Genomic DNA, 1,023,987 nt, shown 5'->3' with positions numbered 1-1,023,987 from the left:
CCCTCCCAGCATTAGGGTCTTTTCCAATGAGTCAACTCTTCACATCAGGTGGCCAAAGTATTGGAGTTTCAGCTTCAGCATCAGTCCTTCCAATGAACACCCAGGACTGATCTCCTTTAGGATGGACTGGCTGGATCTCCTTGCAGTCCAAGGGACTCTCAAGAGTCTTCTCCAACACCACAGTTCAAAAGCATCAATTTTTCGGTGCTCAGCTTTCTTCACAGTCCAACTGTCACATCCATACATGACCACTGGAGAAACCATAGCCTTGACTAGACAGACCTTTGTTGGCAAAGTAATGTCTCTGCTTTTTAATATGCTATCTAGGTTGGTCATAACTTTCCTTCCAAGGAGTAAGCATCTTTTAATTTCATGGCTGCAGTCACCATCTGCAGTGATTTTGGAGCCCAAAAAAATAAAGTCTGCCACTGTTTCCACTGTTTCCCCATCTATTTCCCATGAAGTGAAGTGATGGGACCAGATTGCCATGATCTTAGTTTTCTGAATGTTGAGCTTTAAGCCAACTTTTTCACTCTCCTCCTTCACTTTCATCAAGAGGCTTTTTAGTTCCTCTTCACTTTCTGGACTGGATTAACCACGTTTTTATATCTTTTATATTCTGGTGCTTTGACACCTGGGGCCTTTCGGACCGGGACTGCCCCCCGCCCCACCAGGGTTAGCCAGTTCTCAAAGACAATAAACAATGTGTCCCCACGCATCCTTTTCAAATACAACTCAACCAGCGCAGGGCTCACCCTCTACCACCTCCCTGGTTCTCCTGTCCCTATCCCCCCCACCGCCACCCCAACCAGGGCCACCAAGACACCTGGGGGCAACCCCTCTGCCTCCGAGCCCACTGCAGTTACTGAGATTAGCCAGTCCTGTGCCCAGGTATCCATCCCCATGGAAACTGCAATCAAGTCTCCTGCCCGCATCTCCTTCCCCCTCCCACCTCCTGACCAACCCTGGTGCTCCCCCATGTGGTGTGGCCCTTCTCTTGGGAACTGTAATAAACGATCTGTTCGCTGGTCTAAAGATCTCTCTTCTCATCTGTTGGCCTTGCATGCGTGTGTGCTAAGTCGCTTCAGTCGTGTCAAGCTCTTTGCAACCCTATGGGCTATATAGCCAGCCAGACTCCTCTGTCCATGGGATTTTTCCAGGCAAGAATACTGGAGTGGGTGCCATTTCCTTCTCCAGGGGATCTTCCCAACCCAGGGATCAAACCTGGGTCTCCTTCACTGCAGGCAGATTCTTAACTGCTGAGTCACCGGAGAAGCCCTCTGTTGGCCTTACTAGACCTCAAATATTAAACCCCATATTTTAAAACAAGGACTCTGTGAGCATCCTCTGAGGATAAGCATTGGCTCCACTTTTCTGCAGTTTGAGCCAGTGCACAGTGCAGCTGGGATGAACCTCAGGAGGGGTGGGGACACCATCCCACCGTGGTAGTCTAGAAGGGCGCTTCACATTCCAGCAGATGACTGCTGTCTAAGGTGGGATGTTGTCTGCACCATGAGTGAAGCCCACTGTGGTGCTGGAGGGGACCTGGCAGGGCCACCCAGTGAGGGTGGACATCACAAAAGGAGGAGGCAGGCTGGGTCTTTGGGGATGGTCAGGTTTCAACACAGCGGGTCAGGCCAAGGGAGGCATAGGACAGCTGACCCACCCTCACCCTGCCCTTTGAGATGGACAGCTCACCTGACCTATGTAAGCACAGCACAAGACCTCACACACACACCCCTCACCTCGGGCAGATGGCTGTCCCCAAGCCTCCTCCACATAGACGATCAGGAGCCGCCACTGGGTCAAAAGGGAAGTTGAAGAAAGGCTGGGGTGCAGGAAAGTGCATGCGCCGTGGAGGGACAGTGATTGGTCCCGGGGGGAGGGCCCCATGCTTTCACGACTGGAGGGAGGCAGGGCTGGAGGAGCTGGGAGGCAAATCGGGAGGACCTCGGCTTCCAGATCTAGGGTTCTGAACTTCCCTGGACAGGCTGTGAGGGGCCATGGAGCAGCAGGTGAGAAGGTGAGGTCCCAGCGAGACATTACGTGTGTGCCTGCTGTCACTTCAGTCGTGTCCGACTCTTTGTGGCCCCATGGACTGCAGCCTGCCAGGCTCCTCTGTCCATGGGATTCTCCAGGCAAGAATACTGGACTGGGTTGCCATGCCCTCCTCCAGGGGATCCTCCCAACCCAGGGATCGAACCCAAGTCCCCTGCATCTCCTGCATTGCAGGTGGATTTTTCACCTGCTGAGCCATGGGGAAGTCCCAGAGAGATACTGGGAAGTTACTTTGTCCTGGAAAGGGATGCAGTACACTGGAGGAGTCCACGGTGACACCCCAGACGTAGGGCTTCAGGTCCAGGCTGCTCCACCGAGCAAGAGGAACCATTCCTTAACCAAAATTGGCTGCAGTTTGCTCAGGTGGGAAGTGAATGCATGCGCACCTCTCGGAATGGGGTAGGACTCAGCAAGATGATAGCAGCAGGCTTCTCCGCTCTGAAGGGATCTTGTTAAAATGCGGATTCTGACTCTAGCATCCACAGTGGGGCCTGGATTCTGTGGGTCTGGGAACCTTAACATCGCTAACGAGCTTGGGTGACACCCCTGCCCCTGGGTGGTCCTACTGAGTGCACAGGGCAAAGCCTCAGAGCCAGAAGTCGTCTGGAGAAGGAATACCTTAAATGGCTCCTTCTATCATTACGATTGTTTTATTTGCAAATGAGAATCTGAGTGAACCTGCCGGCCTGACACAAACTATTCTTCAAGCTCCCCTCTCCATCTCATCCTCCTCCGAGAACACTTTGGTTGTATTTCTGAAATGTACTAAATTTTAAATATGTTTTGGAGTCCCGCCACAAAGTAGAACTCTTTTAAAACTGTACCATATAGCTTTCAGGACTGTAGTTCCCTGACCAGGGTTTGAACCTGCACCCTCAGCAATGAATCCATGGAGTCCTAAACCACTGAACTGACAGGGAATTCCCCATATTGACTTCACATTTCTAAAACTCTGACAAATAATGACCAATTATTACATTTCAAAAACATACATCCCCCAAATTACTGCTTAAAAACAACATGATTCTCACAGTGAACCTCAGACACCTCCCAGTAACTGCCTGAAATTCCTCCACTGCTAAAGAATTCATTTTCATTATTTCATCCCCAAGAATTTTATTGGACAGCAAGCAAGGAAATCAAACCAGTCAGTCTTAAAGGAAATCAACCCTGAATATTCATTGGAAGGACTGATGCTGAAGCTGAAGCTCCAATACTTTGGCCACCTGATGCAAAGAGCTGACTCATTGGAAAAGACCCTGATGCTGGGAAAGACTGAAGGCAGGAGGAGAAGGGGGCGACAGAGGATGAGATGGTTGGATGGCATCACCAACTCAATGAACATGAGTTTGAGCAAACTCCAGGAGACAGTGAAGGACAGGGAAGCCTGGTGTGCTGCAGTCCATGGGGTTGCAAAGGGATAGACTCAACTGAGCAACTGACCAACAGCAAAGCAAAAACTAAAATAACTGAAAAGTTTGTGATAGTGATGACTGGGTCTAGTCCTGGCCTGTGCTCCACGTGGGAGGAAGTTCCAAAATGAAGGAGACTTGCATAATTCCACATAGATAAGAGAAAGAAAAGAGGGGAGGAGAAGGACAAGACTAAGAGAAGGAAGAGAGGAAGGAGGGAAAGAGAAAAGATATTGGGGGAGAGAAGTAAGTTAGCTGAGAAACATCTGAAACTACCTTCTGCTTTAAAGCTAGAATTATCTTAGCTGACTTCTTTTCCAGGGGAAAAAAACATACCCTGGTATTTCTTTTATTAAAGAGTAAAAATGTTTTCCATTCTTAAACAGTTCACATAGAACATCATTACTTTTCTCTCTGAGTATATTACATAAACTCAATTCCATAAGACCTAAACTTTCTTTAATTTTAAATGTAGTGTTTAATGACGCATTCACATGGTTCAAAATTCAGAAGGTAATAAAAGAGCAGATGCTCTTTCCACTAAAAAGGAAAAAGATAGCAGAGGAATATTTTCCCTCCAACTTTTTTATCTCTGGCTATACAACTGCCATCTGACCACAGACAGTCACCCTGGTTCTAGTGACTCCAGATGTGCTAAAAAGGATTCCTGATTTATGGCCATGAGTGTATGGGACAAAAATGGTGGTAGGTTTGGGGGTTATCTTAATCATCAGATGGGATGGAATTCATTGATAGTTTTTCAGACTTTAATTCCTGCTAGCAATTTCCTTAAGGAAAAAATAAAATAACTGTGAAAAACTTTGTAGCAGAGGTGAAAATACAAAATGCACACATGAGGTTCTCCGCCAACGATGGTCCTGAGAAGATTCAGCATGAGTCACAGACAGCCCACAGGCAGGCCGGGCACAGACAGGGCACCGTGCGATGTGCCCTCTGCCTAAAACTCTGAACACAGCCGTGGGTTCCTCTTTCTAGTGTGCTCAAAATCCATCTAATGTTAAGTTACATAATAAGCATCAATTCCGCGTGTTTTGAAGAAAATCAAAATGACTCTTTAAGGAGCATTTGCAGATCCCAGTAACTGTATATAAGCGCCACAGTTGCCATCTTCAAAATAAACCTTGTTTTCATGTTGATAGGGCAGGCTGTTGAACTTTGGCAAAGGACACTTAACCCTCTACAAAAACAGTGTAAAATACAGGCTTGGAGAATGAGCCGGTCTGCTCCAGTGACCGGTCCTGAGGGCGGATGTCTGAGAGAGCTTAATCACTGCAATTGTGGATGTTATTAGCTTGCCAAGTGCTTTTCATCTCTTAAGGGCTGCCCAAGGACCAAGTGATAAACCCGGAATATTGCATCTTTTATTCCATTATTTCAAGAATAAATTATTCCTTAGTCAAATTTTCTATGTGCATTTTGGATATTCATAAGTCCCAAAGTTTCAACTAGGATCAATACTGCATCTTATTTTTGGCTTTCAGTAGGCATTTCAAACCCCTGGGCTTGTCTTGAAATTGTCAGCATCTTTCTATTTTAAAACAAAAATTAATCTCATTACATTGCTAAAATAAGCCTAAGGTCAGTTTCTAGGGTCCAGCGGAAGGATTCCAGTCTTGAAACTTATTTTGATGAAGTCCTGCAGGTGGCGCCATAAGCAAACGGTCTTACCCTGCCCACCCACCGGCTCTCCCCAGAATTAAAAAGAGAAGAAAACAAGATTTTGACTCACAGGATAAAGGGGAGGAGGGTATAGGAAAACTATAGAATCGTGACATATCATATAGAATTGTGCTGCTATAATTTTTAAAAATCGTAATTAAAATATTGATTATGGCGTTGCCTACTTCCTTTGTATTAAATATGCACATTTTATAGGCAATGTGTTTCTAAATAAATATAATTTTAAGTTGACTCTTTTATGATGCCATAATGACAGCCCAATCCTCATTTGTGTGTTCAACGTGTCCTTTAACCAAATTATACATTCACCACTGCGATGTAACTAGCTGGGTTTTCAGCCTTCATCTCATCTTCCAGAATGGTATTTCTTCCATCCTAACACTCTGCTTAATCACTCCAATAAAAAGAGTAGATTTCTTTGTAATGCAATTTGTAAGCAATAAACATGATTGAGAATGCAGTATTCGCTGTCGACTATGTTTAATGCAGGGTTTTAATTCGGTGTGTAATTATTCATTCAGTAGGCACTTTTCCCATTCACATATCTTTTCCCGGATCTGGAAAAAGTTGGTTAAGTTGGGAAAACATCGGGGCAACAGGACTTCCTCCCACTTTGGGCAAGCAGGAGTTTGATACAGATGTTACAAGAAAAAGACATTTTTCTTTTATCTGCTAAAAACAGGAGGTCACATTAACTCCTCGTACAGACATAAAAATGTGATTATGGGTTCTAAACAGAACGCAGTGGGCTCCTAGTTAACACAATGAGATTTCTAGGAAGTGATGCATAAATTCTTCAAAAATGACACATTTCCACGTTTCATTCCAATTAAATTACTGAGGCAGCTAACAGCGATGAGCACAGAGAACGGGGGTAAAATGAAGGTTTTCTTCTTGTAACTGTATCTCTGTGAAAGTATATTTTTATGAGAAGCAGTTAATATTAAGCTATTATTTTTCAGCTGCGCTGGAAGGGATATCTCGACTCTTTCTTGTCGAGCTCTCCCTGGAAGAGGCTGCTCCTTTGTTTCTTGGGTTTGTTAATAAGAAGAGAGAATTGCTTCGCTGGCTTCGCCACCCCACCCCACCCCCCCCCTCACCCAGGTCTCTGGAGCGAAAGGGCCCAGCCCGAAAGGAGTCCCGGGTGTCCGTCCCCAGGGTCCCAGGGTTGGGCCCGATACTGCCCACAGGCCTGCGGCCGCGTGACTCCAATATGCCCGGAGCTCCACTTGGAACCGCGACGCGGGGCCGGGGGTGAAGGGTGCCCGGGACCCCCCCCGCGCCCACCCGCGATCCGCGAACACGCGGGGCCGGTCCCCCCCTCCCCCACGCTCGGTGATCCACGTCTCCGGATGATCAGTGTCCTGGGACCGGCCGCGCGGGGGCTTCTTAGCCTAGCGGTGCGGGCAGGCGTGTCTGGACGCGGGGGAGACCTGTCTGGGCCGCTCGGAGTGCCCCCCACCACCCAGCCCCGCCAGGAAAGCCTGGGTGCGTGGGGCCCCCGCCCCGGGACTTCTGGGTTCCGGGCTGCTCCCCCGCAAGCGAGGCCGGAGGAGGGAGGCGGGAGGGGGCGTCGGAAGACAAAAGGCTGTGAAGCTTTAAATTCAAAAAAAGATGTTTTCGAAAGCCTCGTCCTGGGGTTTGAAAGGCGCTCCGAGGACAGCGGCAGAGCGATCCCAATCAGAAATGCGATTTGAAGTCCTAATGAACTTGATTGCGTGAACATTTATAATCCCCCATGGCCCTAAATGAAATCAGATATAATCAGAAGATACAGGGAAGGGAGTGTTTACAGCCGACGCCGGGCGGCTGCGGGACGGGGAGACGCGGCCCCGGTATTGATGTCGAAAATGATGGATAACGCGGGAATGGCAAATATACTATTTGTCTAATGGCTCGGCAATTAAATTCCCCTGTAAATGACCCATGCCTCATTTCATCCTAATCTATGGAATTTTGATTGAATTCGTCAGCTCTAATTGAAAAATACTGCACTTTAATGTCTGCATTGCAGTTTCAGGACGAGAGTGGTTTTAATGAGACAGTGCCCCCCTGACCCGGGAATATTTGAGACTTTTATTCGGAATTTAAGGCCAGAAGATTGCTCAGCTGAGCGCTGCGATATCCGCCACGGTATCCACGTCCATCGATCTCCAGATGCGATTTAATAACCACACTTGGGGATAAATGCGGCCCCGACCCTCGCACCCATGTGGCCACCAAGGGCGGCCCATCCTGAGATAAGAGCGGAGGGGCCTTTAAGGTGATGCCGTGGCGCGCAAGCGGAGGGGGGCTTCCAGGGAGGGGCCTGTTCCCGTCCTGGCCCCCGTGCCCAGTCGCTCTCCACCCCCCACCCCCCAAGCCCCGGGCCCCATCACTGACCACGGCCTGCAAGACTTCCCTGGCCAAACCCAGGCGTCCCTCCGGGAGGAGGTGGCCCAGCTGGCTGCGACCCCCGCGCACCAGGAAATGAGGGCGGCCTCCGACGCGCTTTATATGCAAATGACGAAGCGAAGCCATCCCTAAGAAATTAGCTACTTGCCGGAGCATATTTACTAGATTGAAATGAATTAAAGAGAAACACTTTAAGTCGTGCAAACGAGATAATTGGGCCACATTAAAACTGGAGATGTTTGCTCCTTTCTCCACACTCTCCCCCCAAAAAAATCAAGTTGGGGGGGGCGGTAAAAATCGCCCCCTACACACACACACCTGAAACGAGACGATCAGGCTCCCACTGCTCAGAGAACGGACGTCTGGAAGTGCGAGGGGCTGGTCCCCGTGCGGACCTGACGGGGCAGCCCGGCTCCCCGGCTCCAAGGGGCCGATCCCGACCTCGGCCCGCAGGGCGCGCGCTAGAGCCAGGTTCCTGCGGCGAGAGCCGACGCAGGGCGCCGGTCTGCCCTCGGGCCTCGGCGGGCGGCTGCGTCCCGCCCCCCAGCTTCGTCCACCTCGGTGTCCCTACCGGTGGGATCAGGATGGGACCCTGGGGAGAGGCGTTTGGATGGAAGTAAGAGGCTAGAATACTCGGCTCGCCTCTGTGTTAGTGGCTCAGTCGTGACTCTTTTGCGGCCCCATGGACTGTAGCCCTCCAGGCTCCTCTGTCCATGGAATTCTCCAGGCGAGAAGACTGGAGTGGGTAGCCAGGCTTTCTTCCAGATTTTCCCGACCCAGGGATCGAACCTGAGTCTCCCGCAGGTTGCCGTCCCCCTCCCCCAAAGAGGAATGTGTTTGAGCTTTGTTCGTTTAGCTCACAGAGTTTACAGATCTTTCATCTAAAATGAAATAATCTGAAACGACGAGAACTCGTCTCCCTGGGAAGGCGGTGCCCAGCGCGCCCTCCTAACGCCGAACTTGGTGATGAGCGCGCCCTGCAGAGGGACCCTCCGAGACCCGGGGCTGTCGGCGCCTGCGCCTCCGCCTCCCCCCCGCGTCGACAAAGAGTAGAACGGCCTGCCGACCCAGGGGCGGCGCTTCGGCACCTCTCTCCACCCCGGGCTGGCGTCCTGCGTCCTTAAATACAGTCCTGCGTCCTGACCCATCGGTCAGAGACTGCCCCAAGTTGAGACTGTCACTCTGGGCGCACAGCCTTGCGCCCCTGGACGCCCCGCGTACACCCAACACCTACATCACTCCGGAGGCTGGGGGGCCGTGCTTGAAATTTACAGACACCCCCACCCCCACCCCCCAACCATCCTCTGCGGGCCAAGGCGCCCTGCCACCATGTGCTACCCGATCTACTTGGGTCCCTACGACTACCCGTGACAAAAGCAATCTATTAATTATCTGCGCTTTAGGGATGCAGTCAGACCGTTGGTGAGACAGAGCAGGCGTTCCCGCCCATTACGCAGATGGAAAAACAGAGGCCGGAGTGGGCTCAGAGGTGCATCCAGACCCTATAGGCCCAGATGTCAGAGGGTCTCTTGTCCTTTCGGTTTCTAGGCCCTGCTCAGGGTGAGTCAAAGAATCAGGAGAACTTTACATGGACTTTATAGAGAGTCGACGTGGGTTTTCTGTGATCACGTCCAAAATCTGATCATATTTTTGAATGCCTTGTGTAATCACGGAGGTCTGATTTTTACCCCTCTCATTTGTGACAAAGCTTTCTCTTGTAGCCTAGACGTCTAAAATGGAAAGAAATTGAGACTTTTTCTTGTGCAACTGAAGCCATGAAAAATACAGATTTCTCAGACCTTCTAATCCTGCAAAAGGGGAGCCGCCTTCAATTTCCTTGGAATCTCAGAGCCCAAACAAGCCCTAAAGCAGATGTCATTATCCGCATGGCCCATAGGCGGCGCTCTAGATCCCTGAGTGCTCTGCACACTCGAGGTGTTTTGCAGACTAATAAGTTTGAAGTTTTGAAGCCTTAAGTAAAACTGGTTCCTGCCTTTTCCTTGTGGATTTATTAAATATATGGTACTTCTTTGACTTCTGTTTGCAGATATGAAATAACCTTGTTAGGTTATTAAAATTAAATTGTCAATGCAAATTTTGCTTCCACAATAAATTACTCACTTCTTTACATGTTAAAGCATAAATTTCCAAACAGCTTACAATATGCTGAACGATTGAATTTTAAGGGCTTGGGGGTTAGAAAGAACGTTAAGAACATTAAGAAGTCTCCCCTCTCCTAAGTTTTCTGGGGTTTTCTTGTTTCATTTTGGTTGCAGTTTAAGTGGGTAGGAGAGAAATTTGAGGACAGGGAAAATAACAACCAAGAGATAAGGCAGCCCCAAGTGTCCAGGAGGAGAGTTGAGGGGCAGATGACTGGAAGGGGGCCCACCCGCCCAGCCTGCACCTCTGCCGGGCTGTGGGGTCTGTGACTGTCCTCCATGGCTGCTCCGCTGTGGCCTGGTTGGAACAGGCAAGGGACACGGATGGAAGCCCCCAGATGCAGCCTTCGAATCCCCTGCAAGGGGCAGTAGCCTCAGCATGGCCCTGCTCAGTACCTGGGTGTGAAGGAGCTACAAGAATAAATTACCCCCAAGGGGGGGTTGTTGTGCAGGATAAATACAACATAGTGAGGTATGAACAGCCTGTCTTTAACACCCTATTCATCATTCAAAAACAAAACACTCTTTCAACAAAGCCACATATGCAAGGAGCAATACACCCCAGGAAAAATACTTTCATTTCCTGCAAAACGCAGAAATGTATCCTAGGGAAGCGTGGGGGACAGCTGTCTGAAGTTTCCTGGGTTTTCCCCACTGGGTCTCAAAGAACCGCACGCCTCTCCCCGTTTTCCTGTCTGGTGTTCCCCCGAAATGGAAACCCAGGCTGGGGTGGGTGTGGGCACGCGGGTGGGGCATGGGTCCGCTCTCTACCCTGCCTCTTTGTTCCTCCTCTCTCTGGAGCTGGGCAACTACAGACTGCACCCCGAAGGAGAACATAATTGCTGATAGTGAACTTATGCAAACTGAGCACTCTGTAGGTTTTCAGAAGATCAATGGAGGAAACTCAAAGAGATGCTTCTGTTTCAGAGGCCGGGAGATCAGCATTTGCAGTTCTCTCTCTTCGATCCCCACCCAGGAGGGGCTGCATATTGGGGGGATGTGAGGTGGCAGGTAGTAGAGATTTGTTTAGAGACCTGCAAACAAGGATTGCCTTCTTCCAGTACCACGCCAGCCTTCTCAGGCAGTGGCTCCAGGCGTTGAAGACAGTGTGTGTGTGTGTGTGTGTGTGTGTGTGTGTGTGTGTACCATGAGGAGTGTGTGTGTGTGTATGATGAGGACAGTGTGTGTGTGTGTGTGTGTGTGTATTTGAACCAGGAAACAGTGTAGGCTTGTGTGTGTGTGTGTATGATGAGGACAGTGTGTGTGTGTGTGTGTGTGTGTGTTTGAACCAGGAAACAGTGTAGGCTTGTGTGTGTGTGCGTGTGTGTACCATGAGGAGTGTGTGTGTGTGTATGATGAGGACAGTGTGTGTGTGTGTGTGTGTATTTGAACCAGGAAACAGTGTAGGCTTGTGTGTGTGTGTGTGTATGATGAGGACAGTGTGTGTGTGTGTGTGTGTGTGTGTGTGTGTTTGTTTGAACCAGGAAACAGTGTAGGCTTGTGTGTGTGTGTGTATGATGAGGACAGTGTGTGTGTGTGTGTGTGTGTGTGTGTGTGTGTTTTGTGTTTGTGAAACAGTGTAGGCTTGTGTGTGTGTGTGTGTATGATGAGGACAGTGTGTGTGTGTGTGTGTGTGTGTGTGTGTGTGTGTGTGTGTTTGAACCAGGAAACAGTGTAGGCTTGTGTGTGTGTGTGTATGATGAGGACAGTGTGTGTGTGTGTGTGTGTGTGTTTGAACCAGGAAACAGTGTAGGCTTGTGTGTGTGTGTGTGTGTGTGTGTGTGTGTGTGTGTGTGTTTGAACCAGGAAACAGTGCAGGCGTGTCCCAGCCTGCCAAACACAGATGACCAGGAAACTGGCTCACCCTCTTGGGGCCCATGACTTACCCTCCGGTGGATGAGCAAAGGAGCCCAGGAAGGCGAGGATTCAGAGTCTTGGGGGTGGGGGTGGGCCGGGGTGGGCTGGGAGCTAGGGTTGAGGCCTGTGGCCCGCCTCCATGCACTGCCCTTCTCATGGGCTCTGGTTCTTGGTGGCTTCCAAGTGCCCCCCTCACAGGTGAGTCCAAGATCTACACTGGGCTTCTCCAGTGTGGAAAGGATCCACCCCAGCGATGCGAGGCTAAGCCCTCTCACTTCCTGGCCCTGTAAGCCGGATGCCCTACGGTTAGTGAGGTGTTCCTCTTTAACTTTTCAGAGGGCCTCCGCATCTACTGCGTTATCTCCATTTAATGGTTGATTATAATCAAACAGCTCTCTCCCCCCCTCAGCCCACACCCTCTCCTGTCCTCCAGGAGGAAACGCCTGTCATTTAAGACAGACCTTGGAGAGTCAGAGCTGTCCTTCGGGAAAACCTCAGTGGAGCTGGGTGGGTCAGTTACAGACGTACCTACCCTTGAGGTTGCAAGATGAGCTTATTGAGAAGCAGACTTTTTACAACGACCTTCCCCCCCAGAAATCAGGGGAGGGATTCACCAGGAGGGGCAGAGGCCGTGCTAAGTCTCCCTCCCCGTTAGGCCAACATCCCTCCCCTGTTTACAGCCATTGCCCTGCCCTGTCCTGTGACATCCTTTCTGGGTCACAGTTCCTTAATCGAAGGGGGCGGCAAGCAGAGGAAACGCAGCCCTGCTTTGCAAATATCTCCGCAGAAGAGGAGAGACGAGTTCCGCCTGGTTTTCCTTCCGTCTCTGTAGAAGCTGAACTCAGAGCGGCCCCCTTGATGTGGTTGGCGGTTGATCCAAACGCTCCCTTGCTCCTTGCAATGCGGTTTCCAAAGGGTTAAATGGATGAACTCTAGGTAAACCTCGTCCCCTTTAAAAGACAACACCCCTGCAGGGGGTCGGGGCCCTCCAGGGGTGGCAGCTGAGGCCCTGGTTTGGGAGCCCCGAGAGGCCCAGAGACTCCAGTCTGGAGTCCCTGGACTGGGTCTCCCGGGACACAAGGTCCCCTCCGGAACGCTGGAAGCGGAGGACACGCTGGCCATCGGTGGCTTCCCACTTGAGCATCAAATGGACGCTGGCTGCGGCCGGCCCAGGCCCGTCACTGTGGTTCCTCCGCCTGCCAGGACAAGGCGGCAGGGATGGGAGGGGATGGGACGGAGGCGGACAGCAGCTGACCCCGGCGTTCCGGGAGGGGTGCCCGTCCGGCGGTTCCCAGCCCAGGCTGGCGCACCTTCTCACCCCTCGGTGCCCTCTGCCCGCCTCCCCGGGCCGCTGCTTCTGCGACCGAGGGATTAGCATCTTTGTGAAGTCCCCGCAAACAATGCCCCCCCTGTGCGGGGAGATGAAAAGTCCGGCGCCGGGTGGCGGGGCACGTTTGAAGTCCCCGAAAGGTGGGGCCGCGGGGATCCGAGGGGGCGACTGCGTGGAGATGAAGGCAGGTGAAAAGTGCCACGCGGCCTGCGCCCGCCTTCGCAGCGATCCCAGTCCTGGGGTTCAGGACTGCCGTGGCGGGAGCCAGCCCCCGGGGAACCCAAGCGCGCTCTACTCCCCGCGCCCCAGGCCCCTGCCCCGCAACTACCGCCCTCCGGCCGGCTCCCGGGTCGGCCTCCGCCCGATGCTTCGTCCTCAGAGCTTGGAACCCCAGGACGGCCGGGCTCAGTGCCCGCCGAGGAGCCCCTTTGCGCCGGCCTGGGTGCTTCCACCGAGATGCGCCAGCCCGGGGCTTCCAGGGACAGCGTGGCAGGCAATCCGTTACCCACTCGGCGGTCATGAGACTCCCTCTCCAACCTTCAGGGCTCTTCCGAAAAGGAACCAGGACCCCTGCCTGCGCCCTTAGACGCCGAGACCCTGGCTCAGGAGCCTGCGCCGGAGGTGCGCCGTCGGCGCCTCTGCGCCGGGAGCCCCGGAGCTCCCGGGCGGCGCAGGAGCCCCCAACCCACCCAACCCTGGTCCCCAGATCCCACAGGGGCTCGGCTCGAGGGCCACGCGGCCGTGGCTCCAAGCGTTTCTCCGCTCTGGGGTGGAGAGGGCGGCGCAGGTGTGAGGGTCAGGTCCCCCCCCCCCCCACCCGGCAGGGCCACGGGGAACAATTTCCAACTCTTCCAAGGATATGCAAAAAAAGAAAAAGAAAAAGAAAATGTCTTCACGTTTCTGGTCGGCGGTTTTGTTTGTGCAGTTTTGAAGGTGGGGACACAAAGCAAAACTTTCTACCTAAGAATGCCGCTGCACACATGGTCCTGTAAAGTGTTTCTTCTTCAGGGCGCTTTAGGAAGAAAAAAAAAAAAAAAAAACCCGTCCTGCTTTCTGCAGGGCCAAGGAGCAGAATAATGAAACCAAAGACTTTTATTTTATAAACCACTTGATCTTTGCTTGGGAAACTCTATTAATTGAATGGGTTTGCCTTTTTTGCCAGTCCCCTTTATCATTATTTATGGGCTTTAAATTGTTTAAAGTTCCCTTGACGTTCAATTTACAAGTTTGGGGACTTTTTTTGTTCTGCCTTTTGTCCTGGAGAAAGACATCGTGTTGGAAGTGCTTTGAAAAGCCAAACATGAGAGGTTGGCAATGAAAGGGAAGCGGGCGAGATCCCTTTTAATTCCGTCCTGTTGGTGAATGGCTCTTTTACATAATTGCAGGAGCTATTTCAAAGCCAGCCAAGGGCTGACTTCACTTAGAACCACATGGAGTCTATTTTGGGCTTTCAGATTTAAAAAAAAAAAAAAAAAAAAAGGCTGAATAAAATAGTTAAAAAAGATGAGGCTTCAATGCTTTCTGCTACTTGCAAATTGGTGTGTCTGATGGGGAATTTTACACAAGCACCCCTTTGTAAGTTCGTCTTGGGCTTGGGAGGGACTGTTCTGGGTTAGCTGGGTGTGAATCCCAATTGCCCTTCCATAAATAAAACCCATCCCAAGCTATTTCCCAACTATTGCCAGGAGCAAGGGCTGCGGCAATGACCGAACGATCAGGCCACTCAAAGTCCCTATAAATAAAAACAACGTGGTTGCCCGAGAAACCGGCCTGAAGCCTGGGACTGGGCGCCGGGCGGGAGCGCCCTGCCCGCCAGGCCCGCGGGCTTCTCCGCTCCCTCGAAGACCCGGGACTCCCACTGCCTTCTCTCCACGACCACCCGCGACCTCGACCCTGGCAGCATCGTGACAGCGCGGCGGTTCGCGGTGCTTCCTCCTCCGGGCTGGACTCGGCAGACCACCGCAAGTCAGCGGCATGAATATTCATTGACTTGTGCACTGAGCATTTTATACTCAGGCTCCATCCATACACCTGCGTGCAGAAGCTGACTGGGCCAGCCCCGAAGCGTGGCGACAACTTAATCACCATCACACTTACTGACGTCTGATGTTTTAAGTGGCCTAATACGGTCTTGACACCAGCTTGGCACCGGCCGAGGAAAGTGTCCACGGGCTGGGCCAACTTCATCCCGTCGGGAGGTTCCCCTGGAAAAGAAGTTCGCCGAAGTTAACTGGAGTTGGAGGACTCGGATCGCCCTACGGCAGCATCTTTCGGTCTTCCTCACCCGAGAAAGTGGGGCGGGGGTGGGGGCGGAGGAGGGACTCTTACAGGAAAGTTGCAAAGATGTGTGCCGGACGGTTTTCCCGCGCAGCCTGGGCCGCTGAATTACCGAGGGCGCTGCAGTTTGAGGCAGTTGCCAGCTAGGCAGGTCGGAATCCGAAGGATGGCTAAGCCATGTACCTGTCTCTCGCTGCCCATAAATCTCTCCACGAAGCGGAGGAAAAATTCTAAAGGCTTTTATTATCCACTCTCCCCACGCTCTGAACGCTTTGCAGGTTGCTGAGGTGCCCCGAATGAATCTTGTTAATCACGGTGAAACACAGGGATCCTTTTATGACGCCAACAGTCGTTTTCTAAGCAGTTAAGCATTAGATGAGAAAATATGACTGCATTGCATTCCAGAAAAAGCACACTAGTAAATAAAAATTCATATCGATGAGACTTCTCTGAACTCACTAATAAAAGGAGATTAGTATTATAACCTCTATAGTCAATACTTTCCACGGCAATTTATGGAGGCAAATAATATACCATCAAATTGTTTCAAGTGGACTTATAACTCAACAGACCTAAATCTTCTTGCTGAAGTTTAAAGGCAGAATGATCACCAAAATAATCAAAGGCACCTCTGTTTCTCAGAGGGTAATCAAAAGACGGAAGTCCATAGAACAACGTATTTATGCCAAAAGAGGAAAGTGGATGGCAAATTTGTTAAAATGAGCAACAGCTTATACAGACATGCCAGTGTCAAGCAGCGAAGGGACCCGGCTGTATCACCGTAAAACAAGCAAGGAGTCCGCGCGTTTTTTCCCCTTAGTATTCAAAAAACAAGGTAACCGTTCCCAAGACAGTATGTCTGTTAAGTATCTCATAATGAGAGGCAGTATTTATTATGCTCATAAAGAAATCAGCCTTTTGCCCTGGGCTTCGATTTTTTCTTTTTTTCTTTCCTTCTGGTTCTTTTGCAGGAGTGAAGAAAGGACGTGCTTACAGAGCCTACACATGCCTCCTTCCCCATGCCTCCATCCCAACAGGAATTCATTTTCCCTCGCTCCGCCTAAGCCACCTCGGGGTCTGGGCGTGAAGGGAGTGGAGGCAATACAGGCAGCGTCCTAATGAATTCCTTTCAAGCCGCCTGCTGCCGGAGCCATCTATTACTGCGGCCTGGAGTGGGGAAACGCGCCGGAGACGTCTTTGTCCGGGTGGTGGTGGGGCGGGGGGCGGGGGCGAAGAAAAGGGCGGCAGGCACAGGGGCCGGCGAGTTTTCTCAGCACTCCGGGGCGCTGAGGAGGCACCCTCCCCTCGTTCCTTCAGGGCCCGTTGGGTGGGCAGCGGGTCCCCGACCAGACTCCCGGCTGAGATGGTGGTCCGGAATTAAGACGTCCCCCCGAGGGGCCTTCAGGTTAAAGCCGGAGAAAGAAGAGCGAGAAAGAAGAGCGTCAAAGAATCGGGTCGATAAATTCATAAAGATCGATTTATCTTTATCTCCCAATTAAATGTGCTTGTAAGTGATACATAACACACGTCCAACACGGGCCAACTCCCCAACCACTAGCTCCTTGGCGTGAGCTGATTTTTAATGACCGGCATAACAATGCCCTCTCTCCTCTCCTCCCGAGGTCCGGGGCATGTCGGCCGTTTCGGGCAAACGTTTAGACCCGGGAAGTAGGAGCTGAGGCCCTGGAGGCGCGTGGAAGCCCCGCGCGCGCTGGCGCACTTTGCACCGTCTACCCTTGCCACAAAACGATTACATTTTAAAACGGAACACAAGAGCTGAAAGTTTGTGTTTTTACTATGCTCAAGGGGATAAGAACTTTCCTGGCACCCGCTCCCTCTCCGCCAATTCCCCTACTCCCAAATTCTGGGTTTTGGGTTTGTTTTTTGGGTGTTTTTTTGTTGTTGTTTGTTTTGTTTTTTTTTTTTTTACCGTTGTCGAGACAGGGAAACTATCCTGAGGGAACGGGCTCCATCCTGCAGTAGGCAGAGGGGAACCGCGCGCCCTCGAGTCCTCGCGCTGGAAACCCGGCGGTGGCGCCGGGGTGAGCGCTCCCTCCGTTTTCAACGTGCTTAATTAGCGCCTATTTACAAAACGCAGCTTTTATTTGAGCAAACATCATAAAGCTTTCATCAGGATAATCTCACGTTATACAATCCGGCGGCGCAGCAACTCCCCCCTTCCTCCCCGAGGATGGAGCAGATAAAGGACTCGCTTTATTATCATAATTATCGTGGCTGTTATTTTGGTGCGCGCCGGCAAAGTGTGTAAATAGGTGCGATGATTAAGAATGTCATGAAAAATGAGAAGGGATCGCTCGCGGGCGGGCCTGGCTTGGGATGGGGGAACCGGGCACCTCCCCGCGCCGCTGGGGACGCCGGGGCGCCGTGAGGAACCTGGAGAGTTCCCCGCAGCGGACAAGGGGTTTCCAGCTCCGGCCAGGCGCCCTAGGGGGCGGATCTGAAAGGGCAAGCGCCTCGCCCCCAACCCAGGGAACCTCGCCCGAACCCCGGGCGCAGCAGCAGCAGCAGCAGCACCCAGCAGGTTTCCTTCCCATGCATGTATAAAAGAAAGAAAATAACCCGCGGTTTAGCCCCGAATGCTACCCTCGGAGGCCTCCCCGCCTGAGATGATGTCGCCGAGACCCGAGTTTCGAGCCTCGGAGGTGCCAACCGCCCCTTTCAAGTTTGCGCGGAGCGGGCCGGGCGCACACGCTCCGGCTCGCGGGCCCGCGGGCTGCGCTGGCAGCACCCACAGCCAGCTCGCGGCCAGTCGCGGTGGAAGGGGCGGAGTCCCGAATTCGCCCCGCCCACTCTTGGTGGTAGCCAATCGGCGGCGGCTCCAGGCCCCACGTGAGCGGAGCCGGGCCCGGCAGCAGGCAAAATGTGAATGAGAAAGAAGAGCGCGATTTAAAGGTGCTGGCGGCGCCCGCGGAGGACAAGTGCGCCGGCTTCGCGCGCGCTCCCCCAGCGGCTCGCCGGAGGCGACCGACAGCCGGCCAGACAGACGGACGCGCCGACGGCTGAGGGCCCGGGCCGAGGGCCGTAGGAGCGACACGCCAGGGCTCCGGACGTGGGGCCCACGGCGGGCAGCAGCTCCGGAGAAGCCCTCGCGGGGAGGGCCCGGGCGCCCGCTCCACTCCAGGGCTCACGGCCTCACCGCCCGCACCCGCGCCTGCCAGCGGCATGCAGCGAGCCCAGGACTGACGGGGGAGGGGGGCACCTGCTTTCCGGGTCCCGCTCGGCCCCTGCCCGTGACTCCAAGCTGCGCTCCCGGCGCCCGGGGGGCTTCCAGGCGGCGGCGCGGCGCGGGGACGTTTCGCCTCTCGCGGGCCTCTACAGAGCGCGTCTATGAGCGCAGCGTTCCCGCCGTCGCTGATGATGATGCAGCGCCCGCTGGGGAGTAGCACCGCCTTTAGCATAGACTCGCTGATCGGCAGCCCGCCGCAGCCCAGCCCCGGCCATTTCGTCTACACCGGCTACCCCATGTTCATGCCCTACCGGCCGGTGGTGCTGCCGCCGCCGCCGCCGCCGCCGCCCGCGCTCCCCCAGGCCGCGCTGCAGCCGGCGCTGCCGCCCGCGCATCCGCACCACCAGATCCCCAGCCTGCCCACAGGCTTCTGCTCCAGCTTGGCCCAGGGCATGGCGCTCACCTCCACGCTCATGGCCACGCTGCCCGGCGGCTTCTCGGCGTCCCCTCAGCACCAGGAGGCGGCCGCTGCCCGGAAGTTCGCGCCGCAGCAGCTGCCCGGCGGCGGCGGCAACTTCGACAAGGCGGAGGCGCTGCAAGCCGACGCGGAGGACGGCAAAGGCTTCTTGGCCAAGGAGGGCTCGCTGCTGGCCTTCTCCGCGGCCGAGGCTGTGCAGGCGTCGCTCGGTGAGTCGGCGGCGCGCGCGACCCGGGCGCGGGGGCGCGCCAGCTCCGGGTTCCCTCGGGGGAACGGAGGCCATGCCCCCGTGGGACCCCCGCCCCCTGCTCCCCCGGCCAGAGGAGCGGGAAGATGGGGCCGAGCTGCGCCAGCGAGGCCTGGGCGGGGGCGGGGACGGGGGCGGGGGGCGTCTTTTAGAGCCACGCAATAAGTGGGGGGTGGGGGGTAAGAGGGGCGTGCATTTAGCGCCCCGGGGCCAGCTGCTGCGCGGAGCCGCAAATCTCTCCGCCGGCGAGGTTGACGGAGTCTTGCACGCCGCCCAGCCCCCGGAGCTGTGACCTGGGGTCCCGGGTAGGTTTCAGCCTCGAGGACAAGAGGGTTGGGCTGCGCATCTCTGCAGTGCGTGTGCCTGAGGGCGCCCAGACCTATTAACCCCCTTTACCGGGCTTGTAGCTTGCCTGGGGGAACGGCGTGAGTGTGCTGGGGTGTCTGGTGGGAACTTCTCCTAAGGCTGCGAAACTTCCCTTTGACCAAAAGCCGACACTGTCTGAGGTCTGCACGCCCTCTGCGCCCCCACTCCCCGGCTCTGGGTGCGGAGAAATTGAAGTTCACCGAATTTTCAGGCTGGGTGGGGGGTGGGTGGAGAGGGGGGAGGCAGGATGAATGGTGAACTCCCCCTCAGCCCTCACCCAGCCCCCTCCCCGGCGACAAAGAGGACGCTCTCTCGGGCCTCGCGCCGCCTGCTAACTTCTGCCTTAAGCTGCGGGAGACTGGGAGGGTGCGGAGGAGGCCCGGCGGCCCCTTGAGTGATGGTTCTGGGCAAAGGGCCGTCGCCTGTACTGTCGCCTCCTCTCCCCTGAGCTTTCTCACGCCTCCCCTCCCCTCTCTACCCCTCAAAGGCCAGGAAATCACAATGTGTTAATGTCATAGAAAGACAATCCGCTAAGGGGGGTGGGTGGGGGGAAAATGCCCGAGTGACGGTGGGAACGGGGAAGGAAGGCCAGTGTGCGAAATGTAATAAAACGCCGTTTGGTTTTGCTTTCAGTCGGGGCTGTCAGAGGGCAAGGGAAAGACGAGTCAAAGGTGGAAGACGACCCGAAGGGCAAGGAGGAGAGCTTCTCGCTGGAGAGCGATCTGGACTACAGCTCGGATGACAATCTGACTGGCCAGGCGACTCACAAGGAAGAGGACCCCGGCCACGCGCTGGAGGAGACCCCGCCGAGCGGCGGCGCCGCGGGCAGCACCACGTCCACGGGCAAGAACCGGCGGCGGCGGACTGCCTTCACCAGCGAGCAGCTCCTGGAGCTGGAGAAGGAGTTCCACTGCAAAAAGTACCTCTCGCTGACCGAGCGCTCGCAGATCGCGCACGCCCTCAAACTCAGCGAGGTGCAGGTGAAAATCTGGTTCCAGAACCGCCGGGCCAAGTGGAAACGGGTGAAGGCCGGCAATGCCAATTCCAAGACAGGGGAGCCCTCCAGGAACCCCAAGATCGTCGTCCCCATACCCGTCCACGTCAGCAGGTTCGCCATCAGAAGTCAGCATCAGCAGCTGGAGCAGGCCCGGCCCTGAGGGCCCAGGGCGGACCACGGCCTGGACCACCGTGGAGAAGCCACAGCTGCGGGGAGGGAACCCATGGTGGGCTGCACCATGTCTGAAGCAAAACGCAGAGTCACCCCCCAACTTTGGACATCCCAAGCAAATTGAGAGTATATCCATTAACGAGCTCGAAAGACTGCTTTTGAAGGAGCTACAGCTACACCTGGAAGACACACTAAAATATTTATTATTCTATCCTACTTTGTACATAGATATCTATATAGATTGGATCTCAGCTGCCATATTTTGAAAGTTATAGGACCAAACTGCCCAGTAACCTCCTCCACCTACATTCCCTGAAGAAAACAAAGCCTCCGCTGCAACTTGCCACGCACAGCAGCCTCCTTTCCACACTTTTCCAAAGGTAAACATCACGTGCAAGGACAAACACTGGGGTCACCACTTATTTTTGTTTCTGTTCTGGCTTTTTTAGTTGACTGAGAAGCAGACGTTTTAGGGGGCAGCCTGGAAATTCGCTTTGCTTTGGTTTTGTCTGGCTTTCTTTCCTGGGTTGCATATCCTATGAGCCCTGTCTGAAGCACGTCTCCATTGTGTTTAATTTATTTCAATGTAGTTTATTTTTCCTATAAGTTATGACATTAAAACAATCTCAGTCTTGTGAATAATAAAAAGAAAAGGAGCGAGAAAGAGAGAAAAAAAGACCAATTCTTGGGTCTCATAAGTATGTCTAGATTTGACTGTTTAGAGGCACCCTCCTGCCTGCCCTGGCCGAGCAGCTGGTCTGAGACCAGCACCGCATGAACACCCCCTGTCCAGGGCCTCCTCAAGCTGGAGGGACCAGAGCCATCCAGCAGCTCACCAGGTTTTAAATAGAGCAATAGCTCCAATTGGGTTACCAATTCGAGAAAACCTAATTTCCACCTTAGACATCTAACCTCTTCCCTTCTGTTCAGCCTAACCAATATCTGGGAAGCTGGCCAACTTTGGCCAGAGGAGGAGGTGGGCTCCGGAGGAGGGTCAGTGAGTGCGGGTATGGGTGGCTTTGCATAAAGTCTTCATTCCCTAAATCGACGACCGCCTGGGTAGGGGACGCGTTTCCCTCCAAGCATCCCCCGACCTGAAAAGAAGCGGTGCCCGCTCGCGGCGCAGTGCCCAGCGCCGAGAGATCGGGTTCGGGGTGCGATCTTCCCGACTGGGGCAGAAACCCAGCTAGCGGAGCCGGCTTCCGGGCAGCGCGGGACTGGGAGGCGGAGGCTGGCTGCGGGCGCCCGCGGGCCGGCACCTCCCTCTCCGGGCGGGGTCGTAGGGGGGCGGGACCCGACCACCGCCCCACCCCGAGGAACGCCAGCCAGTTGCGGGGGGTCGGCTCGCGGTGCGGGGTGAGCCCTGGGCACCTCCCCACCTCGGGGGTGGGCTGCAGCCCGCCGGGCCCCGGAGGGACGGGCGGGAACCCCGGGCCCACTCCAGCACCGCGGACCGCGCCCTCGAGCGCGGCCCTTTTTCCGACCCGAAGCACCCGCCCGGACGCGAGCGGCCGGGACCCTCCGGAGAAGGCCGCGGACAGGCCAGGGGTGACCCAGGGGCGCGGAGCGGGCGAGCGCGGTCACGGAGCCCTCGCGGCAGCCAAACCAGCCGCCGGGGAAGCAAAGAGAAGCCGTGGCTTCGCCAGCCTCAGGCTCCCCGGTGGAGGCCGGGGAGCGGGTTTGAGAAGCCGCCGGGCGCGGCGTTCACCGCGGTTCTCAGCCCAAGAGGCGAAACGCATCGCCGTGGATCAATACGAATATTGACTTAATTTTTACGGCCTTCAACCCGTCACCTTTCCGCGGCGGAGGGGCACTGGGGACCCCGGTGTCAGCCCGAACTTAAGGCGCAGGGCGAGACCCCGATTCCCGCCGCGTCCCCAAGCTTTCCAGGGACAGAAAATGGCCCCAGCCTGGTTTTTGAGCGCAGTGATGTGGAGTGGCCATTCTCCGAGGGCCTCATTCCGCTCTTGGCGGCGCGCAGAGCCGTGGGGGCGCCTGGCTGGCCCCTAGCCAGCGCCCTGGGCCTGTGGTGGAGGGGTGCGCCCCGGCCGCTCCCCGCCCGGCGCGGCGTCCGCCAGGCCCGGCCTCTCTCGCCGGTCGCCCGCCAGTGAGCGCGCCCGCCCGGTAGGCCCGTTGGCGTCATCTCCTCGGGGAGGCCCTCCAGGCCCCAGGCCGCTGCCGCTGCAGGGGAGGCCTCTAGAGACACGCCGTCCCCACCCCGCGCACCGGGGCCGCTCCGTTCCCGGGCCGCATAGGTGCCAGGGCCCCTGGCACAACTGTGGCCGGTGGCCTGGATTCCCGGGCCTGCGGGCCAGGGCAGCTGCCGCCTTCCGGCGGGGCGGCGATACCTCCACCCGGCACTCTAGCCCTGGGGAAGGAGCCCTGGGTGTTGAGAGCAGGGCACGCCCCTCCATACACCTTTCCACCAAAACAGGTGTGACACCCCTGTCTACCTTTTCCAAAAGCTCATGGTGGGGATGAGAGACACATCGGGGAGGGACCCACTGGCCTTGGCTTCACACACCTGAGGGGGAAGTGAAGCTCCCCGGGAGTTGGGGGGGGCACCTTCAGGGAGCCCTACATACGAAGGGGCTCAAGCCCCCAGGCCCACCCCCAGCTGTGCTGGCCCTCTGCCTCTGGAAGCTGCAGGAGTGGAGGGCCCGGGGGTACCCCAGCTTTGCAGACACCACACCACTGCCGGGTTGGCCCCTGCCCTCTCTGGGCTCGGTGCCCCCTCCTCCCTGACCCCAGGACGCTGGGCGCCCCCTGAGAGCCCAGCCAGAGGAGGCCCAGGCCCCAGAGACAGGCCGAGGGGAGGAAGATAAACAAGCGGCGCTTGATGGCCGCTGTCATCATGGCCGTCATCATGGCTTTCATTTGGCTGCCTAATGAGTCACATCACAGGCAGAGAGAAAAATTGTCAATCGCCCGGGCCCTAATGAATTTTTTTGCAAATTGTAATCAAGCCAGGCCGTCTCAGCTGGCTGATTAATGAGACCCACGAGGCTCGGCCAGCACCTCCGCTTTTTATTCCATCCCGTCCTCCCTGCACTAAATTAACAGCAACTTGTCTGAGCTTCAAATTAACTCCCAATGATTAATTCTGATGGGGGGGCCTGAAGAATAGCTTGTTCTAATAGGCTCTGGCCTGAGATGCTGTTGGAAATTAATACACTTCCCCTTTGGCTGCCGGCTTTAATCCAAGGTTGGGTTTTGACATCACTATATTTGTTGTTACAATAAATTCCACTTACATCTGCAGATCAAATAATTACGCTTGGGAGCGCCACGGACCTGCGCCCCCCCCCTCCCTGCGCTAGGGCTCCTGGGGGCTGTCTGCACCCTGGGTCCACCAGCCGGGTCAGGGGTCTGAAGTGAGGGGGGGCTGCAGGAAGAGACACCAAATGGGATGAACCCCAGCCCTAGCCCCTCAGAGAACTGGGTACCCCTGGCCTTTGTAGAACCAAGGGTGCTTTGAAAACCTGAAGTCACATCTCCACTTTCGGGGGCAGGGCCCTCTTAGATTGGTCTCGGGGCTCAAATAACCTCCTCCCCTGTGTTCCCCACAGGGCCTGGGAGTACCCCTCAAGTCAGCGTCTTGGGCCACCAGCGCTTGGATTTTCCCAACCCCAGCCCTTGCTGGAATTTTGGAGACTCAGCACAGGCTTCTGTGCCATTTTACCCTCCAGTCCTCAGGCCCAGGGTGATTATTTGGCAGGGTCTTTTCAGCTAAAGGGGGTGAACTGGAGTGGGGTGGGGTGGGGAGGCCTCCCAGGCCTCTGGAGACCACGTTTGCCTGGCTGGACCATCCAGATGCCATGATTCTCCACGTGCTGGCCCGGCCACACTAGGTGTGTAGCTGCCGCAAGTACCTGCCTTGCAAGATGCCCTTTCTCTTGGGGTCAGCGCCTGCTCCTTCTTGCATCTGTTTGTTGGAGCTTAATTGACTTAATCATTTCAACTGTGTCTGGCAAGCCTAGCACGGGCTTCTGCGGCTGCTCCCTCTGTCCCCAGGCCTGTCCCACGCGGAGACACTCTCTGTCCCCCCTTGGCAGAGGACTCTGGTGAATAAGAAGCCAGCAGGGACACTCTGGCAGCCTTAGTATCTGATCACCACCTGATTCTCACCTCAGGGCCTTCTCAGCTCCGTGTAGAAATCCTGAGTGGAGGGTGGGGTGAGGTCCTGAGTGGTTGGAGCACCGTGCATTTCATGGCCTTGGTGGAAGTGTCAATCTCGGGTGACCCACACAGCCTAATGGCCTGCTAGCACCCAGCCATGGCCTCCCTGGAGAGGATGCTCTTATGTACGCACCCTTATTTCTGTCCCGGGAGACCCCAGGCCTCTGCTCAGACACTCATGACTGGAGCAGGCGGTCTGCTTGGATGCTCTGATGTGCCAACCTTTCCCAGATAGGCAGGGTGCAGCGGGGCCTCATCTTGCCAAAGCTGAATGCCAGGCTCTGGGGTCTAGCCGGGAGCCGAGGTCTGGGGTCTACCAGGAAGGAGGTGCCTGGGCAAAGGGAGGTGGCATTAATCTTCATTTCAGGCCCTTATGGTGTAAACAGGAGAAATATGATCTTGGTAACCGAACGTGAATGCAAATCATACCGTCAGAGTAATAAAGCGCTTGAAACTCCGACACACAAAAGCAACACCATATGTATGAAGACAACCTGCATAAATTATAAATCACATCATAAAAATTGATTGCCTATTTGAACAGTTCAGAAGTGAAAGACCTAAGCTGACTTCCGCCCTCTCTGGCTTTGGGGCAAGGTCAGGGAGCACATGTTTGATGGGCTTTGGACCAGGGTACCCGGGCCCACTGTGGACGCAGGGCGTGCACGGCTGGCTCTGCGCCACCAGGAGGGCACAGGCCCAAAACTCTGGAAGCCCTCCGGGACTCGGTGCCCACAGGGATCAAGGCCTGGTCTGGCCGCTCCACCAGACCAAGGAATGATGCCCTTCCAGCCGGCATACGGTGCTGCCCGCTCAGATTGCCAACTCGGATGCAGAGGTCCCTGCTGAGGGCCGCCCTCCCCATGGAGTTAGCAGCGTGATGGATAGGGTGTGCGTGCAGGCAGCTGTGCGCATGGAAGAGTGTTAGTATGTGTGCAGGTGTGCGGTTTCCCTCTCAAGTCTAACCCCGCCTGGCCGGGTCTGTTGGTTTTCCTGGATCGCGGGTATCCAAGAGCCGGACACCCCGGAGGAGCCGTTCCCAGGCGCCTGGCACACAGCATCTTCCACCTGGAGAAGCCGGGCCTGCGTCCCTGAACCCTGCCGGGCTCCTGTCCCACCGCGCGGAGGTCCCCGGAGCTGGTCTGGGTTCCCCACTTCCCACCCTCCAGCGCTCTCCCGCCAACCTCCAGGGTGCGGTGTCCCCCTTTCTGGTCTCCGCCAGTCACCCTTCCCCACCCCAACTCCGCCTCTGGGGTCTCCCCCGGGGTCTTGACTCTGGGCTGCTCCCCTCCCCACCCCGAGGTCCACCCTCGCCCCGACCGCCAGGAGCTCCCCCCAATACAAGTTTGGGGCCTGGCCTGCTCGCCTTCCACTGCCTGGGGCAACCCCTCCCCGGAGCCGGGCCTCCCACTGCGCCAGGCGGAGGCCCACTGAGCCAGGCCCGGGCCGCTAAGGGAGACGCTGCCAGACCGCGAGGAGGCCCTGGGCCTCGAGGGAGAGAGGAAGGAGGCCGGGATCAACCCGAGGAGGCAGGGAGGCGGTCGGGGGGTAGAGGATGCCGTCACCCCCACCCCCGGAGACTTTGGCGGGGACGCTGTCCCGGGTCCGGAGCTCGAAATTGGAGGAGTGCCCCTCGCCCAAATCGTGGCCGCGGCTGGAGAGCGGCCTAGGGCCCCGGGCTAAAGCCCGGGGCAGGGTCCGGTCTGGGAGGCAGATGTCTCGCTGGGCGCCCCCGGCACACCCCCCCCCCACCCCCCGCATCTATTTCCCGCCACTGGACCCGCGCCTTTGTCAGGCCTGTCCGGCTCTGGTGTGGCCGCGCGCCCTCTTAAAGGGCCCGGCCCCCCGGCTCGGGCTCCAAGGCCGCCCGAATGACAAAGGCCGAAATGGGATTACACCGACCTGATCCCCTGAAGCCCGCCCCCCGCCCCCGGCCCGCGCTCCGGCGGCCTCATCCCCGCACGTTCCCCTCTGCCCCTCCCCAGCCCGACTTCCGCCGGCGCACCTGGCTCGGCGGGGACCCTGAAGCCCCCTGAGCGCCCTGGGGGTTTGGAAGTGGCCGCCTGATCTCAGGGAGGGAGCGCGGCCCGGCTCTGAATGACAAAGCGCGGCCCGGCCACCCCGCGGAAGGAAACCAAGAGGGGCTGCCCCGGCCCAGCTTGGAGGGGCCTCCCAGCGGCCCGGTGGGGGCGGGGATGCGCAGCCTGGCTGTCAGAAACCACGGCCTGGTGGTCTGGAGGGAAGTTGCCCCGAGCATCTCTCCCAGGGGGCCAGCAGGGTAGCTGGGGCCTAGGGTGCACGTGGGAACAGGAAGGACTCACCCCTGCATCCAGGGCTTCACCCGCCCACTCCTCACACCCTCTGGGGGACCACAGCCACACTAGGGAAGTGGACCCCGTCAGGGAGACACTTGCAGTGGGGCCTGGATCACTCAAAAACCTCATCTCTCTCTCCAAAAGCTTTGGGCCCTGAGGCCAGGGCCACTGGCTCACACACCCAGCCTCCTGGGTCAGGGGTCAGAGGCCAGGGAACAAGGACTGGCCTTTTGGGGAAGGCTGGTGATGGGCAACTGTCGGGGAGACAGAGCTTCCCCCAGTCTTGTTGGTGGACAAGGGGTGATTGGGGGTGGGGCAGGGCTGGAGATACCTGACCCCTTTTTTCGAGTTTTCCTGTTTTGTTCAAGTAGAGAGTCCATCATCTGACAAGGATGAAGCTGAGTAGGTCTTGCAGAGAGGGGGTACAGAGCAGCACAGAGAACGCTGTAGGGGAGTCAGATCTTAATGGTAACCCCCTTAGCTAACCTTGGGCTTCCCTGTGGCTCAGTGGGTAAAGCATCCGCCTGCAGTGCAGGAGACCCAGGTTTGACTCCTGGGTCAGGAAGATTCCCCTAGAGAAGGGAAAGGTCTACCCACTCCAGTATTCTGGCCTGGGGAATTCTATGGACTTAGTCCATGGGGTCTCAAAGAGTCTGACATGACTGAGCAACTTTTGCTTTCTTTCACTAGCTAACCTTGACCAAACCAGCGCACCCCACCTCCCTCCCCTCGTCGCTCCCACCCCCCTACTCCCCCCATCCCCCACTCCTCCCACCACCCCCCACGCCCCCCTCTACCCCCACATCTGAACCTTTGTGTCTTCTCCTGATGGCCTGGCACAAGGTCCCAGACTTCAGGACGCCTTGGTTTCTGAGGAGGTTAGCGATAAAGCACAGTTGATGTGCGTGGCAACATCAGGGCTGCCGCAGCAGCCTGCCTGGGGCCTCAGTGCACAGCTTTGAACTCAGACCACCTGGGTTCCCACCCTTGGGGGTTTAACTCTCTGACCTCAGTTTCCCCGTCAGCATCAGCAGGGCTGATCCAAGGGCCTGATGTGGGCTCAGGGCACTGGGCAGCACGGGGCACACGGTTGGCATCATGAGTCACTGTTTCCATTTTTATTGGAACAGAAGCAGGCTCCCCAGCTGAAGGCCAGGCAGAACCAAGGGCTGCGTGGACACGTCTGCCTCTGCAGCTGCCCCTCTGCGGGGTGACCTCAAGCGCCTCAGTGAGCCCCCTTCCACCTGTCCAACCCGGGTTAGTCCCACCACGGCCAAGGCCGTTCACTGTTCAATCCTGTCCTTTGTGGAGATGGCTTGGAATCAGCGGCTCTGTCTTCACTCACTTGACAAAACAGGTGTAGGTCCTGCACAGGTGCCTTCTGCCCTCAAGGAGCCCAAAGTCTGTGAGGGGAGAGAGCTGCCTGGGCTGGGACCACCCAGGGCAGGCGGGACCGCTTCAGCCACGAAGACCGTCTCAACTCAGACTTCTTCCATGAAACCAAATGGCTTCAGTGATCCACATGTGCTAGCTGATGGGATCTGCTGTGATGGCAGCTAAGTGACAACTTAGACCCAAAGTCGGGGGTCCCTGGGGTGGGCCTGAGGGGAGGCAGGAGTCCAGCTCTAGTTGTTCTGCACAAAGCCTGACATCGGCGGTCTCAGCAGCTGTCAATTACGAATAATGATGTGACGTCTTGTTTCAGAAGGGGTTTCATCATGCCTCGTATTTGTACAATTTCTCCTCGGCACAGACACTCATCTTCCTCCAGAGGGGCCTGGTGGGATGATTAAGAAAGCTTCCAGGAGCCCTAGCCCTGTAAAAGCTAAGATAAGCTTTTAAATGCATTGTTGTTGCCATCTTTAATCAGAAAATCTCCGAGTTGGGTGAAATCCAGCCACACTCAACATTTGATTTTGTACTAACTTGGGACACTCGGCCACCCACATGCAGAAATAGCATAGACCTTCATGTGATCATTCAGAATATTTGTGTTACCAAAGCTGTCATTTTCACATACATGTATGTGATGATTACTTTTGGGCTTTAGACTATGGATCATTGAAAAGTGTTTATCAGTAGTTTTAAAGTGGATTTCCATTTTCCATGACCATGGCTGGAATTTTTTCCCCCAATAATTTTCATACTTCAGGATTTTGAGAGCTATAAATTGGGAGAAAAGAATGATAATTGCCCATCTCTAAGTGAGAGATTGTTAATTTGGGATTTACAAAGGACTTTCCTTCATGAATAATGGTGAAGACAAATTTGTCTTCCTGCCTCATTTTGCAAAGTCACATTTGTAAAGTCAGGAGGTTTCCATTCTTCCCTCTAATTACACTTTCCCTCCAGAAGGCAGTTCTGCAGTCCAGTGGCGGCCACCCAGGATCGACATGAGTGGACCAGAGTGGTACCCTGAGTTCCCAAGAGCATCTTGGACCTCTGCCATCTCCTTACCCCAGCACCATCTGCAGTCCACAGCGTCTCTACCCAGGGTTTTGGCATCGCTACCAGGTAGTTCTTTGTGGTATGGACTGTCCCACGAATGTCAGAGATGGGACCCAGTTAAATGACAGCCAAAACTGCCCTCCAGGAGACTGGAGCTGTCCCTAGTTAGGAACACTTCTCCTGGGCAGGGGACCTGACAGACCCCTGGGTGAAACACCCGCCCTTGGGCACTCAGTGCCAAAGGGGAAGACAGCTTGTCCCAGTGTGGGGAGACCGGTGTGCCCTGATGTTCGTGGCAAGACCCTCATCCCCAGCCGGTATGGGCAAGAAAGGAACGCAGGACAGAGGACCTGGGCGGAGGCTGCCCCATGAGCAGACATTGACCAGAGCCTGCCGTGGAGCTGCTGCCAGCCCCCAGGACTGCCGGCCAGCTCAGTGCTGCTCACATCACCAACTGCCTACAGCTCAGCGCCCTGAGGGCTCACCTGGTTCCTCCGCTGCTCTGGTGCCCTCTGGGCTCCAGGATCTGCTTCTGCATCTGTGAGAGTGATGCTGGTCACTTGCACGCAGCAGTCACAGCCAACCGCAGCTGGGGACAGCCACACAGGACCTCAGAGCTCCAGGCACCCGGGCTGAGTGCTGACAATGAACGTGGGCAGTTTCACCCCCGGGAGTTCTCTCTTCCCAAGTCACCTTCCTTCTGCAGAGCTTGCCCGGCACTTCCGTGGTTCCGCACCCCATCCCTTGAGCTCTGTGTATCTTGGGGGCACAAGACCTTCACGGGGGTCCACCCTGGCAGCCCAGAGCTCTTGAGGGGTCTCTGCCGACCTTACTCCCCTCTTGGGCTTCTCCAGTGCTTCCTCAAAATGAATGAATGAATGATAACAGTAATTATTAATAATCATTCTTTTCCCCTGATACTACCCAGTCACCAAAGAAATGGAGGGGTTTGCAGACAAACTTGGAGATGTTTAGCGAAGTCCTTGGTGAGACCAGAGACCACACCAGCGTGTCATTCAGTCCTTGAAGCCCAGCATCCACCAGCACCCTAGCGCTGCCATTGCTTCAGCTGAAGGAATTCAGTGGTCCTTCCAGTAATGTTCTCATTGACACTGTCTCTTCTTGGCTGGACCGTCTTGGTCTTGAAATGATGATTTAGTCAGATGAGCACATGTCCCCTCCAGCCCCCTGGTCAGACCCTCCAGCCCAGATGGGGAGAGTTCCAACTCCTCCCTCTCCTCTCCCTATAACCCTGCTGAGAGACATCAGAGGGGACTGGAGTCCCTGGGAGGCCAGTGCGTGGCTGGCGAGAGGACAGGGATGCTAAAGATGTCCGTGTTTTCCAAATTAACTGCTCACGTCAAGGTAATCCCAATCAGAATCCCAGCAGGATGATCTGAAAAGTTACTAAATGATTCTAGAGCACCTCTGGAAGACGGATAAACGGATGTGGTTGGGGACTTACTTTTGGTCATTTTATTTATTTATTATATAGAAATAAACTGCAACTTAGTCAGAACTTATTGCCTGAATGTGTATTAATGTATTAACTGCATTTTTTAAGGTAAAGTTGCTATGGCATGTAGCGTATGTATAGAAAGTGAGAAGAAATGAAGATGCAGCAGATTAGATAGAATTTAGCATCAGGTTAGCTTTGAAAAACCATGTTGTCATATATGGATTTTAGCACATGCCACCCTTTAAAACCTCTTCTGGAGGAGATCAAATAGCTGTAACCTGGTTAATTTCAGGCAATGGATATTTTGGACTAATATGGACAACATAAATATGTTTTAGGGCTAGTGGATATACGGCATAAGGATTGATGAGAAAAATGAAAACCTGAGCTTTATAGTTTACAATCCATAAACCATTTTATAATGTTCAAAGGTAAGATTCCATTATTGATAACATTAAATACAGTCACCCTGAACATTGATGGGTCAAAACATTTCACTCGATTATGGAATGTTAACACAGGACTTTTTGATTCTTGGATGGACATAATAATGCCAACTAACTTTATTTGCTTTCTTGTTTACGTGTGGGGGGTTTTGTTTTTAAAGTTATTTTGCTTAAAAAAGCCTCAATAAAGATTTATTGCTGTTAATAAATAAGGAAATATATGTAGTTGATTATAATATTGCATTAGCGGCACAGCAGTGATGCAGTTACATATGTGAGCTTCTTTCCCATCATAGGTAATTACCAGGTGCTGACTATAGCTCCCCGTGCCGTGCGGCAGGACCGTGTTGTTCATCTGTTTTGTATACAGTGATGTGTGTCTATCAACCCCCGGCTCCTAATTTATCCCCCACTGTTCCCTTTGGTAACTGTAAATTTGTCTCCTATGTCTGTGAGTCAGTTTATTTTTTTGTAAATAAATTAATTTGTATTATTTTTTATATTCCACATGTGCATGATATCATGTAATATTTGTTTTTATCTGATTTTACTTCACTTAATATGATAATCTGTAAGTCCATCCAAGTTGCTGCAAATGGCAATATTTCAGTCCTTTTTTATGGCTGCGTAATAGTCCATTGTGCACTGTTGTTTAGTTGCTAAGTTGTGTCTGACTCTTTGCAACCCCATGGACTGGAGCCTACCAGGCTCCTCTGTCCATGGAATTCTCCGAGCAAGAATACTGGAGTGGGTAGCCATTTCTTACATATGTGTGTATATATAAATACACATGTACATATATATATAGTGTATATATATATATATATATACATACATTTTATATATACATTATACACATACACACACATACCACATCTTCTTTAACCATTCATCTGTCAATGGACATTTAGCTTGCTTCTATGTCTTGGCTATTGTAAACAGTGCTGCAATGAACATTGTGATGCATGTGTCTTTTCAAATTAGAGTTTTTATCTTCTCCAGATATATGCCCAGGAATGGGATTGCTGGATCATATGGCAGCTCTATTTTTAGTTTTTTAAAGAGCCTCCATACTGTTAAGCCTTTCTGACCAGAGCGAGGTGATACCTCATTGTAGTTCTGATTTGCATTTCTCTAATAATTAGCAATGTTGAGCATCTTTTCATGTGCTTGTTGGCACACGTGTGTCATCTTTGGAGAAATGTCTATGGAGGGCCTCTGTAGCTGGGGAATTTTTAAAGAGAAGCATAACGAGGAGAACACTTTGATAAAACACACATCTAATGTCCGTGAAGGATGGGCCCTCTTCTGAGCCCTTACATTTGTCAATTAATTGAATCTTTACAACAGCCCTCTGAGCTATGTGTTGCATTTAACCAGAGGAAACTGCTGGTGCTTGCTAGAATTTTTTTATCTGCAAAGTGGCAATTTTGTATCATTGTCATCCACACTTTGCAGATTAAAAAAACCAGGGCACAGAGAGGTTAAGTACCGTGCTTAGGTCACACAGCTAGCAACTGGTAGATCCAGAATTTACCTCCAGACAAGCTGGCTTCAGGGCTATTGCTCATAAAATGGTATGATGTAGCTGACAGATTACTCAGAATTAGACTCTAGAATATATGAAAATGTGATCTATGATAAAGAAAGCTCCACAAGTTTGTAGAAAAGGAAGAATAGCTGCATCGTGGTATTTGGAAAAACTGGCCAATTAGGGGAAGAGACATCTTTACCGCACCTTTACCGCAGATCAATTACAGATGGATTAAAGAGTTCAGTGCATAAAAGGAAACCTCCAAGACCTAGAAAAGAGGATTAGGTGAATAATTATCTGCTGAGTGGGGAGGACACCAGGAAAGAATAGCAAAGCCATCTACATAAAAACACTGGAGTTCTTGTTCATTAAAAAGATCATAAATCAATTGAAAGTATAAGGAACAACTGGGAAAATCACTTGTCAGAAACTTGACAAGATGGATTAACACGTTTCCATGTGAAGAACTAGAATATAAGGGAAAGGAAGTTGGGGGAGAGCGTAGAAGGACAATTCGTGGAAAGGAAAAAGCAAACTGATTGATTCCACAAACATCTGTGGAGCACCTATTTCTTACGAGACCCTCTTTTGGTCTTGAGAAGGAACTTGCCTTCTATGGAGTGAGACTGATGTGAAACAGACCAATAAATGAATGTGACCTAATGCCAGGTGTCGTGAAAACAGGTATGTGGCAGGAAGGAGTATAAGGCAGAGTAAGGAGATGGGGAGTGGGAGATGCCATTTCAGATGGAGGGTCAGGGACCAGCTTGCTGATAAGGTGACTCTTGGGTACCTCCCAGGAAGAAGGGAAGGAACATGAAACGCACAAGTCTGAGGGCACAGCATCCCGGGCAGAGGGACAGCGATGGGACTCACGCTTCTGGAGCAGACTGCCAAGGAGGAGGGCCTTGGGAGCATGGGGCCACAGAGGTAGCCAGACACTCAACCGTGGGAAGCTTTAGAGGCTCTGCGAAGGACTTGGATTGTATTTCAACTGATACAGGAAGACATTGGAGGGGATAGAGTACAAGAGTGCATACTTTTTCTCTAATTGCTAATAAACATATAAAACTGTCCAGAGATAAAAATTAAAAACCAAAGTGAAGTAGAAAGGTAATTCTTCAAATTAGCAAAGTTTATAACATAAAAATGACATAAGAATCTATATTATTCCTCTAGCGCCACCTGGGAAGCCCCTAAGAATTTAGAATGTAAGACAATTTGTAAAACCAGACACTGATATGGTGTAGGGAGGTGGATACTCATTCATGGCTTGTGGAAGTACATCCATTCAATAAATAGCACTTGAAAAGCCACCATGCTTCCAAAATGAAAAGACAACCTACAGAATGGGAGAAAATATTTGCAAATGATGTAACAAACAAAAGGATTAATTTCCAGAAATACAAACAACTCATGTAGCTCAACATATGAAAACCTAAACAATCTAATAAAAAATGGGCAGAAGATCTAATTAGACACTCTCCAAAGAAGACATACAGATGGCCAACAGGCATATGAAAAGATACTTAACATCACTAATTATTAGAGAAATGCAAATCAAAACCACAATGAGGTATTACCTCACTCTGGTCAGAATGTCTGTCATCAAAAAGTCTCAGTTCGGTTCAGTCACTCAGTCATGTCCGACCCTTTGAGACCCCCATGGACTGCAACATGCCAGGCTTCCCTGTCTATCACCAACTCCCAGAGCTTGCTCAAACTCATGTCCATTGAGTCGGTGATGCCATCCAACCATCTCATCCTCTGTCACCCCCTTTTCCTCCTGCCTTCAATCTTTCCCAGCATCAGGGTCTTTTCAAATGAGTCAGTTCTTCGCATTAGGTGGCCAAAGTATTGGAGTTTCAGCTTCAGCATCAGTCCTTCCAATGAATATTCAGGACTGATTTCCTTTAGGATTGACTGGTTGGATCTCCTTGCAGTCCAAGAGACTCTCAAGAGTCTTCTCCAACACCATAGTTCAAAAGCATCAATTTTTTGGCACTCAGTCTTCTTTATGGTCCAACTCTCATGTCCATAAATGACTACTAGAAAAACCAAAGCTTTGACAAGACGGACCTTTGTTGGCAAATAATGTCTCTGCTTTTTAACATGCCATCCAGGTTTGTCATAGCTTTTCTTCCAAGGAGCAAGCGTCTTTTAAGTTCATGGGTGCAGTGATTTTGGAGCCCCCCCAAAATAGTCTGTCACTGTTTCCATTGTTTCCCCATCTATATGCCATGAAGTGATGGGACCGGATGCCATGATCTTAGTTTTCTGAATGTTGAGCTTTAAGCCAACTTTTTCACTCTCCTCTTTCACTTTCATCAAGAGGCTCTTTAGTTCTTTGCTTTCTGCCATAAGGGTGGTGTCATCTGCATATCTGAGGTTATTGATATTTCTCCCAGCAATCTTGATTCTAGCTTGTGCTTCATCCAGCCCAGCATTTCTCATGATGTACTCTACATATAAGTTAAATAAGCAGGGTGACAATATACAGCCTTGACATATTCCTTTCCCTATTTGGAACCAGTCTTGTTCCATGTCCAGTTCTAACTGTTGCTTCTTGACTTGCATGCAGATTTCTCAGGAGGCAGGTCAGGTGGTCTGGTATTCCCATCTCTTTAAGAATTTTCCACAGTTTGTTGTGATCCACACAGTCAAAGGCTTTGGCGTAGTCAATAAAGCAGAAGTAGATGTTTTTCTGGAACTCTTGCTTTTTCAATGATCCAACGGATGTTGGCAATTTGATCTCTGGTTCCTCTGCTTTTCTAAATCCAACTTGAACATCTGGAAGTTCACAGTTCACATACTGTTGAAGCCTGGTTTAGAGAATTTTGAGCATTACTTTGCTAGCATGTGAGATGAATGCAATTGTGCAGTAGTTTGAACATTCTTTGGCATTTCCTTTCTTTGGGATTGGAATGAAAACTGATCTTTTCCAGTCCTGTGGCCACTGCTGAGTTTTCCAAATTTGCTGGCATATTGAATGCAGCACTTTCACAGCATCATCTTTTAGGATTTGAAATAGCTCAACTGGAATTCCATCACCTCCACTAGCTTTGTTCATAGTGATGCTTCCTAAGGCCCACTTGACTTTGCATTCCAGGATGTCTGGCTCTAGGTGGGTGATCACACCATCGTGGTTATCTGGGTCATGAAGATCTTTTTGTACCTTTCTTCTGTGTATTCTTGCCACCTCTTCTTAGTAATTTCTTCTTCTGTTAGGCCCATACCATTTCTGTCCTTTTTCGTGCCTATCTTTGCATGAAATATTCCCTTGGTAGCTCTAATTTTCTTGAAGAAATCTCTAGTCTTTCCCATTCTATTGTTTTCCTCTATTTCTTTTCATTGATCACTGAGGAAGGCTTTCTTATCTCTCCTTGCTATTCTTTGGAACTCTACATTCAAATGGGTATATCTTTCCTTTTCTCCTTTGCCTTTCATTTCTCTTCTTTTCAATCAGTTATTTGTAAGACCTCCTCAGACAACCATTTTGCCTTTTTGCATTTCTTTTTCTTGGGGATGGTCTTGATCACTGCCTCCTATACAATGTCATGAACCTCTGTCCATAGTTCTTCAGACACTCTATCAGATCTAATCCCTTGCATCTGTCTGTCACTTCCACCATATAATTTGTAAGGAATTTGATTTAAGTCATACCTGAATAGTCTCATGGTTTTCCCTACTTTCTTCCATTTAAGTCTGTATTTGGCAATAAGTTCATGATCTGAGCCACAGTCAGCTCCCAGTCTTCTTTTTGCTGACTATATAGAGCATTTCCATCTTCAGCTACCAAGAACATAATCAGAACATAATCTGACTTCAGTATTGACCATCTCGTGATATCCATGTGTAGAGTCTTCTCTTGTGTTGCTGGAGGAAGTTGTTTGCTGTGACCAGTGCGTTCTCTAGGCCAAACTCTATTAGCCTTTGCCCTGTTTCATTCAGTACTCCACAGCAAAATTTGCCTGTTACTCCGGGTGTCTCTTGACTTCCTACTTTTGCCTTCTAGTCCCCTATAATGAAAAGGACATCTTTTGGGGGCGTTAGTTCTAGAAGGTCTGTAGGTCTTCATAGAACTGTTCAACTTCAGCTTCTTCAGCATTACTGGTTGGGGCATAGACTTGGATTACTGTGATATTGAATGGTTTGCCTTGGAAATGAACAGAGATCATTCTGTTGTTTTTGAGATTGCATCCAAGTACTGCATTTCAGACTCTTTTGTTGACTGTGAGGGCTACTCCATTTCTTCTAAGGGATTCTTGCCCACAGTAGTAGATGTAATGGTCATCTGAGTTAAATTCACCCATTCCGGCCCATTTTAGTTCACTGATTCCTAAAATGCCATTGTTCACTCTTGCCATCTGTTTGACCACTTCCAATTTGCCTTGATTCATGGACCTAACATTCCAGGTTCCTATGCAATATTGTTCTTTACAGCATCAGACTTTACTTCCATCACCAGTCACATCCACAACTGGGTGTTGTTTTTGCTTTGGCTCCATCCCTTCATTCTTTCTGGAGTTATTTCTCCACTGATCTCCAGTAGCATATTGGGCACCTACTGACCTGGGGAGTTCATCTTTCAGTGTCCTATCTTTTTGTCTTTTCATACTGTTCATGGGGTTCTCAAGGCAAGAATGCTGAAGTGGTTTGCCATTCCCTTCTCCAGTGGATCATGTTTTGTCAGAACTCTCCACCATGACCCGTCTGTCTTGGGTGGCCCTACATGACATGGCTCATAGTTTCATTGAGTTAGACAAGGCTGTGGTCCATGTGATCAGTTTGATTAGTTTTCTGTGATTGTGGATTTCATTCTATCTTCCCTCTGAGGGATAAGGATAAGAGGCTTATGGAAGCTTTCTGATGGGAGAGACTGACTGTGGGGGAAACTGGGTCTTGTTCTGATGGGCGGGGCCATGCTCAGTAAATCTTTAATCCAATTTTCTGTTGATGAGGTGGGGCTGTGTTCCCTCCCTGTTGTTTGACCTGAGGCCAAACTATGGTGGAGGTGATGAAGATAATGGCGACCTCCTTCAAAAGGTCCCATGCATGCACTGCTGCACTCAGTGCCCCTGACCCTGCAGCAGGCCACCGCTGACCCACGCCTCCACCAGAGACTCCTGGACACTCCCAGGCAAGTCTGGGTCAGTCTCTTTTGGGGTCACTGCTCCTTTCTCCTGGGTCCTGGTGCACAAGTTTTGTTTGTGCCCTCCAAGAGTCTGTTTCCCCAGTCTTGTGTAAGTTCTGGCAGCTCTATGGTGGGGTTAATGGTGACCTCCTCCAAGAGGGCTTATGCCATACCCAGTCTGCTGCACCCAGAGCCCCTGCCCCTGTGGCAGTCCACTGCTGACCCATACCTCCACAGGAGACACTCAAACACTCAAAGGCAGGTCTGGCTCAGTCTCTGTGGGGTCTCCTGGTGTGCACAAGGTTTTGTTTGAGCCCTCCAAGCATCTCTGGTGGGTATGGGGTTTGATTCTAAATGCAGTTTCGCCCCTCCTACCATCTTGCTGGGGCTTCTTCTTTGCCCATGGACATGGGGTACCTTCTTTTGGTGGGAGCCAACATTCTCCTGTTGATGGCTGTTCAGCAGAAAGTTGTAATTTTGGAGTTCTTGCAGAAGAAGATCAGTGCACGTCCTTCTACTCCACCATCTTGTGCGTCTGCCACGCCCTGGCTATTGTAAATAGTGCTGCAATGAACACTGGGGTGCATGTGTCTTTTTGAATTATGTTTTCTCTGGGTATATGCCCAGTAGTGGGATTGCTGGGTCATGTGGTAGCTCTATTTTTAGGTCTCTCTCTCTCTTTTTAAGTATTTATTTGTTTCCCTACACCAGGTCTTAGTTGCATCATGCAGGATCTTTCATTGCCCACACGGTCTCTCTAGTTGTAGCACTTGGACTTAGCTGCCCCAAAGCATGTGGGATCTTCCTGACCAGGGGTGGAAACTACATTCCCTGCATTGCAAGGTGGATTCTTAACTTCTGGACCACCAGGGAAGTCCCTATTTTCAGTTTCTTAAGGAACCTCCAGGGCTTCCCTTGTGGCTCGGCTGGTAAAGAGTCTGCCTGCAATGTGGGAGACTGAGGTTCGATCCCTGGATTGGGAAGATCCCATGGAGAAGGGAACTGCTACTCACTCCAGTATTCTGGCCTGGAGAATTCCATGGACTGTACGCATGGGGTCACGAAGAGTCAGACACAATTGAGTGACTTTCACTTCACTTCATTTCAAGGAAACTCCAGAGTGTTCTGCATAGTGGCTGTATCAATTTACACTCCCACCAAGAGTAGAAGAGGGTTCCCTCTCCTCCTCACCTCTCCAGCATTTATCGTTTGCAGGTTTTGTGTGGCTGGCACAGCTGTCTTCTGGACTCGAGTGTCCATCTGTACCCACTCCAGGCTGCTCTCTCCTGAGGTCTCACCAGGAGACCAGGTGCAGGCTGGCAGGGCATCCCCTGTTCTCACCCTACCCCACCCTGGCAGGGGCAGACAGTGCCTTTCGGTGGTTTTTGTTTGGACTCAGTGAAGAACTGACTCATTGGAAAAGACCCTGATGCTGGGAAAGATTGAAGGTGGGAGGAGAAGGGGACGACAGAGGATGAGATGGTTGGATGGCATTACTGACTCAATGGACAGGAGTTTGAGCAAGCTCTGGGAGCTGGTGATGGACAGGGAAGACCTGGCATGCTGCAGTCCATGGGGTCACAAAGAGTGGGACACAACTGAGCAACTGAACTGAGCTGAGCTGAGCTGACTAGGTGGTTGGGGTGGTGGGTAGAAGCCCCAAACCTCAGGGCTGAGCTGGTTTGCCACTCTTACTGTGGGGTCTGGGCCTGATATCAGGGCTCTTATATGACTGTCTCTATCAGCTCTGGGGTACCAGGGCAGACCTGTGGCCTAGACAGGCCCAGATGCTCTGAGGGTGCCAGCCAAGGCCACATCCCAGAAGCCAGCTCCCTGGGGATCCTCAGGGAATAAATTCTTGAGAGCAAGGAGACCCCGTCAGGAGGCCAAGGTCCCAATGCCTGGGGCTGCTGAGTGGGAGAGTCAGGGGAGGAGGGGCTCGGTGGGTGCTTTCAGCAGGGCTTGGGGTCTGGTGAGGAGGACTTCACGTGCAAGCACCGCTGGTGTGCAGAGAAGGAGATGGGGGAAGGCAAGAGAGAAAGGAAAGGTCTAGGGTGTTCTTTCTTCACGCCCCGCGAGGGCTCTGCATGTCACTGAATGAATGGGCCAACCCTAGTTCTGAATGGACCTTCCACTGAATGGACTGATGGGCTGACCCATGTTCCTCTCCGGACCTTGGGCGCTGGGCTGTGGCTGCCAGGAAGGACATCTGTGTGAGTGAGACCATAACCGCCCCCAGTAATACACGTTCTGCTGGGACAATGCCAACCAGAGTGGAAACGACACCCCCTCCTCGCTTGCTATGGGACATGGCCACATGACTTGGTTCTGGACAGATCGCGAGCTGGAAGCCTTCCAGGAAAGTGCCCTTCCTGCCTCTGGGTCTCTTCTCCTGTCTGCAGCCTGGCTCACAGCCGCTGCCTGGGGCCATAAGAAGGAGGGTCGCCCTACTGAGGGTCGAGTGCTGAGTTCGCTGAAGTCCACATTCCCCAAGGATTCCATCCACCTTGGCAGGGCTTGAGAATTTTTACTTGATCCCTGATGGAACTTGAGTCTAAACTTTCTGTCTTGTGGGGCTTTCCATTTCTGGCACCATCTGAAATCTACCCAACACAGTGTGTCCATGAAGGCCTCCCCACCCCACCCTGGTTCTCACTTCCATCCTGTATTAGTTCGGGACTGTGGGTGGTGCCCGGGGCCCACCAACAACCATGAAATTGGAATCTTCAGGGATGAGGCCAGGGTCCATATTCTCTAAAAGCTCCAGGTAATTCCAGTGAACAGCTGTAAGAGTTATAAGGGAACAGCTATAAGGGAACGAGTGATCTACATAAATAGAGGGAAAATGGAGTGTATTTGTTCTTCCTCCAGCCATTATGACGTCAGGCACTGGGGGCCCATCTCGCTGCCCATCTGGGCAACTGCGTGTGGCGAGCTACAGGCAGTGAATAAATTTCCTAAGCAATGTGGAGAGGTCAAATGTATTTATTCAATACATTTATAAGCACTTATTCTATGCAAAGAGGAAAGTGAAAAAGTCGGCTTAAAACTCAACATTCAGAAAACTAAGATCATGGCATCTGGTCCCATCACTTCATGGCAAATAGATGGGGAAACAATGGAAATGGTGACAGACTTTATTTTCTTGGGCTCCAAAATCATTGCAGATGGTGACTGCAGCCATGAAATTAAAAGATACTTGCTCCTTGGAAGAAAAGCTATGACCAACCTAGACAGCATATTAAAAAGCAGAGACATTACTTTGCCAACAAAGGTCCATCTAGTCAAAGCTATGGTTTTTCCAGTAGCCATGTATGGATGTGAGAGTTGGACCATAAAGAAAGCTGAGCACTGAAGAACTGATGTTTTTGAACTGTGGTGTTGGAGAAGACTCTTGAGAGTTCCTTGGACTGCAAGGAGATCCAACCAGTTCATCCTAAAGGAAATCAGTCCTGAACATTCGTTAGAAGGACTGATGCTGAAGCTGAAACTCCAATACTTTGGCCACCTGATGTGAAACACTGACTCATTTGAAAAGACCCTGATGCTGGGAAAGACTGAAGGCAGGAGGAGAAGGGGACAACAGAGGATGAGATGGTTGGATGGCATCACCGACTCAATGGACATGAGTCTGAGTAAGCTCCAGGAGTTGGTGATGGACAGGGAAGCCTGGTGTGCTGCAGCCCATGGGGTGGCAAAGGATTGGGCATGACTTAATGACTGAACTACAATGATCTGGCTTCCTGGTAGACATTAAAGAAAAGGAGCAGCAGAAGAAGCAGGGAAGGCAGCCTGGTATCGGAAGTGTCCAATGCTTGGATCTGGGTGCAGTGTTGGAGGGAGTGTTACGTGGCCAGCTCTGGGAGGTATTTTTGGAGAGGACAGGTGATAAGAAGTCATGGCCAATGTCTGTACATTTGGACAAGCATCTGGCAAGGGTGAGCTGATGTTTACTAATGTGGGGCTTATTGGGGAGGGAAAAATTAATTTCTGCTTTGAAAACAATGCACTTGAGATGACAATTAGATTTCAAAAGCACTGTTAATTGGCTACCCCGAAACCTATTCCCAGCCTTCTTTTCTGCTTCTCCACCCACAGAACAGAGGCCAGAAAGGATAAATATTTGTTTTATATGACTAAGTCCTGCCCAATGAGACAGTTGTAAAGGGAAAATTTGCTGGAGGATAGTGGGAAATCTGGGAATGCTTTTGCTTTCTTGATTAAAAAAAAAGATAGATGTGGCTAGTTCCATCACTTTATCCCATGGACATGAACACAATGTCTGGAGCCATGGCAATTGTCTTTTGACTGTGAGGTAGCTTGTGAAGGTAGTGAAACAGCATGAAAGAAATTGAATTAAAAAAATAAACCAAAATACTGCTGAGCCACAGCACCAGGCCTGGACTATCTGCTTCCAAATACTTTGTTATGTGATATGATTAAATATCTTTCATGCTTAAGCCTCTCTTATTTGAGTATTCCATTGTCTATAACCAAATGCATTCACAACTATACAACATCCAAATACCTACTCAGCCACGGATATAAGAATCTAGAACTCAGGGCAAAGACAGGGTAAGAAATATAAATTTGGAAGTCAAGGGCAAATATTGAAAGCCCTGGGCCCTGATGAGATTGTGAGAAAGAAGACAGTAGGTCAAAGATCAAGTCCTGAGACATCTGGCATTTGGGAATCTAAAAAGGAGGGAGCACCCAGCAGAGGAGACCAGGAGGGACCATAGTGTATGGTGGGTGTGTGTGCATCTGTGTATACACACACACACACAAGTAAGACCTTTGGTTTGGGGGTCATGTGTTACATGTCTATGCACTGCGCTGCAATCTGACTATTAAAATTTTATTTTATTTTATTTATTTTTGGCTATCATGGGTCTTCATTGCTGGGTGTGGGCTTTCTCTAGTTGCAGTGCACGGGGTTCTAATTTCGGTGGCTTCTCTTGTTGCGGGGCATGGGCTCTAGGGTGCCAGGGCTTCGGTAGTTGTGGCACATGGGCTAACTGGCCCTGCAGCATGTCCTGGAATCTTCCTGGACCAGGGATCAAACCCGTGTTCCCTGCATTGGCATGAGGATTCTTAACCACTGGACACCAGCGAAGTCCTGCAACTTGACTTCTTATTAGCAGTGTATCACAGTCACCTTCTTACTTCACTACATATGAAGTGAGAGTGTCAGTTGCTCAGTCGTGTCCAACTCTTTGCAACCCAATGGACTGTAGCCTACCAGGCTTCTCTGTCCATGGAATTCTCCAGGCAAGAATACTGAAGTGGGTTGCCATTCCCTTCTCCAGGGGCATCTTCCCAGATGCCAGGGATTGAACCCAGCTCTCCTGCATTGCAAGCAGATTCTTTAGCATCTGAGTCACCAGGGTCTCAGGTCTCAGAATATAGGTCTACTTTTTTTCTTTTTAATGGCTACTGTTATTCTATTATATGGCTATTCCATAATTTAGGTGTCATATGTTAAAAAATCTTCCATCCTATTGTTTTATACATGGAATTGGTATGATTAGCTAGCCATTTGGAAAAGATAAAATTTTCACAAATGGAAGATGAATGAAAAGCTTAAATGTAATAAAATACTGTTAGATGAAAAAAGTGTACCACAGGAGAAATTGAGTTTTGCATAACTGGAGTGAGGAAGGATTTTCTATGCATCACACTAAGGGTGAGAACCATAAAAGTAAAGACTGAGTTGAAGACATACGCGTTAAAATTCTGTGCATTAAAGAAATCATAATATTGGAAAAGAAATGAAACAATGAAAAAAAATTGTAAGCGTGCTATGTAAAGGACTAATGTCCTCTAAGTTTACATATCATTAAGAAAAAGGTAAATAAGCCAAAAGAAAAGTGAGTGAAGTATATGCAAGAGTGTGTTATTGTTGTTTAGTCACTGAGTTGTGTCTGACTCTTTGTGACCCCATGGACTGTAGCCTGCCAGGCTCCTCTGTCCTTGGGATTTCCCAGGCAAGAATACTGGAATGAGTTGCCATTTCCTTCTCCAGGGGATCTTCCCAACCCAGGAATCAAACTTGTGTCTCCTTCATTGGCAGGCAGATTCTTTATCACTGAGCCACCAGGGAAACCCATATGCTAGGGTAAACAAAAACAAAATGCAATTTGTTATTACGCATTAAAAATGTCAACCCCAATACTGTTAAAATGCAGGCAAAGAGATCGTATTTTTTGCCTTTCAAATTGGAAAAAAAACAAATGTTAGCACTAAATCAGTGACGTGCTGGGAACCAGAGAGCCTCATTCCTGAGTGAGTGTTTAAATCATATGAGCTTTTTCTTTTACATGAAAAGTTGTTCATGCTCATTTAAGTTTAAAGAAGTAGGTTATCATGACAATTAAGGACTCCGTATGATTATTGATTGAATCTTGGATGAGAAGAAAATCAGCTATAAAAGACATTATTGGGACAATTGAGGAGATTTGAATATGGACTGCATATTATATCATATCAATGGTAACCGTCTTGGGAGTGATAATGGTCTTGTAGTTACGACAGAGAAAGTCCTTGTGCTTATTTATTTAAGGGTGAAAAAATCATGATGTTGGTAATTTACTTTCAAATGGTTCAGCATCATGTGTGTGTGTGTACATTGTCTATCTACTGTCTATGTATCTATTATCTATCATCTAATCATCTATCATCTATACAGAAATCAATGGGTTAAAATGTTAACAATTGGTGAACACAAATGAGGCATCTCTGAATGTTCACTGGAATATTTTCTTCTTCAGCTTTTTTGTAGATTTGAAAATTTTCAAAGCAACATCTAAGGGAAGAGTAGGCTGCCAGCAGTTTGAAGGTATATATATTTTTAAAAGAAAAGTACACCTGGGACTTCCCCAGCTGTCCAGTGTTTAAAACTTCACCTCCCAATGTAGACAGTGTGGATTTCATCATCAGGGAAATAAGATCCCGCCTGCCACAGGGTGTGACCTGTGAAATAAAAATTTTTTTAAATAAGTAAATAAATAAATCTTTTTTTTTTTTTAAAGAGAAGTACACCTGTAGTTTTTAGAAGCCTGCAAGGACACACATTCAAATGCTATGGGTTCCCATATCTGGTGTTGGCAGTTGTTATTTCACTTTCTTTCCTTATTTTAAAAATACTTACAGTAGTAATAAATGTTCAGGTGAATCAGAAAATCCGAATAAACAGGGAATAAGTTAAAATCGTGAATAATCTCAGAGAGAATCCCTGCTAACATTGGCTGCATGATCTTCTGGAGTGTTTCTATGCATATATACATGTGCTGTGCTAAGTCGCTTCAGTCGTGTCCAACTATGCGACCCCGTGGACTGTAGCCTGCCAGGCTCCTCTGTCCATGCGATTCTCCAGGCAAGAACACTGGAGTGGGTTGCCATACCCTTCTCCAATATGTACATGTGCAAATATGTAATTCTGTGTATTTTTTTCCAGCCAAAATAGAGAATTCATGGTATGCACACTGTTCGATAACTGGCTTTTTTTGCAAACTCTAACTCTGCGTTACAAACAAATTCCTATCTCCTGTAAGATGTTCACTGCTTGCATATAGATTAGGGGGGGATTTTAATATTTTGTGTGGTATTGCTTACTTTTTTAAAATGTTAATTCATTAATTTGGCTGTGCTAGGTCCTAACTGGGACATGTGGGACCTAATGTCCTGACCAGGGATTGAACTGGTGCCCCTTGCATTGCAAGGAAGATTCTTAACCATCGGATTACCAGGGAAGTCCCCGGTGTTGCTTACTTTGATGTTTCAGATTTTCTGTGATAATAATGCTGGTGTGAATTTTTAATACTGTGCGCTCATTAAGCACTGTTCTAAGTACTTTCTATGTATTAACTGATTTAACCTCACAGCCTTCCAGTGTATTACCATTACACCCATTTTACAGAGGAACACTCAGAGAGTAATAGGAAAGAAATAGGAAAGAAACTTTGCATTCTACTATAAGGTTTTTAATTTCTGGCCGTGCCACTAAGCTTTAGGGATTTTAGTTCCCAGAGCAGGGATTGAACCCCGGGCGCAAGCAGTGGAAGGACCGAGTCCCAACCACTAGACCTCCAGGAAATTCCCTCTATTACAGGTTCATCACGATAGGGATGCTGCCTAGGAGCCTAAATTATACACAATGAGCCAAGTCTGGGAACCTTGCCTCCCAGGCGGTGGTCACTGAGCTGAAATGCCATGGTCTAGCTCATAGCAAACAGCCTGACCAAGCCCACCAGGAACGACATCAGGGAGGGAGAAAGGAATGCACGCCCTGTGGAGGCTGCGGGCACCAGACAGCATCCGACTTTACTGCCTCCCCTTTTATTAACAATATTAAGGGAGCCTGAATTCTAACTCAGGCAAGATGGCTCTTTGGAACACGAGTCCACCATCGTCCCAGTCTAACGGCTTTCTGAATGAAGTCACTTTCTTTGCCCCAACAACTCATCTCTCCTTCATGGGCCTGTCTTGCGGTGAGCAGTAAGAGCCTGGACTCGGTAACAAGAGGGTCTAGAAGGCCCAGGCTCTCTGGGTGCACAATCCATGTCTAAACCCAATACTGCTTTGGCAATGAGCTTGCCATTTTGTTGCTAAAAGGCAATATTCCATGTTCACACCAAACAACTCGGGTGCTACGAGAAGCTGCATCCTAGCCCTCCAAGAACTTGGCATCCAGGCCAGCACTTTGTGCTCATTTTCCTGAGTGTGGATTGGCACAGCCAAGGTGAATGGGATGGGGTAATGTGACCAATTGCCCTGTGTTTCAAAAGGGCACAGGTCTCTGCACACATATGGTCACTGGATCCTCAGCCAGGAGCAGTGTAGGGGTGCACGTGGTACTTGAGTGTGTGATGTATATGTGTGTGGGGTGTGGGTGATGTGTGGGGTGTGTGTGATGTGTATGGTATGTAGTGTATGGTTTCTATGTGGTGTGTTAGTGTGTGTGGTGTGTATGTATGTGTGATATGTGTATAAAGTGTGTGTGTGATATGTGGTGTGTGGTATGTAGTGGATGGTTTGTGTGTGGTATGTGTGCTGTGTAGTGTCTGTACTGTGTGTGTGGTATGTAGTGTGTGCGTGGTTTTGTGTAGTGTGTGTGTAGTATGTGTATAGTGTTTGGTATGTGTGTAGTGTTCGTGCGATAAGAGTGTGTGTATGCGTGTCGTGGTGCGTGTGGAGTGGAGTTGTGCAGTGTGTGTGTGGTGTGTGTGTGCAGTGGAGTTGTGTATGCGTGTCGTCGTGTGTGTGTGTGTGTGTGTGTGGAGTTGTGCAGTGTGTGTGTGGTGTGTGTGTGGAGTGGTGTTGTGTATGCGTGTCGTGGTGCGTGTGGAGTGGAGTTGTGCAGTGTGTGTGTGGTGTGTGTGTGCAGTGGAGTTGTGTATGCGTGTCGTCGTGTGTGTGTGTGTGTGTGTGGAGTTGTGCAGTGTGTGTGTGGTGTGTGTGTGTGTGCAGTGGAGTTGTGTATGCGTGTCGTGGTGCGTGTGGAGTGGAGTTGTGCAGTGTGTGTGTGGTGTGTGTGTGTGTGCAGTGGAGTTGTGTATGCGTGTCGTCGTGTGTGTGTGTGTGTGGAGTTGTGCAGTGTGTGTGTGGTGTGTGTGTGGAGTGGTGTTGTGTATGCGTGTCGTGGTGCGTGTGGAGTTGTGCAGTGTGTGTGCGGTGTGTGTGTGTGGAGTGGAGTTGTGTATGCGTGTCGTCGTGTGTGTGTGTGTGTGTGTGTGGAGTTGTGCAGTGTGTGTGTGGTGTGTGTGTGGAGTGGTGTTGTGCATGCGTGTCGTCGTGTGTGTGGAGTGGAGTTGTGCAGTGTGTGTGCGGTGTGTGTGTGTGGAGTGGAGTTGTGTATGCGTGTCGTCGTGTGTGTGTGTGTGTGGAGTTGTGCAGTGTGTGTGTGGTGTGTGTGTGGAGTGGTGTTGTGTATGCGTGTCGTGGTGCGTGTGGAGTTGTGCAGTGTGTGTGCGGTGTGTGTGTGTGGAGTGGAGTTGTGTATGCGTGTCGTCGTGTGTGTGTGTGTGTGTGTGTGGAGTTGTGCAGTGTGTGTGTGGTGTGTGTGTGGAGTGGTGTTGTGCATGCGTGTCGTCGTGTGTGTGGAGTGGAGTTGTGCAGTGTGTGTGTGGTGTGTGTGTGCAGTGGAGTTGTGTATGCGTGTCGTCGTGTGTGTGTGTGTGTGTGGAGTGGAGTTGTGCAGTGTGTGTGCGGTGTGTGTGTGTGGAGTGGAGTTGTGCATGCGTGTCGTCGTGTGTGTGGAGTGGAGTTGTGCAGTGTGTGTGTGGTGTGTGTGTGCAGTGGAGTTGTGTATGCGTGTCGTCGTGTGTGTGTGTGTGTGTGTGGAGTTGTGCAGTGTGTGTGTGGTGTGTGTGTGTGTGCAGTGGAGTTGTGTATGCGTGTCGTGGTGCGTGTGGAGTGGAGTTGTGCAGTGTGTGTGCGGTGTGTGTGTGGAGTGGAGTTGTGTATGCGTGTCGTCGTGTGTGTGTGTGTGTGTGTGTGTGTGGAGTTGTGCAGTGTGTGTGCGGTGTGTGTGTGTGTGCAGTGGAGTTGTGTATGCGTGTCGTCGTGTGTGTGGAGTGGAGTTGTGCAGTGTGTGTGCGGTGTGTGTGTGTGTGCAGTGGAGTTGTGTATGCGTGTCGTGGTGCGTGTGGAGTGGAGTTGTGCAGTGTGTGTGTGGTGTGTGTGTGGAGTGGTGTTGTGCATGCGTGTCGTCGTGTGTGTGGAGTGGAGTTGTGCAGTGTGTGTGTGGTGTGTGTGTGCAGTGGAGTTGTGTATGCGTGTCGTCGTGTGTGTGTGTGTGTGTGTGGAGTTGTGCAGTGTGTGTGCGGTGTGTGTGTGTGTGCAGTGGAGTTGTGTATGCGTGTCGTGGTGCGTGTGGAGTGGAGTTGTGCAGTGTGTGTGCGGTGTGTGTGTGGAGTGGAGTTGTGTATGCGTGTCGTCGTGTGTGTGTGTGTGTGTGTGTGTGTGGAGTTGTGCAGTGTGTGTGCGGTGTGTGTGTGTGTGCAGTGGAGTTGTGTATGCGTGTCGTGGTGCGTGTGGAGTGGAGTTGTGCAGTGTGTGTGCGGTGTGTGTGTGGAGTGGAGTTGTGTATGCGTGTCGTCGTGTGTGTGGAGTGGAGTTGTGCAGTGTGTGTGCGGTGTGTGTGTGTGGAGTGGAGTTGTGTATGCGTGTCGTCGTGTGTGTGTGTGGAGTTGTGCAGTGTGTGTGCGGTGTGTGTGTGTGGAGTGGAGTTGTGTATGCGTGTCGTCGTGTGTGTGGAGTGGAGTTGTGCAGTGTGTGTGCGGTGTGTGTGTGGAGTGGAGTTGTGTATGCGTGTCGTCGTGTGTGTGTGTGTGTGTGTGTGTGTGGAGTTGTGCAGTGTGTGTGCGGTGTGTGTGTGTGGAGTGGAGTTGTGTATGCGTGTCGTGGTGCGTGTGGAGTGGAGTTGTGCAGTGTGTGTGCGGTGTGTGTGTGGAGTGGAGTTGTGTATGCGTGTCGTCGTGTGTGTGGAGTGGAGTTGTGCAGTGTGTGTGCGGTGTGTGTGTGGAGTGGAGTTGTGTATGCGTGTCGTCGTGTGTGTGTGTGTGTGTGTGTGTGTGGAGTTGTGCAGTGTGTGTGCGGTGTGTGTGTGTGGAGTGGAGTTGTGTATGCGTGTCGTGGTGCGTGTGGAGTGGAGTTGTGCAGTGTGTGTGCGGTGTGTGTGTGGAGTGGAGTTGTGTATGCGTGTCGTCGTGTGTGTGTGTGTGTGTGGAGTGGAGTTGTGCAGTGTGTGTGCGGTGTGTGTGTGTGGAGTGGAGTTGTGTATGCGTGTCGTGGTGCGTGTGGAGTGGAGTTGTGCAGTGTGTGTGCGGTGTGTGTGTGGAGTGGAGTTGTGTATGCGTGTCGTCGTGTGTGTGGAGTGGAGTTGTGCAGTGTGTGTGCGGTGTGTGTGTGCAGTGGAGTTGTGTATGCGTGTCGTGGTGCGTGTGGAGTGGAGTTGTGCAGTGTGTGTGCGGTGTGTGTGTGCAGTGGAGTTGTGTATGCGTGTCGTCGTGTGTGTGTGTGTGTGTGTGTGGAGTTGTGCAGTGTGTGTGCGGTGTGTGTGTGCAGTGGAGTTGTGTATGCGTGTCGTGGTGCGTGTGGAGTGGAGTTGTGCAGTGTGTGTGCGGTGTGTGTGTGCAGTGGAGTTGTGTATGCGTGTCGTCGTGTGTGTGTGTGTGTGGAGTGGAGTTGTGCAGTGTGTGTGCGGTGTGTGTGTGCAGTGGAGTTGTGTATGCGTGTCGTGGTGCGTGTGGAGTGGAGTTGTGCAGTGTGTGTGCGGTGTGTGTGTGGAGTGGAGTTGTGTATGCGTGTCGTCGTGTGTGTGGAGTGGAGTTGTGCAGTGTGTGTGCGGTGTGTGTGTGGAGTGGAGTTGTGTATGCGTGTCGTCGTGTGTGTGGAGTGGAGTTGTGCAGTGTATGTGTGGTGTGTGTGTGCAGTGGAGTTGTGTATGCGTGTCGTCGTGTGTGTGGAGTGGTGTTGTGTATGCGTGTCGTCGTGTGTGTGGAGTGGAGTTGTGCAGTGTGTGTGTGCAGTGGAGTTGTGTATGCGTGTCGTGGTGCGTGTGGAGTGTGTTGTGCGGTGTGTGTGTGCAGGTGTGTGTAGTGTGTCCTCTGCAGTGTAGTGAACCAGTCCTGTCCCTCCAGCCTGGAGCGCAGACAGACCTTGAGGCGGGAGCCGAGCGTGGTCAATACCACGTGCAAATAAATAAGTGCTAATTGCCTGCAGTGTCTTTGGGTGTCAGGTGCGGTTATCGGACCACATTTATGGGCCAATTAGGCTCCTCACTGGACTCGCCGGTGATAAATCGTGGCTTAGTGGCTCTGCGAACGTGCTGGGGCCAGGGGGCCTGCCGGCTGTCCCTGCTCCGAGGAGCTGGGGCCTGCGGGTGGGGGCTCGTGGAGCCCGACTGGATGCTGGCCTGGGGCCGGGGACAGGGCTGAGGTCCTGCTGCGGTGGCTGGGGACAGCTGGGGGACCTGACTGCCCATGGAAGGGGTAGATGCTGAGCTGGGCCCCTCCCTACAACCTTTCCCCTTCAGCCCCTTCAGTCACATGAGGTCCAGTTTTCTCAACAGCAGAACCACCCAAGAAAATGGTGTGTGTGTGTGTGTGTGTGTGTGTGTGTGAACTGGAAATATGGGATTAGCAGGTGCACACCAGTATGCATAAAATGATCAATAAGAATCTACTACGCAGTGCAGGGAACGACATTCAATATCTTAAAATAACCTATAATGCAAAAGAGTCAAAAAGTATATGGATAGACGTATTATAGGCTATATATAGGATATATATGGGCTTTTCTGGTGGCTCAGACAGTAAAGAATTCTGCCTGCAATGCAGGAGACCTGGGTTCGATCCCTGGGTCGGGAAGATCCCCTGGAGAAGGGCATGGCAACCCACTCCAGTATTCTTGCCTGGAGAATTCCATGGACAGAGGAGCCTGGTGGGCTACAGTCCATGGGGTTGCAAAGAGTCGGACACGACTGAGCTGAGCATGCATGCACAGCATATGTGAATCGCTTTGCTATACACCAGAAACTGACACATATTGTAAATCAACTATACTTCAATGTAAATCAATAAATATTAAAGGAAAAAGAGAAGACGGTGCCACCGGGACCGCTGGGTGGGCCGTCCGCACCCCAGAGCCCAGGGCAGGGCTGTCTCTGCCTCCTGAGCCCTTGTTCAGGCGATATTTGAGCGCAGCCCAGGCAGTCTGGGTGCCACCAGACGGACGTGGAGTTGCGGATCCCAAGTGAGCCGCAGGAGTGGGCGAACGCAAGGGGGTGCCCCGTGATGGTCAAGGGGAGCCTAATGCAAGGGCGGGGGCCGGGCGGAGGGGGCCCTCAGCGTGGGGGAGACCTCCTTGTGGAAGGGGCAGTTCCTGGGAGACCCCAAAGATGAGGAGGAGCTGGCGGGCTTTGGGGGGGCGGTGGTCTTCCCATAGAAAAGAAAAGATGGACAGAGGTCTAGAGCAGGAGACAGGCCCGAGTGCTAGGGTGAGGGGCCCTGGGGCAAGAGGTGGGGCTGAGAGAGGTGGGGGGCAGAGCAGGAAACCCCGAGGGGGTCCCCTTTAGGATGGTGGGCTTTCCCGTGGGAGCTTGAAGAAATTTCGAGCAGGGACGTGGTGAGGTCAGGTCCCCAGGAGGACGGGTGGTCGTGGGGAGGAGGGCTTGGAGGGGTCTCCAGTGGGCAGGAGACGAGCCGTGGTCTGGTGGGAGGGGGCTGGCAGGCAGGGACGGAGGGAGGGGAAGGAGGCGAGGGAGCCCTGGTGAGCCTGGCCTTCTGGATGATTCCCAACTCTGTGTGCTGAGACTGTGGTGAGGGGTCTGTTTGAACTTTGTTCCTTCAGATTCTCAATCTCACAGTTTGCTCTCAGCCTGAAAGCTTCCTAATTTTTAATCGACTTGTTTCCATACTTTATACAATCAGTTAAGGAATCACTTCACCAGTTTTGTTGTTCTGTCGCTAAGTCGTGTCTGACTCTTTGTGACCCCAAGGACTGCAGCACGCCAGGCTTCTTCTGTCCTCCACTATCTCCCAGTTTGCTCACGTTCATGTCCATGAATCGGTGATGCCATCCAACCATCTCATCCTCTGTCGTCCCCTTCTCCTCCTGCCCTCAATCTTTCCCAGCATCAGGGTCTTTTCCAATGAGTCGGCTCTTCGCATCAAGTGGCCAAAGTATTGGAGCTTCAGCTTCAGCATCAGTCCTTCCAATGAATATTCAGGGTTGATTTCCTTTAGGATTGACTGGTTTGATCTCCTTGCAGTCCAAGGGACTCTCAAGAGTCTTAGTATGAGTAAAACATACATTAATAAAAAAACCTAACCACTTTCTTCAAAGTCAGTGGCAAACCGTGAGCTTTTGTACTTCAAAATAACTTTTAAAAAATGCTTACTTATGGGGAACAGGTGGACAGTATAAAGAAGAAAAGAAAAACCACTCAGAACTCCTGATAGAGAGATGCCATTGCTAACATTTTGGATATTTTTTTCTGGATACAAGGATGTCTTTATTTACATTGAAAAAGTCTCTTAATAGAAACAACAGTAAAAAAGAAAAAAAAAAGAATGTCTTTAATAGATTAGTCTTAAATACACTGTTTCCTAATTTTTAAACGTATATTGTATCATTTCCCCAGGTGATAAACACAACCTGAAATGACTTATCTTCCCTTATATATGCATACACATACATACATACATATATATATATATATATATATATATATGTATACCTGAATCACTTTGTTGTACACTTGAAACCAACATAATATTATTAATCAACTATACTTCAGTAAAAATGTAACTATCCCCCTACTGTTAGACTTTGTGATGATTCCCCATATTTTGCTATTACAAAAACTGTAGCCATGAACATCTTTCACAAAAACGTCTAATTAATCACCTTACTCCTTGGCCACATTCCTAGACATTGAATTTGCTCATGTAATTAACACATATTTATGGAGCTCCCACTGTGATGAAGGCTTGTCTGGAGCCTGGATTCCTGGGCCAGAGGAGAGGTTTTTTCAGAGCCCCTGCACACAATTCCACGTCGCTGTGCGGAAGTGCTATTGTACCTGGTCTCCATCAGCAGCATGTTGGGGGCAGCTCCACTGCAGGCTGACCAGCACTGTATGCGTTCGCTTAAAAAAAAAATGTGGCTGTAAACTCTAGGCGCTCATTCCCGACTTTGTTACCTTACTGACGTGGCAGAACGTTCCTCAGGCCGGCAAGGTGCGGGATTCAGCTGCCCACCCCTGGGACTGGAGTAGATGTGACCTTTCAGGGGGCAGAAGGGATGCTATGAGGTTGACGCAAGAGCACCGGAGGGAAGGTGGGAGCGGTCAGGAAGCGGCGGACCAGGACGGACCAGGAGCCGCCGAGCGACAGGGAGCCCAGGCCAACCTGCCCCCTGGACAGCTCCCTGGGAGGGTTCTGGGCGTCGACAGACGGGTGTGTTTGGATGTTGGGGAACCTAAAGGTGGAGGGGCAGAGAGCCAGGGCTGCCCACTCAACAGCTGTTCCCCCTTCCTTATCACCAAATATTTAATAATAGCATCGTGCTAGAATGGGTTTTTTTCCTAGACACTGTGGACACCTTATCACATATCTAGCACAGTGCAGTCCAATGCAAAGAAATCTCAACAGAACTAAACACTAGTATGTTCTGCGATCATGTGGTCCTGTCTTTACTGACATGGAAGACTTTGGGGGGGCAGGAGAGAAGCCATCCTTCTGTCTGTAGAAAGAAGCATCTGGAAGGTGCTCAACTGACTAATAGTGGTGACGTTCTTGTGGTGGCATTTGGGGTGAGTAACCTTCTTTATGCTTTTCTGATTTGGGTGGTAAAGATAGGATGTATTGTGCATGAGAAATTTATATATATATATATTTTGGATGCTGGAGACAAACATCTCTATTAAAGTTACCAGCAAAATTTTGGCAAATATTTAATAATAGCATCATGCTAGAATGGGTTTTTTTTCCTAGACACTGCAGACACCTTATCACATATCTAGCACAGTACAGTCCAATGCAAAGATAACATCCAAAACATATGATGTATCAGAGCTTCCGGGACCTGCTGATTCCTGGCTGGAGGAACCAGGGCCTCTTGGAATTTCTTGTAAATAAAAAAAGTCAGAAGAGCTGCTCCTTGTTTTTTATCTCTTGCCGTGACTACAGCCCCTGGGCCAATTTCCTCAGGCAAGAGGCTGCCTGACCCTAAGAGAATCCCTTTGGTAATCGAGTCCAATTAATCATGACAAATAACCCCTCCCCCTCCACCGCTGCCCCACCCCCAAAACCCAAGGAAAACCTCCAAAGAAGTGATGTAGACATATTTCCATTTCTTTATTAGAAAGAGGCCTCTACTCTATAGCCACCTCTCTCCATTACTTTACACATTTTTCTTTTTTCTTTTTTTCCCCCCTTAGAATACTGTACAGCTGACACAAAAAATCCCAAGGCAAGAAAATACAAACTGGCATATTTAATCAAAACAAGCTCATATGAAATAACAAGCAAAGTGAAATGTCTGTCAATGGTTTTAATTACAGTACAAACAATATAAATAAAGCATCATTGAGTCATTGTGAAACATAAACTTGCTGAATGAGGTAATATAAAAACAACCGAAAGAAACAACACCAAAAAAACCCATCTCTGGATAAACCCCAGGCTACTCTTCCATCTTCTATACACGGCTATTTACAGAAAGAGAGAAATGCGCTAGAATGCGCCACGTCCAGGCCTTCCCTGTGACCTCCCCAAAATGCTTCTTGGTTGTCACCTCTGACCTGCTCAGGCTTCCTTCTCGGTAACACACCCAGCCGCAAGATGGGAACCCTGTTCCAAGTCAGGGGCAGGAGAGCGGGGGTCTGTCTGGGGCAGGAAGCTGCCCCCTGGGACCCATGTGGTGGTGCCAGCGGCTGGCAGGTCCCAACACCAGCCCTCCCGGGGCCGCCAGCCCGCACGCCTTTGATCAAGGGCGCACGGCATTGCCAGTATTCGGGCGCTAAGCCAGGGCGAGGGTAGGAGCCTCAAGAATTTGCTGTATTTTAGATGCAAAAACCCGCTTGTAGGAGAGAAACTGTGCTGCTTTTCAACATTTGGAGGAGGCGTTATTTCTAAGACCAAGATGCGTGAACGGCCATAAAGCAGTTTCTAAGGGTACCCTCTGCATAGCCACTTGAGTCCATCAGCGCGCCTGTAATAGTCCTGGAGAGGAAGGGGCCGGGACCCTGGGGTGGGCCTGGGAGGGGCGCGACGTGCTCACATGGCCAGTGACAGTGGCCTCCCCAGCTCCGGGCTCCAGCGTCCGTCCTCCCAGAGAGACGTGCCTGTTCCCCAGGTGGCTCAACGCATGGTCAGGTGCACCCCCAAGTACGCTGGGCTGCCCACCAAGGTCTCTGCATGAAGCTGGGCCCTCAGGGCTTCTAACACAGGCGTCCATGAGGGCTGGGGAGACCCAGGATGTCCTTCGTCCAGCCCCCGACACCCCTTTTAACTTCCACAAGCCAGTGCTGAGTGTGAGCCTCCAGGGGTTGGGCACTCTCTCCGTTTTACAAGAGTATTTGAACCCACTCAGACATTAGCTTCCAGGCTGGTGTGGATGCTGCCTGGCAGCAGGGAGACGGGGGCATGGTCCGATTTGGGGGCAACTGTGCCCAATAGAGACTGCGTGTGCCCATGGGGTCTGCTGCACTCCAAAGACCCCCCAGCCCTCCCGCATCTCATTTGGCTCCTTTCTTTTATCTGCATCTCAAGACGAAGGTCACGTAATGCTCAGACTCTGAAATCTGGATCACTCCTAAGTGCTCGAGGATGGGCAAGGCTCTCCCCTACTTCCTGACCAAGATCCTCAGGGGGTCCTTCTGGACAGACGCCAGTCAGATCCAATAGAAGACAAGCCTCAAGCCCACCTCTCACTCACACGGGCACCCTGCCTCACCTTGCACACGGGCAGCACCTGCGTGGGGCTGGGTGTCCCGGGGCTGGGGACAGCCTTCAGGACCACCATGCATCTCTGCTGGGCACGCCTGCTCCAACCCTACTCTCTCTTTGGCACCGAAGGCCTTTTTTATTTTTGGATGGGATGTAGGCCTCAGATAAGGACATTTTAACCAAAGAGGCGAAAACCCCCAAACCAAATGCTGTCAACAAAAAAACAACACACTCTAAGTGAAACATGGTGAGGAGAGGTTTTAAGTTCACGGTCACGGCTGCCTTGCTTTGGGAAGGGTGCCTACTACACAGGTGAAACAGAAATATGTCTAAAACATGGGCTGCAAAAAAAAAAAAAAAAAAAAAAAATCAGAGATTAAAAACAGACTTTCTTGTTTTACAGAAACCCCTGCTGATGAAACGTCCTCTAATTTCAACTCAGACTGAGACCACAACAGCCAAACTGGAAAAGAGGGTTTGCTCTATGTTTAAAATCAGCAGACACCCAAAATGAGACAGGGAATTTACTCATATTAAAAAAAAGATCTATTTCAGGACAGCGTTTGTTTTCTAACGGGAAGAAAATCTGTGGTTTGGAGATAATAACGTCTTAGGTGGCTGAGACAGACAGGACTGCAAACCCAGAGTGGCAAAGTTGGTCCCTTGGACGTCACAGCATCTTGGGGTCCTGGAACGGCTTCCGGCACTGACGGGATTCAAAGTGCATCTACCCTAAGTGACCAATCCCCTCCCCTCCCCGCTTCTCTCATCTGCATAACCGGAAGGAATCTGAGGTCTTGACTGATGGGCCACCTGATTTAGAAACCAGAACCGCAAAGGAGCTGTCGGCGCTGGGCAGAGCAGGGGGCAGGCCACGCCCTTCTCAGCCAGCCGGTGCGTATCCGGGACCCCGCCCACACCTGAGGGCCCACCAACCACCAGGCTTCCCGGGGCAGTCACTGCGGGGGCGGGGGCTGGTCCAAAGAAGCACGCTGGCTAACGGCTGAGAGAGGAAAAGGCGAGTCTCGTGCCAAAGGCCCTTATGTAGCTTTTTTGGTGAAGGATGAGGGTGAAAATGACTCCGAGACACGACTTCACAATGTGAGACCCACGTGTGAGGAGGCGGTTAGAAATAAATTATATTTCCTGGGGAAGAAAGATGTGTCTCTCCAGCACGTTTCTTTCTGTCTGAATTCCTTCCTTCCTGACGGCTTTCTCAATTCGTGCGCTTGAAGGACATAAATACAATCCAGGGGAGTTCTGGGAAAGTCGCGATGACCTTGGGGGGCGCTGGAGGGGCGCAAACAGCGGGTTGTGGGGGAGGGGCCGCCTCGCCTTCCCACCGTCTGTGATTTCTGAGCAGCTTCCGAGACCCGGCCCGGCTTGCTCACAGAGGCCCTCCAGTGCGACACGGCTTCCGTGCCAACCCAGGCGGAAGGCAGCGCGCCCCCTCTTGCTTCCAGAACATTCTACATGCAAGGAGAAAGGACTGGCAGGGCTGGAGCCACAGGGGCCCGCGTCACCCCCGGGAGCACAGCTCGGGCTGGGGCTTGGTCGGGCAGGAAGCGGGGCCCACTCTGAAGGGGAAGGAGGTGACCACACGGACAGGCGTGGGATGAGGCGAGTGGCACCCCTGAGAAGGAAGCGAGCTCCCGCAGGGCGGGTGCTCACCTACCAAGCACACAGGGAGGGTCAGAGGAGAGAGAGAAAGGGAGAAGGCGGCTTTGGAGGGGGTGGATAGAAGGAGGGAGGCAGACAGTGGAGCCTGAGGCCGTATCTTGCCAGCCCAGGGTGCCCTGTAAGAAGCTCTAAAGGGAAGCGGGGCAAAGACTTGGATGCTGGGCAGGATCGAAGGCGGGAGGAGAAGGGGACGACAGAGGACCAGATGGTTGGATGGCATCGCCGACTTGATGCACATGAGTTTAAAGCAAGTTTCCCAGGAGTTGGGGATGGACGGGGGGCCTGGTGTGCTGCACTCCATGGGGTCACAGAGTTGGACATGACTGAGCGACTGGACTGGACTGAGGGCAAAGACTGAACAGGGTCTGAACATGAGAGCGTCCAGCCGCCTCTGGGTGCCAGATGAGGTGTCTGCAGGGGGAGGCCTGTGGCATCAACAATGTGGCGGAGAGTGGGGGGAGAGAGAGGGGTGGTCACGGCCTGAAGCAGCGGGAGTGAATGGCGTGAGGGAGACCCTCAGCTGTCCTTCCCTAGAAATGTGAACTCAGAGGAAGAAGTGGAGGGTGCGCTTCAGTGGGTGGGCTCAGGGTGCGGGGCAGGGTGGGCTCACTCCTGGGGGGGCGGCCCTCAGAGCCCAGCTCCCTCCCCTGCTGCATGAATGGAAAGGGGCACTGATGGGTTCTGCAGGGACGGGGGCGCTGGACGAGAGGGTCCGGCCGACTCCTGGGGACGCTGGCTCGTGGCCATGCGGCCAGCTGGTGGGGGGGTGGGGGGGGATTTCCTGTCCCGTCTGCGTCCTGTTCTTGATAAACACCCATGTGTCCTAAGCAGCCAGCCCCTGGCCCGGCGTCGGGCTGGCACTCATCACATGGGACCCACACCCTGCAAGGCCACTGTGTTTCACCGCTGCTGAAGGACCCGGGGAAGCTGGAAGCTGCCCAGGGCAGGGTGGCGAGGCCAGGTGAACCCAGGTCTGCTCAGCCCTGGGGCTGACTTTCTCATCAGACTGCTCCCTAATGAAGCGGTGACAGCTCCTTTGAAAGCATGGGGCATGACTCTGGACGTGTGGGGGTGGCACACAAGTGGGAGGCCCCCAGGTGATGTTGGAGGCCGAGGCTGGCTGCCAGCAGACCACATCAAGCTGCACAGAACCTCAGGGGAGGAGCCAGCTAGGGTCACAGCCGCAGCCCAGGGCCCTGCAGGAAAGCGGCTGATGGAAGGATCGCAAGCCCGAGGAACGTAGGAAGAGCTACTCTCTCCTGCACCCGAGGGCTCCACGGTCAGCAAGCACCCACTGCCCTCACCTGCTTTCTGGGTGATTCCACACTGCGGGGAGGCTTCCTGGGGGGACAGGGGGCTGCATCTGCTTCTGGGATCAAAGACTCATGACCGTGACGCTCACCATTCATCTCCTGGGGAAGACAGGGGACGAGAGGGGGGACCTGGGACCCTGTCCTGGGGAACCATCCACCTGTCTACCCTAGTATTGAAGGTGCACCCGCGCACCAGCAGAAATCAAGGCTCCTTTCTCTGCAGGCTTCCCTGGCCACCGGAGGAATCCAGAAAAGTCTGTGACACACCCAGGGGCCCTCGTGAGTGGCCACTTGACCACATGCCTTCCACGGCCAGTGGGTTTCTGGTCAAGGAAAAATTTTAAATTCTGAATAGAAAAGGTTACATGGATTCTACAGCGGTAACTCCCTGGGTCACTGTCATGTCCCTGAACTTACATGAAAATAAGCTATGAAAATGCGACTCCCTTCCCAAACTGGTTATGTCTACTGCAGACCCTGAGTCCTTGCTTCTCTGGCCTTGGTGTCAATAAGGCTTTAAGATGGGAATGAGAACACTGTTGGCAGAGAAAGGGTTTCTAGTTTGACACTGAAACACAGATGATCCATCTTTCTTTTAAAAGAAAACCCTTGAAACCCACTACCACCTTCTCTCTGTTGCCAAAACTTGGGCTCAAAATTTGGCAGGCTGTCTCCTGGAGCACATCACCATCACTAAAAATAGCAGGAAAGAGGTCGCCTTTTCCAGGGAGGAATCAACTAAGCCCCAGCGCTAGAGGGAGGGAAGGGAAGAAACCAGCGTAGCATACCGGTTGTGAAAGGCTAAGTGAAAAAAGAAGTCATCTGGGAAAATATTATATTATAAACACATCTAATAATCTGTACACACTCATATACATCCCAAAGAGAAGCCTTACAAGGAATTTCATTTCTTTTCAAAAGAAGGCTTCACTATGATAAGCATTCCTATGATGGGAAGTAACTACAATGAAATAATTTAATAATTTTGTTTGTATTCTATCTGCGTTCACTACATAATAACGTCTATGCTAAGGTGGGGGGGCAATGGGTGTGGCTGGATTAGAACAGTAATGTGTTCTTCAAAAATAGGAAGGACTCCCCCCCCCCATTCACATTTAAAATAACCACACAGTGATGAAACACAGAATTAAAAACCGGGCGGAGGGATTATGGCCCTGTCCTCAAGGTTCCCAGGCCGGAGGCTTGTGCACATGTTTATCCTGGGAAATGGCCGGATTCCACTGAGCTGCGTGCAGGTGAGAGATGCCCGTGAAACACTGACCCACGTAGAAACTGTGTAAAGCTTTATTTTCTACCCCCACCTACTTTTAATTTTTTTTTTTTTGTTTTTTAAAAAGTCAAAGAAGAGGAAAAACTCTTACAAAATAGAAGGTTTTGTATATGAGAGCAAGGGACTTCCCCGGGGGCAGCCGGGGGAGTGTGGTCCTCTGTTTTGGTGCTGCCAATCCTGTGCTATCCTTCAAGGGGACACCCCGCGTCCCCATCCTACCACCAAGGGGCTCAAGGCACAGTTGGCCCCTTCTGTAACCTACAGTGTTGCCATCTGGTTATGTCTGGCCACCATGCTGGAGGTGGCCGAAGTCTGAAGCAGCCAGAAACCACGACGACGGCAAATCGGGTGATGTACTGAAATGATGGGCCTGGCCACCAGGTTTAAAAAAAGACAAAAAAAGTCTTAGGGAGTCTCATGAGTCAGTCTGTGCCCCCACATTGTCAGCGGTGGTCAGGGTGGACCTTTGCAAAGCACTAGGGTCTGGGGTTTGGAGAGTCCCCCGTGTCTGAACACAGTGCTTCCTCGCAGTTAGCAAAAGCAGCGTTGGATAGCAATCATGCTTTCAGTAATGAGCAATCACGGGCCTCTTCCCCCTAATATGCTTGTTTTTTTTTTCTTTCTCCCCTTTCTTGATTTTAATAAGCAAATGGTACCACCATCTTATTCTGATGTGCTCCTTTTTAAAAGCTGTATATCACATTAATGGAAGTGTTTACTGCTGGGAATATTTCCCATGTACAATGATCTGTAACCCTCTTGTCTCAACTAGTTGCATATTATTAGTTCACATCCAGTTCAATTTATAAATTAACAGAGGTGCCATTTGTCTGTACAAAAATCAATGCATATTTATGAACTTCTTTTATTCAAATAGATTTTCAACACATCTCGTCTAAAGACAGAATACAGAGGCCTGCGTGACTTGGGCCGCGTGGGCCCCGGAGTGACTGAGACCCGAGACACCCACCTTGGCAGAAGGACACAAAATCTCTCTCTGGTTTGGGCCAAAAAAAAAAAAAAAAAAAAAAAAAGCCTTTTACACATTTACTGAGTTTACTAAAATGTGCTTGAAATGTCATGGTTAGTGGAATTCGTGGTTTCCTTTTGAAATTCCAAGTCACTCTTATTTATTTTTTTCCATTTTGTTTTGCACCAAGGAGACCGCAGTCAAATAATACTCAGCAACTGATTTCCTCTCTTTGGACTGAAAAATTAAACAGATACTAAATTATGACAGTGAATTTAGAAAGGAGGGCTCCAAGGGCTTGGGAGAACATGTCTGGGATAATACGCGGCTTCTCAGAGTATTGCGATCACATCGTGGCAATCACCCGAGCGTGCTGCGTAACTACCTCCGCCGCTAATACGCTTTCTTCCCGGTGATGAGTAATCATGTTCTATTAAGCAGCGGTAATGCTGGAAGAACTCAACTACACGAGCGTAATGAAGCCAGTATCCTCCCTGGACAGATTAGCTACAACTGATTTGACACATACCATCATAGGGGCTTCAAACCTGACAAACTCTGCTTGCTTCTGATTTATGCCGTCAAGCTCCTCGGAGAAGAGATGAAATCCAAGTGTTCCGTTTGGTAGAGGTGAAATGTACTGATGTGCTTAACTGCCAGTTAAGGAGAGTCGGCCCCTTCCTGCTGGCTGCGTCGCCCTCCCCCCCACCCCCGCGCCCCCACCGCCCCTTGTGCCCTGCCCGTCTTCTCCGCTGCCGGATGGACCAGAGGTCCCCGCGCGGGTGTGCTACCATCAGGAACCCAGGCCCTCCGGCCGCCCCTGTGTTGTTGATGAGGGGGAGTCTATGCAAAGGGATCGACGCCGCAGCCTCTTCGCGCCCCTCGAGGGCCGTCTGGGTTTTGTGGTTTCTCTGGGGGTGAGGTGGGGGGAGGGGGGTGGGGGTGCGTGGCCGGGGACCACCAGGAGAAGTGAGGGGGACCCGACGGGACTCACGTGGGTGACTCCCCAGGGCGCGCACGGGAGGCTGCGGGCACACCGCGGTCCTCAGATGACGGTGGGCACCCTCCCGCCGCTGTTGTTGCGGTTAGTGTTCTTCCGGGACAGGTTGGGGGTGGCCATGAGCGCGAAGCGCTCGTCGGGGCAGCCGTATTGCAGAAGGACCTCGGTGCACTCCTGGCTGGAGGCCTGCCGCGCGTAGGCCAGCGCCGTGTTCCCGTGCGCGTCGCGGGCCATCACGTCCACGCCGTACTGCGGAGGCAACAGAGCTGCGTTAGAGTCGCTGGAAGGCGGGGACCCGGCGGTGGGTAGGTGGGTGGGGTCCACCCCGCGTGCGCGTGCGCACAGGTGGGCGGATACAACACCGGAGATGCGGACATGCGCTCCAGGAGGGCTGGGGAGACCAGTGCCCAGTGTCGCTGGCACAGCTTGGCAGTCCGCGCTCCCCGCTCAGGTGTGTGCTTTTAAGGAAACAAGGTGCTTTCTGCGTCTGAAGCAGACCAAGGATAATTCTAGTTCTGCTATTTTTGTTTTGACTTTCCCATTGTAAACACAAGAAGATCACTCTTAGGATCTCAGAGGCAGTTCATTTCTATTGTAGGAAATATGTAAGGAGTACCTAAGAGCACAAGAAGGAAAAAAATCACTTATAATCCCGCTATTCAGAGATAATCTTGGTTAATAGCTCAGTGATTTCCTTCTAATGGTTTTCCTTTCAATCTAAATGCATATATGGGTAACTGAGATTAAACTGGCACAAATTATCTTTTTTTTTTTTTAAACTGAACACTGCACTCTGGTCATTTTCTTAGGTCATTAAAAATTACTCATATGCGTGCTCCTAAGAGGCACACAGTATTCCTTCCCCTGAGCATAATTCAGTTCCTCTGTCCTCCGTGGTCACACATTTTGTGGTCAAGTCGCCACTGGTGTAAACAGTGCTGTGATATATGCCCTCATGTTGACTCTATCTCAGGATCTCTGACGGTCAAGAGTGATGACTAGAAGGGGAAACACGAGATTAAATTACGCCAATGTTTTTAAGCTTCTGGGTCTTGAGAAAGGGTGGACTGATGATCACTGCTTCTACCACAATGGATGAGAGTCTCATCTCTTGTCTTCAGGAAGCATCAGCATGAAAGGAACTCTTGGCCAATGTGAGGGGGAAAGATGGCCTGCGATTTGTTAATGGAACTAACTGTCTTTTTCCCCCTCAACTTTTTATGTTGAAGTCTTAACCCCTAGTACTTCAGAATGTGCCTGTGGTTGGAAATGGCGTTTTTAAAGAGATAATTAAGGTTAACTGAGGTCATATGGGTAATGCTCTAATCCAATATGACCGATGTCCTTATACGAAGAGAAAGGGATACCAGGGATGCTCACACACAGAGGAAAGGGCCTGCAAGGACACGGTGAGAAGAAAGCTGTCTGCAAGCCAAGGGAGAGGCCTCAAGGAAAAAAGGTCCTGCTGTCACCCTGACCTTGGACTTCTGTCCTCGAGAAACATGAGAAAATAAATTTCTGCTGTTTGAGCCCCCTCGTCTGTGGTATTTTGTCAGGGCAGCCCCGGCAGATTCATATGCAATTGCTTTTATAACAGGAAGCTGAACACTGAGTGATTCTGATACCTCTGTGTCTAATTCTCCCATCACACCCCTCCCAAGAGTCAGGGAGAATATGTAGAATGTAGCATCCTTCTTGGCTATGTTGGACAGACCATGCCCTACCCTGGGGGTGGGAGGAGAAGAGCCCCCCCACTTCTGGACAGTGTCCCACTACTGTGAGCACACACCTCCCCTTCCTGCCCAGGGACCCTCTCAGTCCAGCTGCCATCCTTGGAACAGGGGACCTCCCCTGGCCGAGGACCCCAAAGGCTTGCAGGTAGCTGCCGTGCAGGGTGAGTGGGCTTCTCGGAAGCAGCTCCTGGCTGGCACCATCATGTTCTCCCTTTTTCCTCCCCATTCCAGCGGCATGGCAAATGCCTCAATAGAAATGTAAAATGACAAACTTTTCGTAGTAGAAATTAATCAGAAGGAGCCCTCTGACAAACTCCTACCACATCAAATCTCAAGGTGTAGGGCCCGACAGTTCTGCGTTAGGTGAATGAAAAACCCAAAGGGGTGGTAATGGGAAAACCACACCGACCATTGTGTTCATATCCACCCTCTCCACCCCCCCACCGTCAAAAATGATGTGAGTTTTCCGTAAAAGGAACAACAGGGTCATCACCAACTAAGTCTGACTTGAGGGAGTCACTGCAAAGATGAACTTGACAGAAACCGCAGCAAGTGCTATGCAGAGTGGAGCACTCTGCCTGCACAGGGGGCACACACCCCCCCGAGTTCATCCCTCCCTTTCAAATTGGTGGTTTTGCGTGGTCCCTCACAAAGGTGGGCTGAAAGGCAGGGGGCCCACCCCACACCTAAACCCTCACTGCCCGACTCCTAGTATTTCGCACTTTTCAGGTGGATGGACACGGCCTTCCCCCAGAAGGATGCCCTGGCGGGCGCTGGGCCACCTACCCAGATGAGCAGCTGGGCCAGGACCACGCTGCCCTTCCGGCAGGCCAGGTGTAGCGCCGTGCGGCCGTCTGCGTCCCCGCAGGTTTCGTTCACCTCGTCCCGGGAGCCGTGCGCCAGCAGCAGGATGACCGTCCGCAGGTCCTCGTCGGCCGTGGCCCGCAGCAGGTGCTGGCCCAGGGACAGCTCCGTGCAGGGCAGCGGGGCCAGGAAGAGTTTCTGCTCGTACTTGGCCCGGATCCACCGCTCCTTCTCCTCCCTGCAAGAGTCAGCAGAGGGGCGTGGTCACAATCCCGGGGTGGGGGACGGTGGTGACCCCTCTGCCCCGCCGCCAGCCTGTGTGGTGTGTGCCCAGGAGGCCGCCAGGGGAGAGGGCAAGGCAGAGACAAGTGTGCTAACCAGCACCAGGAAGCCCCCCAGGAAAGCCTGCCCTGCAGCGTATAAAGTGGGTCCCCACCTGGAGCACTGCCTGGAGCACCGCCTGGAGCACCGCCTGGGATGCAGACTGTCGGGCCCTATCCCGGCCCCGCCCCCAGCAGAACCCCTGGAGGGAAGCGTTTCACCAGCCCTGCAGGGGATTCTGACACCCTATGGTGTGAGAGCCAGGGATCGGCCTTGATTTCTTTTGCTTTCCAGGTTCACGCCATGCAGGGCGGACGCCACAGGCCAGAGGCCCGAGCCTCACGGTTAAGCAGCCACGGTCAGAGCCAGGACCCCAGAGCACACGTCTGGAGTCCTCCGGGCAGGGTGGCCGGCTGACTCCCCCACCTGACGTGACCTTTGAGGGCTTAGCTCTCCATGCATCTGCTCAGGAGGGGGTGTGTATTGAACTCAGGAGTCCAGACACTGCACATTCCCGGGGAAGAAAATGTGGCTGCAGACCACATGTGAAAGAGCAGCGACTCCAGTGGGGGGTTTGGGAAAGGATACAAGCAAAGTTCCTGTGCCTGCTGACTTTTCGATCTCTCCAGACATCTGGGGGAAACCCAGTGCGGGGGTGAACACTTCCTTCACACGCATGCATTCATCATGTATGATATTTGTGTTTCCCTTTTTGACTTACTCTGAGCTGTATGACAGTCTCTGGGTCCATCAACGTCTCTACAAAATGACTCAGTTTTGTCCCTTTTTAGGGCAGGAATAGAGACGCGGATGCGGAGAATGGACCCGTGGACATGGCGGGGTGGGGGTCAGGGATGCTTGGGGGGCACAAACTGGGGGTGTCACTGACACATGCACTACCACGTGTAACACAGACAGCGAGCGTGAAGCTGCTGTACATAACGCAGGGAGCTCAGCTCGGAGCTCTATGGGGGTCTCGATGAGCTCTCAAGACGGAGGGGATACATGTACACACGTAGCTGACTCCCTTCATGGTACAGCAGAAACGCACGCAACATGGGAAAGCAATTATACTCCAATAAAAATAAAAAGTTCTCAAGCAAGTAAAAAAGACTGGAAATAAAAAAAAACACCCCAAGTCCTTCCCGCCAAATAGCAGCTGGGTTTCTGAGGTCAAGTGTGGTGGGGCCCAGTCTACAGGCAGGCGGGCGGCCCCCTGAAGCTGAGCGGGGGTGCAGGAGGACATCTGGGAAGGAGGGAGTGGGGGTCTCAGGGGGGAGGGGCTTGAGAATGGCAGCTGCCCCTCCCCCAAAGCACCACCCTGGCTGGGCCGGTGTGGCCACAGGCCCCCCCTTCTCCCGGCTCCAAAGAGGCCAGCAAGCAGCTGGACACACTGGATGGGGGGCTGGGAGGAGACGGGGGAGGGCAGGATGGGAGGAAGAGCTGGAGAAAGAGAAAAAGAAGCCGACAGCAAGGTGTGTTTATATGGACCGGAAGGAAGGGGCCCCGGCTGTCCACTCCTGCCCTCTGGCCGCTACTGGTGGATTTCAGTTCTGGTTCCTCAAATGAGGGGTGAAAACCACTGAGAACAACTCAGCGATCCTCAAGATCACAGCGCTGCTAGGGAGGGGGGAAAGGGGGGCAGAAAAATGCCAAAGACGGAAGTGAGACTTCGCAAGGAGCTCTTGAAATGAGAGAGTCCGGGGCACAGAATGAGGCGGGGGCAGGGGTGCTGGGGTGGGGAGGGGGCAGCTCAGGCCCGTCAGATGCTTTCTGCTGAGGCTGAGGAGAGAAGCAGCAGAAGCCTGCAGATGAGAAGGGACTTGATCACCCGTGGAGGCTTACACATGCAGGGGCCCACAGCTGCCCTCCCCTAAAACTCAGCCTTTTCTTTTGGGGGTGTCAGCAGGGTACACAGCTAACAAACCGCTCAGAGGAATCACCTGGGGCCTCCGCCAGGCCCGAGAAAGAAAACTCGTTACCGTGACATTTTTTTCTTCCAGGGAAAAAAAAGACCCTGTTTACACCTTTTACCCGTGTTTACATTGCCCCTAGTGATCCAGTGTCGGGTTAGCCCTAATCTGTTTTTAAATACTTAGGCAAACAAATTCTTCCAGGAGTAAATCTGGATTAGTTTTGCTTCACTTCCCGGTCCATACGAGTGACCCCAGAGCGACCCCCGACCCTTTCATTCGGAGATTTCCAGGAGGAACACGTGGCCGCAGCTGAGAACTCACACCCGCATCCCAGAGCTTGGAGGCCCGCTGCACACCACCCCTTGCCTGGGCCAGAAGACAGGCACAAAAGCGCCGGTAACATCTTGGAAAATAGTGGAGGAGGTGAAAGACAAAAAACTCAGGACCGGCCGTGTTTTTCATGTTATTTAAAAACCTTATTTAAAATGTATTAAACATATGTTGATGCATTTCATAAATCGCCAAAGAGCAAAACGTGAATTAAATGAAAAGGGACAGTGCAGGAGGGGGGAGCATACATCCAGATTTTCAAGTTCCAATCTGCTAGTTCTCATTTTTTTGGTTGGCATTAAAATCAGACGCCTTTTATTCTGCTCCGGTTGATTTTAATACTCGTTGCCAAATCATTCAGGGGTGAACCAGAGGACGGGACGCAGGAGCTGCCGTGCTAACTGCAATCAGCCCATTTCCTTTTTCATATGCGAATACCCCAGCCAAAGAACGAGGTCAGACCCACAGCTTCTGGCTGCTCTCCTGTGGTCAGTCCCACCCTCCCCACCCCAGCCTCCCAGGCTCACCTGAATTCACTGAACTCACAGGCATCTGAATCATGAGTGCGTTTAAGCGGTCCTTTGCTTTTAAAAACCAGTGTTGTTCCCAATACATAACAAAGGCGGGTCCAGGTTTTGTGGGGCTAAAAGCACAGATAATTTAGGGAGTCTTCTTTTTTTTACATTGGTATGTTGCATTTTCATTTTTATTCAGTTCAAGGCATTTTCTTTTTCTTTCTTTCTTTTTTTGGGCCACAAGGCATGTGAGATATTAGTTCCCTGACCAGGGATCAAACTCTCGCCCTCTGTGTGGAAGTGGGGAGTCTTAACCACTGGGCCACCAGGGAAGTCCCTTGGGGAACCTTCTTTAAGAGGAAGATTCAGGGACTTCCCTGATATTCCAGTGGTTGAGAATCTGCCCTCCAATGCAGGGGACACAGGTTCAATTTCTGGTTGGGGACCTAAGATCCCATATGCCATGGGACAACTAGGCCCTGGTACAGCACTTAATACTATTTCCAGGTCATGTCCTGTGATTTCTGCCCATGCTAACACACGGGGAGGAAAGCTGAATGCTGTGTGCTTCCTGCAGTGGCCAGAGGGAGGCAAAAGAGAATCGACTCCAAGATAAAAGGCTGCGGTTTTTCGGTGTTGGAGAGGCCGGGGTTTGGGTGCTCAGACCTTTGCAAGGTCAGAAACTTCAGGGCCTTTGTTTCCTCACCTGTAAAATGGGCACAGTGACATATCCGCAGGCAAGGCGGCTTTGGGACTCAAAGTCTCATGTTTGGATGCTGCTCTGCCTGACCAACGTGCTCACCCGGCAAAGCAGCAGCCGTGGGTGTTGGGATGACTGAAGAGACCAGCATCTCACGATTCTCGCCACGATCGTGCACACGAGACCTCACTGTGGGGGAGCTGTGGGTGACACGGTGGTGTCGGTGGCAGGAGCGGGGGGCCTGAAATGCCCACTGGGTACTTTAAGCTGACTGTAGGCAAGAGCTTCTCTTGGGCAACGTGCTCAGCAGGGTGGGGTGGGGTCCCTGGACAGAGGCCTTGACAAACCCAGGGGGGGACCTGTGGGCCTCCCACTCCTGGGTGCAGGTGGGCCAGAGAGACTGGGGTGACGAGTGCTCAGCGAATTCAAATGACCCGAGAGCTGTCAGGGCCTCTGGGGCCAAGTCTGGTGGGCCTCTGCCCACGGCCTTGAGATATCTAAAGTCTGCCTGGATGCTACTGGACTCAATTATATCCGTCCCTCCCCTCCCTGCCAATCCATGTGTTGAAGCCCTACCTCCCAGTGTGACCGTATTTGGAGACAGAACTTCGAGGATGGAATTAAGGTTGGATGAGGTCATGATCCTCATATAAGAACAGGAAGCTTTCCTGGCGTGCCCAGAGCTAAGGCCACGTGGGGACAGAGTCAGCAGGGGTGTCTGCCGGCCAGGGGGAGGCCTCCACAGAAACCAGTCCTGCCCACACCCTGACCTTGGACTCTCAGCCTCCAGAACTGGGTGAGGCTGGCCTCATCTCCAGAAGATAGATTTCTGGTATTGAATGCTCCCCCACCCCCTCGCCCCCCAATTCGTGATATTTTGTTACAGGTGTCATTACAGCAGCTGGTCTGACCAACGCTGGACAGCCACGTGGCCCATTGTCTCTGTGTGGCTTCAGTGCCAACAGTTAACACGCGAAGGACAGATACTCTGACAGCGAAAGGTGCCTGTGAGCTTTCTTTGTGCACCTGTGGCTGATTCATGTCGGCGTGTGGCAAAAACCACCCCAATATTGTAAAGTAATTATCTTCCAATTAAAATAAATGAATTAATTTTAAAGAGACAAAAAAAAAATCATTCTGTTTATTTACTCATTTGGCTGTGTTGGGTCCTAGCTGTGGCTCATGGGATCTTTGCTGCATCATCTGGGATCTCTAGCTGGGGCACGCGGGCTTTAGTTGCTCTGTGGCACGTGGAGGGGGGGATCTGAGCTCCCCGACGAGGGATCGAACCCACATGCCCAGCACTGGAAGGCAGATTCTGCACCACTGGACCACCAGGGAAGTCCCTAGAATAGCCTGTCTAAAACCAACTGCCCCGAGAAACCACAGTGCCAAAGCACAGGTGTCCCAGGGGTGACTCTGGGATCCCCGGCGTGTCTCAGCCCAGCCTCTCATTTTCCCCAAGGAAGGCCAGTTCAAGAGCAGCGTAGCCAGCAGTAGATCACCTCACCTCATTCCAGTCCCCTGGAGGCCTGCTGCTCACAGCCTCCGTTAGCTAATGAGCTAAAAAATGAATTATTGGCACGGCCGGCCGTCAGCAGAGAGGAAGAGGCCCGGCTGCTCCTCATTTGAGCCCCATGCTGACACACCTTTAAATAAATCAACCGCAAGGGAGCAGGGAAAATGAGAGAACGGGCCACTGATCAGAAGAAAGACACTGGCCCAGTCCCCCCAAAGAGAAGGCAAAACGCGACTGGAGGCACGATGGTAAATATTCTCCTCTCCTTCTTGCCTAAGGGGAAGCCCTTTCCAGGTGACCTGCCGGGCCCCTCTGGGCCCCAGAAGCTGCCTGGTATGTGAGCTCAGAATCCGAGGTCCCGGAGGCCGCGAGTCCAGAGTCCTGTGGGGTCTGGTGAGCCTGCAGCCTGACAGATGAGGCTCTGCCACACGCTTGACCTTGAGGGGTGCAGACTTGGCCGAGGCGCCACCAGAGGCAGTCCTGGGGGCACGCCCCACCTGCAACCCGCTGACTGAGTGCCTGCCAGATGGAATCCAGTGTGAGCACCAGCTCAGGAGGCGCGGACTCCCAGACGTGGGAGCGCGCTTCCCGTGACGGTGCTGATGGTGACGGTGATGCCGGTGACGACAGTACCTGGCTTTGTTAACGATGCCTGACCCCCGGAGCACCCACCACGTTTTTATAAGTGACCTGCATGTCCCTGGTGGCTCAGTTGGTAAAGAATCCGCCTGCAGTGCGGAAGACCTGGGTTTGATCCCTGGGTTGGGAAGATCCCTTGGAGAAGGGAAAGGTTACCCACTCCAGTATTCTGACCTGGAGAATCCCATGGACTGTATAGTCCTTGGGGTCGCAGAGAGTCGGACACGACCGAGCGGCTTTCACTTTCACGTGTCAGAAGCTGGATATCATGCGTGTGTGACAGCGGAGGTGTGGCCCTACGTGAGGAAGTCCTGACATTAAGGAAAGCCTTCAGGACAAACGAGATGGGGCATTTCTGTGCCAGGCTTCAGGCAGTGGGGGAAAGGGTGGATTCCGTAACTGACGGACGTGGCTTTTCCTTTTGTGAGCTGGGGCGGCCAGAGGTAAAGGCCTGGGGAAACCCGTACCATCCAGGTTTGACAGGGCAGACGGAGGTGGCCCTGGCTGGGGAGCTGGAATGAGGTTCCGAGACCTCGCTGGCTGTCAAGACTGGCCTGCGGAGGAGGAAGCCCTCCGGCTGGTGGGGACTTGCTGGGAAGGGCAGGGGGGCTTTCTAGCCCATGTGGGCCTGAGCGTGGACGAGCGCTGGCTCTGGGCCCCTCCTGTCCATGGTGGTGTGAGTGTAACTCCTGGGGCCTATTAAATACACCAGGGGACCCCCACATGGCAAGGATGGCCAACTCAGACCATCACAGGGTGAGGGTTAGAGTCGAGAGGAGATGATGACAGGGGAGATCTGAGGCAGACACGAGCCTTTGCGTTTTGCAGAAGAAAATGTGTAAGGTCAGGGCTGTGGGGAAGGAGCGCTTTCCTCCAATTTCTGCAGCAGTGACCCATGTGTGGGCTGCGCCAGGTCCCCCTGTGGGTCCCGGGGGCTGGTTCCACAGGGGTGAGGCCTGCTGGGCTGGGCTCTGGAAGGCCACTGCGGAGCTCAGCTCTGGGGGCATATGGGGTCACTGGCGAGCCAGGTGAGGTCTGCAGGCATCCAGAAGCCAAGGATGGCACCTGGGCAAGACCAGCCAGGCGACGGCAGTGTCCGTGATCACAGTGATGACAAGGACAGCGTCCACGGCGAGGGCTCACCTGCCCTCACGTAACCGAAGGGGTGTCAGGGAAGGCTGGCTATCCTCGCATTTCAGCCCCCGATACGGGGGCCAGGGCCGCCTTATCCCAGGGAGCAGAAACACTGCAGCGCGATGCCTTGCCCATGTGACAATGTTCGCTGGGGTTTTTGTGTGTAATGTTTTCTTTCTTCTTTCCTTTTTTTTAAAAAAAATTTTATTGGAGTAGAGTTGATTTACAATGCTGTGTTAGTTTCAGGTGTATAGCAAAGTGTATCCATTACACATGTACATACACCCATGCTCTTTTAGATTCTTATCCCACATAGGTCATCACAGAGTGCTGAGTAGAGTTTCTTATGCTATATGGTGAGTCCTCATTCGTTATCTATTTTATATATAGCGGCGTGTGTATGTCACGGGTTTCCCAGGGGTAAAGAATGTGGCTCAGTGGTAAAGAATCTGCCTGCAATACAGGAGATGCGGGTTTGATCCCTGGGTCAGGAAGATTCCCCTGGAGGACAGGGCATGGCAACCCACTCCAGTATTCTTGCCTGGAGAGTCCCATGGACAGAGGAGCCTGGCGGGCTGCCAGGGTTGCAAAGAGCTGGACACGACTGAAGTGACGGAGCAGGCATGCGTGTGTGTCCATCTCTGCCTGTGTTTTACAGTAAACCTTGGCCGTCCTCATCCTTTCTCAAGCTTTATTTCTAATTCAGCCTGGGCCAAGCAATGGGCTTCTGGGGATCGATCCACAGACAGGTCACTGCTAAATAGCTGGACTCTGTTCTATACACTAGGAAAATTCCCAGTAGCTTCAGAGTTAATGTTTACTAAGTATTGCTGACGTGTTAGCTGTTGGGCTGAGCAACTATCTGGTTTCACCCTGACAACACCTGGTGGGGTAGGTCCTACCACCGTCCCCCTTATTTTACTTATTTTTGGCTGTGCTAGGTCCTCATTGCTGTGTGCGCTTTCTGTAGCTTCAACAAGCAGAGGCTACTCTCGAGTTGCAGCTTCCACGCTCTGAAGCACCGGCTCAGTAGCTGGGGCTCCCGGGCTGGGTTGCCCCACAGCATGTGGGATCTGCCCAGCCCATGGATCGAATCCACATCTGCACTGGCAGGCGGATTCTTTACCCCTGAGCCACCAGAGAAGCTGCCTTCTGTTGTTTTAGGAGGTAAAGAAAATCTCGCTGGGTCCCTGACCCGTGATGGCTACGCGGCTGCTCCCGGTGGTCGCGGCCTGAGCTCTTCCTCTGGGCTCTGCTGCCTCCCAGGTAAGGACACTTGTCCCCGTCCAGAAGGGCATCCCCTGGGTTGTGGGATTCCAGCTCTGTCCCCAATACCCTGCCTGCCTGCTCTCTTCAGCCATCTCAACACCTGGTGGAGGGTCGGGCGTGAGTGGCTTTGCAGAATCTCGAGCTGTACCACCCAGGGTGGAGTCAGCACAAGCCACAGACAGGTGTTTAAATTACACAGAAGAAGTCCAGCCCCTCCAGACACATCTCCCAGGCCGAGTGCTCAGTGGTGATCGGGAACATCTCTATCACTGGGTCTAGAACACGTTCATCTTTGTAGAGGAAAAGCGCTGATCTCGACAATCTGGCTGGGTCAGGAAGATCCTCTGGAGGAGGGCATGGCAACCCTGCTCCAGTATTCTTGCCTGGAGAATCCCATGGTCAGAGGAGCCTGGTGGGCTGCAGTCCATGGGCTCGCAAAGAGTTGGACACGACTGAGGCAACTGAGCATGCATCAGACAATCTGGTCATTTTTCCCTCTCATTTTTTTTTCCCCTTACCAAAAATTATTTGGTAATGAAGAGAAAGGAAATCACCAGTGCATGTGTGTGTGTCTGCGGGGTGGGGTGGGCATGAGGTGGTGGTGGAGGGGCTGAGCGAACGGAAGGCAATGCAGATGCCAGCACTCAGGACAGAAGCTGGGTTCCTGGGGGACCTGTCAGTGTGGGTGCAATGACGTAACCTGAGCACTGCAAACGCAGGCCGTCGGTGAGCAGCGAAGGGCAGGGCGGGTCTCAAAGACCCTTCGGGAACCTCGGGGCTGAGTGAGAGGCGCCCCGACTGGACCTGGGCCACCATCCTTAAGGAAACCCTTCTTGCTGCGGTGGGTCCCTCATGCACTGGGGGGCAGGGGGGGCTACAGGATGCAGACGCAGTCCACTGCCACCAGCTGCATTTGGGGTCTGGCAGGGACGGTCCAGCGGACTGCCAAGGGGGTGATGAAGTTAATGGGTTGGATTCCCAGAAAACACAGCTTTAGTAAATAACCAGGACGCTTCTGACTGGCTTTCAGCTCCGTTGTGTGGTCACCAGGGGCAGATGCGGAGCCGTGACCGGACGCCCCCCAGGTCCTTGCCCGTCATTGAGGCAGGCAGGACGGACGATATTCTGGAAGGATGTCAGGAGTGGTCCTGTGGTGATTCTCGCCTTGGCCTTCCAGTCTCCACAATCACAGCTCTCTCTGGATAAGATACCGGCGGGGAACAGCTTTTCCCAAAAGCCCGTGCAGTGTCAAATCTCATGTGTTCATTTTTACAGGAAACCCACCCCCCAAATGTTAAAGGGCCAAGAACTTTCTGAGTGCTCGCCACCCTGCTCCTTTCAGAAACATCTATTTTCTCCCCGCCCCGCCGCTCGCGGAGTGGGGAAGAATTTTTTTCAATGGCGATTTTAAAGCAGATTTCTGTAGCCGAGTATACTGGAGGGGAGGAGCGTCCTCAGGGAGGACACGGGGAAATTGGAGGAGGCCCGCACGGCTTTAACGGTGACCCAAGAGGACAGGAAGAGGGAGGAAAAGTGCTAGCTAGCAGCAAGGAATTTCCCAAGTGTCTTTTGGCCTCAAGCAAAACAGGAACTGGGAGGGGAGGCATGGTAGAGGGGGCTGGAACAATATGTTAGGAAAACAGAGGGGCTTCCTCTCTCGGCAGGGGGAGACCCCGGCCGGCTGCGAGCCCCGCACGCATGCCTTCTCCCCCGGCCGCGTTGCCAAGGGGGCCGGGCTCGGGATGGACGGAGGAGGAGGAGGACCAACAAAGACCGATGGCTATTTATTCCTTAATTACGAAAGCTTTTAAGAAACTGGCCACTGTAAATTCCACACGCGGAGGAGAGCAGGAGGGGACGGACAAGGATTTATGCTCACGGGGCAAAGACAAAATAAATATCCTGCCTGACTTTGGATCGATATTATGAGTGTTTTTGCCAACCTGCGGGGTGCTTTATGAGCTCGGAGGAACAGAAGAGAATCATTATTAATTAAATAAAGTCAACTGTATTAGGCTTATTACACTCAAGTGTGCCAGGCGGCAGGTGTTGGGAGCGGCTGGGTGTGGGGCCAGGGGCCGGCCTGGGGAAGCCCAGGAGTGCCATCCCTTGCTCAGCGGCAGGCCCAGGGCACGCAGGCTCAGCCCTGCGTCATCCTGGAAGGCTGGGGTCCATGGGCCAGACTCCCCCTGCATCTCAGGCCGAGGTCCAGGTAGAGGCCTGGGGCCCTCGCGGCTTTGCGGTCACAAGCACTTGGAGCCTCCCAGCCCCTTCCTGTTTGGAACTCGACCAGGCTGAGTGGGAAAGCATCCCTGGATCCAAGCAGGGATGCAGATACATCATCCCTCTAAACCTTGAGGGCAACCTAGGGGGCTACTGCTTTGGAACCTCCAAGCAGGAATAAAGGAGAAGTCAGGCTGGGTGACCAGCTTGCGCCGGCCTGGGAGTGGGAAGGCATTTGGTGAATTCATGAACAAACACTGGCTCAACTCCACAACTTGTCAGGAGTCTGCAATGTGTTGGTGGTCTCAGGTGAGAAGAGACCCGGCCTCTCGGGGACGCCGATTTCCTCCTCGAAAGGAAGCTCAAGGCCCCCAGGGGCATCCGCTCTGGAGGTAAATGATGGAAGGCAGGTCCTCACTGTCGCCTGCAGACTGGGTGAGCCCTACACCGTCACTCCAGACATCTCCCCTCTCATCGGATCTATGCAAAGGAACACCTCCCCTGAGCTGTCTGTTTGGACAAATACTTCTGTACATCAAGTGGCACCCAGGGCAGCCACCCACTCATAGCTTTCAACCACCTCGCTGACGCCCAGAGATGTGGCCAGGATGCAACTGATGGGCCTCTCCGGCATACAGATGCAGTCCTGCCGCTACCAGACCTAGACCCACAGAGGGGGAATCACCGAGCCCTTCCTTGGGCAGCCCCCCGAGGGTCTTACCCGCTGGCCTGCTGTGAGCGACCTGCACTGTTTTTTCAGGCTCCATTCATGGGAAAAATTCATCCCAGAAGGAAAGAAAATGGCCAATGTTTACCTGCTGGTTCCTGGATGCAGCCCACCTGTCTCAAATCTGTCACTGACCATTCAGGAGGTCACCAGGTTAGAAAAGGTGGGTGGGTGGGGGGCTGTCTTCCGGACGCAATGGACAGAGCTGGGGGGGTTAGTGAGGGGCCCAGAGGCCAGGTTCAGGGGGCAGGTGGACATGGTGAGGAGGCAGAGTGGGGCGGCTGAGAGCAATTTAGAGAAAGTTTAACTCTTAAGGCAATCACTTTTGAAAGCACGTGATCCTAGCAGAAAAAGGTCAAATATCAGATTCGTTCCAGAAGCAGATGAAATATTTTCAACATTGTTTTTCAAATTTTTAAGTTCTCAGAACTTTTATTGAAAATATTTTTTTAAGTTTTCAACCTTTCCCCCTGTTTTCTAACCTATTGAGAAATAAGGCCACAAAACACAGGGAGCGAAAAGGACACCTCACTGTATCGCCCCGCCTCCACTCACCCCCTCTCTTCCGGTCTCTGTGCTTCCTCCGTGTCATTTCCACTCGCAGACATATTTCATCTCGCTGGGATTTTAGTACAGACACCTCTGTTATTCTGCGCAAAGCTAGTCTGACAAATTAAGTTTGTGAGTTAATTTGCAAATTGAGTGTGTGTTTTCACACAGTCACCCTAGCCGAGCTGCAGAAGCCACGCACGCCCTGGATGTTTCTGCAGTCCCACATTAGGAAAAATGCGGACAACCATTCAAAAGCATAAATCCCGATAAGTCTGTGCCAAGCGAGAGGGAGCCCGAGCCAGTGAAGTGAGGCGGTCCTAGATTCTGCGTAATGTGGCATGAAACGGGATGCACCGCGGTGGTACTCGCGTCAGCCCTGGTGCCTGGACCCCCATCACAGCGAATTAAGTTCACCATAACGTGGCTGATGGGACCGGCTTTGGAACATATCACATCATAAACAGATGAGGGAAGAGAAATGGCCCTTTTCCTCCGCTCGGAATACTGTAAAATGGATATAAGCCTTTGCCGGGTGTGCACCAGTGCCCCTTAAACACCAGGGAGCCAAAGCTCCACGGCTCTTAAAGGAGAAACTGAGGGGCAGAATGGAGTGAGGCAGAGGGCCAGGCATGACCCAGCGACTGCTGGCTAACTGGTCAGTACGCAGAGCGAGACAGAGTTGCAGGTTACAGAGTGCAAACACATTTGGAAAGTGATGGAGAGGTCTGAGCAGGTTTCTAGGGAAAACTGCCAAGTGGTTTTAAGAACTACAGTTCTTGGTAATATTATTATTTTTTTTTAAGACCCAAGACAAATGACTCTGAACAGCAAAGAATCTTAATTTTCCTTTTAGTTTTTTTCTGGGGGCTGGAGGAAGGGGACTGGAAGAAGAATCATATGGTTCCTTAATGGGGAAACAAACAAAACAATAATAACAATAACAAAACAGATTTTAAAAGAGGAAAAGCATTCCAGAAAGTCTGCAAATGGATGGAGGCATTTAAAACATACGTGCATGTTATTTTTTCCCTCAAACTATGAAAACATAGAAGCATGCTGAGATACTAACACGATTGGAGGGCCAGCTTAATCCACACTCACACTCCTTACAGTAGGGGTGACCTGCCAGTAGCTCCTCACACCAGGCAAGATGAATTCCATTCCAGTGTAATGACAAGTGAAATTTTACTAAAGACTAGATACCCCTCTTAGAGAAGATCCAACAAATGAATAATGCTGGTTTTTCATTCTCAACTAATCTTAAATGTTCAGAACATCAGACCCCAATCTACACATCTATTAGGTAGTTGTTTTTTTTTTTCTTCTAAATTTGGTTGTGACGGGGTGGAGTTGATCACAAGAATGATGCATCGGAAGTGATGTGAATTTGTGAATTCTCCAGAGTAAGGAAAGCATTATTATTACATAAGATAAACCCTTTCCTTAAACTCACCAAGCCTCTGTCTAATGGGATCAGGGCGCAGAAACAGGACAGATGGTTTATTTTTCACAACTGACACAGAATTACACTTGCCCAGTGGCGTTGTCTTTGATATGAAGACAGTAAGACTTGAAAACACTGGTGACATAGGATTCTGTCTGCTCAGCTTTTTCCTGGACAGGGAATCTTAGAACAGTGGCATAAAGAAGACCTCAAGGACTCACTAGCCCAGGGCTGGTTCCACGTGGGTGCAGGCTCTACAGCTGAACCTTGCGCTCAGAAGGGGCCTGTGCTTACTTTAATGGTCTGTGGTTGCTGCATTGAGACTCTTGATAATTACTGGACAGGGGCCCCAGAGTTTCATTCTGCACTGAGCCCCACAAATTCTCTAGCTGGCCTGGGATGGGCCAGTTGCTTTCAAGTATTGCTGGTGGCAAAGCTATCACCAATCCACTGGAGTGAGGTTTCCATAAATCTAGATTTTTCAAAGTTTTTAAGGCAGTCTTCTGATGCTACATTCTTTCTGCCTTCTGGATGCTAACATTTCCTTTCACAGAATCACTGTTATAGTAAATGATTTATGTAATTTCCTAACTTGGTCAAGCGAAGAATCAGCTACTACTCCACATCTATCCCCCCAATACATTTTAAAACCCGACTGAGCTGGGAAACTCCATCTGCCCAACCCTTTCCTGTGGATGGTTTTGTCCAGGGCAGGACCACTTGCTGAGGCAGCTGGGGAACCAGGGCAAGTCTCTGCTCCCAAGACCATGCTCTTCCAATCTGTCCTCCTGCATTACGATGTTTGAGAGACTTTTTAAAAAGGCTTTTAGAAAAAAAAAAGGATTTCATCAAGACAGTCAACACTCTAGTTTAAATATGTCAAAAATCCAGACTCTGGGAAAATCCTATGGAGGATCCTCAAAAAATTAAAAAGCATTACCACAGGGTCCAGTATGCCGCTCAAGAAGCAACAGTTAGAACCAGACATAGAACAAGACTGGTTCAAAACTGGGAGAGGAGTAAGACAAGGCTGTATATTGCCATCCTGCTTATTTAACTTATACGCAGAGTACATCATGCAAAATGCTGGGCTGGATAAAGCACAAGCTAGAATCAAGATTGCCAGGAGAAAAATCAACAACCTCACATATGCAGCTGGTGGTGGCGGTTTTGTCACTAAGTCATGTCTGACTCTTGGGACCCTATGGACTGACTGTAGCCTGCCAGGCTCCTCTGTCCATGGGATTCTCCAGCAAGAATACTGAATGGGTTGCCATTTCCTCTTTCAGAGGATCTTCCTGACTCTGGGATCGAACTGTGGTCTCCTGCATTGCAGTCTGACTCTTTACCGACCGAGCTATGAGGGAAGCCCCACTAAAGAGATATCTCCCAAGTGAAGATGCCAGGGACTGAACCAGGGGCCTCGTGGATGCTAAGCATGCGCTCCACCACTGAGCTACAGCCCCGACGTGATATGCAGATGGCACCACTCTAAAGGCAGAAAGTGAAGAGAAACTAAAGAGCCTCTTGATGAGGGTAAAAAGAAGAGTGAAAAAGTTGGCTTAAAACTCAACATACAAAAAACTAAGATCATGGCATCCAGTTCCATCACTTCATGGCAAATAGAAGGGGAAAAGTGGAAGCAGTGACAGATTTTCTTTCCTTGGGCTCCAAATCACTGTGGACAGTGACTGTAGCCATGAAATTAAAAGACGCTTGCTCCTTGGAAGGAAAGTTATGACCAACCTAGACAGCATATTAAAAAGCAGAGATATTACTTTGCTGACAAAGGTCCATCTAGTCAAAGCTATGGTTTTTCCAGTAGTCATATATGGATGTGAGAGCTGGACCATAAAGAAGGCTGAATGCCGAAGAATTGATGCTTTTGAACTGTGGTGTGGGAGAAGACTCTTGAGAGTCCCTTGGACTGCAAGGAGATCAAACCAGTCAATCCTAAAGGAAATCAACCCTGAATATTCATTGGAAGGACTGATGCTGAAGCTGAAACTCCAATACTTTGGCCACCTGATGCAAAGAGCCAACTTACTGGAAAAGAATTTGGTGCTGGGAAAGATTGAAGACGAAAGGAGAAAGGGGGCAACAGAGGATGAGATGGTTAGGTAGCATCACCAACTCAATGGACATGAGTTTGAGCAAACTCCAGGAGACAGTGGAGGACAGAGGAGCCTAGCATGCTGCAGTCCATGGGGTCGAAAAGAGTCAGACATAACTCAGTGACTGAACAACAACCAGCAACTCCAATTCTGGGTTTATAGCCAGAAGTGTTGAAGGGATATTTGTACTCCTGTGTTGATAGCAGCATTACTCACAATAGCCAAAGATGCAACTAAAAATGTCATCGACAGCGGAACAAAATGTAGTCTATCTATGCAGTGAGTATTAAGCAGCCTTGAAAATGAAGGGAATTCTGATATAGACTGCAACATTTATGAACCCTGAGGGCATGAGGCTAAGTAAAATAAGCCAGTCACAAACAGATATTGTATGATTCCTCTTACATGAGGTCCCGAGAGCAGCCAAATTCATAGAGACAGAAGATAGAAGGGTGGCTGTCAAGGGCTGGTGGGGAGGGGGTGGGATTTGGTGTTTCATGGGGACAGAGTTTTGGTTTGGGAAGATGGAAAAGTTTTGGAAAGAATGGTGGTGATGGCTGCAAGACAATGTGAATGTACTTACTGCCACTGGACTGTACACTTAATGCTGGTTAAAATAGTCAATTTTATGTTATATGAATTTTGCCACAATTAAAGATAAAATCCAGAATCTGAATGCTCTCTTATTCCCTCACATGGACACCACTGTGTGAGTCTCTGATGTTTCGTGCCTGCATTTTGATGGCTTATATTATTATACCCCAGGAATTTAAAATTAACATAATATTATTACTGATACTAATCAGTGTGGTCCATATTTGGTTTTCCTGTGACTCAGATGATAAAGAATCTGCCTGCAATGCAGGGGACACAGGTTTGATCCCTGGGTCAGGAAGATGCCCTGGAGGAGGGCATGGCAACCCACTTCAGTATTCTTGCCTGGAGAATTCCATGGACAGAGGAGCCTGGCAGGCTACAGTCTGTGGGGTCACAAAGAGTCAGACATGACTGAACAACTAACACTTTCACTTTAAAATGATCCCCAAATGTCCTCCAGAGTTGAATTTTTCTTCCAATTTCTAAGTCAGTCAATGAGGAGGTAATGCGCTTGGTCACCCCATTTCTTTCATCTCTAAGCTAACAACGGTCCCCTCCAAATGCTCTCCCCAACTTTGGCCTTGCATTACATTGATTGTTTCAAGCACTCCAAGTTATTTCTACTGTAGAAGGCCCCCCATCCTGTTTTGTCTGATTCTTCAGGTCATGTATTTTCCTCGAGAACACTACAAAGGTTCGAGGTGCATCCCCATCACATCAGGGGGTGCAGCACGGGGGTGGTCCCCAATGCTGAGCCTGAGCACAGGGCTAAAGCAGGAGCCCCAGTTCTGTCCTCTGTCTGGAACCTTCTTCCCCTGAAAGCCGACAAGTGATCTGGAGGCAGAGACCTCGAGCTGGTGAGTCTCCTGTTCCCCTAGACCTTCCCCCAGGTGTTGCGGCATCACTTGGTGATCCCTGATCAATGATTACCTTCTCAAGGGGCAAGACAGAGCCTTCTCCCATTCTCTCATTCTTTCCGTTAATTAATCGGCATTTTCTGTAAAGAGGCAGCCCCTCCTCCTGCCTGCCTTTCTGGAGTATCACTGTAGACTCTTAAAGACTTTAAAAAATGAAGTGAGTCACATACACTACCATCGACATTAGGCTGTTTGATTCTTAAATTGTTCTGGGTTTGGCCAGCGGGAGCCCCTGTGTGCAGCCCACTGTCCTATGTGACACGTCAGCTTTCAGCCCTGTCGGTCTCCTGCTTCCTGGCACAGCAGGTCCATCCGACTTTCTCGGGTCTGGCGTGGGACATTTCCTTAAGGATTCCTGATTCCTTTCCAGAGAGGTCGCCATTCATTTTGCTTTGCTTTTGTAACTTAAAATTGGAGACAGTTGTAGAGTCACATGTAGTGGTGCTGGTTTAGTTGCTCCGTCTGATCTTTTTGACCCCATGGACTATAGCCTGCCAGGCTTCTCTGTCCATGGAATTCTCCAGGCAAGAATACTGGAGTGGGTTGTCATTTCCTTCTCCAGGGGATCTTCCAGACCCAGGGATCAAACCTGGGTCTCCTGCACTGCAGGTGGATTCTTTACCACTGAGCTACTGGGGATTCACATGTAGTTAGAAGCAATACAGAGATTCCACACACCCCTTACCTAGTGTCTCCCAAGGGGAGCACCTTGAACACAGCACAGTATATTAATCCAGATGGCTTCCTAGTGATACAATCCGGCCATCGTGTTCAGATCTCTCATTTTGCCTGCGGTTGTTTGTATTTGTGTGTATGGACTTAGTTCTACGCAATGTCCTTCCAGGTAAGTGTATCTACCTCCACATCAGGACATGGCGCGTTTCACTTACAAGGTTCCCTCTTGTCCCTCTTTTATAACCCAACCCACCTCTCCGCTGCCCATTCTCTGCATCCCTAACCCCCTCCACTTTTCTGTTCTGTTTCTACAATTATGCCATTTCAGGAATGTTCTATCAATGGAATCGTGTGATATGCACTCTCTAGGAACAGGCTTTGTTTACTGAAAGCAGTTCTCTGATGACCCATCTAAGCTGTGGCGTGTCTCGCAGCTCACTCCTTTGCACTGCTGAGTACTATTCCACAGCATGGATGTATCCCAGCTTGTTCAACCCGATCACCCACTGGAGGATGTCTCCTCTTTTGGGCTGTTACAAATAAAGCTGGGTGGATACTACTGGAAAAGATCTTTGTGTGAACATTAAGTCTTCTTTCTCTGGGATAAATTTCATGGACAGCAGCTGCTGGGTCACGTGGGACTTGTGCGTTTAGTTCTATAAGAAAAGAAGTTTCTTTAGCCGCAACACATGCCACATGGGATCTTTAATTCCCAGGGGGCGGCCCTGTGGCCCCTGCAGCCCCTGGAGTAGAAGCTGGACGGCCAGGGAAGCCCCAGCTCTACTGGGAAATGCCCAGCTGTTTTCCAGAGTAGAAGAAATCAGAATTTCAAAACAATAGTTGATGAAAACTGAATTTTATCATGAAAAAGGCACTGACTGGGAGGGCCTTCTGAGTTAGAGGAACGCAACACCCCTGTGTGTGAACAAGAACACGGTGCCCTGGGGGCGGGGGCCAGGCTCTGTCTTCATCCCCCAGCCCCCTGACACTCCTGGGCAGAAGGAGAGGCACAGGTTAGTTTCAGAAAGTAGATGGAGCATAAAAACGAGCAGACACGCAAATGTGTGTGTGGAAAGCATGGCTGAAGAGACAGGACACAGGGAAGAAAGAGTGGGTTCACGGGGACTTGCCTGGTGGTCCAGTGGCTGAGAATCAGCTTTGCCATGCAGGGGACCCAGGTTTGATCCCTGGTCATGGAACTGAGACCCTACGTGCCGAGGGGAAACTGAGCCCGTGAGCTAGTACTGAAGCCCGTGCACTCTGGAGCCTGCAAGCCACAGCTAGAGAGTCTGTGTGCTGCAGTGAAGACGCCACGTGCTGCAAGTAAGACCAGACACAGCCAAAGAAATAAATACATATATGTCTTTTTTTTAAAGTGGGAGGACTTCTCTGGTGGCTCAGTGGCAGAGAATCTGCCTGCCAACGCGGAAGACCCAAGTTCGGTCCCTGACCCGGGAAGATCCCACATGCCTCAAAGCAACTACAGCCTGTGCACCACATCTGTTGAACCTGTGCTCTAGAGCCTGGGAGCCGCAGTTCAGCCTGAGCGCCCCAGAGCCAGTGCTTCGCAGCAAGAGAAGACACCGCAGTGAGAGCAGCCCCGGCGCCACGCAACTAGAGAAAAGCCTGAGCGGCAACAAAGAGCTAGCACAGCCAGAAATAAATAAATAAAAGTGGGTTCATGCGTACACCACGGGCTTCCCTGATAGCTCAGCTGGTAAAGAATCCGCCTGCAATGCAGGAGACCCTGGTTCAATTCCTGGGTTGGGAAGATCCGCTGGAGAAGGGATAGGCTACCCACTCCAGTATTCTTGGGCTTCCCTGGTGGCTCAGCTGGTAAAGAATCCGCCTGCAATGTGGGAGACCTGGGTTCCATCCCTGGGTTGGGAAGATCCCCTGGAGAAGGGAAAGGCTACCCACTCCAGTGTTCTGGCCTGGAGAATTCCATGGACTGTATAGTCCATGGGGTCGCAAAGAGTCAGACACGACTGAGCGACTTTCACTACATATACTCACAAGTGAGGACTGAGTTTACAAGGGGGTCAGAAAATGTGTAGCCCCACCTCTGCTGGTTTCCAGTAGAATAAAGTGATAGAAATAACACAGATCTGAACACTGGAAGGTGCACGGCAGACATGCTGGCTGCTCAGCACCATCCAGGGTCTTGGCCCAAACGGGGCCCCTGGGTCTCCTGGCAAAGCCATGTCTTCATTTCCACACCGCCTCCCCGCCCCTCCCGAGTCTCTCCAGGGCACATTTGGAAATTATTTAAAAAGATAAAATGCCTCTAATCTGTTACCCATTAGAAGACACATGTGAATATTATTTTCTAATTTGTGACTCTTGAGTGTGTGCCTCAAACACCAGAGAGACATAATTGAAATAATTATGTCTCCTCCTGAATATTTCTATCATGCTCCCGAAATAAGAGGGTGGATGTGTCCTCCTTGCATGATATGCCCGGGGGTTGAATGGATCCTTGAGAACATCAAAGTGCTGGATGAGAACAACCACAACACTGCAATTTCCAGCCCGCCCGGCGTTGGCCTGAGCAGCCGGGGCCCCAGGGCGGACAACGGCTGAGCCGAGAAGTAGGGAACAGTGGGTTTCCCGGTAAATCTGGAGTCTTCCCTGTAACCCGCTGGCCCCAAACTCCCCGACCCAAGTGACTCATTTGCAGCGGGAGCGCTGCAGTGTGAGGCATAAGCCTGATTTACAACATGAGCGGCGTGGATTTTTTTTTTGGTTAAATCCAGTTATAGTGCGACTTGAGTGACTAACTCCTGAAAATTGGTAATTTCTTGGTGGTTAGCAGTAGAAGGTCCACCAATGAGAGGCAAGGCGTGCTAATAAATTTATAGGGCATTATATGCCAATTAGACCTCATCAGCCATTCAAAAGGCAGGGCCACCAATCAGGCTATCATTCCACAAACGCACCCTTTATCATGGACACTCTTGCAATTCAATCCCTCTTAATGTGTTTGAAAAGCAGCATATTAATGCTGACTGTACAGGAATCTAGTTTTCAGAGCCCCTTCCTGGTTAAAGCACCTCCTCTTTCTTCTCTGCAAACACCTCTTTGTCCTCCGTGGGAAACCGGGACTTGACATGATGAAATCTACAAGGAACAGGATTCCTTCCAGACTCTGGGTTTCTCCACCAGACATAAGCCCTCAGGGAGCTGCAGGGTGGCTGGAATCACAGTGTTATTCAGTCAGGCCCCACTCAGGCGTATGCTGGTACCCGAGGCCTCGTGGGCACCCACGTTCCATCTCATGACCACTGGACAGTACATCTGGTGGAACACAGTCCAGGCAACCGGGGGACCGGGAGGCACTGAGGTCAATCCATCCTTTTCGGAACAGTGAGGAAACAACCTAGGTTTGCTCAGGGAAACAGCATGGACGCTTGCTCTTTGCATTAAAGCAGCTGACTGGACTGACTTAGAGTTTGTATGTTTTCTTTGAAGGAAAAAAAAATTCACAGAAGAAGTGTATGCTCTTTGAGAAAAGAGCCAGTCTGTAGAGAAGTACCAAGTGGGGCTTCCCCGGTGGTCCAGCGGTTAAGAATCTGCCCTGCCAACGCAGGGGACACTGGCTCAGTGCCTGGTCCGGGAAGACTCTATGTGACTCGGGGCAAGTAAACCGTGTGCTGCCACTGCTTGGCCTACACTCCGAACAAGAGAAGTGGCTGCAACGGGGAGCCCGTGCAATGCAAGGAAGAGCCAGTAAATAAACTAATAAAATAAAAATAACTGAAGCAAGAGTTTAAAAACACATACAAAGCGGGCTTGGCCACTGTCAGCCAGGTCAGTGGTCGGGCTTGCCCCCTTCCCGCCTGGACATTTCCCGCTCTACACAGCACCAAAAGCACACTCTGCACCCGTTCTTTTGCAATTCCCTGAAGTGACTGATGTCAACTCCCTTCCGACTCTGTACTTTGAAACACAGAATCCACCCCCCGAAGTGAGTTCTTTGAATGTGATTTGATTATACCATCATCTAATGGCCTGTGAAGCATTTATTCTTTCAAGAAATAGCAACTGAGTGCTCACTAGGAGTGAGGCACTGCACTGAATCAGGTTCTGGCTACAGGCTGAGTAGAGACAGACAGACAAACAATACCTCACAATGGGAAAAGACCTACATCTGTGGTGTTGACTGTGGAAAAGCAGTTCACAGAAGCCACACATGCTGAATATGAGAGAATCTGTGTGTTCTTGGTTTTCAACTCTGGGGACAGGCCTGGATTTAGTTTACAAAGTTTAAAATGTAGCTAAAACCAGATGAGAAAGGAACACTACTTCCTAGAGCTTAAGAACAGAAATGTATCAGTAAATCTTAGAGCATCTACAACTTGTGATTTGGGCTTCTCTTCATAAGAAACGCTGGGCTGGAAGAAGCACAAGCTGGAATCAAGACTGCCGGGAGAAATATCGATAACCTCAGATGTGCAGATGACACCACCCTTATGGCAGAAAGTGAAGAAAAAGAACTAAAAAGCCTCTTGATGAAAGTGAAGGAGGAGAGTGAAAAAGTTGGCTTAAAGCTCAACATTCAGAAAACTAAGATCATGGCATCTGGTCCCATCACCTCATGGGAAATAGATGGGAAGACAGTGGAAACAGTGTCAGACTTTATTTTTTGGGGCTCCAAAATCACTGCAGATGGTGACTGCAGCCATGAAATTAAAAGACACTCCTTGGAAGGAAAATTATGACCAACATAGACAGCATATTAAAAAGCAGAGACATTACTTTGTCAGCAAAGGTCCATCTAGTCAAGGCTATGGTTTTTCCAGTAGTCATGTATGGATGTGAGAACTGGACTGTGAAGAAAGCTGAGCGCCGAAAAAGTGATGCTTTTGAACTGTGGTGTTGGAGAAGACTCTTGAGCGTCCCTTCGACTGCAAGGAGATCCAACCAGTCCATCCTAAAGGACAAAAGTCCTGGGTGTTCATTGGAAGGACTGATGCTGAAGCTGAAACTCCAATACTTTGGCCACCTCATGCGAAGAGCTGACTCATTGGAAAAGACCCTAATGCTGGGAGGGATTGGGGGGCAGGAGGAGAAAGGGATGACAGATGAGATGGTTGGATGGCATCACCGACTTGATGGACATGAGTTTGGGTAAACTCCGGGAGTTGGTGATGGACAGGGAGGCCTGGCGTTCTGCGATCGCAAAGAGTCAGACACGACTGAGTGACTGAACTGAACTGAACTGTAGCTCAAATGGTAAAGATTGTACCTGCAGTGAGGGAGACTCAGGTTTGATCCCTGGGTTGGGAAGATCCCCTAGAGGAGGGCATGGCAACCCACTCCAGTATTCTTGCCTGGAGAATCCCATGGATAGAAGAGCCTGGAGGGCTACAGTCCATGGGGTTGCAAAGAGTTGGACACAACTGAGCGACTGACACATGTGCGCGCGTGCACACACACACACACTACTAGTCGGCAGCCTGTGAATCTCTTAAACAAATGTTTTAAGTTCATGGAGGCAATCACCTCAATCATCTACCATCCACTAACCCAAGAGTAAAGGCAACCTCTCTGGAAATGCTGGCTCACTGACACAGGTATCAGAAGCAGCTGCCGTTTCTGGATGGTGTCGGAGTGGCGCCTCCAGGGTGGGAAACCACACGTGCTCCTTGCTGAGTGGTCCTGCGGTTTCCCAGCACAGCTGGGGCCGTCTGACCACTGGAGTCACAGAAGCCTGCACAGCACTGTTCAGAGACCCCGTTCCTTGCACAGGAGATTGGAATATACCTCTCAGGCAGAAGGATGCTTCTGAACTGAAGATATTTAGAAATCAACAAATGCAGGAGAAGGCTTTCTCTGAATGACCTGTATCTGCCTACAAGCAGGTCCTCCATAAACAAGAACTTCATGGCTGTGAATCCCCTCCCTAGGAGTTCCCAACCAAGGAAGAGGGACTCTGACCCAAAGAGAGATGAGGAGTTGGCACCACACCCACACAAACTTTGTCACAAGCTTTCATGGCTCTCATCTGGTCTCCTAGGGACCCATTTATCTTTCCTAAAAGTTGTTTGTTCTGTAAGCAGTATTTCTTTGCTTCCCTTTCCATCATGAAGATGACTGGTGTATAAAGCTCTCAAATCTCACCATCCTTTTTGTATTCACATCTTTCCCAAATGCCCGATGTATGCAAAAGTAAAAATGAATATACTTATATGCCTTTTCTCCTGTTAATCTGTCTGTTGTCAGTTTAATTCACAGGCCCCCACAGACTGTACCTAAGAGTGTAGAGGAAATGTGTTGTTCCGCTACCCCACACCCTCCCCATTGCTTGTGGAGGGGTGCTGAGACCTGGCAAGGCTGGGACGAAGGAGAGGGTGACCAGCATGAGTGAGGTCCAAAATGAAGGGACACTAGAGAAGCTCCCTGCCTTTCTGGAGTGGCTATCGCGGAGGCCGAGCCACTCTCTTGCTCCAGTGGGGAATCTGCCCGATCAGCAAGTCAACAGACTGGACAACCAGGCCTTTGTGACCGGTCCCTCGGGCTGGGGGACCCTGAGCATGTCTCACATACCTTCCCGAACCCTGGTGCGGGCTTGGTGCTGACGCTTTATCTGACTTGCCACGTCCCGTCACTTGCCTTCTGTGAAGGTTGACCAGCCCTTAAGGCCTCTGCACACCTTCCAGCAGAAGGCAGGAGGGTCTCCACCGCGCAGGACGCCTGTAACACGCCCTTCTCCACAAGGATGACGGGCCTCCCTCCCACCTCTGGCTAGATCCTTCTAGAGTCCTGGGTAATGATTAATCAGTCTGGGCTAACTGAAGCCCACCTCCCCCGGCTTGGTCCTTCACGGACAAAGAGGATGGCTATGTCTCTTGTTGTCACCTAACAGTCGCCTCTCTGCACCTCGCACGGAACGCAGAAGAGGGCCTTTACGGAGGCTGGTGATCAGGTGATCATGTCTGGGAGGATCCCTGCCTAGAACCTCAAATGGTCCTGTCCCCACCCCCCACCCCCACTTCAGCAGGAACCTCCCAGCAGGTAAAAGGCAGATGCTCTGAAGGACAGTGCAGTCTTTCCGGGAGGGGGCGTGGGGGGCGCTCCCCTCTCCCGATGCACACAGCCTGACCACCCCCCAACCTGGGCCCCCTCTCACTCCCACTTCGCCCTTAAACGCCACTGAATGCCCATCCCCTGATGGGCTCCGTAATGAGAAGCGCTGTCAATCACAGCTCCATTAGCCGGGACAGACTTTCACTTCCTGAAACAATTTATTGGATTCCCAGAAGCAAATGGGCCTTCTTGCTTTTCAGCCCGGTTTTTAGGGAGCTATTCAGAGGGAGTGTGTGTCCCTGCGGCTCCTGCTGGGCGGCTTTGTCTCCTCCATTTACTCATGAAGACAGTTTCCTGAATTTACCTACCACCTCCGCCCCGCTTTGCCCCCACAGCACCCCCCCCCCACAGTATTTGCCAAAACTTTTCTCCCCCCACTGGCTCACTGGCTGCACAATACCCGCCAGCTGTTTCCAGCTACTGAACCAGGGAGGGAGCCGGACTCTTATTTGCAGATTTTTGGAGCGGAGGCAGGGCAGGGTGTGGGGGAGGGGACAGGGAGGCACACTTGAAGAAATTAAAACTCAGCCCGAGAAATAAAGGAGCCAGGCTGAAGAATGCGATGGGTCTGAGCTGGAATGGTGGGGTCCTTGGCTTCCCCAACTCCCTTATTTCTGACCAAGAATTCTATACAGCATAAAGATGCCTGAACTCAGATTGTTATCGTAGAAGATTTCCAAATTCGGGGACTGTATGCACACTTCCAAGATTTACATTATGAGTGGCACAGCCTGTGATACGATTTCCAACTGCTTAAAAAAAACCCACAAGACCTACAAGATAAGCACTGCTCGAAGGGTTTCAAAGGTCGGCGCCCCTCCCAGTGATGAGTAGAAAGAGAGGATTTGAAATTACATAAAATAACGTTTTTCTTCTCCTGCTCTTCTTAAGGAATAATATACACCTTGCAACCACACTTGAGCTGGGAGGCCCTACCCTCGAAGCATAAATCAGTTTAACTTTTAACCTGGGAAAACAGGCTGAAGGAGGCAGAGTTATGTTGTGCCTTCTGAGAGTCACATGTCAATAGTAAATCGGGAGTTAGGCTGTGTGTGTGGGGGGTGCGCGTGAACGCCGCTGAGATCCGATCAGGGCAGAATTATGCAGCCACGTAAGAAGTTATATCTATTAGGCTAATTTAATCACTGAATACTTTACAGATGAATTAGGATTTAGAATCCAATTATTTCCGACATTCCGACTGTCAGAGCCGGTTTCTGAGCAGGAGGGAGAGATAAGGGAGGCAGAGAAGGGCAGATTTTAAAGCTACAGTGAACGAACCACATGGACCCTCTTCTGCTCCCAGGCTGCCGGAAGAGTGGACACGTGACAACTGCCATCAGGCTTTTTTTGGCCATCACCCCTCCCCACCGAGCCCAATGAACCCAAGGCCGGTACACGGGATCTGCTACCTCTGATGGACAAGCCATTGTCCCCGGTGGGAGCCCTCCTCCCAGGCTGGCACGCCTTCTCAAAGGAAGCTGGCCCAGCCACATCCTGGGGTGGCCCAAGGAGCAGGACCGCTCCCCAGGCCTGGAAAACCACAGGGTGCCCTCGGGGGCCATGGCAGGGGCCTGCCTACCCCTCTCGCGGGAGCATCCTCCCACCCCCGGCTCTCTTTAGAGCAGGGTTTTTTTCATAATGGTCAGGGCCTGGGGCAGACAGAAGTGAGGAAAAGGGAGCAGTCGTGAATGAGTGCTGGGGAACCACCCCCCGCCCCCGCCACTTGCTGGGCTCCGGGGTCTACAGTGAGCCAAGACTGCTGGGGACACGGTCAGTGGTTCCAGGTGTGGGGACACGGGGATGGGTGGAAACTGAGGCTCGGCTGTGAGGTCAGCACAAGAGACCTGGCAGGAGCAATGCAAGCGAGTAAACAAAACATTCTTGCAACTGAAATGGGACTGATGAATAGATTTGTCTCAGAGTTCAGAGTCTGCAATTACTTAAATCCAAACAGACGCTTCCCTGGAGGAAAATGACTGGAAAAATAGATCTGCAACTCTTTTTTTTTTTTTTTTAGGACAGAAATACATAGGAGGCTTTTGCATCATGGCTGTTTTGCAATTCTCAAAAAGGTTCTATATCCTCATAACAGAGTGGGAATGTTCGGGGGTGGGGGGGTGGAAACCTCCACTTAGAATTCATTCCAGAATGATCCTTACAGCGTGAAATGAATGAATGAACCCAGCATTTAAATTTTAATATGCCGGTGGGTCACGGGGCTGGCCGTCAAGACTGAATACACTTGTTTAAGTTTATGGCCACCATGCAGACCCCTCCTCTTCAGAAAGGCACAACTAAAGCAGGTTACAGCCCCTCTCCGCGGGGGCCTCCCAGCCCTACCATCAATGGGAGGGAAGTTGGGGTTTACAGACCATGGGCTTTTATGATGGGGGTGCTTCCTGACTGTCTCGACAGACAGGTCCACCCCACAGATGTGGCGGGTCCAGCATGCTTTCTTCCGCCTGGTACATAATGCGTCCTTATTATCCTTCTAATTACTGAGCTGGACGCCCCCTGCTCCCTCGCCACTAGAACCTTTGCGTGTGTGTGTGTGTCTGTGTGTGCACACACACTTCTATCCCTTAGATTTGTTTAATGGGCACAAGGCATTACAGAGGATCTCAGAAGAGGCCTTCCTTGTTCTAGGATGATTTATTACAGCTCTTGAAAACACCTGTTCATCAATTTATCCTTTTGTAAAAAGATCAGACTTAATATTCAGTTTCTTTAAAGCACTTATAAAAATTTCCTATGGAATATATTAAGTTAAAAAAACCCCACATAATTATAAGAAACTCTACTTCTCTATTTAAGAGTAATTATAAAAAGCTTCTCAAATTAGAGTGATTATTTCTCTCTGTGTATGCATGTACATACACACACACGATTATGTGGAATCCCAGTGATACATTCTTAGTAACAGGGGGTGAGGTATTCTCTACATAGCAAAGGTGAGCTGCTAACTGCTTGAAAATAGTCTCTTCAAAGCAAGGCAACAGGAGAACCACTTGAAACGTGCAGGCCTCCTTTGATGAGTGCAGACCAAAAAAAGTCACTTCTTTATGACCAAACAAAAACTATCCTTTAAACTTTCCCTTAGGAAAAAAGTCAGCCTCCAAAGTCATAATATTGATACGATAGGACTGTATAGGAACCAACCCTGACATGCGACAAACCCAGCTCCCCACACTGATGGCTGCATTACGGGGAACACACAGGACGAGGGAAGGGCTTCCCTTGTGGCTTAGCTGGTAAAGAACCCGCCAGCAGTGTGGGAGACCTGGCCCGATCCCTGGGTTGGGAAGATCCCCTGCAGAAGGGAAAGGCTACCCACTCCAGTATTCTGGCCTGGAGAATTCCATGAACTGTATAGTCCATGGGTACAAAGAGTCGGACACGACTGAGAGACTTTCACTTCACATAGGACAATGGAAAACCCAAGACCAATCCTCTGTCAATCACGGATTCACCTGTAAATTCACTGAGTCAGCCAGTCTAGAAGGTGAGGCCTCCTTGCTCTTCCTTTGTTCTTAAAATTTTATTTTATATTGGAGTACGACTGATGAACAATGTTGTATTAATTTCAGGTGCACAACAAAGTGATTCAGTTCTACATATACATTTATATATTCTTTTCCAAGTTCTTTTCCCATTTAGGCTATCAAAGAGTGTTGAGTAGAGTTCCGTTTGTTATACAGTAGGTCTTTGTATGTTAAGATAACCAACAATCCCCTTTGTTGGTCATCCATGTTAAACAAAGCCGTGTGTACACATTGAACTCAATTTCCTATCCCTTCCCTACTGGTAACCATAAGTTTGTTCTCTGTGAGTCTGTCTCTGGTTTGTAAATACGCTCATCTGTATCATTTATTTTAGACTCTGCACATCATACGATATTTGTCTTTCTCTGTCTGACTTACTTCACTTAGTATGATAATTTCCAGGTCCGTCCATCCTCTCTTCTTTAAACTTGGTGAGATTCATAATCCAATCGCCACCGCAGGTGAGCTGTTTGCCCCTGACCCGCCTCTTGGGGATCATCTTCCTTTCTGTGGAGGGGGGTGGAGTGACGCTTCCCTAGCCCTCAGCTGCCTGGATGCCTGGGAAAAGCTCTCCCTCCCTGGGAGATCAAATGGGCAGCGGCCTCGAAGCAGGACCTGGTCCGTGAGCCACCGCCACATGCCTAATTAATGACCCTGCTGGTCGCAGCTGGAAGAGCTGAGCTGGGGGTGATTAATTAAATTAGCTGGCAGAGGAAATTACAGTGGAAAAGCCAAAGTTTGATTGCTCCATAATTAACCGCAGTGCAAATAATATCTGCATCTATAACTTCCAGCGATGAGATCAGAAGCCAATTGAATTTGGCACTGATTGAAGCTGTAAATATCCTGTGGTGAAAAATGATAGGTTTGTTCTAGAGGGAAAACTTACAGAAATGGACATCTAGCGAATGTGATCGGGGAAAGGGCACCAGGGGAAACCGCAGGAAGGAAGCCTTACCTTTCAAGCTGCCTTTTTACAACATTAAAACAACTCCATTTTTTTAATATTTCTTTTGGATTAGTGATGAGGCGTGATAGCCCATATACCCTGTCTCTACGTTTCAGATTTGACTTCCCAGGCCTGGAACCTACGTGAGGGTTCCGTTTCCCTTTCTCGTTCCAGGGATTAAAACGCAATCCTCAAATAATTTCATAGGCTGATACGAGGGGATCGCTTTCATCTCCCCCAGAAAAGGAATATTCTATTTAGACCATCAAATGCAGGAGCTATTGCTGCTTTTCTGGATAATGACATTTTTTTTCTTTGTAACAATTTCATGTTCAAAATATGGTTTCATTAGCAATAGGATTCTGCTTAAAAGAAAAAAAGTATTTTATACAGATAATTGCCCGGCACAAAACTGCAGAACTTTCAGCAGACGGAAACATTATATGTTCCACCATCCACAAACGTTCACTAGTAAGTCATTTCAAAGCAGAAGTCATGCATTTCTACAGGAAGAGCTCTCGCTAATGACTTGGTGACTTCTTATCAAGAGGAGTGGCATCTGCCTGACAACTGGTCAACATTTTATCCCCATCTTGACACACAGAGAAGCTCTTGGTCAAACGGAAGGGACACGAGATTAAAAAAGGGACATACAGGGAGTCAGGGATCAGCCGATGCAGCTGACACAGAGCATCATATATGGAATGGATTAGCAACAAGGTTGTACAGTGTAGCACAGGGAACTATGTTCAACATCCGGTAATAAACCATAATGGAAAGAATATGAAAATATATGTATAACTGCATCACTGTGCTGTACAACTGAAACTAAAACATTGTTTGTGTGTGAGTGCTAAGGTGCTTCAGTTGTGCCCGATTCTTTCCGACCCCGTGGACTGCAGCCTGCCAGGCTCCTCTGTGCATGAGACTCTTCAGGCAAGAATACTGGGGAGGGTTGCCTTGCCCTCCTCCAGGGGATCTACTGAGCCCAGGGATCGAACTCGCGTCTCTTATGTCTCCTGCACTAGCAGGTGGATTATGACTAGCGCCACCTGGGAAGCCCCCAAAATACACTCCAATAAAATAAATCTTGAAAATGTGACAGACCGTGGCAACATCTTTTTCAATTGGAGTGTAATTGCTTTACAATGCTGTGCTAGTTTCTGCGGTATGACGAAGTGAATCAGCTATATGTATACATATAGCCCCTCCGTCGTGAGCCTCCCCCGACCATCCCACCCCTCTGGGTCGTCACAGAGCGTCGAGCTGAGCTCCCTCTGTCACACAGCAGCTTCCCACTAGCCATGTGTTTTACACACGGTGATGCACATATGTGATTGTTGGAGAGTGGCAACCTTAAACTCGTACATGGTTCAGAAGCGCACGCCCCGGAATTTCTCATGAGCTTCACAATAGTCTACTGGGTAGGCCAGGCACGTGTTGCTATTCTCAGCTTTTCTTTAGTGAGGAGGTTGGGGCTCTGGGTGGTCACTGATAGGGCAGAGTCTGACCCAGCCTCCCTGGTCCCAGCCCTCATTCTAGCCTGGGGCTCCCCCCTCCCCCGTTTCTAACTTTACATGGTCTTCCTTCCAAGAGACAGCTCCATCCTCAGCCCAGGCTGGGACGTGCCCACAAGCTCGACCTCTGGATGGAGAGAAACACGCGGGCAGGGCTGCGACTGGGGGGTTGGATGGTGGGGCCACAATAACTGAAGAGAAAAGGATGGTGTGGTGGACAGATTAAGACTCTCTGGACCTGTGCACGCGTGCTAATGCTTAGTACATGTGACCACACTGCTGGGGCGGGGGGCCTGGAGCCAGAGGGCCTGTGGGGACAGGCACATGGGTCAGCAAAGCAGAGCCAGGGGCTGGCGTAAGCGGGCGCCTTGCCTTGGAGAAGGCCAGCAGGTGGCTCTAGAAGGAACGCAGACTCCTCGATCCACTTTGGACTACTGACACCCAGAACTGAGAGACGAGGAATGTGTGTGACTTTAAGGCATGGAGTTTGCGGTCGTTTGTTACCGAAGCGGTAGACATCTAAATCCACACCATCAGGAAGACGATTGAGTGAAACACGTCGGGGAGCGCCCTGGACGTCGGACAGCCCCCGCCCCTTGTGGACGCGGGGTCTCCACGGAACCTTCTGTGCCTTTGGCCTGAGGACTCCATAGGCCCCCACACTGCAAACTGCCCTCCGGATCTCCCCCCCAGCTGCCCCTCCAAGCCCCCAAGTCAGGAGGGTTCTGGACTCTCCAGAACTGAGGCTGGAGACTTGAGGAAAGAGGCCATCTGTCCTACCTTCCTTCCTCTTCTTGGCGAACCATCCTTCACTGGCCAGTTGGATTTGCACGATCTTCCAGCAGAGGCTTAAGTGTCTTCGCGTCTGATTACCTTTCCCGGAGCGCCTGCAGAGGGGACAGCCCCCACCAGACGGGCTGCAGCGGGAAAGAGCTTTCTGCCCATCTCTGACGGCTTCTCCAAGCACAGCGCTCCTCTCCCGTCGTGCTGTGTGTGTGGATGCCGTCTGGCCCCACGGGGAACTGCGGGGCACCACAGGGAAGAGCTTTTCTTTCTTGATTTTCATTTTCCGGCTGTGCTGGGTCTCCGTTACTGAGCATGGGCAGAGTCTGGCTTCTCGTTGGGGCGGCTCCTCTTGTTGCAGAGCACAGGCTCTGGTCCACGGGCTCAGGACTTCTGTTTCACGCGCTTCGCTGCTCTGTGGCCTGGGGGATCTTCCCAGACCAGGGATGGAATCTGTGCCTCCTGCATCGGCAGGTGGACTCTTCAGTCATTGGACCACCGGGAAAGTTAGGGCTTTTTTTTGTTTCTGACCCAGGAGTCACATCCTGAACCAGCTCCATGGAGCCGTGGTAGGCTCACTTGCTGTTCAGAAGGACCTCAGACCCATCACGATTTCCGACTGCGCCGGCCGCGGATGTTGGTCGTCAGCATCAGTGAGACACCTGTTAACGTGTCTGGCCACTTCCTGCCTGGGGTTTCTTTCTCTCCTGGATGAAGCCTCCCTGGGATTCCCCCCTCCCCTCCTCCCGCTGCAGTTTTGCATGTGCCACCTTCTCAAGCCTTTCCTAAGCAGGTCTGTCTCCTCCCCTGGCAGCGAGACCCCCGAGGGTGGGCCTGGTGTCCCCAGGCCCAGGTGTGGGCTGGAGCTCTGTGTAGTGTTGCCCCTTGTGAGGACAGGACTGGAACCTCACCGCTTGAGCTCCGAGGTCACTGCGTGGGGCCACACCTCCTGGGACGAAGGCAGAGCTGGTGGCGAGGAGAGGCAGGCAGTGGGGTGGTTACCCATCTGATCACACGGGATGAGGGCTGCTCCGGGTGGAAAGGAAGGTGTGACCAAGGTCAACGACTTGGCCCAGGGCGGGAGCCTTTGGAGAGTGAGCAGTCTGGCTCAAGGACAGGACTGCTCTAACCCAGAGGGCAGACGGGGTTCAGGGTGTGAGAGCATCAAGTTACAGGAGCCAGGTAAGGACCAAAAATGTGAGGATGTCAGGAGATACCAAAGTTGCTCAAGAGGCACTTGGTAGTAATATTTATCCAGGGAGATTATCCCTTACAAGGCAAAAGGACCCAATAAAATGAACCCTCCTCCCTCCAGTAACTTCTCCTGGGATGCATTCTCCTGGCCATCAGAACCCAGGCGGCGATGATGCTCAACTCCGCCTCTCCACTTGTCCAGACTGTGGGGCCTAGCGATTTCACCAAACACATGTCTAGGTGTTACTGTGAATGGTTAACATCATCGACAGTCAGCTGCTTTTAAGTGAAGATCATTCTCAACCAAGTGGGTGGGTCACACCCAATCAGTTGGAGGCCTTCGGAGGAGGAGAAACCTGGAGGTTTCCTGGAGGATTTTAGCCTCAAGATTGTGGCACTAACTTCCATCTGAGTACCCAGCCTCTGGCCTGCCGTACAGATTTCAAATTTACCAGTCTTCACTATCACATAAGCCCGTTCTTAAAATACACTTTTCTCCTTGTACATGCATATGTGCATGTGTGTGTGCATTCCTGTACACACACACACACACACACACACACACACACACAGAGTTGGTTCTGCTGCTTAGGAGAAGCCTGGCTGACAGAGCAGGTGTCTGGGGAGAGAAGTGACCCGATCAAAGCAGTGACGTCCAATCGTGACCCTGCAGGGGACACGTGGACCAGCTCCAAGAGGCCGAGGAGCACGTGGTGAAGGGTGGAGACAAGGGCAGCATGCTTGGCGGGGGCTGCAGGGCAGAGGGTACCACCTTTGGGGAGAAAACTGACACCATTTAAATTCTTCAAAAAATCCACCACCTTTGGTCTAGTAATGCTCCTTCTAGGAACTCTTTCCTTAGAAAGAAACGATTGTAAGCCCCTCAAAGAAGGACACACAGATATGCTCACTGTAACCTTCTTTCAGCATTTCAGTACAAATGTTCCCAAAGTTCAAAGGTGAAGGACCGAAATCAGATGAACTACTGTGACTTCATTAAAAATCAGGCTCTAAAAGAAATATGCAATGAAAGAAAGCGGATCATGATATAATACTAGTGATGGCTTAAAAAAAAGGCTATAAAATAGTTTTTAAAGCACTGTTTCTTTTCCAAAACTTTGCATTGTTGTTGTTCAGTTGCTAAGTCGTGTCCAACTCTTTGTGACCCCATGGACTGCAGCATACCAGACTTCCCTGTTCTTCATTAATCTCCCAAAGTTTGCTCAGATTCATGTCCACTAAGTTGGTGATAGAATCTAATCATCTCATCCTCTGTCATCCCCTTCTCCTTTTGCCTTCAGTCTTTCTCAGCATCAGGGTCTTTTCCATTGAGTCAGCAATTTGCATCAGGTGGCCAAAGTATTGGAGCTTCAGCATCCATATATGTAGGAAGACTGTATGTAATACATCCTATGCTGACTGGTGGTGACATCACAGATACATGTGTGTAGATGCACAAACAGTATAGTATATGCAGACATATATGTATATAATTTCAGCTCTCCATGGGAGAGCTTCCCAAAATGTGGACCTTGACGTTCAGAAGGTATTTCTTTGGGAAGGTTCTGTTAAGTAAGCCTGGGAAGCACTGTCTTGCTCGGAGCACAGAGTCCACACCCCTTACTGGCAAAAGCCACTGTATGTTTACTTTGGTTCTCAAACACACCTCTGTTTCCAGAAACACCTGTTACCACTCGCTGGAATTAAAATGCACAGGAGTACGTTCTGGATTTGACACAGTCTCCTGGTTCCTATGCTGAAGAAGGTCTGGCTGGTTTACAGCCCATGTTTAATTTAAGATGTTCAGGAAAGAGATGTTCTCAAGACTCCAAAAACCACGTAACAGTCTCCTGATGGTGAAAACAGCCTTATGTCCATCACCAGATCATACTGGGACCTGCGTGTGAAGGAGGCCCACGACGGGGCGGGAGGGTCCAGGTGGAGCTTGGAATCTCCTTCTGGCTTCTGGAGGTTCCTGTGTGACGAGCCAGCCCCGTCTGTGACAACCCGCTTCCATCAGGCCTCCTCTGCAACCCCAGCCTCCGGAAATCTGTCCTCATGGAGGCTTCCCCTGAACGGGCTTCTTCTCCAAATACTGGGTTGGCCAACAAGTTCGTCTGGGTTTTCCCTAAGATGTTACAGGAAACCCCAAACTTTTTGGCCAACCTGATACATTTTGGACCCTGAGCCACCTGCCCTGATCCAGGATTTAAAATCTAGCCCCACTGGCAGCATCTCTACAGCTCGCCGGGTTGTTCACACATCTGTTCTCATGGTCAGAGGCCCCTCTCAGAGCTGGGGATATGATAGACTGTATTGGAGTCTTAGGAGGAGGGAGTCTCAGGCTACTTCAAGTACCTGGGAGCCCCGGCAGGTCCCCTATTTACTTGAAGGTCTTTGGAAACCTAAGTCTAGGGCTTCCCTGATAACTCAGTTGGTAAAGAATCCGCCTGCAATGCAGGAGACCCCGGTTTGATTCCTGGGTTGGGAAGATCTGCTGGAGAAGGGATAGGCTACCCACTCCAGTATTCTTGGGCTTCCCTGGTAGCTCAGCTGGTAAAGAATCTGTCTGTAATGCAGGAGATCCTGGTTCGATCCCTGGGTTTGGAAGATCCCCTGGAGAAGGTAAAGGCTACCCACTCCAGTATTCTGGCCTGGAGAATTCCAAGGGCTGCATAATCCATGGGGTCACAAACAGTCGGACATGACTGAGTGACTTTCACTTTGGAAACCAAGGACTAGAGATGGTCCAGAGTCCCCGGCCCTCGTCCCAGGCCGGAATACTGTTCCCTCTGACGACTGCGGCAGGAGACCTGTGGTGGTTTTGGGGGCCCCAGTGATGTGGCCTTTTCTTGTTCTATGTTTTCTCTAGTTTTCTTAATAAACTTAATAAAGCTCCGCCTCTCCCCCAGGGCAGGGGAGGGCAGTACTAAACCTTTTTTTCCCCCGAACAGCTTTATTGAGGTGTAACTTATATACAATTCCCCTATTTAAGTTTATATGCACTTCAACAATTCTGAGGACATTTACAGAGCTGTGCAGCCATCACCACAATTCACCGTTGCAGCCTTTGTGTCACTGGCCGGGGCTCCCCCACATGCATCTGTGCTCAGCCCCCACTGCCTCACCCAGGCCATCACCCACCTGCTTCCCTGCTCTATGTGCATGTGTGTGCGGGCTCCGTCATGCAGTCGTGGCCTACGCTACTGCGACCCACGGACTATAGCCCATCAGGCTCCTCTGTCTACCGGATTTCCCAGACAAGAACACTGGAGCGGGTTGCCATTTCCTTCTCCAGAGGGTATTCCTGAACCAGGGACTGAACCTGTGCCTCCTGCATTGCAGGTGAATTCTTCACCACTGACGAACCAGGGAAGGCCCTTCTCTCTTGATGGATTTGCCTTTTCTGCCTGGCTCCTTTCACTGAGGACTCCAGCCCTATAACTTCCATTGACAGCTGTTAACTAAATGAAAACAGGACTTGCAAAAAAAAAAAACCAAAAAACACACACATCTGAGGGAGGGCTTTGCATTGAAGAAATATTTGGCCTAATGTTCAACCAATTCAATGAATTTTTCATACCATTTCCACATGTTTGTTTTGCCTCAGAAATACCTACCATATTTAGGTACTAGGTTTTATGTAGACTGTGAGTGAGTATAAATAGACTCTTCTGACATTTAAAATGAACTTGAAATTGCTGAGTTTAAAATCTGAAAAGTAAGAACAGCCTGTGCCATGGCGGATAAAACCTGATCGCTAACTTCCCGGAGTACATGATGCGGATTAACCCTCAGTATCTTTAGACATCAACTGGTGATGAAGTTGTCCATTCTGAAGAGACTGTTAGGGTAACTAACTCGAGGATCGGAGAAGTCTCTTTATACGGTTTCTTTATCTACACTCAGCCTAACTCACACCAAAGACATGTCGAAACCTTTTGTAGTGGATCATAAATGGGGGAAAAGAGGAGACTCGAAGACGGGGCTCCTTGGCAGAGTTCTGCTCAGCGTCTGATGGACACTGATGTTAGGAGAAGTGACCCGTGCTGACACACGGCTCACACAGGTCAAGAACCTGCAGTTTCTACCAGGTCAGGCCGCTCACTCTCACAGTCGGGCGGTGTGGAAACTCCAGTCTGGAAAGGACTAATGTATTACCAAGGACATCGGGACAAACCTCTAATGAAAACTGTCATTGGACCTTTAATGAGAAGGAGGGCTTGCCACTCTAAAGGACTGTCTGGAAGGCAAAAATGACGGGCTCTTTGTTCCTGGGAAGCCCACAGCCTCCAACCTCCTGCTCTCATTGACGGTGGCCCCGAGTTGCTTCTGGAAGCTGGTGGTTCTGATTTGTCTGGAAATGAGCCTGCAGGTACATGCCACCCCCTGCCCCCAGCCAGCCCTGGCTCTTGGACCAGGTCAGAGTTTGAGGAAAGGGCTAGGGGATGGGATGACGCTGATGGTTCTCAGGGGCAGGCTGGCTGAGGGAGGAAGGCTCTGCCAGGCAGGAGAGCTGAGGCCAGATAACTTCAAATCCAGGCAGGGGGCCGCGACATACAAGGTCTCATTTTAGCCTGAGAGGCAGACGATACTCAGGCTTGGGAACAGGAAATTCACGTCTGAGGATCCAGCTGCAGGGTCCAGGGAACCAGTCCAGGTTCGGGGGCCGAGGGAGGACCCCAGGGCTTGGGAAAATGATCAAAGTATAAGACATTCTGCCAAACAGGGACGAGGCGGGAATTCAGGGTGATCTGGGCACACCAAGGTGATAACATGTGTACCATTTACTGACCAGGGAGCCTTGGGGGCGCTTTACACACTTCTAGAGCTCGAGACGTTACAGGAGGCCGAGCCCCGGAGAATCGATGCTTTCCAACTGCGGTGCTGGAGAAGACTCTTGAGAGTACCCTTGGACAGCAAGGAGATCAAACCAGTCCATCCTAAAGGAAATCAACCCTGAATATTCATTGGAAAGACTGATGCTGAAGCTGAAACTCCAATACTTTGGCCACCTGATGTGAAGAACTGACTCATTTGAAAAGACCCTGATGCTGGGAAAGACTGAAGGCAGGAGGAGAAGGGGACGACAGAGGATGAGACAGTTGGATGGCATCACTGACTCAATGGACATGAGTTTGAGCAAGCTCTGGGAGATAGTGAAGGACACAGAAGCCTGGTGTGCTCTAGTCCATGAGGCTACAAAAGTTGGACACGACTGAGCAACTGAACAGCAACAAAGGTATGGAAGCAATCTAAGCGCCCACTGGTGAATGAATGGATATAGAGGATGTCATAAACACACACACACACACACAGTGTACTGCTACTTAGCCATAAAAAGATGAAGTTTTGCCATTTGCAACAACATGAATGGACCTTGAGGGTATTATGCCAAGTGAAATAAGCAAGATTGAGAAAGACAAATACCATATGGTTTTACTCATATGCAGAACATTAAAAAAAAAAGAACAAATCGAACCAAACATGTTAATGGTTACCAGAGGGGAAGATGGAGAAGGTGAAATGGTAGAGGGGTTTAACTTTACGGTGACTGATGGAACCTTTCAGTGGTAAGCACACTATAGTGTACAGAGAATTCAAAATACAATGCTGGATAAATTAGGGGTTTGGGATTAACAAATACACACTAATACATATAAAACAGATAAACAGCAAAGACCTATGGCCTACTGTATCACACAGGTGTCTACATTCAATATCATGTAGAAAGCTGATAATGGCAAAGGATCTGAAAAATACAGATATACATGAAAAAGTGAAAGTGTTGGTCGCTTAGTCGTGTCCAACTCTTTGCGACCTCATAGACTGACTGCAGCCCACCAGGCTCCTCTGTCCATGGGATTCTCCAGGCAAGAATACTGGAGTGGGTTGCCATTCCCTTCTCCATGGGGATCTTCCCAACCCAGGGATCAAACCTGTGTCTCTTGTGTCTCCTGCACTGGCAGGCAGGTTCTTTACCACTAGCACCACCTGGGAAGCCCAATGTTATAAGCCAGTGTTACCTGAATTTTAAAAAAAAGATGTCCTTACAAAGACTGTTTACACTTAATGGAAGGTTTTCCCAACTTTTACTCTTACAGCAGTGTTAGCAGGGGGAGGGAGGGGTTGAGGGCGCATTTCCACAGAGGATGACCATTTTCAGAAACATAACTATCTTTTTTTCCCCTGTCAGATGTCACCCACTGATGTGCAGCTATATAATTATTTGATTTCAGGAAGAGCCACTCCATGTTATAGGAACATACAGGGCATGCCCTTCTCTTTGCCAGACCATCTAGGCGGAGACCGAGGGCCGACCCTGAAAGTCCAGTGACTGGGACTTGGAATGCAGCGCAACACACCGCAGGGACGGTCGCCGCTCTTCGGCGTCTGTGATCACACATGAAAATGACTCCTGAGTACCACCTCATAGGTACTGAGCATGAAAGTTACAAGGGATGCCAAAGACGTCTACAAGATGAGTCTGCTTCCCCAGAATCAAAGAAGAAATATCATTTCATTCTGTCCTGCAGAGTCGTGCCACTCACCCGGCCACAGAATGGACCCCATAGGAACATACATTATTTTACACTACATCATAAGAAAATAATTGCGTTGTCTTTCCAGAAACATCGTTCTAGTTTGTCCCAAAGGGCTGGCTCAGTACCAGTATTACTGCAGAGACTGATGATGTTCTCTGATCATTCACTTGATTAAAGGACACTGAAGCCAATACGATGTGTGCACACAATAGTTTTCACATGAGCTTGTTGAACCTGACTCCACAGTACATGAACCTGGAGAAAATTCTGACCCTTTAAATGCTTGGTGATTTTTTTCCTTCAAAAACAACAGATGACATTTACCTAGAATTCAGGCCTTTATTTAGAAGCTTAGGTATCTGTCATGGTGCTGCATATCCTGCTCATTTAATCCTCAAAATTATGATACAAGGCAGGCACTATAATTATCCCCATGACGCTGACAGGGTGACTCAGGTCAAACACACAGAGGTCAAACAGCCCAGGATACATGACAAGTCAGTGACAAACTAAGATTTGACCCTGGTCAGCTGAACTTGAGCCTGAACTTGAACCTCAGCTTCAGAACCAGAACCATCTGGACATGTACCAAGCTTGACCCATGCATCTAACGTGTACCATGCGTCAAGGTCTTAGTGGCTAAAAAATTAAAAACAGCCACTGATGAGAAACTGTATTTCAGACATTCCTTTGAAAGAATAAGTATGCACACAAAAATACCATTGACAGAAGCAGAAACCTTTTCAAGTAATTTTTTGAGGAATAGATGTCAGCCACAAAAACAGTACATATGCTGCAATGCTATTTATATAAATACTTTGGTCACCTGATGCAAACAGTGGAGTTATTGGAAAAGACCCTGATGCTGGGAAAGCTTGAAGGCAAAAGCAGAAGAGGGTGGCAAGAGGATGAGATGGCTGGATGGCATCACTGATTCAATGGGCATGAACTTGGGCAAATTCTGAGAGATGGTGAGGGACAGGGAGGCCTGGTGTGCTGCAGTCCATGGGGGTTGCAAAGAGTCGGTCACGACTTTGTGACTGAACAACATCTTGTCCTGACAGAGAGCAAACCCATGAGCACTGTTTAACAGAGATCAGCTGGAAGGGTCCGAGGCCACTTCTTGGGGAGACAGAAATGTAACCACAGGAAAGAAGGTGACACATGTGTATGTGGTTGTCGGAACTTCTGGAACTCCTGGCTCCCTCAGATGCACGCAAGACACTGTTTCCAGAATATGTGTGCCTGCTCAGTCGTGTCTGACTCTTTGCAACCTTATGAACTGCAGCCCACCAGGCTCCTCTGTCCATAGGATTTCCCAGGCAAGAATACTGGAGTGGTTTGCCATTTTCTCCTCCAGGGGATCCTTCCTAACCCAGGGATGGAACCCACATCTCCCGCCTTGCAGGCAGACTACTGCTGAGCCACCCAGGGAAGCCCAGGCAGAACATACCTTGATACAAATGTTTAAAAATTGCCCTTCCCACCTCACTAAATAATCCAGTAATTGCAAGATTTCAGGATGTATCACACCGATCTCACAAGGACATTTTGAGTGAGTTTTTTTGTTTACATTCGGACTGAGAATAAAGTATTGAAGGGACTGGCATGGGTCTTGCACACTCAGGGCGGCCTGTGAGCGAAAGCCTCCTGCAGTCCGGGCTTTAGTAAATAGATCTGCAGAGTGAGTGGGCTTTGCTGAGCTTGGGGAGGGAGGAGGCCTTGTGATGATGAAGGGGAGAGAGAGTGAACGGGAGTAGTTAGGCCAGGGGAGCAGGGTTTTGCAGGCGGCACGGCCAAGCCACACTGGGGAGCATGGTTATCAAGGTCAAGGGTGGTGCCGATGACACCAATAGACACACGCGGATGTGGGGCCTTCCGGGCCACAAGATAAACCACTCCATCGGATCTCGGCAGAAGCGCTCCAGGGAGAAGCCACGGAGACCTGCAAGCTCATCTTCAGGGGCGAAAAGGGTGCCTCAGCCGATGTGTTTGATGGGCAGCACTAGGGTTTGGGAAGGGCACACCAGAGCCGGTGTCTAGAATGTCAGTCCTGGGTCCCTCATTAAACCAGAGCCCAGGTGGCCATCGCAGGACACAAGACCACTGTCCAAGAAGCCCCCTTTCGAAAAGCGCCGCGAGACGGGCTATTGTAGCAACAATCAGACTCCACTCCCTCACCTCGGGAAACAGGTTTGCACTGTAAATATACACATCCTCCGTGCTCTGGGTCCCCGTGTGGCTCCCCCTTTGGATAATCACCCAAGTGTCTGCGGGCTGGCCAAACACTGGGGCTGCTCTGCAGAGAGCCCGAAGGAGGGTTAGCAACGGGACAGCAAAGCTTGCCAGGCTGCCTGCGAACACATGGGTCAGGGGACCGCCTTTGATGGCGGCTTCACGGCCAGATGAAACCCAGCCTCGGCGGGGGTGGGGTAGGTGGGGAGCGCGTTTCAGAAATCAAGCGCGACAGGCAGGTGCAGAGGACCCGGCGGGCACAACAACGGGGTGAGCGGTGCAGAGGCAGCCGCGGACTCCTATCTCAAAGCCAGCGGCCGCGTTCCCTGCCCTTGAATAAGTGATTCAGCCTCGCCTGGCCCCTTGATTTCCAAATCAGGTGGGCAAACGTGAGGAACAGAGTCCTCTTCAACCTTGTGCTGAGACCAGCGAGTTCTCAGGAAGCCGTGCTGAAGTCGGAAGGCTCGCTTCCATCTCAGCAGAGCACCCCCTCCTCCAGGAGACAGGCTGTAGAAAACCACACGACGGAGAGGCTGCTGCCAGTCTGCCCTTCCTGCCTCTGCCTGCGTCTCTCCCCACCTCCCGCGAGCCTCTCTCTGCCCTCTGCTGCTTCCTGCATCCTGATCTCTGCTCGCTGTGAAGGCTGAGCTGGGATGAAGGTGGCTGGCTTTATCTGGCCTCCTGGGGTCTGAGGAGAGGGGAGCGGTCAGGGTCTAGAGGGACCTCGGTTGGGCTGAAGAGCCGCCTGTGAGCATTTACAGAGGAGGGTAGGCGAGGCCTGGAGGTCAGGTCCCAGGCCAGCAAAGCGGCAGGGCAGCCCAGTGGCCGCAGACCAGACGCCGTGGTACCCGGGCGGGGGCAAGCTCAGGGATCGTCCTGGCAGCCCCCAGCCAGCAGCCACCTCATGGGCAGGGGCCACACTCCCACGGCCGAGGCTGCCCTTTCCGGAGCACTTGGCTGGGGGCGTCCCTGGTGGCTCAGTTGGTAAAGGATCCGCCTGCAATGCAGGAGGCCCTGGCTTGATTCGAGAAGGGACAGGCCACACACTCCAGTATTCTTGGGCTTCCCTTGTGGCTGAGCTAGTAAAGAATCCGCCTGCAATGTGGGAGACCTGGGTTCGATCCCTGGGTTGAGGAAGATCCCCTGGAGAAGGGAAAGGCTATCCACTCCAGTATTCTGGCCTGGAGAATTCCATGGACTGTATAGTCCATGGGGTCACAAAGAGTCAGACATGACTGAGTGACTTTCACTTTCAGTTGGCAGCCGCCTAGAGCATGCCTGTCTCCCTGCAGAGTCCAGGGAGAAAGGCAGGTGCTAGTCCTGAGTGACCTGCAGACCTCCAGACCCTCAGCTCTCAGCAAAGGTGGCGCATTTGACAACATGGCTGCGGGTTAAGGAGGGCAGAACATGTGTCTGGGGCGAGGCTTGGCCTTCACCGTGTCCCAGGAGAACTCCATTCCACCCGCTCTATCCACACCTGGGGACTCCGGACTTCCCTGGAGCTCGGCCAATGACCGAGCTCCGCCACCTCCCCATCCTGCTTCCGCTCTCCCACACTGGGCACTGCCAGTCGGTGGGAGGGCCCCACCGGCTCCCCGGTCCCACCTGCTGAGGTCTCCACCCTACCTGGGGTGTGGGGATATCGGGTCCGAGAACACTCTGGATAAAGAGATGGACCAAACTCATGCCCGGGGTGGGAGGGGGCAGGACACACTTTCCACCCTTGAGCTGACCATGTCAGAGGCTGGAGTCAGGACCAAGGCATGCAGAGAAGCTGGGCTGGAAGGACATGGAGGGCGCCGGGCCGGCCCCGCTCTCGGCCTCTGCCCTCTCTGCAGCCTGAGATGAGCCTCTGCGGGCGGCCAGCAGCATCTTCCCACCTGACCTGTGCAAGCGCCTCAGGAGACAGGCATGGCTGCTCCCACTATACAGATGACAAGACTGAAGCCTGGGCATGCTCTGCCAACTTACACCAAGGGGCAGAGGGAGGACCAGAACCAGGGTGGGCCGTTCCCGTAGCTACTACCTTTGTCCTCTCCGGAGAGCTGTTGCCTAAGCCTCCGCAGAAAAGCCATTATGCTTGTTACCAGAGAATAAACTCCCTGAAGTGCCCTTTCGGACTCCCAGGTATGGGAGTGGGTGCTCCTTACGAGACAGCGCTGGCCGGGGCCTGGGGTTCACTCCTCACCCGGCAGGAGCCTCTCGGGCACCAGTGCCCGCCTCCAGGCTTCCTGCCCTCCAGTCTCCCCATCGGTGTCAAGCAGGCTGGCTCCCTGCGTCTCCTGCTCACCAAGAGATCTCGCCAACGAAGGAACCCGCCATCACGGAGAAAACCTCCCACTCCCGGTTACTCCAAGTCTACGCAAGATCGGTATTTCTAATAAGCACCCCTAAGTGCCCTGGTTTCTTCCCTTTTCTCATACAAAGCGCTCAAAGGACCTCCAGCCCTTCCCCAGAGCAGACACACAGTCCCAGCCCCAGGCAGCCTGTACTCCTGACAAAGGCTGACCAGTGTCTCGTCCCCTGAGGAGGCAGGCGGGTGTGACCAGCACATGTCTGGGGAAAAAAGAACTCAGTGCCTCAGGATGGACGTGCAGGAGACTGACTGGTCATTCCTCGGTGCATGCTAAGCCCAAACAAGAAACTAAAAACACTGGCCATCACGTTCTCTGGCCGCCCATCTCCACCGTGCTCACAGGGCATCGTGGTCCTCAAGCGTCAGAAAGAAGACCACATGCCACACGGCAGGGGGTGGGCATGGGTGAGGGTGAGGCCCCCGCCCCAGGCTGCCCGCTGGGTGCGGCAGGAGGTGGGGGGGACAGGCCCAGACACGCTGCCATCTGGCCATTCTGCGTCCTGCTGAGCCTTGAGGGCGGCTGTGCTGTGTCTCATGGCTGTCTGGTGCCACAGGCAGTGCCCTCTGGCCACTGACCCCCCAACAGCCCCGCGGCAAAGCACGGAGGCTCAGAGTGTGGGTTCTGGAGCTGGGTTCCTGGGGACAGACTCTCTGTCACCAACTACCTGCCGTGTGACCTCTGGGGGGTTCTGGGAAATGTCAAGTATCAGGATGCCAAGGGCTGGCAAGGCAGGACGGTGTGTGGGGGGGCTGGCCCGCCCGCCCGGGTGCTGTCAGAAGTGGGCAGGCATGCGAGAGCCGGCACACTCGGTCTTCACATCGCTGATGGGCCACAAGGATCCACCCTGGAGGTTGTGCGTTGCAGGGAGGACGGCAAATGACCGCCTTCTCAGTCTGCCAAGGACTCGCTCGCCACCACCCCCAGCCTTTGGGGCTCAGCTCACCTCTGGCCTTGACGGCTTCAGGGTGCCGGGTGTCAAGGGCCAAGGTCACCTTGCTTTGGGCCACAGGCTCTTCGGTTGCAAAGGTCTTTCACAAGCCGTGTGCCCACGTGAGAGGCAGCGGTCTGGTTTGGGATGGTCCCCTCGACGGTATTCGTAGACGGGTGGGCTTATTTCAGGATGTTTGATTCTATGCCATTGATCTATATGTCTGTTCTTATGGCAGCATCATGATCTTGGATTATTATAATTCTGTAGTAAGTTTTGAAATTAGGGTATATAGTTCTTCCAACTTTGTTATTCCTTTACAAAATTGTTTTGTCTATCTGAAGGCCTCGTGAGTTTCCATACAACGTATGGCATCAGCTTGTCCATTGCTGCAAAAGAGGGCATTTTTAACTCTGAAAGAGATTGTGTTGAATCTGTACATTATTTTGGGGAGTCCTGCTATCATAGAAATATTGTCTTTGAATTCATGAACATGGATGTCTTGTCAGTTATTTGTTCTTGTTGTTGAGTCACTGTGTCACGTCCAACTCTGTGACCCCACAGCCTGCAGCACACCAGGCTTCCCACTGCAGCACACTATCTCCCAGAGTCTGCTCAAATTCACATCCATTGAGTCGGTGGTGCTATCTAACAGTCTCATCCTCTGTCGCCCCCTTCACCTTTTGCCTTCAGTCTTTCCTAACATCAAGGTCTTTTCAAATGAGTCAGGTCTTCGCATCAGGTGGCCAAAGTATTGGAGCTTCAGCATCAGTCCTTCCAATGAATATTCAGTGTTGATTTCCTTTAGGATTGACTGGTTTGATCTCCTTGCAGTCCAAGGGACTCTCAAGAGTCTTCTCCAGCGACCACAATTTGAAAGCACCAGTTCTTTAGTGCTGGGCCTTCTTTATGGTCCAATTCTCACATCCATACATGAAACTGGAAAAACCATAGCTTTGACTATATGGACTTTTGTTGGCAAAGTGATGTCTCTGCTTTTTAATATACTATCTAGGTTTGTCATAGCTTTCCTTCCAAGGAGCAAGCATCTTTAATTTTACGGCTGTGGTCACCATCCACAATGATTTTTGAGCCCAAGAAAAAAACCTGTCACTGTTGTTATTGTTTAGTCACTAAGTTGTGTCTGACTCTTTGTGAACCCATGGACTGCAGCCCGCTAGGCTCCTCTGTCCATGGGATTTCCCAGGCAAGAACACTGGAGTGGGTTGCCATTTCCTTCTCCAGGGGTCTTCCTGACCCAAGGATTGAACCTGAGACATCTGCGTTGGCAGGCAGATTCTCTACCACTGAGCCACCAGGGAAGCCAAAAAATCTGTCACTGTTTCCACTCTTACCCCTTCTATTTGCCGAAGTGATGAAACCAGATGCCATGATCTCAGCTTTTTGAATTTGAGTTTCAGACCAGCTTTGTCACTCTCCTCTTTCACCCTCATCAAGAGGCTCTTTAGTTCCTCTTCACTTTCTGCCATTAGAGTGGTATCATCTGCATGTCTGAGGTTGTTGATATTTCTCTCAGCAATCTTGATTCCAGCTTGTGCTTCTTCCAGTTGGGCATTTCCCATAATGTACTCGCATACAATTTAAATAAGCAGGGTGACAATATACAGCCTTGTTGTACCCCTTCCTAATGTTGAACCAGCCAGTTGTTAGTCTTCTTTAATTTCTCTCAAAGATGCTTTGTAGCTTTCAGTATACAGGTTAAATTTATTCTTCAGTATATTATTGTTTCTGATGCTTTTGTAAATGGAATGGTACCCTTAATTTTTATTTTGGATTGTCCATTTCTTGTGTATAGAGCTACAACTGAATTTCATGTATTACTGAGGTCCTTTATTAGTGCTAATATTGCACTGTGAATTCCTTTAGATTTTCCATATACAAGATTATGTCATCTGCAAATAGAGACAGTTTTACTTCTTCCTTTCTAATCTGAATGCCTTTGGTTTCTTTTCCTTGCCTAATTCCCTGGCTTGAATTTACAGTACAAAGTTGAAGAGGAGTGGAGATAGTGGACTTGTCTTGTTCCTGATTTAAGGGTGGAAGCTTCCAGTACTTTACCATTAAGTTTGATGTTAGCTGTGGGTTTTTCATACATGTCCTTTATTAGACTGGGGAAGTTTCTTTTTATTTCCACTTTGCTGAGTGTTTGTATCATGAAGGGGTACTGAATTCTGTCAAATGTATTTTCTGCATCTTTTGAGATGACTAGTATTTGCCCTTTAGTCTATCAATGTGGTGTATTATTACATTGCCTCACTTTTGACTGAACCAACCTTGAATTCCTGGGGAAAATGACATTTGATCACAGTATATAATCCTTTTGTAGTAGGGCAGACATAGAGATATAGCATCTTTGGGATGGCATACTGGATATGCCAGGCCCAATTAGAGTCTGGTAAAGAAAGGACTGATAACCTGGGTCTTCAGAAATGAGGAATAAAGTCCAGGGACTTGGGCTAAGACTGGGAGAGAGACTCCACACAGGCTGCAGGCATTTGTTTACACTGCCTGGTGTAGACCAGGGCTTCTCAAATTTTAATGTGCCTAAGAATCACCTAGAGAGCTAAAACTCATCACTGGGCCCCACCACAGGGACAATGGGGCCCAAGAATGTGCACTGCTGATGCTGCAATAAACCACTCTACAGATACAAAGCAAAATAAACACGGACCACATCCTCTACATCAGCACCCGAGAGGGCAAGGTCACCTGCCTCTCTCACCATTAGCACGCAGGACCCAGGCACAAAGCCGACCAGGTTTTCCAGACAAAAAGAGCCCAGGAAACTTCCTAAATACGATTCCCTTTCAGCATTAAATCCGCACGATTAAGTGGGTGGATTAATGACTAGTTTCATCTTACAAACGAGAAAATGCCCTGGTTTTTTAAAAATCACTATCATAGAAGATGCTGCCTGTGGAACCAGAACTATTCTCTGGCCCAGCTTCACATTTCATCATGCAGATAATAAAAAATATCAGTGTGAGGCTTTTGGGAAAACAAGCTGAATGTTTTCAACAGACACTGTTGGGTCAGGGATTCAGGCAGGAGAAGGATGTGATTATGGGAAAATCTGGGGCTTGAACCCTTTGACTACACTGGCTCATTCATCTGTTTAGGTATCAGCACTCTTTTTTAAAAAAATTTTTAATTCAGCACTGTTTTCCACAGAAGCTCTAAGGATTAGCACTGACGTCGGAAAATTAAGACTTCAGAATCATGACTGAGTAACTTAAAAAATCAGGTCTGCCATATGAATGCAAACTAAAATGAATGATGCTTTATTATCCTCAAGTTACCATGAATGAGGCTGCAAGCTTTTATACATGGAAAGATATTACAGTTACATTATTATACATAATAAATTTACAGTAATAATATCTAAATGCAGACACAGGCTGGTAGGAGTACGAGCTGGGGCCAAGGGGAGGAGAGGGAATGGATAGACGTAAATGCGGTGGTACCTCTAGATGCCACAACTGGCCATCGGATGTGGCCATGTGATGCTGAATAGGAAAAGGACAAGAGCAGCTGGAGGACCAGAGATGGGTGTCAGAAGTTAGTTCCTGAGTTCAAATGACCTGTCCCTTAGTCCTGGGTGACACCAGGTAAATGGCTCCAGGACCCTGACCTCACAATCTCTCCACCTGGGAAACGGGGGGGGGGGGGGGGGTGTGTGTCATCCAATGTTGCAGGATGGCCCTGTGCTCAGAAAAAGTGCCCCATACCCTGTGAGCTGGGCTTCCCAGGTGGCACTAGTGGTAAAGAACCCGCCTGCCAATGCAGGAGACATAAGAGACACAGGTTCGACCCCTGGGTTGGGAAGATATTCCCCTGGAGGAGGGCATGGCAACCCACTCCAGTATTCTTGCCTGGAGAATGCTATGGACAGAGAAGCCTGGTGGACTATGGTCCACGGGATCACAGAGTCGGATGGGACAGAAGTGACTTAGCAAAGCACACTGTGAGCTCTGGGCCCAGGTTTATTTGCTTCAGCCTCTTCCTCATTATGAGGAAGAAGAAAGCAGAACCTCGCTCAGAAGAAACAAAGTTTCTGGTGTAAAATGATCCAAACCTCACTGAGAGGAAGGACCCTCTGGAAAATTCTCCGTTGTGGAGGAATCAAAACACAGGCAGTTGTTTTAGAGTATTTCTAGGCACCTGCTTAGAACGTCTCTCATGACATAATTCAAGCCTAAGGGTTCACCTCGATATCACATTGCTCCGTCTACGATCACAAGTGGATGTGGGCTCAGAAGTGGTCAGGGCGCCTGCAAGAAACAGATGCTGGCCGATGACTGCATTTTCAGCTTTACATGATAGTAAAAATCCTTACACACAAAAAAATTCCTGATTGTCTCCATGGCTACATTTCAGAAAGTAAATGAGAGAGATTTTCAACTCAAGACGGCTCCCTGGTCGCAAAGCTGGCTCCCCCACACTCGGTTTCCTGCAGGATCAAATAAAAGACGGGTTCGTGTGTGGCAGGCAGACGTGATGAACCAACAGCACTATTTCGTCCACCTGTTTCAAAGGCAGATGACGGGAGAGTTATGCTGCAAAATGTGGATCCCACTTTACTTAACCTAATGGAGAACCTTGTTAGATCCGCCTTTCTTATAATTAGGGCTGGTCTATCCCGAGAGTTTAATCAGAGAGTGCTGCCAATGCGTGGATTCCCTCCACACTCCCTGCCTGCAGTTTACTGGAGGAACGGCTCTGTTTGTTGTCAACTGTAATCTTCAGGTATTATTTTTAAGGCAGTGTTAATGCACTTCTCATTTGTACATTTCCCTAAATGGATTAATGCTTATAGTGGAATACTTCTGATCTGGGTGCAGAGCTCAGGGAAACCCTAGCTTATTTAGCAACGTGCTAATGAGGACCATCCAGTTAAGGAGAGTCTCTGAGTTACAGCTCTGGGGTCTGATTCCAAGCTGCCCTGCTCCAAGAAGTCACTAAAATATCTGAAGTCAAAGACTAGGTCCCCCGAGCAGCTGCTAGGTTTGCAGAGCCACGGACATGTAAACTTCACAGGCAGTAAATGTCACTCCTGCGCGGGGGATGGCGTGCCTGCAAACCCAAGGCTCCTTGAAGCCGGCCAGTTGTCCCCACATGCTCAGGACGCTGTCCCCGCCTGGACCCGAGGCTGGGAGGGCAGGCCCCCCCACTCCGCAGGCTGGGGCCAGGGCATGCCCGCTGACAGGCGCGCCGTGATGACAGAAATGCACCCGGAGTTGCAATTAGTGGCACTGTCATTTTCGGGGGCTCCTGCCAATTAATTAAGGCTGTCAAACAGAAAAACCACGGCGCTCACATGATAATTTATATTGGAAGAGACCAGCCTGCCGGAGCACAGTGGCTCCCTCTGCAAACGGAATTCTTCCCTCCGAGCGCGGAAACACATAAGAGAAAATAAATAAAATAAAACAACAACATGAAAGGGCGGGTGGGGTGGGGTGGGGGCTTGGTCCTGCATGGGGAAGAAGAAAGTGAGGCTGTCCTTGGGGTAATTGCTAACTCTGATCGCCAGAGCCGAAGACGGGCTGATTAAAACTCCCGAGGAGCCCCAGCTCTCCGAGCCCTCTGCGTCCGTCTGGGATGACGGAACCAGAGGAGTTTGTTCATACCATTAAGCCCCAGAGAACTTAATTGAAAGAAGAGCACAGCCCGGACCTTGACAAGCGGGAGGTCACAGTAATTGCTGCCGGACATATTTAACATTAAGATAATCAGGCCATTAATTACCCTTTGGATCATTAAATCAGCCAGTTGCAAAATGAAATTTCTGCCTCTATTACTCACTTGAGAGACCACAGGGGTGGCCTTTAATTTATCAGTGAGCTTGAGATACAAAGGCTGGGCTGGGGGGAGGGCAGGCGGGGAGGGGGGAGGGGGCAGCCCCCCCCCAGCACCCCCCTACTCCCCCCGCACGCAGTGGCTCGGGCGGCAGAGGCAAGGCATCAATCCGCCATGCTCGGTGATCGTGGCAAATTAACTAGGTAAGATAACCTCCGCTTCCAAAGGCAGAGGCTGGGGGTATGTAAATAGATGAGGGCAGACAGGGAGATCAGAGTCTGCACACCACTTAGCAGGATAATAAAGGAAATCATCCTTGATTATCAGTGCTAATTTGGACACTGCCGGTAGCTTGTTATGCGTGTTCTGAGTAGCATTTAATTAATTCAATTGCTTGTTAATGAGGGAAGTGACATGTGGGGAGCAGATGTCACCCAACTGCAGATGGGTTCTGGTCATCACAGCAAAGTCCTTTTTTTATCCCCCCCCCCATGTTTCTCTCCCTGCCCATTTTTCTTTTTTCTTTTTTTTTTTAAGGAAAGAAAATAGGAAAAGGTGTCAAGCATAGAGGAACACTCAAAAGAGACAAAACACCGACCTCAGCGGGGCCAAGAACTGTTGAAAAATAATAAGATGAGACAATCCTGGGGCCGCGTGGGTCCACACGTTCCCCGAGGCCGCATTTGGATCAGTGCATCTTTATGCCAGAAATTTGAGCCTGAGATTACGATATTGTGATCTTAACGATCAAACCTAACGAGACAGAGACGTGGCCAAGTGGGGCTGCTTTTAATATCTCGGAGGGAGCGGTGGGGATCCAATTATTTTCAGTTTGGATACATTTCCCCTTTATCAATATCTCCATGTGCATAAATAAGATGAAAGTGGCGTTCAGAAATCAAAACGACACGGAACTCGGATCACCGGGTGGACCCGCTCGGCCTGCGAGTATGCAGTCTCTCCCACGCAGATTCCTGACGTCCGGCCCCACGTCCTCTTCCCGGACTGACAGCCTTTTAGAGGTTAAAGACAAGAGGGGCGCCTAGGGGCCCAGGTGAACCGACAAATGACGGAACCCAGAGAAAGGATGCTCAGAGGGAAGGGAATGCACACCCATCGGCAAGCTGGGTTCCCTTCCGAGTGGGATCAAAGAGATGGCGGATGATTTCAGTTGGGCTCAGAGCTTTTCCCGAGGGCTCTTTCATGGAATTGAAAACGCAAGCTCTCCACTTCCAGGTTCCTTTGATTTCCTAGACCAAACCGGCAGGCCCCCAAAGCACCTTGTAAACAGGCTACCTGCCGTGAAATGCAAACAGCAACTGGTCCCTGCACACCCTCCCGGGCTTTGGCCGAAGCCCGCCACCTGCAGACACAAAGATGGGAGATGAAGAGAGAGAGCCGCTGAGCCCAGCAGAGTTCAGCTGCTGCCAAGCGGAATGTGGCTCCGGAGGGCTCTGATCGGCCATGGTAGGACATTCTTTTCCCTGCAAGTCAATCAAAAAAGCTTCTAAAGTGCAAGGGGGATGGGAACGAGAAGAAGGACCTGCTTTCAGTGATGCAGACCAACCCCAGAGAACACCTGCGCGGGGCTGAGAGTGAGAGGACGCACACAGAGGCTTGTTGAGACAGTTTCATTGTGTGCTGGGAATCTTGCTCACAAACCCACGATGGGCTCCGAGCCTGCAAGACCCTCTGACGTGTATTCCAAGCTAGGCAGTTTTCTGTCTCACTCATCCACTCCAGAAAGATGCACGTGACTGTTTTAGTATCTTTACCTCCGAATCGTGTCCTGACACGGGTACTGGAGCCTTGCCTGGTTGCTCCAGGCCCCGCGGGTGTCCACAAGACAACGTACCGTCAGGGGCAACCACACACTCAGGCGCTGACCGGCCTGCACACAGCAGACCGCCCCTCCATAAGCCCCTAACGCTAGTTCTCTCTGTTCCCACCTCGCCTCTACCTCTGCAGTCCCATTTACAATCAATATTTTAAGTGTGTGCTTAAATGGTATCAATAGCAATTAGAGGGGAATTCTGATTCCACCCCAGATGTAGTTAATTGTTACCACATCGATCTCTAACCAGCTCCTTTCTCCAAATTAAACCTCCATCACAGTGGGATGAAGGGCACCCTCTCCCCTCCCACGACAATAAATTTAATATCGAATGCACCGGGAAAAAAAAAAATGGCAGTTGTTGCAGAATCCATCCAAAAAAAGATTTTTTTTTCTTCCTGGGAGTAATTAAAAGATGCTTTTCTTGACTAATGATCCCCCGGTTTAGGAATGGGAAGTCAATACGCCTTTGCCGCCGTCAGCTTCGATTGATCTCCGTGCTGTTCAAGTTTGAACGGCAGTTCTCGGGGCAGCTGAGAATCGCTGGAACCAATTATGAGCAGCCCGAAGCTGCCCTAATCAGGGTGCAGGGGACAGACGGCTGGTCAGAGGACCCCGCTTCCCTGCGTCCTGTGTCACCTGCAGGCCTGGGCGACACCGTGAGAGGTGGCTTCAGGTCTTTTTCTTGGAGAAGGGTCTGCCATGTTCTACTTCCCCATGGTTCTGAGTCAGTGTGTGTGTGAAGGATCTGCCGTGTTCTACTTCCCCACTGTCCTGAGTGTATGTGTGTGTGTGTGTGTGTGTGTGTGTGTGTGTGTGTAGGATCTGCTGTGTTCTACTCGCCTATGCTCCTGAGCGTGTGTGTGTGTGTCTGCGCGCGCGTGCACGCGTGCGTGCTGGGGGAGGAAGAACACATTTCTAATTATATGCCACTGTCAGAATGAATCTTCTGAACAAGACAGAATGGACGGAGCTTCTCGGGAAAACAGCTGGGCCCCTTTTCAAAGAATTAGACTGGATATATTGCACTTGGCTTTTCCTCAGATGGAGATAAAAATTTATTAAAATATTTCTTTTTAGTATTACCTTAGGGCCACATTAGCGAGCCCTCCAGCTGTTTGTGCTAGCAAGCACCGCTTTTGCGGAGACAGCGAGGTGGGACGGGTGGGGGGCGTATCTCTCCTGGTCTTGGGGAGGCAGGGACCAGGCCAGGCATTGCTTCTCACATCGTAGATGAAATTCCACGCGGAGATTCCAGGCCAAACTTTTTCATTTTCCTTTCTGTTTGAGGAGAATGCAGGAGGTAGCGGAGGAGGTGGGGGTCTGGGTTTTCATGATGCGATTATGTTGAGTGGTTTCTGAGTGTATCTGAGGCTCTCCCTCTGTCCCACCAGGACCACCACCTTCAGACGGGCCTCCTTGCCTGTCTCCACCTCTTCCTACGATGCTGCTGGCTGCCTCTGGTCCTCCGGGGAACAGGTGGGACATCCACGAACACATGAACAGCCCCAACAGCCCACCCTCTGCCCACCCCCAGTGAAAGTGAAAGCCGCTCAGTCATGTCCGACTCTTTGCGACCCCATGGACTATACAGTCCATGGAATTCTCCAGGCCAGAATAGTGGAGTGGGTAGCCTTTCCCTTCCTCCAGGGGAATCTTCCCAACCCAGGGATCGAACCCAGGTCTACTGCCTTGCAGGTGGATTCTTTACCAGCTGAGCCACCAGGGAAGCCCAGCCACCCCCAGAGTTGCTGTCAAAGCACTGCCCCTGGCTCACGAGGTCTTTTCTCCATGGCCTTGCCCTTCCCCATCCCTCACTATATCCATGGCTCCACCTCCCCAGGGGGCCCCAGGCTTCCTTTGGCATTCCTGTCTTTGCCTAAGCCTCCACCACATGCTCCCCACACCACTACGCCTGGAGAATCACCCCATGGTTCCAAGCCCAGCTCAGAAGACATTTTTCCTGAACTTCCCTGAGACCATAGACCCCTCCTGTCTATGAATGCCGCTGGGTCCTGGCATCCTTGGCTGGCTCTGAGCCCATAAACCAATCACTGCAGACCTAAGGTCATCACCTGGCGACCACTTCTGTTCTATGAGAAAGCGCTCGATGAGTCTTTGCTGAGTTTAATTAAAACTACAACTCCAATTACCAAAGGCACAGTCAATTCTCAAACATGCTTTATCTTCTTAAGAGTTGAACAGAATTTAGAAACTCCGAAGTTACGCTGGGCAAGACCACATAACCATACCATCCTCACCATAGGAAGTTCATGACAACGACTCCACTTATGAGAAGGGAAGACTCAAATGTCCGTAAGCTGTAAAGATACAATACGTATAATCTTGCACAGAAGGGGAAGTCATACACTCAGGAACTTAACTAAAACACTCAAGACAGAATAAAATACTCTTACATACAGTCTTCATTTATGAAGACGAAACTATTAAGAAATATTTCCCAGTTAAAAACTTAACCTACATCTTTGTTTCTAATCATTCCAAGCAGTTTCTAGTTATGACAGATGGAAAGACGAACTCTTCTAATTCATGGTATTAAAAATAGTGCATATGCTCCTTTCACACACAAACAGTAAGATGTATAAAGTTAATCTTTTCCCAATTTACTTCAACATTTTCTGCATTCACACATTAAGCTCAATCCAATTTTCAATCATTTTTCTTTTTCGGATCTAATATACCCTCTAGGGAAACTACATGTATGAAAAAATACATATTAAAACATGAACTAATCTTTGAAGAGTGCCCCTAGTGGATGAACCAGTAGATTTCCATATTAGCATTATATCAAAGTCTAAAAACTATAAAGTGTATCACTTCTTCAGTTTGTAGGACAGTTGCCCACAGGGCATATTACACGACATAACTTATGTAGGAGCTCACAGCACTGAGCTGAGAGGTTTTAAACAGAGAGATGTCATGCACCTTTCAAGGACCCCTACCCGCTCTCCACAGAGCATCTAATATGAAGAGTAGGGTTAATGACACCGGCTTCATTCTCTCAAGTGAACCAAAGGGGGCACCCCAAATTCATTTTTCAGCATTGATGAAGCCCACCAACCTGCCACATCATCACTGCTTATCGGTAGAGACCGACTTCTTACCCTTGTGTGCAGCCCACCCACAGACGGACACCCAGGTTTCCTTGTCTGATCACCGGCAAAACACATGAGCACTGGTGCTGGGAGACCCAGCGTCCCCCTTCACCGTGCACACACCTGAGACATGAAGGCTGTGCCCGCCCACCACACTTCTGCTTCCGATGCCGGAACACGCCCGCTCAGAACAGCCTCGGAGATGGGACAGTCCACCCTGCCTCCGTGAAAGAGGCTTTCTCAGAAGACACGTCATTTTATCACCTCTTAGGTACATTAAATATGCATGTATACTCAAAAACGGCTTATAATTGCTGCAAATGAAAAATGAGAGACAGAATGGCCTCAAAATAAATGCGTTTTTTTACACTGGGTAACAATTAACACTAATGAGGAGCCACCGCATGTTACGTGTGCTGTGCTTGGTTGATTAAATGTGTTAGGGATATAGTTTAGAAAATAAAATGTTTGGTTACTATCAACTCACTTCGTGAGAGGTCAGAGGGGAGTGGAGCCAATGGAATAGATGCTTCTTAAAGACATAAGAATAACAAAATCCAAAGAATCCCAAATTCCGTAATTAGTGTTAACAGCACAGCTTATGCCTATTAGAAATGTATTAATTAAAGTGATATATTCATCAGGTTAGAAGCTTAATACGTCTCTAAGAGAGGGAGAGGAATCCCCAAAGTGTAAAAATAAACGTAAAAAATTAAGGAGCTTGAATTATCTGTGCCTGCGGAAGACCGATTTTAAACACAGACATTTCGGGTTGGGTTATCGGCCTTCCCACGGGTGGCCGGGGCAGTTCTCGTGGTGGCTGTCGCTAAGGTCACTCCCGGTTCTGTTGAGCAGTAAGCCGCGTGAGCACCCGCCTCCCTGCACCCCTACCTTGTGGAGTCCAGCGAGGGCTTCGTCCGCCCCTGGGTGCTCTCCTCCCAGACGCTGTTGGCCAGCTCGTTCCCGATGGACGACATCACCTTGATGAGCTCAATGGGCCAGTCGTCAAGGTCCAGAGACCGGACTCGAGAGAGGTGGGTGCCGAGATTCCGGTGGATCCCTGAGCACTCGATACACATGAGGGCTCCCAAGTTCAGACTGGCCCAGTTGGGATCTGCGGGCGGAGAAAGGGGATGCCAGATGTGATCGGACTGGCATCACTCACTCCCAAGGCCCTTGGATCTCAAGAGCGAAATGGCTAACCAGACTTCCCACTTCAGCAGTCCCTCCTCGGAGTCAGGGCCTTAAACATGCTCCCTTGGACACCACCTGCAACTATCTTAGGCATCTCAGGAGGTCTGATGTGATGGCGGCAACTTTTAAACATCTAAGGCTCTGGCCAAAGCCTTAGAATTTCCCACACGATATACAACTGAAAGCATTGGTTTGGAGAGAAAAATGCACGTTTGGGTACTTCCACAGGCTTTCCTGGTGGCTCAGATGGTAAAGAATCTGCCTGCAGTGCAGGAGACCCAGGTTCAATCCCTGGGTCGGGAGGATCCCCTGGAGAAGGAAATGGCAACCCACTCCAGTATCCTTGCCTGGAGAATCCCATGGACAGAGGAGCCTGGTGGGCTACAGTCCAGGGGTCGCAGAGCGTCAGACACGACTCAACGACTAACACACCCAGTGGGCAAACCCCTTGAGCAAGCAGACGCACAGGGAAACGAAATGAGGCATGACCTGGTGTCTCTTGTGGGATGGCTGCTGATGCAGGGAAAGAGAAGGAAAGAGAGGGATAGCTGGTCATTCCCAAAGCTACAATGCCCCCTGCACCCTCCTGCATCAGGGGCACATCAATGTTCTTAGTGACACGGTGGGCATGCTTGCAAATTTCAAAGATGAAAGCGAGGCACACCACAATGAGAAAGTCTGACTCTCAGTGATCTTATCTAGGGATAACCAGCCAAGCAGTTCCCATTTCTCCATCCTTCACTGCTGGCAAGATGGTTAGGTTTCGGCTCAGCACAGTCAACCCCAACTTGCAGAACAAATCGGAACAGGCTTTGGGCTGTGACACTGCACACAGACATCACATAAGTCCAGGGAACAGCCCTGGGGAGCCTGGTATGGAACCGCTGACCTGGTCAGAAGCCTGAGGACTCAGGCTTAGGGCCGGCTTCATGCTAGAATCACTAGCTGATTTCCAAAGAGGGGGCTGACCTTGACTGTCAACGGCTTTCACCACTGACAGAAGCAAATAAGGCTTAAATCATCCAGGAATAATCAATACCTTACTCCAGGTAGACTTGAAGAGTCAACAAAAAAATCAGGTAACTGACATCATATTTATTTGGAATCATTCTATAAATGGCAAATGACCAGGAGTGACTTCACGCTAATTCAACAGAAATCAGCCAGCCATTTGTTTAACATTTAACATAGCAAGGCAGGAAGCAGGTGGAGGAGATCATGGGGTGGCAGGAGAAGGGGGGGACACATGAGAAGAGGGGTCTGTGACCTCAGAGATGGTCTTGGTTGGGGAAAAAGAAACGAATGCCTGCAAATATAATAATAATGATAACACATAAAAAGCCAAATGGCTTTGCCACTGTGTCATCTCTCATGCCCTTGACCTCAGTCCTTCTGTCTTCCCCGTGTCTTCTGAGAAAACACAGCGCGGTCTTAGATTAAATCCTGCTCCGTGACTGGCTCTTTTGGTGACCTGGGATGTCTAACTTGACCCTTCAGACTGTTCATGTCCCTCTAGGAGTGGGACCCACTGCAGTGCCAACAATTAGTCACAAGAATTAAGAGAGACCGTGCCTGGAATGACTGGACACAGACCTGAGAGATAACGTCATTTTAGAAATGGAAGCTTAGGATCGCTCTTCTCTCCACATTTGTCAAACGTGGTCTCACTCTAAACAAACGGGCCCCGGAGCCTCCCCTGAACCAGTCTCCTCTTCCCACTCACCCTCCCCAGACTGGGCACTCGCCCGCCCGGCCCACTCCCAGAAAACTCTCTCGTCCTCCAACTGGCCACACACCGTGAAGCCGGTGAGCTATGGAATATTCCCTTTAAAGGGGGTCTTCCAGATGGTGGTGGAAACCATCACGGACATGTCTCCCCATGGAGGTTCTGAGAATACTCAGATAAGAACACACTCCACGTGATGACTTCTCTTCTAACTTCATGGCATGACGTGGCTTGAAAGTAAAATTTAAAATTTTAAACAAAAGAAGGTGCTTTAAAGAAGTCCTTCCAGGAACGTGCAGAAGAGATCTCTTCTGTCTCAAGGAGGCCACAGACTTGGCCTCACCATCCTGGTCTTAGCTGCCCCACCAGCTGGGGTGGTCTCTCTCCCAGGCGGGCTCCCCCCTTCTCTTTGATGTGTGACAGTCCTCAGTTCTTTCTGTTAAGTCACCCCAATCCCATCTGAGCAGCAGTTGGCCTCTCCCTGAACAAACCAGAGCCACCCAGCCGTGCGTCCTGCTGCCGCCCTGACTCCCAGCGCCTCCCTCCCCACCTCCGGTCTGGCCCGCTTTCTGTACCAAGTCTGCACGGGGTGTCCCCTGGGTGTTGGATACGGCACAGAATGTGGGCAGCTGATAGAAGCCCTAGCACTGGTGGTGTGCTGTGACTGTAGCTCATGCGGTTTCCAAGAGGCATCAGCAGGACTGGTGATAAGCCAGAATGGAAAAGAACATGCAGAAGCATACACACAGGGACAACTGAGTCACTCTGTAGAAATTAACACAACACTGTAAATCAACTACACTTCATGTAATCAAAGAAAAAAAGAGAGAGAGAGAGAAAAATACTTATGGTGCCATCAGAGAGGCTTCTGTGAGAAGGGCACTGTGTTAAAGTCCAAACATTTCAAGGCCTTCCACGCCATTAAATCACATAATGCACCTCATACACCGGATGACAGACATGGGTCTGCAGCAGCGTGGGCTGCGTGCGACCACCCCACCCCACTCTGTCCAGGGCGAAGCCTCCCGTCCTTGCGCATACTCACTCTGGGTCTCGCAGTCCACGCAGTGGGAGTTCCCACGGATGTTCCGTATCGACTGCAAGGCCATGGCCTCACTCTGGCTGGTCAGCCGGGACTGGGCACAGAGGGAGACATATAAACGGAAGCCGTGAGAACCCCGAGGTAAGTGTGCATGACTGCTAGTAACACCCGGGAACCATCGATGGATCGTGAGCAGACATGACACAAGGTTAGGTTCAAAAACGGGACTCCTCTCTAGATGTCTTTGGGCTCCCAGGTGGGGCTGGAGGGAAAGAACCTGCTTGCCGATGCAGGAGATGTAAGAGATGCGGGGGTTCGACCCCTGGGTCAGGAAGATCCCCTCGAGGGGGAAGGGGCAGCCCACTCCAGGATTGCTGCCTGGGAGGTTCATGGACAGAGGAGCCTGGCGGGCTACAGTCCACAGGGCTGCAAAGAGTCGGACACGACTGAGCGGCTGAGCCCGGCACACTGGCTGTCTCTGGGATGGGGCCCCGCTGATGAAAACGCGTCAGCAGCATGTGGTGAGATGCCTCAGATGAGAGACTCGGTGCCCAAGACAGGTCTGGTGGCTCATCGTCAGGAGACCACAGCCCCATCACACTGCGCCTTGGAGACTCACTTCCCACTTCCGGTTCGGCCAGTTGTCACAGCAACAAGGCCACCGTGCAGTGGGGGGTGGAGGGGGTGGGGGGGGTGGAAAGGACTGCGCGGGTGGCTGGGGGCATTTATACTTCAACACATACTTAACCGTCCTTTCTGAGAAAGTCAGAAAATACAAAGGGGGAAAAAGAACAACATAAAAATGAGAAACTATCAGAGTTAAGTTTTATTAGTAATTTGATATCTATTCTTCCAGCCTTCCTTTGAAAAAAGTACACATATATAGAGAGAAGTGCTTTAAAAAAAAAACCCAGCACAGTATATGTTACTTTGGAACCTGTCTAATGACATAGCATCATCTCTCAATGGCATCACATAACCTCTAGCATCATTTTAATTCATTTATTTATTGATGTGATGGGTATTCAAAAGTTTTATTTTTTATATTTTAAAATTTGATTTTGGATGTTACTGATTTTCAGTCTTTCGGTACGAAGACTTCTTAGAGAAAGTGTCATAATAACTCTGGCATCATTTTAAATGACTGCATAATATTCCACTTATGATGACTTATTTATGAAGCTTTCTTTGAGGGGCATTCAGGCTGTTTACAGCTTTCCTCTACTATCAAGAGCGCTGTGAAGGGTATGTTTACTGCTGAAACTTTACACGCACTCACGATTATTTACTAAGGATGAATTTTTCAAAATGGAGGTGGCCAGTAAAAGGGTGTACCTTGTAAGGATTTTAAGGCTTATGATGGACACCTTTAATATAATGGTCAAAGCCAAATAAATCCCAGAGGACACTTGGAATAAGCTTGATGTTTGTGTAAAAGTTATTCATAAATTGAAGCATCATTATGTCAAATTGTTTGCTGTTAAATAATTGATACCTGACCACTTAATCACTAACTACAATTTATTAAGTGCTACCATTAGAGTAGCATAATACATCATTAGGGTTTTATTCCCTTTGCTTAGATGCCCAAATATTCAAAGTGTGTTGAACAATTCCTGTTGGCATCTGGAGTGAGTGAGTGTGTGTGTGTGTGTGTGCGCACGCACACACATGTGACTGCCTCTGTTTACCTTTATAACCTCTTGGATTGCCACAAACTGGTTATCCACGGGCAGCTAGAATACCTCACAGCCCATTCTTTTCCCTCCAGCTGTTCCTTGTGGGTATTATTTCCATGTCGTGCACCTGCATACCTGGTAGGCAAATGCCCAAGGTGAACAGGTACGGGTCTGCCTTCCTCTGTGCCCAGCGAGCCCTCCTTCCAGGAGCGGTGCCTGCCTGAGAAGGCACACCTCCAGGGAGAGAGGAAGGGCAGCATCTCAAGGCTGGTGTGTGCATCAGGCCCAAAGGTGATGCTGGCCATGTTCACAGAGCAGGGAGCTGGGAGGAGACTGGCAAGGGTGTGAACCAGAAGAGGCCAGCGCTGTCCTCCACCTTCCTGAGTCCGATCACCTGGTGTGGGTTCAGAATCTGACTTGAGCTACTGTGATTTTTATGCAAAATTTGGAGATGCATTTTGTCTGTTCAGCCAATTCCTGTTCTGAAACCGGGTTCCTGAGCTTTATGGGTGACATGTATCTTTGGTCCCCACTGACAGGAGACTCAGAAGCATCCTGAGTTTGCTTCAGAAGCCACATCTGTGGCCAGGACTTAGTAAAGCCAAGGTGCTCAGAAATGAAAGGCCCTGACTCTCCCCACTGTGGGTATAAAACTTCTCTTAAAAAGAGAGGCAAATTACATTATAATAATAATGACTGTGGTCTGGTTTACCCTGGTTAAAGAGGGTAATAAAAATAGACACTCCATCTTTCTGAAAGACAGACTCCCTTCTTAATGACAAAACTGAACATAAGTCATTGGCAGAAATTTCTTTAAATGGTTACAAATGAAATTGCAGGTTGAGAGGCCATGCTCTTTCTACTGGTTTGTAGTTGTTCTCAGTCTAAAAAATAAAAATGCTCCCTAAGACGTTAGTGTCCCAGAGAAGGGGTTTAAAATATCCAAGCATAAAAATTATGATTTTTGAAGGAATATTCTGATTGGAAAAAGAAAATGAGAAAAACGACCTTTGTATAAGGACTATTATGGGGCAGTAATTCAGAAAATGCAGGTTAAAATCTATTTCTCCTGGCTAAACAAATGCAAAGGAATTAACGCTAATTGAATAAAGATACATATCGGGCTTCATCAACGGAATTTAGAAAACAGACTTTTACCTTCCCTGAACTCTCTGCACACTCATATACATGCATATACTTTTTATTGAAGCCAGTACCAAGGGACAGTTTCCTAACCTGAGATGGATTTGAACTGGGCGGGGGACATTTGTGAGAATGGAACAGGGCTTCTTTTTAAACCAGCGCTTCTTTTCCTGAGGGTATTATGCCTAAAAACAACAAAAACGGATGTGGACATATAAGCCACAAGGATCCAAAATATTCCATCCTCTACAATCAAAGGTCAATACTTTACATTTGGGATGACTCTGGGAGAGAAAAGACTTAAAACAGGATACTCTGCCATCCGGTTGACCTAAGATACTAATATATGATAAAGGATACGCATCAACAATGCTTTATTATCTTCGTGATCATTTCCCTTTCTGCTTGGAAAAAGTGAATGTTCTGTGGCCATCTCACAGCCTCACAGGATGCACCGCCCCCGCCTGTTTCCTTTCAGGGTCAGTGGCTCCTGATTTGGGGGCTGGGGGCCTGGGGGAGGCTGCTCCGGGTCTTACCTTGTTCTTGCTGCTCTCGCATGACTGCAGGCTGGCGAGGATTTGGCTCTCAATGGCCTGGACCCACGCGTCTCGCTCCTCGTATGTGGTGGCTTCAAAGTGCCACGTCTGGCCAGTGAGGGACACAATGATAAACTCAAAGTTTTCTTCTTGCTCTGAAACACAGCAGAGTGGTGGGGATGAAGAGTTTAGCTTTCATGAGACCGAGGCCCCTCTGCCAAGTCCCCGGTCATGAAAGGGCCTTTGGGTTCAATCGCGCCTGCATGGGGCCGCAGGCACACACAGGACCGGCCGCCCCGCCGTGGAGATCTGAACCCGCACACCTCCAAACACTCCGGATTCGGTTCCTAAAGCCAGCGTGGCTTAGCTGGGTTTCAATCAATGCTCAGGGGAGGAGGAAAAAGGAAAGCCAGCGTGTGATGTCAGCACCTCTGTGCTGGGCACAGATGAAGCGACTCAGGGATATTGTATTGTAACTCGTGTTCTTGCTATTGTAAGTCGGTGCCGGGCTCTGAAATTGACAGCGGGCTGAAAATCAAGTGAACCCTGCTCATCTCAGGGTGCAATTTAATTTCCTTATAAGCCCCTGGCCCCGATCCACAGATAACACCAGAGCAAAGACGGAGGCCTCGAGGGTGTCTGTCATTTCAGGGCAGAAGACCAGGTACGGTGGGGAGACTCAGTGTGACAAGCGAGCCAAATACCAGGTGATCTGAGGGGCACCTTGTGGACCAGGAAGAGGGGCCCCGATGTTCAAAATCCTGCCCCACCAGCTGACACACCGGAGCCTGGACGAGTTCTCATCCATCCTAGGCTCATTTCCTCACCTTACGGGGGCAATCCACCTTCTTTAGTGCGTTTTCCACCAGCTAAATGATGTGCACAGCTCAGGCCCACAAGGGTCTGGGCCAGGAGACAACCCCCACGGCCGCCGGTGCACGCTGCTCTCATCTACCCTCCTGCCTCGGACACAAAACAAAAGGCAGAGGAGGTGCTGGGCGGAGACGGCGGAGCCAGCTGCGGGGAACCGTGAAGACGTCTGCGCGTGGAGTTCCAGGCGCCACGTCTCAGACAATCGGTGGTTGCCCGTCACTGGCTGCTGGACGGCGCGGGGTCACCATCTCCCGGGCGAGCGATCGTTATCAATAATGCAAATGACCCAGCGCCCACCTGGCGGACTGCTGCTCTAGTCTCTTGCCTCCGTCACCCACACGTGACCATTCTTTCTGCTCATATCTGACAAACCTGTCTGCCACGCTCCTGGCCCCTTCAGCCTGTGTCCCAGGCACCCCTCATGGCCTCTGACCTCTGAGGGACCCGCACTGCCCGGGCTGGCCCCGCCCCTCCTCAGGACCCCGCCCCTTCTCAAGGCCCCACCCATTCTCAAGGTCCCACCCCTTCTCAAGGCCCCACCCCTTCTCAGGACCCCGCCCCTTCTCAAGGCCCCGCCTCACTGGGAGCCCTTCAGCCTCTGAGACAAGGATGCTCCCTGGGCCTCGGAAGCACCTGCAACCACCTGCAGGCCCCTCACCACCTCCCCTTTGGTCTCAGAAGAGAAGCAGCTCTTACTCCTGTGACTGAGAGACCCTCTCATCCGACCTCACTGATCCCGGGCAGGTGGGGACCAAACGCCTGTGTCTCTGTCCTGGGGCCAGGGGACCGCTCCCCTAAACAAACACCGACTGCCACGGAAACAGGCCCGCGCCACCTTTTCACGGAGTCGTTATGTATTCTGAGGACAACAGTATCACGTTCTACGCAACATCAGCATCGCTGCTCTTTCAGAGTTTAACCTGCTGGTGGGGGAGGCCTGAGTCCACGGATCCTGCTCTGAGCAGCTGGTGAAGGCGGGTCAGGGCTTCTCCCACCAGCATACCAGCCTCATTGGGTCACGTTTCTCCGACAAGAGGGCCCACGACTCCTACCAGCTTCTCACACGTCTGTGACCTTCCCTCCTGGCAACTGTTCAGAGCTCCTGTGATAAGGGTGCTTTGTGGGGGTATAGAAAAGCGCTGGGGGGAAAGGAGCAGGTTGCAGGCCCACCCCATGAAAGGGGCCAAACTGGGCATCATATGGAGCAGACTCAGGACAGCTCAGTGAATGGGCTGAACGAGAGGGTCCAGAAGTGGGAGGGGAAGGGCGGCTGGGATGCCACTGGACATCCAGAGCCAGGTGAACTCTCTTCCAAGAGCCAGAGTGGAATAAAAATATTTTCATATAAAAACTGAAAGAGCCAATGACCAAGCACCCTTCCCTAACGGAACTGTAGAATCTGGAAGATTCTACAAAGAAAGTTTGAGCCAGATGGGTTGGTGAGCAAAGGAATAGATATGTATGTAGATACATCTAAACAAAAACTATACTAAATGCTGATTCTCTTATCATGTATAATTTGGGGAAAGTACCCAGTTTTAGAGAAATTAAAGTGGAGATGGGGACCCAGGAGTGAAAACGCCCTAGGATTTTTTGCACTGTTGCCCAGGAGAGTTAAGGACTAACTTTAGACCTCGGTAAATTATGTACACGTGAGAAAATACCAGGGTTCACCTCTATGAGAAAAGAAATATGTATGACTTCATGACATGAAGCATGTATGACTCCCTAACAAAGATGACAGAAATTTAAAATATGGTTAAATTCTTTTATCAAACTAGGAATAGAAGAGAATCCTCTGTCCGTGGACAAAGAGTAGCTATGCAAACCCAAAGAACATTATTCTTAAGGATGAAATGTTAGAAGCAATCATTTCACATCAGTTAAAGGAAACCCCAAAGAATCTACAAATGGTGAGAAATAATACTCACAGTTAGTAAATGGGCAAGATAGACGACCAATATAATGAAACGTTCATTGCATTTCTGTATACAAGGATTTAACAGAAATCACATTTAGATGTACCTGTTTATTAATTCATTTCTTTTCATCTGGGAGGGAGGGAAGGAGAGATACAAAGAAATGTGAATGAGCCAAACAGTTCCCTAAAAGCCACAATACAGAGGGTGACTTGGAACTTGTAGTCAGTGTTAGCTGGTGGGAAAGAGAGAACCTCACACCGCATTAAGGTGATAAATTGACTCAAGAGCGTGCGTGGCCAGAGAGGTTTCACTCGTCTTTGGAAGATGAAAGCCTGGGTGGTCCACTAATGATAATGCAACACCAGAAAGGCTCAAAAGAGCAAATGGAAGCAGGGCGTCCCCTGCCCCCAGCCTGGTTGACAGCAGTTCATGAGAAAAGGCTGGGATTGGAAAGGTGAGCCGCGGGAACACGCCTGGATGACTCTGGAAAGCAAAACCATGTTTCACGTCCTAATTGAGAACCCACTGTGCAAACACCCCAAACTCGATTCATCTGACACAGTGTCCTTTTGAGAGGGGGAGTCCAGCAGGGTGACTGTCAAGCCAGAAAGGCACACAATTAATTATATGAACAATGAATATGGGAATCAGAACCCACAGTCCCAATACTTCAGTGATTGAGAGAGCCGCAGCCATCAGCGGTAGTGGCTGTGACCGTCCGTGAGTGTGTTGTGTTTCTAGGGTATGAAGCACATACTCAGGCCCCTCTCAGCCATGGGCAGGTATGTGTCGGGACTTGTGGTCAAGGCATTTCAACCCATAGTAGCTCACTTTGGTAGTGAAACGCTGACCAAACGTTCTTATGTGAATTTTTTCTTGTTTTAACCAAATGGCTTGGCCTCGCCCTGGAGAGGCAAGGGGACGCTCCTTTAAGTTTTGTCTACGGAGGATCAGGCCACAGCTCTGGAACAAAGAAGCCTCAGGTGGTGCCTCTCTTGTTGGGCTGGCCTCTCCCCAGCAGACCACACTCAGAGACTCCTTGCTGAGCTGTGGATGTGGACATCTGGGCTACCTGGAGGACGGGGCCCAACTCAGCGCTGGGAAGGCGGGGAGGAGGATGGGATGGACCACCCCCATGCTATCTCAGTGCAGCGGCAGCCCACGGCGGGGCTACTCCCAGCCTTCTTTTGGATTTCAGGCCCTGGCAAAGATGTCTTTATACAGAGTCGGTCAGCTAGGTGACCTCACTTCCTGAGGAAGGGGTTAAATCTGTGCATGGAGTTTAGTTGCAATCACTCTACAGCAGCAGCATCCATGGACCCCAGCTTCTGCTGATGGCTTCGTGTGTTTCCCTGGATACTGCTGGCATGCAGCTGTTTTTCTTTTTGAGGGAGGTTAATATGTTGAAAGTTGCTCAGTCGTGCCCAACTCTTTGCGACCCCATGGACTGTAGCCCACTAGGCTCCTCTGTCCATGGATTTCTCCAGGCCAAAATACTGGAGTGGGTAGCCATTGCCTTCTCCAGGGGATCTTCCTGCCCTAGAAATCAAACTGGGGTCTCTAGCATTGCAGGTGAATTCTTTACCAGCTGAGCTACCACAGAAGCCCAATATGTTAACTCCACTGATGGAGCAATAGTAAAGAATCCACTGGCCAATGCAGGAGATGTGGGTTCAATCCCTGGGTGGGGAAGATCCCCTGGAGAAGGAAATGGCAACCCACTCCAGTATTTTTGCCTGGGAAATCCCATGGACAGAGGAGCCTGGCAGGCTACAGTCCATGGGGTCGAAAAAGAGTCAGACACGACTTAGCAACTAAACAACAATAATATGTTAACACAGATACAGTTAAGAGTTTTCAGAACTGAATTAGATCTGCATTATGACTTTCTTTTTTCTCCCAAGATTAAAAAAAAAGTAAGAAAAAGGATTATAGAACAGTTACATTTTAAATCATGCTACATATGACTTCCATGAAGGAATACTTGTTTCTTTGTAATGCATCTACTGCATGGAATAATAAATATGAAAACAATACTATTGGGCTCCAAGTTTGTGTCAGGAAAAATGCTAGGACTTTCTTGGCATCATCTCATTTACTCTGATCACTTTCTTCTCTCAAGGTGGCCAGCACTGCTTTGTTTCTTAAGAATGAACAAGCATTAAAAAAATTTCTCCTAGGGTGTCCAGTGGGAGGTGGAGGGGGTCTCCCCACTTCCAAGTGAATTTTTCTGTTATTCTTCCCTCACTCCTGACGGCAGAACATGGTAATGAGCTCTTTTAAAGGTAATTTTCCCAGAAACTCCTGGTTACTAGGTGCCATATTTCTTTTTTGTATTTTAAAATTGTTATTATATTTAAAACTTTTTGACTGCACTGCTTGGCATGCGGGGTCCCAGTTCTCCCCTACCCACGCCAGGATCAAACCTGTGTCCTTGTCTTGGAAGGCTGAAATCTCAACCACTGGACCACCAGGGAATTCCCAGTGTCATATTTCTTTTTAACTCATCACATCTGGAGAATGCCGGGGACACACGGCTGTGGATCAGGCAGTCATCAGTCGGGGACGTTCCAGCTGCCATCTTCCTGCATATCCCACTCCGCAGCCAGGGATCCGTCCACACGGGGAGTAGGGACACGCCCACGGACACCAGGACAGTCAGAGCCGGGGATGCTCGTGGCTGCTCTGGTCTGTCCTAGTGGGGGACACATCAGCCAACTGCTCTTATCCAAGTCGGGGCCGAAGAACTCCTTCCGTCTCATCTGGGACCTCACCAGACACAGCTCACTGGTTATCCACAGGCAGGAAACCCTCTGCCATCGGGGCCACTACCTGTGGACAGGTGAGAACGCTGCTGACCAGCAGAGGGAAGCAGGGGTGGGATGGACCCAATGCCTGCCAGGTCCCTGAGTCCCTGCAGCCAGCTCCAGCCACCCTGTCCTGCTATTGGTTTGGACAAGCTAATCCATTCTCCTCCCTCCCTTTTTTTTTCTTCTGCCTAAATCCATTTAAATTTCCATCACTTCCAAACAAGTCTTGATGAATCTAGTGGAGAAAAGATCTGTTCCTAATGGGAGCCTCTGAGCTGCTGCCTGGTCATCATCTTCTTAGGTCAACACATGGTAAACCTCTAGATTTGGTCCTGGCTTGTATTTCCATACCATGGAGCTAACACTCATTAGGTAAATGGCAGATCTGGGGACCTAAATACTAAATATTACTCCTTCATCTGTGTGGACAGGACATTCACAAGCTCCTCCCCACGTTCAAACAGGACTTCTATCAGGTGACACAGCCCTATTCCAACCACCAGTGGACCAGAAGGACACCCTCACATCCGACTCTGGGATGCTGCTTTAGTATTTGCAACCAGATAAAAAAATAAAAATAAAAATAAAAATAATTGGCAGTGAGAGGCCAGTGAGTCAGAAAGACAGAGCGTTCCTCTCCAACGTCACCCTCATTTAGAAGGTGAGGAATGAGAAGGCTGAAGTTCTCACTGGCTGTGTTTCAAGTGTTTTCGTTTCACTACTACAAACCGGCTCTTCATGACCATTACAGCGGCTTATATTTAATTCATTTTGTAAATATAGAATTCAGCCTGCAGAAATTCCTGACGACATCTAAGGGACAGGCTGTTTCTCAGCCTTAGATACACAGGTGATCATGAAAATTCAACCCCCTGGTCCCCTGGTCGTGAAAAAAAAATCAGCCCGCCACACCCAGAGCCCGAAAAGAAAGACGGGTGTTGTCTCACAGTGTGACATTCCAGGGCTTAGCGCTTTCATAAAGTTCTGTGATTAGGCTCATAGGGATTTAAACAGTTTTCCGTGTTTAACGGCTAGCTGTGGAAAGTCCACTATAATAGTATTTTAGCACCATGAACCTGTCGAAACCGACCTGCCCAATTATGCCAAACGACATTAATAACACCGGATATTACACTAATTGCGTCCAGTTTCTATGCGGACGAGGCCCCGTGGGGCTCATTTCGCCTCCTTAGGGGCGAGCAACTCAGCCATCAGACTGATTTCACAAGAAATCCCTCCTCATTACACAAGTCCGGGCTGTCAAACTTTTTTTTTTTTAAAGGTTAATGGGCCAATCAGTCATCAATTATTTTTGCGGAATCTTAGCAGGCAAAGGGTTAAAGGGCTGATGGCAGCTGCAACTGATTTCCACTTGGAGGTTGTTTTCAACAGGGCACGCCTGACAAGGATGCCTTTTGGGGAGCGGTTGGAAGGCGAGACGGACAGAGGCGCGCCTCCAGTCTTGAGGGGCGGGAGGTCCATCTTGGGCTGCCCACCAGGAGAACGAGGGCCCCGTGCTTCTGCGGAGGCTGAGAGGGTCCGGACCCTCCTGCTGGTCAGATGCACAGAAGGGCCTGCCAGATGCAGGTGTACTGTGTATGGTGATGCCGAATAGATGTTTCTCTCCTGCACTTGCAAGAACTCAAGGTGTCTGCAGACATCACTCATTCCACGTTCTTCATTGGCCAGATGAGGAGTCTGGTCCGTGTTCCCCAGTTCCCCTACAAAGCTGGAACCTAGACCCTGATGTCCACTTCTATGAGTGAAGCTAAGCGTCCTTCTGGATATAGTTAAAGACAAATACACGATGAAAGCCTGTTACTTTAATGGTGCAGAGACGACAGAGTCCAGGATGGATGGGCCACGTGCCCATGGGCAGAGGTGGTCAGAGTCGAGGCGCCACCAACTCCAGGCTTTTCCACGGTTACCCTTTCAAAGTGCCCCGACCGTCGCATAGCCAAGGCTCGTGGGAAACGCCCGTCCTCTGCGCTCGTGACATCTGTTGTCAGAACTGGGACTTTTGTGTTAGGGTTCAGCACAGGACCCTGATGACTGTGCTAACAGCAACTCAAACCATTGGTCACACACTTTTCCTCCCGAGCAGAGTTTGCAATGGGCTTCTCCCTGCTCCTTTTTCCTCCTTCTAACTTTCTGGTTTATGTTGGGGGTAGAGCCGATTAACAATGTTGTGATAGTTTCAGGTGCACGGCAAAGGGACTCAGCCATACACATCTCCCTGTTTCTGCCTGAACCTCCGCATTGTCTTTTCTTTGCATCCTTCAGGTCTTGGGCTCCCACTTTTGGGGTCCTCTCTCCCACAGTGCCCTTCTCCCTTCCTGCCCTGCCATGTCCTAACTAGGAACCTTGAGCTGCCCACTTCGCCCGGCTGGTCTCAGCTCAGTAGTCCAAGAAGGAGTGGGACGGACTATGATGACAAAGGTGTGCTGTGCCTTCCTTTCTTTTGCCAGGAAAAGACCTTCGTCACTAACCCCAAACAGCCTGATGGAGCCTCAGAATCCTTCCCAGTCCAGTTCTCCAGGCTGTTGTTCAGTCGCTCAGTTGTGTCCGACTCTTTGTGACCCCAAGGACTGCAGTGCACCAGGCTTCCCTGTGCTTCACTACCTGCCAGAGCTTGGTCAAACTTGTGTCCATCGAGTCAGTGATGCCATTCAACCATCTCATCCTCTGTCATCCCCTTCTCCTCCTGTCTTCAATCTTTCCCAGCATCAGGGTCTTTTTCAATGAGTCAGCTCTTTGCATCAGGTGGCCAAAGTACTTGGAGCTTCAGCTTCAGCATCAGTCCTTCCAATGAATACTCAGGGTTGATTTTCTTTAGGATGGACTGGTTGGATCTCCTTGCTGTCCAAGGGACTCTCAAGAGTCTTCTCCAGCACCACAATTCAAAAATATCAATTCTTCTGTGCTCAGCCTTCTTTATGGCCTAACTCTCATATCCCTACGTGACTACTGGAAAAGCTGTAGCTTTGACTATATGGACCTTTGTCAGCAAAGTTCTCCAGGTAGAACTTTTCCAACTTATTCATCTAAGTTGGAAACCAAGATGGAATGCATTTGCTAGTCTGCCCCTTTCCTAGCTATGCCAGGCTTGGTCAAACACAGCCTCAGGCTTTTATGCTAATTTTGAGGAGCCCTACAATTTATAAAATAGTTCAATATTTCTGCTTTCAAAGAGTATATTCAATAAGCATGTGGTCTAGATATTTTACCCAATTATGATGAAAATGACCCATGTTTAAGATTTCAGCCCAAACCCACCATAACATTGAAAGTCAGTTTCTATTTATTTTCAGTTTTTTGTAAGAAAAGATAAATGTGAAGAATACAGTGTCTGGGATTGTGCAGACCCAAGACATATAGCAAAAAAGAATTAGTTAAAAAAATGCCCTCTTGCACTTGAGAAGCTGTTCATTTTAAACAAAAAGAAAAAAAAATCACTCTTTATAGACACACGCGGGTCATGGTTCTCAGGTAAATATTTTTGCAAGCTCTCAGCTTGGTAAATGTATTTGTTTAGCCCAGAGTCCGACTGAAGTGTTGTACTGTGGCTTAATTTAGGACAACAGCAGAATTCATGTCGTGAAAGAGCTAGACCCCAGAGGGAGGTCACAGAGTTAGGACTGTTTACTGCTCTGCGTTATCACAGGAAGATCCTCATGAAACACAGAGAAGGTTTTGCTTTTCCCAACACATTAGGCAGAGGTGTGAGGGCAGCCGGAGAGCCAGGCCACAAGACAGCTGTTGCTCCCAGAACCGTGGGGGCCCACGCGCGACTTCTAAATTACGGCGAGTGATTGGATCCCTAAATGAAACCATCTCAGGAGGCAGAAGGTGGCTGTGCCTGGCACCCGCTCGGGCCCAGGCACCCCGGGAATACTCAAGGCCCCAGCTTTCAGTTTAGAAAGAGAGAACCTAGAGACCCCTGTTGTCATTTACCTGGTCACTAAGCGATGCTCCATATGCTGTTACTAAGTGATTCTCTATACGCTTCCCATTTGCTACTCATTCTAACTTACGTTCATCACTTTTCAGAGGTCCCCTGCTCTCTGAATCTACTGGGACATGGGGCCCAGGACCCTTCCTCTGCCCCCACCTCCAGCTCTCCTCTCCCAGCTGCAGCTCAGCAAAGGGGTGCTGACCTATCTCATCTTCCTTTGAAATGCTGAGGGCTGGAAAAAGCTGGCAGTCTTGCTTCTCTCCCCAGAAAGCCAAATCCTGGAGCAAGCGCCCACGAAAGGGTTTCCTAAATCTGGATTTATCTGTATGAGATCTTGGCTGTTCGTGGTTGAAGAGGGCTGGCTTTGGCCGATCCTGCCCTGTACGGACACATTCCACGGGCCTAAAATGTCTGTGCTTTGTGCGGTGTGTTCCCAGAGATGGTTTGCCATGACATAAGCCTTTATGACAGTTTCACAGCAACCAGCGTGTACCCAGTTCAACAGTCAGGGCTTCATCTGCCTCTCTCAATTTCCTCTTCAGCTGTGCTTTGACGCAGGTTTTATGGTCTCCATCTTGGAGAAAGAAATCTACGCAGGGGAGGACAGACCCAGCAAGGCCAGGAGTTCATGAAGCGGGGACATGGCAGAGCTGGGATCGGACGCAGGTATATTGGACTCAAAAGCCCAGTTTCTACGTCTGATGGGTCTTTGGAGGATGAGGGTACAGTGGAACTGGGAGAGGTAGTGAAAAACGTCTGGGAAAAGGAAGTTTGACTTTTAAAATCCCCTCTTACACTTTCAGGGGCAATACTTCCTGCTGAATCTCAGCTCCTTGCTATGTAAACGATACTCAACCTTCTAAATTTTCTTTGAGAGCGTCCATGGCATTTCTGACACTAGGAGCAGTGGAAGTGGTGAGTGCGGGCGCCGTGTTACCTGTCTCTGGACACATGACCTCACCGACTGTCCCCACTTTACAGATGGGGAAACTGAGGTGCAGAGAGGACGTGGGGATGGCCCCAGCTTTGAGCTAAGAAGTGGGGATGCGAGAACCAGACCAGGACTATTTGCTTAAGATAGTCTTATGGTTTCTGATCAGGAACCAGGCTTTGACTACAAGTGTGTGAATGACTTATGGTGAAGAACAGTCTGGCTGTAGCGTGGAAGGCAGCCTCAGACGGTGGCCCCGCACAGGTCAGCAGGCACACAGGGCTTGGGGAAGGCCGCTGGGGTGGGGGTGGTTGCAGGACAGGATGCCAGGAAATTTGAGCCCTCAGCCCTGGGACCCATCAGGGCTCCGGACCCCCGAATCCAATGTGGCCTCAGTCTCCTCTCGACCTCCAGGCCACCAGAGCCTGGTTGGAAATTCTCCTTTCTCACCCTGCCTCAGGATCTCTGTCTGACCCTCCCTGGGCTGACTGTCAGCCTGTCCCCTCCATCTGCCTGGGGTCCGGCTCTGGGCACCTGCATCGTGGCAGGAACCCGGGACCTTGACAGGTGGGAGCATGTGAACATCACCTGTAACTGAACAGGACGTGGATGAGGTGGGCGTCTCAGATCTATGCCTGCGGGCTCCAGAGGGTGGAGAGGACAGCGCAGAGTAGGCCGGCCACAAACTGGCCTGCTTGTGTCCGCTCCTAGAAGAGGGACACTCTTGGCCGTCCACTGGAGGAAGGGGGTGTGAGCGTGACCGGGGCCCGAGAGACCAACCAGAATGAAACCTGTGCTTCTCCACAGTGGGGCCTGGGTGGAACCACAGTGCCTGGCACCTCCGAGTTCCCCCATCTGGCCTTTGTGCGGTGGCCAAGGACCCCAGACAGGCAGCACACGCCTGCCTCTGGGGTGAGTTCCAGATCCACAGACACGGAGCCTACACCAGGGCTAAGCCGGCACTTCGGGCTGTACTGAGCCCAGCTGGTACTCGACTGACATGTCCCATGCATACGATGTGGGTGGGCCTGACACCCCCGGAAATGCTCCTTGTTCCCCGATACATCTCTTCTTTGCCCATTTACGCTTTTCCATGTGCCTTCTGTAGGAGCAGGGAGAGCTGAAAACTCCCAGAAGAGTCCATGGTTGGCCCACCGCACAGTGGGTGATGGTCCGACCCACCCCAATGGTTCAGGGAACATGAGGACCGAGGACACGCACACGGATCCCGCGTCATTCTGCCAGGGTGATGCTGTTCACAGACCATGCAGCCGGCTGCCTGGCCGTGCGTCCTGCTATACAGTGTCCGCTTCTGCTCAGGTCTCTCTGTTTCCAGAAACATGTTTCCCTTGGAGTTGAACATCCCCAAGTCCAGTCTCACCCACCGGACTTCAGATACGATTTCCCCTTGGCTTAACAGGCAGCTATGAAGTGAAGAACCACATCACAAACTTTCCATCCCACCTTGCACGCAGGCTTCTGAGATGGAAGAAATAAAGTTACATTTTTGTTGAAGGAATTTAAATGTTACCAACTTGAGGAAAGAACTGAGTTTTTATAAAGTAAACGGAGGTTTAAAATTTAGGGCAATATAATACATACAAATGAGGCTTCCAGTTTGGTTTCAGAGATAATTAGCCCCAGCGGACAGAAAAAAAGGTGGAAGAGAACATATTTTTGTTTGTTTTCTACTCCTGTCCATGTGTGTCCCTAATTAGTTGTTTATTTTCATCCACTCCTGATATTCATCCTTGACTCTTTCCATGAGAACCCAGGAGAAGGGTCACGGAGCTGAGAGATCCGGGCATGTGGCCTGTCTCTGGAAGATGCCAGCTCCCGGTCCTGCAGAAAACCGTCTGACTTGTTTAAACTCCCACCTGTAACGAAGTACCTACCTGGCAGTGAAGATTCAATGAGGAGATGTGGCCCTGGGGCCAGGAGAATGAATATGAACGAGAAAGGGCTTTGGAGTGAGACCGTCAGGCTCATTTCTTGGTCTTGCCCGTCTGTCACCAGCCTGAGTCCTACCATGTCTAAGCTGTTCTCTCTGGGGTTGCATGGAGGGGTGTGGACAAGCTCCCTGGACAGGGCCTGCCCACCACCCCTGAAACTCAAGTTCTAACTCCCTCTACAGGAGACTCTGGTGTCAACAGTATTTTATGGGTACCTCTGAACAAATTACTCAAGCGAACCAGTTTAAAAAAACATTCCATTTGGGAATGGGTATCTTTAGGGGAACACTCAAGGACTCAGGTTACAACAAAAGTTAGAATGTTTGAAACATGACTTCTCATGAAGGGTCAATTTATAGACAGAAAATAGGCAGTGATACCATATAGCAAAAGATGAGAAATCAGAAAGGCATGCTGATATTTTCATATAGTCACATGGATCCAGTACTATCATCTTAAAAGCTGTATGACATGAGACTTGGTACATACAGATAACAGTCTTGAAAGAAACCCAAAGTAAATGAAGACTGGTCATGTCACTTAACTGAAGATTCATAAATGTAATCACGTGCTGAACAGAAATGAAGGAAGGTGAGACAGAGAACTGGCCACTGTGGACTTCAGCATCTTCAGGACCACCCAGAGTCCTGGCAGTTGACGGGACCCTGAGTGCACGGCAGTGTTGCCGTATTTAGATTTCAGAGAGCAGAGAGCATCATGGTCCCGCCCCACCCAGGAGTGCTGGGCAGGGCGGACTCTGCAGGTTACCTGGTTGGTCACGGCTGAGAAGTTCCCACTTCTGCACATCGTCACACCTGTTGTGAGACACTTCCCTGCCAGTGTCCCCAGGAAGACCCCGTCAGCAAGTCTCAGGGGTGCCTCCTCCCCCCACCCCAGTTTGGTATAGAACCACAGGTAAAGCCAGACCTCACAAATATTGCTTAAAGGCTGGAAGTCAATCAACAAATCTGTTGTGACAAATGCACACACACAAGAAAAACATATCTCCTAGGGACAGAGGGAAGAGAAATGATTATGAACCCTAAATTGAAAAACTAACATTAAAACATAGTGAATGAGGACACTTAAACCCCTTTAAAAGACAGCAAAAATGATACTGCCGGTGACTGTTTCTAAGCTTCTATTATTTTTCTCTCTCATTTTTGTCTCTCTTGAGTGAATGCTTTGAAAGAAAATACCAAGATGGGGGTGGAGGTCAAGCTCCACTGGTACCTTAACAGACGGACAGTTTCCCCTTGAGGAATGAAAAAAAAGATTATGATTAAAACAATAGGTCTTTTACAAGCCATCATGAAAATGTAATTTTGTTTTTCAGATTCCTATTTTTTTTTTTTTCTGGCAGAGAGCTGGGCTTTTGGTGGCGAGACAGGAGTAATTGTGAAAGGAAGGAAAAAAGGATGGTGATATAAATCAGCAAAGGTTAATGATCGGGATGTGAAGAGGGGGACTTGTTTACAGAAATAGCATGCAATTTAAAATTTACAAGAGATTTAATGCCACTGCTTGGCAATCACTAAAATCAACAGCCCAGAAAACAGTGACATTAAGAAAAATATTACAGTTATAATCATCCCCAAATAAGTCAATTAGTGTTAGGGCACGAGCTTGCGATTACTTGACCCATTTGGCTTGCACTTAAGTGAAAAAAAAAATGTCCCCCTATTATACCGAGATCGCTGGATTGTGACCTATTTTGCATCGCACATATTATACGGCAGCCTCCATTACAAGGGCTGGGGCTGATGGCGGTGGTTTTCTTTTGCCTGGCATCAAAATAATTCTGACCCTTGACATTTGTAATCATAAAAAAAAGGGCAATTTATAATTGTGTTGTTTCAAATGAAGGTGGGGAGGGGGGGAATTCAATCTGCTATTATACAAAAGCAATGACGGCTGTCTTCGGTGAAAAAAGCAACGCAAGTCAATTTGTGAACTTTGGCACCAGACGACCTTTAGAAACACAACAATATACTGAATTTACAAGCGATAGCAGCCCATGCAAATGACGCGGGCCTGGCTGCTTCTGGATTAGAGCTGCAGAGAGCATTACAGAGAATGTTTCCACAAAACAAATTAAGACTGTTACTTAAATGTCACGGCACACTATTGTATTCGGCTACAGATCATTACACCTGATACTAACACTTTTAAAAACTGTAATAACTTGGGAAATATTACACTGAGTGCCCACACGTAGAAAGGGAAAAGAAAAAAAAGAGGAGAAAATAGGTTTCTGAAGTAATTTAAACATCACCAGTCCAGGACGGCAAGGGAAAGGTCAAAATTTAAGTAAGCTGAAAGGAACATGAATGGTAAAAAAAAAAAAAAATCAAACACACAAACAAAAAGACGAAAAGACCACAAGAATGACTCTGCAAACACAATCGGGGTGCATGCGGCTTTGGGCGAATCGCATTTCCATTTCTGCACCAGGAGGGAAGGAAGGCGGGAAGGACAGGGTGAGGGGTGCGGAGGGCGTGGGGGCCGGGAGGGGGGCGGCGTTACCTTCGGTGTTGGTGCTGCTGCTGTAAATATTTCGCAGGCTACCAACACGGTTTAGTTTCCATGCTTTGCGTTTGGCTGCATCCCGAGAGCAGAGAGGGGAGAGGGGGAGAAAGAGAGAAAACAAAAAGGAAAAGAAACAAATGAAAAGGGGAGAAAAGAAATGTCAAAGGAGCACGTGACATCACCTCCGACGTGCAGTTCCCGGGAGGCAGGTGGGCGCCAGGAGCGGGGGTTCGTCTCCCAGCCGGGCCTTGCCAGGCCCGAAGCGCAGAGGGACTCGGGCAGGGCAGAGGGAGGCCAGCCAGCATCCTTAGCTTTGCACAGAATCCAGCAAAAGCCCAGACAAGGAAGTTCATGCACCCACCTCGTCCTGCTGGTTCTACACGCGCCTACTGACAACAGAGCAAAGCGGGCCTTGTCCCTGGGGGCTGGTGCATGTGTGCGTGCTAAGTCACTTCACTCGTGTCCGACTCTGTGTGATCCCATGGACTGCAGCCCGCCAGGCTCCCCTGTCCATGGGATTCTCCAGGCAAGAAGACTGGAGTGGGTTGCCATTCCCTTCTCCAGGGGATCTTCCCGACCCAGGGATTGAACCGAGTCTCTGCGTCTCCCAGGCTGGCAGGCGGGTTCTTTATTGCTCGTGCGTCTTTTGGAGGAGCTACCGAGGCCAGTAGGCATAAGCCCTTGGATCTGGCACAACACTGGGTGAGCGTCAAATCAAGCAGCTCCTGCATGTGCTGCAGACCACAGGTCTGTAACTCCCAGAGCCGTTAAAAAAAAAATGAAGTGTTTTCTCCCCAGACATATTGTGATCTGGACAGGAACCTGGACCAGCTAAACTCAACTCAACACGCTGCGGTTGACGGTGGTTCCATTTTCCTTCCTACAGGAGGAGGCTCGGGGGCTCTGAACCGAGGCACCCAAAGAGCACAGGCCCCCTTGAGCTCTCCATGCACTGAAGGAAGCATCCAAGAGAAAAAGACAAACAGCAAGAGATCCACGGGGCAGCCCTGGGTTCAGCAGTGAAGCGCAGGACGAGACCCCACGGGCGAGGCATGCCCACCGCTCACACTGCGTGTGGTGACGAGCTGGAACGCTAAGTCCCGCTCCCCACCTCCCCGGACACTCTTCTGCTCACGCAGGTCCTCACCTCATCAGCCCCAACCCTCCCACCCCCCGACTCAGGAACTAGACACCTGGGGTAAACAGGTTGCCTCCCATCAGCCCTTCAGAGGAGATATACCGAGAAGAACAAACAGTTAGACAAGGTGGTTCTTGAGAAACAAGTCTTCAGGCTAACGTGGCTGAAGATCCAGCCAGAGACCCAGTGTGGACAGACGTCACCCACGCTCCTGAAGACAGGGCATGATCGCATCACCCATCTCTTTGGACTTCCACAGCCGGGAAGAGAAACTTGTCAAGCCTTGCATGAAGCTTTCGCTGGATAGTGAGTGAGTGAAAGCCGCTCAGTCGTGTCCCACTTTCTGCGACCCCATGGACCATACAGTCCAGGGAATTCTCCAGGCCAGAATACTAGAGAGGGTAGCCTTTCCCTTCTCCAGGGGATCTTCCCAACTCAGGAATTGAACTGGGGTCTCCTGAATTGCAGATGGGTTCTTTACCAGCTGAGCCAGAAGGGAAGCCCACAAATACTGAGTGGGTAGCCTATCCCTTCTCCAGCGGATCTTCCTGACTCAGGAATCGAACTGGGGTCTCCTGCATTGCAGGCGGGTTCTTTACCAGCTGAGCCGTCAGGGAGAAGCACTTGTCTAGTGCAGGTATGAAGGGCCAACCCGGGGAGGCAGGTGTGTCTGAGGCTCACTGCAGGAAGCCAGGCTGACACGCAGATGGACCACAAGGCGAGGCGTGCACTGGTCAGGGGCCAGCTGGCTCACCCCAACGCATCCCTGGCATGGGATGGGCTGGCTGGTCTTGCCTGCGGTAGCTTAGGGCCACACGGCTCACCCTTAGGCAGTGCAGTGCAGGCTGTCCAGGGTCAAGTTCTGGGGGCCACAGAACAAACAGGGAGAAGACCAGGTCTCCACAGGGACTTCTGCTGCTGACGCGAATGCCAAGCACTTTGGTGCACACTGGACTTGCTTGGCGCGACAGTATAAGATATATTTGAGAAACAGTACTCTATAATTAGGATGCACATTTTATGTTAATGAGAGTAAAAACTAGCTGTGAGTTAGTTCTCACCTGATTCGAAAGGAGAAAAAGTGAAGCTGTAACTAAATGACTAAGAAGGACTCTGTGGCTTGAAAACCCAAATTAATAAGAAAAGTCTTGGGAGTCTGGGGTTTAGTAGATGCAAACTGTTGTATATAGAAGAGTTAAATAATAACGTCCTTCTATATACAGGGAACTCTACCCAAGATCCTGTAATAAACCACAATGGAAAAGAATATGAAAAGTAATATACATATATGTTGCTGAATCACTTTGCTGTACAACTATTAACACAATATTGTTGTTCAGTTGCTCAGTCATGACCGACTCTTTGCAACTCCATGGACTGCAGCATGCCAGGCTTCCCTGTCCTTCACCAACTCCCGGAGCTTGCTCAAACTCATGTCCATTGAGTCAGTGATGCCATCCAACCATCTCATCCTCTGTCGTCCCCTTCTCCTCCTGCCTTCAATCTTTCCCAGCATCAGGGTCTTTTCTAATGAGTCAGCTCTTCCCATCAGGTGGCCAAAGTACTGGAGCTTCAGCTTCAGCATCAGTCCTTCCAATGAATATTCAGGATTGATTTCCTTTAAGATTGACTGGTTTGATCTCTGTGCAGTTCAAGGGACTCTCAAGACTCCTTACAGAATATTGTAAGTCAACTATATTTCAGTAAAATAAATTTTAAAAAGACAAAAAAAGAAATGTCATCTCTAACCTAGTAAGGTTGGTGAACGAGTCCCTTCTACACAGGTCCAAGTTTAATTTTCCATCAGTACAGAAGCTTCCCTAATCTCTACACCCTCAAGGTGTCTTATCTATAAGGTATTGTCCCAGGTAACACCATACCTGGCAACAGGGGCTTGAAGTACAACCAGTATTACAAAGATCATTTGAGGCAAAGGAAACCAGTCATAGTTTTCAAGAGTTTCCTTGGGAAATGTTCAGTGGATAAATACCAGGTTCCTCAGGTACACGGGGCTTCCCAAATGGCACAGTGGTTAAAAAAAAAATCACCTGCCAATGCAGAAGACGCAAGAGATGCAGGTTCCATCCCTGGGTTGGGATGGTTCCCTGCAGTAGGAAATGGCAACCCGCTCCAGTATTCTTGCGTGGGGAAATCCCATGGACAGAGGAGCCTGGTGGGCTACAGTCCATGGGGTCCCAAAGAGTCAGACACGACTGAGCACACATTCATTCAGACACATTCAGGTGCAAGTCACATGTTCACAGAATTAAGCATGTACTCAATAATCTCAACAGCCTAAGCTCTGGCATCTTGGCCCGTGTTTCAAAAGTTCCAGCAAGTCACAGCCACAGAAACCGCACTCCTCAGTGGAAAAACTTACCTCTTTCTAAAGCATTTACATATAAATAGGCAGAATCGGGGCTGGGCACCCCTCTGCAAGGAAGCAGAGCTGGTGCAGAAAACCTCTTTCCTGCCTGCTTTCCAGCTGGCATTTTTCAAACCCCAGCCTCCCATTACTGTGTGGATGGATAAGCAGGAAGTGAACTCAAAGCCTGGTTTTCTATTAACCTATTGATGAAATAATCAATTTTAATGTGTAAAATGTCATGCCTTCTTCTTCCTCCTAAACAAATGGACATTTTCTGGCTGATACAGAGGTCCTGAGACATGCATTTGTCTCCCGGGGCATTGATTGCTCTAAATCTACTTGTTTAGAAGCTTCTCAATGAGAAAATACAATCATATTATCATCAATAAAATCTCAGGTTATGTGCAGCGCTGCTGCGTGGATTCACCTTCTAAGGAAACGAGGATGCTGTACCCAACAGACCCAGCGGTAAGGCAACCTGATGCTGCTGGCTAGATGCTGGCTCCATGGACCAGCACATACCAAGGCCATCATGCTGGCAGCATCCTTTGACCTCAGGCCTTTGGATTAGTCAGTGATTCTTGAGGACTTCATGTGGAACTAGCTCAAATGACTAAATTTCCTGGGTAATCTTTATTTTAATTAAATATTCAGTTCTTAGTAGAGTTCTTTGTCTATTCTTGCCTCCTTTGTCATAGATTAGGTGACCATAGGTGCATGGGTTTATCTCTGGGCTTTCTCTCCTGCTCCATTGATCTGTATTTCTGTTTTTGTGCCAGTACCATACTGTCTTGATTACTCAGTGCTCTGTGCTGACCTAAATGGGCAGGAAATCCAGAGAGGGGACATATGTCTATGCATAGCAGAAACTAACACAGCACTGTAAATCAACTATACTTCAATACATTTTTTTTAAAAAAAATTTATCTTTTAAAAATCTTTCAGGAATATAGTTTCATCTTTTTAAACAAAAGGCTAACTTACTTTGATTTTCTCACTCATTTCACATAAAACAATGATTTTAACATGAGAATCTCCTGTTATGGGACAAAAAGACAGCAGGGTGTGAGCGTTCCATCAGTATTTCCCATTCTACTCTTCTGCTAATTGGATAAACAACAGTCTCTTCTGTGAGCAGTTTCCAGGATGCCCTATGTGCTGCGTGCATGCTAAGCCGCTTAGTCATGTCCAGCTCTTTGCAACCAGATGGACTGTAGCCCACCGAGCTCCTCTGTCCATGGGATTCACCAGGTAAGAATATTGGAGTGAGTTGCCAGGCCCTCCTCCAGGGGATCTTCTGGATCAAGGAATCAAACCTTCACCTCTTACATCTTGTGCATTGGCAGGCGGGTTCTTTACCACTAGCGCCACCCGGGAAGCTCAGAATGCCTTATTTAACTATTGAAAAGGCACAGTGCTTCAACACCACTGTCTCCAGTGTTTGAGAACACACATGCATGTTTTAATGGACACAGACTCAACCCCAAGACATAAAAGTCCAGATCTAGTGCAAACTAATTGTCAGTCCCAACGTAGACAGTCATATCTTTGGCCACTCGACGCAAAAGAGCTGACTTGTTAGAAAAGACCCTGATGCTGGGAAAGACTGAGGGCAGGAGGAGAATGAGGTGACAGAGGATGAGACGGCTGGATGGCATCACCGACTCAAAGGACGTGAGTTTAAGCAAGCTCTGGGATATGATGAAGGATAGAGAAGACAGGTGTGCTGCAGTCCATGGGGTCGCAAACAGTCAGAACAACAACAAATATAGACAGTGAGATGGGCCACATGTCATTGCAGCCTGCAAATCATTATTTTTCAAAAATTTATTAATGAATTTGTTTTTTATTTTCTTGCCACATGGCATGTGGGATCTTAGTTTCATGAATCCATGCCTTACACTGGAAGCACTCTTAACCACTGACCCACCAGGGGAAGTCCCCAGCCTGCAAATTAAGTGGATCTTTCTGAATCCCAGTCTTGGTCAGCAGAAACGTCAGGGGGCCTGGGAAAGGAATGCATTAGCTGGACACTGTAGCATTCTCCCCATAATGGCGAGAAAATATGAACCATGGACTTGGGTGAAATACCAGGCAGCTGCTGGACTATCACAACAAGAGGTGGTGCACGGGGCAGACAGCTGAAGGTCAAGAAGAAACAGCAGAGGGGGCGGTGAAACTCAACAGGAGTCTGGTTGGAAGATATTTTCTAAGGATTAAAATTGTGGAAAAGGCAGGTTAAGACAGTACAGAGACTCATGCTCCAAATTATAAGAAAACAAAAAGTTTACTGCCTTCTGATAACAAGGGTATTGTCACTTCCCCTTAAAATTAACAAACAGCCCTCTTGCTTATGAACACTGACGGTATTATGAAAACCAACTTTAAAAGGTGATCTTTGAATTACAAAGAGAGGAAAAGAGAGGTGACTTGGTGCAAAGGTTGATAAGTATCGGGGCATGGGCACTGGGGGTGTCACGTGACCCTACCCCTCCAGAGCACAGACCTGCTGATGTCCACATCCTCACCTGACCGATTTTCTGGGGGAGTGGGCTGCCAGGCTGAGGGGTGGGTGGCCACGACCCAGCTCGCCCAGGTCCCAATGACTGCCAGCCGTACATCTAAAGAAGGAAAGCTGGCATAAAGTCTAATTCATGGAACATCCCTCTGAGGTGTCTGAGAGCTACACATGACGAGTTTTGTGCACTGCACACTCAACTCCTTATAATTACTAACAGGCAGTCACCACCTTTTCAGAGGAAACAGAGAGAAAGGGAAAACGTGCAAATGATGGCTTTCGACTAAATCAGAGGAGCTGGAATCACTTAGAGTTAACGACTCCCAGTTATTACACACCTCTTTACATTTGGACACTACAGCTTTTCATCCAAGTTCCCCGTGATGATCATAAGGACTTAAAATTTTCTTTTAAAAGAAAACTCATTTTGTTTCTCTAAAAAAAACCCCAAAACTTTATTTTTTAAACTACAGCATATGAATGCCTGAGAACTAATCACATAGCAAAATTCCAACACAAGAAACCCTTTGAGTAGCTCTCTAAGCAGAATAAACATATTCCATAGTCTGTTGGCATACTCAAACGAGCAGGGTTTTATCCTAAACTCTTCCTCTGTCATTGCACCAGGAGACCACAGACTTATATTAATGTCACCACTGGTCTCCTCCTGACAGCACTCTTTGTTGATTAGATAAATATTCCTCAGATAGCTGATTAAAAAATGAGGCAGCCAGGAGCGGTGTGTCCGAGCCCTGCCAGCCATGTTGGATGCTCAAGTGTGCGTGAGTTACATCCCTGGCGTGAACGGCGCAGAGCTGAGGAAACGCAGGCTGCAGCCCTCAGAATCAATTATGAGAACTAATAGGATCTCTTTAGCCCGGCGCAGGAAGGGGCTGGGTTGACGAGGGTGTGCCACTCATCTCTAAAGACTGCCTTGTCTCAGCACGAGACAAATAACCCTCTCCCTTCCTACCGGGGAGCAGAAACTTGTACCTCTTGGAGAAGCCAAATGATAACCGTGCTCGATAGCACGGCTCCCTGTCTTCCTTGGATGGTATTTATTTACTTGGAGCGATGCCACCGGTATAAATGCCACCGGGGCCAGGGAACTGCCTAGGCTCCGCGGAGCGCTGCAGCCGGACCGCGGCACCAGGATGCTGGATAGAGACGGTCCCCCAGGAACCCCTGCAGGCGGGGTCAGACGCCGCTGCGGCTTTGTGTCTCTCCCACTTTAGTGCGCCCCGTGTTCTGTGGTCTTCTGTCGGAGCAATTTCATTGTGAGGTTAGAGATTGGAGATTCCTTTTGTGTCGGCCATCTGAACATTCATGTGCTCAACAAGACTGGGTGAATGTTCTGTTCTTTTGTAAAAAAAAGAAAAAAAAAAAAAAAGCAGTGGGCTTTTTTTTTTTTCCTCCCATAAGATGCAACCCCGAAGATTCTTCCACTATGTGAACTTACTACTTTAGCTGTGAAGGGGCTTGACATAATGGTCGTTTCCTAGAGGCTACCACACAGAGAAGTAGTCGTGTTGAAACGTCCATTAAAAGGGTCTTTGAGAGGATTAAACAAAACCAGAGGCCAAGTAAAATAGGACAAATGCGGAGACAGCAAAATAACTTCGTCCTTCCCCTAAGACGAGTGTTCTGTTTTGTAATCTGAAGCCATAGAACACAAGACAAAATACCTAACGAAACAGAACTCTGAAATAAGGAATTGATCCTTAATTATACAATTTTAATTCCATTTCCAATAACTCATAACGACTTTCCTAACAGCAAATACAATTTCAACATTGGCGGCTTCTTTAAAGCTCTTACGATTTGAAAACTGCCGAGGGCTTCCACATAGTGGGCTGATGTAGACAAGCATGGAAAACACCATTAACCCCGGAAAACACTGAAAATAAAAACGAAGCGAAAACGCCAGGATACGCCATAAAACCAGAAGTTCCAATTAGGTGGAGCGTCGGTTTCCCTTTCGGCCTAGAAACACTGACTCGCAGAGCAAGGGTTCAAGTGTACCCACAATTAATTGGGTATTTCAGTTTGACACCGAGAGTGTAACTTTTAATAGGGACTGAAATAAAAAAGTGAGCTGAAGTAGAAATATCCCCACTCTATGTTTGGCACATTCTCAGATGGAGATGAGAAATACATCACTAAATAACAGAAGCGTCTTTCTGTGTCTTCAAGGAGCAGCTATTCATTTTGAGAAGGGAAGGCTATTGGGGGGTGGCTTGTTAGGACATTGAAATTGGGGCTTCTTGGCCTCTGGGTGTCACTCTCTTTTGGGATGCCACGAGAGTATGAGAACAGAAGCCACTTTTGGGTGTTGGGTTCTCAGCATCACAAAGAACATTCTGCTTTCTTTTTTAAAGCCTAGTTTTTCAGTGAACAGGGCTGGTTATATGTACTCCGATGATTCTGTAGTATAAGGACTGAATACCTGACCCTCAAAACAGAAACAAAAAGCGGGGACCTGCCTGGTGGTCCCTTGTTTAAGAATCCACCATGCAATGCAGGGGACTTGGGTTCCATCCCTCGTCAGGGAACTAAGGTCCCATCAGCTGGTAAAGAATCCGCCTGCGATGCAGGAGACCTGGCTTCAGTCCCTGGGTTGGGAAGATCCCCTGGAGAAGGGAAAGGCTACCCACCCAGTATTCTGGCCTGGAAAATTCCATATAGTCCACGGGGTCGCAAAGAGTCAGACACAACTGAGCGACTTTCACTTTCACGCTGTGAGGGAACCAAGTCTATGCTCAGCAACTCCTGAGCCTGTGTGCCCCAATTAGAGAGTCTGCGCAAAGAAAGATGCCCCATGACGCAAGAAAGCTCCCGCATGCCTCGTCTAAGACCCAGAGCAGCCAAATACAAATAAATAAGTCAATGTTAAAAGAAAGAAATAAAAAGGAAACCAAATTCTCACTTAAAGAAGTGAGGTTTGAATCACTCTTTTCAAGCTGGATGGTGAGGGTGAAGCTCATCTTTTGTGAGCCGTGCCCAGCTGTGCTCACACACGCAGGCAGGAGCAGGGTCTGGGAGTGGGTTCAGGTCTTCTGACCTGCCCCGTCTCATGTCCCCTCCCTGGGGGCCAGCTGCTCTGAGAAGCGGGCGGTGGGCATAGGGGGACCACCTTAGGCTTTCTGAGACCACCAAAATGACCGATAATGGGAAACACTCTTCTTTTCTTTTTTCCTTTTCTTCCCTCTTTTTCTTCTTCTCAATCTCCCCCAATAAAATACACAGCAAACCTTTTTTCGATTTTTTTTTTAAAAACACAACATCTTTTTCAGCAGTTCCAGAAAAAAGTTTAATAAAACTTCAAATTGTGCTATCGTATTTCAAAGGCAATGACCAGTTAGAGCAACTAATCAAAGACATAATGATTTAATGACTGCTGCTCGTGCTCCCTGGAAGGGCTGTAATTGAGGGGCTGTGATCACTGGACCACCAGCCTCAACAACGGCAGACGTTGCATTTGATCTGCAATCTTTGCAGCTGACTTCCTGCAACCGCGGAGTTAAATGATACACTTTGGGGTTATTCAGTCTATCACATTCCCCCCTGTGGCCAGCTGAACCTGAGAAGACTGGGGAAAATATCTGCTAGAAAACCTTTTTAACATTTTGCATTTAAGAAGGACTTCACCGGAAATTCTCAAGAGCATTCTGATTTGTGGCTTGAGAAATCCTGGAAGCCGTAAGATCTGTGGTACTTACCGAGTCAATCAAGTACAAAGATCAGAGTGGGAAACAAAAGAAGAATGCTAAACTCCTGATTCTTCTTGCTCTTATGGAAATACATTCCTTTAAACACTAACAGATTTCTTCCCCCTAAAACTGCTTCGACTATAACTTCACAACTTCTTAGCATGGTCCTTGGCTAATGTGATTGATTAAACAATGTCATTATTATCATAGGAGAAGCCAATACTGTAGCAACAAAATAAAAAATGTCTCATTTCTTTCATATGAAAATAATTTAAATACATCAACTTTTTTCAGCTTCAAGTAAGAACATATTAGAAGATTCTTAAATATTACTGTAGAAGCAAAACTAATTTCATTGTAGTTTAATATTGAGAATAAACTATGACCACTCTAACCATCCACTCCATTTTCCTTCTGAAGTTCTCATCCACCTACACCTGTAATGATCAGACTTACAAGTAGAGCTCTGATAGACTTGTACTAATTTTGTTTGTAAGGTGTCACAGTTACCAGGGTTTTCAAAACTGTCCCTTTTAACAGCTGCATTGTGGGATTAACATATATCATAGTTGTAGACATTTGGACTGTAGCTTGCCAGGCTCCTCTGTCCCTGGAATTCTCCAGGCAAGAATAATTCAGGCAAGTGGGCGCCATTCCTTCTCCAGGGGATCTTCCCGACTCAGGGATCAAACCTGGGTCTCCTGCATTACAGGCAGATTCTTTACCATCTGAGCCACCAAGAAAGCCCCAGACATTCCTCACTGTTAAACGTTTAGTGATCTCTAATTTTATGCTATAGATACTATATAGGTACAAATAATTGCATACAGAAATATTTATAGATATGCAAATATACATGCTAGAATATAAACTGTATTTCTTTATTTTGCTAAATCTGCTGAGAGGACCAAGAAGAAATAACATTCCAGTAGCAACAAGCATACCTAAACCCCAGATCTCGGTTTCTAACACCATTCCCCAATAAACAGAACTAGGACACTTTCGGAGAAATGGTTAATTCTAGGACTGAGAGAGGAAAAACACAAGATGAGCCTGAAGCATCTTGTACTTCTAGGAAGTAAAGAACTGCTAAAACAAACAGGTAAACAAAACCCACCTTAACGGGGGTGATGACAAAAAGGCACAGAAGCCAAATGAAAGAGCTCCCAATGGCTGAAGGCTGCAACAATGCGAGCACGAAGAAAAACAGAGCAGTGCTGGATCATAACCTCAGGTGTAAAATAAACAGCCCACCCTGATATAAGTGATCAAATAAATTAATACATGGGGAGGAGAGGCAAATATTCCAGGCCGAAAGAATTTCAAGTTATTTACGCTGGTACCCCTCCTAAAGGAGGGGGTGCGTAACTCTCCACTCCACCTTGCTGACAGCACGTAGCCTCGACGTGATGTGATGAAAATGGCACTTTTTCTCTGTGGTCTTCCTCCCCCAAACCTGTAACTCCAGACTAACCCTGGGAAAAACACCAGACAAAGCCCAACTGAGGGGCCTCCTGCACTATGCCTGACCAGTCCTCCTCAGAATCGTCAGGTCATCAAAGACGAGGGAAGTCTGAGAAAATGCCCCAGCCAAGAGCCGCCAAAGCAGACGAGAGGATGACGTGTCGCGGGGCAGCCAGGGTGGGGTAAGGAGGGGACCGAGAGGCGTTAGGTAAAAACTAAGGAAACCTGAATAAAATACAGCTTTTAGTTAGTCCTAATGTACTGATATCAGTTCATCAATAGCAAGAAACATACCATACTAATAAAAGACGAAAGTAACAGGGAAAACTGGATGTGTATGTGTGTGGCATAGGGAGCTAGCTATCTGTGCTCCTTCCTCAATTTTTCTGTCTTACATTTTTCTAGAAAATAAAGTCTATTAAAAAAATACCATGTGACATGGGTGGACATAGAGACTACCGTGCAGAGTGAAGAAAGAAAAAAATATATTAACACATATATATGGAATCTAGAAAAATGGTACAGATGAACCTATTTGTAGGGCAGGAATAGAGATGCAGACACAGAGAATGGATGTGTGGACACCAGGGGGCGGGGGCACAGGAAAGTGAAAGTGAAAGTTGCTCAGTCGTGTCCGACTCTTTGCGACCCCATGGACTATACAGTCCATGGAATTCTCCAGGCCAGAATACTGGAGTGGGTAGCCTTTCCCTTCTCCAGGGGATCTTCCCAACCCAGGAATTGAACCCAGGTCTCCTGCATTGCAGGCAGATTCTTTACCAGCTGAGTCACAAGGACACGGGATGAACTGGGAGAACTGAACTGACATATACACACTAGTTTTCCAATGACTTGGCTGTTCACGTCAGGTGGCCAAGGTATTGGCAAAGATCCCGATGCTGGGAAAGATGGAAGGGAGAAGGAGAAAGAGGGTGACAGAAGATGAGATGGTTGTATGGCATCACCGACTCAAAGGACATGAACTTGGGCAAACCCCAGGAGATGGTGATGGACAGGGAAACCTGAGTGCTGCAGTCCATGGGTTCTTGAAGAGTCGGACACGACTTGGCAAACGAACAACTATATACACTACTGTGTGTAAAACAGACAGCTAGTGGGCATCTGCTGCATAGCACAGGAAGCTTCTCTCGGGGCTCCGTGACGACCTAGACGAGTGGGATGGGGCAGGAGGTGGGAGGGAGGCTGAAGAGGGAGGGGGCACACATATACAGGGGCTTCCCAGGTGGCTCAGGGCCAAAGAATCCACCTGCCAAGCAGGAGACAGGTTCAATCCCTGGGTTGGGAAGATCCCCCGGAGAAGGGAATGGCAACCCACTCCAGTATTCTTGCCTGGAAAATTCCACGGATGGAGGAGCCTGGTGGGCTACAGTCCACGGGGCCGCAAAGAGTCAGACACGACTGAGCTACTAAACTGCAGTAACAGCAACACGGCTGATTCACTTCCTTGTACGTCGGAAACTAACCCAACACTGTAAATGATGCCATAATCAGCGTCCCTGGGCAGGAGTGCTTATGCCTCCCAATTATTTTGTTTCTGTAGAATAAAATGCCAGGAGAAACATTTAACTAAACAAAGGGAAAATCTTGTAACTTGTAATATATACAGAGAGAACTATCTCATCACAGTGTATCATTGATTCTACTCACTAAACCCACTTTTACAAACTAAAGACCATCTGAATCTTCGGGTGGCATCGATATTACGTGTAACGTGCACCACTGAAATTCCTAACATCTTGAACGCCCACCCCACCCAGTTGTGTGAAAAGATGTGTATTTATTATTGTGAAGGTGGGCTTCAGTGTATGCTTGTTAACTAATCTTCTTTAGAAGCAATAATCTACCGATGCTGGTGCTTTGGGTTGCTGTTCTGTTCCCTTGCATTTCATTTAGAATTGCTGACCTTTAAATGATTTTTCCCTTTTAGTGATTTACAATGCATATTTCATAAAAATGCACCATGCCTGGAAAATCCCATGGACAGGGGAGCCTGGTGGGCTACAGTCCGTGGGGTCACAAAAATGTCAGAAAGAACTTTGTGACTGAGTGCAGACAAACATGTTTGAACAAGTTTCCAGCTAACTTTCAGGGTTAGCTGTTAATGACTAAAAAATAAGCTTTGATCCACTGAGAAAAAAGCTTGCTCTTGATAAATTTAGATCTCAGCTTCTAATTAGCACACAAAATCATCCTTTTAATAAAAGTGACAGAGTTTAATGAAGTTAAAGAGGTGAGCCATGCTAAGCTGGCTTCCTGAGATTCCCTGGTACGTATGCCTGCTTATCTACTCCAAGAAGGTCTGAGCTCTGGAACGGCCTCAAGACTGGTCAGGAGACAAAATCAGTGTCTTAAACAGGGATGAACTGTGATAATTACATATGAAAAACAAGTTTGTAATCACCAGTACATCCAGAAAATACTGTCTGACATAGATATGTTTTATCAGGACACATGATGTGAGGTGTTCTTCTGATCCATTTTGTATACAAAATCCTCAAATAAACAGCAAGGAAAAGAAACTAAACCAACTTAATCCAAAGAAGTACTGACGTCATGGCCTGATGGTTTTAAGACCCGAGGTGGTCATCCATCACTTTCATGAATGGATAGGGAACATATAAATCTGTACTCCATATGCATTATTTGGGTTTTAAAAAAACATATTATTTAAGCTTCTAATTCTGTGGGAGAGAAAGTGATGTTTTAGAGAGTGGGCAGGACCTGCAAACTGCCCAGAAAAGAGCATCAGGCTGCCTTCAGGGAGGAGACTGGCTGCAGGGTGTGTGTCTGGGCTCAGTGGGTGAACCACTGAATTGGATCAGTGGTGTCTACACTGCCTTCCTCCCAAATGCCAGGTGTGACAAAGAACAGGTGAGGAAGGGGGTGGGTGGGGAAATGGGTGCTCAGGACTCTTGCCGCCCCACCCAGCAGCAGTGCAGGGTGACCGAGGGGCGACTCGGGGCTCTGCGCGCCAAGTTCCCATGTCATCACCTCCATCAGGGACCTCCAGCACCTCCAGGGATGCCTCGAGGGCTAAGGGAGACAACACACCAAGAGGGGCAGAAAGTCTGGGAGGTCAAGACCACCCAGAGTATGCAGACCCTGGGAAAGAAAGTCTCCGACAGCTTGAAGGACACGTGGGTTGAACTCGTAACTTGTATGACCTTCTAATGAACTTCTGCATGAGTTCTATGGACGCTCCATGCTCCTTTTTATTTTTTTCAGTGAGCAAAGTAAAAGCAGTGCTGGAAGTATAGCAGGTGTCTTGAGGACAGGCTTCAAATCTGGCCCCTCCTGTTTAAACAGATTTCATTCTTAGAAAGCATGGTTCAGTTCAGTTTGGTTCAGTCGCTCAGTCGTGTCCGACTCTTTGCAACCCCATGGACTGCAGCAGGCCAGAAAGCACAGTCATTAAAAAAACAATCTGAGAACATACTGAACTCAAGACAAGAATAGTATAAATGGAATGAAATGTGTTACTGAAATAGCTTCCTGTAACTTTTGGTACACTTCAATAATTTTATGAAGGCCAGACTGTTCAACATGACTCTTACGGCATCATCCGTCTATATGTCCCTCCTTTTTAATGTTTAAACGTCCCATCCGGGAAGGACGGAGGATGCAATGAGTTCGACCCTAAAAGGCCAAGAACCTCCAGCAAAGAGAAACAGATGAAAGGCTTTCTTACCAAAACACTCTGCAACAACGGCTGATGACTACATCATGCGGAGTGGGGGTGACACTATTTGTGGACAATTTTTTTCCACATCCTTTTAGTCATAAAATTTGAGCCTGGAAGCAGTTTATGAAACATATAGTAACTCTCTCTCACACATAGGAGGGTTGAAGAGAGGAATTCCAAAAGAAGACTCTGCTAGAATTTAAAGGGGAAGACCCGAACTGTCCATTTGACTGGACTTTGAATTTTTCAGATAGCAGGAAGACAAATTTTTATTACATATCCTGGAGACTGCATTGGAGCAGCTTAGAAGGTTGCAAAATTACATCTTCTGAAACAATAAACCGAACATTTTGACAGAGATCAACATATAATCAACCACTAACCATATAGTATCCTGGCTGCAGTATCTGACATAAATACTCCAGGAACTGAAGGCACAAGAAACATCCATAACCTTCAAAAAAATGTACGATCAAGGGGAAAAAATGCAGATGATGAATCTTAAGAAAGTATGGAGGGATCTCTGACAACTGTGGAAATGCAGTTCAGAATGGTTTCAGGAACTATTATTTTTTATGATTCCCTCATTAAAGGCATCATGCATATACATACGTATACATGCACACAGAGATGTACAGACACACCCACACTTCTCCACTCCTGGCCACACAGCGCTCCAGCAGAATCATCAAATGAGGTCCCAACGATAAACTCAGTGATGTCTCTCTTCTGCTTTTAGCTAATAGCAGAAATGTATTTTCTAATAAGTTCAACTTGGGTGAAAATGTAAAACCAAATTAGCAAAAATCAACCTCTCTTACTGGTTCCCAATTTTTAAAAACCATGCATGCCCTTTTGGATGGCTCTGATTCAGCAGCATTCTAAAGTGACTTTATTACTTCCTTGTCAATCACGAAGTCAGTACATGCTCACTTGTGACTCGACAGAGGAGCCCTTGTCTCAAGACCCCCGGCACCTCTGGAGGTCTGTTACCTGTAGGCTGGGAGTTCCCCTCATTCTTTCCTGCCTCCAGACCAACTGGGCTTGATGATCAACACAAAGTCCCAAACGGGCAGCCCGAGGGTCAGCAGGGCTGCCACCAGTGACTTACCGCATGGAGGAATAATACGACGTCTCTAATCGAGATGATGTGTTACTGTCACTTAGTCACTTGGTTTTATCCAACTCTTTTGCAACCCCATGGGCTGCAGCCCACGAGGCTTCTCTGTTTGTGAGATTCTCCAGGGCAAGAATACTGGAGTGGGTTGCCACTTTCTTCTCCAGGGGATCTTCCTGACCTAGGGATCAAACCTGGGTCTCCTGCATTGCAGGTGGATTCTTTACTGCTGAGCCACCAGGGAAGCCCTCTAATCAGGATGGTGGGCATCTAAATTTAAAGGTAAAAATGTTTAAATAAAAGGCTAGGTGGGAGGTCAGAGAAAAAGCCCATCCAATGACTAGACACCATGTCAAACGTGTGTGTGTGAGCTCAGTCATGTCTGACCCTGCAACCACATGGACTGTAACCGCCAGCCTCCTCTGTCCATGGGATTTCCCAGGCAAGAATACTGGAGTGGGTTGCCATGTATTAAGTCCAATACTGGACTTAAGTGCCCTTAAGTCACTGGGTTGCCTCCTCCAAAGGATCTTCTCAACCCAGGGATCAAACCCATGTCTCCTGCATTGGCAGGTGGATCCTTTAACATAAACGCCATCAAAAAAAAAAAAAACTAGCAGATGGACCTTTTACCCTCTCCCACTGTCAAGGTGCCGTGACTGGCAGGTCCAGCTTCCTTCCCACTGTGGGAGGGCTGAGCGTCAAGGTGTCTTCACCTCCCGCTCGGGCGGCGGGAGCTCTGAGTGGTTAAGTACGGATGAGTACACGACAATGGCTGCTACTAATCGTTTATTGAATAATGAAACTGACACACCTGATAAAAGGTTTCAATCTTGAGAAAAATGATGGATCATTCTTCAGTTTACTGGCACTGCCATTTGTGTGACAAACGGTGGGAGAGCCCCAGTTAATCTCCGCAGACCTCCAGCCCGAAGAGGCAGCTCCCAGGCGGAGCAGCCAGGTAATCACCAAGAGCTAATGCCATGGCTGCACGCAGCCAGCAAGGGCTAGCGACCAGCGCTTTATCAAGGCTGATCTCCGAATCAATTTGCACAATGGATTTTTTTTTTGGTGATGGGCGAGGGCGAGAAGAGATGGAGAAAGGAAAGAGCCACAACAAGAAAGAAAGATAAGGCCCGGCCAGAGAGCGCACGGTCCTAACGTGGAGAAATGGAATTGTCAGTGGGATCAAAGCATAAATGACTTCCGATCGGCTCGGGGTGGCAGACAGATTTTCTCGGTGGTAAAGTCTGATCTGTGGCATCAGAGTGCCCTACCGAGGTTGTTTGTCACCCGAGCAGTGCTGCTGGGCAGGGAATCTGCCTTCCACCCGCAATGAACACAAGATGTTCATTCTTTTAGTAGATTTTTTTTTTTTCTGTTATTCTATGGGAGAGTAGGGGGCAGGGAGTGTGGCTTTAAGGACATTAAATATACAACACTCAAAATAGCACACTTATTTCTATGGTATTATGTATTGTGTCTTATCTTAATTTTGGTACAAATCCAATCAATTCAACAGGCGCGTCTTCTTCCGAGAGACTGACATAATGTGAAAACCAGAACTTGGTGTTCTGGGCCCTCTGCCTCTCCTTCGTGCCTGTATCACCAGATTGGGGGGGAGGAAGTAATTAAAGAAGCTAACGCACAGGGTGCAATTAGTATAGAGCTGGCAGAGAAGAAATAGCCAACATCAGCTGTGACGACAACAATCAACGTTCAAATCAGAAAGGAACAAGCCTCTACTAACATTACTATCACTGCCCACTGGCAAGTTCAAGACACACATAAGGACAGGCAGGGCAAGATTTCAGTTATATGAACAGAAACGAGTATGAGGTGCCCCTGATCAATTACATCATCCCCATTGACTATTCTTCAGCATCAAACAGTCAGGGAACACGTCTAAACGTAACCAGGAATTTCAGGCAGGAAAAAAGTGTCAAATGCAGTAGACTTTTAAGGATGGACATTCTCTAAGATGACGATGTTTGCAGAGATGAGAGAAAGAAACTACACAGTTATTAATTAGGACACACGTGGAAAGTGTGTTATGTAACTTTAAGTGATTAAATCAAAGGTTCTTTAACCCAAGCATGAGTGCTGGAGGCATTAAGAGCCTGGGGATCCATGTCTAGTTGGGGACCCTGGGGAAGGTGTCTATGAGAAGCACCACCTTGAAAGCCATCATAACCTTCCTTCCAAGGTTAAGTAAGTTAAGGGGGGCAGGGGGAGTTTCTCTTCTGTTTTCAAGTGTAGAACTTCTCACATAGTCTTTAAGTTGCTATGTGCTCAGTTGTGTCCGACTCTTTGCAACCCCATGGACTGTAGCCTGCCAGGCTCCTCTGCCCATGGGATTTCCCAGGCAAGAATACTGGAGTGGGTTGCCATTTCCTTCTCCAGGGGATCTTCCCAACTCAGCGATCAAACCCAGGTTTCCTGCACTGGCAGCAGATTCCACCGAGCCACCAGGGAAGTCCTTTGGTTCATTAAAGGACTGCAGAGAGTCAGACAGGACCTAGCGACTGAGCACTCACGCATATACCCTCTCCTTTCAGCCAAAGTGCGTCTAGAACTCCAAGACGGGGCTGGACTAAACAACACTGAAAACTTCTGTCTTTAAGAGCATCTTGTTGGATTCACGTTTGATAACACAAAGTTTGGAGAACACACTGGTTTATATCACCTAAAACCACCCTTGTCCAAAAGAAACACTTTGGAACCCAATCAGTAGCTCGTGGCTTCTTCCTTCTTGACCTGGGGACACCAGAAAGCGGGAATGTGGCAGCTCCTGCCTTCTCCAGCTTTCCATCTAGGTGAGCGGGCAGAGCCGGCCCACGAGAAATGTTTCAAAGTCACGTACACAAAACAGCGCTGTCGCTTGGCAGAAAGTGACTGTCAACTGAACTGCATAGATCAACACGAGTTGAGGAAAAGATCACTGGGTCCCCCAGCAAAGGGCCAGCCTGTTAGGGTACAGCCATCAGCTGTGGGCATTCTACACACCCAGCTGTCAGCGCCCAGGGAAAGGGTTCCATGTAGGAACCACTGAGTCCAAGATGCAGAGTCTTTAACAAAAGCTTCAGTTTCAGCTCATACACGGGCAACTCCAGGCTTTACGATGAAGTGGTTTTTCTTCACCTTTAATGGTAACTTCTGCCACTACTTTAGTAGGGACCTTCTGTAACCTTGTCATGACATTGGTTGTGACGGTACAGACATCTCTAAGTTGGCCTCTGTGGGGGGACGGGGGCTGGAGGAAGACAGTGAATGGGTCACCCTGGAGATCCACCAGAAGAGGCTGGGAGAGCCCAAGGAACAGGGCCCACTTCTGCGTGGAAGCAGCTCTTATCCATCCCAAAGTGCACCGGGAGTGTCCACTGACCCCCGGGTGGGTAGAGCATTAACGGGCGTGGTACTCTGGGTGAGGAGAAGGTTTCATCCACACCACTTACTGGATCAACTCTGGGGGTTACCGTCCGAAAGTGGAAAAGTCGCTCAGCTGTGTCCAACTCTTTGCGACCCCATGGACTATACAGTCCATGGAATTCTCCAGGCCAGAATACTGGAGTGGGTAGTCTTTCCTTTCTCCAGGGGATCTTCCTGACCCACAGGTTGAACCGGGGTCTGCTGCATTGCAGGCGGATTCTTTACGAGCTGAGCCACAAGGGAAGCCTGGTCACCGTCCACCACCCTTGAAAAACACGGTTTAACTAGAGATCCCTTGAGTAGGAAAACAGTGTCCCTGGGCCTGTGTGAGGTGAGCCAGTATAATCTACAAATGTACTGCAAGTGATTTGAGTCCTAAGAGTATTATTTTATTTTAATTATGATTTGTAACTTATTTAGTTAATTGATTTATATTTGGCTGCGCGGGGTCTTCAGTGCTGCGCTCGGGATACTCCCTGCTTGGGATGCGCAGGCTCATCCCTGCAGTGGCTTCTCGTGCTGCGGAGCGCAGGCTCGAGGCGCACAGGCTTCGTGGCCCTGCGGCATGTGGAATCTTCCCGGACCAGGGATCGAACCCGTGTCCCCTGCACTGGCAGGCAGATTCTTATCCACTGCACCACCAGGGAGCCCCAAGAGTATGATGCTAATGCATGCAACCTGAATCCCAAGAAAGGAATTAGGCGCTCTGTCCTACACACATGAATTGCAGAACTCATGGCATCCTGACAGCAGTTCTAAGAGGTGTTATCCTTCCCTCTTATAGCTGGGGGCTCAGGGCAGGAGACACAACAAACTGGCCCAGGCCATCCCATCAGGAAGAGGTGGAAACCAGCCCATGATGGCCTGAGCTCCTGACCTTCCCCCCAGCTGCCCCGGGTCACTGCTTTTGCTGTCAGGACTCCTGATGCTGTTCGGCCACCTGCCTGCCTGGACTGGATTGGCCATACACCGCGGGAAGAAACACCAGGACAGCAGAGTCTTGCTGGTCAATGAGGAAGAACAGGACATCCGGGCGCCTGCAGTGCTGGCTGTGTCGCCTTCATGGACAGTGAGATTCTAAGCATTTCATAAAAATTTGAATCTGTGAAGAATCTTTATACTTTTGATCATCCCCCCCCCCCCCCGCCCCCGACACTGACTCACAATTCAAGAAGATACTAGAGGAGACAAGTAGAGAAACACTTTCTAAAGTTGGAGCAATGAGTAGAAATAAAACCCTCCAAAGAAATATTTCAGCAAAAAGAGAAATTTCTTCTTCTTCATTAGAATAAGGAATTGCAGAGTGAAATGCCTTAATTACCCATGAAGCGAGATGGTCTTACGTGATTGCCTTTGCTTTAAAACCACTAGAAAGAATACCCCGTAGTAAATGCTCCTGTCTTTTTCCAGTTGTAGGAAAATTCTCCATCCCATTCAGCAACCTCTGAAAGTAATCCCACACAGAATAAAACTATTTGAAAACTTTTAAATATTTAATCTACTTTATTTTCAGCTGGTAAAGGGATGCATGTAAAAAGGCATTCGTTTTTCTTCGGCATCCCATTTCGCGCAGCAGTTCTGTAGACCACTCTTTTAAAATCTCCACTGCTGCGCGAGCTTTTTCTCTAATTCCAGCGAGTGGGGCTCCTCTCTAGTTGGGGTGCAGGCTTCTCACTACGCTGGTTTCTCTTGTCTTAGAGCACAGGCCCTGGGCGCATGGGTTTCAGCAGTGGCGGCATGTGGGCTCAGGAGGGGCAGTTCCTGGGCTCCAGATCACAGGTTCAACAGCTGCAGCGCATGGACCTAGCTGCCCCACAGCAAGTGGGATCTCCTGGACCAGGGACCTAACTTGCGTCTCCTGCACTGGCGGGCAGCTTCTTTACCACTGAGCCACCAGGAAAGTCCTTTCGACCTCTTTTAAAAATGGTCTGGGGACTTCCCTAGTGGTCCAGTGGCTAAGACTCTGTGCTCCCAGGGCAGGCAGCCTGAGATCAACCCCTGGTCAGGGAACTATTAATAGATCCCGTATGCCACACCTAAGACCCAGCACAGCCAAATAAATAAATAATAATAATAAAAGGTATGGTTTTCTGATTCAATGCACTGTTTGGAAAGAATAAATCCTGAAAACACAGGAATATAATTGCATGTGGGGAATAAGCTAGACGATACTGAAATATCTTTCTACTGGCTCTTCTCCTAAAGATTGGAGAGAGAAGAAATATACGGTGGTGGCGGCTTGGTTGCTCAGTTGTAGTTGTATCCAACTTTTCAACCCCATGGACTGTGGCCCACCAGACTCCTCTGTCCATGGGATTCTCCAGACAAGAATACTGGAGTGGGTTGCCATTCCCTTCTCCAGGGGATCTTCCCACCCAGGGATTGAACCTGGGTCTCCTGCATTGCAGGCAGATTCTTTACAGTCTGAGCCACTAGGGAAAATAGACTGTTTCTCCAGGTATTTTACCAGCGATTTATAACAGTGAGGTCAAAGTAAAAGTCAGCTTGTTTGAAACAGTATAGCACCACATAAACTTGCATGTAGATCATGACATTGATGAGGGACAACTGTTGCATTTAATGAGGCCCCCGTAACTGCAAGAAGAACACAATTCCTTCCCTGGGGACATGCGGACCCCACAGGGCCACCACCCACCAGCCTCGCCTCTGCGGGCTCTCTGCTCTGAGTCTCCTCGCGATCTTTCTTGGCCCCTGTCCCTCCAGCAAATAACCTGATGGACTCAAATCTTCTTCCTCTGTTTCACCCCATGTCACTGCGTTGATCACAACCTGCCGTATCATACGATGACTCTCTGTGACTCATTTTCCATAGGCAACAGCAACACTGGGGGTTCACATGCTTGCCTAGAATCTCGCCACATTCCGGTAGGAGGTAGAGTCTATTTCTGCTGCTTGGAACCAGGACTTGGTTTTCTCCATAGATCACAGTGGAGTGGACGCTGCGTATCCTCCAAGTCTAGACACAGAAGGAAACGGGGCTCCGTCCTGTGTCTCCCCCTTGACGCTTGCCCTGTGCAGTGGGAGGAGGGCTGGCCACGTGGGAACGGGGGTGCGGGAGGGTACTGTGTAGGTGCCTTGGCCCACAGCCAAGGTCCCAAGAAGCATCACCAAGAGTCAGACACGTGAGGGACCCGGACTGCAGATGCTTCCAGCCCCGGCATTTACAACCTTCTGGGTGAGGCCCTGGACACTGAGGAGCAGAGAAAAGGCTTCTCAGCTGTTTCTGTCCTAATTCCCGATCCACTGAGGGCAGGGATGCGTCCAGGGGAGCGCTGTGCTCGGCGGCTGGATGCTCCTTCTATTAGTCTATGTGACCAGCTACAGTGGCAGGGCGAGTGGAAAGGGGCAGGTTCTTTTTATTTATTTGCTTAGCTGTGCTGGTTCTTCATTTCGGTGAACAGATTCTTTAGTCATTTCAGTCATGTCTGACTCTGGGTTGCTGTGCCCCCTTCCAGAGGATCTTCCGGACCTAGGGATTGAACCTGCGACTCCCCCATCTCCGGCATCAGCAGGCAGGTTCTTTCCCACGAGCGCCACCTGGGAAGCCCCCGTAGCTGTGGTATGCGGGCTTATTTGCTCTGCGGCGTGTGGCACCTTAGTTCCTCGACCAGGGATGGAAGCCCTGTTCCTTGCATTGCAACGTGGGTTCTTAACCACTGGACCACCAGGCAAGTCTGGCAGGTACTTTTTGAGGGGCAAGACTGCCTTGAAAACAACAGCTATGACGCAAATACAAATTCTGGCGTATGCAACAAAACAGTTAACAAAATTTGAGCTTTTATATGTTTGAAATTTGATTTAAACCAATAGAACTAGGAAAAACACAACATCAATACAACAGAGGAGGGACTCCAATGGTCTGCACCCGGGGCACAGTAATGAGGTCCAGTGCTAAGAGTGTCCTCGGGGGCCGCCACGTCCTGGCGGGTGACCCACGCTCGGATGTGTCTGGACCTTGGTGGTGTGCGTCCTTGACACCGTCCTAGCTGACCTTCACCTGAAGCACTGGTTCTCAGCCCTGATGAGTTGGAATCAGCGGGCGTCTAGGCTCCCCAGAGGCCAGCTGGACACAAATCTCGGTTTTAAATCACTGATTTTAGAATTGTCCAGGGAGCTGGCTGGCTGGCCCCTCTCTTGTGCCTGCTTCCACTGGCCCAGAGCAGTCACGTCGTACACCTGCCCCCAGAGTCACCCCTTGTGATCTGACCCTCCCATTCTTACAGGCCTCTCCTGGAGGCGCTGCCTGGCCTGCCAATCTTCAGTCCTTCTTCCCCATGACTGGGGTCCGCTGGCCACCCCATCTTCATTGTTTTCTCCACTCCCTCCTGCCTCCAACCACAACTCAAGGTTGGCAGAAAAAAAAGAAAGGATAGTCTCAGGTCTTTAAGATTCTATTTACTCACTGGGCAGCTCATTACTGGGAAGTGATATAAAAATGCAAGTATCCCAGAGAAGATGGAAAAGCTGACCTCTGCCAGCAAACTGAAACGGGAAGAGACGCCCGCGTGCCTTGACTACGCAACTGCTGCTGCTCGGGTAGAGAAGCCGGGCTCTCCGGAAAACACCTATCCTCATGTTTACAGACCAGTTCTTGATGGGGAAGAGTATGGGCTGATGGGAAATTCCAGAGTACCTAAGGGAGGCTGTGACTGACCCGGGGAGGCAGGGAAGGGGATCAACCGTCACTCACGTACCAGTGGAAGGAAGTCTTCACTAAAGATATTTAGGATTTTCTAAAACGGAAAATAGAAAGATTTCAAACCACATTAAACTTGTATATTTCTGTAATTAAGAGGCAGCCAAAAAAATGGATTCATTCAACTATAGGAGAGCTTCCATTTCCTGCTTTAGATGAGGAAAAAAAAGGAAAGTCACAGGAGCAAAAGAAAAGAGGGCATCTGGTAGTTATTCAAAAAGCTACACATACTCCAAAGGCCCAGGGCTTCTCTGGTGGCTCAGCAGTAAAGAATCTTCCTGCAATGCCGGAGATGCAGGGTTTGATCCCTGGGTTGGGAAGATCTGGCTTCCCTGGTAGCTCAGTTGGTAAAGAATCCATCTACAGTGCAGGAGACCCCGGCTTGATTCCTGGTTCGGGAAGATCCGCTGGGGAAGGGACAGGCCACCTACTCCGGTATTCTTAGACTTCCCTTGTGGCTCAGCTGGTAAAGAATCTGCCTGCAATGCGGGAGACCTGGGTTCTATCCCTGGGTTGGGAAGATCCCCTGGAGAAGGGAAAGGCTACCCACTCCAGTATTCTGGCCTGGAGAATTCCATGGACTGTATAGTCCATGGGGTTGCAAAGAGTCGGACACGACTGAGCAACTTTCACTTCTTTCACTTTTGGGAAGACCCCCTGGAAGAGGAAATGGCTACCCACTCCAGTATTCTTGCTTGGTAAATGCAAGAGGAGCCTGGTAGGCTACAGCCCATGGGGTCACAAAACAGCTGGGTCAACTTGTCGACTAAAGGACAACAAGCAAAGGCCCCAGACCACCCGCCACAGTGGTGGTTCTTCATGCGGGCACATCATCAGGGCACTGCAGGCAGGTGAGTCTCCCCCTGTCCCCTCCAAATGGGGTCACTGTGGGCTGGCGAGTCCTCCCCTCCCTCTTACCTCCTGCTGTAGGAGTCAGATCCCACAGTGAGGAAAAAAAAACTAATGTTTCAGGGGGTGGGATTTAAAAAAGTAGTTGACTTAAACTGTTCACATTGTTTAAGTATTCGGCCTTTTCAGGGTAATTACATGTTAATTACAGGAGGTATTCTGCACCCGGTGATGATGAAACTGTATTTTCAAGTTATTGGCTCTTTCTCTTTCAATGTGAGCATTGGATTCACTTGTTCAGGTAAAATCACCAGGCTGTAAACAGGTCATCATCATGTATGCCAGTTTCTAAAACTCCTACCTTAAACCTTAAACCATTTGCTAATTCTGAATTTGCTATTTTCCAACTGCTGTAAAAATACATTTTTATCAGTTCAGTTCAGTCACTCAGTCGTGTCCGACTCTTTGCGACCCCATGAATTGCAGCACACCAGGCCTCCTTGTCCATCACCAACTCCCGGAGTTTACTCAAACTCATGCCCATCGAGTTGGTGATGGGGTGAAATGACAGAAGTTTTTAATGGCTTGAATATTAACTTGTTATAATTAAGAAATATTCTTTTGAGCCTATTGTATTCAATACAAGTCTTTGTTTCATATGAATTTGTCTTAGGGAAAGTCCTAGATAAGCCAAGATTTGTAGGAGGGAAGACCACTGAAAAGACACACGACCTTCCAAAGGGAGGGGCGGTCACCATGGAGACTCAAGTGGGAGGCTCCTTTGAAGGTCAGGAGGGGACACCCGTGGAGGGTTTAATCGCAGGGCTGATGGGTAGCAAGGGGTCAATAAGTGGGTGCAGGGATTACTGCCAATGCGATTAACCTAGATTTCCTGTTTTGTGATTTTCTCTTTTAAAGATACATCACTAACTCTAAATTTTGATAAAAGTTATTTTCTTTTCATGACAGTGAGAAATAATAAGTCCTTTGCATGTGTGTGTGTGTGTGTGTGAGAGCATATGTGTGTATGTGTGTGAGAGCATGTGTGTGTATGTGTGTGTGTGAGTGCATATGTGTGTGTGTTTGAGAGCACATGTGTGTATGTGTGACAGCATGTGTGTGTGAGAGCACATGTGTGTGAGTGCACGTGTGTGCGAGAGAGCATGTGTGTGTGTGTGTGAGTGCACCTGTGTGTGTGAGTGCACATGTGTGTGAGAGAGCACATGTGTGTGTGAGAGCATGTGTGTGTGAGAGCACGTGTGTGTGTGAGAACACGTGTGTGTGTGAGTGCATCTGTGTGTGTGTGAGTGCACATGTGTGTGAGAGAGCACATGTGTGTGTGAGAGCACATGTGTGTGTGAGAGCACATGTGTGTGTGAAAGCACGTGTGTGAGAGCACGTGTGTGTGAGAGCACGTGTGTGTGAGAGCACGTGTGTGTGTGAGAACACGTGTGTGTGTGAGTGCATCTCTGTGTGTGTGAGTGCACATGTGTGTGTGAGAGCACATGTGTGTGTGAGAGCACATGTGTGTGAGAGCACATGTGTGTGTGAGCACATGTGTGTGTGAAAGCACATGTGTGTGAGAGCACGTGTGTGTGAGAGCACGTGTGTGTGAGAGCACATGTGTGTGTGAGAACACGTGTGTGTGTGTGAGTGCATCTGTGTGTGTGTGAGTGCACATGTGTGTGAGAGAGCACATGTGTGTGTGAGAGCACATGTGTGTGTGAGAGCACATGTGTGTGTGAGAACATGTGTGTGTGTGTGTGAGAGAGCACACAGAGCGTGCCGCTAAGGACTCCGGTAGTTGCTCAGGGCTGCTGAGTGGCCATGCCTACCATACACCTTGATCCTGCAGAGTCAACTGAGGAGGAAAACCATTCCCGCCGCAGAAAGAAGACCAGTCCAAATGAAAACCAAGTCAAAGAACGAGGCTATAACACCTACTCTGCGATTACGAAGACTCAAATCAGGCTATCGAGGTGCCCAGTGTGCAACTCAGGATCCCACCTTCTACAGCTCCCATACGGGGTGCAACAAGCCCTTGGGAATTTCCTAAGGTAAATCTACCCTGAATATTCATTGGAAGGACTGATGCTGAAGTTCCAATACTTTGGCCACCTGATGTGAAGAGCCAACTCACTGGAAAAGACCCTGATGCTGGGAAAGACTGAGGGCAGAAGGAGAAGGGGGCAACAGAGGATGAGATGGTTGGATGGCATCACTGACTCAATGGACATTCTACATGCCAAGAATCTGAATTTGGAGGAAGCAAAAAATCTTGATTTACTACAGTTTTTTCTCAAACGTACTAACATGTGCTTAACCAGTACTTTCATAATAGGCAGCATCAAGCAATCATTCTGGGAGGAAAAAAATCCCATCCTTTCAAATCTCACTATGTTTGGAGACTGACTGGAGGAGGAAATGGCCACCCACTCCAGAATCCTTGCCTGGATAATCCCATGGACAGAGGACCCTGGTCAGCTACAGTCTGGAAACAGTCAGACACGAATGAGCAACTGATGACGCCTGGAGACCGATATCGGGAGGTACACAGCTGGAGCGAGGACGAGGGGACAGGGGACAGTCCTCTGGGCACCAGCAGCAGAGATCACCACACCCAGGCACATGGACGCACTCCCCACAATGACTAAAGGTGGGTCAGTGGATGGCAGGAAGAACTCATTACTTCTTTTCCTACAGATGAAAATATCGCTAACTAATTAAAGCTCTTGGCTGAGATGGACACTAACCGACAAGAGATATATCTCCCCAAGCTTGAGACGGTACCTGGATTAATTCAGGAACCCAAACCACCGAGGTCCCATCACTGTGCTCCTCCCCACACTACACGTGCGCTCGGCGGCCTGCGCCGTGAAACACCTTCAGCATTCTCCAAAAAGCTCTCATTAAACAGAAATTAGACGGAGACAAGGGAAGCCTAAAAAATTGACTAGGAGTTCGGACGCTCTCAACGGCTAATGTGTCCGTTTTTCACCTGAAGTCTTCTCCAAATGCAGTTTTGCTATTAGGCAAAACTCAAAGAAAGGTAATCAATTCCAACGAAAAAAGCACTTATCCTGGGAGGACAGTATGCGCGGCGCTTCAAACCCCCTGGCCGCCTGCCAGAACCCAGACAACAGCCATCAATGTCTCTGACTAGGCGAGGAGCACAGGGGCCATGCATAATTGACTAGAAGATGGGCTAGAACGGTGGCCAATCAGCGGGTGATCAGAAACGCGTGGAATATTCAGCACCACTTGATTACATGGAGGCTTGTCCTTTCGCTCTCCTCACGAAATCTCTTCAAGGTCCAGAGTACTGTAATAAGATCATTACTGTCAAGCGGTACGGATCGCAGGCAATGAGTCTTCGGATAGGAACTCATACTTCACAAGCTCCCCCGGTCTGTCTGTCTCTCTCTCTTTTTGTATTTTACTGCATGCAGAGGCGGCAAGGCGACGAGGTGGCAGATAATGATCACATCACCACACGGCAACTAGAAAGGCACTTTTAAGAAGAAGCAGGGAGACATCAGCTGAAGAGAAACTAAAACATTTCCCCTCGGCCTTTTTTTTTCCCCTCCTTTAAAAAAAATTAAATGGAATTAAACTGTGTGCGGCAGTCGCTTTCATGAACTCGCAGATAATGTCATTGAATTTAACCATTTGAGAATTGCTCTTGTGGCAGCAAAGCCCATTACCCCACAGACAAATGGCCAATTTTCTCCATGTCCCGAGTACAAAAGGAGGCTTGTTAGGTTGTGTGTGCATCTCAGGGGCGACGACTGAAGTTTTTTGCCGTATCTTCTTCTTTCATTGGCGGTTAACATCCTGGGCTTAATACCTGCGGCCCCGTTGTGTGTCTGAGATGAGAAAGGGGGTGGAGTTGAAAGGCAGGGGCGCATTAGCAAAGATTCCTAAATAAACACACCGAGTTCATCTCAAGCCACACCCGCTCGAGGGCGAGTGCGTGGAGATCAGACCCGCCAGCAAGATGAGACGGACATCTGATCAGACTTAGATCAGCCCAAGGCAGGGTTCCAATGAATGACGGGGAGCAAGATCAAAAGCCCCCTCCTCCCTCCAACTGTCCTTAAACACGATCACTCCCCAACTCCAAAAGCCCACAAAGAACATCGTCCTCATAATGAACTTAAAAGCTGGGCTGACTGCCTCTGAGTCAAACATCCTTAAGTCCAAAAAAAGTTACGTCATGTCCCCTGGACGTTCTGATTGTCTGCAAAGTAGCTGAAGCAGTGATCCTACCCCCTGCCGCAGACATGCGCAACAAGAGCCATGTTGTTTGTAAAGGAGCCGTGTTGTAACGGGGGTCCTGAGGAGAGAGGCTGGGGTCAAAACTAGCAAAGGAATCGCTGCTTCCACGTTCTTACGGGCCATGCTGGGGGTGGCGGGCACCCGGCTGCGATGGGGAGAAGCCTCTCCAGGAGCCTCAGGGCTGAGCCATGCCTGCAGGATCCTCGTCACGCCCGAGCCACAGAGGGCCCGGCCAGGTGGACAAGGGCACGGAGGGTCATGCAGACCTCTGAGCCCAGAGGCCCGAGGCGGCCCCCCAATTCACACTCATCTGCCCGCCTCCGGCAAACCACTCAACGTCACCCAGCTGCAGGCCTCACCTGAGAAAACAGCAGACCACGCCACCTCCTCGTCTGACACTGTGGGTTGCACGAAGGATGCAATGAGGTAACGCCTGTTTGACAGCAGTCACTGAACCATGGCTTCCTCCCTGGGGGCTTGAAGACCTATTCCAACAAGGGACCCAGGATGCGGCGGAGGGAGGGCTCAGTGAACACCACAAGTGGCGATTTGCAGAGTGACCGGGTCCATGAATCCCACAAACAGGAAGAGAAGGTCACAGGTCTTATGATCTGAGTGTCTGCGTCCTCCCAAAGTTCGTCTGCTGTTCATCACCCCCAATGTGATGACATCTGAAGACGATGGTGGGGCCCCTAGGATACGGTTAGTGCCTTTCCAAGAAGGGGAGAGAGCGCTTTCTGTGCATTGAACAAAGGCCGCAGTGAGAAAGCTGGCCCTGCAGGCCAGGAACCCAGCGGGCCTGCACCTTGATCTTGAATGACGCAGCCTCCAGAATGGAAAGGAGTCACTTTCTGCTGTTTAAGCCACCTGGTCTGCAGTTCTGTTATGGCAGCTAAACCAGACTGAGACCCAAAGTGTATGGTTTTTATTTGATATTTCCCATTTGCCGAGTTGCTTTTACACAGACTGCATTTTGCATGTCGTCACCATCCTTTTTGTTGGTTTGTTTTACATCTTCAGGAAGAGGAACGAAGTCTCCTCTACACATGAGATAAAACACGGCCCCGTTTCGTTACTGCTGGGGCCGGGGGCACAGACGCAGCGTACTCAGCTAGAACATCTGAGTACGCACCTCCTGGGCGCCTTTATCTCCTCAAGTTGCCCGGACGATTTGTAGAGCATCTGCGGGTCTGGGGGCTGCATGAGACAGACGCAAGAGATGCAGACACACCATCATGTCTATCTTCTGAGCATGACAGCTTCCGTTTGCGTGCTTGGACCCTTTGTGATAAAATATACGCAGCAAGGCGAAAGGAGAAAAAGGACACAAGAACACACTGGGTGGACACTGCTCTGCCTGCCCTTCCTGGATGTCGGTCTGAGCAGATCACATCACACCCCTGACTTCATGGCTAACGGAGTGCCCGCCAAAGACTCTGACAGCTCTACCACTTTTTTGAGAAAGTCAAGAAGATGAGAAATTATCTGAGAATCCCCTAAAAGTCAGTTTGACTTGGGAGGTCTCTCCACCCAGGCAGAATTCAAGTCCAGGGTTCCTGAAGAACAGTGCCCATCCTGACTTCTGCTGCTGGACACTGGAGGCTGTGAGAGGTTGTGCAGAAAAAGGACTCCGAGTGTTAGGGCCAGTAAAAGGGGGGCTCTGCAGATCTGTACACGTAGAAAGCAAGCTTGAGAACAGTCTGCATTTTCCAAAGGCGAGTCTACTCGTCTGTACGGCAGGGAGTGGGGTGTGTCCTACTGCACCAGGAGTGTTGGTGGCTGGAGCTCCAAGCCACCTTGGGTGTGTATGTCTCAGCTGCTTCAGTCGTGTCTGACCCTTTGTGACCCCACGGAAGCTATAGCCCCACCAGGCTCCTCTCTCCGTGGGATTCTCTGGGCAAGATTACCAAAGTGGGTTGCCATACCCTCCTCCAGGGGATCTTCCCAACGCAGGGATCAAACCCACGTCTCTCACATCTCCTGCATTGGCAGGCTGGTTCTTTACCACTAGCGCCACCTGGGATGCCCCCAAGACATCTCATACCAAAATTTCTCATGTGCTCACTTTTTGTCCTTTCCCCCCTTTCTCTGGAATAGCAGATTTTTCACACTGGTGCCTCCAGGCCCCAAGGTGCTAGGTTGGGGTCCTTTGGGCTCCCTGCACAGGCTGCCCTGATGGCCACAGTTTGTTTAGAGATCTGCTTTCTCCACTGGAGAGTGGGCATTCTGAAGGCAGGGGCCACCCCAGTCACTCTTCCATCCAGTCCGAGGCATAGCTCTTGGCCTGCACTAGGTGATTAATGCACTTTCATGGAACTCAATCTAACGCTTTCGTTTGCGTGTACTTAAAAAAAAAAGGACCAAAAAATCCTTCTCTTGTTGTCGGCTCATCATGATGGGAATCGTCTGATCTGGCTTCTCCTGCTGTGATCAACTCATCTTTGTTTATTTCTGACCCGCAGACTTCCACAAAGGATCTGTGAGCACCGTCAGCTTGTGTGTGTTTGTGTTGGAAGGACTGAACCCTGCAGGGTGGCTTTTGAGTCAACTGCGCCCCACCTAGGATGTCAATGTCTAGAGTAAACCCACATCTACTCAATTTTAGCAAGTTCATTCTTGTGGAAGCCAGAGTTACCACCTGAGAACTCTCTCAGGAAAAATGATCTGGTTTGTGGGGAGTAGGCAAGTCCATCAAGATATCCAGTGTTTCCTAACACGCCCGCCTCAAGGGCAAAGAACCCGGCCAACCTGGCCCCCCTCATCAAAGGTCCTGCATTGTGGGGAAATCGTCTAGGAAGATGTTAACAGTCTCGGGCTTTCACATTTGCTCTAATTAACTACTCAGTTCAACGATTCAGAGGCACTAAGCTACTAGTTTACTAAGAAGGAGGTTCAGTGGAGGAGTCTTTATTGCTAGAAGGAAATCTGGTTGATCATGGAATTTTGATGGAGTGGATGATGGATGGTTGATCATGGAATTTTGATGGAGTGGATGATGGAGGCCTCTGACTGTCTTTCCTTTCACGGAAGGCAGCTGCAAAGATTATAACAAGTAGACACACTGCTGCAGTGTTTACAAAGTAGGAGATCCAAGAGTGACCCATGATGGTAACACCTGACAGCTTTCCCAGTCTTCTCTGACTTTCCTCACTAACCACTTCCAAATAACACAAAATCCCACGAGAAAGGCCCCATGCTGGCAGCTTCTTGGTCATCATTATGTTTCCTGGCAGTCACGTGTCCTCCATTGCACGTAACATGGAGCAACCAGCGTGTTAACTGTGCCCACAGAGGGAAGGTGAGAGCATCAAAGTGAAAAGACGCTTAAATAACAAAAGAAATAAACTACCCTGCCAAATCACCAGATTAACCAGCGATGCTCCCAACTGCCTGACACTCAGCATCACCCAATGATCACAGATGAACCTGAGGCCCCATGTACCTGTGGGCTGCTGCCTTTATGTAAAAATGAGTATGTAGGGAAAAAAAGTTGTACAATGCTCCTGCAGAATTCTTCATTTCCTCTCCAAGTGTCTTCCAAAATATCAACTAATTAAAGAAACTTTCTTCCTAAGATGAAAAGACACTGATCAATTACAGCAACATCTGTTTTCTTGAGAGCAGGAGGAGAAGGGGACGACAGAGGATGAGATGGTTGGATGGCATCACCGACTCAATGGACATGAGTTTGAGTAAATTCCGGGAGTTGGTGATGGACAGGAAGGCCTGGTGTGCTGCAATCCATTGGGTCACAAAGAGTTGGACATGACTGAGCGACTGAACTGAGCTGACTGAAGTGAAAACGAAACTGTTTTGTGACTAATTCAACCACTACCACTGGGGTTTTAGGCTTCTATAAATAACGACATTTAATGAAAGAGTGATGCCTTTTGTGGCATTTTATTAACGAAGATAACCATTGTGTATTAAATTTGCAGAATCTAACATGAAGTTCTCCATGTTAGCTTTCCCTGATTTTTATAACCCATTGTTGGTTTATCTTTCTTCTGGACCACCCACGCCTTTCTTACATAGTCTGCCTGAAATCACAGGTACAGTCCCCGGGGCATACTTTTTTGAAGAATGTATTTGTTTTCTTTTGTTGTGATGCACGTCAAGCACATGGGCTCAGCAGCTGCAGTGACTGGGCCTAGTACCTCCTTGGCATGTGGGACTCTGGTTCCTGGCTTCCTGACCAGGGATTGAATCACATCCTCTGCTTTGGAAGGCGAACTCTCAACCACTGGACCACGAGGGAAGTCCCCCTGATGTGTGGCTTATTCCCACATTAAGACACTGAGGGCCTTGGGGTGAGAGAGGAACTGAGTTTTATTTGTCTTGTTTCCCACTGAGCCAAACACACAGTGATTCCTCTGTGCTTGTTGTTGATGTTTGATGAAAGAATGATTCACAACTTCAGGCTGTCCTCTGAAAGAACGGAAGAAGACTAAGTCTCATCTGACCTCTGCAAACTGGAGTGAATGAACTTTGTAACCATGCTGGAGGCCTCACTTCAGATGGCTTAGAGGGTGCAGGTGTGATTGGCAATTCATTGTGATGTTTCCTCTACCGAGTAATATTTCAGTATTTATCCACGATCAACCATACAATGGGTCTAAAAAAACCCAGAATGATCAACCAAGGGATAGAGATGAGAAGGATAAAATAAATTCCCTTCTGAGACCTTTAGAACAAAGCACCAAGAACCCACGGGGACAAAAAAATAAGTAAAAAAAAAAAAAATAAATCAAACAAAAAGAAAACAATAACAAAATGCCAAGAAACAAACAAAATCCCCAACAACAACAAGATTTCTGAATCCTCTGTTGTATGATAAGATTGAGTAAATCCAGACTGGTCCTGCATTTTTAAAGAAACATCTTTGCTCTACCACCTCTGAATTTGATGATCCATATAAAAGTCAGGGTCTTTACATGGAATCTGAGAAATATCAAGGAAGTCACTCTGCCTGCCCCACTCCTAGATTTAAAAGCTGCTCCACATACCTCAAAGACTTGCTTTTTGCCTGGTGGAAAGAGCTTGAGGCAGAGAATCAAGAGACTGTTCTGTCACCTACCAGCATCCTGACCCTGGACAAGAAAGCCACTTAACCTCTCTCCACTTCGCCTTGTCACTGGGGAAACAGGGAAATTAGCACTTGATGCAAACTTGCATGAATGTTATAAAACTAACGAGAACTACCCGATTTCGGGACCACGGAACCGGGACTGCAGAGACGACGGGCACAGTTGCAGCCATGATAGCCTCTTTCCTGGACCCTGGATCAGAATACCCAGAATGGATGGCAATTCATAGGCAACGGCAAAAGATGGCAAGTCATTAGTGATCTGCAAAATCCCCACTGCCCAGGGGATGTCCAGGCACACGCCCTTCAACTTGACTCTGGCCATGAGCCCCCAGCCCCTGGGGTTCACATTCTTCCAGAACCTCGGTTCCCCTACGGTGGCCCACCCAGTGCTGGACGTGCCGTAGGGGACCTGGAACCTTGCCTCTCAGGCAGCCCCGGCTCTGACAAAGTATTCCTTTTAATACCTGAGCCAAAATCTGCTTGCTTGAAGGTTCCACCCGCTAGTCCCAATGAACTCCGTCAGGGCCACTCAGGACGCGCTGGGACTGTCTCTCCAAGGCTTGAACACAGTTAGGACGCCCTGACGCCTCTCGTGCTGGGTCACCATCCTCCTTCTCCATATCTGAATTTACTTTTCTTTTTTAAAAAAACTTTTAATTTTATATTGGGGTACAGCCAATTCACAGCGTTGTGGTGGTTTCAGATGGACGGCAGAGCAGCTCAGCCACACATCAGACCACACACGTATCCATTCTCCCCCAGGCTCCTCTCCCATCCAGGCTGCCACGTAACATGGAGCAGGGCTCCCTACACTAACAGTAGGTCCCGGTAGTTACCGTCTTAAATAAAGCAGTGCGTACAAGTCCATCCCAAACCCCCTAACTATGAGTTCACTTTGGTTGGTCTGTAACCACCGTAGAGTTTAGCCTCCAGATCTGAACCTACCCATTTTCTTAAATATAACAATTCTGAGCAAATCAATTTAAAACCAAGAGTATCACTGATACTTTAACCCCATTGTTCCCAATGGCCTACTAAATAAGAATACAAGTAGTATTCATGATACAGAAGATTTTTTTTTTTTTAAAGCTACATGCCGCCTTCACATTTTTCATGGGAAGCCTGGAAGATGCTGGTTTCTAAGAAGCTTACCCTCAAAGTTATACTCAACAGTGAAGTGCCCCATTGCTGACATTCTTCATGAATGGTCTAGTTTTCCCAGGTAAAAACATCACAAAGGTGTTTTTTATCATTACAAATGGGGCCACAGAACTGGAAAATGCTCACGTATTTTTAGAGAATGCATATATGGAAAGAACAGACCTACACCTGCAGAAGACTCTGGGTAGGTGGGTAGGGGGCCTGATGCCCAGAGATGCAGAGGGCGCTGGAGACACGTACTAGGTCCTCGCATGGTTAGCACCATGGCAGTCAGCCCCTCGCCTGCCAAGGACACAGCTCAGCTCTCAGCGCTGGGAACACCTAGACACACACCCATCTTTCCAAGGCACTTCTGGCTTAGACGAGAGTTGGACTATAAAGAAAGCTGAGCGCAGAAGAATTGATGCTTTTGAACTGTGGTGTTGGAGAAGACTCTTGAGAGTCCCTTGGACTGCAAAGAGATCCAACCAGTCCATCCTAAAGGAGACCAGTCCTGGGTGTTCATTGGAAGGACTGATGTTGAAGCTGAAACTCCAATACTTTGGCCACCTGATGTGAAGAGCTGACTCATTTGAAAAGACCCTGATGCTGGGAGGGATTGGGGACAGGAGGAGAAGGGGACGACAGAGGATGAGATGGTTGGATGGCATCACCGACTCGATGGACATGGGTTTGGGTGGACTCTGGGAGTTGGTGATGGACAGGGAGGCCTGGCGTGCTGCGGTTCATGGCGGTCGCAAAGAGTTGGACACAACTGAGCGACTGAACTGAATTGAATGTCACCCACACTAGCTTATACCTCGCAGTTCTTCCAACTCAGAACCCCCAACCCCGGAGGGGGCTGGAATACTCTATGATATTGACTCTCTCTATGGGCTTCCCAGGTGGTGCAGTGGGAAAGAATCCACCTGCAGATGCCAGCAATGCGGGTTCAATCTCTGGGTCGGCAGGATCCCCTGGAGGAGGGCATGGCAACCCACTCCAGTATTCTAGACAGGAGAATTCCACGGCGCCTGGCAGGCTGCGGTCCGTGGGGTCACAATGAGTCAGACACCACTGAGAGACTAAGCACATATGAGGGCTGGGTGATATGTGAACCCAGTGACCATGTCGGAACTCAAAATATTCATGAAGGAACTCTTTGGTCACAGTTGCTACTCCCATAATTTACGCGACTCAATCCATTCATTTTAAATTGTAAATATAGGAAGATGACAACCGTTCTAGTTAATTCAACTATCCTGTGTAGACCTGTCCTTCTGCAGAAAAGAACCTCTGTAATCGAGTCTGATGAGGGCCAGGGCAGCGAGGAAGTCAGGGAAGCAAGATCCTTATGGCACCAAGGGCCCCCACGTGGACAGAGTGTTTCTGGATTTTCAGGCAACATAGATATTTGATGACGGCACACTTTTTAGTCTTTACCTTCTGAACAAAGACACTGCAAAGGTAAGAAATACCCAGTGACAGAAACTTGGTGCTCAGCTGAGAGCCTGGGAAGAGAGTGGGGCTCCTTTATGGGCTTCGGGGGGACAGTTCAGACGTTCACACGTGGAGCTCCAACCCCTCCCTCAGCAGGGCTCAGGCCAGGCCCTTGGGGGGCCACGGGGGACAGAGACTTCTGGTCTACTGCACTGATGTTAGATCAGGGGCCAGATGTGCCCAGGGGTGTGCAAGAGGCACTGGGAAAGGCATGAGCAACTCACAGCTTCTGCTAGCAGCTCCCCGCCAGCCCTCCAAAGCCCTTGGAGGCAGGCCTGGGTGGTGGTGTCAGTAGCTCTGATGTCTTTGGTGTCTTATCGGGTTTGGCCGAGGAGGTGGCGGCAGGGGACCAGAGGCAAGGGGGACAGGGAGGCCAGGGGCTTCTCCTGGGCTCCTCACCCTCTGGGTCACCAGATGGCACATGTCCTTCTGTTGAAGGACATATTCCCGGATGGAGGTCTTCCCCAGATGCCTCCCTCTGGGTCTTATAACCAGTCCCTCCTTTCCCTGTTACCCCCCGGGGCCCCACACCACCCTGCCCACGCCTCCACTGACAGTCCCTATGGAAAATTCCCACCAATGACCCAGCTGAGGGTGCCATATTTTCCCTGGAACCCAGAGTGAAATAGCTGACTCTCAGTGGGAACTGCATTTTTCTCATACTCTATAGAGATTTGAGTCTAGTCATCTGATCCAACGGGGTGTCTCAAAAACTACACGATTCACCCACTGTATGGACATCATCTAGAGAACTTGTTATATTTACGATTGCAATTTTTCGGCATGAAGTCAAGCCAAAGAGAATACACTGGCAATAACAAGTCACAGTGCTTTGCAGGAAACAGAAATAGAAATATTTTTAATAATTAAAATTAAACAATCCGCTAAAAATATACAACTAGGTTTCACTTTAAGAAGGCTTAGCTTTGATGGTTCTCACAATACACTTTGATTAATAGTTATTAAGAAAATTTTAAAAATTGAGCATCATTGTGAATCTAAAATTATCTCAATTGAATGATGTGTTCTGACTTCAAAGATGTTAAAATGTGGGGGAAAAAAATAAAGAACAATATGCCTTGGATATAGCCTGTCTCCCCAAAATGACTCATTTATAGTTGGGAAGGTAACATTTCCTAGGGAAAAATGATCCGTATTCTTTTTACAGAGAATTTGTCTTATTTTCTAGTGGAAAGATGTCATGGATATGGCATCATAGGGATGGTCCTCTTAACTACAAAGTGAGGCACAGTCCTTTCTAGTCATTAGCACTGAACTTCTGAACACACATCAACCGACACCCATCAAACATGCCCGAGATGCTGTTTTGATTTCTAATTTGGGTGCTTCTGAATCTGTCTTTCTGTTTGCATCACCACCTCGGCAGGAAGGCCCCTAATGAAAGGGCCCGTGGCAGGCTTGGGGCTGAGGATCTGACTCAGCCTCGTCACAGGCTATCGCTCAGAGCCCACGGTACCACCGCAATAATGCAGGAAGTGGAAGATGGAAACATTTCAGGCATCCAACAAGCCTACTGTCACTTCTCGAACTTTCTGCGAACCCACTGGATGAGGAGGATGCTGATTTGAACCGGCAGCCCAATTAAACGCGCAACCACTACTAATTTACTTTCAGGCTGGATCTTATTCACACAGTTTTCACTATGCCAGGAGGTGGGTGGAATGAATAGAAAGGATGAAATGTGTGTAATGAAGTGATAGGAAGACTTTATAATTAGTTTCTACCAAGTGGTACCTTTTAAAAAAAAAGTCATTAGTTGGAAACACACGACAAACACAGTAAGATGTTTATCTGTGAAATGGGCCTGAGACCTTTCCCTGAGGCAAATCTTACTCTTCCCCTGGGCCTGTGGGGCACCTGCTCCCCACCTGGCCAGTGGCCATGCATCTTCCTGACTTTACCCCAGTCCTCTCGTAAGAGGGGGTGTGTGGCCACCCATCCGTGGCTGGGGGCTTTTTGCTGAAGTTTTTGGAAGGCGTTGCATCAATGCTCAGCATCTGTGGGCGATTTATTTTCCAATGGGAAGGCCAGCGGTGTCTGAGTGGGTGCTTTGATCCACAATCATTATTTTTCACCACTGCTGATATAACAGAATCATCCTCATTTATCATAACAGGAGAAAATCGGTTTTTATGGGCTAAACTTGTTAGCAGGAAGCTATGGGAGGCAAAATGGTAAGACAGGCACTGAAAAAGGGCTTCGAGACTCTTTCCAGCCACCATGAGAGAGCCCCAACAAGCTCCCTGACACTCTGAACCTTGGTCTCCTCATTATAAATGAAAATGCCACGAACTCACAGAATTACAGTAAACGACATAGCGCGTGTACCGTAAAATCTGCTCCTGCCTTGCTAACAAAGGCATTGTGGGTTTATCTCATTTAAGCTTATCTTCAGATATTAGGAAGGAACAGGCACTTTCTTTCACACTCAAACTTGCAATCTGAACAGTCAAAAGAGTATTTCAGAAAAAGTGCAGCAGAAATAGAGAAAGAAAAGGATGTAAGCTATAAAGGTTGTTTCCAGCATACATGGAATCCTTGTTGAAACCAGACTGTTTTACTCTCACTGGTCTCACCAATCATTATTCATGTTACACAACAATGTTTTGACATTTGAACTTTCCTTTGAAGTATTTCTTTAACTTGTTTATTACAACGCATTAACTTCACCTCCCACCATGCCTGGGTACCTGTGTGCATGTCCACCTCCACTGGCACACCAAGGAATAAAAAATGTAAGTCCATCAGAAGGAGCCGCTTCTGAGAGATCACGTGGGCCCAGCCCTGAGCATCAAACCTGACTTCAACAAGTCAGAGGAGAATCAAGACAGACGGTGCCCACAGAAACACTAATGCAGCTCACAAAACAACAAGAGTGATGGGCATTAATAGAGGGGGCGGTTATCATCAGACGAAGCTGAAAGCCAGGATCAGAGTGGCTGTCTTAACGTGAAATTAAGTCGAGCAGGTATCAAGGAAGATTGCTACCTCAGGAGGCTGGTCTTTTTTGGAGGGCGACACCGTGGCACAGCTCGGCTGGAGCGGACACCCGAACCCAGCTTGCCGAGGTCGGGCAAGACCAAACAACCTGCCCAGATGGATGGGGGGCTGGGACGCCAGTGTTAGCATGGACCCAGCGACACCTGTCAGGAGGTAAGACAGCCGACAGCTCAGGGATGCAGGTCACTGCGTGTGCCTTGGCACACGCAGTGACCTGCATCCCCAAGTGCTTGTGGTTCAGGGTAAACGATGCTACAAATGAGAGGAGTGAGAATTACTTTTCAGAAACGCGAGCTCTGCCCCTGAAAGTCCTTGGAAGGTGGGGTGGGGGGGGGCGCCTTACCGTCAGCGGTGCCGGAGAGGCCGTCGGCTTTGAAGTTGCTGGTGCTTTTCTTCCTCCGATGCTTCTTTCTGTTGGCGTGAGGGGAGGGGGGCGGGTCGAGCTTGGGGCTGGCGGTGCTGGAAATGCTGGGGCTTGAGCACAGGGGGTCACCCAGCCCCGTGTCTGCCGCCGGACCGGAAAAGGAAAAGAGCGCAGAGGTCAGCACGGAGAAACCAGACTCTGCCAAGGACCACAGCAACGTTCCTCCAGTTACTAAGCCCCGGGAACAGTCTCCGAACCGCGGGCTCAGAGCAAACCTTGTGTTAAAAGGTCAGGGCTCCCCATGCCCGAACACGCCGCCTGCCATTCCAGAGCAGGAGCTCCTCTCGGCATCTTCTTTCTGCTCAGGAGAATTTAAAGTCCTCCTGTTTTTTTTTTTTTTTAAGACCAGTGCTTTTCCAACTTTATTACTTTAAAAAATTTTTTATGGGAATAGAGTTGATTTGAAATGCTGCTGTAGTTCCAGGTGTACCCCAAAGTGCATCAGTGATACATATACACATACCCACTCCTTTTTAGATTCTTTTCCCATATGGTCATTATAGAGTATAGAGTAGAGTTTCCTGTGTGACACAGTAGGTTCTTCTAAGTTATTCATTTTACACACAGTCATCTGTATATGTCAACCCCAATCCCTTCTCCTTTCCCCCCGGTCACCATAAGCTTGTTTTCTACATCTGTGATTCCACTTCTACTTTGTAGTTAAGTTCGTTTGAACCCTTTTTTTTTTTTTTTAAGATTCCATATATAAATGATATCATATCATGTTTGTCTTTATCTGATTTATAAAGTTCTCCGTTTTGCATGTTTGGAGTTCTGGAAAAGGAAAGTTGGCCGGGGCGGGAGGTTTTTACTTGTTTATTTTTCTCTTCCCACAAATAATTTGATATATTAGGAACAAAAGAAATACTCAGGAATACATAGGAGAGTGTCATCTTAAATGGGGTTGACTCGTGTGTGTGCTCACACACAAGATACAGGTATTTCTGATCGTCTGTCTCCTTCCCTCAACATTCTGTAGGACCAGACATCAGTTGATTACTAGTGAGATGCCACAGGCCACCGCCCTGTCTCACCAATGTCTAGCAACAGTCCTTAGAAGTCCGCAGTAGACCAGGCAATTTTTGATTCACTGAACCCTCTCACCAAAATGTTAAAATCAGTGCACAAATGTATCATTCACTGGAACTGAAACTCTCAACTTATGATGTCTAACTTTATCAGAGAGAAGAACACAACACCCTTAAAAGACATGAAATGAACATGCAATTCAGCAGAATGAACAAGTTCACTGAGAAAGGGATGAAGGAACACCACCCAGATACCTCCAAGCTCCTAAGAATTCATCATTTCATGACAGAGCGTCTTTGTTAACTCAAAAGACAGAACTTTCTGTGCAACGAACGAATAAACGTTCATTCATTCAACAAACGTTCTTTTGAGCACTTACTGTGAGCCAGTCACTTTTCTAGATGTCTGGGATCCACTGCTGAGAATAACAAAGGTCCCTGTCTGAGTGGCATTTAGACAGCTGAGGGGTCACAACCCAGACTTCGTCACAAGGTGGTGAGAGGGGAAAGGAGCCCGTGGAGGGTGGACATCACAGAGGTGGTGGAGGGGTGGGGGGACAGAGAGGGTCTTGATGAGAAGGCAACACGTGGGTCAATGCTTAAGATGGTGAAGACATGAGAACTCAGGCGCATACCTCGGGGAGGAGGAAATCACCAGAACCTGACCCTAAGGTCAGGTGTGCATGCTGGCAGTGTCCCAGAACCACAGAGGGGAGGACAGGAGACTCAGAGAGGAAGAGGGGCTCGGACACTGTCTAGGACCGGCTTTTACTCTGGGGAGCCGCTGCAGGCTTTTGAACAGAAGGATGACCTGATTTTGAATATAAAGATACTTGAGGGCTTCCCTGGTGCCTCAGTGGTAAAGAATCCTTCTGCCAATGCAGGAGAGATGGGCTCGATTCCTGATGTGGGACAATCCCACCTGCCGCAGGGACAACGAAGCCCGTGGGCCATGACCGATGAGCCTGTGCTCTAGGTCCCGGGAGCCACAGCTACTGAAGCCCGCACGCTGAGAGCATGTGCTTCACAAGAGAAGCTACTTCAGTGCGAAACCTAAGCGTGGCGACTAGAGCCGAGCCCCCGCTCGCCACAACCAGAGAAAAGCCTCCGCAGCAACGAAGACCCAGCACAGCCGAAAATAAATAAGCAAACAACACTTTTATAAAAAGATACTGGAAATCTGAATTGAAAATACTTCTATTTTCTGAACATTTTAGCATGTATTAAGAAATATTAAAAAAAAAAAAAAAAAAGCTTAGTTTCTTTTAAGCTCTACACCTGGCTCCAGGAATGCCCTAGGAAGCAACTTGCTGACATCCTAAGACCAGCAATGCCTTTCCCATCCCTGCATGGTCAGGAGGGTCAACCTTCTTCCCATCCCCTGCCGAGTCAAGGCCTCTGGGAGCCTGTCCTGGGAGGGGTGGAAGAGTCAGCCCACAGCTCCTTCCTGCAGGAGAACCTGCCTCCAGGAGACTGGGACTCTAGGTTGAATCTTTATCCACGTGGTCATTTCTTCTTCACTCTCTCTCCAACTTGCCGCCTACTCTCCACCAAAGGCACACCCACCCCGGCTCTGGCTCCCCCCTTTAGACCCTCCTCCCCCTCCAGGTCCAGGGAGCATGGCTAACTGCAGGAGGGTTCACTCTCTTGCTAGCTTTTCACCTTTTAAATGGTCCCGGTCTTCTGCAATACAAATCTTTTAAAAATAGCATTTCTTATACACATATTTTTTAATTTTTAAAATACTAGATCCCACTGTATATAATATACCCCATTGTATATAAGACTGTATGTAGACATCAAGGGAAAAAAAAGGTTAGTCTAGTTGATGTTGTTGTTGTTTAGTCACTAAGTCGTGTCTGACTCTTTGTGACCCCATGGACTGTAGCCCGCCAGGCTCCTCTGTCCATGGGATTTCCCGGGCAAGAATACTGGAGTGGGTTGCCATTTCCTCCTCCAGGGGATCTTCCTGACCCAGGGACTAACCCTCATCTCCTGCATTGGCAGGTGGATTTTTTACCACTGAGTCACCTGGGAAGCCCCCAGTCTAGTTAATACTTGTGGACAATTTCAGAGAGTTCAGAAGCTGCCAGATACTGCTGAGGCGTCCAGGGCCCCCAGGATCACTGGCTGATCCTAAAGCAAACGCTTTTACATGTTAGTCAGTGCTCAAGCCTTACGATGAATATGTTTGTTATTTATTTTCTGCCCAGGTTTCAAAAACCTTCATGCTCCAACGGTATCCTCTCTGACTCTGCAGTGTTAGGAACGCACCGGTGCCAGGCTGGGTGACAGGCCGTGGGGAAACTGGTCCCAGTGACCATCCCCATCCTCTAATCACGGAGGCTGATGGGGGTGCAGGCCAAGACAGCTGCCCTCTGCTGCAGCAGGACTGGTGTTTTGCTCTTTTCCGCTGTCCCCTGGCACCACAGTTCGAAAGCATCAACTCTTTGGTGCTCAGCCTTCTTTACGGTCCAACTCTCACATCCGTGCATGACTGGACTAGAGGGTGAAAACCCCTGTCCCCATGGAGTTGACGTCTAATGACTGAGAGGATGCCTGTCTGGTCTCTTGCTTGATACCTCCAGGAAAGACTAGATCTCTTGGGCAATCTGAGTTTGAAGAGGGGGAATCAGATCTATGGCAGAAACACTGAGATCCCGTGGAGAAGGAAATGGCAACCCACTCCAGTACTCTTGCCTAGAAAATTCCATGGATGGAGGAGCCTGGTGGGCTACAGTCCATAGGGTCGCAAAGAGTGGACACGACTGAGCGACTTCACTCACTTTTAATCCTATGTAAACAGAAGTGCCAGCTACACACAGAGAGAAGTAAGGTGGGGAACCATCCACACGCCCACGGGCACCGAGGCAAGCTGGCTCCGTGGCCTCCCTAGAGAAACACGAATGTGGCTCCAGGAGGAGCCACCAGGACCCAGAGTGTGAGTGACAGAGACAAAGGAACCACGGAGTCCGGGAAAGCGCCAGCAGTGAGCTGGCGTGGGGAGGGCGGAGGGCAGAACAAAAAGACACGGGTCCTGATCTGGGCCCCGAAGGCAGCAAGGGAGGCGGGAGGTGAGCTTGCAGAATAACTCAGGGCTCTCATCTAGAAAAAGAAACAGTGATCCCAGGGACGAAACCAGAAAGCAGGACCAGCTGTTTGTGAGCCCCAGGAATCCCGTCTCAGACAAGGAGGGGCATGAATAAAGGAGGTGATATGTACCCGTTGCTTGGAAACCAAGAAGCATTTCCAGTCCACGGTCTGGCCTGCTACTCACAGGACCAAGGTCTGCCTAAGAGCACCATCACTGAAGTCTAGAGACGGCAGGTGAAGCTGGAGCCCCATCTCTTCTCCCCGCCCGGGTCAGTGCTCCAATGCTGGCCGCCCAAGCCCTGCACACGTGACCCCAAGTATCTCACTGGAGGAAAGACAGATAACCACGATGTGGTCGGGTGTCCACAGGGGGTGGGCGAAGCGGGAGTCAGGCATAGAAGTCCCTGGGAAAATCAGGTGCCCCAGGGTGGGGTTCATAGGGGCAGGCACAGCTCAGGGGTGGACAGCTAGGCACAGACAGGCAGTTGCCCAGGAATGAAGGGTCCTGCCAGGAACAGAAGGCTGTGTGTCGGGGCCAGGGGCCTGACTGCAGCAGCAGGAGCACCCACGATGCAAGTGGCCAGCGTCTGTGGTCCCGAGGACGGGGCTGGGGTGGTGAGTCACGACGGAGGCGAAGCAGGGGCAGGCCGGGTCGTGGTCAGGGAGGCCTGGGGCAGAGAGGGTCCCCGGCAGCCCTGGCTGTTCTCCAGGCTAGGTGTCACGTCAAGGATGCTCTGGTTTCTAGTGACCTGGGTTCCGCGTCTGGGTGCTGGTATCTGAATGCCTGGCTCCTAGATCCTGAGAACTCCCTTTCAACAGGAGGTGTTTAAACAATCCCCTGGTTTAAAATACGACCAATCAAAACACACTGGGCTTCCGTACTGTGCTTTTCCATCTCCGATGACGCCTCCTGCCTGACAAGGTATCCCTCGGCCTGAACAGCCTCTGACAGCCCGGCCCCGGAGCCTGAAAAAGCACCTGCAGAACACCAGCCGTTCCTCCTGAGAACAAATAACGCATCTTGTTTTCTATCAGTTAGTGGACACTGGACAGACGGCCCCGTCAACGACCTTAAACACGAGAGGGGGCAATGCAGAGGGCAGAAGAGGGGAGACGGGGAGAGAAGAAAGCCACAGCAGATGAGAAAGGGGAGCGCCTCATTACGCCCCCTCTCACCCGGCTTTGATGGAGGGACCGGGAGTCCCCGAGACGCGGCACTGAGCCGGGATGGGCCAGTCCTCCGCCATCCCGCGCGCTCAATGCCGGCCATTAGTTCTTCCCAATCGGGCATCAATGTTCAACCCACACCCCAAAAAATACATAATACGAGCAATAATGATAACAATCTGCAGGCTCTCGAGCTTCGGGACGTGACGTATGAGTAAAAGAAGCAGTTTCACTTTTCACTCGGAGAGCTGACAAGCATGACTACAGGGGGAATAAAATAACATTCCGTCCGCATAAATATCAAGCAGCCCGCTCGAGACTGATGGGCCAGGAATGTATTCTTAGCCATCATTCCGGCAGACAGGCCCAAGGACACTCATAACTTATTTTACAATCATTTAGTTTCAGCTCAAGTGGAAAACGTGACAACTTATCTCTGCTGACAAGATGCCATATCGAACCTTACAATTAACTCTCCTCCGATTATCTGCCCAGCCGATCATTAGCTGGGCCATTTTCGATGAACTGTTGCAGGGAGTGTGTCTTGGTGATGGCCGTTGATGCCAGGTGTGAGGATGGGTTTTTGACATCCCCGGCCGCTATTCAAATAGGCCGGGCTCCGTGCCCCCGACTCCCAAGGCCCTGCTTCTCCCAAGGGTCTCCCGGTGTGTGTGCGAGGCAGGGTGGGGCGGGGGGGGAGTCCGTCCGCACCGTCTACATGGGAGCTGAGCATCCCCATGACTATTAGCACCGCAACAAAATCGGCATCACTACGGCCAGTGCTCCTCCAGCGGACACGTGCTCCTCGCCCCCCAGAGTCTATTTCAGGAAGCCTGGGGCTCTGGAGGGACGCCTCCCACCACTCTTCGTTACTGAGCTTGACCTGCAGAGGGGACACCAAGAATTCCCTGCAGGACTCCCCGAAACTCCCCACATGCATGCTGTCTGGAGGGGCTGCTGATGGTCCCGAGGGCAGGCTGACTGTTAATTTCCTACATGTTGAAGAAAGAGGGCTTCCCCGGTGGCTCAGCGGTAAAGACGCCACCTGCTAATGCAGGAGATGCGGGTTCCATCCCTAGATGGGGGAAGATCCCCCGGAGAAGGAAATGGCTACCCGCTCCAGTATTTATTCTTGCCTGGAGAAATCCAGCGGATGGAGGAGCCTGGCAGGCTACAGTCCATGGGGTTGCAAAGAGTCGGACACGACCGAACGATGGAACAACGGGGAATGCTTTAAAAGGCATGCTCACAAGAAGCCTGGAGGGCTTCCCTGGTGGCTCAGCGGTAAAGAATCTGCCTGCCAGTGCAAGAGACACAGGTTCAATCCCTGGGCCAGAAAGATTCCACGCGTTGAGGTGAAGGGAAGTCACGATACCAGGGCTCCAGAGCCCAGGAGCCACAATGACTGAGCCCATCTGCGACAGCTACTGAATCCTGAGTACTCTAGAGCCCGTGTTCCACCAGAGAAGCCGCTGCAGTGAGCCCAAGCATCACAATTACGGAGTAGCCCCTTGCTGCAACTAGAGAGAAGCCCAGGCAGCAATGAAGGCCCAGCACAGCCAAAAAATCATAAATAAATAAAATTATAAAGCAGAAGCCTGAATGTCTATTAAAAAAAAAAAAGGGAAAGGATCGTGAATGCATATTAGCTCTTCTTTCTCACTCTCACATAGACCCCACCTTGCTCATTTGGCAGGATTAGGAACCACATAGAACTAAAAAAAAATCTTCGTGTTGTGGTATTAGGAGAATTCAAAAATGATCAAAGACAGAGCTATTTGTAGGGGACGGGTGGTGGTGGTGGGGAAGATCACTGGAGAGCTAAAACCTTTCAAACACTCAAGATGAAGTCATCGCAGGAGCCGGTCCATTAAAACCCATTTCCTTCAAGACAAAAGCCGACGGTATAAAGCCAATTTGGACCTTCACGAAGGGCTCTGCTCTCCCTGGAGCTCAGAGAGACGTGTGGGCCGGTAAATAAAGAACCAGGCCACCTCTGCCATCCAAGGAAATCACAACATCCCGGGCCTCTGTTAAAAGGTTGAGTGTGAAGTGAAGTTCAAAACCTCGCCCCTTCTCACAGTCCTTTTGACAGGAGCTTTCAACAGGAGGAGGTTTACTTGAATCCCCATCTCTGAAGATGTTTCAGAGCCCGGCACATTGTCCGGCTCCCTTTGCGGCTGGCGGCGCGCGCTCAGAGGGTACGCGGTGTCAGAAGAAGGGGCAGCGGGGACACGGTGGGGGGCCCGGGAAGATGACAGCTGCTGGGGAAACGGGAGCGACAACACAGCGTCAGACGGACTCACAGAAGTGGGAGGAAAGGAAGACAATAGGAGGGGCCAGGGTGAAGGCAGAAGACGGGGAGAAGGGTGTCCTACCCGGCTGACTTCCGTTCCACCTTGAGGTCTCGGTCGAGGAAGCGGGACGGGTCGGGATGGGTCTTCATTTACCCGAAGCCCTTCCTTACTGACATATGTTTCCAGAACAGCCTTCAAAATCCCCCAGAAATCCTGATCGCTAATTAGGGCACAGGGTTTCGTTCCGAGGCAATGAAGATGTTCTAGGCCTGTGCGACGGTTGCCCCTAAAAGTACTGAACTGTTGGCGATAAACGGGTGAATTATATGTGCTCTGAGTGTTAATTTCAATAAAGCTATTTTCAAGTAAAAGGGAAAAAAAAAAGGCAGTGGGTGGTGGTGGGGGTGTCATTGTATTAAATGGGCTTCCCTGGTGGCTCAGTGGTAAAGAACCTGCCTGCCAGTGCAGGAGACGTGGGTTCAATCCCTGGGTCGGGAAGATCCCCTGGAGGAGGAAATGGCAAGCTGCTCCAGTATTCTTGCCTGGGAAATCCCATGGACAGAGGAGCCTGAAGGGCTACAGTCTGTGGGGTCACAAAAGAGTAGGACATGACTGAGCAACTAAATAGCAACACTGTATTCAAAGCCACGAAATGAGGGAGATAAAAGAAGGTGGTGGGACGGGCTAGAAAGTCTGCAGGTTCGGGGTCAAAGCAGGTGGTCCCAGGGGGACTGGGGACATTCAGGAACCTAAGCTAAGCCGTTCCCAAGACTCAGGCCACACCATCGAGCTCGGGGACTTAAGTGGCTGCCTGTGTCTCCAGCCACCCACCAGGACCCGGTTCGAGGTCCCAGATAGAGGGTGGACCCCGTGATGGTCACGCTTTTGAGGGAGCTGCCCCACTTCCCCCTTGTCTTACAGAGGACAGCACGTGCCGCTGGGGGGAGCCGTGCTCTTCGCAAGCTCCCTCGCGTCCACCCCCTCTCTGAGCCACACCTCCTCCTCTCCGACCTCCTGGGACACACGCTGCCCTGCACTCTTCACCACCTTGCCACCTGCCCCTTCCTGCCCATGATGGCAGGCTCTGTAAGCATCCCCTTGGGTCCCTTTAGGTTTCTTCCTGCTGGGTGCTCAGCATGTCCTGATACCATCGCCCGATCTGAGGGAACGCGAGCCAGGATTTTATATTTAGGGGTCAAAAATTAAATTGCTCTTTAGTTGATTTTTAGCCGAATCAAGCTGCACAAGTTTAAATTAATCTGGTGTGCTCCCGAAAAATGCAAAAAGGTGCTCTGAGCAGTACCGTTAGGTGGAAATGAAATCATTTCAAGAGACTCCCACCTCTTGGCAGCCTCATCTCTTTTTACATAATCAGCCACAACCCATTTCTTAAGTTGGGCGCTGATGGTCGCTAAATGACAAAGAGATTCTCTTGCACGTGGGAGGCTCCACTGGCTGAGCAGGCTGGGGAAAGGCTGAGACAAGAAAACTCAGTTAAATAGAGAAGTTAATTAAATGCACGACCCTACTTTGATAACATAAATTTCCCGTCTTTAGAAACTTAGCTGTTTCTATGAAAAGTCACTTGGAATCAAATTCCCAACTCCTGCACAAGAATCGGTCCTGACGGAGGTAGGAAGGCAGGCTACAGTTCCGCAGGTCCCCAGAGGGCTCTGTCCAGGGTCCTGAATGTGCTCAGTTGGTTCATTCTGAGCAAGACACAGAAATACACGAAGACAAGGCTGTTCCTTCACGGCACATCCCTGCTCTTCATCTACTGACATCATGTGGTTTGAAAAAGTAGAGCAATGGTGCTCCCAGCTTTAAGAAAACCTGATACACAGAAGCCCAGACTAAAACAGGAGGTAATTTGGTTGTGACAGATCCTTCCATTGCTCCAGGGTCACAGTGCCAAAAAGGAAAATAAACAGTAGAGTGTGCTTGAGCATGCTTAACTATTTCCCTACTGCTTAGATGGGCTGCAAATTTTTTTTTACCATAAATCAATACTTTTCATATATTTGTAAATATTCATAATTATTGCATGAGGGCAGTTTACAAGGGAAGGGCCCAAGAAAAGGAGCTCTGAGCTCCCCCCTGCCCGCGGCAGTGTGTAAGGGGTAGCGCTTGCTGGCTGACTCCCATTTCAGCTCTTATTCTGCATGCGTCCTGATGAGGAAGTTCACGGTCCTCAGAACGGCCGACATCAAGTGGCCGACGAGGAAGGCAGATGGGGCAGGGAAAGAACCACAGCAGGAGTTCCATGAGAAGAAACTAGCCCGGCTGTGGGATCAGAAAAGCAGCTCAAAATCCCACCTGGCTATGTGGCTGGGCACCTCATCTCCCTTGGGTCTCAGCATCTCCACCACACTGGGCGAAACGGCACCCTGAGCACCTGGCCCTGGCCGGCCACACCCCAACCTGCCCCTTCTCCTTCTCGGGCGACAGCAGCTCCGCCCTCTGGGAGTGCAGGTCAGCAGCTCGGTCCAGCCTGACTCGACTCTCCCTCTCACACCCCTCAGCAATCCGGGAGGACACAATGCCACACGGCGCCTAGACCTGTGCTCAGGGCAGTGCTGACCACCTGCCAGGTGGGTGGACAGACAGACCCGCTTGCCCCGGGCAGGCTGTCTTCTAGAGGTGTGCCAGCCAAACTACACACAGCTCCTGTCCTGGAGAATTTACATCCCAGCGACGAGGTGGTGTCAATAAACACGGCGGACACAGACACACACACTCACACAGAACACAGGCGATGATCACGCTGAGTGGAAAGGCAATCCAGGTGGGCGTGGGGGTCACTGGCCTGCTCCTCGCCTAATCCTCAAAACCAGTTAAACGTGGCCACAAAGGGCAATCAAATCTTCTTTTTTTTTTTTTTTAACAGTAATCATTCACAAATACCAAAAGTTGGCGGGGATGTGGAGAAAAGGGAACCTCGTTCACTGTTGGTAGGAATGTAAATTGGTGCAGCCACTATAGGAAAACAGTATGGAGGTTCTCAAAAAACTAAAAATAGAACTACCATATGACCAGCAATTCTATTCCTGCGTTATTTATTTGAGAAAAAAAAAAACCAACAACAAACCACTAATTTGAAAAGATACATGCATCCCAATGTTCACAGCAGCATCATTTGCAGTTGTCAAGATACGGGAGCAACCCAAGTGTCCATCAACAGCTGAATGCGTAAAGAAGATGCGAGATATCTACTTATCTACTGAGCTAGCTAGCTAGACATCCATAGACACATACAATAGAATGCCACTCAGCCAGATAAGAATGAAAAGGTGCCACTTGCCACAACACGGAGGGACCTGGAGGGTATTCAGTGAAACAAGCCAGAGAGAAACAAACACTGGTGTCACTTATATGTGGAGTCTCAGAAACTAGCTAGTGAATCGGATAAAAAAAGAAACCGACTCACAGATACAGAGAACAAACGAGTGGTTACCAGCGGGGACAGGGGAGAGTGGGGGTTGCAAGACGGGGGTGGGGAATAAGAGGTACAAACTACTCTGCATAGAATAAATGACAAGGACGCTCTGTTCAGCACAGGTCACACAGCCAATGGTTTATAATAACTATACACAGAATACAACTTTCAAAATTGTGAGCCACTATGCTGTATGCCCAAATTGAATGTAACACTGGACACCAACTATGCCTTCACTAAAGAAAAAACACCAATCATCCAATAAGTTGACACTGAGGACTCTCAACACAGAACTGCAATACCAGAAACATACATTACTGATCCCCAAAGAAGATTATTTGGATGGCATCACCGACTCAATGGACATGAGTTTGAGTAAACTCCAGGAGCTGGAGATGGACAGGGAGGACTGGCGTGCTGCAGTCCATGGAGTCGCAAAGAGTCAGGCAAGACAGAGTGACTGAACTGAACTGAAAGAAGATTATAAATTTAGGGGGCAAAGTTCTGATAGCTATTAGAGAGGGGCTGGGAGCCCAGGACCAGATGACCCTTTCCGTGACATCCTCCCTGCCCCTCTTCCCAGCTCCCACGCAACACTGCACCCCTACCACCACCTTCAAAGTGCTGTGATCTGATTCTGGGGGATGTCTCCCTTCCGTGGCGGTGTCCCTCTGAGCTTTAACTTCTTTATGAGTGTCTAGCAGCAAGTAGACACCAAACACCAAATATAAGCGCTCAGTAAAGTCTTCAAAAAAAAAAAAAAAAAAGCCAAGACACAAACATGCAGCACAAAAAACCCTACATATTTAAGGAAAGTCTCTGAATGCCGGAAGAAACAAAAAATCCAATATATCTATCATTGTATATTCATGACCTAGAGGATTTAAATATTATTTAAATGCTGGCTGAAAAATCTGTATTAAATATCCTTTCAGTTTTGAGCCCTTTGGAAAATAAATGATTACCCTATGAAGAAGATGATAAATTGTACCTTCTTTTTAAAAAGATCTCAATTTTCCCTTGGGCATCATCACATGTAACATTACGTTTGAACTCAACAGTGGCTTTTTTTTTGGATGAAATCAAATGGTAATTTGCAAAGTCACAGAAATAATATCTTCTCAACATTTAAAATGATACTTGAAAAACTTCTTGTTCTACATCATCTCACTACTGTCTCCGAAGCCGTGGGACAGGAGGCTTGATTGTGATTCCCAAGCCTTTGTTGATGGTGGGTGGCAGGCCAGTAAGTGATGGTATCAGGTGCTTCAAACGTCCGGCCGCTTGAAAGGGAGGCCCCGCAGGTCTCAGAAACTTCATTCCTTTCCGCACACCTGGGCCCTAACAATTGCCCCACTCAAGGGGTTGGAGGATAGGAAGCAGGACCCCCTCCTGCCTTAAGCCCCTCAGCCCACAGGAGGAAGGGCACAGGGCTGGTTTGAAGGGTGGGCTCCGTTGGTAATCCCATCTCAGTGGTTCTGCACAGAGCCCTGGAGCTGGAGAAGGGCAACAGGCAATCCCTGGGGACCACAGGTGACAAAGCCCCCGCTCAGACGAGCATGGTCTGACTACAGATGTGCACAAGACACCAGTCTGCAAGTAACTACCCAGCACCTACTTTGTGAGAAGCACTGTTTTCAGCCCTGGGGAAACAGCAGGAAGACACTATGTGCTTGCACCCGTGTGTACTAAGTCACTTCAGTCATGTCTGACTTTTTAGGTTCTGACTTTCAGGTTCTCATGTCTGAGAACCTAAGGACAGTAGCCTGCCAGGCTCCTCTGTCCATGGGATTCTCCAGGCAAGAATACTAGAGTGGGTTGCCATGCCCTCCTCCAGGAGATCTTCCCAACCCAGGGATTGAACCCAAGTCTCTCAAATTGGCAGGCGGGCTCTTTACCACTAGCACCACCTGGGAAGTCCATGTGTTTAAAAAAACAGATACAATTAGTGCAAAACCAAACAGACCAACTCAAATGTAATTCGATACTGGACTTGAGGAAGCAACATGTACACAGAATAAATTTATTTAAAATTGCATCATGAGCTGCTGTGGGCACCTGTCTCATACCTGTATACTCTTTCAACAAATAAACATTTTTGATAAAAATATGGATCAACTCTATATTTAAATGTGAGGATTTGTCTTAACGAATTTTTTTTTGAAAAGTGTGAGATGATTTCTGTGACTGCCACTGAAAAGAGAATATTTCTCTTTCCTGCTGTTTTAGAATTTTGCTAACCTGCTGCTAATGACTAATGACTGTGCTACATATTTTATGTAGATTCCAAGGCTGGGGTTAATCTCTAACTTCCTCTGCCTGAACACTAGATGCTATCAACTCACTCATGTCTCTAACCAGAGGCAGGTGAGGGTTGGTACTGCATTCATTTGAATAAAGAACTTGGTCTTTATTATTATTTATCGAACCCTGGTCTCCAACATTGCAGGCAGATGCTTTAACCTCTGAGCCACCAGGGAAGCCCATGACATTGACCAGGTCACAAATATGTATTAGGGAGGATAACAGAGGGCCTCTTAGGTGGCGCTAGTCATTAAGATACTGCCTGCCAATGCAGGAGATGTAAGAGACATGGGTTCGATCCCTGGGTTGGGAAGATCCCCTGGAGGAGGGCATGGCAACCCACTCAGTATTCTTGCCTAGAGAATCCCATGGACAGAGGAGCCTGGTGAGCTACAGTCCATAGGGTTGCAAAGAATCAGGCATGACTGAAGTGACTTAGCACGCAGGATAACAGAAACTTCCCCAAACCAGATGGCAAATGAGTAGATCAGAGTGGGCTGTTTTGTCTCTACCCAAATCTGGTAGCTAAGATTTCTTCTTTGGAAGGAGCCTTGTAGCTTTCTACATTTGGCAAGCCCTACATTCCGATGATACAAAAACTGCCCAGTGCATGTGGGGACTGGCAGGCTGGCGTGGTACAATGCATCGGAAGCCCAAGATTCTGACCACTTAGGATACAAGCATACCACTGACTCTGGGCTGGAATAAAATAAGTAACTCCCACGGATTGTGCCCACGAGGAACAAAGGCTGTACCAAAGGGTACAAACCAGTCCATCCTAAAGGAAATCAACCCTGAATATTCACTGTAAGGACCTTTGCGGAAGCTGAAGCTCCAATACTTTGGCCACCTGATGCGAAGAGCTGACTCATTGGAAAGAGCTGAGCCTGATGCTGGGAAAGACTGAAGGTGGGAGAAGAAGGGGACAACAGAGGATGAGATGGTTGGATGGCATCACCGACTCAATGGACATGAGTGTCTGAGCAAACTCTGGGAGTTGGTGACGGACAGGGAGGCCTGGTGTGCTGCAGTCCATGGGGTCGCAAAGAGTCGGACACGACTGAGCGACTGAACAACAACAAAAAGGTACTCAGATGAGCCAGCTCGACTAGGGTGACAACACCCTGCTTCTTCTGGAACAATCCCAGGTTATGTCTGTTTTGCAGCATAATTAGTCACATATGGTCACCACAACCTCAATCTCATTCTGCCATCATTTCTGAAAATGACAAAAAGAACAAAGCTAAAAAGGAAATCTAATAATTATGACTATTACGTTTTGGGCAAGTAAGAGGTTTCATGAAGGCTGAAAAGCCCGTCTGAAAACCTGCCCTAAATTTCTGTGTTCTATGCTATTGGATCTCATGACCATTTCACGTCAATCTCAAATCGAAAAGCACATCTGGGACATATAAAGTTTGTAACGTGACACATAATTTTAACTTGCCTGAAAATCTGTCAAAGATTATATTTAGGATGGCTGCCTCTTCCAGTAACCCCGTGGATGAAGACACCATGAATAATATCTCCATTCAAAACCGCAGACCAAAGACCATTTCATTTCTGAAGTGCTGTTTAAAGTATAGCCTTCTTCAGTAGTTTAATAATATTGGCCAAATGAGTGACTCTTATTTTGTCTTTTTCACAAAAATGAGAAATCAGAGTGTAACATCTAAAATTAATGGTGGTGTTTAAAAACTAATATTAAATTACTTCTGACAAAAAAGCAGTTAATAATTCAGCCTTCAGTCCAGAACACTCTTTAAAAAAGAAAAAAAAGAACCAACTTCCTTCATACTACTCTAGTTTTATCATTTTATTTTCAGTATGGCCTTGGAATTTGGGCTTTGTCCTGGCAAAAGTAAAATAAAATGCAATAGAACACAATAAAGAAGAAAGTGTTTGGAGATCTTGACTTGGATTTGCGGGGAGTTCAAAGCATTTTCTTTATCACGGCTAAAATTTTGTCAATATGGTTCCATCAGATACTATGGTGGATCTTTGGGGAAATTGCTGTAAAATAAAATGAAAGATAAGATTGTGCTCCCAAACATAATAACTGACATTTTTCTCTTTTTCCTTGAGCAGGAGCCCAGCCCCGTGTGGCTGACGGAGGGTCAGTGAAGGATGCGGTGGCCCCGGCCGGGAAGTAGAATCTGCTGCCCGCTATTCACCCGGGGATCGCTCATTCCCATTCTCCCCACGCCGCCTCTGATCTCCGGGGGTGAGGTTAAAAGAAGCGAGCCCCCACAGCCTCCCCAAGCAGGATGCGACCTCCTCGCCTTGGCCAGCCCCCAGTCCTCAGGAAGACGAGTCCTCCCCTCTTCTCCCCGCCCCTCCTCCCTGCAGAAGGTTCTGGCCATCTGTGATGCTCTCTTACATACACTCTCGCCAACTGTCCCTGCCCACACCCTGTGATGTCCAAGCAGCAGTTACCAGCACTCTCTGGCAACCAAGATTGGTTTCGTGGAAGACAGTTTTTCCACAGATGGGGGCGGGGTAGGTTTCTGGATGATCCAAGTGCCCCTTTTTTCTCTTTTGTGGCCATCTCAGGATATCCTGCCTTGACTTCAAGGTTAGGGTTCGTGTTCCGACGTGAATCTGAAGCCACTGCTGATCTGGCAGGGGGTGGTGCTCTGGCGGTCATGCCAGTGATGGGGAGACACAGGTGAAGCTTCACCCACTCACTGGGTGCTCAGCTCCCACTGCGCAGTGTGGTTTCCAACAGTCCCTGGACCGCTGGGGACCCCTGTCCCACAGCATGGGGCGGCTGGGACTGGCCAGCTGTCTCCTGCTCATCACTGGGGTTCTGTCACTTTTGGGGGCAGAGGAGACTCTGGGCCCCAAGGTGGGGGGGCTTTTAGGGTTTCCTGCAAGGTTTCCCACCCCAGGTTCCTCTAGGTCCGGGGGGCTCTCACCCAGGTTAGACCCCACAGTCTCAGACCCTCCATTTCCTGGCAGCCAAGGGCTCTTGGGAGCAGCTGCTATTTTTAGTGCCCTCTCTGGTTCCCTGGCTCTGGCTCAGAAAAGGAAGAAATCAGGGTATGTATTTTCTTCCTTCTTCCATGAAATTCAAGTTCATCTTCTAATTCTAGATATCTCAGGACACTTTTTCCCAGGTGAAGGTGTCTCTTCTGTCCTTTTCAGAGACTGACCTTTGGAACTACAGGTGACTGAGTTCTAAAAACATCCTGGGGGTAGGAGGGCAGCAGAAGGTGCTGGGCTTGCTTGTCTGCCGGGGTGTTTATGTAGCTGGGGCAACTCAATGGGTTTCTGCCCTTATTTCATGAGGGTGAGTGGGAATGGGGGGGAAAAAAAAGAAGATACTGGTATTTGTGAAGAGAGCTGGGGACTTACAAGCTTAATATGCAAAATGGGCACAAGAATGGGATTTGGTAGGCACTCAAAGTGGCGAATCTACACGACCTTGGCTACTTAGGAATTTAACCAGATCTGTTTTGATTGTAAAGAAAGAGATCAAAACCATGATATGGAGACAGAGTGCAGAGAAACAGGCTGAGCTGAGGCATAATTTGGAATTGCACAGTATTTTCTAGCTCTCGGAAAAAGCACAGCCTAACACCACTCTCTTATGAGGCGCTACAGCCACTATACTTAGAAATTCAACATTTTTTTTTTTTTTGGCCGTGCTGAGAGGCTGGCAGGACCTTAGATCTAGACGGGGGATCGAATCTGTGTCCCTTACAATGGAAGTGCAGAGTACTAACCACTGGACTTCCAGGGCATTCCCACAAATACAACTTTAATACGTGAAAAAAATCAGTAACAAAATGATATCGCTAAGTACCTGGCTGTATCTGACTCCACGTCAGGAGAGTCTCCGGGGGAAGCCTGTTTGCTCAAGCCGTGCTCATGTGGGCAAGGAGAAGGGGTGGGCAAGACCAGCATCCAGAGCCTTGTTCTGGGTTCCGGCTGATGAGAACGTGCACTGACTATTGAACACTGCAGTTTGCTCAACGCCATGAGACTCTTTAAGCTATGGTTCATCCCATTGTGGACACGTCACGTGTGTGAGCAATTCCAGTTACTCCTGGGGTGATGGCTGCTTCCCAGGAGACGGGACGGGCTCTGTGGCTTCCCCTGACTTGGCCCGGTGGCTCTGAGTTGAATTGGGTCTCCTGCTGTCTCAGTCATGTTCTGCCCTGGGTGGCAACGGGCAGGATGGGGGCAGGGAGCCTGGTGGTGTCCTGACTCTGGTCTGTTTGCCCACCAGGTCCCAGCTCCCCTACTGCCCACCCCCTCCCCCCGCCCCAAAGCTTCAAATCCCCACCCCACCCCCCACCGCCTTGCTCAGCTCCTCCTCGCTCTACCAACACCAGTCAAGGACCACACTTTCCTGACCACTTCAAGTTGCAAGCTGAACACAGCTCCTAACGAAGAGCAAGTGGAAATTCTCAAATGCTCACCTCTTCACTTGTGCATTTCCTAACTACAGAATTCACATATCAGTTCAGTTCGCAGACGGTAAAGAGTCTGCCTGCAATGTGGGAGATCCCTGGGTGGGGAAGATCCCCTGGAGAAGGAAATGGCAACCCACTCCAGTACTCTTGCCTGGAGAATCCCATGGATGGAGGAGCCTGGTGGGCTACAGTCCACAGGGTCGCAAAGAGTTGGACATGACTGAGCGACTTCACTTTCTTTCTTTTTTTCGGTTCAGTTCAATGGCTCAGTTGTGTCCGACTCTGTGACCCCATGGACTGCAGCACACCAGGCTTCCCTGTCCATCACCATCTCCCAGAGCTTGCTCAAACTCATGTCCATCGAGTCAGTGATGCCATCCAACCATCTCATCCTCTGTCGTCCCCTTCTCCTCCTGCCCTCAATCTTTCCCAGCATCAGGGTCTTTTTCCAGTGAGTTGGCTCTTTGCATCAGGTGGCCAAAGTATTGGAGTTTCAGCTTCAGCATAAGTCCTTTCAATGAAAATTCAGGATATTTGGGATATTTTACATAAAATATTTGTAAAGTATTTTATGTAAAATAAAATATCTGGGATAACTTTATGTAAAACATTTTACATAAGTAGTAGGTATTCATTTCTGAATGCTGGAGTGAGAACAAGGGGAAACAGTTGGATCTTGTATGACTCCCCCACCCCACACTCTTTCCACTCAGGTGCACACACACCCAGCCCATGCACACACACGAGATCCTGCCAGCTGCGTGACCCTGGCCAGTTATTCAGACTCTCTAAGACTCAGAGCTGTAACAGATTCAGTGAGCAATGTGTCTAAAGCACTGACCGTGGGACTACACAGGGCGGATGGCTCTGGTACCTTATGGAAGCCTTTGGGGAGGCTCCCTGGGCGGACCCTGGTGGAGACACACCCCATCCTCCATCCATGGCATCTCCCAGGCAAGAATACCTGAGTGGGTTGCCATTTCCTTCTCTAGGAGATCGTCCCGGACCAGGGGTCAAACCCGAGTCTCCCGCACTGGCAGGTGGGTTCTTTCCCATCTGAGCCACCCAGTCCTCACGCCTAAGATGCTTCATTCAGTTCTAGTGGGGAAGACAACAGATGATAAAATCAATGGGTGACTCACAAAGGTTGGAAGACGGCACGTGGAGGGAAAAGAGCAGGGAGCGGGGCTGAGAGCGATTTTAAACTGGGGGTCACAGAGGCCTCCTGGACAAGTGGTATCTGACGGGACATGAGGGTGGGGAGGCCACGTGGGTGGGGAAGAGGTTCCCCAGCTCAGCAGGGACGAGGCCAGGAGCGGGTGGGACCACACGAGGGTCCTGCTGATGCCGGTTCAGAGCATGAGGACACCTAAGCGTCTGTAACATCTTCCCCAGTCATTGCACGGAAAGCAGCGTTGTCAGGGCGATGCGGCATCCCAATAAGGGCTTTACTGTGACTTACCTAACCACTCCTCTATTGCTAGTCACAGAGAGTACAGAACCTTAACACATCTATGAAGAAAGCCAGTCATGCCATAATCCAAGTTTTGGAAATAAGCAGGAACACAGGCACTGGAAGGGTACACATCCCCCAGTCTAAAAGTTTTCTGTAGGAGTTTTTCATTTGTTTAACAGCAAAAAGCTTCTCTGCATTTAAAATTTTTCTAAACTGTAATGCTTTATAATTAGGGAAAACAGAAAGTTATTATCGTCAAAATTAGTGAAGGGATAAGTGAGTTAACCCACTTGCTAGAAGAAAGAAGGCAGACGTCCCAGAGCAGGCTGAAACATACATGACTGACACCCATGTGATACGGTGTTCTAGCCACATGATACATAGATGTCACACCCATTGGTGGCACTTTCACACCAGCATATCTATTATTAAGGCTTCTAGAAATCAAAGAATTTTAAAAATGAAAAAGAGCATAATAAACACTATGGGAAAAAAGTGAATATTGTTTGAAAGGACAAATAGTTTCTTTAAAAAAAAAATAAACTGCCCAGGAATTTGTATTCATGTGATTTGATGGCTAACACTTTGGTTTATAGTTTTGCCAGGGCCCTGGAAGGCAGACGTGTATAAAAACCAGGGGCTGGTTCAGGCAATAACCCCAACCTTGACTGCTTTAGATGGTATCACAGGATGATAATTTTTCCAGAATGGGTGGCCCGGATGCATGCTGCCAGCTTACAAATCTCATCTGGGGGCCTGACCCGCGTGTCTTGCTGGCTCTGCTCTGCCTTCTGATTGATGGCGGCCTGACGTGCCCCCAGCCTTCAATTTCCCTCTGCACCCCCACCATAAAGGCGTCTCTCCTGGAGACGGTGGGGTGGTGCTCCTGGACACCGGCTTCCGGGGACATTTTGATGTCAAAGGAAAACAGCACTCAGACAGGAGATTTCTGACGGCAGTTTTGGGCAGTAGAGATGGTTATTTCACCTTCTGTATCATTGCAAAGCTTGAGATGAAAGGAACCAAGGAGCCAACAGCTGGTTGCAAGCTGAGTTTCCGGATCTTGTGAAATTAAGTTGAAAATTTTGCAGTACATTTTTCTGTTTTGTAATTATATAATACATTGAAGCATTTCTAAAGGAGCAATGCTTCCCTCAGATCTAACTTCAGAGCCCCGATAAGGACTGCATATCTATAAACACCATGAAAAACAGAAAGCCCATGTAAAAAGGTAACTGGTATGGTTGTGATCTTGGCTAAATGTTACAGAGAGATTTCCTGTTGGAGATGAAATCCTGAACTGCAGCCAGGGAAAGTTCAGGTGTGGGAGTTGTATAATGTATTTATCAATAATATCATGCTCTTGGATACTGTATTTTAAATGTAATTATAATAATTTTCTTGTAAATAAGAACACATTTTAAGAGACTCTAAAATATATAGAGAAACATTCCCTTGCTAATGCAATGAGATTTTAAAAATCCCACTGCAGAAATAATGTAGCAATTAAAATAGCATTTATAACTAAATATGTTTAAAATGTTTCTTCCTATAAAAGAGCAAAATTTTAAGCCATTTAAAATAACCATCTGTTTCCTTGTGATATAAAATTTTTAGTATCCTTGTGTAATTAATATTAATATCGCTTTCTGTTAATAACCTTATCTGTCAGAGAGTAAAGCAAAGATGTAAGGGAAGATATATTCACTGAAAGAAGTTCAAGAATGCAAAACCAACGTAATGTACAAACACTAAAGGAGTAAACACACAGAGAGCCTGAGGATAAGCCTGATCTGCACACAGCTAGCTCTCTCTCGACAATCTATCAGCTGCCTATCAATCTATCACCTATCACTCTACCTACCCACCTACCTACCTACCTTTCTCAGCCAGCCAGCCGGCCAGCCAGCCAGCCACCCCAACCTGTCTATCTCTGCTTAATGATCTATCAACCACCCTACCTACCTATCTAATCTCATCTGCCCCTTGGTCCACCCATCCATCCCCTCACCCACTCCCAATTATATCTCTATTGCCATCTGTCATCTATCTACCTACCTACCTACCTGCTGCTGTTGCTAAGTCACTTCAGTCGTGTCCGAACTCTGTGTGACCCCATAGACTGCAGCCCGCCAGGCTCCTCTGTCCACGGGATTCTCCAGGCAAGAACACTGGAGTGGGTTGCCATTTCCTTCTCCAATGTGTGCATGCATGCTAAGTCACTTCAGTCGTGTCTGACTCTGTGCGACCCCATGGACAGCAGCCCACCAGGCTCCTCTGTCCCTGGGATTCTCCAGGCAAGAACACTGGAGTGGGTTGCCATTTCCTTCTCCAATGCATGCATGCATGCTAAGTCGCTTCAGTCGTGTCTGACTCTGTGCGACCCCATGGACAGCAGCCCACCAGGCTCCTCTGTCCATGGGATTCTCCAGGCAAGAACACTGGAGTGGGTTGCCATTTCCCTCTCCACCTACCTACCTACCTATCTCCTTTTAACCATCTTACAACTACATGTATTTTTACAACCACTCCTCTCTACCACCACTCTCACTCCTTTCTTTCTATTGGATTTACAAAAATTTTAAGCCCTTGAAGCACGTATTTATAAATTCTACAACAGGAAGCAAGGTAGGGCTGGAAGAAGATCTGATCAAATTTTATTCTAAGAATAGAAAAAGTCGTCAGGGAGACAGTATAACTAAAGTTCCTTAAGCTATCTGATTCCTAGGTTGAGAACCTGAGGAAAGTAAAGGAATACAGAATGAGTATTTTTCTGTCATAAGAGTGGTATAAAGCCATGAGAAAATGCCCTATATTGCTTAAAAATACACAATGCTATAAAATTATATGTTTTAATGTTGCAAAACCTCACTGAAAGTTTTATTTCATTTCTTGGAGAAATGACACATATACATTTGATCAGTCTTTTCACACTACTCTACCTATATGTCGCTGGATGTCGGGGGAGTAAATGAAGCTTTCTCTTTCTCTCTCTCTCTTTTTTTAAATTACCCTAAAATTCAAAGTTTGCAACTAAAACTGCTGGGACCAAACAAACACAAGAAACTAACTGTACAATTTAGTTTTTAGAGTAAAACTAAAACTGTAAAACTGACTGCGAAACTTCTAGACTTCCAGGAGAATAAGGGGTTGAGGCACCTGGACCCTCTGACTCCCCCCTAACCCACCTCTACCTCGTTGTTCTATACTGATGATCACCCCTGTGGACACAGGAGCTAGCTTGTAAACTCAGTTACTCCTCACTGAGAATTTGAGGTCACTAGACTGCCCAGATTCAAGCCCAAACCTTTCGGGGATCCTTTTTCTAACCACCCCTCCTACCTGGGGGCCTCCGCTCCAGCTAAGTCCCTTCGTCATCCACCCCACAAAGCCCCCACACACCACACCTTTCCCAGCCTGGGACACACACCCTTCCCTCCACCCGGGAGGCCCACATGCCCTCCTAACAGCATTTCAGGCCAAGTAACACATCTGTCTTCTCCAGGGCCATTTCCAAGCACACCCCGGGGAACCACCACACATAGTAAAGGGCACGATGTGTTTGCCGAATGAATGAGTGAATGGATAAACCACTTTTATAGTCTCAGTAGGAACAGGGCTTAGTAATTCACATATTCACTCGGAACCCCACTTCTGAACACAAACATGCATATCACAGCTACCCCTTACGACTCTCACTTTACTTCTTACCACTTCACCAAGTACCCTTCAGTCTGTTTATTGATTATCTTTTTCCCTTTTCTCCTCCAGAGACCCAGGAATTCCTTCTCGATCCCTGGGTCCACTGCCAGGCTCAGGGCAGTGGCTGACACACCATAAGCGGTCAACAAATATTTGTGGAATAACTGAGGTTAAATATAATATTAACTAAATGCCATGAAATGCATTTTCACAACCTAATCTAGATTATCCCTGCTTACTTGAGCACTGACCTTACTTATGATTCTGAAGTGTGTTGAGATCACTGAAGGTAGAAACTCAGTTTTAATCTCTGACCATCAACTAGTTAAAACATTTGTGCAAGGGACTTCCCAGGTCGTCCAGTGGTTAAGAATCCACCTTGCAATGCAGGGGATCCGAGTTTCAATCCCTGGTTGGGGAACTAAGATCCCACAGGCTGTGGGGCAACTAAGCCCGTGCAATGACTGAAGCGCACCAAACAACTAGAGCGTCCGCACGGCGAAATGAAAAATACTGCACGACATAACGAAGATCCTGCCTGCCACAACTAAGACCTGATGCAGCCCGAGAAATAAATGTATACTTAAAGAATCGTGCACAAGGTGCTCGCAGGGTCCACTGTGAATGTTTCAGGCCAGAAGCTGAAACACTGTTTCCATCTTCTCTGTTCCAGTAAGGGGCACTGGCTTTGTTAGGAAACAAGTTTCTAGAGGAGCAGGCAAAGCAGTTCTGTTTTAAATATTAAAAGCTCAAAGAATTTTTAGCACAGGAAATTGGCAGGGGGGCCTGGGAGCTCACTTGGCAAGCCTACCACACCACCCCTGTCATCACGGGGTCCGCCCCTCTTTGGGGATGACCCAGCGATGATCCATGTGGACTCGGGTGTGAGGTCAGTGCATTTAATGAGTGATGAAGATGCTGTGACAATGTGCAGGCTGTGGTTTTAGGAGTCTGGGTAGACAAGAGGCTTGGGGAGGAGGCAAACGAGAAAGCCAGATGGGATGAGTCTGGACATGGTCATGGGATGGGAAGGGGCAGGGACCTGCTTGACAGACAGGAGACAAACAGACGAGCAGGTGCAGGGACAGCCACGTCACAGTCAAGCTCAGAAGAAAGGACGTCTGGGGGAAGGTGGCTGGGCCACTGAGGCCACGTGGACACTGAACCCTGAGTGGCCATGGTGACTCGCCCAGATCCGAGCAGAGCGCAGGCTGAGCCGCGGAGAGGGAGCCGGGGAGGGCGTGGGAGAGCGGACAGAGAGACGTCGGGGCCCAGCCCAGTTGTGTTGCTGCGGCTAAGCCGCTTCAGTCGTGTCCGACTCTGTGCGACCCCACAGACGGCAGCCCACCAGGCTCTCCCGTCCCTGGGATTCTCCAGGCAAGAACATTTTGCCTGAACGCCATTTCCTTCTCCAGTGCATGAAAGTGAAAAGGGAAAGTGAAGTTGCTCAGTCGTGGCCGACTCTTAGCGATCCCACGGACTGCAGCCTACCAGGCTCTTCTGTCCATGGAATTTTCCAGGCAAGAGTACTGGAGTGGGGTGCCATTGCCTTCAGCCAGAAACAAAACATCAGGAAGACACGCCACGTGCAGCGGGAAGACACGGGGTGTCACATGCAGGCACTGGCAATGGGGGTTCATGTTTCTTTTCAAGACGTGTTTGGAAGACTTTAGGGAAACAAGAAAAGAAAAAGGCAGGAGATGAGACAGGATGGATGAGACAGGGCCGCAGGGCGGGGGGCCAGTGGGTGAGTGGCCGGCACGCACCCCAGGAAGTCAAGTCCATAGAACTCACCACAGGAACTGGTCCTTCAGGATCAGGCTAAGGGAAGACTCATGTGTGAGCGGCCCTGCGTCTGCGGCTCGAGCCACTGGGAAGATGAGATGCTGGGGAGGTGGGTGAGAACACAGATTTCTAGGACACGTGGTTCTGCTTTGAATTTAACGAGCCTGAGTGAACTGACCAACGGCCGTGCAAGAAGGTCACCGGTCACGTGTGTGCAATGGAGGAGGGGGCGTCAGGCTGGCTGTGACCTTGGTGGTCTTCCCTGTTCAGAGAGCTGGCTGGGCCCACTGGAGCAGGGCGTGGGGTGAGGAGAGAGGCTGAGTCCTGAGCAACATCACCGATGTCAACCCTGCGGGCTGAGGACGCAGACCTCTGGGCGTGGTAGCAGAACCCAGAGAAGGCAGTATCAGAGGAGCCACGATGGGAGAGCGTGTCCAGCACGACAGAGCCGGCAGCGGGCTCGCCGTCCCAGAGAAGCGGATGGCAAAGGGCCATGGAGCGCCTGGACACTGGACAAGAGCGGGTCCGGCCGTGGGGGGAGAGCGCAAGACGGGGATGGGCCAGAGAGAAGGCCCTCGGTGAGTAACTGGAGACAGCAGGTGTAGACAGGGCTTCTGGGAGGGTGTGAGGAGGAGCGCTGGGAAGGAGCTGGAAGGTCACAGGGCCGTGGAGCAGGGATGGGAGACGCCCGAGTGGGCCTGCTTGCTGGGAAGGACCCAAGACCCAGGAGGATGTTCTACAGGAAGCAGACGGGGTAACTGCAGGGGCAGAGCCCTTTGAGAGTGAGAGGTGATGGGTCCAAAGGTGGGGGGGGGGGCGACACTTTACAATGGATGCCCCATCCTCCGTGAAGGCTGTGGCTCCAGCTGCGGGGGGGCGGTGTGGGATTAGTGAAGCTTAAACAGGGTCCGCAGGGGAGGGTGAAAGTGAAAGATTCGAGAGCACGATGCTTGAAACGGTATGCCGAAAAGTTACACCGTATCATATTTACACTACTCTGTGTCAAAAAGAATGGCAGAAAGTGAAGAAGAACTAAAAAGCCTCTTGATGAAAGTGAAAGAGGAGAGTGAAAAAGTTGGCTTAAAGCTCAACATTCAGAAAACTAAGACCATGGCATCCGGTCCCATCACTTCATGGCAAACAGATGGGGAAACAGTGGCTGACTTTATTTTTTTGGGCTCCAAAAATCACTGCAGATGGTGACTGCAGCCATGAAATTAAGACACTTACTCCTTGGAAGGAAACTTATGACCAACCTAGATAGCATATTAAAAAGCAGAGACATTACTTTGTCAACAAAGGTCCGTCTAGTCAAGGCTATAGTTTTTCCAGTAGTCATATATAGATGTGAGAGTTGGACTATAAAGAAAGCTGAGTGCTGAAGAACTGATGCTTTTGAACTGTGGTGTTGGAGAAGACTCTTGAGAGTCCCTTGGACTGCAAGGAGATCCAACCAGTTCATCCTAAAGGAAATCAGTCCTGAATATTCACTGGAAGGACTGATGCTGAAGCTGAAACTCCAATATTTTGGCCACCTGATACGAAGAGCTGACTCATTTGAAAATACCCTGATGCTGGGAAAGATCGGGGGCAGGAGGAGAAGGGGACGACAAAGGATGAGATGACTGGATGGCATCACCGACTCAATGCACATGAGTTTGGGTGGACTCCGGGAGTTGGTGATGGACAGGGAGGCCTGGCGTGCTGCGGTTCACGGGGTCTCGAAGAGTCAAGACACCACTGAGCGACTGAACTGAACTGTGTCGAAACTGTCACAATTCCTGTGCTATACAGTAGGTCCTTATTAGTCACCTATTTCATACATAGCAAAGTGTGTCTTTTCAATACTCCGTAATGGCCTCTATGGGAAAAGAATTAAAAAGGAGTGGCTGTGACTACACGTGTAACTGAATCACTCTGCTGTACATCTGAAACTAACACAGCTTTGTAAATCAACTCTACTCCAATACAAACTTAAAACAAAAAAAAGTCACAAATCTTTCCTGCAACTTGGACCTGCTGTTCCGAGTTTGGTTCTCCGGATGTGCCTTAAACACAGTAAAGTTCCTGCTTGTTACTTTGACCACTGTTTGCATGTGCTGTTCACTCCCCCACCCTCCAGCTCCAGAGGAGTGGATCTTGACCCCAGCTGCACCTGAGAAGCCCCCTGGGGACACCCAGGCTCAAATCAGCCCCCCTCCCTGGCCCCAGAGGCAGTACTTTGGAAAAGCACCCTCCAGAGCAGGACCAAGGACCCCTCCCCCGGCCCCAGAGCCCCTCCCGCCTCCCAATCCCTCCATCCCTCTTTCTCTGATGGGGGTTCCAGAGCCTTTTCCAAATACCCCTATCCACTGCTGTGGACACTTCCCCATTTGCCAGTGATCTTCTGGAAACATGGCCCCATGGAAGGGGCCTCTCATCTCCTAGGGAAGAGTGAAAGTGAAAGTGCTAATCGCTCAGTCGTGTCTCATTCTTTGCGACCCCATGAACTGCAGCCCGCCAGGCTCCTCTGTTCGTGGCATTCTCCAGCAAGAATACTGGAGTGGGTTGCCATTCTCTTCTCCAGGGGATCTTTCTGACCCAGGGATTGAACCCATGTCTCCTGCAGGGCAGATTCTCTACTGTGAGCCAGCAGGGAAGCAGAGGAAGTCTCAGCATCTCAGGAGACAAGCTACGCCCGGGTCTGTCTGCAGACGCCGGGTTCCCAGTCAGCATGCGCACAGCTGGTGTGCTGAGCCTGGATGCCGAACCTCTTTCCCTCAGCTGCGCTTTGTGGCCTGACCCACCTCGTGGCCTCTGAGTAGCGAGGACACTGAGATGACGCCTGCCAACGTGTGTCAGCCACGTGTTCTCAACACAGGCCCGCAGACAGCCCGGGCCACCCTGGGTCTCCTTCAGGCAGCGTTCCTGGGGGCGGGTGGTTCACAGAAAAGCACAGTGGGTGGAGCTGAAGGCACGGCCTGAGATGGATCCAGCCTCCTGCTATTTCTGTTTTCTCACCAAAGTGGGGATGGCGCTAGCCCTCCGCCCCTGCCCACCCCGGGGTCCTCGTGCCTGGCAGGCAGGGGGCGTTGGACGGATGCCACATGATGGCATCACTGGCGGTGGTGGCAGGACCACTGTAGGGGCCAGCCACATGCCCTGCCTTCGGCCTCGAGGGGTGGTCTGGGAAGCGGACTCGAAAGTCTCGCTGTGGACAAGGCACTGCCATGAGGTTGGATGCAGTCACTCTCTCAAGAAAGGAAACAGCCTACCTTGCCTTTGGGAAGCATTAGCTGGTGGCTGGGAGGACCCAGGGAGCCCAAGTCTCCACAGTCAGGTCCAGGGTTTCTTGCCCTCGGTGGTTCTCTGTCTTGGGGGAGCTGCCCCATGTTCACCAGCTTCTCTGCCTTCTACCCCCGTGGATTCCAGAGGCAAACCCCTCCAACCCCCTCAGCCGCGACAACCTAAGCTGTCTCTAGACACTGCCAAATATCCCCAGGGGAAGGACACACAAAAATCACCCTTGGTTGAGAACCTCCGGTCTAGATGAAGATACTGAGGGCCAGAGGGGCCCAAAGATTGGGACCAGGCACCATGGTGACTGGCAAGAGCATTCTTCTCGGCCATCTGTTTAAAATGATTTTCAGACGTTTGCCAGGCAACTCGAGAATTGCTGGCCTGCAGGTTCGGAGTCTTCTGCTGTGTCTGATACTGGGGGCAGCGTTTCCCCGGGGCCAGCACCTGCTGCTAGAAATAGCTGTTAGGAAAGAACTGAGCAGGCTAAGTACAAAGTAACAATGTTCTGATTGGGAGGAAAAAAAATACACCTTTCCCCCCTGTGGCCAGATACCCTAGGAAGCTTCTGCTTTCTCCTCGGTCCCACGCAGAGAAAGGGAAGCGGGCTCCCCGTGCAGAAGGGAACTGGGGTCATTCCTTTAATTAGGCCGACCAGCCTGGTGGGGGGAATAGACTGCGGCGGCTCAGCCCGGGACTGCCCAACTCCGAGATGAGAGCCCGCGGGCCCTTTAATACTGAGCGGAGCGGAGGGTTGATGACAACCCCCAGGGGATGGCTTCTGAATGCCAGCCAAGATTTGGGAGAAATGATGAGAAAGGCAAAGTTCAGGATCAGTGAGAGAGGGAAAATGTCTGCGTGTCTTCCCTTAGAACTAGCAAGCCTATGAAAAGATAAACAATTTTTATGATACTTTGTTTCAATACAAAGAATTCACTTCTCCTTTAAGCAAATAGCAGAGAGCAAAACTATAAGCTTTGGAATCGGAAAGCCCTGGGTTTGAATTCTGGCTATTAAACCAGTGCGGTCTTAAGTTTCCAGGCCCTTTCGAACCTCACTTATCAAATAGCAATAATGACTCTCAGGAAATGGGCACTAGATGGCAGGCACCAGATGCAGAGGGGCTGCTGTGCCAACTCAGACTCCAGGTAAGATGGCCCACAGGCACACGGAAGATGCTCAACAGTGCTGACGTCAAGAGAAGCACAAATTAAAACAACAATGATGTATCCTTTCACACAGGTCAGAATGGCCAATATCAAAAAGTCTACAAATGATAAACGCTGGAGAGGGTGTTGAAATAAGGGAACCCTCCTACACCGCTGGGGGCATGTGAGTTGGTACAGTCACTATTGAAGAACAGGGCTTCCCTGATGGCTCAGCTGGTAAAGAATCCACCTGCATTTCAGAAGACCCCCGGTTTGATCCCTGGGTTGGGAAGATCCCCTGGAGAAGGGAAAGGCTACCCACTCCAGTATTCTGGCCTGGAGAATTCCATGGACTGTGTAGTCCATGGGGTCACAAAGAGTTGGACACAACTGAGCGACTTTCAAATTCACTATGAAGAACATTATGGAGGTTCCTTAAAAATTAAAAATACAGCTAACATAGGATCCTGCAATCCCACTCCTAGGAGAATATATCTGGAGAAAACTCTAATTTGAAAAGATAAATGCACTATAGTGTTCATAGCAGCACTATTCACAATAGCCAAGACATGGAAGCAACCTAAATGTCCATTGACAGACGAATGGTCAAAGATGTGGTATGTTTATGGAATACTACTCAGCCATAAAAAGAATGAAATAATACCATTTGCAGCAACATGGATGGACCTGGAAATTATCATACTAAGTGAAGTCAGACAGAGAAAGACAAATATCATAGGATATCACTTACATGTGAAATCTGAAAAAAAAAAATGATACAAGTGAACTAATTAACAAAACAGAGACAGGCTCACAGAAGAAGAAAATAAACTTAGAGTTAATAAAGGGGAAAGGGAAGAGTATAAATTAGGAATTTGGGATTAACAGATACATACTAGATATAGAATAAACAAAAAGGGACTATTGTATAGCCCAGGGAACTATATTCGCTGTCTTGTAATAACCTATAACGGAAAGGAATCTGGACAAGAATGGATGTATATGTATAACTGTGCTAAAGACCTGAAACTAACACAACATTGTAAATCAACCATTGTGCCCTGGCTCCGCTGCTGTCCTGTCCGACTCCGAATTCCACGGACCGTAGCCTGCCAGGCTCCTCTGTCCACGGGGATTCTCCAGGCAAGAATACTGCAGTGGGTCGCCATTTCCTCCTCCAGGGGATCTTTCTGACCCAGGGTTAGAAACCCCACCCCAGCACCCCCAGCCCCAGCCCCAGCCCCATCTCCTGCACTGGCATAGGGATTCTTTACTGCTGAGCAACCCGGGAAGCCAACTGTAGTTCCATAGACTACAGATGAGAGCAATACTGTCATTCACTACCGCCCCCTGCTGGTCACACACTAAAATTGCCAGCGCAGAAGACAAGGAGAGTAAAAAAGTGCTCACACTGTGGAAACTGAAGTCAATGAAGGGACAGAGCACATCCCCAGAACCCACGTTTATGGCATGCTCTCTGTAATCGCAAATTCAGGGCTGCCTGTCCCTCCTGGAGCTGGCTCTGTGGGGAGGGAGAGACCAAAGGGAGTGCAGGACACATGGGCCAGAGCGGAAATGTGTGTTTCTCACGGTGCGTGCGTGCTTAGTCATGTCTGACTCTTTGCGACTCCATGGACTGTAGCCCACCAGGCTCCTCTGTCCATGGGAATTTTCCAGGCAAGAATACTGGAGTGGGTTGCCATTTCCTTCCCCAGGGGATCTTCCCAACCCAGGGATCAAACCCACATCGCTGGCAGGAGCTGCTGGCAGGCCTGCGGGCTTGCCAACGAGACATGCAGGGACACTTGCAAGTGGTGCACGGGGCTCAAGGCATTGGCTCGGGCCGTCAGCACAGGTGGGACGCCACTCTAAGTGCATTTTGCCTCGGAGCAAGGTAAGACCACCAAGTATACTACAGACGACCCCCTGAGGGTCCCCGGCTACCCACAGTCATGCTAACTCTTGGCTAACACTTCTGGAGAAAATGACCTATAGAGAAAATGATTAATCCAAAAAAAAAAAAAAAAAATTCCAGGCTTCCAACAAGATTCCAGAGACTCCTCAGCCAATAGTTGTTGCAGAGATAATTGCTCTGAATCTATCAATAAAGCCAAGCTGCCCCTTCATTGACTGCGAGCACCAATTTCTTTCACCGGCATTATAAGTTGGTGTTCACGGGCTCACTCCTGCCATTACGGTGATAAACAGTTTAAACCACAACAGGGTCTGACATGTAGATCAATTCTGGGTCCATAAAGAATCTACACAACAGGTTCTAGGACAGGAATTTACAGCCGCCAGTTTTTATTCTCTCTTGCTGCAAAAATTACTTCTGTCAAACACTTAGGAGAGTGAGGAAAAATGTAAAAAAATTAATTTTTCATGTACTACCAGAGCAGCCTTTCTCAACGCCGAAGCTCAAGATGAATATGTTTCTGCATTTAAAAAATTACTTGGAGCTGCATGCGGTGCTGAGTGGGAGCGGGTCCCAACCCTCCGCGCTGACTGTGAGCTGGCAGACAGCAATTTGAAACCCTGAGCCGAGCTGTCTGCATTTCCTCTCGGGGCAGCTGTGGGTCTCACGTTAGCAACGCCAAATTATATTAGACATTTAATTTTAAACCTCAGGTACTTAAATGTAAAACCTTACCACAGTAATAGTCATTAAGCAGTGGGGCATTCCATCTCACAGAATGGGTTCTTCTTGCTCCTCCCCCCACCCCACTTAATTTAACCAGGACCTCCTGTTTTGTGGTTTTGCACACCACAAAGTCACCTAGGTAATTAGGAGTTTGCTCACAGCTGCTTGAAAGGCAGAAAACCCCAGGGTACCTGTGGGTCCAGAGGGGAAGACTTGACAAAGTTCTCTGGAGCCAAAGTCTTAATTTAGAGTGGACGATGGGGTAGAGGAAAATGGAACCCCCACGCTACGTATTATTATGTACAATAAAAACGTGGGATAATAAGAAGGCATATTCACCAACACACAGGCACTCGGATTCAAAAGCGGCTGTCGTCCCCCTGCTCCCATTCCTGCGGCTACCACTGGGTAAGCTTTTCTATGACTCTGACATCCAAACCAGGGAAACGGGGGGAAAAGATGATTAATTTTTAAAAAAAGGGTGGTGTTTGTATTTCACTGTGACTTAGAGAAAAAGCATGACAGAGAGCTCTTAATCACTGTTTCTTTTGTGGTTAGTTTCCAAGCATGGCAGGGAATGCGGATGCCAAGTTGAGGTCCTGAAATCCATTCATAACTGTGTTTTCTTGAAGTCAGCCGTCGGATCCTGTGCCCTGGTTTTTATTAACAATTGCTCGGGGTATGGCAGGACGGTACCATTGAGAGGGAAGCTGGGATGTTACTCTGGATGCAAGTGGGCCCCAGTCGCCTAGAGTTCTTGACAACATGTGCTCCGAACCAGGAAGTCTAGCTGGAGCCTGGGACTCTGCGATTCTAGCCAACTTCCAGGGGCTCTCAGATACCACTAAGTCCGTGGACCACACTTTGAGAAGCAAGGATTTCGACCGATGGTTCTCAGACTTCAGCCCACAGCACCATTCCATGGGGAGTCTGTTAGCACAGAGGCTGCTGGGCGCCACCCCTGAGTTTTAGATTCGGTGGGTTGGGAAGATCCCCTGGAGGAGGAAATGGCAACCCTACTCCAGTACCCTTGCCTGGAGAATCCCTGGGACAGAGGAGCCTGGTGGGCTGCAGTCCACAGCATCTCAAAGAATTGGACATGACTGAAGTGACTTAGCACCCATGCATGGGACTGGGATGGGACTTAAGAATCTGTATTTCTAACCAGTTTCCAGGGGATGTTGCCGTCACGAGTCTGGGCAGCCTGTCTAAGAAATGCTGATGCAGAGAGTCTGAGGCCTGGAATCAGGCCACCTGGGTTCACACGGCAGCTTCACCAGGAGGTGACTTTGCATAAGTGATACTGAGCTCCTCCTGTACCAGAGCCTCCCCGCCTGGAAATGGAGCCAAGAGCAGCACCCACTCCACGGCGAGCAGACGTGACGGTCCACACGAGGGCCTCAATAACATCAGCTCTTTCTATCATGACTGCTGTTTCTCTTCAATCATATCATATCACAGCCACCCGTCCTTAGGAAATACAGATGTGAAGGAAAACCCCTGTGACACTGCAGGACCCTTACTTCTGTGAAACATTCTGTTGTCTCTCTGGATCTTTGCTACTTGAAATGTCAGCTCTAAGTTTTAAGCAAAATGCTAATTAACTCTGCAATTTAAAAAATGTATTTATTTATTTGTCTGGGCTGGGTCCTTTTCTCCCTGCGGTGGGCCTTCTCTCCTTGTGGTGAGGGGGCTACTCCCTGGTTGCGGTTCAAGGGCTTCTCAATGCAGTGGCTCTCGGTTGTGGAGTACAGACTCCAGGCACTCAGGCTCAGCAGCTGCGGCTCCAGGCTCAGTTGCTCCCCAGCACGTGAACTCTTTCCAGACCAGGGATGAAACCTGTGTCCCCGGTATTGGCAGGTGGATTCTTAACCACCGGGCCACCAGGGAAGTCCTAGTGTTGCAATTTTGACCCCTTATCATTCATCTCAAATAGATGGGGAAACAATGGAAACAGTGACAGACTTTATTTTTTGGGGACTCCAAAATCACTGCAGATGGTGACTGCAGCCGTGAAATTAAAAGATGCTTACCCCTTGGAAGGAAAGTTATGACCAACCTAGACAGCATATTAAAAAGCAGAGACACTACTTTGCCAACAAGGTCTGTAGTCAAAGCTATGGTTTTTCCAGTGGTCATGTATGGATGTGAGAGTTGGACTATAAAGAAAGCTGAGTGCCAAAGAATTGATGCTTTTGAACTGTGGTATTGGAGAAGACTCTTGAGAGTCCCTTGGACTGCAAGGAGATCCAACCAGTCCATCCTAAAGGAGATCAGTCCTGGGTGTTCATTGGAAGGACTGATGTTGAAGCTGAAACTCCAATACTTTGGCCACTTGATGCAAAGAACTGACTCATTGGAAAAGACCCTGATGCTGGGAAAGACTGAAGGCAGGAGGAGAAGGGGATGACAGGATGAGATGGTTGGATGGCATCACTGACTCAATGGACATGAGTTTGAGTAAACTCTGGGAGTTGGTGATGGACAGGGAGGCCTGGCGTGCTGTGGTTCATGGGGTCGCAAAGAGTCGGACACGACTGAGCGACTGAACTGAACTGATCACTCATCCCTCCTCTTCCTGCCTGTCCTCATTTTGCTGCATTCCAACTAACACCTGGTTCTTGAAACGCTGCTCACGTTTGCACTTCCGTGTGGCCCCTCAGCTGTTCCATGCTCCCCTTTCCTCCTCTCCAAGTCTTGGTCCAAACTGCCTTCATGTTTAGAACCTCCCTCTGCAGTTTTGCACACACAGGGAATCCATGTGGTTCCTGAAATGCTGCTCAAGTTTGATTCTCTTTGGGAAGTTTTCTGAGATTAACTGTCTCATCCGTAAACCACTTGCGCGGTTTCAGCCGTGCTCTCCCCACCCATACCCTGCTGCGGGCTCACACTGCTCTCTCACTTCCTATGTCCGTGCTCCATGCGCTGGGGCAGCAGGAGGCCTCACTAGTCTTTCACAGACACGCTATATGAAAGAACAATGGGCAGCCGGGCATTAGCGTGTGAGAAATCACTTGGTAAATTTATAAACAGCATTCATCTAGAGGTGACCTCAGTCATACAGGTACTTTATAAAGATGCCTGTACAGACGATGAGATGGTTGGATGGCATCACCGACTCAATGGAGATGAGTTTGAGTAGACTCCAGGAGTTGGTGATGGACAGGGAGGCCTGGAGTGCTGTGGTCCATGGGGTCGTGAAGAGTCGGACACGACTGAGCGACTGAACTGAACTGCACTGAACTGTACAGACCAAGGCAATCACCTTTCGTGGGAAGAGGCTTCCAACCAAATCAAGCGTCTAGAAATCGGGGAGTCTCTGATGAGACAGAAGGTGTGGGGGTGCTTTGGCTCACACCTGTGACCAGGGGCAAAGAACTACTGGGTAGAGGGAGAGTTAGCTAGTAAGGCGTTTTTTTTTTTGGTGGGGGGTGGACTGCACTTGGCAGTAAGTGGGATCTTAGTTCTCTGACCAGAGATCGAACCCGTGCCTCCTGCACTGGAAGGACAGAGTCTTAAGCACTGGAGCTCCAGGGAAGCTCCCTAGCGAGTCTCTGTGCGAATGGAAAATTTGTAAAGAATGGATTTTAGGTTCATATGCTGCTTCCAATGCTTTTCCTAAAAAAATATTATTCTGAGCGTGTGGGAGGCCAACACTTGGGGTTAAACTTGTTCTTCTATATTATTACATAGTTATACTCCCCAAACATAACTCTTATGGCACATAAAGAGCCAAGCCCAAAGGCTGCTGCCCTAATCAGGCTGTGCTGGGTGCTCAACGGACAAGGAAAGCTCTGGCTGGGGGCAGCTGCTGGGCAAGGCAGGGCCATGGCGGTGTGTGCACCGGGCCGAGGAGGCCCAGGTCAGCTCCTCCTACCCTCAAACACGAGTGTGCCTTCTCAGAAAGAGGGCGACGGCATAAACCTGCTCGGACAGCAAGACAATGCTAACTGAAAAATGGACACACTGCAGAGTACTGGGCAATGCAATTAAGTGTGCGATGGAGAAGGAAAGGGCAACCCACGCCAGTATTCTGGCCTGGCAAACCCCATGGACAGAGGAGCCTGGTGGGATATAGTCCATGGGGTTGCAGAGAGTCAGACACGACTTAGCGATTAAAACAACGAGTAGGTGGACTACTTGCCCCTCCAAAAAAAAAGTGACCGTGGCAATAACAGCACATCTTCAGGGACAGAAGCCACAGGCATTTGAAGCCCTGCACACCTAAGGACCACACAAGGGCGGGAAGAGCACACCCATTTGAAGATAAGATCACGGAGGTCGCCCGCCAAGGCCGTCCGGTCAGCAGGTGGAGCGGGGAGGGTCTCTGCTGGAAACACAGCCCCGTCTGCTGAGACGCTGGGCCTTCTGGGGCCCCGATGACCGTGAACGCACACGTGTCACCTTATAAGGGAATAAACTGCAGGCGGCTAATGTATAACGATTTCAACCCCATCACTGCATTTCTGGAGGTACTGTCATGATACCAGACGACAGGTGAAACGCCCAGCCCCTGAAGAGGCTGGAGGCAGAGGTTTGCTCTCCACGGAAGCATCTCGTTTTGTCTGAGGAAGGAGCGGGGAGTGGGGTGCTGGGCTCTGGGTGAGGCCGTGTGTACACCCCAGGCCCGCGAGATCACAGCATCCTTTGGCGCTGCCTTCCCAGACCCCGCTTCCCCTCCTGGGACTGGAGATGCCACTCCTTAAGGCCTCTGCTTGGCGGCGGCTGACGGAGGAGCGTGGGGTAACTGGCGACAAGGAAGCTGTTTACCCAAAGTACACGTCCTGCGGCAGCAGCTGCTGGGTCTACAGGGAAGACCTGATGCTGAATCTTTTAATTAGAACAAATTATGCTAAAATTACTCTAAAACCCTGTCTGATAGATGACACACTACAGTGGGAATTCCTTTAAATACCGGTGAACAGGCCATAGACAAAAATGCCACAGGCAAAGCATGTTGCGGTAAGCGGGGCCTCGATGCTGCATAATTCATGCACTCACACATATGTCAAGATGGTTTCCCGGGAACACATTTGCTTCCCAAGAAGATGTCCACACTTGAAAAAAAGAAAAAAAAAAAGCAAGGGGGAAGACTCTCCCAAACTTAACAGGATATACCAGGAACCTGGACCAATGGCTAAGGAGGAAGAATTATGTGTATTGATTTGATGCCAAAAAAGTGAAGCCTAACCACCTACAGTGGTTCCACACTAATGCTGGAACATGAAGGCCACCTCGTGGAGGGATGTGTGAGCACGGGCACAGCCTCTCCTAAAGCCTCAGTTTCCCAATCTGTCAAGTGGGGCGAACCTCCACCGCGTCCCTCCACTGGAGCGGGACACGGGATGACGTGGGTGAGGCTGCCGATTGAGGACACAACTGCTCCACAGGTGGACGGCGGGCTGCACGCCGTCGGCAGGGCGGCCGCGCTCACAGCAGAGCGCCGCGTCCAGCCCCTGGTTTACAACCGAGGACCGCGAGGCGGCCGCGGGTGCGCGGGGCCGTGCCTCTCTCTTACCACTGCTGACGGCTGAATTTGCAATGACCGTAGCCTCGCTCCACTGGTCGGCACTGGAGACAGAGTAGGACCGCTGCTGCATGCCGTCCGCTCGGCTGTTGAAGGAGCCCAGGCTGACGCCGCTCGCCATCTGAGACCCAGGCGCACTAGTGACATTCCCTAGGAATAAACAAGTCAGGTGAGCACCAGTGCGCACCGCACGCCCGAAGCCGGCAAGAGTCAGTCTGGGGGCTAGGCGCCTGCGCGCCACGGACCTGACGCCGCGCACCTGACGCCGCGCGCACCTGGCCTCCGGATTCACGGAGAGGAGAGGCAACGCCGGAAGCAACAATGCTCCGGAGGAAAGCCGGGTGAAGCAAGCCTCACGGTGCTCGACAAAGGAAGCCAAGGCCTCAGGTGGCTGCAACCACCGCGAGCCAAGACAAAGACGTGCACTGCCATCTCTAGACGGAGCAGCGGTGAAGACAGGAGGCCCACTTTTGGGGAAAAAAAGAAAAAAACTACTCCCGGCGGGGCCTCCCTGGGGCCGCAAGGGTAAAGAATCCACCTGCCAATGCAGAAGCCTCAGACCGATCCCTGGGTCGGGAAGATTCCCTGGGAGAAGGAACCCACTCCAGTATCTTGCCTGGAGAATTCCACGGACAGAGGAGCCTGGCGGGCTACAATCCAAGGGGTCGCAAGGAGCTGGACACAGCTGAGCGACTAAACAACGATATTCCAGCAGGCCAGGGAGACAAGGCGGATCCTGGAGGAGTCCTGCTGCGTCGACGTATTGGTGCAAGCAAAACCATCGCTAATAGGATTCCACTGTCTGCTGCCAGAGTTATTCTCATGGGACAGCCATACTTTATTATCAACACAAATCAGAGTTCCTAGATGCGACATGGGTGGCAGAGTCAGGCTCTTAAACCAGGTAAGTTTACTCTTCACCTTGAAAAGAGACTACACGGAGGGAAAATAATCTTGGCACCTTCACAGCATGCAGCGTGGTGAAAAATGGGTCCATTTTATACCTAATGATTTGAATCAGTTGCTCAACATCAGAGTGAATTATTGTCACCACAATTTCAGACCCAAAAATATAATTAAGCACCTTTCTCTAAAGCTCAGCCAATCACACCTTGCTGCTAGGGAGTTCGCTGGATCTATAAGGAGATCTTTGAGGGCATTAAACGGTTTTTTTTTTTTTTTTTTAACATTCCTCCCATTTTGTTTTTGTTTTTTTTAGTTTAGAACCAATTAAGTTCTAAATTGTTTCCATAAAAGGTTTTCATAGCCCATGATTTTAAATACATAGAGCATACTTCTGCTGCTGCTAAGTCGCTTCAGTTGTGTCCGATTCTGTGCGACCCCATAGACGGCAGCCTACCAGGCTTCCCCGTCCCTGGGATTCTCCAGGCAAGAACACTGGAGTGGGTTGCTATTTCCTTCTCCAGTGCATGAAAGTGAAAAGTGAAGTCATGAAAAGCTTAGTGAAAAGCTTAGTCATGTCCAACTCTTAGTGACCCCATGGACTGCAGCCTACCAGGCTCCTCCATCCATGGGATTTTCCAGGCAAGAGTACTGGAGTGGGGTGCCATTTCTTTCTCCGATAGAGCATACTAGTAGTCCCCAAATCTGGCCAATTACCCATGGAGCTATTTTAAAAATAGCAGCTGCAAAAAAAAAAAAATTTCAAATTTTGATTCCAGCGGTCTGGGGGGTAGAGCTCGAGGGAACACACATTTTTCAGAAGGACTTTGGTGGTCCTGGTGAGCAGCAAGAGGTGGAAACCAGGGCCCAGCCACAAACAAGGCCCTCACCGTCATTGCACGAAGCGATTAAAGAAGCGGAAAGATTCCGCTCTTAAAAATCTATTTCTACCTTAAAAAACGATGCCAACTATATGCTGCTGTGCAAAGTGGGTGCATCTCGAATATTGCAAAGGAAATAAAAACTACAGCGGAAGCTCTTCAGCACCAAGGACCACCGAGATCAGAGATGCTCTTGAGAAGTGCACCTGCCCTGGCTCCTCGGCCGAGCTTCGGGAGTCCTCAGTCAGCCAGCTCCCCGTCTCCCTCCTGGCTCCGATGTTCTGATTCTAGGACTTGCTTGAGCCCCAAGAACATGGAAAGTCTCACGTCCTGAATGGTAGCGTCAAAACCAGCGCTGGCACCCGCTCCAGGGGCAGCAGGGGGCCAGGTGTGCGGCATCTCACGAGGATGGGGCGCGCAGGCTCAGCGAGGCGCCGCAGAGAGCCACCGCACACACTCCTCGGGGTCTTCTCCACCTGCCATCGCTTAGGGAGCTGTCCTCGGGTGCACTTTGGCCAGATCCCTGCACGACGGGGCACTGTAACAGCAGGACGAGCATGCCCTGGAGCTGAGCGGGTGCTCCCCTCGGGCAGCTCGGCAGGGTCTCCCCTGCGCTGACACCCGAGTCTCCCACCGCCTTCTGTTCGCACCTTCTCCCCTCTTGGGGAGGACACCCACCGGGCAGCATCCATCAGCTCGGGTACCTCTGGCTCCCTGCTCGGCTGGACCAGGTGGGAATACTGGAGTGTGAAGTGGGGGTGCACATGTCTGGGCTCCCTCCCTGAGTGGGTGCCGGGGGTCCCTGTGCTGGAGGCTCGCTGGGGGTCACCCCCCTCCTCTCCCTTTAGGTCCGGGATGGTCCTGGTGCTACCAGCACTACGCCCTGGCGTCCCTCTGCCCACAGCTCCATCCCTTTGTAAAGAAACCCTTCTGACCGAAAAGGTGTGGTCCTCAGCCTTCTCTTCCCTGTGGGGACGCCCATCCCACGCACCCACCATTTAAGAGGGGCTCACAACCTCTCCCGAGACGCTGAGGCCTTTTCTGGTTTCATCAGCAGAACTCAGAAAAACACTAACAGTTTTGGGACTTCCCTGGGGGGTCCAGTGGTAAAGACTCCAAGCTTCCAATGCAGGCGGGTTGCAGGTTGGACTCCCTGGTTGGGGAACCAAGATCCCCACATGCTGAGCATGTGGCCAAGAAAAAAAATGCTAACATTTTTATGGTGGATGGAAGGAAAAGCAAGCAAGCAGGAGGAAAAGCACAGGGATAAGATGCATGTGGGCTGGGACCCCACTCTGAGCCAGGACCCCCCACCCCAGGCTGGGCTGCCCACAGGGATGCCTGCTGTTTGCTGAGAATGTTAAGGCGATGCTCCCATCCTCCCTTCAGTGCCCACCTGTACCTCTGACAAGTCCTTATCAAGGGTGGGCCTGTGTGTACTCAGTCATGTCCAACTCCTTGTGACCCCATGGACCCACAGGAGCCCACCAAGCTTCTGTGTCCATGGAATTCTCCAGGCAAGAATACTAGAGTGGGTTGCTATCTCCTTCTCCCGGGGATCTTCCTGACCCAGGGATGGAATGCAGGTCTCCTGCATTGCAGGTGGATTCACTACCGTGTGAGACACCAGGGAAGCCCACCAAGTGTGGGATTTATCCACAAAATCTCATTTCACACTACCTTCAGGCACACAAGGCCAAAACACCTGAAAAGCCAAGACTGAGTTCACCATCTATCTGTCTTTGGGCTGATGAATCGATCAGGTGACTTTTCCTTTGTTCATTCTGTCTGGGGTGTGGCTCCGAGGACAACCAGCCGCAAACCCTCCTGACGCATTTGCTTCCATCAAAAGGTGGATGGGATGATCTAAGTGTGTCTATCCCTGACTACTCGGTACCAGACTCCAGGAATAAGCGTCCACACACACTCAGATGCCAAGGTCAACCTCAACTCCAGATCAGGGACACAGGAAATGTTCAAATGGAGACATTCAATAAAGGACTAATCTTAGGATGATAAGCTCTTCGTCTTAAGGTCAAACATCAACCATAGGAAAGTGAAGGGGTGGATTTATTACAAATGTACACGCTAATGAAAAACTATGTGATGATGCTGATTGTACAAGTGGTTTTTCAACTTCCAGCTGCTTGTTGAATGACATTTTTAGCACATTATACTGCTGGTGGATCTGCTCTAGGGTTCAGATCCTGAGGGGGCCCCCAAGGAACCAAACTGGGGTCTCTGGAGTGAAGAAATTCCCATAAGGCTGTGTGGTCCTGGTGTCTGCAGAATCTGTATGAGACCCAAAACAGCTGTGTGGAATCCTTAGGCAAGCCCACGCCAAGGGCCTGCCAGCTGGTGAGGATCTTCTTATCCCTACATGCTCAGTCATGTCTGACTCTTTGCGACCCCATGGGTTGTAGCCTGCCAGGCTCCTCATGGGGATTCTCCAGGCAAAAATACTGGAGTGGGTTGCCACTCCCTTCTCCAAGGGATCTTCCTGACCCGGGGATCTAACCTGCATCTCCTGCAAAGGAAGTGGGTTCTTTACCACTAGTGCCACCTGGGAGTTTCTTCACTCCAGAGACTTCAGTTTGGTTCCTTGGGGGCCCCCTAAGGAGCTGAACCCCAGAGTAAATCCTCCTGTGAGGCGCTAGTGGTAAAGAACCCACCTGCCAAGGCAGGAGATGCAAGAGATGCAGGTTCGATCCCTGGGTTGGGAAGATCTCCTGGAAGAGGAAATGGCAACCCACTCCAGTATTCTTGCTTGGAAAATTCCATGGACAGACGGAGCCTGGCGGGCTACAGTCCATGGGGTCACAAAGAGTCAGACACGACTGAAGTGACAGGCATACGAAAGAATGAAATTCTGCCATTTGCAGCAAGATGGATGGACTTGGAGGGCATTAGGCTGAGTAAGATAAGCCAGACAGAGAAAGACAAATACTGCATGATATCATGCACACGTGGCACCTAAAAGCCACAACAAAGTGAGTATAACAAAGCAGCAGACACATGGGCAACCAAGGAGCTGTTACCAGTGGGGAGAGGGAAGGGGTAGGGACAAAAACTATTAGGTATAAAATAAGCTTGTACAACATGGGGAATATAGCCAATAGTTTATCATTCTAAATGGAGTATAACCTTTAAAATTGTGACTCACTATACCTGTAACTTGCATAATAACATTGTACTCCAATAAAAAATTTTAAACACATTTAGAAGGATAAAAAAATCATACAGACATGCACCAACAATCCACCAGAACAACTTGTATAAGAATGTACATGGCAGAATTATTCAGAATAGTTCCACACTAGAAACGGCTGAAATGTCCATCCATCCACCACGGGGATCTCGTGGGAGATCCTCACCTGTAAGATGGAGTGGACCGTGACGTGGGCCACCTCAGGACAGACATCAGACAGGATGTGGGCCCACAGCAGACAAAGCCCAGGGCGCCACCAGTCCTGGTCCTCACACAACCATGCAACGGGGCAAACCCAACTGTGGAGCAGGAAATGAGACGAGGTCCCCCTTCGTGTGTGAGTAGGGGGAGGTGCGGGCAGTGGAGGGATGGGACCCAGGGGGCTTCCTGGGCTGCCGGCCACCTGCTGCAACTTGACCTCCACGCCCGTCACCCACATTGTTGTTTAGTCGCTCAGTCGTGTCTGACTCTGTGACCCTCGAGGACAGTAGCCCACCAGGCTCCTCTGTCCATGGGGTTTCCCAGGCAAGAATACTGGAGTGGGTTGCCACTTCCTTCTCCAGGGGATCTTCCCGACCCAGGGATGGAACCCACATCTCTTGCACTGCAGGTGGATTCCTTACTGCTGAGCCACAAGGGAAGCCCCATACACTTAGCTGGAACTCAGGAGTTTGCGCTTTCTGAGTGTATATTCTGGAGAAGGAAATGGCAGCCCACTCCAGTACCCTTGCCTGGAGAATCCCATGGATGGAGGAGCCTGGTGGGCTGCAGTCCATGGGATCGCAAAGAGTCGGACACGACTGAGTGACTTCACTGGATATTAAATCAATATAATTTAGTCCCCCCACCCCCATCAAAAAAAAACTCTTAAAAAAAGAAAAGAAAAAACTCATTTGAATGGTGTGTGAATGCAGAGGTCAGATCAGGAAGCATGAGGAAAATCATCAAGGGGCAAGGAGACAGTTTCAGCAGCGCTAAGTCCCAAAGAGTGGTCCAGCCCTACGAAGTACGGGATGCCGGCGTCCAGAGGAAGGGAGGCACAAAGGGACCGCTTTGGTACCGTCTCAGTGTTCCCCGCCAGGGTCTGCGTTATCACGACAGACATGGTCGACTTCCTGGTCCACTCTGAACTCAGAAGCCTGCTTCCTCAAAGACCCCTTCTCTGGATCATCTGGCCGCTGGCCTTGATGGGCAGGGGTGGCTGCATTACGATGCTAATCCACGGAGCCTCACGCCAGCCCCTTGATATGGAGATGTGTGTGCCCACTGGGCCGGCTGATTAGTGCAAGCTTCCATGTGTCAAAGGCGCCAGATTCTTCCCCAAGAATAATTTTAGCTTTACTTACATCCCTAAAGTGTGAGAGTTGATTTGAAAAGGTACTTACCTCCACCATATGCTATTTTTCTTTAAACAATTTGCATTTCAAAGTGAATATGGCATTTATAGCTGAATGAATATCAGTATGTTGCCTGATCTCACACAAGCATGAAAAAGATGCTGGTTTTCTATTGAACAAGAATGTTTTCATTCGCCAAATGACATCAAAGACAGAATTCCTCTTTTAAGCTATAGGCTTATTACATTAAAATAGCCTGTCCTGATTTAAAAAAAAAAATACCCTGAAATAAGGCTTTTCATAGCATTCAAATAGAGATTCATCAACAATCTTTTTTCTTTAATACAGAATTCTGCTCACTGCATGTCCTGATTTTGGTTTGTCTTCAATAATGAGATTTGATCTTCCTACCAATGCTTCAACTGGGAAAACAATACTTGGCATTTGGCTTACTGGTGAATCAGCCTGGAAAAGGGCAGAAACTCTTGGTGATGGTGATAATGAAGTTTCATGCAGTCTGAGAGTGGAGAAGAAAAACCCAAAGAGGATTCTTGTGAGTGCGTGAGTATGAAACAGACCTTTATTTCCGTTGTAGGACTTTGTAATTTTTTAAAATAATCATAATTATAGGAAAAAGATTGATAGGCACTCACTCTTTCCCTCGGAGGTCTCACCCTTTGAAATACAGACTGCTCTTGGAGGCCTTTTTTTCATTCCTATGTGGCTTCAAATCTTACTAAAAAAACTCAAGAGTTCAAGGTTACCATGTAAACCTATGGCTACACCCCAGCCCGCTCTGAGCATGGGAGGGAAAATCAGGTTGGCTGGAATCAGGTTGGGACAGTGGAGGCCTTCCTAACGGCTACATCACTTCAAACTAGGCCTTGGCCATCTGTTCTGTCCTCTAATTATAAACCCAAAAATAATATAATTCACAACACTACCATAAAAAGTGAGATACAAATGATTTAAGTGCCTGTGAGGAGGGCCCATTCGCCTCACTATTTGCATTGGAAATCTGCCCTCCTTTTGGCAACAGGATTTCAGGCTAAGAGGATTTTTTTTTTTTCCCCAAGGACACCTTCAGTAGTTTTTCTTAAAGATGCAGGCGTTCAGGACTCAGCACTATGTGACAGTTGTTTTGTAAAAGAGCACAGTTCAACACATTTACCACTGAGATAGGAATCTTGTGTTTCTCAGAATGCTATGCATTTTGTTTATTTTTTGGTTATATATCTTCTGCAGTATGCTTACTGGATAAAAAAGAATGTACAGAGTCCAGACTCAGGGGTAATGACAAATCTAATTACTACTAAATAAAATATTGTGGCCATGCCCAGAATTGAAAATCCTGGAATTAAGACAGTCCATGGTTATTTGGAAATAGCTTATGTTATTCCAATGTCTCCCGGTTCTAAAGATGATGCCAAGGGGAAAAAAAATGGGAGTATGCTTTGCTGTAGGAATTACTTATAATTATTTTGCAAGGTTACACAGATATGCAGATAATGTAAATTAGAAGTCTACCAGAATCGCATCCAGTAGATCAACTCATTGTTGGACATGCACATATTTTTCTTAGTTATGACCACAGAAAAGATGTAATATTCTATTACACTTCTTTAATATAACTTCCCATCCATTTCTCCTTATTGTTCCAAAACCTTCATAATAATTTTAGATCTATAACATCTTACGATTTAATGGAGATACTTGCCATTAATGGAGATAACCTGCCATTAATGGAGATAACCTGCCATTAATGGAGATAACCTGCCATTTTCTTACCTCTGCATTGTTTTGACTGTTTGAAATTCCTCATTACTAAAAACAATATTGCAAGGGATATCTACTTTTAGACAATTCCTTAGGCTGATATCCTAGAAGAGTTATATTAATGATTGGGTCAAATAGCAGTAACATCCTTCTGACTCATGATATATGCTATGAATTAATTTTCTTAATGACCAGTGTGGTGTTGGAGAAGACTCTTGAGAGTCCCTTGGACTGCAAGGAGATCCAACCAGGCCATTCTAAAGATCAGTCCTGGGTGTTCATTGGAAGGACTGATGCTGAAGCTGAAACTCCAATACTTTGGCCACCTCATGCGAAGAGTTGACTCATTTGAAAAGACCCTGATGCTGGGAGGGATTGGAGGCAGGAGGAGAAGGGGACAACAGAGGATGAGATGGCTGGATGGCATCACCAACTCGATGGACATGAGTTTGAGTAAACTCTGGGAGTTGGTGATGGACAGGGAGGCCTGGCGTGCTGCAATTCATGGGGTCGCGAAGAGTCGGACACGACTGAGCAACTGAACTGAACTGAACTGAGTAGGCTAAAAGAAGATGGAACCTGAACAAACAAGTCAGGTCATAATTCGTAAAATGAACACAACAGTAATAATACAAGGACCAAATTACATAAAGCACTTTGTCAACTGCTAAGCTTTTGAAGATGGTAGTTGTTATTAATTTTGCCAATGGTGAGTTTTCCTTTTCCCTACAGTTTAATTTTTTTCAGCAAAAATGGTGATACTGCTCATTCTGTGTTTAAAATCTAAAAAGTCTGGATATTCTACTGTTTCTTGTGTGGTGGCGTCCTGGTGTGTGTAAGCTGTCCGACTGTTTGCCTCGTATCTGTGTTTCACTGTTCTAGTGAACACTTCCCATGAGCCCAAGCACTCACTCACTGGATGGTGTTTCTTGAACCCCTGTTCCTGCATACGGACCAGTAGCAGTGTTTAGCCTTGGGACAACCTGACGACACTCTTCCCACTCTGAGTTTCCCAGCAGAGGTAATGCCGAAGTCATCAGAAGTAGAGCAGATAAAGTGAAAGAGAAAGAGAAGAAATCACATGCTCGGGGCTAACGCAAGCAAAGGATGAAAGAGAGGACCTCACGGTGAGGACAGGCGAGCTGGAGTGTCCATGGCCCATCCCACCTACATCCCATCGCTGGGACACCGTACCACCTTGGGGACGGATAGAATTTGATGTCTGCTACGATTTAGGATGACACCCTTAAGCCCATCAGAAGGTAAGTTGTAATAACTGGAAATGGCTTTAAGTATTTACTCCAAAGACAAAGCTTGTGTCTTCCAGATGAGTGGTGTGGCACTCATTCTTGCCAATGACACTTGCAGTCCTCATCCTGCCTGTTTATATGTGAGTGATGAACACTTGGCAACTACGCATTCTGAAGATGCTGACGGAGAGCAACCACCACTTGTGCTTATTTACATGATGCTTCCTTAGCCACAAGCCACTTCTCGATACAAGTTCTATGAACAAGTTTATATGCAGTGGTTATAATGAGGTATGACATTACACAAAAGGAGGTTAACACTAAGGATTTTCTTTTAAGTGATAAAACATGAATTTAACACCTACACAGTCAGTTCAGTTGCTCAGTTGTGTCCGACTCTTTGCGACCCCATGGACTGCAGCACGCCAGGCTTCCCTGTCCATCACCAACTCCCAGAGTTTGCTCAAACTCATGTCCATCAAGTTGCTGATGTCACCCAACCATCTCATCCATCCCCTTCTCCTGCCATCTTCAATCTTTCCCAGCATCAGGGTCTTTTCCAGTGACTCAGTTCAATAATGTTTTATAAAACACAAAGTCCAAGATTCTCATATCTTGTCTTCTAGTTCCTTATTTGGCTCTATGCCCTCAAGAACTTAGTTTTAATTGTTCAGTCCCTTCTCTAACATGTTCTTCCTCCTCCATCTGATATGACACATAGGTATGTTTTGCACAAAATTCCCTGTGACTGAGCAGCGCACTGTTTGAGGGCAGGTGTCTCTGGCTCTCACTGCATCTTATAAGCCCTTTCAAGGAGGCGGCCGTGATGCCCACAGCACGGCCCCACACGCAGGCCTCCTGGACTTCCTCCTCTCCTCTCCAGGCCTCACAGAATCGTCTCTTAGGACTGAATGGAGACCCTGTCTGTGAGCAGCGAGGACGCCGAGGGATTCCATGTTTGCAACTGTGAGGATGTGAGGGGGCTACTTGCTTGTGAGTCAGGACGTTTGGGGGTTGCCTCCTCACTAGGAATATTCCAGAGAGAGGCAAGGTCTCTGCAGGCGTGGTTACTTGAAATGCCAGGCCACAAGGTTCAGAGCTGGTAAAACATCAGGACGACTAGGTTCTCCTCTGCCAATGTGGGAATGGTTACGTAGCAAGTAGGCCAACCATGGACTTGACTCTGGCACAGAAAGGCCCCAACCTGAGGCCCTGGTCCCAGCCAAGGCCCTGGCCAGCCTTCCTGAAGACCGTGGGTCATGTACTGACGTCTGTCTCAGAGCTCTGCCTCCCCTAGCCCTTCTCCTGTAGCCCTTCCATGCTGACTATTTTGCTGATCATGAAAGCATCGTATCAACAGCTGAAATCCTATTCTCCACTGAACACACACATTTTTGAGAGGGGAGAAAGTCTCTACAGCAACTTTTATTTACTTATTGGAATATCTGTTCCCATAGAGATGTACAACTCAGTATAGCCAACATCCCTCGTGTGTTTATAACGAAAATCATCAAGAATTAACTTGCTTTTGTCAGTTCTTGCAGAAAGGAACACTCCATTTGGAGTTTAAATGACTTGAAGATGGTTTCCTTAAACTGGAAGGTGTGGCTTTGATTTCTACGTGAACTGTACCCCAGTGGTCTGAACCACAGGATGCTGCAACGGAGGAACCGTTACCTGAAAGCCGACATAGTTACCCTCAATATTTATCACTTACGTCTCACATGACGGGTGATATCCAAGAATATTTACTTCATGCAAAAATAATTGCCAGGTCACGACATTAGGAGAGGAAAACAAAGGAAGAGAAACAGTGGTCTACATCTCAGAGTTTACAGTTTAATGCCGCAAACCATATAACACACATTTGCCTAAGCCTCGGTGGGAAAACCGTATAAACAGAGAAACGACTGACAGTAAGAAGGCATTTCTCCTAAGAGCAGAAGAGGCCGAATTAAATAATAGCTTGAGTCATTTCACTTCAGATGTCACCAACTTTCTCAAATTCTAGTCTTAGAGAAACCCCACGAGACATTTTTAACCTAAAAATAATGAATTAGTACTCAGCCACCAAAACCTAGCCCGCTGAAACCTGGCTTATGCAAGCAGACCTCACCATGTGATGCTGACTTGGGGGAGTATTCTCGAGCAAATTAATTCTCAACCAAGAAGGCAAGCGTCTGCAAGCGTTCCGCCAAGTTACAGGAGTTTAGCCGACGCGTCCAATTTATGTACCGGCAGGTTCATGCTGTAAACAGAACCCAGGGTGTGGGCGATAATCGGGTGACCAAGGCAGGGATGGGGTGAGAAGCCAGGCTCTGAAGTCCTAACAAGCCCGAGACGTGACCGCCGGGAGGGGATCGCTCATCCGGCTCACGGAACAGGCTCTGGAGTTATTACCATGTCTCCTAGACCATCTGAAACTAAACAAAGAAAAACTTTTGTTTCTACGAGACAACCGCGGATCCAGTTTTGATGCTGCGTGATTTTTTTTTTTTAATAGCTGTTACCACTAGCAGCAGCTTAGCGACTCGGCGTCTGCAGTGTGAGCAGTTTTGATAAACAGCCTCTGCGGGCCACACAACGGGGATAATGTATCCTTAAGTACCGCCAATGAGCTGCCATTCTGCACAGCCAATTACTTCTGTGCGTCTGTCACTCAAAGGAAAAATGACTGAGCCCATTAGATCAAACCTTTGTCACTGTTCCTAATGCACTCTTAGGCCTCATTAATCTCCGGGAGCAGCAACAGAGCCGCCGGTGTCTCATTGCCTCCCCCGATCAGGCCCACGTGAAGCCTCTCATCTCTCCCCCAAGTGCTCCGCGTTAATCAAGCTCTCCTTATTACCCCAGTCCCTGTCACGGCGGAGAGCGCGCTCCCTCTTAAATGCTCTCATTATGACCCATCTTTAGAGCCGGCTAAGTGGAAAAAAAAAAAAAAAAAGAGAGAGGAGAGGGAGAGAGGGAGAAAGAGGACGGGAGAGAAAGAGGAGAGGAAAAAGCAAGTCCGATCACATTAATATTCATGACAATAATTAGTATTCTAGGTCACTGAATATTCATGCTATTAGTTTGGTTTTTTATGGGTTTGCTGGATGTCCTGATTACTGGAGTGTGGAGGAAAACATCATGGTTGAGACTTTCGATGTCAACGGCGGTTCAGTCCGCAAAACGCGTTGAGATCCTTGCCTCCCCCCCCCACCCCAGAAAAAGAATCAGCTCGACCCTCGGGGATGGCTATTTCGAAACCGCTGGGGGCCTGCGTGGCGGGGAGGTGGAGGAGAAGGGAGGGGAAAGGTCTCCCCCCTTTCACAGAGGTCCCAGCGTCAGTCTGGTGAGGATGAAAACACACCCACAAATACCAACAAAAGACGCACTCTGGGGACCACAAGAGAGCTGTCATCTCGAGATGGAACGCCGCAGTCAGGAGCTGGGGAGAACGGGAATAGAGAGGGTGGACACACAGAACCAGAGCAGGGTGCCCCGCGGAGACTCGGGGACGTCCTGATGGGGACATCTCCTGCTGCCATCGCGGGCGGAGCTGGGGGGTGGGGGGCGGGGGTTTAGTAGGTCTAAGCCACTAAGTCTACCCAACGGCTAAATAAACACTTCATGGCACCTGCAAAATTAATTCCAAGACCTAATTTCTCACCTCTCTTCCTTCACTGGTGCTGGGCAGGACTATCATGATGGATTCCTGACACAGTGCTGAGGAGTCAGGCTTTGGGAAGGCACAGGCTGTGTTATCTTTAAAGGGATGGAGGTAGGCACTGTTCTCCCGCTTTTGAGATGAGGAAGCTGGGGCTTTAGAGACACCTGCACAAGGTCCTAAGATGGGGGAGGCAGCATTCAGTTTAGTGACTCCAAAGCCTGCACTGTTGGCCCTTATGTTTTCCTGCTTTCTATTGAAATGTCAAAATAACTGTCAAAGCTGACATAATTCTGTATTCTGTCATATGTGGATACAGTTCTACCAACCTGGCCCAAAACTCATGTCAGAAAGTATTTCTGGACATTTGACCACCTTCTCTGGAAAAGTTCTTTTCAGAAAGTTTAGTCGCTCAGTCGTGTCCGACTCTTTGCAACCTCATGGACTGTAGCTTAAAAGGCTCCTCCGTCTATGGGAGGAGTACTGGAGTGGGTTGCCATTTCTTTCTCCAGAGGATCTTCCCGACCCAGGGATTGAACCTGGGTCTCCCACGTTGTAGGCAGATGCTTTACCCTCTGAGCCACCATGGAAGTGGAAGTCCTTCCACCTTCTCTGGAAGCATCCATGAAATGACAGGTATTCTCTAAAATGTGACTTCTGATGGGTTCCCTTAGAAGGGCAATGTAGGACTTCCCTGGTGGTGCAGTGGATAGGAATCCACTGCCAGTGCAGAGGACATGGGTTCGATCCCTGGTCCAGGAATATCCCACATGCTGCGGAGCAACTAAGCCCGTGAGCCACAATTACTGAGCCAGTGCTCTAGAGCCCACCAGTCGCAACTACCGAGCCCGTAAGCTGCAACTACTGAAGCCCGCATGACTAGAGCCTGTGCTCCACAACAAGAGAAGCTACAGCCACGAGGAGCCTGCGCACTGCAACAGAGAGTACCCCCAGCTTGCTGCAACCAGAGGAGGCCCACACAAACCATCAAAGATCCAGCACAGCTAAGACTGAAAACAAATAGATAAAAAGAATGGAAAAGGCAGATGCTGCCCTGGGCATCCTGAGAAAGTCATCTTGGAGGAAGGGAACGATGTGATGGGGAAGGGGGAATTTAATCAGGTCTGAATCAATAAATATCTTCTGGGTTCTCCTCCTTCTTGTTGGAGTAGATGCTGAAGTAATTTTTTCAAAAATCCATTGAGAGGGAAATGTTCTATATCCATGTATGTTATCCAAAAATGCTTTCTTTCTGCCTTCACACTTGATTGATAATAGTTTGACTCTACATAAGCTTCTAAATTAAAAATGATTTGTCCATGTAACAAATACAAGGTATTGCTCTTGAGAAGGCCAAGGTCTATAAGAGTTTTCTTCCTTGATAGGTTAACCTCAGTCTTTCCTTAACTTGGATGCTTTCGGGAACTTGTCCGTGTTGACAGAGCTTACTCTCCCATCCAATTTGATACTTGACTCTTCAATTGAGAAGACACTGGCATTTTCTTGGTCCGCTCCAGCATCCTTTCTTCTGTTATATCTTTGATTGCCAGCAGTATCTTCAGCCATGTTCTTTATAATTTGTAATCCATTTACTGAAATTTTTATTTTTGCAATTTCCCCCCTTAATTTCTCCTCAGAGCTCTTTCTCCTCAGGTTTTTCATATACTCTTTTGTTTGCTTCATTTTGTGAATACAAGAAGCAACCTCTTAAATCTTTCTGATGATAGTAATTGTTGCTGCTTAGTCACTCAGTCGTGTCTGACTCTTTTGTGACTGCAGCCTGCCAGGCTCCTCTGTCCATGAGATTTCCTAGGCAAGAATACTGGAGTGGGTTGCCATTTCCTTCTCCAGGAGATCTTCCTGACCCAGGAATTGAACCTGTGTCTCCTGCTAGGCAGGCAGATTCTTTATCACAGAGCTACCTGGGAAGCCCTGATAGTAAGTTGTGATTTCCTCTTGCAGTGGAGTCGGGAGCCTCCCCATCTTCACTGCAGCCCTTCTGCTCTGGTTAACTCGCAAGTCCCAAAATGAGACCCAGGCTGGGTCCGCAGTATGCAGGTATGACAATGTGTTTTTTCTCCTCCTTCCCAACCCCCTGGCAAAACGTGACGTTAATATCATCAGATTTCCAGCATTTCAATGTCTGAGATGTAGTCAGCATTACAATACTGGCAAACCACTCCCCAATACTAGGAATAGCATAAGACTCACCCTCCCCCCAAGTAATTTTCTATCCCATTGCCCCTTTTAGACCCACCAGCTTCAGTGGTCTTATTTGTGTGTTTACCCCCACTGTACAGCCCTTGGAGGCAGGGTCTTGTTCCCCACCCCCGGAACTCCAGAGCACTAATCAGGGCTGGGCAGGCAGCAGGCTCAGTAAGGATGGTAGGATGGTACAGGAGGTAGAGCAGTGCACTACCCAAATCATCACACTTGTTGAGACAATCTACAAGTCAACATCCACATAGTTAGGCATCATGAGACTTGAAACGTGGCATGCATCATGACCACACACTAGAAAACCAAGAGAAACATCTGGATAATTATTTCAACTAAGAAAGAGTTAAGGTGGCTGGATATAAAAAATACAAAATTTCAGAGCTTTCTTATTTCTTACCAATTAGATGATATAATAGACACCCCCCCTCCCAAATATGACTTTCACATTTCACCAAAAATTATAAAGTAATAGAATGGATTAACAGTAATCTGGTCTATCCTAACAGTAATAGAATAAATTAACATACAGAGGGATATATAATAAGTTTGAATAAATGGGAAAGAAGTGTGTTAGAATAAGAAACTCAATATAGCTAAGATGTCAGTTCCTCTACTACTAATTCATAGATTAACAGCATGACAATTAGAGTCACAATGAGATTATTTTTAGGGGGAAGAGAAGGTTTCAAGTTATTCTGAAGTTTATTGGAAAAAAAATAAATGGGTGGCAATAACCGAGAAAAACTATAAAATCAAAGCGTAATAAGAAACTATGTTATAGGTTATATTACCAGGTATAAATCGAGCCATGAATCTAAGACAGTGGAGGAAATCCACACAATGTGGAGAAAGTAGGTCAATGGAATAAATTTTTAAGCCCAGAAACATAACTAATTTGATTAAATGAGTTAGTTGCACAAGAAAGGAGACAAACAGAGTCAATAGCAAAAGGAAATAACAAAAAGAAGAATTAGTTATGTATTTGAATAAAAAGTTTAACTAGGTTTCCTATTACATATAATAGACTCAAACAAATTAGAGGTTAAATATAAAAAAGGGAAAAGGAACAACAATAAAATTATAAAGCTCTGAAATATATATGTGTGATTTATAATCTTATTTCAGGATTATTAAAGGCTTTCTAAATACCTAAAATAGAAACTATAGGAGTACACGTCTTATGATTTTATTATATACCAAAGGGGGAGAACCTCTATATGTAAATAAGACCATAAAATCAAAAAAGCAAATAGTAAACTGGGGAAGTATCTGCAAAATATATCACAGAGTGTTAATATTCTTAATATACAAAGAGATCTTACATGTCAATAAGCAAAAGACAAGTGCCTAGTGCAGCAACGGGCAAAGGAGACATCTAAACGATACAAGATAAGAAACACAGGTGGCCGAAAGACACAGAGATGTTCAACCTCAGCACGAACCGAAGTAATCCAAATAAGCGAGGCATGAAATATTTTTTATTGCTTGTGAGATTAGCATAGGCTCTAAAAATGTGTAAAAGTGAAATGAGCACTCACTTTACAGACAGAAGTTTATTTTATATAAAACCTCTTTAGAAATGAATTTGGAAATATGTAACAAGAATCTTGTAAATGTTTATATCTGTTTACTGAGTCACTTCAACTACAGGCTTTTATTCTAAGACATTAGTAAGTTATGCATAAAGATTTCAGAATAAGTGTATATCAGGTCAGGCCTATGTGAATGTAAAAGTTACTAGAAGGGAAGGCACAAAACATTGATCTGATTCAATAACATGAAGATAGAAAATGAATAGAAACAAACAAACAAAAAAGCTAAAAAGAAACATCAGTTAATCCAGGGTTCTAGACCAAAATGGCAGAATTCTAATAAGCTGACAGTGAAAGATGAGGTTAAGTAGTGTGGCAAGTTCTTTGTCAAGTTGCTCTAAAATAACTAATGCCTATATTTCAGCTAAAAAAAAAAAAAATCCATCACTTAAAAGCAGCAATGATTTACTTTGAATTAAGTTTGCTGGGTTGGAATTCCTCCTATGAGACAGTTCTATGAACAACAGGGCAGAAATCAGTCTTGCTGGACCCCCGTTGATGACACTGTCCCGGGCTTAGCTGAGGGCACCACACAGCCGGGAGCCCTGTGACCAGGAGGGGCCTCCTTCCCCTAAGTGGTGCTGGGCTCTGGTGGATGTCATATTCCCACTTCTGAGTCTCTACTTGTTTTCTGTTTTAATTAATTTATTTTAATTGGAGGATAATGACAACACCGTGACAGTTTTGGCCGTACATCAAGACGAGTCGACCACGGGTGGATGCGGGTCCCCCCTGCCCCCAATCTCGAGTCCCCTCCTGCCCCCTCCCCACCCTGTCCCTCTGGGTTGTCCGGAGAGCTGGCTCTGGGTGCCCGGCTTCATGCACTGAACTCGCACTGTTCGAGTCCCTACCTGTGTTCCAAGGAGGATGGAAACTCTACCAGGCTCCCTGAATGGCAGCGCGCCCGGTGTAGGCTGATTACCCGGTTGTAATAAACCGAGGGTGCGACCGTGGAAAAAGGATTTCGTTTGTGCCTCCCATTCACCCAACAGCAAGACTCTTAAAGGGAAGGCAACTGGACATTGCGAACTCAATCCCTTGGCTGAGGCCCACGACATAACATCTCCTGGGGATGTGATAAGGTTTATATGGCATTGGTGTGTTTTCTGTTTGTTAACGAACAGGACATTTTCCTTAGGACAGGAAGTGGCGGGTAAGTTCCAAAGAGTACAAATCACAAGATGACGTTCAAACCCCAAATCTCACATAGCCCACACGGCTTCAAATTGTCAGGACTCTTTCCTCATCCTACTTGCCTGGCAAGTTCCCACCCTTTCTTCCCACACCCACGGACATTCCCTGGAAGCCTTGTCCCACCTCCTGGGGTGCAGCCAAGTGCATCACCTTGGGCCTTCACACCCCCTCACCTGCCCCGACTATGGGACTTCACTGATTCATCTACACATCTCTCCCACCACCCAGAGGCTGAGATTCCGGAAGGCAGGGATAACACCTCATATTTCTGCTCCCCCGGAGTGCAGGACAGTGACCAGCACACATTAGAAACTTCACACATGCTTGTTGATTTGAATAAATAAATGGAGAGACGTGGCATGATGGTTAGAAGGGGAAGTGGGAAGTTGGTGAAAGGGTGACTGCCTTGCATAGAAGTTCTGGAGGTCAGGAACTTGGGATTCACACAATGCACAATCCCTGGCATGGGACAGATACTCAGTAAGTACTTTTTGAACAACAATAACAAAATAGATTAATGATGACATCAGCTTTCTATTCACTATAGAAAAAAAATTTTTTCTTGGGCACTCTTCTCTCTTCCCATAAAGTTAGCACACCGTCCTGAAAGGGAAAATTCACACATCTCTTGGAAGGAAGGTCAGTAGGCCATGAGAGCCCATAGGGTAACCTTATCTGCTTCCTGGAGTGAACTAATGTCTCTGTTACGAGAAAGCCCAGTTTTACTTTGATTAGTAACAACAGCTGACATTTGTGTGGTGTTTATGAGTTTCCGCAGTACCTGCCATCACACCTCCGTAATGGAGGCAGGCCAGGCCAGATCAGCCTCATGGAAAGCGCGGTCAGTTACCTACCCAGCACCTTGCAGCACGCGGCGGTAGAACACAGGCTGGTGGACCCCAAATTCTATCTCCTTTTTATTAGCCTCCTTTTGCCAACAATGTCATTCACACCCTGGAACGATGGGGTCAGCATCATTCCTCTTTAAAAGCATTTAGCATTTCAGAAAGGAAAAAAGGCAGCGTGTTTAAGAGGCAGGGACACATGTTAGGAATGACTACAGCACAGAAATCTATTCTGAGAAAATCGGATGTAAGCTGGAGACAAGAAAGGAAACAACTGAAATCTGTGAAGGGATTCCATTTGTTGGAGGAGTCTGAGTCTGCGGGTGGGAAGACTTTAAGTTCTTCTCACCACCTTTCCTCTGATAAGAAATCACAGAAGGCAAATGCCAGAGCTTGGTTTGCTAAGACTCTTAAACAACAATGAACCACAATACTCTGAAGGGCTTGTATTGCACCCCGAGGCTGGGAATTTCTCAATACATCTATTTCGAGAAACACTGATTTTCTCTGATGAAGAACCAAAGACAAATCCTCCTTTAAAAGAGAATGCAAAAAACCAAAGCTGTGTCGAAGACGTAACAGTGACAATACAAAACCAAGAGAGTCTGAAATTTTGCAGGTCCAATGGTTTCCTTTAAATCTTGCTCCAAACTGGTATTTCCATTTTTCTATACACATTTACGACAAATTAGGACTAATCCTTGATACTCTAACAGTGAATTGATGTTTTTCAGAGGGCCCTTAAATCCTCCATCACGTGTAAGATGCAACTTTCAACCGCCCAGCCCCGGAAAAGCCTAGTGGTCCATGCATCTGTGACTCAAAGAGCCACAGTTTGCTTGTGGGCAGTCCTGGGACCCAAGGGTGTAGGGGGAACAAGCACCCACAGAAGACATGAGAGTGTGTCCCTTAGCCTACAGTCTAATGGGCAAAGCCTCCACTTAACCCCAGAAGCTCAGCACTGTCTCCCACATCGGGGCCACCCATCACTGGAGTCGGGCCGGATCTCTTCAGCAGGCCGGCTGTGAGCTTACCTGAATTTGGTGAAATGTGCAAGCTGCTCATGTCCTTGGACAGGCCATTGGTTTTCGGGCTGGAGATGGGTGCGCAGGCCGACGTGGCTCGGGGGGGCCTCTTCCCTGGGACTTTCACAGTGGTTCTCAGAAGATCAATCTCTTTACCGTGAACATTCTGCATGTAATCCTGTTCAAAACGTTAAACATCCAAGAGAGATTAAAAGGGAGACCTTCTACAATCTAGGACAAGAGGTTCTATGAGACATCGTGAGTCGTCATCCTATGACCCTTCCTTGGTGGTGAGCGCTTTAAAAAATAAGGAGGCTTTGATCTGGCTTGTCCTGGTGGCGTCATCATTACACTGAAATCAGCTCTGCCTCTGTGTCCTGAACTAGCCCAGGCCCTGGAGATACAGGAGACGCAGTAGATGCTTCTATGCAGGAGGATAAAGAAAATAAATACAGACATGAAATCCTACTCTGTGAGTTGATACCTATCAGATGGCACATGAGGAGCCTGGGCTCTTCCTGTGAGTTTCAGGGAAAATTCCATGGAGTAGGAACTATTTTGTAATAACCTTTTTGTCTCTGATGGCGACACCCCAGAATGCCTAGCTAAGACTGAAGTTGTCTGCTGGGAACTCAGGTAAACACTCTTAAGAGGCCAAGTGTTTTGTTCAGGAAGATATCTGAGGGGTCAGTGGTAGGGTGCTGAAAAAACATGGAGGTCCCTGATGGATGTACAAGAGCTGGATGTTCAAACAGAAAGCACATCATTTACATTCAGTATGAGGTTTCTTCAAGGGATTCACTGTACTCAGAAGCAGTGTCTTGCTGCTGTCTGTGTCTTGGAGGCGAATGACTAGCAGTTATCATGAAACTAAAGAGAAGTCTAGGTACACAGTGAGTTCTCTGGGCCGTCATCCAATTCCATGTGGAGGAAAGCAACACTTAGGAGTCAGCTGATGGATAGGGAGAGAGGAGATGGCGACTGAGAGTCAGAGTGAGGGGTCTCTTGGTGCATTAGGACTTACTGATCTTTTCATGCATTTTTATGGGCAATAAGCCCCCTTATCTCTGCAGACATATCATTAAACCAACATCGCACACTGAGAAATGACGCAGTCTATCTAAATCACTGTTGGGTAAATAATATTTCAAGTGTTTTAAGACTAATCAGGGAAGGAAATGAACAGATTCCTTCCTTGGCAGAATCCTTTGTGTGTGTTTGCTAAGTCGCGTCAGTCGTATCCGACTCTGTGCGACCCCATGGACTGTAGCTCTGTCCATGGGATTCTCCAGGCCAGAATACTGGAGTAGGGTTGCCACTTCCTCTTAAAAGGGATCTTCCTGACCCAGGGATCGAACCCATGTCTCTTATGTCTCCTGCATTGGCAGGCGGGTTCTTTACCACTAGTGCCACCTGGGAAGTCTGGCAGAGAATCCTGGGGGCATTCGTTTTATGATGTCAAAGAAAAACCAATACATGTGTATTTAGTATAAGCAATCAAGTTCAAGTCAATCTAATTTTAGAAGAACTACCAAAGGAGCCAGTATGTGGGCTGCAAGGGACGCAGGGAGACGGGAGCAGCGAGCTGTTTCCTTATAGCTGCCCGTCAACAGGGTCAGTAGATGCAGGGAGAGAAGGTGATGGTCTAGCAGCAAACTGCACAGTCAGAGGGACCAGGAAAGCCGGCCAAGGTGTGTGACGGACGCTCAAGAGGAGACACAACGTACTAGGGAAGCCAAGAGAAGGACCCCACTGGCTTCTTTTAATTGCAAGACAAGGTCAATATTTCAGGAGGTGAAGCGGCTGAGAAGCAGGGACTGGTCTATCCAAAAGCAGGAAGTTTTCTGATAGAAATTATGGCCCAAGAAAGAATCCAAAGTCCAAGTTTCCAACACAGGGCAAGAACCCAAACTGAGTTGTCAGGACAGACAGAGCCATCCTCTCTCGGCCATATGCAGAAGAGAGGACCAGCTAAGCGTCACACCTCCCCCTGGAATTATGCAGCTGAAAGTCATGGCCACGTGGGGGTTACCCCAAACTCAGGAAAGGGGCTGGGAGAATTCTCAACAGAGGAGGAGGAAGTGCTGGAAGAGAAACTCCATCACACGAGGGGAGCCTGTGATGAGAATACAGAACCCCAGAAGGTTTGGCGAGCACCAGCCCAGCAAGAGAAGATGCAACGGGGTCACAGGCGACCGCCCAAGGACAGACCTCATACGGCCAATTCTTAGCATAGAACAGAAGCTCCAAAAGCCACGGCTGGACTCAGGAGGAACATGGGACTGTAGACAGATAAAGGATCAGGGGCTGCACCACAGCAGGGGCGAACTCAGACCAGCTCCTCCAGGGAGGGACGAGGCTGGGCCTTCCTCAGTGATGATAAACCATCCAGATGGAAGCGCCTGCACCAGCTCGTACGCTGTCAGTCGAGGAAGCCGGGGGCATAGGCGCTGATGCACCCGGGGCTGGACCAACTGGGCATGTCATCTCCCATCTCTTGGTGGGGGGGGGGGACATCTGCCAGGGTTGGCCATGGGCATATTGGAAGGAGAGTCATCGCGGGTTTCAGGAAGGGAGATGCTGTGTCCAACTGGGAACAAACTAACGACTCCATTTGAAAGTTAAGATGCTTAGAAACTGCTAGAACCTGCCCCCCCAACCCCCGACATCCACCACAAATATTATTTACTATGAAAAAACTGTGACTTCAAAAGGATGAGGACAAAGGATAGAAAGAAAGTCGTTATCCTTAAATTAGGCTGAAGGGTAAGGCGGACGGGAGGAAACACCAAGGTCTCATGACGCAGCTCATCAAGAGGATGGCGAACAAAAAACACACGGAAGAAGTGACCTTCAGTCAGCACAGGACCAAGGGTCAAGGGCATTGTGAAAAAAAGGTTGTTCTCAAGCAGTTTGCATTTACTTCCCTTGATACCTACTGAAAAGGGGCAAACCTCAAGTTTCAAAACCAAAGTTAGGACTTGTAAATAATGAATTCCTTCTTGCATAGTTACTCCTTTAAAAATATCAACTTGCTATAACTTTCTTCTTTAATGCCAATTCTTAACAAATTAAAATACAATAACAGGAGTGTAATTGAGCATTTATGGCTTATGGGCTCTGAAATGAGCCTAATCAGAGAGTGACTAAACCTCAGCATGGACTCCTTTTTAATAGGCGTGTTTTAACATACAATAACCAGGATATTTTATTTAAAATTATTATAGAAATGTACCAAGTGCCAGCTCTCCAGATCTGAACGCAGCGAAGGGACCCATTTATCTTTGGCTCAGCACGGGCTGAGGGAATCTGTTTTTCCTGCCTGGGTTAGGCACTTCAAAGCACAGAAGAATTAGTTCCTAAGAAATTCAGAGGGTAAGTTTGGCAGTTCCTAAATGTCAAGCCTCTAACATTGCTAAAACCTTTACAAGATGCATTTCCTAGTCCACACAAGTCTTTCAGCTTGGTGTTTTCAGAAACAGGTGGATACCTGAATCAGTGGCTTCTAGCTTCTCCCAAGAGAAACCACACGGGAGTTTTCTGATTTTGAAAGAATTACCCTTTTCATCTGGCCCCAGCTTGGGACTTGAGGAATTGAAGCTACAACCTCTAAATAATGTCACCTCTTTAGAAGTGGGACGTGGGGCACAGTGGTCCAAAGTAGGGACCTCGCAGGGCGAAATAAAGCCTGCGAGCTTGATTTTGATATGCAAATGTTCCAGATACATCCCTTCCCCATGTTCCTGGTAGAAAAATGCTGATCGAGGATAAAAGGGGAAAAAACCCTTTAACAAGGCATGAGGGTAATTCAAAGCCAAGTACTTTTAAACAGCACTTAACAAGTCCCTGGGGCCCACTCAAGAGCCCAGGCCCCCAGAGGTGCCATCTCCTGCCCCTCAACAGCTTGAAAAAGTAGTAATTGCAAACCTATTTGCATTTTTCTTCTCAAGTTGTCCGCGCTCGTCGCCTGGATTATTTTTTGCAAGCAGGCGCCGGAGCGGAGGGACCCATCCCCGACCGGGTGGATGGAGCTCGGTAACCGCGCCTGGCGCCCCCCTGCCACCCGGCTCCCGCACCTTTGCCATCCCGTGTTTTTTACATTTTCTCCTAATTATGTTGCATCTATTGCCGTACACTTAATTAGCTGCATTAATGTGATTTCTTTTCACATAGTCAAGCAATTAAGAGCTATGATTGAGTTTCATTCAATTAGCCTCAACAAACATGCTAATTGATGTCCCAGATGCAAATGAGGTACAGTTAGGGAACCTGCTAGCAACTGAGAGCGTGTCAGGGACCCGCAGCTTCCAGCTTGCTGACGGCAGCGTGGCTCCACGTGGCTCCCACCTTCCTCGGGCCGCCTCTGGAGACGGCGCGGAGCCCTGAGCACCGCGGTGGGTGTACCAGATCCCTCCTGACTGGAGCGTTAATGAATGCGCCGCGGTAACGGTTTTGTCCTAAAATCTCACGGTTACAACTTACCAGGCCAGGAGACTGGTATCAAGTCCTTATCAAAAAAAAAAAAAAACCTTCCAGGAGTTCTCCCCATGCAGCCAAGGGAACAATGTGTGAATCTCGTCTTGGCCATCCCAGAGCCCCTCTGTGTGTGTGACGGCCTACAGTTCTCAGTAAATGGTGAGTTCATCTTAGTCAGCTTGGGGGCATTTGGCCCTTGAAGTTAAGCTCAAAATACAGCAATCCATCAATAGTCCCTAAAAATACTCTTACTATATTGATTCTCACTGCTTCCCATCCCTTTGTTACCTTTGGCTGTCTGGTGAAAGATGGTCTGCTTCATGTATTCATAGGGTACCAAAAAGCAGTTTAACAAGATCTCAGAGCGAAACCCAAATGCATCCATGATGTGATTGGCATCTCAAAGTTAGATCATCAGAATAAAACACATAGCTCTGAAATGCAATCAACATCACTCCAATTTCACATATACTTTTTAAAGGTATTAAGACTATTCGTTTCCATGATTACATGATGGAAAAAATTACAGGAATCTGTGTTCCAATTAGGTTTTCTCAGTAAGTTCTGGTTCCTAACTGTACATAAAATGTTGAGAAATTTGCAATTTTCTATTACTCTCTAATATGTTGTCTAAGTGAGATAACTGTTAGGACAGACCAATGCTTTGCTTTGGTCTTTGTGTCATGGCTAATCTAATCAAGCATTTTCTCCTTGCATAATCTAAGTTCAGCAATCCTCCAAGTGTGGTCTTCAACACCCTATCAGGGGATTCACAAGTTCAATGCTATTTTCAAAACAACCCCAAGACATCATTTGCTTTTTCCCTGTGTTGAAATTTGCTTTGATGGTGCAAAAGCGGTGTGAGTAATAAATACTGATGACTTCTCAGCATGGAGCAAGACCATGGTAACCAGGTTGTGCTTTGCACATTGTCTTTATTTTACTGATTCCTATGCTTTCAAAATAAAAACAAAAATCAGTTTCATCCAAGGATGTTCTTAATAAACCAAAACCTACCGATTAAAAGCAACCGTAACCTCTGAGCCTTTAAATTTCTCGGGTGGTGCCACGGCAAGGACACTCCAGGGTTGCTGCTGCACTCTGAAAGCAGGAATGCTCTTCCCGAAGTGTTTGATTCACAAGCTGAACTTGTCACTTGTTTGCTGGGGCAACACTTCTATTTGAAAGAAGGACTATGTCAGACACTAACTGTGGTGGTTCAGTCTTGGGTGCTTGGCAGATATTTTCTTGAAAATGAACAAAGTAAGCACTGCAAGGAAAGCAGCTGACAGTATTTGTGGCCAGTGATAGAATTTGAGCTTTCTAGTGATGATGTGAAGTTTGAAAACTTGTAACTCTCACCATGAGATTGATACCTTCCAAATACCCAGAGACTTTTTTCTGACAAGACTGGTGGTGATATTAATGAATGTGATTTGGGTGGTATTAAAAGACCCTGATTTAGAAAAAGCAGAGGGACTAGAGACCAAATTGCCAACATCCATGGATCATCAAAAAAGCAAGAGAGTTGCAGAAAAACATTTACTTCTGATTCACTGACTACATTAAAGCCTTTGACTGTGGATCACAAGAAACTGTGAAAAATTATTAAACAGATGGAAATACCAGACCACCTGACCTGCTTCCTGAGAAACCTGTATGCAGGTCAAGAAGCAACAGTTAGAACCGGACATGAAACAACAGTACTGGTTCAAAATTGGGAAAGGAGTACATCAAGGTTGTATATTGTCACCCTGCTTATTTAACTTATATGCAGAATACATCATGTGAAGTGCCAGGCTGGATGAATCACAAGCTGGAATCAAGACTGTCAGGAGAAATATCAACAATCTCAAATATGCAGATGACACCACCCTATGGCAGAAAATGGAGAGGAATTAAAGAGCCTCTTGAAGGTGAAAGAAGAGGGTGAAAAAGTTGGCTTAAAACTCAACACTCAAAAAATTAAGATCATGGCATCCAGTCCCATCACTTCAAGGCAAGTAGATGGGCAGAAATGGAAACTGGTTGAATTAAAAGACGCTTGCTCCTTGGAAGAAAAGCTAGGAGAAACCTAGACAGCGTATTAAAAGGCAGAGACATCACTTTGCTGACAAAGGTCTGTATAGTCAAAGCTATAGTTTTTCCAGTAGTCATGTACAGATATGAGAGTTGGATCATAAAGAAGGCTGAGTGCTGAAGAAATTGATGCTTTCGAACTGTGGTGCTGGAGAAGACTCTTGAGAGTCCCTTGGACCACAAGGAGATCAAACCAGTCAATCCTAAAGGAAATCAACCCTGAATATTCATTGGAAGGACTGATGCTGAAGCTGAAGCTCCAATACTTTGGCCACCTGATGTGAAGAACCGATTCATTGGAAAATACCCTAATGACAAAGATTGAAGGCAGGAGGAGAAGGGGTGACAGAGGATGAGATGGTTGGATGGCATCACTGACTCAATGGACATGAGTTTGAGCAAGCTCTGGGAGATAGTGAAGGACAGGGAAGCCTGGTGTGCTGCAGTCCATGGGGCTGCAAAGAGTCAGACATGACTTAGCAACTGAACAACAACTTGATGAAAAGCATTGCCATTTGGAAATCTGTGTACCTCAGTTAAACAAGCTTTCTGAAATGACTGGTGCTGAATGTCACATGCATGGATACAAGTTCATTCAAAGTGCAAGACAGGTCATTGAATTTTAAATCAGCAAGGAAGGAAAAATTCATTGAATTCCTAAGCTTTAAGAAACTGTCACATGTTGAGTTTTGGTGGAGTATCTGAGAAGACCCACAATCTGAAATGGCTATTAAAGTGCTCCTCCCTCAACCCTCCTACACTGTTGGTGGGAATATAAATTGGTGCAGCAGTATGGAAAAGAACAGAGGTTCCTCAGAAAGCTAGAGTTGCTATGTGCTCCAACAATCCCACTCCTAGTCACTCGATCATGTCTGACTCTTTGTGATCCCATGGACTGTAGCCTGTGAGGCTCCTCTGATCCCATGGACTGTAGCCTGCGAGGATCCTCTGTCCATGGAATTTCTCAGGAAAGAATAGTGAAGTGGGCTGCTAATTCCTACTCCAGGGGATCCTCCTGGCCCAAGGATCAAACTCCATCTCTTGTATCTCCTGCATTGGCAGGCAGGTTCTTTATGACTGTGCCACCAAATATCCAGACAAAATTATAATTCAAAAAGACAAATGCACCCCAGTGTTCACTGTAGCACTACTGATAACAGCCAAGACATGGAAACAACGTAAAAGTGCATTGACAGATGAATGGATAAAGAAGTGGTACACACAGACGAAAGACTGTTACTCAGCCACAGGAAAGAATGAAATAATGCCACTAGCAGCGACATGGATGAACCTAGAGATTACCATACTGAGTGAAGTAAGCCAGACAGAGAAAGACAAATATCACATGATGTCATTTATATATAGAAATCTGAAACATGACACGAATGACCTCATCTAGGAAACAGACTCACAGCCATAGAGCACAGGTTTGAGGTGGCCAGGGGTGGGAGGGGGCGGGAGAAGGAGGGACTGGGAGTTTGGGGTTAGCGGATTCAAACTGTTATACACAGGAGGGATATGCAACAAGATGCTACTCCACAGCACAGGGACCTATATTCAATATCATATAATAAGCAATATGGAAAAGAATATGAAAAAGAATGTATACATGAATCACTGAATCACTGTGCTACAGAGGAGAAATTAGGCGAGGGTGGGATGTTTCAAGAGAATAGCATCGAAATATGTATATTATCTAGGGTGAAACAGATCACCAGCCCAGGTTGGGTGCATGAGACAAGTGCTCGGGCCTGGTGCACTGGGAAGACCCAGAGGGATCGGGTGGAGAGGGAGGTGGGAGGGGGGGACCGGGATGGGGAATACATGTAAATCCATGGCTAATTCATTTCAATGTATGACAAAAACCACTGCAATGATGTAAAGTAATTAGCCTCCAACTAATAAAAATAAATGGGAAAAAAAAAAACCACACCACTGTAAATCAACTATGCTTCAAAAAAAGAAAATTTTAAAAGCACACAACATTTAAAAAAAACGAACTCCTCCCTCTTCCAACTAAATATCTTTATAAGAGTTTTTTTTTCACATACTTTAAAAGTGCTTTGAAAAAAGGAAAACAATACTGCTCTGCTCACAATTTCCTTTTGTTTTGGAAAATATCTTTTTCCTAAACAATGTTTGTGGGATAGTATGTGATGGGTGGGTTATTATTATTTTAAATGAATTCTAGAATGTCAAATTTTTTCCTGTTCTAATTTCTCCCATGACAAACATCAATAGATATAATCCACAGAAACAAAAACTCATTCAGATTCCGCGATTTTTAAGAAAGTATAAGGGCCCTAGAACCATGAGTCCAGCTTAATGTTCACAAACCAGCCAAGGCCTGGGTGTGTGTGATTTTATGCACCCAACTGGGGGACGAGCAGGTACTAGACATGGTCAGCAACCTGTGTGTCTTCTCCTGGAGGAGAGGAGTAACTCAGTCTTCCCCATTTTCACAACAGTTCACGCATGTCCAGTTTCAAGAGGAACAGAAGTCTGTATAAATCTTATTTTTAAAAACCTTTACTTCTGGGCTCAAAAAAAAAGTATGTAAGAGAAGCCACTGTCAGATGCCCTTCCATTCCCAAACTCTGCTTAATGCTATTTTCTAAGGAAATTCCTCTATAAAGACACACATAATACCATCCCTTCAAAGAGAGCAGCAAACGCTCAAGTCCGACACGTGTGAATGGTAAACAATAGCCTCATAGACAGTCACTGGCACAGAGGAGAGTGACACCCTGAAGATGCCATGAAGATATTGGAATACTTCGAGAAATCTTCCGGCCACGTCCATTCAGCTCACACACCTCAAAGAGGACAATTTCTCCTTATCTCCACAGGACCACAGTTATAATAGCAAGGTAGGAGGCAGCTTCAAAGAGAAAAGCCTTGGGAGAATCAATTTGGTTTCCTAAGACGGCCAAGAGAATTCCAGAGTCTCACTTCTGGAGCTGCTTCGGAACGACCACTTGACCAGTGCGTAACCATGTGAACTCTGGCTGTTGCAGGGAGAAGGCAGCCAGCAAACTGGATGTCTAACAGTGACTGAGGCAAAGGCAAAGCTGACAACGCCTGACTCTGAACAAAGGCTTCACTGCGCCCGGGTCATTAACCTAAGACGCATCAGCAGAGAAGGCTGGTGAAGCGTCACGCGAGTGGTGGCACCCTTCCTGTATCAAGGGGAGCTCAACACCCTGGGGTAAACCTCTCCGGAGCACAGGCTGTCAGCACTCAAGTCCATGCTGGGCTCAAGTCCAACATAAGCTCGGGTCGCAGGTTAATACGCATGCATGCTCAGTTGCACAGCTGTGTCTGAATCTTTGTGACCCCATGGACTGTGGCCTGCCAGGCTTCTCTGTCCATAGTATTTCCCAGGCAAGAATACTAGAGAGGGTTGCCATTTCCTTCTCCAGGGGATCTTCCTGACCCAGGGATTGAACCCACGTCTCTGCGTCTCCTGTATTGGCAGGTGGATTCTTTACCACTGAGTCACCTGGGAAACATAGGTTAATATAATATACTAAATCAGAGTAGAAAACTTCCACAATGAATTATGAATATAATCTTTGTGCTTCTTGATTGTCTCTGTCTTGATTGACCTTGTATATTGAGCTTTACACTGCAAGACAGATTTTTCTCATTTTAAGTTAAATTGAATATTACCCAGTTGTAACACATGCATGCTCAAACCTAGCCTTACAAAATGAACGTGTTGGATATGCAGGTCTCTTCCAGAGGCAAGCATGAGTGAAAGCTCACTGCAGTGAACTTCAAGGAGCCAGCGCCATTCCTGGCTCTATGAGTATTTTTATAATTAAATATGGCTTGAAACAACTGGACCCGTACTTAGATCTGACAAAGTCTGAGTTATGTAGGAATATTCACCATAATGATAATTAGATCTATCTGAACCTTTTTAAAACTCCGGATTCCTTGGGATGCATTTGCTAGAATGTGAAGCAGTTAAAGAAACAGATTTTTTAAAGACAGAAAAAGCACACACAGTTATCTTCCAAGGACACTAATGATAGCTATCTTCTTCTACCGTTTTAACCCAACAAGGACTGAAAAATTCCCACTTCAGTTTTTGCCCAACAGAAAATTCCTTCTAATTTCAAAACTTTGACTAGGCCTATCTAGAAAAAAAATGCTTTTTTGCCTCCCTGACACAGTTCTTGGAGTGATTCTGTTTTCCTAATGCTATTTACTGCCCACCAAGGTGGTTTACAGTAATATAATCAGATTCATTTCAAATGAAGAGTGGTCAATTCACTGACGAATATAGTTCTCTGGTTTTCTAAATTAAGACTAGCTGCAGAAGACAGAGCTTCTCCAGGCCAGAGGATGGCCTCAGAGTAAGAGTGCCTCTGTCTGTCAGGGCTTGTGGACTGTTTCATCATCCCGGGTTCTGACTTCTCATCTTTAAAAATAAGGATAATAATAATTCTTGCTTCAAGCAATTGTTGTCATGATTAACTGAGATAATACATAAATAGCGTGAAAGAATCCCAAAGCCCTTAATAAATGTCGGCTCATACTGCTCATGTCTAATCAAAATACTGAAATATTTGCCCTGTGATTTTATGTGGGCATTTCCAGAAGTATAGGTGTTATCCCCACTGGAGGTAGCCATTCCAACTTGATAAGCCATTGGCGGTGACTTGCAATGCTATTTTTCACTTAGCAGGATAGGGGAAAGAAACTGTCCTCTGCAAATGCATGACATTTTCTACTTTTTCTTCCCTTTCTCCTTTTCTTTCTTTTTTTGGTGTGGGGGGGGGAGTCGTGGGGGTGGGGGAGACATGTAGAGGGTAGTCAGACATTTTTATTGCAAAACGCCGTCTGGAAAAGATGCAAAACAAAATTGCTAAAAATGCAAGGGAGAAAAATACGGGAGAAAAACAAAAGGCCCCCTTCCCCTTGCTTATTGAGTTCAAAGGCATAACAGGCAAGCGCCCTGCAGCCAATGGGAAGCTACACTAATTTTAAAGCCATAAAACGCTATCAAGTGCCCTGCGGGGCAGGGCTACACTGAGGCTCGTGGCACCTAAATAAGATGCGGTTCATTTACTTCGCAGCTTAGCCTAATGTAATCATCAGCGGATTCTTAGCCTAGAGTTGTAACAGGCAAATAGCCGCTGCGGCAGAGGCGGCACTCCCAGCCATCGACGGGGACGCCGCTAGATTGCTGTTGATTAGAAAATTTTTCAGTTTTGACAAGCACTTAATGAACATAAATCGCACCTTGATTGGTTTCCATTTGGGGCCACGGGCACACCTGAGAAGAAGCCATCCTCTGAGTCTGCATCGCTCCCTTCCTCCCAACACCTTAGCAACCGGCCAGCAACCGGGTTAGAGCCGGAGCAGCACACATTTATAAAGTCTAATGACGAAACCCCATCTCTCGGCAGCGGGGGAAGAACATTCCCGCGCTGTCCCTCACGTCCGAGCTCTCCCACTGAGAGTTCTCCACAGCGACTTGCTGCCAGTGAAGAAAATGGATGCATTTGATTTATCTACCTTTGGTAAGGATTTCCAGCCACAATTAGTAACCCTCCCAGGGCCCCAGTGGAAAACAGAGTGAGCTGTTGCTGCTGTTGTTTTACTTGCTAAGATGTATCCAGCTCTTTTGCAAGCCTGCTGACTGTAGCCCGCCAGGCTCCTCTGTCCATGGGATTCTCCAGGCAAGAATACTGGAGTGGGCTGCCATTTCCTCCTCCAGGGGATCTTCCCGACCCAGGGATGAACCCGCATCTCCTGCATTAGCAGGCAGATTCTTTACCACTGAGCCACCTGGGAAACCCTGCAGATTGGGTAGAAGGATGAAATACGCTGTGTACTGATAAGGCAATGTCCTATGAATTCCTCTAGAAGCTTTACTCAAACTCACAAGCTATAATAAAAACATATATATACTTTTTTTTTTTTTAAAGCAAGAAGGCAGAAGAGTTTTTCGATATTAAAAAAAAACATGTTAGGCAGGATCTACCCTATCTGATAGCTTAATTTCTATAGAGACAGGAAGGCTTTCTCTGATCTTGGGCTACTTATGGTCACTCTGTTCTCAACATTAAGACAATGTGTACCATGGTAAGCCAGCTTTTTGGCCATTTTTTTCCCCTGTAAATCTAAATACTTTCAAACCCTGACCCTGAGGGCTATATAAATGAACGAGGAATTCCTTAGAGCACACTTTGATAAAGAATCTAACATTTTTGTGTAAGTATAAAAGGTATGAGTTTTTCAGTGGTCAATCTTGCCAACAATAGTTGTAGATATTCCTTGAAAATATTTATTCTACTGTGATGGTGTCATTCCATGGGTCTGAAAGCCTTGATACACAGGAGAAATGATTTCTCATACTATCTGAAACTCGAATGAATGCCAGAAGTATTTCCCAGACTACCCAAAGAACAGAGAGAGGCAGCTTCCCTCACCTTCGGAGGGCACTCGGCAAACAGAGAGCCCACGCGGGCAGGGCTGGGTGGGTGTTTTCACACCACATGGGTTCCAGGCCATCATGCAGGCTATTAGGCCTCCAGAACCCCGCCTTGTTCATGAAGGGCCCAGCCAGTTTCTCTGTGGTATTTCTCAACCAGGGCCTTGGTTAATGTCCGGCATCTTTAAATTCAGCTATTCTCAACAGTTCTCCCACCTTGCAGTTTTTAACATTAAAACTTCAAGCTCCAGAGGTATCTGTACATCCAGTACTTTGGCTACCTGATGTGAAGAGTGGACGCACTGGAGAAGACCCTGATGCTGGGAAAGGCTGAAGGCAAAAGGCGGAAGTGGTGGCAGAGGATGAGATGGGGAGAGAGCATCCCAGACTCACTGGACATGCGTTTGAGCAAACTCCCAGGGGACAGTGAACCACAGGGAAGCCTGGCGTGCCTGAAGTGCACGGGGGTCACAAAGAGCCAGACACGACTCAGCAACTGAACAACAACAACATTCACAGGAGCCAAGGAGGGAAGGAGGCCAAGTGTCGGCCCACAAATGAATGGACCCACAGAATGTGCTGTGCATACTGGGGACTGGTTCCAGGACTCCCAATAACAAAATCCACAGATGCTCAAGGCCCTTAAATAAAACGGCAGAGTATCTGCATATAACTTACACAGATTGCTGTGCTTAGTCACGCTGTCTTGTCCAACTGCTTGCGGCCCTATGGGCTGCAGCCACCAGGCTCCTCTGTCCATGGGATTCTCCAGGCAAGAATACTGGAGTGGGCTGCCATGCCCTCCTCCAGGGGATCTTCCCAACCCAGGGATCAAACCCAGGTCTCCTGCATTGCAGGTGGATTCTTTATCATCTGAGCCACCAGGGAAGCCCCTGTAACCTTTATCTTCCTGTAAATCATCTCTAGCTTATTCCTAATACCTAATATGATACAAATGCTATGTAAATAGTTGCTAGCGTGTGAGAAATTCAAGTTTTTGCATTTTGGAACTCTGGATTTTTTTTTTCCCCAACTATTTTTGATCTGCAGTTGGTTGAGTTGTGGGCTGTACATACCCAATGGTATTTTATGTATATACAGTGGATTATTACTCAGCCTTAAAAAGGAGAGAAATGCTACAACACAGATGAACCTTGAAGGCAGGAGACTAAGTGAAAGCCCAGCCACAAAAAGACAAACACTACGTGACTCTACTGATACGAGGTACTCAGGATAGTCAAATTCATAGAATCAAAAAAACAGAAGGTGGCTGCCAGGGGCCAGGGGAGCGAGAATTCAGAGTTAGTGTTCAATAGGGGCAGAATGTCAGTTTTACAAGATGAAAACATCCCAGAGATGGATGGAGGTGACTGTTGTACAGCATGACGAATAGCCTTCTCACTCCTGAACTATATGCTTAAAAAGGCAAAGAAGGTAAATTTTATGTTATGTGTGTAAGTGAAGTGAAAGTTACTCCCTCAGTCATGTCCAACTCTTTGTGACCCCATGGACTGCAGCCCACCAGGCTCCTCTGTCCATGGGATTCTCCAGACAAGAATACTGGAGTGGGTTGCCATGCTCTCCTCCAGGGATCAAACCTGAGTCTCTGCCGTCTCGTGCACTGGCAGGCAGGTTCTTTCCCACTAGGGCCACCTGGGGGTTCCAGTACCGGGCTAAGATTCTGTGGCATCCGTATCACGTCCCTGTGTGTGGGTTCTCTCCCGACCCTGACATAAAGCTAATCTACCTTTTGGTGAGGGGGGCGTCTAAGCTGTGTAATGTGGGTGGTTTCCTCCGTTCCAATCTCACCAGGATTTTTAAGGCAGAGCCAGGATTACCAAGCATGGGTTTGGAACCCAGGCCATCTAGGAGCAAAAGCTCGACGTGAAGCCCCGGTGTGGCCCTGTGCGCGGCAACAAGACCCCTCTGCGGCGGCGGCCTGCGTGCTGAGCCCACAGGAGCCCTAGGCAGACGGGGCACAGGGCACAGTCCTCAGGAGGAGCCAGGGAGCACCTCCCGTGGAGGACGGGCAGGAAGGTCCACCAGCACGATGGACATCAGGCTGGAATGAAGCCAGACTGGAGAGGCGTGTACAGACCCAGGGCAGCTTCTGGCACCACGGCTTATTCAGGGGCAGCAGGACCCCGTAAGCGTCCATCGCAGGATGAAGCGGGCGGAATGCTACAGTGCCATACGGCCAGGACACGCCAACATCGTCTTCCCAGGAAGAAAGGGAGGCCTGCCTTCTTGGGGTTAGCAGGCCTCCATGACTCAGAGTTTCTACCTCTGGAAATCCGGGCGTGGATTCTGTCTGTCCAGACTTGCAGTCCGGCTTCTGCAACATTCTGGGGGGACCAAGGCAGAGTTCTTCCAGTGTAGCTCGATTCTCCACCTCAAGAGACGGGGGTCCACCTTCATGGGCGTGCAGCTGGCCAAAGGGATTCTCTGTGAATCCTCAATCATCCAGTAAAATCTCTGATTTTATGCAAAGATGGGTCATTTTATTTACTTTATTTTTGGCCATGCCATGTGGCTTGTAGATCTTCGTTCCCCAGCCAGAGATCGAACCCGGGTCCTCAGCAGTGGAAGTGTGAAGTCCTAACCACAGGACTGCCAGAGAATTCCAAGGATTGTGTTATTTTAAATGACAGTTACCAGCAGGGGGTACGGACAAGAGTTGCTCCTCTTACAACAAAAGGTTATCTTCCTTTTTACCTTGAAATATTTCTTTTGAGAAGAATGCGTGCTCTGGAAAGCATCTCACATCTTTTTGTTACTTTGGCATCCATGAAAAAAAAAAAAGTAGATGTTCCCCCCCATGATTTTGAAACTAGAAACTTGTTGAAATCAGCATTCTGATGATAATTAAGAGTCTGAGTCCGTTGAGGGGGACAAAACAAAGAAATGTCAACGGCATACAGAAGCTAAGGCTGCGTGGAAATGGAATGTCTAAGCCACTTGATTAAGAAGGAAGGTGCTATGAGAAGGAAGCGTCCGGTTCTGCAGGGCAGGGGCAAGTGACTACATCCCAGTGGCTTCTCACTCGGGCAGCATATAGAACGAGAAGGAAATCCAGGAAGGAGGATTTCAAATCTGTGAGCACCTCAAGTACGCGTCGGTCAGCTGTGTCAGCCAGCCACCTGCGCTCAGCGGGAAGCCGGGAGAACCTTCCGGGTCAGGGCCCCGTCGAGTCCTTGGCTCGACCTGCAGCCCCGAGTGAACTCTGGCGGGTCCACTTAGGGATGCCCGCGCACACAGCTTTGTCCGCAGTCATTTCAGCCGCGCCCTCGACGGCAGCTCCCTCGACAGGGAAGATGAATGGGTGGCCATGCTGAACTGTGCGGCCCCGAGGGTCCAAGTTCTTTCTCATTATCCCCTCCACTTTTCCATCAAGGTCTCCCTACGGGCTCACGTTCAAGTCCACAGAGAGCGAATCCAAGGCTCTCAGAACCGGCTGCCCTTCACCCACCCAGACCACAAACCAGCCGAGTGTCAGGAAACCTTGGGATGCTCAGACCTGTCTCCTCCAAGAAGGTCAAGCACTTAGGGCTTTTTAAAGGCCTTATAGTTACATAGGTCTTCAGAGGATCAAAAAAAAATACATGGTTTGAGAGAATAGCATTGATACATATACATTACCACATGTAAAATGGATGACCAGTACAAGTTTTATGCTTGAAGCAAAGCACCCAAGGCCAGTGAGTGCTCTGGGACAACCCAGAGGGAGAGAGTGGGGAGGGAGACGGCGGGGGTTCAGGACGGGGGACACATGTGTGCCCATGGTGGATTTATGTTGATGTGTGGCAAAAATCATCACAGTATTGTAAAGTAATTATCCTCAAATTAAAATAATTTTTTAAGAAAGAAAAAAATTATTTGCCTTTTTTCCTTTCTGTATCTGAATTTTCATCTTTAACAATAAATACATAATAATGAAATCATGAAAAAAACAATACAGACCATGGGGCCACAGCAGAAGTCAATAGCTTGCTACTATTTCAGTCTTATTTATGTATTTAGGGTTGTCTGTGCAAAATGCCACGTGTAGATGAAGGAGCAGTGAAGCTGGTCAGTCCTGAAGGGCAGGTGACCAACCTGTCCGAGTTCCCTGGGGCTTCCTGCGTTTTGGCACCGAACGTCCCGCATCTTAGGGAAAACCAGGGCAGTCGGACAATCGACTCCAAGTGCCTACAAAGCCAAAGCAGCTTCGTTACCTTGGCTGAGTTCCCCACGTGATATCTAAACTGTGTTCTAGGTTCCATTTAATAACAGCATCATTCTAGGTTCTATTTAATAACAGCACTCTTGAGAAAGAAAGAGGAATCAAATCAACTGTTTTGTTTTCTGAACCCAGTTTTTTATCTCACCATGAGACTCATCCCACCCACCAGCATCAATCTTGGGGTGGGGGGCTCCGACTGACTCCAGGAGCCTCCATTTGCTAAGAGTTCTTGGTGGCATTTTTGGACACACACACTCTGAAGAGACTCAAGTGATCTTAAGAAGACGATACCACCACACACCCCCTGGAGCGAACGGACTCTCTCTCTGGGTTTCCCGAGCAGATGCCGTCTGGCCAGTTTCTCAGGGTCTACCTTAAAAGGCGTGCTGAGAAGCAGCAGAGCCTGACCCCGTGCAGAAGGGGAAGGACGCGGGAGCTGATGCTTCACGAGAGGTTCCGCCACAGGCCAGGGGCACGCGCAGTCAGTTATGGAGGCAATGCCATGGGCGTGCGGGCTCCCACAGCTCTCCCCACCCTGCCCCTGTCCCCGCCCCAGAAGCAACCACCCCGCAGTGCAGGAACAACCGATCTTTAGGAAGCCCTAGGACGAAATCCACCATTCCCTCTCCCGCCTGTGTTCACATCTCCCCCTCTCTACCTACGCTGCAGGATGGAGGTGGACCCCGGCAGGCCAAGCTAGCCACTGCCGACAGCTCCCGAGCCTCTGGGGAAGGGCAGAGCAGGCCAGGGGGTGTCGCAGTGGGCGAAGGGCAGGGTTGAGACTCCCCGGAGCACAGAGTGAACAAATCTGGGGTCCAGAGGTATCGCTGGTATCAACTTGTAGGGAATGGTTTCCATCCGGGTAGGATCATGTTTGGTCAGTTTTCCCTCTAATTCCCAGACGATCACTCCTATGACCTGGCCACGTGTTGGCGATGCTATTCCACTGCTCTGAAAGGGTCTCTTCTCCCTAGGAGGACTGTTTTGGGTTTTCAACAACAGGAAACATGCCCAGAGTAAAAAGGCTTCCTTCAACGATGTCTAGCTGAGGTCAGGGAAGGTTCAGGGACGCCTGTGCTGAATAAGTTACAGAATAAGGCCGAGCTGTGTGTCAGAGGGACCAAGGATTTGGGGCTCTTAAATTATCTGTTGTAGGATACGTCTTGGGGTGAGACACAGAAAGACAAGTCTCGGCAGACTTCTTGGGAAGAAGACGTGGTTGGGAGAGGATCTGACAGAGGAAGGGGAAACTGAAGCCACGGTGATTGGTTGGGGGTGATGTCACGGGGCCACCACCCGAGGCCCCGAGCTATTCATCTCGGGTACGCGAGTTATGACAGGGCCCGGCCATCCAGGGAGGCCATGGGCAGGAGCTTCCCTGGCAGCTGACCCATCCCAAGCACTCGGTAGGCTGGTCGGCCTCACCCCAAACCCACTGCCTGCTGCAAAGCTGAGGATCCCCGGTTTCACGGCTGGCGGCCTGTTTCTGAAGCCACGGTTTCCAAGAGCATGTTGCTCTGCTAGGCTTCCACAAGTGGGTGCACAGCTGGGGTCAGGCACCCACTGCTTGTTTCGTCCAAGGCTGGGTTTGTTCTCTACCCCACCAACCTGTGAGAGTCCCCTGGATTGCAAGGAGATCAAACCAGTCGGTCCTAAAGGAAATTAACTCTGTTCATTGCAAGGACTGATGCTGAAACTGCAGCTCCAATACTTTGGCCACCTGATGCGAAGAACTGACTCATTAGATTAAGACCCTGATGCTGGGAAAGATTGAGGGCAAAAGAAGGGGGCAGCAGAGGATGAGATGGTTGGATGGCATCACCGACTCAATGGACATGCATTTGAGCAAACTCCGGGAGTTGGTGATGGACAGGGAAGCCTGGAGTGCTGCGATTCACGGGGTCGCAAAGAGTTGGACACAACTGAACAGCAGCAACAATAAACCTGTGTGAGACACCTGCTGGGACTGAAACTTGTCCAAAGGATGATCTTTTCATAAATGCTTCCACGGACACCTGTGAAATAAGGAAACCATATCCGTTTCCCTCGAGGATACAAATGACCTCTTCTGGGAGATTTTTTTCTTTTTTTTTTTAAGGGCATCCAATGAAGACATTTTAAAAATACAAGAGCTGTGTGGATTTTTTTTTTTTCTTTTTTTAGCAAATTTAGGAAATGGTCAGCTTCCTGCTTCCAGAGCACCCAAAGTCAGCTAAAGGTAGAATCGAATGCTGCTGGAGCATCTTGTCCAAGCAGATGTCTGAGCAAACCACCATCTCCGGCAGCCGGGGGAGCCGATGGGAGGGCAATACGGCAAGGCGGGGGCAGGAAGGGCGTGTGGGCTGGCCCTGTCCAGCAGTACTGGTCATTGTGGTCATCTGGGGCTTCATTTGTTTTTAAAAATTTTATTTATTTATTTTTATTTTTGCCTGTCCTGGGTCTTCGCTGCTCTGCTTGGGCTTTTTCCAATTGAGGCGAGCAGAAACTACTCTCTAGCTGTGGTGCTCAGGCTTCTCAATGCGGTGACATCTCTTGCTGTGGAGCACTGTGACTTTAAACTGGCTAACACAGGAGCTGCCTAGATCAGCTCAGATCAGATCAGGGGGCATCTGGCCTTGCAGACCACGCTCTCTGAGGCAGGCCACACCCTGCAGGTGATGCATTTGACTGCAGTATGACAATCTAGCATGCCGGTCATTTTCCATATGACTAGATTCAGTCCTTTATGCTTGCCCTCATCTTCCTCGCATGCAAAGGGCCCCAGATTCTTGGGTTTAACAGGGCATCACGTCCGAGGTGACCCATGGTGGAGTCAGAGTCCAGGCTGGTGGAGCCCTGAGCAATGCATGTGTGCACAGGAAATAAAATGTCCCAGCAGGAAGAGAGCGCCAGGGCAACAGGAAAATGCTGATTTTGAGGGGCTGCTGGGGCTGCTGCAGGCCCGCCTATCAACTGTTTGAATCCTGCGTTTCATGCATCTTAAGCCTAATTGCTCTCGACCCCCAACCTCCCTATTATCGGAGTATTAATTACCTGATTAAAATTCTGCCCTCATAAAAGCATGCCAGCTTCCTTTCTGATATATAAACCATCTCATCATCAAAAGTTAGGAGGGTACAGGGTACCTGGCACGGGTAGTCCATCGAGGACGACCAAAACCTCTGTAGAAAACTCTGTCTGAAAATGTACTGTTAAGCCAGGTTCTTTCCTGTGACTCCCAGCACAGTAACGGGTTGTAGGATCTGCTGTTTGAGAGCAATGTAGGCCCCCTGCTCTGTGACCAGTAAGAGGTGGATGATGGGCAGTATGGAAATCGGAAGCTACCAACTTGGGCAAGAGTTCCCCTATACTGAACCACTTAGGCATTCAGCACAAATGGCCGATGAACTTAGTGGTCTTTCTGCCATAATACATCTTACCTTAGAAGCCAGTGTTACAGTGTGACTGGTATCTGAGATCATTCGGTTCTATCCCCTTTTGAGGTTTTCCAAACTCGAATAACTGGGCCATTCTCCACGATGTAGACCTTTGGGACCTAAATTAGCGCTACATCTGAATGTTCCCGAATTTCCTATTAAGGGAAGTCAGGATTCTGCCCTTGGACATACCCTTGGTACATCTTCCCATCTGGGATCAAAGAACGCACAGGACTAACTCAGCCACTGGGCATCTGTTGTGTGGGTTCAGTCGCTCAGTCATGTCCTGACTCTTTGTGACCCCATGGACTGCAGCCCACCAGGCTCCTCTGTCCATGGGATTCTCCAGGCAAGAATACTGGAGTGGGTTGCCATGCCCTCCTCCAGGGGATCTTTCTGACCCAGGGATTGAAACCTATGTTTCCTGCATCTCCTACCCTGCAGGCGGATTCTTTGCTACTGAGCCCCTGGGGAAGTCATACTGGGCATCTGTATGCCCAACACCTTAGACTAGAACATTCCAGGTACCTGCCAAGAAATATACCTGAAACTCACAGCCCTCTAAATGTCCAGCCAAAGTTTGGTTGTGAAAACAGACTCCACGAAGGATTACAATGAAAGTCATGACATCTCTGTGTGGTCTAGTAATTCAAAGTCACCACTAGATTAAGCCACTTCCTTAGGGAACTGTCTACCTGCATCAATAACTGCAGCTCCCAGGAGACCCGCATTAACCGAATTGCACATTAATATGATGATGGCTCTTGCCTGCCATACAATTATAAAGCCCCACTCTGCTCCTTTACTCTATTCCAATAATATCCATGCATACATAGGAAAAAAGAAAACAGGGCACTGAGGACCATCACGAGAAGCAGCCTGTGCGGAAGAACTTCTGAAGAACAGATGGCGACCGTATCATCAAGAGGTAGAGATGAAAAGTAAGGGAGTATCAGCCCTCCCACAGGAACATTCCAGAACCATCTCCTGTTGCCACCATCCTTCCCCCTTGGCAAGAAGCAGCCAAGGCCCCTCTGAGGGGCTCAGCAGGAGACTGGATGTGACTGGAGAGGCGTCACCCATCAGAACTCACTTTCTACAGGTCAGGGAGGCCAGCAAGGAGACTGTGACTGCACGTCTCCCTCCAAGGAACAGAGCAAACGGGTCCATAATTAGGTTCTGTTCTCTGATGGGGTTTTAAGGAAGAACTATGCCCAGGAAAGGGCACCTCCCTGTTGATGGAGCAGCTTTGGAGAAAGAACCCCAAAGACCCAGATGGGGGCATGATAGTCACAGGCAGGCCTCGCGGGATAGTGTTAAGTCTCTGGTTTAGGCCACTGGGGAAGCAGCCTGACTCTATGTCCCAAATAACCCCAATAAATCAGCACAAGGAGTCTCAGTCCAAGAAGAAGTGTATATCTCAAAAGCCTACCTACTAGTGAAGCGTGAAAAGCTTCCCCACCAACAGAAGGAACATGCAGAGAGGCCTAAAGACACACTTGCTTTTGAGCCCAGTTCAGAAAGGGGAAGCCCCTGCTGGAAGACCAGAGGAAAACCAAAGGATAGTTCACCCCAGCCAACAAATGACATGGTGAGGATACCATCTGTTACCGGTCCTACTGCAAAGGCTTTCCAAAAGGTAATTCCTCTTCCTGTTTGGAACCAAAGAATGTTGGGCTAACTCAGCCGCCGGGGATCAGTAGCTCCTGACAACTTAGGACTAGAACACAGCCACTCCAGGTACCTGCAAGGACTATGAAAGTCAAAGTGAAAGTCACTCAGTTGTGTCGACTCTTTGCAACCCCATGGACCATACAGTCCATGGAATTCTCCAGGCCAGAATACTGGAGTAGGTAGCCTTTCCCTTCTCCAGGGGATCTTCCCAACCCAGGGATCAAACCCAGGTCTCCCACATTGTGGGCAGATTCTTTACCAGCTGAGCCACCAGGGAAGCCCTGGAAGCAAATTCACTCCAGCCAGCAAGTCACACAGCGAGGATACCATTTGCTATTTATCCTATTGGAAAGGTGTTTTCTTTTTAAAAAAGGTAAATGTTCCTGAGAGTACAGCAGGGGAAAAAGCCAAAGGAGATGAACTGATACAGTCTTTCCTGGAATCTGGTATTCCATACCCAGAGCCCATAGAAGCATACCCTCTTCAACTCAGGAAGGCTATAGCTGGGAATATGTCTGCAGGACACAGATGTGGGCACGGAGATGTCAAATGAGGAAGCTGATCAGAGTGACTCACAATGGTAAACACCACTGAGAAAGTAAGTCGGCTCGCCAAATGTCGTTTCAGTCCACTGGGGGACATGTGCAGGAGGAATGTTATGTAACTACTAAGATGGTGGCATACAGGCATGCTTGCTGATATGGGCAGGGGCCTGAGATCTGGCATCGTCTAGCAGAGCAGGGAACATGCCGTGTGCACTGCAGGCCAGTGGAAGGAAAAGGCATAGACTGTAGACACAGCTAGGAGGATACACCTCAAAATGTCAGCACTCACGTTTCTTAAGAGGGTATCTGGGAGAAGTACATTTTCTTTAACTCCTCATTAATCACAGCGCAATTTTCAAAAAGTACTTAAAATTAAAAGCTTAACGTTGTTGTGCTTAACAGTGATATAGTCAAATGACCACCTAATACTATATATATTCTAATCTACACATATACCTACGTGAAGGCAGATCAGCGTCACACAGGGTTCATGGAATGTGTTGTCTGGGAGAGCCGTGACGACTGTCTTCAGGTTTTACCAAAGCTTTCCTAAAGAGCTCCCCATGGGTAGGATGTCTACATTTCTCCCAATAATGAAATCACGTGTCTTTTCCTCTACCTTATATAAATCACCAGGATAAGAGATGTCACTACACAGAGGAAACGAACCTGCCTTACAAGCTGGCGTGCGTTCTTAGTGGACAATAAAAACTGATTCTGACGCACGAGTTGCGTTCAACTCTTGGTTTTGTTGTTCTCAGCGGCTCAGGCTGACCCTGGGTTTCAATGCGCAGTGGGTTCCCTACAAAAGAACCCTCCAGTTTCGGACTTTCTAAGATGCGACTGGGTGTTCACATGTCCAGTCACGTTCCTTACTCACGTGTCTGGTGTCCGTTGTCACACGCATGCGTCCCCTACAAGTAGTTGCGCTTCTGTGTACCTTACTGAGCGGTACCATGGAGAGGACAGGGGCGCAGCACCTTTATTTCCAGCCCAGGACGTCTGGGAGCAAGCGTGAAAGCAGCCTGATGTGGCTGGTACTATGAAAAGTGCCAGCTGAGGTTCTGTGTTACTGTGCTTGCCAAGGCACTGCACTGGAGGGTTAGAAATGCTTTTCCTATTGTGTTTTTTATGCATTGTTTGGAGAAAAGTATCATAAGCCTATGGTGCTCAGTCGTGTCCGACTCTTTGTGACCCCATGGCCTGCAGCCTGCCAGGTTCCTCTGCCCATGGAATTTCCCAGGCAAGAATACTGGAGTGGGTTGCCATTTCCTATTCCATGGGATCTGCCCAACCTAAACTGAACAAGCATCTCTTGCGTCTCCTGCATCGGCCGGCAGATTCTTTACCACCAGAACCACCTGGGAAGCCCATAAACTTATTAGAGTACAGTACTGTAAGTCGATGGTGTCAGCTGGGTACCTGAGCTAACTCTGTTGGACTCACAGACAACCTGGGCTTGTGATTTCACTCTCAGAATGGAGCTTGTTCGTATGTAGACTTGCTGTAGTTATTTCTTTTTAGTCTAGATTTTCAGATAGATTTATTTTTTTCTCTTTTCTCTTTGACTACTTGCTCCTGTCTTTTACTCTCATTTAAAATACTACTTTACTTGAAAAAAAAAAAAAAAAGAACTACTATAAGAACACCATATAGACGGAAAATAAAGGGCTATTCTGTTTAAAAAAAATTAGCTAAAAGAACACTGACATATAATATCAAAATAGAATTTAAGGCGAAATCTTTACTTTGGGAAAGAGGAAGACCTACATACTATTAAAGGAATGCTCTATTAAGAAAGTAACTTTCATTCTGTTAGTATTATAATGAGATGTAAGATTAATAATATTATATAATACTCATTTTGGTTTAAAAATGAATTTTACTAATTAAAAAAAGGAATAATTTAAAATAAAATAAAACACTACTCTAGCTTCCAACAGAGCTGAAAGGCTTGACTGTGCATGGGCCCCTCTGTGTCCCCACAGCCCAATACCTGTGAACTTCTCCAAGGGAGCAATACTCACATGTAAACTCGGGTGGTAGGTCAGCACACCGTTGTCACACAGGGTGACATACTTCTTCTTCCACTCCTTGTTTAATGATTTGCCACTGCGCTTCAGCAGCATGCCCTGCAGGTTGAAAGAGAGGCGAGGCGGGAATTAACATAAATCATCAAGTCCTGTGTACCTCGATAAAAAAGAGCAGGCACACAGGTAACTTTTAAATTGTTAAACTTCCATTTTCCCTTTGCCATCTTAAAATGGAAACGACACTTATTTTCGGCTTGGTCATTCAGTTTTCCCCTTTTCCAAAAAATATATATACATTCAACCAATTTCCTTTTGTGTATGTGAGTGCAGAACTTAATATTGTGACATTAACAAGTGCTAAGATGCGCCACTGGTTCAACCAATATAATACAAACCATTGTGATGTGATATATCATACCTTTTCCTATAACTAAGCTGTAAGCACATGGAGCTCCTAAAGGTATTAAAAAGGATTGTAAATTTCCTTTTCTAAAAATAAGACACTAACCATATTCTTCCTTCACGATATTTACAAATAAGAACATTTTATTTTACAGTTTTTCACTTCAGATCTTAATTTATTAAAAATGAAATTCCATTTGCAAACTTAGCAATGGCATTTAACAGATGAACTGTGTATAATTTACTTTAATCCATTTTTAATGAAATCATATTAGAGCTTCTTAAAAACCATTCAACACTTGAAACCGACACACAAGTATATTTAATCCAGTCTTCCTTAGATGACTGATGAGAATTTGCTCTTGTTTTCACTACCAATTCCCAGCAAACCTTCTGTCTCATTTCTAGGCTTTCTTGAGTGAAGAAAACCGGAGGCAGCCTGAGCTCTGCCAGGCCCAGCACCTGAGTCTGCACTTTCTCTTTCCCTGTTGGGGCTTCAGGCCCTCCTGCACACATGCATTCTGAGCTGCTTCAGCCATGTCTGACTGTGTGTGACCACGGACTGTGGCCCGCCGGGTTCCTCTGCCCATGGGATTCTCCAGGCAAGAATACTGGAGTGGGTTGCTCTTCTCTTCTCCAGAGGATCTTCCTGACCCAGGAAACGAACCCAGGTCTCCTGCATTGCAGGCAGATTCTTTACTTTCTGAGCCGCCAGGGAAGCCCCACGCCCTCCTAGTCAAGTCAATTTTAAACTTGCACATCTGGATTCGTCTAACTCCCGTCCACGGAAACGAAGGGAAACAGGAGAACCTCCCTCCTTGCTCTTCCTCTTGCTGCTCACTTATTAATGTGATCAGGGCTTCCCTGGGGTCTGGTGGTTAAGAATCCACCTTGCAAAGCAGGGACGCGGGTTTGATCCCTGGTGGGGGAACTAAGATTCCACACGCCTTGGAGCAACTGAGCCCATGTGCACCAGAACCAGAGAAGTCAGCACGTTGGAGCTGCTGAGCCGGCGCGCTCTGGAGCCTGTGCCCCACAGTGAGAGAAGCCTGACTGTGTGCCGCGATGACAGCCAGCACAGCCAAGACAAGGAGGAGTCCGAGATCATCAGTATGGACGAGAAAGACTAAGACTAACGCGGGTTAATTCACCCAGATGGAGGCAGAGAGAAAACGGTCAGTCTGAGACACAGTCTGACACCCTAAGGAGGTGAGGCCTCTCGAGAGCTTTTATCAGCCCCCATCCATCTCCTAATTCTATCAACCAGGAACCAAAGTTCGAGAAACAACCAAGAAGGCCTTTTTTTTTTTTTTGCATGGACTGCAAAAGCCTATTGCATTTGTGATCCCATGGACTGCAGCACACCAGGCTTCCCCATCTTTCACCATCTCCTGGAGTTTACTCAAACTCATGCCCATTGAGTCAGTTTCCCAGTATTATGACATTGCTTTTTTATGGCCAAATTTTACAAATATAATGGATTAAGGAAAGCTGAGCACTGAAGAATTGATGCTTTTGAACTGTGGTGTTGGAGAAGACTCTTGAGAGTCCCGTGGACTGCAAGGAGATCCAACCAGTCCATCCTAAAGGAAATCAGCCCTGAATGTTCATTGGAAGGACTGATGGTAAAGCTGAAATGGCAATACCTTGGCCACCTGATGCAAAGAACTGACTCATTGGAAAAGACCCCGATGCTGGGAAAGATTGAAGGCAAGAGGAAAAGTGGACGACAGAGAATGAGATGGTTGGATGGCATCACCGACCCAATGAACATGAGTTTGAGTAAACTCTGGAAGTTGATGATGGACAGGGAGGCCTGGCATGCTGCAGTCTGTGGGGCTGCAGAGAGTCAGACACGACTGAGCAACTGAACTGAACTGAACTGAGCCACCTGGGGACTCTGACCACAATGTTTATTGTTTCTGAGGGAAAACATTTCAGAGTTTGAGGCAACTAACAAGTAAACGTTGGGAAGATCATTTCTTTGCAAGTTCTTATTTAAACAAGCACATGACATAAAGATGCAGACCTGGATTTCCTGGAATCTAATCCGATATAAACCAAACAGGGCACTGAGACCAACAAAGCAAACGAGCTCCACAGAAAAATGTTACAGGTTTCAGGGCACAGTAAGAACTAGTGTGTGTGTGGCGATGAAAAAGCAACCACTTAACATCATTAAAAGTCCCTCCCCAGTGGCATTTCTAAGATTTTAAAACTTAGCCTAACAAAATCTGACATAGGGACTTCCCTGGTGGTGCGGTGGTTAAGAACCCACCTGCCAATGCAGGGGACACAGGTTCGACCCCTGGTCTGGGAAGCTCCCACGTGCCATGGAGAAACCAAGCCTGTGCACCGAGTTACTGAGCCCACACTCTAGATGCCACGCCACAGGTACTGAAGCCCGTGTGCCCCAGACTAACCCCTGATCCGAAACCAGAGAAGCCACCGCCTCCATGAGGAGCCTGCCCACTGCAAATAGAGAAAGCCCGTGAGTAGCAGCAAGACCCACCACAGCCAAATAAATAAATAAATAAAATTATACACATTTTTAAAAAGCCAAATAAAATTATACACACACACACATTTTATACACACACACACACACACACACACACACACACACACACACACATAAACAAGTTCTTCTGTAGGCTCACATTTTCCCACCTTCCATTTCAGATGGAATTCCAGCAATACCAGGGGCCAGGGTTACTGTGTGTTATCATTGGCTAAGAGCTGTCCTGGTATTTCAGAAAGCCTTTTCTTTTTAAAGATATTTTACTATTTTTCTTCATTTATTTGGCTGTGCTGGGTCTCAGCTGCAGCATGTGGGCTCTAGTTCCCTGACCAGGGATCGAACCTGTGCCCCCCACAATGGGAGTGCAGAGTCAGCCACTGGACCACCAAGGAGGTCCTCCTCAGAAAGCTTTTCCTTTCTTCCTCAAATGAAAGACAGGCCAAAGGTCCCACTCCGGGGCTCCGTGAAGAGGGACACACAGCAGTCCTCAGGCCGTCTTCGGGGCACTTTCAGGAGCAAGTCCTGCACGGCCCGGTGAGGGGAATGAAGACTCCTTTCTTGAGGGAATAAAGGGACAATTCACCAGGAGGCCAAGTGAAGAGGGGACATCACAGTTTTCTGGGGACTTAAATTAGGCAATTTGTTGGGTGCTAGGAAAACAATATCTTGCTAAAAAAAAAAAAAAAATCCAAATCTTTACAATCTTAAATAAACCCCGTGGTTCACCTCAGAGGATTATCTCTGATTACCTGCACTATTCAAACACTGCAGAATTCAGTAGGCCTGAAGACCACTCTGGTGTGCTCCGAGTCTCATTTCTGTCCTTCAGTCTTGGCCCCAGCTGGGTTTATCATTCCCCCTGTCAGACACCAGGTGGGGACTGACCGAGTGGCTGCCTGGCTCCTTGCTTCACACGTACACACACGTTGGGGCTGCCCAGATGCCAGTCTGGGCAGAGGTGGACCAGGTAAGGCGCACATTTCTTTAAGCAGCCTGAGCACATGCCGACGCGTTTCTCAGCATCGTTCTCTCGCTCACTCGTCCCCCGCCAGCAGCAAGGCAGGGGCTGCTGCTATTACTGCTCCCTCGGTTCGGATGTGAACTCTGACCACAGAGGTGAGGGCACTCATTAGCTGATGGGAAGTGATGGGATCAGCCACCCTGCCCTCTCCACTCCTGCTGTTAGCACTGCGGGCTGCTAAGTTCAGACCTGGAAATGACGACCGTGGTCGAGCCTACCAGTGTCCTCGCCATGGCTCAGCCCAAAGCCTTCAGTCCCAAACCACGAGCTCCTTCTCTCCTGGCACAAATCCCCAACCCAAGAGCAGCGGGTCATCCGGGATCCTCAGGTCACTCAGGTCCGATTCCTCTGCTGAGGGGCGGTGGCCGATTGGTACTGGTATTTCATATTCACACAGTGAAAGAAATGACAAGCACCCTTCTAACAGGAACAGAATCAAATGTGCCCCCTAAAATCTACTGCACGTGGACTCAGAGGAAGAGGTTTCTGTTTGCTGAATCTTAAGAGTACCCTGAGAATGTCCTAAACACTGAGTGTCCTTGAGAGAGGGGAGACCGTGATGAGAAATTTATGGAAGCACATCTCAAGGCTACTAAAAAATTCCAGGAAGGGGTTGTTGAAAGTGGAGAAGGTCAGATCTCCTGATGGAGGCTCACTGAGGCCCAGTGAGGCCACCCTTGAAGGAACAGCCTCCCTGAACTGTGCAGGGAATGCAAAGTTTGTGTCTACGTTTCCAGATCTCCTGATGAGTCAAGAGAGAGAGAAAAACTGGAGCTTTAGGGACAGCTCCTTATTGTAGAATGTCAGCAATGGATTATACACTATCTGCGTGTAATTCAGGCCAAGCCCAACACATGCGCAGGTCAGACGCAGGCCCCTCTGTGTTTGTGACCTCGTGCCAAGAATCAGCAGAAGGTAGTAGCAGTCTGGACCAAGGTGCTGGACTCACAGCGGGCCATGTGGGACCTCCATCCTATCACCCAGACAACGGTCATCCACAGCTTTTCACTTCCTGGAAGGGGAGTCCTGGATTAATGCCCACAGCTCTAGACGTCAGGGTCCACCACATATCCATGTGAACCTTCAGTAAAGGTCAGCCACGACACCAGGAGAAACTAGCATGTTCAGTGGTCTCTCCATAAATAATAAAGAGAGCCCCATCCTGAAAAACATGATGGGAGGCGAGCTCTTTGATGAATTATGGTAGGAAGCTATGGCTTCGGAGGCAGCAGGCAGGACGAACTCGTGTAATCAGAGGTTCAACTGGACTTCAAATGAGGAGACTCAGGAAACAGCTTCAGTGGATTCAATACGTGTTTCCTGTTGCTTCTATTTCTCTTCTGAACACTGATTTTTTAAACAGTAATTTGTATCAAGCGGGAATCACAGAATAGCAGAATCTCAAGAGGCTCTGAAAGTTGAAACATTCAGTCCCGAATCTGCTAGATGAGCTTTTGTGCAGGATCCCTGCCTGGGGCCACCCTGCTTGAGCATCCCTGTGGACAGTGAGCCCATTGGTTTAGATCCCTTGAGCTGCCCGAGCAGGAGTCCATGGGTGAGCAGAGACGGCGTGGAAGGGCGGGGGGGTTGTTCTGTAAGTCTGGAGCAGAGCCTGTCCCAGCACACCCTGACTTCAAGGGACCAAGGCTAGTTGCTACAAAGGTCCAGTAAGATATCACAGCTACACAGCCAAGCCTGGTCTTAGCCCCCAACTCCTCTGGAAGCAAAAGGTTCCGGTGCTCTGACAGGGTTTGTCTCTCCTCTGAACACAGTCAGGATCCCCCAAAGTGCCAAAGGGGGAGAACCCATCGCCTCCCTTTAGGACAAACTTCTACCAGTGAACCACAATGCTCAAACGTGCCAGGAAGCCCTTCACTGCATCTGGCTGAGCCCCTAGACTGGATCCCCCTGTGCTTCTGCCTTCCCGAACTCACACACTCTCTACTCTAAGCGCCAAGGAAAAGGAAAACCCTAAAAATAGTTCATTTTAAACTTTTGAAGGACATGAAGCCGTGATCCCACCAGCTAGAAGATGACAGAGGCCGGAAGGCGCTCTGCCGGAGACATGCGGGCGGGCAGACCCCTCAGCGAGCGTAGACGGTCCTGCTGATCCTAAGTCCCTTTGATCCTGCGTGACCCAGGGCAAAACCGCACGGCAGAATGTCAAAATGTATCCTCGGTCTATCTTTCAGATGCCACTTTTGTACATGTAAAAACGATTTCCTGCTTCAGACTGTTTCTCACTGACCATCGACCCCCGTGTAGATGTCAATTATGGTTAATGTTTTATTTGACTCCTGTATGGCTTATGTGTCTGTTTTAAAAAAAATTTTATTTCAAAACAATATTGGGCTCATTGTGAGCCAGATGCTGCTTTAAGAGCCTCACAAGTTAAGAATTAACCACCCCCCCCCAAAGCTTATGACCACCTGCTGGTAATTACTCTGATTATCCCCATTTTACAGACGAGGCCACTGAGGCACACAGAGGGTATGTAGCTTACCCAGGGCACACAGCCAGCTTGGTAGCTGATCTCAAGATAACCCCTATTTGCACCAGGCTTCGCGTTATTCCTGCCCCTGTGTGAATTATCCCACACTGCCTGGGGGACGCCTGAAACTCAACTTATCCAGAAGCAGTGAAGTGATGCTCCCTACATTGGGTTTAAATCTAAAGAAACTCTGACAGCTTCTGCTTTGGGGAGCTCCAACCAAGAAGCCACACTGTGCTCTGTCCATAGCCCTGAACCACAGAATTATGAGAAATAATGACAGTTTTTCTTCAGATCATTAAGTTTTGGGCTTCCCTGGTGGCTCAGATGATAAGGAATCTGCCTGCAATGCCAGAGACCTGGATTCGATCCCTGGGTTGGAGAATATTCCCTGGAGGAGGAAATGGCTACCCACTCCAGTATTCGTGCCTGGAGAATTCCATGGATAGAAGAGCCTGGCGAGTTACATTCCATGGGGTCACAAAGAGCCGGACACGACTGAGCCACTAACAGACACAAGTCTTGGAGGAGAGTACTATGCACATGAAGAAGTGAAGTTGCTCAGTCATGTCTGACTCTGTGACCCCATGGACTGTAGCCTACCAGGCTCCTCTGTCCATGGAATTTTCCAGGCAAGAGTACTGGAGTGGGTTGCCATTTCCTTCTCCAGGGGATCTTCCCAACCCAGGGATCAAACCCAGGTCTCCAGCATTGCAGGCAGACGCTTTACCGTCTGAGCTACCAGGGAAGCCCTATGCACAAACAGATTAGAAAAACAGAAGTAACATCTGGCACTTCAGTAACAAAAGTCAAAAACACGTAGCACTGGCTTGGAAGCAGGCAGCAGATCGAGGCTGGTGGGACAAAGTAGCTGGGAGGACCGTGAGGAAGATGCTCCCTGAGGCTGGAGAAAGGGGGCCGACGTGGGCACTGGCGGGATGGGCAGTTAGCAGACCTGCTCCCTGCGGGAAGGTGCAGCATAGCCAGGGCGCCCAGTGAACCCCTGGATGGACCTGACTAAGAGCAGAATGCCAAACACACTACCTGCTCAGCTGAGTTTGGGAGGAGGAAGAGGAATTCAAGGTAGTTTTCAAGCAGACTTAGAAAAAATATTTCTGATTTCAAAACCTTGCTGGTCCAGACCCTGAGAAAAATGGTCTTCTCAGCCCCAGCTTCTTCTCTAGCAGAAACCTCTGAGAATAAGAAGTGGCCTCAGATCAAAGATTGAATCCAGAGAATGCTAGGAGTGGAAACTGAAATTGTTAATTGCTAATTCGTGTCCTTCTCTTTGCAACCCCATGGACTGTAGCCCGCCAGGTTCCTCTGTCCATGGGATTCTCCAGGCCAGAATACTGGAGTGGGTTGCCATTCCCTTCTCCAGGGGATCTTCTGACCCAGGGATCGAACCAGAGTCTCCCACATGGCAGGTAGATGCTTTACCATCTGAGCCACCAGGGAAGCCCTGAATGCCAGGAGATGTGATTTTAAAATATAGACACCACCAAGGTGTGTCATTCAGACCCCTTTCTCGAGAACTCAGAAAGATTTAAGGTAGGCCCTTCATGTTAGAGAAGACCTGTGGATCAGAGACAGGGATGTGTAGATTGGCCTTTGTCTAATGGATGGAATTTGTAATTTGATACAAAAGACACCCATGAGGTTTTTTTTAAGGAATTACACCACTTTGGACTAAAAAGCACAGAGAAGGTTCAAAATGAAAAGATGTTTTGGGCTTCCAACCCAAGTATAGCAGGAAGCAGGCTGAGGAAGCTATGTAGCTATGAACACAGGCCACTAGTTATGAAGGAGGAAGGTTGACTCAGACAGAGACCAGGACCCAGGAGGATGCCCCTGGGAGCATAACATCCCCTTGCCCAGAGCAAGGTGGACTGGGTGCCCGGCTGGGTTCAGAACTGCTGGGGACCAGAAACAGCTACAGGTGTCCGGTCCCTCTCCTTCTGGGAATAAGGCATCAGCTGCGGTTCTCCTGTGTATCAGCACTGTGTGAGCGTGCATGTGTGGAACATTACTTATCTCTTGAGTACCTGGTCCTCAGATGGAAAGGATTCTACCCCAGGAGCCTCATCTATATACCTGATGTGGGTGACAGTCTTGGAAGGAAGCCTGATGCCATATGGAATGAGACCCTGTGAATCAGGGTGAGGGTGTTTTGCAGCTGCAAGGGCAGACTGAAGCAGTCAGTCTCCAAAGATGACTCTCAAAAACCCAGCTCACTGTGTTGTCCCGGGACCCCAGACTAAATTTAACCAATAGAATGTGCTGGAAGTGATGCTATTATTCTGGCCAAAGCCTGAAGGAGGCTCCTGTTTTTATGCCCTTGGGAGCCCCAGCATATCCTTAAAAGAAACTGGACCATATTGCTAGGAAGACAGAGACACAGAGAGGCAGAGACCCTGAGACCACACAGGGGAGAATGTGGGTCTCATGTATGGGACAGTTGTCACTGACCAGTAGGCATTAACACCCTGCCAACAGGAGCCACGTCTGCTGATGCACCGGATACAAGTGAAGGAATCACCATGGGCATCCCAGCCCTAGACGGCATTTTGTGGGCAGAGATGAGCTGTCTCCAACATCCCAGGTCCAGATTTCTGACCCACAGAATCAGGAGCAATAAGAAAATGGCTACTGCTTTAAACCACTCTGATGTGAGTTAATCCCTGGCAGCAGATAACCACTGCGGCACAAGAGCCAGAAGCAGTAGTCTGTGCTCAAAATCAGACGCAATGCCGCCTCCCTGTCAATCATTTCACCCTCCAGACCAACTGCAAAGCTTTCAACATCTTTGGCCTGTTTGCATAGTAAGAAATTGATGGGCTTCCTCCCATTTCAGATTCCCCTTCTCTTACTTGGAAATGGCAAATGCTGGTCTAATTGTTACCATTTTGTTCTTTGATGCCCCAGAAAGGCTGATTTTTTTTTAATGATCTACAACCACAACATCAGACTCCAGGCAGGCATTTCTTGCTTTCTTGGCCCAAGGACTACTTTCTACAGTGGAGCAACGAGTAGAATTGTCTTTTCGGCTGCAATCTCTTTATTAGCCGTGTGTAGTCTCTGCCTGGTCCCAAGAGGTCACTGAAAGCCAAAAGCAATGTTAAGTGTACAAGCTTTAAATAACTTACAAAGTTAATGTAATGAATGTAAGTGGCGTCTGAAATCCATCACTCAGTGCCCGTTGCAGCCCCAAGCTGTGATAAAACACCACTCATAAATTTATATTAAAACTCTGCTCGATAGCAATTATTTACCAACAAAGATTTACTGACTGCGTTCGAGGCTGGGGGTCTTAAGCAGGCAAATCAGTCTTTGTTTTGAGTTGCGGGGACCAGTGGCCTTGGCGCCCGCCAGCCCAGAGAGCATCACGACACCAGGAGAACATTTAACGGCCAGGGTCCTACGAGGCAAGGGAGGACCCGCCCGCCGCAGGCTGAGCCACAGAAAGATCAGACCATCAGCAGACACATCCATGAAGCGCTGATCTTCGCTCAGAGGCAGCATTTCTCATCTGCTTTAACAGCCACTGGAGGCCACACACACATTTGACTGAAAGCAAAGGAGAGTCTGTGTGTGATTCAGCAGTCATATAAATTGAATTATCCCACTGCACTGGAGGGTGTACGACAGCTCCCTAATTATCAAGTTTAAAAAGATGGTAGTTTTTCCAGGGTTTGAATCCATTCACACAAGTTCAGAAATGTTTCATATTGTTGCTTCCAAAAAAAGAAGTGCTGTTTGCATCCTTCTTTGGTTCTGTAAGGGACACTGTTAAGGGTGCCTCAGTGTCATGACGATTCCCATTCTTAGTACTTTTGAGTAGATTCTCTTGATAGCAGTTCAAGGTTTCTATGAATTTCTAAAATATCACAGAGGAAAGCTGGCATCTTTACAAGAGTCAAAGAGTATCATCTCCAATCACTTAAGTTTCACATTTGCATTCAGTACTTTTACTCTCATCAAGATTTTCCCATAAAATGTATTAAACTTATCTATTTGTGCCTAAGACAGCAGGAGATCAAACCAATCAATCCTAAAGGAAACCACTGGAAGAACTGATGTTGAAGCTGAAGCTCCAATCCTTTGGCCACCTGATGTGAAGAGCTGACTCACTGGAAAAGACCCTGATGCTGGGAAAGATTGAGGGCAGGAGGAGAAGGGGATGACAGAGGATGAGACGGTTGGATGGCATCACTGACTCAATGGACATGAGTCTGAGCAAGCTCCGGGAGATAGTGAAGGACAGGGAAGCCTGGCGTGCTGCAGTCCACGGGGTCGCAGAGCTGGACACGGCTGAGTGACTGAGCAACAACAAATACTTGTGCTTCGCTGACTTAAAAATAAACTAGAAAAGCACATTTGGTTGAGAGATACATTTCATCACTAGAAACTGGGGAAGCAGAGGGTTCAGATGATCATATGAGGGACAGGGACATTCTTCTCCCTGGTCAGGGGCTCCTGCAGAAGCCCCCCCCGATCTGGTGTCACTCCTCGCTTGTCTCCCCAGTAGCCTGCTTTTCCAGAACAGAACTTCACTCTCTATCCAGGCTGCTCCTGCTCTCTCATTATGCCAAGCTGTCGCTTGCAGATAACAAATACACACTTTAGAGGAACATACACATTCCTGAACCCAAAGGAGTGGAAATTCATGCACGGAAGTGTCTGTTGCAGGGCTGGGGTCTGCATCCTCCTCCGCTCGCATCCCTGCATCACTTACACACTGGACTGAGCTGACACTGCGAACTCCCCGTCTGGAGAGTTGGATGTAAAAACCTGAGCCTCGGGCTCATTCTTGTTTCAACAGGAATCTCAAGGCCAGTGCACTCTACAGAGACTGTTCGCACTGGGAATCCTGTAGGACTGGGGCTGGCAAAGTCTGTCCTGTGAGCCAAATCTACCTTCCGCCTCTTTTCTGTAAATAAAGTTTCATCAGAAAGTGGTCATGTCCGTCCTTACATATGGCTGCTTAACATGGCACAGTACAGTTCAGGAGTTGCAGGAAAGATGATGTGACTTGCAAAGCCTAAACACTTACTCTCTGGCCCTGGAACCACACAGAAGCCATCAGCAGCCACTGACTTAATTTAAAATTGGCACATCCTGCTTTTCCCCCCCTAGTTCCCATTTTGCATCCTCCCCTTACTCCTTGCCATTCCTGGGGAAGACCCCGTTACACTTGTGGAAACTGGGCTCTGGGCTTCCATAACCTCTACTGAAACAAGCATCACCTGGTCCCTTAGACAGTGGCTTTCTGGGCTGAATTACAGCCTCCCTGATTCTGATGCTGAAGTCCTAAGCCCAGTGCCTCTAACGTGACTGCATTGGGTGACAAGGCCTTTAAAGAGCCTGTGGTTAATGAGGCCTTTAGGATGGGCCCTAACCCCACGTGACAGGTGTCCTTACGGGAGGAGATTCAGACACGGGCACACACAGAGTGAAACTGGTGTGAAGACACGGGGAGAGACGACCATCCCCTCTCTCCCCCAGGGAGAGAGGCCTCGGAAGGAAGTCATCACCGTGACCTTGGACTTCCAGGCTTCAGGACTGTGAGAAAATGAATGACTCTTTTTAAGCCCCCTAGTCCATGGGACTGGAACCAAGCAGGACCCATTGGGGCCTCCCCAGGACGATGCCCCACGCACTGATCAACCCCCTCCCCCCCACCTACCACATGTCCTCTGCCTGCCCCGTGTCTGTAGAAGAACCTTAATAAAAGTTTTAAATACACTTAATCAGAGAAGGGAAAACCAATGCAGAAAGAAAGCTATCAAGCAAGACAAAATAACAAATTCTTTAGCCATTAAACGAAGTCCAGGAGCTTCAGTTCCTCCTCAGGGGTGACAGGTAACAGCATTCTGCACTATGTCCTCTCAGCTGTTTGGTGGATAATGAAACCCCGACCAGGTGGGAAAAGTTAACTGGACGCTGCCCACAGCATGGAGACCACAGACCTGTTGCAGCCAGAAGGCTAAGGACGCCGAGTCCCGATTACCTCATTACCAACCAATCAGAAGGCTGTCCACGAGTCGATCACACCCCACACACCCCCTCCCCGACCCTGGTTTTAAAAGCCTGTCCCTGAAGGCCATCAGTGAATTTGGGTCTTCTGAGCACTAGCTGCCTGGACTCCTTGCTTAGCTCCCGCAGGAAACCTTACTTTCCTTCACCACGGCCCTGTGTCCCTAGATTGGCTTCACTGCGGAAGAGCGGACCCAAGTTCGGTTCTGCAACAGTACTTGGTGACAGCAGCCCTGCAACGCTAGTGCAGTGGTGGGCAGACAGGTTGCGAGTTGCCGTAGCAAAGAGAAGTGGTCGGGTCCACCAGTGCCAAGCACAGCAGGTGGTACAGCCTGGGCTCACCACGCATGCCCTGCAGGTCCCCACGACAGACAGCATCTTCAGCCCTCAAATCCCAGCTCACTGGAGCCTCACTTTTCACTCCCAGCAGGCCGTGTTCTCTGGGTGTCTGTGAGGCACCTCAGATCCAGCATACCCCAACAGACTGGGAATGCTGGGGAACCAGGTCTCTCTGAGCTTGCACAGGCTAGCCCTACATAATCACCCCAATTTATAGATGTTCCTAGTTATATAACAGCTCCAAAACCCAGAATGTTTCCATATATCAAAGTAATTCATCAAAAAATCCGAAACCAAAAATAAAAAGGCGGGGAGGGTGTAAAACCCCACCACTCAATTAAAACGCCCTCCAGTCAAATCAGGATGAGTGACCCACATATGAGAGGTTTAACAAGGAGAAAGCAAGTGTGACAAAAATGACAAGACTACATGTACTGCGGATCAAAACAGCCTGTGGCTCTAGGTGTAGAAAATACTCTTTAGTGCAAGAGGAAAACCAGTAACAACAGTTCATTCTATGCAAGAAAATAACCTCAATTAACTGGCTTTCCCAGACCCACCTCAAATGGAAAAAGATTCTAGCAAACTCATACACGTGAGGCTTGGATGTCAGTGTTGGTAAAAGGAGACGGGCTGACTTGACCAGGCAGCTGCGAGCTTTGCCCCAACTCCTCCAACTTTCCATCCAGTTTAGAGTGTTTCCATAGAAACAGCAGGAAGCCCATCTTAGCTGAGCTCATTTTTTGGAATAGCGATATCTGCCTCCAAGCTCCCCATCTAGAGGCTCTACTAAACCACAAACGGGGGAGGCTCCGCTCCAGCCTGTGGAGGGAGGTGGGGGAGGGGGCCAAGGGACCAGGCGAGGATTGGGGATCTCTAACCAGTGCCCCCCGTCTCGTGATGCCCTCCCCTTTCTGGTTAGTAATATTTCTGTCATTCTGCCAGGTTGTAGGGTACAAAGGGTCCCACTTTAATTGAGCTGTCAGCATCTCCGGCAATCCTATAAAGCCCCGATTATGCACGGCGGGGTTAGTGACATACTTGTTATTGTGGATGCCCTATTTGCGAAACCCAAGCCCGCACCACGCGCGGGTCAGCTCACCCGCACGACCTTCCTGTCATTAGCCGCCGATTCCTACCTCACCGCTGAGAAAATCACACGGCGCGGCTTCAAAGCGCCGGCCGGGACTGGATTCGACCAGGAGCTAATCACCCACAAATCCAGCTCAAATGGCAATAATTGGCTAAACTGCTCCCCTCTCCAGAGCTCAGCAGTAATTTGGGATAATAAAGAAAAGAATTATTCAGCCAACTGCCCCGGAATGGATGCCTTGTGACCGACACACTTCACATTTTAATAATGATGGACACAGAATCCAATTTAATTCCATGTTAACTGAATAACAAGATGGAGAACAATGATAGAGAAGGGAAAAAAGTTTGCTGGGTTTTTTTCACCCCACTTTTTAAAAAACCACGTTGACCTGAGGAATGCTGAAGAGATGTGTATTCAGGTGAATGATGGCTGAATTATAGCTGAATTATGGCTGAATATGAAGTCCCAGCAAGAACCAAATGAATTCTTCTAACAGGGTCAGGGAAAAAATAACAACACTGAGCCTATTATATACTGGGATAATTTAAAACAAGAACCAAAAACAGTTCTCGCATTGAAAGAAAAGACAGGAAGAAAAAACCTATTCCCGCCAGGATGGACAGACCCTTCTTGATTTTTCCAGTTAACGTTATCTCTTGATCGCCTTGTTTTCCTTCCCTCTCACCCTGCCTCTGTCTGACGCCGGCGTTTCGGCAGCTGTGATGAGAGCTTCAGCCAGGGGACACCTCTGCGGCCGCCCCTTGACACTGACTGCTGTCCGGGGGCCCTGAGGGTGCATGACCAAGCAGGACTGCTCCATCACCACGCTCCATCCTGGGCTGGTCCCGACCTCCCACCCAGACCACCCCTGGAGGCGAGAACCACAAACAAAACCACAGGCTGGAGATGGACTCCGCGAGCTCCGAGTAGGTGAGGTGTTTTGTTTTTTTTTTCACTCAAGAAAATCAAATTGAATTCAGTCTCCTGACTTGAAAGGCAGGACAACCCAGTGTCCAGACCGGTGACATGAGGCCAGGGGTGGAGGGACCCCTCCTTGCGACAGACAGTGGGCACTGCCCAAAACACTATACAGAGATGGACATGGCAAGGGGAATTCTGTACTAGAAATAGAAAAACCTGTGGCTGCTTCTTTATCCAAGCAAAGGATCCCTAAACCCAGTCACCAGCACAGATACTATCGACCCCAGGGGATCTGTTTGTTAGTGTGCATGGGATTGGGGTGTGTGGGGGCATGGAAATCAAGTGTGCAACATCAGGTGAGCTATGAGTAGATTTCTTATCTACATTAACTATGTGTAGCCAAAGCTATGGTTTTTCCAGTAGCGTATGGATGTGAGAGTTGGACCAGAAAGAAGGCTAAGTGCTGAAGAATTGATGCTTTCCAATTGTGGTGCTGGAGAAGACTCTTGAGAGCTCCTTGGACAGCAAGGAGATCAAACCAGTCAATCCTAAAGGAAATCAACCCTGAATATTCACTGGAAGGACTGATGTTGAAGCTGAAGCTCCAGTCCTTTGGCCACCTGATGCAAAGAGCCGAATCCCTGGAAAAACCCTGATGCTGGGAAAGATGAAGGCAAGAGAAGGGGGTGACAGAGGATGAGATGGTTGGATGGCATCACCAACTCAATGGACATGAATCTGAGCAAACTCCAGGAGACAGTGAAGGACAGAGGAACCTGGCATGCTGCAGTCCACGGGGTCTCAGAGAGTCAGACACGACTTCGTGGCTGAACAACCATGTATTAGTCTTCTGCAGGGAAGATGGGTCTTTTCTCTCCAGACAAACACTTCTAAATGTCTTCTCCTGGGACACACTCTGTTCTTGCTTCTGTCTAATCTCTCCTGTGTGTGTGTGTGTGAAGTCACTCAGTTGTGTCCGACTCTGCGACCCCATGGACTGTAGCCTACCAGGCTCCTCCATCCATGGGATTTTCCCGTCTACTGATTTCTCGCCCACCTGACTCGGACACCACCCCAGATCAGAGCTGGTTTCTCTCCAAGCTTTCCCCTGGAAGGCCTCACCCACGGCTGTGCACAGCTCTCTCCGGGGTCCCCGGGAGACTCTATTCCTACCATATTCAGGCCAGAGCTCCTCATCACACCTACACTAGGCTTCCTCCAGCAGCGCTGCCAAACCGGTGAGAGCTGTCGCCAAGCAAGGCTCCCCCACCCCTGCAGAGCCATCGGCAGGAGACACCCCTCCTCACGCTGCCTCCTCCCCCGCTCAGCTTAAGCACCCTCGGCTCTGCACCTGCTCTGCCCAGCCGGGCCACCGTGAGCCCCGAGTGACAAGCGCGGACCCCGCCTGTGGTCAGTTCTCACATCTGCTGTAGATGTAAACCACACGCCAGGTTCTGAGAGCTCAGCAGTAAACGAGGAGAACTCTTTATACAGGTTATCTGCGACAGGCTCGGTCAAACAAAACATATTATTAAGTTTAACTTCACTTTTTTTTTAACTCTTCGTAATGTGAGTACCAAAAGCAGGGTGTGACTACGTAGCTCGCGTTTATCTGATCGTGCTGCCTGCCCAGACCATACCTGATCCTCCCTGTGGGGCTCCGGCTTCACCGGGGGAGGCACCGTTCTCCTCTGCTCACTGCTGTTTCCTATAACCTGGCACACAGCAATCTTTCAAGAAATGCTTGTTGAACAAATGAACACATAACCGTAGGATACACCATCACCACGGATGGTAAAACGTTTCATGGAGGTTAAATAACTGAGTAAGGTCATATGACAATCCGCCTACAATGCGGGAGACCTGGGTTTGATCCCTGGATTGGGAAGATTCTCTGGAGAGAAAGGCTACTCACTCCAGTATTCTGGCCTGGAGAATTCCATGGACTGTATAGTCCATGGGGTCACAAGAGTCGGACTGAGCGACTTTCACTTTCTTTCATAGGACCAGTGAGGAGTAAAGCCCAGACCTGCATTCACTTGTTTGCAGGGCTCCAGTCCTATCACGGTAACTGTGCCTGCACTGCACTGCAAAGTTGATTAGAAATATTGTTGCTGTTCAGTTGCTCAGTCCTGTCTGACTCTTTTTGACCCCATGGACTGCAGCACGCCAGGCTTCCCTGTCCTTCACCATCTCCCAGAGCTTGTTCAAACTCATATCCATTGAGTTGACGATGCCATTCAACCATCTCATCTCCTGTCATTCCCTTGTTCTCCTGCCTTCCATCTTCCCCAGCATTAGGGTCTTTTCCAAAGAGTCAGTTCTTTGCATCAGGTGACCAAAGGATTGGAGCTTCAGCTTCAGCTCTTCCTATTCAGGTTGATTTCCTTTGGGATTGACTAGTTTGATCTCCTTGTTGTCCAAGGGACTCTCAAGACTTTTCTCCAGCACCATAGTTCAAAAGCATCAATTCTTTGGTGCTCAGACTTCGTTATGGTCCAACTCTCACATCCATATGTGAACACTGGAAAAACCATAGATTTGACTATATAGACTGACTAGAAATGGCAGGCTCATAAAGGGTCCCGTCAGACAGCAAGTCGGTACACACAGTCTTACTATACAGACGGTAAGTGTGAACTGCTACTCTGGATACAAGGAGGTATAGAGAGAAACAGCCCTCATGGCCTGCCCCTCTGCATTCTTCTATCTAACTCAGTAATTAAGAGGCAGGCACAGGCAGAGGAAGGCAATTCGAACATGGACATGAGTTTCTATCGGAGAAATCAAAAGAGGGAGGGATCACTCACTTGGTTTCTAGTTAAGAAAAGAAGAAAGCTTGTGCAAATAGCCATGTTTCGATTTTAAGCCAAGACTTAAACCAGGGCAGCACCCACGTGGCGGGCGGGCTCCCACCGAGCCTCCAGCTCTCTGCAGTGGTGCTTCAGGCAGCCTCACCGTGGGTGAGAACCAGCACAGCACGGGAATCCACGGCCAGCCAGTCCCTGGTACTGCTGAGTCCCGGTCTCCAGAAACACTCCACGGGCAGTCTTTTTATGAGCAGCACACATATTTCCTTTCATGACTATCTACCATCCCAGTGATAATGGTGATGATTAGAAACTGTAACTAGTACTACTTAATTTCTTGGAAGGGCTTCCCAGGTGGCTCAGTGGTAAAGAATTCGCCTGCAAGGCAGGAGACCCTGGTTCGATTCCTGGGTCAGGAAGATCCGCTGGAGAAGAGATAGGCTACCCACTCCAGTATTCTTGGGCTTCCCTGGTGGCTCAGCTGGTAAAGAATCTGCCTGCAATGCGGAGACCTGGGTTCAATCCCTGGGTTGGGAAGATCCCCTGGAGAAGGGAATGGCTATCCACTCCAGTATTCTGGCCTGGAGAATCCCATGGACTGTATAGTCCACGGGGTTGCAAAGAGTTGGACACGACTGAGTGACTTTCCCTTTCCCTGTTCTTGCCTGGAGAGTCTCATGGACAGAGGAACCTGGTGGGTTACAGTCCATGGGGTCACAAGAGTTGGACATGACTTTCACTTTTCACTTTTACTTAGTGACTAAACAACAACAACTTACAGGACACTGAACCACATGGTGAACTGAACAGACAGTAAGAGAGACAGAGACAGACAGACCACGTTTCTAGAAAAATGAATCCAGTCATCGCTACATCCTGGGGCCGGGTGTGCGCTCAATGTTACCACTAAACACCCAGGACGGCAGGGTCCCTGGTGGTCTAAAGAAGCTTGTGCTGAGTTTTCACTCCCAACGGTCAACTGCCAGTGCTCCTTACAAGGTGTCTGGCTGAAGGGGGCACCCCTGCTCTCAGTCTTTGTCTAAACGAGTGAGTTCAAGAAAAGATACCCAGAACACCCCAGACCCCCTGGGGACAAGGTGCAAAATGGTTCTCCTCCTCCCACGTGGGCCCGTGGCCTCACATCTAGGGTGTCAGGTGTGACTTTTCTACAGATTCCAGTGTCTTCCCCTCAGTTTCAGCGGAGGAAAGGTCAAGTTGCTGAAAATTGTGATCAAATGGTTACATGTGCTTACAAATGTGAATACGCATAAGGAAAGTCAAGGGTCATCCCCAGGATCACTGCCTTGGGGAGCAGGAACTAGCGTGCCCACCAGGGTCACCAGTGGGTCTTTGCACAGACAGCAGGCGGTTCATCTGTCTGAACGTACCTGGAGCTAAGGAGAGGGAAGAGCGTCGCCAGCATGCGCACCCCCAGATGGCGAGCAGGGGCCACTCTGCTGAATACACAGTGCGTGGTGGTGTCAGAGCTGAGCGTGAGGGTGGGGTGGCTTGCATGTGCTTCTTTTTTACCAAGCATCCTCTACCGATGACTCTTCTGCTCCAACTTAGTGGGTATAACAGAGATGGAGAGATGTGCACCCCAAATATGGAGTAAAATCAGTGACGTCCACCGCACCTTACTAATACACAAATTCTGGATAATAGTCTCAGCAGCTGTCCAAAAATGTGCTTCAGGAAATGTCCACGTTAAAAAAAAAAAATGATTGTCCCTGGGAGTCCAGCAGTTAAGACTCCCCTTGCAACACAGGGGATTCGGGTTCGATCCCTGGTCAGGGAACTAAGATCCCACAGGCTACAGAGCAACTATGCCCGAGAGCCACACCCACAGAGTAGTGAGCTGCAGAGATCCCGCAGGACACAACTAAGATTCAACCAGCCAACAAACAGACAAATTAAAAAAAAGCTTGCTGACCCAATGACAAGAACAGAGACCAGGTGCTTGAATAATGTATCCTATCAGAAAAGACTGTACCTTGTTTCACTCCCAAGTCCTCAAATATCAACATTTAAGGTACAAAGGAGGACAAAATGATGTTCAACCAATCCTCTGAGGCATCACATTAGGAAAAAAATGACTCCAAGGGTTTCACTTTAGCAGTTGATTGTTAATCAGGACAATTTAATGATGAAACACTGCAAATATTGTGTCAGCAAGTTAAAAATGGTCTTGTTGTTTCAATACAAGAATCACTTAGTCTATACTATATACAAAGTATTGTATTTCATGCCCCATTTACTGTAACATATTAGTGGGTTCAGTCATCAAGTAACAACTGTTTCTTTGCTGGGCTCAGATACTGGGGAGGGGGCCCTACACCGTGGGAAGAACCCACTGGGGCTCAGAGGGCTGTGCACGCATACAAAGACCTGGTCCTGTTCCTTTACAGGCCCTTCAACAATATTAAATACCTGCACACTTAGATTTTAGCTTATCAGTGCTTTTTTTAAAATGCCAACTAACTGAAACACTATTTGACATGTTGCTCTTCATTTAATTATTTAAGATTACTCAGAGAGAAGACTGGAGAGCAGAGCCTTCTTGCAATGATCTGACTGATTCACTTCACTATTACAATGTCAGAAATATTTATTAGAAAAAATAGGCTGCAACAATTCTCTGCAAAGCAAAAAGCCATACAATCTTTAATTATGAATTGCTTGCAATCTCTGGTCACTTCTTATGTTAAGAAAAAAAAATCCAAAGTTGAGACTAAGACAGGATATTTCCTGTATTAGCTTCTCTTTGGTTAAATACTATCCTAGCTACTGTTCATACTTATCTATGATGTGAAAGTAGAAGGTAGGATGAGACAGTGGTGACTGTAAACCTAAGTGGTTAGAAAAAACGCATTCATATATTGAATCCATAAACTGCCCCTTGAGAAAACAAGAGACCCAAAATGATTTCAGGTTGGTTAAGGGGTTTGCAGTAAATGACCGGTGATCACGTAATAACTCCCCACAGAGCAGAGTACTGTATTCTCCTTTTTGCCTCGACTGCCAGGATGCTCAGAGATAAATTTTTCCAAGTAGGTTTTCTGATAAATGTCTTTCCCTTAGGTGCCTTTTATTGTTTTCACAAGTGTCTGGGTTTCTTTCCATGTAAAATTGAGTTGAAAGAAGAAAAAGAAGAAAAACAATGGAGAAGGTTTAGCCCCAAACTAAGGAAAGGAACATAGGAACATAGGAAAGCAGTTAAGGGATTGTTTTGGGAGGGGCAGGAGCCCTGTGGCTGGTGATCTCAGCCTGACTCCCCTCGAGGGGCACTCACTGCGCCTACTCGGCCTTTGCTGGGGGTGGATGCAGAGGTCCCCGGCAGGACCTGAGCTGCCCTGGATCTCAAGCTGTTTGTCACCTCTTGCTGCGGAAAGAGGCTCAGAGCCCAGGCTGAGGCATTTTGGTCTTTTAACTGCTGTGAGGGGCACACAGCAGACCTCCAGACAATAGTTCAGAACTTGCTCAGCAAAGCTTTTTTTTTTTTCTTCCTTCAAAGGTTGAAATTTGTTCTACAGATAAAAGTAATGCCTTCAGGGAAAATAACTCTAAGGCATTCCTGGCGAATTCAAGTCCCTCTGAGCATCAAGCTACCATTGTGCCGAGGTACAGTCAACTGGGAATGACAAGTTAGAAAGGGAAAGCCAGAACTTAAAAAACAAAAACAAACAAAACAAAAAACTGCTCAGGAAAAATGAGGAAGTTGAAGGCCTGATGCTCCTTGGTCGTTTCTATCTGAAAGCTGGAAGGCAGGGGAACACACACACTTATGGAGATAAAACACGATCTCCTGTTGCTTAAAGGGAAGGGACAAAATAAATAGATGCTTGTAGGTTTTAGGAAGCTGACTCTAGCACGCAAGTAACAGCCATTTTCCCCTAAGGACACCAGAACGGTTCTCTGGCCTTGGCAAATATCTCCTCCCATCTAAGTTCTTTGAAAACTTCTCACGGATGGAGAGGGAGTTAATAAAAGAAACAATATGTATAAGAAAATGCAAGGTGCCCAGAGTACGGGCTAATGGAATCTGAGGCTGGCTTTAATTTTAATGAAGAAAGTTGCCAGTAGCAACAAAACTGTCAGCCGCCGCTGAGGACCATTAATAAAGACGGGGACGACATTAGTGCCGGGCATCAGTACAAAAGGTTCCCCTCGCTTCATGCTGTGCTAAATTGGCTGCCCAATTTTTCTTAAGTGTCCATTCTATTTAGAAGACAATTTATTAATTTTTGCCATTTATTGTCAGTTGACAGGCCATCATTTTGTAGCCCGAATTTTAGATGAAAACTAATTGAAAAGACTGGCAGTATTTATGAGGGGTATTATTTGTCAATTACAGCAGCAAAGACTCCTTGCTACCATCGATGTTGATGCCCCAGCTCTTTGGGGGTGAGGACTGGTACGGCTGGCATTAAAATATGAGGGAGTCTCTCCCCGCTCATCAGCTCATCAATTTCACAGGCATGGAGGGAAGCCACCTTCACATTACAGGGACCTTTCATGGTAGACGGATACGTTATAACTTTTGACAAAGGGGATGTACACAGCAAGTAAGGAGTACAGATCACGGTGCACACAAAATATAATTCACAGTGAAATAATTCATATTCATTACTTTTTATCATCTCTGGCTAAGAGTCATCCTAACTACTTAAGCCATCTGCCTTCTTAATTTTATACAGTTTAAAAATAATTCCCTCTAAATTGCTACATTTTAAACAAATTCAAGTAGATATATATGTTCTGACTGTCAAGTTTTCCAACTTGAAGGTTCAATGTCTTAAAAAAAAACAAACCCAAACACTAAGCCTTATCTTTTAAAAGGAGGAATGATTTTAATCACTAAAAAGCCCTCCAGAATCTTGCAGCTAAGAAGTTTGATAAACATATTTCTCTAAAGATGTTGTGTTTATATGCTACAGTGTTATTTTTCCTGTTTTAACTAATGCTTCCAAAACCTTGGATAAAATGTGATGGAGTAATGAATATTAATTTATCAACTAAAGAAAAATTAAATTATGTATAATGTTATATGCCCAGCCTCAGTTTCCTTTCTGTAGTTATGGTGATGGTGGGATTTGAAGATTGCTATATCGTCAGAATTATGTCCCATTTGAATTTATTGAAGGTTTTCACAATTAAGATAAGCATTTCCCCCAAATGGCAATACTAAATTAAATGATGTACCATCATGGCGTCTTGTCATTTACCCAGTACTCTGCCAGAAAAAAACAAACATTCCCTGAGATCACCCAGGCCGCCGTGTGGAAAGTAGCCATGCTCATCTAGAAGCACTTAAAACAAAAAACACGGCACAGATCAAAAGGGATATTTCAGGATGAACTTCAGTGGGCCTCTGGCTCCTTCAGTGCTTTCTGTACCCAGCCAATTCCCAAGTGACTTTACACTGAATTCCTGGACATACACAGAACATGCTTCTATCAGTCTTTCCTTACCAGCGACTGGCCGTGTCCTTGCTGTCATCCCAAAGCTGGCCTGCTGGCTCAGAGGGGCTCCTCTGTCACGCACACAGGCGACACACATGGAGAGATGAACCACATGGGTCTGACAAGCAAGCCATGTTTTCATGGGCATCCACTTTTGCAGTTTCTATCTTAAAAGTAATGGCCGCAACCAAGGTGGTGTGGCCCTCAACGGCCGTGTTTCGAGCAGACCAGGAGGGTCAGGGACAGGAGAGGGGCGGGACCACGTCTGGGGTCCCCATGTGACGCCCAAGAGCAGCAACCCAGGGACAAGCTGAGCCTTTCCCCCGAGCTACAGGCTGCTGGGGCGGTACCCGGGTGGGCTCCAACATGCAAGTCCACACGGAACGCTTGTTCCCACACAACAACTCTGGGACCAGTAACTAGGGTGGGGTCAGGTTGCACATCTTTACACGTGTCTACAGCGGAGTCCTGAACACACCACAGGAACCAAGTGGCTCAGACACCAGCCGGCATGAGCTGACCCTTACTTAGAAGAGGTCTTTGGGCTTTAGCCTCAAGTGGCCAGTGCTGTCTGCAGTAACTTTTCTTCTGGTTTTACTGAGAAATAACTGACACTCATCACTGTATAGGTTTAAGGCATATAGGACTATGGTTAATTTACAAATGCTGTGAAATGATTCCCACCAAAGGTTCACCTAACATTCACTTTCTCATAAACATACAGTAAAAAGAAAAGGAAGAGGAAAAGAGAGAAAGGGGTGGGGAGCTTTTCTTTGTGACGAGCGCTCTCAGGACTCACTCTCTTAACAACGTGCCTACACACCATAGAGCAGTGCTGACCACAGTCATCACGCTGTCCGTCACATCCCTAGTACTTACGTAACTGGAGAAAATGGCTTTACAGTGACGTGTGGGCTCCTGCTGTACAACAACTCGTATCAGTCATAACCATACATGCGTCCCCTTCCTCTCGCGCCTCCCGCCCCTGCTAGCCCCTCACCCCACCCCTCCAGGTCACCAGAGCGCCAGGATGGGTTCTGTGTTATACGGCAGCTTCCCACCTCTGTTTTACACTTGACGGTGCGTATCTGTCAATGCTACTTTCTCAGTTCGTCCCACCCTCTCCTTCCCTAGCTCTGCTCACAAGTCTGTTCTCCATGTCTGTGTCTCCACTCCTTCTTTGCATATAGGTTCATTGTTACTATTTCTAGAGCTATTCAATGAATTTAGTAAAGTTGCAAGATGCAAAATTAATACACAGAAATCCCTTGCATTCCTATAAACTAACGAGGAGAAGTCAGAAAGAGAAATTAAAGAAGTAATCCCATTCACCATTGAAACAAAAAGAATAAAATACCCAGGAATAAACCTACCTAGAGAGACAAAAGACCTGTATGCAGAAAAGTATGAGATACTGATGAAAGAAATCAAAGACGACACAGATGGAGCGATGTATCATGTTCCTGGATTGGAAGAAGCGATATTGTGAAAATGACTGTACTACCAAATGCAATCTGTAGATTCAATGCAATCCCCATCAAGGTACCAGTGGCATTTTCCCCAGAACAAATTTTTTTTTTTTACAATTTGTACGGAAACACACAAGACTCTGACATAAAGCAACCTTGAGAAAGAAAATCAGAGTTAGAGGAATCAAACTTTCTGATTGCAGACTATATCACAAAGTTACAGGCATCAAGACAGCATGGTACTGTCACTTACTTATCTTCTTAACTGGAAGTTTGTACCTTTTGACCACCTTCTCCAACTCCCTGCCCCCCTTCCTCTGGAAACCACAAATCTGATTTCCTTTTGTGGGAGTCTCATTTTTTGCTTTCTTTAGAATCCACATGTAAGAGAAGTGCTGAAATCTAATGACAACCCTGGCAGGGACATTTATTGGTGGTTCTCCTGGATTAGTCCCCATTTTCATTCCAGCCTGTGTACACAGGGACAACACGTGGCCCTGGGTCAAGGTCACTGCCTTGTCAGTGCACACTGTGTCCCCAGACCATGCGGGCAGGGTCAGAATTGGACCGAAAGGTGGCCCATGTGAGCACCATCTGGGGGCCTTCTGCTAAGGCTACTGCTGGCTTAGATGTGGAGACAAGACCTGGGCTTCAGCACATGGAGCATGAGAACACACAGAGCCTGAACTCAAAGAGGGCATAGCCAGATGCCTCCTGATGCCACAGTTTGGGGCTGCCCCCTTGCCGGCACCAGGCAAGCTGCACTTTTTCATATACACCTTCCCCAGAGCATTTCAGGTGAGCCACCAAGGATGAGGACAAACCTCAGGGAAGGAGCCATAGCCCCAGGGATGCTAGGTTAATATGCACATTAGAAATAATGTCAGTACTTCTGAGACAAGACTGGCCTTCCAGGAATGCAGCAGCCTCTGTGCCTCCAGAGATATCCCCTACTCTCCCCACCAAGGGAAAGAAGCCCATGTCTCTGCAGCATGATCAAGGACGCCTCCTCCCTCCCCAGGTGTCTAGTTCTTCAGGTACCAACAGGACTCCTGGTTTCCCAGCATCATGTGGTCAAGATAAAGAGGTCTGAGTCAATGTGTATGGACAGCAGCCAGGTGGCTCAGTGGTAAAGAAATCCACCTGCCAATGCCAGAGACTCAGGTCCAATCCCTGGGTCAGGAAGATCCTCCAGAGAAGGAAATGACAACCCACTGGAGAATTCCATGGACAGAGGAGCCTGGCAGGCTATGGTCCACGGGCTCGTAGAAAGCCAGACACAATTTGGTGATTAAGTACTACAAAAACCCAAAATTCAGGAATGTCTAAAGGGAAAGAAGACACTCTATTTATGGAATCACTTCATTTTTAATTCAGTGTAACTCAGCTTTTAAAACTAAGATAAAATAAGGCTGGAATTAGGTTTGAACTCAATCTGTAACTGACTTAATAACCAAGTCAAGAAAATACTGATGATGTTTAAATCAGTTCAGTCCAGTCGCTCAGTCGGGTCCCACTCTTTGTGTCCCCGTGGACTGCAGCACGCCAGGCTTCCCTGTCTATCACCAACTCCTGGAGCTTGCTCAAACTCATGTCCATCGAGTCAGTGATGCCATCCAACCATCTCATCCTCTGTCATCCCCTTCTCCTTCCGCCTTCAATCTTTCCCAGCATCAGGGTCTTTTCCAATGAGTCAGTTCTTTGCATCAGGTGGCCAAAGTACTGGAGCTTCAGCTTCAGCATCAGTCCTTTCAATGAATATTCAGGACTGATTTCCTTTAGGATTGACTGGTTTGATCTCCTTGCTGTCCAAGGGACTCTCAAGAGTCTTCTCCAACACCACAGCTTCAAAAGAATCAATTCCTTGGTGCTGAGCTTTATGGTCCAAATCTCACATCCATACATGTCTACTGGAAAAACCATAGCTTTGACTATATAAACCTTTGTTGGCAAAGTAATGTCTGCTTTTTAATATGCTATCTAGGTTGGTCATGGCTTTTCTTCCAAGGAGCAAGCATCTTTTAACTTCATGGCTGCAGTCACCATCTGCAGTGATTTTGGAGCCCAAGAAAACAGTCTCTCACTGTTTCCCCATCTACTGGTCATGAAGTGGTGGGACTGGATGCCATGATCTTTGTTTTTTGAATGTTGAGTTTTAAGCCAGCTTTTTCACTCTCCTCTTTCACTTTCATCAAGAGGCTCTTTAGTTCCTCTTCACTTTCTGCCATAAGGGTGGTATCATCTGCATATCTGAGGTTATTGATATTTTTCCTGGCAATCTTGATTCCAGCTTGTGCTTCATCCAGCCTGGCATTTCACATGATGTACTTTGTATATAAGTTAAATAAGCAGGGTGACAATATACAACCTTCACATACTCCTTTCCCAATTTGGAACTAGTCTATTGTTCCACGTCTGGTTCTAACTGCTTCTTGACCTGTGTACAGATTTCTCAGGAGTCAGGTAAGGTGGTCTGGTATTGCCAATTCTTCAAGAATTTTCCATAGTTCATTGTGATCCATACTGTCAAAGGCTTTGATGTAATCAATAAAGCAGTAGTAGAAGTTTTTCTGGAACTCTCTTAGTTTTTTGATGACCCAACGAATGTTGACAATTTGATCTTGAGGCTTGAGAACCCCATGAACAGTATGAAAAGAAGTTTAAAGAGAGGACAGTAAAGAGAATTTAGGATTTTAGGTGACATTTCCTTTTAATAAATATACTAATTAGTCTGAAATGCCTGCCACACTACCACGAATCCCCTGGTCCAGCCACATCATCATTTCCCATCACCCGCTAACTAGGCCTTCCCTTCCCTTGCATCCCAAGCGTGACACATGCAACAGCAGCTCATGCACCAGCAAGGCCAGGATCTACGTGGGCCGCCTGAGAATAGTGTCTAGCTGAACATCACAAAGGCAGGCCTTCATCTTGTCTTCCTTTAAACCTTTTCTGCTTTGCTTTTCTTTCACAAAACCAGGCAAGGATCCATTAGTCACCCCACTTTAAAATAAATGATGTTGAGGTTTTAGAAGTAACAAAGAGAGAAAAACTGAAAGCTCCCCCTCTGAAGCATCCGCTTGGGATGCAGGTCACACCGCAAGAGCCAGCCCACGTCCCAGGCTCCAGCTGCAGAAGTGAACTAAACTTGCAGGGACCGAAACTTCCCAGGACACTGGCTCCAAAACCAAGGAAGACTAAAGAACTCTCTCTCATAACTTGCTCCATTAACTTCTACACTTAAAAAAAAAAAAAAAAAAAAAGGTGGGGGCGGAGTGTGGCGGTGTGAAGAGAGGGGGATTAACCTTTTTTTAAATTGCATTTTATCCTAAAAGTCACTAAATTTTTAATTTTTGGTTGCGCTGGGTCTTCGTTGTTTTTGCTTGAGCTTTCTCTAGTTGCTGGGAGTGGGGGCTACTCTTCATTGAGCTGAGCGGGCTCCTCACTGCAGTGTTTTCTCTTGTTGCGGAGGACAGGCTCTAGGCCAGTAGTTGGGCGCCAGTAGTTGCAGCTCACTCTAGAGCAAGTGCTCAGTAATCGCGGCACATGTGCTTAGCTGCTCGGAGACATGTGGGATCTTCCTGGACCAGGGATTGAACCCACCATGTCCTCTGCACTGGCAGACACAGTCTTACCACTGTGCTAACAGGGAAGTAAGTCCTAGCCATTTTTGAAACTTCACGCAGGGTGACAGCCACAGCTCCACAGATGATGCAAGTAAAGCTTATGCTAAGAAAACTCCCCAAACCATGGCACTGATGGGTAGAAGTAGAGGCACCAGGCACCGGGCTGGCTTGGACTCACAGCCTTTTGTTCCCACATTTCTAGGCCCTGAGCTGACTCCCCACCATGGAGTTTGTCTGTGGCTCGACTGACCGCATCTCAATCAGTGGTCGGAGAGTCAGCTGATAATCCACAGCTGCAGTGCAGTTCCAGAGGAACCGGTTGGCTCCGCCTCTCTGAAGAAGGGCATAATAGCCACCTGGGAAATAAAACTGTGACAGGGTGGCCTGGCTGATGCCACTTAAGGGAGCGACCTCAGGTCCTACCCAAGAGGATGGGAAAAAAAGAGGAAGATGCATTGTCTGTGCCCTGGGCCACGTGGTTTGCCGACCATGATGCACGGTTCAGTTGGAAGCACAGAAGAAACATGGTCTTTTCTGTGCAATATTTTATATCTGTTGACCTTGATCAAGTACTGGACCTAAACTAGTTCAGCTGTGACAGAAGTTGCCAAAGCTTGATCATAGGATCACAGGGGTTTTCGTGGGTTTTGTTCTGGGTGTTGGACGTGACCCCAGGAAGTCTGGAAGGTAAGGGGAGGCTGGGTGGGTGGAGCGTCTGCTCCACAGGGTGGATCCACTTTTGTCAGCTGTGTAATTCGGATTTCACATCTTGGTCTTAATCATCCTATGAATCTACACATCTAATTCCTTTTCCTTCCCTCAAAGAAAGCCCAGAACTGGCATATTTACCATACTTGCTTCATTAAAAAAAACAAAACAAAACAAAACTGGAATCATTAGGTGCAGCCCAATGACAGCATCTGGTATTTCTGTACTGGAAGGTGATGAAGATCATGGGCCTTTACTTTGGCATTTTTGCTACTAACATTGTTTCCCAACTTAACTCTAAGAGCAGTTGACATTTCTAGCAGAACCCAAAACAAACAACCATCCTACTCTCCCATCTCAATACATCAGCCTATGGGTTTCTCACTTTGCTCCCCACAAAAATGAACTCATTTGTTCTACAAATTTCAGCACTTGTAAACGCACTTATCATATTTTACTCCCTAAATGAGGTTGAATAATATATTCGGTCTGATTAAATTTTCATTAACATTCAAAATCATGGTTCAGTCTCACGGTCTGGAAAAACATTCTGGCTTTTTGAGTCCTCAAATAATTACCAGAGGGTCTTGGGAAGCGATACCTACTCTGGCGAACAAAGAAAAACAAAATCTTGTCCCAGACTGTCTACAATAGGCAGCAACTGGAGATGGAAAAGAATGAAAATCCTTAGATGGGCCACATCCCTGGGGGACTGAGAGGTTTATCTGTACCTGCCTTGGGGTTAATGAGAAACAACTAACACCACAAAGAAGTTGACATTGCAAGTCCAGGGTTTTTCTGATTCAGTATGGAAGCAGTAAGAAAGGCACAACCTTGGGCCTTAAAAAATTCCTCCCTTAATGCGCCTCTATCAAAAGATTTCTATGCTTGAAATAGAGAAGGGGAAGCCCCCCGCTGCCATACAGTCTGTAAAGAAAGACAGATTCCTTGACACACTCTTGGATTCTAATGCCTACATGTGTACTATTTATTGCTTGTCCTCTGAACATATAGAGAGCTCCAGTAAATGGAGAGAGAAATGAAGAAGGTCCTCAAGGAAATGCTCATTGATTTCCCTCCTTGTGGAGTGAACTGCCCAGCTGTTGAAATTAAGGGGTCTTTTGTAAGTTGCCCAACTTTTCGGAGGCACGATCCATCTCCCCACCTCTACCTTCGCAACCTCTTTGTTGGAATAGATGTCAAGGGTCTATCAGAGACAACGCTGAAGCCGGGACACACAGAAGCGGCCTGGGAGCTATCGGGCTGATCTGGGGTCCACCTCTGTGTTCACTCCCACCGCTAATTCATCATGGCCCGGACAGCTGGACTGATTGCCGGCCTCCCAGCACAAAGCGGGGCCGGCTGACCACCCCTGGGCCCCCGCCGGGGAGGGGTGGAGGGCTGCCCGCACGGGCTGCAGCAGCCCCGAGATAAGTGCTGGCTGTCAGTGCAAGGACAAAGAAGGGCAGGCCCTGGGGAGAGAAAGGAGATAAAAAAAAAAAAATTCCTCACAACTGCTTTATCTGATGAGGGTTATGGCTAATTAATTATAAACTCAATTACCTAACCCTTACTTCAGCAGTCTCTATTCATTAAGAGATAAAACTTGACTGACGGCTAACTTTCTCTCACACACAGACACACACGGGCGGGCTTGCTTGCACTCATACTTGCTAACACCCCATTGCCTGGAAAGATCTCCGAAGGCACCCTGACCCGTGGCAAGCTGGCCTGATTCCGGTCCCCCTACCCACCGCCCCCCTTTCCAGCCCCGGCCCCCTCTGCCGCACCATCTCCATGCTGAGACCCACACTAAGAGGTGACACCCCAGACAACAGAAGAGATGTACACGCGCCCCCCGTCTCTGCTGCATGTTAAGTGGATCCTTTGATTTGGGTATAAAACTGGGAAATTAAGCAGGGCGGTGTTTCCTCTTTCCCAGAGCAAACCTCCCCAGTCAGGAAGAGGGAGGAGAGGGCCAGGCAGGAGCTTCGTATTTTTACATGTCAGTTCCCACCCCCGCCCCCCTAAATTCTGGACAGGCTTGACCTTCTTTTCAGAGGCTCGCACCTCGTCTCAGAGCCCGCAGCCGCTCACAGGCCCGCTTCATCAATAGGCTCTATTCAGCGAAGGTTGTTAATCTCTTTCACCCTCTCCGCTTTGCCCACTTTAATGTATTTTCATGTCTATAAGTTCTTTTAATAAGCTGGGAGGGTCTGGAAGAGAAATACTTCAGGTTTCCTTACTGCTCGTCGCCAAAATTACCTCTGGCGCGCCGCCGACGAGATGGGGCTTCGTGCATCCCAACAGTGGGCCCCCCTCTCTTTCCTTCCCAGGAGGCGACCAGAACCCCCAGCTTTCAGATCGACGAGCCTCAGGACGAGCTTCCCACCCCCCTCTTCCGGGTCCACAGGCTTCCGCGCTGGGACCTCCCGGCGGCCTTCTGGGCGTTCAAGGAGGACCAGGGCGGACATCCGGGCACAGAACCCTGTGCCTTGCCCCCATCAGCCTGGCCTCAGCTGCTAATGCTCCAAAGTGCGGAGACCGAGGGGTACGGCTGGTGAAGTGACACCCAAGGCAGACAGCACACCCAGCCGGAAAACCCCCAAACCACTCTGGCCCTCTCACAGACTCCACAGCTCCTCCTGGTGCATCATGGGAGCATCCAGTTTAAGAAGACGGGGCGGGGCTTCCTCTGCCCGCCCTTAGCCCTCACCTGGTGCATCATGGGAGCATCTGGTTTAAGGAGAGGGGGGAGTAGCTTCCTCTGCCCCGCCCTTAGCCCCTGCCTGGTGCATCATGGGAGCATCCTGTTTAAGAGGAGAGAATGGAGCTTTCTCTGCCCGCCCCCCAGCCCCAACCTGGTGCATCATGGGAGCATCTGGCTTAAGAAGAGTGGGGTGGAGCTTCCTCTGCCCTGCCCTTAGCCCCCCCACACCTGGTGCATCATGGGAGCATCCGGTTTAAGGGGAGGGGGCGGAGCGCCTTCTGCCCCACCCTTGAGTTGGCCCTGACTCGGGTGTTCACTTCTGCACGTCCTCCAAGCCCAGACCGCCGCGTCTAGGCCACCTCGCTTCCTCTCACTGCAAGAGAAGGGCCTTTCCTGTGGATGCTCACAGTCAGGACCGACATTCTGCCGGGCACTCGGCACCACGGGCACCAGCGTTCCAGACCATGCTGGTGCTCAGAGAGCCCAGAGAAGCTGGCCGGTGGGCCCAAGGCTGACCAGCCTGGAGGACACCCGGAGACCAGGTCTCCGGGACGTGAGAGAGCCCCGTGAATGCCATCGCAGTCCACACCCTGCCTGGGAGCCGCCCCCATCAGTTGTGGGCAGTGAGGGGACACGGCATGGTGACACAGGTTGTGCCCAGGGCAAGACCCTGAGTCAGGGACCAGCACTGCCACTGACCCAACATCCCAGGGGAGGACCCCTACCCGCAACAGGCGACGGTCCCCACAGATGGACACAGACCTGCAAGACCACAGATCCCCTGGGATGGCCTTGGTGTGAGTGCACTGTGGGGTGAGACCATGGAGCTCCCCAACCTTGCTGTCCAGTCTTCATCTCTCTGAGTCCCCGATAGCACAACACCTGTCTCCTGGAGACAGGGAGAACAAGAAGGTTGATCATGAACTTGAATACTCTTTGCAAACACACAGCAGCTATCCCAAATGGTTCTAAAGTGTTTCTGGTCAAAGGCTGCCCGCCCAGCAACCACAAGTGAGGAAGAGATGCATCACCATCACATTTCATTGTGGCCTCTGAATAAAAGCTGCCAGGGTAACGTCACCACAGTGAGTGAGTATGCATCTGGGATGTGGAGCCCACGACACAGGTGTTGTGGCCCAAGGAAGCCAGGTGATCGTTTTGAGAATTTGAGGAATGTCACTAATTTTTAAAGTAAGATTAGGAAGAAGGGTAGCAGTTAATAACTGTGGCTACTGCTGTTTCTCCTGTATTTAAATAAAACAGAACTTCTCATGACTGTATTTGAACTGCTGTCTCTACAGGGTAGAGGGGTTTCCCAGGTGGTGCACTGGCAGAATCCACCTGCTAACGCAGAAGAAGCAGGAGACGAGTGTTCCATCCCTGGCTCAGGAAGATCCCCTGGAAGAGGAAAGGGCGACCTATGCCAGCATTCTTGCCTGGAAGATCCCACGGAGAGGGGAGCCTGGGGGGCTGCAGTCCATGGGGTTGCAGAGTCGGTCATGACTGAGCATGCACACACAGGGCAGAACGTGTGATTCTTCCTCCAGGAGTGTCTGTCTCATGGGTCCCTGTGCAGCGTAATGTTTTCTTCTCGACCACGCTCTAACCCACTCAGGCTCGCTGCAGTGTCTGCATCGCAAAGAGAAGCTGCTGATGGCAGTGGCCCAGGCACACAGATGTGGGCAGGAGGGGAGTTGGGTGTGTGGGCCCCTCGGGGGACGGCTGGGACGTGGAGAAGCCTGGGTCTTCTTGGATCATTAATACATCTTGCTTCCTCTCCATTCTATATTCTCCACTAATGAGGATGAGTAGCGAAGGAGAGCAAGGTAGAGAAGCCAAAGATGGAAGGTAGGACAGGTGAGCCTAGAGAGGCAGAAGGACTGTGGCTCAGGGAGAGACATGACCTGTGTAGCACTGCAACAGGAAGACAGTCACACTGGGTGCCAAGAACACATTTTCTTCCCACCCAGGGGTGGCGGGGGACTTGAAGCAAGAAGCATGGAAAAACCCTGTGTCCTGGAGAAGGGCAGGGCAAGGAACCGGGTGAGGGAGGAAACTCCAGGCCCTACAGGTAAGCACCTGCAGTGGGCAGCTGCCCCAGGTATCCTTGGGCCAGGAGGGTGTCATCACGGCGTCCATGGGAACCCTCTCCAGCCACACGCTGTGAACCTGCTGCAGATCCATGCCATGGACCAGCACGGAGGAAAGACCACCGGTGGGAAACGCGACGTCAGCTTGTTTACATCACCACCACCACTACGATAGAAGGATTGCTTTTAAATTTGATTGGAAATGATGAATACTTGGAGAGACATTCAGAAAAAACGGTTAATTACAGTCATATGTGTAGTCATAATTGGGCCTTGTTGGCCAATAGAAGGAAGACATTTGCAACTTTCCCCAGGAAATTATATTCGAAATCCTTCACGAGGTGGACCTCGTCCTTTTTTTCTGAGAAAACTTGATGGCGGTCTTTAGTATTCACTGGCATAATTAGGACTGCAGTTAATTTCATTAAATTCTCTTGCTGCTAAATGAAGCGGATTACGAGACATCTTTTATTGCAAGGCGTGAAATTACAGCCTGTCAGCTGCCAATGGTGGGGTGAAACTAATGAATTACAGGGTAAATAACACCAGAATTAACCAGCCAATTTAACAGAGCGCCACTGAGCAAAGTCATTTTACTTAGAGCTTTAAGGAGTAACATGGCCAGGACACCTCTGAAGCACACATACGACCAGGGGGCCCTTGCTCCTTCGGGCCCCAGACACTGAGACGACGGCAAGAAGTGAAGAGAAAATAGCCATGGATATGACTCTCAAACAGTGGGAAAGCATTAAGAGCCCAAATGAGAGAAACTGTCCCAAGTATTTACAAGCTAAGGAAGAAGTTAGAGGGAAAAAATGATCAAGGTGCAACTGTGTGTTTCTCACTCGGTTTGTGGAGAGGGTCAGGAAAAATGGATCTGTGTGCTCTGTTCAATGGCTATGTTTGGACACACCAAATACACAAGGACTTTGAAAATGGCAGCTGACAGGTGAATTACACAATCAGTCTCATAAGTAGTGATCTCACTATGAACATCACAATCAATGGATATTTTCAGCATGAATTATTCCTCCTTTTTGCTAAATCCAAAAATTTGTTGAGATGGCAGTTCTTTTTTTTTTTTTTAAGGTCTGAAAATGCAATATAACCAGCTCCCAATATTAGAAGAAAGCTGTCTGCCTACAAGTATGGCTTTATTCACTTTATTCAGAATCTCACCAATTGCAGACTCTCACCCAGGGGCTGTGCTGGGTGTCCGGGGGGAGTAATATAACGACAGATCATTCCCTGAAGAGGCTTAACACTGCTGGGCAACTCTGATAGGTGAATAGACATGTGCAGGTCTTATAGGAATGACCAGAAATTGATATTAAAGGTTATTTTTTATTATTTATTTAGCTGCTCCGGGTCTTAGTTGCAGCATGTAGGATCAGGTTCCCCAACCAGGCAGCTGAACCAGGGCCCCTATGCTGGGAGCGAGGAGTCTTAGCCCCTGGACCACTAGGGAAGTCGAGATATTAAAGACTTTAACTCCTCCCACCCTCACATACTGACTGGACTGTGAAACTGTAGGATCTTATAATTCTCAGGTAGGAAGTAACTTTAAAGTTCATCTAGTAAAGTCCAGTTTCTCATTCTGATGATGTGAAATGTGTGCCAGGAACAGGATAACTTCATGGGGATTTTGTCCTCCTTGGGAGAAGAAATAGTGGAGCACTGGGGAGGCAGGGTTCAGGCTGAGACACAGCTCAGGCGCAGGGGTGTCTGAGGGTCCCTGTCTCGGCAAAGGAACTCAGAAAGGCACGTGCCAGGGTCTCGGAACCTAACAGGAAGGGTAGAGATCATCTCTTTACGAGTGCTGGCTGCACTAAAGTCACGACTATTCAAAACTAGTGAAAAGATCTGTTTGATAGAATGACAGATTAAATGAATATGGTTAAAACAGCTGGACTCATTCAAACCATGTCCTGTCTTTTCAAAAATGTAAATTTCTATGCAGAATGAACTTTGGGCTAAATAAGAAGAGGTTCATATTACTTATGAATTTAATAAAGAGTATATACATCAAACAACAACATTTTCACTGCAGATCATTTTACTTTTGGAGAAAGTCAAAAGAGAGAGTCAAGTGAACAGAAATAGGATACTGAGTCTGAGGAAGGTGTAAAGGCCAGAATGGCCACACTCCAGAGTGGGGAAAAAAAGAAAAAGAGAATTGATGATCCAGGATTTTTCAGTGACGGTTTCCTTTCTAATGGAGTGCTTTTTTTTCTTTTTTCTTTAATGGAATTATCTTTTCTTCCTCAGTTTCTGATTCTGTTAACAGATCCACAATCCTTACAAGGACCTTATTCTTAAAACCTAGAGTTTCCCAAGAGGCTCCGGCCCTCTCTAGATTGGAGACATGCTGGGCTCGGGGCCCCGGTCGGCCTGTGTGCCTCTCCCACCGACTCCGGATCAGCTGTCGACCTTCTTGTTCAACGTGGTCAACATGGGATATGACAACCACTCTGCAGTTTTTAACTTCGTGGGGCAAGGGGAGAGGAAGGCCACAGCCCTTCAGAGAACCAGGGCATCTCCTTTAAGAAGGTGTTCTGACAAGCTTTTCCATCCTGTGGGGTTTCCAGGGGTCTGCACATCACCAATGGCTTCCTTCAAAACCTTTCTCCTCTGAGTCCCAGATCCAAACCTCCACTCCAGTGCACTGTTGAACAAGATGCCTCTTAAACTCGCCAGCGTCTGTACAGAAACATACCTAACTAAACACACAGCCTCAGTCTAATGTGGCGAGGGTGATGGGAAGTAGGATTGAGCATATAGTGAAATGGAAGGAAAGAGGAGATGGAATTTGCCAGACTCAGTGTACCAGGGGTCCTGGTGGAAGACCCACAAGAGTAGGCATGTGGTTGTGGTCACAGCTGTGACTCTTATAGCAAAAAAGATCCAGATTGCAATCAAGAGAGGGAAAAGGCACCCGGGGTGGAGTCCAGGGGAGATGGGCCTACAAGGGGCCCCTCCTGGTGAACCCACACAGCGCACACATAGTTCCTTCCTCCAGGCGTTGAGACAACTTGTGGAAAGTGCTAGCCACCAGGGACCCTCAACAGACGCAGCACTCAGGGCTGGTTCCATGCACCCTCTGCCTGGCATGGACCCAAATTCCAGGCTCCCTGGAGAAGAGCAATTGCTCGGCACAAACCACCCTGGTTCTACAAACAGTAGGTACAGTGAGCTGCGCTGGTCAGGGATTGGGGGACCCTCCCCACGAAATCCAAGTCCCCAGACATTAGCCAAGAACCACCCCACAGACAGGCTACTACAGGTCAGCAGTCAGGCCTACGTGGGAAGTCTCCTGAATAGCTGGTCAGGAGAAGAGCAGCTGGGCAGGCAAGGTGTTCCACCAGGCAGAAGGCCGGGGCACAGGGGCACCAGGGCTGAGCCAGGGCCATGGGGCGGGCCTCCTGAGGGCACAGGCTGGACAAGCAGCAAGACCACGAAGAGTCCCAGGCTCCTGGCTTGAGTGAGTCTACACGTGTCACTGAGATAGACACAGGGACGCAGGTGCTCAGGAAAGAGAAGATCCTTTGTAGATAAGCAGGGCGGGGGGCCGTGAGCAGGGCCTGACAAACTTGTGGGCCAAGTCTGCCCCCCACGCTGCTCTTCTGGGCTTCCCAGGTGGCGCTACTGGTTAAAAAAAAACCCACCTGCCAATGCAGGAGACACAAGAGACGTAGGTTTGATCCCTGGGTCAGGAAGATCCCCTGGAGGAGGAAATGGCAACCCACTCCAGTATTCTTGCCTGGAGAATCCATGGACAGAGGAGCCTGGCAGACTGTGGTCCACAGGGCCACAGAGAGTCAGATATGACTGAAACAACTTAGCACGTGTACACACTGTTCTAGTAAACAGTGTTCAGTACAGCGGGTGTATCTGTGTCCCTAGCTGTAACTACTTGCATTCACCTTATTTGGCTCTGGAGCCTCTGAAATCACCATAAACAGGATTTGACTCAGGAGGTGGCTGGGGGTTGGGGTTGCCTTGCACCCCCGTGACCCTTCTCAGATGCCAGGATGCCCAGCTGTGGGCTGCCCCTGAGGCTCCTGGACAGGACTTTGGTCCAGGACACGGTTCTGTTTCTGCTTAGACGGCCCACCTGGCCTAACACAGGACCTGTGGCCTGGAAGCTGCTTTTTCAGCTGTTCACCAACAGAGCCCAGCAGCCAGGCTGCATCCTCTCCAGGTCCTGGGGACACGTCCTATGGGAAGCTGAACTGCTGCCTATGATGAGAATCACTGGGGGCGGGGTGGGGGTGGATAAGATAACCCATCGTCAGCACCCAGGGTGCCAAGCACCAGGACAATCCTGTGCGGAGGCCGTGGGAAGAAAGCCAGGAAGGCTTCCGAGGGGAGGCAGGGCTGACGGCAGACTTGGGCAGCGGGCCAGGCTAGGTGGGGGTGTGACGGAGGATAAATGCTGCCTGCAAAGGCACAGGGATGAGGCCATACCCATGCCCGGGGACGTGAGTGGTGGGCACGCCTGCGACGAGGCTGGGGCAGAAGCTGGAAGAGGAGGAAGAGACAGGGATGTCTCTCATACACCACGGCGGTACCTCGCACAAGGTCGGAAGGCATCATGGTGCAGTGGGGACCACAGCTTTCTTTTAAATACGGAGACATCTCCTAAATCTGTGCCTTATGTTTTTAACTCCCTGGTGAGTGTAGGTTGTTCAGTTTTTGTTGTGTGCGACTCTTTGTGACCCCATGGACTGCAGCATGCCAGGCCTCCTGTCCATCACCAACTCCCGGAATTTACTCAAACTCATGTCCATCGAGTTGGAGATGCCATCCAACCATCTCATCCTCTGTCGCCCCCCCTTCTCCTCCTGCCTTCAGTCTTTCCCAGCATCAGGGTCTTTTCCAGTGAGTGGCTCTTCCCATCAGGTGGCCAAAGTACTGGAGCTTCAGCTTTAGCATCAGTCCTTTCAGTGAATATTCAGGACTGATTTCCTTTAGGATGGACTGGTTGGATCTCCTTGCAGTCCAAGGGACTCTCAAGAGTCTTCTCCAACACCACAGTTCAAAAGCATCAATTCTTCGGTGCTCAGCTTTCTTTATGGTCCAACTCTCACATCCATATACAACTACCAGAAAAACCACAGCTTTGGCCATATGGACATCTGTTGGCAAAGTGATGTCTCTGCTTTTCAATATGCTGTCTAAGTTTGTCATAGCTTTCTTTCCAAGGAGCAAGCCCCTAGGTTGAGGCTCCCCAAAGAATAACGGAAGAGGCACTGAACACTCTTGAGGAAGGAGCAAATGGTGGGCACACAAGTGAGCAAACAGGAAATTGTGGGGAAATGACAGCAGGATGAGGCTGTGAGGAGGGATGCGTGCTTGAAGTAATTGATTCTTTCAGCAACAGCAGAAGAGAACAGACTCTGAGAACCACCTGGAATTGGCTGTCAGGAAAGTCAACACATTCATATCATAACGCCAAGCCACATCACAACGCCTGGCACATGGCAAGTGCTGGATAAACACTGGGAATTGTTTATAAGTTGCCAAGTGATAAGTAACTATATTTAAAATGAATGTGTGTCTATTCAAAAGTTTCCTAAGGAGTGAGACTGTTGGTAAATTCTGGGTAGGCACTCACTGAGATGCATTACTGCACTGTTTATTATTACATATGAATCAGTTTAGTTGCTCTGTCACGTCCAACTCTTTGTGACCCCATGGACTGCAGCATGCCAGGCTTCCCTGTCCTTCACCAACTCATACATATCAATCAGTAACTTCTAGACCTAGTTTTCTCTTTTCCATCACAGTCAGGCTTCCTGAAGTCCTGTCTACACTCTGTCCCCTCTTGCTCATTCTTCACCACCGGCCTGTAATCTGTCTTCCTCCTTGTCCCCTCACTGATATCATCAATGACCTCACTGTCCTCCAAACCAGTGGGTACTTTGCTTTTCCTATTTGTTCTCCTTTTAAAAGCTGCACCCTCTTTTCCCTATGATGGCACAGTCTCTCAGTTCTTCTTCCGTTGCTCTGGTCATGTTTCTCATTTCCCCATGGGCTCTTTTTCACTTGCCCATTCTTATAACATTCATCTTTCTAAGATGACATCCCAGACCCACAGTCCCATTCTGTGCAATTCTTTGATCTCATGCACTCTTATTGTTCTTCAGTTGCCATTTCTGTATTAAATGACCCCCAAGTATACATCTTCATCCCAGGTTTCCCTGATCTAGAAAAACATCCACCAGTTGGCTTGCTTTGGGTACTCAGGGCGTATAAGCTATACTTGCTGTCTTCTGGGGTCCATCCTCCTGTTCTGCTTCTCACCTTGGGACTGGACCAACTTCTAAGAAGCAGACCAAACCAAAAATCTCAGCATCATTCCTTCTTCCTCTATCTCCCTCATCCTCCACATCTAACCAAGCCATCAGTACTGTCCATTCCACTCCCATAACATCTCCCAGACACATCCTCTTCCTCTGATTCCCACAGCCACAACCTCCTCAAGCCCAGGAGGCTCTTGCTTAGAAGCACATGTCTGAATGTCAAACCTGGACCAGTGGATGTGGAGTTTAGACCCGTCACAGGACAAGGATTCCCAAGGGAGGGATTAGGAAGAAAGACCGGAAAAGAAGGGATGGTTCTGTTTCTGGGCGCAGGTGAAAATATGGCAGAGAGCACAGGGTCTGCTCCCTCGACAAATGTCACAGTGCTGTCTCTAAGCTGCTGCTTTCCTAAATAGCATCACGACAGCTGAGGCCATCAACTAGAAAGCGGCTGAGTCTCCTCAGAGACTGGCCATCAACAGGTGTGTCTCCTCTGTGTCTGCGTGGTACTCACCCCACAGGAAGTCTAGGAGCAGAGAAACTGCAGCCCTGGATTGCAAGGAGATGGTGAGTCCCCCGAAGATCGCAGTATGATCTGATTACAAACATCCCTCTCACACATTTTGAATAAACAGCTAATATACTCTTAGCTGGAAAATTATTTTGCTCATAAATTATTTCAGATTTTAATTTTCCCCTTTTCTGGTTATACTGCCTCCCTTCATTGACTTTCTCATTTTAAAAAGAAGTTCATAATTCTTTCTAAGTTTCTCTCATCCTGTGCTGGTGACATCTATTTCTGAGCGGAAATCAAGCTACAAAAATTTCTTTCAAATGATGATCATCTGCAAATAAGGAACCGTTTCAGTGTGAAAGCACAGACACCCCCCTTTCCAAGGGCTCCCGGAGAGGAGGCGGCAGCAGCCTCCTCCATCTTTGCCTTGCGTTTCCCTAGAGTAGTGGTTCTTAATGTGGTGGAAGTGAAATTGCTGGGAAGACTGGTTTGGAACCAACTTCCTCTCCCCAGGAGCCCGTTCGCAAAGCCTGGGGTCTGGATCCTCTGACGCCGTGCTCCGCCGGGTTTGTAAGCCTTCCAGGTGACTCTGATGAAGAGTCTTGAGAAGCACCTAGAGAATATCACCAGACTCAGCCCAGACCAAATGAATCTCGATCTCCGTGGAAGGAGCGTTCCTGAGCATCTATGTGTATGCAGAGATGGAACAGATGTATCTCTGAAAACCATTGGTGCGGAGGTTTTCTCAGAGCCCCTCGTGCCATATTTAAGTGGAAAAGAACACTCTGTGTTTTCACTTTGACTCCCTCCTGTTGTTTACGAGCTTTTCCCACAAAAGATTGCTTAATACTAGATGCAGACAAAGTCCCTGGTGAGAGAAATACCATGTGTGCGTCTTCTGACGTCTAGACCTTGGTCACACAGAACATCCAACGTGGTTAATCTGCTAAATACTGACATGTCAACAACATTCAAACCAATAAATGCCTCATTCACTGGAGGTAGCTTAAAGAAGGGCTTTACATCTGAAATTCCTGAATGGTAAAATTAAACCGAAAAGTCTTAGAAGCTGGATTTTCACTGCAAGTCCAAAACCATTGGGTTCACTTCTAATTTATGCTTTCAAGAAAAGTCTTTGGTCAATGAGATTCCAAAAGAGAAGTCATCCTGTTGACTAAATGTCATCTGTGGGAACCCAGATGAGGATGGAGGATGTGAAATGGTCTCTTCTGGCCCCTGGGCCCTTAGTGCTGGAGTCTGTACACCCTGGAGCTACACAGATAAGCCTTGCTTCCTGCTGGTCTGCAAGTCCCTAGTCTGTAGACTCTCTCATTCAAACCAGGTTTTTTCCTTTTTAAAACTAATGATGGTGGCCAGCACATACATGGGTCAGCAAGGGCCACCTGAAATGATATGCAGCCAATCTGTTGTTGTTCAGTCACTCAGTTGTGTCTGACTCTTTGTGACCCCATGGACTGTAGCACGCCAGGCTTCCCTGTCCTTCACCATCTCCCAGAATTTGCTCAAACTCATGTCCACTGATTCAATCTGATGACTGCCTAATATTCTGGAGCAAACTATATTGAATTCATTAAGTTTTCTAAACATTTATCCATGGGCAAAACTGCAAGAAGGAATGAATACTTCAGAAAGCACAGTGCCTATTCCTCCTGCTACTATATGAAGAGTTAGAACAAATAATTTTTTTTTAATGCAAATAATGTTTTTGGCTTTTAATGAAATTATTTTGAAGGCAAACACTCATCAATGGCAGGCTGCTCACCGCCAGCAGTGCTACTGAAGCATTGGTCATGTGGCTCAGCTATCAGTTACAAGCGTGCAAAACAAACATTACAGGTTTGTGATATAACGGTCACTCCACCCTAAACACTTCTTGAACTCTCTACTTACAACGTTCATGCTCACTTAAAGAGTCTCCCTTTATCTGAAAGAGCAATAAACTTATTGATGAGAAAGGAGAATCTTCCTCCCAAATGTAATTACCATGAGCTCCTAAAGCTCAATGGGCTTCCCTGGTGGCCTAGTGGTTAAGAGTCCACTTGCCAGCGCAGGAGAAGGGGGTCCAATCCCTGGGCCGGGACGATCTCACACGCCGTGGAGCGACTAAGCCCGTCTGCCACAACTACTGAGCCTGTGCTCCGGAGCCTGGGAGCCACAGCTATTGAGCTCACTGCCCTAGAGTTCGTGCTCCAAAACGAGAGAAGCCACCACAAGGAGAAGCCCCAGCACCACAGTGAAGCGTAGTCCCTGCTTGCTACAACCAGACAGAAGTCCGTGCAGCAACCAAGACCCAGCAGAGCCAAAAATAAGTAGCTGTTAAAAAAAAAAAGAAAAAAAGAATCTGCCTGCAATGCAGCAGATTCGGATTAGATCCCTGGGTGGGGAAGATGCCCTGGAGAAGGAAATGGCAACCCACTCCAGTACTCTTGCCTGGGAAATCTCATGGACAGAGGACCCTGGTGGGCTATGTAGTCTATGGGGCCGCAAGGAGGTAGACACGACCGAGCAACTAAATAACAATGACGATACTGTTTTATTGTTGATGATGCCTCTCCACATACATTTACTTCCGTGCGAATGCAGACACGATGATGACAGTACTGCATTTCCTGAGCTGTGATAAGGCGCCACCTACTTTACAGAGGCTTTCTAGTAACTTCTTAAATCCACCCAACAACTCTGGAAGAGAGCTGTTCTATCAATCCTATTCTACAAGTGAGCTACCTAGGGTCCACAGGAAGGGTGGGGGTTTACCTGAAGTGCACAGCTGGTAAGTTGGGTTTCATTCTGAAGCTTGGATCTCTACACCTTGCCAAAGGTCCTGATCCTGAACATCTGTGTCAAAGCTTGTGCCAGTGCTGAGTGTCATGATCCTTTATGTTAAATGTTCCATCTCAGTAAATGCTTACTGGTACTTTTTAAATGTAAGGCTCTTGCTGGAGAAGACTCTTAAGAGTCCCTTGGACTGCAAGGAGATCCAACCAGTCCATCCTAAAGGAAATCAACTCTGAATATTCATTGGAAGGACTGATGCTGAAACTGAAGCTCCAATACTTTGGCCACCTGATGTGAAGAGTGACTCACTGGAAAAGACCCTGATGCTGGGAAAGATTGAAGGCAGGAGGAGAAGGGGACGACAGAGGATGAGATGGTTGGATGGCATCACTGACTCGATGGATGTGAGTTTGAGCAAGCTCTGGGAGTTGGTGATGGACAGGGAGGCCTGGTGTGCTGCAGCTCAGTTCAGTTCAGTCGCTCAGTCGTGTCCGACTCTTTGCAACCCCATGGATTGCAGCACACCAGGCCTCCCTGTCCATCACCAACTCCCGGAGCTCGCTCAAACTCACGTCCATCAAGTAGGTGATATCATCCAACCGTCTCATCCTCTGTCGTCCCCTTCTCCTCCTGCCTTCAATCTTTCCCAGCATGGGGAGGCAGAGCTGGACATGACTTAGCAACTGAACAACGAGGCTCTTTCGATATTTAACCCCAGTGATTCTCAAAACCCTTGAACACATTACCCCTCTGCCTGCCCCACCCACGACCTTCAGTTTACACTGGCATCTGAGATCTGGGGAGAGGAAACCACGAGAACCAATGCTTACTGTTGCAGCTCATCTCTCCCCTCCTTTCTGTGCTCACATCGCTCTTGCCTTGGCTGTTTCTCTGCCCCTTAGCTCCTACCAGGAGGCCCCTTTAGAGAAACTCCCAAGGGAGCTGTTGGGATGCAAACAGGCCCGTCTTATCAGCGAAGCAGGGGGCTGCCTTCATCATCTCCCTGCAAAATCAATGAGCCCTGAGCTTCTGGAATCGCCCATTTCAACTCGTTACTTTTAAATGCGTGCTCTTAAGAACATGATGTGCATCAGCACAGTTTGAGATCTGAGGCTCCCAGGGGAGGACCAGTGTGATGGACAGACCCCAGGTTCACATCTCTGGTCAAGGCCTTGCTGCACGCTGGCTGGAGGCGAAGCCTCACCCGAAGGCCAGAGTTCAGTAGCAGCCCGGGTATTCCCACAGGGATGGGACGTGGTCCCCGGAGGACCACTTCTGTGGCTTTTCTCCCCAGTCAGGTCCCTCACAGATGCCCTGGGTCACCGCCACAGCGCTCTGGGCCGCCTGCTGCGGGGTGCTAATTCGACTGTTACTCACTGGATGTGGCTTTTGAGCACCCCACCTTTACTAAGGAATTAAGGTAACGGGGAAATTTATGGCGATATTTATAGCCTCAAAAGTTTGCTTCATTCAGAAACCAGGCTGAAGGGTTTTAGCGGCTTGCTGTTCAGTTTACTCTTTTGATTGCTTTGCTACTATGTAAATCAATTTGTTAATGTTCCTTACAAAATGCATGAGCCAGTGATACTGACAAACACACAAAGCTCATTCGTAATTAGCAGTTAATTAGTAAGAAGGAACAGATGCTGTTCGAGTTTCAGCAGGCGAACAGGTTCTGTAAACAATGCTTATAAATCTAAATGAATTTATTAACCACAATACAACTGTCAAGATTTTGTTGGCAACCATACAAAATATGGCGGAATCCCCAAAATGTCTCTGCGATGTATTAATAATCGCCGTGACAGCCAGGGCCTTTCCAGCACTGGCTGGCTGCCCTCAGCCGCTTTCTTTGTCTTCCTGAGGAGCCGTGGCTTAGTCGTTCCTTCTCACCTTAAGTTCAAGACGGACTGATTAGCAACAGCGTTTAATGTGATGCAAACTTTGTACAACTGAGACGTGACCTTGTCTCAAAGCTTCCAGCAGGGCTAGAAGTCAAGGACCCACAGTCCTCCAGGAACTCGAGGACCATCAGGAGAGCCAGACAGGCACCTTCTCCCCACCCCCTGCCCAAGCCAAAGTTCATGTAATGTGCCATGCACCTTAGCGATGGGCCACGGGGTGGGGAGAGGCGGGACCTAGGCCTGGGATAAAGACGGAAGGTTTCAAAGGCAGGGGCTGCAGGGGCAGCATCTTAAGGATGAGAAGTCTGAAAGAACAGACGGTAGATGGAGGCGGAAACAGGCCGTGGAATGTGAGGTGTCAGGCACACAGCCCACTGGGAAACCCCAGACGCCTTGTGGGGCGGCAGGAACTCTGGGGGAGGCTGCAGGAGGCCAGATCCCGGCCGGGCGGTGGAGGAGCCCCCCTGCACGCCCCCCGCCACGGGCTTTGGCACATGGGCAGTGGGGAGCCTTGGAAGATTCTAGGCTAAGCACTGACGGAATCTAATTGGCATTTTCTGAAGGCAGCCTTTGGCTTCAGTGTGGGTCAGGGCTGGAGGGGGAACTGGCTGGGGTGAGGGGCTGTCACGCAGTCCCGGAGAGGAGGGGCGTGAGGGCACAGAGCGGAGTGGACGTGGGAGGCAGCAAGCAGGTGACAGCCAGGCTTTAAGCTAGTTTCTTTCCTACCTACTTCCTGAAAGTCGTTACCACTCACCACTATTAAGGAATTCAGTGTTCCCTCGAGGTTATGCAAATGAAGCTGGAAGGGTGGAGACTTAGTCTGACTGATGGGAGCCATCCTTTAGGGGCTCCCCCCGCCCCACTGTGGTCCTTGCAGCCAACCCTTCACATCCTGCCCAGGTCCCCAGGATGGAGGCTCCCCTCTCCCAGCCTTCTAGCCAGCTCCTCCTCGGGTGACCTTTTATTTCAATGACATGTTCCTGTCCTTTCGGGGGACCTCCTTCAAACAGTCTGCTAGATAAGTAACTGGCAAGAACGAAGGGGACCTCCAGCGGACCAGGCCCTCCTAGACTGACATTCTGGGTGAAATATTTTCTCAAGGCAGCCACAGAATGCATGGATGAAGAGCTGGAACGACGGGTCTGGGCTCGGAGAGACGGGAAACTCTGCCCTCCGGTCGCTGGTGGACTTGGCACTGGTGGGTGAGGTCAGCTCTGTCCTCAGCTAATCGGCAGCTGTTCCAATGGGGTCGATGCTACCAGGATGGTGTTTTTAAAGTGTGTGCGGAGCCAGGTGGTGCTAGTGGTAAAGAACCCACCTGCCAGAGATGTGTGTTCGATCCCTGGGTCAGGAAGATCCCCTGAAGGGCATGGCAACCCACTCCAGTATTCTTGCCTGGAGAATCCCATGGACAGAGGAGCCTGGTGCGCCACAGTCCATAGGACCACAAAGAGCCAGACATGACTGAAGCAATTTAGCCTGCATGCAGCCATGCCAAGCAGCAGGTCAGGGAATCACTGTAGTGGGTTGCAACCAGCAATTTAAAAAAAAAGGGGGGTGGGGAGGGACAGAAAAGAATAGGCTGGAATGCAGTGCACTTAGTAAGTATGATGTCACAGACCTCTGATATCAGTGAGGCATATATGTGCGTGCATACACACACACAAACACTGCATCCCAACATGAGATGCATTTCCTACTGTGTGATGTGACCAGTGAATTCTTAAATATGTCAAAACAGCTGGTAAAAGATCTGTGGTGACTTCTGCACCAATCACACCATATAAATGTGGCCAAAGTGACCTTACATACTCCCTAGCTCTAATGATACCCTGGAGTGTTAAAGGCACACGAGAGAGTAACGAGAGGAGGGCGTGTCACTGAGGCCTTGGACAGGAACTCACGTGAAAAAGCAAAGGGATGAGTTTAAAAACCAGCCCCCGCGAAGCCTGAGTCTGTGGGCTTCAGCGAGGCCTCCCTACCGTTGCCCCTGGGCTGGGCCTTCCCGGGACTCACAGGGCACAGACTGCTGTCCCCGAGACAAGGCCGCTCTCTACTCTGCTCTGGGATGACCCCAGAGCTCAGTCACCTGGAGAGCAGGATTTCAGGGTCTCCACCCAAACAAGGTCATTACAGCCGAACTTTAGAGATCCCACCCCGGAAGACCACAGACAACAGGGACGAGGTCCCGGCCATGACCCAGAATGACCAGGAGACCCTATGGTCAGACCACACCCCAATTTCACACATCCCCATCCTCCTGGCCACTCCCACAGTGTGAGCTGGCCAGGCTGGCCCCCGGACACCCTGGGACAGTGCTTGTGAGCCTGTGACACCTCCTCTGTGCAGACCCCTTGGGTTTCTCCCCAAAGCAGGACTCTGCGAAGACCATACAACAGTCTAAGTAAATTGGCCACATCACCTGGCCCATGGCAAGCTTGCCACAACTATTGGCTGTTAATGTTATTTTACAGTCTTACATTCTCCATAGAACATTCTCCTAAGTTCAGTCCACAGAAAATCAAAAAACTTTCTTTTTTCCTTCCTTTGTGTGTGTGTGTGTGTGTGTGTATACTGTATGATACTATCTATGTCAAGCTCAACAACAGGCAAAACTAGTCGATGGGAACAGAAATCAGAACAGCGGCTCCACCTTGCTCCGTCGTGTCTGCCCCTTTGGGACCCTGTGGACTGTAGCCCACCAGGCTCCTCTGTCCATGGGATTTCCCAGGCAAGAATACTGGAGTGAGTTGCCATTTCCTTCTCCAGGGGATCTTCCCAACCCAGGGATCGAACCCACATCTCCTGCAAGTCTCCTGCATTGGCGGGCGGGCTCTTTACCAGCGGTGCCACCTGGGAGCCCCGGCTCCGCCTGGGGAAGGGACAGAGGAAAAACTCGGGGAAAGTCTCCAGGGAGACGGTGATGCTTGGTGTTCACTGCCCCGACAGCCTTTCCTGATAGCTGGCGTCTCCCACGCGTTCCTTAGGGACAGAAGGAAGCTTCACTCCCCAGAGACGCGTGCAAAGCGCTCCTCTCCACCCTCTGGAAAGGCCTCTCCTCTGAAGGCGCCCTCCTGCCTGATCTCCAAGTTCACTTGGAAACCTGATGGGCACAGCACAGAGATTCCATCCTGAGACCCTGACGTTTACCCGGCACACTAACAGTGCTGCTCAGATCAGCAGACAGCAGACAGACTCATCAGTCAGCAAAAGAGCTTAGCTGCCCAAAAGAACCAAAGAGCGAAAGAGTGAAAGGATGAAGTTAGCGGAGGGCTGGGGAGGAGAGAAGACGTCTAAAGGTAATTAACAAAGGAGGCAACACAAAATGAATCGCCAGTCCAAGCTCGATGCATGAAACAGGGCACTCAAAACTGGTGCACTGGGACAACCCAGAGGGATGGGGGACACATGTACACCCGTGGCTGATTCATGTCAGTGTATGGCAAAAACCACCACAGTATTGTAAAGTGATTAGCTTCCAATTAAAATAATTAAAAAAGATTCTAATCTCAATGTCCAAAATTATTGCAAATAAGGCTGAAGTAAAAAAATAGATAAGGAACGTACATAATGTAACATACATAAAGGCAAAGGCTCATTGGAAAAGACTCTGATGCTGGGAAAGACTGAAGACAGGAGGAGAAGGGGGTGACAGAGAATGAGGTGGTTGGATGGCATCACCGATTCAATGGACATGAGTTTGAGCAAGCTCCGGGAGAGAGTGAAGGACAGGGAAGCCTGGTGTGCTGCAGTCCATGGGGTCTCAAGGAGTCTGACATGACCGAGTGACTGAGCAACAGCATGAAAGCGAAGAGTTAACACGCTTGATAAATAAAGAGGATTAACAGGACAGTGACGGAGGTACTAGTAGAGAAATGAGCTAACACTGAAACAGGTACTCCACACAAAACCACCCAAGGAGGAGCCAATAAACATGCTTTTAAAAACTGGAAATAAACAGTCTGTTTTTAAAACAGTAGAATGCAATTCTAACATATAAAAATTAAGATTAAAAAACAAATGTATGTGTACACACACACAATACTCAAATGCAGATGAAAATATGTAGAAATATCACTTGTGAAAGAGTGAACTGGTGCATTTTTTCTACAGAAAAAAATGGAAATATTTATTTAAAGCCTTAAAAGTCTTATGCCCTTTGACTAAGCAAACCTGTCAGTAACATATGCTAGGGAAATCGGGACGAATCAACATAAAAAGATGTGGCTCCCTGGGTGTCGCTGCAACCCTTCTGCCCTCCAGTAATAGCAACCAGGGGTTCGGATGGATCCAGGTAAAGGACGCCTCAAAGACGCCTTTGGGGTTCAAAGGCTGGAAAGCAGAAGCAGGTTCCAAACACCCTCCCTATACAGAGCGATGGAAATTCAAAGACGCACCGTTACTGCTTCATTCATTCATTCATTCGTGAAACATTTACGGACTGCCTGTTATGCTACTAACTGCTACGAAGAGTCACGATTTCTTCTGGGAGGGGGCCCAGAGCAGGTGAGACCAACTAAGTCATGATTTCTTCTGGGAGGGGGGCCCAGAGCAGGTGAGACCAACCAAGTCACAATTTCTTCTGGGAGGGAGCCCAGAGCAGGTGAGACCAACCAAGTCATGATTTCTTCTGGGAGGGGGCCCAGAGCAGGTGAGACCAACCAAGCAACGATTTCTTCTGGGAGGGGGCCCAGAGCAGGTGAGACCAACTAAGTCATGATTTCTTCTGGGAGGGGGCCCAGAGCAGGTGAGACCAACCAAGTCACGATTTCTTCTGGGAGGGGGCCCAGAGCAGGTGAGACCAACCAAGCAACGATTTCTTCTGGGGGGGGGGCCCAGAGCAGGTGAGACCAACAGGTGACAGAGGTGCTCCAGGAGGGACCAGGGTGACAGAGATGGGGAGCAAGGGTTCCAGACACAGTGAACCCGGACAGAAGCCTGAAAAAATGTGGGTGATCGCTGCGAGCTTGGAGGCGCGACACCACGGGTGACTTCTCTTTCTGTCCTTGTATATGCTCTCTAGTTTTACGACAATGAGGCTACATTCCTTTGCTTTTTCCCTGTGGTTTACAAAACAATTGCACCCGGGCACCATCCCACCCTGCCCCACCTGCCTGGTCCCTTGTGGCTCCTGCCCCTCCACAGGCCTGCGGGCTTCCTTCCAGCTCCAGTTCTGCCAGGCAACTACCCAGGCCCCAGTGTCCCCTGCCTGGCTTCTCTCTGCCCTTTAAGCCTAACACAGTGCTCCTGATGACTGCCCCCTGCCCTGGCCCAGGCTGCTGGCTGTGGGTCCCCCTGAAGCAGGGCCCTGGCTCCAATCCACAACCCCTGTACCCAGAGCCCACTTGCTGACCGCCCCGGGATCTGCAGCAAGCCGTCCCGCCTCCCTCCAGAGACACCTGCTGTCTGTTCCAGATTCTCTTCTGCTGCCTCCCACAGGCTGCCAGCCCTTCCAGCCTCACTTCCTTGTGGCCAAGTCTACGCCTCAGGAGTCACATGTGATGTCTCATCGCAGAAGAAACCCTGCCTTGTGGGGGGTTTACCCCCTTTACCCACAAAGGGGGTGGGAAAGCCACTTTCTCCCTGGTAACTGATCAGTGCCTTGTGCTGCCTGCCGACCCTCTCATCCAGGGGTACGTACCCTCCCCCAAGGCTCAGCAGGGCTTGGTCCACACCCAGGCATTCCAGGCAATAAATACAGAAGCAGGCAGGCAGATGAGTGCTCCCCCCGCTGTTAATCACAGATGTTGACACCAACACAGGACGGGGAGAATCATTATCCATGAGAACTTTCACACCGCCCTGAATGCTCGTTACTCTTATTAACTGGAATTAAGTTTAGAATGTCTACACTACATAAACTACAAAACGTCTCACCCATTCTAAATTTAATACAACGTATAAAGTACTTGTAAAGATTATATACGCTTCTGAGCAATTATGTAATCAGGAGTTGATGATTTTGAGGATGCATTTACATACAGGTTGAAAAGTAAGCAATAATTCTACTAAACTGTAAAGAAGATGCTCATGAAACACTGCAGGCAAACCAAACAAGTTCAAGATGAAAACGGAAAGGCACATCAATAATGACGGCAGGGAACACCAGAGGATAATTAGTAGAAGTGGAAGGAGGGAGGATCAAGAGAAAGAGAAAGCAAGCCACAGCCTGATACAGGCTGTTCCTGATACAGGAATGTTGTCCAAAACTACCAAGAACTCTTTTTAAAAATCAACAAGAAAAAAACAAATGACCCAACTGAAAAATGAAGAGGTCTGAACAGAAAACTCACCAAAGAAGGTATACAAATGGCCAATAAAGCATGTAAAAAGATGCTCAGCATCACAAGTCATTGTGGAATTGCACATTAAAACCATGCGGTACCACAAACACATCTACTGGAATAGACAGCACCAGAAAGACTGACATCGCCAAGGGCTGGCAAGGGTGTGAAGCAACAGGAACTCCAATTCTCTGCCGGCGGGAATGCAAATGGCACAGCTGCCTTCAGTTTGCCTGTTTCTCATGAAGCTAAAAACATTCTTATCAACAGCCTCAGAGTCTTACCACACAATCCAGCAATCCCACTCCATTGTACTTAACACAAGTGAGCTGAAACTTGTGTCCATGCCAAAATCTACACACAAATGTTTGAAGCAGCTTTATTCAAAATGCCAAAACTTGGCAGTAACCCCAGATATCCTTCAATAGATGAAAAGACAAACTGTTATGTCCAGACACTGCAATATCATTCGGCACTAAAAAGAAATGAGTTAACCAGGAATGAAAAGACATTGTGAAATCTTAAACGCATATTATTAAGTGAAAGAAGCAAGTCTTAAAAGACTAGATACTCCATGATTTCAATGATACGACATTCTGAAAAAGGCAAAAGTATGGAGACAAAAAAAAAAAAAAATCAGTGGTTGCCAGCGGTGGGGGGAAGGAACCAGTGCTCCATGAACAGGTGGATTTTTTGGAAGGTGAATCTATATGATGTAATGTTGCAATGATGGATACATGTCAGTGAAGTTTTGTCTAGACCCAGAGGATGGACACAAGATAAACTCTGGACTCCGGGTGATAACGGTGTATCAGTGCAGGTGTATCAGTTGTAACTGATACTGTGTGGTCCTGGCTGTTGATGGTGAAGGACTCTGTGCATGTGTGGGGAGAGATTATGCTAGAACTGCCTGTACTTTCAGCTTAGTTTTGCTGGGAATTGGAAACCTCTAAAAAATCAAATCTACTAATGAAGAAGAGGAAGAGGAGGAGGGAGAAAAGAAGAGTGAAATGCTGGTGTGTGCCTATGTGCTGTGCTGAGTCATGTCCGACTCTTTGTGACCCCATGGACTGTAGCCCGCCAGGCTCCTCTGTCCATGGGGTTCTCCAAGCAAGAATACTGGAGTGGGTTGCTATTTCCTTCTCCAGGGGATCTTCCCCGCCCAGGGATGGAACCCACATCTCCTGCCTTGGCAGGTGGCTTCTTTACCACTGTGCTACCCAACCAAATTAAAGCCCCAGGGGTAAATCACCGACAGCTCTGACCTCCAGGGACAGCACCCAGGAGGTGTCAGCATAGCTGTGAGTGCCGTGGGCCACACCCCTGGGCCCCCTGTTGCCCAGTTGCTAAGTCATATCTGGGCATCCTGTAAATGCGCAAAAGATCAGCTACCCAGAACTGACCCTATGGGGACACAGTTTCCATGAGCATCTCAGCAAAAGAGCCCTCCACTTTGACTTAGAGTGGACAACTGGTGACTGAGCTTTTGTGAGTTAACTGCTGGACTCACTGAGGGGTGTATCTGAGATGACTGTGACTGAATAGCATCCAGTGTAAGATAAGTGATTTTAAGAATTCCAAGGAAGAAGCATTTTGTAAACACCTTTTCCAACATGCTGTCAGGCAAGTTATCTGGGAGCAGCTTGTTACTGCTGCTGCTTTGTACACGTGGGAGCAGCAGACCTGGGCTGGCTTGGGCACCCCACTTCCTTACAGCACAGTTTCTCTCCCAAAATGAACCCTGAGTCCCTCTGACCTCCAAGGTATCTCAAGAAAAACATCCAGCATGCAACCGCTCCCCTGAGGAAAGGACACTTTCTTTTTTTTTTTTTTTAAATTGAAGTATAGTTGCTTTACATGTTATGCTAATTTCAGGTGTAGAGCAAATGGATTCATATATATGTATATCCCTTATCAGATTCTCTTCCCTTATAGATTATTGGGCTGGGTGCTGTGTGCTCAGTCATGTCTGACTCTTTTGTGACCCCATGGGCTGTAGCCCGCCAGGCTCCTCTGTCCATGGGATTCTTCAGGTAAGAATACTGGAGTGGGTTGCCATTTCCTAGCACAGGATAGTGAATATAGCTCCCTATGCCATACAGTAGGACCTTGCTCGTTATCTATTTTATATTTAATAGTGTGTATATGTTAATCTTTACCGGTGGATCTCTGAATTATCGAAGGCTTGCTGAAATGGACACTGAGAGAGGAACAAGGAGGGGATCTGACCACTTTGATGCCCTCAGATCAGAACCCTCCTGGGCTTCCTTGCACTGGAGGGAAGGTGATGCGTACTGGTGATGGATAGTGCATCTTTCCTCACAGAGATTTCCAAAGTGCAAAAAAAAAAAAAAAAAACAAAATCTACTAAATAATTAAATAACTTGGTTCTTGTTGTTCAGCTGTTAAGTCCTGTCCAACTCTTTGTGACTCCATGGACTGCAGCACACCAGACTTCCCTGTCCTTTGCTATCTCCTAGAGCTTGCTCGAACTTATGTCCATTGAGTTACTGATGCCATCCAACCATCTCATGCTCTGTCATCCCCTTCTCCTTTGGCCTTCAATCTTTCCCAGCATCAGGGTCTTTTCCAATGAGTCGGCTCTCCGCATCAGGTGGCCAAAATATCTGCTTCAGCATCAGTTCTTCCAGTGAACATTCAGGGTTGATTTCCTTTAGAACTGACTGGTCTGATCTCCTCAAAGTTCAAGGGACTCTCAAGAGTCTTCTCCAGCACAATTCGAAACCATCAAATGCAACTAATTTAAAAAGCACCCCGATCCTCCCTGGCCACCAAGAAGGCCGACTCCAGTCCCCTCTCCTGGTGTCTTCAAGAAACGCCCAGAGCCCAGTCTCTCCTCGTCCACACCTTCCCGGGGCCCCTGCTCTGGCCTCGTCCTCCTCCTGGGTCGGATCACAATGGCCTTGCACTGGTAACTACTCCTCGGGCCCCTGCCTCTGTGGTTCAAGAAGCGAAGTATCCTGCCTGCACCGGGGGAGCTCTGCTGTCCATGGTCCTGCCCCAGGCTCCTTTCTGTTCTCAGAGAAAGTGTCCACATAGAAAATGTCAACAGAGACTCCTTGTCTTTTCCTGAAGCGCCTCCATGGCACGTGTTCCCTCTGCCTTCCCCACGTCCTGCAGGGGCATGTGGTCACCTCACACATGACTCGGGAAGCCCCAGAAAAGCAAAATTCAGGATCACTACCTATGCTTACCTTTCTCTGGGGTGTGTACATGCGTGCTAAGTCACTTAGTCGTGTCTGACTCTTTGTGACTCCATGGACTGTAGCCCGCCAGGCTCCTCTGTCCATGGGATTCTCCAGGCAAGAATACTGGAGTGGGTTGCCATGCCCTCCTCCAGGGGATCTTCCCAACCCAGGGATCAAACCCACATCTCTTATCTCCTGCATTGGCAGGTGGGTTCTTTACCACTAACACCACCTGGGAAGCCCTTCTTTGGGGGTTCTTGTCCTAATTCAGTCAAACACATCACCTTCCTGTGTAAATACAGCCTTGGGTCACCAGTACCCAAGGTGGCCTGGGTAAGCTTTGGGGACTGCGAGGCCACCTGCCCCCAGGAGGAATCCTCCCAACCTCTGGCATTTTTGATTCCTGGAAGGTTCTATAGAGGGAGGGCCTCCCCCAGCAGATATTGGCAACCCCTGACCTGGCCCTCTGCATTGGCGTGGGACACAGCCACCCTGCCATCTGCGAGGCTTATGCTTCTCAAATCCTCTGACAGATCGTTGAGTGCAAGCAAATGATTTCTCAAGGAAAATACTCCATGAAAATCTTGGAAGCACAATCCAACTCCTCTGACATGATTTAGTGATGAGTCTTATTCTTAAGAGGGGTAGCCGGCCAGGCACCCACTTCCCAGCTCACAGGCAGCACAGGAAGGAGTCAGCACTCCAGCCGCTCCTTTGGGGGCCAAGGAAAAGTATCCTGGCAGACCAAAGAACTTTTCAAAGTCATTGATAAGGCTCATTAATGTATCAAAATGTCACCCACTCAATGTGAACCATTAAAAATTATTAGCACAAGCATTAGTAGAAATAGTCATTAAAGTGCAGAAATATCACGGAGAAATATTTGTCACCTTGGAGCTTCAGGACCAGCACTGACTTCCCGCTCCAAAACCCTCAGCTTGGGGTGGCAAGAGATATGCCCTGTGGTCTCAACCCAAGATGCTCAGGTCCGAGCCCTCCTACAGCCTGTGGTTTGCAAAGTCCTCACCTTCACTCGAAACCACGGTACAAGCAAGGTCAGCCCTGGTGGACCAAATTTCATTCAAACGTTTGGAGACATAAAATCTATAATTTAAGTGATAAATCATAGAAAACATTTATAAAATTGATAATAAGAACCTGTCGTATTGCCCAGGAACTCGACTCAGTACTTTATAATGACCTGTGTGGGAAAAGAATCTTGAAAAAAAAAGAGGTGTATGTGTATACCATTGATTCAGTTTGCTGTATGCCTGAGACTAACACAACATTGTAAGTCAGCTATACTTTAACACACACAGACACACACACACATTAAAAAAGCAAACATTCAAACGTAAGACATGCTTATGCATTAGAAGACAAAGTTCAGTTCAGTTGCTCAGTCGTGTCCGACTCTGTGATCCCATGGACTGTGGCACGCCAGGCCTCCCTGTCCATCACCAACTCCTGGAGTTGACCCAAACTCATGTCACATACATTTTCAGATAAAAATGTTTACAGTGGTGTTCTTCTAATAATCTCTCAAGGGGACGTATTTTCTCTTCTCTGCAACTTGAGGAGAAAGAAACACAAACCCAGACTTCAGGCCAGCCCAGGGTTGTGAGACACCCCCTACCCATCCCCCACCCTAGGGTCCATGGTGGGATTCCTGCTGACCTCTCCAAGGGGACCACCATCGGGTCCTCTGCAAAGGGAAGGCAGGTGGATCCAACTCAGTTGAGGTTAGTGGTATGGAGGGAGCCTCTGTGTGTCTGTGTGTTCAGTGGTGTCCGACTCTGCGACCCTGAGGTCTATAGCCAGCCAGGCTCCTCAGTCCATGGGATTTTCTGGGCAAGCATACTGCAGTGGGTTTGGGAAAACCACTGTTTCTGGGGTTATGAAGCTCAACGTTGGTGTGTTTGAATCAATCTGTAGAGAAAAAGGAAGGGCCCCCTGCATAGAAGCTTTCATGAAGTAACTTCCAGGAGAGCTAGTTCCATGAGAAAACACTTCAGGGATGAGAAGTAGAGAGATGGAGTCAGGAACAATATGACCCAAGTGCATGATGATGAGGCTGGACTTTGTGGGTCCCTGATAAACCAGATCATGAGAAAAATGCCAGCAATCCCAGCTGGGGGTAGCTAGAAGGAGTCTGTCTGAGTGAAGAGCAGAGTGTTCCTTCTGTCCACTGGAGCCAAGAACTAGCCAAGCAACCGTTTCACCTGTGGGGTGGGTACCACGTGAGCCTAATAACTTAGCCTGTGAGTCTCTCCTACTCCTGGTGCATGCACAGTCACGATGGCTTCTAAACGTTGGAGTAGTCCTTCCCAGGTGGCGCTAGTGGTAAAGAATTCACTTGGCCAAGTGAAAGTACCTTAGTCATGTCCAACTCTTTGCAATGCCATGGACTATACAGTCTGTGGAATTCTCCAGGCCAGAATACTGGAGTGGGTAGCCTTTCCCTTCTCCAGGGGATCTTCCCAACCCAGGGATCAAACCCAGGTCTCCCGCATTGCAGGTGGATTCTTTACCAGCTGAGCCACAAGGGAAGCCCAAGAAATACTGGAGTGGGTAGCCTATCCCTTCTCCAGCGGATCTTCCCGACCCAGGAATTGAACTGGGGTCTCCTGCATTGCAGGCAGATTCTTTACCAACTGAGCTATCAGGGAAGCCCAAAAGGGAGACCTGAAAGTCAGAGTAAACATTACTATTTACTGTATATACTGACAAACACGCAAACATACTTAACTTGGTAAGTGAGCAATTGTGCCAAATTTATAAAGAATTAGATGCAATGCTAAATGCAAACATCTTTTGCTTTTCCTAACTGAAAACAAAATATTACCATCAACTTTTCAGAGCAGACATTGAAATAAACACCAACTGCCCTAAGCTGAGCAAACTATTAAGACATTTATATGTGCAGGTGATCATGGAGGAGAGAAGGGCAGGGCAACAGAAGAAAATAACAAATGGACCTAAAATTAATACACTGATTTGTATTTTTTTTAGAAAGTCATTTATGGTACTTTTCAGGCCATAAGCACAACCAACAAGATGTTAAAAATGAGTTCTCAAGCAGATACATTTTAATGCAATTGTGTATATAAACGACTTTGCTTTTTCTTCCCCCACATCTCACACACAGTCATTTTAATTATCATTTTTGGAGGCTGAATAATGTTTTGTCATGTTGATGTACCATAATTTACTAAACCAAATCACTGGATCAAAAAAAAAAAATATGTTCTTTGCAACGAGGCCAAGGCCACCATGCTGACAGCTGTCCAAAGGGCAGTCAGTGCTTCTTTCAAAAATCCAGAAGGATAACAGCGCCTGCCCCCTTCGCAGAAGCAGCAGAAATATGTGCATCCACCCCAGAGCCGTTCCCCATCTGTCAACAAGCAGGCAGGGAGGGGGCGGCCACGACATGGGAGGCCTGGCCCCAGAGGCTCCCCCTGCCAACCTAGAGCTCACGGAGCTCTTCTCGGAGACACGCTCAATTTCAATGCAGAGAAACAGGTCTCATTTTCTTTTCATATCATTTCTAGGAGCAATCTGCACCCGTCTACAAATGGTGTTTTGTACGGTTTTTCTTGCTGAATTGCAAACAATAAGAAAAGACTTTCATAAATCAACTCTGTGGACTCTCTCCCTCTGTTGATAATAAAAAGAGGGTTTCCATTAGGAAACAAACAACAAAAACCAGGAGAGCCTCCCTCCGACACGGGACATAGAAACATGCTTCCGTTTTGCTGAGATGATCCAGTCCCGGGAACACATGGGTTACCGTGATACCGTGATGAGTACACATCAAACAACAATCAGCCTGATGTGATGGAGGCAGATTTTTTTGGGGGGGGTTCTGCAAATATGAATGTGGGCAGTCTGATGTGCGGACGTATCTGATCTAAGTGAGAAAAATATTTTTATTGCTCTGGGAATAGTCACTGTTAACTGAATGCAACAACAGAAAGAGGGGGGAAAAAAGAGCATGCAGACCCGAGGGAATTACCAAATCAATTAACAAGTAATTCAGGAACTAATTTCTATATTGCCTCTTAGCACAAAATTGTATCTTTAATTTCTCCTGCAATAAGCATCTCTACAATGATCCTAGCACACAGTGCCGCGGTAAATGAGTTTACAAGGATCTCTTTTTGATTGGCTCGACAACATTATTTCTTCACAGTTCAGTGCTACTGTAGCCAAGTGCTCTGAAATATTTAATTATACTGGTAGCTACCAGTTACCAATTTGCAAGACCCACAGTGAGGACTGTACATTTTAAAGAACTAGTAATCAACTAATTAAAACCACAGTGAATTCCAGATACTCCAATTACAAACAACTGCTGTGGAATACACTCAGAGGATGCAAGAGGAGACCTTGCAGAAGGGCTGGCTGCACCGTGGAGTGTGGGCGCCCCCCACCAAAGACCTCGCAGCGCTGGTGCTGTTTTGAAAACGCATCTGCACGCGCCCCTGGGTGCTGTCCTGGGCCTGGATTTTTCGTATATGTGGGAAGCCCAGGGGTAGACGAGGCCATGCAGTGTGAAGACCACAGGTTTCGGAAAGAAGCAGATTTGGGTTTGAACTTTGCCTCTCACTGGCTTCATGAACCCATGTAAAGCTGAGTCTCAGCTTTCTCATCTATAAAATGTGAAGAGTAACAGCATGCAGCCCCCTGGGGTGCTGGACAAGCAGGGAGGCTGCTGAATAAACGCACACACACACACACAAACCCCCCCAAATGGTTCTTACTGAGAACCACGTCCCTTTAAATGCAATGATTTTTATTTCTTCTCTTGCTCCTTTTTAAAAGAGTCAGATGAAACAGTATGAAACTGAAAGATCCAACGTAGAAAAACATGGCCAGTCACAATACAATCAGAGTATCTGCAAACATTATTAGTTATTTCCTTTTTTTCCTTTACAAAAAAAAAGCTCCAAGAAGAAGAAAATGCCCAAGATGTTACTGTTAACAGTGGAAAGGACACTGGAGTGAGCTTCGTGCCACGTATTAAAGTGTAGCCTTAGGTAAGTCACTCAACCTTCTCAGGACTCAGTCTCCTATCTGTAAAATGGAGATGGCTTCTAGTTTATTAAAAAAACAAAACAAAACAGCATATATGTTGTGCTAAGACACTGTAATTCCAGGACCCACCCAAGAAGAGCATCTGGTTATCTGGGCAAAAATGGGATGACCACAGCAAAAAGTAACTCTTACGGCTAACATACATACTTAATATGCTAATATATAAACATATATATGCATCAATACATATATAAATATACATACTTAGATTCTTCATTCTCTGAGATAAATTGGTGGTTTGGTGATTTAGTTGCTCAGTTGTGTCCAACTCTTGCAACCCCATGGACTATAGCCTGCCAGGCTCCTTTGTCCATGGGATTATCCAGGCAAGAGTACCAGAACTGGCCATGTGCCCGCCTCCCAAGCCTCTGGTCAGCCTTGGGTCTGGAAGCTGCCCCCACCCTCAGATCTCTCTCGCCAGGTCCACTCACACTCCAAACCCCACGGCCCCTCCTCTCCCAGTCCTCTCCAGCTCCTCCTCAAAGGTCCAGTTCAGTTCAGCCACTCAGTCGTGTCTGACTCTTTGTGATCCCATGGACTGCAGCACACCAGGCCTTCCTGTCCATCACCAACTCCCAGAGCTTACTCAAACTCATGTCCATCAAGTTGGTGATGCCATCCAACCATCTCATCCTCTGTTGTCCCCTTCTCCTCCCACCTTCAATCTTTCCCAGCATTAGGGTCTTTCCCAATAAGGGTCCAGCAAATTTCAGCTGAAATTTCAGCTCAAAGGTCCAGCAAATTTCAAACTATCCCCTTTTGCCCCTTCCCCCCAACACATGAGGGGCTAAACAAGCATCTAATTGGTTCTCAGATGGTAAATCAATGGAGGACAAAAAAGAGAAGAGGAAGAAGAAGAAAAAAAATCACACCAGGACAAACTTAGCTGTCCTTTCTTGCAGGCTATGAAATATTTTTGAGTTGTACATATTATGACGTCAAAAGGGTCAATACCAGGCTTCGCCTGGTGCCTCAGTGGTAAAGAATCCACCTGCCCATGCAGGAGACATGGTTCGATCCCTGGTCCTGGAAGATGCCACCTGCCACACAGCAACTAAGCCCAGGCACTACAACTACTGAGCTTGTGTTCTAGACTCCGAGAGCCGCGACCAACAAGCCCACGGGCCGCATCTACTGAAGCCCGTGTGCCCTAGAGCCTGTGCTCGGAAACAAGGGGAGCCACCGCAATGAGCAGCCCTCACACCGCAGCAAGGAGTAGCCCCCGCTCACCACAACTAGAGACAAGACGCCCACACAGCAGTGAAGACCCGGCACAGCCAGAAGTAAGTAAAGAATTTTTAAAAAGCGTGAGTCACTCAGTGTGGCCAACTCTTTGCTACCCCACGGCTCCTCTGTCCAGGGGATTCTCCAGGCAAGAACACTGGCGTGGGTTGCCATGCCCTGCTCCAGGGGATCTTCCCGACCCAGGGACTAAACCCGTGTCTTCCTGTGTCTCCTGCATTGCAGGTAGATTCTTTACCCACTGAGCCACCAAGATAGGGTCGAGTAAACTGTTCAATTAGGGGAGTCAGGTGCAGTGTGTGTGGGAACTCACTGGATGATTTTTTACAGCTTTCCCACATGTCTAAAATTATTTCTCAATAAAAAGTTAAAAATTATAAAGTTCTCTTTTAATCCTGCACCGCATTTACCTGTGTTCCTATTCATCCAATTTTAAGCCAAGTGGACATAAACTCTCCTGTGCTAATTATGATAAATACAGTTCCACGCTTCCACTTAGTATTTTCTACACACTGTTCACACTTTAAAGAGCCTTGAAACTGACCATTTTAGAGTCTGTATATCCTACTACTGTTTAGTCAGTACTGTTTACTACTGACAGTCACTAATTGAACTCCTTGATTGTTGAGTATTTTTAGTTCCCAGGGTCTTAATATTATAAATAAACCTGCTATGAACATTTTTGTACACTTAAAGTTTTTTTTTCCCCCTTGCTCCTAGTGAATTATCCTCTTGGGATAAATTTCTAGAAGAGCAATTACAGGGACAAAGTGAATACAATTTTTTTGTCCTTTATATACTGCTAGTTTATACTCCAAGAGGGCTGGGCCAATTTTCAGTAACACAGCAGTGCATTTCTAAAATTCTGTTTTTTCCTAATTTTTGCTAAGACCAGGGTTTTACTACATGTTCTTAACTATAAACCTAAGTACAAAATGATTTCTCATTGTTTTAAATTTCTAATACTTCAGGTATGAGCAGAGAAAGGCCGCATGCCCATCCATATTTATTTCCTTCTTGTGGATCTTCATTTCCAAATCATCCGCTGTATGTTACTCACATCCGCAGTGGTATGTTGGCACAGGTGGTACATGTTTCCAGAAAATTCTTTGTTTTGCATATTAAAAACAATGCAAATTATTTTTCTACAGAAGAATTCTTGGGGATAAACATATTCTTGTTTGGGGGGACGAATTACTATCACAAAGGCTGTGGTTGATGTAGACTGAATAATGGGGCAAAAATCTGGTAAATATGAAGACAGTCTAGTTAAAATTTGTGGGTTTGAACGGAAACAATTTTTATAAACAAAATTACATAATGAAGACATTTATTTAGATGACCTTTCTCCTGCAGTGAAAAAGTTTTAGAAGAAGCCAGCTTTCTAAAGTCATCTTGATCACTGACAAAGCTCTCACTCTTTGAAGATTAAAAGGTGTACCTCTTGTGCCTCAGCTAAATAGAGTAGCCTATGTACAAGAGTCAGAGTTAAATTTAGAGAAAGACAGATTAAAATGTATTCTGTATCTTAAACTCTAACAAGGTAGAGTATGACCTCTCCGATGTAACACATTCTTTAAAAGAAACATGATACTGTTTCAGGGAAAGAAAAATACCTTACACACCACTGACCTACTCCATCTCCTTTATATATATTTGTTGACCGACTGGCCCTGCCCTGTGGACCCCCAGGAAAGACCACCGAGGGCACCCCTCCACCCCACCCCTCCTGGCGCCCAAGTATGTGGGAGCAGAGAGCATGAACAGTGCACGTGTCCACGAGGCAGGGAAGACAGAGGCAAAGTCCCAAGACCTAATGAGGTATCAGGGCAGCGAGGAGAGAGGACACTGCATCTGCTGCAACAGAACGCACGTGAAATGGGCCCTGAGAACAGGAAGGCTGTTCTCAGAAGCCTTCTGAGCTCAGAAGCACAAACTGAGGGGCCAACCAAAGCTGGGAGCTCAATGTGAACGAGGAGGGAAGGGAAGGAGCCCCGAGGGACCCCTGATGCCTGGCCATCTGTTGCTGCTGGCATCTCTCGTGAGCTGGTCCCTCTCTGGCCCTGCGGGTGATCTTGATACAGCTGCAGCCCAAGGACCACGGTTGGTCCAGGTGCCAGACAGCACGTGCTTTAGAGGACAGCCCCCCATAAACACCCTGCCCTGCTGGAACCCCACAAGGAGGATACCACTGACGTGACCTTTAGCCTGGTTTAGAAAAGATGGTCGGTGTAGGCACAGACTCAGTCAGGGGCAGATGGCAAAGGCTCCTGTAGCAACACGTGCTAGACGGTTCCTGGGTGTGACCGCCCACCTCTGCCCTCACATTCAGTAACCTCGGCGGGGTGACCTGACCTCCCTCAGCCCGGGACGCCTCATCGATCATTGGCAGCAAGTTGTGTCTGAGGTTGGGAAAGAATTAAGTGAGGTCACGTGACTGAAGCATCTAATATAGTAACTGATACAGAATAAGCACCCAGGAGGACTGCCAGCGTTCTTACCATAAATCTAACAACAATGATCTGGCCAATTGTGATGACTTTCTAAGCAGACAGAAACATTAGTGAACAAGCAGAGCAGGGTACGGGTCTGACTGAATTGGGGAAGACTAGCTTTGGGATGGCACTAAGATTTAATAGTGTTTTCTTTATTTGAAATACAGTCCATTTACAGTGTGTTAGTTTCGGGTGTGCAACACAGGGATTCACACACACGCACGCACACACACACACACACATATACATATTCCTGTTTAGATTCTTTTACTCTACAGGGTCATTCCAAAATTCTGAGTATAATTCCCTGCGCTGTACTGTAGGTCCTGGGTGATCTAGTTGAGATACAGTAGTGTGTATCTGGGCTTGTAGCTCAGCTGGTGAAGAATCCGCCTGCAATGCAGGTTCGATTCCTGGGTCTGGAAGATCCCCTGGAGAAGGGATAGGCTCCAGTACTCCAGTATTCTTGGGTTTCCCTGGTGGCTCAGCTGGTAAAAGAATCCACCTGCAATGTGGGAGACCTGGGTTCAATCCCTGGGTTGGGAAGATCCCCTGGAGGAGGGCATGGCAACCCACTCCAGTGTTCTTGCCTGGAGAATCCCCATGGACAGAGGAGCCTGGTGGGCTGCAGTCCATGGGGTCACAGAGAGTCGGACACGACTGAGCGACTAAGCAGAGCACAGCAGTGTGTGTCCCTTAATCCTAAATTCCTAATTTATCCATCTCTCCCACTTTCCCCTTGGATACTCACAGGATTGTTTTCTGTGACTGTGAGTCTACTTCTGTTTTGTAAGTAAGTTCACTTGTACTATGTTTTTAGATTTTACATACAGGTGGTATCATATGGTATTCATCCTCTGTTTGCCTTACTTCACTTAGTGTGGTCATCTGTAGGTCCATCCACGTTGCTGCAAATGGCATTATTCCATTCCTTTTATGCCTGAGTACCATTCCATTGAATACATGCACATCTTTTTTAACCATTCGCCTGTTGATGGACACAAATCATGACATTTTGACAGCCAGTGTGATTCTTCCTGCCAGAAAGCAAGGTGCTCACTTGTTTCAGACTTTCTGTTCACAAAGGACGAAATCCAAGCTGGCCTTGAGTGTGCAGTCACTTCAGTTGCGTCCCCCTCTTTGCAACCCTGTGGACCATAGCTCGCCAGGCTCCTCTGCCCAAGGGGTTCTGCAGGCAAGAACGCTGGGGTGGCTTGCCATGCCCTCCTCCAGCGATCTTCCCGACCCAGGGATCAAACCCGCGTCTCTTATGACTCCTGCATTGGCAGGCGCATTCTCTACCACTAGTGTCACCTGGGAAGTTGGCCTTAACAGCCCTAAGATGCACTGTTGAGACAGGGAGCTACAGGCTGAGCAAAAGGAAACATTTCTGTCCTGTGGGCTGAGGGCCTCTCTCACTGCGGGGGTCCCTCTCGTTGCAGAGTACAGGCTCCAGGGTGCATGGGCTTCAGTAGCTGCAGCTCACGGGCTCTAGAGCACTGGCCCAATAGTTGTGGGTCACAGGCTTAGCTGCTGCAAGGCAGGTCGGATCTTCCCAGACTAGGGGTTGAACCTGTGACCCGCGCATGGGCAGATGGATTTGTTCCCATGAGACCACCAGAGAAGAACCCCCCTCCAACCCTTAACAGTGTATAAAGCGCTTCATCTGCATCACCTGGTATCACCCTCCTGCAGCCCTCTGGCCAAGGGAAGGGTTAGGTTAAACTGCTCCGCAGACTTTTACACATAAACCCTGGGTCTTGTATTTTGTGGTGCATGTCATTTCTTGCAGCACCTTGAGCATTTTCTACAGACTGCGCCACCACCTACCCACACGGGCCAAAGTGTCAGGAGGCTGTGGAGGGTCTGCCCACTCATGGGAGATGGACAGAGGGAAGTTCCCACCGAGGCATCCAGACCTTCCAGAGTGTTCTGCCAATGACGCTGTGATGGCTGATGAGCCAGATGAAAAGCATGTGATGCCCCCACCTGACCCATTAAATTAATCATTGTAATTGGCGACGTCTGCCGGGATCCAGGCTGGATGCGGTCCTCCCCGGGCGCTGTGCACCCAAGTGAGGTAAATTAGGTTTCAGGGCGCCAGGTCGGCATCAGCAAATTACCTGCTTCTGGCGAGTGGACTGGGCCCCGGTGGGTGCAGGCAAAGCTGATTTGCCACATGGGTGAGCAACGTCTTCTCAGGGTGCTGGTGCCCAGGGGCCCCGCTGTGGTCAGGGGCAAGCAGGAGCCCCATGGACATGGCCCCGCAAGTCCTGGGAGAAGGGCAGGGGACCTCTGAGGTCAGGGGTGAACAGGATCCCTGTGGACATGGCGCCGGGCGTCCTGGGAGAAGGGCAGGGGACCTTTGAGGTCAGGGGTGAACTGGATCCCTGTGGACATGGCGCCGGGTGTCCTGGGAGAAGGGCAGGGGACCTCTGAGGTCAGGGGTGAACAGGATCCCTGTGGACACGGCCCTGCGTGTCCTGGGAGAAGGGCAGGGGCCCCGCTGTGGTCAGGGGCAAGCAGGATCCCTCTGGACATGGGTGAGCAACGTCTTCTCAGGGCACTGGTGCCCAGGGGCCCTGCTGTGGTCAGGGGCAAGCAGGAGCCCCATGGACACGGCCCCACGTGTCCGGGGAGAAGGGCAGGGGACCTCTGAGGTCAGGGGCAAGCAGGATCCCCGTGGACATGGCCCCACGTGTCCGGGGAGAAGGGCATGACTGCCCCTTTGCTTCCCTTCCAGTCTCTCTCTAGTTTCATCTTGGTCACCAATCTTGCTCCCTCTGTGAAAGCAGATGATGGCTGGATGGCTGACCAACTGGCTGTGAATGGTGTCAGACTTTTTGGGAACATGGAAAGTGAGTGGCGTCGGTGGCTTTTATTCTGCAGACGTCACACGATCCAGCCCCTCATGCCTGTTCCAGGTACTAGACCACGCAGGTCAGAGGCCTAGCGGCAGGTTGGCCAGGGGATTAACTCGAGGTTCCTTTCACTGAATTGATAACTGCCGCTTTCTACCCAACTGAGAATCAAACACACGCACGGCTTCACAGCGGCTCGCAGTGATGGCCGGGCGCTGGGGAAGGCCACCACCCAGGCCTCTCTGCCTCTATGTCCTGGGAAGGGCCTCCCCACGGCTTCAGCGGCTACAGGAAAGGCTCTGCTCTCACTGGTGGCTCTCTGCCCCAGAGGGGGCCAAAGTTCCATCAGGGTTCAGGGCCAAAATTCAGAATTTTTTTAAAAGTCACATGAAACCACAAAGGATCTACCGTATAGCACAAGGAATTCTACTCAACATTTGTGATAACCTATAAGAGAATAGACTCTAAAACAGATTGAATATATACCTATATTGAATATATACCTATAACAAGGGGTTGCCCCGCTGGCACTAGTGCTAAAGAATCCTCCTGCTAATGCAGGAGACATAAGAGACGTGGGTTCAATCCTTGGGTTGGGAAGATCCCCTGGAGGAGGGCATGGCAACCCACTCCAGTATTCTTGCCTGGAAAATCCCCATGGACAGAGGAGCCTGGTGGGCTACAGTCCATGGGGTCGCAAAAGAGTCTGACACAACTGAGATGACTTGGTACTCACGTGTGCATACATACAACTGAATCACTTGGCTGTACACTGAAACTAATACAACACCGTAAGTCAGCTCTACTCCAATAAAATTTAAAAAATGAAATAAAATGCTCCCAACTTAGGTTAATAAAACAAAGAAAAGAGAAGAAAAGAAAGTCACATGAAGACACTTAGTGTTTGGCGTGTCCACGGATCCCAGAATTAAGCAGCTGACCTGTGTCTCCAGCAGCACCTCAGACCCAGGTTCCGAGAAAGTGCACCTGGGTCGGACTAGGCAGAGCTAGACCACACAGAGCAGGTGGTTCCCGGGCCCGCCACAGCCTAGATCCCCACACACCGCTCTGCCTGCATCTGTTCAAGGTCAATAGGGCCTTCATTCTTTCAAAATATCAACCGGTGGATGAAATTAAAAAAAAAAAATTCCGAAAGCTGGAAGCAAGCAGATGCGGTGTTTTGCCTGTTAATCTCCAAAAGCTCTCTGAGCCTTGCCAGCACTTAAATCTCCAACAAGCAAGCCACCAGGCCAGGGGCACCCAGCCTCGCTCAGACAGGCCTGTGGGGCCCTGGTGAGGGGTCCTCGCTGCAGCCGGATTTACAGGGGGGCATTTACAGTGCTCCTCTGGAAATCTGCCCTCCCAATTAACCTGGGGAAGCCCACCCCTTAGGCCTCACCGGTCAAGGGGGGCTGGGGGTTGGGAGGGATCTTGACCAGATAAACACCACTGGTCCGTCTGCAGGGGGTGGGGAAGGACAGACAGACAGAGGTGTGATAAAGCAGATAGTATTCTTCACTTTTGCATTCTCTGAAACCCCACGAGACAACACTTAGTGAGGCGTTCACTTGCTTCCTCTTTTGTCCTCACATACAAAAGATACATACAGGTATTTTCAATGGAGTGAGCAGGATCAACTGACCAAGGATTCTGTTGTTCAGCTGCTCCGTCATGTCTCACTCTTTGCGACCCCATGGACTGCAGCATGCCAGGCTTCCTGGTCCTTCACTGTCTCCTGGAGTTTTCAGATTCATGTGCATTGAGTCGGTGACAATATCTAACCCTCACATCCAAGATTCTACAAATTCAAATGTTCACCCTCTAGTCTGTGTTACTGGGTGCGAGGTGAGGCCCTGAGGTCTGTGTTTTCAGGGTGATCAGAGGCAGGAGGAGTCGGGAAGGGAAACAGGACAGGCTGAGTATGTGGACCATCATACAGAGATGAAAAAACTCCGGAGAGAGGGAAAAAAAAAGAGCACACAGCTGCCGTCCCCCAAACAGACCTCCCATCTGCCACCCACGATTTGCATGTCACCTTCTCCGGGCTCATTTGTACTTCATTAACTGCCATTGACTTAACAAGATTTATGCAAATGACACCATAGGAGCTCCCTAACTCCCACTGCAATCAAGTGATTATGTATGTACAACTCTCCACAGCAATGAAAAATTAATACGTGACAAGCCCACTCGCCGCTGAGCCGGGCCTCTGGCTTTTTCTTTTCCTTGCTTTTTGCTTTTACATTTCTATCTGAAGAGACCTGATCGCCATCACTTAGGAGAAGGAGGAGACAGGGAAGAGGAGGAAGACGGAGGAGGAGGAGGAAGGAAAGGCAGACGGAGGAGAAGCAGATCTCTCTGAACCAAATCTCCACTGAGACTTCAGAAAGGACAAAGAATGCAGAGGTGGGCCCAGGTCCTCAAAAAATGGAAGTTATTTTGCAGAAGATAAGTCACATTCTCGATGAGAAAGCTTTCACGGGGGAAGGGGGGGAGACAGGATCACTGCCCACCGTCCGCGGGCAGCTCCTCCCACGCTGGGCCGAGGAGAGCCTCCGTCTCACAGCCAACAGGCGAGCTGTAAAACGTGAGCCGGACGCGGTTAAAATAACCCACTGGAACACGCTCCGTCTGCAAAGACATGCGTCAGGCTGCCGAGCGTGTTGGAGAGACGGCCTCGCCTGTGTCCTGAAGCGCCCCCGACAAGACTCCTGTGCGTCGGGAGCGGGGGGAGACAGAGCCTGTGACCATCAAACATACTGGCCCGTTCCAAAGCTCCCCCCTCCCCGGCCCAGCCCCACGGAGGACCAGGATGAGGTTCAGGATGAGGACTCCTCTGCAAAGGGCCTGTGAGCTGGGGTTCGGGGCCCCAACACGCAGACCCAGTCCCGAACAGGGGCTGAGAGTGGAGGCAGGGGCTCAGATGCTGGTGGGAAGGGCAGGCAATGGAGAAGGGATGCAGGGACCCTGGGCAACCCCGCACGGAGGCGCGAGGACCTGTGTCCCTGCAGACGTGTGATGCTGCAGGCATATCTCAAAAGATTCCTCTCCTCGGGCACAAGGTATTTGTCTGAGATTGGGGGGCACACGTTTAAACCAAAGCATCTAACTCTGCTTCCTAAGCATTTTTTTTTCCTTGGCCGTGCTGTGTCACTTGTGGGATCTTAGTTCCTCGACCGAGGATTGAACGCCCACGGCAGTGAAAACGCAGAGCCCTTACCACTGGACTGCCAGGAATCCGCTTCCTAAGCTTTCTGAAGGCTTCTGGCCAACGGGCAGCATAGGGTGCACAGGCCACGGGCCAGGCTCGAATCCCGGCCCCTCGGCTTCCCACAGGGCCTGGTCTGGAAAGTTTGTACCACACAGATTTAATTAAAAATGAAGACAACATAGTTATGTCAACTGTGGCCATGTTGAGGGTTCAAAGAGATATTACGTGAATGCTTAACAAATACTAAGCAATCACTTAATCGTTCAGGCCTGCAGTGTCTAGAACATTCCGGCAGATGCTGCTCTAACTGGGCCCCATCCTCCACAATCCTCTTGCTTCATTTCTACTAGCTGATGTCATCCCTGGCAGGCTGAGGAGTCCAAACTACCTCTAAGGGTCTCCGTTCCTTTATAAAAATACAAATAAATCTGTACATCTGTGTGCAAACCCACATCAGCCTGTGCGATCCACAGCAAGGCTCCTATGAAAGTGTCCTGAGCACGACGAATCTGAAAATCCGGCTTTGCCAGAATCTAAAAATCCTCGCTGGCATCTCTTCATCTCAGCGTCCCAAGGGACTCAGTATTATCCGGAGCCCAATTCCCAGATGGGGATTCTGAGGCCGGGCATGTTCTGCCTCAAGGGGACTCTGACCCGCCAGGTGTGGTCTCCAGGACTTGGGTTCCCCATGTCTGTACGTAGAGGCAGCTACAAGAGACGGGAGCTGGCTGGGCTACCTATGTCGGGATGCCCCAGGAAACCAGACCACGACTGAGGGGTAAACTGGATTATTTTGAACATCGACAGCTGAAAGCCTTCCCAGGACAGGATAACTCTTGACTGTCAGCCTCCAGCAGCACACAGACCAAGAGCCTGGCCTGTGCAGAGGAGCAGGGCGCAGACCGAGGGAAGGGAGGCCCCACCCACACGGGGCGGCAGCCAGCACGCCCACCCGAGCCCACAGGGGACGCCATCCAGTGTTGAGTTCCAGCAGCCCAGAAAGGAAATGTCCCAGGAGGGATATTTTAAATGACAGGAAAAGAGTTCAATGATTTTCCCAACTCTCTAGTTGACACAGCATCAACAGAATGAAAATTACACATTAAAATTGCTGTATGTGGAGAGTTAAGTTTATATCAATAAGTAAAGGCACAAAGAACAAGCAACCGTGCCTGCATCTCTATAGGAGAGAAAACCTCTAGGAACAATCAAAACCAGATTCACAGACGCAGAGGACAGACGTGCCGAGGGGGAGACGGGAGGGGGTGCAGGTGAAGGTTGGGGGTGTGGGGTTAGCAGATACAGATTACTACCCACGGGACGGATAAACAACAGGGCCCTGCTATAGAGCGCAGGGAACTGGGCTCAGTATCCTGTGAGAAGCCAAGGTGGAAAAGAATACAGACAAATATATGTATATGTATATGTGTGTGTCGGGGTGTATTTATGGGGCTTCCCAGGGGGCGCGAGTGGTAAAGAACCTACCTGCCAATGTAGGAGACATAAGAGAACTTGGGTTCGATCCCTGGGTTGGGAAGATCCCCTGGAGGAGGGAATGGCAACCTACTCCAGTATTCTTGCCTGGAGAACTGCACAGACAAAGGAGGGATTCCATGGACAGGGGGCACACTATAGCATGTGCTCAGTCACTTCAGTCGTGTCCAGCTCTGTGCGACCCCATGGACTGTAGCCCAGCAGGCTCCTCTGGCTATGGAATTCTCCGAGCAAGAACTTTGGAACGGGTTGCCATTTCCGACCCAGGGATCGAACCTGAGTTTCTTATTCTCCTGCATTGGCAGATGGGTTCTTTACCACTAGCACCACCTGGGGAGCCCTATAAATACACAGTCCATAAATACATGTGAATGTGTGTGTATGTGTACATACAGACATATATATATACATATATATATATGTATAACTAAGTCACTTTGCTGCACAGCAGAAATTAAACACAGCATTGTAAATCAACTATACTTCAATTTAAAAAAAAAGCGAGCACAGCAAAGAGGAGGGAAGGAGATTGCTCTTAGGGGTTCTCCACGCCAGCCCACACATCAGTTCCCCAGTCTCTGGAGGCACCTTGTGAAACCCTGTGGACTTCTGCCTCTGTCTCACCCGTGATGCTGGGGCCCGCCCACACCTGCAGGCAGAAACTGCCGGGTCCCCACGTGAAGCCACAGGCTACCTGTCTCAAGCGGAAAGATTCTAGCCCTCCTGAAGGGCGGCCAGTGCCAACACGAGCTCCTGCAGGATTCGTGTCCAGCGACAACTGCGGGGCAGAGGTGTCATCCTGTCCACTGACTCCTCTTCCCCTGAAGCAGAAAACACTCGAAACCAACCGGCCTTCTTCAGCAAAGTGAAAGACGGCATTTCCAGAAGCCACGCTGCCAGGCTGAACACTTTCATTTCATTTCCCTGGGAACTATCACAGCCAAATAGGTCTTGTGAATTCCCCTTTTCCTTGAGACATAAAGTCATTTGGTACCCGGCTTCTGGGCTAATGAAAACCGATTCCAGGCTAGCGACATAGGCCAAAACAAATGCCTGCGTTCGAGTCCTGTTGTGTAATGAGGAAGTTTAATTAAGGCCCCACATTACAGCTGTAAATGTTCCTTTATATAATAAGGTCTAAATGAAACTGAACCTAATCAAAGTTACAATTCCTTCATTAGCAAATTACAAACAAGAGCGCACAGCTGACACACCAGCTATGATTATCACAACTAATTGCCTCGTTGTTACAAACCAGCCTGCAACCGTGTTCAGATGTCCGTCTGCGAGAGCAAATTAGGGCCACGTCGGGCTATTCCTGTGATCACAAGGGGCTCTTGTACGGGGATCTGATTTACCCCTGTTGCCTGGCGGCCAGCGGCCCAATCAAAGCCGCGTTACAAAGGCAGCCTTTGAAGCCAGCGCAGTCTCGAAACGCACTCCATATGCAGGCGGGCAGACTGCACTTCATTAGGTCTGTTGTCACATTTCCCCTCTTCTTATTCTAATGATCCTATTTTAATACACACAGGAACCTCTTCTAATTGATGTCAAGTGAGTGACTTCTACATTCATCAGCGGAGCACATCAAACAAACCTTGGCGTGCGAGCCAGCCTCACTGCGAGGAGAGACCCAGGGTGTGTCTCCGGCTACAGGGCCGGGCGGGGTGGGGGGAAGAAGCCGCGTTACCTGTTTAATTGGGATGGCTCGACCGCTCCCGATGCTGTCCGCTCGACTCTCCAGGCCTTTCTTCTCTTTGTCTGGGTCACTCCCTTTCCGAGACTGAAAAGCAAAAATAAAGTTAGCCTTTGGGGAAGGGCTGCAGTTCACAGATTGCGGAGGTGAAACCCACCTGCGCAGCTTCTGCGAAATACACACCTGAAGAAGCCCTGCATGAGCTGTGCATGTACCCCCGTGTACCAGCTGTGCGTGCCCCCACGTGTGCCAGCTGTGCGTGTGCCCACATGGGTGAGCTGTGCGTGCACCCCCGTGTGCCAGCTGTGCGTGTGCCCACATGGGTGAACTGTGCGTGTACCCCCATGTGCCAGCTGTGCGTGTGCCCACATGGGTGAACTGTGTGTGCACCCACGTGTGCCAGCTGTGCGTGTGCCCACATGGGTGAACTGTGCGTGTACCAGCTGTGCGTGCCCCCATGTGTGCCAGCTGTGCGTGTGCCCACATGGGTGAGCTGTGCGTGCACCCCCGTGTGCCAGCTGTGCGTGTGCCCACATGGGTGAACTGTGCGTGTAACCCCGTGTGCCAGCTGTGCGTGTGCCCACATGGGTGAACTGTGCGTGTGCCCACATGGGTGAGCTGTGCGTGTACCCACATGTGCCAGCTGTGCGTGTACCCACATGGGTGAGCTGTGCGTGTACCCCCGTGTGCCAGCTGTGCATATGCACACATGGGTGAGCTGTGCGTGTACCCCCGTGTACGAGCTGTGTGTGCCAGCTGTGTGTGTGCCCACATGGGTGAACTGTGTGTGCACCCACGTGTGCCAGCTGTGCGTGTGCCCACATGGGTGAGCTGTGCGTGTACCCCCGTGTACCAGCTGTGCGTGCCCCCATGTGTGCCAGCTGTGCGTGTGCCCACATGGGTGAGCTGTGCGTGTACCCCCGTGTACGAGCTGTGCGTGCCCCCACGTGTACCAGCTGTGCGTGCCCCCACATGTACCAGCTGTGCGTGTGCCCACATGGGTGAACTGTGCGTGTACCGCCGTGTACAAGCTGTGCGTGCCCCCACGTGTACCAGCTGTGCGTGTGCCCACATGGGTGAACTGTGCGTGTACCCCCGTGTACGAGCTGTGCGTGCCCCCACGTGTACCAGCTGTGTGTGCCCCCACATGTACCAGCTGTGCGTGTGCCCACATGGGTGAACTGTGCGTGCACCCATGTGTACGAGCTGTGCGTGTACCCACATGGGTGAGCTGTGTGTGTACCCCCGTGTGCCAGCTGTGCGTGTGCCCACATGGGTGAGCTGTGCATGTGCCCACATGGGTGAGCTGTGCGTGCACCCACGTGTACGAGCTGTGCGTGTGCCCACATGGGTGAACTGTGCGTGTACCCCCGTGTGCCAGCTGTGTGTGTGCCCACATGGGTGAGCTGTGCGTGCACCCACGTGTACGAGCTGTGCGTGTGCCCACATGGGTGAACTGTGCATGTACCCCCGTGTGCCAGCTGTGCGTGTGCCCACATGGGTGAGCTGTGCGTGCACCCACGTGTACGAGCTGTGCGTGTGCCCACATGGGTGAGCTGTGCGTATACCCATGTGTACGAGCTGTGCGTGTGCCCACATGGGTGAGCTGTGCGTGTACCCCCGTGTGCCAGCTGTGCGTGTACCCACATGGGTGAGCTGTGCGTGTACCCCCGTGTACGAGCTGTGCGTGCCCCCACGTGTACCAGCTGTGTGTGCCCCCACATGTACCAGCTGTGCGTGTGCCCACATGGGTGAACTGTGCGTGCACCCATGTGTACGAGCTGTGCGTGTGCCCACATGGGTGAGCTGTGCGTGTACCCCCGTGTGCCAGCTGTGCATGTGCCCACATGGGTGAGCTGTGCGTGCACCCACGTGTACGAGCTGTGCGTGTGCCCACATGGGTGAACTGTGCATGTACCCCCGTGTGCCAGCTGTGCGTGTGCCCACATGGGTGAGCTGTGCGTGCACCCACGTGTACGAGCTGTGCGTGTACCCACATGGGTGAGCTGTGCGTATACCCATGTGTACGAGCTGTGCGTGTGCCCACATGGGTGAACTGTGCATGTACCCCCGTGTGCCAGCTGTGCGTGTGCCCACATGGGTGAGCTGTGCGTGCACCCACGTGTACGAGCTGTGCGTGTGCCCACATGGGTGAGCTGTGCGTGCACCCATGTGTACGAGCTGTGCATGTGCCCACATGGGTGAGCTGTGCGTGTACCCCCGTGTGCCAGCTGTGCGTGTACCCACATGGGTGAGCTGTGCGTGCACCCATGTGTACGAGCTGTGCGTGTACCCACATGGGTGAGCTGTGCGTGTACCCCCGTGTGCCAGCTGTGCGTGTGCCCACATGGGTGAGCTGTGCGTGCACCCACGTGTACGAGCTGTGCGTGTACCCACATGGGTGAGCTGTGCGTGTACCCCCGTGTGCCAGCTGTGCGTGTGCCCACATGGGTGAGCTGTGCGTGCACCCACGTGTACGAGCTGTGCGTGTGCCCACATGGGTGAGCTGTGCATGTGCCCACATGGGTGAGCTGTGCGTGCACCCACGTGTACGAGCTGTGCGTGTGCCCACATGGGTGAACTGTGCGTGTACCCCCGTGTGCCAGCTGTGTGTGTGCCCACATGGGTGAGCTGTGCGTGCACCCACGTGTACGAGCTGTGCGTGTGCCCACATGGGTGAACTGTGCATGTACCCCCGTGTGCCAGCTGTGCGTGTGCCCACATGGGTGAGCTGTGCGTGCACCCACGTGTACGAGCTGTGCGTGTACCCACATGGGTGAGCTGTGCGTATACCCATGTGTATGAGCTGTGCGTGTGCCCACATGGGTGAGCTGTGCGTGTACCCCCGTTTGCCAGCTGTGCGTGTGCCCACATGGGTGAGCTGTGCGTGCACCCACATGTACGAGCTGTGCGTGTACCCACATGGGTGAGCTGTGCGTGTACCCCCGTGTACGAGCCGTGCGTGTACCCACGTGTATGAGCTATGCGTGTACCCATGTGTACCAATGGTGCGTGTACCCACATGGATAAGCTGTGTGCATACCCCTGTGCATGCACACATATCCCAGGAACAGACTGCTGGGCGTCCATCACCACCAAGCCATCACATTAAAGGGAATTTTCTAAACTTTCCTTCCCACTTTTCCACTGCAAAATCATCTTTTAATTCTTTTGTAAAGAAGTTCAAAATTCAATTACGAGAAACCAATGGACCATACAGGAAAGTAACGCCCAACAGGAAAACACATTCCGAAGCTGCAGTTAAATCCAGCCGAGGAGAAAAGGACTCCTCGCTGCTTGTTTGGGAAACCTGTGACATAAATGTATATATTTAATTAACATCTGAAGGATCTTAAAAATTCTATTAACGTCTCAGCTGTGCAATTCAACGGGATACTCCTAATTCATATTGAGCTGCCATTAATGTTCCTTTTTATTGCTTCTGGATAGTTAGAAAAGAGCAAATTCAAAGTTAAACTGGTGATAAGATACCAAAGAAAATAACCAAGGGGAAATAAAGTTGAAGATATCTTTGGGGGTAAAATATCAGTACTTTGGGGGAAAATGAGTGGCTTTGTTTGCCGAGTTCCTGACAGTTTTCTTGGCAATGACGTGCGTGCTCACCCAGGAGGAGGGCGGCTAGCAAGGAGGGTGTCAACGGGGGCCCCAGGGAAGCCACCCCAGGACACAGTGACTTGGGGACACTGAAGGAGCAACCACAGCTAAGTCTCCATCGCTTGGTGGCATGAGAAACTGTGAGCACAATGATTTTCTGACAGATTTATTTTATTATGAGAGAAAGATCTGAGACTCGTCCTCCTTAATAACTGTGCTGACAAGTGACAACTCCACTCCATTACTTTTCAATGGGAACATTACTCACGCAATATTGAAAATGGAGAAACATTTTCATGTGCTTTTCAAATCTGAGATGATATATGAAAGGAGCAGACTTTGCGGTGTCCAGTGCGGCAATGAGAAGCTAATGAAATCCAGTTTTAAAGGGTGTGAGATGGAGCTGCTGAGATATATATATATATATTTTAAATATTAAAGGCAGTGATGTCATGGGGTATAAGGAGAAAAGTTCCCACGACGTAAACCTGGATCAGGGACTGTGATGAGCCCACAGGCTCCACAGAAGACAGGCTGCTTTGATGATGCTCAGAAGCTGACATTATTTACTGAGCACCTACTAAGTGCCAGGCACTGTGCACCTATGTTTCTTTAGAATGCTAGAAGCTTGCAGTGATGTACCAGGAAACGGAACAAGCAACAAACAGAAAGTTGCGGGAGAACATAAAACATGATGTTTAACCTTTGGGCTCAGCAGGAAATAAATAAGAGGTTTATCAATTCCTTGTCATGAACTTTAGTTAAAGAGTTAGGGGCTCACTTTTCTCTTTAATTAATTAACTGTTTATTTAATAACTTGTGTTAGAGCTGTATAACAGCTCTTATAGAAGTTCTGTTTTCCCTATGTCTCAGTTCATGAGAAAGCTGGAATTTGAGGTTACTATTTGTAAATGAGATTTAAATCTCACAGCGATGACATATAAAATTGTTTCAAATCAACAGAGACCACTAATGGTACTTTTGGAATTTTAAGAATTCTGGATTTCTAAATCTGGAAATCCATCTTCATTATTCTCTATTAACCAGAATAATTAACAAAACAAACATTAAAAAAATTAACATCTTCCTCAAGGCAGCACATCTGTCTCCAGAACCATTCCGTTGTCAGAGAATTCCAGATTCCACAGGAAGGAGGATCAGGAATTAAACTCCACGTCTGGTTGCATATCCTGAGATGAATGAGGTGGAAACTGAGGGAAAACTTCCCCACCAAAATGCAACAGAAATTCCCAGTGACTCTCACACTTGGGTGGAGAGAACTGTAAAACTAAAACTTCATGGACAGAGTGGTGGTAATTTGTTAGGCAAAAGGATTTACTGTCTCTCCATCCTATAGTGACTTTCAGCACAGCAGTCTGTGATATATATCATAAACCGGAAATCCAACAGCTAAACTAAAACAAACCCGTTGGACATAAGACACCACAGCACGTATAGATTCCCAGTAAGGTCTCCTGATATTTCTGCCAGCCCTGAGACTGCATCACCCACAGCACAGCCTCACAACGCCACTCAAATGGCTCCTTGAAAGCATCAGATCCAAAGCTGCCCTGGGTACCGCTGCCGGGGGGTCAGGAGTGAGTGTGCAAGGCACCCACCTGACACACAGCCAGAACCCTAACAGGAGGGTATCACACCCATCAGAGAAAGTCACGGGGAGCCGGAGGAGTGACCGCAGAGCCTCTGCAAACAGTGAACGCAGCAGAAAGAAAGGCTAGGATAAACCTAATTACCATCTCCTTCGTCAGAGACACGTTCAGCTGCCCCTCAGGTGATAAAGGAAGCTGTGACGGGCACGCCACCAGCGGCCTGCTCCCGAGAACAAGGGGCATCACAGCCAAGCACCCTCACTATCACACAGAGACCCGCCTTCCCCTCTCCAACCGGTGAGGAAGTCCAAGACTGCAGGAACACACTGTCATGGGATCCACGCTCCCTTCCCTACAGAAGACAAAATACCATTCAAACAGCTCTATTTACACTACCAATTCTACTGCCTTATTTTTTTACAGAGTCTCTGTGAGCTGGGCAATGGCTTTTCACAATCTTTGGTTGCTGGGTACACTTGACTCTGTTCTGAGGTGTCGGCATTATATGGCAAGCTTTGAGAAATAACCACGTAAGTGACATCGGGATCATAAAGCTTGAAGGCAGGCAGAGCAAGGCACCAGACAATTTGTGGACACGTAGAGGAGTGAGTTTAAGATGTGGACACAGATAACAGACACTGCATCCAAAGGAATGCCAATCCCCTGATGGGGGGGGCGGTGGGGAGGGGGGATGGATATTCTGCACTCTTTATCTATGACGGGCTTATTTCTAGAAGTAGTAGCAGCAGCAGTGGCAGAAAAATGCTCGCAGTCTATGAGCTGCAGGGTGAGTATATGCATGTGTTTTTAAATTCCTATATGTTTGAAAATACATCCTAATAAAACATTTGAACCACATGTTAATAAATCATGGCTATAAAACTACTCATCCTAAGAGTATATATTACAGGACCGGGAATTCGATGGATATAGCCTTTAAATATTTCTTTTTTCAAAATAATTTTTTTTCAAAGAAATAAGCAAGATATGATATCAATTCAGCTTTTTTATTAGTGACTGATGGTTCCTACTGCCTACAGAACACAAAACTTGCTACTATGAGAGAGATCTGCAAGTTTGTAGTCTTTTGTAAAAGGTGTGTGTTTGATTTATTTTTTGCTCAGACTTTTGCTTATTTTTGCATGTGTGTATATACAAACAGAAACATCTGGGCCTGAAGAACGTTAGCCCAGGGCGGCACACTGCAGTCACTTTATAAAATTTATAAGTACGGTGTTTGCAGACTGGTCTGTGTACTACTTAATTAACACTGGCCTCTTTAGGAGGATCTTCATAAATGAGGAAGCCAAAGCTCCTTCATCTGGGCATTACCGTCCCAGCCTGAGTGGGTTTTTATTCACTAAGATTGGTTGATGTAGGGCACTTCCATCCTCCTAGTACACATTTTTCAATAAATATGCTTTTCACTAATTGAAGTCAGTGATTACTAACAATTGCCAGGGATGAGGAGGTTATGACATTTTACATATTTAAGAATAGGAGCAAACCGGTAACAAGGAGAATCTAGTTTCTTAATTGGCCATGATTTCAAGATCAATTTGCCTCTTGTCATTCCCTGGGTGACACTGACATCTAGTGGAGTTATCACTTCTGAGATCTTCAGCATGCAACACCCACCCGTCACCATCACCATCAGCGCCGTCGCTTTGTTCAGTGTCAAAACTGGCAGTGATGAAGATAGAGGTTTCCAGTCTTTTCTTTCAATGCCATGATGCAAAACCGCTGTGAAGGTAGCTTCTTCATGACCCCGGTTCAGGGTCATGTTCCCAATAGTAACAACAGTGCAATGGATTCAGCTTCTGAAAGGATTTACTCTCAGACCACTTTCCAACACGTAGAGATCAAGCCTCGATCCTGCCCTGGTTCACAGGCAGGCCCTCGCATCCACCACCAGCTGCATTAATTATGACATGATCCATGGGAATTTCCAGTCACCACAAGGACGGGGCTGCCCTGGTTCTGGCACTCCCCCACCCGGCCTGGACAGCTGGCCGCGGTCTGGGTGCCTGGACTCGGTGTATACACGTGTGCACGGCTCTAACTGTGCGGAGGCGGGGGTCCCATCGCTCTGCTCTCCTCTGGGCAGGCAGAACCCTCATCCCAGTCGACCTCCTCTTGAACCTGGGCTGACTGTGAAAACACCCACGCCTGATGGAAAACAAATCCGGCCGTGCAGACAGCAGCGGGGAAGGGCAGGCTTATCACCCGAGTTGCTGTTCATCTGCTTCTTCCTGCCTTAAACATGTCTCCTTTGGCAGGTACCCAGGACACTACTCTCCAGCACCTTCAGACCCCAGAGGTGCCCATATAGGTGTGGGATGGCACGTGCCTGAGCAGCCCCATTTCAGAGAGACTTCCCAGCTTCTCTCCTCTTGCCTTGAAGACGGACCAAAGCCAATGACCAAGAAAGGTGACCCTGAGAAGCTGTCACGAGCCTGGGTGTCCCTTCCTCCCGCCATGCCCTAGAAGAAGCGGCAAACACACAGAAGATGCTCTGGTCCACGTTCCAGGGCCCCCCCTCCCCGCTACGCTGAGTGTCCCGCTCACGGCCCACCCGCCCTCTCTGCGGGCTCCTCCTCAGGTCCATGGAGCCCTGGGTTGATCCACAGCCTGTTCTCCGAGGTGACTCTGCCTCACCTGGAAGCCCCCACCTGGGTGTGCACACGTGTGCCAGGCGGATGGATAAGCCACCAGTGCTGTTTAGGTGACTACTGCTAGTCTCAGTGTGCTGAAGAAATTCCACAGTACAGCATCTTGTAGTGGACGTCTTTAAGGATATCAGGTATGTACCTGTATTTTGCACACACCTAAGCACCTCCCTCCCGATTAACTGCTACTTCTGCTAATGCACTAATATAAGTTACTCTGTAACAGCGGGATGGTGAGATAAAAATGAAAGGACTCTTCGTCCCTACAGGGAATCTTTCCAGCAACCTCACTGCAACTACTGCTGTTTCCAGTTCAGAGAGGTTGAGTTCCTTGCCCAAGGTCACAGCCCCAGGCAGCAGAGGTCAGAGGCTGAGCCTGTCTGATCCTCTGGCCCTCCAACAGCAGCGCCTGCCAGAGCTCACACGGCACGGGGCAAGGACCCGAGGAAGGGAATAGTTGTGAGCAGGGAGTGTGCGCTGTTGCCAACAGACCTTGGCAATAAAGACCATCTGATTGGACAACTGCCGTGGACATGGTGGGAGAGGGCCAGAGAATCTGCTGTACCTGGCACCCTCCTTCACTGTGGAGAACGCCATCTCCAGGGACTTCTGTAGCAGTCCAGTAATTACGATTCTCTACTTTCAATACAGGGGGAGTGGGTTCGATCCCTGGCCGGGGAACTAAGATCCCATGTGCTGTGCCAAACAAACAAACAAAAAAAACCCTGCCATCTCCAAATCAGGGCAGTGGATCAGATAACAGACTCGTGGCCACCCCTGTAGAAGCCTCCTTTAGCTCGAGCCAGGAAATACTGAACTTCTTTGCACCGAAGTCAGTAATAATCAATCAAGAAAAAGTGTCAGTCACTCACTCAGTCATGTCCGACTCTTCAAGACCCCACGGATGGTAGCCCGCCAGGCTCCTCTGTCCATGGGAATCTTCCCAAACCAGGGACCAACCAAGAGGAGAAATCATACGGCTGGAAACAGGGCACCCTGATGCTGGACGCTAGAGTTGAGCAACTTTCTAAGAGAAGTCAAATTTCCCTTTCTAAGACAAGGCACTGGGACGCTGGAGACATCCTCGTTGTGAGGCTGGCCTGTGCGCTGTGGGATGTGGAACGCCTCCATGGCTGGTACCCACACTAGAGCCCCGCAGGACCATGCCCAGCCCCACCCCCCAGCTGAGGCAACGCAGACCTTCTCCAGAAACTGCCGAATTTCTGGCACATCAAAAGCACCTGGATGAGAACCCCTGGTTTGAAAGCCTGTACTTATAATGCACAGACCCAGTCCTAGGACGGAAAGTGTTCTCAAGTCAAATGACTCCAGCCACATGGCAGTAGCTCTGCCTGGGGTGCTGTGTCTGGAGTTCTGGGCTCAACTGCAAAACCTTCTCCACCATTGATTGGCAATGTCTGCTGTGTGCAAGGGAAAGGACAGGGTGGCCGCGCTTTTGTGTCCTCTTGTTGTTAAGGGGACATCCCAACTGCTCAGGGAGCTTTTAAAAAACTACACACGCCTGGGTCCCCTGCACAGATTCTGAGCTCAAAAACCTGAGCCCCGAGAGCTGATGTACACCAGTGCTCTGCAATCGGTTCTGAAGAAAAGTCCAAGTGGACAGGTTCATGTCCGTGAGCTTCTACAGACTCCGAGGAAGTCCTCAGCACTCCAGCCTAAGGAGCAGGGCGTTTGTCTATCTATAGGGTTTACACATCTCATCTCGAAGGTTGGATGCGCACGTGTGGGGAATCCTGGCAGAGTCTGTCACCTGCATGTATCTAACAGGACAAGTCGTTAGCTGGAGACCAAGGGAGTAGCAGGACCAGGAACACCTTTATCCAAACCTCTGGCTCTTCATTTCTGACCCATCAGGACTCCCTGCAACTGAGCAAGTCCCAGCTTGCTCAGCACCTGCATCTCGGCATCCTGCAACATTCTCAGAGTCCACGAACTCACTGCCCTTCCTGTTCATTGGGATCGGACACTACACCCGTCCCTGACCACCCAGCGGCCAGAGGACCACTCAGTGACCGTCTCGGGACCCACACTCTGAGCCCTGGGGGACACTCACAGTGAAGAGGTTGGACCGGCGCTTGGACTGCTTGCGGACAGGCGTGGGCGTGTTGGCCGCAGGCGGCACGTCGATGCGGAGCTCCTTCTGGCTGGTGCTCGGCGTGGACGGCACGGAGGAGGAATAGTCGCTCAGGCTCCCGCCCCCGTTACTCGTCTGCAACGGTCAGAGGCCAAGGCTGTGTTAGGGACACGCTCTGGGAGCCTCACTCACCGCCTGCATGGACCGTAACCCACGGGCAGACAAATCGCACACAGCGGGTGCAGCCGACGGGTGGGCCGGCCTCTCCCACTGGCTGGTGGAATCAGCATGAAGGACGCTTGGTTTCCTTCTAGAAGAGAGCGATCTGCTCAGCGTCATTTCAGTTAAGAAAAGGGACTAAAGGCAGGAAAGTCTCTTTTCGTTTAATTTTTCCTGAGAGTGAAAATGTAATTATTTTCTATTTCCTCTGAAAGAGGAAGGGACTGGCTGAACTAAGTGGCTTCCGTGGTCCCTTCACTGCACTAGATTAGAGGCAGAAAGAGCACAATTGTGCCCCAGAGGACCAGAATCCACATTTTGAAAATGACCTCTTAGCAGGATAAATTGGGGGACTGTGATTGACATATACACACCACTACATATAAAAAAGATGACTAATAAGGACCTGCAGAGCACAAGGAATTCTACTCAATGCTCTGTCAGGGCCGATATGGAAAAAGAATCGGAGAGAGAAGGGACATGTGTATTAATACATGTATAAATGACACTCTGCTACACAGCAGAAACTAACGCAACACTGTAAATCAATTATATTAAAAAAAATAAGTTTTAAAAAAAGAAAATGGCCTCTTGGACACATGGATGCATCTGGAAGACATTTCAAGATTCAGGGAGAGTTACAGATGCCAGTGGTGGGGACGCTAACAGCCTCGACAGTACCTTCACGGTACCTTTGCAGGGCCCCACTGTAAACGCATTTCCCTTCTCCTCAAGCAACCAAACACAGGATGCCTAACCTTCTCACTAAATCTGTTTAAAAAGTGTCAACATAACACCTGTCTGAGAAATGTGAACCGAAGAGAGGAGAGCAGGCAAAAATAAGCCAACAGTTCCCCTCTGGGATTTTGGTTAGGTTCTTCAAAGTGACTTTTATTATTTGCTTCCAAATAAACAGTAAAATGTTGCAATAGAAAGACACTAGTGGGACTTCTCTGGAGGTCCAGAGGTTAAGACTTCACCTTCCAGTGCAGGGGTGCAGGTTCGATCCTTCTTTAAGAAGCTAAATTCCAACATGTCACACACATGGCCAAAAAGACCCCACAAAATGTAAAACAGGGGAAGCACTATTGTAACAGTCAATAAAGACTTTAAAAAAAAGTTCCTAGTTTCCACAGAGCATAAGGGAAAAGGGGACTCTAACCCAGAACTGCTACCATATTGAAGCATATTGGGGGATGAGCCAATGAGATTTAACCACAGCTGCTCAGCCTACAAGCAGATGAGAACGAGGACCAACTCGGGGTCATTTAAATCAACAGCAGAGACAGCATGGAGACAGGAGCATTAAAGACTGATTCCCATAAAAACACTGGGCCACAGCAGCTTCCGAAGATGTTACATCAGTTATGGACACGCTGTTATTTGCATGTTGAAAGAGAAATCCTTTGGAGCTGGCTGAGCACCCTCTTTGGCAGGCATGTCCTCCTGGGCTTGCGCCTGCCTTCCCGCCCAGCCTCTCGGGGGACCGACGTACCTGGCTGATGTGCACGGCGGACACCTGGGCGGAGCAGACCGACGAGTGGCTGGGTGAGTTAGGGAGGGACTTGCAGGGACCTATGGACAGCTGCTGCTTCTTCCTCGTGGCGACAATCTTCTGGGCAACTGCGGGCAAGGAGACAGAGGAGGTCTCTGTGAGGCTGTTCTCCAAACCCAGGGCACGTGGCGGGGGCCCAGGACCATCTCAGTCATCCACCGTCCCCTTGCTCCACGGTAACAGAATTTCTGACTTTCAGTGGGGCACAGGACATTCCCTGGGCTTCCCCTGGTCCATCCCCCTGCCCCCCCCAGCTAAACGTGGCCACTCGAGCACGTTCTGGCCAATAGGATGTCGGCAGGAGGGTCATGTGGCAGCATCCCAGAAGCACCCTCAAGAGAGATGCCTTGGCCCATTTCTCCCTCATGGCGTTTTCCTTCTGGCTGCCTAAAAGGCACATATGTTGGCTGTAGCCCTGGCAGTGACCTTGGGGGGTGGAAGCCACACTTGGTGGGACATGAGCCCCTTCTAGGAACTGAGTCTCTGGTTTGACAACCCTGTGCGGACTGTCTCAGAAGCTTCATGGGTAAACCACAAAAAATACAGGTCTATCTTGTTTAAATCATTCTAATGATTTTTTTCCCCCAATTACTTGCAGCAAAAATCATCCTAAATAAGACAAGGGAATTTAAACCAAATCCTTTTGGAAATAAAAAAATCTATTTTATTCATCTATTCTTTTTTTCCACATAGCCTAAAGAATTACTCTCAACTCTACAAGCAACTGCATAGAATTATATTCAAGGACATGTAATTATCTCAAAAGACTTTTTTAAAATTTAAATATACGGCTATACACATTGAGAGTTTATCTTAATCAATACAAATCTAAATTCCACCAGTCATAACTTCTCCTGGCAAATAGGCTGGCTGATAAAGCATACTGGATTTAATTGGAAAGGAAGTCAAGGATTAGAAAACTCTTCCTACACCAATAGGTGTCACTCCAGGAGAATAACCACAGCTTTTATTTGAATAGATGTGTGTCTTTGGGGACAAGCTGTAATTAAGTTCAATAATATTCAATCCTTGTCTTTGCCCAGGGAGTGGCTATTTTTAAAGACATCCATGCAAAGGAACACACACTGTCCCCAGCAGTGGGTTATGACACAGAAGGAGCACGCACAGTGGCCGCGGATCATTTCTTGTCCAAATGAATACAGAGTTAATAAGGAGCTGATTTGTCCACAGCTTATGGCTTTCATGTAAATGAATGATAGTATAAATATGATTAAGTGAAAATGCAATATATAAAAAATGGCTCACAGAGATGAAACAGCAGCCTCATTAGTTACATCCCACCTCCAATAGGCCTCTTATCATCCTGAAAGGATGATATCAATTAATTTATCTTTCCATAGTGTATTGATCATAACCTTCATCAGCTAATCATGTTTAAATTACAGAGGAATATCGCAACACTCTGTCATTTCAAAGCCATTGGCGTATTGATCTGGGGTCTTTGAAGATGCACATTAGAATATTTCAAAAATCATTATGTGAACTCGAAACTAAAACCCAGGAACAGATTCCAACACCTGCAAAACATGTGTTGTATAGGTGAGCTGAAATTCCAAGACCAAAAGTTAAATAACTTACAATCACGATCGTCAGGGTGACAGCCAATTTACTTCCATTAAAAAACAAAAATAAAGAACTTTTTTGATGATCAACTCTAATGCATTTTTATTCTCCTCCTGACCTCAGAGCTACTATTCAGATGGATGACCATATAGGATTTCATCTTAAATCTCACAGAAAAAGCATAAACATCAGAATTAAACAGGACAAAACTATTTGGACAACTCTATAGACATTCTTGACTTCCCTGGTGGCTCAGATGGTAAAGCATCTGCCTACAGTGCGGGAGACCCGGGTTCGATCCCTGGGTTGGGAAGATCCCCTGGAGAAAGAAATGGCAACCCACTCCAGTATTCTTGCCTGGAAAATCCCATGGACAGAGGAGCCTGGTAGGCTACAGTCCATGGGGTGGCAAAGAGTCGGACACGACTGAGCGACTTCACTTTTCTTTTTTTCTATAGACAATCTTGGTAAGTGTTTTATACTCTAAGGGGGAGTTGAGAAACTTTCCAAAACAAGTCAAATACATTATTAAAATCCTCATTTTATGACACTCCAAATGGAAAAGAACTTTCTCTCCTCCCCACAGGGAGGCTAGAAAGAGTAAGTCCATGGGCAGAGAGAACCTTTACCCATTAAGACTCCTACAAGGGGACCGAAAGGGCCGCGAAAAGCATCAACGACACATGAAGTACTAAGGTTCTTCTGTCCATGGAATTACTGCTTTGCCACATTTATAACAAAATATGAAGTCACAGCCTCTAATAACTCATAGCATTCTTTTAAGCCTAACTAGAACTTTTAAGCCTATTTGTTTTATTTCACCATTATTTTTATGTCTACCCACAAATGGAAGTGAGGAAATGAGTTCCAAATATTTTGTGCTAAAATACATAGACTGCTTCAGAAATACAGGGTAACCCATAAAAGTGGGGGACTCTTCACAGGGGGACAATGGAAGTATCTGACTCAAGAAGGAAGGGAAGACACAGTGACTGGTTTGTAAGGCTGAGCCACCTTCTTTTCCACAGTGAAAAGCCTCCTGCCCACGGTGGGCACAGAGCTAGGCCGGGCCACACGCGTGGATGAGACCCCCCCGACCCCAGTGACAGCTCAAGGGAAATGGGGTCCCAGAGCAGGGAGGCTCAGTTCTCCTGCAACGACAGTCGTCAGCTGCTCCTGGTATCTGTTCTCCTGTAACTATAGTTTTCAACTGCACTTGACATCCAGAACATTTAAGGTCAGTCGGCTTAAAACATGAATCTTACTTACCCCCCAGATTACACTGGCTGGGCGATCTTTATGATCAGAGATTTTGTCTTCATTTAATCACTCCACAGGTGAATGTTACACATTTTATACAAATACATGAGATGAATGAATAAAACAGAAACACAACACTCGAGCTCGCTTAAGAGGCTCTGGAGCCTTTATCATCAAGCTGTGATGTTACCCGTTTGGGTGGCATGCGCTTGTATAAAGCGGCCACAGGAGCTCAGCCCAAGTCCGAAACGCTGTCGGGGGCAGACCCGGAAAACGTTTGCTCGTTTCCCAGGTGGTGGTGGTGTTCAGTCGCTGAGTCGTGTCTGACTCTCTGCGACTGCGTGAACGGCAGCACGTCGCCAGACGCTAACCAGTTTCATTAACCTGGTATTTCAATAGTACTTGGTGCTGCCTTAAGTCACTTCCTAGGGACTAAGGTACAACATGAGAACCATAATTAACACTGCTCCTGTTACAGATGAAAGCTATTAAGAGAGTAAATTCTAGGAGCTCTCATCAAAGGAAGATATGCTTTCCTTTGTTTTTTATCTATATGAGACGGTGGATGTTCACTAAACTTACTGTGATATCATTTCATGATGCAAGTTGAATCACTGCACTGTGCATCTTACATGGTGTGTCAGTTTTAGCTTAATAAAATCCAAACGGAAAAAAATATTAAACATGGTCAAATATAAACAAATGAGTGAATAAGCAAGTGTCACTCCCTCCACAATTTTGAAGTTTTATTTGGGTGATAAATACCCTTTAACTTTATCCATAATCTCACTGTAGAAACTTCAAATATAGGGAAGCAACTTCCAGGGCCTGGAAAAGGCCTGAGTGGCTCCTGGGGGATGGCAGTGGCCCCTTCTCTACCGGCATGATGACTTTGAGATCTCTATTTTTCAGCTGTGCCCTTGAGTATACTTTCATAAATATATTTCCCTTCTTCAATTAAAAAGAAGTTGATTCAAGAACTGAAGCAACCAGAAAAAGCGAGTTATACATTTACCTTCTCCACAGATTTTGAATTTTCTATTGGAGAGATGATAAATGACACCCTTTAATTAGTGTGTAAAAATAAGACTCTCAGATAGCTCCCAAATAAGACCTCATTAAAACCTGGCCTAATGCCCAATTTCTGTTTCTCCTGGTTCTCAAATCATTCGCACTGAAGGAGGAGCAGAAAGAATGAGTCTGGTCCCCTCAAGGGAGTCAGGTCCACCTCTCACCAGGATCTGGGGGGCATCCTGCTCCCCCGCCACCTTTGACCCTGACATCTGCACAATGGGCCAGCAGGTCGAGCATCCTGTCTGCTGCTGTTTAGTCCCTGTCTCTGACTCTTTGCAGCCCCGTGGACTGTGGCCCGCCAGGCCCCTCTGTCCCTGGGATTCTCCAGGCAAGAATACTGCAGTGGGTTGCCATTTCCTTTCTCCAGGGGATCCTCCTGACCCAAGGATCGAACCCAGGTCTCCTGCATCGGCAGGAGGACTCTTTACCACTGGGTCAGCGGTAAAGAGCATCCCGTCTACTAACCCGTTTAATCCTCACAGTCCCATTTTGCAGATGAGGAAAACGAGGCAAGCGGAGCCCTCGGCACAGCAGGGGTTCAGACGCAGTCCATCTGCCTCCGGGAGTGCTCACAACTCCGCCCCGCCAGACCCTGGCGCGCCCAGGACGGGCCTGTGCACCCTTCCGCCCCGTGCGCGCAGAGACTCTCTCTGACGACCCTCCCCGGTCGTGCTGACCGCCGCACCCGGCTTCCGCCCCGTGCCCGCAGAGACTCTCTCTGACGACCCTCCCCGGTCGTGCTGACCGCCGCACCCGGCTTCCGCCCCGTGCCCGCAGAGACTCTCTCTGACGACCCTCCCCGGTCGTGCTGACCGCCGCAACCCGGCTTCCGCCCCGTGTGCACAGAGGCTCTCTCTGACGACCCTCCCCGGTCGTGCTGACCGCCGCACCCGGCTTCCGCCCCGTGCGCGCAGAGACTCTCTCTGACGACCCTCCCCGGTCGTGCTGACCGCCGCAACCCGGCTTCCACCCCGTGCGCGCAGAGACTCTCTCTGACGACCCTCCCCGGTCGTGCTGACCGCCGCACCCGGCTTCCGCCTCTGTGTCCTCGGTTGAGACCTGCCATTTCCAAGGCTGCTGGTGACCAGCTGGAGGCCCGGTCACCTCCTGCTCGACGTCTGGGCAGCCCTGGGCACCACTGTCAGTTCCTCCTCCCCTGACACCAACTCTCCAGGGCTCCTCTCTGGCAGAACCTCTTTCTCGGCCTCCTTCGACGGACATTGGGTGCTGAGGCTTCCTGCTTCAGCCATTTCCCCTTCCGGCCAGGGGCTCCCAAATCCATGCAGCCTTGCTCCGCGTCCTTCCCACTTCTGGGACGTGGATCCAACGACTGACTCCACACCCTGCTGAATGCACCTTGACATCCACGTGGCCCAGCCTGGGTCTCACGCCGTCTCCCAGCTCTAACTGTACCATCCCCTTCGACACCAGGGCAGGGACAGAGGAGCTGGAAGAGATGGATTCTTCCACCGGAATTTCTCGTAAATTCATCTTCACGACCACTGCTTGGATCCTAACTCCATCAGCCCGTGGTCGGCTCCTGAAGCAGCCTCTGAGGTCATCCCCCCATCACTGCCATCTCCAGCATCACTGCCGCCTGCAGAACACGCTGCAGGCAGCCTTGTGAGGGCAGCTCTCCCCAACCTGGTTCTACTAACAGTCCTGAGACTGAAACGTCACCACACCGTCGTCAGCTGAAAGTTCTCAGCAAAACAGGTCTCTTCCACGTGTAGGAGGGGTGGGTTCTCCACTCCCGTTATTACTTCCCACGGAGCCAGGGACCCACGGCCCCAACTCTTCTGACCTCTTCCCAAGCCCTCCTATGAAGGCCTGACCTACTTAAGTGACTGAAGTGGCCGCCAGCTTGGCACAGGCTGTCCCTTCTCCACCCCTGCAATCGGGAGCCATGTGCCCGGAGCTTGGAGGCAAGGCGTGGGCTCCCCCGCTGCCTGGAACCAAGGCAGTCTGGTTCTGGTTTCCACAGAAGAAAACCCAGACGAGCGTTATTGCTCAGTACAGCGATACCCGTAACAAGGAATCATCTGACCCTCTGGGATCTTATCTCTTAATTGGATCAGAACCCCAGCAGGGACAGGAGGCAATCCCAACTCTATGCAACCACCCTCTGGTCGAGTGCCGGCCCCCTGGGCTCCCTGCCCACTGCCACGCCAGAGACAGCCCACCACACCTCCCACGACACATAGCACTCTCTGAATCCCACTACACAAGCTGCCACCACGGCCCAGACCTCAGGTCAGATCCTTCTCAGAATCTGTACCGCGAGCATCACCTCTCCTAGGTGAGCTGTCCTCTCTAACCATGAGGTTCCCCAGGCCTCGACTGAGCATCACTGCATGTTTACACACACACACACACACACACACACACAGCACGCACGTCAGGGCCGTGCTGAAGGCTGCAATTCTGCTTCTCAGCCCTGAATCCCTGGTGCCAGGAACTGCTCCTCCCCAGCCCAACACGCGATCACTCACACCAGGTCCTGGCCTCCAGCTCTCTACTTACGGGACGAGGCCCCTGGACAGCGGTGTCTCTAACACTCCCTTTGCATGGTACCACCTGATGTCTGCAACATCCATAATTAAGCACCGAATTCAGTTCAGTTGTTCAGTTGTGTCTGACTCTTTGCAACCACATGGACTGCAGCATGCCAGGCCTCCCTGTCCAACACCAACTCCCGGAGTTTACCCAAACTCATGTCCGTGGAGTCGATGATGCCATCCAACCATCTCACCCTCTGTCATCCCCTTCTCCTGCCTTCAATCATTCCCAGCATCAGGGTCTTTTCAAATGAGTCAGTTCTTCGCATCAGGTGGCCAAAGTATTAGAGTTTCAGCTTCAACATCAGTCCTTCCAATGAACACTCAGGACTGATCTCCTTTAGGATGGACTGGTTGGATCTCCTTGCAGTCCAAGAGACTCTCAAGAGTCTTCTCCAACACCACAGTTAAGCACTTAAGCTTTTTAAAATTTCATTAGCCATGACGACATTTTTGGCATAGTCCAGTGAGTGTTAGCAAATGTAATCCGCAAGATATCTTCTCTCCTCTGAACGATTTACCGGAATCAGTCAATTAACAGGAATGTTGGAAGCGCCACCCAAGGGCCCAGAGAAGGAATGGAAGGCAGGCGACGGGGTGTGTGACCTGGTCTCTCATCTCTCGGAGCCCCAAGCCAGGAGCAATGTCCTCGGCTCCTCATAACCAGAGCTCCAAGGTTCTAGCAGAGACAGGACCACCGAGAACCGCTCAAACACTGGGCTGGGCAGTCCCTCTTGCCCCTTCCGTTCTTCACTCTTTATTTACCGAGATCCTACAACCCCACCGGCTCCCTGTCCCGGCCCCAGGGGAGCAGGGGCTTCTCCATCAGGCCGAGGACTGGCAACCCTCTCACCCGCCTTTCCCCAGTTCCCCGAGCATACAGGAGACTTAACTCATCAAGCAGGTGTGTAAGGACCTGCTCTCGGATGTCCCGCACCACGACCCCATGAGCAACGTCAGCGTCTGCTGTGTGAACACTGTTGTAGGAGCAGCGTGGCCCCACGTTCTCAGGCTGCACTGGGGAGCGGGCGAGTCCGGGCCCGGAGAAGCCAGGGGCCGCGGCTCAGCACAGCACTGCGGAAGCAGGCACGGCTGACCGACATCCCGGAGCCACCATCGCCAACTGGAGACTGAGTGTGAACCAGGCCAAGCCTGAGCAACGGGGTGGTCTTCGGCTCCCGGGAAAAGCTGGATGCAGGCTGCCGAGACCAGGAAGGGTGAGAGCTCTGAGTGAACAACGTTAGGTGGGACTCGAAGTATGAATTATAGGTCTATTATAGGACTGTTTCAATGTTTGTAACAGGCACACTTATAAAAACCAACTAGCGTGAGATTATCCCTCAATTAAAAAAATTTAAAAAAAAATCAACTAGTGTGAGATTCTAATTTTTACTCCGCAAAAATATTTCAAAGGCACAATTTGAGGTTGGGGGTTCATTGCTGTTGTTTTTCAGTAACTGTCATGTCTGACTCTCTGCGACCCCATGGACTGCAGCACACCAGGCCTCCCTGTCCTTCACTATTCCTCAGAGTTTGCTCAGACTCTTGTCCCTTGAGTCGGTGATGCCATCCAACCATCTCATCCTCTGCCTTCCCCTTCTCCTCCTGCCCTCAGTCTTTCCCAGCATCAGGGCCTTTTCCAGTGAGTCAGCTCTTTGCATCAGGTGGCCAAAGTATTCGAAGCTTCAGCATCAGTCCTTCCAATGAATATCGAGGTTGATTTTCTTTAGGATGGACTGGTTTGATCTCCTTACTGTCCAAGGGACTCTCAAGAGTCTTCTCTAGCATCACAGTTCAAAAAAGCATCAATTCTTTGGTCCTGCTTACAGGGAGAGAAAATACTCCCCAGACTTCATAATAACAGGCCAGACTTCTGTGAGTTTGGGGGCTGATTTTGTCTCACTTTTGTGGTCCAGAAGTTAGTTTGAACCACAGTAGTTAGTTTGAAGTGGACCTTCATGCAAGAGTCAGACTGAAGTGAGTACAAATACCTCTGGAAGAGGCGCTCTCAACCCAGGCCTCAGCGAGTTCCCTGAGACAAAGACCACTGATCATGAACTCACGACCAAAATAAACTCAGAAGAGACGTCACAGGATACGTGAGCAGACAAAGCATGAGGAATGCTGAGTGAGTGCAGACAGCAAACAGCAAATCCAAACCTGCTGCCACAGTGATGGACTCGTTGGGCAGAAACAAGAAAACAGGGATGCAGCCCTTTGGCTGCTTTGCATCTAGGATCTTCATTACCACCTGTCTAAATTCCATATATGTGCTAATATACAGAACTGGTGTTTCTCTTTCTGATTTACTTCACTCTGTATAACAGGCTCCAGTTTCATGCACCTCATTAGAACTGACTCAAATGCATTCCTTTTCTATAGCTGAGTAATATTCCACTGTGTATATGTACCACAATTTCCTTATCCACTAGTCTCCTGATGGGGGGACATATGTGCACCCGTGGCAGATTCATTCTTCAGTGCTCAGCCTCCTTCATGGAACAACTCTCACACCCGTACATAAACACTGGAAAAACCACAGCTTTGACTAGATGGACCTTTGTCAGCAAAGTGATGTCTCTGCTTTTTAATATGCTGTCTAGGTTTGTCATAGCTTTCCTTCCAAGGAGCAAGTGTCTTTTAATTTCATGGTGGTAGTTCATGCCATTGTCTTATTTCTATCTTTGGTGCTACCACCCAGAGGTAACACTGCCTTTGCATTGAAAGGCTCTTCTGTTAGAACCTTGGAGGGCTTACCAGGCAAATCCTCAACAAATAATGAAAACCACCAGGGGTTGTAAATTTTCCAGTAACAAATAAAAGGTCCCCTAATGTCTCCACTCAGTTTTAAATTACAGTTTGAGGGATCATTAAATGATCCTGTTAATTAAGTAGAAATTAATTACCAAATTATCTGTGTAGTTCTGAATTTGTGACTTAGGAATTAAAAAAAAGTTTGAAGTGAAATTTTTCTCAACTCTCAAAGTTAATGAACATTAAAGGGGGGTATTCTGTGTTGTTGGTAATCCTATCCCCATCCCCTAGATGTGTTTTCATCTTATCTAAGTTTTGAGTATAGAGGAAGCTATGCCAGAAAAACTAGCACAAGGAAAAAGAGAGAGGGATGTGGGGAGTGCAGAAGGAGCTATCTTGAAGGCTTCTTAGGCTCTGTGATGCTTGGTGACAACTAGTGAACCACAGGGACCCACAGCCTTGCCTGGCCCACACTCCTCTGGAAATCCTACTATACTTGCTGCCAGCTGGAAAATACAGTCAGCTCACCTCCTAAGACGATGGCCCCGTCTCATGGGCCTCTGGATGCCTCTGGAAACTCTAGAGAGGATGCTCCATTTACTTTCCAAGGTCAACGTGTACCTGACCTTCAACCAGCACTCCCCAACTGGGTCAAGAAACGAAGAGATTGCTCACCAGAGGGGACACAGTGAGGACGTCAAGAGGTGGGAGGTGGAGAAGCAGCTTAGAATGGGAGATGGAAACACAGGGGTAAGAATCCCGTAAGCAAAGAAGAGTGACGAGTGCAGACTGTATCCTTCAGACCACAGGAGCCACCGAAACTATTCGTGGGCAAGTGACCAGGGCCATGCTTCGAAGGGACACCTGGTCCATGTGGTTTAGAAGATGCGGGTGACCTCCACCTGGACAGTGGAGACAGGAGGCGTGTGGGGCTGTGTGTGGACAAGAGGGGGGGGTAGGGGAGGGGGCTGTGACCGAGCTGCCACAGTCTCCACTCAGGATCCCGGCTCTGAGACATTCTGTTTTGATATCTACCCTTGGTGCATAGTCGTTCGGTCCTGTCTGACTCTTTGGGACCCCATGGACTGTAGCCCGCCAGGCTGCTCTGTCCATGGGATTTCCCAGGCAAGAATACTGGAGTGGGTTGCCATTTCCTTCTCCAGGGGATCTTCCCAACCCAGGGACTGAGTCTGCATCTCCTGCACTGTCAGGTGGGTCCCTTACCACTGATCCACCAGAGCAGCCGATTTACCCTTAACAAAGATTAATATTTTCAACGAGGGTGGAATTCTAGGCTGATTACACATTATTTGATGACGCAAAGTGACCTAAAGGTGTTCTTCTAAGGGGATATGAGCTCAGGGATGTAACGTTAGCTAAACCCCCAGAGTTTAAAAACTTTCAGAGCAGGTTTGGACATTTAACCTCTTCTAAGGTTTAGTTCCTAAATCTGAGCTTGCCGATCTTCCTTAGGGAGACCAGCGCTCTTGTTCTTGGCTGTGCGTCAGATCTTCCTGTCGGCACAGCGACCCACCAGGAGAAAGTCATCATCCTTGTTCTAGCAGAGCTTTCAGCTTTTGTGCCACTACTTGAAGACCCCCCAACCGCTGTCTGAAGCCAGCCTGACCCCTTCCAAGCCATCCTTCGTAGTGACGCGTGGCGTGTGTGCTCAATCACAGTTGCGTCTGACTCTGCCACCCTGTGGACCATAGCCCGCCCGGCTCCTCTGTCCATGGGCTTCTCCAGGCCAGAACACTGGAGTGGGCTGCCATTTCCTCCTCCAACAGATACATTATCACTCTAAAAGCAAGCCTGGTCTGATCACATCCATGTTTCAACAGAACAAACTATAAAGCATCAGAATAGTTTTCTAATTATAACAAGTATTATTAAGGAAGGAAATGTTTCCTGTGACTAAACAGATCATAAAATGAATACAGGGGTGTATGGGAAACAAACAAAAAAATGCTCTCCTATGCATTTTCTTTTTGGTTCCCTGTCAGTGAAAACCTAATAAGAAGCTCTGCCAAGAGCCCCTGCGCTCCAAGCTAGTCTTCAAGAGAAAGAGTTTGGTGGTGGACCTCCTTTGATGACTTACCCTGTGGATCTCAGCACAAAATATGTCATTGCTATTACACTTTATTAAAAACCCTTTTAGACCAGATACTTTCTTTAAAAAAAAAAAACAAACAATCGTTTAGACGAAGACATGCTGTAGTAAAAAAAAAAAAAAAAAGTCAAACTTGCTTTAATTTCTTCTGGTGAAGCTCTCAAGTTTCCCATGAAGTAATGAAGTCTGAATTCTTAATCTGAGATTCTGTTCTTGTCTGTATTCTTTTTATCTCATTGTATTAAAACAAATTTATCTTCATTTATGTCGCAATTACCTATTAGGGTTGTTAATTTGCTGGAAATGAAGCTATTGTTTAATTGCTCCTATTAATCGGGGGATTTAAATGCCGACTGTAATAAACAGTTACCTTCAGGACGGAGCAAAGTCATGGCTCCTGACATTAATTTCACAATTTCACAACGAGGGGAAATTTCTACTCTGTTCCCTGCAGCTGGATTTCCCGTCCTCACAGAGATCATGAAAGAACATAACATTTTCAGAAACTCCAACTGAAATAAATATGGTCTAAGAAGTGTGTTTTATACGTGTATCCAAGTCTGATGTAAAGTTATTATTTGTGACAAGGGGACATCAAGTCATCCTTTTGGAAACCACATCCCACTTTTTTGCGTTTCTTCAGAGCACACTGTCCCTTAAAGCCAAGCCCCAGAGTGGAGCTGCCAACAGCAGGCTTTGGGACCCAGGTGCTGGTCTGGGGGGCAGCGGGCACCAGGACGCTGACTGCCTGCTGGGATTCTAGGCTCCGAAGGACACAGGGTCCCCGTGTCCACACCAGGAGGACTACAAACACTCACTTCTCTATAGAAAATGTTTCATCACACCCCAACACCATGCTGCCAAACGTCCTGCAGCTGGTTTTGCCCGCGGCCAGTCTGCCCGGGGCTGGAATCAGCATTTCTCCGCTAGAAAGAAGGAAGGCATGCCACACAGCCCCGCCTGGACTCCCCCCAGCTTTGCAGCACTGCCTCCAGCGGCCCCGTGTGCCGTCAGGATGCCCAGCAGACGGTCAGTTCGGGACATGCTGACGTCCTCTGCCGATACCGAGTCCTCCAGCCCCTCGGCCCACCCTCCCTCCCTCGGGACCGTGAGCTGGGATTCCAGGCTCCGAAGGACACAAGGTCCTTCTCCAGCCGCTGACCCCCAGCGCCCTCCTCCAAGTCCTTCACCACGTCACCCCTCCGTCACTGTGCGGACTCCGGATTCCCCCGTCCAGGTGTAGAAAGGACCCAAGCCCACCCCGCATCTGGCACAAATCTGACGCCTGGAGGACACCTGGAGACCCAGGGCCCCTCCTGGGGACGGACTTAGGCTCCTGCTGAGTCTGAGGCAGCCAGCAGACACACAAGCCACTCCAGTTTCCAGGGGGTCAAAAGGAAACGGGCACCACAGTGCTGAGGGTGACTTGGCAGGAACACGGGGCTCGCCCCTGCCCCCCGCCACGCCCCAGGCACAGAGGCGGCCGGGACGACGCCTGCCAGGCCCACCCGGTGCAGCGTCCACGCCGGCGACCCGTGCGGTCCCAGGGACACACTCGGCCCTGCCACGGCTCTGCCCGGGAGCCGGCTTTTCCCTTCCACGAGTCGGAGGCGGCGACTTCCCTCTGCTCTCTGGCCTGCCTCGCTCCCGATCTGCTCTCTCATCGCATCTTGGAGCAGCGAGACGTGGCAGGCCACCTGCCGGATGGGGAGATGTGCGCCGGTCGCCCCGCTGAAGAAGTGGACGGCCCTGCCGTGAGGGCGCCCTTCGGAAGAGACGGTCACACGGCCTCCGTGACCAAGTTCATGAAGGTCTCCCCGGAAGAAGGGCTCGCCAGTCTCGGCCGAGTTCCTGCCAACCTCTCTCCTCCAGCTCGCCGTTTCAGATGGAGCGCCTGCCTGCTTCCTATGTGTCAGACACGGATCCGCCGCTGGGGGGTAACAGTGCCCTGAAAAGAGGCGTGTGCTTGTGACAAAGCGGGGATAGTTCCCAAGAGGGAAATGCTGACGGATCAGGAATGTACTACACAGACACGGAGGAATCATCAAGAGCAGGGACAATTTAGGGGAACAAGGGGCTGGGGAGGAAAATAAATTAGGAGTCTGGGATTAACAGATACACATAACTATTTATAAAATAAATAATCCACAAGGAACTACTGTATAGCACAGGGAGCTCTACTGATGAAGTTTTGTAATAATCTGTAAGGGAAGAGAATCTGAAGACTATACACACACTGAATTGCTATCTGTATGCCTGAAACTAACACAATGTTGTAAATCAGCTATGTGCGTGCGGGCTCAGCTGCTCGTCCTATCCAAATCTGCAACCTCAGGGACCGCAGTCCGCCAGGCCCCTCTGTCCACGGGCCTGCCCGGGCAAGAATACTGGAGTGGGTTGCATTTCCTCCTCCAGGGGATCTTCCCGACCCAGGGATGGAACCCACGACTCCCATGTCTACTGCAATGGCAGGTGGATTCTCTACTGCTGAGCCATAAATCAACTATACTTCCACTTAAAAAATTAAAAATTTAAAAAGGCAGGAAAAATCAGGAAAGCATGACCGCAATGATTACAGGAGCACAGAATGTATCAAAGTGTCCTGCCTGAAAAATCAGCGACAATCACCACCAAATGAGGGCAGGTCCTGATGAAAAGGAAGTATGTGTGTGGGTGTGTGTGCGTGCGCGCATGCGTGAGTGCGTGTGTGTGTGTGTGTGTGTCCCCCTAGAAGCTGCAGCAAAGGGCACGGGGGTGCCTAGCGGCTCATGCCTGAGGAAGAAGAAGATGAGCAGTCTTCTCAGACTCACAGAAGCCAGGAGCAGGCGGCTGCTGCTGGCTGTGGATTCCGAGCATCACCAGAGATTCCAGGGGTGGGAGCTGGTCGTCCCGACAGGAAAGGAGACCTCAGCAAGGGTTGGAACACTGCTGGCCTCCCAGACCTATGGGAAAAGGACTTCTCCTGCGTAACCTCGCCAGCTCGGAAGGAAGAAAACTCTACCCTGATCTGCCGCACACAGCTACAAGGCTGAATACCATCCACTCAGCGCTCACTGGGCATTCATTACTATGATGCTGCTTAATGAATAAAGAACTATGAATACACAACAGCAGAGTTTAAAAGCAGCTGGTGGAGCGTAGGTTAATCGCAAATATAGAAGGATTTGCCTAAAGTGTAAATTAAAGAGCTTGCTTTCTTTTTTTTAAAAATAAGATTTTAATTTTAGAATAGTTTAAGGTTTACAAAAAGTTTGCAAAGATAGTACAGAGAGTTCCCATATACTCCACACCCAGTTTTTCCTATTAATAATGTTTTACATCTGTCACAATTAATGAACCAATAATTATACATTCTTATTCAAGTCCACACTTTATTCAGATTAACACAGAAAAAAGGACATGAACTAAATTTAAATTTACTAAAGAGCTTTCAAAGAGCCAAGCTTTCTGGACCGGGGCTCAGGGGTATTCTCGCCAAGACCCTGGCAAACAGGGACTTTCACCCAAATTCGGATCAGGCAACAATGACACCACGTGTGGATCTGTTCAAGAGGCTAAGAGATGATTAACTTTCTCTCTCCTTTATGCTCAAGTTGGATGCAAATCAGCGTCTTTCAAGACAAGGCAAGTGAAGATCCCAACAAACTGGCAATACAATTTAGATGGCAGACAAGTATCTAAAAGATAAATGGCTTAAACAAAGAGGGGGAAAAATGAACCTGTCACTTCTTCTCAACTCATCAAGCTGTCTTGCGGACAGAGTGGATGATTCTGGAGCAGAGAAGCTTCTGACACCCCCTGAAGGGGAAGGCTCCTCTTGGATGCTTTCCACGGAAGCTCCTTGCCATTGTTCCTGCACCGGGAAGGCTCACCCTTTAGATTTTTTTTTAAAGGCCAAATTACAGGTCACAAAATAGACTAACAACACAGTTATGAGTCAGATGAAAGAAACACCCAGGATACAGGCAAATAAAAGTAGCAATATCAGAAGAATACAATTTACGACAAAGGCAGAGGTGATGCAGGAAAAAGGTGACTGCAATGAGGATTTTAAAACATGGAAAAACAGAAGAGACTACAAAGAAACGGTAAAGCCACAGACACAATTATTCAAGCGAAAGGAATTGCACAAAAATGCAAGGGAAGGTGAGGCACCTGTGCTAAGTTGCTTCAGTCATGTCCGACTAACTGCAGCCCGCCAGGCTCCTCTGTCCGTGGGGTTCTCCAGGCAAGAATACTGGAGTGGGTGGCCATTTCCTTCTCCAGGGGATCTTCCCGACCCAGGGATCAAACCCACGTCTCTTACGTTTCCTGCATTGGCAGGCAGGTTCTTTACCACTAACGCCACCTGGGAAGCCCCGGGAAGCCCAAAGGAATATGAGAAGATGAAGATAAATGAGGAACAGGAGGTGAAAGAGGCCTGAAATAAGAAAATACACGAGATGTAAAGGCCATAAGCAGATTTTTTAAATCGGGAGCCTTGAGACAAATACAGTTAAGCACAGCACTGGTTTCTCTTTTGAAAATTAATATGGCTCGGTTAACACTGGCCTGACCAAATTTGGGAGGTCCAACTGGCTTTCTGTGGAGACATGTGCTCACAGAAAAAAAGGGAGTTTTAGAAACTTCTTTAATCCCCTCATTTGTCATAAACAGATTCTCCTAGAGATACCATCTAACTTTCAAGAAAAATGGACTTATTTATCACAACTGAAGCTGTTTTCCTATTTCTGGGAACAGTTATCCTTACAACAATCTCCATAAAAAAGACATTTTCTTCCTAAAGTGGGGGAGAAGACGTCTTGGTTGGAACCTGGGAAGATGACTCCTCGCTTCCCGGCTCTGTTAATAACAAGCCAGCAGCACTGCTCCTTGCGTGAGACGCCTTGGAGGAAGTGACAGTGACACGCAGGTTGAATTATACAATGTATTGTGATGCAATTAGGAAGAAGGATGAGATGACAAAACAGATTTCCACTCGGTCTTCAGCAGGGCTGTGTGCATTAAGTCATTGTGAGGCTCTTCCCACCACCCATCAATTATTATTATTTAACCAGCACCACCACACAGAGCCCTGCCCTCTCCAGGAGGCGCATGATTCCTTCGGGTAAGTTTTGCCTTTTGCGATATTTAATGCGATACTAGGCATTTAAGTTGGGCTTTCCTTTGGCTCAGCTGGTAAAGAATCCGCCTGCAGTGTGGGAGACCTGGGTTTGATCCCTGGGTTGGGAAGATCCCCTGGAGAAGGGAAAGCTATCCACTCCAGTATCCTGGCCTGGAGAATTCCATGGACTGTATAGTCCATGGGGTCAGGAAAGAGTCAGACATGACTGAGCGACTTACACTTTACTTTTTCAGGCATTTAAGTTACACAAATTCAAGGACACAAGTAAAGAAACAATACAATCCCATAGATTTAATATAGCATCCTAAATATATAACTAATAACTAATATATAACTAATAGTATATAACTATACTATTGTATAGTACGGGCTTCCCCGGTGGCTCAGTGGTAAAAAAAAAAATCAGCCTGCCAATGAACGAGACACGGGTTCAATCCCTGATCCTGGAAGATGCCCTGGAGAAGGAAATGGCAACCCACTCCAGCGTTCTTGCCTGGGAAATCCCATGGACAGCGGAGCCTGGTGGGCTACAGTCCATGGGGACGAAAGAGAGTCAGATACGACAGTGACTAAACAACAAGTGTATAGCACCAGGAATTCTACTCAGTCACTGCAATGTCCTATAAGCGAAAAGAGCGGATGTGTGTATGCGCATATACGGCAGAAACTAACATGGGCTTCCCAGGTGGCTCAGTGGGAAAAAGAACCCACCTGCCAAGGCAAGAGACACAGGAAACAGAGGTTCAAGTCCTGGGTTGGGAGGATCCACTGGAGAAGGAACTGGCAACCACCCCAGAAACTAGCACAACACTCTAAGTCAGTCATTCTCCAAAAAAAATTAGAAGCAAAATAAATCAGCATCCTTGATCAATCTTTTCCATACATCACGGTTACTGAAGAGTTAAGTACACAGCTTAGAGAAACTTTGAGAAAGTTTTTTTCCTTCAACAAGAAATTGAGTGTATCAATTGCCATTGTAATTACTCACAGCACCGCAGGTAATTAAAAGGGATCTAAATCTAATTTTATTTACATTTAGAATACCTGAGGTCATTGCCATCAAGATTTCACGTTTGTGACTAATCGTGTTTAAGTGTTAATTAGAGTTCAGCAGAGAATATTGATTGATTTCTAAATCTGCAATCTGCTGTGATTCAGTCACTAGGAGGAAGCCAAACTATCCTTACATACTACTATCCATTTCTACGAATAACTGAAATCCTTCAAAGAATCCTGCAAGCATTTAATTCTGGAAAGTTTCATTTAAAAAAAAAACAAAATCACAGAGCTCATAATACTGCACATCCTCCCTGTAAGAAAGCACTTCACATTAAATTCAGTGCATCTGGACCCACCTTGGGCTTCTGTTGGAGCTCAGTTGGTAAAGAATTTGCCTGCAATTCAGGAGACCTGGGTTAGACCCTGGGTTGGGAAGATCCCCTGGAGAAGGAAATGGCAACGCATTCCAGTATTCTTGCCTGGAGAATCCCATGGATGAAGAAGCCTGGCGGGCTACAGTCCATGGGGTTGGGGTTGTAAGAGTCGGACACGACTTAGCGGACTATACCACCACCAGACTCACCTTAACACAAAATACCTACAACAATATTTTAAATGGAACAACAACAGTTTCTCTTTTCCCTTATATTTCGTAATGCAAATTTATAACCCTGCACCAAAAAATGGCAAGAACTGTCATGTGCACACCCATGTCCATACCACCTAGGTTTTATAACTGCCCCGTGTTGCTCTACTTGGCTTATAACATGCCCACCATCCATCCATTTTATTTTTGACAATTTCAAATATGAGGCAGGCACCGGCGCTCTTCTGCCCAACACACTTCAGCGTGTGCACACTTAACGCATTCATTAAGCGCTAAGGTTCCTTTTCCTGTGTTTAAATGTACACCCTGTGAAATGCAAACATCTCAGTTGTACCACTCCATGAAGTGACAAATGTCACGTAACTCAAATCACTATGAAGACAGAGAAGGCTTGCACCCTCTTAGCGAGCAGTATTGTTTCCCCTCCCGGCCTGCGTCACCCCAAACCCTCTCTACCATCCCGCCTCACTCTCTTGCAACCACTCCCCTGATTTTTTTTAACAGCAGATGACTTTGCCTGTTGTATTACTAGAACCTCATATAAATGGAATCATTCATTTAGTATGAATGCCTGCTTTCACTCACCATCACGTCTTGTGAATACATCCATAATAACAAGTTTTCAGACACACATCAGCCCCGGCACACCGAGCTACCAGAATCATGGTTACAAAGCCTTTTTCTCTTCCCAGTGAAACACAGTAGGTCCCTAGAGAAGACGGGGAGCTTCTCTACAAGTAACACCTAATTATCATAAACTTAAAAAAAATTTTTTTTATTGGAGTGGAGTTGCTTTACAATGTTGTGTCTACCATACAGCAAAGTGAATCAGCTATAGGTACACACAGATCCCCTCTTTTTTGGATTTCCTTCCCAAAAAGGAAAGGTCCCCCTTCATGGATCAAAGCCTTGTCATGGCAAAGGGGCTTATGTAACTCAATGAAGCTATGAGCCATGATCCGTGCAGGGCCACCCAAGACAGACAGGTCATAGTGAAGAGTTCTGACAAGTCCACTGGAGAAGGCAGACTCCAGCATCCTTGCCACGAGGACCCCATGAGCACTATGAAGAGGCAAGAAGGTAGGACACCAGAAGACGAACCCCAGGCCAGAAGGTGTCCAATATGCTACCGGGGAAGAGTGGAGGGCAATTACTGCTATCTCCAGACATAATGAAGCCGCGGGGCCAAAGTGGAAATGACGCAGTAAACTCCAAATGCTGTAAAGAACAAGACTGCCTAGGAACCTGGAATGTTAGGTCCATGAATCAAGGTAAGTTGGAAGGACATGGTCAAGCAGGAGATGGCAAGAGTAACACTGACATCTTAGGAATCAGTGAACTAAAATGGACAGGAATGGGCAAATTTAATTCAGATGACATTATATCTACTACTGTAGGCAAGAATCCCTTAGAAGAACTGGAGCAGCCCTCAGAGTCAACAAAAAAGTCTGAAATTCAGGGTGCAACCTCAAAAATGACAGAATGATCTTTGTTTGTTTCCAAGGCAAATCTCTCAATGTTGCAGTAATTCAAGTCTATGCCCCAACCAGTAATACTGAAGAAGCTGAAGCTGAATGGTTCTATGAAGACCTACAAGACCTTCTAGAACTAACACCAAAAAAAAGATATCCTTTTCATCATAGGGGATTGGAATGCAAAAGTAGAAAGTCAAGAGATACCTGGAATAACAGGCAAATTTGGCCTTGGAGTACAAAATGAAACAGGGCAAAGGCTAATAGAGTTCTGTCAGGAGAACATGCTGATCACAGCAAACACCCTTTTCCAAGAACCCAAGAGAAGACTCTACACATGGACAATAACAGATAGTCAATACTGAAATCTGATTGATTATATTCTTTGCAGCCAAAGATGGAGAAGCTATATAGTTAGTGAAAACAAGACTGTGAGCTGACTGCGGCTCAGATCATGAACTACTAATTGCAAAATTCAGGCTTAAATTGAAGTAGGGAAAACCACTAGGTCATTCAGGTATGACCTAAATCAAATCCCTTATGATTATACAGTGGAGGTAATGAATAGATTCAAGGGATTAGATCTGGTAGAGAGAGTGCCTGAAGAACTATGGATGGAAGTTTGTAACATTGTATAGGAGGCAGTAACCAAAACCATCCCCCCAAAAAAGAGACACAAGAAGGCAAAGTGGTTATCTGAGGAGGCTTTACAAATAGCTGAGGAAAGAAGAGAAGTGAAAGGCAAGGGAGAAAGGAAAGATATACCCAACTGAATGCAGAGTTCCAGAGAATAGCAAGGAGAGATAAGAAGGCCTTCTTAAATGAACAATGCAAAGAAACAGAGGAAAACAATCGAATGAGAAAGACTAGAGATTTCTTCAAGAAAACTGGAGATATCAAGGGAAATTTTCATGCAAGGATGGGCATGATAAAGGACAGAAATGGTATGGACCTAACAGAAGCAGAAGATATTAAGAAGTGGCAAGAATACACAGAAGAACTGAACAAAAAAGGTCTTAATGACCCAGATAACCACGGTGGTGTGATCACTCACCTAGAGCTGGACATCCTGGAATGTGAAGTCAAGTGAGCCTTAGGAAGCATCACTATGAACAAAGCTAGTGGAGGTGATGGAATTCCAGCTGAGCTATTCAAAATCCTAAAGGATGATGCTGTTAAAATGCTGACTCAACATGTCAGCAAATACAGAAAACTCAGTAGGGGCCATAGGACTGGAAAAGATCATTTTTCGATCCAACCCCAAAGAAGGGCAATGCCAAAGATTGTTCAAGCTACCCTACAACTGCCCTCATCTCACATGCCAGCAAGGTTATGCTCAAAATCCTTTAAGCTAGGCTTCAGCAGTACATGAACTGAGAACTTCCAGATGTACAAGCTGGGTTTAGAAAAGGCAGAGGAGCCAGAGATCAAATTGCCAACATTCATTGGATCATGGAGAAAGCAAGGGAATTCCAGAAAAACATCTACTTCTGCTTCATTGACTACACTAAAGCCTTTGACTGTGTGGATCACAACAAACTGGAAAATTCTTAAAGAGATGGGAATACCAGACCACCTTACCTGCCTCCTGAGAAACTTAGACTGAGTCTAGAGCTGAAGCTTCAATACTTTGGCCACCTGATGGGAAGAACTGACTCATCTGAAAAGACCTGATGCTGGGAAGATTGAAGGCAGGAGGAGAAGGGGATGACAGAGGATGAGATGGTTGGACGGCATCACTGACTCAATGGATGTGAATCTGAGCAAACTCCAGGAGTTGTGAAGGACAGGGGAGTCTGGTGTGCTGCATTCCGTGGGGTCAAAAAGAGTCGGACACAACTTAGCTACCGAACAACAACAACAATCCCATTTAGGTCACCACAGAGCATCGAGTAGACTTCCCTGCTCCATACAGTAGTGTGTGTGTGTGTGTGTGTGTGTGTGTGTGTGTATCAATCTCCATCTCCCTTGTGTGTGTGTGTCTGTGTGTGTGTGTGTATCGATCTCCATCTCCCCATTCACATCACAGACTTCTCTGGTCCTGCCAAGGGTTTAAAAGGAACATAGTGCCCATTTTTAAAGAACATTACACCTTTTTCTAAATGATAACTGACCTGGGGTATATGTGCTAGCAGTAGATAAGAGGATATAACGACTCTTTAAACCATAGTTCAAAACTCTTTCTACACATGGGAGTCTTCCTCTAATCCACCCTACAAAAACATCCTTCATTAACAAAAACTGAGGAACGTTGCCCTTGGTGACATCATGATTCAGACTCACTGAGAAAAATGGCATTAAAAAAAAATCCACGGTGGACACTATGAAAACAAGTCATAGAATTTCTCACACCTCAACTTACACACATGGCAGCAGGTCACAAAAAGTTATCATCTGTATCTCAACAATGTAAAATGTTGAAAACTCAGCAGCGACATGAAACACACAATTCCTAGCATTTACGGCTGAAGACAGCAAGCTCCTGTTGTTCAGTTGCCAAGTTGTGTCCGACTCTTTGCGACCCCATGGACTGCAGCACGCCAGGCCTCCCTGTCCCTCACCATCTCCCAGAGTTTGCCCAAGTTCATCCATTGAATTGGTGATGCCATCCAACCATCTCATCCTCTGTCACCCCCTTCTCCTCCTGCCTTCAATCTTTCCCAGCATCAGGGTCTTTTCCAGTGAGTCAGGCTCTTCACATCAGGTGGCCAAAGTATTGGAGCTTCAGCTTCAGCATCAGTCCTTCCAATGAATATTCAGGGTTGATTTTCTTTAGGATGGACTGGTTGGATCTCCTTGCAGTCCAAGGGACTCTCAAGAGTCTTCTCCAACACCACAGTTCAAAAGCATCAATTCTTTGGCACTCAGCCTTCTTTATGGTCCAACTCTCACATCTGTACATGACCACTGGAAAAACCATAGCCTTGACTATATGGACCTTTGTTGGCAAAGTGATATCTTTGCTTTTTAATACACTGTCTAGGTTTGTCATAGCTTTCCTTCCAAGAAGCAATCATCTTCTAATTTCATGGCTGCGGTCAGTACCCACAATGATTTTAGAGCCCAAGAATAGAAGTAGGCTCCTACCCGACGCCTAGTCTATGGCTGCAGGATGATCAGTGACGCTTAAGAACATGGGCAAAAATCACACTGCAATTTCAACACATTATCTTAATGTCGAAAAGTGTGAAAATTAAACACACAATCCCGCTGCTTTAACACCCTTCGAGGTGATACTTACAATGAAAAAAGCAAGTGACTGTGAATTTTATCAAGCTATTCAGTGAAGGAAGCTTATTGTTTGTGGTTCTTCCACTGATACTGCTACATGTGACACTGCATCTAGTAACGATGTGAATGTTATCGCATAAGCTTTTCTGATGAAGCTTTGGGGGAATTCATTTTGAGAGAAACGATACCAACGTGAATAGAGAAAAAAGACTGAAATGTCTGCTAGTTAATAACCCAAGCCATTAGCATCTATCACAAGAATTAGAGAAAACAATTTGAGAGGAACACTCTTCATTGCTGACATCCCAAATCCATCGCTGGCTCAGACACAGGGGTAAAAGGCAATTACAGCCTAAAAACTCAATGTTAAAGAAGGGCATGGTCAGAGACAGTCTAGAAAATCCAGAGACTTTTTTCCTTCTTCCAAAAAAAAAAAATTTGTAAGGATAGATGAGAAAGATATTTAACACAGATTTCTCTTTTGATGGGCAAAAATACAAAAAATGAGGGAGATAAAGTGTACAATAGCTAAAGTGAAAGTGTTAGTCACTCAGTCGTGTCCGACTCTTTGCGACCCCATGGACTATAGCCCACCAGGCTCCTCTGTCCAAGGAATTCTCCAGGCAAGAATACTGGAGTGGGTTGCCATTCCCTTCTCCAGGGGATGTTAGCGACCCAGGAATTGAACTCACGTCCCTGATAGCTCAGTTGGTAAAGAATCTGCCTGCAATGCAGGAGACCCCGGTTCAATCCCTGGGTTGGGAAGATCCCCTGGAGAAGGGAAAGGCTACCCACTCCAGTATTCTGGCCTGGAGAATTCCATGGACTGTAGTCCATGGGGTCACAAAGAGTCAGACATGACTGAGAGACTTTGTGCTTTCACTTTCCCTCCAGTGCAGGCAGATTCTTTACTGTCTGAGCTGCCAGGGAAGCCCCACAGTAGCTGAAGCCATCCTTTCAATGTATTACCAAACCCCACGCATCCCACGCATCCCCCCACAACACACAATAGCTGGGCCTCCAGGCCTGTGAAGCTAACGGCCATGCTTTCGCCTTGAGCTGGTGGCACCCTGCGAAGCTCCATCCGTGCTCCTGGGCTGAGGCTGGCCCCTCAAAGGAGAGCCAGTCCTGCCATCCCGTCAGAAGCCTTAAAACAAGCCCACAAACACCAGTAGCCCCACCATGGACAGAGGAATGCTGCTGTGTCCTGGGTCTGCAGAAGGAGTCTGTCACAGCAGTCACGGCCTCAAGCCTCCTGGGTCCCACAGAAGGAACCTGGCATCTCCTTACAAAGCAGAGGCGTTCCGTCCAAGAAAAGGACGCCTGATGAGAAGGCTCCTTTAAGGACACATCTCCAAAAGCAAACTGGTGTCTGGAAGACCGACATATGGATTTTCCCAGCAGCTTCCCCTGGCTGTGAAATGGCTCAAAGGAGGGCTTGGGTCCTCCCTGGCCTCTGACAGCTCCTAGGCACCTGGAGACAGGAATGTACAAGCATCCTCTGAAAAGACACCTGCGCTCTGAAAGCCTGATTTACTCTCTAATAGAGACTTGACCCTTCGTTTGTGACTTCCTGCCCTTTATCTGCATTGAACTGCTGTTAATATCTCTAGTTCAGCATACAAGAGGCATCACAGGACGTTTATTATAAATCTTGCAAAACACAGAAGGCCCCTTTGCACTTTAATCATGTGCTAACAGTTACAATAAGATTGTATTAAAGATTTAAACTGCTCTACTTAAGCCATTTACCTTCAAACGTCCATTTCCAGGGAATGAATCTGAGGGGTATGAATGTCGAACCCGTGCTCAGATTTATGGCACTGGAGAAAATTCCTCCTGATATAACTCTGATGACTGAAGTCTAATGACTGTAGTTTTATTACTTTTTAAGCACTTAATGGGAAAATTTAGACATTTTCACAAGACCGAGCTCCAACAAGAATGGTGCATTTAAAAAGTGACAGGCTAGGGAAGGTCTCAGAGATGACTTTAGAAAATACCGGGACGAAACACCATTGGTGGGAATTTTAAGGTATCCCTAATAGCATAGGTTCGCCTCTGACATTATTAGTTCGTTTTTTTTTCTCCCCCCCCAACATCTTTAATAGTCCAGAGAATATTTAGCAAAGAGTAACCATAGAGAATTTTATTATTCTCCATGTAAAATTTTAAAGCCATTTTAAAAACTCCACAGTCTTTAATTTTTTTCCCCACACTTATAACCACCTACCATAGGGAGGTTACAGAACAAATACCGTAATTATCACCATGTAATTACCCAAGCCTTGGCAAGGAACAACTGTTTCTATCACCAACCAGACTGTCAGCGGGAAAATTATCTTTCAAATGTTCAGAAGCAAATCTGAAAGTTTCCCTTTCACTTGAAGTAAACCCCCCCACCCCCACCAACTTGAGCCCACAGCTGTGATCCCTCAGGTTTCAATTAATGCCGAGGCAGTAATCCTATCAATCACCGAGGACTATAAATTTCTTATCTTTCTCATTAGCTACACCGTTGCACAGCTTAAATATAAACATACCTTGCCACCAGGCTGTAAATCACCCAGCACCAGGCACTCTGCCCACCGTCAGAAGGGGCACGATGAATTCTGCAAACGCGTCGTGTGCCAGGGACAAGAAAACTGATTTACACGTCTCAAAAAAAAAAAAAAAAAAAAAAAAGCCAACCCAGGAAGCTACCGAGGTTCACACTGACAGCAGACCTCTTTGAGTTTGCTTATTTGGCTTAAAACTTGGCAATGACCTGTCTTTATTAGTATTACTAAGTTTTATGTGCAAAATCCAATTTTCTGTGGAAATGAATTTTTTGCTGCGTAGGCCAATGATTATCTGATGCTGGTTACCTGTAGCTATTCATTTTTCTAGACCTACATTCTTCAACTTATTTTTTTGAAGCTGTAAAAAAGAAAAAGGAAGAGAATCAGCTCTCGTCTGGAAATAAAGCGGGCCCATCTGTATCAGGAGAGACGGCAGACCCGGTGTCAGGGGAAGGGGGAGCCCCTCCAGGGGACTTGCCACCTTCTGTTCCAGACAACTTTATGAGTTGACACCGATACCAATATCCTGAGGCTCGCGCGCTTTGCCACATGTTCTTCTAACGCAACTATGCAGTCCGACCCTTTAACAAGAGTTCAGGCTGCGGAAGTATTTCCCCATCGGGTGCAAACCTGTGTGTCCGTCCACTCAGAGGAGCCGGAGGGGGCGTTGCCCAAAGCAGCGCCGGGGCTCGGAACCGGGGTCCCGCTGTTTCGGGAGCTGACCGTGCCTCTGCCGTGAGCTTCCGGCTCCCCATCGCATCCCCTTTCTGCCTGATTTAACTCATTGTATCTTTCAAATGAAAATGGATGTGGAGCATCACCTCGCCACCTTCAGGCTGCAAAGCGCCGAGTTGATTATCTCACCTGCAGGGAAGACCAGACCAGACCAGGCGGCTCTGGTCTGCCTGAGGCAGGACTGCCATCTAGTGGCCGCCTCTGCCATCGACCTTCCAGAGAGGCTCGGGCTCCGGGGCTGAAATCTTTCTGAGCATTGAGAACTGTCTGGCATGTTCTCAGTTCAGATCAGTTCAGTCGCTCAGTTGTGTCCACCTCTTCGCGACCCTAAGGGTCACAGCACTCCAGGCCTCCCTGTCGATCCACCAACCCCTATTCTAGGGCAGCCAAATAGGCTATTTAAAGAGCTTCTGGATAAACTGTGATGAGAAATACTTACTTGGTAGGGTATGGAAAACAGATGATATTAATCACAAATTGCTCTCAGATTACAAACATCCATGACTTGCAGCCAAAAGCCCAAATCTCAAAATAAAAAATAAACAGGTAACTTTTTTTGATGGCATTGAACTGGATCTCAGAAAGATGTGGATTCCATCCCTGAGTCAGTCAATAAGATCTCTTGGGGTAGGAAATGGCAATCCGTTCCAGGTCTCTTGCCTGGAAAATTCCACGGACAGAGGAGCCTGGCGGGCTACAGTCCATGGGGCCACAAAAAGTTGGATGAGACTGAGCACTCACTCACTCACAAACTGTTATTTAAAAAAAAAAAACAACTCAGTAATGTTTCTATTAAGATTTCCTTTCCTAAGTGCTCTAGTGAGGGTTCCTCAAGTTCCTGAGGATTCTTTGCTGATGACTCCATTGAGATTTTTGGCAAATGTTTATCAGTCAAATTAGTTTGTCCAACCAGTTCAACCTAAAGGAAATCAGTACCGAATACTCATTGGAAGGATTGATGCTGAAGCTGAAACTCCAACGTGTTGGCCACCTGATGCGAAGAGCTGACTCACTGGAAAAGACCCTAATGCTGGGAAAGATTGAAGACGAGAGGAGAAGGGACAACAGAGGATGACATGGTTGGATGACATCACCGACTCGATGGACATGAGTTTGAGTAAACTCCAGGAGCTGGTGATGGACAGGGAGGCCTGGGGTTCTGTGGTCCATGGGGTCGCAGAGTTGGACACGACTGAGCAACTGAACTGAAATGAACTGATTAGTTTGTCATAAAGAGAGATTAAGTCAGAAAGAAAAAAAAATACCATATATTAACATAATTATGGAATCCAGAAAAGTGGTACAGATCTATTTCCAAGGCTTGAATAGAAACCAGTCGTAGAGAGCGTGTGGACACGTGGCGAGAGGTGCGGGGACCAGCTGGGAGAGGAGCGCTGATGCGCCTACACTACCGTGTGTAAAGCAGACAGCTAGTGGGAAGCTGCCTGCAGCGCAGGGACCTCAGCTCGGCGCTCCGTGATGACCTGGCGGGGTGGGATGGGGGGGCAGGAGGGCACAGCATGTGTACACGCAGCCAATTCGCTTCACTGTACAGCAGAAAACTAATGCAACGCTGTAAACAATTATATTCCAACTTTTTAAAAAACTGATTTGTTCTTAAAAGTATTTACAAGGCAGTCAGTGCAACAGAGAAGCGCACGGTGCCCGTCTCAGCTCTGCAGTGGTGACCCAGATTCAGGGCCTGGCTCCACCTCCGCATATGCCTCGCAGGCGAGGGGGAGTTCCAGGAGTAAGTCACGTGGTGAGAGAGAGCACGTGTGTGCAGAGGGAACACAGGCGCGGGGATGACGGCGATGAAGACGGGGCGTGGAAGGGCTGACTGCGGTCTGGATGCGGCACCTGCTCTCCCGGAGTTTCAGTCCAGGTGGGGAGCAGGGCCCCTGGATGGACCCTCACCACGAAGCCCGTGGAGTCCTTACTCTTTATTAGGACCAGCTCTGATCTTTGTACCACGACCGACTCACGGCAGGTGCCCTCTGGTCACCTGTTACCTGCGGGACCCGGAGCCTCGCCCCGGGCACAGGGGCAGCAGAGAGGCAGGCTTCAGGGTTCAGATCCCAGTCTGCACTCTGGAGAAGAGAGGGGCTTCAGGGACCAGAGGCGAGGAGGGCAGGGGGGAAGTGGGAGGAGCCTGGAGCAGGGAGGAGGGTGGATGCGGAGAGGCGCAGGAGCCAGGAGCCTCCCAGGACTCTCAGATGGGGGTCTCCACCCCAAAACAGTGGGGAGTCTCATAAGGACAACAGGAGGTGTGCAGTCTGATTAGACCTGCAGTTTAAAAGCACAGCAGAAAGGGACTTCCCTGGCAGCTGAGCGGTTAAGACGCTGCACTGCAGGGGCTGTGGGTTCAACCCCTGGTCAGAGAACTAAGATCCTGCATGCTGAGTGGTACAGCCGAAAAAAAAAAAAAAGCATGGCAGAAGGACTAGAGGGGGAGGGGGAGACATCCACAAAATGGGAAGTGCAGAGAGGAGCCTGGGGGGGCAGGGCAGCGGCCCAGGCCAGGGCACTGGGGGTGGTGGTCACATGGAGTCAGTGACCAGAGAGCTGGGCAGCTAAACCAACAGAACTCGGTGAAGGGCACACAGGAAGGAAGGCAGAGAGAGGGGGAGAATGGCCCCAGCTGTCCAGCCTGAGTGAAGGGGGAGATGCGCTGGGACCCCCAGGATCAGAGGGGCAGGTGCAGGGCCGTCCTTAGACGAGCTCTCAGAGCAGAACTCTCGGCTGAGCACGCAGATGTCTTAGTTCAGCGGGAACAGCGTGAGGAGGGAAAGGCCAGGACGGAGCCAGGAGGGTCCCGGACGGCGCCCCCCAGCCCCAATCCACAGCAAAAACAACTCCCGGCTCCTCCCCAAATCTGCTCTATGAAGAACATTTTTATGTGGAAGCCTAAGTGAAAAATGTACCGCATAGTGCAGTAAACACCTTGCAAACCCACCGCCTCCCGGCAACAAATGCAAACATTTCGCCCTATTTGTCTTACTGCTGTATTTATTAGCTGCATCAAGTAAGTAGATTATCGTTTCCCTTCAGCCCTAAATATTTAAAACACATCCTTTCTTGGAGCAGGGACTTTTCCCCAACAGCCACAATGCCATCGGTCACTCATGGGTGGGGGGAGGGGGGGGTGTCTGCGTCCATGTGCAGGAGTGGAAGTGGAAAGCTGAGACGACTTGAACAACATCCATCCCCAGGGTCAGGTTCTGAGATGCTGATGGAGGTGGAGGCAGGCTTGGCAGTGGGAAAGTAGCCTTTTGTGCCAACAGCAGGCGAAGAGCTCAGCCAGCCAGGCCGCCGAGGAGGCTGGAGGTGGAGACAGAGGGGGGCTTCTCTTTGTCCCCAGGGCCCACAGAAAAAAAGCCAGGGTCCCTGCTGACCACAGGATGGCGTGTGTAGAGCGCTACTCCATCGCAGTTTGCCTGTGTTGGTGCCATTTCTGCACTTTTCATCCCCACGGCTCAGGAAGAGCCCGGGGCATCACGTCTTGACACCCTCGTTTCTCTGCAAAATCCAGCCCGTCCTCCCCAGAAAGAAGACACAGTAAAGGCCCTCCCAGCGCCCCCATCCTGGAACCACAGAGGAAATGCAGAACAGCAAGGCACAGGCGGCGAGCTGGATGTGCACCAGCACGCCGGGGGAGCCCTCGTCTCGGGGGAGGAAGGACCGTGGCGCTTCTCAGCCTTGCGGGGGTAAGCGCTGACCTCCCGGCCGTCGGAGAACCAGGCTGCTGCCCGAGGAAGCTCGGTCTACGAACCTTCCGTGGAGGCTCGTCCTGGAGATGCTGCTCGTCTTTGCTGGCACGTCCAGGACAGGAGAACGGCTCTGATTCATCTCCGAGTGAAACCCTACAGCCTCGAGGGGGTAAGCGCTGACCTCCCGGCCATCGGAGAACCAGGCTGCTGCCCGAGGAAGCACGATCTACGAAGCTTCCGTGGAGGCTCGTCCTGGAGATGCTGCTCGTCTTTGCCAGCACGTCCAGGACAGGAGAACGGCTTTGATTCATCTCCGAGTGAAACCCTACTACCTCTGCTGGTTTAAAATGCTCTCACGGCAGTTATACCCGTCACTGGGGCTCAAATGAAGGCAACATCAATGCTAATCTTCTCCCATCAAGGGTGGCCCTTCCCGAAACTCAGCGCCCGGTGTTACACTTCCTCTCCGTCATCTCTGGCCCTCGGGTGGACACCGGGCAGGGCCGGAGGCTCCAACATGGAGCTCTGTACTTCCCTCCTTTGCGTCACGAGGCTGCCGCCGACGTCCAGTCCAGCGCTGCATTCTGAAATTGAACTGAAAGTCACTCGGTCTTGCCCGACTCTTGTGACCCCATGGACTGCAGCCCGCCAGGCTCCTCTGTCCATGGGATTCTCCAGGCAGGAAGACTGGAGCTGCGTTCGACCCACCATCTTATTTTTATCACGACACCTTGAACTCCCCCTCAACCATTCCCAGAATTTACAGTGGGGAGCTCCTTTCCATGAAAAATCAAATTCGAATCTCAAAGATCTGAGTTTCCATGAGCGGCACGTACATGTGAAATGTGGCCTCACGAGGTGCAGGCAGTCTCGTTTTCATGGTCAGGGAGAAACTCTCACCTCCCTGGGGGACGAGAGTGAACGGACCAGCCCAGATTCAGAGCATCTCCTTAGGGTTTTTTCCCCACTGCCATGCGTCTCTCTCATCTTAATTCTCTTCCACAGGAAGAAAAAGGGTGAGTAATTACTTTAAAACCATCTGCTTTTGACTCTGAGACTTCGCCGAAAATACCAAAATAAAATCATTTGAAAGCTCTGATTGGAAACCAAGCACCGACCATAAAGATAAAGGCGGTCTGCCGGAGCGAAGGTAATTAGGAGCCGCCTGATAACTATTTTAATTACTGCATTTACACCCAGCTCCACTTCCAGCCCCAGCGCCATTTCCATTTTAAAGGCTGCATTTCCTAGTTGCTGCTTTGCTTTGCTATCAGCAATGTTTAGGATACACACTCCAAGGCTGCGATCTTTGATTTGTGCTTTTCCATCACTTACGCGTCCTGCCCGAATCCCCGTGGAGCAGAGCACAGGGCCCTGCAGGTACCGTCCCTTACAAAAACTGGAGACACGGGCACCCACGTCTCAGCCGAACCACTTACCCTGTGGTTACAGGCCCTCTGTCCACAGCGCCTCTGCCCCCTCATCCAGAAACAGAGGTGACAGTGCTGAGGATTCTTCAAACGGCCGTGGATGTGGTGCTTGCTTTGTGAATTTTCCAGCCATGGGTTCTTAATTAGATGTATGCCATATTCAGGGGTCGGGGTAGAGGAAGAGAACTGTGTAACATTCTGAGAAAAGGCATCTATTAATTGAATTCCTGTTTCAAAACTTAATACAAAGCAGCTCATAGGTCTGGATGTTTCACTGCAGAATAGATCAGTGTGGCAAAGACTACGAAATTTAGCTTTTATTCAAGTAGTAGCTAGAGACTACATACTCTCTCTCCATGCTGTTTACTTTTTGCTAAGGATTCTAGGAAAAGAGGCCAGTGGAAATGATCAACAGGTGAGATGAAGAGATATTCATCTTAACCAAGAAGGAAAAAAGACTTCTTCAATGAATTTTTGGTACATTTATAAGAAGGTATAAACTTCATTTTTCTTTAGGCATGAAGAAAAGAAACACAACCAGGAAACTCAGTTAATTAATAGTAGATACACTGCGGCTGGGCCTTCCCTGCTGGCTCAGTGGTAAAGAATCCACCTGCAATTCAGGAGCCACAGAGACCTGGGTTCAATCCCTGGGTCGGGAAGATCCCCTGGAGGAGGGCATAGCAACCCACTCCAATATTCTTGCCTGGAGAATCCCACAGACAGAGGAGTCTGACGGGCTACAGTCCATGGGGTTGCAAAGAGTCGGATATGACTGAAGTGACTGAACACACACATAGACAGACAGACGGACACACACACACTGTGGTTACCCAGAGACACTCCCTCCCCCCTGGCCAACTCACCCCTGTAACAGAGGAGAGTGTGACTTATCAGTCAACTCAACAGGTCCTCTAGAATCAGTTTTAATGAACAAGTAGGTGTGACTGAAAAGAATCAAAATTTATGGTGAGTTGGTCTGCATCGAGAACACAAGGGGGAAACCAGATAGAGAAGACTCAGGGCATTTTGTCCTACATCCAGGGAGAACTGGACAGGTAAGGAGCGGGCGAAGAGGTCCAGGACCTCCCGGAGGGCAACGGGACCAGCTCCCATCTCTGAAAGCCCAGCTCCCAAGGCTGTCTGCTACTTCCAGGATAGTCAGGTATTCTCTTCCAAAGTCCTCCAAGCAAACCCCAGATGCCTTACAGTTATCCTGGGCATCCCTAGGGAGAAGTAACAATGGGCAGCGGTCCCCACCCCACAGCTGGGTATGCTGAGGACGTGACGGGCTGAATCGTGATGGGCTGAATCATCAGGATGAAGATGGAGCACAGTGTTCTGTGGTCCAGCCCAGCATCCATCCCCAGGCCACACGGAGGCGATGCTTTCTTAGTAAGGGACTCAGCACCATCTGAGATGATGACTCAATACCTATTGAATTCACGAGCCCTTGCACTGGTAGAGATTCGGTAACAGCTGTCTTTGTGGGATTAAGCAGGAAGTTCATCAAGAGAAACTGAAGTTCCTCGGCATCTCGTGCCATTAGCAACAGCTTAGCTTGTCTTGTCGTTAGCAAAGTTGTAAGAAACATCTGGGTTTTGAGACGTTCCATTTACTTCAACCATCGTCTGACTAAAATAGTTAAGTAATTCCACCTGAGTTCTGTGGCTTGTTTTTCGAAACCCTGGATGAATCTGCTTTCAATTCCCATACCACTTATCTTGAAACAGGTGGAAGGGTTAATGATAAAATGCAAAACGTAATAGAACTAAAACGGGAAAACGTTCTGAACCCTGGCTGCAACCGCTCACTCGCTCAGTCGTGTCCGACTCTCTGCAACCCCCTGGACTGTAGCCCGCCAGGTTCCTCTGTCCATGGGGATTCTCCTGGCCACAATGGAATGGGCTGCCATTTCCTCCTCCAGGGGATCTTTCCGCAACCCAGGGATTGAACCCAGGTCTCCCGCATTGCAGGCGGATTCTTTACTGACTGAGCCACCAGGGAAGCCCAAGAATACTGGAGTGGGTAGCCTATCCCTTCTCCAGGGGACCTTCCCAACCCAGGAATCAAACCAGGGTCTCCCTACATTAAGGTGGACTCTTTACCAGTTGAGCTACTAAGGGAAGCCCCTCTGAACCCTGGACTCAAATGCTTTCCCAATCGTCTACAGACTTTCCCAAACCAGCTGCACAATTTTTGGCATGTCTCTTCCTGTTCTGAAAAAGCTAGATGGGGCAGATAACAGCTGCTAGGTTCTGCAAAGGTTGAACGCGCACGTTCTGGCCGGTACCACTGTGGCTGGCCAGCATCACGTGGACCCGCGATCACCGTGGTACCTCTGCGTGGCGGGCAAAAACCTGGTGTCCTGTAGCCAGCATGCTAAGGTACACACACGGCACTCAGTAAATGCAATGGAGGTCAACTCGGGCCAATACCAATCGTGGGGCTCTGCACCACTTTTTCTAGCTGCTTTGCAAAAGCACCTAATGCAATTTCTTGTGCATGAAATCCATCCACTGAATCAACAAAACGGATCTGCCACTGAGATGACCAAAGAGAGAAGACACAGGGGCCCAGGGCAGGGCCTCAGTAAATTCCACCGTCAAGAGGGAGGCTGGGCAGGGGAGAAACCCACAGACGAGGAGGACAGGCAGCTGCTCCCGGAGGGGGTGGCAGGTGTCACGGAGGGTGACAGGTGAGGGCAGGACCAGCATGGAGAGTGGCCACTGGACCAGGGCCAGACAGTCACGGGCGAGCTGGTGAGAGCTGGAAGGCCGTAGTGGGAGGCCGTAGTGGGGAAGGGAGTGCAAAGCGGGAAAAATTAAGACAAAGAGCCCCCCAATCGCACAAGGTGTCTCGAGCCCCGACTTCATGGAACTGCTGAGAAATGGCCAGCAGTCTGACCACCCTGCCCAGCGAGGGCCTGCGTCGGCCCCTGCAGGTTGGGTCACCCTTCTGGGAAGACCCCTCGGACACAGCATCACCGGGCTTGGCATCTCCACAGCAGGCACGGTTTCCTCCTGCCTTCCCGCGGCAGCCGGCCCCTTTCTGTCTGCAGAAGCTTATCCAGGCCGCCCTAACAAATCCCCACAGTACTGGTGGCTTGCAATCAGCTGAAGTCTTTATTCTTTCCCAGCTCTGGACACTGAGAGCCTAACATCTGGGGCTGAGGTCGGGGTGCTGGTAGCGCTGGGCTTGCCAGAGGCTCCAGGGAGAACCCATTTCTTGCTTCTCTGGCATCTGCTGGCTTATGGCTCCATCACAGCGGCCTTGGAATCCCCCCGCCCCACCCTCCTGTGGTCCTCCACTATGTGTGCACTTGGATCCGCGCTGCTGCCTCCTTAAGAGGGTAAAGGCAGCTCCTTCCAGGCCCCAACCGGGATGGTCCACGATCCATTATCTGAGGATGCTTAACCACCCTTCAAACCCCTTCCTGCCTCTTAAGGTAGATCCACACTGCCAAAGAACTGATGCTTTTGGACTGTGGTGTTGGAGAAGACTCTCGCGAGTCCCTTGGACTGCAAGGAGTTCCAACCAGTCCATCTTCGAGGAAATTGATCCTAAATATTCATTGGAAGGACTGATGCTGAAGCTGAAACTCCAATACTTTGGCCACGTGATGTGAAGAACTGACTTGTTGGAAAAGACCCTGATGCTGGGAAAGGTTGAAGGCAGGAGGAGAAAGGGACGACAGAGGATGAGATGGTTGGATGGCATCACCGACTCAATGGACATGGGTTTGGGTGGACTCTGGGAGTTGGTGATGGACAGGGAGGCCTGGCGTGCTGCAGTCCATGGGGTCGCAAAGAGTCGGACATGACTGAGTAACTGAACTGACTGACAGGCCAGGGATTCAGACGTGCACACTTTGGGGACTGGGGCCGGGGGGAGGCACATCTCTTGCCCGCCAGACCATCTCAGGCCGCAGCTCTGCAGTCTGTCATTTCAAGACTAATTTTCCTAGCACTGATGGGGGGAGAGCCCACCAAAGGCATACTCCCTCCCCCCGCCACCCAGCAGCTTTTCTGATTAGTTTGAATAAAATTCTGAAATGACTGTTTTAAGACTTGTCTCTCAATTTAGGCTTTTTTTTTTTTTTAAAGAAGGCTTTGTATTTGGGAAAATGGATACATGATATTTAGGAATGAATCTTTATAAAGTGAGGCTTACTTTTGCTAATCTGCCAGAAAAGAAAAGGGGATCCATAGAAGGAGCCCATACGGCAACCCTTTGTGATTTTGTCAAAAGTATCTAATGGTATCAATTCCTTTATTTCCAAAGAGAAATCAAAGCACCAAGGAGATAGACTTGCTTCTTCCAGTCTACCGACCTGCAGGCCAATCTGTAACCACAGCTCCCTGGTGATCAGAGATGCAGGAAGGGGCCTGCTGACAGGTTAAGGATGTCGTGTGCACACGAGCAGTAGGAGGTGTACCCAGGCCTCCTGGACTTCATCCTGCACACACACCACTCCCAGGCAGGCCCAGGGACATCACAGCTGACATTCCTGGTCTAAGTGGTCAGAACCGGAGATGCTGTGGGCAGAGGGGCACTCAGATATTTAGGGAAGAGATCTTAACAAGGGGGGGAAGGTCTCAAGACTAGCCTCCTGTCTCCAGGGTTAGTGAACCCAGGCTGGCAGATGCTGGGAGAGAAAGGAGTGCTGAGAAGTCATAAAGACACTGAGGAAAGTGAACCATGCAGAAACTTTACCCAGGTCTTTTTAAAGCAGGTTACTAACAAGGATACAGAATAAAGTGCCAACTTTGCTTCTGAAGTATTAAATGCCTAGTCTGACTAGATGGGCATAGAATGCTTACCACGAGGTAGTGGGATCACAGGTGATTTTAACTGGTTTCCTTCACACTTTTCTGTATTTTTACAAACAAATGTTATCCTAGTCAGGAACAACATGAACATTTAAATATATGTAAACAGATGATACATGAAATATTCATGTGTATTTGCATGGAAATGGATGTGAACCGGGACTCTGAAAAGGAAGAAAGTTTCTCAGTTGTATCCGACCCTGTGTGATCCCATGGACTGTAGCCCACCAGGCTCCTCTGTCCATGGGATTCTCCAGGCAAGAATACTGGAGTGGGTTGCCCTTTCCTCCTCCAGGGGATCTTCCCGACCCAGGGATCAAACTGGAGTCTCCTGCATTGCAGGTGGATTCTTTACCAGCTGAGCCACCAGGTAAGCCCCTCTGAAAAGCAAAACCCCACAGAAAGGGTAACAGTTTAGCAGCCGAAGGTTATGTGCCCCCAGCCGCCCCCACAGTGCAGGGCTCACTCATGTAGCCTGGGCTGTGTGCAACCTGACGGGGAGCAAAGCTACAGAACAAGGAGCCCCGCTTCCCTATTGTTACCTGGCCAGGTGGGCGGGGGCACACGCACCTGAGTCCTACTCCTGAGATTGGCTCTTTTCCACGCTCCCTCCTTACCTGGACCATCGTGTTTATAGCACGCGAGTTAGTGACGTATCCCCTGGAAGGATTTCCTTGGTCCCTCATCTTATATCCTCAACATCCCAGCAGTTCCTGCAGCACGGAACAGTGCGACCCGCACGTCTAACTGCGTTTCTCTGGGAACCACGTGGGGACGAAGGGCAGGAGACACAGGAAGGACGTGGCCCTTGCAGAACGAGGCAGAGATACCTGCAAAGGGCCCCCCGGAGGGGGACACCCTGGGGAAAGGCAAGGTCTCCAGGAGAAGAGCCCCTGCTCACAGTTTCCAATCGATTTTATGGGCATTTCACCCCTGTTTATTCAGAATTTCCTGATTCACCAGGATATTCGCTGAGGATATTTCATCCCCAGGGATGTGCTTATGCGATCACTGTTCTTCCACGTGTCCTCCAGCAGCAGACTTTCCTTCTTTCGGAAAAACTTCATCAGGCAACACCAACACGGAAAGATGCAGCTGACTGCTCTGGCTGAGTTGGAGTCCAGCCCCCTGGAGCCCTCACTCAGAATACGAGGGATCCCGGGACCGTGTCCATGCCCACGGACCCTCAAGGATGTGTGTGTTGCCAGCCTCACTATGGAGCCAGGCTCACTTTCTGCCAGGCCTGTGGACCCACCTCGGTGCCTTTGAGAGTGGTTTCATGCAGGAAATGTGTATTGAACTCAATGGAAATACCTGCAAACTTGGGCCCCGCCTCACCCCCACACACCCCACCCCCACACACTCCAGCTCTGGTCTCTCATAGGCAGGGGCTGGTAAACAGTCTCTGGTTCTGAAAGCCCGTTCTGTGAAAGCTGTCCTCCAAGGGGATCTCATATCTCATTCGGGTGAATGTACCCACTCTACCAACTCCTCTTCTTGCTCAAAATATTCTGCCCCATTCCAACTCTCCTGAGGACTGAAAATCGTGGGACCCTCCAAATTCTCTCATCAATTCTGAACACTCCATTTGTAAGTAACCCAATAAAAGAATACCTGTACAGAAAAGCCTGTGGCTTGATATGTTTCTTATTGGAGGCACCCAATGTGTAACTAATCCCATTTTCCAAATAAACTGAAAATTTTCTGAGCTGAGATGCTACCATGTCTAATGGGAATTATGCAGTGGGAGAAAATAAAAAGGTGAAAGCAAAACATAAATAAGTGGAAAGTAAGAGGGTGAAGTTATCAACCTTAGGAGGGGAAATGAACTAACGGAACAGGACAAAATAAAGCAAAATAACAAAACCGCACCATGTCAAGAAACTCAAAGACTGGCCCAAGGTAAGTGCATCATTTTCTACCAGAGACTCTCCTGTCCGCATCCCCCAGCCCACTGCTGATCCGCAGAGGAGGCAGCAACTGCCTGTTCTCCGGAAAGGACCCCAACACCGCAGGGGCCTACAGACCACCTCAGTGAAGCTGCTCACCTGTGCAGCGAAGACCACCGAGGTTTCCCCAAACTGATCAACTCCCTCCCTCCTGCCCGGGAACGTCAGCCGGACTGTCTCTTCTCTAACTGCCAGGCTGCGTGAAGAGCCCACGGCTCCCCCAGACCGGGAAGCTGATGGCCGGGGCTGCACCCCAATCCTACAGAGACACCTGCCCTGCCTGGGTGCCGGTGAGCAGCCAGCGTGCCATCTGCCTTCAGATCCAGGGTGCAGACCCCACAGTGCGGCGCCTGGGCCGGCAGACCTCTTGGCTTCTGTCAAATGGGAATGATGGACCAAGGAAATCCATTTACTATACTAGTTTATTCTAAGTGCTATTATAATAAATCCATGTATAAAAATAAGTGTATCTTTGGCCGAGACTTTCTTTGCTTCTTCTGTAAAGTGAGATGCGAGACAAGGCTAGGAAAAAAGGGATTTGGGTCCCTTTAACCACAGACTACATGATCTCATCTTTGAAAATTTTATTCTTCCCCATTCCAATAAGCGGATGAAACTTCTTTTACTTCTGCCTTCGTGCACTGCTGATCCAGTAACTTCACATGCTTTATGGAGTGGATCTTATTACAGGGCTCTAAATCGCCTCTTAAACCAGTGTGTTAGTTTTACGATGTCTGTATTCTGCACGGAGATGGCAAAAGGTACAATTATGCGAGAATCATCCTTATGAGCGCTTCGGATGCCTCCTAGTGGCAGCTCACTAAATTGTAAAACCGAGTACTTGCCTTTTGTTGTTATTTTCATTGAATCTCAGAGATCCTGTCACAGACCTAGTTCTATTGCCCACATATCCTATCATATAAAGAAAATGGTCTGTGTGAATGTGTTTTTGTTAGGTAGCATATCAGAAATAATTCATGATTTATAATTCAAAATTATAGCACTGCATTTAAGCCAAGATTCCTCACAGGTGAAATGGCTTTTATTAAAAAATAATCCTAAAGGAAATCAGTCCTGAATATTCATTGGAAGGACTGATGCTGAAGATGAAACTCCAATACTCTGGCCACCTGATGCGAAGAACTGACTTGTTGGAAAAAGATCCTGATGCTGGGAAAGATCAAAGGTGGGAGGAGAAGGGGACGACAGAGAATGAGATGGTTGGATGGCATCACCGACTCAATGGACATGAGTTTGAGTAAACTCTGGGAGTTGGTGATGGACAGGGAGGCCTGGCGTGCTGCAGTCCATGGGGTCTCAAAGAGTTGGACATGACTGAGCAACTGAACTGAACTGAATGATCACTTACTGAAGCACTTTTGTTCACTATCGGGTTTAAAAATATAAGAATTACATTTTCAGGACAAAGGTGAAACTTGTGCTGCCAATAGATACAGACCTCATTTCCAGTTTCTGCTTTGCTACTAAGGGGGCTTCCTGCCTGGACTGGCCCCATGAGTCCTGCTGGCTTGTTTATAAAGCTAGGGGTGAACAGACAGGGCCTCAGGTCCTTCCCGATGTGAAATCCTACAAGCCTGCAGGTCAGGCAAGAAAAGAACTTAAATGCAGAAGACACCCTGGTATTTCATGTAAGGTGCAATCTTGGTGCTGGCAGGGGAGTATTCCCTGGCATCCAGACGACTACACCGGTGCTCAGTACTTTTTCATTCGGCTTATGGACAACGTTACACATGGGGAGTTTCCTGAAATCCCAACGTTCACATGAAAAAAGCCTCCTTGAACTATGGCTGCACTGGGAGCAGGGCAGGGTCAGGCCACAGGGTGCCCTGTAGACAGAGATGCACACGGGACAGAGAGACACACAGCCCCGGGCATCCAGCCAGGGGCGTGGAAATGAGAGTGGGTCCAGACGCAAGGGCCTGGGCCCTCCCTGCTTCCCTCAGAAGGCACCCAGGAGGCCTGTCTCCACAGTAACACGGTGACACCGGCAGGCTGGCGAGAAAGGTCTGAGGACACCCAGCCGCCGAGGTCACAGCTCTGCCCGGGGCTGGGGGCGCTGGTGCTCAGAGAACCTGCCTGGTCCCCTGAGAGGGCGAGGGCCTCTGCAGGAGCAGCAAGGGAAAGATTATCAAAAAATAATAATAGTTTTATCCCTCCCAGGAGACTGGCTGCCACCTCCTCAAAAGTCAGCTGACTGCAGGAAATGCGCTTATCTCTTATATTAAGGGACAGATCTGTTGGAAGCTAATATCTGAACAAAACACTAGAAGGTATGGTTATTTTCTGTCTATAAACAATAAGCGCTTTTCAAATGAAAATATCCAGGGTGGCCAGCGGGCAGAAAAGACATCTGCTGGAGGAAACCTGAGTTGCTTCAGACTCCCTGGAAGGCCGAGGTTTTAAAGCAAGTCGCTGACCAGTAGTCTGACCTCCAGAGGTGTGTCCCAAAGAAATGATGAAGGATGGAGATGAAGCTTTAGGCAGAGTCGCCACTGAAGCATTACTTCTAAAAACAATAAATAAATGCCGGGGGCGGGGGGCGGGTAGGGGCACATGACCACGAAATGTCTAATAGAGGACTGGGCCAAAAAGCTGTTATAGTGACTCAGTGGAATGCAGTATAAAAATTAGAAATTACTTTGTAGAAAAAGTGTTTTTGTGAAAAAGCAGATTGTAAAACATTACAAAGCTCAAGACTCTGTCTATTCAAACACATGGGCACCCATGCGCATACACCACACCAGGCTTTAACAAAAACAGTCACTGCATGGTGATCTGACCAGTGGTATTTACTTCCATATTTCCCATCCTTTACAAACTATTTCTGCTTTCTTTGGCAAGTCTCATGAAACCCAAAACTTACTCATCAAGGTTTTTACACCTTTGTCTATGGTAAGACAAATCTACAATCCATTTTCCACAGTTTACTTTTCCTGAAATCAGGGAAGACCACGGATCAAGGTATTAATGCATTGCTCCCCTCTTCACCAAGTTCCCAGCGCTCTGCACTGAATACACAAACTAACCGCAGACTCCACAGCCTGGTCTCTGGGGACCCCTAGCATCTGCTCCAAGCCTGGCTCCCCGACTCACTCCTGGAGCCAGGGTCTGCCAGGCTCCCCCAGTACATAGCATGTGAAAAAACACCCAAGTCCACGGGGACAAGGCACCATGTCCCGCATCAGAGCATCTCACAACGTAAAAGTCAGCCCCCTTTGAGGACTAACTCCACCTTTCACGGAGTGAACCGACTTGGCACTGCTAACCTGACGGGTACTGAGCGGTTCCTCAGTGAGAAAAGGTTGCCCAAATCTGGCCATGTCAGAAAACAGACCTGTGGCTGTGAAGCGGGAGGGGGCTGGGGGATGGATGGAGTGGAAGTGGGTTAGCAGATGTCACTATTATATACAGAACGGATGAAAAACAGCAAGGTCTTACTGTACAGCACAGGGCCCTATATTCAATATCCTCTGATAAACCATAATGGAAAAGAATGTATACACACACACACACACATATATATACACTCATATATACATGCATATAACTGGATCACTTTGCTGTACACCAGAAATGAACACAACATTGTAAATCAAAGGTACTTCCATTTAAAAATATCTGGCTAAAGTCCATGCTCTATAAGTGAAAAAATGTTATAAAACACAGAAGACTTCAAAAGAACTTGGAAACATCAGCCCGAGATGGTAACAACTTCTGGCTACCCTAGGGAAGTCACATCTTCATGTCCTTTTGATCAGACACTGTTGGAGGGTTAAATAGGTCAAAAAGTACATCACCGTTTAATCATCTCAAAAACATTAGAAAGAGCAGAATGCTGTGGCATTATGAACAGATTATGAACAAAAATAAAAGCCATTTGTATGCTTTAATGATACATCAAGCTAATTCAAGCTGGCTAAAGTCATTAGGAGGACTCCTGGGGCAAAACACGGCTCTGATGCCACACTGCAGCAAAGTAGTCAAAGAACCATTTTCAACGGCATTGATAAAATTAATTCTATGAGCAAAAGATAGGCTCTGAACAAGAGTATCTAAACAGAGCGCATCTACTAATAGTGTGTTTAATGACCTCGAGTTGGCAGTGTGGGAGTTAATTCAGGCATTTCTGTGCACACATAAGCATCGGGGCCCACTCGACGCTCCCAAGGGAAGCAGCACAGCATGAAAAAGCCCCAGACTTAGGGAACCAAACTGCCAGAAAAGATCAAAGCCTCCAGCAACACAACAGTCCGGGACACCGTGAGGTTAAGAGATGGCTTCCTGTCTCAGGCTGTTTATAACATCATCAATTTTAACCAAGATTTTAAGATGACGCCTATGCTATGTTTTCAAGAACTGAGAGGCCTCTCCTTGAGATGGTTCCTTCTACATGTATTAGAAACTAGTTTAAGGACTATCAAGGTTCACACCTGATTGGGTATGGCGACGGCCAGTGGCTACAACCTGTGGAGTATGAACCGCGCTGATAATCTAGACATTCCCCTCTACCTAACAACTGTCATTGTGGATAAGTGATTTTTTAAAAAAAGTTTTATAGGACTCTAGTTGCTTTACAATGTGGTGTTTGATTCTACTGTCCAGCCAAGTGAATCACTACATCTATACATATATCCCCTCTTTTTTGGATTTCCTTTCCATTTAGGTCACCACAGAGCATTGAGTGGAGTTTCCTGAGCTATACAGTAGGTTCTCATTAGTCATCTATTTTATACGTAGCAGCGTGCATATGAGCTTCCCTGGTGGCTCAGTGGTAAAGAATCTACCTGCCAATGCAGGAGACGCAGGTTCAATCCCTGCCTGGCTTGGGAAGATTCCCTGGAGGAGGAAATGGCAACCCATTCCAATATTCTTGCCTGGAACATCCCATGGACAGAGGAGCCTGGTGGGCTACAGTCCACGGGGTCACAAAGAGTCAGACACATATAAACAACAAGTGTATAAATGTCAGTCCCAATTTTTTAAGCAAATCCATCGATAGTAAAGAGGTAACTCCTCTTTAAAAGTCAGTCCTCTGGGCCCTCTGAACATAATGTGAGATAAACTCTTCTAGACAAAGAGACTTCAGATAAGGGACAAGCTGATTACATACCGGTGACAAATTAATAATCGTATTTTAAGACACTTGGGTTATTCAAGGTTCATCACCTCTTAGCCCCACATTAGCGGGTGCGGACCGGCTATTGGTCCCACCTTGACACATTCCCCACCTGTTCACTGTGTTTGGAAGATCTGGTTACAAATCACGTGCCAGACACCCGGCTCGCCTGTAACATGTGGGTTTAAAACTTCCCACCCCTAAGAACTTGAACTCAATTTTTTTTTTTCCTGAAGAGTAACTCAAAAGTTTTTCTTTAGTTTTTGTTATCTCTGAGAATTCAGTTTACTACACAAAATGCTGCTGTTTTAGTTATGGCATTCATGCATTATTTCAATTTGTTAGTTTCTTGCTTAAGAAATCAACTGAATTTGAAAACGCATATACAAGTGGTACTGACAATGTCATGCTTTATAAAAATAGTTACTATAAATCATGAACACACTTTCTCATTCAAACATAAACAAGGGCTACAATACCAACAGGGGGACCACCCTCCCCAAATCTACACCCCCACCCCCCACTATACACATACACACACACACCCTCCACCCATAGGTTCAATCAAACGTCTACTCCATATCAGGGATCTTTGAAATTTGGTGAGAAATTATCAAGGATGGAAGAATGTGGCCCTTTTGGGGGCAACTTGCAGATTCTAATTTCCAGTGGATCAGGCCACGTAAAGAGCTACCAGGTAGTGACAGCTGATGACACCCATGGTTAAACCAGGGTCCCAGCACCTTCTTAGACTCAAACAGCTAACTTAGATGAACCTGATAACCGTTTTCCTTTTCTACCTACCCCTGCTCCACTGATCATCACCCCAGGTGGGTAACCGTTTTCATATCTTCCTTGTTCTTTTGAGAATTTTAAACTAGTCAGTTCAGCAGCTCAGTTGTGTCTGACTCTTTGTGACCCCATGAACCGCAGCACGCCAGGCCTCCCTGTCCATCACCAACTCCCGGAGTCCACCCAAACCCATGTCCATCGAGTCAGTGATGCCATCCAACCATCTCATTCCTCTGTTGTCCCCTTCTCCTCCTGCCCTCAATCTTTCCCAGCAAACTAGTAAACTCCCTTAAAAAGTGTAACTCAAGCAGCTGAACCTTTCTCACCCCACCCTAACAGGCACTAACCACCCATTTGGCCCAGGAAATTCTGCATATCCAGCTTTTGCTGTAGAGAGGGCTGTGGGTGTGGGGCAGGGGAGGGGGTGAGGGGACATGACCCTGATGGGCACAGAGGTACCGTGAAGACAAAAAAGGATACACTGGCCGGGCACCAGCAATATGATGTGACTTCAGGAAGCCAACCCTTCAATGAATACAAGTTTCCAGGCCTCCTAAGATCTAACATCATAAGCCCTTAAACTGTGATATAAATATCAGTCACTATTACAAATGATAAAAAGGACGTATTAACAGATGGCAACTCACTAGTTCACCTTGTCAATATATATTAAATATGTTTATATGTGTGGACACACATGGCTTGCTTTTGAACATGAAAAATCTTTGAGAGTACCCCTTTGGAAAAGAAAATATATTTATACATTGGAGCCACTTTATTATTTCATCTATGGCTTTTTCAGTAGTCATATACGGATGTGTAAGTTGGACTGTAAAGAAGGCTGAGTGCAGAAGAATTGATGCTTTTGAACTGTGGTGCTGGAGAAGACTCTTGAGGGTCCCTTGGACAGCAAGGAGATCAAACCAGTCCATCCTAAAGGAAATCAACCCTGAATATTCATTGGAAGGACTGATGTTGAAGTTGAAGCTCCAATACTTTGGCTACTTGATGCGAAGAGCCAACTCATTGGAAAAGACCCTGATCCTGGGAAAGACTGAAGGCAGGAGAAGGGGGAACAGAGGATGAGATGGTTGGATGGCATCACCAACTCAATGGACATGAGTTTGAGCAAACTCCAGGAGATAACCAAGGAGAGGGAAACCTGGTGGGCTGTGTAGTCCATGAGGTCACAAAGAGTTGGACACAACTTAGCGACTGAACAATAACAACAATATATACATAGATATATAGACCCTGGTTCGATTCCTGGGTCGGGAAGATCCCCTGGAGAAGGGATAGGCTACCCACTCCAGTATTCTTGGGCTTTCCTGGTGGCTCAGATGATAAAGAATCCACCTGCAATGCGGGAGACCCAGGTTTGATCCTTGGGTCAGGAAGATCCCCTGGAGGAGGGCATGGCAACCCACTCCAGTGTTCCTGTCTGGAGAATCCCCATGGCCAGAGGAGCCTGGCAGGTTACAGTCTGTGGGGTTGCAGAGAGATGGACACAACTGAGCGACTAAGCTCATATATATAAGTACAGCATATATATGTTTATATATATAATGTATATATAAATCTTTTCTGTGTTGTGTTAGTCCCTAAGCATAGCATATATATATATATAAATAAACAATAAATTGGTTCCAATGTAACCTCTCTGAAACTAAAGAAAGGAGAAAAACAACAGCAATGATACCAATAAAAAAACAGGTCACCTCACAGTTGAAAATTAAGCTGGTTCCAGGCAAGAATGGGAGAGACCTGATTGACGCATCCCTCACCAGAGAACAGGAGACTGCGGGGGTCGGGGACAGGACAGTGTGAGACGATGCCTGCCCAGGAGAGGAGCCCGGAAGCTGCTCACACGTCATGACGCCCTCACATCTGCAATCAGGTTGCACAGACCGGGCTCACTAACACAGAGGCTGCCCTGGTTCCTGACCCCGCTGTAATTCGGGCTGTGGACATCCGATGTGAAACAGGACTCTCGGGGCCCCAGCACGTCCATCCTTGGCAGGAAGGGCTGGGAAGGAAACTGAGGCTTGTTGAGGGCACACACAACCTGGGGCACGGCTGTGACCCCTCGGGGCTCAGGCCTCCATGCAGGGGAGCCACACTCAGGGACCGTCCCCAGCAGGGGTGAAACCCAGATGGAACGGTCTGCAGGAGTGCTTTCCAGAACGCGGACTGCAGTGCATGTATAAGGAGGTGGGAGATGAGGCCTAAAGACTGACGCCAACCTTCCTACGACAGGGGCGGCTCTGGATCAATGCCCACCCCCAGGACCACACTAGGAGGAGCCCCAGCCAGCGGATGGTCTGGCGATAAGCAGACACAGGGCTTCAAATGCAGTCACCCAGCTTTTCTACCTGGCTACCTAAAACGAAGTTGTTTCTTTTAATACAAGTAACGCGGATCCAGCCTAGAACAGAAGGTCTCCCACATGAGATCACTCAACTGCCCTTGACGTACAACCTGGTGACAAAATCCAGCAGTCTTGGTGAGAAGGAAGCGGATGGATGGCAATCCGCCGTGTACCTGCGTCTCAGGCGCTATGGTCTTGAGCTGCTCTAACGATTATCGTCAGGGCAGACTTCTGCACAGAGGTTTCCTATTGTTCTATGAACACAAGCTTAAGAAGTCCAACCTTCAGTGGGGAGTAGGCCTTAAATGCATGTAATAGGATGTTCTGAGGATTAACAAACGACCACAGTTTTAGAATACATGTGCAAGAATACTAAATCCTGCATACAACTGATGCTGGGAGGAATAATAGAACAGCATATATATAAAACAAAACTGTTTACAACTCACACACATCTATACCAACTCATTCCAGTGAGTGAGGTGGCGGGTGGGGGGGGAGGGCAAAACAGAGCTCGGATAAGGGGAAATTAAAATGGGTTTCTGTCCCACCAGCTGGTTCCACTTTTCATTCTGTATGAGGCCACTCCTTTTAGGCATCAGGGATCTTTAAAATACACAAGCCAGATGCCATAGTTTTAGGTGGCTCAGTGGTAAAGAATCCGCCTGCCAACGCAGGAGACACAAGAGACGGGTTCGATCCCTGGGTCAGGAAGATCCCCTGGAGAAGGAAATGGCAACCTGCTCCAGTATCCTTGCCTGGAGAATCCCATGGACAGAGGAGCCTGGAGGGTTACAGTCTGTGAGGTTGCAAAGAGCCGAACACAACTGACCACAGCACAGCACAAAAATGGTGACATACACCACCAAAATCTTAGAGGCCCGCTCACTCTTTTTCATAAACGCCAAAACAAACAAAAAACGGATCCTCCCCTGTCCCTAGGCAAAGATACCCATTCTGTGACAGAAGCCCTACTTGCGCTCACCCCACGTCCATCACACACCACTGCCACTCATGGCAAAACCAGCCACAAACAAACACGGACGCTGGGTGTAAGGTGGGGGGATTTAAAGCTGTTCAAAGAACGACTGAAATCCGCACTTTCCAAAACCCAACCCCAGGAAGCTAAAAACCATGGCTGGTCCATCATGAAGACCTTCCTCCTCCCAAGATGGTTCGGGTAACCTTCCACGGGGCACTTTCACCACCCACACCAATGTCTCCTTTCTCCCTTTAAGCCCTGCGTGGTCTTCGAAGGGTAGAATTTGCTTCTGTTGTTAAGTGGTCTTTGTTTTAGGTTATCACCAACGTCTAGGCTGGAAACTCCCACCACCGCCACCACCACCTTCCCTTACCGGCCCAGAGGCTGAACTAAAACGCCGCGAAAGGTGTGCTCAGCAAGGCCTTCTGCCACTCACATCTCGTGAGAAGTGAAACTTCTCTTTAAAAAAAAAAAAATCAGGGCACCAGAACAATCATACCTGTCAAGAGTGAACTTGACTTCCTGCAATCCTGTTTCTTCCTGTATTCAGGCCCTAATCTGGACAGATGACCAGGGACTTTCAAAAAATTTAATGCCAACCACACGCAGAAATCACCATCTTAGCAGTAACACTAGGGCCACCTACACTTCCTCTCCCAGACATGGCCAGGACAAATACAGGGCACAGAATGCCCTGGGCAGCCAGCAGCGGGCGCAGAATGCTCCCAAGAGACACGGGTAGCTGGGTCCTGAGTCAGAGTCGCCCACCCAGCTCAAGTATGAGCAGGGAGTGTGTCACTTCTCAGAGCGAAGGGAAAGTCGCTCAGTCGTGTCTGACTCTTTGTGACCCCATGGACTGAATTCTCCAGGCCAGGATACTGGAGTGGGTAGCCTTTCCCTTCTCCAGGGGATCATCCCAACCCAGGGATCGAACCCAGGTCTCCCAAATCACAGGCGGATTCTTTACTACCAAGCCACCAGGGAAGCCCCTGGTGCATTGTTTTAACAACATGCTTAAGGCTCTTGGCTCCCAGACTGGGGCTCAGGGAAGGCGAGTGCCTTTAGTGGAGCTACGGGAGTCTTCTTGAGTTCTTTAGCGACAGAACTTCCCAGTTGTTTCTTTTTTTCTCTTGAAGATTAAAGTGGATGGCTGTTAATTATTTCTAAGTACAGAGAATATTCCCCAGTTGGCTGACACCTACTTTTACCAACTAACAATGATCATTAAGAGCCAATGATCAACAAATTAAAATACGTGTCATCTAATTATTGTATAAAATAGACGGTTTCCCTGGTGGCTCAGACAGTAAAGCATCTGCCTGCAATGCAGGAGACCTGGTTCGATCTCTGGGTCAGGAAGATCCCCTGGAGAAGGAAATGGCAACCCACTCCAGTATTCTTGCCTGGAAAATTCCATGGACAGAGAAGCCTGGTAGGCTACAGCCTACGGGATCGCAAAGAGTCAGACATGACTGAGCAACTTCACCAAAAAAAAAAACCCACAAAAACCAATTTTACTTTAAAAATAATTTTCATATAAATAAAAATATTTTAAGAATAAAAATCACAATAGAGATGGAAGTTGCAGTAGTGCGGATGTTATTTCCTTTGCAGACTCTGTATGATTCAAATACTTAATGGCAATTTCTAGAATAATAACAAAATAGATGGGAAATCCAAGCCTGTGCAAGCTCACACTTTGAGTTGAACATGCTTCACCAGTGGAATCACTGAGCAGTTGTCACAGTGAGGACACAATGTGGGCTTCTACCAGATGATTTCTGGAAAGATCCCTCATCCTGCTCCCCTTGCCCGGCGTCCACCGTGAGGGTGAGAGGCGTGCCCCAGCACACAGGGGGCCTGCCCACTTCCTGGGACGTCCTGGAAGCCCGGTGGGGAAGCTTCGTCACTCATCATCCCTGATGTTAATTAATTAGTTTATTACATATAGGATGATTCATTTATTCATGGAGAGTTAACATTTGCAAACCTCAATGTACAACTAAAGTCGTCACGTGGAAAAGACACTCATCCATACAACTAAATTCCGATCCTCTCTGTCGGAACTGTGGTGTTAGAGATGACTCAAGAGTCCTGTGGACTGCAAGTAGATCCAACCAGTCCATCCCAAAGGAAATCAGTCCTGAATGTTCATTGGAAGGACTGATGCTGAAGCTGAAACTCCAATACTCTGGCCACCTGATGCAAAGAGCTGACTCATTGGAAAAGACCCTGATGCTGGGAAAGATTGAAGGGAGGAGAAGGGGACGACAGAGGATGAGATGGTTGGATGGCATCACCGACTCAATGGACATGAGTTTGAGTAAACTCCAGGAGTTGGTGATGGACAGGGAGGCCTGGTGTGCTGCAGTCCATGGGGTCACAAAGAGTCGGACATGACTGAGTGACTGAATTGAACCGATGCTGAGGATGGGCAGAAATTCTACGAAAGACCACGGAGCAAGACTCCGGGACACGGGCAGCGAAGGAACCTCTCATGAGAACTCACCCAGCTGGCCTGCTCGGCCCCCCAACACGTATCAGCACCAGAGCTGGGGATGTGAAGCTCCATCTAACCCAAATTGACCCAGAAGAGGTGGTGGCCAAGGATTCGCTTCCCGCCCCACCCATCAGAAATAGGACCCTTTGCCAGGAGCATCCTTATCCCAGGCCTGGGATGCTAACCCACCCCAGATCCTCTAGCCCTGACCTGGGGGGGTCGGGGAGATTGCCCCCTCCCTGGTGCCTCCCCACCCCCCCGCTCCTCTCCACCTGCACTACCCCCCTCGCCCCCAGCCTCTCATCTGCCATCAGGAGCCTGTCCATGACTATTTATCCCTCGGGCAACCTTCGGCTTCTTCAGGAGAATTTCTCACCTGAGGCACGGCCGTCCTGGAGGTGAGAGATCAAGACTGAGGTGACAACAAGAAGTAACTTCCAAACGCTGGCGCTGGCTCCCGCCACCAGGCCAAAGGTGCTGTTACTTTTGGACAGACCCGACTCTGTTCTTTCCGTTTCCTGTCTTCCTAACATGAAACCCTTCAGTTCAGTTCAGTCACTCAGTCGTGTCCAACTACTTGCAACCCCATGAACTGCAGCACACTAGGCCTCCCTGTCCATCACCAACTCCCGGAGTTTACTCAAAGCCATGTCATTGAGTCGGTGATGCCATCCAACCATCTCATCTCATCCTCTGTCATCCCCTTCTCCTCCTGCCCTCAATTTTTCCCAGCATCAGGGTCTTTTTCAATGAGTCAGTTCTTTGCACCAGGTGGCCAAAGTATCAGAGTTTCAGCTTCAGCATCAGTCCTTCCAATGAACACCCAGGACTGATCTCCTTTAGGATGGACTGGTTGGATCTCCTTGCAGTCCAAGGGAACTCTCAAGAGTCTTCTCCAACACCACAGTTCAAAAGCATCAATTCTTCAGTGCTCAGCTTTCTTTATAGTCCAACTCTCACATCCATACATGACCACTGGAAAAACCATAGCCTTGACTAGACGGACAAAATGATGTCTCTGCTTTTTAATATGCTGTCTAGGTTGGTCATAACTTTCCTGCCAAGGAATAAGCATCTTTTAATTTCATGGCTGCAGTGATTCTGGAGCCCCCAAAATGAAGTCTGCCACTGTTTCCCCATCTATTTGCCATGAATTGATGGGACCAGATGCCATGATGGTAGTTTTCTGAATGTTGAGCTTTAAGCAAACTTTTTCACTCTCCTCTTTCACTTTTATCAAGAGGCTCTTTAGTTCTTCACTTGCTGCCATTTAAACCTTTTTTTTTTTTTTAAAGGGGGACGAATGAAGAGTGAGCGTCTACAGTGAAGCAGAAACGATGCGTGTGTCCTGCACGTTCTGTGCATAAAGAACGTCCCACGATAATGGTCTACCTGTGCACAAAGACGTCGCCGACGGCACACACGAACTGGCTGCTGGCCTATCTCAGGGCGGATGCTCGCTGGCCCCGAGTGCGGCCTGCGCTGAGGGGCCCCCCCGGCAGGCAGGGCCCAGGCTCCCGCCCCCGCGCATCCCCCGCACGCACGGCGCGTACGTACCGTCCTGGAAGACGCGCTCCACGTTCAGCCCGTAGGTGGCGCACGTCTCGTAGTACGTGCACCTCTTGAGGTCGCTGGAGAGCTTCCGCGCCCGGGCGTCGTCGATGACCCGCGGGTTGGTGGAGCTGATGGCGTCTGCAACAGACGGGCAAGAAGAGGCGACACGGTGACCCCGAGCGGCCTGAGGACGCCCTGCTCCCCGCGGCCCCGAGGAGCTCAAAGCCCGCCCCTCGCCCAGCAGGGAGGGGCTTCTTCTCAGGACCTGGAGTGATCAAAGCATCGTTTATGCCCACTCAGCCCAGACGTCAGATGGCCAGCTGTCCCAGAGGCCCTGCTCCTGGATATGAAATCACAGCATGTCCGCAAAGACCGGGAGGGGAGGGGGAAATGCAACAATGTCAGTCGCTCAGTCGTGTCTGACTCTTCGCGACCCCATGGACTGTAGCCCGCCAGGCTCCTCTGTCCATGGGATTCTCCAGGCCAGAATACTGGAGTGGGTTGCCATTGCCCTTCTCCAGGGGATCTTCCAAACCCAGGGATCGAACCTGGGTCTCCCGCATTGCGGGCGGATTCTTTACCATCTGAGCCACCGGGGAGGGAAGGGTAAGAGTTAAATAAACGTGGTTCCTGAAGAAAACACGGTCACTACATGCAGTGGCCATCTATCCACAGGCGCCCATGAAACACACCCTGCCCACCAGTACCAGCCCCTCCAGGCGCCCTCTGCCCGCTGGACACACGCTCGCGGAGCCCCCGCAGGTGCCTGTCCCGTTCCGGCACAGGGAAACCGCAGCGAACCAGAGGGACAGAAGCCTGTGCTCTCCCGGAGGTCAGCCGGGAGGGGGCGAAAGTGAGACAGAGCCAAGGAAGGACCAGGGGTGTAGGTGGAGCTCAGGGCAGGAGACGGGTTGGGAGGGCAGGGGTCGGGAGGGCAGGGGTAGGGAAGCGCGCCCGCAGGAGATGGCGTGGAGTGACAGGGGTCCGGGGGGGAGGGGGCGCCAGCGTCTTGGGTTTAAGGGCGATCCAAGGCTGAGAGCAGGAGTGGGAGGTGACCTGGGGCGCTGGAGGGGGCCACAGACGAGTGTGAGCGCCACACTGGGTCTGAACAGATGGCTTCAGTGGGTGGGTGGGCGAGCAGGGGACCCCCCAACCTCCCACATTGGGTCTGAACAGATGGCTTCAGTGGGTGGGTGGGCGAGCAGGGGACCCCCCAACCTCCTGCAGGATCTGTGTACAGATGGGGAGATATGGGCAGCAAAACAGACATCGGGCACCAGCCACTGGTCTCCCGATAAAATGAATCCTGCATCCCTGCTATTTTTTCTTTAGCTTGGCCTGCGCGAGCGAGCCCTGTTTCCATTCATTCCATGACTCCCGAGTTACAGGAAGGGGGATGCGGTCAGGAGGCAGCCACGAGCCCTGCACACAGGACCAGAGGAGGGGCCGAGATGCTCCATCCACGGTGCTACCCTGAGAGGAAACACGCTTTTCAGGGACTGTTCCGGACGTGGCATTTTTCCCGCAGGGGTTGAAGGCTCCTGAGTTACAGGAAACACCCAAGAGCTCTTTAAAGAACAGCCCCCCAACGGGAGTCTTCTCCGCTGGTCCAGGAAACAGCAGCAAAGACATGAACAACCTCTTAGACGTTTGCTGCTGCAGAGGAAATGTACAGGCGCTCAGCGTTCTCAGTGTTAAACCAGAGCCGCATCTCCAGGGACTGATACATTGATTTTGTTTTCACTTTCTCTTTCTCCTTATTTCCTGTTTGCTTCTCCTAGCCCCATGGAACAGGTTTAACTGACAGTTCTGAATGACCCCCAGAAAAACTATGACTCAGATCCCTGGCAGGGCCTGTCAGAGGGATTAATTCAAACAGTATCTCATCCTGTCTCACCCTCAGATTAATAAACCTGACTTGGATTTCATAACACCTAAGGAAAAGAAGTATTTTTTTTTAAGGTGTAAACATCTTTTAAGAAAATGGTAGAAAAACAGTTAGAAACCCAGGATTTTCAAACACTGTGGTGTATGTAAACTAGAAAATAAATGCATAGAGCATTAATCCAGCTTAGAACTTATCCTGACTGGGGTTCCCCACAACCCCCCAGGTCTCTTTCCCTGCTGGGTGCCCACCCCATTTCTGTCCCACCCCGGCTTCCACGACACGGCGTCACATATCAGAAACAGACCCTACACTGGAGTACTCTTTTTGTCTCATGTTTCACTCCTGCAACTCTACACCTTTTATCTTTTTTTACACAGCTCAGGTTTCACCCCTCAAATCAATGCGATCCGCCCGTCTCTAAAACAGGCCATGTTTAACAAACACCCTCCCTGATGAAGATCCTCCAGCTCCCAGACGGGACCCGGGAGAGAGAACGTCCACCCACCACTGGGTGAGGCCCCGCACCCAACATGTCCTGGAACAAAGAACTTGATTCTCCTTCATCTGCTCCACCCCAGAACCTCCGACGGGGCCACAGGCCCCCAGCACCGCGGGCGGGGGGTGAGGGGGATCTGAGCTGCCCTCACCGCTGTCTCTGGTGCCCCATGCAGTCTGCACAGCAGCAGGATCTGTGTGCAGAGTTCACAGAATGCGAATCCACAAGGAGCTGATGGTCCCCGAGGGTCGAACCTTCCAGAAGCCCACACTCACTCCACCTTCCCGCCATGGGGGCTTCTAGGGTGCTCTGGGAATCAGAAGTCTGGGTAATGACCCCTCAGGTGAAGACTGTCCCTCCTGAAAACACTCAGGTCCTGCTCCTTTGGGGCGTGGCTTTGCTGAAGTCGGAACAGGTTTGAGACAAGCTCTCCAACCACAGAGGCTTATAAAACTGAAGGAATGAAAGGGGGCTGGTTCCTGCCCTCAGGGCCCCTGGCAGGACTTCCCCAGCCTATGGAGCCGTCTCCGGGGCACCCCGAGACATGGATCATCCTGGCGGGAGACGAGCACGGACTCCCCTTCAGCTGGGGCGGGACACACAGAGGCGACTTGCACCTCCAAGGTCAGCGGCCGGCAAACACAGGCGCCAAGCACCCCAGCAGGACCTCAGGGGGTGGGCCACGTGTGGGACAGAAGAGAGGGAACCAGCCATGGGCTGGACACTGCTGTGCCCACGGATGCCCCCAGGGCCCCAGGAGACTTCCTCCCTCCAAGGCCTGGTAGCGCCAAGGTCAATGGTGGCCCAGGGGCAGTGAGGCCAGGTCTGCGTGGCCTCCAGACTCACCACTCTCTACACCCAAACACACGGCTACAGGAGAGAGCAAACTGGTCAAGGCGGCTTTCTGGCTTGGACTGGATGCCTGTCTTTCCTTTACTCCAAGGACCCTACTGCACAAAGGCATTCTGCGTCCTGAGCGCAGACCCCCGAACCCAGGGAGCCAGTGAGAAGACGCCCACACAGACTGCGCTGCGGCTCAGAAATGCCCCGGGCAGGCCTGCAGGGAGAGGTGGCTTGCTGAAAATTAACTGCCTCCATCTCCAGGCAGCTTGGAAAAGCGAGATCCGATTTTAGACGAGCGCCCACTGTAAAACGTTTCATCTCAAGAAGTTTTAGTCCCTTCACTGTACACCCAAAAGTATCACAACATTGTCTCTTAATCAGCTATAACCCAACACAAAATAAAAAGTTAAAAAAATTTTTTTCTTTAGGAAGTCAAACACCCAATTCTGCACACAGCCGACCGAACACAAACCAAGGGCTCGTGCGGGTGCGCCTTGTCTCGCAGTGACCACTAGAGGGCGCGCTAGGCATTAAAAATCTCTCACGTCAGCTGAGTGCAGAATTGATGCTTTTGAGCTGTGGTGTTGAAGACTCTTTGAGACTCCCTTGGACTGCAAGGAGATCAAACCGGTCCGTCCTAAAGAGATGAGTCCTGAGTGTTCATTGGAAGGTCTGATGTTGAAGCTGAAACTCCAATACTTTGGCCATCTAATGCAAAGAACTGACTCATTGGAAGAGACCCTGATGCTGGGAAAGATTGAAGGCAGGAGGAGAAGGGGATGACAGAGGATGAGATGGTTGGATGGCATTACCAACTCAATGGACATGAGTTTGAGTAGATTCTGGGAGTTGGTGATGGACAGGGAGGCCTGACGTGCTGCCGTCCGTGGATTCACAAAGAGTCGGACACGACTGAGCGACTGAATGGACTGAACTAAACTGATGTCCCAAGTTGGTCTAAACCCACCTCTGCTCTGAAGGCTTCAGTTGTGAGACCACTGGTCATGACACATATGCTTCGGGGCGGGGAGGGGGGCAGGTCCTCTCCATGAAACCCCAACTCACATTTTACATCCAGCACCCTGAGAAGATGCCTTTAGTTTACTGCACACTTTTTTTCCTCCCAGCACACTTCCCCACTCCATGATCCTGGATCCTGCCAAGGCGTGGATTACCCTGCTCTAAGTTCCATTAGGCCTGGTGCCCTGCATATAGCTAACTGGTCCTGCTGCTCAGACGCAGAGAGTTTCTTATCTGGAGAAATCTCACATCAGGGCATGCAAGGGCAGACCGGATGTACTCATTCCAAAGGAATTAACAAAAACAGAACCTACACCAAGAAATGAAGGGCTAAACCCAGGGCTTCTTGGATGTGACTAAGTTCCTCATTCTTCTGACAAAGCGGTTTTACAGTTAACCTTCATCTGGCTTCCCTGGTGGCTCAGCTGGTAAAGACTCCGCCTGCAGTGCGGGAGACCTGGGTTCGATCCCTGGGTTGGGAAGATCCCCTGGAGAAGGGAATGGTTACCCACCCCAGTATTTCAGCCTGGAGAATTCCATGGACTGTACAGTTTATGGGGTCGCAAAGAGTCAGACACGACTGAGGGACTTTCACTTTCATCTGACTTTCTAAAACAATCCCTGTGACCCCTTAGTTAAGTCCCCAGCAGATACCAGCAAGTCAATGAATTTATGATCAAGAGTGTCCTAGGTGATGTCACTTTACTAAGAGATCAAGTTTTTATGTGGCCTAGAAAAAAAAAAAAAGTACCCATGCAGTAAGATTCTGTGCTCCCTGAGGGATCTGCTAAAAATGAGATTTGGATCATAAGACATTAAGAAATACAGCAGAATAAACGAAACTCAGCAATGTATCCAAAAAATCAGTATTAAAGGTGCAAACATTAACAGAAGTAACTTTTTAGGTTGCTTACAAATTACATTACTCTATGACAGAGAGAATTAAGATGTCCTAATACAGAAACTAGACTTCCTTTCTTTCTGAAGCCCTTGGGGGTGTAGCAGTGTGTTTTGTTTTGAAGTTGCCAAGTGATTTCCCCACCGAACCAAATGAGGAGACGGGCTGATTTCCGTTTCAGGGATTCTCCCTGTAAAAAGGAAGACTTGAGCAGGAAATTATTTCTTCTTTAAACCGCCTGCAAACCGCCCCCGTCTCTGAAAATACAGGCCAGGAAGCCACTGGCGGCTCAGCGGCCCGAGCCCCGAGAGCCCAGCGGCCCGACGCCACTCACCCTGCGTCCCCACCAGGACCAGCGGGATCTCGCTTGTGTTGCGGTAGTTGGCCATGCGGCTGTAGTAGTGGTAGACAGTCTGGAAGCTGATCTCATCCTCCAAGCTGAAGACAAATATGACGGCGTCCACCCACATGGCGAACTGGGGAGAAAGAGGGCAGGTGAGCAGGGGGCGCGGAGCGAGGGGACAGAGGGAAGGAGCGGCATCGGGTCACTTTCGCGAGCGCAGGGCGGGCGGGGGCGGCCACACGTGGCGTCCGGCTCCTACTGAAACCCGCATCTGAAGCGTCGCTAACGCCCTTCTCATCCTTAGCACAACACACCTGGCTAGGGCCCGCACCCGCTTCCCACCCAGGCCACTGTGTCTCCAAAGTCAAGCCAGACCTTCTTCCCCAGAGGAACGTCCACCCCCGTCCAGACTCAGCTGATGGAAAGCAAACCCAGCGCGCACAGAGACGACCTGGGGACCGATACACGGGGGGACCCTGCAGCTTCCTGTTGCACCCTAAAGTCCCCCCAGAGGCCCCCCAGGAAGCCACACTGGGACTCCTGACATGGGGCTCCTCCTCTGGGCACCCACAGCTCAGAAGTCCTCCACCCCCAGGACCAACGACTCTGTCAACAGAAGAGGTCTTCATATTGTCAAGATCTGCCGTGGATGAATTACAGTACCCTTCGAGGGAATTAGGACCCACTGCCAGAGACATTAACCAAACCAGTGAACAAAATGAGCAAAAAGGACGGGGAGAAAAAGAAAACCCCACAGTGGCCCAGCTCTCTATCATTTTATTCTTGTTGTACCTGCATCCAGCTGAACTCATATCAGACTCTCTTTCTGGTAAATCAGCCGGAGGCACACGTTAGCTCATGTGATACCCACAGTCACCTTGGAAAGCTGGAGCCAAAAGCAAAGCACCCCGGGACTCAGAGCTCCCCAGGGTCACACACACGGCACCAGGCACCGTCTGGAGCCAGACACCCTTCTCTTTAATGAAAGACCCAAGTGAAAATGGGGGGAAAAATCCCAAGTGTTTTCTCTAAAAGAAGCTGCAACTAAGACACAAGTTCTGACGGTCAAGGCATCAGCTCTGACACATTCAGGGAAAGTTTCCATTGGGTAAGCTGGCGTGCTAAGTCGCTTCAGTCCTGTCCAACTCTTTGCGACCCCATGGACCGCAGCCCTCCAGGCTCCTCTGTCCATGGGATTCTCCGGGCAAGAATACTGGAGTGGGTTGCCATGCCCTCCTCCAGGGGATCTTCCTGACCCAGGGATCAAACCCACATCTCTTATGTCTCCTGCGTTGGCAGGTGGGTTCTTTACCTCTAGCGCCACCTGGGAAGCCCAAGCTCTGACTTCTACATAGAAATAAGAAGGGGATTCAGTCACCCGTGGAGATTTTATGTGACAGGACAGAATTAAATCTGAAGTTCAGATGATAACGACTAAACAACAAGTTAGTTTTAGAAAAGGCAGGGGAACCAGAGATCAAATTGCCAACATCCGCTGGATCATCGAAAAAGCAAGAGAGTTCCAGAAAAACATCTATTTCTGCTTTATTGACTATGCCAAAGCCTTCGACTGTGTGGATCACAATAAACTGTGGAAAATTCTTCAAGAGATGGGAATACCAGACCACCTGACCTGCCTCTTGAGAAATCTATATGCAGGTCAGGAAGCAACAGTTAGAACTGGACATGGAACAACAGACTGGTTCCAAATAGGAAAAGGAGTACATCAAAGCTATATATTGTCACCCTGCTTATTTAACTTATATGCAGAGTACATCATGAGAAACGCTGGGCTGGAGGAAAGCACAAGCTGGAATCAAGATTGCAGGGAGAAATACAATAACCTCAGATATGCAGATGACACCACACTTATGGCAGAAAGTGAAGAGGAACTAAAAAGCCTCTTGATGAAAGTGAAAGAGGAGAGTGAAAAAGTTGGCTTAAAGCTCAACATTCAGAAAACTAAGATCATGGCATCTGGTCCCATCACCTCATGAGAAATAGATGGGGAGACAGTGGAAACAGTGTCAGACTTTATTTTTTGGGCTCCAAAATCACTGCAGATGGTGACTGCAGCCATGAAATTAAAAGACGCTTAGGCCTTGGGAGGAAAGTTATGACCAACCTAGATAGCATATTAAAAAGCAGAGACATTACTTTGCCAACAAAGGTCTGTCTAGTCAAGGCTATGGTTTTTCCAGTGGTCATGTATGGATGTGAGAGTTGGACTGTGAAGAAAGCTGAGCACCGAAGAATTGATGCTTTTGAACTGTGGTGTTGGAGAAGACTCTTGAGAGTCCCTTGGACTGCAAGGAGATCCAACCAGTCCATCCTGAAGGAGATGAGTCCTGGGTGTTCATTGGAAGGACTGATGTTGAAGCTGAAACTCCAGTACTTTGGCCACCTCATGCGAAGGGTTGACTCATTGGAAAAGACCCTGATGCTTGAAGGGATTGAGGGCAGGAGGAGAAGGGGACAACAGAGGATGAGATGGCATCAGCAACTCGATGGGCATGAGTTTGAGTAAACTCCAGGAGTCTGTGATGGACAGGGAGGCCTGGCATGCTGCAATTCATGGGGTCGCAAAGAGTCGGACACGACTGAGCGACAGAACTGAACTGAACTGAACCAACAATAACAATAGCAATCACAACTGATGAAACCTTCAGGGTGGGTGGTGCTCTGAGCGCCCAATTCCTCGAGCTGGAGTTCCCTCTCCAGGGCGGACCTGGAGCCCTTGGGGACAGGTCTCATCACTGTCTAACTCTGGTCCAGGGCGGCCGGCTCGCTGGTCTACCACTTGAGTCAGGGAAAAAAGCATCATGTCGGTGCACCTGTGGACCCACCAGTGTCCATCTCGGGGCAGCGACCCTGGACAGCAGCGGCCCTGAAGCCACTCAACCAGCTCCAAAATGCATTTCTGCACATCTCTCAACTTTCTTCTTAGACTCTTAACAGTCGGAGCAGCGGTGTGCTGAGTGTGAAATTACCCCTGCACACTTCAAAACGTGTATGAGCTGGAATGGCAGAAAATCACCCCGGTGTCTCCCACACTTCACCGACTTCATTCACCTGTTCCCAGCACCGCTGAGGGAGCCGTCGTGACAGCAGGACAGATGTCCCATGGGCGAAGGTCAACTAAGACAGACTCACTGAGCTTAACTGCCCTCACAATCCTTCCAGGGCAGTCAGACATCAGGCCCTGTCCCGCTCAGAGTAACTGACATGCACTGACCACGAGCTCTCACAGCTTCATAACCTGCTTTTTTCCATGTTTAACCAGTCTTTAATGTTTCCTTACTACTATCACTGACTGCTGTTTCATCAAAGCTAAAGAAATCTTTTCCATACTTTCACATCTTTGCTATCAGAACGTACCTTAAAGCCTGCTTTGTTTTAGGACTCGACAGTATTTTTCTTTTAAATACTGGCATAGCTTATAATCAGTGACACTTTAGACTCACTGGAACATGGTAACTCCGCACCATTTTTCTGTCGAGCCACACAGCCCTCAGTGTATGGAGTGCCAGAACTTTAACCACCCCCATATTCAACATCGTTCACTTAAACCACTCAATTTAAGTGCACTGTCACAGACGGGTAAGTTCAAGAATGAACACCAGGGATGTTTTTAATGCTAAGTTTGCATTAATCAGTCTTGACTATTACCAGCCCTTAACTCCTTTAAAGTGTTTAGCTGGTAAGTTATTATAGAAATAATGTCATAAACTAGGGAGTGAGTAAACCAAAGAAAGAAATTTTTCACACTCAGGCTGGTGTTTTTTTTTTTCTCCACAATGCCCATTTTTCAAGGAACTCTCAAAGAGGTCACATCATGCTGCAGCCGCTGGTTTTCAGAGAATGACCTGGGCTGTGAATTCTGGTGGGCAGCCTGGTGGTGGTGTTCAGATTTCCAAATTCCATCCAGCTTTCTAAGTGACTGCACTGCTCCAGAGGAAATGGCAACCCACTCACTCTAGTATTCTCGCCTGGAGAATCTCTTGGACAGAGGAGCCTGGCAGGCTACTGTCCATGGGGGTCACAAAGGGTCAGACACGGCTGCAGCGACTTAGCATGCTCTCGAGATGAAACACTTATAAGAAAAGGGTGGGAAGCTATAGAAACTTCCAGATACCAATGCCACTGAGTTGACAAATCAGTGCAAAATCTGCTCTTCCTTCCTGAGAAACACAAAGGGACAATCAGCCACACAGACCAAACTGCCCCTCCAGGTTTCTGTCTGCAGGAAAACAGGATTAGCCTCTCCCCAAAACTAGACAGCATATTAAAGCGCAGAGATATTACTCTGCCAACAAAGGTCCGTCTAGTCAAGGCTATGGTTTTTCCAATAGTCATGTACAGATGTGAGAGCTGGACTATAAAGAAAGCTGAGCGCTTTCTTTAGAACTGTGGTGTTGGAGAAGACTCTTGAGAGTCCCTTGGACTGCAAGGAGATCCAACCAGTCCATCCTAAAGGAAATCAGTCCTGACTATTCATTGGAAGGACTGATGTTGAAGCTGAAACTCCAATACTTTGGCCACCTGATGCGAAGAGCTGACTCATTTGAAAAGACCCTGATGCTGGGAGGGATTGGGGGCAGGAGGAGAAGGGGACGACAGAGGATGAGATGGTTGGATGGCATCACCGACTCAATGGGCATGAGTTTGAGTAAACTCCGAGAGTTGGTGATGGACAGGGAGGCCTGGCGTGCTGCAGTCCATGGGGTCGCAGAGCCGGACATGACTGAGCGACTGAACTGAACTGAAAAGCCTCAGTCACAGGAAACATGTTCAGGGTCCCCTCTCTCAGCTCTGTGCACACACCTGTGGAGCCGGAACTTGGAAGAGGGAGAGGAGCACGCGGCCCCGGTGTGCACCAGCACTCACCTGGGCCTCTGGGGGGCCGCCTTCATCTCGGATCAGCAGCAGATAGCTTTGTCCGTCGACGACGATCTCTTTCTTGAACCTGCCACCTGCCACACACACACAAAACACTGTGTTACCCAGGAAAGACAGAGCGTGGGGAGGGCGAACAGACGTGGGCTTCGCTTGTGGGAAAATACGCCTAGACTGCGGCCCTGGAGGCAGCGCTGAGTGTTTGAGGAGTAGCTTCAGATCTGTCTCCAGCAGCCACTGGGCTTTGGAAGGACTACTGCCACTCCAGATTCCAATAGCCATCTTTAAGAACCAGGATCGTCTGGGGGCAGAGCACGCAGGCTCCACACAAGGCCAGGATCGCTGGTGGCTCAGGAGGGGGAGTGCTCCTGCGGGCTTTGTGTGTGGGTTCGGGATGTCTCCCTCGCCCTGGGAACCCGGCTGACACAGAGTCCAGAAACAGAGAGCACAGAAATTCAGCATTCTCTCCTTGGGTTCGCGAGACCGAAACCAAATTTTCATGAGCTGTGAACAGGGGGGGCGGCCTGGTCTCCACCACGTGGGCGAATCCCAGGGCTGAGAGTCTCTGTATTCTCCTCAAGGGAAACCCAGTTCTTGAAACGAACACACAGAACAGCATGGGGATGGCGTGTCCGGGTTCACAGGGTACAAGGGGACGGGCTGCTACCACACACGGTTAGACAGAAACTACGGACGACACCTGCGCGAGACAGAGGGGGCAGCTGGCGACAGACAGCGTTAGAGACCACGCTGGGTTAGGAGCAGGGAGCCCCCGGGTCCCCTCGGAACGCCGGTGGGGACGGAGGATGGCCACGTGGACGGGGCAGGCGCTGACCCCTCCAGCACCTCCCCTTGGCGTCCGGGGTCGGACTGCCAGCCCTTCCCCTGGACAGCGGGAAATACACACACCGCTGGGCTCCTCTGCCACCCCAGAGCCAGACCACCTCTCCACCTCTGCGCGCTGCGCCCACCCCAGTCAGCCCTATCCCCGGGCTTGGGAATTCGCGGTCTCAAAGAGAGGAACGCGGTTCATTTCAGCTTCCCGGCCACAGGGGCCTTCCAGAAATACCAGCGGACTGAAAACTCCCAGTAACTGGACGCCTCCCGAGAACCACGCTGCCAGAACATCCTCTCCGGCCCCAGAGGCTGTGGGTTGGGTCCCTTGCTAGCCCGAGTCACATCTGGTTCGGCGCCACAGTGACCCCTGGACCATGCCGGCCTTCCCTCCCAGAGTTCCGGGGTTTGGGCCACCCCGAAGGATCGGAGGCCTGCAGGTGGGCTGAGGCCTCGTGAGGCTGGGGTGGGGGGCTGGATGGGAGGTCACAGGGGTAAATGAGCACGTACACAGGCCATGCCCACTTGGGCCCCCTGTAACGGGCAAGACACGCTTGCTTACACAGCAAAACTCAAACACCGAAGAAAGCCTGCCAGCGTGAAGACGGATAAACCCTCACTTTGGTCCCCCTCACTTGGTACGGGAAAAAAAAGAGGGCGCACTCCGTGGAGAAGCGCTGGAAGGACACAGAGGTGATGGCGCTGTGATAGCGCGTGCACGCAGGACCAGAGGCCTGCGCGTGCGCTTCCGGCTGTGGGTACACCCACAGTGGGGTCCCTGCGCCCCCGCAGCTCTGCAAAAAGAAGGCACCATGACCCTGGCATCTTAGCACACGCGGAGGCCGGCCGCTGCCTGGTGAACACAGGTTCCACCTCCACGAGGCCGCCCAGCCGCCCCGGGCATGCTGGCCTCACGTGGCCAATTCCTCACCGATCTGTGTGGTCTCTAGGGCAGGAGGGGGAGTTCCTGCAGGACCAACACCCCTCCGCTGCCAGCCGCCACCCCCACTTCCCTGGGGAGCTAGCACCCGGCTCCCCAGGAGTGACGCCTGCTGTTGGCCCTGCCCCTCCCCTGGTCTCTGCGCACTCTGTCTTACAGGGTAAGCACTCAATGGATTTCACATCTCCTGCTTCATTCACCTTCTTTGATATGTTTTTGTAGAGTTACCTTTACAAGTATGTATCCAGATGATTAGATCACAATATTAACATTAAGCAAGGTTTGCTCGGAGTTCTTTCTGCTCCTTTGTAACCACAAGCAAAGGCCTTGGGATCTAATTTGCATCAGCTCTAAAAGGGCGGGGCGATTGTCTTCTCCATCCCTAAGGACACTTCCCGTTCTAAAAATCACTATATATTATTCCCCTCTAAAATATGTAGTTAGTATGTCTCTTCAATATTTCACAATTGCAAATATTAGACACTTGCAGTGGACTTGTGTGTGTTTTCTGGGGTTGTATGTACATCAGGAAACAAATGAAACACTCAAATGCATTTGCCATGAACCCAAAGGTTTGATAATTAGGTAAGAATCAGCCAGGTGTTTAAGCACCCAGATTGCGAGAAAGAATATGATTAATAAGGTTATATGTAAACATAAGCTCCTACTGCTGGTAGACTGTCAGGCTCAATGGGAACACAGATCACCGAGTGCTGCAGAAACAAGCCCAGCAGGTAAATAAAAGAAGGCTTTAAAAGCCATTTTCTATAGTTTACTTTAGAGACAGAAAGGGAAAAAGCCTTGGGATGAAGGCGTGGGTGGCAGCAAGCTGGTTTACATTCATCAGGGGCCACTGCCCTTGTTTTGTGAAATTCAAACCCACCACCTGATCCTAGCCATTGGATCTTTTCCTACTGTAATGTTAGAACACACCACCGAACTCTACGTCCAATTTCATGTTTAATGTAGATTTATAAATGCCTATTTTCTAATCTGATTTTCAATAAAGTCATCCCTCGGAATCCACAGGGGGCTGCTTCCAAAATTCCCTACATAAAAGGGTGAAGAATTTTCACATTACCTACGCACATCCTCTTGTATACTTTAAGTCATCTACAGATTACTTATAATATGTAATACAGTCTAAATACCATGTAAAGAGCTTTAAGTACAACATAAATGCTATATAAATAGTTGCCAGCATGAGACGAATTCAAGTTTTGCTTTTTTGAAAATTTCCTGTAATTTTTTTTACCCCCACATGTTTCGGATCCATGGTTGACTGAATCTGTGGATACAGAACTATCTACACAGAGAAATGGTTATGTCTCCCTGCGGGTCTGTTTGACCCAACTTTGCAACCATGGCTCCACCCTATAAACTTGTTACATGAACAACTGTCAGCCTTCTCTGACTGCCAAATACTATTACATAACCTTAAATCTCCCAAGGGGTCATTTTATTTTTAGAAAGTGCGCCCAAACCTGACCCCCGTACTGGGAGCCACCGACATGCACTTGGCTCAGCCCACCTGTGCACAGGTGTGCAGGGCCGCCTGCACCGCTGTTTACCCACCGAGTCCCCGGGGAAGGCAGGGCTCTCTGTACCCGTGATGACAACTCCATGAGAAGGGAAAACAGAGAGCACTCCTGCCATTTGGTCGATTCCTTCCAAAGATGGCTTGTAATCAGCCGAGGCAGACAGCACCACGTTCACACAGGTACAGATGGGCGAGCAGAATCAAGTTCGTCTCTGCGCTTTGGTTTTCTTGAGTTTCGCTGAGCACCAAGATCGCTTGCATCTCACGGGCACACAGAAAGGGGACGTTCTTCCTGCCTAAATTCAACCTCATGCCTGTGCTTGCTCAGCTGTGTTCAACTCTCTTGCAAACCCATGGACTGTAGCCTTCCAGGCACCTCTGTCCATGGGATACTCGGGGCAAGAATACTGGAGCGGGTTGACCATTTCCTCCTCCAGGGGAATGTTCCCAACCCAGGGATCTAACCTGCATCTCTTGCGTTGGCAGGTGGGTGATTTACCATTGAGCCACCTGGGAAGCCCCACGTGCAGTTTTTTAAATTTCAGGTTCATTCAAAGGTTAGTTCTCAATTTCCACCCAGAAAACTGCCCTGGGAGCCTCTGCTACCCTTCAGCTTGAATTCTTAGGCGGGTCAAGGTGAAAGGCAGACCTGAATGTACCGAACAGCAGCAGGGATGCTGACATGGATGTGTTATGAAAAACCTACCGGAGAGAAAAGATAATTTTTTTAAAGGAGTCTGTTACAATCCATTGTGCTGTGCTTAGCCAGTCAGTCCTGTCCGACTCTGTGACCTTTTGGACTCTTTGGAGCCCACAAGGCTCCTCTGTCCATGGGATTTTCCAGGCAAGAATTCTGGCATGGGTTGCCATCCCCATCTCCCGGGTATAATCCACTGGCGACCAATTACTTTAAAGATTTCAAGGTTACTCCTGCGTCCTGGACTCATGCTGGGGGAACCAATTTTGAATCTGGGATGCTGGTGCAGGTCAAAACAGCTGAGTTCCCTCTACTCTTTAAAGTTGAGCTAAGCAGGATGGATCTACAATGGAATCTTATTAAATATAGGGGTGGTCTACATCGAGAGAGGTATAACCGTCTCACTTGGGTTGGCATTTCTGCTTTAACAAGGGAAAAAAGAAAACCGAATTTTCCTATTACCAAGAAAAAAAAAAAAGTTTTGTTGGCAGTAAACACTCCCAACAGATGTTTGACATTTCTATTCTTTTGGCTAATTGGACTAAAAATTATTAACATATCATTAACAGGTCCCCAAGAAACAGCGAGCCTTATACTTTATAGTTTACAAAGCACTTCTCTTCCCACTTCATCTCATCCTCCTCACAGCATCTTATGGTGCAAATACCACCAGAACATCCACATCTAACTGGGTGGATGTTCAGACATTGACCAATCTGCCCCCCGCCCCCCCAGACAGGAGGGGGAGAGACCCAAACCCATGCACACCACCTGGTTCTCACGTCTTCTCTGTGTGGACTTCTGCTGAGACAGTTCATGGCACACACTATCTGCAAAAGAGCCTGGAAGCCTTCATGTAACTCCCTACACCCACAGGGCAACACCAAGGATGTGGGTGGTGGGGTGTGTCTTTTCGTCGATCCACTCACCACCATGGAAGGGAGCTGTCTTCAGCTGCAAATGACAGTCAGCCCTGTGCCTGCTCGCTGAGTCACTTAGTGTCTGACTTTGCGACCCCATGGACTGGAGCCCACCAGGCTCCCTCTGTCCGTGGGGATTCTCCAGGCAAGAACAGTGGCGTGGTTTGCCATGCCCTCCTCCGGGGAATCTTCCCGACCCAGGGATGGAACCTTCTTCTGTCTCCTGCATTGGCAGGCAGGTTCTTTACCATTAGCGCCACCTGGGAACCCTTAGGAGACTTAGTGCTTAGGAGACTAAAAAGAAACAGGCCTGCCCAACACTTTTTGTGATAGGGAAAACACCTTTGTATTCTGTTACAAGTTCATTACGAAAGGGATATTGCCTAAAAGATTAAATTATACATAATGGCCCATCTCTGGGAACCCTGCCTCCCAGGTAATGAGCATTAAGCTAAAATACCTTTGTTTAGCTCACAGGAAACATCCTGACCAGGCCCACCTGTGAATGACTGCAGGGAGGAAGAAATTAACACAGCCCCCGACAGAGGCTGATCCTTGCTGTTGTTCAGTTGCTAAATACTGGCCTTCAGTCTTGACACCCTCTCGGGGCCCCAGGTCAGGAGCACCTGATTTTCCCAGAGGAACGGTTTCGAGATTCTTGTTGTTTCTGACATCTGCCCAAAACATTCTTCTTACTTAGCCTAGTAATACAATAGAACATCTGCGAAAGGGGTCATCTCCTAATTATTTAGGACTGGTGAGATGAGAGGAATACACTGGAGACAACAATGAATCTTTTCATTTCTCCCTGGGAGAACATAAAAAATTTAATCATGTGCCAAAAATTTCTTAAAATGCATTTTGCTCTTTGATAAAAATATTGAAGCCCGGTACCTATTGCTGAGATTTTGGGGAAGTTTTGTATCATGACTTTTAAAAGAATTTTGGATCATATATTTACACTGGGAAAGAAGTTTTATTGGTAACATATTCAGTTACAAAATTTAACCAAATCAGACTTCGTTTCCTCTGCCAATTTTTTTAAAAAAACTTATATTGTTTTTAAAAAAAAAAGCGAGGGGGGGGAGGACGACTATAAAAATGTACTAAGAATAATGATCCAATTAATGTGTGGTGATTGGTAAGTTAGTTCACAGGTGAAACGCTGGCAGTTATGACTTGAGGTGAAATGGAATTTAACACAAAGGCTATGGTCTTCTTCAACAACTTCATTCCATCTAGACCTGAGTACAGCAAAGACAAAAGATCAGGAAAGAAGTCAAAGTTCCAGGGTAAGAAGAAAAATTCAAATTTTGCTGTAACGGAATTTTCCTTTCTCCCATTTCCAATAAAAGGGGGGGCGGTGTGAGGTAGTTAAAAACCAGGAAAAAAAATTCATCCATCCATCAAGAAAAGATGAAAAGTGTCACATAAGCAACCTTGAAATCACTGGCCTTAAGAATAAAAAGGAGCGGGGGGTGGGTAAAAAGGAGGGGACTTCCCTGGTGGTCCAGTGGTTAAGAATCCGCCTGCTAATGCGGTAGACACGGGTTCCATCCCTGGTCCCAGAAGATCCCACATGCCGCAAAGCAACTAAGCTCTTGAGCCGCAAATACTGAAGCTGGCTCACCCGAGAGCCTGTGCTCTGCAATGAGAAGCCCGCACACAACAGGAGAGCAACCCGCAAGCAGGACGGCAGAGCCGGTGGGGAGGGGCTCCTGGTCCCCGAGGGAGGAGGGATGCTATGCCGGGAGCAGAGGGTCTTCCTGTCCCGGCCCGACCGTGCGGAGGCTCCGAGATGAGCAAAGTGCCTGCAACACCCAGACAGCATGTACGGGCCCCAGGAGGAACAGCACCCACACCTTCCCACCCCCCACGGCGGCGGGCGCCCGGCAGGTTCCTGGAGAGCAGGGGCCTGCCTGTAACAGCAGCTCACCTTGGTCTGGAGGGGACGCCCTCAGAGGACAAAGGGACTCATGATATACTGAGATTCTCAGGGAAGGGAGCACCTAGCCTCAGCCCCGTGTCCAGCACTGCCCGGCAGGGGGCAGGGGGTGGATATCGGAGGCCCGGGGAAACGAGAGCAGACAGAGTGGGCCAGCCCTCTGGTCCAGAGAGGTCTCCTCTAGCCTGTGTCCTGTTTCCCCAGGAAACCTGATGGCGGTGGGGGGCCTTCCCGGACCTCACCAGGGATGAGTGCTAGCTACGAAGCCCTCAGGCGGCCGCAGCCAGCGTGAACCGCCTGAGAAGAGCACGCGTCCTTGCACTGGACTGCTGTCGGGACCGAGCCGATCTAGGAAAAGGAAGAAAAGAAGGAAGAAACGGGCAGGGGACTGTGGGAGTTTCCTGGTTGCCTAGTGGTTAGGATTGTGAGCTTTCAACTGCTGTGGCCAGGCTGGTACAATCCTTGCCCAGGCAACCAAGATCCTGCAAGCTGCGTGGCATGGCCAAAAAATTTTTTTAAAGGGTCAGTGGGGGAGAGTTGCAAAGGAGCCTGCAAAACCCAAAGGGCAGATGGAAGAGAAAATAAAACTCAAAAAGCAGAAGGAAATCCCTTCCAGTCGCTTCCCTCCCTGATGCCACTTATTAACAGGCAGCTTAACAAGACAAGAGCTCCAGGAGAAGAATCTGAAACAGCGTGAGAAGAGATGGAAGCCTCTAGAACGGAGGACCAAACCGGCATTTTGGAACAAATGAATAAAATGTGGAAAAGGGAGAGAAGAAGACACCGCTCCAAGCTGAAATTCTGACAAGGAGGAACAGCAGGAATTAAACTCCATCAAGGAGACGAAAAGCCGGAAGTTAACTGACAGGAAGACAAAGGAAACTAAGGAAAGGAGAAGTGCTGCCTCTGACAACAAATGCCCAACTAGAGAACTCGGGGGTGAAGGACAGAGGGACTGTCCTGAAATGCAGGAAGACACGAACCTGCAGATCGAAAGAGCATGCGATCTTCCAGGAGAAGACGACGGAGACTCTCTAAGGATGGAGCCTCGGAGGCCCTGCTGAGGAGCTGTCAGGCCGGTCAAGGTGAGATCCTGCAGCAGAGTTCAAGGTGTGCCCCCAGGAACACTCTCCAGAGCCTCTGCAGGGGGCTGGAAAATGGCCAGTGTAGTGTTTTCAAAGAAATGTACAACTGGTGCTGAACCTGTGACAGTAACAAGCAACTTGCACTGGCAAGTATGTTACACTGCAACCCACAGACCAAGATAGTGGCCCTGGCTGCATCAGGTAACCTCTCTGCAAAGGCAGAACCCACTGCTGGGGTGTTGGGAGGGTTGCACCATCACCCCAGCCTTCTAAAAACCAGCAACCTGCTTTGGGACATGTCCCATCTTCTTGGGAGGGACAAGCCCGGTACATATGCAGTGAGTTGTTTGTGAGATGCAAGTCAGTTAAGCAGCAACAATCAAATAGTTACCAGCTGACTCCTGGGGATGTCACTGTGCATTTAGTGAGCACCGTGGTCCATGGGGGCCCTGCCTGAACAGCTCTAGGGAATGAGGCTGGCTGATTTTTATTAACTCAACCTGGAATTCCAAGAATCTCACTGTTCCTACTGCTTCAACACTTCTGGATCTACGTCATGGAAGAGTAACCTTGAAATGGCAGATGAAGTGAATATATCTTTAAAGTGTCAGTTGTGTAGTTCAGGTTTTCTTGACATCAAGTACATACAAGCCAAAATTAACTGGATGAAAAGGCAGATGTAAAACGGAAACAGGAGACCCTAAAGCCCTATTTTGTGTTTATAAAAACAGCTTCATTGCCATCCTTGACAAGCAGTGAATCAGATTTATAAACTAGAACTTGTACAAGTTTTATTAATGGAACAGCACAAGGTATCAGAGGGCTACTTAAAGCGTTTTGTGAAAGTGGTACTGCTGCTCAAAAAGAAACTGGAAATTAATGTTTAAGGAAGTCGCTTGTTGCTCAATAGTTACACTGAACTTCCTTATATCTAAACTTCAAGAGCTTTGAGGAAAACATAAATGGGCAGCTTAACATGTGAAACCGTTAAGAGCTCTCCCCCGCCAAATACCACCTTTTCAAGACCACAGTAAACATGGAAGCCCTAGGCACGTGTCGGCTGGCTGATCATTATCAACTAAGGACAGACTTCCACCTTCATTAAGTTTTATTAGCTTTTCCTCTGTGGGGAAAAAAAAAAAGGTGGGGGGGTGGGCTTCCCTAGTGGTTCAATGGTGAAGAACCTGCCTGCCAATGCAGGAGACTTGGGTTCCATCCCTGGGTCAGGAAGATCCCTTGGAGGAGGGCATGGCAACCCACTCCAGTATTCTTGCCTGTAGAATTCCATGGACAGAGGAGCCTGGCGGGCTATAGTCCATGGGGTCGCAAAGGGCTGGACACAACTAGAGACTAAACAACAATGACAAAACCACCACCTGCAAAAACCCCACTAAGACTGCGGTAAGATAGCATGATCACAACAAAACATGTCTCTGTAATCACAGCTGCAGAATCTGAGATTCTGCAGAGAGTAAACCACGCCCTGCAGCGTCAGTGACCCCAGAAGGCAGGCAGGTCCCGGAGCCCGAAGCATCTTTTCTCTCGTGACGGTGTCCAAGGCCTCTATGGTGGAAAGGGGACACTCGCTGCACAGACACGCCTGGACGCTGCCGTCCTCAGCTCACACTCTAGGTGTGATGCCAACGCCTGGGCCTGTAGCCTGTTCCCTTGGGCTCGGGGCCCCGGACCCACTCAGGCTGCCCTGGCTCCACATGCTGGGACTCTCCTGCAAAACTGTTTTGGGAAGCTAGAGCCTGCCCCCTACCCCCAAAGTTCATACACTATCCTCCCCTGAACTGGGTGCTTCTCCCAGTAACTGAGCAGCTGTTCCAAAATGGAGAGGCAGCCTGCACTGTCCAAACCTCAGGAGACTTGGGGTGACCAGGGGTCTCACTGAGGCCCCTGAATCTGGCAGCTGAGCCACTGAGCTTGGCTCTCAGGACAGGCACACGCTCTGCTGTCCTGAGTGATTTACAGAGAAGCCTGGCGGACTACAGCCTGTGAGGCCACTAAGAGTCAGACTGAGCAATTAACACACATGTGCTGTGTTCCTAACCTTAGCTGGGGACTTCCACATCAGCAAGTGATGCTGGGAACACAGTGAACAAGACAGGACTTTTTTTTTTTTTTTTAATATATATTTTCTTGGCCACATTGCACTGTTTGTGGGATCTTAGTTCCTGACCAGGAATGGAACCCACACCCCTGGAGTCAACCACTGGACCGCCAGGGAAGTCCCCAGGATTTCTGACTGTCAAGGCCAGTAGGAGAAAAAGGAAAAGGATGAGGAGAGCCGGCTGGGTGGGGAATGGGAGGGGACCGGGCCCTAGGAACAGACACAGTCCGTGTCCCCCAGAATGTACTGGGAACCCCCGAAGCAGATGAGGCAGGGGGGCGTCTGGTTTTGAATCAGCTCTCAGAAAGAGAAAATAGCCATTTCTCCAAAATGATGGGCACCTCTATATATTAATAGAATCTAATATTCAGGCACTCCTCAGAGTGATTGTGGGTTCAGCTCCAGACCACCACAATAAAACATTGCAATAAAGTGAGTCACAGAACCTGAAAGGTTCCCAGTGCATGTAAGTTATGTACTATACTGTCATAGTCTTTTATGCATTCAACCGCATTATGTTTAAAAAAGCCAACATAAGTACCTTAATTTTAAACAACTGCTAAAAAAAGGCTGACCAAATCACCTAACCCATCAGCCAGCCACAACCTTTTTGCTAGAGAAGAGTTTGAAATATTGCAAGAACTATTAAAATATAGCACAGAGACATGAAGGGAACAAATGCTGCTGGGAAAAACAGTGCTAACAGCTCACTCGATGCAAGGTAGCTGCAAAACTTCAATTTGTTCTTTTTTTAAAAAAAAAAAAATCGCGGTATCTGAGAAGCATCAGTAAAACGAGGGATGGCTGGGAGACCGAAGATGAAGGCTGTTGGCTGGACACCCAGTGCCCACCGCCAGGGCTGTACGTGAACCTTCCAGCATCGACTCCTGTCTCTGAAATAGTCTGGTGGTAAATGGAATATATTTAGTGGTGCACATCTGTTTCCTTGGGCGAAAACGTACTTAGGGTTATTTATTTTTAGTGTCCTGCACATTTATTTTAAGCATCAAAAAGGACAAATTACACAAAGGCGTGCAGCTGCAGGACAGAGAGCCGAGCTCCTCACCTGGCGGCTTAAACGAGGCCAGATCCCCCCGGCCGGGGCCCGAGACGTGTCCAGGGCCAGGCGCCTCCGCAAGGCGGGCGTGGGCGTGCGCTGGGCTGGCCTGCGCCCACCCGAGGCCGACAGACGTGACCGCTCTCAACTAGTGTTTCCTGGTGTGAGCTTATTTAAAAGAAATTATTAGTGTCACGTGAACTCTATTTTTGAACACGCGATTTAAAAATAAACACAGAACTGTCGGTTCACACACGGTCCTCTGAATGTAACTCAGGTGTTTGTTTTGAGAAGACTAAAACAGGCTGGTGGCTGTGAGGTGGGACCCTGTGGGCAAGCCCAGAGTCCTCTGCGGGTCAACCCTCGACACGTGAACACACAGAAAGGCAGGGGTTGCAGACTGTCTCCGGGAAGGGTCGCCGGACAGTCAATACTCCAGGCCTTGTGGGCAGTAGCCTTGTTTGCGTGGGGCATTTTGTTTTTGTTTATTCTTACAAGCATTTAGAAATGCAACAATGCCCTCCCCCAAAGGTCTGGGGCCAGCGGCCCGGGAAGCTGGCACCTCCCCCTTCAGGCTTGCTCCCCTGAGAGAGAGACTGCACAGCGATGGTCCCGTTCTTGCCTTAAACTGGAGAGAGGAATCCAGGGTTTGCACTTAGCAAAAGACTTTAAAACTTAAAAAAAAAAAAGAAAAGTGCATGACCTATCACTTTGTATAAAAACAGCAAAAAGGATTAGTTTATTAAATTTTTTCTTTACCTCCTAGGAGTAAAAAGACATAATAAACTACTGTGTGTCAAAAGCCCGTATATATGTAACGTGGTTGTTTCGTAAATACACGTTTGTGCAGACTGCAAAAAAAAAGAAATGCACCAGTCCTTCGACAGCATGGACTGGGGGTTCCTGCTGGGGATGAGGCCCTGAGCGTTGGGACTGTCACCTCCCATTTCCGGGGGTGGGGCTGGAACACTCTCAGGAACCGTCTCATTCCCCTGGAAACAGTGTCAGGACTCAGCGGAGGGCGTCCAGCCGGTGCATCTTAGGACGAACAGGCTGGCGGGCAGGAGGGGCGGTGTGCACAGGATGGCGTCAGCTCAGACAGACCCAACTGTTGTCTAACGTGCATTTAAGTCCCGCTCTGACTGGTAGCTCAGTCGGTCAAGAACCTACCTTTAATGCAGGAGGCCAGGTTCAACCCCTGGGTCGGGAAGGTCCCCTGAGAAAGGAATGGCAACCCACTCCAGTATCCTTGCCTGGAGAATCCCATGGACAGAGGAGCCTGGTGGGCTACAGGCCATGGGGTCGAACAAGTTGGACACGACTTAGCGACGAAACTACCACTTGAAGATCCCAAAAAAAAAGAAAAAACCAAACCATCTTGGGACTTAACATCTCTCTAGAGAAAATGATCTGTCATTTTGAAGGTGAAACTTTCAAGACCCCAGTCTCGTTTTTCCTATGAAGGAAGTGGTTTTGCCTGTCATCTTTGAAGTCAGGAGGTGTCTCAGGGAAGCCCCAGCTGTGTGCCCCAGCACGCAGGCTACTATTGCGGGGCTCGGGGGGTTAAATGACACGACGGAGCGTGTGGAGACTGCCCAGGGACGCTTCCCGGGCGAAGCCAGCGTGCAAGCTGCTCAGCCAACCAGGTCTGAATGCCACCTGGAACTGAAGCCATCCGTCCTGAAGCCCCGTCTCCTCTCTGGAGCGCCCGCCCCGACTGCAGGCGCTTTGCCCAGCTCTCAGCGGGCCCTCGGTTTCCCCCCGAATTAATTATAACAATACAGGACGGTGTGTTCAGAGTTCCAAACAACCGGCTCAGAGACACATTTTGTCCTGCCAACTCTGTCCATGCCAAAAACATAATCTCCTTACTCTTAATTTTATGGCCTTCTTTTTCTTGTTAAAAATGAAGCAGAACCTGCTTTCTCTTTATTTCTTTGAAGTGCTAGCGATCATTTTAGCCTTCTTCGCCTATTTTAAAGGCAACATCTGATCCTCAATATGGCTTACGTGCGAGGGGACAGAGTTATTTAGCAGGCTGTTTACACAGATCAGGACGATGACAAGGGTCAATGATAATGCCTATGGTTAGAGACCGAGTTAGCATCTCAAAGAATTAGGGAAGGTGGCTGAACTGACTGACCGCTGCTTTACCTACTAAGCCAACCTACCAGCAAGCTCTTCATAAGGTTTCAGATACTCCTCATTAAAAAATTATCATGTACTTTTAATCACTTGGTTGCAAGTAACATGGTAAAATTATGTGGAAACACTGAACTGGCTAGATTTCAAAACTCCTCAAATTTTATTAGCGTTTACAGATTTCGTTCATTGGAACATTAAGCAGCACCCAAGAATGCATTCAGAAATAGGCCTAACATCTGCTTAGCAGTGGTAGCTGACAAAAAAAATTTTTTAAGTTTATTTGATTTGGAAAGGATTTTTGGAGCTGACAGTTTAAATGCATTTCATATGTCCCAGAAAATAAGGCCGGTATTTACCACATGGCTTGTTTCTAAGAAACTAAGTAAACATTCATTCTAAACAATTCATTTTTTTAAAAAAATGATTTAAGATACACAGGCTCCTGAGAAGGCTTTTATTGCCCTGATGATACGTGCATCTGTCGGGGAACAATTACAGGGTGTCCTCCAGGGACGCGGGGATTAACAGAGAGACGTCCAGCTCAAGGTGACCTGACCGCAGCAGACCCCTGCTTCCAGAGGAAGTGACCACAGCCAGCACGTGACATCCCACCTAGGAATCGGTGGGGCACGGTGGCAAGCCCAGGGCCAGTGACCTTCGCGGGGCACCGTCTGGCTAGACACACCGGGGAGGAGAGGGCAAAGTGGGGGGCTCCTCACCCCCCCAGGCACTGAGGCCGTGTGCAACCAGAGAAGCTCCCGACCTTCCCCGCAGCCCAGATAGCAACCCCACCTGGTGGCGGGGGGGAGGCAAGAAAGAGAACCCACTGAATCAGGCCCAATCCGCACCACCGGGACGTGGTCAACTCACTAATTTTGTTTTTACTACATTTATTTTTTTATTTGGCTGTGCTGGGTCTCAGCTGGAGCATGAGGGGTCTTTGCTTGCAGCATGAGAACTCTCAGTTGCAGTATGTGGGATCCAGCTGCCTGACTGGGGGGGGCGGGCGGGCGGGGGTCAAACCCGGACCCCCCTGCATTGGGAGCACGGAGTCTTAGCCACTGGACCACCAGGGAGGGCCCCAGCCCACTTTAAATTCTCTTCTTTCCTCTCGTTTCCATATGACCACGATGTAGGCCCCAGGCATCTCATACAGAGCTCCACCGGCCTGACCTGAGCTGCACCTAAAGCTGTTGCAATAACTTGGCTGGTCATGGAAGCCTGGTCAAGGAACAGGCTGCCTGGGGCAGGAGCGGGGGGGGGGGGGGGGGTGTCACGATCTTGCTCCTGGTGGACGCGAGGTCCTGAAGTCACACCCATGAGAAGAGCTGAGGAGGAAGGCTGTTTACTTGGAGCAGAAGACGCAGCCCCAAAGCAGCAGAGCCCGTATGGACCAGCTGTGCACCCCTGGGCCCCAGCCAGCTCTGCGCCAGCGCCAAGCAGAGTCGTCCACGTGTTTACCCTCTCAGTCCCCGCAAATGACTCTTGGAGCAGAGGGAGCAAGACCACATTCAGGCGGCTGGCTAACCCACCCTGGGCCTCAAGGACCAAGATTTTAAGTGGCTGAGGCTTCAACCACAGGCATGTAAGTCGCGGGCCCTGGCATGGAGGCTCAGGGCTTCCAGGAGGGTGGTCCCATCCCTGGGGACACTCAGGCATCCAGGCTGTAGTGTCGGGGGGAGGCGGCCCCCCACCCCAGCCATGAGACCCCCCACCCCAGCCGTGAGACCCCACGTCCCTGGATGCTCTGGGGCTCCCGGGTCACCAGCTCGCCTCCGACCTGTCGCGGTCCTGCGCCATCCTTGAAATCACTCAGCCCTCCTCCCCCACCACACACCACGTGGGCCCGCAGGCACTGAAGGCAGGGCTGGGCATGTACAGGTCCCTCTTCTGGGAAGGCGAGCCAATTCCCTTCTTCCCCTGAAACCTCTTAAGTCTTTATCAAACTCTGAACATCCGTACAAACAAGAGAAACAGCTGCAGGCTCCTTTCAGCAGGGTTTTTAAGAGTCAAGACACACCCCAGGGCATAATTCAAAAGCACGTCCCACATTCTATGACTTAGGTTCAGAAAGCCTGATTTCTCACCTTGACATGTACAGATCACCTAAAGTTTTCCTTGACTAGCCGTTATCTTGTCCTACACCTTTCCTTACTTCAGTGAGACATTCAGGTTTCTTCCGTCCCCCTCTTCCATTTCAGACCTTCCTCTTTATGCGGAAGACAGCCCCTCTCCTCCTCCTCCCTGGGAAGGACAAGGGCTTCCCACCCCACCTCGAGCACGTCCCTGCGGGAAAACCCACCTTTCATTCTCTGCCTACACTCTTCGGACAATCCTAGTCTGTTCTGCTTGTCAAAGGAAGGGTGTAGAGCCCAGATTCCTACATCCAAGTCCATGTTTTCTGTTTTGGGGTGGGAGGGGGGCTGCCGCACGTGTGGGCTGGAGGGACCTGAGAGCAGAGATTGATGGAGGCATCGCCCCCCGGCACCATCACAGCCCACCACCTTTAACATCTACCACTCCATCTGCTGGACAGTTTGATCCGTCTCAGAGCTGATGAGTCCCTTCCCCACCCCCGCGCCCCACCACCGGGAGGACAGCTGCTGGGTACCAGCCTATCCAGGCCCCAGATCCTCTGTGTGGGCCATGGCAGGAGATACGAGGGAGGAACACAGAGATAGATGCCTGATGCTCAAAGCCCTCGGGGAAACCACGGTCTCCCAGCTGCAAGGGGATGCATCTCAGGCTACCCACATTCTCCATCAAATCCCCACATAATACAGGGCAGCCTGAGTTTCCTTCCTTTCTCATCTTGAAGGGAGTTAAAAACAGTGGCAGACATGTGGGGTCTGTGGCGGGGAGGTGGGGGTGCACGGGGGACATCGAGCTCACAAACACAGGACCTGGAAACTCTAATTACACGCCCAGATCCTCCTTCACTGGCCTCATTAGCAGCCATCAGCAGGGCAAGGATGGCAGAGGAGTAATTTCCATCCAGTTCTTTTCATCGGAAGTGAGTGACAGCTGTGAAATTCCATCATCGGTGTGAAGGGCATATGTAAGCTGACCGATTCTTTGTGATATTCCACGAGACCAGCACGTGCCGGCCACTGAAGCCTGGGGCAGCTCCAAGTTCTTTGTGTCACTAAGAAATGATGGGGCAACTTCAACACCAGGGTGCTTCAACGCCCAGGGTGTATTATACACATGCTGCTGTGGGTTAACTTTCCCTAAAAATGTGATCCATTCCAAACCCTCGGTACCTGTGGGCCAAACTCCAGAGCCGGCTGTCTTCATGACATGAGGGAAACGTGGACTCAGACACGGGGAGGAGCCCCTGGACAACAAGGCAGAGACTGCAGACGCGTCCGCAGGCCCAGGACCGCCCGGGGCTGGCAGGAACCAGGACCTGGACTCTCCCGAGTTCCCTCCAGAAACAGCCAGCCTGTCAATGCCTTGCTCGCAGACTCTCGGCCTCTGGAGCCCTGAGAATACAGCTCTGGTTTCAAGCCACCCAGACTGTGGTCATTTGTCAAGGCAGCCCTAAGGACTTGGATACACACATGTTGCCTCACACACACACGATTAAAAAGGTTATGTGCATGCCCCAAAATTTTACTCTTTGGATTATTAATACTTTCGTGGACTTACAGGTTCCCGACTGAGTTACCTACTTTTGCATTGCAGAAAGTGTTAGTCGCTTAAGTCGTGTCCAGCTCTTGTGATCCCATGGACTGTAGCCCGCCAGGCTCCACTGTCCATGGGATTTTCCAAGCAAGAATACTGGAGTGGATTGCCATTTCCTATTCCATGCAGATCTTCCTGACCCGGGATCGAACCTGGGTCTCCCTCATTGCAAGCAGATACTTTACTGTCTGAGCCACCAGGTAAGCCCTGTGCATTGCTGATTCACTAATTATAAAAACACACATAATATTTAAATTCATTCTCTCACTTCAAACTGTATCTTTAAAATAATCTAAAGTGGATGTGTCAGCTATCTTTGCCACAAGAATAAAGTATCAACCAAAATGAATCACACAATGAACACACGACAGATGTCATTCTCTGAAAGTGGATGAAACCTGCACTCGGGAGAAGGTTGGGGATGTGAAAACAGAAGGCCCTGACCACCTTCTCCTTCTCAGCCATCTAAAGATCCCCACTGCCAAGGGTCAGAGTAACACTAAGGGATCATTGTTGTTGCTCAGTCGTGTCCAACCTTTGCGACTCCATGGACTGCAGCACGCCAGGCTTCCCTGTCCTTCACCATCTCCCGGAGTTTGCTCAAACTCATGTCCATTGAGTCAGTGATGCCATCCAACCATCTCATCCTCTGTTGCCCCCTTCTCCTCCTGCCCTCAATCTTTCCCAGCATCAGGGTCTTTTCTATGAGTCTTTTTGCATTAGGTGACCAAAGTATTGGAGCTTCAGCTTAAGCATCAGTCCCTTCTGATGAATATTCAGGGTTGAATACACTAAAGAATTTTTACATACTAATTAAAGCAAAAGGACAGCCCTGTGCAGACAGTAGAAGCGCAGGGAAGCCCCAGTGAGCTGTGTGCACAAACAGAGCCCAAAGCAACACGCCTCCCACGGAAAGCTGCTCCCCAACGTGGAGATGGCAGTGCTTCAGTCCAGTCGCCGTGTAAGAGGCAAGGGGGACAAATCGGTAATCTTCCCTGGTGACTCCATGGTGAAGAATCCTCCTGCAACGCAGGAGACCCAGGTTCGATCCTGGGTTGGGAAGATCTCCTGGAGAAGGGACAGGCTACCCACCCCAGTATTCTCGCCTGGAGAATCCCTTGGGCAGAGGGGCTGGAGGGCTGCCATCCACGGGGTCCCAGAAGAGTCAGACACGACTGAGCGCCTAACCTTGTCACGCTTTCGATAACAACGGCGAGGAAATGGGAGGGTCTCACAACGCACCCAGAGTCCAGACCCCTCAGCCCGGCACCCACCACGTTACACCAGCAGCTGTGCCCCAACCTGACCCTTTGCTACAAAAGGAGCCGCAGATGCAGCTGAGCTGTAATGGTGTCACTGACTTCCGGCGCCCCCCTGGGGAGGATCCCACTGTTTCCACCTTCTCCATAAACCTGGGTGGCGACATGGTACCTGAAAGCTCCAGAACATTCTGTTAAGCTTCTCAAGGAACCAAGCATGGGTAATTGGTGGATGTTAAGGCGTCTGGCAAGGATTGAAAACACTTTGCAATTACAGGTTCCCGGACCAGGAGCAAGGACTCTTTATCTGCCAAGGCTTTTCTCATGCACTTCTTTTCAGAAACAGCAAATTCTAGGCCCCTCCTGCCACCACGCAGGACTTGCCCCAGCACATGGATGTCAGTTTGCTGGTCTGAGAAGCGATGCAAAGATGCACCCACCCAGCCCGGTCCCAGGGTGGCGGCCCCTCAGAAACAGGGGTTCATGGGGGGGAGGAGGGGGCTAAAGACTTCCAGGCACCAGGGGGCATCTGCTCACGGTTCTTCCAGGACACAGAGGCCCTGATGCATGTCCACGGCGGGCACCCCTCTAGGCTGCTGGCAACGCCAAGAATAATCCCTTGACCTGGAATCAAACGGGGAGAGGACAGGTGGCCAGGCGGCAGGGCCAGGCCCTGAAGGTGAGAGCAAAGCTCATGGACACTCTCTCCCTGGACCTGGGAGCCCCTGGCACCAGCCCTGCTGAGGGGTGAGACACCTCCACCCTGCAGATGGAAGAAAGGACGTCCCGAGAGTGAACTCGAGATGCCTCCCCCTTTACAACAGAGGTATTCTGAAAATCACAGGACACGATGAAATTCACATGTTAAGAAGTACTGCCTGAAAAGTGGAGGAAGTGGGGCTCCTAGGGGTCACGTTTAGGTCCCCCCCCCCCCCCACTGGGGACAGTTTTACTTTTGACGCGCAAGCACGCAAGAGAAAGGCTTCCGAGTTCATCAAAATCTAAGGGTCCGCCACAAAGAAAGCACAGTGAAGCCCAAACGTGGTGGCAGACACTGAAACGGCAAAAGTCAGCATGATGACAGAACACACCACGGACAGGGGAGGGGAAGCCGGCCCCGGCGGGAGAGCTGGGGACCCCCACCAGCCACACCACACGCCACATCAGGCAGAGGCCAGTGTGCGGCCGTGAACCTGGGGCCCAGACGGCGTAACCTCCAGGGCCCCGACCCCCAAGCGAAACCCGGCGTATCCCAGGGCCCACAGGCAGACTGGCTTGAAGGCAGGGTCATCAACCTGCACAGCCTGCCCCGAGGAATAAGTAGAAACCCAAGAAAAATAATCTCTTAAAAGACTCTTGGGTGTAATCCAGGTGACCACGGCTAAAACCCACACTCAGACGCAAAGGCACATGTACACCAGCACACCCTGAGTACAGAGGCCAGGAGAGGAGGAAGGGGGCCACCTTCATCGCCTCTCTAAAGCACGCAACTGTCTAGCACCTGTATCCATTTTTCCGTGTCTCGGTATGCTTTTCCTCCTGACTCCCCCATCCAAGCCTTCACCCCTAATCTCCCTGAAATCGTGTCGACATGGATAACAAAAACGTGGCTTTTTCCCTCACGTGTCCACCGAGACCTCTGCAAAATCAAGGCAGAGCCCCAAACAAAGGTGGCCAGAGAATTCCACCTTCCACACACTTCTGAACAATTACGAGGCACCCAGCAACAAGAGTTAAATACTAGAACAGGTGTTACGGGGAACATGGGAAGCTACTGAGAACTACTGCTAAAAAGACATCTAAGGGACAAAACAGGGTGAAATGTTTAACTTAAAAAAAAAAAAAAGAAAAAAGGATAAGATGAAAACAAAATAGGATGGATAACACAGAACGAGGAGGCAAGGGAGGGCTACAGTACAGAGTTGAGTCTCTCCTCGCTCTTCAAACAAGACAAGCGCTGCCATGAAGGAAATGTATAGTTACCTGCATCCATATCTGCAAAGAATGGAACAGCCAGTAAGAAAAAGAAGGAACCAGAAATTCAGTGTCTCAGAGTTGGATTTTTAAAAGGTTACACGGAGAGAAAATATAATTTAGAAAACGGTGTGTGTACACTCTAGCTGGATTTTGGGGACATGGAAGCTACCTGGTTTCCTAGCCTTACTACCATCGTTTTATTTAAAGCGAAAAACAAAATGTGGATATGTTAAACTGAAGAAGTAAAAGCCTTATGGCAAAAGAAATAGCTTATTCTCATGCAAAAATGATTATTCAATGTTTAGAATATAATATAAAAGGGCAAAACATACTCAAATGTATGGTGGTGGTCATCTGAAATACTCGGGTCTACGACTATGGAACAGTCCATACAAGTTATATTATAAACTCAACATCCAAAATGAAGACATGTCCAAGCAGTAATATTTAAAGGCATGACACTGGACTCATATGTGAAGGGACAGAACCACCAGGTAAGAGGCATATTTAACAGTATTCATGGTTTCACTCTATTGCTCCCAATGCCAAGATGAAGTTAACGTAACTGGTTGGCTGACAATACTACCGAAAAGCAACATAGCTATGGATTCCTATGGCTTTGTATTTTATTCTTTTTCTTGACATGGGATATGTGACAGTCATGATTTAGAATATGCTAACGAAAACCTTGGCCAACTAAACTCTCCTGAGCTGGAGACTGTCTGCCAAAAGAGCATACCTTCGGGAGACTCCTCCTGGACATACGTGCCGGTCAGATAGCGGTGCACCAGGGCCGACTTGCCGCTGGCCAAGTTACCCACAATGCCCTGCAACACAGAAACGGACAGTCACTAAAGAGCAATGTGCCACGCACTCAGAGCCTGCAAACTCAGAGGGCTGGGACGCACAGCGATCCGAAACACCATCTCATTAAATTCTTCTCTGGGAGAAAAAGGGATTCCAGTGCCCTCAATTAATATCCACATCTCTATCAGTCTCCACAGCCTGAAGAGTCAACACGGTTTTGGACACACGTTGGTTGTGGCATTTTTCTAGATCCCATGAGCGCTGGTCACACAGGGAAGGTGCACAGTGAGTCAGCCCACCAATGTGTATCGGGGACCCTCAAAACTCTCAACAAGGCACAAACGAGGTTAAAGAGGACAGAGCGGCAGTACTGGGTCATAAAGAGAGGAGGGGACATCCCGATACACCCCGTCACGACCTCGGGGCAGGATCAGGAGTCCAGGAGGAGCAGTGTCCAGGAGGGACTGGAGGGGAGAAAGCCGCACCAAGGCAGGGCGGAGGTGGAGGGCTGGCCTGGTCTCTGGACACGGCGTCCCACACTGCAGGGCTGAGACGAGGCCACACCAGGGGCCCGCGGTTAAGGCGGCCGAGGCGTTCATCCTCAATGAGACGGGCTCAAGAGAGATGTGAGGATCCACATCCCAGCAGGTAGGAACGCACCATCTCCAGGGGGCAAGGCTGGCTTTATCGCACCTTCCACCAGAGGCAGCTCCCCCGTGAACACAGCTGACATACCTGGACGCAGGGACCACCCCTCGGGACTCCCTCCCCCCTCTTGGGAGCTCCCCCTCCCCTCTGGGTCCTCCCCCCCCCCCCGGGGCTCCCCCCCCTCTCGGGAGCTCCCCCTCCCTCTCGGGACTCCCCCTCCCTCTTGGGAGGTCACCCTCCCCTCTCGGGACTGCCCTGCACACTGTCTCCTCCCAGGAAGAGTCTGCCTCTCTCTCCCGCCAGCCAGGCCTCTGGGGTACACCTGTTCCCTCCCTGCTCACCCTGACACCTCCCCCCCCAAAGTTTTTGACCCTATGGCTTCAAAGACACTGCTCAAGGTCACCGACAACTTTGGTTTCTGAAACCCCCCACCTTCCCCTTGCCCTGACCCAGCCCTTCACAGGAAGCTGTAGACGAGGTTCTCTTTCTGCAAACTTCTGCCCTGGGCTTCCTCTTGGAATTCCGTCTCAGCCACATGGGCTCCTTCCCTAGATTCCCTGGATTCTGGATTCTAAAGCCCACCCGAGGGAGCCAAGGCCACATCCCACCTCCTCGTAAGAAGCTTTGGATTCCCACAGTCATGCTTCAGCCCTGCCCCCATTCAGGTAAACACACACACACCCAAGGCTCTGCATGGACACACCTGACTATTCTCTCTCCAATTTGTTCAGCATCTTCTGTGACCACATCCTCACCCCGCCTCACAAACCAGACACCTGGAAGTCGTGTCCGATTCCCAACCCGCCCGGAGGACAGTTTGTGAGCATCTCCACCGCCCCACGGGGAAGGCAAGGCGGTGCAGTCTGTCCACTGAAGCCTCCATCCACTGGAGCTCGCAACAGCCTTTAGCTTGTCACCCTGCCTGGGAGCTCCCGCTCCTCACCCCGAGAATACCATAGACTCATTACAATCAATGCTGCAAAAATGCGACACCCTCATTTCACAACTCTTGGGAAGCCTCCCACTCTGGCTGCAGGCTGGAGTTCAAGAATTTCATGAAAAGATAACAAAGTGTCCCCTCTGCATCCTTACAACCAATCTTGCTGGAGGCACCCTGGCCAGACGGGAAACACACCCACGCTTCACCCACCTGGGCCCTCCTGCTCTTCTTCACCCAAGAGTTTAGGATGGTCTCCGTGCGTCTCTGCACACCCGGCACACTTCACCCTGCTGGTGTTCCTGGATCTACCTCCCACCACATCAGGGGCCCCAAGACCAAGAACTGGATCTTGGATACTTCTCTGCATCCCTACACTCAGTCGTTTCTGGTCCCAAGAAAGTGCTGGGAAATATGGGATGCGTGGGTGAGTGGGTGGGTAGGTGAGTGGGTGGGTAGATGGGTGGATGGGGTGGGCGGGTGAGTGGTGAGTGGACAGATGAGTGGGCAGGAGGGAGGAAGGAGAAAGATATGTTGGCTGGTTGGATAAATGGATGATGGAGCCAGTAACTAGGAGAACAAATATATCCATAAAACAGAACACATATGACATTGTTAAAATTTGACCTAAAACCCTGAACCCATCCTGTCCTCACCAGTCAGGGTCCTTCCGTCCTCAGCTTCCCCTTCCCTGCTTCACGGTCAGCGTGCCAGTGACCAAACCCCATGCTCAGCCTCACCGACTCTGTACACCTAGACCTCCCCCATCAATCACTGCCCGAAACAAACTCTTAGGCATGCATCAGCAAGCAGTTCAGATGTCACCTCCTCTGAGAAGCCTTCTTAATGCCACAGCCTCAAACAACGCCTCTTCCCAAAGGCCCCTTACCACCCTCCTCGCTTCACCGCCTGGTCTCTTACCTCTCTTTGCCCAAAGTCATACACTGTGGGTCTGACTCTCTCAAGTGTGTCTGGTTCTCTAGCTCCCAGCACGGCCCAAGGCAGACGCCTGCCGCCCCCACCCTGCCCCCACAACACTGGGCAGATAAATGAATGACTGACTTGACACCAATGAGTAGAAATGAGATGCTTTATCACTACGGCTCCAAGCTCCAGAGATGTGGACAGAACCTAAATAAAGCTGTTTCCTTCCTGATTGGACTCCTGTCTTCCCTCTGCCGTTGGGCCTCTATAATCTGAGAATTTTCACCTATTAATTATTCTTTTGCTCAAGGGCACCTGCTGTTTGTCAGCTTCACGCTGAGAAAATCCTAAACAGTATGCCACAGAATTGAATTTTTAATTAAGATTAGGCTGCTTCTTTCCCGAGGAGGAAAGTGCTCGAAATCAAACAATACTCAGTCCGTGTTTTCTATGTGTGAAAACACTCTCTCCTTCTGACACGTCAACGATTTGCAAAGAATTAACTCACCCCTTGCAAGGATCAAATCACTCGATCCCCCAACACAGGGCGAGGAGGGAAGGTGTTTTATTTGAACTGAATGGTCACCTCAGACACCTTATGTGTGCACACCATCGGCTTTATTTTAATTTGAAACACTGGCAGAAACTAACAGCCAGCTGTGAGGAAGAAATAAAACAGGGGATGAAAATGCTCTTTAAGCTGCAAAGCTGTGCTGGGATCTGTGAACGGCTCCTGGATACAAACCAGAGAAGATGGAATCGAGCCAGTCTGGGTCTCCAGGCTCGAGGAGAAGCAAGGTAACATGGGTAAAAGCGCCCTGAAATTTACAAAACCATGTGTTCTGGTGGCGACACGTGACCACCGTGGGCCTGGGCATCCTCGGGGCAGAACTGTCAACTGTCACTCCGCACGAGGCATCTTTCTAAATTGATTTCTCTACTGCCCACACTCCACTGCTTACCTGCTAAACATGGAGTTGGCTGAAAAGAAAATTGAGGCTTTTGGTTTAAAATCCCAGTTGGGAATTCAACGAAGACACACAAATAGGATGTGACAAGCTGCGGACTGATGCCCTCCTCTACGAGGCCAGCGATCTCACGAGTCCTTTCCTTCCTGCGGTCAGTACGTGCTGCCTATAGACGTCCACAGGGCCCCAAGGCTGGCTCTACGGCAGGGAGCCTCAGTGCAACCGGCCATTCCTCATCTCCCCACCATCTACCCCACCTCGGGAAGCAGACAGCCTGGTGCTGCCCCTCCGGAAAAGGAAGCCAACACTAGGGAATCCCCTGGCAGTTGGGTGGTTAGGACTCGGTACTTTCACTGCCGAGGGCCCAGGTTCAGTCCCTGGTCAGGGAGCTAGGGTCCTGTAAGCTGGACAATGGAGCCAGAAAGCAAGCAAGCAAACATTGACATTTTCCTCTCTGACAGGTTCCAGAAGATTTATGGTCAAACACGATATAAAGAGTCCATTTGAGGCTTGCTATTACATCACAGACCTGCTGCATTTCTGAAATGGAGTAAGGGTTCTGAGGGGCGCTGACCTAAGGGGCCACCTGTCCTGGGTGCCGTCCCCAGCAGGACACAATCACGGCCCTGTGAGCACACACAGAGGTTGCCCTTGAACAAAGGAGCGTTTCTTCAGATGCTGGGAATGCCTTAGCACAGAAGGGGTCTCCCGAGGAGGCTGGGCTGCCCACTGCTCCTCCCCGCAGCAGGAGGACGCCAGCGGGGGTCCTGGCCCACTCCACACAGCTGGGGGTTGGGGGGTGGCGCGGGGATAACCTTCCCCAGAAGAACTCCAGAATCCTTTGCATTTACTTGTCCATGAGATGCAGTCCACCCCTCCTGTGGATTCCAGCCAGCTTTACGAGAGAGCTCTGTTTCAGGATCGTAAATCCACCTGTTAACACGGCCACCCCACCCTTCCAGGCATTGATTCCAGAACACTGCACGCTTCGGAAATACCAGCAGAGAACAGGTCTGGGTGGGAGGCACCCTCAGTTATCATGAGCTGGTGTGTGGCTCTGGCAGAACCATCAACACCTTCAGTTCCCCAAACTGGGTCTAAACCAGAGGGTCTGATCCTCAGATGACACCTCACTCAGCTCCCCGACTCCACCAGCCACACTTCAAAGGCTTCATAGCCACATGGGGCCCACGGCTTCCACCTCGGGCAGCGAAGAAAGAGAACCTTTCCACGCTGCAGAAAGTTCTGCCTGCAGCGCTGATCAGACAAACAAACTCCGGGTTCAAATCCAGCTCCACCTCGTACTAAAGTGACATTCGCTCAGTCATGTCTGACTCTTTGAGACCCCATGGACTACACAGTCCATGGAATTCTCCAGGCTAGAATACTGGAGTGGGTAGCCGTTCCCTTCTCCAGGAGATCTTCCCAACCCAGGGATCGAACCCACATCTCCTGTATTGCAGGCAGATTCTTACCAGCTGAGCTACCAGGGAAGCCCACCATGTACAAACTGGAGCTCTTTGGGCACCTTCTTTATTCAACTTTTTAATATTTATTTCTTTATTTTGGCTGCATTGGATCTTCACGGTGGTGCACAGGCTTATTTACTCCATGGAACACGGGGTCTTAGTTCCCGGATGAGGGATGAACCCGTGTCCCCTGCACCGCAAGGCAGATTCTTAACCACTGGGCCACAGGGGCCGTCCTCTTGGGTGCGTCTTAACGTCTGAGGCTCAGTCATCCGCTCTGCGAAGCGGGGACAACTCTAGACCCACTCAGGACTAAAGGCGGTGGCTCCCCCAGGCAGGTGCCCCGCGCCCCACACAGAGAGAGCACCTTCCTCATCTCAGCGCTGTTCCTCCTGTTTCACTCTGCCGGCAGAACCTCACCCCATTCGGCTGGCTCAGGAGGGCCCATCTGAAACTGGGTAACCTTCCTGGAAATCTCTTGAGTAGCATCTCTGGCTGCTGGCCCGAGACTGCTGACATCATTTCCTGACCGGGGCCCACAGGATTAGTCCTCTGCTGGGGACGTGTCTCAGAGCGCATGGGGCAGAGCGGTGCTGTCCCGCGGCTGGGCTTGTGGAACCCACACTTCTGCAGCGCTCTGGGACGGCGGGCCACGTGGTCTCCCCCAAGGAAGGCGTCACTGTGGAGGGTCAGACCTGGAAGGAGCTCACCTGCCGTCACCACGGTCAGTCTGTCTCATGAGATGTTTCAAACACAAACACACACACAAACACATATACATACATACACACCAAAAAAAAAAAAACAACCACATATACATACACACATACACAAACACACACACACAAACACATATACATACACACACACAAACACATATACACACACATACACATATACACACATACACACACAAAACACACATATACATACACACAAAAAACACATATACACACACAAACACATATACACACACATACACACACGTACATACACACACAAAACACACATACACACACAAACACATATACACACACACACATCCTCCAAATGCTACTTATCACACAGCAACGCGGTCATTTAATAGTTCTACTGGTCCTTGCTTCCACCTTAACATGACGGGTGCAAAGTGCAGAGGGGCTCAGAGGTATGACTGCAACAGACTCAAGATATTTTTTATGTCAGTCTATTCCTAAGCTTTAAATCTCCAGGAGATAGTGGAGGACAGAGGGGCCTGGCGGGCGACAGTCCACAGGGTCGCCAAGAGTCGGATACAACTTAGCAACTGCACAGCAGACAAAGGTTTGAGTAGCCTCGCTGAATTATTAAAGTTCATAATGAGACCAAAGCTTTTAATTTCTCACTACTCCTTCGTTAACAGTACATAGTCACATTTTCTTACTAATGAATTACAATTATGACTTGATGGCTAGCACAGAGACTTCCCATGATGTCCTGCAAAGGACTAGTAAAGCTGTGGGTGGGTGGGTGTGTGAGAGACAAGCCGATGAGTGTCTCTCTCTCTCACACACACACACACACACACACACACACGACAGAATGGCAGGGGGGCACCCAGCCCTGCACACAGGCCATCTGCCCGGCCATCCATCATGACCATCACAGGCACCCTTGGGGCTCCAGCCCCAACCTCAGCCTCACCTGCAGCCCCTCCACTCCGCAGGACACACCAGACACACCCCTGGGCCCCAGGGGAGGAGACGGTCCTGGGATGAAGACTTGGGGTGCTCACAGGTCACACCGTGCCTCTTCCTGAGCCCACTCCCAGCCCCCCTCCTGCAGCTGGAGAAACAACCACGCTCAAGGCCAGAGTGACCACTCACCACTTTGAGCTCCGGGACAGATCGACTCAACGTCCATTCCTGGCTGTTCACGAAGGCATCTGTAAAACAGGAGGGTGAACGCAAGTCAGACGCCGTGACTTAACAGGAGGGCAGGGTCAGTACACCCCCAAGGTGCCACTTTTCAAACCGGAAGGACACAGAAGACAGTCCAGTCCCCAGCCTGGGATCACGTCCCCTGAGCTGCTGAGATCTGCCTGCCACACGCGGCTGTTCTGATGCCAATTCGTCATTGTAAACCTCATCACCCACCCTGACCCAAGACCACCAAGTCCTGCCCCAGCCCTTTAGGACCCACACTGTCCTGGAAGTTCAGACCCTCCTGACCCTAAGTGTGGGCCATTGGAAGGACAATAGAGGCTCTGGCCTTTCTGGAACGGACCCTGATGCCACCCAACTTTGGGTCTCTGGGTTTTCCCTAAAATAACAGTAACTTGTGTGAAATTCCACCAACAAAGTTACAGTAGCTCATGACTGGATTTTGAAAATCCAAGTGTTTACAGCATGTTATGGTTTAGAAGACCTATGTGCTGGACTTCTGATCCTCAACGACACAACAGACACTGAAGATCCAGTCAGGACACTTCGGAATGATGTGTGATGTGTCGGAAACACCAGGGGTGCCCAGCCGCTCTGGGGCCCTCTGCAGGGCCCAGCCCCCCAGTCAGCACTCTCGGGGCAGCCTCCCCTGACCGTCTTGGCCTCTCACCCCCACGTGCATGGGTGGAGGTGACCGCCCCACAGGGAGGACCCCGACGACCTGATTCCCCATGTCCCCCGCCTGCCATTTCCCTTCATGGCACCCCACCCTGCCACCCCATCTGTGTACTTAGGGACGGACAGACGGAGCTGGTAATGAACACGGCAGCTACCCCGGAGACCACTGAGTAGGGGGCGAACATCTCTCCCTCCAAAGGGCCCTCGCTCTCTATGCCTTTTCTGAAAATTCCCCAATTCCCTCATGCTACATGATGACCAAATCACAAACGGCCTAAAAGTCAAGTAACGCCAGGGTTTCAAACAAAAGCCCGACTTTCTAACCCAACGGATGCAAGAACGGGGCGTCGACATACCCCGTTCAGCTCCACTGGGGGCGCCGCAGAGAAGGAACAGAAAACCCTTGGAGAAGACAGACAGTGACGCAAAAAACTAGACGCCACCAGCCCCGCCAAGACAGAGGCTGAGGTCTGCCGGCTCAGAGGTCTTCCTCACATCAGAGGAGGACTTCTGGGCAGAGAAGGATGGGATGGGAGGCGCCAGGAAGCTGGAAAGGGCCTCCGAGGCTCAGTTGAGAGCTGGCGGGGACAGGTGTCCGAGAGCAGAGATGCTGGACTCTGGGGACTCGAATGCCCAGGCAACTGGCAGAGAGTGAGCAGGCCCCCTGGAAAGGAGCTCAGAAGGAAAGATGCTCATTCAAGAAAGGGAAGGGCAAGGGCCACTGCTCCCTCCACGGAAGTGAGCCAGCTGGGGGCCACACATTAATTTGGTACCTGCACACCCACTCTTTGGCCGGCGGGCACCACCCTAACGTGTCCCAGACAAGCTGTCCCTGCAGACAAGTTAGCCGTGGGTGCTCTAGTACAAGGCCTGCCTGAGCCCTCGTGTGCACTCAGCAAACAGTAACCAACGTCACACCCTCCCAGCAGTGAACAGTGTGATCAAAGAGGTCACCACTCACTCACTCTCTGTCATCAGATGATGTCTCAGGAAAATAGTAATGCGGATTATAGGATTGGGGGTGGGGTGACTCCAGTGGTCCAAGGAAGTAGATGCCAGTTATTCCATCAACATGAAATACCCGTGCCAAGAATATCCCCCAAAGCCGGGCTGTTGCCATGCTTCTAACAACCCAGGGCTGGTTATGTGCATGTGGATACATTCCTGTGTTCATTCAGTCACGTCCAACTCTCTGCGACCCAATGGACTATAACTGGCCAGGATCCTCTGTCCATGGGATTCTCCGGGCAAGAACACTGGGGTGGGTTGCCATTTCCTTCTCCGGGATACATTCCTGTAAGGAAGGCTAAGTCGCCAACAAAGGCCTCAGTGCACCAAAGTGCAACCATCCCAAAGCCACAGTGATGCGTGTGTGTATGTGTAACACAACACAGCCTTGTCCATGCTGAGAACACCTTCAGAAGCATAAAAACCTCATAGTTGCTGATCTAGGGTTAAGGAACCAGCTTGGGGACAAGGTAATGAGACTTTCTTGTCATTGCCACCTTTCAGTACCCCTCAAATTTTACACCATCTGGCATATAAAAAAAAATTCAATAACACAGCTTTTAATACTCTTAATACAAAAACAAAGAAGGTAACATGGGAATTAAAATGAGCTTCACTCACGAATGCTCGGCGGATTTTTAAGCACATGTCACCAAAAGATTATGTTTATCACAACAAATATTACATATTCATAATAACTTAAGCAGGGCTCCATTAAATAAAAATGTGTAATTATATAAACACTGGAACAACGTGTGCGGTGCCTTAAATAAATCTTCCCTTGAGCAGAATACATTTGCCTGTGAGAACTAGATTAATAAAATTAATGCTTAATTTAACTGACCAGAAAAACGCATCATCCATTTTGAAAGATGTACTTTGAAAATGTTTATCGCCTCCATCATTGTCCGATCAGGACAGAATGCCGTTTCCAAAAAGGTTAAACAAAAAACGACAAAGATGCAGCAAAAGCGGCGCACGCCAAAGACTTCTATGTGCTCCTCCCCTATGGATGGGGGCCTTCGCAGGGCTGCGCTCGCTAAGCGGGGATGACAGAGTTGACAGCACATCACGGGGTGAGCTGGGTGGGGGCCGTGGGGCCCAGACCAGCTGGCTGCCCTGTTTAATGTCATGATCTGGGCGTGGCTTGGAAAAATTTCCAGACATGAGACAGAATGAGAGGGAAATAAAGTTTATTAGAGTGGGAGACGCTGTTAGAACAGTGGGCCAGCTCAAGGGAGAACCAACGTTGAACAGGGGTCCTTAGTCCACTTTTATACCCAGGGTACAAGGAGTGGGATAGGGGTCTTGCAGGTCATTTGCTGATTGGATGAGGCATGTATACTGGGTGGGGGAAGAGTAAGGCAAATACCTTCTCCCTTGTGGCTCAGACTGGTAAAGATTCCGCCTGCAATGCAGGAGACCTGGGTTCGATCCCTGGGTTGGGAAGAACCCCTGGAGAAGGGAAAGGCTACCCACTCCAGTATTGTGGTCTAGAAAATCCCATGGACTGTACAGTCCATGGGGTCGCAAAGAGTAGGACACGATTGAACGACCTTCACTACGGGTAGGAGGGGAGGTGGGTTATGCTGCTCAGGAGGACCTGAAACCCGTGAGTAGTTAACAACAGGGAGGGAAGGACGATAAGGGTCTGGTTTTTCCATTCCTGCATTCCAAGACCCTCCTTGGTTTTATCTGCTCTTTAGTCCCTGGTCACCACATTTAAGTTCCATGGTGCAGCATCCCTTGAAGGATAAACACATACGCTTCTGGGGCACATACCCTGGAAGCCTGTGTGTGTGCCTGCAAACATGCGTGCAACGTGCACGCGTGCTCGCAGGGCAGTTAGAATCCCAAGCCACAGAAGATGTGCCATTTCAGAAGGGGCCACTCTGAGCTTCACTCAACTGCCCCACTTACAGTAGAATAATATTAAGAAAACGCATTCCCGCACGCTGATGGACGTGCAGCTAATGTTGTTCAGTCACTCAGCCGCGTCTCTTTGTGACCCCATGGACCATAGCCTGCCAGGCTCCTCCGTCTGTGGGATCTCCCAGGCAAGGATACTGGGGTGGGTTGCTATTTCCTTCTCCAGGCGATCTTCCGAACCCAAGGATCAAACCCATGTCTCCTGTACTCGCAGGCAGATTCTTTACCACTGGCCACTTTGAAAGCCCCTGGACGGGAATTTAAAATCCAACAGGGCTGGTGACCACTGATTGACTGCACTTAACCTGTGCCACCACGGCCTCTTTAGATGATGCCACGGGGGGCTGGCAGGGGCCCAGGCTGCAGTGGACCCTCGGTAACTGCCCAGCAGAGTTTAGGAAAGGAAGGTAGTTTGTCATTCCTTATCATTAACACGGCTCCACTTCAGATTCCTTGTTACCTTTTCAATTTAAATCATTAACAGTGAAAAGAAACGCTCAAAGAACACCAAGATTAGGGAACTTAAAGTAACAGGGAACTTTTACCAGGAAGGAGAAGCCCGAACTGTCAGCGTCTTCAGAACAGAAACCTGGAGGCAGTCGGAGAAAGAAAGCGGCCTCCCCGCAGGTGGTGGTCAAAGCGACGCACAGCACACAGAGGTGGTTACACGGAGGGAAGGGAAATCAACATGACTCAGCATGGGATGGGGGGAACGGCACGAACATCAAGCAGAAACGCTCAGCCCGGTTCTTCTAATATGCATGCATGCTCAGTAGCTCGGTCGTGTCTGACTCTTCGCAACCCCATAGAGCCCACCAGGCTCCTCTGTCCATGGGGTTCTCTAGGCAAGAACACTGGAGTGGGTTGCCATTTCCTCCTCCAAAGGAATCTTCCTGACCCAGGGATCAAACCAGCATCTCCTGCAGCTCCTGCGTAGGCAGGCGGGTTCTTTACCACTGAGAAATGACCAAAATATCTGAAGTTGAAGGAAAAGACACCAGCTCCCCGCTGTCACCCTGGTATGCCCACGGGTCACACGCACGGCATGTTATTATTTTAGGACTTGAGAAAGGCAGTCCCTGCATAGCTAAACAGGGACAGCGGTAGAATTCCTGACCAGCTTAACTCTGTATTAAGACAAAGTCCAGTGAAGGTCGGATTGGGGAAGTGCACTGTGACCACACAATTCACACTGGCGATATGATGCCGGGCAAACAGGAAGCTGCCAAATCTGCACTTTCCAAGGAAAAGGTGCTTGGGGCTGGGACGATCAGTGCTGAGCCCCAAGAAACGTGAAATTCTCACTGTCTGGGTCATCCACGTACAGAGTCCTCAGCAGTTTCCTTGTTTTTTTTACATCCAACTTTCATTCATTTTAAGTCTTTTAAAATATACAACAGTGAGCCCTAAAGGTGAAATACAGATCTGGGGAGACTGTGATGTGTCAGTGTAGGTTCTGCCCTGGTAAAAGATGTACTGTTCTGGGGATGTTGATGATGGGAAGGTGGGGGTGGGGATGCAGAGGGGTAAGGGAAAGCTCTGTTCTTCTCTCTCAATTTTGTTGTAAACCTAAAACTACTCTGAAAAGATAAAGTCTTAAAAGATGTTTTTACAAAGCACACACACACATGCGCGCACACACACACAAAGTAAGGGGTGCCAAGGCTGGACCCGGAAGGCAGCGGACGCAGATGTACTGACACCACCACACTGTATTCGCTCCTGTTTTGGTCCTGACACTGCTGACCACGTGGGTCACCGAGGAACACGCGTTTACACACACAGCACGTAAGAGAAGATGCTGCCGGGAGCCAGCTCCTGGTGCCGCCAGGCCCGGGGCAGCCTCGAGGGCATCGGGCGGGGTTCCTGCCAGTCCAACCAGCCTCCACCCAGCAGGCGCCTTAACAAAAGGACCCCGTGTGCACAGCTGGACCCCAGGGCCCCGGACCACCTCGGGGAGGTCGGCTCCCCTTAGCTCCCCGAGACTCTGCATTTATTTCCGAGGGAGGTGGGCCTTGAGGCCTTCTCAGGCAATCTGAATGCCTGATGCAGGAGGAACGTCGTCATTATATAAACACTGGAGAAAACCCTTTCCTCTGGGCTGGGTTCCTTCTCCTCCAAGCGGGCCTCCGTCCTCCTCCCCGTGGACTGCTGTTTTCCCACACTCACAGGAACCTGCATCATTGTGGTTAGTCCTCCTGCAGAACAGGGTCTGCCTGGCTCTGCCTGCTGACCTGTGAGGCGAGGGCAAGCAGACAGCCTTCCACGCAGGGGCCCAGACAACCTACGGCTGGAAGTAAAAGCCGCCACCATCCACCTGGCAGAGGAAGGACTTGGACCCTGCGGGGGGCCCCCCACTGCACCCTGTCCCCCAAAATGCTCATGTGCACCCTGTCTCTGAAACAGCCTGTGCCCCCTCCAGAGGACACGCACAGATCAACCTCGAGGGGTTCAGGAAGGCATCTTAAGCGTGCATCCCGCAGACACCCCAAAGCCCCCTCCCTGTTCTTCTTCGGGAGACACAGCCACAAAGGACTCAGGCTTACTTCAGAGAAAAGCCTCTGTCCACGGCAGCAAAGCAGCTTTTCTGGGCTGCTGGACAAAAGCAGAAGACGGAGGGGGCTTTCCTTCCGGCAGCTCCCCTTCAGGGCCACCTCCAGCCCCGTCCCGGCTCCTCCTTCAGAAGGGACAAGACTCTGGACCCCACGGAAGGCTGCTGACACCCACAGAGGGGGCAGACCTAAGAGGATTGGGGGCAGGGAGCAGAAACAGACACAAGTCAGATCCAGTAACAAAGCTGCTCAGCTGTTTGTTGTCGCTCCCAGGAGAACTGCTGTTTCCCTTGCCCGGGACATTCTTAAAATTCATCCTGACTCCAAACTCCTTTCAATCCCTGCTTGCTAATAGCACTTAAGTGAGGGACTCAGCCCTGGTCTGTTTTCCAGATGATTCATATGCAGAAAGGCACGTTTAACCAGGAAACGTAAGGCTCTCATTATACCACACACGCAATAGGCACTCAAGCCCTAAAGTCCCCCACTTTCAATCCCCCTGGACCAAAGAGAACACAGCGGGTGTGGGTGGGCAGGGACAAGGATGGATCCCCAATTCACAACTTGCAGCCCATTAGGGATCGTGACCTCATCACCTAATTTCTAAGTGCTAAGAACACAGGTGAGAAATCGTCCAGCAAATATTAACCTCCCACTGGGCAGAAAGCCCCCGGCGCCCCGTTTTCCCCCGGTGCTACCGGACTATTTGGTATTACTACAGCACCAACTCTTCCACTCTCTTTACTTGACTTGGTGGATCAAAAGTCAAGTCTTAAAACCAGTTGGATTTTGCAAAGTCACTAAAAAAAAAAAGTGCTTCCTGTCCTTCAGCAATTTCTTCCAATATCTTGGGAGTTTATTTAATTGCAGGGGATAAAGATGGCTGCAGACTGTATTAACCTCTGGGCTCCACCAATAACTAGGAGCGCTGACTTAAGATCTTCCAGGAAGATTACCCCTTCATTACGTCCATTTCCGCTGAGCCTGGACTCTGACATCACACTTTGACATTCAGAAGAGAAGCATCAAAGCTGTGGCTGGACTTCCTTCTTGTGCATTTCATGCTAAAAATGAGCACCATGTAAGAACAAACATAACAACTGCCTGGCATAATACACACCTTGGGGAAAATGATTAATTAGGAGGGACAATCTTAGTAGCCTATCTGGTAGGGGGACTAAAACCATAATAAAAACTTCAGTCCCTCAGTTGCGTCCAACTCTTTGTGAGCCCATGGACTGCAGCATGCCAGGCTTCCCTACCCTTTATTATCTCCTGGAGTTTGCTCAAACTCATGTCCATCCAACCATCTCATCCTCTCCTTTCCCCACAATCCCGTTTGGATCTGGTGACCGCAGAGGTTCCAGCCAAATCTGAAGTTATATTCAGGGGTTAAAAGAAAAAAGAAAAACTCTGAAAGCACAGATGACTTTTAAAAAACAACCTATTATCTCCAGGACTGAGATGTTTGTCTGAAACATCAAATTTCCAAGAATTTTTTTTTTTTACTCTTCTTTTTAGGAACAGAAAAGTGAGGGAGCATATATTTTTAGCTTAAAGCATTCAGAATCCCAAAATATAAAGGGAAACAACAGGGGGGAAGAGAAAGCACAGCTCCAGAGAACAGGAGCGCTGGCAGGCACCAGGGCTCCACTCAGCCTCCTTTCTGAGCCGAGAGAGGAAATGCGTGTCCCTAATAAAATGAGAAATCCATTTGAGTGCAGCAGGAAAGAGCCACACTGCAGGCTGGCTAATACATTAATACGCTGATGACTCTCCAATGGAGGATTTAACAGAAGCTCCCTGGCAACAGGTTTCCAAGGGATGATGCGACTTCTTATTTGAAAATCCTTGCATCTCTATAATAAATGGGATAGACCATAAATCTCTGAGATACCAGATCTGTTCTGGGATTCCCTGGAAGTTCAAGTTGCTTTCCAGGGGCCTCAAAGACCCTCAGAGTGTTAGGGGAAACACACTGCCTGAAACGGCCCACCCTGGCCAGACACTGCAGTGAGTTATTTTATTTTTAGGTGAGTTACTTTACAAACAGGAGGTCCTGGTAAGGCACGCAGAACTAACAAGTCACCACCAGCCAGCCGGATGAATTTGAGGAAGTCAGGAGGAGACGCCGTGTGTCCCACCACCTCCCAGAATCCTTCTTGCTGACATCCACCTTGACTGAGCAACAGGCACACCCCCAGGAAGGGCTCTGAGTAAGAAAGTTTGGCCAAAGGCAGCCAGGAAGCTAATCCCATCACCATAAAACCTGAGACCATGGGCCACTCGGCACAGCAGGTCTCCTGGGCTCCCTCACCCTCCTACTCTCCGCCTGGGTGCCCCTGCCCAGTAAAGTCTCTTGCTTTGTCAGCAAGCGTGTCTCCTCGGACAATTCAATTCCAAGCATTAGACAAGAGCCCCCTTTCTGGTTCTGGAAGAAGCACCCCCCTTCCTGCAATAGAAACAGACAATGTCCTACTCCCACTCCAAAGGCCCCCTCAGTGCAGGGTGACCCATGCCAGGCTACCCAGAAACAACTCCAATTCCACCATCGTGGACAGGACTGAGGGTCCGCAGTCCCAGAGCATCTTCTCTCCCCTGAGTCCTGATGTGTCTCAAAATCCTTCTCCACATGACCAGCCTTTGATGGGACCCTTTCCCTTCTCCCTAAGGAGCCCCCAAGGCAAATGCTGCCTGCCCAGATGAGCTCCAGGGGGGTGTGCAAGCTTCTCACTTCCCAGAGGAAAGCTGATTCCCTTCCCTACCATAAAAAAGGCTAAGCGTCAAATGGATGCTTTCGAACTGTGGTCTTGGAGAAGACTCTCGGGAGTCCCTTGGACTGAAAGGAGACCCAACCAGCCCATCCTAAAGGAAATCAGTTCTGAATATTCATTGGAAGGACTGACGCTGAAGCTGAAGGTCCAATACTTTGGCCACCTGATGCGAAGAACTGACTCACTGGAAAAGACCCTCATGCTGGGAAAGACTGAAGGAGGGAGGAGAAGAGGATGACAGAGGATGAGATGGTTGGATGGCATCACTGACTCAATGGGCATGAGTTTGAGTAGATTCCGGGAGTTGGTGATGGACAGGGAAGCCTGGTATGCTGTAGTCCATGGCGTCGCAAAGAGTTGGACACGACTGAGCGACTGAACTGAACCCTTAAGGTGGCAGATCACAATGTGGCCGTGACTGTTCACTCTTTGGAGGCTTATTTCACGGCTCTAGGAGTGCATTTCAGCCACTAAATGCCCCACGGATTTTCAGAAAGAAGAGTCACCAAGTGTGTGGAGGTCCCATTTCACCAGCATTGAAAAGGGTCACAAAACTTTGGAAAGCAGGAGAGTACACTCTACTTTAAATAGGTATTAGGGTCGCAAGCTACCATGTTATGAAAGGTCAGCTCCCATTCTTCCTGTTGAGCCAACCGCTGCCACCTGAAACCTTCCTATTTTATATTTCAGTTTTGCACACTAAGGCGATCGCGGACCAAAGACACTGCTGGCATCTGCAGGGGGCTTCCCGGGGCTCCGATCGCTTGGCTCAGCCCCGATGTCCCCAGGCCTTGGCAGTGACACCAGACCCTCACCCCACCAAGGGAAGGAAAGATGCTGAGGCGGGGAGGTGCAGGTCTGAGTCTGGGGGCTTGGACACCTCGCCTAGGCTAACCTTTTCCACCTCTCCTTCCCAAACGAGCCTGGGCTCCGGGGCTTTATCAGATGCCCACCGCGGTCCAGGCCGCCAACACCTCCTGCCTGGCCCACAAGCCAGCCCTGGGCTCAGGCCACCTTCAGGCTCCTCTCTGTCTCCGGAGCACTGCCAGCGGGAGCTGGATAAAGACCCACCCAGGGTCTTAGCACAGAGGAGATGGTCAACCTGAACTGCACGGAGACTTACAGCTGAGCCTGGGGTAACCGCTTCTGGAAGTGGGAAGATTAACAAGAATTTTCAAACGATGGTTGGTGTGATGAGTAACAGAAACCGTAACACTGGCTGCCACACTTGGGTCCTGAGACAAGGGCCCTAGGAACACAGAGACCCGGTCCCACCACTAAAACACCAGCTCAAGGCCAAGGACACACAGCCTCTTGCCACTGGCTCCTGGCACTCCTAAGCAGCTGTTGTCTGTTCTCCTTATTAAAGTCTGAGTCGACATATATATTAAAAAGTAACTTCTACTGTGAAGCTCAGATGCTGCTGGTGGGAACATTCAGTTTCTTCGTGAAAGAAAGTTAAGTTGAAACAAGAAAATTTTCCTGGTTAAAATAAATCCTGGGAAAAAAGAGACAGCTTGTGTGCATGCTAAGTCACTCAGTCGTGTCCGACTCTTTTGAGACCTTATGGACTGTAGCCTGCCTCTGTCCATGGGATTCTCCAGGCAAGAATACTAGAGTGGACTGCCATTTCCTCCTCCAGGGTTTCTTCCCAGGAATGGCTTAGATGTTTTCAATTCATAAGCTGCATTTCAGTCCATCCTGTGCTGGATATAATTGAGCCTGACAGTTTTAATTTCATAAAGAATTGTAAAGAGTCAGGAATATTTTTTAATTCATGGTGCAATTAATGTTTATAATAAGGGGAGGCTTGCTAACAGATCCAATCCAAACCAGAAGATGACTACAGAATGAGCAAGCAGAAATAACTCTTTTCCTGCGTGCGTACTCAGTTGTATCCAACTCTTTGCCACCCATGGACTGTAGCCTGCCAGGCTCCTCTGTCCATGGGATTCTTCAGGCAAGAATACTGCAGTGGGTTGCCATTTCCTTCTCCAGGGGATCTTCCCGACCCAGGGATCGAACCTGAGTTTCCTGCATCTTTTGCATTTGCAAGCAGGTTCTTTACCAATGAGCCACAGGGAGCCCATGAATTCTGTCCCCCCAAAAACTGTAAGGTCAGCAGGAGTGGAGGCCATGTGGCCGGTGGGATCCAGGACTGCACACCCCCAAGAGCAGGGGCAAAATGTACAGAGCCCACTGTGTGCCTCTTGCCTGTGCTGTCCATCGCCAGCACAGAGTCAGCTCCCACCTGGGCCTGCAGGGGACACAGGTGAGCGGGCGTGGATGTGGTCAACCACTTCTGAGCTGCTCCAGGAGGTTGAGCATCTGAAGCAGGAGACAGTAACCAGTGGTGCCCAGCTGAAGGTGGGAATTCCTGCTTCCAGGAAGCATGGCATTTGGCCTCTTGGGGCCCCATCCCTTAGCCTGGAAGACAAGAAGCCTGCACCTGGTCCCTTTAGCCTCAATCCTAGAATCTTCCCTTCAAGGAACTCCATTCCTTACAGACCCTCAGTGCCCTGGTGCGTGAAGCAGGCAAAGCCTCTCCCAACTTAATGGGCTTGCGCTGACAAAAAGGGAGGTTTCACAGACTGGGTTCCTTGTGATGGGTTCAGAATGGCCTATGGCTACCATAACCCCTGACTTACCATAGATAAAAAGCAAATTGAAACAAAAAGAGTTGGGACAGTTCTCTTTACAGGGTGGGAACGGGGCTCACCTGGAGTTAGCGTGCATGACTTTCTCCCACAAGTAAGCCTGCCGCCCTTGCACAGGGAAACAGGTAGTGATTTCAAGCTGCCCCTACCAATTCCAGTGGCTGCTTTATAAGACTAAAACAAATACTGCCCATGAGGCTGTAATGTCCAGCAAATCTAATCACATTCTTGCAGAAGTTCTGTTGAGTCAGCTGACAGCCATGGATCTGGGCTTCCTCCCTGCAGGCTTGGCCCAGGGCCTCCTATCCAAGAGATGAGGATGCAACCACCCAGTGCAGAGATGAAGGCCTGCTCTGTCGTCACACCTGGGTGTCCACCGAGCGCTCCAGGGCCTGCGTGACCCCTGGACCCCTCTGTCACTGCCTTCCAGGGTCGGTGCGGGTCACGCGCAATGGATGAAAAATTGGAAGATAAAACAAGTGTGCCAAGTCCCTCTCCACTGGTCATCCCCACACTGCCGGCCCTGGTACCGCTCTCCCACGTCCCCGCGCATGCACCATCTTGGCCTCCTCTCCTCTTTCTCAGTACAAAAGAACAGCCAGTGGTTACAGCGAGGAATGAAACCCTGAAGCTCACGACCGAGGGCTGGCAAGGGTCACAACATCATGTGTACCCCCAGCATGCCCGCAGGACTCCACCTCGGTCCCCTTCAAGGGGCATCCTGGGAAGACAGCCCCACCCTGCTCCGATCCTCTGCTGCAGGCTGGGTGCCCAGCGATCCTGCACACACGTGTGCACCCACTTCCTATCTCTTGCCCCGGCAAGGTGCCCCCCACTGCACCCCCGCCTGTTCCCACAGCACAGACGCGGCCGTGACCGCACGGCAGCTTGGGTGCAGACTGCGCCCCCGCAAAACGCGACCTGGGCGCCGGAGAGCCCCAGCCAGCTGCCGTGCAGCACACCGAAATGGGGCCACGGGATGGGTGCCCTCGGCCCGCGCCTGGGCACCAGGTGATGCGTGAGTGAGCTGATAAACTGCAGCACAGAAACCACGGCAAGGAAGGTGGTCCGCAATGACGGCCACCGCGGTGAGGCTAGCTGGGCGATGCCTCCGAGGAGGAAGAGGCAGGGGGACGCGTCTACTGGTTTGGGTCCTGTTTTCCTTCTTTACCCTGGGCATGGGGGTTATTTTTGCAGTAAGGAAAGGTAATAAAAAAGATGCTTCCTTCGTAAAGGAGTGGTTCCTTGTTATGCCTCTAAGAACCACAGGAGCACGAGATGACTCACCCACACGGTCACCACGGTAGCAAAGGAGCAAGGCTCTGAAGGTCGGCCTCAGGGTCTGAGCATCGAACTAGGGAGGAAACACAGGAGACGGTCCCCACTGTTTCTGGACGTCTTAGTCCTCAAACTCTGACTGTCAGAGATCCGTTCAGACAGTCGTGAAGTGACCAGGTCCATTGAGGGAGTAAAAGAACAGATGTGAAATTTTACATGTTCCCTGGTGGCTCAGTCAGGAAAGAATCTGCCTGCGAGGCAGGAGACCTGTGTTTGATGCCCTGGAAAAGGAAATGGCAACCCACCCCAGCCTTCTTGCCTGGAGAATCCCTTGGATGGAGGAGCCTGGCAGGCTGCAGTCCATGGGGTGGCAGACAGTTGGACACGACTGACCAACGGCAGCAGGGCATATATTTGGTCCCCAGCCCTGGGGGGGCTGCCCATCATTCCCCCCCCTCCCCACATCACCAACGCCCAGCCAACCACAGTTCAAAGCCACTGCAGGAACCAGGCTACACAGGGAGGTTCCGTGTCAACGTCTTGCTGGTTAAACCGGGAGGAGGAAATCTGAGTCCCCACATGTCCTGCCGCTGACTTACTCCTGGCATTTGTCCTCTAGGTCTAAGCTGTGTTTGCTTTCTAATAACGCACGGCCACTCCAGAGGGAAGGAATCCCGTGTAGACACAAACAAGGAGGTGTGCAACTGGACAGCTCCCGGAAGGGCTGGAGGAGATGCCGAGCAAGACAGACAGGAGCAAATGCCCCTGGGGACGCAGGAGATGCACAGCGGGGTGCTCCCTGACCCTTTTCATTCCTTTTCCTTTTCGTCACTAAACTTACACCCAAGTGGACGGTCGCCTTCTCGAACCAGACATGATTTCTGTCACTTGCTATAAAACACTGATGCTTCTGTAAAATCGTCAGGCATCCAAACTGCATCGTTTTCCAAATGGAGAGGCCATGACCTCCCACCTGCTAGGGAGCCGCTCACAGGACCTGCTTCTAACTTCACAGGAATGGAGACCATTTCTGGCAGAAAGAGGATTTTCTGCAGGCAAGGAAAAGCTAATTTAAGATCAGTTCTCAGGGAACTCCTCTATTTAATCTCTGTGTCCTCCTACACGATACCGAATACAACTCGGATGCCCTTTTCACAAGCATTTCCGACTGCACCTTCACATGACCGTGGAGGGCGGGTCTGGCCCTCCCTCCAGCCCTGGGGTCTGGGTGTGGGGTGTGCTGGTGGCGGACCACATCCTGATCCCGAAGCGATGGCCAGAGAGTGGCCTAGCTCAAGGACTTGATCCTTGGACAGCTGACCATGGACGGGTAACAGGCTTAGAAAAGCCTGGCCCCTCTGCCTAACCTGGACAACTCTAAGAACGTCCCCGGCTCCAACGTCCCCAACCTCCCCACCTCCTTGGGGTGCCTGAACCCCGTGTGGGGCCCGCTCGGGAGCCTGCGGCCACCATCGTCCCATCTGCAGCCCACCCTCCTCCACCAAAGGGGAGCCAAGCGCCCACAGCCCCAGGGGCCGGGCTGCCTGCCTTCCAGAGCCTGCAGGTGAGGAGCTGATCTCCCCTGAGGGCTGGAGAGCAGGGCACAGCCCCACCAGGAAGCCCCCGACACCACCGGGCCAGACCTGGGGAGCATTTTCTGACACCCCACGTTGGGTCACGGGTAACCGTGCCCCTGGGCCCACAGCACCCTGCCAGTCCCTCACCCAGCCGCCCACACCTGTTCACTTATCTCAGGAGCCGGCAGGGCGCCAAGGAGCACGCAGGACCAACTCCAAACCAGCCCCCCCTCGCGAAGCAGCCTTCTAGGGCAGAAGACCAATGAGCACGCAGCTCTGTAAGCACAGCTCGTGACGCTGTCAGGGCAGGAGCTGTGGGGACCAGGGGAAGGGAGCGGGAGAGGCTGCCCCGGGGCAGACAGTCAGCAAGGGGCCCAGAGGCGCTGGCATTTAAGCCTGGGACCTGAGTCTTCGCAGGTGGTAGAGCATCTCCCCAGTGGCAAAGGATCCACCGGCCAATGCGGGAGACACAGGAGATGCGGGTTTGATGCCTGGGTCTGGAAGACTGCCCTGGGGGAGGAAATGGCAACCCACTCTAGTATTCTTGCCTGGAGAATCCCATGGGCGGAGAGGCCTGGCGGGCTACAGTCCATGGGGCCACAAAGAGCTGGACGTGACCAAGCATGCACACCTGAGGATGGGGGCCGGCAGGAAGGGTGCAGGTGTGCAGCTGAGGGCGCGGGGGGAAGGGGACAGGATGGAGAGCAGGGCGCAGGGCTTCTCACAGGGGGGATGCCACCTGGCCTCTAAGCGCGAGAGAATGACGCGAGTCCAGCTTTCGGGCTGGTGTATGAGACGCGCCATAAAGTGCCAGCCGCAAGCCCCTCCTGCCCCCCGTGGGCCCAGGCCCTGGAGGTGTGGAAGGAGAAAAGCAGAGATAGAGAGGCTCTCCCCGGACCTCTGAGGCACCAGGTTCAGGAGGGGCAGGCCAGGTGTCTGGCTGGAGGTGCCAGGTGGAAGGTGGGTGCGAGGTTCTAACACAGGGAAGGGGCCAGAGGCCAAGGTGGGGTCAGGGACGCACGTAGGTGGAGGTGTCCACACCTGCTGGGCACAAAGGGGCCACCGCTGGGGGGTGCCTGCCAGGAAGCCCCCTCAGGGCTGGGCTGTACATACATAAAACTTCTCCAACAAAAGCCTCTTCAAAGGACATGCGAGATCAAACTCACAATGAACTTTTGGGGTCTGAGCTTACTCTGTTTAGTTACATCCTCTGGAGATACCATCACGATTTTTGGCAACTTGCTCTACCTTAAGTGAAGTGAAGTCGCTCAGTCGTGTCCAACTCTTTGCGACCCCATGGACTATAGCCTACCAGGCTCCTCCATCCATGGGATTTTCCAGGCAAGGGTACTGGAGTGGGTTGCCATTTCCTTCTCCAGGGGATCCTCCCAACCCAGGGATCAAACCCGGGTCTCCCGCATTGTGGGCATGCTCTACTTTGCCACTGGCTAACTCGCTAGCTGTTACGATGGTGCTCACCCCTTGGAAAGTTTTCACAACATAACTGCCTGTCTATTTCTAGGAAATTTAATTCTGCATCCCTGCCCTGCCTCCCAGGGACCCAGGAGTCATTGGCCACGTTCCCATGCTTGGCCAGGGCTGCAGCCCCTGGGGGCACGGCCCACATGATGGGGGCCACATTGAGGTCAGAGGAGAAGGAAGGAAGGGAGAGGCAGGTCCCCAGGGCAAGAAGTGCCCCATCCCCATCTCTCCGTCCTTGGGGTTCCTGCTGATGTGAACCCTCGACGGCCGGTAAACTTCACTGAAGGTTCTCCCGGAGATTGCTGTGCAGCACTTGCTGACACGTGACTTCCCTGCGGTCACACCCAAAAGGGACGATGGTGACCTGATCATCTCACACCCAGTGTTGCCCTGTGGAGGGGACAGAGGGGACCGAGATGAGCCAAAGCCAGTCACAGACGCACAAGCCCCACCTGGATGTTGGCACATCTCCGATGATGAACCTGAGGCCATAAGCAGACTTTGAAGCTGTGCTAAATTTACTTTTGCTTATCGCAATGGAAATGGGTAAAACTTCCCACCCCTGGGTGAACGTCACTGGCGAGCGCAGGCTTTAAAAAGGCCCACCTCTCCCCACCCCCTTGACGAGTGCCGGCCACCTGCAGACACGGCCCGGCTCACAGGCAGAAGACACCCGGCACCTAGCACCCAGGTCCTCAGAGAGAGGCTCTCGAGGGGAGAGAATCAGACTCTTCCAGTCAACAGCCCCCACCCCAGGGCTCGGGTGCTCTCACTGGAGAGCGCTGAGACCCCGGCTCACAACACAATCAGAAAACACCCGGCAGTGGGCGGCTTCCAAGAAGGCTCCCGACATATTTAAAATAGCCACGAAGCCCTGCCAAACCCCAGGCCCAGACTCCCAAGTGTTTATACGGCTGGATTTAGAACTCTGAAAATAAAACCATTGATTTGGACTTCTCAAAACCAATACTCACACTGGACTGGATGGGGCAAAAAAACCATGAGCAGAAGGAAAGAAACACAGTGACCTCACCCAAAGATACAGCGAGAGCACAGCACCCACCCTGAGCTGATGGGTCCAGCGCACAGGGAGGCCTTGTCTGTCAGAGCCGCCCCCACACCGTGCCCCCAAGCACGACTCCTGGGCCAGCAGGGTCACGTCAGCCTCATGTCTGCCTGCAAAGACTGCAGTGTTCATCCTGCCCATCCAGGGGCTAAGAATAAACTGCGGCCTGGGACTTCCCTGGTGGTGACAGCTCTGAGCTTCCGCTGCAGGAGGCGTGAGTTTGATCCCTGGTTGGGGAACAGGGATCCCACAAGCTGTGTCGTGCAGCCAAAAAAATTAAAAATAAAAAAGATAAGACTAAACTGTGTCACTTCCTGGTTATCATTTTTTTCTTTTAAACTAAAATGTGCTGAAAAGTCTCAAATGCAAAGCATTGAATGTTCGGATTGGAGCTCTGAAATTAAATGTAACCTACAGAGCCAGGCCTGCAGGGGGAGTGGGGGGTGGGGGGAAGGAGTGCCGTGCCTGTGGCCACCACAGTCTCAGAAGCCCACCTGGGCCAGACCTTTAAAAAGAATGTTCAGTTCAGTTGCTCAGTCATGTCCGACTCTTTGCGACCCCATGGACTGCAGCACGCCAGGCTTCCCTGTCCATCACCAACTCCCGGAGCTTGCTCAAACTCATGTCCATCAAGTCGGTGATGCCATCCAACCATCTCATCCTCTGTCATCCCCTTCTCCTCCTGCCTTTCCCAGCATTAGGGTCTTTTCCAATGAGTCAGTTCTTCACATCAGGTGGCCAAAGTATTGGAGTTTCAGCTTCAGCATCAGTCCTTCCAATGAATATTCAGGACTGATTTCCTTTAGGATGGACTGGTTGGATCTCCTTGCAGTCCAAGGAACTCTCAAGTCTTCTCCAACACCACAGTTCAAAAGCATCAATTCTTTGGTGCTCAGCTTTCTATTTTATAGTCCAACTCTCACATTTTACATGACTACTGAGAAAACCATTGCTTTGACTAGACTTTTTTTTAACTGAAAAAGGTGTTTTCACCTTTAAAAGGTGTGGGGTGGGGCAGGGGTCAAAGTCCCTGTAGCTCTAACTTTGCAGGGTTCTTTGTTTCAGAAATCAGTATTTAAGCCCTCTGAGCAGTAAAAGTGAAGCCAGTGCGTTGACCCCAGGCACCCACACATTTATTATTGTCTCACTTTCATTATTAAAAAGCAGAGACATCCCTTTGCCAACAAAAGTCCATATAGTGAAAGCTACAGTTTTTCCAGTAGTCATTTACACATTCGAGAGCTGGACCATAAAGAAGGCTGAGCATCAAAGAATTGATGCTTTCAAACTGTGGTGCTAGAGAAGACTCTTGAGAGTCCCTTGGATGACAAAGAAATCAAACTAGTCAATCCTAAAGGAAATCAACCCTGAATATTCACTGGAAGGACTGATGCTGAAGCTCCAGTATTTTGGCCACCTGATGCCAAGAACTGACTCATTGGAAAAGATCCTGATGCTGGGAAAGATTGAAGGCAGGAGGAGAAGAGGACGAGAGGATGAGATGGTTGGATGGCATCATTGACTCAATTGATCAAACTCTGGGAGATGGTGATGGACAGAGAAGCCTGGTGTGCAGCAGTCCATGGGATCACAAAGAGTCAGACACGACTTAGTGGCTGAACAACACTTTTATCAAACATACGCAGCTGTTGGATAAATTTACTATGAGATAAATTCAGTCCAGGGAAAAAATAGTAAATAGAAGAAATATTTTTAAAACCACTGCCAACACCCCAAAACATCCCCAAATGTTTCATACAGCCTGGAAGGCAAACCAGCCAGCCCGAGCGCGCCGGCAGCCTGGGGCTCAAAACCCAGCTCACTGCCCGCCTGCCTGGACAGCATCGGCCTCAGTCCTGCCGACCCAGACTCCACAGGTGTGAACACACACATGCACGGCACACACACTCGCGCGCCGATCTACCACCATCCCAGCTCCGAAAGCCGGAAATCACAGGGGAATCCAGGAAAACAGCCTTGACCTTTTCATGACGGGTTTTGGTTCAGGAAGATGCCCCAGAGAAGGCATGGCAACCCACTCCAGTATTCTCTCCTGGAGAATCCCATGGACAGAGGAGCCTGGCGGGCTGAAGTCCATGGGATCACAAAGAGTTGGACAAGACTAAGTTGGGTATGACTAAGCAATTAACACTTTCAACTCTGAGGTGCCGGAGGCAAGGTAGGGAACATCCCTGTTAAGGGACTGACAGCTTGAGGCCCATGAGAAATTACACTTTCGAAATAAATGACAATAGAAAGGGGGGTGGGCAGTAGAACAAAGACCTGAGACCGGAATCTACCCCAGCTAGAGACCACTGCCCCACACCATCCCATCCCTGCGGCTCACAGACCCACATGTGCTCTCCCTGACCCTCTCTGTGTGGTCCCCAAGTGTGGGTTCCCGGGGCTGCGAGGAGACACTGCCGTTGCTAAACCCTGCCTGTTCATGAAGATGCCCAATGCTGCATCAGGGTCCAAGAGCCTAAGAAGACGAGAACCTCTGGCCCTGCCACCCGAGGGGCAGCCTGTCTTCCCACCACTCGCCTTCTAGTCCCCAAGCCCCCGGACCACCTCCACGCAGCAGGGAAGGTCATCGGAGCAGCAGCTAAGCTGGAGGCTGGGTGCCCCGACTGATGGGGGCTCGGCACCCTTCTCAATCTCCCCGTCCGTCGCCACAGACCTCTCTCCACTGATAACCCATCGGTCCTGTTGACCTGAGGTTGCAGGAATCAATGAATCAACAAAAGCAGAGTGCTCCCAACAGCCCAATCTGGAAAACATCACGCAGGTGTGTGGTGGCTGCTAACTGCCTTACCGTGACACAGCAAAAACAGCTCAAAAATAAGCATCATCGGCCTGGTCCTCAAACAGCAGAGTTTAGTGGCAGGAGCTCCCCGGGCAGGCAGGGGATGGAGGATGGCCTCATGGCCCCCTTGGAGGTCCTTTCACTGCAGGATGCTGGGCAGCCCCGCCCCTTGAAATAAACCACAGTTTCTATTTCAGCCGCGGTGACCCCAGTCCGGGCCGTAACAGGCACAAGCCATAGGGCACAAGCAGGACAAAATTCTGTTTCACCAGAAACGACACACAGACTCTCGAAGGGCCCGGGGTGTGAGTGGCGGGAGCCAATCTTTCTTCTGAAGGTGGTCTGCACCTGCAGGGCACACTGAGGACCCAGGGAGAGATGGAAAGTTCCAGAAGCATGTTAGAAGGCAGAGGGGCTGGCACTACGAAAGGCAACTACGCTGCAGGGCCCTCCCTGACCCTGAGAGCCGGGGCACGAAGGGACACAGCTGGGGCAGGCAAAACGCGCCCCCCACACCCAGGACCCCCAAAGGCATGCTGAGATCTGACACCTCACTCGTGGACACCTCGACAGGCCACAGGCCCCAAAGATGGGGCGCAGTCCGGATCTGACCGTCCCAGGGCAGAGACCAGAGGAGAAATCCAGGGAACAGCCATCTATGACAGAGCCTAAACTCCCGGGCATGGGCGCTTCCCCTCAAGAGAGATGCTTGGGGCTGAAATCCTGCCCTCCCTCAAGTCTGCCCAGATAAATCTCCGGCTGTGTCCTGTGAAGCAAGAGGGCATTCCTGTTTATTTTGGAAATGGAAGAATCGAAAAGCTGACAGGTCATCTAAACAAACAAGCTGCCTTTCAAAGGCTGGTCACCAGGATAAAGAGCTTTTATCTGCAAGTTTTATCAAGTTGCAACGGACATGCACGAGGAACATCTAAGTCTGGAAATTCACCTGAAACGGATTGTCAGCCGGTATCCAAGGTGAAGGACCCTTCCAGGATTTACCGGGCATTATACGCACAAATCACATTATCACCCCAAAGGCAGACCTGCTACAAATAAAAGTCAGCCTTCAGGGGCGGCTGGAGGTAATTTCTGGACATAAAAGGTATTGGTTAACACCTGCCACCCAGGAAGCTTATACGGAAAGCCTGACTTGACCTGATGGAACCTGAGGGCTTAATCTCCTTCCCAGAGATCGAAAACACTCTAAAGACTCAGAAGAAAAGGAAAATGCCACAAAAATTTCCTGCAGTGTGGAAAACTCATGCCTCAGGAATGCAGATCTGCTCAATACCAACTACGTGGGCTTCCCAGGTACCACAGTGGTAAAGATTCTGCCTGCCAATGCAGGAGACGTACATAAGAGACACAGGTTTCATCCCTGGGCCGGGAAGATCCCCTGGAGGAGGAAGTGGCAACCCACTCCAGCATCCTTGCCCAGAGAATGCCATGGACAGAGGAGCCTGGCGGGCTACAGTCCAGGGGGTCTCAGAGAGTCGGACACGACTGAGTGGCTGAGAGCACACACACCCCTGGATCCTTCAGCTGAGAATGGCGCACACTTTCAGGGCTGAGCTCCGACACTTTCAGAGCTGGGGTCCACCTGCTCCTGGCTTCCCTGGGCAGAGGCTGCTACAGCCCCCACCCAGCTAGCCTTTAACCTGCAGGTCTGAGAAGCAACCCCATGTGTAATAATGTCATGGGACTCATCAGGATGGAGCGGATGGGGAATTGGGGAAGGAGAGTATGCAAAAACCTTTCCTCTGAACCACGAATTTGGAAGTGGCCTTTGAATCTGCAGGTCAGTGGCTGTGTCCAAGCCTCCCAGGTGGTGTAGGGAGGCAAGTACCCTTTGCGGGGGGAAGAAAGTGAGCTGCAAGGCTCAGCACGTGTAACTCAATCCCAGCTTCCTGGCCTACCGAGTAAGGTACTCATGAATTTAAAATTTTTAACTAACTTAAATACTAAGTATCAAATGTATTATTTTATGAGTTATAAAATGTTATATATGTGTATAATGTATGAATTGTAAATAAAGTAAATATTAAATACTAACCAAAATTTAAACGTGTATTTCAGAGCAAAAAAAAGGGGCAAGTACACTAGGAAGAGAAAAAAAAAAGTCAGTGGAACCCAAATTGTAACTTCTTTCCAAGGGGGTCATTATTTTTACCCATTTCACCTTAAACAAAGAAATGACTCTTTCACTGTAAAAGAAAGTAAGACTTCTCGCATACACAGCTCCCCACTCGCCCTGCTTACCGGCCAGGGTATCAGCGGCTCCCACGAGGCGGGGATGGGGGACACATTCTTGGCGTCCCTGCTTCTCTGAGCCAGAGGTTAGCACACACGCTCCGTCACGCCCACCTCTTAGCCTCACTTCCAGCCTGGAGCTGCCATCAGCCCCTATGTTCCAGGAACACAGGAAACCGAGGCACAGAGAGGCTACAGGACGTGCCTGAGGACGCACATCCAGAGACACAGCGATGCCAGGCACCTGGTACCAGGAGCCCTGGCCCCAGCCGACAGGCCGCACGGGCCCGCGACCAGCCTGAAAGGGCTTCACGATGTGCCTGCTGACACTCCAAGAGAACACAGGGGACCAAACACAGCGGAGCAGCGTCACAGGGTGAAACGTGCTCACCACCGAGCCTCCGCCAGACACGATGTGACGTGTCGTGGGTGGGACCCAACACATCTCCCGGAGAATCTCAGGCTGATTCATCTGTGAATGATCTACTCTGAAAGCTTAGTAATACCCCACCGGAGTCCTCGGATCGTGGAAGGCAGGGTGAGGACGCAGCGCTCAGAACAGCTCTTAGAAATAAACACGTTTGGCTCCTATCAGGAATGACATGAATCCATGTGCTGCAGATGGAGCTAACTTTTCCATTTATACAAATGAAGGGGGGGCGGGGGTGGGGTGGGGAGAAGAAACCAGAGAAGAAAAAAAGACCACTCTGCCCTCCCCACTTATAAACTGAAGGTACAACAGTCAACAAGTTAAAAAGAAGCAGTTAAAATGAAGATCATCAAAAAGCACAGGATAAAGCAGCAGAAACAAAATACAAGGTTAATTCATACTCGCAGTTTTGAGAACGCATTTGCCTCACTTGGGCAAAGTTACATGTCAGAGCAACCACAAATCCAAGCACATCCACATATGTGATGTGTTCTATTTTGGGGTCTTTTGCTAAGAAAAAAAAAACATTACAAGCAATTATTCTAAAGCAAAGCTGCTGGGCCACATAGCTTAGGACCTTTTTTTCATACTCATTCTGATCCTCCTGAGAAGGAGAAGGGGATGACAGAGGATGAGATGGTTGGATGGCATCACTGACTTGATGGACATGAGTTTGAGCAAGCTCTGGGAGATGGTGAAGGACAGGGAAGCCTGGCATGCTGCAGTCCATGGGGTCACAAAGAGTCAGACACGACTAAGCAACTGAACAATGACAACAACTGGCCTTCCTGAGAATCAGTCACAGGGACTCTAACACCTACTTAAATCAACAAGGCAGCTGGACCTCAGGGCAGTGAAATGACTTCTCAGGGCGCCTTGAGCCTAAGTTTGCAGCCAAGACCAAACGGATTCCACTGACTCCAGAAGCTGCACCCTCTCCACGCGGCAACGTCTCCCATGATAAACAGAACATTCCTTCCTGCCACCATCATTGTGTAACTCACATACCTGAAATCAGTTCAAGGCAAGAATGCTGAGAGAAAGCAAAGAAAGAAAGGAGCACGGGCTCTAGGAAAATCAGATTAAGGTGAGGCTGGGACAGCACCCACCACCTTGAAGCCAGAAGGACAAAGGACATCAGGATCATGGGGTGCTCGGTGGCCCAACAGGAGCCCAGGAAGCAAAGTCAACCCACTGGGGCAGCTGCCACCTGTGGGACTGGCCTTGGGGGCGCGGAGGGTGGGCCCAGACTTCCTTCGAGGTCTGAGGTTGCCGCTGCCGTGCTGCGCTTGGTCGTGCCGACTCTTTGTGACGCTGTGGACTGCAGTCCTCCGGGCTTCTCTGCCCATGGGATTTCCCAGGCAAGAATACTGGAGTGGGTTGCCGTGCCCTCCCCCAGGGGATCTTCCCTACCCAGGGATCAAACCCAGGTCTCCCACATTGCAGGCAGATTTTTTACCATCTGAGCCACCAGGGAAGCCCAAGACCACCAATGCCAGGCCCCCAGACAACGAACACGGCCCCGTTTCAACATCCCCTGACTCTGCTGTGCGTGGAAGCCTCCGGGGACTGGGAGCAAGCCGTGTAAAGAAGCAGCCAACTCCAAGTGTGAGGGCTGGCTTGTGAGAAGTGCCTTCCGAGACCTGAGTCAACCTTTCCCTAACGCATCTCACTCACCAGTGACTCCTGGGTCCATCTTGTGTCTGCTTCTCAAAAACTGGGAGACAAGTCTCCAGGCTCCCGGGTTTCCCTTCCAAACTAAAAATCCCCTAGTGTCTTTGAATGAATTGGGGCTTCCTCGGTCTTCCGTGAACCAGATCAGGAAAGCAGATTAGGCATCTCCTTTTAAATGCAGGACAGGTCAGATTCAAGGATGGTTGGGACTCTAGTCTGGGACCTAAAATAACTGGAAGGACAAGATATCTGAGTATCTAGGAGCTATGGCTGAGCTGTGGGCACCCCCAAACAGAGCCTGCCTTGCTGGGTCCACCACTCCACCAGTGACCTGGCCAGGAAAGCAGGTTACAAGTATAAAATCCTGTCACACCTATCTCACAGACTGACTTTTCCGTTGTTTTAAAGTCCTTGCCAATTGGAACAGGAAGGTCCCAGATGGATAAACACCCACCACCCCCCACGTCCATCCACTGACCAAGTGGCGTCTGGGTAACTCTCGTCTGAGGACAAGAGGGCAGGAACTGCATCAGAGGCTGGTGGCATTGTTTGCGGGGTCAGTCCTCAAGTGTCAGCCCTCACAATGACAGGCACAGACGGCGACAGGGAACACAAGATGCCCTTTGACAAGCATCTCAAACAGATGAACGTCCACGCGCATGAATGTGAATCCCAATGGCACCCAAATGCAGCCCATGGAATAAAGGGAGGGGCCCTACAAGTCAATCAAACAACTAAGTCAGGCAAAACCTTGCACCTGATGATCACACCAGAAACAAATTCGATACTCCCGAACAATTCTCAACAAAGGATGGGAAGAAAGGGACCCTCTTTTTCCCTTTCCCTCCCACCAGCTGAAGTGTGCCTCTTTAAATTATCTTCACTGGTCAGATAAGGAGAAGCCAAATAATTGCTTCCCAAGCCTCTGGCTGGTACACCCTTGTACTGAAGGAGTGATTGGGACTCCCATCCTCCAATTGCACAAAGGTCACTTCTTTCATACGCTTTCTGAACCTTCAGATCCAGGAGGGATGTCAGAATTGCAAAACCAATGCAAAAAAAGAAAAGGGAAAAGAAATCAACGAGAAGACATGAGAAAACAAAAGGTCAGGACACATCTTTGAATTACAGCCAGGCAAGCGAACAGATGTGTGCTAACACTTTTTAAACTCTACAAGCATATACAGTTTTGTCTCAAGCAAAGTATTAGCAACAAGAGAAAAGAGAACAAATGGGAAAGCCAAGATCAGTGGAAATGGATGAGAAAGAAAATGTCTCAGACGGTAACCTACAAACAAGTAAGTATCATTGCCACACTACACTCTAATGTGAGCTGAACAAAACCTAGACCGAAACAATGTTGGGCAGATGGCACTTTCTCTCAAAATGATGCAAAGACAATAATCGCCCTTCTTTGTGCTAATCTGTTGACCTTAATACCAATTCTGTTCATCACCTGGGGATATAACTGCAGCTGCACATACTTTATCTCAATTGATGCCCTAAATAAATAAAACCTCTTTTTCATTATTTTACTCACTGTGTCACCATTTTAAATGAATATAATTTTTCACATAATTACAGAAAAATAACAATAGCCTAAAAGCAATTTCCCATCATAAACAAAAAACTCATGCCAAAAAGGGAAAAAAGGATAAATAAACCTCCTGGAAACAAAAACATTCTTTTTAATACCTGACAATGACATTAATCATATAGATTGGGGAAAGAGGAATCTTTTTTTTTTTTAAGGAATTAATTACAGAAATCTCAACCAACTTACTGATCGAGAATCTCCTCTTTTCTACCTGGTAAACTCCTACTGATCCTGCAAGACCCAAATCATTTAATCCCTCTGGGAGGCCTTCATTCACTCCATCCCCTCTTTATGGCCATTTACTTCCCTTTTTAGTGTCCTCTGGTCATTTCATTAGTTCTTCCCACAAACACTTATTACAAGTCTATGTGCCAAGTCCAGTCCTCTTCATTCTGCAAAAGGAAGAGGAATGGACACCCAGAAGGGGCTTACTAGCATTAGACCTGGAAGGACATCAGACCTTCTGACACAGTGGGATTAGTGTTAGACAGTAAAGAATCTGCCTGCAATGCAGGAAACCAGGGTTCAATCCCTGGGGTGGAAAGATCCCCTGGAGGAGAGAATGGCAACCCACTCCAGTATTCTTGCCTGGAGAATCCCATGGACAGGGGAGCCTGGTGGGCTACCGTCCACGGGGTCGCAAAGAGTTGGACACGACTGACTAACACTTTTTCACACTTTTCGATAAAGTGCTCCAATGCTCCAAAGGAGGTCTGCTGTGCAGAGAAATACAGTCATAACTTCCCCAAAGTACCCATGAAGCTGTGGTTCATAGGATTCACCATCTTTCCCAACAAGCTACGGACCTTGGAAGTCAGAAACTGTGCCCTAGTAAGCCCTGGCTTTCTGCAGAGCACACGATAGAAACTCAAATGCCTCTTAATGCAACAGAACAAGAAAACAACCAAAAATACAAAGTGGAACCAGTGCTTTATAGTTGGGTCTTATACTTACAAACATTTTTAACTGTATAACCAACCAGATGGCTGCACTGGGCCCATGTAAAAACTGGAGGATACTTCAGCAGAGGCCCTGTCGAACATTCCTCTGGGGACAGGATATTTCAAGCCCAGGTTGAGATCAAGAAAGACACTGACAGGTGATTAGGCTGAAACGTGGGCTCCAACTAAAGAACATTAACATGGCAAGACACAGCCCAAACCTCTGGTGCACACAGAGCCTCCTTGGCTGCCCAGCGAGGCTCTGCCCGCGTCCCAGGTGGGCCGTTCCGTCTCCAGGAAAACGAGTCATCAACCTCATAACTAAAATGATGGGGATTTTCCTAAATGGCTACCTGGAATCATTAACCTTTTTTTTTTTTAAGTGAATTCCAAAACGTTGAGTATGTAATTAGTTCAAAATGTCTCAAACGAGAAACTTCAAGTGACACTCTTTCTTTAAAGCCCTAAATGTCCTTCTCAGCAACGAATCAAGTTTCAAAGTGTAGCATGGAAACATATACATCACCATATTGAAACAGATAGCCAGTGGGAATTTTACTGTCTGACGCAGGTAGCTCAAATCAGGTGCTCTGTAACAACCCAGAGGGGGAGGATGGGGAGGAAGGGTAGGAGGGAGGCTCAAGAGGGAGGCAACAGGTGTATACCTATGGCTGACTCATGTTGATGCATGGCAGAAACCAACACAATACTGTAAAGCAATTATCCTCCAATTAAAAATAAATTTTAAAAAGGTACCCCAAAAAATGTATCAAGTTATTTTAGTCGTTTCATTTCATTGTCACTTTACCTCGCTACTGAAGGTTTTTAAAAAACAAACTATAAAACAGTCTCTTTGCCTACACAAACTGAATGATGCCAATCAAGAGAATCAAAAATTAAACAGCAAAGCCACTCATCAAAACGTGTTGTCAAAAATCAGTTGTAAATGACCGATTTAAAGAGCTAATCTCAGTCCGGGCTATCAAAGAATCACTTTATTGTTGTAATCAATCCTCCAAGACAGCAACTTAACACGCCGAAAACACGTGTGGCCCTGGCCTGGCACTGCCTGCAGCTGGTCCCAAAGAGTATCTGCAGGCTGGCCAGGCCAGCGCCAGCGAATGACACCCTACAGCCTAATGAATCATTCATCATTTGATCTTCCTTTGTATTAAATTATACTGATGTCAATAGACTCTGCCCCGTTACATGCATATCAAGTAACAGGAAACTGCCCTTGATCTGACACAAGGCCTCTCTGAAACATTCTTCCTTGTTGTTGTCAGTGTTCAGTCCTCAGTCATCTCTGATTCTCTGCAACCCCATGGGCTGTAGCCCGCCAGGCTCCTCTGTCTATGGGATTCTCCAGGCAAGAATACCGGAGTGAGCTGTCACCTCTCCCTCCAGGGGATCTTCCCGACCCAGGTGTCGAACCCTCATCTCCCGTGGTTCCTGCACTGGCGGGCAGGCTCTTTACTACTGAGCCACCAGGAGAGGCCCTGACACATTCCAGGGCTTCCTAAGAGGAATCTGAGGACAACAGCCCTGGAGCCCTGGGAGGCGATGGATACACATCACCGGGAGAAAGGGGAAGAGCCTTCTCAATGGACAACACCAGTAGGGTATGAGAAATCATCCCATAATAGTAGGAGCTTTTCATCTTTAACCCTCAGTTCAGTTCAGTCGTTCAGTCGTGTCTGACTCTTTGTGACCCCAGGGACTGCAGCACGCCAGGCTTCCCTGTCCATCACCAATTCTGGAGCTTGCTCAAACTCAAAAATCTTTAACCCTAAAGCCTTGAATTAAGGTTATAAGAAATCCATAGCAATGTGATGTGTGAACCTGTGTGCATTCTTAAAATCTGACTCTAACCATCTTACAAAGGTACCTGGTCCAAGACTAAGCAAATTAACTCTAAGAGGCCACTTATATAATAATCAGGTAATCTTTTAAAGTTCCTTTCCAACAGTCAATTCAAAAATTTAACAGCTGAGGGATTTCCTAGGCAATCCAGGGGTTAAGACTCTGCACTCCTGATGCAGGGAGCAGGGGTCTGATCCCTGGTCAGAAATGCCATGGCCAAATTAAAAAAAGTTAACAGCTGAAAGAGTGTAACGAAAGGAAAGCTTGCCCCCAGTGACAAATCTCCTCTAAGGCCCTTTACACTTGAAAGGACGTCAAAGTTTGCCACAAAGTGGCTGAGATTTAAAGCTAGTGACTGCTCCTCTGCAAACACATCACGTTACAGGTCTGCAACAGCTTACCTGTAACTCTGAAATCCAAACAGGTCTGAAGATGGAAGCCTGACTCACAAGTGTTTAGCAGCCTCTTGGTGGAAAAGCGTATTTATCACACGGAGCGTGAGCATCTCCAGCTTTGCTGCACTCTGTCAGTGTCTGATTACAGGGTGCTGCCCGACCTCACAGGCCGTGTTCTGCCACACACACCGCTTGACCTTCCTGAAATCCTCATCTTCCAAGTCTGGCAAACCCAACTGATTCTGTGGTTTAAGGCGCTACGGACCCTCCCACTGTGGACGTTCACAGGGAGACTGGGCCTGGGTTCCATGGCCTCAGAAAGCTACCCGAGAGAATTCTACCCAAAATTCAAAACCTCATTTAAACAGCACCTAAATTTTGTATCATCTACATCACAGGAAGCAAGTATGATAAAATGAGAAGAGCAAAAAGCGGTGGGACTGCACCTTTTCCTTGGAATTAGATATAGGTCTTAGAAAAATCCGGAAAACACTTACGCTTCAAGCCTGTTCGCCAAAAGACAGGTGAAGGAAGTAGTTCTGTGATTACCTAGAACTGTGAAATAAGGCCCTAGAGCTCTGACTGCGCGTCCTCTAATCTAGTTCACGAACACTGGTTTTCCCACACAACCCACAATGCTAGAGGGTTACTCTCAGATGAAAGTAATTCCACCCTGAGTAAGAAGGACCACAGGGACAAAGCAACCAAGTGTGACTTTAATTATTACTATTGCTATTATTTTATATACTGACCTAGAGAGAAAAAAAATTCCCGATACACTTCACACCTTTACTATTCCAAACCTACCATCAAGCCATTTGACCAGAAATGAGACACCCGAACCCCAAAGCTTTTAACTTGCCTGGATAGCCACCATGACGGAGCACCTGCCTCCTAAGTGGTGTGTGGGCCAGCTCCACGCCCCCACAGCCTTACCCCCACCGGAGGTGTACCTGTCTGGAACTCGGGCAGCTAATTACTATTTTCTACAAAGCCCGTGAGAACAAAGATGCAAGCCTGCTATCAGAGTAAGAACTGCCTGCGTGCAGAGCTGAACCTCCACCAAACACACGTGACGGCAGTGGTAGCTTATTACAAACCAAGGGTCTCAGCTTTCAGTGAGTGAAATAATTCGTGTTGTTTTTAATATTTTAAGGGCATGTGGGAAGGGATGGGAAAATGGTGGGAGTCAAATGCGGTGCCTTCTAAAAAATTCCGGGGCAGGTTAAAACAAAAGGTGTGTGCAGCAAGTTAACTACAGAGAACTGCTATACCTTCATGAATCAAAAAATTCAGATTTTAACACACTACTCATTCGACTGCTTGGTTCCAAACATCTTCCGTCACCTGAGGATGAACCGGAGCGGATGGGAACATGACATCACCTGGCTTCAGTTTACCTTAAAAAGAACTTCAGAGAGGGCAGTGGTTTCTTTGTGTCGGCTGGTTTTAATATAGGGCTTGGCAGTCAGCTAACCTGTGAAGTCCACTAAAGAGGAACACTGTCTCCAGGGGTGGTGAGTTAGCAGTTGAGAACCTCTAATTAAAAATCCACACTACAATGCTTCGCCCACCTCCATCTCTACTGGCAGCAGAGTTTGGTAATTAGCAGAAAGGACATTACTAACGATTTCTCAGTGGTGTTAAAGACACCCGACGATATTCTCAGACATCGCTCACAGCCCTCCCCGTGAGAAGAGTGCAACAATCCAGCCATCCCCGTGCCCCCGGCCTCTTTCCTTTAGGGTGCTGCCCAGGCACGCAGTTTTGCTGTTTCTGGAGGATTCTGACTCCCGAACAAGTACCAGAAGGTCAGTTGATTCTTTCAAGAGAGTATTACATCTGCCTCCAGAACCTTCTCTGCAAGCCCTCTGGCAGAGCAGAGAACTGAGATTTCAGAATAGGTTGTCGGGCTGTGGTTTTCCTGCCTGAATGCCAGCATACATTCCCAGGAAACAGAGTCGGGGCACAGAGGGGCTCTCACTACCTGATACCACTTGGCAGGGAGACCGCGGGCAGAGACCCAGCTCTGACCGCTGGAGTGAACCCTCTTAACCAGCAGGGCAATAGGTTGAGAGCTGCGGGTGAGCCAGGCCACACAGCCGCGTTCGCAGACGGTGGCGTCTGCAGAGACCAGGCTTGGGACGCGGGAGGAAGCCGCCTCTCCCGGCCAGGCAGCATCACCTGCGTGGTAGCTTCAGGGGCCAAGCCGGGGTCCCTGGGGCAGCCCACGGGTATCACAGGCGGCACACACGCAGTGCAGCCCGAGCTCATGGAGAAAGACACCGCTGGGCAAGGTGATGTCTCCGCAGACAGGCTCACAGTGGCCTCAGAGACAGACCCTGAAGGGCGCCAGCACACGCGGCCGACGGCAGGGGCAGTCAAGAACTTCCAGACCCGCAGGACGACTTCGGGGGAGGGCGGAGGGGGACCAAAAAGACCGCAGTACCGGAGTCCACTCCCTGCACAGCCACCTGCCGGCCAGTGACCCGGGAGGGTCGGTCCCTGATCGCTGCCGACCGAGCCCCGGCGTGTTCTACCAGGCAGGCCGCTGTGGAGACCCCCGCGGTCCCTGCCCACCCTTCCCCTCCCGGGCCGCGCTGCCCACCTCTGCGCGGGGACCCGTCGATGCTCTCCGCGCTGGACGAGTGCGCGTCGACCGGGGCCCGCCGCAGGCTGCTGAAGTAGCCGCGCGACCGCGACGCGCCGCTCCGCGGGGAGGGCCCACCGCCCGGCGCGCCGTCCCTGCGCGCGAAGATGCCGCTGAAGAAGCGCAGCAGCCGGTGCTCCGACGCGGTGCCGGGGCCCGCGGCCGCCGCCGCCGCCCGCGCGCGCTCCAGCCGCTGCAGGTCGCTGTTGTCCAGCGTGCGGTTCTTGCTTTTGCTGCGCTCCCAGCGCTCCAGGTCCGAGAGCGCGTCGTTCTTGCTGAGCACCTCACCCACGTCCAGGGTGTTGCGCTTCTCCGAGGGGGGCTGCCCCGAGGCCGCGGGCTCCAGGGCGGCCCCGGGGTCGACCACCTCCTCCCCGCCCGACGCCCAGGCCAGGCTCCCGGAGCTGCTGTGGCGCCTCCCGCGGCCCAGGGCCCGACCCCGCGGCGCCTCGGGTCGGCTCCAGTGCCTGAAGCTGAGGCTCCGCCGCAGGGGCGCGGCCCGGGTCCCCTCCACGTCCGGGCTGCCCGGCGCGGGCGAGCCAGACTCGTCCTCCTCCTCCTCCATGGCCCGGGGCCTGCCGGTCTGGTCCTCGGTCTCCGGGCCGCGTGCGCAAGGCCGGAGGCGCCCGAGTTCCAGCTGCCCGGTGCTGCGGGTGCGGAAGGTGCGGAAGTCCCAGGCGCGCGGCGGCCGGTGGTCCTCCGGGTCCTCAGCGCCCGCCGCCTCCTCCACGAGCCGCCTGGGCGCGTCCGGGGAGCGCGCGGGCCGGGGCCTCCGAGTCGGACGTGGGTCGGAGCCGCCGGGGCCGGGCGCGCCCAGCTGCTCCTTTCTGACCATGGTCACGGAGATGCGGTAGACTGTCTTCCTGGGGGGCGGCCCGCGCGGCATCGCGTCCGCGGGCGGAGACGCGGGTTCGCCGCTGCCGTCCAGCAGGTACATGTCTTCCCGGGCCACGGCCGCCCGCCAGGGCTCCGCCGCATCCAGCGCGCCGCGGGCCGCCGGGCCGCGCCGGTCGGGGCCCCGTCGCCAGGCGAGGCGGGGAGGGCGGGCGCGCCCGGAGAGGGTCCACGCCCCCCTGCTCGCCGCGAGGGGGGGCAGCGCTCAGGCTGCAATAACGGTGCCCCTGGCGCCCGCCAGCCCCTGCGCCGCGCGGCCCGAGTGCGGGGGTCCCGGCCCGGGGCGCCGAGCCATGGGCTGGCGGGACCGGGCGGGCGATCAGGCGCGGGGCCGGCCTTGCCGGCAGGTGCGGTCGCGGCGCGCGGGTCCTCGGGCGGGCGGCGGCGCCTGCGGCTTCATTGTCTACGGCGCGGGGCTCACTCGCATCCTCCGGCCTTGTCCACAGAGTCCGCAGCCTCCGCCACTCCTTGGGTTCGGGACGCGCGGGCAGCTGCGCGGGCCGCGGGCGAGGGGCGGTGGTTTAAAATGGAAATACGCGCCGGGGCGGGGCGGGCGTGGGGGGGGGGGGGGGCCGACCAGCAGGGACCGTGGGCCGCGCGCCCAGCCCGGCCGCCGAGTGCCGGGAGCGCGGCGGCGGCGGCGGGCGCGCGGATGCGCAGCCGGGCCCAAGCTCCGGGGTGGATCGCCGCCGCGCGGACCGGAGCCTCGGGTCGGGGACAGCAGATAAGTGTGGGAGGGGGCGGTGAGGGCTTGTTTTGCAAAAGAAAACAAAATATGAGGTCTTTATCACCTCCTGAGAGTTTTTACGAAGATCCTATCCTCATCAAAGTGCTTAAAGAAGATACAACGCAAAAGGCTTGTTTTAAAAAACAAGTATCTTAGGTATCGGTCCTAACTTTACAAAGGAGCAATAATGCATTCCTGGTAAGGGCCCAGGAAGGCAACATCAGGCAGGCGATGGGAGTGCGGGTCACACCAGAGCCCTCCAAACAGAGGAGCCGCAGTTTCACTCCTAATTAATATTTTGGAGCATTTCCCCAAAGTGGAGAGAAACCTCCTGACAGGCAGGCATCTGCTGTCTGAGGTCAGAGGCAAGAGAACCCAGTGAGGAGGAGAAGGAAGGCTGGCTTGTCCCAGCCCTGCACCTGTTAAGTAGGGATGGAAAAGGGAACAAACAAACAAACAAAAAAAAACAGTACCTAAACTCTGAGCATTCTTGTGAGGACTGAATTAGCTAAGACGTATGTGCAGGCATTCTGTGTAAGCACCAAGTATTTGCCTTTAATATCTAATGTTGGTTTCTCTGCCATCTTTGCCCCACCAGCGACTTCTTGGCTCTCTAGATACTGGTTCTCTGTATTATCCAACGCTGCACAGTATTCAATGGACTTGATCCACATATTAGTTCTTCATGATGTCCTGAACACAGATCTCTCCAGTTCACGTGCTTGAAAGTTTCAGAAAGAAAATGTCTCATCAAACTGGATGCTTTTCTACAGCCTTCTCTAGGCCTGGAAATGCCAAGACTGCAGAGAGGTGATTTCTAGGAAAAGTGCTGGAGGCCAGACCAGGTGTGACCGTGGGATTAGACAGCTGTTTGCAAATGCTGATTCCCCTTCTTTAATCTCTTTAATACTTACGGGGCACTTACTGTGTTTATGGCATGGAAGATGATATAAAGATGAATCAAGGTCTCTGTAGGAGAGAGGTTATAATCTAGGAAATCTGAATATTACCTCAGTGAAATGAGATATTTGGACTTGATGAGATAAAAGTTAGTTTATTTTTTAAGAGATACTTTATGGCATAGAGGACTTTAAGGGCAGTGAAAATACCATGTACCCTGCATGATAGATACATGTCATCACACATTCGTCCACACCCATAAAATGTGAACCTAGAGACTATTACACAGAGTAAGTCAGGAAGAGAAAAACAAATTGTGTATATTAATGCGTGTACATGGACTCTAGAAAAATGACACTGATGAACCTATGTGCAGGGCAAGCAGAGACACAGAGAGAACTGCCTGTGGACACGTGGGGAAGGGGAGAGTGGGACGGCTCAGAGCAGCCCTGACGTACGTGCGACAGAGAGCCCGGGAGGGGCTGCCGGACGGCACAGGAGCTCAATGCGGGGGGCTCCGTGACCACACAGATGGGGGGGGGCCTCAGGAGGGGACACGTGTGCTTGTGGTGATCCATGTGGCTGGATGGCAGAAGCCAATGCAATACTGTAAAGCAATTACCCTCCAACGAAGAATAAATTTAAAAAATTTTTTGAAAAAGAGTGAACCCTAATGTAAACTATGGATTTTGGGTGATGATGAAGTGTCAGTGTTGGTTCATCAGTTGTAACAAACTTAGCACTCTGGCGGTGGGATGCTGATGTGTGGGATGGCATGTGCGTGCGTGCGTGCGTGCGTGTGTGTGTGTGTGGTGGGAGTATATGTGTGTGTGCGCGCTGTCTGTCACTCAGTCATGTCAGACTCTTGGCAACCCCATGGACTGTACAAATTTACCACTCTGGTGGTGGGATGCTGATGTCAGGGTGTGTGTGTGTGTGTGTGTGTGTGTGTGTTAGTTGCTCAGTCGTGTCAGACTCTTGGCGACTCCATGGACTGTAGCCCACCAGGCACGGGGATGGGATAAATGGGAAGTCTCTGTACCTTCTGTTAAATATTGCTATGAACCAAAAACTACTCTAAAAAATAAGAGCTGTTTTTTAAAAAGTATTTTAAAACACATTTGACCACCCTCAGAGGTTCTACCTAGACACAATCACCACCATCATCGACTCAAGCTCCATCCCCCTGCCCCTGGCACCGGAGGATTCAGGAGTGGCGCCTCTAACATGTCCTCACTGCGAAGATGGGCACCCCGGGCAGATCAGTCTTGCCAGCTTTGATGAGACCCACAAATCACCAACCTCTACCGCTAGAGCCGGGCAGGAGTCATCTACCAGAACGAGGTTTCCAGAACCCACAGGTCAGGGGAATGTGGAGGCTCAGAGAGGGTGTGCTCTTTTCCCCAGGCTACACACCTCATCGCCGAGAGCAGAACCGGGGCGCACACTGCTCATGCCCGCATCCATGCCTCAGGGTCATTTATTTTGTTAGCTTTCTGCTTTGTGGACATCAGAGAAATGGCGACTATTACTGAATTTGACACTGACAGAACACAAATGATACCTCAACATTTTCGCAAGTCTTCATTTATGCATTGCTCCATTTGTTGAATTTATTCATCAAATATATATACGGAGTATCCACTGTGGCACTCCGCAGTGAGGAGGCAAGGTCTCTGACCTCCAGAATGCACAAACCCGTGAAAAAGGCTGCAGTTCTCAAATCCGAGTGATGGAACACACACAGACAGGAGGCTGAAAGGATGGTACAGGTACCCTGTAACGGACGAGAACCCAGAGACAGCGAAAGCCTCCAATCTTAGAGCTGTCGAGACCTAAAGGTCCACCAGGTCTGTAAGCAGAGAGACTAAAACTCAGCAATGCAGAGAGACTAGCTCTCTGTTAGGACCAGGATCCAACACCTGAACTTAGCCTGGGGTCTGTTCTCACCATGACAACTTCAAAACATTAAGATGAATTTTAACATGAAATCAGCTGGCCCATAATTAAGGTATAAAATATATCTTGATATCTGCAGCATTCACAAGAGCCCCATAATTGGAGGGGAGTGGCCAGCATTTCTTTAGAATGCGAATAGAATACTGCGCAGTTGGGCTTCCCTGGTAGCTCAGCAGTCAAGAATCCACCTGCCAAGGCAGGAGACATGGATTTGATCCCTGGGTCAGGGAGGTCCCCCAGAGGAGGAAGTGGCAACCCACTCCAGTATTCTTGCTTGGGAAATCCCACTGGACAGAGGGGCCTGGTGGGCTCCTGTCCAGGGGGTCGCACAGAGAGACTCGACATCGGAACTAAACAACAAGCAACACTCGACTGTTAGGGTCCTTCCGATCCCTCCGTGATTGTCTCGACTCCAGCCCGGGTTTTGCACTTTGCCGTCGGAGGACGCAGGCTGCAGAGTAGAAGGTTCCATTTGATCCACCTTACATGACACTGAAGGAGTGAGCTGTTTCTGCTCCAGCCGGTGTGTCTTTTGGTGCTTTCAGCCTCACTGGCAGCACCCGTTTCCCACCCCAATTGTAGCGATTCCACGTGAGGCCCGATGGTCTGCACCGGAAAACCTGGGAGAATGGCTTCTCCCTACTGCTCTGGATTCATGGGCTCTTCCGCGGCTCAGCCAGAACCTGCCACTCCAGAATCTAAATCCTCTTTCTCACAGCCAGACCTGCCTTTGAAAAATAAAAATAATTATACTATATGTGTTCAGGTGGGCATGGCGCTTTCATCTTCCTGTTGCTTTTTAAAGCAGCCCCTCTAGGCCCTTACTTCTTGAATTTTTCCCAGTCATGGAGTATATCTGTCTCACCATTTGGGCTTTTAAAAAAAAGACACAGAGACTGGAGTTGATCTTACCGCCACATCAAAACCGAGCAGCAGGCAGGCAGACAAGTAAAGCCCTGGTACTGCAGAGATGCTGGTGTCAAGGAGGGAAGGACTGCAGAGGGGGGTCCGGGAGAGGTGGCCGGCCCTATCTACGCCCCCAGCCCCCCATTCATCACACCTGGCAGCTGAAGTTGCTCTCCCAGCCCCAAGCTGATAAAGGTCCTTTGGCCACCCTCCCCTGACATTCCAGTCCCGAGCCATCTCTAGCTGCCTACAAATGAAACATCCCTGCGTGAAAATGCGATCTCGCAAGCCTTCCTCGAGCTGATCAGCCTTGTTTAAAAGGAAACCCCTGGTAGTCCGCAGAGCCATCTGCTCCACGAGCTGCCTTTCCAAATAACAGAACATGCCAGCCAGTCATCACCTTTACAGCATCTTGGCAGAACCCCATCTGGGGGCCACGGAAACCGCCTGCCACCCCCCACTGACCTTGTCCTGGCCTCTGCACGCCCACCCCCCAGGAGCTGACAAAGAGCCCTCCCCACCGTCACGGGGCCTGTGACAGGCTCTTTTCTCACAGCAGGCTGACTGACCAACACATACAGGAAGCAAAGACACGCATGGTTTCCGGAACAATTCCCCAGCAATCTTTTTTGGCCAAAGACTCAAGTCAGATGGAGGAGAGCAGGAGGAAGACTTTCTAAATCTCGGATCTGCTGTGATGCTCAGCCCCGGCCATCACCCTGCAGGGACTGACTTCGTTAGGGACCCCACTGCCCCTCTTTTTCTAAACTGCAGGTCAAAGTGGGACTCGAGTGGGAAACCCTTGAATCACAGGACGAAGCTGGTGCTCAGTCCATGAGGCAAGGATGTTCTGATCCAGCAGGATAAAGACCACGGGGGGCCTCCGAGGACCTTGGCAGCATCTTCCCTCAAGGACCAACAACAGTGCAGTCGCTGCCAGCCTAGTGATGGGACCACGTGACGTGTAGGGACACACAGACATTGAAGGACTGCGCTCCACACACCCGAGTTTTAACAGGAAGCCCCCATGGCGTAACTGCAACGGGCAAGACAGCCGTGCTCCAGACTTGTGAGTGAGGAACCAGGTCACCACTACTGCTCACCACCGAGCCTCGTTTGACCGCAGAAGAAAGCATCGTCTCAGTCCACGCCTATCCGAAGGCATCCTCAGATCTGAGACTCGGGCAGTTCTGCCCACGTGGAAGCCAGAGAGCTGGGTGCCCCTGCAGGTGGGCCAGGAAAGAGGCGGGTGGGAGAGCCAGCCATGCACTGTCCCGCCAGCCCGGGTTTCCCCGGGGGCTCTCCTGCGGATTCCAGGTGACTGCTGACTGACAAGATGCTGGCAGTTGGCACCACACTTGCGCAAGGGTGCTCACACTTGACTTGCAGAGGATTTTGCGTTCGAGACGAATCAGTGGACCAGGGGAAAGTGTGACCTGAGTTAAGAAGGAGGTGGGTAAGAGAAAGGCAGGACACTAGTATTTCTACCTGAAACACTCAAGAAAAGGTTTCCAAAAAGGGACTGGTATGTGGCTTTCATCCAGAGAAGGGTGCGTCCACCACAGTGCTCTGGGCATCCCGGGCTGGGTCCTTGTTGGTGGGGACAGTCCTGTGCATCGTAGAATGCTTGTTGAGCAGCATCGCTGACCTCTAACCCACTGGACGCCAGCAGCAACACACACAGACACCCTGCACCCCCGCAGTTGGCAGATACTGGCAGACGTCTCCTGGGGGCACAATGCCGCAGGTGGGAAACCACAAGTCCAAAGACACAGGCCAGACACTCTCAGGTGGAAAGGAGACAAGGGATTCCCAGTATTCTCGACGTTTCATTTTACCATTTCACTCATCCAACCAGTCCCGCCTGCTTCTGCATGTAATCAAGAAAAGCTCTAGACAGTCTCTCTATAGAAAGAGAAGCAATTATTTCCAGCAGATCTCTCCCAAAATACGAAGAATAGCAGCTGTTACAGAAGAGGCTGTCTGTGATAGACACATCATCACTCACGATTCGTTTAAATGAATAAGCATCAGGAAGGTGATTAAAATGCTAGAAAGGAAAAACATGAGGTTTCACCTACCTTAATTATTTAAAATGCAAAGCAGGGTGGTATTGTGTTTAATCAGAAAATGTCCTAAGCAAGATGCTTGAAGGTTTGGACCCAGGAGTGCGTTCCAGCACGGCCTAGGTGTGGACAGAGTACCTGAGCACACGTGGGAGTTCAGCGCCCGCCACGAGCCCCCGCAGAGACTGTGTGTAGACTGCACGGGCCACAGATCCAGGGCGGGAGAAGCCTGACCACACGGTCCCTTCCTGAACTAGCTCAGGGTGACCATCACTCCATTCTTCACAAATGGGAACCGCTGTTCAAATTACAGCTAGCGAGGGCTGGAAGAGATCTTCAGTCAGTTCAGCTGCTCTTTGCGACCCCATAGACTGCAGCACGCCAGGCTTCCCTGTCCATCACCAACTCCCGGAGCTTGCTCAAACTCATGTCCATTGAGTCGGTGATGCCATCCAACTATCTCATCCTCTGTCGTCCCCTTCTCCTCCTGCCCTCAATCTTTCCCAGCATCAGGGGTCTTTTCCAATGAGTGAGCTCTTCACATCAGGTGGCCAAAGGGCTGGAGTTTCAGCTTCAACATCAGTCCTTCCAATGAACACCCAGGACTGATCTCCTTTAGGATGGACTGGTTGGATCTCCTTGCAGTCCAAGGGACTCTCAAGAGTCTTCTCCAACACCACAAAAGCATCAATTCTTCGGCGCTCAGCTTTCTTTATAGTCCAACTCTCACATCCATATGTGACTACTGGAAAAACCATAGCCTTGACTAGATGGACCTTTGACCCATTTCACAGATAAAGCAGCTGACTCCACGGGAAGCCACCTGCCTGAGGCCGCAGCAGAGGAGCAGAGGGCCGTGCACACAGCTGGGCCAGGAGCCCCTGGGAAAGGCCTAAAGTGAAGCAGAAACCTCAAGTCCACTTAAGCAGGCCAGTGACGAGCAGCTTATGATTTCAGAAATATGCCCATGTCAGGTATGAGTTAGGTCCTCACTCCCGAATGCAGGAATGTGTCAGAACATCTTCATGGTCTTGCTAAGTGTCAGGCAAAAGAGACTTAAGCTAGAATGAAAGCCAAGCCTATTAACTGTCACTTTATAGAAACAAATACCAACCCCCGCTGGAGTGACAACCACAGCAGCTCCCACCCACGGCCACCACGGGGCTGCAAGCAAGGATGCTCCCCTTTCTTCCATCCGGCCTCCAGCTCTCTGCAGCGGTTCAGCCGAGGAGTCAGAAGGATTTAATCAAGGGCAACACACAACGGTGCACCTGTCCCTTGAACAGCTGCAAAGCAGCCCTGGAATGTGTGTGGAGCAAACCCAAGCAACTCCTACAGATTACCTAATCCTCCCAGCCTGCGAGGGCAAGAGGGGCTGAGGCCACCTGCTAACATTTCCCTCTGCAGGATCCCACAGGAGGGACCCCCTCGTAATAACATCTGCCCAATGAGGCAGTCCTGCAGACACAGCAAGCAAAACCCCTGTAGGGACCCCCCTGACCGCCTCTTCAGTGGGAACCAATGCCGGGAGCTGGCGAAGACCAACCACCTGAATGCGTGTGACAACAGCTGGGTGTTTTCCAAGCTGCTCTTTGGACCCACAGACCCCAAAGACTCGTAAAATCCAGAACTCCTGTGAAACTAAAAGTCGAGGACACAAATAATGCCCTGGGAATTATCAGCACGGTGACAAAGCTCACCTTTATGGATGAAAAGCCTATTTGAACAAGAATCCTCACGACTGCAGCCCATGTGGAATCTGGCTGCAGAGATATCTGGAAATCTTTCATCTGTGCCCAGGGGACGTAAAGGTTTGATATGTTTTTCTCTGAATGCTGAAAACAGCATGTTTAAGATGCCTGTTTGAAGCTCAAATCCACCCCCCTACCCCAAATCCACAGCGGGAGACACATGATCAGCCTCCCCTTCATTAGCCAATGTGTCACCAGCTCCCTGGTCCCCAGGCTGGGAGGATAAATGCCCCACAGCGGCTGGCGACAGCAGCCACCCCCCTCCCTGCCGCCCAGTAGATAATAATTTGCATAAGAGCTCTGGGGACAGGAGAGAAGTGGGTCACCAGGATCAGTTCTGACACAATAAGATGGAATAAAACATCCACATCTTCACATCTGCTCACTACACCCTGGTCATTAGCACCCAGCCTGCAAAGATCAGGGGTGAGGGGTTCCTGGAGCAGAAAGCTGAGGGGTGCGGAGGGGCACGGGGGAACGCAGGGCTGGGAGTCTTGGCCCAGATGACTCCGGCAGGCTCCCGGCTTCTTTACCTGGTTATGAAGTTGTGCTAGGAGTGTCTCCTTTAAAAACAACCGCCACCAGCCCTGGAACCTTCCATGAAAAGAGATGGACCAAGGCGGGAATGATGAATAAATCAGCCATGGGCAGGTGATCTACAGGACCCAAAATCTTGACTGAGTCTCCCCCTCCTGTCGTTTCTGGCCCCCTAGGAGTGCTGCTGAACTGTGAACCTGCCTGGTGACGGATCAGCACAAAACTTTCTAAATTTGGAAAAGGAGGTTCCACCCGCCAGCTCTGGGCACCAGGTGGATCAAAGGTGGCCCAAAAACCTCTACAAACAACAAAGTCCGATTAAGCACCAAAGACACAAGCAGCTGGCTCATGAACGAGGCGGGCGCAGAGCGGGGCTTTGGGCACCATGCAGGGTCTCTCTTCCATTCCACCGCAGGGAGGCGGCCGGGGGAGTCCTCAGTCCATCCAGGTCATCCCCACCTCTCACCCCGCAGGGGTCCTGTCCTTCACTGGCCTCCTCCCACAAGGCCACACGCTGAGCTAACGCCATCCTACCATCCTGGCCTCGAACATTCTCTGCCCGCGGCCTCCAGGCCGGCCGTCCTCTCCTAGAACTGCCACCACAGTCATTATTTCAACACAGCCTCTCCTCCCCGGTCCTTCAGACCCTTGAATCCAGCAAAAGACAAGAGACATCCCGCTGTCTACACCAGCCATGACCCTGGGACCCTGAGACCACCCCCCCGCCCACGCTCACCCCAGCCTCCAGCCCCTGGACTGACGCACCTCACAGCGTGTCCACTGGCCAGCAGCACGTGGCCCTCGCCCAACCCTCCGCACCTCCAAGAGGCTCTCGTTCAAACTCAAGTGCAGGGGCCCCAGGCCAAGTGCACAGCGGGCAGGGCTGGGCACCACGTCCTGCAGACGCCACTGCGGCCCTGGCCCCCCCCCCCCCCCCCCGCCTCCCCATGCCAGCGATCAGAGCTGACCGCCTCCCTGAGGGCGCCAGGCCTCTCAGGGAGTGTGCGGGGCAGTGGTCAGAGCAGTGGCTCTCCAGCCTCATGACCTTCTCTCGCCTGCTCAGAGTTGGCACGCCCATCACAATCGCCTCCTCGCCTCAGGCCAGCCAGCCCATGAAACTGCTCAATCATCGCCTGCTTAATGAGACACAGAAACAAGAGCCTCCCTTCCATCTGTCTGCCCCTGGCCTCTCCCAACAGCACCCCCAAATAAGGAGTGCCCACTCCATCCCCAAGTATCTCCCATCCTCACCGTCCTCCGCTGGGTGCCCTGGGCAGGCAGGCCTGGCATGTCACGGCCCCGGCATAGCCAACTCTTAGGCAACCACCCTTTCTGCTGCAATCACAGACTTTCAGGGCACAATGCCCCCCAGACCCCCCAAGACTCCCATCACCTGCAGAGTCAAACGCCCCTTCGGTACCTGCGCCCCAGGCCCAGACGGCCCCCCACCCACCCCCCTGCAGACCCCTGCAGCACAGAGCAGCTGAGGTGCTGGCCTCCTGAAGGGTGCAAATTCTGTGTGACTTTGGGAAAGTGACCTCGGATCTCCACATCAGCCTCACTGATGCCATAGGTGACAATCCCAGGGCAGGTGTGAGGATCAGGTGTGATGAAGGCTGTGAGGTCCTGGCCCCAGGGCTTGAAGCACACGCATGTGGGCTGCGGCATCCAAGCCTTCATCACAACATGTCTAACCGCTTGCCAGTCCTGACCGGGCTGTATGGAGCCTCCCCACTACATCCTGCAGGATCAGCCAGCTCCTCTCATCACTGGAGCCCCTGCTCAAGTGTGTGTGTCCCTCCCCCCAACACACACACACACCTGTGCACACCCCTTCAGGGCATCAGTCACTTGCTCTGACCTGACACTTGCCACGTGCCATGGACACAGCCACCTCCCCCCAGAAGATCAGGGCCGGCAGCTTTCTCTTTTAAACCCCAGCCTTGATCAGCGCTCTGCTGAAGAAATGCTGCTGCCCAGCAGTTAAGGTCATTGACCCAGGGGGCTGATTCCAGCTGAGTTGGGGGCGGGGGGAGCAGCAGGGCCCCCATTACGTCACAAGCACCAGCAGAGGTCAGCTGACTCGCCAGGCCCCGCACCCTCTCGGATGCTCGGGTTTACTGGGCCACACGGCAAGGCCGCCCCCGCCCCTTTCAGTGTATCTAGGAAGTCTCCAGCAGTTTAGAGAGAAAGGCGCAGAGGAGAGAGTGAGTCATCTCTTCCCCTGGCCACAAGAAGCCTCAGCTGCAGCGGATCTGGGGTGGCTGCCTCCTGAGAAAAGTTGCCCCTCCCTCGGTAGGAAACAGGCAAACGCGATGCAGGGGGAAGAGGAGAGATTGCCCAGAGCCTGACTGCCTGGGGGCGGTGGGGGGCGGTGGGGGGCGGGGGGGTGCTCCCCATGACAGAAGCTTCATTTTAGGGAGGAGAGAAGGAATGATGCTGAAGCTGAAGCTGAAGCTCCAATCCTTTGGCCACCTGATGCAATGCTGGGAAACATTGAAGGCAAAAACAGAAGGGGACAACAGAGAATGAGATGGTTGGATGGCATCACCAACTCAATGGACAGGAGTTTGAGTAAACTCCAGGAGTTGGTGATGGACAGGGAGGCTTAGCGTGCTGTAGTCCATGGAGTTGCAAAGAGTCGGACTGAACTGAACTGAACTAACTGTGCCCGTCAGAGGGGAGAAAGTCTGCAACCTGCAGAAAGCTTTCCTTGGAGGTTTCTGGGAAGGTGATGCTCCTTTCCCACCCACTCCAAGGGCCTGAGTCTTTGTCACGCCCACTATGCAAAACAGGGTGGGTGGAGATTCACCCAGGAGTTCCCAGCCCCCCACCCCCCCACCCCGGGATGGGGGTGGTTGGCAGGTTCACTGGGACGCTGCAAGCAGAGGCCACCCTCCCAGCCCTGGGCCCTTCCTGCATGCATGCGTGCTCTGTGATCAGTCGAGTCTGACTCTTTGCAACCCCCTGGCCCTCTGTCCCTGGGATTCTCCGGGCAAGAATACTGGAGTGGGTTGCCATTTCCTCCACGACGGGATCTTCCGGACTCTGGGAGGGAGCCACAGCCTGCCTTGCAGGCCGCTGTTTTACAGCTGAGCCACTGCGGAACAGAAGGAAATGCAGGCTGTTCAAATGCTTAGAACACCCAGGAAGAAATACAACACCTGAAATAATTGAGAACTCTTTACAGAGATGCTACTGATGAGACCTCCCCTAGAGTCAATGCAAGAATCCAGTGGCTCTGAGCACCTGGCATTTTTCAGAAGAGTGGTTTTCATCACTTTTCAAACGGTACACTCAGGGAAGGCCTGGGAGGCTGTAGTGAGCCCACAGAGATGGCCACTCTGCAAACACCACCTCCTGCACCCAAAGTGTCCAGGAAACAACAGCTGTCACTGGACATTTCTGGGCACACACACAAAAAAGTGACACAAGGCAGCAAAATGTTCACGCCAAAGGCCTTCTTCTCAGGAAGACTGCTCTCTGGAATTACAAAAGTTTATGCCTGAGGAGATTTAGCACATGAGGTGGAGATCCAGGAAAGCTGGCACATTCCGCTCCCCCACACACACACCCCAGCATTCACAGGCTGCAGTGAAGCCAAGGGATGAACCTGGGCCTGCAGTCTGCTCACACCGCCCTCCCCAGGCCTGCGTGGGGTGGGGCGGCACTAGCCCACCTCCTGCAGCCAGGCCAGAGGGGGTCTCACTCTGCGATAAAGACTGGAGAGCAGCGGTGTGGCCAATCTTTGTAAGCCACGCACACAACACCCTTTCAATTTACCAGCTCGTTAACAGACAAGATATAAAAAGGTAATTCACATTGATTGAAAATTCCCAGGACCAAAGCCTCCTTGTGGGGGGGTGGGGGGGGGGGGTGGGCTGCCTCCCCGCTACTAGAGGTTTAACCCCAGGCTTTAAACCCCAGCACAGCAGGCAGGGTGGGCCGGTCCACCCCCAGCCAGACCTTCTAGCATTTCCACCCAGACCCCCAAGGAGCCGGGTCCCCACCACCTTCCTCCTGCAGCCCAGGGCCTCCAGGCTCAGCCAGACCAGCCCTGGGCTCCTCTTCCCAAGAGGACCAAGGCCAAGGCTGGAGGAAGGCCGACCAAGGCCAGGCTCAGCTCGGGGGCCCGTCACAGATGTCAGCACAGGTCATCCCATTTTATCCCCCAAAAGCCCTGTGCCCTGGGTACGGCTATCATCCCTAATTTCAAAGATTTGGAAAGTAAGTCACAGAGGGTGCAAAGAGGTGCCCTGCCCCCATCCCCTCCCAAAGCACCCAGTGCACCCAAGGCGGGGGGTGTGGCTGACCCCACTCTGGGGTCTCCCCACTTGCAAAGGGAGGCTGGATTGGAAGTTACAGTGGAGAGGAGGCAGGATGAGAGGGCTTTTGGGAAAGCAAGTCAGAGAACATCACTTTGCTCTGCTTGGGGAGGGGGGTGGCAGGGTAAAGAGGTAACAGACTTCGGGAGCAAGCAGGCAGAGGAGCCAACACACACAAACAGCTTCTCCCCGAGTTCCAAACGGGGAGAGGGCACCAAAAGTTCCAGGCAGTCTGGGGTAAGACAGGCTCCCATTCATCTGAATCTCCAGGGACAAGGCACCAGTCCAGAAGTCAGGATTATCCCCAGATCCCTCCATCCCTCCGTCAAGACCCACCCCGCTCCTTCTTAAGTTCTAAGAAAGGCTGAGCAAATCTGCCTCTCCACCCCCTCACCCCTCACTGTCCAGGCTCTGAAACTGCTTCCGCCTCCAGCCAAACTCCAGGGCATGTCTCCCTCCAGCCAAACTCCAGGGCATGTCTCCCTGGAAAACTAAGTGGCCCCAAATCACCCGGCCACTGCCCAGTCCATCTGTGGAGCCCCCTGCTCCTGGGGAGCCCTCTCTCACCCTCCTGACCTGCCCCCTGCCCCCACCCTGGGTACTCCCACAGCCCTCTCCCCCCTCCTCTTCCCAGCCCTGGACCCCAACCCTGGAAGGCTGCAGGGGAAGTCTGTATGATGCAGCCTTCCCTTTCCTAAAGCGGAAGTGCTCACTTACGAAGCCATCAGTTCTTAGCATCAGACACACTCCAGGTACAATCAGATCAGGACCCAGGCCTGGGCATCAAGAAAGCTGGGCGTGTCCCTCAGCAGACATCCAGACCTTTCTCAGGTTTGCCAAGTCACTCCCTCCAAGGGTTACAGTATCAGCAACATTACTGCTGAAGCAAGATCTCAATACTCCTAGCAACAGAAGACATTTATTTTGCTCACAGGAAACGGTGTGCACAAACAAGCAGAAATGCTTTCTAAAGGAGGTCCAAGTGTAAGGGAAAATGTCCACGAATGTCTAAGTGGCCACCAAGGTTTTAATGACCTTGATGATCAAGACAGTTTAACGTGTTCATGATGGCATTTGAAACAGCGCTGCACCCACCTGCTCTGGCTGCGGTCACAAAGGATCACAGACCAGGGGATTTAAACCACAGAAGTGTGCTTTCTGGCAGCTCTGAAGGCCAAAAGTCTAAAGTCAAGATTTCCCCCTCTATGACTTGTAGGCAGTGTTTTCTCCCTGGGTCTTCACACCGTCTTCCCTCTGTGCCTATCTGTGTCCTAATCTGTCTTCTCATAAGATCGGACGCCAGTCTTATTCAATTAGGGGCCATCTGAGAGCCCTTATTCTAATTTAATAACCTCTCTAAAGGCCCTGTCTCGAAGTGCAACCATATTCTGAGGGGGTAGGGCTTCAACATATAAATTCTAGAGGGGGACACAATCTAGCTCACACCCAGATGTGCCATAGTTAACAAATACCAACATTTCCTGTTTTTTTTTTTAATACATGCTAAGTCGCTGCAATGGTGCCCAGCTCTGTGTGACCCCATGGACTCTAGCCCACCAGGCTCCCCTGTCCACGGGGATCCTCCAGGCAAGAATACTGGAGTGGGTTGTCATGCCCTCCTCCAGGGGATCTTCCCGACTCAGGGACTGAACCCACATCTCTTACATCTGCACTGGCAGGCGGCTTCTTTACCACTAGCACCACCATTAAATCTGTCACAGTATTTTGCTTCTGCTGTTTACGTTCTGGTTTTTTTGGCCATGAGGCATGTGGGCTCTTGGCTCCCAGACATGGGTCAACCCACACGCCCTGCACCGGAAGGCAAAGCTTTAGCTACTGGAGCTCCAGGGACATCCCAACGGTGATTCTCAAAGAACAGGGTGCATTCAGTGTACAAGAGTCCCGTCTGGATTTACAGAGGGCATGTTTCACAGTAAAGACTCCAGAGAAACTCTGACTTCATCCAGGCAGGGCCACACTCAGCTCAGCTCCTGGCTCCTCAGGCCCCAGTGGGAGCAACAGTCACCAGGTGAAACTCTGGACAGACAGACACACACACTTAGGCTCTTCCAGAGGAAGAAGAATCTCACCTCCCAGGCTCACTGCCATCATCTCGGGGAAATAAGGAAAATTCACTGCACAAGTGTGGGCTGAGATCAGTATGGACACTCGTGTCTACCTTTCCATGAACTCTGCTACTGGATTCATTTAAAACTAGGCATGTCTCAAATATGAAAGCATAACCCACGCATATGACCAGCAATTTCAAGTAAAGACCCCCCGACACCGAGCAGAAGGCATTGCTTTCCCTTTTCTTTTGGAGCTACTTTGTTCAGACTGCATTGTTCACTAGGTATAAATAAGATTTTACACTTGAAACTCAGGGGTTTTTTGTTGTTGTTGAGTCGTGTCCATCTGTGTCTTTGCAACCCAACGGACTGCAGCACGCCAGGCTCCCCATCCTTCACTGTCTCCTGGAGTCTGCTCAAATTCACGTCCAGAGTCAGTGATGGCATCCAACGATCTCATCCTCTGTCGTCATCTTCTCCTCCTGCCTTCAATCCTTCCCAGCATCAGGGTCTTTTCCAATGAGTCAGCTCTTTGCATCAGGTGGCCAAAGTACTGGAGTTTCAGCTTCAGCATCAGTCCTTCCAATTAATATTCAGGGTTGATTTCCTTTAAGATTGATTTGTTTGATCTCTTTGCAGTCCAAGGGACTCTCAAGAGTCTTCTCCAGCACCACATTTTTTTTTTTAACGTAGCCCTAAAAACAAGTGTCTGGAGGGCTACAGTCCATGGAATCACGAAAGAGCTGGACACAGCTTAGCAACTAAAGAACCACAAGACGTGTAGGAGGTCCAGCCTGCCAAATAAATGTGTCACATTCAAACCCAGGTATCTGTCTCCACGGTGGTAATAAGGCCCCGGGATAAATGGAAGCAGCACTCTCTCCCACCTGGCGTGCTCATTAGACATCAGCAGCGGGCCTGACCTACCCCTGGGAACGGGCTGTGGTTATGCAGGGGATGGCCTTCCTGGACATGACATACTCTTTGCTTGTCTGACTGAGCCTGTTTAATTTTTAGAAGGATCGAAGCTCTCCGCTGCCTTGCCTCAGTCTGCGCTGCCCACCCCCTCCCCTAGAAATCAGTAGATCATAAACCAGGGTATGATTCCAACAGAGATTCGCCCATAGAACAGGACAGAGCCTCCATGGGTGGGGGTGATTGGAAATCTCCACGGAGTAAATTCAAAATGAATAAACCACTTTGGTGGGGGAGGGGGTGGGAAGAGAGTGTGTGTGTGTGTATTAATATATGGTTAAAGTAGATTACTCCCCACAAATGAATCCTGTTTGGAGGCTCCGAGGCGATCCACGGAGCAACACGGAAGCCATCTGCTTCTCGCCAACATAACTGCTCTGCTTGGGACCCAGCTCACACAAGCCTGGCCTGGGAAACACCCTGTTATAATACTGATCAGATAAGAGCTCCTCCCCATCCCCCCGCCCTCACTTTGGACGTTGAGGGCAGGGAGTGTAATATTGGTGAAATAAAGCGATGTGGATCGAAAGTAAGAGAGGGTGAGATAGGGATGCTTCTGGACACCTAATGAATTCCATGTTCTCAATTCCAGCATGAATTAATTTTTAAAGTGTACGTCTGCTTTTAAATCTATGCTGACCTTGGGCGGAATGCACAAATGTTTCTGTTACCACACAACTCAAAAAAAAAAAAAAAAAAAACACCTAGGAATCCCTCTGGAAACAGTAATTAATATTCTTTATTCATGAAAGAGCTTTGTTTGAAATATATGATTCAATCAGAAAGTCATTTTCTTTCCAAGTTTGCAGGGCTTCCTATATGAATGCAAATCATATGACAAAGACACAACATAAGGATTGAAAACCACATGGCTTACTCCTTATAAATGTTCACATTTGGTCCAGATAGAGCTGTGAGAAGCAACTCAGAGATTTCTGATGGAATATGTTGGATATTTTTATTCTCAGTTTCTTGAGACTATTTGCCTTCGTGAAAATGAAGTAAAGCCCCATGATGGAGGCTTTTCAGATGAAATTATCATCAAGCGCTGTCACGTGGGATGAGAAGAGACAGTCTTTAAAACAGTCCTGTTTTAAAGAGACAGTCTTTAACCAGTGGGTGAGGACTGGAGCAGGTCCACTTTAGGACTGGCTGGGGGACTACACTGACTACCAACGTCCCGTTCCTGCCCTTGAAATGTGTCACTGCTCTGCGATCACTGCATCCCCACTAAATACACACTCGGACCTCTGAGGACGACATGCACTGCGCGAACCACTCTCCACTCTGGTCTTCATTTTCAGACAGTGGCGGTGTACCGATTCAATTTTTTCTTTTTCTGGGGGGTCATCATTCAATCAGCAGTACCCAGGATGCAGGATATGGTGCCCTCTTTCAACCAGTCGTGCATCAAAATATCCAATTGGAAAGTCTGTTTCCTTCATCTTGCTATTGTTGTCACATAGTTAAGCAACCCCAGCTGTCCAGGAAATACCACCACAATGAACACATTATTGGGCAGGGAAGAATCAACTGAGGCTCCTGACAACCATTCCACCCGCTACAAAGAAGCCAGGAAAAAAAGAGCCCACGTTAAATACACAGTTATGAATAAAATGCCTCCACTGCCTTTTATCACCTCTTCACAGGCCAGATTGAAATGAGCAGCTAGAGAACACTGATTATAATCTCCTCTCAGTAACAGTAAGATGTTTCTTCTGGTTCTTTATCTGTATTTTTCTGAAACTGACATGTTTTCCTTTGAATAAGAAAGGCTATTTTTACATGTTAGACTTGGATGTAGGCAGGATTTTTAACAATTTTGTTTATGCTCTGAGCAAGATAGTGGTTTTTTTTTAACTCTAACATCTCTCTTCTCAAACCAGCCACCTTTAAATCCTTGGAATCTTTCTCCTTTACTACTCAGTGAGAGTGAAAGTGTTAGTTGCTCAGTCGTATCCAACTCTTTGTGGCCCCATGGACTGTAGCCCGTCAGGCTCCTCTGTCCATGGAATTCTCCAGGCAAGAACATTGGAGTGGGTTGCCATTCCCTTCTCCAGGGGATCTTTCTAACCCAGGGATCAAACCTAGGTCTCCCATATTGCAGGCAGATGCTCTAGCTTCCCACCAGGGAAGCCTACCTAATCCATCCAATAATAAACAAAATTGGGATGGATCAGGTAGAAGTGAGCAGGGACGCTACACCACATTTCCTGCAGCAGCAAAGAGGGGAACCACAGAGTGGTTGGGCAACACTCCCTCCTTCCAGAGGAGGAAACAGGTCAAGGACTTGCCCCAGGCTAGACAGCTAAACAGTGATGGATGAGGGATTTCCCTGAGGCCAGCCAACTCTAAAGCCATGCCCTTTTCCTTCCCTGGGCTGTGCTGCCTTCTCCCTCCTGTTGATCACCAGAAGAACAGGTATTGCTGTCTTTTATATTTTTGTTTGTCTCCAGCATGAAGCCCTCTTCCCCAAGGTTTCAGCAATCTTTGGGCAACAAAGTTTTGGAATCTCCTGTGTTCACACGCATGCCACAACCCCAGCTGTTCTCTTAGCTCAGTTCAGTCACTCAGTCCGATTCTCTGTGACCCCATGGACTATAGCACGCCAGGCCTCCCTGTCCATTGTCAACTCCCAGAGTTTACTCAAACTCATGTCCATTGAGTCAGTGATGCCATCCAACCATCTCATCCTCTGTCATCCCCTTCTCCTCTCGCCTTCAATCTTTCCCAGCATCAGGGTCTTTTCAAATGAGTCAGTTCTTCGCATCAGGTGGCCAAAGTATTGGAGTTTCAGCTTCAGCATCAGTCCTTCCGATGAATATTCAGGACTGATTTCCTTTAGGATGGACTGGTTGGGATCTCCTTGCAATCCAAGGGACTCTCAAGAGTCTTCTCCAACACCACAGTTCAAAAGCATCAGTCCTTCAGTGCTATTCTCTTAAGGCCTCTTGATGAAAGTGAAAGAGAGTGAAAAAGTTGGCTTAAAGCTCAACATTCAGAAAACTAAGATCATGGCATCTGGTCCCATCACTTCATGGCAAATAGATGGGGAAACAGTGGAAACAGTGTCAGACTTTATTTTGGGGGGCTCCAAAATCACTGCAGATGGTGACTGCAGCCATGAAATTAAAAGACGCTTACTCCTTGGAAGGAAAGTTATGACCAACCTAGACAGCATATTAAAAATCAGAGACATTACTTTGTCAACAAAGGTCCGTCTAGGCAAAGCTACGGTTTTTCCAGTGGTCGTGTATGGATGTGAGAGCTAGACGGTGAAGAAAGCTGAGCGCCGAAGAATTGATGCTTTCTCCCGGAGCTCAGAAGATGTGCAAGCTGTAGCATTTGTGTTGAGTTTTACCTTCTTTCTTCTCTGCTGTGTCTTCAGTGCCTAGAACTGCCCTGGAGAACAATGGACACATAACGGATGCGGGGTGGGGGCTAAGGAGACGGTGGGATGGACGTAAACAAATAATCCCGCACACCCCTCCCCCCACAGCTCTCAGAGCAGCCAGGGGCTCCCTCACAATCTCTTCACTCCTCCCAGGTCTGATTGATGCATATTTTCATCTCTTCCATCCAAAGATGACTCCCCCATCGAAAAGACATTTTTCTGATCATCCACTGACATGGGTCATTGCATTTGATTTACTGAATTCTCTTGCCTTGGAAACTCCACAAATTAACCTGAGCTAGAAATTAAAAAGCCACTACCTTTGATGTAAAAAGTACTCTGGAGTAAATAATAAGACAAGCCAGCCCATGTCCTAGATGGAAGAGCTGAAGTGCTACTAATTGGCTTCACATTTATCAACCCCATGACACTTGGGCACAGCCCAGATCCTTAAATTAATGACAGCTGATACACTGTACGTTCTGCTGCTGTTCACTGTTCAGTCACTAAGTCACATCCGACTCTTTGCAACTGTAGGAACTGCAGCACACCAGGCTTCCCTGCCCTTCATTATCTTCCAGAATTTGCTCAAACTCATGTCCATGGAGTCAGTGATGCCATCCAACCATCTCATCCTCTGTCGTCCCCTCCTCCTCCCGCCTTCAATCTTTCCCAGCATCAGGGTCTTTTCCAGTGAGTTGGCTCTTCGCATTGGGTGGCCAAAGTATTGGAGCTTCAGCATTAGCATCAGTCCTTTCAATGAATATCCAGGATGGATTTCCTTTAGGATGGACTGGTTGGATCTCCTTGCAGTCCAAGGGATCTCAAGAGTCTTCTCCAACACCACAGTTCAAAAGCATCAATTCTTCATTGCTCAGCTTTCTTTATAGTCCAACTCTCACATCCATACATGACTACTGGAAAAACCATAACTTTGACTAGATGGACCTTTGTCGGCAAAGGTAACATCTCTGCTTTTTAATATGCTGTGTAGGTTGGTCAAGCTCTTCTTCCAAGGAGTAAGCGTCTTTTAATTTTGTGGCTGCAGTCACTGTCCCTCGTGATTTGGGAGCCCAAGAAAACTCTGTAGTGCCCTTTTAAGCCTGGAATCTCCAGGGCAGTGTTCCTTGGCATGTGGTCCCAACGAGCAGGATCCGCAGAGAGAGCAGCACAGGTGTTAGAAATGCAGATGCTCAGGCCCAACCCAGACCCCTAAATCAGAGTCTCTGGCGGTGGAGCCCAGGACTCTGTCTCAAGAAGTCTCCAGACGCTGCTCAGGCATCTCCGATCACGTGTGCAGAGCACTGCTCCAGGACACAGAGGGTGGACGTGCTTCCTGCCACTTCTGATCTAACAGACCACTTTAGATGAACAGTTTAGCAAATGTCTTAAAACAACCGATTCAATACAGAGCCAAATGTTCTATTTTCCCCCACCCTTTCTTGTTTCACCTGAATTTTGAAAGAATGGTACAGCATTGAAGGATCATCAAAGTCACACATTTTTAAAAGACACATAACAAGGCTTTCAAAGTGTGGCAAAGTCAATGATGGAATAACAGAAAAATCAAAATCCCCTGGAAGGAGAGGGCAGAACTGCACTCAAAATGTCACCAGGACTTATTCTGTAACAGAAAAATAAACATCTCTGCTATGTTTATTCCCCTCCGCCCCAGAGCCCCCTGGGCCCAGAGCTCTCTGCCCAGGGAATGCACCCAATCTCCCGCTGGCGGCCACCTCCCCCAGGAAGCCCCCCACCCACCCATCCCTAAACAGCAACACAACTAAATCCTAGCACATGTCAAGGGGTTTCTTTACTTGGTTAGTTTTTTATTGGTTTTCGGGGGTGGGCAGGGGGACCTATGTGTCACGTGGGTAGTTCTCAGACCAGGGATGGAACCCGTGCCTCCAGGATTGGAAGCCCGAAGTCTTCACCACTGGGCCACCCAGGAAGTTCCTCAGGGCTTTAAATAAGCTTTCTGGAAATCCCTAACTGCCCTCACGAAAGTCAGATCATTCAGAGCCCTCCAAGATCCAGAGGAGCCACTGAACTGACCCTAGTGAAAGTTAACTTCGCAGGTGCTGGGAAACCCCAGGCATCTGGGCATGCACATTTTAGATCTGATCACAGCCTCCATCAGTTTTCGGAGGTGGGTACCATTACCCTTCTCCTTTTTCAAAATAGAAGGCCAGAGCCTTGGAGGGGCATCACTCAGTCGCACAGCAATGCAGGGAGGGAAGGCGCAGAAATCTGAAGCCATGACTCCAGAGCGCCAGCTCCTGCTTTAAGAGATGAGAAACGGTAGGAGGAGGAGAGAGTGTTTGGAGGGGAGTTGCCTGGATCAACCTGTCCCTTGTCGGCCACGACTTTAGGGGTGCCAGAGGGGTGCCCCACTTCTCACATCCTGGAACCGAGTCCCACAGCCGCGGTTCCGCTGTGGCCTCTGCTCCTGTTTTCACGTAGCTTTAGCTTTACGGCAATCACGCCAAGAAGGCACCACCCTACAGAGGGGGAAGTGCTTTTCAGGCTGTGGCTGGATATACAAGGGACACAGAAAACCCTGTATCCAGGGCGAGAGCCACTCAGGAGAAGTCACCTCGCTGCTGACTTTAAGGCACTTTGATTGAAAGTCCGACAGTCACCTGCAGCCTCCCCAGGGACCCTCATGATGCAGTGTGAGGAGGGGGCAGAGCTGGCCTGTCCACGGCCATCAACAGCCCAGATGCAGGGCGAAAGCATCATCACAGTTTCATGACCTGCCCTGAATGAGGGGCTGACGGTTGAAACAGAAACCAAAGCCCACTGCTGGGGGTAGGGCAGGGGGGAGGCGGTGCGGAAGGAGGCTAGGGATGACCAGGCAGCTTCAGGAAAGGAAGACAGAAAGAAGAGAAGGGAGTAGCCCTATGACCACAGTCGAAGCCTCGCCAACACTGGCCCGAAACTGCAAGGCTTTCTAAGAATAAAGGGAGGGTGAGGCTCAAGAGGAGAAGTCACTTGTGCTCATCTCAGTCACCCCAGAATTCCTGACCTTCTTTTATGACTGTATTTGGGGGCAGAGGAGGGGAAGCTGCATTAACTAGAGATGGAATTTTCTGAAATGGCAACAGTCTGCTCCAGACTGATGGGGAAGCAGTGGTTGCATGGTCCTCGGTGAAGGAAGGGGGACCCCCCACATCTCACACCTGGGCCCCCCTGAACTGGTCAGCCATGAGCACTGACCATAAAATGATGAGATGAGACTACAACTTTCATGAAAATTCATACCAGACCTAAAATTCCACCATTTTTAAAAATAAAAGTTTATTGAAGTATATAGTTGATTTACAATGTTAATTTCTGCCATACAGCAAAGTGATTCAGTTATACACATGTGCACATTCTTTTTTTTATATTCTTTTCCATTATGGTTTATCAAGAGAAAGTGAATATAGTCCCCTGTGCCACACAGTAGGAGCTTGTTGATTCTATCCATCCTATATGCACCTGCTAGTTCCAAGCTCTCAGTTCTTCCCTCCCCCAAATTCTACCATGTTAACATCAGGGAAATCAACCCTGAATATTCACTGGAAGGACTGATGCTGAAGCTGAAGCTCCAATACTTTGGCCACCTGATGCGAAGAGCTGACTCACTGGAAAAGACCCTGATGTTGGGAAAGATTGAGGGCAGGAGGAGAAGGGGACGACAGAGGATGAGATGGTTGGATGGCATCACTGACTCAATGGATATGAGTTTGAGCAAACTCTGGGAGATAGTGAAGGACAGGGAAGCCTGGCGTGCTGCAGACCATGGGGCTGCAAAAAGTCGGATACAACGCAGTGAGTGAACAACAATGAAATCAGGATTCCTTTCCGAGGCCATCACAAGTGATCCCTCAACTGAAACCCTCCACAGAGCAGGTTCAAACAGTCCGATCTGAAATGTTCCAGCGACTGAGGGGCCCTCGGGTAGATATTTTCTTCCTACTCAGCAAGCCACTAAAATACTCTAAGGGCAACGTAGACTGTGATTAACTGTCAAGACAGTAAGCACAAACTCATCTGCACGCAGCTGCGACCGAACATTTAACCAGCATCTTCAAAAGCAGCAATCTGAGACGTGCCCTCTGGGGCTTCCCTGGGGGCTCAGTGGGAAGAAAGCTGCCTGCCCTCGCGGGAGACACGGGTTGGATCCCTGATCGGGGAAGACCCCATGTACCTCAGGACAGCTTGAGCCCGTGAGTCACAACTACTGAAGCCCAATCTCCCTGGAGCCCACGCTCTGCACAAGAGAAACCACTACAGTGAGAAGCCCTCACCCCTAGCTGCAACCAGAGAAAAGCCCGCGTAAAGCCAAGAAGACCCAGCACAGCCATTAATAAATAAATAACTTCTAAAATGTAATATTTTTATTTAAAAAAAAAGGCGCCCTCTGTGCTGTCACTGGGCACCGTGCACTGTCAGGACACAGAACCCCCCAAGTCGACTTTCCGGGGCAAGGATGACGGTGCTCCCCCCACCTTCTTCCTGGTGGAGCTCACATCTACCTTTGTGAGCAACGCCAGTCCACCTGTGCTTTCCCATAGAGTTGATTATCTTTCTGCTCTCCTTCTCCTCTCTTGTCCGAGGGCAGGGCACAGGGCCACAGTCAGCAGGCCCCTCCCGGACGGGGCTTCCCCTGACACTCAAAAGGTGTTCTATACAAGCCATTCTTTAAAGTCAGCACCCACAGCCTGCCAGGGGCGTGATGCCAGCCTCATGGCCACAGTCCGCTGTGTGCGTCTCAGTCCAGTCTCAGATCCCCGAGCCCCTTCGGCCAGCTTCTCAGAGGTTGTCTCGTGGTCCGAGTGCCAGACTCAGTTCAGCCTTGTGCTTATCCCACGTGGACGGTGTGAATGATTCCTTCCAGGTGGAGACACTGTAGGTGACCTCGAACTCAGGAGACTGAACATCTACAAGTGAACCGTCTATTCCAAGGCAGAGTACAAGCTACTCGCAGATCAACGGGGCCTCCCCTGTGGTTTCTTGGGGCCGGCTCCCTGGAAAGGCCTGTGTGAGCACCAGTGAGTCCGAGAAAGAGCAGCCAGACCTAGGAAGCCCCCCAGGGACGGGCGGACGGACGCGCACACACATCAGTGGACACGCCACGTGACGGGGGCGGGAGAGAGCTGGCCTCGAGCTCCGTGCCCCCATCTCACTCCGCCTCCCGATTAGCTCATCGGCGAGAACTCTGGCTGCTCTTGCAGACTCTCTTCTCCCATCCTCCCACCCTGCCTCCAAGGAGTTGGTCCCGACCACCTGCAGCGGAAACAGCTGAGAATCCCTGGACGTCTGCAAGGCTGATCTTCCAGGGTCAGAGAGCTGGCCCGTTTTCGGAGCGGGAAGGCTGCCTGCAGTCAGTCCGGCACCCCGCTTTGTGGCTCAAGGAGCCCCATTCCTGCCCGCCCCCAGCCTCCTCCACCACAGGGGCACCGGACAAAGGCAGCCTGCACCTCGGGCTCCATCGCCTGCTTCCTTTGATGAGATCACTGTTTTTTTTTTCTCCGAAGAAGATCACAGGATGTGGAAGAACCCAATAGGAGCGCTGGCTCAGACACCGGCGACCCCTTGAAGAAACAGCAGGAGGGGAGAAAGGAGTCACTTTTAACAAAGTCTACTTGTGAGTTATGTTTCCACCTCAAACTTGTCAACTGCTGGCTTCCCATCCGAAGAAAAGCAAAGAGAATTGTGCTCAGACCCATACACAAGATGACCTGATCTCCTGGGCCCTGCGGATGGGATTAGGTAAACCCTCAGAGATGCAGTGGGTCTTCCCAGGCAGCACTGAACAGGGAGGGACCCCTCTGTGTCACAGAGAGAGGGTTTCCAGTTCCCCCCATTCCTGGTTCACTACGATCACCCCCGCCATGAAAAGAAATGGTAAAGGGCATGAAAGGGGAAGCCTTTTCCAGCGGGCCTTGTTCACGGGCTTCCCCTCCCCAGGAGGGCAGCCTCGGTTGGAAGATGGTTGCTTTGGTCCCGCCCAACTGTGTCTTTCCCAATCCTCTGAGGAAATCTGCTGCGAAAAGTGATCCCAAGTCACTTTTTTTTTTTCATCTGAAAGCAAGAATTACATCTGCACTTCCTCATCAACAGAGCCCTCAGCCGCCTGGGACTTCCTGAGCCCAGAGGAGCCCCCACTTGACCTCCCAGTGTGCCGCCTTCGCGGGTGGGTCTGACTGTGCACAGCTGGGCCCTGTGGACGCCTCTGCTGACAGCTGTTAGGACGGGGTGGGGGGGGGCGCGCTGGGGGGACATGGAGTGGGGTGAGGGGGCAGGGCGAGTTCTGGCACAAGCACCCTGCAGTCTTGGCCAAACCAAGCCCAGAAGAATCCTCATCTGGATGCCTGAGCTGTAAGGCTCTCCTGGGGGTGGGGGTGGGGGGCAGTCTGCCTGACATCCCGCAGGAAAATGCAGAAGGCTCCCCGCCATCCCAACCCAGGCCTTCCCGGCTCCTAAAACTTCTCCTCCTAAGGTTATCCTGAGGTCAGCTCCATCAAGGCCCTGGCGGCAAGGTCATTCTCCTCAATGCGGCCCAAGGGCCAGGGAAGGAGGGGTGAGGGGTGGTGACGCAGAAGGCCCCAGCCTCCTATTTTTTTAGAAATCCTCCCCACCAATTGCCCCAAACCTCAGTGATGAAAGAAACGCACACATGAGCAGTGATTCCACTGCGCAGGTAGCAGGACCCTCGAGGTAAATCCCTGGTGGGAGGAAGGCTGAGCTGAGTGGGTGGGGGCATGCACCCAGTGGGTGGGGCTGCTTCGAGATGACCCCCCCCACAGAAATTAACAGGAAAGCACAGAACCTCGCCATCGCTTCAGCCCCAGGAACCCACACTGGGACTTCAGGCTGAGCAGAGACTCAAAGTGCAAGGAGATGAAGGAAGAGATGGCCCATCAACAGTGAACAACCTAGCTGCTCACCAAAAAGGGATCAAGACAGATACAAAGACGGACACACCGATGCAGGCACGTTTGAGAGAATCTCGCACCCCTGTTAAAAGGATGACCCTGACAGCTGAGCAGGTGAGACATCCTTGTTCAGTTCAGTTGCTCAGTCGTGTCCGACTCTGTGAGACCCCATGGACTGCAGCATGCCAGGCATCCCTGTCCATCACCAACTCCCGGAGTTTACCCAAACCATGTCCATTGAGTCAGTGATGCCATCCAACCATCTCATCCTCTGTCGTCCCCTTCTCCTCCTGCCTTCAGTCTTTCCCAGCATCAGGGTCTTTTCAAATGAGACATCCTAAGGTCATCTAATCACACAGAAGAACAGGCTGACAGAGCACACGGGGAAATGAACAGACATTACCTGCCAAGTGGGCAACATCAGACAGGGGCACCTGCCCTATAACGACTGTTTCCTACAGTGCAGTAACCATGTTACAGCAATAAGAAAGAGGTAACATGCGTATTTTTTTTTTTTTTACATTTAGAGGTCGATGTCACTGAAAGTCGGAGGGGAGAAAAGCAAAACTCTGCATGGGGACGGAAGGCAGCGGCAGGGAGACCAGCCAGTGGCCACGTGGGCAGGAGCGGAACCCTGGCGCCCAAGCAGACGGGGCGCCACCAGCTGCAAGGCCCCAGCTCCCTGACATTCACCAAAGAGCTGCTTGAACTGCTCCCAGGAATGCTCAGGCAGGCTTTCAACACACACATACACAAAAGGCATTTCTTTTCTAATTACAAGTTTCCCTAAAACACAACCAAGACATATTTAAAAAAGAATTCCACATTTGGGGGCCAATCACATATTTCTGTAGAGTTGCATGTGCCTGAACTGGATCTGTAAGATTAGAGAGTTTTGTTTTTTTAAAAAAGTTTAAAACTCCCATTATACATTGTCTCAGTTAATGTGTAGGTCTGCATGGCTAAAGCTGGCTGGCGAGTGGTTTATGGAAATACCATCCAATCATAACCTGGTTATGATCATAACCCTGATCATAACCAGGGCTGGGGATTGTCGGCAGGCATCAGGCTGGCCATTACAGAAAGGCCGAGACCTGGTTTTGGGGCAAGAACTCACTCAGAGGCAGACAGAATTGCTTCCTAAGCCACCTCAATCCAGCTCAACAGGTCGGGGCTCTTCTCCCCAATTCTTTCTGTCCCACCAAACATCACAGGGTTCTCCTTCAAGGGGAAAGACCATACCTGTCTCCCTGCTCAATCAGGCAGGCTTCCTAAGGTGGCAAAGAGTCTGTCCTTTAGAGTTCGCCCCCAACATTTTCTTAAAGGATGACGGGGGTAAAAACGGTGGCAGGTGAGGGAACATACAAACGACTCACAGAGGCCAGCCGGGCCATTCACAGCCTCTGCTGCGCGCACCCCCAATCAGACAGCTTAATTACAGACCTTCACTGTTTATGGACTAGACGTGCCGGGAAGCAACCAGGAAACGCCACGCGGGACTGCTCTCTCATTCAGCTGAGCCTGTCCGTCTACCAGTGGTAGAGACGGTTCTTGGGAGTTTTAGGATTTCTTGACTTCTCAGCTCTGAGATGGGAACTCTGGGGTGGGATGGAATGTGCGGCTCCTTCCTTTTCTGGAAGACAGTCCCTTTGCCCTGTGGCGTGGCCTCTGCCCTGAGGCTGGCCTCTGTGACCCTTGATCTCCTGAAGGGAGGACAGACAGCACCTTCCCTCCTGGCCTGGAGCTGCAGGGGACAGTGGGGGTCATTTTGAACTGCGAGGGAAACCATCGGGAATCTCGGGAGATGGGCCAGCTTCAGTCTCCAACAGAGGCAGGAAATGTTCCAGCGGCCCAGGCTCTCAGACCATGACGTCTCCGTACACCTGGGAGTCCAGCCTCTGATCGACCAGACCCACAGACCCAGGCACCTCTGGGTCGGGGGATGGTCTTTGCAGTGGGTGATGCTGTGATGCCCACCACCACCCTGGGGGAGGGAAGCTGAAGAGAGGTTCAAGTGCCTGTGAATCAGGCTGCCCTAGAAGCTGACCGCCACTTCCCCAGGGGACACCAATAACTAACTCAGTGGGGATCCTCACGTCAAGGGACACATAAGTCTTCTTGAGCAACTGTAAGTCTCCGAGTCCTTGATGGATAAGTCACAAGTAGAAATGATGCAGATTTCCCCCAAAGGGAAACTGTCTACTCCGGATGACCTTATCAACTCCTGGGTCCCTCAAGACCTCGAAAATAATCTGAAAAGGAAGTTCCAGCACAGTGGCCTTTGAAGTTGTTGTTCTCTGCTCTGCAAAGCAGAACTGGACGGTCCAGCCACACAGCGGGCTGAACCACGCCGCTTGGGGTTTGACAGACCAAGGTGCGGCGAGCCTCTTTCTGCTCTGCTGTTATCTCTGGGTGAGAGAGACTCCCTGAGATTCTTCGGCAAACAGAACACACCTTGTGTGCACCCAGAAACACAGTGGACACCCGGCCCCTATGGGCTGGGAGAGGGGGGAGCAGGGAGAGATGGACACAGGACGCTCCACCCCGTGAGATCATCCCTGACGTGTGTACATCTGCCCTGAGCTTCGCCGCTCGCCCCCAGCCACCGCTGAGCCACGGCTCCAGCTGCAGAAATTCCCTTCTCGGCCTCCTCCCCTCCTGCCCACCCTGGAAACACTGGGATTTCCCCAGGACTCTCTTCCAGAAGGAGCTCGCCCACCCCCGCGGCCTGCTCTCCATCTCTGGATGACCTTCACACGGACACCCCTGCTCAGAGAGGAGCTTGGGGGCCACTGGCTCAACATCCTTTCCCGCTAGCCCACTCAGCTGTCCCGTGGAAGCTCCTAGGCTCAGCAGGAACGTGGCCAACTCGAAACTCAGCCGGGTCCCTCCCGAAGCCTGAGTGCCACCATGATCCACCCAGCTCCCCGCCCTCGGCCTTTCTCTGCCAAATGCAATCAACCATCAAGTCCTGGACCGGCTCCTCTGAGATCTCTCCAGAACTGCTGCCCCGCCTCCATCCCCACTGCCATCTCCAGGCCAGTGGTTCTCCATGGGGAACACCGGATCCAGGCTGTCTGCAGACATGTCTGGTTGTCACACCTGGAAAGGGGTGCCTTGGCACCTAACGGCTGGAGAGGCCAGAGACGCTGCTGACCACCCTGCCGAGGCCAGCAGGCCAGGTCAGCAGGCCAGGGGAGCTGGACAGGCCCCCTGCTCCAAGTGTCAAGAGGGCGGGCGGTGCAGATATCCCTGTCTTGGGCCACCACCCCCCCCTCCTGGATTACTGCCAGCTGCCCCACCGGACTCTCCCCGCCTCCAGCCCCTGCTTGCCCAGACTGTGCCCTGCAGGGAAGCCGGGGCCACCTCTGGCTCCAGGACACACGTGACCACAGTTCTGTGTGTGTGCGCTCAGTTGTGTCCAAGTCTTTTCGACCCCATGGACCGCATGGAGCCCGCCAGGCTCCTCTGTCCACAGAATTCTCCAGGCAAGAATCCTGGAATGGGTAAGCCCTTTCCTTCTCTAGGGGATCTTCCTGACCCAGGGATCGAATCTGCATCTCCTGAATTGGCAGGCGGGTTCTTTACCATGGAGCTACCTGGGAACTGGATCGCAGTTTACTCTCCCCTCAGTCCTAGAAAGCACGGCCAATAACAGGGAATCTCTCCACTCACAGACAGCTGTTATTCACACGGCAGAGTCTTCTTTCTGGTCTTTTATCTGGATGGATAGATGGATAAGATAGACAGATTGATTGACTGATTGACTCAGGCTTGCCAGGGGCTCAGGGGTAAAGAACCTGCCTGCAAGAGACCTGGGAGACACAGGTTCAATCCCTGGATTGGGAAGATCCCCTGGAGAAGGGAAGGGCAATCCACTCCAGTATTCTTGTCTGGAAAATCCTATGGACACAGGAGCCTGGCAGGTTATAAGTCCATGGGATGGAAAAAGTCAGACATGACTTCACAACTAAACAACAATATATAGACTCTTTTAATGTAAGTGGAAAAAAAAACCCACCATTTTTTTTGGCAAAATTGAGATAGTGTTCATCATACTATTTTGCAGCTTGTGGACATTCCCCCACATCATTTTGAGGTTTATCTTTTATCAACTTATTCACAGTTTTGTAGCAGAGCACACGGCAGTTTTCCTCGTTCTTTCAGTCAATGTTTATGGGACACTTGACATGCAGTCAGGGGATGAGACTAAGTGCGGGTCCCCCCAGGGGTTCTCCTCCCAGAGCTGCAGCCACGGCAGTGCCAGGCTCACTGTTCAAGGCCCTAAGAGCACGGGGCCAAACGTGGGCATCGGGTCTAACTTCCTGCTTCACGGCCAAGGGTGCTAAGGCCCAAGGAGGCAGGAGGGTCGGTACCCAGGCCACAGAGCTGGTATGTGACCAGCATCCTGACGCCCGCCCCTTCACTCCCCTGGCTGATATCCAGAGAGGTCTGAAACACGCCGCCCTCTGGCCTGGAGCGTCCATCGTCATGTTCTCCTAAAGACCATTCCAGTTCGCGATCCCGTGAGATGCTGTGCATCCCATGACCCTACAAGGCAGGTCTTATCTTCATTTTACAGAGAAGGGGACCAAGATCTAGAGTGAGTGCCCCACACAAAGAGTGGAACCGCAGCTGAGTCGGCCGCATCTCCAGTTTTCCTGGGGCTGCTGTGTTGAAGCTCTTCAGCTGGGTGCCGTAAGCAGCAGAAATTTATGGTTGCGCAGGCCTGGGGGCAAGGCGTCCGGCAAAGTGTTTGCAGTGTGGGGGTCCCTCTGGGGGTCTGAGGGAGGACCTGACCAGGCCTCTCCCTTCTCTGAGGGGTCTGAGGGCCAGCCCGAGTGCTCCTTGGATGGCGGCTCTCTTGCCTTCACCTTCCCGGGGTATTCTCCCTGTGATGCACAAATCTCCCCTTTTTATTAGGACACTGGTCACACTGGATCAGGGTCTGCCCTATCCCGTAGGGCCTATTCTAAACTAATGACATCTGCTATGACTGCATTTCCAAAGAAGACATCTTGAGCTACCAGGGAGTCAGGACTTCAGCATATGGATTTTGGACGGGACACAGTCCAACCCACAACAAGTGGTGGACACAAGGATTCCAACAGGTTGACTCACCTCCCAGCCAGGAGGTTCCTGGGAAAGCTGGGTGCAGGGCCCCAGGGGATGGGTCGTCTAGGAGTGGGTGCTCGGGCCTCTGCAAGGCGGACGCTGGGTTCTGGACAAGGCCTCGTCCACCCCAGCATTTACCCGGAGGGCTGGACACCCACATCCTTTACCAAGGTCATGACCATTCCCACAATCAGAGAGCATTCCCCTTCTATTCCGTCTCTGAGTCCAGCGACCACAGAAACTCAGCAGGGGTGTCTTTATTCTTCAGAACAGTCAGCCCGAAAATCACAGTACACAGGACATCCCTATCTCTCTACTTGTGGCCAGAGCCCCGGAAAGGTGTTCCAAGGAGCAAAGGCCCAAAGCACTTACCTGAAGAAAAGGACAGCCGAGCTGGACGGCTCATTCTCCAGACCCTCTTCTCTGTGAGCTGGGGTTTCAGAGCACTGAAAGAAAATCACCCATCTACACAGGAGAACGCTGCTGTCCACACACTCCAGGATGCCAGTCCCTGGGGGCACAGCTCCGGCGGGAGTGAGAAAGCGCTGGGAAAGGCCTCATCCACAGCTCTGACACCGACTCTGGAAAAGTCGCTCCTCTAGCTGATTCTTCCTAAAATGAAATTCAACTGTACTCCCTGCTTGTGTCTCCTTGTTTCTCAGGGACTGAACCCACTGAGGCCAAACCATTTAAAATAATCTCAGCAGGACTTCCCTGGTAGCCCAGGGGTAAAGAATCTGCCTTGCAATACAGAAGACTCGAGTTCGATCCCTGGTCGGGGAATGAAGATCCCACATGCCATGGAGCAACAAAGCCCGAGTGCTGCAGTTACTGAAGCCTGTGTGCTCCGGAGCCCATGAGCCACAACTACAGAGTCTGAGTGTCTGCGTCGAAAGATCTCACATGAGGCAACAGAGATCCTGCATGACGCAAAAAATGCCCAAAGCAGCCAAATAAAGAAAAATTTAGAAAATCATCTCAGGAATTGGAATTTTTCTGAGTGATGGATGAAAGAAATTAATCCATTTTCCATACCTGGAGACTCTCCCAAGCTTTTAGAGCAACTGGTTTTCCTAAGAAGACTACCAGGTAAGATGAAGATCAAAGCTAATTGGCAGCAAACAGGGGAACTAAAGGATACGCCCGCATCGTCAGGGAGCTCACCCCTCTCTCTGGATCACATGACCCTGGGCGGGCTTCTCATTCCAGCTTCCAGAGAGAGCAGCAGAGGCTCAGATGGGTGGATGCCTTACCCACGGCCAGGCAGTTGAGCCCTGAGTTTGTTGTTGTTCAGTTGGTCAGTCGTGTCCAACTCTTTACGAACCCATGGACTGCAGCACACCAGGCCTCCCTGTCCATCACCATCTCCCAGAGTTTACTCAAACTCATGTCCATTGAGTCGGTGATACCATCCAACCATCTCATCCTCTGTCGTCCCCTTCTCCTGCTGCCTTCAATCTTTCCCAGCATCAGGGTCTTTCCCAGTGAGTCAGGTCTTTGCATCAGGTGGCAGTCCTCCCAATGAATATTCAGTATTGATTCTTTCAGGACTGACTGGTTGGATCTCCTTGCAGTCCAAGGGGCTCTCAAGAGTCTTCTCCAACACCACAGTTCAAAAGCATCAATTCTTTGGTGCTCAGCCTTCTTTATGGTCCAACTCTCACATCCATACATGACTCCTGGAAAAACCATAGCTTTGACTAGACAGACCTTTGTTGGCAAAGTGATGTCTCTGCTTTTTAATATGCTGTCCGGGTTTGTTATAGCTTCCTTCCAAGGAGCTCCAAGGTCGGGATTCAAATTCAGGACACCTACTGCTTATAACAACAGGTGCCTCCTGACCACAGATCCTGGGGCACCAGGTTGGGCAAGATTCATCATCAGGGAAGAAACATTCACGCTTCCGAGGGGAAGCTGGCCTGGACTTGAGGCCCTTGAAAACCCACAGAGACCTGACAACGCACAGCCGCCCACCACATGCACACTTCAGAGCGCTCAGGGGAGGCGGGGGGAGGACAGGGACCACTGCTCCATCCGTTCATTCATCCTCCGAGAGGTGCGGGGCCCTGACCACAAGCCAAAGCCTTTTGGCACAGGCTGCCTCACTAGAAATTCAATGCTCTTTTCAACATTTTGGAAAAAGATTCCGTTTTGACCCAAACAAAAACCAGCATTCTCAGGTTCAACGGGATGATTAAAGGGAGAAAGGGGAGAATTCCGATGAAAACATGGCCACAAAAGCAAGGGCTCAGGCCTCGCTCCGGCTGGGATGCTGACAATCGCCAACGCAGCAGAGAAGGTTCCTCGAAGCCCCTGGGAGGCTCAACTTTTCTGACTGCCTTCTGGGCGGGGGACACACAGCTGGCCCGCAGCACATGTGGTGGGAACGGTTAGAGGCGGGCTTCATTCACAGCCTGAGCAACTTGGTTTCGACACAAGGAATAACTTTCTGATGGACAGTTTCTCGGCTCCGGTTCCCATGAGAAGCTGTAAACAAGCGTCTTCTGGTGGGATCAGGGGTGGGGGTGCCAGGGTGGGGAACTTCCAAGGCCGGGGCTCTCCACTGTTTTACAGTGTCACCCAGAGGGGCACAATTATGAAAATGACAGTGCTGTGACTTGCGTGGAGACTCCTAGGACGTGAAATGAAATGTAAACACACGTCCACCGTTACCTTGTTTACACACACAGCTCTCAAAAAGCAGAACTCTCATCCAGCGACACACGCCAGTGCAAACTCATCCCACAAAGACTCCCAGCACCCCAAGGAGAAGAGACACAGAAGCCCCACCGTCTGCGTTCAAGTCACAGCTGCTTGTCTTCAAGTTCCAGTGTTCAGGCCCTGTGCACGGGTCTCCCCCCAACCTGAGGCTTAGGGGAAAAATCAGCACCCCTTCACTGCCACTTTGGTGAGAGGGGCTCAAGCAAAGCAGAACACAGAAGCCCACCAAGCTCGCCCAGAGGCAGTGGTAAGGCTGCCCGCTGGGCTGCTGACTTTGAAACAGAAATGCCTCCTATGCGAGTTAGGACCAGGCAGATCTGCCAACCTGGCTGTCTCTGTTTTCCAGCCGCTGGGCTCCAGCACCTTCCTCTGAAACCATGATGTCCATGAAAACTAAGGTGACAACACATGCAATAAAGCTCCCCCAGCATGCCATCGGGCACCACGAAAGGAAGGCTGGGCAGGCGAGCAGCCAGCAGCCGGCTCTCCTGCCTCCTGATTAAATCGGCAGGCTATGTTCTGCAGCAGAAACACAACCACCTCATCGGCAAGGAGAGACGCCAGAGCCTCGCTCCCCGGAGAAGCCAGGTGAAACTAGAAAAACAGAAGCATCCGGAGATTCTCGCTCGCAGCCGAGACCTGCCCAAGCCTGCCCGATCGTGGCTCAGAAAACCAGCCGTGTAGAACTCAGCCATCAACAGACGGTCGCCTGACAGCCTCGGGTGTATCTGGCAGCTCACCAAAGCCTGGACCGTCATCACGGAGCTGGCGAGGCAGAGGGGCCACCGAAAAGCACACCTCGCAGCCCCAGAACATGACCTGTGGGTCTCAGCTTTGGCCAAGCAGTCCCCTGGGAACTCAGCTCAGGGGGTGAGAGGTTCAGTCTGAAAGACAGACCGCTAATTCAGCTTGAGACACCAAACGCGGGGGCAGCCAGCCTCCCAGGTCTCCCAGACACCATGTTCTCACCGTGTATGAACCAGAGTCTGCGGGCCACACGTGCCCGGGGACCCTGACGAAGAGCGGCTTAAAGCAGCCAGAAGGGCAGGCCCCTCCCGTCAATGGAGTGTCCAGGAGGGCTGTCCAAGGTGAGGCTGGGGGGGGGGGGGGGTCCACAAACCTGGACCCCTTCCAGTTCCAACACGGAAGGGGCCCCAGGAGGAAAGAGCTGGGTTCGATCCCTGGGTCAGGAAGATGCCCTGTAGGAGGGCATGTCGACCCACTCCAGTATTCTTGCCTGGAGCATCCCATAGACAGAGGAGCCTGGCGGCTGTGGTCCAAGGGGTCGTAAAGAATAAGGCACGCCTGAGTGACTGACACGCACACAGAGGAGAGAACAGAGAGGAAGGGTCAAAGGGGCGAAGGGCCCCCCACCCCCTGCTCTCCTGTAAGAAGGTCGACCAGAAACTGCCACACAGCACCCCAGCTGCGTCTCAGGGGAGCAGCCACCCCCCACAGCAAGAGGGGAAGCATGGGTCTTTACTCTGAGAACCCAGTTGGGGCCTGGGACCGAGAATCACCTCTATTCTACCCCATTAGCATTTCCCACCTGCCACAGGCACGCCCAAGCGCGTTTCCAAGCAGCCTTCATTGCGTTCGCACTGCAAGCATGTTGCATGCCCCCTTTTCCAAGGCACACAGAGGCTCTAACGTCTCACCCCAAAGTCCAACCCACGGCAGCTGCTCCTGAGGGCTGATTGTGCGCTCTGGCAGGCCTGGCCCTCCCCGAAGAAGCACAGTGCTACGAGAGGTGATCCCTGAGCCCAGGAACCTCTGGTGGGAAGGCAGGGCAGCCACGGCGGGCACAGCGGGGACCACACGTTCCGGCTCATGGGCATAAGGCCCCTCTCGGCCAACGATGCCCGGCCAGCCGGCCGACCCCACCCCTCCCCACCCCCTTAACCCAGCACCTCCCTGGCGACTTCCCGGGTCTGGCTAGTCAGGGGTGGCCAATCCATTGTCCTTCTGGGCGTCACCCCACAAGCTTCACGTGGCTTTTCAGTTCAGCTGTCCTGAAGCACCCTGTCCGAGTCCTCAGGGGGACACCCTTTCATGATCCCCACCCCCTGGGATCTGAGCGTCAGGACCGATTCAGCTACTTACACATGAAATCGGAAACAGAGCCTTCTCCGCGTGTGCTTATCTACAGGAGGGACGAACCCTGATGACGTGGGCTGCACCCCTGCCCCCCACTTCAGATTCCCACTTGGGGGTCGCCCTGGGATCTGGGCCTTGCCGGCGTATTTGCATAAGAAGGCGCTAGCCGGTTGGCCCTGTCAAAATATTTTTTGACGGACCAGAGATGCGTTTGATGACACGGTTCACCGTTGCCAGGGAATGTGTTCACAATATGTTTCCACAATCTGCCGCCGGCTCTCGGAGGCGGGCTCTTTGTTTTGATCGGCTGCGCGCGGGGCTGTCCCTTGGGCTCATATATTATGCAGGCACGGGAGGCCCACAGGCCTAGGTTCAAACAGTTAGGGGGAGGCGGGGCTGACCGTTGCCATGGCGGCGCTACATGCGGATGAAGGACAGGTGCCTGCCGCTGGAGCCACTGGGCTGCCAAACAGCATTGAGGCCGCGAAGCAGCAGAATCACTGAAGGTGAAGACTGAAGCCTAACAGGGCCCACTGCCCCCTCCACGTGTCCCTAAGCCTTTGACAGAACACGGAACACAGCTGGGCCACGTTATGACATGACATGATGCTTCGGCCAAGAGGCTCCGAAATTCCCCCTCAAACATCTCGAGGAAGAATGTACAGAAAAACAGTTAGCAGGAAGTCCAGCAAAACAGTAACGATCCCGTGTAAAAGGTTTTCAGAACGGTAACTTTCCTTTCAACATGTGCTTTACTTGGCATAAAACCTCCCTATGATGCTCTACTTTGTAGTTTCATATACATGTGTTACTACTCTACTGGAAGAAAAAATGCGATGAAGTCTTCCATACACAGTGGTGGAATGGGGAATACCTGCTTCAGAAGTCCTTCGGACTCATGAGGCTTCATAAAAATCCACTGAGTGATGGTCACTGGCTGCCTTCCGTGATGTCCGCCCCCATCAGGTTAGCAGCAGTGGTCCCCGTGCGGGACGCCCGGTCGCCCGCCTGGAGGGGCCCCCTGCCGCGCATCCGTCCCAGTCTCCTGCTCTGCAGTGTCTGCCTGTGGCCGCACCCTCCCGACCCACCCCCTGCCCGCCTCCCTTCCGCTCCTGGAGCCTCATCAGATCACACCCGCTGCAGACGCCCACCGGGGCCTGCCCACCCGCACACCCAGCCTCCATCTCCCCTCGCTCCTCCGTGTCTCCGGGCACGCGCACCTGCTCACCCACCCCTCTGCCCAGACCACAGCTCGAGGCTGCCCTTCTGCCAAGCCCACCCCCAGAAACCCAGCGAAGAGCTCCTCTGTGCCGGCCCCACCCTGCCCGGGGGCCCTGACCACTCCCCGGGGTCCTCCGGGGGGACACCAGGCTCAAGGCCACAACCACGGTCCGGCTTCCCGCCCTCTGGTCCAACAGCAGCCCCACTGCAGTGAAAGTATCAAAGGTGACAATGCTTCATGAAGTTGCCTCCATCCTTGCCGACGGACTCTCCCCAGAGCCTCCCAAGCCCTGACTCACTGGGGTCTCACGCCCCCTCTCCTCCCACCACAGCTGCCCTGGAGGGCGCTGGCCCAGCAAGTGAGTGGGGGCCGAGCCGTCTGCCCACGTGGACCAAGCACACGGTGCCCACTCAGGTCATCCCTCCCTTCTCTTTCAGCAAGCACGTCCTTCCTAAGTCCACCCTTCCTCTCTCCAGTCAAGAAGCCTCCAGGAAACATTTCTCCAGTTCTGACCCATCCTCATCACCCTTCGGGCAGAATTCAAAAATAACATTCAAACCACTGAGAAAAATCGTGCCCCCCTCCCCCGCCCCAAATTTCTGTTCCCAGCAATAAACATGAGCCCTGATGGTGCCCTCTCCCAGGGTGGCGGAAGGCTCGGTCAGGGACACTTTTCCTGTGACTCCCCTGGAATGATGAGCAAGTAGGCGCCACTCCCGAACGAAGACTGGAACAGACTTGGTATCTCGAGGGCCAGCACTGGAGGTTACGGAGATGAGCAAGACCAAAGACTCCAACACCGCACCCCTGGGTGCTGTCAAACCAGAGCAAAAGGACTCAGCTCCCCTCATGAGAAAGGCTGAGCCTTTGTCCCACAAAGTCTCCACAGCATCAAATTAAATAACAACACATGCAGTCTAGTTGGAAAGTCAACTTTATGAGGATGAAAATAAACTCAGTATACAAAGGTGGTGGTTGGGCCCCTTTCTGCTGGATTTCAACCACGAAACCCACCAGGACCTACGACAACACAGGTTACAAAACAACGGCCTGTGGGCTGTATCCAGCCCGGTGTGGGTTTTTGTGAATAACGTTTTACCAAAACTCAGCCATGACCATTTGCTTACGCATTTTCACAAAGCAGCTGAGATGCCGCTTGAGGAGTGGACAGCCCTCAAAGCCTAAAATACTCACCGTCTGGCCCTTCCCAGAAAGTGTTCGCTGACCTCCCCAGAACTTCTAACCTCAACGGTATTTTGTTCCCAAGAAAAGAAAATTTCACTGTCATTCAAGCTACTACTTCTTATAGAACTTTAAGAAATACGTGATCCTCAAGAAAAAGAGGAGTGTCTGTGTAAGAAAAAAATAGAAGGGGGAAAAAACCGCCCGTAAAACCCACCATCATAACACAACCATCCTGGTGAACTATCCTTCCAAACTTCTAGACGCAGCTGTCCTTTTACAAGATGATGGCATTAATCTCACACCACCACTCACCAAGTACCAGGGCCTGTCCCGTGGGCCTTACCTGGGTCTCCTCACTGATCCATCAAACAAACTTACAAGGGAGAGCGTGCACCTGTATTTGGTTATCTCTGCTCACTATACAGACATGAACGTGGACACCTACATTTTCCCAAGTTTTGACTCTAATAAAATGGAGCAACAAATACTTGCACCTTCTCTCTACAAATATCTCTAATATTCTACTTTCCTGTAATAATGAATAGAATATTCAGTAGGAAAGAGCAGTCCTAAGAGAATATTATAGGAAAGTACACCATTCTCAAATTTCTAGACCAAATGTGTGAACATTTTGAAGGCATCAGCCCCTTGCTGTCACGCTGACTTTCAGATGATCTGGCCGATGCATACTCCCTGCCAGGAATGTGTGACAAGGCCCTAAATTATTTTATGTTAACCTTCCGTCAGGAACAGCATTAAACAATGATCACCCTGAAAAGTTCTGGCTGAAATTTAAAACAAGACAGTGTCGTCTGCAGTTCACACACGCCCCCACCACCAGTGTGAGAAGTTATCGACAGCTTCACACTAGAGTTGTGCAGACACCCTAAACACACGTGCAGACATCATAAATACACCCTAAATATGCGCCCTTATGTGTGCCATCTTTTAACTCCCTTTCAAGCTGAAGCTTGCAAGGAACTGAAATTTGGTGGCAAGGCTGAAAAACTATGTATTTTGTTGGGGTAATAACAATGCATTTTCAAATAAGAATGGACACAGTCCACAGTTCACTCCCTTTCGGACAATCAGACCCACCATTCCCCCTACCACTGGCAACATACCTTCCTCACGAATATGCAGAGCCACCCTGACCCCAGTCACATGGACCCCCGGGAGGCTCTCCTGCTGCCTCCGCCAGGCTAGTCCAGGGCCCGAGGCCTGCCGGGCTTCACACCTTGTCCAGGGAGCCTCAGCACAACCCAGCCCGCACCCCCCACGACTGCAGAGGCGCCATCCCAGAGCCCGAGGTGTGGGTCTCCTGTGGCACCCTGCAGCGGTTCAGGTCTGGGTAGAGGTCACTGCTATGTCTAGGTACAGGTCGAGGTGGCTGCAGACGTCCAGGTTAGGAGGAAAAGAGACGCACCCCGAGCCCCGACTCAGGACCTGCAGCAGCTCTGGAGGGGCTGTGGCCCAACTCTCTCAGTAGGACCTGAATTCCTCTTAGCCCTACACACACACACACACACACACACACACACACACACCCCCTCTAACACACATGCACTCACCATACAGCATACAGGAAAAGAATTTTAATATTCAAAAGTCTTTACTCGTTTAAAGAAATATATAAACATTTAACTATGAAATTAATTCTAGCTGGAATATCGTTTTTTATTTTTGGCTGCACTGTGCAGCTTGCAGGATCTTAGCTCCCAGACCAGAGACTGAACCCAGAGCCCCTGAAGTGGAAGTGTGGAGTCCTAACCCCTGGGCTGCCAGGGAACTCTCTAAACGGAATATTCTATAGCAGGTAAAACGAAAGAACCAGAAGGACATGTATTTCTATTTGTTTATTCATTTACTTATTGCTTTGGATGCGCCAGGTCTTAGATCCTGTATGAATGTATTATGTATCTTATATGTATGTATACATACAGATGTTATATGCATGAAGCATACAGGACCTTTAGCGGCATACGGGATCCAGTTCCCCGACCAGGGATTGAACTCCAGGCCCCTGCACTGTGAGAGTGGCATCTTAGTCACTGGGTCACCAGAGAAGTCCCCAAAATGATGGGCTGTTTTTTTTTCATTCACACTGCAGAAGGACACAGTCAGTGTGCTACCCCATGGGTTCTCACACAGAACACCGTGTTCTAAGGACACACACTCGGGCCACAGTCTAAAGAGATGTGGACCGAAAGACGCAGACCGCCGTCAACACGGATGGAGCAGGTGGTGGCGGTGGGGCTCCCTCTGCGTCGCTAATGCTTTCTTTCACAAACACAACCGCAACCACACCCCACAGAGCAAAAGCAAATGGAATTTTTACATCAAGGAGGTGCACAATCCCATCGGCAGGGTCTTCTCTCTGGATTTTAGAATCTGAACCATTTAATGTTCTCAATGAGTAGGATACAAGGTTCTCTCAACGGTTAAGAAGCTGCTTTTCAGCAGAGAGCCGCTTGGGGCCATGGCCGCAGAGAGCTGCTCTCCGGCCACCAGCTCCAGGCCGGCTGGCCACGGCTCCAAGCTCTTCTGTGAGTGATTAGCGATGACCAATTCCCCTGGAGGCCCCGCTTCTGGATACACTTGGTGTGATCTAACTTATCCATGAGGCAAGCTCACACTGGAATTATCTTTCCAACGGAAACTCAATATTCCTCTGGGGTACGATACCTTATTAAATCTGACCTTTTGTCGTATTACAAATACTAAGTGTTTCATAAAAGCTGGAAAACACTACAATACCCAAGAAAAATCTGACGTAGAAAGTTAATAACTTGGTGTGGCAGACAGCAGAAGAGTGTCACTGATTCAGAGAAGAATGTCTAAAATGAAAAGAGGGGTGAAGAGCCAAAAGTCTAGAAATCCATCCCAACTGTGTCACTGCGAGGCACGCAGACCTCCCACTCTCGCCCAGCCTTGCTGGGAGGACCACGGGCGGCGGGGACAATCCAGCACAGGGCCGGGGAACAGGAAAGGTGCTGAGAGAGGAGGAGCGAAGACGAGGTCCTGACCCGGGAAGGCCCAGGTCACCCTGAACCCTCCAGGCAGGAGCTCTCAGAGCCACCACGTGCCGAACAAGCAGAGGCTGATAACCCGCTATTTCCAAATGAACTAATTTTCTGTTCCTGAAACATGTTTTGCGAATGTTTACCCCAGTTGGCACGAAGCAAGGCAAATTCTGCTGTGTAGGCTGCCGCCCGGAGATTGCTGTGTTGTGAGAGGCATTCTCCATCAACAGGCAGAGGTCAGCCTACAGCACACGCGAAAATCCCCAAAGCAGTCAGTCAATACGGATGCATTGTTTCTGCAGCTGCACTGGAAGGTCCAAAGGAAAGCAAAGGCCCATTTATGCACACCCCTCCTGGCTGCGGCGGCCTGGAGAAGATGAGGCAATCTGCAGGAAAATGAGCTCAACTCCAGAATCCGCTCAGATGCAAACTGATGAGCACCGCAGGTAACCCCTGTTCCAGTCCCCTGCCCCCTCCCTCCAGGGAGCAGGTGGGTCCCAGCCCACAGGCTTATGCTGACCACGCCTTCCCCTTTCTTGGAGCAAGGCTTCCAGCAGGGCTTGAGGGAGGGGGTGGGGAGGGGGGCACGTGCCTGGAGGCTCACGAGGGAGCAGTGTACCACTGTTGTCTGGCAGAAACCAACACAATGTTGTAAAACATTCCCGCCCCCACCCCCCGCCCAGTTACAGAGACTTTTAAGCAAAAAGAAAAAATGCTGCTGGCAGAAGAGCCTGGATACATCACAATCTACTTCCTACAGGGACTGTCCAGCGTGTGCTCGTGCAAGAAGCAACACGGGTGCATTTCCTGCAAAGCGAAGGTGAAGGCAAAGTCGCTCAGTCGTGTCTGACTCTTTACGACCCCATGGACTGCAGCCCACCAGGCTCCTCTGTCCATGGGATTCTCCAGGCCAGCATACTGGGGTGGGTTGCCATTTCCTGCAAGCTCTCTGTGTATTTCAGGGGTTGGGGTAAATGGTCAGGGCTGAGAACAGAGCCTGGCCCACAGAAACATTAACTAGTGTGGTCCAAATGATCCATGAGACCTACGTGAGTGGCCACAGAACTGCTTCCGTACTGGCCAGAGCTCCCAGCTTTACAGGTCTGGTTGTCAAAACCAACACTGGCCCAACAGTCACAGTTGACTTTGGTGAGCCTACCACTAGGACCCTGGGAGTTTAGTTAAAGAAAGCATGGCCAGACCCAAGGCCATCCTCTCCTACAACTGTCATCAGACCACCTTACCTGACTTTGCAGAACGGGCCCAGACACAAGATCTAGTCTCTGTTCACCGACCTGAGTGCATGTGGGCACGCAGGTGAGAGAAGCGTGCCCAGTACCTAGAGGATGAGGATGCTACAGACCGCGGACTGGCCAGAGGGTGTGAGAGAGAGTTAATTAGCTCATTCCAGAACCTGCCAACCATCTGCAAACACTCTATAAGGCCAGCAGGGAAGTCAGGGTGGCCGGGACACGGACCACTCTGGAAGTTCTTGTCTCAAAGGGTGAAGAGAAACATCAGCTTTTAACCTAAGCTAATTCTACTAAGGGGCTTTCCCGGTGACTCAATGATAAAGAACCCACCTGCCAATGAAAGAGACATAGGAAATGTGGGTTTGATCCCGGGGTGGGGAAGATCCCCTGGTGAGGGAATTGGCAACCCACTCCAGTATTCCAGTTGGGATAATTCCAAGGACAGAGGAGCCTGGGGGACTATAGTCAACGGTGTAGCAAAAGAGTTGGGCACAACTGAGTGTGTGCACGCGCACACACACACACACAGACACACACACAGACACACACACATAGACACACACACACACACACACACACACACACACACACACACAGACACACACACACACACACACACACACACACACACACACACACACACACACACACACACACACACACACACACACACACACACACAGACACACACACACACACAGACACACAGACACAGACACACACACACACACAGACACAGACACACACACACACACACACACACACACACACACAGACACACACACACACACACACACACACACTCACACACACACACACACTCCCACTATATCTTATTTTGTGCAGCAAAACAAACCAAGAAGATCATTTTGAATGGCTCTCTGTCTATAGGCTCCACACAGAGGAGAGGTGAACAGGATTTTACGCTGGGCAGCAGCAAGCTGACCGCTATGCAAATTTAGAGTCCATTCATCTATTGCAGAATCTATAAAAGGCAGCAGGAAAAAAAAAAACCTATGGATACCAATGGGCTTCCCTGGTGGCTCAGATGGTAAAGAATCCACCTGCAATGTGGGAGACTCGGGGTTCAACCCCTGGGTGGGAAGATTCCCTGGAGAAGGAAATGGCAGCCCACTCCAGTATCCTTGTTTGGGAAATCCCAAGGACAACAGAGTTTGGCGGGCTACAGTCCATGAGATCACAAAGAGCCGGACACGACTGAGCAACTAACGCGCACACACATGGATACCAAGGCATATACAGGGGTGGAGAGACTGGGGCTGAATCACATACACTATCGATATAGTATGAAACAGATACTTAACGAGAACCTACTGTACAGCCCAGGGAACACGACTCAGCTCCTCTGCGGCGACCAGAATGTGGAGGAAACCCAAAAAAGAGGGGGTATGTGTATACATATACCTGATTCATTTTGTCAGTAGACAGTAACACAGCATTGCAAAGCAACTATTCTCCAATAAATATTAACTTTTTAAAAACAAAAGCAAAAATCTCCTGAGGGTAAAATATGTTTCTACCCAATCCTTTACCTAGGTCACAGATAGAAGTTATAACTCAAAAGCAAAAATGTTCTTCACAACAGCAGAGGCAGCAGGAGCAGGAAGCACAGCCCTGATTTGGGGCTTAAATATTTCAACCCCACTCCTACCCTCCTCTTTAAACCCCAGTGATTCAAAAATGTTTGCACATGAAGAGTAACTTTCTGTGTTTTGGACAAAACAAACGCTAATTCTCTGGCCATTTTAACCTCGTTTTTAAAAAGTAGTATTTTGATTGCTAGTCCTCATCTCTTCACATAGATTTGGCCTGTGTTTCAAGAATGTTTTTTCCTACATTACAATTAATCCTTAAAATTATAAAGTTACAGTCCCCTGGAAAGGCCACTGCAGCATGCCAAAACTGAAAGCAAATGTTTCCCTTCTTTATTGCAAATTCATAAAATGTGAGCTCTGCCCAATCCCCCAGGAGCTGGTATGACTTTGACTTTTTAATTCATCCGAAATAAAAACCAAAAAAAATTTAAGATTCACATTTGTTCAGTTTACAAGCATCTCTAGGGACGTTAATGATGGCATTTATAAACTACACAATTATCCCCCCTCACTTCAAAAATGCAACTAAAAGTGCATCTTTCCCAAGCTTTTATTAAGCTATAAAGTGTTTTTTTCTTTAATTATTATGTTCAGGATTGTTTTTTTAACTATTACTTTTTGAAAATTTGTTCAGGGCAAAAACATGTATGAAAGGTCCCCTCCACGCCAGGCATCCAGTGATGTCAAGCTGAACACAGCTGGAGCGGGGTGAGGTTTTCCATAGTCTCACAGGGCTGCTTCATGTATTGAGCCAAACTGGCAAAAGGGTTAAGGGTTGGTAGGCAGAAGTGGAAAATGCTAGGTCAAAGGCCACATACCTTGCTAAGGCTTTTATTCCATTCTGTCAATTTTTTTTCCAGAAGGGCTATCCCAACACACATTCATTCCTTCCACTCATGTAAAATGGAAATCCTACGGTCTGAATGTCCCCCTCAAAACTCACAGGTTAAAACTGACCCCCCAACAAGGTGATGGTACCAGGAGGCGAGGCCTTTGGGAGGGTGGAGACCTCATGAATGGGGTCAGCACCCTTGTAAGAGAGACTCCAGAAAGCTACTCTGTCCCCTTCAGCCACATGAGGACATAAGGAGAATTCAGGGACTCAGCAGACAGCCTTCAGCTCAGCATGCTGGCACCCAGATCTCAGAATTCCACCCTCCAGAAACACGAGTTAAAAACTCTTCTTATTTATAAGCCATCCAGTATGGAGTAGTTTGTTACAGCAGTTAGAATGGACTAAAAGGAGGACCCATTTCCATATACCTTAGCCAATATGGGGTCTTTGTTTTTAAGACTACACTTAACTAGATTAACTAGAGGATGAGGTGGTTGTATGGCATCACTGACTCAATGGTCGTGAGTTTGCGTAAACTGCGGGAGTTGGTGATGGACAGGGAGGCCTGGCGTGCTGCAGTCCATGAGGCCACAGAGTCAGTCACGACTGAGTGACTGAACTGAACTAACTAGATTAAAAACACCTCACCCAGTTAATGTTCTTTAAGTAATGCAGCTAAATATATGTATATATTATTTACCCCTTTATTTCTTTTTATGAACCTGTGCCTGCTCCCTTTGTTGAGGAATTTGCTTTTCTTATTGTTTTATAACAACTCTTTACATATGGAAGATAATCCTCTGCCATATGTTGTAAGTATTTTCCCAGTTTTTTATTTGACTTTATTATTTGCTTAAAGTGTCTATGATGTTCAGTTGTTCACTTATTCAGATGTTATCAAGGCAAACTTCCTTTTTTTATTTTCTGCCTTTGATGGCCATCCCAAGAATATATGACTTTCAAGACCTGTTTTGGAGGAAAGGATTCTGTCTTTGGAATGGCTATAGGCAGAAAGAGAAAAACAATCATTTGACCTAGTTTCATAATAGCCCAGCTCCCCAAGAGAGGCAGGATGCATAGTTATCCTGTGAAGTCAGGAGACCCGAGGAGAGCTGACCCCACTGGCTTAAAATACTTTCTCTTGGCATAAAAAGTAGGCTACAATGGCTCAGAGATGAGAGCAATGCCAAATGTACATCTGACCCAAGCTTACAGATAAATTCAGGCAAAATGTAGTAAGTGCTCTGCCTAGAAACACTAGAGAGATAATGCTTTGGAAAAAAAAAATATATCAGGCTGTGAGTAAAGAATGGGATTGTTCCAGTTTTAGGTCATTTTATATCATTCCAGTTTTAACAATACTGGCAAACTCCTCGGTGGGCCAGTCAGGAGTGTACAGGCGGAGCAGAAAGATGAGGGATGCCGTGGTCAGATGTCCTGTGAAGTCCAGTTCTCTGACCCCCAGGCCCGGGACCCTGGGTGACGGAGCAGAGTCAGGGACGTGGCTCTCCACTGCCAGTCCCTGGAGGTGACAACACCCGCCTCCGACCACGTGAGGAAACACAGGGCGTCACCCCCTCCCACTCTTCACGGAAGAGCTCCCCTCGCTTGCGTTTTAGGAGCAGAGAGACAATCCAACAGAGAAGGCACTCAGCTGGCCAGGAATTCCTCCCGTGGGCGCACCACCCCCGGGCAGAGGTTCACTGGCTGCGGGCGGCTGGAAGAACTGAATCAGCTGTAGGAATATCACATTTGGCAAGCGCTCCATGTCGAGACAGCTATGCAGTTAACATTATTCTGCAGAGGCAAAGAAAACGGGAAAGGACAGCACCCAACGTCTGCTTCCACATCACACAAAGGACTCACAGGAAAGGCTAAGGGCGTGGCTCCAGCCTCCTCCCCAACCACGTGGCCGTGAGCAGCTGCCCCAGATCCGACCCCAGGCTGCCTGCGGGTGCAGGGTGGGGCCGTGGGGAGGACACACCTAGGGACCCTCGGTGCTCCCCACGTTAAGTGAAACTGATGAGGACTTTACACCAGAAACCTCCGATGACTTCACAGGCTTTCTAAAGAGCAAGTCGGTAACCTGCCCCACGCGTCGTGCACCACCACGAAGCTGCAAGGGACTTCTTCCACCTCCTCAAATACACCCTCCCGCACAGGGCCTTCACACACGCTGCCCCCGCCTGGAAGACGTGCACTCATGTCCCCTCAGACTGAAAGAGGAGCAGCAGCTTCTTAAGCTGGGTCACCCCCCGCCATCCTCAGAAACCCTCTCCTGACCCCGCTGCTGGCCTGGGCCCCCCCCCCCACCCGCCACCTCACCCCTGCACCATCCACCTTCCCTCAGAGCAGCACTCATCTCACCAAACCGCGTGGTCATGGGGGTGACTCTGACCCCCACCCCACCTTCCCTTCTAAGTCTCCAAGCACCTGCCTGAGGCCAAAGACCTCGTGCCTTAGCTCACCAGCACCCACAGGGTGCTGAGCACATTCACAGATGCTCCATGAATATCTGGCGAATGAATAAATGAACAGACGTGAACGCAGAACATTTAGGGGCTCTCGTGACCATTTAGCAGCATACTCGTGTGTGTCCCTATATGTTGTGGGTATAGGGGCGAGTGTCTACAATTTTAACTGCAGGAAGAAAGATTTTTGACACGGCCATACGTTCCTAAACGACAGAGAAGTCTTACAGGCGGCTGCCAGCCAGGTGTCACCCTGGCTCCCCATACAGCAGATGGGCGAGGACACCCGTGGTCCACACCACGCTGCAATATGCTAATTCACTGTTAATTACAGCCCTTCCTCCAAACTGCCGGTGGACTGGCAGGTTCTATGGGGAGGGCTGCACCAATTAGGCACATTCACAAAGGAATATTTTGAAATAATTACCCATTTATTTTAAAGACTGCCTTTATCAGTAGATTACCTGGAGTAAAATGCGATAAGGTAGCTCTATTTACATGAGATGCATGTTCCTCTTTTCAAGCAGCCACTTCTCCCCCTTGACAAAGGAAACACCCAAGTGCCCCGAGTCTGGCTCTTCGCCATCCTGTAGTGTGTGCTCCGTCGCTCAGTCACGTCCAGCTCTCTTGCAACCCCATGGACTGTATCCCACCAGGCTCCTCTGTCCATGAAATTCTCCCAGCAAGAATGCTGGAACGGGTCGCCATTTCTTCCCCTAGGGGATCTTCCTGACCCAGGGATCAAACCCAAGTCTCTCACATTCCATGCACTGGCAGGCAGATTCTTTACCGCTAGCACCACCTGGGAATCCCATGGACAAGAATAGGGTTGAGCTAAAAATCCTTTCCCTAGCCTTTCTCTTTTTCAGGGGAATAGGGTGTTCTGCTAGTTCCTGAATCCAGGGTTTCTAAACAGATGTAACACATGCCATTAACAGAAGCTGAACGTTTTGGGGAGACTGGGCTCCTGACATAGGCATTAAACAAGTTTAGATTACAAGGCAGAACTTGTTATACTGTAAACTTGCCAAATTATTAAGGTACTTATATCCCTAAGACTGTCTGCTTCAAAAACTCACATGAAGAGCATTAAATGCAAACTATTTCTACACAACGTGTACTTATTTGCTCACCTTGGGCAACAGAGCACCCATGTACCTACCCATCCATAAAAATGTCCCTCATCATGAAGAGTGAGCAGGACGCCTAAAAGACGAAAGCGCACCCAGGGACAGTGAAGAGGGCGGAGCGCCGAAGAACTGATGCTTCTGAACTGTGGTGCTGGAGGAGACTCCTGAGAGTCCCTTGGACTGCAAGGAGGTCCAACCAGTCCATCCTAAAGGAGCTCAGTCCTGGATATTCACTGGAAGGACTGATGCTGAAGCTGAAACTCCAATACTTTGGCCACCTGATGTGAAGAACTGACTCATTGGAAAAGACCCTGATGCTGGGAAAGATTGAAGGTGGGAGGAGAAGGGGATGACAGAGGGTGAGATGGTTGGATGGCATCACCGACTCAATGGACATGAGTTTGAGTAAGCTCCAGGAGTTGGTGATGAACGGGAGGCCTGGCATGCTGCAGTCCATGGGGTCGCAAAGAGTCAGACACGACTGAGTGACTGAACTGAAATGGAACTGAAATCATGAGAAGTGAGCAGGACATCTAAAAGATGAAAGGGCACCCAGACAACCCAGACTAGGAGTTTCATGTAGACACAGAAGCTGGAATCCAGAAGGGTGGGCACACATGCCCACAAGGCCACGGCGCCAGCCGGGAGGACGAACCTGAGAGAGAAGCAACGTGGGCGGGCACGGGTACACCTGAGGCAGGACCCCCCCCAGCCCGGCTCTCTGTCCACAGCACAGAGAACTGCCACCACACCCCCAACCAACCACGGATACACTGCTGACACCCCCAAACTCTGTCCCATCTGAACACGGCTCCTGTTACACCCATTTCATGGGCTGGCAGGTTCTCAGGAGTCAAAGGGGCTTCCCAAGTGGCACCAGTGATAAAGAACCCGCCTGCCAATGCAGGAGACATAAGAGACACAGGTTCGATCCCTGGGTCTGGAAGATCCCCTGGAGGAGGGCACCGCAACCCACTCCAGTATTCCTGCCTGGAGAATCCCCATGGACAGAAGAGCCTGACGGGCTACAGTGCATGGGGTCACACAGAGACGCCCACAACTAAAGCAACTTAGCACACTCGCATGCAGGAGTTGGCAGGGAAACCCACACGGGGCCACCTCACTCCTTCCCTCGGGTGACAGGCTGTGAAGCGTGTCTCTGTCGGCCTGAATAAGCACGAAGGCAAAGACCAATCCGGAGATCGTCTGGATGGTCCAGGCCCCCACGGCGTCACCCCTGAGACCTCATTACTGGGGGCAGGAGCCAGGCTGGCTTGAATTATTCACTGCAGCCCTGGCCCCCTGATGATGCACATGAGACAGCTGCAGGGCAGGCACATCTGGACCCTCGCTCCGCACAGGCCCCGTCCAGCGGCACTGGCTCGAGCCCGGTGAAGGGTGCAATCCATCATCGAGCACCCCTTAGGCCTGCCAGGCGGGAGGACAGGAGTGCTGGGATGACACCGCCCAGCGCCCCCTCCGGCACAGCAAACCCGCCCCACAGGCGCTTGAGCAGCAGACACAGGCTTCGCTGGGGAAAGCCTAAAATCACGAGCAACTGGGAAAACAAAAATCCTGCAACAGCGTTCAAATTACGATTAGAAAATAAAGCACGTCTGATGGCACTCCAGCGAGACCGCAGGCTGCAGAGCGGAGTAACTTCACATAACGATCGACATCACCGCTGACAGAAAACGTTTTGCAGGGGAGTCTGGAGCCCCTAACTGATGGTCTGAGAGGTGGTTTCAGCCCCTGAAGACCCAGGGACTATGTGGTCTGAAACTGTGACAGGGAGACGGAAGCATTTCTCTGTCCCAAGTGTAAACATATTTATGTGGCAGCTCCCACAGAGGCATGAAATTCAGATCATGTTTACGACTGACAAATACTTTTTAAAGAAATGAAGATTCTTACGCCAAGCTCCAATTTTAGCAGGAACTCCAGACTGTATGCTTTATTCTACCTGCAGCAGAGGGTGAGACGGTTGGACAGCATCACTGACTCATGAATATGAGTTTGAACAAACGCTGGGAGACAGTGCAGGACAGAGGAGCCTGATTGCTGTATTCCATGGGGTTGCAAAGAGCTGGACACGACTCAGCAAATGAATAACAGCCAATGGGTAAACAGCTATTTGTTTGTTCTTAACGAGCTCAATCTCCAGCTTATCAATGAGGAAACCCCCCCAGGTGGCGCAATGGTGAAGAATATGCCTGCCAGTGCAGGAGACTCAAGAGACATGGGTTTGATCCCTGGGTCAGGAAGATCCCCTGGAGAAGGGCATGGCAGCCCACTCCAGTATTCCTGCCTGGAGAATCCCATGGACAGAGGAGCCTGGGGGGCTACAGTCCATGGGACGGCGAAGAGCCAGATACCACCAAGCAATTAAACAACAACATCACTGACTCGATGGACATGAGTCTGAGCAAACTCCAAGAGACGGTGAAGGACAGGGAAGCCTGGCGTGCTGCACTCCATGGGGTCGCAGAGGGTTGGACGCAACTTAGTGACTGAACGACAACAAATCTCAAACAGTGTTATCCCAGGTGGCCCCCGAGGGCTTCCAGCCGCCTCCCCAGCTCTCCTTCCCTCTGTCTTCATCCCCCTGGCCCCATCACTTCAGGGCCCCCATGCCCCTGCTGGGAACACAACCTCACTGCTTTCTCCCACGGGTGGGCTCCCCACAGCTGATCTTACGATTAAAATCAGGGCTCAAGAAAAAGTGCTCAGAGAGCTGCTTCACAGCTCCTGGCCACAAACTCTTCCCCACACATCAAGACAGAAAACCACCAAAAACAAGACAAAAAAGGAGGAAGGAAACCACAAAGCCCTCAGTAATAAGCATGCTTTGAAATGACACAGCTCTGTGCAAAACTACCTACGGTGCAGAATTTAAGCCCTGCTTCCCTTTTCTACGGGCTCCTAAGTTTGCTCTTTTGTTGTGCAGTCGCTCAGTCGCAGCCGACTCTTTGCAGCCCCATGGACTGCAGCACAGCAGGTCTCCCTGTCCACCACCCTCTCCCAGAGCTTGCTCAAACGCATGTGCATTGAGCTGGTGATGCCACCCAACCACCTCATCCTCTGCCGTCCCCTTCTCCTCCTGCCCTCACTCTTTCCCAGCATCAGGGTCTTTTCCAGTGAGTCTGTTCTTTAGTTTCTATTATCCCCTTTTTATCATCATTATTACCACCATTAATCACCAGCTACAACCGCTGCTGCTACTGCTGTGATGACTAGCATGTGAGCCAGCAGGGGGCACCTGGAAAATAAAGAGAAAGGGAGAGGGTGCGTGACCCAGGGTGGGTGATGCTACAGCAAACCTTCCCTTGCATTCCAACATCGCCTTCACTCTTGACCCTGCTCCTCCGAGGCTTCCAGGGCTTTCCAGGTGGCTCTAGTGGTAAAGCACCTACCCGGCAACGCGGCAGACATAAAAGATGCTGGTTCGATCCCTGGGTTGGGAAGATCCCCTGGAGGAGGACATGGCAACCCACTCCAGTATCCTTGCCTGGAGAATCCCATGGACAGAGGAGCCTGGTGGGCTACAGTCCATGGGGTCGCAGAGTCAGACACGACTGAAGCGACTGAGCATGCACACAGGCTTCCAACACGCTGACCTCAAGGCCCTGCACTGGATGCCTGTCATGGAAAACTGCTCCTTCCAGCCCTCTGAAAATTGCCTCTCCCAGTCCAGAGACGGCAATCTGCTACTCCGCAGCTGGGCAGCAGCGGAAGGTCAGGAAACGAGCAGACCCCCATTCCTGTCGGGCGCCACTGTTTTGGGGTCAGTGGTCCTGGAGGAGCCATCTGACCCTGCAACTGACCATTCTGGCCCCCCCTACTCCCCACTCAGACAGATGGGGAGAGGCACAGGAGGCCTGGCAAGTGCTGCCTCCAGGGGGACCCAGGGCCTGGCCACGCTCCGCCCCTCCCGCAAGCTGAGCACCCCTGGTGCCCCGGCCTGGGATGGCTCCACTTTCCAAGGAACCACACCCCACAGACTCCTCGCCAAGCCCTCTCAGCTGGGAACTCCGACCGGCAGGGTTCTTTCCCAAGCCAGGTTACAAACGGGGGCCAGAAAACACACGCCTTGGAAATTTACAGAATACAGCCGGCCGGCTTTGACTGCAGCTGTCTGCCTGCCACCGGGCCAGCGATCCCTCCCTGTGACGGCAAGCCTGGACGTGGACGGAGGCCAGGCAGAGGGGTAACCCAGTGAGCGTCAGGGAGCGGCCGTGCCAGGCAAGTCGGCTCTGAAAAAGCTAAGAGGCAGAGCCTGGGTCCGGAGGCAGAGTCTAGCCCCCCCACCCCCCGCACGGCCCCCGCCCACCCCCGCACAGAGCACGAAGCACGGGGCTGGGAAGTCACGGGCTGCCCTGTGGCCGGGACACAGCGGGGCTCACGCGTGCATTTCTAAGTCAGGCTCAGCAGTTCCGGGTGCATTTTTGTGTCTAACATATTTTCAAAAGAACAATATTTGTTTTGGTGGAACACAACATCGAGATATCATCTATCCCTTTAAAAATTCTAAAACCCTAACAAACCCTCAAAGAATGTTCCCACCACAGCTGTCTTGGAGCCTGGGAATCCAAGCTCCTGGCAGCAAGAATCTCCTCTCTGCCGCCCCATCTCCAGGAAGATGCCCGGAGCTTGAGAGAGTTTGGGGGAGACTCCCAATCCGTCCCCTGCAGTGGGCAGGGGGCCGCACGAGGTTCGGAGTCCAGCACCTTTGGGTGGAAGAAGCACAGGCTGAGAGGGGCTCTAGAACAACACTCAATCCCCCCAAGAGGGCAGAGCTAGGCTTTCAGGCTCCCAGCCAATCCCCCCAACACGCAGAACACCCTCCTCCTGCCCTGGGCTCCTGCGCCCTCTGATTCCTGCAGACAGCACTAAAGGGAGACAATGATTCCATCTAACAGTAGCCGAACTTCCACATAATTAGCTAGAATTCAGGAGCTCCCTGGTGGTTCAGTGGGTGAGAATTCGCCTTCCAAAGCAGGTGGTTCAGGTTCCATCCCTGGTGGGAGAACCAAGATTCCACATGTTGGCCGGTACAACCACAAATAAACACATAAACATATTATTTTTAATTAGCTAGAATTCATGAATAAGAAGGTAAAGGTAATCCAAGCACACTGTTTCCAGATGACAGCGGAATGACTGGAACCCAAGAACCATTTGGCTACATCGTGCTTTGGTCTTCTATAAAATCTCCCGTTTCCCACCTGAGACACTCCCCCGCTTGCTTCTGGGAACGGCCTGGGGTCAGGGAGAGGCGGCTCTGGCCTTAGAGACACTGGAACTCAACCATGTTGGTCCCAACTCTGCTCCCTGGGGACCCGGGGAAAGCCCCTCACCCCCTGACCCTGTTTTCCCCAGGATGGAAACAAGAACTGAACACCACCCATTCTTCCCACCTCCCAGCCTCACTGGGTGAATGAGATAATGCGTGTGAAATAGGTTTATAAACAAGGATAATTTATAAGAGATGCTGCTCCTTGCTTTGCAGCTCCACGCATCAGTAAGGGCGTCTGCCATTATTCTCCCAGGATTGATGTGTGATTCCTTCAGCAACGTGCATGATCTGCCGTGATGCCCCAGTATCGTCTCTGGGACAAGGTTCACCCAGAATGTTGAGAACACAAGCCCTCATGACTTTAATTGAAGCAGGACCTGGTCTCTGAACGGTGGAGAGCAATCCCCCCTTAAGTCACACTCTCTTGCCAGCCCTCCCAAAACCCAGGAGCAGACGGTGGGGAAATGACGTTCACCTTGTGAAAACCAATTTGGCTTTCATTAAAAGCTGACCCACTGGATCTCAGCCGTCTAGCGGAGAACACAGCCCTCTCGCCACCCTCCTCACCTGCACCAGGTTCGCCAAGCGGTTAAAAATGGCCATTGGGGGGGGGGGGGGGGGCAGTGGCACACACGTCTAAACAGGAATGCCAAGTACGACAGACAGCAAGGAGGCACCTGGCCGCAGCGGACGCCTCAACTCACACCTGGAAAACAGCCAGTCTTGGTAATCAATGATCCATACCTACTAGCATCCAAAGAATTCTTCTCTCCAGACAGACAAACACAGTTGCTTTATTGTTTCCATTATAAAACGCATGCTTATCAGAGGAAGTCTAGAAAATCTTTATGAGTAGAAAGGAAAAAACCAGAATTCCAGCTGGCAAGCACCTCTCTGTGCCTGCGGTGTTTTGGTGGGGCTCCGCGAACCACGGGGCTGAAGCTGCTGGAGGAAGGGGACACGGCCGTGAGCATGGTGACATGAGGCCATGGAGGGTGTGCACGGCTTCCTCTGCGCTCCTCGGATCTCTGGCTGGAACTCGAGGGTCACTGACTAATTGCTGGTTGAGAAGAAATGTTACACAACAAAAACGCGCTGACGGGGCAGAGCTGGCAATTTTTAGAAAGCGGCGTTTCCGCGACTCCCAGTTTCTGATGCAGAAGAAGTCTAAAAATTTTGGCCTTTTGTAAGTGTGCTTATGTGTCTTAAAAGCTGCCTTCCTTATGTTTTTCCCTTAGGGCGTCTCGATCATCAGTGCTGCACCTGTTATACATCCACACTTCATTTGGCAACACGGAAAGAAGAAAATAACTAACAGTGACAAAAATAATATGATGCTAAAGGCTGCAGTGCTGAGTGGTAAGCACAAAAAGGTTCTGATCAGATGCTAGGATTAGGTCACAAGAGGCAAGTACCACCAGGATTAACTGTCCAGGCCTGGGACAGTTATCAACTCCCTCAGCCCAACTTTCCCCTGTAAAATGAGGATACTAATAAGGATACTAATGAAGATGATGGACATGCAATGCACAGCACAGAACACGGACAGCACTCAATATTTAGCCCCACGTATTAACTTTTATTATGACTATTATTAAATATTATTACCCAGAAAAGAAATATGCATGTACAAGCAAAAGCCAAATTTTACAAATGGCATAAGGTGACAGGCAATATTACCTTTATACGTACTGGTTGGAGGAGGAATGATAAATGTGAACTAAAACATGTGGGTTTGGGGTGGGTTGGATTTTGTTTTGTTTTGCTTTGCTTTTTGGCCACAGTACGTGGCTCGCAGGATCTCTGACCAGGAACTGAACCAACACCCTCGACAGTGAAAGTGCGGAGTCCTAACCACTGGACTGACAGGGGATTCCCTTTAAAAAAGAAGCTTTTAATTCTATTCCTGATGCCAAGTTATAGCTGGAGGTTTCCTCAGTTCCTAAGGCAATGGTCATATGTATCTCAAAAGCAAAACAAAATGAACAAATGAATTGCATCATCTGAGACATTTTAATAAGATCCCCCCGTTATCTCAAACAGTTTTTCTTCATCTAAATTCATAGATAAAGAATCAATTAATAGCAAACTTCCCAAAAGCAACAGAAAACTCACCCTGGGGCGTAAGCACTGACAGGGAGCTTGTATCTCCTAAGTGCCAGGACCGGGCGGCCAGGGATGACTAGAGCATGTGCACTGATGGACGCGTGTGCCCCTGGGCGCGTGTGCCGCTGGACATGTGTGCAGGGGGCCACACACAGCCACCTCTGGCCTACATGTGGGCAACCAGCCCAAAGCACTCCTTTCTGACACAATGGGATAAAACTAATTCACTAACCATCCAGATTTCTAGGGAACTATTTCCCCATGAAATGTTTCACCACCAAAACACTTACTACACAAGCAGGGCTTGGCGGAGAAGGAAAATACTCACATACATGGCCAGATACTTTTTTACTTCTTCAAAAAAAAAAAAATACTGAAAGTTTCATACTTGCAGAAGCTGTTTTTTAATACACAAAGGGAAGAGGTATCTCACAAACATTTACCAACCTCTCCCAGAGCACCTAAACTGCAAACACTTATTCTACAGTGAGTCTTCCCACGGATTCGGACTGAACACTACAAGAACGAACGGCCTTCTGATCTTGGTGTTTGGGCCCAAAGAGACAAAGACCCCCGGGTCCTGAGGAATTCTTAGTCCAGTGGTGGTGGGACAGGTTGAGAACCAAGTTTAAATTTGAAATTAGTGTCGGATGGCCGACCAAGCTGGAAAAGAGAACCGGCAGGGCTGCAGGCTGGAGAGAGGACGCGGCGCTGAGCAGCTAGCAGGCTGAGGTCTCAGCAAGGACTTGAAGGAAGTGAGAAACCCGCCAGGAGGAGCCCTCCAGGCAGAGGCCGCAGCCAGAGCCACAGTCCTGAGGTCGGCATTGGGAGGAGCCGAGGCCTGGCTGCAGGCAGGGCGGGGGTGGGGGGTGCAGGCCGGCCACAGCAAGGCTGGTAGCCCTCTCCCGCCAGGCACCAGAGAGTAAACAGTTTTGGTTTTCCAGGCCAGGAGACCATCTAGGATGTCACAGAGGTCTCCATCTCTGCCGCCATTGTCTAAACTCGGTCACGGAAGGTATGTAAGCAAATGACGTGGCTGTGACTCACTTGGACGCAGAGATGTGAATTTCACTGAACTTCCGCGGGTCCCAAAATATTTTCCTTTTGATTCTTCCTCCCTCCCTCACCCCCGAAGCACTCTGTAACCATAAAAACCATCCTTGGAGCTCAAGAGCAGATGCAGGGGACTTCACTGGTGGTCCAGGGGCTAAGAAGCCACCGGCCGATGCAGGGGACACAGGTTCGACTCCTGGTCTGAGAAGATCCCACGTGCTGAGGAGCAGCCACAACTACCAAAGCCCTTGTTCTGCAACAAGAGAAGCTAACACAATGAGAAGCCCACACGCCATAACCAGAGAGTAGCCCCCACCCTCTGCAAGTAGAGAAAGCCCACAAAGGCAGCAGTGAAGGCCCCGGGCAGCCAAAAATAAATGCACTAAAAAAGCACGGGCGGGCGCAGGACGGACTGGCTCCTGGGACTTGGTAGGGCCCCTGGAGTTTGTCCCAAGCACAGAGGCCATGGTACGCGCACACTCTGAAGTAACATGAGCGACTTGGATGAGAACAGGCCCCGGTTGGGAGGGGCGGAAGCAAAGGGACCGCTCCACGGGCACTGTCACAGCCCTGGGGTGCCCGGGGTGGGCAGGGGCTGCAGGACTCTTCCTGTGCCCAGGGTGCAGCCAGGTGGGGGGTGCTGGCTCGACCAGAAGTGGGGGACAGTCAGAAAAAGAGGAGGCGTGGTGGACGACCCTGGCTTTAGGGTCTGAACAACCCACTGGGGAAATGAAATGCCCGCCAGCTGAGATGGCCAGGCTGCAGGCAGGACACACGGTGGGACGTGGGGCTTCAGACTGGAGGTGAGGAAGCTCACACACCACCCCCCACCCCACCCTTAGGAGCAGCCCAGAGGCAGGCGCAGGGAGGCGTCAGTATCCACAACAAGGGGGTAAAGACAGGCCCGCGTCGCCTCGTGTGAGGTCATCGGGTCTGGTTTTGCTGCCAAGTGAGTTACAGAGTATTTCCATTCTCGTGGCTTTCTGATGCGAGACCAAGGGCTTGAACCTTGACTTGCCGAATAAATAAATGAAAGACTCCAAGGGGGCGGGGGCGGAGGTAGGGGGGCTCCCTGAAGGCAGTTTATACGCCTCTGAAAGTCGGCAACCTGAGGTTTACTGTGGCTGCGATCTGTGCCTGATGGTTCTGAGAGTCTGGAAGGGATGGCCTGTTCCCAAACCTCCGCTGGAAACAGAGACTGGCCTGAATCAGCCACACAGAGCGACTCTCCTTACGGTCGCAGCCCATCCTGGCCCCTTGCGCCTCTGTGCCCAAGGTCCAGGCACTGCCCTCGCCTACCAGGAAGGACCCCCAACTCACCGTCCTGGCCTCGGGTCAAGTAGGCCTGAGTGCAGGTGCCTAGCCAGCCACAGAGAGGGTGCCCCCTCCCCGGAAGGTCCTAGAGAGCGGAGCGGACCAAGCTCACTTGAGGACAAAACCCCTCGGCAGTCTGCGCCGAGCCAGCAGTGGTCAGCGGGACCTAGGGAGGTCCACAAAGGCCCCACGGGCGCAATGTCCACAAGCGGTCCTCAGCTTTCTCTCTTTCTTCCCGGCCTTGAGATGTGACTCATTGGAAAAGACCCTGATGCTGGGAAAGATTGAGGGCAGGAGGAGAAGGGGACGACAGAGGATGAGATGGCTGGATGGCATCACCGACTCAATGGACATGAGTTTGGGTAGACTCCAGGAGTTGGTGATGGATAGGGAGGCCTGGCATGCTGTGGTTCATGGGGTCGCAAAGAGTCGGACACGACTGAGTGACTGAACTGAACTGAGATGTAATTGACAGATAACACATGTAAGTTCAGAGCTGACAGTATGATGATTTGACGCACGTACATACTGTAAAACGATTATCACAGTAGGTGAGTTAACACCTTCACCTCATCACATAAATTCCCTTTTTTGGTAGGGAATGTTAGCCCATAATGTTAAGGCTTCCCCGGTGGCTCATGGGTTAAAGACAAAAGCCTCCTACAATGCAGGAGACGTGGGATGGGTGGGTTCTATCCCAGGAAGATCCCCTGCAGAAGGGCATGGCAACCCGCTCCAGTGTTCTTGCCTGGAGAACCCCATGGACAGAGGAGCCTGGTGGGCTACAGTCCACGGGGTTGCAAAAGAGTCGGACACGAGTGAGCGACGGAGCACAGGGCTGTTACGTACGCCAGCACGCTACACACGTCAGATCTCAGAACTTAGCTAACATCTCACGGTCTGTTCCCTTTCACTGACATCCCCCCCACTGCACCCTGGCACCCACCAATCTGTTCTGTTTCCGAGGTCTTTCTTCCATGTGGACTTTTCTGAGTTTACATGTAAGTGAAATTGTATAGTATTTGATTTAGTTCTTTTAGCACAATGCCCTCAAGTTTCACCATGGTTATCACAAAAGGCAGGATTTCCTTCTTGTTTAAGGCTGAATAATAATACACCGCGTACACACCACATTTTTGTTATCCGCGCATCCATCCGTGGACACATATAGCTTCCATGCCCTGGCTATTGTGAATGGTGCTGCCATAAATGTGAGGGTGAAGCTCTCTCTTCCATATACTGTTTTCGTTTCCTTTGGACATATGCCCAGAAATGGGGCTGTTAGATCACATGGTGGTTCTATTTTTCATTTTTTTGGAGGCTTCTCCATACTGTTTTCCATGACTGCACCAATTTCATCCCACCACAGAGCAAAAGACTGCCCTTTTCTCCACATCCTCACCAACACTTGTCTCCTGTCAGTCTGATAAAAGCCATTCTAACAGGTGGGGATGAGATCTCATTGTAGTTTCTCTAGTGATTAATGATGCTGAGCGTCTTTTCATGGACCTGTTGGCCATTTGTTTGTCTTCTTTGAAATAGTCTATTCAAGTGCTTTGCCCCTTTGTTAATCAGATTGTTTGGTGTTTTTGCAGGTTTCTGTTTCAGGGCTGGAGAAGGGGCTCTTAAAGCCATTTCTGGAAGGTTCTGTAGGTATGAGAGCAGTGGCCGGAGCCCTGACATCCATCGTGTGCAGTTTTCCAAAGCTGAGTGACCACGACCAATTCTCTTATACAGACCCTGACTTGGCAGGGTTTTTTTTTTTTTTCTTTTTCTTTTTGTAGCCACGGAATAAAGCCTCACACGATTTTGCAGTCATTTCTAACACACAGGGAAAAGCCACCACCAATTAACACCCTTCCTGTCTGGCTGATTAATTACAGCAAACACCCCCAAGGTCCTCCACAGCTCACCCTGCAGGGTCCACTTCTGGGCCCCGCCCAACCCCTCTGTACTGGGCGCCAGGACAACAGACAGAGACCGTCTTCCTGGCCTCCTGGCCCCTAGCGCCCCCACCTTCTCGGTCATCTGATTCCTCCTGCGCAAAACCAGGGCAGGAGGACAGAAAACAGACATGCCCCCCTGCACACCCGCTAACTCCCTCCAGCTCCCACACTCCCAGAGGCTAAAAAAGACACACCTGCACGGGCTCTCTCGGCCCACGAGGAAGGCACCAGCTGTGGTACACTGGGGTGCCCTCTTCCAGAAGTTTCTATCTTGGCTTCAAGTCAGTCCTCCAGGAGGAAAAAACAGAGGAAGCATTTCAAACTGATTCAGCCCAGCATCCAAAGGCCTGGGGCCACGCAGTTCACCTGCTGTGAGGAGAACAATGGGCTCATCTGTGTGCCGCACCAGGAGGCCAGGATCCGCGGGAGGAAGCCGCTGGCTGCACCAGCCAGCCAGTTACAGGCAGCTGAGCCCCTCCGAAGCCCCGAATGCTTACATCAGGAAGCCAAGCTTTGCTTTTTCAGTCTCTAATTTTTTTGGGGGGGGGGGGCGGCTACATAGTACTCATTTGGTGACATCCTATTTGGTGGGCTCACTGGTAAAGAATCCTCCTGCCTGCCAATGCAGGAGACTGAGGGTTCGATCCCTGGGTCAGGAAGATCCCCTGGAGGAGGGCATGGCAACCCACTCCAGTATTCTTGCCTGGAGAATCCCATGGACAAAGGAGCCTGGCGGGCTACAGTCCATGGGGTCACAAAGAGTCGGACACAACTTGGTGACTGAACAAAAACAACAAGGGTCTCAGTGGAGGCATGCGGGCTTCTCTCCAGCTGTGGTCCTGGGCTCGAGAGCACAGGCTCAGGAGCTGAGGCCCACGGGCTGAGCGGTCCCCCGGCATGTGAGATCTTAGTTCCCTGAACAGGGATGGAAGTCGAGCTCCCTGCATCGGAAGGCGGGTTCTTAACCACTGGGCCACCAAGGAAGTGGCTTCGCACGCTTTCTACATAAAGGTACTATACTTTAGTGTGTGTGCCCCATGGACTGCAGCCCTCCAGGTTCCTCCGTTCATGGGATTCTCCAGGGAAGAATACTGGAGTGGGCTGCCATTTCCTCCTCCAGAGGATCTTCCCCATACCAGGGATCGAACCCACATCTCTTGCGTCTCCTGCATTGGCAGGTGGGTTCTTTACCACTGGCGCCATCTGGGAAGCCCACGACTTTGCTGTTCACAGCAAGTAAGGAAGGAATGGGGGCCCTGACTCTCACCTCTCTGCACAAATGAGAAATAACCAAACGCTCCTCTCTGCCTGGGGATGTGAGGGTCCTCTGCTGAGTCTGGACACCAGACCTGCCTGCCTTGAGCACCACAGAGTTCCAGAGCTCTCTGCTCCCTGACAGTAGGCGGGGGGGCTCCAGTTTCTCACGCCTGCCTGCCATGGTTGACACCCTCCCGAGGCCCCCACCATCTGCCTGGGTTTCTGACATGGTTAGTCAGAACCCCTCCTGTGTAATGTACTACGTGTTCAAATGCAAGGCCTCTGGCTGCAAATCCACGTTTCCTCTAACTTACTTTTTAAACATGATGCCTTCGTGACGTCTCAGAAAGTGAAGGCTGATCAATGGCACAGGGTTCCCAAAAGGTCGTCAGGAGGCTTGGTCTCAGCTACCTGCAGGGGTTACGCATTTAGGTTCAAGCATTTAAGGCATATCGTGAAAAACCAACGACTTTGCCACGAGTCCACCAGAGGTAGCTGGGGAGCTAGGATGTCCGTCAGCCCAAGGAGGGGCGGCCAGCACACGGACAGACTGCGGCCCCACTGACCGCAACAGTCAGGCCGGGGGGGACTTAGTTACAGGAGTGGCAGCCCATCAGCACCAGAATCACAGGCACAGAGGCAAACTAGTGGTTATCGGGGGAGGGGTCCGGGACAGGGGGTGGAGATCAAGAGTTACGGACGACTAGGTGTCAACAATAGAACAAACAAGCTACAAGTCCGTATTATACAGCACAGGGAAAGACAGTCATTATTTTGTAATATCAACAGCTTTAAATGGAGTGTGATCTACATGCTAACTTACAACGCTGTACACTGCAACTCAGTTTCCCTGGCGGCTCAGCGATAAGGAACCTGCCTGCAAGGCAGGAGACCTGGATTCAGTCCCTGGGTTGGGCAGATCCCCTGGAGGAGGGCATGGCAACCCACTCCATTTTGGAGAACTCCGTGGGCAGAGGAGCCTGGTGGGCTACAGTCCGTGGGTTGGCAAGGGGTCAGACACGACAAGCAATCATGCAACAGCAGCACCTGAAACTAGTGTGCCCACTATGCCTCAGTAAAGAGCAACGGATGCCCTTGCAAAAGCCCCGCCATCCGACGCATCACGCGCTTCCCTCTCATCTCACTGCATTCGACTTAGTACTTTGGGACTTACAATTGGGCTGTCCAAGAGTGACGAGCACAAGAAGGCAAAAGCTAGCTGTGTGCACGAAGCGACCACAAATGAGCCAGCTGCAGAGGCAGAGCCCAGCAGCACTCCCTTCGCTGTCAAGCACGGTTTTGAGCTGAGGCCCTGCTCCAGGGTGTTCTGGGGCTTGGGGCTCTGGTCCCAGGAGACACAGGAACCACCCCCAAGAAGGACAAGAAGAGGGAACAGCAGCAAACCAACAGGTGCCTGCCGGGTGGGCGAGGCGCGGCCCCGGTGTCCCCTCCTGTGAGGAAGCATCTCACCATCTCCAAGCACCAGCACAGTGGGCACGCGGGCTTCCACATCTGGGGAGCGGGGCAATTCGTCCCCAGCACTGGCCTTAGGAAACACTAGTTTTCTTTTTCTTTTTGGCCATGCGGGGTCTTCACTGCTGGGCAAGGACTGTCTCCAGTTGAGGCGAACACGGGCCACTCTGTTGCGGTGAGCAGGCCTCTCACTGTGCTGGCTTCCCTTGTTGTAGAGCACCAGATCCAGGGGGCCTGGGCTCAGAAGCTGTGGCACACGGACTTAGTGCCCTGTGGCACGTGGAATGTTCCCAGACCAGGCATCGCACTCGCGACCCCTGCATTGGCAGGCGGATTCTTAACCACTGGATCACCAGGGAAGTCCCAGGAAACATGAGTTTTCTGATCTCAAGGGTTGGGGTGGAAGAGGAAAGAAGGCTTAGAGTTGATTCCCTGGAGATCTACAATTCTGTTGATTCTAAAAACTGATTTAACAATCAGTATCTATGTGCACAATCCCAACAAAAACAGCCACACAACACCCAGCACCCCAAAGGCCAACAACCTCAGGGTCTTCCGGGCCCCACCTGCATCCTCCAGACTAGCAGAGGTACTGCTGAAATGAAAGAAGAGTTGGTGCTCCAGGGTGGTTTCCTCTGAACATCTCTGCTCTCCCTGCAGGCTATCTGGGCAATCACTGTGTTTACACAACCACATCGAAGAACACAAACTCCACGGCATGAGAAATGCCTGACACCCTGTGAACGACGTTCATAAAGCAGCATGCCCTTGCTTCCCTCCGAAGAGGAAACGTTTTGACTTTGTGGTTCTCTTTAATATTTTAATAATCTGCTCTAGTTTATGCTGATTTATTCTTAAAGGGCTCCAAGGCAAATGAATGCATGTGTTTTTTCCTTAATTTCCAAAGACAGAGAGGTTCTAAAATAAGACTTCGCCACTTCACGCAGCTGTCAACAGCTAGCCTTTGTTCATTGCATGTAAATCATCGATGATAAATATCTCAGCTATATCTGCAGGGAATCTTATTAGTGAGCTCGGTGTGAGCTCGGTTTAGCAGCGGATTTACACCGACAGGAAGTGGCGGGGCGGTCACTCCCCTCTGTTTACATGTCTCACTCCCTCCATCTACTGGTGGTTGCTGAAAATGAGTCCCAGAAAAGTCCGGGCTTAAATGTTTCCATAATGGACACTGGCAAATCTACACAGCCCTGTTCCCCCTGGTTATACATAACAGCATAATTTAAGGCACTGTACTTCATTTAAAAAACTGAAACCATATGAGCAGACAAATCCAGGCCATAGTGGAGCAGTGTGTAAGAGGAAGGTGGATTCGAGACTTCAGGGAATTGGATGTTCTGAGACTATGTTTCAGTGTGTAGGCTGGATTGGGGGGCCCAGGGTTGCTATCAGCATTTCTGGCAGTCCAGAGGGCATGATTCTATAGGAAATCTGCTTTTCTAAGTCAGCGTCAGCTCTGGGAATTGGTGATGAGCCCAGCAGTTGTTTGTGAGGCGTTGTAACCATGCTGGAAAACACTCTAAGATTGCAAGGAGATCAAACCAGCCAATATCAAGCCTGAATATTCATTGGAAGGACTGATGCTGAAGCTCCAATACTTTGGCCACCTGATGGGAAGAGCCAACTCATTGGAAAAGACCCTGATAAGGGAAAGATTGAAGGCAGGAGGAGAAGGGGGAGACGGCAGAGGATGAGATGGTTAGATAACATCACCAACTCAATGGTCACAAGCTTGAGCAAACTCCAGAAGATAATGAAGGCCAGGGAGGTGGCCTGGCTTGCTGCAGTCCATGGGGTCACGAAGACTCAGTCGTGACTTAGCAACTGAACAACGACCACCATATTCGCTGGTTCCCCAACACGTCCATGGTTTTCACAAGCTTCCCCTGGGTGCTGGGCTGAACTTTTCACTCCTCCGCCTGGGGCACTTACTCAAGGCTACCCTCTTACTCTCCGAGACCCCTTCTCCGGGGAAATCTGAGCGAGTTCTTCAGGCCTGAAACAGACTCCTCCGTGCTCCACAACCCTCTCACCTGGCCCATCCCAGGAATCCCAGGAGCCTCAGACAGAGGGACAGCCCTCCTTCCCCCCTCATCAAGGCCATCCAGGGGTCCTGACGCCAGCCATCGCCTCTCAATAGGCTAAGATTAAACTTCTTTAAAAACTACTTCAGTGTGTCTGCAACTGTGTTGAGACCATATATTTTTTAAAACCTAGAAAACTACACACCAGTTTTAAAATAACAATCCTTTAAATACTTATTTAAATAACAATCCTTTGAAATAACAATATTGTTCATGGAAGGCGGATCGTGGTTCCCAGCACATAGACATGCTCCACGTGAAGGAAGGATGGAAGGACAAAGTAAACGGGTCAGGACCATACGATCGTTATAAAAGCCAGAACAAATGAGGGACAAGAGAGCTATTCCTACGTTTATGACAGAGAGGGACGGAAGAGACCACTGCTGATTCCAGTTTTCTTTTTCAGGCTTAATAATAAAAACAGTATTTAAATAGAAAAAAAAATCAAAACGCAATTTTGCAACTAAGAACAGGCAGTATTAGAATATGCTTAATCACCAGAAGGGGGCAGCATCTTAAAGACTACGTAAGTCCTCCTCTTCTGTCTTAAGTGAGCTCAGACACTAAAAGCCCATACAAGGCTAAAAACACACTAGGTTTCCACTTAAATATCTCACTCTTCGCTTCCTTTATATCACTTAGAAATATTTTATTTCTTGAAAACATACAATTAAAATTTTAATTAACATGACACATAGTTATGATGGAAATCCAACCAGTCAATCCTAAAGGAAATCAATCCTGAATATTCATTGGAAGGACTGATGCTGAAGCTGAAGCTCCAATACTTTGGCCACCTGATGTGAAGAGCTGACTCACTGGAAAAGACCCTGATGCTGGGAAAGACTGAAGGCAGGAGGAGAAGGGGACAAGAGAGGATGAGATGGTTGGATGGCATCACTGACTCAACGGACATGAGTTTGAGCAAACTCAGGGAGACAGTGAAGGGCAGGGAAGCCTGGTGTGCTGCAGTTCATGGGATGGCAAAGAGTTGGACATGACTGAGCAACTGAACAGCAATAGTTATGATATAAATCGATGCAGTTATTGGTACATCCATTTCCTTTCAGAGCGGTGGTGCCCTCTTACATTACATGAAAACATTTTTTGAAAATCTCAAAGCCACAGGCAAATCTGATGTACCCTGCCATCTCAGGGTGGCAGAGCTACACAGCTACAGCCCCACAACCTGGACCGCATCGCCTGCCATCATCTCACTCCTGGCCAGGTGAACGAAGGCTGTACGCAGGATGGGGTGTCACCTCAGGCTTGTTCGAGGAGTTCAGGCAGCCTTTGAGGTCCCCCTCCAGGAGTCCCGTGACCCCTCCATCTGATCATCACTGACTGGAGTGCTCAGACATCTCTCCTTCTATGGAGTCAAAATGTGCATTCCTGGGATCCCAGTATTCGTGGGGCGGCTTGCAAGGAGAAGCTGCACCCATCCCATATTCGATTTCCCAGTTGGTCCTCTTGTCCTCAGGAAAACAGCATCCCCCTCCCCCCAGTAGCTTCAGCCCTGAGAGGGCATGGATTTCCAGCCACTACCCTCAGCAAAATTCCACGTTCCATGAGTAGCTCACAGTAGCAAAGGGCACAACGGAAGCTCTGGCTTCCTCTGTCTCGACTCTGCAACGATTTAACTGGCGTCAACTCCCTCCCAGGCATGCCCCACCTGTGAACAAGGAGCCCTGCTTGGAATCACTGATCACACCCGCAGTGAGGGGGGCCTGAGTCATTCCCGGAGCACGCTCTGTAAGTCTGGTCACCAGCCACAAGCCCAACCCAGGGTCCTAGTTTCAAAACTGCCAGTCTGGAACCAGTCTCTTCTGGAGCCCAACCCCTCCCAAAAAAAAACCCACTGGAAGACACCATCTCGTGCAAAGGAAAGGTCCCCCTCACTCCATCAGCACCAGGCCCCTTCTATAAGCCGGGGCACGTCTCCTGGCTCAAGAGTGGCGCCCGTGAGCACAGCCCACGTCCTGGTGGTCTGAGCTCTGAGGAACAAGCACCATCCCCGTCTGGGGTGGGGGGGGACAGGCACAGCTCGTGGCCGCCTCACCAACCCCCCCCCATCCTCCCAGGCCTGGCCCCCTTAGAATCAGAGCCGCTTCCATTCATTTCATCTCAGATGTAAGGGAAACACACACAGCACATGGGACACGCTGACTCCCTGGGGACAGACATGTCACTGAGAAAAAGCATGGCTGACTCTCTGAACCCAAGCCCATCAGCCTTCAGGACAGGTTCCACCAAGGACTGTGGTCAGGGGTTCTAGACCTGAGACCAAGTGAAGTGAAAGTCGCTCAGTCGTGTCTGACTTTTCGCAAACCCATGACTCTCCAGGCCAGAATACTGGAGTGGGTGGCCTATCCCTTCTCCAGAGGATCTTCCCAACGCAGGAATGGAACCAGGGTCTCCTGCAACACAGGCAGATTCTTTACCAACTGAGCTATGACCATGACGTCACATTATTTTCTGCTGAAGTCCATCACATGGAGTCAGTTCATTGCTATCATGTGTATGGACTTTTTAAAAACTGTCTCTGGTCTTTCCCTTTGGGTCTGATGACCGGCTGTGGCCGAGGCCGCGGGTGCGATCGGGGGCTATGCTGGTCCTGACCTTCGGGGGGGGCTCCCTCTGCTTGGCCCCCGTCCCAGTATCATCTCCCAGTGAGGAAGGAGGCTGTAGCAGGGAGGGGAGCACTCTGCCATGACCCCATCCACCAGCAGCGCCGCGTAGAGGGCACGCCCCTTTCTTTGCACCTCATCCCAAAATAACAGATAAGGTCCTTCTAAGAGCCTTATATAATCGTGGCCGGGCTCAGCTTCTCCGACAATTCTCTCCCAGCTCATCACTCGTATTTATCCACCAGCCTCGTACCGGTCCTCATACACACACCCGGACGCAAGGAGCTCAGCCTCTTTGCCCACCACTAGAACGTGCACACACCCACAGCCCTGGGAGACGCAGCACCCGAGAGAGCAGGGAGGAGGCGCGCCGACGGGTTAATAACATTCATCTTTGTGGGAGAAATTACGGTTGCTTTCTGTTTATGTTTGCATGATAAAAAAAAAATAGAACTAGTTTTAAAAATCCGAACCATAAAGAAGTTTCCATTGAGTAAGAACTGGGATAGATGCTGACAGCAAAAGAAAACATACATTCTAATCCTTTTCAGACCTCCTCCTACAGGATCTCACCTCTTCCTTCCTCCACCCGGATCAGCCCCACCTTCTCCCTCCTGGCAACACGTGATGACAAGAACGCCAACGAGACCAACACTTCCTCTAGACCATCTTCACTCTAAAGGTAGTCATCCCAAAGGGCACATGACACCTGCAGCTGGCAAGGCCCTCTTCACCATGAAGAGCCAGGAGCAACATTTGAAGAGTTCAGCTGGGGTGAAAATGCAAATATCAGACATTGGAAGAAAGGCATCTCTCAAAGCGTAAGGGTCAACAGCATCCTTTAATGAGGGCTGGATCCAGGAGGGACCAGGGAAGGGTGTCTGCAGAATTCCTGGGGAAAGGAGAGCTTGGAAAATGTGGCAGAGAGATTCTTCCAGATGGAATGTCTGTGCCCACCCCCACCCCCCAATTCACATGTTGAAACCTAACCCCCAAGGTGATGGTATTAGGAGGCAGGCTGTTTGGGAGGTCATTAGGTCATGAGGGTGGAGGAAATTAGTGGAAATATTAGTGGCTCAGAGTCTGACTCTTTGAGACCCCATGGACTGTAATCCACCAGGCTCCTCTGTCCACGGGGATTCTCCAGGCAAGAATACTGGAGTGCGTTGCCATTTCCTCCTCCAGGGGATCTTCCCCATCCAGTGATCGAACCAGGGTCTCCTGCATTAGCAGGCAGGCATGAAACGGATTAATGCCTTTATAAAAGGGGCTCCAGAGAGCTCCCTGGCCCTCTGCCACAGAAAGACACAGTGAGAAGACGGCCACGGAGGAAGCCCAGCGCCACAGGGCACCAGATCTGCTGGGGCCCTGCCCCCGGACTTCCGGCCTCCACAAGTCCTGACTGACTGATGCAGGTACAGTCCAGGTGAAGGAAGCACAGCTGAATTTCAATACGGACACAAACAAGTAAGCGCCCAGCATGAAGGAAAGCAGGAAATCCAAAGTGCTGCTAACCTTAGGGGCTAGTTAAAATTCCGAAATAAGCTCGGAGAACATGGAAGAGTCTTGAAAGAGTCCCATCAGTAACAACAATCCCCCACATCACCTATAAAGGGAGCCCAGCTGTAGTCGCTGAGACCCGGGATAAATTTTAGTTAAGTCATGACGTTTCTGGCATGCTTGATCTGTAATTTACACTAATAATCCCCAAGTTAAAAAAAAATGCAAAATGAATAGAAAGAAGAACAATGTGCATCCCTCTGTGAATTTTGAGAAATCCAGAAATTTTCCCCAAAAGGAATTGAGGCATTTGAACGGATAGAGTGTAACTTCTTAACGACTCGTCTCTGGAGGCCTGTTAAAGCTCTCCTAAAAGCCAATTAGTATCCTAAATCAGGATTTCACTATGTGGAGGAGTTAAACGTCATCAGAGGCCAGACCTGACTGGCGTGCAGGCAGTCACAGAGAATCACGGGTTCTAAAGGGGTCTGCCCATCTCAGCACGCAGGACAAGCACCAGGGTAAGGGGAGGGGCCCTGGGGGGTTGATCGTGGAAGGCTGCCAGAAGGAGAAAGAACCTCAGCTTTCCCTTCATTCTTAAGATATCTTATATTCTTATTAAGATATCTGATGCATAATAAACTCTGAGAACTACCCTCCCCCATGACAATTTTCATTTAGCAGGGGCTTGAACAAAATCCTCCAGGTAAAGTGATAAAGTTCCTTACACTCAGCAAAGGACTGGACTTCAGCTCCTGGGAAGCTATACAGGAGCCACAGGACCTAGGGCTTCCCACTGGGTCCCCACCTCCACGGAGGCGGCTCCATTCACGACAACCACTGCCCTGAGCATCCTTCCAATACAAGAGATCCCTGTGCCACAAAGGAAACCCCGTCCTGCCAGTCCTTCAAGAAGAGTAAGGCCCCCGGTGAGCTCCGAAGTCAAGGCACACCTCCAATCGTCACCAGGAAGATGCAGAAATCAAGGACAAGTGCCGTCTCTAATCTTCTCTAACTCTCCAGCTGCCTGTATCTCCATGTGCTTTAAAAGACAAGACTCGGTTCTCCTTTGATTGGGACTCCTTCCCATGTTTCCACTTGTTCATCCCTAGGAGAAAGCTCTCCACATGATGAGGAGATAAGAGGGGTTCGCGTAATTAATCAGTGACATATCAGTAACAGGGGTTCTATTATTATGGCCATGTTTCTATTTGGGTAAGACCTCCCTACAAACAGTTCAAAAATTATTCAGTTCGAGGCACTGACTCATCCACTCAAACAAGGATTTAGGGAGCGGTTCCTCAGCAACTTGCACAAGGATGACCTGAGCACGCAGTTAGACAAAGCATCTGTCTGCAGGGGTCTGAAAACTGCCGCCTCGGTCATTTTCTGTGTCTTGACGGGGTTGCCAGTGACACACACGAATTCTTCTGGTGGAAATTCTTAAAGTTGAAGTGCACTCCAGTGAAACGTGCACGAGAGAGCCGCCACGTGAGCACCTTCCCCAGGCCACTTTCCAGCACCCGGTGGGTCCCACTGCACCCAGCACACGCTTGCAAAGGGAGGTGGCAGAGGTCAGCCCGGGGGGTCCGCCAGGGATGGACCAGTGGCTCCTATTTCTCTCAGATTACACGCCCTGCAGGCGACCTGAGGGCTCGGCCACCCCAACTCCTGCATGCAGGTGTGTGTGTGCAGGCGTGTGGGTGGATATACACACACAAGTGCTCCCACGCCACAGTGCTGGGTCATACCGAGCCCAGAGCCAACGAACATCCTCACACCTACTGTTTAAACAGGAGACATCACTTCTCCGCCTCGCTTCCCCGACCTGTACCTGACTAGCTGATGAGCCCAGCTCCCCTTGGCCCCGCCCACATCTAATCTGTAGTCAGAGCCTGTTTCGACCTACCCAGCAGCGGAGTCAGCTGCGATCCGTAACCTTAGCAGTTCAGTGGTTCCTCCGTTTAGTTTTAGTTGGCACAATCCCCGACAGTATGAGGTTACGGCTTTTCATCACCGCCCCGCCATCTCAAGAACTTCTCCAACTAAACAGAAGTGACCAGATCAGCTTTATTTGGGGGATCTGCACAAAACAAGGAGCTGACCACCCCCAGAAGAAATTAAGATGATGGTGGATACCAATGGCTGAGAACGTGGTGTGTAATATATCTGAGTGTACCTGTTAACTTTGGGGTTTTTAGAAAGGAAAAAAATATATTTAGTAAAAATGGACGCACTTCTGTGGGATCTTTTTTTAAGTCTCTTCTCCAAACCTACCTCTGGCCTCCAGCCTCCACAAGACAGCTGGAACACTCCTTCCACAGACCGGACTCTGCCCTCTTCCCAACAACTACTGGCCCGAGACAGCCACTCGGGTCCAAACTCCAACAGTGATGGCCACGCGGGGAGGCCTGCCCAACCCTGGCCTCCTGCAAGCTGCGCCAGGACCTTGGTGTTGGCCTTTCACCTCTATGGATCAGGGAGAAGTGAGGATTATCCTGGAAAATGTGCACATGGGTCTGGAGATGGCCAGTTTACTAGGGAACCATTTTTCAACTTTAAAACACAGGGGCACCCAGGAGGTCCAAATCCTACCAATAGTTATAAATGAATGGAAAGCCCTTTTGAAAAATTTCCCCCAATTCCAGAAACACATTTCATCAAAAAAAAAAAAAAAGTCCTGTAAATTCTTGCCAAAGCTGCTGGCCGGGGTCTCAGTGTTAGAAAGCAAATGCAGGACCCGGCACGCTGGGTTTCCTGGGACGCTGGGAGGAAGGGCGCTGACCCCAAACTCTGGTTCCCAGTGATGGAGAGACAGGCTGAGTCCCTGGGTGCCCGAGTTCTGGTGGATTCCGGGCTCCCTCGGGCCATCACTCCGGCAGCAAAGATCCTTGACGTCTGCTCCATGCTTTTGATACAAGTCACTGCTGAGAAACATGTTTGCACGTCCTTCTGAAGAGATCCTGCCCTTCCGTGTGAGAAGCCCACCCTGGGTGTCCCTTTGATCTCGAGGCTGCCCTTGAAACCTGACCACATGACTATGCACCGAGCCCATGACCCACCAGCAGCAGGCTCTGTCGGTGCCAGGAGCTGCTGCCGCCTCTAAGGGGGCCCCGCGTGGCTCTCAATGGGCCGTCGGGGACGCCTGGGGCAAGACCAGTCTCCAGAGCCCAGGCCAGGCCAGCACACTGGGACCAGGCAGGAGTCCTGGCCTCGGGGCACTGAAGGCCAAGCTGTGACACCCAAAACAGCCACCACACAAGGTCACACTGAAACCCGCAGCAGCACTGCCCAGCCGAGAGTGGAAAGCGCAGCACGCTCACAGATCTGCCAAGGTCAGGATCAACCCGGGGCCAGGATGGGCTGAAACCGCAACCGGGAGCCCTGGGGCCACATCTGGGGACCAGAGGTATATTCTCCTTCTGCACAGCTGGCATCACCTCCTGACTCCCCCAGTCTGTGTCCAGCATCACCCCATCACCTCCTGACTCCCCCAACCTGTGTCCAGCATTACCCCATCACCTCCTGACTCCTCCAGGCTGTGTCCAGCGTCACCCCGTCACCTCCTGACTCGCCCGCCTGTGTCCAGCATCACCCCGTCCCCTCCTGACTCCTCCAGGCTGTCTCCAGCATCACCCCGTCACCTCCTGACTCCCCCAGGCTGTGTCCAGCATCACCCCATCACCTCCTGACTCCTCCAGGCTGTGTCCAGTTATCACCCCATCCTCTCCTGACTCCTCAAGCCTGTGTCCAGCATCACCCCGTCACCTCCTGACTCCTCCAGGCTGTGTCCAGCATCACCCCGTCCCCTCCTGACTCCTCCCGCCTGTGTCCAGCATCACCCCGTCCCCTCCTGACTCCCCCAGTCTGGGTCCAGCATCACCCCATCACCTCCTGACTCCTCTTGCCTGTGTCCAGCATCACCCCGTCACCTCCTGACTCTTCCAGGCTGTGTCCAGCATCACCCGTCCCCTCCTGACTCCTCCAGCCTGTGTCCAGTATCACCCCATCCTCTCCTGACTCCCCCAGGCTGTGTCCAGCATCACCCCATCCCTTTCGGACTCCCCTAGTCTATGTCCAGCATCACCCGTCACCTCCTGACTCCCCCAGTCTGGGTCCAGCATCACCCCATCCCCTCCTGACTCCTCCCGCCTGTGTCCAGCGTCACCCCGTCACCTCCTGACTCGCCTGCCTGTGTCCAGCATCACCCCGTCCCCTCCTGACTCCCCCAGCCTGTGTCCAGTATCACCCCCTCACCTCCTGACTCCCCCAGGATGTGTCCAATATCACCCCATCCCTTTCTGACTCCCCTAGTCTATGTCCAGCGTCACCCCGTCACCTCCTGACTCACCTGCCTGTGTCCAGCATCACCCCGTCCCCTCCTGACTCCCCCAGCCTGTCTCCAGCATCATCCCGTCACCTCCTGACTCCTCCAGGCTGTGTTCAGCATCACCCTGTCCCCTCCTGACTCCTCCAGCCTGTGTCCAGCATCACCCCATCACCTCCCGACTCCTCCCGCCTGTGTCCAGTATCACCCCATCCCCTCCTGACTCCTCCAGCCTGTGTCCAGCATCACCACATCACCTCCTGACTCCCCCAGCCTGTGTCAAGCATCACCCTGTCACCTCCTGACTCCTCCAGGCTGTGTCCAGCATCACCCCATCCCCTCCTGACTCCTCCCATCTGTGTCCAGCATCACCCCGTCACCTCCTGACTCCTCCAGGCTGTCTCCAGCATCACCCCCTCACCTCCTGACTCCCCCAGGCTGTGTCCAGCATCACCCCATCCCCTCCTGACTCCTCCCGCCTGTGTCCAGCATCACCCTAGCACCTCAGGTCCCAGTGTACGATTTCAAAGCATCAATCTCTTTGAGCATCAGTTTCTTGGTAGGAAAACCCCACTCCATACCTCACGTGCTTATCAGACAACGTAACAAGCTCTGCAATAGCGCTGCATGAGCTGGGAAGTCACGGTGTAAGGGCAGCAGGTAGCAGCTGCCCTGCACCATCACCAGGGCAGGGCTGCGTCATGACGGCAGAAACTCTAGAGCATCTCCTACCCACTGCTCAGAAACAGAGAAATCACCTCTCGCAGAGCCCAGTTCAAAGATTCTCTCTTGACCTTTTTTTTTAACCTTCCACCCTGGAGGCTCAGACAGTAAAGAACCCGCCTGCAATGCAGGAGACGCAGGTTCGATCCCTGGGTTGGGAAGACCCCCTGGAGGAGAAATCGGCAACCCTCTCCAGTATTCTTGCCTGGGGGATTCCATGGACAGAGGAGCCTGCTGGGCTCCACGGGGTCACAGAGAGTGGGACACGACTGAAGCGAGTAACACTTTCAGCCGTTAGCCGAGCTGTTGGGCGTTACTGACGTACCACCATCACAATATTAGAGGCCAAAGAAACAAAAAAGAAGTAAACACAAAACATTGCTACGATCAATTAATTAACCGATTCCAGATAACTAGGAAAAACGAAGCGGTCTGAGACATCAGGGCACAGGGAGATGAAGGTCATCCGACCAGGAAACAAAGCCACCACCTAATAAACCTTCAATACTGACAAGGGCTGCCCACCACAGCAGCCTGATCCCCAGAACGCTCCTCATGTGACCTCACAGTGAGAGCATCAGGGCTCCCAGGATGCCCCCGGCATGGAGAAAAGGGCGTGGCTCTGAAAAGCCAGTTGCTCGTCGAGGAAGCCTTAGTGGTTCGGGGGCTTCCCTGGTGGCTCAGGTCGGGAAAAATCCATCTGCAAGGGAGGAGACGAAGGTTCGATTCCTGGGTGGGAAAGATTGCTTGGAGAAGGAAATGGCAACCCACTCTGGCATTCTTGCCTGGAGAATCCCATGGACAGAGAAGCCTGGCGGGCTACAGTCCATTGGGTCACAAAGAGTCGGACGTGACTGAGGTACTAAACTCTTCACTTTCACTCCTGAAGCCCTCACTGGGCAGACTCATCCAAGTGGGCGGCACACCCTTACCTTACCTAAAAGCTGTAATTTGGCCAATAAGCCCTGAAAATGGGACAAAAGCCGAGGAAACCATCACTTTGTTTCCTGATTTTCTTTCCAAGGTGATTAAACTGGGTATCTTTTAACTGCCACTGGTAATAACAAAACCCTTAATTCTTCTAAAACTCGGACTATCAAAGAAAAGAAAACAATTTTAAGATATATATTTATACATCTAGACAGAAACAGATGCCTAAGATGCAGGATTTGTACAATAGGCTAGTAGAAAGGCATACACCTTAGACGGATAACTTTCACCCTAAGAACTGAAAAACTGTCAAGCTTTAACACAAATATTTAAATAGTGCACCGTGATTTTTTTTTTTAAAATTCGGGTGAAAACATACACATAACATAAAATCCACCACCCTACACACGTTTAACATGGAATTTAGTGGCATCAGGAACACCCGTATCATCTTTACGGTCTCCATCCTGTCACTGTGTGTGCATTAGTCTCTTAGTCATGTCCAACTCTTTGTGACCCCACGGACTGCAGCCCTCTATGCGTGGGATTCTCCAGGCAAGAATACTAGAGTGGGTGCCATTCCCTTCTCCAGGGGATCCTCTGTCCATGGGATTCTCCAGGCAAGAATACTGGAGTGGGTGCCATTCCCTTCTCCAGGGGATCTTCTGAACCCAGGCATCAGACGTGGTCTCCCGCTCTGCGGGCAGACTCTTTACTGTCTGAGCCGCCAGGGAAGCCCACCATGTCCCCGGCCCGCCCTCCTTACTACCCCTGGCATCCTGGTGAGAAGACAGTGGCGTGATCATTGATGGTTTCTCACAAAGATGCCGGGAGTAGCAAGGCGGGCAGGGCACGGGACCCACAGGGAGGGTGCCCAGCGGGTCCCAGGGCCCAGTCCCAGCTCCGAGCTCCACTCCCACCATGCTCCGGCTCTCAGAGTCCAGTCCAGATACAGGGTGCCCTGCCTCTCAGGACGAGTGGTCCTGACGAAGCCCCCATCACCGCTGACCCTGGGACAGCCCCTATGAACACCGCCCCCTGCTCGGTAATGGGGGCACCTCCCCCTACCCCCCAACCCTATTCACACCAGGCCCAGCTTGGGTTTTTTTAATGCACACAAAGGCCATCTATCAGCTCAGAGCCGCAGACATGAGGCTTTTGTGCAGCACTGACAGAGGGTGACATTTCAGGAATGGCCAGCCCGCCCTCCCTCCTGGAGGAGGGACGGACAAGCCCGCGATGAAGGGACTTTTTGTTTACGGCTCAATTAGCCCAGAAGCCATCGCAGGGTGAAGACAACACACTCCGTGCTCAGAAGAGTCACCCAGAAATACCCCCAGCGCCGGCCTGCCCACCGACCACACAGTCGTACTCGGAGAGGACTCTGGGCCACAGCCAACCCCAGCAAGTGACCTGAGAGCATTGCGTGGCTTCCAAACACACATGGGAGTCCGTTCCAAGCAGGCAGTCAGCGAGGCAGCATTCATCCTGGCCAAGGCTTCAGGCAGAGGGTCAAGACAGCTGGGATTAAATCAAAGGTGTCCAGTGAAGGCCACCAGCCATGGGAGTTGAAATGAGGCAGGTTCGACCCAGAAGTGCCGTGAGTGGACAGCACCCGAAGTCCAGAGGCTTGGGACCAACAGGATGGAACCCACCCTCCCCCAGCAAATCCCAGACTGCCTGGATCGGCAGGGTGGGACTATGGGGAGTGCGGGATTAGACACCATGTATTCACATCTCAGGAAAACTCATTCCACCTGCTCCCTTTCAGTTTTTTATGTGGCTACGTGAGAATTTCAAAGGACTCAAGGTTCACATTCTGTTTCCACTGGGCAGATCTGCTAGGGGACGGCAAGTGGACCGCAGAAAGACTGCAGTGATAGAGTGCGGTGGGCAGGGTGTGGATGGCCGATGGACGTCTGTGAAGGAGGCGAGAAGCAGGGCTGACCAGAGGGAGAAGCCAAGGGCAGCTCTGCCAGCCCCCAGGGAGTCCAGGAAAGTGTGCATGCTGACGCGGCCAGACCGTCATGCCAGGCAGCCTCCTGGAGGAGGGTCCAAAGGGATGCGCCTCTGCGGTGCTCACAGCGGCCATCCGCACACAGCATGACCGCTGGTGAACATTCCAGAGATGCACACAACGAAGTTCTCAAGACCAGATGCCGGGTCAACCCATCACAAAGAGGCGAAGGTCCCAAGTCACAGAGAGCGCAAACGTTCCCTGAGCACTGCCTGTGTCCCTGGCTAGAATAACCCCTCACAAACCTTGGTGCAGCTGGAGCCTGCGCTGATGACCACACACACACGTCCTAAGTGCACAACTCACACCCAGGGTACCACCGCCCAAGCAGCAGCCCAATTTTAAAAGCCTAGAGAATGAGATGAGTGGAGAGATTGAGGGACTGGATGCAGGCCCACGGCACACAGGTGAACGACGCCCGAACCCTATCCCTGCTGCAGACAGCATCGCTCCTGTTCCTCCTGGGAGGAACAAAACAGAGAGTCACGTAAGATGCAGCTTTAAATGCCATCCCCAGGCAGAGAGAGGACAGATCCACGTGTGCTGGGGAACCCTGGGCCGGTCAAGATGTCAAGGGATTAACACGAAGACATCCCTTATTCTACCTGACGTTACTAAATAAGAAATACACACAGATATAAAATGTACTTGAAACCTTCTAAAACTCAAACTGCCCCAGGGACCCCATGTGACCCTGACCTTACTCACATGCCCTGCCCCTCTTTGATGTTACATGTATGAGGCAGGGAAATGAGTCAGTTGCCTCCACTAAGCTGCCCTGTGAGCGGGCAAGGACACTGGACTGGCTGGGAGCAGGGGCGGATGGTGTGGCCGGGACCAGTCGTCCAGCAGCTGCCAAGCACAGGGGGGTGAGTCACCCCCAGGGGCCCGTGGCCCTGACGGGAGAGTTTCCGCAAACCTGCTGTGCGGATTCAGAGTCTGTGGCTCCTTCTGCTCCGGGCCCTTTGGCATCACTGACTGAGACATTTTCCATCCACAGCAGTTCTGACACCAAACGTGTCGGTTTCTTCCACACCAACAACTGATGGAAAAGTTCCAACTCCCGGTCATCCACATGGTGCCTGAGATTCAGCACACTCTCCCATCCAAGTACTAACCAGGCCCGGGCCTGCTCAGCTTCCAGGATCAGAGATCAGGCGCGTTCAGGGCGGTATGGCCGCAGGCTTAGATTCAGCACACTGTGACACTACCCAGAGCTGGTGTCAGGCCCTACAGGCTATGGGCCTGGACCCACAAGCTCACCCCCACCTCGGATGCCAGCGAGAATTACTCAGGCGCCTGCCATCCCTCGGCACAGCCAGCTCTGATCCAGGGGTCCCCACCTCCCGTCCCTGGGTTCCATAATTTACTAGAAGGGCTCACAGACTCTGGAACAGTCCACCTACCCGTTTATTATAAAGGATACAAGTGAGGAGGAGCCGGATGGGAGCCATGCGTAGGCAAGTCATGCGGAAGGTGCAGGGGGCCCACCCTCCCAGGAGCTCCAGGTGTTCACTGCTCAGGAGTTCTATTTACAGAGACTAATCTCCAGCTCCTCTTCCCTCCCCGGGGGTCGGGGAGGGGAGGGAAGTCCCAGCTCTGTTTACCTGATCGGTCTGATGACCACTCCGTGATGATCATCATGATCACTCTGATGACCGCTCACTCCATCCCGAGGCTACCCAGGGCCGCCTCCTAAGCCACCCTGTCAGCACCAGCTCAGCTGCCATCCAAGGGGCTCTGGAGTAACCAAGGGCACTCCTATCACCCAGGAAATGCCAAGGGCTTTTAGGAGATCAGTGCCAGGAACTGGGGACAAGACCAGATACATTTCTTCTCAAGAGACCGTACTGGAGGAATAAGCCAGTGATGGCTACCAGGGCCCAGTCACTTAACCCGCTGGCCCCTAAGAAGGAAGGAACGTGCTCCGTAAGGATCCCAAATTGGGACGTGGAAGGTGACCATCCAGAGGGCGAGGAGCAGAACCAGATATGAGGCTTCAGGGAGGGGAAGGAGGAGAGGAAGGAGCAGGTGGGAATTTCTGTTTTCCATCACAAGCCCTGTCTCTCCCATTACACCAAGAATAAGGAAGAATGAACCACCACCGAAGTGGCAAAAACGTCAACCGAGAGAGGAGGAAAAACCAGCGAAATCCCATCAGAGGGGACAGGCAGCTACTCCGAGCCGGAGCAGCCTCTGTGGCCTCCCCGTCCACGCCACCTCATCCACCCCTGGGGGTCACTCCCCCCACACCTCCAGCTTGTTTCTAAACTACGGAAATGCCCAGCCCCAGGAGCCAAATGCACTCTCTTGTCCAGACAGGCTCTTAACAGCTTGGATCACCTGCTTCTCTGCACCCCGCCCAAGCACGCATCACTCCGCACTCAGATGCCAACGCGCATGGGGTGGGGGAGCCAGCCCCCCAACGCCCCCCTCACCACTCCTGAGCAAGACCCCTTTCAGCAGGGAAGGAAGAGGCGTTTCTGCTCTCAGCAGACTCTCAGCTCCTTTCCTATTTTTCTTTTTTTAAGTTTATTTATTTTTAATTGGAGGATAACTGCTTTATGAATACTGTGTGGGTTTCTGCCATGCATCAACAGTAATCAGCCACAGGTATACGTACGTCCCCTCCCTTTCGAACCTCTCTCCCACCTCCCACCCTATCCTGTTCTGTTTAAGCTGTAAGATTTTTTTTTTCATGAACCCTTTTTAAAGTCTTTACTGAATCTGTCACAACACTGTTTCTGTTTTAGGTTTCGGTGTTTTGGCCATGAGGCCGGTGGGATCTCAGCTCTCTAACCAGGGATCGATCCTGCACCCCTTGCGATGGAAGGCGAAGTTGTAACCACTGGGGCACCGGGAAGTCTGCGTTCGTTTCATCTTTATGCCCAGGACACACGTCTGCTAATGAGATGCTGACAGCCATATTAGCCTCGTGATCGTCCCACAGTGCCCCACACAAAGACGCGCTGTCGGCTACCATACTTTGAAACCTGACGTTCTTTCATGTGACTAAGCGACCCTTCCGTTCTGCATCCCCCGAACATGTGTGCACCCCTCCCCTAGGTGAGGTCTGAGGCACCGGGCTGGTCACTTTTCCCAGGCTAATCAGACACCACTGAGATCCTACGGAATGCCCAGGGGTCAGCCACGAGCAGCCGATGGCAGGAACCGGAGCCTCTGCTGGTCTCCCTTAACTTCCCCCTGCTTTGCCAGCCTTGGCCAGTGTTCCCACTCGTTGGGCCTTATGTAGTCTTAGGCACTCAATGACACTCAACCCTTCGGGCAGCGCGAGCTGAGCCCTTCCTAGACACCTTCCCAGCCGTCCACATGCACTTTCTCCAGGGCCTCCTCTTCTGCCTCCCGACTTGGTCCCAAGCGCCGTGCCTGCTGGACCGTTGCCCCTGCACCAGGGGTGGCTGGAAGCATCACCCATCAGGGAAAACCCCAGCCGAAGCCCAGAACAGACGGCTGTCCGGGAGCCCCGATGGGACGCCCAGACACACAGGCCTCCGGGAAGAGGTGCACCTAAGGCTACTGGTGTCTCTGCCTTCCGGGGGGGGTCACTGCAGGCTGGGCAGCAATGACCAGGGAGGTCTGGGTCCTGAGAACACAGGGAAGGCTCCCATGGGAGGGTACAGCTGTCTCAGAAGAAAAATCTCCCTCTCCCACATTTTCTTCTTGTTTGAAAAGAAGGGAATACTTTCCTTGAAGTCAACAGGAGATTGTTCGATAGAGACAAGCCTCCCTCTCCCATCTCAGGAAAACATAGTGACTTTACCGAAAAAAAAAAAAAGGACACCAGAAACAGAGGAAAGTCAAGATAAAAGACGACTCTTTCCAATAAAGCAAACATCTAGAATATTCACTATGCAAATCTGTGCGTTTATACTTTTCCCCAAGGCAGCCCCTTCTCGCAGGTTACAGGAATGCAGAAGCAGGTGTGGGGACAGGCAGGTCTGTGGGTCACCAGGACCAAGCACCTGGCCCCCCCGGGCGTGGACTGTGCTGCTCATGAAGCCAGACAAGAGACAGAGTGGGGGGAGACAGGGGTCAAGGGCGAGGTGGACACCCACTGACACTCTCCTCAACAGCTTATCGTCAGATCAACTCCTCGAAGCTTCCCTCAATTGTGTGGCTGCCTGATTTGCTTCCCAAGCTTCAAGCATCACGTCCCACCTGCATGGTTCTCTGCCACCTTTGGGTCCCACTTGGATGCTGTCACTTATTCCCCTTCAATCAACTTTAAACCTTTTATAGAGTACATTTAGCCCAAGTAATATCACTTATGCCACAGAAGACTCAAGACCCTTGGACTGCAAAGAGATCAAACCAGTCCATTGTAAAGGAGATCGATTATGAATATTCAATGGAAGGACTGATGCTGAAACTGAAACTCCAATACTTTGGCCACCTGATGGGAAGAGCTGACTCATTGGGAAAGACCCTGATGCTGGGAAAGATAGAAGGGCAGGAGGAGAAGGGGATGACAGAGGATGAGATGGTTGGATGGCATCACTGACTCAATGGACATGAGTTTGAGTAAACTCTGGGAGTTGGTGATGGACAGGGAGGCCTGGCGTGCTGCAGTCCATGGGGTCGCAAAGAGTCAGACACGACTGAGCGACTAAACAACAACATTACTCATGAACTAAAGTCTAGGCTTCTTTTTAATACATATTGGAAGATAAACATAATCAACCAACATGGCACCCAACACAACTGAGGAAGCACTCGATCGTACCAGCTGTGATGGGCTCACCACAGCTGGAGCCCCCACCCGCGGGCAGAGAACTTGGTCTTCAAGTGCCTGCAGTGTGTTTCCAAACCTCCTTACATCCGCTGTACTTATAACTAATTACATCATTTAATTAAATATTACACAAATCAATTAAATGGAAGTTTTAATAAGAGTAACCATAATTACATCATTTGATTAAACATTATACAAATTGATTAAATGGGAAATTCAATAAGAGGGATTTTTTTTTGCTTTGAAAATGACATAGAACGTTTTCGGAAGATTCAATGAAGACAAGTTGCTTCTTTAAAAGAAAACACTGTGTAAGTAAATATGCTCAAGTGAAAGAAAAGAAAGTGAAGTCGCTCAGTCATGTCCAACTCTTTGCGACCCATGGACTGTAGCCTGCCAGGCTCCTCCATCCATGGATTTTTCCAGGCAAGAATACTGGAGTGGGTTGCCATTTCCTTCTCCAGGGGATCTTCCCGACCCAGGGATCGAACCTGGGTCTCCTGCAGTGCAGGCAGACTCTTTACCGTCTGAACCACCAGGGAAGCTCAAGATACCTTTCAGGACAGGGAGGAGGTGGCAAAAATCAAACAGAGGCCACGATGCTGCTTCTGATTGAGTCACGTGCATCTGCTCATGTCCCAGAGGGGCCTCGGGACGACACTGCCTGCCTGCCGCACCGGGACACACACACACACACCAGCCGCACATGCTCAGCACACAGTAGGTTCTCATCAGCTTGACTGAAGGCAGCGAAGTCACACACACACACACACACACACACACACACACACACACACCCCCCAGCCGGGGACCCTGGAAGGCTGTGGAGAGGCAGCTGCAGACATTTCAGAGGGGACCCGGACTGAGAAGATGGGGAAGGAAATGGCTGTTTCCCTGGAGACGTGAGCGCTGGGCAGGCCCCGCCCCCAGGTGCAGACAAGGGGAGGCAACAGCAGGTGCAGAGATGCTGGGGGGGCAGGGGGGGAGCAGAGGAAGGGGGGAGGACGCAGGGAGTCCAGAGCAGGGGGAGCCCCATCCCCTGGAGAACCAGCCCGACCCGCGAGGACCAGGGACTCGGGTCCTGGGCTCTCAGCACTTATCCACACAACAGACACCTGCAGGGAGGCCTCAAGTCACAGTCCCCACGGGGCTCCAGGACAGCGGCCGTCGGGGCAGGCGTCAGTGCCGCTAAGCCAACGGCAACGCCGAGCTATCCTGAACGTCCTGGCATCGTGCCGCTGTCAGAAGCTGTCGCATCGCACACACTCATGGCCCGGCCGCGGGGAAGATGGGCTGGCTGAGCCCGAGGGGACGAGGCAGAACCCAGTCCCGCAGGGATGTGGAGGAGCCCTCAGCGACGCTAGGAGGTTAACACGTCTGTCCGCTGCAGCTGTCCAGCAAAATGCAGTGACGCTCAAATTCAAACAGAGGTTGAGCCCAGGCCAGCGCCGGAGCAGAGCACTGACCATGGTCTCTGGACCTCCAGGACAGGGTTGGGGGTTGGGGGGGGTCGCCCGAGTGTCCACTCCACTCTTGGGCCCCCTTGACCTCTTTCCATAAGCCAATCTGTCCTTCTGTCTTCTAGGAGAGCTGTCATTACGACAAACAGTCACAATTTCCCTACCATACAAAAAGGGTTTTCCCAGTAAAATACACATCAGAAAAGGGCCTGGGAAATGGATTTCTATACAGGGAGGCAAGGGGGCCAACATTTTAACCTTCACCACAGACAGAGGACCACATCTCCGTCATCTCACAGTGACGGAGACACCCCTCACCTGCAGGGTCCAGCGGGGGAGTCACCAGCCCCACGAGGAACTGAACTTCTCATTTAACTGAAATGTAAATAGTCACTTATGGCTCAGAGTGGCCCCACTAGAGCACAAGGTGCTAGATAATACATTTATATTGAAAGTAGTTTATCATGAAGAGGAAGACACCTGAGGTTCCCGGAGTCATACTACTTGCTAGGCACTGTCCTAAATAACCACCTACATGTACCATCATACCTAACCCTGATAAAGGTGTTCTCATAATAAAACACAGTAAAAAAAAAATAGCTCAGTGGCAAAACATCCTTTGAAGATTTTTGGATATCTGTAACATGAGCAGCTCTGGGTAGACAGACACTTCACAGCGGCCTCTCAGGAATCCTTTCATCACAAAAGACAAAGCAAGTGCGTTTTCATAACATCACTAGAATACAAGAGCCTGGCAAGTTCCTCTATGAGTCCCCTTCCACGTGTCACACCGGCAGGCAGGTAACCTCGAGGTGTGGGGCAACACAGGCTACAGTGAGTTCAGTTCAGTTCAGTCGCTCAGTCGTGTCCGACTCTTTGCGACCCCATGAACCACAGCACGCCAGGCCTCCCTGTCCATCACCAACTCCTGGAGTCCACCCAAACCCATGTCCATTGTGTTGGTGATGCCATCCAACCATCTCATCCTCCACTGTCCCCTTCTCCTCCTGCCCTCAATCTTTCCCAGCATCAGGGTCTTTTCAAATGAATCAGCTCTTCGCATCAGGTGGCCAAAGTATTGGAGTTTCAGCTTCAACATCAGTCCTTCCAATGAACACCCAGGACTGATCTCCTTTAGGATGGACTGGTTGGATCTCCTTGCAGTCCAAGGGACTCTCAAGAGTCTTCTCCAACATCACAGTTCAAAAGCATCAATTCTTCAGCACTCAGCTTTCTTTATAGTCCAACTCTCACATACCATACATGGCCACTGGAAAAACCATAGCCTTGACTAGATGGACCTTTGTTGACAAAGTAGTATCTCTGCTTTATGCTGTCTAGGTTGGTCATGCGCTTCCTTCCAAGGAGTCTTTTAATTTCATGGCTGCAATCACCATCTGTAGTGATTTTGGAACTCAGAAAAATAAAGTCAGCCACTGTTTAACACTGTTTCCCCATCTATTTGCCATGAAGTGATGGGACCAGATGCCATGATCTTTGTTTTCTGAATGTTGAGCTTTAAGACAGAGGGCACTAAATGATGAACCTTTTAAGAGCATCCCTTTAATGCCCTTAAAACATACTGCAAAGCTAAGCATGGTTCCTTCAGCTTGGTTTACGACACTGCCGGAGGGCACAGAGCCCCACATGAGGGGGCTGGTGCCAGGACCCAGGGGATGAGGATGCAGGCTGACACCGGGCCCCAGGTGCGGCTTACAGCCGGCAGGCCCCCACCGTGTTCAAAGGATGGACAATCTGCCAAAACCCAACGTTTAGGAGAGAAAAGCGTGGATACTTCCTCAGAAGGAGCAGAAAGCTGGTCTCGGGTATTCAGCCTGAGCCAGTAGACTGAAATCCTTCCCCTCCGTGTCGCCCCAGGAGGCCTCCCTGGCCCGCTGTACGTCAGACACGGGCTGATCTCTGAAGACCATGCTCAGAGTAACAGCAATCCCCTTCTCGCCCCAGAGCAATCAGACCCTCGGGGCAAGGAGGGGACTGCTCGAAAGCAAGGCTCAGGGCTGCCATTTACCCCTGGCTCCTCGGTCACTCCTGGCATCCTATGTGGTCATGTCTTGGTCATTAGTAGCTTGACCACTTTAAGATTCGAGGGGTAGAGCTCAGGGTCGTGATCATAAAGAGGCTTTGAAAGGTTGTGCAGGCTGAAAAGCTGTGCATGATGAACTGCCAAGAGAAGAGCCCCTGACCTGAGAGCTCACGCCCCTCAGTGGGGACGCAGGGCCCACAGCGGCGCCCCTGACCTGAGAGCTCACGCCCCTCAGTGGGGACGAAGGGCCCACAGCGGCGCCCCTGACCTGAGAGCTCACGCCCCTCAGTGGGGACGCAGGGCCCACAGCGGCGCCCCTGACCTGAGAGCTCACGCCCCTCAGTGGGGACGCAGGGCCCACAGCGGCGCCCCTGACCTGAGAGCTCACGCCCCTCAGTGGGGACGCAGGGCCCACAGCGGCGCCCCTGACCTGAGAGCTCACGCCCCTCAGTGGGGACGCAGGGCCCACAGTGGCGCCCCTGACCTGAGAGCTCACGCCCCTCAGTGGGGACGCAGGGCCCACAGCGGCGCCCCTGACCTGAGAGCTCATGCCCCTCAGTGGGGACGCAGGGCCCACAGCGACACATCCTGCACAGTCGTGGGGGTGGGCCTGGGGAGGCGCACGGCGCCCGACCTCGGGAACAGGAGACCCGCACACGTAACCTTCTCACTGCAGCCATGCGACCAGGAGCAAGTGCCCCAACCTGCCCAGCCTGTTTCCTTATCTGTAACAGATGGTTGATACCACCCACTTCATGGGGATTTTGACAAGCATTAAATCAAACAGCACCTTCAAGGAGCTGACACCCCACCACCCATGAGACAGTAAATGCTGTTTCCTTCTCTCCTCTTGCAGGGCCCCTTCCCAAGCTCTAGCAAAGCTAACTAGGATCAAGACAATGCAGTGACTTCCTAGAATTTACCCAGAAATTAAAAAAAAAAAAAAAATCACCCTACCAAAAACAGGATAATTCATTATAACAAGCCAAGTCCCCCAGGGTTGTAATCTATGGAGTTCTAAAATGACAACAACTTCCTGTCTGACTGTAAAAATAGAACAGTGTTTGTCAAAGATGCTGGATCCAATTAATGTGTTCATTTCTCCGCTGAAGGAGCCACGGCATCTCAGTCTGAGCCCACGGGGAAGGAACTCAGGGTCAATGAGAGGGTGCAGGAAGCTTCCAGGGGGCACGGCTGTCCACCTGGGTAAGAGTGAATGCAGGTGTGGACTGAAACACAGCCCCCAGGAGGAAGGCATGAGGCAGAGACTAGAGCAAGGGCGGGATGAGGCAACCCCAGGACAGACAGACAGACTAGCCATCCCGAGGGGTGGGGGACACGGGGCAGGTCTAGAGCTCAGAGGTGTGGTCCAGGCTGGGCATGGTCCAAGGGTGCAGGCAGGGCTGGGAGGAGACCCTACAGTGTCCCCAGTCCCACACCAGGCAGGGGGCGCGGACAATCCTGTGACCAGCAAGGCAGCCCAGGAGGTAGAGATGTGAGCCACAACAGCTCCCCCACAACCCACACACACACTGCAGATGGGGAAGCGGAGCGGCTGACTTGCCCCCGTGTGTCACCCGTCTAGAAGGGGCAGAGCCCGAGGCAACCAGGGAACTCTACAACAGAAGCTACAGGGCAGGAAGGGTTCTAGAAAAAGACGGAAAGAGAGCCCCTGGTCTGGATACTAGCAGGCCTCTCGCTGCAAAGCTCCGGGCATGGGGAGAGGGGTTCACGGCAGCTGGGGTTGAGGAGGGAATTGGGGGCTTGGGGGCTCACAGGGTGGAGGGGCCCGGGGACCCAGGTGTTCAAGAGCACAGGCTCCAAAACACAGGGGAGAGGCCACGTCCCGCCCTCCCCACTGTCCCGGAGGACCCGCCATCTCCTCCTTACTCCTCAACGACACCGCGGCAAAACACGCACTCGCACCGCATAATCACTTGATTATAGCCATAATCTGGTAAGATCTGACTACACTGCCGACTTATTACAGTGTGAGAAAACACAAGAAACGTTTCAGTTATGCCTCGTGTAGCTGATGTATAAAGGAATCGCTGTCCATCGTGGTGAACCTTAAACACCTATTTCCTTTAAGATAAGCTTGTGACGTCTTTGACTTATGGAGACTTAAAGACTACACACATCCTGATCTCTTAAGCGCGCAGATGTGGTCTTCATGTGTTAGGAGTTCTGAGTGTCTGCTCATCTCGACAAAGTCCCAGAACTGGCTAGTTTATTCGGGGAAAAACTTCAAGCTGGTTCACGGAAGAGTCCCGCGGGTAAGTGAACATGTACAGCCTTGCATTTTATGAAACAGGAGAAAAGTCAAGCTCAGAGGACATAAGAGAAGGTGCCTTTCAGCCTGGACTGGCAGGCAGCCCCTTCCTCTGCAAGGAGAAGCAGCTTAGGTTCAAACCTGTCAACAGTTTTTAAAGTCAAAGGCCTTCGTTTCCGCCTTAATCGCTAAGTCAATTACAGCTCTAATCCGAAAAAGGTATTTAATGGGCCTTTATATAAGTTCACGGATATTCTCCCCAAATACTGAATTAGCAGTGTAATCTTCTTGTATCCGCACCAGCCAGGCTGATGGCAAGGGCCTCAGAAACTGCCAGGGGCTGTGACGAGGGTCAAGGCTGGCTGAGGAGGGAGCCGGGCCCTCCGCCTGCACCCACAGGTCAGTGGAGAGGAAGCCCGAGATAAGGGGTACTCACTGCACCCCTGGATCCACCAGGGGGAGTTGACAGCAACCCCAACATGTCAGCCACCCCCCACCACCCCAAATCAGTGCAGGAGGTCTGCAAGCCCTCCCACTCCCTCCAACACCGCCTGGGACACCTCAACCTAGAAATAACACCGGAAATGGTGGCTAGGACCACACCCTGCTTACAGAGGCCTCTCTGGCCCAAAAGGACACGGAAAGACTGTGTCCACTCCAGGCAAATAAACTGGAAAGTGGAGTCAAGGTTAAGACGATGACGAGGGCGGCCCGGCAGCACCCAGTCCGGGGACAGCTCACCTTGGAGGCCTCTCCCCTCCCGTGGCCTCTCCCTGGGGCCTGGAGGCCACAGGAACAGCGCATCCTTTAAGGAAGGACTCAAATCCTCTTTGTGCACTGAGTCTGATCCATAACTTCTGTGACTTTTCCGACAAGACACAGGAACTCTGAGCAGGGTGGGGGCGCACCCCGCAGTGACCTAAGCATCCCAGAGCAGCTGGTGGTCCAGCAGAGAAGGAAACACCTGATGCTTACTTACAGCCTGCAGAAAGTGGGGGCATATTCATCAGAAGAATGCTACCACAACAAACGGCCTCAAACTCGGTGCCTTAAAACAACAGTCACTAGGGATGTCCCGGATGGTCCAGGGGCTGGGAATCCGCCTGCCACTGCAGGGGGACGTAGGCGTGATCCCTAGTCTGGAAACTGGGAGCCCACGTGACATGGGGAACCAGGCCCACTGGCCTCAACTAGAGAGCCCATGGGCCACAATGAAGACCCAGTGCAGGCAAAAGTAAAAAAGTTACAAAACAAAATCACATTAACTGACCACCTTCCCATTCTGGAAGTCAGAGCCTGACCTGGGTCTCACAGGGCTGAAATCAAGGCCCCAGGGAAGAACTCTTTCCTTGCCTTTTCCAAAAGCTTTCAGAATCCACCCACATTCATGGTCCTGCTTCCAGCATCAGAGCCAGCACCCCAGCATCAACGTGAGCTGACCTTTTCCTGCTCACACCTCCCTCTCTGAACCACCCCCCCCCCCCCGCCCCCCGTCTTCCTCTTTCACCTTTAAGTACCCCTGTGATTATGCTGGGCCTACCAGGTAATCCAGAATAATCCCCCATCTCAAAACTGTTAATCACACCTACCAGGTAACACAATCGCGGGTTGTGGGGATCAAGGCACGGCTCTCTAGGGGTGATTACTCTACCCACACCATGCGGGGAGAGATGGAGGCCGAAGCACGTTAACCCTTGGGCTTAACCTGCTTCTCAACACACGCTCCAGAGTGGTCCCTGGAGCACTGTTTGTAACTGGGGGCAACAGAGAACAGACCACGGGGCACGGAACAGGGGTCCAGTGAAATGGGTGACAGCACCCGGCCAGAGAACAGGACCACGGAGGACCTGCGAGAGAGGAAGAGATGCGCCACGCTGACGCCCTAGCGCCACGACGGCAGAAAGGGCAGGCTGCAGAACGGGAGTTACGGGGTTCCATTTGTCTGTCCAAACGAGAAGCAACCCTATCTTACGTCACACACAAAGAGTAACTCAGGACAGATCAAAGACCTAAAGGTAGGAGGCAGACCCATACAACTCCTGGAGGGAAACACAGGATTAAGTATTCAGGGTCTTAGGCAGTTATTTCTTAAATGTACACCAAAGCGCACCTGACCAAACAAAAAAAAGAAAACCCGGGACATAGTGCGCATGCCCAGGGTTGCGCACGTCCCCGTCGGCCATTGCGGTGCAGTGTGCGAGGTGGTCTGGGTATCGAACTCTGCGCATCGCATCTTAGCTTTCGCTTCTTTCTGTTTGGCGGAGACAAACCGCTGGGAAATATGAGTCGGAGAGTAAAGTCATCATACAGGCCTAAAGGAAGAGGTGTTGGTCGTGGATATCCCAGGGCACTTATCGAGGTTGAGGAACCTGAAAAGGAGACAAAAATTGAAAGAACATTCCACCTCGTCAAGAGAGAGAGGATCCACCTCGTCAAGAGAGAGAGGATGAAGGAGCATCTGCATCTGCACTTCCAGGGCCTGCCCTGGAGGCTGAGCAACAGGAACTGGCTGAGCCTGAGCCAAAGACCGGTGGTGAGCATGGTCCTGATGTTGAGGGGAAGGGACTGCCGCCGGATCCAGAGCCCATGAAAATGCCAGAAGCAGGTGAAGGGCAACCACAGATTTGAATGAAGACAAACTGTAACCACCAAGGCTGTTCTTGAGTTGGAAATGTGGCTGTTAAAATTCTTGCAATATTGCATCTGAAACTACTATAACATTGACTTAGTTTGAAACAAAAAATTCAATAAAGTTCTGCAGTTTTGTCCAAAAAAAAAAAAAAGAAAGAAAACCAGACAAACCGGACTTCATGAAAAACTTTCCTATGTCAAAAAACACCATCGTGAAAATGGGAGAAAACATTTGCAAATCATGTGTCTGATTAAGGGCCCAGTATTCAGAATACACAGAGAACTCTTAGAACTCGACAATAAAAAGACAAATAACCCGATTAAAATGTGGACAAGAGATCTGAATGGGAATTCCTCCTAAGATCTGCAAATGGCCAGTAAGCATGTGAAAAGGTGTCCAGCACCACCAGTCATTAGGGAAATGCAAATCAAAACCACCATGAGCTGTGGCTTCACACCCACTGTCAAGACGACAGGTAACAGCAAGTATTGGCAAGGATGTGCAGAAACTGGCCCCCAGATATAGCTCAGTTCAGTTCAGTCGCTCAGTCGAGTCCGACTCTTTGTGACCCCATGAACTGCAGCACACCAGGCCTCCCTGTCCATCACCAACTCCCGGAGTTCACCCAAACTCATGTCCATCGAGTCAGTGATGCCATCCAATCATCTCATCCTCTGCCATCCCCTTCTCCTCTTGTCCTCAATCTTTCCCAGCATCAGGGTCTTTTCAAATGAGTCAGGTCTTTGCATCACAGATACAGCCAATAGGGACTTACTCAATGACCAAAAGCGTCCACCCATGGACGAGTCCACAAACAAACGCAACACGCACATATGCAATGAATTCAGTCTTAAAAGGAAGGAGATTCTTTTTATTTTTAATTGGAATATACTTGAGCTACAATGTTGTTAGTTTCTGCTGAGCAGCAAAGTGAAACAGTTATACATGTCATTCATCTACTCTTTTTTTAGATTCTCTTCCCATATAGGGCATTACAGAGTATTAAGTAGAGTTCCCTGTGCTTTCAGTAGGTCCTTATTCCTTCTCTATTTTATATACAGTAGTGTATATACATCAGTGAAAAGGGAGGAAATTTTGATATACGCTACAACAGGGATGAAACTTGAAAGCATCAGGCTAAGTGAAAGAAGCCTGTCACAAAAGACCACAACTTCTATGATTCTTATTCCACGAAATGTCCAGATTAAGCAGAACCCACAGACAAAATTAGAGAGAATCTGCTAATGGGTACAGAGGTCTTCTGGAGTGACAAAAACGTTTCGGAATTAGATAGCAGTGGATGGTTGTACAACTCTGGAAATATACCAAGACCCACTGAAGAGTACACTTTAAAGTGATGAATCTCATGGTAGGTGAATTACATTTAAATAAAGCTCTTATTTTTTAAAACTAAGAAAACATACCAGATGTCGTGGGCATAGAACACCTCAGGAAGCGTCTCCAAGCAGTAACAGTAGTAACTTACTCTGGGAACTCGGATCCTGGAGGTTCTTCAACTTTAACATCTCCTGCAGTTTCTCTGACAGTGAGCACACACCACTGTCATAACAAAAAATGGATTAAAACTTTCGAGAACACTCCTTACAGTGAAAGAACCTTCCACCAACACCAGCATCAGTAGCCCCTGCCCAGCGCGAGGTGTGCTGTGGGCAAGGCCTCACCCCCTGCCAGAGAGCAGGTCGCCAAGACCCTAGATGACATCGGTGCTCAGCTCCCTGGATGATCTGCTGTCCCAGGACGTGCAAATCACCCCCATCATCCTATTCTCGTGCATTCTAAGCTGGCACATGTTTTAAACTTAGCCTTCAATGAAATGCGCAATGAATTTTCCCCCTTAATTATAAACAGACCCATCTGAAGTTATAGTAACACGTTCACAAGCTCAGTTCTGCACATACTGAACTCCACCCCACAGGACGTCGGGGCTCCTCGTGGAATCACAGCGGACAGCACCGTGTGGCTGAGAGTGTAAGAGTGGTATTATAAACTAGAGCAGCTGAATGTTGCTGCAACTTTCTAATCAAGCCTTCCGAGGTTGCCTCCCTCGTCAGGAATGCGGCCCCATCCCTGGTAACACCAGGAGACGCAGAGAAGGCTTCCTGGATGGCAGGGCGACGTGAGGTGGGCTGCACTCTCGGGGGCCCCTTGTGCTCCTGACGCCAGGACTGGAGGGTCGCTGGGTTCAAGCAGAGCGAAAGGACATGGATGGAGCCGGGAGAACATTCTGGAAGAGCTCTGAATATTTTCCAGGGCTTGGGAGGTCAGGTTTCAACACATGCGGTTTTCCTGGTCACACTCTATTCTTAGAGTCCATCATGTGCATCAAAGGTGCCGGGAGGCAGGGACACACAGAGGCCCGGGGGCAGAGCCGGTCAGACGCGGACGGGCAGACACGTGTCCACGGGGGACGAACAGGGGCTGCAGGGGAGGCTCGGAATATGGGGAAGCAGGTGGCTGATGCCGTGCGGGGAGACGTGCTACGAGGACAGCAGAGCCAGACAAAGAATAAACAAGAATGAGGGAGACGAGGGGCCTGCGCCCAAAGGGCCGAACGCTAGGCGCTCCTCGCCCCAGGAGAACGTGGCTGCACAGCACACTCACGCAGCACACGCAGAGAGAGGCGCACACACAGAGACACTCAGAGACGCACACACAGAGACACACACACACACTCAGACACACACACAGAGACACACACTCACTCAGAGACGCACACACAGACACACACACACACACTCAGAGACACACACTCACTCAGAGACGCACACTCACTCAGAGACGCACACACAGAGACACACACACACACATTCAGAGACACACACAGAGACACTCAGACGCACACTCAGAGACACACACACACAGAGACACTCAGAGACGCACACACACACAGAGACGCACACTCAGAGACACACTCACTCAGAGACGCACACACACACTCAGAGACACACACACAGAGACACTCAGACGCACAGAGATGCACACACACAGACACAGAGATGCACACTCACTCAGAGACGCACACACAGAGACACACACACACACATTCAGAGACACACACAGAGACACTCAGACGCACACTCAGAGACACACACACAGAGACACTCAGAGACGCACACACACTCAGAGACGCACACACACACAGAGACGCACACTCAGAGACACACTCACTCAGAGACGCACACACACACTCAGAGACACACACACAGAGACACTCAGACGCACACTCAGAGATGCACACACACAGACACTCAGAGACGCACACACACACTCAGAGACGCACACTCAGAGACACACACTCAGAGACATACACTCAGAGACACTCAGAGACACACATACTCAGAGACACTCAGAGACACACAGTCAGAGACACACACTCAGAGACGCACAGACACACACTCAGAGACACTCAGAGACACACAGCATGCATGAACACTCACACAGCTGAGATAGACACACAGCAAAGACACACAAAGGGAGACACACAAGCATGCATGCACACACACACGAGACACACACACGGAAACACAAGCACGTGTGCACACATACACTAGAGACATATGCACACACAGACACACAAGCATGCAGCACACACAGACACACACACACATACGGGCTCACACAGACACACACAGGCCCCACGAGGAGCTGAACAAGTTCCGGGAATGTGAGGTTCACCACGTGTCCCCCGAGTACAGGGCGACACCCTTTCCCAGGCAGAGGGCCTCACCCCTCCACACAGCGGCCCTGGCCGGGTGCCCGGTACCCCTCCCGCTTCCAGACGGGGCCTGAGGCTCAGGGGCGCTGACTGCCAGGCCCCGGGTCCAGGGACATCTGCTCCCACAGCCCCCGCTCTCAGGCCAAACCCCCCCACCCCGGTACTGCCAGGTGAGCGAACCTGTCTGGGACCAAAACCTCCGTCACACGAGGCGGGCCTGCAGGAAGCACCCACATGTCACTCACAGCTCAGTGAAAATCGAAAATGCCTCTGCGACCGAGCTAAACAGTCACCGTCACACAGGACCAGACACATGGGCGGGAGCTACTCTGGGTCAGGGGGTCTGGGTGGGCTCTGGCCCCACCGTCCACACTGTGACCCATGACAAGACCAGGAGGCCAGCTCTAGTTACAGACTGGTGGGAGGATTAAGTAGGTTCCTCTGGGTTACGCTCTCAAGAGCTCTTGGCACAGAAACGGCCAACAAAGGTCATTAACTTGACTGCCATCATCATCATCTCCGGTTCTCCATGTTTCATTAACTCTCAAAACCCAGCATCCCTGGGACGAGTTCAGACTCCATTCCTCTCACCAAACCAGGAAAACCCCAAGCCTCTGGCCCGCACCACCGACTCGCTGCGTTGTTTGCAAGACCCACAGCGCAGGTCCTCACGAGAACAGGAACCCAGCAAGCCTTTTCAGCCCTAAAGAAGCAACACAGCGCGAGATACAGCCTCAAAGAGGAAAGACGTTTGTGAATCGCGGGGAAGGAGCATGCGCCTGGGAGGGGTTGGGTGGCCCAGGTGCTCCCCGGAGCAGCACCCGGCCTCCAGGCTCTGCGCTGAATGCCAGCAGGAAGCAGACCTGCCTGGGTGGCAAAGCCACAGACCACAGGCTCCAGCAGCCTTCCCAAACCGAACCATAGCCCCCAGGGCCCTGCTGGCTGGGAAACAAGGGGCCACCTCTCGAGTTTCCACCTCTGATCTCCAGAAAGCCAGAGGGCCACAATGGTACCTGCTAAAGACTGGGGTTCTCAGAAAATGATCCAGCCCAGCTCCAAAACACCAGTCTTCAGTTCACACCTGACTTCCACTCTGCCCTTGAGAAAGCAGACACTTGTGTTCAAAACACACATCCACACACAGTCCCGAGGGCAGTGCACACCGACACTGCACCCCCCTCACTAGGCTCAACACACAACCAAAATGATCCTACACTCCTGACCTCATGGCTTGGTAGAGAAAAAAGTTAAACGTAGCTTCCTGCACTTGCTAAACAGCTGGGAAGATTAACACACATTGGTTTGGATTAAGTATACGTCTGAGTTTACTCCAGGCTTCCCTGGTGGCTCAGCTGGTAAAGAATCTGCCCGCAATGCGGGAGACCTGGGTTCGATCCCTGGGTTAGGAAGATCCCCTGGAGAAGGGAAAGGCTACCCATGCAGTATTCTAGCCTGGAGAATTCCATAGACTGTATACCCATGGGGTCGCAAAGAGTCGGACACAACTGAGCGACTTTCACGAGTTTACTCCAATGTGCACCTGTGGAGCAGGGGACAGACAGAGGATGGAGCCCCGACACCCTCCCCGCCCAGCCGGGGGTCTCTCACAGGTCCTGACATCCCGGCCAGTCTGAGCGCTGGACAGGTGAGGGTGAGGGCACTTGTGGCCTCTCTCCTGACACCCCTGTGGGGCTAGGCACCCCCAGATTCCCACAGGAGGGCTCACCCACAGGAGGACAAGGGGCCAGGAGCCGCCCCCAAGCACTGCTGCACCCCAGATGGCCTAGGTGTGGGCAGCTGGGACAAGCCTGGCTAGAGCCGTGGGGTGGGTCCTCCTGTCTGTGGCCACTGGAGCAGTGGTCGAGCCCTAGAAGACGGGGGCAGGTCAAGGAAAAAGGGACCTGAGGGGTCCCAGGCCTGTTCCTGAAGCAGGGCTGGTGGGCAGTGTGGGCAGAGGGAGCTGCGACCCCCCAAGCTCCCCAGGGCGCAGCTCCAAGGAGCCCGGGCCGCCTCTGCTGGTCAGTCGCAGGCGACCGTGCACACACTCCGCATCTCAGCGGCCCCCCTCTCCTCCCTGAGAACCACCCGGCATGGTTCTCCCCCGAGGCTCCTCCAGGGAGCAGACCACACCCAGCCCGCAGACACACTCAAGGTCAGCCAGCAGCTGGGGGGCTTGCTTTCCAATCTGAGGGGCCTCACCTGGCCACACATGGCAGAGTAGGTGCCCCAGAGCTCCATCCAATCTCCTACCTGCAGCGGCCACCGGCCAGCCTCTGATCCAGCCTCCCTACCGTGGAGCTTTTCAAACCTCAGATACTCAGAAACGGGCCACGACCCCCAGGCCTGTTCTCCGCATCTCCGGCCTCTGCTCAGGTGTGAACCTCAGAGCAGGCGGCCAAGGTCAAAGGCGGGGGTCACGCCTGTGCTTCTGGGCAACATCCTCCCGCCTCGCCCAAAGCAACCTGATGGAAAGACACAAGGGCTGGCCCAGCGGGGAACACCCAGCTGGCTCCCCTGATGTCCACCCGCGCCGGCACACCCAGACACGCGTGTGCCCTCCTAGGAGGCGCAGGGCATCTGCAAATCGGGTGAGCATGGCCCCCTGGGCCCGCAGCCAGGCATCGGGCACTGCACTGGGGCCAGGCTCCATTCACAGACTCGACACAGAGGCCGACGGGATGGGCACGAGTGGCCCGGGAGCCCCCTCCTCGGGGTCTCAGCTGGGCAGACCCACCCTGCTGGCTGCATGGCCCAGAGGGCAGGACCCCAGGCTCTCCGTGAAACAGGAGGATGGCACGGCTACAGGAGGGGCATCACAGGGCAGGCAGACCTCTGGCCCCTCTGAGAAGTCACGCTTCCCTCCATAACCCGGATTCCTGGGAAGACGATCCAGCTGGAAGGGCAGACCCGCCGAGCCACTGCAGCTCTGCCTGGGGGCACCAGGGCCCCTCCATCCCCTCCAGGGCTGCCCCGGGTTCTGGGACACTGAGAACCAACTGCTCACCGCCACCCCGGAAAACCACCTCCCCGCACCTCCCTGTACAGTTTTATGGGCTGGAGGGAAAGTTTGTTTGACAAGCACAAAAATATATTTCCAAACGGGCTCAAGGCACACAGGTGTGTGGACGAATGGCTCTTCCCCCCACCCCCCTATCAGAGCTGGGGGGCGGGGCGCCCTGTTGGTGCCCCGAGAGGCTGGCAGCAGGGGGGGCCCTGGGGGCAGCAAGGCTTCTGGTTACAGGGCTAGAAGGGCGGCCAGGACCTCGATCCCTGTCAAGCCAGGGAAGCTCCGAGCGCTGCCTGGGTGCCCGGGAGATGCTGGCCCGCTCCCAGCCAGGGGTGGCAACCCAGAGCCCCACCCGCTGCAAACTTGCCACGGAGGAAACCCAGGTCAACCACGAGGCTGGCGAAGCGGGGCCACACGCTCTGCTGCTGCCACGGCACGGACTCCACCCGGCAGAACAGGCTGATTGAAACGAGCTGCTCGAGGCAACAGCTCCCAGCAACCTGCCAATTAACGCGCTGCCTCGCAGACTCCCAAGCTCCTCGTCCCCAAAGCCTACCTGCAATAAACCTTTCTATTCCTGAAGATCGCGCTCCCCAGAGCCCTTCTGCAGGCCTCCCGCCCAGACGCCACCTCTGGTACCAAGAAGCTTCCCTGGACTTCTGGCTGGAAGGAGATGAAGCCTTTGTGCACCCAGGAACGGAACCCAGAGGAGCGGACCGCAGCTCAGGGGTGCCATCAGCGGGGATGGAGGCAGAGGAGACAGCGGCTCTGGGGGTCCCTAAGCAGAGGTTCCTTCATGCGTCAGTCAAAGCGCAGTGAAGCCACTTTCGAAGGGTGGAAATACGACTTCTACTGCAAGAAGCGCCAATCAGGAGGGCCTCACACACCGACAGATGCCCTGGGTGGCCCCTCTCCCCCAGGGCTGGAGTCCCTGCCCTCTGCTCACTCGAGACCCCAAGCTCTGCCAGGTGGGAGCCCAGCCCACGGCCTCACTGAGGCTCCAGACGGATGCGGTTAACTCAAGTCTCAGGGACCTGGCACCACTTAGCATGCAGACTTGCGGCCACCAGTGGCCAACCAGCCAGCAGGAAGATGGGCCGAAACGCCAAGACTCTACCTGCCCTCGAGGACAACAGTGACAAGGTCTCAGTAGCAGCAGCCCCTTACTGGTATTAACCGTGGGCCCGCGTCCCAGAAGCTGCTCTCCTTAACGAATCTGAACAACAACTCGTTGGGAGAAGACCCTGACGCTGCGAAAGATGGAGGACAGGAGGAGAAGGGGGCAACGGAGGATGAGATGGTTCGAGCATCACTGATTCAATGGACATCATGAGTCTGAGCAAACTCAGGGAGGTAATGAAGGACAGAGAAGCCTGGAGCACTGCAGTCCTTGGGGTCAGAAAGAGACAGGACTGAACAACAACAATGCAACAGAGGCGTGAGTGCTCCTTGCAGAGAAAAGAAAACCAAGGCACAACTAGGAGCTCATCACACTCCCACCCGGAGTGTGTGTTTGTGTGTGTGTGTCTGTGTACCCTCCTCACCGGACACCGTGTGTGTGTGTGTGTGTGTGTGTACCCTCCTCGTCTGTGTGTGTGTGTGTGTGTGTGTGTGTACCCTCCTCGTCGGCCCGGTGTGTGTGTGTGTGTGTACCCTCCTCGCCGGACACCGTGTGTGTGTGTGTGTGTGTGTACCCTCCTCGTCTCTGTGTGTGTGTGTGTGTGTGTGTGTGTACCCTCCTCGTCTGTGTGTGTGTGTGTGTGTGTGTGTGTGTACCCTCCTCGTCGGCCCTGCCTCTGTCCTCTGGGTTCGACCCTCTCTGCACCCACTGCAGCTCCAGATGCCTCGGCCACACCTGGCTACAGACCTCCAACAGGTGCATGCACCTGCCCACCACCACCTCCCCGCAGCCCAATGTATGGGCGCTGTTCTCCTGACATTCTGGGTGAAGGGCAGATGGAAGAAACCCCCGCTTCCCGAAACATCCAGCCCCTGGGGTTCTGGACTTTCTCCAAACAGCCAACAGTTCTCCCTGACCCTGTGACTCCAGCGGGCTTCCCGCCTCCACCACCAGCCAGCATTCAACATGCTGTGAAATCCCACTCACGCTGTAAGCTCACCAGGGAACTGTCCCAAACCTGGTTTCCAACACTATTTCCACTTAAAGAACATTCCCTTGATAGAATTTCTCGGCGCTGACTTCTCTCTCCCTCCCTGCAATAACTGTTATTTTCAACGCCAGCCCTGTGCAGAATTGGAAGTGGATCTGAGCAGACCCCGGTGATGAATGTGGCGGAGAGGAGATTCAACCACTGTTGAGACGATGCTCCAAGTTCTGCTCAAGGGGGTGGCGAAGCCTGGATCCAAACCGTCCGCACCTTAACTCCATACCAGAGTGCTTCGAGGCACTCTGTGAACTTCCTGTATCTTTGCAAAACAGTTTGGGGGGACTTGACATAAGCACCCTCCCGTCCCCAGCCTCCTGCTCCATCAGGCTCCTCCCCGGTCAGTCAGGGGAGGCATCCCTGAAATGCCAGCACTCAGCTCTCCACTGTCCTGCACACAGGACCCCCCCGCTTCACTTCCCAGGCCTGCCAGTCGAGCGAAGGTCAGAGGTGAGCCCCTCTCTACATCCCAGAGAAAACCCCGGGCTTGTCCTTCTTGAGTCTCTAAAGGTGCCCCCCTCACAAACCTTCAGCACGTGCCCGCCAAGAACACATCTGGGAAAGGAAGAGGATTCAAGTGGTCTCATCAAGGAACTGGACTCTGCCTAGCTCCTCCCTCCCCACCTGCTCAGAATCAACTCTGGAGACACGGAGGCCTGGAAACCCCCTCCCAGAAGACGGACAAGCAGGCAGAAGGGAGCCAAGTACAGCTCCGAAGAGCGAGACACAAAGACAGGGCCACCTTTCCCGGGTGGTCCCACCTGTGCAGGGGGTGGGTCTCAGGTGACGCCCCCCTGTGCCCTCCCCCAGGGACCAAGCATTGGCTGCCAAGTCGGGTCCCTCTAAGCCTCTGCCTCTCTGCTCTGGCGTCGACTGGCTCCTGATAAATGCTGTTCCATCAGCAGAGCGTGCGCTCACGGCTCAGCCACAGGAAGAATGGAGGCTCCTGCACCCCGGGCATGGTGTCTGCAGCACCCGCCTCTCAGGGGGACGAAAGAAGCTTTGATGCAAGTCCCACGAACCGTCAGCGCCACCGAGGCAGACGCCTGCCTGCACCGCCAGACGGGAGCCCACGGCATTTCCCGGGTCCATGGGTCGGGGGCAGGGAGGCCGAGAACTGGCATTACTGACAGCTCTTGGGGGGCATCACGCTGGCACTGGAGGTGAAGAAGGAAAGGCTGGACCATGAACCGAGAAGCCACCCTGTCCGCCCCGAGGAGCTGAGTTCTGTGAGAAGAATGGCTGGGGAGGAGCCCAGAGGGCTTCCATTTTACAAACAGCTGGGAAGGGGAAGGCGGGGAAAGCACCCCGGAGGAGACTGCAGCCGCAGGCCCCCGAGTGCCCGAGAGCCGCCTGCCTGCAGCACGCTGGGCACTGACCTCGGTGTCCTTAGGGCCTGCGGTCCCAGCGCCCACCCTGCCCAGCACTCTAGCCCGGACGGGATGTGCGCCAGTCTCACCAGCCCTCCCTGAGACCCACCCAGCCTCCTGAGGACAAATACTGATACAAGGACAGTCCTCATGTTAAACAGCGGGGCCCACCGAAGAGGCAGCCAAGTTCACGGGGCGGAGGGCTGACCCCGCCCCCAGCTCCTCCCTCACTGGGGCCCACACACCTGAGCTGCAGCCCCCCGGGAGAACCCAGGGCCCCTCCTGGCCCCCCACCTGGACGCTCCCATCCCCCACTCACTCAGACAGCTCCCCCTCTTCCTGCGTGACAGGTGGGGGCCACCGAAGCGGCCAGGGGACACCCCGGGCCAGCCCCGCCCGCACCAGGTGAGCTGAAAGCTGGGGAACAAGAGGCAGGGGCGCCATCACCATGGGATCAAGGTGACCTTCTGACACCGGAACCCGTCATGGGCCTGTGGCAGCTGGTGACTGGGTCCCTCTGCACAAAGGCTCCCGGGAGGAGCCCTGGGTGACAACAGCCGGGCCCCCGGGAGGGTGAGCGCCCTCTTTGCCGGCGGCTCTGAGCGGTCAGGGATCTCTATGATGAGACCCCAGGCCGGGCGGGAGGAGCTGCCCACTCCTGGACCACTGAGCCTCCCTGGGCGGTGCCCCGCCGTGCCGGCTGGCACAGGGGCCGTGACACATTTGGGGGGACCGTACCAGGGCCAGAGGGCCCAGCGGCGCTGCCCGGGTCCCCCTCCCGGCCCGCTCCACACAGAGAACAGAAGGCTGATGGATTAGAGGGCTGACCATAGACTCCCAAACTGTTAACGTGTCCAGGCGTCCCGTGGGGATCCAAACGCAATTACAGCTCGGGCGCTCATCCTGCGTTTGTGACACGCTCCCGGCGGGGGGTGGGCGCTGTCTTCTGATCACTCAAGTGTCCAGCCTTGCATCTTGAATGAACAATTCTGAGTGGTTCAAAGCAGCGGTCCCCAACCTTTGTGGCACCAGAGAGGCTGGTTCTGCGGGACACAATTTTTCCACAAACCCCCCGGGGGGGGGGGGGGGGGGTGGGTGCGGTGGGAGGAGGTGGTTTCAGGATGATACAAGGGCATGGCATTTCTTGTGAGCTTTGTATCTCGTCTAAGGCCACCGGTGACCTGACAGGAGGTAAAAGTACTTGGCCCAGAGGTTGGGGACCCTTGGTTTAAATGATTCTCTGATACAGACCGACACTGGCGCTCCTAAAACACCCACAAGGATGCTCGGAAATATCGACACGCTACAGCCTACCCACGCCCTAATCAAACACGTGGATGATTCTGTGGTCAACTGCAAAGTGCCTTCAGGTGCACGGACCCAGAAAGAACCCAGGCGGACTTTTGGATTTCTTGGATTTCCTGAATCCAGTGAGGGGCTATGGGCCTTTACGCATGAGTGTTTCTGGAAGGAAGTTAAAGAAGAAGTGAAGTCACTCAGTCGTGTCCGACTCTTTGCGGCCCCGTGGACTGTGGCCCGCCAGGCTCCTCCATCCGTGGGACTCTCCAGGCAAGAGCACTGGAGTGGGGTGCCATTCCCTTCTCCAGGGGATCCTCCTGACCCAGGGATCGAACCACGGTCTCCCGCATTGTAGGCAGACTCCTTAACATCTGAGCCACCAGGAAAGTAAGTTGGGGGGAGGTGAGAGATTTGAGAGGATGAAACAAGGAGGAGAAAAACGAGGCCACGAGCACTGTCTTTCAGAGCATCTCAGCACGTGGATCCCGCACTGGAACACAGAGATGGACACGGTGGGGGGCAGGTCCCCTGGACACCGGGTCAGGGTGCCACCACCCCTGGAGGGCACACAGCAGCCCATCAGCTGAGCACTCAGGGCCCAAAGAGCGGGGCCTCGCTCTGGAGCTAACAGGACCCTCACAGCAAGCGCTGTTTTGCCTTATCGCTTGAGAGTGGACGTGACTGTTTCCTGTGACATCAGGGCGGAACCAGCACCCGAAGGCCCACCTCCCGAGGCCTGGCTCACAGACCCCCACTGCACCTGTCACACCCGCACACACATTTTCACAAAGCCGCCGCCTGCCGGGATTGCCCCGGGCCCTCTTCTTTTCGATGCACAGACACCAAGCACCTGCCTGCCCCCCACAACTCCCACAGTCACCCCAACCCCGCAAGCCCAGCCTCTCACAGGGACAAGGTGAGATAAGGCCCCCAACAGGCTAAAGGACTCTCACAGGCTAGGATGCGGTCGTCTGGGAGGCTGACATCGTGGGGCACTGCGTGTCCCGGGAGAGACACGCTCCTTTCCACACAGCACATGAGATGCACGCTCACCACGCCATCACTGCACACAGGCCCCAGGGTGAGTCTAGAAGGCTGGCGGGGGTGCGGGTGAGATGCGTGAACCGCACGAAGGGAGGCCACGGGGACGAAGCAGCCTGGAACACTGAGGGTCCACCCCCCATTTCCATCCGATGTGCTCGCCTCGGCTTCGCTAACCTTTGTGTTGATGGATTTCACGGCCCCCGCTGGTTTGGCCTGTGCCAGGCTGGAAGCGTGGCTTCACATGCCTTGTGGTCTCACTCATCTCCGTGTAGTTTCCCTAGGCTTGTTACTGTTCAGCCATTCAGTCGTGTCTGACTCTCTGCGACCCCATGGAGGGCGGCACACCAGGCTTCCCTGTCCTTCACCATCTCCTGGAGGCTGCTCAAACTCACATCCACTGCAAAGTACTGGAAGAATGTGGCTCATTTCTCTCACTATGTTATAAATGTTCTGAGCAGTAAAGTGATGTTCATAGAAGCTGGACCAGGAGGAGCCAAGGGAATTTGAAAAGTCGTTAGAAAAGCCAATACGGCAGCCTGGAGCTTCGCTCAGCAGTTGGGAAGCGAATGGCAGATAAGACACGAGGGCAAAGGTTTGCTGAAAGATTTCTTAAGGCCTCTGCACCACCAGAGAAAGCACGTAACTTCAGCAAGGCGGGTACCACGTGGCATCCCGGGGGTGATGACACAGGGCCCCCCATCCAAGTCCACTGCCGCCTCTGCCTTCCTGCTCTGACGGGCAGCAGAGAGCACCTCCCTACGCACCATCCTAAACAGCCGTGTCCTCTGTTACACTGGCAAGTGTCTCTCTCTGCCCACGTGGTTCCCCTCTGCATGGCCTTCTGGGTAACAGCAGGCCCACCCGGACCAGGCAGCGTGCACTGCAGCAGCCTGCCTCCACCAACTGCTTGGCTCCCCTTAACCTTCTTTCACCTGCTTCCAGGCTCACAGCAGAGCTCGCTCCGGCAGCGCAGATAGTAAAACCGCGAAGATACGCAGAAGATGAGCGCCGCCCCTGTGCAAGGACGGCACGGAAATTCGTGAGGCGTTCCCTGCGTTTTGACATATATACACTACGGGCTTCCCATGTGGCTCAGCTGGTAAAGAATCTGCCTGCAGTGCGGGAGACCTGGGTTCGATCCCTGGGTTGGGGAGATCCCCTGGAGAAGGGACAAGGCTATACCCACTCCAGTGCTCTGGCCTGGAGAATTCCATGGACTGTATAGTCCGTGGGGTCGCAAACAGTCAGACATGCCTGAGCGGTATTTCTAAATCACCTATACTATCACGTGTTAAACAGACAGCTAGTGGGAAGCTGCTATACAACACAGGGAGCCCAGCCTGGCGCTCTCTGATGATCCAGAGGGGTGGGACTGGAGGGGCAGGGAGGCTCAAGAACGAGGGGATATATGCACACAATTATGGCTGACTGATGTTGTTATATGGCAGAAACCAATACAACACTGTAAAGCAATTATCCTCCAATTAAAACGGAGGAAAGAGAAGTCGCTCAGTTGTGTCCAGCTCTTTGAGACCCCATGGACTGTAGCCCACCAAGCTCCTCCGTCCTTCTGACTCTCCAGGCAAGAATACTGGAGTGGGTTGCAATTTCCTTCTCCAGGGGATCTTCCCAACCCAGGGGATTGAAGCCAGGTCTCCAGCATCGTAAGCAGAAGCTTTATTATCTGAGCCACCAGGGAAAACATATATATATATATATATATATATATATATGTTTACACACACACACACACACACATATATATATACACACACACATATATATATACATGACAGATGCGCTGATGGCAGGCATGGTTCTGAAAACAGAAACTCCTCCTCTTGGCGGGATGCAGGAACCACCAGGAGTTCAACCCGGCTAAGCTACAACCAGGCTACTTCCAGACCACAACCTCCACTTTTCTTATCCCTGCTGTTGCTGAAAATCAAGACCCAGAAGCAGCAAGGCTGACCCCACTGTGGGTGGCAGAGGTCTGCAGGGCACTCAGCCATGCGCTGCCCCTCAGTTCCACTCTAGGCTCCAATGAGCGACATTCACATGCAAGGCAAAAATCCAACTGAGCTGCCTGATCGGTCCAGCCTGCCTTGGTGACAGCTGTTCCCATGTCCCTGAAATTCTGCCCCCTGATTTCCTCCTCACAGACAGACCCTTACAGCTCCCCAAGCGAGGCAAAGCTGGGCCACATCCTGAAGAATGAGGAGGGTCCAGCCACGACCCTGGGGGTGGAGAGGCTGACCTTCAAGCAGGGCGGACCCCTGGAGGTGAACATCTCATGTGATAGGGGAAGCGTGCTTCTCAATTCATGTCTCATTACTGAGTGAGAGCCACTCAGTTACATCCGACTCTGCGACCCCGTGGACTGCAGCCCGCCAGGCTCCTCTGTCCATGGGATTCTCCAGGCAAGAATACTGGAGTGGGTTGCTATTTCCTTCTCCAGGGGATCTTCCCGACCCAGGGATTGAACATGGGTCTCCTGCATTGCAGGCGTATTCTTTTACCATCTGAGTCACCAGGGAAGCTTACTATTAAGAGACATTTCTAAGTATAAAGACAGGTCAACTTAAAAAGTATCAGCAGATACATGCTTGACTTTATCTTATACGTCTATAGATGAGACATTAGAATATGTAATGAATCCATACACCTTTTCCAAAGGAATACCCAAGACAGAAGTAGCAATAAAGTTATAAATGACAGTCATCAATCAGATGAAATAATTTAGATGAAGCTTTTCTCTCTCAAAGAGATGGGGACTGGGCAAGTGGTCAGGAAGGAAATACAATGTGCTTTTAACTTTGTATGAAAAATAATGTTCAGTTCCATGTTGCTGAACATAGTTCTGTTTTTGCCAAATAAATCCTCTACTTCAAATTACTGTCCAAATGCTTATTAAAACTCCACTTCTGGCCTTTGTTTTGGAATCTGTCACTTTTGTTTCACTATTTCCTGTCCTAAAAAACTGTTTCATTTTTTCCCCCCCTAATCACTCTCCCTCATGAAACCTGAACAGCAGAGATACATATGTTTACATCCTTTCGCACACCACGACCATTGTCATATCTAGGATTTCTTTTCCTCCTCCCAAGAGCCAATTTTCTCCGCCACTGAGAATGCATGGTATAAAGGGATTACAAGCAGCCTGGCCTGCTTTGTTTAATTTATTTGACCGCACTGGGTCTCAGCTGCCGCACACGGGACCCTTAGGTGGGATCCTGCAAACTCTTATGCAGAATCTAGTTCCCCAACCAGGGATTGAACCCAGGCCCCCTGCATTGGGAGCACAGAGTCTTAGCCACTGGACCACCAGGGAAGTCCGCATCTTGGGCTGTTTAAGGAAGAAGCATGGACCTTGCTCTGCCAGCTAGTGCATGCCTGCCATCTGTGGCCCACCCTGTCCCCCAGGGTCGGGGGAAGGGGGAGTCCCCGTCTGGGCCCTGCCTGCCCCGGCTGGCCTGAAGCCCCAACCTCGCTCACGCTCTGTATACAACAAGCACTCAGCAAGCACTGATTGATGCTTGGTGCTCTGGCAGATAAGAACACGCACGAAAGGTGCTTCTGGCCCCTGGCACTGTGAGAACCAGCAGAGCCAAAACAGAGTCCAGCCTGTCCATCACAAAGCAACATCCTATGGGGCCGGAATTAAAGCAGCTGTCTCTGTCCGTCTAGTCAAGGCTATGGTTTTTCCAGTGGTCATGTATGGCTGTGAGAGCTGGACCATAAAGAAAGCTGAGAGCTGAAGAATTGATGCTTTTGAACTGTGGGGTTGGAGAAGACTCTTCAGAGTACCCTCAGACTGCAAGGAGATCCAGCCAGTCCATCCTAAAGGAGATCAGTCCTGAATATTCATTGGAAGGACTGATGCTGAAGCTGAAGCTCCAATACTTTGGCCACCTAATGCAAAGAACTAATTCACTGGAAAAGATCCTGATGCTGGGAAAGATTGAGGGCAGGAGGAGAAGGGGACGACAGAGGATGAGACGGTTGGATGGCATCACCAACTCAATGGACATGAGTTTGAGTAAGCTCTGGGAGTTGGTGATGGACAGGGAGGCCTGGCGTACTGCAGTCCATGGGGTCACAAAGAGTTGGACACGACTGAGTGACTGGACTGGGCTGAACTGCAGGAGACAGAGGCTGGGCCATCGGGGCAGCTCCCTCGAGGTGCGCAGGAGCTGCTGGGCGTTGATTCCCACAAGGAGAATCCACAGGAGAGCTGTAACTAACCCTAGTAACACGGCCTCCCGCCTCCCCACAGCAAACACTCGACATCTCCAGGAAGTAAACGGCTTTGGGAGATACTTACTGAGTGTAACCACACGTTAGAAGCAAAAAACTCCACCCACCTCTTCCCCCCGCTTCATCAGCAGCAGTTGGAAGAGACCCAGATAGGTTACAGCTCAGTCTCGAATTTCCTCCAAACAAACCTCACACTAAGGTTTCCCTGGTGGCAGAGACAGTAAGGGATCCGCCTGCAATGTGGGAGACCTGGGTTCGATCCCAGGGAGGGGAAGACTCTCTAGAGAAGGGAATGGCAACCTGTACCAGTGTTTGTGCCCGGAGCCTAGTGGGCTCCAGCCCATGGGGTTGCAGAGTCAGACATGACCGGGTGACTAACACTTTAAGGTTTCACACCCTGGCCCGAAAGGACTGTAGTAGGGATGAATGTGTGGTTTCCAGGAAACCCAGAGTCTTTGAATAATCATCCTGTTCTTCCAAAAGCAAAATGCTCATGCTCTGCTGCACAGGTGCGTGAAGCTGTGTTTCACCAACAGTAGTCTGGAACACACACTATTTTTGACAGGACAAGGAAATGAGGGTCATAATGATTTTAACCCCCGGCACTATTATTAACAAGCCCTTTGAAGCTAGGTGGGGCATTCGGGAGTGTCAGCCTCACTGAGAACACAGTATCTCATTTTCCCCCGACATGTCAGTCGACTATCAAAAGAACAAAATGGCAATAACCAGGATGAGAGAGAGGAGACTGAGTAAACAGTGTAATTCTACTACCTAGGCTGTAGAAGATATTTACATCCGTATGTTGAAATGACTGCTCATCTCATCAGAATATGTTTTAACTCAAGCTGAAATTTTATAACTATTGAAAACCTCTAACCCCAGACTCCAGGACCACTGAGAAGATTTGGTAATGTGACCCTGGACCAGTCCCAACCAGAAGGAAACAAAAGGAACTCTGAAACCTGACACAGAAGGTTCTCCAGAGTCAACATTCCAATGTAAGGCAGATTTTCCTGGTTAATCAACTAGAAATTCAAGTCTGACAACTGGGGGGGGGGGCGGGGCGGGGGGAGGGTGTGTGTCCAACAGACCTCTGCTCCTCCAACAGGCCAGGAACACACTGGCCTGCCCTGGGGGCGGTAGGCAACAGCCCCACACACCTGGCTTACTTTGCTGTAACTTATGGGGAAGGGGACTCAGGAGCTCGGCTCCCACCCTTTGAGAGCCTAACTTTCACGAAGCCTACTTCCAGCCCCACTGACTGTGAAAAGGATCCTGTTTCTACCCTAAGAAGGCCAGTGATTACCCAAAGACCATCCTTCTTTGGAAAACTTACCTAATAGAAACTAAACACACATACACACACAAAAGAAGCTAACCACAGACCCATCTAGAGCGGGGGAGTCAGTCGGTGCAGAACTCGGGACCTTGTAAGTGCTCCTGGGGGGTGTGAGGCTTTCACAGAGGTGAACAGCACCCTCTGTCTCTCTGCTGGCTCCACTCCATCCTGCCCGAACACCTGATGGACCACTGATGGGAGACCTCTGCCACTCATTTCCATCAAGTTCCTGAAACCAGTGTAACCCATATCTGAGTCCTCAATCATCGTCACCAAGATGGTCACACATGTGTTCGTTAAGCATCTGTTCACCTTCAAGGGCTTTCCTTGTGGCCCAGCTGGTGAAGAACCCACCTGCAATGCGGGAGACCTGGGTTTGATCCCTGGGTTAGGAAGATCCCCTGGAGAAGGGAAAGGCTACCCACTGCAGTATCCTGGCCTGGAGAATTCCATGGACTATATAGCCCATGGGGTCGCAAAGAGTCGGACATGACTGAGCAACTTTCACTTCACTTCACCTTCAAGGTCAGCCTTATAAAAAATGTCCCACCCGGGGGGGCTTCCCTGGTAGCTCAGTGGTAAAGTATCCACCTGCCAACGCGGGAGACATGAGTTCAATCCCCGGTCCAGGAAGATTCCATGTGCCGTGAAGCAATTACGCCCATGAGCCACAACGTCTGAGCCTCTGTCCCAGAGCCCAGGAACCACAACTACTAAAACTTGCGTGCCTAGACCCTGTGCTCCTTAGAAAGAGAAGCCACCACAAGGAGAAGCCCCGTGCACCCCAGCTAGAGAGCTGCCCCTGCGCCCCACAACCAGAGAAAAGCCCTCACAGCAACGAAGCCCAGCACGGCCAAAATTAAAAGTAAGCAGAATTATTTTTAAAAAGAAAATGTCCCACCCAGGTCACTCTGTATTCAAACACTTCCTTGAATGGGGGAAGAGAGAAAAGCCAGGACCTGAGAACAGGGTATGGTCTGAAGCACTCAGGCCCCAGTGGTGCCGGGGGGTGGGGGGGGTGGGGGGGGGGAGAACACGCGGGCACTGTTGGAAAAAAGCCTGCCAGGCCCTGGGCGGGATGTCATCTCAGATGCATGCTGTGACCCCCCCCCCCCCAAGTCCATGCATTCAGAGGACACACGCCATCCCCGGATGCCCCAAAGCAGACCTGCCGGGGCATCAGGGCTCAGAGAGGCCACGGCTCCTGCACACGCGTTAAGACCCAAGCTCACGGCGGGGTCACGGCTCCGATTATTCTGTAGTCCCATGAGGAACTAAGAAGCCAAAGAGAACCGGTCACAGACTCGATCTCGGCTCCCACAAGCAGAGCCTCAAGGCTGCCGACTTCCTGCTCTTCCCAGGAGCCCTCACCCTGCTGAAAAGTGATCCAGAAACTGCTAGAAAACGGTGCAGAAAATAGGATCACTTTTTCTTTGGCTGCACTGTGTGGCTGTGTGGGATGTTAGCTGCCTGACCAGGGATTGAACCCGAGCCCCCTGCATCGGCAGCTCGGTGTCTTAACCACTGGCCCATCAGGGAAGTCCGGATCACCATCTTCTCTGGCTCAGTCTGTTGAGAAACATAACCTCAAACCGCACTGTCTGACCCCACCGAGGAGGAAGCCACATCTGTGGGAGAAGGTGCTGGCATCCTCTGAGTCTGTCTGCACCTCCCCCCATCCCCCCCCCCCCCAGAAGGCTTCCTGCCCCAGGGTATGGTTTCATCCCAGCCCCCCAGCGTTTGGGTCAGAGTGGCAGGTTCCGGAACACTCCAGGCAGCCCCAGCCTTCCCCAGAGCTCAGTCCAGTGGCAAGCTCCCTCCAACCTCTCACCTGGATGCTCTGATAGTCTCCGGGTGAAGACGCAAAGCTAAGAATTCCCCAAGCACAGTGAGCATTCCGAACGTCAACCAGAGTCCCAGACTTGGATTTAACAGTCTCCCATTGTGCATGCTCTGCAGGAGCGGAAACTTAATAGCAATGAAGCGGATACCCTGCGTCCTGAAGACCAGCTACACTGTAACCAGGAGGTGCTTGCTACTGATGTTTCAGCACCTCCCCCTCGGCCTCCTCCCCACCAGAAAATGCCGGTGACGCTGAGCTCCTTTAGCTGGAGCCACAGCCAGCTCCTCCTCAGAGCCCAGCCTATCCACCTCTGGGGGCGGTGGGGGGGGGGGGGGGGATGATGGAAGGGGTGCTGGCTGGAGAAGGGGATTCAGGTAGCCCATCACTTGGGGTGGGGCCACATTGCCCAGGGAAGGTCAGTGCCTTGACTTGCCCCCTTAGTCCTGAAGAAAAGCCAGCAAATGGGTATACAGGGTGCACTCAATCAGATCATCCCCAAGTCCTGAGAAAGAAGGACCGACTCTCAGCTGCACTGGATCCTCCTGTTCCAGGAGTTCAGTTCACACGGGTGAAAATAAAAATCAGAGGCTCCAGAGCCCCTGGGGAGCTCAGCGGGCAGGCAGGGCTTGTGAGGAAGGCCGGCACAGGAGGCCTGGTCAGTGTCCCACGATCAGTGGTACCGAGGAGGTACAAGCGGCAGGATCCGATGCTGCAAAGTCAGGGTGTCCACAACACAGCCTCAAAGGTCCAGTAAAAACAAAGACAAGACAGCAACAACGAAAAATGTATACAGGTGGTGGTGGTTGTTTCATCTCTAAGTCTTTCTGACTCCTGTGACCCTGTGGACTGTAGCCCGCCAGGCTCCTCTGTCCATGGGCTTCTCCAGGCAAGAAGACTGGAGTGGGTCATCACGCCCTTCCTCAGGGGATCTTCCCAACTCAGGGATCGAACTCACATCTGCATTAGCAGGCAGATTCTTTACCACTGAGCCACCTAGGAAGCCCAAGAATTTTCGTTTACATACAGGAAATGTGGCAAACCATTTTTTAAAAAAGCCTCAAAGAAATTCAACTTTCTTTTTACGATCATCTGCATGTAAAATATATATAGTTTATAAGCACTTTTACGGACACATCAAACTCAGGTATTAGTATCTGATGGGTGATGAGGATTTATGGATTTTTTTTCCTGGCCGTGTTTTGTTTTTTTTTTTTTAAACAGTGAACAGGTATTTATCAGAAAGAAAATGAGATTTTTATTTTTCGGTGATGGAGGCTGGGAACTGATGGGCTCTTTTGATCTAATAGAGAAAGTGCTGCCTGAAACCGCAGGAGGAAACAAAGTCCATTGATTGCTTCCTTTTCATCTCAGAATTCACTTCCACTCTCCTGTGTGCAGACAAGGAGAGGCTCCCCGAAGCCAAGGTCAAGGCTGCAGCCCCTGCCCTGGCCCCTGTGCTCAGGGTGGGTTTCTGCTCTCTGGCTTCCAACACCTGACACCTCTGGCTTCTGGCAAGGGCCCACAGGAACCCACTCTTTGAACTGCACTTTGCTCCCTGGATCCCCAACTCTAGAGATTTGTTGCAATAAATGAAAGTGAGAAATACACAAACAGTTCCAGCCCAAAGAGCAGTAACCCTGCTTCCACAAAGAGTATCAACTTCATTCCAGGAACAAAGGGATCATTCACAATCTGGGCCCTTATCCGCTTTCTAAAAATGTCAGATGGACACTGAGAGCCAGCAGGGACAAATGGTGCAGCTGGTAGAAAGAAGAGGACAGAACACAGCGGCAGCCTCGCTCCTAACTCTTCGCGGGCATTCTACACGGCACTGAAAATGAAAGCAGATTTCACTTTCAGTAACTGACTCAGTAACTGAAACCACGCACAGCCAGGAAAAGCGAGCCCAAGAAGCACACACAGGTGAATGACGTGTAAGCGGCTCAGCAGCAAAGAATCTGCCTGCACTGCAGGAGACCCAGGAGATGGTGGGTTCGATCCCTGGGTGGGGAAGATCCCCTGGAGGAGGGCATGGCAACGCACTCCAGTATTCTTGCCTGGAGAATCCCAGGGACAGAGGAGCCTGGCGGGCTATAGTCCACGGGGTCGCACAGAGTCGGACACGACTGAAGTTATGGACACACACACACACACACACAATCTTCACGAGGGCCTATGTGAGGCAGATCCACATGTCCTGCTGCAGGACTGTGTCCAACAGTCATATGTCCGATAAAGCAAACGTGTTTTGCTGTTTGAAAGCAAGAGATCAACGCCTACGTAAGATGGGAACATTTCTTGAATAGTACAAAGAATATTCATCAAAATTACTTTGCTATCCATACTCCTTTCCCCCTCCATTTGTGAGCAAGTGTTATTTTATCAAGAAAAAAAAAATTCTCTTCAAATCTAGGTCTATCTAGACCTTGCTCAAGCAACTGAATGACCATTCGGAGAACCATGCCAGGGAAATGATGGCTACAAACATCCCTTCAAATCCACACTTTTTTATTCCATGCCCCCAAATATTGAAAATCCTTTCTTTCTCCATGAAGCTGAGTGCCTCCTCCTCACTTGTTACGCTGCCCTCACTGCGAGGCTAGAACCGGATGAGCAGGCTACCTTCGGAGAACATGCCACATCCACCTGTCCTTCCAATCCACCGTCACGGTCTCCTCTGCAAAGCTTTGCTCACTCTGCTCTCAGACACGGAGAGGTCCTGTAGAGTTTTTCTCCAGCCTCCTCGCTCCAGAGAGGGCACAGCCAGGAGGTAAGCAGAGGCTCTGCAGAGTGTTTAAAAAAGCATCATTTCTGATGCTTTTCTGATAACCAGGCTTTGTCCTTTTTCATCTTATTAAATAAAAACGACGCTCTCTCCTCAACAAGGACAGAGAAAAGGGTTGAAATGGAGGACAATGGGAAGTGTCCCCACCGTGTCTGTTCGTCCCCTGCCCGCCCCACCTCCAGAGACCCCGAGGGAGGAAGCAGGATGCGTTGGCTCTCGGGGCAGGACTGGCGTCCACTGTCCACTGGGCCGGACTCAAGACCAGGGGAGACCAAGGTGGAGCTCCAGGCGCAGGTACCAGAGGCCTCCTTGGCCCAGGCAGAAAGGCCTTAATTTTTTAACATTTTGTCTTTATGTGCACCCTTTTGAAAGTCTTCATTGATTACAATATTGCTTCTGTTTGACGTTTTGGTTTTTTGTAGCTCCCCGACCAGGAATCAAACCCACATCCCCTACATTGGAAGGCGAAGTCTTAACCACCGGACCACCAGGGAAGTTGCAAGGCCTTGAAACCAGTCCTGGGTGTTCACTGGAAGGACTGATGCTGAAGCTGAAACTCCAATACTTTGGCCACCTGATGCGAAGAACTGATTCATTGGAAAAGACCCTGATGCTGGGAAAGATTGAAGGCAGGAGAAGGGGACGACAGAGGATGAGATGGCTGGATGGCATCACCAACTCAACGGACATGAGTTTGAGCAAGCTCAGGGAGTTGGTGATGGACAGGGAGGCCCGTGCTGCAGTCCACGGGGTCCTAGCAAAGACTAGGACATGACTGAGCGAGTGAACTCAACGTTTCACACTCGGCACCCTCACGGAACAGAAGCCTACATCTCCCTGGCTGCCTCGATGACTCCTTCACAAGCACCTTCGCACCTCCCAGGGCACCCAGCACTAACTCCCCGCGCAGACTCCGCTGGAGAGCATTGCACTGAACCATCTTGAAGCTTCTCTTCTCAGAAACAAGTGACTTGTGGAAGGAAGCCTCAGTGACCTTTGCCCCACAGGTGGCACCTCCAGGACCACCCTCACACCTCAGTGCCCCCCTCCCATCTGATGGAGGGAACGGAGAAACTGGAGAGGAGAATTACAGGAGCAGGTCCAGGACTTCCCTGGTGGTCCACTGCCCACTGTAAATGAACACATCCCTGGTTGTGGGACTAAAAATCCCATGTGCCTCTCGAGATTAAAAAAACAAAAAAGTAGGTTCAACATGAAAACTAAACTACTGTCGTGGAGACAGCACGGATCCTGAAAAGAACCTAGAGTCAGAGGCAGGAGGTCAGCGTCCTTCAACTGAGCCGGAAGCCCCTCCCTGGGCAGCCCCGAGCAGGGACAAGACCCATCCTCATATCTCAAAAGTATGGGGTTAAATTAACAAGGCCCCTAAAGAGCAGATGCCTGGCACAGTTTAAGATTCCAAAGCAGTTCCATGCTCTGCATTCTCGATGCTAACCTCTTTAAGCAAAACTAACGCAACGCATCATAAAATTTCAGCCACAGTGGGAACATTCCTAACACTTTCTCCAAGGAGAAGCTGTGCAAAGCGTAAGTTATGAGACGTGGCCAGAAGTTTGCACACCCACTGCTGCAATGCCGCCCGGAGCCTTCCAGACCGAGGGAGGTCAGCAGATTCGATGAGAAAAAGGCAGGTGTGTGTTCGGGTTCACTGTGTTTCCTCATGATATCTGAGAGCTTGCACGTAAGAATGTAGCTCCTCCTCCTCTGTGAAAAATACATAAATGCAAAACTCACATTTTAATAACTGGTTGATGAGACCTGACCAAGTTTTTCTTTCTGCCTCCCACTAGGAAAAAAAAAAGTTTAAAATGCTATAATGAAGTAGCAGCAGGGACTTCCTGGTTGGTCCAGAGGTTAGGACTCTGTGTTCCCAATGCAGGGGGCCGGGGTTCAATCCCTGCTCGGGGACCCAGATCCCACACGTCACAACTTTAAAGACCCTGTATACCGCAATTAAGAATCGATGCAGCCAAATAAATTTTTTTTTAAGTAACAGCAGGTTCAAAAATCAGTGTCCACTGACTTTTAAAATGGTGTTAAAATGCTACAATAAAGCAACAGTACGTTTAAAAAACCTTTCCTGTTTTTCTCCATATGGTAATCTGACTCTCCCCCACTGGCATTCCTTGCACATATGTACACACACAATGTACACACACACATATACACACACCAGCTGGGGCTTTTCCTCCAAAGCCTGGGAATGCGGTCGGCACATCCTGGGACAGATGCTGTGTGTGTGCAAGCAATGCAGTCTAGGACTGACTGACGCTTATGACATAAAAATAAGATGCCGGCCCGTCACAGGCATGGCGTGCGTCAGCCAGAAACCACTCTGGTCCCTGCCCTGGAAATTCAGATTTTACACCGTAAGTCAGGAGCACCCAGTCTGCACAGCCAGAAACACTCAAAGGCTCCGAACAAGCTTACAACCCTATTTTCTTTCCAATAACGTCACAACATGGAGCAGGCTTCATAGCTGTCCTCTGAATTTCTCCTGGGAGGCAGGGGATAAGCCGAGGTTTAGCTTTTATCTCAAATGTGCAACAATCATGACTACCGGGCATATTAGCAGCTGCAGAAAATATGAATTAAGAGCTAACCTGAAGCTACTCCGTGTGGCTGGTGAAATATATTAGAAAAAGCCTTCAAGCCTGTGCTTTAGGGGAAAGCATGCTAGTTTTTCCAATGATGGAGGCACAACATTTTTAATGTGGCTGACAATGCCATGCAGAAAAAAAAGGAGGGCAAGAGAAAAGCAAAAAAAAAAAAAGCAAGTGATTTCCAGCAGCGAAGCCCCAGATCACTAGGTGACTTTGGCCTTAAAGCATCCATGACCCATGGTATCTCGATGGCTGAGATAATTACTGGATTGGATTCAGGACCCAATCATTTGAACGTGAAAGCTCCCACAGGTTCAGCACTGTTAATATCCACAGTGACAGTGCTCGCAGGAGGGCTGCAGGCTCCGAGGACCTCTGTGCCACTCGTGGCTGCAATGGGAGGAGAGAGGGAGACGCCGGGCCCCAGACCAGGGGTTCCTGCATTGCTACCCGCTCCCGAGGCCCAGACTCTCCTTCCCGCTGCTCTCTGGTCCAGACAGGCCCTCTAAGTCTGGGCCAGACTGCTGCTCTGAGCTCTACTGGCCCTCGCCTCCGCCCTCCTGTGTTCCCAAAGCGTCAGGGCCCTGCCCAGCTCTGGGCTCTGCCCTCCCCAAAGGACAGATCCACCCGCCCTCCCTGCAGGGCTGTGACAAGTGCCCCACTCAGCAAGGCCCTCCCTGAGGCCACTACAGCTTCAACACACCCGCCTCAAGGCTCCCCACTCCAGCATTCTGGCCTGGAGAGTTCCCTGGACTGTCTAGTCCATGGGGTTGCCAAGAGTCGGACACCACTCAGCGACCTAAAAGAGAAGGAAAAAAGTAACCTCACACACACTCACGCCCCTTCCCTGCTACCTGCTGTCTGCTTCTCCTTGTCATTCCCCCTAGCTGCACGCTTTACTAGCATTTTACTGACCTCTATTTGTCTGTAGCCTCCATCTACCCCCAAAAACACTCACTCCAGGAAGATGAGCTTGCACCGGGTCATCCACTGTTGGCCCCCCACCGCCTGCAACCGCATACCCAGTTTAAACACTTCTGTGTGAGATTCTGGTTAGAGCTTGCCTCTCAGGGGACCCGGCTCCCGCCACCCATCCACACACAGGTGCTGTGCCCTGCAGGCAACAAGCTCCAAGGTGCGCGCTGTGGGGACAGGCAGGACCGGACAGAGTGCCCCACCTGAAGGACACTCGTGCACACACGTGAGCCAGGCTCCACGTGTCTGTGCCGTAAGCAAGGAGATGCCACAACGAGGCACACGGCCCCTAACCATAGGGGTAAGTGAACGTGAAGTCGCTCAGGCGTGTCCAGCTCTGTGTGACCCCATGGACTGCAGCCCTCCAGGCTCCTCTGTCCACGGGGTTCTCCAGGCAAGAATACTGGAGTGGGTTGCCGTGCCCTCCTCCAGGGGGATCTTCCCAACCCAGGGACTGAACAGGGTCTCCTGCATTGCAGGCAGATTCTTTACTGAGCCACCAGGTGAGCCCCACAGAGGAAAGGAAAATAAGTTTTCATAGGAAACTGGACAGTAGATCTGCCCTTGATGGATTATTAAGCTTTCCAATAAAGGAAATGGGGATTATTCTGGATTGGGTGGGGGGGGGGGAGTCAAAGCAATGGGAAATGCAAAGTGCTTTAGAATGACAAGCTTTAAAATTAAAAGGTGAGGGTCCTCGAAAGACAAGCAATGAATGTGGATGAAGCAGGGGTCTAAGTCATACAGGACTTGAAAGCCAGAAATCCTGGAGAGCTAGAAAGTAGCCCAGCCAGGGCGCTGGGCTCCAAATGCATGTTCACCACCTGAAGAAGGTTCCAGAAAGCTGATCCACCACCTGCCAGAATGCATGGCGCCAGGCTCCATCCTGTCCTCCCAGCAAACCTGCCTCCAAGTTCATTGCATGCAGTCCGGCTCACTTATCAGGCGTGAAAATCCAAGTCTGTTCAAGGATGCGGTTAAGAAAACTTCCGAAATGCAAGCGCCAGCCTGGAAGAACTGGACTTGCGAAAACACCACAGCTCTGAGCCAGTGAGCGCCCCACAGCCTGGCAGCCCGAGCCCGGGGTCTTTGAGGACACGTTTTACCACGACCTACCTCCTACCCGCCGCGCAGAACAGAGAAAGGGGAGGATAAAGCAGAGAGACGGCCGTTTCAAGTGGCATTTCCATGACCAGGATGCTATTCTAAGATCCATTCATCCCGCGGGGGAAGAGGCAGTCACATTCTCACTTCATCTGCAGTGAGGACATAATGAGGGACGGCACCAGCGACCCCCGGGGCCTCTTCAACGATCTTGGCTCTGCACACACAGTCCCTCCTTTCTTGAACTCGGTTCAGCCAGAGACCAGCGTGCGCAGGGACCACTGGGACAGAGCTGGAGGTGCCAGACCCTCCCCGGGTCCCTGCCAGCACCTCGGCTCCCCCAGAAAACTCTTGGCTGTGGAAAGCTGTTCAAGTGGACGGCTGCTCTCCTGACACGCAAGCCCGGATTCTAGCTCAGGAGGATGGGGAAGCAGGCAGGAGTTCCCTGCAGGAGGAGAGCATCCTCCCCACTGCGCCGGCAGGCTGGCCATGGCCCCCGGCCGTTACTTGCCTGGGCTCCGTGGCACCATTGTGTAAGAAAGGTTAATACTACGGTTGAGAACTCATCCGGGGAGCCCCACGCAGGGCAGGACAAGGTTAAAAAACACAATGCCTTGACCCTCTGAGAAAGAGAGAGGGGCCTGCCGCCCTTCCTGGGCATGGGCTGATCTGTGCAGGGTCTGCGGTGAACACACGTCTGCAGTCACTGCACTTGAACGTCCAGACGGATGCTGCTCAAAGGAGGTAACACCGTTGTCCCTGGTGTCCCGAGATGAGGAAACAGGCAGAGCGCACCCCCAGTGTTTAAGGAGGCCATATGCAGAGGGGGTGTGCTACGATCAAACTGAACAACAGAATTCACACGCGGATATGTGGCTTCCCTGGTGGCTCAGAAGGGTCAAGAATCTGACTGCAATGCAGGAGACTGGGGTTCGATCCCTGAGTTGGGAAGATCCCTTGGAGGAGGGGATGGCCACCCACTCCTGTATTCTTGCCTGGAGAATCCCATGGACAGAGGAGTCTAGCGGGCTACACAGTCCATGGGGTCCCAAACAGTCAGACATGACTAAGCAACTAACTTTCACTTTCATGCGTGTTATCAATAAGCTTCTCCTTTGACTACATTTCAAGCATTCATCAAAAAAGGTAAATAAATGGCCCTGAAGCCAAGATAGGTTCTGGAGACAAAAGTAGTGCAATCAAGAGCCCAGGCAGGCCTTCCCTGGTGGTCCCGTGGTTGCCATCTGGTGGAAGCTGACCACAACTTCCCAGGGGGTCCCCTGCCTGCTGGTGCGGGGGACACGGGTTCAATCCCTGGTCCAGGAAGATCCAACGTGTCTTGGAGCATCTAAACGCGTGCGCCACCACCACAGACAGCCTGTGCCCCGGAGCCCACGCGCTACAGCTACGGAAGCCCCCCACCCTAGAGACCATGCTCGGCCACCAGAGAAGACACTGCGATGAGAAGACCACACACCACAACCAGAGAACGCCCGTGTGAAGCAGCAGAGACCGTGTGCAGCCAAAACTCAACAAGACACTTAAAAAACATTTTTTTTTAAAATTCTTAAAAAGACAGAGGGGAGGAAGCACTGGGGCTGATCAGTTCCCACAAGTGAGAAAGTCCCACAGAGGCCTCCGTGCCGGCCTCCCAGGGCCATCCTCTGAGCTTCTCATTCAAGCAAAAGACAAAAGAACAAAGACCCAAAAAATATACCAAAGCCTGCCTGATGATTTTTAAAAACTGGAGTAGGATGCTTGCCATGTGTTTCATCTCAGCCAGAGCGTCCTTTTGCTCAGCATTCCAAGCAAAACCTTTGATGTGATGCTCGGCACAAATTGCCACCCAGTTTCTAATGATCTGCGGTGCTTCTATACCATGGTAATTAAAACAGAGTAAACTAATGAGGAGTGGATGCACACCCGTCCCTAAGACCATTCTCCACTCGGCGGATCCAGAAAAAAAAAAAGGCATGGAGCTTTCTTACATAATTTCCTATTAAAATCCGCCTGACTTCCTGCCTGCCATAAACTTTTGGATCTTCATTAGTTCTAAGAGGAAGAAAGGCAAAACCTCTCTCATCAGTGTGTGACTGACGGTGGTTTTTAATGAGCTTGACCATTTCCGATATTTAATGGACTATTACTAGATTGAAAAACAATTCTTTCAAAGCAAAGGCATCCAAAGTAGGGCTGTGACTCCATGCGCTTGATGCTCATTTTTTTTTTTCCATTTATTTTTATTAGTTGGAGGCTAATTACTTTACATCATTACAGTAGTTTTTGTCAGACATTGAAATGAATTAGCCATGGATTTACATGTATTCCCCATCCCAGTCCCCCCTCCCACCTCCCTCTCCACCCGATCCCTCTGGGTCTTCCCAGTGCACCAGGCCCGAGCACTTGTCTCATGTATCCAATCTGAGCTGGTGATCTGTTTCACCCTAGATAATATACATGTTTCAATGCTGTTCTCTTGAAACATCCCACCCTCGCCTTCTCCCAGAGTCCACAAGTCTGTTCTATACATCTGAGTCTCTTTTTCTCATTTTTTTAATGTATATTTCTTTACTTGGCTGCGCCCAGGTCTTAATTGCCATATACAGGATCTTTAGTCTCCGCATGCAGAATCCAGTTCTCTGACCGGGGATCAAACCTGGACTCTCTGCACTGAGAGCGCAGAGTCCGGGCTCCTGGGCCACCAGGGAAGTCCTGCCTCTGATGCTCATTCACTGCTCATCTGTATCTCCCTTCATTCTCGCTACATGGGTGCCTCGAAAATATTTTTTGTTTGGTTTTGTTTTCCTTTCTGAAATCAGTAGCCAGAGATGTTTTTTTTTTTCCCCTTCAATTTCCGCCATGACTGACCTGAAACACCAATGATAAAATTGCACTGAGGAAAGCAACATGTGTTTGTCAACTAACAGAAGCGGCAGTGACTGGCAGGGAGATCCCGCCGTCCAGGCTTCATGCTGAGGACCACAGTTCCCTGTCCACTCATCAGGGCCAGCAGGGAGCAGCCTGGCCCACGGCCTGTGCCCCCACCCCCCACAGACAGGCAGGTAAACAGAGGCAGCAGCTCTGGGTTTTCTCTTTACCTGTTTTAAAACATTAATTGTTGTCATTTTTCATTTAACACACTCAAAACTTCTTCTTTAAGTTACTTTGGGATGAGTTAATTTCAATATATCCACATACTTAAATATCACGCAGCCATGAAAAAGACTGTTGAAGAAAAGGCGAGGACACAGCAGAATGTCATAGTAACGAAGATTCAGTAGGAAAAACACGGGACACACCAGTGTGTAGGTGACACACACCAACCCCTGTAAAGCCCCAGGTGGGGAAAAGAGAAACCTCCCCAGAGTGACAGCAGCTGCCTCCATGTGGAGGGATCACGGGCCGTTTTTCTTCTTCTTTAGCGTTTCCCTGTTTTCTATAAGGAGCATGTAACATGCTAATAATCAGAAAAAAGGTTGGTTCATTCACGCAAATTCTCCTCTTGGTGATCAACTCTGTCTTTTCCATTTTCTCTTCTTCCTGTTGAAAAGTCTAAAACCCAGGCAAGCATCCGCCAGGTGAACAATGTAACCAAGGTACCACTTCTCAGGGTCAGGGCTCCTGCTTACCTAACCTAGAGGCAAAGGTGGGCAGAGGACCAAGGTCTCCCCTACTAGAACCAAGGTCGCTAACCCTGTCCCACCCAGGAGGACACGTGCAGGAATTACTGTGCATCTCAGGCAGAAAGTGGCCAAGTGGAGAGGATCAGTCACAAGTGACAGGACTGGAGAAGAGAAGACCGTCCAGGAGATGAAGACACAGCCCCCGGCGGTGAGGCCAAAAGGATGACAGATGTTCCTGCAGGAGTGGGGAGGGGACGGGAGCAGGTGCAGAGTCCCGGCCCCTAGGGACCAGGGCAGGGGCTCGCAAGAGGGTCTCTTCAGGCTGAGGAGCTGGGGGGCGAGGCCCCTGCAAGACCAACGCCATCTCCCCAGCAAAAGGGGAGCATCGAGTTGTGGGACAGTCAGAGGCTTCAGTCTGGACCACGACGACAAGCTCAGGTTCCAAAGCCAGCCTCTTCACACTGAGTCCAGGCGTGCAGTCCCCATGTGCTCACAGTCCTCACGGCCGCCCAGAACGCTTGTTTTCCAACCCTGCCTCCAAAACTGCAATGGAAGCTGGCAGAGAGAGCCGGGAAGCCTGACACTCAGCAGTGCCCCCGCCCGCAGCCTGTGTAAAGAGCGGAGCCCCGGGGAGGCTGAGTCTGGGGATGCCCAGCCTGCCCAGCAGGAGAAGAATCACCTGCAGGGACCCTGACCCCGGTGGGAAACAGAGCAGGGGCTGTGGTGGATAGAAGAACACCCTCCACACCCTGAGACTGTGTCCCCGACAGGGCCACGGGACCCTGCAGACGTGGTTAAGAGTCGATTAAGAAGCAGGGGGATTATTTCCCCCACAGGGCCACAGGACTCTGCAGACGTGGTTAAGCATCGATTAAGAAGCAGGGGGATTACTTTGGATCATCTGCAAAGTGACCGTGAGGGTCCTGAGAATTCAGAAAAGGGAAGCAGAAGAAAGAGAAGAGGTGATGGAAGAGGGGGTCAGAGAGAGATCTGAAGGCTTTACACAGCTGGCTTCTAGGATGGAGGGAGGAGCCAGGAGCCAAACAGCACAGGCAGCCTACAGGAGCTGGAAAAGACCCGGGAATGAATTCTCCTCTAGAACCTTTAGACAGAGCACAGCCTACCGACACCTTAATTTAGGACTTCCAACTTCCAGAACTGAAAGAGGATAAACCTGTGTTGTTAAGTCATTAAGTTAGGGGTGACTTGGTACTGTAGCACCAGGAAGCTAATACCGAACCAAGATCACAAGAAACCCTGTCAAAGTCCTGGGAACGACTCGCTCCGTGGAGTAAAGCACAACGCAACCCTTTTATTTGTATTACATTTGGCATACAGCACACCAGTAGCCCGCAGAAGACCTGAGCCGTGAAGACTGAAAGACCAACACTGAGAACTGGCCACACTCACTCCAGACAACTCGATAGCCTGGCAACAATTTGGCCCATAACTGCATCTTCCAGAGGTTACTGCATCTTCTAGATGGACCTGCATCTTCTGGACAGCCCCTCCAGTAGCACTTCATGTCCAGCTCTTTGCCACCCCCTGGACTGTAGTCTGCCAGGCTCCTCTGTCCATGGAATTCTCCAGGCAAGAACACTGGAGTGGGTTGCCACGTCCTTCTCCAGGGGATCTTCCCAACCCAGGGACTGAACTTGTGTCTCCTGCATTATAGTCAGATTGTTTCCCATCTGAGCCACCAAGCCCCGGTAGCACTTCAGTGAGGTTTATGTCAGAGGTACTTCACAGCTCACATCCTTTCTCTGACACAAACTTCAAGGCTTCCGGCTCTGCCCACTTCAGAGAGAAGTGATAAATGTCTGGACACAGAGAGGCGCATGCACCGGAGCGCTGCCTGCAGTACTCAGGTGCAGATTCTTGCCTCCCCAGCCCTACTTGACTCCCAACATCACACGGAGGCTTAGTGCAAGGGTGCCACACACCTCCCGAGCCCTACAGGACAGGGATTCTTGAAACCCAGCCCACCACACAGTGAGGCACACACAGCCTCTGCATGGCCCCATCACTGCAACTACCGCGGCTCCGTGGTCTTCCACCTGGCTCAGGCAGGCAGGCAGCTGGGGGCCGGAGATCGGCCTGCCCAGCTTCCCTTCTCTCCCCCACCGCTCAGCCTCGACTCCTGCTACGGCTGACAGCCCTGACTCACAGGTCACATGCATGATGGTCAGATGCACGTGCAAACGTGAGCGCCTCACAGAGGGGATCCCAGGTGGAGACGGGTTAGCACAATAAGGGGAACAAGCTGAATGCAGAGGGTCAACATTCCCTTCCAGCTCTCTCCGACACGAAGGCTCAACCCAAGCCCTCAGACATAATGCGCCCACTCCCCGGAACTGCTGAGTGGGATGCTGGCTGTGCCATCTCTGCCCTGGGCCCCACGGGTACCATCTGCAGTGGACCCCATGGGCTCTATGGTCAGGCACCCCCAGATACCAGGCCTGGTTTCTCCACCCACCATCTGCAGAACCTGACATGAGTCTTATCTCAGTCTCTTAATCCTTACTTGCCACGATAACGGGGATTTTATAGATTATTATAATAGGCAGCCAACGTACATAAAATTCTTGGCACACAGTAGATGCCCACTAAATTGCAGCTATTAGAACCACCAGCACAGAGCAAGCTCCGGCATATGATACAGAAATACCAGGTCCCCGGAGAGGACTTACAACAATTGCTTCCCACGACATAAAAGGACCAGTGTTCTAACTATGACGCAGCAACAAACGGGCTTTCTCACAACCCGGCGAGAAACCTTACCAGGCCCCAAAGGCGGGGTTTGGAGCCACTCCCCACATGGAGTTAGATTCCCGAGCAAGGGGGCTTGGAAACCATCAGCGCAGCTGACAAGGAAGAGAGGAGAAAAACGCACAGGAAGACAATCAAGTAACCAACAGCCAAACAGCAATGGAAACTATTCATCACACACAAGGGCCTGCACACACCGAAGCTCCCAAACAAAGGGTGGAGGGGTGCGTGCTCCCAGAGCTCCTGCGAGAAGCAAGCTGGGGAAAGACGATGACAACTGTCACCGACTATGTGACAAGGGCAGTCTCAACCATTTCTCCCCAGGCAATTCCCACCTGGCCTATTCTCCATCCCATTCTCAAGTTCTAGACCTAAAAGGAGAAGTCCGTAAATAATACCATTATTGCGTGATATCCATAATTAACTATGGATATAATTATGATACCCATAGTTAACTGAGTACACGCTCAGTCGCTCAGTCATGTCCACCTCTTGCCCATGGACTGCAGCCCGCCAGGCTTTTCTGTCCACGGCATTTTCTAGGCAAGAATACCACAGCAGGTTGTCTTTTCCTCCTCCAGAGGGTCTTCCTGACCCAGGAATCGAACCCAGATCTCTTGGGTCTCTTGCATTGGCAGACACATTCTTTATGAAGCTGAAGAAATCACAAAACACCAGTGGAACGACTTGTGTGCGGAGGTGGCTGGCTGTCCCTGGGGGCCTGCTGGGCGAAAGGACAACCTCGGTCCAGCCGCTGGGCAGGCAAAGACCTCGCTTTCCGCCCCTTCCCTCTAGAGTGTGTTGCCCGGACATAGCGGTGGGGAACTGACGGTCTATTCTCCTCGTCAGAGGATACACTGATAAAAATGTATCCTTTCTGGGATCAGTGCAACAATACATTATTTTCATTAAAGAAAAAACCACTTTGATAGAACAATTACCCATCGAGGTCGACATCACAAAGAAATAAATGCTCAGTGCTGTTACTATGAAAATGTCCTTTATTGCATTGTTTAGAACAGCAAAAACTCACAAGCAACTTCAATACCCAACAATCTGCGGCTAATTCGAAGAAGGCAATGGCACCCCACTCCAGTACTCTTGCCTGGGAAATCCCATGGACAGGAGGGGCCTGGTGGGCTGCAGTCCATGAGGTCGCAAAGAGTCGGACACGACTGAGCGACTTCACTTTCACTTTTCACTTTCATGCATTGGAGAAGGAAATGGCAACCCACCCCAGTGTTCTTGCCTGGAGAATCCCAGCAATGGGGGAGCCTGGTGGGCTGCCATCTATGGGGTCGCACAGAGAAGGACAGGACTGAAGCGACTTAGCAACAGCAGCAGCTAATTCTGAAACGTCCATTTACTTGAAAATGTGATAACACATGCAATCGGGCGAAGATGGTCTAGTTTATTACTAGATGTTAAAAACAGGGTGTGAGGCGCTAAACACTGTAAGAGTCTCTGTTGTAAGATGTGAGTGGAAGCAAAGACCATCTGAAACGCACATGAAAACACCTAAACACAGATCCTGAAATGCCTGCTTATGGACTTTTTTTCACCCCGTCCCTACTTTGAATAACCCTACAATGAACACAGATTACAAATGTCTAAACAGTCTACTAAATAGTCTGTTTAAAAATAACAGGATGGGGACTTCCCAGCGGTCAATGGGTTCCACTGGACTCTGGGCTTCCGCTGCAAGGAGTGAAGATTCAACATCTAGTCAGGGAACTACGAGCCCACATACCACGCGGTACAGCCAAAAGAACAAACAAATCGAGTCTGAAAAATAAATGAAGACTCAAACTCACAAGATGGCTATTTTTCAGGCATTCTCCCCACTTATTATTAATGTCTTGACTTGAGTAGGTTTAAATGCGTCCCACGCCAGACCTGCCCACTGATAATCAAGCCTGGCCAGGAGCTGGACAACCCAGATCCTTCTCCTAAAATCAGACGCTGCCCCCACTTGCAGTTTCGTGGGTTTGAATCTCCAGTCCCACACCACTTCCCACGGGTCACTGCTGCCACAGAAGCACTACAACTTTACTTTCCCCAGCTTCCCTGGGGGCTCAGGCGGTAGAGAATCTGCTGGCAATGCAGCAGACCTGGGCTGATACAGTTTCACGGAAGACTCCAGCCTGATGGTATTTCCATTTCAGACGAAAATCAAGACAAGACCACCACCATCCCAAAAGTATGAAGAGGAACACTTCCCAAAACAGCTCACTCTTTTATCAGCTCCACAGTTTCATCCCATCAAGTCTGACTGCACAGTTCTGGGATAAATGCTACCAGAACTCATACACGCTCACTCACAACCTGCGAGGAAGACAGTGGTCCCTTCACTTTCAGGGGTCTTATGTGGCATCACTTTTCTCAACCCAAGGAAGCATCAAGGGCCTCCAATTTCCAACCACAGGACAGTGGTGAACTTCCTCGCATCACATAGTCCCTGTAATTCACACCCTCGTCTGCACCTCCTTTTGACTTTAATTTATGCACAACAATCTTGCCAAGCTCCTACTGCTGTTAGGTATGTGTTTTCTAAAGGTGTTTTCTTCTTCTCTAAAGAATTCATTCCTTGTTACCATAACTTATTCACAAAAGGCCTTTTTGTGCAATGTAAAACATTTTCCATCCCAGGATTACAAGGGTGATACTGCACATTTTCAGATGATTTTCTTGCTGCAGAAAATAAAAATCTAACTCCTCCAAGTAAACAGAGATGAATTATAAGCAGAGGCAACAGCCCTGCGGAGCCTTCCCCTGGGAGGAGACAGGCCAGGACATCTGTGCTGCAGCGAAGGTCTTCCCACGAGGCTGCTCTGGGATGGCCGTCACAGCTGCTCCCCAGATCTGCATCGCGGGAACACGCCACGCCTCTGGATCCGTGGTGGAGAGGCCTTGACTTTGAAAAATAGCCATCGGATAGAACACCCACGAAGCCTACCCACTTCATAAACCAGAATGTGATGGAGACATTCGCTTAAGACCACATCAACATCTCCAGTTTCAAAGCAAACATCAACACGACATAGGAATTTAACATTCAACAGTCACCACCCCCAAAACGGAGGCAAAGACCATTAAAGTGATCAATTTCAATTTTCTTTACTAAGTTCACAGCTGCCCCATCTCATCACCTTAAGAAAGGTAACCCCGACATTTTAAAATGACATTCACACTGTGTGGACTCAGGAGGAACACATGATAAATTTTCAAGACATTTTTTAAATTAAAAAAAATTCGTATTTTGCAATGGAGATATTTTACCTAGAATTTGCACACGAATTAGCGTAATGAGAATGTAATACCTAGTCAGCAGGCAATATCCAAGAATCGCCTCAAGAAGAAACCTGACCCTGAAGAGTCCCTCCCCCGATCACCCTCTTGGATGTGCACCCCTAGATCCCCCACTCAGGGAGCAGAGCCTTGCTGAGCAGACTCTCCTGTACAACCTTCCATTTTCCTGCTTTGTGTGATGAGCAAGTCTCCTGGAACCGAGGGGAGGGGGATGCATGGCTACCTCGGGGTCTGGGGAAAGCCCGGGGAGTGTGGCTGGTGGGGGAGGTGTCACACAGACTGGCGGGGGAACCAGGGAGGCACCATCCTCGGACCTCGTCGCGGGCCGCATTCCACCAGCATCCTCTCCTCCGAGGATCCGCACCTCGAAGGCTCTGCACTTCGCTCCAGCGCTCACCACCCCCGAAGCTTCGCTACAAAGTGGACTGTGAGCTTCCACCCTGTCCTGTTATGGTTACACCTTGGGCCCACGCCACCACCCCCCCACCCCGCCTCACCCCCGGCGTAACCCGCTCGCTTGGAGCAGGACTTCTTATCAATGTGCATGGGTGTCGCTGGGTCGCACAGGGCCTACCGCCCTAGCCGTGGGGAGCCAAGTACAGCCAGTTGTCACGTGACCACGGCGACTCCCCCATCTCCCACTGTTATGACCCTGATGTTCGTCACCGGAAACACAGATTAACAGTGCCTACACCATCCCAGGAGAAGGAAACGGCAGCCCACTTCAGCATTCTTGCCTGGAGAACCCCATGGACAGGGGAGCCTGATGGGCTACGGTCCGTGGGATCACAGAGTCGGACACGGCTGAGCACACGGCACACGCTGTCCCAGGCGCTGTGCTCAGCGCTGGCGTGAATTACCCCTTCCAACATCACCCCTTCCAACACAGCACACGCCTGGGAGAGACGGACAGCATCGTCGCCGATGGACAGGAGGGCGGGGGCAGGGGACAATGCCGCCAGCCGCTGAGGACACAGGGTGGTCCAAGCTCAAACCGAGGCCATCTGGCCACTGACCGCCACCTCCACATCCACCCTCTTGGTGTCTCCCCCGCAGGCATCCAGTCCGGACAGCTCTGTCCCTGGGCACACACTTGCTGTTCTGTCCCTGGATGCCATGAGACACGGGGCTTCCCCGATGGTTCAGTGGGAAAGAATCCACCTGCAATGCAAGAGACAGGTTTGATCCCTAGGTCGAGAAGATTCCTCGGAGGAAGAAATGGCAACCCACTCCAGTATTTTTGCCCACGGAAACCCCATGGACAGAGGAGCCTGGCGGGCCTCAGTCCAGGGGCTCGCAAAGAGTCGGACACCGCTGAGCACACAGGCGCACACACACCAAAAAACACAGCTCACAGCTTATCCTGCTGAGGGTGACGAGGGCTGGGGTGGTCACTTGGCGGATGGCCCCCACACTGGAGTGGGAACCTGGACCCCACTCCCAGAAGCCAGGCCCACCCGAGCAAGCCTGCATCTCTCGTCCTAGGCACTGATAAAACCGGCGTGGAGGAGGCTGCTTTCTCCCGCTGCGAGGCGTCGGCAGTCACCATGCCCCAGAGATGAGCATGCCCCAGATCTGCCCGGGGAAAGAAACACTGCCTCCCCCAGGGGCTTCCCAACAACGGGAAAAGAAGGAATTTCAGAATCACAAAGTCTCCATTTTGCAACCTCTGAGTGTGAACTCATCCAGACGACCATCCAGATGCTCAGCACATCAGAGAAAGACAACTCAAAGGTCGTGCCCGATGAAGCCCAGCCTCCACCCAGGAAGTCGTCTGGCCAGACAAAACCGGAACGGATGACACCAGCCTCCGCAACCACCAATTTATAGGAAAACACAGGGGCAGCATGTTCAAGAATTCTAAGGGACTGCATAGAAAATTCCAGACCAAGGAAGTGTCATCAGGCACACCAGTTCCGTTAAGAAATCAACTCCATGAGAAGAGAAGGAAGACAGCTGTGGGACCCACCCATCGGAAGGGACATGGGAGATGCTTCGACCACCTGCACTGTGTGGACATTTATTCAGATCCTGCTTCAAAGAAACCGAAAAAAAGAAATCATGAGAGTCCCGAGACAATTGGAAATTTGGACATCAACTGGGTATGTGATGATATTAAGAAACTGTTCTCTTTTTTTTTGACTGAGAGGTGTAGCATACGGGATCTTAGTTCCCCAGGGATCAAACCCGAGCCCACTGCAGAGGAAGCTCAGAGTTCTAACCACTGGACCACCAGGGAAATCCAATGTGATCATGGTGATGTGGTCCCATGTACATTTTTATTTTAAGAGTTCTCCTCTTTAAGAGGTGATACTGAAATATTTACAAATGAAATGGTAGGATGGCTTGGACTTGCTGCAAAACAATACAGATGGGTAGCAGGGTATACAGAGCAAAGAAGGCTGGCTACTGGGTTGATAGCTACTGAAGCTGGCTGATGGGTGCTTGGGAGGTGGTTTTGCTATTCTATGTACATTTTATGTGTCTGAATTGTTTTGTAAGTTTTAGAAAGCAACATTTCACTCAAAACATTCACACCTAGACTTTTCTTCTACCTTCAGTCACTACACACACACACAGCATACGTACACATGAAAACACACCACACACAATTCTCTACTTTCTGTGCACACATGAGCGAGTACTCCACTCTGAGCCTCAAGTCCCCACATCGACAAATCAAGAATCCTACCTGTATCTTGGAGGTGCTTGAGGATTAAACCGATTAATAAACATAAGCTGATTAGCATGATTCATATCCGGTAATCTGCAAATTGTTACCATTAACAGAGCCAGTTTCAAACATGCCAAGGTTGTCTGCTCTGACAGTTCTGCTGTCCCAAACGGTGTGGGGAGGCCACCTGGCCGTGGCCTCCTGCTGCTGCAAGAGTGATGAGGCCCACAGTATTTTAAGGATTTAAAAGTGAATAACCCTTCCTTTTTATTCCTTGGTTTGCATGTGGCTTGGAGGTTGTTTTTCCAATGAAAAGGTCCAGAGCTTGACCTGCTCGTCTCTCTCCTTGGACGACAGGAGGAAACACCAGCTGAGCGCAGCACCACTCCCCAGGGCTCACTGTGGACGGCTGAGCGCACTGACCCGCAACCGCCACCCTGGCTTCTGGGTCAGGACCCAAGGGGATCAAAATCAATTCCAGGAAGCCAAGGGGGGAGGGGCGCGACACGAAATACCTTTGGGAAGACGTAATTTAGGGGGTGTGGGGCTTGGGCTGATGGCCAGTTTTATTTCTGTCACCTTTAAAATTCTGTACTTTTAAAAAAGTATTTGAGGAGAGTAGATGAAAAAAACTCAAAGTCGTGAAACTGTCCAGTGCTGGGTTTGGAGACTTGTGATAAACTCAATGAAACCAATTCACTGATCAGCAGTATCAGTGTTTTCATGATTCTTAGCTGGATCAAGAGCCAGAGCTCCAGAAAAAGCTGAACGTGGCAGGAGGCATGAGGCAAAACCGTCATCTTCAGACAAAGGGAAGACAACCGGCCCCACGCTCTCCTCTGGACGCTGTCTCTGGGCCAAGCTGGGAGGATACGCTGCTGGGTTCACCCCAGGGGCACAGAGCTTGGACCTCCCTACCTGCCCCCTGGGCAATAACCCTCAGTGTGGGGACCCAGTGAGGCAACCAGGGACTGAGGTCTCAGTGCCAACAATTATTTCTACTTTTCACTAGGCTTCTTTCTGTAACCAAATTTTATATTTTTTTTAATAATTTTATATTTTTTAAAAACTGCTTTGATCTAAACACATACTCTGTTTTTAATAAACCCATAACCTCACAGCCATTATTTTTTCCCAAGTACAAATTAAGTCCCTGCAATCTCAATGAAGACAGAATTATAATAAACATATAAAAATACAGACATGATAAACATAATTAAGGATAACGTAAGTGAAGATATTATGGGGGCTTCCCTTGGAGAAGGGCATCGCAACCCACTCCAGTATTCTTGCCTGGAGAATCCCATGGACAGAGAGAGGAGCCTGGCGCGCCACAGCCCATGGGGCCACCAACACTCGGGCGTGAGTGAGCGACTAACACTTTAACTTCAAAAACATTATCAAAGAAGTAATGACATTATAAGAATAAGTTGTAATAAATAAAACATATAGCTGTGTTCGAGTTCGGAAAGTCACTTCTTCTGGTCTTGCTCACTTTAGGGCCAAGGACTGGCTGACCCCACACCTGCAGTGTCAGAGACCTGCCTGATCTGAGTGCGTAACGAAACCCCTGTGATACTATAGAAACAACAAATCCTCTACCACATAAGGGTGAGTCGGGGGAGGCCGGGGCAGGGCGGGACACTGTTATGGACTGAACCGTGTCTACCACCACCACCTCCGAATTCCTATGTTGAAGCCCTACCCCCAAGTGTGGCTGTATTTGCAGATGAGGCCTTTAAGGAAATAAACAGGGTTAAACGAGGTCATCAATCCAATAGGACTGGTGTCCTCATAAGACAGAGACACCAGGATGTGCGCACAGAAAAAGCCTTGTGGAGACACAGGGAAAAAGGTGTCCATCCACAATTACACCAAGCAGAGAGGCCTCAGGAGAAACCAACCTGGCCGGCACCCTGATCTCACATTTCTAGCCTCAAAGCTGCGAGATGATCAACGTCCGTTTCTTAAGCCTCCCAGTCTATGATGGCTTGTTAGGACAGCCCTGCAGTGGACGCTGACACAAGTCCTTCCAACTGGCCCCAGTGTCCCCAGGCAATCAGATCTTATCCTGCAGGACCAAGGATGCTTCTGCCTGCATCCGTCCATCAACAGCAGCTGAGTGGCCGGCTTCTGGGTCAGCAGCATTGGGGGGGTGACTCCCACTGGCAGAGACCCGGCTGGCGGGGGACTGCCCCCCGCGGTGCACCCTTGCCAGCTGAGGATCCGTACTGCTGACCCTCAGGACATGGAGAAGACCTGCAGTCTCCTGAGGGGCCCAATGAATGTGCATCCACTCAGCAGACCTCTGCCTGAGCTGAGACAGGAGGCGGGGAGGAGGCTGGACACCCACTTCCTCCAAGAAAAGGAGGAGAAGGCAGAGGCTCAGGATTTCAAACAGCTTCCCCAAGGGCACGCAAATAGAAAGAGCAGGGTCAGCCATCACTCAAAGACTCTCCTCTGAGAGTTTGTGAATATGTATATGCATATAGCATACGTCCCACCCAGTCAATAGTTACACGACGGAGCAGAAAATGCCAGCGTCTGCTCAGTCACTCAGTCACATCTGACTCTTTGTGGCCCCACCGACTGCAGCCCACCAGGCTCCTCTGTCCATGGGGATTCTCCAGGCAAGAACACTGGAGTGGGTAGCCAGGCCCTCCTCCAGGGGATCTTCCCAATCCAGGGATGAACCCAGGTCTCCCGCATTGCAGGTGGATTTTTTTTTACTGCCTGAGCCACCAGGGAAGGCCAGAGAGAAGGTTCAAATGAGAATGTGCCGGGCATGAGAGAAGGAAAGGAAGAGCACAGCATTTCTGCTTTATTCCCAGGCCTGGAGCGCGGAGTAGAACAGTCAGGAAGGGTTCCTCCCCCAAGCATTCACAGGGCGTTTATTACTGCCAGGCACGCATGCAGCTGGGGTGCCAACGGCCCAGAGGGACAGGAAGACACAGAGGATACAAGTGTAAGGCCGGGCCAGGAAGGAAGCCCAGGCGATGTGTGCCCGCGGGAACCACCTGGTGCACGCGAGAAGCAGCCAAGTCCGGGGCGGAGGGAGGGGGGACCCAGAGCACCGAGGCAGCCCAACCATCTGTCACCATGGGAGCCCACACTCAGCTCAGCGACCCCTCCCTGCACCCGCAGGCCGAGTCCCCTGTCACTCAGCCACCCCATCTCTGGAATGCATCTCACTTCCATGAAGACTTAAGAGGCACCACTGTCCTGGGACCGTCCCACCAGCCCAGTGGTTAAAACTCCACCTTCCAATGTAGGGGGCACGGGTTTGATCCCTAGTCAGGAAACCCAAGGTCCCACAGGCCAGAGGGTGGGGCCAAAAATGTTAAGGGAAAAGAAAAAAAGCCTGTTCCCTGGACCCTCTCAGGGACCCTGGTTCAGTCCATCACCAGGCCTGGTTCGCAGGCTGGCCGCCCAGGCTCAGAATAACCCCCCCACCCCCATCCTTCCGGTAAATTCATCTGCTGGAATCTGCTAGAATGGGATTCTGACTTTTTCAACCAAGAACCCAAACAGACCAATTTACCAGGCTCCCCGGCTAAGAGGAGGAGAAAAATTCTATTCTCAAAGGCAAAGGCCACCGCTGAGGGCAAAGCCTGCCTGAATTCAGCAGCCTTTTAGTGCCCTCAACCCTGAAGGCCATCCCAGAACGCAGCCCGTAACTGCAAGTCCTGGGTACCGCCTCGCGACAGGTTACTAGGGCTGCAGGCCTCCTCTCCGGGCACGTCAGCCTTGCCTCTGTGCTCAGCGGGGGGGTTCCCCAGGGCCACACACGGCCTCACTCCAGGGAAGGCGCCGTCAGGAGCCTGGTCCTTCTCCACTCACGCAGTCAAGCTCCACAGAGCTACAGCCACACGGCGGGGCCTGCATGGGGCACCGGGGTCTGGTCTGTGAGGTCCCTGAGCACCTGGAGCCCACGCTGGGGAGAGATTTGGGGGTGTGGGCGGGCACGATCAGGGCTCAGAGCACAGGCTGCCTGCCTGGCGCCACAGCCAGGAGACGTCCGAATGTCCTCCAGGGAACACTGCTGCTGCTGCTGCTAAGTCGCTTCAGTCGTGTCTGACTCTGTGAGACCCCATAGACGGCAGCCCACCAGGCCCCACCATCCCTGGATTCTCCAGGCAAGAATACTGGAGTGGGTAGACATTTCCTTCTCCAGTGCATGAAGTGAAAAGTGAAACTGAAGTCGCTGGGTCATGTCCGACTCTGAGCGACCCCGTGGACCGCAGACTACCAGGCTCCTCCGTCCATGGGATTTTCCAGGCAAGAGTACGGGAGTGGGTTGCCATTGCCTTCTCCTGACACAAGCTGAACAGTGAGGACATCAACTGGGATAGGAAAAGAGGAGGCACACGCCTGCCCGAGGCCAGAACCCGGACCATCAGGGCCCGAAGCAGAGCCCGAGATGACAAGGCGGCCCCCAGGGAACTCTCTGCAGAGGAGGTACCCGCAGAGAGGGGCCAGAGCCAGCAGGCCCATGGCCAAGGGCCCCGGATGCTAAGGGAAGCAACTCCACTTTCCTTTCTTCACTTACCCCAGGACTTGTTCTAAAAAGGCTCAGGGCAGGGTGAAGCCAGGAATTCCGCCTTCAATCTGAAAGCCCTGGTGAGCCATTAAAGGCTTTTAAGCGGGGCAAGGCCTGGCCAGATTTGTTTTGGAAATCTATTTATGGGTGAGCTAAGCTGTCAAACACGAATTACCACATTGAAGTTCCTGGGCCATCTGAGCGCAAAAGCGGAGACGGGCCTGCCCACACCGAGGGAGTCTGGGAAGAGCCGCCCTCCTGCACCACGTCAATATAAATACTCATCAGAGACTGGGGACAGCACACGACCTGTGAGGTGGACCCGAACGCATCTCGGTGGCCTCCTAGGGGTTAGTTATTACACTGTGAAAACCTGAAACCCATGAAGTCACCAATTCTATGGAAGAGCTCGGGAATTCTCCAGCAGGTTTAATGTGTGGGGAAGGGTTTGTTATGTTGTCGGGCCTTTTGGCTTTTTAACTAAGAAAGGTGGGTGACAGCGTGCAAACTCGGGGTGTCCCACAAGAGCAAACCCACACCGGTTTGCTTCTTGACTCCACTGGGCCCCCCGCCCACCTACACAGCCCAGGGCCACAGGGACTCGCCGCGCCTTGTATCCCGACACCAGGACTGGGTCACGTGCAGCAGCAGCCCCCGGGGTGCCATCGGGTGGGGGCAGGGGCACCCCGGGGACCTGTCAAAGCAGCAGCAAGCCGGGCCCACCCCCCAGCTCCTGGCTCAGCGCCTCTGGGAGGGTCCAGGGCTCACACGTGGTCCGGGTGACCCTAGGCCTCCTCCATCAGAGGACCTCTGCCCTCAAGGCCTCCAGCCCCACGGCCAGGCCCCGGGCTGGGGCCAACCAGCCAGGACAGGTGCGGGGAGGGAAGTGAGAAGGTTTAGGGCAATGTGGGGAAAGGTGGGCACGCCTTACAAACCTGCAGGAGCACACAGTGGCTCTTGAAAGAGCGCAAGGCCCCCAGGCAGGGCATAGACCACTGAGGCTGTGTCCTCCGATTTCACAATCTCAACCCTTTAAGACAGTCTGGTGTCAAGGAGAAGCTAAGGAGAAGCTCATGAAACCACGCTTTGAACTAGAAAAGCATAAATAGGCTCAAGGAGACTGTAAACCAGACTTGAAGGGACGTGACCTAACCTGACACAGCCTGGCCTGTGGAATGACCCTGAGCAGACCTGGAAGGCCGGAGTCCAAGTGCCGCCAGGGACCAGAACCCCAGCTCCACAGAGGGGCCCGGACCAGCCAGGCCCCCTGCTCTGAGGAACACACCGCCGCTTCTGACAACAAACATCCCAGGCACCTGATAATACTCTCCCTCGTGAACCTTTTCACTTCCTGGAGACGGAAGCCAAGGGCAGGTTCTCTGGCTGCTGCAGAAGTTAAACGTGGCCCTCAAGGGGTCAGGGGGCTGCCGGGCAGTGCTGGGACCCCCAGAGACGTCAGGGTCTGCTTCCAGGTCAGAAGCCAAGGCCTACTTCCAGTTCAGAGGTCAGGGTCAACTTCCAGTTCAGAGATTTCGGTCCAGCTACGGGCACACAGGAGACACTTCCCAACAGAGAAAGTGAGGCAGAAACGGGGAAGGAAGTGCAGGGGTTATTTTATTATTCCTGTGTCCAAAAAAAAAACAGAAAAGGCGTTTCTCATCCTTGCTATTATCCCTCCAAAGTAAAAAAGAAAAAAAAGAATCACACCGGAACTCCCGAGCAGGTAACTCATCTCACAGCACTTTGCTGACAAAGGAGGATGTGACAGCTGAACTGGACAAGGGCTGTCATCTGCCCCGACACACACAGACACACACAGACAGACACACACAGACACACACAGACACACACACACACACACACACAGACACTCACACACACACACACAGAGACAGACACACACACACAGACACACACACACACACACACACACTGACACACACACACAGACACACACACACACAAACACACACACATACACACAGAGACACACACACACAGAGACACACACAGAGACACACACACACACACACACGGAGCCCCACCAAGAACACATCTACAGAAAGCTGCATAGAAGCAAACTCCACGACTGGAGGAAAGTACACAGAGTCTTCTCCCCACCCCTCCAAGGAAAAGAACTGCCAAGGAACTCTCCAGAACGCAGAGTTGTCAAAAAGATTCACATAGCGAAGTTTCCAGGAGGTTTACGCTTGGCCAGAGGACAAGAGAGTAATTTCCCTGAGCCAAGCAAAGGTTAATAATCAAAGGAGTTCGTTAAGCCCGCCCTGAGCTCAGGCTGCCAGGAGGTTAGTCATAAAGCGCTGGATGGAATCTGCCTACTCAAGCAGTTGGAGGAGGGGCAGGAGAGACAGGAACATCCTCACCCGGGAGTCAGTTTCCTAGAAGACTTCCGGGAGGAGGCTTCCCGGCGGGGCGGGCGCTCGCAAGTCCTCGCCCCCATCCGGAGAGGGTCATCAGTAGGGGGACAAGGCCAGCCTCCCCAGCTGCAGAGTGCTTGATCCCAGTGAGCCTGCAGGCCCATGCACCCCACCGGGCATGCCCACCTGCAAAAGCAGCGTGTGCCAGGGTGACCCCTGGCAGCACAGAGCTGCGCACCGAAGATCAGAGGCTGGCAGGAGCCGCAGAGGTCGGGCCAGCGGACCTCAGCCCAGCATGCCTGAGCTTCTAGCCACCCCATGCAGTCACCCCGTGCACCACCCACCAGGCGACACTCACGTCCGCCTCCCCAGAGGTGGGACCACCAAAAGAAGTCCTGAAGACGTTGCCAAATGTCCTCTGGGGGCTAAATGTGCCCCCTCCCCTCGTTCAGCACCACAGATCTTAGCCACACACTTGCATTTTGGAGAGAAATGGAGGTCAGGGGTCACAAAGTGCAAGATACCTCCCAACCCAGAAGACATCCTCTTCCTCAAGGACAGGTGTGGTCCTCAAAGAGCCCACGGACCTGATCCCGGAGAACATGCGCTGACTCCTGGTGAGAGGGCAGAAGACAGCAACTGATCTGGGCAACAGCTTGGAAGCATTTTTAAAGTTTAACTGTGCCCCCACCGTATCTCCCACCCACTCCACCGCTAGGTATTTACCCAAGAGAAACGAACATGCATGCCCACAGGAAGAAGCGTTTGTGAGCATTCACAGCAGCTTATTTGTAAGAACCAAATGCTGGAAACAGCTCAGTCGAGATCCAACAACAGGATAAGCAGTGGTGAGCGCAAACCGTGGAATACGATTCAGCAATAAAAAAAAGACCACATGACTGATGCACTCGACTCGGACGGATCTCAAAATCCTGACGCTGAGTGAACAAAGCCGGGTGAAGAAAGGTTCCACCACGGCGTGATTCCATTTCTGCTAAATTCTAGAAAGTGCAAACAAATCCACAGTGACAGACAGGTGATCCATGTGAGCAGATGGGGTGGGGTTGGGGGGGTGGCTGGGGTAATACCTCGGGAGGTGAGAACACCCAACATCTTGAGGGTGGTTCCAGGGAGGTCTGTCAACACTCCTCAAATGCAAACCTTTTGGTGTGTGCAGTTTCTCTTATAGAAATTGTAGGTCTATAAAGCGGTGGAACAAAAGAAGTGCAGAAAGAGCACTGCAGCTATAAAATTCACCTCTGAGAGTAACTGTTCCATCCCATGGGGGCACACGACCTTACAGGTAAGTCCTGCCCGAGCAGGTGGGGACTCTCAGTAGCAGAACTGCACTCCCCTCCGCCACCCCCCCACACACACCTGCTGGGAGGATGCCAAGAGGATGGGGGCACAGCCACCACCTGTGCTTCGCACTCCTTCCCCAGCACCCAGGGACCCGGCCCACCGGCCCACCCCGATCTGCCCTGGCACAGACGGGGAGGCAGGACTAAGCCACGGCTGCAGGCGAGTCTGGCCGAGAACCGAACAAGAACGCAGCGAGCACCCAACGCCCTCGGAAGGGGCGCTGCGGACAGCGCGCACTGGACGGAACTCAGAGAGCCGCCGGCCTGGCGAAGGCAGCTGCTGGACTAGCCCGGGTGAGCCGCCAGCCTCCTGCCCCAGCGCCCGCCTCTCTCTGAAAGAGGGACGGAACCATCTGAGCCACTGACCACGCCCGCCGTGGAAGGCGGATCCTGAGTCTGGCCCCACACGGACATCTGGCCCGCTCCCCCACAGACCAGCACTGGACTTGGCCGCTTCCGGCTCCGCAACCTGGCTCTGCGTGACCTCAGGCCAATCACACTGCCTTTTGGGGGCGTCAATTCCTCCCTATTAAGTTAATTATAGCTCAGAGGAAAAGCAACTTCTATTGGCACATGTTCAAAATGAACTGCCGACAAACGTCCGTCTAGTCAAAGCTATGGTTTTTCCAGTAGTCATGTATGGATGTGAGGGTTGGACCAAAGAAGGCTGAGTGCTGAAGAATTGATGCTTTTGAACTGTGGTGTTGAGAAGACTCTTGAGAGCCCCTTGGACTTCAAGGAGATCAAACCATTCAATCATAAAGGAAATCAGTCCTGAATGTTCATTGGAAGGACTAATGCTGAAGCTGAAGCTCCAATACTTTGGCCACCTGATGCGAAGAGCCAACTCACTGGAAAAGACCCTGATGCTGGGAAAGATTGAGGGCAGGAGGAGAAGGGGGCAAAGCAGAGGATGAGATGGTTGGATGGCATCACTGACTCAATGGATATGAGTCTGAGCAAGCTCCGAGAGACAGTGAAGGACAGGGAAGCCTGGAGCGCTGCAGTCCACGTGACTGCAGAGATGGACACGACTCAGCAACTGAGCAACAGCAAGAAAAGGAACGGCTCAGCAGCGCATGGACTGTTAAAATGTCACATAATTCGGGTGCCTTAAATTTAAGAGCTAGAGTTTCAACCAGCCTGGAATCAAGGTGTCTCAGATCTTGTGAACTCCGGTGGAATTTTCATAACCACGCTGTTTGGAATCTCTCTCTCCTCCCGCCTGGGAACTTGTCACCACAGGCTGCCAGCTGGAGCTCCGTGTCCTCCCAGCATGGTCCCTGCCACCAACCATAGCAACGGGATAAAAGCAGGCCGGCAGGTGCGGTGTCCCCTGAACCCACAGTGGGAAGACAGCACTTGCGGGAGACACGCACAGACCACGGGGAACCCCCAGTCCCGTACAGAACTTGGGCGGGTCTGAGAGGTTTCCTTTCTGCATCATTAAAACGTCGCAGAACTTCCCTGAGGTGGTCCAGTGGCTAAGACACTGGATTCTCAATGCAGGGGGCCAGGGCTCAAGCCGTGGCCAGGGAACTAGATCCCACATGCCCCAACTAAGAGTTCAGTGTCACACTAAAGATTCTGTGTGCTGCAAATAAGACCCGGCACAACCTAATTAGTTAAAAAAAGCTTTTTTAACTTAAAAAAAAAATCATAAGGGGAGGGAGCAGGCAGTGTTCGTCGTGAGTCCCAAGTTTGAATCTGGACTCAGCCACCTTTAGGTGTAGATGCATTTGAGGCAAAGCTTTAAACCCCAGGCCTCAGGCTCCTGGCCTATAAAATGGGCGTTTGGACCACCTCTGTCCTAAAGGACACACAGCATGTTAAGTCCTCAACAGGGGGGTCCCCCATGCAATGAACAGGTGGTGCTAGGATGGATTTTATTAAGGAAGGGAAAGAGGAGAAGCCAGGAGGGTGCTCATGAATGTTTCATAGAAATTTCTGGAATCTAGAGCAGGCACGGCTGTCAGGGAGGAATCCGGGCAATGGTGTCCCTTACAAGGCAAAACCACGCCGGAGCAGAGCTACGCCCCAGGCCTGTGGGCTGAGCCAGACGCCTCCACCTAGACGCCCGCCGAGCATCCACCACCCTGTGCTGGCTTCTCCTGACCATCCTCGCTGTGCAGGGCATTTTAAAGTACCTGTTGACGTCCCCTGTCCCCCGAAAACTAATCCATAACTAGAGTCTGAAACGGAGCCGCTGGGGCAGGGGGAGGTGGGGTGGGGAGGGAGGTGTGGACTCCAGGCCAGCTGGCCTGGGTGTGAGCCTGGCCGTCCACTGCCCAAGTGACAGATCCCAGACAGCTGCCTCCCCTCCGGGAGGCTTTCCAGGCACAGGAGCCGGGCCCAGAGAGGACCACGCGTGATTGCAAATGGTCCCCTGACGGAAGAGCAGGAAGCTCTGGGGAAGGGCTCGGCTCCAAGCGGGTCGGCCTGGCACAAGCGCAGCCTGGGTTCCCGGGGCGGGGGGCAGCCTTTAGGAGAAGACTTGGCAGGACGCTGCTCCCTTACAAACTCAGAGGAAGGGCCAGAACCTAAACAGCAGGGATCGTAACACACACATCAGACAACCAAGCGGACGGCCAGGGTTGGGGGGTCTCTCTCCACTGCGCCCGGGTCGGCCGCCAGCCCCGTTTCCTGCCCCTCTCTGCACAGTGAGAGCAGCGGAAAGAGGACCACGTGGGCTTCGGTCATGGAAAACACAGGAGGCGCTGGGCCTTCGAGGGCCAGTCTCGGGGACCCCGCTCGCGTGGATGCAGCTCCTCCCAGCTCCTAACCAAGAATGGTCCTGGCTACAAGACGGCTTCAAGCTGAGAGAGAAACTCACAAATAAACTTAAGTTTCTGATGAAAAGTTTTATTTCCGGAAAGCTCCAAAAAGGCAAACTCAAAGTCATCACTCTTCAAGTCATGGGTTGTTTGTTTTTTTTCCCCCAATACTGGAACCCAGGTTTAAAAAAGAAAATCCCTGTATCTGAATCTAGAAGGAGTTACGTAACAACAGCCAATGTAACAGTAACTATGGAAAATGGATCTTCCAGACACAAGTTTCTGGAAAACTCGCTGAAATTGGCTTGTGCACAGTATCTTCCTACAGGATTCTCAGGCAGTGGTTGCTGAACAATCAACGTGTGGTCACAGCAGGCTGGAGAGTCCTGTTCCAAGGCTTCAAGACAAGAACCCCCATTGAGACAACCCTTGTGTCTAACCAGTGATCAGCAAGGCTGCCAGGGGTGACTCTGGGAATAAAACAGAACTAGACCACATGCTCCTATCCTCTCGGGAAAAGACACGCTAACACACCCACACAAATACCACACTCACAAATGTAATTATACATCACATTACGTTTCTGTGAGAGACATACCGGGAGGAGACGGGGCACCAACGGGGAGCTCGGCTACAAGGACGAGTGGGGTGCCTTCCCCATTTAAGGTGAGGTCACACACACAAGTGGCACTTCCTTTTGAACACGTGATTTCATCTGTTTGTTTCTGGTTGCACTGGGTCTTTGTTGCTGCACGCAGGCTTTCTCTAGCTGGGGTAAGGAGAGGCTACCTTCCAGCTGTGTCTCCCAGGCTCCAGAACACAGGCTCAGCGATCGTCACACACAGGCTTGGGTGCCCCGTGGCACGTGGGATCTTCCTGGACCAGGGATCGAATCCAGTCTCCTGCACTGGCAGGTGGATTCTTTACCACTGAGACACCAGGGAAGTCCCTTCAAGTGGCTTTTTAATATGTAGAGGGAGCCAAGCCACAAGGAGAATTCTGGTAGCCTGTTGTTGACATGGACAAGCAAGACATCTGAAATCTCCTTCCACTGTGAAAAATGGGCATTCTTTTTAACCTAAACTGTTAGAACAAGAGGACCCCCATCACATCAGCAGGTGACATGGTGGACTGTTAAACTTCCTCCCGCTTTGCAGCGAGAGGCGGTCCCCGTGAGCAAGTGAGACGGGAAAGGGGGAGGAAAGGGCGGGCACTCAGGGTGCGTGGAAGGTCACCCCCACCCAGACGAGCGACGAGTAAAGAGGTGACTACTGAGATTCATCCTGCAGTGAGTCCCCCTGCCTAAAAAGCCTGCCTGGACTCTGAAAAGATGAGGGTGACAAGGTGGAGATTAAAAGCCGGGGCTCTGGCTGGGTATTTGAGACCCCACAGGCTCAGCATATGGAAGTCTGGTTTGCAAGCAAAGGCAGGGCAGTGGGCTAAGACGCCTGAAATCCCAAGTCAGGGGAGAGCAAAGCCTGACGGGCCGGCCCAACCTAAGGGCATCCTGAAGTCAGCCCGTGCTGTGGAGACAGCGGCTGTAGGGAACACGTCGAGAGGGACTTCCCTGGGGGTCCAGAGGTTAGGACTCCACTTGCTCTTGCTGTCGAGGACCTGGGATCCATCCCTGATCAGGGAACTGTGATCCCACCACAAGCCTCAGAGCACATCTCAAAAAGGAAAAAAACAAAAAAATAAAAAAGGAGGTGGGGGAAAGATGCTGAGAGACGATACAGGGAAGGAATACGCTGACTCAATTCCTGGAAAGGCCGCGTGGTCACAGGCCAGCTCTGGGCAGGATGTGGAGAGAGCTGCAGGGGGTCAGACAAGGAGGAGGAGGCTGGGATGGCTGGCCCTCAGTGAGGTCACTGCTGGACCAAGGGCAGCCCAGAAGACACGCCCCACATGGGCCCAGTCGGGGAAGGGGAACTCGGGGCCTAATCAGGTTCTGTAATTAACACTGCTAAGTCAGAAACCACAGGGCCATTCGGCTCCCAGTTCAGCCTGGGATGTGCCCGGAACTCTTGAAGCGGAGAGGTGAGGAGAGCTGAACTAGACACCCACCACACAGGCCATGCACACTTGCACACACACACACAGAGGCGCATTACTCACACCTGCAGCACTGACCGTGTGCTCACAATGACACTGATGTGCCATCAGGATTCGAGACAGCTCCACACCTGCTTTCACTCTCCTGGCCGACTCGGGGGAACCAGGGAGAGATGCTGAAGGCTGTCCTCATGGATGGGGTTGCTCCTGCTGCCTCCTGCACACTGCACACCCCCAGATGTCGTAACCAGGCCTTCGAGGCTGTGATCCTGCACATCATTCTGCTTCCAGGAAGTGCTCACGGTGTAACACAATCCAACAAGAAAGTGCCTGGGCTCCACAGCAAATCACGGGCTGCTCCGAAAAACAAAGTCCTGGACACAGAGGATGGCAGGCCATCCCCTCAGCGAAAACCACCACGGCCCAAGGAGGGGCTGCCCTCCCAAACACACACGTGGCTGGACACAGGATTCAAGTCAGAGCTCAATCCAAAGTTTCCCTTTGGGTTCAAGGCTAAACTGTATCAAGATTAACAACAGAAACTACTCTATATAAAACAGAAAACCAACAAGGAACCACTGTATAGCACAGGGAACTACACTCAATATTTTCTAATAATCTATAAGGAAACAGATATGGAAAAGAATATATATGTACATATGTATAAATAAATGAACCACTGTGCTGTATACCTGAAATCAAGACAACAGTGTAAATCAACTATACTTCAATAAAAAACATAAAAGAAAAAGATTGACAACAAAAACCATGCTTCCAAAACACCAGTTCAGCCAACTGCCCCAGCAGAAGACGCCTCGTATTTTGTTGCCGTTGTCCAGTCGCCCCGTCGTGTCCGACTCTGCGACACATGGGCTGCAGCACAGCAGGCTTCCCTGTCCTTCACCAGCTCCTGGAGTTTGCTCAGTCACACCCATGGAGTCGGTGATGCCATCCAACCATCTCACCCTCTGTCGTCCCCTTCTCCTCCTGCCCTCAATCTTTCCCAGCATCAGGGTCTTTTCCAATGAGTCAGCTCTTCGCATCAAGTGGCCAAAGTACTGGAGCTTCAGCTTCAGCATCAGTCCCTCCAGTGAATATTCAGGGCTGATTTTCTTTAGGATGGACTAGTTGGATCTCCCTGCAATCCAAGGGATTTCGTATCTGATGCACAAGTAACAAGTACCTTGTCCCTGCTGTGTCCGCACCGCACCTGGAACCTGACACCACAACATCCAGATGGTACTGCTTCCAGAAATCCTCTGGATTCCAAACCAACGTGGAACTAGCCTAGGAAAGCTCTGCGTTCTGTTACAAATGCCAGCTGAATGGTCATCCTCTGGATAGAGAGATATACAAAGCAAGCAGAGAAGCAAAGTGATGGGTATGTAAGACTTCACCCTGAACATTCTTTCAACTCTTCCATGTGTTTGAAACTTTTCAACACAACATATTGAGGAAAAGAGATCTTCCCTGACATGTAAACATGACTTTCATCTCTCAAGAGCAAACGTCTTGTTCACACAAATCCCAGACCTCAGGCTATGGGACACAGACACCCAGAGGGGGTGCCCACAGCCCACCCAGGGGGTGAGGGCTCCGCAGACTCAGGTGCGGGGTCTCCCTTGCCATGCCCTGAGCTACACCAAGCACCCAGGTGTCTCCAGCAGTGAACGCAGGGTCCCACCATTCCAGACCACCCAGAGATTCTTTAATCTCCAAGCAGGTGATCTGGAAACCAAAAATCCTGAGCATGCCCCCCTCAACCTGCATACCCCACCAGAAGCAGAAGTTCGAATTCTAGGAAAAAAAAAAAACACACAAGCTCCGAAGTCAAAGTCTAGAACTCTGAGCCACTCTCAGAAAAGCAGCACTCCCACAGGTCCAGACCCTGCTCACCAGTCAGGCAAGGTTGCCACAACTCTTAGAAGCACATGACCCAACTGCCCCCCACTGCAAGATTCTCCTGCCAAGTGACTTGAGTGAAAGCACTTGGGGTTTGGGATGTTTGAAGGGGAAATTCTAGATTTAGGCAGTAGGCAGAAAGAGACAAATAATTTTCTTATGCCCCAATATAAGATGATCAAAAAAGCAAGTCCAAATTGAGAAACCTGTGTAAAACGGAAATTTTTTTAAGTGGGGAAAAAAAAAACGTTTCTGTGTGAAGACACGCAGATTTCTTTGGGTAGAGATGAGTTTTCCAAGGCCTCCTTGGGAGCTGAGAGGCCAAGGTGTCCTATCAGTGACTGCTCCTCACCCCTCCCCACCCCACGCCATCCCCAGTGGCATGAGCTTCCCATCTTCTGGGGCTCAAATACGGCTTCCTCCAGGAGCTCCTGGCTTCCACTGTGGCTCAGACGGTAAAGAGTCTGCCTGCAATGTGGGAGACCTAGGGTTCAATCCCTGGGTTGGGAAGATCCCCTGGAGAAGGAAATAGCAACCCACTCCAGTACCCTTGCCTGGAGAATCCCATGGACAGAGAAGCTTCGTGCACTACAGTCCACGGGGTTGCAAAGAGTTGGATGCAACTGAGCGACTTCACTTCACCTGGCGCCCCGTTCAGCCTTCCCAGCCCAGTGTGCAGCCTGAGGCCCACGCCCGCCCTGACTCACACAACAAGCGGCCTGCTCGCCTCTGCACTGCCAGCACGTGGCCTCTTCCTATCAACTCGAGTCATCGAGTGAAAAGACAAAACACCTAACAGGCTGAGTCACAGAAGGAGACAGAGGCACCAGCGGAGTGCCAGGGGACCTGCGCTCTGGGATGGGGACACCCGTCCAGGAGACTAACCGGTGGGGTGAACAGGACCTGAGCGGCCACCGCGGCCCAGGCTCAACTGCACAGGTGTCCCCCCCACCAACCCCAGGAAACAATTCAGTCCCTGGAGAGAGACACTCCCCAGGGGCCGTCGTGCCCCTGACACCCACCGAAGAATCTGCAGAGGGGGAACTGACGGCCCGTGAAGTCCAGATGCCCGCCCCCCAGCCGGGGTGAAAGGCAGGGTGACTCCCAAAACCATCCATCAGAGCCCCCCCTGCAGGGGCTGGGTGCTTCCTCTCCAAATCCCAGTGCCTGGGGAACCACTCCTGGTGGCTGAGCACCCCTCCTACCCAAACCTCGGGCCCTTCAGGGCATCTGGAGGTAGAACCCTCCTGCCCCAACACGGGCCCACTCCTACGTTCCCAGGGTCAGACCTCGCTCCATCCATCTGGCCAGTCACAGGCCCCTTCGCGCCTGCACCTGCCTCTTCTTTCGGGGGGCACATCTCTGTTTCCCTCCCTGCTCCCCTGCCCGGCCCCACCTTCCCTCACAGCAGCCCAGTTCTGAACCTGCCGGCCACTCCCCCACCACCATCCAGGCCACCGCCTCGCTTCTGTTCTGCCAGCTAGCCCCGAGCATCACCGCCCCCCCCAACCCTCTCAAAACGGAAATCCATAATCAGTAGTTTCCCACAGCACAATAAATAAAAGCGCTCCCAGCCTGCTCTCTGGGGCTCACAAGGCTCTTTTTCATCTTCCCACCAGCCCCCCCTCCCCAGGTTCCCGGCGACTGCAGAGATGGGGTTCTGGATGGTCCATTCCTACAACCCACCTGCCTGGAGAGCCTCAACCCTCTGCCCATTTCCCGCCAGCCTCCCTGTCCTGTAACCCCACTGCTCCCATCTGTGTACCCCAGTCTGCACTGGTGTGGCCTCCTGGGCTAGTTCCCACTGCCCTGGGAGAGGCACCAGGGGGGCACCCGTCTGCCTGCACCCCAGAAGCAAAAGGCAGCGCCCCGCCCACGGTCCGCATGCCATAGCATCTCACCTCCTGGACTCCTCACAGCGGCCGCTTCCCACGCTTGCTGAACAGAGTGAGGGGAAGCCCGGCCCTCCCCACCCCCATCCCTCAAAATAAATATTTGCATTGGTACCGCCACTGGAGACTTCACAAGGCACACGCCCCTCTCTCTCCAGCCCCCGGGTCCTAGCATGCTTCCTCGGTAGAGTGTGGCCCTTTGGGGGTGGGGGTGGGGGGGGGTGGGCAGGGCAGGTCCCAGGGCACAGTCAGAGGAGCAAAGAAAAGACCCCCTTGAGAGTAACAGAGAGCTGGCAACACTAGCTTTTTTTTCCTTTTGTGTCTCCACATGAGTGCGACAAACAGCAGAGACCGAAGAGTGCTAATATGTAACCACTTAGACTGCAGATCAGTTTGAATCCAGAGTTGCAGAAGGCTTTCCCTTCAGAGAGCAACTTGGACACCAGGCACCAGGGTGTGAGCTGGATTGGGAGGGGGGCGGGTCTAGACTCAGCCAAGAGAGCCCCCACTGACCACTGAGGTCAAGCAAGAGCCAGGGAGAGCCGCGGGGACCCCGGGGGTTGCTCCGCATTTTCAAGGAAACCATTTCCTGGTGAAGGGTTGCACCTCACCGCTCTGTGCACTAACCAGGAATGAAGAGCCCATTGACAACCCTTAACATCTGAGACAGCGCCGGAAACGTATCAGGCACTTGACTGTTTCTGGACAAACACCTGGAACGGCAAGGGAGGGAGGCAGGCAGGAGGCAGCCACCATCCCGAGGTCTGCGATGCAAACCCTGAGCTGCAAAGAAAGGCTCCTCCAAGCAGGGCCGCCGACAGAGTGGGTTCAGAAGCAGCTTCACTGACCTGGGAGAAGGGCTAACAGGACACGAACAGCCCCCAACAGGAACAGCGACACCAAAGGTGTCCTGATAGGCAGGCCTATTCCCACGGCCCCAAACAGGAAACCACCCACATGCCCATGGCTGGGAGAGCAGCTGAGCAGCAGAAGCAGCCACCTCCAACCACACGCAACACAGAGGAGTCTCACCCTGCGCTGGCCAACTTCGCTTTTCTGATCCAGATGCGGGACGTACCCACATGGTCAGTTTGTGAAAACACCCTCCCTTAGCACCTGGGCATCCTCCTAGATCTACGTCCTATGCCCACCCCCCCCCAAAAAAAGAGTCCCAAAAAACTACCACATCTAAAATGCTCTCAATCCCTCCAACCCCAAACTCTCAACAGTACAATCATATACAGAAAATCGGAGATCCAGGCTTGACGGTCCAAAGCTGAAGCAACTGTCTGTTTGTCTGAGACCAGGTTCACTAGCCTGAACTAAGAGGAGCACTGTCAGGATAGGAGGAGACCGAGTTACTGCTCACAGCAGCACCCAGATCCGTAGAAACCGCAGCGAAGGGCGGGCGGGCAGGCGGGCTGGCCTACGGAAGTGCCCTCCCTGGAAAATGGGGCCATCTTCCCCTCCAGACAAGGATCCCTGGAAACACAAACAGCAGAATGTCAGCCCACTCCACTCTCTCCAGACCCACTTCTATTTATCTCATTATAAAAGCGTGCCCACGGTCGCTGCATCTGCAACACCAACTCCTGTGGCAGCAGCAGACACATGGAGAATGTGAACAAATAAACTCAGGAAGCGAAGGGCTGCCTTATTTTGCTGCAGGCACTCATGCAAAAAATTTTTTCTAACTCCTTCAAGTATCCTCAGTAGACCTGGTATAGTGTACCCATATTAACTAAAAACTCATTAAGACTACATCCACTTCCTAAAAGATCCTGCACCCTCTTTAAGACTATTATCTGAGAATCTGTTAACGGGAGCTTTGCGTGCTAAGCTGGAAAGCAACATGGTTCTATTTGCAAGAGCCTGCTGGATGTTGACACTTCTAAGACCAAACACAAATCGTTTGTGAACATGGCCGGTAATTATTTGGAATTCTTCTCCCAGAACCATGAAAAGTGTTTCCCACCCTTTCAAAAAAAAGGCAGCTTTGAAGAAGCACGATGCTAATGACAAGCAGACAGTGCGAGCAGTTTTTAAGATGACACAGTTGCTTGTGTAGAAACAGTGCGCAAACACTCCAACACTGCAGCCCAAAAAAGACAATCCGAACCAAACAGCGAGAGAAGTGTGAGAACTGCAAATGAGCCCCTGGCTAAACAGACACACCAATCTGTTCCCGGAGAGCTCAGGGTGGCCACCTGTTCCGGCTGATTACCAGTGGGAGAAACAAAATGGGAGTGATGACAGCCCCCCCTCCCCCGCAAGCTCAGGCCCTGGGCCCCACCCTCCAGCCTATATTTAGTCTGCTCTTTATGGAAAATGTCCCAACCTCGCACACAGACAGCTATTTGGCTGGTTACTCTAAGGGTCCATTAACAGACCTCTTCTGCCCGCACTGGTATCTTCTCTCCCTCTCCCCTTAACTCCCAGGTGAAAGTAAGCCCCTCCTGGCCTGGGTCAGTCATGAGCAGAGGCAGAGTGGAGGGACGGGACCCATCACAATGCCGGCCCTGCCCCTGGACAGGTCATCCCTGCAGCCCCGTGTGCAGGCTTCCCACCCTGCAAGACAGGAGACTGAAAGTCCCCCCTTGGCCCTCAGAGGCCTCGAGCTCCCGGAAGGACGTGGCATGGAGGAGGCCCGGTGCTCAGACCCCAGGACAATCACAGATCCTGCAGAGATTAGAGATAAACATCTGTAGGGTGCGTGTTCCTTCTCAGAGCAAGGTACTTAACAGAGGGGAGGAATTATGTGGCTAAGCACCCGATCAGAGCCCCGAACCCTGGATTTTAAAAATAACTAAGCCTGATCCGCTTTGCCAAACTCAATCACTTAGGCCCCAAAGAATTCGGAGTGTGGGGCCGGGGTGGGCGGCAGGGGACAGGGGTTTGCTTGAACGTTGAGAAACAAGAGACAGGACCAAAACAGTAGTTAAAACAGCCCTAGAAAGACTCACCAACAAGAAGCACCTGCAGGGCACGCAGGAAAAACAAAGCTTGCAGAACAGGGGATTTCAGCCTTAACAAAGAAAAAGTCCGCTCTGGGCAAAAAACAGAGGCGGCAGTAAACAGGGCTCCAGGCTCCGCGTGGAGGCTGCAGCTCCCTCCTGAGTCACTTCCTCCAGGGCCCCCCAACAGCCCTCCTAAGCTGCTAATAACACAGAGCTCTCCTTCTTAGGGAAACGCTCTTTTAGCAGCAAAACAACAAACACAAGGATGTATCACCTGCCAAATTATCATAATAAGTGAATACGGAAGAACCTCACTTAAACATACAGGAGATTTCCCCAAAATTCCACCATCACAAGACAGGAAGGGAACTCCAGGGAACCCCAGGAGCTCCAGGGACTTCTGGTCTACCATCCCTCAGGGACTAAGGGCTGTGTGGTTCAGTCGCCAAGTCGTTTCCAACTTCTTGCAGCCCACCAGGCTCCTCTGTCCATGGGATTCTCCAGGTAAGAATACTGCAGTGGGTTGCCATGCCCTCCTCCAGGGGAGCTTCCAGGAATCAGACCCAAGTCACTTGTGTCTCCTGCACTGCAGCTGGATTCTTTACCATAAGCCAAAGGGGAAGGCCCGCCCTCGGCGATGTCCATCCTCCACCCACCACGCTCCTTGCAGGGCACTTAGGATCAGCATCATCGTGGAGGCGAAGTGAACATGGACTTGAACCCATTCAAAGCTGGGCTTCAATCCCTCCTCCACTGTGTTTAAGCTGAGTCACCAGGAGCAATGAGGATGAGGCGACACGCCCTCCACTGAGAGCGATGCCCAGGGAAGGTGCCCAGTCCGCCACTGGACTGCCCTCCGCTCCCTGACCATGCTTCTCAAAGTGCAGTCCCCAGACCGCCAAGCCAGCATCCTCTGGAAACTTGTCCACAGCACGCTCTCTGGCCTGCTCCAAACCTACAGAACTAGCAACTCTGCTTTCCCAAGCCCTCCATGTGATCTGACTGCACACTGAACTTCAAGAACCAAAACTCTCAACGCTCCACTGAAGATACTACAGTTAGCCACCCAGACCTGTTAGTCATTCGTCCCTATCAATGATACAGACTCTACACCTGAAACTCACATACACCAGCAGAAAAAGCACCACCCTTCTGCAGACAGCTGGGCTGAAAAAGTTGCCAGGCTTCAGCAAGCAAATCTTTCTCTTCCCCTACATGCACTAGAAAAAAATCTCATTGCCACCCAAACACCACACCCAAGTTAACCACCACCCCGACCCCAAAGCACCCCAGTCCAAGCATCTGTGCTCTCGTGACAAGTTTCAGAACACCCTCTCTGCACGATCAACACCGGTCAGATCACCAGTGAGGAGCAAGAGGACCCAAAAGCCAGAGAAAACCTGAGTCCCTCCTCCAAGTCACACCCTTGACAATTCCTGGACATCCTCCAAGGGCCAGACACGACACAGCATCGCTGAGGAGATAAAAACGTGCATGACTTGATTTCCCCAAAGAGCCCCCAGTCCTCAGGCTGGACTGGAGTAAGGAGATGAGCTTTGTGCAGGGAGCTGGGACAGAGAGCCTGGGAGAGGCCAGGAACACGCTCACTTCAGCCAGGTGGAAGGGATGCCTGGATTCTGGAAGGGTCAGAAGCCACTAAGGTATGAAATTTAATCCAGAAGGGACAAACAAGCACCTGAGAATTAATTTTAAGGAGGAGACTGTGATACTCCTATCAATAACTATAATCCCCACAGTTACAACTTTGATGAAGCCTGAAATATTATGAATACAGTCAATAGTGTCGAAGAAGAATTATGCTCATCTTATGGCAGGGAGAAGGTATTTGCTCCCTAATCCTGCAACAACCAGATTAAATAAATTTCCATAGGAAAACAGGCTCTTACAACAGTTTTGCCGAGGTAGGCAACTTCACAGAGAACATAAGACCTCCAGCTATCGGCAGCGTCCGCAAACCCGTCTTCTCTTGGATAAAGGGGGACACGGACTGGGATGGTTTGTACATTCGACTTGTGGGAACTGTGAGTAATCAGGAGTTCCGTTGCTCACTCAGAAAGGGCTGGAGAGTCAGCACTGAGGTTGACCAGCCCTGCTCATTTCTTTCGAGCAAGTTTCCTACCCTTTCTGGCCCTCAAAGTGAAGAGCAGTAGTCGCTTAGTCGTGTCCAACTCTTTGCGACCCCATGGACTATACAGTCTGTGGAATTCTCCAGGCCAGGAATTCTCCACTGGAGTGGGTAGCCTTTCCCTTCTCCAGGGGATCTTCCCAACCCAGGGATCGAACCCAGGTCTCCCACATTGCAGGTGGATTCTTTACCAGCTGAGCCACCAGGAAAGCCCAAGAATCCTGGAGTGGGTAGCCTATCCCTTCTCCAGCGGATCTTCCTGACCCAGGAATCAAACCAGGGTCTCCTGCACTGCAGGCGGATTCTTTACCAACTGAGCTATGAGGGAAGCCCTCTGGGCTTCAAAGGTGGCATCGGCATTACGGGATCATCATAAGATGGATGGAGACACGCAGGGCAAGCACTTAGCTCTCTGCCGTACACGATGCTCAATGGAGCGGCTGCATCATGGAAGGAAGGGGGGCCCCTGCCCCATCTTCCCAGGTCCCCCACATCCCGAAGCTCAGCCCTTGAACACCCCCCGTGAGTGCCCTGACCCGGGATGCCAGGCACAGTTCTCCTGTCGAACACTGGGACTTCTCCAAACCCTCAGAGGAAGCCACACAAACCACCAATGGGGCCAGCAGGGCCCTCGGTTCCCCTTGAGCTGCTGCCTGGTGGGTGTGGAGACATAAGACCAGTTAGAGGCTCAGCCATGGCCCAGCTGAATAAGCTGGCTGGGTTGTCATCCGCATCACTGTTCCACTGCTGGCAAGCTGAATTACAACATGCAATTGCTAATAGAGACTTTACCCGTGCAAGAAGAGCAAGCTTTTTTAGCTAACAAGAAAGGCAGCTGATGCGTTTACCTCAACCCCATCAACTCCAGATGTGCTTTTTAAAGAACTGGAGCGGGGACCCTAGGCAGGATGCTCAGCCTGGAGACAGCTGGTCCCAGCTCACGTCCAGGTATTGAGAACACCTGGGGTGCCGGCCACACCTGGGGGACACCCCAGAAAACTGATGGGGTAAATCTGAGAATGGTGGGCAATGCCTCCTTAAGAATCCAGATACTGGAGGAAAAAAGTAAATCTCTCTCAAGCAAATATTTGAAAAAACACTTTCTTCTTTTTTGGCAAGGTGAACCGCAACCCACTCCAGTGTTCTTGCCCGGAGAATCCCAGGGACAGAGGAGCCTGGTGGGCTGCCATCTATGGGGTCACACACAGTCGGACACGACTGAAGTGATTTAGCGGCAGCAATGTTTCAAAACAAGACTAAGAATTAAATCACACGTCCCGTGTCTTCAAACAGGGTCACAGACCCGCTCAGAATTGGGATTCTTGGTAAGCCCTTTCAACTAAAAGCTATACAATTTGGTCCATCATTAAGAGATTTTCCAATCCAGACTCTCTGGGAATCACTTTGAAACAAGCACGAGCAGAAACTTCCTTCCCTTCAGTGAGCCCGTTCCTCTCTTCCACAGCAAAAATGCTTCAAGATGCCAGAAAACAGGAAAAGTTTCTGTAAATTATGGCACAGTCAAATGCTGGAATGTTATGCCAAGGTGAAGAATCATTATCCTCACAATTTTTCATAACATGGAAAAGCACTCACACTGTGCCAATCAAGTAGTTTTGTGAATCTGACTCCAATTCTGTGCATCTACACACATAGACAGAAAATAAAGCCTGGCTGGACATCCTCTAAAACGCAGATGATCTTCTCTGTTCACTGCGACAAGCGATTCTTAAACGATTGACTATGACGCGCATATACTTCAAAATTCTAGGAAGTGTACATTTTGCCACAGTACCATCCTCCCCTGCCACGTTCACAGGCAGAGGCAGATGTGTGTGTTCTGTGTGTTCCTCAGGGCTACTGGGATGCTCCAGAGCGCAAGCTCCTGGCACAGAGCTCTGACAAACGTGTCCACAGTTTGCATACCCCAGGGCCATGCTCCCCGACCCGGGGTGAGGGAAGAACCCATGACCCATGCCCTACACAACAGCAGGAAACTGCTTCTGCGTACTTCTCTCGTCACAGGAAAAATGTCGTCCTGCCACAATTGAGCAATCTTCTTGGCTTCCAAGATATCAATGGCATAGATATAAATCACAACTGCATCTTAAAACTGGCACATCAGTTCTCGGCCTTTTGGCTAAGATCAAGTGTAAAACTAGCACGGAGTGGGGGAACAGTTCATTGTAACAATGAGATTTCATTAGTAGGAGCGGCGGAAGGTGGCTGGGAAGGCAGGGGTGGGGGTGGAGGGGAAGCCTGCAGACCTGGTTTCCAAGGATCCTTTGGTTCAGACTCACCTCTGACCTCAGTCAAATGTTCAGGAGGTCATTAACCTTCCCTGAAGCTCCATCCTCTATAAAATGAAGCTGGCCCACATTCTCCCACAGGGTCGGGACTGCCACACAATGAGCTTGTGAATATAAGAGCATCCTTGCTAAAGTTCTTCTGTACAAATGAAAGGTGCGATCATTGTTAGTAACGCAAAGAAGGGAGGCATATCTGAATGGTTCTTAAAGCCTCATTAAATAAACCACAGCCCTGACACAATACAGACATTCCTTTTTCTTTTAAGAGAAAAAATAATAGCCTTGTCAAAGTCCCAAGCAGGATTCATCACTGATTCTGAGTCTCATCAACAAACGACAAAGCTTCCAGCCAAGAAAGAGCTTAAAATCTCAGAGAGTACAGGCAGACAGACATCAAGCTACCAGAAACCATCATCAAGGAACCACACGGATTTTTGGGTTTTTTTTCCAAAACAGAAGAATGAAACCACATCCTCTTGCTAGAAAGTCAAACTGCTGCGTGGGGAGCGCCTGAGACCCCAGAGCTGGGCTTCAAGACGGGAAATGGACCCGAGGCAGCAGGAAAGATGCTCCGATGAGGTCTTTGCATGGAGACTAGGCACTCTCGGCCAGGTGCATCCAACGCTCAGGATCAGCTTTCTGAGAGTTTCATCAGACTCCCGTGGATGCTGCCAAGAGAGAGAGAGCAGCAGGGGGCCTTTCACATGAGTGGCCACCGCGCCGGAGCCCAGACCCTGAAGGGGCGTTTCTGCCCGCTCGCCCAGCATCAGCAGCCCTGCGCTGGTCCCCCAGGGCCTCCCACAAGTCCTGCCAGAGGCACACGGGAGCCTCTGCCTCTCGAGGAATCTGGAAGCATCTTAAATTGCCAGCGGGGCGGCAGGTGCTCTGACAGCCAGGCCCACAGAAGGCTGGAGCACCGTCCAGATCTTTCCCAGAATTAGCAAGCCCCCTATGGAGACAGGACGCCGATCGGGCAGCCGGGCTGGGACGCGGTTCAAGTCCATGGGGCCACCAGATGCCAAGGGCATAGACACCACCTTCTCCATCTAACGGGCCAGGCATCAAGCCCAGTCACTCTGGGTGAGCCGTTCAGGCGGCACAGTGCCCTGGCAAGACTGCCCCCCAGCCAGGCCAATGCCCCCTGCTTACAGATGGACCGGAGCTAGGCGATGCCTACGCTGGGCTTTGGGGACACTCCTGGTCAGGCCTCAGAATATCCTCAGCACTCCTCAACGGCGGCCAGAGGGGCTCTTGCTTGGGACAGTTCTATGTTATGGACAACCCACCCTTCAGACCTTTTACCATCACTGGCCAACGGCAATGAGAGGGGGGAAGCAAGGGGATAAGCTGGAAGCCCAGTAGCAGAGAAATAAGAACCACAGGGATCCAGAGAAAACACAGGCCCCAGAAAGGCCGAAGTCCGCGGCACCTCTCCTGAGAACCTCTGCCTCGCCTGACTTGCAGGAAGCGCGGGTGACATCCCAGTGCCAGGCATGTGAAAGTGACCCCCCCCCCCCCCCACCACCACCAGGGAGCGTTCTTCTGATCTGATCCAGGATGTCGGCAGAAAGCACTCTGTAGAGGAAACCAGCCTCTGCGCAGGGACAGGTGGGTTGGACCTGCGACGCTGCCAGCAGCCGGGGCTGGCTCTCCGCTGGGGCTAAGTTCCGTTGCCTCCACTGTGCCCCCGAAATGGGCAAACACACCAAAGGGGTTGGCCCTACCCTGCGGAGGAGACCCGCCAGCCAGAGCCTCGCCCCCAGCAGCACCACTTCTCCAAAGACCTGTTCAACGTCCAGCAAGACGCTCGGCCGAGCGGGGGCTTACGGCTGGGCCGGGTCACTCGGCTGGCCCAGGACACGGCCGCACAGAGTCACTTTCTCAGCGGAGACTCCACAGCCCATTAGCACATTATCGCCAGCGATCCATCTCTGGCGGCGCGCTCGCCGGTCCTCTCGGCCTCCCACTCTGCTCTCGCCCGGTCTTGCGGGGTGAGAAGCACCGCAGTGCCCACTCGGCGGGGCAGCCGCGTGCCATGGCCCGGCGCGTGTGTACACACGCACGCACACACACGCTCGCGCGCGCGCGCACCCGCCCTCCAGAAGCCCCGCGGCGGCCCGGCCCTCACCTTCGATGGCGATGACGTGCTCCCGGATTTGGTTCTGCAGCACCGGCTCCTCCACGCGCTCCAGCAGCTCGTAGATGGAGTAGATGTTGGGGTGGACCGACTCGAAGCGCTGGATCTCGGCCCGGATGGCAGCCGAGTTGGCCAGCTGCTGCTGGTAGTTCATGGTGCAGGCGCCGCGCCCGGAGCCGCGCGCCCCCCGCCGCCGCCGCCGCCCCGCGTCCCGGGGCCCGCGGGCCGCCGAGCCCCGGGCGCCGCAGCCCCCGGGGAGCCGGGCCCGCCGGGCGGCGGGCGGAGGAGGCGCGAGAAGAAAGGAGCGGGCGGAGCAGGCGCGGGGCCGGCCCGCCGACTCAGTTCATGGCCGGGACGCGCGCCCGGCGGGCGGGCGGGCGGGCGGGCTAGCGAGCGGGCCCCGGCGCCCCGGGTCAGCGGGCCCCCATGGAGCGCGCCGAGGCAGGCGCGGCCGGCCCCCGGAGGACGCTCGATCGGGCGCCTTCCTGCGCCGCAGTCGCCTTCCACCCCTAGGCGCTGCCCTGCCGAGCAGCCATTAAAGCCCAGGCGGCCGCCGCTCTCCGAGCGCCGGGGCCGAGGGCCGGCCCGGGGGCAGTGGCCGCGCCGCTCGGGGCGCCCCGGCCGCGGCGTAAGTCCGCGCGCTGCGTCTTGCGCCGCCCGGCGCGCCGGGGCCCCCCGCGCCGAGCCTGCCGTGCGCCGCCCGCCGAGCAGGGACCGAGCCGCAGGCGCCGTGCAAGCTGCGGAGCCCGCTCCGAGCGCGGCCCGGCCAGCCCCCTCCCTGGCACGCAGGGCTCCGGCCCACGTCGGCCCCGCCCCCGCCCGCGCCCCGCCCGCCCGCGCGCCCGCCGCCCGCCGCCCGCCGCCGCTGCGTCCTCCGCGGCGCTTCCCAGCGCGCCGGATCCCGGGGAATTGCGCCAGGCCCCGCCCCGCGCCTGCCTCTGGGCTTCCTGGGACTTGTAGTCCGCGCCGCGTCGGGGCCCCGCCGGGACTGCGGGGAGGGGCGCGCAAGACGCCCCCGGGCCGACCGGACCCTGGGGCGAGGGGCGGGGCTTTCCGACGCGCGGCCCCGGCTCCCGCCCACGGCCCCGGCGCTGGTCCCGGCGCCTCGGCCCCCGGGAGGCGGTGCGCGACCCCTCCCGCGTTTTTGTTTGTTTCTAAGTGCCTGGTTGGAGGAGCCGCTGCCGCTCGCCTTGGCCCCCGACCGCGCTTTGTTATTTCGCCTGCCCCAACCTCATTTTTAAACTTTCTGTCTCCTTTAGCGAAAGTGACACGAGTGCTTTCTCCTTAATAAACTTAAATTTCTTTCCGAAGGCAAAGAGTCTCCTTAGCCGTGACGGCGCGGGCACTCACACTCCACGAGTGTACTTTGGACCGGCACGCCGCGAGGTGCGGTGAGACCATGGAGGCTCCCTAGGCGTCCTTTTCCCTTAAAATTTAAAAAAAAAAAAAAAAAATGAGATGTAGGTCTGGGAAGCTGCAGCCCGCTCTGCGTGGGTCCCCAGGCTATGCACCCACCCCAATCCCCGCGTCAGTTCCGCCCGCGGGTCCCCGGGGGTTGGACCGCAGGGCAGCAGGGGCCCCAGCGCGCAGGGGGGCTAATCCGAAAGGTTTGAGGCAAACCGGACTTTGCAGAGGTGCTGCGCTCTGGGGCCAGGTTTGCGCGCACCTACAGGCTTGGGCCCTGCCCCCACCCGTCCAAGTGGCCTTTGGGAAAGAGGGCTCTGCCGCCTGTCGTCCCTGATGAAAGCCCACTGACCCTTCACCGGGTTCAGTTGCAGCCTGTGTGGTTTCCGGACGCTGGTACCCAGCATCCTTGAGTTACACTCTCTGGACTCACAATTCCCCCAGAAGAATGTACCGTCTGCCTTCAACACTCACAGCCTTTGCTCACCCCCTCCTGCCTCACCCCAATCCCTCTCGTGTATCTGACGCACTGAGGCATAGTTCATGGCTCCCTCTGTGATGCGCCTCTGGCTAATCTCGCATCCTCAGTAACTGTGGTAAGCCGACAGTGTGGCTTCCTCTTTCTCAACCTTTCAGCGGTCAGTGATCCCTCCCCTCCTTGAACCCCTCTTCTCCTGGCTGCTGGGACAACAGTTCCCAGACTTTCCTATTATCTTCCTGGCTTGTCAGCCCTCTTACCCTCTTAAATACAGAGAGCTGCTGAGTCTCTGGGTCTCTTCTCTCTTCTGTATGTGGGGGTTTCTATCTTGGGCTTTGAATGTCCTATACAGGTTCAATTCAGTTCAGCCACTCAGTTGTGAACAACTCTTTGCCCCCCCATGGACTGCAGCACACCAGGCCTCCCTGTCCATTACCAATTCCCGGAGTTGACTCAAACTCTTGTCCATTGAGTCAGTGATGCCATCCAACCGTCTCATCTTCTGTCATGCCCTTCTCCTCCCACCTTCGATCTTTCCCAGCATCAGGGTCTTCTGCAGGTTAGTGAACCTCAAATTCATATCCAACTGTCTCTTCAACATCTGTTGGATGCCTGCTGGCAATGTCAGTCTGACTTGTCGCAAGCTGATCTCTTGCTGTGCTCTTCCCCTGCTCCTCCTGAAATTTCCTCCATCCTAGTTATGGATGGCTCAAGACAGTAAAGCCTCTGCCTGTAATGTGCAGGACCCAGGTTCCATCCCTGGGTGGGGAAGATCCCCTGGAGAAGGAAATGGCAACCCACTCCAGTGCTCTTGCCTGGAAAATTCCATGGACAGAGGAGCCTGGTAGGCTACAGCCAATGGGTCGCAAAGAATCAGACACGACTGAGCGACTTCACTTTCACTTTTCAGGCCTCCTTTTGCTGGGGCTGACCATCTGCTGCCATCCTTGGTGCCTCTCTCCCACATTCCAAATAGTGTCAGCTTGACCTCTCCAAGACCTAGAATCTCCAGCTTCTCGCCACCCCACTGCCCCCACCCTGCTGAACCTGCGGTCTTCTTGCCTCTGTGTTGTTGCTAGGAAATGGATCTAGCAGTTTGTCTCCTTGCTTCTTACCTTGTACCTTATCGTTTATTCTCAAGAGGGCAGTCCTAGTGACCTTTATAAAACTCAAGTTAGGTCATGTTACGCCTCTGCTCAGAACCCTCCTGTAACTCCTGTCCCACTCAGAGTAAAATCCAGCTCCTTCCTCTGGTCTCCAAAGCCATGCACGCACTTGTTGTTCAGTCACTAAGTCATGTCTGTCTCTTTGCAACCCCATGGACTGTATAACCTGCCAGGCCCCTCTGTCCACGGAATTTTCCAGGCAAGAATACTTGAGTGAGTTGCCATTTCCTACTCTAGGGAATCTTCCCAGTGCACGGATTGAACCTGAGTCTCCTTCATTGGCAGGTGCATTCTTTTACCACTGACGCCACATAGAATGCCTCCTCTGATAACCTGTCTAAAATGGCATCCTTCTTCCCCAGCAATCCATGTCTTCCTTCCTTGCTGTGGCAGGAAAAATAATGGTCCCCAAAGATGACCACATCCTAATCTCTGAAATGTGTAAATATGTTATCTTACATGGCTTTGCAGATGGGATGAAAAGGGGCTTTGCAGATGGGATGAAATTAATGATGTTGAGATGAGATTATTCTGCGTCCAGTATAATCACAAGGGACCTTATAAGTGGGGAGGCATCGGGGTGAGAGTCAGAGGAGGAGCTATGAAGACAGATGCATGTCTGCAGAGAGAGAGAGAGAGGTTGGAGGATGCTTCACTTCTGACCTTGAAGTTAGAAGGAAGGGGTCATGAGCCGTAACACAGGTGGCCTCTGGAAGTTGCAAAAGGCAAGAAAATGAATTCTCCTAATGGTTCCCCTGCTATTGTTCAGTCGGTAAAGAATCTGCCTGCAATGCAGGAGATCCAGGTTTGATTCCTGGGTCAGGAAGATCCCCTGGAGGAGGAAATGGCAACCTACTCCAGTATTCTTGCCTGGAGAATCCCATGGACAGAGGAGCCTGGCAGGCTACAGTCCATGGGGTTGCAAGAGTCAGACACGACTTAGCGACTAAACCACCACCACTTCCAGAAGGAACCCAATCCTGTCAATTCATTTCTGACTTGTGACCTCCAGAACTATAAAATAGTAAATTTGTGTTGTTTATACCGCTCATTTTGCGCTAATCTGTTACAGCAATGATAGGGAGTTAATATACTTGCTTCATTTTTTTCTTAACCCTTATCCCATCCTGATACAGTACATACTTTATTGACTTCTCTTGGGTGTATTCTGTGTTCCTCACGAGAACATAAACTCTATGAGGGCCAGGGTTCCTATCTGCTCTATTCCCTGTTCTATCTCCAGCACCTTTAAGTGTCTGACACATGGTAGGTGCAGAATCATTGCTTATCGGATTAATGGCTTCCCCCATCAAATTGTAATTTCCATAAACACCTGGACCATTTCCCTTCTGCATAGTCCTGGAATATTTCTGCATGAATATTCAACAAGTTAACCAATGAGCAACTACCTCTCCTACTACAAGCGCTCACTTCTCATCATACTGGGCATGTAGTAGATGTTCAATAAATATTAGCTAAATTTAAATGAATGTTAGGGGACTTCCTCAGTGGTCCAGTGGCTAAGACCACAATCCCAAGGCAGGGGGCCCGAGTTCCATCCCTGGCCAGGGAACTAGATCCCACATGCCATATGTAGTTGGGAGTTCATGTGCTGCAACTAAGATCCCACGTACCAAAACAAAAAAGATTTGCATGTGGCATTGAAGGTCCCGCATGCCTGAACTAAGACCTGATGCAGCCAAATAAATAATTTCTAAAAAGATACCCTGAGAGATGCTAAATGAGTCTTGTTGTTCTAAGCCACTAAATTTGGGAGTGACTTGCTCTACAGGAATAGACAATAATGGAAAGGAAATGTTGGAACCTGTGACAGTGTATGCAAATCATGATATATGTGAATATACATGACATTTTTGTTTCTTGGTTCATCTTTTGTTGAACAAATAAGAGGCCCCTTGAGAAAGACTCCAGCTCCTCCATCAGCTCTGCTTGTCATCCCAGGCTTATCTGTGCCCATGGCTCACCTTCTGAGACAGGTCATGGGTTTTCTGTTGCTGCCACCAACAACACAGATGTGTTATCCTCTCAGTGTGTAGGTTGGAAGTCTGACATGGGCCTCAACAGGCTAAAATCAAGGTATCAGAGGTCACATTCCTTTCCGTGGGATCTGTTTCTGTGCCTTTTCCAGCTTCTGGAGGATGCCTGCCCTCCCTGGCTCGTGGCCTGTTCCTCCATCAATTTCACAGTCAGCAAAGGTGAGTTGAATTGTTTTCACATCACATCGATCTGATCCCTTCCTTTGCCTCCTCCCACTTCCCAGGACCTTTATGACTATATTGATCCCATCTGATAATCCAGGTTCATTTGCCAATTTCCTGATCGTATGATTGATAACCTTAGTTCCATCTGCAACCTTAATTCCCCTTTGCCATGTAGGGTAATATATCTGTAGCTTCCAGGCATTGTGATATATTCTGTGTGTAACACATTAATAGACTCTACCACTGTCCAATATGTGTTTTCTGTTGACTATTTCGGGTTGTCGATATAATGGGAATTGCATTTGAATCTACCTATGTGTAACTAGCAGGGTTTTCAAAAGAAATATTGGGTTGCAAGACTCAGCCTTGGACCCACCCACACCCACACCCTTAGTGCCAAGTAGCGTTTGAAACTCTTGAGATTTGTGTAACCTAAGTCCCCTACCACTAACAAGCTCAGAATTCCCCATAGGAACCCACGGCCCCGTTCCAAAGGGATGGAAAACAGAAACACAGAAGAACACAGCCTTGAAAGACTTCATTTCTTTTGCACCTATATTTTTAGGTTATTCACAAGGTTAAAAGAATATCTTTCTAATATGTAGAGTAAACAAGGTGAGCAGTAGTACCATTTATTCCAAGGTCATTTTAAAAAGATTTTCACGTTTATGGAATAGCTTAAACTTAATAATGTATGATATATAATTTTTATCAAGATTTTCAAAATCCCACTGAAAATGCAAAAGGTTCCTGTATGAAACCCAAGTTTTCTGCCTCCAACTGTCCCTCAATTGGGAGTGTGGTTCTTGAGGACTCTTGGGAAGCTCGGGGCCACAGAAAGTGGGATGGGCGAAGTTCAGGGTCGATGGGAGTGAATCGAAGCTGAGCCTCTCATGTTACACTTGCGGAAAGGGTCTTGGCTTCTGCCGTCCCTGTCGCTCCTGACCTTTCTTCTCCTTGCTCCTGAGACCAGTTGCTCCTTTCCTCTCAGTCCCAGTTACCCTGAGTCACCAGGACGGAATTTGCCCCAAACCCAGAGAGCTTGTTGTTCAGTCGCTAAGTTGTGTCTGACTCTTTGACCCCATGGACTTCAGGTTCCTCTGTCTTCCACCATCTCCTGGAGTTTGCTCAAATTCATATCCATTGACTTGGTGACGTTATCTAACCATTTCATCATCAAAGTTTCACAACATCAGGGTCTTCTCATCAGGTGGCCAAAGTATTGGAGCTTCAGCTTCAGCATTAATACTTCCAGTGAATATTCAGGTTTGATTTCCTTTAGGGTTGACTGGTTTGATCTTGCTGTCCAGAGGGCTCGTAAGAGTCTTCTCCATCACCATCGTTTGACAGCATCAGTTCTTCAGTGCTCAGCCTTCTTTATGGTCCAACTCTCACATCTGTACATGACTACTGGAAAAGCCATAGCTTTGACTATATGGACGTTTGTGGGCAAAGTGATGTCTTTGCTTTTTAATATGCTGTGTAGGTTTGTCACAGCTTTCCTTCCAAGGAGCAAGCTTCTTTTAATTTCATGGCTATAGTCACTGTCTGCAGTCAGTTTGGAGCCCAAGAAAACAAAACCTGTCACTGCTTCCAGTTTTTCCCTTTCTATTTGGCATGAAGTGATGGGACCAGATGCCATAATAGCTTATGACCCTTTAAGCCGAAAACAACAGCAACAACAAATCACTATATTTTCTCCAATTAAGGAGTAATTGTTATTCAGAGATGCATTCTATGAGTCACAGTTCTTTGTGTTGTATTTAGTCGCGCAGTCGTGTCTGACTCTTTGCGACCCCATGGACTTTAGCCCATCAGGCTCCTCCGTCCTTGGGGATTCTCCAGGCAAGAACACTGGAGTGGTTTGTCATTTCCTCCCACAACTCTTCAAGAGGTTGCAAAATCAGTCTTATCAGAAAATAGAATAGAATAAATAGTAGACTATCAATGCCTCATAGATAGTGGGTGTGAGTATTTGTTTAAAGGAACAATTGTTCTGTGAAAGTTTGGTGATTTGTGAAGACAGTAAGGAAATGCTACTTCTCAGAGCACAGAGTGAAAGTGAAAGTTGCTCAGTCCTGTCCGACTCTTTTCAAGCCATGGACTATAGAGTCCATGGAATTCTCCAGGCCAGAACACTCAAGTGGGTAGCCTTTCCCTTCTCCAGGGATCTTCCCAACCCAGGGATTGAACCCAGGTCTCCCGCATTGCGGGTGGATTCTCTACCAGCTGAGCCACAAGGGAAGCCCAAGAATATTGGAATAGGTGGCCTATCCCTTCTCCAGCAGATCTTCCCAGCCCAGGAATGGAACCCTGGTCTCCAGCATTGCAGGCGGATTCTTCACTAGCTGAGCCGTGAAGGAAGCCCTTTCAGAGGACAAAGGTATAAACAAACCCCCACGCCACCCCCACCTTCTCTCTGGGTCTTTGCTAAGCATCACTTGCCTGCAGTTTCCATGTTGTTTCCAATTCTAGTGCTCTTATAACAAATTACTGCAAACTTACTGGCTGAAAACTGCACATACTTATTATCGTAGTTTGGAAGACAGAAGCCTTAATGGTGTCATGGGCTAAAAGTCAAAGTGTTGGCAGGCCTGCCTCCCTTCTCGAGGCTCCAGGACAGGGTCTGTTTCCTGGCCTTGTCTAGCATCGGGAGGCTGCCTGCAGCCCTTGGCTCATGGCCCCATCCTTCATGTTCAGAGCCAGCATCATAGCAGTTTAGAATCTCTCTCCCACCCTCCAGCCTCCCTCTTTAAAGGAACTTGTGATTACATCGAGCCCACTGATGACCCAGAAGAATGTCCCCAACCCCAGATCCTTACGTTAATACATCTGCAAAATCCCTTTTGCCATGTAAGGTAGTGTCTTCACAGACTCCAGCATTAGGACTCAGCTACCTTGCCAGGCCTTGAATCTGCCTGCCATTGATGCCGACCTTGCAGTGGAAATAGACATGGGCTTTGCATATTTCACTGAGATATATCGTGGACTGTTCCTTTGGCTATATCCACATCAACAGAGATTTAGTCACCACCCTCACAACAAAAACAAAAAACCCAGCCTCTCTGTGGAAAATCTAAGCACTCTGAGCTCTTCTCATGCTTACCTAAATTTAATCTAATATTATAAAATCCATTCAATAAAATGCATAGGATTATGAAGGGAATCCAATTATATTAGCATTTTCAAGATATTTAACAATTTATTATTAAGAATATATGTTCTTTATTAACATATTAATTTACAAGGTGTAGCAGTCAGTCTACAAGCAGAACTTTGAATTGCTGATAAACCTAAACAATATTTTAAGAAATTTATGGTATTTGTGATAGGAAAATATCTGATTTTTCTCACTAACAAAATCTCAGATATTGGTAATACTTCTGTGATTTATTATTTACATCTAAAATGGAAGAGAAGAAAATGGTAACCCACTCCAGTATTCTTGCTTGGGAAATCCCACGGACAGAGGAGCCTGGTGGGCTGCAGTCCATGGGGTTGCAAAGAGTCAGATATGACTTAGCAACTAAACAACAATTAAAACTTAGTGAAATTAAAGATGTAAATACTTTCCCATGAGAGTTCATAGACCCCCTATTTAAGAACAGGACAAAGTGGGCAAGACAAGGTGCCCAGCCCAGGAAGAGGGTTAGGGTCTTCTAAAGCAAGTCTTTTTTTTTTTTTTCCATTGTGGTAAAATACACATAGCATAAAATTTACCATCTTAACCAATTTCAAATACACAATTCAGTAGTTAAGTATACTTACATTTTTAGGCGTTCAACCTCCAGAACTCTTTTCACCTTGCTAAGCGGAAACAATAAACACGTTAAACAACAACTTCCCCTCCTCCCTCCCCCCCAGCTCCCGGCAGCTGCCTTCCTACCCTTCGCCTCTGTGAGTCTGACTACTCTAGGTGTCTCCCAAAAGTGGAATCATGCGATGTTTGTCTTTTTGTGGCTGGCTTATTTCACTTAGCATAATATTTTCAGTTTCAGTTCAGTTGTGTCAGACTCTTTTCGGCCACATGGACCGCAGCATGCCAGGCTTCCCTGTCCATCTCCAGCTCCCAGAGCTGACTCAAACTCACGTCCATCGAGTCAGTGATGCCATCCAACCATCTCATCTTCTGTCGTCCCCTTCTCCTCCTGCCTTCAATCTTTCCCAGCATCAGGGTCTTTTCCAATGAGTCAGTTCTTCACATCAGGTGGTCAAAGTATTGGAGTTTCAACTTCAGCATCAGTCCTTCCAATGAATATTCAGGACTGATTTCCTTTAGGATGGACTGGTTTGATCTCCTTGCTGTCCAAGGAACTCTCAAGAGTCTTCTCCAACACCACAGTTCAAAAGCATCAATTCCTCAGTGCTCAGCTTTCTTTATGTTGCAATATGTGTCAGAATTTCCTTTCTTTATAAGGCAGAATGATATGAACACACATATGTATGTACACACATATATATATGGTTATGTGTGTATATTCCCTGGTGGCTTGGTGGTAAACAGTCCACCTGCCAATGCAGTAGGCCCAGGTTTGATCTCTGGGTCAGGAATATCCCCTGGAGAGAGAAATGGCAACCCACTCCAGTATACTTGCCTGGAGAATTCCATTGACTGAAGGGCCTGGTGGGCTACAGCCTATAGGGTCGACAAGAGTGAGACATGACTTAGCAACTAAACAATAAATATATACATACATATATATATATATATGAATGGATACTACACTTTCTTTATGCATTCATCCGCTGACTGACATTTCAGTTGCTCCCATCTTTTGGCTGCAGTGAATAATGCCGCTGTGAACATGAGTGAGCAAATTTCTCTTGGAGATCCTGATTTCCTTTCTTCAGGGCTTATACCCAGACGTGGGGTTGTTAGACAAGGCAAGTCCTTTTCATGGTTGTTACAGTGATACTCAACTCTACCAGGTTCAGTGTGTTTCCAGACCAGGATTCCAGCTCCTAAGGTTCATGCCAGAGAAAAACAGTTAGAAGTCTAGACTCAGGGACTTCCCTGGGGGTCCAGTGGTTAAGAAGTCGCCTTTCAAAGCGGAAGACACCGGTTCAATTCCTGGTCAAGGAACTAGGATCTCACATTCTGTGTAGTGCAGCCAAAAGAAAATTTTAAAAAAGAAATCTAGTCTCAGATTGTCTCGGAATAAACACTACAGAGGGGACTTCAGAGTCCCTTTCATGCACCAATAAACTGAGGCCCCTCTGGGTGAAGTCATTTCCTGCCCTACTTGTTAGAAACAGACCCAGGAGCAGGACTAACCCTGTCAAAGCTACCAAGCCGTGAACTCACACAGGGTGGGGACCAGTGTGGCTGAGACTCGGGCAGCCAGACCAGAGGGCGGTGCTGGCCCCAGTGCAGACACTCCAGGGGTCGGCGGGGATGCCCTTCCCCTTGCCTGCTAGGAAAACAGGCCCCCTAAGAGCTGTGTCCCTAGAATTTTCCCACTGAGCCAGTTGCTGTTTCTTCTCTTTTTTCCAAATGAAGAGGAAAGGCAAAGAAGCCTCGTTCTCCTAGCAACCCGCTCCAGCCCCCTTCTGCATGTGCCGCACAGAGAACTCTGTTCGGTGTTCATGTCGGCTCCTGGGGGCGTGAGAATGCAGGACGCCGAGCTTGGATGTGCAGCAGGTTTTAAACTGGATGTTTCTAGAGGCACAAGCTAACACACGTGTGTAAATCATTCCTCTGTGTACCTGAGTGCAAAATGCATAATAATTCTGAGTGTAAGAATTCTTCTCCCATAAAATGGAAGATTAATGTGCTTCTGTACACTCTGTGAGCTGATTAAAAAGCTGGTTTTATACACATAGCTGTGGCTGATGAACAAATTAGACATTGAGAAATCAGATGCAAATGAGTAGTTTACAGACAGTTTTGAAATTATATAATCTTCTCCCAGATCATATGAAAACCAAGTAACTGATTTAGAAAGGATCTGTTCAGGCGTCTACAAGGAGGGTTTCCGTAATGTTTACCAACTTTTTTTTTCTCTCATCACATTTGCCATGTATTTTTGCCAGCGTCTTTGCACTTGGGCTTTGTGTTTGTATGTTTTATAGATTATTTGCTACAATATCTTCAGGGGTTCTGTTAAACTTTAGGATTGAATACATTTGGCAAACTGTGCCCTTTGCTGTCCCCTCCGAATATACACAAAACAACAGCCCCCCAGAAGGACTGTTTTTCTGTTCTTCAATTTTTACTTGGTTTCCAAATATAGATTCAGCTTAAATATTTATCAACTGGTTGCTAAGTCCTTGGCTGGGCACCTGTCAACGTCATCTTATTTATTCTCTTAAGATATAGCAGGGAAGTGAATGCTGTCTACCGAAGAGGCCTGAGGGTCAGACAGGAGGTGACCCCCCAAGGCTACAGCCAGACTTGACACCCGGAGTGTGAAGCCCAGTTTTCTGAGCGTGAGCACACGTGCCTTGCTTCTGTCAACTAAAAAAATGCACAACATGAGAAATGTGAAGTGTATTTGGGGCAATATGAGGAGTGCCGCCCAGGAGACAGCAGCTCAGACAGCTCTGAGAGACTGCTCCAAAGAGGCAGGGGGATGGACAATATGTATGTGATTTTGGGGAAGGGGGACTCCATGGAGTCAAGCACATATTCTTTGTGGAAAATTTCTCCTGGTCTTGTGACGCTTCTCTTAGTCATGAGAAACAGTCGTCACCATGAAGGATTTCAGTGCTTTTCTTGATATGAGGAGCTACAAGAATTGGGCTCATAGAATCAGCTCCTGAGAAGATCTAACTACTAAAGACCTGTCCTGCCAGTTGGCTGGAGCACAGAGGGCCTCATTTCTGCTCTCCACCCTCAACTCCTTCAGGGCGTTGGAGGCCATCAGTTGCAGCGGCTCATGACTTAACCCTCGTTGAGGAAGATGGCAAGCCCGTGGCAGGTGCCAACTTGTGGTTGACACCTTCTAACTACATCAAATCTCCTAACATGAGGGGGGAATTTCCTGGTGGTCTAGTAGTTAGGACTCGGAGCTTTCATTGCCTTAGCTCGGGCTCTATCCTTGGTTGGGGAACTGAGATCCTGCAGGCGGTGCCGTGCTGGCAAATGAAAACAAAAAGAAAAAATGAAGGGAATGTTTCATCAGTGTGATCGCAGAGATGAGCCTGTTATAAAACACATCTAGGTCAACGGGCATGGCTTCTATGGAAGAGAAGAGCATTTTCCAGCCTTAACCTCACTCTCTCCTGTTCTCACCAGACTCCATGTTTCGACGTGGGTTGATGCTTTTCTAAGCTGTGACCTACCCAGCTCAACACATCGCCTGACAGTCTTCCTCTCCTGCGTGTTGCCCTCTGCCCCCGGTGTGAGCCTGCCCTGCAGGGGAGCCCCGTGCCCAGGTGGGGTCCAGGGCACATGGCATTCCGCACACCCGCCAGCTTCCCACGTGAATCTCGGGAACATGAGACTGCCTTTGGAAAAGCAGCGGTGGCCATGTGCTCAGACCCACTCCCTCTTCCTGGGACAGTGGTCATCAGGCTGTGTTCCCTGGAGCCCCCTCAGGAAGCCTGCTCACTGAGGGGGTGGGAAGTGAGTATGTGGGGTTCTCCCTTACCCCCAACACAGGCTCCACTTTTTAAATATGTTTTTTAATAGGTAATAGGCAAGGTTCTCCATTAGATTCACTTCAGGACAGTGGAGTTAGTTACTAGGCAAAACACATCATGTTGTTCTTGTTGTTCAGTTGCTAAGTCGTGTCTGACTCTTTGTGACCCCATGGACTGTAGCACACCAGGCTTCCCTGTCCTTCACCATCTCCCGGAGCTTGCTCAAACTCATGTCCATTGAGTCGGTGATGCCATCCAACCATCTCATCCTCTGTCTTCCCCTTCTCCTGCCTTCAGTCTTTCCCAGCATCGGGGTCTTTTCTAATGAGTCGGCTCTTTGTATCAGGTGGCCAAAGTACTGGAGCTTCAGCTTCAGCATCAGTTCTTCCAATGAATATTCAGTTGATTTCTTTTAGGATGACTTTTTTGATGTTCTTGCTGTCCAAGGGACTTTCAAGAGTCTTCTCCAGCACCACAGTTCAAAAGCATCAATTCTTCAGTGCTCAGCCTTCTTTGTGATGCAACTTTCACATCCATACATGACTATTGGAAAAACCGTATTTAGATGATATTTTAAAAGTCAAAAGAAGACTGGTTTGTAACATTTGCAAGTAAATAAAACCCGAATTTTGGTGTCTAAATAAAGTCTTATTAGCACACACATGCCCCTGCATTTGCCCACTGTCACTGGCTGCTTGCTTTCACAACACAGAGTTGACTGGTCATGACCGAGACCCCAAGGTCTGCAAAGTCTAAGGTACTGCTGGGCCCTTTGCAGGAAGAGTTGACCCCTGAGCAAATTTCAGAGGGTCCTGCCTAGTTTTAGGGGGGTTTCTGGAAGATATTGCCTTAACAGTAGACTTTATTTTTCCTAATTAAAAAAATTAATCCTCTTATCCCATTGACCTTTCTCTCGCTTGAAGAAAATCTGAAAAAATGTTGTTTGCACAGCTGCCTTCTAAGTACCCAAGTGGGTCAACAGCAGAACTTCAGTAGTAACAGAGCAGGGGAAATCCTGAGAAAATGCCTGGGAGTCCTTACTCTGGACTCCCTTGTAGTCACGGCTATTCTGTGGGCATCCTATGAATACATAATAAAGGAGTAGCACAGTGAATATAGAGCCTTTATTTTGATGCCCATGGGACTGACTGCGCAGAAATTTTATGAATATGCTAACAGTATTCACCAACCTCAGGCAACTCATTTTCAGTTTCATTGGTTATGTTGTGCCAACTAAGTCTCTGAAGCAGTTATGTAATTAAAAAAAAAAAAAAAGCTTATTGAGTATCACACAAAGCTGGGTAGAACTTGGTTGGTGGCTTGGAAGGAAAATAATTTGGTGTTCATCAAACCAATATTCACTGAATAGTTAGTGGAGGTAGATGTGAAGCTAGGCTATTCCAGGAAGGTAAAAAGAAAAGTGTCTTGGAGTAGCACAAGCCAGCCTCCTCTCCACTACAGTTCAGCTCTGCCCCAAACCTGCATCCCTCATTCAGAGAAGCAAAGCTCTGGAGGAAACCGGAAATCCCCATCCTAAAGTGCTTTGAGCATCTCAGCTCCATCCAGTTGGATTCCTTCAGAAGCCAGCTCTGAGAGGGTTTGAGGGCACAGAGTTGATTTGGGAGGTGATCTCAGGAAGCCAGGATCCTAGGAAGCCTCAGGAAGGGTGGTTGGGAAACACAATAACAACGGGAAGGAAGCCTGCTTCGGATGGGCTCCTGAGGAGGGTGTTGCTTAGGCAGCTGGGCCTCCATCTCCCAGGTCCTCTGGAAGAACACATGGGGGTCACCCCACAGTGGTTCTCATCCCTGACAGATAAGGAAGCCCTGGTATTGGCCACCCCCGATTTATTCACGAAGGGCTCTCCTCTGAGGCATCAGTTCCCTGACGTTTTTAACCTAGCGGATTCCTGTAGACACAGGGATCTCAGGTTCCCACAGGGAAAAGCCCGTGTGTGGGTTTGGGGGGTGCACCTAGGGCATAGGGAAGGGAGGGCATAGGAAGCTGTGGTCCCCACACCCTTCTCCCCAAGTTGTGTGCTCCACGAAGCACGCATCCCGCAGCTCAGTTCTCGCGCAGGGTGCTATGTGTCCCTGGCTGCCTGCTGCTCTAAGAGACCACACCGCTGGGCCGTCCTCCCCCCATCTCTGGGGCTGCAGGGTGGAGAAGAGCGTCTGATAACTGGGGGGCAGGGCTGGTGCAGATGAAGGAGCAGAGATGAGCCTCAGGTGGGTGTGGGGGTTGGGGGGCTCCTCTGCCCCAGCCACCACTTTCCTGTCACCTGGAGTAGAGACTTCCTCTCCTGGGCTACGTCAGATGGGCCAGAGGACTGTAGACCAGTGCCTCTCAAACCTTAACGTGCACACAGCTCACCCGTCTGTGTGTGTTAGTCAGTCAGTCGTGTCCGACTCTTCGAGACCCCACAGACTGTAGCCTGCCAGGTTCCTCCATCCATGGAGTCCTCCAGGCCAGAATACTGGAGTGGGCTGCCATTCCCTTCTTCACTGTAGGTCACCTGGAGTCTCATTAAAACTGCAGATCACGATGCAGTAGATCCCAGGTAAGGCCTGAGATCCTGCGCTTAGAAGGTCCAGGTGAAGCCGTTGGTCTCATCTGTGATCTCATCTAGTGGAGTCAGCCTGTAGTGCACCCGGTTCATCAAAAATCTCTGCTTGGGCTTCCTGGTGGCTCAGCGGTCAAGAATCTGCCTGCCGAGGCAGGGGACACGCCTTCGTATTCCTGATCCTGGAAGATCCCACATGCCGAGGCGCGACTGAGCCTGTGCACCTCAGCCCCTGAGCCTGTGCTCTGGAGCCTGGAAGACTCAACCCCCGAGACCACGTGCTGGGCTCCCGGAGCCCGTGCTCCCCAACAAGAGGAGCCCCCACGATGAGAAGCCTGCATACCACAACGCAGAGTGCCCCCCTCTTGCCATGACTAGGGAAAGCCTGTGCAGTGACCTAGACCCAGCACAGCCAAAAATAAAAATAAATACAATTTGAAAATCTCTGGTTAACCAGGATGGTTATGGAAATGGGGTCTTTCAACATCACGGCTGTAAATGGAAACATTTTTGTGGTTGCTGTTCTAATCCTGGCAATTAAACTTCTCTCTGAAGTATTTTAGACTGTAGACCTGTTTTCGGAAGCTCACGGTATTTGTAAAAAACCAAAGAAGCTTCTAGAAGTTTCTTAGAAATGAACGCCACCCCTTTGTCTTTCCCTCAGAAAGCTAATTTCTCTGGGACTCCAAAGTGCCTACTGGGCCGTCAGTCCACTTGCCGCCTTCCTGGTTACTAGAGGCACACGATCAGTGACAGGTTCACAGGATGATGTATCCTAAGCAGGAGGAGCTGGGTGTTCTAGCCTGTTCTTCCCCCAAGACCTGGAATGGGACCTCGCGATCCTTGGCTTCTGGCCGTGGCTCCAGGCCAGGCAGTTCACCCACCTCCGCCTTGCCAGCAGACTGGACCATGGGCTGGCTCACTCTGCCAAGCCACCCTTCCTGGAAGTGATGCTCAGCTTGACCAGTCCTGTGCTTGTGATGTGCCCATGCCAGACTCCTTTGCAGCACCTCCAGATGGCTCTTAATTATGGATGAAAAAACGGAGGCTTGAAGCTAGCTTCAAGTCACCCAGAGCAGAGGGATCAGTGGGACCAAGGGTCTGGTCCAGGGATCTATCCGGGGTGCCCCTCCATCTAACTGCAAACAGATCCTGCAATATGTGATTCAAACTATGGCTACTGTTAACTGTGTGACTTGGGTGAATTCATTACTGAATTGGGCCTTGGTGTCCCCATCTGTAAAATGGAACATATGATTATGTTTCTGGGCACCTTATTAGTAACACTGGCAATCTTATTAGTAACATCAACTATTAATTCAAATTGCACATATACAATTACGTTATTCTTGGAATAGGAAATGGCAACCCACACAGAATTCTTGCCTGGAAAATCCCATGACAGAGGAGCCTGGTGGGCTACAGTTCATTGGGTCACAAAGAGTCAGACACGACTGAACGAAAGAGCAAACACACAGTTATAATGTTTAAGGTCCTTTTACATTTGTTTTCAAACCCAAAATACGTCTGAATTAGGTTATGTGTGCCCTCTCAAATACACACTCCAGTATTCTTCTCTGTGCGAGGCAGGCAGTGCTCTGGAGATTTGGGACATGATGGTAAACAAAAGTGAGTCACTTCCGTCTCAGCACCGTCGGTGGGGATGGAGGTAAGCAAATACTCTCTCATCACTAATTAACTCATTTCAAGTGTCGCTCCAGGGGACTTGAGGTGAAGTACTCTTTATATCTGCTTCAGTGTCTTCTTTGGCCCAATTGTCCAGGCCAGATTTCTGTTTTCCTTTCTTTCAGGTTCACGTGTTGATTACCCTGGAGCCCCTGACCTTCCCTTTGACCTTGACCATCATGGCAAAGATAAGCTGAAGGTCTAGGCTCGAGGAGCAGAATCTGGTTGAGTTTTGGCAGAGGACTGAGTTGTTTGTTTGGGAGAAAGGAAGCAAATGTTTGCAGAAGAATAGAGTTGAAAAGCCTTGGATGGTAGAAGGTGATTTCAAGGCTCTGTGGGAAGAGATGGGGAGAGTGAGAAACTCAGTGATCAATAATTTGGTCTAAAATCTAGAGAGAAAATTAGCATGGCTAATGGGGAAATTGCATTAAGTTTCACTATATGACACATTCTTTTCTTTCCATGGAAGTCAGTAAATTCTGCATTACATGCTCGTGGGTTGGACCCAGATGTGGATTCGTTTGCTGGATGGAAGGAATGTTGAGACTGGGTCAGGGACTATGCCGCATCACCCAGGGTTCCCCTACAGGTACGGGTGTGTGCATGGGGTAGGAGCGGGGTTCCTGGCCTTGCATTTTGTTCACGTAGTCGCATCTATCAGCTCTGGGTTTGGAGAAAAGAACCCCTGCAGCCAAAATGATCCACACAGGACAGCCCAGTGCTGAGTGGCCAGGATATATGGAGGGTTCAGCAGGGGATGGGAGGCTCTAAGGGGCACCTTTGCAGCACACTTCATCTTGCCTGCTTGTGTGGGATGTTTTATCCTGGTGATGGAGCGGCAGGGTGGTGCATAGGTTCTGAATTGGGCAGAGTCCAGGAAAGCTGATGTAATGCGAGCTAATCTTTGTGAAGCCAACTCCTCTGAGTTCAGCCCAAGTTCTTGTATCATCTGTCTCCAAGATGCTAGAGCTCTCCGGAGGTCAAAAAGGCTTTCAGATATTCTCTAACGAAACACCCTCGTCTTCATGATGCTCTCCCAGGGTCCCAGGGAAGTGGGGAAGGTCCTGGTGGTAGTATCAGATCAACCTAAGATCTGAAAAGATTGGAGATGGGAGAACTTGAGAGCAGATTGTTGAGAGTCAGATTCAGTCTGGAATGTAGAAAGCTCTTTCCCAATGCGCTTCAGCTGAGCTCGCATCCGATGATCGTCTACTCCAAACAAAGCAGGCTGGAATCAGTTTCTGGGTTTCAGTATGGAGATCCAGCCTTCCCTGCCTCTGTTTTGTGGTCTGTCCCCAAATCTCTGTTAAAGGTGGAGAGCTCTTGGTTTCTTCTTACACTTGATACTCTGGCTTTTCTCCAGAGAAAGGGCTGTTGCGGTCATATATCCTTAGATGGAGCTGGGCTCAAATGGCCCCGGAACTTCTTTAGTGGGCAAGTCTGATGCTACCCCAATATTCATATGCTGAAGCCCTAACTGCCAGTGCAACTGTATCTGTAGATAAGGCTTCCAGGAGGTTTAGGGTTAAATGAGGTCATAAGGGTGTGGTCCTAATCCAATAGGATTGGTGGTCTTATAAGAAGAGGTGGGGAGATCCTGCCTACCTCTCTCCACTATATAAGGACACAGAAAAAAAGTGGCCTTCATCAAGCCAAGAAAAGAGCTTTCACCAGAGCTCAACCGTGCTGGCCCGACTTTCAGCCTCTGCAACTGTGAGAAATGTTTTTGTTTTTCAAGCCACCCAGTCTATGGTATTTTGTGACAACAGCCCCAGCTAAGACAGCTACTATCCTCCTGGCTTTGTGGTTCCATCCCTGTCAGCAACTTACATGCAATGAATACTGTCATATCCCACCTGGAAGGCAATGAGGCAACATGTAGCAAAAATGCTGTGTCTTTGGTCTTGTCATTTCAGTCCTAAGTATCTTTAGGAAGTAACTTAGCAGGAGGGTAAAACTGTGTACATTGAAGAGGTTCACTGGAGTAGTATCTTTCAGGTTCTGAAATCAGAAGTATCCCACCATATGATCCAGCAGTCCCACTACTGGGCTTGTACCCAGAGAAAACCACAATTCCAAAGGATGTGTGCACCCCAATGTTCACTGAAGCACTCTTTACCACAGCCAGGATGTGGAAGCAACCTAAATGTCCATGGACAGATGAATGGATAAAGAAGATGTGATATATATATAATACAATGGAATATTACTCAGCCATAAAAAAGGAACAAATTGGGTCATTTGTAGAGACATGGATGGACCTAGAGACTGTCATACAGAGTGAAGTCAGAAAGAGAAAAACAAATATCATATATTAACACATATATGTGGAATCTAGAAAAATGATATATTACCTTATTTGCAAAGCAGTAATAGAAACACAAAGAACAAACATGGATACAGAGTGGGGAAGAGGCGTGGGATGAATTGAGAGACTGGGACTGACTCCTATATGCTACTGTGCATAGAACAGATAACTAATGAGAACATACAGTAGAGCTCAGAGAACTCTGCTCCGTGTTCTGTAGTGACGGAAAGGGGAAGGAAATCCAAAAGAGAGGGGGTTATATGTATATGTATAGCTGACTCACTTTGTTGTACAGCAGAAGCTAACACAACCTTGTAAAGCAACTATACCCAAATAACAATTATTTTTAAAACATCAGAAGTATCCCACAGTGTAGACTAGGCAACGGGACAACAGGGTGTCACCTTGTGCAGCATAGAGATGTGGCAAAGACATCTTTATATCATATGGTTTAAAAAGGAAAAATGGTACATTTCACATATATTTTAGTTAGAAATGTGAAACCTTTGAAATCCATGTGCAGGAAGAGAGAAAGAGGGTATGGCAAAATCAAGTGAGTTAATTTAGAGGAGTGGGAAGTTAGGGAATGTGAAAAATTTAGACATTTTCCCTTTATTGACGTTTCATTGTTTCTACAGGGAACAAAGCAAGGCTTGTGCTTGTCAGCTTCCATCCCTGGCAGTGCCTCTCCCCAGCCTGTTTGTCCCCTCCAGGCTGAGCTTCCAGACCCACAAGAGGCCTTCCACGCCACGCCAGGGACTCTGTTTCATGAAAGAGCATCCACTTATCACAGGCATTGCGTCCTCCTTGCTGTGTAAACTGTCCCCTTAGTCCTCGACGGTCTCTTTTGCATCTTTCCATTAACCTCGCACCTCGGCTCACCTCTGGTTAATGGAGAAAACCTCCATGGGGCCCAGAGCCAAGACCAATTTCACTTTTCCACAGCTTTACCCTTGTCGGCCATTTCTCTCTCTGGGGTGTCAGGCGATTTGCTCTTGATGACAAAATCCCCTGGAACCAGATCCTTGCCTGAGTCAGCGCTGGGTCCTCCTTCTGAGTATCCCTTAGTGGAGTCAGGAGATACCTAGCCTGGTGTTTTGACACCAAGACAGCAGGACTGGGTGCTCCTGCTTTCAGCGTGTGTTGGGGCTGAGTTTCGGTTCACAGCCTCAAAACTCACCCCAGTCCCTTTGTCTGCACGACTGGGGTAAATACCATCTTTCCGGAAATGACTTTAGGTGGGAAGTGATGACTATTTTCCATTTGTGCAGCACTTTTATCAAGTTTTGAAACGATGTCCTTTCTAATGTAAACAAATGAATGTGAATGATAAAACGGGCACAAAAAGGTCGAAAGAGAAAAATAAAACTACGCCTCCTTTACTAGTTTCACTCGTGGAGAGTAGTTGTTAGCAGATTCTTGTATATTCTTGTATCTGTGCATATTTGCATATATGCATCTATATGTATATTCTGAATATCTTCAAACCAAACCAAACTAGGATCGTACCATGCACTGTCCTAACTATATATCTTGGTGATCTTTATTAGCACATGAGTTTCTTTAGGGGTGGTTGTGTGTTTTTTACCTCTTTTAAAAACAAACAACTTTTAATTTTGTATTGGAGTATAGCTGATGAACAACGTGATGATAGTTTCAGGTGGACAGCAAAGGGACTCAGTCACACATACACATGTATCCATTCTCCTCCAAACTCTGCTCCCACACAGGCTGCCATATAACATTGAGCAGAGGTCCTTGTTGGTTGTACGTCTAAAATACGGTCGTGTAGCAGCATGGGTTTTAACAGGCGCTGCGGTGCCTCACTGTATGGCTATAGCATGACTTAGACTGTTTAATAAGCCATTTGATAGATACTCAGGTTTGTTTTGCTGTAATAAATAATGCTGCAAGTGACCATTTTGTGCACATAATTTTGTGCACATTAGCAAGGTTATTTGTAAGGCACATTTTTAAAGATGGAAATACTAGGTCAAAGGTAACATGCATTTTAAATTTAGATTTCCACTGATGAACAGCCTCCAAAGAGGTTGCTCTGTTTTATTCTTCTGCTGACAATGTATGAACCCACTACACTCTAGCTCACAATGCATGCAAACTTTAAAATTTTTTGCCAATGATAGTTGAAACGTGGGCTCCTCCATTATTTAATAATGGCTTCATTATTTAATCTGCATTTCCTTCATTATGAGCGAGGTTAAACATCTTTGCACACATTTGTTGGCCGTTTATATCTTTGGTTCTGTGAAATGCCTGGCCCTTATTCTACTGGGTATTTGTCTTTTATTATTTTATTAAGGAAATTAGCTCTTTATCAGCTTAAGGATTATAAATCTTTCTCTGGTTTTTCAATAATGTTGGTTTATGAGGTTATTTTTCATGCAGAGAACATTTTAAATTTTTTACTTAGCAATTGGAGCCATTTTTCTCCAGTCTCTAGGTTTTAGGGTTGAATTTAGATACTTTTTTTTTTCCTTTGCCACTCTGCACAGCCTGTAGGGTCTTAGTTCCCTGACCAGGGATTGCACCCTCACCCCCCTGCAGTAGAAACTTGGAGTCTTAACCATGCACCTGCCAGGTAATTCCTGATTTCAAGATTATAAAATTTGTGTTAATTTTTCTTCTAGTGTTTTAATAGGGTAAGTTTTTACATCTAAACTCTTGAACCATTTAAAGCAGCCTTGTTCAACAACTTTCTGGGAAGATTAACATGGTCTGTGTTGTCCAGTGGTAGGCACTAACTACATACGGTTCTAGAGCATGTGAAATGGGGCTAATGTGATTGAATAAGTGAGTCTTCACTTAGTCGATCAGTCATGCCCAACTCTTTGTGACCCTTTGAACTGTAGCCTGCCAGGCTCCTCAGTTCATGGGATTTTTCAGGCAAGAGTACTAGAGTAGGTTGCCATTTTCCTCCTCCAGGGGATGTTCCTGACCCAGGGATCAAACCCACGTCTCCAGTGTCTCCTGCTTGCAGGCAGATTGTTCACCCACTGAGCCATCACAGAAACCCAAATGAGTCTTTACTCTTATTTAATTTTAATTAATTTAGATTTAAATAGCCACACACGGCCAGTGGCTACCATATTGCAAGTCACACATCTAGAATTGGGCTTCCCTGATAGCTCAGTTGGTAAAGAATCCGCCTGCAATGCAGGAGACCCTGGTTCGATTCCTGGGTCAGGAAGATCCACTGGAGAAGGGATAGGCTACCCACTCCAGTATTCTTGGGCTTCCCTTGTGGCTCAGCTGGTAAAGAATCCACCTGCAATGTGGGAGACCTGGGTTCGATCCCTGGGTTGGGAAGATTCCCTGGAGAAAGGAAAGGCCACACAATTCAGTATTCTGGGCTGGAGAATTCCATGGACTACAGTCCATGGGGTCGCAAAGAGTCGGACATGACTGAGTGACTCATTTTCACTTACCTAGAATTTATTTGGGTGTTAAGATTGCAGGAAGAATCTCTTCCCCTCTCCTCCTGAAGGCCTAACCAGGTGTCCCAATGTCATCTATGGAACCTATCTTTTCCCCTTGATTTACAATGTCACCTTTATCACATCCTCAGTTCCTGTGTGCATTTGCATCTATTTTTGGACACTCTGCTTCCTCCCTTGTTTACACAGAACCTTTGTATCTGCAAAGAGCTTTTAGAAGCTCCTCTACTTACAGCATCTCACAGCATCAGGATTACTTAATGAAGCATCTATTTGTTAATCCGCATAGGAAATGGTGCTTCTTTCCTTGTTTTCGCCTACATTTTCTATCCCACTCTATTTTTGACTGTAACATTTAACATTTAATGTCTAAGCTAAGTGATGGCAGAGAACAGGGGAAAATAGCTAAAGGATTGACATGCGAGATTTTAAGAACTAAAATGCACACGCACATGAACACACACGGATTTTCCAAAGAGTTCTCGGGGAGCCAGCTCAAGGCAAGTGGGGAAGGGGGTGAAGGTGGGCTTCAGCACCTTCAACTGTACACTTCTGGGCCCTCTCCTCCTAAGCCCCAGTTACTCCTTGTCCATCCCGAGCCTCTCGCAAAGCTCTTGGTCATGACAGGTGTCTAAACCCTGGCTCATTTGTCCCACTCAAGGCGTCAGCTCTTCGGAGGGTCTGCACTCTGGCTGATTTATTATAAGTTTCCTCAGGGGTCCACCCCACAGCCTTTCACAGCCAAGGTCCCCAGGGACTCAGATGCCGCCCTCTTGGGTGGATTCCCATAAAGTCTGCTCTACCAGGCTATCTTTTCAGCATCCCTTGACCCAGAGGACACTTGTGCATTTTGGTACCACACGTTGGGGTCTGTGCTATTGGACGACTGCCCTGTCTCCCAGCCCTGCCGTTTCAGGGGTCCCAGTCAGCCCCCCACCGTCAGAGCCTCCAGTGGGAAGCAGTGTTTAGTGTTCCCAAGTACACTCCCACCCCCAAGCTCCAGCCCGGGCAGCAGGGCGGCCGTGAGCTTCTGTATCTCAGCCACTGTGCAGGGGGGAGAAAGACACAGGTGCCAACAGCCTCTAAAGAGGAGTGTCTCAGAGCCTTTGGAGTTTGGAGGGGGGGTCATGAGAAATGCTTTACACCCCCTCCCTACCGGCCAGCCCTGCTCCTTTGCTACCTATGATCTCCCATGAGCTCCAGTCTCCGCCGAGACAGCCTGTTAGGGGGATTTTGAGGGTCACGGAACCTGGTCGATCAACTCAGGGCAGGTCCCGGGGGGAAGTGTCTTGTTCTCTATATCAGAACCTCAAGTTGGTTATTTCCTACAGTCCTCGGGAATGAGGCCTTCCGTGAAATTCCAAGGTAACACAGGAAAGACATCACGGGTCTAGCCCAGAGCACCTCATTCCACTGCTTTGACTCTTCCCTAATTTTCTTCTCCCTTCCTCTCAACCTTTTAACACACCCTAGTTCTTTTCTCAGAGCTCCTAAGATCGTTTTATTCTTAATTTAAAAAATTTTTATACAAATTTTAAAGGTTACTTTTCATTTTTAGTCATTGCTAACCACCGGATGTATTCCCCACGTTGCACAGAACACCCTTGAGCTCCTCTCTCACCCAACACCGTTTACCTCCCACCCCGACCCCTGGACAGCCCCTCCCCACACTGGTGACCCCTGGTTTGTTCTCTGTATCTGGCAGTCTGCTTCTTTTCTGTTGCATTCACTAGCTTGTTGTAAATTTTGGATTCCGCGTATAAGTGATACCACACAGTATTTGCGAGGACAAAGTGTTAGTCACTCAGTAGTATCCCACTCTTTGCGACCCTATGGACTGTAGCCTGCCAGGCTTCTCTGTCCATGGGATTCTCTAGGCAAGAACACTGGAGTGGGTTGCCATTTCCTCCTCCAGGGGATCTTCCCAACTCAGAGATGGAACCCAGGTCTCCCACATTGCAGGCAGATTCTTTGCCATTTGAGCCACCAGGGAAGCCCACTAGGACAATAGTATTAATAAAATAAAAAGAGAAATTAAAAAGAGTTGGCAAGTACTGATATCCATTTTAAGGCTATTTTGTTTAGTATCAGAATCTCTAATTACATCCAGATCAATTCAGTTCAGTCATTCGGTCATGTCCGACTCTTTGCCACTCCATGGACTGCAGCACGCCAGGCCTCCCTGTCCATCACCAACTCCTAGAGTTTACTCAAACTCATGTCCATTGAGTTGGTGATGCCATCCAACCATCTCATCCTCTGTTGTCCCCTTCTCCTCCTGCCCTCAATCTTTCCCAGCTTCAAGGTCTTTTCTAAATGAGTCAGTTGTTTGCATCAGGTTGCCCAAGTATTGAAGTTTCAGCTTCAACATCACTCCTTCCAATGAATATTCAGGGTTGATTTCCTTTAGGATGGACTGGTTGGATCTCCTTGCTATCCAAGGACTCTCAAGAGTCTTCTCCAACACCACATTTCAGAATCCTCAATTCTTCAGCTCTCAGTTTTCTTTTTAGTCCAGCTCTCACATCCAGACATGACTACTGGAAAAAAACCATAGCTTTGACTAGATGGACCTTTGTTGGCAAGGTAATGTCTCTGCTTTTTAATATGCTGTCTAGGTTGGACAGGGAGGCCTGGCATGCTGCAATTCATGGGGTCACAAGGAGTTGGACACGACTGAGCGACTGAACTGAACTGAGTTGGTCATAACTTTTTTCCAAGGAGCAAGCGTCTTTTAATTCCATGGCTGCAATCACCATCTGCAGTGATTTTGGAGCCCAAAAAGTAAAGTCTGTTACTGTTTCCACTGTTTCCCCATCTATTTGCCATGAAGTGATGGGACCAGATGCCATCATCTTGGTTTTCTGAATGTTGAATTTTAAGCCAACTTTTTCACTCTCCTTTCACTTTCATCAAGAGGCTCTTTAGTTCCTCTTCACTTTCTGCCATAAGGGTGGTGTCATCTGCATATCTGAGGTTACTGATATTTCTCCCGGCAATCTTGATTCCAGCTTGTGTTTCATCCAGCCTGGCATTTCTCATGATGTACTCTGCATATAAGTTAAATAAGCAGGGTGACAATATACAGCCTTGACATACTCCTTTCCTGATTTGGAACCAGTCCATTGTTCCATGTCCAGTTCTAACTGTTGCTTCTTGACCTGCATACAGATTTCTCAGGAGGCAGGTCAGGTGGTCTGGTATTCCCATCTCTTGAAGAATTTTCCAGTTTGTTGTGATCCACACAGTCAAAGGCTTTGGCATAGTCAATAAAGCAGAAATAGATGTTTTTCTGGAACTCTCTTGCTTTTTCAATGATCCAGTGGATGATTTCTGGTTCCTCTGCCTTTTCTAAATCCAGCTTAAACATTCAGAAGTTCACAGTTCACATACTGTTGAAACCTGGCTTGGAGAATTTTGAGCATTACTTTGCTAGCATGTGAGATGAGTGCAATGTGCAATAGTTTGAGCATTCTTTGGTATTGCCTTTCTTAGGGATTAGAATGAAAACTGACCTTTTCCAGTCCTGTGGTCACTGCTGAGTTTTCCAAATTTGCTGGCATATTGAATGCAGCACTTTCACAGCATCATCTTTCAGGATTTGAAATAGCTCAACTGTAATTCCATCAACTCCACTAGCTTTGTTCGTAGTGATGCTTTTCTAAGGCCCACTTGACTTCACATTCCAGGATGTCTGGCTCTAGGTGAGTGACCACACCATTGTGATTATCTGGGTCGTGAAGATCTTTTTTGTACAGTTCTTCTGTGTATTCTTGCCACCTCTTCTTAATATCTTCTGCTTCTGTTAGGTCCATACCATTTCTGTCCTTTATTGAGCCCATCTTTGCATGAAATATTTCCCTTGGTATCTCTAATTTTCTTGAAGAGATCTCTAGTCTTTCCCATTCTGTTGTTTTCCTCTATTTCTTTGCACTGATCACTGAGGAAGGCTTTCTTATCTCTCCTTGCTCTTCTTTGGAACTCTGCATTCAAATGGGAATATCTTTCCTTTTCTCCTTTGCCTTTTGCTTCTCTTCTTTTCATAGCTATTTACATCCAGGTTGCTGCAAATGACATTACTGCATTCTTTTCTATGGCTAGGTAGTATTCCTCTATATACATGCACCACATCCTCTTGATCTTCTTTCATCTGTTGATGGACATTTAGGTCATTTTTATGTCTTAGCTATTGTGAATAGTGCTGCTATGAATATACAGGTGTGTGTGTCTTTTCGATTTAGAGTTTGGCCTGGATATATGCCCAGGAGTGGGGCTGCTGGATGATATGAGAATTTTATATTTAGTTTTCTGAGGTGCCTCCACACTATTTTTGTAGTGGCTGCATCACTTTACGTGCCCACCAACACGTTTCAGTACAGCAGAAGTGAACACAGCTTTGTAAATCAACTATACTTCAGTGAAAAGAAAGTTCTTTCTGTTTGGGGTGTCTTTGGGGAGGCTTTTTCCCTCTCTGGCAGAATTAGCTTCCATTCCAGCTCCGCAGGGGGCTTTCCCAGTTGCTCAACGGATAAAGAACCTGCCTGCCAGTGCAGGAGACCCAGGTTCGATCCCTGGATTGGGAAGATCCCCTGGAGAAGGAAGAGGCTACCGACACCAGTGTTCTCGCCTGGAGAATCCCATGGACAGAGGAGCCCAGTGGGCTACAGGCCATGGGGTCATAGAGAGTTGGACACGGCTGAAGTGACAGGACACAGCACATCACAGCAAAGCATGCCAGTTCCCCAGCGAGCACGTGCCGGCAGGCATCCTAGGGGCCAGGAGCTGCAGCTGGCGGGAGCCAGCCCTGGGAATCCGGTGCAGCCGAGGCGCCCGGCAACGCTTAGCGCAACTATAGGGTCTCCTCATGGGAACAGGCAGAAATTATGCTGCGCTCAGATAAGAGGTCTCTAATTAATAAGAAGTTTAAAGAAGACCAATTTGTGCTCCACGGCGCACAAATTCCAGAGGCCCGTGGCTATTTAGGGGCCACACAGCCATAATGGGCCTAATTGTCCTTTATTGAGGAACGGTATGGCACAGCTAAGAGGCAGGAGAGAGGCTCTGGGAAATAGGTATCACGTGGTTCCACATCCATTTTCTTCAATTGCTCGCGGGCAGAGAGATTTTCCTCACTGATGAAAAGCAAAGTCTTGTTTTCCTCTGTACCAGTACTGAGTTTTGGAAATCAGGTTGGAGGGCTTTTGATCTTGTGTTTAAGCACCGGGAATCTCTAGCTGACTCCTGACGGCTTTGTCAATGCTGGGACACCAGAGCATGGCCCCATTTATATTCAATTCTCTACATCCTTGTGTCTCAGGAAAAATTGTCTCATACTGATAACGAGCTCCCTGGTGAGCAGAGGCAGAAGGAGAGAAGTGAGTCGGGAGATGTGGGTTCTAATCCGGGTTCTGCGTGCACCTCTGAACCCCTTCGTCTTAGAGTCCAGGGGCTGCTGAAGCATTAGCTCTGGAAACCAGACAGCTGGAAACAGCATAGAGTCCTTCTCTCCTGGTTCCACATGTCAGAAGTCACAGATCAAAGGTGTCAGCAGGGTTGGGCCCTTCCGGAGGCCCGAGGTCAGCTCTGTGCCCCTCTCTCAGCTCTGCCAGCATCTGTGGGGTTCCTTGGTTTGGGGAGGCATCGCTGCATCTCTGTCTCTGTCGACTCCTGGTCTTCTTGAGTATGCCTCTATGCCTCTTGTCCTCTTTACTTTGTTTAAGATGTTTTTTGGATGTGGATAATTTTCAAAATCTTTATTGAACTTGTTACAATATTGCTTCTGTTGTTTTTGTTCTGGTTCTTTGGCTGTGAGGCATAAGGGATCTTTGCTTCCAGACCAGGGACTGAACCCGTACCCCCTGCACTGGAAGGCAAAGTCCTAACCATTGGACTTCCAGGGAAGACCCTCTTTTCTTCTTCTTATGAGGATGCTAAGTCATGTTGGATAAAGGGTCTATCTATCTTAGTACTAGATAAGCTCCACTTAATCTTCCCAGGTGGTTCAGTGGTAAAGAATCCACCTACCAAGTGGGAGATCTGAGTTCGATCCCTGGAAGATCCCTGGGAGAAGGAAATGACAACTCATTCCAGTATTCTTGCCTGGAAAATCTCATGGACAGAGGAGCCTGGCAGGCTACAGTCCACGGGGTCACAAAGAGTCAGACATGACTTAGTGACTAAACAACAGCTAACATCTTAATTACATCTGAAAAGACCCTTTTTCCAAATAAAGTCACATACATTCATACCAGAGCTTAGGACTTCAGCCTATCTTTTGGTAGGATATGGTTAAACCTACGACTGCCTCTAACCCTGGCTTCCACTGTTTGAATTTTTGCTGTGAGTTTTATGAGGCAGATCTCTGGTGCTAAGAGTGGCTTGATCAGTTGTCCTGATTATAACCACCTACATCATCCCCAGGGCTCCTGGAGAGTGTTCCTGGCCCCCACCCCAGTGATTTTAATCAGGGTTCTTCATTTGGTTGCAAAAACCGCAAATTGATGCCTTACAAAGCAAAAGCAGAATGTCACAGTTCAGAATTGAAATTAATAAGGTCTTTTTAAAAAAAATCTCTTCCCCATAAATGCCAAATTCTTTTTCGCCACTGTCCTCTGGGCCAGCTGAGTTAGGGTACTTGTTCCCTTGGCATCTTTCTTTCCTCTGAAGGGAATTTCCCTGCAAGCACCTCCTTGCCACGTTTCTTCTGCGTTCCGGTCCCTTTAATGCTGGGGCTTTGTTGCCAACTCCCGTGCTGTTTCCTGTCTAACAGGCCACCGGCTTTGCTCTTATCAGCGCTCCCCGGCAGCGTGGCTCTGGGCTGTGTCCCTAGATAGGGTGTAATTTCCCCCGGCACTCGTGGAACCTTCCGTCTGTCCCACCTCCTCCGCTGGCCTCTCCTCGTGTTCAGTGTGGAGCCTCACGCTGGCCACTGCTGGCGGTCAGGGCGGCAGGGGTGACGCGAGAGCCATACAAAGCCCAGGAGCCTTGCCTCCACGGTCACCTCTTCGTTGCTTTTGCAAAACTGGATCCCAGTCTGACCTTGTCAGTTTCTTCTGATGGCTGGGCTGTGTTGTTGGGAATTGCTGATGTTAACGTCTTTGTCGGTCTTCCTGGAGGCAAGGCTGCTGCCAACATTCTGCCTGGAGTTGCAGGAAGAAAGGGGTCTCAGCCTCCAGGAGATAAACATATGCTTCACATGCCTGTCATTGGTGGAGCACCCTGCCCTCAGTGGGGTCTGGGCACCCCGTCCAGAGGCCATTTGCTTCCCTTTCTCCAGAGGGTCCACTTCCAGGCTTGGCAGGGGTGGGAAGGGGCATTTCCTCTGCTGAGAGGAGGGCTTGCCTGAGCCCTCACTAGACTTCTGGGGGACTCTGCCTCTTGGTTCTTAGAATCCTCATCACCGGCGTGAGGCTTCTTAGCTGTCAGTCACTTGTTGTCCAATCACTCAGTCGTGTCCGGCTCTGCGACCCCATGGACTGCAGCATGCCAGGCCTCCTGTCATTACTACTCCTTATTCTCCTTCCCAAGTTTCAGATCTTATTGCTGCTGTTTACTTTTCCATTTTTTCTTACTAGTGTGCCTTTTTAAAAAGCCCTTTGCTCTTGCATGACTTTTATTTAATCAGCTGTTGTTTTGGATAGTCATATTGTTTCCATTTTCTGTTATTATAAAGAAGCTGCATTGAATAGCCTTATGCTTATCTACTTATACAACACTTATTCTTATAAATTCTTGTGAAAGAAATTGGTGGATACATACACATATACCAACACATATATTAACTATATATGACACATATGTAACAAGACTTGTGATTTTATATAAGCTCATATATATCATATTAACATATACTCATAGTATGTACTCATGAACTCATACGTGAATGTATGTTTATATATACTCATGCATACTTAATGAGTTTATCATGCTAAGTATATACTATACTGCAACCTAGGTTTGGAATTATCACATATGCTTTTTATTTAAAAAAATGTTTATTTATTTATTTGGCTGTGTTAGTTAGTGTGTCTTAGTTGCAGAACATGGCATCTTCAATCATCACTGCAGCACATGAGATCCTTAGTTGGAGTTTGCAAACTCTTAGCTGTGGCATGTGGGATCTAGTTCCCTGACCAGGGATTGAACCCAGGCCCCCTGCATTGGGGAACTGTGGAGTCTTAGCCACTGGACCACTGGGGAAGTCCCTTCATTTATGTACACACACACACACACACACACACACACATGTACACACACATATACACACATGTACACATACACATATATTTATTTTTGATTGAAGTATAGTCAACTGACAATGTTGTGTTAGTTTCAGGCGTACTTCAAAGTGATTCAGTTATATGTGTGTATATATTCATTCATTTTCAGATTCTTTTCAATTGTAGGTTAAGATATTGGATGCAGTTCCCTGTGCTGCAGAGTCGGTTCTTGTTTATCTACTTTATATAGAGCAGTGTGTATCTGTTAATTGCATACTCCTGATTTATTCCTCCCCCCATCTTTCCCCTTTGGTAACTCAGTCATATGTGCTTTTCCCTCATTACTTTTAGGGCTTGGGGGTCAAGCTGTTCGGGTTCAGGTGTCCTCTCGTCCAGCCCTGGTTGTGTGACACGACCCGGCCTCTGCGCCCCCGTGTACTCTCTGTGAATGGGAATGACCGAGTGTCTCCTCTCTGAGGCAGCAGTGAATGCTCAGGTCTATGCTGAGCGTTCCTGTAGGGTCCTGGCTCAGCGCCCTGTGCCCAGCCTTCGGGAGGGGTCAGCAGTGCTTGCTCTCAGGGTCAATAGTGGCATTCCCCTCTCACCTGAGCTCTGAGTCACAGTAAACTAAGACAAGACAATCAGCAGGTAGAGGCCTGGATTGCACCTTCTTCACTGACGAGGCCGGGTTCAGGAATGGCCGGCTTGCTCCCTGCCTGCAGGGAGAGAGTGAGTTGTGTCTGGCTGACAGGCCTCGCCCTGTCCTGCCTCTAGCTGGGCCAGTGGAGGGAAGGGGAGACAGACTCTCTGGGTGGAGAAGACAGCCGGCGAGTTGCTCAAGGCAGCACCTGGTACTGGAGGCTGGCATGTTGCCTGCCAGTCTTGCTCTCCTGCTGGGGGTGGGGCTGGGTGGGGCAGGAGGTCTGGAGGGCTCTGGGAGAGCCCCTCCTCCGGAAAGCCAGAGGGGTTCCCCCCAGCCGACTGTCCTCTGCACCTGCTGGGCCAGTGGTCAATGGAGGGCAAGCCCCGTCTCCAGGACGGGAGGACCAGCAGGGCAGGCCTGTTCCCCCCACACCAGGCACTGGTCTTCTATGGTTTCTCTTGGGAACTTTAGGAGGGTTTCTCTGGCGGCTCAGACACTGATGACTCTGCCTGAAAGGCAGGAGTTGGGAAGACCCCTGGAGAAGGGAATGGCAACCCACTGCAGTGTTCTTGCCTGGAGAATTCCATGGACAGAGGAGCCTGGTGGGCTGCAGTCCATGGGGTTGTGAAAAGCTGAACAGGACTGAGTAACTAACACACACTTAGAAACTTAGCACAGCCTCTGCCTCCGAATAGCTAAGTCAGCTGAGTTCAGTCAACTCCAGGTCACGCTCCCCTCAAGGTCACGTGCTCAGTTAGGTCTAGCCCTGCGTTTGACATTCCTAACAGAGCTCCTGCAGTGTGATCAAGCGACATCCTCAATAGCCCCAAAATTAAATAAATCACCTCCGATTTGAACACAAACCCTCTCTTCATTAAGAAGTCCCTGGGGATAACATAAAACCAGAAGATTAAGTCCCCTTGCAAGCCAAACTTCAAAGAAGTGGAAGTCCCATGGAATCAAAGTTGGAGTTAAACTTTTTGTCCTTGTGAGTTGGAAGTCATAAATGAAAGACCAAAAGTCACGCTCCCAACTTCTAATTCCTCTTGGCTCTGCCTTCTTGCTGGGATGACAGGCAGACCCCCAGAAGGGCAGCTGGCGGCAGGGGAGTCTCTTCCTTCGGAAAGTCAGGGGTTGCCAGCTTGACCATGCAGGGTGGTCAACTGGTGCGTTTGTTTCCAGGGGCTGCTGTAACCTAGAGCCACAAACTAAGGGGCTTAAGAGAGCAGACATTTATTTTCTCACAGCTTGGGAGCCTAGAAGTTCAAAACCAAGATGCTGTCAGGGTCGGTTCCTTCCAGAGGCTCTGAGAAAGAAACCATCCCCTGCCTTTGCCAGCTTCTGGGAGTTGCTGGAATCCTTGTCGTTCCTTGGCTGTGGGCCCGTTCCTCCAGCCTCTGCCTCTGTCTTCACGCCAACTTCTCTGCGTTTCTCTGTGTCCCTTTCTGTCTCTTATGCAGGACACTCTCATTGGATGTACCACCCCCCAAGTTGATGTGTTCCCACCTTGATTGTAAACTAATTACATCTGCAAGCCCGTGTTTCCCGGTGAGGTCGCATTCTGAGGTTCTGGATACACCTGCGGATTGCGTACAACTCCCAGTGCCCAGGCCGCGTCCCACACCTTTTAACTCAGGGCCTCTGGGCTGGGACCAGGTGCCAGGTCCTTTTCAACGCTTCCCACCTGATTTTAATGTGCAGTCACACTTGAGAAGCTCACTTAGGTCACAGCAGGCCAAGGGAGTCTTTTTTTAAAAGAGACAATAAACTGTGGAAAATTCTTTAAGAGATGGGAACACCAGGCCACCTGACCTGCCTCTTGAGAAACCTGAATACAGGTCAAGAAGCAACAGCTAGAACTGGACATGGAACAACAGACTGGTTCCAAATAGGAAAGAGAGTACATCAAGGCTGTATGTTGTCACCCTGCTTATTTAACTTATATGCAGAGTACATCATGAGAAATGCTGGGCTGGATGAAGCACAAGCTGGAATCAAGATTGCTGGGAGAAATATCAATAACCTCAGATATGCAGATGACACCACCTTTATGGCAGAAAGTGAAGAAGAACTAAAGAGCTCTTGATGAAAGTGAAAGAGGAGAATGGAAAAAGTTGGCTTAAAGCTCAACATTCAGAAAACTAAGATCATGGCATCTGGTCCCATCACTTCATGGGAAATAGATGGGGAAACAGTGGAAACAGTGGCTGACTTTATTTTTCTGGGTTCCAAAATCACTGCAGATGGTGATTGCAGCCATGAAATTAAAAGACGCTTATTCCTTGGAAGGAAAGTTATAACCAACCTAGGCAGCATATTGAAAAGCAGAGACATTACTTTGCCAACAAAGGTCTGTCTAGTCAAGGCTATGGTTTTACCAGTGGTCTTGTATGGATGTGATGGTTGGACTATAAGGAAAGCTAAGTGCTGAAGAATTGATGCTTTTGAACTTTGGTGCTGGAGAAGACTTTTGAGAGTCCCTTGGACTGTAAGGAGATCCAACGAGTTCATCCGAAAGGAAATCAGTCCTGAATATTAATTGGAAGGACTGATGTTGAAGCTGAAACTCTGATACTTTGGCCACCTGGTGTGAAGAGCTGACTCATTTGGAAAAGACCCTGATGCTGGGAAAGATTGAGGGCAGGCGGAGAAGGGGACAACAGAGGATGAGATGGTTGGATGGCATCACCAACTCAATGGAGTTGGGTTTGGGTGGACTCTGGGGGATGGTGATGGACAGGCGTGCTGCGGTTCATGGGGTCGCAGAGTTGGACACAACTGAGCGACTGAACTCAACTGAACTGAACTGAGGTGTTACAAGGACTGGAATAAAAGTGCACCCATGTCATATCTGCCGCCCTAGTGAGGCAGGCTAGTGCTCGATCTTGTAGGGAGCCCGGGGCACTTGAACAAAGGGTGGGGATGGAGAGAACCTTGCTCCCCACCCCACCCCACCCCATGGCCTGCCTGTCAATCTATGAGCATTGGCTCAAGTCCTTGACGTCTGAGTTACAGTCAACTGAATGAAATCTGCCATTGAGACATTATTTATTTTTGAATTTGAAGTATAGTTAAATTACAGTGCCGTGCTAGTTTCTGGCATACAGCAAGTGATTCAGCTATAAGAGAAAGTGTTAGTCGCTCAGTCGTCTCCGACTCTTTGCAACCCAGTGGATTGTAGCCCATCAGGCTCCTCTGTCCATGGGATCCTCCAGGCAAGAATACTAGAATGGGCAGCCATTCCCTTTTCCAGGAGGTCTTCCAGGCCCAGGGATTGAACCTGAGTCTCCCGCATTGCAGGCAGATCTCTTTACCGTCTGAGCCACCAGGAAATATACATATATATAACTTGTAGGCTTTCTGATGATGGCCGTTCTGACCGGTGTGAGGTGATACCTCCTTGTAGTTTTGATTTGCATTTGTCTAACATTTCTCGATGTTGGACATTGTTTCACGTGTCTGTTGGCCATCTGTTGGCCTGGAGACATTGTTACGGTGTGTGTTCGTCTCATCTGGGGAGAATCCACCCGTTCTTACGGGACGTGGCTGCCTTCTTGCAGAAACTTCGCTGTCTGCAGCCTAAGGCCCATTCCAGGGCTTGTTTGCAGCCTCTCCCCGGCTCTGCATAAGGAGACCTCTGGTTTGCGTGCCTTGGTGCTTTGAGCACTTGCTCTGCTGCTCTGCTCAGAAGGCCCCCTCTGGGGGTCCGCCCTCCCATGAGGAGTGGTCTGGCTTTCCCTGCACTGTCCTGAGCTTCCAGCAATTGGAACTAGTTTCCGAACGGCTCCCCCTCCTTGTCCCAAACACACGGGGTTCGAACCCTGGGCCCAGCCCGAGTGCCTTCTTTCCTAATTCCTCGTGGCTTTGGTTCTAACATGTTCCTCCATCCTCTGCCTTGTCAACTGCTGAATGAGCCAAAGGAGATAAGATGCCAGGTCTGTGATAGCCACCCACTGTTCCGCGTTCTCATCTCCTTACGACTCTGTTCCGGAGTGGGTCATTTCCCTGGGGAACAGGCTCCCGGAGGACGAGCGTTTCAGCCAGGCTGGACCTGATCTCATTTCTGTCCTGGCTCAGGGCGTCTTGGCTGTACCTTCTCGTAGAGCCCTTGTTCCTGAGCTTGTCCTCACAGGGCAGGATGTCCTGGTCCCACAGTGACAGTGTCCCCTTGAAAAGCACCTAAGGAGGCCGCTTTGAGTGTTTCACACTGGTCTGAGCGAATCTGCTCAGACTTTCTGTAACCACTTGGAGTATCCACCCAACATCAGTGGTGGTTCGCAGTTGCTCTCATCACAGACTGATGCCGAGTGCCTTCCCCCACCCCCGACAAGGTGGTCCTCCCAGCAGATGAGGGCAGAGGTGTCAGATTTCACCAGATTCCACTCTTTCTGACCTGTTGACAAGCAAGATCATGCTGACAACATGCCCCCATTCCCATTAGGCCTGGAGGTACATGTCCTACCCTGTTTGTATCCTTTCCTGGCCTGGAGATCTCAGTTATTCCTTCAGTAATGTTTTGGCTGTTGCTAAAATCCCACTCTTTCTCCTAGCTCTTAATCTCTCTCCAGTTGAATGCTCCCAGTCTGCCTTATTATATTGTTACTTTTCCTGTCCTGACTATAAGCCCAAACCATTTTGTCTGATTAATGTCACTCTGATTTCTCCTCGATTTTCTGAGCAAATAAGATTCTTCGAGGCACGGGCCTTTCTGGCTTTCAGATCTGCAGCGATTTCACTGAGTTGATTCTCTGCCCTCACACAAAATGACAGCCATTTGTTTCAGAAGAGATCCTGGTTCTTTTTATTTGTCACTGAAAATCTGTCACCTCCCGAAGGTGCTTTGGTTTGGTTCTCTGTATTCAAAAGCCAGAGTCAGGGCTTTCATAATGAAGGCGCCTAGAGCCAGCTCGCAACCCTGTGGGGAACCCTTGATTAGAGTTTAGTCCCTCCAGGGTTTTCTTTGGTTGTGTGTGCAGAATGAAATCAGTGGCCAGTCAATCTAACGCTCTCTGTCTCCCCAGGCTCAGCACCCACATTCTAGCACTGCAGCTAACTCTGCAACAAACGTAGAGCTCAACTGCCTTCCAGTTTAAAAGCAGACGCTGTTCTACCGACCAAGGCCAAGGTCAAGGAGGGTCTCCTCCAGCCTCAGCCTCACCTGGCGTACTGGTGTGTATATTTAAATGTCAGCTGTGTCTGCATAGCTCAAGGTCAAGCTGCAGCAGCTGGCGTGACCACCACCCACGCAGCTCATATTTGGCTAAAGCATCTGCTTGGTTCCCAGAGGCACATGTCTTCGCTAAGGCTTGGGCTCTGCGTCCTCCGTTCACTGCCCGGGTTTGCTAAGGCTGTCACAGACAGGGAGCATCTGCTAAGTGTCCGTAGCCTGGACTGGGTCAAGGTCAGAGGCTGTTGCCCTTCTTTTTGAAAAACAAAACTGCCCAAAGCTGCAGTGACTCAGCAAGGTCAAATCTCACTTTCATCATTGCTGTTCAGTCACTCAGTCGTCTCTGACTCTTTGTGACCCCATGGACTGTAGCACACCAGGCTTCCCTGTCCTTCACCATCTCTTGGAGTTTGCTCAAACTCATGTCCATTGAGTCAATGATGCCATCCAACCATCTCATCCTCTGTCACCCCTTTCTCCTCCTGCCCTCAATCTTTCCCAGCATCAGGGTCTTAGGCTTAAATCTGCTTGAAATTGTCAGTATCCACAATCTTTGAGTTCTGTCTTACCTAAAGCTTCAGTTATCCTGAAGCTTGCAAACTTCATATGTGATCCTGGACCAGGAAGGCTTGGGGCTGGAGGAGCAGACCAGAAAGTCTACTCTCTGATGGCTGGAGGAGGATGGGCTGGCTGAGCATGCCTGTTCTCTCTCCCTGACTTTCCAACCAGGTCAGGGACCCCAGTTCCCTAGAGAAAAGTAAGAGAGAGGACAAGCAGTCTGAGTGTTCAGGGAAACATTCCTCTCATGGAAACCAGTGTAAATGCTATTAATAGCATTATTCTGTTATTAAGGAGGAGGGGCTCCCTGCCTTTGGATATATTCGTGCTGTTGAGAGGTTGTCACTGATAAGTCTTAGGTTAGCTTGTGTAATATAGTAGGCATCACATGCCATGACCATGTAAACCTTGGGATCTCAATCACCCTGTGCATGTATGCTCACATGCTTCAGTTCTGTCTGACTCTTTGTGACCCTATGGACTGTAGCCCACCAGGCTCCTCTGTCCATGGGGTTCTCCAGGCAAGAATACTGGAGTGGCTTGCTATTTCCTCCTCTAGGGGAGCTTGCTGACCCAGGGATCCAACCTGTGTCTACCGCACTAAAGGCATGTTCTTTACTGTGGAGCCACTGGGGAAGTCCCTTCAACCACCCTATTGAAATGTTAACTTAAATTTTAGGCAACACTTCCACCTGAAATGCAGTTAGTTGCCATGGACTGGCACAGCTCCAAAGTCAATAAAGTATAAATTTAGAAACAAAATTCAGTGTAGTAGATGCATCTTAATTTATCTGAATCCTGGCCAGTCATAACAATTGGAGAACTGACGGTTGTAATTTGATCACTTTCTCTTTCGTGTCCTTGGCTTTGTGATCAAAACACAGGACAAAGGTGATCTATTTTAAGTTGCAGCATTAGAAGAGAAGCTTAAATGATGTGGACCTCTGAGGGATATCCATGAGACCCCAGGGCTCTAGGATGGACCGGAGGTTTCTGGAGTGTGGGTTTTGCTGTCATTTCCATGTCACTGGTAGCCTTGCCCATGTACTCACAGGAAAGGCTAAAATGAACCCTGTGGTGTTAAATTGGGATCAGAGGGATTAGTATAAACTCATGCTTTGATAGAGACAGAGAAATATGGATGTGCATCTAAGATGGGTTACTATGCATACACATATGCATAGATGTCTTAGCTCTGTCTCTTAGAGAGCCTGCAGGCAATGATACCACAGTAACAATAAGTGTGACTGCTTCCCAGATCCTGGTCTCTAAACACCAATCTCCAAAAAATGGAGTCAGGGGAAAGCGGTTCATCCCAGTGCTGGGGCAAGCAAAATGCAAGACGAAGCTTGTGGTGCCAAAATAAGAAGATGCCCGAGAAAAGAGGGCAGCACCAAAGCAAGACAAGAGTCGACGTGAAGGAAGTCCCTGTGGCCAACGCCAAAACATTCGGTCAGCAGAACAGGTGATGGTGGAGTTGGATTTTAACACATAGCACAAAATTAAAAGCCATCATGTGTTCATACTGGTATAAATAATTGAGTAATGAAGTAAATAAATAGGAGAGAAGAGACAGTGCTGCCTTAGAACAGAATATCAATTGCTAAGTAGAGACAAAAAGAGGGAAATAGCGAAAAATCATTAAGCAAGCATCTCAGTGTTGACTGTCACAGTCAAGATCCTTCAATGCTAAAATTAATGTTAGAACGTTTGAGAAAAAGTAGGGTTTGCATAGTCTCCAAATAGCTCCCTCAGCATTCTTATCCACTATGGAGAAGAGAGAGTGACTTCACAATGGAGAAACCCAGCCAACAGTAGCTTCACCAAATGATCCAGGTAAATGGCACAGCTAACAATACATCTTGGCATCATGAACCCCTTGATAAGATGCACTGAAAGGTATGATGTCATTTAGCCTGTTTTTGCTCCAGTCATGAATAAATGTCGGCCAAACCTTTACTGAGGAACGTCTTACAAAACAACTAATCAATATTCTCCCAAGGTGTCAAGGTTATGAAAGACAGGAAAAGACTTCGAATCTGTCATAGACTAGAGGAGACCAGTGTGACCGAACAATGAAATGCAATATGGGATCCTGGGCAGGACCTGGGAACAGAAAAAGGACATGACAGGAAAAAATCTCAGACTCCAGCAAGGTTGCAGTTTAGTTAATAATTTCACAGCAGTATTAATTTCCAGTTCTTGATTAAACTATATGTGTGTTAATAGTGGCTGTAAACAGGATATGCTATTTCTACAGCTGTTTCTGTGTCTAAATTTAATTGTGGTGCTGGAGAAGACTCTTGAGGGTCCCTTGGACAGCAAGGAGATCAAACCAGTCAATCCTAAAGGAAATCAACCCTGAATATTTATTGGAAGGACTGATGCTGAAGCTGAAGCTCCAATACTTTGGCCACCTGATACGAAGAGCCAACTCATTGGAAAAGACCCTGATGCTGGGAAAGATTGAGGGCAGGAGGAGAAGAGGACAACAGAGGATGAGATGGTTGGATGGCATCACCGACTCAATGGACATGAGTTTGAGCAAACTCCGGGAGATAGTGAAGGACAGGGAAGCCTGTCATGCTGCAGTCCATGGGGTTGCAAAGAGTCAGACACGATTTGGTGACTGAACAGCAGCAGCAACAACAACAACAACTTTTTTTGCGTCTAAAATTAACTCAAAATAGGGCATTTAAAGAGAGGGGCAGATCCAGATTTTGTGGGCCCTGAAACTTGTACAATTTTGGAGGGCTTCATTAAGAAGAATACAAAATGATAGATATAAAATGAGGCACAAAACGAGTATAAGGAGTAAAGAAAGTGCAGTAGGTTTTTTTATACATGCAGTTTGGTCATTGAGTTGCTCTCATACTACAAACACTGATGTGGAGAAAAATATTGTTTTTGTAAGAGCCTTGTTTGCTTTTACCATGTTGCTGCTCGGTGGCAGCTTCGCGTGCCGTTTCATCTAAAACCGTTGGACTGTGTAAGGATAAGAGATGTGAGCTATGGGGGCACATGGTCGGAAAGTTCAGTTAAGTTCTGTTCCGTTCAGTTCAGTTGCTCAGTCGTATCCGACTCTTTGAGACCCCATGGACTGCATCTATTACCAACTCCTGGAGTTTGCTCAAACTCATGTCCACTGAGTCAGTGATGCCATCCAACCATCTCATCCTCTGTTGTCCCCTTCTCCTCCTGCCCTCAATCTTTCCCAGCATCAGGGTCTTTTCTTGAGTTGGTTCTTCGCATCAGGTGGCCAAAGTATTGGAGTTTCAGCTTCAACATCAGTCCTTCCAATGAATATTCAGGACTGATTTCCTTTAGGATGGACTAAAAGTTGGGGTGGGTAAAATACACATCTTTATACACAGATATGCCTACTGTTTGCATTAGTGTTGCAGGTCAGTACAACTTTCATGGAAGTTCTATTGACACAATTCCCTTGGATAAAGAGAATGGTATGGTTTTTCTGTAACTGTATGTGTGGCATTGTAGGAATACTCCTGATGGGAAAGAATTTCTACTTTAGCTGGACATCCACGAGAACTAAATCCTCAGCTTATAATATTAATGTGTAATGATTGGAAGGTTTTCACAGACTGACTACTGGCTTCTTACTTTAAACTTATTTTCACTCCTCTACGCATCTATCTGTGATCTGGGCACCCAAGGATGCCTTCATGCCACCAAGTGGCCAGCGTCGGGGGAGAATGGATATATGTACATGTATGGCTGGCTGAGTCACTTTGCTGAGCACCTGAAATTATCACAGCATGGTTAATCAGCTGAACTCCTATATAAAATAAAAAGTAATAAACAAACACACAAAAGCCATAGTAGCCATCGGCACATCATGGAGTCCTGGAACAGGTGATCCGGTTACTCCTGGCAGCCATCTCTCTGCTGAGACAGCTAGAAATACTGTAAACTAGAAAAATATGTTCAGTTAGCCCCCAGTGAATTCCAGTGCTGTGGATGTGAGAAGCTGACTGACAGGAATAAGAGTAGAGAAAGAGAGATCATAACCAACTGGCATTAAAGCATCTTATTTTTGCAGTTTTCAAAAACACTATGACTGTGTCAGTGCATTGGTCAGCCCTTCCCAGAATCTTGGAAGGGTCCTTGCAAGCCAATGGCCCCAAAGCTTGGAGCTCGCCGGCTTCACCCTGAGTCAGCCTTGGTTATCCCCCTCAGGGGAAAACTGACCTTTTCTGAAGCTTACTTTTCTCCCACTTTCTGTCCCTGGTTTGCAAACCAGCATCTTGCAGACATTTGGCCAACAAGCCTGTCCTGTCTCTGTTTCCCATGTCCCTCTTTCCCAGTCCCACATTATGGGGCTGCCTTTGTCTCTTTGGCGTCCTTTGTTCTCTTTAAGATGCCACGAGGACTTCCCTGGCAGTCCAGGGGTTAAGACTCTGCACTTCCAAAGCAGGGGCCATGGGTTTGATCCCTGGTTGGGGAACTAAAATCCCACATGCCATGTGGTGCAGCCAAAACAAAAAACCCAAAAAACTAAACAGACAAATAAACAAAATGCCATGAACAAGAATCCTTTCCCGGAGGAAGCTAGAGACATGGGGAAGATGAGCATGATCCTGTGCTATGATTTCTTGTCTGTTTCATGCTGATAGTTGGGTTTCTACCATGTGAAAGTGAAAGTCGCTCAGTTGTGTCCAACTCTTTGTGACCCCATGGACTATATAGTCCATGGAATTCTCCAGGCCAGAATACTGAATCCCTTCTCCAGGGGATCTTCCCAGCTGAGGGATGGAACCCAGGCCCCCTGCACTGCAGGTGGATTCTTTACCAGCTGAGCCACCGGGGAAGCCCTTCTACCATAGCCATCACCTACTAATGGCAGCTAGATTGCATGCAGTGCTAGGTGATTCCTGTGTTTTATCCCACGAGCCTCCATGCCTCCTTGGGAGGGGAGAGAGTGGTACTCTCAGCTACTCAACCACAGTAGGTCTTGAGCAATGATGATCCAAAGCAGATTTGGCCACTGTGATAAAGCGGTCTCAGAGGTGTGAAGCCTTTAATTAAGGGAGAATTGGGGGGGGGGATCCTGGACAAAGAGTGGAAAGAGTTGACTTGGGGAGAGGTTCAGGCAAAGAGATGAGGACAGTGGCTATACACCAGCTGAAACAGGAGTGTTTCAGCATGTTTACGACCTTCTGGTGCTAACAGCTGAACACCAACCATGGAGATGGGAAATGATGTCTCTATTTGGCTGAGCTGAGAAAGAGTTTGAGAAATGTTGAGTAACTTGCTCAAGCTCACACAGTGGCAGCTCGTGAAGGCAGGAGTTCATACCTGGTCTCAATCATTGGCTTCAGAGCCTCTAAATTGAAGAGTCTCTAGCCTCTGGCCATTGTTGTTTATTCTGTCCATTTTTGGTGCTGTGTGCTGTGTTAAGTCACTTCAGTTGTGTCCAACTCTTTACAACCCTAAGGACTATAGCCCACCAGGCTCCTCTGTTCATGGGATTCTCCAGGAAAGAACACTGGAGTGGACTGACCTGCCCTTCTCCAGGATATCTTCCTGACCCAGGGATTGAATCCTGCATCTGTTATGTCTTCTGCCTTGGTAGGTGGGTTCTTTACCACTAATGCCACCTGGGAAGACCTTTTGGTGCTGTTCAAGAAAATTAGAGATACCAAGGGAACATTTCATGCAAAGATGGGCTCGATAAAGGACAGAAATGGTAGGGATCTAAGAAGCAGAAGATATTAAGAAGAGGTAGCAAGAATACACAGAAGAACTGTACAAAAAAGATTTTCATGACCCAGATAATCATGATGGTGTGATCACTCACCTAGAGCCAGACATCCTGGAATGTGAAGTCAAGTGGGCCTTAGGAAGCATCACTATGAACAAAGCTAGTGGGGGTGATGGAATTCCAGTTGAACTATTTCAAATCCTGAAAGATGATGCTGTGAAAGTGCTGCACTCAATATGCCAGCAAATTTGGAAAACTCAGCAGTGGCCACAGGACTGAAAAGTCAGTTTTCATTCCAATCCCAAAGAAAGGCAATGCCAAAGAATGCTCAAACTACCGCACAATTGCACTCATCTCACATGCTAGTAAAGTAATGCTCAAAATTCTCCAAGCCAGGCTTCAGCAATACATGAACCATGAACTTCCAGATGTTCAAGCTGGTTTTAGAAAAGGCAGAGGAACCAGAGATCAAATTGCCAACATCTGCTGGATCATCAAAAAAGCAAGAGAGTTCCAGAAAAACATCTATTTCTGCTTTATTGACTATGCCAAAGCCTTTGACTGTGTGGATCACAATAAACTGTGGAAAATTCTTCAAGAGATGGGAATACCAGACCACCTGACCTGCCTCTTGAGAAACCTGTATGCAGGTCAGGAAGCAACAGTTAGAACTGGACATGGAACAACAGACTGGTTCCAAATAGGAAAAGGAGTACCTCAAGGCTGTATATTGTCACCCTGCTTATTTAACTTCTATGCAGAGAACATCGTGAGGAATGCTGGGCTGGAGAAAGCACAAACTGGAATCAAGATTGCTGGGAGAAATATCAATGACCTCAGATATGCAGATGACACCACCCTTATGGCAGAAAGGGAAGAAGAACTAAAGAATCTCTTGATGAAAGTGAAAGAGGAGAGTGAAAAAGTTGGCTTAAAGCTCAACATTCAGAAAACTAAGATCATGGCATCTGGTCCCATCACTTCATGGGAAATAGATGGGGAAACAGGGGAAACAGTGGCTAACTTTATTTTTCTGGGTTTCAAAATCACTGCAGATGGTGATTGCAGCTATGAAATTAAAAGACACTTACTCCTTGGCAGGAAAGTTATAACCAACCTAGGCAGCATATTAAAAAGCAGAGACATTACTTTGTCCACAAAAGTCCGTCTGGTCAAGGCTATGGTTTTTCCAGTAGTCATGTATGGATGTGAGAGTTGGATGGTGAAGAAAGCTGAGCACTGAAGAATTGATGCTTTTGAACTGTGGTGTTGGAGAAGACTCTTCAGAGTCCCTTGGACTGCAAGGAGATCCAACCAGTCCATCCTAAAGGAGATCAGTCCTGGGTGTTCATTGGAAGAGGACTGATGTTGAAGCTGAAACTCCAATACTTTGGCCACCTGATGCGAAGAGCTGACTCATTTGAAAAGACCCTGATGTTGGGAAAGATTGAGGGCAGGAGGAGAAGGGGACGACAGAGGATGAGATGGTTGGATGGCATCACCAACTCAATGGACATGAGTTTGAGTAAACTCCGGGAGTTGGTGATGGACAGGGAGGCCTGGCATGCTGCGGTCCATGGGGTCGCAGAGAGTCAGACACGACTGAGCGACTGAACTGAACTGAACATAGACCTAAGTGCAGCTGGAATAGTCAGCCCACGCCTTAAAGGAGCTGAGAGATGGTGAGTGCCTCCCACTGGGAACCACATGGACCCAGGAGTCAGCTCACAGCTCCGGGGTAGGGTCTTTCTCACCAGAGGGATGAGACCCACAACTGCTCAACCTCTGTGTCACTGAAGCCTAAACTGGACTTTGCAAAATTGTTAAAAACAACAACAACAACAACAAAATCACACACTGTAGATGTGCCAAGAACAGGCTGACAAAATTAGCACACGTGCTGCCGTTTAGTATGAGAATGTCTTCCCCCCAAATCTCATCAATACTGTTGATCTTCCAACTGTTCAGGCTTTGTCAGGAAGGCAGGTGGGAGAGGGAGCTGCAGTGTTGGCTTTCTTGCCCCTGCATTGTTGTTTTGACTCATTTGTTTGTGATGAGATTGAACACTTTTAGAGTAAATGTTTAGGAGGGAAATTCGTTTATCAAAACTCTAATTGTCTGTACTCTTTTACACATTAATTTTACTTGCAGAAATGTATTTTTTATTCTTGCAAAGGCTCATAACAATAATATTCAATAGTCACTGAGTCTTTATAATATGCCACGCACTGTTCTAAATGCTTTCCATTATTATCTCTTTTCATCTTTACGACAACCTTTTGGGAAGTAGAATTTTTATTCACATTATGCAAATGAAAACATTGAGATAGAGACATGAATTATCCTGCCCAGAAGACACAAAGCTAGTTTATCTTAGTTCTGTAGGTAATCGTAACATCTAGAGATAATTCACATTGATGTCAATTAGGAAACTGGCTAAACGAATTTTAGAACAGCTATTCAATGGAATACTGAACAGCTGGTTGGAAGAGTATCCTAGATGCTTACTTATTTACTGAGAGGGAGAGAAGTCTAAGATCTAAATCTATATCTACCCATCAGCTATCTATCTATCTATCTATCTATCTATCTATCTATCTCTATTATCTATCTATCATAAAAAATCAAGTGGCAAAATAGTAGTATCCCACTTAGATGGAAAAAGCTATGTATTACAAATGCATTAATGTATGGGTCTGCTTCTGTTTGTATAGACATCATCTGGAAGTATATATTAGAAATCTATACATGTTAGATAACCTACTTGTTATTAGTAGGTTGGCCACAAAGTTCATTGGGCCATAACATCATATGAAAAATCTGAACAAACCTTTTGGCCAACTCAATACTTACGGAGCATAAAGGTTGGGAGGGAGAATGAGATCATTTTATATGTTTCAATAGTTTGATTAAAAAAAATGAGTGTGCATTAGTTTAGAAATTAAAAAACCAACAAAACTATGTTTCAAATGGATATAATGGGCTTTCTCTCATAGGGCTGTTTTAAGAATAAAATAGGATGATGATGAAACAGCCTAGCCGTGTCAACTTAAAGGTCCATCTCCGTGAGCACTAATTCTGAATCTAACCTGATGCCTCGCACAGGGCACATAGGACATCACTTTTTTTTTTTTTAGAAGAGGCTTAAAATTTCACTCATTATACTTATTTGTAGCAAGAGATGACATTGCATTTTTAACACCAACATCCACCAATGTCTTTCAAGTCCTAATAGAGCTACAGTCATGACTGTGAACCCTCTTAACAGAGAAGAGCTTCAGCCACTTGTAAGCCAGCAGGAAGCCTCCCGACCCTTGTCTCAGAGGAGAGGGGTTGTGCTCTGTGCTGCCAGTGTCTGCCGGGAGACAGGTGTTCTCGCCACGCTCCCCATGGCACTGAGAGACTGCAACTTCATCATACCCTTGCAGGACATCGCTCTTGACTGAAGACTGGGACTCAGGGGCCAGCCTGGAATGGAAGGGCTCGGGCTGTGCTTTGAGCAAGGACCCGATCGCTTGAAACCTAAGGTGCTTTTTAATGAAAATAACGTGAGAAAAGCGTCTGGCTGGTCTAGGTCAGGCTTGTTACAAGGACAAGCATGTTACAGAGAAAATAGCCACGAGATTTGGCCCCGAGAGCTGGGTTGGCATCTTAGCTCTCTGCCCCTTGCAGTTGTCAGCCTGTGGATGCTGTGGGAGCCTCTGGTTGCTGCGACCATCAATTAGATAAAGTGTCAAGGGAAAGGCTTTTGTCAATGATAAAACACGACTCATACATTTTGTTTGATGTATGTAAAAGTATCGTACGAAACCGTTCAACCATCAAATGTTACAGTCACCAGAAACAAAACAAAAACTAACTCACAGGGAGCCCACAGAAATGTATTCAGTTTAAGCCTTTAATAAAACTTCTTATTCTTTTCAGAAAAGGCATAAAGGTGGGGGAGGCCCAGGTTCTGTTTATGATGTAGGAAGGTGGGAATAGCTGTGGTCCCCCCAACAAGAAAGACCGACAAAAGGCCTGATATCTAGGGAGTGACTCTGGACTCCGGGAAGGGCAGGGGCTGGAGCATTCTGTTTTGGTCCCACCCAGGAGAGGATGCGCTGGCTGACACACGGCAGGTGGGATGATCTCCACCCAGAGCGTTAGCTCATTGTCACAAGCTCAGTGCGGGCCCTTCTGAGAGCGTGGAGTCCCGGGAGCAGGGGACTCCAGGGGAGTCACTCCCCTGTTCATGGCTCTTCTCCGAAGACCTGGCTGCTGGGAAAGATGGGAGGGGGTGGGAGAGAGGAGAAACCTGCCCAGGTATGGGCTGGGGGAGGGCAGCTCTGCCAAGACCCTCTCACCCAGGAGGCAGGAGCCCAAGTGGGCAAACCCTGTTGCCCCTGCCCAGGGCTCAGATCCACAGTCATCGTGTCAGAGGAAGGCAACAGAAAAGAAATCATCCTGGACCTAGAACATAAGAAATCTTCTCCGGGGAAGATAGAGAGGAAGAGAGGACCTGGACCCAGGGAGCCAGGCCTGCCCGAGAGACTGAGGATGGCCCAGGACACCAGCGGTCCATGCTTGCTCTTCCAGGCTCAAAAGTGTGATAAACAAGGAGCAGGCTCTCCGAGGGGATCGGGGAGGGGTGGGATGGGTAGGGCTGAAAAGAGAAGAGATTTTTTCCAGCTTAAAAAAAAAATACAAATTAGTGCTACATTTTATCTGCCTGTTTAAATTCTGTCAACTTTCCAGCATGGTAAGTCATGTTTTCCTTTCAGTTAAGCATTAGTAAGGGCTTCCCAGGTGCACTAGTAGTAAAGAACCTGCCTGCCAAGGCTGGAGGCGCAAGAGACGCAGGTTCGATCCCTGGGTCAGGAAAATCCCCTGGAGGAGGACATGGCAACCCACTCCAGTATTCTTGCCTGGGGAATTCCTTGGACAGAGGAACCTGGTGCTCCATACAGTCCAAGGGGTCGCGCAGAGTCCAACATGACGAAACAACTTAGCGTGCACACAGGCAAGCATTGATAATAGAGTATCTGGTGATACTAGGAAATAATTCTGTACTTGAGTTTTGTACTCAGCACAGATGGACCGTTCCTCATCTGTAATGTGCCCCAAATGCAGCTTCATTTTCAAGATACCTTGATGCAAAACACAACGCTTCACCATTAGGTGCAAACACAAACAAACAAAAACCTCAATGTTGGCAGAAAAAGCCTCATGTTGAGAGTAGAACAGGAACCCAGAAGAACGCTCCGGTGCCCCGGGGTTTGGGGTCTGAGAGGAGGGTGGAGGAAGGCTACCTGGGTCTTTGCTTACCTGGTCCCGCTCTGGTCCAGCCCAGGTTGCCGTGTGCATCCACCTGCCGGCTCTCCCGGGCACAGGTGAGTGCTGGGGGCTGACTGCAGGCCCCCTCGTGGCTCAGTTCTCCAGCTCCCAGCTTGACCTCCTGCAGCCTTGATTCTGGCCTTTGTCACACATCTCACAGCCACCTCCGTGGGGGCCTCCTCTCCAGGCAGGCAGCTCTCTCCAACGAGGCCCTCGCTGCCAGGCAAGATGAACAGAAATTACTGAACTGAACTTCTAACTAGTTTGAGAATATTATCCTACTCTTGCAGAAATGTTTGTGCCTCCCAGTTTTTCATAAAACTGATTTTCTTTTCTCCCTAAATACAAAAGCAATCTACGGACATTGACAAGTACAAAGTGTGGAGAGAATGGGAAATTTCAGAACAAAACTTCTCAGCCTAACAGCTCATATCTAGTGATTTGGCTTCCATCTGCCTTTCTCGCTTGCTGCCACCCCCTCTGTAACCAGCCAGGACTGCCCTCTGTGTCAGACACACCTCTGTGTCTGTTGCTAATGATAAGCCCTCCCCACCAAAGGGCTTTAAAGTTAAAAAAAAAATGTTTGAATATAGCTTAAGCTTGTATAGTTACTTTCCAATGTTCTGCTAGTTTCTACTGTACAACAAAGTGAATCACTGTATGTGTACATATATTCCCTTTTTTTCGGATTTCCTTCCCAGCTAGATCGCCGCAGAGCATTGAATTTGTGCTATACAGTAGGTTCTCGTTAGTTACCTATTTTATGGTGTTCGGTTGTTAACTCATGTCTGACTCTTCGTGACCCCATGAACTGCAGCACGTCAGGCTCCTCTGTCCTTCACTATCTACTGGAGCGTGCTCAGATTCATGACCATGTGCTACTTTATCATGTCCACGTATCATTTTATACAGAGTGTCAACCGTGTCTGTGTGCTCAGTCGCTCAGGCGTGTCCGACTCTGCGCCCCGTGGACTGTCGCCACCGGGCTCCTCTGTCAGCGGGACTTCCCAGGCAAGAGCACTGGAGTGGGTTGCCGTTTCCTTCTCCAGGGAACTTCTGGTCCCAGGGGTTGAGCCCGAATCTCCTGCATTGGCGGGGGGATTCTTCACCCCTGGCGCCACCACAGGGTGTGTATGTCAATAAGAGGGCTTTAAACTTGCTGCAAAACACAGCACCACTTCACTTTCCCTAAACTCCATTGTCTTCCTCCCTCTCCCAATTTATGCTTGTGTGACTCGAATGCACCATCTTGACTAGAGCTCTAGAGAAAAGCTCAGCCAAGCATCCTTTCCCCAACAGAGGCAACAGACTTTGATATTTTCCAAACCCCTCTGGGAAGAAGCAGGATGGTGGTACCAGAACCTCGCCACATACCGGAAGTGAAACAGATTTCTGCTAGCAAACTTTCTCCAGGGAAATTAGACCAGGCATCCAATGGCCTTGAACCTTAGTCCCTCTCTCCCTTTGTTAAAGCTAAGTTGGAAGGAAAAAGACCTTTGCTAGAATCTCTTCCTCCATTTAATCTTCTGCCATCGTTATGTGACTCCAGGCTTGGCCTGTGTCAGGGTAGGGGCTGCCCAGTGCATGAAAAGTGACTCTAGTGGGCTCTGAAAACTGGCACAGATGGGTTTGAAGCACTTTCCATGCTACTGGGCATGAAGTTTGTTCTTCACCTTAGCTGAAAAAAAGTGTAAGAAAGAGATTTCCCAACATGTAAGGCAGACTTCCCAGGTGGTTCAGTGGTAAAGAACCCACCTGTCAATGAAGGAGACTGAAGAGACATGGGTTCCATCCCTGGGTCAGGAAGATCCCTACAGGAGGAAATGGCAACCTACTCCAGTATTCTTGCCTGGGAATTCCATGGACAGAGGAGCCTGGAAGGCTGCAGTCCATGGGGTCACGAAGAGTTGGACACGACTGAGCTCACACGTGTTATATTATCTTAAGATGAGCTATACCCTCAATGGAGACATGTTTCTTTCTAACTCCTGCCTGCTCATACCTGCGGAGGGGAGTGGTCAGGCTTCCTGTCCTCTCATCATTTCCCCTTTACCTTGAAACCTACAGGTTTTTTAAAAAACGTTTGCTGTTGTTATTATTTAAATAATACTGGATCCTTCCTGACTGCTTAACAGTGGCCGTGACTGTGACATGACCAGCTCTTCCGAATCTTACTGTTTTTCTTTACTTTACACATCAGTTGTTTTGCAAACAGAAAGTTAGCATAGTTATCTGAGTGACTGGGCTACCAGGGAGTAGGTGTCAGTGCTAATTTCTAACCTGTAAGTTGAAACGACCTTTCCCAAACATTCTTCTATAGAACACTGGCAGGTGTTCGTGGCTATTCCATGGGCAGAGCACCCTGTGATTTAAAACAATTGGTAAAAGGGTTAATGAATATTGGTGATTCATGTAGAATGAATATTAGCATTTTAAAGGCTTGTATAAGTGCTGATATAAAGAAGTCTGTTTAAAACTGCTAAACCTAGAGTTTTTTTTTAAAGGTTATTTGACTCTGGAAAAATTTTCTTAAAGAATTTTCACTCAATTTGAAAAATTCTGAATTGTATTGAATAAATAAAAATTATATATATGTGTGTATATATATATTTCTTTTAACTGGGCCTATTGCTTCACAAGCAGTATAGACGTAGGTTTGGGTTACTACTATAAGAAGAAATTCTAAGCTCCCATTCAAACTCTTCCTAATGATGTCCCCCTTCTTCCATGCACCATTTGTCCTTTGGGCCCCAAGTGGCTTGTTTCTTTGTTTATCCATCCATCGATCCATCCATCCACCTGCTCGTTCATTCATTCATTCATTGATATGTTTGTACTTAGGGAATCCAAAATGTTTGCCCTTAGAGGCCTCTTTGATGAACCTAAAATCTAGAGATGAAGGACATGACCAATGACTCCACTGAAGGACAGAGGAAAGATGAATAATATTGATTAATCAGTTTATTAACCTGACAACTAAATAGATATTTACTGAATGTCTACTGTGTGAACGTCAACATTCTAGGAATCAGCGAACTAAAATGGACTGGAATGGGTGAATTTAACTCAGATGACCATTATATCTACTACTGTGGGCAAGAATCCCTTAGAAGAAATGGAGTAGCCATCATAGTCAACAAAAGAGTCTGAAATGCAGTACTTGGATGCAATCTCAAAAATGACAGAATGATCTCTGTTCATTTCCAAGGCAAACCATTCAATATCACGGTAATCCAAGTCTATGCCCTGACCAGTAATGCTGAAGAAGCTGAAGTTGAACAGTTCTATGAAGACCTACAAGACCTTTTAGAACTAACACCCAAAAAAGATGTCCTTTTCATTATAGGGAACTGGAATGCAAAAGTAGGAAGTCAAGAAACACCTGGAGTAACAGGCAAATTTGGCCTTGGAGTACAGAATGAAGCAGGGCAAAGGCTAATAGAGTTTTGCCAAGAGAACACACTGGTCATAGCAAACACCCTCTTCCAACAACACAAGAGAAGACTACACATGGACATCACCAGATGGTCAACACCGAAAATCAGATTGATTATATTCTTTGCAGCCAAAGATGGAGAAGCTCTATACAGTCAGCAAAAACAAGACCGGGAGCTGACTGTGGCTCAGATCATAAACTCCTTATTGCCAAATTCAGACTTAAATTGAAGAAAGTAGGGAAAATCACTAGACCATTCAGGTATGACCTAAATCAAATCCCTTATGACTATACAGTGGAAGTGAGAAATAGATTTAAGGGACTAGATCTGATAGACAGAGTGCCTGATGAACTATGGATGGAGGTTCGTGACATTGTACAGGAGACAGGGATCAAGACCATCCCCAAGGAAAAGAAATGCAAAAAAGCAAAATGGCTGTCTGAGGAGGCCTTACAAATAGCTGTGAAAAGAAGAGAAGCAAAAAGCAAAGGAGAAAAGGAAAGATATATCCATTTGAATGCAGAGTTCCAAAGAATAGCAAGGAGAGATAAGAAAGCCTTACTCTGATCAATGCAAAGAAATAGAGAAAAACAACAGAATGAGGAAAGACTAGAGATCTCTTCAAGAAAATTAGAGCTACCAAGGGAATATTTCATGCAAAGATGGGCTCGATAAAGGACAGAAATGGTATGGACCTAACAGAAGCAGAAGATATTAAGAAGAGGTGGCAAGGATACACAGAACTGTACAAAAAGATCTTCATGACCTAGATAAACACACAAATGGAGGTGCTGCCAAAACAACCATGAACAAATAAAATCCCTGCCCCTGGGAGAACTAGTAAGACACACCGTACACAAACTGGTGAGACACACAATAACCAAACGCTGACATGTCAGAAGCTTCCAGTGTTACAGAGGAAAGTAAAGCAGGCCCAGGGAGAACAGGTCCCAGATGGGCAGGGTGTGAGGCTTGGAGTGGTCAGAAAAGGCTTCCCTGAGAGGCGACATTCTTATCAAAGATGCAGAAGTAGGTAAGGAAGGCGTCTCCAAGTTTCAGCTTAGCTGAAGCATAGTCTGCACTCAATCAAATGTGTTTATGGAAGTGATTAATTATACAGAATAAAGTTGAGTTGCATAGCAGAGCATTGAAATAACTGGCAAAGGGGAATTGCTCTGGGAAACCCTAGTGGTGATCGTGAAAGTCAGGCGTACGCCTGAGGACCCAAGAGGGCATGACATAAAAACATTGGAAATGGAGAGAGAAGGAAGGGACATGTGTGTGCTGAGTCACTGCCGTCGTGTCCAGCTCTGAGCGGCCCTGTGGACTGTAGCCCGCCAGGCTCCTCTGTCCCTGGGATTACAATTATAGAAAATTTGGTGTGCTTCCTGAAAATCTTAAGATCATAATGAAGGATTGTTTGTGAGGCAGTCATTAGGAAGCTGCATGTGTCCACTTCACGGGTCATGTTGCTCTTTTTAAAAATGTTTTTCTTTTAATTTTTGGCTGTGCTGGATTTTCTTTGCTGTATGCAGACTCATTAGTTGTTCAGTTGATTTGCAACTTGTGGGATCTTCATTCCTCAACCAGGGATTGAATCCAGTTCCGCTGTGTTGGAAGGCAGAGTCTTAACCACTAGACCAGTGGCCCCACATGATGTTCTCACACCAAGCCTTTTGCTTGTAGGGAGATTGGAGGAGCAGATGCGTAGGTCATGGAATCCCAGGGATTTGCCTGGAAGGTTTCTAAAATCTTCATGACATCACTGTAAGGAACTCACAATGTGTGATGGATTCTGATTCATACAATCACACACAGCTGTTGAAAACCTGTACCCACAGAATGTTGACAAATTGACCCATGTCAGCATAAAGGATGGTTCCTTGTGTTGGTCAACATTAAAAGAACCTGAAGCCCCTTACTCATTTCCAGGGATCTACTCTTTGGAACGTTTGTCTTAAACACAGTTCCTTAGCTCAGATCAGCCATGGACCTGGCCTTGCCCACTGTCCCCTTCTTGGTCGTCACGAACACCAAGGTGGCCTGTCTCCCAAGTTCCATCGTGGCCACAGCACTCAGCGGCTCTTCCCTGTTACTCAGCCTGTTCTCAGCAGTGCCAGTTCTTCCTATAGCCTTGGCAGCCTTCTTAGTAGTGAAGTTGTTATTAAAACTGGCTAAGAGGATTTAAAAGACTGTGCTGTGCTTAGTTGCTCCGAGTCTTTGCGACCCTGTGGACTGTAACCCTCCAGGCTTCTGTGTCCTTGGGACTTTTCAGACAAGAATACTAGAGCAGGTTGCCATTTCCTTCTCCTTTAGAGGCTCTGCCTTTACCCAAATGAAACATGCCCATGGACACCAAGCTCCCCATGTCCTTCACACCACGCTTGGTTTCCATAACAGATTCTTTGATGTAGGATGATCTGGGTTTAGGGTGGAATCACTTCCGTCCTCTGAAAGGCCACACTTTCTGCCTCCTTAGGACGGTTCTGGGGGGAGGTTTCTGCTGCCTGGTCAGTCTCCTTCCCATCACTCTTCTCTTCCCCAAACTGGTTTCTCCTCCTCTGTAGACACATCTGCTGCTGCTGCTAAGGCGCTTCAGTCGTGTCCAACTCTGTGCGAACCCATAGATGGCAGCCCACCAGGCTCCCCGTCCCTGGGATTCTCCAGGCAAGAACACTGGAGTGGGTCGCCATTTCCTTCTCTAGTGCGTGAATGTGAAAAGGGAAAGTGAAGTCGCTTAGTTGTGTCTGACTCGTAGCGACCCCATGGACTGCAGCCCACCAGGCTCCTCATAGGCACATCTAGAGGCTCCCAATTCTGCCTAATTCAGCCAACAGGGTTTAAGGAAAGTTCAGAACAGATCTCCTTAGGATAAAAAATGAGAATTCTTTTTTTTTTAATGCACCATGAAGCTTGTGGGATCTTAGTTCCCCCTGCAAGGAAATGTAGAGTCTCATCCACTAGACTGCCAGGCAAGTCTCACTAATTCTTCCTTTCTTTTTCTTTTTTTAATTGTAGTATAATTGCTTTCAATTATGAGCTGAACCTCAACCATTTTTGACAATTCCAAGATTACTTCCCTTGTAATGTTTTAACCTGCCAAAAGATCATGAAGGTACAGGGAAGTGTTCTGTAAAAATCATTTATTTCTTTATTTTTGGCCGGGCTGGGTCTTTGTTGCTGCACCCGGGCTTTCTCTAGTTGCGATGTGGGGGCTTCTCATTGCTGTGGCTTCTCTTATCATGGAGCAGGGGCTCTAGGGGCACAGGCTCAGTAGTTGTGGCACACGGGCATGTGGGATCTTCCCAGACCGGGGATTGAACCCATGTCCCCTGCATGGCAGGCAGACTCTTAACCACTGGACCACCAGGGAAGTCCCACAAGGAAGCATTTTATTTAAAGTTGTGTTGGAGCTAATGCTCTGAGCTGTGGTGTGGATTTTAATTGGGACCAGGATGCACAGTGGAAGTTATGTCCCTTCTGACTTTGGAAGTTATTTTTCTATGTCCCAGAAAGTGGCGGTGGGCAAGCTGTACTTGACTCATGTGTGTTCTTTATCAGGGGAGAAAGCCCGCCTCCCGGGGTCCAGCCGTGTCCTGCAGAGTCAGTGTTTTTCTTGGCAGTGGCCAGCTTCTGTGCCCTTATCCACCGTGGTCGTTCCCTTGGGTCCCTTCCAACAGGATGGAGTGGGCACGCAGGTGCCAAATGACCCAGAAAGAGGCGGTGAGCTGAGTGCAGAGTGGAAAACTACCTTCCATCCTGGCATTCACCAGACAGCCGCAAGCTCCCCGTAGCAGCCTGAGCAACAAACAGGAAGAAAACCTGCTCACGTTCGCAGCACGGAGCAGGGTGAGTGCATTCTCACGCTTGCATTGTCTATATTTAGGCTTTTCCTTCACCGAGGGAAACACCTGCGGGTCACACTCGTGCTCTCTCAAGGTGCTGACCGCTTTTCCTCTAAAAACCAACACGTCTAGGCGTTGATATGTGCAATGATATAAAAATAGTCTCATGCCTGCAACCAGTGAAATATTTAAGGGACCCAAGAAGAGTCAATGCTTGGGAATTGCCTCGTGAATGGATTATTTCTTACCCAATAAAAGCTTGTTTTGAAAAGTTTGGATTTTTAAAAATTATATATATTCATTGCTGAGCTATCAGAAGCTACAGATAAACCAGGAGGAAAAGTGGGAAAAATACTTGTGATACCAGAGGTAACCACACTTAAGCATTTGCTGTACATCCTTTTAGAATATTTTCTACATTTTTTATGTATCAATGATACATACCATTTTATAATGTGCTTTTTTTCTTTCAATACATCATGAATAACTTTCTATATCAATGAATTAATTTCTGCCACTATGATTCTGGTTCCACTGCCAATGTGTGGGTTCTCTCCACACCCCTCGCCCCACCATAGTTCAGGTCTGTTCAGTTGCTCAGTCGTGTCTGACTCTTTGCGACCCATGGACTGCAGCACGCCAGGCTTCCCTGTCCATCACCAGCTCCCAGAGCTTACTCAAACTCATGTCCATTGAATCGATGATGCCATCCAACCATCTCATCCTCTGTCATCCCCTTCTCCTCCTGCCCTCAATCTTTCCCAGCATCAGGGTCTTTTCAAATGAGTCCAGTTCTTCACATCAGGTGGCCAAAGTATTGGAGCTTCAGTTTCAGCATCAGTCCATCCAATGAATATTCAGGACTGATTTCCTTTAGGAAATCAGTTGGATTTCTTTATAGTCCAAGGGACTCTCAAGAGTCTTCTCCAACACCACAGTTTAAAAGCATAAATTCTTTGGCACTCAGCTTTCTTTATAGTCCAATTCTCATACACGACTACTGGAAAAACCATAACTTTGACTATATGGACCTTTGTTGGCAAAGTAATGTCTCTGCTTTTTAATATGCTATCTAGGTTGGTCATAACTTTTCTTCCAAGGAGCAAACATCTTTTAATTTCATGGCTGCAGTCACCATCTGCAGTGATTTTGGAGCCCCCCAAAATAAAGTCTGTCACTGTTTCCATTGTTTCCCCATCTATTTGCCATGAAGTGGTTAGGTCCAGATCCCCTGATCTAAGTTTTCTGAATGTTGAGCTTTAAGCCAACTTTTTTCACTCTCCTCTTTCACTTTCATCAAGAGGCTCTTTAGTTCTTCTTCACTTTCTGCCATAAGGGTGGTGTCATCTGCGTATCTGAGGTTATTGATATTTCTCTCGGCAATCTTGATTCCAGCTTGTGCTTCATCCAGCCCAGCATTTTGCATGATGTACTCTGCATATAAGTTAAGTAAGCAGGGTGACAATATACAACTTTGAGATACTCCTTTCCCGATTTGGAACCAGTCTGTTGGTCCATGTCTGGTTCTAACTGTTGCTTCTTGACCTGCATACAGATTTCTCAGGAGACAGATCAGAGATGGTATTCCTATCTCATGAAGAATTTTCCACAGTTTGTTGTTATCCACACAGTCAAAGGCTTTGACCTTGTCAATAAAGCAGAAGGAGATGTTTTCTGGAGCTCTCTTGCTTTTTCAATGATCCAACGGATGTTGACAATTTGATCTCTGGTTCCTCTGCCTTTTCTAAATCCAGCTTGAACATCTGGAAGTTCATGGTTCACATACTGTTGCATCCTGGCTTGGTGAATTTTGGGCATTGCTTTGCCTGCATGTGTGATGAGTGCAATTGTATAGTAGTTTGAATGGGAGACTAGAGATCTCTTCAAGAAAATTAGAGATACCAAGGGAACATTTCATGCAAAGACGGGCTCAATAAAAGACAGAAATGGTATGAACCTAACAGAAGCACAGGATATTAACAAGAGGTGGCAAGAATACACAGAAGAACTATACAAAAAAGATCTTCATGACCCAGATAACCATGATGGTGTGATCACTCACCTAGAGCCAGACATCCTGGAATGCAAAGTCAAGTGGGCCTTAGGAAGCATCACTACAAACAAAGCTAGTGGAGGTGATGGAATTCCAGTTGAGCTATTTCAAATCCTAAAAGATGATGCTGTTAAAGTGCTATACTCAATATGCCAGCAAATTTGGAAAACTCAGCAGTGGCCACAGGACTGGAAAAAGTCAGTATTCATTTCAATCCCAAAGAAAGGCAGAGCCAAAGAACGTTCAAACTACCGCCCCCCACACATCTGAGTGACTCTGGGATACGAGGCAGGGGTCCTGCAGTGAAATTCGGTTTGACCGCTTACTGGGTTGTGTGTGTGTGCGTGTGCGTGCTGTGCTCAGTTGCATCCAATTCTTTGCGACCCCATGGACTGTAACCCGCCAGATGCTTCTGTCCATGGGCCTTCCCATGCAAGAATACTTGAGTGGGTTGCCATTTCCTCCTTTAGGGGCCCTTCCTGATCCAGGAATCTAACCCACGTTTCCTGTCTTTCCTGCTTTGGCAAGTGGGTTCTTCACCTGGAGATGACATCAAAGTTGAGGGCTCCATCCCGAAAGACTGCCCCTCCCCGCTCTTCAGATGCCAGTCATAAGTCCAAGTTGATGGTTACGGGTGCCTTTGACCTGCTGGCTATAGATGAATGGTTTGATTATTTTGCTGTAGGAGTTTGCTGTATTTAGGGTAACATTCTACTTACTAGGTCACTGGTTTATTAGATGAGGATGCAACTAGGGGACAGTCAGATTGAAGAGATGCATAGGAAAGGATACGGGGAAAGGACATACTTTCTGAACCAACCACTCTTCTTGAATATCCATGTGTTTACCATCCCAGGAGCTCTCTGAACCTTGCCTGTTGGGGTTTTGTGGAGACTTCATCACACAGGCATGATGGATTAAATCATTGGCTATAAGTGGATGACCTTGATCTCAAACCCTTCTTTACCTGCCCTGGGGTTAGGGAGTGGAGCTGAAAGTCCCAACCCTCTACAAACATTGGTTAGTTCCCTGGCAAGGAGCCTCCATCCTTAGGTGACTTTGGGGTTTTCCAAAGCCTTTCATTATCATAACACAAAAGGCACCTTTATTACTCTCCTTACAGGAAATTCTAAGAGTGTTCCAACATATATATTTCTTAAAAATCACAATATCATAATGCAGTATAGTTTTTAATGACTGTGTATTACTTAACCATAAGCCATAACTTATTTGATTGGTCCCTTAATTCTTTAATAGCCAAGTAGCTTCTAATCTCTCACAATTATTCCTATAACAAAAGTTGTATACATTCATCATTTTTATTTTGTTTTGTATCTTAGTGCACAGAGTTGGATTGTGCATTGCCTCCAGCTCAGGACACTCTTATCTTCACTCATCCACTAGAAATATTTCATAGCTTTTAATTCTAGTTTCTTCTTCACCCCATCCAAAGTCTCATTCCCTTATAGATCCTACTTTTGGATATTTTATGTGTGTCCTTCTGATCTATTGGTTTGGCCAAAAAGTTCACTTGGGTTTTCCAATTTTGGCCAACCCAATATTTTCTAAACTTTGATTTACACACACGTGTGATTTGGTGAAGCGTATTCTACTTTATGTGTTTTAAACTTTGCACTCCTTAATTTTTATTCAGTGTTATATACTGAGCTTTTCTCTCCTTGATGTATGTAACTCTTGTTCCTCCTTTTCTGGAGAGTACTCACCATGGGCACCAGCTCTTATGTATCTGTTTATTCCTGGTTCTGATCTTTTAGGTTATACCTTACTCTATGTTTTCATAAACAACACTGCAAAGAACATCTTCATATGCGTTTTTTAGTGAAAGTTGTCTTGGGTCCTGGAGTGGGACTTCTGGGGTAATATTGTGTGCAATTTTCACTAAATATTTTCAACTTACTCTCTCAAAGAGCTTTGCCAGTTTTTTACTTTTACTAATGGTGTGTGAGGATTCCTGCCTCTCATCTTCCCCAATATTATCTCCTTTTCAAATTTGGGCCAGTCTGTTAGGAACAAATGATAATTTTTATTGATTGAATTTATGATTATTAATAAGCCTATTTCATTCTATGTTTTGTAGCTGTTTGTTTTTTTTTTCCCCAATTTGAGAATAAACTATTCATAGCCTTTTCTCATTTTCTATGTTTTCCAGATGTGTGTGTATATATATGTATTTTCATCTTTCTTTATATATAAAAACTTACAGGGACTTTGCTGGTGGTCCAGTGATTAAGACTCAGTGCTTCCACTGCAGGGGGCATGCATTCTATCCCTGATCAGGGAACTAAGATCCCACTTGCCACATGACACAACCAGAGGAAAAAAAAAAGAAATATCAGAGTTTATTTTTAATTACATATGCTAAAGTATCATCTTCCAATCAGTTGTCTGCTGATTATCTCAGAATTGAAATCTTTGCCTTTCAGTTGATTTTAAATCATTAATTTCCCCCCTATGGCTTTGTCTTTCAGAATCTTGTGTAATAAACAATTTCTTACCCTTTCTTGATTAACTGTATCTTTGCGGTTGTTACAGTCACTGAGTCACCTCTGACTCTTTGAGACATCATGGACTGCAGCATGCCAGGCTTCCCTGTCTTTCACTATCTCCCGGAGTTTGCTCAAACTCATGTCCATTGAGTCGGTGATGCCATCCAACCATCTCATCCTCTGTTGTCCCCTTCCTCCTGCCTTCAGTCTTTCCCAGAATCAGGGTCTTTTCCAATGAGTCGGCTTTTCGCATCAGGTGGCCAAAGTATTGGAGCTTCAACTTCAGCATCAGTCCTTCTAGTGAGGGTATATTATTTAGAGATGGTAATTTTGGGATAAGGAACATCAGAACTCTTTGGTTATAAGTGAAAGAAATTTAGCTCAAATCAGCACAATGCAAAAAAAGAGAAAAAAATAAATTGGCTCACTTAGCTGAGAGGTCAAGGTGTGGTATTAGTTTCAGGAAAAGCTGGATCTAGGGGTTCAACGTTGTTATCAGGGCACTGGCTCTGGCTTCTATCATTTCCCTGTTCTTCTCTGTCTGGGCTTGGTGTTTCAAGTGAGAATTCTCAGTGTGGTATCAAAAAGGAACACCATCCACTCTTGGCTTATCATGTCCATAGAGATTGCAACTGCGTTTTTCCTGAGAGCCCTGGGAAAAGTTGTGAGGGAGACTTTGCATTATGGATGGAGTCTCATACCATCCTTGGGAGTGGGGAGAAACACGTCTTTGATTTGAAGCCCCAGGAAAGTCCCCCAGAAAAGAACAGTGGTTTCCTAGACAAGTACTTGCTGGGCAGTTAAACATGTGCTCATATTTCTAACCTTCATTTTTTGATAATACCGATTCCAGAATGGGTGGTGCTCCCGTGGCAGATGAGCCTGCTCCACCAACAGAGTCCCCTTCTCAGCAACTGCAGGCCTCCTCCCACCTCCCTGTCTCCCTGCTCCCGGCTGGGTCAGTCCTTCCTCCTGGGCAGCAAGGTCCATCAGGGAAGGTCCACCTCTTCCGCTTTCACAGGAGACTTGGTGGTGGCGGCTCTCTCTTGCACCACTGGCTTCTCTCCACACGTCTTGCCCCCCGAATCACACAGAGAAAGAGGGGTTGCTTTTGTGCCAAGTCAGCCCCCCATGGTCCCCTAAGGTGGTGTCTAGGTAGCCAGACTCTCCAGATCACTGTGCTGTCCCCATATTTGACTGTCTTTGTTCAGGAATCCCTTGGAACCAGCAGGAAATCCAGAGATGCTGGGGAAGATGGCTCCTGAGTGGGGCCGCATAGGGCCAGACATCACCTAGGAGTTCTGGGCTCAGCCCCGCTGATCTGTGCTGTGACTTGGGGCTGCTTTAGCTTCTGGGTCACAGGTCAATTTGGGGGGAAGACGCGGAAGGGTCTGGGGGCAAGGGGTGGGGCCAGACTGTAAATGCAACTTGATGCATCACTTGTAATTATTTAGGGCCTGATTGTCCATCTTCCCCCTAGTTCCTTATCTCTGTCTGGCTGGGCAGACTTGGGACACCCAGTCCAGCCTTCATTGTGATCCAGAGGTTATCAGGTGCCTTTCTCTTTAGAGAGAACACGTGTGGGGGCCTGCTCTGCGGCTGTCTGAGGGTCTGGGCTGTGACTTCCTGATGGAGGAACGGGAGGGCAGAGCTGCCTGGGAGACGGCACCCATTGGAGATCTGGTCCCCTGGCATCCTCCGTGGGGCAAGGCGGATGGCCCTCAGGTGAGACAGAAAGTGGGCATCCATCAGGTTACACAAGGGCAGGTCACAAGTTGGGTGATGGGTTTCTGGAGACAGCAGACCAGAATGGACTCGAGATGTAGGAGAGACCTCATAGAAACCATGTGCTCGCTCTGCTGGATGGGAGACAGGGGAAGAGATAATGCTTGTCCCTGTCATGGAGGCTGACCAGATGTGAGTCCTCTTCACGGTCCTGATGTGGGTGGAGGCGTGGGTACCACGCTAGTTCTGAAGTGTGCTTTGTGAGCGCTGGATGCTGAGGTCCCCCTGCTGGGCCTCACAAGGATGCCTGGGGGCAGGTTACTTTTTCTGTCTTGTGGGCTGAGATGCCTAATAACCAAGGATTTGCATGTTACTTACGCTACTTATGATCTGGCGCTCTTACTAATAGTCACCAACAGCTTCTAAAATGGAGTAGTCATAAACTACAATTGAAGGGTTACTAGCGTACACCGAGATTTGTTTAGTTGGATTCTGGATAAACTGGCTGCTGTTTTCCCACCAAGCCTGTGTCTGTGTGTATTATCAAGGTTCTCATTTAGGGCAGGTTGTTTCCTTTTTTATCAGTATGTTTTTCATGCTGTCTTCAACTGAGCATAGTGATTAGTTTCAGCAATCAAAAATCAACTTTAAAAAGAAATCAACTTTATTAAGCTGTACTTTGCATACAATAAGGACTTCCCTGGTGGCTCAGATGGTAAAGCGTCTGCCTACAATGTGGGAGATCTGGGTTCAGTCCCTGGGTTGGGAAGATCTCCTGGAGAAGGAAATGGCAACCCACTTCAGTATTCTTGCCTGGGAAACCACATGGATGGAGGATCCTGGTAGGCTGTAGTCCAGGGGGTCGCAGAGTTGGACACGACTGAGAGGCTTCACTTCCACTTTTTGCATAGAGTAAAATGCATCCATTTTCTATGTACAGTTTGGTGAGTTTTGACGTGTATTATCCGTATAACCACCACCTCAACCAAATTGTAGATTATTTTTAGCACTCCAGAAAGTCCCATGGTGCCCCTTTGCCGTCATTCTCCACCCCCACCCCTCCAGGTAGCCACTCATCTGAATATTTACGGAGTATTCAGGAATTTGTGGTGTTTAAACACTTTGCAACACGCTCACAAGGGGTCTGTACTGAAATCTCTCAGCTGGCTTTTGTTCACAGGCCATTAGTTCATAATGGAGAGTCCTGCGGAAGAGCACGTGTTCTCCTCTCATTTGGTAACAACAGTGACTCACTCTCCTCCGTCTTTCACTTCTACTACAGGTGAGAACCCTGTAAGAATAGCTAGAAGCCTTGGTTTAGAGCTGCACCCTTTCTGAACCATCAAGAGCCTACAGACGGCGAGAGCTGAGCATGGCCTGTCCCCCCCCTACCCCCCAACGTTTCCCTCCTCCCGGCCACCAATCGTTTCCCCTCTTCTCTCAGAAGGTACCTGACACCTAGACCTGTGTCTTTTATACCAAGGGTCATGACCCTCTGGGATTCGTGCAATCCATTTGTAGGGTTATGATCTGCATTAAAAAAAAAATGAGATACAATAGAGAAAATTACTTAGTGCATTGTACTAAGGAAGAGTGAGCTTCCCATTGGCTCCGTGGTAAACAATCTGCTTGTGATGCAGGAGCCATGCAGTAGACATGGGTTCGATCCCCGGGTCAGGAAGATCCCCTGGAGGAGGGCATGGCAACCCACTCCAGCGTTCTTGCCTGGAGAATTGCATGGACAGAGGAGCCTGGTGGGCTACAGTCCAGGGGGTCACAAAAAGCTGGACATGACTGAAGCGACTAACACTTGTACTAAGGAAGAGTAACTAATGTATTATGAAACTCTTGCTTCATTTATGTTTGTTTGTGTGTTTGCATGTACATAGATGTGTATGTGTGAATGTGTGGACATAATGGGTTACTATGGAAAATGTATATTTTACTGTGGGTCACAGACAAGAACAACATTTGAAAAGTACTGGTCTGGAAGAGCCCCGCAATCTCTGTCTTCATCTTGTGCTGAGGTTACCAGCTGCAGAGGTGGGCGTGGATGTGTCTATAGAAGTCACCCTGGGGTCACCCTGTCCCCCCCTGGGATGTTCTGGCTGCCCTTCCCTCCTGCTCAGGACAAAGGTGGGCAGGCTGGTTGGCATCTGTCCTGCTCTGGGCGGGTCCAGTCCATTGTAACGCTGCTGCACCCCCTTGCCCCAGACTCATCACCACTGCCCTGCCCCCAAGGACACAGCCACGGCTCTTCTTCCAGGACTCCACGGTCTCCACACCTGGCTGGCGGCTACCAAGGCTTCTCTTGTCCAGCTCCAGCTGGCCACTCTGGGTTGCTGCTGATTCTGCAGGGCTCAAGCCAGATGAGTGTTTTTACAGACTGGGGACCCTGGGTCCTGGACCAGATTGGGTGAGAGCTACCTGGTTGTGGCCTAGGGCCTACCCCATGGGGAATGTTGACTGAGCACAGAAGGCTCCAGGAGTGGGATTAGGAGAGGAGGAGGCAGTGTGCAGATGGTGAGTCACCAGGTTGACTTTGGGGGGACTTGGAGTGATCTTGATGTGTGTGCAGGTCAACCCAGGAGGGACAAGGATGGGTTCTGTGATGGGCAGAGGGGGTCCACTCCGGAGCGACACTGGACGTCTTAGCTGGAGACAGCCCCGGGGGCCAGGAAGCTGGCAGGCCCTGCCTCTCAGGAGCAGGAGTGGGAGAGCCCCTTGGACTGCTCCTCCTCTCAGAATCAGTCCCTACTTACTCCAAGCGTTCCGCCCCAGCCTAGCTGGAGCTGCCCTTCTCCTCCTGCTGGTTCTTGGAGTGCTTCTTATCCTTTCCCATCATGGTTTATCATGGGATATGGAATGGAGTTCCCTGCACTCCACAGGAGGACCTTCGTGTTTATCCAGTTTATAAAAAAATCATTTGCATCTGCTAATTCCAAACTCCCAACCCACCCTTCCCCCTCCCCTCCCCCTCAGCAACCACAAGGCGAGGTGTTTGTGTCTGTTTTGTAGATAGTTTCCTTTGTGCCACACTTTAGATCCCACATATAAAGGATATCTGATATTCGTCTCTTTGTGACTTACTTCACCAGTATGATAATCTCTGTGTCCATCCATGTTGCTGTAAATGGCATTATTTCTTTTTTTTTTTGTGGCTAAGTAATATCACTGCAGATGGTGACTGCAGCCATGAAATTAAAAGATGCTTACTCCTTGGAAGGAAAGTTATGACCAAACTAGATAGCATATTAAAAAGCAGAGACATTACTTTGCCAACAAAGGTCCTTCTAGTCAAGGCTATGGTTTTTCCAGTGGTCATGTATGGATGTGAGAGTTGGACTGTGAAGAAAGCTGAGGGCCAAAAAATTGATGCTTTTGAACTGTGGTGTTGGAGAAGACTCTTGAGAGTCCCTTGGACTGCAAGGAGATCCAACCAGTCCATCCTGAAGGAGATCAGTCTTGGGTGTTCATTGGAAGGACTGATGTTGAAGCTGAAACTCCAATACTTTGGCCACCTCGTGCAAAGAGTTGACTCATTTGAAAAGACCCTGATGCTGGGAGGGATTGGGGGCAGGAGGAGAAGGGGACGACAGAGGATGAGATGGCTGGATGGCATCACTGACTTGATGGGCATGAGTTTGAGTAAACTTCGGGAGTTTGTGATGAACAGGGAGGCCTGGCGTCCTGCGATTCATGGGGTTGCAAAGAGTGGGACTCGACTGAGCGACTGAACTGAACTGAACTGAACTGAATATTCCACTGCATATCTGTACCACATCTTCTTTATCCATCATCTGTTGATGGACATTTAGGTTGCTTCCATGTCTTGGCTATTGTGAATAGTGCTGCTATGAACATAGGGGTGCATGTATCTTTTTGAATTATAGTTTTGTCCAGATATATGCCCAGGAGTGGGATTGCTGGATCATATGGTAACTCTATTTTTAGTTTTTTAAGGAAACCTTCCATACTGTTTTCCATAGTGGCTGTACCAATTTACATTCCCACCAACAGTGTAGGAAGGTTTCCCTCTTCAGACTTGGATTATCTGAACCTAAAATGCAGGTGTTAAATTAAATAAATTCAAGTGTTAAATCAAATGTAATTGGAGCCCCAAACCCTTCTTGAAGACACTGTACATGCAATTTAGGGCTCCCTATGCAAAAGGGCTGACTCATTGGGAAAGATGCTGATGCTGGTAAAGATTGAAGGCAGGAAAAGAAGAGGACAACAGAGGATGAGATGGTTGGATGGCATCACCGACTAAATGGACATGAGTTTGAGTAAACTCCGGGAGGTGGTGATGGACAGGGAGGCCTGGCGTGCTGCAGTCCATGGGGTTGCAAAGAGTTGGATATGACTGAGTGACTGAGCTGGATTGAACTGATGAAAAAGGGCTTCAGGATGCCCCAGAATCCCTGAATTGGACCCCAGATGAGAATTCCAAATTCTACCCAAGCCGTGACTGAACATTCAGTGGGAGGCACTGCTCTCAGGCCAGCTCTTGCTCACTGATTCTGTGTTTCTAAGGATATAGGACGTTGTCCTGCTCTGCAGACGTGGAACTCCATTCTGCAGTCAACACACGAGCTCTGCCACTGGTCTGCAGGAGAATCTTTCCTGCCTTCCATTAATAAACACACTTAATTTATTCATTCATTTATTTATTTATTTTTTATTTTTATTTGTTGGAGGCTAATTACTTTACAACATTGCAGTGGTTTTTGTCATACATTGAAATGAATTAGCCATGGATTTACATGTATTCCCCATCCCAGTCCCCCCTCCCACCTCCCTCTCCACCCGATCCCTCTGGGTCTTCCCAGTCCACCAGGCCTGAGCACTTGTCTCATGTACCCAACCTGGGCTGGTGATCTGTTTCACCCTAGATAATACACATGTTTTGATGCTGTTCTCTTGAAACATCCCACCCTCGCCTTCTCCCACAGAGTCCACAAGTCTGTTCTATACATCTGAGTCTCTTTTTCTTTTTTTGCATATAAGGTTATCGTTACCATCTTTCTAAATTCCATATATATGTGTTAGTATACTGTAATGGTCTTTATCTTTCTGGCTTACTTCGCTCTGTATAATGTGTTCCAGTTTCACCCATCTCAGTAGAACTGATTCAAATGAATTCTTTTTAATGGCTGAGTAATATTCCATGGTGTATATGTACCACAGCTTCCTCATCCATTTGTCTGCTGATGGGCATCTAGGTTGCTTCCATGACCTGGCTATTATAAACAGTGCTGCGATGAACATTGGGGTGCACGTGTCTCTTTCAGATCTGGTTTCCTCAGTGTGTATGCCTAGAAGTGGTATTGCTGGGTCATATGGCAGATCTATTTCCACACACTTAATTTAGATGCATGCTTTCTTCCTCTTCAAAACCACATGCACTTTTGAAGGCTAAGGAAACACATCTTCCCCTTTTATTGCCCATCACAGCCGGGCACATGCACACAGTGGGTGCTGGTTGACTATTTGCTCGGTGGAGCTGCAAAGTCCAAGGGGAATGTTCTCCCTTTACACAATGGACTGTTTCTCTTTCTAAATCTCCACCAAGAACTCCACCATGGTTTTCTCCACGGAGTATGAGTCTGATGAGTCTGTGTCAGCTCTGGCTCTTCTGATGCAGGGAAAGTATTTTTTTAAAATTTTATTTTAAATAACTGCACCTCCTGTTCTGAAACTTGCCTTCTTAATGGAAAATAGCTCCTATGTGTACATGAATTCCTTGCTGGGGAGGTGGTGTGGGTGTTGGGTGGAGCAGGGGGAGGGACGAGGTGTTAAAACACCACGGGAACAGGATGCATTGAAATAATTGAAGGGTGAGGGTGGTGGCTGTGTCCTCCCATTTAATTAAGTGACTCAGACAGTCATTGGCTAAATGGAGCTTGGTGCAGTGGATGCCCCAAACTGTGTGACTCTGGAGATGGAGGAAGGGCTGTAGCTTAGAATTCAAGAGACCAAGGGATACCCCCCACCCAGAATTCAGCCTCTAAGTCACTCAATGATTTGGGCAGATCACACCTTTGTATTCCAATATCCTCGTCTATAGAAAGTAAAGGATCTGCCTATACTGCAGGAGACTCAGGTTCAATCCTTGGGTGAGGAAGATCCCTGGAGGAGGAAATGGCAACCCACTCCAGTATTCTTGCCTGGAGAATCCATGGACAGAGGAGCCTGGCGGGCTACAGTCCATGGAGTCACAAAGAGTCAGACACGACTGAGCAACTAACACTTCCATCTCCTCTATGAAAGGGTTGGGTGAGTGACCCCAGAGCTCCGCTTTCTCCCTGACACTTATGAGCCTGTGATATCCTTTGGGCTCTAACATTCTCTGGTTGAAAGGGCAGAACAGAGTGGAACAGGACAGACTCTGAAGTTAGGCACAGTTGGTGGAGGCCCCAGCATGACTGGGGTCAGTGTCATACACAGCATGGATGTGCAAATGCAGGTCTGACCAGTCCCTCAGCACTCTAAAATTCTCAAGTCACCAGGGTGCTTAGTTATCTAATTTTTCCAGTTTTCCATTAATGTAGCTATTGAGGGCATTAATGAAAATATCTTCTCATGCAAACAGTTAGGCCAATGGCTTTTCTGTTGAGGTTCAGTATTGTACAGATAGGGCTTCCCAGGCAGCCCTAGTGGTAAAAAACCTGGCTGGAATGCAGGAGACCCGAGTTCAATCCCTAGGTCAGGAAGATCCCCTGGAGAAGGGAATGGCTACCCACTCCATATTCATCACTGAAGAATCCCAGGGACAGGGGAGCCTGGTGGACTATAGTCCATGGAGTTGAAAAGAGTAAGACACGACTGAAGCAACTTAACACACACACATCCACACATTGCACAGCTCAGAACAGACACATCTCCCAAGAGCAACTGTGCCTTGAAAAAAATAACATGTAAACTCTGTGTAACAAAACCAAAAATATTGAACATTGAAGTACTCTTCCATGTAAATAAGAAGGAGCACAGTGCTTTGTGCAGAGTCAAAGCTCAAAAACGTTAGAAGGCATGCGTGTTCTCTCTAAGTTAGAGACCCTGGAAGGCTCCAGAAACATGGAGCTATGGTGATAATGTGTAATGAACTCACTGTGTATTGTGGTCGCAGAAGACGTCTCTACCGTATGGTGTATGGGTTTCTTCAAAAGCAACTTAAAAAAATTAAGTGTTGTTAATTGTTATTAACTGATAAACTATAAAGAGAAATGGGTTTTTTTTTGGTCACCACTGTAATGACCCTACTTTAAGAATAATGTGAAAAAATAAAGTGAAAATGTTAGTTGCTCAGTTGTGCCCCACTCTTTGCGACCCTGTGGACTGTAGTCCACTCTGTCCATGGGATTCACCAGGCAAGAATACTGGGGTGGGTTGCCATTCCCTTCTCCAGGGGATCTTTCTGAATCAGGGATCAAACCCAGGTCTCCCGCATTGCAGATAGACTCTTTACTGTCTGAACCATCAGGGAAATCCCAAAACAAATATTTTGTGTATATACTGTCTTAGCCTTGGCAAAGAATACCATAGACTGGGTGCTTTTAAACAGCAGAAATGTATTCCTTACAGCTCTGGAGGCTGGAAGTCCAAGGTCAAGGTGCCAGCAAGTTAAGTTTCATTTGAAGCCCCTGCTCTCGGCTTACGGGGAGCGCCCACCTCACTGTGTGCTCGCTCAGCCTTGTCCTTGTACCTAACTGGGAAGAGATCATGAACTTGGAGTCTGTAGCCCCATGAGTGGGGCTTCACCCTTATGACCTCATTTGACCCTAACGGTCTCCCAAAGGTCTCATCTCCAAATACCATCCCATTGGGGGTTTAGGGTGTCGACATTTGAACTTGGGCTGGGAACACACACATTCAGTTTATATCACATATAATATGTATCTGGGTTTCCCAAGTGGCTCAGTGGTAAAGAATCCACCTGTCAATGCAGGAGACATGGGTTTGATCCCCGGAGCTGGGAGAAGGAAATGGCAACCCACTCCGACATCCTTGCCTGGGAAATGCCACGGACAGAGGAGCCTGGTGGGCTACAGTCCGTGGGACCACAAGGGGTTGGACACAGCTGAGTGACTGAGCACACAGACAACCCCCAGACCCTTCACACGGTGAGTCCCGGCTCACGTCGTTTCCTCTTTGGGGGACAGCCCTTTAACCATCTAATTCTCCCTCCTCCTCCTGCCCTTGGCTGGGGACCAACTTCTCCACGACCACACAGCACATATTCTCTGTACCATGTGAGCCATCACAGATCCCCCGTGCATCAACAGTGAGATTTTGAGGTCCCTCGGGTCAGGTGAAAATGCAGTCAGATTCCTCTTTGAACTTGCCCAGCTGCTGAGAACCAGGCTAGGAGGAGGCACAGGAATGTTTGCTGATTGCATCAGGCCCTCAGCCCTTAGTTCTTGCAAAAGCAAAGCAAATGCCGTTGGAAAGTTTTCTCCTAGACCCGGGGGGCATATTGTCATTGTTATGAAACATTAGCAGTTAAGAAATTAATGACCACATGCTACTGCAAAACCATCCCCAGTCAAGTATCAGGAGAAAGAGAAAGGAATCAAAGTTTATAGGCGAGCACCAACTGACAGGTTCTTTTCATATGTTGTTTAATTTAATCTTCACAATAAGCTGATGAATTAGTATTTGGTTTCCCACAGTACAGATGAGGAAGCTGGGCTTTCTGGAGACTATGCAATCTGCCCAAAGCCACACAGTTAACAAGCGATAGGATAGGGAATAAAACTTGGACTTGTCTGATTTCTAAATCTATGCTTTTATCTTATATTAGTGAACCTTCCAGTGTTCTATACATATTTAGGTATATTGATCATGGTAAATCTCAGATTCCTCTTTAATATCAGGGATTAAACACAGTCCTCAGAGTTTCTCCCCCTGACAGTGCAGGGGGGTCTTTGCCCAATTCAATAGCTCTGACCAACACCTGTGCCTTTTCTGGTTCCCCTAATACATTACCTGTTAAACCTGAAATGGTGGTGCTCACCTCCTTTATGTCACCTCTTTTTTAAAATAATATTTATTTGTCTGGCTGGACTGGGTCTTAGTTTTGGCATGTGGGCTCTAGTTCCCTGACCAGAGATAGAACTTGGGTCCTCTACATTGAGAGAGTGGAGCCTTAGTCACTGGACCACCAAGGGAAACCCCCTTGTCACTTCTTAAGTCAAGAAGTCGGGCATTTGTTGAGCTGTAAGGAGGAACTTTAAAACAGGAAGAAAGAGCCCATGAAGCGATGCTCACTATAATAAATCATCAGGGAAATAAAACAGCCACAGTGTGTTATCACTTCCTCCTCAGTAGGATAGCTCTGATCAAAGATAGAAAATAGGAAGTGTTGGTAAGTATACAGAGAAATTAGAAGCATGCATTCTATGGTTGGTGAGAATGTAAACTAGTGCACCTACTTTGGAGGAGAAGGGGATGACAGAGAAAGAGATGATTGGGTGGCATCACCGATTCGATGAGCATGAGTTTGAGCAAGCTGCGGGAGTTGATAGTAGACAAGGAAGCCTGGTGTGCTGCAGTCCATGGGGTCGCAAAGAGTTGGACACAACTGAGCGACTGAACTGAACTGAACCTTATGACTCCAAGTTCCACTTGCAAATGTATACCCAAGAGAAATAAAAACACAGGTCTGCACAAAGACTTGGGTGTGAATGTCCATAGAATTATTACTATAAGAGCCCCAAAGTGAAAATAACCTGTCCATCAGTGGATGAATGGATAAATAAATGTTGTTTATTCATATACAATGGAATATTATTTGACAAAAAAAGAATGAAGAACAGCTTCAGGCTACAACGTGGGTGAACTTGGAAATAATTATGCCAAGTGAACAAGTTAGTCACCCAAAACCACATATTGTACAATATTTATTTTTGCCACACCTGGTGGCATGTGAGATCTTAGTTCCCAACCAGTGATTGAACCCACATCCCCTGCAGTGAAAGCATGGAGTCTTAACCACAGGACTGCCAAGGAAGTCCCCATATTGAATAATTTTATTTCTATGAAATGGCCAAAATAGGCAAATAAGCAGGCAGTAGACAAGTGGTTTCTGAGGGCTGGGGAGGAGAGGGACCAGCTGCTAATGAATACAGAATTTCTTCTTTGGGATGACAGAATGTTAAAAGTTACGTAGTGGAAATGGTTGTGCAATACTGTGAGTGTACTGGAAACCATTGAATTGTGCCCTTAAATAGTTGAATTGTATGGTATGTAGGTCGTATTTCAATAAGCTATTATTAAACAAACAAACAGGTGACGCTAATGGTAAAGAATACGCCGGCCAACGCAGGAGCCTGGGGTTTGATGCCTGGGTCGGGAAGATCCCCTGGAGAAGGGCATGGCAACCCACTCCAGTCTTCTTGCCTGGAGGATCCCATGGACAGAGGAGCCTGGCGGGCTGCAGTCCACAGGGTCGCAGAGAGTCAGACATGACTGAGTGACCGTGCACACGTACACACAAACAAAAGGATGGAAGAACGGAAGGAAGAGAGAAAAAGGAAAGGAAAGCGTCCCCCTCCTGTCCGTGTCGGGCCCGGGGTCACTCAGAACCCCTCCTGCTCTGTGCTCTGAGCCCTTCGGGCGCCTCCCTAACGCGGCCTCGATCCCTCCTTCTCTCCTGCAATGCTCTTCCCTCGCGCATCTGCTTGGCTGCTTGGCAGACCTACTGCTCCACCATCAGGTCCCTGCTCCCCCACACCCGCTCTTCCCTGTGGTTTTCCCGGATCAACCTGGCAAGTTGCCTTACCCTTTCTCTGTGCCTGAAGGCTGTCTTCCTTTTAGACACATCCCATGGTATCGTGGTTCCTGGCTACCTGTCCGTCTTCCTGGTGGCCCTGACGGCCCTCCTGGGGGGCTGAGACGCCGTCCCATCTCTCTACGAGCGCCCAGCAGCCTGGCAGAGAGCAGGGGCAAGGTGGATGCTTGCATGGCGAACCACACAAGCCCGCACAGACTCCTTCCAGAAACACACATCCCTGGGGAAAAGCCAAGGCGGAAGTCACTGAATTTCTCCTCCGCCAAATTTCCTCCTCCTCGTTCAACTTCGGGCAAGCAGTCAGGTATACGCCTTCCCACTGTGGTTAAAAAAAAACCAAAACCCGACAAGCCAGGTTTGAAATTCAGGAAACTGGAGACACGGGCCACTTAGGGCTGAGAAGGGCTGGCAGATTCTGCTAGAAATTCAGAGTGCCAAAAACGTCAAAGGCAATTACCTTAAAAATAGCAACTTACCTTGTGCTACAGGGCTATTTTTCCTTGTGTGCCATAAACAAAATTGACTTCATTTAATAATTTACTTGCCAATTCTGAGAGAGCTTGGTCAGAATAGTAAATAATTTCAAGGAAGGTAAGTAATTGATGCTAAGCTGCCAAATGAATTTGTTTACTACTTAGATAAATTCTTTAAAGGCTCTTGACAATATTGATGAAAAATTCTGATTCCTAATTGATCAATTACAGCTTGTATTACTTAGGAATTTTGGTTGCAAAGCCCAGAAAGTCATGTGAGCTGTTTAAATAAGAAGGGAAACTGAAAAAAGTGAAAGTGATTTCTCTCAGTCTTGTCTGAGTCTTTGCAACCCCAGGGACTGTAGCCCACCAGGCTCCTCCATCCCTGGGATTTTCCAGGCAAGAATACTGGAGTTGCCATTTCCTTCTCTAAGGGATCTTCCTGACCCAGGGATTGAACCCAGGTGTCCTGCATCACAGGCAGACTCTTTACCATCTGAACCACAAGGGAGGCCCCTAAATAAGAAAGGAAGTTTCTTAGAGGCATAGAGAGCTTCTATGAACCCCAAAGTCAGGAGGCTATGGAGCTTCAGGGTGGAATGGAACCGAGCCCAAGAGCTCACTGGGACCCTCAACGGGACCACTCCCAAGGACTCTGGGTTATTTGTCCCTTGGTTTCTTTGTCAGTCTTTCCTCTGCCACAGAAGGGTCATCTCAGCATCTTACTTAACACAAGATCTCTTCCCCTGCCACAGTGACCTTGGAAGCTATGGAAGAAAGTGGTCTGACCAACCTGCATTGTGAGAAATCAGCCTTGATTGAGGATTTCTTTGTTCTTACAGCCTACATGAAGACTATCCTGACAATTTCAGGCACTGTGAAATTTCTCAAGTTTTATCTATCCTGGTGGCTCAGTGATAAAGAATTTGCCTGCTAATGCAGCAGGCTCAGGTTTGATCCCTGGGTTGGGAAGATTCCCTAGAGGAGAAGCTGGAAACCCTTTCCAATATTCTTGCCAGGGGAATCCCATGGACAGAGAAGTATTGTGGGCTACTGTCTATGGTGTCGTAAAAGAGTTAGACACAACTTAGGGACTAAACAACAACGCCCCCATTCCAAACCCTTCCCTCCCAAATAAGACATTGTCTACAATAAAATGAAGAATTTAAACCCTTCATGTAACATTTCATTGACATGACCTTGAAGTGCCGATGGCCAGTATCTAAAGGGTGTTTTCACTGTTTGGCCATCTTGACATTCAGATGATGCTGAAGTGGATTCTTGCTTACAGAGAACCATTTGAGCAAGCGTGTCATAAACATTTGTTCAGCATCCCAACTTTCAGTGGATATATTTTCTACAGTTTAATGCTTCAGGCTACAGAGTTGCTTTATACTAATTCTTTTATTATAAAATTAATACCTTGTTATGGTTAAAAAAAAAAAAATCTAAGCACAGATAGACATCACCTGAAAAGTAGAAGTTACTTTTCCCTCTTAAATACAGTCCTGTCCCTGAGATAGTTTCTCTCATAGAATTTCTCTTTAAGTGTAAACATTAAAAAAAAAAAATCACAATAAGAATTCTCCTAAGTATGAAGTGAAGTGAAAGTCACTCAGTCGTCTCTGATTCTTTGTGACCCCCTGGACTGTAGTCCACCAGGCTTCTCTGTCCATGAAATTCTCTAGGCAAGAATATTGGAGTGGGTTGCCATCCCCTTCTCCAGGGCATCTTCCCGACCCAGGAATTGAACCTGGGTCTCCTGAACTGCAGACAGATTCTTCACCATCTGAGCCACCAGGGAAGCCCTCTCCTAAGTATATTCTTCAACAATTTGCCTTTTAAGTTTTAAAGTAGATAACTACATGGTGCTCTATCATGTGAGTACACTATAATTTATTTTAGCATTTATGTGGTCTTCAGGATTTTTCAGTTGCAAACCACGCATCCATGTTTATATTATCGCACATTTGTGGGAGTTTCTCTACAGGATAAATTTCTGGAAAGACGGTTTCTGAGTCAAAGGGTGTGTGTTTTAGAATTGCTGGGTGATTTCGCTAAATTGTGCTCCCAGAATGCAACACCAATTTATACTCCTAAGAAGGGTCTATCAGTGCAATTTATGTGTTCATTCACGCATGCATACATTCAATCAACCAATTAATCAATCACCCAGTAGACAAAGTATTTATTGAGTTGTCTTCTACGTGTCAGGTAGTCAAGTGGGTATCATGTTGAGGGAAATAGAGACAACTCCTGCTCTAGTGGGGATGACAATGTGGTGGGGAGATAGATGTGAGTTATTTTATTTGCTTTGATAAATGTGATAAGAAAAAGATGTGGGGACTGTGAAAGCACAGAGTAGCTGGTAATATCTACTTTGGGGGCGTCAACCTACATTGCCTGTGAGATTGACCATCTGGCACACCATATTTTAACCTCTCAAAAACTAACAAAAAACTCTCTCTGGCCTGTTTTTCTTCCTTTTTTCCCACTTTGGTTCATATTAATTCCCTCTAATTCTGTATCCCTAGGAACAATTTAACCTTCCATTTTTCTATTTAACCTTCTTTATTAAATAGTACCAACTGTTGACAATTTTATTCCCTTTTTTTGGGTAAATTGTTGTGCTTTTATATAATGTTTAGACTTTGAATTTTTTGGAAAAGATTTAAAAACTTTAATTGCAGTGAAACACATAACATTAAATGTACCATCTTAACTATTTTTAAGTGTATAATTCAGTAGTGTTAAATATATTCACATCGATCTCTAGAACTCTTTCATCTTCCCAAACTGAAACTCTGCTCCCATTAAAGAACAGCATCCCATTCCCTCTTCCCACAGCCCTGGCCACTGCCATTCTGCTTTCTGTCCTTGTGAATATGACTGCTCTGGGGGTATCATAGAAATGAAATCACAGGGTATTTGTCTATTGTGGCTGGCTCATATCACTTCACAACATCACCTAGCATAATATTTTCAAGGTTCATCCATATTGTAGCTTGTAACAGGATTTTCTTCCTTTTGAAGGCTGAATAATATTCCATTGTAGTGCTAACTAAATTAAATATTACTTATCTGTTCACTGTAGTGGAACCTGGGTTGCTTCTTGTTGCTGTAGTTCAGTTGCTCAGTCATGTCTGACTCACTGCGACCCCATGGACTGCAGCATGCCAAGCTTCCCCGTCTTTCACTATCTCTGGAGTTTGCTCAAACTCATGTCCATTGAGTCGATGATGCCATCCAACCATCTCATCCTCTGCTGCCCCCTCTCCTCCTTCGCTCACGCTTCCCCAGCATCACGGTCTTTTCCAATGAGTTCGCTCTTCGCTTCTACATTTTGGCTTTTGTGAGCAATGCTGTTGTGAACACAGATGTACAAATATCACACGGAGATCCTGCTTTCAGATCTTTTGGGCATACGCCAAGCAGTGGGATTGGTGAATCAGACTGTAATTCTATGTTAAGTTTTCGAGGAAACACCGTGCTCTTTTCCTTAGTGGCCTCATCATTTTACCTTCCCAGCAACAGTGCACAAGCATTTCAATTTCACCACATCCACCCCAACATTTTCTCTTCTCCGTTTTTCTTTGATAGTAGCCATCCTAATAGGTGTGAGCTGGTAGCTCACTGTGCTTTTGATTTGCATTTCCCTACTGACTGGTGATGTTTAACATCTTTTCTTTCTTTCTTTTTTTTTTTTCCATTTATTTTTATTAGTTGGAGGCTAATTACTTTACATCATTGCAGTGGTTTTTGTCATACATTGAAATGAATTAGCCATGGATTTACATGTATTCCCCATCCCGGTCCCCCCTCCCACCTCCCTTTCCACCCGATCCCTCTGGGTCTTCTCAGTGCACCAGGCCCGAGCACTTGTCTCATGCACCCAACCTGGGCTGCTGATCTGTTTCACCCTAGATAATATACATGTTTCAAAGCTGTTCTCTTGAAACTTCCCACCCTCGCCTTCTCCCAGAGTCCATAAGTCTGTTCTATACGTCTGAGTCTCTTTTTCTGTTTTGCATATAGGGTTATCGTTACATCTTTTCACTTGTTTCTTGGCCATTAGTATATTTCTTTGGAGAGCTGTTTATTCAAGACTTTTGCCCATTTGAAAAAAATGGGTTGTCTTTTGTTTTTCTTCCATTTTAAGATACAAACATGCAGGAGCAAGTAGGGTGAATTTTGAAAGATGCCTTTGAAGGTTTTTTTTTCTGAATGATAAGTCCTAGCTTGTGGCCCTGGGCAACATTCTCAAACTAAGGAACGGTCATTGCTTCTGTTCAAAGTTCCAGGAGTTCAACACCTACGGAGTTGTTTTCAGAGCCCTGGCCACAGGCTAGAGGGACATTGGGGTCCTCCAAGAGCTTTATGGATGGTGCTTCCTGCACTGTTTGCTCCTGGATGGGAAGGGTCTCCTAAGAAAGTGCTCGCCAACCTTGGGTCTTAGAAGAGCCCCTCACAACCATGCTCCTTACCTTCTCACTCTCTTCCTTAGAGTCCTTGATGAACCAGAGCAGGACTCCCTAGGTTCTCCTATGTTCTCTGCTTCTTGTTTGTAGGATATAAACTTCATTCAGCCTCCCACACCTTCCCTGAGAGCCAAAGGGCAGATTCAAACAGTTGCTCATCTGTATGCAGGTCAAGAAGCAACAGTTAGAACTGGACATGGAACAACAGACTGGTTCAAAATTGGGAAAGGAGTACGTGAAGGCTGTATATTGTCACCCTGCTTATTTAACTTATATGCAGAGTATATCATTGGAAATGCTGGACTGGATGAATCACAAGCTGAAATCAAGATTGCATGTGTGCTCAGTCATGTCTGATTCTTTGCAACCCCATGGACTGTAGCCTGTCAGGCTCCTCTGTCCATGGAATTTTCCAGGCAAGAATGCTGGAGTGGGTTGTCATTTCCTACTCCAGGGGATCTTCCCAATCCAGGGGTTGAACCTGGGTCTCCTGCATCACAGGCAGATTTTTTACCTTCTGAGTCACCAGAGAAACCCCTGGAATCAAGATTGCTGGGAGAAATATCAATAACCTCAGATATGCAGATGACACTACCCTCATGGCAGAAAGCAAAGAAGGATTAAAGAACCTCTAGATGAAGGTGAAAGAGGAGACTGAAAAACAGGCTTAAAACTCAATATTTAAAAAAACCAAGATCATGGCATCTGGTCCCATCATTTCATGGCAAATAGATGGGGAAAAAACTGGAAACAAACTTTATTTGTAAAGTGATAAACTTTATTTTCTTGGGCTCCAAAATCACTGCAGATGGTGACTTCAGCCATGAAATTCAAAGATGCTTGCTCCTTGGAAGAAAAGCTATGGCTTATCTTTTGTTGTTCAGTCACTCAGTCATGTCCAACTCTTTGTGACCCCATGGACTGCAGCACGCCAGGCTTCCCTGCCCTTCACCATCTCCCAGAGCTTGCTCAAACTCATGTCCATCAAGTCAGTGATGCCATCCAACCATCTCATCCTCTGTCATTCCCTTCTCCTCCTGCCTTCAATCTTTCCCAGCATCAAGGTCTTTTCTAATGAGTCAGCTCTTCCCATCAGATGGCCAAAGTATTGGAGCTTCAGTTTCAGCATCAGTCCTTCCAATGAATATTCAGGGTTGATTTTCTAACGATTGACTGGTTTGATCTTCTTGCTGTCCAAGCGACTCCCAGGAGTCTTCTCTAACAATACAGCTCGAAAGCATCGATTATTTGGCACTCAGCTTTCTTTATGGTCCAACTCTCACATCCATACATGACTACTGGAAAAACCATAGGTTTGATTGTACAGATCTTGGTTGGCAAAGTAATGTCTCTGCTTTTTAATACACTGTTTAGGTTTGTCATAGTTTTTCTTCTAAGAGCAGGTGTCTTTTAATTTCATGACTGCAGTCACCATCTGCAGAGATTTTGGAACCCAAAAAAATGAAGTCTGGGCTGTTTCCATTGTTTCACCATCTATTTGCCATGAAGTGATGGGACCGGATGCCATGATCTTAGTTTTCTGAATGTTGAGTTTTAAGCCAGCTTTTTGACTCTCCTCCTTTTCATTTTCATCAAGATGCTCTTTAGTTCCTCTTTGCTTTCTGCCATAAGGGTGGTGTCATCTGCATATCAAGGCTATTGATATTTTTCCCAGCAATCTTGATTCCAGCTTGTGTTTCATCTAGCCTGACATTTTGCATGATGTACTCTGCATGTAACTTTAATAAGTTTCATGTCTGGTTCTAACTGCTGCTTCTTGACTTGCATACAGGTTTCTCAGGAGACAAGTGGTCTGGTATTTCCATCTCTTTAAGAATTGTCCACAGTTTGTTGTGATCCACATAGTCAAAGGCTTTAGTGTAGTCAATGAAGCAGATGTTTTTCTGGAATTCTCTTGCTTTTTCTATAATCCAAAGGATGTTGGCAATTTGATCTCTGGTTCTTCTGCCTTTTCTAAATCCAGCTTGAATATCTGGAAGTTTTTTTGTTCACGTACTGTTGAAGCCTAGCTTAGAGAATTTTGAGCATTACTTTGCTAGCATGTGAAATGAGTGCAATTGTTTGGTAGTTTGAACATTCTTTGGCATTGCCTTTCTTTGGGATTGGAATGAAAATTGACCTTTTCCAGTCCTGTGGCCACTGCTGAGTTTTCCAAATTTGCTGGCATATTGAATGCAGCACTTTCCACAGCATCATCTTTTAGGATTTGAAACTAGCTCAGCTGGAATTTCATCACCTCCACTGACTTTGTTTGTAGCGATACTTCCTAAGGCCCATTTGACTTCACACTCATAGATGTCTGGCTCTAGGTGAGTGTTCACACCATCATGATTATCTGGCTCATTAAGTTCTTTTTTATATCACAATCCTATACAGTTTATTAAAAATCAGAGATATCACTTTGGCGACAAAGATCCATCTAGTCAAAGCTATGGTTTTTCCAGTAGTCATGTATGGATGTGAGAGTTGAATCATAAGGAAGGCTGAGTGCTGAAGAATTGATGCTTTTAAATTGTGGTGCTGGAGAAGATTGTTGACAGTCCCTGGAACAGCAAGAAAATCAAACCTGTCAATCCTAAAGGAAATCAACCTTGCATATTCATTGGAGGTATTGATGCTGAAGTGCCAATACTTTGGTCCCTTGATAGTAAAAGCTGACTCATTGGAAAAGATCCTGACGCTGGGGAAGATTGAGGATAGGAGGAGAAGGGGGTGACAGAGGATGAGATGGTTGGATAGCATCACTGACATGAGTTTGAGCAGACTCCTGGAGATAGTGAATGACAGGAAAGCCTGGCGTGTTGTAGTCCATGGGGTCATAGTTGGACATGACTTAGCAATTAAATAGCAACAATGAGAGAAGAGATGGGATACAAAGACAAGAGAAGAGCAGCCAGGAAACAGGAGTGCACCCTTGGGTCCTGGCTCCTCTTCAAGGAATACACACACAATACCTTTGAGTTAGTCTGTAGGAACCAAGACCCCCATTCAGGTGGAGGATGGTCACTTCAGGCCGAGCACAAGATCCTCGAGGCACCGCCTTGTTGCCTCATCACCATCAAGTCAGAAGAAAGTCTGCACGTAGTGGAAGACACTGAAGACTCTGATCTCCTCCCTAAATGATTCTCCTTTTAAAAACTTTCACTCTGTATAATGGGCTTGAGTTTCATCCATCTCATTAGAACTGATTCAAATGAATTCTTTTTAATGGCTGAGTAATATTCCATGGTGTATATGTACCACAGCTTCCTCATCCATTCGTCTGCTGATGGGCATCTGGGTTGCTTCCATGTCCTGGCTATTATAAACAGTGCTGCGATGAACATTGGGGTGCACGTGTCTCTTTCAGATCTAGTTTCCTTGGTGTGTATGCCCAGAAGTGGGATTGCTGGGTCATATGGCAGTTCTATTTCCAGCTTTTTAAGAAATCTCCACACTGTTTTCCATAGTGGCTGTACTAATTTGCATTCCCACCAACAGTGTAAGAGGGTTCCCTTTTCTCCACACCCTCTCCAGCATTTATTGCTTGTAGACTTTTGGATAGCAGCCATCCTGACTGGCGTATAATGGTACCTCATTGTGGTTTTGATTTGCATTTCTCTGATAATGAGTGATGTTGAGCATCTTTTCATGTGTTTGTTAGCCATCTGTATGTCTTCCTTGGAGAAATGTCTGTTTAGTTCTTTGGCCCATTTTTTGATTGGGTCATTTGTTTTTCTGGAGTTGAGCTGGAGGAGTTGCTTGTATATTTTTGAGATTAATCCTTTGTCTGTTGCTTCGTTTGCTATTATTTTCTCCCAATCTGAGGGCTGTCTTTTTTATACAGAGCGAAGTAAGCCAGAAAGATAAAGACCATTACAGTATACTAACACATATATATGGAATTTAGAAAGATGGTAACGATAACCCTATATGCAAAACAGAAAAAGAGACTCAGATGTATAGAACAGAGCTGTGGACTCTGGGAGAAGGCGAGGGTGGGATGTTTCAAGAGAACAGCATCGAAACATGTATATTATCTAGGATGAAACAGATCACCAGCCCAGGTTGGATGCATGAGACAAGTGCTCGGGCCTGGTGCACTGGGAAGACCCAGAGGGATCGGGTGGAGAGGGAGGTGAGAGGGAGGACCGGGATGGGGAATACATGTAAATCCATGGCTAATTCATTTCAATGTATGACAAAAACTACTGTAATGATGTAAAGTAATTAGCCTCCAACTAATAAAAATAAATGGAAAAAAAAATAAATAAAAGGGACCCCTTGGTTATGCCAAGTACAAATTGGGACTTGCCAAGAGCACTTGCCAGCAACTGAATGACCACAGGGGATTTGCCATCTGCCTGTGCGGCGGCAGTTGCTAACCTTTGACACCTCTTGAGGGAATTCAGGGTGGAGAGTGAGGCACTCTGAGCTCCTGGGAACAGGTCTTTAGATTGCTGTCATTGTTCAGTCTCTAAGTCATGTCTGACTCTTTGCAACCCCATGGACTATAGCAGTCCAGCTTACCCTGTCTTTCACTATCTCTGGGAGCTTACTCAAACTCATGTCCATTGAGTCAGTGATGCCATGCAACCATCTCATCTGTCATCCCCTTCTCCTCTTGCCCTCAATTTTCCCAGCATCAGGTTTTGTTTTTTTTTTTCACCAAGAGTCAGCTCTTCACATCAGGTGGCCAAAGTATTGGAGCTTTAGCTTCAGTCCTTCCAATGGATATTCAGGACTGATTTCCTTTAGGATTGACTGGTTTGATCCTCCTTGCTGTCCAGGGGACTCTCAAGAGTCTTCTCTAGCACCATAGGTCTTTAGATAGATATTTTCAGGAACTGATTTCATGATCCCAATCCTTACATTTCCTCATATCTAGAAAAGCACTAAATCCCTTCGTGGTGACATCAGCTCCTTGTGACTAGCATGAAACCTTTTATAAAATGAGTGCTTAATTGCACTGAACTTCCCCTTCACCAAAATCTTATATACTGACCTTCCTCTACTGCTCTTTAGAGCAGTCTCTCAGAGCTCTCTGAGATGCTAACTCTTGGGCTGCAGTCCTCATTTTGCCCCAAATAAAACTTCACTCACAGATCTCATGTTGTGCGTGTAGTTGACAGTTATGACCTAAATCTGCAAAGGCGATGTAGGCTTAATTCGCACCAATCCGAACGAAAGGTGACCAAAAGCACATGTGGAGGGCAGGCAAGAGTGGGAACACGTCCCCCCAGGACATCAGAATCGCCGACTCGGAGGTGGCCTCGGTGACCTTGACCCGCGTCCGCTCCTCTCCAAATCCCCTTCTCTGCGTTCCTTCCCCTCCGCCTTACTGCAGCTGTATTTGTTCTCACACATCTCTTGCATCCTTGGAGGAGACTTCAGGTCCTTCAGATTCTATAAACTGAACTATTGCCAAGGCAAACAACTCTTCTTCATAGAAACATCGATTGACTGTCAGTGCATAACCTCCAGTCAGTGAGCTAGGCCAACAATGTCTCTGTTCTTAAGAAATTTGAAAGTCTAATTAGCCCTATTAGGCGATTCATGGATCAGGCAGCCTCCCATCAAGTGATGGGACCAGATGCCATGATCTCAGTTTTTTGAAACTACTGCACAATTGCATTCATCTCACACACTAGCAAAGTATGCTCAAAATTCTCCAAGTTAGGCTTCAATAGTACATGAACGAAAAACTTCCAGATGTTCAAGCTGGATTTAGAAAAGGTAGAAGAACCAGAGATCAAATGGCCAACATCTGCTGAATCATAGAAAAAGCAAGAGGATTCCAGAAAAAACATCTACTTCTGTTTTATTGACTATGCTAAAGACTCTGACTATGTGGATCACAACAAACTGTGGAAAATTCTGAAAGAGATGGGAATACCAGACCACTTTACTTGCCTCCTGAGAAATCTATATGCAGGTCAAGAAGCAACAGTTAGAACCAGACATGGAACAACAGACTGGTTCCAAATCGGGAAAGGAGTACGTCAAGGCTGTATATTGTCACCCTGCTTATTTAACTTCTATGCAGAGTACATCATGAGAAATGCTGGACTGGATGAAGCACAAGCTGGAATGGAGATTGCCGGGAGAAATATCAATAACCTCAGATATGCAGATGACACCACCCTTATGGCAGAAAGTGAAGAGGAACTAAAACGCCTTTTGATGAAAGTGAAAGAGGAGTGAAAAAGCTGGCTTACAAGTCAACATTCAAAAAACTACGATCACTGGAATAGGTTAGGTATTAAGTCTAGGTTTCATATTATGGGCTTTTGCACAAGCAATGCCATTTTGGGCCTGTTCTTTTTCTACAATACCAGGAAGGCAGATTGGAATGGAAGAAGGCAGAGAGGTTCCTACATAAAAGGAAATTTAAAGGAAATGCTCCACTGATTTGAAAAAGGAAAGAAGGAAAAGAAAGAGAGGAAGAAAGGAAGGGAAGGAACAACAGACAATAAAAAGTGATGCTTGGAAACCAGCAATCTTGGTCAGTATCAGCAGTTCAGCTTGCAGAGTGGAGACTCAGGACCACTGTGGGGAGGCTGGTGTTGACTTAGGAAAAAAATATTCACAACCTATAAGTTGAGAGTTATGTTTTATTTGATGGGAATTTTTAGGACTTCAAGCTTGGGAGACAGAATCTCCAGTGACCCTGAGACAACTGTCCTGAGGAGGCCAGGGTAGGGGGAGTTAGGAGTTGGGGGGAAGGAGTCAGGTTATACAGAAGTTTGCAGCAAGGAGCAGGTAGTCTGAATGTCAAAAGATTGTTGTTCATTAAGGAAAACGAGATGTCTCAAATTAATGAATTTAGCGTTTCTATGTAGGGGAAGATGCAACAGTCTGGACTTTCTGAAATCGCTCCCTTCATATGCATCTCAGTCATCTGGGGCCAGTGTCCTGTGATTTGATTTTTCACATCCTTACTTAGTTCCTCGCTCACTGAGAGGGTGGCACAGCTTCAGAGCTGCAGGCTTTGTTTTTTCCTGGGCACACTCTGGACCCAGAAACACATTTGGAGGGCCGAGTCGCTGATGGCCATGACATCTGTGTTTATTCATATGGCAGGAAATACTCTGTCTAACACTGTGTGTTAGTGCTTTTTCCTTCTGGAGACTGGGATAAAGTGTTTGTGCAGGGTTTCAAGGCTGTCATCCTTGATCTCCCTTTGTGGAAGTGATGACTTCTGAGTAGTTAGGAGTCCAACACTGGTTTCTACACAGTTTCGGCGTAAACATACAGCTGTGTCTAGGGCCCGGGGAGGATGCCCCAGCTGCCCCAGCTCTGTTCCCTAGAAGAGTAATGAGTCACCCGCCCACCGTTACTGGTGAACTCTCTTGTTTGCACTGAGGGCCATGGCACCACCTCCTGCTGCCCTGACCTGCAGGAAAGGCAACAGAACCCAGAGAGTTTGTGCAAAATCGTGTGTGATTTCACATCCACTTCCCTGATAGCTCAGTTGGTAAAGAATCTGCCTGCAATGCAGGAGACCCCAGTTCGATTCCTGGGTCAGGAAGATCTGCTGGAGAAGGGATAGGCTACCCACTCCAGTATTCTTGGGCTTCCCTAGTGGTTCAGCTGGTAAAGAATCTGCCTGCAATGCAGGAGACCTGGGTTTGATCCCTGGGTTGGGAAGATCCCCTGGAGAAGGGAAAGGCTACCCACTCCAGTATTCTGGCCTGGAGAATTCCATGGACTGTATAGTCCATGGGGTCACAAAGAGTCGGACACGACTGAGCGACTTTCACTCACTCACACTCACTTCAGCTCCCCAGACATGAAGGCTGTTAGAGGAAGCCTTTCAGCAGGTCCTCAGAGAAGGATTTCTGAGCATTACTTAAAAAATTTCTGGAGTTGGCAATAAATATCTGGTCAAAAGATAGTGTGGGTGTGGTTCCTGGGTGGCTCAGTGGTAAAGAATCCATCTGCGAAGCAGGAGACATGGGTACAAGCCCTGGATCGGGAAGATCCCCTGGAGATGGAAATAGTAACCCCCTCCAGTATTCTGGTCTGAGAAATCCCATGGACAGAGGATCCTGGTGGCCTACAGTCCATGGGGCTGCAGAAGAGTCGGATACGACTTAGAGATTAAACAACAGCAACGAGGGCTGAGAACTAGAGAAGATTTCTACTTTTCTTTTTTTGCTAAGTATCTATCTGTATTCTTTCCTACCTGAAATTTTTATAATAAGCACATACAGTGTATTTCTTTTTTAATACAAAGCCACATGTGAATAAAATCTTAAACATGATGTAGGTTTTAGGAGGATTATTTTCATCAAGAGAAGGAATCTACAGTTTCAGGACTTTGATGGAGGCAGGAAGCAGTGAAATTGGATTTCTTAAGTCATGGGGCTGATAACCCATCCTGACTGTGCTGCTGACTGGCTTTGGAGTAAATAATGTTTCCTCTCTACCGTCCTCATAATAATACATTATATTTAAACTGCTTCCGAGACTCACCGTACTTAATATACTTCAGATGGACCCTGTGACTTCAGGAGGAACAGATTCTTTTTCTCATTTTATAGCTGAGGAAACTGAGATCCAGAGAGATTTAGTGACTTATCAGCACCAAGATAGAAAAATGAATGTCAGAGCCCGGAGCTGAGATTTTTAAAAAATGCTATTTATGCTCTTCCACACCAGGGATTGACAAACTCTTCCACCTGCTTGAACAAGACACAGAATCTGCACTTGGTCTAAACATTTTGTGTCTCAGGCCCTCTGTGTCTCTTTTTGTCTCTGTTCTTCCCTTGGGGCACTTTGTAGAACTGAGCTCCAGGCAAGCTGTACCCTAAGTCTGCAGTTTACAATCAAAGGGCTTCCTCCTCCTGAGGGCATTTGCACGTGGGAGTTTCTATCTAGCTTGCAATTCACCCTATTGTATATTTACAGTTGTCTCTATGTGTGCCAAGTCCCTTCCATCATGTCCGACTCTTTATAACCCCAGGGACTGTTTCTCCCCAGGAGCCTCTGTCCATGGGATTTTCCAGGCAAGAATACTGGTTGCCATTTCCTCTTCCAGAGATCTTCCCAACTCAGGGATCAAACCTGTGTCTCTCAGGTCTCCTGCACTGGCAGGCAGATTCTTTACCACTAGCGCCACCTGGGAAGCCTTCCCACAATTGTCTAAGGGGGTAGAGTAGATCTGATGCTAAGTTTTTTTTTTTTTAAGTAATTTTTAAAAAAAATTTAAAAAAAAATTTTCTTTTTTAAAATTATTTTATTATTCTTACCATTATTCTATTTACTTTTTGACCATGCCACACTGCGTGTTGGATTTTAGTTCCCTGATCAAGGATTGAACCCATGCCCCCTGCATTGGAAGCACAGAGTCTTAACCACTGGACCACCAGGGAAGACCCTAATGCTAAGTATTCTTAACACCAATGATAATAATTGTGCCTCCTCCCCGCAGTTAATGTCCACTGGAACCTGTGAATGTGACTTATTTGGCAATAGGCTCTTGCAGATGTAATCAAGCTAAAATGAGGTTAAACTGAATTAAGTGAAAAATGAAAGTGCTCAGTCGTGTCTGACTCTTTGTGACCCCATGGACTATACAGTCCATGGAATTCTCCGAGCCAGAACACTGGAGTGGGTAGCCTTTCTGTTCTCCAGGGATCCAATCCAGGTCTCCCACATTGTAGGCAGATTCTTTACCAGCTGTGCTATCAGGGAAGCCCATACTGAATTAAGGTGGACTCTAAATCCACCGTAAGGCTTCCCAGGTGGCACAGTGGTAAAGAACCTGCCTTCCAATGCAGGAGACACAAGAGACTTGGATTTGATCACTGGGTCGGGAAGACCCTCTGGAGTAAGAAATGGCAATGCACTCTAGTACTCTTGTTTGGAAAATTACCTGGACAGAAGAACCTGGCGGGCTACAGAAAATGGGGTCGCAAAGAGTCGGACATGATTGAGCACGCACGCATGCACACACACAGAATCCACTATGACCAGTGTCCCTATAAGAAGGGGGGAATTTGGACAGAGACGAAAGGAGAGAAAGCCACGTGCAGGCCAAGACTGCAGTGATATGGCTATAAGCTGAGGGGTGCCAGGGTTGCCAGCACCCAGCAGAAGTTAGAAGAGGTGAGACTTTCCTGGTGGCCCAGGGGTTAAAAATCCACCTTCCGATATAGGGAATTGAAGTTCAATATCTAGTCAGGAAACTTAAGATCCCACATGCTGTGGGGCAGCTAAGCCTTCTAGTTGCAGTAAGAGAAGCCCATGCACCGCAATGAAGACCCAGTGAAGCCAAAAGAAAAAAAAAAGAAACTAGAAGAGGCAAGGCAGAATTCTCCCCGAGAGCCTGGCCCCGATTCACCTTGCTCTTGGACCCCCATCCTCAAGAGCTGTGAACAAAAAAATTCCTGTTGTTTTAAGGCATGCAGTTTATGGTCATTTGCAACAGCAGTCACAGGAAGCTAACATACAACTTTTCTTTTTTTAAATTAAATATCGTGTGGTACATATATACAACGAAACATGACTCAGCCATGAAAAGGAACACATCTGAGTCAGTTCTAATGAGGTGGATGAACCTAGAGCCTATTATACAGAGTGAAGTAAGTCAGGAAGAGAAAGACAAATATGGTATATTAACACATATATGTGGAATCTAGAAAGATGGTACTGACGAACCTATCTGCAGGGCAGCAGTGGAGACGCAGAAGCGGAGAACAGACTGTGGACACAGTGAGGGCAGGAGAGGGTGGGATGAATTGAGAGAGAAACATATACATCACTGTATGTAAAATAGCCAGTAGGGATTTGCTGTAAGACCAGGGAGCTCAGACTGGGGCCCTGTGATAGCCTAGAGCGGTGGGATGGGGCGGGAGGTGGGAGGGAGGCTCAAGACAGGGTGGGGGGGGCGGCATATGTGTACCTATGGCTGATTCATGTTGATGTATGACAGAAACCAACACAACATTGTAAAGCAATTATCCTCCAATTAAAAATGAATAATAAAAAATTGTGAAGTGGGTTATATGAGGAGGGATTTGTAGCTCTACCTAGTGAGAAAATGTTCCCTGACATTTTTGAGTTTGGTACTTTCTTCTGGTATATTTTACTGCTCATTTTAGTATGTATATAACCACCACCCTTGCAAATGCTCAGTGCCTGCATCATGCATTTTATGGGAACATAATTTGTTTACCAGTATCTTCTTCTTCGTCTTGGAACCTTCAAAGTCTAGCAAAAAGTCTGATCAAAAATGTATCTGTTTTCTTTTTTAAGCAAGATCCATGTTTTATGAACAGGTTACTCTCACATGTCTTGGTGACAAGTTTGGTACAAAAATTCATTCTTAATAACATTTCTTGAGTGAATGAATGACTATAAGAATGTAATCTTTTTCTTTGCTGTGAGAAATCGATGACAATTTTTACATTATACAATCAAGTCTATATCCATGTAGGATACATGATCTCTAATGTTGACTTATTTCAGATATGGAGAATAGCAGTTAGGATGTTAAACTTTTCTAAAGACAGAGGCCAGATTCCTACTTTGAAAGAGAACAGATCTGGACTGTTTTAGGATGTATGTGGAGTGGAGAGAACTTATTTTTCCTTCCAACTTTAATGACATAAGGTTAGACCCTCATTCAGGTTCCAAAAGCAGCATTGTTGTTTTCAGGAACAGAAGATTCCAGCTTATCTTTTTGGTGTGATAGCTTCTGAGTAACGACTTCATCTTTGTTCTTTACATCAATTCATTTCAGCCTTTATAACTGACATATCACACAGTTTATTGGATTGGTCCAACTTCCTCGAATTCTTTCAACCTAGTCTATACTTTCCCGAGTCTCATACTGACCTGTTCTCACTAAATACAATTTCTAGTGGTTAGAAATTTGAAATTCAGGATAAAGGGAATGTCTATTGTCTAGGAAAGAAAAGAGAACGACTTTAAAGAGGCATAGAATTCACACATCCTCTTAGTAAAAGAGAAAGGGAAGTCATTTTCTGGTTTTGACACGGAAAAATACTTTTGTTACTTATTGTCCATAAAGGTAACTTAAACTCTACTTAAAAACAGCAGGAACAACAACAGAACAATTTCGGATAATAATATTTGTTGGGAGATTTTCCTTGGCGGGGGTGGGAGTGGAGCGCGGGGGACTGGGTAGTCGTGCTGGCCGGGAATTTTTACTTTCATGTCTGTATATTGCTTGAGCTTTCTAAAGCGAGTTTGCAATACTTTGGTGATCAGAAAAAGCAATAAAGAGAAATCATTTTCTTGAGCGTAGAAGTGTTTGGGAAGGAGCGAGTCCTTTTAGAAAACAATTTCAGGAAAGCCTTATAAAATTTCAGGTAAGCTTCTGTTGCTAGGGAGTTGCTAAGGAGCATCAGGTTCTAATGGAAATCTACTAGCAGTGATGAACGGGTGAAAGAAAACGCTGTCCCCTCTAACGGGTAGGAGAACATTCTTGCCTTCTGATTGGAAGGGATCCAGGCTAAGTTCTGTGGCTGTGCCAGAGACAATGTCAGCTGCGCCTTCTGGAAAGCCAGTGAGCAGAGTGAGTGCTATAGAGGTGGAAATAAACCGCGAGCCACCTGGCAACGCCTGTGACACATAACCTGGGCTGATGCAGACACTCACGTATTGTTGAGTCTCACCACCAAAATGGAAAATCACTGGGAGATGACTTTCGATAAAAACAGCAAAGGAGAACAGCTGGAGAAACAGACTGAAATGTTCATACTCAGCAAGCATTAACTTACTGTCGTTAATCGGTTCTGATATCCCCCAAAGCCAGGTTTAGCTTCGGAGCATCAAATTCAAGGAAGGATTAACTGTTGTAAATTACAGAGATAGATTTTAATCCACGTCTCTGCAAGATAGAGTTGGAATTGGTTTACGCCGATTTAGAAATGCTGATGAACGGGCCAAATTAAAATCAGACAGTTTTATACTTTTAGTCATTACTGGAGAGCAAGAAAAGGAGTGGGCTGGAGAAATTTTCTCCAGAGGCTTGGGAAATGAGGTAGTGGCCAGCACCTGGGTCAAAGATCCCTCGTGACTCCAAATGCCCATTTTACAGGAGGGCTGGGCTTGCTCGGCCATCAAGTGTCTGAGGACAGGATATTGCAGCGGGCTGGAGGGAGACGAGGCAGCGCTCGAGAAAGCCGGCTCACAGGATGGGCTGGTCGAGGGCGTGAACTCCAGGCACTAATGGTGTGAGACCACGCTGAAGTCAGCATGATTGTTGTTCAGTCTCTAAATCGCATCTGACTCTGCAGTCCCACAGACTGCAGCATGCCAGGCTTCCCTCTCCTTCCTGGTAATTGGACTTCTCTGGTGGCGCTAGTGATAAAGAACCCACCCGCCAATGCAGGAGATGCAAGAGACATGGGTTCAATCCCTGGATCAGGAAGAATCCTAGAGAAGGATTCCCAGTTATCACTCCAGTATTCTTGCCTGGAGAATCCCATGGACAGAGGAGCCTGGCGGGCTACTGTCCACAGGGCTGCAAAGAGTTGGACACTACAGAAGTGACATAGCATGCACGCATGCAATCACAAGAAATCAGGATAGTGCCTCAAAAGTGTAGAGTTCAGGGAGTTCCCTGGTGGCCTAGTGGTTAGGATTTGGCACTTTCACTGTCGTGGCCTGGGTTCAGTGCCCAGTCAGGGAACTAAGATCCCAGCAAGCATGGCCAAAGAAAAGAAAGAAAGGCTAGAGTTCTGCGTGAGATCAGGGTCATGAGAAGCAAAGAAAGTCAGGCTGCGTGCCACGGTCATCTGAGGGTGCCCACGGCTTTTGTTTTCCTGCTGGTTGTCATTGTTGTTGCGCGGCCACTCAGTCGTGTCCGACTCTGCGATCCCCTGGACCGCAGCATGCCAGGCTTCCCTGTTCTTCACCATCTCCTGGAGCTTGCTCAAACTCGTGTCCATTGAGTCGGTGACGCCATCCAACCATCTCATCCTCTGTCGTCCCCTTCCCCCCCGCCCTCAGTCTTTCCGGGTCTTTTCCAATGAGTCGGCTCTTCGCAACAGGTGGCCAAAGTGTTGGAGCTTTCCTACCGGTGCTTATAGCCTAATAAGACAAGCAGATTTAATGGGAAAATGCAAGCAAGGTATGCTTCCAGGGGTTGTTAACCTGGATTCTTGGGCTGGGATCATGGAAAGGCTCTGTGGGAACCTCCTAAAATTGTTTGCAATGTTTTGTGAATGGATCCAGCTTGTTTATTTCCTGCTCTCCTCTGGCCTCCACCTCTTAGCTGCTGCTCCACTGAATCTCATATGAGACAAGGCTGCAGCCGCCAGAAGTCTCCAAAGCTGATGGCTCATCGTGTATCAAGAGTGGAACTGGGTTCAGGACAGAGGTAAGAAGACAAGCCTTTCCCCCAGTTCAGTGCCACACTGTCACGTGCTCCCTCAATGCTCTGTTGTGTCCAGAGGCTCATGTGGTTCTTTTATAAAAGCAATTCTATTAGCTCCCAGCCCAAGCCTTCTAGATATGGAGCCTCAAAACTAGTTCAAGGCACGGAGGTTGCGGAAGTGAACAGAGGCCCTTTATTCTTCCTTCTCTTTCACCTGCGATGTTGACCCTTCTTCCCAAACTGAGTCTCTCCAATTATTGCCCACATGCTCAGTTGCTTCAGTTATGTCAGACTCTTTGCAGCCCTATGGACTGGAGCTGCCAGGCTGCTCTGTCCTTGGCATTTCCCAGGCAAGAATACTGGAGTAGGTTGCCATTTCCTCCTCCAGGAATCGAACCCATGTCTCCTACATGGCAGGTGGATTCTTCACCACTGAGCCACCTGGAATTGTGGCTAGATATTTGGGGAGCTAGTATACCTTAGCCCACCACACAGTATAGAAGTCTTCACGAACAAGTCTACATGATAATTCAGGTGGAAGGTATGCTTGTCTGCACTAGGTTTTAATACCTGGGACCTGTCCCCCGGATTGAGAGAAGCTTTGGAGGATGAAGCTGTCCTATGGGAGACACGTGAGGGTAGATCCTATGGGTTGGGGTCTCTCCACGGCCATCTTCAGTATCATACAGCTGGAGAGGAGAGAGTTAATGAGAGAAGTTGAATAATTCACTGAACAGCGGGCTGGGATGGAGTTCCGGTGTAGTAGAGCTTCGCGGAGACTCCCGCGGAGTTTTATAGCGGGGCTAAAAGAGAGGAGCAGGAGGCAGGGGACCACAGGAAGAATGGACTCGGGTGTCTTATGGTAGCTGGAGGCAGGGCGGGCAGAGATGGGGCCGGAGGGGGTCCTTTCCAGGTTTTGCCTTCGCGTGGTCCTCTAGCTAGTGGTGTTCGCTGGCCAAGAGTTGGTGGAAGCCTTCCACACCTTATCAAGTGGCCTTCAGATTCTCCTGCAAAGAATGGACTTTCCCTAATTACTGTTTCATATCTGGCCTCAGAAGGTGCTTCGTGGTGGGAAGGGGAGGGAGTGGAAGTAGGGTTGGTGGGAGAGGCACTCTTCCAGGTGACAGGGTGACATGACGAAGTGGGGTGAAGGTTTGGCTGAGGGTCAGGATAGCAAAGGCTGTAGCTGCAAACCATGTGCCTGTAAGTTTGGCAGAGAACAAACCAGTCAATGTGACCATGGGGTGGAAATAACAGTTTTAATCTGATGAAAGTCCACGATAGTGTGAGCGTTGGTGAGAACACAGGTGACCTAGACGTCTTGCTCCACGGAGCAGTAGCAGCTCCAGCTGGGGAGAGGACTTGGTCGAATTTTAGAGTTAGGACAGGAGCTGGAGTGGGAGAGCTTGGAAAAGAGGGTGGAAGGACGGTGTTGGAATGGGAGTGGAGATGGGGGTGGCCATCAGGACCCGAAACAAATGAGCAACAGAACCCTCAGAGCAGAGGACATCACCGGCTTGGGTCCAGGGTATATGTAGTCAAGGTGGAGTCTTTCCAAAATCGTGGCTTTTGGAGACCATAAATTCCTTCTCGTAGAGAGCATCCCTGAGTCATAAGACGGTGGACTGAGTTCCTGACAGTATTCAAACCCTGGGCTGATGCAGGCTCTCAGAGGTGGACTTTACCCTTTTTCTGCTCTTTGGGAAAAATTCGGGGGCTGATGGGAGGCCTGAAACCACAAGGAATCCACCAGAAGAAGTGTCTCATGAAGAGGTGAAGCTGGCAGTGGCCACACAGTGATGTCCTCTCCTGCAAAGAAACATCCACCTTCTTGCTCAACCAGGCTTGCGGGACCTGCCGCTGTGGATGTTACCCGCTGTTGCTGCAGCCTGCACCATCTGAGAGGCTGTCAGCACACTCAGAAATGGCCCTTCCTTGGATGTTTTATAGCTTTCTGCTTTTATTTAATATGATTCTATGAATTCTAAGTAAGCTCATTCATCACACCTTCACTGGGTTGTGTGCAAACAAATGCGTCTCAGGTCTTCTGCAAGCCCTTTTGTGACAAATACCTTCTTGCTGAAAACCTGTGGACCAGAGCTCATAGAATGGGCGAATGTCTCAGAAGAGCGTTTTTTTAGTTAAAAAATTAGGCACACACGTCACAAATGTAGACAGAGCTAAAGAATGGATAATGAAGATAAAATTCCTCCTCTTACCCCAGGAGCTTGATTTTCCTTCCCAGAAGGACTCCTGCCATTTCCCTGGGGGATGCACCATTGCATTCCAGAAACTTCCAGGCATGTACCCATTTTTGAATCAATGCCTTTTCCAAGCACTGATTGTTATTTTTCTCCAATGACTTGATCTCCAAACCTGGCTGTGGCCCCGGGGGAAGGGTGAAGAACCCCCTGCAGCAGTGACAAGGAAGGAAACATATCAATGGCATGAGTCCAGACGGTGGCATCTGGCCGGGGCAGTGGCTCCCAGCCAAGGCCGGGGGTGCCCCACTGAGGATGTCAGTGGGAAGCTGGCCTCGGAGTTGCTCTTCAAATGCTTCGCTGTATTTTTCTTTGCTGCTGAGGGCTGTATCTTTCTGCTCAACGGTATTACTAGATTCACCCCCAGACTGAAATAGTGTTGTGCTGGGCACTGTCAGATCACCCCATCATCTCTGGCACTCCACCACTTGGTTTCATAACCTTTTGCCTGCGAGGTCGGAGGGAAGTACTAACCCGCCCCTTGCTCTTTGCAGAGCTTGTCCTTGAGTGCACATTGCTGTCTCGACCGTGAATTTATAGATTGTGAGCAGGGAAGGCTGTCGTTAGGGCACAGTTTGCTTCACGAAGCTTTGCTGTTTTTATGACAGCTGCCTGTAGAAAGATGAAAATCCCGAGGAAGTCTGAACAGTCATACCCCCCACCCCATCAAAGAAGTCAGGCCAGACCAAGTGCTACAATGTACTCTGATCTGTTGATATGCCTCTTAACTCTGTGGATATCTGCTTTGAATTATGTGTACCAAGGGACACCCAGCTGATGTATTTATACTTCAGGATGCCTGGGAAGCCTTGTCTTCACGGTAATTCATTTATTTACGGAAAACAAACATATGGCTTGGTGATGTGTTGGATATAAATTATATATGCATATATATTCCTATTTTTTATGTCTATATCTCAAGCCATAGATGATTGAAATGGAAATAGAGGATAGAGATCATCCTTGACCTCATAGATTTCAGTTCTACGCTTCATTTTAAGGTGAGAAAAGCAAAAACCTGGAGAAAGTAAATGACCTGCTCAAGGGGGCAGAGCTATTTGGTGACAGAGCCAGGCCAGAAGGCAGGAAGTCTCTCGCCCTCGGTTTCCTGTCCCCCTCCCCCCTCCCGCCGCCCCGGCAGCATTCATTGTCTGCTCTTCTCTGCCCTCTGTACGCCCTTGGCGACTAAGCCCTCTAGTCGCATTTTCCTCCCTGGCTGGCTTCTGCTTGGGTTTGACCATTGGGAGGTACCCTGGCATTAGATGAGGGAGGGGCAGGAAGAGAGAGAGGCTGGGGCATTCCTCCCGGGGCTCCCTGTTTGGACATCCCGTCTCCGATGGTCACCGTGACTGCACCCACATTAGTGGTTCCAGTTCTCACCTGTCATGGGTCATGCCTTTGGCCCTGGGACGGTGATATTACCCTCTGTGGCATGTCGCTGGGTTCCCCACCATCTCTTCTGTGGTCCCTCTGCCCTGCCCACACCTCTGCGTGCGTGCAGGAGTCCTTTCACCAGAGTCTTTCCATCTGGACTGCGTTTCCTGCCAGATCCCCGCTGGATGGATACACCAGGTGTCCTGAATCCCCACACAGGTCTTTCTTACCTTCGCATGCTGACTGGTGTGGACATCTCGGCAATAGGCCCTATCACAGAGCTTAGCACATCAATGTGAGCAAACATTTGAGGAATGATTTAACAAATGCACATGTACTCTAATCAATGCCTACAGAAAAATTAGAAAAAATGGGATGCTGTCTCATATTTAAGCAAAGTATATTCATTTTGAAGCGTCCCTAAAATTGGAAAATAATGCTGATGAGCAAAAGTGCTGGTATAAGGGTGCTTTATCTATAGTATCCAGGACATGGAAGTCACCTAAAGGTCCCTCAAAGATGAATGGATAAATAAGCTGTGGTACATGTATATTATGGAATCTTAGCCATAAAAAGGAATGACATTGGGTCATTTGTAGAGATGTGGATGAGCCTAGGGTCTGTCATACAGAGAGACAAAGTAAGTCAGAAAGACAAAAACAAATATCTTATTTTAATGCATATATGTGGAATCTGGTAGGCTTCTGAGGTGGCACTAGTGGTAAAGAATCTGCCTGCCAATACAGGAGACGCAAAGAGATGTGGGTTCAACCCCTGGGTAGGGGAAGATCCCTTGGAGTAGGAAATGGCAACCTGCTCCAGTATTCTTGCCTGGAAAATCCCATGGACAGAGGATCCTGGCAGGGCTACAGTCCATGGGGTCACAAAGAATTGGACACGATTGAGGGACTGACCACTGGCACTACATGGAATCTAGGAAAGTGGTCCAGATGCACCTATCTGCAAGTCAGGACTAGAGACACAGACATAGGGAAAAGACTTCTGGACTTGCTGAGGAGAGGGAGTGGGGGTGAACTGGGAGACTGGGATTGACGGATACACGCTACCAAGTGTAAAATGTCAAGGCGCTGGTCTTCCCAGGGGTCATGCAGAGTTGTGAGAGCTGGACCATAAAGAAGGCAGAGTGTCAAAGAATTGATGCCTTCAAACTGTGGTGCTGGAGAAGACTCCTGAAAGTTCCTTGGACAGCAAGGAGATCAAACCAGTCAATCTTAAGGGAAATCAACCCTGAATATTCACTGGAAGGACTGATGCTGAAGCTGAAGCTCCAGTATTTTGATCATCTGATGCGAACAGATGACTCATTGGAAAAGTCCCTGATGCTAGGAAAGATTGAGGGCAGAAGAAGAGGTGTCAGAGGATGAGATGGCTGGACAGCATCACTGATGCAATGAACATGAACTTGGGCAAACTCCAGGAGATGGTGAGGGACAGGGAGGCCTGGCGTGCTGCAGTCCATGGGGTCACAAAGAGTCGGACACAACTGGGTGACTGAAGAACAACTGCAATATGTAAAATGAGTAGCTAGTGGCAGCCTGTTGATAGCACAGGTGCTCTCGGTGCTCTGTGATAACTTAGATGGGTGGGATGGGATGGGGTGTGGGAAGGAGGTTCAGAAGTGGGGGGGTGGGGTATATGTATACATATAGCTGGTTCACTTCAATGTACAGCAGAAACTAATATAGCATTCTAAAGCAGCTATACTCCAACAAAAATTAAAAAGAAATAAGAAATCACAAAGACTGTCCAAAGAAATTCACTACGACTTAACAGAGAGGTGACCCGATTGGTACCCTACGCTAGGAAAGCTCAGCAGGTAGATGACGTGCACACACGAGCCTGCACAGGGCTGTCCATAAGCCCCAGCAGGAGATGGTCTGTGAGGGTCTTAGAAATCTCATTCCACTTCCTTGTTTAACAGAAGAAAGATGTGTGGTTCAGAGGAGTTGAATGAACGGGGGAGAATGAATAGGGGCCCCCAAAGAGGTCCACTCCCTAATCCTTCGTAGCTGTGACTGTGTCACCTTACCCAGCAAAAGGGACTTGACCACTGTGATCAAGTTAAGGACCTGGGAACATTATTATCCTGGACTATCTGAGTGGGCTCAGTATGATCATGGGGGTCTTGCATGACGGAGGCAGGGGCTCAGAGTGATAGGAGACGTGATGATGGAACAAGGGGTTGGAATGACATGAGAGAGAGAAGCCTGAACCGTGGAACACAGGCAGATCCCAGAACTGGAAAAGGCGAGGAAGTGGATTCCTCTGTGATGCCTCCAGAAAGATCACAGCCCTGTTGATTTTACACTTGGCCTCCAGAACTGAGAGGTAGTAGGTGTGTGTTGTCTAAAGCTGCTAGAGTTTGTAGTGACTTGTTACAGCAGTGCTATGGACTGAATGGCATCTCCACCCAAATTCCGATCTTGAGGCCCCAACTCCCGGGGTGACTATATTTGGAGATAGACTCTTCAGAAGGTAATTTAGGTTGAATGAGGTCACACGGGTGGAGTCCTGGTCCAGCAGGATGTGTCCCTTGTAAGAAGAGACACCAGAGTGCACACGTGTGTGTCTCTCTCCTTGCACTCTCAGAAGAAAGGCTTTTCAGAGAATGTGGCCAATCGTAAGTCAGGAAGAGTGCTCTCATCAGGAGCTCAGCCCCACTGGACCTGAATCTGGGATGTCCAGCTTCTAGAACTACAAGAAATATATTTTGTTATTTCAGCCACACAACCGGTGCTGTTTTGTCATAGCAGCCCTAGGCGACTAATGCAGTTACACAGTGTAGTCAGAAAAGCCGAGGGCCTTTCCCAAGTTCTGTCCATCACTCATGGGCTGGGGATCACAGGTAGTCACACATTACCTCTGCAGCTCAGGTTCTCCACTTTCAGGTGTGTGTGTTTAATTAAAAAAATTTTTTTTGGCTTCACTGCATGACTTTCAAGATCTTTGTTCTCCAACCAGGGATCAAACCTATGGCCTCTGCAGTGAAAGCACAGAGTCCTAACCACTTGACTTCCAGGGAAGTCCCTCTTCACTTTTAAAATGAAGCTAACAGCATGGGGCCTTGAGCACTTCATCAGGAAGCTCTAAGGTTCTAGTGCAATAAGTAAATGCTCTTTCAAAATTTTAGGGTGTTAGACAATTGTAGAGTGCAGTATTTTTTTTTATAAGCTAGAGGCTTTGAGGGATGGTGTATTATACTGAACTTGGGGATACCCAGGCCCCCAGGTGGATGGGAGGCATGGATGTTTGTGATGATGAAACCAGAGCTGCCATTTCCAGACACTAATCCTTAAAATCACGCTTTAGAGAAGTCCTAAAAGCTGACTTTGGACCCTGTCTATTTGAAAGGAGATTTGGCTTTTTAAAATAGTTAGCCTAGTCAAAGGGCCTGACCATAAACTGGAATTGGAAGGACTGATGCTGAAGCTGAAGTTCCAATACTTTGGCCACCTGATGTGAAGAGCTGACTCATTAGAAAAGACCCTGATGTTGGGAAAGATTGAAGGCAGGAGGAGAAGGGGACGACAGAGGACGAGATGGCTGGATGGCATCACCGACTCAATGGACATGAGTTTGAGCAAACTCTGGGAGATGGTGAAGGACAGGGAAGTGTAGAAGGATAGGAAGGATAGGATGGTGTGCTGCAGTCCACGGGGTCACAAAGAGTCAGACACGACTGAGCAACTGAACAACAACAAAACCATGAACTCTCAGCTGTTTCGCCTCGGCTTTTGGGTTAACTAGAAAACTGGAGAGCAGCACGGTGGTCAAAGTCCACAGTAGGGACTCCCCTGGAGGCCCAGTGGCTAAGACTCTGCGCTCCCAGCGCAGGGGGCCTGGGTCTGACCCCTGTTCAGGGAGCTAGATCCCAAGTGCTGCACGGCAGAGTTGGCGCGCTGTAACTAAGAGTCCCTGTGCTACAGCTAAGGCTCAGTGCAGCCAGTTAAATAAAAAGTCAGTGGTGAAAATAAAGTCCTACAGAACCTCCCATGCACACAATGATAGAGGCATAGGTGGAGAAGAGAATGAACTTTCTCAGGATCAGAGGATTGTATCTCAAGGCTGAGAGAGGCTTCTACGAAGATGGGGCCCTAGGGCCTTCACAAGAGGCTGGCTGGTTAAAACAGTGTGGATTTGGTGCCAAAACAGACAGACAGGCTGAAGGAACAGAATGGACTAAAGGAAGGAAATAAGGAGCTCAGAGACAGGTGTAGGTATACGTGCAGATCTAATATGTAATGAATGTGGCACCATTCACCACCAGGGAAAGACAGGCTGCTCTGAAGGTCCTGGGAAAACTGGCCAATGAAATGGAGAAAGGCGAAACCAGAATACCATGCAGCAAAGATGGAATCCACTTGAACCTAAAGGTAAAAGGCAAATTATAAAGTTAATTGAGTGTGTGTGTGTGTGTGTGTGTGTGTGTGTGTGTGATGGCATAGATGAAGCCAACTGCAGCGCCCACCACTGGGAGCTGAGATAAAGAACATGGTAGACACACAAGCCACAGAGTCTGTGCAGGACTTAAAAATGATGGAGGAGGTGCTCACTTAGCAGCAAAGATGCATCTCAAGTGTGGAGTGAAAACTTAAAAAGCACCTATGCAAGGCAACCCTATTTATAGAAGTGAAAAATACCTTTCTATAGAAAGCAATAGGCTCATCTAAATTAAAGAAGGTATTTACTAACCCACTGGCATGGTTGCTTTGATGGGGATGGTTGAAATAGTGGAAAATGGGACAAAATAAGTCACGTGAGAGGAGGAAGATAATTTAAACAATAATTTATAAGGTTTTGTTCTCCTCGATTCCCAGAAAAGCAACCTGTGGCCTAGTCCTGGCTCTGTGGTGGTGTTGTTCAGTGGCTCAGTCATTTCTGACTCTTTGTGATCCAATGGACTGCAACATGCCAGGATTCCTGTCCTTCACCATCTCCTGGAGCTTGCTCAAACTCATGTCCATTGAGTCAGTGATGCCATCCAACTATCTCATTCTCTGTCATCCCCTTCTCCTCCTGCCTTCAATCTTTCCCAGCATCAGGGTCTTTTCAATGAGTCTGTTCTTTACATCAGGTGACCAAAGTACTGGAGCTTTAGCCTCAGTATCAGTCCTTCCAAAGAATATTCAGGGTTGATTTCCTTTATGATGGACTGGTTTGACCTCCTTGCTCTCCAAGGGACTCTCAAGAGTCTTCTCCAGCACCACAGCTCAAAAGCATCAATTCTTTGGCATTCAGCCTTCTTTATGGTCCAACTCTCACATCTCATGAATGACTACTAGAAAAACCATAGCTTTGACTAGACGAACCTTTGTTGGCAAAGTAATGTCTCTGCTAAAATGCTGTCTAGGTTTGTCATAGCTTTTCTTCCAAGAGCAAGCATCTTTTAATTTCATGGCTGCAGTCACCATCTGCAGTGATTTTGGAGCCCAAGAAAATAAAGTCTGTCACTGTTTCCATTGTTTTCCCATCTATTTGCCATGAAGTGATGAGACCGGATGCCATGATCTTTGTTTTTGAATGTTGAGTTTTAAGCCAACTTTTTCACTCTCCTGTGTAGACCCTGTGTAGTCTCTAATTTTAATGAACTCAAGCAGCCCCTTGAGAACCCTTCCGCAATGCAGGTCCCTGGGCCAGACCTTTGGGGTTTGTTTTTAGATTGGTTTGGGGTGGCAACCAGGTTCTGAATGAACAGCCTCGTTCTGTGATTCGTACAGATGTGGCCGGTGGTCCACTTTAGGAATTTAGCAAGACTCACTGTCCATGGCTCACGTGCTTCCTCTCCTTGCCAAGTGATATGGGAGTTGGCCTCCATCTGGCCTGAGGATTCTTGGTCACCCTTGCCCCCCCGGGATCTGCCATCTGCTCTATGCTAATCAGATGGCCCTGGTCTGGCCCCATGCTGCAGACAGCCCTGGCCCCTGACTCCTCGTCTCACTGGTTTTCGTGATGGCTATCACTGCAGCTTGATATCTGCAGCTCCTGCAGGCCCATCCTCAGGAACCAAGACAAGGTGACCCCTCTGGCCTTCGCTGCAAGTGAGGGCACATCACCTGGTCCTGGCCTGAGAGTCACTGTGGGCCCAGAGAGCCTCCAGGAGCCCCTCTGCCCACGGCAGACACTGCGTGGTTTGCAAGGCCCTGGGAGCAGGGGAATGACAGACAGGGCTCTTCAGTCTGGGTGGCACATATCAGCCTGGCAGAAAATCAACAGCCATCATGTGGTCAGACAGCCACAGAGGCTTTCAGAGGGCAGAGGGGGACTCACAGGGTAGAAACGCAATGTCCCCACTCAGGGCTGCCAGGCCAGATGACATGCCCTTAACAGTCACTGCTTTATTTCTGGGGATCTGAGCTGCATCACGCACATCCCGGCATCGAGCCCCACCAGCCATAGAGACAGAGGCCTTTTCTTCTGCAGGCTGGTGACTTCATTACAGATTCCAGGACGGCGGGGAGCTCGGGAAGGCTCTCTTCCGCCAGGCCTGGGACAAAGGCTGGGAAAGCAGAGGAAGCCGCTTGGGTCGTCTCCGGCCGAGAGGGGGCAAGGGAAGAGGCTGGGAGAGGGTGAACACACGTCCAGGGCCCCGACTGCCACGTTAGTCATGCCCCGCCGTGACCGGGCATGAACACCCCTCTGTGCATGGATGTCGCTGGGGTGGGGGCTGGAGTCCGGTCTCCCCTCCCCAGGGAGGAGGTGGAGGCGGGAAAGGGCAGGCAGTGAGGGGTGATAGTGGAGTGGGCGCAGGGGTCCCCAGCACTGGTTGTGTCCTGGTGGGGACCCGAGTTCACATGGATGCCTTTCCAAAGGTCCCAGAGAAGCTTCCACCATAACCAGAAACCAGGATATCCTCCTCCTAGGGTGACCATAGGATTCAATAACAAAGTAAAAGTTAGGAATCAACAAACTCTTCCAAAACACTCTACCATGGGTCAGACAAATAAATCTTAAAAAAAAAAAAAAAGAATGACTGATGTATAGTGGTAAAGAGTCCACCTGCCATGAAGAACCCGCCTGCCAATGCAGGAGACTTAAGAGACACAGATTCGATCTCTGGGTTGGGAAGATCCCCTGGAGGAAATGGCAACCCTGTCCAGTATTCTTGCCTGGAGAATCCCATGGACAGAAAAGCCTGGTGGGCTACGGTCCACAGGGTTGCAAAGAGTCAGACACAACCGAAGCCACCTAGCACCCACACATAGTTGATTTGGAGCTTCCCTGGTAAAGAATCTGCCTGCAATGCAGGAGCTACAAGGAGACACTGGTTCAATCCCTGGGTTGGAAAGATCCCCTGGAGAAGGGTATGACAACCCAGTCCAGTATTCCTGCCTGGACAGTCTCATGGACAGAGGAGCCTGGTGCGTTATAGTCCATGGGGTTGCAAGGAGTTGGACACGACTGAAAGGACTTAGCATGCGTGCACACATAGCTGATTTACAATGTTGTGTTAATTTCTGTCGTACAACAGAGTAACTCAATTACACACATTTATATTCTTTTTCCTATTCTTTTCCAGTATGGTTTATCACGGATATTGACTATAGTTCCTTGTGCTCTATCGTAGGACCTTGTTGTTTACCCATCCTATACATAACTATATATTTTATAGTTTGCCTCTGCTAATCCCCAGTTTCCAATCCTTCCCTCCCTCTCCCAACCTCCCCCACACCCGCTGGGGAACTACAAGTCTGTTCTCTATGTCTGTGACAATTACAGACAATTAGATCTTAGCACTGGTGAATACAATGCCACGACAGTTTATGCAAGTGCTCTTATTTCATTCGGACAGCCACAATGTGGACAAGCTCTATGAGCCCATTTCACAGATGATGAAATCGAAACCTGGACAGTTCAGGTAATGTGTTCACAAAGTTGCCTTACTTGGCAGATCCTTTATCTCCAAGTTGAAAGATTCTTCCCGTGAGTCAACATCCCAAGTGTTTACCCAGTGGAAATTCTTCTTCTGGATAACTCTATCTAGCCCCAAGCCCAACAGGAAAGCAGTGCCTTCTCCGATTACTCTGGCTGGTGCCAGCCCAGCACTCAGCCTGGCCGGGTCCCTTCTACCATCCCTCTCCCTGGGGCAGATGCTCAGCTTTCTCTCGAACCGTAGCTCCTCTTTGGGACCTGTCACTTCTCCTTTGGTCTGATTTGAAATGATATCAGTACCCTCTGTTCTAGAGCACCGGTTAGTCCATTTAGGCAGGTGTCCAACCCTGGCCATGGGATTCATCCATCAGCTGTGTGTTCTTGCAGCCCACACCCTCGGAGGACAAATGCTGGCTGGTCCTCATCATGGGGGGCCTAGGGACTTCCCTTGGCACGTGGCAGGATGTGGGTCTCGGCACAGCAACTCTGGGTGCTGGTCTTCTTCCTGACTTTAACATGATGTGTCTTACAGAGACCCACGTGGTGGAGTTCCAGTTCCTCGTCAAGACGTGAGGCTCTTTTCTTTATTAACTAAATAGCTGAGTGCATGCGAGTTACTGTCAAGTGGTAATTGAACAGCAGAAAGACGTCACAGATTTACTCAATAGCAGAGAACGCAAGGACCAGGTGTTGACATGCGACAGGAGGGAAGCTGGCGTGTGCGCTCCAGAAGTCCCAGAACTGCTGTGCCCGTGGTTGACACCACCCGCAAGGAGGGAGGGTTCTGCCAAGTGCGAGAAGCCATGGGCACCTGGAGCATCAGCGCATCTCCATGCGTGGGGAACCTTGTGCCATTAAAGAACTCGGCACGCTCTCCCTGGGTCTGTCGGCCCCTTTAGTTCATCCTTTCCCATCATTAGCTTCTGGCAAGGTGAATGAGCAGACCAGCGTGACAGTGGCATGGTGTGGTGACCGAGCACATGGTGTGTCGGAGGAGACCGGGTGAGTCCTGGTCCTGACACAGGTGATGTGAGCTTTGTTAAGTTCACTGCACTCCTCTGGACCACACGTCTCTTTTTGTGAAATGAGTGTATTCACTTCCTATTGCTCCTTGTATCAGTTAGAGTTCTCCAAATAAATAGACCAAGAGATCGTGTGTGTGTGTGTGCACGTGTGCTTGCGTGTGTGCATGCCTGTATTATATTTATATACATATAAAGAAATTTATCACAAGAAATCAGCTTACATGCGGCGGAGGCTGAGAAGCCCCCAAATCTGCCATGGGCAAGCTGGAAACCCAGCAAAACTGATGGTGTGGTTCTGGTCCCAAGCCTGACAAACTTGAGACCCATGAAAAGCCAGTATTTCAGTTCGAGTTCAAAGGCAGGAAAAACTCAGTGTCCTAACTCAAAGGCAATCAGGTGGCAGGAATCTCCCCTTACTCATGGAAGGGTCAGACTTTTGTTCTGTTGAGGTTTTTAACTGATTGGATAGGATTTACCCACATTAAAAAAGGCAATTGCTTTGCGCAGTTTACTGATTCAAATATTAATCTTGTCCAGAAACACAGCACATTCAGAATGTTTGACACTTTGGCACATCAAATGTGGGGACACGTTGGCACATCACAGTGACTTTACCTAAGAAGTATGATTTATCCTGCAATTACACTCATCAGCTTTCTAGCAAGTTATGAGGACTACCACACACAAGGCAAAGACTGAAGCCCTAGGCTGATTTTTGGTCCTAAGACAGCTCAATACAGGTTTCTAGAACAGATGGATTTGAGAAAATATTTGACTCCAGAGTGCTCCTCCTGTGTTAACCACCCAAGACTTAATCTGATGGGAAAGACAAGGGTGGGATGAATATCAAAAACTGCAGATTTCTTATGTGGAGAACAGGAGCCAAATGGGAGAGAATGGGCAGAAATTCTGTCCTTAGTTTTAAGAAAACAGTCTAGTCAACCAACCAACATAACAACCAACCAAGCATCCAACCAACCACTAACCAATCAACTAACCACCTACCAACCAATTAAGAACCAACCAACTAACTGAGAACCAACCAGCCACCAACCAACCAACCAACCAGCTAACCAGCCAACCACTAACCAATCAACTAACCACCTACCGACCAATTAAGAACCAACCAACACCAACCAACCAACCAACTAACCAGCCAATCACTAACCAATCAACTAACCACCTACCATCCAATCAAGAATCAACCAAGCAATCAAGAACCAACCGACCAACCAGCCAACCAGCCAATCACTAACCAATCAGCTAACCACCTACCAACCAATCAAGAACCAACCAACACCAACCAACCAACCCACCCACTGACCAATTAACCAACCAACCAACCAACCAACACAACCAAAGTTGTTATTGAGTGGAAAGTACCAATCCCCTAATCAGTAGATTTTTAAGATTCTGTTTTGAATTTCCTGGTGGTGCAATAGGTAGGATTTTGCCTGCCAATGCAGGGGACATGGGTTCAGTCCTTGGTCCAGGAAGATTCCACATGCTGCAGAGCAACTGCTCCCATGAGCTGCAACTCCTGAGCCTGGGCTAGATTTTGAGAGCCACAGTTACTGAGCCTGTTCTCCAACAGAAAAAGCCACTGCAATGAGAAGCCCATGTACTGCAATGAAGAGTAGCCTCTACTCGCTGCAACTAGAGAAAGCCCCCACACAGAAATGAAGACCTAGTGCAAACAAAAATAAAAATATAAAATAAATAAACTTCTTTATCAAACTGTGTTCTACTAACTGTGTGTATCTGAAGCATTTTCTAAAGACCCAGAGTGCTCAGCTCCACCTCATCCCTGTTGGGTCAAAATTGCTGAGTGTGGTGCCTAGGAATTTGAATTTTTAGGGAGTTTCCCAGGTGATTCTGACGCATGCTATTTGAGAACTACTGCCTCGTGTATGCTGAGTATACCGAGAGCTTTGATGTACTGCAGGTATGAGATTTCTTTTGGATCTTGACCTTCACATTTTGAAATGAGTAGATTCGCTTTTATATCACAAAGAAAAGACTTAGTCCGCCCTTCCCACTTCATTATTCACTGACTTCAAGAGGAAATTGCAAAAAAAGAAAAGAGATGCATTTGAGAGTGGCTGCCATGATTTCTCCCCAGAACATGTTGGCAGGTGTAAAATTGCAGATTGAATCTGACCCACGTGTGGGTTGTATCTCTGGCTAGTTTTGATTCACATGCCTGTGTGCTGCTCTGTTTAGACCCTTCAACGTTCTGGTTATATTTTATTCCTTAGAGTCAAGTTGCAGTCAAGCTATTGATTTGGCTATTTTGCGGGCACGAGCTTTATTTTATGTTGTCAAGGACCCCAACCTCTGGATGATGAAAGAATATTATGAAAATACTTATTCTTTCATATACTTTAAAATCTTCATATTTATTTTGAAACAGAGAAAAATTTGGAAATATTTGCGGGCACGCAATATTTATTTTTGTACCACCAAGAATTAACAACTGTTAATATTTTGACAGATTTCCCCCCTCAATTTTTAATTTAAAATTGAAGCCATTATCTCGTGTCTGTCAGACTGGTCCTCTCCCGACTATAATTCTACATCTTTTTCTTTTCTCAAAGCCAACCAAAAGTTATGACAAACCTAGAAGTGTATTAAAAATCAGAGACATGTCTTTGCTGACAAAGGTCTGTATAGTCAAAGCTATGGTTTTCCCAGTAGTCATGTATAGATGTGAGAGCTGGACCATAAAGAAGGCCTAATGCCCAAGAACTGATGTTTTTGAACTGTGGTGCTGGAGAAGATGCCCGGAAGAGTCCCTTGAACAACAAGGATATCCAACCAGTCAATCCTAAAGGAAATCAACCCTGAATATTCATTGGAAAGACTGGTGCTGAAAGCTGAAGCTCCAAAACTTTGGCCACCTGATGCAAAGAGCCAACTCATTGGAGAAGACCCTGATGATGGGAAAGATTGAGGGCAGGAGAAGGGGATGACAGAGGATGAGATGGTTGGTTGGCATCACCGACTCAATGGACATGAGTTTGAGCAAACTCCGGGAGATGGTGAAGGACAGGGAAGCCTGGCGTGCTGCAGTCCATGGGGTCACAAAGAGTCGGACACGACTGAGCAACTGAGAAACAACAACAGTCTCTCTCATGAGGTTGTTACATATCCCTGTGTTCCACTTAAAAATAATATAAATATATATTTGTATACAAATATGTATATAGTGTTGTTTTTAAAGAACTTTATACACAAGTGGCACATACTGTTCTGTATCTTGTCTTTTTTGGCTTGATTTTAAGTTTTTGAATCTTCGCAAGTTGCCATGTATGGATTTAGTGCATCTCTTTTAACTTTTTAAAAACTTTTCTATTTTTTTAAATTTTTGGCTGCATTGTGTGGCATGTGGAGTCTTAGTTTCCTGACCAAGAATTGAATCCATGTCCATTGTCATGGAATCTTGGAGTCTTAACCCCTGGACCACCAGGGAAGCCTTGGTGCATTTCTTCTAACAGCCAAAACTTGTAGGTCTACATTTATTTTATTTTCCCATTCCCCTACTGGTGGATGGTGACTGTCAGTTTCCTCTGTTGCAGACAAAGCTGCAATGAACACTGGAGCTCCTCTCTCTGTGTATAGAGTTTCTCGAGGATATCGATCTAAAAGTTAGATTGATGCACTGTGGTGCAGTCTCCATTATAATAAGTGTTACAAAATACTCTCCAAAAGGCTGGATAATTTATTTTTCTCACCAGCAGTGTGTGAGAAGGCCAACCCTCCTTCTCTTATTTTTGCTAAAGCTAAATTTACCTAATTTTAGCCAGTTTGATTGATAAAATGACACCATGCTGTTCTAATTTTTAGGTTGTACTAATCATTATTGAGCATATCTTACAGGTTTTTACAATACTTTTTGATGAGTAACTTAAAGCTCACACCTATAGATTAGAGAGAATTTGTAAGAGGAATAGTTTAGACTTTTTAAGAGAATATTTCAGTAGAAAGTAATGTATCCTTGCCAATAAAAATAACAAAACTAAAGATTGGGAGGAAGTAAAAGTAAAATCCTCTATGCTCTTCAATCTATCAAGCTCAGGACCATGTGATTCATCATCTATAAAGGGACGCTCATGAGAGAAGATGTTGTTTCTCAGGACAAGTGGTGGGAGCCAGGATTGCCCCCAGGCAGCAGCTGCTGGGAATAGCTTGTGGGTTTTGTGCTGCATTGAGTTGATCACTGTGTTCTGAAACTTAACAAGCTATTAGGGAGATATCTTTCCATGCCTTTTCATGAGATAGTGATTTACTTCATTTTTTCCTTTGAAAAATTTCAAACTTGTAGAAAGATTATAAGAATGAGGTAATGCATTTCTATACTCCCATTACAGTTTTGCCATTTTGTTAACATTCTGCTGTATTTTGCTCTGTCTCTGTCTTTCTATATATGTAATGATTAAAAAAAAAAGTTTCCTTTAAAAAGACTATTGCTTCATTTTTGGTTGCACTGGGTCTTCGCTGCTGTGTGAAAGCTTCCTCTAGTCTTGGTGACTGGGCTTCTCGTTGTGGGGGGCTTGTCTTGTTGCAGAGCCTAAGCTGCAAGTGCCCTGGCTTCAGCAGGGGCCCCAGGAGGACTCCGTAGCTGTGGCAGCAGTTTAGTTCAGTTCAATTTCTCAGTCGTGTCTGACTCTTTGCGACCCTATGAACTGCAGCAGGCCTCCCTGTCCATCACCAACTCCAGGAGTCCACCCAAACCCATGTCCATCGAGTCGGTGATGCCATCCAGCCATCTCATCCTCTGTCGTCCCCTTCTCCTCCTGCCCTCAATCTTTCCCAACATCAGGGTCTTTTCCAATGAGTCAGCTCTTTGCATCAGGTGGCCAAAGTATTGGAGTTTCAGCTTCAACATCAGTCCTACCAATGAACACCCAGGACTGATCTCCTTTAGGATGGACTGGCTGGATCTTCTTGCAGTCCAAGGGACTCTCAAGAGTCTTCTGCAACACCACAGTTCAAAAGCATCAATTCTTCAGGGTTCAGCTTTCTTTATAGTCCAACTCTTACATCCATACATGACCACTGGAAAAACCATAGCCTTGACTAGATGGTCCTTTGTTGACAAAGTAATATCTTTGCTTTTTAATATGCTATCTAGGTTGGTCATAACTTTCCTGCCAAGGAATAAGCATCTTTTAATTTCATGGCTGAAATCACTATCTGCAGTGATTTTGGAGCCCAGAAAAATAAAGTCAGCCACTGTTTCCACTGTCTCCCCATCTATTTGCCATGAAGTGATGGGACCGGATGCCATGATCTTAGTTTTCTGAATGTTGAGCTTTAAGCCAACTTTTTCACTCTCCTCTTTCACTTTCATCAAGAGGATCTTTAGTTCTTCTTCACTTTCTGCCATAAGAGTGGTGTCATCTGCATATCTGAGGTTATTGATATTTCTCCTGGCAATCTTGATTCCAGCTTGTGCTTCATCCAGCCTGGCATTTCTCATGATGTACTCTGCATATAAGTTAAATAAGCAGGGTGACAATATACAGCCTTGATGTACTCCTTTCCCGATTTGGAACCAATCTGTTGTTCCATGTCCAGTTCTAACTGTTGTTTCCTGACCTGCATACAGGTTTCTCAAGAGGCAAGTCAGGTGGTCTGGCATTCCCATCTCTTTCAGAATTTTCCACAGTTCATTGTGATCCACACAGTCAAAGGCTTTGGCATAGTCAATAAAGCAGAAGTAGATGTTTTTCTGTAACTCTCTTGCTTTTTTGATGATCCAGTGGATGTTGACAATTTGATCTCTGGTTCCTCTGCCTTTTCTAAAACCAGCTTTAACATCTGGAAGTTCACGGTTCATGTATTGCTGAAGTCTGGCTTGGAGAATTTTGAGCATTACTTTACTAGCGTGTGAGATGACTGCAATTGTGCAGTAGTTTGAGCATTCTTTGGCATTGCCTTTCTTTGGGATTGGAATGAAAATTGACCTTTTCCAACTCTGTGGCCACTGCTGAGTTTTCCAAATTTGCTGGCATATTGAGTGCAGCACTTTCACAGCATCATCTTTCAGGATTTGAAATAGCTCAACTGGAATTCCATCACCTCCACTAGCTTTGTTTGTAGTGATGCTTTCTAAGGCCCACTTGACTTCACATTCCAGGATGTCTGGCTCTAGGTGAGTGATCACACCATCGTGATTATCTGGGTCATGAAGATCTTTTTTGTACAGTTCTTCTGTGTATTCTTGCCACCTCTTCTTAATATCTTCTGCTTCTTTTAGGTCCCTACAATTTCTGTCCTTTATTGAGCCCATCTTTGCATGAAATATTCCCTTGGTATCTCTAATTTTCTTGAAGAGATCTCTAGTCTTTCTCATTCTATTGTTTTCCTCTATTTCTTTGCACTGATCACTGAGGAAGGCTTTCTTATCTCTCCTTGCTGTTGTTTGGAACTCTGCATTCAAATGGGTATATCTTTCCTTTTCTGTTTTGCTTTTCACTTTCCTTCTTTTCACAGCTATTTGTAAGGCCTCCTCAGACAGCCATTTTGCTTTTTTGCATTTCTTTTTCTTGGGGATGGTCTTGATCCCTGTCTCCTGTACAATGTCACGAACCTCTGTCCATAGTTCATCAGGCACTCTGTCTGTCAGATCTAGTCCCTTAAATCTATTTCTCACTTCCACTGTATAATCATAAGGGATTTGATTTAGGTCATACCTGAATGGTCTAGTGGTTTTCTCCACTTTCTTCAATTTCAGTCTGAATTTGGCATGGGGGCTTTAATTGCTCCGTGGAATGTGGGTCTTCTCGGACCAGGGATTGGACCCACATCCCTTGAACTGGCAGATGGATTCCTACCCACTGCACCACCAGGGAAGTCCTGTAATGATTGCTCTTATTACAGAGTCATTGGGAGTGAGTTAGGGACATCATCATCTTTTACCACTGAAGTCTTCCGTGTGTATCTCGAAAACAAGGATATTCGTTTACCCATGCAGGGTACATGTCACTTTCAGGGAATTTAATATACATACAGTATCCATACTGTCTAATATACACTCCATATTAAAATCTCATCAGTTGTCTCCATCATGTCCTTAATTGCAATTTATTATTTTTCCTGATTCAGGATCCTATGCAGGTCACGCATTTTGTTTGCTTGTCGTGTCTCTTTGAACTTTTTAACCTGTGACTGTGGCTCATTCGTCTCCATGTTTCATGACACTGAGATGAAACAGACAGGCCAGCTGTTTGGTAGAATGTCCCTCAGTTTGAGTTTGTCTGATTGTCACCTCGTTATTAGGGTCAGGCCATTCGCTTTGGGCAGGAACACTGGGTAAGTGATGCTGTGTTCTACCTAGTAGATCCCACCAGGAAACTCCTGATGTCAGTCTCTTTCAGCCTCATTCCTTTTAACAACTGCATAATAATTACATTCCATCCTGCGGATGTAACATAATTACTCCAACCCTGCCTCTATAGATGAGCTTTTGGGTTGTTCCAAGTGTTTGGCTAATGAAAACCATGCTGTGATAAATGTGACAAAGTTGGGGCAGGAGATGAGAGTGAGGTTCAAAAGGGAGGGCATACCTATGCATATCTATGGTTGATTCATGTTGAGGCTTGACAGAAAACAACAAAATTCTGTAAAGCAATTATCCTTCAAAAAAATAAAGAAACTAAAAAAAAGTCACAAAGAGTGTTTCCAATGTTAGAATCATTAGAATGAGCGTGATCAAGGAAGTAAGAGAGTGAAGAAAGAACAACGGAGGACAGTGTTTCAATTTGAGTGGATTGAGGATGGTGGGCTCGTGTGGGTAGTGGGATGTGATGGTAAAAGACAGGATCACTTTGGCTGCAGGAGGCAGGTTGGGTTGGAAGGCAGGAGGATCACTGCTCAAACAGCCCAGGGAAGAGAGAGGAAAGGCCTGAAGTTGAGCAGTGTTGGTAAGTAGCTGGCAAGAAAGAGAACAATTAATAAACATTTACAGGGTTTTCCCTGGTGATCCAGTGGTTGAGACTCTGCCTTGCAATGGAAGCGACGTGGGTTCGACCTCTTGTCAGGGAAATAAGATTCTACATGCCACATGACAACTAAGCTCGAGTGCCACAGCCAAAGAAGCCTGCAACAAAGAGGCCCTTGTGCCACAATGAAGACCCAGAACAGCCAAATAAATAAATACAAACAACTAAACATTTACAAGTACTGACACACACTGCAATCTGGATGAACCTTGAAAACCCTGCACTCAGTGAAAGAAGCCAGTCACTGAAGTCCCCAGGTTGCATGATTCATTTGTGTTTTTGCCTCACCAGGTATCTTGTGGGATCTTAGTTCCCTGACCAGGGTTTGAACCATGCCCCTTGCAGTGGAAGCACAGAGTTTTTCCCACTGGACCACTAAGGAAGTCCTGCATGATTCTTTTTGTAAGTTATCTTCAGAATAGGCAAATCCAGGGAGAGAAGGAACATATTACCAGGGGATGGGAGGATGGGAAATTGGTACAGAGATTTCTGGTTTGGTGAAAAAGCTTAGAAGCAAAGAGCATGGTGGCTGCATGACGTTTGTGAATGCACCAAATGCACCTGCGTGGCACACCTCAAAATGGTTAACTCTATGTTATGTGAATTTCATCTTAATAAAAAAAATAGGAGATTAAAAAAAACCTCAGGACACAGGACTTGATGGACATTGTGATGTGGTGAGGAGCAGGGAGAACTGGCTGCGTTAGATTTCTGGTTGAGGCCCTTGTGTAGAAGGTCTTACTTATTAACTGAAACAAGGTTTTCAAGAAAAGGAACAGCTCAGAATGGGAGAAAATGATGTGTTCAGATGATTAAGAAGCTATGTATATGGTAAAATATCAAATATATGCAGAAATCACAGAGCAGGTTAATGAAACCCAGTGTACACAATACACAACTACAACAATGAGCTGTCATGGCCAACATAGTGTCATCTGTACCCCGTCCACCACCCAGTCACACACTATTTTGAAATAAATACCAGACATCATATTCCATCATCCATTAATAGCTCAGGATGTTTCTCTAAAAGATGAGAAATTTTTTTTTTTTGATGAGGAATTTTTTAAATGAACTTTCAAAGTACCGTTAATACAACAAAAAAAAATTAACAATGATTTCTTAATATGATCAGGTTGTCAGCCAGTGATCACGTTTCTAATTGTCTCATGATTTTTTCTTATTATTTCTTTGAATCAGGATCCACATAAGATACAATTATTGTGACTGAATACTGTGTCTCTTAAATCTGTTTTTATCTTAAATCCCCTTCTCTCTCCTTTATAATTTACACATTGGGAAATTAGGTTATTTGTCACACAGAAGCTCCTGTGGTCTGGATTGTACTGACTGCTTCCCTATGATGAATTTTACATGCTCTCCTACCCTCTGTATTTTCATAAATTAATTGGTAGTTGGGTCAAGACTTGATCAAATCTGAGTTTAATTTTTTTTTTCAACAAGAATACTTTATAGGTGATGGTATGTTCTTCCATCAGAAGACACATATCACTCAGTTGTCTGTGTGTGTGTGTGTGTGTGTGTGTGTGTGTGATGTTAATAGTTGTTGTTGGCCAATGTCTAGTTAACCCAGACAACCTGTTCCCAAATTCCTGATCCTTTGAAACAATGTGAGAAAATACATGTTTATTGTTATTCTAAGCCACTCAGTTTTGGGATGATTTGTTATGCAGCAATCCAACCAGTCCATCCTAAAGCAAATCAGCCCTGAATGTTCATTGGAAGGACTGATGTTGAAGCTGAAACTCCAATACTTCAGCCACCTGATGAGAAGAGCTGACTTATTTGAAAAGACCCTGATGCTGGGAAAGATTGAAGGTGAGAGGAGAAGGGGATGACAGAGGATGAGATGGTTGGATGGCATCACTGACTCAGTGGACATGAATTGAGTAAACTCCAGGAGTTGGTGATGGACAGGGAGGCCTGGCGTGCTGCAGTCTATGGGGTCGCAAAGAGTCAGACATGACTGAGTGACTGAACTGAACTGAACTGAATAGAAAGCAAATACAGAAAAGTTGGATAAATATCAGGAGACCCATTAATATAATTCATCATACTAACAGAGATAAGGATAAAAACTTTAAAAGCCATCTCCAAAGATGCAAAAAATAAAAGCAAAAACAAAGCTTTTGACAAAAGGCAAAACCCACTCAATAAAATAAGATGATGGGTACTTTCCTAATAGGCCAAAAATAAACACACACATATTTTATGTTCCCAAACTAGCACTTTACTTAGTCAGAAACCACTTGAGGATTTCTCATTAAATGAGGAAAATATGCTCACTATTTTCACTATAATTTAACAATATATTGGGATTATGAACCCCTGCATTTGACAAGGGAAAGCAATAAAAGGCATTGGTATTGGAAAGAAAAACTAAAACTATCCCTATTTTTAAATTTATCCAGAAAACCCAAGTAAATGATGAAAAGGCTATTAAAAAAGAGAGCTTAGAGAAATGACCAGTCATGAAGTTAATGCATAAAATAAGGGAAGGGAAAAATAAAATAGCTAGAATAAACATAAGAAAAGCCTTAAACCTGCTTAAAGAAGGCTATAAGACTCTCTTGAAAAATACAAGGTAGAACTTGAAAAAATGGAAAGACATACATGTGCTTGGGTAGAAAATTCAACTTAAAAGATGCAAATTTTACATATTAATTTATGCATGTAGTGTAATCAGAATAAAAATAGCCACAGTTCCCCACCCCCCAGAATTAGGCTAGTTAATTATAAAGTACATTGGGAAGAATGATCAAGCAAGAATAGTTAGAACACTGAACATGATCATTTTCATCTCAGTGATGTTCTTCTTAAGTGCTTGTGGGTTTGAGAGGCCAAGTAGAAATGTACAGCTGGATATATGATGTGCAAGGCTGCAGCCCAGAAGTCCCCAGTGACTCATCTGGGTGGCATAAGTCTAGGACGGTGCCTGGCCTTTCCCTGGAGAGAGCGGATGGACTTCTCTGGGAAGGGTGTATGGAACGGGTTGAAGACTCAGGAAAACTAGACTTGGAGGCTGCTGTAGTGAGTGGGCAGGTGATGAGGGTGGGTAAGGGTCAGAGGGAGAGCGAAACAAAGGAATAAAAACTAGGGGAAAAGGAAGAGGACCAAGAAAGATGATGCTACAAAAACCAAGAGTGTGCAGAGTTCCCACGAGGAGACAAGAGCGAGCAGCTCAGAGTCTTGAAATAACAGCTATTCCATCTGCATCTGACAGGTAGAGACCCACGCATAAGTACGAGGTGGAGGCGTGACTGAGGTCACCAGCGGCAATCACTTCCAACATCTTTGTGGCTTGCCTCCCGGACCTTGCTCTGTGGCTACGTATGTGTAGCATCTACATACATAATTGCAAATAAGGTCATCATGCTAAGTTCTGTAATCATTTTCCACTCAGCGGTATATTGTGAAACTCACGAAGTCATGCCTTAGTCACCTAGTTCAGTTGCTCAGTCATGTCCGACTCTTTGTGACCACATGGACTGCAGCACACCAGGCTTCCCTGTCCATCACTAACTCCTGGAGCTTGCTCAAACTCATGTCCATCAAGTCGGTGATGCCATCCAGCCATCTCATCCTCTGTTGTCCCCTTCTCCTCCTGCCTTCAGTCTTTCCCAGCATCAGGGTCTTTTCCAGTGAAGTCAGTTCTTTGCAGCAGGCGGCCAAACTACTAGTTCAGTTCAGTTGCTCAGTCATGTCCGACTCTTTGCGACCCCATGGACTGCAGCACGCCAGGCCTCCCTGTCCATCACCAACTCCTGGAGTTTACTCAAACTCATGTTCATTGAGTCGGTGATGCCATCCAACCATCTCATCCTCTGCTAAAGTACTGTCTGACTTAGTAAAAACTTGGCAGAAGTGGACTGGATTGGACAGATTCATTCATTCATCTGAGTATTTAATGAGTGCCTCCTGTGTGTCAGGCATTAATCTGGATGCTTGGGACGTTTGGTGAACAAAACGTTCAAAGATCCTTCCCATATGGAGCTTCTGTTCTGAACAGACAATAAACAGTAAATATAATGAATAGGCATATATGGAGATGGTGGTAAGTGCTCTGTGGAATAAAGAGTAGGTCAGGGAAGGGGGATTGGGAGAGAGCAGGTAGGTGGTAGGTTGCAGTTTTAGAAATTGTGATGGGCAGGACTCATGAGAAGTGGGGAATGTGAGTAGAGTCTGGAAGGAAGTAGGGCGCTTGGAGATGCAATTCACAGAGAAAGGTACTTCACATGTGCAGTTCATATGGAGGCAGGTGGGGGATAAACGATGATATTTCTAAGTGACACTTCTCAGGTGGCACTAGTGGTAAAGAATTCTCCTGCCAATGCAGGAGACGTGGGTTCAATCCCTGGGTCAGGAAGATCCCCTGGAGAAGAAATGGCAACCCACTCCAGTATTCTTGCCTGGAGAATCCCATGGACAGAGGAGCCTGGTGGGCTACAGTCTATGGGGTTGCAAAGAGTTGGACATGACTGAAGCGACAACATGCATGCACTGCATGTGGAATTCCAGCCCGGAGAGACATCAGGGAAGGAGATGCCCTGCAGGTGGTTCAGCATGTGGCGAGAGCTCACAGGCGTGTTGGCCTGGAGCAAACAGCTGGGAGCTCTGGATGCGATTATGGACAGTGATGGTTTCCAAACTCCAGCGTGCTTGGGCTCTAACTTCAGAATTTCGGATTCAGTAGGTCTGGGGTGGGCCCTGGGGATCTGCATTTCTTAGCAAGCTCCAGGAGGTGCTGTGGGTCCAGGGAGTACACCGTGAGAACAGCTGGGGTTGAGCAAAGAAAGCTGAGCTAGGAATTCTTAGAAAAAAGGGAAACGGGCAAAGAGGGCCTTCAAAGAGGACTAGTAGGGCCAGGGGCTAAACCAGAGCAGATTCCCAAATCCAAATGGGGGTAAATCTCAAGGAAATGGGGGACAGGGCTGCAGAATTCAAAAGTCTGACACAGAGGGCAGGCAAGTGTTGTCTAGGTATGGTCATCGGGGACCTGTATGAAAGCTATTTTAAAGGTCTGGGATTTGAAGTGGAAAGAAACGAATTCTCCTTTAAGAAGCAAAGGAAAGGCAGATCTGATGACCAGGAGGCATGAGGTTAGCTATGAATTAAGAACTCTTTCTCTGTTTCATTTTGTTTTCTTGGTTACTACTTTGACCTGAACGGTGACAAAACTTTCACAAGACATCATGACAGAAGGAAAAAAAGACGTCTGCTACACCGACTAGTGTAGGCACGTGTTCTTTAATGATAATTGTCGAAGCTGCTACAAGGAACTTTTGATTTGAACTTATCCATAACATAGAAGCACGTTCCTCATATTTGTAGGATAATTGATTCCTATGAACAACTACTGCTTCTTACACAGTGATAAAATGTTTGATGCACTAAAAATAGTTCATCTTAAAAGTAGACTCAATCAGTATTTAATTCCAAAATATACTGATAGAACATAAAATATAGGACAACTTGGCAGAAGCTATTACATACACATCAGTATAAAACAGAGTTTAGTAATGAGATACTCTCACCCAAAGCAGAAATCATAAAGCAAAATATTGGTAGATACTACTTTGCAAAAGAAGACTTTACATCATATTGAAAAATAAAAGGTGAACAACAAATTAAAAAGAATTTTAAATATATATTGCATATGCATGTATGTAATGAAAAGTCAGCATCTTCATAAGATTAAAACATTATTTGAAATCAGCTTCTGTTACAAACACTGCATTAGACAAATGATCAAAAGATAGAAAATTCTCAAAGGAAGAATTAAAAATTGCCAATAAATATTTTAAAAAGTATCTCTCCATTAATATTCTTAGGAATAGAAATGAAAGTAATAATCAAGTTTTGGCCTTTCAAAAGGATGCAGATTAAGAAAATAAAAAGTGTTAAAACCCAGTATTCTCACCAGGCAATTGTATGCTATGGAATTTTTCTGAGTGGTATATTATTTTTAATTCTGTAGGATCACAATATGTTTAGGATGGGATAAAGTCAGGAACAACCGGAATGTTCAGTAACAGGAGATGGATTTTATAGATTATGGAGTAGACTGCAATCCTGAGAAATGATGGAGAAGGCAATGGCACCCCACTCCAGTCCTCTTGCCTGGAAAATCCCACGGACGGAGGAGCCTGGTGGGCTGCAGTCCACGGGGTCGCTAAGAGTCGGACACGACTGAGCGACTTCACTTTCCCTTTTCACTTTCATGCATTGGAGAAGGAAATGGCAGCCCACTCCAGTGTTCTTGCCTGGAGAATCCCAGGGATGGGGGAGCCTGGTGGGCTGCCGTCTATGGGGTCACACAGAGTCGGACACGACTGAAGCGACTCAGCAGCAGCAGCAGCTGAGGAATGATGGTCTAGGAGGAAGTCACCTGGCTTGGTGAGTGACCCACCCCCCCAACCGCCACACTGGGTTAGTGTGTCCAGGACCAGCTCTGCAGGCTGTGTGGCAGCCCCCTTGGGTTTCCAGGCAGGCCGCCTCACCTTTGCTGACTAAGCCTGTTGGAACTTCACTGACCATTTTAATGGAGACCTGTTCACCGTGTGTGGCAGTGACTTATGCCTGTTGGTGGAAGAATTGATGCTTTTGAACTGTGGTGTTGGGGAAGACTCTTGAGAGTCCCTTGGACTGCAAGGAGATCCAACCAGTCCGTCCTAAAGGAGATCAGTCCTCGGTATTCGCTGGAAGGACTGATGCTGAAGCTGAAACTCCAATCCTTTGGCCACCTGATGAGATGAGCTGACTCATTGGAAAAGACCCTGATGTTGGAAAGATTGAGGGTGGGTGGAGAAAGGGACGACAGAGGATGAGATGATTGGATGGCATCACCAACTCAATGGACATGAGTTTGGGTAAACTCTGGGAGTTGGTAATGGACAGGGAGGCCTGGCATGCTGCGGTTCATGGGGTTGCAAAGAGTCAGACACGATTGAGCAACTGAACTGAACTGAACTGAACTGAACTGGTGTTTGTAACTGACAATAAGCTCTTCCATTGCAAGGATTCTGTCTTACAAATTTCTCATCAATTCCCTCCCTAAACCCCTCTGCACTGAGCAGAGTACCCAGCCCACGGAAAGTACTCAGGACATGAGTGCAGAAGACCTTAAGGATGGAGGTGACACTGCAGTTTTGTAGCAAGGCCAGAGGGCACAGAGTGGGAAAGCCAGGATCCATAGGCTGGCCAGTGTTGAGACTTGACCATGGTCAGAACTGGCAGGGATGCTTCAGAAACAAATGACTCACAGGTTCTTAAGCCATACTATGTATGAGCCTAGAGGTACGTTTTTTAATTTTTTGGCTGCACAGTGGAGCTTGTGGGATCTTAGTTCTCTGAGCAGGGATTGAACCTGGGCCACAGCCATGAAAGCTGCCAGTCCTAACCCTGAGACTGCCAGGGAATTTCCAGGAAATCTGCATTTTGAACTCCTTCCACAGGTGAGAATGCTGCTGCTGCAGAACCAGTTCAGGGTCCAGAGCTGCGTCTGGGGAGCCCCAGGCAGAGCAGGGGTTGCACGGAGCTGGCTGGAGATGGAGGAAGCGGAGGGAAGAAACTGCAGGTGTGTTGGGTGATTGTTCAGAGTCTGTAGGAGGGGGTGCAGGTGAGCTGTTTGATCTCTGTTCCTCTGGGAAGAGGGTTTCAAAGAAAACAGGACTGGGGAAACAAGATTGGCTTTCTGCTGGAGCCAAGACATTGAGGCGGATCTTTCCATCCTGATTCAGTTGGTAAAGAATCTGCCTGCAGTGCAGGAGACCTGGGTTTGATCCCTGGGTCGGAAAGATCCCCCGGAGGAGGGAGTGGCAGACCTGCTCCTGTATTCTTGCCTGGAGAATCCCATGGAGAGAGGAGCCGGGTGGGCTACAGTGCGTGGGGTCACAAACAGTCAAATATGATTAATTGACTAACACTTTGTCCTCCCATCCTGGTGGAGGAACCTGAGTGAGAGAGGGAACTGCTTTGCCAACAGGTTTGGAAGTGACAGGGCCAAGAGTCCGGGCTAGAATAGAGGGGTGAACAGGGCGTGGGGACCTGCCTGGTGGCCCTGACTTCACACCCACGTGTCACAGCCCCCGGGGCCTGGCCGTCTCTACCACACCACGCTCTGGGACTGCTTTTTGCCTCTGGCTTGCACGTAAGTGCCAATTATAAGGATAGCAAACACATCCTTAATGCTATCACAACAGAATCTCTGAATAATTATTTTTACTTTACTTGATTATGTTGATCCAGTACCCCAGGTGCGTTGAGTATAATGTAGCAGTTCGTTGTGGTGGAAGATGAGCCACTCAGGGCTGTACCCACTCCGTTCCTGGGGCAGACCGTCCATGCAGGGTGTCTGTGACTGGGGGCCCACACTTCTGTGAAAGTGCAGTGACTGATGAGGGTGAGGGCCCGTGGCTTCCATCAAGACATAAAAAGATCAAAGGATTTGTTGGACTCTTGGAATATGGTGGGCTTACTGTCTTGGGAGGAGAGAGGCCATTTCTGCTTAGTTTGTTATTCAGTCTCTCAGTTGTGTCTGACTTTTTGAGACCCCATGGACTGCAGCACACAAGACCTCCCTGTCCTTCACCATCTCATGGAGCTTGCTCAAACTCATGTCCATTGAGTCAGTGATGCCATCCAACCATCTCATCCTCTATCGCCCCTTCTCCCACCTTCAATATTTTCCAGCATCACAGTCTTTTCCAATGAGTCAGCTCTTTGCATTAGGTGGCCAAAATTCATGTCTTGCCAAAGAAACAGCCCTGTGCCCCTGAGCCGTGGTCAGGCTGAGTTCAGAGTGTGGCCAGAAGGTGGGGTTTTCTGGCATCACAGAGTCTCCGTCTCTGGGGAGAGCTGCACTGTGATGGTAGGAGAGCCGACTCTAGGAGGACAAGGTCTTCTGATTCTGAATCAAGTTCAAGTGTGCCACTCAAGATGTTCCCTGCCCAGGTCCAGGTTTGCAGCAGTCCCCTCCCTTCCTCTTTGTTCTGCTCTTCTCTCTACCCAGGAGCCGGGCCAGACAATCGTTGTCCCCTGACCACGGTCTTCCTCCCTTTGACTTGGTGCCTGCCTGCCTGCCTCTTCAGGAGCCCCTGTTTATTTCTGAGATTCACAGTCCTTCATGGCCCGAGCCAAATGTCATCATGTGCTGTAAGCCACCCTCCTGCCTCCCAGTCACGGGATGGAACTTTCCCTTCCCTTCTTCCAACCGGCCTTGCATCTTGACTGTTCCTCTTTCCCACCTCGCTGCTTCACCTTCACTCCTGGCCTGGGCTGAGCTCTCCTGCTAAAAGGACATGACCTCCCTCTTTGCTGGGCAGGGCCACATCTACGGCACCTGTCGATGCTTGCCCAAGACCTAGCGGGAGAAGAAGTTGCCCTTTGGAAGATGTCAGCAGAGGAAGATGAGGGGAATGGAGAGGATCCGGGCTTGGGTAAGACTGGCTTTTAGAAAAGAAAGTTGGCCCAGGTTTCCTACTTTTCCCACGCTGATTACCAGCCCTCATGGACTTGGATCCAGGTCTCTCTGCCCTTGAGTGCTGCCAACTTGTGAAAGGGCACAGCTAGATTTTATTTCCCTATTTTATTTAGAAACTCTTGCATAAAGAGGCAAGTTGTTCATTCTAAACGATTTGTACAAGTATCAGCCTCCCTCTGCTTTCCAGGGGGGATGACTCTTAAAAATGTGATAATTTGTTTTGCTTGGAGCCCACGTTTTGAGTTCGGGATGTGTTAAAACCACGATTCTGGTACTCTTCACGATAACACTGTCGTCCTTGCTGGCAAAATAAGCAAGGACCTACGTGAGTGAAACTCGTCTTCTCTTGCTTTGATGCAAATTCTTACAGATTGCTTGCTGCTCCTTTTCTTTGCAAAAACTAAAGCGTACAGCTGGGGATGAAGTCTTAAAAATAAACTATTGTGGAGCTCCAAATACTGAAACAGTATTTTCCACTTTAACTGTGGCTATTGACAGATGCTCTTCCTTGTGGTGTTTGTTAGATTTCCTTGAGGTATTTCTCTGACGTGTAATAAAACATGATTTCCTTAGTCACTCTCCTTACCTCCCCACCCCCCTCAAACAAAGTGTTAGTCATTCAGTCGTGTCCAACTCTTTGCAACCCCATGGACTGTAGCCCATCAAACTCCTCTGTCCATGGGATTCTCTAGGTGAGAATACTGGAGTGGGTAGCCATTTCCTTCTCCAGGGGGTCTTCCCAACACAGGGATCAAACCCGTGTCTCCTGCATTGCAGGCAGAATTTTTTGACTTCCTTTGTGTCTCAGACAGTAAAGAATCTGCCTGCAATGTGGGAGGCTTGGCTTTGATCCCTGGGTCAGGAAGATCCCCTGGAGAAGGGAATGACTATCCACTCCAGTATTCTTGCCTGGAGAATTCCGTGGACAGAGGAGCCTGGATGGCTCTGGTCCGTGGGGTCGTAAGGAGTCAGACACAACGGAGCGAGTAACACTGTTACTTTCCTTACCCCGAGTCACTTCCCAGGTGGTAAACGCATAAGGATTCCAGTTCATTATCAACCGGTCAGCCCTCTTGGCTTGCCTCGCTTTCTAGCAGACATGCACAAAGGAGATGGGTCCCCAGCGGACCTGCTTCTTTCCTCTCTGACCACATCCTTGTTCAGACACCTCAGTGGCTTTTGTATCAACGGCCAGCACCCATGTGTCTCCACGCGCATTGTGGTCCTGTTAATAGTAGTACATCAAGCGGAGACGTGAAGATCTTTATGTCCCTGTGTCATCCCCTCAGGGGCCTGCTTTCACCCTCCACCGTTGGAGGAGAAGAATGTAAGCCCGGAATGCCAAGCTTGAGTTTTCAGAGCAGGACTTCCCTGGCAGTCCAGGGGTTAACACTCTGAGCTTCCACTGCAGGGGATGTGGGTTCAGTCCCTGGTGGGGATCCTGCATGCCATGCGTGGCCAAAAAAAAGAGTTTTCAAAGCTGACATAGACCAAAGGCTTTTTATAGGCGAGGATTCTCCAATCTGATGCTTTTGAACATGAAACTACATGATCTAGTTCCAGCTGAAAAGAGACTGTGCAGGACAGGGCACAGAGAGGGGCGCTCTGGACGTGTGCTGGTCTGGGGGAGGAGGCAAGGCAGCTTTGGCCTGGTGTGCTGGCCGTAGCGTGAGTGCTGTCACGTTCTGGGTATGTTCTGAGAGTGGAGCTGATAGGATGAGAGGAGTGAGAGAAGAGAGGAGACGGTGGTCCCTAACTTTTCTCGTACCAGGGACCAGTTTCACGGAAGACAATTTTCCCGCAGAACCAGGGGTTGGGGGGAATGGTTTTGGGATGATTCAGTTCAGTTCAGTTTGGCCACTCAGTCGTGTCCTACTCTTTGCGACCCCATGGACCAGCATGCCAGGCCTCCCTGTCCATCACCAACTCTCAGAGTTTACCCAAACTCATGTCCATTGAGTTGATGATGCCATCCAATCATCTCATCCTCTGCTGTCCCCTTCTCCTTCTGCCTTCAATCTTTCTCAGCATCAGGGTCTTTTCCAATGAGTCAGCTCTTCTCATCAGGTGGCCAAAGTATTGGAGTTTCAGCTTCAACATCAGTCCTTCCAATGAACATCCAGGACTGATCTCCTTTAGGATGGACTGGTTGAATCTCCTTGCAGTCCAAGGGACTCTCAAGAGTCTTCTCCAACACCACAGTTCAAAAGCATCAATTCTTCGGTGCTCAGCTTTCTTTATAGTCCAACTCTCACATCCATACATGACCACTGGAAAAACCATAGTCTTGACTAGATGGATCTTTGTTGGCAAAGTAATGTCTCTGCTTTTAATATGTTGTCTAGGTTGGTCAAACTTTCCTTCCAAGGAGTCAAGTGCATTGCATTTACTGAGATCCTGTGAGATAGTTGTGTCTCAGATGGTAAAGCGTCTGAGGTTCAATTGACCCAGGTTCAATCCCTGGGTTGGGAAGATCTCCTGGAGAAGGAAATGGCAACCCACTCCAGTATTCTTGCCTGGGAAATCCCATGGACAGAGGAGCCTGGTGGGCTACAGGCCATGGGGTCATTAAGAGTCGAACATGACTGAGCGACTTCACTTTCTTTCTTTGTGAGAAAGTAACGCGGCTGCTGATCTCACAAGAGGTGGTGCTCAGGTGGTGACATGACTGATGCAGAGAAGCTGTAAATACAGAGGAAGCTTCATTTGCTCCCCGCCACTCCCCTGCCAGGCGGCCTCGTTCCTAACAGGCTGAGGACTGGTGCTGGTCCATGGCCCTGGGGATGGGTGACCCCTGATGGGAGAGTCAAGAAGTGGGCTATTGCTTTGGTCTGGTCAGTATCGGATGGGTTTGCCCCTCACTGCTCAGGTTGCAGCAGAAGAGCGGGTATGAAGAGCTTGAATGAAAGTTCTCTTTGCACACTTGTGTTCTAGATGCTTATGTGACATCCAGGCAGAGGAGAGCAGGCTGCCCAGGGATGAGACTGGGGCATGACAAACGCATTTAGGGATCAGTTCAGTTCATTTCAGTTGCTCAGTCGTGTCCGACTCTTTGTGACCCCACAGACTGCAGCACTCCAGGCCTCCCTGTCCATCACCAACTCCCGGAGTTTACCCAAACTCATGTCCATTGAGTCAGTGATGCCATCCAACCATCTCATCCTCTGTCGTCCCCTTCTCCTCCTGCCTTCAATCTTTCCCAGCATCAGGGTCTTTTCCAATGAGTCAGTTCTTCAGGTGGCCAAAATATTGGAGTTTCAGCTTCAGCATCAGTCCTTCCAATGAATATTCAGGACTGATTTCCTTTAGGATGGACTGGTTGGATCTCCTTGCAGTCCAAGGGACTCTCAAGAGTCTTCTCCAGCACCACACTTCAAAAGCATCAATTCTTTGCCACTCAGCTTTCCTTATAGTCCAATTCTCACATCCATACATGACTACTAGAAAAAACGATAGCTTTGACTAGACGGACCTTTGTTGGCAAAGTAATGTCTTAATATGCTGTCTAGGTTGGTCGTAACTTTTCTTGCAAGGAACAAGCATCTTTTAATTTCATGACTGCAATCACCATCTGCAGTAATTTTGGAGTCCCCCAAAATAAAGTCTGTCACTTTTAGGGGTCAGTTGGCCATTTTCAGTGGGAAGTCATTGGTGACCTTTAGCAGGTGGATTGGATAGAATGGAGTGAATGAATGGAGAGTAAGAACCTAGAGGTATGTATGTGGACACGTCTTTTGAAGAGCTTTGCTACCAAGAGCCAGGGGGCAAGAGCAGGCTCAGGGTCCAGAGGTAACTGGGCGTGTTCGAACATTTTTTGAGATCTTGGCTCCCGCCCCTGCCTGGCCTGCTGCCCGTTTCCTCTGGGGAGCCATATGGCTCCTGCCCACGGAAACTTGACCTAGGGCAGGTGCTAGAGCGCATCCTTGGACTTAAACGAGTGCCTTGTTAAAGCTGACACAGCAGCGGTTAATGATGCCTCGTGTCCCGATTCAAAAGCCCTGACTAAAAATAACAACACTGCCGAGCCCTTGCCCAGCACTTTGCCAGCTAATTAGCTCATCCGTGCCCCTTAATTGTTTGATTTATGTGTTTCCTCCCTCAGCGAGGCGGGCTCCCAGGTGAGGAAATGCTGAGGTGCTGGTCACGTGCCCAGGGGTGTGCGGAGCCCTGGGTTTGCCAAGCCAGGCCCAGCCCTCCATCGCCTTCCTGCTGATGGCTTCTCGGGCCGTGGGTGGCCCCTGTGCCTGCTCTGTTTCAGGCTGGATGGTCAGGAAGCCGTCCTTCCTGGGGAGCGGGAAGATGCTCAGACATTCTGGGTTCCGGGAGTTGTAGGGGCGAGCGTGGGCAGAGAGGAATGAAGGAGACGGTTGAGAGGGAAAGGAGACAGATGTCAGGGTGCGGGCATGCCCGGCTCATCCAGCCCCTCCCCGGCCCTCCCCCACCCCGCCATCACTTTCCAATGAAACCAAACAGGGAGCTCGGGGCTGCTTCCCCGCATTCATGCCCTCAGTCTCTCTCCCACCTTGTTCCAACATAAGGGGTCCTGAAGTGCATTATGGGTGGTTTCCCCGGTGCTAGGCTGGGAAGGGCTGGGAAGGATACAGTTGTGAATGCCAGGTGCATCTTGGTGGGGAGTGGTGGTTACTGAAAGTGCTCACGTTCACCCCCCTTGAGCAGCTTGGCCAATTCCTCAATCACCCCATCCCTCTGGACTTTGTCAGCCTGGGTAGCTTGGCCCACAGGGCTGTGATTTAAGAGGAAAATGCTGCTGCTTCTACATCTCCAAGATCCCATGGCTCTCACGTGGTAGGTGGATGGCCAATGGACAGCAAGAAAAGAGAGTATTTGTGGGAGAAAGTGGCCACGGTCCCACCTTTCTGGGGGAAACTCTTCCCTAGGTTAAAAGAAACTTCACTATGAAATCTTCCCAGGGGCATAAAATAAATATAGGTTTCTCTGGTAGACCAGATGGTAAAGAATCTGCCTGCAATGAAGGAGACCTGGGTTCAATCCCTGGGTTGGGAAGATCCCCTGGAGGAGGGCATGGCAACCCACTCCGGGATCTTACCTGGAGAATCGACCTAATTAATGCTAAATAATTATAGCCCTCCTTGCCTTGAAGATAAAGTTGAGAAACCCTTCTCCTGCAAGGGAAGGGGGAACCTTGGCCTCTCCTGGTATTGTTTAGGAGGTCTGCTATGCTGGGCGGCCAGCTCTGCTTTGGAAGCTTCTTGGGGAGGAAAGCAGGCGAACTCCAGCTCACCAAGCCCGTCCTGGTTTTGGCTGCCAGTGCGGTTCCTTCTGGCGTCAGTGGAGGAAGGGGCCTGCCCCCTGCCCCGGGCCTGCTCCTGCCGCCAGGGTGCCCTCCGTGCCGCGGGTCCCTGCCCAGCTTGTCGGTCCAGCGTGCTTTACTTCACCTCCTGGGCTCTGACCCTGGGACTGGAGTGGGGCATCTCCTGGCATTGCTCTTCCCTGCCAGGCCTGGCAGCCCTCCCGCGTAGACCCCTTCCCCACAGCGACACCCGCTCCCTGCCCAGTTGCTTGGATCCCTTTCCTGCTGGTGAGCCTCAGGTGGGAGCTAAGGGAGACCCTTAGGAGACCGCTGGAGTACATGTGTTCACCTTTTAAGGGGACACATGAAACTAACAGGTTAGGGACACGGCTCTTAAGCAAGTTATGTCACGCTTGCTGTGCTTTCCCTGACTCTGGGCCGTAGATCCTCACAGACAGCAAACCAGTGCATCCCATAAACGGGAGCTTCAAGCAGGAAGACTGATTTAGACTTCCTGCTGTCCTCCTTCCCCTCCCACCTTTCTTTTTTCCTCCTATGTGGATGTCTCCAGGTGGTGCTCCTGGTAAAGAACCCCCACAGGTGGGTTGGATCCCTGGGCTGGGAAGATCCCCGGGAAAAGGAAATGGCAACCCACTTCAGTATTCTTGCCTGGAGAATCCCATGAATGGAGGAGCCTGGTGGGCTACAGTCCATGAGGTGGCAAAGAGTCCAACACAATTGAAGTGATTTAGTATGCATGCCTGCTCCATGAACAGGTTATGAAGAAGCTTATCTTTTGCAACTTGAAGAGGGAGAAGGAAGTGAAAACTGGACTTTCGCTAAGGTTTCGTGACTTTTTGTTCTGGGGTGTGGATGGAGAACTTCAGACCCTCCCCTGTCCCACCCATGGGCGGAAAGAGACCCTCATGATCCCTGCTGGCCTCGCTGAGCAGTGACCTCCGTGGCTTTTTGGGAGACACTCTGGGTCTCAGGCCACTCCAGCATTGAAGGTCTCCATCCTTAGGGAGAGGTCGGGGCAGTGTGACAGCTTCTGGAAGGAGCATGACGCTGCGCTTGACAGGAGATGGCAAGCAGAGAAAATCCTTTACCTGACTTCTGTCCATGGTATCCCAAAGGGCTGTTTTCCTGAAATCAACATCATCAGAATGACTGGTCTTTCAGAGAGAACGCAGCCCCTGGTTGGGTGGACAGTGGTCCAGACGGTGGTCCAATGCGTCAGGGAGAAGAAGCCAGATCTCAGGACCTTTCAAACCATCAGTGTCCTGCTGCCCCTTCCCCGAGGCCATGGCTAGTTAGCGACATTACTTCCAAGGTACAAGGGAGGCCACTCCAGTAATTCTTCTCAGGACAGTGAGGTCACTCCCGTCCCCAAGTCAGACAAGCAGCCGGTGGTGCTAATGGAGGCTACTTGCTGATCACTGTCAAACCTCCTCTTACTAACAGTCCCCCCACCCAAAAGTAAAGACAGAGGAGAATGGAATAGTGTTAAGATCCCACAGCTGGTTGATGATTTGACAGAGACACGCCTTTCAAATGGCAGATCCTTGGCCTCTGGAGGCAAAGAGGTTTTATTTTTAAATAGCTTTATTTATTTATTTGGCTGTTCTGGGTCTTCCTTGCTGTGCACGGGCTTTCTCTAGTTGTGGCGAGCAGGGGCTCCTTTAGCTGTGCTTGGGCTTCTGACGGCAGTAGCTTCTCTTGCTGGGGAAGCAACGGCTCTAGAGAATTGAGACTTCGGTGATTGAGGCACATGGGCTCAGTAGGTGAAACTCCCCGCTCTAGCGCACAGGCTCTGTAGCTGTGGTGCTTGGTCTTAGTTGCTCCGAGGCACGTGGGATCTTCCTGAATCAGGAAAGGAACCCATCTCCCCTGCATTGTCAGGCGGATTCTTACACACTCAGCCACCAGGGAAGTCTGGTAAATAGTTTTTTTTTTACTAAGTACTGGAAACAGTCCCAGATGCACGCCCTGTGACCCCATAGGTAGGTGTTTTCAGCACACAGTATTTAATGCTTATTACGCTTCCTCCCTCCCAAGGTAATTGTCTTGCCCGGGCAAAGCAGGCTGTGATTTAGATGTGAAGGTGATTCATTCCGCGGCCAATGAGGTTGCCGCCTGGCCTGCTCCCATCAGCCCTTCGCAGACACCAACGCTGATCTTGAAGGTTACTGACCCAGAAATGGAGCACGCTGTTTCTGTGCTGAGCTTGGGGTGTTTTCTTCAGCTGTTTCCTGCTGAGCTTGGGGTGTTTGTTCTGCACGTGGCATTCACACTGCACCTTCAGCCTCTCCGGCCCTTGCTGGCGTTCTCTGTATGTTGGCAAGCATTTCTCAAAGTAGGTTCCGTGGAACACTGGTTCCGTGGGATGTTTGTGGACAGAATGGAAAAAGTACCATTTTGGGGGAAATGCTGGGTTCGTTATGTGACCAGGTTCCTTCATCTGGTATGGTAGCATTGCTCAGTTGTGTCCGACTCTTTGTGACCCCATGGACTGTAGCCTGCCAGGTTCCTCTGTCCATGGGATTCTCCAGGCAAGAATACTGGAGTGGGTTGCCATTTCCTTCTCCAGGGATCTTCCTGACCCAGGGATTGAACCTGGGTCTCCCAGTGCTACAGGCAGACCCTTTACCCTCTGAGCCACCAGGGAAGTCCAAGACCAGGCTCCTTAATTGTGTGCAGACGTGTATTTTTGAAGGAGGGAGGGAATATACTGCACTTCCTAAGCTTGTTTGAGGAAGGAGAACTTCCGGTGGCGAACACCGGCTGGGACTCCTGTTCTCAGGAAATCTTGCGTCATCTTTACTATCATTACTCTGCATGCTTTTTGGGGCAGATTAAACAGGTGAACTGTTAATACTGTATTACATAAATTATACTGTGTAGTAATATTCTAAGTATTATAAAATATATGTAGTACATATACAATTATACATGACATATGTGACATATAAAAATATGATTATTTCAAATGTGATCAATATAGAATTAATTAATTTTCGGCTGCGCTGGTTCTTCATTGGTGCACTCTTTGCTGCAGTGTGCAGGCTTCAGTAGTTGTGACACTCAGGTCCTAGGGCGCAGGATCAATAGTTGTGGTGCCCAGGCTTAGTTGCCCTGCATCATGTGGTATCTCCCCGACCAGGGATCAAACTCACGTCCCCCGCATTGGTAGGTGGATGCTTATCCACCAGACAGCCAGGGCAATCCCAGGTCTGTGTCTGAGCAGGGCTGAGGGCTAGTGCTGTAGGAGGGAACAACTGATGGTCTCCTCCCACCTACCAGAAAGCATGATGTCAATGGGTGGTACTTTTCCGGTTGTAAGCACTTTTGTACGTTGTTAGTTAAAGCTTGGTGCATGCCTGTGCTTTCCTGCCAGTGGGTGCTCATGGGCCGTGTGGCCAACTCCACAGAAGGGAGTCCACTCTGGCAGCTGATGTAGCCAGTAAGTCTCCTTGTCTGTAGCTGGATGGAATCTCTGCCCACCTCTTCCTGGGCCAGTGCCTCATTCTCCTCACCCCCAAAAGCCCCCCAACCCTTTCAGAGGACTGCTGGGTAGAGTCCGTGCCTTACTGTGCATGTTCCCAGCTCTGGATGGGACCCTTCACGTCCATGCCTTTCCTTTGCTTTCTGGCCCAAGGACCCTCCCACCACCCCAGCTAATGGTTAGGGGCCAGGTTATAAGAAGCTCCTGTAGTCACCACTCATCCTGGTTCCCTCATCCTATGGCGGGCAGGGCCTGATACTCTCCCCTCGTGTCTGTGCCACCGGCTGCTGGCCTCCAGCCCTGGGCTTCCTTGTTGCCATGGAGATGCAGGATCCCACAAGACCTGGAAGGCACCCAGGCCTGCACGACCTGGCAACCTAGCGTTGAGGAGTGGGGCAGAAGGTTGCTGACTGTTGTTCAGTCACTCAGTCGTGTCCACTCTTTGTGACCCCATGGACTGCAGCACGCCAGACTCCCTGTCCTTCACTGTCTCCCAGAGTTTGCTCAGACTCATGTCCATTGAGTCGGTGATGCCATCCAACCATCTCATTCTCTGTCACCCCCTTCTCCTCCTGCCCTCAATCTTTCCCCAACATCAGGGTCTTTTCCAATCAGGTGGCCAAAGTACTGGAGCTTTAGCTTCAGCATCAGTCCTTCCAATGAATATTCAGGGTTGATTTCCTTTAGGATTGACTAGTTTGATCTCCTTGCAGTCCAAGGGACTCTCAAGAGTCTTCTCCAGCACCACAGTTTGAAAGCATCAATTCTTTGGTGCTCAGCCTTCTTTATGGTCCAACTCTCACATCCATACACAACTACTGGAAAAACCATAGCTTTGACTATATGGACCTTTGTTGGCAAAGTGGTATCTCTGCTTTTTAATACACTGTCTAGGTTTGCTGGAGGTGGGGGTGATAAGATGGATCTGTTATGTTCCTGAGGGTGGAGGTGACTAAGTGAGACTCCTGCAGAGTTGGCTCTGTAGCAGGGATGGAGCTCTGGGCACTTACCAGCAGATTGGTGAAGGTAAACTCAGTGATAGGTAAGGCTGCTGGTCAGTGGGGAGGCAATGAGGCTCAGGGATCTATTGATGACTGGATGGATGAGGGTTTTCTCAGGGGTGAATGAAATGGATGGACAACTAGGATAAAAAGTTGTGTTTCATACTGTGCGGCAACTAAGCCCATGCACTGAACTACTGAACCCATGCACTCTGGAGCCCCTGTGCCAGGGAGAAGCCACTCTAAACAGAGAGAAGCCTGATGCTGAAAATGCAAAGATCCTGCATGCCATAGCTAAGACCAGATGTAGCCAAATAAATAGATGAATAAATATGAAAAAAAAAAGTTGTGTGTTGACATATGTCTCCCAGAAATCTTCATGGAAGTCCCAACTCCCTGTGTGGACATCCTTGAATGTGACTTGGGAAATAGGGTCTTTGTACATATAATCAAATTAAGAGAAATTAGTACTGGCTCAGGGTGAACCCTAAATCCAGTGACTGGAGTCCTTATAAGAAGAGGAGATATGGACAGACACACAGGGGAGATGCAGTCATGGGGAGGAAGCCCATTTCAGGGGTGAGGCAGGGCCTGGAGTGATGTGGCCACCAGTCAAGGACTGCCAACAACCACCAGAGGCTGGGACAAGGCTCTAGGGGAGAGCGAGACCCTGTTGATATCTTGATTTTGGACTCAAAGCCTCCACAGCTTTGAGAGAGCAGATTCCTGTTGTTTTGTGTCATCCAGTTTGTGAGGTTGGTCCCGGCAGTCCTGGGAGCTTATGAGAAAGTTAAGAACCAGTGAATAGGAGGTTCTGTCTGCAGTCACAGCAGGAAAGCGTGCCCTTCGTGCAGTTTCCAAATCTAGGTGAGCTCACGGCGGGTCCCTCTGGTTGTGGTCCTGCCCCTGATGCACAGCTGGGCTTTGGAGCTGGCAGAATTGCACACCCACTCCCAGATGTGGAGTGAAAGTCATGGCAGTAGAAAGGACCGTGTCGAATCAGTCAGGACAAAGTTGACATGCTCCCGCAGCATGGGCCAGGCTGCAGTCTTAGGACAAGTTTCCCTGCCAGCCTGGCAAGGGGCCTGTTGTAGTGGCTGCTCCAGGTCCCTTGGGCTGCAGGCAGGTAAGATCCAGAGCACTCACCTTTCTCCTGCATCCCTGGTCTCTTTCTCCTTCTTCCCTGTGACCGAGCACACAATGCAATAGGCCACTCAACCTCACATCCCTTGCTAACATATTATTAGCCCTTTCTCCAATACTCTGGCCACCTGATGTGAAGAACTGACTCACTGGAAAAGACCCTGATGCTGGGAAAGATTGAAGGCAGGAGGAGAAGGGGATGACAGAGGATGAAATGATTGGATGGCATCACTGACTCGATGGACATGAGTTTGAGCAAGCTCCAGGAGTTGGTGATGGACAGGGAAGCCTGGCGTGCTGCAGTCCACGGGGTCACAGTCAGACACGACTGAGTGACTGAACTGAACTGAAAGCAAATCACAGGAAAACATTACATTAAATAAATTGGTCTCAGGCATTTGGAATTCGGACTGTTATTAGCAAAATTTTAGTCTTTGAAGCATCCTTCTGAGCCACCTGTGACCAGTGAGAGAGTTATTGTCAGTCTGTTCGCCTTCTTGATGTCCTGCTGATTTCCTGGGTCTGCATCAGCCCTGCCGGGTGTAAAGTGAAGTGGAGCAGGTCAGTGACTCAGTGAATCAGATATAAGTCCAGATGAGAAAGCTTCTGGTAGCTGACTGCATGATCTCAGTGAGCTGTCTCTTCTGAAAATATCTTTCTGCTTTGTATCTCAGGCGGTATATCTCTAAATGCCTAAATGATGTTGAAGGAGACTCCTTGGAAGACATTATTGCAACTTCCATGAAAGAGATTCTACCCTTTGGTAAAACCGAAGCCATGGAAGATAAGTTTGCAATAAAAGAAAAAATCTGACTCCATATTTAATCTGTTTCTTTTACTATAACCTTTGTATTCTATGTTGCCTATAGCCTGAAATATATAGGATAGCCTGAGCATTAGTCATTTGGTTATATCTGATTCTTTGCGACCCCATGGTCTGTAGCCCACCAGGCTCCCTGTCTATGGGATTTTCCAGGCAAGAATACTGGAGTGGGTTGCCATTTCCTTCTCCAGGAAGTATGTAGGATAGCTGGTTCTCAAGGCTCTGACCTTTAAGGGTATGACACTGTCCCATTCGTATGGAGATTAAAAAGTGCAGAACAGAGAATGACAGCTGTCTTGTTGGAGATTTACAGGAACATTGTAAACTGACCTGTGTGGACAGCTGCGAGAACAAGGATCCCAACACCAAGAAGCTTGCAACAGCCAGTCATGCCCCTCCCTCACCGTGCCTTTAAAAGCTTCGCTGATCTCACTCCTGGACAGCTACCTGGAGCAAACTCTAGTTCAAAAAGATGCTGCACCCTGATGTTTAGAGCAGCACTATTTACAATAATCAAGACATGGAAGCAACCTAAATGTCCATTGACAGATGAATGGGTAAAGAAGATGTGGTGTATATATAGAGAGGAATACTACTCATCCATAAAATAGTATGAAACAATGCCATTTGCCACCACATGGACTGACCTAGAGATGCTCACACCAGATGAAGTAAGTCAGACAGAGAAAGACAAATACATGATATCACTTATATGTGGAATTTAAAATGACACAAATGAACTTATTTACAAAACAGAAGCAGGCTCACAGACAGAAAATAAGCTTCTGGCTACCAAAGGGGAAAGTGAAGTGAAGTGAAAGTATTCGTTGCTCAGTCATGTCCAACTCTTTGTGATCCCATGGACTGTAGCCAGCCAGGTAAAAGGAGGAAGTGAGGTGGGAGATAAATCAGGAGTTTGGGATTGGCAGATGCAAGCTACTGTGTATAAAATAAACAGATACTGCTGTATAGCATGTGGAATGGGATTCAATATCTTATAGTAAACTATAATGGAAAATAATTAAAAACATAAAAGCACTTTGCTGAAAACCTTTGGGGAGTTTGGGTTGTGGGGGGCACAAGTCACCCATTCTCCTTGCCTGGCCTTGCCTGGCCCTGCAAGGGCCCAAATGTGCTCCAAATGCCAATATTTCAGTTTGTTTGGCTTCACTGTGCATTGGCACATGAACTTGTGTTTGGTTAACAAGTTCGTTGTATAAAGCCTCCTGGAGACTAGGTACCAAAAACACTGGAGGAAGTCACTTCCTTTTGCGTCTCTACTTATGTGATTTTCTACAGCTGGTAAGAATCAAGAGACAAAAACCTAATCCATACAACCCAACACACCTTAATAAAAATCCTCAAACCACCAGCATGTGCTATAACCCTTAATGTCTGAACCATGGGCCTGAACTGCTGAAATAACAGCAAGAGGAAGAAAGCAGAAATCACTTCCACAATCAAAGGCTGTGTTAATATTTTATTACATTATTTAAAGCTTGGAAAGGCAGGAGCCTTCACAGAAAGCTACCCTTTGAACATATAAAGCAGTTTTAATGTAAAAATCAACTCTGACTTTATATCTATTTTAATTTAGATTTCCATTTATTAAGGAAGTAATAAAATACTCCAAAAAAAGATCAAATTTGACATCTGATTAAGACATCCAACCAACTTCTTTACCCATTAGTCTGTGTAAGATGTGAGTCTGTATCTTTAGGCATCCTTTAAAGAATTTCATTGGCCAGCTTTCATTACCTTTCCCCTTTTAATACCCTCTAGGTACCAATCTCGGGAAACGTTTGTGATCTGGTAACAGAACCATTTCTAGTTCCAACACTCCATGAGATGATGAAGAAGTTGATGAATCAAAAGGTCACTATAAAAATTTAGTACAGTCATGCGACTAGGTTAAAAAAGACCTGCCCATGGTTTGCTAGCCTCTCATTTATCCCCTCACAGTAACCTCTGTGTTACCAATGTCATAGCATCAAGATGGAAGGGAAGAAAACACATGTAAGTAATGCTGCTGATGACACTATCAGCAAATATAGCATTTGTTTAAAGTTTTCCGCACGGTTACTGAAGAATTTGCCTTGATCTCTCTATATACCTGGCTTCATCTCTTGGACCAAGGTTTCTCACTTTCAGCACTACTGACATTCTGAGCTGAGTCCTTCTTCACCCTTCTTTGGGCTGGTCCAGCTTTTGGGCTGTCCTCTGCACTGCAGGAGGTTTACTGACCTCCCTGGTCTCTACACACCGACCAGATGCACCTACTGCTACCCACGACTAGTATCTACCCATGACTAGTAGCACTTCCTCGGCCCAGTTGAGATCATGGAAAACATCTCCGGATGTTGCCACATGTGTCAAATGTTCCTGGCGGAGCCAAGGGGAGTTCAGATCCCCCGCTTTGTCGTTATGGCTTGCAATGCTCTTGGAGGACAACCTCCCTTACTTTCCCTTGAGAGTGAGCAGGTTTCAAGGTCAATTAGACCAGTCCAATAGTTCTCTTTTTGCAGGATTTACATGGGAGAAGTGGGAGGAGGAAGGACCAAGGACAGAAGGAGGGTGTGTGCAATTCTCTTTTCACCCCATTGGAAAGGGTAATGTAGGATTCATGGAACGCTTCTTGGAGAAGTTGCTCTCAATCTTCCTGGACTAAAAGGTCAGCTGGAGGTGGAGAGGGAGTTCGGGGAGGGGGGAGAAAAGAAAGGGGGCTGTGTTTTATCTCATGTCTGCAGCTGCCCCCTCCCACCAGTGCCTGGCGCACGCTGAGTACTCAGAGACTGGTCCATCCAGAGAGACTGGTGGTAAATTCCATCCTGAGTCCTTCTCAGTCAGCGGTGGTCGTGGCCCTCTAGACCACGCTCAGGGGTGTCCATCCTTATGCACAAGTAGAGGGACTTGAGGACTTCCAGTCTTGGGCAAAAACCACCCAACAAATATCATGTCTTTTTGTATAACTGATGGGCATCTTCCTTTACCACTTTCTTTCCCACTAAGGACATTTTTGTAATTCTTTTAAGTACTAATGACTAACTGGCTAACAGATTTCTTCTAAAGTTGTCTTTTGCAATGATGGTAGTTGGCTGATTGGTTAAAACTGTAACAGAGAAGAAGAAACCTGACTTCATATTGGATGGATCTGCCTCTTTTACTTTAAAGTGGAAGCAGTGACAGACTTTATTTTCTTGGGCTCCAAAATCACTGGGGACAGTGGCTGCAGCTGTGAATTTAGAAGAGGCTTGCTCCTTGGAATGGATGCTACGACAAACCTAGACAGTGTATTAAAAAGCAGAGATATTACTTTGCTGATGAAGGTCCATGTAGTCAAAGCTATGGTTTTCCCAATAGTCATGTATGGATGTGAGAGTTGGACTATAAAGAAGGCTGAGTGCTGAAGAATTAGTTCTTTCAAAATGCTATGGTGGAGAAGACTCTTGAGAGTCCCTTGGACAGCAAGGAGATCAAACTAGTCAATCCTAAAGGAAATCAACCCTGAATATTCATCAGAAGGACTGATGCTGAAGCTGAAGCTCTAATACTTTGGCCACCTGATGCAAAGAGTTGACTTACTGAAAAAGACCTTGATTCTGGGAAAGACTGAAGGCAAAGGACAGACAGAGGATGAGATGGTTTGATAGCATCATGGACTTGATGGACGTGAGCAAACTCTGGGAGTTAGAGGAGGACAGAGGAGCCTGGCAGGCTGCAGTCCTTGGGGTTACAAAGAGTGGGACACAACTTCGTGACTGAATAACAAGAACTTTCACTTTAACCTTTGTATTCCATTGTTTTTGTCACCAGTTAAGAATGATATCGCTTCTCGGCCTTTTGGCTAAGATCAAGTGAAGAATGTTACCTGTAGCCGGAAATATATAGAATAATCCATTCTCAGGGCTCTGTTTAAGGGTATAACACTTTTCCATTATATAAAGATAAAATGTGGCAGAAGAGAGAATAGCATTTGTCTTGTTAGAGGTTTATAAGAACACTTTGTGATCATACCTACATGGACAGCTGTAGGAACAAAGGGTTCTGGTGTCAAGAAGTTTACAATAACCAACTACATCCCTCCTTTTTAGTATAAAAGAAGTCTGAATTTTAAACACAGGTGAGGTGGTTCTTTGGGACAGTAGTTCACCATCTTCTTGGTCTGTTGGCTATCTAAATAAAGCGTCTATTTCTTGCCTCAACAACTCATCTCTTGACTTATTGGCCTGCTTATTAAAGCTTGGCTTCAGTTACAAAAAGAATTAATTTATCTCCAGGACCTTGCTGAGGCTTCCCAGGTGGCGCTGGTGGTAAAGAACCTGCCTGCCAGCGCAGGAGACATAAGAGACATGGATTTGATCCCTGCTCTGGGAAGAGCCCCTGGAGAAGGAAATGGCAACCCGCTCCAGTATTCTTGCCTGGAGAATCCCATGGCCAGAGGAGCCTGGCAGGCTACAGTCCATGGAGTCGCAAAGAGTCTGACACAACTGAGCAACTTAGCCCACAACACATCACATGCTGTGGTTCAGTAGAACATATTCCCATAGCAGGGCTCAGAATGCACCACCCTGGTCTAGGCCAGGTGTGAGTGTGCTGAGGTTTATCCTGAGGCTGAGAGTCTGGAATTGACAACTTTAGCACTGACCTCTCTCCAGAATTCCAGACTTTCCAACTTGACTTTCCCACTTGGATGCCCAACAGACTTTCCCAACCTACTAAGTTTAAAACTGACTTCTGATTCAGTCCCCTGACCTGCCCGCCAGCATCCTCCTGTCTCAGGTGATGGCACCTTCAGACTTCCAGTAACTCCTGCCAGAAAATTTGGAAACCTTCTTCATTCCTTTCTGTCTCTCCCCACATCAAAACCGCAAAGGAATCTTGTTAGCACTGCGTTGACTTCTGAACTTATCCAGAGGCTGACCACCTTCCAGCACCCCTTTGCTGCATATCCCAGGTTCGCATTATTGCTAAGTTTCTCCCGTTACTGAACTGAGAACTCTCTCATCTCATCCCTGAACCTTGTCTTCTCTCTGACCCCAATCTTTTTTCAGCACAGTCGACAGAATGATCCTTTTAAAATTGAGTATAATCAGGTCACTCCTCGGCTCAAAAATAATCTCTCAGGGATGTTTTCCTGTCTCATTAGAATAGAAGCCATAACTAAGGCCATTGTGTCTCCCCCAGCCCCATTGGTGCTCAGCTGGTAAAGAATCCTCCTGCAATGGGGGAAACCTGGGTTTGATCCCTGAGTTGGAAAGATCCCCTGGAGAAGGGATAGGCTACCCATTCCCATATTCTTGAGCTTCCCTTGTGGCTTAGCTGGTTAAGAATCCACCTGCAATGTGGTAGACCTGGGTTTGATCCCTGGGTTGGAAAAATCCCCTGGAGAAGGGAAAGGCTACCCACTCCAGTATTCTGGCCTGGAGAATTCCGTGGACTGTATAGTCCATGGGGTCGCAAAGAGTTGGACACGACTGAGTGACTTTCACTTCACTTTCACCGCCGTTGCTCCTTGGCCTCATCAGTGGCCACTTTCCCCATCACTCGTGGCACCCCAAGGTGCCTTGTTATTCTTTGGCCGTGCCAGGCCCTCTCATCCCAGGGCTCTGTGTTCGTTCCTCTGCCTGAGTTGCTTTTGCCCAAATCACCCCATGCTAGAAACCTCCCCCTGCCAGTCTTTGCTCAAATAGCATCTTGTCACCTTGGTCCACTCAGACCACCCTACTGGCACCTGACCCTCTCCCCCTCATCCTGGGACCTCCAGTCTCACTTTCCGCCTTTCCTGCCACACTCACTATCTTCTCATAGCTGCAGCGTCTATGTGTGGTCTGTGGCTCCAGCCACAATGTGAGCTGAGCCGGGATCTTTGTCTCTTTTGCTCCCCAGCACATCACAACACCCAGCAGAGTCTGGAACCCAACAGGCTCTCCAAGAGTATTTGGTACATGAAGGTACATGACAGAATTAATCTCGCATTTCTCCTTCAGTTCCCATCTTATCTTTTTCCTTATAGTCCTGGAAACATTTTCCCATCTGCTCGATTAGGTTACTGTTTGCTTTTCACAATGCACCGTGTACTGCTTTGGGATTTCCAGGTGGTGCAGTGGTAAAGAATCCACCTGCCAGTGCAGGAGACACAAGAGACATGGGTTCAATCCCTGGGTTGGGAAGATCCCCTGGAGAAGGGAATGGCTACCCACTCTAGTATTCTTGCCTGGAGAATCCCATGGACAGAGGAGCCTGGTGGGCTACAGTCCACGGGGTTGCAAGGAGTTGGACACGACTGAGCGACTGTGTACGGCCCACAGCAAACACCTTTGTTGGCAAAGTAATGTCTCTGCTTTTCAGTATGCTGTCTAGGTTGGTCATAGCTTTTCGTCGAAGGAGCAAGCGTCTGTTAATTTCATGGCTGCAGTCACCATCTGCAGTGATTTTGAAGTGCAAGGAAATAAAGTCTGTCACTGTTTCCATTGTTTTCCCATCTATTTGCCATGAAATAATGGGACTGGATGCTGTGATCTTAGTTTTTCGAATGTTGAGTTTTAAACCAACCTTTTCACTCTCCTCTTTTATTTTCATCAAGAGGCTCTTCAGTTCCTCTTTTATTTCTGCCATAAGGGTGGTATCACTTGCATATCTGAGGATATACATATTTTATATGTATATACATATATATGTGTGTATGCATATGCATATATGTATATGTATATATACATGTATATGTATATATAATATATGTACATTTTCATATCAGAGGATATACGTATACTGCATATCTGAGCATACACATATTTTCCACATAGGTCTCCTTTAAATTTGAAGTAGCTCTTTTTTTTCCAAGATAGCCTGCTTTGATTTTAATGGTAGGGTCTTTTCAAACCATACTGAGAATATGTGTGTGCTAATCACTTGGTCATGTCCAACTCTTTGCAAGCCCATGACTATGTAGCAGCCCACCAGGCTCCTCTGTCCATGAATTCTCCAGGCAAGAATACTGGAGTGGGTGTCCCATTCCCTTCTCCATGGGCTCTTCCTGACCCAGGGATCGGATCTGTGTCTCCTGCACTGCAGGCAGATTCTTTACTGTCTGAACCACCAAGGAAGTCCTACTGAGAATATAGCAGAGTTTTAAAAAAATGTGTTCTCCTTGCAGCAATTCTTTACTGGGCTTAAGTTTGACTGACATGGTCGTCCCTTTGGAACTGGCAAATCTCTTAATAGGCTCAGTAATCGTCTCTTCTCTGTTGACTCTAGTTGGGGCTTAGTGGCTGAGATGGGCTCCATCAGTCTGTATAGGTCACGGCTCTCATCTTTTAGGCACTGTCAAGAGGGAAAGGTTTAGGTTGGTTGTATTTCACCTTGACTGTTAAAGTAACCAGCCATTTTTCCTAAGCAAGGGCAGAGCTGTAGGAGAGCCCTCCAACCATGCTGTGGGGAGCCTGCCCTCCCAGGGGGCTGAGCTTGCCCCTCCAGCAGTGACATGTGGGTCCCCTCCACCACATCTCTGCTCTCCTCTGAGCACGAGGGTCATCCCTGCCTCTTGCAGCCCTAGGCAGCAGGCTTCAGGCTGTTTTCCAGACTCTCAGGTTAGCATACGGGGCTGAACCAACATGTCCTCAGTTTGCAGTCTTTCCACCTTTAACTGTCCATCCGTCCTTATTCCTCCTTGTCATTCACTTCACTTGTGTCTGACTCTTTGCAACCCTGTAGCCTGCCAGGCTCCTCTGTCCATGGGATTCTCCAGGCGAGAATACTGGAGTGGGTTGCCATGCCCTCCTCCAGGGGATCTTCCCAACCCAGGGATCAAACCTGCATCTCCTGTGACTCCTGCATTGCAGGCAGATTCTTTACCACTGAGCCACCAGAGAAGCCCATATGCCTCCTTACTCAGATCCAAATAATTTGAGTGGCTTTCTAGGATAAGAGTGGGGAAGTGAGATTTTGCCCAGACTTGCCCGCCCGACGTTCTGCACGGAGACAGGTGAGTCATCCCCCACTCCTGCCCTGCCCCCTTCACTCTCAGGTATGCTGTGGGCTGCGCAACCTCCTTGACTTTCCAGGAAAACATTTTGGAGCCCCTTTCCCTTCCAGCCATGTGTCAATATGTCTTCCGTTAATGCTGGTGGAGGAAGACTATAAGCGAATGGGTAATGACATCTTGATTCTGCATCTCAGGTTGCTTAGTAACTACCCTGTGTAAGTTGCGTGTTGTGCATTGCAGGGTACCCAGGAGAGTAACGCAGTCTCCAGATTTGCAAACCTGGATCTGGTTGGTGCAGAAGGTAGGTCTTGCTGAAGCTGCCAGCCTGCTCAGGTCCCATCCGCTCAGCTCCGTCCCCAGCACTTACCTCAGCCTCCTGGCCGCTCTTACTGACCTCCTCCCTTCCCCTTGACCCTGTGACCATGTGCAGCCGTGTGATCTCCAACCTCTTGGAGCCCTTGACCATCTCCTGCTTCCTCAGCATTGGGTCCTCATTGTCCCATCATTAATCATCTGTGCTCTCTCTTTATTCCATTCCCTTGACCTTCCATTCACCTGCCTGATTCTTCCACTGCTGGAGTCCACATCTGTCACTGGAGGCCGTGTGTTGGGGAAAGATTTCTCTGCCCTCTTATTCTGCAGTTCTCTCTGCCTGGTGTCCCTCCCTCCAAACCCTTAAACCCAGTTGGGCTCAGTTCATCTCCCTCCTGCCTCTCTTCCATTTCCATTGCATTCCATGTCCTCTCAAATCTCTTTCCAATGGCACATTCTTCCCTCCTTTTTGATTTCCCTGCTGTGACTGTGGTTCAGATCCTCAGTGCTTCTCTCCTGGGCGATCGCGTCTTCTTATAACCCGTCTACCTGCCCCCGCTTCGGCCACCCTCCAATCTGACTTACACACCCAGGCTTTGGTTTGATCTTCCCAACTCACGCTCAGATCATGTGGTTTCCTCTTCTCAAGAGTTTCTTGCTGGGCAAATGAAATTCCCATTTCCTAGCTCAGAAGGATGCCCTGAGCATTTGTCCTTCCAAGTCCACTAAAGGGTGTTCTGTTCTGCACATGTGGGCGGACTGGGAGCTGGAGGTTCCTGGACGTGCCCTGCATGAGTCCACACTGCCCAGGGTGCCCTCCGTCTGGGATGCCTGACGCCCTGACTTTGAATGTCTCCATCCCACCTCCCTGTTCCACTTTCTTTCTCCCAGGTATTCATACACACACCATTCTGCCCCCAAACCTGCTTCCTTGCTCGTTTTATTTATGTGCACAGTATGTTACACAGTGCAGGGTGCAAAGAAATATATGTCTGATGAACAGTGATCAAATAACTGCTACGGAGCACCGTTGACATTCGTGGGGATTATGTCTTGAGAACTTCGAGGGACTAAGAGCTGTAGTTAAGAGCATGGATTTTACAGGGCGACAGGTTGGGGTTTAGGTACCAACTGTGTCTTTAGCTACATGATCTTGCTAGAGTTAATCTCTCTGAGCATCAGCTCCCTAAAAGTAACAACTCACACAGAGTTTTGTGAGATGAGGCTCTCAGGCCCTCACCGCAGCATTTGTCCTGTAGCAAGGCTCAATAAATGCTCACTGTCAGTATTACGTGCATGCTAAATGGCTTCAGTGGTGCCTGACTCTTTGCAACCATGTGGATGGTAGCCCGCCAGGCCCCTCTGTCCACGGGATTCTCCAGGCAAGAATACTGGAGTGGGTTGCCATGTCCTCCTCCAGGGGATCTTCCCAACCCAGGGATCAAACCTGTGTCTCCTGCATTACAGGTGGATTCTTTACCACTGAGCCACCGGGGAAGCCCAATTGTCAATATTACTGGCATTTATTTCCATGCAAACACAAAAGACAAGTGACCCTTCAGACCTGTATCCAGTAATGAGCAATGAAAGAAGGGGAGCTAGAGGCCAGTGCTGGGCAGGCGGTCAGGCTTCTGAACCTGCGTCCTTGCCTGGATGCCCAATTATTCACAAGCCCTGGACCTTTGGAGCCCTGCAGGACTATCTGAAATTGAGCAGAAATTAGGTCCAGGCTGTGGAGATGGAAGTGCCTCCCTGGGGAGCAGACCAACTCAGCAACCCATTCTTTTTTTAATATGGTTGACTCACATGTTGTGTTAATTTCTGCTGTGCAGCAAAGTGAGTCAGTTATATATATATATATGAAGTCACTCAGTCGTGTCCAACTCTTTGCGACCCCGTGGACTGTAGCCCACCAGGCTCCTCTGTCCATTTGATTCTCCAGGCAAGAGTACTGGATTGGGTTGCCATTTCCTTCATATATATATATATATATATATATGTATATATATATATATACCCTTTAATATTTCCCTTATGATTATACAGTGGAAGTGACAAATAGATTCAAGGGATTAGATCTGATAGACAGAGTGCCTGAAGAACTATGGATGGAGGTTCATGACATTGTACAGGAGACAGGGATCAAGACCATCCCCAAGAAAAAGAAATGCAAAAAGGCAAAATGGTTGTCTGAGGAGGTCTTACAAATAGCTGAGAAAAGAAGAGAAGCTAAAGGCAAAAGAGAAAAGGAAAGATATACCCATCTGAATGCAGAGTTCCAAAGAATAGCAAGAGAGATAAGAAAGCCTTCCTCAGTGATCAATGCAAAAGAAATAGAGGAAAACAATAGAATGGGAAAGACTAGAGATCTCTTCAAGAAAATTTATGATACCAAGGGAATATTTCACACAAAGATGGGCACAACAAAGGACAGAAATGGTATGGACCTAACAGAAGCAGAAGATATTAAGAAGAGGTGGCAAGAATACACAGAAGAACTGTACAATAAAGATCATGATGACCCAGATAACCTCAATGGTGTGATCACTCACCTAGAGCAAGACAACCTGAAATGTGAAGTCAAGTGAGTCTTAGGAATCATCACTATGAACAAAGCTAGTAGAGGTGATGGAATTCCAGTTGAGCTACTTCAAATTCTGAAAGATGATGCTGTGAAAGTGCTGCACTCAATATGCCAGCAAATTTGGAAAACTCAGCAGTGGCCACAGGACTGGAAAAGGTCAGTTTTCATTCCAATCCCAAAGAAAGGCAATGCCAAAGAATGTTCAAACTACTGCACAATTGCACTCATCTCACACGCTAGCAAAAGTTAATGCTCAAAATTCTCCAAGCCAGGCTTCAACAGTACGTGAACCATGAACTTCCAGATGTTCAAGCTGGATTTAGAAAAGGCAGAGGAACCAGAGATCAAATTGCCAACATCTGTTGGATCATCGAAAAAGCAAGAGAGTTCCAGAAAAACATCTACTTCTGCTTTATTGACTATGCCAAAGCCTTTGACTGTGTGGATCACAGCAAACTGTGGAAAATTCTTCAAGAGATGGGAATACCAGACCACCTTACCTGCCTCCTGAGAAATCTGTATGTAGGTCAAGAAGCAACAGTTAGAACTGGACATGGAACAACAGACTGGTTCCAAATCGGGAAAGGAGTATGTCAAGGCTGTATATTGTCACCCTGCTTATTTAACTTATATGCAGAATATATCATGCGAAATGCTGGGCTGGATGAAGCACAAGCTGGAATCAAGATTGCCGGGAGAAATATCAATAACCTCAGATATGCAGATGACACCACCCTTATGGCAGAAAAGTGAAGAAGAACTAAAGAGCCTCTTGATGAAAGTGAAAGAGGAGAGTAAAAAAGTTGGCTTAAAGCTCAACATTCAGAAAATTAAAATCATGGCATCTGGTCCCATCACTTCATGGCAAATGGATGGGGAAACAATGGAAACAATGACAGGCTTTATTTTTGGGGCTCCAAAATCACTGCAGATGGTGACTTCAGCCGTGAAATTAAAAGACACTTGCTCCTTCTAAGAAAAGCTATGACCAACCTAGACAGCATATTAAAAAGCAGAGACATTACTTTGCCAACAAAGGTCCATCTAGTCAAAGCTATGGTTTTTCCAGTAGTCATGTATGGATGTGAGAGTTGGACTATAAAGAAAGCTGAGCACCAAAGAATTGATGCTTTTGAACTGTGGTGTTGGAGAAGACTCTTGAGAGTCCCTTGGACTGCAAGGAGATCAAACCAGTCCATCAGTCCTGGGTGTTCATTGGAAGGACTGATGTTGAAGCTGAAACTCCAGTACTTTGGCCACCTGATGCAAAGAGCTGACTCATTTGAAAAGACCCTGATGCTGGGAGGGATTGAAGGCAGGAGGAGAAGGGGACGATAGAGGATGAGATGGTTGGATGGCATCACCAAGTCAATGGATATGAGTTTTAGCAACCTTTGAGAGTTGGTGATGAACAGGGAAGCCCTGCGTGCTGCAGTCCATGGGGTCGCAAAGAGTTGGACATGACTGAGTGACTGAACTGAGCTGAACTCACCCTTTAATATTCTTTTCCGTTATGGCTTACCCCAATATATTGAATGTAGTTTCCTGTGCTATGCAGTAGGACTTTGTTGTTTATCCATTTTGTTTCTACTACTTTGCATTTGCTAATCCCAAGCTCTTAATCCACCCATCTCCCACCCCTCCCTCTTAGCAACCACAGGTCTGTTCTCTATGTCTGTGAGCCTGTTGTTTTGTAGATTAGTTCATTCATGTCATATTGTAGATTCCACATATAAGTGATGTGTATTTGTGTGTGTGTGTGCTCAGTTGTGTCTGTCTCTTTGCAACCCCATGGAGCCCACCAGGCTCCTCTGTTCATATAATTTTCCAGGCAAGAATACTGGAGTGGGTTGCCATTGCCTGCTTCACGGGATCTTCTTGACCCAGGGATTGAACCTATGTCTCTTGCATCTCCTGCATTGGCAGGCGGATTTTCTTTCTTTCTTTTTTTTTTTTACCGCTGATGCCACCTGGGAATAGCTAACTTTTAGTGAATCCTTAATCCATGCATGTGTGTGCTCAGTTGCTCAGTCACGTCCGATTCTTTGCGACCCTATCGACTGTAGCCCGCCAGACCCCTCTGTCCATGGGATTCTCCAAGCAAGGATACTGGAGTGGGTTACCATTTCCTCCTCCAGGGGATCTTCCCAACCCAGGGATTGAACCCTTGTCTCCTGTGTCTCTTCATTGCAGGTGGATTCTTTATCACTGACCCATTGGGGAAGCCCTCATTATCATTATCATGTGGTAATTGTTTTTATCTTCCTGACTTACTTCACATAGTATGATCATCTCTAGTTCCACCCATGTTCTCAGCATCCATTCTGATCTCTGAGAGCCCTGCCAGGCTGGAGCTTCTAACACATGCCATGTGATCTTAAGCTCACGTCTACCCTACTTGGGCAGATCAGTGACCTTCTGATGACCGACACTAGGTCACCAGGGGCTGAGGCCAGCTCTCGAGACTTCTTTCTCTTCTGCATTTACCTACCATATAAGGTTCTCTTCCTAGGTGTCAGCATTCTAAAAAAGGGAGAAACGTCACTCTCCTAGGGAAAGGCATTGCTTTATCAATAATATCACAATATTGGACTTCTCTAGTGGTCCAGTGGCTAAGATTCTGAGCTCCCAATGCAGGGGGCCCTGGTTAGATTTCTGCTTGGGGAACTAGATCCCACATGTTGCAACTAAGATCCTGAATGTTGCAACAAAGATTGAACATCCCGTGTGCTGCAGCTAAGACCCAGTAGAGTCAAATAAATAAATAAAATATAAAAAAGCTAGAATAGGTCATGCATTTAACAAACAATATCACAATAAATCATAGTAGGCTCCGGTCATGGAACTAAAGCCAGAAACTTGTGTTTTTCTATCTTATTTTTAGATTCTGTTAGATACAGAGCCATCTCTCATAAAAAGAAAGGCATTCCCTTTAAATCAGATTCTAAATGAGTTTAGAATTGGTAAAACAGTACTCACTGAAATGACCAATCTCTTTCATGAACTTTGATGTGTCTCCTTTCCTCTTCTTGGGCAAGTCATGCAAAGTCCATGGATGAGATGGTTTTTTTCCTTAGGGAAAAAAAAGCTTTTTGTATCAGTTCAGTTCAGTCACTCAGTCGTGTCCAACTCTTTGCAACCCCATGGACTGCAGCATGCCAGGCCTCCCTGTCCATCACCAACTCCCAGAGTTTACTCAAACTCATGTCCATCGAGTCAGTGATGCCATCCAACCATCTCATCCTCTATTGTCCCCTTCTCCTCCCACCTTCAATCTTTCCCAGCATCAGGGTCTTTTCAAATGAGTCAGTTCTTCATATCAGGTGGCCAAAGTATTGGAGTTTCAGCTTCAGCATCAGTCCTTCCAATGAATATTCAGGACTAATTTCCTTTAGGATGGACTGGTTGGATCTCCTTGCAGTCCAAGGGACTCTCAAGAGTCTTCTCCAACACCACAGTTCAAAAGCATCAATTCTTTGGTGCTCAGCTTTCTTTATAGTCCAACTCTCACATTCATTTCTTTTTAGATGCCGTATATATGGGGTGTCACGGAGATCACTGTTTTCTTATTGGTCCTCTGAAAGGTGAGTGACCAGTCACTTTGGAGCTTCCTGACTGGGGTTTCTGAGTCACAGGACCTGGTCAGGTTTGAAGGAATGGGGACTTACCACTCTCGAGGGCATACCAGGCATCAGGTAGGTAAAAAATCAGTGGAAAAGTGAGGATTAATTGCAAAGAAAGTCTAGGGTTAAGGAGACTGCTGGAAGGTTGGGGGCTGGCTTTAAGTTCCTAGGGAACATTTAGACTCTGGTCAGGGTCATCTAGGTCACTTGTGAAGAGTTCTCTGTGAGCGTGGGAGTGCTGTGGTTGGGAAGCTGCAAAGCAGATTCCAAACTATGAGTGATCCTGGTCTAGCTGGGGGCCCATGGGTCCTGCGGATGACAAACAGCCTGGAGCGGGTTACTGGTAAAACGATGTCCTTGATGACGAGCCAGGGGGTGGGAGGAGCCTTCTGAGAGTGTCTGGTGATGTTGGAGCATCCAAAAGAATGGAGGTTCCAGAACGCAGAGCAGAGAGGTTTTGAAGGAGGAGGGTGGCTGGCGGAGCGAGGGCAGAGCAGAAAGAGGAAGGGGACTCGGGGGCAGAGCTGACCGGAGATGCTGGCCTTGGGGTGGGCGCAGCCAAGGCAAGCACTGTGGGGTATAAGTCGCCTTGCAGATTAACAAGGCACATGCATGAATTGGTTCACTAAGCATGCTCTTCCTGAAGCTTGGATGAAATGACAGTTTAAAGGGGGGAGAATGAAAGGGGAGGTGTTGTGTGACCTGGATGTATCAGTGGGTTCTGACAAGACAGAGGTGGGCTGTGCAGTTGGGGCATTCCAGGAGGCTTTGATGAAGGGCTCCGTGCAAAGGTGAGAGAAGGTTCCAGGGGCAGTGCACCATCCTGGAGCTAGCAGTGCCTGCTGGGGTGTTGCTATCTCCCCCACACCCCCAGAGGGACAGAGGACAGCAATGGGCCAGGACCTTCTCTACTCTCAGATGTTAGGTCAGTGAAGGTAGGCAGCCTGCCAATGGCGACCCCATCCAGGGGAGCAGGGGGAACCCTGTAACCTTCCCACCTTCTGCCTGGACTCCCCAGGGCCGGCCCCCCAGATCCCGGGAGCCCATAGCCCCAGGGGAGGTGGTCCACACTGGCCACCCGGGGCAGAGGGTGGCTCAGGGAAAGGTAGAGGGTGGATCTGGGGAGCAGAATGGGCTGAGAGGTTGAGGTGGAGCTGGGCTACTCTTGGGGTGACCATTACTCACCATCTGGGGCCACTTCCTTGGATATTTTGCACAGGGACAGACAGCTCTGCTTTTTCTTTGTTGAAAGAGCCCCATAGTAAAAGGCTGCCATCAGCCCCACTCACTCCTGCATTCCCTCCATCACTCTGCCCAGGGTGGGGAGGAAGCTGGCATGACCTGACATTCAAGGTGAAGTGCTGATGCCCGTCCCCAGCCCCCAGTCCCGGGGTGGTACCATCTTCCATTCTCCGCTGCCAGCAGTCAGGGAAGTGCCTGCTGCCCCCGGGATCTGAAGTCCATTCCTGGACTTTCCTTCGCAAAGTATTCTGAACGTGGGACTCGAGAGACACACCTGACAAGGAAAACCAGAGCTTGTCTGGAGAAGTGAGATTCTGCCCCGGCTCTGGGAGCTGCAGGAGGGTCCCGGGGAAGAGTCTCTGATGTTCGCAGCTGCCCCAGCGGCCCACATGGGGGAGCCTGCCCCGGGAAGCAAGGAGCGGCTCCCTGGGAGGAGCTCTTCTGACATTTCAAAACCTGGTGCGTTTATAGAAACTGATGGAAAATTTTGAACTTTAATCTGCCCTTACATTGCCTTTGCTGATGTTGCTCAGAAGTGTATTGATTGGATAATTTCTATTTCCAGCAGAAAAGAAACTCACCTTTGAGTTAGGTCCAAGCTGCAAAAATGACATTCAGAAGGAATGCTAAAAAAAAAAAGGGAAAACCTGGTTAGTAGGGCCTTAGGGAGAAATCTCCTCAGTCATCACTCGGCCTCCCTGAGTGGATGCTGTTGTCTGTGTGTGACACACACAACCACTCACACACAAACTTCACTGTATTTGCCACAACGCACACACATATACCTCATACCACACTCACCACACACACACACAACCAGGCACACACAACCACACACACAAACTGTACTGTACTTGCCACAACACACACACACACCCCTCATATCACACACACCACACATACACACACACACAAAACCATGCAGACACAACCACACACACAGACTGTACTGTACTTGCCACAACACACACACATATCTCATACCACGCTCATCACATACACACACACAAAACCATGCATGCAACCACACTCATGCCTAGCCATACACACACAAACCCCTCACACCACATACAACACGCGCACAGAAATACACATTCACCAAACATATACACACAACCACACATGCATACCTCATACCACACTCACCCCACTACCACTATCACCCCATATACAACACACATACTACACAACATACACATATACCGTATACGTTACACACACCCCACAGCACATATATCCGTATCTCACACACACTACACAGCACACACAACTACCCCCTACCTCGCCTCCCTCTTCTCCTTGAGGTCAGACTGCTTGATAGGAAATTAGATTTTCAACAGAGTCAAGTGATTTTCTCTTCCAGAGAGAAGATGCTGCAGGAAGCCATCTGAGCTGCCGCAGATCATAAATTCACAAGAGCCTCGTGCCATCCTAACCAGATGCCCCGTTTTGACAGCACTCAAGTGTGAACTGATGTTGTGTTTGTTCAGTGATGCCTTTGACCTTTACCTCTTCCTCTGGTTTAGCAGCCGAGTGTGTGCGAGTGTGAGAGTTTATGAGTGAAATGGTGTGAATGTGTGTGCATTAGAGGGTGTGCATGCCTGCTTGTGTGAGTATGTGTGTCTGTGTGAGTGTGTGTGTCTGAGAGTGTGTGTCTGTCTGTGTGTGAGTATATGTGTGAGTGTGTATGTGAGTGTGTGTGTGAATCTGTGTATGTGTATCTGTGTGAGTGTGTGTAAGGGTGCGTGTCTATGTGAGTGTATGTCTGTGTGACACTGTGTGTATGAATGTGTGTGTGAGTGTGTGTATGTGTGTGTGAGTGTGTGTGTTTGTGAGTGTGTGTCTATGTGAGTGTGTATGTGAATGCATGTGTGTATCTGTGTGAATGTGTGTAAGGGTGTATGTATATGTGAGTGTATGTGTGACACTGTGTGTATGAGTGTGTCTATGTGAGTGTGTGTGTGTGTGTCTGTGTGAGTGTATGTGTCTGTGTGTGTTTGAGTATGTATTTGAGTGTGTGTGTGTATCTGTGTGAGTGTGTGTAAGGGTGTGTGTCTATGTGAGTGTATGTCTGTGTGTGTGTGTCTGTGTGACAGTGTGTGTATGAATGTGTGTATGTGTGAGTGTGTGTATGTGTGTGTGTCTGTGTGAGTGTGTGGCTGGATGACGGGGGTAGGGGGAGACAGGAACCACACATGTGGGAACAGGGCTGAGTACAGTCAGCTTCATGAATGATTTAGTTAAACTCTTTGGTTTCCAGGAATATGTTTGAGTCAATTGCCGCATCCACTTTCACTTTGACCATCTGTGTTTAAAAGCTCAGAAGGAGCATGATATCAGATTTCCAGATTTACACTCTCCTTGCACCTTCAAGCCCAAACCAAGCTCTTTCCTATTCAGACTCTCCGTTGCTGCCTTCTGCATGTGGGAGAACACAGCCCCAGCTATAAGTTGTCTTGTGGATGGGGAGCCGTCCAGTCACTGAGGCTGGGAGTTTTCAGTGGGAAGAGTGAGAGATCACTGCCCACTCTCCTCATGGATCTCCAGGAGGCTCTGTCTTTCCCTGTAGCTGGTTTGGTGTGATGGGCTTAAGGGATGCTCCTCCAGGCATCCTGGCTCATAGGAGAAGGGCGGTACCCAGGATAGAGGAAAGGTGAGGGAAACATCTCACCAGTGATTCCTAAACTGGGTGAGCATTAGCATCATCTGAGCTTTTTCACAAAGCACATCGCCTGAGCCACTTCCAGGATGTGCTAACTCAGAATTTCCAGAAGCGAGCCCAGCCAGGGTATTTCCAAGCAGCTCCCCAAGGGAGGGTGAGATGAACACTAATCTATCTCAAGGGTTCTCTGTGGTTTAACCCAGCTCACCAGGAGAGGAAAGCAGGCATTTGGAGCAGGAACTCCAGGTTGAAACATGGGCTTTGGCTGGCACATACCCTGTTACTTCATTTTCGGTGTGAGAGACCCCCTTCCACTCTTTGCCCAGTCACTCCTACCCATTCTGTACATCTCAATTTATACCTGCCACCTTCTCTCATCCCATAACCTGGGTCAGGGACCCTTTGGTATGGTCCCATGGCAGTCTGACATTTTTCTATTCTAGTTCCTAACCTTCTGAGTTATTACTTTTTTTTGTTATTCATGGCTCTCACCAAGCAACAACAAGGTAAGGGTAATGTTTTGTTTGCATTATACTCCTAGAACCTGGCAGAGAGGGAGTCAATAAAGATTTTCTGGGGGGAAAAACCCAAACACTGAGTGGTAGAAAGGAGGTGGAGGCGTAGAAACCAGGCAGGACAGGGAACATGATTGACACCTGGAAAGCTCCCCTCAATTCCAGGCACTGGCGCACAATAGCATTGTTGTAACATGTATCCATCAGCTATCTGTAACAATGCTGTGTAACAAGCCACCCAGAGCCCAGAAGTTTAGAACAACAATCATTTACCCTTAGACTCATGGGTTCACTGCAGTGCAGCTGGACTTCATTTCAAGTTGAACTCAAGTTCCACATTTCTCCCTCTGGCTTCCAGGCTGAATGGGTCATGAACTGGGGCACGTTCCTCTGCCAGCAGACATCAGAAGATTCCAGAGACCAAGCCAGACTATGGGAGGTTATTTACAGCTTCTGCCTGCATCATGTTCACTGGAATTTTGCTGGCCAGAAGAAGTCACAGGGCCAAACTCAACCTCAATGAAGTAAGGCGGTATATTCCATCCAGTGTGAAGGGAAAGAATGAACATTTTCTGAACAACAATTCAAACTATCAAATACCTTAATTCTACTATCTTCAGATTTTGATCATTTTTTTTTCTTAAAAGGGATAACAATGACAATATTTAACATCCGTTGAGTCTTTTTTAAAACTTGTTTACAAATAAAAGACTTCAGTTCAGTTCAGTTGCTCAGTCATGTCCGACTCTTTGCGACCCCATGAACCGCAGCACACCAGGCCTCCCTGTCCATCACCAACTCCCAGAGTTTACTCAAACTCATGTCCATTGAGTCAGTGATGCCATCCAACCATCTCATCCTCTGTCGTCCCCTTCTCTTCCTGCCTTCAATCTTTCCCAGCATCAGGGTCTTTTCAAATGAATAAGCCCAGACTTACTTTTTAAAGTATTTATTTATATATTTGGCTGCATTGGGTCTTAGCTGTGGCATGCAGAATTTTTGTTAAGGCCTGTGGGCTTAGTTGCCCTGCAGCATGTGGGATCTTTTTTCCCAAACCAGGAATCAAACCCACGTCCCCTACACTGGAAGGCAGATTCTTAACCACGGGACCACCAGGGAAGTCCCTGTTGAGTCCTTATTAAATGTTAACCATAGTTCTGTGGACTCTGCAGACATTTTCTCAATGAATCCCCATAAAAATCCCAGGCGGTAGGTACAACTCGTGTGTGATCTGCCTGGGTCACACAGCTGGAAGAAGCAGGGTGTGAACCAGCAGGTCTGACTTCCAAACCCAATTCATCTCACTGCTCGAGAGTCTTCCTGTTCTTTCATTTTCAGGCCTGAGTTTCACTTGCTGCCAGGGCTTTAACCTTGGTGGAAATGATCTGAGTGAACTTATGGAGGAAAAGAAGGAGAAAGAGGTTCTGAAGTGGAGGCTGGAGGAGTTGCTGAAACACAGACAGAGCTCAGAGCCAAGTTCTCTCATTTCATTACCTGGTCTTGAGCTCACCCAGAATGAATACACATTTCCAAACGACCAGTGGCCAATTACCAAGAATGTAGCCTGTGGCAGATGGCAGGTACCAGGAGGTTTATTCCAACCTCCTAGTTTTACAGATGAGGAATTGCAGCCTGAGTGAAGGGAAGTAACCCGCCCAGGACATATGGCTCATTAATGGCAGGCCTTGTAATTCCTCGTGGAGTGCTCTGTTTTCCTGCTTGCTCTGTGGGAGCCATGAAGGGTGGTACTGGGTACCACTGGCCTGGGAGGGCTTTCTGGTTAATCGATCCTGACAGAACATGCTATTGGTTCTGTGGAAGCCGTCAAAGCATTTGCACGGTGAAGTCCAACCAAGCAAATAGACTCAAGTCTTCAGTTTACAGCTGCTTGCTTGGCATCCTGTAGGCACTGTTTTGATGAGTTTTACTTAACGTGTAGCCACCTGGCATTTGTACATTCTCACAAATGATTCAGTGGTGGTGATGTAGATATTAACTGTCAGTTCACATGTTTTATTTTATTTGACAGTGAGGAAACACAAAACTAATTGAGTGATAGTTTTAGATAGGCAAAGTTGCCTAGAAATTCAGTTTATTGATCATATTTTTACATATTTAATATTTGCTTTTCTCAACAGCTATATCAGAGTGAGATTGTTGGGTTGGCTGTGGTTTATAATGGCAAAGGGGAGTCAGGGAAAAATGAAAGGAAGAAGTATGCAGAGCCTTTACAGACCTGTACCATTCACTTCTCAACCTCAGAAGTGGACGGTTTTTATTTTTATCTTCTTCTAGCCCTCAGTGGGGGCTTCCCGTGACTCAGTGGTAAAGAATCCACCTGCCAATGCAGGAGATGAGGGTTGGATCCCTGGGTTGGGAAGATTCTCTGGAGGAGGAAATGGCAATCCACTCTAGTATTCCTGTCTGGAGAATTCCATGGACAGAGGAACCTGGTGGGCTACAGTCCATGGGGTCGCAAAGAGTCTGACATGACTGAGCACACACATGTAGCCCCCAGTGGTTCTTCTCTTGTTCTCTGTGGGAGATAGGGCTCACTGTCCTTCCTCTAGATCAGGGATGCCCAACGTCTGGGCTGTGGATCAGTACCTCCTGTCAGATCATCAGTGGTGTTAGGTTAGAAATAAAGTGCACAATAAATGTAATGCATTTGAATCATCCTGAACCATGTCCCCCATCCATGATTCATGAAAAAATTGTCTTCCACAAAATCAGTCCCCAGTGCCTAAAACATTGCAGACCACTGCCTGAGTGGTTTAAGACTTTAGTTCCTGGTGGAATAGGGACCAGGGGGAGCTCCATGTCTTTCCTGCATCTGTGCCTTCTCCCTTCCTCCATGCCTGCACCACTGAAGAAGCTATTTCCAGTCTCCTCCCCAGCCCCTGACCATTCTTGTATGCATTTGCTGGAAGACTGTGGAAAGAGCCTGCAAGCGGGTGCCAACTCCCTTGATGTCTGCTGAGGTTCTATGCTCTCAAGCAAGCCCATATCTAACTTTGTAGTTCCTTAGAGCTGTGGCTGAATGCTTCTTGCCTCTTCATAAGGTCTCAGCCTCCTCCCCTCTCATGCTATGCCGCAGGTGAGCAGCTTCCGGCACCTTACCTTGGAGCTCCCTTTCCATCTTTGGATTTCAGAATAGTTGGTTGCTCTGCAACCCCAGATCTCTGATAGATCAGCATAGGTTATGATTTTGTAATTGATCCTGCTTCTTCTCATCATGACGGTGGGAGTAATGGTTTTTCCAGCTTTCTACATCCCAGATGAAAGCAGAACACCACATTTCTCCTCCTGTAAAACTTTAGTCTTCTTTTGGGGTTTTCTTCCAAAGACTTTTGAAAAAAAAAAAAAAAGATCTTGATTTCTTCCCAAATTTGATGCTGGGGCTAATGGAGCTGCCAGAGTAGCTTCTGTTTTGCAAGTCCTCTGAGTCTTTGTGCTGAAGAGAAGCTCTCGTAATTGCCTTTAATTTTAAAATTTATAGCACTTTTAACCTTGTAATTAAAGCCTTTTGAATGACCCTAAATTTCTTTCAAACCCGTCAACTTCACCCATTTTATTGCTTCATTGTGATGAAATCTGTTTAGCAAGCATCTGAAATTGTCCTCCTCTGGGCCCTTCCCCTTATTACCTAAAGCAGCCCTTCTTTTCTTTTCTAAATATGTCCTGGAAATACAGATATTCAGGGAAACCTAGACCAAAATGAACTGCCCAGAAATCGAAATCCAAGGAGGCCTTGTTGACCCAGCTGTTGCTGAATTCCAAAGCTGTGGCTCTTGTTCGTGATGAGAAAGTCGCTTCTCCTTGCAAACTTCTCTGTGTCATGTTTTCTCTGTTGTTACAGCACAGGCAGCTTCATGGCACCTTTGAGCTGGCAGTGGAGAGGGGAGTGGGGCCTGACTGCTCTGGGGAGCTCACAGGAGCAGTCTCTCGTCCTCTGATCCTCTCGTAAACACAACCGTCAAAGAGCCTCAGTAAAGTCTCACTTGAACGGCCATGGGAGTCATTTCCAGGACCGACTCTTTAGGGTGGCAATTAATTTATGGTTAATTAGCTCTGGGGTTAAGCTTAGTCTTGGCAGTGATGCCTGACGTTTAAAGAGGAGTGAGGGAAAGGAAGAGGAGGAGGGCTTACCCGGACAAAAGACAAGAACAGCTGGAGGAGGCGCAAAGGTAAATAGAAAGAATTTATGCAGGCGGATTTTGTATCATGACTTCTGCATGAGGGCGCTTCACTTAGATTAATGCCCATGGTTAGAATAAAGTGGCAAAACAAACTTCTTTTGTTTGACTAAGGGTATTAGTTTTAATGAGCAGTTTTTAAAGAGCTGAGCATAGCTCTTTATCAAGGAGGGTTAATAACACCATTCATTATCCTGGTGCTTCCTCCTGGAGGTGGGGATAAATGATGCTATAGGATGACTGACTTGTGAAGACCCTACAATGGCTTGGTAGTTCTGGACCTGGTATGCGATCCAGGGCCCAGAGGAACATGTGTAGATCTCACTTCCAGCTCTGGCAGGGTGCACAGGATAAGAAGCCAGCCCGAGGCATGGAGAGATGACTGGTAAGACATTCAGGGCCTGGAAATCCACAGACAGAGACATCTCTTCACTCCCTCATCTGATACTGATGATAAGTGAGAAACTCATCATCAAACCTAGACAGTGTATTAAAAAGCAGAGACATCACTTTGCTGACAAAGGTCCATATAGTCAAAGCTATGGTTTTTCCAATAGTCATGTACAGATGTGAGAGTTGGACCATAAAGAAGGCTGAGCACCAAAGAATTGATGCTTTTGAACTGTGGTGCTGGAGAAGACTCTTGAGAGTCCCTTGGACTGCAAGGAGATCCAACCAGTCCATCCTAAAGGAAATCAACTCTGAATATTCATGGAAGAGCTGATGCTAAAGCTGAAGCTCTAATACTTTGGCCACCTGATGTGAAGAGCCAACTCATTGGAAAAGACTCTGATGCTGGAAAAGATTGAGGGCAGGAGGAGAAGAAGGTGACAGAGGATGAGATGGTTGGATGGCATCACTGACTCAATGGACATGAGTTTGAGCAAGGTCCAGAGATAGTGAAGGACAAGGAAGTCTGGAATGACGCAGGTCATGGGGTCACAGAGTTGGGCACGACTGAGTGACTGAACAACAATGAGGAGATCATCGTAAGAATGTCTTGGGTACAGGTTGGAAAACTATAGTCAGGGGCCACATCTGGCCCACCACCAGGTTTTATAAACAAAGTTTTATTGGAACACAGTTATACTCATTTGCTCATTTGTTTAAGGCTATTTTCTTTTCTTTTCTTTTCTTTTTTTAAATTAGTTGGAGGCTAATTACTTTACAATTTGTATGGAAATACAAAAAACCTCGAATAGCCAAAGTAATCTTGAGAAAGAAGAATGGAACTGGAGGAATCAACCTGCCTAACTTCAGACTATACTACAAAGCCACAGTCATCAAGACAGTATGGTATTGTTTAAGGCTATTTTCATGTTACAGTGGCAGAGCTGAGTTATCATGACAGAGACTGTTGAGTCTGCAGAGAAACAGTCTGCCAGTTCCTGCCCTCCCTCACAGAAGTGGCAAAACACGGTGATGCCTGGAGGTGGAGATCCACCCAGGATGCACTGCACATGTTGCATTTGTCCCTAAGATGAGAATACAAGGACAGTCATTTGACTTTCAAAAAAAAGCGGGGCAAGCCACTGGCTTCAGCATGGGAAAGCATCTGCACCCCCACCGGAGTCCAGAGGGGATCATGGTATGCTGTGTTGGCAGGATAATCTTAAGCCATCAAGAGAATCATTTTGTCTTTTTTTTGAGTTGTTTTAATTTTTTTTTTTCTTACTCTCTGGCTGGGAGCATTGATTCTTGCAGCTGTCACTTACACCTGCCTCGAAATACCCTAACCCTTCTGTTAGATGGTTAGTTCAATGCTTCTAACCAAAGAGGTCAAAAAAAAAAAAGAAAAAGAAAAGAAAATACACCTTTGTGTGGAGTCTATCCAAAGTAAGTGGGAAATGGCTGCTCCTAATTGATTTATTCCAGGGCCCCCAGGAAGGGTACTGACGGAGGGAGACCCTGCTTTTGTCTCTCTTCTCGCCATCTGGCGGGGGAGCTGGTCACTCACCTGTCTCCCAAGGAGGGTTTGAACAGACTGAGGAGCGGGCTCTGACAGAACGGAGCCCAGGTCCTCCCTGAGCGCATGACTAGGCTCCAGGCCTCACGGGGATGGCTTCATGGGGAAGGAGGAATTGCCTGAGGAGGAGGCTTGGGAGGACCCTGATGGGGAGGGGTCCACGGTGGCTGCCAGGCTGCAGGGGGAGCCCTGGGAGGTGAGGTGGGGGCCCTGGAGACGGTGGGGGGCAGCTGAGACCCTTGAATGGTCTTGGGGTGAGTCTCAGCAGAGCTGGTGGGCAGGGAGAATGATGGGATTCAATCTGCCTTTTCCCCAGAAGGATCAGAGGAAAGGAGGAGCGAGTGAGGACCTCAGTGTTTCAGACGGAGCACTCAGATTCTCGGAGCCCTTGAGACCAGGCCTGGGCCAGGGGAGGCCCTCCATGTCATGGGAGCTTTCTTGCTAGCACCCAGAGGCCGAGAGAAGCTGCTGGGAAAATACTGAACCTCTGTGCTGCTCTCAAATGTGTCAGTAACTCATTGCATGAAATGAAAAAGTACCAAGTGTCTGACACCCCTTGACCCTGTCCCCATTCCCAGAACTCCTTTGACCAGGAGACTTGTGCTGGGCCAGTTACGTGCAGCGCTAGGCAGGACTCAGGAGGGGCTGGAATATCAAGACAGACGTTATCTCCTCCTCGGTGCACATATCACAGCTGTTCCCCCTCGGCTTCCAATAGGCCAGACTGAATTTATGAGTTGGTTCTTCTTTTTGCAAAGCAAACAGCCACCATCTCTAGATTGCATTAGTGTTGTTGTGTTTCCAAGAACACAGGGAACCAGATAGTAACGTGCTTGAGCATCACTCTCTGGCTACCCAGACGGTACCATAAATGACCTAATCGGGGCTCATTCACTATCATTCACTAATGTTCAGCATCTGGCTTTCAACTTCGCATCGTCACAAACTCCACTTTGCCAGTTTTCCCTTAGCATGTAGATCTGCGCATCTCCCCCAGGCTGGGGCACCTGTCCACCCGGGGCTGTTGTCACTGAGCACAGATGCTTGTAGGCGTGCTCACTAATGTGTGTGAGCACATGAATGCACATGCATGGAACACATCTGCCAGATTTCAGGAGAAACAGGCCTGAGAAGGAAGTGCTGGAGACAGCCTGACCTCAAGAAAAGGCACGGAAAAGGTGGTTTCCTGGGAGCCCGCAGTCAGCACAAAGGAAGCTGGTTGATCTCAGAAAGGTGGTCTGAGTCACCGCCTCTCCGAGGTGGCCTTGCCAGATGAGTCCTCATGGTCCGAGCTAGTGCAAGCTAGCGTCTGCAGCGACAGTGTTTCGCCCTGGCTGCCGTGAGAAAGTGCCACAGACAGGGCAGCTGATGCAACCGATGTGTCTTTTCTCATGACTCTGGAGGCTGGAAGTCCAAGATCAAGGTGTCAACAGGGTTAGTTTCTTCTGAGGTCTCTCTCCTCGGCGTGGGGACGGCTGACTCCTTCCTGTGTTCTCACATGGTCTTTCCCGCGTGTGTCCGGGTCCGTCTTCTCTTCTAGTAAGGATGCTGGTCATGGTGGGCTAGGTCCCACCTGAACGACCTCGTTTTACCTTAATTACCTCCTTACAGACCCTATCCCCACATACTTGTGCTGAGATACTGGGAGTTAGTTCTTCAGCAAAGGAGGTTTGAGGGGAGACAGTTTAATCCATACAATGGTCAAATCTAGGGTGCCAAGAATGTTTGCTTCTAAGAGTCTCTCTCTTTTCTTTAAGGAAACATTGATTGCCACTAATGACCCACCCCTCATACAAATGGGCTGTGATACACATGAGCATATTTCTGCTCATTACAAGCCAATTACAACGTGATCCTGCCTTCCTGATGCTTCTCTTGGTTGGTCTTTTGGATGTCCTCAAACTTTCCTGTCCCACATTGGCCACCCGTCAGCTGGGCCCCTCAGATGGCTGATCACGCCATTAGGTGAGAGTTTTGCTACTTAAGCTGAGAGAGAGGCTTTATGTGCAAGTTCTCTGGGAGTGCCTTTCCTGTAGCCGCCACCCACACAGTGCCCACAGGTATGACTATGTTTCCAGTCAGTAAGACAAAAAATGTAAACAATGACTGGACCAGGGCCATGGAAATCACAGGGAGAGAAATCTGGACAAAGAAAATATCTACTTCTGTGGGTGATATGATGTTGGAAGAAATCCCCAAATATGCTGACATCCTGGAGCCATGGACTGACTCTGATGAGATGAAGTCTGATTGGGACAATTGTGCAGCCTGGTCCTTGCCTTAAGACAAGTTGGCTGGAACCCACAAGGCGGAGAAGAGGTTGCGTGGCGGCGGGGACATGGTGTAGAGACTTTGTTTGACAGTGAGTTTGCTGGGAGGCAGCCATGTGCTTCAAAGCCCAGAGCCACTGCGAGCTTAGACCCTGTGATGGTGGTGTTTGTCTAAATGAAGGGGGAAATAGTCTCACTTTTCTTGAAAGAGCTCAGAGTACTCCATGGCCAGTTGTCTCAGGTGTGGTCACCACATTTGAAGGCGGAGATAGCGAAGTGGAATAATGTCCTGGGGAAGGTGTCACCTGGGGCCACAGAGGGTGTTACTGAGAGAGGACTTGGGATGGGACGAGCCTGATGGACTAATGAGAGTGTTTGCAATGCAGTCGGATCCAAGACAGTGGGACTTGCTCTGTGTGGACGGGACGTGAAGACCGCCAGGTGGGACTTAATGGGGAGTTCTGTTATTTACCGACACAGTGTCTAACAGCTACATCAGAGGTGTGAGATGTTTGAACAGAAACTGGACTTGGTAAGACTCCGTGCTCCCAGTGCAGGGGGCACGGGTTTGACCCCTGGTCAGAGAACTAAGCTCCTGCGTGCCACATGATGAGGCCTGAAAAAAGTCTATCAGAAAATGTGTAATCCAGACTATATCTTGTTTACAAGAGTAAAATATAAGATCACACAAAAAGTTTGAAACTAAAGAGGTGGAAAAAGGTACACTGGATAAAATTAATAGAAAGAAGCTAGTTGCTTGCAGCTAGAAAGTAGCAATATTAATATTAATATCTATATGGTTCAAAGTTACACTTATTTCTGTATTTAAATTCTCTTTATGGCCTGTATCATTACCTGATATTTTCTCTCTTCCTCTACTCCATGTTTTGGCCTTCCCAGGTAGCGCAGTGGCAAAGAAGTCACCTGTCAATGCAGGAGACACAAGAGAGGTAAGTTCAATCCCTGGGTTGTGAACAGCCCCTGGAGAAGGAAATGGCAACCCACTCCAGTATTCTTGCCTGGGAAATCCCATGGAGAGAGGAGCCTGGCGGGCTACAGTCCATGAGGTTGCAAAGAGTCAGACACGACTGAGCTACTGAGCACAGTACGCTACTCCATGTTAGACTGTAAATTCCATGAGAATGGGAACCATTTTTATTCTGTTTGTTGCATCTTGAACCTTTCTTAGACCACAGAAAAGACTCAATAGGTATTTGTCGAATGAAATAAAGGCTCCTAATTCTTTTCTTTTTTTGAACACTGACTTTCCAGGATGCAGGGTGTGTGAACCAAACTTTGTTCTGGTTAACTATTTCCGCAAACACACCACCCCAATACTTAGTGGCTTAAGTACCAACTCGTTATTATCTTCCATGGCTCTGCTGGGTGGGCTGGGCTCACCTGAGCAGTTCTTGTATGGGCTGTTTCTTGCAGCTGTGGTCTGCATGGCGGGGGCTGCAATTATTTCAAGGCTCCCCTGGACTTGACATCCAAGATGGCGCACTTGCATGCCTGGTGGCTGATGCCGGTTGTCAGCTGGGAGCTCAGCGGGGTCTGCTGGGGGCTTGGGCTTCTCCCAGTCAGGTGGCTGGAACCCAACGGCAAGTCTAAAGACCAGAGGTGGAAGCTGCCTCTGTCGACTACAAGCTGGTGCTCGCCGAGGGCGTTTGCCGTCTGCCTCTGCGGAGACTGAACCTTGTGCTCCTGCAGCAGCTTTTCATGCCCTGGAGGCAGTTCAGGGTGGAGAGTGAGGCACTCTGTGCTCCAGGGAAACTGGTGGAACAGGTCTTTAGATAGTTAGATATTTTCAGGAACTGATTTCATGATCCCAATCCTTGCATCTCTTCATATCTAGAAAAGCACTAAATCCCTTCATGATGACATCAGCTCCTTGTGACTAGCAGAAAACCTTTTGTAAAATAAGTGCTTGATTGCACTGAACTCCCCCTTTCACCAAAATCTTATATATTGACCTTCCCCCACTGCCTCTTTGGAGCAGTCTCTCAGAGCTATCTGAGGTGCTGTCTCCTGGGCTGCAGTCCTCATTTTGCCCCAAACTCGCAACGCTCACGTTGTTCATCTTTTTAGTCAACAGGTCTCTCAAGGCTTAAGCTAGATAAGGACACATCACCACTTTGTCACCATCTACTGGGCAGTCGTGGAGTCCACCGTGATATATGGATGGGGACATAGATCTGATTTTCATTCCCTTTCTCAATGGGACGAGTGTCCAAAGAAATCTGTGATCCTCTCTAATCTACCACAGACCTTCAAACCAGGGAGACTGCTTCATGACAGTGCTTGACATGACTGATAAGATTTCCTGAGTCTGAGGCATATCGTTTCTCAGGGAAGGGCACTTCCATCATGGAAAGAAGAGCATGCTCTTCTGGAATCTCTGCAGGGTGTGTGGGCTGGATGACATGCCCCCCCAAGACCCATCTCCAGTGCTGACATTCTTGGATGAAGCCTCAGTGTCAGACTGGGGGGGAAGTCATCATGACTCAGTGAAGCCTCAGAGGGCTGTGGATTTCACGGAGGGTAAGAAGTTGAGGTCTACCACTCAGTTACTCACCTCCTCCTTTCTCCCTTCACACCAGCTAAGCCCTCTGTCTAGAGCTGCCCATCTGAAACTCGATGCTGGAAACAGCACTGTAAGGATCCATCACCCCAAGACACATCACCACTTTGTCACAATCTACTGGGCAGTCATGGAGTGTTTCCTGTCTTGGGGACAGTAACACCTCAGAAAGCTGTACAAACACTGACAATGATTTGTTAAAAAGTATCGGTGAGCTTTCAATGCTTTTGTTTACAGTTTATTTTTAGATATTGGATCCATTTTAGAAATTGCTAGTTAATTTCTTTGGCTTTCTAACATCTTCTCAGAATTACGAGCAATGTGTCTGTCCTTAGGCAAGTTACTTGACATCTCTGTGCCCTGTTTTCTCATCTGAAAAGAGAACTATAATACTAGTGTATATTTCGTAGGGTCATCGTGGAGTTTAAATGAGTTGATATGCTGGGCTCTCCTTTAAGACTTTACAAGGCAGGGCTCAATAAATTCCAGCTATAGTAATTTTTCTTTGAACACAAAATAGCTACAGAAGAACCCACTCTCTGAATGTTCTATAAGTTATTTTACCCATCGGTGAATTTTGTGTTTTTGTATCTTTGCCACTGTGAAAATGACATCATGAATATCTTTATGGGTAGATCTTTGTGCTGACCACTTAGACAACATTCCTAGAATTGGAATTTTTGAGACGCTTTTTTTGTTAATGCATAGTGGGAGTTAAATAAATTTCAAAATAGTCAAGTGAAACGGTGTTTGAGTTCTATAGGATTGGCACCACAGTTTACGTAGGAAAGTATATTCACCATCATCCACAAAACAGAACACTACTGTGGTTGATACGCAGATTTGCCGTGGACACTCACAGCCCCTCTAACTCTGCAAGGGATCATTAGATTTGTCACTTCCTATTTTCCAAAATAAGTGTTTTTTCTTTATTCAGTTCTTTTTCTAGATGGTCCTTTATTCCATTCATCTACAACTTAGCCTGGCTTACACCAAATTATTTGATAGGTCAACCCAACACAATGTTAATATAAAAAAAAAATGTTTTCATTTATTGACTTCTTTACCGCTGAGCCTCCGGCCTTCCCAGGTGGCTCAGTGGTCAAGAATCTGCCTGTCATGCGGGAGACGGAGGAGATGCAGGTTCAGCCCCCGGGTGGAGAAGACCCTCGGAGGAGGGCACGGCTGCAGTATTCTCGCCTGGAGAATCGCATGGACAGAGGAGCCTGGTGGGCTGCGGTCCGCGGGTCGGCACGAATGAAGCGCTTGAGCACAATAGCGCACTTGTTTTCGACTGCGCCAGGTCTTTGCTGCTTTGTGGGCTCTTCTCTAGGTGCACGCACGAGCTTCTCACTGCGGTGGCTTCTCTTGTTGTGGAGCAGGGGCCTGGGTGCCCGGGCTCCAGTAGTTGTGGCATGCGGGCTCAGGAGTTGCAGTCCCCGGGCTCTGGGTGCCCGGGCTTCAGTAGCTGTGGCTCACGGGCTTCGTTGCTCCGCTGCATGTGCGATCTTCCCAGACCAAGGACAGAACCCGTGTCTCCTGCATTGGCAGGCGGATTCTTTGCCACTGAGACACCAGGGAAGCCCGATGTTAGTATTTTTAATTGGTCCCTATATGTAATAACAACTTTTTTCTTCCAGTGGGAAAGATGAGTCGTGTGGATCAGTTTTGAATGGGAGAAGGATGCGTGTTCTTGAGAACCAGTCCCTACATCTCACATCATCAGTGGATGAAAGGTTTCACCCAGATCTCCTTGATTTCACATTCACTGAGTAACTCCTGTGATCTGACCCTGCAAGTTGTCTGGCCCCTCATGTGATCTCTTCCCCCCTAAAGTAATAGCACTTGCCTCTCTGTCCAAGGGACAGAGTCCGTCTTCCTCTACCCGGAGATCGTAGCCCCTCCGGCCTTTCCATTCACCGTGTCCTCTGCCTGGAATGGGCTCTCTGGCTCCTCCATACCCAGTTCATTCACCTCCTTCTGAATTCAACCCAAATGTCACCACCTCAGAGAGGCCCTCCCTGACTACCCCCTGGGTGATCACTCTGCTTCTCTTAAAGGGTTTTCAGGAAATAATTGAAAGCTATCTTGCTTTATGTTGGTCTTCCCCGGTAGGTTGCGAGCTCACAGTGGCAGGGACGCATCTGTTTGGTTCGTGGCCGTCTGCCACAGCAGCAAGCACTGATGGAGGGAATGGATGTGTCCAGGTGAGTCCTGTGGAGGGCAGTGCTCTAAAGATACCTGTAAAGGTGCCTGTGCTATTTCCCTATGGCTGGGTTCTGACAAATGACAGAAAACAGAGTGGCTTCGAACAACACAGATTTATTATTCTGTGTTGCTGGCACCCAGAAGTCTGAAAATGGGTCTCACGGCAGAGTCATGTCCGCCTGGGGGCTGAGGATGGAATTCTTTCCTTGTCCTTTCCAGCTCATGCTCCCTTCCAGCAGGTGCCTCAGTGGACCTAACCTAAAATCCATGGTATGGTTAGTTCTTTCCCCTCTCTCATCCATCTTTTCCCGCTCATCCTGAGCAGCCTTTTCCATGTGTGGGGAGGGAGAGGGGCTGGGTTACTGTGCAGAGATGTCAGTGGTCTCTATTAAGCATGCACTGTCCCAAGGGACTATTCCCTGCCATTCAGTGAGTTCCATGAGGACACATGCATCTCCCCTGGAAGTCAGCTAGCTGTGGATCTTGCTTTCCAGAGACCCAGAGGTCCTCTTGGCTACAGAGCGACACCCGGGCTTTCAGTCAGTTTTCAGGCTTCATTAATGCTGCTGATGGTTGACCTGGGGGAAGGGTGGGCTGCAGGATTACCTGGCAGGCTGATGGCTCTCCTTTCTCCATGCCTTAGTCAGGAGGGCTGTCCCAGGCTGCGCAGTCCACCTCAGGCGGTCTCTCTGTGTTTAGCTTAAGCGGCAACAAGAAAGAAAGATGACCATATGCTTAGGTTTAGTTTATATCACAAATGATGGAATAGATCACTGATAGCTTGGAGAACATGAAAGACAAGAAAAGCAGTAGAAAAATGTCTGCTTGTTTATGGGAAAGTTACAATAATGAAGAGTTGGTCATGGTTGCCTTGCCAACACGTACACTGGGGTGAGGGGGCTCATATTTCTAATTCTTTTCATCAAAACCTTTACCACTGTCAACATACAATGTAATTTACTTCTTTTTCCTCATCCCCTTCCCCTTCTTCTCCTATTCTTCCTCTCCCTGCTCCCTCCTTCCCCTCCTCCTCCTCCTTCAGAGTAGATGGTAGATCCTCAGTAAATATTTGTGGAGTGAATAAATGCTGGTGGGGGAGTTTCTCAGAAAACATCACATGACATTGATTCACAGGCAGTGAAGTCCTTACCACCATTCTGATTCTATAAATTTGTGGCTTGTTCCAAAAAGAAGTGAGACAGGAATACAAGGAAATAACTCTGCAAAGGAGTCCTCACTAAGAAATTACATTAAACACAACTTCATACTGTTAGTTAATCTATTGCATGGATGAACTGATCTATTTTCCTATCAGTAAGGTTTTCTACCGTGCAGTGGGCAGTATGCAACCCATAGCTTCTCAAGTTTGACCTTAGGGTTCATTTCTGCATAGTTGTCGTTAATGTCACAGGAAGTATCCTTTAGTTGTTGCTGTTGTTCAGTCAGTAAGTCATGTCTGATGCTTTGTGACCTCATGGACTGCAGCATCCCAGGCTTCCCTGTCCTCATTATCTCCCGCAGTTTGCTCAAACACATCCATTGAATCGGTGATGCCATCCAACCATCTCATCCTCTGTTGTCCCCTTCCCCTCCTGCCTTCAATCTTTCCCAGCATCAGGGTCTTTTCCAGGCACTTTCTTAACTAAATATCAGTGATCACTGCGTGGTTATTCTCTGCCCCATCCCTCCCTACCCATCCTATAACCTTCTCTGCTCTGCGACCAGGAGGCTCACTCCTAGAGTCTGCAGTGCTGTCTTCCTTGTCAGCTGGCTTCCCACTGGCTTTGGTGTTCGGGAGGCAGCAGCCGACAGCTGGGGCAGAGAGAGGGATCTGGGTGGATCCTTGCCTCTCCTGCTCTACTCTGGGCTGCCTTCCTCTGGCAGCAGCTGGATCCCTGTATGACTCTGGTTCCTTGCAGGCAGCCCCATCCCCATGGCTGCCACTCTCACTGGGCTTTTGTTGGGCCATTTCCACCCCTTCGACCTCGGTGATGGCGATGACAATGCCCACCCCTGCTGGGTTCTGGGAGCCACGGCATCCTCGGTGTGTCCACTTATTCCGTCCACAGCTCTTGATTCATTCCCCTGGTAACATCTGAGTTGGATTCTGTGTCCTGCCAGGATGCTGGCTGGTACAGCCACTGTGGTTTCATTCACTGTAGGGCATGATAACCTTGTTCAATGCACCAGATTGTCTTTTGTCTCTGTTCTGCATCCAAGACCCATTAGGCCCATGTGGACCCATCATGAATATGGTGACGTCTCTCTCTTTACAATACAGTGATATGGAGTAAACATCTCTCAGAAAGAGGTCTTAACCAGGTTTCTATTTATATGACAAGCTAGGGAGATGATGCTGAAAGCAAACAGGAATTGACTTGTGGGGGTTGCCAGCAAGATTCTGAGATGGGGACTCCTGCCTTTGTGAGATTCGCTCAGTCATGTCTGACTCTTTGCAATCCCATGGACTGTAGCCCACCAGGCTCCTCTGTCCATGGAATTCTCCAGGCAAGAATACTGGAGTGGGTTGCCATTCCCTTCTCCAGGGGATCTTCCTGACCCAGGGATCAAACCCAGGTCTCCTGCATTGCAGGCAGATTCTTTCCCGATTGAGCCACGAGGGAAGCACTTCTAAACCATATGCGTTTAGACACGTACCCCTGTTAGTGCAGGCGCTTGTCGTGTTTGCCTCCTCCCTGATCTTGTTCATTTCTGCCCTCTCCTGGGAATCCTGCTGCCTTCAAAGGCTTGGGCTTTGTGCGCTGTCCCTCCTTGAGAGTTATTGCACTTTCACCATCCACCTCTCCTGGAAAAAAGGCTGACATTCAGCTAAAGAAGAGCCATGCCTTTATCTCAACCTTCTCTTGGATGGTAGTCATGTGTTCCTTTGACTCCGAGATTGGTGGGACCTCACTAGTGCGGTCCTGAGAAACAGAGGAATTTGACACCTGAAAGCTGGGCGATTTCTGTATTCTGAAAGACCCAGGCTTTTTTAATGAACTCTGGGCAAAGATCCCAGCAGGTTTGCAGGAGAGACTGAGTTCCTCTCTGGGGTGACCTGGAGACCTTGTAGAGTGGCTCCTCCACTTCCTCTGTGGCGGCCCCCCGCCCATCATGATATTTACAAAGAGGAACCACGGGATGATTACATGAGAGCCAGGAGAGGGGCACCTTCCGGGCACCCCTCCACAGTGGGCGGGTGCCAAGCAAGCGCAGTGAAGTGGTGATGCTTCGGACCTGGATCTCTGAGTCAGGAGGGGAAGCGCATGTGTGCTCATTTTCACGTGGGGCTTGTGTGTCTTGAGTCCCATAGTGATTGCTTTAGCCACAGTGAACTAAGGGCTTGTGGACAGGCGTTGTCTTGTCCTACCCTCTGGAGACTAACTGTGTTCAGCTTCTTTAGAGGTTTCTGGGCCACCTTAGGTCTCTGGGTCTCCTCCTCGGCTGTCTGTGGAGGGGTGGCCTGAGTCTTCCTGGGGTCAGAGTTAGGTCATGGTCAACAACGGGAGTTTTGTGTCCAAGGGATCCAGGCTTCTATGGGAGAATTTTGGTACCAGGGCAGGCTTTCTGTGGGGCAGAATGCACCTGATAGATGCCTTGAGAGAGATGAGTTGGGCTGAGGGCAGCTTCCAGAGGATGGTAGGACTCCCCAGGCCCAGGGGAGCTATCCTTCCATGCAGGGCACAGATGTGCTGACTTTGGTGCTAGGAGACTGGATAGCTCCCCCATCTCCAGCAGAAGACAGAAGCCTAGGACTCTGGGTGGAGGCAGGGGAGAGCGTGGCCGGGAAAAAGCTGTACTCTGAAAGCTTTGAGGGCTTCTGAATGCACCAGCTCCCTGGAAGGCCGTGTGCATCATCGGCCAGAGGGTGAAATGGACAGGATCTGGGACACGGGGTCCTCCTGGCCCTCAGGAGCCACTAGCTCCCAAGACTGAGGTCTGGCCCACCTTGCCCCAACACTTCATGTGTTTTCCTTACTTTTTTGGGACCTCAGGTGTCGATGACCTTAGTCTTAAATTGCCTCTGGGGAGTGTTGGATTATTGTATTGAAACAATGATTTTGATCATATGGTCTTGCTTATTTTATTTAACTTCTATTTTTTTTTAATTAAGAAGATTTAGAATTTCTTTTCTTGAAAATGGTTCTACTTCCAATTTTTGAAATTTGTGCTTTAAAAATTAATTTCTAAAGAGTTTTAAAATAATTTTTCACTTCTAAAGTTGCCATTTAGTAGTCATTTCGTGTAAGTCAAATCACTATGCTGTACACCTTAAACTTATACAGTGCTGCACATCATCTATATCTCAATAAAACTGGAAGGTGCAAATTGCCTTTTAATTTGTTACATTAATATTTTGTAGATTTCTGTTTTGAATTCTCATCACTTTGTAGGTTTACTATTTTTATATTGGCCAGTAAAATGTTTAGATTGCATTTGGGTTAAAATGCACTTGCCCTTTAATACTTAATGATAAAACATTTCATCTTTTGTCATACTTTTACTTTTTAAATCAATTTTTATTTTATTTCTCTTCAGTGTCCTTTTACATCTTTTCAGAGTGTTGAATGTTGCAGATAATCCCTCACAAATTTCATGTATTTAAGGTCTAGTGCTTCACCATTTCTGAAAATTCCTGTTTGACATGTTGCAGGCGGAGAGTAGCAACATGGTTTGAATAGTGAGAGAAAATTCATACCATTAACAGCAGGCTGTATTGGTTTTCGCTGCATGACAATGAACTTGCCACAAACTTAGCTTAAAAGAGAGCTTATTTATCAGTTCCTAGTTCTGTAGAACAGTGGTCTGGTAGAGGCAGGGCTGGTCCTCTGCTCAGGGTCTTTTATAGCAGAAATCAGGTTGCTGTTAGGGCTGTGTTCCTCTCTGAAGGTTCTGGACAAGAATCGACCTCTAGGATCATTCAGGTTGGTGCCTGAATTTAGCTCCTTCTGGTTGTAGAATTGAGATTCCCGTTTCCTTGATGCCTGATTTCTGCTTCTGGAAATTGTCCCCATTCTTCCTCAGATGGCCCCCTCTCCATCTTCAAAGCCAGCCACAAATCTCTCTCATGTTTTAAGTCTTCTTCCCAGAAAGAGCCTAATCCATACTTTTAAAAACAGTTTTATTGATATATAACTCACATACTATTTGGTGTACAATTTAGTAGTTTTAATATATTCACACAATTGTGTCACTATTATCATGGTCTGATTCTAGAACATTTTGATCAGCCTCCCCAACCAAAGAAACCCTATACTTCATTATCAGTCAATTCCCACTTCCCCCTAGTTCCAACTAGTCAACTTTCTGTTTCTATGGATTTGTCTCTTCTGGACATTTCATATGAATGGAGTTATGCAAGATATGGTCTCTTGCGCCTGCTTTCTTCCACTTAGCATAAAAAAGGTCACTCATGTTGTAGCATCTGTCAGTACTTCACTCTTTTTTGTGGCTGAATAATATTCCATTGTAAGGATATACCACATTTTAATAACCCATTTATTAGTTAATGGACATTTGAGTTGTTTCTAATTTGTGGCTGTTATGAGCAACCTGTGTACAAGTTTTTGTGTGGACATATGTTTTCATTTGTCTTTCATATACACTTAGGAATGGAATTGCTGAATCAAATGGTACCTCTCTGTTGAACTTAATAGAAAAATTTCCACACTGTTTTCACAGCAGCTGCACCATTTTATATTCTCTTCAACAGAGTATAAGGGTTTCAATTTCTCCACATCTTTACCAATAGTTGTTATTATCTATCATTTTTGATTGTAGCAATTTAGTGGATGTGAAATGGTATTTCATGTTTGATATGCCTTTCCTTATCAACTAACAGTACTTTTCATGTGCTGATTGGTCGTTTGTGTATCTTTTTTGGAGAACTGTCTATTCAAATTCTTTGTCCATTTAAAAATTGAATTTTTATTGAGTTGTAAGGGTTCTTTATATGTTGTGTATACTAGACCCTTACCAGATACTTGATTTGCAGACATTTTGTCATAGTCTGTGGACTGTATTTTCCTTCTTGATAGCATCCTTTGAAGCATGCAAATTTTTAATTTTGGTGAAGTCCAGTTTATCTGTTTTTTCCTCCCTTTTGTTCCCTTTGCTTTTTGTGTTCTAGCTAAGAAGATTCAGCCTAACTGAAAGTCACACAGATTTACTCTTAAACTTTCTTCTGTGTGTTTTTATCACTTTAGCTCTTACATTAAAGCCTGTGATTCATGTTGAGTTCATTTTTGTATGTGTTATGAAATAGGAGTCTGGCTTCGTTCTTTTGCATGCAGATATCTAGTGGTCCTAGCACCATTTGTAGAAAAGACCACTCTTTATATGTCGTGTTGGCACCCTTGTCAAAAATCAGTGGACCACAGATGTATGATCTTTATGTTTATCTTTATGCCAATACTAGCTTTATTACTATTACTTTGCAGTAAATTTTTAAAAAGGAATGTGTGAGTTCTCCAACTTTGTCCCTATTTTAAAAAATTTGTCTTGGCTTTTCTTACACTTCCTTATGAATTTTAGGATTAATTTATCTATTTTTACAAAAAATAAAGTTGGGATTTTGATAGGGATTGATTGAATCTGTAGGTTGTTTGGGGGAGATTTACCATCTAAACAATCTTAAGTCTTCTAATCCATGAATGCAGAATGTCTATTTAATTTCTTGCAATGCTATTTTATAGTTTTCAGTGTTCAAGTCTTCCATTTCTTTTGTTAAATTTATTCCTGAGTATTTTATTTTTTGATGTTATTGTAGATGTGATTGCTTTCCAAAACATCATTTTAGAATTGCTAGTGTAGAGATAAATAATTGATTTTTAATGTCAATATTTTATCCTGAAACTTTGGTGAACTCTTTTCTTAGTTCTAATAGTTCTTTAGGATTTTCTATACACAAGATCATGTCATCTACAGATAAAGATACTTTTACTTCTTCTTTTCAAATTGGTATGCCTTTTACTTCTTTTTCTTGCCTAATTGCCCTGGCTAGAACCTCCACTACACTGTTAAACAGAAGCGACAGGAAGGTCATCTATGTCTTGTTCTTGATGTTAGGGAGGAGTTTTTCTTTCCTTCATTATTTATTGTGATGTTAGTAATATGTTTTAGAAATTGCTTTTATGTTATTTTTTATGAGACTTTGAAATATTTACAGATGAAATGAGGTGATACCTTGGATTTGCTTTTAAATAATCCAGAAAAAATAGAATGGAGGGTACAAGCAAAAGGGAAAGAGCCATATGTTGATAATACTGAAGCCGAGTGATGAGAACAAGGATTCATTATACTGTTAGCTCTAATTCTGTGTGTGCTTGAAAATTTACATAATAAAACTTTAAAAAGTCCTCATTCTTAATTCAGTCCTCAGAACCTTGTAGGACATTGGTTGAGGGCTGAGAATGAGATGGAGCCTCAGATGGGTTTAATTACAAACAGCATGATGTCACACATGTCCAGCTCTAGGTGCAAGGCAGGAAGAATAACTCTGGTTGAAATATACAATCACTGTGTCTCAGCACAGGTCTGGCCCCTTTTGGAGACCAGGGTGCACATATGACCAAGTCCTGGGTGAGTGAGGGGTCAGTGAAAGGGACCGTCTTAGTCCATATTCTTTGAATGACGGCTCTGGGTGGGGCAAGGATTCCATCTCCAGGAGTTTACTTGGGAGGTAATCCTAGAAAACCTAGTGGAGAATGGAGACGTGAGATGAGGAAGGCAGGAAACCCAACAAAGACTGCCTTATGAAGCCAGTTGCCACGTGGGACCCTGGACCTTAAACTGCAAGGAGCTTTGGGTGAAAATACAGAATGCATGTCGAGTCCTCCCAACCCAGGTGTTGGGGAATTTTCAAACTGATTCCACCTTTTGTTGAGAGTTGATTTCTGGAAGCTTGAATTCTTCAGCAAAAAACCCTCAGGCAAGGAGGTGCAGGTGCTGGGGCTGAGAGTGGGGTGGGCACACCTTCATTACAAAGATGAGGCTCAAGGCCATGGAGGGCAGTGACGGCATCTGCCACAGTGACATTTCTACCTGATGGCATGTTTACCTTTAATGCACTTCTATCATCGTTCTGTCCTGCAATTAACCTTGGATCTCATTTAAGCATTCACTCAGAAATCCATCTCTTTCCCAGGAAATGGAATATAGAGTAGTCTTATTAGCCACTTACTTCAACTTCACCTTTTCATTCAAGGTCATCCTGCAGATTCCCAGAGAAGCAATATTGAAAATGAAAGAAAACCAAGATGTGGTCTTTTGAGCTGTCTCAGACATTTATTATGTAGTTTGAGTCAGTGAAAGGCAACAGTAATGACTCATGTTTTCAAGGCTAAATGGAACAGTATCTCTGATATAGCCTCTGGCTTCAGTCACACTTTCTGCTGGGAAATCAGGTCCCCCGCAGCACCATCTTCTTGGGTTCTCCAGCAGCCTGGGAAAGCAATTAGGAACCACGTGTTTGATTCTCCTGGTTGCCAAGAGATGACCCAGCCCCATGTGTATGTGGATAAATATTTAATAACTAGCTGTATGGGAAGAAAAACCCAAAGCTTGGGTTTTTAACATTTGCCCATTTCCCTGGTGTAAACGTTCCCACTGTGGCTGATTTCAAATTACCAAGAGTTTAACAACTGACTTGCAAGATTCCTGACGATTTACTAATTGGATCTTGTGAGCTGTTAAAATCTGTCTCCAGCACACCACAGCCACCGAGGACTACTCCTCTCCTGGACCCTTGTGATTCAAGCCACTCTTGGCAAATCCTGCCAGCAGCTTTGACAGCATGAAAGGTGCCAGCTCTGATGGGACAAACAGGAAAGCAGTGTCTGGCCCCCACTCCTCTGCTAAGGGAACCAGACTGAAGCTAAGCAGGACCCTATGGGGCCTTCCCAGGACAGACACCACCACACCCTCCCTCCGACCCTGCCGTGTCCTTAGGCTGCCTCTTGTCTATAGAAAAACTTTAGCTAAAGGATAAATTTCATCAGAGAAATGAGAAACTAAAAAAGTGAAGGGAAATGGTCAAACAAGACAAAAAAATGACTTGTTGTTCAGTTGCTCAGTTGTGTCCGACTCTGTGTGACCCCATGGATGGTGGCATGCCAGGCTTCCCTGTTCTTCACTTATCTCCCAGAGTTTGCTCTCAGAGTTTGCTCAGTCCATTGACTTGATAATGCCGTCCAACCATCTCATCCTCTGTTGCCCCCTTTTCCTCCTGCCCTTCAATCTTTCCCAGCATCAGGGTCTTTTCCAATGAGTCGACTCTTCCATCAGGTGGCCAAAATATTGGAGCTTCAGCATCAGTCTTTCCAATGAATATTCAGGGTTGATTTCCTTTAGGATTGGCTAGTTTATCCATTAAACAAAGTCAAAGACCTTTAGTTCCTCCTCCGTGTCTATAGATAAAATTCTGAAGCATATCTTTTGAGCTGGTTTGCAGATACTAAAACTCCAATGAGGTGGAAGAAGTTAACTTCATGATGTCCAGATTGTAGTCAAGATATAAATGGCTCCATCTTGCTCAATTCTGAGAACTGGCCTCAAAGAAATGGGAATAAAACAGCCCTGGAGTTGAAGACTAACTGTACTGAAACCAATCAAGATGACACTATCAGACTGCTGCCCGACCTACTTCAAGATGATTACCTGAGCTCACTGTGCTGCTCTGCATGTAGCCCTCTCTCTCCTCATACGCCCCCGAAACTCTGCTTTAGAAGCTCGTGGTCCTGGTTGGCAGTGGGGAATTGGCTTTTGGAGATGAGCCTGCCTTCTCCCCAAGTGGCTGACCTCCTGGATACAGCAATGTTTTCTTACCTGCTAACACTATTCTCTCGAGTGTTGACTTTTGAGAGGCGAGCAATTGAACCTGAGTTCAGTGAAGACCTCACGGCAGCCTTGCACAGATCCCTGGCAGATAGATGCTGAGCACTGGAAAGATGACTGCTACTGACCAGCAAAGTCCACAGCTGCAGGGACAGCCTTCATCAAGCTAAAGGGAAAGGTTGTCATGGAGACTGTGCTGCATCTGCTAACGGAACATACAGAGTCCCAGCCCTCTGCTGTCTTGGTCAGCACTCTCTGATGGAGGTGATGGAGCCTTACTGATCTAACATAAGCTTCATCTGAGTTTGGGAAGCATATAGTCACTCTTCATGAATTCCTTTTTGCCTTCCTTCAGTTCAGTTCAGTTGCTCAGTCGTGTCCAACTCTGCGACCCCATGGACTGCAGCACACCAGGCCTCCTTGTCCATCACCAACTCCCGGAGCTTACTCAAACTCATGTCCATTGAGTTGGTGATGCCATCCAACCATCTCATCCTCTGTCGTTCCCTTCTCCTCCCGCCTTCAGTCTTTCCCAGCATCAGGGTCTTTTCCAATGAGTCAGCTCTTCGCATGAGGTAATCAAAGTATTGGAGTTTCAGCTTCAACATCAGTCCCTCCAATGAACACCCAGGACTGATCTCCTTTAGGATGGGACTGGTTGGATCTCCTCGCAGTCCAAGGGACTCTCAAGAGTCTTCTCCAACACCACAGTTCAAAAGCATCAATTCTTCAGCACTCAGCCTTCTTTATAGTCCAACTCTCACATCCATACATGACCACTGGAAAAACCATAGCCTTGACTAGATGGACCTTTGTTGACAAAGTAATGTCTCTGCTTTTTAATATGCTGTCTAGGTTGGTCATAACTTTCCTTCCAAGGAGTAAGCATCTTTTTAATTTCATGGCTGCAATCACCATCTGCAGTGATTTTGGAGACCCCCAAAATATAGTCAGCCACTGTTTTCATTGTTTCCCCATCTATTTTCCATTAAGTGATGGGGCCAGGTGCCATGATCTTAGTTTTCTGAATGTTGAGTTTCAAGTCAACTTTTTCACTCTCCTCTTTGACTTTCATCAAGAGGTTCTTTAGTTCTTCTTCACTTTCTGCCATAATCGTGGTGTCACCTGATATCTATGGTTATTGATATTTCTCCTGGCAATCTTGATTCCAGCTTGTTTGCTTTCTTTAATAGAAGCCAAAGTTAATTTTTGAATAATGGACAGAGCCCGGTGTTTGGCAGGACAGCTAATGGAGTTAAATAGGAATGCCCATTTGCAAGTGAAAGTGGATCTTTGTATCCAAGAAGACAGGAAGTACAAACTCTGGAAAACTTCACGTTCAACCTAATTTACTATATGATTACAGTTAAATTAGTTGGCTAATTACATTTAAATTAGTTGACTAATTTTTTTATTTTAAATTGGTATTTTGCTAGAACATCAGAAAATGTGAATTGAGGGGAAAAACTGGGTTAGAAGATAGTATTTTAAAAAGGCTAAATATAGGAGAAATTATTTTTGGAGAGTCTCCTGAAACATTTTATAATTAAAGAACATGGGAAGACGGGAATAAGACTCTTCACTCCCAACGCAGGGGGCCTGGGTTTGATCCCTGGTTAGGAAACTGGATCCCGCATCTCACAACTGAAGACCCCGATTGCTACAGCTAAAATATCCTGCCTGCTGCAACTAAGATGGAAGGTCTTACATGCTTCAACTAAGACCCAGTGCAGCCAAATAAATAAGTGAATATTTTAAAAGAAGATAGATTTAAAAAAAGGAGCGTGTCATTTTGTTTGAGCCTAAGTTTTTGATGAAATGAACACACTTGCAATACAAGACAGTATTTGTCCACTGTGCTAAATGGACAGGTCAGAGTATTACGTTTCTTTTGAAAGCTAAAAGAGGCTTCTATTGAATGTAAAACCTTTTAAAGCTTCATAGTTCTAGGCTGAGTAGAGATGGCCCCAGCTAACAAGGCTGACGTTTCCTCCTGTTTTTTCCTGCTGCAGAACTGAGAGATTTCTCTTTCAATCACAGGTTTCCACACTAGGAACAAGCGAGTGGTTCTGTTCATTTTTTCTCTGTGGTATATTATCTCAGTGCTTCAGACTGGAAAAAACTAGGCAAAATTAAAGAGAAGGAAAGAAATCCTCTTCACTTCTCCCCCAACCCCCTGGAGATAACAGTGATGCTGTCAACATCAAATGACATATGGTTGAAAGATACCATGTAAATATCACCTGGGGGCGGGGCAGGGGGAATCTTCCTTAAATTGATTTAAAGTTGAATTTTAATGCATACATCATCTTTCGAAAACACTGTCCCTCTTGCACATGTATCCTGCTTAATCAATTATCACTAAAAAATGACACCTGCCAGAGATGATTAGACACAAAATCTTCTCTTAAATGTGCTCCAATTTGACCTCAAGTATGTGTTTATTGGTTTCAGCATACAATCAAAGAGATTGATTGTATGGGGAGAGAGAGATTGAGATTGAGAGCAAGATTAACTGGAGTTCTGGAAAAGAAGATTTGCTAGGGTCATCTTTGGGCGGGGCAGTTTGGCCCTGCCCTACAGTCAGATCTCATGGCAGCGGGTGCAAGAAAGCCTGGCACTGATTTCTCAGAAAATCAGATTCTGCTCCCCAGAGCATCTTCTTCCCTCCCTCCCTCCTTCTCTCTCCCTCTCTGTCTCTCTGTCTTCCCTGTATGGAGCAGGTTGGCAGGTGTGGGCCTGGGGAGAGGCTGTCAAAGGAAGAGTGACGAGTTGTGGGAGGATGGGGATGGGAAGCACGGTTTCTGCCTGGCCTCCCCCTGGACTGGCCCCTCCCCACCCCGGGCTGGCCCTGTTTGTCTCCTGGACCCCAGCACCTGTCTGTAATGCATCTCCCTGCTATCACACTGGCCTATTTCAATCATTTCCCACCCAGCCTGGAAGCCAGAGGGGACTGAAAAAAACCCACATCTCCCCATGTCCCTGGGCTTCCTGAGGGCTGTCCTTCTGGGCCTGGAGGAAGCCTGGCATGCTGTAGCCCCTACCCTCCTTCTCCATCTCACGGCGCCTCCCCTATCTCAGTTCCTGACACGTGCTCCTTTCTTCTCGCTGCCCAGATGGTCCATGCCATTTCCTCTGGAACGTTCCTCACTTCCTCTCCCAGCGGCGACCTCTGTCCATTCTCCAGATCTCAGCCTTGATCCCGTGCTCTGGAGAGACCCGCAACCAGCGCTGTCTCGGAGGTGCGTTTGAGGATCCCTCACTTTAGCCCCTTGTTCCCTTCAAGTCATTCCCCTCCACTTGTGTTATTTCACTGTGAATTTGTCTCATTGCTATCACTCTTGCTCTCCTGTCGCAGTTGAAGACTGACCAGGTGGACCCACACTGTCACATCCAACACGGCGTTAACAGCACCTCCTGTGGGGCTTGGAGCAGAGCAGACACTCACAGACTCTCTTTTAGAGCAAATGTCTAGTCAAAGCTATGGTCTGTCCAGTAGTCATGTACAGATGTGAGTTGGACCGTAAGAAGGCTGAGCACTGAAGAACTGATGCTTTCAAACTGTGGTGTTGGAGAAGACTCTTGAGAGTCCCTTGGACTGCAAGGAGATCAAACCAGTCAATCCTAAAGGAAATCAACCCTGAATATTCATTTGGAAGGACTGATGCTGAAGCTCCAATACTTTGACCACCTGATGTGAAGAGCTGACTCATTGGAAAAGACCCTGATGCTGGGAAAGATTGAGGGCAAGAGGAGAAGAGAAGCAGACAGAGAATGAGATGGTTGGATAGCATCACTGACTCAATGGACTTGAGTTTGAGCAAGCTCCAGGAGATGGTGAAGGACAGGGAAGCCTGCTGTGCTGAAGGCCATGGGGCTGCAAAGATCAGATATGAGAGCAACTGAGCAGCAACGACAGTGAAGAGAAACAGGAATTTTACAAAGAAGGACCCTGGACAGAGTCTAGTTTGGGGGTGAAAAATTGATTTCAATTTTGAACAAAGCATTGGCCTCAGACTCTTAATTTTCACACCAGCTTATAGGGTGGATCTCCTCAACTGTATTACCAGTGAGGGAATGGAAGGTTAGAAAGATTCAGGGTTTGCCCAGGATTATTAGTTGCCAAGGAACCATGCAGGCCTCCAATGGGACAGGCTTGGGTGTTCCTGCTGTACCTAATTCACACTGAGTTTGAGAGAAAGGGTCAAGTTCAAATGCAGCTCAGACCATATGAAGAATGGGGGCCCAGGCTTCAGATCCATGCACCTGGAGCTGTGGTTGTTGTCTGTGGACACTGGTGGGAACACCAGGGAGAGAAGATGCAGATTAGAAACTTTCCCAAGTTTTCCAAAGTCCACCTTTCACAGTTCTTCAAGGTGTGATGTATCCAGGTGGATCCATGTGTCCTTCAGAGGCCTGCCTCCATAGCTTGTTTTCTCAGCGAGTCCCTCCCTCTGGTGCTGGCCTGCAGAATGAAGTATAGTGGATGGGGAGAAATCTGAAGAAAATCAAGAGAGGGTCAGTTTTTGCTCTTTCCAGAAATCAGCCACATGAGATCTTTCTGGGCTCACACACCACATTGAGTAGCTGATGAAAGCTAAGAATGTCAGAGAGCATCACCAACTCAATGGACAGGAGTTTGAGCAAGCTCTGGGGGGATACTGAAGGACAGGAGAGACTGGTGTGCTGCAGTCCATGGGGTCACAAAGAGTCGGCCATGACTGAGCAATTGAAGAACAACAATGATGACGACAATAAGAACTTTATAGAGAATACACATTCATTTCCACCATGACATTAGCAGCATCTTGGTTCCCCTGATCACCCTCTAGAGGTTCCTTGGGAGTCAGAGATGCCAGATTAAGAACGTTCACCCCAGGGATGTCCCTGGTAGCCCAGAGGTTAAGAGTTTGCCTTACAGTACAGAGGGAATGGGTTCAATCCCTGCTGGGGAAACTAAGATCCCACATGCCTGGTGTCCAAAAATCCAGAACATAAACAATAGATGTGATAGTATAACAAAGTCAGTAAAGACTTTACATAAAAAAAACAACATCCACCCCAGAAGAGAGATAAGAAAGCCTTCCTCAGTGATCAATGCAAAGAAATAGAGGAAAACAATAGAGTGGGAAAGACTAGAGATCTCTTCAAGAAAAAATTAGAGATTCCAAGGGAACATTTCATGCAAAGATGGGCACAATAAAGGACAGAAAGAAATATAGAAATAACAGAAGCAGAGGATATTAAGAAGAGGTGACAAGAATACACAGAAGAACTATACAAAAAAGATCTTCATGACCCAGATAACCATGATGGTGTGATCACTTACCTAGAGCCAGACATCCTGGAATGCAAAGTCAAGTGGGCCTTAGGAAGCATCACTATGAACAAAGCTAGTGGAGGTGATGGAATTCCAGTTGAGCTATTTCAAATCCTAAAAGAGATGAACACTCAATATGCCAGCAAATTTGGAAAACTCAGCAGTGGCCACAGGACTGGAAAAGCTCAGTTTTCATTCCAATCCCTAAGAAAGGCAATGCCAAAGAGTGCTCAAACTACCATACAATTGCACTCCTATGCTAGCAAAGTAATGCTCAAAATTCTCCAAGCCAGGCTTCAACAATATGTGAACCGTGAACTTCCAGATGTTCAGGCTGGATTTATAAAAGGTAGAGGAACAAGAGATCAAATTGCCAACATCCACTGGATCATCAAAAAGCAAGAGAGTTCCAGAAAAACATCTACTTCTTCTTTACTATTTTATTTCACCAAAGCCTTTGACTGTGTGGATCACCACAAACTGTGGAAAATTCTGAAAGAAATGGGAATAGCAGACCACCTGACCTGCTTCCTGAGAAATCTGTATGCAGGTCAAGAAGCAACAATTAGAACTGGACATGGAACAATAGACTGGTTCCAAATTGGGAAAGGAGTATGTCAAGGCTGTATATTGTCACCCTGCTTATTTAACTTATATGCAGAGTACATCATGCAAAATGCTGGGCTGGATGAAGCACAAGCTGGAATCAAGATTGCTGGGAGAAATATCAATAACCTCAGATATGCAGATAATACCACCTTTATGGCAGAAAATGAAGAAGAGCTAAAGAGCCTCTTGATGAAAGTGAAAGAGGAGAGTGAAAAAGTTGGCTTAAAACTCAACATTCAGAAAACTAAGATCATGGCATCCAGTCCCATCACTTCATGGCAAATAGATGGGGAAACAATGGAAACAGTAAGACTTTATTTTGGGGGGCTCCAAAATCACTGCAGATGGTGACTTCAGCCATGAAATTAAAGAGTCTTGTTCCTTGGGAGAAAAGTTATGATTAACCTAGACAGCATATTGAAAAGCAGAGACATTACTTTGCCAACAAAGGTCCGTCTAGTTAAGGCTATGGTTTTTCCACTGGTCATGTATGGATGTGAGAGTTGGACTATAAAGAAAGATGAGAGCTGAAGAGTTGATGCTTTTGAACTGTGGTGTTGCAGTCCCTTGGACTGCAAGGAGATCCAACCAGTCCATCCTAAAGGAAATCAATCCTGAATATTCATTGGAAGGATGGATGCTGAAGCTGAAACTCCAATACTTTGGCCACCTGATGCAAAGAACTGACTCATTTGAAAAGACCCTGATGCTGGGAAAGATTGAGGGCCAGGAGGAGAAGGGGATGACAGAGGATGAGATGGTTGGATGGCATCACTGACTCAATGGACATGAGTTTGAGTAAACTCTGGGAGTTGGTGATGGACAGGCCTGATATGCTGCAGTCCACGGGGTTGCAAGAGTCAGACATGACTGAGTGACTGAATTGAACTGAACTGAACCCCAGAAGATCTTTTCCAGTAACAATTGGAGAAGGGCTATGTCTGGACACTTTCTTGATCAGAGTTCCCAAGTGTGTCAGAAAGAGATATTATAAAATGCCTTAAGTCTGGGCACCTCCACATTCTACAGCAGAATTCAGGGTGGTATTGAATACCTGTTCGCATTTTTAAGAGAATGCTGTTCAGCTGTTCATCAAGAAAGGGTGATGGAGATCAGAGGTGCAGAGTGGACATCAGCCCCTGTGTGCGCTGGGGCCATGTGCTCTGAGCTTGTGGACACCGGGGCGGTCACTGGGCCCATATACACTGCAGGATCCAGATCAGCATGAATAAGTGCCACGAACGCCCCACTGCAGCCTGTTTCAGAGTGTACCCTTTGAGTCTGTTTCTTTCAGCAACTTTGTGAATTTCTTCATTCCATCCTTTATGACCTTTGCCATGTTTCTACTTCCTGGTGAAAGCAACGGAGCTGGGGTCAGACAAATGAGCCCAGGTGACAGAGCCTGTTTCTTGGGGCCACCCAGTTATCATCACCGGTATAGGTGTCACTTTCAAGAGGTATTTAAGCCTCAGTTTTCCAGAGAGTGCCTATTGCTTGGTCCATCTACAGATGCCCTATTGAGAGAATTTTGGGGTGAACAAAGCATCTTTTAGGATAGTTATATAAACATAACTTTTTATAGATAAGGGGTTGGGGGAACTCAGGTTGGTGATTGTAGGACTTGATGAAGAGGAAAGGAGAGAGGAGTCCTTTCCACCCAGCACAATCTCAACTCATTTCAGGGAACTTGGCCCATCTGTCTTTTATTCTGTTTCTTGCTCCCCACAGGAGCCACCCCAACAGGCCCGCATGACCTCACAGGCTGGCTGACGTGGCCTGGGCCTTTCATGGGCACTTGACTCAACACAGGCAAGAGTACTTGGTGTGGGTTTTGGATTTGGAACAGAAGAAGAGAAGTCAGTCCTTCCCGGGGCCTGGAGTTGAGACCCGCAGCTGTGGCTCCTGCCTTTGGGCTGGAGAACTGAGGGGAGCTGGGTAGGGAGGTGGGCGACGGAATGAGACGCCAGAGACTGCGAGGTTCCCCCAAAATTCATCAGTTGCCAAAGTCTGGATGGATTTTTCTGGAGGATGGAGAGGTGGTGATCGGGTCACTCTTTACTGAAACACAACACGCATGCCAGGGGAAGTCCAAGGACGTCTCTAGAACGGGCTAAGACCCCACCCTCTTCCTCTACATGTTCACCCAGGCCTGTGTGAGCCAGCGCCCTGTGCTGTGTCTGGGTGAGGATGCAGGCCTGCTGGTCTTGGTGGGGACCTTCCAGGTACATCTCAGTTCGGTAACATGGCCCCAGCCATGGTGGGGCCCAGGCCACAGGCAGCGCCCTCTCCTTCCACACTTGGCCAGGCCTGGTTGCTCTTGATATTCTTCAGCCCCTCTTGGTACACCCCATGGAGACTTGGATGGGAGACGTAAACAGTTCATGGTTCAGCTGATGGGCAAAAGGAGCAGATGGTACCTTCAGCCCACGTGGCCTGTGAGCTCACTATGGACCAAGGCTGGATGCAATTTTACTATCGAGTTCCTGGGCAACCCCAGGATTAAAAGAAAAATACACCCCTAGGGGAATTCCCTGGTGGTCCAGTGGTTCAGACTCCATGCTTCCAATGCAGGGGACACAGGTTTGATCCCTGCTCTGGGTGCTAAGGTCCCACGTGTTATGCAGTGTGGCTAAAATATATATATATATATATATATATATATATATGCCCCTTTTTTTGCTTGTATGACTTTGAATTTGGTTTCTGTGATATGCAACCCAAAGAATTCTCACTGTGGAAACTCAAGAGATTCAGGGCCAAATCAGTCCAGGGCATAACCCCAGCTTAAATGAGGGGAACACTACTCACCTAGGGCACAGAACAGAGGTGCAGGTCTCTGGATCACTGAAAGCGGGATGGTAAATTTAAGAATAGGATGTCTCAGAGGCTGCAGAAGGCCAGGAAGGGGCTGGCCATCTGGCCTAAAAAATTGTGCTCAGAGAAGGATTCTCAGGAATCTAGCCTCAGCCCAGAGCACAGTCCCGGGACCCCACTGTTCCTCTTTTGGTAGAAGAATGTCTTATTAGACACATTCCCTTTTTGAACCAATGTGTCCTTGTTTTTTTTCCCCCCTAAATAACTGATATTACTGAACATGGCAATCACAGCGCTAAGGGTATTGATTAGAGATATCATAAATGGAACTTCCCTGGTGGCTCAGATGGTAAAGAATCCACCTGGAATGCAGGAGACCCAGGTTCTATCCCTGGGTTCAGGAAGATCTCCTGGAGAAGGAAGTGGCAATCCACTCCAGTATTCTTGCCTGGAGAATCCCACGGTTAGAGGAGTCTGGTGAACTATATAGTCCATGGGGTCACAAAGAGTCAGACATAACTTAGTGACTAAACAACAACAAAAGCTAATGACTCAATAGTAGAACTAGGGTTGATAATCTTCTAAGAAAGCTTTAGATGCAAAGACTCAAGTTTAAGAATATTAAGTGGATGTGAGTTATAGGTGACAGATTCTAGCTCACATAAGGAAAAAGGAAAAACAATTTCAAAGCATGGAAATACTTGTGGTCTCAGAAAAAAATGTGAAGTATGCCCAGCATCTGGCCACACCAAATAGACTTTTTCCTGCTGGCATTCTACCCATTGTCTTCCCACGAGGTGATTTGAAGACATAGGAGAGGTGCCATCTCATGCCACCCGCTCTTTAGGGGAAGCTGGCAGCTCAGTACATCCTCATTTTCCCCCTTTTCCAAAGAGGCACTTTCATCATTAGATGAAGAGACTGAAGCCTGGGAGAGGAGAGTGTTGATGATAGTCCTCTGGGTGAGAGCACAGCCTGGATAAGGGATGAGACTTCCAAAGTTCCAGACCGCTCGCCCCACATTACTGTGCTTTATAAAGAACCTGTCATAGGTTCCCAAGGAAACTTAGTTTGCTTCAGAGAAAGCTGACAGTTGTAAGCCATGCACTCCTTAACTGGGAATTAATTAGCAAATAAAAGCGTTCCAGCTTCTAGAATGGAAGAGGTTATTATAATACTTCTGGTTATGACTTTGTATTAAAGAAACACTGCTCACCAATGTTCTCAGAGTTCTGTATAAATATTAACTCCTTAATCTTCTTGTTGGCTCCGCAAGACAAAATTCTTTTTTTAACCTGGGAATTACACTTTTGCTCCCATTCGATTCAAGGCCATCTTAAGAGTAAAAACTCATAAAACAAAACACAATACCTAGAAATAAATCAGAAAATTGAGCTAACATAAGGAAAATAATCCCAGATGAGTCATTTTCTACAACAGGGTGCTGACTTTGGCATTAATATTCCTGGTTATAATGGCAAAAGGGAAGTACAACTTCCATTTTTCATGCATGTACCCAGGACAGACTAGTTTTATTTTCACTTTGCTATCGAAGAAACACAGGAATTTATTTAAGTTGTGTTCTTAAGCAAATGATTTGGCATTTTTCCCCCCTTGGTTTACTTGTATCTAGAATCAAGGTGGTAATGGGTGATGCCCCCTTCCCAGGGAAAGCAGGATTATATTAATGAAAATTTAAGTAGATTCCCCAGCCCGATGCCATGCAGACAAGCCCTTCAGAGAGGTGAGGGGAAGGAGGAAAATTTGGTTTTGTAGTAATAGTCATTATTTTCAGCATCTCGTATAGTTCCTGTTTTTCCAGAATCTTCTGCAGAAATCATCTGTCATCTAACCCCAGTTTCTCATGACTCAACTCCATTAGTGTGCCTTCTCTTTGGGCTTTGCCTCTTGTCGTGGTAGATGACCCCTCATCAAGGTCCCCATGCCCGAGTGCCAGGCCCCCACACATAGGTCTATCCCATGTCAGGCAGAGCCCTGGGATATGATGGAGGGTGTCTCATAAACACTCCACAAGGAAGCAACTTAATAGATTTGTTACTGAGCAGGGAATTGATATCCAGGGACTCCTGATTTCCCTTTATCTGCTTTCCGTTCTTGTAACGCTGCATCTTCTGAGGTCACCAATGACTACAAGGTATCATGAGGAAAGTGACAGACTGATCAATTAATTTTTATAAAATACTTTTTTTAGTGAATATGAGAGTAATATAGTTCTTTGAAAGCATAGGAAAAACATAACAAGAATACAGATGATTATGAAAATACCTGCACTCATGCCAGAGATGCAGTAGCCCTGGAGCTATGTTGCTTTAATCTTTCTTTGAGAAAAAACCTTGCTGTTTAGCTGCAAGTGGGCAGTTAGTTGGCCCTTGGGACCTGCCTCAGTGTTGGAGACAAGACCACTGTCTTCCTGGGTTGTTGCTTTTGCTGTTGTTTAATTGCTAAGTTGTGTCTGATTTTTTTGTGACCCAATGGACTGTAGCCTGTCAGGCTCCTCTGTCCATGGGATTTTCCAGGCAAGAATATTGGAGTGGGTTGCCATTTCTTCTCCAGGAGATCGTCCCAACCCAGGGATCAAATCTGCCTCTCCTGCATTTGCAGGCGGATTCTTTACCACCTAGGAAGAACTTCTTAGGTGGTATCCTAGGGGAAAAATGAATGGCCTCCAAAAGTGATGTGTTTCATATATAAAATCAAAAGGTAGCAACAATGCATGAACAGGAGGCTGAGGACTGCTGAGGACTTTTTTCTAAGAAAGAGTCATAGACTCTTACTGAGGTCTGAGCAAAGTCCACCTTGATAAAGAAAATGTGGTACATACATACAATGGAATACTACTCAGCCATAAAAAAGAATGAAATAATGCCATTTGCAGCAACATGGATGGACCTAGAGTTTATCATACTAAGTGAAGTAAGTCAGAAAAAGAAAGACAAATACTGTATTATAACGCTCATATATGTAAGCTAAAATATGACACAAATGAACTTATCTAGGAACAGAAGTAGAGAACAGACATGTGGTTGCCAAGGTGCAGGGGAAGTGGGAGAGGGATGGAGTGGGGACTTGGGGTTAGCAGATGGAAACTAGTACATACAGGATGGATAAACAACAAGGACCTACTCTATATTCATATTATTTGATAAGCCATGATGGAAAAGGATATAAACAATAACGCATACATTCATGTTTAACCGAATCACCCGTGAAAATTAACAGAATGTTGTAAATCAACTATGTTTCAAAAGAAAAATAACAAACAGCAAAGACTGCCTTGGAAGGTGTCAAGTGGTTTGGTCAATCTTGGGACCGATGAATTTCATAGTAGGAAGAACCACCATATTGTTTCACTGGATCGCAGAGTGATAGCTACTGTAGTGGGAATGGTTAAGTGGAAACCCCTGAAACTGCATCCTACCCCCCACCCCAAGGTAACAAACAAAATAATATCACAGACTGTGATGGAAGGAGTGTAGGAAACATTGGTACATCATCAAAGACCTATAATGTAGGAGTGGCAGTCCCAGTCATAATCCCATTTAGTTCGCCAGTCTGGCTCCTGCAGAAACAGGATGGATCTGGGGAGTAATTCTAGACTACTCCAGTTTCAGCCAAGCAGGAGCCCCTTTGTAGCCGCAGCCTTGGATCTGGTATCGTTGCTAGAGGAGTCCATACAGCCTCAGGACACACTGCATGATCCTTGACTTGGTGAATGTATTCTTTTCTATCTCACTGAGAAAAGAGGATCAGAAACCATTCGTATATACCTGTTACAGACAATAATAAGCACTCACAGTTTTCCCCAGGAGTTGTATTAACTCTTTTGAGGTGTTGTGCATCCCTCCTTCTAGAAACTGCCAGCTCCAAAAGTGCTGAAATGGTCTGTGAGGCAGTGGTCTGAGGATGGGGTGCAGTGTGTGCGCTGAGTCAGACTCTGTCACTGTAGTTAGCAGGCTGAGTCCTGGACCCAAGCAGAAGCAGGAGTGCCCTCTCTTGCCCTGATTTTCAGTGCCCTGCCTGGGTCTGGGTGGTCCTTGTCCCCACGTCTCTGAACTTCTCAGGGTAAGACATTCTGGCCCCTGGACAGGGCTCACTCCTGCCGGGAGCTGCATTGAGCCGCAAGCTTGCCTACTGCTTTGAACTCCTTCTGTCCAAAAGTCAGCAAGCAAGAGGAGTCTTCATCTTGGCAGGAAGGATAGACCCGGATATGCTGGGGGGGGGGGGGGGGGGGGGGAGGTGGCGTGCTGTGACACAGCAGGGCAGGGAGGAACACTCGGGGAACCCAGATGGATCACAGGGGCATCCCTTGGTGTTTCCTCAAGGAAAAACAATCTCACTTTTCAAAATGATACAGATGAACTTATTTACAAAATAGGAAGAGACTCACAGACTTAGAGAACGAACTTATGGTTGCTGGGGTGGGGCATAGTTAGGGAGTTTGGGATGGACATGTACACACTGCTATATTTAAAATGGATAATCAACAAGGACCTACTGTATAGCACAGGGAACTCTGCTCAATGTTATGTGGCAGCCTGGATGGGAGGGAGGGGGTTGGGGGAGAAAAGATACATGCATATGTATGTCTGAGTCCCTTGGCTGTTCACCTGAAGCTATCATAACATTGTTAATCGGCTATATCCCAATGCAAAATAAAAAGCTTTTTTTAAAAAAAAAAAATCTCACTTTTCATCAACGTAACTTCTGCATGAATTAAAAAGTGAAAGAAATAAAATATAAAAAGCTGGAAGAAATGAAAACTGACAACTGTAGAGAAGAAATGCCTTTCTAAACTAGAAGTGACAAAAGAAGCCAACATATCTACATAAATGAAAATAGATAATCATGAATGTCAAAAAAAAAAAAAAAAGCAAAACTAAAAAGTCAAACAATAGATTGGGACAAAATAGTTCTAAAAGATATCAAACGTTTGTTTTCTGATGTTGGAGCTGTGGATGTTGTCTATTTTCCATGTTTTCTCCAATGTGGCTATGTAACTCTTCCAAGAAGTATATATGTATATTCATTTCAAAAAGGGAGGAAGTAAAACACAGCATTTTTGTTTTTTCTGAAGTAAACAAAACTGGAAGTTTAAATAAGTATTAAGCATCCAGAACCTTTTTAAAGAATCTATTTGTATACTACCTCCAAACTCTTATTAATATTGAATTAAAATGCAGCATTTCCAGTTTTGATTTACTTTCCTTCCTACAGAGCAGATGGAAAGCACTTCATCACATGCATTGTGTGTTCGCTTTCCGTCCAAAAAGCAGTGAAGAAAACTCTGCATGGAGACGCAGGCACGTAAACATTTCAGGACACCTAACGTGGGATTAGAACCTTCATTGTTCGTTAGCTAAACAGGTGGTAACCAGCGACCACACGAGAAGGTGGGAATTTTAATTTGACTGTTAAACTATAGCAAAGCCCCCACCCTTCCTGGCAAGGACAGTGCGCCTGGTTTTCAGACACAAAGGGCTCGAGCGGGAACCTACAATTTCCATTTCTCTTTACTGAGAATCTGTTTTCCCAGGGGTAATGACTGAGTTAAGTCATCCTGCAAGAGTGGCTCATTAATTGAATTCCCTACTAGGCTGCCTCCAGGACCCGGGAAGCCTAGAGCTGGGATTAGCAGCGGGGGTGCGCACGGCTTCCGTGATTAAAATGATGGAGTCAGACTGAAGGAGCGTCACTGCTCTCCTTGGAGTCACGCAGGCAGGTGGGGCGCCATGCGGGCCCCTGCCCAGGACGGCCCCAGTATGTTCCGTCTGCACAAGCTGACAGAACGAGCTCGCTGCAAATCACAGGAGGCCCTCCGGACTCAGAAAGCTTGCGACTTGGGAATTAGGATCGCATGCTTTTTGAAGAGACCAGGCAGTTGGTGCTAATGAATCCCAGCGGCTAATTCCAAGGAGGGGGAACAGAATGGGGCAGCTTAAAGCACCACGGACCCACTAGCTGCCTTTGTGTCAGCTTGCTACCCAGCTTGTCCTTGGAGACAGCAAAGCAGTTCTGTAGTTCCTGGCTCAGCGTGCCTGCATGATAAGTTGCTTCCGTCTTGTCTGACTCTTTGTGATCCCATGGACTGTAGCCCACCAGACTCCTCTGTCCGTGGAATTCTCCAGGCAAGAACACTGGAGTGGGTAGCCATTCCCTTCTCCAGGGGATCTTCCTGACCCAGGATCGAACCTGAGTCTCCTGCACTGGCAGGCGGGTTCTTTACCACTAGCGCCTCATCCCCACAGCTTCCTGAGATGTGAACTGCGGATCCTATGTGATGTGGATGACAATGGTGTGGCTGGGGGAAGCACACTGCCCCGGGAGCAAACACATCTCCTGTCCCCTGATGAGCCTGAGCTCTATCCCAGTGTGGTTTTCACAATAAATGAGCCCTCTCTGTCTACCAGCTGCTCTCTGAGGCACCGTCCCCCTTCTCCGGTTAGCCAGAGCTCCTACATCATTCAAGTCACTGCTCACATCCAAAATACACATATTTTATGATGGTCGTCAACCGGTGATTTTCCCCCCTAATTTCCTGTTTCTTAGTTGGCCCTTTACTACAAGGAGGAGATTTTTCTTCCCCGCTTGGTTTCATCTGTCAGTATTTTATTACTAGTTGTTTTGGTGCTCAGATGGTCCCAGATTTGGCTCCTGGGAGTGCCTTCAAGATGGTCCCATATCCTTTGACTTGTTCTTATCCTTCTTGGGGCAGACCCTGTGGTCAGACCAAAGAAGATATTTCAAGTTGCTTCCCCAGATCTGGCTTTGAGTCTTTTCCTTCTTCAGACCTGAAAACAGCTGTTACTCTAAGGGCCCCAGTTCCTTTTATGGGGGAAAGAGTTTTAGAAATCAAGACCTGGATAATAGGTTTGCTGATTACCCCTTGATATTATTGCTTCTGGGCCCTCCTTAGCAGACAGAGTGAAGTAAATATATCAGTATTTATCCACCCATCCAGCTATCTATCAAGTGCTTATACTGATGCTTCCTATGTGTCACTTCAGGGCTTACTCTAACTTTCGGTCTTTCCGTATTTTTAATTTCCTTCTCAGATAATGAGAAACCTGGCTCCTGTGATTCACAATACATGTCCGTATTTCCTCCACGCTAGAGTACATTGTTTAAAAAGTGCTAACATGTATCAGTGAGAGGAACACAGCTTACAGCTGGAGTCCAGAGTCTGTTGACTGTTCTTTCAGTCTCTAGCCCGAAGACGTAGAGTCCAATACTGTGTTGGAATGTTATTTAGCTCTGTTCTCCCCTTCACCTCTCAGCGTGGTTGTGTTATTCACCTGAAATCACACAGTGGTTGAGTTCATTGGTGAATGAAGTTCAGTCTGTACTTGACTCTTTCTTGATCTCACTCTAATTCATCTTGTTTTTTGAACAATATTTATTTATTTGGCTGCGTAGGATCTTCTGTCTTGATTGTGGCATGTGGGATTGGCGTGAGAACTCTTAGCTGTGGCATGTGGGATTTAATCCTCTGACCAGGGGCTGAACCCAGCTTCCCTGTACTGAGAGTGCAGAGTTAGCCACTGGACCACCAGGGAAGGCCCTTTATAGATTTTAAGTACATGGAATATTAATGTGACCAAAACTCAGAACTGACTTATAGGTATACTCCTTCCCCGTACTTTTTACCCCATTCTCTGGATGTAACCAGTGCTATTAATATCACTTTTTGGCCTTTCTTTCCTGTGTCTCTTTCTGCACAAATGTGCAGAGACAAGTACATTTTCTTGTTGTTCCTTTATTCTTTTTTTTTCCATTTATTTTTATTAGTTGAAGGCTAATTACTTTACAATATTGTAGTGGTGTTTGCCATACATTGACATGAATCAGCCATGGATTTACATGTGTTCCCAATCCCGATCCCCCCTCCTGTTGTTCCTTTATTCTTATGCAGAAGGCGCACTTTGCGTTTTCTTTTTCTAATGTAATGTCTTCTGGAAACCCTCCATATCATTTTATGGAGAGCGTTGTTACTCCTTTCTGCAGCTGTGTAGTACTCTACCACTGGATGTACCATACTATATCCACTCTCCTGGGTATGAGCATCAAGGTTGTTCCCAGTTACAAACAGTGCTGCAGTGAATAGCCTTGTCTTCAGATGTCAGATTGCTAGATCACAAGGTGAACACATGTATGTCATTCTGTTAGAGCTTTCCAAATTCTCTCCCAGAAGGACTGTGTTGGTTTGCATTCTCACCAGAAACATAGGAGAGAGCCTGTTTGCTTGTAGTTTTGCCAACTGAATGTTCTGTGATCCTTTTGAACTTTTGTCAGTCTGATAGATGAGAAATGAAATCTCTGGGTAGTTTTAATTTGTATTTCTCTTATGGGTGAGACTGAAAACATTATCACATTCATTGTCATTTTCATAAACGACAACATGTTTGTTGTATGTGCCTGCTCATTTTCTATAAGGCTTTTGGTAACTTTCTTTTCAATTATTAATAATTCTTTATAGTAGGGATATTACCTCTTGTCCTTGATATATCTTGTGAGTAACCCCAAATGTCATTTGTCCTTTAGTTTCATTTTTTTTCTGTACAAAAGTTAAAAAAAAATTTATGGAGCCAAGTTTATCATTCTTTACTTTCATTGTTTTTCCATCTTGTATGATAGCTACAAAGCCTTTTACTCCACTGTGGTTAAAGAGAATTATTCTGTGTTTGCATGTACATGGCTTCATGTTTGTACATTTAGATCCATTTGGAGTCTATTCTGGTATATGGTGTGAGATTTGTATCTGGTTTTATCTTTCCCCAATAGTTACTTAGTTGTCCTAGGCTGTATATTGTCACCCTGCTTATTTAACTTACATGCAGAGTACATCATGCAAAATGCTGGGCTGGATGAAGCACAAGCTGGAATCAAGATTCCTGGGAGAAATATCAATAACCTCAGATATGCAGATGATACCACTCTTATGGCAGAAAGCAAAGAGGAACTGAAGAGCCTCTTGATGAAAGTGAAAGAGGAGAGTGAAAAAGTTGGCTTAAAACTCAATATTCAAAAAACTAAGATCATGGCATCCAGTCCCATCACTTCATGGCAAATAGATGGGAAACAATGGAAACAGTGACAGACTATTTTCTTGGGCTCCAGAATCACCGCAGATGGTGACTGCAGCCATGAAATTAAAAGACTCTTGCTCCTTGGAACAAAAGCTATGACCAACCTAGATGGTATATTAAAAACCAGATACATTACTTTGCCAACAAAGGTCCATCTAGTCAAAGTTATGGTTTTTCCAGTAGTCATGTACGGATGTGAGAGTTGAACTCTAAAGAAAGCTGAGTGCCGAAGAACTGATATTTTTGAACTGTGGCGTTGAAGAAGACTTTTGAGAGTCCCTTGGACGGCAAGGATATCCAATCAGTCCATCCTAAAGGAAATCAATCCTGAATGTTCATTGGAAGGACTGATGCTGAAGCTGAAGCTCCAGTACTTTGGCCACCTGATGTGAAGGACTGACTCATTGGAAAAGACCCTGATGCTGGGAAAGATTGAAGGCAGGAGGAGAAGGGGACGACAGAAGATGAGATGGTTGGATGGCATCACCAACTCAATGGACATGAGTTTGAGCAAGCTCTGGGAGTTGGTGATGGACAGGGAAGCCTGGTGTGCTGCAGTCCATGGGGTCGCAAAGAGCTGGACACAACTGAGCAACTGAACTGAACTTAGTTGTCCAACACTTTGTTAAAAAGTTCATTTTGCTCTGGCAATTTGAAATACTAACTTTATCATACAGCAAATTCCCATACATACTCGGGCCTATTTCTGGACTTTAATTTGATTCCACCTGTCTGTCCTCCTATTCATGCCCTAGCACTACAGTGGCCTTACAGGGTGTTCTCACATGTGGAGAGTGAGACCCCATCATAGATTTTTGTCATTGTGTTTTTCTAGCTATTATTGCACATTTAATTTTCCACATGGTCATTGGTGTCAATGTTCCAGCTTCATAAAACTGCTTGTTGTATTAATTAATATTTATTAAAATTAATATTTATCAAGTTTTATTATTTTAATTAAATAAAATGGATATTCATTAATATTCATTAATATTTATTAATATTTATTTATTTATAAATTAACTTGGAGAGAACTGAGATTTTTATGACATTGAATTATCCTATTCAACCTGCATACTATTGCCTGCTTCTCAGATGCTCTGGGAAGTTGTGTTAATTGGGTCTTTGGGAAGCAGATGCTGCCACAGAATTAGGAGTGGGAGAGGTTAATTGGGCAGTGATATTTGTGAAAGTGACTAAAAATAGTGATATAACTATATCCAACCCAGGGAAGTAGGGGTGTTGATGGAATGAGATACATCATAACAGATGGCCAAGAGAAATTGAAAAGTCACTAGATATATCAAAATTGAATGGTAGAGACTCCTCTGGTGGTCTAGGGGTTAAGACTCTGCGCTTCTAAACGCAGATGGTGTGGGTTCAATCCCTTGTCAGGGAACTAAAACTCCACACATGGTATGGTGCAGGCAAAAAATACACCCCCAAACAACAAAAAATCCATTAGAACTGAAAGGTATACAGAGAGGAATAACATGCTGCTGCTGCTAAGCCGCTTCAGTCATTTCCGACACTATGTGACCTCATAGACGGCAGCCCACCAGGCTCCTCTGTCCCTGGGATTCTCCAGGCAAGAACACTGGAGTGGGTTGCCATGGGGAATAACGTACAGAGGGACTAACCATCAGAAGGAAAGAACAGCAGTTTAAGTGGTGGAGCGTTTGGAGCGAGAGTTGGGGAGAAGAAGTGGAGACTTCTGCTTCGGTAGTGTGGTCTCTAAGTTGTGTACGACTCCTGTGACCCCATGGATTGCAGCCTGCCAGGCTTCCCTGTCCATGGGATTTTCAGCGCTTGCCTTTCCCTTGTGTCTTTAGACATCAGCTCCAACAGTGCTCTCACTGAAGCCTTAACGGGTTATCTACTGAGGGTTTGTTTTTGACCATTATTCATCTGTTTAGAAATTTATATCTTTAACTTATTTGTTGTTTCACAAAATAAAACCTGCTCATGGTTTAAATAACATACAGAGGCAAGAATACTGGAGTGGGTTGCCATTGCCTTCTCCAGGGGATCTTCCCAAACCAGGGATCAAACCCAGGTCTCCTGCATTGCAGGCAGATTCTTTATTGATTGAGCCACTAGGAAAGCCCCTGCAGCCTTTTGCTATAATCTTTATTTATTGCCTTTTGCTGTAGTCTTTTTGAATATTTTGATTTATTTAAACCATGAGCAGGCTTTATTTTGTGAAACAACAAATAAGTTAAAGATATAGATTTCTAAACAGATGAATAATGGTCAAAAAATAAGCCCTTAATATGTATATATAACCCCTTAAGGCTTCAGTGAGAGCTCTGTTGGAGCTGATGTCTAAAGACGAAAGGGAAAGGCAAGTGCTGAAAAAAAGAGGGTGGATGAAGGAAATGGTTAATTTGGAAGCTGGTTTAAATGCCAGGAGTGAAATTTATTCCATGCATCAGTGTTCTAAAGTGAGAGGGGGATTTGTCAGCCAGCATCAGCTGGCTTCTTAATTACATCCTTGCCGATCCAAGACCCATGGAGGCGTCAATCACCCTTATCCATGAAGTCATTCCCAGGACAAAAAAGCCATTATTTAACTAGCATCTTTTATTTATGGAGGCTCTAGAGATGTCAGTGGACAAAACAGCCAGTTAAAGGGGAGGAAAAAAAAAACCAACCACAGCTTCTCCAAAGGCTGTTTTGCTTATCATTGTTTTGCTTATTATTTTTTGAAGCTGATAGGCTATTTTGATGTCAGGTAGCTGCAGCCTCAGAATCTCTAACAGCTTGAACTGGAGCGGTGTCGGCGGAGCTGGGTAGCTGTGGCTGGAGCTGTGGGAATCACATGCTCCCAGTTGGGGTGGTGACAATCAAGCAGTCTCAGACGTAACACAGGACGACACCGTGCTGGCCGCCAGGGCTGTTTAATAACCATCTTCCTTCTCCATAGTGTCAATCATTTTACAACCGACTCCAGGAAGAGTCAGCATCTGCAAGTTCACGCTGAGTGGAGGGGGCCGATTAATTGAACATACCCATCTATATATTCCAAATAGGTCCGATAGATTTATTTCAAGCTCTGGCATCAATCAGTTTTTGCAGCAAATGCCTGGAGTGTGGTTCAAAAAGAGTTTTGCTCATTTCACTTCACATAATGTCCTCTGGGTTCATCTGTGTTGTTGCAAATGTAAGAATTTCCTTCTTTTTTATTTTATGTTTTTAATAAAGTATATGTATTTAGAGCAGACAGCATGGTGATTGGCACACATATACTACTGACAATTACTTAAGGTCAAGGTAATGCATCTTTTCCTCACACTAGTGTGTGTCGAGGGCACCTGAAATCTGATCTAAATGAGCAAATTTCCAGTGCTAAAGACCGTATTACTAACAAGTCATCATGCTGTACATGAGAGCTCTAGACACATCCATCTTACATGACTGCACCTTTGAGCCCTTTCACCAAGGATTCCCTTCTTTTTTTAAGGCTAATATTTAACATTCCACTGTAGGAAGAGATTTTTATATTAAGAAAAGGTACAATCCATATGCATTTGTCATAGAAGCTTTTATGTACCAAACATAGTTACTTAGTGTAGAAAGTGCATGAGAATTAAAAGGAGAACCTGATTGAACTATACTGGAGGATAACACATCACCCTCATGGTTTGACAGATCAAAAAGAAAACGGTGATGCAGGTAGTTGAATGATACAGCTATCAAGCACACAGGTACATAATATACTTGATTTTTAAAAGTTGGAGTATAATTGCTTGATGCTGCTGTGTTAGTTTCTGCTGTAGGAGAAAGTGAATCAACCGTATGCACACATACGCCCCCTCCCTGTTGGATCTCCTTCCCACCCCACCCCTTCCCACCCCTCTAGGTCATCACAGAACACAGAGCTGAGCCTCCTGTAATTTATAGCAGCTTCCCACTAGGTATCTGTTTTATGTATGGTAGTGTATAAATGCCACCCCCAGTCTCCCAGCTCGTCCTGCTCTCTCCTTCCCCTGCGGTGTCCAGGACACGGAAACAATCTAAATGTCCAATGACAGATGAGTGGATAAAGAAGATGTGGTACAGATATACAATGGAATATTACTCAGCCACTGAAAGGAACGCAATAGGGTCATTTGTAGAGACATGGAGGGACCTAGAGTCTGCCATACAGGGTGAAGTAAGTCAGAAAGAGGGAAACAAATATTAATGAATATTTAACAAATATTAATGGAATCTAGAAAAATGGTACAGATGAACCTATTTCCAAGGCAGGAATAGAGACGCAGACAAAGAGAACGGACTTGTGGATGTAATGTACTTTAATGTTGATTCTGTCAAATGTTGCTGAACACCTACTTGCTCTTCTATACCAGGAAATTAGCAACAAATAAGACAAACATTTCTGGTTCTCAAGGAGCTGGTGGCAAGCTGGCTGTATGTGTCAGATCTGCTCTGCAGGGCTGCCTGCCTCTAAGTTGTGAGGGAGATAAGGAAATAGACTTTGGGGTGCTAATGGCCAGGGTGGGCTACATAATTTTCAGGATCTCACACCAAATGAAAAGGTGGAGCATCTTGCTCACAAAGTAAGGGAAAAGCTTTCCCTTCCTTCTGTCTTCTCTCTCTCCACATGTCATAATGTTTTTTATTTGCTATGTAGCGTTAGAGATGGGGATGCTCGTGAGGAAAGTGCAGGCATCCCTGGTGCCTGGCCCCGCCTCTGACTCAGTGTGGGGCATACTTGCTACCTGTGCCCAGGTCCCCACGTGCAGTTGGGGGGTGGGGGAGAAGATGGCTGAGCATCTTTTGGTGGGGCAGGTAGGGGAGGGAGGTGAGTGGTACACACTTCGTCGTCCCATTGGACTTCATTTGTAAAACACAAACTCAAAGAGAAAAACATGAAGAATTTTAACTCAAATGACCCCAGAGTATTAAACCCCCAGGTGAGGCCCTCTTCTGAGGGTATGTCTCTGTGTGATCCCGCATCTGTGAAGGCAGCCCTGTTTATGGTGTCTGTACTAGAGGCAGACAGAGGGGCAGGGGCAGGAATGGACGTCAGGAGGTCAGAGCTAGGGCGATGGCCACCTCGTCATGAGGGAAGGCAATCCATCTCTCTGAATTTTTACCAGCCTGGCAAACTGCCGAGTTAGTGACTAGTACTAACTCAGAGGTTAACGACCCAAGGCATGCGGGCTACACCTGAAAAGCCAGTGCAAGAAATTCCTTAATACTATCCTGATATTTTTGGCCTTACTTGTTTCATTTGGAGTTAAGACTGAAGGGCAGTTTTGCCTAGAATATGTAATAGGAAATGTGAATACCGGCATAGTAGACCCTTTCTACTCTATGTTACGTTTGGAAGCCGGTTGCATCATCAAAAATGTATTACTACCAATCTAAAAAGTGTTTTTAAGGAAATATTAATATGTGTTAATAAGTCTTTTTGAGATCTCCTATTATCACTTGAGTGTCTCAAGTGATATTCTTCTCAAGTAATATTCAGTGCACTCCAAGTCTTTGTTCCTGTGGTTCTTATGCCTTTAGGATTTTTCTTCACTTTTCATTTTTTCCCATCACTGCATCCTAAATACCTGGAATAGACCCTGGAACATAGTTTTAGAACATTTGCTGAATGGCTGCATACATTTTCTCAGAATTGTTACACAGGTTTTATAAGGCAACTTACATTCTTTACAAGTAAAATCAAAATAGAAGAGTTGATGCTTTATTAGTTAACTCATTCACAATTTTTAGAACAGCTTCTTCCCTCTCGTTGTTTTGTAATAAATGGATATAATTTATTTTTCAATTTGTTTAAATGTAGAATTGATTAGGACTCCTTGTTTATTTTAGTTTTGGGTTGGGATGAAAAAATTAGTTTTTACAGTGGAATTATGAAAAGAGGTCAAGTTAGGCATCTTAGACACTGGGTGTGAAAGCCCTGGCTCAGTCAGGATTGAAGTTGAGAGCCAGAGGCTGGAACCAGAGTCTATAACCCAGGTGCATCCACTCCAGTGCGCAGGCTGTTCCTCTCTGGGGTGCAGGGAAGAACTCTTGCTATTTGCGCTCCCAGCATGTGGTCAGAGATAAATGAGTAAGTGAGTGAGCTCTGTTGCTAAATCTAGACGCCTACCTACTAGGGAAAGGCAAAAAGTGCCATTGTAACCAGTACACCCAGTTTGCACAAGCTTGGGTACGAAGTCTCCCTTGTAGTGAAACCTGTAATACCAGGCTAAGGCGCTCTATCGTTCCTGTTTCGGCTAATTAAGGGGCCTTTCATCCTGAGGTCAGTGCTTCTGGCTCTGCATCAGTGGAACAAGGGTTCTAGTCCTCCCCGCCTCCTGGCCAGGATGCCAGTCATCCCAGACGTGCCCTAGCGCTCTTCGTGGCTCTTGGAGACCATGTACCTGAAGACGAGTGAGCCTGGAAAGGAGTCATTGCACCTGGAACAGAGCACGCGTGGTTACCGCAGGGGGGGAGGGGAGGGCTCCATCGGGCGCTCTCTGGTCGAGGCTATGTTGACAGGGGGATAAAGGAGCTCAACAGTCTGGAAAGGGAGTTCCCTGGTGGCTTGGTGGTAAATAATCTGCCTGCCAGGGCAGGAGACACAGGTTTGATCCCTGGTCCGGGAGGATCCCACATGCTGTGCAGAGGTAAGCCACAACTACTGAACCTGTGCCCTAGGACCCAGAAACAGCAACTCCTGAGCCCAAGTGCCTAGAGACAGTGCTCTGCAACAAGAGAAGCCCCTGCAGTGAAAAGCCAGTGGACCACAACTAGAGAGTGGCCCTTGCTTGCCACAACTAGAAAAAGTTTGTCCACAGCCCACAGCAATGAAGACCCAGCACAAGGGAAAAAAAAAGATACTGCAAAGAGTCCTGAAGCAAGATGGTTCTGACAGCTGAGTGTTGGAGCTGGGGGTAAAACACTTGCCCTTCTCACCTTGGCTACCCAGGAAACACATGCATATCACCACCCCGCCCCCCCAGAGAGGAATTCCTGCCACGGCCCCTCGGCTCTTCCTGGAACCCCTTGCTGTGGTCAAGGAAGGCAAAGTCCAGGAGTCACTGCCTCCAGAAATTCACGATGTCAGCAGAGTCGTTGCCTGGGCCGTGGGCACAGCTCTAGCCTTTGCTGTAATGGGTCTCTGGATTTCCATAGTTTTCAGGGCATTTTTTAGACCAGATGGGTAGCTGTTTCTCTTTTCTGAGCCCTGTAGTGTAACGTAGTTGTTCAGTCGTATCCGACTCTTTTCGACCCTGTGGACTGTAGCCCACCAGGCTCCTCTGTCTGTGATTCTCCAGGCAAGAATACTGGAGAGGGTTGCCATTCCCTTTTTCCAGGGGGTCTTCCTGACCCAGGGATTGAACCTAGGTCTCCCATATTGCAGGCAGATTCTTTACGGTCTGAACCATCAGGGAAGCTCTAGCTATATTTCTGAACACTATATGCAAATAAGATTGCATCAAACCTCAAGTGTTCTGGCCCCTAATTATTAAAACTGATCATTTTCTCCTTGGATCCTTGTGTTAGCTGGGCCCACAAATGCCAAGGTGGGATTAGACATGCAAAGGATACATGGTGGGGAAACACCTGTAAAGGATAAAAGGGTAGGAGCCAGGAGGAGGCTGGAGAACCTGTGGACCATAGGAAGGTCTGACTCCTGGAAGGAGAGAAGGAAAGAAGGAGGGTAGGGTGGGAAGAGTCTTTCTACAGTGTCATTACAAGATTGTCTTGGCCAGGCTGAAGGGGAGTCATTGAACCCTAAGTCAACTTGGGTTGGGGCTTCCCTAGTGGTCCAGTGGTTAAGAATCCGCCTTGCAATGCAGGGGACATGGGTTTGATCCCTGGTTCAGGAAGATCCTACATGCTGTGAGGAATTAAGCCCGTGAGTCACAGCTATCGAAGCCTGCACACTCTAGAGTCTGTGCTCTGCAACAAGAGAAGTCACCGCAATGAGAAGCCTGCACACCACAGGCTAGAGAGCAAGCCCTGCATGCCACAACTAGAGAAAGCCTGAGTGTAGCAACGAAGACCCAGCACAGCCAATAAATAAATAAGTGAAATTTAAGAAAAGAATATATATCTTTTAAAAGGTCACCAGCTGTAAGAGCTTAATATCTGCCAGGAGTGGGCACGAAGTAATATCTTCCCCTGGTACTCAGGCCTCGTCTGGGAGCAGCTGGTAGCAAGTGCGGCCTCTATAGGGACATGATGGTGGATCCATCTGGGGCCTTCGATCAACTACACTCCTTGTGGCTTGAGATCATAACAGCTTATTTCTATGGCTGCCACAGCTCTCATCGCTGTTTCTTGCATCCCCGTCTTGGGCAGAGCCATCCTAGTCTAAAGGGCAAGTTTTAGGAACTTGGAACTTGAGAAGTTCTTTGTGAAGAGATACAATTTTGGTAGGTGTGATTCAGATGACCCTTGATGATTTCCATCTCCTCCTATTCACACCATTGTGCAGTTCCCTCCTTTTAAGTGTGGGCTAGACCTCATGATATTCATATAACAATAGAACATGGCTAAAATGATGGGGTGTCACCTTTGTGATTAGCTTATGAGAGACTGTAGCTTTTATCTTGCTAACAGACTTGCTCTATCATCCTCTCTCTTGCTGGCTTTGGTTACAATCCTTGGAAGAGACCTCCGTGGTGAGGATCTCAGGGCTACCTTTGTCCAACAGTCAGCATAACACTGAGACCCTCAGTCCAGTAACCTTCAAGGAACTGGTTCCCGCCAACAACCATATGAGAGTGGATGGGAATACTTCCCCAGTCAAGCCTTCAGATGAAAGCCCAGCCCTGGCCAACACCTTGATTGTAGTCTTGTAAGACCCTGATCAGAGGACCCAGCTAAGCTGTGACCAGACTCTTGGGCCAGAGATGCTCTGAGATAATAAATATGTGTTGTTTTGAGCTGCTAAATTTCTGACAATTTATTACACTGTAGTGGATAGCAACTGGAAGGGTTTAGTTCATCTTGACCAATGGCATCTAAACCCTGAACTGCCTGGATATGCTGGGGGAAGTTATCAGATCCCTTTCATGCTAGAAGTGTGAGGCCCAGTTCTGCTTCTAACAAGCACTTTTATTTTAGAACACTGGTTTAATCATTAGTGAAGTGAAGTTGCTCAGTTGTGTCCGACTCTTTGCGACCCCATGGACTGTAGTCTACCAGGCTTCTCTGTCCATGGGATTTTCCAGGCAAGAGTACTGGAGTGGGTTGCCAATTCCTTCTCCAGGGGATCTTCCCAACCCAGAGGTCTAACCCAGGTCTCCTGCCTTGCAGGCAGATGCTTTACCCTCTGAGCCACCAGGGAAGTTTAGGTTTAATCATTGGCTATAGAGTAAGCATACAAAGCAAATATCCTTGCTATTGTGTCAGAGTTCTAGGAGCAAATGCAAAATTCAATCAGGAGTAAATCCTGCTAAGCCTCTGTTAATCAGTCTTGCTTGGCACCTGTTCAGCTAAGGAAGAAAGCCTCCTCCACATGGCAAGTGTGCAGAGAAACAGCAAAGGAAGTATTTGTCAGCAAAGCTGAAGCAATAGAACCAGCTAGACTCCTAAAGATCCCTGAACAAAAGAAAGAGGTTCACAGCGTGTAGACAATTTTTTGCCATGGTTCTATCCTAAGTATACCTCTGTCTAGAAAATGATTCATCCCTTTTCTGAAATGTATACATTTCTCAGAAAAAGATAGCTTCCAGAAGATCTCTTACAGATGAAAGTGCTGCAATTTTCATGAAACATCCCAGATTTTTTAAAAAAATCGGTAACCCAATTTCTAAAAATAATTTGATTCCAACATCAGAACTGTCATCTCAAAAGTTTTCATCCTTAGCAGGAATAAAAAAATGAAAAAAAAAGGGGGGGGAGTTCCAAATGCCAGACCTTGGTTCTAGAAAAGGTGTCCATTGTAGGATGTGTACGCAGTCATATCTGCACACAAGTGGAATTAGGAGGGTCCTACAGTGTTCCAACACTTCGTAGCAGAAACATCCACAGAAAACCATGTTTTCTTTTCTAGAGAATTCTCTATGTGCTCCCATGTTTCCTGAATATAGAAAAAGACTCAGGAATGACCACGATCCTCTGCCATGCCTGCATTGAATGCTCTTACTTACCCATGCAGGCTCCATGGGTGCTCATCGGTATGAAATCCATCTGTGAGTAAGGGGCTGGATCATCGTCTACAAGTCCAAGAGTGAAGCAGGGGCAAATGTGGGAGTCTTTAAGAACCCCTTTGAAAATCTAAAGGGGGCAGTCGGCACTCTTTCCAGACAAATGTACACTCAGGCAAGCACACACTTTGCAATGAACTTTGAAAACAGCTCAATTCCAGAAAAATAAATGACCCAATCAAAAAATGGGCCAAAGAACTAAACAGACATTTCTCCAAGGAAGACATACGGATGGCAAAAAAACACATGAAAAGATGCTCAACATCACTCATTATCAGAGAAATGCAAATCAAAACCACAATGAGGTACCATTATACACCAGTCAGGATGGCTGCTATCCAAAAGTCTACAAGCAATAAATGCTGGAGAGGGTGTGGAGAAAAGGGAACCCTCTTACACTGTTGGTGGGAATGCAAATTAGTACACCCACTATGGAAAACAGTGTGGAGATTCCTTAAAAAGCTGGAAATAGAACTGCCATATGACCCAGCAATCCCACTCCTGGGCATACACACTGAGGAAACCAGATCTGAAAGAGACACGTGCACCCCAATGTTCATTGCAGCACTGTTTATAATAGTGCTTATGGAAGCAAGCTTGATGCCCATCAGCAGACGAATGGGTAAGGAAGCTGTGGTACATATACACCATGGAATATTACTCAGCCATTAAAAAGAATTCATTTGAATCAGTTCTAATGAGATGGATGAAACTGGAGCCCATTATACAGAGTGAAGTAAGCCAGAAAGATAAAGACCATTACAGTATACTAACACATATATATGGAATTTAGAAAGATGGTAAAGATAACCCTATATGCAAAACAGAAAAAGAGGCTCAGATGTATAGAACAGACTTGTGGACTCTGTGGGAGAAGGCGAGGGTGGGATGTTTCAAGAGAACAGCATCGAAACATGCATATCTAGGGTGAAACAGATCACCAGCCCAGGTTGAATGCATGAGACAAGTGCTCGGGCCTGGTGCACTGGGAAGACCCAGAGGGATGGGGTGGAGAGGGAGGTGGGAGGGGGGATCGGGATGGGGAATACACGTAAATCCATGGCTAATTCATTTCAATGTATGACAAAAACCACTGCAATGTAAGAAAAATTAAAAAATAAAATAAAATAAAATATAGAAAAGCAACAGTCAAAAAGAAAAAATAAATAAATAAATAAATTTTAAAAAAGAAAACAGATTCTTGGTGCCTGTGAATTTCAGTGTGTATGGACCTCAAGGGCAGGAAAACCCCCAGATAAAGAAAGTTCTTGCCTCTGGTTAGGCACACTTTCTAGGGTGGCTGTTTGGGGCCCTTGCACTCTTCTCACAGAGGTCCATGAAGACCCCAGGAACTTCTCACTAGACTTTAATTTGCAGAGTAGCTTCTGGGCTATGACCCCAGACTGGCCTGGGCATGGTTTGGCAAGAGTGCCAGAGGGAGACTTTCTTGGTGGTTGAGTGATAAAGAATCCACCTTTCAATGCAAGGGACTTGCATTTGATCCCTGGTCCGGGAACTAAGACCCCACATGCTGGGGGGCAGCTAAACCTGCGTGCTGCGACCACTGAGCCTGTCTGGTGTCACAACTAGAAAGACCACGGGCTGCAGTGAGGAGCCAGCACACTCAAGGAAGAGAAGACCCGACGCAGTCAGCAGCAACAGGAGAGAGTGCAGGAGGGAGGGCCCGGGTTTTCCCAGATACCCGCCCTCCCTGACCGCCTGCCAGCCTGCTTTCTAATTCACTTATTATGCAGATCAGCCTAGAGAGAGAAAATGCTCCAATATCTATTTCGTGATTCATTATGTCGTCCAATTTGATAAGTCTCCATCACTGTAAATTAATAAATTGACATCATGACTGCCCAGATTACCTACTGTGAGCCAGATTGAGTTTTAAAATCTTTAAAAATTAATGGACTTCATACTTTAGAACACATTTAGATTTACATAAAAATCATGCAGAGTTTCCATATCCTCCTTCTTTCCTTCATGACTTCAACTACTAGTAACATCTTGCATTAGTGCAGATGTTTGTTACAGTTAATGAATCAATATTGATACACAGTTATTAATTAATGCCCATAGTTTGCCTTAAGGCTCATTTTTCATGTTTTAGGGTGGTATAGGTTTTGACATATGTGTAGTGTCACGTGTCACTGATACAGTATCATACAGGTGGTTCTGCTTTACCCCAAATACCCTCTGCTTCCCCCCAGTCCTGGCATCTATTGATCTTTTATCGTCTTTATTGTTTTGCCTGTTCCAGAAGGTCATATAGTTGGAATCATAAGATACGTAGCTTTTTCCAGACAGCCTTCCTTTGCTAAGAAATGTATGTTTAAGTTTCCTTCATCTCCCTGTGTGACTAGTTAGTGCATTTCTTCTTACTGCTGAATAATATTCCACTGTCTGGATGGACCACCATTAATTTATCCATGAGCATAATAAAAGGACATTTTTGTTGCTTCCAGTTTTGGCAATCATGAATAATACTGCTATAGATGTCCATGAGTCGGTTTTGTGTGGGGTAAGTTTTCATCTCCTTTGAGTCACTGGGGTGGTTGTACGATTTTGCGTTGCCAGCAGCAATGAAGGAGAGTTCCTGTCACTCCACATCCTCACCGATGCGTTGCTGCCCATTCATTGTTGATTCCTGTCCAATCCAGTCTTTACATGATGGTTGCAGAATGATGGTTTTTCAATCCAGCTTCCCTCCATGGCTCCCAGCTGGCTCTCAGCATTTCCCAGTGAGTGGGAGTCCTTCCACTTGTCTATCTGTCTGTCATTGTAGTTGATTTACAGTATTTTATCAGTGTCAGGTGTCCAACATAGTGACTCAAAACTTTTATAGATTTTACTCCCATTTCAAGTTGTTATAAAATACTGGCCATGTTCCATGTGCTGAACAATATACCTTGTAGCTTATTTATTTTATACATAGTAGTTTGTACCTCTTAATCCCCTATGCCTATCTTGCCCCTTCCCACTTCCCTCTCCCCATCGGTAACCACTAGTTGTTCTGTATATCTGTGTGTCTGCTTCTTTTTTGTTATATTCACTAGTTATGTTCACTAGTTTGCTGTAGTTTTTAATTCCACATATAAGTGATATCATACTGTATTTGTCTTTTTTTTGGTCAGATTTATCTCACTAAGCATAATACCTTCCAGGTCCATGCCAGTTGTTGCAAAAGCTAAATTTTTATTTTTTTTATGGCTGAGTCATAATATTCTATTAAATAATATAATATTTATTTATCACATCTTCTTTATCTATTCATCCATTGATGGGCATTTTTGTTGCTTCCATATCTTGGCTATGGTAAATAATGCTGCTGTGAACATTGGGGTGCATGTATCTTTTCAAATTAGTGTTTTTGTTTTCTTCAGATATATACCCAGGAGTGGAATTGCTAGATCATATGGTAGTTCTATTTTTAGTTTTTTAAGGAACTTCCATACTATTTTCCATAGTGGCTGAAACAATTTACTTTTCCATCAACAATGTACAAGGGTTCCATGTAGTAAGTCTTAAAACCAGGAAGTATTATCCCTCCAACTTTGTTCTTTTTCAGAGTTGTTTTGGATATTCTAGGTCCTTTCTATTTCCACTAGACTATTAGAATAAGTTTGACAGTTTTTTCTAAAACTCATCCCGGGCTTTAGATTGGGCTTGCACTGAAACTATAGACCAACTAGAGAGATGAAGTGTCATTCTTTTCATATCTAATCGAGGGTACATTCCATCAACACAGCTGATTATTGGTGATGTTAACCCTGATCACCTGCTTAAGGCAGTGTTAGGTTTCTCCTTTGTCAAATTACTCTTTTCCCCTCTTAATACTGTGCTCTTCAGGAAATCACCATGCAAGGCCCATACTTAAGGAATGAAGCATTATGTTCCCCTCCTACTCCCTACTTTGAGAATATATACTTAATTATTTGGAATTCCTCCCCATGGGAGATTTGTCTATTCTTCCCCCTGATTTACTTATGGAATCATTTATTTATGCAATATGGACTCAAGGATATTTATTTTATACTTGAGTTATATAATCCAATACTATTATAAATACTACTATATTTTATTGTATATTTTATTTACAATTGCTTCTTGGCAGGAACGCTATGACAAACCTAGACAGTGTGTTGAAAAGCAGAGACATCACTCTGCCAACAAAGGTCGTATAGTCAAGGCAATGGTCTTCCCAGTGGTCACATATGGTTGTGAGAGCTGGACCGTAAAGAAGGCAGAATGCCAAAGAATTGATGCCTTCAAACTGTGGTGCTGGAGAAGACTCCTGAGAGTCCCTTGGACAGTAAGGAGATCAAACCAGTCAATCTTAAAGGAAATCAACCCTGAATACTCACTGGAAGGACTGATGCTGAAGCTGAAGCTCTAGTATTTTGGTCACCTGATATGAACAGCTGACTCATTGGAAAAGTCCCTGATGCTGGGAAAGATTGAGGGCAGAAGGAGAAGAGGGTGTCAGAGGATGAGATGGCTGGACAGCATCACCAATGCAATGAACATGAACTTGGGCAAACTTCAGGAGATGGTGAGGGACAAGGAGGCCTGGCATGCTGCAGTCCCAGGGGTTACAAACCCTTTCAGTTGGTCCTATGCTTCTTTGATACATCCAAAACATGGTGGGTTTTTTTCCCCATGTTCTTCATTACTTTCTGGCAATATAAGATGTTCCAGATTTGTTTTGTGTATTTCCTCCTTCAGTACTAGAATCAGCCATTTCTCCAAGAAGTTCTGGTTCCTATTATTGGAGAATGGTATTAGACACCAAGATTTGGGAAATGACAGTGCTCATCCTACTGAGGAGTTGTGCTTCTAGCCTCTCTCAGCTGACAGAACAAGGAAATACATGCATGTGCCTCTTTTTTTTTCCCCACAGCTGCATTGTATTCCATTGCATGTATGTGCCAGAGTTTACTGGAACAATTTCCTTGCATGGGCATTTTGGTAGTGTCTGATATTTTACAATTACAAGCCATGCTGCAATCAACAACCTTGTACATTTGTATTTTTATATTGTTGGAGGTAAATTAGGGTAAATAGGCTTCCCTGGTAGCTCAGACAGTAAAGAATCTGCCTGCAATTCAGGAGACCTGGGTTCAATCCCTGAGTCAGGAAAGATCCCCTTGGAGAAGGAACTGGCAACCCATTCCAGAATTCTCGCCTGGAGAATCCCATGGACAGAGGAGCCTGGCTGACTACAGTCCATGAAGTCACAAAGAAGTTGGACGCAACTGAGAGACTAACACTTTCACTTTCCTCATATCTTCAGGATAAATACCTAGGAATTGCTAGGTTTAAGGGCAAATGAATAGGTAGAGTTTTTGGATATTGCCAAATGCCTTTTCATAAGTGTCACACCTTGTTTACATTCCCATCAGCAACATATGAGAATATCTGTTTTCCACAACCTTGCCAACAAAGTACATTGTCAAACTTGGGAATTTTTGCCAACCTGACAGGTGAGATAGTGGCCACTCAGAAACTAACAAGCTGGGAACAATGAGCTAAGACAAAAGAATCCAAAAGCTAGGGGATGGGGGAGGAAAATGCCTCTCATGGGCTCCACTCTTCTAGAATGTTCTAGAATAAGGCATCAATAGATAATCTCATTTTGCACGTACACAAAGGAAAGCAAAGATTTTTGAACAGTGACTCACAGACCCAAAGAAAACCTGCCTTTTAGTAAATGTATTACGATCGTGCAGCAGCTTGTGAGAGCAAGTTCTTTGTGGCTGCCTGCAACCAAAAGCCAGCTTCCTCCAGGATGCTTTGTTCGTGTGGCTGCCCCCTGAGGTTGCAGTGGTGTTGTGGCCACCCATAGCCTTTATTCTGTAACTTCTCTGGCATCCAGGTTATGGTACAGTGGCCTGGAAATTCAGTACTCACAGGTCAACACACATCCTTTCCATGACCCAGGATTTTTAACATGAAGCAAAGACTCCAGAGACACCAGGAGGAAGTTTTCCTAGAAAATATCCAATTGTACCAAAATTATGAACGAAATGTCATCTCAATTAGCTGTCAGTTGTCACAAGGAGAAAATGCTATAAAATGATGTCCATCACTGGTATTCAGTGTTGGTTTACTTTTTCAAACCATTCTCACAGTCTCATCCAGGGACCCCCCCCTCCAACCTTTAGTGAGGTAGGGTGTACAGCAGGCACTCTTTCCCCCCCATATGGATGAGGAAAGAGTTGGTGCAGATGGAGCAACCCAGATAATTCAGTTGGTGAAATAGCCAGGGAGGCACTCCATCCACCAAGCAATACCACTCAGGAGATGGACTTTTGTTACAGAAGAAAAACAACGGTCAGAAATAGAGTCTTGTCTCAGTGAGATGTCTCACTCAGCATCTCAGTGAGAGGCTATGGCATCTCTTTGGGTCTCAGTCTATTGTTCAAAAACCGAAAAGGTATAGATTCTAAGCTTCTGTCAAATGGAGGCCCTGGCTTATGTATACAGAGGAATGGAATCATTCATATCTTGCTATACTACACTGTACTATTCATTCATTCATGAATGTTGATAGTCAGATTGGATTGCAAGTCAATGGCATGCGTGGCTGTGGAGACCCACGTGGGTTGTTGTGAAGATGTAATTCCATCATGCTTAGGAGCATGAGATAAACTACCTATGCACTTGGTACCACATCCTCCAAATTCTACATTGACAGACACACAGTTATTCAAATCATAAGCAAAACTCCCAAGAGCTTATTTTTCAGTTCTCTAGTTTACCTCCCTGGGGTTACACATCCCTACAAAGAGATTTTCATTTCCAAGCTGAGTTTTGAGATTTTTAGTTTAATATTGTTTAATAGTTTATTCAATATTTAATTTCTCACTCTTTCTGAAGGAAAATCAAGCTGCTGTGTACCTTTAAAGTTGACAATATTTGACTATGAAAGCAGAATGGATTATTGAAGTGTTCTGGGGTGAAATGGGGCTTCCCAGGTACATGCGTGAGTGCTAAGTCTCTTCAGTTGCGTCCAACTCTTTGTGACCCCAGGGACTGTAGCCCTCCAGGCTCCTCTGTCCTTGGGATTCTCCAGGCAAGAATGCTGGAGTGGATTGCCATGTCCTCCTCCAGGGGATCTTCCTGACCCAGGGACTTGAACCCCCGTCTCATGTCTCCTGCATTGACAGGTGGCTTAGTGGTAAAGAATTCACCTGCAGTGTAGGAGATGCATGTTTGATCTGTGAGTCGGGAAGATCCTCTGTAGAAGGAGGTGTATTCAGCGGGTGTATCCATTTAGCAATTACCAGCATTGAATTCATATTTGTGAGAACAAGAAGGCTGGAGCCCTTCCAGGCAGAACATTTGAAACTAACTGTATTGAAGTAATGAAGGTCTTAAAAGCCCAGGCAGAATGGATGTATTAAAAGGTGGCAATAAGACTGAATACATCACAGGGAGTAATGAGATTCTGAGAGCAGGCAAACTGGCTTGTATAGTTCCTCTCACTGGTTAAGGGCAGAGGAGAAACTGTGCCAATTATAAAATGATACTTTGATTTTTCTCAATGTCTTCTGTCCATTTAAAGTAAATGGAAAGCAAAGCAGGAAGATGGAGAAAAAAAGGTAAAAATGAAAAAAAAATTAGAGTTGAAATTTTAAAGTAATTTTAGCTAGTTGGTTAAAAGAAATCCCTCTTTTCTCGATTTATAAAAGTGGAAGAGTAGAGGGACACAAATAATGGTGATAAATATAAATCTGCTAAGCGAAAATAAGTTAATGTTGGGAATATATTTAGCCAAGAGAAGAAAAAAAAAAGGCTGAAAACATAGAAAAATCACCTTAAAAATAGTAACTAAGCAGTGGAAATATGGGAAAATAACCAGAAGGCATCACTGCAACCCTTCAGTGACTTCTGAGTAGGCAAGAAATTTTAGTACCAAGCATTTTGTAACAATTCGTTAAAATAATGCCTTTATTTCCCTCTTTAGACCAAGAATATAAATGTAGGCTTCCTACCATAATAAAGTGTAGCAATTTCCCTCCAATAGTTCTGGACCAGAAACCTCAACGAAGCTAGCGGAGTCCTTGATTACCAGAACGTCTGGAGGAGAGGGAGTGCCACAGCAACCTGGCATCTTGGTTGCAATGGGCACTTGCTCCTCTTGGTGGAAGTTCAAGGCTGGCACTTCCATCTGTGATGCAGAGAAAGGCTCAAAGGGAAGGGAGCCTCCATCATGTGAGTGCCTGCTATGTGCCACTCACTATGCCTGCCAGACACTTTGGCCACAGTATGTCACCTAATCCTTCCATGTGCCCTAAGGGACCATGGTCATTACCTACATTTGAAAGAGGTGGAACTTAGGATTCAGAGAGATTAGTTTGCCTATGGATAGGCAATTAGAAGGTCTTTCCTGGTCGCTCAGATGGTAAAGAATCCACGTGCAATGCAGGAGACATGGGTTCAATCCCTGGGGCGGGAAGATCCCCTGGAGAAGGGGATGGCAACCCACTCCAGTATCCTTGCCTGGGAAATCCCATGGGGAGAGGAGCCTGGTGAACTGCAGTCCATGGGGTAGCAAAGAGTTGAACAGGACTAAGTGAGTAAAGAAAGTGAAGTCGCTCGGTTGTATCGGACTCTTTACGACCCCATGGACTATAGCCTACCAGGCTCCTCTGTCCATGGGATTTTCCAGGCAAGAGTACTGGAGTGGGTTGTCGTTTCCTTCTCCAAAGAAAGTGAAAGTCGCTCAGTCGTGTCCAACTCTTTGTGACCCCATGGACTATATAGTCCATGGAATTCTCCAGGCCAGAATACTGGAGTGAGTAGCCTTTCCCTTCTCCAGGGGATCTTCCCAACCCAGGGATTGAACCCAGGTCTCCTGCATTGCAGGCAAATTCTTTACCAGCTGAGCCACAAGGGAAGCTCACATGATGAAACATGCATGCAATTAGAAAGTAGTGGAACCAGCATTTGGAGGCTTGTGGTAGAAAATGACACCGTATCTGCTGGGGGCTGTGTTCTCCTTCCTCCACCCTCACATACTGATGTGTTGAAGTTCTAAGGACCCTCAGGACTTCAAATTGTGACCGTATTTGGAGATAGGGTCTTTCTGGTGCAAATTAACCTGATTGGTGTCTTTAGAAGAGAGGGAATCTGGACACACAGAGAGACACTAGGGGTGCACACCCACAGAGGAAAGGCCACGTGAGGACACAGAAAGATTGCGGCCACCTGCAAGCCGAGGAGAGAAGCCTCAGAAGAGACCAACCCTGCCGGCACCTTGGTCAGGACCTCAGCCTCAGAACTGTTCAGTTACATTAAGGTTTTGAGACTCGAAATGTGTTCTTGCATAGTTGTTGTTCAGTCGCTCAGTCGTGTCCAACTCTTTGCGACCCCATGGGTCGTAGGCTTCCCTGTCCTTCCCCGTCCTTCACAATCTCCTGGAGTTTGCTCAAACTCATGCCCATTGAGTAGGTGATGCTATCTAGCCAATTCATCCTCTGTCGCCCCCTTTTCCTCCTGCCCTCAATCCTTCCCAGCATCAGGGTCTTTTCCAATGAGTTGGCTCTTCGCATCAGGTGGCCAAAGTATTGGAGTTTCAGCTTCAGCATCAGTCCTTCCAATGAATATTCAGGATTGATTTCCTTTAGGATTGACTTGGTTTGATCTCCTTGCAGCCCAAGGGACTCTCAAGAGTCTTCTCCAACACCACAGTTCAAAAGCATCAATTCTTCGGTGCTCAGTTTTCTTTATAGTCCAACTCTCACCTCTGTACATGACTACTGAAAAAACCATAGCTTTGCTAATGGACCTTTGTTGGCAAAGTAACGTCTCTGCTTTTTAATATGCTGTCTAGGTTGGTCATAGCTTTTCTTCCAAGAAACAAGTGTCTTTTAATTTCATGGCTGCAGTCACCATCTGCAGTGATTTTGGAGCCCCAAAAAACAAAATCTGTCACTGTTTCCACTGTTTCCCCATCTATTTGCCATGAAGTGAAGGGACTAGATGCAGAATATTTTTAGTTGCTAAATCGTGATTGACTCTTTTGTGACCCCATGGACTGTAGCCCACCTGGCTCCTCTGTCCATGGGATTTCTCCAGGCAAGAATACTGGAGTGGGTTGCCATTTCCTTCTCCAGGGGATCTTCTCAACCCAGGGATTGAACCTGCGTCTCCTGCATTGGCAGGCATGTTCTTTACCACTGAGCCACCAGGGAAGCCCTGCAGAATATTTTTAATGTTAAATTGAAATAAAATACATGGATTTCGCAGAATAAGACAAATCTACCCAGACTAGCAAACATGTTTTTGTCATAATGCTATTAATATCTGGACACAGAGATGATCAAGAGGAAGAGACTTCAGGGTCTTGATCTTGAGAGGCTGGGGTAGAGATGGGAGGATTTTCTATGAGAACATAGTTGGGATCAGGAGACAGGGGTTTGGGTGGGAGTAAGGGGCAGGCATCAGCCTGCTCATGTGAGAGCACCGGCCACCACTCCTTCCTGCCAACGGGTTGGAGCCAGAATAAAGACACCTGTCCTGCCTGCTTTTCTGCATGGAGGGACCCTAGACCCTGAAGAGCATGGAGCTGCGAGAAACCCAGGCAATCCTGGCAGGTCTCTCTCCTTGTCATCAGTGAAGAGGGCAGAGTCCACTCAGATGGAGTGAGAGTGGGTGTTCACACAAGCGAATGTCGCCATTGGAGGTTAGCTTCTGTTTTTTTTTTTTTTTTTAAACTAAATAGAACACGAGTGAGTCAATAGAATTTAATAAAAAAATTAATTTTTCTAAATAAAAAAATAAGATTTAACTACATAAATGTGACTAACTTTTTAATTCTCTATACCGTCACACAATTAAATGGCAAATCAGAAACTGAGGCTTAATAGCTGTCAGATCTATGACAATGGGCTCAAATAATTACTACACAAATAATATTATGAAGACATGAGAGGAAAAGCCAACACCCCAGTAGGAATGGTTAGCTTCTGTTTGGAAGCATAACAGCAAGATCCCAGAATACAGAAGAATTATGCCTTTAATGAATTTTAGGTCTCAGTTTGTACTAAGACTGTGTACCCTGACTGAAGATGACTTAAAATGAGATTAAGCGAGACTGTGTGGAGCCCCAGAGTCCCACAAGAAATGTGAACCAATGACACTGATTGATGCTGGTGGGATTCAGCTACACGACCTGCCAGATCTGCGTTTCCCTGCCTCGGAGCGGGGAATTGGACGAGAGTCTGTCATCCCAAAGGCATAGGCGTGGGATATGGTTTCAATAATGGTGGGCTGCACCGAGCCATCCTAAAGCATTGCTTTACTTATTAAGCAAATGGAAATTGATTATTTACTGTGAGTCATTGTGGTTTGTTCTGGGGATTCAGCGGGGAGCAAGTCAGCAAAGGGAGACAGTAACACGGGATGTGAAGGAATGTTTGTAATTGTGAAATCTGCTTGTAGCATCATGAGAACACAGAATTCCTTTTCGGGAGAAAACTGCTCTTTGTTTAGGCGGAAAACCACAATGGCCATGTAAGGTGATGGTCCCTTTGCCAAGCCTCACTGGGAGAGGTTCAGACAGAGAAGGGTAAAAAGCCTCTGCATTTGGGGAGACCGAGGTTCACAGGCAGGAGTTACTCCAGGATGGAGAGAAGAGGAGGAACTGGCAAGGGGAGATCTCCCCAGTAACACAGCAGGACCCGGTCTGGTTGAAGAAGGCATGGTCTGGAGGGATGCAGAGATGTGACATCCCATCTGAAGACTTTCTGCTGGTCTCAAACATCTCTGGCCCTGGAGCTTTGCGCTGGTGGTGCTGTGTGGGGGACGGGGGAGAGGTGGTGGAGAGTCACAGAATGACCGGCCACAGTGACCAGTGAGGGACAGCTAGATGGACTCAGGTGGCACGTGGGAGTGTCCTGCTGAGCCCAGATATCTTCACATGGGTGACCCTCCACAGGGTCCTTCAGGAAAGCCTGGGGCTCGAGCCATTTTGGGTCTTCTAGGAGGGCACAGATCCTGCCTCAACTCAGAGAGAAGGGGTTTCTGAGGCATGAAAGCCACCACTTGGCTGGCCTGCAGGGACATAATGACCTTTGGCGAAGAGACGCCATGCTGGGAACATGTGGATGAGAAGGTGGGGACAGGGGATATTGGCAGGGGGTGGAGAGCAGGATGCAGAGGGCGCAGGGGAAGGTCAGGAGGATGAAAGATGTGGGTGTCCAGTGAGGGGCAAAAAGGACAGGACGCTCTGGGATGGAGGGTGGGCTAAGGCAGAGGGGGCGGGATGTCGGGGGCGCTGCAGGGAGCTTGGGAAGCCCCAGAGAGAGGAATTAGCCCCCCAGTCTCCTGTCCCGCAGTGGAGATGGGGAAGGAAGTCCCCATGGGACCCCTGGACCCGCAACTGCTGCCCTGCCTCCGCTCAGTGGTCGACGTGCATGGTTTACACTCTACATTGTGTTCCCCTTTCACCAGAGGCCCCAGGGGACCCCCGACAGCTCCAGAGTGCAGGGCTCCATGCTGGGGGAGGTCCCAGCTGCTTCTTCTGACCACCAATGGCTTGGTGTCAGGACTGATGTTCCCCTGGGATGGGCATCAATAAACCAGGAGCCGGATATTGGGTTCTCCCTTTCGCATACCAGGTGGGCGCAGGGCTGACCCTACAGCTTGTCAGGCACACGGCCCATCTTACAAGTGAGGAAGAGGAGGCCAGGGCAGCGAGGAAACTCGCCAGCGGTCAGGGCAGAGCAGAGCGCAGCCGAGGCCGGGGACCGCTGGGCCCCACCGTGTGTGCCCGTCCGCGCTCCTTCCCCCACCTCTGTGCCGCACTACGCCTCTGTACCGGCATCTCTCTAGTTGCCCTGAAGCTTGCGGCCCGTTGGTGTCTCCGCTTCTTTGGCCTGACGTCCCCTCCCAGCTCTTGAGGGATGGTGAACTCTCCCCCAGGTAAAATGGGCCCTTTGGTTCAGCGGTCTGCAGCCCCTGGGCTGGCGGGGGTGGGGACAGATACACGCTAAAGAGCTCAGCCCACAGGGGAGGGCAGGGTTCAGGGAAACCCACGAGGGGGTAGAGCTGCCCGGGCTGGGGGCGGGGCTGGTCTTGAGACTCGGCAGAGGTTCTAGGAGAGACCTCCTGAGAGAGAGGGGGACGCAGCCAAACCCACCCACAGCCCAGCAAGGTGGGGCCCAGAGCACTGACTGCCTCAGTCCAGTTCACTCGCTCAGTTATGTCCGATTCTTTACGACCCCATGAATCGCAGCACGCCAGGCCTCCTTGTCCATCACCAACTCCTGGAGTTTACTCAAACTCATGTCCATTGAGTCGGTGATGCCATCCAACCATCTCATCCTGTGTCGTCCCCTTCTCCTTCCACCTTCAATCCCTCCCAGCATCAGGGGTCTTTTCCAATGAGTCAGTTCTTCGCATCAGGTGGCCAAAGTATTGGAGTTTCAGCTTCAGCATCAGTCCTTCCAATGAATATTCAGGACTGATCTCCTTTAGGATGGACTGGTTGGATCTCTTTGCAGTCCAAGGGACTCTCAAGAGTCTTCTCCAACACCACAGTTCAAAAGCATCAATTCTTCAGCGCTCAGCTTTCTTTATAGTCCAACTCTCACATCCATACATGACTACTGGAAAAACCATAGCTTTGACTAGACGGACCTTTGTTGGCAAAGTAATGCCTCTGCTTTTTAATATGCTGTCTAGGTTGGGTCATAACTTTTCTTCAAGGAGCAAGTGTCTTCCATTTCATGGCTGCAGTCGCTGACTGCCCGGCCCCGCCCTCTGAGCCCCTGCCAGGGCCTCCCCTTGGCCAAACCCACCGGTCGGTGGAGGCCCAGCCCACACTCCCCGCCCGGCCCACCCTCCCTCCTGAGCACAGGGCTGGGTGGAGGCGGTGGAGGCTGCCCTTGCATACCTGAGAGCCCCAGCTTCAAGGAAACAGCATCGATCCAATTATTTTACAGCTTTAATTACGTTCGGAAGTTAATCATGCATTTCATTCTAATGTGCTACAGTTTCTTAATCATGGCCTAATGAGCATTATAAATTGAACACTGTCTGGAAACTTAAGGATTTCAGCGCCCTATTCTATACCTGATCGCTCCTCCTGAAATCTCCTCCTCCCATGGCATGCAACTCTCCAAGTCTTCAAGTCTCCAAATTTCAAGTGTTCCAGTAGTGGTGGTCACGCTAATTTGATTCAGTATGTTTACCTGTCTCACCCAGTCTGTCCAACAAAAATGCAATGTGGGCCTCAAATGGGGGCCACACATGTAATCTAAAATTTATTGGAAGCCGCATTAAAACTGTTATAACCTTGTATGCTTTTGGAGCCCTGACTCGGTCATCTCTGTGCTGTGTGATCCTGGGTAAGTCACTTACCTCCCTGAGTTTTGGTGTCCTAGTCTGTAAAGTAGGCAAAACATACCTACTCCTTCTGGGTTTTGTGATGTTTAACTTAGTCACTGTATCTAAAATGCCACCTCAAAGTTTGAACTCAGCAAGGGGTAGCTATTGTTCTAGATTGTTGAGAAGCAGACAGAGAATAAAAGAGGAAATGGGTAGATTAGATCCACTGCTTGCATCTCCCAAACAGCACAGATCCTCCAGGTCAGAACAATGATGTCGTGCCAGTGGTAAAGAACTCGCCTGCTGATGCAGGAGATGCAAGAAACGTGGGTTTGATCTTTGGGGTCAGAAGAGCCCCTGGAGAAAGAACATGCAACCCACTCCAGTATTCTGGTCAGGAGAATCCCATGGACAGAGGAGCCTGGCGGGCTGTGTGCATGGGGTTGCAAAGAGTCGGACAGGACTGAATGACTGAGCACACACACAGTGGCCAATGCAAATGAGAAAAAGCCTTCTGTTTAAAAACGAGGGGGCCACTTCCCAGGTGATCCAGTGGTCAACAGTCCCCCTGCCAATCCCTGGTCTAGGAAGATTCCACATGCTGTGGAGCAACTGCAAATCCACGTGCCTTAACTACTGAAGCCCCAGTGCCCAGGCCGTGCTCCACGGCAATGAGAAGCCCTCGCACCGCATCAAAGAGCAGCCCTTGCTCCAGGCAACTGCAGAAAGCCCACGAAGCCTCAAAGACTCAGGGCAGCCAAAAATAAAATAAATAAGTATAATTTAAAAACGACAGGATCGTTTGAGAGAGCTGGTTCTTGGCTCTGATAGACGGCCCGTCTCATGACAGCTCTGGGTGGTGGTGGGGTGGGGGGCTGTTAGAAATAGGAGCTGAGTTTCGAGACGCTGGATCTGAGGGCTCCCATCTCAGACAGACAAGCCCAGAAGATGTCACCGCAGAAGCCAGGAGAGAAAGTTGCAGGAAGTTAGAGTCAGAGAGGAGCAGGGTGGACCCCTGTCTGCTCCTCAGGAAACCCGCTGCCTTCCCGAGCCACCCTGACGGACTGGAGCGTCACGATGTTGATTCTCTTTTTTAATCACCTGTGTAGATTATGCCAATTTTTTTTCTTGTGTGCTCAGACTTGTCCCACCCCTTGCGACCCCACGGACTGCAGCCAGGCTCCTCCATCTGTGGGAATTCCTAGGCAAAGAATACTGGAATGGGTTGCCATTTCCTTCTCCAGGGGAGCTTCCCAACCCAGGGATGTAACCCACGTTTCTTGCATTAGTAGGCAGAGTCTTTACCACTGAGACACCAAGGAAGCCATGTGCCTGTTTAAAAATTAAAGGACAATCACCCCTGGGGAGTGGAAATCAATCATCACGTACAAGAAGAAATCTGCTTCATATGATTTTAATGACAGAGGTAAAGAAATCATTTGTCCCCTTGCTCTTCAAAATAAGAAAAGCAGACATGCGACTTGGTCGGAAAAACATGACCACTGGTGAACTAAATTCTACAGCTCTATGTTATAAACAGGTAAAGAAGAGAAGCAGGACTATGGGACAAAAAGAGGGAAAATATAAAAATATGAAGAGAAAGAATCATGAAGACCATCTAATCCAGCACATTCCAGTTTGTCCAGCCTTCAGGTACAAATAAAGATGCTGTTGTTTTTAATACAAGTGGCGGAAATTCACATGAAACTGACTTGAGTGAAGAAACATATTTTAACATTAATTAATTAATTGAAGCGCAGTTGCTTTATGACATTCTGTTAGTTTCTGCTGTATAGCAAGGTGCCTCAGGTTTGTGTACGTATATTCATCTTCCTTGCGATTTATTATGATATGGAATATAGTTCCGTGTGCTGTACAGTAGGACCTTGTTTATCTCGTTGGCATTTAGAAGTCTGGGTTCCCTGATGGCTCAGTCTGCATGGTTACCAGAGAAGCTGCTGCTGCTAAGTCGCTTCAGTCGTGTCCGACTGGGATTCTCCAGGCAAGAACACTGGAGTTGGCTGCCATTTCCTTCTCCAATGCATGAAAGTGAAAAGTGAAAGTGAAGTCGCTCAGTCGTCTCTGACTCTTCACAACCCCATGGACTGCAGCCTACCAAGCTCCTCTGCTCATGGGATTTTCCAGGCAAGAGTACTGGAGTGGGTTCCCATTGCCTTCTCCTTACCAGATAAGAGGGTGTATAAATTAGGAAACCTATTCTTTTAAATGCGTTTACTGGCAGTCTGAGGGTTAAGTGGCTGCAGGCACAGTGGAGTCGGAGGCTCAACCCTGCTAAGGGCTGGGCTGGGCTCCTCTCTCCCTCTCCTAGGTCTAGGCTCCACCTTCCCTGGTGATGGCGTCATTGCCTGGCAGGAGGTGGCTGATAGTCACAGGAGGCTCACAGTGCTGACAGTGTCCTTGCCTACTGTCCAGATAAAGCGGGGGGCGGCATTCCTTCCTGGGGTCCATCTCTGTGCCCTGGAGGACTCTGCCCCTGTTTGCACCCCTTTTCACCCCATTGACTGATGACTGGGGTTTGCAGGGGAGCCAGGGGTCCTCAGAGGAACCCTTGTGGGCAGACACCCACCTCCAGGCTGCAAATCTGTGCTCATGGAAACGTGGTCGCACTAAAGGAGGAGGAGGGGCTGCCACCGGAAGAGCAGGAAGGAGTGGGCGGGGCTTCTGTCCCCGCCCACAACTCTGAGGCCCCGCCCCAAACCCTTTCGGGTCCGCAGAGCTCAGTTCGAAAACCAGCCCACAACCCTCCCTCCTAACCCTTTCCCCAGCATGTTTTGCATTCAAGAGATTCAGACCAAAGAGGAGGATCAAAATACAGCCAATCATTATTTGCGGACTTGCCTACTTATGAGCATTTATTTGAAACCCCCAAATCAGTACTCCTGGTGCTTTTGCGATTATTGGCGGACTTCTTCAGAGCCTTGAGACGGGTCACCCAACCACCTCCTTCCCAGCGGCTCTGCCTCCTTGTCTCCCCCGTCACACTGGAGACAGGGGTCCTGTTAGTCACTTTAGTGCCACACTGTTCCCATTTGGGGGCTTTTTCTTGGTGATTCTGCTGTTTAAAGGAAAACACAGGGCTGAAGTGCTATCTGGTGTCCTCAGCTCAAGAGATGTCCCACGTGGAGAAAATATGAGTGTTAGGTAAAAGCTTTGTTCTGGCCTGAGTTATAGAGCTGTTGGCCGTGAGTTTAATGTTAGTGAATCAACTGTGTATTAAAGAAGATGTTTTCACACACATAAAGCAAGGTTGACCAGAGGAGTGTGGGAAGCTAACCTTGTATTTTCCCTACAAGCAGTGGTTCGGTGTCACTGGTTGGGTGTTGGCGGTGATGTTACAGACCGTCACCATCCCTCTGTGAGGCAGGGGGACCACCGAGGAAGCCGGTCCACCGCTCCGCCACTCCACCATAGGCAATGAGGGGGCAGAGGTGCAGTGGGGAGACAGTCAGGGAAACGGCGATGGGGAGATACACGAGAAGAGTCAAGGGGAACAAAGTTGAGCCAGGAGAGAGGTGAGCATCTGTAGGTTTAAGGCTCTCCATGGCCGCCCCCGGCATGTCGCACTGGACAGTGCTGCAATGGCTTTGAAGCTGAGCATGGGGTTCATGTACGGGATGAGGTTTTCATCAGCCTCAGATACTGTAGCTGAGCTTTGTGTAAAAGTGTGAAACCCCAGCCACACCTTCTACAGAGCTTTATGAAAACCCCCCCATGCTACACAGATACTCTTAGCAGGTGAAACCTCTGGTGGGAAATAATGGAGGTGGCTTAAGAAATAATGGAGATGAGAAACAGCAAATGTAAAACACAACGTTTAACTCAATATGTCTCTGCCTTTTCAAAAAAAAATTTCCTAGTCTGCTTAACACTAAGGGCAAGAAATTTTTCTGTGTGATTTTGAGGTTTGCATTAATACTTATCTTCCAGGGAGAGGGGGGTCAGTAATTTGAGCCAATCAGGAGTATAATAGAAGCTGTATTTGTTACAAGGCTTGATGTGAAAAACTGCTCTTAGTAACTTCTAGTTGTAAATTACATGTGTCACAGGAGGGTGAATTTACTCACCAGGCTGTGGCATGATTAAATCATCGACTTCACCTTCTCTGATTCTGTCACGTCTAACCCACCAATGCATCAAACCTCGCAGGAAAATCTCCTCCCTGATGAAAGTTATTTTGATGAGTAAATAAGTGAGTGATACCAACAGATTAATACCAAAATATAATTTACACTTTCAAGGCACTTTTCTTTCACACATATTTCGTCTGACTCCCTGTTCTTTGAAACTTTGCTTCCAAAGTATGGATTTCAGTATCTTGGAAAGGGTCCTTTCTTGACCCCAGGAAAATTGGATGCTTTTATTTTTCAACTTCAAAATGTATTTTTTAAAGATAAAATTTCACTCATTTCACTTTCTCAAGGAGTTCCGAAAGATTTGAATATGTGTGAATGAAAAATTAAGAATTTCGAAAGGTATCACACAACCTTATCATTATCTGGTAATTGGATGTGTTTGCAATTGCCTATTTGTATACACAGACTGTGGTTGTTGTTGAGTTTGTCTTTGGTGATTTCGCACCTGCTTCCATGGAAGATGCCTTTGGGTTTTTTCTGGAAATAGCCTCTGTTGTTGTTGCTTTTCAGTTGCTCAGTCTTGTCTGACTCTTTGTGACCCCATGGACTGCAGCACACCAGGCTTCCCTGTCCTTCACTATCTTCTGGAGTTTGCTCAGGTTAATGTCCACTGAGTTGGTGATACTAACTATCTCATACTCTGCCACCCTCGTCTCCTTTTGCCTTCAATCTTTTCGAGCAACAGGATCAATCTTAGAGGAAATCAACCCTGAATATTCATTGGAAAGATGGATGCTGAAGCTCCAATACTTTGGCCACCTGATGGGAAGAGCCGACTCATTGGAAAAGACCCTGATGCTGGGAAATAGTCTCCATGTAGAACCATTTATCAGCCCCCTTTTCCCAAGCAAATCTGAGTGTTCTCTTACATTGACCTTAGAATGACAAGCACTTGGGAAAATGCTTGTGTTGCTGGTTTAAGTGTTAGGGGCAGGGTTACGGAATAGCCTCCAGCATCACGCCTAGTCCCTGCACGCACCTATAAACCTGGAGGAGCATTCCTGCCAGGACTGTCTGCTGATGGCTTGGGGGAGGGGCTTCCCTGGTGGCTCAGAGGATAAAGCGTCTGCCTGCAATGCGGGAGACCTGGGTTCAGTCCCTGGGTTGGGAAGATCCCCTGGAGAAGGAAATGGCAACCCACTCCAGTATTCTTGCCTGGAGAATCCCATGGACAGAGGAACCTGATGGGCTACAGTCCATGGAGTCCCAAAGAGTTGGACATGACTGAGCGACTTCACACTTTCCCTTTATTTACTTTCTTCTGCCTTGTCGGTAACCACTGCCTCTTCTTCAAGCCTCTGTCTCCTCTTGCGGGTTTCTACTTGAGCTTCTGTCTGCACCATGTGTGGAACCCTGAGAGGGGTGGGCCTGCCTGTCTTACTGGTAGCTGCCCCCTGTCACCAGTAGGCTCAGCTTTCCCAAGGCCACTGTGGCCCTGCCTTTGTTTCTGAGCATCACCCACTCACCTTTCAGCCACATGCCTTGCTTGCATGGCCTGATCCTTGCAGTGGCCCAAATCACCTCTCAGAACATTCCAGAACACTCAGAACTCTGGCCTTAGCCTTCCTAAGTGATCGTTCCATTCTTCAGGTCTTTGCCCAAAAGAGTGAGGACAGTGTGAATTGAGGGCAGGGTAGACCTGGTGACCTCGGTGATGCACAGAAGAGGTGGATGGCTGGCTGCCAACGAGCGGGGCTGGCCGTGGTTTGGGAGACTCAGGCAGTCTGGTTATGCTCCGTGTCCCTCTCATCCTCCATCAAGGTGTCCTGAACAGGTTGTCATAGCAATGGCACAAGGGCAGTGGGGAGACGGGCAGGGCATCCTGAGGTCTAGGTTGAAACTGGGGTTCTGCTACTTCCACCTATTCTATTGGCCAAAACAAGTCACAGGCCCAAGACCAACGTCAGAAGGCAGGCTAGGGACCCCACTCTTGGAAGGGCAGGCACACTGCAAAGGTGCCTGCAAAAGTCAGGGTGGGTGAGGGACTGGGACCACAGATGCCTTCAATTTGCCAGATGTGTTGCCTTTTAAAGTCAACTACAGACTCAAAAGGGAAGCAGTGGTAAAGAATCTGCCTGCCAATACAGGAGATGCAAGAGACATAGGTTTGATCCCTGGGTTGGGAAGATCCCCTGGGCAGGAGTAAATGGCAACCCACTCCAGTATTCTTGCCTGGAAAATCCCATGGACAGAGGAGCCTGGCGGGCTGCAGTTTATAGGGTTGCAGAGTTTGACATGACTCAGCAACTGAGCACACAAACACACACACACACACAAAGATTCAAAGGCTGATTTTAGTCCATGGGAAAATAGCTGGGGTTTTATTTTTATGTTGAAAAGAGGGCATTGACTTTGATGTCCAGCAGTTGAGTTCTAGTCTGGAGTTACCCAGTTCCTGACTGGGTCGCCTCATGTACATCACAGATTTTCAGGATCTTGGTCCACATGTGTGAAATGGGGTAACTAACTCCTCCTCATCATGCAAGTGTGTGTTCTGAAGCAGAGGAGAAGACACTCGGTGGTGGCTGCAGGTGTGAGGCAACCTCTCCACTCATGAAACTCCTGCTAGTCCAGGCAGGGAGAGCGATTAGGACCCAAAATAGACTCAGAACATAAACAGGAAAAGTACAGCTTGACATCAAGCGACATGTAATCCCTCGACATAAATAAGTGACTTGCACGGCATCTCTGGTTCTTTATTTCTTCTCCTTAATGTCTGGGGTATCCTGTGTTCTTTCCCAGGGCAAGACCTTCTCTTAGATCAAAGAATCTGTCCCCTTTCCTGGAAGAAGCAGAAAACACTTGATCCCAAGGGTTACAGAGGTGGGACCCCTGGCCTCATGAATTATTTCATCACTTCTGCCCGTCTCCCAGCTGGGCTGGCTCCTTGGAGAGGAGGCAAGGCTTACACAGTGGTGGGAAGGGGGCTTTGAAACTGGAGGGAAGAGGGACAGTGTGTAGGCCTCAGAAGAGCTGGGCGTGATGCTGACAGCTTCGGGCAAAGGTGGGTCTTCCACGAGAGCTGCACAGCTGCCCGACAGACTGCATCAAGGTGCTGCTGGCTTGGTGCTCAGGGGAGGACCCGTGCTTCATGATGGGCACGATGTGGGGAGATGTCCAGGTGAAAGGGGGCAGAACTCTGAGGTTAAACACCCTCAGAGGCTGCTCAGGGTGTGCACTTCTGAACAGACAAGACAGTCCAGAGTGCTGAGGCTGAAGCTCCAATACTTTGGCCACCTGGTGTGAAGAGTTGACTCATTGGGAAAGACCTTGATGCTGAGAAAGATTGAAGGCAAGAGGAGAAGGGGGCGACAGAGGATGAGATGGTTGGATGGCATCACTGACACATGGATGGATATGAGTTTGCGCAGACTCCAGTAGTGAAGGACAGGAAGCCTGGAGTGCTGCAGTCCACGGGGCTGCAAAGAGCTGGACACAACTTAGTAACTGAACAGTGAAGTGCACACAAACTCTGAGCCACAGACACGAGAAAGTGGAGAAAATTTTAAGGGAGTGGAGTTCTGGAAGTGCATCCTGGGGACGGATCAGGGGCCTTTTTTTTTTTAAACCAAGACCTTGGAACCACACTTGTGGAAGGAGCAGCCAGCCCAGGACAGGCAGGGCCCCACAGCCCTGGAAATGAGTGACATGGGGTCAGGCACTGATGGGCTGCCCAGGGCCCAGGAGGAGAGGGCCTTCAGGTGGGTGGAGCACAGACTCTAAGGGGTCCAATCCAGGATCAGTGTCAGAGAGCCTGGACCAGACAATGCACAACCAGATGCATCTTATAAAAATTTAAGTATGGAAGTTTTTGAAACAATACAATAAAAAATTTGTGGCTCAGTGGTAAAGAATCTTCCCACAATGCAGGAGACATGGGTTCTATCCTTGCATTGGGAAGATCCCCTGGAGAAAGAAATGACAATCCACTCCAGTATTCTTGCCTGGGAAATTCCATGGACAGAGGAGCCTGGCAGGCTACAGTCCATGGGGTTGCAGAGAGTTGGACATGACTTAGAGACTAAACAATGAGACCAAAACCACTGAAAAATTATGAATTTCACTTCACCTTATGCACATAATTTGATATAAATCCTTTTAAACAAATCTGTGAAAATTAGTCTTGAATGAAGCAAAGCCGTCCAAAATGGTGTGTTTAAGCCTTTTGCCTAAAATGAGACTTCCATGTGTTCTTCAAGTTCAGAGTCTGGGACGCTGAAGCTGACTGGGGCCCTTCAGGGTGGCACCCAAGAAAGGCCCCCAAACTTGACTCAGCTGCCTTCCAACCAGGTGTATTTTTTTTTCAGGCCCTGGGGTGTGGCTTCCTGAAATTTCATACAGTTAAATCCTAAATTGCCTTCCTTTCTAATCACATTGTTTATAAACTGCCCACTGCCACATAGAGCAATGAATAGAAACAATTACTTGCATGAGCAACAATATGTATAGCGTCAAGAACTTGTTCCCAGCCTCCAGCCAGGATCTGGGTGCCTCACAAGGGCTTTTCTATGCTTTACTGGTACCCACTGAATGTTGAATGAATGAGTGAGTGAGTGAACTCGTTATGTTATGTGAGCCTGGCAGCATCCCTGTGAGGTATCGTTGTTTTACAGAGAAGGAACATATTGTACAATTTGAAAGCATCAGTCCTTCGGTGCTCAGACTTCCTAATGGTCCAACTCTCACATCCCTACAGGATTACTGGGAAAGCCATAGCTTTGACTATACGGACCTTTGTAGGCAAAATGATGTCTCTGCTTTCTAATATGCTGTCTAGGTTTGTCACAGCTTTCCTTCCAAGGAGCAAGCATCTTGTAAATTCATGGCTGCAGTCAGGAGAAGACTCTTGAGAGTCCCTTGGACTGCAAGGAGATCAAACCAGTCAATCCTAAAGGAAATCAATCCTGAATATTCATTGGAAGGACTGATGCTGAAGCTGAAGCTCCAATACTTTGGCCACCTGATGTGAAGAGCCAACTCATTGGAAAAGACCCTGATGCTGGGAAAGATTGAAGGCAGGAGAAGAGGGCGACAGAGGATGAGATGGTTGGATGGCATCATTGACTCAATGGACATGAGTTTGAGCAAGCTCCAGGAGATGGTGAAGGACAGGGAAGCCTGGGGTGCTGCAGCCCATGGGGTCGCGAAGAGTTGGGTGTGACTTAGTGACTGAACGACAGCAACCACAACATATCTACATGCACATATTGTACTGTTCAAGGTTCTCCAGAGAAACGAAACCAACAGGGTGTGTGTCTCTCTCTGTGTGTGTATGGCTCCCAAGATTATGGAGGCTGAGAAGTCCCTGCATCTGTGGGTGGCAAGCTGAGGACCCAGGACGCCCAGTGCTGTAGCTCTCATCCAAGCCTGGAGGCCTGAGAACCTGGAGAGTTGATGCTCTGTGTTCCAGTCTGAAAGCAGCAAGGAACGAGCGTCCGAGCTCAGGACAATCAGGCAGGAGGAGTTTCCTGGTGTGTCAGCCTTTCTGTTCCATTCAGGCCATCAGTGGACTGAATGAGGCCCACCCACATTGGGGAGAGATATCTGCTTTTTATTCTGTCTACAGATTCAAAATATTAGTTTCATCCAGAAACACACCTTCACAGACATATCCTGCATCAGTTCAGTTCAGTTCAGTTGCTCAGTTGTGTCTGACTCTTTGCGACCCCATGAACCACAGCACACCAGGCCTCCCTGTCCATCACCAACTCCCAGAGTCTACCCAAACCCATGTCCATTGAGTCAGTGATGCCATCCAACCATCTCATCCTCTGTCGTCCCCTTCTCCTCCTGCCCCCAATCCCTCCCAGCATCAGGGTCTTTTCCAATGAGTCAACTCTTCGCATCAGGTGGCCAAAGTATTGGAGTTTCAGCTTCAACATCAGTCCTTCCAATGAATATTCAGGATTGATTTCCTTTAGGATGGACTGGTTGGATCTCCTTGCAGTCCAAGGGACTCTCAAGAGTCTTCTCCAACACCACAGTTCAAAAGCATCAGTTCTTCGGTGCTCAGCTTTCTTTATAGTCCAACTCTCACATCCATACGTGACCACTGGAAAAACCATAGCCTTGACTAGACGGACTTTTGTTGGCAAAGTAATGTCTGCTTTTTAATATGTTGTCTAGGTTGGTCATAACTTTCTTTCCAAGGAGTAAGCGTCTTTTCATTTCATGGCTGCAGTCACCATCTGCAGTGATTTTGGAGCCCAGAAAAATAAAGTCAGACACTGCATCATGTTTGACTAAGTGGGTACTCGTGGTCCGATCAAGTTGACACATAAAATCAACCACCACATGTGTTTCTGGCCATGTCACATGCAGGATCTTAGTTCCCCAACCAGAGATTGAACCCATGCCCCCTGCATTGGGAATGCAGAGTCTTAACCACTGGGCCACCAGAAAGTCCCTATCTCACATGTATTTTATAAATGCATACACTGCCTACATTTACTTTCTCTTCCAATAAAGTTCATTTCTTTGACCTGGGATGGTGTAGTTGCCTTTCGTTTAGTAGTTGTGCTAAATCACTTCAGTCGTCTTTAACTCTTTGTGTCTCTATAGGCTGTAGCCCACCAGGCTCTGCTGTCCATGGGATTCTCCAGGCAAGAATACTGGACTGGGTTGCCATGCCCTCCTCCAGGGGATCCTTCCTGACCCAGGGATTGAACCCACATCTCTTATGTCTTCTGCATTGGCAGATGGTTCTTTACCACTAGCACCACCTGGGAAGCCCATAGTTTAGTTAGTACGAAGGAAGAAGTTTTAGGAAACAAATACTCAAAATCTTCACCTGCTTTCAGTTTGCATAACATTTACTCCAGATTTATCTTTTCACGGAAAAGATGCCAAGATCAAAGGTTTTCTAGGAGTCGGGAGGCTTGTAGTGGTATGTTGCAGGCTTTCTACCATAGGACAAATGAATGAGCAGGTGAGCTGACGTCAGTTTCAGCATCTAAATGAATTTTGTGGGCCTGTCTTTCTGACATTTCATGGCGTCTCATGGAAAGCCCTGTGGTCCTGTGGATGACTCATCCTTCCCATTCTCCTTGGGGTATCTCTGCCTCCCCTGAGAGCACACTCTGGTGCTCTGTGTATGACGCTCAGGAAGGACTGCGTGGCTCGGGCATCAGCCAAACGGACCTTTGTTTCAACCTGGATGGTGCCCACGGGCATTCCTCACACAGGCAGGTGGAACCTGGCCATCTCCCTGTTTGTGTGCAGGCAACATCCAGTCAGAGTGAGTGATGCAACAGCTATCTTAGATTTTTGGTTCTAGCTCAAAGATGGGCAGGCAGGTGAGGATAGAGCAAAGATGGAAAAAATACATAAATAAAAAGGGGAAATCTGAACAATCAAGGAAGGTTCAGAATGGGGATAGATTTATGACCCGAGCAAAGAGAGCTTGTGACGATTCATCCTAGCACTGGTTTTCCACCATGGACAAACTCCACGTTTCACTCCACGGGTCTCTCTTCTGCCTAGTTACCTTCTGGCCACTTTCTCTGAATCTCGGTTCTAATCCTGAGAAATAGGGACTCTGACTCAGTCTAAAATCGAACTTGTCTTCTTAGGTTACATGTGTTCAATCTGACCTAGCCAGCTCTGGCCTGGGGCGGTGGGGGGGTGGGTGTCACATGGCACCAAGATGCCCCCCTGGCTTCTATCATAATGGGGTGAGGACAAGGCCAGTTCCAATAGGAGGGTCAGGGCAGGGCTGGCATGCCAGCACATCCTTGTGTGTGCTAGATTGCTTAATTCATGTGTGCCTGTGCAAACTCACATCAGGTCATGAGAACTGATTGAAATTTCCAGGAATTATGTAAGCCAGTTGTTAAACACAGCCATGATTAAAAATTAAATTGTAAAAAATTTTCAGTAAAACAAAAAATACTAATTACTTTACTACATTTTGCTATTATCTATGACTCAACTGAAGCTCCAAAACTTCCATCACTTGATGCAAACAGTCGACTCATTGGAAAAGACCTAGATGCTGGGAAAGTTTGAAGGCAGGAGGAGAAGAGGACGACAGAGGATGAGATGGTTAGATGGCATCACCAAATCAATGGACATGAGTTTGAGCATGCTCTGGGAGATGGTGAAGGACAGGGAAGCCTGGGATGCTGCAGCCCATTGGGTTGCAAAGAGTCAGACATGACTAAGGGACTGAACACACATTTCTACAGCCACCGTGAATAGCCCAAGAACACTGAGGAAATTTCTTCCAATATTTAATAAAAGTACTGTCTGATTGAGCAAAAGTGACTCACATCATTGGCAAAAAAGTTTCAACACACAACTTCATTGCTTTATTTTTGTCTTTTTAAATTAACTTTTAATTTTTATACAATTTTTAAAGGTTATAGTTCATTTACAGTTATTACAAAATATTGGCTACATTCCCCATGTTGTACAATGCATCCGTGAGCCTCTCTTACACCCAGTAGTTTGTACCTCTTAATTCTTCACCCCTATGCTCTTAACATTGGTGAATATGCTTCTTTTTTGTTATATTCACTAGTTTGTTGTGTTTTGTATATTCCGTAAGTGAGTGGTATCATTTAGCATCCAAGTTTACCCATGTTGTTGCAAATGACAAAATTTTATTCTTTATGGCTAAGTAGTATTCCATTGTGTGCATAAGTATATATACACACAATGGAATACCACATCAAGGAAAATCTCAAATAACGTTTGTCTCACAACTACATTCATTTATCACCGGAAACCATAGGTTGGCTGTGAATACAAGAGTTCACCAAAAATCAAGCAAGTATTGTGTCAGAGTCAATTGGCTATATAGAATCGACAACAAAGATATTGTATATCTTAAAATTTGTAAATTGTGTTACACATTCTTTATATCAGTAAGGTTTATAATAACCACATACACATGTATGTAAATATGCATATTCTCTTTTGGGGGTGACAACAGTCAGATCAGATTAGGGCTGACCCTAATGATCTTATTTTTAACATAATTGCCTCCTAAAAGACCCTTTCTCTACAAACAGAATTTGAGGAACCGAGGATTAGGACTTCAACATGTAGGTTCTAGGGAGGTGGAATTCAACCCATAGAAATGTGAGTTCCTGAAAAATTTATATTTTTGCTTTGGGTGCATTTTTTTCTAGTGAAGTTGGACATTGGTTCATGTTTGTATAGTCCTATATTTTATTGCATTTTCTCTCCCATGAAATGTGTTTCTATCTTTATTCCCAGCTACTCTTGAGTTGTTGATCTTTTCCAAATTGATTTGTTGGAGCTATTTTAAACATATATTCTATATCCTGCTCCATTCCCTGCATGCGAGCTGCAAATATCTCCCTGCAGTCTGTTCCAGATGTCATACAGGTATAGCTAAATGAGTTTCCCCCATCTTTATTGAGGTATAATTGAGAAATACAAATTGTATAGGATTAAAGTATGTCACTTGATGTTTTCATATTTGTATGCATGATGAAATGATCACCACAGTCCAGCTGATTAACAAATCCACCACCTCACACAGTTATGAATTTCGTGTGTGTTTGTGGGGAGAACACTTAATATCTATTAGTAAATTTCAAGAATACAATCCCTTACTGTTAACTGCAGTCACCATGGTGTCCGGGGCTTAGTTACCTTGCATAACTAAAAGCGTGGACCCCTTGACAAACATCTCCCCACTTTCCCAACCCCTAAGCAGCCACCGTTCTACTCTCTGCCCCTATGAGTTTGACTGTTTTTATTTATTTGTGTTTGGCTGTGCTGGGTCTTCGTTGCTGTGCACGGGCTTTCTCTAGTTGCGGCAAGCAGGGGCTACTCCTCATTGTGGTGCGTGGGCTTCTCACTGCAGGGGTCTTCTCTTGTGGAGCACAGGCTCTGGGTGCGCGGGCGTCAGTAGTTGCAGCGCTCAGACTCAGTAGTTGTGGCCCGTGGCCTTAGTTGCTCCGTGGCTTGTGGAATCCCCCCAGACCAGGGATCAACCCTGTGTCCCATGCATTGACAGGCTGATTCTCATCCACTGTGCCACCAGGGAAATCCAAGTTTGACTATTATTATTAGATTTTGCACAAAAGCAAGATCATGTCAACGAATTTTTATGAAGTAACTACAATCACATGATAAGCACCATGTCAGGAAGCAGAGGGCTTCCTGGTGCCAGGGCCCCCTTTGTGGATCCCCTGATTTGCTATTCTCTTCTTTTCCCCCAAAGATAAATGCTATCCTGATTTACAATATGAACTGATTAAGTGTGGCTATTTTTGGATTTCATATAAATGAAATCATATACTATGCCTTTTTTGTGTGTCTGACTTCTTTTAATCAACAATCTGTGTCTGAGAATCATTTGTCTTGATTCATATAGATTAGTTTGTTTTCATTGTTGTATACTAGTTCATTGTACTGTTATACCGCAATTTATCCATTTTGATCTTGGTGGACATTTGGCTTGTTACCAGTCTGTGACAATTACAAATAATGCTTCTGTGGAGCTTCTTGACTAGATACACATGTATATGTTTTGTTGAGTATAAATCTAGAAGCAAAATTGCTACATATGTTTACTATTGTTAATATAGCACATAAATTTTCAAAATGGTGGTAGAATCGATACCTCTTGCCAGCAATAAATGAAGGTTTCTATCACTTTACATCTTGCTATATCTAGTTTTGGGTTGGGATGGTTCCCTGGAGGAAGGCATGGCAACCCACTCCAGTATTCGTGCCTGGAGAATCCCATGAGAGAACAGCCTGGTGGGCTGCTGTCCCTGGGGTGACAGAGTCGGGCACAACCAAAGCGACTCAGCAAGCATGTCTAGTTTAGTCAGTGTCTTTAATTTTACCCATTCTGCTGGGTGTCCACTGATACATCATTGTGGTTTTAATCATACTTCCCTGATGACTAACGGGGATAAAAACCTATTTGTGTTTATTGGTCACTTGGATAGTTTCTTTTGTGAAGTGCTTATTGAAAGTCTTGCTATTTGTTATTAATTTGTGAGAATATCATGTATTTTCTGGATATAAGCTCTTTGTCATTTATACATGTGTTGCCAATATTTTATCTCACTCTATGATTTGCCTTCTAAATCTCATGATGATGTCTTTGATTGAGCAGAAGTTCCTAATTATAACACAGTATGTCAACAGTTTATCAGTCTTTTCCTTTATGATTATTGCTTTTTTGGGTTCTGTTTAATAAATTTGCAATCTCAAGATCATGAAGATAATCTGTGTTTTCTTCTAGAAGTTTTACTCCTTACCTTTCACATTTAGAATTATACTCCTTGAGACTGAAGTTATGGGGTAGTAATGGAGGAGATTCATTATGCTCCAAATGAGTATGTAGCTGGCCCAGCACAATTTAGTGGAAAGACCACCATTTTCCTATTGATCTGCAGTGCCATTTTTGCCATGTATCAAGTGTCTTTTTATGTGTGAGTCTGCTTTTGGACTCTATTTGGTTCCATTGTTCCATCTATATTCATCTGTATTTGGCCCAACACCAGTTAGCAGAGTTTATCCTTCAACTTTGTCCTTAATTTTCAGCATTATTTTGCCTTTTCCTGGCCTTTTCTATTAACATATGTATTTAAGGATGTACTTGTCATGGACATGTACACACTGCTATGTTTAAAATAGATAACCAACAAGGCATCTATTGTAGAGCACAGGCGACAACGCTCAATGTTATGTGGCAGCCTGGATGGGAGGGGAGTTTTGGGGAGAATGGATACATGTGTATGTATGGCTGAGTCCCTTCACTGTTCACCTGAAACTATCACAACATTGCTTGTTAATCGGCTATACCCCAATGCAAAATAAAACGTTTAACTAATGAAAAGAATATATTTGTCAATTCAAACACACACATTGCTCCCCTACACACACCCCTTGTTAGATTTTGTAGTGGGTAAAATGGTATTGAATGTATAGAACAACTTGGAATAAACCAATATCACTGTAATATGGAGACTTTCAATACACAAGCATGGTATATCTCTTCATTTATTTAGTTTTCATTAAATTTTTCTCATTAATATTTACCAGTTTTCCTTATAAAGACCTTGCATATCTTTGATAGGATCCATTCCTAGGTATTTGATAATTTTTGATATTACTAAAATGTTCTAAAATTTAATTTTCTACTTGACTTGATGATATAAAGAAATAAAATTGGTTTTTAAATACTGACCTTTTTTCCAGTGACTTTGATGAATTTGCTTATTAGTTCTAATATTTAATCTAGCTTTCCTTATGGACATCATGTTGTCAGCAAATAATTGCAGTTTTATATCTTCCTTTCCAATCCTCATGTCATTTTGTTACCTTGATTTGTTGCACAGAACCTCCACTAATGTTTGGAAGAGGAGTGAGCAGGCATCTTTGTCTTGTTTCTGGTCCAGAGGAAACAATTCAACAACTCACATTTAACCACCAAGTTTAAACAGGTTTTTTGTATTTCTTTTATTTTTTTTTCTTAATTTATCACATTGAGGAGGATCATTTTACTGTCAGGTTGATGTTAACTTCTAACATGAATGAATCTTGAATTTTGTGAAATGTTTCTGCAGCATCCAGTCCATTTATCAAATGGTTATGCATTTGTATTCTGTGTATGTGATGTATAAAAATGCTACTGAAGGTTGATCTTGTAACTGAAAGCTTGGAGAATGATCTTTCTTAGCTCTAATACTTTGTTTGAGGAATCCATTTAGTTTTTCTGGGTAGATAATTTTTTAATCTGTAAATGATAATTTTAAAAACTGCTTTCTCCTTAATTCTTATCTTTACTTTTTCTCCTTTGCTATTGGAACCTCTGCCAGTATCTTCAACAGTATCTGTATAATGGACATTCTCGTCTTGTTACCAATCTTGAAAGGAGTGTGTCTAAAGTTTCTCCATCAGGATTATAAGACTGACTGCAAGTTATCGAGTTATGAAAATTCATTTCTTCTTCCAGTTTGCTAATAACTTTTTGATTTATAAATTGGTATTGAGCATTACTAAATATTTTTCTCTATCAGTTGAGATGTCCCATGCTTTTTTCTTCCTTATTCTGTAACTGTTCTATGTTATTATCTGAAGCTAAGACTGCAAATATATTGCACTACTGAGAATGGCAGTCTGTTTCTTCAATAATTTGGCTTCCCTGGTTGGCTCAGATGGCAAAGAATCCACCTGCAATGCGGGAGACCTGGGTTCGATCCCTGGGTTGGGAAGAACCCCTAAAGAAGGTAACGGCTGCTCACTCTAGTATTTTTGGTCTGGAGAATTCCATGGACAGAGGAGCCTGGCAGACTACAGTCCATGGGGTTGCAAAGAGTTGGACACAACTGAGTGACTTTCACTTTCTTTTCACTTCCTTCAATAATGAATCCAAGATGGCAGAGTAAAAGGATGTGTGCTCATCTTCTCCTGCAAGAACTCCAAAATTGCAACTAGCTGCTGAACAACCATCTGCAGGAAAATGTTGGATCCCACCAAAAAAGATACCTCACATCCAAGGGCAAAGCCACAAGATGGTAGGAGGGGCAAAATAGTGTTTAAAATCAAAACCCATACCTGCCGGAGATGCTTGGAGGACTCAAATAAAATCTTGTGTGCAACCAGGATGCAGAGACCCCCAGAGACTGAGCCAGACCTGCCTTTGAGTGTTTGAGTGTCTCCTGCAGAGGCACGGGTCAGCAGTGGCCTGCCATGGGGACAGGGGCTCTGGCTGCAGCAGACCTGAGACACGCAGTGTGTGGCATCGGCCCTCTTGGAGGAGGTTGCCATTAGCGCCACCATAGAACCACTGAGCAGACAACCCAAAAACTGCAGAACTATTATACCAAAGAAACCCTCACACTGTTAGGGAAGTTCTAGGACCCACAGGAGATTTCCCAACCTGGGGATCTGGCAAAGGGACTGAAACCCCCAGGGAATTTGACTTTGAAGGCCAGTGGGATTTGATTACAGAACTTCCACAGGACTGGAGAAACAGACTCTTGGAGGGCACAAACAAAACCTTGTGTGCACCAGGACCCAGGAGAAAGGAGCAGTGACCCCACAAGAGACTGAGCCAGACTTGCCTGTGTGTGTACAGGAGTCTCTGGCAGAGGCGTGGGTTGACAGAGGCCTGCTGTGGGGTCAGTCCAGTTCAGTTCGCTCAGTTGTGTCTGACTCTTTGTGACCCCGTGAATCACAGCATGCCAGGCCTCCCTGTCTATCACCAACTCCCGGAGTTTACTCAAATTCATGCCCATCAAGTCGGTGATGCCATCCAACCATCTCATCCTCTGTCACCCCCTTCTCCTCCTGCCTCCAATCCCTCCCAGAATCAGGGTCTTTTCCAATGAGTCAACTCTTCACATGAGGTGGCCAAAGTATTGGAGTTTCAGCTTCAGCATCAGTCCTTCCAATGAACACCCAGGACTTATTTCCTTTAGGATGGACTGGTTGGATCTCCTTGCAGTCCAAGGGACTCTCAAGAGTCTTCTCCAACACCACAGTTCAAAAGCATCAATTCTTCAGTGCTCAGCTTTCTTCACAGTCCAACTCTCACATCCATACATGACCATTGGAAAAACCATAGCCTTGACAGACGGACCTTTGTTGGCAAAGTAATGTCTCTGCTTTTTAATATGCTATCTAGGTTGGTCATAACTTTCCTTCCAAGGAGTAAGCGTCTTTTAATTTCATGGCTGCAGTCACCATCTGCAGTGATTTTGGAGCCCCCCAAAATAAAGTCTGACACTGTTTCCACTGTCTCCCCATCTATTTCCCATGAGGTGATGGGACCAGATGCCATGATCTTAGTTTTCTGAATGTTAAGCTTTAAGCCAACTTTTTCACTCCTCTTTCATTTTCATCAAGAGGCTTTTTAGTTTCTCTTCACTTTCTGCTATAAGGGTGGTGTCATCTGCATATCTGAGGTTATTGATATTTCTCCCAGCAATCTTGATTCCAGCTTGTGCTTCTTCCAGCCTAGCATTTCTCATGATGTACTCTGCATATAAGTTAAATAAGCAGGGTGACAATATACAGCCTTGATGTACTCCTTTTCCTATTTGGAACCAGTCTGTTGTTCCATGTCCAGTTCTAACTGTTGCTTCCTGACCTGCATACAGGTTTCTCAAGAGGCAGGTCAGGTGGTCTGGTATTCCCATCTCTTCCTTCATGAATTTTCCACAGTTTGTTGTGATCCACACAGTCAAAGGCTTTGGCATAGTCAATAAAGCAGAAATAGATGTTTTTCTGGAACTCTCTTGCTTTTTTGATGATCCAGCAGATGTTGGCAATTTGATCTCTGGTTCCTCTGCCTTTTCTAAAACCAACTTGAACATCTGGAAGTTCTCGGTTCACGTATTGCTGAAGCCTGGCTTGGAGAATTTTGAGCATTACTTTACTAGCGTGTGAGATGAGTGCAATTGTGTGGTAGTTTGAGCATTCTTTGGGATTGCCTTTCTTAGGGATTGGAATGAAAACTGACCTTTTCCAGTTCTGTGGCCACTGCTGAGTTTTCCAAATTTGCTGGCATATTGAGTGCAGCACTTTCACAACATCATCTTTCAAGATTTGAAATAGCTCAACTGGAATTCCATCACACCCACTAGCTTTGTTCACAGTGATGCTTCTTAAGGCCCATTTGACTTCACATTCCAGGATGTCTGGCTCTAGGTGAGTGATCACACCATTGTGATTATCTGGGTTGTGAAGATCTTTTTTGTACAGTTCTTCTGTGTATTCTTGCCACCTCTTCTTAATATCTTCTGCTTCTTTTAGGTCCATACCATTTCTGTCCTTTATTGAGCCCATCTTTGCATGAAGTGTTCCCTTGGTATCTCTAATTTTCTTTTTTTTTTTTTTTTTGAGAAAGTAGTAAGGATTTTTATTGTCAAAACAAGTAAGAGATACAAGCATAACAGAAGACACAAATAAATTAATTCTGATCATTTGAGACTCCAGGGTGCCTCTGGGGGAAGGTCAGCTCAAGCTCCTTGAGTAGACACAGTAACGTCCAAAGCAAAAGACAGCAGGAATGGGAGGCAGCGTTGAAGACAGTGGTTGTACATGTACACAGTGAAGAGAAGTGAAAAAGTGGCTTCCCCAGTTCCTTTCCTCAGTGAGGTACATGTTTACAAAGTATGAGGCTCATTTGAGGGGAAAATGATTGCATACAGAAATATTTTAATTCTTCCACCTCCCAGGAAAAAAATTTTCAAGCCTTAGCCTGAACAAGAAAATCAAAATAGAGTGACACTAGTTTCATATGAACCTCAAGACTATATCCAAACCGCAGTTGCCACCTCTTTTTTAAAAAAGTTTAACATCCATTTATCTATAGCAAGCCAGTAGACTATATTTTCTCCTTAGGAAGTTTTCAACCAAATGGAAGTTAAATTAATCTCACTTTAAAGTGCAACAAAGGATATGTTAAGACTAGTGTTTGTTCTGTGACACACAGAAGAGAAGCACCCCTCCCGCAGCATGGGCCCCAGAGGTCCCAGAGGAAGGGCTGGCTGCGGGACTCAGGGGCCCGTGAGGTCCCCCAGAACGCGAGGAGGCTGGTGCCAGCACAAACGGGGGGTCCCTGCCCGGCTGGCTCCAAGCTGCACCCACATCTCCAGCGGGTCTAGGGTTCCCTAACAGCAGACTGGAGCACCCAGCGCCAGCACAGCCATGAGGGCCGAAGCCGCCTGCACTCGTCGGCGGACGTCCCTACGCCGTGGTCTGTCCATGCGCATCTGGACAGTGCTGAAGGAATCCCAAAGCCTTGGTTTTGGAACATCGCAGACAGTCACCTGGTAAGCGGTGGCCCAAGTTCTAGGAAGGTCCCCATACGTTACTGCTCAAGTTTAATCTAAAGCTAGAGCAGTACAAAAATGGCTTTTCCACACAAGGATAAGCTTTGCACTAATGTTTCGCAAAAACCAATTATGTCTCTACCTAGCCTCAGTTTGATTTTCACAAAGACAAAACTTTTCCTATGTCATAGCCACGGTAAAGGGAGCTGGGCTCGACACCCTCAATGCAGCGTCCCTGGGACAGAAAGCTCTAGAAGCCAGTGGGTGTGAGAACATTCAGGTTGCGGGGCTTGAGGCTGTGGGCCCGCGGCAGCTGTCTCGTCCCGTCCATCGCTGGGATGTCCATCTTGGGCGGCTCGGACGCTGCTGGCTCCTCCGCCCTTCGGGCGGCTTGTGCGCGCATCACTTCCATTGGAGAAGGCTTCTGAGCTCCTCGGTAGGCTTGGATGGCAAAGCCTCCTGACTCAGACTTCTGGAGCGATCTTGGTCCAAAGAGGCTCCATTTATCGGTCGAGCTTCTGTCTTTATCCCCGCTTCCAGAATCCATGGTGCTAAGACTGGGGCCAGGTAAGGCTGTGGAAGAACCAGAAGTGAACCAGCCTCTGGTCTTCTGCTTAGGAGAGGCCTGGGGACTGCTGCTCGGGGTGGACTGCGTGGAGGCTGGCTGCCTCTCCTCTCTTGCTGTCTCTCCACTCTGGAGCTTTAGTTTGTGGAGTGCTTCTGCCACTCGAAGGTACTTGGTCTCCTCAGTGGTGAGGCCCTTGTGAGGGGTGTAGCCAGCATCTCGCAGCCCTGCCTGTTGCTCAAAACGCTGAATGTTCTCCTGGGTCTGTTTTGTGATCAAAGAGCTCATGATGACGTGGGTAGCTTTGGCCTTCACCACAGGGGCCTTCTCACTGTCGCTGGCCGACGGCGGGGCCGGGGCACGCGGGGAGACGCCGGGCTCTCCCTCCTCCACCTTGGCGAGGTGCTGATACTTGCGCTCTGGAATCACTGGCTTCCAGGGGATGCTGCCCATGTCCGATGGAGGAGGAGTCATGGGCGTAGGGTCCTCGAGGGCATCATCATAGCTGAATGCCCGGCGGTACATCCCCATGGGCAGGGACATTTTGCCTAGAGGCCCACTAGGCTCAAGAGCAGAGAGGTGATGTGACGATTATGCCGACAGACAGGTATCAATGAGGAACATTGTCCAGCTGCTGCAAATTAGCAAAACTGCTCAGGAAGAGTCCATCTAATTTTCTTGAAGAGATCTCTAGTCTTTCCCATTCTGTTGTTTTCCTCTATTTCTTTGCATTGATCGCTGAGGAAGGCTTTCTTATCTCTCCTTGCTATTCTTTGGAACTCTGCATTCAAATGGGAATATCTTTCTTTTGTTCTCCTTTGCTTTTAGCTTCTCTTCATTTCACAGCTATTTGTAAGTCCTCCTCAGACAACCATTTTGCCTTTTTGCATTTCTTTTCCATGGGGATGGTCTTGATCCCTGTCTCCTGTACAATGTCACGAACCTCTGTCCATAGTTCATCAGGCTCTCTGTCTATCAGATCTAGTCCCTTAAATCTATTTCTCACTTCCACTGTATATTCATAAGGGATTTGATTTAGGTCATACCTGAATGGTCTAGTGGTTATCCCTACCTTCTTCAGTTTAAGTCTGAATTTGGCAATAAGGAGTTCATGATCCGAGCCACAGTCAGCTCCCGGTCTTGTTTTTGCTGACTGTAAAGAGCTTCTCCATCTTTGGTTGCAAGAATATAATCAATCTGACTTTGGTGTTGACCATCTGGCACGGACACTGAATTCAACAGTGTGGGCATAAGTCCTTTTGAAGGAGGTTGCCATTGCCACTATTACCACTACTGTAGTTTGGCATCAGGCCAAACTAGAGGGGGGGAAATGCAACTCTGCCCATCAACAGAAAATTGGATTAAAGATTTACTGAGCATGGTGCCACCCATCAGAACAAGATCCAGGTTCCCCCACAGTCAGTCTCTTTTATAAGGAAGCTTCCACAAGTCTCTTACCCTTATCCATCAGAGGGCAGACAGAATGAAAACCACAGTCACAGAAAACTAACCCAACTGATCACATGGATCATAGCCTTGATTAACTCAATGAAACCATGAGCTATACTGTGTAGGCCATCCAGGACAGATGGGTCATGGTGGAGAGTTTTGACAAAATGTGGTCCATTGGAGAAGGGAATGGCAAACCATTTCAGTATTCTTGCCTTGACAACCCCATGACCAAATTCACTGCAGATGATGACTGAAGCCATGAAGTTAAAAGACACTTGCTTCTTGAAACAAAAGCCATGACCAACCTAGACAGCATATTTAAAAGCAGAGACATTACTTTGCCAAAAAAAGTCCACCTCGTAAAAGCTATGGTTTTTCCAGTAGTCACATATGGATGTAAGAGTTCAACTATAAAGAAAGGTGAGTGCCAAAGATGCTTTTGAACTGTGGTGTTGGAGAAGACTCTTGAGAGTCCCTTGGACTGCAAGGAGATCAAACCAGTTAATCTTAAAGGAAATCAGTCCTGAATATTCATTGGAAAGACTGATGCTGAAGCTGAAACTCCAATACTTTGGCCACCTGATGTGAAGAACTGATTCATTGGAAAAGACCCTGATGCTGAGAAAGATTGAAGGCGGGAGGAGAAGGGGACGACAGAGGATGAGATGGTTGGATGGCATCACTGAACTCGATGGACATGAGTTTCAGCAAGTTCCAGTAGTTGGTGATGGACAGGGAAGCCTGGGGTACTGCAGTCCATGGGATCACAAAGAGAACTGATTGACTGAACTGCACTGAACTTCTTCAGTAAAGACATAGATGTGTGATTTGAATAAGTGAACCAAACTGTTTTTATTTTTTTTCCATGGTTGCAGCATTAAACTTGTGTTCAGAAGAGGGCTCTTTCAGATTATAGTCCAGGATTATAGGTTCCTGAAGTCAGCTTTTGTGTTAATTTTTAGTTTATCTGAACCAGCTCTGTGAATGATTTCACATAACTGCGTTTGTGTCTCCTTGGGCGTTGGCCTCCGACCTCAAACTGAGCTCATTGGGGTGGAAGATGCTGGCACTCTTCAGCCATGAGGACGTTCACGTGGCCTCCTCTCTTCACAGCAGCTCAGACCACAGCTGAGATGCTGGCTGGGAGAACTGGGCAGCCACCAGAAGCTATCCCAGTAGAAGCCAGAAGTAAGTTTGTGGCTTCTGAGATGTTTTAAATCTTCTACGAGACTAAATGCAATCTATTGCATAATAAGAAAAAGGCACTCTTAGGCTCTCTGCTTAGTTTTTAGTAGACAAATGCCATTTCTTGCTGTCATTTGTCTTTTTTCTTTTGGTCTCTTCTCAAAGCCAAGTGTGTAATTTTGGGGATGTCATTATATTTAACTCTGCCCCCCCCCCCCCACTTTGAGTTACCTTTGTTGCCAAGTCTCATAAATACTGAGATGCACTATTAACATAAACTGAAGGCTGACGGGTCACCCCATTTGTCTCTCAGAAATGAGCATATTTTGTGACCGTGGGAACAGCCTGTTCTCTGGAGAGGTGTCTTTCACTTCCGGTGGTGGGGGATCGGTCTCTGTCTCAGTTATAAAAGAAAGGCTCTCCTCTCTCCCTAGTTCCCACGTTTGGCAGGAAGCCTTCCTCTGTCACATTTGTTCCTGCTGAGGTTTCTGTGGTTTTTTTCAAAGAGAGCAGAAACGTTCAGCCAGCCTGGTTTCCTCTCTTTCTGAAGGCCCACTATTATCTGCTCGGGGACTGGCATATTGTAAAATCTGCCTCTGAAAAGTGTCTGTGTTGTAAAATGTTTCCATCCACATCTGGAAATAACCTGCTGTAACATCCGCTGTCGGACCCTGCGAAGAGTGGCTGTCGGTCCTGTCGGCGTGATTTCTGTGCTGCTTCTCACCACCCACGGGCGTGCAGACAGCCTCTGTGGTGGACTGAGGGGGTCCTGCCGAGGGCCGTGGCCTGTTGAGAAGCCCCCCTACGTGGGACAAGAGCGGGGTGTTGGCTGCATTCATTCCTCTAACTCATTGTGAACCTGGGCACACCCTTCCATTTTTCAGGCCTTTGACTCCATCCATAACCGGAAATATGACTGGATGATCTCCAAGGCTGCCTGCAGCTCTAACTCTGCAATTTCATTTCTTCTCCTCACTGTTGCTTTTATTTCTTGGAGATACACCGAACTGTAGAGGAAGCGCGCTCACTTTACTGAGTCCCCATGACAAACAGGTGCCTGCTGTCATTTCCAAGGCTCTGGGAGATGGATCTGAATCGCAGCGGTGGGTCACATCTAAACCTATCTCTCCAGAGGCCATTTTGATAAGGTCCCCAGAAACTCCATGAGCACGTTCTTCAGTTTGGCAGAATAGCTTTCTGAGGTGCAGAGGGTGGTTTTTCCTCCCTTGCATCTCCTTAGTCACCCTGCCCGTTCAGGCTGAAGGCGGCTGTGGATGTATCTGCACCTGCCACCGGTCTGGGAGGGCCCCTGACTCCTGTTTCCATCGCTTTGGTAGAGATGGAAGTTGAGGGTAGGTATCACTGACGACATGGAATGACACCGTGTACCTTCAGGGAAGCGCAGACCGAGGACTGCCCGGGGTGATTCTAAGAGACGGGGGAGCGATCGAGGTCCTCAGGCTCTGCTTGCTGGCCAGAAGGGGGAGGTTGTCTCTATGTCGGTGACCTGCACGTGACTGACTTCAGAGCGAGGGCAGGTAAGGGAAGCTGAGCTTGAGGGTCCAGGGAGGACATAATGAGGATGGCGGGTAGGACCTGCCCTTTACCCTGTGCTCTGGTCTTCCAACCCCCACCCCTTGTGTGACCCTGTGCTATTACTTTTAGGAAATAAAAGTGGGTTTTGTCATTTATTTATTTTTTATGGAAGTATAGGTGATTTAAAATATTTCAGGTTAAATATTTAAAATATTTAAAATGTTTCAGGAATACAGCAAAATGAATCATATAGTTACATATATGACTATGTATGGCATAGTCACATGTATACATATGCATGGTTATGGATGCATATGTATTGTTGTTGTTGTTTAGTGGCTAAGTCTTTTTGACTCTTTTGCGACCCCACAGACTGTAGCCCGCCAGGCTCCTCTGTCCCTGGGACTTCCCAGGCAAGAACACTGGAGTGGGTTTCCATTTCCTTCTCCAGGAGATCTTCCCGACCCAGGGATTGAACTCACATCTCCTACATTGGCAGGTGGATTGTTCACCACTGAGCCGCCAGGGAAGTCCATACATGTGCGTGCATGCCTGATAAGTCACTTAGGCGTGTCTGACTCTGTGACCCACCAGGCTCCTCTGTTCACGGGATTCTCTAGGCAAGCATATTGGAGTGGATTGTGATGCCCTCTTCCAGGGGATCTTTCTGACCTAGGGATTGAACCAGCATCTCTTTCATCTCCTCTGTTGGCAAGCGGATTCTTTACCACTAGCGCTACCTGGAAAGTCCATACTATACATGTGCATAGTTATATACATATTCTTTTTTAGATTCTTTTCCCATACAGGTTATTACAAGATATTGAATACAGTTCCCTGTGCTATACAGTAGGTCCTTGTTGTTTATCTATTGCATATATAGAGTGTGTATGTTAATCCCAGTCTCCTAATTTATCCCTCCCCCGCCCTTTCTCCTTTGGTGGCCATAAATTTGTTTCCTATGTCTGTGAGTCTGGTTCTGGTTTGTAAATAAGTTCCTTTGTATCTTTTTTCCCCCCTATATTCCACCTTTAAGTGATATCATATGGTATTTGTCTTTCTCTGTCTGGCTTAAATGTGATTTTTCTGAAGATGGGGCCCGCAATCTGTTTCTGCCACAGTAGTTCCCAGCATCCCAGGAAGGTTATCCCATATTTAGTGAAGTCTGTGGAGAGTTCTGAGGTCAGTAGATGCAGAGACAGTTAGGGGAGTGTGTGAGCCACAGGGCTTGCAGTGAAGTCTGGGGGACCAGGGGATCAGGGGGCAGGAGGAGACACCCAGGTAGGTAGGGGAAGAGGGGAAACTCAGCGCCCTTGCAGGAGGTGGGTTAGGACGGTAGAACCCAGAGGTGTCCTGATGGGGACATGAGCTGCTTTCAGGGGCTCCTGCAAGTTTCCTGTGGCCCAAGAGCCTGGAAGAAGCCCCCAGTGTGAGCAAGACCAGGCAGATGGAGAGACTGCTAGTGCGAGAAGGGGGCCATGGTCTCAGCTGCAGTTTATTTGACGCTGGTGTTTAGACAGATGGCTGAGCATGTGGGTAGAGTGTGGACCCTGGCGCCAGCCTGACTTTCCCCAAACAGCTCCTCCATCTCACCAGGGGCTGGTCACTTACCTTGCCTGGAGCTCAGCTTTCTCACTTCTGCAAAGTGATAATGATTCCCAGTCATGACAATTAATTGTGTTGACCAGTCTGGGCCATGGTGCCCAGAAGTTTGGTCAAACACTGTCCTAGGTGTTTCTGTGGGGGTGTTTTTTTTTGGATGAAGTTTGCATTTCTGTTGGTGGGTTTGGAATAAAGCAGGTGATCTTCCAGCACGTGTGTGGGCCGCACCTGAGCAGTTGAAGACCTCAAAGACTGATTTCTCCCAAGCAAGAGGGAGCTGCCAGCAGGTGGCTTTTGGTTTGAACTGCAACTCTTCCCCGAGTCAGCCTGACGGAGCTACCCCCTCAGACTGTAGACTCACTCAGCCTCCACAATCGCATGAGCCAATCAGAAGAAATCTCTTTGTGTGTATACATGCACAAACACATTCTGTTGGTCCTGTTGACCCAGAGAACCCTGCCTACCGCGGTAGTACTGCTCACACCTACAGCATTGTGAGCTCTATCGGGGATGCTCTGGTGAAGAGCAGAATGATATAGACTGAGGGTTGCCAGGGGCTGGGGAACAGTTGCTAAATGGGCACAGAGTTTCCTTTCAGGGTGATGAAAATGTTTCGAAACTAGAGATGGTGCTGCACATTGCGAATGTATGAAATGTCACTGAATTGTTCACTTCTAAATGGTTAATTTAACTAGAGCTATCCTATGACCCTGCAATCCCACTCCTGGGCATATACCCAGAGAAACACATTGTCTGAAAGGATACACGCATCTCAATGACATCTCAGCACTGTTTACAATAGCCAAGATCTGGAACCAACCTAAATGTCCTTCAACAGAGGGATGGATAAGGAAGATGTGGTACATAGACACAATGGAATATTACTTAGCCATTAAAAAGAATAAAATAATGCCATTTGCAGCAACACAAATGGATGTTGAGACAGTCATAATGAATGAGGTAAGTCAGAGAAAGAGAAATATTTCTCTTGATATATGATATGATAGCTCTTATGTATGATAGCTCTTATGTATAAAATCTAGAAAGAAATGATACAAATGAACTTATTTATAAAACAGAAATAGACTCACAGACTTAGAGAACAAACTTATGGTGACCTGGGGGGGGGGGGGGGTAGTGGGAGAAGGGTGGGGGGAAGGGATAGTTAGGGAGTTTGGGATGGATGTGTACACACTGCTATATTTAAAATGGATAACCAACAAGGACCTACTGAATAGCACAGGGAACTCTGCTCAATGTCATGTGGCAGCCTGGGTGGGAGGAGAGTTTGGGGGAGAAGGGATACATGTATCTGGATGACTGACCTCCTCTGAGCTGCCCACCTGAAACTATCACAACACTGTTACTTGGCTACACTCCAACATAAAATAAAAAGTTAAAAAATAAAAACACTGAGACCAAAAAAAAAAAAGGTTAATTTTAAGTTATGTTAATTTCACCCCAACACAAATAAAAAATACTCAGTGTTCTGGGGAAAACAAAAAATGGTTTAGTTTAGAAAAGCCAAAACCCTAGCCAAGTTTGGTGTATGTCAGAAAAAAAATCGTCCTTGTGTTAGCACTTGTCGTGGTTCAATTGCGTCCCCGGCAAAGATGTCTAAGTCCCAGCCCCCAGTACCTGTGGATGTGACCTTATTTGGAAATGTTATTCTGTGATGATCACACTAAGATGAGGACATTAGGAGGCCCCGGTGGTGTCTGGTGTCCTCAGAAAATGGGGACATGTGGACCCAGAGACAGATGTGTGCGAAGGGAAGGTGGCGTGAAGACATGCGGAGGAGACATCTACAAGCCTAAGACAGCTGAGGCCTCAAGGAGCTGGGACAGGGGCCCGGAGCAGGCTGCTCCTCAGCTTTCAGTAGGAACCAACCTGCCAACCCTGCCATCTTGGCCTCTGGCCTCCGGACAGGGAGGAGGCACATTTCTCTTGTTAAGCCTCCCAGGTGCTTTGTTAGGGCGGCCCCAGGACTGGTGCCCTCTTTAAGAAAAAAAAAATTGTTGAAGTGTAGTTAATTTGCAATGTCATTTTTAATTTCTGCTGTATAGCAAAGTGAGTCAGTTACACACAGGCATATCCCTTTTCCTATTCTTTTCCGTTATGGTTTACAACACGATATTAATACAGTCCCCTGGGCTGTCCAGCTGGACCTTGCCGTTTAGCCATCCTGTATGTAACAGCTTGCATCCGTTCATCCCAACCTCTCAGGCCTTGCCTCCCCTTCTTACCCCTCCTCTGGGAACCACAAGTCTGTTCTCTACGCCTGTGAGCCCGTTTCTATTTTGTAGATAAGTTCACTTGTGTTGTATTTTTACATCCCACAGATAAGTGATATTTGGGCTTCACTGGTGGTGCAGTGGTAAAGAATTCACTTGCAGTATAGGTGATGCAGGCTCAATCCCTGGGTTGGGAAGATCCCCTGGAGAAGGAAATGGCAACCCACTCCAGTATTCTTGCCTGGGGAATCCCATGGATGGAGGAGCCTGGAGGGCTACAGTCCATGGGGTCACAAAAGAGTCGGACATGATTTAGTGACTAAACAACAACATAAGTGATATCATATGGGATTTGCATTTCTCTTTCTGACTTGTTTTGCTTAGCATGATAATCTCTAAGACCGTCCATGTTGCTGCAAATGGCATTATTTCATTCTCTTTAATGGCTGAGTAATATTCCTTTCTGGTGATCTCAATGCCTATGTTGGCTGCCTTGCAAGACCTAATGCTCCCAACAGACTCCACTTCCAGGAGGATAGAAAAATAAGGGATCTTCTGCCTCTGTGGTGGGCTGCATGTGGAGACCTGCTGCTGGCCAGAAGGATGTCAAAGCTGGTGGGAGACCATTTTCATAATTAAGTTATGTAAAATGGTGGCTTCTGTTCTGGGAGCAGACTGTCCCCTTTTCCTGCCTGCACACCTGGATGGAGCCAGTAGTCCTGTTGGGGGGCAGTGAGGACTGTGTCCTCCCAACAGCTGGGGAGCCAGCTGTCCACCCTCCATGATCAACACCTCCTTGACACCTTGACGTCTGCCTGTGGGAAACCCTGAAGAGAGGCTGTAGCAAAGCTGTGTTCAAACTTCTGACCCACAGAAACCACGAGATGGTGTGCTTAAGCTACTAAGTTTTGATGTAACTTGTTACACAGCAATAGATAGCGAATACACACTCCTGATAGAGTATCGATTTTCCTGAGCATGTTTGGCGCTAGTCGTATAGAACCCTCCTGCCAATGCAGGAGATGCAAGAGACTCGGGTTTGATCCCTGGGTTGGGAAGATCCTCTGGAGACACAGCGGTGTCCTCAGTGAGAAAAAGACACTGAGGTACAAAACTCATAAAAGAAGCAGAAAATAGTAGAATGAGAAGGAATCGAAGCTCCTCTAGCTCCACTTCACCATGGAGTAAAGAGACAGAAAACCAGAGAAAATGGACTTTTCCTGTGTCCAAGCTGGCAAGGAGCCATGTTGGCATAAAATGTCAGGTTTCTGGATTCTTGTCCGGTCTAGTTTTAGTTGCTAACTAAGAATATAAGAAGCCTTTGTCAGGGCAAGGTCCAGATTCAGAATGCCTATGGGGAGCGGAGGGGGGCGGTGTGGGGTGGTGAGTTAGGCAGTGGTGCAATCAGAATGAAGGCTGGTAGTAGAAAACTTGTCCTGGACTTGGTTTGCTTATTCTTTCAGATGGAAGAACATTATCAACCATATCAAAGAATGAAGCCATCACTCACACCCACGTTTCCTCGACAGGCTGCTTGCTCAAGGAAATGGAGCTCAGAGAATCATGTTCAACCACCCAAAGACCCATCACTGCCGTGGCAGCTGTTTTTCCATCCATGAGTTCTGTAGCTTCGTTTGTTTTATGGCTTTTATTGAACGTTCCTATGGTTTTCCACAAAAAATCAACTCAAAACGGATTTTGTGTCCTTTTGGCTGAGATCCTAACGTGTTGTATGGACAGATTATCGGTGAGAAGTAGAAGAAGGGACTAAACACGGATGACTGAACTCTCTCCTTAGTTCAGTTCAGTCGCTCAGTCGTGTCTGACTCTTTGCGACCCCATGGACTGGAGCACGCCAGGCCTCCCTGTCCATCACCAAGGATGCTAATAATAGAAACTGAATATTAAATATTAAACAAACGTGCAATACCTGTGGACTTTGATCTTAGAGATCTTTTCATTAAAAAGCCTTTAGTTCACTTTTGGCTTTTAACTGTGGTGGCGCTAGTGGTAAAGAACTCACCTGCCAGTGGAGGAGCAGTAAGAGATGTGGTTTGATCCCTGGGTCGGGAAGGTCCCCTGGAGGAGGGCACAGCAGCCCACTCCAGTATTCCTGCCTGGAGCATCCCATGGACAGAGGAGCCTGGCGGGATACGGTCCATAGCGTCAGAAAGTCAGACACGACTAAGGCGACTTAACAGGCCTGAAGGGTTGCTCTGAACAGGCTTCGTATTGTTGAAAGGGTTTTGAGATGTGGCAACTCGGCCAGCCTGTGAAGCCAGTTCATACCACCTCCACACTACTGCCATAATGAAAATGCCTTCAAGCCTCACCTACCCATTCATTCATTTGTTCATTCAAAACCTGCTTACCAAGTAGAGAAGATGGATGCTGTGGTGCACACAATCAGACAAGCTTTCTGGCCTCATGAGCTTCTGGTTCGGTTGGAAAGATAGACATTAATAATCAAGCCACACTAGGGTATGCTCTTGGGGAAGGCCTCACTCAGAGTGGCTAATTTATGCAGAGACTAGTGCTTGGACTGTACCCTGGTGGGTGGGAAGGAATTAGACAGGCAGACTGCAAAAGGACGAATGCTCTCGGCAGAGGGGGGAGCAGGTGCAAAGTCTTTGTGGGCGGAGAGAAGGGAGTAAGCCAGTGAGGCTGCCATGTAGTGAACAAGACAGTACAGTGGCTCTGCGACTTCCTGACGGGGTGGCTGCGGGTGAGTCATTCCCCCTTCCCAGGGTCCGCTTCCCCGTCTGTAAAATGGGAACAGCAACGCTATCTACCTTACAGGGATGCTGGGAGGGTGGAAGGGGTTACTATGGCAGCACTTAGACAGAATTTACGGGCATTTAATGAAATACTCTCATTGACCTTTCCATCTACTAATATTACACACAAGTTAATGATGAAGAATGCTTTGTGGGTTGAAATCTTTTGTCCGCTTATCCATTGGATCTTTAACTTTTTTTCTAATCAACTTCTGTGAGCTCTTTATGGAGTCTGGATCTTTGCTGGGGATGTTTTATTTCAGCCTGTCCTCATTTAGATAGTTTAAACATTTTTTATTTATTTATTTATTTTTTTTCTTCAAATATTTCATTTTTATTTTTTTTTATTAGTTGGAGGCTAATTACTTTACATCATTACAGTAGTTTTTGTTATACATTGAAATGAATTAGCCATGGATTTACATGTATTCCCCATCCCAGTCCCCCCTCCCACCTCCCTCTCCACCCGATCCCTCTGGGTCTTCCCAGTGCACCAGGCCCGAGCACTTGTCTCATGTACCCAACCTGGGCTGGTTATCTGTTTCACCCTAGATAATATACATGTTTCAATGCTGTTCTTTTGAAACATCCCACCCTCGCCTTCTCCCAGAGTCCACAAGTCTGTTCTATACATCTGAGTCTCTTTTTCTGTTTTGCATATAGGGTTATCGTTATCATCTTTCTAAAGTCCATATATATGTGTTAGTATACTGTAATGGTCTTTATCTTTCTGGCTTACTTCGCTCTGTATAATGGGCTCCAGTTTCATCCATCTCATTAGAACTGATTCAAATGAATTCTTTTTAATGGCTGAGTAATATTCCACGGTGTATATGTACCACAGCTTCCTCATCCATTCGTCTGCTGATGGGCATCTGGGTTGCTTCCATGTCCTGGCTATTATAAACAGTGCTGCGATGAACACTGGGGTGCACATGTCTCTTTCAGATCTGGTTTCCTCGGTGTGTATGCCCAGAAGTGGGATTGCTGGGTCATATGGCAGTTCTATTTCCAGCTTTTTAAGAAATCTCCACACTGTTTTCCACAGTGGCTGTACTAATTTGCATTCCCACCAACAGTGTAAGAGGGTTCCCTTTTCTCCACACCCTCTCCAGCATTTATTGCTTGTAGACTTTTGGATAGCAGCCATCCTGACTGGCGTATAATGGTACCTCATTGTGGTTTTGATTTGCATTTCTCTGATAATGAGTGATGTTGAGCATCTTTTCATGTGTTTGTTAGCCATCTGTATGTCTTCCTTGGAGAAATGTCTGTTGAGTTCTTTGGCCCAATTTTTTGATTGGGTCATTTATTTTTCTGGAGTTGAGCTGGAGGAGTTGCTTGTATATTTTTGAGATTAATCCTTTGTCTGTTGCTTCGTTTGCTATTATTTTCTCCCAATCTGAGGGCTGTCTTTTCACCTTGCTTATAGTTTCCTTTGTTGTGCAAAAGCTTTTAAGTTTCATTAGGTCCCATTTGTTTATTTTTGCTTTTGTTTCTGAAATTCTGGGATGTGGGTCATAGAGGATCCTGCTGTGATTTATGTCGGACAGTGTTTTGCCTATGTTCTCCTCTAGGAGTTTGATAGTTTCTGGTCTTACATTTAGATCTTTAATCCATTTTGAGTTTATTTTTGTGTATGGTGTTAGAAAGTGTTCTAGTTTCATTCTTTTACAGGTGGTTGACCAGTTTTCCCAGCACCACTTGTTAAAGAGGTTATCTTTTTTCCATTGTATATCCTTGCCTCCTGTGTCGAAGATAAGGTGACCATAGGTTCGTGGATTTATCTCTGGGCTTTCTATTCTGTTCCATTGATCTATATTTCTGTCTTTGTGCCAGTACCATACTGTCTTGATGACTGTGGCTTTGTAGTAGAGTCTGAAGTCAGGCAGATTGATTCCTCCAGTTCCATTCTTCTTTCTCAGGATTACTTTGGCTATTTGAGGTTTTTTGTATTTCCATACAAATTGTGAAATTATTTGTTCTAGTTCTGTGAAAAATACTGTTGGTAGTTTGATAGGGATTGCATTGAATCTATAGATTACTTTGGGTAGTATAGCCATTTTGACAATATTGATTCTTCCAATCCATTAACACGGTATATTTCTCCATCTGTTTGTGTCCTCTTTGATTTCTTTCATCAGTGTTTTATAGTTTTCTATGTATAGGTCTTTTGTTTCTTTAGGTAGATATACTCCTAAGTATTTTATTCTTTTTGTTGCAATGGTGAATGGTATTGTTTCCTTAATTTCTCTTTCTGTTTTCTCATTGTTAGTGTATAGGAATGCAAGAGAGATTTCTGTGTGTTAATTTTATATCCTGCAACTTTACTGTATTCGTTGATTAGCTCTAGTAATTTTCTGGTAGAGTCTTTAGGGTTTTCTATGTAGAGGATCATGTCATCTGCAAACAGTGAGAGTTTCACTTCTTCTTTTCCTATCTGGATTCCTTTTACTTCTTTTTCTGCCCTGATTGCTGTGGCCAACACTTCCAAAACTATGTTGAATAGTAGTGGTGAGAGTGGGCACCCTTGTCTTGTTCCTGATTTCAGGGGAAATGCTTTCAATTTTTCACCATTGAGGGTGATGCTTGCTGTGGGTTTGTCATATATAGCTTTTATTATGTTGAGGTATGTTCCTTCTGTTCCTGCTTTCTGGAGAGTTTTAATCATAAATGGATGTTGAATTTTGTCAAAGGCTTTTTCTGCATCTATTGAGATAATCATATGGTTTTTATCTTTCAATTTGTTAATGTGGTGTATTACATTGCTTGATTTGTGGATATTAAAGAATCCTTTGCATTCCTGGGATAAAGCCCACTTGGTCATGGTGTTATGATTTTTTTAATATGTTGTTGGATTCTGTTTGCTAGAATTTTGTTAAGGATTTTTGCATCTATGTTCATCAGTGATATTGGCCTGTAGTTTTCTTTTTATGTGGCATCTTTGTCTGGTTTTGGAATTAGGGTGATGGTGGCCTCATAGAATGAGTTTGGAAGTTTACCTTCTTCTGCAATTTTCTGGAAGAGTTTGAGTAAGATAGGTGTTAGCTCTTCTCTAAATTTTTGGTAGAATTCAGCTGTGTAGCCATCTGGTCCTGGGCTTTTGTTTGCTGGAAGATTTCTGATTACAGTTTCGATTTCCTTGCTTGTGATCATTTTGTTAAGATCTTCTATTTCTTCCTGGTTCAGTTTTGGAAAGTTATACTTCTCTAAGAACTTGTCCATTTCTTCCAAGTTGTCCATTTTATTGGCATAGAGCTGCTGGTAGTAGTCTCTTATGATCCTTTGTATTTCAGTGTTGTCGGTTGTGATCTCTCCATTTTCACTTCTCATTTTGTTAATTTGGTTCTTCTCCCTTTGTTTCTTAATGAGTCTTGCTAATGGTTTGTCAATTTTGTTAATTTTTTCAAAAAACCAGCTTTTAGCTTTGTTAATTTTTGCTATGATCTCTTTAGTTTCTTTTGCATTTATTTCTGCCCTAATTTTTAAGATTTCTTTCCTTCTACTAACCCTGGGGTTCTTCATTTCTTCTTCCTCTAGTTGCTTTAGGTATAGAGTTAGGTTATTTATTTGACTTTTTTCTTGTTTCTTGAGGTAGGCCTGTAACGCTACGAATCTTCCCCTTAGCACTGCTTTTACAATGTCCGATAGGTTTTGGGTTGTTGTGTTATCATTTTCATTCATTTCTATGCATATTTTGATTTCTTTTTTGATTTCTTCTATGATTTGTTGGTTATTCAGAAGCGTGTTGTTTAGCCTCCATATGTTTGAATTTTTAATAATTTTTTTCCTGTAATTGAGATCTAATCTTACTGCACTGTGGTCAGAAAAGATGACTGGAATGATTTCAATCTTTTTGAATTTACCAAGACTAGATTTATGGCCCAGGATGTGATCTATTCTGGAGAAGGTTCCGTGTGCACTTGAGAAAAAGGTGAAGTTGATTGTTTTGGGGTGAAACGTCCTATAGATGTCAATTAGGTCTAGCTGGTCCATTGTGTCCGTTAAAGTTTGTGTTTCCTTGTTCATTTTCTGTTTAGTTGATCTATCCATAGTTGTGAGTGGGGTATTAAAGTCTCCTACTATTATTGTGTTACTATTAATTTCCTCTTTCATACTCGTTAGCGTTTGCCTTACATATTGCAGTGCTCCTATGTTGGGTGCATATATATTTATAATTGTTATATCTTCTTCTTGGATTGATCCTTTGATCATTATGTAGTGTCCATCTTTGTCTCTTTTCACAGACTTAATTTGAAAGTCTATTTTATCTGATATGAGTATTGCGACTCCTGCTTTCTTTTGGTCTCCGTTTGCGTGGAATATTTTTTTCCAGCCCTTCACTTTTAGTCTGTATGTGTCCCTTGCTTTGAGGTGGGTCTCTTGTAGACAGCATATATAGGGGTCTTGCTTTTGTATCCATTCAGCCAGCCTTTGTCTTTTGGTTGGGGCATTCAACCCATTTACATTTAAGGTAATTATTGATAGGTATGGTCCCGTTGCCATTTATTTTGTTGTTTGGGGTTCACTTTTATACCACCTTTCTGCGTTTCCTGTCTAGAGAAGATCCTTTAGTATTTGTTGAAGAGCTGGTTTGGTGGTGCTGAATTCTCTCAGCTTTTGCTTGTCTGTAAAGCTTTTGAGTTCTCCTTCATATCTGAATGAGATCCTTGCTGGGTAGAGTAATCTAGGGTGTAGGTTATTCTCTTTCATTACTTTAAGTATGTCCTGCCATTCCCTTCTGGCCTGAAGGGTTTCTATTGATAGATCAGCTGTTATCCTTATGGGAATCCCTTTGTGTGTTATTTGTTGTTTCTCCCTTGCTGCTTTTAATATTTGTTCTTTGTGTTTGATCTTTGTTAATTTGATTAATATGTGTCTTGGGGTGTTTCGCCTTGGGTTTATCCTGTTTGGGACTCTCTGGGTTTCTTGAACTTGGTTGGCTATTTCCTTCCCCATTTTAGGGAAGTTTTCAGCTATTATCTCCTCGAGTATCTTCTCATGGCCTTTCTTTTTGTCTTCTTCTTCTGGGACTCCTATGATTCGAATGTTGGGGTGTTTCACATAGTCCCAGAGGTCCCTGAGGTTGTCCTCATTTTTTTTGATTCTTTTTTCTTTTTTCCTCTCTGCTTCATTTATTTCCACCATTTTATCTTCTAACTCACTTATCCTATCTTCTGTCTCTGTTATTCTACTCATAGTTCCCTCCAGAGTGTTTTTGATCTCATTTATTTCATTATTAATTTTTAATTGATTTTTTTTTATTTCTTCTAGGTCCTTGTTAAACATTTCTTGCATCTTCTCAATCTTTGTCTCCAGGCTATTTATTTGTAACTCCATTTTGTTTTCAAGATTTTGGATCATTTTTATTATCATTATTCTAAATTCTTTTTCAGGTAGATTCCCTATTTCCTCCTCTTTTGTTTGACTTGGTGGGCTTTTTTCATGTTCCTTTAGCTGTTGGGTATTTCTCTGCCTTTTCATCATGTTTAGATTGCTGTGTCTGGAGTGGGCTTTCTGTATTCTTGTGGTCTGAGGTTCCTTTTTATTGTGGAGGTTTCACCCAGTGGGTGGGGTTGGACGATTGGTTTGTCAAGGTTTCCTGGTTAGGGAAGCTTGTGTCAGCGTTCTGGTGCGTGGAATTGGATTTCTTCTCTCTGGAGTGCAATGGAGTGTCCAGTAATGAGTTTTGCGATGGGTCTGTGTGTTAGGTGTGACTTTGGAGAGCCTGTATGTTGACACTCAGGTCTATGTTCCTGCGTTGCTAAAGAATTTGCGTGGTATGTCTTGTACTGGAGCTTATTGGCTCTTGGGTGGTGGTTGGTTTTGGTGTAGGTATGGAGGCTTTTGGATGGTCTCTTATTCCTTAATGTTCCGTGTAGTCAGGAGTTTTCTGGTTTTCTCAGGATTTGGGCTCAAGTCTCCTGCCTCTGGATTTCAGTTTTATTCTTCTAATAGTCTCAAGGCTTCTCCAACTATACAGTACTGATAATAAAACTTCTAGGTTAATGGTGAAAAGATTCTCCACCGTGAGAGACAACCAGAGAGGTTCACAGAGTTACATGAAGAATAGGAGAGGGAGGAAGAAGATAGAGGTGAGCAGGAGGAGAAAAAGGGGACTCAAGAGGAGAGAGACAGATCTACACAGTTATCTGTTCCCAAAGTGTTCTCTGTAGCCCAGACACCCACAAAGATTCACAGAATTGGATTGGGAAGAGAAGGGGAAAGGAGGAAATAGAGGTGTTCTGAGGGAGAATAACAAAGATTGAAAATCTAGTGTAGAGGTTAGACTCTTTGAAATACAATATTTAAAAACAAAAACACACAAAAAAATTTAGAACTGTATATGAAGTTCAGTTTAAAAATAGGGTTTCTCTCTCTCTTTTTTTTTTTTGTGGCTATAGTGAAATGAAAATGAAAGTTAAGGAATAATAGAGGAGTATTAGAGGACTCTAAAAGGAAATAGGAGAGAAAAACAAGAAAAAGAAAAAAAAAAAAAATTTTTTTCAAATAAAAAAATCGTAAAAATATATGAAAATGAAAGTTGAGGAGTAATGGGGGAGTAATAGGGAATTATAAAAGAAAATGAAAGAGAAAAAATAAAAAATTTAAAAAAAAAAAAAAAGGGAAAGAAAAAAAAATTTTTTTTTTTTAAATTAAAAAAAAAAAAAATGTACATATATATCTAGGAATTTCTCTGAGGTTGTTGCGGTCAGCGTAGGTTCAGTTCAATTTCAGATAGCTCCTCTTTCCATCTTACATTTCTCGATATCTATAGGCCTCTTCCCGTGTAGTCGGTGTTACCTTCAGGGATTTTAATCTGTTGCACCGGTCCTTTCTGAAGCGGTTCCCTTTGTTTATTTGGCTTCTGTTTGCTGTCTCTTTGGTGTCTAATTTCCGCCCTGACACAGGCGGGCGGAGGTGATCTCTTATTTAGGTTCTCTAGTTCAGTTCAGTCCTGCTACGGGGAGGGCGGGGCGCTGCAGACAGATACCGCTCTGTGTGGATAGCGCTCACCGTGTTCCGGTCACACTGGGTTTGCCCCGCTCACAGGTGTCTGTGCTTTCGCCGTCTACACTGCTCAGGCTCCCGGCTGCTCTATATGGAGCGGGCCCTGCATTGAGTGCGGTTCCAGTTTTCGGGTACTCCACAAAAGCGCAGATTCGGTTGCTCCTGCGTTTTGTGCCTTCCCCGGCCTGAGCGGTTCAGGCAGCCAGAGGCTTGGGCGCACTCTCCCGGGTGCAGCACGCCTTTTCCCTCCGCGGCGAGCGGCCCAGGCAGCCAGAGGCTTGGGCGCAATCTCCCCGGGTACGGCGCGCCTTTTCCCTCCGCGGCGAGCGGCCCAGGCAGCCAGAGGCTTGGGCGTACTCTCCCGGGTGCGGCGCGCCTTTTCCCTCCGCAGCGAGCGGCTCAGGCAGCCTGAGGCTTGGGCGCCCTCTCTCCCCGGGTACGGCGCGCTTTTTCCCTCCGCGGCCCCAGCACGCACCGCCAGTCGGGTCTCAGGAAGTCTTTAGATAGGAACCGGGGGCCTGTTTGCAGTGTGGGAGGGGGTGGCTTCTCAGGGGCTGAGTTTGCCCTTTTCCCCTCCCCCCTGCCTCCTACCTCCAGCGGGGATGGGCCGGCTCTTCTCTGGAGATTCTCAGTCCCTTTGTTTTGCGAACCGCCGGCAGTGTGTTCGGGCCGGTTCAGTTTAAACATTTTTTATTACCACATCTTTTGAATGTCTCTTTGGTGATTTTAAAAAATGAAATCAGAGCCCATAAATTAATCTTACCCCTAAAATCTAATATTCAGTAACATTTTTAAAGGTATAGTTTGATTTATTAGTATAATTTTATTTCAATATATAGTGTTTTATTTTCTAAATAAGTTACTATTACATCCTTCATTTCATTTCTTATATGCTTATTATTCAGAAGAGAACTTGAAATGTTGAAGGGGATGGTGTTTCTTTGGTTCAATATTAGGTACTGGGGTCATAAATATGGATTGTAAGATTTCAACTTCTTTAAAATTTACTGAGAATTTCTTTATGACCTTGAGAAAAATGTAATCACTCCCATAAATATTATTTTGCATCTTGAAAATAACTAACACTGTAATATAGCTTTCTAGTTTACAAAACCTTTTAGTTTCTCTCATGATCCCCCAGACAAGGCGAGGTGGTTGCTATTATGTTAATTCAAACAACAATTCAGAGTTACAATCTCATATAACAACTGCATTTCCATTCACTTCCCTTTCATGTCTAATAAATTTTCCTTTGCACATTTTGATGCATGTCGTTCTGCACATGAAATGAAAAGGAAATTTATCGAGCAGCTATTATTCAGGTGGCATCACTGACTTGATGGACGTGAGTTTGAGTAAGTTCCGGGAGTTGGTGAGGGACAGGGAAGCCTGGCATGCTGCAGTCCACACCGTCACCAAGAGTCGGACATGACTGAACGACTGAACTTTTTATTCAGGCTTTTGTGTGCTTGCATCAGCAGTTCATTCAGTTCCACAGCAACTCTGTGAAGTTTTTCATGGTATTTCTGCTGTTAGGGATGAAGCAAATGGCACAAAAAGAGCTTGGTGCTCCCAGGCTCTTCTGGCTGACAGCAGGTCAGTGGCAGAAAGTCTGAGGATGGCCTTTCCTGATTAAATCTATAATTCATACCTCTAAAATGACATTTCTCACGATGCATTTTCTTAATAGACTTTAACTTTTGTCTTGTATCAGTAGTTGATGTCTGCCTTCTCTTTGCTTTCCCGGTGTCTCTTTTCCATCACTGGTGGTCATTTTGTTGGGAGGACATCAAGTTTTTTTTTCTTCCTTCTTTTAGCATAATCTCATTAGAACATTTTATTTTTAATATTTGTATCCAGATTGCTTAGATTCATTGCTATCCAAGTTCACTTTTATTTTAATGTGCATGAGAACAAAGGGTAAATGGTGGTGCCAGGGTCTTAGGGTGGGAAAGTGGGGAGATGCTGGTCAAAGGGCAGAAACTTCCAGCTGGAAGGTGAATGAGTTCGGGATCTCAAGCACAGCATGGTGATTATAGTTAAACATACTGTATCAGAGACTTGAAAATTACTACGAGAGTAGATCTTTAACACTTTTAGTACAAAAAAAAAAAAAAAAATAGTAGTTATGCCCTGACTCAGGGCTTCCCTGGCGGCTCAGTGATAAAGAATCTGCCTGCCAGCGCAGGAGACACTGGCGATGTGGATCAGATCCCTGAGTTGGGAAGAATCCCTGGAGAAGGGAGTGGAAACCCACTCCAGTCTTCTTGCCTGGAAAATCCCACGGATTTTCCAGCTCATAGTGTGGGCTACAGCTCATGGTGTGGCCAAGAGTCAGACACGACTGAGCACAGACACATGCACTGACTGCAAAGATTCTAAGCTTCTGACAGCATAAATAGTGTGTCCAGACTGGAATTATATACAAGTATAATAAATGCTTTCCTGAAATGTAAAAAAAAAAAAAAAAAGCAGTTATGTGACCTGATAGGTGTATTAACTAACCTGTGTGGTGATTGTTTGAAAATATGTGTATGAAATCATCACATTATACACATACAACTTATACGATGTTGTAGGTCAAATATATCTCAGTAAAGCTGGGGAAAATTAATTAATAAAATAAAACATGCACTAGAAAGTTTTGTTGGTTCTTTTACAAAACCTCATTGTAGAGATTTTGGGAAATACTGTGAAACACCAATGACCCCTCTAGCCAGATAGACTCATTCTTAACATTTTTTGGTTTGAATTTTATATAAGAATTTCAGTTCTGTTCAGTCACTCAGTCGTGTCCAACTCTGTGACCCCATGGACTGTAGCCCGCCAGGCTTTCCTGTCCATCACCAACTCCCGGGGCCTACTCAAACTCATGTCCATCAAGTCGGTGATGACATCCAACCATCTCATCCTCTATCGTCCCCTTCTCCTCTTGCCCTCAATCTTTCCCAGCTTCAGGGTCTTTTCCAAGGAGTCAGTTCTTTGCATCAGGTGGCCAAAGTATTGGAGTTTCAGCTTCAGCATCAATGAATATTCAGGACTGATTTCCTTTAGGATGGACTGGTTGGATCTCCTTGCAGTCCAAGGGACTCTCAAGAGTCTTCTCCAACACCACAGCTCAAAAGCATCAATCCTTTGGTGTTCAGCCTTCCTTATGGCCCAACTCTCACATTTGTACATGACTACTGGAAAATCTACAGCTTTGACTAGATAGACCTTTGTCAATTAAGTGGTGTCTGTGCTTTTTAATGCACTGTCTGGGTTTGTCATTAGCTTTTTTCCCAAGGAGCAAATGTTAACTTCATGGTTGCAGTCACCATTTGCAGTGATTTTGGAGCCCAAGAAAATGAAGGCTGTCAGTTTCCACTGTTTCCCCATCTATTCACTATGCAGTGATGGGACCGACTGGATGCCATGATCTTAGTTTTCTAAATGTTGAGTTTTAAGCCAGGGTTTTCACTCCCCTCTTTCACCTTCATCAAGTGGCTCTTTACTTCCTCTTTGCTTTCTTCCATATTGGGGTATAGCCTGTTAACAATGTTGTGATAGTTTCAGGTGAGCAGCGAAGGGACTCAGCCATACATATATAATACATATATCCATTCTCCCTCAAACTCCCCTCCCATCCAGGCTGCCACATAACATTGAGCAGAGTTCCCTGTGCTATACAGTAGGTCCTTGTTGGTTATCCATTTTAAATATAGCAGTGTGTACATGTCCATCCCAAACTCCCTAACTATCCCTTCCCCTATCCTTCCCCCTGCTTCCCCCAGCAGCCATAAGCTCTTTCTCGAAGTCTGTAAGAGACTCCTGTTTTCTAAATAGCTACCATTTGCCCCAAAGTCCCAAATTGCTGTTTTAGACATGATGAGCGTCACCATAGGGATTAAAAATTATAATGGGGATAAAACTTTCAGTATTTTAGGAGGCAGGGGATTGGGAAAGTAGTTTACAATGAAAAGGCTTTGTAGTATTTATCATCCTCAGAGCTCAGACGTCAGATCTGGAAGCGAGGGAGGTGGGAGATGGGAAGCGTCAAACGGGGAGAAATAACACATGGATCGTTTGGAGCAAGGACCATTTCATTGGTCATTTGTGCTTGTTGTGGTTTCTAGGCTGAATAACTTCACATTTAGAGCAGGAAGAAAAGAGAACAGTTCTGAATGGACCCCCAAGGAGCATCTTGGGTGAAGAGCCTGTACCCACCCAACCCCCTGCAAAAAATGCTTCTTTTTTTCTCTGGAGACTTCATTGTCTCATGGGATCAGATTGCACAACAGGGAATATTTTCCTAAATATGTCTTCAGAACATTTTGCAAAATAGCCTCTAGCTGGTTTTTTGACAGACGCTAGCTGTTTGCTTGGGGGTATTTGAGAGTCCAGCTGCCTTTTAGAGAGTCCTCACTCTCCTTGCAAATGCCTGAACCTAACTGAAAGATGCCAGAGGTCACCAGGAAACGGAAGAGGTCTATGATGTGAACCTCAGCCTTTACCTTTCCTAGCGGCAGCAACTGAATGGCTCCTGGACTTCCCCTTCATGAATGTGGAATTGCTCCACAATGAAAACATAATTAAACTGCCCAGCAGCAGCAGCATACTGTCAAAGAATAATTCCACAGTGACTCTAGCAGAGTGATTTGCAAAATCACTGTATTATATTTTTAAGAGAATTCTGAAAGTTCCTCTCCACCCGGCCTTGCTAAACCCTTTCACAATTGGTGCCTTTCTGGGCATCTCTCCAGAAGCTTCTCAGTTGTCACATTTTTAAGGTCAACTGTACAAATATTAGCTTATCATCTACTCAGGGCTTCTGAAAACATGGTATTAGTTATTGGGAGTGATCTAATTATGGCTTTGTTTGGAAATAGATAATAAATTCCTAGTGCTTCTGAGACGCTGCACATTCCAGGAGCTCTAAACCTTGTCATAATTCCTCAAGGATGGAGAATTGTCAACTCTCCCTTGAGGCTCTGAAGAATGAAAAACGAGGAAGAAAGAAAGGGCATTAAAACGACAGAAGGAAGTAAGGAAGGCAGCAAGGAGGGAGGGAGGGAAGGAAAGGAATTGGCTTCGCTTTTGTGGCTCCAGGGTCAGGCTTAGATCTCCTGGGGGTAATACGTGCCCCCTGTCTGACCCCTCCTGTTTGCCCTGCCTCTCCGCCCCCAGTTCCTCTTTGGCCTCCTCCCTCTTTCCCTTCAATGCACATTTCTCCCTTCCTTTCATCTTTGCCTCTTGTTAACCCTGATGGGGCAGGCAAGATGCTGGGTTAAATCAGTAGCTGCCTTAAGTTTCCAAGCACCTAGAGATGCCTCAGAACACAGCTCGGAACACAGAGTACTTCTCCTCATTAGCATCCGGAAGAGGCTGACATCATGGGAACTGTTTCTTTCCAATGCAGACAGCCAGGAGTGGGCTGTAGCATGTGAAATCTGAGGGTGCTGGGCTCAGGCTGCCCTGTGTTTGGCCGAAGCCAGATCTCTAGAGAACAGGCCTTGCGCCTCTGTCACCTCTGACCCTGACCCAGAGTGAAGGCTGAAAGAAGAGCCATATAAGGGGGCAGTATTATATTAAAACAGTCTGGTGTCATTGTGGTTTTAAAATAAAGTGCACATTCCCAGAAAATTAAATGCCCATGATAACGACTTAGACAATCATTCAAACAGAACTTACATTCTTGTGTTCTTGTGCATTCAGTACAAGCGAAAAACACTCAAACAAAAAGTCAAACAAACAGGGAAAGCCTTGCAGGCCTGCTGGTTCTCCGCATCTTGGCGTAGATATTTTCCCCAAGATGGCCTTACACACTCCCACACCTCAACTTCCACCCCAACCCTATGACTCCCACCAGGCTCAGCTTCAGGTCTCTGTGTAGGGTATTTGAAATAAGATCGTTCCAGAACACTCAGCACTGCATGTGAGCTCAGTCGCTCAGTCGTGTCCAACTCTCTATGACCCATCTAAGGACTGTAGTCGGCCCATCTGCTCTGTCCATGGGATTTTCCAGGCAAGGATACTGGAGTGGGTTGCCGTTTCCTTCTCTGGATCCTCCTGGCCCAGGGACTGAACCTGTGAACTCATGTCTCCTGCATTGGCAGGTGGATTCTTCTACCTGAGCCGCCAAGGGAGCCCCATATGTATATAAATATTACGGTATTTAAAATGTGTATGTATAATTTAAATTCACAAACATAGTGTGTTATGATTGAATTTTATGCGAAACACAGAGGTGGGTCTGAGAACCCCTAAAGCTGGCGCTGAAGGGAACTGGGACCCCGGGGCTTTAGGAAAGGCAGCAGTCCGTATGGCATCGCAATGACTCTGACGGTTTTAGCTAATGTTCCTGTGCTTGCCAGGTAAGTGTGTTATCCAGTTTAATCCTCAGATAACCCTGCAGTGTAGTATCATTACCCATGAGGAAACAGGCACACAAAGCTGAGGGGCCTTGCCCAGGGTGACGACACAGTCAGTGTCTCAACCTGGTGGTCTGACTCCAGAATTTGCAGGCATCACCTCTCTGTCTTTGCCCATCTCCTCTTTTTCTCTCCAGTTTGTGAATTTAACTTGTTCATTCAAATAAATCTGTATACAGAGTCCACGGAACTCAACAAAACTTTCTGGAGCACCCACCAACCTAGGGAGAATTCCTCCTGGGACTCATGGGATTCACCGTATAGAGATTCAAATTGTCCAAGGTTGAGCTCTATGGTGACCACTTTTTAGAGTCTCAAAAACCCAGAGGAAACCAATCAAACAGAACCCTGCAGGCTACTCAAGTGAGAATGTCTGTGGTCTAGAAATCACTCGGGGTGAACAGTCAAAGCCGTCTATAGCTGAGGCCCACACAGTGATCCCACACTTGAACAAAGGCTGCATGGTCTGGGCATGTTGTGTTAGACTGGTTCTGCCACCTTGTCATTAGACTAGCATCTTGGCACCGGCTTTTATCCCTGGGCTGGGCAGTTTGCCTCTTGTCCACCCATGTCCACTCACCAAAGAGATGTGTTATTTCTAGAAAAAAAAAAAAAAAAGCTTGTTTGGTGCTGCAACAGTGAAACAGGATCCTTTGTAAGTTTTTGCTTCTCCCTGTTTCCTCCTTGAAACAGTTTAGCAGACTGGCATTGGCTAAAGGTCGCTAATCACATGGTGCGTCCATCTGGTCAACCTCAGGCTCTGGAGGGAAACCCGCCTGTGATGCGGACCAGAGCTCTCCAGGCTTCGTGGCCAACACCACATGACTCTGCCTCAACCCACAGAATTGTTCTCTGGCTTACTTGAACTAGTGTTCAAACCCAAACAAAATAATAAGCTTTCCCCGTAAGATGGAACGTAGATATTCTTGGAAACTGAAACTCCACGAATTCAAGGAGGCAGGACTTTAAAACCAAGCCGGTCCTAGGTAAAGATTTTAGGGATTATCCAGGCTTTTAGAGGCAGTGGCTATTTCTGGGTCAAGGAGAAACTGACTGTCTGAAGCCACAGGAGCTGCAGTAGAAGGGGCAGTGACTGCAGCCCCAGTAACAAAGTTGTGCAAGACTTCTGGGGACTGAGGACAAAAACACAGGAACTTCAGAACCACATCTCAGGTTTTCTGTCCATTTCTGTCCACTTCACCTCTCTGAAACCCATTCTTATCTCTAAAATGGGAATAACAATACCAACCCACTTTGCAGTGTCTTTTGATACTGAAAATGTGCAGTAAGGAAAACAGCTGGATCTGGTATGTAGCTGGCTGGAATACAGGATGCTTTAAGGAGCTCATCAATATGACATCTGATTTATAACCCTATACACAGGTGTATAACCCTATACACCTTAAAGACAAATAAGAAAAATACAAATAACTCAACAGAAAAGTGGGCAGTGATGATGAACAAGCGATTAACAGAAGAAATACAAAGTCATTAAATTTGAAAAAATGTTCAAACTTACTATTAATTACAGAAATGAAAATTAAAGCAATGAAATATTTTTTTTTCTGCCAGAAAAATATCACTCTCTTTGGACACAGAAGAGAGTGATAATGCCTAGAACAATGAGAGCATAGGAAATCACATCCAACGTGACTGGGTGAATTGGGGTAAGATTTTCAAGAAGCAATTTCAAATCACACATCAAAGTTGTAAGTTGCCAATCCTTTGACACGAGAATTTCACTTCTAGGAATTTAAGGTTAAGGAATGATAGTGTAAGTGTCTAAAGGTATATTTAAAGATATTTTAAAAAGATGATGTCAGGAGGGGGGAAAAGAATCCCTGTTATTATTGCTGCAAGTTCTGTGAAATAACAAACCCCAAATATGGATGCTTAGGAACTCAGGACCAGGCACTGTGTTGAAATTTCTTCCCTATTGAGATAGGTTAAACTTTATTCAGCAAGGCAAAATGTGAATTATAGCTTAACTTCATGTCTCTTTGAAAATACCCCAATTGTGGTTGCATTTTTAATCTTTACAGTAAGTTTCTGGAGATGAAGCAGAGAAAGTCTTGCCAAGAGTAGAAATTTGTGTCTGGGTACAAATTAGACCTTGCTCATTTTGCTATGATGACTCCACCATTTAAGAAATTGTAAATTGATATCTTGGAAGAGTTCATGAGTACCACACAATGACTGGACTACATTCAGAGGAAAGATATTGGCTGAGTTTCTGAGAACAGCAGTGAAATTACTGAACCAACAGATTTCTCTGTACTATGTGTGGTTTGGTCAAACTTTGTGGTGAAAGAGATGACACCAGAGGCAACTTCATTCCACAAAATGCTCTATAAATTAAAAAAAGCTAATACAGCTCTCTTGTCCTTATTTATATATTCCATAAAAATGCTTCAGAATGTGTAAAGTCATGGACGACTTAGATACACAAACATCATAGTGCTAGAATACATTAAGTGCAAAGCATTAGAATTGCTAGGAGAAATAATCAAAACAGTAATTATGGAAGACATTAATGCACCAATTTAGAATCTGCCAGATGGAGACAAGAAATAAATAAGGAAAGACAAGGATCAGCACATAGCAATTAACATGTTTATTTTAATAGACACATATTGGATTTTGTACCCTACAAATAGAGGCAAGACTTTTTAGAAAAACAAGGAATATTTACAAATTTTGGTTATATATAGGCTAAAAAACATGGAATATTTACAAAATTTTGTTATATATAGGCTAAAGAAAAACTTGACTACATATTCTAAAGCAGAAATTACACTGGTCACACTATTTAACCAAAATGTGTTAACTTCAGAAATAGGCTGCAAGTGGATAAGAAAAAATAAGTTTTAAGTACTGGGACAATTTTGAAAGCACTCTTTCAAATAGTTTTGAGTCAAAGAGCAGATCAATTATTATCAAAGTGAGTTTATAAATGATTAAGAAATTAATAATAATAATAAAATACAAATAAAACCTGTAGTATTTTGCCAGCTCCAATTCATAACGTTACAAATCTTTGCTATTGGAAAAGAAAGATTTTTAAAGAGTTAACTAAATATTAACTCAAGAACTTACATAATGCTAAAAATAAACTAAAATGCAGGTATTGATCATGATAAAAAAACATGATACATTAGAGGTAAATTGCAGAAAAAATAAAGTCAAGATTCTGTTTAGAAACATGAAAGAGAAACCAGAGAAGCTTTCAGGAAGTACAATCAAAGGGGAAAAAAGAAAAGAAATTAAGACATAGCAGGAGAAAATTTTTACAGAGATAATAAACTAGAACTTTTAAGACAAAGAACATGTTTTTTTTCCCCTGTAGATGAAGTGTTCTTAATGTTCATCAACAGGATAAATCAAATGTGGTATATCCATTCTGTGGAATATTATACTGCTGTGAAAAATAAGCAGACAGGTCTTTGTGTACTAATATGGAAAAATCAAAACTGTACATATAGAATGCTTTAATTTGTGTAAAAAAGGGAGGATACATTTTTGTGTTTGCTGCCATCTACATTATAAATCTCTAGAAGAATGTATCAGAGATTGATAGCATTGGATATATACTTGGGTGTCCCACATGGCAAGAGGAGATCAGATGAGGAGCAGGGGAAAGATGGAGATATTTATTATATACACTTTTATACTTTTTGAAACTTGTAACTGTACTGCATATCCAGCAAATTAAATAAATAATACTACAGACATAATACAAGCTAATAAGTTTAGGAATCTGGATGTGATTGATGTCTTTTCAATGTATTATACGTTGTCAAACTTGATCCAAGAAAGGTATCAAATCTAAACAGACTGACATTTCAGCCTCATCCAGTGATCTCTTTCTTACCTACTGTCTTTACTGAGACACCATGCCAGGCATCATCTCTTTTGGAAGCCTTTTCCTAAGCTGTCCCTTCATATCTCTTTACCTCCTGCCACTGTTCTGGGCTGTGTTAGGGACCAGCCCTCTGACCAGCCTCCCTGCCTTGGCCGCTCACCCGCTCACCATCTTGTAAAACCGCTAAGATCACTAGCTTAGACACTGAAAAGGCAAGGTGAGGGTGGACACCTCGACTCTGTTATTTAGCAGCTTCATGATACTGAGTTGATGTTACCTTTCTGAGCCCCCAGGCCTCATCTGGAAAATGGGAATAACTGTGAGAGCACCTCCATTACAGGACGACTCTGAAGGTCAGATGCAAGAATAAAGCGCTTCTTGGAGGATGTATTCCGCACCCAATAAATGGTAACTCTTGCTGCTCACACACTCAACTCTTTCTGGGGCTGACACGGAGCTCCACTGCTCAGCCGGGCCTTCTGGAAGAGTGTGGTCTCCCAGCGGTCTCCACCCTTGGGCTCCTTAGGTGCTCGTCTCGGCTGCCGAGTCCAGGTGGTCCTCCCAGACTGTGACTGGGCACAGTGAGGGCCTGGCCATTGCCCACAAGTGAGGCCGCCTTCCGCGGGCAGCCCCGCGAATGGGCAGGGGAGAGGCGCTGCCTGCTGTCCCCCGGCGCGAGTGTTCCCATGCCTCTCCTCCCTTTCACGGGTCTCTTTCCCCAGTGCTCCTCTTGTTCCAGTCACTCTGCCTCGGCATCTGCTCCCAGAAGAACCCGACCTGCAGGCTTATCAGTTCAGCCTACCAAACCCTTTGCAGCTAAGAGGTAAAGTCCAAACTCAGAGCATTGGCTCTGAGCCTCAAAGGCCATTCCCCCATTTCTTCATCCTACAAGTTCTACTCATCTTTGTGGAGAAAGATTTCTTGCTAAGTCTTCCCTGAGGTCTCCAGACAAGCCCCCTCCAAGCCCTCAGATCTTCACGTCATTCATAGGCTTGCCTAGGTTGACAGGAAAAACAGGGGACTGCCAACCCCTCCCACTGGGGTAAACTCAACAGCAATAATTTGCCTTAATTTCCCCGGTGTTGTCCACATCCTCAGTAACAATGATGGGCTGTTGAGTTTAAATTGGAACTTTCATATGCAAATAAAAACTACAAGGAGGTATCGCCTCATACTGGTCAGAATGGCCATCACTGAATACTTTACAAATAATAAATGCTGGAGAGGGTGTAGAGAAAAGGAACCCTCCTACATCGTTGGTGGGAAGGGAAATTGGTGCAGCCACAATGGAAGACAGTATGGAGGTTCTTCAAGTGTTGTAGCCACGCGTTCTGGGAAACAAACTCACTCAGAAGGACAATGCAGATAGTGGAGTGCAGTTTATTACACCGGTGGGCCCAAGGCAGAGTCTCCTCTTAGCCAAGGACCCCGACCAGCATTTGTGAAAATCTTTTATACCCCATGTGTACGTGTGTGAACCCACCACCCCAAATTCCTTGAGAGTTACATAAACTAAGGAAGGGTAAATACAGTCCCAATAACCTCATCACTCATGTGCCATGTGCTCAGACAGTTAAACAATAGCCAATAATCAATAAGCACGAGGTTACACTCCGATAGGTACAGAAAATTTATGGCCTGTCTGGAGGAAGGGGTGATTAGTGTATGTGTTCTCTTAGGCGATGAGTAACCTGGATATGATCTTCAAGATTCCCCTGTCCGGAGGGGGTCTTATCCTTCTGTTGTCGTTTCCATAGACACTAAACACAGAGTGCAGAGTCCACTGGAGAGGCGGCCGAGCATGATCAGCATGGACAGGCCTGAGATGGGGTCCAGGCCCTATGAATTCCTTCTTCACAAGAACTAAAAATAGAGCTACCATATGATCCAGCAATCCCACTCCTGGGCATATATCTGGACAAAACTATAATTTGAAAAGATACATGCACCCATATGTTCACAGCAGCACTGTTCACAATGGAAACATCTGTCCATTGACAGATGAATGGATAAAGAATATGCGGTGTATACAGAATGAAATGGGATACTCTTCAGCCATAAAAAAGAATGAAATAATGCCATTTGCAGCAACATGAATGGACCTAGAGATTATCATACTAAATGAAGTAAATCAGATAAAGACAAACACCATATGACATCACTTACATATGCAATCTAAAGTCTGACACAAATGAACTTATCTGCAAAGCAGAAACAGATCACAGGCAGAGGACAGACTTGTGGGTGCAGGGTGGAAGGTTGAGGGAGGGCTGGGTTGGGAGTTCAGGATTAGCAGATACAAATGATTATATATGTGTGTAACTGAATCACTTTGCCATACATCAGACACTGTTAAGCTTATAATTTTATAAATCTATTAAAGGAAGCATTGTAAATCAACTATACTTCAATAAAATAAATCTAAATAAATAAGTTTCAAGAGATAGATTTTGCTCCTCTTCCTTTCACAGAATTATCCACTGAGTAGGATTATAAACGTAGCAGTCAATATATTTACCATGTAATTCTAAGAGATGTAACATTCTGGTTCCCGTGGGCTGTGCGCATTTGCACATAGTGCTGTGAATGTTTTTAAAAAATCTGAAGTGAATCAAATTCCTTCATATAAAATCTTAGTAAATACGTTTGCAAAGTCACCGTACATACACAGCTCAAGGGGAAGAGTGTCCATGTCCAGGATGTCACTTCCAGGCTGATTAACACAGCCAAATGCTGGGAAGAGGCCTGGATCCCTGGAGTGTGAACCGCTGAGGAGCAGATGATAAGGTCTGAATGCAGAAATCAATCTGAACTCTGGGGCATGACTTTAGCTGGGTGATTTATGTGTTCCTTTTGATCAACAACCTTTAAGCAGACCTCTGAATTCAAAAGAGGGTGAGAAGGATGTGGGATTACTGGGGTCCCCCCTTCATGAGCCCCACTATCCTCTCTGAAGACATGGAGCTGCACTAACACCCCTTTCCTGGGTTCTTCACAGAGTGCACGATGAAATATGCCCTTAAAGCTCTCTGGTGGAAAGGGTGGATTAGATGCACAGAAATTTGAGAGCGGGAAGAATCTTAAACATCATGCAGCCCAATCTCCTGAGATTGTAGGTGAGGAGACTGAGGCCCAGAAAGGGGAAAAGATTTCTGAGCTAGTTTCTGGAAGAGGAACTCTCAGGAGCCCTGTCTCTAAACTTCTACTCATTCCTATGCCTGCCGTCACTCTCTGCCTCATTAATGAGACTTGACTGATAATTATCACAGCTAGTGTTTACGGTGTTTATGGACTATTCCCATGCCAAATAATTTTCATTCATTGTCCTAATTAATTCCACCAACAACCTTATGAAGCTGGTAACTATCATTTTTTTCATACTGTATTTTTTCCAGTTTGTTGAGACGTAATTGACATAAAACATTGTATTAGTCCGAGGCCCACAGCATAATGATTTGGTATATGTATACAATGGAAATAAGTTACAATAAGTTTAGATAACATCAAACACTCACATAGTGACAAAATTTTTTTCTCGTGATGAGAACTTTTAAGATCTACTCTCTTAGAGACTTTCAAATATACAATATAGTGTTGTTGTCTGTACATTTATACCCCCTGAGTTATTTATCTTATAACTGAAAGTTTTTACGTTTTGACCACCTTGAAACTGGTGCTATGGTGAGTGAGTAATTGTTCAGTCGTGTCTGACTCTTTGTGACCCCATGGGCTGTAGCCCACCATGGGATTTTCCAGGCAAGAATACTGGAGTGGGTTGTCATGCCCTCCTCCAGGGGATCTTCCCAACCCAGGGATGGAACCCAGGTCTCCCACATTGCAGGCAGATTCTTCACCACCTGAGCCACCAGGGAAGAAGACATACTATTATTATAGGATGATTATATATAGTATGAAGCTGGTACTACGTGGAGAAGGAAATGGCAACCCACTCCAGTACTCTTGCCTGGAAAATTCCATGGACGGAGGAGCCTGGTGGGCCACAGTCCATGGGATTGCAAAAGAGTTGGACATGACTGAGCAACTTCACTGGTTCACTGATAACATATTAATTGTTACCAAGCTGTACAACTCAAGAAAGTGAGTTGTATCATAATGCAACCCCCCCAAAAAAAATCATAGATGAGGAAACCTAGGCTCTGAGAGTTTGGAAACTTGCCCACGCTTCAGCAACTAGTAAGTGGTGTTGAAGGATCGGATCCAGCGGTTGCATCCAGAACTCGGCCCATGGCCATTACTGAATCAGGCCTGTGTCTGGGAGAATCAGTACCACCACCAGTCTCAGCAGTTCCAGGAAGTGTATTTCATTCTCCAAACAGATGTCATTTGTGCCATAGTTGGAGCTGATGCATAAAAATAAAAAAAAATATTGCATCTCTACTTAATGCATCTTTTAAAATGACTGTTACTAACTGTATATTTTTCTAAATGTATTTTTCTTTCACATGGACAGTTTCCATAGTTTTATGGCCTTAGGAAGGAAAATAGAAGTCAAGAAGATCCACATACAATAAACACGTATGTGGTTCCCTTCCTTTCTGGTTTCTCTTTTAAAAACATCTAACCTGTTCTTTCCTAAAGACATTTATGCTTTAATTAAAATGGCCTAAGGCAAAGTTCATTTTCCTGGGAGTGACTCCTCACTTATCTCTAGTTCTAAGCAGTTGCTATAGTTACATCTGAATTAAGCAAGACACACGAGATAATAACTCTGCAATGTAAGACTTCTCCCTGCAAGGTGAACACCCTTTCCCTTCTGCTGGGCACGCTGAAAGGCTTTTCAGAGTCCCACTCCCAAATCAGCTTCAAGATTAGTGGACTATTTTAATAAACACAAGAAAAGCAGGGGTTGGGGTGAGATGGGAGTGTCAGAGGGAAAATAGGAAGGTCATTCTAGTGATCGCTTCTTCTGTGCTCCACCGCATCTTCCGTGAAGATGCTGAAAACAAAAGTTACCCCTTAACAAAATCTACACATTAATCACTTAATTAGCAGCAACAAAAATTTCTGCTAAGGCAGAGGTGGGAGGGTCTTTCCCCCTGGGTACAACTTGGCAGTGTGGTGGGAAGCTTGTTTATATTTCCTTTATGGTCTCATGAGAGGACAAGACCAGAGATAATTCAACCGAATCTAACCTCTTTAGGGAGCAAAGATGCATCTGTATTCTTGAATTGTCAGCTCAGTTACAGGGTTTTGCTTCTCAAAGTCCCTAAGCCAGTGTGCTTGGTCAGCTCATTGGAATGAAGCCACTTCATGGTGCTGGACCTCTCTGCTGTCCCCCGGTGACCTCCTGGCCCTGGCGGGTGGGGCAAGGACAGGACGTCATCGGTCAAGTGCTACCTCAAGGTTGGGGAAGGGGTACCAACTTAAATACAAGATCCTTCCAGGCAATCATTACCAAACTTTTACACACAAAAGCGGTGAAGTTCTAGAACAGACTCAGGGGGTGGTTTTCAATTCCCCTTTCATCCGTTGTCCACAGCTTTTCCAACAAAATTGGAGAAGAGGTCGTGTGTGTCCTTTGACCCACTCACCTCCTCCCCCATCTCCTGCTCCTTCTGTCCACTCAGGATTCCAACTGTCATGCCCCTTCATGCCCCCTTCTCATGCCCCAGACAATCCATCCCTCCTCTGCCCACTTACCTCCAAGCATAGACCTTTCTAAAACCCCCTGACTTGTAATCCATGTGGAAAAGTTAAAGGCATCACAATAGCAAGTAGAAGAAAGATCAGCAGGCTTCCCTCCTCAACGGGGAGATTTGCAACCTCACCCTTAGGAACCTCCACAGGAAAGCAGTGGGTGCTGAAATGTCCTGGGGCTTTGGAATAACCATCATACCCAAGGCCCACGGGTCACCCATGGGTCACCCATGGCTCCAGAGGGTGAAAAGGAAGGGAAGGGCTTTGGGGGGTGGCCTCGGGCTCCTGTCCCAAGCTCAGAGTCCTCCAACGGGGCAGTGGGTGGCTCTTGAGTGCAGTTGTGAGGTCTACCCAGGCCGAGGGTGCAGAGGGAAATGAGAGTGCATGGTGACCTGGGTCCAGTGATGGTGGAAGTGGGATCTGTCACCTGAACAAAGGTGAACAGCTCTGCAATGCGAGGGTTTTGGATAATGACCCAGGGGGCCCTGCAGGGGCACGGGAGGACAAATGAAGCCACCACGCCTCTGTGCCTATGTGTCCTTAGTCACAGCAGGCCATGTGCCCGAGCCCATCCAGTGTCGGGGGCAGAGGGGAGTATCCTGCACCAGAGGGAGCCAAACAGGGAGTGGGGGGAAGAGCTGTGGGCCCCATCCAATGATCCACCCTCACTCCAGCCTTCCAGAGACATCTGCCCACTGCCCCTAGCTTAGTTTGTGGGCCCAGCCCTGCCTAAACCTCCAGGAGGAGAGATCCAAGGCAGGACAGTTCTTATCGATGGAACCAGTGGTCCCACATGAGTAGGACTAGGCACTAAGCAAACGAGATCTAGGTTCTTTGAAACATACAGGTCAGATGAGGCAGACATTGGGAAAGGCCCTGGTATTTCAAGGCTGGAGAAGCAGGAGGGGGGATGGAAAAGGACCCTTCCAGGACAGCAGAGCCAGTGGGGAATCCCAGGGACCCAGCTTCTCGTTGCCGTAGCGACAGGCTGATGAAGGACTGCAGGCCACCTGAGAGGCAGTGACGTCATTCGTAAGGTGGTTTGTAGGATGAAGAGCTACCAGCAGGTAGTCAGTTCAGTTGCTCAGTCATGTCGGACTCTTTGCGACCCCATGGACTGCAGCACACCAGGCCTCCCTGTCTATCACCAACTCCTGAAGCTTGCTCAAACTCATGTCCATCGAATCGGTGATGCCATTCAACCATCTGTCATCCCCTTCTCCTCCTGCCTTTAATCTTTCCTAGCATCAGAGTCTTTTCCAGTGAGTCCACTCTTCACATCAGGTGGCCAAAGTATTGGAGCTTCAGCTTCAGCTACCAGCATCACTGATCAAATGAGAGAACAAACCAACGAAGAAGCCAGGAACTATAGGTGTCAAGTGCCAGAACAATCTGAAAGGCAGGCGCTGCTATCTCTGTTGTTCAGAAAACAGTCTGGAGAAATTCTGTGATTTACTCAGGAAAAGCATATTCCTTCTCTATACCATCGGGTCTGCCAAAGTTAGGCAGAGATGCAGGAAAAGAGAGAGAGGCATCTCAACGATCTGGATGATGAAGCTTTTTTTTTTTTTTTCTGTAGAAAAAGTTATCACTGTGGTCAAACGATTCCTGCTTTCTGCAGAGATGATGACCTTACACCTGCTTCATAACAAACAGAAGCACAGATGGGAAGCAGAGTCAGAAAGAATGCGCTGCAGAAAGAGGCAGAATGGCATGTTCTAGACCCAAATGGGGACGAGGCAGAGCCTAGAATAGACCTTGAATTCTCAGCTCCCGATCTGGATGCGCTCTACCCTGGCGTTGATTTCAGCAGTTAGTTCTCACCTGGAGCCTGTCCAGTGGGTCTGAAAGGCAGTGCATCTAAAAAGCCTGAGGCCCCGCCCCAAATCTCTGGATGTTCCCCTACAGCTGTTTTGGGGTCAGTTGCATCTTCAAAGGACCCGGGCGTGGCCCGACAGACGGGATTCTTGTCTCCGCAGCCCCGGAGCACTGTCAGCCCTTAATCGAGATATTTTCAGATGCGTGTTCACCTTCCTCTGCACTCGGGCTTCTGTGATCTCCAGGGGAAAACACCAAATCCGTGACTACAATTTCCATGGTCTGCCCTTTGATCTGCGGAATCGTCTGCTCCTTAGAAATAGGCCCACGCTGCCTAAGTTCTTTATTCCTAACCTTTTACAAAATGAAAGTGTTCTCCCAGCTTCAGACATTTTTGAAGTGGATATAAAATGCACTTGAAAAAACAAGCCGTCCTTTCTCATCTCCAGCCTAAGTGGCTGGGCTTGCTCACGCGGGGTTTCCGCCGGGGCTGCGGGGCAGCTGTGCGCGTGAAGGCTTAATGGGAGCTGTAATAAATGGGGCTGAGAAATCAAATATTCCCCCTCCAGACTGTCCGTGTGAGTACTTAGAGCTATTCTTCCAGGCCTGCAATTTACTCAGCAGGAAGAGCGATGGGACAGGGGAATTAGCTGAACCTTGGGCGGGGGCACGGGGGAGGGGCGGGTGTGCGCGGAGGGCGGAGGAGGGGCGGCGGTCCATCTCCTGTCTTCTCTCACCCCGGCTTCCTTCGCGTCTCGCAGACCCCACTCCATTCAAATAAGCCAAAGAGGATTGATTTTTAAAGCCAAGCGTTTCATTTTGAGGCAATCCCGGCCATTTGAATACGAAACGGTATCGGATTCTATCAAGAAATTGCTGTATTAGTTACTTTAGGAGTTAAGAGTGCTGAATTACGATTATGTAAGAAAATGCCTGTGCTTTTAAATAAATGCACACTGAGGATAAAAGAGATGTTATCTGTTGTCTGGGATTCAGTTAAAAACATTCCAGAAAGAAGGAAGGAAGACAGGTAAATGATGTGGCAATTTCTTGATAATATTTGAATAGAGCTGATGGGTATATGAGATCATTGTGGACATAGTTTGGAGAAGCTTGATAATTTTTATGATTAAAAACAAGCAACTCTTCAATATCCCTAAACTATAACAATGAGATATATCAGCTTTAAGAATGAGGTGAGCAGAAAGTAACAAGAAACAGGGACCTAGGATAAACATTTAAAATATCAAAGATCATTGTTATAACAACCAAAAGGAAAATTTTTGCCTTGTAATTAATTTCACTGAACATAGGAAAATTTTAGAGAGGGGGTAATTATCTATTTATAAGAGATGAAAAATACAGTATCTTTTAAATAAATATGAGGCTGGAAAAGGAAAATAAGGCATCAGTTCAGTTCAGTCCAGTTGCTCAGTCGTGTCCAACTCTTTGCAACCCCATGGACTGCAGCACGCCAGACCTCCCTGTCCATCACCAACTCCCAGAGCTTGCTCAAACTCATGTACATCGTGTCGGTGATGCCAAACAACCATCTCACCCTCTGTTGTCCCCTTCTCCTCCTGCCTTCAATCTTTCCCAGCATCAGGGTCTTTTCCAATGAGTTGGTTCTTCGCATCAGGTGGCCAAAGTACAGGAGTTTCAGCTTCAGCATCAGTCCTTCCAATGAATATTCAGGACTGATTTCCTTTAGAATGGACTGGTTGGATCTCCTTGCTGTCCAAGTGAATCTCAAGTGTCTTCTCCAACACCACAGTTCAAAAGCATCAATTCTTTGGCATATAATGAACTAAACACCATCATTGTTGAGAGAAATTTTATTTTTAAATGGCACTTCAGAAAGTTAAGCCAGCAATATGGAAAATAATCTCAAGGGTATAGATCATAATAAAATATTCAGAGAATGATGAGTTTTAAGTTTTCATTCCTTTCATTTTAATCAAATGTATCTAATAGTGAGTATATATAAGTTCAGTTTTAATTACGCCTGTTTGTAACAACCAGCTTCCTAAAATGTTAACACTCGACAGTTCTGAGCCAGCCTGAAGCTGAAAGCGCTGAGACACTGGACCCCAGCAGAGCATCCTTCTCCTGCGACTGGCCCCCACGAACGGCCGGGGAGGGAGAGAATAAGAGTCAGATCCGTGTGGCGGTTGAGGCTGGGGTCCCAGAAGTGTAGGGGATGTGTGTTAACAGAGAGAGAGGGGCAGCGTGAAAACAGAGGGGCTTCTATGTTTCATCCCCTTAAGGGCTTGGGGAGGGAACCCAGGGTCAGGAAGGGACATACTCTGGACCGGCCCTTCCGAGATACCCTTGACCTCGCCTTGGTGGGAAGGCAATTAGAGATTTCTGTTCATACCCGCAGGGGGCACTTAGACATGACTGAAGTTTGCCAGGGAGGTTTCCCAGAGGAAGGGGCCAGTGGGGTGAAATGACCCCCTAGGCAGGTAGATATCAGTGAAGCTGGGTGAGTGGTGAAGAATCCACCTGCCAATCCGGGTTTGATCCCTGTGTGGGGAAGATCCCCTGGAGGAGGAAATGGCAACCCACTCCAGTATTCTTGCCTGGGAAATCCCAAGGAAAGGGCAGAACCTGGTGGGCTACATAGGGTCCATGGGGTCACAAAGAGTCAGACACGACTGAGTGACTGATCAGCAATAAGGCAGCTAGATAAGGGAATGTGAGCAAGCTCCGGGAATTGGTGATGGACAGGGAAGCCAGGTGAGCTGCAGTCCATGGAGCTCAGTGCACGACTGAGCGATTGAGCTGAACTGAGATAAGGGACCAAGCATGTGGGCTAAGGGCTGAGCGGGGACCATGGTCAGCCCCTAGGACAGACACCAGGAAGGGCTGGGGTGGAGCTCCTGGTCAGCAGAGAGCCGCCGGGCTGTGAACAGGCTGGGAAGGAAACACTGGTGTGCCGGCAGAGTCTTGGTGGCAGAACATCAAGAGACAAAGGTGGACCAACCACACCCAGGGCCCCGGGCGATGCTCCAGAGGATGCCAGGGCTGGGGCTGCCCTTCCCCCAAGACCAGCTGTCTCAGAAGACCGCCTAGATGATTGGATCAAAAGACATTTATTAAATTAGATGAGAACATCATTTGTTCCCCTGCTACTCAGCTCCCACAGACTGCCAAATATACAAAGGAAATCTAGTTTCCTTATTTTCTTACTCTAGTAAATGTAAATTGGAACCTCATGGTAGAATCTTCTTTGGGTGCTGGGAAATTCTATATATTAATAAAAAAGCAATCTGTTGTCCATTTACAGTTGTATCTGGATTAAACAGCTGATTGTTCTGGAAGGATGTCTAGTAAGTGTTTTGAGTGGGAACCCTGGGAACCAGAAGCAGACAGAGGCTGGGTCTGGGGGTGGGGGTGTGAGCCGGCAGGATGCTGACAGCTTGGCTCCTCCGATCTCCAGAGGCCCCCAGTTCTGGGGAACGCAGATTCACCCAACTCCAGGCTGGTGACAGTGAGGACTATGCACCTGGGGTGGGTGACGACCAGATAGGTCGGGCTGGAGTGATTCAGAACCTGAACCGGCATCCAAGGACCACGTCTGTGGATTGACCAATGATGGCCAGAGCTTTGCAGCCCATCTGTGACCCCTGCTGTGTATCTTAGGGGGAACCACTGAGAAAGCCCTTAGCAAATTACCTGGAAGCCTCCTGCTCTCTCTTCATTTTCAAGGTAGCTTCCCCAAACCCAGGGAATAGTTGTAGTTGTAGCTGTAGTTGTAGAATAGTTTCCACTCTCTCAGAGGTTCGCAGGGGCCTGGGACCACCAACTCATTGGCTCAATTCCTGCTTCCACTCCAGGGAAGCTCACATCCCCCCTGGCTGTCTGCTCAGTGGGGCGGAGAGAGGCCTGAACTTCATGGAGCCGAGGACGCATTTACCACCCAGGGCTCCCTGACTTGCTCTGAGAATACTTGGAAAGAAGTGTTCTCACATTTGGCCATGTAATGAGTGTATTTATTTACTCTGAGTTTTGACAGGAAGTGAAAATCCCTCTTCCCGAAAATCATATGAGGATGCAGAGGGCCGCTGCGTGAGGATCGTCGGTCTGTTTTGTGTTTTATACCAAGCAGGGTTTGGTCGACACCCACCTGTTTTTAATGCATCCTTGGTCTGCTCCCCAAGGAAGCTCCCCAGGGGTGAGGAGTGGCTATCCACCCACAGCCCGGCAGGCCATCGCCCGCTTTCTGGGAAGGAAAGAGGAGCCTCAGAAGTTTTCCAAAGCCAAGATGTCACATCTGTTTGGCACTGAACCCCTTCAAATGGAATTCCCAGGCAAGAGAGTGTTGTAGCCCGTCTATGTGCCATCTCTGGTTTCCTGAAATGTCCTGGGAGAGAGGCTCCAGGATATGCGTAATGGGGTCTCTGCTGATGGCCCCTGAGTGCTCGCCTCGGCAGCTGTGCCCACCAAGGGCCGTGTGTCCACTTGCCTTCGTCTCGGATCCCATCAGATGCTGTGCATTCCCACCCATCGCTGCCTTCTCAGTCTGCATCGTGCCCGGGCAGATCCTCACTGAAAAGGCACCAGGAATGCTCCCTGTCTCATCCTCAATGTCAAAAAAAAAATGCTCAGACTTCCCTGGTGGGGCAGTGGATGAGTCTGCCTGCCTGTTCAGGGGACACAGTTTCGATCCCTGGTTTGGGAAGATCGCACCTGTCTCTAAGCCTGTGCCTCAAGACCACTGAAGCCGGTGAGCCCAGAGCCCGTGCTCCGCAACAAGAGAAATCACTGCAGTGAGAAGCCCGCACAGCACACCCAAGAGTAGCCCTCTTCTCTGCAACTAGAAAAACGCTCAGTGATGAAGAGACCGCGTGGCCAAAAACTAATTAATTAATTTAAAAATGCTCATCTTCAAATGCCCACCCTACATTCACAGAGTCTGTGTGACTCTTCCTTTACACTTAAAAAAGAGAAATTATTTTGTCCCTTTTCCTCTTTCTCCTAGAGCCAAAACGTGTCTCGTTTTGAATTCGCAGAGTCCCATGAACCAGTAGGGAGCCTCAAAAAAAAAAAAAAAATCCAATATGAGGGGGAATGTTGTAAGCTTTATCTTCTTTCCTTCTACCTGGATTGATTCATGGACTCTCATGATTGAAACAGAGGTCATTTCAGTGGATGTATCTTTGAAGACAGCTGATTTATGGCAGATGGATATGAATCATGGCTGATACCTCTGAGCAAAAGTCTATCTCCCGTTACGGTCCTGTTTCAGAAGTCACACACTTTAGTGGACCGTGGGCATTAACTTACACAGTGGGGAGGGTGGTGTGCTGAGTCCCTGTCTATAAACCAGTCTGTAGGTTCTGGATTATGGCCTGAAAAGTTAGGACCAGAATATCAAATTCCATCTGATGCGTAGAGGTGGGATGTGGCCGTTCCCAAGCAGTGAGGAGAGAGCTCTGAGTCAGTATTACCTAAAATGGGAAAGACAGGATGATAAGGGAAAGACAAACCAAGGAATGGGAGAAGTGTTCTCAAGATAAACACATCTGACCAAGGATTCATATGTGGAAAATATGAGGCTCTCTCACATGTTGATTGATGAGGGCTTCCCTGGTGGCTCAGATGGTAAAGCATCTGCATTCTACGTGGGAGACGTGGGTTCAATCCCTGGGTTGGGAAGATCCCCTGGAGAGGGAAATGGCAACCCACTCCAGTACTCTTGCCTGGAAAATTCCATGGATGGAGGAGCCTGGTAGGTTACAGTCCATGGGGTTGCAAAGAGTCAGACACAACTGAGCGACTTCACTTTCCTTTTCCACGTGTTGATAGGAAATCAAGCAAATTCAGCAGAAAGCAGGCAAAAGACATGACCAAGTATTTCATTAAAGAGGCTGCTCAAATGACCAAAGCATGTACCAGTCAGTCTTACCAGTCGTCAGGGAAGTGCAGCATAAGGCTGCAAGGAGACGGTGCTACACTCCCACCAGAATGGCTGAAACTAAATATACAGGTAAGACCAAGCATTAGTGAGGATGTTAAGCGTCTCATACACTGCCCATGGGAGTGCGAATGGACCCAACCATTTGGAGACCAAGTATACACATGGCGGTTCATACCCTATTACCCAGAAACTTCACTCTCAGGTGGAGACAAGAGAAATGCATGTGAGTGTTCACCAAAAGGCATGCATACTGGAATGCTCATAGAAGCAGTAGTCATCATAGTAACAAACTAGAATCACCCCAAAAGCTCAGGAAGAGATACACACAGTAGAACCTCATACAGCAATGGAAAGGGACAAATCAAAACCATTCACGACAGCAATGTAAATGAAGATGTTGAGATCCTATTTATGTGAAGTTTGAAAGCTAGCAAAGCTAATCTATGATGTTCAAAGTCAGGATAGTGGGCAGAGGGGACTAGTTAATGCAAGTGGATATAAGGGGGAGTTTTGAGGTGCTGGGAACTTTCTGTTTCTTGATCTAAGGGGTGTTCTGCCGATGACCTACATGTCGGTTACATGTGTGTTTATGAATATACATTCATCAGTTCACTATTTGTGCATCTTTCTGTATGTGAAGTATCCTATAATGAAACTTCCATGAAAAGTTTACTGAAAATGAAAAATAAAATCCAAAAGATCGAAGAGGGGCTTGTTTGGATTTAGTCATAAGCCCTAAGTCCCCTATGAATTAAGAAATACTGAGAAATAAGATACAAGTACCATAGAGATGGAGTTGTAAAACTAGCAAAAGGGATGCTTGCTTGTTTAAGAGGTAAACATACTGAAAAGTTTAATTTGAATTTATGTCCCCGAAGTATGACTTCTCATCAGCTTCTTCCCCAAGACAGCCCTGGTGCTGGCTCGTATGGAGGAGTTTTGAGATCTGCAGAGCAGGGGGACTCCGTCATGTGGACACTGCGTCCCCTGCCTGGGGACAGAGAGGGGCATCCTGACCTGCCCCTGACCCAGTGTGTTTACTGCAGCAGGGGGAGCCGCCTTTAAGTGACCGCTGGATAGTCCCACTCCCCAGTCCAACCAGAGAAGTCTCAGGAGATGGGAGCGAATGCAGATGAAAGAGGTCAGCAGAGGTTCTCCTGGAGTTTCTCTTCCTGGGACAGAACTGGGAGTTCCTTCCCACACTGGTTGGCGGGGCCAGTCCCACCATTCTCCCCCCTGAGCGTGTAGTAGCTTGCACTTCCCCAGCGTGTGCAAGATTAATGTGACCAGGTGACTATCTTAGGAAAAGGAGGCATGGGTGGGTTGGACATGAGTTCTGGGGGAAGCCTTTAAGAGTGAATGAATCACTCGCAGCACTATTCATGTAGTCAAGACTTAGAAACAACCTAAATGTCTATCGACAGTTGAATGGATAAAGAAGGTATGGTACATATACATAATGGAATACTACTCAGCCAGAAAAAGCATGAAATAACGCCACTTGCAGCAGCACAGATGAACCTAGAGATTATCATACTAAAAGAGGTGAGTCAGACCAGAGAAAGACAAATATCGTACGCTATCACTTATAAGTGGAATCTATAGTATGACCCAAATGAACCAATCTATGAAACAGAATCACAGACACAGGCCACATACTTACGGCTGCTAAGGGGGAATGGGGGTAGAGAAGGAGTGAATTGGGAGTTTGGGATATAGCAGATGCAAACTATTATATAAAAATGGGTCAACAAGGTCCTACTGTATACCACAGAAAACTCTATTCAATATCTCATGATAAACTATAATGGAAAAGAACATATAACTGAATCGCTTTGTAGTACAGCAGAAATTAGCACATTGTATTAAGTATAGTTAAATAAACTATACTTTTAAAACTATACTTTTAAATAAAATTTAAAATTTTTTATTTTTAAAAATAAAATAGTAAATATTTTAATAGATATTTTTAAATATTTAATAAATAATAAATAAAAATGTTTATAAAGAGTGACTGAGGGACTTCCGTGGTAGTCCATGGGTTGAGAATCCACCTTGTGATGCTGGGGATGCAGGTTCGATCCCTAGTCAGGAAACTTGGATCCCACATTCTGGGAGGCAGCTGAGCCCACACACCACAAGGAAGGATCCCGCATGCCGCAATGAAGACCTGACGTGGTCAAATAAATAAATAAATAAAGTATGCTTTTAAAAAGAGTGATCGGATCACCAGGTGACTGACAACATCTTACTCGGTAGAGTTGCCTCCATCCTTGTGGGCCCCTGAGTAAGGGCAAGGTGCAACAGAGAAGCCTTGGCAATCTCTGAGGGTCACGGGCAGTAAGCCAGATACAAATGCTTGTTGTTTTAAGCCCCTGAGGTTTTGCGTGTGACAGCCACGTATCGCTGCCCACGCTGACCACTACCTCTCCCCTCTGTGTAGGTGTGAGGGGTGAAGGATGAGCGTTCACCCCTCGGTTTGTGCTCTCAGCCCTTGCACTGTGCTATCAGGCTGTGGTCTGCCAGGGCCTGGTGCTGGACCCTTTCGGGGCAAAGAGCCTAGTCTATCAGTTCAGTTCAGTTCAGTCGCTCAGTCGTGTCCAGCTCTTTGCAACCCCATGGACTGCAGCACACCAGGCTTCCCTGTCCATCACCAACTCCTGGAGCTTGCTCAAACTCATGTCTGTCGAGTTGGTGATGCCATCCAACCATCTCATCCTCTGTCGTCCCCTTCTCCTCCATTTGCCTCATGACATATTGTGCCTGAGGCTGAAAATATACTCTCTGTTCCAATAACTGTCTTAAATTATGTCCAGCAAGATGTACTATACAGCTCACCAGAGGCTTTGCAATGTGATCAGAAGACGAAACTGAAACGGCGTTGAGATACTCCAAAAATGCAGAGCCAGCAACGTCTCCAAAGGTCATCTAGAGATGTGTGCACCTGATAGAAAGAAGTCAGACAGAGGGAATGTGAAAGGAACGATTCTTGACTTCGCTCTTGCTGGAGAATCTGTGTCATATGTTCATAACGATAAGGAACGTGGTAAGTTGGCATGTGGATCTGGGCCCTTTACCCACCCTCTGTAATAGATTCCACGCCCAGACTTTCCATGTGACTTTGCAGTGCTTCTCATGGAATACTTGGAGGATAATCTATATACCCTGTTGATTTAGAGCTTTGTCTCAGGACTTGCTTTTGTTGACCAGTGCAATGTCAGCAAGTGAGATGCTCATAGAGGTCTCCAGAGTGCCAGCACTGTTGGGCTGGACTCTTGTGCTTCTGCCAGAAAAGGTGTGTGCCTTATCAGGCACTGTTCCGAAGAGAGTGAGGAAGTGCGCTGAACAGACCCGAACCAAGCCCAGCAGAGCCGCCTGCACGTGAACCTACGGACCTGTGTACAAGAAATAAAAGTTGAGGTTCTGGGCTTGTTTGTTAGCCAGCATTGTTGTAACTGTCTGGTACAAAGTCAAAGAACCAAACACGTGTGTCTCCTCTATCAAAGAGTGATATCTTGCGATATCCCATCTTCTTGTGAAATTTAGGGAGTTTATTGATGACACTCCAATCATCAGGTCTTAGATTGGGTTCCTTTTTGCACATTCTGAGTGTAGGAAGATTTTCCACTTCTGCTTCTCTTTGAGCCTGCGCTTCTAACCCTTGCGTGTTGCCTTCATTATTGTTAAGTCATGTCCGACTGTTTGTGACCCCATGGACTGTAGCCTACCAGTCTACATGGGATGCCATTTCCTCCTCCAGGGCATCTTCCTGATCCAGGGATTGAACCCGCGTCTCTTGTGTCTCCTGTGTTGCAGGCGATCCTTTGCCACTGAGCCACTTGGGAAACCTGGGTGCTGCCTCAGTGGTGGGATGTTTAGTGACAGCATCTTGGCTACCATGGCTGCTACCACTGCCTCTTGCTTTGGATTTGCTCTGCCCAGTGAAATCTAACTTCCAGAGGTCCATGCTCCCTCCTTCTCAGCATCTGCTTCTGCAGGAAGATCATCCTCCGCAGAGTCCTAAATAGTAGCTGCAGTTCCTTTGCAGGGCCCCTGTGGCCTGCTGGGGCCAATGAGTCTGCTGTCTGTTCCCCTCCAGACCTAGCTGTGCTCAGCGTTGACTTTGCAGACTTGAGGCCAGGATGGGAGTGGGTGGGGTCTGGACTTGTCTCTCCCTTTTCAGTCCCATCGCCTCCTGAAACGGTTCCTGCTGCTGTTTTAGGTCTCAGGAGTGCCCATGTCATCTCTTCCCACACTCAGATGTTCTGGACACAAGCCTCATGGGAGGTTTACTCTGCCCTTCGGATTTATATTAATGTCACTCAAATTTACTTCCGCTTCCTTCTCCCCCGTGGGTCTTTATGCAACTCCAATTATTTGTTAAAAAGCCCTCCTGTGCCTTGTGGGTAAAGTCATCTCTAATTTCCAAAATTCAGAATCAAAATGAGCACATTTCTGTATCAGAGTGAATGTGGAGCAACCACACGACTACTGGATAAAACTGCTTTGACTTTAGATGAAGGTCAGAAAAGATGGAGAGGAAGATACCAAAATTCTCTCAGTGTAAACACTGAACTGGCTAGGAGATTGGAGAAAACCAATAAAAGCACCTGCCCACTGCTGCCTGAACAGTCCACACTGGCAGCTCTGCCTGGCTGGGGCCCCAAGCACTCTTTCTAGTGCCTGCTGTGACCCAGCCAGGCTCCAGTGAATTCAGGTCAAGGTGACTGCAGAGATCAAAGCAACCATCATAAACAAGTCCTTGCTGGTTACTCACCAGCCCCAGTTCTGCCTCTCTGCACGTGGAGCTCCCTAAGCTGTAAGGACCTACCCTGCCCCAGTGCAGAGTTTCTGTCTCTCTAGCTGTGAATCTTCACCCCCAACTCCAGGACCAGTTCATTCCAGCCATCTCTCCAGTTTATCTCACTCCCAAATTACCATGGGCTTTCCAGGTGGCTTAGTGGTAAGAAAACCACCTACCAATGCAGGAGAAATAAGAGACGTGGGTTCAATTCTTGGTTTGGAAGGTGCCCCTGGAGTAGGAAATGGCAACCCACTCCAGTATTCTTGCCTGGAAAATTCCATGGACAGAAGAGCCTGGTGGGCTACAGTCCATGGGGTCACAAAGAGTCAGACACAACTGAGCACCAGAGGACACACACACATAAATTCCCAAGCAGTCGAAAGTCAGACACAGAATTTGGACATCCGGATGCAATGAATCAGCTTTTGTACTGGAAAAGCTGGACCGGAGCCCTGAGCTGGGATCTGGGGCCACAGTACAGCCTCTGATGCCCTCAGCTCTCCATTGCTCTCAGGACAAGGGCACAGGAGTTGTTTGTCTCTGCTGAGCAGACCCGCTTGCCAGGAGCCCCAGAAGGCAAGATGGGTCCGAGCCCAGTGTGCTGAGGGCAGAGTGGAAGGAACGCAGTGGAAGAGGACTCTACAGGCACCAAAGAGAGATGAGGAGAAGGCCCAGTGGGGCTGAACATCCTCTGTGGACACCCCTCTCCTCTCATCTCACCTGGAGAGATGGAATTACCTAAAAGGAGTAGGCTGGACCTTTGATCCAAGGGCTGGGTCCTTATGAGAAGAGGCAGAGAGGAACTCAGGGAAATCACACGTTGGTGATGGAGGCAGAGATGGGAGTCATGCGTCTACAGGCCAGCAACACCAAGGATGGCGGGCAGCATCAGAAACTATGAAAAAGTCCTAGAATAGAATTTAGATTTTCCCCTGGAGCCTTCAGAGGGATCACGGCACTGCCTACACCTGATTTCAGACTTCTGGCCTCCAGATCTGTGAGAGAATAAATTTTGTCTGTTTGTTTTAAACCCCTGGATATCAATGGTTTGTTATAGCAGCTCCAGAAAACAAAGACCTGCCATGTAGCTCAACATGTCAATGGTCTAAACCCATCTAACAGGTGGCATTAGTGGTAAAGAACCAGACTGCCAATGCAGGAAAGGCAAGAGATGTGGGCTCAATTCCTAGGATGGGAAGATCCCTTGGAGGAAGAAATGGCAAGCCATTCCAGTACTCTTGCCCTGGGAAATCCCAAGGACAGAGGAGCCTGGCAGGCTACAGTCCATGGGGCTGCAGAAGAGCTGGGCACTACTGAGCGACTAAGCAACAACATTAACTGTGGTGGTGGGAAAATGATAGCGATGGGTACACAGTTCATATCCAGGAGACATAGGAATATGATATATCATAACAGTGGCATTTTGAATCAATAGATAAGGAAAGAGTTGTTCAAAAGTTGCCTGGAGAAATCAGTGATTTGGAATTTTGAAAAAATTTATACTTCAAACCCCATGTTAAAATAAATTCATGTTGACACATGGCAGAAACCAACACAATATTGTAAGGCAATTATCCTCCAATTAAAAATAAATAAATTAAAAAAATAAATTCTAGAATGATTCAAAAGTTAAATATGAAAACTCAAAGAAATCCTTATTTCTTGAGATTGAAATGTTAAAAAAAAGCAAAGTGAAGTGAAATTCGCTCAGTCATGTCTGACTCTTTGTGACCCCTTGGATTATACAGTCCATGGAATTCTCCAGGCCAGAATACTGGAGTGGGTAGCCTTTCCCTTCTCCAGTGAAAAAAGGAAAAAGTAGATAAATTTGATTTTTATACATAAAAATGCTTGTATAAAAATCTGAAAAGAAAATGCTTAATTGACAGTTATATCTTCGACAGTGTTGACAAGCAACTAGCTAGTAACTACATTAAAGTCTCATATAAATAATGAAATAACACGAGCACTGGCCACCTGATGTGAAGAGCCAACTCATTAGAAGAGAACCTAATGCTGAGAAAGCTTGAGGGCAGGAGGAGAAGGAGATGACAGAGTATAAGATGGTTGGATGACATCACCGACTCAGTGGACATGGAGTTTGAGCAAAGTCTGGGAGATGGTGAAGGACAGGGAAGCCTGACATGCTGCAGTCCATGGGATCATAAAGAGTCAGACACAACTTAGCAACTGAACAACCATGTACTGTAGGTAAAGCACAGGAAGAATTTCATGGTGATCCTGGAAACGCATCTCTCAGATCTCCAACCATGGGGAGTGTAATTGACCAGAGCTGGCTCTGAAATCCATCACAGCGGTCACACTGAGGCCAGACTGCTCCCAGCCAGGCTCCAGGGCAGCAGGTTACTATCTCTGGGGGTTTGTGGGGCTCCTCTGGGAGACAATGTTGGACCTCATACTCCCCTGGAACACACTGCAGTGGAGCACACCTCCCTGACGCCTTCCTCCCTTCCCGCTCTCCTTCACATGGGGTCAAACCATCATGTTCCCCACCTCTCCCACCTCCCTCCCAGTTCTTCTCATCGGACAGCACACCTCCCTGACGCCTTCCTCCCTTCCCGCTCTCCTTCACGTGGGGTCAAACCATCATGTTCTCCACCTCTCCCACCTCCCTCCCAGTTCTTCTCATCGGACAGCACACCTCCCTGACGCCTTCCTCCCTTCCCGCTCTCCTTCACGTGGGGTCAAACCATCATGTTCTCCACCTCTCCCACCTCCCTCCCAGTTCTTCTCATCGGACAGTGCCCTGGTGACTCTCTGGCTAGGTTAATCCTGTGTTGACATCCTCCTCTCAGAAGAAGCATATTAGCAAATGTTTACAAATGACCACTGGTTTAACAGCTTCTAGAAAAAAAAAAAAATCTAGCCTCCATCATATTCAAAGGCCTCATTCAAGTTGTAATAAATAAATATCAAGATGAATTTTTTTTCCATTTAACTAGATGGCCCTAAGGAGACCTGTTTCAAGAAGCCAAGCTTATATCACTGGGTGAAGCACAAAATGATACAGATGTTGCAGAAAAACCATGAGCCCTGTGTACCAAGAATCTTAAAAATGGTTATAATTTTGACCCAGGAATTTCATTTTGGAGTCAACTCTTAAGCAATATAAACACTTGTAAGTAGGAACTAAAAATGTTTGACATTGTTTCATTTATCTTAAAGAAAATAAGCAGACATTTAACTTCCTGTTGGCAATAAAATGGGACCTGACTCTAGAATGGTGTTTGGTTCCGCAGTGGTGGAGACAGTTTGCTTCAATCTCCCGTCAAGAAAGAACATTCCTTCAAGCCTGAGGACGCAGTAGGTGGGCAGGCTCCAACTGTTCACACCTCAAGGTCAACTCCAGGTTTGAAACTGAGACCAGGCCCTTCCCTGGCTCTGGGGCCTGGGCACATCTGCCTATGAAGAGCTCCCCTAACTGGCCGTCTTTGCTCTGGGGTCCCTTCTGGGTCGCCCAAGACTTTCTCAGGTCTGCATTGCCCTTGAAGCCCCTCCTGCCCAATCCAGCTTCCTCCCCATTCTCTTCCATAAGTGTCAGACCTCCATCACCGTCCAGATGCTTTTCTTCCTCAGTCCTGCCTCCCCCTGCTCTGTCCTCCACTGGACGTTTCTGACGGGTGACTTTGGTTCGAGGACTGTCAATTGGCTGGCCAGATCTCAGGTGGGATTGTGCTGCAGCCTCAGACTCTTCCTGCCCACTCCTCTGTGCTTCTCTCTCCATCACAGGTGGCAGGCCTGCGGAAACCTAAGGCTCTCCCCGCACCTCCTGCTCACCCCACTCCATCCTCATGGCGCCTCCTCTGCAAACTCTCTCGCACGTCCAATCCCATCTTGGCATCTGCTCCTCAAAGGGCCTGAGCTAGCACACCGTCCTTCCAAACAATTTGACTGGCGGGGGAGGCTTTCACTTCCCTTCTCTGCAAGTCAGGGCTCTACGGGGTTTCTGGTTTCCCAAGGGGATGGTGTGTTGCTGGGGCTCCATGAAGTAATATACCAGTGACAGCTGCCTCCAGCAGTCTGAACTCTGCATCCAGACATCAGCAGGTAAAGGAGGAGCCACTGTCTCAAGGGTGGGCGGGGGTACCAGCTGCCCAGGGGTCCCCTAGCCATGCAGCTCCTGGTGACATATGAAGACGCCCAGGGAGCAAGTGGTGGACAGTGGTGGTCTCGGGAAAGTAAGGCAGGACTTGCTAGGTGGCTGCAAGTGTGCCTCGGGCTGCCATCCTCCAGCTCGAAGCAACTTCAGATGCTATCTTGGCTGCGAGAAGAGCCTGCATTCCTCCAGGGCTGCCCCAGGCAGTGACAGAGCACCGCAGGTACAAGGACCAGGACGTTTCTGCCTGGTGTGGGGATGCCTGCCGCTCGGCGGCTGAGACCTGGTTGCAGCTGCTTCGTGGTCTGAAGGGTCGCCCTGCCCAGTCCCATGTCTTTCCTCTCTCATCTTTCAAGGGTGTTAATTCCCAGTAACCCTCTTGTATTAGTGACTGCGCCAGCAGCTGCTTCTTGAAGCATCCAACCGGCACATTAAACAAAATAAATGAAAGACTGGATGAATAGCTGCCTGGATTAAATTAGCATGCCAAAGACAACACACCGAATAGTAACAGCATTTGTCTTTGAGAGATTCTTTAGAGGCAATAAGATATTTGCCAAATTTTTCCTGATGGAGAAAACAAACAGCAAACTGTTTTTAAATAATAATAACTAACATTTACTGGCCTGCTATGTATCAGGCACCCAGGTCAATGCAACACCAGCCCAGGAAAGCAGGTGGCCCCGCATGGTGGCTGCAGAACACGGCTGTGCCACCCTGGCTCTTGGGAACTTGCAACGGGCTGCTGAAGGCCGAGCCGGCGTCCACCGCCTGCGCGGGACCAGGGCTGAGTGCACAGGCCCTGCCCTCAGGGAGCTTGTTCTCCACGGGGGTGGGGTAGGGGGTAGCCGCCCCACAGGGACACACGGAAAGCACCATTCCTGGCTGTGCAGAGGGACAGTGACCGACTCGGGGGAGGAGCAGACGGGCAGCCCTGACGTGGGGGCGGGTGGGTGGAGAACGGGCAACTGTGACCAGTGCAGGGGAGCAGCAGGGGGCGAGGCGGGCCATGACGGGGGCTGGTCCTATTCTGTCCATGCTGGGAAACACTATGAACTTTGTGCAGCAAGACAGTGCTTGTGGGGAGCCCACTGCAGGCCTGGGGGAGCAGCGGCCACCCCCACTAGGGGCCAGGGGCTTCCATTCAGTGGATGTGGCTGGTGCAGGGCTCAGATCTGGGGGGCGGGGACATGAAGGAGGGATGCCTAGGGCATCAGTGACTGGGGAGGAGAGACTGGATGGGAGTAGGTGGTAGGGGTGGAGGTGGGGAGTGAATCTCTGAGGAAAAGGGGAGAGAGGAAAGAGGCAAAAGGAAAAAGCAGTGGGATTCAGGAACCGTAGGCGTGGGGTCAGCTATGTCTGACTCTTTGCCACCTCATGGACTGTATAGCCTGCCAGGCTCCTCTGTCCATGGGATTCTCCAGGCAAGAACACTGGAGTGGGTTGCCATTTCCTCCTCCAGGGGATCTTCCCAACCCAGGGATTGAACCCACGTCTCCTGCATTGGCAGGTGGTTTCTTTACCACTGAGCCACCTGGGAAGATCTGCAGGGACCAGGCCACCCTTCAAACAAGGGGAGAGCATTCTAGGATGATTGTACTCTGTCCTAATGGGGTGAGACCCTGCTAACAGGAAGCAGGTATAACGCTGAGCTGCAGTCTGTTTATTTACAGAGTCGTAACACGCAGCTTGACTCTCTTCATTCTTCGTATCTCATGATGTAAATCTCAGCCTGTGGACTGGAATCCAGGAGGCACTGGCCTCCCACCCAAAGCACCTCTCCTGTTCTCCCTGGGCAGAGTTCAAAGAGGTGTTCTTTCCTCAATTCCTAGATCTCAGATAAAAAGGATTGCATATCAGCCTTGCTCTCCCTGCAGTGTGTTCAGGCTCCTCACAGACCTAGAGAAGATAAACATCCAGGAGGAAGAGTTCATCATGTTGTCAATGAAAATGGAGTCAACCCTGCACAACCCTAATACCTCGAGTGCATCAGTGCCAGAAGGTGGGGCAAAGCCTGTGACACCCGAGTGACAGCGTGGCTCTCACTACCTCCTGTGCGTCTCCTCTGAGGGACACACCAGTGGTCTACTTTGGGGTCTTCTTTCCAAGTGTTATCCTCCCTTCCCCCCAGCGCCCCAGGAGTTCTGGCTGTTTCACTCCATAAGCCTTTCCTCCCCATGTTCTGTTCCTTCGGGCTGCTGGTTGCGGCCAGCAGCACCTTTGGGCACTGGTGCTCATCATTTTGAGTCCTGGATCCCATTTCACTTTGTCTCATGTCAGTGGATGCTTGATCTGCATGGGGGTTCAGTGGCAGGTGCTCAATAGCACAGAAATCCTGGTGACCCCAAGTTGCTGGAACCAACTACCTAAGTGGCAGTTCAGTTCAGTCACTCAGTCGTGTCTGACTCTTTGTGGCCCCATGGACTGCAGCACACCAGGCCTCCCTGTCCATCACCAACTCCTGGAGCTTACTCAAACTCAGGTCCATCGAGTCGGTGATGCCATCCAGCCATCTCATCCTCTGTCGTCCCCTTCTCCTCTCACCTTCAATCTTTCCTAAGTGGCAGGGCTCAGTGCAAAATGAATACACAGGACTTCTTGTTCCAAAATTATTAAGCATTTCAGGAGGGCAAGCACACAGTGTTAAACCAGTGCTGGCCCTTCTGAGCGTGGGGTCTGTTATACCTGTGGGGTCACTAGGCCATGCAGCTGGGTCTGCGAGTCGAGTCCTTCAGCAGAGTAAGAAAGCAATAAGACAAGACAGACCAAGATCAAGGCAGATCAAGTCCCCCTGTTTGAGGGAAGGAATAGGCAAGATCAGCTCCAGCTCTGTGTCCTGACTTCAGCTTCCTGGGAAGACCATTTCTGTCAAATTGAAATTCTAGGGACTTCCTTGGTGGGTCCAGTGGTTAAGATTCTGCACTTCCAATGCAGGGGGTGTGGGTTCAATCCCTAGTCAGGGAACTAAGATCCTGCATGCCGTGTGGCAAGGCCAAAAAAACAAAAAGGAATTTCTAGGCTCTAATTACAGCGTTTATTTCTGGCATTAGTATTTATGTGCACATGCCCTTTTCAGCAGGAGAGAGAGAAGAGGGGATGAATCCTAGATGGGAATGTTAGTGCAGGAGTTTTTATCTTTATTTCATAACTGAAGTAACTTAGCAGCAGCAGCAGCAGCAGCAGGTCTCTGATCCAGAGCTGACCAGCTGGTGAAATGAATTTGCATTCAGAGCTTGGCTCTTCCATCTCAGCTGCCCTAGTGAAGGCACAGTAGGGAGAGAAGTGAACTGTTTCGAACTGTTGGTGCTAATCCAGCCTAGGATTAAAATCTATTAAACATCTAGCACTATGCAATAGAAAATCTGGGCTACATCTGAGTCCTTCACTCTGAAATACCTGAACCCGCGGTGCTGCTTTTCTGTACTAATCCTAACAGCTCTTGCTTCCCAAAAAGCAAATCTATTCTCCCAAAAGGGGCTTAGACTTTGGACAGAAAGAGTCAGAGATGGAGTGGTACCCAAGATCGTGGCTTCTCCTAAAGCCGCCGACTCCCAGTTCAGTGTTCCTTGCTGCCCACCTCCTCACTTTGCTGTGACGGGCATCTGCTGATGGGCGGGCACTTCCAAGGCACTGCCCACTCGGAAATGTCTACCTGGGCAGCCGCATGGCAGAAATGGACCTGGCAAAGCAGCGCACGAGGCTGGTCCCCAAGTAGGATGCTTGCACCCGAAGGTGCTGCTTGCATCTGGTTTCATCCGTCGGCCGTGAAACCCAGGCTCAAGGTAGAGAGAGGAAGCTGGTTGTAATCAAGCATCGCACAATCCTTTGACCACGGTGAGGGCTTGGCGGGGGGTGCAGGCTGTGAAATGTGGATAATGAGGCTCCATCACTATGCTGAGCCAAGTCAAAGCCTGCATGCGATACACCAGCCCAAGAGACATGGAGGCTAGGAGGGCTGGGGGCCTCAGGAGGCAAGTCAATGCAGCTCTACCTCAGATGCATCCTTCCTCCACATAAAACACGATCGTCCTGTGATGGGTACCCTCCTTAGGAATGGGGATGGTTTGCAGTTATGAATTGATTTCAGCTCTCCAGGGAACGTTTTTAAAGGGTTATTTGAAATATCAATGAAATAATTTTCAAAAACCTTCATGAGATCTCAGCAATGACTCTCCCAGTTGTGATGATATGTCCACTCATTAAAAATGCTCATGAAAGGATGTTTTTGTAATGATTTGCCAGGATCTGAATCACGTTCTCTCTTCTGCACTTTGATTCAAATGCTTAGGTGGTAGTGTCACGGGAATCAGACTCTCTAATCTGGCTCATAGACAAGATGGGGGCTCGGTTTGCTGTGTCCCTGTCGGCTCAACATCCCTGTCAAGGCCGGCATTCGTGGGGAAAGAATTCTTAATTCTCAGAAAGTGGCTGGAAAGATAAAAGTTCTATGTTAATGTAGAGAAAACTTATGCCTTCATAATTCTTTTTCATTTTACTGGAGAACCTGGTTAAATCAGCAGGCCTGTCTGTGGGGCACATGAATTCACACCCCAGAAACTGAGGCTGAACTTGGCTTGAAAGGAGGCCTTTATCAAGAATGGTCAGGACCTTCCAAAATTTCAATCCCCAATTCTGAGCTCTCAATTTCAGGCCAGTTGCAGGTTAATTTGTTGAAAGGATTATAAGACAAGACCCATATGAAACATTAGCCGGATTGGGTAGTAAACTGGGATGATAAGAGGGAATAAAAAACTAATCGGAGGTAACAAAGAGGAGGGTTTGGGCACTTCTAGAAAAGGGAGTTGGTCCAGGGGTCAAAACCCCTAAATCTTGTCCTCTCTGCCACTTTCCTAAACCAATTGCCTAATGACCAAAGGCTGGGTGTTTCTTTCGCTCATGCCTGAAAGAGCAACAGGAACCCCATCTCATCTGGCTCACTTCACAGGGTTCTTAAAAGATGCAAGTAAAAACATAGGATTTGAAACTGATTTTAAAAAAGAACAAAATAATTACCAGTATGCTTGGGAACAAGATGGTGAACAATTCTATAACAGGATTAGGAGGGCAGGGAGGGCCAACTATCCAGGGAGACAGGCAGGAGGCTGGGCCCCGGTGGGGAGGACGTCCCAGGCCAGCCAGGAGCACAGAGCTGGCAGGGTGATGGAGGGGAGGAGGTGGCCCTGTTCCCCGTGGAAGTCCCGACGTTCCTGGGATGGCTGGCTCCGAGGGCTGCAGGATGGGCCCAGGATGGTGGCAGCATAGATTCAGGGGAGAGAGAGAAGCAGGAGGAAGCAGGGTCAGGAATTCACTGAGAGCTGTGGCTCTCCCTGACCCAGAAGAGGATCAGACCCAGAAGCAACAGGTGGGGACAATAGTAACATCTGAGTTGATTCACCCAGATGCTGGTAAGGGCACCACTCAGGGCTGAATGCCAGTGCAGACGCTCTTTAAATCTATATGGATGTCCTGGCAGAGAGAACCGACCCCCACCCTGCCCCTTGGGGCCCAGGAGCAGACACTGTGGAAGACGGCTGGGCAGTTTTCCCCAAGGTGAAACAGTCTCAGCACAAAATCCAGCAACTGTGCCCCAAGATATTTACCTGAATGAGGAGAAAATTTGCCCTTCATGAAAACCTGCCCAAGGACATTTGTTTGCTTAGTTGCTCAGTTGTGTCCAGCTCTGATGCCCCGTGGACTGTAGCCTGCCAGGCTCCTCTGTCCATGGGATTCTCCAGGCAAGAATACTGGAGTGGGTAGCCATTCCCTTCTTCAGGGGATCTTCCCCACCCAGGGATCGAACCCAGGTCTTCTGCATTGCCTGGATACTTATAGTAGCTCCACTCATAATTGCCTGATTTGGATAGCAGCTCATCTATCCTTCAATAGATGAATGGATAAACAAACTGGTACCTCGAGACAATAGAAATCCAGTGAAAAATAAATGAGCTACTGAGCCATGGAAAGACATGGAGGAGACAAATTCATGTTGCTAAATGGTATAAGCCAGTTTTTAAAGTCTCCATACTGTATGATTCCAATTATATGACATTCTGGAAAAGGCAAGACTACAGACGCAGTAAGAAGCTCAGTGGTTGCCAAGGGTTAGAGTAGGGTGGAGAGCACAGAGGGTTTTTAGAGCCGTGAAATGATTCTTGATGACACGGTCATGCTGGACACGTGATATTATCTGTTTGGCAAAACGCACAGAATGCACAGTACCAGGAGTGAGCCCTAAGGTGAACTGTGGGCTTAATTCAGTTACTAACCATACTGGACCAGTATCTGTTCATCAACTGTAACAAACGTACCTCACTAGTGCAAGGTGTTGGGCTTTCCTGGTGGCTCAGTCGGTAAAGAATCCGCCTGCAATGAGGGAGACCTGGGTTCCATCCCTGGGTCAGGAAGATCCCCTGGAGGAGGGCATGGCAGCCCACTCCAGTGTTCTTGCCTGGAGAAGCCCATGGACAGAGGAGCCTGGTGGGCTGCAGTCCATAGGGTTGCAAAGTGTCAGACACGACTGAGTGACTCGGCATACAAGCACATGGTGCAAGGTGCTAATAATAGGGGAAATTCTGTGTGTGGGGGGGTGGTGGGGTGAGGGTTGTTTGCTCAATTTTCTATTAACCTAAAACCTGTCTAAAAAATAAAGTACACTGATTAAAAACTTTCAATCTCATCTCAGTAGTGATCATGGGGAAAATTAGAATATTGGTGAATTTCTTTATACTTGCTTTGTTTTTTTCTTCCAGTTCTGCGGCTTGATTTCATCTGGAGGGTAAGGGGGCCACCATGATTGTTTGTTCATGTTCAGGTCCCCCAAAGGTTAATGAACACGTCCATCTCCAGTACAGGGGAAGCAAAATGGTCTTTGCTTAGAGCAACAATGAGCGTGATGTGGGGCTCCAGCAAGAGCTTTTCTGCAGTTTGACATGTTGTCAGCAGAGTATAATCATGGCGGGTGCATAGATCCCTGAGTAATGAAAGCCTCTGTTCTCCAACAACCTGGAGGGGCAGGGATGTGAAGGTGATGGGAAGAGTCACCTAGCCCATGACATCACCAAGGATCCTAGCCCACGGCATCACCAAGTTTCCATCTTGCTCAATGAGAAGAGCTACTGGCATAGAATTACCTTCGTTATATATTGAGTCCAAGGGGGCCAAGCCCCAATGAGCCATTCTGTGCATCCCGCCTCTCTCATAGGGACCATCTTTATCCCCATGAGGAAACATTTAATGGGAACCTCAATAGTAGTCACCATAAGGCAGCCCCCAGGAACATCCTTCCTTGGTGGTCCAGCAGCTAAGACTCTGCCCTTCCAATGCAGGGGGCCTGGGTTTATCCCTTGGTCAGGGATCTAGCTCCTATATGGTGCAACTAAGACCCGGTGCAGCCAAATAAATAAATATTAAAAAATTAAATAAGGCAGTCCCCAGATACCAGGACCCAGAACCACAAGTGAGGGGAGGTTTTCTCCTTGGAGAAGACAAGCAAGGTGATGGAAAGAACACCAATCTTCTGCATTCTCCACTTTTGAGTGTCCTGAATCTTCCTGCCCCTTCCCTTTAAAAAAATTGTAGTAAAATAAACATAGCATAAAATTTCCCATCCTAAAACCATTTGTAAGTGTATTAAAATACAGGGAAATTAAGCCCCTTCGTGTCGCTGTGTCAGCAACCCCCTCATCCATCACAGAACTCTTTTCATCTAGAAAAACGGAAACTGTCCCCTTGAAATGCTAAGTCCGCATTCCCTCCACCCCAGCCCCTGGCTTCTTTCTCCAGGAGTTTGTCTACTTTAAACACCTCAGTTACGTGGAATCCTACAGTATTTGTCCTACTTTACTTAGCATGATGTCCCCCAGGCTCATCCAGGTTGTAGCATGCCAGAATTTGCTTCCTTTGGAAGCTGAGAAACAGTTCATTGTGTGTATATACCACCATTTGTTTACCCATTCATCTACTAATGGACCTTCCACTTTGGGGCTATTGTGAATTAGCTGCTACGAACATGGGCGTATCAATAAAAATACCTCTAAGTTCCTGCTTTCCATTCTTTTGAATATATATCCAGAAGCAAAATTGTTGGACCCTGTGGTAGCTCTCTATTTAGTTTTCTGAGAAATCTCTATCCTGTCTTCCACAGTGGCTACAACATTTTACATTTCCACCAACAGTGCACGAAGTTTCCAATTTCTCCACATCCTTGTTAACACTTGTAATATTCTGGGATTTTTTTTTTTTATAGTAGCCATCCTGATGGGTGTGAGGTGATGATATCTATCTGTAGTTTTGATTTGCATTTGATGCTGGGAGGGATTGGGGGCAGGAGGAGAAGGGGACGACAGAGGATGAGATGACTGGATGGCATCACCGACTTGATGGACATGAGTTTGAGTAAACTCCAGGAGTTGGTGATGGACAGGGAGGCCTGGCGTGCTGCGATTCATGGAGGTCACAGAGTTGGACATGACTGAGGGACTCAACTGAACTGAATGGTTAGTGATTCTCCCTAATTCTCCAAGCCAAGTTTCAACAATATGTGAACCGAGAACTTCCAGATGTTCAAGCTGGTTTTTGAAAAGGCAGAGGAACCAGAGATCAATTGCCAACATCTGTTGGATCATCGAAAAAGCAAGAGAGTTCCAGAAAAAACATCTATTTCTGCTTTATTGACTATGCCAAAGCCTTTGACTGTGTGGATTACAACAAACTGTGGAAAATTCTTAAAGAGATGGGAATACCAGACCACCTGACCTGCCTCTTGAGAAATCTGTATGCAAGTCAGGAAGCAACAGTTAGAACTGGACATGGAACAACAGGACTGATTCCAGATAGAAAAAGTAGTATGTCCAGGCTGTATATTGTCACCGTGCTTATTAACTTATATGCAGAGTACATCATGAGAAACGCTGGGCTGCATGAAGCACAAGCTGGAATCAAGATTGCTGGGAGAAATATCAGTAACCTCAGATATGCAGATGATACCACCCTTATGGCAGAAAGTGAAGAACTAAAGAGCCTCTTGATGAAAGTGAAAGAGGAGAGTGAAAAATTTGCCTTAAAGCTCAACATTCAGAAAACTAAGATCATGGCATCTGGTCCGATCACTTCTTGGCAAATAGATGGAGAAACAGTGGAAATCATGGCAGACTTTATTTTTGGGGGCTCCAAAATCACTACAGATGGTGATTGCAGCCATGAAATTAAAAGACGCTTACTCCTTGGAAGGAAAGTTATGACCAACCTAGACAGCATATTAAAAAGCAGAGACATTACTTTGCCAACAAAGGTCCATCTAGTCAAAGCTATGATTTTTCCAGGTGGTCATATATGGATGTGAGAGTTGGACTATAAAGAAAGCTGAGCACCGAAGAATTGATGCTTTTAAACTGTGGTGTTGGAGAAGACTCTTGAGAGTCCCTTGGACTGCAAGGAGATCCAACCAGTCCATCCTAAAGGAAATCAGTCCTGAATATTCATTGGAAGGACTGATGCTAAAGCTGAAACTCCAATAATTTGGCCACCTGATGCAAAGAGTTGACTCATTTGAAAAGACCCTGATACTGGGAAAGATTGAAAGCAGGAGAAGAAGGGGATGACAGAGGATGAGATGGTTGGATGGCATCACCGACTCAATGGACATGAGTTTGAGTAAACTCTGGGAGTTGGTGATGGACAAGGAGGCCTGGCGTGCTGCAGTCCATGGGGTCACAAAGAGTTGGACATGACTGAGTGACTGAACTGAACTGAACTGAGTGGTTAGTTATGTTGAGTTCATCTTTCCATGTGCTTATTGGCAGTCTGTATTCCTTCTTTGAACCTCCCTTGTTTTTGAAAGGAGGAGCTGGTGGGACCTTGAAGGGTCACTGGGCTGCCTCTCCTCATCCCTGTGTGTCTCCTTGTCTCTGCATCAGGCCTTCTCTGGGCCCTGGGGTCTTGGTCCTCAGCTTCGTACCCTCTGCTTTCCTCTCTGATTTCCAAAAGATGGAAGGAAGCTCCACTGTATCTTGTGACTCTGCTCCACATCACTTTTCAGCTTAGCTTTCTCTCTCTTCTTTCTGCTTCATCTTTTCAGCCAGAGGTGCTCTGAGCCCATGAGGCTGGAAGAAACACTTTCCGCAGCTTCTTGAATGAGTCATCTCAGCTTGTCCACATAGCATCTTCACTCAAAACCTTCTCTGTCTCGTCCTCCATCCTGAGCTCCTTTTCTCATCCCCGGTCCAGCAGTATGAGGAAAACCACAGAAGACCTAGCTCATTTTCCTCTCATTAATGTCAGTTAGGAAGGGGGAACCTAAGAAACGTGGCCTTTCCCCCTTTTCACCAGGCACTCTTATCTCTGCATTTTCCTTCTCAGACTGTCTATCGACTAGCCACTCCCCTGATGCAGGACACATCCAAGTTCAAATGTGTTTAATGCTCAGCTCTGGGTTTAGTGCTTCAAGAGTCATCTAAATCCAAATGCTGCATTCTGGTTCTTCTGGAATTCAAGAGTTACATTTACAGCTACTTTGCATGCCCAGGAAATTTCTCCTAAACACCTAGAAACATCTCTCACAGACAAGGCATAATTTGTTGTTCAGTCACCCAGTCATGTCCGATTCTTTGCAACCCCATAGGCTTATCTTCACTTAGAAAATAATCAATGGGACCAATAAAGATGAAAATACATCATAAGGAAATTTCCTGGTGGTGTAGTGGACAGGAATCCACCTGCCAATGTAGGAGACATGGATTCAATCCCTGGTCTGAGAAGATTCTTCATGCCGGAGGGCAACCAAGCCCATGAGCTACAACTACTGAGCCTGCGGGCTCTAGAGCCAGTGTGTTCTACAGCAAAAGAAGCCACGCAATGAGAATCCCGAGCGCCATAATGAAGAGTGGCCTCCACTCACTGCAACTAGAGAGAGCCTGCATGCAGCAGCTGACTCAGGACAGCCATAAATAAATAAGTAAATAAAAACCATGAATTTGAAATGTCTGGCATGCTTGTCGCACCTTGATAAATACTCTTCATGCCAGTAGGGTTTTATTTGATAACTACAAATAATCCCTAAAATTGAATAACATGCTCCAGTTTAACCGGCTTTCTCGTGCTTTAGCTTACTCAATCTCCATAGCAACCACATGAGACAGTCATTGGGCCACTAGGAAGGATGCCAATTGCAAGTCATCTTTAGCCTCGAGATATTTCTGTGCCAAGCAGTGGCTATCAGTAAGACTTTAAGCTCTTCAAGCTGTGTTCTCTCTTTTCCCAGAGATCATGAATGGTGGAGACTGAGGGAACTTTTCCAATTTACTTGTGGCCAAAGGCATCCATCTCTTCATATGGTTATCTTCCAATTGTCTATCCCCTGCTTGCTGTGACTCAGCTGGTAAAGAATCTGCCTGCAATGTGGTAGACCTGGGTTTGATCCCTGGGCTGGGAAGATTCCCTGGAGAAGGGAAAGGTTACTCACTCCAGTATTCTGGCCTAGAGAATTCCATGGACTGTAGAGTCCATGGGGTCGCAGAGTTGGACATGACTGAGTGACTTTCACTTTTACAGATCTGGGTTTTTTAATTTTTTTTGTGTTGTGGGTGGTTTTTGTCACTCCTTTCTGCTCCTTCTTCTCCTTCTCTTCAGCAGTAATAATTTCTATTAGAAGTTCCCTTTTTCTATCCATTTGCACCATCTCTGAAAGACATGAAGGAGAACTTAGTTAACTGACCTACAGTTCAAATTTAGGCAGCCTATCTTTTCTGGAGAGAGAGAACAGAGATCAAACAGAACAAAAATCTGTTTGATCACATAGCATTCATTCACTGTTGAGATTCCTAGAGGAATATTTTCCGACAAATAGTCAACTCTCACATAATATTCACGGCACTTTGCTCCAGGTACCCCATGAATACCAAAATCCACAGACGCTCAAGTCCCTTTTATAAAACATCATAGTATTTGCATATAACCCATGTGCATCATCCCCCCACACTTCAATCATCTTTAGATTACTCATAATGCCTGATACAATGTAAATGTTATGGAAATATGATTTCCAAATATGATTGCTAGCATATGATAAATTCAAGTGTTGCCTTTTGGAACTTTCTGGAATTAAAATTTTTTTTTTTATTTTCAGTGAAGCCACAGATGTAGAACATATGGTTATAGAGTCATGACCATATGAAGAAGATAAATCTTTACATCAAGAGTCCACAATAGATACAGATGCTACTGTACTTTTGACGAAAATATAAGATGTTTTGATCAAGCTACTTCTCTGAAAGGAAAGATTGGAAGTGGATGAAATTTCCAATCCTGTAGTAAGCACAGGACAGGCTAGAGTCAGGATGAAAATGCTCATCCTTGCTTCTGCAGAAAGAAATCTGTAGGCACTTGGAAACCCTGCAGAACTCTTCAGAGGTTTTCTGACCTCAGATGACCCACACATGGATGTTAGACATAGAATCCTTTCTTTGCCAGAACAGATAAGGGAATGATGAAATGTTCATCAGAGGTGAACTCACTGCCTTGTGGACAAAGGAAGTGATGTAATGGGGATTCAACTCAAATAGCTTTGGAACATTCTGGAATCCTTTGACAGAATGGAAACCTCAACTAGAAAAGTGAACTCAGGGAAGTTCTGAGTCTATGGTTTTACAGATACCTTTACACTCATGGTTTTCAGCCCTTTATCTCCAAAACCAAACACTGACACCAAATGTCAGGGACTATTTCACAATTTCAGTTTCTTTTTCAAGACCAACATCAGCAGCTCACCTCTGAGCAGGTGAGTGCCACTGCTGGCCCCTGAAAAGACAGAGGTGAGAGGTTGCAAAGGTTGTGTGTGGCTCTACTTTGTTGTTGCTTTTCATGGTTTTTTAAGGCAATCAAGCACAGAAAGAATACACTGTGAGATGCTTTCCCCAAACCTTATGTAGTGCACAGCTGGGTGGGTTTTTCTGACTCACCTTGTCCTTCCTCCAGCAGATTCCAATCCCTTGATCCTGGCTCTCTGTAGGCTCCACATGGTCAGCCTTCTCAGCTCAGGAAGGAAGAGTAGCTTCTCACTGGACCTTTGCTCCTCTCCTTCCACCCTCCACCCAGAGCCCTGTGTCCTCATCCCCTCACTACTCCTCCTAAAGTTTGTTCTGTCTCTTCCTTTTTCTTTAGGTCACAACTCACAGCTTATTAGACTTGTTAACACTGTAGGTAGTTAACACTGTAGGTAGCTGTCTTACAAGAGCTGCTGACAATCCAACCTTCCAAGCGTGGGTGTATGTTTAAGCCACATTTCTGTAACGCGTGCATGCTAAGTGGCTTCAGTCATGTCAGACTCTGTGACCCAATGGCCTCTAATCCGCCAATCTCCTCTGTTCATAGGATTTCCCAGGCAAGAATACTGGAGTGGGTTGTCACACACGCCTCCAGGGGATCTTCTAGATCCAGGGTTGGAACTAGTGTCCCTTAGGCCTCCTACACTGGCAGGTGGGTTCGTTACCACTAGTGCCCCCTGGAAAGTCCTGTAGTTTGCAATTCTTTGTGGAGAAGAAAGGCACAGCTTGTCCAGAGAGTGTGGACAATTTAACTGTGCTACACTGGGGAGTGGAGTAGACAGCTTGCAAGACAAGATCCATAAAATTAGACCTGGACCATTTCTCCCACTTGCATTCCAATCACCACATGACTCTAATGACCTATGACCCCCTAATCTAAAACCTTTGCAAAACAGACATTTTTTTCCCTATCTTTTCACTCAGGGGTGCTACATTTGGGGATTTATTTTAACAAAGAAGAAGTGGATGTGTTCAGAACTCTAGGACTCTTCTTTGACTTTTGAATATTAAGCCAACCTTGCATTCCTGAGATACAACTCACTTGGTCATGGTGGGTAATCCCCTTTACATGTTGCTGGGCTAGGTTTGCTAGTATTTTGTTGAGGATTTTTGTATCTATTTTCTCAAGGGATGCTGTTGTTCAGTTGCTCAGTTGTGTCCAACTCTTTGTGACCTCATGGACTGCAGCACACCAGGCTTCCCTGTCCTTCACTATCTCCTGGAGTTTGCTCAAACTCATGTCCATTGAGTCAATGATGCCATCCAACCATCTCATCCTCTGTCACCCCCTTCTCCTCCTTCCCTCAATCTTCCCCAGCATCAGGGTCTTTTCCAGTGGGTCAGTTCTTCACATCAGGTGGCCTAAGTATTGGAGCTTCAGCTTCAACAGTCTTTCCAATGATTTCGGCATGCAGTTTCCTATTCCCATGATATCTTTTTGTCTGATTTTGGTATCAGGGTAATGCCATTCTATAGACTGAGTTGGGATCAGCTTTGACTCTTGCTCCTCCCAACCAGTTTTGATTCAGTAGCTAGAGTAATGTTTTAAATGTAATCCAAGTCGCTTCTTGTCCTGACCACTGTCTCCAATGGCTGCCCATTACATTCACCATCCAGACCACTTATCAGGGACTCCAATACCTAGATCTACATGGGCCACTTGGCCTTTATCTCCTGCCACCTTCACTCATGTTTCCTTTCCTGTAGTCACACTGTTCTTTCCAAAGTTCTTCCAATCCACCATGCTACTATACACCTAAGGGCCTTTTCCCTGCCTGTTCCCTCTGCCTAGAATGCATGGCTCCATCCCATCATGCAGGTATCTGTCTAAGCATCACTTTCTTAAAGGCCTTATCTGAAGGGATCAGTAACATAGCCTTCATCCACAGTCAATTTCTGCCCACTACTCTGCTTTATTTTTAAAAAACACATCATTTGAAATCACATTATTCTTTTTTTTCCATTTATTTTTATTAGTTGGAGGCTAATTACTTTACATCATTGCAGTGGTTTTTGTCATACATTGAAATGAAGTAGCCATGGATTTACATGTATTCCCCATCCCAGTCCCCCCTCCCACCTCCCTCTCCACCCGATCCCTCTGGGTCTTCCCAGTGCACCAGGCCCGAGCACTTGTCTCATGCACCCAACCTGGGCTGGTGATCTGTTTCACCCTAGATAATATACATGTTTCGATGCTGTTCTCTTGAAATATCCCTCCCTCGCCTTCTCCCAGAGTCCACAAGTCTGTTCTATACATCTGAGCCTCTTTTTGTGCTTTGCCTATAGGGTTATCATTACCATCTTTCTAAATTCCATATATATGTGTTAGTATACTGTAATGGTCTTTATCTTTCTGGCTTACTTCACTCTGTATAATGGGCTCCAGTTTCATCCATCTCATTAGAACTGATTCAAATGAATTCTTTTTAATGGCTGAGTAATATTCCATGGTGTATATGTACCACAGCTTCCTCATCCATTCGTCTGCTGATGGGCATCTACAGGTTGCTTCCATGTCCTGGCTATTATAAACAGTGCTGCGATGAACATTGGGGTGCACATGTCTCTTTCAGATCTGGTTTCCTTGGTGTGTATGCCCAGAAGTGGGATTGCTGGGTCATATGGCAGTTCTATTTCCAGCTTTTTAAGAAATCTCCACACTGCTTTCCACAGTGGCTGTACTAATTTGCATTCCCACCAACAGTGTAAGAGGGTTCCCTTTTCTCCACACCCTCTCCAGCATTTATTGCTTGTAGACCTTTGGATAGCAGCCATCCTGACTGGTGTATAATGGTACCTCATTGTGGTTTTGATTTGCATTTCTCTGATAATGAGTGATGTTGAGCATCTTTTCATGTGTTTTTTTGCCATCTGTATGTCTTCCTTGGAGAAATGTCTGTTTAGTTCTTTGGCCCATTTTTTGATTGGGTCATTTATTTTTCTGGAGTTGAGCTGGAGGAGTTGCTTGTATATTTTTGAGATTAATCCTTTGTCTGTTGCTTCCATTTGCTATTATTTTCTCCCAATCTGAGGGCTGTCTTTTCACCTTGCTTATAGTTTCCTTTGTTGTGCAAAAGCTTTTAAGTTTCATTAGATCCCATTTGTTTATTTTTGCTTTTGTTTCTGAAATTCTGGGATGTGGGTCATAGAGGATCCTGCTGTGATTTATGTCGGAGAGTGTTTTGCCTATGTTCTCTTCTAGGAGTTTTATAGTTTCTGGTCTTGCATTTAGATCTTTAATCCATTTTGAGTTTATTTTTGTGTATGGTGTTAGAAAGTGTTCTAGTTTCATTCTTTTACAGATGGTTGACCAGTTTTCCCAGCACCACTTGTTAAAGAGGTTGTCTTTTTTCCATTGTATATCCTTGCCTCCTTTGTCAAAGATAAGGTGACCATAGGTTCATGGATTTATCTCTGGGCTTTCTATTCTGTTCCATTGATCTATATTTCTGTCTTTGTGCCAGTACCATACTGTCTTGATGACTGTGGCTTTGTAGTATAGTCTGAAGTCAGGCAGATTGATTCCTCCAGTTCCATTCTTCTTTCTCAAGGTTACTTTGGCTATTCGAGGTTTTTTGTATTTCCATACAAATTGTGAAATTATTTGTTCTAGTTCTGTGAAAAATACTGTTGGTAGCTTGATAGGGATTGCATTGAATCTATAGATTGCTTTGGGTAGTATAGCCATTTTGACAATATTGATTCTTCCAATCCATGAACACGGTATATTTCTCCATCTGTTTGAGTCCTCTTTGATTTCTTTCATCAGTGTTTTATAGTTTTCTATGTATAGGTCTTTTGTTTCTTTAGGTAGATATACTCCTAAGTATTTTATTCTTTTTGTTGCAATGGTGAATGGTATTGTTTCCTTAATTTCTCTTTCTGTTTTCTCATTGTTAGTGTATAGGAATGCAAGAGATTTCTGTGTGTTAATTTTATATCCTGCAACTTTACTGTATTCGTTGATTAGCTCTAGTAATTTTCTGGTAGAGTCTTTAGGGTTTTCTCTGTAGAGGATCATGTCATCTGCAAACAGAGAGAGTTTCACTTCTTCTTTTCCTATCTGGATTCCTTTTACTTCTTTTTCTGCCCTGATTGCTGTGGCCAACACTTCCAAAACTATGTTGAATAGTAGTGGTGAGAGTGGGCACCCTTGTCTTGTTCCTGATTTCAGGGGAAATGCTTTCAATTTTTCACCATTGAGGGTGATGCTTGCTGTGGGTTTGTCATATATAGCTTTTATTATGTTGAGGTATGTTCCTTCTATTCCTGCTTTCTGGAGAGTTTTAATCATAAATGGATGTTGAATTTTGTCAAAGGCTTTTTCTGCATCTATTGAGATAATCATATGGTTTTTATCTTTCAATTTGTTAATGTGGTGTATTACATTGATTGATTTGCAGATATTAAAGAATCCTTGCATTCCTGGGATAAAGCCCACTTGGTCATGGTGTATGATTTTTTTAATATGTTGTTGGATTCTGGTTGCTAGAATTTTGTTAAGGATTTTTGCATCTATGTTCATCAGTGATATTGGCCTGTAGTTTTCTTTTTTTGTGGCATCTTTGTCTGGTTTTGGAATTAGGGTGATGGTGGCCTCATAGAATGAGTTTGGAAGTTTACCTTCTTCTGCAATTTTCTGGAAGAGTTTGAGTAAGATAGATGTTAGCTCTTCTCTAAAGTTTTGGTAGAATTCAGCTGTGAAGCCATCTGGTCCTGGGCTTTTGTTTGCTGGAAAATTTCTGATTACAGTTTCAATTTCTTTGCTTGTGATGGCTCTGTTAAGATCTTCTACTTCTTCCTGGTTCAGTTTTGGAAAGTTATACTTCTCTAAGAACTTGTCCATTTCTTCCAAGTTGTCCATTTTATTGGCATAGAGCTGCTGGTAGTAGTCTCTTATGATCCTTTGTATTTCAGTGTTGTCTGTTGTGATCTCTCCATTTTCGTTTCTAATTTTGTTAATTTGGTTCTTCTCCCTTTGTTTCTTAATGAGTCTTGCTAATGGTTTGTCAATTTTGTTTATTTTTTCAAAAAACCAGCTTTTAGCTTTGTTGATTTTTGCTATGGTCTCTTTAGTTTCTTTTGCATTTATTTCTGCCCTAATTTTTAAGATTTCTTTCCTTCTACTAACCCTGGGGTTCTTCATTTCTTTCTTCTCTAGTTGCTTTAGGTGTAGAGTTAGGTTATTTATTTGACTTTTTTCTTGTTTCTTGAGGTAGGCCTGTAATGCTATGAATCTTCCCCTTAGCACTGCTTTTACAGTGTCCCATAGGTTTTGGGTTGTTGTGTTTTCATTTTCATTCATTTCTATGCATATTTTGATGAAATCACATTATTCAATCACTTTTATTTATGGCTTATTGCCGCTAATATTATGTATACTCCACTAAGGTGAGGGTTTTGTCCTCTTGGACTCTCAGAGGGATGCACTTACAGAAGCTCAGTAAATGCTTGTTGAATATATGATTAAGGTGGACAAATAGTTCTGTGCAAGGATATTCATTGTGGTGATACATGAAACATGACATAAATGCTCAACAGTCAGGGAATAGTCAAATCACAGACAGTGTATTTGTAGGATGGAATGAAGTCATTTGAAATGATGCTTTCAAACTGTGGTGCTGGAGAAGACTCTTTTGAGTTCCTTGGGCAGCAAGGAGATCAAACCAATCAATCCTAAAGGAAGTCAACCCTGAATATTCATTGGAAGGACTGATGCTGAAGCTTCAATAATATTTTGGCCACCTGATATGAAGAGCTGACTCATTGGAAAAGACCCTGATGCTGGGAAAGACTGAGGGCAGGAAGAGAAGGGGACAACAGAGGATGAGATGGTTGGATGGCATCACCGACTCAGTGGACATGAGTTTGAGCAAACTCTGGGAGAGAGTGAAGGACAGGAAGCCTGGCATGCTGCAGTCTATGGGACTGCAAAGAGTTGGCTGTGACCTAGCAACTGAACAACAACAACAAAGTGGTGTTTAAAAAACTTTGGTGACATGGGAAATTGTGTGTGATATAACGTTACACCAAAAAGATCAGGTTATAGTTCTATATACAGTTTTGTCCTGTGTTTTTCAGTCACCAATTTACAATAGACAGTTTAACCAATTATATTTTATGTTGTAAACATATTTATGAAAAGAAATGTAAAAAATTTAAAGGGAAAAACCAAAAGCTTGACAGTGACAATCTCTGAGTACTGTGTTATGGGCAATTTCAATGTCTCCTTTATATTATATGTTCTAAATTTTCTCTGATGTGCATGCATAATTTTAATAATAAAATATTTTTAAAATTATGACTGCTATAGAATCAAATATGATATAACCAGCACATATGTAGTATATCATTTTGAAGAATAAAAGTTTTCAAATGGAAAGACATACCATCTCTCCTGAGTTAAAATGTTCCCTTTAAAAATTTTTCAAGTAGAAGTTTCTAAAATGATTCTGAATATGTGGTGGATTAGTGGTTTCCTGTGTGTTTTGCTCACCCCTTGACTGAGTGAGCAGGTCCAGGAGATGATTTGGTTTGTTCTTTTTATAAAAGTCCACCAAGCCTTTCTCCTGGCTCCCCTGGTGGCTCAGTGGTAAAAACAAAAAATCACTGGGTGGGGAAGATCCCCTGGAGAAGCAAATGGCAACCCACTCCAGTATTCTTGCCTGGGAAATCCCATGGACAGAGGAGCCTGGTGGGCTACAGTCCATGGGGTCGCAAAGTGTTGGACACGACTGAGCGACTAACAACAATAAGCCCTTCTCCCCTTCAGATTCTGACTCCTGGAGCTGAGCCCTTGCCCCCATGGCTTTCTATCCCTGCAGAATCTATGCGGCGCCCGGCACCCATTCCTCACTAATGATACTGCTAATACAAAGCACAGACCCGCCCTCCCCAGCCTTGCCCTGTAGCTTCAACTTGCTCGGAGTGGAGACGGCAACTGACCTTCTTGTTAGGTCTCAGAGCCTCAGGAGTGCCCCCAACACATGTTCTTGTGCCTTATCTGAAGCAAAATGATCTGTCTAATGCCAGGGAGCCAAGCTAAGTATCCTGTCTGCTCTCCGTGAAAGGGGCCGAGCCCTGTCAACCTAGGGCTGGTGATCCAGGAGGGCTCTGCCCGCCACTCACGGACTCTTTCACTTGCTCTTCCCTTCACCGATGCCCGAAGCATCTCTCAATTCCAACCTTGCTCTTTTTTTCAATGTGCCCAGCGCCAGCAGGAGCCACAGAAACAGCTGCCACAGTGGTTAGGGAGGCTGGTTGGAGCCTCTGTTCAGCTGAACAATTCATCTCTTAAAGAACCACTTGCTCTCCCATGGAAAGTCCCCTTCCCTGCACTGGGACCAGACTGACCTGCATGGGAGTCCTCTGACAGTTGGTGCTCATTTCTGAGTTGTGAACAGCTACCGGTCTGTACTATTTCGATGACAAGGAAACATTCAAAGACTTTTGCTAAAAAAAAAAAAAAAAAAAAAAAAAAGATTTTTGCTGAAGACACAGGCTTAAGCAGAATTCCTAAGGCTATGGGTATAAAAAGAGGCTGAAGCATCCAATAGATTCTCGAAGGCTCTGTGCAGTCTTTCTCTTTCACCTGCCTGAATGCTTTCCTCCATGCCAGTTACCAGGCCTCTAGAATCTCTGAAGAGTTTAAGGCATTCCAAGAAGGACCCAAACACCCACGAATACCCCAGAAGCAGCCAAAGGACTGAGATGTCGAACAAAGTCCTCAGAGAGGACTAGGGGGTGGTGCAAGCACTGCTTGCAAACAGAAGAGGGGGTTTCAGATGTTTTCTTCTCGGACTCCCTCCTTAAACTGCTTGTAAAATTAAATTAGCCAATGCATTTTCTCTTAAAAGTGTAAAATGTGTGTGTGAGTTGCTCAGTCCCATCTGACTCTTCGCCAGTCTATGGACTGTAGTCCAACACCTTCCCAGTCCGTGGTGTTTCCCAGGCAAGAATACTGGAGTGGGTTGCCATTTCCTTCTCCACAGATCTTCCTAACCCAGGGACTGAACCCACGTCTCTTGTGTCTCCTGCATTGACAGGTGGGTTCTTTACCACAACTACCCACTGGGAAGCCCAAAAGTGGAAAATGGGCTGACACTAACAATTGTTAACACTGAGCACTTTTTACACCTGACCTGGCGTAGACTCTTCATGTGGCCCCTTCTGGTTCAGAGTAAAAGCCTAAGTCTTCCACTGGATCTAAAGACCTCATGTGTTGCCCCTGCCCCAATGCCCCTGGGCCTCCTCCCCGACCCTGGCTCCTGCTCCTGGTCTCCTCGGTCCCCCTCCTCAGGATCTTTGCACCTGTGCTCCTCTCAGCCTGGATGGCCCCTCCCCAGACTCTATGCACAGAGCTCCCCCCTGGATCCCCCCTCCCGGGGACACCTGCCTATTGCACAGTCTCCCGTGGTCTCTGTCCGTAAAATCTCCTCCTGGCCCAGTACCGCCTCTGCCTCCAGCCCTGCCTGGTGGTTCTCGGTAGCATTCGTCCTCACCTCACACACTCGTGGTTTCAGTCTTGCTCTGTCTTCTCCTCGTGGAATGTATATCCTGGGAAGGTGAGGGTTTGAGCAAGCTCCCAGGTGACTTCACCCTTCCAGGGAGAGCTGACCAACACCCCACCTGCTCAGGGGACCTGGGCCCAGAGCTGGCCTGCATCACCTTGTAGGAGCGCGTCCCACAGTCTACCTCGTGAAGCAGCAAAGTGCAGAAGGCAGAGCCTGGTGGAACATGGTCTCAGATGGTCCCCTCTACTCCTCAGAGTCTAGCAAACAGGGGCCTGGACCCTCCAAATTGCATAGCCGATAAGCACTCCAAACCCTCACTAGGATTTCTGCAAATTTCTTGGGGACTCATATTCTCACGGGCTTGTGTTTTCCATTGCCAAATAACAAATTGCCATAAACTTAGGACTTACTTAAAACAACACAAACGCATGACCTCACACCTTCCCGGGGTCAGGAGTCCAGCACATTATAGCTGGGTCTGCAGCTCACCCTCCCACAAGGCTGAGATCCAGACGTGGGGACTGAAGCAGGGGCCTCTACCAAGCCACTCACCTGCCACAATGTGGCCCTGTCTGACGGAGGAGACGACCACCATCAGGCACTGACCTGAGACATGCTGGACACTGTGCCCAACACTGACCTCCCTGTGTTCACACTCAGGTCCCCGCCTGGGCTGGAGGCCAACACCAAACACAGGCTGCCCCACAAAGGCACCTCGGTTCCCACCCCAGGCAGAGCTGCAGTGGTCTCGGTGGGGGAGGGCATGGGGCAGGGCTGGGAGCAACCAGGGAGGCGGGGAAGCCAAGCCCCTGTCCCACGCTCCATCATCCCATCAGATCTCACCTATGGCTCAACATCCAGATTTTTTTGACCACCTCTGACCTAACCAGACTCTCCAAGGCAGTGATGGGGGTCTGGACACTTATGTCAAAATCCTTATGACATGGCCTATGAGGGAAGCATGACTCACCTGCTGAAGGTGAAGCGTGAAACACCTCCTCTGTCTATTTTTAGCGACCCTGACCTCTGCAGTCTCATTAAACCAGGGGCCAACATGGGTTCAAGAACAGGCAACCTGCATTCAGTCCAGCCCCCTACCATGTAGCTTCACACAGAAAGGGCCCAACTGGGAAAACAAGTGTTACCCTGTCCCTTCAGAAGGGCTTTTCCCAGGAAAACACACGGAGAGGCATCAGCCGAGTTCTGTTAATACAACAGGGTTGGGATGAGGGAATACCCTTTGTCAGGAACCCTGATCCCCGACCCCCGCAGCTATTGATCAGTTTGCAGTTCAGCTGTTGAACCCTGAAAACTCTCACTCGGAACCTAACACAATTCAGTCTCTTGACAAAATGGTCCCATGTTCGCGATCCTTATCATTCTTATTTCCAAGCGTGTCCTCACTTCTGATGTAATCTAAATAAGTCTCTAGGTAGATGAACCTAGAGACTGTTATTTGAAGAAAAATAAGTAAAAAGAGAAAAACATATATTGTATGTTAATGCATATACATGGAATCTAGAAAAGTGGTACTGATAAACCTATTTGCAGCTCAGGAATAGAAATTCAGATATAGAGAACAGACTTATGGACGCAGTGTGGGCATGAGAGGGTGGGACAAATTGAGAGAATAGCATTGAAATACATATGTATTAGTCCCTTGGACTGCATGGAGATCCAACCAGTCCATCCTAAAGGAGATCAGTCCTGGGTGTTCATTGGAAGGACTGATGCTGAAGCTGAAACTCCAATACTTTGGCCACCTCATGTGAAGAGTTGACTCGTTGGAAAAGACCCTGATGCTGGGAGGGATTGGGGCAGGAGGAGAAGGGGACAACAGAGGATGAGATGGCTGGATGGCATCACCAACTCGATGGACATGAGTTTGAGTAAACTCCGGGAGTTTGTGATGGACAGGGAGGCCTGGTGTGCTGCGATTCATGGGGTTGCAAAGAGTCAGACACGACTGAGCGACTGAACTGAACTGAACTGAACTGTGTGTAAAATAGGCAGCTTATGGGAAGTTGCTGTCTAACACCTGGAGCTCAACGGTGCTCAGTGACAGCCTAGAGGGGTGGGACTGGAGTGGGCTGCCATGCCCTCCTCCAGGGATCTTCCCAGCCCAGGGATGGAACCCAGGTCTCCCGCATTGCAGGCAGATTCCTCACTGTCTGAGCCGCCAGGGAAGCCCTCAAGAGGGAGGGGACATATGTATACCCATGGCTGATTCACGTTGATGTATGGCAGAAACCAACACAGCATTGTAAAACAATTATCCTCCAATTAAAAATAAATAAATAATGATTTTTAAAAATATTTAATAAATCAGTCTCTTCTTGCAACCAGGAGAGGCTCATTCCCATTTGACAGATGAGAAAGCTGAGGTTCAGGCTGGCTAAGTGATGGGCCCAACATAAACGTAGGCTGATTCCCTGAAGACAGCAGCACCCAGAATGAATGTGACCATGGATGGGCAAAGGAGAGATAAGGGCAGAAGTTACTGAGTTTCCTTGGTAAATCCAATCTGAGGTCAGCAGGAGGATCAATGCCCTAGCTCCCTACGACCCTGACCTGAATGCTGTATGCCTGCATGCTCAGACATGTCCAACTCTCTTGCGACTCCGTGGACTGTAGCCTGCCAGGCTCCTCTGTCCACGAAATTTTCCATTCAAGCCCAGGCAAGAATACTAGAGCGGGCAACCATTTCCTTCTCCAGAGCATCGTCCTGACTCGGGGATTGAACCAGCATCTCCTGCCCTGGCAGATGGATCCTTTGCCACTGTGCCACCTGGGAAGATTCCTGGCTGCAACGCCCACCTCAGCCTGTTGGGGGCGCTGAAGGGGCCTTAGGAGTAGCCCCCAGCAATGAGAGCAACAGCCTGGTACTGAAGCTGCTGAGAAGGAATTTTCTTTTTCCCCTCTAGTGATCCAAAGGGGCAGCATATTAAAAAGCAGAGACATTACTTTGCCAACAAAGGTCTGTCTAGTCAAGGCTATGGTTTTTCCAGTGGCCATGTATGAATGTGAGAGTTGGACTATAAGGAAAGCTGAGCGCCAAAGAACTGATGCTTTTGAACTGTGGTGTTGGAGAAGACTCTTGAGAGTCCCTTGGACTGCAGGGAGATCCAACCAGTCCATCCTAAAGGAGATCAGTCCTGAATAGTCACTGGAAGCACTGACGCTGATGCTGAAACTCCAATACTTCGGCCACCTGATGTGAAGAACTGACTTGTTGGGAAAGACCCTGATGCTGGAAAAAATTGAGGGCAGGAGAAGGGGATGACAGAGGATAAGATGGTTGGATGGCATCACCGACTCAATGGACATGAGTTTGAGTAAACTCTGGGAGTTGGTGATGGACAGGGAGGCCTGGTGAGCTGCAGTCCATGGGGTCACAAAGAGTCGGACACGACCGAACTGAACTAACGGATCAAAGGTGGAGAAGGCATCCTGTGGCTGAGACTGTAGATGGGGGCCCAGGTATCGCCTCCCTCAAGCAGGCTGAGGGGAGAGAGCCAGTGTTTCATAGGGGTCCCAGTTTTGACACCCCTGCTCCCCTTGTTGCTCTGACTTCAGTGGCCTATTGTGGTTCATGCACACAGATTTCCAGGATCTTTTTAGAACTTTCACTCACAACATCTTTCCCCCTGGGGTTTGGCAAGAGTTGCTTGGTTTGAGTTTTAATAGCATCTTAGCAGTCGATGATATTGAGCAGGTTCCAGTGACACAGAGAGTGAGAAGTGACTCGTGGGAGTTCTGACAGCGAACCCCGAGGGCTTGTCTTGGGAGACCTTTTCTATCAGTTGCTTGGATGGACATCCTGCGCTGGTGAGGCAGAGCCAGTTCATTAGAAAGAGAAGCCCTTCCCTCCAGGCCTGTGCAAGCTGCTTGTCTGTCCCAACTGATGGCTCGACTTGAGCCCCGGGTATTTATTTGTTTCTAATTCTCCTCCTTGGATTGAACCTGTTTTAAGAAACAGATTATATGGAATATAGCAGAAGTTCACTTTTGTTCCAATAAACCAAAATCTTCAGTCTAGAGCGATAACCTATAAAAGATTCAGTGCACTTGGGAAAATAAAGTTGCTGAATAAGGCCCTGAGGCCTTGAGAACTTGCCTTCAGAGGCCCTGGGGGATCAAGTGACAGCATTTTTCTTGTCTCAAGTCTCGGGTTTCTAGGTCAGAGGTAAAGGATGTGACTAACAGCCCTGCTGATCACCTTTTAATTCATAAGAATGCGCACAGAATTCTCATTTCTCTTGGCTAAAACTGAGTTCCCCATTGAGGAGCAAACCACGAATTTATTGCGTGGGACTGCAAGAAGTGGCTGAGCTCGCCTGGCCCACCAGGCTGGGAGGCCTGCGATGCACAGTGCTCGAGTCCACCAAACTCAGAACAGCTTGCAGAAACACAGGAGCTGAGCAGAGGGTGGGCTCAAGGCATCCTCTCTCCTTGTTGAAGTACCAGGCATAAGCTCCCAAATGACGAGGGCCCATGAGCAGTGGGCCTCTCTGCTCTGATGAACATGAGTATCTGGGGATGAGCTGCTCTGTCCACATTTGCCAATTAGTCCCTCCTTGGCTGTGTTATCAAGAGCAGCATAAGGTAGCCGCCCAGTCTAGAGGGCCAATAGCCTGGAAGATAGGATTCACTGGCTTTCTACATCATCATCACCATTATTATCGTGGCCACCACCATTACCACCACCAGCATCATCTCCATCATCATGGTTATTACCACCACCACCAGCATCACCACCACCAGCATCACCATCATTACTACCATCACCATCATCAGCACCATTATCACCACCCTCACCACCACAATCACCATAATTAATGCCATCATCATCATCATCATCATCAGCGTTACCACCACCACCGCCTTCACCATCCCCATCCTCACCACCATCATCATCATCATCACCATCCTCACCACCACAATCATCATCTTCAGCATCATAGTTCTCACCAGCACCCTTACTTTCATGCCAACACAGAAAGCATTGGCCAATATCGAAATCTAGTTCCATCCTTGTAGGTGAACCTAGAAGAACAGCTATGTCATTTCCAGGAAAGGGGACTAAACCTCAGAGGGATGAACGTATTTGCCCTGCTCATTCAGACCCTCAAAGAGCTTTTCCTGGGGTGACTCTTGAGCTAACACTGGGACATGTTTGTCAAGCAGAATGCACAGAAAGATGTACGGTGTATGCTGTGTATCATCTCTCACACAGCTCTGTGAGTGTGTGTGAGAACAAGGATGTGTGAGAATGTGTAGTGTATACAGTATTTGTGTATGTGGTGTGTATGTGAGTGCTGTGTACTGTGGTGTGACTGTGGTGTGATGTGTGTGTGAGTGCAGTGCGGTGTATATATCTGGTGTGTGTCTGATGTGTATGGTGTGTATGAGTATGGTGTGTGTGTGGCATGCTCTGTGTCGTGTGTGTGAGTGCAGTGTGTGTGTGAGGGCGCTGGTGTGTGTGGTATGTATGATGTGTGTGTGTGAGTGCAGTGTGTGTGTGTGAGGGCGCTGGTGTGTGTGGTGTGTATGATGTGTGTGTGTGTGAGTGCAGCGTGTGTGTGAGTGCAGTGTGTGTGTGTGAGGGCGCTGGTGTGTGTGGTGTGTGTGGTGTGTGTGGTGTGTATGATGTGTGTGTGTGAGTGCAGCGTGTGTGTGAGTGCAGTGTGTGTGTGTGAGGGCGCTGGTGTGTGTGGTGTGTATGATGTGTGTGTGTGAGTGCAGCGTGTGCGTGAGTGCAGCATGTGTGTGAGGGCGCTGGTATGTCTGGTGTGTGTGGTGTGTATGATGTGTGAGTGTGAGTGCAGCGTGTGTGTGAGTGCAGTGTCTGTGTGTGAGGGCGCTGGTATGTCTGGTGTGTGTGGTGTGTATGATGTGTGCGTGTGAGTGCAGCGTGTGTGTGAGTGCAGTGTCTGTGTGTGAGGGCGCTGGTATGTCTGGTGTGTGTGGTGTGTATGATGTGTGCGTGTGAGTGCAGCGTGTGTGTGAGTGCAGTGTGTGTGTGTGAGGGCACTGGTGTGTGTGGTGTGTGAGTGTGACTGTGTGAGTGTGGTGCAATGTGTATGTCTCGTGTGTGAGTGTGGTGTGAGTGTAGGTGTGTGTGAGTGTGGTCGGTGTGTATGTCTGGTGTGTGAGTGTGGTGTAAGTGTGACTGTGTGAGTGCGGTGTGAGTGTGGTGTGAGTGTGACTGTGTGAGTGCGGTGCGGTGTGTATGTCCGGCTGACGTGTGGTGTGAGTGTGGTGTGTGAGTGTGGTGTGAGTGTGACTGTGTGAGTGTGGTGTGTGAGTGTGGTGTGGTGTGTATGTCTGGTGTGTGAGTGTGGTGTGAGTGTGGTGTGTGAGTGCGGTGCAGTGTGTATGTCTGGTGTGTGAGTGTGGTGTGAATGTGAGTGTGTGTGAGTGTGGTGCAGTGTGTATGTCTGGTGTGTAAGTGTGACTGTGTGAGTGCAGTGTGTGAGTGTGGTGTGAGTGTGACTGTGTGAGTGCGGTGAGTGAGTGTGGTGTGAGTGTGGTGTGTGAGTGTGGTGCGGTGTGTATGTCTGGTGTGTGAGTGTGGTGTGAGTGTGACTGTGTGAGTGTGGTGCGGTGTGTATGTCTGGTGTGTGAGTGTGGTGTGAGTGTGACTGTGTGAGTGTGGTGTGAGTGTGGTGTGAGTGTGACTGTGTGAGTGTGGTGCATGAGTGTGGTGTGAGTAGGACTGTGTGAGTGTGGTGTGTGAGTGTGGTGTGAATGTGTGTGTGAGTGTGGTGCGGGTGTGAGTGTGGTGCGGTGTGTATGTCTGGTGTGTGAGTGTGGTGTGAATGTGAGTGTGTGTGAGTGCGGTGCGGTGTGTATGTCTGGTGTGTGAGTGTGACTGTGTGAGTCTGGTGTGTGAGTGTGGTGTGAGTGTGACTGTGTGAGTGTGGTGTGAGTGTGACTGTGTGAGTGTGGTGTGTGAGTGTGGTGTGAGTGTGACTGTGTGAGTGTGGTGTGTGAGTGTGGTGTGAGTGTGACTGTGTGAGTGTGGTGTGTGACTGTGGTGTGAGTGTGACTCTGTGAGTGCGGTGAGTGAGTGTGGTGTGAGTGTGGTGTGTGAGTGTGGTGCGGTGTATATGTCTGGTGTGTGAGTGTGGTGTGAGTGTGACTGTGTGAGTGTGGTGTGTGAGTGTGGTGTGAGTGTGACTGTGTGAGTGTGGTGCGGTGTGTATGTCATGTGTGAGTGTGGTGTGTGAGTGTGACTGTGTGAGTGTGGTGTGAGTGTGACTGTGTGAGTGTGGTGCGTGAGTGTGGTGTGAGTGTGACTGTGTGAGTGTGGTGCAATGTGTATGTCCGGCTGACGTGTGGTGTGAGTGTGGTGTGAGTGTGGTGTGGTGTGTATGTCTGGTGTGTGAGTGTGGTGTGAGTGTGACTGTGTGTGTGGTGTGAGTGTGACTGTGTGAGTGCGGTGCGATGTGTATGTCCGGCTGACGTGTGGTGTGAGTGTGACTGTGTGAGTGTGGTGCAGTGTGTATGTCTGGTGTGTGAGTGTGGTGTGAGTGTGACTGTGTGTGTGGTGTGAGTGTGACTGTGTGAGTGCGGTGCGGTGTGTATGCCCGGCTGACGTGCGGTGTGCTTGTGTGTGTGAGTGTGGTGTGTGAGTGTGACTGTGTGAGTGTGGTGTGAGTGTGGTGTGAGTGTGACTGTGTGAGTGTGGTGTGAGTGTAGTGTGAGTGTGACTGTGTGAGTGTGGTGTGTGAGTGACTGTGTGAGTGTGGTGTGTGAGTGTGGTGTGAGTGTGGTGTGTGAGTGACTGTGTGAGTGTGGTGTGAGTGTGAGTGTGTGAGTGTGGTGTGTATGTCTGGTGTGTGAGTGTGGTGTGGTGTGAGTGTGACTGTGTGAGTGTGGTGTGGGTGTGACTGTGTGAGTGTGGTGCAGTGTGTTTGTCCGGCTGACGTGTGGTGTGAGTGTGACTGTGTGAGTGTGGTGTGGTGTGTATGTCCGGCTGACGTGCGGTGTGAGTGTGTGTGAGTGTGGTGTGGTGTGTATGTCTGGTGTGTGAGTGTGGTGTGGGTGTGACTGTGTGAGTGTGGTGCGGTGTGTTTGTCCGGCTGACGTGTGGTGTGAGTGTGACTGTGTGAGTGTGGTGTGGTGTGTATGTCCGGCTGACGTGCGGTGTGAGTGTGTGTGAGTGTGGTGTGAGTGTGACTGTGTGAGTGTGAGTGTGTGTGTGTGGTGTGTGAGTGTGGTGCGGTGTGTATGTCTGGTGTGTGAGTGTGAGTGTGTGTGTGTGGTGTGTGAGTGTGGTGCGGTGTGTATGTCTGGTGTGTGAGTGTGGTGTGAGTGTGACTGTGTGAGTGTGGTGCGGTGTGTATGTCTGGTGTGTGAGTGTGGTGAGAGTGTGACTGTGTGACTGTGGTGTGGTGTGTATGTCTGGTGTGTGAGTGTGGTGTGAGTGTGACTGTGTGAGTGCGGTGCGGTGTGTATGTCCGGCTGACGTGCGGTGTGAGTGTGAGTGTGTGAGTGTGGTGTGAGTGTGACTGTGTGAGTGCGGTGCGATGTGTATGTCCGGCTGATGTGCGGTGTGAGTGTGAGTGTGTGAGTGTGGTGTGTGAGTGTGGTGTGAGTGTGACTGTGTGAGTGCGGTGTGAGTGTGGTGTGAGTGTGACTGTGTGAGTGCGGTGCGGTGTGTATGTCCGGCTGACGTGCGGTGTGAGTGTGAGTGTGTGAGTGTGGTGTGTGACTGTGTGAGTGCGGTGTGAGTGTGGTGTGAGTGTGACTGTGTGAGTGTGGTGTGGTGTGTATGTCTGGTGTGTGAGTGTGGTGTGAGTGTGACTGTGTGAGTGTGGTGCGGTGTGTGTGTCCGGCTGACGTGTGGTGTGAGTGTGACTGTGTGAGTGTGGTGCGGTGTGTGTGTCTGGCTGACGTGCGGTGTGCTCTGTGTGTGTGAGTGTGGCATGTGCGCGCGCACTCACACACGTGTGCGGAGTGAAGGGAAGATGGGAAGCCTGAAGCGAAGCCCGGCGCCCGGCCAGCTGCTCTTCCTGGAGGGAGTGACTCTGTCCTCCTCGCTCCCGCGCGTCTAACCGCCCGCAGACCTCCCCCACGGCTGCGTGTCACCCCGGGGGCACGGCCTCAGTCCCTGCCGGAGCCTTCTGTCCCGAGCGTGACTTCCCGGTGTGCCCGGGGCCCTCGGCCTGCGCCCCCAGGGCCGGGTCCCAGGGCTGGGCCTGTGGGAGCCCGCGGTCGGCGGTGGCGGCCCCGGCGGCGGGCTGAGGGCCTCCGGGGAAAGCCTCGCGCTGTTTGCTCTGTGCGGTCGGGCTCTCGTCCCCTGAGGGGCAAAGAGCCGGCTTCTACTCAGGGTCCTGGGGGCCGAGGGAGGCCGAATGGCCGGTGGGGAGAGCCTCAGAACAGGAGGAGCCAGGCCAGAGGAGGCAGACAAGTAACCAAGCCGTGATGTCAGGCGCAGTAGGACTCGAGAACTGCCTCCTGGATGGAGACCGACCGTGATGCGCTGCCCTCCCCGCCCCGCCCCATCCACCCCAAACCGGCGACCGGGAAGGCAGACGACAGCTCATGATGCTCAAGGCTCGTGATGTCCACAGCGTGGCGGACACCCAAGATGCTGTGTCCCGATGGACTGCCAGGGCTGCCCGCTGGAGACGGAAACAACGGAAACGTCATCTCACAGTCTGGTATTCTGGCCTGGAGAATTCCATGGACTGTATAGTCCATGCAGTCGCGAAGACACAACTGAGTGACTTTCACTTTCACTTTTGGGCTTCCCTGGTAGCTCAGTTAGTAAAGAATCCACCTGCAACGCCAGAGACCTGGGTTTGTCCCCTAGGTTGGGAAGATCCCCTGGAGAAGGGAACGGCTACCCACTCCAGTATTCTGGCCTGGAGAATTCCATGGACTGTATAGTCCATGGGATCACAAAGAGTCAGACACGACTGAGCGACTTTCACTTTCACAGTCTGGGAGCCGCAAGTCCAAGATCAAGGGTCGTAGGGTGACCTCCCCTGGGACATGAGGAAAGAATTGTTCCTGCTTCTCTCCTTGGCTTGTAAACTGTGGTCTTCTCCCAACGAGCCTTCTCTCTATCTATCTTCTCCTTGTGTGTCTTCCCTCTATGCAAGTCTGTCTCTTAGTTCAAATTCTCCCTTTTTATGAGGACACCAAGTTTACTAGTCTAGTATGTTGTAGTGGTCATTCAGTTGCTCAGTTGTGTCTGACTCTGTGCAACCCCATAGACTGAAGCATGCCAGGCTTGCCTGTCCACCATCACCTAGAGTTTGCTCAAACTCATGTCCATCGAGTCGGTGATGTCATCCAACCATCTCATCATCTGTCATCCCCTTCTCCTCCCACTTTCAATCTTTCCCAGCATCAGGGTCTTTTCCAGTGAGTCAGCTCTTCCCATCAGGTGGCCAGAATATTGGGGCTTCAACTTCAGCATCAGTCCTTCCGATGAACAGTCAAGATTGATTTCCTTTAGGATTGACTAGTTTCATCTCCTTGCTGTCCAAGGGACTCTTAAGAGTCTATGATGACTCTAGTATGACCTCATCTTAACTAATAACATAGGCAAGGACCAGGTCTCCAAATAAAGTCACATTTTGAAGTCCGGGGGCCTGTGGCTTCAACATATAAATTTTATGATTCAGTCTGTAACAATCACTGCAGCCTGAGACATGGCCCCTGGCCCAGCTGCTGTAACACGTCCAGGGGGACACATCACGGCACCCAAGTCTCAGGGCATCAGAAATCCTGGGGCCATGGGTACCCCCATACTGTGTCACCCCAAAGCCAGCACGGAGCAGCCCTCCAAAGTAGCTAGTTCTGAGGGGTCCCAAGTCACGGAGGGAAATTGGTGCCAGGAACAACCGGGAGAGCAGCATGGCAGCAGGACCTCGCCTGACACATCCTTCAGCCTGGAAGCAATGTGTTCCGCCGGCCCTGGAGACAGCTGGCGGGAGCAGAGATCTCTGCTCGAGCACAAAGCGGCTGACGACCGGGCTGCTGACAGCACACGCCTTCCAGTCTTACTGATTCGTAGCATAATTAAGGGCTGGTTTCTGTCTTAATTCGCCTTTGTAATCCTAGAAAATAGCACAGCACTGGTGCCCAGTGTGTTTGTGGAGAATGAATGGGTGAATGAGAGACACAAGGCATCTTGGACACCTCGAAGGAAAATCAATCTGTCAACTAATCATTCTATTAGAAACTGTCTATTAGAAACTGTGAAGAGCACCCAGAAATAGAGAACATGGCCCATTAATTCAGTCACTGACTCAGTAAACAGTCTATCAAGTGCTTTTTCTGAGCCAAGGGCTCCGTGAATGTTGGGGCTAGAAAGATGGACCGAACCAGGCACTCAGATGAACCATCCTGAAGCAGATAAAACTGGAATAAGGGAGCCCAGTCTCTTGCTGACTGTGCAGCCCTAATGCCTGGGCTGTGATTAGAGTTCAGCAAAGAAGGAATCAGGGCTTCCTTCGTGGCTAAGAGTCTGCCTGCAATGCAGATAAATGCAGGTTCGATCCCTGGGTTGGGAAGATCCCTGGAGAAGGAAATGGCAACCCACTCCAGTATCCTTGCCTGGGAAATCCCATGGACAGAGGAGCCTGGAGGGCTACAGTCCATGGGGTCGCAAAGAGTCGAACACGACTGAGCAATTAAAACCAAGAAGAAATCAAGGAGGTGAGAGAAACTGGTCAGAGCCTCAGGTTAACAGAGGGAGAGCTGCACAGCCCGGGGGGAGGCGCAGTGGTGAGCGTGGAAATGGACCGGAAGTCAGACGAGCTGTGTTTTTGAAGCAGGGTCGTTTGCCTCATGCACGGCAAACCGAAACGTGACAACGGCATCTGCAGCAAAGAAAGGCTTTATTCGTGGGCAGCCAAGTGAGGAGACAGGAGGAAAAGTCTCAGATCTGCCTTCCTGAGGGTGACAAATATCCCTGAGATATTTATGGGATAAAGTAGCAGAGTGGTCTTGGGTGTGATGAAAGGTGCCTGAGGGTCAGGGAAAGGAGAGGTGATCGGTGTTCTGTGCAGACGAATCTGGGCTGCAATCTTCATCATGGAACCACGGGATGGTCAAAACCGAGGGCACTCAGCATGACCCGAGGGGGAATTCTCAGTCCTCTGACATAAGCAGAAAGGGGCCAGGACCCTTGGGGATCAGGCAGCTGCTCCGAAGGCCCCTCCCCAGAGCCCCCGACCCCAGCCCTCCACTAGGACCTGCTATCTGATGCTGACTCCTCCAGACTCTCATGGACCATCACGCCCGTCCCTCCTGCTTCCTGCGAGGCTCTGATGTGATCGAGGCATGGAACCCACTCCTGGCTAGACAGTTTGGACTACGATTTTGTGAGGACCTTGGCCTTTGGAATGTAACACCCTGTCGTTTGTAATTTGTCCTGATCTCCAAGGGGTACTGTTTCCTTTGGCTGCCCTCCCTGAGGACCATCCAGGAAACACCAGTCATTTCCCCGATCGGAGCTTGGGGATCTCGTCCTCCCTGGCCTGGCCGGGCCTACCCCGCTGCATGTGGGGCTTCATGGAAGACCCCGCCCAGGGCCTTGCTGAAGTGAAGATTCTTGGTTTGGAAGCTCTGGGTGGAATCCAGTCTAGAATTCTCTGATCTCTCATTGCAGGCATTAGATAGGGTGCATCTGGTTAAGAAACCACTCTTGAAACCACTAACATCCCCTAAAGGGTCTATACCCCGGGCTCTGGTGGGCTAGTTTAGTCCAATCCCAAAGTTCAGCAGGGCTCTGGGAACCAGCTCTGAGGAGGAAGGAAGCTTGATGTACAGTAGACCTTTGGAAAACCCAGAGGGCAGTTCAAGGACCCTGGCACCTTGGGGTGGGGAGAGGGTGGAGAGGTGGGGGCAGAGTTCACCCTGTTACCACTCTGCTCAGGGCTGTGCTGCTCAGGGAGCAGTGAATCTCTGTCTGCACCTTCCCTGCCTGCCGTCAGCCAGCTGGTCGGTCCTCAAAACCCAAGACCAGCTGGGAAGCTTAGAACATTCAGCCTACACTTCTCGCATCCTCTCTCCCATTCTCCTATCTCTGCATCTCAAGGGAGAGTCCCCATTCTCAAAAAGAGGTGTGGAGGGAAAGCAGGGAGGCAGAAGAGAGTGGTGACCCCAGGTGAGCTGGACACCCCTTGCCCTCCGGCCCCTACACCCTGTCCCCCCCACCCACATCCTCACCCCTCGTTAGTGGTTTAGCATCTGAAGTGGAGTCATCCGTGGGTTGCCGAGCACTCCTAATGCTAGATGCCCTCCTTCTGTCTATCCATCACCCCTCTCCCCTCTCTCTCTGGCCTTTGTGTCTCCCCCAGCCCGCCACCCCGTGTTGCTTCATCCAGGGCCCGTATGTGGGTTTTGGCTCCGGACAGTGTCTTCCGTTTGAGGCACTGCCTAAACCATCACTCACAAGCCACATGCTGTTCCCAAAGAAGGAAGTTCTTTCACGTGCTCCCTGTTGCCAAAGCAACCACTTCCTTAGGATCCAAAACATTAATGTCTCTCTCCCTTGCATCTGTTTTCTGGTCAGATTTTTTCCTGCAGTGACATCTAGTGACCACAGGGAAAAAAAAAAACAAAACTCCATGATTTATTATGTTTGGCCTTGGTAGATGTAGAGCAGGAGAATGCAGGTGACCCTCCAGGTGCTGACATCCCTAACCCCACCTGGGCTCCCCCAGCCCATCCCCTCGCTGGGAGACTGTGCCCTGAGACCTAAGTGTGCATACCTTAGACATTTCAACGTGTGCTCAGTAGCTGCTTCAGGCCATGGATCCTTAGCTATTGTTGCTTAGTCACTAAGCTGTGTCTGACTCTTTGTGATCCTATGGATTGCAGCACTCCAGGCTTCCCCGTCCTTCAGTATATCCTGGAATTTGCTCACATTCATGTCCACTGAGACTATATGGGAGGCACCTGGCCTGTGGGGCAGATTCTATCAGTGCTGTGTCCCCACATGTCCTTGCTCAAGGTCATGGGTGGAGTCTAACAGAGTGCTGCCTCACCATCCTCAGTGACCCATCAAGGGACCATCTGTGCCGGCGTCTTTAGCCTGACGGTCAGGTCTCTATGTCCTTCTGACAGCAGTGATTGCCACCTGAAAGAGGAAGTCCAGATTCCTGCTGGATGTCAGAAAAAGGCACCCTCAGATCTGGAATGAGCCACAAAATAGAAATATCTGCATAGTCAATGCCAAGGTTACCATACACCAGCTAAAGAGGTCCAGAAGCACCTTCTAGGCTACGATCAAACCAGTCAATCCTAAAGGAAATCAACCCTGAATATTCATTGGAAGGACTGATGCTGAAGCTGAAGCTCCAATACTTTGGCCACCTGATGCAAAGAGCCAACTCACTGGAAAAGACCCTGATGCTGGGAAAGATTGAAGGCAAAAGGAGAAGGGGGTGACAGAGGATGAGATGGTTGGATGGCATCATTGACTCAATGGACATGAGTTTGAGCAAGCTCTGGGAGTTGGTGATGGACAGGGAGGCCTGTGCTGCAGTCCATGGGGTCTCAGAGAGTCAGACACGACTGACCGACTGAACTGAGAACGGGATAAACAAGACACAGACAACCCAGACCTGTGAAGCTCTGGGGAAAAGATTGGTCCAGGCTCAGGGGATGCCGATGGGGAGGATGGAGGTGGGAAAGGGCTCAGCAAAAAGTGCTGGGTGAGTGCGAGGATGCCCCTGAGAGTACGGACAGAATTTAAACGGCAGTGATGTGATCCAAGCTAGGTTTGCAAACTCTCTGTCTCTGGATGTTCATGGAGAGGACTGGAGAGGAGAGACAGGAGGTGTTCAGGAGATTGTTGCTGTGATTCGGGTCTGAGGTGGTCCTTGGACTCGGTGGGTGTCAGCAGGGATTGGAAGAACAGAAGAGATTCCACATCTGCTGTGGAGAGGAACCTGCATCCCACAGTGATGAACTGGAGGAAGACCCTACAGGGACACAGCACTGAACAGTTTGGTGGGTTGTGGGGAGCTTGTTGAGATACAGAAGTGACGGCTGGAGTGAACTTGTGGATGGTTGTGTGACTTGCTGTGCCTGGGAAGACCTGAGAAGGAGCAGGTGGGACACAGGAAAAGAGAAGAGATGGGATTTGCCATAAGAACAAAGCTTGAGGTGCCTCTGAAATGAAACAGAAATGGAACTATCCAAAAGGTAATAGCAAGTATTCAAGTGGGTATATATGATCTTGAAACTCAGAGGAAAGGAATGGACTAGAGATGTAAATTCAGAAGTCATTAACATATAAATGGTTTTGAATGCCGTGTGCAAGTTATCAAATTAACATATTCATGTGGCTTGAATTTGCACTCTTTCAAATATTATGACCCAGGCTGTATCCCTCAGGTCCTAGCAGGGGGCAGGCAACATCTTCAAACTAGGACAACTTGAAGAAGGTTTAATGAACGTAGTTGGCTGTATGCTGCTGCTGCTGCTAAGTTGCTTCAGTCATGTCTGACTCTGTGCGACCCCATAGATGGCAGCCCACCAGGCTCCCCGTCCCTGGGATTCTCCAGGCAAGAACACTGGAGTGGGTTGCCATTTCCTTCTCTAAGGTTGGCTGTATAATGGCCCTCAAAGATATCAGGTCCTCCCCGGGAAATGTTACCTTCAGTCAGTTCAGTTACTTAAGTTGCTTAGTCGTATCTGACTCTTTGCAGCCCCATGGACTGCAGCACACCAGGCTTTCCCGTCCATCACCAACTCCCAGAGCTTGCTCAAACTCATGTTCATTGTGTTGGTGATGCCAACCATCTCATCCTCTATCGTTCCCTTTTCCTTCTGTCTTCAATCTTTCCCAACATCAGGGTCTTTTCAAATGAGTTGGTTCTTCTGAAGTATTGGAGCTTCAACATCAGTCCTTCCAATGAATGTTCAGGATTGATTTCCTTTAGGATGAACTGGTTGGATCTCCTTGCAGTCCAAGGGACTCTCAAGAGTCTTCTCCAAACCACAGTTTCAAAAGCATCAATTCTTCAGTGCTCAGCTTTCTTTATGGTCCAACTCTCACATCCATACCTGACTACTGGAAAAACCATAACTTTGATTAGACGAAACTTTGTTGGCAAAGAAATGTCTCTGCTTTTTAATATGCTGTCTAGGATAGTCATAGATTTTCTTCCAAGGAGCAAGTGTCTTTCAATTTCATGGCTAAAGTCACCAACTGCAGTAATTTTAGAGTCTAAGAAAATAAAGTCTCTCACTCTTTCCATTGTTTCCCCATCTATTTGCCATGAAGTGATGAGACCGGATGCCATGATCTTCATTTTTTGAATGTTGAGTTTTAAGCCAGCTTTTTCACTCTCCTCTTTCACTTTCATCAAGAGGTTCTTTAGTTCCTCTTCACTTTCTGCCATAAGGGTGGTGTCATCTGCATATCTGAGGTTATTGATATTTCTCCTGGCAGTCTTGATTCCAGCTTGTGCTTCATCCAGCCCAGCATTTCTCATGATGTACTCTGCATATAAGTTAAATAAGCAGGGTGACAATATACAGCCTTGATATACTCCTTTCCCAATTTGGAACCAGTCCGTTGTTTCATGTCCAGTTCTAACTATTGCTTCTTGACCTGCATACAGATTTCTCAGGAGGTAGGTAAGGTGGTCTGGTATTTCCATCTCTTTAAGAATTTTCCACAGTTTGTTGTGATCCACACAGTCAAATGCTTTGGCATAGTCAATAAAGCAGAAGTAGATGTTTTTTGGAACTCTCTTGCTTTTTTGATGATCCAACAGATGTTGGCAATTTGATCTCTGGTTCTTCTGCCTTTTCTAAATCCAGCTTGAATATCTGGAAGTTCTTGATTCACATACTGTTGAAGCCTAGCTTGGAGAATTTTGAGCACTACTTTGCTAGCATGTGAGATGAGTGCAATTGTGTGGTAGTTTGAGCATTCCTTGGCATTGCCTTTCTTTGGGATTGGAATGAAAACTGACCTTTTCCAGTCCTGTGGCCACTGCTGAGTTTTCCAAATTTGCTGGCATATTGAGTACAGCACTTTCACAGCATCATATTTTAGGATTTGAAATAGCTCAACTGGAATTCCATCATCTCCACTAGCTTTATTCGTAGTGATGCTTCCTAAGGCCCACTTGACTTCACATTCCAGGATGTCTGGCTCTAGGTGAGTGATCACACCATCATGATTATCTGGGTCATTAAGATCTTTTTGTATAGTTCTTCTGTGTATTCTTGCCACCTCTTCTTAATATCTTCTGCTTCTGTTAGATCCATACTGTTTCTGTCCTTTATTGTGCCCATTTTTGCATGAAATGTTCCCTTGGTATTTCTAATTTTCTTGAAGAGATCTCTAGTCTTTCCACTCTATTGTTTTCCTTTACTTCTTTGCATTGATCACAGAGGAAAGCTTTCTTATCTCTTCATGCTATTCTTTGGAACCCTGCATTCGAATGGGAATATCTTTCCTTTTCTCCTTTGCCTTTAGTTCTCTTCTTTTCTCAAGCTATTTTTAAGGCCTCCTCAGACAACCATTTTGCCTTTTTGCATTTCTTTTTCTTGGGGATGGTCTTGATCCCTGCCTCCTGTACAATGTCACAAACCTCCATCCATAGTTCTTCAGGCACTCTGTCTATCAGAATCTATCTGTTTCTTTGAATCTGTCTGATTCTTTGAATCCATTTGTCATTTCCACTTAGACGGCAAGGACTCTATGGATGTGATGAAAGATTTGAAAGTGGGGAGGTCTCCTAGATTGTCCTGGTGGGCCCTGAGTACAATCACAGGTGTCCTTGTGTGAGAGAGATGGCGGGAGTTAGACTGCAGACAGAAGAGAAGGAACACAATCTTGGAGGCAGAGATTGGATTTGTGCTGCCATGAGCAGGAGTGCCATGATCAGGGGAATGCCAGCAGTCACCAGAAGCTGGTGGATTCTTCCCTGGTGCAATACCTGTGAATTTGTGACTTCTGACCTCTGGAATTATGAAAGAATACATTGTTGCTTTAAGCTACTAAGTTTGTGGCAGTTTGTCTCTGCAGGATAGGAAGCTAATACAATGGAGGAACTATTGACAAAGGTATTTGCCCCAGGTTGGGGCTTCCCAGGTGGCTCAGTGCTAGAGAATCCACCTGCCAATGAGGAAGATGCAGTAGACACAGGCTCAACCCCCGGGGTCAGGAAGGTTCCCTGGAAGAGGAAATGGCAACCCACTCCAGTGTTCTTGCCTGGGAAATCCCATGAACAGGGGAGCCTAGCGGGCTACAGTCCAGAGCGTCACAAAGAGTCAGACTTAACTAAATGTCGGACTTCCTGAGCACACAGGGAAACATTACGGCTCAGAGTGGTACCCAGGGGCCAATAACGGCATCCTTAGGCTCTGCAGGAGGAGGGGAAGGGGCAGCCACCAGAACTTGGAAGAAGAGGGAGGAATAAAGAAATGTTCCCTTGGAGGAGTTGTGACACCCAGCCTGAGGAGACCTGCAGAAAGGGCAATGGCGGGGATAAAGACCACAACCTCCCCCTCCAACATCCTTCTGGGGCTCCCCATTGACCAAACCTCTGAGTCAGAGGCAGGAGGAGAAAGGGGTGAACCAGTAAGGTGGGAGAGAGAAGGGAGCGATCCAGCTCCTGCCAGGCCCGGGGGAGGGAAGGTGGCAATTGACTGATACATGATCAAAGGCACAGTAAGGACACTTTCTAGAGATGTGAAGCATTTCTATGCCTGATTTTATTCTGAGATAACCAAAAAATATCAGACCAGCTTTTTACTAGAGAAGTTAGTTACTTGTTTTTAATGAAATTTCAAAGAATTGATAAGCGCTACGGAGAGATGGAACCAGCAGCACTGCGTCCTGCTGTGCTGTGTCCCTGTGACCCACGTCGTCACGGCTCTTTCTCACTCAGCGCTGGCCTGCGGGCATGTGCTGCCGATGCTGCATATGAAGCTCCCCTCCCTGCCATAACTGGAACCCTGGAGGCGTGTGAACTTAGTGACCTCACTAAAGGTGCAAGGAATTAGTGGGCAGCCCTTGACACACCACGTGGCCTTCCGACATCTAGCTGCCCCCAACCCCACCATCCTCGCTCTCCACCAGGAAGTGTGATACTGCGATTGATGAGAAGTATCTGTTTGGCCTTTAACCCCTTTCTGGTGCAGAGCATCTAAGACCTTTGGGACTTCCTAAGTCATGAATGACCAAGACATCTTTTGTTATGTTAACGAAGTGACTCTGGGGGGTGTCTAAAGATGGGGGCTGGATGCCAGGAGCCACCAATCATGTGATTAGAGGGCTGGAACTTTCGCTCCCACCCCCCACAAGAGGGGAGAGGCTGGTGGTGTTGGTGGTGGTTTAGCCGCTAAGTCGTGTCCGACACTTGTGATCCTGTGGACTGTAGCTTGCCAGCCTCCTCTGTCCATGGGGATTCTCTAGGCAAGAATACTGGAGTGGATTGCCAGGCTAGAGGTTGGATCAATTGCTAATGGCCAGTGATGTAGTCAACCACCCCTGCATCATGAAGCCTTCAAGAAAACCTGAAGAGACAAGGTCCAGTGAGCTCCCAGGATGATGAACACCTGAGATCTGGGGAGAATGGCGCCCAGAGAGGGCATGGAAGCTGTGTGTCCCTTCCCCAAGCCTCGTCCCAGGCATCTCTCCCATCTGCCTGGTCATGAGTGACGTCCTGTTAAAACAAACAGCTAATCTGGCAAATTAGTGAGTGAAACGTTTTCCTGAGTTCTGAGAACCCCTCTAGACAGCTGACTGAACCCAAGGAGGGGGTCGTTGGGTTCAAACCTCTCATCAGTAACCTGTTTTTCAGAAGCTCAGGTGATAACCTGGATGATTGGCTGCTGAGGTGGAGGTGTGGTCTGAGCCTTACCTTGTGGGACCTGACAGCATCTCCAGGTGGAGAAGGTCAGAATTGAGTTGAACTGTACAACACCCACACTGTGGGGGTGTAAAGCTTCACCCCCATATCCTAATGGGGTCCCCAGTTTGATGAATGGCCCAAACCAGATCCCATCCAGGAAATGAAAACATCTTCACAAGGAATAGGGTCACTTGCTGCAGGAAGCCCCTACTGGTTAAGCTGGTCAATGTCATTAAATAAAAGCAAGTAAGAGAAAGGTAAGAAATTGGGTGGCTGAAAGTTTTCCTACAAGACATATGATGAACTCTGTGTGTGTGTGTGTGTGCACGTGCGTGTGTATGGTCTGTGTTTGTATGGGTGTGTGTCTGTGTATGTGTGCATATGTATTTGTGTATGTGCGTGTGTTTTGGTGATCGTGGGTTAACACATCTGCTTTCTCCTTTGTACCTCTGTTTGTTGTCCAGTCACTCAGTCATGTCTGACTCTTTGCCACCCTCATGAACTGTAGCATGCCAGGCTTCCCTGCCCTTCACTATCTCCCAGAGTTTGCTCAAACATGTCCATCAAGTTGGTGATGACATACAACCATCTGGTCTTCTGTTGCCCCCTTTTCCTCCTGCCCTCAGTCTTTCCCAACTGCAGGGTCGTTTCCAATGAGTTAGCTCTTTGCATCAAGTGGCCAAAGATTGGAGCTTCAGCATCCGCCCTCCCAGTGAGTATTCAGGGTTGATTTCCTTTAGGACTGACTGGTTTGATCTCCTTGCAGTCCAAGGGACTCTCAAGAGTCTATGACTGTGGCCAGAAAATTAAAAGACACAGCTCCTTTGTGCCTCACCTGGTAGGTAATTGGTCTTTGGATCCCTGTGTTGAAAAGGATACCAAAATAGCATCCAGGGGAAGCGGATGTGGCGGGCAGGGGATGAGACGTGAACCAGTGAGCCAGCGCACGTCCTGAAGCAAAAGACAGAGGTAGATTTGTGGATGAAGGAAGCTATTACATTGACCACCAGCAGGGGAGCTCAAGGAGGATTTGTGCTATCTGTATGCAATTATTGTTGATGAATTTGCACATTGTAACAATTCAAAGACTTAGGTTGGTTACTTGGATTTAGTCCCCAAACTGGATTTGCATTTCTAACCAGAGGGAAGAGATCTTCAAGTTCTTTTACTGAAAGTTAGAGTGGAGAGTTTCTGTAAGAAAAGAAAGCTTTCTGCAAATGCATTTGGAATCTTTTCATCAGATGTTCTCTGCTGTGTCTCTACCCTGGTCTCAGAAAAGCCCATCCCCGGGGAGACCACTGTTCTCAGCCTCCTTGGGGAAAACTCACACAAATCATTCCCTACTCAGATACCCCAGAGATTCAGAAACTCAGGATGTTCAGATCTGTGTGTTAGAATCAAGGCCCACCTTAATCTCTGCAGGAGTCACTGAGAATAAGTATTTCCTTGAATCATTCTTTCCAGAACATTCCACAAAGTAACCCACCCAAATCAGGAGTCCACTTGATTTTCTCCACCTGGAGAATGAGAGATGAGATGCGGGTTTCAGGCACACGGCCACAGAACGGTACAGGAAACGGGGCTCTTTCTCATAAGTGTTTAAGAAAATGACAGAATCTCAGGCTTTGCTTCCCTCTGAGGGCCCGTCAGTGGAGGAATAACCCATTGGTGGCTTGGACCAGTTCACAGAGGCTAGCTGCTAAAGCTCCAGGAATTTTGTGAGCGAGTTGTTAAACACAGCTGTTATTAAAAATCAAAGTAGATAAGCTTAGCAATAAATTTTATTTTAAAAAATAGTGTGTGTGGAGTGTATTAGTTGCTCAGTCATGTCTGACTCTTTGTGACCCCATGGACTGTAGCCCACCAAGCTCCTCTGTCCATGGAATTCTCCAGGCAAGAATACTAAAGTGGGTAGCCATTCCTTTCTCAAGGGATCTTCGGACCCAGGGATCGAACCTGGGTCTCCTACATTCTAGGCTGATTCTTTACCATCTGAGCCACCAGGGAAGCCCCAAAAGAAGTAATAAGTACTCGAAACTCATCACTTCTGCTTATTTCACAATTATCAATGGTTTCAAGGCTATTCACATCTATCATGCTGTATGGCAGAAATCCTACATAATGGTGATGGTTATTGTACGTGTCTTCCCAACTCTGAATTAGGTGATGTCATGTTGGTATTTTGAAATAGGTACAGCCAGGAAATCAGTAAATGTTGATCAGGACTTTTTTTTTTCCCATCCAGGAGCTGCTTGGTTAATATTTACCAACACACCACAGCTCACCCTCTTTGCTACACAGAAGGGAAGGAGAAATGAATGGACTGGTGTGATCCCAACAGCCCAGGAGGAAAAAGATGCAGAAGAGAAATACACACACACATACACACACACACACACACACACATACTCACACACACACACTTCTTCTTCCTCTGGCTGGAGGACGCCCTTGGAAATAGATGGCTTACACCCAGCTCCCTCATTTCATACGATGCACACTCACAGGGCACCCTCCATGCCTGCCTTTCCCAGCTGCAGCGGAGAAGTCATCACTGGGCTCACAGATGGAGCCCAGATGACAGCATCCCAGGGAGTAGCCATCACGGACTCTTTCTCCCCAGAACTCCAAGCCCTCCATCTGCAGTGAGCCCCACCTGGCAGATGCTCCACAGGGCAGTGGGGGGCCTGGAATTGTGGGAACAGGAGCCGAAGAAGTGGTGTGTGCGCTGCGGCAAGGAGGCAGGTGTGCCCTGCCTGCCTGTGCCCCAGAGCAGGGCTCTGCAAGAGAGATCTAGAAATAAACTTGCATGCTGAGCCAAGCACTATTTTTAGCTGCTAGCAGGGACACGTGAGGCTGGGAAGAAACGTGAGCGATCTTCTGGAATGAGGTAGGATGGAGTGTGTGACCGGTGGGCATGGGACTTCAAATCCTGACGTTGGAAGAACACAAGGAGGCAGAAAACCAGAAGAGAACCCAAGTGGAGGAATCAGCAGATGTTCTTGGAGAGATATGCCCTCAGAAATGGAATCTCAGGGGGGTCTGCCTTGGTGAGCGCAGAACTGAGTCAGGAAGGGAGACACCTAATGTGCTCACATTAGAAAAAGCAGAAGCGGGGGTGCTCGGTGATGGCTGTTTGATCTAAAATCTTAGCATCTGTGGTCCAGAAGCTTCTCATACAGACTCTGTCTCACAGACATTGGCAGCGGTGAGAAAGAGCCACAACCTCAATGAGCCTCAGTTAGGATCCCGTGTCTCCACACAAAGGAAAACTCAGCAATCTTGGAAAGAACGTTCTAGATTTGTCACTCTAAACTTAGAGAAATGTCTACAATGTGGACTTCATAAACTAGAGAAAGTAGGAGAGAGATATGCCTAGATGTGCCTAGCAGATGCTGGGAGTTAAAAATACCCAACTGGTACCAGTGGGAAGCTTTGGGATGCCAGGCGAGGGAGACACTTTCATGTCTATTTCATACACTTTTGTATTGTGAATGTGTTGTCTTTGCTTTGAAAAAAAAAAAAAGGTGGGAAATCTGCTTAAAGCTCAGCCAGGCTGTGGCAGACTCAGCTCTTTGTGGTTGTGGAGCTGAGATCCAGTTCCCTTGCTGGCTGCAAACTGAGAGCCGTTCTGTTTCTGGAGGGCACCGCACACCCTCGTCCCTGGTGCCTTCTTCCTTCTCCCAAGCTAGCAAGGGATGCTGAATGCCTCTCACACTTTCTTTTCTTTTTTAGCATTTATTTATTTATTTGGCTGTGCTGGGTCTTTATTGTATTTTCTTTTATTGAGGAGCTATTATGTGCCAGGCAGAACCCACAGTATTTCATGTGTGTTATCACACTTGGTCTTTCTGATAGTTTTGTGAGGTGGACATTATTTCTCTTTAGCAGGTGAAGAAATCAAGAATGAGGAGGTTCAGCCCAGGAACACGTGCTAGGAGGTAGGAAAACATTTGTCCTGAATCCCTATTCTCCTTTTCTACACACATAAATAAAACAGTCTTCACTCAAGAAAATCCACATAGTTGATCTGCATCTCTGCAAACCCCTTGCATCCAGAAGTTTAGCCAAACATGGCATAGGCCTGTCATCTCAGGACAGATGGAAGAATACCCAGATACAATAAAAGAAGCAAGGATCTAAGGATTGGAGGAATAAACTTAATGCTAGTAAAGCTTTACCTGTGAATGAACTAAGTCTTATCCTCCCAAGAGGCAGCTAGTATTGAGTTGGTCAAAAAGATCATTTGGGTTTTTCTGGAAGGTGGTATGGACCCTTGAACAAACTTCTTGGCCAGCTCAATATTATCCATCATTGGCCTCACTTCAGTCTTTACTATTTAAAGTTGGTGGGTTTTGCAATGGAGATGATGTTATATTCATTTGTTCCCTGTTGTGATGATATGTTTGGTTTATTTGTGAATGAATTTATGAAATAAGGCAAAAGTTCTAGAAAACACAGTACAGCTAAAAAGAACTAGACAGGTGAAACTGTTGAGAATGGAAACCCACAAATCTGAACATTTTATTTCAGTGGGAAGTGCTATGTCTAGAGGGTGGATGGAACACTTGGTTTACCCATCTTCCTCCTCAAATTCATTTAAGAGACAGAAGAGATATTTAAAGAACAGGGGCATTTAAAAAATGTAGTATTGAGTACAGAGGAGTTCATTATATTATTTTTTCTGCTTTCTTGTACGTTGAGTAATTACCTATTGCAACTTAAAAAGAATTAGGGATTGAAGATCTCACAGCACTGCTGGAAAACACAAGAAATTTTTTTTTTAATCTAGGAATCTTATAGAGTGAATAGGATGGATGTGATAAAGGTTAGTCAGAACTGAAACATCTCACAGCTTGACGGAGGTGCAGAAATGTAAAGAGCCTGCTTTTTCAGTAACTTCCTAAAGTCAGGGAGCAGGCAGGAGCTGAGAGTTGGCTGCTGGCTTCTGGAAGAGCTCCAGGCCTCTGGGGTAAGCCTGTGTCCTCGTTAGAGCATCAAGGCCTCCTTGTCCCCATTAGCTTCTGGCCGCCACGTCAGCATGTCAGGCCGTGCTAAGTCGCTTCATCATGTCTGACTCTTCACAACCCTACAGACAGTAGCCCCCCAGGCTCCTCTGTCCATGGGATTCTCCAGGCAAGAATACTGGAGCGGGGTGCCATTTCCTCCTCCGGGGCATCTTCCTGATCCATGGACCAAACCTGCATCTCTTACGTTTCTTACAATGGCAGGTGGATTCTTTACCCCTAGAGCTACCTGGGGATGTGCAACATCAACATAAAAGGGTAAAAACCAGGAGACTTCACCTTCTGAGTTTTTTTTTTTTTCTCATTTTTTTTTGACCCTCTCACGTGGGATCTTAGTTCCCCCACCAGGGATCAAACCAGTGCCGCCTGCATTGGCAGCACAGAGTCTTAACCACTGGACCACCAGGAAAGTCCCATTCCATGCTTCTTTTCTTTTGTTTTCTCTGCAATGTAGCAAATTAATCATTTTAATCAGTTGTCTGTTGATTACAGTTGGTTCAGACATTCCTAAAACAGAAATCTTAAACCTTTTTTTTGTAAATTAATTCATTTATTTTAATTGGAGGCTAATTACTTTATAATATTGTGGTGGTTTTTGCTATACATTGACATGAATCAGCCATGGGTGCACATGTGTTCCCCATCCTGAACCCCCCTCCCACCTCCTTCCCCATCCCATCCCTCAGGGCCATCCCAGTGCACCAGCCCTGAGCACCCTGTCTCATGCATTGAACCTGGACTGGAGATCTATTTCACATATGGTAATATACATGTTTCAATGCTATTCTCTCAAGTCATCCCACCCTCGCCTTCTCCCACAGAGTCCAAAAGTCTGTTCTTTATATCTGTGTCTCTTTTGTGATCTCGCACATAGGGTCATCGTTACCATCTTTCTAGATTCCATATGTATGCATTAATGTACTGTATTGGTGTTTTTCTTTCTGACTTACTTCACTCTGTATAATAGGCTCCAGTTTCATCCACCTCATTAGAACGGATTCAAATGGGTTCTTTTTAATAGCTGAGTAATAGTCCATTGTGTACATGTACCACAGCTTTCTTATCCATTCATCTGCCAATGCATCACATGCTTCTCACAGTGTCATCCTGCACCAGCAGGATCAGCAGCCCCTGGGGACGTGTTGGAAATGCAGGTTCTCGGGCTGCGCCTCACACCTTTCGCATCTGACACTCAGGACAAGAGCCCAGCAGGCTGCGCTCCGGCACATCCCCCGAGCGATTCAGACACACGCTCCTGTGCTCTGCCCCCAGGCGCACTCCCAGCTCCCTTCCTTCACCAGGGAGAATCCACAGTCCACTAGCCGATTTCCCACCCACACCAACTACAGAGAGGCCCCCCTACCGGCCAATATTTACCTCTTACAGCCCTCTTATACCCCCAAGCTGTGCAGCCAAGCATTGCCCTCTGGGCACATACATGACTAGAGAATTGAAACATGCTGTCATGTTTACCCAGAATGCTCACAACAGCTACCGATACCCATAAATCTTGATCCTCCACAAATATAGACCCACTCACAAGGATGATAAGACTTTGAAGGAAAATCAAGTGCCTGAAAGTGGCAAATGCAGCTAATGGCTTGCAAGAAACATGGTTAAGACAAAAAAGAGGAAGAAGTCCTTTCAAAAGTCGAAGCAATATCCTCAGAGAGTGTTGAGAATCAATCTTCATTCAATAAACAAGGACACAATGCTCTGAAAACTATCAGAGGATAATAGGCAGTTTTCGGGAGGTAGCACTCATGGTAAAGAATCTGCTTGCCACACAAGAGACTCAGGTTCGATTGCTGGGTCAGGAAGATCCCCTGGAGTAGTGAATGGCAGTCCACTCCAGTGTTCTTACCCGGAGAGGCCCACGGACAGAGGAGAGCCATGGGTCTGCAAAGAGTTGGACTTGACTGAGCACAAAACAACAGAAGGTAATAATGTGGAAACAAGAACCTCAGTGAAAGAATTGGATCATGAAATGGATGTAGCTGAAAACAAATTCGCATTTTAGAATCCAGCACATAGAGCACAGTTACAAAGAGAGCAATGTTCTGGAAGAAATTCACAGCCTGTCATCTGCAACTAGAGGCCAACGGAGGGCTTCCTGCTTGACTGCCGACTCTCCCTGTTGTGTGAATTGTCTCCAATGAGCATTTGCAGAAAAGCAGTAAGCATACACTTGAATAGAGGAAACCCATCTATGAAAGTTGTACGTGTGTGTTTCTGCATGACCATGTTTAAAGAGTGGTCACAGAGATGCTTACTTGCTCTTTTCCCCGAGTGGTGGAGTTTAATAGCTGCGTCTGCCTTGAGAAGTAGGTATTATTCTTATAGTAAACTTGAACTCCTCCAGTGAAGACTATCCAGTTTGCAGATAACTGGCCATGTGGCTTTGGAAACTGGGAAATGGCTCACTTCTGAGACGGGCTGGGGGGCGGGGTGAATGCTGTCTGGCTTTTGAGTTAGGAGTTGACTGAGCTGAGGGATCAGGAGAAGACACTCTGATGGGAGCTTAACAGGGATGCCTAGAAGTCCTTAAAGTGTGAAGTGAAAGTTTCTCAGTCATGTCTGACTCTTTGCTACCCCATGGACTATACACATGTCCATGGAATTCTCCAGGCCAGAATACTGGAGTGGGTAGCCGTTCCCTTCTCCAGGGGATCTTCCCAACCCAGGGATTGAACCCAGGTCTCCCACATTGCAGGTAGATTCTTTACCAGCTGAGCCACAAGGGAAGCCCAAGAATACTGGAGTGGGTAGCCTGTCCCTTCTCCAGCAGATCTTCCTGGCCCAGGAATCGAACCAGGGTCTCCTGCACTTGGGTCCTTGCCACCTGGGAAAAGCAGGACAGTTTTAGTGACTTAGTTCAGTCACTAAGTCCTGTCCAACTCTTTGTGACCCCATGGACTACAACACACCAGGCTTCCCTGTCCTTCACTGTCTCCCAGAGTTTGCTCAAGTTTATGTCCATTGCATCAGTGATGCCATCCAACCATCTCATCCTCTGCCACCCCTTCTCCTTCCACCTTCAGTCTTTCCCAGCATCAGGATCATTTCCAATGAGTCAGTTCTTCGCATCAGGTGGCCAAAGTATTAGAGTTTCAGCTTCAGCAACAGACCTTCCAATGAATATTCAGGGTTGATTTCCTTTAGGATTGCCTAGTTGGATCTCCTTGCTGTCCAAGAGTGTCTCAAGAGTCTTCTCCAACACCATAATTTGAAAGCATCAATTCTTCTGCACTCAGCCTCTGGGCTCTACTTCATCATAATTACAGCTTGTGCACAACTCAATGCTGATTATCGTTTGGGTTTGATTATGATTTTATGCCATCTGTCATCCATTTGCCTTCAATGATTCTGTTTCTAAAGAATTAACAGTTACTTCATTGCTGTGTAACAAACCACCCCCTAACTTTGAGTGGTTTAAAAAAGCAGTCATGTATTACTTCTTCTTTTTTATGGAGTATAGTTGCTTTGAAAAGTTGTGTTAGTTTCTGCTGTACCACAAAGTGAATCAGCTGTGTATGCCCTCTTTCTTAGACCTCCCTCCCACTCACCCCCCGCCCCCATCCCATCCCTCTAGGTCAGCACAGAGCACTGAGCTGGGCTCCCTGGCCCATGGTTTGCCTGCCGAGGCTGAGCTAGGCTTACACATACGTCTGCAATCTGGCTGGAGGCTAGGTGGTCCAGGATGATCTCAGCTAAGAAGATGCAGCTCTGTTCCTTGAGGTCTGTCTTCCTCCAGCTGCTTAGCCTGGGCTTGGTCTTACGCTGGAGGCAGGGGTTCAAATGTGAGAAAAGAGGAGCGCAGACATCTGGAAGCCGAGGTTCAGATGCTTCCACTATGTTCATGGGCTAGAGCAAGTCAGAGCCCGGTCTGCATTCAAAGGAAGCAGAAGATAGAGCCCAGCTCTCGATGGAAAGAGTGCAAAGTCATGAGATTGTGGGATGGAGTGGAAAATTGGGGCTATTTTTGCTTTCAGTGCAATTCGAATTTGAATTGAAAATTCAAAATTTTCAATTTTGAAAGTCAGTTATGTAACCCTGCTGGTGTGGCACACACTGTCCGGGAAAGGGTGTAGGACAGAGCTTAAGTACTCACACCATTGCGCCTTTCGCGAACTGCATTTTGTCATTCAGGTAGCTTTCTGGATAACAGAGTTCAGTTAAGATGGGTGGGTGTCTGAGATCCCCTCTCTCTGGACAAGTGTCCCTTCATGTTTCCCATCCCATCTGTCTTCTCCCTCCCTGCCTTCTCCCCGGGGAGCCTGTCAGAAGGCCACGGAAGGTCCAGTTTCCCAGACCAAGTCCTCATGGTCCTCCCCAGGGATGGGCTGGTCCTGCCATTTGCCTTCTTCCCGCAGAGCAACCGCACACACACACACGTGTCCCCCTCAGTAACACTGACCACCTCTCATCTCTCATAAAATAACTTCCTTGCTTTATTGCCCGAAACGACTTTTTTCACCAAAGGTGAAGATGGAAAGGAACAGTGGAGTCAAGGGGGAGAGGGAGACCCATTCCACCAGACGTGCCATTAAAAAAAAAGAAGAACTCTTTCTTTCAGAATGAAAGGAAAGCAGATGACAGATGGAGGAACCTCCTTGGAAATGCTGATCGCGTCCGCAAAGCCAGTCCACCGATGTTAAGGGTCCTGCCATGTTTATTGGCTACGGATTCACTTTCTTCTCCCTGGAAAAAAAAGATGATCACCTCTTCCTCTCCAGCATCTGTGTCAGGGAAACAATGGTGTCCCCCACGCCATTGGTTCTTTTTGGAGCCGAATGATGACATCATTGAAACATCTGATTTTATTCCCCCTTACATAAAGGAAGATTAATGGCTAAAACCACAAGAGGGACTATTGTTTTGCCGGCTTTGTCCAAATCTGGTTAAAATACTTGCTTTCACAAAATGCAACGCTGTCCCCGAGGTAACAAAAGCCCCTTCTTCAATGATGCTGTGTCCCTTCCCTGAGAAAGACCACACACGGGGAACTGAGTCGTGTCTGTGCTCAGTGCCCCCGACTGTTCCAGTCCAGGGCCTCACCATGAGCCCAGCTGCTGGGAAATCAGAGCCTCATATGGGAAAGCCAAGGTGAAATCAACCCACTTGGGCCATGGTCAGAAGATGAGCTTCAATTTGTCGAATCCAAGGGTATTTAAGGATGCTGGACCTTGAAACAGAGAGGGTCAAGGTTGACTGCAACCTACACTTAATCTGTTGGACTTCATGCTCTTTCTCCCAAAAGTGGTGAATGAAGACAGCCTCTGAAAAGCAATGTGTATGCTTATTTCTGAGATAGTGATTCCAATCTGCTAATTATACGTTACCTATAGTGGCACCCCTGGCAGTTTCCCAGCTATGAGCAGATTTCCTCTTCAGTTTCTGGGGTCCCTGCATCTTGCAGCTGTTTACAGGAGTTTGCCGAGCCTGGAAGGGCTGTGGGTCCCTGCAGGTGGCCTCCCCACATGGACGGCCGTATGACTTCTCCAAAAACTGACAGTGACTTCTCCAGGCTGTCAGGCAATCTGGTCCCTGGGCAGCTTCAAACATTAGTTCTGCAAAGTGAATACAAGATGGAATGGGCTCCGATTTTAACTAGACTTGGCAAGGATGCTAACGTTTATATCAACAGCAGTGAAAAGACTGCCCATGGCTTTAAAAAATGCCTTTCGTCCAATTCAGTGAAAAAGTTTCCATTCTGAAACTCCAGGTTCTGAATCCTATACCAGTGCTGTCCAGTAGTATTTTCTGAGTTAATGGAACCATTTCATGTCTGGGCTGGGCTGTGTGGTAGCCACTAGTCAGGTGTGGCTATTGAGCATTTGAAATGTGGCTACTGAAACTGAGGACCCGACTTGAGAATTGTATTTAATTTTAATTAGTGTGGATTGCCACATGTGTCATCTGTACAGTTTTACAGTCTTGCAGTTCCTTATAAAGTTTAACAGACACTTAACATCTGACCCAGCAATTCTACTCCTAAGTATTTATCCAGGAGAAATGAAAACATATGAACACATAGCTTTATCCAAATGTTTATAGCAATTTTATTCATAATAGCTAGATACCAGAAAAAAACAACAACACTCTGTCTATGGACTGATGAGTGAAAAATACACTGTGGCTTAGCCATACAGTGGGTATCACCCAGAGGTAAAAGGAACTCACTTCTCATACAATGTTTCACTCAGTGAAAGGAGCCAGGCTGGATAATTGTAAGATTCAGCTATCTAGAAGAGGCAGGGACCTAAAGCAGGTCAGTGGCTCCCTGGGGGGAAGCCTGGGAGGAGTGGGCAGAGAGGTACCAGGGGCCTTTCCGGGGATGGGAACACTCGATAGCATGACTGTGGCTGTGGTTCCATGGCCGTGTGCAGTCGTCATAAAACTCACTGAACTGTACACTTAAAACTGGTGTTTTATTTTACATAAATGTTATGCCTCTAAAGATGATTTTTAAAAAGACTCCACATGGCTTAGTTTTTGTTTTTTTATGGTTTTGGTTTTTAAAATTAATTGCATTATAATAGAGTTGCTGTAGATGTAGTATTAGTTTCTACACTACAGCAAAGTGGTCGGCTGTAGGGATACGTACATCTCCTCTTTTTCAGATTTCCTTCCCATTTAGGGCACCACAGAACATTCGGTAGAGTTCCCTTCAGTGTACAGTAGGCTCTAATTAGTTACCTATTTTATATGTAAAGTGTATATATGCCAGCTCCAACCTCCCAGTTCATCCCACCCTCTTCCTCCTTGCTAGCCATAAGTTTGTTCTCTATATCTGTGCGTTTATTTCTCCTTTGAATGTAAGTTTGTCTGTACCATTTTTCTAGATTCCATATATTAAAAAATAAATAATAAATGTTTATTGTTTTAAATACAAAAGAGAGAAAGCGCTCAGTAAATATTTGTGGAATGAATAGATAAATGAGTAAACTAGTTTTAAATGCAAAAAACTCCTTGTAGCTTTTAAAATGAAAATTGTGACATTTATTTCCTACAGGTTTCTCACTTACTTACCTATTTAGATGATGGTCAAAAAAACAACAACAAAAAACCCTAAGAGGCACGTTGCTGGAGGCCACTCTAAGCCAGTTGATGAATTTACAGCCTCCTGGCTCTCTCTGGCCCATGATGTGAAAGAATACAAGTGATTTTCACAATCACAGCCTAACACGCTTGGAATCACAGTTCTGTAAATGTGACAGTGAAGTCAGGCGAATACCCAGCGCGATGGCTTCTCCAGCTGCCTTTGCACTCTGAATTCAGACACTGACACTCAGGGAGGACTCAACCCCAGGGCCACAGAAAGCGCCCTCTGGGAACTGCTGCTCCCGGCTGGAGCACTGGAGAGGGACCAGTCCATCTGAACCGGTGCCCAGACCATCTCTTCGTCGCCAGGGCAGGGGCTCACCTGGGGCTCACCAGGAACGCTCACAGCACCCAGCATCCTAAAGCCAGAGAGGACCAGTTTCCATTAACACGAAGGACCTCACTCTGGGGACTGGTTTGACTGCGCCAAGGGCTGTCCAGGTGACCCAGTGGTAAAGGATCACCTGCCAGTTCAGGAGACGCAGCTTCGATCCCTGGGTAGGAACGATCCCTTGCAGTAGGAAGTGGCAACTGTTCCAGTACTCTTGCGTGGGAAATCCCATGGACAGGGAGCCTGGTGGGCTACATCCTTGGGGCTGCAAAGAGTCGGACACGGCTGAGCACACTGGTGTGTAGTGCGTTGAGTTCACCAGACTCCTGAGAGGCACGATCCTAGCGGAGGGTGTGCTAAAGGCATTGGGTACCAGCCCTGAGACTGCGGGAAACCAACCCCCCACTGGGGCCTGGTTCTGAGAGCCCTTCCCTAGGTTTGGTAGATGTTTACTGCGCGCCAGCCGGATGCTCACGCCAGCCCCCAGCAGCCGCATCCCAGTGGAATGATCATTCCTCACACCCAGGTAACCTCTAAGAGGAAGTCTTCTCCTGCCAGGAAGTGTCTTTATAGGAGCCACACTCTGGGTAGAAGTTTCAGGTCACAGGGGCTTGTAAGAGTGACATGTCGGAGGGAAGTGTCCGGTAAGAGTCGAGGAATTGAACATATGTGTTCACTCTCCCCCCAACCTCGCCTTGTTCTCCCTCGAAACCTCACTGAGGTGGGAGGGAGGGTTCTCATTTCTGTCATTTGTTTTATTTGTTCTTTAATCATCAATCTCCAAGGTCAAATAGAACAGAAGACAGTATGATAAACTCGAAAACAAACTGAACTAGACAAAAAGAAAGGGAATCTGAAATCGGCAGCTGAGAAAACCCAGCAGAGCTGCAGCTGAGAGCTGGAACGCTCAGAACAGGGGGCACCTGGGACCCTGGGAGGGGCGGGAGGGCGGGCCCCACCAGGGAGGATGGGCTGAAGGCGGCTAACAGTAAGATGCTGTGCACAGCATCCCCGCCCTGGTCCCCACAGCCAGGTGACTCCTCCTCCCTCCTGGCAGAAGACGAGAGGCTGGTCTCCGGAAGGCAGACCAGATGCTGGGAGAAGCATCGTCTCCTGCATTAAGGGCTCCATCTGAAGGCACCAGGAGAGTCAGTGGACACCACTCTGCTTCTCCCAGGAGGCTTCCAGAACCTCCGGCTTTCAGCCTGCTGGAACAAGATTGTTGGACCCTAATAATCTGAACCAACACAGAAAGCAATTCCCCAAACTGAACAGCTCATACAGACCCCCTCTACCCACCCACCCATAGCAAATCCACATGTCTTAAGCCCCATCCACCTACACAGGAGATCTAGCAGCTTTTTAGAATATCCAGAAAGACAAAAAGCTTAAAAAAGGTAAAACTATCAAAGTCCTCAGGGGAATTAAAGAGCTATTTCTTCTATGAAGCAAAAACGCGATGTTTCAAAAATAATTTTAGAAAAGTAGTATAAGAGAACAACAAAGCTCCCATAATTAAAAAGAGAGAGAGAGTAGAAATTAAACACTCAATAAAAAATGTGAGACTGGAGCTGAAAAAATTCCCAGAAAGCAAAGCAGAAAGAAAAGAGATGGAAGCCAAGAGGAAATAAGATAAGAAAATTCGAGAACTGATCCCAAAGCTGCAGCAGCCTAATAGTGGGAGTTCAAAGGAGAGACTAGGATGGCTGGAGGGGTCATCAGGTTCCAAAAAGGAAGGACTTGAGTTTCTTTTTTAAGAATCTTTAATCTAAAGTTGTATTTATTTATTTATTGGCCATGCTATGTGGCACGTGGCACCTTAGTTCCCCAATCCGGGATCAAACCACGCCCCGTGCAGCGGGAGCCTTAACCATTGGGCAGCTTAGACCTGAGATTCTAAATGGAAAGAGGGGCCAGAGACCAGCATGATGGAAAACAGAAAACTCCCAAAGCACATCGTCATGGAACGTCAGAGCCCTGTGGGCTAGAATAGCCCCGTACAGCTTCCAGAGGCTGGACAGCTTTCTTACAGAGGGTCCAGAATCAGGACACTCTTAGGATGTGTCAAGGGTGGCAGTGGGAGCTGGCAGACAATAAGACGATGCCCTTGAAACTGAGGCAAGGTGATTTCCAGCCTAGAATACTGCAGTCCTCAGTCTGAGGAAAGAAAAGACATTTTCAGACATTGAAAATCTTGGGAAAATTTTCTTGTCACCTCTGTCTGGATTTTAATGTTGAGTTTTTTACTTCAAACTCAACATTCAGAAAACTAAGATCATGGCATCCATTCCCATCACTTCATGGCAAATAGATGGGGAAACAGTGGCTGACTTTATTTTTCTGGGCTTCAAAATCACTGCAGATGGTGACTGCAGCCATGAAATTAAAGATGCTTGCTCCTTGGAAGAAAAGCTATGACCAACCTATATAGCATATTAAAAAGCAGAGACATTACTTTGCCAACAAAGGTCTGTCTAGTCAAGGCTATGGTTTTTCCAGTGGTCATGTATGGATGTGAGAGTTGGACTACAAAGAAAGCTGAGTGCCAAAGAATTGATGCTTTTGAACTGTGGTGTTGGAGAAGACTCTTGAGAGTCCCTGGACTGCAAGGAGATCCAACCAGTCCATCCTAAAGGAGATCAGTCCTAGGTGTTCATTGGAAGGACTGATGCTGAAGCTGAAACTCCAGTACTTTGGCCACCTGATGGGAAGAGCTGACTCATTTGAAAAGACCCTGATGCTGGGAAAGATTGAAGGCAGGAGGCCAAGGGGACGACGTGAGATGGTTGGATGACATCACCGACTCCATGAGCATGAGTTTGAGTGAGCTCTGGGAGTTGGTGATGGACAGGGAGGCCTGGCGTGCTGCAGTCCATGCGGTCACAAAGAGTCAGACATGACTGAGCGACCGAACTGAACTGAACTTGTCCGGATACTGAGGAAGCTGTGCTCCACGCACCTGGTGGAGGCAAGCAGGCAGGAGGGGATGCATAATCAACACTGACCCGAGCCCCAGAGAGTCCTAGTTGTTCAGGATGAGGAGGCTGAGCTTCTGGACAGATGCTAACGGCCTCTGTGTGTGTGCACTCCAAGGGCTCCCCAGGAGGCCCTGCTTGATAAGAAAGAGCCAGACATCTGGTGTGATAATCAGTATCCCAACGTACTGCCGCCTGTTTCCCAAGCTCTCTAAGCTGTGAGTAGGTCTGGTCCCTTTCCTGACACTCGTGTGTACTTCTGTGTGTCTGACCAAAGACCAGGAAATGTGACCTCATCCTCCCAACCAAACTGCAGCAGACAACCTGCCAGGCCACCCTGAGGCTGTGTCCACTGTCACCCTCGGAAGATGCCTGGTGAAACCTGCTGTCTCTCGTGCTGAGCCTTATTTTGGTTTTGGTTTAATTCATCCTATTTTAAGTTTGTCAGTGGCCTCCAGTCTTTTTTAAAGGCCTAAATCAAAATGGCAACAAATTTACCACCGCCATTTAGTTTCAATGAGTAAGTACAGCCAAGCCCCAGATGATAAATTAGCTTAATAACTAGTCATTATTACTTGCCTATTGAATTTCTTTGGGACTTTAGCTAAACATAAACCGGAACAAATTGTTTTAATTTGGGAGACAGAGAAATAAACAAACCAGAGATAATTTTTGGAATTGCTTTTCAAAAATGGCAAGAGGACCATGTGACTGGCAGAATAACAACTTTTCTCCTTCCCCTTAAAATGTCCATGACCTTAATCTCTGAAACCAAATCTCTGATCTTCAGGATCTTGAGAGAGATATTCTTTTCTGGATTATCTGGTGCAGTAAAAGAGGTTTTTCCTTCTTAACTTTTTGTTTTTTTCTCATTTTGACCATGCAGCAGGTAGGTGGGATCTTAGTTGTCCAACCAGAGATGGAACCCATCTATGCCCCTTGCAGTAGAAGCATGGAGCCTTAACCACTGGACCGCCACGGAGGTCCCAGTAACAGGGTTTCTATGAGAGGAAAGCAGGAGTCAGTATCAGAGAAGTGATGACAGAGTCACTTTGGAGATGGAGGAAGGGTCGCAAGACAAGGAAGTTCGCAGGTCCCTCTAGAAGATGGAAGAGGGAAGGGAACAGACATCCTGCTGGAGCTTCCAGAAGGAGCATCATTCGGCGGACGTCTTGATTTTAGCTAAGTGAGGCCCATGTCAGGCTTCCGATCACCAGCACTGTAAGATATAAGGTAACACATTAAGCCACTGAGTGTGTGATATGTGTTAGGGCAGCAATAGGAAGCTGACACAAGCCTGTATAGTACTATAAAAGGCTCAACCTGAAAAGTGAAGACCCTCTGAATATACCCTGAACTCAGACTTAAGGTAGATCTAGTTTCTCCTCCTGTCCATCACTGATGCCTCATCGATACTCCAAAGTAACGAGAACATTCTAGACCCTTGAAACTAGGCACAGCCTTAGTGACCTTAGGGAAGGCATGGTGGCTTAAATGGGAGTCTTCTTGGCCCAGCTCACTTGCTGTTCTGTGCCCTCAGAAGGACCTGGGCAGACCCACCCATTCGCGATTGGGGCTGTTTCTGTGGTCCAGCCGGGCCGCTGCATTCCTACCCACTGCAGACGGTCTTCAGTCCTGGCTCCACCTGCGGGCCCCCTGCACCCAGCCCATCCTGCACACATCCCCATGTTTTGGGATTCCGATAAGACCTCTTTGGGGAACTTTAATCTGTCTACTGCAGGGCTCTATGCCATTCTTGAAAAAGAATAACTCTGATTAAATTTTTAAAATGTTCTCTTTCCCTGTCTCCTAAATTAGAACAATTTATTCTAGTGAACGTTTAGCTTTAGTCCCAAAGAAATTTGATATGCCACCAATGACTAGGAATTTTAGGGAGTTGGAAAGACTTTGGGGAGGCTTGAACAGGGCTGGGTTTTTGGCAGGTGTGGACGCCTGACCAGGGGTCTCTGGGGAGGGAGGCATGGAGCAGGGCACGTACTTGGAAAGTTTGGGAAGTGTTTTCCAGACTGGTTTTTGGAAAAAGCAGGCTTCCTTGTCAGTGTTCCTTTTCTCGTACGAGATCCCATCCTACAGGTGGAACTTATACTTGTTTATTTGTTTATTTTTCCCAAGCGGACTGTGCATTCCCCAGGCAGTGGGAGGATGGGCTGGGAGCCAACTGTAAGACAAGGTCTCTGAAGGGCCTTTGAAAGAATAATAAAGGGCTTCCCTGGCGGTCCAGTGGTTAAGACTTTGCCTTCTAATGCAGGGGGTGCAGGTTTGATCCCTGGTCAGGGAGCTAAGACTCTCCAGGCCTCCTGGCCATAAAACCAAATCATAAAACAGAAACAACATTGTAACAAATTCAATAAAAACTAAAAGTGGTACACATTAAAAAAATCTTAAGAAAAAAGAGACTAATAAAAGTAAAAGTCAGTCTGGTTTTTAATATCACCATGTGCCGGCAATTCTAAGTAGTGTCAGTGATTAAAAAAACTCTCCTATGGGTATCTTTTTTTGTCTAAGCTGTGGACAACTGTGGTGGTCGCTGTTTCAATAACTTCTAGGTAAGCGTCAAATGTGATTTGTCATTGTTGTATAGTCACTGAATCATGTCTGATTCTTTTGCCCTCATATACTGTACCCCACCAGGCTCCTCTGTCCATGGGATTTCCCAGGCAAGAATACTGGAGTGGGTGGCCATTTCCTTCTCCAGGGGATCTTCCCGACTCAGAAATCGAACCCGTGTCTCCTGCATTGGCAGACAGATTCCTACCTCTGAGCCACCAGGGAAGCATCTGTGATACTCAGACTTTAATAAATATTGTATTCTAGAAGGATTTAATTAACCATTAATTAATAATTTGAAGAACTTCCAATTATTGGATGGAATTTTGCAAGCACACTTCGGGTGCGATTTGGGTCTCCAACTCTGGGGCCACACGTTCTGTCTTTACCAGAAAGTTTGAAACAAATGATGGCAGCAGAGAGAGACAGAGATGAAGACTCTAGTTCCTTCACTTCTTTCATGCTTATTTTAATTCATACCATCCAGTCTTTACTGGAATCTGAAAGTGAAATGTATCCTTTTGCCATTGTTAACTGTTTCACAACTAAAGAGTACATTGAGATCAGACTCTTTGAGATCCCGTGGACTGTAGTCAGCCAGGCTCCTCTGTCCATGGGGATTTTCCAGGTAAGAATACTGGAGTGGGTTGCCATTTCCTTCTCCAGGGGATTTTCCCCACCCAGGAGTTGAATTTACCTCTCTTTCTCGACAGGCATATTCTTTACCGTTGAGCCACCTGGGAAACCCGTCAAGATAATAAACTTTACCAAAACGGTGTGATTTAGCAGTTGCCTCAATTGTCGCTTTTGTAGATGTTTCCATTTTATTAAAACTCACGTACTGGTTATTGGACAATTATATACATAAAATATTATATCATACTATAATCAAAAGATTGTTGATCTGAAACAAACAGACGGCTGGATATTTCTCCAGAAAAGACAGGTTTAGTCTGGACCAGCAGAGATTTTTAATTTGGCGTTCAGAATTGCGAGCTACATGCAAGTCCCCATATGGCAAGGGGAGGAGACTGCTTTTAGAGAGAAAAGCGGGGAGGGAGGATGTAAACAAAGATCTTGGCTTTTCATTGGCTGAGCCGTTGCCGGGGAAGAAGAGGCTTTCTTCTTCCTATTGGGATTGCTCTCATCACAGGGTGCAAGAGCTCCCCCTACTGGGAGCCCAGATCTATTTACTTAATTTTGCTTAGTCGCTCAGTCGTCTCCGACTCTTGACCCCAAGGACTGTAGCCCACCAGGCTCCGCTGAACATGGGATTTCCCAGGCAAAAATACTGGGGTGGGTTGCCATTTCCTCCTCCAGGAGATCTTTCCAACCCAGGGATCGAACCTTTCTGTCCACATCGCAGGTATTAATTTTTTACAAAATCAAAAGTTTAAGCTGTCATATACATTTTTAAATGGTTGGGAAAAGACACGCTTATTTCCTTTTTTATACCATGACATGTGTTTTTGCTTCTATTTATTTTTTTTACTGGTGCAATTTTGTCTATGAAATTCAGTAAGAGAACGTGCTCACTGGTTAGGTTTCTTTGCCGGCCACTATTAATGCTTGTTCCATTTCATAATTTTATGAAAAATATTTTTGTTGTCTGAAATGGGAGCGTTGCTCAGTGCTCTGAGATGCCCTAGAGGGCTGGGGTGGGAGAGAGACTAAGAGGGAGGGGGTATGTGTATACATATGGCCGAGTCACATTGTTGTATAGCAGAAACGAACACAGCATAGTAAAGCAATAATACTCCAAATTAAAACATAAAATAAAGAAAGTGAATTACCCTAAAAAAGGAGGGCTATGTTGAAGTACAAGCCACTCTAGGGGTCAGATCTGCTGGGTACGCCATGTGGCCACCCTCCCTCAACGTTCCCGTGTGTCCACGACCTTTGGGGTTAGAACACGTAAGTCCTCGGGTAGGTGGGAGAGAAACAGATCTGAAGCCCCAGCTCATCAGCCGTCCTCTCAAGTACCAAAGCATTTGATGCACTCACTGTGGTTGCCTTTTTACTTTCTAGAATCAGGCATTCTGTTTCCCAGTAATATATGAACTCGGGGCTCAGGTGCCGCAGGGTTGTTCCAATTATCTTTATAAGGGTGGAATTACTCCCATAATGGAAAAGGGGGCTAAGACCCTACTCACCTCTTATTCAGGCTCAATAATATTGAAAAATGCCTGAGGGACTCAGTTCAGTTGCTCAGTCATGCCCAACTCTTTGTGACCCCATGAACCACAGCACAGCCAGGCCTCCCTGTCCATCACCAACTCCTGGAGTCCACCCAAACCCATGTCCATTGAGTCAGTGATACCATCCAACCATCTCATCCTCTGTCGTCCCCTTCTCCTCCTGCCTTTAATCTTTCCCAGCATCAGGGTCTTTTCCAGTGAGTCAGTTCTTCGCATCAGGTGGCCAAAGTATTGGAGTTTCAGCTTCAGCATCAGTCCTTCCAATGAATATTCAGGATTGATTTCCTTTAGGATGGACTGGTTGGATCTCCTTGCAGTCCAAGGGACTCTCAAGAGTCTTCTCCAACACTACAGTTCAAAAGCATCAGTTCTTCAGTGCTCAGCCTGAGGGACTGGACTGGCCTTAATTGGATGGATTGAAAGAAAGGACCCCAGGTGTGAGAAACACACTCACCAGCCCAAAACCAAGGGATGGACTCGGAGACACGAAGCACAGTGAAAGCGAGATTTTAATCAGGGTCTTTAATCGGGTGTCGGGTGGGCAGGCACTCCCGGGGCGGGTTCAGCCAGTCCTCATTTCCTGGCTCATTGATCCCTCTCCAGGTCCTCACTGGCTGAGTCCTGTGGGGTTACACTCTTCGCGGGTGTCACCCAAGTCTCACGGGGTATTCTTTCTTCTCCCTTCCCATCCTAAATCCATGTTTCTCAACAAGGACTTCAGGGTATCCCTTCCCAAACATCCTGTCAGCCCAGAGATTCTCCAGGCGTAAGCTGTTAGGCAAGACTAGTTTGCCAGTGATTTTTCCAAGACAAAACTGGCCAGCTCTGAGTGGAAAACCATTTGTTAATAATTTTCCACTCAAGGCCAGTTCTTTTGTCCTGAAAACAGACCACCCCAAATTCCATTTCATACCCCAGGGTTCCTGGGAGAGAATCTGGCGCAAGAAAGGGGAGGAAGCTTGTGGGCCTCGAAGGTTCTGGTCAGGGATGTGGGAGCCTTTTCTGGGTCCTCTGGGTGGTTGACAGGGGCCACCGCTTTGATACAGCAGCTCTGGAACCGTCGTGCCTGGCGGAAGGGGCTCGTCTCTGTGGGATGCCCCGATTCCACATCCTCTTTTTGAGGAACCATTGAAAGGTTGTTGCTGAACCATGAAAGACGCTGGGATTCTTGGCCTCCGGAGGAGAAGAATTCAATCTGGGGCCAGAGACGAGGCTTGATTGCTCAGAGCTTTTGTGTCATAAAGTTTTATTAAAGTATAAAAGAGATAGAGAAAGCTTCTGACATAGATGTCAGAAGGGGGCAGAAAGAGTGCCCCCTCACTAGTGTTAGCAATGGAGTTATATACTTTTAATTAGTTATTACAGTGAATCAAAAGAATGTCTGGAGGTTGTAAAGACCTTACTAGACCCACTCCCATAATTTACATTTTAAGATAACAGGATTTAGCCAGAAGGTTTTTTCCAGAAACTGTCCTCAAGCAGGATACATTATTGTTATATAATCCTAAGGAATGTAGAGGGGAAAAAAAAACATTTGTCCTTTCCTCCTCCTTGAGAATTCCAGACCCCTCTCTCCTTGGGGACCCCTGGACTTCTTACCAACCTGCCTAGGAATTGACTCTCTTACCATCACTCTCTGTTCACAAAGGGATGGTCTGCCCCACCATAAGGGGAGCAGGCAGCTACGGGACTGCTCAGATGGACTGATTCGTGGACTGGTACAAGCAACTCTAAGCTTCTTGGGGAATATCTGAGCAGGGAAATATTCAGCAAACTTAGGATCCATTTCAGAAGTGCTAGTGGGAGCCGTGCTAGTCTGGGCATAAATGTCAAGGTGACCTCATTTGTATTCCAGGCTGGCAAAGACTGCAGCAAAGCACAACGTATGTGTTTTGAAGCCAGACCCCCACCCCCCCGAAGCAATGGAATCCGGGTAACCTTATCCACCCCGTGGGTCAGCTGCTCATAGGAACTATTTAATTTAGCTAGTCGCTGTCTACTTCTAGAGAAACTGTTGTGTGTCCAGACACTGGGCTATATTCAAGCGGTAAACATGCCTGCTTCTTCCAAATAGTCACAAACATTTCTTATCAATAGATTCAGTTGCATCCAGAAAAATGTCAGCGGGAAGACGGCTCTCAGATGAGGAGTTTTTGAGAGTTCAGAAGTGGGGGCGGTACAAGACTGAGACCAAAAAAGTGAGCCAAAGCCAGGGGGAGAACAGGCTGAGGATCATATAACAAACGTGGAAATGTGTTTGCAGAGTTCCGGGATTAAAGGAAGGCGGGGAGCCTCTCAAAGGCACCCCTAGACCTCAGCCTGGGCTGGACCCCATGCTACCAGGACAGGGCTGGAGGCACAGAGGCACCCCTGGGACACCAAGGCATCCCTGTCTGCTGTGATGTCCGCTGTTCCCGACAAATGGTCCTGACCTCCCTCTATAACCCCTCTGCCTCCCCAGCACCCCTGCGACCATGTCAGCCTCTCATCTTCCTCAGAGGGACCCCTCCATCTCCAAGAGAGGGAGCTGACTCAGTTCAACCTCTTCACCCATCTCTGGGCACTCGGGGCCAGCAGCTTCCCAACGCTTCCTGCTCAGTCCTGAAGCTCTGGCCCTTCCCTCTGACCCTGGAGAGCAGGGGGACTGAGCTGATCTGGGGGAGGAATGAGGCTGCCCATTGACGGGAGTTGAGGAGAACTTTATAGCAGCCCTGACAAAGGGGAAAGGAAGTCCCCAACAGACCACTGAGCCTGGTTTGAATTTAAGCCACAGCTAAAGAACTAAAGAGTCTCTTTATGAAGGTGAAAGAGGAGAGTAAAAAAGTTGGCTTAAAGCTCAACATTCAGAAAACTAAGATCATGGCATCCAGTCCCATCACTTCATGGCAAATAGATGGGGAAACAGTGGCTGACTTTATTTTTCTGGGCTTCAAAATCACTGCAGATGGTGACTGCAGCCATGAAATTAAAAGATGTTTGCTCCTTGGAAGAAAAGCTATGACCAACCTAGACAGCATATTAAAAAGCAGAGACATTACTTTACCAACAAAGGTCTGTCTAGTTAAAGCTATGGTTTTTCCAGTGGTCATGTATGGATGTGAGAGTTGGACTATAAAGAAAGCTGAGTGCCAAAGAATTGATGCTTTTGAACTGTGGTGTTGAAGACTCTTGAGAGTCCCTTGGACTGCAAGGAGATCCAACCAGTCCATCCTAAAGGAGATCAGTCCTGGGTGTTCATTGGAAGGACTGATGCTGAAGCTGAAACTCCAGTACTTTGGCCACCTGATGGGAAGAGCTGACTCATTTGAAAAGACCCTGATGCTGGGAAAGATTGAAGGCGGGAGGAGAAGGGGACAACAGAGGATGAGATGGTTGGATGGCATCACCAACTCAATGGACATGAGTTTGAGCAAGCTCAGGGAGTTGGTGATGGACAGGGAAGCCAGGCATGCTGCAGTCCATGGGGTTGCAAAGAGTCAGGCACAATTGAGCGACTGAACTGAACTGAACAATGATAGTTAATGAAAGTTATTAGCAAAATGAGTGTCCACTTAATCGATATAACCAGTCGTGAAGGAAACAAATGCTAAACATTGTCTACTAATAATCAGTCACAATCTGAAGGCAGAGAGTTGTTTAATAAACAATGTTTAGGACTCTGAGCCCAGGAGACAGCATCTCAGTAGCTCTGAGAAAACTGCTCCAAGGAGGCAGGGGGGATGTCAGGCTATATACAAGTGTGTGACAAAGGGAACAGGCAGTCTGAATATTGAAGATCAGATACCAACTTAGGGAATTTAGCATCCTACGTGTGGGAAGGTGCAAGCCTCTGGGCTCACTGAATTCATTCCTTTAATATGCATCTTAGCTATCTGGGGCTGAATCGGTTTCCTTGTTCACCTTACGGAGCGGGAGATGTGGCAGATGGCTGCTTCTTGCACTCCCCCAGCTCCTCAGCCATCACCGTTGCGGGTGGCAGCATCTACTGGATGGCAGTTTGGGGCATCCTCATTCCCATTTGGGGCTTCCCTTGTAGCTTAGTCGGTAAAGAATCTGCCTGCAATGCAGGAAACCCGGGTTTGATCCCTGGGTTGGGTAGATCTCCTGAAGGAGGAAATGGCAACCCACTCCAGTATTCTAGCCTGGAGAACCCCATGAATGGAGGAGCCTGGAGAGTTATAGTCCTTGGGCTCACAAGAGTCGGACACGGCTTAGTGACTAAGCCACCACCACCATTCCCATGCTGATGGCTGTGACATTTCTTGTTTATTAATATGGCAGGAGATATTTTCATTTCCACAACATGAAGTCCTAAGAATATGAAAGATAGCTAGTGATATTTGTCATTGGCATAATAAACGATTCTGGTTTTGCTCACTAAATATGCTCTTTTTTTGATCCATATTTTTTATTGAAGTATAGTTAATTTACCAGGCTGTAGTCATTTCTTCTGTAGAGTTGAGATTCCATTATACACATATATACATTCTTTTTTTAAAAAAAAAACTCTTTTCCACTTATCATGGGATATTGAATACAGTTCTTTGTGTTCTTTAATAAATACTGTTCAGACCAAGGGGGAACAAAACCAGACGGACTGTGTCTCTTTAAAGAAAAAAAGGCTCAGTCCCCCAGGCACTGACCTCCTAAGGGCCCGCAGTGACCTCTGAGTTTGTGTGGACACTAACCATCCCAGCTCCCGGAGTCTCCAATGCACTGGCCTCCCCAGATCCTGCCCCCTCCCAAGGGAAATTAGAGTCTGAGGACAAAAGAAGAGATAGAATGAAGAAAATGACTCTTGTGGACACTAGGAAAATGAAGGAGACTCTCAAACCACTGGGCGCTTTGTTTCAGATTTCCTGGGGTGGGGGCGGGGGTGGGCAGGAAGCTATTTCTAGCATTTCACGACTTTAATATGGAAAGCAGTCGCTAAGTTTTATCTTCATGCCTAGGGAAATTGCTTTATTACCAATAACCAATCAGCCACACAGACAGATAACTACTGCTCTGAGAAAACAGATGAGCTGTGACCAGTCAGTCCCACCTGAGCCCCTGTTAAGTAACTGGGCATATTCGAGGGAGCTGGAAAACTGCGGTTGGCTTTAGACCTTTAAAAATAGCAGTCTCACATTAACAAATGGAACTGTCCTCAAATCGCCTTTATTTTTAGGAAAAGCATTACTAGACCCCAATCCACTCACACACTGTGATACAATTTGTACCTGTGAATCGTGTCGAGAAGAGGGAGAGTTGCAGTTAAAAGAACACCATGTCATCCTGGTCCTGGCAATCTTTACTTGCGTGACCCTGTTGGAGTCTAAATTTCGAGGATGGGCCCAACTCATTCCACTGGGTCCATGGTGTGGCTTTGTCTCACCCCAGCAAGAGGAGGGGCTAAGTCGCTTCTCCTGGAATCTTGGTTGCTCTTAGTGACTGGCTGGCCAGTAGAAGGAGATGGAAGAATGCTCTGGAACTTTGGGCAAATAGAAGGGGGAAAATTGGAAACAGTGGCATTTAATTTTCTTGGGCCTCAAAAATCACTGCAGATGGTGACTGCATCCATGAAATTAAAAGGCGCTTGCTCCTTGGAAGGAAACCTATGACAAACTTGGACAGCATATTAAAAAGCAGAGACATCGCTTTGCCAGCAAAGATCTGTATAGTTAAAGCTATGGTTTTCTTCAGTAATCATGTATGGATGTGAGAGTTGGACCATAAAGAAGGCTGAGCACTGAAGAACTGATGCTTTCAAACTGTGGTGCTGGAGAAGACTCTTGAGAGTTGCTTGGACAGCAAGGAGATCAAACCAGTCCATCCTAAAGGAAATCAATCCTGAATATTCACTGGAAGGACTGATGCTGAAGCTGAAGTTCCAATCCTTTGGCCACCTGATGCGAAGAACTGATTCATTGGAAAAGACCCTGATGCTGGGAAAGATTGAAGGCAAAAGGGGAAGGGGGTGACAGAGGATGAGATGGTTGGATGGCATCACTGACTCAGTGCACAGGAGTTTGAGCAAACTCCAGGAGATGGTGAAGGACACGGAAGCCTGGCAGGATGTAGGTCGTCGGGTTGCTAAGAGTTGGACATGATTTAGCGAATGAACAACTGGGAGACAGGGAGCCTCAGGCAGTTTCACTCTTGGAGTCGCACTGTTAGAGCCCAGCCTCTGAGCTGCGCAGGGGGCCTTGTCGGAGCTCTGGCCAGAGTCCAGACAAGCTCCCGGGACGGCCAGTCCAGTGGGCCCTGAGGTGGCCTCGGTCTCACCTGACATCTGACTTTGAGCTCAGCCTAGTCACAGAACCATGAGAAATAAGAATAAACCTTTATTTTAAGCCATTGCATTTTGAAGTGGCTTGCTACAGGGTAGTAGATAATGAAACAGGGATTTGAGGCGAGCCCCTCAGCTTTTCCCTGGTAGCTCAGCTGGTAAAAAATCTGCCTGTAGTGCAGGAGACCTGGGTTCAATCCCTGGGTTGGGAAGATCCCCTAGAGAAGGGAAACGCTTACCCACTCCAGAATTCTGGCCTGGAGAATTCCATGAACTATACAGTTGCAAAGAATCAGACACAAATGAGTGACTTTCACTTTCATTTCAGTTTTTCAGATCTTGTTTTTGCATCTATTAAAAACAGAAAGAAAATGCTCTTCTGGTCTGGTAGATACTTAAGGCTTTCGTGATGATAAAGAAAAAGTATTTTAAGATCTTCAAAGTACTTTATTACTGCTTCTGTCTCTCTATCATTTCTTCCTTTTATTACTTTTATTATATTCATATTGCTTAATTTTTCTATTTAAAAAATTTCTGCTCTGATTACAACAATAACACAAGTTTACCATAAAAATTTGTCAGATAGGCAAAAGCTGCAGAAAAATATAATTACCAATAATTCTTTCCTGGAACTAGAACTGTTGACATTTTAGAATATTTACCATCAATCTTTTCTATAGATATATTAATATTCCCAGGAATAACATACAGTAGATGCTGTTGATTCTAACAGTTACAATGATTAGTTGGTTGGTTAGTCAAAAAAGGGAAAGTAAGCAATCACTTAAAAAACACATAATACATGTTGCTTTGAATATTTTATTGTTATTTAAAGCTTGCAACAAAAATAGAAAATATTTTAACGTGATGCCTTGGCTCTGACTGGAAGTTTGAGTTACTTGTCTACATAAGTTTTGCCAGTGATGCATTCGTTATGATGGATCACTTTTTTTTTCCTGTAAAGTCAAATAAGTCCTGAAGGATACCCATAAAAATCAAAGTGCAGAACTCTTTTACCCTTATTTCCCCAAACTTTACATTGATCTCACTAGCACCTTATCGCTGAATTCCATATACAGGCAGACCTAGTTTATTTTGATTCAATTTATCATGCTCCACAGATGCTGAATTTTTAACAAATTGAAGGCTTCTGGCAGTTTTGTGTCAACAAGTTTGTACCATTTTTCCAACAGTATAATTTTTAAATTGAGGTATGTACTTTGATTTCCTAGACACAGTGCTTTTACGCATTTAATAGACTGCACTATAATGAAAACATGACTTTTATATGCACTGAAAAACCAAAAAAATTTGTGTGACTTTATTGTCATATTCACTTTATTGTGGTATCTGGAACTGAACCCACAATATCTCTAAGATATGGCTTTTATTTTTAAATAATCTTTCTTGTGTGTCTTTCCAAAGTATTCATTTTAGATTTCAAAGAAATGCCATTTCAGTGCTGAGTTCATTTGTTTATTATACTTTGTTGTTGTTCTTTAGCTGCTCAGTTGTATCTGATTCTTTGCAATCCATAAACTGCAGCACGCCAGGTCTCCCTGTCCATCACCAACTCCCGGAGTTTACTCAAACTCATGTCCTTTGAGTCGGTGATGCCATCCAACCATCTCATCCTCTGTCGTCCCTTTCTCCTCCTGCCTTCAGTCTTTCCCCAGCATCAGGGTCTTTTCTAATGAGTCAGTTCTTCCCATCAGGTGGCCAAAGTGTTGGAGCTTCAGCTTTAGCGTCAGTCCTTCCAATGAATATTCAGGACTGATTTCCTTTAGGATGGACTGGTTGATCTCCTTGCAGTCCAAGGGACTCTCAAGAGTCTTTTCCAACACCACAGTTCAAAAGCATCAATTCTTTGGCGCTCAGCTTTCTTTATACTCCAACTCTCACATCCATACATGACCACTGGAAAACCCAAAGCTTTGACTAGGTGGACCTTTGTCGGCAAAGTAATGTCTCTGCTTTTTAAAATGCTGTCTAGGTTGGTCATAGCTTTTCGTCGAAGGAGCAAGCATCTTTTAATTTCATGGGTGCAGTCACCATCTGCAGTGATTTTGGAGCTAAAGAAAATGAAGTCTGTCTCTATTTCCATTGTTTCCCCATCTATTTGCCATGAAGTGATGGGACTGGATGCCATAATCTTCGTTTTTTGAATGTTGAATTTTAAGCCAGCTTTTTCACTCTACTCTTTCACCTTCATCAAGGGGCTCTTTAGTTTCTCTTTGCTTTCTGCCATAAGGGTGGTGTCATCTGCATATCTTCAGTATGAAAAAGAATGTCAGAAGTTATTGATATTTCTCCCAGAAATCTTGTTTCCAGCTTGTGCTTCATCCAACCCAGCATTTCGCATGACGTTCTCTGCATAGAAGTTAAATAAACAGGGTGACAGTATACAGCCTTGATGTACTCCTTTCCCAATTTGGAACCAGTCCATTGTTCCATGTCTGGTTCTAACTGTTGCTTCTTGACCTGCATATAGGTTTCTCAGGAGGCAGGTAAGGTGGTCTGGTATTCCCATCTCTTTAAGAATTTTCCAGTTTGTTGTGATCCACACAGTCAAAGGCTTTAGCATAGTCAATGAAGCAGAAGTAGATGTTTTTCTGGAATTCTCTTGCTTTTTCTATGATCCAGTGGATGTTGACAATTTGATCTCTGGTTCCTCTGCCTTTTCTAAATCCAGCTTGTATGTCTGGAAGTTTACATATGGTTGAAGCCTAACTTGGAGAATTTTGAGCATTATTTTACTAATGTGTGAGATGAGTGAAATTGTGTGGTAGTTTGAACTTTCTTTGGCATTGCCCTTCTTTGGGATTGGAATGAAAACTAACCTTTTCCAGTCATGTGGCCACTGCTGAGTTTTCCAAATTTATTGGCATATTGAGTGCAGCACTTTCACAGCATCATCTTTTAGGATTTGAAATAGCTCAACTGGAATTCCATCACCTCCACTAGCTTTGTTCATAGTGATGTTTCCTAAGGCCCACTTGACTTCACATTCCAGGATGTCTGGCTCTAGGTGAATGATCACACCATCGTGGTTATCTGGGTCATTAAGATCTTTTTTGTACAGTTCTTCTGTGTATTCTTGCCACCTCTCCTTAATATCTTCTGCTTCTGTTAGGTCCATACCATTTCTGTTCTTTATTGAGCCCATCTTTGCACAAAATGTTCCCTTGGTATCTTTAATTTTCTTGAAGAGATCTCTAGTCTTTCCCATTCTATTGTTTTCCTCTGTTTCTTTGTATTGTTCACTTAGGAAGGCTTTCTTATCTCTCTTTGCTATTCTTTGGAACTCTGCATTTAGATGGGTGTATCTTTCCTTTCTCCTTGCCTTTTCGCTTCTCTTCTTTTCTCAGCTATTTATAAGGCCTCCTCAAACAGTCATTTTGCCTTTTTGCATTTCTTTTTTAAATGCTTAATTACAGTAACAAGTACAATAATAATAGACAATGACAAAAACAGATTTGGAAACAAATAAAGTGAATTCATCAAATTTAATTAGAAGAAATGAATGACACAGTCACTAAGCTTGAAATGTACCCCCAATACTAAAGAAAATTATTTTCAAGTGCTCATAGAATACCTACAAAAACATTGATCATGTTTTAGATGAAAAAAAGACCTAGTAAATTCCATTATGGAATACATTTTGAAATAAGTAACAAAACCTAAAAAAAAAAAAATCCCATGTTATTGGAAGCTAAACAATGTGTTTCTAAATAAATCAAGATTTGGACTTAAAAATAAACATCTTTAATGAAATTCTTAGAATTGGATAATAGTGAAAACTCTGTGGGTCAACATTTTGAAAAACAGAGATGTCGCTACTTACAGAAAAGTATAATGTATTTATTAGGGGGAAAAAAGATTGCAAACTAACAAGCATTCAACCCAGAAAGTTAAAAAAGAAACCAGATCAAATACAAACCAAAAGAAAATGGAATAATACACATAGTGCCAGAAATCTATGATAAAGATAATGCCAGAAATAGAATAAAAATTGAGAAAGTTAAGTTTGTTCTACAAGAAAAAAAATAGACAAATATCTAGCTAATAAAGACTAATAAAAGATCAAATATGCAAATAATCAAAACATAAAATGAATAAATGGAAAAACCACATTTGCTCTAGGAGTCTGTGGTTTATTTGCGCATGTAGAACTGTGTGCAAGACACGTGATCTATTTTTCAGTCTGCTGGTTGTACCTTCGTTGTTTTTTTATTTCGGTACATAGTTTAGGGACAGTTCTGGGCTTTTCAGTCAATTAACACATTTTAATCACAGCCCCGACACTAACTACCTTTGTTGTGGAAGGTGAGACATTTTTTCTTGAGGCCTCCGTTTGTCACCTCTAAAATAAACCCATCAGACAAAATGATTCATTCCCTGGGAGTGCAAAAGTAAAACAAATAGTGTTCCAGTAGATTTGTTGTTTATTTATTTTGTTTCTTTGATTAAAATATTAATGGAATTTCCAGGTGGCACAGTGGTGAAGAGTCCTCCTGCCAATGTAGGAGACACAAAAGATGCAGGTTTGATCCCTGGGTCGGGAAGATCCCCTGGAGAAGGAAATGGCAACCCACTCCAGTATTTTTGCCTAGAAAATCCCATGGACAGAGGAGCCTGGCTGGCTATAGTTCACAGGGTCAAAAAGAGTCAGACATGACTGAGCATGCATGCACAATTAAAATATTTACCTACAATATGGCTAAAATGGCAGATTTTTTCACTTTGGCTGAAATTGCATCAAACCAATTTAATTTACTTAATATATGCTGATCAGCTCAGATGGATGAGTTTTATGTGTAAAGCTGGCTTCTAAATGTAAAAAGCATCATTCATTAATACATGAAATTTGGAGAAATAAAATACCTTTCAAAAGACTCTTTATTTATACAGCATCACTAAAACATTTAAATTGCAAGGCCACATACAACATCATAAGTAGAGAGGAAAATGAACAAGGTCATATTTTAAGTGTGGAACCAACGGAGAGGAAATTATTCTTTCGGGGGTGAAAATTCTGAAAATAGGCTAGATTTTTCTTTCTAGTCCTTTCACAATGTGCTACAGTGGATTCAGGAAAAGAGATTACAATTGTTGCAACCTGTTTATTTCCACCAGGGGGAAGCATAGTACTGCAAATACGGTAACATACTTCAACAAGTGTGGTAATATGGTGAGGTTCAACTTTCCAAGTCCCACACTACTGAGCTTCTAAGCCTCAAAATGCTAAAAGAACAATGTTGCTGTCATTGTTTAGTCGCTAAGTCGTGTCTGACTTTTGAGATTCCCATGGACAATAGCCCACCAGGCTCCTCTGTTCATGAGATTTTCCAGGCAAGAATACTGGAGTGCCATTCCTTCTCCAGGGGATCTTCCCCACCCAGGGATCAAACCTGCATCTCCTGCATTGCAGGCAGATTCTTTATCGCTGAGCAACAGGAGAAGCCCTAAAAGGATGTAGGAAAGGAATAATTCTAAGACCAAGGGAATAGCCCTGTCTTGCTTAATTCTTGTACCATTGTAAGAAGGACTAGAGAAACTCTCATGGGAAGATTCAATAGTTTGTCCTGCTTCCTCCGAAAAAAGTCATACTATGCTATAATTTTCGGGAAAAAAAAATCATATTGCTATAAACCTCGCCTTTGTATTCAGTTCAGTTCAGTCGCTCAGTCATGTCCAACTCTTTGCAACCCCACGGACTGCAGTGTGCCAGGCCTCCCTGTCCATCACTAACTCCTGGAGTTTACTCAAACTCATGTCCATTGAGTCGGTGATGCCATCCAACCATCTCATCCTCTGTCATCCCCTTCTCCTGCCCTCAATCTTTCTCAGCATCAGGGTCTTTTCCAGTGAGTCAGCTCTTCGCATCAGGTGGCCAAAGTATTGGAGTTTCAGCTTCAGCATCAGTCCTTCCAACGAATATTCAGGACTGATTTCCTTTAGGATGGACTGATTGGATCTCCTTGCAGTCCAAGGGACTCTCAAGAGTCTTTTCCAACACCACAGTTCAAAAGCATCAATTCTTTGGTGCTCAGTTTTCTTTATAGTCCAACTCTCACATCCATACATGACTACTGGAAAAACCATGGCCTTGACTAGACGGACCTTTGTTGACAAAGTAATGTCAGCTTTTTAATATGCTGTCTAGGTTGGTTCATAACTTTCCTTCCAAGGAGTAAGCGTCTTTTAATTTCATGGCTGCAGTCACCGTCTGCAGTGATTTTGGAGCCCAGAAAAATAAAGTCAGCCACTGTTTCCACTGTTTCCCCAACTATTTGCCATGAAATGATGGGACCAGATGCCATGATCTTAGTTTTCTGAATGTTGAGCTTTAAGCCAACTTTTTCACTCTCTTCTTTGACTTTCATCAAGAGGCTCTTTAGTTCTTCCTCACTTTCTGCCATAAGTGTGTGTCATCTGCATATCTGAGGTTATTGATATTTCTCCCGACAATCTTGATTCCAGCTTGTGCTTCACTCAGCCCACCCAGCGTTTCTCATGACGTACTCTGCATATAAGTTAAATAAGCAGGGTGACAATATACAGCCTTGACGTATACCTTTGTATTACCTCTTTCTAATATATATACATCATTTCCAAGTAGCATCAATTTCAACTTGTATCAAGGCTAATTGACCTGGTAGAAGAGTTCAGCGGTAATAATGGTGGATTTAAAAACAAGTTTAAACACTTGGGATCTACTAACCGCTGGTCCTGGAGGAGAGAGGTGTGAAGGGCTGCTGTCCAGGGGGCACCTGCAGCTAAAGGCTGCATCAGTTGGTACTGCAGGGCAGCAGAGGTGAGAGGCAGAAAGGCAGAGTGTTTGGGGGACTCAGGGAGGCCCAGAGTCTGTGCTGCTCACCCAGGGGGGCAGGCACAGGACAGGACGGTTGGTGGCAGAGGGGCATGAGGGGCAGGCCTGCGGGGAGGCAAGCTCCAGGCAGGATCACGGTGTCAGAGGCCCGGAGAGGCAGGTCTGAATGCCAGGCCAAGGACGTGGTTCAGATAGGCGGCATTAGGGCGGGTAGGAGAGGACGGTGTACAGTGTTTCTGAATCTCCACGAGAGAGCCAGCCAGCCCCAGTCAACACTTTCTCCAGCTCACATCTCTGATCAAGTTAAAAAGAATATCTTACACACTCTTATATGTAAAATAGATAACCAACAAGGACCACTATAGCACAGGGAACTATACTCAGTATTGTATGATAACCTTTAAGGGGAAAGAATCTGAAATGTATATAATATGTGTAACTGAATCGCTGTGTTGTATACCTGAAATTATGGTTTTTCCAGTAGTCATGTACGGATGTGAGAGTTGGACCATAAAGAAGGCTAAGCACTGAAGAATTGATGCTTTTGAACTGTGGTGTTGGAGAAGACTCTTGAGAGTCCCTTGGACTGCAAGGAGATCAAACCAGTCCATCCTAAAGGAAATCAGTCCTGAATATTCATTGGAAGGACTGATGTTGAAGCTCCAATACTTTGGCCACCTGATGTGAAGAGCTGACTCATTGGAAAAGACCCTGATGCTGGGAAAGATTGAAGGCAGGAGGAGAAGGGGGTGACAGAGGATGAGATGGTTGGATGGCATCACTGACTCAATGGATGTGAGTTTGAGTAAACTCCGGGAGTTGGTGAGGGACAGGGAGGCCTGGCGTGCTGCAATCCATGTGGTCGCAAAGAGTTGGACACGACTGAACGACTGAACAACAGCAACACTGCCCTGTAAATCAACTATACTTCAATGACCAAAGAAAGTGAAATAAAACAGAGCTCTAATATAAATAAAGTCTCAAAAACAGTTGGGTCATGAATGATTATTCAGCTGGTTTTCTCTGCCTGGTGAAATAAGAAAATGTCTCAGTGACCACTGGGCCCTCCCACCTCCCACAGTATACAAAGTAGGTCTAAGAAAAGCAAGTAAAAGCCAGACTCACTCAGTCGTGTCCAACTCTTTGCGACCCCAGACTGTACAGTCCATGGAATGCTCCAGGCCAGAATACTGGAGTGGGCAGCCGTTCCCTTCTCCAGGGGATCTTCCCAACCCAGGGGTCGAACCCAGGTCTCCCGCATTGCAGGCGGATTCTTTACCAGCTGAGCCACCAGGGAAAAGAACTTACAGGAAAGATGCTTCGCGCTGGGGCTCCACACCCTTTTCATCCCATCTCTTTGCTCTCCATCTCTGCAAACCCCTGACCGTCTCCAGCACCACATCACTTGCCTTTTATGCTCTTCCCCCATCCCCAGCTTCCGGCTCCTTATTATAAGGGTCATCTTAGCCTTTCTGCTTTCTTCCAGGTTTCTTCCTTTTATAACCATCACCAGAGACTTCACAGCCAAAGAGATCTGGAATCTGACTCCAGGCAAGTTTACCACCTGCCGTGTTGCCAGCGCTGCTTATATTTTGCATTGCCTTTGCCTGATGATATGGTATTTTAAATATAAGGTTTTTTTTTTTTAAATATAAGGTTTCACCGCTATCAATACTATTTCTATTTTTTGCTTGTATCCCTCATGTTTTGCAGCAGCCTCTGCTAAAAGGACGGCAAGGCAGGTGATATTGTGGCTTTGGCTTTCTTCTTAGCCCTTGCTTACCACCAATGTCTGTTTTAAGGACATGGATTTTTTTGGGTTTTTCAGCAGAGACCACCATGGCTTGATGGCTCAGATGAGTTCCGCCAGGAGATAATAACAACATTAAAGCTTCCACACAGTGATGGCTCAGTCATTCAGATGCAAATGAGCAGGAATGTGGTCCCCATAATTTTTTAAAAGAATGGATAGAAATTTCTGTTGACAGTTAAAATGTCCCCATCATATGATAATCGCCTGAAGACAAGCTAGAATTCACTTTGTTTGCCAGCTTTGGCATCACATTTCTCTGTGATTTTTTTTTTTTTTAAGTTTGGGGAGGATCCATTTCACTTGGAATGAGATTTGATTCATCTTTTCTATATAGCTGATTTTTACTTCTCATCATCCAAACTTCTAAAAGAATACTACATGGAATGGTTTTTCCTTTGCAGCATGAAGGAGGTGGTGCAAGTGGGTGGGGGTGTGCCAGATGAAGCTTCAAAGAAGTCTGGAATCCAGTCCCATCAGTTCAGTTCAGTTCAGTTGCTCAGTCGTGTCCGACTCTTTGCAACCCTGTGTGGACTGTAGCCTACCAGGCTCCTCCGTCCATGGGATTCTCTAGGCAAGAATACTGGAGTGGGTTGCCATTTCCTTCTCCAGGGGATCTTCCTGACCCAGGGATCGAACCCAGGGATTGGAGTTTCAACTTTACCTGAAATAGGCGGGGATGAGGTTGGGGGGGAAGTTCTGGCAGAGTGAAGGAACTCAGAGGTGCTCAGCAGGGGATGCTGAGTGGCTGAGGCAGCTTCCTTGCCTCCTGCCATCATCCTGTGCCTTCAGGGGGGCAGTGGAAGGTCTGGAGGACGCTGGGGGTCATCTCTCCATCACCTCGCTGCTCGGCAAGAGGTACCCGGCTCGATGTCTGTATTTAATGCCACCCAGGATCACGGCTGCCCAAACAGAGGGGCCGCCTGGGAATAAACCTTTGAGGCAGGCACGGTCCTTTGCTCAGGGACAGGTTGACAGCCAGGAGTCCGGAGAGGGACAGCTCTGCTCTGCTCTGACTTCACTCGTATTGGGGAAGCCTGCTTTCCTCCCCTATGAGGAGCCGCCTGGGGAGGTGGGACGGGGAGACTGGCTGCGATCAAGCTTGGGGAGCAGACTTGGAGACAGACAGCATCTTCCACTGGGGAGGGCAGAACTCGCTGATATGAAGAGAGAGACTGAGAAAATGTAAAGAATTGGTTCACACGGTTTTGGGGGCCGACAGGTCTGAAATTCTCTGGACAGGCCAGCAAGCTATAAATTCTGGCCAAGGTAGATATTGCAGCTCAAGTCCAGAGAGTCTGGAGGCAAAATTCCTTTCTCTTTCAGGGGACCTCAAGGCCCCTAAAGTCTTCAACTGATTGCACAAGGCCCACCCACATTATGGAAGGTCATCTACTTTTTACTCAAAGTCCACTGATCTAAAGACTAATCACATACAAAATATACCCTCATAGCAACATCTGGATCAGTGTTTGACTTAATATCTGGGCACCACAGCTGAGCCAAGCTGACACACACAAAATCAACCATTGCACCGAGTAAGTCAGTTTTTGCTACTTTGAAAATTGATGTCACATATTCAGCGTCTGAGTTTTCATGATTTTCAGATCTGGGGGAAAGTGAGTAAAGGACTTGGAAAGGACCAGGCGGGACAATGGGATGAGCTCGCTCCCAGCTGCGGCCTCCTGGTGTGTTTCTCAGATTTCTATTTCAAGCGAGTGGAAAGGATCCATTTGCATTTTTATCCTTCACAGCATAAAAACTGTGCCACCTCCAGGGAATGAAAGGCCAGTCTTGGTTTTATTAAGATCGCAAATCTACGCTGGCAGCCTCAACTGAAACTTTAGCTTCACCCTGAAATGCCTTTCTATCAAGAAGCTGGGAATATGATTTCTGGGACAGAGGCTGCCCTGTGATCCACATAAAGGGTTTCAGCATCTGAGTGCCCGCTCTGGGGCTCTTTTGCCCAAGAAGCACATGCTCTGCAAGGCTTGGGTTATCATTTCAGGTGTGTATCACTCCCGCTGGCTAGAGTTCTTCCCTGAAAATCTGAGGAGCTCATTTCACTGGACAGTCCATCGCGTGACACTTCTCCACTAACAAGTATACCGACCACAATGTAGGAAGGAAAGCTTTAGAGGAAGATATAAAAACCTACTGTTACACACTTTTTAGAATAGCCAAAATCTGGAACGCTGACACTGCTGAATACTGGCAAGCATGTGAAGTGACAGGAACACTCATGCATTGCTGCTGGGAGTGCAAAATGGCTCAGCCACATTGGAAGATAGTTTGGCAGTTCCTTACAAAGCGAAGCATATTCTTATCATGCAATGCAGTGATTGTGATCCTCAGTCTTTTCTCAGAGGAGTTGAAAACTTATGGGACATTGTGCTTAGTTGCTCAGTCATGTCCAACAACTTTTTGCGACCTTTTTTTTTAAAATTTTTTCCAGTTGTAGCCACCAGGCTCCTCTATCCATGGGATTTTTCAGGCAAGAATACTGGAGTGGGTTGCCATTTCCTCCTCCAGAGGATCTTCCCAACCCAGGGATCAAACCCGAGTCTCCTGTGTCTCCTGCATTGCAGGCAGATTCTTTACCCATTGAGCCATCGGGAAAGCCTGGTGAAAACGTATGTCCACATATAAATCTGCCACTTTACTCATAATTGCCAAAACTCGGAAGCAACCAAGATGTCCTTCGCTAGGTGAATGAGTAAATAAATGATGGTGCATCCAGACCATGGATTATTAGTCAGCGTTAAGAGGAAATGAACTTCTGAGACATGAAAAGACATACAGGAATCTTAAATACATGTCACTAAGCAAAAGAAGCTGAGCTGAAAAGCCTACATACACTGTATGATTCCAACTATACAACATTCTGGAAAAGGCTCAATAGGGAGGCAGTAAGAAGGTCAGAGGAATGGGGTCCATGGTCTCTTCTCCTTGGTGCTCTGGCCCAGCATCGCTACTAAGCCTCATAAAAATATCTTTTGATGATTGAAAGAATGAACAAATGTGCGAATTAATAGCAAGTAACAGGGAACATGGGCTTCCCTGGTAGCTCAGGCAGTAAAGAATCCCCCTGCAATGTGGGATCAGTCAGTCAGTTCAGTCGCTCAGTCGTGTCCGACTCTGCAACCCCATGAACCGCAGCACGCCAGGCCTCCCTGTCCATCACCAACTCCCAGAGTCCACCCAAACCCATGTGCATTGAGTCGGTGATGCTATCCAGCCATCTCATCCTCTGTCGTCCCCTTCTTCTCCTGCCCTCAATTTTTCCCAGCATCAGGGTCTTTTCAGATGAGTCGGCTGATCACATCAGGTGGCCAAAGTACTGAAGTTTCAGCTTCAAAATCAGTCCTTCCAATGAACACCCAGGACTGATCTCCTTTAGGATGAACTAGTTGGATCTCCTTGCTGTCCGAGGGACTCTCAAGAGTCTTCTCCAACACCACAGTTCAAAAGCATCAATTCTTCAATGTTCAGCTTTCTTTATAGTCCAACTCTCACATCCATACATGACCACTGGAAAAACCATAGCCTTGACTAGACGGACCTTTGTTGGCAAAGTAATGTCTCTGCTTTTTAATATGCTGTCTAGGTTGTCATAACTTTCCTTCCAAGGAGTAAGCATCTTTTAATTTCATGGCTGCAATCACCATCTGCAGTGATTTTGGAGCCCAGAAAAATAAAGTCAGCCACTGTTTACACTGTTTCCCCATCTATTTGCCATGAAGTGATGGGACCAGATGCCATAATCTTAGTTTTCTGAATGCTGAGCCTAAGCCAACTTTTTCACTCTCCTCTTTCACTTTCATCAAGAGGCTTTTTAGTTCTTCTTCACTCTCTGCCATAAGGGTGGTGTCATCTGCATATCTGAGGTTATTGATATTGAGGTTATTGATATTTCTCCTGGCAATCTTGATTCCAGCTTGTGCTTCATCCAGTCCAGCGTTTCTCATGATGTACTCTGCATGTAAGTTAAATAAGCAGGGTGACGATATACAGCCTTGATGTACTCCTTTTCCTATTTGGAACCAGTCTGTTATTCCATGTCCAGTTTTAGCTGTTGCTTCCTGACCTGCATACAGATTTCTCAAGAGGCAGATCATTTGGTCTTGTATTCCCATCTCTTTCAGAATTTTTCACAGTTTATTGTGATCCATGCAGTCAAAGACTTTGGCATAGTCAATAAAGCAGAAATAGATGTTTTTCTGGAACTCTCTTGCTTTTTTGATGATCCAGCAGATGTTGGCAATTTGATCTCTGGTTCCTCTGCCTTTTCTAAAACCAGCTTGAACATCTGGAAGTTCACGGTTCATGTATTGCTGAAGCCTGGCTTGGAGAATTTTAAGCATTACTTTACTAGCATGTGAGATGAGTGCAATTGTGTGGTAGTTTGAGCATTCTTTGGCATTGCCTTTCTTAGGGATTGGAATGAAAATTGACCTTTTCCAGTCCTGTGGCCATTGCTGAGTTTTCCATATTTGCTGACATATTGAGTGCAGCACTTTCACAGCATCATCTTTCAGGATTTGAAATACCTCAACTGTCATTCCATCCACTCCACTAGCTTTGTTCGTAGTGATGCTTTCTAAGGTCCACCTGACTTCACATTCCAGAATGTCTGGCTCTAGGTGAGTGATCATACCACCGTGATTATCTGGGTCATGAAGATCTTTTTTGTATAGTTCTTCTGTGTATTCTTGCCACCTCTTCTTAATATCTTCTGCTTCTGTTAGGTCCATATCGTTTCTGTCCTTTATTGAGCCCATCTTTGCATGAAATGTTCCCTTGGTATCTCTAATTTTCTTGAAGAGATCTTTAGTCTTTCCCATTCTATTGTTTTCCTCTATTTCTTTGCATTGATCACTGAGGAAGCCTTTCTTATCTCTTCTGGCTATTCTTTGGGACTCTGCATTTAAACAGGTATATCTTTTCTTTTCTCCTTTGCTTTTCACTTCCCGTCTTTTCACAGCTATTTGTAAGGCCTCCTCAGACAGCCATTTTGCTTTTTTGGCATTTCTTTTTCTTGGATATCATCTTGATTCCTATCTCCTGTACAATGTCACGAACCTCCATCCATAGTTCATCAGGCACTCTATCAGATCTAGTCCCTTAAATCTATTTCTCACTTCCACTGTATAGTTATAAGGGATTTGATTTAGGTCATACCTGAATGGTCTAGTGGTTTTCTCCACTTTCTTCAATTTCAGTCTGAATTTGGCAATAAGGAGTTCATGATCTGAGCCACAGTCAGCTCCTGGTCTTGTTTTTGCTGACTGTATAGAGCTTCTCCATCTTTGGCTGCAAAGGATATAATCAATCTGATTTTGGTGACTCTACACATGGACATCACCAGATGGTCAACACTGAAATCAGATTGATTATATTCTTTGCAATGTGGGATACTGGGGTTCAATCCCTGGGCCCGGAAGATCCTCTTGAGAAGGGCTTGACAACCCACTCAGTACTCTTGCCTGGGAAGTCCCGTGGATGGAGGAACCTGGTGGGCTACAGTCCATGGGGCTGCAAGGAGGCGGACACAACTAACACACACATGTAATAAGGTACATGTATCCAGTGAGATATTGCTAGCCGTGAAAAGGAATGAAACTGGGTGGTTTGTGGTTCGCAGAGACAAGGATGAACCTAGAGTCTATCATACAGAGTGAAGTAAGTCAGAAAGAGGGAAACAAATGTGTATTAACACTTCGTGGTGGTGATTTAGTCACTAAGTCATGTCTGACCCTTGTGACCCTATGGACTGTAGCCTGCCAGAATCCATGGGATTCTCCAGGCAAGAATACTGGAGTGGGTTGCCATTTCCTTCTCCAGGGGATCTTCCCAACCCAGGAATTGAACTCAGGTCTCCTGCATTGCAGGCAGATTCTTTACTGACTGAGCTATGAGGGAAGCCCATATTAACAGGCAGATGTGGAATCTAGAAAAATGGGACTTATGAACCTATGTGCAGAGCAGGAATAGAAACGCAGATATAGAGAGCAATCAGGTGGACACAGGGAGGTAAGGGAGAGGGTGGGATGAATTGGAAGATTGCGATTGATACATATGCAGGGCCACGTGTAAAACAGACAGCCAGTGGGAAGCTTCTGTGTAACACGGGGAGCTCAGCTTAGAGCTCTGTGAAGACCTAGGTGGGTGGGATGAAGAGGGGGAAGTCCAAGAGGGGATATATGTATACATATAGCTGATTCACTTTGTTGTGCAGCAGAAACTAGTGCAGTATTGTAAAGAATTATACTCCAATTAAAAAATAAACTGAATCCCTTTGTTCCATACTTGAAACCAACACGACATTGTAGCTGTACGTCAGTAAAAAAAATACTGTAGAAGTACCAGCCTAACCACTTTAAAGTGTATAATTCAGTGGCATTAGGTGGATTCACACCGCTGGGCAGTCATTCTCACCATCCTTCTCTAGACCTCGTTTGGTCTTGCCGAACTGAGACTCTGAACCCAGCCCCGGCAACCACCACTCTGGGATTTCACAGGGGCTTTCCCGTGGCTCAGCTGGTAAAGAATCTGCCTGCAGTGTAGGAGACCCTGGTTCGACTGCTGGGCTGGGAAGATCCCCTGGAGAAGGAAGGGATAGGCCACCCACTCCAGTATTCTTGGGCTTTCCTGGTGGCTCAGCTGGTAAAGAATCCGCCTGCAATGTGGGAGACCTGGGTTCGATCCCTGGGTTGGGGGGAAGTCTTACTTCACTTCCAATGTCCTCAAGGCTCATCTGTGTTGCAGCGTGTGTTTGAAGTTCTTTCTTTTTAAGGCTGCATGATATTTCACTGTGTGGGTACATCACACTTTGTTTATCTGTTCATACTTTGATGGACATTTGGAGTTTTTCCACCTTTGGGCTGTTGTGAATAGTGCTGCTATGAACATGACTGTGCAAGCATCGTTTGAGACATGGCTTTCAATTCTTTTGGGTATATTCCCAGAAATGGAGTTGCAGAAACACATGGTAATTCTATTTTGAACTTTCTGAGGAATTGCCATGCTGTTTTGTAGCAAGTGGTTCTGAATGGAAATTATTCCATAAACGGGTGTTCCTCTGCAAAGCTAAACTATGAAAGTCCTTTAGGGTAAGGACCAACTTCTTGGTCCAGGGAAGGAACCAAGGGTACATGTTTTGTATCCTTGGAGTATGAGGCTTGACAGATGTCAGAAGCTATGGTTTCCACATTTCTACTAAGAAAAAAAAAAAAAGAGGCTTCTCAGGTTTGACTTGGAAATTATTGGAGCCAATAGAGACTCTTACAGGAAAACCAGTGTTGCCATTTCAAAGCTACCTGTTGTTCAATCATCAAGTTGTGTCTGACTCTTTGCCACCCCATGGACTGCAGCATGCCAGGCCTCCCTGTCCCTCACCATCTCCTGGAGTTTGCCCAAGTTCATGTTCATTGAATCAGTGATGCCATCCAACCATCTCATTCTTTGAACCAACCCTTTCCCTCCCACCTTCACTCCTTCCCAGCATCAGGATCTTTCCCAGTGAGTCAGGCTCTTTGCATCAGATGGCCAAAGTATTGGAGCTTCAGCTTCAGCATCAGTCCTTCCAATGAGTATTCAGGGTTGATTTCCTTTAAGATTGACTGGTTTGATCTCCTTGCTGTCCAAGGACTCTCAAGAGTCTTCTCCAGCACCACAGTTTGAAAGCATCAATTCTTTGGCACTCAGCCTTCTTTATGGTCCAGCTCTCACATCTGTACATGACTACTGGAAAGACCATAGCCTTGACTATATGGACCTTTGTAGGCAAAGTGATACCTTTGCTTTTTAATACACTGTCTAGGTCTGTCATAGTTTTCCTTCCAAGACGCAGTCATCTCCTAATTTCATGGCTGCAGTCACTGGCTGCAGTGATCTTAGAGCTCAAGAAGAAATCAGTCACTGCTTCTACCTTTTCTCCTTCGTTTTCCATGAAGTGGGGCTGTCTCTCTAGGTCATTTCAGTGCCTGAACCTCCTTTTTAATGGGGTTGTCAGCCAGGCTGAAATGTCTCACCACCCTTCTCTGACCTGCTGAGCAGTGCATGTGAAGCTGTGGTTTGAATAGACTGAAAATTGGTAAAACATCAAGGACATCTGAGTTTATTACTGTGTATGTCCTGTGGATAGGTTATGCTGTCTGAATAACAGATTAAGTAACAACATACATAATTCATGAGTGATCCATTACCCATACAGTTTTATCTTTCCTTCGTTTCAGCAGAAGTCACTAATTTTGTTGTTATAATCAATATTTCCATACAATTTGCATTTTATTGATAGTAGTGACAAATTAGACAAACTTTCTTGAGTCATTAGGGTTCTTAGATCATTTTTTATTAGTTTCATTTGAAAGGGACTTTTATCTGCTGAAGCTCTAACAACTGGAATTGTCAATAAAAGCCTTAAAGCAAAAATTAGATTCAGAAGTGAAGCAGGAATTTACACGTCTCCTTCAAACATTGTAAGAGGGCTGTAAGAAATAGATTATCATTGTAGCAGAAAATAATGCAAACCGTTTTAATTTTATCATGCAAATTATTACCGTGCATATAATTTTCAGCACCCCTGACAGCAGTGTCAAGACTCATGGAGAAAGATGAAGAATTGGTTTTGGCAACATACATTTATATCTAGACCTATATTAATTTGCATGTATGCAAATTAAAGGTGAAACAGATGGCTTAATATTGGAAAGCGCCCCTCTGCCACGAGGCTCCGAGTAGTCTGCGTGTCCAGGAATATTTCTGGAGTCACTAAGAGAAACACAGAGAGGAGGAAGAAAACGGATGCAGGGCCCTGCGGGGCAGTGACGCTTCGGCACAGAGAAGCGGTTGCTTCCAGCTCTCTGGGAGGGGAATCTGACAAGTGAATTACCGCTGACGTGCCCACTGACTCAACGAACATGAATCTGAGCAAACTCCTGGAGACAGTGAAGGACAGAGGAGGCTGGTGGGCTGCAGTCCATGAGCTCACAGCCGGACATGACTTAGTGACTGAAAAACAACATGCCCGCAGTCTCCTGTGTAGCGATCATCTCAGTCCACAACTTACAAATTATCACAGCTTTAGGACAAACTCACCTTTGGTCTCCAGGCCACAGACCCATGAAAAACCCTTTCCCCGGGACAAGGATTCGGGAGACGTGAGGGGGTTAAATCTCACTGCACATGTGCTGAGTGCCAGACTCTGAACAAAAGGGAGCCTGTGTTAGTAAGTTTACTGGGGGTGGAGATTGTTTCTAATAATTGTGTCCCGTAAAGCCTTTCCATACTATTCGTGAGGTTCTCAAGGCAAGAATGCTGAGGAATAGTGAAGAATATTGCTGAAGAGTAGTGAGGCCCAAGGGGCTTCCCTGGTAGCTCAGCTGGTAAAGAATCTGCCTGCAATGCAGGAGACCCCGGTTCGATTCCTGGGTCAGGAAGATCCCCTGGAGAAGGGAAAGGCTACCCACTCCAGTATTCTGGCCTGGAGAATTCCATGGACTATACAGTCCATGGGGTCACAAAGAGTTGGACACGACTGAGCGACTTTCATTTCATTTCATTTCATTTCAGGGCCCAAGGACCCAGCACCTCTCGCACAGATCAAAGGCAGAATCAACAGCATCTTTGCCCGAGAATTAGACCAGTGGGATCTTTGTACCCCTGACTTTAGGGACAGTGCGTGCATGCGAGCCAAGTCGCTTCAGTCATGTCTTTGTGACCTCATGGACCGCAGCCGGCAAGGCTCCTCTGGTCCAGAGACGAACTGAAAAACAGGCTTCCGAGGCCAGCAGATGGCGCTCGCTCTCCAGCCAGGGGCTCTGGGTCCGGGGGAACCCCCGCCCCAGCCCAGAAGTGGGGAGCGTTGATGAATGAAAGGGAGAGAAGTGGGGGTCCCTGTCCCTATTATCGACTTGTCACTATCCATGCTTCACGTTACCCCTAAGAGGCTGCCCAACTGCCCAGGAAACCACCGCCCGCAGATTTCAAGGCGCGGGGCGCGGGGCGCGGGGTGGGCCGTGAGATCTCTCTCTGGCTCACTGGCTGAGATGCGCAACAGCTAACGTTGAGATGGGAGCAGCTAAGTCCTGCGTCACAACTACCGAAGCCCGTGAGTTCTAGGACCCCTGACCCGCGGCTACTGAGATCTGAGACTGCGTGTCCTAACTACTGAAGCCTGTGCGCCTGGAGCCTGTGATCTGAAACAAGAGAAGCCCCCACACTAAGAAGCCCAGCGCACTGTGAAATAAGAGCAGCCCAGGGCTGCTGCAAAGCAGCGGAGACCCAGCGCCGTCAAACATAAATGAATAAAAAATTTAAAAACTGTTTCTTCCATGCTGCCTTCTGCGCTGCTATGATCCATTTGTCTTTATCAGTGACCCCCCAGCATCCCCAGAGGACACACACAGCCCCCTACTCTGGCTGCTATTTGGAGGCGGTTCACTTTCATAAAAATTGCAGCCTCTGGTGGAGGAGGAGGAGTTGTTGAATTGCTTCATAACCATTAAGATACTGACATTTTTGGTGGTGGTGTTGTAATTTTAAACTTATTTTTAATTGAAGCATAACTGCTTTACAACATCATGTTGATGTCTGTGTGAATCAGCCACAGGTATACATGTGTCCCCTCCCTCTCGAACCTCTCTCCCATCTCCCTCCCCTTTTATATTTGTTTTTTAAAAAATCACCTAAGGTACTTGTTGAAAATGCAAGTTCCTAGGCTTCGTTTAGGACCCTTGGAGGTTCTGATGCTGGTGGTCCGTGGACCCCGCTTGTAGAAGTGCTGCTTAGATGAGGTTTTTCACACTTCAATCCCAGCTAGCTGTGAGGCTGGACCAAGTCTTCATGCCTTAGCATCTCCAGGTCTCAGCTGCCTCACCTGAAATAATAGGGTTAACAACAAGCCGCTCCCTGCGAACTGGAGTATGGGCTCCAGGTGCAGAGCGTGGGGTCCAGGCACAGCTAGTCTGCGGTTAATTGATGTTTCCATTATCTCGACATATGCTGTCTGGGGGCATACCTCGGGGCTTAGTGGTAAAGAACCTACCTGTCAATGGAAAAGGGCTGTTTGATCTCTGGGTCAGGAAGATTCCCTGGAAAAGGGAACAGAAACCCACTCCAGTATTCTTGCTTGGAGAATCCCATGGACAGAGGAGCCTGGCAGGCTACAGTCCCTGGGGCCGCAAAGTGTTTGATGTGGCCAAGTGACTAAAATAACAATGCATCTGGGGGCAGCGGTAGTGGCGGCGGCGGCGGGGGGATGTGACTGGGGCACCCAGGAAGGGATCCTTCAGGATGGTTAAAGAAAGGGAAAATGAGGAAGCAACTCAAGCGTTCAGTAGCAGGATTACCAGGCAGTGGTTCATTGAAGAAAGCTGTCATCGGAAAGGAACCTAGCGAATAAAGAAGAGAAAATAGAAGCCTCGCTGGAGTGCAGTGATTCAAGTGCAGACGCGGGGAGAGCCAGGGCGTTGCGCCCCTGTGCAGTGTCCTTAGGGGTTGGGGTGGTGTTGGGGATCAGGAGAAGCTGGTCAGCAGGTGGGTGCTCCCCAGGCGGAACCCCACGCCCAGAATCCCAAGCAGCCCTGGAAGCCAGGCACACGGGCTGGTCCCTCTGAAGTGAGTTTTCCCAGGGTACCAGCTTCCTTTTCCATAGATAAGCACTGACATCCTCCCCACCCCAACCCTTAAATAGAAACACTTATTAACAAAGCCCAAACTTCAGTGTTGCCTCAAATAGGATCGCCAGTCTCTCAGGCCCAAAGAAACAGCTGGAATCAGGTCACATGTTTATGTGACTTGGTTTAAAGTAATTTGAAAGGTACTGATTAGATCTTCTCCCTGTTTATCAGTTTGGTGTAAACCAAAATAAAGAAGGAGAAATTAAAAAAAAAAAAAAAACCCACCCCCGAGAAAGGACTGGCTTGAGATACTTCTCTGCACAACAATTTCCTCTGCAAGAGAAATACCTACCTAAAAATTGCCAGATAAAGCAGTGAGTGAGGCAGAAGGATTTAACCCTCGGCATCCTTGGAAAACCCTCTTCTGATGTGAAGAGCTAACTCACTGGAAAAGACCCTGATACTGGGAAAGATTGAAGGCAGGAGGAGAAGGGGACGACCAAGGATGAGATGGGTGGATGCATCACTGACTCAATGGACATGAGTTTGAGCAAATTCTGGGAGATAGTGGAGGACAGAGGAGCCTGGCATGCTATAGTCCATGGGGTTGCAAAGAATCAGGCACGACTGGGCGAATGAACAGCACCACTCCTCGGAAAAGCATGAGTTCAGGTGGCAGCTCCCCTGAGGACAGGGATGTGTCTCCCAGCTCCTCACACCCAGAGCGGCAATGTTGATCGGAGCTGCCCACTCCCCTGATTATCTTGGCCTTTATATGTAAGACCCATGGTCTCTTTCTCATCAGAAGAGCTGGGAGGTCGAGTTTTAGAAGCCATTTGCCTCCTGTCTTTCCTCATGAGTCCAGTGGCTACGGAGATCAGGACTGAAGAGCCGGAGAGCAGTTTTCAGCAGCTCGCTCAGCAGCCCTTGCCCTGACTTCTCCAGGCAGGGTTGCTCTTTATGGTGAACTAATGTTTCTCAGGAGGCCGGGAGTTAGGTCGGTTGATTTAAAAGTGGTCCGCTTGCCCCATCAATAGCATTTACGGACACACAGTCTCAGTTGGGTAAGAGTTGTAAGAGTCTGCTGTGATGGAGGGAGAGATCGTCCTGGATGGCGGAAAAGGAAGGGCTGGGATGATGCTGGAGGGAACCTGGAAACGTCCTCGTCCCCTAGGGTCCTTTGCTCACGGTCCTCCTTTGAAAAAGAGCCTCCCCTGGACATATGTCCTTATTAAGTCGTAATTACTTGTCCACTTGTATATCCAGTTCCACAGCGAAGAGCATCGGAAGAGAAGCATTCTCAGATCAGAGTGCTTGTGAATCCACCCCCAGACCACACAGAAGTCAAGTTTAAACCGGGCAGTCTTTGTTTCTCTCCTGTGAACCCCATGTGCTCCGCGCTGCCCCTCACCTCCATCTGGGGGTCAGGAGGGACAAGAGGAGTCTCCCCGCTGCTGCTGCTCTCGTGGTCTTCACCCCGCCCCACCTAGGACCCTGCCTGCGTCACAGCTGTTCATTGCCCAAAAGTCCAGGGTGGCCCCCTTAGAGTGAGGCTCCCCAGTGTCTCAACGAGGGCACGTGGTCTGCGGAAAGAGCATGTGGCTGGGATGAATGTGTGCCTGGCTCTGGGCTCCCCACACACCCCACGATCTTGGACTGTCCTTCATTTCCCCCGCCCCGGGACGTGCCTGATACCAGATGGGTGTTTGCATTCCTCTGGAGGAAGAAGGTGTTTTCCTGCGGGCAGCACAAGCTACCAGCCTCTCCCCAAAAGGTCCTGCATGGCTCTCCTCTCTCCCAGGCCTCAGACCCCAGAGGGTCCCTGCCTTCCCAACGGCAGCCCCCATCCTGGCTCCCCCCCGACCCCCAAAGTACACAGAACTCAGTAGAAGCTCTGACAGGGTGGGTTTTGCTTTATGCTGGGCTGAGTCAGCACTTGGGAACCACGAAGGCTCTTTACAAAGCTGACAAGTGGTTTCTTTCCAACTTGATTTTGTGTGTGGCGCCCTAGTCCTCCCCTAGGTTGGAAATCACCACTTGAATCAAAAACCTCCCTTGTACAAATGAGAGAAGGGAGGCTCAGAGAGGCATAGTGACTTTCTTTCTTGGGGTTGAAGAGCAGCCAGTGGCAATCAGTCAGTTCAGTCGCTCAGTCGTGTCCGACTCTTTGCGACCCCATGAATTGCAGCATGCCAGGCCTCCCTGTCCATCACCAACTCCTGGAGTTTACTCAAACTCATGCCCATTGAGTTGGTGATGCCATCCAGCCATCTCATCCTCTGTCGTCCCCTTCTCCTCCTGCCCCCAATCCCTCCCAGCATCAGGGTCTTTTCCAGTGAGTCAACTCTTCACGTGAGGTGGCCAAAGTATTGGAGTTTCAGCTTCAACATCAGTCCTTCCAATGAACACCCCAGGACTGATCTCCTTTAGGATGGACTGGTTGGATCTCCTTGCAGTCCAAGGGACTCTCAAGAGTCTTCTCCAACACCACAGTTCAAAAGCATCAATTTTTCGGCACTCAGCTTTCTTCACCATCCAACTCTCACATCCATACATGACCACTGGAAAAACCATAGCCTTGACTAGATGGACCTTTGTTGACAAAGTAATGTCTCTGCTTTTTAATATGCTGTCTAGGTTGGTCATAACTTTCCTTCCAAGGAGTAAGTGTCTTTTAATTTCATGGCTGCAGTCACCATCCTCAGTGATTTTGGAACCGCCAAAAATAAAGTCTGACACTGTTTCCATTCTCTCCCCAACTATTTGCCATGAAGTGATGGGACCAGATGCCATGATCTTAGTTTTCTGAATGTTAAACTTTAAGCCAACTTTTCACTCTCCTCTTTCACTTTCATCAAGAGGCTTTTTAGTTCTTCTTCACTCTCTGCCATAAGGGTGGTGTCATCTGCATATCTGAGGTTATTGATATTTCTCCCGGCAATCTTGATTCCAGCTTGTGCTTCTTCCAGCCCAGCGTTTCTCATGATGTACTCTGCATAGAAGTTAAATAAGCAGGGTGACAATATACAGCTTTGACGTACTCCTTTTCCTATTTGGAACCAGTCTGTTCCATGTCCAGTTCTAACTGTTGCTTCCTGACTTGCATACAGGTTTCTCAAGAGGCAGGTCAGGTGGTCTGGTATTCCCATCTCTTTCAGAATTTCCCACAGTTTATTGTGATCCACACAGTCAAAGACTTTGGTGTAGTCAATAAAGCAGAAATAGATGTTTTTCTGGAACTCTCTTGCTTTTTCAATGATCCAGTGGATATTGGCAATTTGATCTCTGGTTCCTCTGCCTTTTCTAAAACCAGCTTGAACATCTGGAAGTTCTCGGTTCATGTATTGCTGAAGCCTGGCTTGGAGAATTTTAAGCATTACTTTACTAGCGTGTGAGATGAGTGCAATTGTGTGGTAGTTTGAGCATTCTTTGGCATTGCCTTTCTTAGGGATTGGAATGAAAACTGACATTTTCCAGTCCTGTGGCCACTGCTGAGTTTTCCAAATTTGCTGGCATATTGAGTGCAGCATTTTCACAGCATCATCTTTCAGGATTTGAAATAGCTCAACTGGAATTCCATCACATCCACTAGCTTTGTTCATAGTGATGCTTTCTAAGGCCCACTTGACTTCACATTCCAGGATGTCTGGCTCTAGGTCAGTGATCACACCACTGTGATTATCTGGGTCGTGAAGATCTTTTTTGTACAGTTCTTCTGTGTATTCTTGCCACCTCTTCTTAATATCTCTTGCTTCTGTTAGGTCCATACCATTTCGGTCCTTTATCAAACCCATCTTTGCCTGAAATGTTCCCTTGGTATCTCTAATTTTCTTGAAGAGATCTCTAGTCTTTCCCAGTCTGTTGTTTTCCTCTATTTCTTTGCATTGATTGCTGAGGAAGGCTTTCTTATCTCTCCTGGATATTCTTTGGAACTCTGCATTCAAATGGGAATATTTTCCTTTTCTCCTTTGCTTTTCGCTTCTCTTCTTTTTATAGCTATTTGTAAGGCCTCCAGTAATGATAGCTTAACTGCAATGGGTTGGGATTGACAAACCTAGATTTGGCAAAGCTCTCTGATCCCCCTTTGATGAGTAACAGCTCCTTTCCTGGAAAGGAAATGGCCACCCACTCCTGTATTCTTGTCTGAGGAACCCCATGGACAGAGGAGCCTGGCGGGCTCCTGGGAATAACTTTTATTAGGCTGGGGAATTATTGGCAGAATGTTTCAAAACTAGGAGAAAACTGAGGGAACATTTTGCTGCATTTCCTCATTTAATAAATTCTAAAACTGGAAAACCGGAAGTCATAAAGTTACTGGTCCAAGTCAGCCTGCTGGTAAAGAAAGGGCCGGAATCAAGTTTTGTGTTTTTTTCTTTTTTTTAACTTTCAACACGGTGCTGTCTGTTTTATGTGATGTACTGAGGGTTTTCAAGCTTTCAATGCAACAGCAGTGACCCTCCGTTCTATGATAGATGTATACAGCTCTTTTAAAGAACTCTCCCCCACATCAATGGAGCTGGCTTTCTGATGTGATCTGTATTCTTTTTCTGCTGTTATATAAGAAACTGGTACCCGCTTGGCAGCTCAAAAGCAGCCACATTTCTTATCCTGTCGTTTCCGTGAGGCCAGTTGGCTGGGTTCTCTGCTTACGTTCTCACTGGGCAGGAATCATGGGGAGGCCGTGGGAGCTGAGGAAGTCCCCGGGGTCCTCGTCCAAGCCCACCTGCTTGTTGGCAGAGCCCAGTATCCGGCCTATATTCAGTGGCCGTCAGCTCCTGCAATCTCCCCCAGGTCCATGATCTGTGGTTCCCCTCACAATCATTTCCTTCTTCCAACAGGCGTGGAGTCTTAAGAGAGGCTCACTAGGTCACCTTGTTACGTAACATCACCAAGCATCCGCCTTTCCCCCACCCTCACATGATCACTGGCAGGGGGTGTCAAGGAGAGAGAGGGCTGCCTGCAGTATCAGTAAACAAAGGATGTTACAGCCATCCAGCCGTAGCATTATAGTCCCCACAACGGTGAGCAGGGCAGAGACCGGATGCCCGCCGTCAAGCCATGAGCCATAGCCACCCCTGATGATGAACCCCGAGGAGATTCAGGTTGACAAAGCACAGGATGCTGGCCCCAGAGAGCTGAGGTGTATATCAAAGGAAGGACTTCAGTGAGCCCAGACTCCGGGTTCAATCTCTGGGTGGGGAAGATCCCCTGGAAGAGGGCATGGCAACCCACTCCAGTGTTCTTGCCTGGAGAATCCCATGGGCAGAGGAGCCTGGTGGGCTACAGTCCATGGGATCACAAAGAGTTGGACACGACTGAGCAATTAACACTAATGGATCCTTGCATCTTCCCATATGCAAAAAGCACAAAATTCATTAACTTGAGATGTCTGTTTTTTTTTTAATTAACAGGCATTTTTGATGCTCTGACTACCTGGTCTTCAGTGCAAAAACACCTATGTATCCTGATGGCTCCCTGACCTCTTTGGAGCAGTCCCACAGAGCTATCTGAGAGGCTGCATCCTGGGTTGCAGTTCAGTTCAGTTGCTCATTCAGTTCAGGGTCCGACTCTCTGCGACCCCAGGGACCGCAGCATGTCAGGCTTCCCTGTCCATCACCAGCTCCCAGAGATTGCTCAAGCTCATGTCCATTGAGGTGGTGATGCCTTTCAACCCTCTCATCTTCTGTCATCTCCTTCTCCTCCTGTCTTCAATCTTTCCAGAATCAGGTTTTTTTCGAATGAGTCAGCTCTTCACATCAGGTGGCCAAAGTATTGGAGTTTCAGCTTCAACATCAGTCCTTCCAGTGAACACCCAGGACTGATTTCCTTTAGGATGGACTGGTTGGATCTCCTTGCAATCCAAGGGACTCTCAAGAGTCTTCTCCAACACCACAGTTCAAAAGCATAAATTCTTCAGTGCTCAGCTTTCTTTATAGTCCAACTCTCACATCCATATATGGCTACTGGAAAAACCATAGCTGTCAGTTTTGTCTGCCAAATAAAATCTGATTCTTAACTTGCAGGTTGTGCATTTTCTTCAGTTAATGGGTTACACTCAAGTCTACACCAGGGGGACTGGAATCTTGGGGTGTGTATATATGTTAGTCACTCAGTTGTGTTTGACTTTTTATGACCCCATGGACTGCAGCCCTTTAGACTCCTCTGTCCATGGGATTCTCCAAGAAAGAATACTGGAGTGGGTTGCCATTTCCTTCTCCAGGGGATCTTCCAGAAGCAGGGATCGAACCTGGGTGTCCTGTATTACAGGCAGATTCTTTACCGTCTGAGCCAAAATCTTGGGAGGTACCCCAAAATCCTGCTACACACAACCTGATATAACTGCTGTCTTTCTGAGGCATTTCATCAGGATTCTTTTTAGTTGGTTTTCTACACGATTTCTGAGAAAAACTTCTGCACGCACATTTGTGAAAATCTCCAAGTCGACCTTTCACAACTATTCAACATTATTTCACGGAGATGTTATGCAGACCCCTCTTTGAACCTGAATAGGTGGACTCCCACCATAAATGGTATGTTTGGAATGGAATTTAGTTTCATATCATCCACACCCCCGACTGCCAGCCCCGGCAGAGCTATCTCTCAGGGAAGCGCAGAGATTTTATTTTCAAAAACCCGTTTCTACTCGGTCTTCCGGAGCTGTAGATGCTCTCCGAGTCTCTGACTCGTCCTGCCATCCTCTGGGGGCCTCCACCTCCTCCAGGTTGACCTTTAACCTCCTTCCCTGGTGGAGGCCCCCACGGGGAGGAGGATGCTGGAGAATCAAAGAGCTTCTGCAAAGGTCTTTGTTCTCTTTGATGTTTTGGGAGTTCCATGATGAAGGAATACAAAGTTCTTTTGTTTCTAAGGCGCTTAATTAATGAAGAATCACCAGGAGGCAGAACTGAGGGATTAAATCAACAAATTTCGAATCTAGGAAGCAGATGCCTGGGCGACCTATTTATTTATTCAGCCTGTGTGCGCTGGGTGACTTGCTTCCATAAACCCTCTTACGGGAAAGGAACTCCTCCTCTGAGAGGGTTTTATATGAGAGAAAGAACAGTCTCCTCTGCTCTGCCAGTTCCTTTGATGCAAAGTCCTTGGCTCTGGGTCCCAACCTTCAGCTGATAAGCCAGCTTGTCACAGCAAGCTCCCCAGAGAATAACACAGGTTATCAACAACTACAAAAGTGGCTTCCATTTGCATTTGTCTCTAAGAAGAAATAGTATTTCTCTATTAAAGAAAAGTGGCCTTGTGCTGAAAGGTTATTCCACCGTAAAAGATCTCCAGATAAAATTATTTTGAGTGAATAAGAAGTAATGACTTTAGAAAGTTTAAGGGATTGTGGGCAGTACCTACTGTAAACTCATAAGAGAATGATTTTTATTGCATAGTTCTGGATTTATAATAAAATAAAACTCTGATTCTCAGAAGGCTTAGAGATTTGATGCTCTGGTTAATTTAATTTTGGGGCAATGTAAAAGCCAATCTAAATGTTGGTTTCGGTGCTTGTTGTTGAAAATCTTTCTAAAATTCAGTGGTTGGAAAATGTACAGATTCCCTTTTTGGAAAAGAAAATGTGGCTAATTCTCTTGCCTTACACATTTACTGGGAACTGGAGCCCTCTAAAGTCCCTCTTGATAGATACATTTTGGGATGTCTGCCCAGCTCAAAAGGACTGCTTGACACTGTCCTGCCCTTGGGAGCTCTGACTGTGCTTGTGACAATAACCTTGGCCTCTGGCTGCATGGAGTGGACACCCAACTTGGAGGCCCGCTTAGGACCTTCTCCCTGGGAATCTGGGACTAGGACCAACAGTGAGAGGACAGTTTCTCCCAGCAGCAGTGGTAACCCATGAACTTGGGAGCTGATGCAGCCATTCTCTGCAGAAAGTCCACTGTGTGGACGGAGCAACAGAGAAAGGCAGTCTGTTAGGGGAGAAGACTGGGACAAAGGTGAAGGAAGGATAGGGTGTCCTCCCTGGCCCCAGTTCCAGCTCCTTCCTGAGGTCTCTCTGCATTTCTGCCTTTATCTTCCAGGGCCCCCCTCCAGCCTTCTAGAAAATCACCCATTTCCCGCTGAAGCTCATTCCTGCTGTCTGATGTTACTGATGTTACCGGCATCCCAAAGAAACAGAACCCCGTCCCTGAAGCCACTGGTCCCCCGGGGGTGGGGAGTGCTGGGTTAAGCTCCTCTTTCTCCTCCTCTGTATTGTTCTGCTTCTACCATCTCTCATCATCCAGGCATGAAAGTGGGATGTCACCTTCAATGTCTCCCTCTGTCCCAGAGCCAGTCAGATGCCAGGATCCACGGATTCCTTCTTTCTCCCTCTCTCCCTGTGCCCACTTAAAATTATATTTTTAGTTTGAGAAAATTCTTAAAGAAATAGGAATACCATATCACCTTATTTGTCTTCTGAGACACCTGTATGTAGGTCAGGAAGCAACAGTTAGAATCTGACATGGAACAATGAACTGATTCTAAACTGGGAAAGGAGTACGTTCAGGCTGTATATCATCACCCTGCTTTTTAACTTATATACAGAGTGCATCATGCAAAATCTCGGGCTGGATAAATCACAAGCTGGAATCAAGATTGCCGGGAGAAATATCAATAACCTCAGATATGCAGATGACACCACCCTTATGGCAGAAAGTGAAGAGGAACTAAAAGGTCTCTTGATGAAGGTGATGAAAGAGAGTGAAAAATCTGGCTTAAAACTCAACATTCAAAAAACGAAGATCATGGCATTCTGTCCCATCACTTCATAGCAAATAGATGGGGAAACAATGGAAACAGTGAGAGACTTTATTTTCTTGGACTCCAAAATCACTGCAGAAGGTGACTTCCATATAGCCATGGAATTAAAAGAGGTTTGCTTCTTGGGAGAAAAGCTATGACAAACCTAGACAGCTTACTAAAAAGCAGAGACATTACTTTACCAACAAAAGTCCATCTAGGTCAAAGCTATAGCTTTTCCAGTAGTCAAGGATGGATGTGAGAGTTGGACCATAAAGAAAGCTGAGTGGTGAAGAATTGATGCTTTTGAACTGTGGTGTTGAAGAAGACTTTTGAGAGTCCCTCGGACTGCAAGGAGATCCAACCAGTCCATCCTAAAGGAAATTAGTCCTGGGTGTTCAGTGGTAGGACTGATGCTGAAGCTGAAACTCCAATACTTTGGCCATTTGATGCTAAGAGCTGACTCATTAGAAAAGACCCTGATGCTGGGAAAGATTGAAGGCAGGAAGAGAAGGGGATGACAGAGGATGAGATGGTTGGATGGCATCACCACTCAATGGACATGAGTTTGAGCAAGCTCTGGGAGTTGGTGATGGACAGGGAAACCTGGCATGCTGCAGTCCATGGGGTTGCAAAGAGTTGGACATGATTGAGTGACTGAACTGAACTGAACTGACTTTTTTGGAAGAAAAGCTATAACAAACCAAGACAGCATATTAAAAAACAGAAGCATCACTTTGTCAACAAAGGTCCATACAGTCAAAGCTATGGTTTTTTCAGTACTCATGTACAGAAGCGAGAGTTGAACCAAAGAAGGCTGAGTGCCAAAGAATTGATGCTTTTGAATATTGGTGCTGGAGAAGACTCTTGAGAGCCCCTTGGACAGCAAGGAGATCAAACCAATCAATCCTAAAGGAAATCAACCCTGAATATTCATTGGAAGGACTGATGCTGAAGCTCCAATACTTTGGCCACCTGATGCGAAGAGTCAACTCATTGGAAAAGACCCTGATGCTGGGAAAGATTGAGGGCAGGAGGAGAAGGGGGCAACAGAGGATGAGATGGTTGAATGGCATCACCAACTCAATGGACATGAGTTTGAGCAAGCTCAGGGAGATAGTGAAGGACAGGGAAGCCTGGTATGCTGCAGTCCATGCGGTCACAAAGAGCTGGACACGACCAAGTGACTGAACAACAACAATAGCACATTCATATGTGGTTGCAAGAAATAAGACAGAGACATCTTATAAACCTTTCATCCATTTCCTTAAAGGTAGTGCCTTGCATAACTGTCGTACAATGCCATGGCCAACGTGACGCTGATAGGGAGACAGGAGAAGAGCTTGGGAAGACCAGGCAATGGCGGCATTATGCTTCCAGAAGCCACGGAAGACTATGGCCATGGAAGCTGTAAGAGACAAGGATTCTCCCCTAGACCTTCTGGGAGGAGCATGGCTCTGCTGACACTTAGCCGACTTCTGGCCTCAGCACCCAGAGATAACAAACGCCTGCTGCCTTCAGCCAGCTGGTTGTGCTGTTTTGCTACTGCAGTCCTCGGAAACTAAGGCTAACTTCACTTGTGCTAAGTCTCTTCAGTCATGTCTGACTCTTTGTGACCCTGTGGACCATAGCCACCAGGCTCCTCTGTCCATGGGATTCTCCAGGCAAGAATACTGGAGTGGGTTGCCATGCCCTCCTCCAGGGGATCTTCCCAATCCAGGGTCGAACTCGGGGCCTCTGCACCTCCTGCATTGGTAGATGAGTTCTTTACCACTAGCGCCACCTGGGAAGCCCAGCCTCACTCAGGCTGCCTCATTTATGAAATGCACTGTGTGCGTGCTTGCATGCCTACATGCTAAGTCACTTCAGTCATGTCCGACTCTGTGCAACCCCATGGACTGTAGCCCACCAGGCTCCTCTGTCCATGGAATTCTCCAGGCAAGAATACTGGAGTAGGTTGCCATTTCCTCTTCCAGGGGACCTTCCCGACCTAGAGGTTGAGCCCAGGTCTCCAGCATTGCAGGTGGATTCTTTACCGTCTGAGCCACAAGGGAAGCCCTGGGTGCTTGCTTGCTTTCCCGCAATTTTATTTTGTGTGCGGATTTGTGTGACCATTACGGTAAAGACACAGAAAAATCCCATCCCAAGGATCCCTCGTGCTGCCCCGTCAGCCAAAGCCACTTCCTTTCCTTCTCCTGCCCTCCTCGCTGGGGATCACTCATCCGTTCTCATCTCCATAATTGTGTCCTGTCAAGAACACAGTATAAATAGACTCACCGCGTGTGTATCCTTTGAGACTGGTGTTCTTTCCACTCAGCATGATTCCCTTGGGATCCTTCCTAGTTGTGTGGGTGCCAATGCTTGGATCCTCTTTTTATTACCAAGTAGAATTCCAGAGTATGGCCATGCCACCACTTTTTAACCATTCACCTGTGAGGGACATCCTGGTTGTTCCCAACTGGGGGCTATTACAAAGAAATCGACCACCAACAGCATGTAGTTTTGAGTGTGCAAAGGCGTTTTCATTTCTCTGGGATGAGGGCCCAAGACTGCCACATCTGGGTTGCATGGTGAGCACATGTTCAGTTCTGTAAACAGCTGCCCACGCTCTTTCCCAGTCTGGCTGTAGCACTTTACGTTCCCACCAGTCTTGTGTGGATGATCTGGTTTCTTCTCATCCTCATCAGCATTTGGTGGTGTCATTATTTTTTGTTTTAGCCATTCTTATCAGTGTTTGGTCTCCTAACTCACTGTGGTTTCAATCTACATCTTTCTGGCTGATGGCGTTGAGTATCTTTTTGTGTATTTGCCATCTCTATTCCCTCCACTGCAAAATCTCTGTTCATGCCTTTTTGGATTGTTTATCTTGTTACTGATGCGTTTTGAGAGTTCCTTCATTTATTCTCCATGCAAGTCCTTTGTCAGATATGTGATTTGCAAAGCTTTCCTCCCAGTCCATAGCTTGTCTTTTCAATCTCTTAACAGTGTCTTTCGCAAAACAAAAGTTTGAATTTTTGATGAGGTCCAATTTACTGGATTTTCCTCTTGTTGATCATGTTTTTGATGTCACATATCAGAACTCTGCCTGAATCTAGGTCCTGAGGGTTTTCTCCTAGGTTTTTTCAAAAAAATTTTTTTTTCTTTCTCTCTTAGATTTTTTTTTTATTAAAGTTAGTTTATAGCATTGTGTTAGTTTCAAGTGTACAGCAAAATGACTGTTATACATACATATATATGTGTTCTTTTTCATATTCTTTTCTTTTACAGGTTATTATAAGGTTATTAAGTATAGTTCCCTGTTCTATACAGTAGGTCCTTGTTATCAGTTTTATATATAGTAGTATGTATATGTTAATCCCAAACCCTTAATTTATTTTCCCCCCTTCTCTCTTTGGTAACCATAAGTTTGTTTTCTATGAGTCTGTTTTGTAAATAAGTACATTTGTATTATTTTCTCAGATTCCTCATGTAAGTGATATATTTGTCTCTAACTTTCTTCACTTAATATGATAATCTCTAGATCCATCCATGTTGCTAAAAAATTTTTTTCATTTTACATTTAAGGTCATGATTCACTTTGAGTTACTTATGTAAGGTGTGGAGTTTAGGAGGAGGTTTATTTAGGTGTTTTTGAAGAGGAGGGGGTCTGCGGATGTCCACAATTGCTCTGGGCTAACTTTTAATAATTGGTCTCCATCCAGCTAGTGTTCCTTCCGTATTTCACTCCTGGGGAGCATGAGGGGTGTGTGGAAGGTTGGATTGGGGAGGTAGAAAGGGGAAAAAAAGGAAAGGGGAGAAAAGGAGGTTGTTCAGGGGTAAGGCATCAAACGACCCAACAGCCTAACCCTCATTGCTGCCAGTGACCTCTGTGAGGTCGTTGTGAGGGTAACGCTGTGAGGATAACACTGTGAGGATAAATTGATGACATGTATGAGGAACTACGGGCTTCCGAGGTGGCGCTAGTGGTAAAGGACCTGCTTGCCAGTGCAAGAGACTTAGGAGTCTCAGGTTCGATCCCTGGTTTGGGAAGATGTTCTGGAGGAGGGCAGGGCAGCCTACTCAAATATTCTTGCCTGGAGAATTCCATGGACAGAAGAGCCTGGTGGGCTACAGTCCACGGGGTTGCAAAGAGTTGGCCACGACTTAGTTACTTAGCACGCACACGAGAGGAACTATAACAACCTGGCCCTCAGCAGGCCTGCAGATCTTTTTGATGTGAGTCCCGTGTGCAGTCTGGTGTTACAGTGGAACCCCTCCAGGTCACTTACAACCCTCCGGTATTTGTAAACTGCAGTCCTCCTAAAGTATTTCACATACTGTCTGCCTTTGCTGTCAGAGACATTTATTCATTTTCAGGCAAAAATACTGAAGCTATTACTTACCCATCTGTATTAAATCAGCACTTATTGAACATTTACTTGTGCTTACAGCGAAATTAGAGAGAAATTAGACCTAGGAAGCCAAGGAAAAGCACAGATATTTACAAAAAGGAATTGGCAGTGTTGAAGAAATGATTCGTCAGTGATCACAGACACTGAGTTTCCGGGGCTAGTGAGCAGGCCTCCGGGCGGCAGAGCTGGCCTTTCAAGCGGGTGCCCCTGGGGGCTCAGACCTTGGTAGATTCTCTGTACTTGGCTTCCTATTCTTGTTTCCAGAACCTGATTTAGTTACTGCCCTGGCAGACCCAAGTTAACTAGACTCACAGCGACTGATGTATAAACCCAGTGCTGCTTTATCCATCAATCAGGGGAGATGTGATTACTGAAAGGATGACATGTCTCAGCTTCTGGGGCTGGTTCTTCTGCAGGCTGGTCACGAGGGCATCTGGATGACAGACGCGGCTCTGTCCAGAACAGAATTGAAACAAGACCGGTGTGGGGATGTGGAAGCTCTCTCACCCCCTCCTAGCTAGAGTTCTGAGAATGGTTAGGCAAGCTTCCCTCACCCCCCTCACACCCTGATGTGGCTCAGATGGTAAAGAATCTGCCTGCAACACAAGAGACCTGGGTTTGATTCCTGGGTCAGGAAGATCCCCTGGAGGAGGGCATGGCAACCCACTCCAGTATTCTTGCCTGGAGAATCCCATGGACAGAGGAGGTTGGTGGGCTACCATTCACGGGGTTGCAGAGAGTAGGATACAACTGAATGACTAACACTGTCACCTTCACCCTCACCCCTGGCAGGCTTGGCACGACCCTGCCCATATTTGAGCCCAGATTTCTATGCCTGACCAACAGATTTCTTCCTCTGACACAGCCTGAAACAATTCATCAGGTTTCTGTTGCATAACTTAAAACCTCTGATGCTTCCCCAGCATCACTCCTAGCTGGGGTCTGACGTGTCCCCCGCTCACCCTCTGCCCAGTTCGGGGAGTCCTCCAAGCTGGTTGACTCAATGACTGGTGATGACCAGTGTGCGGGTTTGACCAACTCGACTCCAGGTTTTCAGGGAACCGTGTCAGCGCAGCCCTGAGTTCCGGCTACAAATGGACACATGGGGTCATCTGTTACACACGGGGCTGGCACTGGCTTTCCGAAATGAAAAATTGATCCTCAGGAGGGGAGAAGCTGGGTGCTTTATTACAGTACTTTCTCTTCTCTTTTTCTCTGCCATGGGTGGACCTCTAGGGCTTTGTCCGAATGCCTTGTTCCAGAACGGCAGCTCATCAACAAGAAAAGATTCATGGACTGAGAGGGAACAAGCATGCATCTCCAGGCAGACGCTGGGGCCAGCCTGCTCTGGAGGTGACAGTATGTTACCTGGAGCACACTTGTCCTTGTTTACGTCACATGCCTCTGGGACCCGGCAGCTGAAGAATACCTGCCGCTATCCCCAGATCCCCGTAGCATGGTTCTCAGGAAGGCTTCATGCTACAAGGAAATTCACATCTGATTAACAATCAGTTTCTGCTGGAGACAGGCAGCCCCCGCACCCTGGCTGTAGTGGTCTGTGCAGAAAAGGGCGCATTTTCAAATGCTTTTTCACAAATGTATTTCACTCAGAGCTCATAATCACCCCCAAGGGTAGATAAAAGTATGTGTTGCATGTGAGAAAATAAGGCACCGTGACTAAATAAAAGCTTGCCCAAGGTCATTCTGCAGCTGAGATGAGAGCCTGAACATCCGTCTTGGGAGCCAGGCTCCTCGAATGTCCTGGGGATTGCTCTGCATGTTCTACAGTCTGCCTGACCTTGACCTGAGTGGAGTGCAAGAGCAGAAGCAAATGGAATTTGCTTGGTCCACTGTGGTCTTGCTGCTGGTTGGAAAATATTTGCTGGAGGGGGTTGTGAATGGGAGATGGGGACGATGGGGTGTTCATGGACACCATCAAAATTCCGTGTCTTGGCAAAGTTATTAAACTTGTAAAATTTGCATGGCCTTCAGCAGATGTATATGGAGATCTGGCCCTTCTTATGTCAACACAGGGTCCTAACAAAACTTAAAAAATGGGGATGGGAGTTCTAAATTGGCCTGGAGAAAAGTCAGCCAAGGATTCTCAGGACAGAGGTTTCATGTTCTCCTTCTGGGGCAAATGGGCCAGGGCCTGCCGCTGACCTTCTTTGGCCTCAAGCAGAGGGTCTAGAGTTGACTCCAGGCCCTGAGTGGCCCCCTGTAAGCCCGGTTTTCTGTGCAATTGAGAGCTGAACTCAATGGCTCAGCAGTAAATCGTCTGCCTGCAAGGCATGAGACTCAGGTTGGATCCCTGGGTTGGGAAGATCCCCCAGAGGAGGAAAAGGCAACGCACTCCATACTCTTGCCCAGAGAATTTCATGGACGGCAGAACCTGGCAGGCTACAGTCCATGGGGTCACGAAGAGTCGAACAGTTTGGTGAGTGGCTTTCCTGCTGTTGCACGTGGGGAGGGCGCCCGTTTTCAAGGACTCTCAGGATGGGGAAACAGTAATTCCATCCTCCCAGCTCTGATCCTCGTGCCTCTGTGGCCCCACAGCTGAGCCCTCGTGCCTGTGAAGCCCTTGTGCCCGTGTATGTGGACATGGGGTGGGGGAGCAGCAGGGCACCAGGGGGGCAGGCATTTTACGCTCATATAGTTTGGTTTTAATACCCCAGCACCACTCCCGGAGCTCAGTTCTGTCACTCAATTATGTGCGACTCTTTGGGACCCCATGGACTGCAGCACACCAGGCCTCCCTGTCCATCACCAACTCCGGAACTTTGCTCAAACTCATGTCCATTGAGTCGGTGATGCCATCCAACCTTCTCATCCTCTGTCGTCCCCTTCTCCTCCTGCCCTCAATCTTTCTCCCAGCATCCGGGTCTTTTCCAATGAGTCAGTCCTTCAAATCAGATGGTCAAAGTGTTGGAGTTTCAGCTTCAGTGTCAGCATCATCAGCATCACCACTGAAAGCAATCTATTAATAATTGCAATTTTCCTGTGGCTCTTTTGCCCT

At 48.7% G+C, this 1,023,987-nt stretch overlaps 2 protein-coding genes, 1 long non-coding RNA gene, 1 other non-coding gene and 1 pseudogene across 12 annotated transcripts; 2 read left to right on the top strand and 3 right to left on the bottom strand.

Moving 5' to 3' along the window:
* The first annotated feature begins 18,084 nt into the window (after positions 1–18,084).
* GBX2 (gastrulation brain homeobox 2) lies at positions 18,085–21,304 on the top strand. The gene is made up of 2 exons (XM_020905501.2): positions 18,085–19,062; positions 20,100–21,304. Exons 1-2 carry the CDS (start codon positions 18,537–18,539, stop codon positions 20,621–20,623), a joined length of 1,050 nt encoding a protein of 349 aa, XP_020761160.1. The 5' UTR covers positions 18,085–18,536; the 3' UTR covers positions 20,624–21,304.
* Positions 21,305–61,733: 40,429 nt separating this feature from the next.
* Positions 61,734–629,999, bottom strand: AGAP1 (ArfGAP with GTPase domain, ankyrin repeat and PH domain 1). Of its 9 annotated transcripts, none has more exons than XM_070463558.1 (20): positions 629,749–629,999; positions 439,791–439,849; positions 432,933–433,020; positions 432,200–432,211; positions 411,983–412,068; positions 407,087–407,228; positions 401,611–401,745; positions 350,224–350,351; positions 348,489–348,644; positions 338,515–338,607; positions 265,705–265,809; positions 240,827–240,995; positions 220,929–221,087; positions 183,576–183,737; positions 143,189–143,263; positions 128,220–128,374; positions 124,865–124,955; positions 121,791–122,013; positions 65,378–65,633; positions 61,734–63,107 (listed from the first exon to the last, which is right to left on the bottom strand). In XM_070463558.1, exons 1-20 carry the CDS (start codon positions 629,909–629,911, stop codon positions 62,904–62,906), a joined length of 2,661 nt encoding a protein of 886 aa, XP_070319659.1. In that variant the 5' UTR covers positions 629,912–629,999; the 3' UTR covers positions 61,734–62,903. The 9 variants fall into 9 exon arrangements, with proteins under 9 accessions (XP_070319659.1, XP_070319654.1, XP_070319660.1 ...); XM_070463553.1 differs by lacking the exon at positions 629,749–629,999 and adding an exon at positions 471,413–472,910; XM_070463559.1 differs by lacking the exon at positions 432,200–432,211.
* LOC139033825 (uncharacterized) lies at positions 119,948–121,784 on the bottom strand. The gene is made up of 2 exons (XR_011486309.1): positions 121,023–121,784; positions 119,948–120,104 (listed from the first exon to the last, which is right to left on the bottom strand). It is a non-coding gene; the product is annotated as an uncharacterized lncRNA (long non-coding RNA).
* Positions 576,957–577,063, top strand: LOC139033827 (U6 spliceosomal RNA). Its single transcript, XR_011486313.1, has one exon. It is a non-coding gene; the product is annotated as a U6 spliceosomal RNA (small nuclear RNA).
* A 239,032-nt stretch (positions 630,000–869,031) lies between the features above and the next one.
* On the bottom strand, positions 869,032–870,115 carry LOC110140426 (putative monooxygenase p33MONOX pseudogene; annotated as a pseudogene).
* Positions 870,116–1,023,987: the final 153,872 nt, after the last annotated feature.

The sequence above is a fragment of the Odocoileus virginianus genome, unplaced genomic scaffold (genome assembly GCF_023699985.2).
Source record: "Odocoileus virginianus isolate 20LAN1187 ecotype Illinois unplaced genomic scaffold, Ovbor_1.2 Unplaced_Contig_4, whole genome shotgun sequence".
Classification (NCBI taxonomy): Eukaryota; Metazoa; Chordata; class Mammalia; order Artiodactyla; family Cervidae; genus Odocoileus; species Odocoileus virginianus.
This window is presented reverse-complemented; position numbering and strand designations above follow the sequence as displayed.

What these genes read in the sequence shown, in the direction of transcription:
- GBX2 (XM_020905501.2), top strand. Translation starts at nt 18,537, where the DNA reads ATGAGCGCAGCGTTCCCGCCGTCGCTGATGATGATGCAGCGCCCGCTG. An exon ending in GGCTGTGCAGGCGTCGCTCG is followed by an intron (nt 19,063 to 20,099) that starts GTGAGTCGGCGG and finishes TTTTGCTTTCAG; the next exon opens with TCGGGGCTGTCAGAGGGCAA.
- AGAP1 (XM_070463553.1), bottom strand. Translation starts at nt 472,391, where the DNA reads ATGTACCTGCTGGACGGCAGCGGCGAACCCGCGTCTCCGCCCGCGGAC. An exon ending in GCGGCCCCCCAGAGGCCCAG is followed by an intron (nt 407,229 to 411,982) that starts GTGAGTGCTGGT and finishes CTTTCTCCCCAG; the next exon opens with TTCGCCATGTGGGTGGACGC. An exon ending in CCTCTCCGGCACCGCTGACG is followed by an intron (nt 143,264 to 183,575) that starts GTAAGGCGCCCC and finishes CTCGGGATGCAG; the next exon opens with CCAAACGCAAAGCATGGAAA.